The sequence below is a fragment of the Oreochromis niloticus genome, linkage group LG23, assembly GCF_001858045.2.
Source record: "Oreochromis niloticus isolate F11D_XX linkage group LG23, O_niloticus_UMD_NMBU, whole genome shotgun sequence".
Taxonomy (NCBI): domain Eukaryota; kingdom Metazoa; phylum Chordata; class Actinopteri; order Cichliformes; family Cichlidae; genus Oreochromis; species Oreochromis niloticus.
This window is the reverse complement of record NC_031986.2, coordinates 43,464,192-44,612,616: the sequence shown is the minus strand read 5'-3', so window position 1 is coordinate 44,612,616 and position 1,148,425 is coordinate 43,464,192. Positions and strand designations below refer to the sequence as shown.

General features: G+C 41.9%; 44 protein-coding genes, 6 long non-coding RNA genes and 5 other non-coding genes across 106 annotated transcripts; 35 read left to right on the top strand and 20 right to left on the bottom strand.

Moving 5' to 3' along the window:
* Nucleotides 1-7,280: 7,280 nt before the first annotated feature.
* use1 (unconventional SNARE in the ER 1 homolog (S. cerevisiae)) lies at nucleotides 7,281-15,587 on the bottom strand. Its single transcript, XM_005479164.3, has 8 exons — nucleotides 15,431-15,587; nucleotides 11,763-11,812; nucleotides 11,482-11,560; nucleotides 11,240-11,392; nucleotides 11,074-11,089; nucleotides 10,920-10,941; nucleotides 10,667-10,829; nucleotides 7,281-8,770 (listed from the first exon to the last, which is right to left on the bottom strand). The coding sequence occupies exons 1-8, from the start codon at nucleotides 15,527-15,529 to the stop codon at nucleotides 8,588-8,590; spliced, it is 765 nt and encodes a 254-aa protein (XP_005479221.1). The 5' UTR covers nucleotides 15,530-15,587; the 3' UTR covers nucleotides 7,281-8,587.
* A 2,759-nt stretch (nucleotides 15,588-18,346) lies between these two features.
* Nucleotides 18,347-71,478, bottom strand: LOC100703507 (myosin IXB). 10 transcript variants are annotated; one of them, XM_019351704.2, is made up of 45 exons: nucleotides 70,998-71,478; nucleotides 52,679-52,899; nucleotides 52,321-52,540; nucleotides 51,420-51,929; nucleotides 38,705-38,799; nucleotides 36,876-36,938; nucleotides 35,572-35,671; nucleotides 34,133-34,233; nucleotides 33,693-33,822; nucleotides 33,503-33,592; nucleotides 33,224-33,340; nucleotides 32,974-33,108; nucleotides 32,538-32,659; nucleotides 32,289-32,430; nucleotides 32,006-32,201; nucleotides 31,445-31,520; nucleotides 30,900-30,992; nucleotides 29,444-29,557; nucleotides 28,619-28,658; nucleotides 28,396-28,518; nucleotides 28,224-28,304; nucleotides 28,006-28,116; nucleotides 27,755-27,880; nucleotides 27,513-27,662; nucleotides 27,271-27,431; nucleotides 26,052-27,176; nucleotides 25,875-25,941; nucleotides 25,645-25,760; nucleotides 25,409-25,521; nucleotides 25,123-25,307; nucleotides 24,933-25,040; nucleotides 24,661-24,831; nucleotides 24,527-24,568; nucleotides 24,337-24,448; nucleotides 24,176-24,249; nucleotides 22,840-23,032; nucleotides 22,634-22,762; nucleotides 22,436-22,541; nucleotides 22,149-22,280; nucleotides 21,645-21,768; nucleotides 21,423-21,473; nucleotides 20,671-20,786; nucleotides 20,434-20,573; nucleotides 20,274-20,323; nucleotides 19,494-19,995 (listed from the first exon to the last, which is right to left on the bottom strand). In XM_019351704.2, exons 2-44 carry the CDS (start codon nucleotides 52,834-52,836, stop codon nucleotides 20,310-20,312), a joined length of 6,372 nt encoding a protein of 2,123 aa, XP_019207249.1. In that variant the 5' UTR covers nucleotides 52,837-52,899; nucleotides 70,998-71,478; the 3' UTR covers nucleotides 19,494-19,995; nucleotides 20,274-20,309. The 10 variants fall into 10 exon arrangements, 9 of the variants coding, with proteins under 9 accessions (XP_019207245.1, XP_019207246.1, XP_025758626.1 ...); XR_002058307.2 differs by having other exon boundaries at nucleotides 19,856-19,995; nucleotides 20,248-20,323; XM_019351705.2 differs by having other exon boundaries at nucleotides 19,858-19,995; nucleotides 20,302-20,323.
* Nucleotides 71,479-80,534: 9,056 nt separating this feature from the next.
* Nucleotides 80,535-83,107, top strand: s1pr4 (sphingosine-1-phosphate receptor 4). Its single transcript, XM_003439990.5, has 2 exons — nucleotides 80,535-80,693; nucleotides 81,343-83,107. The coding sequence occupies exon 2, from the start codon at nucleotides 81,495-81,497 to the stop codon at nucleotides 82,737-82,739; it is 1,245 nt and encodes a 414-aa protein (XP_003440038.1). The 5' UTR covers nucleotides 80,535-80,693; nucleotides 81,343-81,494; the 3' UTR covers nucleotides 82,740-83,107.
* Nucleotides 83,108-94,574: 11,467 nt separating this feature from the next.
* Nucleotides 94,575-110,540, bottom strand: LOC109197106 (uncharacterized). The gene is made up of 2 exons (XR_002058422.2): nucleotides 108,817-110,540; nucleotides 94,575-97,241 (listed from the first exon to the last, which is right to left on the bottom strand). It is a non-coding gene; the product is annotated as an uncharacterized LOC109197106 (long non-coding RNA).
* Nucleotides 110,541-141,573: 31,033 nt separating this feature from the next.
* ncln (nicalin) lies at nucleotides 141,574-158,255 on the top strand. Of its 4 annotated transcripts, none has more exons than XM_019351590.2 (15): nucleotides 141,574-141,878; nucleotides 142,469-142,659; nucleotides 144,170-144,314; nucleotides 144,419-144,513; nucleotides 147,332-147,412; nucleotides 147,586-147,689; nucleotides 152,293-152,381; nucleotides 152,570-152,709; nucleotides 152,817-152,995; nucleotides 153,618-153,705; nucleotides 153,800-153,838; nucleotides 154,090-154,250; nucleotides 154,371-154,424; nucleotides 154,661-154,739; nucleotides 155,867-158,255. In XM_019351590.2, the coding sequence occupies exons 1-15, from the start codon at nucleotides 141,704-141,706 to the stop codon at nucleotides 155,927-155,929; spliced, it is 1,683 nt and encodes a 560-aa protein (XP_019207135.1). In that variant the 5' UTR covers nucleotides 141,574-141,703; the 3' UTR covers nucleotides 155,930-158,255. The 4 variants fall into 4 exon arrangements, with proteins under 4 accessions (XP_019207135.1, XP_005479220.1, XP_005479219.1 ...); XM_005479163.4 differs by having other exon boundaries at nucleotides 154,087-154,250; XM_005479162.4 differs by having other exon boundaries at nucleotides 152,817-153,043; nucleotides 154,087-154,250.
* Nucleotides 157,106-192,856, bottom strand: cers1 (ceramide synthase 1). Of its 2 annotated transcripts, none has more exons than XM_003439983.4 (7): nucleotides 191,578-192,856; nucleotides 169,360-169,519; nucleotides 164,673-164,853; nucleotides 163,786-163,947; nucleotides 163,458-163,605; nucleotides 163,206-163,345; nucleotides 157,106-160,848 (listed from the first exon to the last, which is right to left on the bottom strand). In XM_003439983.4, exons 1-7 carry the CDS (start codon nucleotides 191,824-191,826, stop codon nucleotides 160,806-160,808), a joined length of 1,083 nt encoding a protein of 360 aa, XP_003440031.2. In that variant the 5' UTR covers nucleotides 191,827-192,856; the 3' UTR covers nucleotides 157,106-160,805. The 2 variants fall into 2 exon arrangements, with proteins under 2 accessions (XP_003440031.2, XP_005479218.2); XM_005479161.4 differs by lacking the exon at nucleotides 191,578-192,856 and adding an exon at nucleotides 171,317-171,339.
* Nucleotides 192,857-192,951: 95 nt separating this feature from the next.
* On the bottom strand, nucleotides 192,952-201,254 carry cope (COPI coat complex subunit epsilon). Its single transcript, XM_003440012.5, has 10 exons — nucleotides 201,094-201,254; nucleotides 200,880-200,942; nucleotides 200,684-200,784; nucleotides 198,955-199,107; nucleotides 198,388-198,441; nucleotides 196,255-196,336; nucleotides 195,881-196,036; nucleotides 194,301-194,369; nucleotides 193,510-193,584; nucleotides 192,952-193,278 (listed from the first exon to the last, which is right to left on the bottom strand). Exons 1-10 carry the CDS (start codon nucleotides 201,193-201,195, stop codon nucleotides 193,225-193,227), a joined length of 909 nt encoding a protein of 302 aa, XP_003440060.1. The 5' UTR covers nucleotides 201,196-201,254; the 3' UTR covers nucleotides 192,952-193,224.
* A 2,985-nt stretch (nucleotides 201,255-204,239) lies between these two features.
* Nucleotides 204,240-223,562, top strand: tnfaip8l1 (tumor necrosis factor, alpha-induced protein 8-like 1). Its single transcript, XM_003440023.5, has 3 exons — nucleotides 204,240-205,063; nucleotides 218,841-219,120; nucleotides 221,221-223,562. Exons 2-3 carry the CDS (start codon nucleotides 218,849-218,851, stop codon nucleotides 221,507-221,509), a joined length of 561 nt encoding a protein of 186 aa, XP_003440071.1. The 5' UTR covers nucleotides 204,240-205,063; nucleotides 218,841-218,848; the 3' UTR covers nucleotides 221,510-223,562.
* A 7,834-nt stretch (nucleotides 223,563-231,396) lies between these two features.
* On the top strand, nucleotides 231,397-237,709 carry LOC102080308 (uncharacterized). Its single transcript, XM_025902872.1, has 2 exons — nucleotides 231,397-233,309; nucleotides 236,702-237,709. Exons 1-2 carry the CDS (start codon nucleotides 232,200-232,202, stop codon nucleotides 237,620-237,622), a joined length of 2,031 nt encoding a protein of 676 aa, XP_025758657.1. The 5' UTR covers nucleotides 231,397-232,199; the 3' UTR covers nucleotides 237,623-237,709.
* A 4,731-nt stretch (nucleotides 237,710-242,440) lies between these two features.
* Nucleotides 242,441-252,083, bottom strand: mydgf (myeloid-derived growth factor). The gene is made up of 6 exons (XM_003440031.5): nucleotides 251,784-252,083; nucleotides 249,582-249,632; nucleotides 249,419-249,480; nucleotides 248,888-248,969; nucleotides 245,300-245,372; nucleotides 242,441-243,761 (listed from the first exon to the last, which is right to left on the bottom strand). The coding sequence occupies exons 1-6, from the start codon at nucleotides 252,066-252,068 to the stop codon at nucleotides 243,682-243,684; spliced, it is 633 nt and encodes a 210-aa protein (XP_003440079.4). The 5' UTR covers nucleotides 252,069-252,083; the 3' UTR covers nucleotides 242,441-243,681.
* A 7,978-nt stretch (nucleotides 252,084-260,061) lies between these two features.
* loxl5a (lysyl oxidase-like 5a) lies at nucleotides 260,062-265,880 on the bottom strand. 2 transcript variants are annotated; one of them, XM_025902870.1, is made up of 7 exons: nucleotides 265,732-265,880; nucleotides 262,413-262,521; nucleotides 261,689-261,826; nucleotides 260,927-261,083; nucleotides 260,698-260,793; nucleotides 260,491-260,606; nucleotides 260,062-260,407 (listed from the first exon to the last, which is right to left on the bottom strand). In XM_025902870.1, exons 2-7 carry the CDS (start codon nucleotides 262,454-262,456, stop codon nucleotides 260,401-260,403), a joined length of 558 nt encoding a protein of 185 aa, XP_025758655.1. In that variant the 5' UTR covers nucleotides 262,457-262,521; nucleotides 265,732-265,880; the 3' UTR covers nucleotides 260,062-260,400. The 2 variants fall into 2 exon arrangements, with proteins under 2 accessions (XP_025758655.1, XP_003440032.1); XM_003439984.5 differs by lacking the exon at nucleotides 265,732-265,880 and adding an exon at nucleotides 263,432-264,497.
* A 5,213-nt stretch (nucleotides 265,881-271,093) lies between these two features.
* mibp (muscle-specific beta 1 integrin binding protein) lies at nucleotides 271,094-274,625 on the bottom strand. 2 transcript variants are annotated; one of them, XM_003440048.3, is made up of 8 exons: nucleotides 274,392-274,625; nucleotides 273,564-273,654; nucleotides 272,947-272,995; nucleotides 272,502-272,676; nucleotides 271,993-272,064; nucleotides 271,796-271,902; nucleotides 271,615-271,700; nucleotides 271,094-271,394 (listed from the first exon to the last, which is right to left on the bottom strand). In XM_003440048.3, exons 1-7 carry the CDS (start codon nucleotides 274,415-274,417, stop codon nucleotides 271,615-271,617), a joined length of 606 nt encoding a protein of 201 aa, XP_003440096.1. In that variant the 5' UTR covers nucleotides 274,418-274,625; the 3' UTR covers nucleotides 271,094-271,394. The 2 variants fall into 2 exon arrangements, with proteins under 2 accessions (XP_003440096.1, XP_019207705.1); XM_019352160.2 differs by lacking the exon at nucleotides 272,947-272,995 and having other exon boundaries at nucleotides 274,392-274,616.
* A 2,888-nt stretch (nucleotides 274,626-277,513) lies between these two features.
* Nucleotides 277,514-289,632, bottom strand: atcaya (ATCAY kinesin light chain interacting caytaxin a). 2 transcript variants are annotated; one of them, XM_025902831.1, is made up of 13 exons: nucleotides 288,886-289,632; nucleotides 287,635-287,734; nucleotides 285,956-286,014; nucleotides 285,604-285,858; nucleotides 285,104-285,277; nucleotides 284,434-284,536; nucleotides 284,198-284,329; nucleotides 283,769-283,855; nucleotides 283,188-283,286; nucleotides 282,929-282,964; nucleotides 282,666-282,734; nucleotides 282,512-282,564; nucleotides 277,514-279,478 (listed from the first exon to the last, which is right to left on the bottom strand). In XM_025902831.1, the coding sequence occupies exons 2-12, from the start codon at nucleotides 287,709-287,711 to the stop codon at nucleotides 282,531-282,533; spliced, it is 1,125 nt and encodes a 374-aa protein (XP_025758616.1). In that variant the 5' UTR covers nucleotides 287,712-287,734; nucleotides 288,886-289,632; the 3' UTR covers nucleotides 277,514-279,478; nucleotides 282,512-282,530. The 2 variants fall into 2 exon arrangements, with proteins under 2 accessions (XP_025758616.1, XP_005479215.1); XM_005479158.2 differs by lacking the exons at nucleotides 287,635-287,734; nucleotides 288,886-289,632 and adding an exon at nucleotides 287,024-287,334.
* Nucleotides 289,633-290,966: 1,334 nt separating this feature from the next.
* On the top strand, nucleotides 290,967-313,054 carry zfr2 (zinc finger RNA binding protein 2; the record flags this gene model as incomplete). The annotated part of the gene is given in 20 exon segments (XM_019351176.2): nucleotides 290,967-291,116; nucleotides 295,325-295,555; nucleotides 295,769-295,889; nucleotides 297,101-297,153; nucleotides 297,156-297,324; nucleotides 297,864-298,201; nucleotides 298,725-298,913; nucleotides 299,161-299,419; nucleotides 300,684-300,874; nucleotides 301,174-301,293; nucleotides 301,876-302,021; nucleotides 302,419-302,545; nucleotides 302,638-302,840; nucleotides 303,000-303,168; nucleotides 305,461-305,635; nucleotides 308,755-308,843; nucleotides 310,263-310,358; nucleotides 310,626-310,737; nucleotides 310,873-310,970; nucleotides 311,862-313,054. Coding segments are annotated over 20 exon segments (3,210 nt in total), but the record flags the coding sequence as incomplete, so codon positions are not given.
* Nucleotides 313,055-313,334: 280 nt separating this feature from the next.
* On the top strand, nucleotides 313,335-326,844 carry matk (megakaryocyte-associated tyrosine kinase). 2 transcript variants are annotated; one of them, XM_005479157.2, is made up of 13 exons: nucleotides 313,335-313,523; nucleotides 313,668-313,767; nucleotides 316,179-316,292; nucleotides 316,395-316,510; nucleotides 317,032-317,251; nucleotides 318,616-318,709; nucleotides 318,863-318,928; nucleotides 319,047-319,146; nucleotides 319,343-319,427; nucleotides 320,328-320,401; nucleotides 320,573-320,768; nucleotides 320,960-321,046; nucleotides 324,945-326,831. In XM_005479157.2, the coding sequence occupies exons 2-13, from the start codon at nucleotides 313,759-313,761 to the stop codon at nucleotides 325,158-325,160; spliced, it is 1,377 nt and encodes a 458-aa protein (XP_005479214.1). In that variant the 5' UTR covers nucleotides 313,335-313,523; nucleotides 313,668-313,758; the 3' UTR covers nucleotides 325,161-326,831. The 2 variants fall into 2 exon arrangements, with proteins under 2 accessions (XP_005479214.1, XP_019207278.1); XM_019351733.2 differs by lacking the exons at nucleotides 313,335-313,523; nucleotides 313,668-313,767 and adding an exon at nucleotides 313,533-313,629 and having other exon boundaries at nucleotides 324,945-326,844.
* Nucleotides 326,845-334,863: 8,019 nt separating this feature from the next.
* On the top strand, nucleotides 334,864-340,817 carry rx1 (retinal homeobox gene 1). 2 transcript variants are annotated; one of them, XM_003439988.5, is made up of 4 exons: nucleotides 334,864-335,561; nucleotides 335,968-336,303; nucleotides 339,557-339,810; nucleotides 340,086-340,817. In XM_003439988.5, exons 2-4 carry the CDS (start codon nucleotides 335,994-335,996, stop codon nucleotides 340,587-340,589), a joined length of 1,068 nt encoding a protein of 355 aa, XP_003440036.1. In that variant the 5' UTR covers nucleotides 334,864-335,561; nucleotides 335,968-335,993; the 3' UTR covers nucleotides 340,590-340,817. The 2 variants fall into 2 exon arrangements, with proteins under 2 accessions (XP_003440036.1, XP_025759199.1); XM_025903414.1 differs by lacking the exon at nucleotides 334,864-335,561 and having other exon boundaries at nucleotides 335,574-336,303.
* Nucleotides 340,818-342,417: 1,600 nt separating this feature from the next.
* Nucleotides 342,418-345,618, bottom strand: LOC109197121 (uncharacterized). 2 transcript variants are annotated; one of them, XR_003216512.1, is made up of 3 exons: nucleotides 345,294-345,617; nucleotides 344,991-345,208; nucleotides 342,418-343,145 (listed from the first exon to the last, which is right to left on the bottom strand). It is a non-coding gene; the product is annotated as an uncharacterized LOC109197121 (long non-coding RNA). The 2 variants fall into 2 exon arrangements; XR_002058438.2 differs by having other exon boundaries at nucleotides 344,991-345,618.
* Nucleotides 345,619-347,617: 1,999 nt separating this feature from the next.
* Nucleotides 347,618-356,225, top strand: LOC100694127 (fizzy-related protein homolog). 2 transcript variants are annotated; one of them, XM_005479155.4, is made up of 14 exons: nucleotides 347,618-347,802; nucleotides 349,324-349,424; nucleotides 351,033-351,152; nucleotides 351,724-351,787; nucleotides 351,886-352,013; nucleotides 352,121-352,203; nucleotides 352,271-352,454; nucleotides 352,548-352,613; nucleotides 352,697-352,799; nucleotides 352,946-353,130; nucleotides 353,229-353,462; nucleotides 355,196-355,300; nucleotides 355,392-355,484; nucleotides 355,571-355,612. In XM_005479155.4, the coding sequence occupies exons 2-14, from the start codon at nucleotides 349,365-349,367 to the stop codon at nucleotides 355,610-355,612; spliced, it is 1,467 nt and encodes a 488-aa protein (XP_005479212.1). In that variant the 5' UTR covers nucleotides 347,618-347,802; nucleotides 349,324-349,364. The 2 variants fall into 2 exon arrangements, with proteins under 2 accessions (XP_005479212.1, XP_005479211.1); XM_005479154.4 differs by having other exon boundaries at nucleotides 347,619-347,802; nucleotides 351,883-352,013; nucleotides 355,571-356,225.
* A 1,007-nt stretch (nucleotides 356,226-357,232) lies between these two features.
* haus5 (HAUS augmin-like complex, subunit 5) lies at nucleotides 357,233-364,889 on the top strand. The gene is made up of 20 exons (XM_003439989.5): nucleotides 357,233-357,393; nucleotides 357,488-357,617; nucleotides 357,700-357,762; nucleotides 357,960-357,992; nucleotides 358,119-358,143; nucleotides 358,269-358,392; nucleotides 358,893-359,052; nucleotides 359,144-359,237; nucleotides 359,559-359,650; nucleotides 359,734-359,788; nucleotides 359,894-360,021; nucleotides 360,122-360,203; nucleotides 360,802-360,956; nucleotides 361,269-361,431; nucleotides 361,600-361,680; nucleotides 361,814-361,959; nucleotides 362,118-362,214; nucleotides 363,332-363,470; nucleotides 363,628-363,760; nucleotides 364,661-364,889. Exons 2-20 carry the CDS (start codon nucleotides 357,520-357,522, stop codon nucleotides 364,761-364,763), a joined length of 1,971 nt encoding a protein of 656 aa, XP_003440037.1. The 5' UTR covers nucleotides 357,233-357,393; nucleotides 357,488-357,519; the 3' UTR covers nucleotides 364,764-364,889.
* A 526-nt stretch (nucleotides 364,890-365,415) lies between these two features.
* sin3b (SIN3 transcription regulator family member B) lies at nucleotides 365,416-382,454 on the top strand. Of its 2 annotated transcripts, none has more exons than XM_005479151.3 (19): nucleotides 365,416-365,814; nucleotides 366,953-367,059; nucleotides 367,686-367,839; nucleotides 368,879-369,241; nucleotides 369,383-369,538; nucleotides 369,868-369,996; nucleotides 370,709-370,798; nucleotides 370,965-371,083; nucleotides 371,355-371,568; nucleotides 373,791-373,907; nucleotides 374,053-374,291; nucleotides 374,725-374,908; nucleotides 375,692-376,547; nucleotides 377,456-377,625; nucleotides 377,719-377,892; nucleotides 379,992-380,084; nucleotides 380,195-380,289; nucleotides 380,812-381,010; nucleotides 381,174-382,454. In XM_005479151.3, exons 1-19 carry the CDS (start codon nucleotides 365,704-365,706, stop codon nucleotides 381,408-381,410), a joined length of 3,807 nt encoding a protein of 1,268 aa, XP_005479208.1. In that variant the 5' UTR covers nucleotides 365,416-365,703; the 3' UTR covers nucleotides 381,411-382,454. The 2 variants fall into 2 exon arrangements, with proteins under 2 accessions (XP_005479208.1, XP_005479209.1); XM_005479152.4 differs by lacking the exon at nucleotides 365,416-365,814 and adding an exon at nucleotides 366,050-366,371.
* A 2,133-nt stretch (nucleotides 382,455-384,587) lies between these two features.
* Nucleotides 384,588-468,634, bottom strand: xpr1a (xenotropic and polytropic retrovirus receptor 1a). The gene is made up of 15 exons (XM_025902866.1): nucleotides 468,164-468,634; nucleotides 462,029-462,080; nucleotides 418,469-418,570; nucleotides 414,376-414,596; nucleotides 414,080-414,229; nucleotides 413,920-414,003; nucleotides 411,428-411,509; nucleotides 411,160-411,347; nucleotides 410,653-410,832; nucleotides 407,330-407,498; nucleotides 406,569-406,769; nucleotides 390,772-390,938; nucleotides 390,557-390,696; nucleotides 390,243-390,467; nucleotides 384,588-389,271 (listed from the first exon to the last, which is right to left on the bottom strand). The coding sequence occupies exons 1-15, from the start codon at nucleotides 468,230-468,232 to the stop codon at nucleotides 389,214-389,216; spliced, it is 2,088 nt and encodes a 695-aa protein (XP_025758651.1). The 5' UTR covers nucleotides 468,233-468,634; the 3' UTR covers nucleotides 384,588-389,213.
* Nucleotides 468,635-471,108: 2,474 nt separating this feature from the next.
* Nucleotides 471,109-502,321, top strand: acbd6 (acyl-CoA binding domain containing 6). Of its 2 annotated transcripts, XM_005479146.4 has the most exons (8): nucleotides 471,112-471,600; nucleotides 471,802-471,866; nucleotides 472,421-472,517; nucleotides 479,017-479,090; nucleotides 482,817-482,922; nucleotides 485,771-485,860; nucleotides 499,469-499,499; nucleotides 501,389-502,321. In XM_005479146.4, the coding sequence occupies exons 1-8, from the start codon at nucleotides 471,322-471,324 to the stop codon at nucleotides 501,541-501,543; spliced, it is 897 nt and encodes a 298-aa protein (XP_005479203.1). In that variant the 5' UTR covers nucleotides 471,112-471,321; the 3' UTR covers nucleotides 501,544-502,321. The 2 variants fall into 2 exon arrangements, with proteins under 2 accessions (XP_025758948.1, XP_005479203.1); XM_025903163.1 differs by lacking the exons at nucleotides 499,469-499,499; nucleotides 501,389-502,321 and adding an exon at nucleotides 493,993-494,944 and having other exon boundaries at nucleotides 471,109-471,600.
* Nucleotides 502,322-509,554: 7,233 nt separating this feature from the next.
* On the bottom strand, nucleotides 509,555-523,548 carry lhx4 (LIM homeobox 4). The gene is made up of 7 exons (XM_003439728.5): nucleotides 523,325-523,548; nucleotides 520,201-521,592; nucleotides 516,300-516,471; nucleotides 514,759-514,961; nucleotides 514,050-514,204; nucleotides 513,286-513,457; nucleotides 509,555-512,477 (listed from the first exon to the last, which is right to left on the bottom strand). The coding sequence occupies exons 2-7, from the start codon at nucleotides 520,532-520,534 to the stop codon at nucleotides 512,095-512,097; spliced, it is 1,419 nt and encodes a 472-aa protein (XP_003439776.2). The 5' UTR covers nucleotides 520,535-521,592; nucleotides 523,325-523,548; the 3' UTR covers nucleotides 509,555-512,094.
* Nucleotides 523,549-528,381: 4,833 nt separating this feature from the next.
* qsox1 (quiescin Q6 sulfhydryl oxidase 1) lies at nucleotides 528,382-552,800 on the bottom strand. The gene is made up of 13 exons (XM_005479145.4): nucleotides 552,355-552,800; nucleotides 551,395-551,495; nucleotides 549,549-549,597; nucleotides 549,118-549,220; nucleotides 547,822-547,912; nucleotides 547,516-547,661; nucleotides 545,048-545,182; nucleotides 544,830-544,959; nucleotides 538,635-538,757; nucleotides 537,060-537,195; nucleotides 535,825-536,001; nucleotides 531,252-531,413; nucleotides 528,382-530,805 (listed from the first exon to the last, which is right to left on the bottom strand). The coding sequence occupies exons 1-13, from the start codon at nucleotides 552,641-552,643 to the stop codon at nucleotides 529,988-529,990; spliced, it is 2,460 nt and encodes an 819-aa protein (XP_005479202.1). The 5' UTR covers nucleotides 552,644-552,800; the 3' UTR covers nucleotides 528,382-529,987.
* A 2,022-nt stretch (nucleotides 552,801-554,822) lies between these two features.
* Nucleotides 554,823-588,414, bottom strand: cep350 (centrosomal protein 350). 3 transcript variants are annotated; one of them, XM_019351713.2, is made up of 39 exons: nucleotides 588,059-588,414; nucleotides 586,371-586,445; nucleotides 585,724-585,812; nucleotides 585,543-585,586; nucleotides 585,299-585,404; nucleotides 584,985-585,150; nucleotides 583,277-583,881; nucleotides 583,053-583,166; nucleotides 582,700-582,828; nucleotides 580,630-580,749; nucleotides 578,092-578,816; nucleotides 577,833-577,951; nucleotides 576,242-577,254; nucleotides 575,944-576,097; nucleotides 575,360-575,529; nucleotides 575,014-575,200; nucleotides 573,131-573,273; nucleotides 572,876-573,039; nucleotides 572,168-572,278; nucleotides 571,871-572,011; nucleotides 571,545-571,684; nucleotides 571,098-571,202; nucleotides 570,760-570,980; nucleotides 570,368-570,585; nucleotides 569,926-570,204; nucleotides 569,666-569,815; nucleotides 569,297-569,457; nucleotides 566,677-566,799; nucleotides 564,759-565,015; nucleotides 564,439-564,614; nucleotides 563,997-564,141; nucleotides 563,314-563,474; nucleotides 563,050-563,174; nucleotides 562,907-562,968; nucleotides 560,869-562,778; nucleotides 559,926-560,450; nucleotides 559,593-559,739; nucleotides 559,179-559,301; nucleotides 554,823-557,718 (listed from the first exon to the last, which is right to left on the bottom strand). In XM_019351713.2, the coding sequence occupies exons 3-39, from the start codon at nucleotides 585,797-585,799 to the stop codon at nucleotides 557,551-557,553; spliced, it is 9,483 nt and encodes a 3,160-aa protein (XP_019207258.1). In that variant the 5' UTR covers nucleotides 585,800-585,812; nucleotides 586,371-586,445; nucleotides 588,059-588,414; the 3' UTR covers nucleotides 554,823-557,550. The 3 variants fall into 3 exon arrangements, with proteins under 3 accessions (XP_019207258.1, XP_019207257.1, XP_013123244.1); XM_019351712.2 differs by lacking the exon at nucleotides 586,371-586,445; XM_013267790.3 differs by lacking the exons at nucleotides 566,677-566,799; nucleotides 586,371-586,445.
* Nucleotides 588,415-589,802: 1,388 nt separating this feature from the next.
* On the top strand, nucleotides 589,803-717,770 carry cacna1ea (calcium channel, voltage-dependent, R type, alpha 1E subunit a). The gene is made up of 50 exons (XM_019351946.2): nucleotides 589,803-589,933; nucleotides 590,155-590,248; nucleotides 612,253-612,803; nucleotides 650,174-650,440; nucleotides 658,570-658,675; nucleotides 658,841-658,980; nucleotides 677,725-677,828; nucleotides 679,161-679,319; nucleotides 680,010-680,200; nucleotides 681,262-681,365; nucleotides 682,003-682,118; nucleotides 682,348-682,401; nucleotides 684,188-684,229; nucleotides 685,397-685,492; nucleotides 685,665-685,874; nucleotides 686,367-686,479; nucleotides 686,689-686,801; nucleotides 687,535-687,666; nucleotides 690,975-691,044; nucleotides 691,236-691,353; nucleotides 692,904-692,971; nucleotides 693,146-693,237; nucleotides 695,743-696,639; nucleotides 697,518-697,762; nucleotides 698,266-698,377; nucleotides 699,850-699,979; nucleotides 700,463-700,522; nucleotides 700,855-700,961; nucleotides 701,163-701,174; nucleotides 701,377-701,473; nucleotides 702,093-702,253; nucleotides 702,502-702,639; nucleotides 703,367-703,568; nucleotides 703,851-704,015; nucleotides 704,771-704,881; nucleotides 704,969-705,049; nucleotides 705,175-705,360; nucleotides 705,465-705,556; nucleotides 706,959-707,127; nucleotides 707,262-707,389; nucleotides 709,849-709,945; nucleotides 711,001-711,106; nucleotides 711,212-711,319; nucleotides 711,462-711,562; nucleotides 712,779-712,885; nucleotides 713,010-713,175; nucleotides 713,364-713,492; nucleotides 713,759-713,906; nucleotides 714,811-714,992; nucleotides 715,135-717,770. The coding sequence occupies exons 3-50, from the start codon at nucleotides 612,286-612,288 to the stop codon at nucleotides 715,696-715,698; spliced, it is 7,614 nt and encodes a 2,537-aa protein (XP_019207491.1). The 5' UTR covers nucleotides 589,803-589,933; nucleotides 590,155-590,248; nucleotides 612,253-612,285; the 3' UTR covers nucleotides 715,699-717,770.
* Nucleotides 717,771-718,014: 244 nt separating this feature from the next.
* Nucleotides 718,015-749,391, top strand: si:dkey-21p1.3 (collagen alpha-1(I) chain). The gene is made up of 63 exons (XM_025902904.1): nucleotides 718,015-720,685; nucleotides 722,681-723,793; nucleotides 725,018-725,071; nucleotides 725,396-725,515; nucleotides 726,121-726,159; nucleotides 726,377-726,430; nucleotides 726,531-726,584; nucleotides 727,066-727,173; nucleotides 727,299-727,352; nucleotides 728,451-728,504; nucleotides 728,588-728,632; nucleotides 728,765-728,818; nucleotides 728,919-728,963; nucleotides 729,063-729,116; nucleotides 729,207-729,251; nucleotides 729,359-729,412; nucleotides 729,702-729,746; nucleotides 729,853-729,906; nucleotides 730,003-730,047; nucleotides 730,191-730,244; nucleotides 730,343-730,450; nucleotides 730,556-730,609; nucleotides 730,701-730,754; nucleotides 731,222-731,266; nucleotides 731,355-731,408; nucleotides 731,601-731,645; nucleotides 731,862-731,915; nucleotides 732,185-732,238; nucleotides 732,322-732,375; nucleotides 732,571-732,624; nucleotides 732,793-732,846; nucleotides 732,942-732,986; nucleotides 733,085-733,129; nucleotides 737,669-737,776; nucleotides 740,892-740,945; nucleotides 741,096-741,149; nucleotides 741,384-741,437; nucleotides 741,578-741,685; nucleotides 741,832-741,885; nucleotides 742,003-742,110; nucleotides 742,235-742,285; nucleotides 743,142-743,195; nucleotides 743,284-743,337; nucleotides 743,455-743,508; nucleotides 744,004-744,111; nucleotides 744,244-744,297; nucleotides 744,725-744,778; nucleotides 744,880-744,933; nucleotides 745,019-745,072; nucleotides 745,200-745,253; nucleotides 745,404-745,457; nucleotides 745,549-745,602; nucleotides 745,717-745,770; nucleotides 745,860-745,913; nucleotides 745,994-746,047; nucleotides 746,186-746,203; nucleotides 746,299-746,361; nucleotides 746,513-746,638; nucleotides 746,766-746,898; nucleotides 746,971-747,077; nucleotides 747,343-747,411; nucleotides 747,495-747,701; nucleotides 748,217-749,391. The coding sequence occupies exons 1-63, from the start codon at nucleotides 720,626-720,628 to the stop codon at nucleotides 748,346-748,348; spliced, it is 5,181 nt and encodes a 1,726-aa protein (XP_025758689.1). The 5' UTR covers nucleotides 718,015-720,625; the 3' UTR covers nucleotides 748,349-749,391.
* Nucleotides 749,392-752,608: 3,217 nt separating this feature from the next.
* soat1 (sterol O-acyltransferase 1) lies at nucleotides 752,609-760,469 on the top strand. Its single transcript, XM_005479143.4, has 16 exons — nucleotides 752,609-752,768; nucleotides 753,239-753,390; nucleotides 754,228-754,286; nucleotides 754,999-755,147; nucleotides 755,264-755,323; nucleotides 755,442-755,549; nucleotides 755,665-755,950; nucleotides 756,101-756,179; nucleotides 756,298-756,382; nucleotides 756,522-756,567; nucleotides 756,667-756,796; nucleotides 756,925-757,022; nucleotides 757,113-757,211; nucleotides 758,140-758,275; nucleotides 758,442-758,587; nucleotides 758,711-760,469. Exons 2-16 carry the CDS (start codon nucleotides 753,240-753,242, stop codon nucleotides 758,774-758,776), a joined length of 1,698 nt encoding a protein of 565 aa, XP_005479200.1. The 5' UTR covers nucleotides 752,609-752,768; nucleotide 753,239; the 3' UTR covers nucleotides 758,777-760,469.
* A 329-nt stretch (nucleotides 760,470-760,798) lies between these two features.
* On the top strand, nucleotides 760,799-787,385 carry abl2 (c-abl oncogene 2, non-receptor tyrosine kinase). Of its 5 annotated transcripts, none has more exons than XM_005479139.4 (11): nucleotides 760,799-761,524; nucleotides 775,045-775,173; nucleotides 777,455-777,750; nucleotides 777,872-778,144; nucleotides 778,396-778,480; nucleotides 778,613-778,790; nucleotides 779,034-779,218; nucleotides 779,312-779,464; nucleotides 779,735-779,824; nucleotides 780,174-780,356; nucleotides 782,405-787,385. In XM_005479139.4, the coding sequence occupies exons 1-11, from the start codon at nucleotides 761,308-761,310 to the stop codon at nucleotides 784,231-784,233; spliced, it is 3,618 nt and encodes a 1,205-aa protein (XP_005479196.1). In that variant the 5' UTR covers nucleotides 760,799-761,307; the 3' UTR covers nucleotides 784,234-787,385. The 5 variants fall into 5 exon arrangements, with proteins under 5 accessions (XP_005479196.1, XP_003440045.1, XP_025759076.1 ...); XM_003439997.5 differs by having other exon boundaries at nucleotides 775,042-775,173; XM_025903291.1 differs by lacking the exon at nucleotides 782,405-787,385 and adding an exon at nucleotides 780,420-781,587 and having other exon boundaries at nucleotides 760,804-761,524; nucleotides 775,042-775,173.
* A 1,783-nt stretch (nucleotides 787,386-789,168) lies between these two features.
* On the top strand, nucleotides 789,169-826,354 carry osbpl9 (oxysterol binding protein-like 9). Of its 6 annotated transcripts, XM_003439777.5 has the most exons (25): nucleotides 789,169-789,285; nucleotides 789,482-789,668; nucleotides 792,048-792,098; nucleotides 799,125-799,203; nucleotides 806,660-806,736; nucleotides 810,271-810,366; nucleotides 810,760-810,807; nucleotides 812,299-812,328; nucleotides 812,423-812,473; nucleotides 812,976-813,014; nucleotides 817,536-817,626; nucleotides 818,308-818,412; nucleotides 820,712-820,871; nucleotides 821,043-821,155; nucleotides 821,339-821,457; nucleotides 821,571-821,656; nucleotides 821,755-821,935; nucleotides 822,085-822,169; nucleotides 822,429-822,539; nucleotides 822,622-822,685; nucleotides 822,788-822,928; nucleotides 823,027-823,105; nucleotides 823,199-823,290; nucleotides 823,379-823,514; nucleotides 824,819-826,354. In XM_003439777.5, the coding sequence occupies exons 2-25, from the start codon at nucleotides 789,558-789,560 to the stop codon at nucleotides 824,891-824,893; spliced, it is 2,220 nt and encodes a 739-aa protein (XP_003439825.1). In that variant the 5' UTR covers nucleotides 789,169-789,285; nucleotides 789,482-789,557; the 3' UTR covers nucleotides 824,894-826,354. The 6 variants fall into 6 exon arrangements, with proteins under 6 accessions (XP_003439825.1, XP_025759077.1, XP_019207148.1 ...); XM_025903292.1 differs by lacking the exon at nucleotides 789,169-789,285 and having other exon boundaries at nucleotides 789,391-789,668; XM_019351603.2 differs by lacking the exons at nucleotides 789,169-789,285; nucleotides 812,976-813,014 and having other exon boundaries at nucleotides 789,391-789,668.
* A 2,621-nt stretch (nucleotides 826,355-828,975) lies between these two features.
* On the top strand, nucleotides 828,976-833,011 carry LOC102077577 (uncharacterized). Its single transcript, XR_001223295.3, has 11 exons — nucleotides 828,976-829,051; nucleotides 829,515-829,589; nucleotides 829,804-829,851; nucleotides 830,430-830,461; nucleotides 830,652-830,698; nucleotides 830,895-830,922; nucleotides 831,108-831,147; nucleotides 831,988-832,039; nucleotides 832,323-832,381; nucleotides 832,554-832,581; nucleotides 832,784-833,011. It is a non-coding gene; the product is annotated as an uncharacterized LOC102077577 (long non-coding RNA).
* Nucleotides 829,655-829,724, top strand: LOC112843999 (small nucleolar RNA SNORD75). The gene has a single exon (XR_003216554.1). It is a non-coding gene; the product is annotated as a small nucleolar RNA SNORD75 (small nucleolar RNA).
* Nucleotides 830,501-830,583, top strand: LOC112843993 (small nucleolar RNA SNORD79). The gene has a single exon (XR_003216548.1). It is a non-coding gene; the product is annotated as a small nucleolar RNA SNORD79 (small nucleolar RNA).
* On the top strand, nucleotides 830,745-830,826 carry LOC112843996 (small nucleolar RNA snR60/Z15/Z230/Z193/J17). Its single transcript, XR_003216551.1, has one exon. It is a non-coding gene; the product is annotated as a small nucleolar RNA snR60/Z15/Z230/Z193/J17 (small nucleolar RNA).
* LOC112843995 (small nucleolar RNA snR60/Z15/Z230/Z193/J17) lies at nucleotides 830,961-831,043 on the top strand. Its single transcript, XR_003216550.1, has one exon. It is a non-coding gene; the product is annotated as a small nucleolar RNA snR60/Z15/Z230/Z193/J17 (small nucleolar RNA).
* Nucleotides 832,633-832,707, top strand: LOC112843994 (small nucleolar RNA SNORD47). Its single transcript, XR_003216549.1, has one exon. It is a non-coding gene; the product is annotated as a small nucleolar RNA SNORD47 (small nucleolar RNA).
* A 415-nt stretch (nucleotides 833,012-833,426) lies between the features above and the next one.
* On the top strand, nucleotides 833,427-838,340 carry tor3a (torsin family 3, member A). The gene is made up of 6 exons (XM_003439998.5): nucleotides 833,427-833,794; nucleotides 833,962-834,084; nucleotides 834,882-835,147; nucleotides 835,888-836,063; nucleotides 836,488-836,612; nucleotides 837,214-838,340. The coding sequence occupies exons 1-6, from the start codon at nucleotides 833,629-833,631 to the stop codon at nucleotides 837,459-837,461; spliced, it is 1,104 nt and encodes a 367-aa protein (XP_003440046.1). The 5' UTR covers nucleotides 833,427-833,628; the 3' UTR covers nucleotides 837,462-838,340.
* Nucleotides 838,341-839,931: 1,591 nt separating this feature from the next.
* Nucleotides 839,932-844,237, top strand: calr (calreticulin). Its single transcript, XM_003439798.4, has 9 exons — nucleotides 839,932-840,214; nucleotides 840,758-840,859; nucleotides 841,109-841,312; nucleotides 841,430-841,524; nucleotides 841,698-841,907; nucleotides 842,049-842,162; nucleotides 842,351-842,494; nucleotides 842,730-842,822; nucleotides 842,952-844,237. The coding sequence occupies exons 1-9, from the start codon at nucleotides 840,121-840,123 to the stop codon at nucleotides 843,177-843,179; spliced, it is 1,284 nt and encodes a 427-aa protein (XP_003439846.1). The 5' UTR covers nucleotides 839,932-840,120; the 3' UTR covers nucleotides 843,180-844,237.
* Nucleotides 844,238-845,179: 942 nt separating this feature from the next.
* Nucleotides 845,180-871,241, top strand: eps15 (epidermal growth factor receptor pathway substrate 15). Of its 3 annotated transcripts, none has more exons than XM_005479135.4 (25): nucleotides 845,180-845,347; nucleotides 848,131-848,172; nucleotides 848,748-848,837; nucleotides 848,919-848,966; nucleotides 849,061-849,156; nucleotides 849,379-849,441; nucleotides 850,672-850,797; nucleotides 851,068-851,127; nucleotides 851,354-851,590; nucleotides 851,826-851,971; nucleotides 852,578-852,734; nucleotides 854,414-854,496; nucleotides 857,743-857,815; nucleotides 858,990-859,151; nucleotides 859,240-859,437; nucleotides 859,778-860,149; nucleotides 860,461-860,541; nucleotides 863,481-863,643; nucleotides 863,738-863,782; nucleotides 863,925-864,319; nucleotides 864,898-864,967; nucleotides 865,139-865,209; nucleotides 865,638-865,773; nucleotides 865,915-866,120; nucleotides 868,968-871,241. In XM_005479135.4, the coding sequence occupies exons 1-25, from the start codon at nucleotides 845,321-845,323 to the stop codon at nucleotides 869,106-869,108; spliced, it is 3,288 nt and encodes a 1,095-aa protein (XP_005479192.1). In that variant the 5' UTR covers nucleotides 845,180-845,320; the 3' UTR covers nucleotides 869,109-871,241. The 3 variants fall into 3 exon arrangements, with proteins under 3 accessions (XP_005479192.1, XP_013122985.1, XP_013122979.1); XM_013267531.3 differs by having other exon boundaries at nucleotides 851,354-851,614; nucleotides 859,240-859,407; XM_013267525.3 differs by having other exon boundaries at nucleotides 851,354-851,614.
* Nucleotides 871,242-872,425: 1,184 nt separating this feature from the next.
* On the top strand, nucleotides 872,426-900,476 carry ttc39a (tetratricopeptide repeat domain 39A). Of its 3 annotated transcripts, none has more exons than XM_013266711.3 (21): nucleotides 872,426-872,651; nucleotides 874,002-874,052; nucleotides 874,209-874,259; nucleotides 874,554-874,607; nucleotides 883,187-883,291; nucleotides 889,698-889,829; nucleotides 890,388-890,428; nucleotides 890,854-890,921; nucleotides 891,012-891,076; nucleotides 891,194-891,293; nucleotides 891,538-891,603; nucleotides 892,276-892,384; nucleotides 892,482-892,549; nucleotides 892,643-892,702; nucleotides 893,305-893,466; nucleotides 894,814-894,905; nucleotides 895,238-895,358; nucleotides 896,353-896,464; nucleotides 896,617-896,731; nucleotides 896,840-896,956; nucleotides 898,570-900,476. In XM_013266711.3, the coding sequence occupies exons 1-21, from the start codon at nucleotides 872,599-872,601 to the stop codon at nucleotides 898,682-898,684; spliced, it is 1,857 nt and encodes a 618-aa protein (XP_013122165.1). In that variant the 5' UTR covers nucleotides 872,426-872,598; the 3' UTR covers nucleotides 898,685-900,476. The 3 variants fall into 3 exon arrangements, with proteins under 3 accessions (XP_013122165.1, XP_005479190.3, XP_013122173.1); XM_005479133.4 differs by having other exon boundaries at nucleotides 872,429-872,538; XM_013266719.3 differs by lacking the exons at nucleotides 872,426-872,651; nucleotides 874,002-874,052; nucleotides 874,209-874,259; nucleotides 874,554-874,607 and adding an exon at nucleotides 877,875-878,197.
* Nucleotides 895,383-930,632, bottom strand: cdkn2c (cyclin-dependent kinase inhibitor 2C (p18, inhibits CDK4)). 4 transcript variants are annotated; one of them, XM_025902974.1, is made up of 5 exons: nucleotides 929,184-930,632; nucleotides 928,106-928,239; nucleotides 925,108-925,288; nucleotides 924,855-925,023; nucleotides 895,383-895,401 (listed from the first exon to the last, which is right to left on the bottom strand). In XM_025902974.1, the coding sequence occupies exons 2-5, from the start codon at nucleotides 928,226-928,228 to the stop codon at nucleotides 895,398-895,400; spliced, it is 477 nt and encodes a 158-aa protein (XP_025758759.1). In that variant the 5' UTR covers nucleotides 928,229-928,239; nucleotides 929,184-930,632; the 3' UTR covers nucleotides 895,383-895,397. The 4 variants fall into 4 exon arrangements, with proteins under 4 accessions (XP_025758759.1, XP_019206997.1, XP_019206998.1 ...); XM_019351452.2 differs by lacking the exon at nucleotides 895,383-895,401 and adding an exon at nucleotides 908,746-908,907; XM_019351453.2 differs by lacking the exon at nucleotides 895,383-895,401 and adding an exon at nucleotides 918,811-919,429 and having other exon boundaries at nucleotides 929,184-930,630.
* rnf11b (ring finger protein 11b) lies at nucleotides 900,957-916,693 on the top strand. The gene is made up of 3 exons (XM_025902975.1): nucleotides 900,957-901,548; nucleotides 910,893-911,062; nucleotides 914,538-916,693. Exons 1-3 carry the CDS (start codon nucleotides 901,426-901,428, stop codon nucleotides 914,707-914,709), a joined length of 465 nt encoding a protein of 154 aa, XP_025758760.1. The 5' UTR covers nucleotides 900,957-901,425; the 3' UTR covers nucleotides 914,710-916,693.
* An 11,315-nt stretch (nucleotides 930,633-941,947) lies between the features above and the next one.
* Nucleotides 941,948-970,051, bottom strand: LOC109194384 (cyclin-dependent kinase 4 inhibitor C). Of its 3 annotated transcripts, XR_003216366.1 has the most exons (5): nucleotides 968,638-969,049; nucleotides 965,580-965,760; nucleotides 965,327-965,495; nucleotides 962,765-962,877; nucleotides 941,948-942,603 (listed from the first exon to the last, which is right to left on the bottom strand). XR_003216366.1 is itself a non-coding variant. In XM_019351456.2 (4 exons), exons 1-4 carry the CDS (start codon nucleotides 969,734-969,736, stop codon nucleotides 962,874-962,876), a joined length of 375 nt encoding a protein of 124 aa, XP_019207001.1. In that variant the 5' UTR covers nucleotides 969,737-970,051; the 3' UTR covers nucleotides 961,518-962,873. The 3 variants fall into 3 exon arrangements, 2 of the variants coding, with proteins under 2 accessions (XP_019207001.1, XP_025758758.1); XM_019351456.2 differs by lacking the exons at nucleotides 941,948-942,603; nucleotides 968,638-969,049 and adding an exon at nucleotides 969,716-970,051 and having other exon boundaries at nucleotides 961,518-962,877; XM_025902973.1 differs by lacking the exon at nucleotides 941,948-942,603 and having other exon boundaries at nucleotides 961,518-962,877; nucleotides 968,638-969,048.
* LOC109196907 (uncharacterized) lies at nucleotides 957,516-962,070 on the top strand. 3 transcript variants are annotated; one of them, XR_002058255.2, is made up of 6 exons: nucleotides 957,518-958,639; nucleotides 959,325-959,390; nucleotides 959,485-959,523; nucleotides 959,749-959,904; nucleotides 960,368-960,457; nucleotides 960,761-962,070. It is a non-coding gene; the product is annotated as an uncharacterized LOC109196907 (long non-coding RNA). The 3 variants fall into 3 exon arrangements; XR_002058254.2 differs by having other exon boundaries at nucleotides 957,516-958,639; nucleotides 959,749-960,457; XR_002058256.2 differs by lacking the exon at nucleotides 957,518-958,639 and adding an exon at nucleotides 958,646-958,804 and having other exon boundaries at nucleotides 959,749-960,457.
* A 560-nt stretch (nucleotides 970,052-970,611) lies between the features above and the next one.
* LOC112843833 (uncharacterized) lies at nucleotides 970,612-973,080 on the top strand. The gene is made up of 3 exons (XR_003216367.1): nucleotides 970,612-970,749; nucleotides 971,421-971,489; nucleotides 971,615-973,080. It is a non-coding gene; the product is annotated as an uncharacterized LOC112843833 (long non-coding RNA).
* A 10,476-nt stretch (nucleotides 973,081-983,556) lies between these two features.
* mutyh (mutY DNA glycosylase) lies at nucleotides 983,557-988,303 on the top strand. 2 transcript variants are annotated; one of them, XM_025902971.1, is made up of 15 exons: nucleotides 983,557-983,788; nucleotides 984,187-984,317; nucleotides 984,508-984,547; nucleotides 984,633-984,706; nucleotides 984,798-984,839; nucleotides 984,928-984,999; nucleotides 985,107-985,220; nucleotides 985,313-985,410; nucleotides 985,495-985,639; nucleotides 985,774-985,861; nucleotides 985,937-986,119; nucleotides 986,401-986,546; nucleotides 986,639-986,788; nucleotides 987,689-987,739; nucleotides 987,825-988,303. In XM_025902971.1, exons 1-15 carry the CDS (start codon nucleotides 983,692-983,694, stop codon nucleotides 987,969-987,971), a joined length of 1,578 nt encoding a protein of 525 aa, XP_025758756.1. In that variant the 5' UTR covers nucleotides 983,557-983,691; the 3' UTR covers nucleotides 987,972-988,303. The 2 variants fall into 2 exon arrangements, with proteins under 2 accessions (XP_025758756.1, XP_025758757.1); XM_025902972.1 differs by having other exon boundaries at nucleotides 984,633-984,717.
* Nucleotides 988,304-988,492: 189 nt separating this feature from the next.
* Nucleotides 988,493-995,654, top strand: elovl8b (ELOVL fatty acid elongase 8b). Its single transcript, XM_005479121.4, has 8 exons — nucleotides 988,493-988,777; nucleotides 988,863-988,927; nucleotides 990,270-990,457; nucleotides 992,827-992,907; nucleotides 993,041-993,097; nucleotides 994,528-994,642; nucleotides 994,957-995,084; nucleotides 995,179-995,654. The coding sequence occupies exons 2-8, from the start codon at nucleotides 988,870-988,872 to the stop codon at nucleotides 995,344-995,346; spliced, it is 795 nt and encodes a 264-aa protein (XP_005479178.1). The 5' UTR covers nucleotides 988,493-988,777; nucleotides 988,863-988,869; the 3' UTR covers nucleotides 995,347-995,654.
* Nucleotides 995,655-995,971: 317 nt separating this feature from the next.
* Nucleotides 995,972-1,070,050, bottom strand: glis1b (GLIS family zinc finger 1b). Its single transcript, XM_025902969.1, is given in 13 exon segments — nucleotides 995,972-997,016; nucleotides 997,109-997,264; nucleotides 998,095-998,225; nucleotides 1,005,711-1,005,885; nucleotides 1,009,493-1,009,634; nucleotides 1,014,749-1,014,859; nucleotides 1,018,825-1,018,986; nucleotides 1,037,516-1,037,751; nucleotides 1,037,754-1,038,440; nucleotides 1,038,443-1,039,044; nucleotides 1,040,304-1,040,496; nucleotides 1,068,869-1,069,190; nucleotides 1,069,294-1,070,050. Coding segments are annotated over 12 exon segments (3,009 nt in total). The 5' UTR covers nucleotides 1,069,146-1,069,190; nucleotides 1,069,294-1,070,050; the 3' UTR covers nucleotides 995,972-996,879.
* Nucleotides 1,070,051-1,078,725: 8,675 nt separating this feature from the next.
* Nucleotides 1,078,726-1,081,897, top strand: dio1 (iodothyronine deiodinase 1). The gene is made up of 4 exons (NM_001279513.2): nucleotides 1,078,726-1,079,125; nucleotides 1,079,200-1,079,343; nucleotides 1,079,636-1,079,835; nucleotides 1,080,220-1,081,897. Exons 1-4 carry the CDS (start codon nucleotides 1,078,789-1,078,791, stop codon nucleotides 1,080,283-1,080,285), a joined length of 747 nt encoding a protein of 248 aa, NP_001266442.2. The 5' UTR covers nucleotides 1,078,726-1,078,788; the 3' UTR covers nucleotides 1,080,286-1,081,897.
* Nucleotides 1,081,898-1,083,762: 1,865 nt separating this feature from the next.
* On the bottom strand, nucleotides 1,083,763-1,103,357 carry ssbp3b (single stranded DNA binding protein 3b). 2 transcript variants are annotated; one of them, XM_003439804.5, is made up of 18 exons: nucleotides 1,103,219-1,103,274; nucleotides 1,102,423-1,102,495; nucleotides 1,102,221-1,102,282; nucleotides 1,102,046-1,102,130; nucleotides 1,091,406-1,091,495; nucleotides 1,090,198-1,090,272; nucleotides 1,089,906-1,089,968; nucleotides 1,089,761-1,089,824; nucleotides 1,089,576-1,089,649; nucleotides 1,089,290-1,089,354; nucleotides 1,089,148-1,089,196; nucleotides 1,088,838-1,088,873; nucleotides 1,088,682-1,088,736; nucleotides 1,088,530-1,088,594; nucleotides 1,086,405-1,086,483; nucleotides 1,086,196-1,086,224; nucleotides 1,085,989-1,086,090; nucleotides 1,083,763-1,085,846 (listed from the first exon to the last, which is right to left on the bottom strand). In XM_003439804.5, the coding sequence occupies exons 1-18, from the start codon at nucleotides 1,103,272-1,103,274 to the stop codon at nucleotides 1,085,817-1,085,819; spliced, it is 1,152 nt and encodes a 383-aa protein (XP_003439852.1). In that variant the 3' UTR covers nucleotides 1,083,763-1,085,816. The 2 variants fall into 2 exon arrangements, with proteins under 2 accessions (XP_003439852.1, XP_003439851.1); XM_003439803.5 differs by lacking the exon at nucleotides 1,090,198-1,090,272 and having other exon boundaries at nucleotides 1,085,817-1,085,846; nucleotides 1,103,219-1,103,357.
* acot11b (acyl-CoA thioesterase 11b) lies at nucleotides 1,103,351-1,114,221 on the top strand. Of its 3 annotated transcripts, XM_025902970.1 has the most exons (17): nucleotides 1,103,351-1,103,485; nucleotides 1,104,125-1,104,277; nucleotides 1,104,968-1,105,166; nucleotides 1,107,394-1,107,463; nucleotides 1,107,908-1,107,968; nucleotides 1,108,063-1,108,164; nucleotides 1,108,268-1,108,403; nucleotides 1,108,483-1,108,636; nucleotides 1,109,351-1,109,470; nucleotides 1,109,625-1,109,763; nucleotides 1,109,910-1,109,965; nucleotides 1,110,989-1,111,055; nucleotides 1,111,169-1,111,252; nucleotides 1,111,504-1,111,637; nucleotides 1,112,747-1,112,977; nucleotides 1,113,146-1,113,272; nucleotides 1,113,412-1,114,221. In XM_025902970.1, exons 3-17 carry the CDS (start codon nucleotides 1,104,977-1,104,979, stop codon nucleotides 1,113,568-1,113,570), a joined length of 1,830 nt encoding a protein of 609 aa, XP_025758755.1. In that variant the 5' UTR covers nucleotides 1,103,351-1,103,485; nucleotides 1,104,125-1,104,277; nucleotides 1,104,968-1,104,976; the 3' UTR covers nucleotides 1,113,571-1,114,221. The 3 variants fall into 3 exon arrangements, with proteins under 3 accessions (XP_025758755.1, XP_013122178.1, XP_005479172.1); XM_013266724.3 differs by lacking the exon at nucleotides 1,103,351-1,103,485 and having other exon boundaries at nucleotides 1,104,028-1,104,277; XM_005479115.4 differs by lacking the exon at nucleotides 1,103,351-1,103,485 and having other exon boundaries at nucleotides 1,104,033-1,104,277; nucleotides 1,112,747-1,112,878.
* LOC102083212 (uncharacterized) lies at nucleotides 1,111,477-1,115,711 on the bottom strand. The gene is made up of 3 exons (XR_001223443.3): nucleotides 1,115,625-1,115,711; nucleotides 1,114,753-1,114,849; nucleotides 1,111,477-1,111,602 (listed from the first exon to the last, which is right to left on the bottom strand). It is a non-coding gene; the product is annotated as an uncharacterized LOC102083212 (long non-coding RNA).
* A 6-nt stretch (nucleotides 1,115,712-1,115,717) lies between these two features.
* fpgt (fucose-1-phosphate guanylyltransferase) lies at nucleotides 1,115,718-1,120,656 on the top strand. Its single transcript, XM_003439808.5, has 4 exons — nucleotides 1,115,718-1,115,855; nucleotides 1,115,944-1,116,111; nucleotides 1,118,196-1,118,288; nucleotides 1,118,658-1,120,656. Exons 1-4 carry the CDS (start codon nucleotides 1,115,783-1,115,785, stop codon nucleotides 1,120,064-1,120,066), a joined length of 1,743 nt encoding a protein of 580 aa, XP_003439856.1. The 5' UTR covers nucleotides 1,115,718-1,115,782; the 3' UTR covers nucleotides 1,120,067-1,120,656.
* Nucleotides 1,120,657-1,121,032: 376 nt separating this feature from the next.
* tnni3k (TNNI3 interacting kinase) lies at nucleotides 1,121,033-1,133,802 on the top strand. The gene is made up of 25 exons (XM_003439809.5): nucleotides 1,121,033-1,121,322; nucleotides 1,121,552-1,121,660; nucleotides 1,121,836-1,121,921; nucleotides 1,123,593-1,123,690; nucleotides 1,123,962-1,124,072; nucleotides 1,124,146-1,124,244; nucleotides 1,124,341-1,124,479; nucleotides 1,124,666-1,124,810; nucleotides 1,124,892-1,124,996; nucleotides 1,125,089-1,125,183; nucleotides 1,125,273-1,125,422; nucleotides 1,125,501-1,125,584; nucleotides 1,125,670-1,125,726; nucleotides 1,126,265-1,126,357; nucleotides 1,126,437-1,126,494; nucleotides 1,126,590-1,126,784; nucleotides 1,127,510-1,127,614; nucleotides 1,127,701-1,127,753; nucleotides 1,128,942-1,128,994; nucleotides 1,129,500-1,129,632; nucleotides 1,129,969-1,130,078; nucleotides 1,131,240-1,131,299; nucleotides 1,131,390-1,131,559; nucleotides 1,132,596-1,132,675; nucleotides 1,133,445-1,133,802. Exons 1-25 carry the CDS (start codon nucleotides 1,121,283-1,121,285, stop codon nucleotides 1,133,522-1,133,524), a joined length of 2,508 nt encoding a protein of 835 aa, XP_003439857.1. The 5' UTR covers nucleotides 1,121,033-1,121,282; the 3' UTR covers nucleotides 1,133,525-1,133,802.
* Nucleotides 1,133,803-1,133,840: 38 nt separating this feature from the next.
* Nucleotides 1,133,841-1,146,759, bottom strand: erich3 (glutamate-rich 3). Of its 4 annotated transcripts, none has more exons than XM_005479112.4 (14): nucleotides 1,146,530-1,146,759; nucleotides 1,145,077-1,145,170; nucleotides 1,144,860-1,144,985; nucleotides 1,144,664-1,144,735; nucleotides 1,144,396-1,144,524; nucleotides 1,142,189-1,142,347; nucleotides 1,141,705-1,141,905; nucleotides 1,141,181-1,141,361; nucleotides 1,140,898-1,141,084; nucleotides 1,139,896-1,140,128; nucleotides 1,139,670-1,139,810; nucleotides 1,139,116-1,139,469; nucleotides 1,137,946-1,138,080; nucleotides 1,133,841-1,137,863 (listed from the first exon to the last, which is right to left on the bottom strand). In XM_005479112.4, the coding sequence occupies exons 1-14, from the start codon at nucleotides 1,146,547-1,146,549 to the stop codon at nucleotides 1,134,673-1,134,675; spliced, it is 5,223 nt and encodes a 1,740-aa protein (XP_005479169.1). In that variant the 5' UTR covers nucleotides 1,146,550-1,146,759; the 3' UTR covers nucleotides 1,133,841-1,134,672. The 4 variants fall into 4 exon arrangements, with proteins under 4 accessions (XP_005479169.1, XP_025759169.1, XP_025759170.1 ...); XM_025903384.1 differs by having other exon boundaries at nucleotides 1,133,841-1,137,857; XM_025903385.1 differs by having other exon boundaries at nucleotides 1,144,875-1,144,985.
* Nucleotides 1,146,760-1,148,425: the final 1,666 nt, after the last annotated feature.

The window sequence follows — 1,148,425 nt, the reverse complement described above, 5'->3', positions numbered from 1 at the left end:
GTAGAGCGTAAAAGTACGCAGGGAGACGTGAGCACGGCACAGGCGGAGGAGACGCAGGTGGAGAGATGAGAGAGAATGACATATCAGTGGTCGAGGTCAGCCTGACATTTACTGGGAAGTGCAATTTCTCACCAGGCTGTGCAGGAAAGCCCCCAAAACACACTTAATAAAGTCTGTTGTGAAAGAGCTTAAAAATACTCCAACTTTGACATCAAAATACTACAAACAGAAACTTGTATTTAAAGTATTTGCTGTGCGAGTGCTTTACATGCATTTACATTTTCAGCAGAGGTGTTTTTGACACAAGCTGTTCTGTTGCTGAAGATGTCGTTATTGCCTCCAGGAAAGCCTTCGGTCAAACTAACACCTCAGCGGGATTTTGGGGTAACTTTCCCATTCACCCAACTCCCACACCCACTCTTTGGGAATGAGGAAGAGATGAGCACCTCTTCCTCATTCCCAAATCACTTTGCGAGTTCCCTGACAGACTGTCCTGTTTTCTTCGTTGTTATTGTTGCTCTTATCCTCTAATTTGGGTTTTCAGTCCTGTTGCCTGGTACTAACCTGGTAAGGCCCAGATGATGTTTTATTGTCCTCGCTAAACACAAAAGCTTAGGGCATACTTTCTCTTTCACATGACTGCACCTGTGACATTTGCTTCTGATAAATCCAGTTTCCGATAATATTTAGAGAGAAGAATAAAAACCAGACTACAAGAGCTGGTTTTTGTCTAACGTTTGAACAAGTCACCTCAGTTTTCTTCTGGGTCGACTGGGACTGTGGTAGCCCGAAGAACACTGTGCTGTCCACTCCACTCACTGGGGTACGAACGGATAGAAAAGCTGAGAATATGACCAAATACAACATTTGAGTTTTGTAAAATAGAACTGTTGAGTTTGAAATGACATTCATGATTCGATCTGCGCTTTCTCGAAGGCTTCACATGAGAAAGAGACAAGTTGTTGAAAACCTTGGAGAAGAATTTTGTGAAAATGTAGCATGTTTGTATTTAATCACGGATCGTCTGGCCGGCCTCGAAATACCACGTCTGATGAATGACGCTCACGCTAACCTTGAAAGAAACCTTGGCTTGAAAACATCCTCACAAATAACAGCACAGCCAAGGATTCAGTCCTTGTATCAACAAAGTGTTTTGCATCCATGCAAAGACGTCAGTTTTAGTGTTTCTATGTCAAACATTTGTTTCCGAACAAATTTGGTCTTTTTCTGCTGGGAACCTGGAGAAAACCTGACGGATGAAAACAAAAACAGAAAGCTGCCTAATCTGCTACCCTGAGCAGCCTCCCTTATGTCAGGAGGAGCACCTGCTGTGGTAGACTGGGAGACCTGGGGTTTTGGAAAAGGGGGCCCAGATAAGGTGTGCCTGGATCAAACGCTTTTATTAAAAAGACATTATTGCTGGGGTGCACACAGCCCAGTCTGGCTTAGGCCTCAGCGTCACCCCACAGCATAAACAGCCGTCTCCTGCTACCTCACCTCATCCCATCTGTAGCACATTTGATAGTTTTTATCCTCAACGTTGTCTCCGTGTCTGAACACAAATCCCCAGTCCGAGGCTCAGTGTACCCAGAAACGAATGAGAGTGGCATCTGAGCCAACTGCAACTTCCTGTCGCATTTACTTCTAGATTTGAAGGAAAAAATCAGCAGTTTGTGAAACAGCGTCTTTTTCCTACGAGAGTTACAGAGGAAAGCTAACGTTTTCGTTTTGTGTAAACTTGGTGCCAACGAATGTTGGAACCAAAAAACAAAACTTGTTCTCACTTGTTTTTGTTATTTTACACTTTATGCTACTTTCCAAGGCTGATACCCCCCCCCAACCCCCGAAATATGACCCCTCACCAGTTCTGTCGGACTGGATGAGAGCATGGATAGGACCAGGAATACTTTATAGAGTAATATTTTACTTTCTACTTCTACTCCACCATATTTACTATTTATTATTTATTACTGTAAAGCTTTAGTTACTCATTATTTTTCAGACAGTATATTCTTAGATCCTTTTACCCTTACATAGCAATACGTAAACAGTTCATGCGAATCATAAAATAATTTCCCCCAGGGATCAATAACCTTTGCGATAATTTGTCAAATGCAGCATTTCATCTTTATGCAGATGATACAATTATTTATTGTTCATCCCCTTCAGTAGCACAATCCCTGCAATTTCTGCAGTCTGCCTTTGATGTCGTTCAGTCCCATTTAACTCAACTTAAGTTGGTGTTAAATCCAGAGAAATCCAAGTTCATGTTATTCTCAAATGGCAAAGAGTTGTTAGCTACGTCTCCTAAGATTAAAACAATTCAAGGAACTGAAATTGAAATGGTCACATATTACAAGTATCTAGGGATCATTATAGATCAGAATTTGTCATTTAAAACTCACATTCAAAAGCTTGTGTCAAAGTTAAAACTAAAACTAGGTTACTTTTTTAGAAATCAATCCTGTTTCCCCCTCCAAGTGAGAAAACACTTGATTCATGCAACTTTTTTACCTTTATTGGATTATGGTGACCTGCTTTTTATGAATGCACCTGCCCACTACCTAAAGAGGTTGGATACTGTGTACCATTGTGCTTTACGTTTTATTACTGGCTATGGAAATCGTGTACATCATTGTTCTTTGTATGCTGCTGCTAAATGTCCATCTTTGCATATTCGCAGACTCTCCCATTGGTTGATCTTTATCTATAAATCTCTCCTTGGGCTGGTTCCATCTTATTTATGTGTTTATATGTGTAGAAACCACAACCAATACAGCCTTCGTTCTCACAATACCATACAATTGATTGTCCCTAAAATCAGAACAGAATTGGGGAAAAAGGCTTTTAAATACGCTGCCCCTGCTTCCTGGAATAATCTGCAGAAGGAACTGAAATTATCAGAATTGGTTACCTTGGGAGAGTTTAAGTCTGTCTTAAAGGAACGAGAGAACAGCTCTTTTACTCAGTGTGATTGTTTTTAATGTACTCTTAATTTGATCTGTTATTGTATATTTTATACATGTTCTATGGGATATTGTATTTGTTTTAAATGTTATATACCTATGTGGTATGTGACTTTTGTTGCCATGATGCCAGGTCTCTCTTGGAAATGAGATTTTAAATCTCAATGAGATTTTTACCTGAATAAATAAAGGATTAGAATAAAGTATTCTGATTCTGATTCTGATTCTGATAAGTCAAAATTTCGAGATAGCTGATCAGGCCTTCGTTATTTATGTGTGGGTTTCTGTTTTTTAACATGTCTGTGTTGATATTGTGTTTAAATTGTGTACATTTGCTACTTTTAGCTTCATTTCTCTGGCCTGGAGGTTGACGTTTTGCTCCACCGGTTGACTTGTTAGCTTACTTTAGCTTACAGACTGGACAAAGCGGGAAACGGCTGCGTTTACACTTTGGCTCAAAAATGAATGAATAAATGAGAGACGTGTTAATAAATAAGCTTTAGAGATGCAGATCAGAGTTAAGCTAGCAGTTTCCCTGTGTGATTTGGGTTTTTTGCTTGGCTAATCTAAAGTAGTTCCCTATTAAAGTGAATTAGTTCATCTCTTTGTTTTGGCAAGTTGATAATAATCTCTCCTCCCGGATAGTTAACAATGAAATCTGCTGTTTTGTGGCCAACAAGCTTGTCTTGCCTGCTTCAAGCCTCAAAGCCACCAGTAACACCAGCAGCCGCACTCCCACTGGGAGATCCCGAATCACTAAAAGGTGAAGGAGCAAAGAAAGAAGAAATGAAGCCTCCCAGCAGCAGCACGACCTGAGCTCCTTACATCAAAGGCTGAGCAGAAACCAGCAGCGCTGCCAGGCAGACAGGCTGGAAGGTTCAGCGCTTTAACCCACATGTTGACGCTGGGAGCAGAGAGGGCGATAGGTGGCTGCAGGGAAGGACGTGTGGCTGCAAAATCATATGTGCATGCACGGAAACAGACCAAAACCAAAAAGGTTATGTCTGTGTCAGGTGATCTTGTGCAACTCTTAGACACTGTAGGTGAAAGTTGTCCTTCTAGATGTTTTATTTTCTTTACTAAACCCACAACACAGCTGTGTGTGCGTGTGCGTGTGCGCGCTCGGAGAGGAACCCTCATTAGGCTGTTAAGACTGAGGAAGAGCCACAGACACAACACAACCACACAGTCAGACGGGTGCTGCCGAGGGAAACAGTAACGGCAAAATGAAAGCACACAAACTTCCACAACACCTGTGTAGGCGAGAGATTATGAGATTGTAATCAGCAGTCTGATAAAGAAAAGTTGTTCTACAAAAACTGTTTACCAAATTCAGGCTTTTGGTTATTGACAGATTTGTTTCGTGTAACTTGTTTTTCTCAGACACAGAACGATGAAAACTACCGTCATCATTTCAACACCAGCCTTTGTCTACACTCACACTGATCTAAGAAATACATAAAAATAAATGAAAGCTAATAGCTGGGAAATTAAACCATAAAAACAAACAATCAATAAAAAACACATTGAAGGGTTTATTGACTGGTGGAGATTCCGCTATAAAATGTATAAATTCTGCAGCTCCGAGGAGCTGGAGTGTGTGTGTCCAACACAGCGAGTCAGTTTATAAGCTTAATAAGTGCAGCTTTCTGCGCTCCCATTAGGTCATTAACGTTACAGCACATTCAAAGCATTGGCAGAAAGAAGGAGAAGAAGGGGGGGGGAGAAAAATCCCTCTTAACCTCTTTTGCTCCCTCAAGGAAGTGCATGGAAAAAAGAAAAGAGAGAATGAAAGAAAAAGCTCCTTCATCTCTGTAGGCAACCCAAATCCTCACTGAGACCGCGGCCAAAAACCAAATTAAAAAGACTGGAGTGTTGGGATGTTTAACAGGCGCAGCCGTAGCGGAGAGGCCGGAGGTTGTCCCCGTGCTCTCTGGCTTTTAGGGGCATCACACCAACTACAAGAAAAAAGAGCGCACACACGTTTTTCGTGTCTCCGTGAGGACTGACGCATTCCCAGCTAATTCCAACCTTAACCTAGGACTGAGTCACAGCTATCAATCAGCCTTTGAAGGGTGTGAAGCTTTTGTTTGAGCTCAAGCAGCTTTCGTTTTAATTTCGGCGGCTCAGAAGTTATTGTTGTCGTCAAGGTTTATAAAGAGCTCGTAAAATGTGTAGTCGCCAAAATGAAAGCCATTAATTCATCGGCCGTGCAACACTACAACCATACTGAAATACAAAGTAAACCTCAGATGCAGATTTTGATAAGAAAACACATATTATCATATAGATCCACCAGCAGAGTCCAAAATCGATTGGACAGTAACACCATCGCTGCCAGAGCTTACCCTGAAAGAAAGATCCAGTGCGCAGCAGTTCTCTGGGTGAGAATGTTTCCAGCTGATAGAAGGCAACAGTAACTCCACACATTACAACCATGCAGAAGAGCATCTCTGAATGCATATGTCAAACCTTGAAGCAGATGTGCTACAGCAGAAGACCACACCTGGTGTCAGTCCTGTCAGCTAAGAACAGGAATCTGAGCTACAGATCAGAAAAACGTTTCCTGATCTGATGAGTCGTGGCTTCTGTAGCAACATTTGGATGGTGGGGCCAGAATCTGATTAGACAGATTGGATCCATCCTGCTTCGTTTTACTGGTGATGATGTAATGATAGGGGGGGTAAGCATCATTTACACGCACAGCCTACCTGACTACTGTTGCTAACCGTGTCTGTCCCTTTATGAATACAGTCACCAGATGTCATTCCAATAGAGTAGTAGAGAACAGGAGATTTGCATCTGTGTGATGCTGTTGAGTAAAATGGTCCAAAATCTCTGAGAAATGTTTCCAGCACTTTGTCGAATCTTTGATTTAAAGCATTTCCAGGGGCACGAAGGCTCCAACACGTTACCAGCAACTAATACAATAAAATAACAAGTAATTAAATGACTGGTGAGTTTATATCAGAAGGTAACTGCAGGATTAGAAGCTGTATTCACACGGTCGTTTGCTTTACTCATTCTGCTAGAAGCTGGAACTTTTCATTTTACAAAGCTGACTGGAAACAGTAATTTGAAATGAAGGCTGAAACTGCGTGACCCATTAATGCCCATGAAGAAAGTAGCTTTTGCTGGTAGCGCGTGGCCATTAAATCACTCAGTGCTTCTGCAGCCGTCGATGCTTATCTGCACTTGTAAATGAACTTTGTAGAGAGTTTGAAAGGGAAGTATATAAATTAGCGTGAAAAGTGAAGCAACTGTGTTTTGTAGGTTTTTTTAAAGGATTGCTGGTTAAGCCCCTGTAATGAGCACCCTATTAGGAAATGGCACTGAATTAAGCTAAATTTACTAAACACGTCTGAGTGCAGGCAGTCCAACACTATTTTCAGCTCATCCCTGTGGGAAAAGACTCCAGGAAGGAACCCATTCAGGTTTCCTGGGTCAGAGGTTGAAAGCGCCCTCAACAGGCGTCACAGGGAGATATATTTTCTGACTCTAGGAACTTCACACGTCTCGGTCCCTGCTGAACTTTGGTTTTCTACGTAGCCTCCGGTCTCGTTCGGCCGTTGGGGTAAAACCATAATGAACATAGGAAACCGCACCAGGGATGAAGTCATGCGCTGCCGTTTCGGTTCAAAAGCGGCACCGCACGCTGGCAGGGCAGATCACACATCACACGGCCAAGAGCATTAGCGAAGGCCTGAGAATGGAGGCACAAACAGCTGTGATTAAACCGAGGGATGACGATCCTCTGCTGAGACACGGCCTCATTTGGTCTCCCGGTGGCCTGCATACCTTGGCTCCCAGCAGGCGAAATGCCCCCCAGGGATCCTAAAATACACAGCAGGCCAGGTCTCGGCAGCAGTCTGGGGCAGAGCTGCAAGCCTGGACAAGCTACTCAGCCTTACAGACCTCAAACAAGAGTCAGGCTGACAATACAAGAGCAACTTTAACCTGTGAGAAACGTTCAGACTTGAAGCTGCTGTCAGGCTAAATTAAGGAGGAACAAAAGCCGACAATGCAGATTCACACACGATCGCCGTGTGCCTTCCCCTCTGCAGCCAGCGGCTTTTATTTAGCTTTACTTCATCCTTAGAACACTCCTAAATGAGTAGCGGCTTTAATTTGGGAATCACTGCTCGCTCGGGCACCGGGGTCACAGAGGTTGTTGCGTGCGTTGATACTCAAAGCTCATGACTGACGCACACTGGCCGTATGATGCCACTGCATTAGTTAGATCCACACTGACACCTTCAGGCATCTATCAGAAAAACACAAACACACTCTGGACTCACAATGACAACAACGGAGGGAAATTAAATTATTTTATTTCTCTCTTGAATCAGACGACATTTTAGTGATACTACGCACAACACGTGAGCCCTCAAACAGGAATGGGACGTGAACCTCGGCTTCAGCAGCCGTCACAGTCTAGAACAAACACGATCACCTGACGCAGGAAACAGACTTAAACAGGGCTGACGACGCCGGCTCTGAACCTTAACGACGTTTAAACATTTAAATGATAAACACCAGTGCGAGTTTACCGAGCTGCGTTCAGTGAACAGCTGGTAATGCTTTACTTTAAAGAACATCACTCACCCTGTGGTTTGTGATTTTGGTCATCCCTACGTTGTTGTGTTTTTTGGACTGGAAGCCACCACATGTGAGAGCAAACTTCACTGGAGGTGAATCACAATAGCCTGCAGCTTCCTGCCTCACATTCACCTCCTGCCACTCAAAGTGGACTCAGCCCGACTTTAAGCCTCAGGAAAGTTTAAACAAGTGAGGTATGAAAGAAAAAAACCAGTAAAGTTGTCAAAAAGGTCAGAATTTAACTGTTTCTAGTAGCAGGCTGTTAATGTGCTTATTTCTACTGTAACGCCACATTTTAACATGCGAGTCTGTGGGTGAACGACTCAATCCTGGAGCGGGCCTCAAGTGGCCACAGGTGGAACTGCAGTTTTTGACTCTTCATTTTTCAGCCCCAGAGGTCGGAACTGGATAGTGTAGAAACGTGACATATCATAAAAATGTACAGCATGTTTATATCTGCTTACAGCCACATTACAGCGTGTTATATGATGTTTATCAAATCAAATATACTAAACTGGGGATTTAAAGTAAAGCATTAGCAAACGATGGCACATTTTACTTTGCGTTCAGTTAATGAAATGTAACAAACTGATTTACAGCTGACGGCGGCCTTTCAGTGCACGAGTATGAAACAGCTGCTCCACCAAAGACGACTGTGTGTTTGTAGTTTCACTTGGTGACAAAGTACATACATGTGTTGACTGGCTCGCAGCCGTCCTGATGACGGTTAAAATAGTTAAGGCTCAGGTCCCGTCGTCCGTGCATTAAGACTTTGCTCCCAGTAGATTCTGCTGTGTCAAAAAAAGAGAATTCTGGCGCTTCGAGCCATGATTTAAACTTTAATGTAGAGGAGAAAGATTTCAGTTTCAAAAGTGTAAAGTGACAGTCCGTGAAACTGATTTGTTTTGATACTGACAGCTACTGATCTGTATCGCTGTAGCTCTACGGAGGCCTATGAAGTTACTGCTCTTGTAAACACGGGAGCATGTTGGGACTAAGAGTTCAGAGGATGATCACGGTCATCATCTGAGTCTGGGGAAGATTCTGATGAAGAGGATCATGCTGATAAAGGTGAAGGAGACTAGGATGAGCATCAACCACAGCAGCCAGTTCACAGACTTCTTAGTGTGCTGCTCCAACCGCTCGGACTCCGTCTTCAGCTTCTCGAAGTTCAGGTCCGCCTGACGCATGGACTGGCTCAGAGTCTGCGAGGCAGAGGGAGACATCGCTGATATAAACATCACAACCACAGACAAACAAGCCCAGTGACGGGAACACTCACTCACAGAGACTGCAGCGTTTATGCACAGTGTGGCTCCAGAGGCCGGTTAGCTGGCTTATACTGCCCCCTTGTGGTCAGAATCAGTTAAACTCCTCCAAGTTTCTCAAATGGAGGTAGAAATACCTCTAGAGGTACCCTGAAGTACTACTGAAGTACGGTTTTGTGTTGCACAACTTTTTTTCTTTCTAACACATAAATAAATAAATAAATCTTAAAATAAATGATTTCAAAGATTTAATAAATGTAAATACTGCCAGCACGAGAGGAGGAAAAAAAGGATCTTGAATAAAAATATCACAATTAGCACTTTGTCACATTTTTATGATGCCCTGAATTCTTTAAGTGTGGGCTTCACTCATGGAGAACTATTTTTTTTTCCATTTAAGCTGGTTCGAGTTTTCCTGACGAGCAGTTAAAACATATGTTTTGTTATGGACCAAGTTTTTCCAAGTTTCCATCATGCACAAAACGATCCATACGAGTGTCCCCTACTCCAATCAGGGAAGCTAACAGGTAATTATGATAAAAATCTATGTAGAACATAAAAAAGGCCCACAAGCTGTTCTTCGAGTTAATATATTTATTCCGAGTGCGCTTTTAGTGCTTATTTCTAACATTACAGCTTAAACGTTACGCCTGTCCTGCAGCCTGATGCAGCAGCTGCAATTCCAGCAGCTTAAAAGAGATTCGGCAGCAGATTAGAGTCAGTTTTTGACTTAACAGCCTACTTATATAAAATGTATATAGGTACAGCAGAGGGTCTATACTGCACTTAAAGGCTGCTGTAAATAAGAAGTCGGTGGAAATGTGGCTCTTCCAGCATCCTCTGCTCCTACAGATATTTCCATCACAAGTTATCTCTGTGATGTAGTAAAAAGAAAGGCCCTTCTGTGACACTGAAACCTCTGATTTTAAGGATGATGTGGCTCTCCAAACCATTAACCTCCCTTCATAGCACACCCCTCTGCTTGGGCTCTGTATACTCTGACTTCACTTTAATTTCTTACTTCGAGCTTGTATTTATATCGGGCAGGATGCATCATCACCCTGAAACAAACAAAGTGCCCAAACTTCAGCTAATCCTTCCCATAGCTTTTACCAACCCAACCATCATAAAAGTTTGTTCCCAGAGTCAGAAGTGAATCAGGGAGAAAGGCTTTGAATGTGCCACCCCCGTGTCCTAAAGAAATCTACAGGAGCTGAAAGTGTCAGAACTGGTCGGCGAGTTTAATATATTTAAATGAGAACTGTTCTCGTTGTGCTTCCATCTTGACACAGCTAAAGTTCCAGCATCATCTCCGTGGCCACTGCACATTCAGCCCACTGTGTGTTTTCTGCTGTTAAGTGTGGGAGCTGACTTCCTGTTTAGCTTCAGCGCCACACTGACTCACTGTTCTGACTACCATATGTTCCCACAGTCTTCCCATTTTGCTCCTGAGTTTAGACACAGCTGATTGGGAGCAAACAACATTTCCCCACACTCTGTGTTGGATTTCCATCTTGGAGGACTCCCACTGTTTCAGCTGAAAGCGCTGTTGCTTGGGGGCGTGCTTTGGCTCAATTAGCCAGGTGCAAAAGCTTGTTGTGGTCTGAAAACTGTCTGTTTGAACTGCAAACTATTTTGTGCGTTTAGATTTGTGCATGCATTTAGTTTAGAGATGCAAATTAAAAGGTGAATTTTTTTCCCGCAACTTCTTGATCTGGAAACAAATCTGCCATTAAACTTTTTTTCTCACAAACCCAGACGGTTCAGCTACGAATCAAAAACAGCTTTACGTCAAATCTGTGATTTATTTATTCGATATATCTGTCCGCTTACCTGGTTGTCTTGTTTGATGATGTTCTGCGCAGCCAAAGTGTTGTTCTTCAGATTTCTGGCCAGGTTCAGCATGTCTTCAGCCAGCTTCTCCTGCAGGTTGTGGTGATGCTGCAGGACGGCGTCCAGCTCTGCGGCAGACTGACGCTCGTCCAGAGGAAAACATCTGCGCAGAGGTGACACAGGTTGAAGCTTTTACACCAAGTCCCAAAAACAAGTCTAACACATGAGATCATTTAGAAAAGCTCGACTTTACCTTCGGTTCCTCAAGTCTCCGTCTGACGTGAGGAGAGAGAAGAAAAATAAAATCACCTTTTTCTTAAAAACAAACAAATACAGTCCTATCGAAATATAATTCGTCATATTTCCATCTAAATGTTATTAAATCCAAGAGGACGAGTATTTCGTACCTTTTCCCGACGACCCCTGTGGCGACAGAAAAAAAAACATTTATGAGTTTAAGACAAAATGTGGGAAACTTTTTATTTAAACTTTTCTACCACACTGCTGTAGTTTAGGAGGCGCACTGCAGTTCACACAACAGGTCACGTCTGCAGTACTGTGAGAGCGTCCTACCGTGCCGAGCAGCTCGTCCCTCATCTCTCCCGTGCACCGCGCCTTCGTCTGCGTGTGGACTTTTTTAGTGACAGACATCCTCTCGTTGGCCATCGTGGCCGTCCGGCCGGGGGCGAGGAACTGATTAGCTAAAGCTTTTTCTGTTGGTGAAGACTGAAGCAGAGCGGGAGGGACAGGAAGTCAGAAAACTCAAAGACACAAGAAAACACAGGTGTGTCGTGCTAAAAGCAGAAAAAACTGACCAGCTTCTCTGCTTCTAGAGTTCCTTTCAGAAAATTGACTTTTCTGGTGTATTCAGCCAGGACCTCTGGTGTTGGTTTGCTGGAAGAACACACAACCGCTTACTGACAAAACTTTGTGTTATTAAGCTGAAACCAGCAGATCAAACCTCTGTGCTCATAACACGTAAGCCTGATGTGACCTGTTACAACCAAACATATTTAAAATAGGTTCTTAATAATATATGTACCTTTTCAGGCAAAAAAAGAAAACATGGAGACATAAAAGTGGAGGGTGGTGTTACCTCAGGCTTTTCCTCAGAGCCACCAGCATCTCTTCCAGGGCGCCCACATACTGGAGGAGACCAAACAGAAACAGTGATGCTGCTCACATGCTCTCATTTATCTCATCAATCAAATCTTTATTTCAAAGTAACAAATATTAATACATTTAAAAAAATAAATATCCATATATCATGGACTACACTGGGCCAAATAACAGAGTCTAACTGACGAGGTTTCTTGTAAAAGTAGGCTGAGTCTCTTACAGAGGGTGGGTCACAAACCCAAACAGGACACAGAAGCTGCTGCAGGTGAACAGTGTAGTCTTCACCGACACACACACAGTGATAATGCGGAAAGGCTAAGATGCAAAACAGCTGTGACCCTGCAGAGACGGTTCCTGAGAAAAGCAAATGACTCGGTGCCAGTAAACAGCATCAAGTGGAGGATCCTTAAATATATCTTTAATAGTTCCTGTTTGCAGCAAAGCATCTTTGAGGTTACACTAACACCAGGCTGGAACACATCTTCAGTTTGCAGCTGTGTTAGAAAATAAGTCACGGCAAGCACTAAATATGTAAATGCACCGTATTTCAAACTCCAACCAACGCCCAGTGGCCGCTGATCTCCACCAACCAGTCAAGCTGCAGTTTATAGCCATGCTGGCACGGATGAGTCAAAGTGTTGATTTGGTGATATAAAACTTAAGTCAGTTTACTTAACTTCACAGCACGTCTGCTGTAACAGCGAGTCGGTTCACTGAGAGAAAGAAGTCAGCCTCCGACAGACCTCTCACCACATCAGGCCACGTGTAAATGTGGTCTAATGATAAATGTAATAAGGAGGAAGCAGTGCAAGAAGAAAGTGTTTGACAGCTGTCAGGGTCGTACTGACTGTTGTTACTTTAGTTACTCGAACCTTTCATCTACTCTAAAAGTAAAAATCAAGCAGCTGATTGGTTTATCCTGCTGGTTCAGATTAAAGGGTCTTCACTGCTCAGCTGTAGGGAGCCACTCGGTACACCGTGACACGAGGTCACCGAGAAGAGGCGTTTGGATTTATTCAGTCCCAAGTGGCCTGGTGACGCCTGTTGTTACTCGTTTGCGTTAAAGCTGCAGGTCACACATTTAAATCAGCTACTGTTCCTTTAAAGCTGCTTATTGTTAATTCTTGGGTTTAAAATGGTAAATGGTAAATGGCCTGTATTTATATAGCGCTTTCTAGTCCCTAAGGACCCCAAAGCGCTTTACATATCCAGACATCCACCCATTCACACACACATTCACACTATTTAAACCTCATAAACTAAATTAAAGCTTTCAGTGGAATTTAAACAGGCAACTGCTCTGAATTTAACCCAAACACATGTGTGCTGTGTCAAAGATAAAAGCTGCACTTTGTTGTAATACCACTTTGCACCACAAGAGGGTGCAGTGTGTCACTGTAACCTTTATTTAAAAACAGGCACGTCTGTATTTTAAACGACAGCCTGGCAAAAGAGGAGATCTCATGAGGAGCGGTTACTAAAAAGAAACCTGTTAGTAGTGCTGCCCCCTAGTGGTCAAAGTTTTAGTAACAAAAGTTAGCAGTAATTTCCCTTCACCGAACAACCACAATCACATCGTCCATGAAAACAGCAGTACAAATCTTTACGTTATAAAAGTCTCATATAGCAACTCTATGCATTTATGTTTCCCAGCAAAACAACACAAGCCGCGTAATTAATTGAAAATAAATCAAAACCGATGTTCAGAACCCCCAACTGATGTGATCTGGTCCATGTCATTTTTTTTGTTTTAAATTTAAATTCTGTTAACATTTCACCCAATGAGAGTTCACGCAGTTACGTGCCTCCATGACATGAAGCATGATGTAAAAAGACCTCAACACAGTTTCAGTGTCCAAAGGTAAGACCACCAATCTGTTTCAACAGCTGGAGCGCGATCACAATATCGCAGCTTTAACCGCTGAGCACATTTACAGGTCAAACCCTGTCAGCAAACTATGGGGGCAAGAACAAGTAAATAAAGGAAACTCCTTTGTTAATGTTAATCGAGGTAAAATGTTCAACTACTTGTTTTGATTTGAGGCCCCGCCCAAGCATATCTGAGTACGAGAGCAGTGTGAGGACTTAATAAGGGAGCTACTCAACAACTTCACTGCTCTGCAAAATATGAACGAGAGCTGTTCCTGATGAAGGTGGCAACAACAAACATGTTTCACCACTAGAGGCACAAACACTACGAAGGAGGAGATGCTAGGAGCCGGTGTCTTGGGTTCGAATCCAGTGTGGGGCCTTTCTGTGTGGAGTTTACACAGCACAAAGACATGCATCTGTGGTTAACTGGTGATTCTAAATCGGGCCAGTCCCCTCACCCATCGGCTCTACGATCTCTACTGCCTACTGGTTAAGACTCAGAGATCAGATTAGTTATACAGGGAGTCGATCCAGACTCCCTGTCTAGGGTGTGCTGGTTCCACAGATCAACAGTGTGGGTGTGAGTGGTTACCTGTCTCTCCATGTAAGCCCTGTGACACACCTCACCTGGCCAGGATGTGCCCTCCTTAAGAATTACAAGTTTAAGTTACTTTAGTTTAACAAAAACTAAATTTCCACAGAAAACTCGACCCAGAGTATTTCACTGCAACTCTGCGGCTTTCAAAGGAGTAAGGAGTAAAGGAGGCCATTTATGTGAAAAAGGAAAGACCATCTCTGAACCGAGGAGGGGGCCTAAGAGTACGTCTTTCACCTTTCACCTACCATTCCCCTGTGACCTCTGAATGGTTCTCGCGCCCACCATCAATGATTATGACAATAGTATATTAAAGATCATGAAACTTGGCTGGTGCTGGTTTTGGATGATATGCAAATGTTTAAAGGGCTGGGGAAAACTGCAGCGAGGTGAGAATGAGGAAGAAGTCACAGGTGAGTGATGAATTGTTTCTCCCACTGAAAACAAAATGCCCAGATGAACAGAAACAACTTTCTGGGACTACCTGGAGTACTTGTGTGCTTACATTTGACTTTTGCTGTGTCACTGCTGCTGCACTACAACACTGCTGCTTAATAAAAGCCACACTTTAAGGTCAGCAGCTCACTGGAAAAGAAGAAAGGATGGGTGGATGGATGTCCTTCACCCAACATGATGCGCACTATTTTTCATAGCATAATAAGTATTATCGCAAATATTTCTCTAAAATATCGCGATGTAATTTAGAGGCTGCATCACACCCCGCTGGTGCACATGACCTGACTGCAGCTCCTGACTTAACTTTCTATAAGGCAGCAGAGGTTGGACGGCTGGAGGAAAACTCGGGTTGTAGCTGATTCGCAGCCGATCGTTTTTTAAAAAAATGCTATAAATAAATAAAGTTACTGTTAAAGATATGAACATACGGAGGATCTTCTGCGAGGAACATAGGTGAAAGGAAAGCTTCAGAAACGAGATTAAACACTAAAATACAGCAAATCTGGAGTAGCAGACTGCGCAGACTCGCCGTGTGTCGCTACGGTGACATCTCGGCTATGATTGAACCTGTGCGCGAGGGGTGAACAGCTTAAATGTGCCTCCCGACACCAAACAGAAAGGTTTAGGTGACGACGTGGCTAACAGCGGCTCACAACAACAACAGTCAGGCTAACGTCATCACGACATGGTCGTTACAGCCGCTCCGAGCCGTGCCGGGTTACCTTTTCAAGCCTCCACTCCGTCTCTCCCCGTTTCTCCGACGCCAAAGACTCACAGCGAGACAATAACCTGATGAAATTGATTTCTAGTCGGGAAGCCATGTTTGGTTTGAAGCCGCACAGCGGCGCAGCAGTTTGACGTCAAGCAGAGCGGCGCAGACGTTATGGGCGGAGCGTCGCCCGCCTCTTTTTTTTTACGTCGTCATTGAAAATTTCAATTTAAAAAGCTAGACTCATTATTATTATTATTATTATTATTATTGTTATTATTATTATTGTTGTTGTTGTTATCAATAAGATCTCGTTAGACCCCAAAGTTTTATCTTAATCTCTTTCTCTCTATTCGAGAGAAATAAAATAAAATAAATATAAAACACACCATTCTGGCACGAAAACCACAACATGTCTGTATGTAGTACTTTTTTTATTTATGTATGTTTTGTATGTGTTTATATACAGTTCTTAAAAAAATACTGCCATAAAAACACTCAAACATAACCATTTTATGTATTTGGGTAAAACTAAAAGTTATATTGTTTTTAAAATTTTATTTATTGGGCAAATAAAAAACTAAATTCACTTTTTTATACCCCAATTTGAGGCGCCATACTGGACTTCTCTGAGAGTCAAGCACAACGTTCAACAAAAAAAAACAACGATTTTTTCTTTTCAGCAATGCCATTAAACAATAATAATAATAATAATAATAATAATAATAATAATAATGATGATAATAATGATGTGGTTTGCTGTTTTTCAGCTTTTTTGTAAAAGATAACATTAATAAAATGAAAAATATCATTTTTGAGTGTCAGGCTTGGACACACTGGTGGCTCAGCCGTTACAGAAACATAGAAAATGAGTTTGATATTTTCAGTACTGTTAATTTAGGGTAATTGTGGAATAAACATTGCACTGGGTGGTGGCCTGATAGTTTATCAAGTATCCATGTATGCCTATATTGACTGATTATGTTTTGTTTTATAAAACATGGGTTATATTTTGCTGTACGGTATCTATGACACTCAAACTGCCTTACATGTAAACAGATGGAATGAAAGATTAGCACTTGATATAAAGTCATGTTGTGCTTATCACTATACTACAGTGCGTAAAGTATAATAGGCCATTCAGTACACTGTCTGCATCACTTTATTTAGTGGCGCAGCAAAGATGAGTCAGGGCACTCAGTGTTTAGACCTTTTCTTATGCCTATCATCTACAGCTTCTAGAATCATAGCTATTTTTGCAGTGTGGAGCACAGATTGGAGACAGTTGTCTGAATCTTCTCACCAAGGTTCTTATCTGTGGCTCAGACACTTCTGCACCACCAGTGGGCTGAAGTTGGAGCTGCTAAAGGCGTTTTCCAGATATGAGGCATCTGTGGATTCCTGTGGATAAAGTTCAAGAAGGTGGTCTGTCTGCAGTCCGGCAGGTCACATGACACAGCCCGTTCAAATCCTCAGAGCAGCAATTTTAGTCTTCATGTCAAAAAAATAGTCCCAGTCTGTTCAGGCCTTGATCGCTTCAGGACTTTGTTTGCACCTGTTAGGTGGGATAAACACTTTGAACTAGATTAACAAATAATTATAAAGACCTCACATAACTACCACTGCAGCGCCCTTCAACCTGAACATGCCCAGCTGTGAGGGTGGTGCAGAGAGGAAAACAATCATCTATCAATACTCACGTATACCAACCTGCATGGAGGTAAGTGAAACTACATCAACTTTAATTTGCTTAACAGTGGATGGTGTGCAAGGCTGATAAATCACCCACGACCAGGAAGGAAAATGCTGACCGCAGTTCAGGGCGTAAAAATGGTAAAAATAAATGTAACCACTTCAAGGGGCGCATTGCGTGACACTGTTAAAACTCATGTTGGTGTAATTTCCTGTGTGCGGCTCTGGTGCAGCTTTATGAAGTCTGAAGAAATAACTCGTATGACATCACTTGAAAAACAGATCTTGCATTGTGGCAGCTGATCCTGAACTGTGGAGCCTTTGTGTGCTAAAGGTGCATCAATTCCACTCCACACAAAACACCCACAAAATCAAAAACAGTGAGGTCTGTGCAGACGGCTGCAGTTTACTGCGACAAAGAAGCGGCTCATTTAAGAAGACCTGACCCGAGTTTTAATGACTGTTTAATGCAGGGACGACTCTGAAAGACTAAAATTATACCCACCTCTGGGAGTTTTAGCCATCTTAAAGCAAAATGTTAAACATACACACTCCGGCCACTTTATTAGGTACACCTGTTCACCTAGTGGTTAATGCAAATATCTAATCAGCCAATCACACAGCAGCAAGTCAGTGTATTTAAATATATAATCAAGATGACCCGCTGAAGTTCAAAATGAGCATCAAAATGAGCAAGAAAGGGGATTTAAGTGGTTGTTGGTGTGAGGATTTCAAAGACTGCTGATCTGCTGGGATTGTCCCACACAACCATCTCTGGGGCTTACAGATAAAGATCCAAATAAGAGCAAATATCCAGCGAGGGGCAGTTTGATGCTAAAGTTCAGAGGCTGGCCTGACAGCTTGGAGCTTATAGGAGTGCAGAAGATCATCTCTGAACATGTTAAACCCTGAAGCAGATGAGCTACACCAGCAGGAGACCACACCAGGTGGTCTGTACCCAGTACTAGCAACATGTACCTAATCTAATGCAATGAAGGGAGTCTATGGTGAATGAATTTTGAATTTAGGTGCAGTATTTCTAGTTTCATGTTACTACATTTTGTCTGTGCTGAAGGTCCAAGTCAACCTATGAACCTAATTTGGAGCAGACTAACTCCTGGAGAGTTTATAAACGTCCTACAGTTTTATTTTAATAACCCTTGTTTATCACCATCGTCTGTTTCCAGGGTAAAAGAAAAACGTTCTAATTGTGCGTGATGGAAACACACAGCAGCGGACGTTACAAGCATCATGTACTGTATTTTCATGTTACTACTAATAAACATTACAGCTCATTCAGTCAAAGTCACCATGCACTCTGTTACACATCAGAACATCTTCCTCATAATCCAGACAAACCAACATCATCATACATCATCATCATCATCGTCAGCAGTCAGAGAGGAACATTAGTATTACATTTCATACAAAGTTGGCCGGAGCTGTGCTTCAGCACTTTTCTAATAATGGGACTGAGTGATTTTAGAGGAGGGGAAGTTCAAGGACACGTGGTGCCACCGCTCTTGGATCACGGCTGGGTTTGTGTGGGTTTTTTGTCGTTTCTGTGGAGAAAGTGGCGTGTGCTGCTCCCGTTCCCTTTGCTGCATGAATGCAATGATTTCCTATCTGGTGTGTGTTGTGCGGCGGGTAAAACATGAAGGTGAACAGAAAAAGCTGTTTGTTTTTGTGTGTGTGCAACAGTCACAATGTGCAGGTTTAGGTCCTTGTTTTCCACAACAAACACATCCCTCCCTCTACGAGCACCGTTCCATCATCGTGACATGAGAATGAGCTTCTTTATCAAGTCAATGTACAACATCAAGGCACTAGCTAATGTTTCAGCGAGCGAGTTTCACTCACTGGGAGAACTAAGAAATGAAAAGTGCGACTGAAACCTGCAATATTTTCTTGAATTAGCACAAATTTAAAAAAAAAAAAATCATTATGAGGCTACGGGAGGAAACTGCCTCTGGTCCAACTGAAGCAATCAACAGTGAGGACAATATATTAAAAAGATTGAAAAGGTGCTTGGCAACATGTGGTCCAGTCCTTTTTACTAACGACACGTTTGCATTGGCTGATCGAGTTCCCTCAGACAGCAGCAGCTGCAGTTTGTGTGAGCTGGGTTCATGCATGTGGAGCCGCAGCAGCTGCGCGTGTCGTCGCGTCTCTCCTTTCCTTTCATACACACATCAAGTTCCAGCCTCTCCGAGCGCTCTGCTGCCGCCTGCGTCGAATCTGAGAGCGTTTGAATTCGTTTCGTTTGTCTGCTTGCGGGTCGCCGCCCTTAATCCTCTTCGCCGTTCCAGTCGTTTGTGCTCCTCCCTGCTCAGACTTCATCATCCACATACGGGATGTCTGGGTCAGAAAACCGTCTGTGGACATTTGGGACTTTCGTGCCGCTGTGCTGGAGCTGAGGAGTGGGCGCAGCCGTGGAGATGGAAGAAGAGGAAGAGGCGGCTGAAGGAGGACAGGAAGAAAAACGCAGCACCAAGTCGCACTCTGAGCCGTCGAGGTAAAGGGACTGGGTGCTGTCTTTACGGCGGCCGGGCTGCTCTCGTCTCTTGACCGAGAAGGCGGGCGCTCGGCTTCCAGGAGGAGCGTGAGAGTGAGGCGGACTCGAGGTTGCCGCCTGGGAGCAGACTCCCTGCGGGAGTTTAACTGTGTTTGGGATGATGGGGTTGCGACGCTGAAGCGGATGCCTGAAGGAGGCGTTGGAGGTTTCAGAAGTTGAAGAAGTGCAGCTGGCCAAAGAAGAGGTGGAGCTAGCAGGGGTGAGGGTTGACACAGAGATGCGTCCGCCGGGGACTTTCGGCCTCTGGGTCAGATCTGAAGGTTTGGGAAGACAAAGCGGTCTGGATCTCCTCAGCTGATGAGCACCTCGTCCTGGAAGAGAAGAGGATAGAGGAAGAATGAGGAATATTTAACCAAGAGGCTCACAGCAGTGTGAAAGGGGAAAAGGCAAATGGAAGATCATGCAACCATGATTTGCAAGAAAAAAATCAAAAAATACACCCAGTGAGTTACAATTACAAGCATCTGATCTGATGTGGACGGCAAATGTTCAGCAAATCAACTTTGGGTGAAATTTGAGCATGCAGCCGTGCCACACATGCATTTACATGCACACAAACACACAAAAACACGGTTGCCGTTCCTCCGACCTCCGACAGAGCAGACGTCACCGCCCACCTTCACCATCACTGGTCCAGACCTGTGCCACAAAAGACAGGAAGGGCCCCGCCCAGCAGGCCCCGTGGTCTGGTCAGAAACCCGCAGGTGACAGAAACAGGTAGGAAGTCCAGACTGTACCTTACTACTGACCTTCAGGCTCTGAGCTGTGAGCAGAGGAGCGCTGCTGCTCGTCCAAGAGGCTCTCAGAGCTCAGCGAGGCTTCGGAGTCCAAATTCTCCTGGTCTGAACCAGGCTGCTCCATCTCTGGCAGGCGATAGGCGAGATCCTCTCTGAAGGTGAGATGAAGAGGAAATCACATGCATTAGGAACTGGACAATGAAGACAGCAGAAATGAGGAACTGAAAAGTGCTAAGAGAGCGATCTTACTTCTCCTGCTTGATGGACTTGATACGTTCCATCAGGTTCTTCTCGGCCTCCGTGTCCGAATCCAGAGGCTCGTTCTCGGGGACCACGCTCAGATCAGTGCTGACCTTCTCATGCATCTGCACAAGACAGAGGATCACACCTTCACCCAAACTGAAAACACCACACTAGACTATAACAAACACTAAAGGAGAAATGGAAAGCACACATGTATATGACTTTAACCCAAACCTGAAACTGAACCAAAAGGTGTTAGTGAGGTCGAGAGAAAGGCAGGGTGATGGTGAGGTTTTCATGCACCTGCATATGAATTCTTACAGCAACAGAGAGTATTAAAAGAGATCAAAGTGAATGCACACTTTTACTCTTTTCACCAAAGTGTTTGTGTTGCAGAGTGATTGCTCTGTAGATAACATGACCTTCAGAGCTCTGTGGCTTTCTTTCCTCTAAAGGTTGAACAAATCAGTCACAAAACAGCTGTTTTAAGGTAGTAACAGTCCTTCAAACCCAGAACCACGGTGTCCTCTCACATCACAAGCAGGGCACAAACCAGTTAACAGCAACATGCAGTCTATTCCCAGTTAGTATGGAAGAATAAACAGTATTAAGGAAAGAAAAAAACCCCCCAAACACACACACGACAGCCAAAGTTTGACCCACATCTTACATGCCATGCACAGGCGCCTCGACATGGCAGACCACTACAAACTACAACTACAAGGTCGACTCTACCAGGAGAAATCGATGATACATACCGCCGCTCCTTTGTAAGGAGCTGATAACCTGAGCGGTAAACGCCAGTAGTGCTAAAGAGAGACAAGGAACATTGGACACGTTACGCACGGAAGCTAAGGATATCAGATTCTGACAGTGGGGTCGACTTTATTATGTGACCTTCATCCAACATCTCAGTGTCGACTTAATTTTGCTAAATGGACAAGGACGCGGACAGAGGCGAGCGGCGCTCTCTTCCTCACCGTGTTCTGCCTCTTGAGCTTCAGCTGGTTAACGGCTAAAGCCTCGGCGTACTCCAGCTGCTCGATTTCCTCCATCTTCTCGTTGTAGCGCCGGATCTGCTCGTTGATGAGCATCTCCACACACCTGCAAACAAAAGAGCCATCAGGACCCACACTTCTTCCAGCCTTCAGGAGGTTTTGGACATTAAAGATTAGACGGCTGAGCCTGGATCTTCCTGTTAAAAGGGAGTTTTTCCTTCCCACTGTCAGCAAGTCCCTCTCACAGGGAGGGGGTGTCATGTGATTGGTGGGCTTCTTTCTACTATTTTAGGGTTTTAAATTACAATATAAAGCCTCTTGAGGCAACCGTTGTTGAGGATTGGTGCTATATAAAATAAACTGAATTAACCGAATAAATGAAAATGTAAATATTTCCTCTTTCAGAGTCCAAGTGAACAAAGGACACCCCCCACCCACCCAATTCAATCCTCATATTGCATTCATGAGATTTCATGGTGGTCTTACGTGGTTGTCTTGGCAACGTCTTTCATGCTGAGCAGTGGGTCTGCGCTGTCCGGGCAGCGGAGGATACACGGTGCAAACACTATGGCCAGTGAGTTTGGAGACATGCGGTTGTGAGCCTCTTCTTTGCACACCCTGCAGGAGAATCACACACTGCTGTAAATGATCACCTCACTGTTTAACTGAATACACGCATAACAAATAAGACAGGAGACAATGAGCCAAGCCATCTCAGTGCAGTAGGAGTGAACAGACTTTATGATCAGAATCAAACAAACGAGGATCCCTACCTGACGAGGTGGAAGACGAGCCTCTCCAAGGTGTTGTAATTTGCAGTCGGGAGCTCATCCAGCACTTTATAGATGGCATGAAGCTGCTCCTGCTTCTCCGGCAGGTCTGACAAGAGGAAAATGCAACATAAATCAATTCTTCAAACACAGACAAAAATGCAAAGACACGAGCACACTAGTGAGAAGTGTCCTCCTCACCGACTGCATGCAGGAAGTCATTGTAATGTGTGAAGGTCATCAGTGGGTCTGGCAGTTCCCTCAGCCATTGCTTTACCAAGCCTGTCACTGTGTGGATGGGATAGTCTTCGAGGCAGGCCGAGTTGGGGTCTAAACACAGAGTCGTCATCAGCTCAGTGATGTAATTTTATGAGTCAGAAAAAGAAGAAACCAAGTTGACGTCTGACCTGTGTCCAGTTTCTGGTGAAGCTCTTTTATTCGGTTGGCAGAGCCCGATTTGCGATAGATGCCCTCCGTGTAGAGGCCGTGCATCTCCACGTGCTCCAGCATCATTTCCAGCACCATCGGTACCGGATTCTTTTCATTGAGCAGGTGACACACACGCACCCCGAAGTGCTGCCCGGTAAACTCGTCATCATTCTGTGGAGTCACCAGACCAGCGGTCAGTCAGACCTCGCCACAATCCATCCACAGAATCACACATTCTTCACTACAAACGAGTCACTCTGCCGTTATATATAAAAACATGTTCCCAAATATGACTGAACACGTGGAAGCGTGCTTCACAGGCAGCTTCTTCCTCCCGAAGGGCCGCTTCCATTAATTTTATTTAACGTTTTAAAACACTGCATGTCTATGATCAAAGATAAATATGCAGCTGATACAGATACTGCAAATTAAGTGTCGACTTTTGAGCTTTTTAAAAAAGGTCAGAAGAAAAGAATTACTTAGTTAGAAAATTACATTTTTTATTCAAAGCTAAGGAAACTTTTTATGCACAGTGTTTATAACTAATCACTAACGCAGCCCTGTATTTTATTTCATGCACAACACAGACTGTATATAAAAGATGGACACCACTTAAAACTGCATTCTCTCCAGTGGCCAGTAGAGGGCAACACTGATGGTAACGAAAAATGACTCGACTTTAGTTCAGTAAACACTTCGGGACGAGTTTATGGTCCCAAACATGAGTTTCAAACTTCTTCATGACGATAGGAAATAGTAAATTTTGGTTACGTTTAAAAACAAAAGCAAAAAGCAAAGTGAGGTTTGATTCTGGGCGTGGCTACTTTGTGATTGACACCTGGCTATGAGATGAAAGGTGCTTGTGCTTTCGTAGTCTTACTGACCTCTCCACGCAGGTTAGACTACACGCCACATTTAAACATACATTTACACACAATGTCTGTAAACTAGTACATCATTTTTATTATGTTTGTGCTTTTTTAAAATTAAATTAACAGGAACAGGAGGTAATTTTAAGTAGATGAGAATCATTTAAAACACTGGATTAACCCGTTTACGGTATCCTACAAACTTTAAGCACTTCATCTTCCTCTCATCAACTTCAAATCACGGATTAACCAGATGTGAATGTTTTCAGACGGTGGGAGGAAGCAGGAGTATGGAGGAGCTACGAGGTGACAGTGGTAACCACTGCACCGACATGCTGCAGGAGCGTGCAGTCAGATCTAACCTTTGGTGGGCAAATGCAAACCAGCAGGCGATACCACACTAGGTACAGCCATCCTTTACTTACAGTCTATGATGAAAACCCACCTTTTTGGCACAGAAGGTGGAGCAGTCGGTGTTTATCTTGGAGATGCACTTCTTGTGGCACACCATTTTACAAGCTGTGAGAAAAGATGAAGAATTAAACTCAGTCGAAGCTGAACTTTTACAGCATGCTGTGTTGAAAACGTTTTGTTGGGCGCACTCACTGCTGCACATGTAGGCCTTCTCCATGCCCCAGATGTAGGAAGTACACTGGTCACATGACTGCATAATGTTGACCTGATAGTTACTGAATATGTGATCCAGGGGACTCTCCACCTAAAAAGACAACCACTCAATTAAAAACAAAATCATTACTGTGATAAAATAAAAGAATTCAAACACAGCACCACTTACACTTTTGTCTTTCTTCCTCCTCTTCTTTCTCGCTTTGGCAGGCTGACGACAGACAGGCAGAAAACACAGGTGTAAACACTGTTTTTCTTGTTCGCAGTAACGAGGCTGAACAACTCGAGTTGTTTTGTTTTTACCTTTGCAGGTTCAGCCTCCTCCTTCTTCATCTCTCCTCTGATGAAACCATCCAGCACCGACTGGAACAGGTTCACCACCAGTTGGACTTCCTCCTTCTTTTTGCTCCCTGCCAGGTGCATCACTTTGTTCTGGTAGCCTGACATTAGACCTTTGTAGCCGATGGTGGGTTTCTGTTAGGAGACGGGAGGGAAAAAGAGGAAGAAGAGACGATGGTGAGGGTGAACGTCGATCGGTGTGATGAAGCTGCTTTGATGGCAGCTCAGAGACTTACTGGAAGAGAATACATGGCTTTGATATTCTCTCTGAACTGCATGGTGGCTGTCACAAAGATGTTTTCTGTCTCTGACAGCGTCTTGCCCCTGGAGCGGAAATCATTCACCTTCAGAGGAATAAAATCCTTTTAGAAACGTGCAAATCTCATTTCCTACATTGAGTCTGTCATCTTGTCGCCTTTCGCTTACCTGGTTGCCCAGAAACTCGTCGAGGTGCCGCAGCTCGTTGGCGTTGGTGATTTCTCGATCCAGCGAGGCGTTCCACTGTTCAGAGACTCGTGTGGCTCGGCTGATTTTAATGCTGGGATTTCTGCCTATAGCTTTACTGCCGCGGTCACCGGATTGAGATCGGGGCGCGTGTCCGGATATCGGGGCTGAAAGAGAGAACGGCCATCCCGCACGGTACGAGTCGTTAAGGCCAGAAACTACAGCAGGTGAGCAAAGAAGCTTCAGTTATTCCTCTGGTACGATTTACCTTCCCATGCCGTCGGCTTCTCGTTGAGAGTCTGAGCGAAGGTCAGCTCTCCGTTGTCTGGAGTCTGGGCATCTTTGCCTTTTTTAAAGATTTTGCTGAAGAAACCGCTGGGCCTACGATCCACAGAAGCAAAACACATAAGAATGACCACACACTTTGAATCTTCACGTCACAGACACATCAAACTGCGCCTGACATTCGTTTGTGTTTACACTCCATCAGCAGCTGTGTGGTACCTGTCAGGTGTGGATGTGACTGAGTGGGCTGAATCCTGGTACCCAGCAGCCTCCTGCTGTCTCTTTCTCATGGAGCCTCCCTTTGAAACATCACCAGAGCTGTCAGTCGGGGAAAGCTGTTCAGCAGAGAATATCGAGTTACTTACACAACATCAGGAGTGCAGATGTTTTCACAAACTGACGAACGTTTCTCTATAACGGTTACTTTACATTGAATCAACTGAAAATACCTCTTTGATGGAAGCGCTGGCATCAGAGCCCGGAGACAAGCTGTCGATCGATGAGGACGTTTCATTCCTGAAACGGAGACAGAAGAGGAAGTCGTCAATGAAAGAAAAGCTGAACTGAACTAACTAAATGTTGTAAAGTAGCTTCAGCCAGCAGACCGAGGGCGACAGAAGACGTACAGCTTTTTGGTCTGTTCTCTGCTTTGAGGTGGAGAAAGGCTGATGTTCTCAGAGAGCTCCCCGTTACTCCTCCTCCCCTTCCACTTTTCTGGCTTCTCCTTTATCGCCCCAGACCGACGCTGCAGATTTACTGCGCCGACATTCTCGCTGAGGCCATTTCTCTCCGGCAAAGAGTCGGTGGGCGCCAGAGGTAATGAAGACGGACGGACGGGACCGGCTGATGGAGGAGAACTTTTTGCCTCCTTCTTCGCTCCCTTGTCTTCCTTCACTTTCCAGGCCACAAAGGTGTACTGGTCCAGCTCCTTGCTGTCTGAGCGCTCCTTTAGCTTCGATGCCTCCTGGTTTTTGCTCTTCGGTGTGGTCGTTGGATCCTTGATGGTGGATGAAGAGGAGGCGACTCGCTCGGACTCTCTGCGGCTGTGTTCCAGCCCTCTTTGCCTCCTCTGCTCCCTCTTCTCCTGGCTCCTGGTTGACAGGCCCCTGATAACAGTCGAAGTTTGTGGTCTCTTTTGTTCAGCATTGGGAGGTGTGGAGGTTGTGCTAGCCTCTTTATCCTCGCCCTCAGCTGGACATGTGGGTGTAAGTGCATTGGAGATGAGCCTATCAGAGGCCAGATCAGCTTTTGACTCTGACTCTTCTAGTGTTTGTCTCTCCAGATCCTCCTCCTCCTCATCCAGCTGGGGTCCAGCCTCAGCTTGGTTACCGCAGGCTTCCGAATGCATTTCCTCACGCTCCAGCTCTTCCTCTTTGCCATGTTCTTCCTCTGAATTTGAACTTCTATTAACATCTTCACCCTGCTCCTCCTCCTCTAACCCCTGTGCATTGAGGTTTTTATCCAGCATCTCCTCAGTGACCAGCTCTATATCCGAGTCCTCTCTCGTTTGAGGTTCCTCTGCAAGTCTTTGCTCCTGCTCCTTTGCTTTCCTGGCTGCCTCTTCCTCCTCTTCTGCCCTTCTCCTCGCTGCTTCTTCTTCTTCCATTCTTCGTCTTTGCTCCTCTTCTTCTGCTTTTCTTCTTGCCTCTTCCTCCTCTTCCCTTCGCCTCCTCTCTTCTTCTGCGGCCCTCCTCCGAGCCTCTTCTTCCTCCTCCTCCTTCTTCCGTTTCTCCTCACGGATTGAATGGCACCTGAAATAGACAGCAGATAATACGACACCAGACTGTCAACGTCACCTCTCACACAGCAGATTACACGGGCAGCCCTGCCGAGAGTGTTTTCTACCTTCTGCGTGCAGAGTGTCCTCTGACCAGGGCCTGGATTTTGGTAGCACCTCTTCTTTGCTTGGCGTTCTCTGATCTCTGCCTGTGGCCTCTCCACACCGCCTGGATCAGAGTGGCCGCTCGCCGTCTTTGCTCCTCTCTGCGGTACCGACGCCATGAACGCTGAAAGAGAGGACGGCGGCAAAAACAATCAGGACCGTTCTTAAAATACCTCCCAGAGTTTGGAATCGGGTCTGTGTTTACCTGGATCGTGACGGCCGCCTGCCTCAATTCTAGAAACTCTTTCCTCTGCAGGTGAGCTCTGACCCAGCGCTGAAGGAAGATGATCTTGCGCATTACATCCTTGTGCAGCACATCCTGCAGCTGCTGTCGCTCGAGCTCCTTCAAGAACACCTGAAAGGATAAAACACACCAGGGTGGCATCACGAATGCGGATGCTAATGGTGTCTGCAGGACCAAGTTTATAAGAGTATAACAGCCTGTACCTTTGTTTTGCCTATCTGGTATGTGGTCGGGTCGAGGCCCATCTTCTTCTCAAGCAGCGCTGAGATGTCCTCTTTGCAGGCAGTGGCGTTCTTTGGCAGCAAAACTCTGAACTGCTCCATGAACTCCTGCAGGAACAGAAAAGGACAGAGTACATGAATACAGCAGTTGGAGCAGTTTCCACTTCTGTTTTTCACGTGTGCCCTGATGCAGACCATAATATTAACATCAAGTGAATGCACGTTTGCAGTACCTGGAATGTGTACTTGGCTCCGTAGCCGGACCTCCTGATGCGAACGGTCTCCAGCATACCCGTGTACCGCAGCTGCTGCAGCACCAAGGCTTCATCCAGATGCATCTCCTTCTGCTCATAAAGTTTCACATAAATACCCACGATCATCATTTACACAGTGGTAATAATGTAAAGATTACAGATTAAAGACCTGTGGAAAAGTGGGAAATCAGACTTACCTTCTCAGCATTGGAGCGGATACACCGAATGAAGAAAGGCTCGGCTCTGTTTAGAGTCTCTAAGAGTTTGGTCAGAGAAGTCTGAGGACAACAAAAACAGCCGTTTGCCGAACCTTCACAGAGGCGATTGTTTGCAAGCAGAATGTGCAGATAAGGTTACAGGTAAGGTTACCTGGAACTGGGCACTGATGCTGGGAGGCTTCTTCTTCTTGTGCAGGTGGAGCAGAGACTTGGTAGTGCGATCCTGCAACGTCAGGCTCACGATGAACTTTAGAGATCGAGAATCCAGCAAACTCTGCAGAGCAATAAATGGAAGATGAATTCCTTTGCTTGCAATCTTCATGACTAAACGTGAATCTCAGGTTTATCTGCCTTTACACTTTATTCGGGTTTACCTTTGGGATGGGTTGCCTTATTTTGATGCCCTTGTTTTTCCTGCAAAAAGTGAAGAAAGAAACTTTGAGTCTGAGGGACAGAAGTGCCGAATGCCTGACGACTTAATGAGGAAGCGGATGATGTACGTGAAGGCTGGGTTAGTATGGATGGGTGACTCCTTCATGCGCAGTCAGTGATGAACATTAGGCTTGGACCTGAATTGGATGAATGACGAGCGTGAGAAGCAAGGCTGATGAGAAGTTGAGTGACGAGGGAAGGACGACAGACAGAGGAAGAGGATGTATGCTGCGGGAGACGGGATGTAACTCTAAACAATCAGCCCAGCAGAGGCTCGTACTCAGACATACTCTCTCTTTCATCACTGCATAAAAACAAAACCCTAAATTTCAAATCCTCGCCGCTGCTTCTGCTGTAAAATGTAACATGCTGCAAGGCTGCTGGGCCATTACTTCACAAGATGCTCTGAAGGACCTTGCATGCCAACAGTCTGGAAATTCATGCAGCAGCAAAACAAAAGTATTCGTGGCATTTCAGCCTTCAAGAAACCTGAGCACCTACACACCAGAGCTAACAATATGAAAATGCAATAATGAAATATTTTTTATTTGATCAAATCACATCAGACTGGAATCATTTCTGTAGAAAACTGGCTTTAAATGTGACCGCGGAAACTAGTCATTGCTGGAAATATCGACTCCAGCTCCAAACACATGTGATCTACTTTAATAATTTAAATAAAATAAAGTTTAATATGAGCATGGTCTGCCTGAGCCGACTGGACTGATCTGAGCAGGAGCTGATGCCAGGTCTGTCTGCAGACTCACTGAAGGACGTGTCGCGGGAAGCGGAGGCGACCCCAGGACTGCAGCAGTTTGCGAGGGTCCTCACCATCCAGCTGCAAGTTCTTAATGGAGCTGATGATCTCTGCATGCATGTTTCTGATCACACCGCACGCACACACACAATCAGCGTAAACGGGGGGAGGGAGGGGAAGCAGGAGAGGAGAGGTGGGGGGAAACAAAAAACGAGAAGGGGCAAAGAAGGAGGGGAAAGAACAAAAGATGTCAAGCGGGGTGTGACAAAACATCTCTGTTAGGACACCTGAGAGGAAAACAAACCACCAAAAAACACACACTCAGGAGAAACGTCAGCTTTCACACTCTGAAGAATAACCCACAAAACTTTTAGTGTTCATGTAGACGGAAACCACAAGACACAGACGATCACACAACCATGAAGCTAAATCCCTTATTAGAGCAAAAAAAAAAAAAAAAAAACACAGAGAAAGAGGTGGGGGATACAGGGTTGGACTCACACACACACACACACACACACACACACACACACACACACACACACACACACACACACACACACACACACACACACACACACACACACACACACACACACACACACACACACACACACACTTATGCCTGGCACTGTGGTGAGTTCACATGCAGAGCTGATGTCCCATCTGTTTCCATGCTGCGACTGTTACTGGCTTTGTGGCTGTTGGATGTCCTCTGGCACTTTTAACAGAGGCCGGTGAGGTTAATGGTATACGGGGCTTTTCCGTGTCTCAGATCTAGTCCATGCATTACTTTTGCAGTACTTACCATGACTGGACATGAGAACAAGAGGTCAGGCAGTGAAGGAACAGGCAGCAATTAATGTGCCACGGTGAAACATAACCTCTGCAGCTCACTGCTGCAGATCTGGAAAGCGTCGGGCGATTGAATATTGGTGAAAACTGAATTAAGTTAGGGTGTTTTTGAAACATAATTTCAGAACTGCAAGCAGGAGGCAGAGGTCTCAGCAGACCAAAAATATCTGTTATGGTTTTGTTCCAGTCTCTGAAAGCTCTCAGCCGTCTTTGTCTGTGTGAGCAGGGCTGCCGGCACGTGCAAGTAATCCAGGTGGCTAATCAGAGCGGACCAGCACAAACACTGTCCTGCGCTCTATAGCAAGAATAATAAATACGAGGAAGAGGAGGGATTATTGCAGCTGGAGGGATTACAGTAAGGGAAGATGAAGCACGACTCTGCTGAGCTCTGTTCTGCTGCTGTGCTGGGCTGACTCCATATTTAAGGGCGCAGATATTTTAGCACGTAACGTATCCGAGTGCTTTGTTGAACTGACAGCTCGAATTATCGTTTTGTTAGTAAACGAGAACAAACTCAGAAAACGGCGCAAAACAAAACACAGTTCCTTCCTGCTTGGCCTCGTGCTCTCTCATGTCTCACGTCTCTCACCTGGCCAAACAAATTCACTTACTTCTTACTGTCAAAGCTAGCAAAGATGTCTTCAAAGGCCTCTAGAGGGCGCTCCTCTGAGTGATCAAAGTAGAAATCGAGCATAGAAGCTCGTCTGTGGAGGGGAAACGGAGAGGAGAGAACCGCACACACTTGGGTCACCAAAAGGTGGAGAGGATATGGGTGACGGAGATAAAGTGAAGGAGGATTTATCTTTGGTGGCACTGGTGAGAGATGCGTTTGTGCCAGTGCAGCTTTCTTACAAAGCAGAAAGGATCAATGTGGAGGTCCAGATCTTTCACCTTCAACAGGAAGCTGGTGTGTGTGTGTGTGTGTGTGTGTGTGTGTGTGTGTGTGTGTGTCATGAAGGGTGAACATTATGTTGTTCCCATTTAAAATAATCAGTCTGCGTTTCGTGACAATGCAAAGTAACACCGTTATTAACGGCCACGTCCGCAGCGAGGCAGAGATTTCCTCCAGAAGAACCTGAAAGTTAAAAACCAGCCCGAGCACAACACCCAGAAGGTGAGTTTCATAGTTTCCTGTTGAATTACGGACGTTACTTACTTGTACATTCTTTCTATTGAGGTATTGGACCGCTGAAGCTCTCCTAAAGGAGTTCTGGTGACTGGACGGATAACACCTGACACCCCAAACAAAAAGAGAGAAAAATCATTATTAACATTGGGAAAGTGTTTCGATTTCAAAGTTTCTGGCAGGAAAACGGTGTTATCAAAGTCACATGACTCTTTTTCCTCTTTTTTGTGTGTTCAGTATATTTCATCCTGCTAATGGAAATAACAAGGCACCAAAACAGACTTGTGGGAACAGTTTTAGAGAAACTTTAACCTCAGCTCTGCAGTCTGCATTACTTCTATGTGCAGAATGACAGAGCAGAGACCCTGCAGGAGTGAAATGAAGTCCTCAGACTGATTACTTTCACTGAAACCAATGCAGTCTTTTATAATTATCAGCTTAACAATTCATTCATCTGCAGAATTCAGATTATTTTGCAGATGATTCAGCTCAGTTAAGATTAATCATGTTAAATAATTACTCATTGATCGGATTTAACGCACACAGCAAAAGTTATCTGGCATTTAGGAAGTCTTCACACTAATAATGCACCTGCAGTTTTTGCTGCCCAGGTGCGACCGGCCTCGTTGAAAGCAGCGAGGCCCCTGATCGTAGCTCTCAGGATGCCCCATCGAAACATGGCCACCGGGTCCATGCCTATAAGCTGCCGCACGTACGCTCTGTCGCTGCTCCGCAGCAGCGCCACAATGTCCGGGCGCATGTGGTCTGTGTTCTTCTCCCGGAAATCCTGGTGAGGTGAGAGGCAGTTGGGAGTGAGACACAAACCCTCACACTCAAACCAAGGTCCAATCGTCCTTTTCTCTCCACTCCCTACCTTTATGTGATATTTTACTTTCCCAGCAAAGTGCTGGATGACGAAGGCGGGCTCCATGACCGGCGTGGGGACAAAGTATTTGTTGCACTGGTGCTGCTGCTTGAATTTGGCTAATAATGTCTCATCTGTGGCATGTGGAAAGCTGGGTCACAGGCACAGAGAAGAAGGAACGATGAGAGAAGCATAGATCAAGGAAAAAGAAAATCAGAATAAATGGACACAACGTCGATTAAAATAAACTTTTCTTACTTGCTCTCCTCATCCAGGAGGTAGAGCAGGCCTGTGGGTTTCTTGCTGATGAGATGGATGCAGCCCACGTTGTCTATGTAGTCGATGTTGTGCCAGGTGATGCCCTCTGCTTGGTACTCCTCCTGGATGTGACAGGACAGAGCATCAAGAGGTTAAACGTGTCAACGCTGCTTGTTTAACCCAAATATCTGGACTTTTAGTCTCAAAAAGAAAACAAACTGCACCATCATGTGACTGCAAAGTTATGTTTGACAAAAAAAATTCAATATTATTACAATAACTTGATTTATAAATTAGCACGAACTCACACGTAACAGTTCTCCTGCGTGGAGATCAGGAAATCCTTCACATGCTCGATATTATAAACAGAGATTCGTTCGTTTGAGGCGCTCGAAGGCAAACCTCCCAACAGCGCAGCATTCACTGCACGTCTCACCTGCTCCAGATTGAAGATGTGATGGTTGAAGTAATACTGCAGCTGCTCATTTGCATAGTTGATGCAGAACTGCTCGAAACTGTTGGTCTCAAAGTCCTCGAAGCCAAAAATGTCCAGGACACCGATGGATAAGCACTGGAAAACAATCAGAACGCCAAGTGAACACCAGCGCGAGCACGAAGGGAACGAAGGGAGGCGACGTAACTGGACTTTTCATGTCTTTGCACTTTCTGATGTGTGTGCTTCTTACTGGAACAGACTCCTCCATGTCTTTCTTATTGAGCAGTGCGTGATTGATGCGCAGGACAATCCAGTCAAATAAGGCGCTGTACAGAGATTTGGCCATAGAGTCTCGTGCTGTAATCGCCTGATAGGAGATAAAAGAGGGGGCGATGCATAGAGCGTTAGAGGCAGCTTTGCGGCGTGTTGGGCAGAAAGAAACCCAGAACACACCAACAGGAAGAACAAATCCAAAGCACAAATAAAGAGGAAGTAGACGCTAATGAGAGACTGATGCTGTGGAGCCTACCTCAGAGTGTCTGTAGGGGAGGATCAGCTTGTCGTTGACCGTCACCGTCTTCCTCTTAGTCAGCGCCTCCACCAGCAGCTCCTCTTTAACCTGAGTGACATCAGCAGTTTAACAGTGGCAGTCGCACACACCTAACTAAAAAACAGAACAAAGACTGAAGCACAAAGTCACAAACACACATTAAAGTTACCTTTAGTAGGTCAGAGAGGGTTGCCAGGACCTCTGGTGGGCCCACGTCCAAGCCTTCATCTCGGCCCGTTGCCTTCTTCGTGTAGGTCACGTTGCCAAGGTACAGGATGGCGGAGAGCACAGAAAAGATCCTGCGACACAATAATAAGAATGACACACGTTAGAAAGAAGACAAACATGAGACACGTGTGGTGCTGTCTTCAGCCCGAGCGTCCCTTTGAGTTGTAAACTGAATAGAGCCATTGTAGTAGCTGCACGCCGTCTCTAATAAACTGGTTGATTGGCTCATTAGCTGCAGAGACTGCCAGGCTCTGAAAAGCATCTTTGTTGTAATCTGGGGCTGGTAATGTGACTCAGAGCTCAGGCTAAAATAACTCGTGTTTACAGGACTGAAGGCAAAAATGCTTCTGTGTGGAACAGCGAGGCTTTCACTTCACTTACTGTTTCTTGGTGGCGGGAAGGAAGCCGACCATTTCCATCGCCTGCTGCAGCCGTTCAAAATCGTGACGCAAATCTTCCTCATCTTCAATCTTAAAATTTTGCTGCGAGGAGAAGAACGAGGCAGTTATCGAGAATGTTTGGAGATGGAAATAAAAAGGTGAAGCGCAAAACGGACAGACGGGTGAAGGACGGAGACGTGTGAAAAGGAGGCGGAGGAGAGGGGAATAACAACAAGTGAGAGAACAAAGAGCGGCTCATTAACATGCAGGACACACGGACGCAGTACGCTGGGAGTGTGTCCTGCAGTTTATTCAGAAGCTTGGCTGCATTCATGAATGTATCAGGTCACTCACAGTGTGAGTGTCGTGCAGGGGTCGGCAACCTTTCTGATGACGAGTGCCGTCTAAAATTTCCTCAGAAGTCACTGTGCCATATCAACCACTGCATTAGCGATAAATTTAACAACGCTCTATATCAACAGCTACACACTATATAGAACAACTTTATAGAACTATATGTGTTAGCAGATGTTGGCATAGTGCAGTATTGTATTTGTGTGTATTTCCGTGGCGCTGATGCTGAGCGGACAGATTCCTGAGGCGTTTGAAGTGTCTAATGTGGAAATTTCAACATCGCTTGAAAAACCTGCCAGCTAGCAACGTCCCTGTCACCGGTAGGCGGAGTGATTTTTAGCCAATTACAAGTTGAATCTGGTAGTTGGGGTCGTTAGCTAAGATACCGTCATTAAGAAGCAGCACAACTAATGTGTCTATGTGAGCTAATCTGCGATGTGTACCGCTGGCCCGGCCATTTATTTTCAATGCACCTTCTCAGATTCATTCACTGCGTGTCGTGCCTTCAGTTAACCCTTCGCGTGCCAGCTGTGGCACGAGTGCCCAGGGTTGCCGACCCCTGCTGTAAAGGCTACGTCCATGACCAGGTTAAAAGGTTAAAAATCAACAGGAAAGTTATTTGGTGGGCCGAAAACAGGAGACTTAAATTATATGGAGAAAATAGTTTAGATAGGAAAGTTTGCTGATTCCTGATTTATCAAAAGAGACGACAGACTTTATCTTAAAATGCTTCATTTTAGGTATAAATGAGCTCATCAGCCGTCCTGATAAGTGTAACTCAAATCTGATTACTTAATACTTAAGAAACTTTCCCATTACTGCTGGGAAAAAACCAAAAGCAAAACTTGAGCATGCTATGAAACAATGATGCAGGCAGCTTCCTAAATAAAACCTGCTTTAAATGTTATTTTAGCTGAAGCCCAGCTGCAGATCGAGCACATGCTGGGGGCCAAAACACCAGACAAATATTTTAAATAAATAAATGTTGTTCATGTCCATATTTATCAGATTTTGTTGTCACAGGGAGTCGCTGGAGGAGGGCGACTGAGCCCCCCGTGGCGCCGGAGCAGCGGGGCGACTCTGTACCTGCTTGAGGTAGAAATAGTCTTCAGGCGGCAGCAATTTAAACTCCTTTCGTTCTTCCTCTGAAGCGCCCAGCAGCAGGTAGTAAAACACGTGATAGTTCCTGGAAAAGGAGAAAAAAAAAAAAAACATGAACTTTACACCAAGTTATTACTGAGGGAAAAAAGTTCCCTTCATTTTTATACCATTGCTGTTCATTAGTAGATGTACAAGTTTATGGCCATAAAGGCTCATTTTAGTGACTGAGTCAACACACTTTATAAGGCTAACAGAAAGAAGGCAACGTCTGAAGCTCAGTGCTGTTTACAGCAGTTTTCCACTTGTGCTATCAGCGAGCAGGTAGCTTTGTTGTATGAGCACACGGAGTAATGAGTTTCCACACTTATCACTAAGAAACAATAACATCACCCAGCAGACTCACCGCCTGACTAGACGACGCACCGTCAACTGTAACTGCAAGCTATGTGATTAACAGCGCACACGGAGCGGGCGGCAGTGGGTGGAGGGTAAGGTGACGTAATCGGCAGCGGTAGGTGAACAGATTTTCCAAAACTAGCTGGGAAAACCTCAACAGGAAGCTACTGCGCACACAGCCGTCTTCCCACCTAAAAACAGCTACTGTAGGTTTTTCTACATGTACAAACACAAAGCATCAGCTGAGCTCCAAAGTTTAGGATTCTGAGTTTAAAGTGTGTTGTTAAGGGCAGAGATATGCACACCTACATGTGGTACAGATATATTACACACAAAGGATAAACTAGCGCCAGTCTCACTTTTTAGATCTTTTAATCTTGTGTTTCTTTTAAAGATCATCTTCCGAGAAAAATGCCACAAACATTTTTTAATTGATCAGCATTCAGCAGGAACTACCGATGTCAATATCAAGTTTATCTGTTGCTCTCATTGATGTGACAGCCGGCCTCTTCCTTTGACTCATCCATCACTGATATATCTCACAGAGAAAAACGAAATGATGAAGCAGGATTACGTCGCTCTGACTGCATTTCTCAGTTACCAAAGACAAATAACTGTTTGTATATTAGTCACACGAGCAGCAACAAACTAGCAGTCTAGTTGGTAGGGAATAGTGCAGTGAGTAACACGAGAGGAAGCGTCAAATCGACTCTCCGGAGTCAGGAAAGGACGACAAGTTAGTTTTTCTTTTCACTGTGCAGCAACGAATCATTCTTAACTGTTGGTCAAAACTTGCTTTTTAGTGTTTATTATCTGCAAATAAACACACAATAACTGCAGAGCCTGGGTATATAAGACGACCTCATGAGGGTCGAGACCCCATCCATCCTCACCTCTCATTCTTCTCCCTAGAGACCAGACGAGACTTCTCCAGGAGGTACTTCTCCACCACTGCCCTGCAAGATGGAGAAAAACTCAGTGAGGGGGGAAGAAGGAGAAATAGCAGAAGAACGAGGATGAATCATCTGATCTAAAAAAGGTCACTCGGCTGTGTCTGTGTCTCTCAGGTCACTTGTGAAAGTATTAGGCTGCTAATAAAGACTGAGGGGAGGAGCAGGGGAAGTGAGGGCAGATGGTCAGAACAATCAAAGAGTGAACAAAGCTCTCAGATATGGTTCAACGTATGTCATCACACATGCAGCACACAGCAACACACCGACCGCAGACAGCTTAGGATTCATGCATTTGACTGTATAGAAGGAGACGGAGGGGAGAGGCTGTGTTTTCACTGCAGTCGTGAGATACGCGGCTTTATTTACCCGCTGCACCAGGCCAAGGCCATAAAGTTTGCTAAATCAGATTTTATAAGTCAAAGTTGGTTTTTCAGTAGCCAAGCAAAAACAGCACTGACGCCAGTCCTCCTGACTCACTAAGAATAGAGCAGTGCCGTGAGAAACCGGCCTGCAGCTTCGACTACAGATAGACAACGTAAAGTTCAAACGCTAATTTACGTGCTCTGTGACGTCGGGGTGTAATCAGCTGTGCCCATCATGACCACAAAAACACCCACAAAATGCTGTTTATCATTATTATTGTAACAAACAAGATAGTCTGACGGGAATCCTGATTATGCTGCCCGCAGATACTGAGGTAAGTCCCTCTTGAACCTGTTAGAGGCTTCTGCAACGCCTGTGAATATGCACAGGCATGCAGGAGTGTCCAAACAATACAACAGATGGTGTATCAATAACAATCTCTACTCATTAGCTGATCTGAGAACAGCTGATGTTTGCTGAACATGAGCTGAAGAAGGTTCAGAAAGGGAGAGAGCATAAAAACATCCAGACTGTCAGTCAGCTCGGAGAGCAGAGGCGAGCAGCAGCTTCCTCTTTGTTGATCCACTCCACTGGAGACGGACAGACAGCCTTTGTTAAGTCTACAGAGCTGAGCTGTGGTGGCCTCCTGAGTCCTTAACCGCCTAGAAGTGGAAGTCGCTACGCTAGAAAGAATAATGGTGGTGAAATATGTTGGGCGGTGTGCTTTGAGTAGATATGATATTTTCTGCACTTCATTATCTTTGGGGAAATCACAGAAAAGCCTCAGCCTGCTAAAATCGACTCCTCGGATTGAATTACAGAACATCTGAGGCTGAGCAATGAGAGCTGGTGCTATTAGGGGATAATCAGGCTGGGGATACCCACTTAGTGTGGAGCTGAGCATCTGTCAGCACAGGCATCAACGTGTTTTATTCACCGTCTATTTTAAGAACTGGAGAATTAATCTTAGAAATATGACCATATCAGTCATTAGTCTGAACACTGTACTAAATGTTCGCTGCAGTTAAAACTCGACGTGTTGCCTTTTTCTAAACACAACACGTTGAGCATCTGTTCCTCTGCCTTGATGAGGAAATGAGGAAGTGACACGGCTGACCAGACTTTGATGCAGCTCCTAACCAGAGTCTGGCTGCTGAGAAAAAGGAAGGACATGCTAGTGGTTGAAAGTTTCAGTCCATATACACACACAGTGTACATAGGAAGAACCATGTGACGCGGTAAAAAAGTAAAGAGGAAGACGCAGCGCTGTAGAGAAGAAAAGCAAAACACAGAAACATAGAAACACTCATTTGATTGCTCCAGTAATTTTCAAAAGGCTCCAACACACACACACTCACGCACACACACACACACACACACAGACACACAAACCTGGTGTTACTTACCCTCTGACCACGCCGCTCTCCAGATAATTAACCTGGATGAATTTGCCAAAGCGGCTGGAGTTGTTGTTGTGGGCTGTCTTAGCGTTCCCAAAGGCCTGAAAGAGAGAAGAGGATTAAAGTCAACTACACAGAGCACATTGATCTAACCAATCAACAATTTAGCCCAACGTTCTGGTCAAATAATAAGTAGTAATGAATTAAACTGCAGTCGGACTTCTGTACAGGAGAAGATATCAGAACACGCACCGCTACCAAAGTCATTTAAACCTCTGCAGCTTTTCTTTAAACTGTGTTAAATTTCAAACCATAAATGGAATCAGGACCTTTACTGAAGTCAACAAAAACAACCCTCAGTAACTACAAAGAGGCTGCACAGTCCTGGGGTTAAACCTTGTTTTGAAGCTGAAACCGTAGAAGCGGGTGGGAGTGAGTGGGGTGAGCATCTGCAACTCATCTGAATTTGCCCTTTTCTTACTCCCATTTAATAGCTCTTTGCACCTCCTCAGGGTCAATGTGTGTGAGAAAGCATAGGTCAGTAATGATAAATGAGGCTGGGGCAGACCCTCTGTACAGCGCTGTCACACCAACGTTTCTCTCCAGGTCTCAGGCCAATTGCAACCCAGCCAGAGGCACAAAGACCCCAGGCTTACCAAGCCTCACTGAGGCGCCTTGTTTGTTGCACAGATACGTTACGAGAATAGCACGTTTTTCCCCCTCTTCATGATGAGATGTTCACATGGTCACACACAAACACAAAACAAGGCCACCACAGGGGAAGTTGACTCACTGCATGTTAAATAGGAAGTACATTCAGTTTTCTAAGGCGGTTGCAGGGTGAATTTGACACACTGGTGTCGGGGATGATTGGAATAAAGACTACAAGTGCCCATGCACACACGCACACACACACACACACACACACGCACACGCACGCACGCACGCACGCACGCACACACACACACGCCTGCCTGAGATTCCTTAGGATGAACCGTTGACCCATTTTCCTTTCTTCTGCACAATTACACCCCTTGTGCTTTAGCTCTGTTCGTTTACGGTCATCTGCTCCTTTTTGTTCTTTAAGCAAGAACGACTTCGATCAATTTTCATGTTTTAGTGCAAAAAAACAGATCTCAAAATGTGATTTTAATACTGCCTTGAAGGAAGTGAGGGAAGAGTTGTTACTTGTTGATGGATGATGAAAGATGCTCATCTGAGGTGTGTGTGTCTGTGTGTGTGTGCGTCTGTGTGTGTGTGCGTCTGTGTGTGTGTGCGTCTGTGTGTGTGTGCGTCTGTGTGTGTGCTTGTGCGTCTGTGCGTGTGCTTGTGTGTGTGTGTGTGTCTGCTTGTGTGTGTGTGTGTGTGTGCGTGTGCGTGCGAGACCAGAACTGTCTGCAGCTCTGAACTTGCGCAGACGGGGCCTCCACTCACCAACTCACCAAGGTTTTTCACCTTTTTTCTGCACACATAATTTAACCAAGCTGTCTGCATGCTTGCTCAGATCAACCATGCAATGTTTTTTTATTCTGTTTGCTTAAATTGTTTTCATTTTACAGAGTGAAATGCCGTTTCTTCTATTCCCTATATCAGTTTGTGTGTTTGGTGTCCAGCACCAAACCCTGGGAAATCTGTGCAGGACCCAGGCTGCTGCACGGAGGGAATTCTAAACATGTCGCAGCATCATTCGTATTCAAACATGCCCTTCAGCCGATCGTCTGATTGGTTTGAAGCGCAGCAGGTATGAGGAAATATAGCAGCCGTTTCGCTGCACGTTGTCTATGGAAAGACGAGTAGGAACTCTTACACAATACGGTTCGCACTCAACAAGTTCGTAAAAGAAGCAGAAAAAGAAAGAGGTGGAAAAAAAGGCACAACTAGGTGAAAGGGACCTCGGCAATCTACAGTGAGCACACGTGCTGCATACAGAGAGCTTTCAGGCCGCTTCTGTTTGTTTCGTCATTTATTTTAAATGAGCCCACAGACAACACCCAAAGTATGAACTCCAAATGTGAAAAGACAGAAAAGCCCATTTACAAAAACACTCAGAGGGTTTGTAATGTGTTTTTTTCCCTTCTCACATTCAAGCTTTAATATTGGTGAAACGATTCACCTGATATGAACCGTTTAAAAACATTATGTGGTTTCTACAGGCTGCGAAATCTGCTGTCAGTGACTGGACATCAAACATCTTAGGGACTTTATCCTATGTTACCTTCAGCTACACTTCTGTATATATTCACAGAGCCAAACCTTTAAAGGGACGGAGGTTAGTCAGCTCCATAGATACTGGAATTTTAAAACCGTCCCTCAAAAATGAAAAACATTTTATACAATTCCCATTAAAGAAGATTTTTCACCTGGAATTTTTTTTTCATTTGTGATGTGAGCTGGGAAGTTTCTGTTAACACTGATGAACTGACTGAGTGGCGAGACTTCGGCGCCATCACAGGTTTTTCAGTGATACTGTGTAGCTAATAAAAACAGTAATGTTACATCTGAAAGTATCGTGGAGATGTGAGAAACCTGAGAGCGACCTACGGGGAAACATAAGCACGGTGCAGATTTCTTACTGATTTCGACCTGCAGAGAGCCGGTTTCACTGGTATCCCACTCCCCGTACATTCCCACTTTATTGGAGCCAGACCTACCAGTCTGAAGACTCACATCCCTATTTAGACAAGCTCGTCCCTCCCTCTCTCCGTCTCTCCCTCACACACACACACACACACACACACACACACACACACACACACACACACACACACACACACACACACACACACACACACACACACACACACACACACACACACACACACACACACACACACACACCCTTACAAAGAACACTAGGGGTGTGTCTTTCACTGTGCAGTTTATGAGCAGTTTGTCTCAACAAGCGAGTGTGACATGATATAATTTAAACACAGCTTAAACATGAGATGTAGTGAAAGCCTGCATAAACATGAAGAAACCAAAAGAAAAGAAAACCCAGCGTGGAGGGAAAGTTTGATTTTGCACAAGATTGGATGTTTCTGTGGACTTGCTGCCCTGAAAGTTGTTGTATTTCCCCATTTTTTGCATAGTTTTAGCATGCATACTGATGGCAAAACTGAAAGTTAAGACAACTTTGTAATCAGTGAAGATGTGTCCCGGAGCATCGCTGCATCCTTTCAGGTTTTGCAGTTCAAAAGAGCTTCAGTTAAAGTTTCCACAGGCGCTGCCAAGGCCCTGACACCGACACCTCGCTACAGCAACTGCCAGTTCCCACATTCACAGTGGACAACGGCAGTCACTCATGCAGAAATGACTCAAACTGCTAGGTGGACATGTTTACTTGTTTGGCAGCAGTAAGTTTAAACTAACAAGTATATCTGTCGTGCTTTTTTAAAGCCTGAGACACACTCATCTATTACCGGTTAAATTGGAAAACCAAGCAGCAGGGATCTATATTATCGTTGGCATAACGCTGAGGCGAGGCCAATTGGTGCTTAGAGACAAAATAATCAGTTTGTTGTTGACATGAATGTGAGAAATGCTTTGGAGAGATCACATGATGCTGGCAGCGATTGAATCCAACCACATCTTTACACAGTTCTTCCTCTATGCTTGGCTTTGCTTCAAGCTGCCAATATATCCCACTGACTACACTTAAACCCTTCGAGCTCATCTGAACCGCTGACAACAAACGGATTCTTTCAAGTATCACAACGCTGTCGACATCAGAAACAAATACTTCCATTTTCTGTAATCTTTCTAGACAGAACAAACACAATGATGACAGTTTGGACAGAGAAAAGTTGTAATAGTAATTTGGGGGGTTTTCTAATTAGATTTATTGATTATTACAACAATTGCACACAGAAATCGCAACTTGTGCTTTTAAAAAGGGGGGCAATTATCACCTGGCAGCTACACAGCACTAAATCAATTACTGTGGAGACTAACTCGCACTGGATGCATGGCGGTAATAAAGCGGTGGTGGTAGTCGTGGTCGAGGGAAAAAAGTAATTGCTTCAGTATGCAAAGGCTGATTGTAACAGATTATCCCTATTATTAGCAAAGCCTGGAAAGCAAATCAGAAACTGACAGGAACCAACTTAAAAGCTAAATGATGGATTTTTGCTCTGGTGTAAAAAGGCATTAAAAGTCATTTTTAACTCTAAACCATCTGTGCCCAACTTAAGTTTCACAATAAACTGCACAATTGTCTATATTTTAGGAACAGGATCTAAAAATACTGGCACGTACGCAGAAGCACAGGCATACTGAATCTGCGAGCAGGAACAGTTACCACGAGAGGAACCAACCGGCGGGGTCACGAGGAGTCATTCTGCACAATCCATGGAGGAGGAAACGGGCACACACAACTTTTTCTCTGATTTTTATTTACTGCAAGAATGTCAGCAATTCTGATCTTTGTGAAGTGTGTTTAGTCTGAACTAGGGTTAAGTGACGAGTGCAGCCGCCAAGTCGGTCGTGGAAACGGCAAACAAGCGGTGACGACGAAGGAGGCGCAGAGTTAAAGGATGCATCAGCAGGAACATCGTTTCAGTCTGCTATGCGGGAGCATTTTGTGCTCTCCAAAGATGACAGCGGATAAACTGAGCGTGCTACCACTGTGCAACACGTGGGGCTCATGCTATCGGCGGCACGTCACCTACGGAGACATCGCCACGGTATGTTTACTGGCAGCGCAAGGAAGAGAGAGCCAGGTAGGAAAGAACAACGTCTACTCCCTGCAGCTTTTAAACAGTCAGACAGGGCTAAAAGCTACAACAAAAGCAGGAGTATGGGAGGTTTCACAGCTAAGGATGCAGCCTAAAGCTGCTGTAAAGTATTCAGGATTTCAGTGTATCAATAAAGTAACAATATCCCCTCCAGCTGACGCTTCAGAAGAGACACAATGAGGAACTTTTACATTGTCCCCCACACCATGTGGAGCTCTTACTAGAGTAACCCCTAACCTTAACCTGCAGAACCACTGAAAGTTTTCTAACTACTTCTAACTGTTTATTACATAATACCGGAGCGGGAGATGAAACATGTCGCTTTGCAGGCTCGGCCACACACGTTAGCGTCTCTCTGAAGCACTGAAAAAAGGTGATGGAACGGAAATGAAGGGCAGAAGCACATCCCCATTATTACAGATGAAACAACAACACAACGAATGCAATCAATGCAGCAGCTGAACTGGGGCGTCAGATTGTGTGTGTCAGTAAAACAGGCTCCTGCTTGCTTTTGTCCACTGAAGCACAGCAGCCAGCCATGCCCTGAAAACCAAGCAGGAGACGCTGGAATGGCCTGTTCACAAACACGTGACAGGCCGGAGCGCTATGTAGAACAGCAGGAGAGTCTCATGCACAATGATGTCAGAAACTATGTCAAGGATACTGGAGGACCTAATTAAGGTTCTCAAACCTCTGAAGAGTATAATGACTCTGATGAGCACAGAAACCTATCAGCCCTTTGCAGAAGGCGATATTGAAATCCATGACAGCTCCACCATCACAGAGCTAAAGTCCTGGAAGGCAGACGCAAAGATCTGCACAGAGCCAGAGGCCTGGATCCAGGATTTAAGTTTTTAGGGTTCACAGATTTCAGAACTATTTCCCCTTTTATTTAATGAGACAATCTTTGTAAAACCCACAGCAGTTCATTCTGATAACCATGGCCGATATGCCACAGTCAGTTCAGTCTGTGTGATGAACTTGCACAAAAGGTATCAAGCCTGCTGTCACAACTGATAATGCATCTGCAGCTTCTGAAGGAAGGCCTTTGGGTCCAGAGCCTCGGCGCTGAGTTCAAGAGGAACCTCTCACTGTAGTCATCAGATTTCTGACATGACTTATTTTTTCAGGCTGAATAATTTTTGATGATCATCTTTGGAAAAAAGTTTTATGAGCGTCAGTGTTGCAGTCTGCAGGAAAAAAATGTTGCTAAAGCCAACGTTTGAAGTGCTGCTCCCACCCCAGAGCCTTTTTGGGTCCATCTAAAACAATAGATGTGAGTCGGCTAAGCTGATTCATCAGACTGAAAGGTAACATTACGCAGGACATGAAACATGAAGTAAAAAGGTTCAAGAGGTATGTTAAAGTTTTCAAGTACCAGTTTTGCTCCTCTTGTGGTTTGATGTTTTACCAGATTGGAGTCATTTTAAGCCACTCCACCCATGTCTAGATGGGGACCACATCAAACCCCAGCCTGTGGTGTGGTCACAACACACGAATAGACCCTGAAGTGGTACAGCTGACATGTAGCCTACTGCTACATGTCAGCTGTGTGCGGACTGCAGGGCGAAGCATGTTCTGCTTTTCAGCAAGATGCTGAACGGTATGATTACATTAGGCCTCTGCATACGTGTGTGTGTTTATAAGACGGTTGACTCATGGGCTGGCACTGTGACTTAATCACAGTAATGCCAGCTTTTCCCAGACTCACACACAATGCCACCCAGCCTGAATAACTACCCATAAGCAAGAGATAAACAATGGATCAGCAGATGCTATGGCCAGCTACTCCTCTGCACTTCCTGAACTACAATACAATACTCTGGCCTGCCCACACCCCTCAAGACTCTGAGCTAACAGTAGACAGAGCTACCGCTGCTACTTCCTATGTCGTAGCGATTTCCTGTTTGGTGGTTCGGGATAACAGGAACTTCCTGTCTGAAAGAGTGAGCGTGGCAGGAGGAGGCTTAGGATCTTAAAAAGGCATATGTGCTTAAGTAAGATGTTAAGCTTCAAACACAGAGCTTATATTACACAACCAACAGGCCATCTAAAAAACTCTAATGTATTCATGTCTCTGCCTTTATTTGAACTGTCGTACAACATTTCTCAACTAATTTCTTTGAATGTGTGTCACATTTTAGAAATGACCACATTTAGAAGAGAAAGTGACAAGCGTGCCCTACTTAGACGGGCTGATTGTGTGATTATCCGCACAATGACCCACATTATTCATCACATAATTGCATTAAAAGACACTGAGGCCACAAAAAAGACAGCTATTTGCCATAGCTGCCAGTTATTGTCCACACTGTACGGTTCAATACAAGCTAAGCCAGCACATATTCCACGATAATAACTGTTTGATTTTTGTTGTGATAATAAAGGTGCTATGAGCGGTGCAGCATTGTGGGTCTGTAGGAATTCACTCACTTTCAGCGCCAGCTTCAATTAACAGAACTGATGTTCTGCTGGTTTCATTATCCATTATTTATTACAGCTAGCACACATCCTGTTGCTGCTTACAGTACTGAACATATTTATTAGACCACACCACCTGTCACAAAAACTCCTTTTTCTGTTTAGGAATGCAAGTAAATAACTAATTTGGTATCTAAAAATAGCAATGTGCTTTACTATTTTTGCTAAAACATTAAGTCTATAAATTCACAGATGGCAAAAATTATATTTTAGCATTAAAAATTAGGATCTTGCAAACACTAGTGGACTGACCATTAGAGAAACAAAATGTATGACATAACTAAGGAATAATGTAATCTCTCATATCAGGAGCTTTTCATCTGTATGAGAAAACAAACTAAGGTTTGCACAGTGTTGCCTGGCTTTCTGTCTCTGCATCCGTTTGTGGGACCATGATTGACTCAATCATGCTTTTATCCTGAGCAAGCTGCTTAACTGCTAATATGCTTGTGTTGTTGAAATGAGACGTATTCAGCAAAGTGTTGCAATGGACTAGAAACAGTTGTATTATCACCTTTTTTAAATAACCGAGAAGACTTTAATTCTCTTTCCACGATGCATGAATCTGCACCGAAATATAATCAAAATATTTTGTCTGTTCTAACGTCTAAAGCTGCATATTTCACCCTCTCAGGACTATAAGATCATTCTTAACCACAGCTTTTAAATCCACAGTTCTCCTATATGAAAGCCAACTTGCTTAAACAGAGCCAGGCCCTACTGACAAAAAAAAAAAGAAAAAAGGAAAAGATGGCTTTAGAGTCTGGCAAAAGAAAACAAAGAAGCCAAAAAAACACGTAAGAGAGGATCAACCAGTCGAACCGGTTCACAAGTGGAAGCACAGCTTTATTGCTTTTCTGCAGGCTGAAGCTTTTATTTGTTCCATTATTTTCAGGACAGGAATGAAAAATGAAAGAACAGAACAGCATATAGAAAAAGGGAGGTGCTAAAGTAGGACAGGAGCTTTGCAGATGGTTTCAGGTTGTGGCCATTCAATCTGCCAGCAACAGCACGCAGCCAGCACCACACATGATGATCTCACCTCGTCAAAATGTGGGCCGGACCTTCAGACCTCCCCTATAGCTCGATGACACACACGTGTTCGGACACACAGTCACACACTTTCCACTGCTGTAACCTGACCAGCCTCCAAAAAAGGAAACAAATAAAATCCTTTTCTAAAAATTCCTCCATTTGGGCAACAACACTAAAAATAGTATAACCCTCTAATGATGTCGACAAACAGAGCCGTGAGTGGTACGAACCTTAAAATGACCAGAACTTCTACACTCATTACTTATGAAGTTTTTGCTTCATCCAACTCAAACACAACCTGACTCAAGTAAAAAAGATGACGAGTAATCACTCATAGTGCAGGCTGAAAAGATAAGTGACCAGTGAGATCACTGAGATCGGATTCTTCTTGTAGAACCTGCACAATAAAGAGGAGGAACTATTACGCTATGACAGTTTAGTTATCAAGAATTCTTGGATGAACAGCCGTCTCTGGGTCATGGGTCTACATTGGGTTAAGGTTAAGACTTTGACTTGGCTGTTTCCTAAAATCCCTTCTTTGTCAAAAATCACCTTACTGATTTACTCCTGTGCTTTGCGACATTATGTTGGTGACTCACCCAAACACTCCTAAGCCTCTGGGTTTGGACTGCTACTCTAACAGTCTGAAAAATGCTCGGATGCAATTTTTAATACTTATTCCTTGAAATACTGCGAGACATCAAGTCCCTGTAGAAGGAGAGCCCGAGTACCCAAACCACGATGCTGCCTCCGCCGTGCTTCACAGCTGGGTGAGATCCTCCAAACACGTCTTTGTACATTTTTGCCACAAGTTTGACTTTTTTTCTCATCTGTCCAAAGAGAACTGCGATGTGGGACATCCAGGTGGCCGTTTGTGCCACGGTGGTTTCCTTTGTGGTCTGCTAACACCAGTGTTTTTTTCCATACTGGTCAGACGAACAAGTATTTCAGCAAGCTGCAGATATTTTTATTCATGAGGTTTTTCTTTTTTAACCCATTTCAGATACAAAAAACTAAAAGAATGTTTAAAGGACACATTCTTACAAATTCACAGCATTTTCTACAGAAAAGTTTCAGGTACATGTCTCGCTGCAACACTTTTTCTAAGACCCTTCCTAAGTTGTTGCGGCATTTCAACCATGCCTTAATCTTATTCACACAAAGTGGCACCAACACACCCCACACATTCAATCTTATGTCCTTAATTGGAACAAATAACTACAAGAAGCTTTTAGAGAAGTTGTTAGCACAGAGATCAACTCAACAATTCAGCCTGGACTGCATGTTCGCCGTGTGCCTGGTACACCTGCAACCTAAAGACACGTGCATTAAGGTAACAGGCGATCTTAAACTGGCCACCTTCCTCTATTAGCCTCATATCCTGCCACGTGCCCTGAATTTGATAAACAGGACAAAAATGGATGCATGGCATTTTGGTCCATATTTAATAAGTAAATACTACAGAAATCCTGGTAAATCCAAAGGGTTCCCATTACATTTGTGTGGTATTGGTATACAGGGAACATTTGATTTCTGAGTAAAGAACATTTGTTTCATGTCAGCCGTCTCAGCTGACACGGTGGCCATTTTCACATGAAGGATCTTTCAGCAGGCTAACGCTAAGGAGAAAACCTTAAAAACACTGAAGTTTCCACGTCTCTAAGTAAAAACCATCTTTAGCTGCTGTAATGATGCCAAGAGGAAATGCACAGCTGGTCAATATCCCGGGTGATTGCGTGACTGGTCCCAGATGCAACCCAACCCGATCACCATTTCCTCCGCTGACCAGGCCAGTAAAGGCCAAACTCGTCTCCCTGTCTGGCCCTGCAACCACAGCTCTGGACTGACAGAGCACACATGCACTGCATTCTGGGAGTAAACGGCAGAGAGGCGCTGTGTTTGCCAAAGGGACCAGAACTCTGCTGATTGAGGGGGAAAAAGAAAAAGGGGGGGAAAAAGCCTCTGCTGCCTCCTCCCCTTGTTCCCTCAACCTGCCAACCAGAACCAAAGACTCTGACAGAGTGACACACGTCAAGGGACCCAGGCTGCGCTCATTCAAATGCATCTGAATAAAGCAGCAGCAGTTCTGTGAGGAAGAGCTTGAATACTGAGTCAGGGGTGGCGTCAGAGACGTGACAGATAATAGATGAACACACTGAGTTACTGCAAGTTATTGCAAACCCTCTATTCTTGCCATTCAGCCAACAGCTTGTGGCCAGTTCTTGTTAAACTTCTTTTTTTATCTAGTTCTGTTTCCAAGTAGTGCGTGCTCTACAAATTTACTTTCAGAGATCGGGGTGGGGGGGAGGTTCGCTTTTCAGCACCATTTTGTACTCTGAATAAACCACATTCCACATACGGCTGTTCTGACTAGAGGTTTATTTTTAGCCCCACTTCTGCAACATTAAAACTGAAAAATATGTAGAGATTTACTTCCAAATCAGGACCGAGAGTAATCACTTCCCCACTCTGACGAAGGCTAGCAAACTAAAAACAAGTAGTGGGATTTCTGCTTTTTGTCTACTTGGCATTTAGGTGAATGTGCAGCGACCGTGGGCTTTCCAGCCTGAAATCTACTTTGCAGCCGCAGACAGAAGCTTTTTATCTGTCATCATCTGCACACAGCATTATGGTGAATTCAGCAGAGTCGATGCTGCAGGCCTAACACTGCACACTGTGGAAAATATTCAAAGCTGACTTAATCTACAAAATACAATGTAAGACAACACTCACGTTGGACAACTGCTTATAAGAGAGTACAAAGAGGCGGAGTGATGTGAATGCTGAAAATGACTTGACAATAATAATGCTGCTCGAGGTCTGACCAGAGGTAAATTCTTCCATATGTGAAAGTGGAGGAGACCCCGTTTCTCATTACGGAGATGAAAAATAAACACAACGAAGTCGACTCTGTTCTTTGCCACGTAGCTCGCAGATTCAACTCGAGCAGAGGCAACAGCTCGCACTTTATGCTGCACTTTGTTAAAACAATGTAAAAGTAGGCAGCTGTTAGCTTTTACCTACATATTTGCATGTTTTATGTTTTTTGTTTTTTAAACTGTGATAGCAGCCTGACGGACAGAAGACTTCATGTAATGAGCAAACTCAAAAGTGGACATTTGAATATGTGCATTCATGTCGTGGGGTTCATCTCATTAGCACCACCCTTTCCTGTCCTAAGACGCGCTGTTCAAAGACCCGGCAACGCCTCTGTGCTGTTTTTATACTATGGAAAATTCTTTTTTTTTATCATTCGTGATTACCCACCAGCGACTTACACCGAGTGTTACGCTTCACTTTGGTTATCGTTTTTGTTCAGTCTCAGCTGTCAGTGGCTATTGAGCGAGTCAGTACAAGTATCCAGTTTCTCACAGCAGAAAGCAGGAAGAAGTACGGTCACCTGACCGAAACTTTGACAAAAGTCCGTTTGGTCAGCTTCAAATTAAATGTGCACATATTTCTGCTGTCAAAGACAGAAGTCAGAAAAAGCAGTGTTTTACCTTCAGCTATGTAAACCAGCACTGCAAATGTAATCAAAATCATCTGTGTGCTCAAAAGCAGATAGGAAACCAATACAAAGCCTTTTATCTTGCCTGGCTTCCCACGGCATTTTCAAAGGCAATGAAGCAACATGATGGTGTTAATAAAGCAACTTCCTTTTTTTTTCCATTTCTTCTTTCTTTACCTGCTTCTTTCTTTATGCCACAGACATTTACACTGTACAAAAACAGGCTCTGTCATGTTAGCCCACGCAGCAGCCTGAAAATAGATTTCCTCAGTTCGGCATGAGATCAGATGTTTTCGCCATTCATAACTACAGAGCTATAAACCTGTGAAAGATCTCCAAATGTAGCTCGCTGCAGTTGTTTCATCTCATGTCTGTGCTTTTGTACGTCTAAGCAAAATCATGAGTCACTTCTGAGGAAGTGCTCTCACCACTCGATGTGACCTAATCAAGAGAGCAACTGACTGAAACCAGTACAGTAAATAAGTATGGCACTCTGAGGAGCGACGCCCATGTGGAAGCACCTTAAACCTGCACTGGTTCTAAGGAAGTGGAAGTGAGATCGCGTAGAAGTCTATGGGAAAACTTATGTGACCTATTACTTCGGTAAACATTTTCCTAATGAGTTTATAGTCTCGATTACTAATTTCAGGTCTTCTTCAATACAGACTGATGTTCATTTTGTAAATTATGGTCCAATATAGATTAAAAAAAGACAAAGAAGGGTATGCCTAATGATGTGGCAACCTGTGTGGAATTCAGCTCTCAGTCCAAACCATCTTTTTTCTGCACCCGTGGGTCTATGTAAACATTTTTTAAGATACTTTTTTTTAGTCCCTGCAGCTGGATCAACTAAGGTTTAAGGCATGGGGGGGGGGGTTACACCAATTCAAATTAGGTGAGCTACGGTTCAATTAAATTGTCCAATGGAGTAGAGACAGACCCATCACATATATTAGCATCTTACCTCCAGAACTGGTCCAGCACCCAGGATGGTCCTCTCCACCCCACTGGCGTAGCCCTTCTGGCTGAGAGCAGTCAGACAGTGGATCAGGAAGTTGGTACTTTGGGTCTTGCCCGAGCCACTCTCCCCAGAGATGACAATGCATTGGTTGACCTTCTTCCTGAGCATGGCATAGTAGGCCACATCTGCGATAGCAAAAATATGAGGCTCCAGTTTGCCCAGCTGGTGGTTCTCGTACATCTTGACATACTTAGGGTTGTAGATGGGCAGGAACTTAAAGGGGTTGATGGCGATGAGGATGCTCCCTGCATAGGTATAGATCTTTTTCTTGTGAAACCGTGTGCGCAAGTTGTTTAATATGCTGTCCTCACTGAGGACGGGGAGGTTGCAGAGGTCTGCAAAATCATCCTGGGGAGGGGGAAGGAAGCCCCTGGCAGCGAGCCGCTGTGCCTCCTGTTCCTTGGACAACATTGGGAGGTGGACATAACGGATTGAACCATCACGATTCCTCTCCTGGATCAAATTATAAAGAAAAAACAGCACGTATTAGCTGTCTACTCCTCAAGCTGACACACTGATTTCTTGAGACTGTTAAAAATATTCTGGGCTGTTTGCATTCCTTAAAACCGGCCAAAATCATCAAGCGCAGGGCCAAACAGCACTCGTCTCACAGATGCTGCTGTTACATGTGCTGGAAAAATGATACTTAAAGATTTTCTCGCCTTTTCTGTTACATTTTCCATAAATAGTCTGCAGACTAGTATCTAGGGTTTAACAACTTGCTGTTTTTTCTCACTAACAGAGGAACAGAGAGTAGAAGTAAGTTGACTGGAACGGTCAAACAGCCTTCAACAGTCCACACTCACTGACCCGGCTGTAAAGTTTTGTGTGCTGTCAACTCTACCTGTAGTAAGAAGTAAAAGCCAAGGCTCTGAGGGTGTTGCTCCTGTGCTTTTCGAGGCCACAGCAGGAACCTCTGTACCGGCAGGTCTCCGGCCTCCAGCACCCACTCTTCCCCACCACATTCCTTCACCTCTGCCAGCACATACAGGCGTCTGGGGTCCAGCCCCAGTGCCGTAGTGGCGTCCGAGATCACCGAGGCAGCCGTTGCATCCTTCTGCACTCTGATAGAAGCCGGGCAGATAAAAAAAACAATTATAAACAAGTTGTGCAATAAGTTTATGTATATAAAACTAAATAAGGCAATGACAAACTAACTAAATCGTTGATGCTGATGTTTATTTTCCAGGTGAGATACTCACTTAAGGTTGCAGCAGGTGGATGGGTAAGCAGCCAACCTCGGATAGATCTGGAGCGTGTATGAGCGGCCATCCTGATCGACAGGGCTAGCTTGCCCGCCTCCACCGCCTCCCCCACCTGCAGTCGTTGCCATGTTGGCAGCGCCATCTCTGACACTCATTCTGAGCCAGGGGGTGTGGCCTCAGCATGCCGCACACACCGCTTCTCTCTCACTACGCAGCACCTGAAAAAGACAGATTAGCTGATGAACAACAAATATTTTCATCTGTTCGACTATCACTGTAATTACTGATCAGATACAGACACTACTTTTGCAGACATTAACAGGTGATGGTGCATGTGTCTAACTCAATCATATCGTCACAACTGCATGCATCGATTTGCCTCAGTCTGAGTATGGCGGGCAAATATCTTCAGTTTGCCTCCTGCACACCTTCACACAGGGAGCCGCTGCTCAAAGTATTTCCAGTATAGTCACAAAGTATATGAAACGGGACATCTCCTCCCACACGTTATATGTTAAAATAAAAACTCTTCTCACATTGTCCAGAGCTTATTTATGAAAATGACTTTTTGAATGCCCTCGAAAATAAATCGTTTTAGCGTTCGACAGGTCTAAACAATGAATCAAGAGTTTTAAAACACAAGTGAAATAGTTTCTTTTCAGTATCAGATTTCATCTGTGGTATTTCACCCACAGAATTTCACTCTAAGTATCCTGCTGATTAACCTAGAAGAGAGCTCTATAAAAGTAAATGTAAGAGTTTGGTAGGTCAATATATGTTGATTTAAATATATTTGGCTGAAAGAAAAAAGCTCTTCCGTGTTTGTGGTCTTTAAAAACAGCTCAGTCATCTAAGTAGGTCAGGCACACCCATTTCAACAAGAGAGAGAAAAAAAGAGATGCGTTTGTCAAGCATCAGATGCATATTATTGTCACATCACTTACGTCACACGGCCTTGCTAGGGAAACCATAAGTTGCAGCTGCAGATGCTGCACAGGAATTCAACCCTTCCGCTTAGTGATAGCAACAAAGACACAAATGCTGAGAGCACTTAGGGCAAGCCACAACTGGGGTAATGACTGCACATGATTCAGTCTTAAAAAACAACTACAGTACAGTAATGAATGCTGCACCACTTGGTTCAGGTCTAATTAAGTTAAGCAACTCTGGACCACAACAACTCATCTCTACCTGCGAATGACTTGATTTTCACTGCTGACATGGTGCCAACACAAAGCAGTCTTTGCACAACTTCCAGCAGATCACCGAGAGAGTTGTTCACTCCTTACTATAGACTTGACTGATTTCATCACCACGGGGAAGCTCCCAGACTCGCCGTCATGCTGTAAGGGACAAACGTCTTAATGACGAATCACATGATTGGCACTACTGCAGTAACATTTACTGCAGTTAAACCGTAACACAGTCATGCACCAGTTCATGTATCGGCTAAACCGTTTACAAGAAGATGCAATAATGCAGTTCAACAGCCAGCATCATCTCATAGTTCCAAAGGTTTATTTAAAAAAAAGAAAAGAAGAAACCACGCTCTCATTTCAGGTTACCAGTGTATTAACCAGTGAAACCTGCCTATTTTTATCACAGTAGAAGATCTGCGTATTTAGGCTGTATGTATGGAAGGTTATTACCTGCATTAACATGTTTTAATCTAAAATCTATTTTAAAAGAACAGATTTGCCCACACAGCACACCCTCAGTAGAACTAGGACTTCTCACAAGTTGCACCAGAAAGTGATGATGATGATTTTAGTGCACTGGCAGTTTAAGTCTTTTAATGGAAACACACATTTCCACATCATGGGCTTTATCGCCTGTAAAGCAAAGAAATACTATTTAAGTGACATAGTGTCAATGTGTGAAACTATATGAAGGGAGGCGTGACTGAAAACAGGAGCTCCACTAAGAAAAACGACATTATCACTCCTGCTGCCGGAGACTGAAAACATCATAAAAAAAGAAAAATAGATGGTGATCTTAATTCTCTCAGAAATAAAGTTTCTTTAAACGTTTGTTTGCAGAGGGCATGAAGAAGGTTTTCAGTTAGAGTTTTTATTGGTTCCCTGATGTCTTTTAAATAAACTTTGTATGGCTTTAAATCTGTTTGTGTGTGTTTAGCTGTATCTTTAAGTGAATTGTATGACATCAGCTGGGACATTATTTTAGCCCCACCCCCAAGTTAAGCACTTCTCCAGTTGATGCACCACACGTGGTGCCACCCAGGTTTTCTATTGGCAGTTCCCCTGTTAAAGTCATTAACTTCCACGCCCCAACAGCATCGTTACAGACTCATGCAGAGCTTAACATTACTGCATTCGAATGATTGTAAAATGTCACTTCTTTGTATTCTGCGTGTTTACTTTAGACTAAAACAACTCTGGAGATGTCCGTCGTTGTAGTGAGTATCCAGGCTGGCACGATGACAGCTTTACATCACTGACAGAAAGCCTGGCTGTTACTGCTGATTCATTAGAAGTCACCTGGAGCAGAACTGAAGTAGTGCTCAGCACTGATTCACTGTAACATCCAGCTGGGTCACAGCCAAAGAATATAATCCAAGTTAATGCTGTCTATCACAAAACGTAATGCAGAACAGTGATCTACAGGTCAGCTGAGTGTGAATCACACGAGAAGCAGCTGGGTAAAGTTTGCTAATGATGGATCACGTAGCGTGGCTGCGCATCAGTAATGCACGCTGCGTTCGCTGCGAGCCCCCTCTTGGGGAAACGTGAACCTAGCTTAAATCGCTGCAGGGTGAACAGCCGGCGCTGCTTTGGTAAACCGATCCTGGCTCGAGTCCTGTAAGCACCAAGACGCATAGTTTATCATTTCTGTCATTCTGTCATTGTTTGTTTTAATGTACCTTTTATATTCTACATTTATATTTATTATTGTATTTTTGCACCAAGGGAGTGGCACTCCAATTTCGTTGTACCCTGTACAATGACAATAAAGGCTATTCTTCTATTCTAAGCAGACGCAAAAAAAGTGAAAGTTTTACTCACAGAAATGCCCAAAATAAGCTCCCCTACAGGAAGGAGGCACTGACAGATGAGGTTTTTCAATTATGAATTCAAATTCTTAATTTCGCTATTATTAAGTTTATTTTCAATTAAACTCTTTGGTGAATGTCAAAAATCATGACTACAGAGTCAGTCTATAAAGAGGCATTTTGCAGATAGTTGACTAGCTCAGATAAGATAATATCGCATTTCATGTTCACAAATATCCAGTTGTGTAACGGGAGCAAAGCCAATGTTCTGGCTTTTCCTTGACTCGTTAATTGCGGGAGTGTCTGCTGAGGAAAGAATAATCACACAACAATTAGCATCTCATGAAGAAATTAATGTTTTGGATTAACTAAGAAAGCAAAGCAAACCACACGAGGCTACCCAGCAACTGATGTGTTCTAACCAATAAATCTGGAGCCTTCATTGGTCGTTTTGCATTGTGTTTCATGCAGTTTTCTTTTGCCTCTGTGATAAATGAGCATTAACTGTTCACTTTAAGTTAAATTGAAAAAAAAAACAAAAACATAGCAGGGATTAACTCTATAACGCGTACAAAAGAAACTACATAATATAAAATGGAGAAATACAAAAATGCAACAACAAAGACATCTTCATAAAGCCAAGTCTGTAATTATCGAGGCCACAGTTGAGAATTAGAGGAAAAGGAGAGCAACTTAAGACTCATGAGCTTGTGCCTCTGCCAGGCTTGCTGACCACAGTCCCAAAAACATGCAAGCCTGTAAAATGCCAAGGCATGCAAAAGTTTAGAGACCACAAAGGACAGCATAATCATTATCCTCCATCATGAGCTCCGTCTGGTTTGAATCTTTCAATAACTCCTGAGCGGCTCTCTCTACACTAGCTTTAACAGAGAAAGCATACGGCTACAGTATCTGTATGCAAGGCATGAAGATTTGCAGCTCAATTTGTGCAGCAGTGCATAGAGGGAAAATCAAATATCTTAAAATAAAAAGGTAGTGACAGAAAAAAAGAGAGAAAAAATCTGCAGACACAGGCAGGAAAAAGTAAATGTCTCTGAGTGGTCTCAGGGGACAATCAAAGGAGAAAAAGGCTTTGAGATAATGAAGCTTCCTCCCTGCAGAGGAGATCCTCGGTGACGATGCCACGCATTCCTCAGATAAGACTCTGGGTCGTCTGCTTTGCGTAGGCTTAGCCTGGCACTTTAGCTGCTTACGAGGGGCTGATGGGAAGACACCACAGCAGAGAGCTACAGATGAATAGAGAGTGGCTTTTTACCTGCTTACTGTGGGCAGCAAAACGCATTAATAACAAGTACTGCTGCTAATTAAAATCAGACACCACTCACCCCCACCTCTGCATTGTCCAGCCAAGAAAAATGGGCTTGCAGTAAATCGACTCAGCTGCATGAGCAAAATGTGACTGAGCTGATTTGTTTGCATGCAAAAGCATGAGAAACCCAAGAGAAGTGACCCGTTTTTTTTAGTGAAAAGAAGCCGACAGACATTAAAGTGGAGGCTTGCATCAAATGTTGATAATAGGGATGCAGCACTCCTGACTCAGAAGGCTTGGCAGGCTAACGTGAGCCCTGTGGTTACTACGTCAGGTGTTAGCAGGAGCTACAGTAGCAGCGGAGGAAGCCAACAGCAAAGCAGACATTTCATGCTGCTACACAAAGAGCTCTTTGGTTGTTTGCAGCAGTTTTGTACTCAACGACTCTTCTCTCTTGCTCAATTGCTCCTTTACATGCTTTTCAGGAAGCTTCGATTCCACTTATGGTAACGTAAGTAGAATCGAAGCCTCGGTTGTCAAGACAATTAAAATGATTTCACCTCAACCATCTCTAGTCACATCCAAAAGCAGAAGCTATCATGTCTGTAAATGACAGCAGTACACGGCCGCCTTATGACTAGACTAATGCAAATAAATCAAAATGACACAATTTTCTAATTTTCAATGCATTTATGTTTGTTTAATTTTAAACAAGGATTAGGAAAGCAGTGGTTAAGTCAAACCTGCTGCTGTCTTAAATAAAGATTTTCCCCGTATAGAGAAACACAGCTCATTTATTTAATCCTGGTATCTGCAGATACTCACAGCCAAGGTATCAGTATCATATTAAAAACTGAAGAAGCCCAATTACTCTTTCATTTCATGGGAAAATAACAAATAGAAATTCATAAGTAATTGTAGCAGGTGCAAAGGTTCGGACATCCAGGGGAACATTTACTTAATAAACCACCTTCTGCAGATATTACAGTATCTCAAGCCAAGAGGCTTTCTAATGTTGATATATTTATTTTCCTCGCCCACTCATTACACGTTCATGCACAGCCTGGACAACTGTTCAAGTCAGTTGTGTGGTTAACATTTCATTGAGCTATGCTGTTTATACTAAACATTTCGGTTCTTCTAATACGTCATGTTTCAGACAATTTTAAAAGAGCGATGATAAACACGATCCAGGAAAGTGTACAGTAAAGAAGAAGTCGATTACCTCCTGTGACAGACTGAACAGAGACCAAATAGCTTAATAAAACAAGCACTTCATCATAACAGAAGCAAGACTTGGCAGTAAAACAAGAATTTTTGCTGGAAAAGTGAAGTAAGCCATCCAGGTCTTACTCACTCTCCTGCCTTGATCCGCTTTAGCCACGTTCAAAGAAAGCACCAAAAGGTCCACCCAGAGACGTGGGAAGACGAGCAGGAACGATGCTGATTAGCAAAGAGAGAAAATAAATATTTTGCCTTTATATGGAAAGTTAGTGTAGTGTTTATAATCCTACTTGGAAATGTGTGAAAGCCTTGGACATTGTGCTCTTTGCGCTACAGACGGTAAACCTGACGCCTAATGGAGCTCCAAGCACCAACACACACCCTCACAGAATAAACACACACATCTCAGCCAATTAGTAACAACACATGAGCTGACAGGAAGTGAATGGTTTAATGACACATATGGTGGGGCAGAAGGCTCATGAACTTCAAATACTATGGGACTCAACAATGACCCACAAGGACGCAGGCTATGATGTCAGCAGTGTGTGTGTGTGCGGACTCCCAACATTCCTCTGCAGCGCCATGAGAAGACGCCTGATGATTCCCATGAGTCATAGCTACAAGCAGCTCCCACCTCAGACATGACGTTCCACTGACATGACCATTAGAGGAGACTGAACTGAAGCTAATCCTAAGGTTTTTTTTTTTCAGAGCTGGGAACAACCAGGTTGTTTACATTACATTATATTTATATTACATCGTCTCCATTATCTTTTTTATTCTGGTTACCACACATAGCACTTTACTATTGCTATTCTTGTTTGGTGAGAAGATATTTGCTTTATATATCTGGGATTTCTGTTTTTTAATGTGGAAATATGTACCATGTCAAAAGATTTAGCATCTTCTTATACGGCTTTAGTGATACCACACTTCAGTGGCGCCGTAACAGATTCACACTCCATTCATCTTGTATGTATGATGACTAATTGCCAGAATATGCGAGACCTACAGCTCAGTGCTGCACTCCGTGTGCAGACTCATGAGCTGCTCACACTACACCTACTGGCTTTATAAAATGTACTGAGTAAATGTTGCAATGAGTGAAGATTACACTGCTCATGGTGAGTGTCAAAAGCAGACACTTTTGGATGTGACTCACCATGAGAGCAAGTGACAGTGTAACAAGGTTTAGGGGAATGAGATTTTGGCAGATTCATACGTCCACATTTCTGCCTCATAGTGGAGCCAAACTCATGAAAGGTCGGAGAGGTTCAGACTCTTGTCAAAAAAACAATCAAAGCACGATAAAATGTTTTCTGCAGTTTTGTAAAAACTTTTTAGATATACCGTCAGGGTTTTTCCCAACATGCATACAGCTTTGCACACGTTTACACCCCCTCCAAAAAACCGTGACTGTGTACTTTAGGTTTGTATAGTTTGCTGGTGGGAACTTGTTTTTTTCTCCTTTCAGGTTAATTGATTTCTTAATTTGAGCTGACCAACTTTATTTGTGACATCTGATACAGATATCCTGAAAATCCCCAAACCTTTACAAAACGTTAAACAAAGCTTTGCATTTTGTTTTGTTTTTTAGATGTGCTTGTAGATAGACCCGGCTTTGTGAAGTGAAGGAAATTGTTGAACAGTCTGAACATCTGTGTTGAACTTAAATGCGATCATTTGTTTTACGATGATATTCTAATGACTATCTTCTCGAGTCTACGTACGGCCATTACGGGGAGCATCTGGGCGGCTGGCCTCAATGCTTCGAGAAAAGTGCCTTTGCTCTCCCGAGGGAAAGCGGAGCCGGGGCCGCTGAGGTATCCATCACCGCTACACTCTCTCTGCATGACCTAATGGGGATGAGAGGATCTGGCTCTTTGCCAAAGCAAGGCAGCATTGTACTCTGTGAGACTGATGAAAAGGAAGTTCAGATTCACCGTGTGTGTGTGTGTGTGTGTGTGTGTGTTTGTAACTTTGTATGTGGCTTCTGGCTAATGCTCACAGACGCACTCAGAAAGACAGACAGAGATTGCTCCTGCTGCTGCAGAGTGGTGGTAAATCAGCCTCAGGGCTGAGGCTCTATAGGAAGTGCAGTTGCACCCAAAATGGCAGTGAATGGCTCCTATTAGAGCCATGTGGTCTATTCAAAGACGCAGCCTTTTGTTTAAAGGGACCAAAAACCTCAATCAGGGAATTAACTCATCCAACAGTCACCAACTGGGCTGAATACCACAACTACAGATATAGAGAGAGAACTGTGGAGAGAGTGGAGGAAAAAGAAGAAAAGGGCACTAAAAGCTCATCTCCTCCCCCTCCGTCTTTAAGTCAGCTCCCAGGCTGGCCAGCCACAAACAATAAAACCAGAGCCGAGGAGCATCTGCTGCTCCGTCTAAAGAAGAGGATAAAGGAGAGAGGAGCCACAGGGATCCAGTCTTTGACTTGATAATATTACCCCATTCATTCAATAGAGCTCACGGTCACAGTCATCTTCCCCGCCACACGTAAGAGCAGAGGAAGACATTATTAGAGATGATAAATTTAAACTCAGCTAAGAGAGATGATAAATATTTAACATGACAGCGAGCGCCCAGTTCTTCAAAACCATAACCAAATGAGAGTTAGCCAGCAGTTCATAGCCGTGATGGACGGCGCTAATCAATTATAACATGGTCATCTGAGTGCACCGCATTGATCTGCTACTCCCAATATCATGTGTCTGAGTCATGTATTGACAAACGGGCAGCTGATCATTTGACATCCCTCGGAGGAAGGTATGACCCCAAATCTCCCACAGAGGTTTAAAAACAACGTTACAGTCTTTGCTGTATTCCTCGTCTAAGGCCTCCTGCTGTGCTGTGGAGGAGAGCTGACATTTGTAAACTATTACTTCATGTACATTTCACAGCTTCGCAATAAGCCAGGAGGCCCAGGCTACGGCCCTACACTCCCCCTCGTCTCACCAACCGTCAGCCTGATCTGCACTGCTGGGTTTGTAACCGCTCCCTTTGCTGTGCCCCTTTGCCTCCATCTCTCCTGTCCTATCATTGTCTGTCAGAGAGTTACCTCCAGCTCCTCCCATTCGACCCCCCGCTGGTCACCCCCTCTGCTCACAACATTTGGTGCTGCTGGTTTAACTCGGTCCAGATGCAAAGTCTCCTCGAGTAGAGGAGAGTGGACGAGCTTGAGGAAACGCTCCTTACTATAAAAAGCCCTTGTTCAGGTGTTTCTGATTTACATGTAATGCCTCTTTACTAGTCTGTAACCCGGGCGGGTCAGACCAGAGGGCAAGCACCAGCGAGTGAAGCAGAAAGGTCAACAAAACAGTTATGAATGTAACACAAAATATTAGGAGTGTTTTATATTTCATCAAACCTCGGGCATTGAGTTGCAACAGAGAAATCGTGATCTTAATGCAAATAAACATGCAAAGAGTATCCCAGCTTTGGACGTCTGCACTGCACAGCCTCCAGTCCCAAGGATGTTTCACCTAGAGATTAATCCAAGGAAAGGATGGAGAAATATATGGTTTCAATCAGCGCGATGAGCCGAAACGTTAGATTCAAAGCAGCAGCATGCACATGAAATACACCAGAGCAATGAGGCTGTTGCATGTCTGACTTAATGCAACCCAGAAGCTTCTGCTTGGTGTGATTGGCTTGCTGTGGGAACCACGCTGGCTGGTGGCGACACGTTATTCCGGAGGGCTTTCCGGACAAGTCATTGGATCCACGTACGACTAATAAACCAGTTTTGGTCGGCAGTGAACTCTTCCAGGATGCTGGCTGTTTTTCCTTTCTAGACTAAAAACGTTTATTACGGTGAACAGAACAACAAATACCAGCATAACATCATTTAATCCTTGAATATATTCTACATTCATCAAAATCGTCAATAACTAATAATGAGGTAAGATCCGGCTAAAATGTTTCCACTCTGTTACATTTTTAGTGATTTATTAAAAAACAAAACATTAGCTTCATTTGATCAAATGCAACTTTGATTTCAGAAGCTATTATTCACCATTTGCTGACATTTAAATGACTAAGTGATTAATAACACTAATCTGATTACTCCGAATCATTCATGAAAATATCTGCTGACCTACATGAATTTAGTCTCTTGTGTCCTATGTCATGGACCGGTTAATATGGTTTGAGTATGTAATGAGATTTACTTGGGAAAGCCCCGAGTTCACCCGAGTTCACAATAAAAGTTGCTATTTGGACTTTTTCCACATTTAAAATAGGAAGTCATTATTAGCACCTTTCTGAGAGGCTTTCTGGTATGAAATATGGTGCTTTGTGTTGCACTGACGTTCATGTGTGTCCACCTTCTGGATGCAACCTGGTTTACAGAAACCCATTTCACCTGTGTTTATTAGATAGGAAACGCTTCGCCCCTTCTTAGCGCAATAAACCGCCATCGCAAGCACAAACCTACAGTCATCTGGAGATGTGGGGCAGCTGCAGACAGAAATCAGGAAGGAGAGAAAAGGAAGCGAAGGGAAGGAGGCAGACAGAGGGGATTATTGTACACGCTCACTCATGTGGGCTACCCAGCACTAAAAACACCTCCCAAACACATGACTCCATTGTAACACCAGAATAGTCGCTGCTCTGCACCAACTATATGTAAAATCCCTTACTCCCACAGCCAGTTCACATGCCACACTCAAGACACATGCCTTTGTTCATCAGAGGAAATTTAAACAGCCAGACAGGTGGGAACAATGCCATGTACTACAAAGCTGATCATAGTAGAAACACAGCAGCAAAGAAACTGAGATGTAGTGTCTGTGGTTCACAAGAGCATGTTTAAACCATTTGGATACACCTTAAAGCCACTAACAGTACTCATCCAGTGTCTCATACACGCTTTGACCTCAGTTTCAACTTCGAGAATCGTGTTGTTCAAACACAACCCGCGTACATTTCCGCAAAGCTTAACGAACACAAACGTAAGAGCAAAACGACATAAATTTATGACCACCGCCACAAGAACCCTGAATTACGCCAAACAGACGAGGCAGCTAAGGCTATTTTCCAAACAGCACATGTTCCTCTCCAGTCCTCGTCTTCCCTCCTTAATGGACCGCATCATGTCTCCTAACACTCCCACCTGAGCCAGACATCCTGAATGATTTCTGTGAGATGAAATGCAACTTACATATGGAGCCATTCATCAGTGACCAGTGTCAGACTGCACGGTAAAAATAGAGCAAAAACAAACACGGCAGACCGGAGTTCAGCCAATAGCGTGCACGTAGCCAAGGTCCACTGTTCCTGCCCTCGGCTTGGCTCGTTCTTTCCATCTCTTGGCTCTTCTATGCCTCCCTTGTCTGTGCTCTTCTGTCTTTGGTTTTTTCTCTTTCCCCTCTCTTGTCACTCTCCACAGCCCTTCAGGCATCCAGTGGTGAGACTAAGCTGCAGTCGGCACAATGGGACACACAGTTCAACCCTTAAACTACAAAGCTGTGCCAACACGTCCACTGTACACACACAAAAATAAAATAAAAGCTAACAAACGTCAGAAAAGCTGTACCAAAAAATAATAATGCAGTTCTCATACGTGGTATTGCATTTTCCAAAGATCAACCTACGTCATGTTTAAATGGACATCTGCTCAAACTGAAAAAAATGGATTTTACTTGTGTAAAATCCCCTGTGCTTCACGTGGCGCTGTAAGGAAAGCTGTAAGCAACCATCTCCATCTGTGCCACTTTTACCAATGTCCTCTGTAACACACTGGCTTCTTTCTACCCTGGCACAGGCAACAGGAGAGATTTGTCACCTACATGCCCAGCCTGGATGAAATAATCCTTTTCTTTTCCCCTCAGGTTATTCCAAAAGGAATGACTAAGGAATGATGCTAACGTCCTCTTCCACCAACATATAAACAAGCCCAACCCAGTTTCTGCTTTTTGCTCTTTGAAACTTGAAGAATCTGAGTGAAGTTGTTTAAAATGAGCTTTTTTTAAATAGTAAACTAAAATAAAAACACAATTTAAACTGACCTTTTGTGGTAGCTGTGATACAAGTAAAGCTAAACTACAGAGGTGCCTTCAGTACTACAGCAATAGACACAAATTTAGCATGTTAACGTAAACGTGCTTTTTGGAAACAGCAATTAAGACAAAGGTGATGCTGCTGGTGAGCATACAGGAGAACCCAACAGGTAGAGAAAGTAAGATCTCACCTTGTAAACACACGATAGATTCACTCAACACAGAATGCGACTGGCTTTTATTAACCGTGCTTAACGACAACATTTGACACTCAGGCGCAGAGCAACAGCAAATAAAGCCTCAGGGTGTGTCCCTGTCGCCCATAATCCAGAGCCAAGGGACAGGATCAGTGACCACGCAGAGGATGGAGGGAGAGGTTACAGCTCACCGCAGCCATCAACCAGGCAGGCTGACAGTAACCTCCTACACAGGAAGGAGTCACAGAAAGACTCCAGCCAGACATGTCAGACTGGAAATCAGAAAGCCGGCTAATATAACAACACAGCCTCACAGCAGTTTGTGAAATAAACACAGCCTCTCATCTATTGATTTGTATGTTCTACTCAGAGCGTGAAAAGATCCACATTTGATGGCATGAATCATTTCGCTGCTCACACCAGACGCCACAGGGTTTTATTTTACTTAATTTGCATCACTTTTATCATCTTATGAACTGAACAAAATGTCATTAAAATCTACTCAGTTTGTTAGGACAACGATCTGGGTTTGGGCTAAAAAGCTGCCGCGTCTCTAAAAGCCTGTTCGCATGGTTGCCATGGTGATGCAAACAGGCTCTGAATGTAAACAATCGTGATGCAGCACGTTGACTTGAACCTAATGCCGTACGAAATCACTGTACTTGAACTGCTGGTGGTTTAAATGCACCTTTTAGACCAATTTGCACTTTTACTACGGAAAATTATTGATTTGTATATTTTGGATAAACCACCAGCTTATTACTGTGCCTACACTCAGAACATAAACTGGCACATTCGTCATAATCATAATAATCCAAATCAGCCTTCTCATCTTGACCTGATGTGTTTGACAGCTGCAGTGATGACTGAGCGAAGAATAAGTCGCAGCAAACAAATGCACTGTAAGTAGGCCATCCATAAACGATCAGCCTGCCTTTTCCTCACTTGTACCCTATCATTACAGCTGGGACTATTTATAAAGCCCATAAATTGAGCTTACCACATTGAAAGAGCAGACTAGGAGAGTTACCAAGGAGTTTTTGGAATTGAAACACCCCACCGCTCGCCTTCATTTTGCCTCTCTTCGGCTGCTTACATAAACCAACTTGCTCACTCGCTCCCTAGTTCAGTCTCAACAAAACCATGACTGCATGCTACAAATGTCAGCTAACAGTTTCTGCAGAAAGCAAAGCTTTTTCCCCTGCCTGATGTTTGCCACAGAAAGGCCGGAGCTTTTCTGTAACAGAAAGCACAAACATATAGGTGCACGCTGGTGTCCCACTTCTTCTTTCTGCATGGATTCGTACTCCCAGTTTGCTTTACCAAGTGAAAAAGTAGCACTAAAGGGACTCATCAAATCAGCTGATTGGTATGTCATCTTTGAGTAATGATGCTATAATACTGCCTGAGCACACAAAGAGTCAGAGTGAGGCCCGTCCTCTTCAGTAGCATTGTAAGCACACACACACACACACACACACACACACACACACACACACACACACACACACACACACACACACACACACACACACACACACACACACACACACACACACACACACCACACACACACACACACACACACACACACACACACACACACACACACACACACACAGGTCTCTACATGTCAGGCTCTTCTGGCCAAGCCCTTTCCACTACACCTCATGCAGTATAAAACATTCAGGTTTTATACTGCATGACTCTCCTGTAGTAGGTATGTAGGCCATTACTGGGTGACAACACACAGTACGAGCATGATCAACAGCTAGAGAATAAAGAGTGATTCTGTGGGCATATTTAACAGAAATCTGTGCATTTTCCTTTTATTTGTGACCTTTTGATGAACAGATATTATACTCAAATAAATCAAATCCCTGCTAACAAAACCAGTAATGAGATTTGATTACGACTTATGAGGAGAGAGTAAGGGATTTTCCTGTGAGGAACATCTGCTGTGGGTGCAACAACTTCCTCTATACATAATCAGTTTGTACAGTACAGTTTATTATCCACAGTAAAAGTCCCCAAAATAAATCTGTGATTCTTCTGGTACAATTCAAGTTTCCCCACTGCTTACAGAACATAAAGATAGCTGCGGTGGCTGATCTATTCGACCTACTGAGGCTGCTCTGCAGTGTCACGGGACTGCAGGTGTCTGCATCATTTCACAGGTAGCCTGTATATGCCAGTACACCAGCTGTATGTACAGACGACGCATGCTGCGACAGTGACTTGTTAGGAAACACTGCGGTACCACAGCCCGCTATAGCTCAACCTGTTCCCCTGTCCTCATTCTGTCAGAAAACTTTAAAAGTAAAAGAAGGATGCAGACGCACTCTGCATACTTTATGTACGAAAAACTGAAAACGCAGTGGATGCAGTGGCCATTTTAACCCAATTTCTCACTCTAATCATGAGTAGTGTGAGAAACCAAATAGCTTCTGAGTAATTCACTTTTAGAAACCCTCCCCCAAAACATGTGACCATGAAAACAGTTGAGATAAGATATACTAGGCAGAGGTGCTGGCCGATCCTCTGCAAGCTACACTGCTGCTTTAGCCGAGTGCCAAGAGAAAATAGCCTCACACTTCTCAAGTCACCAGTTCAAAATAAGATGATTATGAGTAACTAGCTAACCAGAAGTAATCTTATATCACATCAATGTAAAAATATACCAGTATATTTGTATTTGCTTTCTACCCCTTCGTAACCTTGAAAAGCAACTTCCTGGCTGTGGTGTCGCTGCAGAAAACAGCTTGATAAGCGCAGCATTTAGAAACAACAAAAGTTCCTGTAATGTGGTTCACTTTAATGATCCCAATCAGCCACAGCTCTGCATTTATTTTACATACATTTAAAATAAGTAGGCCAATGCCTTTGTACAGCTCTATTGGTTTACAAACTGATATCTGTGGGAAAAACTAACACACCGAGTGACATTTAATCAGTCAAAGCCGAATATGAAAGCTGGCTCTCCTGGAGTCCTCCGTGAGAAATAACAGCTCAGCGATATAGAAGCAAATCTCTTTTAAATTCACAATTTTACGCAATTACATCCAACAGGATGTTTAGACAATTAAAACTGAAGGCTGATCTGGAGATGTGGCTGGCTTTAGGTCCCCTCCCCCATCTTTAAACCACTGTCAGATCTGCAGCGGGGTTTGGAGAGAACAAACCATTAGTGGGGGCCATATGGCTCTTTTCTTTCAAAGGATGGCAGAGGGCCATTCTGTGGACTGGCTGAACGTTTACATGCATTTTAAGGAGGTCTGTATAATTTTGGGGGGTTTGGCCGTTTGCAAAAATTTAAGTTGGTGGGAATTTGGGTAAAGTGGGGGAAGAGTACGAGTATCACTGCATCTCTGCTTTGGATGTGATTCATGTGAGAATAAAGAGCATGGTGTGTTCACATCTGAGTAACAGTGGCATTCATCCCATTTCTGGAAATAGCCAACATTTCTATGAATAGCTATAAAACAGGAAGCATTTTTAATAAATGCAAATTGAATCTTTGAGCTTTCTCTCGGGGATCGGGGGGTTAATTTAATTTTGAACGCGACAGACGGGGACGCCAACGGTACGGGGTATCCTGATGTTTAACTGGCATCACTGTGTGGTCAGCAGGTCCCATATAATCAGATCTGTAGGTGCTGTACACACCCACAAAAGCTTCACACTTGTCTCTGCCCATTACAGCTGGAGAATGTGGTCAACACCTTGTTTCAGCAAAATGTATTACACATGCAGTGATTGTGCATAGAATAAAATTATGAGGTGATGTTTATCAGCTGAGCGGCACAATAAACAACATTAAATTTAATGAAGTCGTGCACATTGTTGTAATCTTACTTTGAAAACTGGTTACAGGCTGTCACTAAAACATTTTTGTGCCCTCGTAAAGGACCTAGCCAGATGAAATTTATAGAGCTAAAAAACTGTATTGTAATCAGTTTTGAGCATCAATATTATAGTTTATATTTTCAGCTAACCAGGTGATGTAGACTAACACACACAAGCACTAGTCCCCTGCATGTTGGATCTGTTTTAATAATTCACTGGAGATAATGTCACAAAGTGTGTTTGTGGTCAACTTTAAAAGCTCACAGGTCCATGTGGGGTCAGCCAATACGAGATAAAGAAAGGACTCCATTTTTCTATTTTTCTAAATCCACATTTTGATACTAAGCTCATCTTCCAGTCATGATTCCTTCTATCCACAAATAATTTCAAATATAATGATCCAAAACCCCGCAGTTCCCACTCAGTCTGTACTTTAGACAGATATTTATCTAAATAACATACATTCAGGATACATAATAAACATAAAGTCCATTCTTAAAGAGTCTTAAAGAGACACAATTTCTTTTTAATCACTAGAGTAATAAATTGCATGCAGAAGCTTTATACTTCTATACTAATGATACTAGGTGACTGAGTAAAAGCTACTCACACATGTCATTGGGATCGTTTTCAAATTTGTCATTTAACACGTACAGCAACATTATTAATATTTCTATACTAAACCTTTTAATTAACAACATGTGAAAAGTGTGACACACATGCTCATGCAATGAAAACACTGTGAAAGCCTCCTGTCAACAAGTTATTCCCCCACCCACTTCTATAATGCCTAGGTCACGAGGTAACAACCTGAAGCTGTGCACCCCTACACCAGCTGACAGGTGACAGCTATAATTTTCCACTTTCTGGTCTGTCCCCTTATTTCAACCCATTCCTGAGCATGTGATTGCCAGCGTGTCAAAAGGAAGTGTGAATGCAAAATTGCAGCAAAGGACTTTCTAGTTAAACCACAATTCAGTAAATGAGAAATGGAAAGAGGGAAACAAGGAGGGAGTAAATACTGCTCTGTGTGATTACTTTTTCCCCCACCACTGAGACGGTAGCAGTCATCACAGAGGTAATGATTGCTACCGACACTTAAGTGAAAGGATTCATTAAGGTTCTGCATGCATTTGGACATGCCTATACTTAAACAATACTGGGAAACCTCTTTATAAATGTTACCCAGATAACACCACCACGCATTTCCTTTAAACTGAGTTAACAGTAGTTCCCCAAAGCAGATGCAAATGAGAGGTGGGAAAGTTATGTAGGGTTATGATTAGTGATATTACTAAGCCAGACAGTCAGTGAACTGTTTAAATCTTGGCTCACTGCAATGCTGTCCTGAGACGAAGGCAATATTTAAGCTTGATATGAAAATAAAAGTACCACAGAATACTTTAATACTACAGCAAAAGTATGAGGTTATCCCTCATTTCTTTATATTTTGCCTCCAAGGAGCTAGACTGTCAATTTTTTTTTTTTTTTTTTTTAAACTGGAGATTTTTCAGATTTTTCCCTCTGAGCTGCCTGCAGCCTTCATACCAGAGCATTTTCAGAGGAATGCTTCTTATTGTTTGTTTGTTGTGTCACTGACCTATGAATCACTAAAGCATAAAAAGGGTACATAACTCAAAATATGAATCAGTGTCATCCCCACACATAACAGAAAACCTGGCAAAGAACCCGTTTTCAGCTGTGTCTTTAGGCACTTGTTAATAGCAGCCTGTTGCAAAAACATGTCATTTGGTCCCATTTCTTCAAGCATGAAGTAGTATTTTTGTACCAACAAGGTGATTCGCAAAACTATTATCACCACCCCAGAGCCCGAACCTGAACATTACTGAAACACTGCGGGACAAAAATGGAATAAAAAGAAATCAACATCCAAGGATGAACTCTGAGTGTCCTTCAACAAGCCTGGAGAACTATTCCTCAAACTACTTTAAAGAAATCATGCCAAACACTGATTTTCAGGTTCATTAGAAAATTGGGCCATCTCTGGTTTAGCCCTATATAATGGACTTAGATTTACGGTTACACTTTTCCATAAATCGCTGCAACTTTTCCTTCGTTTTCCTACCAAAATACAAGAAATGAGGGTCGACTCGAGACTTTTGCACAGCTCTGTGTACGAGTACACCTCACGTTTGATTGTGCAACAATAATGAATTAGAACTACAATCTCTCATGTCTTCATGTGCCACATGCACAACAGTTTGCAACAACGGCTGACACTTCCTGGATAATTCTGGCTGGATTTATGTCACCCAACACAAAACAAGTGGGATCCTTTCATAGTGAGAAGACGACAGCCCGGTGACAGAAAGGTTAGTCACCTAACCGGGCCCGCGGCCACTGCAACAAGTCTACCTCGATTCTCGCTGCGTTCACACATCGGATGCAGCTCCGCTACTGTGTGTCACTGACATGCTTTGACAAACAGACATGCTGCTATCACCCGCGACCACAACCGGTCCAAATAACTGGGAATGCTGCCTGATAGCGTGTCTTAAAATGGGGCTTTGAAGGGGGACGGTGAAAGGGTTAACACACTATGAGCCGCCTCACATTAACTTCCTATAACAGCTCCGTCAAAGCCTGGTAACCTTAAAAATAAAACACATAGCAACAGCAACTAAAGTAAAAACAGTACAACACATTTAGGACTTTACTGTAAAAACTTTTTCATTAAAAAAAATAAAAGGAGCTCGTAAAAAGCTAAGAGCTCAAGCAAACTGTCTTTAACGTACCTTTGCCGTCTGTTTTTCTCATCGTCGCGGTGTAATCCTCAAAAGCATTCCCCGCGATTCAACCAACTGCTGACAAATAATAATAATAATAATAATGATAAAGTAAAATAATAATCTACTCTTCTTCCCCCTCTGCTTTCTCCTTGGGTGAAAATAAGGCTGATTTACAGCACGCAGGCTAAGAACGGTGAAGTCCCAACCAGACAAAGCTCAATCAGTTTGAAGGTTTCAATCCGAGGAGAAAAGAACCTGAAATGAAAGAGAGGGAAACGCGAAGACTACTTAACGCGCTCATTAAACAGCAAAGAATCGTTTGGGGGGGATAAAAATTTCTCCTTCCCCACAGACGGTGTGATTTCAGACCGGCTAACCAGCTAGCCTGTAGCTACTTCCTTTCTCTGTGCCTAAATAACAGCAGCGGCAGGCTGAGCTGAGCTGAAAAAGTTGAGGAAAAAGCCACACACACCAGATTCTATACAATAAAGACACCCTGTTGCTCAGAGGCGTTTGTAGGAGAGCAGCGCCCCCTGCTGGATTAGCTGTGGTACTACAGGTGTCACGCAAAGGCTCTGTGTTTCATCCGTGTTTTCTTTTTTGTTTGTTTGTTTTTTCCGCCTCAGTGGGAGGTGGCACAATTGACTAGTTCACGTAAGCTACATAAAATAGCAGCTAAAATAGCTATTGACATCTCCACTTTGTTTTGAGACGTATTATTTGTATTCTAACACCACTAGTTTTAGTGGAGCGTTCCGTTGTCCTAGCAACTGCGTCTGACTTTTTTTTTTTTTTTTTTTTTTTATACCTAATAAATATACTCGGGATTCTTTGAACGTCGTCTCTGTACAGTCCGTATGTATATGCTGCTGCGTGATCGCTCGTTTGCTATTATTCCAAAACCTTTACACCAGCCTCGCATAGCAGAACCTTTAAGGGACAATTTAGGCTTCAAAAATTGTATTAAATAAATAAATAAATAAATAAATAAATAAATAATAGTAATAGAATTGAATTGAGCCTTTATTTTATAATTTTAATGATAAATCCATCAAACATATATATGTAGATATATGGAGAGAGATAGGATCAATGATATCAATGTAAAAATAAATATAGCATAAATAATACAATTTCTTTATTCTATATTACATTTTACTTTAAATATCAAATTCGACTTTTTCAATAGCCACACATTTTTTGTTTTCTTTACTTTTAAAAAATCATTTTCACATATTTGCCCAAATACACTATTCATATAATAATTCACACTTATGCAAAGGTGCTGTATTAAATTCTTGTGAGTTAAGAAAAACATTTATGACTATTTTATTAAAAGTGATAACAGGATAACATGACTAAGTGGCTATATTAAATTTATTTTTAGATTATCACATTCATGTGACAAATAAATACTCCGGGCCACAGATTTAATAATATTTCATATGCTTTTAACATATATTTATAACGTATGGTATCAGGGTTGCACATCAGTGCTGGTATTAGTGTTTTCTCTTAAAAACATGCGAGCAGTGGATGGTAATGTACTGTGAAAGTCAAGGACAAATGTAGTTATATGAATAAAGGAAGGAAACTTTGACATTTATTTGTCTTCCTTTGGTAATGCGGGTTACAGGGTCACAGTGGTTACAGTGATGCTCGGTGTCATCAGAAAATAATGGCAAAATACAAAATGTGTCAAAGAGGACTGACCTTTGACCTGCACGGTGTGAGCAAACGAATGGACATGTCACCTCTTCTTTGTCATGCCATCTCACTGTTTTTGACTCTTTCTTAAACAGGCTAAATATATTTTAGCAACAGGGTTGCACATGTGTTGTGGGACACAATTTAATAGTGCAGAATTATAGTTGTTATTGTTGTTGTTGATGATGTTTAAAAAGCAGTTTAACAATTATAATAGATGTGTCAACAAAATCAAAAAGAAAAAAGTGGAGATATAATTTTTTTGATTACAATTTTCTGCTTATGTAGGTTATTGTACCTACTATGTGCTCAATCCACTTAAATGATCTTTATTGAACTGTTATGCTATATTTGTTTCAGTTCCTGCTGCTCTCTTGGCCAGATATCTCTTGAAAAACACATTTTTACCTGGATGAATAAACGATATATAAACTTCACGTTGCCAAAAACTGATCCACCTTGAGACAGGACTGTTCATTCTGACTTAAAATGAACTGATATCATTCATATACTTGACATATAGCTGACAGATTATAGGCCAACATATTCAAAGTTCATGTTGTCCTGTTTACAGCAGCTTAAATAGCAGAAATAACCTTTCGGCAGATCATCACTGTACTCTTTATATAATCTGGCCTTCTTTTCCTCCTGTAGCAATTTATGCTGAAGACAACGTTCTCGCACCAAAACGACTGCTTGACTGTGGGATGAATGTTGTTAATTTTTTTCAATGTACATTTTTATGTTTTTGAATTATTTAGAAAATTGTTGAAGCTAGAGTGGAGAGCCCAGAGCGGGAGAATAAGAACAATCCATCTGATTTTCAATCTGCCAACCAAAAAGCAAAACAAAGCAAAACAGACATTTCTACAGCTAATAGCGAAAAAAACAAGAACTTCTCTGTCATTTAATTCTTTATCTGTTACTTAATTACTTTGGTATAGTAATAATTGTCACAGCTGAGCTCTTTATCAGCAGGAAAAAGCTGTAAAACATATTAAAATACATTTAAAAGTTGAAAATAATCCCCTCTTCATTCTTCATTGGCCAAATTGGAATATTTGCTAGGCCCCCAGGCCTAATGTTTGAGACCCCAGTTTCACTGCATTCTGCATAGGACCCGAGCTAAGACGGACAGGCACATGGCTCCGTTCTGAGCACAGAAAGGAATTTGCAGGAATACCAGAGCGGCAAAAACCAGCTGCTGGTAGATAGAGTGACTGTTCAAACTTCAAGCCAATAGCATAAGTCACCATCAAGTGTGGGATCTACCAAGGTGCAGCTATACCAAGTGATAGCAACACCAGGGAGAAGAAACACCAGAAGCTGGAGAAATGCTAAAGACTTAGAGAAGAGCTTGAAAACCCAACTCACAACAGACTGAGATTAAATACACTGTTGTGTACATTCTGTTCTGCTTGCTACTTCCTGGTAGGAGGGACAACAAAACTCATTTATTTTTCGTTTCCTTTATTCGTTGCTGTAGCTTACTTGGCAGGCACTTCATTCTTGTTTATGATATTATTAGCACAGCGATTTTCCAGATTAAGGAAAAACACCAGGATTGTAATAAAAATGCACATGAGAAAAAAAGCACAAAATACATCTTTTCTTTACTTAAATGACAAAATGAAAAATGCACAGACTTCTTTTGAGTAAGGTAAAGCAGATGTATTGTCCCCATTCCACAGGCCCATTTTGAACAGGGAAAGAAACAAACTTGTGATCATCCTTTCTTTTACCATTTTATCGCGGTCTCTAACAAAGATTTTAAACGCAAACCTTCAGTCTTTATGGGGGAATATGCTTAGCATAGCTCTATTGTGCATTTGTTTTCATTGTTTCTTTGTTTTATTTGTCAGAGTGTGGTGGTTTGTGAGGGATTTTCCCACGGTGTGATAGAAAGTGTGCTGAATTTACTACGAAACCACTGTTCCAAATATACAGATGTGAAACTGTGAGTTAAAATTGACCTTTTTAAAAAACAAAACCAAATCTGCCATCCATAGCTTAAATAACTCCAGCATCCTAAAAACAGTCCAGTGCCAACCTGTTTCTGTCAACAACAACAAAAGAATGTCACATTTGTGGCTCATTATCTGACAATTTGAACTTGGTAACTCAAACTTTTCAGTTATTTTCTCAATTTTGAGTTTTTTTCTCAGATGTTTGAGTAAGTAAGTCAAAATTCTGAGATAACTTACTCAAAACTGAGATTATAAACTTAGATTTTAACCTAGGAGTTCTTCCACACAGTCCATTCTTAGCAGGAAATTAACCGTAACACTGCTTTTCCACCACCAGATGTTGCTCTCTCAACACCAAACAGTCAAGTTCACCTTCTGAAACATCTGTTGTGACACCAGCTCGTGCCACCTTCATAATCTATGGTGACAAATAAAGGCCATGAGTCATTGCACTCACCTTTCTGCTCCTTCAGGCTCTTTGTATCTAGCACCATCACGCTGTTTCTTCATCCCACTGTGTCTAATTGGAGTTCTCAAGTTTCTTTACAGCTCATTTGATCTGTTTCACGTTTATCTCGTAGATGTCAAAGGTGACATCAAAGACCCAACAATTAGAAGGAAGGCAGGTCTCAGTCAGTTTGTACAGTCTAACAATGATTCAAGTATGTGATATGAACTAGCTGGTGGAGTCTACAGGCTACAGGCACGTGTTTACCAATATGTAAGCTAATCTAAATTCGCAGTATAGTGTGAAGTTTTCGTGTTCAATTCAATTCAACTTTATTTATATAGCACAATTCACAACCACAGTCGCCTCAAGGAGCTTTATATTGTAAGGTAGACCCTACAATAATACATACAGAAAAAAAACCAACCACCATATGACCCCCCATGAGCAAGCACTTTGGCGACAGTGGGAAGGAAAAACTCTCTTTTAACAGGAAGAAACCTCCGGCAGAACCAGGCTCAGGGAGGGGCGGGGCCATCTGCTGCGACCGGTTGGGGTGAGAGAAGGAAAACAGGATAAAGACATGCTGTGGAAGAGAGACAGAGATTAATAACAGATATGATTCGATGCAGAGAGGTCTATTAACACATAGTGAGTGAGAAAGGTGACTGGAAAGGAAAAACTCAATGCATCATGGGAATCCCCGGCAGCCTACGTCTATTGCAGCATAACTAAGGGAGGATTCAGGGTCACCTGGTCCAGCCCTAACTATATGCTTTAGCAAAAAGGAAAGTTTTAAGCCTAATCTTGAAAGTAGAGATAGTGTCTGTCTCCTGAATCCAAACTGGAAGCTGGTTCCACAGAAGAGGGGCCTGAAAACTGAAGGCTCTGCCTCCCATTCTACTTTTAAATACTCTAGGAACAACAAGTAGGCCTGCAGTGTGAGAGCGAAGTGCTCTAATAGGGTGATATGGTACTACAAGGTCATTAAGATCAGATGGGGCCTGATTATTTAAGACCTTGTATGTGAGGAGCAGGATTTTGAATTCTGGATTTAACAGGAAGCCAATGAAGGGAAGCGGTGTTTGTTGATGGTTTTCAGATCAGCCACTGACTTCAGAACCAGCTGCTTATCATTACGAGGAGTCACTCCTTATAATGACAGTCTTTGACTGGAGTTGATTAGACTGTTGGTTGAGGATGGGACATGAGTGTCCATCCCTGAACTTACAACATGGAGAAACACGGACGTACCTTCTGGATCAGAAAAAACCTGAAACCTGCATTCAATTTGACCACCAGATGGCGATAGCTGTGGTTGCCGAACGACTTCTTGTCACATAGAAATCATTGGAGAGTAGCTCTCTGAGTTCAGTCGCTCATTTTGGGTCATAAAAAAATAAAAGCATCTTTTTGTCAGTTTTCATAAATGGAAGGCTATCCTTGGGGGGAAACAACACAATTTCAATTACAAATTAATATTTAATGAGCATGCAGAGTTACACTACTGTGCAAAAGTCTTGAGCCACCCAATGTCTTTATATTTTGCAAATCTTTTTACAGTGCTCTTCAGCTTTCTGGAGACGTTTTCTTTAGACATTTGCCACTTTTTCACTCAAAGTCCAGTCTTTGTACCTGATTATCTTCACAGAAATGTTTGCCGTGAGTAAGTGTGAATACCTAACTGAAGGGACAAATCAGTGTTTTGAGTGCACATAACAGACAACTTTGCAAAGAACACAATTTAACATGTTTAGACTGTTTATTGCAAAAACACATGATGTGTTTCCATTTCTCTGGCTGAATCTATGGAAAATGCAAAGCAGTCTGACAGGCGCAAAATGGTATTTTTGCGCCTGTCAGAATGTGCTATATAAATAAAGTTGTATTGTAACAAGGTGATTCCCAATGAGCTGCTAGCTGAAAACTCAGCATATGTTGATGCAGCGTGCAGTGTGTCCTTACAGAAACTGAGGAAACAAGTGGAGAACAAAAGAAGAAGTGTCAGCCCTAAAAACGATCAACAGCAGATAAACAGCACGTGAGAGTCGTGTTCTAAGGAAGTATGAAAAAGACTTGACGCAGGACCTGAGACATGCATCTAGCCCTTCAGTTGACCCGTTCACTGACTTTCAAGATCAGTAGAAATGTTCACACTCTGTTTTTGCCTCATACACTGCATTTCCATGTATTTTTGCACCTGTTTCCCATCGTGGGGTGGGGTGGCTGTAGCTCAGGTGGCAGAGCAGGTCACCTGCTGCACGGAAGGTTGGTGGTTCAATCCTAGTCTGCTCCAGTCTACCTGCCAAATATCCATCGGAGTGTGAATGATGTGTGAATGTTAGTTAGGAACCACTTAGGAAAACGTGCTTGTGCGATTGGCTGAATGAACAAGTTGTGTAAAGTCCTTTGAGTGCTCAGATGAGTAGAAAAGCGTTATATAAGAACAGGTCCTTTTATTATTTCCTAGTAAAATATAAAGAAATGACCCACCCATTTTTTACAGCCAAAATGGTGATGAAGGAAAAACTAATATCAGGGTCAAATCAGGACTTAATAAGATGGGTGACATAAACAGCTACGTCCACCCATCAGACTGTCTATCCACTTAACTTGGAACCTGCCCAGTTTGTATCACAGGTGGTTATTTCAGCTGCCGAGTGTCATCCACTCACTATAGTGTCTGGTGGTCACGTCACTGCGAATCTCTTCCTGTGTGGACTGCTCGTTTCACCTGCAGCAGGAGGGCAACTGCAAAAGGATTAGTAGTTGTACAGGAATCAATGGGGGCCCCCACCCTTCCACCCGTGACTCCAATAAACCTGATGTATTGCTGGACTCTGTCTCTAGTTTCAGGTAACAGTGAATATAAATTTGTAGGGAGACTATGAAGGCTTCGTCCATCAGCTGTGACTTGTTGATTAGAAGTTGTTAGCCAATAAGCATGCAGTGTCATCACTGATTTCACAGGCAGATGTGCTCCTTCCTCATCAGGTCCACTTTAGAAATACCGAAAAGTTGATGGTAAAACGTTCAGCTCGAGCTTTCATAACAGGTGTTCTCAAATCAGCGGGTGACATCAGCAGGTTAGAGAAACATGTTCCACAGGGTCTGTGTTGTCGACCGGTCTGTCTTCCTTTGTGCAATGACGCTATAAATGACTTTTCTACTGTCAGTTTCTTCAAGTGCCAAAAGAACTTGGACCTAAATAAAATGGAAACACTGCATTGCATGTCTTGAAACTGCACTCCAAGTCCTTCTTTGGAGAACTTGCATCTTAATAACTGATACTGCTGTTATCACTACTTTGCTTTTAAGAATGCTTCACATGTGATTACGCCATCAGTGAAGAAAGCGCAGGTGTTTTCAATCACTCGTATCACTCAAAGGTTAGTGATGTCAGTGACACTGGCTGTGGTGAAAACAGTCAATAATCTGATGTAAAAACTGGCACAACAGCAATTTTCTGTTTTTTTTATCTTTCATTGGTTAACCACCGCAGGAAAAAAAACAAAAACAAAAAAACTAAGCCAAAGTGCATCACTCCGCATTTGTGTTAATTTCAACAGAAAACTTTAAAAATGTGCCATAGAAAAACAGGCCTTCAGGAAGTTGTCACACGTGGATTTCCTAAGTACTCACCGTCGATTATATTTTCACATGAAGAAAGAGAGGAAGTCTGAAATCCGTAAACAAAGACCTGGCAAGAACAAATTTTGTGCGTACGATATTGTAGCAACATGGCGACTTGTTCTTTAGAATAATTGATTCCCTATTGGTGACCCATCAGCTGCTCTCCTCTGCATTCATGCATTTTCACCTTAGCTTTAGTTTGCATGCTGGTATAGGTTTTCCTCTGCAGGCCTGAGTCTGCTGGTGTTCCCTTTCCCCCACTGCGTACTAGGATAGGCACAGGCCCTTTGTAATCTTCAGCAGTACACACACATTTAAAAGCTGCTTGGCAGTAATTTGGTGGCTGTCACTGGAAATACAGTAATATCACTGGTCATAGTTGAGGACGCACTTTTGTTTAAATCCCTTGAAGTGGAGACCTGCAGAGCTGGCCTGCTTATCACTGAAGAAGAAAAAGCACACACTCATGCAGTTGTGGCCAGATACGCACATTGTGGTTTTGGAGTGCTTTGAAGTCGTATTTTCAGAGTAAGGGCGTTTTCAACAGTCGTGGGTGTTGTTGACACCTCAGGATGTTGTAGCCTGTTGTACATTTTCCGGGTGTTTTTCTTTTTCCTCAGTTTATTCACAATAACAGTCTCGCCACCACCTTTAGATCTATACAGAGTAACACAAGTCCTCTATCAACCATGATGGAGGACGTGTCTTCAACACTAAAAAAGAAGAAGTTGTGTTAGTTTTGCAGGGGGACAGCACAGAAATTATGTAGTTAATTAAAGTACACACAATGTAGGTCAAATGATTCTGTGCATTGTTTCTGCATTTGCATGGGCGACCTTGTCTCGCCGTTTGGTAAAGAAACTGTGCAAACTGGAATAATTCATGCAGACGCAGGCGACTGCGAGAATGCAAAGGGATATCTGCTTATAAGAATAATTGGGCGCTGATATGATTGGTTTCATTTGACTTTTTTTGGCATCTGATAAATGATAATTACAGTGCAGCAGCACAATTACAGCCTGCTTGGCTGGAGCATTAAATATATAATAACAGCTCTTTGAAAACGTCACTCGTGTTCGGCCACGAGCTCTGGTTTTGCTCATATCTGAAATTTGGTTTCTTAATTTTGGGGTCTGCCACTGCTTTCTGCTTCTTGCGGGGCGCCTCTTGTGTTTTTTGTGTTTATGGCTTGAAAATTGTCACAGCTTCAGCGGTAATGTCTGCCTCGTGGCATGTGGTTGGGGGCCCACTGGTGCATGGTAGGGGGTTTATTGAAGACAAGGGTTTCATGCGTGGTGGCTATGTGTGAACAATGTAAGTGCGGCCTGCACACCCAAGCCAACAGCCCCAGCTGCAAGAGAAGATATATAGTGTGAAACCTCACTATCTACAGGGAGGGGCACCTTTTCATCTGAGTTCCTGTTTTTCTCTTGTATTTTCCCTTTTATTTTCTTATATTTGAGAAAAGAAATTGTCATAACTCAGCAAGAGGCCAGGTCTCGTAAATGAGTGAGTCTTTCCCCATATCCTTATTGCATAGCAAAAATTTACAACTAGTTAACAACTGGTGTGGCACGGTTTTGAAACAGTCTTTCCCGTTACAGGCCATAGAACGACTTAAGCAATAGATTTGATTGGTTGTAGCGGTAACAATGCACGGCGTCCTGGGAAAAAATAAATAAGGATGTTAATAAACCAGAAAAAAATGTTGGAGACGGGTAAATGATAACTTGGTTTTTCTTGTTACACAGTGATGGAACATGTGCAGCCTCTCTGTTATGCATGTGTGAATGTGTGTGTGTGTGTGTGAATTTATGTGTGTGTGTGTGTGTTTTGGGTGTGTCGGGCTTACTTCCCCATGTAAGTAAGACTGTACTGCAAAAAACTCTTTAGTCAGCGACAGCAGCTGCACTATCATACACTCAGCATCACCAAGAGCGGCCAGAGGTAAGCACTCACCACTGCACCTTCACCTCACTGCAGCTCTGCAATGAAGTCAAATTCAAAACGAATCAGATTTATATTTAGAACAGGAAAAAAAAGAATTTACACCCATAACTTTTAAACATAAATTCCAATTAAATGCCAATGAATTAATTACATCGTTTGCTATAAAGATTAAAACTTGGTGTAAAATGTAGTCAAATATATATTTTTTCCACTCAGATATTATTGAATACAATTTCAGCACAACGGCAAAGCTGCATTTCTTCAAATATTTTTATATATATAAAAAAGAAAAAAAAAACACTTTTTTTTTTAACTGGTGGGTAATTATTTATTATAATTTCGTTAATTTTAAGTGAGGGAATTTTAAGCAATTATTGTTTTGCATTCTTGATAACAAAAAAAACATGTTTTTCCTTCATGTGGTGATTTAAATGCCCCCACGTCTCACTCATCCTGTGTTAACCGCAGATACGTGGAGACTGTAGCGTTTGGGAGACATTTAAATGAGGCCTTTTAAACTGACTGAAACTTTGCAATGAAGCGGCTCAGAGTGCAGTACTGAGAGTGAGGGAAATTTCTTTCATGGCTTTGATTTTCATACAGAAATCACTATTGTTTCTTTGTGTTCTTCTGCTTTTATTCTCAGGTGTTTGTTGCTCACAGGCAGCGAGCTCCAGTGGTTAGAGTGCGCCCATAGCCTGTTTACTCACAGGAGTTTCGCACTAATTCCCGTGCAGCTCGGTTCAGCCTGTTCTCACCCAAATCCTTCATCCGACCGGCCGGCTCAGTTTTCCCATCATGAGTGCCTTGTCTTCCCTCACGTCCTCTTCCTCCTGCCCTCACATGTACAACTTACCCACCTACCAGAGCAACAGCACCGCACCAAATGCCACCAGTGCTGCAACTGGGATCAACCATGTGATCCTGAGGCATTACAACTACACCGGCCGTCTGCAGAACAGGACCATCGCGAACACCCAGAACCAGATCAGTGTCTCCGTGGCCGTCTTCCTGTTCTTCAGCATTGTCATCATCCTGGAGAATCTCCTGGTGCTGGTGGCCGTCATCTCCCGCATCCGCCGCAGCCGTCGTTGGGTATATGTTTGCATTGCCAACATCACACTCAGCGATCTCCTCACCGGAGCCGCTTACCTGGTGAACATCTGCTTGTCTGGCAGCCAGACCTTTCGCCTGACGCCTGCTCTGTGGCTCTTCAGGGAGGGCATGCTGTTTGTGGCCCTGGCAGCTTCCATATTCAGTTTGCTGCTGATTGCTGTGGAGCGTTACACCACTATGATGAAGCCACTTCCCCAGAAGTCAACCAGAAAGACCTACTATCGAATCTATGGCTTGGTAGCGCTTTGTTGGGGTTTGGCGCTGGTTATTGGCTTTCTCCCCTTGCTGGGCTGGAACTGTGTGTGCAGCCTGGATGGATGCTCCACCCTGCTTCCTCTCTACTCCAAGACTTACATCTTTTTTTCTCTCATTATCTTTTTCGTCATCCTTCTGGCTATCGGTGTGCTCTATGGTGCCATCTACTGCCACGTGCACAAGAGTGCTCAGCTAGCGCCCCAGCGCAGTCGCAAGCGCTCCTTAGCTCTGCTGAAGACTGTTATCACCATTGTTGGGGTCTTTATGCTCTGCTGGGGGCCGCTCTTCATGCTGTTACTGGTAGATTTCTTCTGTGTCTCCCGCCAGTGCGCACTGCTGTTCAGCGCTGAATTTTGCATCTCCCTGGCCGTCCTCAACTCGGGCCTGAACCCCATCATCTACGCCCTGGGCAGCAGCGAGATGAGAAAAGCCATCGCTGAGCTGCTCTGCTGCTGCTGCCTGAGGGTTGGCCTCTGCCACCCAGACACATTCACATCAAAGGAGACCAGCAGCACCTCAGAGAGCAGGAGGGACAGTCTGAGGAACAGTTTTAGTAAGGTCAGGAACCTGAGTGTGGCCTCCCCGCCATCCACCCCAAGCAAAACTCGCAGGGCACCTAGAAAATATAGGCTGAGCACCACCACCAGCTGCCTGTCAGTTTCAAGTGGTTAAACCACAACGTTCCCCTCCCAAGTAAACCAACCTGTGTGCACTGATACACATCTAACCGTTTCCTCTCAGTTTTGGTTTGAATGTTCACTGCTTCATGAAATGCACATGCACTGCTGACTAAACGCTCCAATAATATCCTGAAAATATTCCAGTTTGCAATAATGTTACAAGAAAAAGGCAATTTTATTTTTTTTTGCATAACAATGCATTCTTTTGTAACTGTATATGATCATTTACATTCACTGTAGTTTTCTATTATTGCACGATATCAATAGATTATTGTTTATATGAATATAAAATATGTACATTTATGTTGTTTTTTGTACTACTTCTGTTTAAGAAATATAAATAAAGTTTATTTTGCCTTATCCATGCGTGCCTGCTCTTTTCAGTAGGATAGTACCTCTGCTTACCTCTGGAGGGAGGCACGTCATCAGAGCTTTGACCCCCTCCTGTAAATGATCAGATGATTCAGTATCACTTAAACCTTCATAGACTGAAAGCAGACATTATACAGACCTTAATATCAATTCTAGATTTACTAAATATACCAAATATACAAATTCCAGCAAGTTTAAGTGATGATTTTAGTCTGCCTAAAGAAAGTTTAATCTGTATTTTGCAGGCATGTCGCTGTACATGTAATGCTTCTTTCTGTAGTTTCAAAAGCTTTTCCTAACAGGCTTTTCAAGAGGCCATTTCCAGCCTGCTCACCATTTCCTGTGTTTCTGACAGAATGACTGATTGGAGTTCAGTGCAGAGGAGGTGAGGGCTGGGACTGCAGCCCCAAGGGCATACGCAGCCAGGGCTAATTGATAAATTCATTATGACTGTCTGGCAGCACGAGGAGATAAGGTTCAGCAGATAGTATGTACCCTTAAATTATACAGGCTACTGTACTGTACTGTATTTCTCCTGCTGACGCACACTGATCTGAGATGGAGGAAAGTATTTTTGCAAATCAAAAGTAGTCGTCTGCCGTTCTGCAAAGGCGCAACATGCGAGCAAGTGCTTTATTTGTTTTTACAAAAGAATCAGTGCAATAACTCCAAGCGACAGGGGGTTTCTCACTAGCTGTAAACTCAAAGCGATCTGCGGTTCAAAAGATTTGGAAGTTCCCACTCTTAATGTAAGACACATGGTTAATTCTCTCAGGTTTTTGAAGTATATCCTAAAAGAAAGACCTGTTTACATGATAAGTCCTCCTAAAGTTAATGACCAGGAAAGAAGCATCTCCAGTTATTATTTATCAAGCTTTTAACACTTTAATTCTCTGCTAATCGTTTGAAGGCTGGTGTTGTTTGAGCAGGCACAGACTACATGCAGTCACCACGCTATGACTCAACTGTTGCAAGAAAATGACATTCTTGGTGCAGCTGGGAAGCATGTCCCGTCTGCCTGCAACACTAAAACTAAATTTTCATTTAAAAAACCTCTTTCAAAATTAAATGGGTACAGCGTTAGAAAGTGAATGACTTATTGAAACAGTAGGAACGATGGATTATTACAAATTACTGCATGTGGATTGGTGCACTGATAAGAGCTAGTGTGGTGAGTCACAAACCCGTATTGGCAATAAAAAAAGATTAGGCAAGATGACAAATAGGCTTAATCCCTTTCCTAGAATTTCCAAGCTAGATTTTGCAGACATTAAATGCCTCAAAGTGTCCCCGTAGGCCAGAGCGATAAAGCCTTATACCCCGAGAGTTAGCCTCAGTTCCATTAGGCTCCCCAGGAAGTGTGTTTAAAAGCTCAAACATGATACTGGGATTTTCTGTCTATTGTCTAATAATGACCTGGAGTAGTTACTGCACCAGCACACAGTCTTTTTCAAAGACAACGTGCTGGGGGAGACTTCAGTCTTATAACACATAATATTAGGCCGATCAGGAGTTATTGCCTCGTCGTTCTTTGTTTCACACACCTGGCACGACTTCCTGAAGTTAAAAACATTTGCTTATCAATAATGATTTCAGAGATGTTCCAGTCTCCTGGCAGTCTGTCATGCAGGCATTCCCGTTCATGACGTCTGAAAGCTGCACGGGCTCGTCAGCGTCGACTGGAAATGAAGCGGTGAAGGTGAGGAAGGAAGAATCCTGCTTTCGCCCACGCAGAGCTTGAGGTGATTGTGTTGTGGCAAAATATGCAGGAAGCACGCACGCGCGCACACACACACACACACACACACACACACACACACTCATTATTCAGCGTTAAATCAATGTAAAATGACAAATAATGACATGTAGTCATGCACATAAAAGATGCACGTGCACGCGCTCAAGGTTAGACATGCACAGATACGTCTGCTTTGTTTTTGTGGCTGGGGAACCAAGCAAGTTATAGCTAGTTGTGTGTGTGTGTGTGTGTGTGTGTGTGTCTGTTTGTGTGATTTCCCCCTCTTCATGAAATCCTGCATCTCTGCCGTTAAGTGCAGGGGATAAAACTCCCTCATCCTTGGTCCTGGCATGGCTCCAGGTCTGGGTGCCTGATGAAAAAGCAACAGCAAATTCCAGGCTTTATTAGCTCGAGCCTGAGAGACATTTGTTGTATCATATCTAACGTGTCAGGGGCTGATCACCAATCCATGCTGCTGCTCTCTCATTCTCCCCTTACAACAACAAGGCCTTTTCACTCTTCTAAATGAGGTACGATGGGTTAATGACGGTTGCGTGCAGACGTGGCTTTGCCCTCAATAATTACCTTGCTGGCTTTGCCTCCAGGTGTTCAGCAGACAGCTAATGATGTACTGTCTGAGGAGAGAGGAAGGCAGCGGGTGAGGCAAAAAAGCTACACGGGGGAGCTTGTGATTGGTTGCTATCAGCACTGCGACAACTCGGTGGCACATGTGGTGCAGAAGGACTGGGTGTAAGAAGAGCCCAGAGAAGAAAAGAAAAACAGGAACTCACTCGGGATGTGCTCGTAAAGAAAATACTGCCACATGTCCGTACAGCTTTACTGTTGAAGGGAAATGACACTGTTTTATAAACTGTGTCTTTCATTTTCAGCCTTGACGTCATTTCTGTGACACGTTTCTAGTTTCCTTGCAGAGATGCGTGGCTGACTAATACAGAAATCAATATCAAGGAATACTCCACCCAAAGGCTTCTGAAAGTGAGTTGCAGCTCACATATAGAATTGAAGGGTGGATCTAAGAAGTGTGCAGCATGCTCCACTAGGTCAGCGTTTTTCAATATACGTTGCAGATCAGTCCAGTTTCATATCATCCAAAATATCTTTATCGACTCTTAAACTAGTCCTGCTTTTTTGCCCAAATATGGTGAAATGCACAGCTCATGCATTCTGCCCCAGCACGACAGTCTGGAGTTCACTTCAGTCCTGAAAAACAGCAGCATGCACTAACTATCAGCCAATGACATGGCAGCAAGTCCATGCAATAAATAAATAAATAATAATAAATAAAAATAAATGTGTGTGTAAAAAGACACATGCTTGCTTTTTCCTACAGTCAGCCGATTTCAGTTTGAATGCAGGAGGGGTAAACTGGTGCAGCGATACAGCTTTTATGTGGGCGTTACTTTTATTTTTATTTCACAAAAGAACACGAGCACGATGGTAAAGTGGAAACTGCACCCAGGACAGAAATAACTGCATTATACAGTGAATGCAACTCTTTGCAAGCATCTGCTCTGACAGCATGCTAACGCTAAGCTAGTGATGATAGAGCTGCGTGCATGCTGACCCAGCACAGCAGCCAGAGCCTGAACTTCAACAGGTAACAAAAGCAGGGATCGATGTCTGTAGCAACATTTCAGGGAGATATTTCTGGACCCCTTATTATCAGCTGAGCACGGTTTAAATGTCGCAGCCTACCTGTGTAACTGGTGTCCACCTGTTCAGACGATGAGTTCACCGTCCTCAAGCGCATGCAAGGTGCACCTAATAGAGTGATCAGCGAGTGTGACTGAAACAGATGTGGTCTTTGTATTCATGTAATGAGAACCCAATCTGTACATGAAGTCAGAGTTTAGGTTCACATTCTGCACCCTCTGGTTTCTCTCTGTCGTCCTACAGCTGCATTCGTTTGGAGTTTAAAACAAGATGGTGCTTTCAGAAGATTTAAGGAAGTGATCAGTTGTGGGCCAGGTCAATTTTCTGCCTTCTTTCAACTCAGTAAACAGCTCAGGATGCATTTCACTAAGGGCTAGGCACAAACAAATGATCTGCTCTGAGGCTGAAGAAGAAGGCCTAAACGATATGTTGTTGGGACATAGATATTTCCAGTAGTGTGTCTGAGGCTTTTTTATCACTGTGAACAGACTGACCACAAAGTATTTCAGCCCATAATGGATAAAAAAAACTTGTAGCAGCTGTTTCAAAGAAAAGCATCTTCAGAGATATGATTTCACTGCTGTTCAGAGAAACACGAGGACGTATTGATGCTTCGGTCCAGACAGCAGCATGTAAGCACCGTATTTAAGCGCAGCGAGCGACAGTACACCGCACATTGTTTAAAGACAGGGTGGGGGTCCGCCTCTAATGTAATAAATGTCTGAAATTACAGGAACGCACTGACTCACTGTTGAGAGGGAGACGGATTATCATTCCTGTTGTGCTGATATGTTGTCATGCACACCCACAAATTCTTGTTCTGTTTCCTTCTGGCTGAATATGGAGGGAAATCACATCAGAATACTCGAGATAATCCAGTTGGAGACGGTCGAACTGTCTCATTGTTTTGTTACGGTAACACATTTGCATAATCGGCAACCTGGCAGTCGATTTATGCACCAGAACATGTTCACGTTCAGCTTTTTTAACCCACTTCTGTACTCACATCAGAGCAGTTTGAGCTATAATGCTGACAAATAAACTGTAAGTCATTTTAGAACAGGAGACAGTGGCTGGAGTATCGCACATGCTGCACTGAAATGGCAGAGTGGGATCATTTATGTGCCCATTACACTTTATGGAGGAATACTTTTTAATGGCTCTATCTGGGTTTATCGTGCCTATAGCGTTTCCTTTATCTGTGACGCATTTTCTAAAATATTCTTATCATTTATTATGGTTTCAATCATTTTTATGATTCAAAAGAGTTTCTGTGTTACAGTTCCACTGGATCTTTATGCCACACAGCCTGAAAGCTCCCAGCTCCACATCCACACACAAATCAGTACAAAGGAGATATTCAGCTACAAACAGCATCCCTGAAAGCAGCATGCCTGTCTGCTATGCTTGATGGATTGTCAAAGTGCGTGTACAGCCATGTGAAAAGAAAGTTTTTACAGGATAAACTAAACACACCCTGACTGCTTCAGCCAGCTGCTCCTAATGAAATGGGATGTCCAAAGGAGGAGGGTGGAGGAACTGGCCACCTTACAATCACTGAGTTAACCATAAACTCCTCTGTATAGCAAAGTACATCGCATGTGAGGGCATCGGTACGACAGCTAAAGCTTAGCCCAAATTTGGGTCACACAACAGGACAATGATCATGAGCACAGTAGCAAATCTACACCAGAATAACTGAAAAAAAAGAAGAATTGAGGTGCTGCAATGACCCAATCAAAGTCCTGACAGCAGCCAGATTGAAATGTGAGAGCTGTGCAAAAGCCCACAAACCTCAATGAAGCGAAGCAGCGCTGTAAAGACGGGTGGGCCAAAGTCCCGCCACAATAAGACGAGCAGTGTTGGGGAGTGACGGAATACATGTACGTTACGTATTTAAAATACAAAATATGAGTAACTGTAATCCATTACAGTTACCATTTAAAAAGGTGGTATTCAGAATACAGTTACTTTGTTGAAATAAATGGATTACATGACGGTCTTTTCCTGTTTGATATGTTCGGCTATGCCCTCTCTATTTTTGGTAATTCCGGTGAAAACCCAAACAAAACACACATTTAGAGGCTCTAATGCCTGTGTCTCAATCTCACCGCCATGTCACCTCTATAATGACGTGAAGGCAATAGGCAGAGTGTTACAGGCATGGCCCTAAAGAATGCAGCCTGATGGGCAGTGTAGTCCGTGCTGCAGGGAGAATGGACTGCCATACCCGTGATGTGTCTGTGAGCGAGGGAGGGAGAGAAAGGAAAAGTCCGAGTTGTCACCGAGCAGAAACGGGAGCTGGAAGCATGTAAACATAATAATAACCACTGCAGCCAAAAAGAGTGCCTGATGAGCCCAGATGTAAGTAAGCTCGACTGTACACTGTGTTCGTGTTTTCCTCCGAAACAATAAGTTCTGTTGGAGCAGCCTTTCAACGCCTCTCTCTGTCTCTCGCAAGCAAAGTTGACCCAGACAACAAAGCGAGTTTTCAGCTACGAGCCCGACATGAACCCGACGTATTAGCCAGAGGTCCCTTTACTACGGTTTGGAGCCGCGGACCTGTTTTATATACGCGCGGAATAGTTTTCTATACAAGATCACTGCAAAAAGTGCAGCCTTACCTAATGTCCACCTACTGTTACTCATTTATATTAAGATTTAAACATGTAGTTGGTGTTGGTATGGCGAGTAACCTTCAGTAATAGTAATAAATCACACAGCAATAGTACATTCATGTAGTTGTAAAAAGCTTGATAATATATTAAGTAATCCAAAGTATTCAGAATACCTTACAAAATATATTTTGTAAGGTATTCTGAATACTTTGGATACATTTTGGGGCATGTAATCTGTAATCTGTAGTGGAATACATTTTAAAAGTAACCTTCCCAATACTGAAGACGAGTGACTGATCATGATGGCCTCAGCTTACCGGTGCTACATGTGGTTCTGCAAACTGTTGAATGATGGGATGTTCTCTTCTTCACGGGAATCGAGGACTTCTCTGAATCTTTTTGCAGCTGTTAGCTGCGGTTCAGTGCGAAATGTTGCAATGTAGCTGCAATAAGATCGTTATTAAAAATACATACACTTCAGTAATGTTCAGTATGAGCCAAGAACTGTTAGACGTATAACTGTGTTTACATCAATGTAATACTTACTTCATGTAACAGACGTGGCTGCTGTTTAAATAATAATAACACACAGCACGATCCCGGCATTTATTTTATGCAGTACGTCTCTTTTGTGTGCAAGCGTGCACTATGGAAATATCATTCTGCCAAAGCAGGTGCTCGTGCATGCGAGCACATTCATGTATAGTTCTTAGAGCGGAGCTGACATCACTAATGGCCAGACAGTTGGTATCTGGTCGTCTTCACACACACACACACACAACTGGCGGCAACAGGAAACTTTAGGCCCTCTCCTATAGGAATAAACGCCTCCCTATAGGAATGAGAATCCCATTTATTTAGAATTTTGCTTACAATGTCCCATTCAGCAGCCAGACATCAATAATGGCTGTGCAAATATCCAGTGTCGGGGTTATAATTACACCCAATCAATCAGTGGTGCTTGCCATTTTCCTTTGGGCATGTCAACAAGTAGAACAAAGAAGACGGGCGTATTCTTTGCATGTCCGGATGGAAAACTCAAACATTTGCATACAGCCCTCTTTATCCTCACATGGTGGTTTCTGTTGACTGCACCTGGCTGAGGAATTGTTTTCGGAGGAATCCGGGAACACTTTTGGATCTTATAATGATAATGCGCTCAACTTTCTTTTTTTTTTTAATGAATCATGTCCGTGTAGCTGTGCACAAACATACTGTAGCTCATCCACACACTATAAACTGAGAAAGAAAGCAGATGAAGAGGAACAAGGGAGAACAAAGAGACGCCTAAACAACAAATTGTGTTCAGTTGCTTCCTAATTATAGGGGAATGCGCTGCATGCTGTCTTCATTCTGCATTTTCCGCTGCATCATAACAAAATAATAACTAAGAGAAAAGGCCATTGTGGAGAGATCTAATCTGATGCCAATATGGGCAACATGTGGACGGCGCTCCGAGACCAGCTGTTTCCTCTTTATCAGACTCTGGATAGCTGGACAGCGGACACAAAGGAGACTGGCTCCAGGTTATGAGATATGAATGAATGCAGACACACACACTGATAACACAGTGGCAATTATTAAGCAACTTTTTTTCTTTTTAATTTGATAGTTTCAGACAAAATCGAAGAACGTGTAGGTGCTTTTTCCTTCTTCGTTTAGTGTGGAATAAAATGACCAAAGACAACCGTTCTCTCTTGAGGTGCTGGATGTCGGCCATCTGCGCTGACTTTGTCGTCAACCTTGGGAATATATGTGAGCGTGTTTACTCTCTTTTCTTAATCCTCTCTCTCGGCCTCGCTGTGCTGTGGCTGAGTAGTGTGACCACTTAACTAATTGTGCTGTGCAAGATGTTCCAAGGATGATGATTTGGCTTCGGTTTCCTAAAGTTTCCGAAGAGAGGACGCAGGTTTTCATGAAGAGGGGCTCTGCGGGAGACTCCTTTGGAAACGTGGAAAACAATCTGAGGCTTAGTGAGGCTAACGTGCTCAACATGTCGATGTCAAGTAGGTAACCTTTGCAATCCATCGCTGAATAACTACCATTTTAGCTCTAATGCAGCAGATTGAGGCAAATACTGATTTGATGATGAGGCTTGCAATTCCTCCTCCTCATCAGTGTGTGATCTACATATCATGGTACTCCAAACACCGATGTCCATCCAAAAATGTTTCAAAACCTTGGATATGAGCTACACACTGGCACAGATACCGCTGTGGTTTCACAGATGCACACAACCGCTGGCTTTGAGTTTCTCTGTGTTCACAGCAACCAACTCGTCGCATATAGACGCTCACAAAGGCTCAAACTTAAAGAACTAGGTAAGCATGGATTAGTCTTGTGAAGGGAGGCAACCTTATCCTAATCTTTACCTTCTGACAGGCTGAACCAATCACAAACTGTTGAGTTTTGTGTTGTCCTTCTCATTCGTGACATTAACTTCTGCTGTCCTGCTGTTTGGTTTGGTTTTGGAAAATAATAATAATGGATTGGATTTCATATAGCATTTTTCAAGGCACCCAAAGCGCTTTACAATGCCATTATTCATTCACACTCACATTCACATTCACACACTGGTGGAGGCAAGCTACTGTTGTAGCCACAGCTGCCCTGGGGCAGACTGACAGAGGCGAGGCTGCCATATCGCGCCATCGGCCCCTCTGGCCAACACCAGTAGGCGGTAGGGTAAAGTGTCTTGCCCAAGGACACAACAACCAGGACAGAGAGCCCGGGGATCGAACCGGCGACCTTCCGGTTGCAGATACGCTTCCCAACCCCCTGAGCCACGGTTGCCACGGTCGGGTCACACCACCCCTCCTTTACAATATTAACTCTGCACACGATACTACGCCAAAATACCTTAAACAAAGGTGCATATGTGATTACGCCTGCTGTTGTTGGAGACTTTGAGAGGAGGATCGCTACTGCAGGGTCAGAGGTCAGTTACAGTTACATAAACCACTTGTACACAATGTTTCTGTACATCTGGCTTCCTGACAGTAAAGCTTACTTTTAGTAAGTCTAGAAGAGGAAAATGGTTTAGTGGTCGACAGCTTTGACAAGTGGAGATATGAGCATTACTTTAGTTGTGTTGCATGAAAAGACAAAAGTACGATGGTGAAATTAATAAGCAGCCATGCTATACTGCTAACGCAACTTCAGCTCTTTACAAGCGTCCGCACAAACAGCACGCTAACGCAAAGGCCGTTTTATAGAGTAATGTGAAATGAAATGTAACGAGTAGTGTAGCAAATGATTCTCTGCTCTGAGTAATTAAGAAACATCCTGCGTTAACAACTCTAGCACTGGTTGTAAGGTGGCTGACATCCTGCACAAGTATGTTCATTTTTATTGAACTGCGATAAACATGTTTGTAACCGTGCACGCGCTGTAGTTCCATAATAGACGTGTTCTGAGTGCGAAGGCTAAACTCAATGAAGCACTTTGTCTGTGGCACATGTGAAAACAATGAAGCGTTTTCAGTCGGTCGAACAATAAATCCTACGTGACTTCATAGATTTGGGTCTCGTGTTTCAAAGAATCGTCACTCTCTCATCTCTGAGATTATTCACGAGAGGGTTTAGGCTCCGAGCGGTGACTTGCAGGTTTGATGTTACGTAGCAGCAAGCTGACCGCTGGCGTCGTTTGTTTCCATGAGGCCCGAGGAACGGAAGGAGCTAAAGCTTTGTAGAACAGATGTTCCTGCTCAGCTTTAAACCAAATTACCCAGCCGTGCTCACAGCCATGGGCCAGAACCACACAGACGCTGAGTGAATGGCGAAGGGGGCAAGAAAAGTAGATCAGGCTCAATAAGGCAGCCACATCATGAAATCTGGTCAGCCTTTGAGGCCTGAAGATAAAAGAGATATTGACATTGCTATGGAGACTAAAAGGAGAGCTGGCGGCTTCGGTCTGGGTGCCGGAGACTTCCTGGGTTCATGTGGGAGTGTGTTTTCATGTTTTTCATTTTGAGGCAGCCGCTTTAACTCGCTTTAATTCAAACGGAAAGATGAACCTCGAGTGATGTGAAATGTAAGAAGCCTGGAAGTTTTAACAGAAGATGAGCTAAAATATAAACTATTGTTTTTACAGCATGTTATTTATTAAGTCAACTTTACATTTAAATTGTGTTTCCCGACAAGGCGAAATCAAGAATCTCCTCTGTTTAAAAGCACGGTACCGTTTAAAAATGATTACTGACTACGTTTTTATTCACAACCTATACACAGCATTTAATCACTAAAGGTGAATTAATTTGCAGGCCTCGGTGAGTGCTAGCACATCTCTGCTTCAGGCTTGTGACTCATGGCTCCACCACAGAAATAACATTTCTGACTGAATCAGCAGACACATTCGTGTGACTTCTGGCACTCGCTTCACCGTTACGACGATGGAAAATGTTGCGTGGGACAGATGTGGCTCAAATGTTAGGACACACCTGACATCTGGACCACATAAGGTGAAGCTGTGGCTTATGTGAGACAGCTACACTCACCCTAGCCCTCGAGTCAAGGCCAAATGTGACCCTTAAGCGAGCAGCAGATGTGGTCCGCATTCGGCCCGTTGCTTTCTGGGAGCTGTGAGTGGTGGAGTTGTGTTGTGGGTTAATGCTGGCATGGCAATTTGACGAGGAAGAAGAAAAAGTGGGAGAAAAACCGACTCAGCAGCGTAAAATTAAGGCCGGGTGTCAACAAAAATAATATCTGTGCTGAAGTGGCAAAAAGCTCAAGTTCCTCCAACAACCGCTTGAGGCTGAAGAGAAACTCAAATGTCCCGGCTTACAGCCCGATACAAGACCAGCTATATTTTTTCTGATCTACACTTTTAAGCTTTATTTAAGTTTTAAAGGCATGCATTACTGAGGGAAGGCCTGCTTTGACTGACAGGTCGATGCTGACACAGGAGACATTATCACCGTGTTTGTGGTGTTGGTGCTTTGCTGTGCTGCAGTTGCCCTTACAAGAAGCCCATACTGCATTTTTTATTCTTGAAATGCTAGTGTTATATTTGTACGTTACTCAGGACTAAGTAGCAGATATCTGTGTGATGCTATCATAAGCTAATAACTTAAAAATTCGCCATCTTGCTAGAATTTGGTCACTTTTCTCTCCAGAAAACCCAGCGTGGTTAAAATGCTCAGAAACATCAGCGTGACTATGATATCTTTTATATTCACAGTCATTGAATAATTTTGATCCAAACATTGTGCATCTTTTTTATTTTCTTTGTTTTAAAAACTCTGTAATTATCTTCCATTAACCTCTTCTTTTCATCCGTTAGGGTTAGGTCTCGCCTCGTCTGCGTCCCGATTGCTGCTATTGTCTTCGTCTTTGTTCTTTCCTGCTGCAACATGCTTTTTTTCCCGGGGATAAGCGATGTTATCTTTTGACACTGAATAGAAATAAAGCAATGCCAGAATTCTTTCTCAGGCTCATTTCAACTTTATTGCATTCAATCAGTGCTGGGTTTGTGCTGAAATGAAACACCTGCAACATCAGAATAAATCATGCATTAAATGAACATGCTGACATTTAGAATAATGCACTTTATGCACCATTTCTACTGAACACTTTGTTCAATTGAACACTTACACAAATCATAGCCAACTTGTCAGTGGTACCACCTGGCTGAAACAATGCCCTGAAGTCGGCATCACACCACCGATAGAGAGAAACCCCTCTCTAACCTTTTCACTGGGTAACCTCCTCCAGGTCTGAATGGAACATTTTCTGCAGAAATTTCAAGTAACGGAAACATAATTTTATGGCGGCAGCCAGGATCAGTGGAGGTGCCGGATAAGAGCAAATTCATCACGCTTACTGATGAGCTTCCACTTTCCTCTGGATATGAAATTTTCAAGCACTTTTCCTTTTGTGGCTTCAAGTTGCACACATTCCCATTTGCTCATAATGTGGGGCTGCTGGTTGAAATGCATTACACAGACATAGCAGACATTTCACTGGGATTAGCTCACAATGAGCCCTAGTCTCAGTCTGGCCTTTGACGGCACAGACAGAGAGACGACACAGGTGAAGATCGAGGGGCGTGTCTGCAGGCGTCTCAGGAGGAGAATGCAGGAATAAACATGAAGGTTGAACAGAACAACAAGACTGGGTTCATTAGCATGTAAGAGTATTCACAAACACCTACCGATCGAGAAAAAAAAGGCAAACTGGCTCACGAAACATTTACACGCCGACGAAGGAAAGCACAGTCGTCTAAGTCGGGACGCACTTCCACGGAGACGTCAAGCTTCAGTCTGTCAGGTTCGGGGACTCTGGTTTGGATTTCATCACCGCCTTTGACTCGAGGCGAGCATCACGTGCACCGTCAGTTTAACACAGCAACCAACAACAGCTGAATCTCGGTCTCACTGCACAAGTAAGCTGTTGCTCGAAGCTGCCGCATGTCAGTAGGCTCCACTCCTGTTCCTGCTGAACTGAGCCAGTTTTCAGGTGTAACACTGATACCAGTTCAGTAGGCACAGGAGGGCAAAGCCCAGAAACAACAGTGAGTGCTGCAGCTTATTTTTGCTCACATCATATGCGGCATGCAGCGTTAGAACAGCAACACCAAGGTCGGGGTGAATTAAGCAGTCACGCAGCTCACAGTGAGCAGTGGGAGAATTTGTGATCACTTAAGACACTTTTATTTCAGGAAAGAAGGCGTTTTAGTTCTTAATTTGCACTGGTGTTAATTTGCTAAAAATCCACCCAAGAAAAATTAAGTGACAGCTCAGACTAACATTAAATCAATCAGCTAGTTTAGCGTAGGAAAAGCTTGGAGACTTTCAGTTAAAGATGATGAAGTGTGGGAAGGTTAGTGCTAAACACTGCATTGATGTCCTAAGCTACCTCAGTCGGACGTGAAGTGGCACGCCCAGATATAGTTGACATTTAGCACCACATTCCTAATCCGGATGCAATCTGAGGCATTTGAAAGAACACATTAAACCTGGGTCACATGGCCTCGCTCAGACAATTTCAAATACATTTGGCATGCGCGATGATTCTTGCCAGATGTTAGAGGTAAGAAGACAGTTGTTGCTGCAGGCAAATGAAGAAACAGTACAGCTTGTCTCACTTCTGGACCATATTGCACAAGCACGCTGCCTTTGGTCCACAGAAGCAGGTGAGCCCACATTAGAGCTTCTCCCTTTTCCCACCTAATCTCTTCCCCCTTCTCCTCCCTCCTTCTTTCCTCATATCCGAGATCATCAGGTTCTTTCCATTCAGCGGAACAAATCCCCCAACGTCGAATCCACTATTTCACCTCAGGCACTGAACTTAGCCACTGTGAACAACACATAGCAGGGATCAATGCTCACCAATTAGCTAAGCTCTGTGCCTTTAGCAAGTGGGTGGCAGGCTTTCGAGGGACCAGAGCCTCACGCAGACCTTTACGTGACTGCTCACCGGTAAAGTTGGTGGCTTCAGCGCCTGCGGTGCTTTGGATGTTGAGGTTCGCTTTTGTGTTTCAGAGCGTGCTGCCGGTGTAGGATCAGGGCCGCTTCCCTGTGTGTTTAAATCTAAAATCCGAGAGCTGAAACGTGAGCTGACTCCAAAAGTTAGTTCTATCACGTAAAGCTGCACGGCCCTCACGTGCATTTACATCAACTTCCTGTCGTATCTGAAAGACGAGACATGTGAAGAGTTTGAATTTCAGACAGCTGCACGTTTAACGGCAGCCTCGTGAGCGTTTCGACACTTTCTGTGCTATTTCACAGCTCTCTTTGTGAGAAGTCTGCTGAGAGTTGATCGCCGTATCTAACTTCACCAATATTTGACTCCATAGCAACATCCAGCATCAGAAATCAACTGAATCCAATCAGAGCAGCTAGGACGGCTACACAAAAGCAACCCGCGATGGAAACTCGACGGTGCGGTGGGTCACCTGCTGAGCTGTGAAGGAGTGGAAATCCCTGGCAATGTGATTTTTGTTTCTCTTTGTGCATCAAATCACGGTGCCAGGAACCCTCCCCACCACAGCCGAGATAGAGAGGCTGCATCCGCCCTCCCCTGCCCTTCGTAAGGTTACATCCTCGTGGGCTCCAGATGCTTTTTTCCCACAGCAGCTGTGAAGCACCTGTGACCTAAAAGAAAGATGGAGAAAGGAAAAAAAGAAGATTTGAGATACTCCTGGGGAATACAAACCTGTATATCAGAGCTTGAACTGATCTGATAATCTGTGATTCGCTTCATCTCGCTTTTGTAACCCTGGAGTGACAGATGATACAGCTTATCTGTGACAAAGAAATAAAGATTACATTTGCGTGGTGAGAGGAATGACTCTGCAGACTTTTTCTGCTGCACAGATCAGCAGGAAGCAGCAGATGTGGAGACTAGTCGGAACATGCAGAGCCAGCTACCTGGTCAGTTTGTTTAAAGGAACTGGAGGGCAAAAATAAAACATCGCTTGTTTGAAATGGCAAAGGCAATGCAGGCCGTTTGGTCCTCCTGGAGTCGGTATACACGCTATGAAATGTCTGCTCAGGATAACAGGCACCAGAAGGAAATCTGCTCCTTTTTTAAACAGAAAAACAACAAGTACAGCAAAGTGACTTGGTTCTGTTTTGTGTCCAATTAAACTGGAGGGTTTCAGGTCAAAGAAACACTGATTTGGTTCCCCCCACCGGTGCAGATTACGAGACACAGGAGAAGAAAAAAGGTTTTTTGTCTTGTTTTTTTTTTACATTTTCTTTATTATAACGTCACCGTGTATTATTATCCTTTGTTGTTCTTGTTTATGCTGTTTTTCAGGGAAAATTCCAGGCCCACCCTGGTGGGGAAGGAATAATGACAGGATTGTTGAGCAGCACTGAGGGGGAGGTTAGGGCAGAGTCTCAACAGTTTCTCCTTTATTGCTTTTCGTACGTCGCCGCCGTCTCCTCTCCCTCAGTTTTAGAGCCGAAACCATCGAGACTTTTCTCCATCATGAGATGCTAATCCAGATCAGATGAGCGATATAACCCAATTGTCTCATGCTTATTCCCTTTGTTAGCCGGATGAGAAGCTTGAAGCCACTCCTCGTGTCTGATTGTTAACTTTCAGGCTAAAGAAAGCAGCGAGTTCACGGAAAGGCATTTCTAAGCCTCACTGATTAACGTGTTATGGCTGGTTTGTTAAATCTCACTTTTACGGTAGGGATACGGGCAGGCTACATCTTGGCAACTTCTTGGAGTACCTGGTGGGTGAAAGGGTGAGCCAAAAAAAGAAAAATAGTCCAACACAGGTACATAAAAGACACTTGCTGTGCCTCAAATTGTGTACCATTATGTGTGCACACTGCAAGCACAGCTGCACAAAGGTCACCACAAGAACCTGGGTGGTTTACCCGTAACGATCCAAAGCCTGAGTGTGGAACAGTGCACGCTTCACACCTTCAACAGTTGCCGTCCAATTAATTTTCTCAGGGAGAAAATTCTCGGAAATTTCTCCCTCACAGTGGGCGGACTGTTGAGGGACCGGGCTGGGTTTTTTTAAAAGCAGGTTTTCTTTTACCCAGTGATAACAAATGATGATAGCACCACGCCAACCACTTTCTCCCACCACAGGGACACGACACGATAGGTTAACGCAGCTTATGAAAAGAGATTGTTTAACCAGGAGTTTCACTTTCTGGTTAAATAGATGTTTAAATAAAAGCAGGTGAGCAGAACTCGAATGTGTAATGGAGACAAAAAAAAGCTGAAGAAGTAAGAAACAGAGTAAAACTTACCAATAAAGTGACTGATCAGACCAAAAGAGACACGCGGGGGAAAGAAACGCTAACTAATTAAGTAATTAGTTACTCTCAAATAACTAAATAAACAAGCGATGAATCAAAAAAAATTTAAAAAGTAAATCATTACAATCTCTAATTCTTCCTGCACTTAAAAGTGGAACATGTTTTACTCGATCCTGCTAGGTGACCCACCCAAACCCCGCCCACCACAGGTAAACCAAGAAAAAGGTGTTACCAAAGTTACCAATCAAGGTGCTTTCAACTAATAAACACAAGTATGTTAAATGAAATCACATGTCACTGGTGCATGAGGTTACTGTTTGTTTAGCGTATGGAGACAAACTGTCTGCGGGGTCAGACGCTCAGCAAGCTGTAAATCTTTGCAAAACACCCGCAGTCAGATGCTGCAATCGCCGTTTAGATAAGGGCACAAGCTGCAGTGTTTGATTTGAGATGATAATAACCTGCGGGGGTAAGTACACATTGTGTAATATAAGTCTCAGTATGAGACACAATGAAAGCAGAATGAGAGACAGAGCTTCGGACACTTTCTCTACATTTAAGATCAGGCTAAGTCACGCCGTCACAGGCTCAGGCTGTGGAGGGATTCCCATGATGCACTGTGTTTCTTCACTCTGTGTTCATACGTCACCACTGTATTTAATCAGTAATAATTATTAAACTCTCCCCTTTTGTCCCGTCTCTCCCTCACTCGCTCACTTCTCTTTCCCCTTTACCCCAAACCGGTCACAGCAGATGGCCCCGCCCCTCCCTGAGCCTGGTTCTGTCGGAGGTTTCTTCCTGTTAAAAGGGAGTTTTTCCTTCCCACTGTCGCCAAGTGGCTGCTCATAGAGGGGTGTGTGATTGTTGGGGTTTCTTCCTGATATTGTAGGCTCTTTATGGAAGAATATAAAGCACCTTGAGGCGACTGTTTTTGTGAGTTTGTGCTACATAAATAAATAAATGATGAGCCCACACGTCACTTGGGAATGTCACATTTCATGGGAGCAGTTTTGAACTTTAAAACATGAATGTACTTTTTTTGTACTTTGTACTTGTTTTAGTGGCTCAGCCTAACCAGAGGTTAAAAATAAGTCTCAGAATGACCCCACGGCTAACATAAAGACATTACAGGACCCCAAAGGCCTCTGTACACATTTTTAAAAATGGCCTGCGGAGCCCGAGAACACGCTGTGCAGCTAACGAAGGCGTGTCGAATCCTTCCAGACAGAGAAATATGTCTGCCCTGTCAGGCAGAGTTAACACTCTGCCCCTCCCTGCTAAGGAATCATGAATAAATATGTTTGTCGAGCTTGTGAGACGTTGAACATAAAGTTGTGCTTCACTGAACAGTCAAGTGGAATGAGGGATTGCCTTTGTGCACGTGCATGCGCGCGCGCCGTTCATTTGCATGCATGAGTTGCAGCGCGTCTGTGTGTGTCTGTGTGAGAGAGAAGGAGAAAACAGTGAGTGTGAGTGAATGAAGGGAGTGGTCACGTCCTCTAACAAATGTGAGTCACAGTTTGTTTGCAGGGTGTGAAGCTCGAATTGTGAGAATAGCTGTCGACGTTACTGTCAGCTTTAAATTACTGGTGACAAGGGATGACATATTTTTCTGGCAAGCGGGGCGAATCACAGGGCGGCACGCGGAAGTTAGACGTGATAATGGTGAAAATAAAATGTCACCTCAAAAATAATAATTAAAAGGCGCTCAAGAACAACAGATTTTACGATGGTGGAATCATTTCCAGCAGCTGCTTTCCACCGTCGTTGTTGTGTAAGACTAATGTGATGTCTCCACGTTGTGTGAGCATCCACAAACATAATTCACAGCCTCAAGGAGCTTCTCGTTGTGCGTGAGGCTGGAGGTGTGAACCTGTCACCGCATTTAGAAAGCGCAAGGTGTGCACTCTCAACCGAACAAACTGACCTTATTCACGCAGTTTAGACGATCTGCTTGTTGGGCAAAAGGCTGAAGGAGGCAAAGCTGAGCTCGAGAGCCAGGTGAGCAATGTGAAATCAAGCAGATAGAGCCTCTGTAGCACACACACACACACACACACACACACACACACACACACACACACACATTTTATCTATAACATGCAGACATGAAAAAATCCACAGCATCTGCTAAAAAATCACTTTGTTGTGTTATTCTACTTTGTTCGGTTGGTATTGTTTTTGCACGGGAGATGTTGTGATGTTTGTGGTGACCAAAGGTGTAAGTTTCACATGTGAACGCTAAGCTGACGTCACCCAGCATCTCACACATTGGTGCCGCTGTCATCTGTCAGCCTTCTCTTATAAAACGCAGCCAAAGTGCTGAGAGCGAAACATGGACACAAGAAAGAAAAAAATAACCGTGTGAGAAAGTGCAGCGCCGCATATCGCTGTTTCTTTCAGCATAAGTGGTGACATTATTTATAATTAGACTTACATTTGGCCCTTTATTAGGCACACCACGAGAGCCTAATAACTCAACAAGGTGCTGGAAACGTTCTTCAGGTCCATATCGACATGGTTTGAAAGAGATTTCTTGATTCCATGTTTTGAATCTCTAATTAAACGACTTCTCTATTGAGGTCTGGTGACTGTGGAGGGCGTTAGAGTGCACTGAAGTCAATGTCATGTTCATGAATCCAGTTTAAAATGATCTGAGTCTTGTGAAAAGACATGTTGTCCAGTAGAAGAAGGGATAAAGATGGTCAGCAACAATACTCAGGAAGGCTCTGGCACTTAAACAATGCTCACTTTTCACCATGGGGCTCGAAATGCCTGAAAAAAGTTTTTAAAAGTGCCTGAAAATATCCCCACACCCTCAGGTCCAGTGTGGTCTTCTGCTGCTGTAGCCCATCTGCTTCATGGTAGGACGTGTTTTGCGATCAGTAATACTCTTCTTCGTGTCACTTGTGGTTATTTGAGTTACTGTCGCCTTTCTTTGGCCTTGAACCAATCTGGCCATTCTTCTCTCTCTGACTCCCAAAAGGTCTTTTTACCCAGAGAGCTACGACCGTCCTCCATGAACCCTCGAGACGTTTGTGTGGGGAAATCGCAGCAGATCATCAAACACTCAAACCAGCCTGTCTGACACCAACGACTGTGCCACAGTCCAAGTCACTTTTTTTCTTCATTCTGACGCTCAGTCTACAAATTCCTGAGCTGCTGCCATGTGATTGGTTGATTAGATATTTCTTAACAAGCAGCTGAACAGCTTTGTATTTTGACTCTCTGTCATTTCATTTTGCAAACAGCTTCAAACTGTCAGTTTCCTTATTGTGTAACCACACGGTCACAAGTAGCATCTGCAACAATCAAGCACCTTACTGTGGTTGGACAGATCATCATGCTAAAGACTGCCTACATAATCACCTTTACCGAGTACTCGGTGACTTCATTCTTCCTCTTAGAGCTTTTTTAATTCAGCCACACAACATGAACTGAATGGGGTCGTTTTAGACCAGTCATGCAGTCGGGCACTTCCAGTTTCTCCTGGGACTCTTCAATCTGTACTCTCTACAGATTAACTAACCTTTGCATAATTGTTGAAGACATATTTTAGCAGCCCATCTGCAGACAGGCTTTCCAAGCATTGCTCAGGCTCTAAACGCTGCGGTGTGTTGGGATGGTTCATGTTACAAATAAACAAATAAAACAGATTGCATTAGAAAAGTTTTAGTTTATGGATGATATATATTCATGCTCAAGCTCCACTCATGCTCTTTTTGATACAGCAGAGTATAATAAGTCTGTTGTCTCCACTAAGCTATGATTAAAGTGCGTGCTGGGTGCTGGGTGCCCCCCCCCCAATTTTAAATGAGTGAATCCATCTAAAACTTGTGCAACTTTACAGAACTAACAACCACACCGAGCTCACTCAGTCACTGGTTAGTTAATTTGAGATTTCAACTTCTTTTTTCGTTTCCTCACACAACTTCACGTGTGAGCAACCAAGAGAAACGCCGCCATTGTCTTCAAGGAGCGACTTGACCTAAATATGTGTCACTGTCAGCATATTGAAATGATGCCGCTGCTCCCGCCTTTCAACAACATCGAGACGAAGCTTTTCACCCTCTCCTTTCAAGTGTCGCTGTTTGGAACAAATACTTGTAATCTGACATGTTACACTTCCTTTCAAGTATGCCTCTGCTTTAAAGGTGTCAGTAACTTTCCTCGTCTTACTCAGGAACTGGTCAACAGCGCTCAGCAAAGCAGCTTCAGGCTGTGAAATCTTTCCAAAGGTTTTTTCCAGTTTTAAAAAAAAACTGTGTCATTTTTTGTGTACAAACAAGAGCAACATCCTGTGAACGCCTCTGAGGAAAGATCACCGTCATTCTTGCGTTTCAACACCTATCACGACTTGTCCTTCTGAGTAACAGCTGGCTTTTAGTCTCCACCACCATTATCTCCAACCCATTTTTACATATAGGACACAGCTGACAGGTAACCCCCCTCCGAGCTCCACCAATCTATCGTCTGTAGGTAACTAAAGACCCCACGGGCATTAAAAAGTCATTACCAGTGTTCGTTGGGTCTGGGCTTCATTATTTAGCTCATTAGATCACTCATTCTCAATAAACCAGCCCTCACATGTGACTGATGAAAGGAGCAGACATCAAGCAGGAGCTTTTTCACATGTCCCATTAACAATAATCCACTTTGCATAGCGTTAATGCAATTTGGCAGAGATGTAATTTCATGCAAAATCAATCATTACCAACATTTTCTTGGAAAAGCAACAAAAAAGGACAGAGACTAAACAGATTTGGGAGTTATATGTTAAAAAGTAGCTGGTGCTAAAGCACCAAAGAGGAGCTCACTCACCTCATAAGAACACAGCAGAAATAAAAAAAAGAAAAGATCTGCCCTCTGCTCTGAAAGCAACATGATCGATTATAATGCATGAGCGGAAATGGCACGGCTGCATTAAAGCCTCTCTGGAACTGATAGTAGTAGCTATTTCAGCTATTAGCTAATAGCTGTGGCTGCACTGATAACATTTTGACTGGAAGGGAAAGACTCTCAGCAAGAACCTGAGAGGAGCTGAAGCCTGAGGGAGGCATCGGTGCAAACTGAGACAAAAAATGACGCACAAATGATGGCACGGTGTGGTACGCGAGGAAGAAGAGATGATGCAGGGCGCGCACGTGTGCCCAGGTGACGCAGCACTCGGGGAGATAAACGCAGACGTGGCGACCAGTGTTGCCAACTTAGCGACTTTGTCGCTATATTTAGCGAGTTTTCAGACCCCCTAGCGACTTTTTTTCTATAAAAAGTCGCTAAAAAAAGACGTGAAAGCGCGTATCGCTTTTACTCTCAAAAAGCAGCGGGTGCTGTAACGCAGTCAGTTCTTCTTTTAATCTTTTACTCTTATGCTGTTTTGTGGATCACAAGGTTTAAAACTACTTATAAACACACACAAACACAAAGTAACTCCACCAGAGTGCCTATTTCGGGTCACTTTTGCCGGTCCAAGCCCGGGTAAAGGAGCAGGGTTGGAATTGTGACATTAAAAAAACAATAATTGCTAAAAGAAATTTAATTTGTAGTTCTAAATAAATTCTAAATGCATGTAGGACGTTTTTTACTCACTTTAGGTCTCTTCCACGATGTTATTTCTCTCTCCAACAACATAGGTTACAATTACATTAGCGTGACCAATTATGCAAATTAGGTGATGACGTCATTTAGCGACTTCTAGCGACTTTTAGGACAGCCAATAGCGATTTTCCTTACTGAGGAGTTGGCAACACTGGTGGCGACATTAGATTGCCGGGTTCGTCTGAGGACGGCGGGATTTATCATCGCTGCAATTAATAAAGCTAACTCTAATAAAGCCTCTTACTGCTCCGAGCTAAACCACTCACTATTTTAATTTGTGCCACACCCTAGAAGTCATCTCGCTGTAGTTTTAGACACCTCGAAGAATAAAATCCTGACCTAGCTGCTTGTGCGACTGCGAAGGAGGCTTGGGAGCGAGCCCCGACTGACTACTGAGATGCATCCGTCAGCATGGCGTGTGAGAAGGCCAGGAGGAGTTGGCGTGTTCGGATTGTGACCTCTGTAACCGACAAGCTCCCTCCCACTCCAAGCATGCGATCCCTCCACAAACCAAGGCCTGTTTTTCCACCACACATGGCTTCAATTGGAGGCTACTGCTGCCGCTGCTGCTGCGTCTGCAGCTCTGAAAAAAACAGCAGCAGCAGCAGCAGCAGCAGCAGCCAGGCATAGCACAACAAAACTGATTATGAAATCAGTGACCAGCAAACAAATGGAGCTGGCGGTGTCGCCGAGTCGTTTGGCAAAAGAGGAAATGGCTGAATTGATATTTTGAAAAGTCTTTGTCAGTTTGTGCACAAGCTTTTAAGCACGTGTGTGTGCGCTGATGTGTGTGCGCTGATGTGTGCGCTTGTGTGCAAACAGGCCTGCATTTAAAGTCTCGCTCCAGCGCCAACAAGGCAAGCTGTTTACTACTTGGTTGGTCATAAAATGTAAATATGCATCAGTCGGAGGGCTATCAAAGGCTCCTTCATTTGGTTCCTGGCTAAGATGGCTTTGGATGTGTGCTGTAATTGCCTCGGTTCAGACAGAAATTCTCTGTGGTGGGCGAACGGCCGCGCTGAAAGAGCTGAGGGAAACCATGCTGTCCTGTACGTTCTAAAATTCTGCAGTTGATCTGAGGGGAAGCAGCGGACACACAAAGTGCAGGAAAACCATCAGAGAAGGGAGAAGGACCATGCGGCTGCACACACGGACACACACACACACACGTGTGCACAACAAACTACTGTGGAATGAGACCAGAGTGCATTTGCAGGGGAAAACACACGCACACCACAGGCACGCACGCACACACGTGTGTTCCCACTCCCACACAGACTCTATCAAATGACAACAAAATTAGCAGCTGAGCCCAAATAACAAACATCTGCTCATTGTTCAGGAGACAACGCCCAACATCTGCCTCGAGCAGGAATCTGAGCTGTTTGGCCTATTTCGAGTTACAGCGTCGCCGTCTAAGACCTCAAAGGCAAGTCTGGCTACTAAGTGGCCACCTTTGTAATACCCCTGGGGAGTTACTAGCTAACCAGGCCAGGCCGATGTTCAAGTAAAGAGCAGGAACAACAGTCAGGGCCACAGAAAGCTGCATGCATAACACACACATATAACATAGACGCTTGTTTAAATGTAGCAAAAAATGGTTAAAAAGTCGGTGACTTGGCCTAATATAAGGTTATACAATTTTTAGCCTGCTATTTTTGATGATTCACAGCAATAACTTCATTTTATGGCTCAATCCCAACAATCATCTCTGACGTGTCTCCGCTTACTTACTCGTTTACTTGATGTTTCTAGTGAAATATTTGGAACAATACAGCATAGAAATATGGTCCAAATGTTGCCAGGAGCCGTGGATCATTCAGACTTCTCTGTCCTTATTCTGGCAATGAGCCACAAACCGAGCTAAGAGGCAGAGACGAGAGGATAATGCACCGATTGCGTTTTTAATAATGTAAAAATCTCAGTCCCGATTGTTTTGTGTGTAATTTCAGTTCAAGTGGTTTCTCCTAATTTCCTGCTGCTCAAACGTTAAGGGAGCACTTACACATCTGCTCACACATCTGACTCCGATGAATGGAAATATTTACTGACATGTTTGTCTGTTGAGATGAAAGTCAGGTAATGAGTTTGAAGGCTGGATTTAAAATCACACACAAATTATACGTATAGTATACGTATAGTGGTTAATGGTGGATGCTCATAGTAAACATGGCCAAAGATTTAAATAACAACTCATTCCTACTTCTACATAGTTATAACATCACAAAGAGTCAATAACCTCAATATGGTAATCTCAGCCACACGGCTATGGCAGTGACGACAGAAGCCCCACCCCTTTATTGTTCACAATCTTTTGTTTCTGAGGTGCAACCAATCAGAAGAAAGTTGGCGTAAAAGGAAGGCGGGTCTTAGAAAAAGAGGAGCTGAAACATCCTGTTTGAGTCGACAGACTTTACAAAAAGGGACTCAAGAAGGAGAGGACTGAAAAGTGAAGCCAAGGTGGGAACTGAGCGACAGCGTCCATCGCAAAAAGCGTATAAAAGTCTGCGGACTTAAACTTTCCTGCTGGGTTTATGAGCTCAGTCGCTCATTTTGGGTCAGAATGAATAAAATGTTGAGGTCATTCGGTCAGTTTTAGTCGTGCTTAGACAGGTTTATCCAGGGGTACGTGCACTGCCTTACAACTTCTGACTGACAAGTCATTAGCAAATGAGCGTGCGGTTTCACAGTCAGTCCCGCCCCTCGCTCATCACATCTGGTTTCAAAACAACAAGATGACGATGGTGAAAACGATCTCAAGGCTCCAAAAACCCGCCGAGTGACATCACAGTAACTACGTCCATCTTATAGCTGCTATGTCTGAGAAGGAGGAGGAACTGAGGCCCAGAATAATCAGGATGACTCTAATGGTTTCCAAGAAATGATGAGCTGTGAATAATAACAGGTTCCCCTTTAAGTCCTTTAATTTAACCGTGTGGCACCGTCGCATGTAAAAATAAAACATCTGTATCTTGATTGTGTCTGACCGGGTTTAGGTCACGCAAGCATTAACAGTTAACTCTTTTGCAACAACACAGCTGGCCTGATACATTTCCAACGTTTGGCTTTCATAAAGCAGATCGTGTTTCCGGGCGGAAGGGGTGAGAAATCTGTAATATTTGGTGTGAGATCATTTTCCCAGACATTTCTATTTTTTAAGTGGTTATTTTCCTCCCAGATGTTCATTTATCCGGGTTGTTATATTCTATTTCATGCTGGGCAGGTGGCACTGTGTTGCTTACTTGGTTTGGATAAATAGTCGCTGGTTTTATACTGGAGGGCTGATGAGAGCTGCGAGACTCAATTATACGCCTCAGCTGGGCAGGAAAACAAAACTAATGGCACAAAGTCACAAAAAGATGCTTACAGCTGCAGAGTCGGGTATTAATTCATGGTCTGATTAACGTTGCGAGTGCTCCATTAACTTTAAACTCTATTCTCTTCCTTTTTTTTATTAGCTCGATCAACCATAAAGAACTCTGGTTAAGACAATATCGCACACATATATACTGCAGAATTGAATTTAAATACATTCAAACAGCTTCTCTGAGCACATTAGCCTTGCCCTTGTGTAACATGTCTCTTGCACATGGGAACAACTGACTGATTTAGCAGACCCAGATAAAGCCTTGGAGCAGGTTCAAATATTTGAACTATTTGTCCAAAAATGTTCCGTGCACTTGGCTTTAGGGATAGTTTATCAAATCAAACTCCTTCTCCAAATAGTGCTGAGATTATGGCATTGTACAAAACCCCCCTCAGTCATGAGTTTTCTGAGAAAAAGTGCTGTTACAGCAGCCTGAAGTCATGCAGGTGTGTGTGTGTGTGTCTGCACGCAGGTATGTGTGAAATATCTGCTCTTCTCTTTGCAGGGATCAAAAATAAAACCCAGGTTTATTCAACTTTTATAAAAGCCTTTATTGATTTAGCATCACAAAATCCACAGTGTTGCGCTTTAAAGTAGCCTCGACTAAAAGGAGATGATAGTTTCCATTTAAGCCGAAAACAAGCAGCCAGATTAAACCGCCCACGTGAGATCTCTCCAGCTGAAAAACCAACTACTTGTTTGTCACACAGACAGATGCACCGTCTTCCCTAAAAGCCGTTGTGAAAAGATCAAACCGTGGCAGGATAAACGTCGTAACATCACACCGATGGCTTTGATCAAATGTGTTATCTCGTGTTTGTGAAAAGTCAGCTGCCAAAGGAAGAGGCATGGAAGGAAAAACACACAAAGAGAGCGCAACTAATATCATTTGGAAAAGGAGCACCGAAGTCACAGAAGGAAGACACTCAAAGGGAAAAAAGTGTGTGAGAGACAGAGAGGGGTGTTTGCCACTCACCATGCCCACAGGTCCGCTCTGGCTACATGGCAAGTCTGAGTCACCTCAGAGTTCAGATGAGGGTATGCACTAAGAGTTGACTCTTTGGGAAAGACCCCACTGACCGATTTCCCGGCTGACTAACTAACCATCTGACTGGCTAATGACTGACTAGACAACTGCATCGCTGCCTGACTGACAGCCAGGCGGTGCCAGCGAGGTCCAGTTACTGCTCGGCAGTGAAATCCTCAGACCCCGGCTCTCCCTCCTGAGATCTCGCTCCCAAAGCTGTCCCGTCCTGTCATGTCCTCCTCTGTCCAGGGGCCGGTTCCCCGAGCTCGACGGCCCAGCCAGGAGCAGTGAGAGTGGGGGAAATGAAGATCTCTCCTCGTTCCCACAGTCAGCCAGGAGAGGAGAGGAGATCGCTCTGTTCCCATAGAGGTCAGATGTGGAGTTAACACACCCGGCCAGCTGGTTGGTAACTGCTGCCTGCCTGCTACTGGAGTTGTCTCCCTCCCCCTCTCTCCCTCTGTCTCTCCTCCCTGCAAACCTGATAAATCACTCTGGAGACAGCAAGAGCAGCGAGCCACTCACACACACACAGTCAGGAGTTACAGTAGAGAGAGACTTTCAACCATTGTCCCAGGAGATCCATATGAGAGTCTGGAGGCAGAGCTGCCAGATCTCCTCCTTCCTCCCCTCCCTCCATTCTCCCCTCCCTCCCTGCCTCTCCTCTTACATTCCCCTCTCTAGTTTTTTTCTCTTTACAGCCTCCGCTGAGACGCTCTTATTGTGTGGCAATTGCATTAGCCTTTAGTGAGCGATGTATGGCTTTTAGTGTCTAATGCAATGTTGTGTCTCCCCTTCTTTATCTCTCTGCTTATCTTTCTTCCCTCTCTCTCTCCTTCTCCGTCTCTCACCCAAGTGTCTATCACTTTGACATGTACACGTATGCATAGACACCTCCTCTCCTTCCTTCTTTGCAGTTTTTCCTTCTTCCTCTGTGAGTTATCCCTTAAAGGGACACAGTCTTTCTTTCCCTCCTTTTTCCTCACACAGGTGCTTGGGTACTCTGAGGGAGTCCAGGTGCAGGATTATATTTCTGGAAGCTGAGAGGCATCGATTGTGTTTCTCTGTTTGCCTTGCGATTGTCTCGAATGTTTACCCGCTATTACGGGACTAATGGTCTAATGTGCCTTTGCAGGAGATAAGTCTGTTGAATCAATGAAACAGCAATGGGCAGAAAAGCCATTTAACCACTTACGGTCGCAAACGTTAAGAAGCAAATTTTCACAAATTCTAAAGGAAAGATCAGATGAGTTGTTCGATAATGGGACTATGCTAAGCCATTTTATTTAAAAATGAAGTCAATTACTGTGCTTTGATAGCATGCGTACAGTCTACAGTGTTAAATGTGCCGTAAAGTGAAAATGTGAGTTCTTTAGACCACATTTTTAAAAAAATCAGTTATAGACTTCTGCTTTGAAGCCAGATATGAATGCGCTTGAGCGACAGGGTTTTGAGGCTTTGCAACTGAAATCAACTTGTTACACACACCTACACACCGGCCCAGCAACCACTGGTAGTGAGCAAGCAATGGGTTTGATGTCAGGCCTCTCCTCTTGTATATGGGACTATTTCTTCTGTTGGGAATGGACCAGTTCATGTGTAGGGCCTTGAGCACTCAAAGATCTTTATGTAGCACGTCTTATACATGCATTTAAATAAGCACTTTCTATGTCTAAGTGCACGCTCTGAACGAACTCAACTAAAATGAACCTTTGCTGCACATCCAGGGATCAAACCAGTTTCAGATTAGTGGCCACATCCACAGGAGATGCCAACTTGCCTGCAAACACTTGCTAACTGCTCTCTGAGCGAAGCTGTGCAAAGTGTGACTCAGACAGTCCTTCCCTTAGCTTTTAAAGTAATGCTTGTTTACCACTGCAGGCAATGCCTGCATAGTGTAGTGGTTAGCAAATGTGCTTGGCTAAGCACATTTGGTTTGAGTCCAGCTGCAGACAGAAAGTCCCTTTGGGGCTGTGTTAAAAAACGTACATGTAAACAATTGTAACTTATATTGCACATACTGTTAAATCTATTTCCTAAATTTGTGCTGTTCTGTTTTTTGCCGTTGGGAACCTCCAAAAAAAAGAAAAAGAAAAGGTAGCGCTTTCTATTACAGCTGGATAATAAAGGGTTAATAGTCGGGTAACAATTGGGAAACAAGAGCATAATAATGTGGTAATTTGTTCCATTTCCATTATGCAGCTCTGTCTCGTGCTTATTACAAAGAAACTACCACAGGTAATTGAGTGGTAATAACTTAGATATTACCAGATTATTACATTCTTGTTTCTGCCTTGTTACCCTGCTATTACCACTTTATTACCGAGCTGTATTTCCACATTGTTACCCCCAGTTTTGGGGCCCTTATTATCCAATTACAGTGTAATACTACTCAAGTAATATTGACTGTTACTAACATGATATTACTTGGATATTAACTGGTTATTACTTTCGTTATTGCATAATAATAACTTAGATATTACCACTTTATTACACTCTTGTTTCTGCCTTGTTACCCTGCTATTACCACTTTATTACCAAACTATATTTCCACATTTTTACCCCCAGTTTTGTGGCACTTATTATCCAATTACAGTGTAATATTACTCAATTGCAACGACTGTTCCTAGCATGATATTACTGGGATATTACTTTTGTTATTCCATAGTAATAACTTAGATATTACCACATCTTTACGCTCTTGTTTCCCCCTTGTTACCCGACTATTACCCCTTTATTATCGAGCTGTAATAGAAAGTGCTACCAAAGGAAAGAAAGCTTTCCATTGGTAGAGAGGGAGAGATTTAACAACTAGCCAACTCTAAACCAAAGTTTACTTTATCCACCTAAATCAATGTGTTAAAAGTGATTAATCTCCGATTTTGTAACTTAGAATCATGGAAAAAATGAACTACCTCCACTTACAGTCCAGGCATCTCTGTGTCCACCCCAGTAAATCATTCTGTCAGCTCAGCCGGCGGAGGGTCGGCAGTGTTTCATCAGCAGGCACGATGCAGCAGTTTGGGACGTGGCCTTTCAGTCTGACACCGCAGAGTGACAGGAGGCCCTGCAGATCTTGTAAGTAGAAAGTCACGACTTTTATCCCCAAAACAGTGAGTCCAAAACAACTTTCCTGTCCTTCTTGAAGTGTTTTTACAGCACAGAGTCACCGCCATAAAAAAGTAAGTTTTGATAAAATAGTTCCCCTTTGTTAAAACGTAGAATTTAATGCCACTGAGAAGAAGATATAAGGAACACGTTTTGTATAAAATGCAGCAAGGACATGCTAATGATGCCCCTGCAAGCTGGAAGCAGCTTCCAGTGGCTCCAACTGCTCCCTGTGTAAATCTAAAATGATTAGAGGGCAGCAGCAAAGATTAGACAGTATTTCAGAGGGTATTACGTGTCCAGACATAACATTTATTAATTAAACTCTTGTGTTCCCTTTGAAGTTAGATAATATCTTACAGCAGCAGTTTGGAGGACGAGAACAGCCCCTGCAATGTTCTCCTGTTTCCTACAATAACTCACAATTTCATACTTTATCAGTGCAATCTGTCATTTCACTGCACAAAATTAGACTCCAGAGTTTTGGGTTTTTCAGTCCTCACTTTTCTAAGTGCTGACCTAATAGCAGAGGACGATACCGATGCATCGTGTTTCTCCAAATAGCGTTTTCTGTGACAATCACTCAAAATTACATAAAGACATATTTTCTTATTTACCCCCAACTCAACCTCGCTGTCCAGATACTGTAGATTTTATTTGCACAGGCCTCCACCCAACAATTTGGTTTGTGGTTCGTAAAGCTGCTCGAGTGCACGCCACCAATGTTCTGACTCAAGCTGTCACAGACTGATGTTTTTAGCCTTTATTGGGATAGGACAGGAAAACTAGGAAGACACTCATGGAATTGCCTCAGGACACATTCAAACCTGTGCTTCTGGATCAGCGAGCTATACCAGCACCTGGAGACTGATGTTTTAACAGGAGTCACATTATAAACCAGCGGGTACCCCCTTTTATCATGCTTTATCGTGCTTGGTGCAGGGTAATCCAGTAGGAGTCCCTCACCATCAGAAATAGACACGAGCAAAGGTTTGGCTGGTGTCATTACCGTTGCAGAGCACGTAAGGACAGTCAACAGTAGTAATCAAGGAAATGTTGCAGCTGGTAGAGGATTACTTTTTGTTGTATATTTAACTTTATGAAAGGTTGTATTATTAACCAAACAATGCCATCCATCCATCTTCTGCCACTTATCCAGGTTGTGGGGGAAAGATTTCCTTCTTCCCAGCCACCTGCTTCAGCTCTTCCAGGGAAACACCAAGGTATTCCCAAGCCAGTCGAGAGACCTCATCTCTCCACTGAATCCTGGGTCATCTTTGGGTGTCCTCCCAGCAAATCTTGCCCAAAACACCTCAACTAGAAGGAATCCAGGACATGTCAGATGTCAAAATGATCTAAGGGAGAGCCCAGCCACCCACTGCTTCTATCTCCCATCTCATTCTTTGTGTCACTACATGGGGCCATAGGTGACAACAGGAACGTAGATTAACAGGTAAATCAACAGCTCTCTCTTTACCTTAACAGACCGGTACAACAACTGCTGACATCGCTTTAATCTGTCTGTCAATCTCCCCCTGCACTCTTCCCTCACTCATAAATAAGTACACCCGATACTTGAACTCCTTCACTTTGGGTTTTCTTCTTGAAACAATGAAAATGAGACAATTTCATAACTGAAGTATTGTCTGTATTTTATCTGTGAGCACCAGTGATTCGGTTTGTCATTCTGTGGCCTGCGACAATCGATGCTGTAAATGGCTACTGCTCGCTGGCCATGGGCACCCCGAGACAAGGCTGCTGAACGATGATGGGAGGAACATGCTGAGCTGTTTTGATGTTTTTCTGGCTTTCAGTGCATCAATGTTAACTTTAGATTACACCAGATTCAGGCAGATACATTACTCTGTAGTGATTGGTGGCTTTAAATGAGGTTTTAATTGACCTGCAGCATCAGGAGGCGTCATGAGGTGAGTCCTGCATTGATACAGCACATTTTCATATTAATATTTGACCAACTAGTAAGTAACCACAGGGGACCGCAGTGTTTAGCAGCTAGAACAAAGAGAGATTTTTCTCATGAGTTTGTGCTCTTGTTGTCATCTCTGTGTTTCCCTGTTAAACTACTTCCTGTTTTAATTTGGAGGTCCTTTGTCTCACTGGCTGTGTCCGAATTCAGGGGAAGGATGCTTAAAATGCCATATTTGGAGGCAATGACGTCACAGCGACGCGACGAGGACTGTCCGAATTCAAAGAGCACTCAAAATGTGGCGACAAATGTGTCCTACTTTTCCGCGAATTTGAGGGTTAGTTGTGTCCGAATTCAGGGGAAGGATGCGCCAATGCCATATTTGGAGGCAATGACGTCACGGCGACCCGACGAAGGGTGTCCGAATTCAAAGAGCACTCAAAATGTGGCGACAAATCCGTCCTACTTTGCCCTGAATTCTAAGGATGGTCTGATGTATCCTTCATGTCCTACTATATCCCAGGATTCATTGCGGGTCATAGAGGAGATTTGTTTCTGATAACGATGGTGGTCGCAGCAGGAGAGGAAAACACTTTCAAATGTAAGTATATGAAAATCTGGTTGTACAAAAGTTAAATTGTTATAGCGGTCGTTTTGTTAAGCTTTGGGCATCTGCATAGACATGTTTCTTTTCTTTAAAATAACCGTAAACCAGCTTGTATCGGGGGTCCCTCGATTTTTCATGTATTGCCGCTTACATACAGCTAATTTTGATTTTTTCGAATTGGTGATATGTTGTGGGGAACAAAGACCAAACGGCTTCATTTATTAAAACGAGGAGAAAACGATCACCTCTTCACTGGGGTGAAGAATTGGGCCGCTACGGCGTGGATGTACAAGAATAAATCAATTTACGCATCATATTCATATGAGTACGGTCCTATTAACCCTCATGCTGTACAGCAGCGGTCCCCGACCTTTTTGCGCCACAGACCGGTTTATGTCAGACACGGAGCCTTTAAGGTATCGCGGATAAATACAACCACATAAAATGATCCGACCAAGACAAAAACTGTGGTATTTTGTAAATATAATAATAAACGTGAATGTACTGTGTAATTGTGTAACTTTATTAGCAGCGTCCTCCTGAAAATGCGCCAATATTGACAGTAACATCCTCCTCTCTGCCGCTTAATGCTCTCTGGTCGCTATGGTAACGTGTAAATATTTTTTCCAAAATAAGACACACAACTACAACAAGGGAGAGACTCAGGGAAACCGAGTTAACGATAAAACCCCTGAAAACCATAAATTTCACACCGGAGCCTTAACTCTGTGGCCCGGTACCAAACGACTCACGGACCGCTGCTGTACAGAAGCTGTGATGTCCAGACGGTGTTCCTCTGGTGTTCTGCTGTGAAAACCTTTGGGCTTAGGGATTAACATAGTTGCCATGGTGTCCTTTCTTCTCTTATTTGTTGTGTGTGATCAGGACAATTCTGGAGAGGATGGGCCTGCAGGGGAAAGTCACCCCCTTGCAGGCCAGAAGACATGAGATAACTTTAAAGAATACAAAGTACGTATGTGTGTTATCAAGAAGATAATTCTCAAGAACACAAGTTAATAAATGTGCAATTACTAAGAGTTGTTGTGGTGTTTTTATTTGCCTGCTGTCATTTTTGATTTCCTCTGCCTTTAGGATTGCAAGTATCCAGGCTCAGGAGAGGGGGTCAGTGGGAAGCCCACTGCTGCTACTTGGCCCTGGTTTGCCCTCATGGATGAGGTGATAGGACAGATGCCTTCCATTACGCCTCCTGTCCTAATTTCCTCTCTCCCTGAGGACACTCCAGGGCCAAGCGCAGCAGTGGGTGACCAAAACGACAGCGATGACGAAGCGGCTCAGCCACCTACGACAGGGAGAAAGAGGAAAAGAGACGGGGATGATGAGCTGCTAGACCTCATCAGAGAGGACATGAGGCAGCAAAGACAGGCTGAGGAGAGGAGAGCAGGGAGAGGACGGACAGACTGTTTTCACTTCTTGAAAGATTAGTTCCCAAATGAGTTATGTATTGAGAAATTTATTTATTTGAATAAATTTGTTACATTGTTATATGTGTTGCATTAGTTTAAAGGTTTTATGTTATTAATAAATTGATTAAAACAAACAGTAATTGTCACTGAACTCAATTTGATTTACAGACATTTGTAACACGTATGAACATAACGCTAACTTTGAACAATATTACATGGATATTTATTTGATAGCAGTAAAGTAAATAACAATAACAATTAAACAAGAATATTTCAAATACACAGTATGTAAAGATGGAAAAACAATATTTACAGTTGTTCACACAGGATTAACCTGAGTGACCTGTTCCTGGACCGTTTCTTTAACAACTGTAATAGATTACAGGAAGTCTCTGGCAGTGTTGCTGAATCTGCCGGAGCAAGATCAGACGTGGATGGATGAGCTGCTGCAACTGAGACCTGCGGTTCGTCTTTTCTGGTCGGCGAGTGGAGAATCACACAGGGTGGTCTGCAAAGAGAGCTTTAGGATGCTTCCTCCCACTGTCCACTGCATCGTCCATCCACAGGGTTTGCAGGGCTCACTCATGGCTGCCACACCACTAAGATGTTTTCAGAGATATGCAAGCAGGAGATGGTGGATGCTATATTATTAGTATAATACTTGTAACTCTGTAGCAGACAACAGTTTGATAAAGTGCTATGTAAAAAAACAAACAAACAAAAGATTAGATTCTATACGTTTCAAAGATATTTAGTTTATATATTTTATATGATACAGTACATGTGTGAGAATGACCGATGTTGTGCCAAAAAATGATCGTCTGCCAAAAACTGATTTCCGGTTTTTGCCCTAAACTGATTGCTCGTATTTAACCTGCTATGAATAACTTGTTGGTCTATAATATGTGAAACATGTCAAATGTGTCCCTCATTAGTGACATCACGTCACCTGCCACCAGCAACATTCCAGTAACAGGTAGAAACTGCAATCAGTTTTTGGCAGTGACTTTTATATATCCTTTATTCATCCAGTTAAAAAAAAAATCTTATTGGCATTAGAAATTTATTTTTTAAGAGTGATCTGGTCAAGAGGACAGCAGACAGCGCAACAAATATATCAATTGTACCTACATTATAACCAGAGTTATAAAGATACTTGAACAACAGGTAATTATTGTATATATAAAACCCCTTAGTAAACCATGTTCACCGAAGTCTATTTACCAACATACATAAAGATATTACACATATTACACTCGGAAACATTGGAAATCAGTTTTGGCAGGCGAACACTTTTTTGGCATCCGTGTAATTAGCTAAGTAATTCCTAAATGCGTGTAGATTAAAGGAAATTATTTTACCTGGATATGATTGTCTCTGATGAGCCTAAGGTACAAAACGTGCGGGCGGCGACGATAAGGTTTTTCTAGCTCCTCGAGAAATAAAATTGTCCAAACAACGGAGCGACATTTCTGGGTCCATTTTAAAGTTTTCGCGCTGTGGCGCTAGCTTCCGGAAAACCACGCAAGTAAGGGCGGAGTTGAAGGCTAGGAGGCTGTCCACAGCCCATCTGTTATGTTGGATACTGATTGTTTGTTCAATAAAGTTTCTATGGAGAAAAAAAGGGGGCTGTCCACAGCCGCTCACTTCCTGACTACCCGTCCGTCTAAGGACACTACCTTGTGACGTAGGTAGGTAGTGTCCTTATGAGCATCCTTCCCCTGAATTCGGACACAGCCACTGTCAGGGATTGGTTTCACCCTGTTTCCTGTGTCTCATCACACACACACACACTGATTAGCCCTCAGTATGTGTGTGTTTCTTACATGACATCACTTGATGTGCACATTGTCCACCACGTGTCATACAAGCACTGGTTGCTACAGAAGTGGTTCTTCCATGTAGTTGTTCATGTTTGTCTGCAAATACTTGCTAACTACTAAGTGAGCTACAGGAAAACATGAAGCAAATGGAGAAGGTTTGCATTCAGATGAAAGTTGCAGCATCTGCTGACCTTCCCTTTGTGTTCCCAGCCTGTTCTGTTTACCTTCTGTTGGACTTTTGCATTGTGGACGTTTCTCAGCCAAAATAAAGGCTTTCTCTGGGTTAAACTTAGCCTGCCTATGATTCTCTGCATTTGCTAACGAGGTCAGTATGTCAAGTCTATAACTTAACAAATACATCACTTTGTTTGCTGCCCTCATGTGACCAAAAATACCAAAAAACATCTATAGCACTGGAAACTTTTAGCAGTTTCTGCTAAAATATCTGCATGCCAAGCTGCTTGACTTCATTCACCTCCATGGAAGTGACTGAAACACCTGAAATCAATGATTTGGATGGCTGAGTGACCTCTGGCAATAAAGTGCATGACAGATGTTTGGGAATTTTTGCTCACATGCTATTTTGACCCTCATCACATTGGTTCATTTTTTTGTTTTGTTTTAGGTTGTCATCTAAGTCTAGTCCAGCAAAACGGCCTTTCAGCCTTATGGTATTTTTCGTAAACAGGAAAACTTGATCATGGTTGGATAAATATTTCAATTTAAGCCTCATTATTACTATAACTTTGCCCTTTGACAGCTGGGAGAGCATCCAGCCCCCTGTGACCCTAAGATGGATAAGCAGTAAAGATGATGGATGGATGTTTTTCTGTTTCCATCTTTCTGCTAAAAGTATAGGAAGATTATTGTATTCTTATGCCTGCCTACAAATGTCTTGGCTCAGCTGATTTTCTTACTTTGGAAACAGTCTTCAGTAAAAATCAGAGGGCACGTGGGCAGAGATTCAAAGAGCCGCCAACTATGCTCAATGGACTGGCTGCGGTGACAAACTGTGGACAGCGTTTTCTTCAGATACTCAGAGGGAAGAAAACACTGGCTCAAAGAAAGTAAAAGTAAAACAAAATCTCTGTGTTGAGGTGAAGGCAAAAATGTACAAATATTTATAAGACAAAGTCAAATAAAGCCTGACTGCAGTTTATTATCATCTAGCCTGAAAACTAGAAGCATTAATCGTGATTTCTGAGGAAAAAAACTTCACAGGATGAAAGCAGACGTGGCACAAACGCATGAAGCGATAACGTCTCTGCATAAAACGACATGTTTCAGGGCACAAACGGATGCTCGTTACTCAACCCAAGGTGCCGATGTCGTCTCTGTTTTTCATATTTTTCCACTGGACTTATTTGTTTGTTGAAACTGTCGTGAAGCATTCAGAGTTTCCAGCAGACTAAGCCAGGATAAAACAAAGATGCAGGGTGAACGACCGGGATCAGAATCTCTTTTTCAGAGTCTGAAACCAAACATTTACTAAAATACCAAGCAGAGTGGATTTGCAGCACTTAGCTGCACATGGCCATGTTACAGTATATACACAATGTTTCACATTGTTTGTATGATGAGGTCTCGTTTTCTTTTAGAAAGAAAGTCATTGGACGGTAATGTTTTCCTTTTACGCCATGAACCAACATTTGTGCATATCAGGGCGCTAGAGACACGGTGCCAAGCAGTCGAGTTTTCTTGTTTTACAATGTGACTTAAATCAAGATATGTTCTTTCCAAAGGTAATTTTTCACTGAAAATCTCGGGGCTTTGTTTATTTTGTTGTTGGTGGCAATCTCCCAACTCAATCTTAGGTCACAGCTCTTCTTTGTGGAGATTTAAGGCCTTTAAAGAAACTTTTGCTAATGCAAAGATGACATTATTGGCTGGAAATTGGAGTGGTTTAACCCCCTGAGGATACCGACCTTCACTAACACGCCTCTCAGACTGATCCTCCACGTTCGGCGGTTTGACAGACCCGTGCGAAACGGCAGAGTAGGAACTTATGTGTTAGGATGCCTGGGTCGTTGACCCAGGGTTTTTGAGTTTATTATATTATTTATAATTTCTAGTCTTTGGTTTCTTTGAGTTCTGTCTTATGGTTTATGTCTCTGTCTTCTCTAGTTCCTCTGTCTCCCCTGTCAGCTGTATCCCCTTGTCTAGTTCGCGTTTCTGTGTATCCTTAGTTGCTATATCCCCGTGTCCAGTCAGTGTCTGTGTCTGCCCTGGTCCCATGTCTCTGTTCCCTCTGTTACAGTGCGTGCCTGTGAGTCTGTGTCTGTAAGTTCAATCTGTGTTATGTTTCCTGTTTTATTTTGAAGGTCCCTGTCTTATGTTAATATATCTGGTTTTGCTTCCCCTTGTCCCGTTAGGCCTGATTTGCCCCAGCTGTGTTTCCCTCCTGTTGCCCATTCCCTGATTGCTCCCTCTGTGTATTTAAACCCTGTGTTTCTTTGAGTCAGTGTCGCGATCTACCGTTTACTATGCTGTGTGTTTCTGTCTGCTTGCCTGAGTTTATTTTGCACTTTGGAAGTTTGTTACTTTGAGTTCAGCATTAAAGCTGTTTTTGAGTTCACCTTTTTGCCTCCGTGAGTCTGCACTTTGGGTCCTCCTTACCACCACTCCTGCCTGCACACAGCCTTAACCTAACATTATGGCAGTCCAGGTCAATAGAAGGATCGGCGGATCGCACAGACGTGGACGACCCAGTCAAATGTCACTCAACGATCACTTGACTGGAATCCACGAGGAAAGCGAAGAAGAGGACGCCACAGACAGACATAGGTGGGAAGTCTCATGGATGAGCTGAAGGCCAGTGCTCCTCAAGGTGTAAAAGAAGTGAGCAAGGAAGCAGCCCCCTGAGAGTGGTACTGCACTGCGACGCCACAAGTCCATTCATGAATTTTCTGCCTTCCTGAATATAGTTTTTGCAAAGAGGAAGCATTCAGCAAGCACAACATCACAGTCATTAAGTGTCAGACCACTTAAAGTGGGGCTACTGAGTACTGAGGCTCACAGTGAGTAAAAATCACCAACACTGCTGACTCAATAACTGCAATAACACAGACAGGCAGACATGCTCACACTTACGGTCAGTTTTGAATCACCAAGTAACCTTCATAGCTCCTTTACTGACTCGTGCTTTCCACACAGCTTGTATGCCAGACAGTAAACAAAACATGTAAATACAGAAAAACTAAATAATAATCAAGCTTGCTTGCATTACCATTACCAGGGCAATTATAAAGGACCACCTCCATCCTAACCACCACCTCTTCAACATCCTGCCCTCTGGAAAAAGGCTCAGATCCATCAGGTGCAAAACCAACAGACTAAAGAACAGCTTCTTCCCGTGGGCTGTCAGAACTCTTAATGCAAACTAAGAGTGTGTAAAGACTTCCCCAACACATCCACTCTGACACTGCTGTTGATCATCTACGTATGTGCAATATCTCAGTCTTTCCATGTTCTGTGCAATATTTTTGGCTCATGTGCAATTATTTTGGTCCCAGTCTGTTTCAATGTTTCCTACACATACACCATGTATATAGTTACACTCACATATGTATACATATACACTGCTTTTTATTCTATTCTATTTATTTATTTATTTTTATTTTTTCAGCCTTTTTGTATATTGGTTTCTCTTCTTCTTATTTTAGCACCTTTGTGGTCCAGCTACCCAATTTCGCTGTGCAAGAAACTGCACGATGACAATAAAAAGCTCTAAGCTCTCTAATTGAACGTAGCGCTCCACCTTTTGTGGGTTTCCGTTGGATTCAAGAGTCCACGAAGGAGACGGCCGTAATGCCAGACTAAAGGTATTAGACACAGTAATGTTTTATTAACTAAAATGTGACACAGATACAATTTTAATGCACAGGTGCAATGCACAATCTGTACTTTTTCTAAATGTTCTTAATCATTTAAACATCTTCCAGTACCCTGCTCTGTCTGCACACTACAACCTGGGTTTGTTTATTTGTACTTTAATCTTAATAACTGTACAGTGCTCTGTTTTTGTAACTATTGTCCATGATGTAAATATTTGTTTCTGTAAAAACTGTGTGTGTTTCTGTTCTGTTTGTATATGTGCTTTTTTCTTTGCTGCTGTTACAACCAAATTTCCCCTTGTGGGACAATTAAAGGATTATTCTAATTTCAATTCAATTCAATTCAATTTTATTTATATAGCGCCAAATCAGTCGCCTCAAGGCTCTTTACATTGTAAGGTAGACCCTAGAATAAACCCAACAATCATATGACCCCCTATGAGCAAGCACTTTGGCGACAGTGGGAAGGAAAAACTCCCTTTTAACAGGAAGAAACCTCCGGCAGAACCAGGCTCAGGGAGGGGCGGGGCCATCTGCTGTGTGCTGTGGTTGGGGAGAGAGAAGGAAGACAGGATAAAGACATGCTGTGGAAGAGAGACAGAGATTAAGAATAACAATTATTTTAAGTAAGTAAGCAAATATTTAAGGTATTTGCTTTCAAAGAAATACATAAAGTAGCAGATATCAAGTCATACATCCCTAAAATGAGGAAAATTCATATTAATTATAGGTCACATCCAAGTTTTCTATCATGTTTTGTGACTGAGCAAATGCTGAAAATAAATATGACACATGATTTAGATTTGTTCACTTGTCAGGGTAAATATTGTTGTTTTGTCTTGCTTCTGCTTTTTCCTGCCTTCGTGGTTTGATATTGAACTGCACAGTGTTAGGGCAGAAAGATCAAGAGGTGAGGCTGATGAAAGACCAGAGGAGACAGGCAGCAGCAGGGTGGGCTGAAGACAGTGCCAGCCGGGATGCCATGCAGGGTGCTTTGCCAGGAAAAGAAGCCTACGCAATAAACGTGGGAGGGGAACAAGCTTGCATGCACAGACACATATTTATGCACGCACACACTGGTTATACACAAGCTTTTCACTGAACAGAGGCATGAACCAAAAATTTGCAAGCATAAATGCAAAAACTGAACAGGCACATGCATACAAGGATTTCAGTGGACACCCAGCTACACACCGAACACACACGCGCACGCACACACACACACATACACACACACACACATAACCTATGCAAATAAGCTCCAGAGGCTCCATGGCATGTGGCAGATGCCCAGTTCTCCAGCCCACATCCTGTTTCCAGACCAAACCAGAGCTCGCCTCCTCACCCAGGGCAGCAGCAGCACATGAGAAAAATGACTCTGAAATATCAAACAAAATTTGAAAAAAGTCTATCTTCTCTGCTTCTGTGCCAAATCTCTTTCAGTCGATGTATGTTCCTGTGCATGTTTGTACAAACTTAAAGATGTTTTTCAGAACCTCTAAGAGTGTTGGGGTTGTTTCAAGCATGGCGGAGGCTTGCTTTAATTAGACGGACATCATTTAGTTAAAGGCTGCCATACTGCACGGTGCAGCTCCAGTTCGCAGCAACAGTCATTTCACTGACCGTTAAAGCACCTTCTCTGCAGCTGTACTCTATTGTTAGCCAGCTACAGTGAACGTAACTGGAATAGAGGCCAACACACACACACATGCACGCACGCACAAACAGAAAGGGGCATGCCTGATAACTGTTTTGAGTGAAAATCGACACATGTGTTCCCCAAAGCTCAGGGACTTCTTGCTGAAAGCCTTTAAAGAGAGGGATTGTGTGTGATGCATGCTGCCCGGAGGGCTCGCTGTCAGACCTCTCACTCTGTTCTTTCCCATACTTCTCAGGCAGGAGGTCATCTGTAGCTCAGTTTATAAGAGACTCCGCGGCCATATGTGTGTATGTTTCCAATGCCCTCACTTACTTTCTGTTTACTTTGACCTTTTTCTGTTTTGTTCATTCGTCATTTTACCAACAGACGTTTTCATTTGTCATGGCAGCAAAAACACAGGTGAAACCAAGAACAACAACAATGGCTCAGTTAAATTTAAGCATCTCAGTTTATCCATGACAGTGAGTCATCACAGTGAGCTCCGTGATGATGTAAACATTTAAAATTAAACTTCAAATGAACAGAGAGGTAGTGAAGTGAGGCAGATTAGCCACTGGGACAGATCGCAGAGGCTTTTCTGTACCCTTCAACCAATACGCTCGTTCTATTTGCGATCCAGCTATAGATGTGGGAAATCAGCAGCAGTTGGGAATTTAAGAGGCATCTGAAAGGGCAAAGATAAACTGAGATATAAGGGACAAGGGTAAAGACTAGAAGGAGGTAGGAAATGGGAGGTGAGATAAAGGGGTAGCAGGTAGTTATAGTGTGAAGTAAAGGTGTACAGCAAAGTGCCATGTAGGGAAGAGTGAGCATGCAGGGAAACAGATGAGAAAAAGCTGTATGGCTCTTCCCAGCGGCCCTGCCTGAATGAGGGGCTCAGGGGGAAAAATCCTCAGGGACTAACTGAACTATTTGCTCTCCTGCCGCCACATCTGGATGACACACCACTGCCAGCATCAAAGGAAAGGACGCGGTGGACAGCTAGACAGGTGCTGGAAGAGTATGGCACACATACTGTACACAGATATAGAAATAACCCTGTATATGTACAGTACGCATGCACACCTATGTACAAACGCTACCAGCTTTTTAACTTTGGTGTCAGACACTAAACATTTTTATTCTAATGGGATGTGAAGACCTTCTGCACCTGTTTATCCTTCAGACAAACACCAAAGAGAAGCGTTAGTGAAACACGAAGGTGGGTGCCATTAAATAAATACATAAGAAGGGTAGGGATGGGTACCGGTATCCGGTGCCATTATGGCATGGGTTCTGACATAAACGGTAGTAACCAGACTGAAAAGCAGCGCACATTTCGGTGCTTTATTTCGGTGCTGTTTTTTTTCACGAGCTGTCATACACTTTGGATTCTAGCCAATCATTTTACCTTTCCAAGGATAGTAGGCGGGCCCAGGTACGTACGTTCTTTTAGAGCAGAGCTACAGATTAAAAATGCCCAAGGCGAAGCGGTCAAAAGTCTGGCTGTACTTCACAGCAAAAGATGCAAACTCAGCAGCCTGCAACAAGTGCTTTAAGCTGATACTGTGATACTGTCAAAGGAGGTAACACCTCGAATCTGATGAAACACCTGGCGACACATAGCGTTTTTTAAAAGCCGAGAAATGCACTGTATTTGATAGCTTGCTGCGAGACCTCACATCGAGCACATCTACTGTGGGTGTGGTGCCTGTTATCGGATCCCCCCAAGAACCCGAAGAGTAGAGTCCTGGCCCCTAGCCCTGTCAGCGTAGCAGAAATGATGACGGATGATGATGGCAGCAGCAGCCGTTCTTCTCTGCGTGAGTAGCTTCATGTTGTTCGTGTGTAATTTACGTTGAGTACGCTAACCACGTTATTAAATTAATGCATGTAAGGTGAACTAGCAAACACCATCGTAGTTACATGCGGCTGTCTTCTTGTTTGATGGCAGATGCTCCCTTCACCCTGGCCAAAAAGGCTAAAATGACCAAAGAAAAAGTGGAAAACAGCTAAACATGAGAGGTTTTTGGACAAAGTTTGTGTTCTCCATTCTTTAAGCACCGGTTCGAGCACCCTTTAACCACCGGCACTGTTTCAAAAGTACCGGTTTGGCACCGGTATCGGAAAAAACCTAAACGATACCCATCCCTAAAGAAGGGTGGTTCAGTCAAGCAGCAGCCTCTGTGCCTGGAAAATGAAGCTAATGCAAAAACTGCAGTTCCTAGAATGGCCACTTGAGGCTGGCTATAAAAAGTGAGAGGCCATAAGGGAAAACATGAATTCTCTGACTGGTTGGCAAAGAATATGCTGCACCAAAAGTTGCCACATCGCCTGTAGTTTATTCAGCAAACACTTGCCAACTGCTAACTGCGTGGTAGGAAAACTTGGAAAAGTGTACCCAAACCAGAAATAGAGAAGGTTTCCCTTCAAAGTAAAAGCTTTGTCTTTTATTTTGAAAGGCAAAAAACCCTCAATTTCTAGTTTGTGCCATGCTTTTCAATTTCACTGGACAGTGTTTGTAGACAAGTCTGTCAATTCCATTCAACCTACAATTGTAGCAGGTTTTTGGGAAATAAATGTTTTTCTCTAGCGACTGGTGGTTGACAGAGGGGGGCACTGACTGGTGTGTAGCTCTCTGTGACTGGAGCTTTAGCAATCATTTTCCCAACCACTGCCATCAACCTCCACCACTTTTCCAAGTTTTCTCTATTAAAGTATCAGAACATCAACACAGATCGATGATCTGAGGGATCAATGCTTTTTTTGTTATGCTACATCACAGACGGACTCATTCCTGAAGTCTGGCTACAGATGTGTTTTTTTCAAAGAGCTCAAATGTGTCTTTCAGCCCTAAAAATGTAACATAGCTGTCACCTGTATGACGTTATAAAGGCTTAAAAACTGCTGTCAATTTTATTCATCCCGCTGTACTTTGAGGGCCTGTAAGTCAGAAAATTTTCATAGTAAAATTTTACAGTGCTTCATTAAACGTGACCAAAATAGTCAGCTGGTTTTAAGGGGCTCAGGTGGAAGGAATTCACAGGTCTTGTGTTCCAGTTCTTTGAGTGAACGTCTAGTATTTTATTTGTATGTTGGAGCAATAAAAAGTTTCATGACATCAGAAAAGCAAAGAAATAAAACAAAGCTTTGATAGTAAAACAGACTTGACCTGCCATTGATGGGTCAGAAACTCCCCACCTGGGGCCTCCTCCAACGCCTCAACATCTTTTCGTTTTGTTAAATCAAAAGTTAGGGAGCTTTGGAAAGTAAAGAATGAGTCCGTCCTGGATGCTGATTGTACCAGCTCTTTTTGCCGGTGTGATGACATTAATAGATTTTCTGTAACCTCTGCCTATTTTCTGTTTTTCCCAATCTATCACTTCAACACGTGGATGCTGCACAGGTTGAACTAATCACTGCGCTACGCTACAGGAGGCTCGCCGAAGCACATGTTGGACTGAGCACCCAGTGGGGTACTAGGAGCAGAGCCTTCCCCAGACAGACATTCCCGGGTCCCCCCCTCCCCCGGCCCGGCGCTGCTCCTCTGCCTGCCGCCGGTGATGGATGGGCTGTGAGGGATGATGAATCGGCTCCTGTCAGGTCCTCAACACATCCTCATCTGGGATTCAGCCATAAGGAGAGAGCAGCAACACCACCATCACCCTGCATTGTACTTTAAAATGCAGCTTCGCCTTGAGACAAAACGATCAGTGACACACTGGATCACGAGGCTGAGTGGGAATAATCTGTGTAAATGCTGATGTGAGATTGTTGCTCTTAATGACGGGCAGCTGAACCGAAATATTGGGTTGAAAAAAAATCGACTGTGTGAGACAGTTTTAACCCCAAAGACATTACAAACACATTTAACCCTAACACCTCTCTTTGTGGAAACAATACCTTTGTAGCCCCTCATCCTAACTGCCAGGAAAGTACCTACCTCAAACTTATACTACACATTACATCCTTTACTTTAACCCGTCAACCTGTCTGGTGTCCTAGCCTCTGTAATGCGACATGCAACCAAAATTTGCTAAAACATGATGCGTCAGCAGTATTGGAACTGCATGAGAAACCAGGAAAGTAGCATTGATTTGCATATTCAGAAACCTGTTCATAGATATTATAAGTCTTGGCCCCTTTATTAGGTACACCAGTTCAACTGCTCGGTAAAGCAAAATTCTAATCATCCAGATCACATGTCAGTGAATTTTGGCTTCTAGACATGAAAGCTGAAACTGAGCATCAGGAAAAAAAGGTGTTTTGAGTGACTTTGAATGTGGCATGGTGTTGGTGCCAGATGGGCTGGTCTGAGTATTTCAGAAACTGCTGATCTGCTGGGATTTTTCCACACTAAGGTGGAGAATGATGGGAAAAGAGAAAATATCCTCAGAGGAAAACAGCCAGACGTCTTCAACCCAACAGTAAGTTAAATAACCACTCATTATAGTCGAGGCATGGAGAAGAGCATCTCTGAACACACAACATGTAAACATGGAACCAGATGTGCTGCAGCAGAAGCAGAAGACCACAGTGGGCACCGCTCTTGTCAGCGAGGAACAGGAAGCTGAGGCTCATAAAAATGAAAGAACGGAAAGTTGGCACAAGGTCGCCTCATCTGATGAATCTCCATTTCTGCTGCGGCAGTCAAATGGTGGGGTCAGAATTTGGCATAAACTGGCTGCTGGTGGTGTGATGGTATGGGGATATTTTCTCTGTTGATGAGCATATTCGTTCCTTTATGACCACAGTGCACCCATCCTCTGCTGGCTGCTTCCAGCAGGATAACACAGCTTGTCACAAAGTTAAATAATCTCAGACTGGTTTCTTGAACATAACAATGACTTTACTGTCACCAGATCTCATTCCAGTACAGCACCTTCGGGATGTGGTGTAACAGGATCATGGACCATGGATGTGAAGCCAGCAAATCTGCAGCAACTGTGTGATGCTATCGTATCAATATGGACCAAAATCTTTGAGGCGTGCTTCTTGAATCTGTGTCGTGAAGAATTGAAGCAGTGCTGAAGGCAAAAGGGCCAACCCAGTCTTAGCGAGGTGTGCCTAATAATGTGGCTGGTGGATGTATGTCATGTTTAGTAAAGCCGCAGAGTTAGATAAAACCTTTCTTCATTAATATTATACTGCAGATAATCAGTGTGGTGGCTGGTGAGTGTGTCATATATAAAATGATATGACAGCTAACTCGGCTCACATGAAGGATCAGCTTCGACTTTACTGTTTGAACCTCATCTTTCTCTGCTTTCCTCACTCATTTCATCACATTTTCTTCATTTCCTGTGTGCAGTAAGTAGATGGATGTGAGTTTTGGCCGGGGCCTGGGTGTTATCTGTGCTGAGTGAGAGAAGGGCTTCAAAGCCAGCAGATTTTGAGCTCTTTCAGAGCACAGAGTCTCACTGTTATCCTGAGTGCTGTTTCCCACTGAGGTGGTCAGCTGGCTTTATGAGAGTCAGCAGCACAGATGTTTCGTGTTTGCGTGGGGAGATCAGGTTAGTGCCCCGTGCTGATATCGTGTAAGCAGCTAGATCGATAATCTGCGGGTCAGTGCTGAGATATCCACTGAGAGAGATAGAGTCTGAGGGAGGCAAGTCTTATTTCACACTAAAGTCAGTGAAAGTGACAAAAGCAGAAGGAAACCATTCAGCTGCGTGCGCCGGTCCCCATTACTTCCTGAAGGTTCACTAGAATTTCATGCTTCCTCCCTCACACTCTTGCATCTGTCCAGCCAATATTTATATTCATAACAAACAATGACTCTGAGAGCAAAGGAGAAAATGATACGGAATAACTCAGGGAGTGTGGCTCGGGAAGCAGATACCACGCTGTAACAGCCATGCTGTGATGGGCTGCTGGCAGATATTGGACTTATAAACCTCATAAACCTCCACTGGCAGGCTGAAGAGAAGACAACAAAGCCTCCAGCAGTCCACTCAGCCCCTCGTATCATCCTTAGAGCAGCACGCCCAATTACAAACCAGATGCAGCAAAAGCCCAGAGATCAGGGCTTCCTGATTGGAGCAAATTAACGTCTCACGTTTGAGTCGGGCTTTTGATTGAAGTTCTGCTGAACTGATCTGAGGCCCATCGAGGAGGCCTAACTCCGTGTCACCCTGCCTTGAGTGGTGGAGGCAGGCAGTATTTATAGAGATGGCCAGACTGAAACCATTACTTACATGAGGATGTGCAGACGCAGTGCATGGCAAATAGCTGTAGGCCATATCATAAATATTTTCCCCCCTCTATCATTTTCATGTGCAGACACGAGAGCCACCGTGAGGACTCGTGTATAAAACGCCTTTTTGCATCTTAAACATTTTGTTTAATTGCTGACAAAACCCAGAAGCTAATTACATTTTAACTGGGTTAAAACTGTTCTGCTAGAAAACGGTGGTTACTGGATATAACTCCTGTTCTATGAGTACATGGCCCATTTATGGGCTTCACAGTTGGTTGAGCTGCCCCTGATCATTTAATTGGTCTTCTTATGTAAAACAAATAAAAAAACATTCAGTGAATTTAAGCGAGGTGCAACAAGATATTGATGAAATGTCTTCCCTCTTAGATATTCTACGATCAGCTGTGGGTGGGATTATTGCAGAGTGGGAGCATTTATGAACCACAGCACGTGATCGATCACTTAAAGTTACAGAGCGCATACTGAGTGTGTAAAAGCCACCAATGCATTAACATCAGCACAAAAACTGCATGCTTGGAGCTTCGTGATGTGTCTTTCATGGCCGAGCAGCTCCTGGAGGTGTAATGTGTACGTTGCCCACTACTTTGTTCATATATTGCAGCTGGATGATAAATATAAAGCTACAGCCAGGCAGCTTTATATTTCATCTTGATTGGTATAAAAAGAACTGGTCTGGCTTTGTTTAAAGGCAGCCCACCCACTTATCTAAATCCAAGTTAGCTAAGATGTATCCTAGCTTAGACCCTCGCCATAACAGGTCTGATGATGCCAATCTTACCCACATGTTTCGGACTTTCTCTGCCCTGGCAAATTTTTGGGAGGAGGTTTTCTGCACTCTGAACAAGGCTACTGGCCTGAAACTGGCTCTCAACCCCCTACTTGCTCTCTTTGGTACAGTGGGTGAGGATGATAAGTATATTACCTAGGTGTGACATTTTGATGAGGTGGAAGGCCGCTGCCCCGCCCACCCATGTTCAGTGGCTGATCTCATGTCGTGTCTCAGTCTGGAAAAGATCCACTGCTCCATCCAGAACCAAAAGGGCACATTTGATCAAATCTGGGGTCTTTCTCTGTCGAACTTCTCTAATTTAAGGATGTTCCTGCTGACTAACAGATCTGCTTATTCCACAGAGGCCTGATGTGTGTCTGTGTTAATGTGAACATGAACCTCAGTGATGTTGCAGCTAACTTCTCTCTGGTTTGTAAGGAAAAGGTTTGTTAGTATCAATCGCCCCTCCTGGGTTGTGGTTTTTTTTGTTAATTTTTTTGTTTGTTTGTTTTCTTGACCTATGTTCGAACATGAGAAGTTCTGTTTTGTATTCAATGTAACCAGTTTTTGTGTTTCCCTTTTCTTTTTTTTTCTTTTTGTCATAAACTGTATCCACAATCACTCACTAAAAATATGTTTGAGTAAAAAAAGGCAGCCCATTCACAATAACAGTCTTTTGTTTGTTGTCTTTTTTTTCTGAATGTGAACTTGGATCTAAAGAATATTGAACAGTTGCTATTTTAAATAAATGCAGGGAGGACTGAAGGTTTGACAACTACAATAATTGCTGCAAAAATGAGAAAAAGCATAATGCTAACACACACTAGATACTGATATTGTCCTTGTGTTCATAATCTGAACCAACCTTATATGTGTACACATGTTTGTTTGTTTTTTATTCTCAATGCACTTAACAGAATAGACAACCAAAGAAGCAGACATTAGCAGTATGACACATACAATAACAACAACAAAGCGGCCAAAGATGTTGGAATAAACTATGGAATAAATCAGGGATGGCTACCTGGTTATTCTGTATATAAACAGTATATAAAGGAGAACTTGAGAGTAAATATAGTGTTAATCAATATACTGATTTTAAACTGCATATTACTGCCAAAACAACTTTGTTGCTTTGACGCGTCATTTCAGAGAAGGTGCTCATTGTAGCTCTAAACTCTGTAGTTGGACTGATTTAGTACAGCTACTCTTTGTTTTTAGTCTTTACGGTAAGCTTCATGAACCTTAAATATCAGGTTTGAGGTCTGGCTACTAAATGATATCAAACTTAATCAATAAAGTCTCAGCATGAACAATTCCTGTTCACTCAGTCTCTTAATTGGGAAGAAAATATTGTGTCTGTATCAGATGATAGCACTGTGAAATTCTTCAGTGTCTTGCACAACTGTTTGAGATTGCTTCACTTCCCCTTTGCTTTGATCCTAAACCTTATATACACACATTTCTTTAACTTGTTTGTCCAAGACTGCAGTTCTCTATATGCAGCATCCTGCATGACTCAAATCGCCCCCCTCTGCTACTCCCAAAAAAGAAAATCTAAGGATAGTAATAGAGGTATAATAAGTGTTTTCCATGACACACTGCTTCACGTGACAGTGTGTCTGCTGGAAGCAACAACAGCCCACAGTAATGATAACGTATAACCAGACACTGAGCTCTAAAAACACGAACGCATGCCACTCTGATCCCAGTCCTGATTCCTGCTTCTCTCCCGACATCCAAACAGCCTAAACCTCGCCGGCAATCAGACGGCAATCAGGCCAATCAAGCCGGCAAACAACCAAAACAAACAGCGGGAGGGTGAGCAATGGTCGGACAGTGCTCCCACGGGCCTGATGTGACCTCTGGATGGGGCGGCCTCATGACTAATTGGCGTTTAAGATCAATCACAGCCAGCACACTTCCTACTCCTGTGGGCCGTCTAAATGGCTCTATTCTCTCTGCTGAACCGTCTCCCTGCGCTCTACCTTTCTCTCTCTCCCTCAAGGGTCTCCAACCCCCCTTCAGTCTGTCTGTCTGGGCCAGAGGGAGGCACCGTGGGAGTTTAATTGCCTCGTATTTTCCATGAAACCAAGTTCATTACATTAACAGCTCCGACCCACGCTGCATACTTTCAACCTGCTGCAATTTGTTTTTGTATTTATTAGGCTGGCAGAAAGGCAGCTTCCCGCTCAGCTGGGCGAGACAACGAAATTGCGGATGGGTGAGGGAGAAGGTCAGAGGGAGCTCGGCAGGCACAGGCATCCATTGTGATGCACCAGCCGGGCAGATGAAAACATGATGGAGACGCATGAGCGAGGAGGAGATCAGGGTCGCTCTGTTCGAGATGCAAAAGCACGAAGCAGCGAAGGAACGACGAGGGGAAGGTCGGAGGCAGCGCTGTCTCCAAGTGTAAACATCAGTTTTAGGAGGGGTGGAGGACACTTCCTGAATAAATTGTCAGTGGTATAAACAGGTAAACAAAGCAGAGAAAACTTTTATCCTAAATGTAATTTTCCTAATATGTGAACGACTACAGGATTATTTCTGTCACTTGAATTAATCGCTTCATTTGCACGATGACTATTGACAATAAACAAGCTCATTATATGCAGTATAATGTAATGGGATGGTTAAAACTTACAGTGATAAACCTGCAGAGGTTTTATTTACCTCAGTAACCAGCCACATCATTAGGGAATACCAGATTGGACCCCCATTTGCCTTCAGAGCTGCCTTAATGCTTCATAGCACAGAAGCATTCCTCACAGATTTTGGGCCATATTGACATGATAGCATCACATAGTTGCTGCAGATTTGTTGGCTTCACATCAGGGATGCAAGCCAACAAATCTCCTGTTCCACCACATCCCAAAAGGTGCTTTATTTGATGGAGATCTGCTGACTGTGGAGGCCTTTTATATACAGTGAACTCATGTCATGTGGTCTTCTGCTGCTGTAGCCCGACTCCTTCAAGGTCCGAAGTATTGTGCATTTAGAGATGCTCTTCTGCAAACCTTGGTGGTACCACGTGGTTATTCCACTTACTGTTGTCTTCCTATCAGCTCAAAGCAGTCTGGCAATTCTCCTCTGACCTGTGGCATCAACAGGATCATTTGACCCAGATAACTGCTGCTCATTCTAAACTTTAGAGATGGTTGTGTGGGAAAATCCCACCAAATCAGCTGTTTCTGAAATACTCAAACCAACACATTCAAAGTTAATTAAATCACCTTTCTTCCCTGTTCTGATGCTTTAATGTACCTAATTAAGCGGCCAGCCAGTGTATAATATTAATGGGACAACTCTAAGTGATAAACGTGAAGCAGCTAGGAAAGACTGTACAGCCTTGCAGCTTTACTGATTTGGTTAACTGTCGCTACCAATAGAAGCTAATTTTAAACAATTCAATTTCAATTCAATTTTATTTATATAGCGCCAAATCACAACAAAAGTCGCCTCAAGGCGCTTCATAGGTAAACAGCAGGCAGTTTTCTAAGCAGACAGAAGCTTTAAAAAACCAAATCCACAATTACTTATAAAACACATTTTTAAAGAAGTGCTGCACTTTAAACGAACAGTAAAATAAGAGACGCCACACATACACAAACTCATATCGACAAATACAACAAGTATAATACAGCAGTCAAAATACCTAAGATCTCACTCTTTGTTAAAAGTCAGAGAACAAAAATGAGTTTTAAGACGTACTTTAAAAATGTGCACAGTGCGGACCAGCCTAACATGCAAAGGTACTTCCATACGTTGTGAAATGGCTTACGTCGTGTGTAATGAGGTAACTTCTGGTAAGAAGGCGAGCAGCGGCATTTTGGACCAGCTGAAGGTGTTCAAAGGAAGGCCTGATTTATACAATCATAAAGGGCGTTACCATGGTGAAGTCGAGCTATAATAAAAACACATACAACTCTCTCATGTTTATTAAAAGATAAGACTTCTTTAAGTTTTCTTCATGCATCCTGATTGCTACACGCAGGACCTTTAGTTAAACCAAAGAAAGTAATCTCAGTAGTAACAGCTCGGCTGATGCAACGTATTTCCTGCTGTCGGCTGTGTGAGAGCGATGTTCTGAACTGTTACTGTGCAGAGTTCACGTGCGTTTGAGAGCTACATATTCCAGAAATTGTTTCTATTGATTATTATTTTAAAAATGTATTATTTATTTCTAGCAAATTGTTGAACGAGACTAAAACAGAGCAGCCAGATAGATGCTTTCCCATCCTAATGTAGGACAGAGCGGGTCGTCAGTTTTTACTCTGGCATGAAGCGCTGATCACTGAAACACCTTTTAATAACCAGGACTTCAATAATAATTAATTATTTTGAATTTTAATCAGTGAAATTAAGATAATTTACTTTAATATTGTGGCCTTTATTAAATACCATGACTATTTTTAACTGATGTGTCATTGAATCGCTTCAACTTTTAAAGTTGATTTTATGCTAGATTTGACAAACAGTCATCAAGTCAGTGTAAAGATGGGCCACAAAAAACAAAGTACATCAACATGGAAGCAACTCTGAGTGTCTTTGATGCACGCTCGATCATCCAGGTAAGGAAAGTTTCTGAGATCTCCACTTTAAGGTTTCTCGGTCACACACATCACCTGTGACGGATCAGTGTTGGCAGACAACACGTCGGCTTGGTCCAGCTATCGATCTGTGGTTCAACACAAACTATTCTGCCTTAAAAGAAACAAAACTACGACTGCCTTTACATGGAAAGCTGCAAAAACATTTCCCACTTGACAACCAACCTGAGGATGAGTGAGACACACATCCCCAACTGACGTCTTTATTTTTAGCTTGTTAGTGAAAAACTGATTCAAGTCAAATGAATCCATCCAAACAAAAAGAAATGAATGACTCGTATTGTGGAAGCTTTAAATACAATAACAAAAGAAAAAAATTACATGACCCACGAAAATTACAAAATACATCCTCCCCTCAAAATTTTGTGTGACCACTGCAAAGTGGACAGATTGTTGTGGGACATAATTTCACCCTCTAATGTGGCAGTAACAAACCCCACTGTACATATACATTTCCAGCATTACACACAAGGGTGATTGCCACATGCAGCATATGCAAAGAGACACACCCATGTCTCCATTCATGAATTTCTCTTTGTTCCACCCCCCAAAATGTGAAGTTCACACTGTACAGATAATAGTTCCTACACGCACCTCTTGCTCAAGCCCAGAGTTCCCAGTTTGCCACACACGCATGTTACACCGACACGGTTGCATAGTATTTGGGAGGCACACATGTCTAAAAATAATATTCTAAGAATCTGGATTACAAAAGTGTGAATCAGCCACAAATCCCTCAGAGTAGTAAATCAGAGACAATATGTACCCTTTCGCCTTGTGCAATGATGCTGCAAGATCAGCTAATCTGAAACAGCAATGCCCGTGATTGTCTAAGACTCACAGCACAGAAAAGGAAACAAAGGCTAAAAAAAGGCAGAAACTCTGAGAGAAAAAAGGAGAAAGCAAAGACTCTGATCTGCTGAAAGACTTAAGAGGAAGTTAATTGCAGAAACGGAGACGATGGGAAGAGAAAGAGAGAGGCGGGGAGATTGGTCGAAGCCACCGGCCAGCAAGAGTGAGCGTCTCTGAAAGTGGATATGAAGGCGGATGAGCCACGCCAACCTCCTCTGACTGCATTAACAAAACCTAATGGAACGGCTGGCTCCGAGAGGCCTCGTCATCCATTATCTGACTGTTGCCCTGCGCAACCGAAGAGGCTCAGGGTCTGGGTGGCTGCAACTCAGCTGTCATACACCATTTTCTCCTTTTTCCTCTGTCTTATTTCCACTGGTCCTAATGAAAATGACCAATAATCAGTTGCCTGGTACATAAAGAAATCAGGGTATTATTGCATCCACCAGGCCACAAATCACTATAAATCAGCAGGAGGAGAAAAGAGAAGGATGGCCTGTTTTCTACATGTAGTAGAACCACCAGGTGTAGCAGGTAGAGCCATTATTTAGTCTTTATAGTCAAATATATGATGCGACAGTAAACGCGGCACCTAAGGCACAGCACTGCCAGCGCTGGTGGTTATTAAGTGTTTCATTTTAGATTCAGGTGCTCTGTGAATCCTGGTATTTGTTTAATCTTATTAATTTATATTTGGAAGATTTCATTTTACTGATTTATTTATCTGTTTTCAACCGAGTTTGTGTTTATTTGGTTTAAGTTTTTATTCATTAGGACCCAAATTTAATTTTTTATTCACTGAACTATTTTAAATTTTTATATAATTGTTCTAATTGATAACTTACTTGTTTTGTGATACCATATTTATTTAAAGGAGCTACTTATTTATTATTTAGTTGTTGGCTGTATTTAAAAAGTTTTTACCTTAGTTTTTATTTGCTTAGGAAGTCCCTGCAATTAAAACCTTTTGTCCTGGTCAAGAAGACAAAGCTTTGCAAATTATACAATCAATTATTACATAAATACCAAAAAGATTTTTAAAAAAACAGATAACAAAATACAAAATACAAAATTACAAGACGTCTTTATCAGAGCTCTGAACTGAAGCATGAAGCTTCAGCTTGTTCTGAAGGTTATTCCATGATCATTTGTTACAATTAATAATGAAATATTATTAAATAAATTGGAAATATTTAAAATAAGTGAAAGCGTTCAGAAATTACTGAACAATCAGGCAACAATTTGTGAAGATGGGAGAAGAGAAATGTGAATATTTAGAGATTGTGGGTGGCGTCCCACAGGAGTCAGTGTTGGGGTCAAAGGTATTTATTATGCACGTAGATGATTTATGTTAAGTGTCTTATTTGCCAACAATGTAAATATCTTGGATCTGGTGAGAATTTACAGCAAGCTTTGAATTTGTTTACCTCAGAGATTAATAAAATATTTTATGGTTTGAAAAAAATAAGTCAGCGCTAAATCGAAATAAGACAAAAATCATACTATACCAAAACATAGTGTCAACGTAGGATGTGAATTTATTTATTCTGAAGTGGGACATCTTAACGAACATGTCAATGTAAATATGCCAGAGGAAAATTAACACACCATCAGAGAATGTACAACAATATATGAGAAATATAGAAACCATTCACTCTGTACTTGCTGCTAATTTCACATGAAACACATTCGAGACAAACTGTCTGAAGCACGTAATAAATGAGAAATCATTCACATTCTTTACTGGTGCTACGGTTTTATAACTACTTTATGACTGCTCTTTGTAATGTCGGAGGACATTGTTGTAAAAGTGACAAGAACAGCTGTGAACTGCTGATATTGTTGGATTTGTTGAACACACTAATTTTCTGTTCTTACAGTCAAAAATGGTAAAATTCAAAACAACACTAACAATAGAATAAAATAAAGTAAAAACTAAGCTTGGAAACAAACATAAAACAGCTGAAAAGAAATACAATGATATTATTGTTACCAGGTAAAGGGACACAAATGTGTCCAGTCAGGTTAGTTTGTGAACTGCATGTTGAATGTTGTGTATGCTTATGTGTGCATACGTGAGCTGCTTAGTTCATAATTCGTGTGCTGCTCCTTTTCAACAATGTAAACTGTGACTTTTTTCTTCGTTTACATATTTACAATGCATATTTTCTGCCTATTTTTATTACATTTTTACTTACATGTTCAAAATAAAGCGATCAATCGATCAGTCAGTCAAAGAGGAGCCATCTAATGTGAGGCAAATCACAGCAGCGGTTTGTCAGCGTTTGCAGAGCTAAGAAGGGCGTCTCTTTATGCTTACTGACAGCCAAGAAACCAGCCAAAGTACACAGTGATGACTGGACAACTAATTTGACATGAAAAATAAAGAAGTGTGATGCACAGTTAGACAATGCTTGTAAATGATTTCACTATAATCAAGAATATTTAGGATTAAAGCCTGTACAAGTGTATTCCTAGGTGCTACATTAAAAGAAGACCCTATTTCCATAATAAACTCAGTCTAACCTTCAGCTTTTTCACTAAGTGCTCAATATGCAGACTAACGGGAAGTCTATCAAAGATTTTTAGGATTATACTCTTTCAGTTAAGCCTCCTCTTGGGGTATGAATAGGAGATAAAGAAGGTAAATGTGATTATACATTGAATAAGGTTGGGTTGTAGACAGCGTGACTGCACATATGAGTAAGACTAATATAAGAAGGTGGACTTTAGCTACTCTTAAAGCTCCATGAGGCTCAGAATGGGCTGTGATATCATGGACCCCTGCACTTATTCTCACATTTATCCATCGGATGGGATCTTGTTGTTTTCCAGGCTTCTGCTCATTAACAAGGGGATTACAGCCGGTGGTGTTTTAAGGGTTGAATGTACCCAGACGAGCTGCTCCGAGGGTTTAGTCAGACAGACCACCATTGTGCGGTAATAGTGGTGTCTGTGTGGGGAACTCTGGCCCGAGAGCGCCCCCCCTTACAGTGTATCTTTGGCATTCTGCAGTGCTGACCTTGTCGTTGAAGCACTTCAGTGTGACCATGTGGTGAGAAAATGACAGCATCCTCTGAGAATGGGAAAGGGGGGTGGGCTGTTACGTACACAGGCATGCTACACAGAAGTTGCTTACTTACAGCTCGGTAGATAATCTTTCGTTAATCCACCGTACTTACCCCGACACACACACTGACTGCATCTTTTGTGTGGTTTCACAGAGAAAGTGTTTCTCTGTGGCTCGGGGTCGGGAGCAGGGGCCAGACTGATTCAGGACATTCCCAGGAGCACTGGAAGGAAATGAGGACACTGAACAGTTCATGCAGAGTGTGTTGGACTGTTGTTGTATCGCTCAGGCTTCACTGCAAAGTAGAGGGAAATTATTATTTTTTAAAAATGTTTTTGCCAAGGCGACATCATGAGAAAAACATGACCACACACATTTCTCTGCGCGAGTGCGTCGGGTGACCGCGCGATAACAGGATGTTATGAATTTTGAGCGACTGGATTCATGTGATGCGGCTGCTGCCGTGCCACTCACGCTCCAGCCACACAAGAACATCACTTTCCTCCACGAACAATTCTCCTTTTCTACTTTTGTCTGCCGCAGTTTGTTTTCCTTCAAGCGGGCGGCGGGCCGTGTTAGCGGATCTCCAGATGATCATTTCTCAATAATGCGAAATCATTACAATGAGAGTTTCAACATCCACACTAAATTGGTTTTGTGCTTTGTTTGCTGCCTGCCCTCTCACCAGCCTGGGCATGGATTACTCATACAACAGGAAATAATGACGCCAAGGTCCATTAAGTGGGATGGCAGGACATCATATCAGCATTAATCTCCCACTTAGCAGAGAAGCCCCAGGAGAAAAGGAGGGAGCGATGGAGGGAAGAGGGAGAATATAGCCTTTCCCTATTGGACTGGGGCCTTTAATTTTTATTGTTTTTGTTTTTTAATTATATAAAACTTCATTAGAAATATCTTTTTGTGTTGTCAAATCTGCACCCAAACACGAACGCCAGTGATTATAATACTCATTATCTCAACATGAAGAGACTTTTGAATAAAACTTTAGTCAAAATAGACAATTCGATTTGACTGGATGCCTTCATTTGATATAAATATTATAAAATGCTCGTTATTGCTGTACATAACTGAATCATAGAATCTGTTTGCAAAGAGAAACAATGCACCAACAAATCAGGTGTCATTCTGAGGGAAATCAGGGGGAGAAATTGTTTTCAAGGGTAATTATTAGCAGTCTGTAAGATCCTGTGAACAGAAGGTTATTAATGAATTAAATAAATGTATTATACCTTCCCGTGAAGACACTAAAAAGAGCTTGCTCACATATTTATTTCATTTAGATGTTTGTTTTTGTTTTGTTTTTGTTTTTTGTTTTTTGTTTTTGGGGGGGGGGGTGTCTCAGAGGAAGTCTTTTTTTTTTTTTTTTATAAAACTGGACAAAAACTCCAATATTGTAGGCCTCACTATAATTATAGACATCTGAGCTTGTCTGTAGGCATGAAAACCAAAATAATTTAAATACTCAAATTAGTCATAAAAATCATAAAAAATCTATAAAATTAATTTCCAGTCAAATATGACTTACAGGTCAGTGCAAAAGTCTTGAGCTACCCCACATTTCTTAATACTTTGGTAGAAAAATGGGAAAAAGCTGCAGAAATGTATTGAAACTTGTGCTTGCGTATACTAAAATACAGTAAAATAAGGCTTCTTGAAGGGCATTCAAAGCACTTCTTTGGATGTTGGCTGCCTTTTGTTCTGTTCTCTGTCAAGATGATCCCAGACTTTGGTTTCATTACTCCATAAGTTCTGTTACCACGGACATGGACTTCAGTGGCTCAGGAAGCAGCACTGGTCCTCTAAAAGGTCAGTGATTTGATTCTCCAGTCTGCATATCAAAGTATCCTTGGACAAGATACTAAAGCTACACTTAAGGAAGGGAAATCATTTTAATATATCAAACATAAATAAATTATAACCCTGTGTTGCTTCCATCTGAGTATGTGTGTGAATGTTAGACTAGATGCTTAGATAAAGAAAAAAGCTATTGTATGAATGTGTGTGAATGGGTGAATGACACTTGTAGTAAAAAATGCTTCGAGTGCTCAGTTCGGGTAGAAAAATGCCATTACAGGTCCATTTACCATTTCTGATGGGGCTTCAGTGAAGAGTATCAAATGAATGACCAGATGCATCGTTCAGGTCCTGTATCAGGTCTTGGTTGGATTTCTTTTTTCCAATTCAAAGACATGACTTTCATTTCTTCTGCAAATAGTTTTTAGGCCCACTCCTTCTTTTCTTCTCCATTTGTACAGTTTTCTTAGCTTTTTTTTTAAGGAAACACTGCACACAATGCTGAGGTATGCCAAGTTGTCAGCTAAAAGGTCTTTGGGAATGACTTTGTTGATACAAAAAATACAATTTTATGTAAGTCAAACTACCTTTGGCTTTTTTTTTGTAGATTCAACGAAAGAAATAGAAACAAATGATTTGAAGTGCTTAAAGATACAATTTAAAGTCGGCTCTTTGCTAAGTTTTGTGTTATGTGTAGACACGACACTGATTCTCGAAGTCTTTTTGTATGCTTCAGCATGATTACGCAGGGATTCTCCTGACAGAATTACCTCTGGTTTCCATGGTGCATAGCGCCATCTGGTGTCAGAAAATAATTTACAGTTCTTCCGTTATGGTTGTCCTACACGATCCCTGAAAGACCCATAATTTAACTCAGTTTAAAATAATAAATTATCGAGTGACTGATCTAAATAAAAAACAAGATATCTCGTATTGTTTACTAGGCACTTTAGCAAATCGGTTTAATGAAAAAACAAAAAACAGCGGCGTCAGATTCGTCGGTTTCCCGTCCAGAGGTCGTCCAGCTGCCCGCCTGATCAGAAGTGGCTTCGGTTGCGGTTGGCTGGCTGTCAGTCTCTGGGAGCGGTGACAGCTGAACGGGTCGTTTTATCTTTAGCTTTGTGCCCAATACAGTCGCCACAATGTTTGAGGAAGCCAGCGAGGTGTTCGATAACATGTTTAAATCTTCATTTCCCCTCACCTTCATCGTCTTCATCCCGGCGGTGCTGATCCTGGTGTCTCCGCTCCCGGCCGAGGCGTCGCACGAGTTCACGGTGTACCGCATGCAGCAGTACGACCTACAGGGACAGCCGTACGGTAAGGTGGCTGCTTCTTTCGCCTGCTTGTCACAAAAAAAGCAGACATTCCTGCGTGAAGTTGGTGAGACTGGGCTCAGTGTCCGACACCAGTTAGCCTCGTTGTCATACACAGTAAGCGCCTAATTTCCTGTAGCGGAGTTTCAATGACACCAGGCTGCTAATGTAGCTTAGCATAAGCTAGCTCATTTCCTATGGCCCAAGCAGGAGCCAGGCTCCTTTAAATAATGCAACCAGAGCTTAGAGCTGAAGGCGTATCCTCATTTAGTGCGTTTAATGATTTTTTTAACTTAAATGTGAGAGGCGCAAAACCCTGGCAGGCCATTCCTCCTCAAATTGATAACTAGGTGGATGAGTGAATGACCTGTAGGACTGTATAACATGTACACTGAAGAGTGACTGAGGAGATGAAGGGTGTCTTAAAGGGATTCTGTGGCAGAAATAAGTAAAGCAGCTGTCAGCCTTGACAAATACTTCACCACTCCAAGGTCTGGGCCAAGCAGCTTTTTCCACCCTCAGCATCCCTGTGTTGAAAGATTAGTTTCAGGTCTCACCCAGTGCTGCTCCAAACCTTGTGTCTTGTGTCCTCAGGTACCAGGAATGCCATCCTGAACACGGAGGCCCGTACTGTGGAGGCAGAGGTGCTAAGTCGTCGCTGTGTAATCATGCGGCTGGCGGACTTCTCCTATGATAAGTACCAGAAAGCCCTGCGCCAGTCAGCGGGGGCTGTGGTCATCATCCTGCCAAGGAACATGTCTGCTATGCCGCAAGACATAGTGCAGGTAGCATCCCAGTCTGTAACACCACAATCCACTATCATGTGCTTCTTCATTTTCACTTCAGTGCTGTGTTGGTTTCCACAGTGGGTTTAGTATATAGTGAAGTCAGAGTTTATTTCTATAGCACATTTTAAACAAGTTGACCCAATTGCTCCACAGGTTATGCAAAATATACGCTCTACATAACGGTCACTAAATCAACAATACATTTAAAAATAAAACAAAGTAAAAAAAAAAAAACACACTTTCTATAATAAAAGCTAGGGTGCCCTGCTCAACTAGAACTGAAAAAGAGGTAACATCAGGTCCTTGGTGAGGTTCAGCGCACAGTCCTTTGACTGTTTCCAGGTTGATTGTGCTTTCATATTAAAGGTATTGTGTTAGGTTTGAATCCAGTCAAGGCCACACGATCAGACTTCAAAGGCTGAAGTTTTGGGATTGCATTTGCACCGTAGCACCTTGGCCCATCATTCTTTGTAATTTAGTAAAGCTGTGAAGCTGGTTTTGTTTTAATCAGAGCAGCAGCACATTTATGACAAGCCCGTCTGATTTGTATATTATAGGCTTATTTTGGTAACTCTGGTGTTTGTTTTTACATAATCGTGGGCCATTTTTTAAATACAAATTCACTAAAGCAAAGAGAAACATATAAGCCTACCCTGTCCTAATAAAAGCTCTGCTACCATTGAGTGAATGATCATTGATTTTATTAGTGTAGCTATAATTTATTGCATTACAACAGCAGCTAAGCTACTTTGTGCTCACAGCCTTAGTTTATATTTATAATTTGCAGAAGATATTATCAAGTAAGGCATCAGGTCTTGAGAGAAAAATCTTGATGGTACTGATGGTACTCGTGATGGTTGTATTAAGACATTTCACAACATGTGACTTACATGTATACATCGCAGGAAGGCAAAAATGCAGACACACCCAGTGTTGACATTTTTTTTTTATGCATAGTATATTTTTTTCCCCTCTCTACTGTTAATAGTCTGCACACAGACAAAACTAAAGCATAATTTTACAGCAATAAGTGCCATGCTCAAGGGCACCTCAGTTGTGATAGGAATAGGAAGGCAGTTGTTTTTTTGACAGCATCACCTCTTTGAGCTGTTTTTGAAGGGTTTCTTTGCACCGATTTAAGCCCGAGCATGTGCAACCTTCCTGACACCTGACGGACTGAATGTTGTTTCAGTAAAGCATCCTCTACATGTTATGACTACTTAAACCTCCCACTTCACGTGTGGGAATCTTCTGGAAAAGGAGGGAGTTATAGTAGTAGTAGGCATTTGATGTGTTATGTTAAACTAATTAACATGTCTGGTGAATTGTTATCTGCACAGATTTTTGTTACACTTCCAGAAAAGCTCTGTAAATGTGTAAAGCAGTTTGCTGCTTCCTCCCATCATTTGTTGTTCTCAGAAGATCAGCGCTGGCAGAGATGAAGCGGTTGAGTCAGATTTCCTTCCCTTTTATTAACTCTGCTGTCCTCGACCGTGTCTCTCTGTAGCAGTTCATGGAGTTGGAGCCTGAGATGTTGGCTACTGAGACCATCGTCCCCGTCTACTTCGCCATGGAGGATGATGAGCTGCTGTCTATCTACACACAGACCCTGACCTCCTCGTCCTCACAGGGCTCCTTGTCAGCAGCCGAAGGTAGAGAACCTGCTGATGATCTGCACTGTGCACAAAACTGCAATTTGTATGATTTTAAACGTCACGTTTTAGATTTTTATAATGTTTTTTTGTGCTTTCTCTAGTCCTGCTGCATACGGCCACAGCCAACGGCTTTCAGATGGTGACCAGTGGAGCTCAGAGCAAAGCCGTCAGTGACTGGGCCATCACCAGTTTAGAGGTGAGCCACATTACAAACTGGTTGGATGTTCATTTATCTTTTCTGATTTCATCCTTGTGTTGTTCCTTGCCAGACTTTGGTGGTGGATAATGCTCCTGCTTTACAGCCTCCTTTACAGCCATGTTAACCATACTTACCTCTGTAAAAACTGATCCATGAGATAATTGCCAGAGTGTTTACTGCTCCTTATGACAAATAAAAAAAGGAGAAATTAGATATTAGTTATATGCATTTTAATTTGCCTTATATTTTAGTTTGTTGCTCACAGTTAGTTTATATAAAAAAAAATATATATGGTGAGGTTGGGGTTTAAAAAAGTCACGTTGATGTAGAAGTCTAAAAACCTCATGTAGCAAATATGACACCATTACTAGAGGTGGGAACACCCCATAATACAATATTATTTTTTATATTTTGTCATATGCTGAATATTGCAATAACATATATGTGAGTTATCAGCTTATTTTCAACTGCAAATGATGTGCTTAAAGGTAAACTTTATCAATAACTTTTATCTTATCTGGATAAAACAGATAACTCAAAAATTATTTATGCAAAATGAGATCATCAAGCGTACAAACGCTGTCATTAAATCCTGCCATAACTGAAATCAGTTTGCGATCGAATACGGTCATTCGATTTGTTTCTGATCATTAAAAATCACATAGACAGAAATTCACATGCAGAAAGTTTCCAGATTCATATTTAACTATTAATTTGCACCCAGCGACGTTCCTTTGTGGTGCATGAGGTGAGTCCTCTTGTTCTTGTGTTTTAATTCATTTAATAAAATATTTATATTTAATGTCCCCTGTATTAATACAGTATTGCCACACAAAATATTGCAATACTATGCTGTACCGTGTTTTTTTCCCCACCTCGAATATTTAGATTGCAGGGACCTCCAGTGTAAGATTACAGTTTTCATGTCTGCTACGTGTGTGTTACTGACTTCCAGTAACACTTCCACCACATTGTCAGTAGTCACTGTTGTTGTATCTTAGTCACTATTGTAAACTCTGTAGAGTACGTGTATGTTCATGTGAGGTAGATGTAAAGTATTAGGTTATCCAGTGAGATCCACAGGAAAAACGGTACGGTGGTTACGACTGTGTTTTACATAACGAAGGGTCACAGTTTAAACTTTTGTTTGGCTCGTTTCTCTGAGAGCTTTTGAAGGCGTTTTCCTCCTACAGTGAACACGAGGAAAATCAACTGAGTGAAATGAAACACGGTTTAATTTACTCATTGGGGACGCGGCGCTCGCTTCTCCTCACTGCATAACATATGGTCTCTTAAATGTTGCCAAGGCGAGTCGTGTTAATTAGTATTTTTGTTTTCATAAAAAAGCCTTCAGGCCAAACCATACACTAATACTTAACAAAAACCTATTTTCTCTCTCTGCTTTGAGGTGGAACCTGCTGCTGCCTGAAGCTCTGACTGTTGGTTTAGCGTTTTGTGTGTGCGACTCTGAATATGTGGGTGGGCTTAAACTCCTGAACGAGAAACAGTCGAGCAGGCCAAAAGCTGTGGATTTACTCAGCAGGGATTACTCTGACTTGATTCAGTGTTTCTGGACGGGAAATAATTCAAAGAGTTCTTACAATAAACTGCAGTTTTAAACTGCTTGGTGCTGTTTGACTTTAGGTACTCGTGTGTAAATAGGTGATGATGATGAACAGTAACTGTAACACTGCTAAAAACATGCACACATGATCATATCTTTTGCTCTCAGCACATTAATTTGCCAAAAAAGACTGAACGCCATGAACAAAGTCATAATTGATTTTGACTGTTAGCTTAAATAAATATTCTAATAAAAACAGTTGTACTAAAGGCTGCATGTGTTTTAGTCATTACATTTAATGACATTTTCCTCTGGTTCTGCCAGAAGTTTCTTCCTGTTAAAGTGTTTTTCCTTCACGCTGTTGCCAGGTGTTAGTGCATAAGGGGTCGTGTGATTGTTGGGGTTTCTTTCTAATACGGTGTCGGGGCTTTACCTTACAGTCTTTGAGGTGACTGCTGTTGTGAATTGACACTCTCTAAATTAATAAAATGTATTTTATTATTTTATAAATATATGTATAAATAAAATTGATTTGTTTTGTTTTAAACATGTAAATATAAATAAAAATACAGAACAAAAAACAAAAAGAAAAAACAAATGAATGAACAATGAATTCATGTTATTTAAAATTGACATGCTCAAAATGATTTCATCTGAAGACTTTGTCATCTGTCCGTCTGTGCACAGCATCGCTCCTCCTCCGAGAGTGTCAGTCAGATTCATTTGTCCTTGACTCTTAGTCTGTAAAATCAGCAAACTGATGGGAGCAGGACTTTACATTAGAGTAACCTTTGAACAGACGAGCACGTTGATGTTTTGGTTTAAAATGTTCAAATGGATAGAAACTGTGTGTTTGCCTGAGAGTTTCATGGACTGTCTCAGTAATCGCAAACTCGTATTTAATGAAACAACTGTAGGGGATGCTTATCTCTAAACTTGCTTTACTCTAATTGGAGATGATTTATCTGAATTTCAGGAGCACATGTCACTCCATCCTCCATTCTCTTTTAATAAATGTAGGCGTGGTCCCTGCTGGTGAATGGTGAAGATTAAAGCTGATGCAGTCGACTGTTTTGGTACATTATATTGACTAAAAACAGTCATTTTGAGCTTTGTGTTAAAAAAGCCTGACTGCAGAGGATCAGCAGATTAGCAGAAGAGTGGAATTAACCGAACACAGTGAGATTGTTTTCTGTTCTTTCCCCTTTTATTCTCAGTGTGATATAACGGCTGAATCTGTTTGCTCACCAGGGCCGTCTGGCTGGAGTTGGAGGAGAGGACCTCCCCACCATCGTGGTGGTGGCCCATTACGACTCCTTTGGTGTTGCTCCGGTATGCTTCTTTTCTCCTAACTCAGTCATCACTGACAACTTGGACACAGTCAGGTGGTTTGTCAGTAAATATCTCCAGGATTTGCTAAAGTAGGAGAGGTTATATTTGTGGAGAGCTGGTCAAAAACGAGAAAATAGGGCAGCAAAGTAATCAGCCTGTGCTCTGTTGTGTAGTGGCTGTCATATGGAGCAGACTCAAACGGCAGTGGAGTGTCCATGTTACTGGAACTGGCCCGACTCTTCTCCAAACTCTACACCTACAAGAGGACGCACGCTGCGTGAGTAACAACGACCACGTTAAGATGCTTTCTGATCATTTGTGTCTCAGGTAGCACCGTGGTGCGATGTCTTCAAGCTAGACGTCGCACCGAAGGTCTGTTCTGCCCCTGCGTTCACACACACATGAACTCGAGTGACATCCCATTCTTAATCCAAAGGGTTTAATATGATGTCAGCTATAACAGCTTCCGCTCTTCTGGGAAAGCTTTCCACGGGGTTTAAGAGTTTTGTCAAAAATCCCCAAAACCATACTTCCAGAAGCATTTCTGTGAGGTCAGACGCTGATGTTGGATGAGAACGCCTGGCTCCGCTCTAATTCATCCCAAAGGTGTTCTGTCGGGTTGAGGTCAGGACTCTGTTTCCACAAAGTTGGGAGCATGAAATTGTCCAAAATATGCTGAAGCATTAAGAATTCCTTTCATAGGAACTTCTCACATCTTACATAAAGGGTGAGCCCAACTCCTAAAAACAACGACCCCACACCGTAATCCCCCTCCACCAAACTTGGCACAATGCAGTCACCGTTCTCCTGGCAACCGCAAAATCCAGACTCGTCCATCGAACTGCGCAATTGGTCACTCCAGAGAACAAGTGTCCACTGCTCCAGAGTCCAGTGGTGGTTTGCTTCACACCAACACTTTGCATTGTGCTTGGTGATGAAAATTAAGATGATTGAGCTGCGTCATTTCCGTCTGCCGTTTGTTTACTTTCTGGCAAAATGTCGAGGAAAAGTGCCGAGTTTTATCTGGAGCTTGTACCACTGATATTAATCTTTAATAGGGCTGTCAAAGTTGAGAGGAAACCAAAACAACTGCTGTACAATGCTCTCCGCCATCTTAGTTGAATTGGTCACATGACTGCATCAAATGACTAAAATGCGTCATGGTTTTTGAAAGCCTCCGTTTTCGCTGTCCACACCGCAACGCGAAAACGGCGTTTTCAAAAAACGCCGTCTCAGTGTGGACGGAAGGCCAAAACGGAGAGAAGAAGATGGGTTTTCAAACAAAAACGTATTAGTGTGGACATGGCCGAAGGTCACATGAAGTTTGGAGGTCTTTAGTGATCGAGTCTGCAGAAAGTCGCCGACCTCTGTGCTCTATGATTGCTGTTCCAAATCACTTCTGCTTTGCTATGTTACCTCTAACAGTTGACTGTGGAATATTTAGCAGCTATCACGGTGCAACGCGGCAATTCACTGAGATCCTGAGAGCAACTCCTTCTTTCACATGTTTATAGGAGCAGTCTGCATGACTTTATACACCTGTGGCCATGAAAGTGATGTGAACACCTGAATTCAGTGACTTAGATGGGTCAGTGAATACATCTGCAGCAAAGTGTATATGAGAAAACAGAAGTAGTATTGATTGCTGACCTCAGTAGTTCATGTGAACATAAGCTAGAGTCTGTTTGTTACGTCTGTCTCATTTGTTATGGTTAGGCTGCTTTTTGAGGACTGTATTGAATTATCTTTGCACTCGGCTGAGATAACGACCACATCTGACCGTGTTAAACACTCAGAGTGGTCAGTAATATCCTGATATGGTATGTCTGAAAGTACTTAACAGCAGAGGAAGTGAGAGAAATCGCTTGTTAAAGACCGTGAAAGTGGACTTTACCATAAGTGCATCGTTGGCACTACTGTAGGCCTTATATAAGATGGATGTAGTAAGTGATGGCATCCGTCAATGGTTTTTAATTGGAGCTGAACTGAAGCCTAGAGATTGGCTTCATCATTATTTTTTCCCTGCTGGAGCCAAGTCCGATCAAATATGGGAAGCTGAGTTATTACACAACAACCAAATCAAAACGATGTGACTGCAGGGCTGCGTTTAGCTCCAGCTAAACTTCATCAGATGCTTATTTAAAGTAAAAGAGATGTGCTGAGCATCTCACTGTCTTTACATGCTTCAGCTGATTGGGTAATGCCTCCTCAAAGTAATTTACACAAACACAGTACACTCATTTTATAGATTTGAATGTGCCCAAATTTAAGGACCCTCCTGACATCACTGTAGTTAGTCCAGCCACACATGCTGTCAATGTAATTTTATTCTTATTTAATGATATTATGGAAAAGAGCGGGCCTTTGTGAGGGTGATACAGTGGCTTGCAAAAGTATTCGGCCCCCTTGAACTTTCCCACATTTTGTCACATTACAGCCACAAACATGAATCAATGTTATTGGAATTCCAGGTGAAAGACCAATACAAAGTGGTGTACACGTGAGAAGTGGAACGAAAATCATACATGATTCCAAACATTTTTTACAAATAAATAACTGCAAAGTGGGGTGTGCGTAATTATTCAGCCCCCTGAGTCAATACTTTGTAGAACCACCTTTTGCTGCAGTTACAGCTGCCAGTCTTTTAGGGTATGTCTCTACCAGCTTTGCACATCTACAGACTGAAATCTTTGCCCATTCTTCTTTGCAAAACAGCTCCAGCTCAGTCAGATTAGATGGACAGCGTTTGTGAACAGCAGTTTTCAGATCTTGCCACAGATTCTGGATTGGATTTAGATCTGGACTTTGACTGGGCCATTCTAACACATGGATATGTTTTGTTTTAAACCATTGCATTGTTGCCCTGGCTTTATGTTTAGGGTCGTTGTCCTGCTGGAAGGTGAACCTCCGCCCCAGTCTCAAGTCTTTTGCAGACTCCAAGAGGTTTTCTTCCAAGATTGCCCTGTATTTGGCTCCATCCATCTTCCCATCAACTCTGACCAGCTTCCCTGTCCCTGCTGAAGAGAAGCACCCCCAGAGCATGATGCTGCCACCACCATATGTGACAGTGGGGATGGTGTGTTCAGAGTGATGTGCAGTGTTAGTTTTCCGCCACACATAGCGTTTTGCATTTTGGCCAAAAAGTTCCATTTTGGTCTCATCTGCCCAGAGCACCTTCTTCCACATGTTTGCTGTGTCCCCCACATGGCTTGTGGCAAACTGCAAACGGGACTTCTTATGGTTTTCTGTTAACAATGGCTTTCTTCTTGCCACTCTTCCATAAAGGCCAACTTTGTGCAGTGCATGACTAATAGTTGTCCTATGGACAGATTCCCCCACCTGAGCTGTAGATCTCTGCAGCTCGTCCAGAGTCACCATGGGCCTCTTGGCTGCATTTCTGATCAGCGCTCTCCTTGTTCGGCCTGTGAGTTTAGGTGGACGGCCTTGTCTTGGTAGGTTTACAGTTGTGCCATACTCCTTCCATTTCTGAATGATGGCTTGAACAGTGCTCCGTGGGATGTTCAAGGCTTGGGAAATCTTTTTGTAGCCTAAGCCTGCTTTAAATTTCTCAATAACTTTATCCCTGACCTGTCTGGTGTGTTCTTTGGACTTCATGGTGTTGTTGCTCCCAATATTCTCTTAGACAACCTCTGAGGCCGTCACAGAGCAGCTGTATTTGTACTGACATTAGATTACACACAGGTGCACTCTATTTAGTCATTAGCACTCATCAGGCAATGTCTATGGGCAACTGACTGCACTCAGACCAAAGGGGGCTGAATAATTACGCACACCCCACTTTGCAGTTATTTATTTGTAAAAAATGTTTGGAATCATGTATGATTTTCGTTCCACTTCTCACGTGTACACCACTTTGTATTGGTCTTTCACCTGGAATTCCAATAACATTGATTCATGTTTGTGGCTGTAATGTGACAAAATGTGGGAAAGTTCAAGGGGGCCGAATACTTTTGCAAGCCACTGTATATGGCTGGTAACCTGTGTTGTCTTGTTTTATTGAAAAATCTGTGAATTTCTCTGTTATTTTGACTATTTGTTGAATGACCACAAGCACTCAGGAGATTTAGATTTGATTGAATTTTATTTCTATAGCCCTGAATCACAACAACAGTTGCCTCACGGCGCTTTATAACAATCAAATTACCCACTTTGAACAAGCACTCGGCAACAATGCAAAAGAAACAGGAAGAAACCTTCGGCACAACCAGACTCAGGGAGGGACGTCCGTCTGAGGAGAAAGACAGACTAACAGACACGCAGTGGAGGAGAGCGAGAGATTTATTTAGTTTGTTTGTTGTTATTTGGCTTCTTCCACTTTAGCCTCAGCTTCAAGTTGTGGTCGTTGCATTTTAGATAAAACTCTTTGGACATATGCGTCATTTTAGAAAAACCTTGTTTTTTATTTTCCGTAGACGCCATAATTTCCAGCTGCTAACTCAGCATCATTTAAACACCACGTTCTGTCTGAGTGTTGCTGACCACGTGTTTACAACCACAGTGATGGCTGCTTCCAGCAGGATAAGACGCCATGTCTCAAAGCTTAAAAGTGTGCCTAGAAGACACCGCCCACACCATTACATCACCATTACATCACCACCAATAACACAAAGCAGGGCAGATCCATTCTTTCATGTCGTTTGCACACTTGAGCGAAACATCACATCAGCTCGAAGCTTGAAGCATTTTAGACATTCTCCTCTGGGCCCCGCCCCCCGGCCTGTCTGACACCATGTCACATTTACATCTCTGATTGGACTGATTTGTTGCCATGTGATTGGCTGATTAGATGTTTGCAGTGAGTGTATATACCAATATTGCAATATAGAGTTCTCATGTATCGTGAATCGTGCTGTGTTCAGGTACAACCTGCTGTTCTTTCTGTCCGGTGGAGGAAAGTTTAACTACCAGGGCACCAAACGCTGGCTGGAGGACAATTTAGACCACACAGGTATCGTTCAGCAGTCTCACACAAACCCCTGACGTATTCATGCATCCATAATCCACATTTCAACATCAAGTTAATGTATATAAAAACATATTTTATAATTATTTAATATAGTTTGTAGTATTTTTAGTAGTAATGTGTTTAAAAGCTGGTTAGATCTGTTGTCTCTTCTTCCCCGTCTTCCTCGTCAGACTCCAGTCTGCTGCAGGATAACGTAGCCTTTGTGTTGTGTCTGGATACTTTGGGGAACGGAGACTCTCTGCACCTCCATGTGTCCAAACCTCCCAAAGAGGGAACCCCTCAGTATTCCCTGCTGAAAGAGCTGGAGGCGGTAAGAAGTCACAGACTCGATGATGGCAGAGTCTTGGAGCACCTTAGAAGGATCACCTCGTCTCACCTTTCTTTCAGAGGTTAAATTCTTCTGTGTCGTCCTCCCAGGTGATTACGAGTCAGTATCCAGAGGTCAAGTTCTCCATGGTCCACAAGAAAATCAACCTGGCTGACGACATGCTCGCGTGGGAGCACGAACGTTTTGGGATCCGCCGCCTGCCCGCCTTCACTCTGTCCCACCTGCCCTCGCACCGCCTGGCTCAGCGCTCCAGCATCATGGACGTGCGGTCAGTGTCCCCCTCCTCTCGCCACGGAGCGGGAGAGCCCCCTGCTGGGTGGGTTCATTATTGCAAGTCTCTTGAATCACCAAAAAATAGTGTTTCCATTCCAGCTGCTGGTCATGAGCTGTGGTCAGATTCTTGTTTTCGCTCAGGAAGGTTGTGACTGAAATGGTCTTTATGATGAGATGGTCATTTTCTTTAAATTGCCTTTAACATTGATACACCAGACCATCTACATAACCTGTATTTCTTTTTTTGTTTTTACTCCATTTTCTTTATTTTATGATATTTTCCACCAAGATTCAGGAAAATCGTAGCAAAGTCATCATCTAGATGGTCTTTTTTACTCTACAGACAGGCAGGAGTTTTCCATGCTGTCAATAATGTTTATAATGTTTCATCTAAACGAGGTTGTAAGGAGTCAGGAGAGTCGTTTCCTCTCCTGTAGCCATCGATTTGTCTTTTCTCTGTGAGCGAGCGTCTTCTCAGACTTCCTACGTCTCAGCCTGTCTGTGTGTGAAAACAGACGCTCTGTGATCAGTCTCACTTCTCTCCCTGGTTTCTGCTCTTCGCCTCGGACGACTTCCTGTCCTCTAACTGTCTGCAAACTTGTATTTGTGTCTTACAGGCCTCACGTAGATGTGAAGAAGCTCAGCAGGAACACCAAGCTGGTAGCAGAGGCTCTGGCGAGGGTCGTCTACAACCTTACAGAAAAGGTATTAACAGCATTTTTAAAAAGGTTTAAACAGATGACGATTATAGAAACTGTGATGCTAATGTGACCTGTTTGTTATTCTTTTTACTGCAAAGGGAGCACCTGGAGACCTGCAGATTTTCACTGAGCAGATGGTACGTCACCTGTCTGTCCTGGTAAATCATCTGTAGCTTCAATGATCTGAATTTATAAGACATAATCCGAGTCGCACGCCTGCCTGGAACCTGATTAATTTTATTTTCCTAAAACATACACAGTGCAGCAAATAACTTGAGCATTCATTTTTAGTTCTGAATCTGGATTTATTACATCTTCAGTCTCTCAGCGATCACAGGTGATGAGCTCACACATGTCTTTTGTAATATGGTTGGTCTGCTACCAGCAGGTGCAGGAGGAGCAGCTGTCAGCCGTGGTGGACTGGCTCACGGCGCAGCCCAGAGCTGCTCAGCTGGTGGACAAAGACAGCACGGTGGTGTCCACCCTTGAGTATCACCTGGGACGCTACCTCAAGGATGTCAAAAGACACTACGTCAAAGCTGACAAGAGGTAAAAAAAAGGAAAAAGTCCACATCTGCAGTGATGGGAGGAAGGTTTATTTGATTATATTTTGTAGGTTTTGATCTGTTTCCTCGTCAGCATGTCAGCTTTTCATTCTCTCCTCTTCAGGGATCCAGAGTTTGTGTTTTATGACCAGCTGAAGCAGACGATGAATGCTTACAGGTACGGCTTCAGGGAGCTCGTTTTCTCTGCACGGAGGGGCTTTAAGGCTCCTCGTACCTCTGCAGCTCACAGCTAAATGTTGCCTCTAGGCTGTGATGTCATAATTATTTTTGAAACTTTGTTGCATATGAGATCAAATTCAGAAATTAAAACATGATGTAGTAATGCCAAAGATTATTATCTGCTGTCTTTCCCATGTTAAACTGCTCTGTGTTCTTTTCTTTTTTCTCACTCAGAGTGAAGCCCGCTATCTTTGACCTGCTGCTGGCTGTCTGCATCGCAGCCTACCTGGGGATGGTGTATTTGGCTATCCAGGTAAGTCTGTCCTCTGCTGTCATGTCACTTTATTCATGATGGCATATTTTCGACTCAGGCCTGCGCTCTTCAGATACATTAAGGGAACACTTAACTCTCACATCAGATCCAGGGAACCAAATACTCAAGTCGGGCAATTGACTGAGTACAAAATGATGTAACGAACATCAGCGGAGACGAACTTTAACCGTTAAAGGCTTGATTTGATTCACAGTCACATAAAAAGTTAAAGTTTTAAATCACAGGCTGAATCAGTGATGTTGCTGTTTGCACTCCTGACACAGTCTGGATATGAGACGGCGAATTCGTTCAGATTCGGATCACTGCTGTGATGCCGTTTGGTGGATTTGAACACAGTGTTGCATAATGTCCTAAAACGACTGCGTGGGCCGGTCAGTGTCTTTGTCATCCAGGATCTGCAGAGACGCTCGGGCCGCTGTACCCGCGTGAGGCCCAACAGCTGGTCTTTCATCCTGTTACCCAGCAGGTTACAAATATGCTGCCCCAGTTATACTGGATTATGTTGCAGGTGGAATAAAGTTCACCACAGCACATCCAGAGACTTTCACATCTCTCACGTTTACTCTGTGTGAACAGCTCTCATTGGTGAAGAAAACGGCGTCCTCCTGTGGCCTTGTCTAGCTCTTCTCATGTAACCTGTTCCCTGGTGTCTCCTCCACACTCTTAGGATCACTGTTAATGTTTTGTCAATGCCTCTTTTTGTATAGGACACACCATCTTATTCTTTTGCCTTTTTAAAAGCTAACACTAACAGTATTAACAAAGAGATCAGAAATTCATTAACAGATTTATTGCACTTCTCAACAATGAAGCGCCATCTGGTGGCAGATTGCTGCATAACCTTTAGAATACAACAATTTACTGGCATTTAGCATCAATTAAAATGGAAAACAATTAGTCTGGTACCGACTACAAGAGCAGCTAGATTAGCCCCAAGGCCAACTACAGACATACACTAACCCACACTAACACTAACCACTACCCCACACCTCACCAGGTGTAGTTAGTCAGCCAGTACCTGAAGATGAGTCCACTGTGGGGCTATAGAGGTCTGCAGGGAGTGTTGGGCTCGCGAGACTAACCCTGTTCCTTTTGTCTCTTTGCAGAACTTCGGACTCCTGTACAGTGTTGTCCGTAGAATCACTCAACCCAAGGCCAAGGCCCACTAAGGCGTGCAGCAGCGTTTATTGCCCCGGACCCTACTGTACCCTTTTTCCTCAAATTCAATAAACTCTAGCCAATAAGACACTGAGGCTGGACCGAGCTGCTGTTGTCACGATGGTTTTCAAACCAGCAGAATCACTTCCATTTCCTTCGTCCCTAATGCACAAACAATGATGTCAGATCCTGTCTTGCTGCCAACTTTGACCCGTTTGGTCTCATGGACCAGAATAATCAGGAATCATTTCAGTCTCCACAGACGTCTCTGTCATTCATTCAGTGTGGTCACTCATGTTGTTTTTAACCTCTAATGACGGGGGTTAATCTCACAGGTCATGATGAGATTGGTTGAGATGTCACGTCGCTGCACCGATCGCTCCTCGTCCCTCTTCTCGGCGTACTTCACGAACGTTGTGACGTCATGTGTTGTCTCAGGCAGCTAGAGTGGGAAGCTGACCGCACAGTTTAACCCAGAATTTCCTTTTGTCAGGAGGGCTGATCACCAGGGATCCAAGTCTCTCTAAATATAACGCTCACACGATCAGTCGCTGACGGTTCGCCGTGTCTGAAATCGTCTAGTGTGTAGACTCTGAGTGGAGATGTGAGTGTTGTGTCGAGAGCGACTGGAGCGTTTCCTTTGAGTGAAACCCTCAAACACGAGTACTGTTTACGGACATGACGCCGATCTGTCTAAATGAAATGTGAAGTAGTCTTTAGATCGTATCTCCAAGCCTTTTCTTTTTCCCAGTGCAGAATGATGAGTAAACCTTTCCCAGATGAGAACTGAATAATACAAATCCCCTGTCACATCATTAATGTAGTTGTGTAGTGATAGTTTTCACGTTGGCGTGTCCTTGTTTGCTTTTCGTGCCATTTGTTTGTTTCCTGGTGCTGTGACGTGTCGTCTTTGTCTGATTTGCCTTTTTTAAATCTCCAAACTGATTTAGAGAAATGGTCACGCTGGTGGCACGAGCTACTCGGAGAGCTTGTTTCAAAATGTCACACGGAGCCATGTTTTTTCTCTCTTATCTAATCAATACAATATGCCCCTCCCCTTTTCTAATCAGTAGATGGGACCTTTTGCTGACTTGCAAAAATATGATTTGACCAAATCAGATATTTTTTAAATCCTTGCCCTCGTCTTTGCTTTGGGTGAAAAGTGTTAATTTGCTTTTTTTTAAAAAAAATGTATTTTCTCTGTTACCACATGACCTGTGACCCCTCCCCCTCCCAATCAGCAGACCCATGGAGGGGGAAATGACTGTGTGGTACATATGAGTTATAATTTATTAAATGGCTTTGTTTTTGTTTCGTGCACTGAATCTGCTTCACCTCATCTGCAACACTTGATCTTTGCAATGAAAGTGAAAACGGTTGTGATTAAAAATAAATGATACATGAAAAACACTCAAATCATTCTTTACCCACATGTTTTATTTAATGAGAAAAAAATGAAACGATAACATTGGCTGAATGGTATTAAAATTGTATTACAAAAAAGCAAGTATGAGGTTTGTTTTTATCAAGTAGTCGTGTTTTAGAAAGTGGCCAGATTTAGTTCAGCTGAAAACCTCGGGGGTCATTTGTACATCTTTGTGCATCAACGGTCCAAAACAAAGTTAAAACACATTTGAAATTAAAGCGATTTCGTTAATCACCCTTCAGTCACACTGGTAACAATTGCCAAATGCACCTTTTAATTTTGATCTACTGATGAACAATAAAAATAATACTAATAAATTACAGTGCAATGCGTAAAAATACCTGCAGGGCTTTTTCTGGCCCTGTCACTCAGCGCTCCTCTTCGCTCATCACCGGCTCCCACAGACACTCGCCTCATCAGCTCGGGTGGAAATTTTGGCACAATCAATTCATGACAAAGCTTTGGGTCAAAAAGTTTGAGGCAGTTTCTGAAAGTTTGTTTCTGCCACCGAATTTCTTTTTATTTCATTTTTTTGCAATTGAAATTTTCATTAACTCTACCTGGCATTTTTTTTTTTTTCAGAGGTGGAAAAAAAGTTTCCATATTGACCAGAAACAATCTGAATGTAATTTTTGTTTGTTTATTGGGAGAGGACGAAGCTGAGGTGCCAAGATCAACGTGTAATAATCTGCTTACTGCAGTCTCTTAAATAAGGTGACTTCTCAAACATGCCGTTACACTGATGAGTCTGTGGAAAGTACCCTTTGTGTCATCACTCCCTAAAACATTTTTAGTAACTGCAAACCAGCCAACATACCTGAACAACAACAAAAACACCAGATGCGACCTCATCAGTAAGGTCGCCCTGTCAGTTATGATGCTTTGGCGACTGTATGCATACAGGGACCAAATATATCCTCCTCCTTTCACTTTTCATCACCTGCAACAGGAGGTCCTGGGAGTCCTTCACTGATTTATCATCACTCCCCTAAATATAAGGGAATGGGGGCGATGAGGTGAGAGCGTACAGCGTGCTGTGCTGCTAACATCTCGGTCCGTTTATGCTGGTTTAACGATGTGTTTGTAAACACTAACATCACGCCCTGATGTTTATGGTGTATGCTGATGAGGTCCGTTCACATGACCTCAGCTGTACGCCAGTGTTGACAGGATGGTTTTAGTCAACTCTGAGCCGGCGCTGGGCGATATGGGTGAAATCTGTCATAATGATCATTTTTTATATTCAGAATTTGTACTTGCTGATTAAAAACACAATGAGGTTCTGAAGGACAGTGACCAGGGTGGAAGCAGTTAGCACGTTGGCTAGTGTTATGCATAACCATACTGCCCACCCCAAGAACAGTTACTTGTACAGACATCAGCGCAGCTGTACGACACGGTGGGAGAGACCTTTCTGAGAGCGCCACATCAGGATTTAGGGGGTGAGTCACACCTGATCCAGGTCGTGGATTGTTGAGGGTTTACTGCAGACTTCATTCTGAGCTCATCAGCAAACTATGGATAGTCTCGCCTCACAGCTGAAGCAGAAGGACAGCAACATGTCGGATCAACCGTGTCACCTACAGTACAGATGTGTCATAACTACAGTAAAACGAGTGCAAGCCAGCATTCAGATTAAATGGAAGAGGTCGGAGACTAGATCCAGATGTTTGCCACGTAGATGGACAACCCCCCCCCCCGGTCCCTGAAAATATCCAACCTGGGCTGTCAGACGATCAGCGACTCGCACACAGCAGGAAAAACAACGACACATCTGAAATATAAACAGTGCTCTCTCTCAGGAAAAATAACAGCAGCAAATTAAAATAAATCAACGCAGATAACCTGCACTAACAGATACTAAGGAAAAGGAAATAAGTTAGCTCTATCCCCCCCCCCCAAACACGATGCGAGGAGCGTGGAAGACAAACAAAGCAAAGCGGATCGTCTCATAGGGACAGACGACATCTGCAGCCTGCTCCAGCAGCACAAGCATGCTGTTCATCCAAACAAGCGCTTGAATTTGATCGAGAAGGTGGAAAAACAGAAATATCCCTTATTTTCTACAGCGGCCATTCCCACTAAAGCACGAGCTGGAAACCAGCGAGGGAAAACCGAGGGAACGGTTCCCTTTCACTCGAGTTCAAGTTATTAATATGCTCAAATTACAAATCATAGAAAAATCTTCCCTTAGGCTGGGGGAAACGTTTCTGGGACATTTGTGTGTTCTGTGGCCTCGCTGCTCAAAAAAACACAAAGAAAACAAACAGATGCCCTTTAGGACGAGTTAGTAAAAACTTCATGATTACACAGCTGTAGGATGTTTCGTGATAATTTCATAGCAGTTCCAAAATCATTCCGATGTCATGCATTTCTGAATTCCATAATCTGCGCATACATAACGTTTTGTTTTTCGTCATTCAGTCTTTCCATGATTGTTATTGGCTCCTTTTTTTTAGCCGCCACCACCTGAAATCTTTTGATTCTGAAACCCAGTCAATCAAGTCCAGCTATTTGCCGTCATTAAACCAGCAATCAGCTTGTACACCTTCATGTCAGCAACAGATGCTCTGCGACACATACACACACACACACACACACACACACACACACACACACACACACACACACACACACGGGAACGAATAATTTAAAAAACAAAACAAATAAACTTTCCGTACAGGAATGACAGGTGGATATTCCTAATGCCTGCTGATGGTCAGTACAAGAGAAACAAAAGATTAAAAAACATCCACTTTCTACACACACACACACACCCACACACACCTACACACACAGCCTGGTTTTTTGAAATCAAGCTAATTGAAAGCAGGCAGCCAGAGCCGCCTGGTCCCAGCCACCGACTTGTGCGATGATATGAAAATCAATACATGTGGTGAAGCGGCCATAAGGCCAGGCAGGCTTTCTCACACCACCGCGCCGTGTTTGTTTTTTGCCCTTCTTCCTCATATCATAGGTCAGAGAGGACGGGCGGAGGTGTAAGACAGAGGAAGCGATTCATTAGGAATTACTAAATATCTAAATGTCTACAGAACCATTTACAGGCCGAAACCTTTCCTCGCCTGGCGCTGCGGTGCTGTCCAGGGTGCTATAGGCCCTGCACAACTGTACGCGACAATCACAGTCCAGCTCTCATTCAGACTGCTCGTTTCTACTGAATCTGTCAAATGTAAAGTTAACAAGAGTAAGACAAAAAGTCGGCTGAAATAACATTCACAGTGCTCCAATTAAACCAATCTGGAAACAAAATGACAGCGATGATTTGAAATGTTCTAAAAACAAATACAGAGAGTAAAAAGTCATCGGACCCTAACTCGATGTTTCCCTTTATTTTCCTTTCACGATGCTCTTCCTTTAAAACATGCTCCACGTTGAAGGAGGGCGTCTTTGTCTTGCGTGTACCAGCAGCCTAGTGCCAGGTGGTGGTGACGGAGGGCCTGTTATAAATGCTTCTCCTTTGTGATCCCGTTCTGCACGTGTTTCCTGGAAAGAAAGCCAGATGGGAGAGAAAGGAGTGAGAATCCTGAGGTGATCAGCAGAAGTGAGACATCAGCAGACAGAGGGCATATCAGAAGTGTTCAAGGCCAGGCAGATAAGGACCAAACAGCACGTCCGTGGGCTTTCTTACATGAACTCATCTGCCTGTGGGACAGGAGCGCACGTCTGATAACTCAGCCTACCTGAGTTAGTATTCAAAATGAGGCTAGTTTTAGAGCCGTGGTGGTCAAAGGCCACGGTGATAACCAGCAGCACACAGCAGGGATGCACATGGCAGCCCCTCAGATAACGACATGAATCTATAACCTCACTTTGCTTTTTGTCAGCACTTCTTAGTTTAAAGCTCACGGCTGCAAATACAGGTTACACAAGATTCACAGAGAAACAGCTTGTGATGATCATATCATGTGGTGACTTTGGATGTAGGCTAACTGCTTCCACAGGTTATGAAAGCGCATTTCTTCTGCTTAACCAGCTGTCGGTGGACTGTGGGAGGGAGCTCTGCAGGCAAATATGTATTACAGCATGTAGCAGATCAAGTTTACACAGTGGCACCGATGTGAAAACAGAGGTTTTAAATTCTGTCACGGGCTGTGAAAGGGATTTTAAAATGTAATATTTCAGTTATAAACAAATGTAATTTTAACACCTGGGACTCATTTGAGGTACCAGAACTTTTTCTGTAACTTGACAAATTGGTCATGTAGAAAAACTGAGACTACTGTTGAAATTGAACTTCTTTTTCTTATATGGAGAAACTGTTTAGTTAAATGTCTTTACACTGACAGGAAGGGGAGTGTCACTGCTCCAGCATCCGGTGTCCCACAGTGAATTAATTTAATATCTCTGCATTAAAGCTTCCTCTTTGTCTAACCAGCTGTACAATGTAGCCTACAAAGGCTTAAATATATAGCAGCACATCTTACCTTAATGCTAGCAATGCTATGTTAAACGCTAATTGTAGTGTCAGCTTGCTAACATGCTAAATTAGCTAAACATCAGCATGCTAAGATACATGCTGTTTGCAATGGATCATTAGCATCTAGCTAATAGACGCTATGCAGACCGACAGAACCACCTTTACCAGCATTAACTTGAAGTAATGGGAAGGAACTTTGACGGAGCCACAGCACCACCTTAATTCTTTTTTTTTACTGCTTTTTTTCTGTAGTTTTTCCTGCTGTGCTTGAGATCATTGTCCCGGCCACTCCTGGGAATATTGTGGAACTGTGTTAACTCCTGAATGATCCACATCATAAAACTGCCCAAAACTCTTGTTTTATACAGGTGATCACATTTGCTGATGATCAGTTACTTAAGTGTATTTAATTAGAGCACCTGGTTGGTCCTTAATTATTTCCAGTCGACTGCATGTAGGAGAGGAACACAGCTTTCAGCGTGGCAGTCTTTCTATTGGCCAGTAGGGGGCGATCTCCTGAGCAGTGTCTATTAAGTCTACCAGAAAATGATCCTACATCTTACTTAATTTATGACCTTGTAGTCTCAAGCCTTCCTTAGTATAACGTTATTCTTTGTTCCCACTTAAATTGGAATAGCAGGAAGGGCATGGCTACTAAGAGCCGCTACAATTTAAGCATCCAGTGTCCTCAGTTTGTTTGTCTCACGGCTTAGTGCATCGCTGCCTCCCACTGGTGTGTTTGGCATCTGAGTGAGTGGGTAGCGTTCTGTGTTTGTGTCCCATCAAACAGCATTATAAAGGGAAATCTGTCTAATGTCCAGTTTGCCAAATTCTCCTTTCACACGGTTGGTTGGGAACCCACGAGCACATGGAGTACAGGCTCCAGGAACCCACTGAGTTTCTCTGCTAGCACCAATCCACTCGCCAGCCTGAATGTCCGGGCGTTAGCCTTGTAAATATGATGTCATCTTTCTGAGGCCAAGTTTACCTGATGCTTCGATGTTGTATAGCTTTCTGCTGTCTGCTTCCCACTCAAGCTGTCACTGATGATTCAGCCTCTCGTGGATGAATCGGTCAGCTCAAAGCACAAAGCACAGCATCATAGAGCTGCTCGCATGGCTTTGGGCTCGCCGTTTTGTTTGTTCGTTTAGTATACTCGACATATTCCAGTAAGGCTTGGCTACAGAAATGTGTTTCTTCATTAAATGTGTATTTTGGTAATGTCTGGATGTCTTGTAGCCTCAGGCAGTGCTCAGGGAGGATGGTTGAAACAGGACTGTTTACAGTCTAATGTGTTAAATCTAATAATTTATTATTAATGTGGAAATTCTGCCACTGAACATCAGCACAGCTGCTCTGGTTTCCTCTAAAATGAGATCTACATTACATGACCCAAAGTACACATGCTGAAGGTTGGGCTCACCCCTGTGCAGAGTTGTGATGTCCAGCATCATCAGTGCTGTTTTCTGCCGAAGGTTCTTTCCTGCTGTCCTCGTCCTCGTACTCCCTAACATCGTTCACCTCCTTTACTTTCAGCAGCTTCACTACAAACATCACAATGAACTGCACACAACAGGGGAGGAAAACAGGAAATGCAAAGAAATCAGACGGCGTGTCCAAAAATGAAAGACTTTCAGGGTTTGAATGAAACATTTGACAAAACCAGTGTCCTCACCAAGAACCAGTAGATGTTCATGAGAAGCAGGGCGAAGAGAAGCGCATTGAAGAAGAAGTAAAAGGGGATGTGGGGGACGGACTGGAGGCTGGACACACATGTGGCATACATGACTTTGAGGGGGAACCAGTACAGACGGAACCAGAACCTGAGAGAGACGAAAATGGGAACACAATTTAGTACATCTCCGCTCGTCCTCAGCATCTCCGAGACAGAATAATTATAACGCTGTCAAGACCACAAAACGCTTCACCGTGACAGAGAACAAATGGAGAACGAGCAGCTGAGGAAAATGAGCCGTATGCCGAGCGGATATTAAATCTCTCACCAAGTGATGCTGAAGCTGACGGAGCCCAAGTTGGACAGCACGTCGTTTAGCAGGTAATAGCCTCCTCCTCTGGACTTCAGGTAGACGTTGAGCTTGGTGAACTCCAGCTGGATGTCGTTGATGTCGTGCAGGAATAACACTAGAATCCCGATGTTGTGGTATCTGGAGGACAGAGAGCACAGACTGTGGGACGAGGATCCTGATAGATGCTGAGCTCAGTGACAAGCAGAAAGCACAGCTCACTCTCTGGGCAGACTTGACTTTGACATTTTCTACACATTCACTCTGTTGTCTTTGTTCTTTTGGTCTGTACAATGTGATATTTAGACATACCACATACCATTTTATCCTTTTCATCTCAAAACATTGAAGAGGTCAGAGGTCCAATTACAATTCAGTCGTATATATAAAATCAAATCCAAATCACAACAACAGTTGCCCAAAAGGATTTTGTATGGCCTACAATAACACAGAGAAAGCCCCAGTAATCATCTGAGCCCCTTAGAACAAGAGCTTTGGTGACAGTGGGAAGGAAAAACTTCCTTTTAACAGGAAGAAACCTCCGACAGAGCCAAGCTCAGAGAGGGGCGGGGCCATCTGTAACATGATATATGTCGTTCCCTCGATGCTGTCAGTGATCGTATTTACAGATTTACTTTTTTTCTGATTATCTGCATTTTACTTAATTAAAGGAAAATGAAGTGAACGAACACATCTGCTCTAGTTTCCACTCATCTCTGCCTCCTACCCTCCAGTCAAACTGGTGTTTCGACTAACCAACCAAACCTATACAATCATTCATGAACTGTGATTTTGTGCTTCTGTGTTAAGAAATGAGCTCACGTGTGCAAAAAACTCACAGATTAAACCAGGAAAAACAAAAGTACCGGAATGCGTAGGAGAAGCTGATGAGTGCCAGCGTGATGATGTGGTGCACCACCATGACAGCAGAGTCCTTCCTCCATGCGTCCATATAGATGGTAGCATAAATGGAGTGGCCGTAGAAGCTGCCCTGGATCAGGTAGGCGATGGCGATGTCTGTAGGCACTGACATACCGCTCTTCCAGTCTGCAGGGACAGATAAGGCGATTTAGTAACAAGCTGATGAATGATGTACAGTAAAGCATTTTGTTTTTATTCTGGACTTTACTGTTTCCCTTCCTGTCGCCTACGCCATCTTTAACATGACCATAAATAAAAAAGATACTCTGTCTACAGGGGGCAGCAACACCACACACTGGGCGATACGGGGGTTTCTAGTCTTAATGAGCTTTGGGGTTTTTGGAAACACTTTTTTGTAACACTTTCTACTTTTAAGACTTAAACTGTGGTCAACCAAACATGCATGTCTTTAGAGGAAACCACGTAGGCAGAACGGCCTCAGCTGACCGTGAGATTCAAATCCAGAGCTAACATCCGTGCACAAGTCAACCATGTATGCACTCCTAAAGCCTCTAAAACGCATGACTATCTGCCGGTCATCAACATCTTTGTTCATCGATAAATGCACGATGACCTCGGTTTGGATTGAGACGTGCAGTGAACAGCACATTTTCCAATAAACACAAAGAGTCGTGCAGCCTCTTGAAGAAGTTCACCTCTGAACTTCCTCACATGCATCGTATCTACGTCCTTCTCGTAAGACAGCTTCTTGTTTTTGATTGAACGCTTTGCACAATTTCTCACAAGATAAAAAGCGAAAAGGCGACTGAGTTGCCTTTATCACTGTGGTGGAACAGAGGCGTGCCAACAGTGCCTTTTACATCAGGCCCCCAGCTCATGTGATGGAGGTACTTGTTTGTCTCTGCCAAAATATGGTTTAACGCACTGTCGACCATTTGTGGCCAAAAATAGTGGCACAGTATCTGTCAGATCAGATTATGGTGGCGTCTAGATGTGAGAAACATTTACAGTCAAACACTGTCAGCATCTGCTGATGACTGAGTGAAGAATGACTCAGCCACACTGTTTGTAACACATTTCATAAAACAGACGACTGTGGAGGCTTTTTTTTAAAAAGGAGAAGCTCATACATCCTTTTTAAGGTGAACGATGTGGCTTTAAATGGATCCTTTTAATGAACAAAATGACTTAAATTTACCATAAACACTTACAAAGAAGTACATAAATCAGTGACTTTTTAAACATATTTAAATATTATCTCCATCTCTAAGAAGGAGAGCGTTTGTCTGTTTGCAGACGATGAATGTGTTGCATATTCAGCCGAGTCGTTGTTGGCTCGTGCAGTGCTGTGAAAACGTTTTTGTTCCCCTCCTGATGTCTTACATGTTTCAGCATTTCAGCAAAGATAGCTGTAAATATAAAACGCTACCAAACCGACTCTGTGTGAAAGAGTCACTGCCCTCGAAACTGTAACTGTGACTGTAACTGTAATTGTAACTGTGACTGTGACTGTAACTGTGACTGTAACTGTAATTGTAATTGTAACTGTGACTGTGACTGTAACTGTGACTGTAACTGTAATTGTAACTGTGACTGTGACTGTAACTGTGACTGTAATTGTAACTGTGACTGTGACTGTAACTGTGACTGTAACTGTAATTGTAATTGTAACTGTGACTGTGACTGTAACTGTGACTGTAACTGTAATTGTAACTGTAATTGTAACTGTGACTGTGACTGTAATTGTAACTGTGACTGTAACTGTAACTGTAATTGTAACTGTGACTGTGACTGTAACTGTGACTGTAACTGTAATTGTAACTGTAATTGTAACTGTGACTGTGACTGTAATTGTAACTGTGACTGTAACTGTAACTGTAATTGTAACTGTGACTGTAATTGTAACTGTAATTGTAACTGTGACTGTGACTGTAATTGTAACTGTGACTGTAACTGTAACTGTAATTGTAACTGTGACTGTAACTGTAACTGTGACTGTAACTGTAATTGTAACTGTGACTGTAACTGTAACTGTAATTGTAACTGTGACTGTGACTGTAACTGTAATTGTAACTGTGACTGTGACTGTAATTGTGACTGTAACTGTAACTGTAATTGTAACTGTGACTGTAACTGTGACTGTAACTGTAATTGTGACTGTAACTGTAACTGTAATTGTAACTGTGACTGTAACTGTGACTGTAACTGTAATTGTAACTGTGACTGTAACTGTAACTGTGACTGTAACTGTAATTGTAACTGTGACTGTGACTGTAATTGTAACTGTAACTGTGACTGTGACTGTAACTGTAACAGTTACTGTAACTGTAACTGTAACTGTGACTGTAACTGTAACAGTTACTGTGACTGTAACTGTGACTGTAACTGTAACAGTTACTGTAACTGTAACAGTGACTGTAACTGTGACTGTAACTGTAACAGTTACTGTAACTGTGACTGTAACTGTGACTGTAACTGTAATTGTAACTGTGACTGTGAGTCGCTCACATCGTGTGGAGGAGTGTCGGCCCACTCTGCTTTTGCAGAATTGAATTAATTCAGTTACATTGGAGTATTTCAGCAGGACTTCAGTCCATCTCAGCTGGACTGAAGTTCAGGCTCTGACTCCTGTTCTCTGTTATTCATTCACAGGTGGACCTGCTGCTGTGTTTCAGACCATTGTGTGGTTGAGCTTGAGGGCATGAACTGGACATTTTCATGCCTGCATCAAATACAGTGAGTAAGCAGCTCCAGACCATCACAACACCACCGCCATGTTTGACTCAGTTTCCTTCTATGAAATGCTTTGTTGGCTTTAAACCAGATGTAGCTGGACCCAAACCTGCCAAAAAGTTTAACTTTTGTCTCATCCTCCAGTTTTTTCCCCAAAGTCTTGGGGACCATCAAGAGTTCGTTTTGTCAAATGTGAGACAAGCTTTTCTCTTTCTTATTGTTGAATCATGAACTGAGCTTAACTGAGGCGAGTGAGGGCTGCAGAGGTTGTTCTGGGGTCTGTTGTGGCCTCCTGGATGGGCTGTCATTGCACTCTTGGAGTGATTTTGGTAGGCCGAGCACTCTGGGAAGCTTCGCCACCGTTTGTGGATAACGGCTCTCACCACTGCGGTTCTCTGGAGTCCTAAAGCCTTATTAATGGCTTTGTAACTCTTTTCAGACTGATAGATGTCAATGACTTGTGTTTGTGTTGCTTTTTGAGCTCTTTTAGCTAAATTGACTCTGTCAGCAGGTTTTATTTAAGTGATTTCTTGATTTATCAGGTCTGGCAGTGGCTACTTTCATTCACAGTTAATTCATGACTTAACAAAAGTGGGCAATTACTTTATTCAGGGTCAGGTAAGATTTTTTTTCCCTTAATAAATGAAATCCACATTTAAAATGGTTACCTTTGGCTAATATTTGATGCTCTGCAACATTTTAAGTGTGACAAATATGCAAAAAATCAGAAATCTGCTGTACATGGACAATAACTTCCCGGGGATACCAGAAGGGTCAGCTGTAGTAGTCAGGATGGGAGGTAGCTGCAGCGATCGGGTTTATCCCCAAGAGCTTTACAGAGGGTTTTTAAAGTGCTGTGAGAAACGGGCTAAATGCATGTAGCCTGGCTTATTTCACTGAAACCTATCGGATGTTGGACGGAAACTTTCTCCTCCTGTGTTTGAGTAAGGCTCATCTCCAGTGATATGGGGTTACGTTAGGGCCTTGTGTAATGTTCATTGATTGGACCGTCCATCATTAAACATTGAGAGGAGGGCCGCTAGCTGGATCACAACAGAGGAGCTGCCAAGGGGGAGGCATGGGAACTGGAGCCTTTTTCCCCTCTACTGGGGACCAAAGCTTTTCTCATCTCTTTGCGTCAGCGATACACTCCCCCCCTCCTCAGTCCCGTCACTGCACTTTGATTTCGACTAATTTCCTAAATTCTCACAGTAGCTGTATCTCTCTTTCCCTTCCTCCCTCCATTAGTAACAGTCCAGCCTTATAGTGGAATAAAGCTTCTGCACACATCTCAGGCTGACAGCTATTAAAAGCGAAGCAGCGATTAAACACGAACCTGGCGCCGTCAGCTAGCCTTTGTGAGCTCGGTGCAGGAGCCTTGACAACTCTGTGTCTGATAGAAGAGGCTGAGAGACTATGAAAGGCACCACTGAATTATACGTGAAATCCCCTGTGTGCATCTATCCTCTATTAGCAATGCAATGATAAGCACTACGCAGGGTCTCAGCCGTGGCGCTGCTCTCCATGAAGTACAATTTTGCAGCTGATTTATTGTAAACGGTGGGGCAGAACTCGGAAAACGTGAATAAATTATTAATAGATAGCTTTATTTTAACAAATACTGGTCTGTATAAACAAGTAAATAAATACGCCTTTTGCATTTTATAAAAAAACTACAATAAATCATAAAGAACCATAAAAGGTGACCAGTTAAAAGCTGCAAATATGCATAAACCAGAAGGCTCCACATCCTGCATGCACTGCTATAAATATCTGCCTATTTGAGGACTCAAGGTGGCATTTTACCCCCACAGTGTCTCCACAGGATTAGGCAGCGCTCCTGCTGTTTCATTAGATTAAAATGGCTTCAGCTTCTGAGCTGAGAGGTTCAGTTAGCACATGCTACAGAAGACATGTAATCAGTGTTGTGTATCGTACCGTAGAAGACAGAGGGCGGGTCATGGAAATAGGAGTAGGAGGTGAAGAAGAGCAGGTAGGTGCTGTAGGACCAGGACATGGTGTAGAAGACCAGCTTCCACCCGCTCTCTGGCATCTTGGCAGCATCTTTGGGCAGCAGCCTACACCACTCTCCGAGAGGCTGCAGAGAGAGCAGAGAGAGAGACGGTGAGAAAAAAACACCAGAGGAAGTCGAGCTGAGAATTAAATTAGCTGTTTTTAGACTTTTGGATAGATCCTTGGAAACTGATTCATTTAGACGCTTTTTAAAAAAATCTATTCTACATGCAGTGAGAGTCTGGGAAGGCAAACATGACTGCTCGCTCTGCTCGCAGTCGGCTGATACACGTTGAGGCTGCAGAGCTGATGAAGTCGTTTAGTTGCCCATAATTCATTTTAGAGAATCGATCCTGTTTTGCGCTGCATTGCAAGTGGTGAGAAAAATAATTAATGATTAATTTCAAATATTTTGCACAGAGTTGCAAGTTTACTGCCAGTAAGCTAAAACTAAACAGTTCATGCATGAAGCTTCATGAAGCTTTGAGACTTTTGCAGGTACAGTGCTGTGCAAAAGTCTCGAGCTGTGAATAAGTAGTAGGTACAGCAATTTAGTGAAATGTGCAATACTATATGGAAATGCAGTAAAAAAAAAATGCAGTTTGCTTCAAAGCCAAAATTTGGGATAAGATAAGATAAGATAACCTTTATTAGTCCCAGGTGTGGGAAATTTGGTATGACCACCTTTGTTCTTAACACAGTCTGTTAGGCGTCTTCCTGACCGGATGAGGCCGATCCATGACTGATACTCTTCTGCTGTTTGCTTTTGCTGCACCGGCAGCGTGTTTGGGATGACTGCGATGTTGACACTGAAGCTGCTGCCAGTCAGACGCTTCTAAGTTTGTGCTGCATGGTGGACCATCTGATGGTACTTTTCTACGTCCATAATTTGGATCCCCAGCACCTCTTACTGAAATGTTTTACAGATGTGTGCATCTCTCCTCACCTCCTCCGTATCTCAAATTTGGTTTCATCACTCCATTAGACTTATTTCCACTCATTTTCACTCCAGTTCTGGTGTAATTTGGCAAACCTCAGCCTTTTCTGCCTGTTTCCCTATCTTAAGAATGGCTTCTTGACAGCCACTATCCACTGAGACCATGAGACCATGACTGACTGTGTCAGGTCTTTGCTTTTTCTCCCCATTTCTAAAGGACACGACGTCCACAAACTGCTGTGGATACTTTTTTAGGCCTGTCACTTCTTCATTTATTCTCCAGTTACCACAAAAAGGACACGCTGCACATCATGGAAAAATATGCCAGGTTTTTAGCAAAAAAACAAACAAATAATTAGTTAGTTGTTAAGTTGTCTGTAAATAGTTTGGTTCCTTTTTTATGCTTGAATGGACGGCATGAAACGAACACAGCCAGTGCTAAATTTACTCACATTTGTATGCAGTATAATGAAACATCTCAGTTTAACTGCTGCACTTCCAAACTAGACTGAGAAGTAAAACCAGCATGTTGAGGATTCATTAAACTGTAATTTACAGCCGGGCTATCATACGCTTGTTTAATTGTTCCTAATAATCTGGCAACTGAGTGCAGTGTTTTCTTGGCATCAAGAAGAATGAAACCAAAGTACAAACAACTGAACAAACACTAAAAAAATGTGCAGGGGTCAAAATGCTCTTGGTTAGATAAGAGAGGTCAGCTGCACAGTTTGGAGAACAACAACGTCCTGCAGTCTTTGAAGCCCTCGAGCTTCAGCACGCCTCTGTTGGTTCACACCGTGGTTTACATATCGATGATATAAAGGATTCAGTGATTCGCTAAGACTGTCAGTCTGTCGTTTAGATGGCAGATTGCAAAAACCCTAAACATCCTTTTCGTGCAGTGATGGTTACACACACGGAAATATTTAACTCATAAACACTGACACGTTCGATGCCTTTATCTCCATCTGTCGGCCTCTCCGTGACACCCAGGCGCACGCCCGACGATGTCTGCAGACTACAGCAGCAGCACATGACCGCCAGTCTGCAGAAAAGTCTGCTAATGCTTTGCTTTCAAGCAGAAATAGAGGAAGTTGGTGAAGAGGCTCCTCATCAGACAAACCCGTGTAGGCGGTACCTAATGGCTCCTCCTCCACCCACTCACTTTGAGCCTGTGCTATCTTCTTGGTTGCCCTCCCCCAAACTAACTGCCTCCTCACTTCCACCACTTTTGCCTCTTTGTGAGGCCTTTTGTTGTCGCGGCAGCAGAAACTCAAAAAATGAGCATAATTTATTCATTTTGAATGAAAGGGAAGAATCAGTTGTGACACTTGAACTAATAGAGACGTGGACAAAGGCACAGCACATAGGTGAAGTAGTGCAACAGGTAAATTAATCAGACAGGCAAGTGCTCAGTGTTGCACAGCTGTGCCAAGACAGGAAACCAGAGTCAGCTCACCGCCTCGTATACGAAACGACACGCACACTCGCTGGAAAGCAATGAAACAGTAACAGGAGGCAGCAGAGTGAAAGCCGCCTGTGTCAGTGATACGCTGCATCTCAATCAGTTGTTACCGAGCTGCTGGTCTACAGGCTCGCTGATCCTTTTACACACATGACAAATTAATGGAGCAAGCGTGGCTGCAGATTAGAAAGCGTTCCGGTTTCTGCTTTCCCTGCATGACGCTGCTGTTTCTAACTTTTACTCTTTTTAGGTTTTCAGGTTTTTTGTCTTTCTTTCTCTGCTTTTTCTTTTTTGTGTCTCTGCTGTTTTCTGGTTTTGACGTCTGTCTGCGTCACACGCATGAGTCAACACAGGACGGGGAAGGAAGCTGACGGGGCAACACAGATGTGAGATTAAAAAAAAGCGTCGGCCACGGACTTTGTTGTACGCGACACCGTGACACATGTTTAGAAGAACAGGACGCCAGCACGCGGGGGGCGGAGCACATGATCCCCAGCTGGGGCTTCTGACTGGTCGAGACTGCGGCGACACACGGTGCGTGCTGAGTAAGTCATGACACTGTCCACGTTCTTTCAAGTCTCCAGTACATCTCCATCAGCCCTCCCATCCGTCTCCTCCCCTCACCCCCAGCTCTCTCTCTCACTACCCTCGTCTCCCTCCTGCCTGCGACATTTATTTATAGAAGCCAGCTGTCAGCACACAGCCCCCCCCCCCCCCCCCCCACAGTCTTCTAACGCACACCCCCTCGATTCACTCAAAAAAATAAGCCTTCCCACATTCACAGTGGCTGAATCACTCGAGTCTGCTACAGGCTGCAGCAAAAACACCAGCTCATATCTCACTGCCCTCATTCCTGATCCATCTCCAAGTTAAGTTACAAAATATGGATCCTATCTGCTATACTCACCTCTACTGGCTGTTTCGCCCTGACTTGTCTGTCACTACATATACACACACATCACATCCATGATGTGTTTTGAGTCATCTGCAGTATTTCTGTCGCTGTGTTTGCACTGCAGCGACTCTGCACTGGTTTATACAACCAAAGGTCTGTCACACTCGTGTAGTGACAAATACTACGATGTGTTTCTGCAGACTGTACCAAAACTGTACAGAACAAGCTGTCCTGGACACATCAGAGTATAACACGAGCATAGACTGTATGTGGAAGACAGACGTCTGGGTCTGAAGAGTAGACCTATCGTGCTTCCCTGATTTATGGCCTCAGTTTATGGGTCGAATCTGTCCTTTAAAATTGTATTAAATAAGACATTGTGGTCCTTTTTTAAATTTCAGCAACAATCTTTCCTGTGTGATTGACACGTAGCTAGCCAATGAGTGAAAAGAGTCCATCTGGTGTTACGAGTCTGTGGATTTGAGTCCTTTTCATTCTTTCTGCTATTCTTGTTCAGGCTGAGAAGAGAAAAAACTGATAGTAGCTAAAACTATTTACAGAGGAAGTCTAAAAAAAGAGCTAAATGCTTTTAAACTAAGGGCCTTTTGACTTCTAACAGTTTGTTTACTCTGATCCAAATCATGCACGAGTTTGCACGACTCTTAGCTTTTTTGTCTGGTTTGGTTTCTGTTCACACAAAGAAATCTCCAAATGAACTCAAAGCAACCAAATGTGTTGCTACAAAACAAACGTTCAGTCTGCTTATTGGCCAGATGTGTCTGCGGCGAGAGCAACAAAAGTAAATAAATGAAAGACAAATGTGGTCATCTGACCAAACATCGCCGCTCATCCAAATGAGTCCTCGGGTCATTTTACAGCTAGTTACTGCAGCTTGTGTACTCTGCTGCATCCCAGAATGCATAGCTAGAAGGTATTTCCCTCAAATTTGCAGCGTATTTTTGATAGTTGGGTAAGATTGTGGTCGGGTCACGGTTTCGCCATAAACAAACCGCTCTTGAGTTCATCTGGATCGAGACCGCCTCCTCCACAGGGCGTCAGTGCGATTGAGTTACCACGATCATATCTGCACAGACAAACGGGGAACATGAACCACCGTTTGATGAGAATGGACTTGAATGAGAGTGAGCTTGACCAATATGATTGATCGCCATCGGCCTGTCTCAGACATACAGATATTCGCCTATATATATTTATGTATACAATATAATATCAAAAATTGGCGCTACATACAGCAGAGTACACATCACAGCTAAGCACAGCTAGTGCAGAGCCAATCTCTGCCTCCATAGTAGCTGGTCTCCTACACCTTACATATATATAGACAGAGAGAGAGAGAGAGAGAGAGAGAGCTCCTGTATGACTCAGGCTCTAACTCACAGCATAGCAAATCAATGGTTGTTACTTTTTTATAGCTTTTTGTGTTTTGGCGCTCCTTATAGCCAGAATATTAAGTCCAATAATAAACCAGGTTGACCAATTAGTTCTGAACAAGTATTTTCTTGGTGACTGTGAGTTGTATAATCCCTACACGATTACAGTGACAACCACAAAACATTTGCTTCTTTGTAGACGTGCTTTCCAGGCAGGGATCTATTACTTTGGCCTTCCTGGTTTGTATTAGGTTTCAGTACTTGTTGTAACATGCACACAGCAAGGCAGCCCCCCTGTGCTGGCTATTTTTTTGACAATGCCACTCTCAACAAAGTGATATGACCCAGCAGCATCGAGTGGCTATTAGCAGATTTATGACTGAGTCACTGGTGTTTTTTGGGGGAATACCAACGATTTTCACTTCTGACTCATTCTGGGAATGTTGAGCTCTCTATATTCTGGTCAAGGCCTTCGAGAACCCCAAACCCCACAACATTTGTTTCAAATGCAGATTGTGAGGTTATGTAACAGTCTGCCAATGGCGCCCTTCTTGTCTCGCTGTGTGCCACCCAGCCCACCATCTCTTGGGGTCCTCTCCGCCCACTCTATCCATCTACCCTTCGGTTTTCTGTGCCAGCCTACAGAGCAGGGGTATAGTGGGTCAAGGACACCGAGATAATCCGCTCGTCCTCTGTCGGATAAATGACAGGGCCTTGAGTTACACTCAGCTGGGACCTACGACCACTCAACAGCTCTCCCCCTCTCTTCCTCTCTCGCTCTGACAGACAGACTCTGGCTGAACTCGTTCTCTAGCTGGAGGCTTCATCTCTCTGTCCCCTTCTGTCCTTTCTCTCCCTGCCACAGAGAGAGGCCGGGCTTTAAAACAGAAGGAGAAAAGGAAATGGAAAAGATACGAAACAGAAATTACAGAAGCCAAGTGTATATGGAGGAAGTGTGAGAGGGACTTGATGACAAATGGGTGGTTCCCATAGCAACCATGCAGGGATGCTGGCAAGGCCCTGCAGTGTGGCTTACAATCTCTTTCCATTATGCTTCCACTTCCTTATCTGTTTTCTCCCCACTTTTTCCCAGCTTAAGTGTAGCAGGACCCCCTTATTACCCTCTTCACTCTCCCTCTTCCTGCACTTCCTGGAAGCGAGTGATGAGAGAAGGTGAATGGACTGTGGCCTGTTGCATAAGGAGATAAACTGGGCCAGTGAGTCAGGATGCTGGCTCATGCGTGGCTCTGTTCAATAAGGTTTGCACTCTCTCTCTCTAAACCTCTTTCATTCCTTTGCTTCTGCCTAGCTTCGATTCCTCTCAGCGAGTCTGACGTCACTGCGTCCGTCTCAGTGTCACCAAACTGGATTCTGTAACACATTCCCTCTGTGCTCTTTACATCTTTTTTCCACACCGAGGCCAAATAGGATTTGCAAAGGCTAATCCGAGGGATGGCCAGATTTTTACACTATATATATGCGAGTAAAGACAGCCTGTTTATCTGTGATTAACCATTTACGCAACCCCATCTCGTAGAAGTTTCTCGTGCTGTTAAGTAGGTTAGAATCCACTGGCTTGACCTTAATGAGAAATTACCAAATATCCTTTTCAATACACTTCCAGCCCACCTTCTCACCTGATTCAGGTTATTTGGCTCTCTAAAGACAAAATCATCTCGCTCACTCCATCCATGTCATTGCTTGTTCCTAACAAGGTGAAGAGGGGACAGCTGTCAGTGGGGATAAAGATTATCGCCCAGAGAGACAGAAGGAGCTGGAAAACACTCCATTGTTTAGAAAGCCTGACCTGTGCAGCTGATTTGATTTGATTAGTTGAGAACACTCTGCATGCTTATACTTCCTGTTCCTGTCTGTGATATTTGTTGTGAGTTGATCTTACGCTCATCTTGTTTATGCTATTTTCCATGGATGTAGAAAAGTAAGCAAGTTATACCACTGCTTGGAGTCATTAAACTCGACCTCTACACTTTACATTTGAAATGTCTTGGAGTTTATTTAATGGACGATCTGACTAATTTGATGAGATGTAAAATGTTTTTGCTCTAGTTTTGGTGAATGATATTCTAGTATTCTATTTGTCCATTACTTGGCACGGATTAGCCGATATGCTCGTCTCTACACAGCAGCTCACTAACCAAGCTTGTTAGCATGAGCTAACAGTGCTCCACTCAAACAACACTGCAGGGGCCAAAAGGCTACAACACACTTCAAACTGAGGAGTCTTAAACCACAGTCACTACATTCACCTTTTATACTGTCTATGGTTTAGATCAAAACACCATTTTACAAAGTTAAACGCATCTCACAGAGCTTCATTTTCTTGTTTTTCATGCCATCTAAAAGCGACCACAGCAATATGGACTTTACTCATAACTTAAGTATACACTGTAAAATGTAATATTGTGTTTAATTAAAAATATTAAATAGGCTGAACTCAATTTTTATCAATTTGTTATTAGAACTCAATTTAAATAAGTTACCAGTACTTTTTATGCAAAAACGCTGATAAACTCAATTTATTTGAGTTGTCTTAACTTAGAAAAACTAAGTAAGCTGGAAGTTTTGCTTCTCAGTGCGGAAGGATGAAAGATGTGTTTTGAAAATGCCACGTGACTACCGTCCTCCTCCCTCTCGGATCAGTCCGCATGTTCACGGTGCATTTTTTATGGAATATGTTGAGCAAACCTGGAGAAGCGTCAGCTCAAGATATTATTGTTGTCATTGCTGTCGATCTTTACCTGATACACTGACTTGGTGAGTAAATGTTTACTCTTATTCAAACTGATTTTGTGGCTTCTCTTAGTTTAGCACCAGGTTTAAAATCTTGCTAGCTAGTTAGTGTTAGCCTAGCGTTGCTGCTGCCGCTGGGCTCATGTTACTTAAAAATTAACACCACAGCCTTAAAACCCTTACATAAAACTATGTGGTGAAATTTTCTGTTGATTGTTTGAAATAAATAAGTGAGATAAGAGCCCAGACAAAATTCTTCGGGAGGTGCAGCCTTAGCGGTGGTGTAGGTGTGGGATGTGTGGGGTGGATAACAGAGCTCTCCGAAAACGTGGAAGCACTTTTGCAAATATGTGATATTTTGATAAATTAAGTAGATATTTGAGCATTACACAGCTACATTGTCGCCTGAAAATATCTTAAAAGGTTATTTTGTGACCCAGAAAGGGTAGTCTGGGGGAAAGGAGGATCGCATTTGTCGTCGGAGCCTGCTCGATTTATCAAGACATCACATATTTGCAAAAAAGCTCCGACGTTTTCGGAGACGTCCATATTTTTTTTCATGCTTTGTGGCAGCTTTAGAACATCTGTGGCATCTATTAATGTCAAATCTAGCCTTTATTTAACAACATAAGCAAACTCTATGTTACAATGATTGCACAGCCATTAAGGATCAAATCAGTTTCTGAAAAATGTTCTGTTTTTTCTCCCTCTGCTTGCTTCTTACTGTCTTTGAGGCTCGGGACCAGCACTCCTGCTGTTGGACAGAAAGACATCAACTCAGTGGTAAGTATTTTGGTTTTCCAATATATTAGCAACTGTCAGTGACATTTATATTAATCAGGCTGAACTTTAATCATACTTTAGATCAGCCTGTTTTACTTATTGTTTTATTTGTGCTTTGGTTTGGGGAAGTTGTGTCTTTACTGATCTTTTCCTGTCTTCTGTTATTAGACTTGAGATATGACTGCACTATGCTGTTGCTGGTGACCACAGTTAATTCTACAAGACATGCTGTGTAAGTAAACAAACAACAACAGTTTGGTCTGCATTTCTTGAAAGATCACATCCCCCAAACTTAGTTTAGAGGGTCGACACTGTATATAGTGAAGTCTGCAAGTTTTCTAACAGCAAAATCTGTTTTGTGCCCAAAATCATTTTGCACATCATTAGAATGAAAGTTATTGGCCATGTTTGCATAGCCCTTTTTAAAATGATGCTTTCATGACATTATTGTGTGTTGGGTGGTGGTCAGGGCTATGCAGACTGACAATTTGGGACATTGAATGTCACCTCTCCGGTGGGGAGGGGGCCTGAGATCGTCTAAATTGGAGTCTGTTCTATACCAAATGCAGAAAAAAATGTTTTAAGAAAGCAATTAAGTTCATGTTCCAAAAAATATGATTGTTTGCTTGCAGGACACCAGGAGAGATGAGTCCTCCGTCACAGATGGTGTGGTCAGTGAAGATGGTCGCCTGCAGGTTCAAGCTCATTGCATCTCCAACCCACATCCACTGCCACTGTACTTAAGGGAAGTTAAAGACTTTCTTCTGCACCTACATTTGGATCATCTCGATCCATGACAGTCATTCAGGCAGTAATGCCTGGACTGGAAACAAGCATCCTTAAAATATTACAACATTCCAGCTCATGTGTTGGAATGAAAAACAAATGTGTTGTTTAAATTAGAGACTGCACCTGTGACAGAACAACAAATATTTTATTTTGATTATATAAGTAATGTAAGTACAAAACAAACTTGTGGTAGGCCTAAACTTATTTTCAGAATAATTACATCTGAGACTTTGTTTCATTGTAAGATTATAACAGTGATGGCAATATAATTGTTTGTTGTTCAGCAGAACAGTGTCCAGTATGTTGGCTGTTATACTTTGTTGTGTTTGAAAATAAAAGTTGGGCTCATTTTAACATCATTACAAAAAGTGTTGTTAATTATTTTTAATCACATTCAGGTTACCACAAATTGTTTTTTCATTTAGTTGAACTTAACATGTTTGTCAGTAGGTAAACAATTAGTATTGTACAGTCAGAAATATCAAGTTATTGTTAATACTGCAGACTTGCAATGTATAAGTTGTCCTAACAGTCATCTTAAGTAAGCTTTACTTAGTTTTTTTGAGGCAACGAGTTTCCATAATTTTTTTGAGTTCTGGGAACTAACAAGACTGTACAGTGTACTCAAAATGAGTAAGTTGCCCTAACTTGGTCATCTTACGTAAACTTGATCCAATTTTTTTGAGTTCTGTTAACAAATGAGCTTGTACAGAGTACTCAAAGTAAATAAGTTGTCCTAACTTAGTCATTTTTAGCTAAGCTTTACTCAATTTTTTTGAGGCAACGAGTTTCCATAATTTTTTTGAGTTCTGGGAACTAATTAGATTTTACAGTGTACACAGTGATGCAGCTATTCAATTATATAGCATAAAATCACAACAACAGCCACCTAAAGACACTTAATACTGTAAGGTAAAGATAAGATTAATTAAAATAGTCCAGCCTAGATGTAATGTAGCTAAATGTCTCCACTGAAGGACACCCAGTGTTACAGGAGGCCACCGTAACACTAACCAGAGTAAGTATGTAGTTAGATACAATGTTTCTAAGATTTTTAGGGCAAATATAAAAACGTCAGAAAATGACAAGACGTCCAGGTCTTTATGTCTTTAAGACGCCTGTAGTTTAACTAATTGATTTCTATCTGGGCATCATCTGCATAGCAATGAAAATATATGTAGGGTTTTCTAATCATATTGCCTAAAGGAAGCATGTATAATGTAAAACATACTGGTCCCAGCACAGAACCCTGTGGAACTCCAGGACTAGCTTCCATATGTAAGGAAGACTATCTATCAGACAGATAAGATTCAAACCATTTCAGTGAATTTCATGTCAACAGCATATTCTAATCTCTAATCTAAGATGCATCATGTACCCACTAACTTTACAATGTAACAAGTATTTGTAAGAAGTATTGGACAAGCTCACTGAATCAGTAAAGACTGTGTAGCAAATGTGACCAGTTTATATTATTAGCAGTCCCTATTGTTCTCATTAGAAGCTTCTGGATAGTTCAAGAGTGGATGGCCTTTAATGTGAAGCAGCAACAAAGGAAATACCAGTAATGTGGAAGTCGAGTCATATCAAAGATGTGTTGAAATGTTGTGGGCCAACAAGTAGATAAAGACAAACACCACTAACGTCACTGATTTGTTTCTAGCACTGCACTGTTGGTGCATCTCGCACTTCCTTCCTTCTCTCCTCCTATTCTCTATGGGCAGTGACAGACTCGCCCTCGCTCGTCTTCTAATCTCTCCAGTTTGTATGTTGTAGGTATGCATTCATATCCTGCCTACTCAGAGGTCTGCTGAGGCCGACGGCGAGCCGTGGATGCTGGGAAATGAGTCAACTGTTAATATGTGTGTGACTAAACAGAAAGAGATGGATTTCAGTTCTCTAAGAACCTCAGATGAATCAGCTCACCACGGCATGAATGACTTTATGGAAAAAAACTGGATGATTAATCACAAAGGGAAGGAACATGTGTGCCTTGATGCACACATGAAAAATTCACACTACTCCTGATATGGCAGTCAGATGTTTTAAAAACATACATTTGACGTGGTACTTTAACATTTATGCTGATCTATGTTGACACATAGGAAATCCAGAATGAAAAGCAGGAAACAAGCATTCACAGGCTGGTTTTCACACCTAAACTACAGCCTATGGCCAGAAGCTTTTAACTGCTGTTTGCATACTGTAGAATACATAACTTTCACTTTTTAATTTACAGAGAATCCTAAAGACCCAATTAATAACTCAGAATTCAGCCCCATAAATGAAAGGTCAAATGTGGGCTTTGACGGACACCAGAAATATTTTCCTATTTCAAAAGAAAACAACATGTACTGTAATTCTAAAGTACATCTGTAGGAAGCGAGCGTAACACAGGATCGAACAGCAACTGGTGGGTTTTTCAACTTTCATGTGAATGCTCCTAAACTGCTGCTCGCGATGTTCAGTCCAACACAGCTGACTTACTGATGCTGAACATTTCTACTTGATTTGATTAAAAACACATGATTAGACAGGGCTCTGTCTAGTGAAACAACTAATTTGCATGCCAGGACGTGATTGGACGAGCACTGATAACCCATCAGCATCTCCAGCTGAGCAAATGAACACAAATCGTGAGTGACAGCTGCAGAAGTGCATTAGCGTGGCATGGAAAAGCCATTTCTGAAAGATTTGACTCTGCTAGCTTCAGTACGCCACAATCGTGATTATTGTTTTAAGGTGCACTCAACATGGAAAAATGGAAACAACTTCAACAGTTGACAACACTGTCAACAGAATTTGACTGATTATCAACTTGATTTGGTTATTTAAACAAAGGTTTGCATGCCATACATACCATAAAAGACACTATAAAACATGAGGAACTCTGAATCTGTTTGGCGTGTTCTACCAGAAACCTCGGAGGCAAAAATAAACCTGTGGTTTCACTTCCTGCTGAGTAAATTTATTATTTCATTGACATAAGACATGGGTAAGGCAGGGGCATGTGTTTTATATTCCAGTACATATTGTAATGTGTCAAACTTAACATGACATGGGGAGAGAAAAGGCAGACGCTCCTGTTAGGAGGAGGTGTAGCCTGTTATTAGATCCCAGTGGAGCCAATAAGCCGACACTTGTTCTCAGATTAACTGACAAATGATCATTAACTTATCATTACATATGTGAAGCAGCATTATGTTTCCTAATTAACAGATTATCAGCTATGCTGACTGAGACCTAACGTTCAACTGGAAGAGGATTGAACGGTTTCTTTTTTATATTATACAGTTGTTATGTTTATATAACCAAGTTTTTACTCATCCGTTAGTCCTATTTTTACACCTGCCTCAGAAAAACAAAGCCGGGCATGTGAAGTGTTTACCTCCTGTACAACACTGACCCTCATCTACCTGGTTCCTAATGACAAGTAGACAATTATATAACCACTTCTGCAGTTTTTCACGATTAAGTATCGTTTCTAGTGATGCAGATAGAGCTGGTTCAAGTTTCATATTTGCTGTTTGCAATCAGACCAGAGTATTTAAGCAGGTTACAGCAAAGTTTATAAGCTGATATAGACCAGAGCACTGTGTCCATCCAACCGGTAAAAATGACAAACCACTAAACATCTGTCCAATAGCAGGAACAAAATGTAACACTGCTAACCAGAAATACAGTGTCACAAGTATCAAACCGTCTACTTCATTCATTCTGCCACAGGCAACAGCAACAAAGCCTGTGATGGTCACATGGTTATAATTTGTGTCTAATGACTTAAAATGCCATAGTATTATACTATATGTCTCTGTAATATGATTTATGGTAACAGTACTGAAACCCGCATTGTTACATTGTTCTATAAACTACAACAGTTTCTTTTAGAAGTAACACAGGACAAAGGACCAAAGAAAGCAACATACACACTCAAAGCAGCAGAGCAGATCCATCCACAGCAAAGAGCCGAGATACTCAAACTAACAGCTAGAAGACATATGGCTGTCTTTCATAATGCAGTATGAACATATTGTGACAGCACAAGGACTGTAATAGTAAAATGCATGTGTGTGTGTGTGTGTGTCTTCAATGGGATAATTTACACTGATCAGCCAAAGCTTTATTCAGAGGTTAAGTGAGCAACATTGATTATGTATCAGCAGCACACCAGGCTGGATTAAATATGTCCAATGGTAAGTAAACAGTTGATTCTTGCTGTGAGCACAGACGGGTGTAGCCAGTGTGAAGCCCAATTATAGTCCTCGAGCTGAGCACACGTTGGTGTATGTATGAGTGTGAAACTTTCTACTAATTTGTTAGTAACTGATGGACAAGCTGTTAGAAAATGAGTATAGATTATAAACAGACTTCATATTCTATTTAACCTGACCTGAAACTAATGATTGAGACCATAAAGCAATCAGGAACTGAAGGCTGTTGTCTTAAAGGCTTTTATAGGACGCTTTTAACTCATTAAGAAGAGAATCTAGGTTCAAAGGACTTAGCGGACCTGGAAGTTATGTTGCTTTATATGGTTGTGAGCCCATTGGATACGAGCTTATTGGCGTCATGCAGCCATATAGAGGAAAGAGTTTGATGCGTTGCAAATTGCAACTAGAACGATGGGACTCTTTCCTGCGGTGCCACATACCAGAGGTCTTGAAGAGACTTTGCCTCAGGCGGTTCTAGGTGGACGTGAACGTATCTGTCATGGTCGTTATGTTTTAGCTGCAGGTGGCGTTCGTTAGTGCATCACAGCCATTTACCCACAATGGTCTAAACCATCTTTAAACAAATACAGAGGAAAGCTAACTGCTACAATGGAAACATCATGTGGTGATTTACTATACCTTCTAATTTGATAAACCTTTATAGTTTATTTATGCAGTCTGCATATTATAATCATTGATTGTTGTCACGTTTGAGATGTGTAAAATGATTCGCAGTGAAAGCAAGTGTGGAGCATAAAGATACCCAGGCAAAAGCTCAGCTGCTAACATTTAGCGCAGCTCTGGTGCTAATGCCTCATTTAGCTGCTATAATGTATCCAGGATTTAATGAAAAGAGTTGTTGTTTGCAAGCCACATATTGCAACCATGCAACTGACAAAAACACATGAGTGGGTCAAAACCCCCAAAGGAAGAATCGCACCAGAGCGGTGTGGAAATCTGACTGTAAACTTCTTCCTGTTTATTCAAGATTAATTTATGATGTAAGCACCGTAAACATATTTCGCATGAATAAAGTATCAAACAGCTTCTACACACAGGCCAGGCTTATAAAAAATTAACAGAAGTCATTGAAAAAAGCATTTTAAAAAACACTTGGATGGCGTATTTCAAAGCGGCACCTAGATATTGAAAAATTAAAAAGACACTATTAACTTTTATAGCTACCACAGAGAGACCTCATTACATAAACGATGGAGGTGAAATGAAATAACGACTTTAGTTGAATTGTTAGTTTGGATATAGACAAACTGTGATATGACTACAGTCAGACCTGTGCAGACACCCACTTTAGCTTTTAAATGCTTCGGTAGTTAATAACGTTTTCTGTTGATAGTTTTCCATATTTATTTATTTATTGTAATTTCCCACATTTTATAGTCACAGTAAATGATCGCAGCCAGAAAGAGTGGGTCATCTGTGAATCAGAAGGCCGGTTGGATCGAGTCCCCACCTACTCTGGTCTTCCTTCTCTTACCCCAACCGGTCGCAGCAGATGGCCCCGCCCATCCCTGAGCCTGGTTCTGCCGGAGGTTTCTTCCTGTTAAAAGGAAGTTTTTCCTTCCCACTGTCGCCAAAGTGCTTCTCACAGGGGGTCATATGATTGTTGGTTTTTTCTTCTCTGAATGTATTATTGTAGGGTCTACCTTACAGCACCTTGAGGCGACTGTTGTTGTGATTTGGCGCTGTGTAAATAAAACTGAATGAACTGAATTGCATGTTGAAGTATCCTTGGGCACGATTCTAAACCCCAGCTGTGTGTGTGCATGAATGTTAGCTTTAACAGCACTTGTGTGGTTAGAACTGTTGCCTCACAGCGAGGGGGGTAATGACAAATATACAACAGGTCTGCTTTAAACACGGATGTTTATATTAAACATGAGCACAGTTTGTGCCCGGGATCACTAAGAGCTCAAAGCTCTTTAAATGGTTGGTTTGAAACTTTTTTTTTCTGCTCCTGGCTCTGTATGATGTTAAGGAAAATGGATATTCTTATATGTTCTTCTCAGGTCATCACAGAAGCCCCACCCACCTGCTGCTCAAATATTCTATTTGCACGTGGCAGCCAATCAGAAGGAAATTGGCTTAAAAGGAGCGCATGAACTGATGGGCTCCACTAAAGCATCGCGGGAGATTAATAATCAATCAATCAATCAATCAATCAAGGCTTTATTTGTCACATGCAGGTTGCCCTGCGGTGAAAGGGGACCCCCCCCCGACCTTACAGTATTAATTTGAGCTGTAAATCATGCAAAGTTCAATCCACGAATAAAACCATGGAGCCAAACTTTAGCATAATGGATCCACTTTAAAAAATATTATCACACACTAATGTTTATATTGTTTGTGATGCTACTATTTGTCTTGGAGAGGATGGTGAAGCGTGACATGCCAGTGTCTGCATACTGTCTCTGACTCACTCACCTTGGCTATTCCTGTAAGAACAGCCTCTATAATCACTGCCAGATGTCAGTGAGAACCTATAAAGGTCCAGCTCTAAACTCCAGTTTTGCTGTGTAGCTATAAAATCCAACAGCACACGGTGGGTGGTGAGAGACAGAGAAGAAGATATCCAAGGACGAGTGCAACAGAGGGATGGAAAGGTGAGATGAGGAAGAGATATTGAAAGAGAGGATGACAAAGACTAAAGAAGGAAACTATTTTGGACACATTTAGCACAGACTGTGTCTGTGTTTGTTTCCCACAGAGGGAGAGAAGCTGGGGTAAAGAAACTGATCTAATTGCATCTCAAAAATGCTCCAAAGAATGCCTGGATCTTAGATTCCCCCCTAACTACAGTGAACAAATGAACCACGCAAGTGCTCCAGAGATGGCTCTGAAAAACGATGTATGCAAAGTGACGAGCAGACCGAATGAACTGGGGTTTCTCATGACTGCCGAGTTCTCAAACACTTTTGTAAAGTGTCCTTGTTAGAGGAAGGACATCTGCCAAGTGTGAAACCTCGAGTGACAGCGTGTTGTTGCACAGTGGCAGCCTGTCCACCATGTCAGTCTGGAGGAAAACAAATGGGCGACAAAGAGAGGGGAAGAGAAAAAAGCTGGAAAGGCTGGCCAGCGGCACGGCAACTCTGCTGCGGTCAAGGCCGCACGACACATTCCAGGCAACCGGAGGGAACGCCGTGACACTCACCAAACAGAGCTGATTCATGACCCTGCTCTGTAGCTGCTGGTGCGCGCTGTTAAAAGCTGCACACGACTCCCAGTTTAATCTGCAAATCAAATTAATGATCTGCTGTGCTTTTCTGTCTGGAATCACAGAGACTCAGGGCTCACACTAAATCCTGGGATATGAAAGAGTCGTCTGCAAGATGATTCAATAAATATGAAGAACTTCTGCAGAAATCTGAAGCCTGCTGGGGGTTAACATTAAGGACTCAATTAATGACAACTCATTAATAATCTATTTGACACTTATTTATTTATATAATTCAGGCTATGAAATGTCAAACATGTGATGAATCTGCCTGCAGAAAATGCCACTTTTTGGGAAGTGGTGAACAGAGCGGTTTGAACTGGTTTTAGCTCTGCTTAGGAGAGAAATTAAATTAGCATGGCACTGATGGATAGGTGGCGTGTGGGAGGTCCAAATGTTTTTTAGTATCTTGACAAAAAACAAAACAAAAAAAACACATAAGCAGGTACTCGAAACTCAGCACGTGAAAACATCTGGAAAGCAAAGGAAAGAAATTCGGAGCTATTCGGCATGAAGCTGAGTGCACGCTAGGCTGAAACGGACCAGCGCGGGACCAAGTCTGCAAGTCATGAAGCCCGTTATTAGCACATGAGCTATGAGCAGACATTCAACTATTTGTAAGCACTGTCAGGAACACGTTACGCTGGTATTATTCATACTAAAATGTACATGTACAACTGCGTGTGCATGTATAACATCCATACTGATAATCCATTGCAGTGACAAATGATGATTAATCGCAGCCATGCTCTGTGGAGAACACAGCGGGGATAGCCTGGTGCTTTAATGCACCTGTAAGTGCTGCGTATTTATGATGTCTGACACACTGGAGCACACAGGAGAGAAAGATCGTGTGACAGGTGATGGGGGAAGTGCTGCCTGTCTAAATGCAAAGTGATGATATATTGGAGAGGAGAGGAGAGGAGAGGAGAGGAAAACTTCCCAACAAATAACGATTGCTTGCAATCAGTGTCAAAATTACACGCTTCCTACAAGTTTCACCTGAGTGGGCACTTTTGGCTGAATAGATATCGCTTCCCCTCAACCACAAGTCCAGTTTCAGGTTTCTCACTGTGGCTCTAATGCAAAACAATGAGCAGAGGCTTAGTGGAAAGTGATCTGGGATCTGTGGTTGGGAACCTTGTCAAACCTCAGACTGCTTTCACGTTTAGAGCGGCCGAGGATGAGGAGCCATTCAGCTCGATAAAGGGAGACGACCTCTGCAACAAGGCTGAAGCTGGCAAACTCACTGCTGTCCTCCTCTTTGAGTTACTGCTGTGTGTGTGTGTGTGTGTGTGTGTGTGTGTGTGTGTGTGTGTGTGTGTGTGTGTGAGACAAATGTTCCTGCTCCCGGTTTGACCACTGAGCACTTAGTACTACCACTTTTAAAACACACACACGATGCTAATGCAGCATATAGATGGTGAACAGCAGGTACATGAGCGTGCAGGAAGGCATATGTGCTTTTACAAACATGTGCGTGCATGTGGGTGTGTACGCACATTTGTGTTAGTGATTGGCCGCTGCCTGCTGAGTCAGCAGGCTTGGCCTCAGCCATGACACCCCTCAGCTCACTTCCCCCTCTCCTTCCTTCCTTCCCCTGCCTCCTTCTTCATTAACTTCTTGATTATTGTTTTTATTATTATTCCCTCTAATCACCGCTTCTCTCTTTTGCTCACTCCTCTATCGCCCTTCCTCTCTCTCTTCACTGATTTCACACACCGGTCGTCATCCACGCCAGTCCTTTGCTGCTGCGAGTTGGGAGTGGCCCGTTTAGAAATTGGACTTAATGACAGACAAAATGCATGCAAACATAAACAAATGTTTTTAAAACCTTACGTTCTCATAAACACAAGCACACGCCCTGATAAGTGTAATGCACAATCTAACAACAAGCATCCGTTTAAACCACGTAAACACAGAACCAAAGATGTCTGTGAAAACCAGCGTACAAAATTAAAAGAGGAAGGTGTAGTGTGTAATTATTCTGAGTAATCTGTGACATTTTCCTCAGAAGAAAAGCTTTTCAGCACTTGCAGGCCCCGTGCACCTTTGAAACGGTGTCGTGGTGCTAATGATGATGCGCTACAGCATCTTATGCAACAGCAGACCTCAAGTGCCTTATAAACAAGTTTTATTTAACCTAATAAGGCGCTGCTGTGCCTCGTACACCAAACCGAATGTGAAACTTTCTGAAAAACACTCGACCACACATGTGCTTCGGTGCCACCCCCACTGCGCTTGCCTAACGCTACCTGAGGGCTCGGTGACGTGAAATGATAGTAGCATGTGTGGAGGCTGCTTTGGTATCTTTTTGGTTCACATAAACACCGAACGCACCACCTTAGGATTGCTGCCAGGTTTGCAACCTTGACCTAATTTCCTTGCTTTTGAGGCACAAAGTTCACGCACCATAAAAAGATATGTGCTTGTCCGCGTGCCTGAATACCCGCTGCCTCTAAATGTGTCCGGACTGTGAGGTTGTGAATATAAAGCCTCTTTTTAACTGTGTGTCTCTGTGCTTCTATCAGTCATCCAAGTGGAACAAGGTTCGGCTTTTGTTACTGCGGTGCAAGGCAAGCTGACCAAACACAAATCAAAATCAAGTCTGCTCTGCTTTCATAATTGGGATTTCCACAGTGAAAAAATGCAGAGCCTGGTAACTGTAGACTTTTAAAGTGGGTCAACTTTCATTCTTCAGAAGGGACTGGGAGTGCTGTAAGTAACAAAACAGAAAACTAATTATTTTTAGTTTTTTTCGTCAAAGCATCATCTACAGGTGTTAATGTCAGAGGGGAAAGCAGGGCTGCAATTAACAATTATTTACTTTGCAAAGATAAAACAGCCATTAAAATGTCCTTGAGTACGAGGCGATACCTTTAAATGTCTAAGCAAGAGTTTAAAAATATTATTTGATACAATGTAAAAGCAACAATATCACAAAATCTTCCACTGGAAACAATTCAATTAAGATTGTGTTCGTTAAAGCGAAGCCTTACAGGAGATTCTGGGAATAAAACTAAGAAAACTGAAATGTCCATGTCTGTAACTGACACAATCCTTCAACTAACCCACACAGGACAATTTATTGGGTACATCTTGGTAGTGGTAGGCAGCACCTTTTTTTTTTTTACCTTAAGAACCGTCTTATTTATTCGTGGCACAGCTTCAAGACGTTCCTGGAAACATTCCTCTGAGATTTGGATCCATATTGCCACGATAGCATCACACAGTGACTGCACATTTATTGGCTCCACATCCATGATGTGAATCTGTCGTTCCACCACATTTCAAAGGTGCTTTCTTAGATTAAGATATGGAAACTATGGAGGCCATTTCAAGAAACCAATATGTGAGTTTTCTTACACGTTGTGTTTTCCTGCTGGAAGCCGTCATTGGAAGATGGGCACACTGTGGTCATAAAGAGATGGACAGCAACAATACTGAGGTATTGTGTTGCATGTAAATGCTCCTCAGCTGGTAATAAGGGACACGACGTGTGACAGGAAAATATCCCCCACACAATTACAGCACCACTCGCAGCACCCTGCTGAGCGTTCAGAGATGCTCTGCTGCATACTTTGGTTATAATGAGTGGGTATATCAGTCACTTGCCTTCCTATCAGCTCGAAGCAGTCTGCCCACCCTCTGACCTCTGATCAGATCAGCAGTTTCTCACAACAGCAATGTCATTCTTAAAGTCTCTTAAATCACCATTCATCCTCTTTCTGATGCTCAGCACGTCATCTTTACCATGTTCACATGCCTAAATACACTCAGCTGTTGCCACGTGAATATTTGCAGTACCTAATAAAGTGACCTGTGAGGGTATAACCATTCTTTGAGGTCTATGATGTGTCAGAGAAACCAAACTAAAACACAGGCTACACACTGTTAATATGATAAATGAGATTTCTGCAGATGTTACACCAGAATAAAAGTGCTTCTCCCACTAACATCTGTGCTAGTGTCTGATGCACGGAGGGTCTCATCAGCTCTGAAATTAATGAAGTGTGTTTATGTATAACAGTTTAGCCACTTTACTCCAAATCAGAAACCAGAGCAACAGCACAGAGTGAGTAACTATTACCAGGTTGAAGTTAATGCTCTGGCGTTTACTTCAAATCCAACTTTAGGAGAGGGAGGCTTATTCCCATTCTGCTAAGAAAGACATCACACAAGGAAGTCGGGCTTCTCTGGCAGCCAGCTGAGCTTTTCTGATGAGTAGCAGTAATACTTGTATTGCATTAGCATCACATGGCTGAACAAACACTGAACCCATCCCTGATATAAGAACTCGAAAAGTGCACTGAGCTTTGACTCAGCATCTACAGCCCCCCCCCATTATGTTCCACATATGTGTCATTGAGTCAAACATACATATGCTGACACACATACATAATGTAAAAATGAAAACAGGCCTCCTTCATTCACAGGCAACATCTGCCTCTGTACACAGTGCTTTCAGCCCCTGTGTGTGCAACTCTAGCCGAATCATCCTCATCACAACATCTACCGTGTGTAGACACCCTGCCCCCACCACCAGGCAGATTAACTGGCCAGAGACCACATGCCCAGTCTGTGGTCAGAGAGCCTCTCCCTGGAAACACCAGCTGGATGGAAGTGCTCAGGCCTCAGATGAGTAAAAGAGTAGTCTGAGCCTGTGACCACCGGGAGACACACCGAGGTAAAAGACATGCTGTCAGGCTGCTTTTAGAGACACTCTGTGCACATGCTCACACACATTAAAAAAATCACCATTTTCTACTTTATGACAGCAGATTGGTGTGTGTGTGTGTGTGTGTGTGTGATAAAGAAAGAGAAGAGAGGGGAGGCGCAGGCAGGAAATCCGCATCACTTACTAATAATATGAGATTATACTGTTTCAAATAGGTTAGTTGCCCTTACAACACAACAGTTGTAATCTGTGACCAGATTACCAGAAACATGACGAGTTACATATTAATAACAACAATAATAATGATGATGATGATGATGATGATGATGATGAAGGATAAGTGGAAGAGAATGGATGGATGGATAACAATAATAATAAACTTGCAGAAACAAGGCGTGCAGCTCGTGCATTAATAAAATACTCCAAAATAAAGTGAAAATAAAATAATGTATTTATCTAACAGCTTGCATCCATCGGACCTGTTCACCCAGCACGTGTAGATAAGGCTATCTAACACGCACACATTTCTTCCCCTGGGAGTCCCCGTCTTCCTCTCCTCTGCACACAGCGTGCAAATTCAGAGCGTGTGCTGTGAAGCTGTGCAGCAGCTACCATGTGCATCTGCGAGAGCATATGGACAGTTTCTTACCCTACTTGAACCTGCCACCATCTTGAACGGCACTAAAATGAGAACCCGTGGTACGGGAAGCTGTGCGCACCGCTGCAGCTGTGTTTGTGGTAGCCTGAGAGTCAGGTTAATATTTTCTGACACTGTGGTTAGGCTATCTGAGAGGGATTTCAGGTGTTCTCCCTTCCTCTAACTTGTTCCTTCATATTAAACCTGCAACAGGTTCCAGTACTTCTTAAACTCTCTGGTGGTAAACTCCCACCTGCCTGCACAGAGCATCATGTGCCTCCCGTTATAACTACTGACAGATGGGAGGCCACACTTGTTTCAATTAGAAGAATGAATCCCTAAGACGAGTAAATTAGGGATTGCATGGCACCCACCTTAAACAGACTTTCTGTCAGTCCCCTCCTGACCTTCGTCCACAAATAGGCGCAAAAGAAAAACAGGGCGATTTCGGTCCAGGTAATGTATGCGTTATCCAGGAAAGTCCGTTTGCTGAGCTCCAGACCGCAGCTGCTACAGTCTCTCCATGCGTCCAGCATGACGACGGTGGATCTGGTGATGAACTCTATGTACCCCGGCATGGGCTCCACTTCAACCGTCCCGGCGCTCCCGGCAAGACTACCCATTGTGGTGAGTCGCAAAAACCAGCACGCAAGAAAAATATGGGCAAAGACACGAGCGAGCAGTACGGTCCAGACTCGGCGACTGACTGCTTAAACAGCTTGCTAGCTGTATTTAAAAAAAGAAGCCAGAGCAAGCCTCTCTAACCAGCTTAACCTCTTCAGTAGCCTAATTCTTTGTTTTCCAATTTAAGACCGGGGCCCATTCTTTTGCGTCCAGGACAGTTTTATGAATGATACCAGGGCCCCGCCAGGTATGAGAGCAGACACGGCGGACTGCGCGGCTGGATTTGAGAATCACGCAGAAAAATTACGAAGCCAGTATAGACAATTAATCTGAGCCATCAGCGGCAGTCTGGAGGAGGTTTCTTCTGTTAATCATTCCGCTACGCACTCAGCTCATCTGCGCCCCGGTTAGCCGCCTAGCTAAGTGAAACCGCAACGCACACCGCAGTGAATAGAGCAGCATTGGCAGGGGCTTCCAAGCTAGCTAGCAACTTGAATGAATTAGCATTTATCGCCTTTGAGCGCACAAACATAGAGGGAGGGGGGTGAAAAAAGAGGTCCAAAGCTTCTGTCGCTTCTCCGGTGATGGTGGCAAACCCTGCTGCGCTGTCACACTCACGCGCGCTCTCATCGGGGTCCGTTATTCGCCTTATATAACGTCTCGTGAGTTCAAACAGCAGGTTCCCGTCAAACGGCCGAGTCTCAGATGTTATTCCAGCTTGAAAAAACGGATGAATGAGGATGTTCTCATCCCACCAAGAGCCCCGTCGCCTCCTCTTATTCTCCTCCTCCTCCTCCTCGTCTGGCTGCTCAACGTGTCCTACGGTTTGACGAGCCGCGCTCACTGGTGCGTCCAAGACGGACAGACAAGCCAGCTACGCTTAAAGAAAAACTGGGTAAAATAAATAAATAGAAAAAAAAATAGAAAGGAAAAAAGCAGCAGAGGGGCTGTGACGTAATTACCGTTGTCTTTGTGTTTGAAAAAAAGCGCGTCATGTGCACGACTTGCATCACATAGATAATTCAGAAAGCGCGTTCATGTCTGAATTTCCTCGTCTCTAATACATTCAGGCACACCCCCAAAACCCTTCCGCTCCCCCCACAAATCCACACATCCGTCACACAGCCGGGGTGTCACACGTTTATTATCATTTCAAAGGAATGCTTGCATTACACAGATGTGTTGTAAAAGAAATGCAATTTTCAAGAATGGATAGCAAAAGAAAGAGGCGTTGGTCTGTCCCCACGGGAAATTGTGACATCTAGTGTGGTTTAAATATTATAACCAAAGTTTCAGAGCAAAAAATACCAAAGCACAGTACACGTTTAAATGAAAGGGAGAAGCTGGGTCTGAAGTCCGTCCATTGTTAGAGTGCCTCCTCAGTACGAGCAGATGCTCTATGCTGTAGCTGTGGGAGCGTACTGCAGGGCTAGTCTGTCAAACTCGTTCTCCTGTAAGAGAACAAAGAGCAGAGGAAACAGTTAAGCACCACAGGAGCACTGTAACCCACTTTAAGCATGTTTATGTACATCTGCACTCTTATGTAATTACACCAGTGTGGGACAAGGGCTAAAGACCCACAGTGGCTTCGCTCCAAAGGACACCTGGCACTAAAACTTTCATAACATCCAAGCCACATAAACAGTTATATTCGTCAGAATGATTAACGACAAGGATGTTACCTTAGCTAAATAGTCTTTGAGGAACGGGTGGGCTCTGTGTGCATCTTTCAGCTGGGAGAGGTATCGACTGGTTACCTGGGGACATCATAAACTCATCAGACAAACAGTACCAAAGGGGGGAAAAAAACAAAAGAAACAGGTAACGTTGGCCAAAAACAAAGTTTTAAAGTCCACAAAAAGCAGGTTTACAGACGAAAGGCAACACAGGGTGACCAACAGTGTAACAACTTTTCCAAAGTGTCTGCAACCAAACTGTAACATGTAACACTCGTAAAGAATATCAGAGTCATGCAAATGTAATGCCATAAAACCTCTACATGCTTCACCTGTGTATTCCTTTCTATAATACCAGATAAGACCCTGTGTTTCGTATAGTTTGCAAAGAAATTTCCTCATAACTCCAGGAAACCTTGAGTGAGATGTGCTAATCAGCGGTTACTGCAGGCGGAAACATTCTAATGATGACTTGTAGCTTCATGTCAGCAATGTGCTGCTATCTGTGTGCTCTGAAGTCCTTATAATGTGAGGAAGATAAGTGAGCTTTATCTCATGAACTCTGATCTCCAGATTGCGCAACTCCTCCATGGCAGAAAGGATTTTCCTGGTTCAAAACAAAACGTTCCTAATACGAGAAGTGCATCCTTTTTTTAATCCTTGATGTGAGCATGAAGGGTGAGAGGGCAAAGCTGCTTCAAATCCTCTTTGAAAGACGATGAGTTCATCTATAGGATATCAATAAAAACAATAGTTAAATCACCAAATCACAGACAGCTTTGGGTTCAAAGTCTCACCTCAGGAGCTTTGCCCAAGTGCTGGGTCAGCACTATGAGGTTGATCAGTGTCTCAGGGTGGCTGCTGTCCTGATAGGGATAAGAGAGAGAGAGGAAGACGCTTTATTCTCAGCATGTTTAAAGTTTCTTACTGAAAGACTCAGCTTGACCTGTTGCAGGTAGCAGTGATCCAGTTTAATGTCACACTGATTTAAATGAATTACAGTAAAAACACATGTGGTTTAGAACATTACAGCAACATGAATGGATAACCAATGCTCTCTAAAATCAATAAGTAAACCTGTAAACATGACAAGACCAGACTCACAGCAGGCGTCACCACCCAAGGTTATTACAGGCAAATCGTTAGTATCTGTTAGTTTGGTTAAGATTTCATAACATGTGTTTATTGACAATCTGGATGTCTACCAGACTGAGTAAACCTCTTTGTTTTATTGTAATACATGTGCCAATTTTCCTAAATCTTAATTAAAAAGACTAAAATTAACACAGAAACTAATACAAGCTAAGCTAAGCTAAAGATGTTAACTCAAATGAGAAAATACACCCAGGAAACAGACTGAACTAAAAACAGAAAGTCAAAATAAAATAAAAACTAATTAGAAAGGAACTAGAATAACCCGGCCACTGGCATCAAAGCGATCTGCACTCACAGATGGATTCAAAATGCAGATGACTTTGATTTAAAAAGTGAGCTGTAGTTTTAATTTATAACAACAGACTTTATTAAATAGTTTAACTAATGAAAATGGATCAATAACAACATTTGTTGAATGGGGGAATAGAAGCTACAGTCCAACCAAATCCTGTTAGAGATGAAGTGCAGGAAGTGTGTATGTGCTGCCCCCTGCTGTTACACTCAGATCATTTACTTCTTCAGTTAAGCTAAGATGCTTTTGTTTTTTTAATTATTCTCAGGGTCGTCTGGGTTCAGCAGTTATAATATGGTTACCACTAAAAGGAACCCAGCCTCCCATCCAAACACACGACCATTCACGTTCACTGAGCGTGACAAAACACAAAATGCAACAGCTGCTATCACAAACAAAAGGATCAGCAGCAACTGTCATTTCTTATCCGTGTTGAACCACTCACTGGTGGTCAGGATGCAGTGAACGTGGAGTCACTGTGAAGAAATTCCCAAGTTTTCAAACTAAACTTGTGTTAAGCAGAACTTATGGTAGAATTGGCACATTCGCAGTCCGCTCCAGTCCGAGGACGGCCCGTCTGCCTGCTCTGCTGACAGACGGAGGCAGCGTACCAACTAAGACCATAAATTATCCTTTAGGAGTTCTTCATCCCCAGAGCAGTGCAGAAAACAAATTAATATGGGCTTCAAAAATAAGCTTCTGTGCAGGCTGTCAGACATATTGGTTGGGATCACGACTAGGAGGAAGATGTTCCTGGTTCCTTAACATGGAGTTCATTCATTATGTAAAAAGTGGCACTACTCTCAGCTCTAAGACCATGGATCTAAAAGCTGCCTTAGAAACAAGTTAATAAAGCATTAAGTGAATTGTGCATAAATGCAGAGACAAGACAGAGACACACAAAAAACCCAACTCCTATTGTCCTCCAACCTTATCAAGCGCCTCCTGCAGCACTCCTTCAGCCTCCTCCCACTTGTTCTGAGCCATGTAGCAGGCCGCCTGGCCATTGAGGAGCAACAGTGTAGAAGAGTACTTGTCAGACATCTCTTGGAAAATGTAGTAGGCATCCTGCAGCTTCTCTCCACCCTGGAATAACAAACAGACTGTGAGTCAGTGATGATTCTGAAAAGTCAGTCCCAGCTGCTTTATATGCATCGTATTGTTTTTCTAATGAGGATGGGGGTGCAGAGCTCCTGGAGATATGAGCTGTTTAATAAGCAGAACAGTCCATTTACCACCTGTCACACTTTGGCTATTATGTACTGAGGGTTAGCACAGAGGAACATGAATGTTTCTCCCCTCACCACAGCAATGTTAACCCAGGCTGTTGCGAGCTGGGTTAGGGTAGCGTCTTCGTCCTGCTCCTGCATCTTCTTCAGCTCTTTCCTATGAAAAAAGAAAATGTGATTTGAGGATGACTGCCCCAATTTACTGTCTGTTTTTGTTAATGCAAGCTTTTCTAATTCACAGAATTAGTAATACATACAGCAGGTCTGCTGAGTTTAAACTGTTTGATACAGTACTGTGCAAAAGTCTCGAGCCCCCCCTCATTTCTCTGTATTATGCTATTATTATTGAAACATGCAAACATACAGTAGAAACACAGTCGAAGTAGCTGCTCTCTTATTTCCCCAAGAGGTCACCACAGCGGATGTACGTGCATGCTGATTTGCACAGATTTTACACACGATGCCCTTTCCTGACGCCACCCTCCCATTTTATCCTGGCTTGGGACCGGCACTAGGAGTAGGCTAGCATGTGACCCCTGAGACTGGGCGTGTCTGCTGCCATAATCTTGTAATTTCTGTAAGTAGTCGTCACGAATAGTTCTCCAGGCTTCTTGAAGGATATTAAAACCTCGTCTTTGGATGCTGGCCTCCTTTTTTCCTCTTCTCTGTCAAGATGACCCCACACTACTTCAATAATGTTGAGATCCAGGCTCTGGGAGGATTTCATCACACTGGCTGTGTTTGGGATACGCTGCACACCATGCTGAGATACGCCATGTTTTTGGCTAAACACTCTTTGGAAATCCCCCAGTCGGTGTTTGACAAGTTGTTCATTATGTGTAGACCCAGCAATGTTTCCTCCTTTGAGTTTGGTGGGTTTTTTTATGCTAAACTCCTTTGACAATGGTCAGGTACAAGAGCTGGATTAACCCTTTAAGACCTACCATAGAACCAAGTCCGCCAGAGCTTATCTTTATATTTTTACATGCTGTAGTGCCGTTTAGGGAGTATTTCAAGTCGCTATACATCAATACAACCAATATATCCCAAATTTTAATAATATGTATGCATTAAGTCCATAGTTACTACATAAATTGCAAAAAAGTGCAATAAACTACAAAAAAAATCTTCTTTTTTTTAACACATATTTCTATTTAGCGAAATTTCAGAGGTTTATCCCTCAAAACTGTAAAAGCAAAAAGGTTGCACAAAATACTTTCCAACCACAGGAAATTTATTTTGAGTGTCTTCATGGTTTTATTTTTGAGATACACCAAGCATATCTTTGTAAATACTCTATAGGGAAAAAAAAACTACATTTTTTGTGAAAATGACGTCACTTCCGGTTTCGGGCAGGTAATGGCGGACATGAGATAAATCGTGCTGACGTTTATTCCAACGTAGGAAGTTTTATGGACAGCTGATCAGATCGGCAAAGCCTGTTTCTGGAATATTATGTTTTTGTTGCTCCAAATGCTTTTTATGAAATTTTTGCAAAGCAATATGTGGAAGTAAACCGTAACCTAGGACAAGCTGAATGCATAAGATGGTAAATGGCCTGTATTTGTATAGCGCTTTACTTAGTCCCTAAGGACCCCAAAGCGCTTTACACATTCAGTCATTCACACATTCACACACTGGTGATGGCAGCTACATTGTAGCCACAGCCACCCTGGGGCGCACTGACAGAGGCGAGGCTGTGGGACACTGACGCCACCGGGCCCTCTGACCACCACCAGTAGGCAACGGGTGAAGTGTCTTGCCCAAGGACACAACGACCGAGACTGTCAGAGCCGGGGCTCGAACCGGCAACCTTCCGATTACAAGACGAACGGCCAACTCTTGAGCCACGAAGATGTAAGTACGACTCCTCTGGTTTCATATGCAAAAAAATTATTGCGCTAGCTTATGTGGTTTTTAAAATAGTTAGGCAAAATGGAGCGTGCCCGCTCCGACCGGCCATAAAGTGTTAAAAACGAGCCAATATCCAGAGAAAAAAAACTTTAAAAAAAACCCCAAAACCTTGAGAACTATTGTTTGAGACCGCATCAAAAAGAAAAAAAAAAAAATTACAAGAAAGCTGGTTGAAGATTTTTGCACAGAACTGTAGATGTGCGCTTCCAAAAGCTGATCAACCACTTGTAGTGCAAATTCTCTAATATCATGTTTAATTTTCTCTTCGATGAAAAAAACCAAGTAATGTCATACCTCGCCAGGTCAACACGATCCAAGCTCAGGAGCACCTGAATGGTCATGGCCATACTGATGGAAAAAAAGAACAACAAGGGTGAGGCTTGGTCAGTTTCATGCAGCGCTCTTTAAACTGCAGGGAGTGAAGATCCCACTGCATAGAATACAGATGACACAGGACACATTTCAACACCAGATTTCCCAAAAACAAATTACGAGGGCTCAAAGTTACAGAGTTCACAGATTGTAAACAGCCCAGAAATGATCTGTGATATTTATAAAAATGTCAAACATAATACATGATTGATGACGTCTATATGCAAATGTAGTTCATCTTCATCTTCTTCATATTAGCCGTGTAGGCGCATTTGTCAAAGCAGCACAGTGAGTCCAGAAGCAGTAATCATGCAAAATGAGCTCAGATGACTGAGCATCTCCATCAAATATTGGTTATGAATAAAAATGAAAGTTAAAATTTAAACTGTTCTTGTTTTCGTGGTGATTATTAGTAAAATATGGTGAAAAATGTTTGGAGCGGATCATAAATCAAACCTTGTTAAGCTAAAAATTTCACTCCCTTCTTACCACTCGAGGCTTTCTCCTTGGTGCAGAGTCCTGATGGCAGCATCAGTATTCATCTCGTGGTAATAGATGGAGGCAGCCATGAGTAGGAAGGTGGTGTTGGCAGCATCCACACTCTTTGCCATCTTTTTGTCCAAATCGGCAACGATTACGTCCCTGAACAAAAACAAAGCCTCATTAAAAGCTGTGAAGAAAAAACAACGACCATCTAAAGATTAAGCTGTTTCAAATACACTCTGTCTTCTTTATTCAAATTTGTATATGGACACCTTATTAAATTCTGTCAGGTTTGTTAAGCAGTTAAAAATGAATAAAAACAAAGCAAACGTAACATCACAAAACACAATTTCCACTGAGAACAGGAAACACAGTCTGTGACTATATTAGAGTGAAACAAAAGATCTACAAGACCTACCATCAATATATTATCTATACAATCTGTTAACCACAGAGGAACTGAATTATGTATTGTATCGTTTGTGTATTATTAACGCAACACTTATTTGGGACACACAGGACATTATTCAATCCCTTGAGTTTGGAGTGACGTGCCAACAGATATAAGACCCGTTGGTGTTCATCAGGCCTGTATCAAGAATGAATGAAAACCTGAGACCCTCAAACACTTAAGAAGTCTCTGCTGAACGCAAATCTCTGCATTTTAAAAGTAATCGCACATCAAATTCTTCTTCTTTCAGCTGCTCCTTTGGGGGTTGCGAGGTCAATTAACTGCCCCATCACACCAACCCTCTGCACAGCGTTTCTCAGAGATCTTCCTCCTACCATATTATCAACATCCTTTGTCCAGCATATCCACTCTCCTCCTCCTCTTCTCTGCGCATGCAGACCATTTCTGCTTTGCCTCTTTAACTTTGTCTTTGTCAAAGTTAGAAGCCTGAGCCGTCTGATGTACTCATTTTTACAGAGAGAAATATGCACATCTTCGTTCTGCCTCCAGCTCCATCATTTCAACATCATACATCAGAGCAGGTCACTGCCAACTTATAAACCTTCCCTTTCAAGCTTGCTGCCATTCTTCTGTCACAAATTGCCCCTAACACTCATATCTACCCACTCTGTCCATTGCCTTGGATGATAGTCCCAGGTAATGACCTTTACTACCTCTCCTCCTTGTATTTTCACTCTTACACAGACATGCATTTGTCTCTTTTTTTCTGTTGACATGCATTCCTCTTTTCTCCGGCGCGCGCACACACACACACACACACACACACACACACACACACCTCCACCTCTCTTCCACCCATTTTCTCCTCTCACTACAGTTCAGAACGTTGTCTGCAATCCTCAGAGTCCACAGAGACTCCTGTCTTACCTCATCCGACAGCCTGTCCATCACCAGCACAAACAAAAAGGCGCTCAGAGCCAGACCCTGATGTAATTCCACCTCCACCTTGAAACCACCTCTCACTCCTCCCACACCCCTCACAACAGTCTCGCTGTCATCATACACCACCCTCAAATAAACTCTTGACACCCTCACACAGCATCGCAGTTCCTCTCTTGGCAACCTTGAATCTGCTTTCCACAGAGCCACAAAGAACAGCACATATCGAACTACTAGTGTGAATTTTAGCCTCCTATTGATACAGACTGGAAAACTACTGTGACAACTAGTATTAACTACAGAAAAAGAATACGTTTTATCCATATCGCCAAGTCCTATGTCCCTCCCATGGTGGACTAGTGTAAGTGGATGTAAAAATGGTACCTTTTGCTCTCACTCGACAAATACTCTGCAAACATCTTCACAGCCTGCAGCTCGGGGGGAGAGTTGGCCTTGATGTCATCCAGGACAACAGCATACTTTCTCTGCAATAACACAGAAAGGACGAGGACAGGTCTCACCTACACTCCGTGTGACAGCGGTGGGAGCGCAGTAACAGAGCTCTGATTGAGACACTCACCTGAGCAATGTACGCTCTATACAAAAACATGTCCCTCTCGATCTCCTTTTCTGGTGACGACGGCTTCAAAGGCAAAACACAGGCAGCATTTCAGCACCGAATTAAGTGAGAGAAATTTGAGCTAACACATTTAGCACTGCTGGCTCACACAGAGCCGCGGGGACACAGACAGCTTCGTTTAGACACATTCAGCTGTTAACTGTTTGTCACCTACCTTCACTTTCTGCGCCTCATTGATGCACTGCTGATAGCTGCCGATGTAATATGCATTTTTCACATCGAACAGCTCATCAACATCTCCCTGCTGCGCCGCCATGTTGACTACAGAACTTCCTGGACACGTAGCACATATACGTCACCTTCTTACGTTTTGCCCAGGATTCTGGGAGATGGAGTTCAACTCTGAGGGAGAGCATAGATTGATGGTATATCTCTGTGGTACATGCTGAAAAATTTTTGTATTTAGTCAACTCTTTTGTTAATGCTCTGTTTTTTTTCACATTTCTACTGTAAGGCACTTTGTGATCGTCACTTTCTTACTTTGTTACAAGTAGTACCCATTTATAGCATAGACGAGCCCTTCCAGCTCTGCTCTCTTCTATCGTCTCTGTTGTCTTACTTCTCTCTTTCACCTTTTTTTATCCCTTTGAAGAAGTGAGGCTTCATAGATATTAAAGAGGTAAGTATTACTTCTCAGTTGCAGTGAATTGATAGAAGAAAATAAACTGTAGAAAACTAAACAGAAGAAAGTAGAAGAGAAATAACAATTTAACATAAACCAGTGACACTCTCAGGGGCCTGATCAACCCTGGCAGGGCCTCCTTAGATGAGGGTGTCTAGTGATAATGAATGAAACACCCGATGAATCCAAGGTCCACTACTGACGATGTGTCCCAAATTTTAATATGATAATCAGATCTCTAATCCCTAAACCTAACCAAGGAAGGTTAAAAATGGCAGATTAGCTTGGGTAAAAGACCAAAACACCCTGTGAAGCTGAGGCACACAACGACGTATCCCGCTGGTGAAGTTTCTGGGCTGCCTTTCCTCATAACCGCCATCCCTCAAGACTTTCTCCATTTGAAGCAATGCATTATCAGGGATTGTAACATCTAGTCCTTTTACTGTACCCATTTATATGCGCCTTTACTTATTTTAATGTGATTTATTCTTGTGCATTTAGACCAAAGTGAATATTCTGCTTTAGTTCTCCTTGACTTATCTGCAGCCTCTGACACCAGTAATCATGGAAGGGGGTTGGTATTTCTGGTTCAAATGGTTCTCATCATACTTATCTGTGTGTCCTCATCAGCCCCCCTCACACGCGGGGTTCCTCAGGGCTCAATCCTTGGTGCAGTTTTCTTTCCTTTATATACCCCTGCGCATTCTGCTAAACAGCTTAAAAGGCACTTCCTAGAATTTCTTTGCTGATGACACACAGCTGTATTTTTTCTGTCAAGACAAACAACCTCTCCTTCCTCAGTGAATGCTCGGCTGTGATTAAAAACTTCCTCCATCTCAGTTGTTTCTAAAACTGACGGTTTTATTTGGTTTGGGCCTGAAGACGTCTCTAAGCAGGTCAGTTATTACACCATCCTGCTCTCAGGCAATATCACATCATGTATTAAGGACTTTGGTATTATTTATAAACAGCAAGTTTGAATCTCAGAGCTCAGCCAGTTTTGTTTCTTTCATTTAAGAAACATCTCAAAAATCAAACCTTCACTGAAACCCAACAGTTTTTTGAGTACACACTTGCATTATCTGCTCGCACGCCTCCCTAGACTGTCTTCATGGTCCAGAGCGCAGCAGTGAGGCACCTTACATGAAGTAACAGGTGCTCACACATCACCCCTATTCTTGCTTCCTGCCTCAGTTTCCAGTGATTTTCAGAATTCATTTAAAGATTTTTGGAATAACATATACAGCCCTACATAGCCAGGCTCCTGTCTACATAAGAGACCCGCTGAGACCTTACAACAGCAGTCAGCCTCTCAAGTCTTCTGATCAGGGTCCTTTAACTGTTTCATGCACCTATATTAAATCCAGAGGGAATCACTTTTAAAGTAATAACTCCTAAGCTTTGGAAGAGGACATCAGGCCAGCTGAGTCAGTGGTTTGTTTTAAATGACTGCTGAAGAGTCATTTTTATAGGTTAGCATTAGCCCTTGTTCTTCTAATGTGCATATCTCACTGTGTGTTTCCATGTTTAAATATGAACACTTATCACTAATGTGTGATTTTATCCAAACTGTTAAGCACTTTGTAAATGTGTGTTTTAGAAAGTGCTATACAAATACTCATTCTTCTGCTTATAATTATTACTTATTATAAATGGACATCAGTATTCTTTTAAAACCCTGCTGTACAACAGCATGTAAGCTGAAGGCTGTGTAAAAATGGAGAACACACAGCCCCAACTATATGGATTACAGACTACCTGACAGTCTGTGAGATTGGGCAGTGCTCTGCCTGGTTAGGTGATGTGCAGGGCCCCACAGGGGATCGTGCTTTCTCCATTCCTGTTCACCTCGTACACCTCAGATTGTCAGTACAACTCCGGGTCACGGCACCTACAGAAATACTCTGATGACTCTGCAGGAGTTGGATGTATTGTATTTTAGTGATGAGCAAGCAACAGAACACAAGTGGACGATTTTGCTGAATTGTCTGGGAGGAATCACCTGCTTCTGGAAGTAAATAAGAGCGGAGAGATGACGATTGACTTCATGACCCGTGTCTATCCTGGGACAGGATGGTGATGAGTTGCAGGGAGTACAGGCACCTACGCATCCACACTGGCAATAGGCTGAACTGGAAGACCAACACAGATGCTGTACACAAGAAAGATATGAGCATGGCCTATCGCCTAAGGAAGCTGAGATGCTTGAATGTGTGCAGCAAAATGATGCAGATTTAGTGTCCTTTGTCTGCTAGGACAGCAGCATCAACCTGGACTCTTTTCAGGATCCTTCTATCACAGATAATCCCGACCACTCTCTGCACCACTTACTACTAATGGAAGAAAAACAGCACACAATTTACTTTGTGTGCATTTCTGCAGAGGTCTTCAGCTTACAGAGTAATTTCTCACATTATACCACAAGAGGACGCTCCAGATCAATCTCACCACTACAACTGTTCCATTTTTTCTCATTGTGACAGACTTATCCCATAGAAGCACAAATCTTACAGTAAATGAGATTATACAAAAATGTTCTTGTAGCTCAGTAAGATAACACCTCAATAATCACACCTGGCTGTCAAAAAAAAGGTTTTCCTGAGCATAGCACTGCAAGTGCAAGAGTATCAGGCCTACATCATATATATAAAATAAACTATTGTCTTAACATAACAATCCAAAAAGGATATGACCTTGGGAATTTCTGTATCCTCATTAGACAGACGGGGAAACACTTCCCCTGTCCTGAAAACATCCGCTGATAGTTTCCCCCCTCTCTCACATCAGGATCATTGGCCCGACATCATGCTCTCAGCACAGTTTTGCACATTTGTCTGCAAAAACTGTCACCAGAAGCACCAAAGCAGGCTGCGTTTATGTAAAAAAGACACATTATAGACTATTTATTATTTTGACCCTGATAGAAAAGCTGCTCCCCACAGTTCCTGCTCATTGTTCCCTTAACACCGTTTCCTCTGGGAAATTTTCAGCCTTGGGACTGGGAACTGGACGAGGATAATTACTGGAAGCCCTGCACGGGGGCAGGGACTGTGCTGGCTGTAAATGGCCCTTTTCTTTCGGCCTGATTGGGCTTGGACCACTCCCCCTCGTTGCTCCTCCATTGGTCCGAGCCCACATCAATCTGGTGATTTCCAAGTGCCTCTCAAGTTTGAAACTTTTTTTTACGAGTGGGAGGACTCGAGTTACAACAAACTGTGGTAACTGATCGCGCAGCAGCCGAGGGAAGAAAACACGCGTTCAATAATTTACACATCTGTGCCGAGTCCACGGTTACAGAACAAAAACTGAATTAAACAGCAGCGAGGACGGGACGTTTCACAGCCCACACGCAGCAAAACAAGTGGAAGAAAACCTAAATATGCTGTGAAGTGACTTTATCGCCTCTGCCAGGATGAAGACTTGAGACATTTCGCTCACAGTACTAACTTGCTGTCATCTGGCTGGCTGACCGCTCCTGTGTCCCCGTGAAGCTGAGAGTAAGGTGAGTCCCACCTCAACGGTCGAGCAGTTTTTAAACATCCCAGCGCTCAGCGGCCTGTGGTTAAACCAGCTCCCCCCTCCACTCCTCCTCGGACAAACACGGACTTGATGAGAGCTGTTTTGTTTTCTGCGTTTCTTTACGTGTTTGACAGCCTCCATGTTTGGCTCGAGCTCAGCGGAAGTAACGGCCAATCAGTTCGTGCGTGATTGGGATACTTTAAATAGCGTTTGATAAGAGATTTAGCGGCTAACGGACTGTTTCCGAAGTGAAATAGAGTTGCACGGGTTGTTGGTTTAATAAGATGTGGACACGGTGCGAGAAATGAAAGATAAACAGAGTTTGTGCTTCACCATGTGGATGATCATTAGGATTATGTGTCTGCGTTTATTAGTCATTGATTGGTAATGAGAAAGCACCGCTGAAGCTCTGACTGTGGGGGTGGTGTGTTATACCAGCCGCCCATGTTTCAGACCTTTGTGGGGCTTTAAACCATGTTTGCTGGATTTAATGGGAAGACATTAACATTTATTAGTAACCATATAGTACACACTTTAGTGGGACTGTGCAAAAGTCCTGAGCTGCCACTAATGTTTTGATCATTTTGTTTACAAGGACCTGTGCCATCTTGTAATCTTTTTCAAAGTAGTCTGGAGAACTAGTCTCCTGACGGTCACAGTTCTCCTTTGGATACTGGCTGCGTTTTAAGCCCAGTCCTTGTACCTTTTTGTTGAACCACTCAGCACTGACTTGTGAATCATACAACCACAAAAAAGGAACCAAAATCAAGGGACAAACCAGTATTGTGTCTACACATGACAGACAACTTGGCAGAGAACCAATTTTAAATTGTATCTTTGGGCACTTTTTTGCACAGGTTGTTAAGTAACAACACATCATTTGTTAAACACAGTTTCAAAGGCCTAAAATGGTAGTTTTGATACAGCAGGAGCGATTAGCAGTAAACCTGGCATATCTTGACATGGTCTGCAGTGAGTCCTTAAAGTCTGAGGCATGTGGAGGGCAAAAGCAGAAGTGGCAGACTTAAAAATAAAAACTACCTACAGTAGTTCAACAGTATTAAGAAATAGTGAGGGGGAAATACTGCAAATACCTGACAAAAGACCAGAGAGATGCATCTGGGCCTTCAATCGATCCAGCTACTGTTTGCTGAAGCCTCATCAGAAATTGTCTCAGTGGAAGGTGACTGTCAATAAGTCATTTTTAAAGAACTCCAAGAACTGCAGTGGTAACAGTTCTTCATCGATATGATGAAGTACACAGATGCGTATGGAGGTCAGGAGAGATGTGCAACAGTTATGTATACGGGTTGGCTGGTGTGCCAAATTAAAAAAGCCAAACAGATCTTATGGAGCAAAGACTACAGATTCGAATTCTTTGGTTCAATTATGGGGAAGGTCGGGAAAGCAGTGCAACAGAGAGTACCTGCACACACAGTGGAGGCTGTGATTGAATCATGAATGTAGAAGTTTGTCATTAGATTTTGCTCCTTCTAGAACCTTCTGGAAATGGAGTAAAGGCATACTTGGATACGAAACACACTTCATCGTGGATTGGCCTCCCAAGTGCTCAGACCTCAGCATTATTGAAGCAGTGTGGGATGAGAGGACATTAAAAAAAAAAGGCAGCCAACATCTAAAAGAGAGAGCTTTGAGATATCCTTTATGAAGCCTGGAGAACTATTCCTGACGACAACTTAAATAAATCCTAAGTAAGCTGCGTTGAAGAATAAAGGTGATCATACCAAATATTGACTTTCAAGTTCATTAGAATTGTGCGTTCTGTTTTCTAATTTGCATCTTTGTGAATGCACAATATAAAGAAATGGTGGGTGGCTTAAGTCTTTTGCACAATACTGTACGTATATTGTTCATATTTCTGTAAATTGACCCAAATATCAAACTCTTTGATTCATATCTTGTGTACCTCTCTTGTATTTTGCTCGAAGCCAGCTGAGGCTTATGCTGACCTGATGTTTTAAGCAGCTGGAGGACATGTAGAACTGCTTTTAGTCGTTTGTATGCTGAGGATTAGCCTCAGTCTAATCCTCAGCATATCAAAATCAAAACTGTGGAAAAAACCCTCTAACACACATGTTTCCAAACACTGACATGTTTTGTAACACATTACTATGTTTACATTGTAAAGCTTTTCTCCATGACAAGGCCAGGGGGTGGATGAATAGCTTCACTGTGCAGTGGCAGCACACATTACCACGCTGAGCCTCAGAAGGCATGTTAAATGAAATATGGCCTTGGATTAGGACTTGGAGGTCCGTCGCTCCTTGCACAAGCAAAAAATGATTTGGCATTTTTCGACCTGCTCTCTTTTAGTTGCAAGGCCTTCCTTTGTAGCTTCGTTGTTGGTGGCAACTGCAACAAGTGAGCCGAGGAAGAATGAACAATAGAGAGTAACTGCAGGACCTCATTTCAACACCTGCTGTATTTGAAAAGGGAAAGGTGGAGACTGTGCCTTTAAATCCTCCTAAACTGCATATTTAATTGGCTATATTTATCTCCTCTTACTCTTTAGAAATGATGATGGGCATTTTTCTGGACTATTTTCCAATAACAGGTCATAACCTTTCCATAAATCCCTGAAGCGATTGCCTTCATTTTCTAAATGAAATGCCTGCAGCAGGTTGTGCACTGGTCATACAAAGCAAAACCACCTCGAGTGTTTGGGAAGTGGGATCATTATTTTTGAGGTTTTGCTGTATGCAAGATGAATTGGTTAATCAGTGTAACAATCAATAATGAGAATAATCATTAGTTATAGCTGTAAAGTAATCATAGTGGCTTCCATTGCCACAGACAGCTGCAAGAATAATTCATGGCAGGTTTTAAGAACTATAAATATGTTTTCCTCATTAATCGTGGCTTTTGTGTTCATTGTTTTTTTATACTGTATGATTTTTTTTTTTTTTTTTGAAAGACAATCAATAATATAAAATGCTTTCCCAGCAGGATTAAGCAGACGCTGGTAAGCCTCATCTGTTTGTATTTCAGTGTAACTCTATCTGTGCACATCCCCTCCTTTGCGTGTCTTGTAGAGCAGGACAATGCAGTCACGTTGCTCAACATTCCCCATGCAGTGTTATTAAGGGCAGTGCATGAAATTGCAGCAGTAATCCCAGAGACACTGTTGGTCCTGCTGAGGAGACGCCATGGTAACTCATTAACAAGACAAGAGAGGTGTTTGACCTTTCTTTTACTGGGCTGCGAAGCTCAGCTGAGCACGCAGGTGGCCGCTAAAACCCCGAACTCAGAGTACGTGATTCTGCATGAAAGGCCAGAGCTGTATGACCTGAAAATATCGTGACGTTACTTGAAGTACAGGCAGCGAGGGACGGTATTAGTTATGACAAAATCCTATCCTCTCGTGCCGGTGACCCCTCTGTTGTCACTAATCCTCAGCCCTGCTGTTCTTACAGCCAGGCGCTCCTTTTATTAAACATCAAGTTAGCAAATTATGCTCTCTGGGCTCTGAGGTAAGGCAAATTAGTCATAATGTGTCGTACTCCTATGGTGGCCTTAATTAAAATGTCACAGGCCCGGACATCAGTCACAGCACGAGCAGCTTGATTATGTCCTGCATTATTTGCAGCGGTGTTAACATGATAAATAATACATCATTAAAACTGAAACACGCCAGTTAAAGCAAAGTAACAAGTGGGCTGTTTTTTCCTCTCGATTTGTTGCCAGTCTTTCTCTTTGCACGTTCGTCCAAATTAACTGGGCTCTAAGTTAAAACAACTACCCACTTATGCATTTTAATGCAAGAACAAATGTTGTCAGTGAGTGCTGTGCTGGCCCCCAGGCAGCGCGGCAGCGACTGTATTCCCAGCCTTATTACACATGCGTAACACTGACTGATGTTCCTAAATTATTGCCAGCAGCTCGCAGTTGCTGTCGCTTACTGTATGCGCTGACGGCCCACCCTTTATCCGTATCCCACGTGTCTGCCTGAACCTGTTGCTCCACAGCAGACTGCTCTTAGCCTTTAGTCTATTTTAGTCCATATCGGCAGACTGAATTATTAATTCCCGATCCATTATGTGCCGATGCGTTAATTATTAATTGTCGACCGGGCTCTGGCAGATCTGAGGAAAGTGTTAAAAAGGAAAAAAAATGGGGGGTGGGTTGGAGTACGGTTTCTGAGCGAAAGGCATTGATTGCTTCCTTTCTCAGCAAATCTGCACAAGTCTTCAGAGATGACTGTGTGGGAAGCAGAGGGCTCGCCATTCAAAGCATGCATGTTGCATGTATGTGCCCCCATCCGCGTGTTCTGCGTGCAATTATGGCTCCTCATGTCAGCAGTGCTGAGCTGGATGAGTGCGAGCAGAGAGGGCATCATTACGCAGACATACAGCTGTTAGCACGTACAATGTTCCCAGCTCTGGCTCGCCTATTAGCAGTCAGCACCTCCTCTGTTATGCAACACCTCAAGAGAAGAGCGAGACAAACAGTGCAAAAGTTGATGAAAGATGAAATTGCAGCGTTCACTTGTCCTGAAATCCTGCTGTTGATTCCCCCAACAGTTGAGTGGCTCCATTGGAGCTCATTTGAGTGGTTACTCTCATAACACAAAGCACGGATGTACCTTATATAACAACCTGGATTGTCTATTGTATCTCAGAGTGGAGACAGATTATATCATACAGCTGGGGAGAATGTGTAGAGAAACCTTTTTTTTTGCCTTTCATTCAAGATTTCCCACAAAAAAATCAATTTAATGACATCGTTAATGTTTTGGGTTTTTTCCCCCCCCAAACTTGACACTTTGTTTTTCTTGCAGCTCTGCAGTTTTATGAGGCTTTTAAATGGAAACGCTGGTACACTGGATCCCTTTTTTTTTTTTTTTTTTTTTTTTTTTAATAACTTGTGGAAGTTTAACCAGAGGCAAGAAAGCAAATATAACACGCCACAGTGTGTACACAGCAGGTCGTCATCCAGTCAAGTCCGGCAGCCATGCAATAAATGCTTTGTGATGGTTATCATGCAGATTTTTTGTTGCCACTGTGTTGGAGAAGTCTCGACTCCACTCCTTATGTTGATGCTCGACTGTAATGCGTAATGCAAAATGCACCACAAAATGCAGGGAAGCCATTAACCTTGCACTGCTGCTCTCATATTACAATTAACTGCTGATTACTGGAAATAACCAGTAAGTAATCCTGAATTAAAAAGCGCCTCATAAAGCTGAATGCCGTCAGTTGTGCAATCAAGTGCTTTTTGATTGCACAGCTTTTGCACTACAGTTGGTTTGGATCTGAATGGACTATTTAATCCGTTGGAGAGCAACAAAAAATAATTTTTCCAAAAAGGCAAATAAAAGACTAAAAACTCTTAAGAATAAATTGCTATTTATTAAAAAAACGATAAAAATATCGATCCTGTTTGTAGCACTTTTTGTCTTTTTCTGGTATCTGTTATTTTACTTGGACGACTACAGCAGGAAATGACAGGAGAGGAGCGATTTGGAGTGGTAGAGGATGTGGTAAAGGTCACCTGCCGTGCTCGCCGAGGTTTATGCTTTTGGAAAGGTGAGAACTAAAACCGGGAAAGAGTCTTCCTGTGTTTAATACACCTGGACGTATTATTTTGTGTTTGCAGCAGATAAAAATAGTTAGTGAGAAATGCCAGAGGTAATTATCGACACACGTGATGCAGTGGAGAGCAGGTAATGGGGCTGTTTTTTGTTGTTGTGCAGTGCACAATTCAGTATGATTTATGTCTCTTCAGTAATCGCCTCCATCCTGAAGCGGTGAAGATTTCTCTCTGCTGATGGAGTTGTCTTTTTCAGGGTCACAGTGCCCCAATCCATGTGACTAGTGATCCCTGAAGAGCATGAAAGTCGTGACATTTTCTGCTGCCATCAACCAATCACTTAGAGGATGAAGTGTCATGGAAAGTTCTACAGACTCTGCCAAAGCTTTTTTAGCAACTTTTGGTGGCCAAGCAGTGTAGAAACACATCTTTCACTGGTTTTTCTCTTTATGCTGGCTCTTATCAGTATCCAACAAGCTGTCTAGATTGGCAGGAGGTATTAAAGTGGTGGTATTTTGGTAGCTGTGACCTCCTCTTCCTCGTGAGGCACGACGCCACGGGTTAGAGTGGGCGGTAGCTACAGGTGTATCCAATTTCCCCCTCTTTCTCACCTGTCACACCTCAGCTTTAGTTTGATTGACAGGTGAGTATAGCGGATGCTGAGGCTGCAGCCTGGATCCTGAACAACGCTCCCCTTTGGAAAAGCAATGCCACGCTCGTATCATGTTGGTTTCATCCTAAATGTTTCATCCTAAAGCCAAAAACATGTTTGTGTCAAGTAGCACGTGTGGACCATAAAACAACACGTGCAAATCAAATAATGCTGAACTAATGTTAATAATTATCCCCTTTGTTGGGAAAATGTAAAAAGTTTTGATTAGATTTCCAGTTTTTGGGGCTTTATGGAAATTTCTTTAGAACCTTGAAAAATGATATATTGTGATAGTTTTAGGGTTAGGCCCTCAATAATGCATCAGCCCTCAGGTTAAGCTAAACGGTGATTGTTTCCACTGTGAAGATTTTGTAAATTTTCTTTGTTTTATAAATTTGGAAGTTGCATAATTTGAAATTTTCTGCACTAAACTGTTTGTTGTTGTTGTTTTTTTTCCTTGGGCTCACTGAAATCAGAGCCTGATAGATATTAGATTTTTGGGACAAATTATTTTTTACATTATTTTTCAGCTACAAGTATCACTTTCTGATTAGGTTCAGGATCTTCTTTTTAAAAAACCACTGGAACCACAGATGGTATAAAATATAGACACAGATTCCAGCTCTGAAACGTGAAAGCAACAATTAAGTTTAAATTAATTAATGTTGATGGCCACCAGGGGGCAATATCCGTATTTGCGAAAACCAACAACTACACAACCTCTGTAAACGACTTTTCTTTGACAGCTCACAAATGCTAATGAGCGGTTTCACAGTCAGGAGTGGCGTGGATATGCTTCGGTCCAGCACAGAACCTACGCACAGCTTTGTGTTGCAGCTGTTTACTGCCACCAGGGGGCAGTATCACAAACAAACGTACTTTAGTTTGGCCTGTTCTTCAGGCACTTATACAAAGAGCTGAGGTGAAACTTGAGTGTCCGCTGCAGCTGCTTATTGTTCTTTTAATGCTGTTTTTCCAGCCAGTTAGCATTCGGCCTATGCAACACACGCTTGTGTTTTGTTATGTTGGGTTTTCTTTTTGTTTGGTGTGCTGCACACAAGCGCGCCTTCTTAGGTTGCATCCCCACAGTCCTTCACTTCCGGAAGCCAAATTTGTGCTGCGAGTCTGACCCATCTCTCAGTTGGCACATCTGGTTTCAAAATAGCAATGACATACCCAAATATGGGCGACACCGTGCCGACTGTAGGATGTTAGCATCGGCTCATATCAGAGTCTGGTTCAAAGTCCAATGAACTTCTTTTTTTTGGTTAGTCCTTGTGACTTTTGGCCTCCTTAAAGAAAAAAAAAGACCCCTGATCATTAGTGTTGACACATTTTCATTCTGCCAGATGAGTTATTATTTATATCATCATCAACTCCAACTATAGTGAATAAAAAAAAAAAAAAGTGTATTTTAAATTGTGGCATTTAATTGGTTACTTGGAGCATCGAGGCTGTAGCCACTACATCAAGATCTTGTTGCTGTCTTTACAGCTCGTCTTCTCTATATCAGTGTAAAAGGTCACAGTGGCCACATTACAGAAACACTAACTGAAAGTGACAGCCAGTAGGAGTTGTCATCCCACTTATTCCCCTTTTCCCAGATGACCTGGAGAAGCTTTTAGCTGCCGTGTCTCCACTGCAGACAGCGGTTTCACCTGCCCTGAAACTCAAACAAAGGAAACTAAATCTAGATAATAAAGGTGGCTATCCGGCTTTAATAGTCCTCTGAGGAGTAGGGGTGGGACGGGAAGGTCATTTTTTTTTTTTAAGTCTTCACAGCTTCTTTTCACCATGATCCTTCAGCCAGGCTGCCTCGCAGGCTTGACAGGCCTGTCTGCACCTGCAGGCGGGAGAGAGCGAGCGCGTCCCTGGGTTCATTACCCAGGCTCCCTTATTGTCTTGAGACATCAATCCGACACTCTGTGGGGTCTGGTTTCATTTCCCATGAGTCATCTTTGCTTTGAGTTTTTTGCTCAGTGTCTATATGAGCGAGTGCAGCTCATTCTGAGTGAGGATATGAGTTTGTGACTTGTCTAACTGCTGCAATTATAAGTGCTGAGCTCTCGGCTGCTGCAATCTGTCTTTGTTTTCGTTTCATGTTCAGCTGCTCAGTAAGTCGGCCTATCAGTAACGTGTGTTAGCGAGCAGATGTTTGTTCCTCTGTCTGCGTGCACTGATGACTGTGGCTCGAACACTTTGCCACAATACTCAGCAGGATTTGCCGCTGTCATGTCTTGTTTTGCCTTAAATCCGTTAAAATGTTGCCTCTAAATACTACGGAGACGCCGTGTCGGGGTTGGCGGGCTGTCCCTGGACGCCGCCGCGCTTCACAGGCCATTTAGATTTGGCACTAAGCGCTTTGGTGCTGCAGAGTCACAGAAGAAAAATAGGATTTGAATCAAAAACCTTTTCATCGCTTGTCCCTTGAGAGCATGTTTTTGCAAAACCTTTAGCTTTGGGCGGGGACTAGGAGCCGGAGTGAGGATATCCTTCCGTCCTCGAGATAAGAGTGTCAGGAGTCTGTTTTGTCACTCTTAAGCCTCGAGTGAAATCGGAGGCAGACAATGCTGAGAGCCAGACATTTGAATTGTTTGTGTATACGGGTACGACAGGCGAACCCTCCACCCTTCCCACTTCTTGCCTTCCTCCCTTTCCTCTTTTCGCCAGCTTGTTGGCAGGCCTCGGAGAGTCGACAGCTACGACGCCTCAGATCTGCAGCAAAAGTGTAACTTAATGAGCGCCATGAAATCACCCTTGAGCCTGAAAACAGCGTCTGCCCATTATCCATTTGCACTTTTCGAAACTCTCATACATCCATCAGCGAAGGCAGAGAGAGGAAGGAGGCTGATGCAGACGTGTGTTCTCATAAGTGCATCTTCTGTTGAGGCCGTCCTCTGTGATTAACTCATGTCAACAGGACAAAGTGATGTTTCTTTTCTTCCAGTTGTCACTTGCATAGAAATAAAGATTTCAAGTTCAGATTTTTTGTTTGTTTGGGTCTCTCTGATCATTAGTGTCTTTCTCATCCTTATCCATTTCACATGCGTTGCATCAGAGCAGGATTTTCTGTAACAAGCGTAGCATGGCAAGTTTAGAGTTACAACTGCGGTGAAGCGGTCGATGGGGATCTGCCAGTGATCCTTGATCAGCGCGGCGAGAGGCCGGATTAAATGTCCAGCACCTGGAACAAGATGGTGTGAAAACTAGATTTGGTGTGAGACGGTATATAAATGACCCCTCGTTCTAACGCCTACACCCATTTCCCTCATGTTTCAGGGTTGATGTACAACAAACCTCCACCCCTCTTCTTCTTCTCTCCATCGTCTGTGCCTCTCCTCGTGTGTCTCCTCTCTGGGAAGCATCCTGCTGACACTCTCTCCAAGGAGTCTTATTGATATTCTTCAAGAGGCATTGCAGAGAGAGAGAGGAAGGGAGGAATGAAAGTCACGCACTGTAGCAGGCAGCAGATGCGCTACCTTCCAGTACCAACGACGGCAAACGTCACAAGTCACCCAGCAGGGACGTGTCAGCGCTCTGCGTCTGCTGCACTAATTGCACCTCTCACGCTTTGTGTGCACGTTATCCGGATTATTACGGAGAGGCAATTTGCCGTTCATGTATTTGTTTACAGTTAATCCTCTTTAACGTGGAGACGTATGGCGTGAAGAGTAATCACTTATCATGATGCGAACAGGACATTTGTTTCAGTGCAGCAGCCACGCGTTCGGCGACGTGTGGCTCGTCAGAGGATTTATAGAGGGTGTGACTATTGAAGCCACTTTATTTTCCTGGAGGTAGAAAATGTTTGCCTCATCTTTATGTGCATTGTTTTCCCACTAATCCTCACATTTGGCCGAGTCATTGTCATATTTTTTGCTCTGCGCGATCAGTTTACACAATCAGATGAAAATAAGTTTATCAGCCGATTAGTCAGCCAACAAAAACGGACCTGGATTTGTTTTAGCTGAACACAAACCAGTCGCTGCCTCCTACACGAGCCTTTCAGAATCAGCTCACTTTCAGTATATTTAATGAAGCCATGCAGAATTTTTACCTTCATGCTTTACAAGCACAGCTGTGGGGTCAAAGGTTATGATGCATTTTTAATCAGCTGATTCTCAGGTGATTTGATGGGAACTAAATTTAGCTGTTTTTGTTGGTTTTACATCCCAGAAAAGTCAAGATGTTTGACACTGGACCTTTATCTCTATAAAACTTTAGCAGTCTTCACAATCCAAGATATTATTATATTCCAAAAAGATTTCTTAGCTTCAGTTTTTCATGAGACAAAATGATTTGTCTTATTTTAGATTTGGCCTCAAAGGGCTGAAAGTATTAAAGTTTAAACTAAAAGTAAAAAGGAGCCAAAAGTGGAGTCCCAACGTTTGGTGCTTTGTAGTTTTGGACACTTTTCAGTAGCAAAATGAGGTTTCAGTCTCGATCCCTACAAGCTGAGCTTAATTCATACATCTGCACTGAAACTCTGCCTCAAACTGATCCTACGGCAGTGGCAAACGCTGTTGGCACCGTTTACTCTCGTCGCTGGTAAAACAATAGTTGAAGATGGGATTTCCGCCTCTGAGTCGCTCCATCCTCTCCTGACCATTCAAAAAAACGTCTGCAGGAGAAACCCAGTCAGTCGCTCGGGTGTAGCTATGTGAGGGTTTCAGAAGGGTTTGTGGTTGGCTTATGACATATCTACAGCGTAGATGACAGTATAGGATAAATCTTTGTTGGTCTCTTTATGTGGGTGATTTACGTTAAATTGAAAGTGTGTCATTAACGTGTCAGGCCACCCGCTGCAGCTTCATTTACAGCTCAGCCCTCAAAGTCTTGTTTCCTTTCTAAAACATATTTTGTCATTTGGTGTTTTGACGACGAGGTCGCCGACCGCCGTCTAACACGTCGGTCCAAAATCTTCCGGAGGTGTTCAATTTTGTTGACATCTAGCGACTGCAAAGGCCAAGCATATGACCAACATCATTTTCATACTCATCATCAAGCTGTTCACAGACTCCCCTCGTGCATGACTCATCAGGAGGATAAAGGTGATCACTCAGAACAATTTCATATCCGTTTTCAGTCCCCGCGTAGGTGACGGTTCACGTTATTGGTTTAGTTTGTCACCTGTCTGTATATCGGAATATTTATTTATGTAAAACCGAGGCGCCTGTGTGTTTGTGTTGTGGTCTGTTTACAGTGCTCTGTTTACGGCAGAATAATTTTACATAATTATTAGGAAATAAATTGCAGCCGAACTGCAGCAAAGGAGACTCTTTACGTGCTTTCATGGCACATACTCGGCAGTAAACACTGGAAATAAATCGGTGCCTTTAGATTTGAGTAATATTATACATTTATGAGGCAGAAAATCAAAAGACTAATCGTTTGGCTATATGTTCATAATGATGTAGAAACGCGGCGTCTGCTAATGAATACAGATTTGTATGGATGACGGTGCTGTATAAGATTGTGAAATGTTGTGCAGTCATCTTTTAGGGACCAGGAATATTTGTACCATATTTTCATGAATATTCCCAAAAAGACACATTTTTAAAGTACCTCCAGGAATTTTGAGTATTTAGTGCAAATTTCATGGAAATCCATCAAACAGCAGGTGAGAGATTCACCCTTTCAGTCCAAAGGTGCAAACGCATCACGATGCCACTGTGACCACAGCGTCTGCAAGAGCTCCTAATCTGAGCGTGCAAAGATTGACACGTTTTTAACTGCACGCTGTGACCACTTCCTGCCCAGCCAACAGGCGGAGAAAACAATGACATGTGCATCTCTGCTACACAGCATGCTGTACACTGGGGTTTGGATCAAGTCTGCAGGAGGAAAACTCTTTCTCGGCAGCAGGTTTCCCTTCAAATGCACGTCAGGTGTGCATTTTAACAGTCGGGTAGCTCTTTGTATTTTGGCTCTGTATGTAAATACGGCTTAGATTTGCTGTGGTTTCTTCACAGTAGCCCTAAAGATCTATTATGAGCACAGCATGTGTCATATCTGATATATAAACACCAAAACCAACTGAGTAATGTTACTGTCTCGAGTGGAATGGCTAAAAAAATATCAAACCCTGATCTGGACCTCTGGATCTTTATTATATGAAGGTTTAGACTTAGAAATAAATTCCTGCCATTAGCTCACCTCCCCCTTGTGGGTTACATTAATATGTTACATGATGTGGCGTCCACCCAACCCCTCCATCACGAGTCCCAGTGAAACAGCGAGCAGAGGAGAGAAACTGCAGCAGACTCTCACACTGTGCTGAAATTAAATTAGTGTACATAAAATAGGTCAGTAACTTGAATAAAATGCTTCTTTGGGTGTTTGAGGCACTGAGTGGACACTCTGCACTGCACTCCTGCCATCTCACCATCACTTATACTCACTTTATAAACACAATGAGGGCCAACGGTTTCAAAGAGAGAGGCTCAAATGCACTCAGCATGCAGGCATGATGAGACCGGCTACTAAAGTATAGAGAGAGGAGAAGCTCAGATTGCAACGATTATGTCTGTTTACTGTTTTAGTAAAGCCAAACACAGTATTCAGTTTCATTTAGAGGTTTTTTTTCTATATATTTCTGAGAGTGCGAACCTCTATGTTGAACGTGTCCGAACAAAATGAAACTTCTAACACAGATGCCCCTTCCTTCACCCTCATTCTTTCCCCTGCTCTGGTATTATAAGGCAGGCGTGGAAAATAACTGCGGTGCCTGTTTACGCTCGTGCACTCTGAGGTTATCCTTGGAGATCTGCGAAAGTTGGAGAGGGAGTGCTCAGGAAAATTGATTTATGTTGCTTTATTTCTTTGAAAGGAGACTGTTCAAGCCTAAAGAAGTGACCCGCAGAAGGCTGCTGAAACGATGCCACGCTCTCCCTCCCTCCCCTCAGCGTGGCTCTGAAAGCCGGCAGACCCGATGACCCCCCTCCCCCCCCCCTCCTTATGAGCCTCTATCACGGGCGCAGCCTTTCACTGAGTCACCCCACTTGCCACACAAACACACACTCAGAAACGACATACATAAATAAATCCACACATGTGCAGAGTGGGCTCTGTCTGCCTCCTGCTCACTTTAACACACGCTCACCTTGTTTCGTCAGTGCATTCAGCTGATGAGACGTTCGGATTACTTTGCCCGCTTTGCGTGGTCGGGATGTAACTGACTTTACTCCCACACGCGTAATGACACATTCTTCTCTAACTACCTTGTAGGCACCGAGCCAGAGGGTTGCTGGGACTAATTTGACAGCTGCCACGGCTCATTATCTGATAAAGCGGACAGTTCTCGGCCCCGCAGTTTAAACAGAATTAGCATGGATGCTATATGCAATATCTTCACACATTGTGTGCTGGCAGTGTGGTATTCTTGGCTCATTTTGCTTTTGATATGAGAAGGTCAAAGAGGATATCTAAGAAACAGTTCTTGTTTTATTTCTCAATTTGTGCCAATTTTACGAAACTTTAAAGATGTTTTCACGTTGATGGAGTTTATCGATAAGACTGTGGCTTGATAGGATGTTCTCTCTGTCTCTTCTCGACCCAGACTTGACCATGGACTCCTTCAGCACCAAGAGCCTGGCCCTGCAGGCGCAGAAGAAGCTGATGAGCAAGATGGCCACCAAGAGCGTGGCCAACCTCTTCATTGACGACACCAGCAGCGAAGTGCTGGACGAGCTGTACCGCGTCACCAAGGAGTACACCCGCAACCGCAAAGAGTCCCAGAAGATCATCAAGAACTTGATCAAGATGGTGGTGAAGCTGGGAGTGCTCTACAGAAACAACCAGTTCAACAGTGAGGAGCTGATGCTGGTGGAGAACTTCAGGTGACGATCGTCATATATCACTCTCATGTCTACGCGAGGCAGTTTAGATTGAAGCACAACTTTGCTGCTTCTCCTTCGAAGCCATGTTATAGTTTCCTGGTATGTGAGTATGTTAGGGTCCATGTTGGTTGAGGCTGGTTGATGCACCAACTACGTATGCTACAGATGAGCACCAGTTATATTTCTTTAAAGGAAATGAATGGGGATCATCCTGTGTTGTAGGGGTGCGCAGTATAAACGGTATATGGTAGAAACTATATGAATTTAGCCAACGGTAGAGATTTTGACAATACCGCTCTACCGCGATAGCACATGTTGATGGTGTCATCAAGCTGCGCCTGTTTTGGTCGAAAGCATCGCAGTGGTTGAAAGCAATATCTGCAAATTATGCAGCGACGGTAATAGTGAAGAGACGAAGCAGTTTTGGAATATGGGGAAAGCCAAAAACTGCGTTTCTTCCACTTCTGTACCATTGATTCATTAATGCTGAATTCTCTGGCAGCTGCTCTGTTCCCATGTTGTTGCAGTATATTAATGACTAACCTCTTATTGTGGATGGATTATCTCAGTTGTTCTCCTGACTGAAGTTTGGTCCGTTTACAGCATCCTGCCATGCGATTGCATTTGTCTCTAACCATCGGGAACCCTCACGTTAACTTTTATCGAGTGGAAAAAAGTTAGCGTTCATCCTCCAGCTTCACTGTTCATGCTATGCTAACATAGCTGTGTAGCTAGCGAGCACATCATTATATACCAGCTAGCCCAACTTCAGTAACCCTACAAACGTCACTGCTGTTTAGTTTTCTGTCTTCATTTATGTTGGAAGTGACAGCAGAGCTGTATATTCTTTCCAGAAATCTCTGTCAGAACATGCTATATCATGCTTAGGTGGAAGCTAGCGAGCTAACTTCCTGCTAACTTCTAACTCGGTGAAATGTAATAAATCCTGTTTTCATGGATGCCTGGATGTTAAACTTAATTGTTACACCTGGTAAAGCAGCAATGCTGGTCATTTTATTAAAGATGAAAGAATTTAGACAGTTTTTAACTCTCAGTGATGCTGCAGTGTTCGTTTAACTTTGGGACCTGAAGGAGACGGAGTTTAGGACCCAGATTACTCCGCGAGGCTCCTGACTACGGTAGCCGTAATGCTCCGACAATCCATCAAGCTGTCGTAGCTTACCAAAGTCGTACTAACACATTTTTGACAGATTTTTGAGCGCTGTGTACCACATGAAATCGGTCCAAGGTCAGTAAGCACAACCAGAATTCATACATAAGGCGCACTGTCGAATTTTGAGAAAGTTAAAGGATTTTAAGTGCGTCTTATAGTGCGGAAAATACGGTATGTTAGGGTCCATGTTGGTATATGCACCAACTACGTATGCTACAATGAGCACCAGTTGTATTTCTTTAAAGGAAATGAATGGGGATCATCCTCTGTTGTGGACAGTATTTGAAGGTTATTTTATCAACACTTTGTTTTGCACCATTTTGTATGTCAGAGACAAATCTGCTGAAATAATATCTGTAAAAAATCAGAAGTTTATCAATCCCTCCTGCTGGTTCTTTAACAGCGATGGCTACATTTTACCTTTGATTTCTTTTTCTTTCTTTATTGAAGCGATGCAACTCTTACAGCAGATTCCTCATCGCTGCCGAGGTTCAAATTATGGCAATAAACGATCGGTTACTCGACTGTGTCTGAGCGAAATATAAGTCATGTTCTATTGTTGGTCAGGAGGTTGGAAGCCTTGTGAAGCATTAAAGATGTGATTCTGGGGAGAAGTACAGTTAAAGGACGTTTCTGTGTGCTGATGGAAGCAAATTAAGGGAATGGACATTTCCATCAGTTTATGTGTGTTTCCAGTAAAACTGAGCTCGGAGGGACGCAAAGCTGACACAAGTGCTCAGTGCGGAGAAGGGTTATTATATTACCATGGAGATGTGAGCTTTGCACAGGACAATACTATAACTAATATATGGGGGTTGTGAAAGTTTTCTGCAGAAATTCCTGCGGCAGCACTTTCTATTTTTACTTCTGCTGCTCTGGTCAGAATTAGAAAGTGACAGCATCTCCTCTCTCTTGTCTCCTCGCAGGAAGAAGGTCCACACTCTGGCCATGACGGCGGTCAGTTTCCACCAGATCGAGTTCACCTTTGACCGCCGCGTCATGAGCGCCATTTTGAATGATTGCCGCGACCTGCTGCACCAGGCCATCAGGCGCCACCTGACAGCCAAGAGCCACTCGCGAGTCAACCACGTCTTCAATCACTTCGCCGACTGTGACTTCCTGGCGACTCTGTACGGGCCCTCGGAGGTTTATCGCGGCCACCTGCAGAGGATCTGTAACGGGATCAATAAGATGCTCGACGAAGGCAACCTCTGACCTCTGCCTCGGCGTTAGGCTCGTTTACCTCGACTCACCCCCGCCCCCCATGAAGCATTTCTTCTTTTTTTGAGACGACGATCATGAACAATTTTATTTTTCCTTTGTTTGTTTGTGTTTGCGTTTACTGTAACATCGAAATTTGCTCGGCAACTTTGTCCAAAGTATATTTCTTTTTCCAGCCTTCCTTTTTAATGAATGTAAAACTTCATGCTCTTATCTCTATAGCCTTGACAACTGTGCCTTAAATAGCATATTTTATCTTCGTTCCAAGGGCTCGCTTTCTCTCTGTCGCTTCAAAAAGGCAAGAAACCAGGCACAGGCCTCCAGCTGTATCTGTTAAATGGACAAAAGTGGGTCTGGGAGCACAACGAGGAGAAGAAGAAAGTGAATTTTCAAGGACAAGAAGAAGTTTTACTGTCTGTTTGCTTTTTCCTGAAAGTAGTGTTGCACTCGATCCCAAACAAGCGCTGTACTGTAGTGAAACCATGTGAACGACAGCAGTAATCCTGCTCAGCCAGCATTTTGCGGCTCTCGCCATCATGCACTGAACTCTGCTTTGTAGAGGAGCGTGGCTTTTTGTTTTGGAGCCACTTATAAGCCCACATTTGCTTCCAATAGCCTGGTTTATAGCCACCACAACAAAGGCAAAGTATTTGGGTCATGGGGGGGATATAAACTCGAAGGAATTTGAGCGTGCTGTGTGTTGTTGATTGCCTCTGCGCCGACTCAAATGTCTCGCCGCCTGGACGCTCATCTAGCCTGAAAAATCGTGGTGAGGGCGGTGCACAATGTGGCACCAGGTGCAAAGATTGCTCTGGCATTTTGTCAGAAGGGAATTGAGCGCCAACTCGGTCGAACTGCTCGCCATAATGGATGCCGGTAGTCCGGGGTCAGCTGTGTTTCAGGTTAGGGAGCCTCACGTTTATCCTTAAAAGCACTAAAACTCCAGTTCAAATTCTGACTGATCCCAACTAAAAAGACTCCCCGTGAGCAGGCAGATGAAAGGCCGGGCGAAAAACCGCAGCGCCGTGTCTGTGAAGAGCACCGGGCAGAGCGCGGAGATTAGAGCAGAGACAAACACAGCACCTGATTGTGCTCTCCCACTGCAATTATAGCTCCCCGCTCCGAGGTGGCATAATGGCTGGGAGCCGGCCTCCGTCGAGCAGCCACTCCATTTCACCACACGGCAGCCTCGTGTGATGAGATGGGGATAACATCTCTGTCTGCGCGATACCAGTCCTTCTAATGGAGTGAAAGTGATGTTGTTTCTTCCTTACAAAGGAGTATATGAGTAGTTACTACTACCCCTCTCCAACCTTGCATAATGGGCATCTTTCCTTTTTTTGTCTGTGTGTTTTTGTATCACTGAGCCTGTCTGGGAGATTGTTTTGTGCTGCGGCCTCATTTTGTATTCTGCGTGTGTGTGTGTGTGTGTGTGTGTGTGTACCTGTGAGAGAATTGGAAATTGAGCCGTGTAATAAGCGCTGTGCATTCCCAGATAGGATTGCTGAAACTTTAACTTCTTCTGCAGCAGCTCTGCCAAAGAGAGAGAAAAGAAGGGACTGGTGTTACTTAAAAAGCACTTTTTTTTTCTTTTTTTTTCCCCCGGAACAACACTTCAGAAAACGGTGTGCACTTGATCGTTCTAACCCATTATTGGTGAAAATGAAGGCCGAGGTGGCGGCTGTTGTCATTTTAGTTCTTTGCCGGTTTAATTGTTAGACGACTTCTCATTTGTTAGATTCATTTAAGCCCAACGTCATCATTTTTGGAAGGCTTTGAAGTAAATCCTTTAATTGTCTTTAAATGCCATTTTCTCCAATCCCTCCTCATCTCAGGGCGAGTTTAAATCTCACTCATTCTGAAATCCACCAAAAAGCAGCACGAGCCCCTCGAAACCGTCGCACTTATTTTACTCAAACGTGCTTTTCTTGTTGCATTTTTACTCTTGTGACTGTGGTGAGTGTTTTTATTTTCACTCGTGTACATAGGATTGTGTTTGTGCGTGTCTCTGTATCCGGACACAACAAATTTAATACAAAAGCTTTTTTAAAAATGATACATTTCCTGTCTTTTTATTTCTGTCTTAATCACGCATCTTCTTATCCAAATGGTGGATGGTGGATGTTTCTGACCCGATCAGGAGGGTCATCTGACTGTGGCTGACCTGGATTTAGTCGACCAAATCCCTCCCCCCGCCCCAGCTCCCAGCATTGTTAGGAAACTATGAAAGCAAACACAAACCCATCTGACTGACAAACAATTCAACTTGGGGTCATTTCTTTCCACTTCCTATAAGCCCACGCCACAGTCGAAGGTAGAACAGGAAATGAGTAAGCCAGAGGACTTTGTGCTTCTGTTTTTGGAAGTTTAAACATTCGACTCAGCTGCTGCTTAATTTCAAGTGTACAATGAGTAGCACTCTGTGGACTCAGTTTGAGTTTAATCTGTCATTGACTTTGCTACTTCTCAGACTTTGGAATGATAATTTGGCCAGTAGCACGTCTACTGATCCTCCCTGTAGCACACTTGAAAGGCTACTGCAGTACCAAGTGCCCATTTATCCTCTAATACGGTCATTATCTAAACATGAGTGTGTGTGTGGATTCACCCTCGAGTTCAGAGCACTACGATGTGACTAAAAAGAGATGTGTGACCAACTCAGTCACGTCTTATTTTCCTTCCCGTTCCTAAAAGCCGTAACTTTGATATCGAGTAAAGCAAAAACATCTTTAAAGTTAAAGGGACAGTTCTCAGTAAAATCCTATTTACATATTTTTCTCTCAGCCTCTAGTGCTGTTTACCCAGCCACATTGTTTTGGTGCGAGTCGCCCAGTTCTGGAGATGCCTGCCTCTCTTGAACATAATGAAACTAGATGGAACTCGCCTTGCGGTGCTCAGAGTGCCAGAAATACATTTGAAAAATGCAGCAGCAGTGTCTCTCCAGAAATCATGGCTGATGACTCAAAAAAACATAAAACAAACCATCATATGAGCAGTTTATTGTAGAAACAGTTTCCACTTGGATACACCCGCCAACCGTATCACTGTGCAGACAGCTTGAGATGGAGAGCCTTGGGACTGACAGGATGTAAACACTGATGATGCACCCATCAGCTGAGCTGTAATATCAGCGAGCTGCGTGCTTTGTGCTTGATGGATGTAGTTGAGTGGAAAGACAGTAGTTCCTACATAAACATCTCACAACAAGGTTTGCAGACTGTTAGCTGTCAATTAAGCGGCACCCTCGGGAGCTCGGCAATGAAGGTAAAACTGCAGTACCACTAGCAGCCACTCGAGGCTGGCTCCAAAAGGGAGTCGCCCCCCACCAACTCTGATCCTAAAAGTTACAGCATGAGAGAGCCTGGTACAAAATACAGTTTGGCCTTTATCAGTAGCTTTGGCTCTGCAGCTGGGGGTAAGTCGAAATTTTAGGGGTTTTTTTTGTTGGGTTTTTTTTAAATTTCATAGTATTTTACAGCTCATTTAAATGGATAATTGAGTTGGTCAAAGTTCAGCATCTGCTAGGCCTATCCAATAATTTGAATCATTAAACTGTGTTTGCACTGTTGGACCACTTTTAATGGACCATCTGACCAACATTATTACTCTCTGTGGTACAGACTATCCAAGAAATTTGTGCTTCAATTTTGGTGAGTGAAATTCAGTTTTTATTATCTGAGTCCACTACTTGGCACTAATTATCCAATATGTGCGTCCACTCTTTTTCATATCACTAACATACAACTTCTGCTTCAGAAAATAAACATGGGGTGGCTAAAACACCAAAGCAAAAGCAAGATTTGAACACCCCAAGAATTATGAACCCCTGTGAGCGACCACTTGGTGACAGTGGGAGGAAAATCCCAACAGGAAGAAACATCCAGCAGAACCAGGCTCGGGGAGAGGCGGCCATCTGCTGCAACCACGAGGGGATGAGTGGAAGAAAAGAGCAAAAGGCATAATGTGGTTTAGAGAGACAGTTTAGTAAATACTGAAGATATCCTGTGATAGCCAGAGACTATCACAGCATAACTAAGGGTCACCTGATCCAGCCCAAAACTATATGCTTGAAGGTTTTAAGCTTTGAATTAAAAGTAGAGTGTGTCCGTCTTCTGAATCCAAACTGGCAGCTGGTTCCACAGCAGCGAGGCCTGATGGCTGAAGGCTCTGCCTCTCATTCTGACAACTATACTATACTATACCTGACTAACTATATATAACTGACCACAAGGAAGCAAAGCGCTCTGCTGGGCTGATATGATAAGGTGTAAGATATAAAGGACTGCCGCATTATTCATTTTTAACTGTTCTTCAGATATTTCCATTTCAAATATAAAGTCACCAAATATGAAAATAAAGGTTAAAGGAGCAACAGCATTCACACAGAGGCAGCACATGTGGAGTAAATGTGCAAAAACAAAATCTGTTCTGTAACTTGGTCTAAGCTTCAATGTTAGAAAAAGAAACACATTTTAAGACATTTTGCCAAAATGTTTCTGTAGATTGAGCCCTTTGAGGTTTTTGTTGCTTTAAGCCTGACAAGCAAAGTGCCACGTAGTTCAGCTGTATTAAAGAAAAAGGCAGCCGTCGCTATTTCTGAAAACTGGGAAACTCACACCAAATGATGTCGATGCACGTGTGAGGCTACAGGCCAGGATGAAAATATGTAAATGTGATTTTGGGGTGTGCTGCCCCTTTAAATTATCAATTTCTGTTGCTGCCTGAGAGGTAAAAGTATCTCCGGGGGCGGGGGGGGAGGTGTGAGGGAATTTAAGTTTGCTTATTTTCTCATTTGCAGTGTGGGTGTCTCGCTTAAACACTTTCTGGAAATTAAAATTTCCAAACGACAGTCACGACGTGATTATCAGCGGATGTGAATGAGGCCTCTGATACATTTTGGTGAAGCTGGCTTCCATTGGGGCATAATTATCATTTTTACATAATGAAGTGACTACAAAGGAGCCGGCCTGCATCCTAAGAAGGGAGCTGAAACGATGAGGCATACAGAGGAACCATTACTCTTTCCGCTCGTGTTCGAGCACAGATTACCGAGTTATGATTTGCGCTATAGACTCCGAACCCGAACTAAACGCAGCTGAGCTGAGATGCTGTGGCATCGCACTTCTCTCTGCGATCAAAAATGACAAAAGGGATGATTTCCTTGCTCGGCTGCCTGCACGTACAAACGCGAGGAAGGACGAACCGAGCAGCATTTTCACGGTCCATCCCTGCAAGGATACAGGCAGTTAGTTTTGGCACAAGACTGCGAAAACCTGGCCGCATGTCAATGCGGGCACAAACACCCTAATGTTTGAGTTGTGGGTGGTGCAACAAAACAAACCAAAGGGCATTGTGTTCAAACAACAGGCAACGCTCTGCCCTCGTACAACAACACAGCCGTATTTTTAGATTTTCTTTTATCGTCCATGCCAGAATAAAATGCCTTTCAGGCCTAATGAGTGAGGAAAGGGACTGGGACTGGAGTCAAAGGATTAGTGGCACTGAAGAAAAAACTGCAAAATGACTCAACGGCCTATTTCTATGATGATAGCCTTTATTGTGTCATTTTAAAGAAAACCAGCGGAGGAAACGTGTGTTTGCTGCAGGTTTGTAGTCGCAGCAGCAGATGCCCGAAGACGCGTGAATTGTTGCGTTAATGTAACCGAGCTTACGGACGGCAGATAAGATATTTTGTCGTGTTTTGATTTGGACACTACATTATATGTGGGGCTTTTTCATCTCAAGGCCAACATCCCACTGTAACAACTGCTTTCACGCTTTCTTAATCTTATTACAGTGTGTGCACGCTCGTAAAAGAGAAGCCCCTTTTACGCGAGGCCTTTGCTGACCTTTTGAGCACTTGCAATTTTTTTCTCGCCACCAATCTCATGTAGGTTAGCTGGCAGAGCAGAGCCGAGCGAGTGCTGCTTATTATGTATTACTTTGCTTTTGTAGTCCCTCCACATCGTTACTCATCCAGTATGCTTAAAGGTGCTCTCCCCTCTGGCAAGCACAACTATGACAGTCAGCTTGGAAGTTAGAAGTCTTTCAAAACTCCCCTTTTTTCCCTCCCTCTCCCCGTGTCTGCCGCCTCTTTTCTCTGCCTCTCTTGGTGTCCCCACGTCTATCTCTTCCTTTCTCGCTCTAGTCCTCAGAGAGCACCTGACTGACGTGTTGTTCAAGGATGAAAAGCACAGTGGAGGGGAATCCAAAAGCAAACAACACAAAAATATACATGAGAGGACGGAAAAGACACTGTTAAACACACACGCACGCGCACACACACACACGAGCATGCGCACACAGAACTCTATGAGGAACCCCTTAGGATTATCACCAGCGCGACACTGGACACTTCAGGGAAGACAGCATCTGCTCACTTCCATATTTAATACGGCAAAAAAAGAAGAACATTGTGTTCTCGAGAAACTTTTCATTTTCACTTTGTGTGAATGCAGAGCCAAATACAGTCATGCGAACAGGTTTAATCCTCCCCAGACTTCACGTTTCCGCTGTCCAGGTGGCTATAGAAAGTTCCCAAGTGCCCCGAGGCATTCACACTGTGACTAAAAGCCATTTTGCACAGGAAATTTTGACAGACATGGGGCCTTTGACTTTCAAAGAACTGCTTTTACATCCATCTTTTCCACCAAGTTATGTAAGGTTTTCTTGGTGCTCTCTCCCTCTCTGTGAGTGTGTGTGTATAAAAAAAAATCATCCAGGACACTGGTGTATGTGCAGGGGCAGTAAAGTTTAGCAAACACACATGCAGGAGGCTGAAGTATCCGTGCGCACACGCTCTGCTGCTTCTCGATGGGCAGTCGGACTGCTGCAGGACTCAAAACAAGCGAGGGAGCGCTGCAGGAGGCAGTAGACAAGGTTACAAGGAGACCATATGCTCTGACTGCCTGTATGATGGTGACAAAAAGGCCTCCTGTTTAAAAAAGGACAACGTTCCCTTTTTGTTTTTGTCCTTCAATCACTCAGACACATATTCAGCGTATTAATATAATGGAGAAAATAAAGGCAACCACGCTCAAGAGGCTGTCCAGCGAGCCTTAAATGGACAGCAACTGTGACAGCTACTTATTCTGCATTGACTTTAAAATGAGCGATGATTGTGTGTTTGGCTGCCATGTTATTTATGGACCTCACAAAGTGGGTGGTTGATTGGAGGAAAGCTGAGACCTTGAAGAGGACTGAATTCAAGGTCTTTAACACACACAGAAACCCACTTAGAGAGTTTATTGGAATGAATGTGCAATAGTAAACTTCTCTTTTAGTCTGACTGTGCTGCACTTCATCACTGTCTAGTGCAAACTTCATGTGCAAAAAAAAAGTGAAACCCCAGAAATGTCATGCTCATTTTCATAGGTTTAAATCATCGCACAATAAACCTGTGAAATATTATCTGGGGTCATCTGGGCATGAGTGGTGCTGACGAATTCATTTGGTGAACCAGTCCCAGCACTTACCAGCCACATCACCTCCTCAACTGCTCGTTAATCGGTTAATAACATGGTGCATTTAGACATGTAGACATGGTCAAGAATTTAGTGTTTTAAGCGACTGAACGTGGTTGTTGGTGCCAGGCTGAGTATTTCAGAAACTGCTGATCTGCTGGGATTTTCCCACACAACCATCTGTAGAGTTTACAGAGAGCAATCTGAAAAAGAGAAAATTTCCAGTGAGCGGCAGATCTCTGGGTGAAGATGCCTTCTTGATGTCAGAGGTCAAAAGAGACTGGCCAGACTGCTTCGAGCTGATAGGATGGCTCAAAAAAAACACTTGTTACAACCAAGTTATGCAGAGAAGCAGCTCTGAATGCACAATATATCTAACTTTGAGGCAGAGGGCGTGCAGCAGCAGGAAACTGAGGCTACAGTTCGCACATGACAAAACAAGACGAGTCTCAGTTTCCGCTGCAATCCTTGGATTTGGAAAAATTTGGTGTAAACAACATGAAAGCATGGATCCATCCTGCCTTGTGTCAGTGGTTCAGGCTGCTAGTGGTGGTGTAATGGTGTTGGGGATACTTTCTTGGCACACTTTGGGCCACTTTGTATCAAGTAGAAAACCAGCAGATTATTATTGTTGACCATGTCCAACCCTTCATGATCGCAGCGTACCCATCTTCTGATGGGCGCTTCCAGCAGGATAATGTGATAGCGAATTTCATGGCGCTCGAATGTCCTCCACAGCTACCAGATCTCAGTCCAACAGAGCAGGGATGTCAAAGTCATTTCACTCATCGAGGGACACATAAAGCCCACTCTAATCTCAAGTGGGCTGGACGAGTGAAACTCCACTTTCTGTCAGTGTAAAGATGGTCAACTACACATTTAATCACTGAGATGTCTTAATATAAGATAAAGAAGTGCAATTTCAACAGCACATGTCAGTTTTTCTACATGAGAAATGTGTAAAATTACAGAAGAAAGTTCTTTAATTTGCCCTGTCCTGACTGTCCCGTATTAATAAAACATAAAGTTTTAAATTAACTGCTTTGGTGTAGTATGAATGGCTGTGGGAAAAGCTGTAAAACACATAAAAATGCAGTTAAAGGTCCAAAAATTTATGCTCTCCTTCATATTTTCCAAAGCCACCCAGTGGGCCAGATTGGAGTCTTTTCTGGGACGATTCTGGCCCGCGGGCCTTTTGTTTGACACCCAATAGAGGAATAAAGCACCTCTGGGATGTGGTGAATGCAGAGCCTACAACTCTGCAGCAACCTTTGCTTTGAAGAGTTAAGGCGCCTCCGAAGGCAAAAGAGGGTCTAACGTACCTAATAAACTGGCTGGTGAGTTCATGTGTTTGTCTGTGCTTCTAATCAATCTTTACAACACTTTAAATTACTTTTTGTTTGATACACTGCAAATAAAGCTGACTGATTAACCATTTGTGTCACAGTGAAATCCAGTGCAATAAAAATGCAATCTCCAGCTGTTAAGCGGAGCAGGACTTGGTTGCGTGCAGCAGGATGTCATGAGCAGTAAGAAGCTCTAAAGGGTCAATAACTGCGGCTCTATCGCTCGCACTCTTTATTGTTTTGGGTTTTTTTATCCCGGCTAATGGCCATTAGAGGCTGACAGCCGTCTGTCGACATGCAGGCAGGAATCTTCTTAGCCTGCAGATTACGCCGAGCCTGTGACTCTATTTTCACTCCCATCATGTACCTGTATAGTAAAATATGTCAGCGAATGAAGTCATGTTTCAGCAGGGCACTACCGGAGGAGTATATTGCAATGCTGACTAACAGAATGACAGATGCTTTGAGTGTTTCGCTGTTGAGTGACAGCAAACTTGTCAGGGCTTTTGTGTGGCTCTGCTGCCATCTTTTCATTTTGGTTGCTGCCAGTGAGGGAGGGACGCATCTATGCAGCCACAGCTGAGTGAAAAGGCACCTAGGAGGCATTTTTTTGAGCTTGTCAGACACAAGAAATCTAATCCAGACAGCCAAGAATTGGAATGTAAATGAGAAACCCGAAAATAGCAGCTGTCTCTGCGTAATTGGAACAAATGGAAGTTGGATGTGTGGTAGAAAATAAAAACAAGAAAACAACTGGGATGTAACGTGACACTATTTGCTGACAGTTACAATAAGCTGGGGAGAGCCGAGCCACAGGCAGGCTGTTGTTTGTAGCTAGGCAGCTTATAGTTTCTGTCAAACTGCTGCTGATCTCAGATCTTGAAGGTCGCAATTATGTGCCCCCCCCCCCCCCCCCACCCCCCGCCTCCTACTATTCCTGCTTCATCCCTTTATGCTGTTATCCTCCTCTTTTCCTTTAAACCCCCTCTGGTGTCCTAAGCAGCATTTAATTGTGAAGGGCTGAGCCGAGGAAGGAGTAATCAGATGAGAACGGAGGCAGGGGGAATCACGTGGGCACACATTCGCTAAAGGGGGATTAATAATACTGGCGTCTTGATTGAACTTCGGCTGCTCTCCCTGGCAAATTGGAGGTGGGGCAAGGGGAGAAAAATAGTGACACGGAGAGAGGAGGGAAAGAGACGAGAGTTGTAAAGACCGAGGACGATCGGAGGTTCTCAGATGAGAGCAGCAGGGAGAGGAGACACAGATGAGGAGAGAAGAGGGAAACAGAGAAAGGGAGTTAGAGCAGTGAGAGGGAGTGGGAGGAAGAAAGAGCGAGGAGAGGAGGCAGTGCAGCGCAGTGCGGGGGGGAGAGAGACAGGAAGGGAGAGAGAGAGAGAGAGATGTAGAGACAGGAAGCCTCCACTGCCACTGAGCCAGTGAGATGCAGGCAGGCAGAGAGAGACGACAGAGGGAGAGAGAGGCCCTCGGCATCTCCACGGCTGGCCCAGCGAGGGGGCGAGGGGCTCAAGAGCACTACAGCGGAGCAAAGAGTGGGAGGGGAAGCTGAAACTGAGGGAAAAGAAGAAGGGCGATACAATCAGAAGCAGGCTTCGGCAGGAAAAAGGGGAGTGGGGTGAGTGGGACTAACGCTGAGGAGGGAAAAAGCAGATAAAAGTTTTGGAGACAGAGTAAGAGAGGGGAGAGGGAAGGGGGGGACGAGACTGAACATCAGAGCGGATAAAGCCCGTTAATGGCAAAGGTAGGAGGAGATTCGTGGAAGAAGAGGAGGAAGCTCTCGGTGTCTCAGGAGTCCTCCCGTTCCCCTTTTATTTCGTCTTCATTCTGCCAGGCTGCCGGACATCATCCATCACCATGTTCTCTGACAGCGGGGCTCCGGCGCCTGGGGAGCAGAAAGGCTTCAAGTCCCACACCCCTCACTTCATCCCGTGGCTGCGCAATAGCTTGAAGCCTGGTCACAGCAGTGACCTGGGGCTCAACGGACCGTACAAATCCAACTCAGAGACCCGAAACAACCTGACCCCGCTGGAGAGAGCCAAAGGGATCGGCTTTTTCTCCATCCAGGGGAAGGACCGCGGAAAAAAGGCTGAACTTCGGTGCAATGGGGTGGGGAAGGCGAGGATGCTGCCAGTTGTGCTGAGGGGGCACCACATCCTGCCAGGGAGTCTGGGGAAGCAGAGGGAGGACAGTCCTGCCAGGTGGAACCGGACTAAAGAGCTTGGCACAGACCCCAACGCACAGATCAGCCCAGGGGAGGGGCCGCAGGGACCAGCCAACAGCTCCTCCGCTGCTCAGGACAACCACACCTTTGTTAGGAACCACAGCAGCCACCTGAGCCCCCATCAGTCGCAGAGTGACAGCAGTAGCAACTCAGTCAAGAAATACGGGCCACTGCTTGGACCTCCTGCTGCTCCAGTTGCTGCGCTGCTCTCTGAGGAGCCAAACTTTAACGTGCCTGTTGTTATGTGTATGGAGGGCAAAGAGGGGAAGGTGTGGGACTACGCCAGCCACACCACCCACCGTCAGAGAGACCACCGTTCATCCAGCTGGCTGAACTATGACACTCAGGGACTAATAGAGAGGCAGCATGGATTCAGCTCCAACTTCAGCTACACCAGTAAACACAGCAGGAGCTCCCAGAGCCAAAGAGACCTGACAGCGCTGCGGGAGCCACCTGTGGAGGATCTAAACGGAGTTATCTTCTCCACCGAGGTTCCTCACAGGGGGCTGAGCTGTACGACAACTCTACAAGGCCCCAAGAAACCCAGACCGACCTCAGAGCGCACCGCTTTCCTGGCTCAGAACCAGACGTGGGCCCAGCACAGACCAAAGAGTGAAGGGGAGTCACAGAGGAAAGAGGCCAGCTGCAGGAGGAAGGTGGTGCGAAACCAAATTAAACGGGTGGTGGTCAACCTGGAGCAGGTTCTCAAAGCCCTGAGGGATGTTCATCAGGAAATGAAAGAGGTAACATGACATATTTTTCTCGACTCTGACTAAAAAGATGAGATGAAATCTTTTTCAGTGTGTCAGATTCAACCACGTCACCCTCTCAATCATCACATTTCATTCGAGCGACTGAGAAGTGAGAAATACAAACAAAACAGGACAGAAAAGTTACCGTGTCCTTTCACATTCATTTTCTGAAAATGTTCATGCTCGAGGGCCTGTGCACCGATGAATAACAAGCCGGTCTCCAAATGCACGTCCTCAGCAAGAATTTGCCATGCATTAAAAAGTCAGCAGCACGGCTTGCATGAATGCAGCACCAAAATTTCCCAACTGTTTCTCCAAATTTCCTCTGTCGTCTGTCTGCACGCTTCAGCTCGAGTCGTGTGCACATTTTCATAAAGGTGAATGAGACACTAGTCATGCCCCATTTGCCTGATGCGTTCAGAGGTTGTTGAGATGAAGGATCTCTCCCTCCACTCGCTCTTCTTACGGACAGATGCTGCTCCAGGCACAGCTGGATTGCGTCCGACGCTTTTTATAATCCATTTACGTCTGAGTTTCTCTGCCTCACACAGTAAAAGTGACACATAAATCTCGCCTCTTGCCATTTGATCTGCCTCTGTGGGGTCACAGCTAAACCCGAGGTAGTAACCTCATCATCCTGGCTGTGAGCTTTATTAATAAAACCCCAACGACTGCACACACAAAGAAGGGAAAGAGGACCGGGGGGTGAGTAAGCAGATGCTGAAATAGAAAAGTCCCAAATTTTCACAACAGAGACAACAGATGAAAAGGGAGATAAGGTACCAGAGAAGACTTTGGTCACATATTTATTCCAAAGCCGTGTTTTTCATTCTGCTGCATGAGCAGCAAACCTCAGCTTTGTTTAATATTCATCACGGCTACGAAAAGAAATTAGTGGAGGCCTTTGTCTGAAGCTAAACAAATATTACACTAAAGATCTCTCTCGCACACAGGAGGAGGAAAAGACATCACAAAAGCGGGCTTGCACTTGAATATGATAGCGATCCTCTGCTGAGGCGCTTTGACAGATCAAAAAGCTGAACTATGACTCAGAACTTCAAGAGAAACAACAACAGAATTGAACTTAAAGAGCTAAACGCAACTTAAATAACGGCGCTCCACAACAAACGTCTCTCGGTACTCATCAGGAGGACCTGCAGGGTCAATAAACCCCCCCACTGTTTCTAATAAACACCCTTGGGAGAAGCACATGAAAACCAGGGTCCTCTGCGCTTTTATCTCATCTGATTTCTGACATTAACAAGCAGCACCTGCCCAGAGTCACTGGATGTGCATATACATGCTGTACTTCAAAGCAATATGAAATGCCTCGCTCAAACAGCTCCAGCATTAAAAAAAAGACAGAGAGAGACAAATCAGGTCATCCACTGACATCAGCAAGGATATTGAACACAGCGAACAAAACAATCCAGCACGGACCGAGGATTTATCTGTGCACATTGAGCAGGTGGCGTGATGGGTCAAGCATCTTCCCCAGTGTAATTTCCTCCAATCTCTCCAGCTTCCATCTATGTATGGCTGTGTGTGTGTAACATGGCTGTTTCTTCTAGTCTTGTTGTGTGGGTTGTGTGTGTGGATGCTCTGCACGCACTTGGATACGTGCATGTGTGCCTCGTCTGATTTTTACTAAACTGGCAGGACAAATCTGATTTGTTTTACCAGACTGAGCTGCACTGCTTTAGCTTAGTTCTGTATGTTATGAAACATTTCTTCGAGGTTTGCAGGAATTCATCTTTGTGCAGCTCTCCTAAGCTCCTGCCACACTGTCTCAATTTTGGATGAGGTCTGTCGCAGATTTGACGCTGCGCTTGGGATCATTGGCCCCTCGCGTGATTCAATTTCAGCCGAACTGTAGCTGTCGGACAGATGGCCTCACATTTACTCAAGAATACTTTGGTATACAGAGGAGTTCACAGTGGACTCAATGGCTGCAAGGTGCCCAGGTCTGTAGGCTGCAAAGCCAAAATCATCACCCTGCCACCACCGTGCTGACAGTTGGTATGAGAGGGGTTGGTGCACTATGGTCAAACATCTCCACTTTGGTTTTGTCTGTCCAAAGAAATTTGTTCCAGAGGTTTTGTGGTAACATGCTAGCTGAGGCCTGTAGGCTCTGAGAAGTAGCTCTTGGGTTCTTTGCAGTTTCTCTCAGCATTGCACAGTCTGACCTTACGGTGAGTTTTCTGGGACGTCCACTTCCGGAAAGATTGGAGCATTGTGTTCAACACAACTGCAAAGATGTCTGTTTTTATAGAAGTGCTCAAACTTGCTGATGATAAAATAATGATGTATATATGAGAAGTACTGGCTGCTATTTACCTCTTAATTCCTGAGGAAGCAGAAACGACAGAGTTTCACAGGACTGCATATCCTGGTGGATTAGGGGATCAAGCTGATAACCATTTAAACACAGTTTTCCCAGGTGAAATTCAGCTGCAGATCTTTGTGGAATTATGAATCTTTCCCCTTCTTCCCTCCGCTTCACGCTGCTGTCCAGGCAAAGAATATTTCCTCTTGTCAGCTAACTGAGGAAATGATCAAATTTAAGCCAATAGTTGTTAGGTGTAATTTGTTAAAATATCTATCATACATAATGCCAAATATTAACTGTTTCCAGCTGCACTCTTATGAAAATTTGTGCTGCTATCGAGAGATTTGCTTTAGGAGTTTGACTCTTGGTGGTCAATTATGCAGAATTTATGGAGAAAAAAAAGCAGCAATTTGCAGATGAAAGTGTTATTTTTCTAGTGTGTTATTATCTCTATAATAAATTATGTATTGCAGCACTTTTATAAAATGAGCGACTCACAAGAGACAGGTTAAACAGAGGATGCTGCTACACTGATAGCGTTAAAGTGAAAATGCAGCTCGTGGTGTCTTTGATTAAACCCTCTCTGCCCGGTAACTGAGGCTTTCTGACAAAGCTCAAAAACTCTTTGAGTTTAGTCTAAGATTACTGCGATGACATCACCATGACATCATCTGTTTTCACAGGCTATTACTCACTGCCAGAGGTGAACCGATCTGTATAAGGGAACAATGGAGAGCTCTGTTCTCAATCTATCGCCTCTCTTTTCATTCAGCACACACAGCTGGACCAGCAGCCAAGCAGAGTGGGCAACTCCCAAAAAGCTCAGTGTTTTACTTTACTCTGTATGTGCAACATTTGATCAGTCTGCTAAATATGTGTCTCTCTAAACGGGAACCTCGCCATCAGGTCCCGCATCCCCTGTCTTGGAGCAGTGGCACCAAAACCCAAAGCAAACAAAAACTATAGATGACATTTTTCAATCACAGAAACTGGAAGAGCGAGGAAAACTTAACTTACTGACTCTATCTTTATCTGTCAATCGTGTACTTTCTAGGTGGTGCAACAGATTGACCATCTAACATCATCCATTGATCTGAATGAGGAGGAGGAGGAGGAGGAGCAGGGAACTGGAAGAGAAAGCACCAAACCTCCCAGCGACAGCAGCTACAGTTCAGGCTCGAGCTCCAGTGAAACAACAGTGGGCATCACACATCAGAGGCTGTCAGAGCCTGCAAACCAGCCAGAAACTGTGTCTTCATCTGGCACCCTGAGGAGAGAGCATCATAGCAGGAGCCAGTCTCCACCCAATGTGCAGCTGCGCCCGCTAACCTCTGGATTTTTATCGGAGAGGAGTCGGACTCTTCACCTCACCGGTAGTGTTGGGGCCTCACCCAAACACGGCGGGAAGCTGCCATACTCCAGTAGCCTCACGACCCGCGACCACACTCACTCCCCCCAAAGAAGCCTCCCTGCTCGGCCTCCCACTCCTGGTCTTTCCCCTCTAACGATAAACTTCCATCTCCCCAGTAGCTCTGGTTCTCAGCCTCACTCCCCTGGGGCTACCTCCTCCATCAGGATCAGCCCCATCTCACCTCCCTCTCCCCTGTCTTCGAAGGCTAACCCACCCCCTGCTCTTAGCCCGTCTGTCATCATCCAGACCAAAGTGGGGTCTTATCAGACCACACAAAGCGATCTCCCATCTGCTGGTCCACTCTCTCCGTCGTCCAACCTGCCGCCGTCTGCCAGCTGCCCACCCACCGACTCAGAGACTGAAACCGGGTCCGCCACTAACACAGAGAGGCGAGCATCCTCAGCGGGACCGTCACACGTATGCGCCACAGCACAAGGCCACAGAGGTCGCAAGCCTCCACCTTACCCACATCACAGACTCTCGGAAAACACAAAGAAAGTGAAGGAGCCCCGCAAAGCTCCTCCGTACCCTGAGAAAAGAAGGCTGCTCTCGACCACAGTGTGAGACAATGCAGCAGGAGAGGGGGGCTGATCGAATGGAGCCATATTCACAGCACCAGCCACAAGTCTGCAAGAGTGGAGAGTGATTTAAGGCTTGCCAAGCTGAGCTGAGACCAAGTTTCCAAGGTGACAAGGCGCAGACGCAACTTGGGGTGAGTATGTCAGGAGGAACAGCTTGCTTCTGCTAATGTCCTCTTACTCTCTCCTTCTATACAAACCTCTCGGGTACACACACTGAACATACACAGGGCATCGTAACATCTGTCTGGTTAACTGCTCTGGTAACAAGAGCCTCTATACAGATGTTCACTTTGCACTGCGGATCTCAGACTCCCACCGACTGCACAGTTAAAGGGCAAGGGACTGAAAAGGCCTAATTAGAGAGAAATTGCAATTATTGCAAAATGACAAGGCAAAGCAAGAAGTGATTACCTTAGTGCACTTCAGCCCATGCAGCCAAAGAGGTCCACTCACATGTATCAGCATCGTCTGAGGTGGATAATTGCTGTCTCACTGCAGCTCAGGCTACCTTGGCTTGCAGTGTTAAAGAACACATGCGGGGGAAGTGAGGTCAGAGATCTGTGACAGATCTAGAGACAAGAAAACGTGTCATAAAATGAAAAACTTTGCAAGAAAGTGCCCGAGCCCAGTGTCCCCGCTCCGACTGGGTCACCAGCCTAGCACTGGGGTGCACGTCAGGGGAGACAGGGGGCAGCTGGCCATTCGTTGTACCCTTCACCGGGCCCCTGGTGATACAAAAATCCCATCTCCTTTGCTGCCTCTGGCTTGACCGACCCAGCCACAATCTCCATCTGTTCCCCTCCAAATGTCAGGAGATGCAGAGAGAGAGAAATAGGGGGCAGGTGCGAGAGAGCAAAGAGAGAAAAGCAGACACGGGAATGCCAGCCGGATTAACTACATAAACACAGCACAGCAAATCGATGGCTCATTCATTTAGGTCAGCTTATGTTGTCCTCTCTGAAATGTTGCTTTGGGTTATTTCAGCTGGCTCTTTATTTTTCTGAAAGAATAAAGCTGGGGTTATTTTATATTCTCTCTCATGACCAACAGGCCCAATAAAAAGAGTCTGTTTCTCAATAGAGTGACCTAATGGTTACCTGCATGTGCCACTCAGCACAGAGGTACACATCTTCAACAGACATCTAGTTTCAGTCTTTGTACAAAGGCTCAGCTATTTACCCCAAATAGGTAAACACTGCAGATTTTTAAAGGTTCTTTAGGACAACAGGAGTGCATTTTATATATATATATATATATTAGTGCTGTCAGCGTTACTCTTGTTAAAATGACGTTAACGCCATAACTACATTAACGTGGCAAATCTTCGTTAGCGAGTTAACGCTGGACGGCACTGACGCGTTAACGAACCGCGCTAATGCGTTGACATTAGCGCTGTTCCTCATCCTCACAAACAGCTAGGAATTAATAACCATTGGTGCTCCACAGAGCGCTTCCATCACCAGGATGGTATGTGTGGGATTATGTTCATAATGAATATCACACAGTGATACTCTGTGACTGATTCAAGCATTTTTAGGCAGATTTTGAGATAGTTTTATTAGTAATTAGTCATTTTTGTGCAGATAATCTGAAATATCACCAGATCTATCCCTCAGAGGTGTCTACCATCATGCTACAAGTGCAATGCTTACATGCTTAAAGCTGGAGCACCAACATGATGCTCAGAAAGAATCACATCCTCAGTCTAGTCTGCTAACCCGTTAACTTTAAGGAGTAAAATCTTATGTGCAGCTGAGGTCAGTGGAGATCTTGTTAGTGTTGCAGGTAAACTGAATGGTTTTCCTAATAATGAGCGGTCCACAGCGAAAAAAAATGCCACACTATAGCTGTGCAAAAAAAAGTGCAGTCGGGTGGAAAAACTAAATACATCCTTACTGCTTCCATAGGAATTGAGAAGCTACGTAGCAGCCAGGCGCTGCTAATTAAATGCATTTGATCAACTGATCATAAGCAGAAGTTTTGGCAGTTTGCAGGTCTGAAGCATTCAGGTGTGTGTTAACTCAATGCCAAGGAGGAAATACACCAGCAGTGATCTAAGAAAAGCAATTCTTGCTGCCGATCAATCTGCAAAGGGTCATAAGGCCATTTTCAAACAATCTGGTCCATCATTCTACCGTGAGAAAGATTATTCACAAGTGGGAAACATTCAAGCCAGCAGCCAGTCGTACCAGAAGTGAACATCCCAGCAAATCGACCCCAATGTCATACTGTGCAATGGTCAGAGAAATTGAAACAAACCCAAAGACTACATGTCAATCTCTACAGGCCTCCATTAGCACCTTAAAGTTCATGACAATACATTTAGAAAGCAAACCACAGACCACAAGGTTGGCCTTTGCCACTGGACTGTGGTGGTGATGAAGGCTGAGGCAGAGTACGGTGGAAACAAAATAACTCCTTGGACAATTAAAGGCAAGTCAAGCCTTCCAACTGCAACACAAATCACACTTTCTAATATTCTAATTCTAATTAAATATTTTATATTTTAATCTTAATTAGCGCCATTATGAAAACACTCCAAAACCCATGTACAGAAATTCCCCACACTCATTTAACCCGTGGCCTCTACTGGACCCCCGGGGAAACACCTGCACACACAGACAGGCGAGTAATCTCATCTCCACAAGCAAGTTTTACTAAACAGTAGACCTTATTTGGTGCCAATGTCTTTGAACATACAAGACCAAAAAGGAAATGCTTGACAATAATGCACAGCACCACGTTTGCAGAAAGCCAAACGCAGCACGTCCGCTGTCGAGCACAGTGGTGGAGGCGTGATGATTTGGGTTCGTTTTGCAGCCACAGAAACTGGACACTTTACAATTATTGAGTCGACCACGAACAGCGACGGCTTAGCTGAAATATGTTCATGCAACAGAAAAAGCTCAGCAGTAAATCTACAACAGAATAGCTGCAAAGGTGCTGCAGTGACCGAGTTGTTATCCAGACCTCACCGAGACTGAAATGCTGTGGTGGGACCTTGTTCCTGCAAACCTCAATGAGCTGAGTCAACGCTGCAAAGACCAGCGGGCCAGGATTCCTGCACACCGATGTGGGAGACCGATAAAGTCGTACAGAAAATAATTCATGTTATTGCTGCTAAAGGTGGTTGTAGAATCATACTGATTTGCTTTTGGTCAAACATCTCTTAAGGCAACAAGTGTACAAGCTTTGTTTTAAGGGGTCACAAGAAGATGGCAAACCATCCTCCAGAAGCCAAGAAAGTTGAACCCCTCAACCCACAACTTTCTGTCAATTAGTACTTAAATCACATGAATTTAATTTTGCTCCATGTTTCACTCCTGTCAGTCTGCACACCCTCTTGCAGTGGCTTTGTGAACCATTACAATGTGTCTGCACCACATTTGAATAGTTAGAGGTATTTCAGTCTGGACAGCAGCGGGGTGCCAGGGTGGGGGGTTCTGATCAAAGCTCTTTAATTGACGTCATCATAATCTAGGCCAATTCTTTGCAGGAGAGTGTATTAATTTTTTGTGATGGTTGTACTGTAAAGGGAGAAGTTGAAAGTAAACATCTCTACCGCTGCCAGATGGTAAACAGCAGCGATATGTGTTCAGGGTTTGCATGACAGCATCGAGGCAGCTCCGAGTCCCATAGACGGAGTGAAATGATGATAATCAAAGAGCTACTGTGCAACAGAGACCTATTACTCGATGGAACAACCAACTCGAGAACAAAGTGTCTCATTTCCCCCCCGCAAGGCCACAAAACTAGAAACGAGAGTCTGAAAATGTCCCCGCTTTGCTATAAGATGCTTTAATTACAAATAAGAGCCTCTGTGGGAGTTTCATCGCACAGCTTGTTGTGATCTGAGCTCTGCCACACTTGAGATTTTCAGATGTTTCATAGTCACGGCTGTAAAAGTAGCGCTAAATGTGCTGGTTTCAGTTCTGACACTACGCTTCAAACAAACTTGCGCCAGTATGCCGACAATCTAGATTACAGATTTTTCTCTTTGGCTTAACATAAAATGAATAAATCCCCACCGACTTTCTATCTCTATAAACCCATAAAGATCAGAGCTCTATAGATTCCCATATGTGCCTGTGGATTTAGAAGATCCTCGCTCCAAAGCTTTTCTCCCCAGAAATAAAGAAGAAACAATGGAAGCTCTTTATCTCATGGAAACATTTATCCGAGGACAATATATGTTAATTTACTACGCCAGCAGAATACATTTTAAAACAAAATTTCTTATAATGCTTATTTTAATTGAAAGTTTTGCTCGGGGCCTCAGATGTCCTGTACACTATATTTATGCTGCTTATAAACCAAGTCTAAATTAGGAATGCATTAGTGCTGGTACTAAAATTACTGTTGTTCTGGATGGGACATGATGGGGGTATAAAAATGCTTTCCACCATGTTTACTGTTGCCCAGCTTTGACAGTGCTCCGAATATTTATTGCCTCAATGCTGGCACTCAAATCTTTCCTCTTTTTATGTTTACCCTTTAACAAGCTGTGGGAGCTTCAGTGAGATCATGACTGACATTAACAAGACACAAACATTGAGTTATCTCCAGAAAATGTCTTTATTGAGACGCCCATCACATTTCATAATGAATCAGAACAATCAACAAGTAGAAAAAGAAAACATGTACAAAATAAGTAACATTGGGTTTGTTTGTTTTTTAAATCTGTCACGCCAGGATCTGGAGGTGATTATTTCCAGACGACGCATCGACATCAGCGGACAACGAGGAAAAGGGGAAACGCTCCTGCTAAGCATTTCCTCAGTTCCTTAGGATCACCTCCGGATGGACGAGGGAAACCGATCCCAGGCCAAACATGGCAGAGATATAACAGGTAACACAACCACACAATCAAATCAGCAAAATCCTCAAATCTGAAATCAATCATCCTCTGGAGACTCGCGTGGATCTGAGAGGGCTGGATCAATGACGGGCAGATAAAGGTTCTCGCAACATAAGAGAACAGGGAGAGTCACGAAGGGGGAGGAGGGACGAAATAATGAAGTCCTTGTGAAACCTGCACATTATCCTCGCTGATCCACACATGTGGCACCGAAAGATGAAAGTAAAGGGTTCAAGAAGGACTCAGAGATACCTGCTGGCATCTCTTTTGCCTCGCGTGTTATCATCCAAATGTCTGTGCACGCCCTACATTTTAGTATTCTGTGGTGAACAATGTAACTGAAAAGTTGTTGCAATAAACTCAAATTAGATACATTTTTTTAATGGGAATTTGTTTTAGAACGATTTGCATCTTCTGCTGCAGAATGATTAAGATTTGAAGACATTTACAGAGACAGTGTTTAAGCAGGAATACATGTATCCTCTTAACATGTTTAAAAGCTGCTATCTGCTGCATTATGGCTTCTGGCAAAAACAGGGGAAAAAGCACAAAACAAAGATTTATCACAAGGAGAACTGATTGGTGATTGCTGGGGATCAAATGTGGTGCTTACAATCATCTGGAACGGATAAACGGAGAGAGATGAAGACAGAATGAGGCAGTTCGCTCAACATCAGCTCAGAGCAGAGCCAGACTGGGGAAATTGTTTATGTGCGCGCAGTGATGATATTGGGGAATACTCACTTTTCTCTCGGGATTACATAAGATGGATAAATCCTTCCCTAGTCTAAATATGTTATCTATACTCAACAAAGCCCCCAGACATCCTCTATACAATCACAGACATCCCCAGTGTATCAGAACACAATTCTTTGTAAATCTTGTAGCATAAGAAAAATAACAACTATGCAAGCACTTTATCTCAGGGCAAACTTTTTTTTTGTGGTTTGTTTTTTACTCAACTGATCCCTTTTGTCCCATGTAGCTCCGATCCACTATGGCAACAAAGTATCATGTAATTTTTGTACCAACACAAAGTACAGTATCCGGTTTATCCTTCTTCAATTTTTAGTTGTAACTCAGGAAGAAATCCATCCTTCATTGTTTACTGAGGGAAAAGCAGAGGCTCGAGTCGGAGCTCGTCGGGATGCTCTGATTGGTCAAAGTGCTTCACTTCTGACCAGTTACAGCTCGTCTTTTTGTGTCCGTCCAATCACGGTCAGTTTGGAGAGTTGAGCACTGAACTTTCCATCCTTGTGGGTCACTTGAGGTTAAAAAGGAGAGGAAATACATTAAATGCTGCCACAGATGACGACAGAGCAAAAACAATCATTCAGCTGCAAACAAAGCCCAAGGAGAATAACACGACATCACATCTGTAGATTTGATGAGCTCCACCTACAGGTGAGCAGAGTAAGAGCTGGTGTAAATGAGATATTCCTGCTACCTGCAGGCAGTGAGCCCAACAGCAATGTTGCTGATCCTGTTAAAGATGCTGTTTGTGTTTGAGGTTTTTATCTTTTATGTATTCGACCTGAAAAATTCTATATTTCAGCATTTTTCAGAGATGCACTAAAAAATGCTTATTTGCTTTTTCGAAGAGTGGAAAGAAAAAAATGACATTAACCACATTAATCTTGTGTCCGTGTATTATACGCAGAGCTAGAAACAACAGCGTGGCTAGCTTAGCTTACAATGAATACAAATGATAATTTAACCTTTATTACACTAGGGAAGACATTTATACAGGAATTAAACATATTTTTATTCCAGGCAAGCAGTTCCCGTAAAGCAGGGGTGGGCAATTAATATTCCCAAGGGGCCACAGGTTTTTATCTTTATAAGCTTATTGGTGCGGCCCTACACAACAGTCCCAGTTTAACATGTGGCCCCCTGGGAAAATTAATTGCCCACCTTTACTCTAAAAGCTTAAATATTATCAGTTATTTTGTAATTTGATGGAGTCATGCATTAAAAGAAATTTTTGGATTCGGGGGCTGAATAATTGATGCATGTTGTAGCTGTTAGCTTATAAACAAATGTAAAGGAAAATGTGTAATATGTAGACTTCAAGCAATTTAATTAGGAATTAAGAGCCTAACCATAACCTTCAAACACATGTCCTAACCTAAAAAAAAGGGGAGGGTGTGAAAAAGTGAGCATCTGTTGGTCCTCATATCTGTGACTTAACACCGGTCCTCAATAAGGAGGCTAGACAGGTACACACACACACACACACACACCACTTATAATAAATCACCAGCTGTAACACTCACTGCCTCCATGTGGCACAAACATAAGCAAAAAAAGACTGTCTTTGCCTGTAGGTGGACATGTTAACATGTCTTTATCTGCACGTCTGAGCTTCAGTTGCTCTCCTTTCCTATAGATGCTAAACGTTACTCGTAGGTTTGTAATTAATACACTCTCCAAAGTAATTCACTGTTAAGCAGTCTATCAAAACAAATCCAGACTGCAAGTGTTTTCCAGCGTCTGTAACTGTAGCATTTAATCTGCTGAAAAAGACACAGGAAATTGCTGGTCGGCTTGACTCGTCAAATCCTGCTAATCACAGTCTGGAGCCGAAGCCTCAGTTTGCGCGGAAACGGAATAACAAGAAATAATGCTACAGGGACAAATGACAACCCACTCACAGCTGGAGCATATGCTTTAGAGGGAAATCAGCAGGGTACTTGCAGCATGATGGAGAGGGAGGGAGGCAGATGGAGAGAAAGAGCAAGGGATTGATGTGACAAGCAGAGGGAGTTGATTGAACACTTGGAAACACAATAAATTTCTCACCTGTTGATTCTCCGATGGTGAATTCTTCTGGCTTCAAAGGCACGTCACTCTGTCCTCCTGCTGCCGACTGAGACTGGAAACGCAAACAGCAGCCACGATGAAGACGAGGAGGAGGAGGAGGAGAGCAGGGGAAGAGAGACAAAAAAGAAACAATGAAACAGAGAGGGAAACAGGATGAGAGGCGGCACAGATGACAACAATTTTGTTTGGAACAGACGGGCCGGGACAGTAGGAGGACGTGACGCCAAGGTCAAGGAAATGCTGTGCGGGGGTGGCAGGTGTGTTTGTTTGTGTATGCAAAGTTATTTCGGTCTCATCATTTAGGGAAGTTTTTTTTTCCCCTGTGTGTTCGTCTTTGGCTTGCAGGGCACGGAGCCTGAGCGGGAGGAGGAAACATGCGCTCACACTAATGACAGAAAGTGTCAGGACTGTCCTTGCTGTGGGAAGGAGGCGTGTCGAGGTGCGCTCCACTTCACAGACGACCACATCAGACAGGCAGACCTCCGTAAAGTGGCTGAGCTCAGACCGGGCGCGGACATTAACCTTCCACGAGACATTAAAGTGCACAGACTCGATTCCGAGTGTGACGTCAAGAAGAAATAAAGTTTTCATGCTACTTTGACCTGCTCGACTTGTGTTAGTTTGTCAAGGACACATTATGGGTTTGTTGTATACAAGTGGAGGGAAGATGATATGTCCAAACCCCCTCAGGTCTAGCCAGGACCTTATGGTCGGGTACATTCGGCTACTCGGGTGACAAATCCAAATCTTCAAGCTACAAAAATCCTGCAGCTGCAACTTTATCGACTTTGTGTCTGGGGGCACGCCTTATGTAACGGGCACCATCGTTGCAGTAAAGCAACATATTATGCATTCGCTTTTCATTGATTTCTAAGGAGTAGAGGGACCCAGTGCCGCCCCTTTTTGCAGAAGGCTCGGTGTGCCAACATTTAAAGTTGAAGCAGTTAATCAAACATATTTGATAGGTGATAAATCACTGAACACTGCAAAACATTATCTGGTTCCAGCTTTCCAAATGTGAGAACTGGCAGCTTTGCTGTATTTTGTAATCACTGAAAAATTAACCGTGAAATGCTTTGGACAGCCATTCGATCACACCGAGAAACTTGAAGACATACTCTTCGGCTGCGAGATGGAAGTTTTTTAATATTTTTCAGATATTATGAACTAAATTAATATTAAAATGGTAAGCTGCTTCTTCTTTCTCTATGGCTACGTTCACACTGCAGGCGAAAGCGCATCAAATCCGATTTTTTTGACCCTATGCGACCCGTATCCGATCTTGGTATGACAGTGTGAACGGCACAAATCCGATATTTTCAAATCCGATCTGGGTCACTTTCGTATGTGGTACTGAATCCGATACGTATCCGATGTTTTAGAAAGCGACTGCTGTGTGAACGGTCAAGTCGCATTAAATCCGTCTTTTACGTCACTGACACAAGACAGACGCCAATTATCAGCGCCGGAGAAGCGCCCGATAGGACATCGCGAACGATTTCCTACCATCCGGTGAAACTGTTGGGAAGACAACGTTGGAGAAATGTGAACATTTTATTTTTACTGTATAATCTGCAGATTCTGACAGAAACCTGCAACTATCCTTTGAAGCACCGCTCCTCTAAAACAGCAAAAAGGATCATTATTAGGTTATTTGCATTATTATGTAAATAACAAAATAAAGCAAAAATCTGGAAACATAAAGTTCGAAGTCTTTATATTAAGGGCAATCAGTCAAACAATATTGTTTGCTCTGGGTCTAAACAGAGCGCGTTGTGTGTGACGTCTTCTTTTGCGCATGCGGGCCGCTTTAAGCGTTCACACTGGAGAGCGTTTGATGTCGCATTTTATGTGTAGTGTGAACAAGCAGACAAAAAAATCGGATTTGATCAAAAAATCGGAATTGAGCATTAAGACCTGCAGTGTGAACGTAGCCTTTGAGTCCGATTAGACAAAAGTCTGAAGGCAGCTCATCCTGTTCACGAATCATTAAATGTCAGACTTACAATAATCCTCGTTCGTACGGAGACGTGGCACACACTATGACACTGACATTTACATATCCAGGAATGAGGCGCTAGCGTCATTATCAAACTGTTTACTTAAATACAGCTCTGAGATTTTTTCTCTTTTTGTCACACGAGACGAGATAAAAGTGCAGATGGCGACAGCTGTTACGATCCTACAGCCCCTAGTGCTCGAGAAAAAGCATATAAGAAGCTGCTGCACACAAACGTCTGCCTCAGATTTGGTCCCAGAGGCTGATGAATGTGTTGCTGGTATAAAGGTGGATGTTTTATTATTTGCAGGCTATGCAGAAATGCTCATCAACAGAGTTTCGCCTTGTTTTTCCTGACAACTGTGCTGATGAAGCTTTAATCTCTGCACTGAAGGGGCGCCTGGAACAGCGAGGCAATACAAAGCAGAAAGTTTTTTACAAAGGTTTGTTTGTGTTTGTCCTGTCAAACCAACCGCAGAATGGGGAAAAGCCAAAGGGGCAAAGTCTGTGAGGGGTTATGATGTGTTGCACCGACAGTATCGCAACTACGCTGCACAGGTGGTGGTGCGGTTTGACTACCAACAGGCAAAGTTCAGTGCAAGGAAGAAAGACCTGCACTGAACCGCTGGCTTTAAGCGTGACTCATCTTGAATTTGAAAAAGAAACCAGATGAATCCAAGCTGAATGAGCTTACAGTGCTTTCATGTGATGTCAGGAAAATGAATCCCTGACTGGAGAAAATCACATGTCTGAGAAACCTCTGGCTCTTTAGACAGAAACACAGTGAACATGACAGCAGAAACTCTTGGTGCAAATTCATGATTGGCAGGAGATTTGGTGCAGCGTCTGCATTAATGCGGATGGTGTCTGGGCTCCGGCTCGGAGACGGGATGAGGAGCTTGGTCATTTGGGAGGAGCTCAGAATCGAGCTGACATCGAAAGGAGCCAGCCGAGGTGGTTCGGCCATTTGATTAGGACGCCTCTTAGGTGAAGTGTTTTGGGCATGTCCAACAATAATATGCTGTTAGGCTGTAACCATTAGTTACCATCTATGCAGGCTGGGCTAGATTAGTGAAAGAGGTTATTTATTAGTAATAATTCTGACAGAAAGGCAGTGAAGCACTGTTATGGAATCAGCTAACACAGTGTTGTTCTGCTTTGGGCCATGAGAGGATGGACGCGAGACTCCTTGTGGACATCCTTCAATAGTTTGCATCTTCAAGGACTAGTCCGAAAAACAGTACCCTACAGTGAACCAACCACACCTGCAGGCGAACTCCAGCCAGCTTTTTAAAAAATCATGTGGAATGAATATTGAGCCGCAGTGTCCACAGCAAGTATAATCCTGGTTTTAAAAGCATCACTGAAGGACAGTCCTCCTCTGGAAATGGGATCAGCCTACTGACAGTAATAAATAATAAACTCAGCAGCACAAAGAAACAAAATGCAGCAATCACAAAGTTTTTCAGCTTTGTCCATGTTGAGCACTGGGATAAGTTGACAGCTCAAAAACAAATGAATGCACACAGGCCCAGTAAAAGCTCAAGTAACAGTTTCTTTATACTTACATACGCGTTGGCATACTCGATTTTGGTTCCCTTCAGTTCAGCTTTGAACTGAGTGAAAAACAGGTACGACTTCCCCTGAGGCCTGGCGGAAATGAAAAGGAAATATTTGCTGTCAGTGTTACGTGTTTGCATAAATTCATTTAAATCAGAGGTTATAAGTTTGCTGTGTTGTTTCCCCTTCTCGTCTTTACCGCCACTGTCACGATTAAGCAAAATCAATAAGGTGACTCAGCAGATGCACACAGATGGCACACATTAGCGGTGAGGGTGCTCTTAGCATCGGGGTCACCGAACTGAAGAAGAGTACCTCCGCGGGCTGCTCATTGGCCTGTGAGGGCTGTCCTGGTATTACTGGAGTTACGAGGACCTAAATCTGGTTACACAATCACAACATGGGGGCCCGACTTCCTTATGGGGACATTTTAGGGTGAAGGCAGGCTTTAAGGTTAAGGTGAGGTAAGCAGTAGTTGTGCAGCCTCCATTAAGCCAATGCAAGTCAGTGCAGTGTCCTCTAAAATCTGTGTGTCTCACCTCCACACAGAGCAGGAGAACAGTCTGTTGTCATCAGTCAGGCCCACACTCATCAGCCATTGCTGTTTTACAGAAAAAAGGGACAATATTTTAGCATAAAGACCGCAGTAACCAGTAATGTGAGGCTGGAGACGCACAGTGAGAGAGAGGGAGAGGGGCTCACCTCATTGGTTCCTCCTTGGGAGGCGTACGTGAAAGAGCATTCATACTCCCCCTGCAGAAGGAGAATGAAACCAGGTGTTAGTGCCGTGTTTTGGATTTACCTACAAAATCTTCCTGTAAAACAAGAAACTCTTCATTCCACTGATCTCACTCAGGTTAGTTTCAGTTTAACCTTACATAGAAATAAAGATAGAATATGGTTGCATATATACGCACTCACATCCTTTCCAATAATACCCTGAACACTAACAGGGAGGAACCCAAGAAGCTCTGTTCTGTCTGTGCATCAGAGGTTAGCGAGGGTGGTCTCTGCCAAACAGCTCCCCTTAGAAAAGCCCAGAAACTATTTCTTTATTTTGTACTGAGGTCTCAAAACTTTTCTTAATGCCAGAGCGTGTCGAAGTTGTTTATGGGGGAAGAGTTGAGCCATATTAAAAAAGCCATAAGAAACTACCGCTGGCTTTTTTGGTTTTGGATGTTTCTTTTCCTTGTTGATCATCATTTAAAAGAACACTGTTTAAAGTCTGGTCTACGTGACCTGGTACAGTTGTTTAGAATTAGCCTGGGTACTGCTAAAAAAAACAATTTCTCTCTATTCAAATCTCAGTGTAGCACGACAGACACGCCTGTGGTTATTTTCTGCCATATTAGTACCAGCTTTCACCAGTTTCAGTTTGAATGGCTTATTCAATATATTAAGCTCTCTAATGCAGTGGTTAACATATTCACCTAACGTATAAAAAGGCCCTTGGTTCGATACCAGGGGGAATCACAAACCGTTTGGGGTTGGGTCGGGAATCTGGTAAATCCAATGTGTGCCACTACCTGCTGGGCCAACCTGAAAGTAGTTTTAAATATATTTAATTGGTCCTGAAATGACATAAATGAGGTAAACAGGGCTTCCTGATGTGGAGATAAGATGTGCATGCAGCTTTAGACCAAACTGCTTTGGAAAATGTGAATGAATGCAATAATGTTGGACTTCTAACTGCAACATTTCCTACTGATAAAGACCTTCCTCTGGACCATTCATACTATACTAAAGTAATTAAGTAACAGATTGAAAAAATGAAATGAAAGAAAAATTCCAGTTTTTTCACTTTGTAGTACAGAATAAGTTTACACCTTTATTTCTTAAATCTCGCTGACAGATTCCTCTCATCAGCAGCATTTGTCTATTACGTAGAAAGAAATGAGAGGCAAGGCTGTATTTGCACTTTTTTCCCTTATATTCAGATATCTGTGGGAATAAATGTGCAGTTAATCTTCTGTCCACTGACAGAGAAGGGGAATTCCACTGCTCTGGACTCTGGTCCACTTGAGATTAAAGTGGGCTGTTTGAGGGAGTCTGACATTCCTGGTTTAGGGCATGAAAGTGAGTCAGAGTCACACCTCTCCCAGCAACGATGAGGAAATAACGAATAATAAGTCAAGCTACAGCTGGACGAGTCAGTGTTTTGTTTTGTTTTTTCTATTTAAAATAATAATGTGAGGTAACAGCTTATAAGATGACTCTGACTTTTTTTAACTGTGACTTTGCAAACTCCTCCCACGTCAGAATATTAGAGACACGTAATAGTTTTCTTTGTCAGAGCCACCGCTGAAGCTATCAGGGACACCTGAGCTTTACCTGCTGTGACCAATGACAAGTCAAAGCGTCAGCTTTTCTTTGATTAATCAAAAAAGAAAAACATTAATTCTTTAAATAATTAGTTCAATAGTTAGTTTAACAATCAGACAAAAGTTAAAATTTGTTTTTACAATTTAAAGTGAGCAGTCTTTAAGTTTTAAAGAAAAGAAACTCTCATCCAATCAAAAGTGCCATTGTGACAGCGACGTGTCAGCCTCTCACAGGCTGTGTCGTCATCAGACAGCGACTAACGCTGCCCAGCAGATTGTAGTTTTTCTCTTCTGTTGTTTATAACATCGGTTATGTCCGACTGTAATACGAGAACCAGACCTCAGCTCCACAATAATAATTATTTATGTTATTAATGTGTTAATAACTGACTGATAAATCACATTAGAGTGAGTAACAGGGAGCTGCGCGGTGAATTCGCTTGAATTCAAATTTAATCCTCATAAAATGTAATTTTACGTTTCCAGATTTATCGGTAGCTCCGTGTCTCCCTGCACGAGCGCTCGTTTTAAAGCGGGAGTTTTACAGCGTGAAATAAAGACACCGCTCGGCGGAGGCACTTACAATGCCCTCGGAGAAGGTGTGCACGACTCCTCCCGGTTTCACGTTGAACTCCACCGTCTTCGCCTGCTCCTCGGACGCCTCCGCCGGGACACGCGCTGCAATCAGCGCGAGCGCAAACAGAAACGCCAAATTACCGGCGCAGGTGTTACTTTGACGAGCCATGTCTTCCTCCTCTGACCTGCAGCTGGTGCGAGCAGCGCCTCCGGTGTCCCGTCCACTGTGAGTGTCGTCAGACTCCACGTCACGAACGATGTAAAACAGAAACAAAAGGGCTACGAGTAACATCACCGCGCATGACTGACAGGAAATAATAATGATAATGATAATGATAATAATAATAATAATAATGATAATAACTGTGTTAAATGTTGACTGAATAAAGTTACTTTAATGGAGACGCTGACCGTGTTGGTCACACGGTGTCGCTATAGTTTAACCAATTTTACACAGTACTTTATGTTTAAGGGATACTAAGGGTATTATTATTATTATTATTATTATTATTTCAACACGAGGAAATACTTTAATTTTAGTATTTTATTTTACTTATTGTTATTATCTAAGTGCTGTAACAAAAGAGAGATAAGTAGCAGAGAGATATAAGAGGCATGAAATGTTCTATATTTGTCCTTGTGGCAGCAGAGATAATTCAGTCTGTTTGAAAATGTGCTCTGCTGTCTGTCCCGTAAGTGTTGCAGGGGGTGGTCAGAATTACTGAAGCGTCTCCACCACACCTGCAAAAGAGTCCAGTTTGCAGCCCATCACAGAGCCAGCCTTCATCACTTTATTGGTGCTTGTGTGTGTCTAAAGCTCAGATGAAGCTCCCCAGCAGACCACAGCAAAGTACGCCGTGATCACCACAAACTGAGTGGCAAAAAAATCACCAACACTTTGCAACACACACTGAATGATCTCAGCCTCCTCAGACAATAGAGGCTGCTCATCCCCCATCATGCAGCCCGTGTGCTGGTCTTCCATTTCAGCCTGTTCTTATTTATATGCTAATTTGTAGCATTATGCCACTACAACCTTTTTAATTCTACCCTCAGCTGCATTTATCTGCCAGTTTACAAATGCTTTGTGCAAATCTAATGAAATCCTGGAAGGCAAAATAGTTAAGTCTGCAGTATGTCATCTATAATTTTTAAAAACGGGTCATTAGTTGGTGCGATCATTGGTAAAATGTTTGATGTCTCTGATGCTGGGTTATTTTATATAACACCTTTAGATTACTTATACAGAACAATTAGTGTTTAAGCAACATGTTGCTGTTTCTGCTGCTCCAGGTGGAGTTACTTTGAAGTATTTCATATGCAGAAATATTAATATGTGGAGGCCAAATTAATCAGATGCCTCCAGAACTTTAATTCAATTTTACACCGCGTTCCAAATTATTATGCAAATTGTGTTTAAGTGTCATAAAGAATAAATAAGTTGTTTTTCAATTAAACCCATGGATGGAATTGTGTCTCAGGACTCTTTGTATCACTGAAATCAATCTCGGACACCTGTGATCATTAGTTTGCCAGGTGAGCCCAATTAAAGGAAAAACTACTAAAGAAGGATGTTCCACATTATTAAGCAGACCACCATTTTCAAGCAATATGGGAAAGAAAAAGGATCTCTCTGCTACTGAAAAGCGTGAAATAGTTGAATGCCTTGGACACGTAATGAAAACCTTGGATATTTCACAAAAACTTAAGTGTGATCACCATAATGTTAAGAGATTTGTGGCTGAGTCAGAGCACACATGGGTTCGTGCAGATAAAGGCACAATGATGAAGGTTTCTGCCAGACAAATGCATCAGATTAAGAGAGCAGCTGCTAAAAGGCCATTACAAAGCAGCAAACACATATTTGAAGCTGCTGGTGCCTCTGGAGCCCTGCGAACATCAAGGTGTCTGATCCTCCAGAGACTTGCAGTTGCGCATAAACCTTCTATTCGGCCACTCCTAACCAATGCTCACAAGCAGAAACGGCTGCAGTGGGCCCAGAGCTACATGAAGACTAATTTTCAAACAGTCCTGTTCACTGATGAGTGCCGTGCAACCCTGGATGGTCCAGATGGATGCAGTGGTGGATGGTTGGTGGACGGCCACCATGTCCCAACAAGGCTGCGTCGTCAGCAAGGAGGTGGTGGAGTCTTGTTTTGAGCCGGAATCACGGGGAGAGAGCTGGTCGGCCCCTTTAGGCTCCCTGAAGGTGTGAAAATGACCTCTGCAAAGGATTTGGAGTTTCTGACTGACCACTTTCTTCCATGGTAGAAAGAGAAGAACTGTGCCTTCTGCAGCACAACCATCTTCATGCAAGACAATGCACCATCTCATGCTGCAAGGAATACCTCTGCATCATTGGCTGCTGTTGGCGTAAAAGGAGAGGAACTCATGGTGTGGCCCCGATTCTTCCCTGACCTCAATCCTACTGAGAACCTTTGGAGCATCCTCAAGCAAAAAACTATGAGGGTGGGAGGGAGTTCACATCCAAACAGCAGCTCTGGGAGGCTATTCTGACATCCTGCAAAGACATTCAAGCAGAAACTTTCCAAAAACTCACAAGTTCCATGGATGCAAGAATTGTAAAACTGCTATCAAATAAAAGGTCCAATGTTAATATGTAACTTGACCTGTTGAGATGTTTTTGATTGAAATAGCTTTTGATTTCAGTAAAATTGATCTACTAATGCTGCAAATTCAACAAATGACCATTTTCAATTCTCTACAACCTATAAAATCTTTTGAAACTCTGTGTGAGTAATAATTTGGAACAGATCATTTTAAGTTTTTTATTTTTGAAAAACAACTGTTTTCATTGGGAGTTTTGTTGAGTAACATTTGAATTATACTCTAGTGGGTGATGAATCGAAAACTATGCTGACTGTGATGTGAATCGACTATTTAGGAAAATCAGATAAAAACATCATTTGCATAATAATTTGGAACACGGTGTATTTATATAGCACCAAATTACAAGGCACTTTATACTGGAAGGTAAAGATCCTGCAGAAAAGCCCAACAAACAGAACAAGGCTGACATCTGTTTGATCTGTCTTTATTATTTTTTAACCACCTGGCTGTAGCCCTGAATGTTTGGCAAAGGATGTCACATTCAGGTGTGAAGGGCTGAGGTCAAAGGGCACATTTTGGTTTTCCAAACACATGCAGCAGTTTAAGAGGAGCATTAGCTGCTGTCTCATTATTCTTATTCTTTCTCACCTCGCTGCACAGATACTGAACGTGATAACGTCCTTCATTAAGATGAACGCTGATAAAAAGACACGTTTCCTATAAAGCACGCTGCAGTTACTTCCCCAGTCTGTCCACATTTTCTCCACAATTAGCAGTCTGTTTGTATTTCCTGTCTGGGATTTAATAACACACTCACAGCCTACATATGTACCACAGCGTGTGCCACAGTTATAAGTTTTGTTATAGAGTTTGTATATATAGTATATTTAATATAGTATATAACACACTGTGACAATGCTCACAAGCATATACAAAGCGTGATGAATGAAATCCTTAGATCAGCCCGTCGGACACCAACGACCACACCACATTCAGAGTCACTTTTAAACGATCTTTTTCCTGATTTTGATGTTCAGTTTGAACTTCAGCAGGTCGTCTCGGCCACGCCTCTATGTCTAAATGCACTAAGGTGCTACCACGCGGTTGGCTGATTAGATATTTGTGTTAATGAGGAGTTGAGCAGGTGTACCTTACAACGTGGCCGCTGAGTGTATATACCCTCTAGTGTAGAAGGAAGAATAAGCAAGCACAGCTCTCAGGTGCTGTTACAGTTAGGCCTAGAAACTGTTGCTGTCACACGTTCATGCTTCTGTACAGAACCACAGCAGATGAAATGAGTCGGTTAAAATGCAAATGAAGAGCAGAATCTCCGCTTTAATTCGAGGGGTTGAACAAAGATCCTGCATCAACACTTGACGAACAGCTGTCATTTTATTTTTCCGGGGCTCAAATGTAATTGGACAAATTAACATAATAATAAATGAGCTGTTCATTTTCAAAACCTTGTCATAAATCCAATAAGATTATTTGTTTTGTAATCCGGACATATTAAATCCAGATTACAATAATTAGGCGTGTGTAAACTGAATTTCAGTGGCATTGCTTTTGACGTACTCGAGATTTCTTTAGGCGCAGTTTGAGGCCCGCTCTGCCTCAGCACGCTGTGATTCATGAGGCAACCCTCTGATTAAACTTTGCACTAGTCTCGTGCTCTTACACGAAAGCATAATAGCAAACATGTCGACTCCTGTCTTTTTCACAGTGCAGTAACATTTTGTTTTACATGAGACAGCAGCACAGTCTCACGTCTGCTCACGTCTCCATGGATGTGTTTTGTATGTCTCTGGAGCCAACATGTGTCCTCCCAGTGTAGCGTGAACAGATGTTAGGCATGGCAGGAGACACGCTAACGTCGTCTGACAGCCAAGTGTAAAACAAATAAAACAATATGAACATTAAGAACAGAAATAAATGGAAGGCTTCAGCAGGATGACCCCCCGCCCTCTCTCCCCTGGACCTCCTCATCCAGACCTCCTCCCGGCCCAAAAATAATACAATAACAGGATAAATAAAACAGCATGCATTTGCACAGGCAGTCTGTCGAGTGTTTTGATATTTGCACAGCAGCTTCAGGAGGGAAATCACACACAGGATTCTTCTCTTTCAAACAGGGGAAGCTGTTGAATCTACAGCGGTGTGTAAACGGTCCAGTTTAGAGAGCCCTCGTCCCGTCCAGGTAAACATTGTTTCCACTTTTGGGACATCAGACGCCGCCGGCGGGAGAGCCGAGAAAATTATTCAGTCATTTCCCCCCGCTCGCACAAATAGCTTCGACTCTTTGCTTTAGACAAACAGTTCACTCACAGCAAATACAGAGCAGGGATGGAGGAAGGAACGTTAAGTTGACGTCGAATAATTTCACTCGTGATGGAAGCTCATATTCCAGACTTTACACACACGCTCACACAGTGGGAGGAAAACAACACAGCAGCACGACTGAGCTTTTATATGTGTGTGCGCGACTCTACAGGCGTCAGGGTTAATTTGGTGCTTTTATTAGTTCTGAGCAGCTGCTGTGGAGCTCAGTCGCCTCTGTGGGGAGAAAACTTTCCAATTTTTTCCTCTTAGTTAAAAAAAAACAACCAACACAGGAAAACTTTATCATTTGTTTCTTACTTCTGGGTGATTGATCACTGTTGCTAAAACTTCAGTGTTTTGGTATTTATGTATTCATGGTGCTGTCTGCGATCGTATCGATCTGAAACAGAGTCATATGTGATGGTTTTACGCTGTTATGAACATCTGGACCCTCAGTGGGCCGGGCCTCGTGGTTTCTAACTGACAGGTGCTGAATACAGGAAGAGATCACACTGTGCACGTCGTGATGTGGCCACTGGTGTTTGGTGTTAACAGCAGATGTAGTGACTACACTCATCTGACACTTTATTAGGTACACCTTGCCAGATCTGCCGTTCCTGGGATACTTTGGTCCATACTCACATGACAGCATTGCAGAGCTGATGCAGATTTGTTGGCTGCACAGCTATGATGTGAATCTTCTGTTCAACCACATCCCAAAGGTGCTCTTTTGGGTTGAGATCCAGTGACTGTGGAGGCCATTTGAAGACAGTGAACTTACCGTCATGTTCAAGATACTAGTTTGAGATGATTTGTGACACGGTGGACAGACATGGTCAGCAACAACACTCAGGTAGCCTGTGGTTATTTGATGCTCATTCTGATGCTCAGTTTGAACTTCAGAAGGTTATCTGAATGATATCTACATGACTATATGCACTGGCACGGCCGATTAGACATTTGCAATAAGGTGGACTATACCAGGTATACCTAATGAAGTGGCCAGTGAGTCAGTCCCAAAATAAAAATGATCTCTTTTCAAAAAGTTTAGTTTAACAGATTAACAGGCATCTCTTTGGTGCCCCTCTTATTGTTTCTAGTGATGCGTATTAACATCAGTCATTTTCTGCAGAGCGTGACAGCTGCACAGTGTTAACATGCAGATGAACAGGTGTGCCTAATGAAGTGGCTGGTCAGTGCTGTGAAAATGTTCTCTTGCAGTGCATTAAAGAGAACACTTGACATGGTGGCACACAAAGCTGTGAGCTGTGATTAAGTGGAGTCTGTGACCTGTTAATGCGTCCTTTTAAAATGCGTTTCAGTGATCTGGACACAAGTGGAGCGCGTCATTGTCCACACCTGTTATTATCACAGGCTGCCTGCTGTGGTACCTTACACAAGCTTTTAGTGCTGTCCATTTGTGATCTGATTGCAAATGTGATGTGTTTGAGTGTCTTTGAGTGTTTTCTTACCCACAGTCTGTGGCTGGAAAAACAGCCGATTAAATGAATTAAGAACTATTACCAAACACAAAGTAGAGAAAAATTGCACATAAATGTCTGACTTTGTGTGTAGTTTTGTAAGGGGATGATCAGTGTTGTGCTCACATAGGCGGTTATGCTGCCACTAAGTGACTGTAAAAATCTGATAGTGCATCTTTAATACAAGTGTGATGCTTTAGTGAAGTGACAAGACAAGCGTAACATTATGGGCGTGAAACTCTAAACACACGTGCATATTTTTAGTCTGTGAGTGCTTATTGACACTTTCCAGTCTAAGTCTGTACCCAGGAATATTGACGTCCATCATGTGTCGCTGGGCTCTAGGCTCTTGGCTCAGACACTTGTTGACTGGGCGTCTCAGACAGTCTGTGCACGGCCTCACAGACACTCAGCCCACAGTAAGAATGGCTCCGTCGCTGATGTCAGCAGTTTGCAGTCGGGTTTTCCTGCCCGTCAGTGGATCTGTGGAATTTCTCTCCTCCTTGTCATCTCCAGCCGGAGCGACCTGCAGCTCTGCCCACACCCTGCAGGCTTAGCGCACCGGCCCGCCCTTAGCACACAGCAGCGGGGAGCGCTGGAGGAGGTGGCTCTGCCCTGACCCTCTTTCACACTCAGATGGTTCGCTGGCCAAAGACGGTGTGGGTTCAGCACAGAGTCCATGTTTGGATAAGAGGATGAGTGAAATGGGTTTCGAGCACAGTGTGATGCGGTTATACAGGATGTGGTGCAGGCAGCATGGTTTCCATGTCATCTCTGGTAGTTTTTCCATCTTTTGCATCAGCGTGTGCATTTGATTTCCTCGGTGTCCATAACAAATGGAGGCGACCTCATCGGGACCAACAGACTCTTACTATAATTGTGCGAGGAACTGGAGAAGTTGGCAACAGGCTGTGACTTGATGCTGCCATAGACAAACTCTGCAAATGATTCAGTGAATGTGATCCTAAAACAAACCCCCGTGACCCCGGTCTGCACCTGTTAGCATATGCGTCCCATAAAAATCCTCTTTCATTCAGGCTTACTGCTGCTAAAATCTTCCATTTTACTACAAGAAGTTTTCTGCTGAGGTTCAAATTACTGCAGTGGGCATGTTTGGTTTGGACTGGTTCCCACGACAGTCCTGCTTTGCCTAATGAAGAGTGCCAAAGAAAAAGCCCGTACAATACAGAACATACCTCCTGCTTGTTTTTCTGCCAAGTTTCTGTGAGGCAACCCACTCCTGAGTGGCAAACAGGCCTCGTTAAAAAAAATAAAAACATGGTGCAAAGAGGAAGAATTGTGTTTTGTGCTGGTTATTTGTACATTTCCGTGCACCCTCCAGACAGCGTCCCAATTGGTCCCGACTAAATTCGATGACAAAGTGTAAACAGAGCGAGACACTCGCAGACGCCTCACATGGAGCCACTGCCAGGTGACTAAATGTTTTCCCAATCACTCACCAGCTATAACACAACACAACAAGCACGCAAAAACACACTAGTGTCACAGCGCTCTCATTCTCTCGCTGCTATTTTGATGACGTTAATGAGCAAAGTGGGATCATTTCAGGCATTTCTCTGAGGTGTGTTATTCCTAAAGCATTTAGGAAATGTACCGCTCGACGCTGAACTGGCTCTCGGCTCGTGTTAACTGGTGTTAATGGGCAGCCAGATGAGTTCAGGTTGAGAAATATTTGCTCCCAATTGTAATTAGACTAATTCAATAATTAGATGTCGGGGTTGCCTTTGTTTTCAGAAATCTAAATGAGCTTTATCATAAAGTAAAAGCTTTTCAAATGTCGAGTCTTGTTTCAGTAGAATACATAAAACTATAAACTGCTGCTTGAGCAAAGCATTGGAAGTAATCCACACATGAGAGCATTTGAACCTTTTAAATAAGAGCAGTCACACGATGGATACTTCAGGGTATATTTTGCTGTTCTCTGACAAAATCCTAATAGATGTGATGGAGGAAAGGTGGAGCACCACTGCTTCCCCACGGTAAGCACCAAGTCAGTCTCACAATAACAGCTAACAGCACAGTCTCGCATTGCTTAAAAATCCACTTAAAATGAATGTTCATATAAATAAGTAAAAGGTCAAATTGAGCCATCCTGGCTTTGGATACAATAAATCATATAAATACAGATTCATTTAGAAGCAAACTGATGATGGTATCAGCAGCTGCTCATTAGGACCAGTAAGAAGAGATTAAGTACATGTTTGTCTGTGAGATGTTCAGTCTTCTGTCAGGTCAGCTCCTGTGAAGCAAAGACAAAAATACTTTAAACATTTTTAACTCCAGTGTCACTCGTGAAAATCGAGAATACTTGACCCGACTTACACAACGATCCTGCAGTTTCTCGCCTGGACGTAGCTTCCCGTGTACCTGATGTCACACTGAGCCTCGTTGTTGGAGAAGTCAGACTCCTCGACCAGGTGAGAGGGGTTCACCGTTACCTGAAAATCAAACAAACAACAATCATTTAGAGATGAAATGTGAGTTCTGATTTAGATGATCCGATAGTATAAATCCGTCCTGCAAACCCACCTTGAGTATGTAGTTTCCCGGCGGCACATCAGTGATGTCGATCCACTGGCAGTCGATGTTGGCGTGGTACGTGTCATAGCATCCAGGACTGAGACCCTAAGAAGAGGCCAAACTTACACAACCTGCTTCTGCGATGCTTTAAAGTGGAAATCTTCACGTTTTTACTCATTAAAAACGAGAAAGACGTAACCAGTGAAAATCCTGCACAGATAAAAAAGTGCAGACTGACTTGTGTGTGAGTAGTGCAGGCAAAGCGTCGCCGTACTCCTGCGTCACACGACGTGTCCTCTAGACAGAAACTGGCTTTGTGTCCCTCAGCAACCTTCTGTCCAGTGGAGACATCCAGCAGGTCGTAGTTACTAAATGCTTCCATGCTGTGGTAATGCCTGAAGAGGAGAGAGAAATCTTCTCTGCTAATGTGTTCAGGAAGCCGTCCTTTCTGTCGTATTTACAGTACGTAGCATTCTCTTAAATCTCATGTTTCGCTTAAAAAACAAACAAAAAAACAACAACTTTGAATTACCCCCAAAACAAATCTGCCTGAGCTTCTTTGTTCCAAAAACACTGTCAGCCGTTCAAAAAATGTGAAACCAACAAACAAATGACTTCAGCTAATACTTGTATTTAACCACGATTTCAGTGCAAAATGTCATGTTTTAACCAAATTAATTGAATACAGTTTACCACAACCAAACGTTGGTGTATTAGTACAAAGAGACCAGGCCAAAATGGACCTACGCGTGTACCAATGAAAAGATCTGGTCTGCTCTCAGCTGTTTCTGAACTGTGGGCTCCGTATGATGACAGAGTGGATATTCCTAAAACGCTCACCTCAGTCATCTTTGGCTGAGAAACTACAGTTTCCTAAAATTAACTTCTCCCTCGGACATGTTTGAATGTTTTATCTGTTAGTTATAAATCCTGTGTCCACACGTCACTCTGCAGGAACTGGGGTGTGACTTTGAGGACATATATGGTGTTTCCAACTCACTGGTGACAGCTGTGCCACTCCCACTCATGCCTGGGTCTCACCGGGAGGAAGTCTGCTGTTCCCTGGTTCTTCACCCGCTGTGGGAAGCGCAGCAGAACTCGATAGTCGAGGTCACTCACACTCGGGTGATTTGCAGAGCTGAAGGAAAAGGAAACAGGAAATGAGCCAAGATTACCTGGAGCACCTTCACTGTGTGCCGAGATGACACTCGGACAGTTTTAAGCACTGAGTGCGCAGCCGGAATCGACTTGTACCACTTTTTTAAGTCTTTGTCCTCCACACATACATGCCTCACTGCACATTTTACTCTTTTTCCTGCTCACTGAGTGGCAAACGCAATGATTTACTGCAGAGGTGGTTTCTGGTTTTGCCTCAGCAGTTTTTGCATTCACCTTAGAAATCCTTTGCCTTTCATTTCAGAGTTTATTTTATTTGGCAGAGTGGCTGCTCAGATCAGAGGAGAGAATCTCGGGCAGCAGCCAGGTTTGTGTCCAGTCATTCTGTCACTCAGCTGTAGCATCCAAATGGGATGTAGGCCCACACAGTGAGGCAGGCTCAAAGACGTCCTATCTTTTATTATCTCGATGTAAATGTGTTTGTCCTGCCTGACGTCACACATTTCTGTTGCACAGCAGAAATAACCTGTACTGTAAAATGTCAGTGAAGAACAACTTCAATTATTGTTGACTTCACAGACAGATTCACATAAAGCCCAATAAAGCACCTGGAAAAACAGTTCTCCTCAGCTGCACAGCGAAGCGCATACATCTGTGCTCTCTGAATGTATGAGGCTGCTTGGATGTAGTAAGGGTCAGGAACCAAGTCTGGAAGACCTGTAGAGAAAAAACATCATAAATGATTCATACGTAAAACAACCTAGAGGCAAAAACTGGGCATCAACTTTCCACTAATGTGATTTCAAACTCATTTTACTCATCAAGGGTCACATAAATGTGTTTAACTCCACATTTAATCTCTCAGATATCTGAATATAAGATAACGAAGGGCAATTTTAACAGAATATCTCAGTTTTTCTACATGATAAATGTGTAAAATGAAAGAAAAAGTTCTCTTAGATCACTGACCAGACTGTCCTGTACTTATGAAACATAAAGGTTTGTTGATGGAGTCTGTGTTGTCTGTGTTTGACAGCTCTGTTTTAAACTGTCTAATAAACTGCATCTGTTAGTGTTGGAAAGTGCTGCATGTGTTGATTTGACTGTGCAGACGTAACATCATCAGTCACGGAACCTGTATCTATACAGATCAGCATGATAAGAATCCGCTTCCTGGGAATAATAATAATAATAATAATAATGCATTGGATTTATATAGCGCTTTTCAAGGCACCCAGAGCGCTTTACAATGACATTGTAAATGTAAATGGACAACTTTAGATACTTATACCGTCATAAGTTGCAGAAGTAATTTCTCTATCACTGCTGGCTAATCACTAATGACTCTTAAAGTCTATCAATCAAGCATTTAATTTTAACTTTGCTCAGAGGCTCTGGCGCGGGAGACATTAGTTTTGTCATAACGGGGCATTAACTCCGGTTCTCATTAAAATGCATTAAAATCTGCATCAGATGGGATTTAAATTTGGGGCTCGGCACTCCTTTCGGCGCCAAACCAATTTGATTGATTGGGCGTGATAATGTCTCTAACGCTTCAAGATGCGTGTCTCTTCATAACTACTTTTTAATAGACGTTGGTCTCTTTGCCTCGGTGCTTCTGTCTCACCGTTGTGGAAGAACCTGGTCCCGAAGCCGGTTCCTGGTGGAGGGCGCGCACTGAGCCTGTTCCTGCGGTCTGGTGGGTAAACGTTATAGAAAACCGAGTTCCTGTGATGAATACTGTGCGGGTCTCGTGGGTCACTCGCGTCTGAAGTGCGTGAGGCATCGGGCCCTCTACGTGGAAATTGTAATTCTACAGCGTTGCTGTACAGCGCTGTGGGAGAAACAATTAACTCTGGCGTGACTCTGGTCAGAGTGTGCGCTCTTTGCACACCGCGCGCACTGGGAGCCTCTCCCAGCGTGGTCTCCTGGGTTATACGACGTGCATTCCCAGCGTCCTCTGCCGTGGTCACCCATATTGATGTGGTAGGTGATCGAACAGTTGAATCCGTGCTCTGGGACCTGGTTCTGCCGCCTCGGCTGTGCGTAAAATCCGTCAATCTTGCCTGTGACTCGCTGGCCCGTTGTGCACCTGTATCATCTCCAAGTGTACTACGGCCTCCTCGTGGGACTCCGCTGCCGGAGAACTCTTGGATGGAGGTAAGAGCTGAAGAGCTGCTGTTAGACTCTGACCGGAGGGACCCGGAGTATCCAACAGCCTCTGTGGTGGTTTGGCTGCGGGGTGGGGACTGACTGCGTGTGCCAGGTCGTCCCGAGGCGAGTATATACTGATCCGCATCAGCACCAAGGACCGACGCATCCATTTGACTGCGCTCGTTTTGTTGAAAATGGCCGTTGAGTTCGTTGAATTCCCAAGATCCGGTTCTGGTGGGTCTACTGGACGCAGCCGGGAGGTTTACTTGGTTGTTTGCTCTAAGTAGAAGCTGAGCGCGTCTCCGTGTCTGTGCTGGTAAACGATACTGAGTCCCAGTGCTCAGTAAACTGTACACCTGACCGTTATTCTCCCACTGAATCCGGTGTGTCCACGGTCCAACACGTGTACGCAGATGGTGCTGACCGGTGCCCAAACACACCAGAACACCAAATAAGTAAAATAACACAAACACGAACTTCTCCATGGCTCGTCAGGATGGTAACTCTATCGGAGGAGCTCCAAAAGTGACGCATGAACTAGGCTGACATTTGAGTTTGACACGAGAGGTGAGGGGGTGTTTTGGATATGCTTGACTCCGTCACGAGGTTGCGCACAGCATCACCGGCAAGAGGGCTTGGTTTGAGAGGTTTTTGGCATCTGTGATGTGATTTACAACTGCCCGTATCCACCCATGTACAGTAAGAAGCCGCACTCACAACCGTGGTGGAATTTAATTTCTTCTATTTAAAAAAATGGCATTACATCGGAAACTCTCTTATTGTACCCAAAATACAAATTTTAGTGATTACATGTGATTTCATTAATTATGTTGAAAAGGATGAATACATAACGCAAGTAATAACTTTATGATCAGTCAGTTAGTGAATGAAGGAACTCAAGAGTGCAAATATAGTTGCAATAAAGTGACAAATATGCCCTTTTATGTCAAACAGAGACCGAAATAAGTGGCATCGGTGTAAGGATGAGAGTGAGCGATCCAACCTCACACTGCAGATATCAGGGCAAAGCACAGTGAGGGGGGGGGGTGCAGTCTGCGCGCACAAGAGGGCTAACAACACTGTGAACGACTCAACCCACCCAGGTCACAGACTGGGCAGTCTGAGGAACAGCTTTCCAAAGCCTGCACTGTTTGCGCTATAATATAATATAATATAATATAATATAACATTTCTATTTATCTTATTATGTTGCTATTTAATGTTTTTTTCGTGTTGCTGCTGCTCTGTGAGCTCCCAAGCTTTCGTTGTCTAAATACAATGGCAATATAGCTGTGCACCACACGGTGGCGTTAGATTCTCACAGATAGTCTGTGCTCTGCTTCCGCCACGAGTCATTTTCAAATCTTTTTTTTTTTCATTAAATAAAACCTTTATTTAACTGTCCATCTCGCAACATTATTTAAAAAGAATAATATTTAAATACAAAAAAGGGCCGAATACAGGAACAACAGTAGTAGAAAAGGGATAAAATAACACCAAATAAATAATATTTACAGATGATAGCAACATAAATGCAATAAAACCATGAACACCATGTTTTTGTTTTTTTTTCTAAGTCTGACTCATCACTGCCACGACTCAACCGTCTTAAGTCTCGAGTTCTACGTGTGCTGTCACGGCACGCGCACACCGCATTTGTACAAATCTTACAAAGAGGAAGTGACTCGAAAGTTTTGGTCAGCATTGTTGATGTTCCTGTTGTTCTGCTCAAACTGGTAATCACACACGTTTCAAGTTACACTGAGAACTCACTGATTAATGCGCATTTAGGGACGTTCAGTGCAATCAGCGGGGTCCTGTTCCTCTTGTTTTAAGCTGTGAGGTGTGGCGCACTGCATTTATACCAGTGTAATCTGGTACTTTGTGTATACAGGTGGATGTATGGACACTGGATTTATGTCTAATGTTGAAGCAGAGCAACATGTAAATGGCCTGTACTGTTCTGTGAGAACAGAGAAGATGTAAAGATGTTGAGAACTACAGTAATAATAACTAACAGTGAGTCAGTGAAAGATCATCAGCTATCATTATAAGCTCTGCCATAATATGTTTGTCAATATCCTTCATGCTTTGCATTAGATTTGAAAATGTGAGTCAGGCTGATGAGAAGCATCCAGCTGCCACCTTATGCCCTAATGCCAGCGCAGTCTGGCTGCTCAGACGTGCAGACCGTGTGGTAGCCTGGAGCCCAGAGAACACTGTAAAATCAAATGCATGTTTTCATATGTAATTTGTGGGATGTGACTATAAACACAGTGTACGGGCTTCGTCTGCTCGGACAGCCTGGTGTGATTCTTTCAGCACGTCAGGAGGTCTCACCCTGTGTAGCACACTGTGCCTCTGGTTTTAATTCAGACACATGTGCTTAAAAACAAATCTTTCCCAACTTTGAGTCCCACACTTGGAATGTGACACCATGATGAAGTCTGTCTTTAGTTTGTTTAGAGGTTAAAGAGAGAGGCTCCCACTAGAAGGATGTTTATTTCAGAGTAACCAGCCAAGAGGGGAAGTCACCCACTGACAGCAAAAAGATGTGTTACAGTTAGAAACTTCTGCTCAGTGCAATTCATTAAATCCCAGCACGCTGAGTATTTTCTTTTTAGTTATAATCCACGACTTTCCAGATGGTATGTTAAGCTTTTCACTTCACCACATTTTTTTGACATGTTCTGGTAGTTTAAGGTCAGGGTAAGAAAGAAATCACAGTCCCACCTAAACTGCTGCAACAGTGTAATGCTACATACTTATTAATGCATAAATACAATTAATAATGCGTCTAATAACATTAACAAAAGCCACCCAGTTACATTCTTTCACTTTATCGTAGGTGCCCCGTGCTGCAAATATGTCTGTGCTGTTATTTTAGTCCCTGCAGAGGTTTGAATCTTTACATGAGCGAAAGTCAATTCTTATGTAAGCAAGCTTAACAATGGTTCTCAAGTATTCAAGTAACAGTAATCATCACATAAAATAGCACATGTAACAGATTATTATGTCCATCATGTTTTAAGCAAGAAAAAAAAACAAACTGAAAATACTGACAAAATGTGGCAATGAAGTAAATGCAGAATAAACGAGTAAATTCCCTTTGAAAAACAGCCGTGTTCCTGTACACACCTGTTCACCTGCACGCTAACACAAATATCTAATCAGCTAATCACAGAGCAGCAGGTCTGTGCATTTAGGCACAGTTAAGATCGGACGCTCAAACTAAGCATCAGGATGAGGAAGTATTTCAGAAGCTGCCGGAAAATAGGAAGAAAAGAGTAACTCAACACTTCTTACAACAAAGGTGTGCAGTCGAGCATCTCCAGATGTTAAACCCTGAAGCAGATGAGTTCAGCAGCAGAAGACCACGCTCAGTGTTACTCCTGTCACATAACTTTCCACAGTTTATTCAGGAGCATGCATTATATTTCACAAAACGAGAAACTGAATTATGGGTAAAATGTGAATTACAAAGAATCTTATAACTGTAATTTAATCTCTGTGTAAACAGCTGTCAGTAAGAAGTGCACTGGATGTTACAACACCGAGGGAGACAGTTTATTTTCCATAGGTAATAAACTTTGTTGTCATTTGATTCACAGTGAGAGCAGGTGTGTGATTCCAACACAAAGGTCAGAGTTAGTCAATACATTACTCAACTTTAGGAATATATCTAACAAAGCTTATCATGATTTAAAGGATCATTTTCACCCTACAACAAAGAAAAAAGTCATTTTCAGAGCCTTCAAAGTTTAATTTGAGATACATTTCAGGCCACGTGTTAGCAAACAGACAGTGTTTAGGTATTAAACACACAGCACCTCGTGCACATTTGTAACCATGGGATCCATACATTCAGCACAGTAGTGTTATTATTATTTTTGGGTGGGGGCAGCTATAGATTAGAATCATGTGTGCCCACATGCTGCTGATGGATGCCTTCCAGTCACATGATCCAATCATGCTGTGCAGCAATGAAGTCAGGTGGGTCCAGGAAAATGTCTAGACCGGATTTGTTTGCACTATGAAGCAGCTCGGGATAACGTTGCCACTGGGCCACACTGGCCCTGTTTATCTGTGGCGAATCGTGCACTGGTTCACGTGTGTGTGACTACACCTACAGCCCAGGTACACGCAGCGTCATTTTGTAAATAAAGGCGTGTTTTCTTTGATTTGCGGTTGTCTCGAGTGCATGCTTCCACAGCCGTCACACATACTGCTGTCATATTTAGCCACCGGGAGTCAAGGTCAGTGTGGTTCAGACCACGACCACCTGTCAGAGCGTCACAATTATTTTGTCACTCAATTTCCACACGCCACTCACATGATGGGTTACGTGTACCTGCAGCTGAAGTCATGACGAGCAGTTGGCAGTTGGGGAAAGAATTATTACTGTAAATGGTGACAGGAGAAGGTGGATATATTTGAGTCACTGCAGATTTCTTGTTTTTAAATCTGAGCCAGGCCTGCATGAGGGCAGAATATAAGGGTGTTATTTCTGGATATGCCACACTACAAACCCAGAGGAGCACTTGTGATAAAGTCCAGGCTGCTTTAGTTCAATCCAAATGCTCTTGATCAAAGTATCACTGGGCTGCTTTCCAGTTTGTAAAAGAGGACACTTAAAATACAGTCACCTGTCTGACCTGTCCTATATTTAGCTGCAGTATAAGCTGAAGTTCACACCACATTCTGTGTCTGGAGAAAGTATTTCCTTGGGGGAAACGGGAAATTATTCTGCCCTATTTATAAATATGAAAGCGTAGGTGATGTCAGCACGTGTCCCGGGCCTCATGCGCTGTAAATCTCGTGCTAATAGTCTCGATCTTGTGGCTAGTCCGTGACCCACTCTTCTTGAGCTATTTCAGAGGTGCAGTGTTGTGCAAACATGCAGGAGGGCAGATATACGGGTCTGAAAGGGCATTTCCTGTTTAGAAAATAGATGCAGGCAAAAATGGCTCACCTTGGTTTGTGTACTGTAATTAAGGTTTCCAAAAATGACTGTGAGCTGCTGAGTTTTCCCACTACTGTTGCAGGTCTAGCTGGGAATCAGCTACATGAAATCCAGCATGGCCCATTTACTCAGTGACAAAACAAAGAGCTGGTTATCCGTGTTAGTCGGCTATGATCCCAAAAACTTCAACAACTCCTTCAGAGAGGTTGAGCAGTGCCTGCTACACTGAGTCACCAAAGAATTATAGCCATGCAGCAGATAATTCAGCTACCACTTGCTTCTCCTTCAGCTATTTGAACAACCTCAGCTACACAAAGTGGCCTGTCCCATATTTACAGTTGCGATCGGAAGTTTACATGGACTCATCAGGAGTTCGAGCCTTTAATGACTTCTTTGAACTGTTCTTTTTCCAGAGTGGAATAATGCTACAGCATACAACTTTAATCATGTTAAAAACAGGCACTGGGTGCACAACTTTGATTTTCAGTGTCAAAAGTATGCATACACCCCACTAATATTTGGTTAAATCCCCCTTAGCAAGTTTCACCTCAACCACTTTTGGTAGCCATGAGGAAAAGTTGCCATCAAACAACCAAATTCCTTCATCTCAGGGTGATAGTTTGGGTTTTCTTAGCAAAGTAGTGACACGTGTGAATGACTCGTGCTTCTTCTTGGAGTCTGCAGTTGTTTAAATATGACTCAGAGAGACCTTCTTGTGTTCAATTGTCCTTCTTAGACAGTCATTGACGAATGCTGTGAAACTAATCCTTATGCTGATAAAGAGAAACCACCAGCTGTACACAATCATGATCACTAACAAGAATTTAATGGGCTCTGATCTCGTCAAGTTAAAAAATCTATTTTTAGAACCTTCAGCACAACTTATTAAAAGATTTGCATGTATGTATAAAAACAACACTGTGCCAATGGTCATGCAGGATGGTAGCAGCATGCTCTGGGTGCTCCCAGAGAGTACAACCTCCAAAGTCTTCAATGTCATCTCAAATCAACAGATTATTGATTATAGATTATTGAAACTCAAATCAAAACTGATTTTGGAATGGATAAAGCCGTCTGACATTAACTTCTGGAACGGCCTTCTCAAAGCCTGCCAAGAAGAATGGCCCAATATCCAGAAGAGAACATGCCAGAAGCTTGTCGATCATCATCTAGTCAGGTTGCAATTCAGTAATATTAGTGGGGCAGTAAGTGTATATTTAAACCTGCATGGAAAGCACAATATGAAATCAAAATAGACCAAATTCTTGTTTTTAAGTCATTAAAGCTGGACGATCATTTCACCCTGGGAAAAAAAGTTCAAAGAAACCATTAAAAGGCCATTATGCCATTTATGAAAACTGACCACAACTGTACTCTATAGTGCAGGGGTGTCCAAACCCAGGCCTCGAGGGTCCTGCAGGTTTTAGATGTGTCCTTTATCCACAGCTGATTCAAATGGCTAAATGACCTCCTTAACATGTCTTGAAGTTCTCCAGAGGACTGGTAATGAACTCATCTGATTCAGGTGTGTTGACCCAGGGTGAGATCTAAAACCTGCAGGACACCGGCCCTCGAGGCCTGGAGTTGCCCACCCCTGCTAGTGGGCTGGATGATAGTAGAAACCCTTCGCATGTAATCTGTGTAATTCAGGAAATTAGTTTTATCAAAATTTCAAAATTCAAACTAAATAAAAACATAATTAAAAATGTAGAAAAAAAAAATAGTAACCAGTACAAACTGGGTGCTGAGCAACAAACATCCACCACGACCACAGCTACATCCATGTTTCCTTTTCACATTTATAAAAAAAAAAAAGTCCCCAAATCCTCATAAATTTACATTATATACTTAATCTCTTCTAAATAAGGCGGGTAATCTGTGTCACTGAGCTGCTTCTTTAAACAAAGATTTTCATCCTCCTTACATAAAGCTATACAAAACATGTAAGCCTGCTGATTTTAGAACAGCCCAGCACACGGTCAGTTTTACACTGCAGGCCTGTTTTAATCAACCCTGGCAGGCTTATTAACAGCTCAGTGCAGTCACGGCTGTCAGGATTTAAGATGAAAGGCAACAAGCAGCATTGATAACGCTACCATTCAGTATGTGATCCAACGCCAACGTCATCTGCAGACGTTTGATTTCACGGTGACAGAAACAACAACACGTTTGTTCCCTTCAACAGCAAATAATGCTTTTATTGACAGGTGAATGTGGCTGGCATCAAATGGTCCAATACAAGCTGTTTAATGTAATGGTAACAAAGTAACGAGCGGTTCAACAATCACCTTCACAGAAATAACCAAAACATTGATCATCACAAAAATGATAAAAAGACAACGATAAGTTAACATTCATTCGTTCATTTACAAAAAAAAAAAAAAATTTAAAATGAATATTACAAAAACACCTTAATAAAAAAGTCACTGGGCCTATTTACAGATTCTGTACAGGTGTGAGACGAGTCTTCCTGCTGCAAGAAACAGAAAACAGAACTGTTAGACAAGTCTGCACACCACACTTTTATATTTTCATCAACATTTGTACAGGATGTATGATGCATCTACTTCTTCAAGATCTAAATGTTTTAGCTGTACAAACAACTGAATTGTTCCCCATAGGAGACAAATGTCTAAACTGTGTACGGTTTAGAACATTAATGAAACAGTGGCACACTCCCTCCACCTCCTTACCTATAAACGATTGAGCAGGTTGTTCTGAATGTCTTCATACACCTGGTTGTAGATTTCCTGTTTGGATTTCAAGCCATCGAGGTACACTGCAAAGGAAATGATTTAGTCACATGTTTAATGCTTTTACTCCCAACATACATAGATGGCAAAGATGTCCTTCCATAATCCAGCTGCGACATACCGATATTCAAGCCACTGTCCTCCATCTGTTTCCTGTGTTTCAGGTACATGGGCCACACGTGGCCATCGAACAGGCCAGGAGGGTCAGGGACGGTGTACTGTCTCGTACTGAAAGTGACGAAAATACAGTGAGAACTTCCACTAAGGAAAAAGATGACAAACTCCCAACGGTACGAGTGAAATCTTTCATTTGTTCACCTTCTTCTTCTCTTGCACTCCTCGTAGGGTATTGAGATGTAGTAGCACTTGTCGAAGACATCCAGCAGGGGCCTAGAAGGCAGACAGAAAAGTGACGCAATGATGTACAACATCTTCAGAGTCAAGGGAGTTCAGTTATGCAACTGTTCAGATGGCGCCTTATCTACACCTCTGACAGTCATCACTAGCGCACTGAACACGCAGCAGCAGCGATGTCAGAGTTGCACCTTGACAGCGTCTTTCTGCTGAAGGCCTTATCACTAACTGCAGGACATGCCTGAGCTGGCCACGTGGGCGTCACTGAACACGACTGAGTGGTAAGCACGCCAAACCAACACGTGACACGGCAGAACTCATACTGCCTAATGTGTGTCGCTATCAATTTTTTTTTTTAATGAAACCAGATAAATCAGTTGTTTGAAGATAATTAACTGATTGACTTCAAACAAATGTGCTCACAGTGTCAACAATACTTCATTTATTAAAGGATATGAAAGCTTTAAACCTACGGGTAGTTGTAGAGCAGGAAGCCCTCCACAATCAGGATGTGGATCTGCTCGTCGGTGTTGGCCAAATTGGAGGAAGAAGACAAAGGGACACCGTGAGATCTGGCAAACTTCACCGGGTTCTCAATCCAGCCTTTTATCGTGTTGGTCATGGCCTCCATATCCAACGCCGTGATAACTATAAAGAAAGATTAAGAAGCAAGAAAAGAAATGATGGAAAAAAAAGAAAAAAAAGAAGGTGGTCAGCACAAACCCAAGTAAACAATGTAATTTATTGGATATGTGTTTGTTGTTTGCGAGCTACTGAAGGCTACAATAAACTTGTGATGTGCATGATTATGGTTGTAATGTGTGCAATTATAGATTGTGGGGGTAAACTATGTTAAAATGGGCAGCTATGTGGACATAAGATTAATGAGTCACTGGCAGTCTTCGGGTGAAGTCTTACCATCCCACTGTTTAAAGCCGTCCTCCCCGACTTCTATCTGATCGGGTTTCTGAAATAACAGTGACCAATAAAACACTGCTGCAACCTCACAGCTCTGAACACTTGCAGATCCCACTCACATGCCAGAGTTATTAAGGCCAAACAAGTGAGTACAGAGGGTACACAGCAAGGGGCATGCACAAAACAAAGCAAGCCGTTCACACAAGTATGCAGCTGTGACTAAACTAGGGGGGGGGTGGGGGGGGGGGTGGAAAGCAAAACACATTATCTAATGTAATAGTGCTTATACAGAGAGAAATAAGAAAAGACTAAATAACAAGAGAAGTTGATGTTAACGGCTATCTTAAGAAAATGTAGATAAGGAGTATAAATGGAGAAATTCAAGGATGTAGGGAAGGGAAAACAAGACCGAAGCAGTGAGGCAAGACAACAAGGGAAAGACAACTCTGGAGCTAATCTGGAGAACAAAAAGTGGGGGGATGGGGTGGGGTACCACTCAGGGAAGCCCTCCTATTTTGTTGAAATGCAAATATCATGCAGTGTCCAAAGAGGAGAAAGCAGCATGGAAAAAAAACAAACAAACAGACAAAAACAACAATCCACTAGTTTACACTCACCTTGAAAAAGTCATCTTGATGCACAACACAGCAGTTGGGCAAAGTCTTGATCAAGTTATTTGTCAGAGTGGTTTTACCACCATTAGTCACCCTGTAAACAAAAAGGCACAGGGTGATAAAAATGCCCGCTATCACCAAAGCAAGTGTGTTATGAGCAAAATAAATGACCTTACGTTAGCTTTATGGCTGCGAGTATTTATGTGTTATATTGAGCTTTGTTAATATTCAACATAGTAAACAATTTGTGTACATTATTAAGAGTCCCACAGTTTTACGAAACAAATGAAAACACAAAACTCTGGGTGCAACTCAGAAAACAAGTTTAAATGTGTTACATTTAAATATTAAAATGTTGCACAAGTATTATAATAATAATAATAATAATAATAATAATAAGTTTTCGTGTTATGACAACACTAAACTCAGATCTCCCTCCACTTTTGAGCTGACCTCGCGGTGAATTTTCAAAAGTCCCGCTCGATTTATAACAACAAACCGACCGGACCGGATGTGACTTTGAACATGTTTGTGGCGGGCAGCTGATAAACACGCGGCCAAAAATGATAACAGCTATGAATCTGAGACAAACAATAACTATTACGAGAAAAAAAAAAAAAAGTCAACTAAAGCACCGGTTTGGCAAAAACAAACCTGTACGAGCAATAACGACAATGAACTGCACCACACAGTGCAGTCAGAGCACCGCCGCAGCGCGACCCTGCTCCACTGTCAGTGTGTTTAGTCGACTTACAGCAGCCATTTTTCACGTTAACGGATAAAACCGTTGACTTCGTAGTTAAATAAATACGAAAAGCTAGTCAAACGTACCCGCCAATTCCTATAATGCACTTCATCGTCTCGCTTCTTCCGGACAGGTCTCGTTCAAACAGTCACGAACAAGTTTCACCAGGAATGAAAATCCCAAATTTTTAAAATAAGAATTCTAAACGCTCCAAAAATACTTTCAGAAATCTCCCGTTTTGCTCTCAGCGTGTTTCTCTGTACTACTGCGAGCGGGAGGCGCGCTAATTTATATCCAGCTAGCTCTACAACGTCACAGCGAACGTGGGCGTGGTGTGTTCTCGTGGCCAGGCGTGCTCGTGCTCTTTTTTCCCCCTCGTGCTACGTGCCGTCAGAGCTGTTCTGTGTGTACCTTTTTAGCAGCCAATCAGCAGCGGGCAGAGCGCCCAAACCCCTCGCTGGCCAATCAGAAGCCGGTAACTTTCACCCATTTCCTTATTGTTTCCTCGCTTACTGATGTCCATATGAGAGCCAGATGGTGAGGCGCTCGTACTATTCCATTCAGCATCTAATCCACCTGCAGAGTCAGCGGCCTGTGGAAAACTACCATTGATGGTGTCAAATGGATGCATAAAAATAACACTGATATTTTACAGTATGGTCATGTGCTCGGGTGAAAGTCAAATTAGGAGTAATAATAATAATTGGAACATCTCTGAACCAAGTTAGGGGTGACAAATTAAAAGAAAAACGTGAAACAGTCAGTACAACACACTATTTTCTCTCATTTGATGTGTTGACGATAGTCGTAGAAAGCAAGTACTGTTTCATTTACCTTATTTAAGATAAGAAAACCATAATTATATTAATACTAAGCCATGGCAAAATGCCCACCCTCTGAAAACTGGAGTCTGGAGTCTGCTCCCTATAAGTATTTCAGTTTTTCCTTTATTTTGTCATACTTCAGTGAAATTTTAAGAAAAAAATGCTGGGACTATAGTTTGTCTGCTACTAATGTTCATTAAATTAAAAGCAGTCACAGTAGATCATCTGAGTCTTTGGCATGGGGAAAAATATGCTTCTTGTCTCTGACTAATTTTCAAACTATATATATATATAGTATACATATACATCACTATATATATATATATAGTGGTTTATTTGTTGTTAGAGGTTGTTGATAATATATCATCCCAGTGACTGTGAGCATTCATGTGTGAAGTGTGTCAGGAGTGTGAGGGCAGTGTGAGCTCTATTGTGAGCCAGTGAGCAGGACCTACATTTAAAAAAAAACAAAACTTAATTAGGACGAAGGAGAAGTCACGGGTTCAGCTGTGAACTGGAGCATGCCTGATGTTTACTTTCTGCCACAAATGTTCTTGCTAGGGTCGTGTCATAAATGAGGTAAGAGACAAATGAGTGAATATTTCGAGAGAACACGTGGAGGTTCTAGTAGATGTGAATTACAGCCTTCATAAAATGTTTTTTTATGGCCTTGATCTGTTTCCCAGTACGTGTGTTTGTGTCCACGTGCACGTTGAGGCTCAACAGTTGAAAGTTAACATCATAAAGGTGTGATGGGCGAGTCTTCTAGCTGTGTTGCAATTACAAGTCTTCCTAGATCCAAGAAAACGAGGAAGCTTTCACATGAGTGTCTGCAGTCTTCAGCAGCTACAGGCCATCCCTGCAAGTGGGAGGGTCACACTGTAAATCCAGTGTGAGCTGGTTTGTGTAACTTTAAACTAACAATTATGACAAAGGAAACTAAAGCTCACAAGAGCCATCCATGAACATAGTTATGGTGCACTGTAGACTCCAGATAGTTAGGACAGTTTGTGCTACTGTCAAACTACTGTTTTATTACCTCTGAATTTAAGACCAAATCAATTGTTTCCATATATTTTGACAAACAATAGAGAATAAGGAAATGAATGATTAACATTGGCAATGGTTTCATTAAAGTAAATATTTCAGTAGATAGTAGGTAAGTTGGCTTTTCAGCATACAGCATCTTAAAATAAACATTTTTTTTTAAATTTATCATGGCATAGATTCAACAAAGTGCAGGAAACATTCTCCAGAGAACTTGGTCCATATTTATTGACCCAATGTGCTCCCAAATGTGCTCTACTGGATTGAGATGCGGTGACTGTAAAGGCCACATGATCACAGTGAACCCACTGTAATGTTCAAGAAACCAGTTTGAGCTTCGTGACACGGTGTGGTCATACAGGTCTGGACGTGGGCAGGAACAACAATCAGGTAAGCTGTGTTATTTAAACAATGCTCAAACTTTTGGCTCCTTAGTGCTAAACTAAAGAGCCAAAAGCATGCAGAGAAAGTGTCCCCCACACCACTACACCACCATCTCCACCAGCATGAATCGTTAAAACGAGGCAGGGTGAGAGGAGTAAAGGAAGTTAATGACCATGGTTAAACAGTAATGGCCTACAGCACCAACTATCAGCCACCTATAATGACACCTCAGCACATCTGAATAGATCCTATGATTGCAGGGTGGGACAGTGTCTCACAAACAGTTCACACCTTGGCGGTAACGACCCTTGGTTTATTATATGATTAACAGAGGGTCAAATATTCTCAGAAGCACCTCGAGGGGGAGAATCCCACCACGGGTTAAATGATATCTGGAACTCTCTATTAGTTGTTTTGGAACTGAAAAGGTCTCTTAGATTGAGAGAGAGAGACAGAAAAAAGTCCACCTGCTCAAAACATGACCTGGGTGACTGAGAAACCTGCACAAACAATCTTCTGTTGTCTAATTTTAGTAAGCCGTGGTGACTGTAGCCTCAGTTTCCTGTTCTTTGCTGACAGGACTGGCACACCATGTGCTTTTCTGCTGCTGTAACCCATCTGCTTTGCATGTGCACTGAGTTGGTGACACGTACGTCTCAGGGATTTGTGATAAGGAGCAGGTATACCTAATGATGTGGCCAGTGAGTGTATATTGTACCTGTAAACACTTTTCAGAGCTGTCGTTGCATCACGTCACACACTACTGTTTTGGTGCTGAGAAAGAGTCGCCCTGTTACACGTTGTTCTGTGAAAAAGCCGTCACACACCCACCTCCACGTGACACCCAGGAAGTCAAGCTAATATATGCAAACAGCTCAGCGAACATTAAGTACTTTAATACGCGTGTAACCAATTTAAGCCCAGGCAGTGCTCTAAGCACCAAACAGAGAACATATGATGAGGAACAATTTATTCAGTCATATTTACAGGCAGAAACCATCATGGAAGCTTCAGGAAAGTGAAACAGTTCATATCTGAGCAAACATTTTACAGCAGGAAAATGGTCGGTTTATGGTTTGAAACTTTACAGATTTTGTGCTTTTATAGTCAGAATGAACAGTTTATGCATGAGTGTGACTCAAATAAAAAACATAACCAAAAAGTAAAATGCTACACTGTACATTCCTTCATTTTTCTGGATTTCCTCAAAGCATTTGGTTCGATAGGCACTCAGTTTAACCAACAAACCAACGACAGGCGTCCCCCTCACAGAGTGAAGACGGGACGCCGCTCAGGTCGGGTTTGCCAGTGAAAAACACTCTTAAAGGATCACAAAAAGAAAAGTTCAAGCTTTTTGTCCAACGTTCCCACTCTGGAAAGGCAACAGAACAGGAGGAAAGTAAGTCGGCACTTTATAAACAGACTTTTCATTGGTCAGATTTTCTGTACCAAAAATGCATAAGAATGCCCACAACCCACAAAAACAAAAGTCATGCTAACAACAGCTCAAAATGCATGTTAGGAGAGCACAGCGCCTCCTAAACATAAATCTATCATAGTCTTAAACTATCCAAATTCAATAGTGCAAAACATATGAGCAGTTTACGGACAATCAAGTCATGAAGTCCACACAGAAGTAATCCTACGCTTCAGCCTTCCTGCTACAATAATTTGAAAAAATGGAAGACGCGAGAGAACCAGTGTTAAACCGTCCAGTGGTGCTGACACTGCTGATCATTGAGGACGTTTCTGAAGTGCTGAAATGACCAAAACATTTACTCATTATTCTAAAATGAAATTCAAACGTATTAATTGTGATCCCCCTCCAAGAAAAAGCTTCATTGCTTCATGTGCAGTTTGTAAATGTTTGTCTGCTTTATGTCTTGACTTTCATCACATCTTTACAGAATCTATACAAATTTGTTGTAGATACTTTGCACACGTGTTAGTATTACATTTATGGGAACATGTAATATGGAGTTTAGCCAAAGTATTATCTAAATACAAAGCATTCAGTGTTGTATGAAGGCTGTTTATGTGACTATGGTACACAAAATAAACAATATATTGCTTGAACTTCTCTAAATACATTTTACAATCCACGGGGATTCCTGTAGATTTTCTAATATGGGTCACAAACTGCAGTAAGCGCTCACGTTCCTGCCTTTTGTTTTAAACACTCAGGATGACTGAGGCACATAATGACACCAGGTACAGTACAGGTGGAGGCGTACAAAGGAAACTTCACAGAGCTAAAGGATCCCCGCACCAGCAAACGTTAGTACATGTTGACATGTCAGAACAGCATATGAGAGCGCTTCAAAGGGCCTTATGATACAGCAGCTATGAGGTAAAAAATAAAAATGAAGTAAAGTCATTTGATACATTGGAAAAGCCTTGTTATCTACATCTGACGCACACGACATTCACATGAACCGGCACGAATATAAATGTGAGACCGGTTTGTTCCAGTGGTCTCGTACTGACCCAGATCTCAGTTAAAGGAGCTTCAAGGTTTGCTCATATTTTTAAACTGTCACAATTTTCAGGTATTTGCCTTCATTAACTTCAAGCCTGTAATCTCTGACTCAAACAACGAGAAACAAGGAGGCTCATTATAATCCAGCATGACCTCCCTAACAGCAGATTACAGAATGACTGAATCGAGCAACGGTTTCAAGTTTTAAATAAAATCTGGTAACAGAGCTGTGACTTCATTTAGACATTTTCAAGTGTGGCCCTAAAACCCCTCTGGGATAGAGGAGGGGTGAGTTCCCAGTGGCATGTGGGGTTATTAATTATGGGACGGAGAATTCATTTTGTTTTGATCGGACAATGACGGCACAAATCGTCAGCGGGATGACGACACGAAGCTTGTGTAGACTTGCTGGACGTTCACGCTCCACTTCAGATGAGCCCTGCACAAACAGAAAAGAGCACAAACAACTGTTATGTCTGTACAATAAAAACATTTAAGTGTGATTTTAGACATGTGCAGCTCTCTATGAGGGACGGAAAAAGGCCCACATTGTGTTTATCTAAAGAAAAAAAAGGCAATTATTTTGGAAATAAGGAAATAAAGACGGGACTTTTGCTTCTAAAATCTTTTACTATCAGTCGCTTTTTGTAGTTAAACTGAAAAGATTATACTTAGTGGTCAATTTATTAGGTAGTACGAGTTGGATCTGCTTTTTGCTTTCCGAGCAGCCTCAGTTCAAGGTGCTGGAAGCATTTCTTAGAGATCTGGGTCTATACTGACACGATAACATCAGACAGTTGCAGTAGATTTGTTGGCTGAAAATCCATGATGTGAATCTCCCGTTCCACCACATCCCAAAGGTGCTTTCCTGGATTGAGAGCTGGTGACTGTGGAGACCATTTGAGTACAGTGAACTTGTCATGTTCAAGAAACCAGTTTTGGGTTTTGCTGCATGGCACGTTATCCTGTTGTAAGCACTCATAAGAAGATGGGTCGGTTCATGCTGACAGGCCATCCCCCACACCTCCATCACTACCAGTCTGAACCACTAATATGAGGCAGGATGGATCCATGCTCTCGTGATGTTTTTGCCACATTCTGACCCTACCAGCTCAATGTCACTGCAGAAATCAGGACAAAACGCTCACCCAGCTGACAAAACCAGCTCATTCCCAGAACAAAACACCCAAACACAAGCACTGCACATTGCACAGCATACACAGTGTAGTCTATGCAGGGAGGAATGCTTGGACCTTTACACAGACCTACTCCACATATGCATAGCACAGCACAGGAGAACCACCTCAGTGGGACAAGATTCAGCTGGATATCTGCACAGGACATGTTTGATTATGCTAATGTTTCCATTTTGGAGCAAGAAGACAGAGGAGACATTTTCATTAACTGTAAATGATCATCGTTTAACGGAGATGGTGGCTTACAGCTTCAGGAATCAGCCACCCACAATGCAGTTTTGGAGTCTCTTCCCAAGGCGATTCAACCCGTGCTCACATAATGAAAAGCGCGATGGAGCAAAGTCTCACAAACGATTAAAACATTGGTGGAAATGACCCTTAACGACTTGCTTCATTAACAGTGGGCCAATAATTCCCAGGATTATGTCCAAAGGGAGAATCCCACTAAAAAATTAAATACCAAGGATTTTCCACCAGTTGTTTTTGAACTGAAAAAGCTTCTTGAATACGAGGTCCAGTTTCCTTCTCCTCAAGCGCTCAAACCTAAAAACTGACCCACATGACAGAGAACCTACACAGACAATCTTCTGTGGTCCAATTTTGGCAAGCCTGTGAGAACTGTAGCCTCAGTTTCCTGTTCACAGCTCACAGGAGCAGCGGTGTGGTCTCCTGCTGCCGTGTACCATCTGCTGTTCTGCTGTTCCACATTCAAAGATGCTCTTCTGCATACCTCCAGTGGTTATTTCACTTACTGCTGCCTTCCTATCAGCTCAAAGATGTCTGGTCATGACCTTTGACCTCTGGCATCAACAAGGCATTTTACCCAGAACTTCCCACATTCGACGTCACTTGAATTGGTTTAAACTTCAGGAGTTTGACTCGACTGCGTCAACATGTCAAAGTGTATCAAACTACTGCCACATGATTGGGTGATTAGAAATTTGCATTGAGGAGCAGTTGAAGGAGTGTACCTAATGAAGTGGCCAGTATGAGTGTATGATGGGTCAGACTAAAAATGATCTCTTTTCAAATAGTTTAACAAATTGACAAGAATCTCGCTTCTGCATCTCTTATTCCTTCTAATCAGTGATGTGTAGCTTAGCACACAGTTTCTCTGAGCATATTAGCTGGACAGTCACAGGTCACTTCTCTATACAACCTTCAGCCACCTGGTTTCAACCAGCATGTACTGCCTCATTAGCAGCCTTACCCACAATGTGCCGCCGTCTTAAGCCTGTAAGGATATCATTGATTAAAAAAAACAACAACTATCCACTGAAATTTTAGCCTAAATCAGATTCAGTACAGGAGTTATCTACCTCAAGGACTGACAACAGGACTTAAAATGAACAGTATTAACCTCTTCAGTCTGCCTTATGTTGATGATAAAAACACCAAAATTGTTTAAATCCAGGGAACTTCATCCAGACATACAGCACAAACTGTGTAAGGCTAAAGTTTAGTGAAATATGTAAAAAAAAATACCCCTAAAATCTAAAAACAAAGCTAAGTTTGTTCCCTCGCTGCAGTCATCACATCACTTAAACGACGTGGAAGGCGACGTGCAAAGAAAGAAACACTGAAGGAGAAAAAGCTCAGCTCATGACAGAACCTCAGTATTTAAAGGCAGCAAACTCCGAGAAGAAAAACAAGAAGCACACATCATACAAGTACCAACTCACACCGTGCAAACTGTGAAACTGCTTCCTGCTCAGTTCTACTAATGCTTTTAGCACCAAAGCAATAAGATGATTTTTTTTTCAGTTTGTGAGCCTGACAATGTGCAACAGACAAATCTATCCAACTATCATAGAACAATAATCAAATATTAGGACATATCATAGACCCAGAGTGGATGTACTTCTATAAACATACACTGGAATTTTTTGTCAATGGTCTGTATTGAGGCGTGTGCGGAGGCTTAATCGTGCGATCGGCGATCGTGGCTCAAGAGTTGGGTGTTCGCCTTGTAATCGGAAGGTTGCTGGTTTGAGCCCCAGCTCGGACAGTCTTGGTTGTTGTGTCCTTGGGCAAGATACTTCAGAGGGCCTGGTGGCGCCAGTGTTTGGCAACCTTGCCCCAGGGCAGCTGTGGCTACAACGTAGCTTGCCATCACCAGTGTGTGAATGGGTGGATGACTGGATGTGTAAAGCGCTTTGGGGTCCTTAGGGACTAGTAAAGTGCTATACAAATACAGACCATTTAATGGGTGATGTGGTAAACTCATGTGAGAGCAGAGCACCATCTTGTGACTGAAATAAGAAGTGCAATGTTACCTTCAAATTTCTGTCCTTCTCAGAATCCTTGACCTACAATCATTGATTTTGGCCTGAAAATAAGATGAAATAAAAGTAAGAGCTGTGATAATGAACTGAAACCTGATGAGTTTCTGATATACGAGCTGTTTAAGTGGTTTAAGAGGACCTCTACCTCTCAGACTTTTTCACTGGCTCCTGTGGGGCTGGATGCTGTTCCTGCTGTCTCTGCTCCCGCTCAATCCTACACACACACACACACACACACACACACACACACACACAGTTATGTTATTAGATGGGACTGTTCTGCAGCCAATTATCCAGTTCTAAGTGCTTAAGCCACTCTTAATTCTGCACACAATTAGATATATATATATTAATATGCATGAGGTTGGTGAGTAATGCTATTTAAAATTACACAAAGCTATATCTTACCTTTCCCTCCGGGCTTTAATCCTCTCCTCGTCAAATCTGAAAATGAGAGGCGCTGTTATATCCTCACATCACACAGTAAATCCTCATCTAAGTCCTCTTTTTAAGAACTGAGGTGATAATCTTATTTTACATTTATTCAAACAGCAGTCTTGTTCTCGGTTTGATTTACATGAGTAATAACTTTAAAAAAGAAAAAAAGGATTAACCGCTGCCTGCAGGTAAAGCTCATGTTCTCCATCTAGTGGTCACAGGTACTTACTGCACCACACACTCGGGGACATGGACGTGCTCCATGGGCACCATTTCTGCCAGTTCATCCAGGCTGTGGACGTACTGGATCTTATTCATGAACTTCACACTGCAGAGGACGAGAGAAAAGCAACACAACAGTTACACAGAAACATAAAAAGACAAAGATTAAAAACAATCTGCAGCAAACAGATCCACCCTATCAAACTGATATTTTAAATGAGAAACACATTAAAGTTATTATAGTCACTCTGTGTCTCAGGGATGTTTCCTTTCCTGCACATTACACTTCATACTTACTATAAAATCTTGATTTTATTGTATTATTCTGTAAAATTAACCCATTTACCCATATGGGGACACACTCATTTTTTAGTTTGTAGCAACTATGTAACAAAGTAACAAGTGAGCTTAGTTTATAGACTTAACAGGACTGTCTGATCACAAATAGCTATCAGAAAAATAAAAAGTGCATCCCAAACAAGGACTCAGTTCTCAGGAGGTTAAAAGACATCGTGTGGCCTGTATCGATTAACCTTCAGGTCTTATTGGAAAGCGTTCAGTGTTTGGTATTCAGCTTGTTTGTATCACCTGATAAAAGGCCTCGATATAGCCAGGACGGTGCGTATAAACCACGTGGGATGAGCAATGACTAGAGACTTCAGGTTCTTCCTCAATCTGCCAGAAAACAGAAAGAAAACTCGAGCTGCATCGTTGTTCACACGCTTATGGGAAATACACTTTTGCTGCTTAAAAGTTTATTCTAATTTTAATCCCAGCTGCAAAACAGGCCTCAGAGTCATCGACAACCTTTCACTGACTGACAGCTTGAGAAAACTTTTATTTCTCTCCCTTTCACATCTGTCAATATCAGCATTATGTATGTGGGATGATGGAGATGAGCCAGAGTTCAGCGGCTGAAAATAGCTGGTATGTCCATTTGGACATCTCCAAGAAGTTCTATAGAAAGAAATTCTCAATACGCTAGATATCAATCAATTTATTGAACTTTTTTCTGACCTTCTGTCGATCATTTGGTAGCATTTCTTCAGCCAGCTGATGCCAGGCATCTTGTTCCGAGGAGTTGCTCCATTCATGTAAATAATCAGGTAATCCTCAGCAACGAGCATCTCCAGACTGCTCACCACATACCTGGAGGACACGAGAGTTATGATTTCCTGTTGGGTGCAGTTCAAAATGTGTTGAAATAAAGGGCTTAAAAGTGCGAGTAAGTCGGGTCTGACTGAGAGACGCACAGGAAGAGGTTTTCCATGATGTAGTGGTAATCTGCACAGCTGCTGTCAGGCAGGTAACAAGCAGAAAACACAATGATGGCATTCAGGCCTTCACCATAATAACCTGAGGAGAGAGAGTTTAAGATTACAGTCAACAGAACAGAGGAAACATATTGAATGTTTAAACTGTTTAAATATGTTTCAACTACTTCCTGAAAAACATTAACTCATTTGACACATGACTGGGTATAAAGAGAGCATCTTAGTTTCACCAGTTTGCAAAAAATGCATCAACAATACATAAAATTGTGAAGACTTTGAATATCTCGTCCTCTACAGAACATAATATCATCAAAGATTCGGAGAACCCGGAGAAATCTCTGCATGCAGGCGACAAGGGGAAAGTTCATGTTGAGTGCACGCGATCTTCAGGTGTTCAGGCGTTAGTCAGTCATGGAAATCTCAGCATCCGGAAATCACTGCCTGTGCACACGATCAAGGAACACCGTACATATATATACACACTATATCCAGGTTTTTCTTTCTCTGTCTAAACATTTGATATGTTTTCTATATTCTACTGTGCATAAAATAAGACTTTATGAGTTTTGTGAAGCACTGTATTCTGTTTTTATCAACATTTACACAACGTCCCAACTTTTGGGGTTTGAGAGCTTTTTCTGACACTCACCTCCGTGTGTGATGACCCGAAGGTAAGGTCTGATGACCTGCATGTCGATGCGATGTTCCTGTTCTCCGATGATCACTGTTCTCCAGAGGCGTCCGTTGTTGGCATTCCCATCCTCGCCCACCTCTCCGGATCTGTCAACAGGATTTGCTTTCGCTGATGCCACCGGTGTGTCATCTGGGCACGAACAGAGTTAAGCTGAATCATTTTAGTCGAAAGGAAACTTTAATCATAATATGTGTAAGCTCCTTTTAAGTTAGGTTGTGTTACAGAGCCTTTCTTTTTGCAAAGTCTCTGTAAAACTCGACATATAATAGCATGTTTAGGTTAAAGAGCACAGTGTAACTTCTCAGCTGACATTTTATGGTACATGCATGGATACATGTAGTGAATTTTCAGCTTAAATAGGCTTTTTTTGCCTAAAGTTCAGCCTCAGCTTTTTGAAGCTGAAGGATTAATATCAGGAGTAAAAAACAGCGACCTGTTATGGATCTGGTACTTACCTTCCCACTCCAGGTCATTGCCATTCGTGATGAACTCGAGTGAGTCGGTTTCATCTGGCGTGTCGATGTCGTCGACGTTTATGTCCAGGTCATCCGGCGTGTCCAGGAAGTCATCTGACAACAAAGAACCTTCACTTTGATCCAGAGAGAGGTTCATCTCCGGGGCAATCAACGTACGCCTCTTCCGGTGGGATGAGGACACACCGCCACCGCCTCCTCCTCCCGGTGAGCTCACGTTCAGGGAGGTAGGATGAGCTACAGTGAGACCAGAGGGCAGGAGGAGAGAAACTGTGAATCATGCCACACAGAGAGGGGTTTGTTATCAATAATGGTCATTGTTGGTGTTACTTACAGGTTCTGTCATCTGTGAGACCACAGGAGGGGTCCATGTCTCCGTACTCTGGTAGTGGTCTGGTTGGAAACATACATACACTATGTAAGCATCTAGTGCTGTGTTTGTCGAATCTATTACACGACAGAGAGGAAGTTATGATGCTGCAGAGAGTAACGGTTCAGCCAAACAATACAAACAAACGTCATTTTTCCTCAGCTGAGATAAATGTATCCTAAAGCGTGCCCTACTTCTTGACTATGACCTCATAATAAAACGGATCAATGTGATTAGGACCGCGTTAAAAGGTCCAAGCTAGGCGTGGGTGTTGTCACTAATCTGGCTAAGCGCTGAAAAGAAGAGCACGCAGAAGAGGATAGAGATGGTTATTAACTTGTCTCCGGGGAGAGACGACGATTACAGCGCCGCCGGGCAGGGTGTGAGTCAGAGCGGATGATGGAGGGGTGGAGAAATAGAGGAGAAAAAAGTGTGTCTGCATACAAACAAAGTGGAGGCATTTCTGCTTCTGTTTGCACTCTGCACAGAAGGAGGAGAGGATGAGAGGACATCAACATCTTCCTCTTCTTCCCTCCTTGTCAAGTGTGTCTAAAGCAGAATAAGGAAGCAAATGGGGGCAAACGTGCTTGCACCTGCATGTGTTGTTTTGGGCTGTCGGCAATAAAACCCGAGGAACAACCGAGGAGCTGAGTGCGCAGCTGTGCTCTCAGTGGTTAAAAAAACTGGGAGGAGGAGAGAGCTCTAGCGCAGTGTTGTTCAGCAGAGAGGGTCTTAGCTGCATTCCCGTGAAAGCCAACCGTCTCATCCTCCCATCAGCAGGAGGACAGTTGTGTGACAGTGCAGGCTCCTCCTGAGCCAACAATCAGGCTTCAGCCCACAGAAACAGACGCTGATGAACGCTGTGCCTCTATTCCCCCAGGACCCCTGCAGTGACTACTGATCCGCCGCTTCCTTTGTCACAAATGAAGCTCTTTTTTTATAGAAATGCAAACTGACGAGGGGGGCGAGCTCAAGCTCATCTGTTTATGTCTGCATTATCTCTTAAGATGAGCACGAACCACTGATGCTTACCTTACGGAGACAGCACGGGGCTGCTTTTGTCCAAGCCGATCCTTAATGATCTTTATCTTTTACCTCACACACCTCTGTGTCTGGTCTCATTCCCTGTCCTCTCAGCTGCTATGAGCCAGACCGGAGCAGAGCATCACTCTGATTCTTCTTTAATAACTGACTGACCCTCCGTCTTTAACCAAAACCTGCCACCATATTCCTGAACTGGTGTTGTTGATCAGCGACTGCCGTTGCGTCACATGACGTTGCCCGACACCGCTTCCAAGACAGCGCTGCACCTGCTCCCTGGCTTCCTGCCTCCCCCATCCAACAAAGGAGGAGGGAAGAGGGAGGAGGAGGAGCAGGAGGAGGAGGATGGAGCCCAGTGCTGATTTTCATCACACTTTCCTGCTACTTATTTCCTGCTCATTAAGCTCTGAATTTCAGCCACTGCTCATCAAATTCCCATAATTATAAACAATATCGCAGATCTTATCGTGTTGTGGAAAATTACCAATCAGCTTAGAATTTAAAGGAGAATAAGTGGATTTTATTTCATCTTACAATCAGTTTTCATCATCACATCAACATGACCGCGTACTAGATGCCTATAAAAAGTGGAAGGATCATACCTGGGGAAGTCTTCATCCTGCCACTCGTCTTTTACTTCCATGTTCTCCATTCGTAGAGTCGCCTCTGTGGTGCCCATCCCTCAGAGAGGAGAGCAGGGGCCTGGAGGTGTGGAGAGATTTTTTATGAGCAATAGCACTCGCAGTCACAGACCAAAGGTGCCACACATTGCTGCACTGCAGGAACATGTGTTTTGGCCTGTATGCTGAGGGAAAAGTCAGCTCTGTGGTGAGATTTCTCCCAAATAATTGACTCTCTTTCATTATAATTAGGGGGCTTAAGTCACTGCAGCTCACGTGGTTTTTCATCCCCCCGGCCCACCGGAGCACATGTGAGAGGCATGTGACTGGATCGGACTGAGCTCGCTTTTCTGGGCTCAGAAATCCTTCAAAAGTCAAATATGAAAAATGACTTTGGCCTCGCCTGGAGTTCCACAGGCAGACGTGGAGGACAAAACTGACTCCTCTTTAAGTCTACCACACCTCTGCTTTCTCAGGCTTCCGGGCACTAACACCATTAAATAGAAAAACTTTATTTCGGAAAGCATGAATTAATTTGTGCTTAAGAGCTTAGAGAGAATTCTCAGTCAACTGCAAGAGCGTCTCAGTGGATGCTTAATAAGAAGACCTAAAGTTCTGCTTTCCTCATGCTTTTCCGAGCCTGTTCCACAGAGCGATGGAAGCATTTCCACTCTTGGGTTGCAGGTTGCACTTAGAAACAGAATGGGAAGATGTGTTTAGCCACAAAAAATGTGCTGTAGTACAACCAGCTCCAGTGCGATGATGACATTCAGCAGTGCATACTGAAATAATAGCAACACTGTGATATAATCGCTAGGAGTGGTGTGGTTTTGGCAGCAGCACTTGTGGCTGTGTATGAAATGGAAGGCAGCCAAATAACTAACAAAGGAAATAATTTGTTTCCACACGTTTTTTTTTTATTATGCACGAGGAAAATTCTTGTGTGGAGGCAAGCCAGCAGGAGTAAATCGCAAAATCATGTTTATAAAAAAATAAATAAACACCAAGTAACTGTGAGCGGGTGGTTTCTTCCTTGTATTCAAATGAGAACATCAACGATTTCTGCAAAGCCAATCAGCATCAAAAGGTGCAGTAAAATGGCTCCACAGTCTTTCTAGGTCACCCCAAGTGGAACATCCAACAGAAAAGATTTCTCACATTAACAGACAATCCTGCATGCATGTGCAAGCTGTGTGACCATGCATAAAATAAATGCAAGGATGTTAAACTCACACGAGCGGCGTGAGATCTCCCGATGTGGAGCGTCTTCCTCGTCCTCAGTCACAGATGCAAAGATTTGAGGGGAGACCGCCCCGCTGCTCCACATCAACAGAAAAGCGTGGGTCAGTCTGAAATTCCTCCTCCTCTTTCTCTCTCCGTCTCTCATTCATTCGTTCGGATTCACGCACGCGCACTCTTGCACGGACACAGTCATACAGTGTCCTCGATGTCCGCGGCTCGCCAGCAGCAGGTGTCTGAGGACAGGGGGCACCTCTGTTCTGGACCACCCCCTCCTCTCCTCCGCCTCTGGTCACCTTTGTTGGGGAAAGACTGGCCGTGAAGAGCGAGCCGACAGCCTTGCCTCTCAGCTCTTACTTCCACACCACCGAGACACAAAATTCCTTTAATGGGAACGCATCTGCTCTGGCATCGTGATCTCTCTCTATATATTGACACCCCCCCTTCCCTTCTCCCTTCATGTGGACCCAAATACCTTCGGAGAAGCTTTTTCTTCTCACCACAGTATCAATTGAAAAGCTTCTTTGGGCTTCCACTGTATTTACATTCCTCCATGGAAGTAGCTTATTTATCCCTGCAGCAACTTGGGAAAAATAAGCACCAGCCTCTGTCTCCTTTTAGTCCCATCAGATAATCCTGCTGTTGTTTTCAGTGGTGGTCTGTGTGGCTGCTGTTCCCTGGCAACAGCATCTCTCTCCATCCATAGCCTCTCTCCACCCTCTATGCCTCCTTGCTCGAGCCTCTTTCATACCTGCTACCCCACAACATGAATTATTCAGACCCTTACTTCACTTTCTGCCAGCCAATCATATCACCCCTACAGCTTCCCTGCATACTATGGCTGAAAATACTTGTTCTGCACATTCCTAAAAGGTCTTTTTTATTCGGTCCATAAGGCCTCGTGAGTACTTACCTGCGAGAAAAAGCTTTTAACAAATATTTGTGTCCCTCTTATGCATAATAAGGGTTTTCCTCTCTTTTGTTTTTTTGTACTGATCCTGAGCTGATGCCTTTAAAACCCCAAGGTCAAATGAGTCTTTTTAGCATCATGGACGAGTGCACTTTTATACGAAACAAGCAGAAGAGCTGGATGTGATGGTGTTTGGTATGACTCACCCCAGGCAGTTGGGTTAACATTAGACTCTACCTCAATTATCAGAGGCACGCAACACCCGTCCAATCACCCAGCCATACATACCCAGAGTATTAAGCAAAGCGAGAGCATTCACTCCAGCGTACTTCCGTCTCCGCTAAAATTTATTCATTTACTTATATATCAATTAATATTTCCTAAAAGTACGTATAACAAATAATAATGATACAAATCAGTACAAAGTGTAAAAGAGTTAAAAGCAGAAAAACGATGGAAACAAATTAAAGCAGTGCCTTTACTAAAGCGTAAAACTGGAGTTAATTAGTTATATTGACTTTTTTAAATTACAGTTTAAAAAAAATATATGATCTGTTTGTTGAAATGTAAAATAAGACCAGATAAAAAACAAAACAAAACAAAAACAGCTATATATAGGCCATTTAGTTTGTGTGGGGCAAAGCAGAACAGAAATTTAAAAAAAAAAAAAAATAGTAAGTTGTGGATGTCACTAGATTGTCATTTAGCATGTACAGGGTAAATATATTATATTTCTAGCACTATTGCTAAAGTTTGTTCATGTGTTCTCACGCATCCTCTGCTATGTCACTATTATTTCAGCAGTTTCAGGTTGGGTTTATCACTAGACTCGCATACAATTTTGAGCCATGTCTGAATAATGTTTATGACACAGATATACGGTGTCATTAAGCGCTATAATAATAATAATAAAAATAATAATAATGAGAAGAAGAAGAAGAAGAAGAATTTAATCTCAGCGGTTTTGATATTTTTTAGTGCGCATGCGTGTAGCGATTAAGTTGAGAAGTTATGAAAATCGATATATATTAACAAGGATATCATATATGTATTAAAATTATACAGTGACCGTAGACTTTACATGGCGCCCACGCAGTTTCTCGCTGAAAGCTCCCTGTTTGTAACCGTTGTTACAATGTTTTTCCGATCCAGTTCCGGTATGTGACCGTTAGCAGCAGTCGAGGGGGGGAACTATCTTGAGTTTCGGTGTCACCGCTCCGCTGCTGTTTGTCAGCATACTGTACTGTACCGGAGATGCCAAGATGGCTGCAAGCAACTATTTCGGCTTCACACATGGTGCCGGTCCGCAGTACAGGTAATTCATGTGACGTGGGTTGGTGTCAGCCAGCATGTTGAGCCGCAGGTGTCAGCTGCCGAGGTGTATCGGCGGAGACACGGTCACCCGTGGGGTTTCGCTGCGTGGCAGCGCAGGGATACACGGCTAGCTTGACCCGCTTGGTTCGGTTAGCTAACATTAGCTGGCCGAGATCGCAGGCCAGCGCTTGCAGCTTGACATTAGGTGAACCACAGCGCTATACAGCAGCACCAGTTGGTTCGATGCTTCAACACTTACTGTGCTGTAAGATCATTAAACGGGGTCAGCAGAAAGAAGTGTTTTAGCTGGGTAACTAAACCGAGCTGGCTGCAGCTGTGACGGGTTAGATTTTGGCCGGCGTTTAGGATTAAAGAGGGCCAACTGTCATCTGACATCACTGAAGGTCTTGTATCCCCAAACCGCATTTTCTGACTTATCTGACATGCAGCCATACAGAGCAAAGAGGCCCACGGAAAAGCAGCAGCAGCAGCATTTGCATGGTTTGGCTAAGTTTGCCTGCTTAATGTAGCCTTTCAATTTGACAGGTAATCAATTAGTGATGTAATGGAGCCATCATCCTGCGGTTAGTGAACTGTGAAGGTTTTCATGCTTTGTCTGTTGTGCTGCATTAAGCCAACAAACCTGACAAACAGGAGTGGACTGCTTTCCAGCGCAGTGTTTCCTCTGCAGCCACTTTGTGCTTTACTCTCATACATTTGTATTAAAATTCACCTCTATCATTCTCTGCCGCCAGTACTGATAAAATATGCAATATTTAACCTTATGCTGCACACCATATCTGTGCTGATAAACTGGTTATAGACAGGAGTTACCAGTTCACTCTGCACTCCATCATGTCAAGGCAGTGATCCAAACATCTACAGCATTTCTGTAAAGCACACTCACAAGCCGAGAGGTTTAAACATAATAACAGAGAGTCTCAGAATATTTTGACCTGGATTTAGGGCAGCAGTGTCGTGCCGACTACACTGAGTTGGGTTCCCAATCATTTTGGGGGAAATATGTGGGAGCACATGGTGTGATGGTTCTTTAAAGTTTTCTCTAAATTTCTGGCAGACGTCTGTCACGTTCTGTTGATTCAGGCCATTTGACGTGCAGACATTTTTTTTAAGTTTCACTAAATAAACTAAGCTTGCTGGCAGTTTTCTTTTGGCTGTGTCGAAACCTGTTTGAAGAGCTGTCAGGAATTCCTCTGTCAAGAAACACACAGTGCTTTTGTTTTGTACTTTTAAATAAAATCGTGCTATAGACTTACATGTGTGCTCTTTTGTGACCTTAAGAGCTGGACCCAGTCCTGCTCTTCACAGATTTTGATCTGGCCCACCCGTTACTTTAGCTGCTTCATAATTTAGGTCGTAGCTGTGTATCGTGCCCCTTGCACACATGCGAGACTAAATAGACAGGCGTGCTTCCACAGCTTGTGCAATCTAACAAGCTGACTAACAGCTGAATCTTTGTAGAGCCCACGGCGTGACCCTCCACTTGTGCTTGTGCGTGGTTTTTCTGTGTTAATCACCTTGCGGTCGTGTCCTGGTACTTTATATGCAGTGCCAGCCCCGAAACAAACGAATGAAACGCTGGGACTTTCTTACTTCCCAAGTCCCGGGAAGTTTTTTACACTTCTTTGTACGTTCCCTCACAGTCATTCCGGTAGTTTCTGCAATCTCCCTCCAGGAGTTTGTTGACATCCCTATGTCCCTATGTTGAGTCCCTATGATTATTATTCCTTATACTAAGGTGTTAATTGATATTCTCTCACTGATAAATAAAACAAACTGCAGTGAAAAGTAGCTGGAAATGCACAGGAGAAATCAAAGAATTGGCCATTGTTGGCACAGCATGTAGCTACATTTCCAGGGAAGTGCAAGTCGGCTTTGAGTGTCGCTCTAACTGCAGCGAAAAGAAAGTTTCCACTGACGTGGGAGATAGACTGTTTGCACAGAGAGTGCTGTGTATCTGTTTGCTGTATTTTCAAAGAATATAATTCACATGGCTGGTTTGAAGTTTGAACCCCAAACAAACAAAGATAAGGCGTAACAGACGGAGGCGTGCAGCTGCAGCACTGTAAGTCTTTCTAAAGTTGCATCGTTTGGAGCAGGAAGGGCAGGTTGTACTTTAGTGTACATCCAGTTTCTGTACTGCACAGTTAATCCGCCTCATTAATGTTTTTGTGTTATATGAAACCTTTTCCACAGGCTGCATAAGACTTGCAGACAAATCTGCAGAACAACATTAAAAATTCATTACTTTGCTAGGATTTATTTATAACATAAAATATCAGTGAACTGTATAAATATGTCACTGTTGCTCAGGTCCTCTGTGTGACCATTAGTGACAATGAATGTGACACCTCTGCCTTTAAGGCATCATTTAATTTAAGCCCACTAATTTTCTTGTCCAGACTGACACTGAAAGCTGTCAGCTGAAGTCACTGATGTCATTGCCTATAATTACTGTGTGCCTTCAAAAACATGCAAACATGCTGAGGAGCCATGCATGTATTTTAAAGTGATTGGTAATGATACAGATTCAAGATTCTTTATTTGTCACATTCACAGTTATACGAGTACAACATGCAGTGAAATGTATCCTGACACGCTCCTCGCCTGTGCAAAAGGGGAGAGAAGAACATTATGTACATTTAGTGAGTGTATACAGGAGGACATTATGTGCAGTAAGTGAATTATGTACAGTAAATGGATCAAATAAAATAGACAATCTGGAAATTTAAATTTGAAAATCAGAAAAATGTACATTGTGCAAGTGGGTGTTAAAGTGTCTAGAAGAGTCAGGCTGGGATGTGTTAGAGGAGTGAGTCCTGTCTCAGTCACTTATGGATGCTGTGGGAGGGTGGGGGGTGGGGGGCATGTTCTGGTTTAGGACCCGGATGGCTTGAGGATAGAAGCTCCTCTTCAGTCTCTCTGTCCTTGCCCGGATGGTGCGGAACCTTCTGCCTGTTGCCGGGATGGGACGGGTCCTTCAATATCTGAGCTCCTCTAGTTCAGCATCTCCTGCTGTAGATGCCCTGAAGGGCGGGGGGAGCAGTCCTGCAGCAGCGTTCTGCTGTACGGATCACTCTCTGAAGAGCTTTTTGGTCCTTAACACAGCTGTTCCCATACCAGGATGCGATGCTCTGTGTGAGGATGCTCTCCACAGCACCTGCATAGAAAGTCCTGAGGATCACTGGAGAGACCCTGAACCTCCTCAGTTGTCGGAGGTGGTACAGGTGCCTAGCCTTTTTGGACTGGACCTGATGACATAAGAGCTAAGAATCAATATGATGTCATAATACTAGAATCAGACCAATATTGGATTTTTAGTTACTAATATTTGATTTAAAAAGCCAAAAATTCCATTTTATTGGCCAGTCTTTTTTTTCTTTCCAAATTCAGCAGAACAGCTGCACAGTGCCCTCTGGTGGACCAGCTGTGCAATGTCAGCACTCATAACAAGGTTGAAGGGTGTTTCTCTCGTCTCGTCTTTTCTCATTTTCTAAACCACGATACAGACATTGCAGCTCAGTCTACAGTGATGCATCACAATATCTGTGTAACTGAGACAAAAATGAGCTAAAAAGGCAAAATGAATAAATAAATCATGAATCATGAATTCTCTGCACTGTGATTTCAGTGAGAGCGTGTATCATTATTCTTTGTTTTTCATCAGGTGGCTTTTGAATCTGTTAGCGCTCAGATTAGTTTGTTCACTTTAATCATAAATGAGAAGTATTCTGTAGTTACTTCTTAACTGTGTTTGATTATCATCTTTCATTTCTGCTGTAATAAATTAACGTTTCAGTTTAAATGAGTCTCAGCGTTGTTGGTGCTGCACAGCGTGCTGACTCCAAAAACTGAGTAAAATTATCACCACTGTGGTCGTGTGCATGCTTTTTGCATATTGTTAATCAGTCCTGCTGTTTCTTGGTTGCAGGTAAAATAACTAAGATAAGTGATAGTAGTTTCCTTTTTGCACCTGATGGTGATGTCAGTGACTCACCTCTGTGGTCAGCTAACGAAGATATTTTGGACAGAATACTTGTTGGCTTGTCACATTCCTGTGGTAAATACCTGACAGCGTGGGTGTGACAAAATAGTTTAAAAAACATTTTTTTTGCTGCAATGACAGTAAAATGTTTTGAGTCATTTAAATGTCATCGTCTTCCTTTCTTTCCCTGTCCTGTCCTGCAGTACCCAGCCTCCCCCGGCTTACTCCCATCCCTCCACAGCGAGTTACAGTGTCCAGCAGGCTCCGGCTGTGGCTCACGCTGTGACCGCCTCATACTCTCCAGCTCCGGTCCAGGCCGCCCGGCCTGTGGTCTCGGCCCTTACCCGGCCTACCAAAGCCACCAGGCGCCCCCGGACTACACCTACAGACAGCCCGATCCCCCGCAGCCAACCACTACCCCACAGACGTACCAGGTATACTCAGACACGGTCAGTTTCTTTGCGCTTCTCTTATGATTTCTGCTCTTCTGTTTCATTTTGCATGCCAGAATTTTGCAAAGCAGGTTTTGTTTTGAGGAATTTTAGACTTCAGCTGATTTAATCTGATAGAGATTCTGTGCACGATATTAAATTGTCTGCATTGCTCAAGTTTTAATATGTGTGGGTTGGATGCTCTCTTGTAAACAGCAGCAGGACAACTACAATTACGGGCGTCCTGCTGCAGTGACTACCTATGACAATAAACAGTACTACCAGACGAGCATAGCAACGGCTCAAAGGACGCCTACAGAGAATTACTACCAGACTGGTGAGTCTTTTTAGTTTCATTCCCAGTGTCCAAACAGTGTGTAAAATGAGTTGATTTCTGCTTTTTATGACTAATAATATTAGGTTGGTGCATTTAAACTAGCTGATTTCATTTTAAACCACCTTTACATTCCCTGCAGGGAACCTATGATTATTTTTCTTTGCAATGATTTCTCACTTTTTCAACTCTATTCATCGTCTGGGAGAACATTTCATGACACATACAGCACGCTACATTCTCCACGATTAAAGAGGTTCAGCGTGGAAGTTGAAACTTTACCCTCATTTGGTTTCAGTGAATAAAGAAACAAAGATCTGTGAATAAAAGAAAACACAGTGACTGGTACAGGAAGTTGACCAGAGTGGTCATTTTTTAATCTAGCATACTTGTGTGTCAGCGTGTGATCTAACGTAGCTCTTGATACCCTTGTTACAGTTTTCCTTTTAGATAAGACGTCGATATCAGTCACAGTTTCTCAGTTTGGAAGAATAAAGTCCAGCAGCTGAGCGCGTGTGAACCGTTCTGCTTCTTCTTTGGTTAGATTTTCGGTGCGTAACTCGTCCTGCAGCGGCTGCGGCTCGATCGGGAGCAACGTGCTGTGACTCATCGACTCATCCGTGATGCTTTATTCTAGAAATGTCACGAGCCTTTAGACTTTTGATGACTGCTTGGTAATTCTGTGATGTGATTCAGTACAGCTGCTATTGATCGTATGAACAACATATTCGGATCCCTACAAGCTGTTTTTCCTTCTATAAATGTCCTTCAGAACCAGGTAGCAGCGTTTGATGGATCCACATACATCCCCTGAGCTCCTACTAGTTGCCGATAACTTCAGCAGCTTTACTGACACTCAAAATGTCTTTGTCTTTGTTTTGTTCCTTGTCCCTGGAAATCATTGAAGCAGAAATGTATTGATTGACTCTTTGTGAGCGTGGCACAGAGATGAAACGCCGGATGTGATGCAGCAGATTATCAGTGCAGAACAATGCCCGATAACACATAAGTGCCTAAAACGTCTGCACTGTTCTCTGTGTGCACATCTCTGGCACTCATTTGTTAGTGAAATGAAGATCCTGCCAAAAACTCTCTTGAACACGAACTCTATGACTCATATCCTTCGGCTCGCTCTGTCCTTCCTCTCCACCTGTGCTGCTGCTCCTCTGTTTTCCTTCACCCCTCAATTCTGTCGCATTTTTCTGTATCAGTAGGAGTGAAGAGTGCTTACAGTCCAGCCACCTCCACTGTGTACAACCAGCCGCCTCCCCCCAGAGGCAGGTGACAGCGCTGAAACCCCTCGCCCCCTCCAGCTCTGTGTCTACCAGCTACAACATCTACCCAGTGTCCACGAGTGTCCAGCAGCCTCTAACGCCAGTTTCGTCGTACACGCTCGGCTCCTCGTTCAGCTCCAGCGTCGCAGCCACCTCCTACTCAGGTGAGGTCAAACAGGCGATCGGTTTATAGACTCACTTTAAAGCTGTTAACATGAACATTTCAGCCAACTTGTTGTTATTTCTTTTTATGTATTTTTGTTACAGGTAGAACTGAACAATCGGCTAAAGCTAGAAAACCTGTTTAATTAGCTGCACATTTAACTGTACCTGGACACAGGCTCGTGCTACTTAGTGCTGAGTTACATACAATCTAATATTACTCATCAAAGCTGAAGCTCAGACATGTTGGATGTGGAAAACAAGAAGGAAGGTAGAAACTAATGTAGCTCACAGGTACACACGGTACAAGTTACACAGACATCCAAATGAAAGCAAGCTCAGACTAAATGATTTTAAATATTTGCCTTTCATTGGTGGATAATGTGTTACATCACTGACATCTCTAAAGCTGAAGCTCAGATGTGAAAGCAGATTGGATGAAACTGAATGCAGCTTATTTCCTGAATGACTGCTGACTGTTCATGTTTGACCCATATCCTGCTTGCTTTAGTGTCCCTCTCTCTGCTCTCTCACCCCTCAGGCATTAGCTACTCTGGTTATGATTCAGTCGGCTACACCTCGGCATCCACCCCCACCTATTATCAGCCGCCCCAGCAGACTCTGTCCCAGCCGCAGCCGCAGCCGTCACAGCAACCTCAGCAGCCGCAGCAGCCACAGGCCCCCGTTCAGCCACCACCCAAGCAGCTGACCAGCTCGTCCTGGAGTAACTCGGGCAGCAACATGGTGACCGCTCCGACTGGAAACACCTACAAAAAGCCCACGTTTCACCAGAGCAAGCTGCAGAAGCCCAAAGGGCCTCCCAAGCAGCCGCAGCTTCATTACTGTGACATTTGCAAGATCAGCTGTGCAGGCCCTCAGGTAGGCGAGCATAAATGAGGAAAACATTTTTAATTTTGTGTTTCTGGAGTTTCCCTGATGTGTTTTCATTATTTTAGGAACGGCTCTATTAGATGAGTCATTTACTGCTGTTGTCGTGTTGCACATGAGACTATTTAGCTGCCTTCTTAAAAAGGACCTTGGACTGAAGCTAGTAACAGATGTCCTCCTGCTACTCTGGAAATCTGCAGTGAGCTGGAGCGCCAGTAGGGCCAGTAGAGAATATGTTCCTGTCCCAGTATTCAAGCTTACCGAGGCTGCTGAGCCTTGGACAGGCAGTGGATTATATAGCTGTTATGAAGTTGTGTAGTAGTAACACAGCACCAAATAGGAGCACCTTATTAATTCTAATTTATATAATGCCTAGCATTATAAATCACTAAAATACAAGCAGATTAAAAAAAGACGTTAGAGTATTAGCGTTTGCTACAAAGGTGTATATAAATGAACGCGTAGACTGTTTTAGATGCTTCGTATCGCTGACTGGCTTTCTTCACTGCATTAGACGTACCGGGAGCATCTCGAGGGCCAGAAGCATAAGAAAAAGGAAGCAGCCCTAAAGTCTGGAGGGCAGACAGGGACCAGCAACGGCCCCAGAGGGGTCCAGACGCAGTTACGCTGTGAGTTATGTGACGTCTCCTGTACAGGAGTGGACGCTTATGCTGCTCATATCCGTGGGTCCAAACATCAGAAGGTACGCGTACCTGTGGGGCTTTTCTCCCCATTTTTCTGTCTGTCCATATTTGCTGTTATTAAAGGAATAAAATAAGCAGCTGACATGCTTTCAGTAGTGATCGTGACTGTGGCGTACCCATGTGATGTTCCACTTGACCTGCCAAGTCTTGGAACAAAACCTCCCAGAGGGATTTGGGATGGGATTAAGTATCAGCAGCCTTAAATGGGTCTAACTCCTTGTGTCTGTCTTTGTCGACCTCGGAAAGGTGGTGAAACTTCACACCAAGCTGGGGAAACCTATACCTTCCACTGAGCCAGTGTTAGTGAATTCTACTCCAGTTGTCACAACCACGACAGCCGGGAAGCCTTCAGTCCCCTCCTCCTCCTCCTCCTCCTCGTCCTCCTCCACTTCTGCATCGACTACTGCAACTCCTGCTGCAGCTCCCAAACTGGTGGCTGCAAACAGCACGGCTAAAACAACAACACCAGTCAAGAAGCCCCCACCTTCCAGAATAACTGTCATTTGTAAGTTTGTTCAGCTGTTATATAACGTTGGACCTTTAATATTCAGTGTTCACTAATTCAGATGAACAGTGCACACTTACCTTAGGAATGATAATAATAACAATAATAATAAAAATAATTCAAAGGAAAAACATTTGCTTTAGCAGGTTTGTGTGGTTTATATCTGTATTTATGTTTCGGATGATTTCACAGATGATCTAAGTAGCGCCTCGTCATCGACAGCATATCCGATCCATCTTTATTCACTTTAAAACCCCAGCACAGGACCGACGTGCTGTACAGTCAACACGTTAAGAACAATAGAAGAAAACAAAACAGTAAAAAATAAAACTAGTGCTGCACGGCGTTAGCGCGCTTAGCTCGTTAACGTGTTGACGCCATGCAGCACGGGGCGATCTGCGCTAACTCGCTAACAGAGATTTGCCGTGTTAATGCAGTTATGGCGTTAACGTCGTTTTAACGAGATTAACGCTGACAGCACTAAATAAAACACATAATACATAAAAATTAAAACAGCGCTATATTTAAAAATAAGGTAAACCAGCATAGAAACTAAATCAACTAAAATAAAACTAGAACTAAAAACCAACATCGCACCAGGAGTCAAAGGTCAGGGTGGTTTTCAGGAGATAAGAAGTCTGTCTTCTCTCTGAAGGCAGATCGTTCCACAGTTTTGGAGCTGGAAGCATAAACAAAATAAACTGAAATGCAATTTCACACTAAACACGTTTGCAGTGCAGCTGCAACTGTAGTGTTTAGTTTCTGTAAATCAGTCAAATGAATTGCAGTCTATTAATGACACTATGGGGACTATTTGTTTTAGGCAACTTGACTTACGCAGCACACAGCGCTGAGCACAAGACAAAGGCACGCTATGCAAACAATACGATGACTAAAACCTGTAAAAATGTACGAATAAATGTTTTGTTAGATAAAAACGATAAGATGAGGAAGATTTAACAGCTCTAAAACGGTTTGCAGAGAAATTTCACCTGCAAGGACAGAAAAGGAATATTCTGTGTTCTCTTTGTGGTTGCTTTAAATTAGTTCACATTGAATGCTGTTTAGTGTTTATTAGTCAGTCGTGTCTCTTTCCATAGCCGTTTCATTTAACGCTTACTTCTTAGAAATTCCTGTAGTTGTGAAACTGTTGTTAAACTCGGGGATCAAACTGGAAGCAGAAGAGCTGCGTCTTCCAATAAACGAGCCTCGAGTATTCCTTCAACAACCTCTTTAAAGTGTTAACATTTGCCCTGCTTCACAGCCAATAAGCCAGCCAGCACTCCCACTGCAGCTGCAGCAACAGCAGCGGCGCCGGTGGTGGTGGCAGCCAAGGTCGAGGAGCCTGCGCAGCCGTCAGTCCAGAAGATGGAACCGCAGAGTGAGGATGAGGATGGAGACAGAGCTGGAGGCCAGGGAGACATCCAGCCAGTGGGACACGACTATGTAGAAGAGGTAGGCAGGAAAAGGGTTTTAATGGCAGTCCAGTGACGGACAGCAGCTGTGAGGTTATATTTATCAGCTTTATCCTGCCTGCAGTTTCCAGTCATTATGGGACACAGCAGCATTCTGTCTAACCAAGTAATATATCTCTAATATTCGTGAGGGTGATTGTTGTAGCAGTTATCAGGACTGACATGGAGCCTTTTAGGTGTAATTGTGACAACATTACACGTCATTTTCTATCATTATGAGCTGCATTTATAAAGATTTTATTACTGTTTCAAACTCATGCCAGTTCTCATTATTTTCAGGTTCGTAATGATGATGGAAAAGTGATTCGATTCCACTGTAAACTGTGCGAGTGCAGCTTCAATGACCCCAACGCGAAAGACATGCACCTGAAGGGAAGAAGGCACAGGCTGCAATACAAGGTAGAAATAAAGAAATGGGCTTAAAGAGCATTGCTGAGCCAAAGCTGCATATTCTGGAACCTTTGCAGAGGTTGACAATCCTCACGGAAACCATTTGTCTGTTGTGAAGTAATAGCACGCGCTTAAATGACAGTTTGGTCCAAAGCGGTGATTCCCAAACAGCTCAGCTGAGATATGCCAGGGAATTTTCTTTATGGAATGTTTTTTAGCACCAAATATGATGTGATGGATTTTGACTGAGCAAGACCTTAATCTAATCTTGTCAGCCACAAAGTAGCATACCTGCTTTCTCTTCTATTGTAACGCACCGTCGTTTACAAAGTGGACATGGGGTGGTGCTAAAGAGAGAGCAGTGAGGTATTAAATCGAATGAGGGTCATTTTCAAATGGATTTGTATAAAATCTGGTTCTAAGCGGAGTCGTTCCATCTCAGCTGTCCAGAGCCAAACGGAGGTTAAAGTCCGTTATGGAAAAAAACCACTGTCGGGTAATCGTCCTGATGCTGCGAAGAGACAGAGCAGAGAGAGAACATGTTCGTTTGATCTCATCACATGTGTTCTGTCCCCCTCTGTCCCTCTGCAGAAGAAAGTGAACCCAGAGCTTCCCGTGGAGATCAAACCCAGTAACCGGGCCAGGAAGCTGCAGGAGAGCAAGCTGAAGAAGCAGAAGCAGAAGGCGGTGCTGAAGCGGCAGAGAGATGACGAGCAGCGCTGGCACATGGAGATGAGGTCAGAGGTTGGCCGGGGGGGGGGGGGGCATGCATACAGGTAAAACCAAAGAGGATGTGCCAAATTTGAGTAGTTGACTGGAAGATTTGCATGCATGCGTGGAAAAATGTAACTTTTTACACACTTTTACACTTTTCTCATATTACGTTTCTGATATCACTGACCCCCAGAGAAACGTTACAGTGAAATCAGACTTCACATTTTTCACCAGATTAAAAAGTTCCCTGTTCACATTCTCAGGTTCACTCCAGCTGAATCTTAGGGAATGCTCTAGATTTTGGTGCAGGACTTTTTATAAGTCTGATGTATTATTAATGGCAGACAGAGCGTGCGCCCCCCTCCGCTGGAAAAAATTATTCTTGACGAATGGCATTCAAATCCTTTCCTCCTCCTGCAGGCGATATGAGGAGGACTTGTACTGGAGGAGAGTGGAGGAGGAGCAGATGTACTGGGGGGAGCAGAGACGCAGGATGGCACCTCCACCTCTGATGAGCCGCCCCGGGATGCCAGTGCCCCCTCTACTGGTGAGCATTGAAACAGCATCTTTGTTGTTCATCTGTTACCTGTACAACAACAACAAGATCTGATTCCACTTTCTCCTCCCGTCTCTCTTCAGTCTTGTGTGCGTCGTCCTGACTCACTTGACGACCGCCACATCATGGCCAAGCACTCCACTATTTACCCAGTGGAAGAGGAGCTGCAGGCTGTTCAGAGGATCGTCTCCCACTCGGAGAGAGCCCTGAAACTGGTGTCAGACTCTCTGCTGGAGAAGGAAACACTGACTGATGATGGTGCTGCTGAAAGAGGAGATGAAAAAGGGTAAAAACGTGACTTCTGGCAGATGATTCCCATTTATCCAGCATGTGATTTTTATTTATTTATTTTACATGCTGTACATTTCTAATAGTTCCCAAAGCAGAAGAATAGAAACAATTCAAAGCAACCTTTCAAGCCTGTGTCTGTGTGTCTGCCTGACAGGACTGAGAGCCCGGCCCGGCTGCTGAAAGGCGTGATGAGGGTGGGAATCCTGGCCAAAGGCTTGCTGCTTCGCGGAGACAGAAATGTGGAGCTCATCCTGCTGACTGCAAAGAAACCCACCATCTCGTTACTGAAGAGCATCGCCAAGCAGCTGCCAAAGGAGCTGGCGGTAAGCAAATCTCACAAAAGACATACTGTAGGCAACGGTTTCACCTTTCTGTGATGTGTGGGACTTTGATCCTGAGTTATCCGTTATTTTGACAGTTACTGTGTGTGGGATTAAAAAGCAGAACTGAAATATTTCGATGTGCAGTCGCGTTATCAGGCGCTGTAGATATTTTAAAGAAGAAATTATTGTTTGTCATCCACTGACTTATGACTTCAGTCATAAGGCCTGGACGCCGAGGTTTCACGGTTGTGTAAGAAAAAGACAGAAAACCAGAAGTTTTCACTTGTAATACTGTTTGTTATACAAGAGGAAACGAGGTTTTAGCAACTCGAATACCAACCCAGAAAAATCCCACTGCAGTTCATCAGGTACACCAGAGCAGGTGACTGTATGTCAGTGAGCATGTGTCCCCCAGAGCCAGAAAAAAGCAGTTTGTCATCCACACGTACAGTCGTGATAAGAGGAAAGTACACCCAGTCCACGGTTCTACTTGTCAGGACGTAATAAAAATACTGGTGTCCTCAGAGGGATGAGCAACAAAGCGTGACGTCGTGCATTGCGTGTTTGTCTGTTTAACAAAAACTAAATTAAAATGCAGAAGCAGAGTGTGGAAACATATAGGACACCCTATGATTCAATCATTTTCTGTATGACTGTCAGTCTCTCACGTCATTGTAGAGGCATTTTGGTTCACTCGTCTTTCCAGCATTGCTTCAGTTCATTGAGGTTTGCAGGTTTGCGCATAGCTGTCTTAAGGCTAACGTCTGTGCACCGTCTCTTTTCGGTCATGCTACTCTTTGGGTCACTGTCCTGCTGCACGACCCCAATATTTGGGCAAGCTTTGGCTGTCAGGCAGACAGCGCCAATCCAACACAGCTGACCGAGGTGCGGTCCAATTAAAAGACTGTAATAAAATACAAAAAGACTTCTTAAACAAAAGGAAAAGTAACAGTACAATAAAATGTACAATAAACAATATGAACACCCCGCACTCTCAGTTTGGGGACAACAAGGAGGGACAGGGCAGCTGATCTGAGAAACCTTTGTGGGGATGTATATCTGCCTTCATGGTTGCTTGGGTACTGTGGCTGCAAAACAAGCTCAAATCATCAGCTGCGTTTAACAGCTGGTTTGAGGGGCTTTTGCTAATACACCGAAATGTTTGGTTTTCATCAAACACGGTGCTGTGCGTTGTGGTCAGACGCCTCTGAGATAATTTGTTCCAAGTCATGTGGTTTCCTCAGATGCAGCGTTGCAAATCTAAGTCTTGCTGCTGTGTCGATTTTAGAGATAAGAATCTCCTGGCAACCTGCACTCAGTCTTTTTATAATTATACTGTCACGAACTTTAACATTTCCTGACGTATGAATTTACTCGAGCTCCTGGGAGGACTGTGATGACACATGTATGAATGCTTAATGTTAATCATACTTGGATAATTATTGTGAAAGCAGTGAGGCTGGAGAAAGATTTCCACGCACGGCTTCTGCATTTTGGATAAATGTTTTGTTAAATAGTGACACTGAGTAATATGTGATGTAATTCTGAGATTGTGTTTAAATTATTTTAAGACCCGCTAATGACCAAATTAAGTCCTGATAAGTGAAGCTGTATAAGCTAAAGAAAGGGTGCTTTTACTTTTAACGTGACTGTACGAAATTAAAAACATCTTCGCAGCGAGAATTTAAAAGCTGAATGTTACATTAAACAGTAAAGCTATGAATGAATTCAATTTGTTGCTGTTTCAGAGACACAGCTTTGTGGGGATACTGTGTGGTTTGTGGCTTTGGGTGAGATCCTTTCATGTTCACGGCCTGGCCGAGCTGCCAGAGGCCGAGCAGGAAGACCAATGTGCATTTTTAAATTGTTGCTGCTTTCAGAGTTACGTTCGCACGACAGAGGAAACAAGGTTGCGATGTGTTGTAATTATTCACCATTTCTTCCTCCTGCTGTAGCTGCCACGAGTGTTTGACTGAAGGTGCTTTTCACTGATCTTTAGATTTACTGCCTGGTTATGACACCTGAATCCTACAGAGTGAGATGGGACTTTTCTTCCTTAGCAGCCCCTTTCTTTTAATAAGTATTATGGCTACAAAGTTACTGTCGATGAACAGCTTTTGAGCTTTTAAATAAGGGAACTAAATTGTCTTGAAGGGGACAAAAAAGAAAGAAAGAAGTCGAGTTAAAAGTATTTCAGTACGTCCCTGTATTATTGCCAAACAAGGCTATTCATTGCCCCTACGCCACTTCTCCTCTGTAGTGAGTAATCCCAAGTGTCCTTTTAACCGGCAGACTTTTTCTGAAGATCAGTATGAGGTGCAGGCTCACCCCGAGGAGGCGAACATCGTGATATTTTCAAGCAAGGAGCCCAAAATGCAGGTGACCATATCTCTCACCTCGCCGCTGATGAGGGAGGACCCTGCTGCTGAGAAGGACAAGCAGGCAGGAGGAAAAGCGGCTGAGAAAGGTTAGAGAAGCCAAAGCTTTCAGTACCAGACGACCAAATGTTGGCTATGTGTGTAATACACTTATATATAGAGACCCCGCCCCCCTCCCTTTCCACCCAATAGCAGCCTGAATTTTTAGGCTTAAAAATTACACAAGAATTCATGTGGGACTTTTAACTAAGCCCACAGTCGAGATTTCTCCTTTTTTCTGTCTTTTTTCAGCCCCTGAAATAAGAATTAAATCACGCATTCATTTGTCCCACGCCTTTCATTTCCCCATTTTTTGTTTTTTATTTTTGCAGCTATAATAGTCCCCAACTTCTTTATTTCTTTTCCACAACATGGGAACCAAAAGCCGGGCTCTCCGACCTTTCTGTGCCACTGAGCTGTGTGTTTATCCTGTGAACACACGCTCAGATTAAACCTTCAGGGAGCTGTCCAGATAATGCCCAAGGATGAAAATGGTTCAAATAAACGTTTACAAAAATCCTCATGTATACACACCGATGCAGTTCTGCTTCTCTCGGCGTCTTTGCGATGATACCACTGAGGGGATTTTGAGGTCCAGCGACTTCCCGTTCCCTCGCCTCTCATCCTTGCATCACCGTGTGGCATTATCGATGATACGGTGCTGGAGTGTCCTTTTGCCGCCTCACAATGATCGATGTCGAGGAATTTTGAGCTGACATTAGCGAAGCATTGCATTTATTTCCCCCCACAAAAACAACAAAGTTCTCTAAGATCATTGTGTTGCAAACACTCCTCCACCCACTCCAGTAAATGTCAGCATTGCAATGTGTTTTTTCACATTTGGAAAACATGTTAGAGATGTTTTCTGTGGCCGCTGTCTTTTGTTTTTTTCCAAAAGTTTTGTTTGGGTTTGTTGATCAGTGCATCCGATTCTGTATCAGCAGACCTGGGCAAGCCGAAGGCTCGTCTGAAGCCACACTGGAGTACACATACCACTGAGAAGTTCACCCACTTTTATGAAGCTTCTCAGAGGAGGATCACCCTCCTGTTCACTGACACTAAGCTCCCACTCTGAGAGCTGTGATAAATGTGGGTCTCTCTTTCGAGGTGGTATGCTAGTGTAGACTTCAAAATAAAAGTTGCTTTGTTTATGTTCTGCATTTGCCCTGTAAGAAAGCTAATCTCCTTTGTTGTTGCTACAGTTTTAGTGAACATGGAAGTGTGGAAAGCCCCAATATTACTTCATTACAGTCATCAGTAACCACATCTGGAGTGTTCTGGAGAAGTCCGCCATGTTTCATTTTTAGGTGGCCAGTCTTAAAAATGTGTCCTCAAAATCTCTCCACCTTTTTTTTTCCTTTTTCTTTCTTCATGATCTAAATCCACCACAGACACGGGCTCCGTCACGCCACGACTAATTAAGTTCATCTTCTTGTTTTTGTTGTTGTTGTTTGCTTATTGACGTTGATATTGTCCTAAAATATGAAGTGAAGTGACAGTCCTTAGTTTTGTCCCTATGGCTGCTTGATTAATTAGCTATAAAGACAATTAGGACAGATTAACAGAAACCAAGCAGTGCACAACCAAAGTTGAGACATTTGTTACCGAATGATAAACTTTCCAAATGAAAGTTTGAGTTAAAAAGTTCAAAAAGATATAATCAGACACTTTTTTTTTTTAGTAACTTTTTGTTAGTCATCCAACGTCAAAGGCAAACAGGGGAAATCCAGCAGTCACAGCTCCGAGTCCATCATGGAAAACCTGTAAAAGTCTGGTGATCACTGGTGGGAGTTTGCTGCACTTTGACTGGATTTTGCTCTTTTTCACTTTGGGCCAGTTTCTCTCACTTCCTCAGTTTGGAAGATTATTAATACTTATTAATATTACTGAATAATAAGACAGCTGATCAGGACCTGAAGAAAGACACACATTTGTGTTTAAATATTTTCTTTTTCTTGTAATTGTCGCGAGACAGAATTACACTCACTGGCCACTTCATTAGGTATACCTTTTCAGCTGCTCAATACAAATATCTAATTAGCCAATCAGATTTAGAAACTCAAGAACGGGGAAGACAGGTGACTTAAGTGACTTTTGAACAGGGAATGGTTTTACTGGTTTGGGTATTTCACAAAGTGTTGATCTGCTGGGATTCAGCAGTTCTCTGGGTGAAATGCCTCTGATGTCAAAGGTCAGAGAAATGGCCAGACTGCCTCGAGCTAACAGGAAGCCAACAGTAAATTTAAAAAAACAAAAGAAAAACAAAACACGGTTTGCAGAAGAGCACCTCTGAGTGCACATTACGCCCCCACCCCATTAGGCTGGTGGCGTAATGGGGTGGGGGATATTTTGTGGGCGCGCTTTGAGTCGCTCAGTACCAGCTAAGCATCGTTTCTACTCTGAGGTTTGCTGCTGATCGTGTTCGCCCACAGTGTGCTCGTCCTCTGATTGCTGCTTTCAGCAGAACATGACAGCGAGTGCATGGTACTCAAATAACCTCCATAACCATCAGATTGCAGTAGAAGTAGGGCGCCTTGAGGATGTGGTGCAAAAGGAGTCACCTCGTAAATGTGCACCTGATAAATCTGCAGCAACTGTAGCAGTGTTTCCAGCACATTATTCAATCTATGCTACGAAGAGTTGAGGCTGTTCAGAGAGCAAAAGGGGTCCAGCGCAGTACTGCTGAGGTATACCTAATAAAGTGGCATGAGTGCATGTGCAGGGAGAGGAAAACCAGCTTTGGTGGGCTTCGTAGCATACAGTTTTTTTTAATTCGCCATGCTTTAAAGTCCACCAGAGTTTCACCAAAAACAGCAGTACGCAGACCGTGAAGGCACACAAGTCAGCTTTAAACTGAACGGGAATTAGTCATCATATAAAAAACATCCTTTGGATTTCCTCCTGCTTTACACGTGCCTGTATTCTTATTCGATGCCTCCCTTCTCATTCATCTTTCCCCCTCATTCATTTTCTCATCCATCAACTTCAAACCAGAGAATTTAAGGACTGATGGAAATGTTTCTCCTTGTGAGGTACTCTCACTCTTACATCTCTGATCAGTGACTGTACGTCAAGAGATACAACACCTACACTTAGGTAGTGCAGTCAGAATGTGGGCTTTGCGCTGGTTTGGCTGTAAGTCATGAATTCAGTACGTTATCTCCTACAGATGTGGCTGAGAAGGATCCTCCTGATCTCCTGAATAAGAAGAAATGTCTGGAATACCTGGCTGCTCTGCGCCATGCCAAATGGTTTCAGGTATGTGTGTATGTTCAGTTTTCCTTTAACTGTTCTGATAAGCTATACAGTTAAATGAAAGACAGTTAAAGCAGCTTTTAGTGATTATGGCCGTGGCGAGTGTTTGGACTTATTTTTTGATTCGCTAAGAGATTTCACGTCTCATCCGAGCGGCTCCCGAGCGGTCCCCTCTGAGAGTCGTTGATCCACAGTTAATCATGTGAGTCGTCACATGATGAGCCGGTGCGTGAAACAAAATGTGGGTCATTTCTGGCTGCGGCGGTCAAGGTGTGTGAGACGTTGCCGCACGCAGTTTGTAAGCTGCTGAGGTCACATGAGCGGAGCTGTGAGCCGGGGTTGAATTGCCTGTTTTTGTTTTCAAGCGCTCGCGGCTGCCACGGCCCACCCAGGCTTTTCCCATGACATGTCGTTATCTCTGAGCTATGTTCATAAAAGTGCTGGTGAAACAGATCGTGAGATTTTGTTTCACCAGTGGTTTCTGGTAAGAGGAAGATGCTGCCAGCCCACTGGCTGCTCTCACTGTGGTTTGTGCTGCTGTTTCGTTACTTCTCAGGTGCTTCACATCGCTCTGTGTTGTTCCTCTGCAGTGATAAGTGTTCTAGTTTCTGTTTCATCACAGTTGCTGTCAGGAGTAATTCTGTTTAACCAGATAACCTTACCATGATGAGACATTTTCTTGGTTTGACAGACTGTATCTTTGGGCAAAAGTCCCATCCTTCCTTTATCACAGCAGCTGTAGCTGTTTAAAGAAAAGAAGAACAAATGCAGGATGCAGCGTTTTCGCACGCTCGGTGTCTGCGACAGATAAACAGGTACACTTGGTCCAGTATAAGAAGGGAAGGTGATTCTTTACAAACAGCTGCAGGAGGCTGTTGTTGTGATTCAGAGCTATACCGATATAACTGAACTGTAATGGAAACATTCAGACTGTGCAATGCTCAGAAATTGCAGAAAACCCATAAGCCACACCTCAGACTCCGCAGGCCTCACTCAGCATGTGAGACGTTAACGTTCATGACCGTACAGTTAGAAAAAGTCTAGTACAGCTTGTTTCGAGAACATTTCTTCTCTGCAGAAAGAACACGAGCGGCACGGCTTAGCTTTGCAGCGTTGCAGACCGGCGAACATCGAGATACGTTGCACCAAAATTCGCACGGAGGAGACTGACAAAGTCATACAGAAAGCCACCACTTCTATTTATTGAAGCTAAATATGTTGCTACAATCTACTGAGTCATTGCTTTTAGTTTTTTATTGTTAAATAAGTGATGACTGTGCAATATGTCGTGCTGTTGTTCATCTCAGGTTGCATTTAAATAATTTAGAAGCTGATTTTTTTTATTATATCCTCAGACATCAAACCTTGTACTTCCTCTTGAACATGACTGCATAGGCTTTTTTCTCTGCTTTGTTTCTGAAGGCTCGTGCCAACGGTCTGCAGTCCTGTGTGATCATCATTCGGGTGTTGAGAGATTTATGTCAGCGGGTTCCCACCTGGGGGAAGATCCCCTGCTGGGTAAGTGGCTTCATTTATCCTGTTTTTGCTTGTTGATGAGGTTTTCTCTTTTTCATTTGTCTTGTCGTTTGTCTGCTTGGTCGATCTACGAAGGAACATTATGAAAAGCATGCTGAGCATTCATAACTCGGTCAGACTCAATTGGACTGTGTGGGAGGCGATAGTTTCAAATGGCCTAAGCTGGTGTTTAATGGACAGGCAGATGACGTACGACAGTATACACGTGACATGTGATGTCTTCTTCCATTTGACTGTTTCTTCTTCCAGGCGATGGAGCTGCTGGTGGAGAAGGTTATCAGCAGTGCCACAGGCCCACTCAGCCCAGGGGAGGCTATGCGCAGAGTCCTGGAGTGCATCTCCACCGGCATCCTGCTGCCAGGTCACACACACACACACACACACACACACACACACACGCGCTAAGGAAAGCAGTCGATGAATGCCACGTGCAGAACTTAGTTGCATTCGTTTCCCTTTGAGCCGCTACAAATAGCCATTAACTCTCTTTCTCCAGATGGACCAGGTCTGATGGACCCCTGTGAGAAGGAGCCAACAGATGCTTTGGAAAGCATGGCACTTCAAGCAAGAGAGGACATCACTGCCAGTGCACAGGTACCCACACATGGCTGTACACCTGAGACCATCATAGTCACTGTCGCTAAGCAACATTTACATTCATCATTCATGCAGATTAACACAAATCCCTGTCCTAATGAGGACACACATGTGACCTTTGTCTTAGCATTTAGATGGAAAACACAAAGCAAAAATAAGAACCAGCACAAAGACACTTTAATGCGATCGCCATGGCGATTCTACTTTAGAAACACCAACAGGTAGAAGCTGAGCTGCAGCCCGGGGTCGGCGTTCACTCAGCTTTTACTCTGGGTTCTTGGCTTGCTCAGCGTTAGCGTGCCGTCTGTGCAGATGCTTGCAAAGAGCCAAAGTTGTGTGTGTTAGCAGTATGATGCAGTTGTTTCTGTCCTGGGTGCAGTTTGCCATTGTGCTGTCGTCCCTTTGTGCAGTAAAAATAAAAGTAATGTCCATATTTTTCTCTTCTGATACGTCTGAAATCGGCTGATTGTAGCACAAGCGCAACTGGAACCGGTGAGCAGGATTCACAGGCAGGCTAAAAATTCCAAGGAATTAGAGTACTGGATTCCCATTCCTACTCAGACTTCTCAGGTTCAACCCCACTGCCATAAAGAACATTCAGGAAGTCGTTCATACCATCCTCTGTAAAACTGTAATAACTTCTCGTTCTGTGACAGGTGAACACACCTGTTTCTCTATTATACCTTCATGCTTTCTTATTGTGCATATTATATATTAATGCAATTTGCACGACTCTTACACAGTATCAGTCTCACTTTTTAAACTTAATTTTTACTCTATTTTCTGTTTTATCAATGTTAAATATGTATAAGCATCTCTCATAGTATAAGGCTCTTAGTGGGCACTTTAACTTTGTCTATCTATCGATTGTATCCTCTCTGTTCCCAGCATGCTCTGCGGCTGCTTGCTTTCCGTCAGATCCACAAGGTCCTGGGCATGGAGTCCCTGCCAGCATCCAAGGCCAGCGCACGTAACCGCAAGCGTCGACGGGACGTCAGCGAGACGGGCGAAGGCGAGGGGGAGGGCAAAAAAGACAAGAAGGAAGAGGCGGCGAGTGCTTGACCTCTGCCTCCGGAGCAGAGGCATTTACTAGTTTAGAGACTGGTAGAATGTCACAACATTAAACGTTCTTTCTTATCTCGAAAAACAATCTTAACACGCAGCTATACACGTACAAATATAACTTTGACTCTACATGTTACACATCTACCCTTAAACTGTGGGGGATGAAGCTTCGGAAGGAGGGAAGGGGCTGACGATTGGTTGCAGTTCCTTCTGATTTCAGTGTGCGGAGTGAATAAAGGGAGTAAACTCCTTTTTTTACACACAGTATACGAACCACCACTAATTTGTGTGCAGTTTGTGTTGTTTGCTATGATGTTAAAGCCTCCAGTGCAGTTTAAACATCAGCACCTTAAACTTTATTTGCAGCTTTTCTCCGTGAAGAAAAAGCTGGACGCTGCTGCTCGGGCGAGTTCACTTTTATCATCCCGACTCTTGAATTAACACTGGTGCAGAATATTTGCTGCTGAAACTGGTTTCTCAGATTGTGAAAGGTGGGCAGGAAGCTTTGAAACTGTGAGGGAGGTCAGATAAGAGTGAGCGAGCACAGCACATGAAGTGATCTTTACTTTGCCTAAAGGTAACACACTTACAAAAAAAGTCCCCGCTCTTTCAAAATAAGTCTAAAATGTCGCGCCCACCAAAGGTGACTCTCTCTGGTTAATCTGCCTCTGAAGGGAGAAATCTTCCTTGGTGCAGTTCAGTAGCATGCTGAGGGACTGAAGCACTTGAGAAATGATGTATGCAGCCATAAATGTATAATTTAAATAATATTACCTAGTAATCTTTTTTCTTCCAGAGTATGGTTAGAAGAAGAGAGAAAATAAGACTGAATACTTAATGAAATTGTCCTTTTGACTTTCTTCCTTGTGCCTGCCTCATGTTATGTATCACTGATTAAGAGGAACAATTATGGGTTTTGTCTGGTTTGAATCCTGATGAGCGGACGGTTTACGCACCTCTGGCTCAGAGTTGATGTGCATTTTTAGTTTTATCTTCATTTACCAACAGCATCACCATATTACTACTTGCTTATTTTATTTCTGAGGGATGCTGCGGTCTGTTTTTTGTATTGTTGAAACGGGAAGCGTGAACCTTTCTGTCCTATTATTTGAATGTCTTTGTAGTGTTGCCTAAAGTTGAGGGGAGATATTAAAAATAAAGAGGAAAAAAAACTCTCTTCAGCCATTGTTGGGTTTTTTCTGTCTTGTGATGTAATAAAAAGCGTCGCTGTCTCTCAAACTGCGCTTTGCTAAATATTGAGGAAGTGGTTCACGCGGACATTGAGCACGCGCCACTGCGAGCGCTCACAGGGCTCTGAGATGTGAATAAGGACGAGGAGCGACTGCTGACGGGCTGGAAACGATGAAGAAATTCGGCAGAAAATAAGTTTGACGGAGAGTGCCCGCTGAGGAGACCTGAAGTCTGGCGGTTTCTCTCGGCTGTCCTGCGGAGAGAGCCTCTCAGCATCTCCCCAAAGAGCCGCAGGTACTGAAACATTTATGCCGACGAGGACTCGGACGGACAGCGCTGTCTGGGCGTTCATCTTCTGGCTTTGACTTTGTGCGACAGAGGCGGATTTATCGAACAGCAGGTTTGATTTATACTGCATCTGTTTGCGTTTTATTACAGGACAGACGGCGCGTTTTATCTTTCCTGGTTGTTCGGAGACCTTGTTTGCTCTCGGCCAGGTGTTCAAAGAATTATCCAGCCAGCCCTGCTGATGGCAAAGGTGCGTACTGCAGATGTGTGCAGCTGTATTTCAGATTATAGGCTAACGCTAATGTGATAAAGTATTGATTATTAAAGGAAAGCCTCAAACTAACAGGGACATGCACGAAGTTGCAGTATCTCATGTCTTAATCCAAATTTACACCCGAGTGTCGGCTTTATTTATACAGCACATTTAATTACACGTAAACCATAAACCGTGTAGTCAGGCAAGAAAACCAAACACATAGGATACAAGTTAACACACACACACACACACACACACAGAGAGAGAGATATGAACTATAAGCCTGTGAGGATTTAAATGTTTTTAACCGTAAACACAGATGTAACTGACCTCAGATCAGCACGCAGCTTGCGCCAAATTACCGAAAGCACCCTCAGCTGAGATCTGATTCTGGGAACAGTTAAAAGATCTCAGCCTGCTCAGGTCTGACTGAGCAGCTCAGAGATGTACCGGTGGCCAAACCCTTTGAGTGCGTTATGAACTAATAAAAGGATTTTCCAATAAAGTGACTTCATCACTATTTTAAATTCTATATGTACGTGTAAGGATTCAAGACGAGCTGAAGTTGTCCTGATGATTTTGATACTGCTGCAAATACAGAGTTTTCTCAGGGTGACATGAGATTTTCTAACTATTGATATATATGTATTTTTTTTTTAAATATTAAAACACAGTTCCGTCCAAATTAACGCCAAGGTTCTGGACTTTATTGTGTTTCACAGAAATAGATGATAAATATCAGAGTTGGCACTCACCAGCTCACCACCGACACTGTCACTAAATCTGCCATAACATGGACTCAGTCTGATATCGATCTCTGTTTGAATGAGGTCAAGTTGGCAATCACGCAACGTGTTTCTGGTAATACACCCATTAACTGTGATAAACTATCAGAAATCACATATCTGCTGCTGTCTACGTACACAGAAAACCACATTTAACTTCTACACTTGTTTCTCAGCGTCCTTCCTGTTCTGTAGGGATATAACCTGAATACAACCAGCTGGTGCTCAGTCATTGACTCATTCAAACTGATGGTAACTTGTTGAAAATCTGTCTGCATTTATAATTTAGACAGCAGTTATTCAACAGTCTCCCAGAGAGTGAGTGCAGTCAGTCCAAGTCAGACTGCGACTGTTAGCAGAAAGGTTTCCTCCTGTCAGGCGACCTGTGCGGTTATCTTGCCATCAACTGGATGAATGTGAAAAATTTAAGTACAGTCAGCACAAAGCCACAGATATCTATTTTTTTAAATTAATGAATCTATTTAACTGCAGATGCAAGGTGTTGTCCTGTTTTTGCTTGTATGACTGAGCTATTAGTTTGCTTTGAATAAGGACGTTGGTTTTGTCAATCCCAAATGTGTCCAGGAATCTTTTGGCTGAATCGGTTGACGTCATCTCAGGATGAGATGAGAAGTCTTGTTTGTAGCATTCCCCCAGTATTTCAATTTGTCTAATAAAATATTCATATTTAGTGTCCCTGTATTGATACAATATTGCCACACTATGATGTAGCATTTTTGTCCCCACCCTGAATAAATATGAACTCTGATATTTTGCACTACCAGTATTTCCATCTTGCCTTTGTTCAAACTGCTACTTTCTTACTTAATTCTGAAGATGCCATAAATAAGTTTAAAATCATGACTATTGAAGTACTTTAATGGCAGTATTGTTAATGCAAAAAGGCACATGTGATACTCTGTTACTTCATGCAAGTTCCTGATATTTGCAAAGTTTTTACATCAATTAATGCTGTTCAATACTTTAACTCATGATTTCTCTACCTTACCAGGCAATGTTTCAAAACTGATGCTCATATGTCACAAACTCTTTGAGAACTTGATGAGTAGGCTATCGTTCTCCCCCAAACGGAGGGAGTATGTCATCGTTTCCATTTGACTCTCTGTGTGTTTGTTCGCAGTCTGTCCTCCACAGTTTTCAAGATATCATGTTCAGATTTTGCAGATAATAACATTTAATTCTGATGAAAATTGGGTAAAGGTCATAAAAGGAAATCAGTTGATCATTTCATGGAGGTCCAATATTTGTTGCCTGTAGATATATTTGCTAAAATTCTTGGCCAAAAAATCCAACCTCCAAAAAAGGGAAATTCTCTTTTTGTTGGTGTATTTTTTCACCTTGACCAGAATAAAGTCGACAACCAACCACCAAACCAAGGTGGGCTGGGGGTGTGTCCAAAAGAGATGTGTTCAAATGCTTTGGTTTTATGCTGGTTGTTCGGTGGTCTCACAGATCATCAGTTTACTAAGATAAACGACAAGTAAAAACGTAAAATAACAAGTGTGAGTCCTAAAAAAGCAAGTTTAGCAAAGCAAGCTCAAAGTGTGACTCACACTCATGGGTCAGTGCCCTTCTCATATTTTTCCTTTGCCTCCTTAGATGAGTTGGGCTGCTGGTACTCAGTGTGTAGCCAAGGGGGATCACAAAAAACCCAAACCTGGAGAACTGCTGTACCGCAAAGGAGACATCCTCACTATTGTTGACACAACCACGGTACCGTCACTCACCGTCATGTTTTGCAGATGCTGCACAGCTTTAGAGGATTTTTATTTGGAAGAAACTGAAACTGATAAAGTGCACTTTGCTCTCTTCTAGAAGAAGGGATTTTACAGAGCCAGACACAACACCACAGGAGAGGAAGGAATCATCAACGCCACCAATGTGCGTGAAAGAGAGGCTCTGCGAGTCGACCCCAGCCTCAGCCTCATGCCGTAAGTCCCCTTGTTTTTCTCTCACATGAAGGTATTGAGAGCTCATGTGGGTGTGTTTCCCCCTTGTTTTCACAGCGATCACATGCTGTGTGATGTTTGTCTCTTTATTTAGTTTCCATTGTGGTCGGCCCTTAAAATATTACTCGCGATCACACATCTTAGACATGCAAACAAACACGGTATCTGGAGTATACACCCCAAGTTCCTTTTTCAGAGATGTTAATACCTGAATGCTTGATAAATGTATGTAAGCACTTCCTGCCCGTTGAGCAATTTAAAAATGTCATATTGGGCATTATGGTAAATGGTAAATGGCCTGTATTTATATAGCGCTTTCTAGTCCCTAAGGACCCCAAAGCGCTTTACATATCCAGTCATTCACCCATTCACACACACATTCACACACTGGTGATGGCAAGCTACGTTGTAGCCACAGCCACCCTGGGGCGCACTGACAGAGGCGATTATGTTCACGAGGAACGATTAGTTTATGTGACTCAGCGTGCGCGGTCTTTCCTCAGCTGGTTTCACGGAAAGATCTCCGGTCCAGAAGCTGTGTCTAAGCTACAGCCAGCCGAGGATGGCCTGTTCCTGGTGCGAGAGAGCATCCGCCATCCCGGCGACTACGTCCTGTGCGTGAGCGTCTCCGGAGAGGTCATTCACTACAGGGTGATTTATCAGGACAACAAGCTGACCATCGATAAAACACAGTATTTCTACAACCTCATCGATATGATAGAGGTAGGAGGAAATGAGCTCACTGGACACGTTTCTGTTAGAGATTCTGTTTAACGTGGATACAACTCTATATGTGAAAGAGCTACATGTAGTTTATTAAGTCCACCTTCTGACAGATCCGCCTGCACTCTCTGCACCGTTTATCGATTTACAACATTCAAGATCATTTAATTATCATTATGCAATGCAAGGTTGCACAGCTGGAAGTGCAGATTCAGTCCCCCCTAAAGTGCATGCAGAATTAAAATTGCCTTGGGGGGTTCAGCTGGCAAATTATCCTTACGAAATTATCTGGAAGGAGGACACAAGCTTAACAGTCCACTCATAATTCAATCCATCTGTATCCTCCTTCTCTCCAGGGGAAAGTCACCTGACTGGCTTTCTGTTCAGCTTTTTTTTTTTTAATGAAAAATTGGATGATTTCATCACTCCAGCCTTTACTTTCCAAAATAAAGAGCCTGCACTTGAGGGAAGCAGTAATGTGGCACTGCCAGTGTTCCTAGTTAGCACCAGCTAATTAGCTTTGACCACAAAATAAGGGCGATGGGAATGCTGGCAAGAAAGGAAGAGAGAGAGGAGTGCTATCAAAACCCCCTATGATAAGAAGAAAGTGTGCAGCAAAATTCATTGCAGTATGATTTTCTCAGTCTCCGTTTAATAGACACTGCAGGCCTGCTGTATTCATGGCTGTTTGTCAGCCTGAAGCCTCATCAGTGTATCATCAGTGACAGCAGAGGAAAAATATATTTAGTTCTTGTGTCGAAATGAGGATGAGATAATCAAATTCAGCCCTTTTATGGTTTATCAGCATTCAGCCGGTCTTTGTGTGAGGGTGCAGTCAGAGTTTGGAGACTCCACAGAGATGGCAGCGCTCGTTCAGCAGCTTATCAGAGAGCTACAGATGGCTCCAGGCCTGAGTCAGACCGGCTGACTTACTCCTGCAGGAAAACGGAGGAAGGACGGCCAAATATCTGAGCTGGATTGTTTGTCCAGCGCTCGTAGAGCACTGACAAGAAAAAACAGTACATGCAGTATGTTACATGATCTATGATGTTTGAGTTTAGTGCAAGGATTTAATTCAGTATTGCTGTTTGTGGAGTGCAGTCTATTCATAGGACTACCCTTTATGTTTTTGCACTTAAACCTACAGCTGTGACCACATTTAGGTTTCCTGAATTACTAAGATGTGTTATTTTTTCACAGCTCTCTGGTAAAGTTTAAGTGAGATTTTTCCGTCTTAAACCCAAAAAAAATGTACTTGATCTCAATGAGTCAGTAATTCCCGGGTAAACCAAGCATGATCACATGGAGTACGAAATAAGATAAAAAACTGAAATCGTGTTTACTGAATCTTCCCGTCTTTGCAGTTCTATTCAAAGAACAAAGGCTCGATCGCTACGACTCTTCTGAAACCCAAACAGAAACAGGGAACCAAGTCAGCTGAGTTGGAGCTGTCTAAAAGTAAGTTTATCATCAGCGTGTGCTTCCTAAGAAAAGACGTGAGCTGCTTTGTGGGGATGAGTCATGTATGTGAAGTATTTATAGCAATGATGGAAATGTATGAACGGAAACATGCATGAGAGGTTATGTTGTTTACGTATGTGCTCATTTTAGATGGATGGCTGTTGGACATTGAGAAGCTCACTCTGGGAGAGAATATCGGCGAAGGGGAGTTTGGTGGTGAGTTTTCCGTTTTCATTTCCCTTTAAAAAGCATCAGAAACAGCAAAGACTGCTGTCTGCAGATTGTCAAGATGCAATAGGTTGATTAAACGGCGTGTGTGTGATTCAACCCCCAGCTGTTTATGAAGGGGTGTACATGAGCCAGAGGGTGGCAGTGAAGACCATTAAATGTGATGTCACAGCTCAGGCGTTCCTGCAGGAGACCACGGTCATGACGTGAGTCCCAAGATTTCTTCACTTTGAGCTTTTCTGCAAATTCTGACAATACTGAAAACAACACAAGTAGTTACTGAGTGAAAAAGAATGAATGCATTGTGATCTTGTTTTAAATGTAATGCATCTGTAAGCCTGCACTTATATTTCCCGTTATGCTGCTAAATTCTTATTTTTAACGTGGACTCACTTCTTCCAGGAAGCTGCAGCATAAAAATCTGGTGCGGCTGTTGGGAGTCATCCTTCACAAAGGGCTTCACATTGTCACAGAGCTCATGACAAAGGTACAACCAGCATCTTTACAATTAGTAGTTTATCATTGGCTGTCGTTTTCATTAGGATCAATTAACAGTAAGTTAATGTACATAAAATTAGCAAGTAAGTTTTGCTGTGTTTATAAAGCACATTTAAACAGAAGAAATCTGTCCACAGTGCTGAAAACATGCCCCATATATGAAGTAAGACAACAAACACCGGTCGCAGTTTTAGTCAATAGATTACGAAGCAAGATTAAAAACAGCGATATTTGACACCTGAAGCTGATTCCACAGTTTTCCAGCTGCGTTTGAGAAAGTGAATAAGAGAGATAGTATAGGTGGGGTCTGACCACTGAGAGCTTTAAAAACCAGTAATAGAAAATGTTAAACTGATTTCTAAAATGGACAGGAAACCAGTATCAGTCATACAATCTTGGTTCTAGCACCAGTTAAAAGTCTAGCTCCAGCATTTTGAACTAGAGAGTGAAAATACAGTGAATTACAAAAGTCAAGCGTAGATGAAGCAAAGGCATGAATAAGTTGTAAATAAATATTAGGCAATGATAAAGCTGCAGTCAGCATAACTGTATGAAATAGAGGAAGTAAAACTCTATTTCCCTAGTATATGAGTCAACGGTGGGGAGCTTCAGTTTGTTTTCTCACAGATCGTTTCTTTGATTGTTAAACTGAAACATCATTTTCAGGCCGTGATAGTGTAAATAAACAGCTGGGCTGAGACACTAAACATAAATGTGGTGCAAAAAGCTTTTTCAGCAGCAGGTGAGGAAACATGGAAACGTCATTGTTTGCAACGTTGGGTCTACTTTGACAGCCTCAGCCTTTCTCCCATAATAAATATGTATATTTGAACATTAAACACTTTGTTTGGTTTGACTTTTTTGAGTGTTGCATGTTTGTCTGTTGCAGGGAAACCTCGTTAACTTTCTCAGGACACGTGGGCGTTCAGTTGTCAACTCTGTTCAGCTGCTTCGCTTTTCTCTGTGAGTGTGAACATCAAAAATAGCCTTTCATTAGCAACAGCTAGTGTGTGTGCATAATAATGCATTGGTTTTATCTGTGCACAGATTGATAATCAGTCTGCTGTACGGTGTGTGTGTTTAATAGTGTATTTTTAATCTTTTTTTTTTATATGTGTGCGTGTCTGTTGTTAGTGATGTGTGTGAAGGGATGGAGTACCTGGAGTCAAAGAAGCTGGTTCACAGAGATCTGGCAGCTCGTAATGTCCTAATTTCTGATGACAATGTAGCCAAGGTGAGCGACTTCGGCCTGACCAAAGTGGATTCCAAGGTGTCAGATAAAGCCAAACTGCCGGTGAAATGGACGGCACCTGAAGCGCTGAAGAAAGAGGTCAGTTTAAGAAGGAATGCACTTTGCTCGTCTTTTACCTGTTTTTTTTTTTTTTAATAAATTCTAAAATATTGCTTATCAAATTAAAGAATCAATTAAATTAAAGACAGAAAGGACTAAATTGTTTTAAAAAAGTATGTCCTAATAGAAAGCCGTTTTACATTTTGCACATTTTTGTCCTCATCCGGCAGAAATTCAGCACAAAGTCAGATGTTTGGAGTTACGGCATTCTTCTGTGGGAGATCTTCTCATACGGTCGTCAGCCTTACCCCAAGATGGTAAGTAGCACCAGTGCAGTCTGCTATCAGTGTATATGTGTGTGTTTACAATGGGGCTTTACACACGTTAGTTGTGGTCATTACTCAAAAAACAGAAGTGTTACACATTACTTGTTAATTTTCTTAAAAGCATGACTTTATTTTCACCGTAAGCTGAAAAGCATTCACACATAATTACCAATTAACACTATAAACCTACAGTTCTACACACCAACATAAATCCCTGTCAGAATAAGGACGCACCTGCCACCATCTTTCTTTCAGTTTCTACATTTGTTTAAACACAAAGCAAAGATGAAATCCAGCCCACAAAGACACTTTAAAGTTGATTCTACTTTAGAAACATGAACACGTAGAAACAGCTTAGCTTAGCGTTAGCATGCTGTCTGTGCAGATGCTAGCAAAGAGTCAAAGCTGTGTTAGCAGCATAATGCGACTGGTTTGTTATGGACAGTTTGTGTTTCGTGCTCTTGTCTTTTTGTGCAGTAAAAGTATATTGTCTATGTTGCTGTGGCACAAAAGCTGTAGGTCAGTCCAACAGTTCCTCCTCTGAGCACACAATTTCAAATCAGCTGATTTTTGCGTTACTGTGTTACTAAAAAATTGAATTTAATTTCTCTAACTTTGGAACACGTTACACTCAACACTGTTTATAACAAGGGATTAATTCACTTTCTCACCTTGCAAATAAAGAGTAAAAATGACAGGAAGTCTGTGGTCCATATAGATTACATGTGGTGCTATTTCTTACACATGGTCAGCGACTAACATGAGGTGAGAGAAGCCCGATGTCATCTCCACTTTCACCTGGACGTCATGCAAAACCTGCTCTCTGAACTTGTGTAGTACAGGAAGCTGCAAGGAGCAAACAGACAGATTGTGAAAGGGAGGAACCTCACTGCTTAAACACAGCCTTGTTTATCACTCTAATCCCTGTCAGGTAATATTTGATCCCCGACCTCCAAGGTGATTTGCATCTTGGCAGTTTAGTGAGGAAGACGGGATCAGTAGGATCAGGCAGAATTAAATGGAACACCGAGTACTGTGTCTCTTTTCCGTCGTACTTCAGGTGGTGTCTTTTTAAACGAACATGATTACCTACCAATTACAGCTTGTTTAACAAATACACGGGTTGATTATTTAAGTAAGTTTGTTTTCTCTTCAATTAAACACTACATCTAATTAGTTAACACTTGGCAAAGAGCAGAAACTAACAACAAGAAAAACGCATGCGCGCGTGTGTAATTGTGTCTGTGTACTCCACTATGCAGTAGAGACTCCACTGAGAGGATGAGATGTCTTCATAGCAGGTTGTAAATTGTTATATTGAAGGCTGGTTTACCCTCGGGTTGGTTAGGGTCAGATTGATATCAGTAGTGGTCATGTTCATGGTGAACCTCGCTATAATGTGTCTGACACTGAAGGAACCAGAAGTTTGTGTGTTGTGATAACTGTCTGTATCTGTATTTATAGAGCAGAAATACATGAGCTTTGACACAAAGGCTATGTTTACCTGCGCGCATTAAACAGTTGAAGACTTCACTCTTTGCTAAATTAGTAAATACCATTTAGCATGCAGGGTGAGCAGCTTCCTTCACAGTTGATGTGCAGCACATTGGCACTGCTGGGAGGTGCACGTGTCTGACTTAAATATTACTATTGAGGTTACAGGTTTGGTGTTTTGGCTGTGCTGTGTTATCTGAGCGGCTCTTTTCGAGCTCCTTCAGTTGAATTTGAGGATAAAAGCAAAGAAGAAAGCTGAAGATTGTTCATATATTCCCTCTTTTTAGTCCAATAGTTGTTGAAGTTGTTAACTATTGCCATACTGGCTCGGACATCTTCTGGTTTAACAAGATCTGTGCCAGGATCTACTGATGTTCTTGGTCATTGTTCCCCAACCAAGAACATACTTATGTCTGTAACAAGACACATTTACAGGGTATTGATGTAAAGCTACTATGCCAGCTGACCCAGTGAGAGCTGTTATATCCAGTGCACATGGGAACTTTGGATAAGCAGAAGACCCACATCTACACTGACCATGAAGTACTTGGTTGCCTCGCGCAGTAACATCTGGAGATCCAGAGGCTACACCGACGACTCTGTCAGTCGACTCTGGTAGAAGATGCAACTGAACTACAGGATGGAGACTGTGGCCAGACTCAAAGCATCCACACAACCAAGGGCACCACTGCCCCAGCTTGCAGATGAACTCAGAGACACTTGCAGACGTGAACACAGCTCAACTCACTATCATCACCACCAGATTCAATCAAATTATAAGCTCATATTTACCACTGCCACAGAAACCAGAGCCACGATCCAGGAGGAAACATCCATGAGTACATCAGGAATATGTCCCCAAGAGATCGGCTGCTCCAAGAGTACCTGTGGCTAGAAAAAGGCTGGCCTAATGGACAACACAGACGGTGCAAGGACAGGCCCAAGATACTAGATCCACAACCACACCACAACTGACAGGACCCAAGTTACAGGCTGTGCAAAGGTGCTTTGGAGATATTGAACAGATAATAGTGGAATTTAAGATACAAGCTGGGACAGTGTACAGGAAGGTCTGTGTCACATACGGATTAGCAGTCCCGAAGTCCTGATGGGAGGTGGTTGAGAACAGCAGGGTTAAGGTATTGGGACCTAATGTTCCAGACAAACAAGCAGCTGCTTGTCAGCCAAGCAGACAGTGGTGGTTGAGAATCCCAGTGAACAGAAACATTAGGTAGACAAGCACCATGGGCTGAGGAACATCTGAAGGGGAAAGCCGAGTGGTCAAAACCCGAAAACCTGCTCTACAGCGCTCATGGCTTCAAACTTGGTCAATGACCTGAGGCACACAGCAAAGACAAAACAGTCTTGGAGTGGCTCACTGTCCTTATTCGACCCCTCTCAAACATCTCTGGAAGGACCAGAAAGTGTCTTTCCACAGACAGTCTGCATGCAACCCAGCTGAGCTTGAGAGGATTTACAAAGAAGAATGTCGGAAACTCCTCCAGTCCACGGGTACAAAGCTCGTTGCATCATACCCAAAAAGACTCACGGCTGTTGTTGTTGCCAAAGGTGCTTCGACTAAATACTGAGTAACGGGTCTGATTACTTATGTAAATCTGTTATTTCAGGATTTTTACAATAAATTTAGAAAAAAAATTCTGTTTTCAGTTTGTGATTAATGATAAAAGATGAATTTATTGAAGCAGTAACAAAATTGAAAAACAAAACAGGGAGGGGGTCTGAATACTTTTAGAATCACTTTAAATAAATATTATAAGTAGTTTAATATTATACAGAGTGTAGCAGACGCCTTTGCTCTCCGGGACGTCTTTTCAGTAATAATATATACCTCGAGTCCAAAAACGGGTCTTTCATTTACAGTGTTGACATACGCACACTGCACATCTCACCGCGCCTTTGCAGGGTTTGCCTGACATGCAAAGTAAACAGAAACTCAAGCTTCTTTCAGCTTTTGGCTTCTCCTTGGAGGAAGGGCAAGCATGTGGTTGTTAGTCCTCTCTGACCTGCACTATATCAAGAGAAGGTTAATTGGCTGATGCACTTGAGGTGTGCCACTTACCTCAGCCGGCCCTACTCCCTAAATCCTTCTGCCTCACCTCTGCCCTGACAGCCTGGCCAAAACCTGCACTCCACCCCCACAGTGGTTTTTGTTGTTGCTTCACATCAACAGTGCAGGTGTCTGTCCCTCACTGCTTTCAATACAACACACAATGATTGCAGTTCTGCATAAAGTGCAGCTATCATTGTTTAAGTTTGGATTGTTTTTAATTTGATTTTAGTCACCATGAAAACCTGTTTAACACATTTAATGTATTCATCTTCTGAGATAATCAGTTCCTATGTCAAACATTTTCCCATTGCTCCTCTGCTTTAGTCTCTGCAGGAGGTGAAAGACAAAGTGGAACAAGGCTATCGCATGGAAGCTCCAGAAGACTGTCCTCCAAGTGTTTACTCCCTGATGAGGGTTTGCTGGGAGCAGGAACCTCGGAAAAGACCCGGATTTCACAAGCTGAGGGAGAAACTTGACCGAGAGATGGAAAAACTCAGCCCGGGCTCTGGGTCAAAGTATCAAGATCAGACCGGATCTTGATCCTGAATTATTGCCCTGCAGTCTAGGATACAAATACAAGCTGTTGGACCGTTGAGTTTTCCAGAGGGAAAAGACAGTGAACTCTGATCATGACTGTATGTGACGCAAGATGGTTGGAGCCATGACTACACCAAACTTCACCTTTTGGGTCTCGATGGCCTACCTAACCTGATAAACTACTGGATAAACCGTGACATGCTTGACTTTTGTCACGACAGCTGTTGGATGGATTGCAATAATATTTAGTGCAGATATTTATGTTCCTCTCAGGATGGATTGTAATAATTTTGGTAAACCCTTAAAGCAACACTATGTACATTTTGCAGAGCAGTAACAACAGAGTGGTGTTTACAGGATTCAGCCTGTCTGAGTTTCTCCTTCACCTGTCTGTCTCAGTTTCTCGGGGGTTTTGAAAGAATATGTGTACTCCGAGTCCAGATTAAGCAGCTTTCACTGTCCACAGCGAAAGAGGACAGGAGCTTTCAGGTCACATGTGTAAGAGGACACAAACAGATAACAAAAAATCTGTGCAGGGACGAGACTGTGACTCTGACGTAGCTGTAAGGAGCTCGATCCATTTGGTTGCTTTTCATTATACAGGCACTGATTCATGGTGCAGTTTCCCCAAATTTGTCATTTTTTCTGAAATTAGGGTCAAATTTTCAGTATTTGAAATGCACGAGTATTTACTTCCAGTGGAAAAAGGTGTTTAAGATTTTTTTTAATGGGTGCCTTTACAGATTTTTAAGAAATTATACAAATTATACTTTATTAGGGACCCAATAATATCTTTGGGGGTAGTAGAGGAAAGGACAAATGCTGTTATAGTCAATTATTGTTACGGGCTAAGATAGCTTTCAAAAGCAGCTTTGGCCTGCTCTCTTATTTATAATCCTATAATCTTATAATATAATCTTATCGATCTTATCTTTTAAGATAGCTCCTGAAACACCACTTAATCAGTCAGAGTAATTTTTTTCTTTCATTTTTGTTGATTTTTGTCTTTTAGGCCTTCACGCGTTAATTTCAGGTCTGAAACATCTCCGTCCCTTCTAACTGGGAGTGCATGCCAAACCTGTAAACACAACTCAAGCATATTAAAGAGAACGGCCTGAAATAATGTGCGATTACAGAGTAACAACGGGAAACCTTCACAACATGAGGAACTCATAACATTTCTTTTCAAAGGGTCTCAAGAATTTAAATCAGTAAATGGAAATTAAATTCAGAAAAATCATATTTTTTAAAGGTATGGAACAACTGCATGTGTTTCTTTCACGTTCTATTTATTAAAGTGCACATATGACCTGTTTTTCACCACGTGATTGTCAGCTTTTATTTTTTTATTTTTTATGGGAAAGAGATTTCTTGGTATTACTAAAAGCAAATCTTAGAGCAAAATGAAGCCTCTTTTTGGATTGTTGTTGTGTCACACGACCAAATTAAAGATGTCATTTGATTTAAGTCTTGGTAAGCCTGGTATTGTCCCAAGAGACGAATCGCAAATTGAGGCTTGATCCTCGGTCTCTTGTTATCCTTGTTATCCTCCGCGATTTGTTCAATCTGCTCTGCGATGTTCAATCTGCTCTGTGTAACGGGATGAGCAGCAATTTTCTGCGAAAGGATTTATAAAAGAAGCAAATGTTGAAAAATAAAATATAGTAAAATGTGCTTCCTCTGCTGAGAATGACTTAAACATTATTGAAAGTTTTTTCCACAAGCATCACATGTTTTTCTGCTCGTGTGTGTTTAGGTGTGACCGAGCTTTCATCCAGGTATCCATATGTCGCTGGATGAGCTGATACGTTTTTCTCAGAGAACCTAATGCTTTCTAAGGTGCACGTTCTAGTAACACTTAGCCAACAGCTAATCTGCTGAAACAGAATTGATAGGGCTTTCAGCTGTTGGCTTCAGCTGTTCCAGGATAGGCAAAGTTAGGCGCACAATACGATGCAGTCCCACGTTTTTGTTTCTAACTCTCTGACCTCACATGACTGCGAGCTTGAAGCACTGACTTTCAGCTTTGCACAGTATGTACACTTATGTACAGGCTGCAGTCCTCCAATTAAAACCAAACCATCTCATATTGGGCAAATGAGCTGTAACATATTTCTGTTTGCAGAGCCTTTTTGTCTCTAGTCTAAATTTTGTTTGTGGAAAGTATTATATTTGAATTTTCCAAAAAAAATTAGTATTTAAGCTAGTGTGTTAAATATGGCTGTAACAACCCTCAAATTAAATGTCTTGATGCATGCAGAATCATCCAAATCCCCAAAAAGCTGACGAAGTTTCTCCCACTGAATACGCTACGTCCAGATGAACAGAATCAACTTTTTTCTGAACCCTCTAAATAAAGATTAAAGCTCTGGTGTAATCACTGCTTCCTTTCAAAATGTAATTTGCTTGAATGCACATCAAAAATGAGACACGTGTCACTGTCACGCCACAAACATAACATTTCTGGGGGCGTCAGATTTCTTGTGTATACTCAATGTTTTGTCAGGTGTGCTGCGGAGGACTGTTTCTAACATGCACATAGAGCTGGCTCAAAGTCATGCAAATGATAAATGAATGAATGATGCAACACAAATAGTTACATTGTTATTAGTAATAGTTTAGTGTCTTGCTGTTGTCCCCCAAACTGTGTGAATGTTAGTCCACTGGTCTTATTTAATAATATTAATAATGATTATTGTTATTATTACTTTGCATCAACCAGACACAACATAACATTCACTGCTTCGGTTGCCGGTGTCCCTACGGCTCCTAATACACTAATAACTTGGACGTTTGGTGAATCCACTGGTACTTTTCCATGTGGACTTTAATTCGCTGTGCATGTGTTAGTGAACGATCCCCGGTTTCTGCCCCACCCAACAATCTGTATAGGTGCAGCAGTGTGAAAAGGGATCATGGGGACTGACCTAAGAGGGTTTATCTTGGTGTGATTTAAGTGGATTGTGGTCAGTTCAGATGGTCTAAGGTCAGAATCGAAGCACCAACCAAGCTCCTTGAGCCAATCGAGGTATTAGACATAAGATGCTCTTCGTAGAAAACGCTATCATCCTCGCAGCTACAAATTCCAGGAAAACCACTTTTCTCTGCAATTAACTATAACCCCATCCAACCGTGCTCCATCGGGCTCATTGATATGCTTGTAAAATGAATATATTTTGTTTGTGGTTCTGTGTGTTAGATCAGTAACATTTTAACTGGCATCTCTGTAGAGGTTTGCTCCATATTTTTGGAAATCTTTAACCGCAGCATGGATACGAGCTTCTGTGTTATTCTGTCCGTCAGGAGTGCTGTGATGTGGGGATGGACATCCATAGGTCTGGGTGTGTTTTAGAAACTGGTGATTCTTTTCCTCCAGGTGAAATTATTTCAGTACTTCAAGAAAACCCTGAAGTAGATCAGCAACCACAAACCTTAGATCCATTTAAGTGGATTGGAGCCGTTATTAATTAGAGGTGGGAAACAGCAGACACCACACAAAACATGATACAATATTATTGTGATGTTTAACATTTTCCAATATGCTGAGTGTTGCAATAACATAAACAGATAAGCACGGACACCGCCTTGCTTATCTGTTTATCCAGTATGATAAAGATATCTCACTTCACGTATTTTATGTGGTACAAAATTATATTGTCAAACACAACAACACTGTCACTAAAACTTGCCATGAGTGTTGTGATAAAAAAGAAGTCAGCAATAATTTCAATCTCCCTGAGAGTGATTGCAGACGGACCGAGTCAAACTGTGACTGTTTGCAGAAAGGTTGGCCTCCTGTGTTTATTTGCGTGACTGAATCATTAGCTCACTTTGAATTAAGAGGTATGTTTGTCAAGCTAAGTGTGTCCAGTTTTTTGTTTTTCACTAAGTTTGCTCAGCTAGCAATTGTCTCAGGATGATGGCACGTGAGGCATCTTGTTCATAGTCTGTTCTATGTCTCTTACAGTATTCTTATTATCTTATTACATTATTATATTCTTATTACCTTTATTCTTATTATACTTATCTTATAGTATACTTCTATGTCTTACAGTATCACCAGACAGAATATTGCAACACTATGCCGTATCCTAAGGAGCTTGGAAAGGAAAGCGTCTGGACTTCTTTAGGTTTCTTGAAGACGTTTCAGCAACTGGTGGAGATTTAAGCCCTGTGGCAGTGCCCGCCCCCAAGAGGGACATGGACCCCCTATTGATCCTCTACCTAATCACACAAGCCAAGGTGTGAAAACAGGTGTAGGACACAATCAGCCAAGGTTTCGGGTGAACCCATTGTGACAGGTAGCCCCACCCTGTCATGTGATTTCCTGAGGTTAGTCTTTTGACGATGATTGTCCACATTGTTTTCAGAATTTCAGTTTAACGTTGCTTCTTACTGTTTTGGCCTTAAGAGGTGAAGCCCCCACCTATATAACCCCCCCCCCGGTTCTCCTTTGACCTTACACTTTTACATGGTCTTGGTCTCGCTGTCTCGGTCTTGCTGTCTCAGATCGACATAGTGGTCGGGAGATTTGGAGTCAACAGTATCCATGACACACAACGTAACGTTCGATAATGTGTCATGTGCAAAAGCATCAGCTCTAAGAGCCGTGCTTACAGAGTGCTTTAGTGAATCAGAAGAGTCGACTCCCATTGAGCGAGAGCCAGCTCCTCACTTAATTTGCTTTCGCTGCTCAGCTCTCACACAGTGGCTCAGCTATGCTCCAATCCCTCCATATTGTGGCCAATCACATGCGAGGATATAAGATAATATCAGTATGTGAAAAACGGAGAGGGTGAGAGACGTGACAGAGACGTGATACAACTTCCTTGAATAAAGAAGTTGTATCAGTGCATCAGAGCGTGCGTCTGTCCTCTCAGTAAGTGAGTGAGACAGTAGACAGCTGTGAGGAGGGCTGTGCGAGTGCATCGCAAAAACACATAAATATGCCTGAAACTCGTAAACGAAGCAGCGTCTGGCTGCAGTTTAAAGACTTTTTTGTCTCGGTCTGTCTTGGCCTCGATACCCTCTGGCCTTGGTATTGTCTTGGTCTTGGTTTAGGCGGTCTTGGCTACAAGTCTATCTTGCAGAAGCTGATGTTTGTTGATAACACTGTATAAGACTTTGTGACCGACTTCTCATCTATAAATACAGACTGCCATCAGACGCATTTCTGCTTTCAGTATGCACTCACAGTGTTTCAGCAACAGCTGTTTTCTACCTTGTCATTCAAGTAGCTGATTGTTACAAATATCAAATCGATGGATCAATATTCTGGCCTGAACTTCTGCATTGATTGCAGAAAATTAAGAACTGCCTAAGTTTTCTTTAGTTCATAGCGAACAGTCAAGTACAGCATCTAAGAAGCTCAAGCTTAGCACAGTCTTTATGCATCATGAAGTCAAGTTTGCTTCTGAACACTTAATTGCTCTCGAAAAAGTAAATGAGCTTTTGTCATATTTGTCTTCATAATGGTCTTACTCATTGTTTAATTATTTCTCTGCGCACATCTCCAATGAGGACTATTCTCACGTCATGCTTCAGAGATGGCAAAGTGTATCACTTCCTGTTCTAAAATCCACACAAACGTCATTGACTTTTCAGACAAGATTTTTTTCTTCTTCCTTCCTCATAGACACTGGTTGTGCATCACGAATGCACAGGGGAGCACTTCTCCAGCTTGACAGTAAAGTTTTATTTGTCTTCCGTCCAACAGATGCAAAGTTTTATCTGTTAGGTTTTCCTACACATTGTTTCATTATAACATGCTGTAACACATTGATGGTTTGCTGATGTAAATCATTGTATCACTTAACATGAGAAATCGGGATAAGCCTGCGCTTATCCTGTGACAGGGAGCAGCTGTAATTCAATTATGAAAATAAGGTTAAGAGCAGCGTCTGTCTCTTGGGTAGAGTCTCACAGTAGAGGTGCTTGCGTGACAAGGATGTTGACAGAGTGAGTGATTAAAACAGGTCTTTTGTAGAGGTTAAAATTTGGCTAAAGGTGGATGATGGTGGATATTGTGTGGTCTTATGGAGCGAGCTCTTGGGCCCTTTTTAAAACAGGTGCTTATTAAGCAGGAAGGGTCCAACAAAAGGTGCATTTTTTATGGAGTAAGCTAGTACATTCGGGGGTGTTTTGGAAGAAGCAAAAGCCAGAGGCTGTGTCCTCTGTAACATTACCTACCTGCCTGTTCCTCCAAAGTGTAAGTAGTAGCTTAAACAGTGTGTTTAGGGCTATGATTGTTAGCATTTCCAGCTAACTAGCCATAGAAACTGAGCTTAGCAAAGGAGCTCATCACTAACTGTTTAATCAGAATTTAGAGTAACATTAGCTTAAAGCTTTGTATTTAATTTAATTCCAGAGCTCTGAAAGCACGTCTTCCTTCTGAAAGTGTTTTTATTTTTAAAAAATTTGGAAAGAAATGAGCTGGAAACACCCGAGACTCCGACAGACATTTCAGCAGTTCATTTAACTTAATTTATTCAATTTGCCGGGTACAGGAGTTACAGTAACAGTTGCCATTTCTTCCAGCAAACATTGCAGACGGCTGCCGTCTTAAAATGATTGTGTGAAGCAAGGCTGGCTACATAGCTAGCCTGATAGTTACACAGATACTCTTCAAAAAACATAAAAAGTAAATAAATAAAAAACAAATTAAGTGAACACTAAATTTTTAACTTTTATTTTTGGTGTGATTCTGAATCGGATTTCAGTTTTTGATGTCATGTGAGTGTCACACAACATGTGTCAATAAAGATTTTCAGTATACGCGCATGCATATATACACGTGCGTGCGTGCGTGCGTGTGTGTGTGTGTATGAATGATTGTATCCATGTAAACACTGACTGCAAATAGCAATGGAGCTGACGTAACCATGGAAACACTCAGTAGTTTTGCAGATAGTGGAATTGTAACCAATGAGAGCCAATCACGAAAGGACACTCTGTGTGTGTGTGTGTGTCTGTGTGTGTGTGTGTGTCTGTGTGTGTGTGACATTTTCACAGACACATGACTTTGCCTTCCTTGTGATACTTCCACATTTGTCCCACTTCCACTCCCTTTCTGGTCCCCTTTGTCGTTTTACCTCCTGTACTCCCCCTCCTCTCTCTGCCCCCCCCTCCTCTTTCTGCCCCCCCCAACAAGCTGACACTGTTCATTTACAAGTTAGCTGTTTTTACTTCTAATAGGATCAGGGGGACTTACACTGTCATCTGATAAAACTAAGCAGCTTGATAACTACACTGCCCCTTCTTAACCAATTTATGCTCAGTCGGGATAACAGAGAAACTACGGAAGGTCAAAAATGTATTAACGTCATCTCGGGATAAGTTAGCACCTTAGTCTATCATTGCTTTATAAGCTTGTTGGCGGTGAGATTCAGCCTCGCTTCTGAACTAATAAGAATAGTTCAGAGAAAGCACATTTCCTTTTTGTGCTTCAGCACTTAATTTATGGTCTTAAATCTATATGATTATTTGTGTCGTTTAAAGGCGGCTCTAGTTTTCTATTATTACACCCAAACTGAATCTCTGCCATGGACCCTACACTCTTTGGCCTTGTTTAGATAACATTATTATGGGCTGAAAACATACCTTTTCATTTTGTTAATGCATTGACTAGTACTACAGTAGTACTACAGTAGTACTTCACACTGTACACTGCAGTGGTGAGGTTACCCTGTCAGTGGCGTTAAAAACTTACAGCTGTCGATCAAAATCAGCTTTAAAATTACAGATTTTTTTTTTAATTCGACTCATTCTTCCTCGACAAAAACTACATTACCCACAATGCATCTACACCTCTTTGGTATCCTGTTAGTGGGAGAGTAAAAAATATTGATCAGCTTACTTCTCTCCTACTTCTTGCTGTCTTCACCCCCACGTTAACTTCCCTGATGTGCAGAGGTGCGAAATAATGAAGTGTAAATGTAACTGTACTTAAGTAGAGTTTCCAGCAGTTTCACTGGTTACTTTAGTTTTAAAGCATTTGAGGGGAGTTATTGAGAATTTCACATCCTAAATACGAACTGTAGCTCAGGAGGTAGAGTAGGTCGTCTAATTATAATTAGAAGGTTTGGTTCCCGGCTCCTCCAGTCTGCATCCCCAACTATCCTTGGGCAAAATGCTGAACCCTACGTTTCCCCTGATGCATCTGTGTGATTGTATGAATGGGTGAATGAAAAGATGCTATAAAAGTACCAGTTCACATAAAATGACAGATCAGTGCTTCTCATGCATGACATATGGAAAAGAGTTGGAGATGTTAGGCAGCATCGTTTACAGTACTACAGTCATTTTTCTGTTTAGGTGTGAAGGCAAAGTCACTCGGTTAGGTTTAGACTTTGATACTTTGAGATAAAGTATAAATAAATAAATAAATAAATAAAGAAGTTGTATCAGTGCTTTATCTTCTCCCAGAGCCTTTTTTTGCAACACAAGTGTCTGTACTTCTACTTAAGTGAAGAATGCGCGTAGGTTGCCAACTCTGCTCAAGTGACACAAGATCACATGACGACAGGACTCGCTCGGTGCCGCCGTAGATGGCGGATGAGAAAGCTCCAAATTTAGCAGGGTGATCTGCAGGTGAAGTGTTTGCTGTCTGCACTGACATGTAAATAGATGTTTTACTGTGGGGCATGTGCAGAAAAATCACAGTCCTTTGTAGCACAGAAGTGTAACATAAAAACAAAATGACTGTGACGAGGAATTTGAAATGATCACAGGACAGTTTCTTCTCAAAAACCAAATTTGCATTTTGAGCTCCCGTCTTTTTGCAGCCGAGCTGTGTCAACATGAATCTGAAGAAGTCCGAGTTTTAGATTCAATCGTGTGTTTATCTGTATCTGTCTTTATTTTGAGATATGTCTGAGGTCAGAGGAAATCTCTTTAGCGTCTTTAGAGTCGATGCTAATTTCTGTGACGCTAAGCCAGGGTCAACTTTGAGGTCTGTGGCCTCCAAACTCTGTGCCCTACCTCTCAGCTTTTGTGCTGCGGTCTCTCGAGAAACACACTTCAGTCAAATGAAATAAGCCTGAGGTGATAATGTCCCTTTATGACTTCGCTTACCACACTTTTCTTTTCTGCTTCTATGAAATAGTTTGAATCTACGGTGTTAAATGGACGCAGCATTTTTAATCAGAGGTTGTGTGACGTTCTGTGTCAGCACAGGTATTTTCTGTCACCTATTCCACTGTTTAAGCATATTTTATATATATTTAGTGGGTTTTCCAAAGCCAAAGCAGTTCTTGTCTTGGGTACAGTTATCTTTGAGGTGATCCATCACCTCAAAGAACGGTCATATGTTTCTCAGTATTTTCATGTTTCTGTGTGTTTGAATGCCACACGCAGCACTGTAGCACAGTAAAAGGTTCAAGTTCCACAAAACAGTCTTATTTTGACTGATTTGATTAACTGTGGAGCCATTAAACCACACTATAAAACATTAGCTCTCTTTTTAATCCATTTAAACAACTGACTGGCTTTCATTAATCTCTTTTGGTGGGTGGTTCATGCAAACTTGCTTTATATGCAAATAAAACAAAAACTGAAATGACAGAACAATAAAAGGAGAATTAAAGGTTTAAATATCGCAGGCTGCCAATAACTACTACAGACAAAGTTATATTTTGAATACATAAATAGTTACGTTGTTGCGCTTTGCTTTTTAGTTTGTAGTTAATAAAACTAAAGTAGTAGCACGACTTCAACGCAAATCAGACAGAGAACCGACACAGAACATACATGTGGTATTTTACATTTTTATTTACTATGTGGTAAATTGTTTTCTTTTTGTTGTTTTTATAATGTGTGCATTACAATTTCACCTTTTCCTTTCTTCCGGTATTTTCACATAAAGGGGTCCCAGTGGTGATTAGTGAAAACTTTGAGCGATTCTTTTGTCTTTAAAGCAATAAATTTATGAAAGAAAGTCTCGTCTGGGCTTCATTAGCCTGGCCTTCTCCGTCGGGGGTAAATGAAAATGACATTTAAAACAGTTACTTGAGCAGAAAACAGCCGCCAATCACTCTTAAAGGGGAAGGATTGCAATTAACAGCCCTCTCCTAATCCCCTCGTTTCACCTCCTACGCCGCCTCAGCTTTGTCCACCTCTCTCTCCCAGCTCACTCCTCTCCCACTCTCCTCTCTGAGCTGGAGTGGATAGCGTCTGAACTCGGCTGCTAAACGCTCTTTACCATTGGAGTGCATCTATTTGGGGCTGTTTGTCACACAAAGAGAACATATTTAGAGAAATGCTCGGTAATCAACGGCAGCTGAGCGACTGCAGGCGGTGCACATAGCGAATCTGGGAAGAGTGAAGTTGGAGGGAGAGCTGCTGAGAGGAACAGGTGGAGCACTGGCATCAGTAACTTCAGCACTTCAGCATATTTACTTCCAAGAGGTAAGCATTGCCACGGTCTCATTAGGCTCTAATTATTTACTTCTTATGTAACAAACACAGAATCCTTTGCTGGAAATCCAACAACTTCATGACTTATTTGTCAGGAAAAGTGCACATTAGTCCAAAGATTCACACAAAATGTGACTACGTTTGAAAATGTTAGCCTGAGTTTCCACAATATTAAGTCCAGCAGTAAAACTTTTTATAAGAAAGGCTCCTTGTGTATGAAGCTGACCCATAGTCACAATCTTATTAGTGGTTTGTTGGAACACTCAGAGTCTACGGGGTCCTGACCCCCTGGGCGTCTGAAGAAGATAATCAGGTTTAGATGGATGACGGTCATCCTAGGTGACCTAGTGAGTCTGGGTCTGCGTAGCCTCACCCAAACATCTTCCCTCGACCCCAGGCCCAGGTGATTGCCCAGACGCTCGAATGCATTTATCGCTGGATACCATGAGCATGGTGGACGACAGCTGCCTCTCGCCCAGCAATTTCCACGAACTGGGTAAAGGTGGGGGCGTTGCAGTGGGAGGCCGTGTCCACAGCATCGATGTCATCCTGGGTTTCAGCAAAGAGCAGGACCCCTTGCTAAGTCCCGCCACGGCCCCCGGACCCCACAAAGTGACCATAGACGGCCTGGCTGAGACCGGGAAGCAGCAGGAGCCCTCGTCGCACCCGTCCTACAGCGGGCACCTTTCCTCTCTGAGAAGCAGCAGCGGCACAGAGCAGCAGCAGTACCACGGTGAGTCAGGCTGAGGATGTTGCTCTCCATCCTGGTGAAGCTGATTTTTTTTAAGAGTAGCACCACCTTTTAAGATGATTTTGTTTCATTAAATTTTGTGAGCTCTTTGGGCAGAATGGATCAGCTGCTGCAGAGTTTGTTACTGAGGGTGAATCATCAAAGCCTCAAAGCATAGAGATGGTCAGAGATACTGATTATACAGCAGCATCACTGCTGGACTGAAGTGATCTTTACTTTTTCTAACTTTAAAGATTTGAATGATGTAATCCAGAACATAGGTAGACTGAAGTTAGTGATGCTGCTGGGCAAACATAATACGTTTTTATACTACCAGATAGCTGAACATGACATTATCTGACCACAAACACAGTTCGAGCCTTTTATAGTCAAAACCTCGCTCAGGAACCAGAATAAACTAGTCAAGCTTCGTGATGTGACTGTTTTGTCAACAGTTGTGGTAAAAAGCAGGAAACAGATCAAATAAATGACAATAAAACAGACAATATCAATGACCATTAAAGACATCATTAAACACCATAAAGGACATCACACAAGCACGCAAAATACACTCGCAGGCCTTTATTTTGACCTGAGATTTAGAATCTGGTGTAAAAATCTAATAAACCAAAATCTGATTTTCAACTCTCACACACACAAAATATACAAAATGAGTAACAGAAGCAGCTTCAAATCTGTGACATTCAGTTATAATTACTGCTCGTATTATTTCAACAGCCTATCATCAAAAGTCTGATCACTGTAAATGAGGTTATTCCACCTTTGCATGAAAACCTCTCACACACCGATTCAAAATCAATGCATTAAACACTGTTGCCATGTAAAGCCTGCTGCATTAACTCCACCGTGTGGACTGAGATTGAGAGATAAATCACAGGACAAGATGGTGTAGGGGGTTTATGTCCCCAAGACCAATCCCATCCCCTTGTGGAATTCCCCTAATCTTCTCTTCTGTGCAGATTAGATTGTACCGTAGTCCAATCGCTCTTTATTGTTATCGTTCGCTCCTAGAATCAAATTGAATCATGTTTAATCTGAAGCTATTTTCACACACAGGATCAGGCAGGTGGTTGGTGATTTTGTGGCAGGAACAAGAGAAAAAGTTGTTCCTGTGAACCGGAGACGAACCAGAAACACTGCTTTTAAGTGACTCAGATGCAGTTTGGTTTCAGTGCATTAACATCCATAAACACTAATGACATCACTCCATCCTGTGTGAAGTCAGCCCAGTTCCTCCTGACCGAGCAGCTTCTCTGTGTTCGGTGTCAGTCGGGCCACCCCCCTCTCCTCTCCGTGCTGAGATGTTCTGCTGGCTGATAAACAGTAGGGAGGCTTCAGACCAGTGGCTGTGATGGGCTGACAGGCCAAGAGCTGGTCACTGAACCAGGCCTGACCTCTGCCTTTGTCGGAGCCTGGTCTTTGTCATAGCTGCTTAATGAGAGGTGGATAAATGAACCCCAAAACCCTGCTTTGCTTTTGCCTCGCCTCCCGTTTCTCCAGCAGAAAGACCACAGTCGACCGGCTCCTTTATCTCCATCACCGCATCCCCTTAACAGAAACAAGCTAGCATTCAGTTTCGTACAGTCTGCTAAAGCTCTGAAATATCATTCAATATAGAAGTGTATTCCTGAACATGTTATGACCTCAGTCTGTAGCTTCAGTCCCTTATTTCACTTCCTGCCTTTAAACATGACTGTTTTGGTTTAGAGCTGCACTGATGAGCGATGAGGACTCGTATCAATATCAGCTTTTAGGAAGTCAAACAATTGGGACTATAAATCAATTCTTCACGAACTTACGCAGCCGATAGCTGGAGCTGTTTTACCCAAACGTGAAGACTGCCTCAGCTGTGAGGCACTCTCCGCTGCTAAGCCAGCCGAGACTATCGGAAACCACACGGTCTGAGCTGGTCGTGTGATGACGGCGTTTTTAAATGACCCCAAGATTTGAAATGACCTTTTCCTTCTCTTTAAAAGTCTTGAACTGTCGTTATTAAATCAGAGAAGAAGAAGAAGTCTCATTGAGATCGGGGTCTACCCCTCGCATCTCTCAGCCTGAGAAACTTGAAAAATATCTGCAGTCAGAATACAGTTACCTTTGTTACAGTTACATTTGTTACAGTTACACCTGTTACAGTTACACCTGTTAAAGCAAAGAGCTGAATACTTCCTTAATGGCTGATAGAGACCAAAACCAGAGCTAAATATGGCGACTATCAGCCATCACCTTTACACTTTTAGATAAACTACAGAGCAGCACAGGTGTTTAACTGCTGAATATAACAAAAATGCTTTGAAAGCTCATAAAAAAAACGAGATTTTTGCTTGTCTCACTAAACGTTAGTTGGTGTGAGAGACACTGATGATACTGATGTTTCTATGGTTTACCTTAATACAAAATTAGCCCTTAATTAAAATCAGCTTAACCCACTTTCTGTGATTTGCAACTTATCTAACATCCTGAATGAAATTAAGTCTTTGAGTCAGATCCAAGCTTGCCACTCATTAACTCTTAACTCGAGTAGATTATTTTATTCCCGGATCATCATCTCTGTACTTTGTTTAGCTAAATCAGTTTGCTGGCTGGTCTGGATGACCTTAAAGACCTCCCTGTTTTCCCCGGTAGCCTCTCCCGTGTTTCTGTATACTGTCGATGAACGTGCATGTTGATTCGATTAGAAATAGAGCTGAGGACGAAGAACTGAGAGAGGAATTGTTTGACGGGGAGGGTTATGAGGAGGGACAGTGTCAGTGAAAGCTTTGTAGTGTCTGTAAACACCAGCTTGTCAGAAACCTGTGATCCTAAAGGCTGACAGAACTCGGGACGTTTCCGTGCTTTGACTCTCCTGCACGGGGGAAATAGATTATTTCAGATCTGCTGTGAGCTTAGCCAAAAATGGTAGTGGCTGTTGAGCGTGGTGATAAAAACAGTGGTTTTCAATTTTCTTTTTAAAGACCTTTTAACTTTGAAGAAAAGTAAACACTGGAAAAAGCTTCCTAAATCCGATTAGGAATGTTTTGGAGCTTCATTGAGGTACGGGGAATTGCTTGCTTCACTGACCTACAGTGGCCTATTGTTGCAGGTGTCAAACTAATGTTTGCTCTACTGGAAAGTGGGAAACTGCATTCTCCATTTGTATTTCTCTCTAAACTGTAGTTCTCATTCACTTCGTCCAGTCAAAAAGCATGTGGAGGAAGTAAAAGCTCACAATATTTTTTCCCGGGCTCTTCCACAGACTCCAGCTTATTTGCAAACAAATGTGATCAGGAACTGAGCGAGCTGAGGAAGAGTATAGAGAGCGATGAAGGCAAGTCTCCGGAGCCAAGCAAGGATGAGCAGCCCAAGAAGAAACACAGGCGCAACCGCACCACCTTCACCACCTACCAGCTGCACGAGCTGGAGCGTGCCTTTGAAAAGTCCCATTACCCAGACGTGTACAGCCGCGAGGAGCTCGCCATGAAGGTGAACCTCCCCGAAGTCCGAGTTCAGGTAATGTGAACTGCATTAAAGGCAACACCACTTCAAAGATTGCTAAGAAGCACTTCAAACGTTTCTGTCATGCTTTGGGGTTTTTTTTAGAGATATTCTCATTATTCTGGAATAAAATCTCATATTCACACCACGTGAAAGGCTGTATCCATTCAAAAAACTCCCCCAGTGTTGTCGAGTATATTCAAGTATAATACATTACCCTATCCAGAATGAAAAACTCTGCACTCCATCATATTTACACGCACCTTATTTTTCTGTCATTTTTCTTCCAGGTCTGGTTTCAGAACCGCAGAGCTAAATGGCGCCGGCAGGAAAAAATGGACGCCAGCACCATGAAGCTCCACGATTCACCCATGCTCTCTTTCAACCGTCCGGCACCAGTTCACACCGGCATGGGTCCAATGACCAACTCCCTCCCCTTGGAACCCTGGCTGACCTCTCCCCTGTCCAGTGCTACACCTGTACACAGTATCCCAGGCTTCATGGGTCCAGCTCAAGGCCTCCAGCCCAGCTACCCAAGCCACCATTTCCTCAACTCCACCCCTCATGCTCCTCACGGTCCTCATGGTCCTCATCCACACCCTCACACTCATCCCCATCCGTCCATGGGTCAGGGGATGCAGAGCATGGCTCCTCCTCCTTATCAGTGTCCAGCACCGTACCCTGAAAAGTACCCTTTGGAGGATGTGGACCAGCGCAGCTCCAGTATTGCTGCGCTGAGGATGAAAGCCAAGGAACACATCCAGTCTATGGACAAGACCTGGCAACCCATGTGACTAATGAGCTCGGCGGTCGACCTGAGCAATGCTGGAAGTGACACGTCACGTGCTACGCCACTAAGTGAAAGAAGCGGATTCTGAACTGTGAAAGTTGAGGACGTAAGAATTTTTTGGGGGGGGAGACTTTATTTTCTTTTTTACTTCTTCCCCCTTAAAAAACAACTGAAACCTTCAGCGGGTCAAAAGTTTCCGATATTTTTGCTCGTCCAATCTCTAGGTGTGTATTGTTGCAAACAAATATCTTCTAGGTGAAAAAAAGCAAACAGTTTATGACACCTAGAAGTATTTACGAGTCACAAACAGGATCTGAATGCATATGTTTCATGCCTGATCCTTTGCTGCAGCTCTTTGGGTGCACCAACAGTGAAGACATGCTATACATTAAAAACTGCCAAAATGCAGGAATTCTTATTCATCACTTTTCATTTATCGAAATCATTTGAGTCGAGCAAAATATCATTCTCATTCTTTACTTTTCTAATTTTTTTCCTTACACCACATTTGTGTTTTTTCTAATTAGTCCAGCTGTCGAATTTTGGGCCTGCTAATCAGAGTCACAGGACTTTGTGAATGAACCTTTGGTCTCTGTTTAATGTGAAATCGAGGCATGAAGACACACTACAGTGTCACTGCTCATCTCACTAATCTGTTTAGTTATAAAAGCTGTGTAGCTGGTTTTCGTTTTATGTCCACTTGTAGTATGGTTTATGTTTCTACTTGATGCGCAGTTTAGATATGCGAGTCCATGTTTTAGATATCTTGGTGTGACTGGAAGAAGATGATCAGTGAGAAGAAGCTTCTTTAACAGATCTTCGTCTGTTGGGAAAAGGGTCACCTCAACTGGGACCAGGAATATACCAAAAATATTTCTGCACGGAAACGTTTTTTCTGACTTGTGCTTTAAAGAAGGGAGGAAGCAGTAGAAAGGCAGAGGAAGTAGACAGAAACGCAGGCTAGTCAGCGGAGTAGCCCTCTTTTTGCTTGAGTGACTGTTGGAGGAGAAAACCTGTTGGCAGCTCAGTGTTGGGTGGCTGCGTGTACGTGCAGGGCAGCAGAAAGAGCCCTGTGTGATGCGTCACCCCACATAGTTCGGTCTTTGTTCGACACAATTGATCCAAGTGTATCCTCTTTGTCCCGAACAGAAGGGGGAGAAACGGTCTCAGGCTGCACTAAATAGGCCCTTGTAACCATTTTGTTGTAGTTTTTTTCTTTTTCAAACAAGAGGAAACATGGATTGTTACTGCTTTGGTCATTAGTGACACAATATTAGTCTTATGCCATCTGTTACAGGGTTAAGCCCCAATCATCTTAAAGTTGGAGCACAATATGCTTCATATGGACAGTAGAGGTAAATAAATAAGACTGTGACATTGAAATGTTTTTGCATGTGCAGGTACCATCTCAAACAAATCTTTGGAGGTTGAAATTTATATATTTTTTTGACGTCTTACAAAAAAAGAGGGATAGAAAACTCTGTCATCTTAAAGTGCAATTTCAGAAACCCATTTTTTATATTTCTATATAAAATGTGTTTTTTCTTTTGTTAAAAATAAAAAAGGAGACTCATTTCTGCCCAGATTGTTACAAAGTCACACTCCACTTTTTTTCCCATATTTTTGGATCAGTTTGAAATCACTCTTGTCTGACCTAAAGGAGATAAATGTTACAGCCGCTGTTCATCATCTGTCTTCATGTAGTTTTACACGATGGTGAACGACGCCGGGACCTCACACAGCACAGGAAACCAGAATTATCTTATGTGTTAACAGGACATTTAGGGCGCCCCATAAATGTTTTGGGCCAAGAATAAGCCAAAGGTTAGATAACAGACAACATTGCACTAGTTTTAGTTATTTTTATTATTATCTGTGAAAATGTACAGAAGATAGTTATGTCTGTCTTAGTGATATCGTTGTTTTATTTCTTTTGGATTTTGTCCGGATTGTTGATGTTCATATTCTGGAACAAATGGAGATCTACTGAAAATAAATATAGTTTGATAGAAATTGTATCTCCGCGTTCTCACTGCAGTGCTTTCATGTTGACCTATGCACTCATTCCCACAGTCACTGTGGGGTTTTTTAACCTCCCTAAGACTACTAGAGCAATCCAAGATTACTACAGTATAATCGTTGTCATCTGACATACATGAGCAGAGACATTTTTTTTCTTTGCTGCAAACACTTGTGCGCCTTGTCTCTCTCTCTGTCATGGTTTTCCTTCTTTTTACCCCTCTCAATCCTCTCTGCTTTTCCATGGGTTTGTGGCAGGATGCCAGCCTGTTAGGAAGATGAGACTCCAATCAATCAGGACTTCCCAGGGGGGCCTCTGACCACAGGGCTCGGCTCCCTAATTGCCCCCAGGCAGGCAGGCAGGCTGCAAGGTTCAGCCGCTGCAACACATGTTCACAGAGGGCCGGTGCCGCCGTGCTCGCTGGGCTCCTCAGCATGTGAGACACTGTCCCGGACAGATGGAGGGCTGAGCAGACTTCAAGGACCATATGGATAAGCCAGTAGATGAAACATGGAAGTTTTTGCAGGATCTTTTTAAATTCTTAACATGAAAATAGATGTGTTACAATTGGATCCAAGTTACAGAGCTCAGCAAGATATCCTGATTTTAAAAATAAGTTGCATTAATTTTTTTCTGTGCAATACACACACACAACATTTTAATATGCATATTTATATCATGATTTTTCTTTAAAGGATTACCCAAGGAAAGTAATACAGGACCTCAGACTGAGGAAATGGCTTTTAGCTCGTGAATGTAACAAGTGCACAGGTAAGACTAGAAAAACTTTCACTATTTTCACACTTTTTACCTTACTGTTAGGGTCTCATATGTGAATAATTAAGCAAACAACACAGCCTGAATGAAAAAGGAAAAAAAAAAAAAAAAAAAAAAAAAGTAAAGCTTTAGCCAAAAGGATGAAAGAGGCCGAGAATGTGAAGAAGCCAGATTAAGTTGGAGAAAAGTGTGGGTGTGAGAGACATACAGAAAGAGGGAGAGTGGAGAGGGGGAGACAGAGGGTGGGGTGGGTGCTCATCAGAGTTAATGATGTAGAAAATCCCCCAATTAGAGCGTTTTCCTGTGTTGCAGGATGAGTTCAGAGTGGGGTCCTCTGACAGACCAGGGATTAGTACCCGGGCCGGGCGAGGCCGAGCTGGGCCTGAGCGGACACTAACTAACTGCTGGATTGCTGGCACTGCTCAGCTGGGGCCGGGTCGGGGCTACAGTCACAGCCGGGGGCTGGGGTAGGCATGCGTTGAGCCACAGTGAGTGACACAAAGGAAAGCTTGGGAAAAAGAGCAGCAGCAGATCGGCAGGAAAAAGGTTCTGACAGAGGGTCGTTTTCCTGTGCCAGTGCTCCTAACATTTACTCAACCACCATTTCTGGTCTTATTTTCTAAAAATATTAACTTTTTAAAAATATATCACAGTATTACATACAAGCATGTGCTCACCCAAAACATTATCCAATATAATCTGAACATGTGATTACTACAGAAAAATCTGTCTTGTCCACATATTGCTCGATGTCAGACAATAAATCACCAAATGTGGCGTTGCATTAAGAAGCAGGAACACAACCTTTAATCCTCCCTGATACCTGGAACAATAAATCCTTCTGGATCATTACACAACAAGGAAGCTGATTAAACATAAACAATGACATCTGGCTGTAGCTCAGGTGGTAGAGCAGGTCATCCACTGATCGGAAGGTTGGTGGTTCGATTCCTGGCTTCCCCTAGTCTACATGCCAAATATCCTTGGGCAAGATACTAACCCCAAATTGCTCTCCGAATGTGTGTGAATGTTAGCTCTAAAGCACTTAGAAAGATGTGCTTGTGCGAATGGGTGAATGCACAAGTTGTGTAAAGCGCTTTGAGTGCTCAGATGAGTAGAAAAGCGCTATATAAGAACCAGTCCATTTACCATTTACATCTTTTGTCTTTTTTAAGTGTCATAGTTCCCTAAAACCAAGATATGTAAAATGCACACTCACACAAACCCATCAGGGACAACTGCACTTTACCCAAGGATGCTTCGGCATGCGGACTGGAGGAGTCAAGGATCGCTCCACCAACCTGAGCCACACCCACCCCTAAACTTACTGCACCTGGTATTCCCAAACTGCCTTTCAAGGAGGTGGTAATGGGGGTGTGTCGCACTAAGACCCCAAAGAGGGGGCAGCTGTTAATATCAGCCACCAAAAAGATTTAAGGGATGTTTGAAGAAGTCTTGAGGCACGAGTGGTGCAAAAAAAGGTGGCATTTATTAAAAATAAAATAAATAAATATAAAGCAAATGAAGCCTCTGCTTTATGCTAACAAAGGCTTTACCATATGTATAAACTGCACCTCTACATACTGAAAGAATGTGAAATAAACTCACCCTCCAACTGTCCTCTACCTCTTCTGTGCCCCAGTTAACGTCTCAGGACCTAATCATGCAAACCTCTCTGCATTACCAGCCGATTACCAGGAACACAGGTGACACATCAGGAAGTCAATTAAATGACTGAAGCCAATCTTTTGATCACGTAAGTTACCAAAATACACCAAAAGAAACTCTTTTTGATAATATGTCAGTCATGTCCAGACTCCCTGATCCTAAAAGAAACAGGAATCAGAAACATCATCCCAACGTGATCAGTAGTGTAACAATAAAAACTTCATAAAGTTCTTTCATCTGAACCCTTTTGAGTTTTCTTGTGCAGGACAGCGGTGAAAGTCAAAGAATTCAACTTGTAGACACATTTCCAAACAGAAAGACGAGGAACTCTGAGGCCTCTCTAACGCCCCTCTTCTACACAGCAACTGTGTTCATTAGGAACAACTGAAACCCTAATGACTAATTGATTAATTGTGCAGTCTATTATTTTGCTCCTGCACCCGAGTAGATCTGAAAGCGCCACGGCTGGAGTTAACAGTCTTATTGGAAAGACGCGTTCCTTGCAAAGGATAATAAGGGAAAAAAGCGGAATTAATTGGGTTTGATTAAGAGAGCTTTTCAATGGGACACAGCTTTTTCGCATGACATAATTAGAGGTCAGCTAACGGGGGCAGGGAGGAAAAGGGGTGGGGGATTTAGTTGTTGGCGCCAGTGCTGTGTGGGTGTGTCTGAGGGGGACAAATAGATAGAGAGAGAGAGAGTGTGTGTGTGTGTATGTGTGTGCGTGCGTGCGTGTGTGTGGTGATGCTTCGTTCACACTTGCAGGACTATGTTGTGTGTCTGATGTGGTAAATTTCTTTAGGCCCACTCACCAGAAAACACACAGTGAAGTTCGGGGGGGGGGCCTCTCTGCGCTCAGTGTGTGATTATCATCACTACAATTGGCAGCATTAAAGGCCCAGTGCTCAGGCTTTTGTTACTGCTGCATGGTCATTAGCTGTGCATTTCAGAGGCCACTTTATTGTATGGAGGGAGGCGGTGGCAGAAAAGTACTTTCAGCAGTGCGTTTGGATGAGCATGCAACATTCAAACACACACACACTCACTTTATGACTCTATAATCCTGTTACAATATAATCTAGAGCAGGACAGTGGGACACGCAAGCTGTCAGGTCTAAAAATACACCCAGACTCTCTTAAAACAAGACCAGGCTTCAGATTTGATTAGATGATCAAATATTTCATTGTGAGTCACTCCATCTGCAAATTTTTACTCAGAAGAGCTGCGATCTTACTTTGTTTCAGCAGGGTTTGCAGCAGACAATAAGCCCCAAATAGAAAGTGAAGCTACAATACCACTTTATATTAAGCATCTGATTTACTGAGTGTTCTTCACTAAGACATTACACTACAGGTTTGTGCTGGAAAAATGAAAGCAGAGAGGATATTTCTTCTTAACATAATGTTAGATCATTGTAGTTGAAGCTTTTATTTCTACAGCTGAATTTCTCAGTGCAGGACCAGCAGAGTACTCGTACTTTGTTATTGATTCCCTGATTTCTCTCTGAACCCCGTCTTTCTTCTTTCAGCAGCTCCCTTTAGGGATCACCACAGCACATCATCTGCCTCCATCTCACTCGATCCCTCTGCATGTCCACCTTTGCTGCATCCATGGATCTTCTCTGTGGTCTTCCTCTTTTCCTCCTTATTCAGCATTCTTTGTCCAATATATCCAATATCCCTCCTTTAAACAGTTTGAAAGTAGATCTTCAGAAGCTGAAACCACTGACTTTACTGAAGTTTGTGATCGGTTTTCATTAAAAATGCATAAAATACTTTCATTTGCTTACTGTGATATGTGGATCCAAAAAAATAAATAAAAATAAAAAAAATAAAAATTGTGCACGCAGTTCTTTTAGAGTTATTAAAATTAAATACTGCTATTATTGCTTTGCAATGTATGTTTTTAGTTTTATTTTCCCAGTATACTGTACAAGTTTTATTCTTTTCTTTTTTTCAATAATGTATATAGATTTCTCTTATATTCTTACGTGTACTTTTCATACCCTAGATCTATATTTATTTGTTATTTATATTGTACAGTCAATGGCGAATAAAAGCACCAAAATTATATTCTGATGTGCACTAACTGGTGTATGTGCTGAATGACAATAAAGTGGCTATTTATTCTATTCTATTCTATTCTATTCTATTCTATTCTATTCTATTCTATTCTATTCTTCTAAAGATGTATGCCGTGGACATCTATCTATAGGTCTAGTGCTCCCTCTATACTTGAAACTTGGGTATTACAAGTAGCTGAAACACAATAGTGGTAGGTATTCGCTTTTAATGTTTTTTATTTAAGTTTGAGCTGCATCAGAAGTTCCCAGCATGACTGTTGATGTTAAACTGCTTCCAGTTTATTATTTTGGACCATTTGGTGAGACTAATTTATGACCAGACTTTAACTGTAGCACAGATATTGGGACAAATATAACATCCTAACTGTGTTAGTCTTTATCCACGATCAGTACTTTGAAAACACTTCTTTTTCCCGGTAGCTGACTCCAGTATCCCAGCTTACGGCATCCTGCTATCAGCGATAAATATGGACACTTCCGTGTTATGATGTACGTCACCGGAGTGACACAAAACTCCCACAATGCAAAGTCACGTAGACCTCAGCTAAACAACAACAAGCGGCATCTGAGCCTGAATGGTTTTAAATAGCCGGTCCGGATCGTCTGCTCGCCGGGCTGTCCCCGCTGTTTCTGTCCGGAGGTGGTCTGCCGGAGCTGGCTCGTTTTAGGTATGCTGTCCCGACAAATATGACCGGATTAGCCCTTAGCTAAGTAAGCTAACGGTAGTTATCATTACCTGCTTCTAATTTATCGCAAATGAGCGTCTTTGAAGACATTTAGCTACAAATGAATCTCTAAAACATGTTAGATTCTCGTAACTGGTTAATAATGAGCTGTGCTGTTACCCTGAGGTAATCAGTGCTTTTGAAACTAGCACTGATTTGGTGTAGTTGAGGCTAAATGTTCTGGTTATTTAAAGTTGAGTAATTTTTTTTTTTTTTTTTTAAGCAAAATCAACATGCAAACAAAATGCACCATATATTATACATTCAGAAAATATAAACTTCTTACCAATTAGCAACCTTTGTACAAAGAAAAAAAAGATATAAAGACGGGGTCATAAAAGTTAACAGAGTGTTAACTCACTATAATCGATTGTTTTGCAGTGCACGGTTAGCAGGTGTGCACTAAAACTGCTGCTTTTAAATAGCCTGCTACAACATCAAGATAGCGATTTAACAATGTTAAAAAAAAATAAACTTCTTGCTTTTATAGTTTTGAAACTTAAATCAGAAAAACACTCAGTCTTTACTCTAATTTTCTGACTGCGTCCAACCAAAATGTGACCACAAAACAACGAAAGAAAAAACGGGCACAATATAATTCCCAAGCCATCATGGTCCTCCTGCTCGACCATCGCAGATTTACCTAAAAGTTTTATGCTCCAAATTGTGGTAATATATACAGATTTCTGTGAAGTTTAAAGCTTCATTTATCAGATGCTTTTCTAGATAGTTATATTAGAAAAATGGGATTTCCAGCAAGTTTGTTCACACTTTGAAATCTCAGGCAATGTTTGAACTTGGACAGCTCAAAAACGATTAAAGATAAAAGTCTGACGTATCCTTTGGGCTTTCTTACCATGAAAATTAACCACTAATTAGGGACGGGTACTTTAAAAGTGTCAAAGCGGTCCTGTGAAGTCCCATGTTTGAGCACAAACTAATACATTCACATTGCAAAAGAGTGATCATTTCCAAACAATATAAAGTCATACTTCACAGTAATGCAAAATAAATCACGTTGAACACTTTTAACTTGAAATTCTTCATCAAAATCTCCATATTTTTACTTAACTTTCATGCTGGAATGAGTAAATATGACAAAAACAAAAATGTCAGCACATAGTGTGATACAAATAAAACACCATCCTAGAGTTTTCAGATGGTACTCTATGTGACTGCCTGTTTTTTGTTCAACTTTTGATCTTTTTGATGTATCGGTTCCAAATTATATATCTTGATTTATTTTTATGGTAGGGGCGGACGATTGTAAAATCTAAATATCTTAAAACACAAAAATTTCACAGCGTTCATTTTATATATCCAAAATTTGGTCCATAAAAACTTTTAGGCAAAGATTGTGGTTGAGAAGAAAGTGTTATCAAAATGAGATGATTTTTACATTGTTGCCCTAATCTCGATTAAACTGCTTGTTTATTTATTAACTCCCCTGTTTGTATTGCACAGCTGTGTCCTCCCACACTGCAGTTGAGGGTTCAGGGTCCAGGATGGATCCCGACTATGAACATCGCCTCCTACGCCAAATTAACATCGAGAATGACAACTTTGTGAGTCGTTCGCTTAGTTTCTCCTCCTTTTCCTAGTTTTCATCCTTAATAATATGATAAAGTGTCATTTTTTTTCCATCCCTTCATCTGATTTGAATTTTGCTTTATTAATTTATTCATTGTAGAGAATTATTCTTTTATCTACTTAGAAATTGTAACCACATTGGCTGTAGTATGGGAACTTAATAAAGATTTGCATCAGTGCTGAATGTGTGACATTATTAACCTCCTAGGACCTGCCGTCCACATATATGGACATCACTTCATTTTTGGTTATTTTGACCAAAATACTCAATTTTGCTCTACATGGGCCTGATATCCAATTATGAGGACATTATACTGCTACTGTTCTATCAAAATTTTAAACGAATATCCTCATTTGTGGCTCTCATTTTTCTTAAAAACAAAAATAAGGTAAAAAAAAAAAAAAATCTGGAAATTCTTTGTTTTTACATTCATCGGGCCCCAATATGCCCAAATATCAAAGAGAAATTAAAAATGCATGTTGTGGAAGATGCATTTTTAATTTCTCTTTGATATTAATTAGATTGATTGTCATTTTAACTGCCTTTTTAAAAAAAATTTTTTATTGAATTTTATTTTATTTGTTTTCTTTCACTTATTGTTGCATGTGTGTTGTTGATGCCTATGTTTGAGTAATCTCTGTAACTGTGAGACACCTGCTGCTGCCTATCTTGGCCAGGTCTCCCTTGAAAAAGAGGTTTTTAATCTCAATGGGATCTTCCTGGTTAAATAAAGGTTAATAAATAAATAAATAAATATTGCATGTTGTGGAAGAGGCAGCACGGTGGCACGGTGGTTAGCACTGTTGCTGCACAGCAAGAAGGTCCTGAGTTCAATTCCACCATCAAATCAAATCAAATCACTTTTATTGTCACGTCACATGTGCAGGTACACTGGTACAGTACATGCGAGTGAAATTCTTGTGTGCGAGCTTCACAAGCAACAGAGTTGTGCAAAAATACAATAACGTAAAACAAGCAAAATATAAAAATGGCTGATCTAAAAAGTAATAAATATATGTACAATATATAAAGGTATATACATTACTGAATGTGTATACTAAATATGTTTTTCTACGTGTGTGTGTGTGTGTGTGTGAGTGTGTATATAGTGTGTATATACATGTTTTACAAATGAAATAAAGTAAACACATTGGCTGTAGTATGGGGTCATCAGGCTGGGGTCTTTTCTGTGTGGAGTTTGCATGTTCTCCCCGTGTTTGCGTGGGTTCCCTCCGGGTACTCCGGCTTCCTCCCACCGTCCAAAGACATGCAGCTTGTGGGGATAGGTTAATTGGATAATCGAAATTGTCACTAGGTGTGAATGGTTGTCTCTCCCTGTGTGTTGGCCCTGCGACAGACTGGCGACCTGTCCAGGGTGTACCCCGCCTCTCGCCCTATGACAGCTGGGATAGGCTCCAGCGACCCTGAAAAGGATAAGCGGAAGTGAATGGATGGATGGATGGATGTTGTGGAAGAGTTCGGGTCTTAGGAGGTTAAGTTAGATATTAGATGACGTAATCACTAACCAAACCTCTATGTGTTCATAAACTAACTTACTTAATGATAAATGTTTGTGTTGCAGAAACTGCAGAACAGTCGGACAGCCGCCGGCTCCCCATTGTCCTCGCCCACTAAGCTGGGAGACCGATTCATACCGACCAGAGCGGGAGCAAACTGGAATATCAACTTTCACAGGATCAACGTGAGACTGTGTTTTAAGTGCAGGTTTTTGGAGGAGCTTTGTAGGAGAGCTGTGTGGACACACCCAGTGGTTCATGTTTTAATTTTGACGTTGTGGAAAAACACTGAGCACATCCAGATTGTGTTTTTTTTTGTTTTGTCACTTTCACGAATTTTTGAAAAACTTAAAGAACATCACACAGAGCACTTCTGTGATTTATTTAAACAGTGAAAATAGCCGACAGTCGGAAAACTGTCTCAATTTCCACAGAGTTGGAAAGAATTATGACCTAACTGGGATTCCAGTGTTTTGTGAAAATATGAATTTCTGCTGATGAGTTTGCTCCTCTCTGGGCTTTGACAGCAACTTCATGAATTAGTGGAAATTTAATGGCCGTGGAAGTCGGCTGGTTCGGGTTATGGAGGGAAAACTCAGATTTCCTATTTCCTATTTTCTAAAGTTGTGATGTTTGTTTTCCAAATGTATAAAATGGTCAAAATGAATTGAATGATGATTGCTTGGTTTGCTGTATAAAATAATTTACAGTGTAAATGTTATGAATTGATCAATAACCTTCATGATTTATGCGCAGGAAAATGAGAAGTCACCGACTGTGAACAAAAAAACAAAGGATGCCTCTTCTGATAATATCAAAGGTGAATATGTTTTGAAATTGTCAAAGTTTTGCTGTTTCCTTGTTATTCTTTTATATCTGCACATGAATCAAATATCACTGCTGTCGTCTCTGTAGCAGACGGGCTGGCCTACTCTGCTTTGCTGAAGAATGAGCTGTTGGGAGCAGGAATAGAAAAGATCCAAGATCCCCAGACGGAGGACAGACGTCTGCAATCGTCCCCGCCCGAGAAGAGGAGTCTCTTCTCTGTATGGAAGTCTCAGATTCTCTCGGTCATCTTGCACTGTTAGCGCAGCATGTTTGTGTGCTCTAATCAGACCTCTGTTAGCTCTAATGATGCATGTTTGCTTTTCAGTACTCACTCAACACCAAAAGCTTGTCATCAGAAGACGGCACCAACATCTCTCCCTACTCGTTATCACCCGTCAGCAATAAAAGGTAAGAGCGCTGTTTGAGATCATCCCTACACTTTGGAGTCACGTTATATCTGAACTTCCTGTTGCAGTCAGAAGTTGTTGCGTTCACCAAGGAAGGCAACTCGCAAGATCTCCAAGATTCCCTTTAAAGTCCTGGACGCTCCAGAGCTGCAGGATGACTTTTATCTTAACCTGGTGGACTGGTCGGCTCTCAATATGCTCAGTGTGGGGCTGGGCACGTGTGTTTACCTGTGGAGCGCATGCACCAGCCAGGTACCGATACTGGAGCGTATATTTCTGTTTGTTGTTGCTGTTTATATCGTTGCTGTGCTGTGCCACAGTGACTCACCAGCTAAGTTTCCTCAGGTGACCAGGCTGTGCGATTTGTCAGTAGAGGGCGACTCTGTCACATCAGTCGGATGGTCTGAAAGGGTAAGTACACGTAGCAGACTACTGTCAAAAAAACCTGTTAGTTGTTTTTTGTTATTAAGAAGATGCTTTGCTCTTTGTTTTAGGGTAACCTTGTAGCTGTGGGAACTCACAAAGGCTATGTTCAGATCTGGGATGCTGCTGCTGGCAAAAAGCTTTTTGCCTTGGAGGGCCACACAGCCAGAGTTGGTGAGTTAGCGTGATCGTGGCTTCAGAAATGATCCTAAAGGAATACTTGAAAAATCAGCCTGGATAAAGTTGAGACATCTTGGAGGTCATTAAAGCGGAGCACTGTGTCCAAGCTGAGGCTTAAGTTAAAGTTACTCTGATTACAGGAGCTCTGGCTTGGAACGCAGACCAGTTGTCTTCGGGAAGCCGAGATCGTATGATCCTCCAACGAGACGTGCGGATGCCTCCGCTCCAGTCAGAGAGGCGCCTGCAGGGACACAGACAGGAAGTGTGCGGTTTGAAGTGGAGCACTGACCACCAGCTGCTCGCCTCTGGCGGCAATGACAACAAGGTAGAGGTTTTTTAATTTTTTGTAATATTTAATCAAGCACACCGACTGTATGGATTTGCTTTGCTCACTGATGATGAGTGTGCGGTTTGTGGTCTTAGCTGTTGGTGTGGAACCACTCGTCGCTCAGTCCCGTGCAGACGTACACCGATCACCTGGCTGCAGTTAAAGCCATCGCCTGGTCCCCCCATCAGCACGGCCTGCTTGCCTCGGGCGGCGGCACCGCCGACCGCTGCATTCGATTTTGGAATACCCTGACATCGCAGCCGCTGCAGTGTATGGACACCGGCTCTCAGGTCTGCAACCTGGCCTGGTCCAAACATGCTAATGAGCTGGTAAGAGACCCCACATCCACAGTGGATTTGCTGTCCGTGGATTTATTACCATTTGTAATTGTAAAGACACTGATTAAAATTGTAGGTCAGCAGCGATACGTTAAGAGCTCTTTTTGAAGTTGATTGAATACATGTATACATGTACAGAGCTGTTCTGATTGGCCAGCTCCAGGGGCTTCTGCATGGATCGACCTCAGCTCTATGATCATGAGTGAGAGAGATTAAAACTCAAAACTCTGTTTCGTTGCATGCAGAATTAGCGTAAACCTACGAGTGCAGAATGAATCCCGTTTTGTGTGTTTTATTGAAAATGACAAACTTCAGAATTAAGAATAGCTGTAAAATTACTGATTTGTTGTTGCTGGGCCCAAGACTGGCAAGTAGGTGAGTCTTACTGTCATATAAGGTAACTGTCATGTTTGATTTAATGTGAACTTTAAATACACAAATAAAGAGATTAATCATTTTGTATTAGTGATGAGCAGGATGACAGATTCTGTCAGGCAGGAGTCTCATACCTTATTCTTCATCAGTCATACTCTTTATAAAGGACGTGATTTATATCTTTAGTGATTTTTTTATTTATTTATTTTTCCCCCCCCTACCCCACTCGATCACTGACTCTTCAGATATCTTCTGGGGGGAAGATGGATGGAGCATGCTAATCATCTTTCCAGCCCTCTTAATGACATTTTGAATTTGTGATCCGAGTTTGACACAAAGGTTCTCCGTTATGGAGAATGGGTTCAACAGTTACCCCATAAAACGGTAACATAATGGTTTGGACATGTGCAGAGGGAAGGATAGTGGAAGACTACAGAGAAGGTTCGTGGATGCAGTGAAGGAGGAAATGCAGAGGGTTGGTGCGACAGAGGAGGATGCTGGGGATAGGCTGAGATGGAGGCAGATGATCTGCTGTGGCGACCCCGAGAGAAAGAAGAGGTTTTCAAAGATTAATCTCTCTGTTAGTTCAGCTATATCGCCTTTACATACTGTGATGGCCAAACCCATGACTGCATTATAAAAGTCGGTAACTCTTATGTATTCTTTATTTCTTTATTCAAAATAACACACTTTAGTTTGCAGTAAGTTTATTGTTTGGTTTGGATACATTTGTTTGTAAGCGCACACATTTAGTTTACTTATGTATTTATACCAATTCACTCTGATTCTTGGTTTGATTTTTGTATAATCTTTGTCTGGCCACTCCCAGAGATCGTGGCAGGTAAGAAACAGGTAAAGGAAACAAAAGCAGTGAAATGCATAGAGGGGATGATTGGACCGCACCACCACTTCCTGCTGAAGGGGGAGAATGTGTGTTTTCTGTAATTAAATGTTTGAGTTTAGGGTTTAGTTGTTTTGATTTTCTTCTTTGGTGTTTAGTTTATTAACAAACTAGACTGTGCTGCATCGTCTTTGTGGTTTATGACTGTGTTTTGTTTACTTACTCCTGTTGTGTCATAGTGATCTGATCAGCTGTTATGTGTGTCATTTCCTGTTTAGGTCAGTTATGTTTGTTTGGTTTGTTGAGGTCACAGTTCACCGTTTCTTTGAACTCTTTCATGAGCTCAACATTTACTGTTTGTAAATAGAATTTTTTGGGTTAAATAAATGAAAACCCATTTTCTGATCATTCCTGTGACTCCTGCTTTTTCAGCTCGGTCCATCACACATACACAAACGAGTTCACTGTTAAAAGCAACAAAAAGCAAACAAATGCTTTTCTTTTTCAGGTAAGCACCCACGGATACTCTCAGAATCAAATCTTGGTGTGGAAATATCCAGCTCTCACTCAGGTGGCCAAGCTTACAGGACACTCCTACCGAGTGCTCTACCTGGTCAGTCTGGTTTGTTTGTTTTTTTCTCCATTGATAATATAAATAAGAACATTATTAAGATAAAATTCTAATGACTTGTTGTACTCTTTAGGCCATGTCTCCAGACGGTGAGGCGATTGTGACGGGAGCTGGAGACGAGACGTTACGCTTCTGGAACGTTTTCAATAAAACGCGCTCGACAAAGGTGAGAACGCATTAACAACAACCCCCCCCGCCCATTTTAATACCTGCTGAAAACATTAACCAAGTTTCTTCATTTTTTTGTTTCAGGAATCTGTATCAGTTTTAAATCTCTTTAAGAAGATACGGTGACTTCAAGCACCTTTTTAAAAAGAAATAAAATCCTGCCATCATCGGCGGATAGCTCATCCGCCTGGTGCTAAAGACATACAGTACAATCAGAGGCTTATTGTGAGTGTTCTTTTCACAAAGGGAATGACGGCAACACCTAGCTTTATTTTTTTAAATTGTGTGAAAAATTCTTTTGCACCTGCTGTGAATGTATTATTTTTATTATATGCTTAAAAAATGTAAAAGTGGGTGTTTTTTGTTTTATTTAAACTTTTGTCAGTATACAAAACTAGAAATCACAAGCCTTAAGAATATTGATATCATCTGAAATGTGTTTTGTTTACCTCATCTTTAATTTATTTAACATACTTATTATACAACAGACATTCAGAGACTTATTTTTACACCATTTCTCATAGGATGGAAGTTTGGAGTGATTTAATGACATGTTATACTATGAGTAAATTAAAAAAAAACAAACAAACAAAAAAAACCAAGCACCATGATTATTGTGACCTTTGGACTGTGGTTGAGAGGAGGTGACTGAATACAAAAAAGTCTAATGCTGTGCATTTAGACGTCTGCTGAATTGCTGATTATTTGCAGTAAAACAAATAAAAGAGCCACTTTCTGACTTTGTGTATATTTATTTATTTCACAACTTGTACAGCATGGATGGAAAACCCGCTAATGCATTCAGAATTGTTATAATTTCTTTGCGGCATAAATTGAACAAGCTACTGGAAACATTCCTCAGAGATTCTGGTAAACTTGTTGCAGTGTTTAAGAAAAAACAGTTTTAGATCATTCGAGTTTTGTGATGTGGCACGTTATCCTCCCCAGAAGCAACCATCAGAAGATGAGTACACTGTGGTCATAAGGGAATATGGTCAGCAGCAGAACTCAGGTAGGCTGTCGCATTTAAGTGATGCTCAGCTGATACTTCTGGATCCGGTGTGCCGAGATGATATTCCTCACACCATCACACCATCATCAACCAGCCTGAACCACTCGCGCAGGGCAGGGTGATGCCATGCTTTCATGTTGTTTGCATCAAACTGGCTTTACCGTGTGAATGTGAAAGCAAAAATTAAGCCTGATCAGACCGGACAAAGTTTTACCAAGCTTTTGTTGTTCACGTTTGATGAGCCAGTATGAATTAAAGCCTCAATTTCTTGTTCCTGGCTGATGGGCACATAGTATGGTCTTCTGCTGCTGTAGCTCATCTGCATTCAAAGGTGCTCTTCTGCATCCCTTGGGTGAAACGAGTTGTATTCCCTTGACCTCTAACATCAACACGGCAAATTCAAAGTCACTTAAATCGCCTTTCATCTCCATTCTGATGCTTGGTTTGAACTTCAGCAGGTTGTCATGAGCATGTATATATGCCAAATATCCCTGATTAGATGCCATGTGATTAGCACATTAGATTCTTGGGTTAAACAGTGCAATAAATAACATGACAAACAACATCTTTTAAATCATCTCCACATTTAAAAATAAAAAAATGAATATTGGCTTCTGGATCATTACATGATTTTCATCATGTGAGATATTTGTGTAAAATCAAAGCTAAGGCACAGTCTGTGCTGATGACAGCAAATGGCTGTAGTTGTGATTGCTCTCCAAGCCAGCAGGTGGCGGTACTTCTCCTTTTCCTCTTCCTCTGTGGTCGTTAATCGGAAATGCTGTTGACAGGCGGGAACTTGAAAGTTTGAGTAGGTTTAGGTTAAAAAATATTCCCGTGTGAGCACCGTAACCTGTTTTTATTGAATTAAAGAGGCATCTTTCGTGGGAGCACGGTAAGTTGGAGGGACATCTGTGAATTACGTGCACTCATTAAGCTAACTACGCTGGCTGATGATAATAGTCTCCTGTTGTTGTTTCTCGCTTTAGCTGTAGCTCGTTACCAGCTGTTATTTGTCAGGATGGCAGACAGAAATCTTGTTCAGGACTTGAAACGCTGGGCGACAGAGGAGTTTGGGCTGTCCCCGGACAGACTGCCTAATGACAGCTATTTTAAAACGTAGGTATCTACACTTATGTTACCTGTCATCAATGTTATTACCTAACTTTTTAGCCTTGAACTAATGTTGATTGTTTTCCAGACTCTGTGTTGGGACGGGGAAGTCGATATGGAAATATGTCATCCAGCATGTTTTCCAGCAAAGGTGAGACTTTGTTCTCGCTTGCTTTTTGTTTTTGTTTTTAAACCTTTTGATCACTAAATTATAACTAGAACACGGCTCATTTCCTGTCCTCAAACATTTACTCAGGACTCTGGTTCATTACAAAAGAAAAAACATTTGCATGAATGGCCTGTTTTCTAAAATAAACTGCAATCTCTGACTGATTTCTGTCTTTTTAGGAATGTGAGGATCATGCGTGGCAATCTTCAGTGGTATCCTTTTTGGTCTTGACTTGATCTGCAAAGCTTCCAGCTTCTTTCCAACAGACTTTCTTTGTTTTGTTTTCTTTGCCTTTCTTTGTTATTTATTTGCTCTGTTATCCTTGACATTGTTATTAGGTATAAATCGCTTCAAGACAAAGAGGTAGGCTGCAACTTATTTCTTTTCCCCAGCAGTTGTAATTTAGTTTAATTGTTAGTGATTGCACTTCACAAAGGGGAGTTTCTGTAAAAGCTATGTTTGTGTTTACTGGTGTGCGGTCTTGTCAGGCTGAGGGCCAGAGTGAGGCTGCAAAGCGTAAAGATCTCCAGAAGAAGATAGAGCAGCTGAAAGAAGAGATTAGTCACCTGGACTCTCAGATGAGCGTTACAGAGGAGCAGATGGCCACACAAGGTTAGTCCAACATATGTACTGTGGGCTGGACTTCCAGCCATCCCTCCATAATTTTCCTCCAGTCAGGGTTGTGAGGGGACTGGAGCCTATCCTGCTGAGTGACACGCAGTGCACATTAGACACTAACACAAAGACCGTGCATGTCTTTGGACTTGGCAGGACTCATTTGGGAATAACTGTGTTAACACAGTTTTGTTTTAAAACACCTATGAATTTGATGTGTTGTCACTACTTTGATTAGAGGCAAACATGTCTGATGTTGTGTATATGGTTTCTTTAAAAATGTACTGAGTTGCACCTTGTGATTGTTTTCTTATATAAAGATAAAATAATTAAAGTTAAAATGAGAGAAGTTCTGAAAAAATATCTTTTTCACACATTTCACATGGTGACAAGTTCAGCTCAAATATATTAGTTATACCACAAAGGGCTGAAAAGGTTTTTGTCTACTATTTTGCCATTTGCGTTTAATAGCTGCATTTTCTGCTGTGATTACACAGACAACTCTATCAGTCGAACCTGGGCCCAGGTGGAAGACGGCCAACGCAGAGAGCTGCTGCTTCAGGCTTTCAGGCAGCGCTGCATCTCAAGCCGCAAATATCTTTCTGATGATGTGCAACAGATCAGTGTGCACTGCCAGGCTCTGGAACAGATGGCCAGGTAAGGCAGAACATTTACTAATACATTTTAAGTGAAAAAGAGACGCAATACCTTTTACACATTTTTCTTTTTGTGTGTGTGTTTATTGCAGAAAAGCAGAAATTGAAGTGCTGTTTGATAAATCTTCTTGCAACAGAGACAATGACAACCTCAATGTCAAAGTGGCAACAGAGGCACAAGTTCTGGTAAAACATGCCCGAATCTGTGTTTTACTTAAGTTTAAAATTTAGAATGTTTATCAGACAGAAATAGCAAATACAGCCGCTTTGGAGGCTCTGTGTATAGCCGCTCTGTGTGTTTTCTATCCATCAGACAGACATTCAGACTTGGGGCCAATTTATAGTTACCAGTTAACCCAACATTACTTCACCTAACCTTACCTAATGTATGCTGGGAGAAATTTTAACATTCGCACAAATCTGGAATTAGTTGCTTACCGAGGCAACTGTAGCATATCAGCTGCTGACTTCATGAAATCATTCATTACCTTTGTTTTCTTTCTTTAGCGTGATGTGAGAGAGCTGTGTGACGACAGGGTCCACTTCTATCAGTCTTTACAAGAGTGTGAATCGAAAACACAGCACTCTGCAGCCACACAGTAAGGACCACAGACTGTACTCGATTTAAGTTATTCAGCTTTTAAAATGTATTTATTTTTGTGTTTGTTTGTTTTCCCTGTAGTATGACCCGTGAGCAGAGGACTGCTGTATTCCAGTACTGGCTGAGTGCTGTTGAGGTTGGTGTGTTTGTGTCTGATTTTACAAAATATTTTTGTATTTGTGTTAACATTGTCTTTAATTTTGACTTTGCATTAATATGCTGTTGCTTGTTGTGTCACCAGAACATGTTGGGTGCTTACCCTCCAAACCATGTTCTATCAGCGCTGCTGTATTTGGCTTCAAGAGAGCAGAAGGTATTGGAGGAGAAACTGTCGTCTCTGGACGTGACACGGGATGTAACAGCTCTGCAGTAAGGCAGTGATTGGGATCTTTCATTTCACGTCATGCTTCAAGATTTCCGATTTTCAGTGTAATGCATTTTTAAAATTTATTTGTTTTTTGGCATGCAGGTTCCGCTATGAAAGCGACCACCTTCTGGATATGTCAGCAGAAGAGGAAAATGAGTTACCACCAGTTAAAACCCTCTTAGAGGTGCGGTCACATTGCAGTATACCAACAGAAACGCAGATGAAACCATGTTCACACCCCCTGTTAACAGTTTACATATCAGGACATAATAAAAATAATCTGGTCCCTACCTGGTCTTAAAATGAGGTAAATACAAACGGAGACGAACAAGAGCACATGGCATATTAAACCATATCATTGTTGATTTAACAAAAACGAATCCAAAATGCAGAAACACTGTCAAAGGTTAAACACACCATATGATTCAATAGCTTGTAGAACTAAGCTTGTAGATACCAAGGGTATCATGAATAATCTTTCTCACTGTAGGATAATTGACTTTAAATTGTTTGGGAAGGGACTTATAAACCCTCATGGGTAGCAACAGTGGTGGCACATATTTGAACCGCAAAGTGCCAAAAGTTCTGCTTCTATAGTGGTGCTCACATTTGCTGATGATCAGTTAATGAAATATGCAGAAGCAGTAAGGGTGGACTTATTTTTCACACATTATGTCCTGATACATAAAATCGTGATCAAACCATGATCATCTCTTTCTTTTTCCTGGAATCTGCGATTGGTAACTTTTTATGCATGGACCCGCATGTGATTGTTGCTGCAGGCTGCGTGGGAAGAAGTGGAGCAGAGCTTGGTGGAACTGGCCCAGACTCGCTCCAGAGTCCAGCAGCTCAAAAACCAGCTGCAAACCCGTAAGAAGGACGCTGAGCTCGAGGTGTCCAGTATTAGAGATGAGCTCCAGGATGATTCCTTGGCACTGTAAGTTCATTCCAATTCAATCTCTGCCTTTGCCATGCATTTTGTTATTTTTTTTTTTGCAGTACTGCAACTTGGGAGTTGGGTTTCTGTGAGGGGGGAAAAAAAGGTCCAACAAACAGCCACTGTTATTGTTGTTTTTATCTGAACGATACAATTTTTCTGTTGTCAACTCAGTTTTAAACTTTGTATTTGCATCCTGTTTGAAAACAGCTATGTGAGTTCATTTTAATTAGTGGTAATATCTTTAGAGGCAATAATTTTGTCTTGTCTTCTACTTGTGCTTTTTATTTTCCTTGCGCTCTGAACTCTTAGATCAGCTCTTGAGGTGGAACTACAGTGTGTGATGCAGGCAGCTGCCAGGGATTATATCAGAGACCGCTGCATCCAACTTGACCAACATGCCCAAAGTCGACAGGAGGCGCTAAGAAGCCTTCGCAGCCAGTGGCAGAGCATACTGGACTTCAGACAACTAGTGGTGAGAGTTGACAGACAGTATTTTTGGATGAAATATTTTCTACATGTATTATATACTGTAGATCTTTGGTCTAGATGTCTTATGTTTGCTAGGTGTGAGAAGACTGACTTTTCGTCAGCATTTGTTACATCATAAAAATAATCATGTTCTGCTTTCTTGTCTTTACAGCTTCTCAGACAAGAGCAGATCAGAGGTCTGATTAAGGGGAACTCGACAGCAAAGACGCAGCTGATTCATCTTCACAGAGAGGTCAGGATCAATGACAGTGAAATATGTTTGATGAGAGGCTTCAGTCTGGGGTGAAAAACGAGAGTGACTAAAATTTAATTCTTATGTTTTTTTGTAGCACTCTGAGGATTTTAATCTTTGCGTTTTGTCTCAGTTAGAGGAATTCATCCAGGCAAAACTAATGCCACAATTTGAAGATGTGACCGCTGCAGCCAACAGTCTAAGGAACGCTGTGTCTAAGGAGGCCAGACAGATGGGAGCAGTTTCACTTCTTTCACTGGACCGCAGAACTATCGAAGGGTATGAGCATGTTGCTTGGTATCCCTATATTTGCCTCATTGGTGGTACATCTGTGGCCCCAGCTGCAGTGAATCAAAACAAAAACATATTTAATTGTTGTCCTTGTCCAGGGGTGACATTCACTGACCAGAAATATAATTCCATTTTGTTTTGTTTAGTATGCAACGAATTCCTGCATCATGGTTGTCCATCCATCGCTTGCAGTCCCCGACCTTCAGCAGCTTGTGTCAGAGTCTGGCATTCCCTCTGTACAAGGTGATTTTTGGCATATAGTGTGTAAAGTGTTGCAGTTTTACTGTTTTCTCTTTGATTCTGCTCACTCTCACAGTCATGTTTTGCTACGGTTGCAATCTGTTTATAATGATATGGTGATTAATTAGCGAAAATTGCAAATCTGTGTCCCTCCCTTACCATCTAAATACCACAGAAATTCATTTAATTACTTGCATTAAGAGCCCAGCCAGAACCTCATAGGTTTAAAACAAATTCTTTCACAAATGGGGACGTAGTTACTGCAGGTCAGCAGTTTATTGCAAATCGACAGGCAGTTAGAGTCTTCTCTTACAAATGAACGCTCTGCAGACGAGCTCTTCTCTTCAGCTGACTCCGAATGATTGCATCATTCAGGCAGACTGTCTGTGTTTGTAAATTAGACTGATTATTTGCAGACAACCTTTGCAGTCGCCTTGTGATTGAAGGTGGTCGCCAGAGTTTGAGAGTGTTGCATGCTCAAACTCAGGGCGTCCAGCTGGAGTCGGTTGCTTAACGCTAAAAAAAATTAAATGCAGTCACCGGGCAACCACTTCATTCTTCCTTCCTTCCTTTGCTGAAAGGAGGTTACTATGATGATCTTACTTTAGTGTGACTGAGTCATTTGCTTCAGTAAAAGTAGATGTCAGTCAGTGGAGCATTGTTCTGAACTGGTGACATCATGATTTTTGTGTTGTATTATTTTAAAATATTCAACTTGTAATTTCAGTCACTAAAACAGTTTATTCAGTCATGCTGCCTGGGTAATGGCCTCCAAAGAAATCTTCTAAAGGGACTTTGTGACCGTCTCACTATCCTAACATCACTTGTGTTTTCCTGTGGCTCTTTCTCAAATGATTTTCTACAAAATCAGTGTTTGCAGCCAACTCTTAAATGTGCCCTAAGTGATTGTAACGGACTGTCATTGATCGATGCTGAACCCCTCACAACCAGAGATGACAAAAATTGCATCTTTGAAAGCCAGTTTCACTGAGCAGAAGGAAAATAGAGTTACATATACCAAAGCTGCTGGGAGGTGTCCTTTTTCACTTTTTTATTTTTCCTCATATATTGCATACTAGTAACTTTTTTGACTTTCTCTGACTTTCACACCCAACTTCAGGCTCCGGAGGAGTTGTGTTCCCGATCTCGCTCACAACAGCTTGAGCTGCGTTTTCTCCGTCAGTTACTTCAGCTTCACTCTGCCACTCTGCAGAAGATAAAGAAGGAAGCGGATCAGCTGGAGGCATCTGATCAAAAAGGTAACCAGGAGAACTTATCAAGAGAGAAGCGTTTGCTTTAAACACAAATGAGGGCAGTGTTTGGTGTACACGTACTTAATATGTTAGGAAATTTCCACAAAAAATAAAATGCTCGGTGGATTTTTAGTAACATACTGCTGTCTGTCTGCACTCTTAGCTCTCCTGTCCAGAGTCATGGAGGAGGACCAAAAGCTTCTCAAGTCTTTGGTACCAAGAGTCAGAGGGCTCACTCACCGCTGTGCACAGGGCCTTTCTTATGGGGACCAAGTCAAAACTGCCATCTCTTATTGGTGAGACACAGTTCTTAAATCGATGACCTGTTATTATTATTATTTTAATTGCTGCTTAATCGAGATTTCTCCTTTCTAATCTGGGTGTATTTTTACAAATTGAGATCTGGGAATTACCTAGAGTGACACAGTTACCTGAACAACATCTGCAAGTGAATGGATGAGTTATCACTAAAAAAGCATGTTTTAAACACTCATTAGAACTACTTCCTGGTTTAACCTTTAGACAATACTAAGATTATTCGTGCACACTTTTGTATGTGTTTTTTCTTTCCAAATGTAAGTGATTTAGGCAGTTTTAATGATCTTTCATTGATTGTCTGACGAGGCTTTTGTTGCTGGAGTCCATTATGAAGAGATAAATGTACTTGCCATTTTTAACTGGTTACCATAATGTGATGGATAAATTACACCTGGTCAGTGATTCTGATTATTACTGACTGACTGACATCTCATTATTCCAGAGTGAATATACAGTCTTGGACTAAAACCTTTTTTTACTGGTGATCTTCTAGATTTTAGATTTTTTTGTAGAAAATGTAGAAGCTTAATCCAGGTACAGAAACTGGCTGATAGTGGTTTAATTCATCTAATTATAGTTTTGCAGCTCAATCTATTTAAAAAAAAAGAAAAGAAAAAAGACCAGCTTTCTTAATTCATTGGTAGTAAACTAAGTCTTAAACCTTACTGTTAACTTGCCTATCTACACACAGGTGATTACACCATTTGTAAATGACTTCATGGCTTGAATTTAACCCTGCCAAAACATTCATGCCAGTACATCTATCTGAGGCCAATATCTAACTGAATTTATTGGCTCTAATTATTTTCCATTCATGCCCTTGCTCAGTAGTCCAGCGTCTCATTCTCTGGTTAACTTCCCTGTTTTGTGTGTTGTAGGTGGGAAAGGCCAGCCCAGCATGTTCTTCCTGAGGTCAGTAAAGGAGGACTGACTTTTCAGCAGTGGTTACAAAGGTGGAAACTAGCAGCAAAGTCCCCATAGTTGAATACTATGATGGATTCCTTTCAGCACCTTTCAGTGGTAGAATGAACACTGTGTTGTAGATATTTAATGCACAAATGGTGTTTGTTTGTTTTTTCTCTCATTTGTCATCATTACTCCTAATGTCTTACCATGTGTAAATCAGTCACTAATAAACCCTTTTGAAGCGAAATATTTGTTCCTTTCTTCTTTGCGTCCTCATATCCATTGAAGTTGTTTAAAACTGCCTCTGGCTCCTGCGTTGGAAAACCAAGCTGAATCCATTGTGAATGCCCTCTGAATGAGCCGTAGGTGTCTATCAATAGCCCTGTATCGATCTTTCTCACAGTCGGCATTCGGTCCACCGTCGAGCTCGTATTCGTGGGCACCGTTGTGGAGTGTGCAACCATCCTTTGCATGGAGTAGCGCTGCTCCTTTGTAGCAGTGAAGGGGGAGTGGAGCAATCTGATTCTTGTGAACTCAGCTCCTCCCATCGCTGCGACTGCGCAGTTCAATTTTTCACTTTTTTTAATTTTTTTAATTTTTTTTTTCACTCCTACTCTGGCTTCCGGACGCCAAGACAGAGCGCTGCCGCCGAATTTAAAGAGACAGGCTTTAGTTTTTTTTAAATACGAAAAACGGTAACCATTGTCTCTGGGCTTATTTTCCGATACTTCTCGCCTGGGCTCGTTTAATTCGATGGTGATGTTTCATCAAAGTCACCGAGAGTAGCAGGTTGTCTGTCATCAACCTTCATTCTGCTGGATTTCCCGTCCTTTTTTTTTTTTTTTTTTTTTTGCCTCTGTACCTAGACTGTCCAGCTAGGCAGAGTAGGGTTGCTTGCTGGCAGGCTGGCTTCCCGACCGAGAGCAAGGTTTGTCGGCTAGCCAACAACTGGAGGTAACGCCGAAGCTTCCCTCAAGTTGTGGTAGCGGCTCTCGAGCCTCCTGTCGCCGGGATAATGGCGAAGATTCAGGCGCACAGCACCGCGAAGCAAATAAACCAAATTCAAGACAAGCCTTACGTTATAACACAAAAGCAAGTGCAGCAGCAGCACTTCCAGAAGCTGAAGGTAAGGAGACAACGGACATGACAAGGGAAAAGTGGCTGAGAGTCAGAACCATTTTGTTCGTCGGATCATTGCATTGGATTTGAGGCTTTTTTTTTCTCTTTCTCTCTACTGTCGTCGAGAGTAGTGAAAGGAACGGCTGGCTAACGTTAGTTAGCTCGCTGGCCTATTAAAAGTAATTCATTGCTAAACAGCCTAACGTTGACATTTAATGTTGGATTTAGAAGCTGTGTTTCGTTTAGTGTATGTGCGAGTGACAGTGGAGTGGCACAGTTAGTGGTACTTTCTCATTTGCCATATCAATAAGTGCTTCTGTGAGCAAACGTTAACTCAGACCTCGTTTGTGGGAAGTTCCTCCTTGTTCGTTTTTTCAGCCACCCCGAACAAAGTGGAGGACGTCAGCCAGGCTAGCCAAGAACGGCTATTTCACTTCATTAGCAGCTTCAGTACACGTTTCTTTGTTATAGTAGTGTTTTAATATGTCGTACTGTTTTTGCCAACGCGACACTGTTGGCCGGGGACCAGCTGTGACTAAACATATTGTATAAATTTGTATGCGGGTAGGTGTTGCAAGTGTTGGTGGAGTTATTATCGTCAGTCGACTGGCTAAACGTTAGCTACAACAACCCTCTTTAAGATGTGGACTATTTGTGACAATGGCTTGTGTGAAGACATTTTTTCCCCCTTTAGCGCAACCTAAACTAGCCTAGCTGTGGTAGCGAAAGAAAGCAGTGGAGTAATGAACAAAAGCTGCCTGGTGTCTCTTGTGTATGCCCAGTTATTTATTTATTTTAGCGTTAGTTGTACAGCTTGTACTGCTAACCAGAGGATTTGTTGATGTTGCACTTTGGCTGATAGTGAAGAAATCGGTCAGCATTCACGTAACTTCACGTATGCAGCACTGAGACAAATCTGTACGATGGGGCTACCTGTAATTTCATAGTACAAATCGCAAATAAATGCATTTATTAATAAATGCAAAACGTAGCATTTGAAATCTGTAAACAAGCTTTGTAGCTGTAAAATTATCTACCGTGAGCACCATGACTGGATGCTGGGGAAAATGCTGCTCCATACATCCAGCTGAGGCTGTCTGTGCTTTGCTCTGTACTGATTTTTCCTTCTTCTTCTCCATGTTTAGGTTGAAGATGCCTTGTCATATCTGGACCAAGTCAAAATTCGTTTTGCGAATGACCCTGGGATATATAACAAGTTTCTCGACATCATGAAGGAGTTCAAGTCGCAGAGGTATCATTGGGCATTTATGCAAACAAACCACAAGTAACTACTATACAGGGGCACACAGGGAACACAGGGAACACACTGATTTCTGTTGTGCAGTTTTTAAGGGAGGTGGTCCAGATCCACTTTAAAATACAGTGGGATCTTCATTTCCCCATACGCCACCAAGTGTTATGAAATTCAGCTTAATGGTTTTTGTATAATCTTGTGACCAACTGGCAGCTGTACCTCTGCTAAGGTGAAAACCAGAAGTAATAGGAGTTCTAGTAATGCATTCTTAATGACATACATTCCCATACATATTCTTTAGATGGTGATTGTGCTGCTTGTGTATGGAGTTTCATTACGTTGTGCAGTTTAATCCTTGACTAGTTCTGTTTCACAATCTGGAGTTTATCAGTGCATATGATACTGCACATAGCTTCTTACTATAATTATGCGACAGGTATTATTATCTTGAAATTAAACGAGGACTAAAAGCATTTCCTCTTTGCTTCTTTTTCTTTAAAGCTAACTTGTATAGCGCTTATTAATAACTTGTTTTCTGTTTGTGCTTTGTGGTGTTTGAGAGAAGTACTTAATCAGTGTTTCTCAACCAAACTTCTAAAGTATCCGTATGTCTTCTGAAATAGCATCGACACACCGGGAGTGATAAACCGTGTATCACAACTGTTTCATGGACACCCAGACCTCGTCTTGGGCTTCAATGCCTTCTTGCCACCGGGGTATCGGATAGAGGTCCCTAAGAATGGGATGGCTTTCCTTCAGTCTCCTTTCTCTGCACAGGTAAGATACTCTTTTTAAAGAAAAACATGCTTTCTGCTTTACTGATATCTGAATACAATGTACAGCAGGGTATGCTGACGGCATTATATGTTTAAGACCACAGAACATCTTAGGAGGAAACAGGTGTGCTTCTACTGCCCTGAACTTCAGCTGAATGATCTGCCTGAAAAAGCCCTCACGAAGGTTTCACTACAAAATGTGACAGCAGATTTGTCTGTCTGGTAGTTGAACAAAATTTCAGCTGGAGTTCTGCTTCTTCCTGTGCATGTTTGGCTGAAACAAGCACTTAAATCCCATCACAAAGAGCCAAATATATACAAGTTGTATATAAAAAGAATTTCAGAGATTAGGAATCTATGTTAGACTTTAAAAGAATTTTACGGTCTGATACAAAAATAACTACACTGAGGAATTTGTAATGATTTCACTCGGTGGCATTCAAAACCTATTTGGTCCGTGTCAGATTGAGTTAAACTTTTATATGTTTAAGCTCTTTCAGTTTCTGTGTACAATTTTATTATTTTAAAGTAAAAGCTGGGAACTAACTTCCAGTGATGTTTTGTTCTGAGAGATGGATCGTGCTTAGGTAGTGGATGGCAAGATAATGGGATTTGGGCAATCTTAGGTGTAATGTTAGTGTGACTTGGGATTTGCATCAGAACTACTTTCCTTTAATACTGAATTTAGATTACAAACACATTTATATAAACATCCAGTGACAGTCTGCATGATGCATGCTTTTCTTTTCTAAAACCTATGCAAGTTTAGGTAAGCTTTTTCTGTTAAATAATTTTTTTATATTTAGTGTTTTATGTTTACTGTGTACCTTTTGTCTACAATTACAATTGTTATTGTGTTATATAGAGTTTATACACTGCTAAGGGAGGGATTTAAAACAAACCCACAGAGCCAACGTATGTTTGAATGTTTAATATAAAGCACATTAAAGCTGGTGCTCCTGCACCAGCATATACAAACAGATATTTCTCCCCAAGTAGTAAATAAACGGTCTTTTTCTTAATGCATCTCTCGTGTGCAGGTATCCCCAAGCCCACAGGGGAAGAGTCCCGTCGCTCCTGCTGTTGCTGCGACCTCGGGTAGTGCCTCTTCCTCTCACTCTGAAGTGGGACCTGCCCAGACCAGTGAAGTCAAGGTGGCCACAACAGAGCCCCTGTCTTCGTCAGCAGCAGGACCTCCAGAGCCTCCCAGCAGACTTTCTCTTCCCCTGACCAGCAGAGAGAGCCAAAATCCAGCAGCCACCTCATCTGTGTCCCCGCCTGCCTCAGAGACGAGCCCCGTAGAATTTGATAGCGCCATCAGCTATGTCAACAAGATTAAAAACCGTTTCCTGGACCATCCAGAGATCTATAGAGCCTTCCTAGAAATTCTTCACACATATCAGGTACTGTAGAAGTAAGGCCATTAATACTGCATATTCATAGCATAAAAGGTGTAGGATTTTTATTTGCAGTTTCTGAGTTTTGTTTTTATTTTGTGTGTGTGTGTGTCCTATATCTATCTCTCCACCCCAACAACATTTCAGAAGGAACAGCTGGAGGTGAAGGAGAGTCGAGGCAGTCGAGGCAGCAGTGGGATGACAGAAGATGAGGTGTTTTCTAAAGTTGCCAGTCTCTTCAAGGGACAAGAAGACCTGCTGGCTGAGTTTGGACAATTCTTGCCCGATGCCAAGAGATCACTGGTGAGTTGAGCAGCAGTAGATGGATATTTCTGATGTTCCACTTTGGAAGCAGATGAAAATCTGCACAGTTTGAACAGAAACAATTTGCAGTTGGGCATGAAAGCAACATTTCTCATTTCCAGTTATTTTAACACAGTTTACAACAGTGACATTTTGTATATTTACTGCTCTGAAACGCCATCATGATAATATTCGCATATTCACAGTGAAGTGCCGCTTTTGAACAGCTGAATATATAACTTGTCAAAAACGTTTTTCTGTCAGTCGGTTCCCAAAGTCCCAAGAAGTACAACTGAGCTTTTTTTGTCCATGTGCCTCCTCTTCTGTAGTTCACAGGCAGTTCGCTCACCGGGGGGAAAGAGCAGCTGAAAAGGACAGAAGAAGAGGACATGATAACCAAACAGAACAAAAAGAGACCGAGGCCCATACTTCTCCAGCATATGTCCCCACTGCTCAAGGTAGGTTCTTCGCTCTTCAGCGGGTCAGTGAAAGAGACAAAAGCTGTGCATTATGAGCAAAAACAATAGGTCTGTTATATGCTAATTTTTTATGATTGTTTCTGCAACTTCATCATCTTGTGAAATAAGGTGTAAAATTTTGACGTATTCACGATTAATTAAAGAGAGAGAGAGAGATGGAGCTTTGAAAGAAACCATTCTTGTTACAGACACTACAGAACATCTGTTACCATTGTGGACTTTATATTTTATTTTATACTTTTTATTTATTTTTATTTTATTTTACTTTGGTAAATTTTCATATACAGATAAATAAGTATGTGTTAAGTAACACAGTAACAGTTTAATTGAAAACAACTTACTGAGTATCAGGTTTTTAAATCTGCAACATTATTGAGTCATTTCAATAAGTTAATGTGTTGCATGTAAGCAACATGATGTATGCCATTTACTGGACACTATGGACACTACAGCCTGCAACATACTGGACAAAATGTGTCTCAGAAACCTGTAACATAATTACCGAGTATTTGCATTCCTTTACTTCATTTCATCAGCACCAACTCATTTGCTAGAAAATAATTTTGTGTTGCACAAACAAACTTGTTTCTTTAAAAGTTTCAACAGCTGTTTGGGATTTTCCAAAAGCAGTCACAGACACTTTGATAATTAAAGTTTGTGATGTTCAGATTTTATTCTTTTCTTTATTTAGAAAAAAATGAAGTATTCCTGTACCAAAGATCAGTCCTTTGCTTCGGTTGGCAAACATGGAGTCTTAAGAGAATTTTCCTTCTTTGATAAGGTGAGGGATTATTCTTCTGGCCTGTAATTCTGGATTTTATTTATTTAATTTTTTATACTAAATTTTTAATCCCATAATGTTTCCTCTTTTTTTTTTTTTTTTTTTAAACAGAAACTTTTTTTAAAGTGATTGAGCGAATTTTATTGTCAACCCAACTGTCGTTTAGGTTCGTCGCCTGTTTAAAAGCCAGGAAGTATATGAGAACTTCCTGCGCTGCATCGCCTTGTTTAACCAAGAAGTTGTTTCAGGAGCTGAGCTGCTACAGCTTGTTACTCCTTTCTTGGGGTGAGTGGATGGAAAGAATTTTGAGATGGATAAAAAGAGACAAACTAATGTGGAAATGGTTTGTGATGCTAATATCCAGCGTTAGTGCAGCAAAGGGCAACAAATATTAAGACATTGTTTGTTTTTTTTGTTTTCAGATAGGACATTCAGGTCAACTTTACAAATTTGAAAGTTATCTCTAAATGGTCGTCACATGGCTTTTTATACTAGCCGAGAATACCAGATGTACTTCAATTATCTGTCATTAATAATTTTGTCCATATCCTTGCAGGAAGTTTCCTGAACTGTACACACAGTTCAAGTCATTTCTCGGGGACAAAGAGCTCTCTCATGCTGTGTCAGGGCTGTCGGATCGTTACATGGAGGGAGGAGGGGGCAGGGAGGTGGATTATGCCTCCTGCAAGCGCCTGGGGTCCAGCTATAGAGCACTGCCCAAGACCTACCAGCAGCCTAAATGCAGTGGGCGCACGGCCTTATGCAAGGAGGTATATCTACTTAGATTTTACCAAACAAAAATCACTGCATCATTTCATTGCTTAAAGTCATCTGTGTGCATTTTAGCCCCTTTCATCTGTTCCTTTATATTTGACAGCATCTTAACATGTTGGCTTGATGTCTGAATTTAAATGTTTATTTTCTTTCAACATAGCACAAGTTTGAACTGCATGCATAGAAACTGATGTATAGATACGCACAATATTATGATTCCTGTTATTTTTGCATGCCTCTTTTGTGCCTTTGTCCCTCGCTCAGCTCACCTAAGAATGTCATTGTTTTTGAGGACTCCCTAAACCTAACATAACATGAGGGGGTGGGCGAGGTTGCCACCTGAAGTTTCTGTCTCACACCTTCAGGCTGCCAAATATGAGGATGTCTCAAAGCTCTTCCTTTATGAAAACAGCTGCTGTGTATGTTAGTGAGCTCTTATGCACACAGGGCTGAATCTGGCTAACAAGTTTTTTTTCTTTTTTGTTTTTTTCCCCCACATTTATTTCATCATCAACCCTGGTTGATAAACATCAGAGTCCATAAGTTACAGCTTGCATGCTTTTAGCCGTTTGAGGTAAACGCGCAGGCTTTTACAAAATCACACTTCTTGAGTGTCGACTTTCCCTCTTTAAGTTTGTTTGACTTGAATATTAAATGACAAATTTGATCAACTTAACACTGAATCGTCCAAGCATAACGGCTCCTAACTCAAGTGATGAATCGGTGTTGTCTACACGTAACACTCAACTAATCAATTTAGTTTTCTAATCAGTTGTTTTTTAGAAAAATTTTACTATCACTATGTTTTAAAACCATGCCATTTTGAATCAGTATAATGCCAACAGTAACAGTTTGACAGGCATAAAATAATATTTCTAGGCCAGCAGATTGAGTCCTAAAAAGCTATTAGCAGAAACTTGTCATTTCTCAGCATGGTGTGCAGTGTGTCCTTAAAAAATTTGAGGGAACTGGAAAACCGGACAAGTGGCAGACAAAATAAGTGTCAAACCTAAAAAATTCTCTACAGCTGATGAACAGTATCTGAAAGTCATGTCCTTAAGAAATGGGGAAAATAAAATCCAGCAAAGACCTGATGTGGAATCTTTCAGTTGATCATCTAACCATATCCCTGATCAGTATCTAACAGGAAATAACACTGTATAAATAATTCCCTTTTCAAAACTCTGAATAACCACAGTGATGTACAAGACTCTGACCTCATATGTGACCTCATATGTCACTTTATGTATCACTGATGTAACGTTTTACAGATATAGTGAATATCTTGTGCTCCAGAGAGCCATCATTGCTCTCTTTCCGACTGTTGTGGGCGTGTCTGAATGAAGCTGCGAGTCAGTCTTCTCACATTTTCTCACACTTTATTGCCACCTGTATTTTAGTGAAATGGTGGGAAACCAACGGGGGAAAAGTGTGTTGCTTGTGCATGTGTTTCTGTCTCGAGTGCAAAGTACACAAAAACAGGAACTCACTTTTGAAAACGTTGAACCATAGCAAAAGGTTACACATTCAGTTAGGAGCACATGTATACACAGATGTACTGTTTGCTCAGCAGTATGCACATAGTGTGACCACCTAAGAGAAACTTTGGCCCTAATGCCATATTACGATTGTAATTTCAGAAGTGTCTGTTACTTAGCAGTCATCAGGAGCATGTTGAGGGGAAGAAATCCTAATTAATGGCCTAGTAGCTGTTAGTGGATTATGGTTATGCAGAATAAGATGAGTACAGTAAGGACAGGGAGACAGTATGTACCTTAAAGATGTTTTTCCTTTTCTCATAGAAAAGTTTCAAATAACAAAGGCAGCATATGTACAAGTAATCACTGAGGCTCAGCCTCCAGGCTGCTTTAAATCTTTCCTGCATGTTTTTCTTACTTCTGGCTCTGTTTGATGTCATAAAGAGAGCATAGCCCTAAAATATGCCTTCTTGATAAAGCATGCTGTCAGCATGGCCGCCTCGCGTACCCTCTCTTCAAATATTTTGGGTGTGAGGGGCACCCAATCAGTAGAAAGATGCCTTAAAGGGATCTGTGCTACAGCAGATTGATCAGGCGATGATATTGTAACTTAATTGTACTTTCTAAAGTCTAGAGTAAAAATATCAAGGTGTAAATGAGCATAAAAAGCAATCTTTAAAGTGTTACCACAGAAAAGTGTGTTGGCATGAAAACTTATGTTTTTATCTGTATGTGTACAGGTATTGAATGACACCTGGGTGTCTTTCCCCTCCTGGTCAGAAGATTCAACCTTTGTTAGCTCCAAGAAGACTCCTTATGAGGAGCAGCTGCATCGCTGTGAGGATGAAAGATTTGAGGTATGTGCATCTTAATGAGTGTTTTTAACAAGTAGAAAATATATTTTGTGACCCCGAGGATGTTTTATTCTTAAACATGTATATTGCGTGTAGCTAAGCTTTAGAAGATGCCCTCTAAAAGCCGTCTCTAACACTTATTCTTTAGTTGGATGTTGTTCTGGAGACAAACTTGGCCACCATCAGAGTCCTAGAGAGTGTCCAGAAGAAGCTGTCTCGCCTCTCACCAGAGGACCAGGACCGATTCAGATTAGACGACTGCCTGGGCGGCACCTCTGAGGTCATCCAGCGTCGTGCTGTGTATCGTATCTATGGCGACAAAGCCCCTGAGATCATCGAGGGCCTGAAGAGGAGTCCTGCTACTGCTGTGCCTGTGGTGCTGAAGAGGTCAGGACAATCTCTTTATCTCAGAATTCCCCAGTGACATCTGACATGTGCAGACACTTTAAGCATTATAGCTACAATATTCTTTCATATGCATATGAAATAGCAGGATGTTGAACCAACACAGCTAATGTTTACATCACTGTGGCTATAGTAGGAAAACTGTTGATTATACTTCTGTTTACATGACCAGCTGAGAGATTTAAGCAAGTGACAATATGATGGGAATATTCAGCTGCTGACAGCGTGAGCAAGATCCTTGTATCAACATGGAGGTCTTTGTGCACCCTGCTACACGAATAGTGCTTTCTGAAGAACTGCCTTTTTCCTTCCAGTCTAACATGTGAAAAAACAAACACACTGTGGTGACAAAATAGATTAAAGTACATGAATGTTTTTTTAGGCATCAACTTTAAAGCTTTTCTTTCCTCTCCAGGTTGAAAGCTAAGGAGGAAGAGTGGAGAGAGGCCCAGCAGGGTTTCAATAAGATTTGGAGGGAGCAGTACGAGAAGGCCTACCTGAAGTCCCTCGACCACCAAGGAGTCAACTTCAAACAGAACGATATGAAGGCCCTGCGGTCAAAAAGTCTTCTTAATGAGATTGAAAGCATCTACGACGAGGTAAACACTCCTCTATCCGCGACCTTGAATGGTGATGAAAAGATAACGAGGTGTGAAGCCTGATATAGCAGTCCTGCATAATCGCTTTTGTATAATCATAAGAAGAGTCAGACTCAATGAGAGGGCATAAAAGTGTTCATTATAGTGTAACCTGAATATTATCCTCTCACATTTTCTAAAATTTAAAAAGATTATTCTGGTGCTTACAATTCATCAGTCAGGTGCACCACATGCGTCACCTGACTGAAGTTGCATATTTATAACTTCCGGCGCAGCCTGTTACAGCAGCTCTGCTCATTCTGAGTTTCTTTCTTTCTTTCTTTCTGGGTAATCCCTATGAGCCAAAATCCCTGGGCAAAGCTCTGACCACCAGCCCCGCCTCCTGCTGTTCAAACCTTTTGTTTGTCATGGACAGCCAATTAGAGGACAGCTAACGTATGCGGAGGGTGGACTTAAAGGGGGAGGAGCTAAAACAGTTTTTCCAGACAGGAGATGAGTTGAGTGCCTGAACTGAAACAAATAAGCATTACTATGAATTGTGAGTCCATGCAAAGCTACAGTAGCATTTGTAGTAAGAACATGGAGCTATATAGTTTTCCTTAAATGGCTTTGCTCTCATAATGAAGATGGTGTTTCAGTCAAAAGCTTCAGAGCAACAGAGTAAAGGACATTGAGTGCAGGTCTTGTTGTTTTTTTGTTGAAGGGATTTGTCAGAGTTCAGTGAAACCTCAAAGGTTTCCACTTTTCTGCTTGGCCTGTCTGATTTTCTTCTTTTTACCTCAGCGTCAGGAGCAGAGCACAGAAGAAGGTGGTGTTGGCCAACAAAGCCGTAATGGTTCAGCCTCATCCAGTGAACCTCACATGGTGTTTACTTATGAGGACAAACAAATCCTGGAGGATGCTGCCTCACTCATCATCTACCACGTTAAACGACAGCCAACCATTCACAAAGATGACAAGGACCACATCAAACGCATCATCCAGCACTTTGTCCCCGACCTGTTCTTCTCCCGCCGCGGCGAGCTCAGTGATACTGAAGAATGGACGGATGAGGAGGCTGAGCCGGAAGAGGGAGGCGATAAAGGAGGAGGTGGAACCGCCACCACCGCAGCAGGCGGAGGAGGAAATGGTAATAATGCATCAGGAGCAGCAGCCAGCAGTTGTCAGTCTCAGCCCCAACCTGTCCAATCACAGTCCCAGACCCAGTCCCAACCGCAGCAGCAGCTCAACGGAGAGTCCAGGAGGAGGCGCTGCAGCCCATCCCAACCTGCAGAAAACGAAGCCTCGACCACCTCAAGCAGCATAAGCCAGCCTGCTGGATCCACACCGACCCCGGGGTCTACACCTATGGAGATGAGCTCGGGTGCAGCCGGGGAGAAGGTGGACCTTCGTGACCCCGAAGCAGAGCACCAAAAGGAGCTGGATGGTGTCTACAACCTGTTTTTTGTCAACAACAACTGGTATTTCTTTTTGCGGCTGCACCAGACTCTGTGTTCGCGGCTGCTGCGGGTTTACCGACAAGCAGAACGGCAGCTGCTGGAGCATCGAGCTGAGCAGAGCAGAGAGAGGCTGCTGATGGCAGAGGGACGGAGGGAAAAGGCGTGTGACCTCGCTATGGAGCTCCGCCTCAAACAGCCCAGTAAGTCCAGTCTGTGTTTACAGTTACATCTTAAGTCGTCAGGTGTTTGATTTTTAAGTGGGGTTGGTCAGCTGTGATGTAGACAGGTAAGCTCAGTGTGGGTGGATTTATTCCAGATCACTGAGCAATAATCACACGCTGTAATATACAAGTTACTTCATCAAGACGATTAGATAATTGGTTTCAATAAATGTGCACTGAATCAGAATGTGCTTTTAAATTGGTGTAAGTCACACTTTAGCAAACATTAATCTTATTTAAAGGAAATAATGTTCCAGATATGTTGAAACATTTCTGTTTTTAAAACAGCACGGCTATGAACACTAAAATAAACTGGGGGAAAATGAATATTCTACTAATGCTACGTGTACTGTAAACCTTTATTTAGTTGACTTTGTTCATACTCTGAGTGTTGTAGTAGCATTGTTGTTGTTTTTTTTAGGGAAGAAATCTGTGGTGAAAGACTTTTTTTGATGCTCTGAACAGATTTGCAGGACCTGTATGGACCAGTTAAAGGCACTTTAACTGGTCCATACCTGACCTAAAAGTCTGTTTAGGACTAGGTTAACCGGTTATTAAAAACAAACTAAATTCTTGTTCAGCATATTGCAAGCTGTACATGTAGAGTGTCTTAGGCCACAATATTACATTCCTTGTAATATAAAACACAGAAAAAACTCTTGTTTGAGAAAATTTAAAATATTTGGTCATTTTAACCGATAGTTTCTAATAACTGACCTGTTGCTGCAACCCTTCTTCAGATCAGTACAAACACACATCAGGCCTGCCTTTTGTAAATAGCTGCTTTTGGTTGCCAGGACAGTGGGACAGGGTCTCCACTGCACATCCACACGGATGATTTAATGAGCAGCTGCTCTAACAAAAGTGCTGTCCTTTCCCTTCCACAGGTGAGGTGGAGTTAGAGGAGTATTACCCAGCTTTCCTCGATATGGTGCGCAGTTTGCTTGATGGTAACCTGGACTCTACACAATATGAGGACACGCTGAGGGAGATGTTCACCATCCACGCCTATATCGGCTTCACCATCGACAAAGTCATCCACAACATCATCCGACAGGTATGCAGTTTCACACACAGGTTAATTCTGTAAGTCCCGTGACTCTGTAATGTGAATACTAGCATATTCTAATATTTACCTCTTTGACTAAAGTTGCAGCACCTGGTGAGCGACGAGGTGTGTCTGCAAGTGGTTGACCTTTACCTGGCTGAGAGGAAACGAGGGGCAGCCGGGGGGAACCTGTCCTCACAGTGTGTTAGAGCAGCTTGGGAGACCAGCTACCAGTGGAAAGCTGAGCGAGTGATGGCTGAAGAGAACTGCTTCAAGGTGAGCACAGTGGATTAAACGCTTGGGCCTGACACACAGCTGTTGTTTGAAGTAGTGAAACTATTTCAGATTATCCTTCTCTGCAGTAAAAATATGCTGCTCTGCAGTTTCACAGGACAGTAAAAATTTCAGAGGACTAAATGTACCCATAAAAGGAAAGTGCATCACTTAAGCTGTTTTTGTAAAGGAATGTTTTACGGACAGGGATCGTGATTGTAGGAAAACAAAAGCCAGCTCACTCATCCAGTCCAAGTATTGGAGGGTTTTTTTTCCCAAGGATTCATTCTTTACATTTTTCTCGTGCTGTTCGAGGCCTTTCGTGCAGTCGATTGAAATTTCACCTTCCAACTAATGACTGAGATTTAACTACATTTTTGTGGACCTGAAATTATTTTATGTAACGACAGCCAGCTGTACCACAGCGTGATAAACACATTTACACTTCAATATAATCAGATGCTACCTTTCTCTGGTACTAACGCTTTGATAACAGGTGTTGAATACTTGATTACCGGTTGTAGAAGAATGGACATGCTTTTCTGGGATCCAAACAGTTTGCTTGCTTGTTTGTGTTTTTTTATAGATGTTATTATTCAAATGAGAAAGCAGTACAGTGTTGAGAAATTTTATCTTTCAGGATTTGTTGATGTGCAAACCTCTCACCTTGCTGTACAGCCCTGTGAGCCCAGTAGGGGTCCCGAAGTGCATCACAGCAGAAAACACTAATTCAAGAAACTTTATGCATAATGATATTTATGACTATACATTAAAAAAAAACATGAAGGGCATTGAGAGAGTACCTCATTTGAAGTGTGACTCTAAGCACAAAAGTAGTGTAAGTAGTGGTTTCCTTAGAAATTTTAAGTACAAGTATAACATAACTGCTGAGCACCTTTTTTTAACAATGAGACTTAAGAATTTTAATCTTGTAACTCTTCAGGAGCTGCACAGTGTTGAATATTGGGATATTGACCTTGCTTGAAGCCCTCGTTTACCACCGTGTGACCGCATCAGTGCTTTGCATCTACCGTTTGGTCTCCCTGTCATGTGGAGATCAGCTAGCTTCAGCGCTCGGTTGAGTCATTTGTTTAGGTTTGGGTTGATTGTTTCTCCTCCTTGCATGCTGTCATGGCCTGGTGGTGGTTTTTTTTTTTTTTTTTTTTTTTGTGCCTCATCACGGTTGTTGTTTTCATGTTTAGCTTTCTTACAAATTTTGCTCAGCATGCGCTTTGTTGGAGGTTGCTGAACTCTCCTTCAGATACTAAATCGTCATCAGAGACTGACATGTTGCTCTTGCTCTCAGATATGCTTGGGCTTGTGTTGTGTGCATGCTAGGGATAATAAACGATATACTACTGACCGGACGGTATAACACTTTTGTGAGGAGGGCGGGGGGGGAGAGAGAGAGTGTATTATTGTGGACGGTATGATATGGCAGAACCAAGAACGCCACAACATGAGGCCACTTCTCCCTCTTGGCATCTCTTTGGTTGGGTACAGACTGTTTTTAATTTCTCTCCCAGATATCTGGCATACTGCTGTCCATCTTTGATTCAAGATGAATTCATTGTTTATGTTCATTTGTGCAGGAACTTTACTAAAAAGATTGAAAGATTGCAATGCAGATGTGCTTGTGTGCAATTCTACCAAAACAACACAAACCTGGTGATGATGATGATGTTAGATGTAGGTTGATTGGAAATGAGCCAGAGCTCAGCTCAGAGTGGAAGAAATATAAAAAAATAATCCGATCCAAACAGCAGAATGAGAATCACAGACAGACAAAGACGTTCAATGAAGGTGAACCAACAGCAGCAAAAAAACCCATAAGGGCCTTCTATAGACTAGTTGCTCCAAATATGTTTGGTACTGCCCCTCAGTGACCGTACACAGCTATAACATTCAGACTATGGTCTGCCGAGCGCTGCACAGCCACGTGGGGCCCTTTAGTTTGGGAAATTACAGTAAAGTAATTGTTTGAATAAAGCACAGGCCTTTGTCACATAGTTCTGTGCTATGCTGACTACATGTTTGGGTCATAGTTTTTATTCAGGTGTAGTGAGGTCATTCAAATGTGGGTTTTTTGTTTTTGTCATCAGGTGATGTTTATTCAAAACAAGGGTCAAGTGACAATGACCATCGAGCTGCTGGACACTGAGGAGGCCCAGGCTGATGACCCACTAGATGTTCAGGTAAACACTTATTTATTAACAATTTTTAAACTTGTTTACACGCCAGAAACTTGGAAATGAATAACTTGACTTTGATTAAACGCGTTGGAACTTGCTCTTTCCTCTGTTAGTGCCTGTCGAGCTACATGGAGCAGTTTGTAGGAACAGAGTCCAGTCTGTGCTCTCAAGCAGAGGGCTACTTCTTCAAACCCGTATTTCTGCCCAGGTATGACAGATGAATGAACATGGCGAAGACTTACTGCTTTAGGCTGTGTTTCTACTTATGTGACAGTATAAATATCAGCAGAATAAAGGTGTGACAGTGGAAATGGATCTGTAATATATTATATTTCATTATACTTGGAAAGAGAAACCAAAGTGCTTTTGAATTCCTGCACACCTTCTGCATTACGTGTCTTATTTTTAATAAACGTTGTGCTGTGATGGTGCATTTCTCTTTTATGTGTATTAGACTGGACGGAATTTGTTCAACTGAAAATCAAGTAAAACTTACAAAACTGTGTCCCCAAATTGATTTTGATTGATTTCATGTTTTTATGTTTGGTTCGTTGTGCCTCAGCTGGTAGCATTATGGGAACGCTCTGTCAAAGGTATCTGATGACAGATCTGCTGTCATCTCAGATAACATTTGTAAAGATCAACAGGGTATAACGGATGTCTTTCAGGCACCCTGAGAATATGTCAAGGCAGTTTTTTGTAATCCGCACCGTGTCTTGATTTTTTTCAGGAACCTTCGCCGTTTTCGCCGCTGGCAAGTGCGACAGGTGGAGGCGATGCGCTGCAGGAGAGAGTGGCACCGCCAGCTGGGCGTGGAAAACGCCGGCAGTCTCGACTGTCGATTTAAACTCAACACTCACAAGATGGTGTTTGTCATGAACTCTGAGGACTACATGTACCGCAGAGGGGCCCTCGTCAAGGCCAGGAAGGTAGGCTGGCATCTGAGTTTAATTTTAGACATCCGTCCTCTGCGTGGGTCTCGTCAGAGCTCTGCTGAAGAAAAGAAATCCAACCCTGCTAGTTTTCTGCTTGTTAAATCCGGTTTTGTCTCTCAGTGACAAGTCTCTGACAGTTTGTCTTCTTCCTTCACAGTCGCAGCACAGAGTGGCAGCGAACCAGCACGAACGCTTCGACAAGTGGCACCAGGGCTGGCTGACCAATCACGTTACAGCCTCGGCTGAACGCTCCGTACAGAACTGGCTAATGGGCGAAGATGAGGAGGATCTCATCCCCTGCAAGACTACCTGCCTCTCGACTGAAGTGAAGGGGCAGATGGTCAACAGATACCAGGTTCATTACAGCGGTAGCAAAGCCCCTTCTTCACCGTAGAGGCCTGCACAGAGATGGACAGTAATGCACACGCGCACACACACACACACACACACAGGTAAATGCATGAACGCAAAGGACATACGTACACTAAACACAGACATAAACAGCTGCAGTCGTGTCTCCACGTTCCTCCACGACGTGCTCGCTCATTCACTCTGACTCACGGATGAAGAAACTGGCAGAAATGCAGTGAGTCAGTGAGTGAGAGGAGTGACGATGTGGGGACGAGGGCCAACAGACAGTGAAGTAATCAATGAGAGCCAGCTCGGCCCTGATTGGCGGGACGAGGAACGCACCAGGACGAACGGAGTTCATCATCCTTTAGCATCTTCATCATTCGAGCTTCTGTGGTGGCAGTAACGTTTTTAAGGCTGACGGACAGAGTCAGCTGATCAGGTGAGGACTCATGAGATCATGGAATTTGTTTGAGAAATGTGAATGTCTGTTTTTTTTCTTTCTCTTTTCTTTTTTTAAGTCAAGTGTAGTTTTTAGCCTCTAAAGCCGGAGAGCCTGCCTGTGGGTCGGTTGGTTGGTTTCTGTGTGTTTATATGGGGAGATTATGGTAAACGTGTGTATGTATGTGTATCCTGCTCTCTTCATTTTTGTCTAATTGTAGGCCCACTGCAGGCTCTACAACTATAGTAAATGCGTTATTACTGTATGTGCATATATACACACAACAGGGATCCTGTATTTTTATATATGCATCTACACAGGTTGATCGATACATGTGGTTCTCTACAGTGTTTGCTGTCAGCCAACTCTTGATGTTTGTTGTTTATTTTTTTGTATTTCCCCCTTTTTTGTGTTGTAGCTAAACAAGTTATCACTGGGCAACAAGGAGTCCTTAAAATTAATTGGTTTAATATTAATGAAGATCAAATTGTATCATATTCATCACCAAATGTTTAATTTTGCATTGTTCTTTTTTTGCATACTGACATTGAAAATAAAATCGAAATATCAGTGTTAAAATAGAATGTATAACATTTATCCTGTATCAGTTATCATAAAATAAACAACCTAGTTGTGAACTTCTTAGATGTTGACTAGCAGCTTGTTTGTCGTTGAGTTTAACCAACACAGCCTCGCCGACGCAACTCAGTCACTGTTGAGGAGTGTCTGTGTGTGCAGATGGAGCCTGTAAAGTTCCTGTAAGACATGAGGAGATAATCTGACCGACAAAAACACCTGGAGCTCAAACGACAATAGTAGCAAACCTGCAGCTGCTTCGATAACTAAAGAGTCATTTATTTTTAAAAGGTATGTGCAAAAGTTTGACAGCCCACATTTAGATCTGACTTCCAAGGAGATGGACGCTCTTGAGCAATAGTTCTCCAGGCCTTCAGAGTTTTTCTGTAGACACTGGCTCATTATTTTACACAGTTGGAGTCCAGTGATGTACCTGTGAATAACTGAAGAATTAAAAATGCACCAAAACCAGTGTTGTAACAGACATCTTAGCACGTAGCTAACTTCATGTCACAAAACCGAATCTGTTGTTATTTCTTAGTTGAATCTATGAAACATGCCACAGATGAAACAGTTTGACAGACATGGAATAGTAACAAACTAAGTGATTAGCAAAAAAATCTGTGTCATTTAGAAAATTGAAGAAACTGGACGAGTAAAAAAAAGAGAAGTGGTCTACAAAAAAACTGCATACAGTAGATGACTGATGTCAGAAAAAGGGAAAAAGCTACAGAGCAAAGACCTGAAACAGGACCTGAGAGAACATCTGGCCTTTCAGTTGATCCATCTACTGTTCACCAAAGCTTGGTTAGAAATGGCTTCAGAGAAAATATGGATATAAAAAGGCAATTATTAAGGACGGGAACAGGAAGAAAAGGCGGAGGTATGCCAAATTACATAAGAACTGGAGCAAAAATCAGCAGTTGAGGCCGAATTTGACATTTTTGGTTAAAACCCCTTGTCTTTATGCCCAAATATGGCTATAGGCTGTGTCATGATCTGGGGCAGACTGAAGCCAGTGGTGTTGGGGATCTTGTCAAACTTGAAGGATTGATGAACAAATCAAAGTGCCAGATTGTAATCATGTAAAACCATCTGGAAGGCATCTGATTGTTAATGGCTTCATTTTTCAGCATGACAGTGACCCCAAACACACTGACAGTGCAGTAAAAGCATAGCTCAACAGAACAAAGACGGCCAACATCCAAAGAAGAGCTCTGGATGTCCTTTAAGGAGCCTGGAGAACTATTCCTGAACACTTGCAGAATTACAACAAAGCTGCACAACAGAGTTCAGACTGTGGTCATGCCAAATATTGACTTTAAGCTCATTAGAAATGCACAAACTCTGTTTGCCTTTTACACTGTTTGCACAAGCATCAATAAATTACTGGACCCCATTTTCGGAGCAAAATAGAAAGAAATTAGACTGTTGCACAACTCTGTATTTAAATAAGAATAATCATTGTCCACTTTTCCAACAAAACAAAATATAATGGGTCCAGTAGTCAGATTTTGTTACAAATTAGATCATTATTAAATGATGCTCAGAGGTATCTAGGTAAACTGGTCACATGACACGCTAAACGCTCCAGAAGAGCCATAAATCTGACGCAGTGCCGCGGTGGCTTCCAAGGTTAGGAATAAACATTTTTTCCCTGAGGGGGAGAAAAACTGCTGTGATGCTTCAGCTGGATTATGAGAGCTTTTTTACATGATGATTCAACAAAGTTCACTGTGTTCTCCTTGGATTTTTGTGGGGGCTTTCTCTCTGCCAACAAGCGTGATTTTTCATGCTTCTCAGAATGATTCATTTCTCCTGGTTGGCACGCTGAATGTGACGCCGTCTGTCTGCCCACTGGGAATTAAAAAAAAGAAAGAAAAGAGAGAAAGACCTCAAATCCCCAAAGGCTGCCAGCGCTGTTGGACAGACCTACTTAAGCACAAGAGCGGGTGAAGAATCAACTTCAAAACCGCACAATACAGTGCAGACATGAAACGAACACGAATCATAAAATGCAAAAGAAACCAAAGAACACTGTTAAAGTGCAAAAACTAACCGTAATGCATATGTGTTGAGGTTTATTTTTATATTCACAGAGCTGCATTGGGGCCCTGCTGCAGGGTGGAGACGCAGATCGCAGATAAAGGTTTGCAGAACAGAATATGTAGCAGCAGTTAAAAGAAGAGTCGAGAGGCCAAGTGAGCTTTAAAAATAATCGTGGTTTATAAAACCCAGATATGACAGGATCACCAAAGTGTATACAGAAATACAAATACCATCAGAAAAACCATCATAGAACAGTGTTATACACTCGACATGTACAAACTACTTTGTAAAAGGGACTCGGGGAGGATGGTTCAGCATGTAAGACATTTTCCCTTCATGTCTCTTTAAGTCACATTTAGCCACAATGTAGTTATTCTGTCATCTTTTTAAATTTTTAAGTGTCTTATCAAAGTAGAACATCCATCTACCAAACTACAGGTACTATCACGTTCAGCTAGTTTAGAGAAAAGGGTACAAACAACATCGAGGGAGGGGGGGATGCACAGATATCGAGCACTTTAACATTGTGAAGGTTTCAGCAGGCAGTGAAAACAAAACCTTCACTCGTGAGGGGAAAAAAAGAGGGATGTCAGGGCTTATCATCGTCTAACATCTGTACAAAATCACCCTGTTTTTTGTTTTTGTCAGCGGGTTACACACACTGAACATCTGCAGACAGACACTAATCACTAAAACATCTGTTTTTCTCACATCAAAGCACCTTGAAATGCTTCCAGTGAGCAGATAAAGATCCTTCATATTCAAGAAGTACACGGGCGGATCAGTTTAGCGGTATCTTGTTGTTGTGGTGTGGTTCCTCCCCGGACTGGGGTCTCGTCCTGTGCCCTCCCACAGTACTCTGCAGGGCGACTAACAACAATAGATATGATGTCCACAATATTTTCATGCACATTCACAAATGTATGAACAGCTTCAGCTTGAGGACGCTGGAGTCCGTCCCCCCACCTCGTCCTTCTCCTCGAGCCCCATTTATATCTAAATACGAAGGAATCACCAACAAGGTACGACTGATCACGTTCTCCATCTTTGTGGATTCGTTTTTTTTCTTCTATTTTTATACAAACACGTTTCAACAGATTTACACATGGAGGGGAAAAATAGAGTGCGGGATTGTGAACGATCAAAAATCTCCTCGTCGCCTCCAAAATACTGTTTGCTCTGGAGCAGAAATGGCAACGTATGAAATCAATCATTGTCAGTGGCTACAATGATTACTAATATACACATTATGTCAAATAAATTAACATCTATGTACAATGTAAAACAAAAAGCAGCATGCAGGCAAGACAACGGAGCCTTTTTACAAAACTATCTGCTGTAGTGTTTGTGCTCTCTGACACAAGAGAGAGGCAATGCGTGTGCGTGTGTGTGTGTCATGTTTAATGTGTGTATAAAGTCATGCTGTGTGTTTAAACGGACAGACACTCCATCCACCTTCTAAACTTTAAACAGATACGGCACAGTTTTACTTTCCAGCTTTTTCAAGTTCACATTAAGCTCATTGCACTCGGAGGCTTTTCAGCCACTATGAGGAGGAGAAAAAAGAGAAGAATCAGAAACAGGAGAGATTTCTGTAATAAATCGGTCTTGTAGCTCCCTGGTGGGTGGTGACACAGTGTAGCCACAGGGAGGAACAGCAGAGCGAGAGGGTCAAACACGCACACGTAGACGCCAGCGTTAAAGCGTCGCCATCGTTTCTCTGACAGCCAGGGGGCCTTTAACAGGAGAAGAAGCTTGAAACTTAAACCAGTGGCTGGTAATAGCATTGGCCAGACACGCAGCGCATTCATCTCAGCTGTTACTGACTACATTTTAAAATTAGTGAAGCAACGTTTAAGCTCAAGTGTGTGTTACAGAAGCAAAGACACCTGACTGTTCTCGTGGCTCAAAATTGTCACAGATCGTGGATAATGGTTACTATTGTTACAGCTTTAGATGTGAAGGGCTCGGGTTTAAGACCGGGAAGAGAGCGGGATCACAGAGGGCTTCTAGTATCATCCCAAGCAAGAGCGATTGCATCAGAAAGAGCATCCGGTGTAAAATCTGCACCAAATCAAGCATGCAGATCCATCCGCTGCGGCGGTCTCTCGGGAAATAAAGCCACAGCCGAAAGCTTTATTGTTAAAGAGCTGAGAACGAGCTTATTAAGTGTTTGACCACTGCCAAGTCCCCTGATGGTCTTAGAGGTAGCCCAGTTTTGTTTTGTTATTAATCATTATGGATTGTATTACCCGAACGAAACGACCGTTTACCTGCAGCTGGATGGAAAACCACCAAATCTGGCAACACTGCAGCGCCGCCGTCAGTAATCATGGGAATTCTGTTATTTTGGATGGGAGGCGAAACAACCATTACTCAGGACTACCATGGTCCGGAGAACCAATGCAATAGAAGGAGAACCAAATGAGTTCATATTAAGACAAGATGCAAAAACATGATCCGGCACATCGGTTTTAAAACTGACAGGACTCACTGAGCTCAGTGAAATCTAAAAGTGCTTTACCTGGGCCACGTTCCAGGGAACAGATTTAATGAAAACTTGAGTGAGAAACTGTGGATTTGATGTTTTAGAGACGTGATTAATCTAAACATTGGGTCAGTTACCGGGGCAACAGACTCTCTATAATTAAACTGCTCACTGACAGATTTTCTTTAAACAACTTTTGAGGTTTTCTCATTCGTGCAGTCAGTCTTAAAGCACCAAGTGGAACAGAAGCTGGTCCTTACAAACAGTCCAATCCCATTTATATGTTAGCTTGTTGTTTATTGTTAACGTGGCTGCTTTCATAATAAATCTGTCATCAGTGTAACAGCAGAGTCAGCGACCACGGATTTATTACCGGCTCTGCTCGATAGGATCCTTCTAGCTCTGTGGGCAGTCGGGAATCTGTCAGGTTGTCCATGAGATGCCGTGCACTGATACCTGACAGTGTGCATTACTGTAGTAATCACATTAGCTTTCACATCGGAGATGACAGGAAGATTTCAGCATCTTCAGCGACTTTCAGGTTCTGAAAGCATTTTAAAATAAGTTTGACACATCTGGAGTATCTGGATGTGTCCTGATTCCATTTCATTCTGAAATATGTTCACCTTTGGAAATGAAACTGTTAAATAGACTGTTCAATAAAACTGAACTGAATTGAATAGACGTCTACAAATAATTTATTTTCCACTGTAATTGTGCCAAACTCAGATATAGTTTGGTTGGATTCAGTTTAAGTAAAGAATGACTGAGTGGACACTGCTGACTTTGACCCCCTATTTGTTTTTCATTTACTTTTATGCTAAACGTCGTAGCCCACAGTCAAACCCATTATTGGCTGATGAGCGCTGCACTGATCACGGCTTAGTTTCCTCACACTCAGAGTTGATTTGAAGCAACTCCGATCTGCTTGTTCTGGACCCGAAAACCTAGAATTTGTTGAACCTGCTTTCTGGAACAGGACCGAGCTGATTGGCTGTACCTCTGCTTATGTCACTGTGATCTCCAGCCTGCGAGCAAACTTCAATCTGCTATTAAACGTTTGGTTTTCATATCAGTTGGCAGGCTTGTTAAAGGAAGCTACCCCAGCCACAGCCACATTCATAAAAAAGAAAACTTTGGTAATTAATGTAAAGAAAAGTAACGCATGTACATTTGCTGCAGTTAACAGGGCACGTTCACGCACTAATTAGAGGTCGGGGATAAACGAGGGTCCTAACTCTGAGCTCATTAAAAATGTGGCACAAGTTCAACCATGAAAAACATTCCAAACATTATAAAACACATTAACAATCATCGTGAGGATGCTCCAACTAGTCTGACTAGTATAAACAACAATGTAAAAGGACTTAACAACTACAACAGAGTAATAATGCACATCAAATATTACAAAGGAACTTCACAGACTTAGAAATGTTTGAATCAAAATTTCCCTTTTTGTGTACAAGTACAAGATTTTGTGTAATAAATGCACTTTTCCTGCAAGTGCCTCCAGGGTTGTGATTGCACACTGATGTTATTACAACTAAAAAATATTAAAAATTAAAAAAAACAAGGAGAGAGAGAGATGGTGTATAAAAAGAATCAACAAGCTGAAACCAGTTGATTTGTTCTGATATGCTGTGATATGCGTGTAGAGTCCTTCCTCCGGTTTGTGTTTGTTAGTCTTTTGATTGGCTTTGACTTCTCCCCGCTGATCCTAGTGTAGGTGTGCAAACAGTCGTCGGTAGCCTATTTTATGCAGCGTCTTCTAAACAAATTCAGGAAATAAAAGAAGAATCTACAGAAAAGTAAAAGACAGATATTAAAAAAAGTCAGTTTAAAAAAAAGCAGAGGATAATCCCCGGGCAGTGCGGTCTTATCTCGCCGGTTATGTGCAGAAGGTTTCCCTTGATGTCTGTCCATCTGTCTGACTGTGTGGCTGTTTGTCTGGGTGGCATTGGCTCTCCTCACCTGCAGCGATATTATACTATACTTGTGCTTCAGCGGGTCTATCTCTGTGTGTGTTTCTACATTATAGGTGTGTGTGTGTTGTTTCCATACTTATAAAGACCAACTGTACTTACAAGGACGTAAAGATGAGGTAAGTTTCCCAGAGCTGAGGACAGTGACTGACGGTCCTCACTTAAAGGTTTCTAGACTGAAGGGTAGGCCTACGCATTAACACTACGAGGGAGGAGCTTTGAGGTCAGGTGTTAGCGAACGAGGTCTTTATAAGTACAGTGTCGTAAAGTGTGTGTTTGTGTGTGTGTGTGTGTGCCGATGCTGTGGACTCAGCTGAAGGCCTCATCGTCAGTATCTTCAATTAGCACCTTGGTGTCCTTCTTCGATCTGAAATAAAGACGATTAAAAGAAGAAAATCAGACGATATCTGACAAAACCGAGACTTCATTTCACGTTGCGTTACTTATACATTACTAACTATTTAAAAAACTGCATGGACTGCTTTTTCATGCACTCAGTTGTCAGTATTGTCTTCACACAGGTCCATACACAAAAGCACCGGGCCACCTGCAGGAGCTGCTCGACCACTGAAACCCATGCCATGAAGCTCCTGGTGCACAGTTACTGTGCTGATGTTAATGGAGGTTTGGAGCTCTGCAGTAACTCTGTAACACTTTGTGACTTGAATTCAGACAAAGGCATATACAGCATTTAACAAACAAGAAAACACATGTCACAGTAATATTTTTTAAATCCTACATTTATTACCAATTTGACTTCTCTGAGAAGCTGGAAATTAATCAAGAATGACACTCAGCCACTAAAACTACTTTTGTGTTCAGGAATGAAAGTAAATCAGTGTAATTTTACATATTCATAAAAAAAGTTTTTTGTAAAACAGCAATAATTATATTTTAGCATTAAAAAGTATAATTTTTGCACATACAATTGGATTTTTGGTATCTCTTCATAGCTCAAACACCAGGATGTGGGAAAAGGTGAGTTCATATCCTGGGTTTCCTTGATTACGCCCATAGAAACAGAACATAAGGGACCTCAGCTGTACAGCCTGGTAATGCAACATAACATCTGAATACTTCCTCTACTGAAGGAACAACTATTTTTTTTTATTTCATTTGGGTGTAGTATCTTTTAACACATTTAATTAATGAAAAAATGTTCAGTGTGACAGTTTTATAATCTCCAGGAGCAACGACGAGGAAGAGGAATGTGTGATCCTTACATGTCTCATGTTTAATAGAAGCATAACTTTTTTCAGCTACAGTAATACCAGCTCTGCACTCTTCTTCAAAGTGAAATAAAAGTGCACCATGTCGGGCACACATATGGTTTCTTACTGTGAGGTGGACAGCAGGGGGCGTCGGAGCGACAGGCTGTGGGACCTCTTCCAGGTCTTCTTGCCCGAGCGGTTCCGGACTCCGTCCTCCTGGTCCATCATCTGTTCCAGCAGCGTCTGGTCGTCAGCGTTGAGTGGCGCCACAGAGATATCCCGAACCGCACGAAACTCACCGCAGTTGTTCAGGTGCTCGTTCTCCAGACGGAAGAAGTTCCACACAAAACGCCTGCAGTGAGGAAGGTGAGGAGGACGACACGAGTCACCGTGGGTGCTCTGCGAAGCTCGTCGTAAGGAACAAACTTTGTTCAGACCCACCTGAAGACCTCAAGAGGAGCCAGCACGGTGGCCAAGATGTCGCCCACAGAGTTGATCTTGGTCATTGTGATCAGAGAAATCTGGATCGTCCAAGCAAAACGCAGGATCACGTCTTCCACAATAGCACAGTAGTAGTAGGCCTGGACACAGAGCAGACGGGGTTAGTGGCTGTTTGGGTGTGACGCCATGGGCACGGGGATTAAACCAGTCGCTACCTTATGTGGATAAACGATTTCTTCTCTGAGGAAGATGTTTTCGCCAGCTCCACGATCAAACAGACCCCAGTCCATACGCAGATCCCAGATCAGTGTGTACAGGGAGCTGATGATTGAGGACACAATCAGCAGGTAGAAGAAGGTGTTGGCATCTGCGTGACTTTGCTCTGAAAGAAAACACACAAACACAACTTGTGTCAGAGGTTTGTATTCAAGAACTCCTCCGGTTTTAGCTGCAGTGAAGAGAAATGAAACTTGCAGCATCACCACTCAGAGCAGGGTCGCAACTTTTCTATTAGCACTTTTACCACTAGAGGGAGCCCTTCTGCCACGAGTAGAGCAGCATTGATTGATTAAGCAGAGACCCTTAGAGAGCTATAACACTTCAATGTTCACTTTTCATTATGCCTGCACTAAAATCTACACACTTGCAGCCCACAGCATAAAAAAGAGTGAAAAGGTGTTAAGGCTTGGTAAAGTAACCACGCTGTTTGGGCGAATCACCAAAACTAAATGGACATCTAAAACAAACAGTTTGTTTTTCATTTTCTTTAATCTGAACAGTTACATATGCCAACTAGAAAGCGAAAATTTCAGAAGAAATTTTATGTGTGCCTATGCCGCTGCTAATCTGTGTAGTTTTCCATTCATACGGCTACAGACAGCAAAACTCAGAAGAGCAGCCATTCTCCACCATGAATTATGGTAAAAACAAACACCGCTCGCGCCTCACAGATGACAGCTTACAGTTTTGGGTAAAGATGAGGTCACTTTGTACAGCCCGGATTTGCAGACGCTGTGCACACAGGTTCATAAGCAGAAGTCCCTCTGTACCACGGCAGACCCCGACAATGTTTGCACGAACACACTTTGAACCAGTACGTTATGGACCACTTTTCACACATGGTTGGTGTACCCTCCCAGCCAGCTGTAGCTTTTCAACTCACAGCCCGACACACACCCAAAAAACAGCCGAGAGAGCACAGACTACGCCCGAGAGGTGTGATTGCAGATGCCCCTCAGGTGGGTCCACCTCCCCTGCAGCGGCACTGCAGACCACGCCCCGCCACACATATCAAACACGTAAAATAAATATTTATGCACTTTTGCATTCACTTTTTGTTTTTTGTTATTTTTACACAGTGTTCTGAATGATGAACAATGGTCTACAGCCAATCTTGTGTATTATTATACAAACTTTGGTTGTAAGATTCAGATAACTATTTAATAAAAGCTAAATATTTTATACAGGGAGTGCAAAATTATTAGGCAAATGAGTATTTTGTCCACATCATCCTCTTCATGCATGTTGTCTTACTCCAAGCTGTATAGGCTCGAAAGCCTACTACCAATTAAGCATATTAGGTGATGTGCATCTCTGTAATGAGAAGGGGTGTGGTCTAATGACATCAACACCCTATATCAGGTGTGCATAATTATTAGGCAACCTCCTTTCCTTTGGCAAAATGGGTCAAAAGAAGGACTTGACAGGCTCAGAAAAGTCAAAAATAGTGAGATATCTTGCAGAGGGATGCAGCAGTCTTAAAATTGCAAAGCTTCTGAAGCGTGATCATCGAACAATCAAGCGTTTCATTCAAAATAGTCAACAGGGTCGCAAGAAGCGTGTGGAAAAACCAAGGCGCAAAATAACTGCCCATGAACTGAGAAAAGTCAAGCGTGCAGCTGCCAAGATGCCACTTGCCACCAGTTTGGCCATATTTCAGAGCTGCAACATCACTGGAGTGCCCAAAAGCACAAGGTGTGCAATACTCAGAGACATGGCCAAGGTAAGAAAGGCTGAAAGACGACCACCACTGAACAAGACACACAAGCTGAAACGTCAAGACTGGGCCAAGAAATATCTCAAGACTGATTTTTCTAAGGTTTTATGGACTGATGAAATGAGAGTGAGTCTTGATGGGCCAGATGGATGGGCCCGTGGCTGGACTGGTAAAGGGCAGAGAGCTCCAGTCCGACTCAGACGCCAGCAAGGTGGAGGTGGAGTACTGGTTTGGGCTGGTATCATCAAAGATGAGCTTGTGGGGCCTTTTCGGGTTGAGGATGGAGTCAAGCTCAACTCCCAGTCCTACTGCCAGTTTCTGGAAGACACCTTCTTCAAGCAGTGGTACAGGAAGAAGTCTGCATCCTTCAAGAAAAACATGATTTTCATGCAGGACAATGCTCCATCACACGCGTCCAAGTACTCCACAGCGTGGCTGGCAAGAAAGGGTATAAAAGAAGAAAAACTAATGACATGGCCTCCTTGTTCACCTGATCTGAACCCCATTGAGAACCTGTGGTCCATCATCAAATGTGAGATTTACAAGGAGGGAAAACAGTACACCTCTCTGAACAGTGTCTGGGAGGCTGTGGTTGCTGCTGCACGCAATGTTGATGGTGAACAGATCAAAACACTGACAGAATCCATGGATGGCAGGCTTTTGAGTGTCCTTGCAAAGAAAGGTGGCTATATTGGTCGCTGATTTGTTTTTGTTTTGTTTTTGAATGTCAGAAATGTATATTTGTGAATGTGGAGATGTTATATTGGTTTCACTGGTAAAAATAAATAATTGAAATGGGTATATATTTGTTTTTTGTTAAGTTGCCTAATAATTATGCACAGTAATAGTCACCTGCACACACAGATATCCCCCTAAAATAGCTAAAACTAAACACAAACTAAAAACTACTTCCGAAAACATTCAGCTTTGATATTAATGTGTTTTTTGGGTTCATTGAGAACATGGTTGTTGTTCAATAATAAAATTATTCCTCAAAAATACAACTTGCCTAATAATTCTGCACTCCCTGTATGAGAGTAAGAAAGAAAAGTATATCTTTGTGTCCACCTTTCTCTGTTAATGCCCTACCTGGCCCCCTGGCAAAAGCTTTGCTAGATCCGCCCCTGCACAGTTACCAGCTGTCAGCTAAATAAAAAAAGGAGCTTGGTGTTTATTTCTCTCAGAAACAGTTCATAACTTCCCTTCAACTCATTCATGTCACCTAAAAAAAAGGTAAACCTGTTTCTCCATCACCAGTTCAGCTCTGATGATTCAGTAAGGTCATCTCCTGGTTTTGACCAGCCGCTTCTACAGCTGTGGCTCCAGCAAACATCAGCTGATACTAGAAATTAAAATCAAATGAATTCTAACAACAGCTGATCAAGCTTAAACGTGCTGCTGTTGTTTAGCGCGATAAACAAACAAGAGAGAAAAGCCGATCATTGATCAGTTTCATGACTGAAGTTTGAACAGGCGAGAGAATGACAGGGGAGGCTGTCATAAAGTTCAACATCAGTAACTTAGCGGGCACACAGCTGTATAGAAACTCCATCGTGCTAGCTACCACGCAGTACGAGTTATTATAACTGATTGTAAAAAGTCAGCACAACGAAAATAAACTACACCTAAACTCGGTTTATATCTGACCCAAATAGAGTGCAGGTCATAACTTCTTACCTGAAATTCAGTTCACCTCACGCTCCGACCGGCAGCCGCCTGCTTCTCCTGCCTTCGGTTTCCCTGATCCACGATCTACCACCGGTCGATCGGCGGTCGCCTCGCCGCCTCGTTCCCCGCATGTTCTTTCTGACACACACCGGTGGATAGCTGCCCTCGGTTGTAGCTCCGCGTCAGCGACTACCAAACAACTCAGTTATTTTTTCCACATCGACCAGCATCTGGACAATCCACCGCCTTTCACTGTTTGTACCGTTACTAAAAAAAAAACCCTCATCGGCTCATAAAAACGAAAAATAAGTCCAGCTATGACCCTGAGTCAAAAAGACAGCCAGCTCGGGTTAGCTAGCTACCTGTCTAGCTCTTTGCAGGCACCGAAAACATCAGAGCTAATATGGGATGTCTTGGTAACACGAGCAGATATTTGAAGTTTACATCTGGCCAATCCACCACCTTTCACTGTTTATACCGTTACTAAAATGAATAAATAAATAAATCATCGGTCCATATAAACGAAAAATAAGTCCAGCTAAAACACATACTGTCGGCGAGCGACCGGGTGCTGACACGAGTTTCACCCGCCTCAATATAAGCCAAGCCTGGGTGCTTTTTCACGAAGGGTCGCTAGCGGTGCTAGCTAACTATGCTAGCGGCGCTAGCTAGCTAGCCGGCTATCAGCAACACATAAGAGAACTGCTGCTAAATAAACTACACCTAAACTCTGTTTATATCTGACCCAAATAGAGTGCAGGTCATAACTTCTTACCTGAAATTCAGTTCACCTCACGCTCCTGCCTTCGCTTTCCCTGATCCACGATTGACCTCCGCGTTAGCAAACACCGGTCGATCGGCGGTCGCGGCATGTCCTTTCTGTCATACACCGGTGGATAGCTGCCCACTGTTGTAGCTCCGCGTTATAGCACCACCAAACAACTCAGTTATTTTTTCCACATCCAACTGTAACTCCGATTCTATGCGAGCATTTGCGAGAGACCGGGGAGGTGAAACGACAGAGAGAGTCCCCTCGCTATCCATTTGCAGCCAAGTGCGGCAGCTAGCTAGGTAGCCGGCTAGCTGTCAGGCAGGACCGACGTTGTCAGAGCACTGTCGCTAAATATGGGATGTCTTGATAAAACAAGCAGATATTTGAAGTTTACACACCTACATTCTCGCCTGAAAATATCTTAAAAGTTTATTTTGTGACCTAGAAACACGAATAAAAGACATATAAAACGAAGTGGTGGCCGCCATTGTTCACTCTGTAGAGGCGTGCTATGAATTGTGGGATATGGAGTTTTCAACACAAGGATAAAATCTTTTCGGCTGTACTACTCCCGGTATACCACTAGAGAGAGCCAAGACACCACAAATGAAGTCTGTTTCTATGGTGCCAAAAGCAGAATCTTTCTCAGGAGCCTAGAAATTGGCCTAAATTTGCACTAAAATCTAAATATTTCAAAAACTATAAAAGTTATAAACACCAAAAGTCACACCATACTAGCCCAGCTCCAGCCGCACAAAATGATGTAACATATGTACCCCTATTGTCAAAACTGTTTGGCAGAGGAGCGCGGGAAAATTTTCACTAAAATATTAATATTTAAAAAACTATAATATTCATAAACACCAAAAGTCATAGCACACCATTCCAGATCCAGCCGCACAAAATGAGGTAACATATATGAAGCTTGTCCAAAAACTGCGGGTCGAGATACACCGCAAAATTTCAGGCGGAAAAAGGAAAATAATAATAATAATAATGATAAGAACTAGAAAGCGAAAATTTCAGAAGAAATTTTATGTGTGCCTATGCCGCTGGTAATCAGTGTAGTTTGCCATTCATACGGCTACAGAGAGCAAAACTCAGCAGAGCAGCCATTCTCCACCATGAATTATGATAAAAACAAACACCGCTCGCGCCTCACAGATGACAGCTTACAGTTTTGGGTAAAGATGAGGTGACTTCGTACAGCCCCGATTTGCAGACGCTGTGCACAGAGGTTCATGAGCAGAAGTCCCATTGTATCACGGCAGACCCCGACAATGTTTGCATGAACATGCTTTGAAGCATTACGTTATGGACCACTTTTCACACATGGTTGGTGTACCCACACAGGCAGCCGTAGCTTTTCAACTCATAGCCCAACACACACCCAAAAAACAGCCAAGAGAGCACAGACTTTACACCCGTGGGTCCACCTCCCCTGCAGCGGCACTGCAGACCATGCCCCGACACACACATCAAACACATAAAATAAATATGTATGCACTTTCGCATTCACTTTTTGTTTTTTGTTATTTTTACACAGTGTTCTGAATGATGAACAATGGTCTACAGCCAATCTTGTGTATTATTATACAAACTTTGGTTGTAAGATTCAGATAACTATTTAATAAAAGCTAAATATTTTATATGAGAGTAAGAAAGAAAAGTATATCTTTGTGTCCACCTTTCCCTGTTAATGCCCTACCTGGCCCCCTGGCAAAAGCTTTGCTAGATCCGCCCCTGCACAGTTACCAGCTGTCAGCTACACAAAAAAAGGAGCTTGGTGTTTACAGGGAGTGCAGAATTATTAGGCAAATGAGTATTTTGTCCACATCATCCTCTTCATGCATGTTGTCTTACTCCAAGCTGTATAGGCTCGAAAGCCTACTACCAATTAAGCATATTAGGTGATGTGCATCTCTGTAATGAGAAGGGGTGTGGTCTAATGACATCAACACCCTATATCAGGTGTGCATAATTATTAGGCAACTTCCTTTCCTTTGGCAAAATGGGTCAAAAGAAGGACTTGACAGGCTCAGAAAAGTCAAAAATAGTGAGATATCTTGCAGAGGGATGCAGCAGTCTTAAAATTGCAAAGCTTCTGAAGCGTGATCATCGAACAATCAAGCGTTTCATTCAAAATAGTCAACAGGGTCGCAAGAAGCGTGTGGAAAAACCAAGGCGCAAAATAACTGCCCATGAACTGAGAAAAGTCAAGCGTGCAGCTGCCAAGATGCCACTTGCCACCAGTTTGGCCATATTTCAGAGCTGCAACATCACTGGAGTGCCCAAAAGCACAAGGTGTGCAATACTCAGAGACATGGCCAAGGTAAGAAAGGCTGAAAGACGACCACCACTGAACAAGACACACAAGCTGAAACGTCAAGACTGGGCCAAGAAATATGTCAAGACTGATTTTTCTAAGGTTTTATGGACTGATGAAATGAGAGTGAGTCTTGATGGGCCAGATGGATGGGCCCGTGGCTGGATTGGTAAAGGGCAGAGAGCTCCAGTCCCACTCAGACGCCAGCAAGGTGGAGGTGGAGTACTGGTTTGGGCTGGTATCATCAAAGATGAGCTTGTGGGGCCTTTTCGGGTTGAGGATGGAGTCAAGCTCAACTCACAGTGCTACTGCCAGTTTCTGGAAGACACCTTCTTCAAGCAGTGGTACAGGAAGAAGTCTGCATCCTTCAAGAAAAACATGATTTTCATGCAGGACAATGCTCCATCACACGCGTCCAAGTACTCCACAGCGTGGCTGGCAAGAAAGGGTATAAAAGAAGAAAAACTAATGACATGGCCTCCTTGTTCACCTGATCTGAACCCATTGAGAACCTGTGGTCCATCATCAAATGTGAGATTTACAAGGAGGGAAAACAATACACCTCTCTGAACAGTGTCTGGGAGGCTGTGGTTGCTGCTGCACGCAATGTTGATGGTGAACAGATCAAAACACTGACAGAATCCATGGATGGCAGGCTTTTGAGTGTCCTTGCAAAGAAAGGTGGCTATATTGGTCGCTGATTTGCTTTGGTTTTGTTTTTGAATGTCAGAAATGTATATTTGTGAATGTGGAGATGTTATATTGGTTTCACTGGTAAAAATAAATAATTGAAATGGGTATATATTTGTTTTTTGTTAAGTTGCCTAATAATTATGCACAGTAATAGTCACCTGCACACACAGATATCCCCCTAAAATAGCTAAAACTAAAAACTACTTCCAAAAACTTTCAGCTTTGATATTAATGAGTTTTTTGGGTTCATTTAGAACATGGTTGTTGTTCAATAATAAAATTATTCCTCAAAAATACAACTTGCCTAATAATTCTGCACTCCCTGTATTTGTCTGTCAAAAATAGTTCATAACTTCCCTTCAACTTATTCATGTCACCTAAAGAGTAAACCTGTTTCTCCATCACCAGTTCAGCTCTGATGATTCAGTAAGGACATCTCCCGTTTTTACAGCTGTAGCTCCAGCAAACATCAGCTGATACCAGAAATTAAAAGCAAATGAATTCTAACAACAGCTGATCAAGCTTAAACGTGCTGCTGTTGTTTTGCGCGATAAACAAACAAGAGAGAAACGCCGATCATTGATCAGTTTCATGACTGAAGTTTCAACAGGCGAGAGAATGACAGGGGAGGCTGTCATAAAGTTCAACATGCGCACACAGCTGTATAGAAACTCCGTCGTGCTAGCTAGAACGCAGTACGAGTTATTGTAAGTGACTGAAAAAGTCAGCACAACGAAAATAAACTACACCTAAACTCGGTTTATATCTGACCGAAATAGAGTGCAGTTCATAACTTCTTACCTGAAATTCAGTTCACCTCACGCTCCTGCCTTCGCTTTCCCTGATCCATGATTGACCACCGCGTTAGCAATCGCCTGCCCGGCCTCGTATGTCTCGTTGGCGGCATGTCCTTTCTGTCACACACCGGTGGATAGCTGCCCTCTGTTGTAGCTCCACCACCAAACAACTCAGTTATTTTTTCCACATCGACAAGCATCATCGGCCCATATAAACGAAAAATAAGTCCAGCTAAGACACAGACCCTTGCCGAGCGATCGGGCGATTAAACAAATTTTAGCCACCTCACTATCAGCCAAGCCTGGGTGGTTTTTCACGAAGGGTCGCTAGCCGCGCTAGCTAGCTAAGCTAGCGGCGCTAGCTAGCTAGCCAGCCGGCTATCAGCAACACGTAAGAGAACTGTTGCTAAATAAACTACACCTAAACTCGGTTTATATCTGACCCAAATACAGTGCAGGTCATAACTTCTTACCTGAAATTCAGTTCACCTCACGCTCCTGCCTTCGCTTTCCCTGATCCACGATTGACCTCCGCGTTAGCAAACACCGGTCGCCTGCCTCGTATGTCTCATTCGCGGCATATCCTTTCTGTCATACACCGGTGGATAGCTGCCCACTGTTGTAGCTCCGCGTTATAGCACCACCAAACAACTCAGTTATTTTTTCCACATCCAGCTGTAACTCCGATTCTATGCGAGCATTTGCGAGAGACCGGGGAGGTGAAACGACAGAGAGAGTCCCTCGCTATCCATTTGCAGCCAAGTGCGGCAGCTAGCTAGGTAGCCGGCTAGCTGTCAGACAGGACCGACGTAGTCAGAGCACTGTCGCTAAATATGGGATGTCTTGATAAAACAAGCAGATATTTGAAGTTTACACACCTACATTCTCGCCTGAAAATATCTTAAAAGCTTATTTTGTGACCTAGAAACACGAATAAAAGACATATAAAACGAAGTGGTGGCCGCCATTGTTCACTCTGTAGAGGCGTGCTATGAATTGTGGGATATGGAGTTTTCAACACAAGGATAAATCTTTTCGGCTGTACTACTCCCGGTATACCACTAGAGAGAGCCAAGACACCACAAATGAAGTCTGTTTATTTGGCGCCAAAAGATGAATTGGCCTAAATTTGCACTAAAATATTAATATTTAAAAAACTATAAAAGTTATAAACACCAAAAGTCATAACATAATAGTCCAGCTCCAGCCGCACAAAATGATCTAACATATGTAACCCTAATGTCAAAACTGTTTGGCAGAGGAGCGCGGGAAAATTTTCACTAAAATATTAATATTTAAAAAACTATAAAATTCATAAACACCAAAAGTCATAGCACACCATTCCAGATCCGGCCGCACAAAATGAGGTAACATATATGAAGCTTGTCTCAAAACTGCGAGGCGAGATTCGCTGCAAAATTTCAGGCGGAAACTGGAGAATAATAATAATAATAAATCCGACGAATAGTAATATGTGTGCCTCTTTCCATAGGCACACATAATAATAAATCCGACGAATAGTAATATGTGTGCCTCTTGGCATAGGCACACATAATAATAAGCGCCAGTTAGAGCGCCACCTAGTGGGAACAGGAAAGATCAACTTTTGTCCTCTTCACAGGTTCATTACATGCACCCCAAAGGTCATCTGCATTAACTTCGACCCCGATGATGCCTTACTGTGAAAATTGTGAGTTTTTATTTAAGACCACGCCCTGTTGGCATGGTGATTCGCCATGAACTGGTAAGCTGCCGATGAGGAGCTAGGAAAGCTTCTAAAGTCATGAAATTTGGCCCACGCCTCAAACGCGATGAAGGCTGTCATGTTTTATTGGTTTTTTCCGTGGGTGTGGGAAAATGGCTCTATAGCGCCACCTGCAAAATGTAAATGTGGTTTAAAGAGTGGTTTTAGGGACTCTTGAAAATGTACATAGCATGTCAGTTTGCACTTTTTATGGGGCAGTTGTGTCAAAGGTCAAGGGGAGCCGTGAAAACTGTGTTTAAATGTACTTATGTGGTACATGTAGTTTTGACTTTCGCTGCCATGATGCCAGGTCTCTCTTGGAAATGAGATTTTTAATCTCAATGAGTTTTTTCACCTGGATAAATAAAGGACCAACATTTGCCCAGGTTCCTGCAGAGACGGGCACCCACCGGTCTTTGCAGGATCAAGGGGGAATCTTCAAAGAGTAAAACAGCAAAAGAGCATAGGAGTGGTTATATATGATACACAGGTCTCCAGTCTGTCAGAGACAGACCCATAGAGGTCTTTGGGCTGTGAGAACTCAGGCAAACACACGGCACTTTTAACCTTCACACACTCACACTCCGATGGATACAGCAAAGAGCACTTATGGGATGCAGTATCCTACCCAAGGATACTTCCCCATGTAGGTTGGAGGAGCCAAGGTTGAACCACTGACTTCTTAGTAAAGGAAGCCAAGACCTCCTTGCTGTAAGGTGATGATGCTAAATAAAACAGGACCTGATGTTATGACAGTAGATTTTTTTCTCTAAAAAACAAAAGTTGTAAGTCCTAAAAAACCCCCACTCTCTCTGCCTCCTGAGACATGAATGAAGGATTAATCGTGATAATTCTTATTTGTTAAAGTGCTCTCAGCTGTGGGCTGTACAACAATCTGCAGTTAGTTTACAGCTGTTTGATGTGCTGCATAATGTCACAGTGTTTTTATAGCGGCGCTCAGCAGCGCCCGCGTGTCTCTGTGGGAGCCGTGCGGATGTGATTTTCTTGTTCCTCAGTGGGCGCCGATGTATAAATCAGCACCCGATGGCCTTTCACATCGACTCGCACAGACACAGACGGCAGCCACCAGGCAGAGATCGGGCTCGCTCTCATTTGTCATAGTCACTGTTCTACGTGCCGCCAGCCTACGAGACGCCAGGGATCAGAGCCGGGACAACGGAGAATTACTGCTGCGCTGTTTTGTTAACTGCTGCCTCCATTGTGCTGTTTGCTGCATCAGCTGAGCGACGGGATGGAACCGGTCCCTACGGCCACACCGAGGTCTCCCAGCTGTAGATTAAACTTAGTCCCGGACAATAGACTCTTTTCACTGGAGAATATCCACCGATGTGATTTCCTTTAGCTTTAACGTACTGAGGTATTTAACCGTCCACTCCCTGATGCTGTTTTTCCACAAGGATGGGTCGCTGTTGGACCATTAAGAGGTCAACCATGGTGGGATGGGCATTGATTGAATTGGTCAGGATGGGCTAACGGTGGTTACTGGCTCCTGTCACACACACTCAATCTCTATTTACCTTTCAAACACACACACTGTTGTTGTCATGGCCAGTCGTGCTGATAAAGACAGAGCACATCTTTTGCAGAGGTCAAGTTCCAAAAGAGGGAAACGACTTGCAAACAACAACAATGGCTGCTGCTGAATTATTTTTCAGCTTTTCCTTTTCACTGTTAAGAGTCCAGCACTCGTCCTCACAGCGTGGTTTGTTTTCGATTCTTGCTCATCTGAGCGTTTTAGTTCTTTTTCACCTTGTGTCACATGTTTTTGGTTTAGTTAGCAGTTAAAAACACAGACAGATGCAGGCCAAGGATTCCACACTGAGCAAACTATGAAGGCGTGAAACATGAAGGTAGGCAGAAGGTTAATGTGGAAATAGACAGCTCCCCCCACACTTCCCCTCCCATGGTGCAGTCACAAAGGCCAGATAACCTTAGATATTGAAACACCAACTAATTCTTCATCTTTTGGTTATTCCCTTTTGGAGCTTCCATCTCACCCCATCCGTTGTGAGGATGCACACCAATCCTCCATGAATCTTCTGTGTGACCTTCTCTTTTCCTCCTGCCTGATAAATCCACCGTCCCTCCGACTGTATTGGGGTGATTAGAACTTTTGAACTTTCTCCAGAGCCCTCCTCCTCAGTCCTATCCCACCGTCCTCATGTGTCACTCAGCCTGTTCAACTATTTCTTTTTCTTTGATAAAAGCGTTTCAACATTTAAATCTTAGAATCATGTCTCTCTGTCGTGTCCTCACCTCCCTCTGGTTCTTCCAACACCCAGAGTAACATCTGGTGTCTGACAGGACTGCACAGTGAAACAGAGGAGCTGATCTAAAAGTCCACGGCATCATTATTATACAGGTAATACATTTATTTCATAATAAAGGTGAAAGCAAATAACTTTTCAAACAGTGTATCATGAGCGTTTAAATTGTTGGAGACAGTTAACTACATTGGCTGGTTATCACCTTACATGTGTTTTCAGTAGGGCCGATTTCCCCTTTGGTTTTACTATTAAGAGCCTCTGTCATTTATTCTAGGCCTCACTTATCCAGCATCACCAGTAGGAAGCTTAAAAAGAAGTCTAGAGGCCCAAAAGTACTGGTCCAAAGAGATAACACGATATTTAAAATGAGAGAAAAGACCAACAATGATATTTTTTTCTTTAATACGTCATTAATGATCTGATGTATCTTGTGCCCTGCTGGAGAGAAACTTACAGCCTCACTCTATGAATAAACCATGTAAAACATAATTCGATCAGATACAACAGCACAATGCTTTTCAAGTATTAATGCATAAGTACAAACAACCTAATACTACTGTAGTATTATATGATAACAAATACAGTCCCAGCGGTCAGTTTTAGGTGCTTTTAGTTTGAATATTTTATAGAGATTTTCAGATAATACCTTTGTGTTCAGAGCAGGGTTTAAAATGCCATTTTTAGTGTTGTCTCCGTGCTTTCAGATAAATCAAGGATCTGAGTGCTTATTCAACTCCAGCTCAGACTTCTTCCAACCTAATATGTTACTTACAGCTTTATTTTAATTATTTTACCTGTTAGCTCCATCTCAACATGTGCACAGAAGATGCACTTTATCAGATTTCCACCTTGTATCTGAATCGAGATGTGCTTTACTGATAATAACAAGAGTCTGCTTTTTGGGCTTAGCAGGGGTGAATCGGAGTTCAAACAGATGGCGAGAGAGAGAGAGGGTTTGACCCAAAGCAGAGCTTTTATCTGTTTTCGGTAAACGTGAGTGTGTGTTTGACAAGCGCTGTGTCGGTGTGTGTGCTGCAATTCCTCTCCTGATAATGAACGAGGGGTCAGTACCTGAAATTAAGTTATAAAAGCTGTCAGTTCAGGCCTCATCTCTATTCCAGCAGAGTCCGGCAGGCATGCGTTCAGCCCGGGGCTGGTAATTACACTCTCCTCTCCTCTCCTCTCCTCTCCTCCATTATTTCCGTTTTGATATCTTTTAAATCTTAGTATCTCCTCCCTTTCGTGTCCTCACTTGCCCCTGCTGCACCCTTGCTTTCTCTCCAACCTCTTCCCATCATATTTCACATTTTACTTTCCTCTCAGCTTCTCGCTTCTAAATTTACGGATTCTTCTCTGCAGCCGTCTCAGTCCGTGTCCACCCGTCACCACCACAGTTAACCTCACACACAGACCCACAGGAGTCGTGTTCCTCAGGGTTATTTTAGATGTTTTACAGGATTTGGTGTTACAGATGGAGGGATCTCTTTAAAACCATGCCTGCAATGACTCTACACTGCACTTTGTGGTTTACCTTTAACATCACATTTTCCCGTCTCCAAACAACATTTCCCTGGCTAGCACAGGGCTGCGTTTCTCGTTCTGACCGTGAAACATCGTTTTCTTCTGCCTTTGCCTTCCCTTTGGATAAATCCCAAGAATTTAAATTAGCATTAGGCCTGCAACTCCTCTGCATCTCAAACAGTGATAAGTCTCAAGCTGCTGTACATAAAGCAGATCCCGTATTGATCCCGAGAAAAGCAGCTGCTTTACTGTCAGGCCTCAGTGCAGCTACAGTTTGGGAACTCTGCCCACACCAGGAAATCCTCCAGCATCTCTCAGGTTACAGGCCTCAGAGCCTCTGCTGAGATTACAGTTTCATGACAGTGTCCAATCAGCTGCTCACAGCAGTGAGCTGTTTCCTCTGAGGGGAGGAATCTGCTCAGCTTTGCTGAATCACATTAAAAAATATGATCCAACACACACAGATTACTTATTTAATTTCCAATGCCACATTCCACTTTGGCCCATATAGACCACAGAGGAGACTGTGCCTCTTAATTTTGCAGATTTAGATCAGCAAATGGAAGCACAGGCCAATGAACACCACTCAGCCCTCTATAGAGAATCCTGTGATTTATTTCCTTCATTTTGCTTCCCGGAGTTCTGTGTGGGCAGTTCCAGGAACCGGCGAGGTGATGTGGCAGTGAGGTCACAATGAAAGCGTTAGCGATGAAGGTGACACATCCACTCGCAGGCGCTGGGACCTTTGCCAGATACCGACTGACACTCCAGACAGCTTTTACAGCTGGACCGAGTGGTGTGAACATGATACCAACCTGCTGTCTTTTCTGTCAGGTCTGCTGGGCAATGCAGGCAGACTTGGCACCGTCCTGTCCGCAGTAAGGCTCCAGTGAATATCAGCGCTAACGGCTCCTTCATACCTCGACTCTGTATTTTTAGTGTGTCTGAGGCTCTTTATGCTTCTTTACCATATTTGGATTCAGGTTATTCTGATATTGGCAACCGCATTCAGTCATCAAGGCCTTTAAAATACACAGAAGCATTATTTATGTAGGAAACACTCAAAAGATCTCCTCAACAGGCAGTTTCCTCAACCGTTTATTCTACGTCGTGTCTGTGTGTGTCTGTGGAACCGTCCTCCCACCCTCCTCCTTCACTTAACCAGCGATCAGGCTTGGCCTCCATTATCACGCTGGATGAAAGACAGCTTCATACAGAATAACACATGAAGGGAGGCCATTAGTCTAAGGGTACACAGGCTTCAGACCAGAGGAGGAAGGAGGATATGGTTTAATGGACGCCTTTCCTACTGAGATGGAAGAAAAAAAAGAAAACGAGGTCTGTCTGTCTCTCCTTCTGGTTCATCCAATATCACTGATGGTCAGCTTAGGAAGCAAAAGCATTGATTTAAATTTATATCGAAAGAGAAAAAAGCCAAACCGAGAAATAGCATTTAGTGATTTAAAAGGTTGCAGATGAAGTTTCATAGCTGGCATTTTGCTGGAAAATAAATATATCGGCCAGCAAAACGCCAGCAAGGGTTTAAATAGAAAAGCAGCTTTGAAAGGAGACGTGTGAACAAATATCTGCGATGGAGACGAGAAATGCAAAGCTGCATGCTAAAGAGATGCTTTTACTGCCCGAGCGTCTCTGAACATGAATTCCTTTGTGATATGGCTTCTGAATCAGAATCATTTTAATAATTTCAGGGTAATTATGAAGCTGTTACGGAGCGAGTGACTCGACTATTAATGCTAACGTTCTCTTTTTACATCCTCTGTCTCCTTCCAACCTGCTCGTAATTTCAAATCTCTGCTTTTTCTTTTTAAATCCACGACTTTCACCAATCTGCTGCCTCTTCTCTGTCTGACCTCCTGAACTGAGAGCAGAGTCTTGTTTATATACAGCTGTGTTTGACAGACCTCTCCCACTTTCTTTATAAAGCTCCAGGCACTGACATGGAAACCAAGGCCAGCTTCTAGCATTTGCGCTCAAGGTCACCTCTGCTCTTTGAGTACACACAGCTCCACAGCTGACATGTTCCTGTAATACAGGAAACACACCGAAACTGTTGATTTTTCAGCTTGAGACTGAACGTGTCTGCGTTGGGTTCCTCTTTGATTCAAAGCACTGCAAATGACATAAGCTGTTATATAACGTCTGCCCAGCTGATACCTCAGCATATGTTTATCAGTCCCGCCTCCTACCTTCGTGTGTGGCGTAGAGGGCGGCAAAGGTGACAACAAAGAAGGTGGTAGAATATTTCCCAGCGTTCACCAGGTGTGGGAAGGCCCTCTTTGTGTCACGGTAACGCCTCAAGCACTGGATGAAACGCAGCCAAGCAGGCAGACACTGGATGATGGCACGGAGACCGTAGGAGTAGCTGTGGCATACGAAGTCTCGGGAATCTAGAACAATATAAAACAGAGCACTGTTCACTCCAGTGTGTGTGTGATCAGGGAAAAATGAAGTCCTGGTGCAGAAATTCCTCTGTGGACACATTCTGCCGGCGTGATGATGTCACAGTCGTGCAAAATGCAGTCACAAAAGTCTCCAAGGGTGTGAACTTGGTGGTGTCACGGCTGATGCGAAGATGCTCTCTTCTTTCACTCTACAACACTTTCCTCTCCATGTTACCCTTTGCACTAAGCACTCATCATTATGAGAGTCACATGATGCCCCCTGTGTGACCAAACACTTACTTTCCATTAGCTCTATGTTAATTGGCACATGGAGGCCAAGGTGTCACTCGAGTAGATGGCGATTAAAATGTCATATTTTCTCACAGGAAATCTCAACAGTCTGTCACATTAGACGCAGAACAAATAGTATGATAACCCTGATCTGTCCATTAGCTACACTACGTTTGTCCCTGTGCAACCAAAGGGCTTAAACATACAGAAGCTTTTTCAGTGTTTCTACTGTGCATGCTTTTCCAGTAGACAAAAGGCAGAGCGTAACGCCTCACCTCCAAAGTTGGGTAACAGGCCCTTGCTGTTGCTCCACTGCAGCTCGAAGATGTAGAAGCAGAAGAGATACTCCAGGTCCATGAGAATAAACACCAGAGAGTTGAGCTGATCAGCCAGCCAGAAGTCTGCAAACTCCACCCGGTGAAACGGCGCGGTGAAAACACGAAACTGAAGAATGAAAAGACGGATGGTGAAAAGAGAAAATGTGGAACAAAAACCTGAAAAATGCTTCTTGCATTTCAGAAAACGCCCCAGCTGACCTCACTGCAACAAACTTTACCTGGGATGTCATGCTGAAATTACCCGAGTCCGCAGTTCATCACTGAGACTGAATTAGCCAACAAATTATTCGTGTGCAAATCCTGCAGTACTTTACGAGGGAAGTGCAAAGCCGAGGGAGACACCTAACGCAATGGGAAGCCTCCAGTCTACCTTATCAGCACGCCACAGGACGCTCTAATGAGTCACGCTTTTGTGCACATGAATTTGTGTATTTGCGTGCCGCTAATTATTGGTGAACAACACAAACACATGAAAGAAGCTGGCTGTGCTCTGCAGCCTGCTTCTACGGGCGTGTTATTTGGGATATGACTTTGGCAGGGGTTCAGTTATTGACCACGCTTTGTAAAACGATACAACCCTGCTCGACTTTTTCCATTTAACCCCACCCGCGGCTACATCTGACATTCAGGAGCGACTGCACGCACCCTCCCAAACCCCACATACTCTTTATTCACTACAAATGTCACACAGTATTGATATTTTTTGTTTTTGCAGGTATTAGCTGATTTCTTTTAACCCGTCAGTCAAAGTCAGTATTGATCGAGTGGCCATCTCACTCATATCCACTCCATGTGTTGTTGTCTAAAGGCTAAGCCTGCTGCACTCATGGTAACGTCTTCATTTCTTGAGCAAACACTTGTAATTCAGCTGCTAGCTCTGCAATTTGTCCTGTAATGAAATCTTATACTGGTGTTTGTCATCAGAGGCAACACGCACACCTGACATGGATACATTTGATCTCATTACTAGTAAGAAAACACACTGTTTACTCCAATGAAACAATAATCCAACACTTCATATCTCTTCTAATTCTATGCTAGCCATTATGAGTGTGCAGGACCAATCAAGAGTGAGACTGTGAAGCCAAATCAGAGGAGCAGGGCTGAGGACTGCGGGAAGCTGCGAAAGAAGGGACAGGAATACGAGCAGGGGGTCTTCTGCTGATGCTGGGGGACAGGTGGGGAGAAGGAGGGAGGATGAGGGGCTGAAGGAGATGTGGAAGAAGAGGAGGAGGGAAAGGAGGAGCTCCGGGCATCAACATACTGATAGATCTATGCCTGTAATGATTGCACAGTCACAGCCTCCACCTCCCCAGAGACAAGCTGCATTCTATTATCCCTCACCCCCTGCCCTCTGTCTCACTACACCCCTACACACACACACACACACACCCCACCCTCTCTCCTGAAGGCCCCTATCACAGCTTAGACAAAGGACAGAGTAACACAGGAGGGCTTTGTAAACATGAGATTTGAGATGGATATCTGAATTGTACCTGCATTCACTGTGTGAGATAGAGACGCATGCACACACATGCGCAGATACATTTAAATTGCAGGTGAATAAAATAGAAAAGCAGACGCAGCTCAGAAACTAATTTCTAATTGATTTTCCTTTGTTTTTACTTTAAATCTTTGTTGCGTAAAATAAGACAGGAAAAAAATAAATTACACCCCGTCGCCAAGAGCTTGCTACTGTATGTTCTCTGAATCTAAGCCAACTATGACTGAGTCTCTGCTCACTGGTGTTTATGGGATTTATTGAAAGTATGATTTAACCATTTTTGAGAATATTTTTTCTTTTTCGGACTGAAAACGTCTGCGTAATAAACCTTCTGTTTGCCACGGTTGTTTCTTTCTCTCCAACACTGCAAAGTGACACCGTTCATTCCTCAGCACACACACAGAGCAGGGATCTTACACCATCTCATGGTGTGTGCACTGGGTTCATGTTGTTAAAGCAGTCCTTATCAGCTGCTGTGTCACAGCTGTAAATATCTGTTATTGTACTTGCAGGAACCCTGACTGTTGGGATCATGCATCCAGTTTAAATTACAGTCTTTTTAGCAAAATACCCAGTGAGTCAAGACACAACTCCAAACGTTTTTAGCAAGTATGGTAGGTGGTATCTTACTATAATACACCAAATCTCTGTCTGCCTGTGTATCTGTTTCTTTGTCTGCAAACTCCTCCTACACAATCAGGAGTTAAGCAACCAAACACTGAGAAAAATTGGAAAAAATGGAATTGGCAATGTGTTAGGAATGGAAGGAAGCCACATTATCTGATGGTAATGAAAATGACCAATCTACTGTGGGCTGAACTCAAGACAACCCAAAAATCAAAGTGAAACTGGCGAGGCGGGTTTGTAGAGTTTGGTTAAATTTCAGCCCCCGTGTGCTTTTATGCATGTCTGACAATGTCAGGGCATGATGGTGTCCTGATCACTGAGATCCTGGACAGTCTGAGCTGGGAGCGTTGGATGGATGGAAACACACTGTCCCTGAGGTGATCTATTGGATTTAAGTCGAGAGAGCGTGGGGCCAGTCAATGGTATCAGTTCCTTCATTCTCCAGGAACTGCCTGGATGTTGTGCCCCAGGAGGAACCCAGGAGCCACTGCACCAGCGCAGGGTCTGACAGTGGCTCCAAGGATTTCATCCTGATACCAAACAGCAGTCCATGAGCCTAATGCTAGCAGCAGTGACACTCACCCCAGCTAAAGGCAAAACTACAGCAAAACAGTCAGAAAGGATGAGGAGGAAAAACTGTCAGAGGCCTCCACCTGTGAAAGCGTTCAGGTGTAGGGGGCTGTCTCATTGTTGCCCCTCTTATTAACAACCCCACTTAACTGAATAGATCAATGCCCACAGGTTTAATTGACTTGATGCTAAACTCTGATTTATTCTTTAGCTTTTTTTTTGAGGTGTATATAGTGATGTCATCACGGACCCTGGCAACCACTTAGCAACCTGGAGCTGTTTTTTGCCTTTCTAAGCCTACAACACCTTATGAAAGCAGCCTATCGTTTTAATTTCCTAACAATAGCATCTCATTTATTTCCACAAAATTTGAATTATACCTGCCTAGAAACCACCTAGCAACGGTCTAAAATGACCCTTTCAGGCATATAAATGTCATCTATCACCCCTATTTTGTTTACTTTTCTCATTGTGATTAAGCATATCAGTTTGCAATACTGTAGCATGGGACTATTTACTATACATCAAAGGAGCATTTCCAGTAAACGAGTTAACCGACCAGCAATTTGAGGAGCCAGAAACGTGATTTGTAGTAGCAGGTCTTGAAGGGGTTGATGAGGAAGAGCACCATGAAGCCATAAAGGATGAGAGGGTTGGCCTGCATGGGGATGTAAGTGTACTGCGAGTAGAGACAGGAGAGGATGCTGAGACACCACAACACGCCCAGGAAACCAGCAATCTGCAGCACAGGAAGGAAAAATGGCATTAAAAGAAATCTCCTCTGACACATGATCACCATTAACCCAAAAATCAGAACAACGAGTGAAAACGAAGTTCTGCTTTTCAGTTCTGGGTTACCAACAAAACCCTGTGGGCATCTAAAGGTAGTGTTTCTACTGAATTGAATCTCATTTTACATGATAATCTATTCCTTGAATCATAATTACCCATGTAGCTAAACAACCGTGTTTACTCACGTGAAACAGTTTATAAATCCATGATTGCCAATCAGAGATTTGAGCAATTTTCCAGGATCTTCTATAAGAGGAGACATCTTTTTTCTCACCTCAAACAGGTGCTGGTGTGAGAGGTTGTTTCGTGGATTGATCTCAAAGATGAGGACGTGGTTGACTCCAGCCTGTCTCCATCCATAGGTGTTGATGCCCAACAAGAAGAGGAACTGGATCAACAGGAAACCGCCCCGATAGATCCGCACCATAGGCCAGACGTTCTCAGAGCGGAAGAACACGGCACCTAAACAAACCACAGCGTGTTTACTGCTTTATAAAGATGAACTATGACGCCGGTGACTGAAAACAATAACTTAGACTTACCAGTGAGAACGAAGCAGATGGCAAGAATGATGAAGAAGCCACAGTAGAGACCCACGCGAAAGGTCGTCCAGGCCAAAGCAGGCTGAACCAGGCAGACAGGAATAAACCGGATTAATGTGAGGACTCACACTAACACGTCCAAAGACGCTGTGCATTCATGTGGTGTCATTTAGACAAAACGTCATGCAGCAGTGAGTCACAGACTCTAAACCAATTTCATTCCTTTTACCTGCTTGTAAGCATAAATATATTTATTACACACATGCATACAGGAGACACGGAGAGCTCACATATTACACACTTTAAGCCAGACATGACAGTAATTAATGCAACAGCAAAAGATGCATTGGAGAGCCTTGTTTTTTTCCTGAATGATATCCTGTGTGTTCAACAGAGTCGAGGCACTTATAAAATCAATACTGAAGGCTCTGATGGTTTCCTTTGTCTTTCTCTCACTCTTTTTCACCCCGCTGGCTTTATTTCTCTTTCTTTTAAAAACTTCACTGTTTTGCTTTTAATTGTATTTTTTTTTATAGTTAGATAAATGCAAAAATGATGCATGCTGGGATATTCTTCAGCACACATTTCAACATTTGTTCTCCAAGAGGTGACATCTGCAACAGTACAATTACAGAACAGGGGAGGTTTAAGTATAAGAAGCACATTCACTAGCCACTTTATTAGGCACTCCTTGCTAGTATTAAGTTGGACCCTTTTGACTTAAGTAATGATCTATAATCACTGATTGACCTGCTTTCCTTGAAATTCAGGCTGTTAGTCTATTCTTCACATCCACAAACTCAACACTGACATTATTCCTCTAGTTTGATTATTTTCTTGCCCCATCTTCAGTCTCTGTTCTGTAAATATCAATGATTCATGCTACCCTCTTCCACCTGTCCTAACCTCCAACTTCACCTTCAGCATCTACACTCTGGGGATCCTGTTCTAATCACTATTGTTGCTGGGACTCTGCTATGATGGTTCATTGGAGTCTAATCACCAAAGAGCTTCCCAATCAAATTCCTTAAGTCAATAAATAATGTTCAGTTCTTCCAAACGATTGAACTGCCTTAATTATTTAAGACTAGACTCAACTAGGTGCTGGAAACATTCCTCAGGGATCTTGGTCTATATTGACAGTTGATGCATATTTGTCGTCTATATCCAGTTCTATCACACTCCAAAGGTGCTCTGTTGGACTGAGATCTAGTGACTGTGGAGGCCATGAAGATGAGGACACTGCGGTCATAAAGGGATGGACATGGCCTGCAAGAATACTCAGGCAGGCTGGAGCTACCATGATGGTCACTTGGTGCTACAGAAAGCCAAGATTGTCATGATCCTGGGTCCGTTTGACCCAGCGTTTTGTGTTTTTCTATTTAGTGTGATTTTTGGTTCTGTTCTTCCTCCGTTTAGTGTTTACTCTGTTCGGCCCGTGTGTGTCCTTGTATGTGTAGTTCCTGTTTTATTGTGAAGGTCTGTGTCTTATGTTAGTGTGTTCTGTTTACGTTTTCCCCCGCCTCGTCAGTTGTGATGTCTTCCAGGTGTGTTCCCCACCTGTTTCCCTTCCCCTGATTCCTGGCGTGTGTATTTATAGTGTGTGTTACCTCGTCCTCGTTGCTGGTTCGTCTGTGTTGTTTCCCCTCGGTCTCCCTGCGTCTCTCCATGTATATTTCCCCGGACCTCCCTGCATCTTCGTTTCTGGTTTGCTTTGTTAGTTTTCCCAGTTTAGGTTTACCTGTTAGTGTCACCCGCCATTTCTGTTTATTTGTATCACTGTTAATAAATTCTCACCTGCACTTGAGCTGCCGCTGCCTGGTCCTACTTAATTTCCACACGGCTTGCACCCGCAAACCGTGACAAAGATAGTATCCCCCACACTATTACACCACCAGCACCAGCCTGAACTGTGGATACAAGCATGGATCCATCCTTTCAGCAGCTGTTGTGGTCTTGTGCTGTAACCATCTGCTTCGAGGTTTGGCATGTGTGCTCAGAGATGCTCTTCTGCATACCTTGGTTGTGTTATTGTTGCCTTCAGCCTGTCAGCTCAAAGCAGTCTGGCTATTCTCCTCCGACTTCTAACATCAACAAAGCATTTTAAGCCAGATATTATCTGTAGTATATCAGATCATTCTCTGTAAACTCTACACATGGCTGTGCAGGAAAATCAATCCCAGCAGATCAGCCATTCTGGAAATACTCAGCCTGTACTGTACAAACAACCAACAACTGTGGTCTAAGGAGCTTGGAAAGAAAAGCGTCTGATCTTCTTTAAGTTGCTTGAAGACATTTCAATCCGAGAACCTTCTTCAGTTCTAGGGTCAAATGGTGGAGAGTCCCAGATTGCCATGTTCAGAGTGACTTCATTCACCTTTGTTCCCCATCAGCTGATTACATATGAGCCGCTGAACAGGTGTACCTATTAAAGTGGTCGGCGAGTCTGAATACCCCTGTGTGTTTCCAGTGTAAGCAGCTGTGATTCTGACCTGAGCTGCCCCCAGAGGAGGAACTCTCAGCCTCTTCATGGCCCTTTGACGATCGCCTCCCTCCAGCTCTGTGGTCACCAGGGTCTGGATACAAAAACAATGTTAGTTTTTTCTACACATGTCTGACATACAGTAAAATCCACGTGTGGCAGGCAGGCACCTCCGTCTCAGTAATGAGCTGTGTGATCTTCTTGCAGGTGTAGAAAGGTGCCACCTCCACATGAGCCACACGCCAGTCCGCCCCGCGAGAAGTATCCAGGATCTTGTCATGTTTCTTCAGGATCTTACGGAAACCAGTGAAGTTCAGGTTCTGTGGGAGACAACAAGAAACCAGCAGCTACAGATCCACACCAGACTGGAAAGAGACTGGAAAAGATATGTAGTCTGATCAAGCGACTGCAGGCAACATAAAGTGATCAACCTCTCGTGACCTGAGTATGTAGATGCACTAAAAACCTGGTAGTTCTGAAGCAGGATGAGGCTGAGGTAGAACTCGCTGAAGGCTAGCTTCAGGTCTTTGATGTTGTGGTGTTTGCAGCGCTCCTCCTGCGACAGGTGGAACCTGGTCTTGCGTTTCCGCAGACCGGGCGAAGCATTGCTCTCTCGCTGAGCGTCCAGTGAAGACTGCAGCTCATTCTGCAGCGTCGCAAATCGTCTCTGGGCCTCGGCAAGCTTTTCTGCAGAAGGACAATGACAGGATATCACATACATCTCACATACTGTGCTGTGGACACACAACACTTGTTTACACATGTTTACACTTGCACAGCACAACGTCCAGTTTTATCTACTGTTAAGCATGTTTATTGTTATTATTCAGAGGTTATATCCACTGTGTATTTGCACATATTATAATGAATATTATACATTTTAGAGGATGTTTAGAGTAATACAAAAATAGTAAAAGTACTAATAAGCCCAGCGCAGCTGTTAAAAAACAGGTTGTTGGTTTGCTTGGACTTTTATTTTGAAAATCTTAATATTATTCCTGCATTTGGGTAAAATGAGAGCCTTTACTATGGTCATTTGCTTCTTTACCTCTCCCTTGTTAAAATGCAAAAAACTGCTGCAGCACATGACAATAAAGATGATTATGCATTCTTTCTTTCTGCCAGTTCCAGGAAGCAGAAGCATGGAGACTCTTAGGCTGACCTGTGAATGCTGCTGACCGAGGGACCATTATCTGGGTCAGAGATGGGTTAATACAGCCAGAGAGACAGAATGAGAGAGGAGGGGTAATCACACGCTGCTTGGACAGCAACCTGCATTTCATTAACTTCTCCTGCAGTTCAACTCACTTTTCCAACAAGCAGCTCTCATTTTCCTCCTGCTGTTTGTTTAAATGGTGAATGGGACCGGTTCTTATACGGCGCTTTGTCTATCTGCTTTCTGTCTCATGTTCACAGTACATCAAACGCATCTGAGCAACTCGGGGTTCAGCAACTTGCTCAAGGACACTTGGGATGCAGACCGGACTACCCAGGGAACCACCAGCCTTCTGATTAGCAAATGACCTGCTCTGTATGCTGAACCACAGCCACCCGAAACAGATCAGAATAACAAATCATTTGATCCTGTTCTGATGTGAACCGGTTCTGGGAATTAGTTTTTAAAGCTTCGTCATATGTGTGCGGGAAAACAACTGATTTTAATCCAATGACAGCAGTGTTTGGTGTCCTCCCACGCCAACAAGGTGTAACTTCTTATCAACTGAATGCAGTGGCTTCATCTCTCCTGGCACGCAGGCTAATTCTTCTTAAATGGAAGGATTCAGGTTGTTTGTTCAGTGGGTGAGAGGTGATGAAGTGCTTGGAGATCTGAGATACAGTCTGAGAGGGTCTCAAAGTAAATACTACAAAACCTGGTCACCCTTTATTGGATATGTGGAGAAGTTATCATTTACTGAAGTATGATGTAATACTGCTTTTATTTGTGTTTTCTTTTCAAAGCCACCTACTCTCTGCAGCAAGCCCCCTCTTTTTCCCTTGTTTTGCTGTTTCCTGCTTTGTTCACATGGTAGTATTTCTTGTTTGTGTGCAAACATTATACATTTTCCTGCATCCGGCTGATTTGTGGAACAACCTGTTTCACAACAGCAATGTCTGTAATCGCAACTCAGGTTATATTTTTCTGTATTTTTGTTAAACTGGAAAATTATAAATAAAGTTGTCAAAAAAAAGAATAACTAATCATTTATAAATGAAGCCTGTTTCTTCTCATTTACCTTCCTGTTTTCTTCATTTGATTCAATTTATTTGAATAAAACTCTTTTTCAAACTCTGTTGAAAATAGAAGTAAAGCTAACATCTATTTATCATTGTTTGGACGTAGATGGCAGCTTAGAGGCCTGGTTTCCATTACATCCTCATGCTCGTCATTCCAACAGTAGAATGACACAGTTTCTTTGTTGACATAAACAATGTTTACAGGGTATATTACTACAACCCGGAGTATTTCTTTTTCTACACAAGTCAGAGTGGAACCCACCCAACAAAGATTTTTCCTCTTTATGCTATTCGATGTCACATCGATGCCTCATGGGAAAGCGAAAACCTTGCTTTGACATCCAAACTCACAGTAATCCCTCAACAGGCACAGAAGCATACGAACCAATGCTCGATTTAATGCTCGTGAGAAAGTCAGACTGCCTCGAGGTGAAGAGTGCAGTGTCACATCAGAAGATGTGGCTGGACAGTTCATCTGTGTGGGGCTAATGAAGCTGAAAGAGACAGGTGTTGGTTGGTTTAGGTTTCAGCTGTGTTTCAAACACCTTTTGTTCTTTCTCAGCTTCCAGAAAGTGACAGGGTGAAATCCTATCAGCCTAAAACAGCACGTCTTCATTTCTTTTTGTTGTGTATTTAATCCAGGATGATGAAAGTGTTGTTGGATTCTAGCGCTTTGCAGCAGGATGGCTGTGAGAGGTCAGGGACCCCTTTCAGAGGGAGATGGAGAGAGAAAGAGCTCAGTCGAGGCAAGTGTCTTATGTAAAGTCAGCACACAATTTATCTCCATCTCTGCTTTAAACACACACACACACACACACACACACACACACACACACACACACACACACAGATAAAGCTCTGCTCTGCAATTTCTTGCTTCCTCCTCCTGTGTGTGGAAGATAAACAGGAGATGTTGATGTTTTCATGCACAACATTAACCAACCTCAGAGCTGCAGGCTGCTGAGGACACACTGACTCACTTATTGTAACCCTGATGTGACTCATGTCACACTGAGACGATTAGGAACAACACCGAAATGACTGTTTTCTTCTGTTATCCTTTATTCATAGTCCTTCACTGACAGACAATAACATGCAATTTTTGTTTTTTTAAAAGGCACTACTGAGTTCTATCAACCGGCGCTAACCTGCTAATTATAAAGCAGAGGTAGGCAGATTGATCTAAATATTGATAGTATCAATACCAACGCTGGTATTAGTAAATGGGCACATTAGCGTGATGGGATCGATACTTTCTATCCTCTAAGTTTCGCAGCCCACTCAGTTTTATTAAATAATTCTTCTTTTCTTGTTTAATGAGAAAAAAAGACCTCAGACTTGCACTATGAAAAATGTCTCTTTTATTTATAGGTTACATCACATTTAAACAACAGAACTGAACCCAAAAGGCAGTTTAAGTTTCAAAATTTGTAGTGTTTTCTAATTATTGTAGAAAGTAAAAATCACGATGGTTGGTGGTCATTTAAATGTGTCAGAATTGATCAAATTGATGATGATTTATCTCATCAAACCGTGACACAGCGGTCTCCTCTACATAAGCTGCCTTTATAAAGTAAGAGCGTTGGTAACAGCAATGCTCTGAGAAAAATCAAGAGATTCAAAATTGGTTCAGCTTCATGGTAACGCGGTCCAAAGTGATTTATACCACGTTTGTTTGCTGCTCTCGCCATCAGTCTGCCAGAAACACCCCATCATTATGAGCTGGGACAAACCTTGGCCGGCCGTTGACCCAGCAAGTCTGCAGTTTCATTAACGGCCTCCAGGGGAAGCACGGTCTGCTGTTAGATAACATCACTTCACTCAGAGCTGGAGCTCAGGACCTTCTGGTACCAGAATACCAGAATATATTATGGCTTCCATCTCATGTTACACAGTACACACATTCCCCGCTTCACTCCCTGAAATACACACAGGCAGGCCTGCTCTGAAACGCGACTACCGCTGGCCTTGTCTGAACTCAGCAGCGAGTAAATAAACAGTGTAAATTATGCAAAAATGCTAAGAAGTAAATGAGGATACAGTTGATAGGAGTCTTTATATCATTTACATGCAGTATGTGATTATAGAAGACAGGTTAAAGCATTGATTTGTGATTAGTTCCAGAGCTCGTTCAAAGATGGAAGTATTGTTTTTAAATTACGTTAAGGTGATATTGCTTAACATTGATTTTTCTAAATTTGCCAGCTGAATAGTAACTGTGAAACTTCTTCAGTTATTCTTCTGAAACGGCCTCTTGTAATCGACTTGATTTAATATAATCTCCACCAATTATTGTCTCAAGAGTAACTGAAGTAAATAAATACCTGAATAGAAAGTATTGATTTTCAGAAGCTCCTTCTCACAGGTCTGGAAAAACCTCTCCTCAAACTTAGCGTAGTATCTCTTCACTGTGTCTTCATCTGTGACTGTTAAAAGAAGGACAAAACGATGGTTATTAGCAGTGGTGAGTGTGTTTACTGCAGCATACAGCTAAATTAGCAGGTTATCATTTGTGGGACTCCCACTCCACTCATGTACACAAATCCACAGCCGCCAAAGCAATTAGAGCAAAAATATAAAAAAAGTAACAACTTTGTGAGGTGTTTTGTTTGTTTCAGTGTTACTACAGTGGACTGAAGGGACATGCAATAGCTGCCATCTATGCCTATCAGTGACTGGGTGATTTAGCCAACAGGCTAATCCTCCAAAAACACCACGTATCCTTTAAGGGTTCATCAGCGACGAGGCAAACAGACGTCCATTCAGAGTTACAATTAGATCAACAGCTTCCTCCTGTCTCTCCACTGTCTGATAAAACCCTGCATGTCTTTTTCAGGACCAGCCAATTCAATCAGCATTGATGCTCCGTCTCAAATGATCCTCTGCCTCATTCACAGCAGGCTACCCAACACCTGACAGAGCTTAAAATGTAGCCGAAGGCCAGTTACTGTATACATACACACACACACACACACACACACACACACACACACACGTGCACTCACATCTGCAGTGCATGTTCTAATCACTGCTTTAAATTCATCATCAGGTCTTTACTGAAATTATGTTTAAATCCTGAGACAGCCTTTATTCAGCGGGGGTCACCTCAGCGGGAAGCACTGCATGTTTGATTTGACAGCTGTTTTTATGCCAGATGCCCTTCCTGACATGCATAGCTGGACTGGCCATCGGGCATACCGGGCATTTGCCCGGTGGGCCGCTCGTGATTTTTCGTTTTTATGGGCCGATGGGGTTTTATTTCTTTTATTTTTTTCAACGGTATAAATGAATAGTGGTGTATTGGCCAGTTGGTCATGATCGACTCTGGGCAGGACCAATTACAGCCGAGGAGGTCGAACTTTAAAGTTGAGGTGAAAAGCAACGCGATTTGTCCCGATCAGCTGATCGGCTTTTCTCTCTGCGTCAGAAAGAGCAAACTAGCGGAGGTCGCGCTAAACAACAGAAGCACCTTTAAACTTGATGAGCTGTTGTTAGAATTTATTTAATATTCATTTCTAGTATCAGCTGATGTTTGCTGGAGGGATGAAGGGTTGAAGGGAAGTTATGAACTGTTTCTGAGAGACAAATAACACCAGGATCCTTTTCTAAGTAGCTGACAGCTGGTAACTGTGCAGGGGCGGGTCTAGCAAAGTTATGCCAGGGGGGCAGGTAGGGCATTAACAGGGAAAGGGGGGGACAAAAAATACGTTTCTTTCTTATTCTCATTTAAAATTTCTAGCTTTTAACAAATAATTATCTGAATCATACAACCAAAGTATTCATCTGATGTCAAATGTAAATTCAAATTCAAATTCAAATTTTTATTTGTCACATACACAGTCATACACAGTACAATATGCAGTGAAATGCTTACACAACTGCTCGTGACCTAAGGAAAAAAGAAAGGGCTATGAATAAGACAGGAAATAAATATGAAAATTAAAAAGGGTAAATTTAACTAGGAAGGAATAAAATAAAATATATATATGAATTTGTTGAAAATAAAATAACTGTACAACACAAATTAGAATGAAGGGTAAATTTAGCTGGGAAGGAATAAGATAAAATATATATGAATTAAAGTTTAAAATAAAATAACTGTACAGCAAAATACACAATACACAGTATAGAAATATATAAGAATGTATGAAGAAATATAAATATATATACAATAACAGCAGCATTTTACAAGTATTAAATGGAAATGGAGAAATATAATGTCCAGTGTTGTGCAAACCACATTGTAGGTGTCTTGTGCAGTGCAAATATGCTTAAAGTGATTAAGTGTAAACAAAGTCCAGACTGTCCAGTGTGTGTGTGTAAGAACCATATATGTGGGTCCGTTCTATGTGGTGGTGTGATGATTGAGAGACCGTATCGCCTGCGGGAAGAAGCTCCTCCTCAGTCTCTCTGTGTTGGTCTTCAGGGAGCGGAATCGCTTTCCTGACCTCAACAGAGAGAACAGTCCGTTGTTGGGATGGCTGAGGTCCTTCACGATCTTCCTGGCCTTGGTCCAGCACCGCCTGCTGTAGATTGAGTGCAGGTCAGGGAGCTCGGAGCGGATGGTGCACTCAGCTGATCGCACAACCCTCTGTAGAGCTCGTCTGTCCTGCATGGTGCTGTTCCCGAACCAGGTTAAGATGTTTCCCGTCAGGATGCTCTCTATGGTGCACGTGTAAAAGTTCCTGAGCACCTTGGAGGGCAGTCGGAAGTCTCTCAAGCGTCTGAGGTGGTAGAGACGCTGTCGGGCCTTTTTCACTATGGTGTTGATGTGACAGGACCATGACAGGTCCTGCGTGATGTGAACTCCGAGGTATTTGAAGCTGTCCACTCTCTCCACTGGGCACTCGTTGATGACAGGGGTCTGGTAGTTCCTCTCCTGCTTAGTACTGAAGTCCACTATCAACTCCTTTGTTTTACTGACGTTTAGAAGGAGGTTGTTCCTCTGGCACCAGGTCTCCAGATTCCTAACCTCCTTCAAGTAGGCCGTCTCGTTGTTATCAGAGATAAGAAAGAAATCCATTATTGTACATAGTAATTTTTTTCAGGGTCCCAACATAATTTCTTCAGAAGTCAGTACTGTATATGATGCCAGTATTTTCCCACATTTTCTAGATACTGTACCAGTACTGTGTGTAAAATACCATCAAAATTAAGTTTTGATGGCAAGTTTTGAGTGAGGAAGTTTTATTCTTTCTCACCTTTCTTTCTGTCTCCTTTCACTTTTTAAAGGTTGCCATGTTAGAAAAAAATATTTTGCCCTGCCATGCTGTTTATTGATGTGGTAAATAAATAGTTTATGAAAATATCACTAAATCTGTCATTTATTATTTTTAATATTCAGTAATGATCATGTCTCACCTCTAGTCTTCTCTGTCTTAATTTCAGGTTTCCACCATGTGTTGTAGATAGTTCAGGAGGTTAACTAAGCAGTCTTTGGGTTTCGGCTAAGTACTGTTTAGAATACCAGAATAGGGAGGATGGTGTAGGTTTAAGTTAAGTTCTAGATTGATACATATATACCAACAAGACAGTGTAGATCACTGTCACAACGACGTTTGTTTTCATTCAAAGGCTTTATGGTTTTTACCATAATACCTGGTGGGCCGGTCTCTAGTCAAAATGCCCGGGCCGATTTTTTGTCCCAGTCCAGCCCTGCTGACATGACCCCAAAGGAATTATTATCTCTCCCAGGAGTCAACCAGGACACTATGGAGCTCCTCAGTGTGACAATAATAATAATAATGATAATAAACAAGTTTCCTAAAAGATCGGATACATTCAGAGTCCAGAGAGTCGTTGATCTCAATTCTCTGGACTGTCATGTTCAAAACAGCAAAATGAAAAAGGTCATTTCAAGTGGAACAAAGAGAAATGTAGGTTTGCTGGAAAAAGCAGCTCTTCTGTCAGATCCACTGGTTATACAACACTGTAAACACAAGCTAATATAGAAAGTAAGCCTAGGCTGCTGGTGGCAGGTGGAGAGGCTTTCTATTGGCTACAGTAATAACAAAGAAAGCCGCGGGCAGCAGCCTGTCACACACTCACACACACACACACACACACACACACACACACACACACACACACACACACACACACGTAGCACAGCAGTGTATGAGACTGTGAAGGTGAAACAATCTTCAACAGCAGTTTTAAAGTCCAACAAGAAAAATAAATGGAAAAACTGCACAGCCCCACACACAAAGACAATCGATGAACAAGTTAATTAAAAGGTTATTCGACAGGTGAAAATATGAATAGCTGTAAAATTACAAATCGTCTGAAGCACAAGACAGAAACATTTCCTGCAGTACAGAAAACTGCTGACAAAATAGCGTCCATGTTAGCAAAAACGTAGCATGTAAAAGAAGTTCTAACTAAAAATCTACAAACCAGATCATCATAACAAAGGCAACAAGTGAACAAAGAACTGCATCCGGTTTATTTATGAATGAATATGCAGATTTCATGCACTGTAGTTTGCAGAGGAGGAGAAAGTGACCAGTAGTGCTGTAGTAGCAGATGGTGGTGCAGACTGAGTTACAGTTAGTATAATTGCAAAATAAGACAATATTTATGTTACAGAGGAAGTTAAGTATGAACAGTGGAGACCAAAAGAATAGAAAACATCGACTAAATCTACTAAAGAACAAATGAAATGTGGACACAGAAGAAGAGTGACTTAAAAAGAAGCAGATGGTTTCTCAGGTCCAGTTGCAGCTCTTTCAACTCTCAGCTACCTCAGCACCTGCAGGCTGATGGGGTCACTGACTGGATGGATGGGTGCCTGAACTGCTGACCAATCGGCTGGCTAGTATTAGCATCTTAGCTGAATGACTGAGTACCTGGCTGGCCAGCATGCTATGGCACAATGACTAACGATCCAACTCACTCCTTCACTTAGACCTGCAGGCGAGCAGCGAACTGAGCTGTAATGTAATTCAAAGTAAAAGGTTGGCCTGCTAATGAGCACTTTGCATGGAAGAGCACTAAAGGATAGAGACGCAGTAAAGCAGTTAGTGACCTGTGAATCATTCAGCATTAGGTATAAAATAACCAAATATACAAAAAACCATTCAATCATGAAACATTCAAAACCTTTTCTTTTCTCCAACAAGACTATTTTTTTTTTAAACCACCAGTTTGTACAGAAGACTTGAGAATCTGCAAAACTCCAAACTGGGGTCACTTAATCAGAGACAAAATATTTTGCCGTGTTTTTAAAAAAACAAAAACAAAAACGAATACATTTGATGTTGAGCTTCCTGTGGTGCTCAGTAAAGGGCAGGTAAATGTCAGGAACATTACCTGTGATTCTGATGAATGAAAGAATAACATTTTGTGTTTCTTTAATCAGCTTGTCGAGCACTAAATCACATGTTCAGAGACATTTTGGGTGAATTAAGCCCACAGATACTGTGAAATGTTCTCCACGCTGGATTCTGACTAACAGAGCGAGTGTGGTAGTGGGAGAGGAGCTGTGCTGGATGAAAGTGTAGATGTGAGGGCAGCTCTCAGGTAGGAGATGGGCTATGAAATGACCTTTGCTTACTGCTAACCTAGCACACAGAGACTCTCTTTATGCTGATGCATTTTGTGTGAGGTGTTGTGATGTGTACGAACAAAGGCAACAGCAGAGTTCATCTTTGATTGCGTCCTCACAGCTGTGGCTTCACTAACAGGCTCTCTGCTGCTGCTGCTGCAGGGATCCTGGCACCTAGCTCCTCTCAAACCCACACTCCAGCTTTATTAGCATACATGAGTATTGTTTACACCTCACAGTTACATTTCACGTGCTTCACGTGTCACTGCTGAAGAAATGCAATGAAACCTAATTATAGGAACATTTGAAAGTCATACAACGACTGCAGCGCGTTGCACATCTTTGATTTAATCAGTGGTGTCAGTGTTCATGTTAATGACGGTGTCTCTGTCAGCGACACAGTGTGGGTTCTCTCATTATCTCAAGTCTGGATGGTTCATAGCTGAGATGGCTTCACAAGCTTTCACTACACTACACGAGTAAGAAGCTTCACGAAGGTTTAAAGTAAGTAAAATAAAAAATAAAAAGTATTATCAAACATCTTTAGGTAAGTTGTGCTCCGATAATATGCATGTATTCATCAGTTAAGCATTATTCTGCCTTATTAGACTGCCTGTTTTTATAATTTCCTGTTTTTGCGGCGATGCCATTGGCCCTGTGTGACTCACCTGCAGGACAGGTGCACCCCTCTCCGTCTTTCAGCTGGCGCCACAATGTCCACTGTAATCCTGAATGTCCTGGTTATTTGTTTCTTGCATGAATGTGCTTGTGTTTGTGTCCCACTGAGCACTGTGTGCATTACTTCTGTCCAAACACCTCAGGTCCCAGCAATAAACACCACCGTCCTCTGTTTGTGTAGAACTGAACGGGACCTTTAGAGGATTTGTGAGGACATTCAGTCAGTAATTAAGACGTTTATATACCCGACCAATCACCACAGAAAATTTACAGCAGCCGTGCTTCTCATTTTGCTCACGGCTACATGACGACTATTTTTCTAGGCTGTAATTTATCTAAAGCTGGAGAAAAATCAATATATGGTTTGATTAGATTTACGAACATTTAACAGCTGTAAAACACGAGCGCTGACTCGGTGCTCTCAGCAGCGATGAGGCCCAAATTTATTTTCCTCAACCTTGAGTGAAAATGCACAGAAAACAAACAAAAAACCTCAACAACATACAGTGCTGTGCAAAAGTCTTGAGCCAACCACCATGTTTTTTACTATATTTTGCACCCAAGGAGTCAGACTTTTTTAAAAGGCTTTCTAAAGGCAGTCCAGAGTTCTAGTTTGGACATATTGGCTCCTTTTTCTCTTATTTTCAGCCGAGCACTGATAGTTTTCAGTCCTGTACCTGACCGTTTTCTAAGGAATATTTATTTCTTTAGGATACAAACCTGCGTAGCAACTGACAGACAACTTAGCAAAGAACCAATTTTAAATTGTATCTTTAGAGACTTTTTAAAGTAACAATCTGTCAAAAAACACAATTTGAAAATCAGTGGCAACTGTCAGGAGAAAGGTCCAACAGTGAGTGTTTGTAAAACACAGCGGAGCCTGTGTCACGGTTTGGGGATCTTTTCCAAACTGATGGGATTATGAACATAGAAAACTGCACCATGCACGACCATCACCATGACAATGATCCCGAACACAACGTAAGTGCAGTAAAAGCAAACCTGCACAGGAAACACAAACTTAAACACTCCCAGTCAGGGACTGGTCTCCACAGAGCCCAAACCTCAACATTACTGAAGCGGTGTGGGAACAAAAGGCAGCGAACATCCAAAGAAGAGCTTTGAATGTCCTTTATGAAGCCTGGAGAAAGCTTCCCTAACAGAGTTCAGGCTGTGTTGAAGAATAAAGGTGGTCATATGAAAATTTGGCTTTCAAGCTGTTTTTTGGCCTGTACACTGTATTTCCACGTATGTTTGCACATTTCAATAAATCGCTGCACATACTTCCCATTTTCAAGAAATTAGAGTCGGTTGATTGTACAATGTAAGAAGGGAGTTTTAAAAACACAGTGGCTTTGTTTGTCCTTATTTTGGACTTCTTTAAGTCAACTAATAAACAGTTTCTTTAAAAAAAAAAACACAGCAAAGCCTAAAAAACATGCAGTTTGTATAAACTGTTCCCAAGTTTTCAGAGCCAAAGGTCTTGATTTTAAATATTTTCCCAGTCTCTAGTTTAAAAAAAGAAAAATACAATTACATGTATATATAATCAATTTCTAATCAGAGAAAATGAAGCAACCCAAGCACATTTTGTGTTGCTGTACTGTCTCAGCCAGTGTCAACAGCTTTACCAGGAAGCAGCCAGAGGAACGTCACACTACTGAGATTTTCTGTGTTCGACAGAATGAGACACACTTTGATACAACATGTCATTAGAGCAGGAGATCCAGTCCAGCATGTTGTGTTGATTCACTGGCTTCACGCTTCCAGACAAAGAATTGTGCTGGTAGCTAGAAAAACAACTCTTGACCTGCAGTATTCCCCGGGCGGTGTACAGAAGGCAGCCCCCCCCCGGCCGCTAACCCCTTCTTCTGTAGATTGTATAAATAAATGATGAGACAGCTTCCCCACAACCCTACCACACTCACCCCTGAAACACTTCACACATGCATACACACACATACACGCACACACTCCCCACCCCCAACCTCTTATATTCCCATAGAGGCGTTCTATGACGGGACTCCGTACCACCAGCATATAAATCCTTCATGGAGACCCTCTAACTCGCCGACCATGAGGAAGATTTGGAGACAAGAGCTGGAATATACCCGTACATCTCCCTACCTCAACTCTTTATATATTTGTTGATTTAGACAATTTTTATTTTCCTTTACGCTGTCGCATGCTTCATGTAGACGACTGATCGATGTTCAGGTTGTGTCAGGAGGACATCATCTCTCACTGTCTCCATAACTCCCCCAAAGCAAACACACACGAGCCTCTCCACACGCCAATTCTATGTCCTTCTTTTTAAGGTCCATTTATCCCATTTAACGACACCTCGCTGTGCAATATACACTACATTCTGATAGCATTACTGCCAGGGGAGCTGAAAAGGCCATTACATTATGATTGCCGCTGTATTAGCTTCACTTATCTCTTCCCTGCAAGCGCACAGGTGTAAATCCCAAACAAAGAGAAAGACAAACTGAGCTATAAAAGAGAAGAGGCTCGACTTAACTCAGATCTGATATTAATCTAGAGAGACAAAAAGAGTGGGTTCACATAAACAACGTCAACATCCTCTAGTGCCAGGCTGTAAGGAGGAAGCACAACAGTAAAACCAGCCAGAAACCCCCACCCCTCCACCTCCCTTCCCCCATCGCGCCTTTTTTTCTCACTTATTCCCATTCAGCCCTGCAGCCACAATTAATTCTACCAATCATCTCTCTCATCGAGGCCAGGGGAGCATTAAGAATGCACACTCACCGGGCTAGACTGCCAGCTAGGGAGGACCGGAGGAAGGGTGAGGAACTGCAGCAGCTCAGAGTTTATTGTGTACTATTTATACTGCCAGACTGCAAGCTAAGCAGCTCCCTAAAAAAATAAAATAGACTCATGTACAGTAGTGAAAACGATGCTACAGAGAGAAACACATTCTGCAAAGTGTTCATATCTTTGTCTCGGTGTGCGACAGATAGAGAAACAAAATGAAAGATTGAGAAAAACCATGAGGCACATGTGATGAGTAAATTACCAGCAGCCAAGTGAATACTCGACGAGAGGGAAAGAGTGCAAGCAGGAGGACAGATGGGGTGCGAGATGATCTTTGGACCCAGAGAGAGAAGACAAAACATCCAGGCACACTGGAAAATGATGAGAAAATTATACTGGGGAGACGAGGAGAGACAGGCCAAGAGGGGGAGAAACACGGGTGTGAATGAACTCTAAAGGCAGGATTTTAAAGAAGGTAGGTTTAAAATTTGAATCTATTTTTAAGGTTCTTCTAAGTGTGTATGCAGAGTTTTATATCTTCAGGGTGGAAGCTGGAAGAGAGAGACACACACGATGGATAAACTCTGCATTTAATCAGATTACACAGGCTTGAATCAAATATCAACTATAACCACTTTATGAAGAAAGCAGCAGCAATCATTCGAATTATTAGAGTTGAGTTTTGTACGATTCTAACAAGCTTGAAAGTCAGAGCTCTTCTTTGGATGTTTGCTGCCTTTTGTTCTGTTCCCTGTCAGGATGATCACACACTGCTTCAGTGATGTTGAGGATCTGGCGAGGCCAATCCATGACTGATAGCGTTCCACTGTGTGTGTTTTTCTAGCCATGATAGTTTTTATTGCAACGGTAGTGTGTCCATGATCATTGTCCCTTTATTTCATCCAGGCCTGACGACTGTAATAGTCTTTATTTTGGTATCAGCCGGGCTCTGCTGCTCTGCTTCAGCTAGTTCTGAATGCAGCAGCCCGACTCGTAAACATGACCATATTTCTCCAGTCTTGGCTCGTTTACACTGGTTTCCAGTACGTTGTAGAATTGATTTTAAGATGAATTGATGTTATTGCTTTTTTCTTAAGTCTCTAAATGGATTAGCTCCATCATACCTCTCTGATCTGTTAACTAAAAATACTCCAAACAGATCTCTCAGGTCAGCTGATAAGTTGCTTCGAGTTGTCCCCAGGCTAAAAACCAGACCGGGCCTTTGCGATTGCTGCACCCAAACTTTGGAACCGTCTGCCTCTTCATACTAGGATCTCTCCAACACTCGACATTTTTAAAACCCGTCTGAAAAAACATTTTTACTCTCTAGCTTTTAATTGTGACTGAATTTGTTTTATTCACTGTGTGTGTTTGTTCTACTTTTTGCTTTTGTTACTATGTGCAGCACTTTGGTCAACCTGCTGTTTTTAAATGTGCTCATAATCAATGTTTTAGGTCTCACCCTGTGTCAACAGACCTGAATCAAATGATGAGTTCATTCCCAGGCCTCTGGAGAACTTCAGGACATGTTGAGGAGGTCATTTAGCCTTTAAATCAGCTGTGATGGATCAAGGACACATCTTAAACCTGCAGGACACCGGCCCTCGAGACCTGGAGTTGGACACCCCTGGACTAAAGCATCAGATGTATCTCTCAGGTCCTGTGTCAGGTCTTTGCTTTACTTTTTTCTACTTCTCAAGGGGATGACTTTCAGATACTGTTCATCTGCCGTAGGTAGTTTTTTTTAAGCCTGCTTCTTCTTCTGTCTTCCACTTGTCCAGTTTCCTCAAAATGTTTTAAGGACACACTCCACATGCTGAGATATGCCAAAGGTTTGGCTAATAGCTCTTTGGGAATCACCTTGTTGTTGCAAAAACACAGTTTTATGCCTGTCAAATGGTGTTCACTTACCATTTTTCCTTAGATTCAGCTAAAGAAAAGCAGGATAGTCGTAAAGTGCCTAAATAAACAATTTAAAAATGTGTTCTTTTGTAATTATCTATGTGTAGATACAGCACTGGTTCATCACTGGGTTATTGTTAAGTGTCTTAACAAACAACAAAAGCATCTGACTGGTGGTCGGGGAAACAGACTGGACTGAAAAAGTGAGCCAAAAATATTAGCCAATGTTCACAGGAAAAAACTGAAAGACTTTCATAAAGTCCTGAAGAACTCGTGCTCAAGACCACTTTAAAAAATGACAGCAAAGTCTGGCGCCTTGGGCCAAAGTACAAAGCGTGTAGGGCTAGCACAGTGTGTGTTGGATCTGTCCAAGGTACTGATGCTGGAGACGAAATGAGCTCAAAATGCCTCCTGTTAAAAAACAAACAAACAAGCCTGTCGCAGACAACAAAACAGACAAAGTGGAAGGTTCAAGACAGAGAAACTTTTACTTGTCAATCAAACTGTGTAATTAGGAGAACACAAAAGATGCAGAAAAGTTTTGGCTGTGAAGCAATGACCCCAGTGAGTCCCTAAACAAGACAAAAACGATACAACAGGCTGATGGACGCACGCTAATAGGCAAAGTTTCTGAGAACGACATGAACTGGGTCACATTTGTTTTACAGGCTGAGTTTTGTCCATAATTTGTCCTACATACATAAAAAGAGGACTAACAAGAAACAATGCAACTAAACTCCTAATGCATGAAATAGACCCTTGTTTTTTTCACTACATTTGTCTTAAGGCCTTCTCATATCCACTGTAAACTCAGGTGTACACACTTCAGTTGACTGCAGAGGAAAAAGTATAAATGTGGGGCAGAACAATGAAGAAACATCTCGCTGTAGGTCAGTTAAGGAGGAAACAGGCATGGCTGAAAGCACAGAGGAGGTTAACTGGGAATAAGGAAGCAACATGAGGCATGACGGGACAGAGAGAGAAGAAATAGGAAAAAATACAGTCCACACAGAAAGCAGGGTGACGACCAGGGGGCTGATGGGAAAGTTAATTAATGCCTGTCCTACTTTGTTAGAGGGCAGTAAATAAACTAAAAAAGCAAAGCAAAAGAAAAGTCAGCGTGTGTGCGTCAGTCTGAGCAAACGTCTTTATCGCTTGCCTTTCTTCTCCTCTCTCCCTCCCTCCCAGCCTCCCTTATTTTACTAAGCCGCTGCTGTGAAGTGTTATCGCTGACAGTCAGAGTGACACAAAGTTTGGCTCAGACCTCTCCCTCTCCCCTCCCAGCATCGCGCAGGGCCTTGAAGATCAGGTTAGTTTCTCTGAGAGTTTCCCTGCCTCCCTGCATCTACCTACAGGTAGATAGAGAGGGAAAAGGCAAACTGATAGCAGCACAAATGAAGCTGTCTGATTTATCTCATTGGGCGAAATGCTCGACTGGACTTTCCAGCTTCAGTCGCTCTCAGACAGCCTTTGAGATCCAGAATATAAGAAAAAACTGCCTGTGTGTAAAATCTGCTCTCAGGAGACTGTAGACTAAAATGAAGCATACACCAGATCTCTGTTTTGATCAGTAATATCATTCTGCTGTCGGAGTCATTTCTTAAGCCCGTGCTTGCTTTTTAATGCAATAGTTGTTATTAATATCATATTTCTTTACACATTCTCCCACAGCTTGGAAAATGCAGATTTTATTCCTGGCAGCAGTTCGTAGTTCAATAAAGGAAGCAGGAATTAGTATCAGTGTCTTAGTAAGCAAAGTCACGCAGCGCACAGATCAGTCACACAAAACTGAAGCAAATCTAATCTCACATCAGATCTGATTTCATGGAACCAGTCGCTGCAGAGTCAGTCTCTAAGGTAACGACTGCTCTGAGAGTCTCAGAGAGTTATTATTATAATGTTTATTAAAGATTTCCTCTTAAATGCATGTCGATTTCACTAAAATCACGATTTTGTAGGCACCATTATCACTCTATAGTTTTCTCTCCATTGTTGGAAAGACCACGTTACACACACAGCATCCAAAAAACTAAAGTTTCTGCAGGACTGAACTGAAGTCTTTGCAGCTGTTTACAATAAATGCAAATATTTCAGCTACATTACATCTATTTATCTGAATGAACTTGTTCCCAGTGAAAATGTGCTGAATTTTTATTACTTGTAACACAATTTTCTTTTAATCACAAATGGTCCAAAGCACTGATACTAAACTTCTATCCTTTTAACTGGTACAAAGAAAAGTGAATACAGCACATGAGGCGAGTATAGCCTAAAGCTTGAATACGTAGCCTTGGAGGTTATTCTGAAAATAAAAACCTCTTTTTTTACTGGTCTCAGGTTTTTAGTGGGACTTTCTCCATTATCAACCATTAGGGAGCCAGCATCTAATTAGTGCACTACACATCTGTTGCTCTGTGGATTAAAGGATGTTGTCACACTGATCGCCATCTCACTTGCAACATCTGGTCTCTGCATGCTAATATTTGCCAATAGCATTTAGCATGAATGAAACATGAAACACATGTCTGTTATGTAAATACACCTCCGGTATTTCACAGTTACAGTCGCTTGTTTTTGCTTTATATTATCTCACAGTTTTACAGTTTTGCACTGTTTGCAGTTATGTGGTTCAAAGTGGGGCTGCAAAGGTAAATGGATGAGGTTAGTGGACACTCACATCACTCTGCACAGAAAGGATAAACCGATCGCTTTCAACTCAAAATGATAAAAGCAAAAACCTTTCCCACAGTCTTCAGAAGTGAGTGAAGATTGCACTTCTCAATAGTGTAAATTTTGAACCACTAAAGCAGGATTACACCACACTATAGAACACTTATGCATGAGCCGGCAGTGACTGTGAGCAGAAATATGGCAGCACAGAGCTTCAGGATACAAAATACAAGGGCGCTCTTGGAAAACTGCTCCATGATTCACTGAGCTGGAAAAATGAAGTATATTTTGAGTAACACCTAATTAAAAAATTAGAAGAGATGTGGCAGAGGGACGAGGGGGGAGAGTGTGGGGGACAGCAGGGTGCAGGGCAGTAGGTATCATCAACATAGTCTGAACTAACTGCACAGATCCACAGCTGGAGGGGAATTCCTTTGTGTGTCTGTGTAAATGTGTTCAAGTGTCTCTTTCTCTCTTTCTCTGTACCAAAACACTATTTCTGAGCTGCTATCTGGAAGCAAAGATGTTGAGTAAACACAAATGTGAGAACTGTTACAGTACTCTGTTTATTACAGTACTCTGTTTATTACAGTACTCTGTTTATAGTAACCATTGTCCTTAATGTAAATATGTAAGAAAAATGGTGTATGTTTCTGTTCTGTGTCCTGTGTACTGTTTGTTTGTATATGTGTCTTTCTGGCTGCTGTTACAACCAATTAAAGGATTATTCTATTCTATTCTATTCTATTCTATTCTATTCTATTCTATTCTAACTGACCCAGTAACACTATAAAACCTTTTGTCCTGCTCCAAAGCTTTTTCACTAAACACTTATCTCCTGCATGATGACTAGACTCAGTGCAAAAATCTCACCAGCTGACAGCTTAACACCATTAGTCAGGGCTGGTTTACATGGTCACGGCTCATTAAGATAACAATAAGGTTTACGTTGAGCATCACACAAACGTGACTGATATTAATCATCTGGTCTGTGGAGAAAAGAGAGCGTCGGAAATGCTCGATTGTGCTGCTAATGTCTCATTTTGCCGCTCTGCTGGAGAGGCACGGAGGACTGGAACCTCTAACGTGTTGCTTCAGCGGCTCTCTTTTCATTTCTGTCTCCTTGGCTGTATCTTCATCAGGTCTTCTTCAGCTTGAGGAAAAATAGATGTTTATTTCCTCTCTCATCTCCCTCCTTCGCTGTTTCTCCTGTGCCCGTCTTTCCTCACCACTGAACTTATTCTTCTGATCTACATGCAGCCAAGTGGAAGGACTGAGTGTGGCATCCTAGACTCACTGCATTCATACGGAAAATGAGGAGCACACAGGAGCCAAGGAGGAAGTCGTCAGGGTCCAGTTTGCAGCTGTACTAAAATATGGTAGCAGTAAGATGGGCTGATCGGTTATTCAACTGAGAGAAACAATACTGAGAGTGTAATTTTTTCTGTGCATGTGCGCTGATTTACTTTTCAGCACCTGACAAAGACAAAAGAGCAACAGCACAGCCATCCCCAAAGTAAATACACATAACAGACGCTTTCAAACACGCTACAAAATTAATATGTCTCTTTATCGCACTTTGTCCATCTTTGCACGTGGTAACACTTTTTAATCAATATTACAGGCTGTGTGAAAAACCACACGACAGGGGAACAGAGCAGCTGTCCTGTAGATTTTGCATAACCTTACATCATCTGCACGCGCTCCACTGTAATCTGCTCGGTCCTTTCTTACATTGGAAGCGTGCGCGGTGTCGTAAGACAGAGAACTTCTCCGGTCAAGCTGACTGATGAAATAAGCTAAATATATCACCGCAACAATACGTGAAAAGTGATGCAGCTGAAGATTAGAAACGAGGCGAGATCATGAAGAAAACAAATTAAAATTGTTATGGAAATTGTGCATTGTGCACATGGGAAACAGTTGCCACCTTTGATGGATGGAAAGAGGAAATGAACTGCCATGTTTCAAGCACTTCTTATTCACTGGAGAACCAGAGCAGGCTTAATGAAAAGGGCCGATTTTCTTATTTAATACAGTGAAACGAAACCAGAAAAAGACAAAAGCATTTAGTGGCAAAAACCAAAGAATAATCAGGGACATTTAGTGCTGGCTGGTCTTGCAATTTCAATGGATACTTAAAAAAAATCATATGTTGATTACAGTACATGTAAGGTAAGATGGGAAAGAGAAATCCTTTATTCAAACATTAGAACTGGAGCCGAAATGACCCTCGACAGCAGAGCTGCTTTTGACAACTATAATAACACGGTCACCTGGAAGGAGGAAAATTGCTCTTCCATTTCAGCATCTAGGGGTGTGTGCGTGTGCGTGCATGTGCGTGCATGTGTGTGTGTGTGTGTGCATGCATGTGTGTGAACTAGAAATGCTCCAGCAGACTTGCATGAGTTTTAGCATGTGTGTGTGTGTGTGTGTGTGTGTGTGTGCGTGTGTGTGTCCTGCCCCATTTTTGAGCGCTGGTTGGTTGGGAGTGACATTGTCATTATCGACATCTCTGCCTGCTCCCCTGGATCCTGTAGCCATTAGCAACCGACTCCGGGAGTTGGCCTCTCCTCTGTTGCAGCCAATTGCTTTCACATCACTGTGTAACTGTGTGCATGAATGCGAATGAGCAGGTGTTCCTTCCTCATTTGTGTGTGTGTGTGCATCCATGTGTGTGCACGCATGTTGGATATGGCTCTAAGATAGCTCCATGATTGAATGTGTCTGGCTAGATTATTTGATAAAATGCAGTCTCACTGTTACTCATTTATTCCCAATTTATTTTGTGTCAAGACAAATGTTCCAGACCGCTTTAGCTCCGCAGCGAGAGAACAACAGAAACAACAAAACATGCACATATTCAAACCAGTCGTGCTGAGCAGAAAACTGCACAGCAGAAGAAAGCAGTCAGCATAAGATAATCAATAAGTCCTGATTAGTCCTACTCAGTACCTTTGTATTGCGTGGCAAGCAACAGCCCTTTCTGTGTGCGCCCGGGAATCAATACTGTGATCTCTGATTAGGCCGCGATGCACATCTCACTGAGCAGAGGGAAAAGAGCAGTATACACCAACTGACTGTGAAATTAGACGGAAAAAGCAGCAGTGCATGATAGATGGCATATTGCAGGCCACGTTTCCCAGAACACAAATTAAGCTGAATGTATGTTCCTAAAAGGCAGAAGAGGAGAGCGATTCAGCTGCAGATTTCCGGCTCAAAGCCCAGCTTCTAATAAGGAAAGTCAGCAAATGCACGATTGTTGCTGCTGTTTTTTTTCACGAGTACAATAACATATGTTCAACATGTCTTCATAACCAAGCTGCGTACTTTCATAGCTCTTTGCTTTGGAGCAATTTCTTTCCTCTGCAAGCCACCTTCTAACCTTCAGGTTGACACAGACACTTTGCATAACAGACTCAATACCCCGAGCACTTTTTGGCACAGTGACATGAAAATCCTTTTATACCGAAGGCCGAAGAAAATCTGTCAATTTTTTGTTTCCATCACCTTCATGTAAATTTCATTGTCATTTTGTAATTGTGTAACTATTCAACAAACAGAATTCAGATAAAGGTGAAGCAATATAACTACTTTCTATAGCACTTTATATAACTACTATATAAATTATCCATATAGCTCACTGATCTCAACTGCACTACTGTAAATGCTGTATAGACAATCATACTGTACAATAATAATACAACTATAATACAATAATTATAGTTTTACAACTGTTTGCAACTGTTTATTAATACTCGCAGTTGTATATCTACAATCTGTATAGTTTTCATATGTATAACCTGTTCATAGCCTGTACATACTTATAGTTATAGTATATTCATAACATACCTTCATACCGTGTACATTATAACATACCTATAATAGATCCATATTCTGTGATATATCTATAGTATTGCTAAAGCACTTTCTGGATGGATGCAAACTGCATTTCGTTGCCTTGTACTTGTGACGTGTGCAATGACAATAAAGTTGAATTCTATTCTAATAATTGTTTCATCAGACTCAGGTGTACTGTTGTATTTCTGAGTACACGATGTCTATAAATACTGATTTATTTTTGTATTTTTGATCATATTAACTGTTTTTGTATCAGATTAGACAGTTAAAAATTCCCCAATTTAAAATACATTTGTTCACCGCAGAAATGGATAAATGGAGACAAACATAAAGTGCTTATAAATTATGCTAATAAGTCTTTTTCCCTGTTACCATGGAAGCCACTCATGTGACAAATCACTGGGGTGTGCCTATAGGGAACTAAGAATACCAGTGAGAAGCGTGTGTGTGGGAGAGTGATCATATATTATAGCTACATTACTCGCTGGTGCACGAGTTTAATCAGGCCGGTAATGTAAGCAGAGCGGGCTGATGGAGGAAGGTCCTCTGGGAGTTGCAGCTCTTTGTGTCTCTCAAATCCCTCTGGACCAGGACAACCTCCTCCTCTCACCCCTACATTGCCATCTTTCCACCCCCATTTTCTATTCCTACCCCCCCTCTTCTCCCCCACCTCCCATTTCCTTCAGTTGTTGCTCGTGAGCAGCTTTTAAGAACATATAGTTCAAAACTCCCCCCCTCCCAATTGTTACACATCTCTTAGTGCCACTAACCATGCAAGCATGACCTAAGACTGTCATACAAACCACTCCCCCTTTTTTGGACACACTCCTATATGTCCCCCTCCTCTGGCTGGGCGCCACTCCCTTTGTGCTGTGTGGCCCCCGCGGCAGATGATCGATGTGACAGATCGGGCCCCGGCATAGCTGATGGGTTATTCATTACAGCAGGCTTCAACTGTCCTTTAAGGACCCTTAAATGCCACAGAGCAAAGCTGTGCTCAACACAAACAACCTTTATTGTGATGGATGTGACGGCATGAGCCCGCGAGCACCTACAGGTATCCACCCTGCTGCTGGCTGTGCAACAGGATCACAGACTGCTTACCTGAATATAGAAAGGTAGAGGTGATAATAAAAATATTTAAATGACACAGCGTATTTAAGTCAGTGTTAGTACTATTACTCTAACAATATAATGTTAAAGTGACACTGGACTAAATCACAAACTGAGGGCCCTCTTTCAGTTTGCACTTTCGTTTAAAGAGCAAATCTTTAATATTCTTTTTAAGCTTCTGGTTTAAAGCAAATATATCTCACAATATCATGTCTGATATCATTAAATGTATCATATATTTTTATTTAATGTTTAGATTTGCTGAAAAAAACTGAAATTCAGCAACAGAATAAAATAAATTTGTACGAGTTCAGAGTGCGCCGTAGCAAGCAGCTTGTACTTGGATCTGAGGTTCTTCTCCTTTTTCTTGGGGAGATGGATGGGGGGCAGAGGTTGTTAATACTGTAGTCTGCTTCGAGGAAAACACCTGTTAATATTTTACAAAGACAAGCTTGCTCCACTGAGGTGACCGGGTCACTGCCTGTGCTTCATGTGTGAGTGTGCACACGCTGCTCGCGTCGCAGCTTTGTCTGTAAACAACAGTAAAGTTTCCATGATTCAACAAACTGAGTCTTCACTCTGAGTTCAGGTTTGTAGTCGGGGTGATGACTCGGTTTGTAAAAGTAAGACAACAACTAAATGACGATGTTGTAGAAGAATCCATCCCATAAATGCACTGAGGCTGGTTGATGTGAGCTGTTCCCCAGTCACGACTTTCACACAGGAAGAAGTAAAGAGATCCACAAAACATTAAAGCATTTCTTAGGACCTGGCTGTTCATCGATCAGCAACTGTCTACATGGGAAGGAAAATGAGGAGTGTTAGCCTACTCTCTGCATGATGTGTAATCCTGAAAGAGGTGAACAAAAACCTCAGTGTACGAGCAGAACACCTGCAGAAATCACCACAAATGAAACAACTGATCTGTCTGTAGCTGTGGGGAGGGGGTTTGGGAGAAACTGTGGAGAAACCATTATAGTTTGGGCGCTTCATCAGTGCCTGTGCACCTTGTAGTTGCAGAGTGAATCAGCAAATCAGCCCTAAAATTCAGTCTCATCAGCAGCTACAGGACATGTCTGATGGAAGTGGTTGCTGAGAAATAACCAAATATATAAGTGCACGCTTACTTTTTCCAGCCTGCACGATAAATAATTGTGTTCACTGTGTTCAAAGACATGAAAAACGCAGCTTCTGTGTGTTATTGGTTTAGTTAAACAGTGTTTGTCTGGTGCTTAGATGAAGCACAGACCACATTTCAAGTAATCGAGTCATAAATTCAAACCTTTTTCTGAAAATTGTATTCAAAGCTGCTTCTCTGTAGTCCACAGACATGTAAACACCTGCTGTGAAAACAAAGGTGCATACATGCACCATGATTATTCCCTATAAAAAGTTCACACACTCAGCTGCACTGACACAGCCAGAAAGCTTTAAGGGAAACAGTCATCCATGTATTTGCCTGTATGGTGCTTCAGGCAACAGCAGACTTCAGGCAATAAGCATTTGTAACTGTATCTGTGAGAAGGTTCAGCCTGAATTATATTAGTCTCCTTACCAGACATTTCTTACATACAGTAACGCTTCCTCTAGCTGTCTGTTTAGTCTGCTGTTGCTCCTGCGAGGGAGCTCAAACTGCTTCAGCTCTTCCCTCAGTATAAAAAGTAGCAGTGACAGTGCAAAGGTCCTGTGTGGGCTGGCGGGCTAAAGAGGAGTGATTACAGCTGAGTGGACTTTGGCCTCAGGGCGAGCAGAAGATGGACAAGGGCCAGAAAATAGTGACAAACAAGGCTTCTGCTGAGAGAGGGAAAAAGCAGCTGGAGACTCAAGACAATTTATCATGAACCTAAAAAAATTAACTTCTATTAACGTCTATAAAAGAATGAATTATCAGCTATAAAAAAAGCATTTCTCTCACATGCATTCACCAGGAAAACCATCGCTTTCATGTGTAAATGCAGCAAATCACCACAGCGCGTTGTTTTTGAAGATACACGCTCTCCTCCTGTTTACATCCACCTCTCGTCTAATTTTACTGTGCAGCTCATGAAAGAGGAGAGCTTAGCTCCTCTTCCTCCTTTCTGCGACTCCTGATGAGGTGCTGTGTGTGTGTGTGTGTGTGTGTGTGTGTGTGTGTGTGTGTGTGTGTGTGTGTGTGTGTGTGTGTGTGCCATGTGTTTTGTTTTGTTTGTGCGTACATAACTGAATGGTCCAGCATCGCGTGTCTCGTTTTACTGCCGTGGATACAGCTGGATGTCAAGCTCAGGAATTCTATTACGCTCCACTGTCCTTTTGAAAAATCCTTAACAAGGAAGTCTTTGGGCCTATTTCACGTGCCATTACACACATGACAACATAATGGGGGGGAAGGGCATTCCTTTCACTCATTTACCAGATCTTAAGATTGTAACTAAAACATCAAAACATGATGTCCTAGCACAAATAATATATATATATGTATATTTAAGCTAGAAGGTTGCAGGAAGACATCAGATGTATTCCAGCTTTGTGTGACTGTTCGAGCTCCTGCATCTCTCTCATCTGGGACCCGAGCAAATGATATTCGAGTCATTAGTATTGTAATATCATTCTGATGCCATTTAGAAGGACTCCAGGGCCCAGACTGAGCTTGCTTTACTCCTTGTACACATGTCACAGCAAGGATGAGTTCATGTATATATACATCTTACATTTACAAGCAGCAGAAGCAGCAGTCATTTCACATGTTCAGACCCCTAATGTGAACAAGAGAGACCAACGAATGACAACAACACACAAGGTGAAAGGTCAAATGTTCCTCTTTTGGCTGCTGCGGGGAACACAAACACACACATAGTCCATCCCTCATCCAGCAGAGGGTAGATGAAAGAGCCTGTAGCTGCGGTTGGAGGATGGGAGAGAAGGAGGACGGGGATGGGTGGATGCTGGGAGAGTGAGAGGGGGTGTAGAGAGCGTGGGCGACAGACAGACAGACAACAAAAGACCAGCAAAGTTCAAAAGAGCCTTTTCAACAGAGTGTCTACCAGAGCAAGCGTACATACAGTGTGCATACGCCAAACAAACATGAAGTCACTTTATCTGCTGCTGAAACTGTATTTACACACAGAGCACTGTAGCATCCTCTGTAACACTGTCACAGTGGCCACGCTCACACAGGCTCTTAATTTACTCAACAACACACCAAGAGACAAAACAAACATCCTCAGCATGTCTGAGGAGACGACTTCAAAGTATTCTTTCAACAGATAATTGGCTCGTTCCTTCTGATTCGCTTTAGGGCCCAAAGTTTGGATAAATATAATAATTACCGTGAATTTATAGCTTTATATATCAAATACTTGTTTTTTATATATATATAATTTTTAATAAATGGCCCATCTACTCATTTCCAGCATGTTTGTTTTTCTTTCACATATTTTGAAACCTGTGAATCACTGAAATATAAATATCGAAGAACTTGTGAATGTGAATGTCAACAAACTGGATCCTAAATATGACAAACGTGCATATATTTAACAGATAAAAATGAAGTGAAAACATTTTGTTCTGTTTCTGTTGGACGATCGACTAACGTGCGTGTTTCTGTGACACAGTTTTTTTTGGGGGGGGATGAAAACTGTCACGTTTAAAAAATATTCTACACGTTGCCATGTAATAATGAAACTGCTGCTAATTGTCTTTTGCAATGTGTTTTTTTTTTCATTTATAAAAATGTTTGATATATGAAGCTACAATTTCACAGCAATCATTATAAAATAAAATTAGAGACTGAGCAGAAAAAAGACTTTTTGAGATTAAATAAACCAACTGTTTTGGGCCTTTGAACTATTTTATGGAAATGCTCTCACTAATTATTATATATGAAATATATGATAAGATATCCACTGACATGGCAACAATAACAACCAGATAAAACTAGTAACGGACCTTCGGACACATTTGCTGGAAAACTGCTGAGTCAAATAAATACCTTCCTCACTGTGAGCTCTGCAGGTGGCATCAGCTTTGTGGTCTTAGGTACACAACCAGCTCCCTGTGGACAACAACCATCTCCAATGTACATTTCCCAGTTCATTTAATCTGCACGAGCAACATCTGCTTCTGTGGGTAGACTCGTACGCAGGGACCGTCTCTCTCAGAAAACCTTCGAACTACGCCTGATTCACCATGTGCTGATGTATTTTCTCTTTTCTCTTCAAAGATCAGAGTTTTAAACACAGAATAATATTCAGTTTATCTCTGTTAGAAACACGTTATAGTTCAGTTTGTTTTTGATTCAGAAGGCGGCAGTGCTGCACAAAGAGGAGAATGTCAGGATCCAAGCTTTAGCTCTCCAAGGAAACATTTTAGGACCTGTGACCACTAATAATGAAAAGCCTCAGCCAAACTCAGCTGCAGCGCTCTGTTGGTGTAATAGTGTCAGCCCCTGAGAGTCTGTCTCTTAGAGACAGAGCGAAAACAAGTTCTCAGAAAATGCACAGACGTGCACGATCAGGCAGCTTTAACCAAAGCAATGCAAACAGGATTATGGAGAAAATGAAAGTGCAGCTGATATTAAAGAGCAAAGGATGGCTGAGCATAAAGAAAATACTCAAGAAATTAGAGGGAATTTGTTTCTTGAACAATATATTAAAATAATTTTTGTGTGACTCGAGAGAATCGACAAATATAAGCTTTGAGGTACAAAACAGCCACAAACACAAATTTCTTTTAGCAGCAAGTTCAGTTCTTTCTTTGGACAAAAAAATAAATTACACAAAGAGATGTAAGACACATAACAGCAAAATAACTTTCACATCATCAGCCAAATAAAATTAAATACTGAGGTTTTTGCAATCTGAAGCTTCTAAATGTGATTCAAATTATTAGATATCATATTACTTACTGCAAGCATCTAAAAACAGGTGAGTATCTGCACAATGACAATACAGAAAAATTAATATAGTGCAAGGTTTTTATAAACCAATTAACAAAAAATGAATAAGGAAATAACCCCATTTTTTATTAAATGTGATGCAAATGTAAAAATAGACACAACCGAGTTCTGGAAAAACTACATGAATAAACAATGAAGTGATTTTAGGCAGTGCACTGACCTTTATTTAAATATTTCACACAAATCCCTGTATCTTAAGTACATTTCATGAAATTGTTTATCTCTCTGTTGAACTCAGTTCTACAAAAATCACATGTAATAGACATGAATGGGAGGATCAGAGGCTCGCAGGACTACAACAATGCAGGACGGACTGCTGCAGAGCGTCAGGCTGGGAGCTTTTCAGCTAGCTATGTTTAATCTACAAAAACACTTTGGTTGGACAGAATTTACATAATTGTAGCACTTATCACACCATCACTGAGAAAGTAAGCGGTACCCCACCCAGTGAAAGAACAGTTGTCAAGGCAACTGAGGCAAGGGTTCAACGAGAGCATGTCACCGGCCTTGAGAGACAATCAGGGAGGGAGTGGCTGAGGTAGCTGAGGCGATGTCAAAGCTGGCGAGAGAAGTCATCGAGTTTCTTTCTTTGGGCTCCACACTGCAGTCCAGGTATGTTTGCTCAGGTCGTTTTCCAAGTGAAAATAAAACAATATGGTTGTCAGTCCTTGAGCTGTGAGGTACTCACCTCCCAGTCACAGCAGGCGATAAAGCAGGCTAACACACGCTGTAATGGGGCCATTTAACTACAGTCCAGCTGTGGAGAAGCATCTGTAGGTCTGCTAACGCTCCACTGACCACTGAGCACATTAAGTTTAATGAGTTAATTTACTTTGTGTGTTCACACATAAATAGCTGCAGAGCACTCGCATAAATCTGTCGGCCTCTCTCTGCTCTTTCCTCTTGCCCCTCGACCTTTCTCCCAGTGAAGGACGTGTCTGAAAGCAATAGGTTATTTAAGGTTTGCATGTCTGTATTTTTATAAATATCCACTAATTATTCATGACTTTAATATGAATCAGAATCAGAAAACACTCTCAGAAAGGCAGCGATGTGTGGCAGAGTTCCCAGAGAAACACAAAAACACTCTGACTACCGCATAGGCCTCACACAAATAAACACTGACTACAGAGAACTACACAAACAGACCACAAGTGTGCAGGAGCAGTCCTCTGTTTGTCCAGCAGGAGAAACACGTTAGTAGGTGGTCTGCGAGACTCGGAGGCTGGAGATCAGCCAGCGTGCAGCACTAAAGGAGGAATGCTTCAGCCAGAGGCCTCAGAGCCGATCAGAGTACTGTGCATCGTTTTCTGCTTTAGGTCGTAACATGCAAACAAAATGGCAACGTAGGAGATTTTATACATCGTGGATTTACAACAAACCTTTCTGGACTTTTCTTGCACCCTGTCTTTGCCTGTGTGTGTCTGGATTATTCCAGAGTCAGTCAACTTGCTCATCTACTGATTCGTATATTTCTGCATTACATGCGCTATATTTACTACTGGCTTCTCACCAGTTCTTTGCCAGTTCATTAGTTATATTCAGACTTTTGTCTCATGTGTATTGGAACTCTTTGCTCTGATCCACATCTGTTCCCCCACATATGTTAGAATCGCTTCCCATCTCTGACTGGAAGCACGCTCCAGCCCAGCACCACCCTAATCAGCTTCTTTCCATCCAGCAGCTCCACACTCGCTTTACCCCGGTTGCCCAAATGCCCAGTTCACTACAGCTTCTAGTCAGCTCCTCTCCAAGCTTGCAGCTCTTCCCACAGTAAAGTCATCCCAAACTTCAACAGTCCCAGGAATCGTGTCCTGGAGCACACGAATGTCTTCCTGACAAAAATGATGGATCAGAGAAATCATTATTGTTACAAGAATTTAAGAAAGTTGATCGCTGCTTCATTGTAAATCCTATTCAGTAGGATGGATCGGTGAAATGACAAATGCATGCAGTGAATAAAAGGCTGAGAACAAGCAGGATTAAGAGATGTCATGATACAAATAATGATAGAGATCCATTACACGGGCAGATAAAGAAATCCCCGACAGAATCAACAGACTGACAAATTCCTCTGCAGAACATTTATGCTGTCCGTCACTTTGCCAAGGCCACTAACACACTGAGGGATGGCTGTATCCAGGCAACTGGGCGGCAAGCATCAGCAGTCTGTATCTAACCACCATCAACCAATCACAAGCATCAATTTCCACCTTAGCCAATCATGACTGATGTCTTGCAGCTGCTGTGAAAGAGCCATTATCATGGCCAACCTGCTCAGTATACGCCCAAATGTATAGGTAGCTCTGTGAGTTTACAACACAACCAGCACACTGTATCAATCCAGACGAACTGAGGGGCTGTGGAAAAATATATTAATAGAAATTAATACTGCAGTTATACAGTAAAGCTCTGCGCCAATCATTCTGACCACTAATCTATGCTTTTATGATTTGTTTTTATGAGCCACCAGTACAAACTCCATTGCAAACACACACCGCTTCTCTGCAGTTCAATTATTTCTGCTTCAGTATCCAGTGCAGACTTTTTTTTCTGCATCAAAGTATCTAGAAAACTTTCAAACCTAACCCAGTGTTACAGAGTGTGGTCTCAACGCTGACACGACAGAATATGTTCACATATACAACAAAATGAGATTTCCACTCGGTTTCGTGGAGCTCTGACGATCACAAACCCGCACGGGAGATGACAACAAAACAAAAAACTATTCTCTTAGACTGTATTATTATTGAGGATGGGCGCAGGTCAGATTTGGTGTGTGTCAGCACACACCTGCTGACAGAAGCACCTCTGCGGAGCCCGACAATGTTTTCATGTGGTGAAGGTGAAATATCGTTTATCTCACAGATTCCCGTCCTCGCGTCTCTCACATGCAAATCACCCAACTCAGTCTGACAGACGTAAGTCCGGGCAAAGCAATCTGTTAGCCTAAACGTGGCTGACGGTTTCTGTGATGTCTGGTTCACTCTCTTTGTTTGATCTTGCAGGTACAGAGGAAGCGGAGCCTACAGGGACACCTCGTCTGCCTAGTCTCATTGGCTTCCTCTCTGATCTGCTGTGATGCTGCATAACAATACAAACAGCACCAAAACACAGAGGTAGGCGTACCTTCTGTGTAGCTGTAATCAACAAGCTGCCGTCTTTCTCTACATATGTTTAATTCTGGTATTTGAAAGGACTGCTCGTCGAGGTTTTCAGTTCTACAGCCGCGCTCTGAGAACTTGTACAGTGTTGCTTTACTCTACCCGTCGGTTCTCCTTATTGATGGCAGATAACACACTGCACTTTATTTACACTAAAATCAGCTGTGACACTTTGCCCAGCTGGAGCGCTGCTGTCTTTCCAGGCAAGCCCAGCTTCTTCCACTGGTCCCAGGTGTCCACTGCCAAGCAACCACTCACCTAGCCCTGCCACTACTATCAGGGAGAGAGCATTATAGTCGCCACACACTAGGCGAGCTGCTTTCCCTTCTGGTGTTGCGCCTTGAACCAGACTACCACCACATAACGCTAAAAACTAAGTTTATAAAACAAAGTTTAGTTTACAGTAAAGCGGTGGTGCAAATGGAACTGGAAGCCAAAAGGATTCACCTTAACAGCACCTGCATCTGTCTCCAAGAACAAGTGTGACCTGAGATGAGATGCAACTAAAAAATGTAGCTGAGACAACAGCTCGCAAACGTTCAGCAGCTAAATCATTTGCAAAAGTGACAACTAAAACTGGACACGTATACAGTCCAGGAGCGACCACAGAGAGAGACTCAAATGACCAGCTCGAGGTGACATGCCTCTGTGAAGCTGTTTTTGTCTGGACTCACAATAAACACTTCGACATAATCCAAAGATCTGATCTGATGAAACCAGAAAAACATATTTTTTAGATTTACCTGATCATGATTTCATCCTATTAGATTTGTTAAAAATTACAACCAGAGAAACGTGCAGTCATGTCACGGGGAGCTAGATAAGTTGGGCGGGTGAACTGTGTAAAACGCCAGCTCAGCTATTCTCTTAATCTTGAGCTTAAAGCCATTTGGGTCAGGCAGGAAACATCAACTGAGTTATAAAGAGTCAACGCCGTACACCGCTGTAGGCGTGTGTGTGTGTGTGTGTGTGTGTGTGTCGAGTGTGTTCGTGTGTGAGTGCGGCTGCATGCATGTGCCTCGGGTTTATAGATAGAAGCCACTGGACTCATAAAAACAAGATAAGTGTTGTGTCAATAGTAAAAACTGAAGCCATTAATCTAACAGAACAAGAGCTCAGGCTCCTCTACTGTAACCATGGCAGAAGCAGCGAGGCCGGCTCTGTAGAGGTGGATGAAATTCAGTATCCATTAAACTGCACGATGGCTATGTCATTAACAGAGGGGGCAGAGAGGTAACGTTACAGCCAGCACACAAACAGCAAGGATGTTGCTGTAGATTCAAATTCATCATCACCCATAAGACTAAATGTGACGGGCCATTATATATCCTCAGAGCTGTGCAGTATCGCTGCTTTGCATGCTATTTGTTTTGCAGCATCGGCTCCTCTTCTCAATTTCAGAGGCAGCATCAAAAATAGGCAGCGACAGTAATGGCAGTGGTACACCCGTGTAAAGTCCTGCATAAACACTATTGATTTTAACGTTCTGCTGCACTTGATCTATTGTCAGTTCTGACTGGAACACACATATATACACTGCCTGCTAGAAGGACAAACTCAAACTGACATGATTAGTGGGAAAATTGTATGGATACTCTGTGTTCACAGTATCGGTCTGCAACTTAATTAGTGGACAGCTAAATGAGCGGTCTTTTATTCTGAAAAGAGTCTCGCAGGTCTATCATGTTGCAGGTAAATATAACAACATGCTATTATTCATACTTGTTTAGGGCTGTATGCCTAGTCAGCTTGAGGACAGTGAGCCAAGGTGTGTGTGTGTGTGTTTGTGTGTGTGTGTGAAGATGTCCCTCCAGGCTGCCGTGGCATTCTCACAACACCAGCTGCAGCCTCTCGATAAGACTCACACTAAACGGCTTCACTTTGAGAACTGAAATGTTAGGAGAAAAACATTTAGAAAAGCACACCAACACACACACACACACACACACACACACACACACACACACACACACACACACACACACACAGAGTGAGAGAAACCTTAGACTCTGATTTGGTGTTCATTTATGTCTGTAAGATGGAAGCTCGCAGATTAGCAAGCATGAAACAAGGCATTTTCCCCTCTGAGAACAGGAACATGTTGTGCACCGTTCCTGAAAAATCCTTAGTCAGGCAGAGCTGGCACTGCTGCCGGCTCCGGAGCCGCACAGGCCAGTATTATGTCAAAAGTCACAGTGATACTCCAGGTTAACCCCGGGTCAAAAAGAGGAGAAGGTAAATAAGCGAAGGCAGAGGGAGGATCAGGTGGATCACAGAGGGAATGAAAAGTGAGAGGGAAGCGTGAAGAGGGGAAAAAACAACCACAAAAGGAGAGAAAGTAAAGGTGTTTGGGCTTCAAAGAGTCTTGGAGATTAAAGATGAAACAGAATCAAAATACGGCGCAATAAAGGAGAAACGTGAGTATACAAACAGATCAGAAGAGCTCGTGAATGTCTAAATACGTCTTACCAGAGCAATGCAAAGCCACACAAATGTGAGTGTAGCCTGTTCACTCATGTAGCACACTGTACCTCCAACATCAGTACTGCCAGAACATTAGGCATAGTGGACGAAGTAATTAGTACACAGTTGGCAGTATTACCAGTTTGTTTACTCAGCCTGATTATGATGATGCAGTTCTGGAGGTCAGCTTTCCCACTGGAAAAATCTGTTTCCATTTTCTCATCGCAGTCCTGTAACTCTAACTTATGAATGAGCGATCGTCCTGCTCATTCCACCTTTGCCATCCTGGCAGGGAGGAAGGAGTCCAATACTTAATGTTATTAGATTAGGAGCAATTTCCTGACTCAATCTGATTAGGAGCACACTGACCTTGGGGTGCTTCAGTGTTGTATCATTAACATGATTTACATGCACAAGAAGGACCCTGTTTTTCTTTTCGTTCACCTACATTAAAACAATATAAAACACCTCATCTGTCACCAATGTGTCTGTAAAAAGAGAAGGGGAACTTCATTTTCTCCTGCTTAATGTACTATTTGTGGTTTTCCATTAAAATACTATCAAATGACTGTTTTTTTATGCCTGATCTCGGTTGAAATTAAATCTATAAATAAAATCAATAAATGTGCCGATGTTGGAGATGTAGCCTCGCCGGTGGATCGACTACTTTCGTAAACAACAAGATGGATTTTCCAGAAAGGGGAAATTTATGTAGACCGTCTATTTGATAATGTTGTCTTTGTGATGCTCACAAAATAAAATGAGCAAAACATTACAAAATCAGAGAAGAGTCAGGAAGTTGAGAAAATATCCCCGTCGGAGGTGACTCAATCGCTCGACCTTGGCCACTGAAATTCATTTTTTATCTTGCCAAATTATCTGAGCCAGATACAGACTGAAGCACACGACGGGTTTATATTGTTGATGTTAGAGAGGCAGAAATGTGACGTTTGCATCAGTGCAGACATGCAAGGTCATCACGTTAGAACAACAAAGGAGATAAAATCACACCTTGAGATACACAAACGGCTTAAAAGCAGGGATTAAAGTTCCTGCAGTTTCATACTAAATCCTGTCAAACAAGATCATTTTCATGTGCCTGCACACACTTTTTCACTCCTCCCTGGAGTTTGCATGTTCTCCCCGTGTCTGTGTGGCTTCTCTCCGGGTACTCGGGCTTCCTCCCACAGTCCAAAGACAGTGAGTGGGGTTAGACTAATCAGTGATTCTAAATTAGCCATAGCTGTGAAGGTAAATGGTCGTGTATCTCTCTGTGTTAGTCTTGTGACAGACTGGCGCCCCTGCCGGGCCTCTTGTCCTATGGCAGCTGGGGTAGGCTCCGCCCCCCCAGCAACCCTGAATTGGATACATGGAGGAAGGTGGATGGATGGATGTTCATGCTGCAGATGTCAGTGAAGATGAGCAGGCATAAACTGAGTAACTTTCATATGGTACACAGGGGTGTTTGTGAGCATTCTGTGTAAAATATGCATGGATGGCACAGAAACTGAATGAACTGAAGTGTGAACGTTTTGAGGAGTATTTGTGATGTGCAAGGGGGTACGTGTGCGTTTGAGCAGCAGAGTTTAAAGAGCAGCGTGCAGAGGAGAGACAGAAACTGACTGTCAACCACCAGCAAACACAGAGCCTCTGAACTCTCATTCATCCCCTTCATGTGGCCTCAGTACAAACAGAACACCAAATCAGAGTCTAAGGTTTCTCTCACTCTGTGTGTGTGTGTGTGTGTGTGTGTGTGTGTGTGTGTGTGTGTGTGTGTGTGTGTGTCTTACTGACTGAGCCCTGCAGCAAACAGCATCTGGCTGATATTTTTCAGTGCAGATAAAATGACCCTTGAAAATCTGACTTGCTCCTTGTTAACCTGCGATTGGCTCGAGCTGATGAACCATAAACATCTCTACAGTCTGGATGTAAGTTTAGCCAAGTCAGAAAATTCAGAACCATCATTGAAAATCTGTATTTTAGCATTTTTACTTTGGTGAATTTTTTAAACGAACAACAACAAAAACATTTTGTCTAGGTGAAAATGTCGAGTTGATCCAATGGCACTTTCATATAGGTTTTCCACACAGTGCATATTTAACTTATAGATGACCAGAGATTAAAGATAGTGCCAGCCACCAGCACCACACCTGAGCTTCCTGTTGGTAGAAGCTTCCGGTGGCAAAAAGTACAAGTTCGGGAACACACCAGGTCATTTTTCACCAGGTTAAAAGATGCTCCACATTCCTTGTTTCATGGTGACTCAATAATTGTGGAACATCTTTAACACTCCCATCAATCATATCATTCTATCATCGTGCTGTGGTCTGAATATCTGCACGGTTACAGCATCTGACAGCAGAAGAGTTTTATATGATGAAAATTCCCTAAAAGCAAACTGGGAAAAAGCTCTGAATGTCATTTTGTCAAAAGACTGAAACAGTGCTGCTGCTATAGCTACATTTAGACTGTGCCATTGAAAAACCAGCAGATTTAAAAAATGCATGAATGATATATTTCCTGTATGATATCCTTCCTCAGAAAATACACCTGTGTCATGGTTTTTAAAGGGACCTCCCTCTCAAGCTACTGCATTCACAAGATTTCCTGTAAACTTGACTTCTGACCTTAACCTTAGCAGACACCAACGGTACCAATGTGAAAATCCTACGTTGCCTCGTTCTCAAGTTATCATGTTCACAAAATTGGATTTCCACGTCACCTGACACCTGCCCACCTCGCCGGCGGGGTAACAACAACGGTCTAAGCCTTTCAGGCTGAGGAGCAACAACAGCTAAAAATGAAAATCATCACCAAATGAAGTCATCACATTAAATGCAACAGACACTGGAGGTGTTAAAGCAACAACATGCTATTCAGCATGCCTACAGTACATGAACAGAAAGCATTGTCGTTGACCATTTAAATGTCAAAATGATAGTTTCTGGATATTATATTCCTTTGGAGTAATCTAAGGATTACTAGTAATCTAATAGAGTAATCTATTTTGTCATGTGGTCAAAGCCATGTGACTGCAAAACCCCAGAGTGCTCTGTGCATGGCTTTACAGTTTTTTTTCTACTCTTGGATCTGTGTGATGTCAGTGAGAGCAGATATTCATAATGTGGTCATCTCAGGTTTGAACCTGCTGTTCAAACCTGTTTAAAAAGGGGCAACTAATCAGCATAAAGGGAGAAGTGAGTGAGACAAAAGTCTCATTTTAGGACAAATTGAGGGGCTGCACAAAGGCTCAATAAATCCTGCAGAGCTACTCAAATAGAGTCCACTGCTGGAAATCAGCAACAAAGACACAAAAAGATTGTACGAAGCGTATTCGAAGCAACTATTAAAAAAACGAACACAAACACTACACTCAAATCCCGTTAAAGCCTTACTAGGGTCATCTATCTCATCCTCATCACCTATACCTGTTTTCCTTCCAACCTTATCAGGCTGGAACCTATCCCAGCTGTCTTAGGGTGAGAGGCAGGGCTAACACATTCCCACCTATGGGCCATTTAGAGTATCCAGTTAACCTTTCCCCACTAACTGCATGTCTTTGAACAGTGGGAGGAGAGAACCCACGCAAACACAGAGAGAAGATGCAAACTCCACACAGATCCCCAAATTGAACAGATTGGATTGGAATTGAACTCAGGAGCCTCTTGCTGCCACCGTGCCACCCTATACCTGTTTTGGTACCTCTGTATGTGTTGTGCTGTTAACGAGTATCAGAATGCTTTCAGAAGCAAACATTATAATTCCAGCGAATGCTCGCATCCTTAGTTCTGCCTGTTCTAGGTTTATTGTGTTTGGGTCCTGAATGTCACAGGAACAAAAAAGGCCTGAATTATTGTGGCCTCTTTCTTTGGCGTCATGGTAACTGTGATGGAGAAAGTTCAACACAGCTTAATGTGCAACACTGCAATGAAACCGAAGCTGAAACAGTGGCACTCCCTCCACCCTGGTGTCTTCATGCTTTTAAAAAACATAACTAGAATCATAACAGAGGATTTATCACAATGATATAGTTCTGCTACACAACATGTTGGCTCCAATTTGAAAAAAAAAAACAAGTACTTCTGAGAATAGCAATGCAACAGTTTAACTCATTACACATGTGAGTCTCATAAAAACTCTAACATGAAATCTACAATAATCCTCTTACAAATGGCTTCTGCACATGCCAGGGGAACAATAAGCTGCTCTCTGCTCAATTGAGCTGCATACTAATAGGGTGATTATGAGACCTAATTATCAGATGGCACTTGTCAAGAAGAGAAACCATGCAGTTTGCCTGAGGATGAAATGCAAAACAGACACAAACTGTTGTTTCTACTGAACGGCATTCGGGAGCGTCTTCCTTTTACAGCTAGTTAGAAGTCAAGAGGACACTTTTACAGAAGTCAAATCAAACACCATCATGGTGCAACACTGAGACGTGTAGTCAGAAATGTAACACACAGACAGGCCACGACCCTCACAGTCGGTCAACCTTACGCGCTGGATAATATTGACACGAGGCATGAATACATCAATCACATGTTGAAGAGGATATGAAATATGCATATTCCCTCAGTCCAGTGGTAGCAGGGATGGTTAGGAGGAGCAAGAATGATGAACATCAACAACCCTGACAGGAGAGCCTGAGACAGTGACTGAGCACGTGAGTGCGTGCACACAGTATGGTTGCTTTGCATTGTCTACTCTCTCCATCTCCCTCTAATATCCCCTAAATGTCTGAAGTACTCGTGTGCTAATTCAGTTCTGACTGATGCTTGAAGTTGCTCTGGTGCCCTTGTGTCTGCCAGTGAGTGACAGGGCAGTTTTTGAAGACACACGGGCATCAGGGGAAAGATTCACCACATTTCCAATCTCTCACTGAGTTAATAATTCAACATTTAATATAAAAACAGACGGGCTGTCCGGGAGGGAACAATAGCTGTGAATTATTGATCTCTCTCCTGTTGTCTCCGGATTATAAGAGGATATAGTGTAAATAAGGGGATAAATTATATCTGGAGCAATATTTTTTGCCCTCTGAAATGACCTAAAATGTATTAAACCTAAATTGCGAGTTATTGCTGCCATTTTTGGGATGCAGTTAAAATGTGAAGCAAATCCAAAGTCAGTGAAGAAGCAAATGAAAGAGTTTGAGCTCTCGTGTCTTTTCTGCCTCCAGTTCTTTTATTTTCACACATCTTTCATTGGAGTAATTGTAACGTTTGGGAGACGAGGCTCCCCGAGGCTTTAGCTTCCTTTCCTCCAATTACCACCAATGTCACCTCCCTTTCTTTTTTCACTCTTTTTATCTGTCATACAATCGTGGCTACCACTTCCTTCTGCATGTCGCTCTGCCCATGGGAAGACCGAAAATAAATCTATCAGGACCACAGGAAGTGCATATATGCCACCTTTGTAACCTATACACAAAAATGCAATCATGCACAGGTGTGCTGACGCCCACGGGGCCAGTTTCTATTTACAGTGACGTGAAAAAGAAAGTTTCTATAGGGCTGTATGGATTCCTGGGAAAAAAATAAATATGTGTATGACTTTATTGGCCTCTTATACCTCTTACAATGTTGCTTCAGTACATTGAGGTTCGTGGAAAGATGACTCAGGAGGTCCCGCGGTAGCATTCAGTCGGGTTAAGGTCTGGACTTTAACTCCATGTTGATTCTTTTCTTTTTCACCCATTCTGTTGTCGCTGTCCTGCTGCTTGACCCAGTTTGGGACAAGCTGTAGCTGTTGGACAAATGAACCTAAAATACTTTGGTATGCAGAAGAGTTCATGGTCTACTCATTGACTGAACGGTGCCCAGGTCCTGTGGTTCCCACCGCACTTGACAGGTGATGATCAGCCCAGAGCATTTTAACACCTACCCCGTTAATTCCCATGGAAGCAATAAGAGTCTACTTAATTATTCAAGGACTGATTTTGCACAGAATCCCTTCCTCACATGTACTTCACACTTTTTCATTATGATCTAGTTTTCAAATTGGTGTCTCCGTTTCCAGGTTTAGGGTGACAATCAGCCAAAAGTCATCGCAGTAAGAGCTAAGAAAAGGAGACTGATCGGTATATCATCATCGTGAATTTGTGCTCTAAGCCAATCTGTGCCAGGTTCCAGTTATCTCTCCAGAGAAACGATGCAATATACTCATCTAGTAAAGGACACTGTGTCCTCTGCAAGGCCCACATACTGTACAAACCCACCCACACCTCCCATCAAGCTGGCTGTAGTACCAGTAAAATGCTCACTAAAACCTCTATAATGTGGAGAAAATTACTTAAAAGCCGAATCAAAAAGCAAAATTAAAAGAGTACGGGTGTCAAACAAGAATTGTCCCGGAAAAGATGCTTTTCCTGTTAATAAAGAGCCCTCTCTGCCAATGAGGGCACCAAAATAATTAAGTGAAAGATCATTAATGACAAAAAGAGGCCAGTTTTTTCACCATCTACTACAGAAACGTCTGGGCTTTTGGTTTTGATTTATACTGATTTCACATTTGAAAAAAAGAGATATTTTCTGTGAATTAACAAAAATTATATAATATAAATAATTTATATGATATAAGTCTGGACAATGAAATATCAAATAAATACTCATAGTTTCACTGGTCCAGGGCTGGACGTGGCCCACGATGTCAAATTACTTTAGAAACCACACAAACCCAGTTTAAGCAAATGTTGGAAATGAAAACTTCTCATTCTGAATCTGCAGCCGGCAAAACATTTTTAAATAAACTGAGACAGAAGCATGTTTGCAAAATCTATCTCAGAGGGGGGAAAAAGGAAAAAACCTCACAGATGGGCAAGTATATTCATAAAATTATAAATAAATAAATAAATAAATAAATAAAAGCAGATTAGAGTGGACACTGTGTAATGATTTTATTGGCTGTATTCTAATTAAGGACTAAAACACAGAAATACAGCAGCATATGGCCCTGCTGTCATCACCTATAGCTCACAATCACACCCACATGCTTGTAGCATGCAGCTCCTTATGCGTGTGTGTGTATGCGTGCATCTCTGCATGCAAATATGCACAAGTGTGAAACCCTCTGCAAACAGTTGTATGTGAGTGCAGCAGAGACGGCATGAGAGGATAAAAACATCACGGCGCACAGCAAACACAAGGTCGCACGTCTCTATTCTTCTGTCCGTCATCAGCAGCCAGCTTTGTGTTCTTGTTGCATTTCTATCACTCAGACTGCTGAGCTTTAATCGTTGAATGCAGGACAGATGCTATTTGGGCGTGCAAATATGCAAATTGAAATTGAGAAATTCTGCCAAGCAATGCAATTGATTAAAAAAATGATTCCTTTTAATCCTTTAAAAACATTTGTGTGAATCTGGGCTAGATAAATGATACGGAGTCAGCTATTCCTGATTTGCTACGCTCAGCAAAGCCTGGCTGATCTGCTGGCTGCCAGCCAAAGCTGTCAATTAAACATTTCATCACTGATTTAAAAAATAACTCGCCTATAACAAAGGTTAGATTATAGCGTGGAAGCCCCTGCTAATGCCCAACAGATATAGTGGACCCCTGAGACGTCGAGGGATCTTTTCTAATCAAGAGAGACAGATCTCATTACAATGACGTGCTTCCCATGCTTGAGATTGTTGCGATCACTCTTGCAGCTCGTTGTATATGATGTGCAGTTGTTCACATGGCAAGCAGCCAGATCATATGATGGATGCGTTATGCTTATTTAACCTTTACATGATTGCATTCTCATTGGGGAAAGAAGCTGCATCTCATTCATGTGTTTAGTGTCCATCTCTGGGTTGGTGTTTCTGAAAGGCTCACATCATGTTCGTCCTCGTTTAAGTGTAAACACATATGTATGTATAAGGATAGATATGCATGCTGGATGAAGCCATTATAGGCATTAGTAGAAACCCTCCTAACTGCATTTCAGAGGTGAGAGGGTTTCCAGGATGACCTTGTCTCCTCTGAGTGCTGCTCACCTCTCCTTCACCCCTGTCCCTGATCAATCCCCCCTGTTCCTGCTATTTCTGCCTTTCTTTGCCAGTTTTTCTCCGGCACACTGCTTCTGCACCATTTGAAAAAACCTCCCAGACTCCCCTCAAACACCTAAAATCTAAAAATACTATCTCAGTTGGAGCTGCTGCCTCTGAACTCCTCACCCTTTTCAAACATCACAACACTTGGTCCTCTAAATCAGCCCATACCTTTTCTTCTCCTCTTCGCCTCCACTTTATTCAGGCGAGATCTAATTCACTGATGAATAATGGATGGATGGATAGGAGACTTTCATCCACCATGCTTCTCTTTCTCTCGCTGTCTTTATCTTGTGGGAAGGCTATAGTGCTAATGCAGGGCAACATGCATTGGAGATGAGCCCAGGGACCTCCCACTCAGTCTGTTTGTCTGTCTGCTGCCTGAAGGATCTCTCTCACACACGATTTCTCAATATTATACTCTTCCAGACTGGTCTGCGACAATCCTGATGTATATTGTAATTTTCCTAAATCTTTAATTTTCATTATTGTTTCGTAATAACGACAGCAAACATAAGAGTGGAGCGCTGACGATCCTTTCTTATCCCTTTCTTCCTCCAATTACCCATCAGTTTTTTCATCATTCGTTACCTCACTTCGATTCGTCCCTGACCTTGGTATAGCAATCCCAGCTTTATATTGACCCCGATCCTCCTCCTTCCTCCCCTCTAATACCCTCAGAAACCCCATCAAAGGACCAATCTATGAATTCACTGCTATGTCCACATTTCATTGCTTTGTAAGCTCAGCGATAGTTTAAACACCCATGAAGCCAAACCTTCCATGGGTGCTCAAAACATCTTGATAACAATGCAGCGTCCTGTATGTGGACTAATAGTCATGACAGAGTCTGCATGGCTCATTTCCTATAAATACCATGTGGATGTTGGAGGAGAACAGACATCGACACGTTACAGGCAGTAAAATTTGTCTGCACCGCAGATCTAAAAGATCTCACTAGGTTTGTTCAATTTATTCACAGTTGCACATCTCACTGTTGCCCCATTTACTTTTATTTGACTTCACATATCTGCTCAGGTGGCGCCCAGATTAAGGACTTAAATAAATAAATAAAACCCCAACCCCCACAAAATCCCAGCAATTAGTGTTTGGAAGCGAGCACAAGGAGCAGCTTGTCAAAGAGCCCATCAATAATGCAGGTGGGTGGGAGACCCTGGCTGGGAGACCACTGTCCTGATGAACCCTCCTGCCCGTCTACCTGTCTGTCTGCATGTCCATCTGGGTCTCTTCCTTTCGACTGCTTCTATCACCTCCTGCCGTCCTGCCAGCACCTGTTTTGCCTTTTTCACTAGGCACCGTTTGTCTGTTATGTGTTTTGGGCATGCATCCCTGAGTTGCAGTGTTGTTGTTTTTAAAACTACTGATCAACAACTGTTATGTGCTCAAAAAAATGGTGCTCTTTTAAAGATGTCGTTTTTAAGGTACTTGCCAAACATGCCATGTGAGTAGAGTGCGTCACAGACTCTTTGTGTAATCCCAGACTAACGATGGTTGAGACAGGCAAGAACTTTAGTGCTGGGCCGTATTATTATTATGATATTTTACAGTTAAATCATAAAAAGGATTTGCATGACAAACTGGACCAAAGTGGGTCAGGTTTTGGTCCAGTGTCTTGCAAAAGTAACGCACCACTGCTGAGGTGAATAAAACAAAGGCAAAACATCATTTTTAAAGCACAGAAACATGTTTGGAAGCAAACGTTACAACTACATGCTAAGGCAAGAAAATTGCACAAATTAGAAAGTCATTCGAGGCAGGGGGCGAGAAAAGACTTCAGCGGGGAACAACAACAGTAATAACAGCTGCTGCTCCATCGCATACGCAAGCAGAATAACAATCAGCGCAGGCTAGCAGCTTTCTGACTAACCTCTCATCATGGTCGTCGACAACAGCAGGCAAAATGGCGCGCAAGCAAACAGCTTAGGCAACAAAGGTATGGTGGAGATGTAGCTGTGATTAGTGGCGCTGCTTTTATGAAAGCATGAAACACCAACAGCTACACAAAAGTGATCATTAGAAAGTGTTTGGAGCCATGAGGGCTGCTGACAGATGTGAAGAGCAATGAGTTGGTGAACTGTCCCATCTTTTCATCAGTATATGAAACTAAAAAGAATTGAAGAAAATGATCATCCAACAGAAGCTGACACGCTGGAGAGGTGAGAGGGAAGCTGTGACGCTGTGGTAGAGGTATCAGGGCTGGAAGAATGAGAGCCAAGCTAATGAGTGACTGAAAGATTAAACATGATTCATATATCTGTATCTGTAGTGTAGTTTATGTTCGGTTATATCTTAGTCTTTGTCTTTGAAGCGAAGCTATGAAAGTATGAAATGAGGCCTGAGAGTAGTTTCATACAGCTCTCTGAGGAAATGACAAGCAGCACGATAGCATCTCAGCAAGAGATTCATCATGAAGAACCTCTGACTGTCTTCCTTTCAGCTGTGGATTGAACGAGCCATGGCTGCATTTCCTCATCAGCGATCGAGGACAGACTATGGTTTGAATATCACATATACAACATGAGAAGTTTTAGTGTTCACTCGTGGTATTTCAGCACAAATAAGCACCTTTCAGAGGTTACATGAAGGCTTCTTTACATTTTTTTTTCATAATGAAGGTAAAGTTCATTTCACCACAAAGAAACAGTGCAGACCTTTTCACAAGGCTGCGCACACAACACTCTTTATTTCATTGGATAAAACATGGAACGTCCTAAAGTTTGAATACCACAGCAGAGCAACAAATCTGAAGTGAAACCTTAAGTGCAGAAGGCGGTTAATGGTTTCAGATGCAGTGTAACACAAGAAACAATTAGCTGACTTGTCTTTGGTCTCATTTCTTCATTCAGAAATTGTAGTTCAGGAAAAATCTGCTCCCCTGAGTTATGAAGTCAATAATGTGCAACCCCATTCCTTTTATCAGACCCCACGTGTGCTCGTGATGGTAAAAGGGTGCCCGCCAGATTCTCAGTGTTTATCCAGCCCCCCTGTAGTCGAGCCCTGCACAGATACCATCACACTAATAGACTGCCCATTAAGAGAGAGCAGGAGGAAGGACACAAAGGAGGAGTAAGTGAATGAATGAGTGAGTGAATGAAACACAAGTGAATGACTGTAAGGAGCAGAAAACGTAACACGTTATAAATTACAGGCATCCATGGCATGTGATCATGGCCAGGAACATGATGATGATGATGATGATGCATTAATAAAGAAAAGCTGTGTGTTTAGTATCTGGGCCCATTGTTAAGAACCAGCAGGCTAACTGAATTAGATCATGGCACGACTCACTGTGATGGCTGGAACAGGGAGAACCAGAGAGCCAGCCAGCTGTTCTCCTTTTCCTGTCTCCCCGCACAGGAGCAGACTTGTTTTAATTACAATTATTCCAGGACCAATGAGAGATGAAAGGAACGAGAACAAAAGCCCTAACAAGGGGTGAAGGGTCACAGCATCAGAGACACATTAACGCGCATGTGTTGGTGCATGCCGTTTTGCAACAAGATCCTTTAATTAGTGTACATCCGTCCTGCTGAACTCAATGATAACCGAGTGAAAATGAAAGTGCATTATTCTGTGGCACATTCCTTCGGTGGCGATCTGCAGCAGGAGTGCTGAGTGAGGGAATGTTTTTTAATAAATAAATAAAATTAACCACACGTGACACAGCCTACGAGATCCTGCATCAAACTGTAGCACTCCCCGTATTTGCTGGTGATGTGCTGTCACAGAATCTGATAAGTGATGCAAAGGCTGTGACAGAAGCTTCAAATTGTCTGTTCAGTGTGATGTCTATGTTACACAGCTCTATCAGGTACAGCAGGGCGTCTAGTGAGAAAGCAGAGCGGGTGAGCAAGTAGTCATAACCCAGTAAACTGGTTCCCTCAGGCGAGGATTCATCTGCCGAATACCAAAAAGCTGCTTTTTATAAAGACTGAGGCAGGCGCGAGACAGAGAGAAAAGCAGAGAGAAGCACATCAGGAAATCAAATCCTAATATTTCCCTTTCAGCTTATTGGAACACTTTCTGATGAGGCTCCATCTAAAAATAGTTTATATGCTGTAATTACATTTAACATCATTAATTAACTCGGCCTTTATAGATCAGTTATAAGTCCCAAATTAAAACCAACTTTTCTGCTGTCAGGGAATGGAAAATCCTCCTCCAACATTAAAATGATGAAGGTTTAATGTTGGGCTTGACATTACAATGACTGCAATTCATTGTTAGCTACTCTACACAAGGAATGTCAACAAATGTGCTGCTCAGATATTAAGCAACAGTAAATATTAGTATCAGCTAAAGTCTCGAAACACTGATGAAGACTTTGAGGAATTTCCGGAGGTCAGTAGAGCGAAGAGTGAAGTTTTAAACACTTATTATAAAAATTAACCCCACACAAGTTAATGTTAGGAGTTTAACACTTGGCAACTACCAGGCAGTAATATTAGCCTTCTATTATTATTATGGTAGCAGCTAGGGCTAATGATAACACAGTAATGTTATAACTATAGCAAAGTGTACCGAGGCTATTTAATCAGCGTTTAAAATATGGAGCCAAGTCACCAGAAGCACAACATCTGCTTCAATCTAAAAATACTGTCTCTTATTTTTTGCACCACTAAAGAGAATCTTAAAATATTTCCAATATATACAACATAAAGTTAAATTACAGTACTTTTCTTGCACTACATCAGCACGTGACACTACACTTTAACTTACAATAAGTGGTGTAATTGTATCTGGGCATCAAGTTTCATGCACATTAAGACTTTATTTCATGTTAAAAATGCAACGAATACCTAATTTGGCCTTGCTAAATATATTCTGCTCATTTTCAGTTTTCTGATGATTTATAATGTGATAGCAACCAAACTGTCTCTATCAGCTGGTCTGTGAGCTGCACACATGTGACGCTGCCATCATGGACGTGACAGTAAGAAAGCAGATGGTGGGCTCATTTCTCGCTCCTCGTGTGCACGTGGAAAAAGTCTTCAGGAGCGACCTACAAGACTGAAATCTGGTCCTGGTGTTAAAGCCACCATAGCCTTATAATGTTTTTATATTAAAGCACTAAAAAAAGCTATAAAAGTCCAGTTGGTCTATTTTTTGTGATGGCATTAGGCCCCAGTCTGAATTAAATCACATTTGAAAGTTTTCGGTTCAGCAGATGATGAAAAAGTGCTACAGTAAGCTTTTATTTTATAACACATCCTAATATCATTTCTGTTATGAAAAGTCAACGGCCACAGGAGAGCGTGCTTTTCACGGCTCAATAATGCTATTTGTCTCCGCCGCCATTTTCATTATGGCTCTTATGCGCTTTCCCACCAAACACAACTCTGCCACAGACTTTGACTCTCGCACACATCACACTCCTTTCTTTGCACGTGCTTGCTGCAAAAATGAGCGAGGAGAAGACAAATCACTTTGATCGAGCAGGAAACTCTGTCACAATGATATCACATGGATGGCAGAATATGATTTTGAACGGATCGATCGAGCCCGTCGCTTTTCATAAGACATGCTCACCTATCTTGTGTCAAGTTGACAGAGGCAGAGCGCAGTGACCCATGAGTGCAGCTCAGGCCTGAGACAGGAAGTAATTCATCATCCACATCGAGGCTGCAAGGCGAGCTAGCAAGGAGACGCTCTTAAAGGGAGAGTCCGAGCTCGACTACTAACAAGCAGGGAATATCACTAAAGTCAAGAATATTGACACTAACACAGGAACTACTTTATGTAGTTTTAAAGTAGAATTCTTATTAGTGTTATAAATAATAAAATGTCCAGAAATTAGTCAAAAATAAAGTCAACAAATATGTCAGATTGATTTTTGAGTCTGAAGCTGACAGAGATGGAGCGCTCTAATCACTGCAGTCTCAGCACCTGTTACATCTTTGTCATTCACAGATAGTCAAACTCACATCCACACCAACCCCACTCAGCAGGAACACAGCAAAACACTGAAAAAGAAAAAATCCCTACACAGGCTCGCGTTTGATCCCGAGCGCGCGAGCTGCAGCCAAATGCTGAATCTACTTCAGCCGCATCATAAAACTCGGATGTTCCCCAAATAAAAATCAGAGTTTTCCTTCCATGTTTTTCACCTTGTTGTCCCACCTGAATTGGCTCAGCGATCCACCAGTGGGGCTCGCCCCACAGTTTAATAACCACAGCTCTCACATGTGTTTCATGTCACATCATTAAGTACACCCAAACCCTGCAACTGAAGAAAGTTGTTTACACCACAAACTGGTGTCTAAAATAAAAACAAATGGTTTACATTCTTTCCCACACTACACACACACTCCGAGGCCAAAGAGTAATTATAGCTGGCAGCCTTCCTGCTGTTTGGTGCACTGAGTGCTGCTGGCCTTCTCAGTTCTGGTCTTCCTTGTTAACCATCGATGCTTAGGATTTTTAACGCTCTCTGTTTACATTATATGAATATGAAATAAACAGTAAAAAAAACTTTGACTAAATGCTTAATTTACTCCTCAGCCCTTGCATGTGTTTATTACTTTAAGCAGGTTAGCCAAGACCTTGTTAAGTCACAGACTGAAGTGAGTGGCAACGTGTTAGCTGTGATTTACACCTATTTTTAGCAGGGCTGTTATTCTGGGGATGCCCAAAAAGGGGGTACATAAGTGTGTGTCTGGGAGTGTGTTTTCTTCTGTCTGTGTGTCTGGATTTCTTTATCCACATAGCGAGCTTCCTTACCTTCTATAGATGGAGCTTGGTCCTGGGCAGCATATAGCATATCCTTGAATGCCTGATGAGGAAGGAGAGAAAACAAATATGAGTGTCTGCAAACAACAAAAACAAAAAGCTGCTTTGAGCAAAAGACATTCACAATTTCACAGAGCCCGTGATTTCACGGAGATGGCTGCACATGTGCGAAGTGACTCTGGTTTGCTAATTGCTTGAATTACCTCATTATCTAAAATCCCATCAATTGTAAAGGCGTGTTTACAGTAGATAAATGAGGTGATTAGAGTAAACCGTAAGGTGCCGCAAAATTGTTGGAAACATCTGCATACAGAGGAGAAGGACCTTAAAAAGGACCCTAAGAGCTATTAAGCAAATATTTATTCTCTGGGAAATTACAGTAAAGACCCGACAGCTGTTAACATAATAGACAAAGTCTGCACAGCATAAGCTTCATTTTAAAACGCCCGCTTGTTGCTATGTTGTTGTGTTTGTTACACTGAGCACTGTGAAATCATGTGATTATACATTAAAACATAAAAACACATACAAACCCCGAACCAGAGGGATATGAGTATACCCAACCCTGCCCACTACCTCTCACAAAGTCCAGCCCCGCTCCAGGAAAGGTTTTTTCCAGAGACAGAATTTTTCAGCGAAAGAATGACTCAGTGGACAGAGCACAGGTAGCACCTTTTATCCAACGGTTCAGAAGAAACTCAGGCACTATCACAGAGGTCTGTGCATCCTGTGACCACCATATAGCACTGCTCTCTTCTGAACATGCAAAAACTGCACAAAAACATTCAAATCATACGTAGCCTTTCACATTTACCCTTTCTGAAGCCCTCGCTGCATTCAACAAGACTTACTGACGTTTATTTTCACTAGCACATATACTGATCTCCCTTTAGCCCATCAAAGAGACTCATTACAGAATGAAAGCAGTGCTCTTAGGTGAGCCTAACTAGAAATCTAGTCAGTATATCTGAGCCTCACCCACTAACTTGGGCTTATTTCCAACCAGAGAGGTGACATTCCACGTCCCTGTGGCCAAACTTGTCAACTGGGAATTGGATGCCAGGACCTCTGCCCCTGACTGCCACCTGATCCACATAGCACTAAAAGCTATGGCCCCTTCTGCAGGTAGTGAGCCCACCGGAGGGCAGAAGCTGGGCCCAAGACCCAATTTGGAGCAAATTAGCCCCGACTACAGATACTGGGATCATCAAGCAAATCCCATAGACAACAAAGAGGCAATTCACAGAGAGACAGTGGTAGTATAAAATATAATTGCCCTATGACTATATTATAATGTGACAATTTATGAAATAAATAATTAATGGAATAGCAGATTGACAAAAGCTGAGAGACAAACTGGCAGATACAAAGCAGAGACAGCAGCTGTGGTTAAATGGGGTCGCTCCTTTTCAGTGAGACTGATCTTGAAGATAATGGAAACAGACGACTGCATGCTGGCTCATTTGGACATTTCCTCATAACTTTTTTCACAATAAGGACATCTTTGTAACCAAACTGCTCCAGAATAAGAGGAAAAAAGGAAATTACAATTTTGGACTTTTCTTTAAAAAAAAAAGTTAATTTATTGTGAAGTAAAATCTAAGCTTTGCACCAAATTTCATGCTTCAGGTAAAACACAGGTGCCAATATACTGTGCTGTCATTATCATCTGTCTGGGTTCAACATGGGAGAGACAGCGAGGACTGTGAGGACTCCTGAGTGTGTGTGTGTGTGGGTGGAAACCACTCAGAAATCCAGTGCATTAGCAGAAGCCTGGACTGTTGATACTTGATACTAAGTTCCTCTGTGAATTATATGCAGTGAGACTGCAGCTCTGGAGCCTAATCCTGGAGGTAAACATTTCTTTATGCAGCATTCTCCAAATTTTGTCTGATTAAAATCACAAAGGGACCAACTGTGGACGCACTCACACACAGCTCGCTGATGTCCAGTTAATAACTAACAGTTAGCAGCTGATACGGTCGAGTGATATGTGGGAAGTAGAAATACAGATTCAGATGGGGGGGGGGGGGGGGGGGCATTGCCATGGCGATGGCTGTGACGGGAAAGGGGGGCAGGGTGTCTCTTTGGGGAATGGAGATAAATTTGCAGTAATCATTGGTGAAACCTGTAACAATAACTAAGCCAAAGCTTTCAGGGTCATCAGTTAGAATTACTAAACATTAACATGACGATGTGGCATACTCACAGCCGCCCACCCCCATGACCCTGCACTGGATAAGTGGAAGAGGATCAACAGATTCATGAATGGATGGAAGAGGATGGATGGATGGATGGATGGATGGATGGATGGATGGATGGATGGATGGATGGATGGATGGATGGATGGATGGCCCGCACCAGATTTATGTCACTATTCAAACTAGACCTCTATAGCAGCGTATCCATGTTACTGAATGCTGTGTGTGGACTTTAATCCTTTAAATGCTGAATCATGTTGAGAGGACACTAGCCAAAATATTAGGCCAAATCATTGCTCTACGATGCTTGAGATCGTGCTCGAGGAAGTGCGGAGCGTACATCATTAGTCTGAAGGGATCTATGGATCGCTTCAATCTGCAGCTCAGCGTCTGAGTGGATGCCTGCATGTAAAGCGAAGATGGGAGGAGAGGATAAAGGGAGGGGAGGAGGGGAGCAGAGGGCAGGTCTGGTTGGGGACCAGATGTCCTCCCAGTGGGGGAGGAACGATGAGGTGAGGATGCAAGGAAGGAGGGAGGTATAGAGATGGGGCCTCTCAGCAGTTGCCATGCCATGCTTGTTGTATACATAATGTTCATATTGTTGCGCAGTGCTGATAAATCATACTTTCACTGAACAGGGTACAGTTACATTTCTGTAATGGCTACAACGACACAAAGCTCGCTGCGCTTGTTTAGACCTTTAAATCACTCAGATTAATTACAGAAAGACAAGACTTGACCTTTGAACAGTCACTGAAATCACACATGTCCCTGTTATTCTGCAACACTTTACTTTGATCGTTTGAATTGTAAATGTGAGTCTCTGCATGCACTCTCCTCCTCCTCCACATCTAAGCTTACATGAGTGATTAGGCTGCAGAGCTAAATGCAAAAGTGTCCTTGTTCTCTCGCCCACACACATACACGCACACACCTGAATCACTATCCTTCATTTGTTCTTATAACTGTGCTGCTCAATACAGCTGCCAAACACAATTGTTACTTACTGTCTACATCTTACCTGCGCTAATATATTCAGGTTTGAAAAACTCACTAAATTGTACCTGTTGTTGCTAAGATTTCCAGATTTGTTGCATTACATTTAAAGGGAAAAATCTTATCAGGCTGCAGTTTGGCATAAATCTGTGGTTGGCAGGACATACACACTTCCATATCAAACAGCTGTTTAGCATACAGGTTTATAACTGCAGTCCTACAGGATAAAGCAAACACCTAATTGCCCAATCACTCAATTGGCTTGTCAATGCTTCCACATTTGAATGAGGTGCCTTACTAACTAGAGCCTCTATATGCTGGAACAGCCACTTTGCTGCATCCTTTTCATCTGCATAGAAACCGGTTGACCAATCTGAACGGGCGCCACAGTTTTCCACACAAAAGTGCGATCTAACAAAAAAAAAAAAAAAATAAAGTGTGAAAACTGCGCAGCAGGTTAATGAATTCAACCAGCACACAAAGCCAAGAACATAACTTCAAACCACCGTCAGGTTGGATGAGACTGACTCTAATGCAGCATAAGTGACAGAATGAGCAGAAGTGTCGCGGCTTCTACATGGATTAACCATGAAAATGACCCGTGCTGCAGGAATTATGTCAGTGTGTCATTATTACAATGCAACAGTCGCATCTGTGTGCGACGGCTTCACCAAAATAAGAGCCCACGAAGTGATGCAGCTTGGGTTGCATCACAGCAGCATATCAAAGCTTTTGCATCTCCCAGAATAAAAAATTAATTTCTGCTTCATCTAAGTGACTCACTTCTGTGAAGTCAACCGAGTTCAGTTTAGCTTCATGTTTGGCCCTATCTGCCGACTTGTTTCAGAGGAAAATCCAGTTCTTCTAATGAAGTGTCCATCATCTATAGGTGTGAGTCCTCTCCCACCCCGCCCACTCAGTGTGTGTTCACAGGGCTCGCACAAAGACTGAAGACTCCCACAATGACATAAATACACAAACACATTCTCGGTCAACACACTATATATAATTCAGATTGGAGCAAGACTATAAAGTGCAGACACAGGAGAGCAACTCTCCCACATCATTTAAAAATAGGAACTTACATGTGTGACGAGAACATGTTTGTAAAGACTGATTTTTTTTTTAATGGTTAAAAAATGTAAATACTAACTCCCGGCTACATGAGTCAGCATCAATGATCAATCACAGCTGTGTTTTAAAGGATTTATTATTCGCCTTTCAGTTCTCATGTCTAATTTCTGGATCACATGCAGAGACGATAAGAGTCAATCACTGAATACAATAAAGAAAAAAGGACATATTATAGAACTCAGCTGGCTTTAATAATAGTTCTTCCTTAATATTATCAACTTAAATGTCAAATTCAAGATTATGTCCCAGAAAAGAGCAACCATAAAACCAACACTAATCACAGAGAAAATATATCATCCATCTCAGGTCAGCGAGTGCTGCACTGAATACTGGAGGTGTAAAATGGCTGGTATGGCCATGCATCTGTCCCTGGGCTTCAGTGAGCTTCAGTCTGTACATACAAAGACAACATACTGCACTCGCATGCATGTTAATCACCATTTTTTAATTTTTAAATACATTTTCCCAGGTTTACCAGGTATGCCTATTCATTTTGTCTTCCCTTTTAATTATAGTGTCCAAAGGTGTTTTCATTACACAACAATGACAGCATATCATGTTGTCAAGAGCAAGAGATCCAAATGTCTGCTGTACCAACAGACCAGCTTAACATCATCATTCAGAGCAGGATACCAAAATAAAACCAGCGCACTGAGCTTCTGTTGAGTCTGGGCTGCTGAGGGTGAAGAGAACGGGGTCTTTGTCTATAATTCATAGAGTCAAATGGAAGTGAGCAGTCTGTCCTGTCAATGCATGTCTGCACTAAAGCTCTCACTGTAGAGCCAGCAAGAAGTGGGGTGTGAAATTAAAATACTCCTCAAGTAGTGTACAAGACTCAACAACAAAAAAGCATGTGTGCACACAAAGATGTTGCTCTAAATCAACAGATATCAAAACCAGACAGGTCAGACGAAGCCCTGCAGGTTGATTCACAGACAGCTATTCCTGGTTGACTGAGAAAATGATAATAAACATCGTTTTAGTCTCAAAGTCTTGCAAAAAAAATATGCTTTTTTATTCAAAAGGCTAGCAAAAACAAAGAATGATTAGAAATGTGAAATTTTGCAACAAATTGTACTCAGTTGGTGGAAGAGATATTACCTTTGTCTTTAGTTAGAGTAATGAAAATAAATGTTAATAATTTAAGGAGGTGATTTTTGGGGGAGGGGGGGGGGGTGTCATTGGACAAAGAGCGTCTTTTATTATTATTTTTTAACAATGCACCATCAGTTAACATGATGATAAAAAATGTGACAAAACAAAAAGAAATGTTGAAAATTGAGTTGTTTTGCAAAGAAATGTGAAAAATAAACACAAAGACAATCTTCAATTTTTAGTTTTGTATAAAGCTCTCCATAATATTTTTATTTAAATTTGTTGAAATAAAGAAAAAAATAATAATTTTACTTATTTTTCACAGTATGAAAAAACGTGTTTTTTTGTTGTTGTTGTTTTTTTAATCAAACAGTTATTTATGTTAATTTTCATATGTGTTAAAATCAACAAACAGCAATAACAAACGCTGAATGCTCCCCATGGCTCTTAACAACCGCAGTCAATTTCCCCTCCATAAACAATAGGCATCCCTTATCTTTCCCGTCGTTTATTGCCCTCAGGAGCAGGCTTTACTGAAACTGGGAAAAATAAATCAAACTTAAAACACTTTACATTTTTCCCTTAGTTAATCGCGACTCTTTTCTTCCAGTTTCCTTATGCACTATGAAAGCAGCTCCGTTTTGGTCAACGTCCGTTTCCACCTCAAATTCATTTTAAATAAACATAAATTCTGCTGTACCTCATACTGAAGATACTGTTTCCTCCACTCTGGAGTGATATGGGACGAAAGATGCTCCGCGAATTTCATTTTGCCGGAACAAGTGTCCCCCTCAAAGCTCTGTTAAATCCGAGCGCGGCTGTCCCCTTCCCCGTCGACGCGACTTTTATTATATCAGTCAACTTGCTGGCTCAACATGCGGCGCGTCAGCCCGGCACACTGCGCTCCTGCTCACTCCACTTCTGGCTCGTCCCGGTCTGCGCACTCCCAGCAGATCCCGTCCCACATACTATTTCATGGGAGGGACAACGAGAACAACAACAGTGGCCTCCGTTTAACAGGTGGTCGGGCGACAGGTTACTGGAGCCGGTGAAAGTGGCTCAGTGACTTTGCTCGGTCCCTCCCTGGGCAAGTCTGGGGACACTGCGGTCCGCCATCGCTATGAACCACTGTGACGTGGTTGCGTCAGCAGAGCGCGCAGTGTAACTCGGACACTGTTGGGACCTCGTGAAAACTGTTAGTGGTGCACCCTAGGACCCCCTCACCGTCTTCGCTTCACTTTGTTTCCTTTGGGGTTTTGTACAGTAGTTAGAAAGCCAGCTGTCAGCTGTGCGTGTCTACAAAAAGAAGAAGGAACAAAGTTAAATATATATTTAAACTGATCAACCAACAGTAATAACTCGTTTAAAAAATATACAGTTATTTCTTTAACTAATACGTGTCTGTGAGGCTTATCTCTCTGTCGTGTGAAGAAAAAGTAGACAATATGGCAGAAAGTCACGTAGACAACAAATTATACGCACTGATGCTTAATGTAAGCTGCTTGTAGCTTTCGGTCTAAAAACAGGTTTACAAGAACACGATAACAGGCTACCACTAGCTTCGTAAAACGATATTCATTAATACTGTTAATATACTGGGAAGTTCCCCGTGTTTACCGCATATGAAGTAGAACAGAAACAGAAAGATACGAAGCAGAAATAATTTGGAAGTTGAGCTTTTACTCAAAGAGAAAAAAAACGTTTAATTTAATAAAAACGTCATCGATTTAAGCTCAGGCTACTCGATTATTTCTCAGCTGAATCCATTTTCGTCCGGGTGAACGTGGTGAGCGAGATCATGTACTTGGGATAAAAAGTGCCAGACGCAAAAATAAAACATCTTTGTGTTAATAGCACCATCTGCTGGACACGATGTGCTAATACATTGTTGTCACAAAGAGTGCTGTGGCAGGTGTCGCAAACATTCAGGTTGATTAATATGTGCTGCAGTAGAATCCAAGTAGAATTTAAACATTTATTTAAAAAAAATCTGGTGGACAGAAAAACGTCGTTAAAAAGTTTTAAATTGAGGCCCTTTAAGGATTTTTGTACCCGAACGAATGTGACCGGAGTTTGCTTTAGAACTTTGATTTTATGCTATTTATTTATCCATAACTATTGTTGCAATTCATTACTGCTCTTTTTAAAAATTATTCTTTTTAAACTGTATTTATTATTTTTGAACTGTATTGCTTATTGCACTGGAGAGGCTGTTGAGAAACAGTATTTCGTTTCAGGCTGGGTGACACCATCCCAAATGACGATAAACTTCTTGAGTCTTGAGTCTTAAAATTAGGCTATTACCTTCTTGTCTGTAGTTATCCTAATGTTAGGATAATAAGAGTCCCTATAAAATAGAACCCATCGCATGCAGACTTCACACACAAAAATGTTCTACCAGGAAATGTCTGTGATGAATATACAGTACTGCGCAAAAGTCTCGAGAATGGATAAAGAATGGACGGATTGTTCATTCCCTACATTTTTCTTCCAAGTTTCCAGACCCTCATTTTTAGGCACTGTGTTACTAACAGTCTGTCACAAAAACACAATTTGTTCTATTTTGTGAAAAATGTCGAAGCTAACACAGTTTGACGGATATCTCGACTAGGTACCAACAAGGTGATTCCTAAAAACGTTGCATATCTCAGCATGGTGAGCAGCATGTTTGTTTTGTTTTGTTTTGTTTTGTTTTGTTTTGTTTTGTAAGGAGGAAGAAAAAACGGAGGAAAACGGAGAAAACCCGGACAAATATAGGACAATAAGTGGCAAGAAGGGAAAAAAGTCCAGGAAAGACCTGACACGGGACCTGATAGAAGCATTTGGCCCTGCAGCTGAAGGACCATTAGAAATGATCTCTGTATAATAGCGGCTGCCAAAAAGACACCGAGGAAAGGCTGAGGTGTGCCTTATTATTACTTAAGAACTAGGAAATAGACTCGACTCTTGTCAAATGAAACTGCGAAAACAAAAAAGTACCATCCCATTTTGATCCACCTTGCCTTAGCGCGACAGAGAACAGAACAACAGGCAGCCAACATCCAAAGAAGAGCTTTGAATGTCCTCCAAAGCCGGGAGAACTATTGCTGAAGAGTACTTACAGAAATGACGAGAAAGCTTACTACAGGGATTTCGGGCTATGAGGAATAACTGTGTTCAAAACAAATATTGACTTTCAAAGTCATTAGAATGGAACAGACTTTGATTTTGCCTTATAAGCTTTATTTTGATTTATCTTCGCAGATTTCTTTAATCAGTTGCTGTACCCAATTCCAATTTTCCAGCAAAATATAAAGAAATGGGTTAATGGCTGTCTCGAAATACAGTACTTTACGTAGTTTTTTAAATTATTATTATTTGAGGAGATTTCAATAAACATTTTTCCACCCAAAGTATCAACAAACCCACCGCAAGCTACTTTAGCGCTCGAGTTTTTCCTGGTTGCTGTGTAGGTTGCTATGTCACGTTATCGTAGGTCAAATAATAATATATATTATCTGGCTAACTTAAATACTTTATTTTCATTTAGAAAATATTTAGTTTTTGTTTAATCATTCATAACAAATATACAGAAAAGCGCGTGTTCGCGTGTTTACTTGTACCGGAGTCGGAACCTTTCTTACTAACAGCGATTTTTTACCGGCGCTTTTAAATTGACAGTACCAGACACGGACCTACGGCAGAAACAGATCCGACTGTCACGGATTTGCTACGATAACGGATTAAAATCCAAGTCTTTGCTGAAACACTTTGCAGACATAATATAAATAACAGGCAGCTGCTCTCCGTGCGCTTCTCAGCGTTTCTCACGGAGATCCGCGGCTCCCGTCGTTTGAGACGCTATAAACAATAATAACAATGGCTTCTGGTTCGCCGTCGTCCTCTCCGGACACCGCGACGGGCTCAGGTACGGATCCAGCCCGGCCCGACACAGGAGAGCCCCTCGGTGGAGCAGGCTCGGACTCGGATTCGGACTTGGGTTTGAGTAAATTTGACTGCAGCGCCATGGAGGTGGGGGACCGGCTGGAGGGAGAAGAGCTGGAGCGCGAGTTCGAGTCTGCCGCCGACCGCGTAAAAGACTTGATACAGACGGCCAGCAGGGACCAGCTGCTGTACCTGTACGCTCGCTACAAACAGGTGATTGTACGGTTAAATGTCACTGTGTGTGTGTCGGCCACACTCGAGCCTTCAAGTAGTTGCACCACGCAGCTTTAGACGGGACACCCCCACATGCCATGAATCTCAGCATTTATGTGACTCCTCTGGTATTTAATCGAGTCAGGCTCACAGCTGCAGGTGACATTAAATCAGATATGTAATGTGATTTTGTATCTATAGGTCAAAGTGGGGAAGTGCAATACACCAAAACCTGGTTTCTTTGACTTTGAAGGACAAAGAAAATGGTAAGTAGCCCAGATTTCACTTTGCACATATTTTTAAAGCCTTATAGGTCAAGTAAGTCAATTCAGTTCACTTTTACTTAAATGGCACCAAATCACAACAGCAGACGCCTCATTGTAAGGTAAAGAACCTTCAATAATAAAAAGAAAACTCCAACAATCAGACGACTCCCTACGAGCAAGCACTTGGCAACAGTGGGAAGGAAAAACTCCCTTTTAAACAGGAAGAAACGTCTGGCAGAACCAGGCTCAGGGAGGGGCAGCCATATGCTGTAAGGGAAACCAGTAATGTGTTTCTATTTTAGATTCTAATTCAAGTGTGTCTGTGAGGGCAACAGATAGCACCCATGATGGGATCCATGTTCAGATGCTTGATGAAGAAAAATGTTTCTGCTACTTAAAATAAACCACTATTCACAAACAACCTGTCCTCTTGCAAAGTATTAAAATGGTTCCACGCAAGTCAGTGAATCTAATAGTTCTATTTTCATGTTTTAGTTCACGGGGTGTGAAAATCTTTAACGGTCATTACTTTTGTAATTGTGATATCATAACAGGCAAGCCTGGAAGCAGCTTGGAGACATGGATCAGGAACAAGCAATGCAAGAGTATATTTCCTGTGTCAACATCTTAGACCCTGAAGGCAGCACAAAGGTAATTCCTGAGAATTTATTTTTAATCCTCATTTTGATTCCAAACTGAAGCAGAGGTGGGTTAATGTTCCTAAGGGGCCATACGAGAAACTGGGACTGTTGTGGAGGGTCACCAGTAAGTTTATAAAGAGATCAAATTAACCTTTTTATTGCAGTGGATCTTATGATAACATAGATTATAAAACATTAATTATACATTTATAACAGTTCATTTGCTTTCAGCTCAGCCTTTACTGCAGCAGTTTTCTTTGTGGTAATAATCTGATTTTATGGATGACGATCCTTTTGTAGAGAATGGTAATTGTTGAATGTCAATGTTAGTATTGCCATTCATCATGCTCCTTATGACTTTTATGGTCTTGGTTTTGAATATATGTAGAAAGAGTTTCTGGTGCTCGTCACTTTATACATTTTCTGGTTATGTGGTCGTCTGAAGTGTTTGAAAAGAAGGCAACTAAACCTTTTGCTTCTTGAAGATGTTTCACCTCCCATCCAAGAGGCTTCTGCTGTTCTAAAACAAGAGATTGAGAGTTTCAGGTATCTGACCCCTAGAAGAGGCTGTCCTCTTGGAGGTGGTAGTGATCCTGTGGGTCTTCATATGAGCCCAGGCCTGAAAAAAGGCGTGGGTCATTGTCACCAGGGGTCATTCACAGTGGACATAGATGGGCTCCTGTACTCCTTTCTCAAATAATCTGTGAAAAATCTGAACATTGGCATCATTGAAGAGTGTCCTTTCCCCTTTAAGAGAAGGTGTACAGCTGAGTCTTGACTGATGTGACTTTCTTGTTGTGCCATGCGTCTGTGGAGTCTTGTTTCTCTTACGTAAAGGTCCGAGCACTCCTCACATGGTACACTACGCTGTTGAGCTTGTGTTCGGGGGTGAACTAGTTTTTGTCTGAGGGTGTTGCTGGATCAGAAGTGCACTGTGATGTTTATGCGTAGAGAAAATTCTGAGTTACTTACCACATAAGGAACAACAGTGTCATTCTGTTTCTTCCTGGTTGTTATTTATTTCTGACTAATACTTTATATACCTGATAACAAAATCTGGAAATGTGCATGAACTAAAACAAACCTTTAAAGGTAAGATGTCTGAAATTAGGATAAAAAGGATGACGGATATACAACAGAACCATCCGTGTCATTGGTGTGCCCTTAAGGTGAAGTACCGGGTGTTTACCAGCAGGTGTCACTGTCACATTGTCATTTTGTTGAAACCGTGTTGCAGCTCATTTTCTGCACATTACAAAGAAAAATAAGCACTTTGTGCAGTTTTGCTCAGTGGCTGATATTTTGGAATAGTAATTATTTAAGAAATGTTAATATTAAGGCTGTTGGGATGTGGTAATTTGTATAGTGACTGTTTACATCTCTACACTCTTATTCGTCTGTGTCAGGAGAGTTGCCTTAAACATGTTGTTCTTTGGGACAACATTAGGTTTCAACACCAACCTTGGATGGTTTGCAGTAATGGAGTATGCTCTTCATACTGATAAAACACTCATTTTTATACTTTGTTTTATAGATGATCTGAAACTTGGAATGATAAAGTTTGTTGCAGCAGTGAGTGAGCACCAGTGTCACAGTTTAGTGTTTACACTCTCCGATAATCTATTAAAGTCACTGTTAGATATTGGGTATCTTATGCTGCCTTTGCTGATAATAGCTTTGGCCCGAGGAATTCTGTTTATGGCTCGTCTGTTCTTCCATCCTTCTTTTGTCCGTTTGGGAACCTGATATCACAGGAATGCTTTCTTCATGTTTGGCACAAACCTCCACTTGGACTGAAGTGATTAGTTTAGTGGTCAAGGTTACTGTGACCTCTCAAAACACATTTGACTCGATTCATATTTTCATTCATATACAATTCGTGTAGTAACGAGGACTAAATGTAACACAAATCTTTAATAGGACAAAGCTGATGATATTTTATATTCCAAAACTCAAATGTTCACAATGAAACACAAAACATGTCAAATGTTTAAACCGAGAAAATGAACCATTTTAAGAAAAAGCTTATTTAAAATTTGACGGCACATATTAAAAAAATAAATAAATTGGGACAGATCCATGTTTACCACAGTGCAGAATCCCCTCTTCTGTTAACAACAGTGTGTAAACATCTGCAAACTGAGGAGACCGGCTGCTGGACTGTAGGGAGAGGATGGCGTCCCGTTCTTTCATTCTGTTTGTTTGTTTGGTTTTTTGGCTTTTTTTTTTTTTTTTTTTTTTTTAAACGGTTCAGCAGTGAAGAGTAGACTAGAAAAAAGGGGGAGAGCGAGCAGGGGAAGACACTCAGCAAAGGGTCCCAGGTTTTACTTGAACCCGGGCTGAAGGGCGTCTGCTCAGCTGGTGCACTTTGTCTCACTCTTGTCTGATATAAGATTCTAGCTGCTCAGCGGTCCTGGGTCTTTGTCATATTCTTCATCTCATGAAGCTCCAAATGTTTTCAGTTTGGGAAACATCTTGACTAAAGGCAGGCCTCTTCAGCATCTGGACTCTTCTTAGATCATCATCGTCTTCCAGAAATATGCACGGCCGTCCCTGAAAGAAGCTCATCTGGATGGGAGCATGTGTTGCTATAAAACCTACATACACACCTTTCAGCCTTTCCAGATGTGCAAAGCACCCATCAGTACTGAAATCCTGAAACCATCATGTTCCAGCGGCACAAATGCGCTCGTTACAATCACAGATGCAGGATTTTGGACCTGCTCATCTTGAGTCCAGAGGACACTGTGTTCATGTTTTCCATAAATAATTGCAAGTTTTGATTAATCTCACCACAAAACAGTTTTACACTTTGTTTCAGACAATTTTAAATGACCTTTGGCCCGGAGAAGATGGCTGGATCATGTTCACATGTTCTTCGTATGATAGAGCTCTGACCTGCGTTTGTGGATGACATGGTGAACATTTTATTTCTGTAACTGTTCCTGAGCCCTGCAGTGACTTTAATGACAGTCATGCACCTGAAGATCACAGATTTCTTCGGGCTCATAGAACCTTTTAAGGATGTTGTGTCCTGTAGATGATAAAATATTTAAAGTCTTCACAATTTGAAGCTGAGGATCATCGCGCTGAAATTGTTCTTCGTAGATGCAGTTTTGTACAAATTGATGCACATCTTTACTTGTGTCTCTCCAAGATGCTCTTTTATGCCCAGTGATGCTGCTGACCTGTTGCAAGTTAACCTAACTTTGCAAAATCTTCCTCCAGCTCTTTCTTTTAACTACTACTCACTTTTACTCCTCCAACTCTGAGACATGTCACTGCCATCAGATTCAAAACGAGCTCATATTTTACACAAAATAGTCGAATGTCTCGGTTTAAGCATTTCAGTGTTTTCTGTATTGGATTGTGACTAAAATATATGTTTGAGACTTGCAGATCATTGATTCGCATCACGACTCTCGTGGAACTGGGGTGTCATTTTCATAAATCGTGTCTTTCTTTGAGATGAATGGTTTGCTGTGTTCGTGATACAAAGAGCACATGTGAACATGAGAAAGGGTGCACTCTTTAAACAGAGGGATGGGCACACAGTCACATATGCACAGCTATGCTTGGCTGCAAAGGAACACTGAAACATTCATTTTTAAAGGCAGTCTGTGCAACTTGCTCTTTTTCCCATTAACCCCCTCCCAGTCTTCCATTCACTTTGCTGCCCCCCCACCCACACCCCACCCCCACCCCCACCGTCATTTCTGTCTCCCAAATAGCATCACTGTCAACCACATATCCCATCCTGACACATTTCTCTTCCACCAAGCTGTGGGGCAATACTCGCTGACTCTGCCCTAAGCCACACAATACCAGAGGTGGGCCCAGCAAAAGCACCGCTACCCTGCCTGTAAAGAACCTGATTCTATTAGTGTTAACAAAGCGCCATAGCATGGCAGCAGCTATTCTTTTGGAAGCACAGTTAAATGGTGTAAGTAGGAGTGCATAGACAGAGAAGCAGGGGAGAGAATAATAGCCACAGTTTGACCTCTGTTCCCGTCTCAATTGTTGAGCAGACACTGCCTTTATATTGCATTATACTGCAGAGGAGCAGGGCCAGTGCATCAGCGAATATTCTGAGTTTCTGAAGTGAATTAGGTTGTCCCAAAAGTGCACGCACTGTTTTGCTTCGCTTGTCATGTTCTCCCCACTCTGCCTATTTTCTGAAATCAGATTTGTGTGGGCTCTTTTGTGAGTCAAGGTTGGCCCACAAAGAATAGTCTGGGTAATAAAGTCTTGGCTGAGCTGAATGTAATGTGGGATCACATGAAAACACAGAAGATTAACAATAGTCACAAAATTAAGACATGATGCATTTAAAACTGTTGCGTATTTTGTTGGCCATTTATTACCAGTGAGGTCATATCTGAAGCCCCCGAAGAGTCGTTTCAGAGTTACACCTTCTGAACTCTTTGCCAGCTTTAGATTCTCAAAGACTAGAGGTAGGAGCCTGCTTTATAGAGAATCGATGGGCCCGAAACTTTTGTATTGGGTCCATACCTCTGTCACTGGAGAAGAAAACCAAGGCTGGTAAACTAAGCTAAAGAAGGCTGGGTGCTTGACAAAAGCTCTGACTGCACAACAGGTTTGTACAGTCACCCATCATTCCTCTGAATTTTACGTTTAACAATTTGTATTGTGGGTGTTCAACGACTTGGAAAGATGTTTTTTCGGAGGTTTATTGCCCCCCAAACAACATTTCTGTTGTATTAAAAACACATTTGGGTCAGTTTTGTTGGACTTATTGTGACCTTATGGCAACAAAAGTAACTTATTGGTATTCCTATCAGGGTGTCTGTAGCTCAGGAGGCAGAGGAGCTCATCCATCAGTTGGAAGGTTGATGGTGAGATTCCTGGATGCTCCGGTGTGCATGCCAAAGTATCCTTGGGCAAGATACAGAACCCCAAGTTGCCCCAAGTCTCCGACGCATCCAATGTGATGGTGTGATGATACTGGCCTCAGACATACTTATCAAAAGTCTTACTCAGTGGCTGTTCCTTTCTTTGGGTTTCCACAAAAACGTCAGGAAAGCACGGCAGCTTCAGCGGCAGTTTTAGGAATATGCTCCATCCGAGCCTGAAGCCTGGAGCTCAGGGAGAACATTCCTAACTATTGTTCCATAATTACTTCACCAGTTTCCTGCACTGTTTCACTTTTAGGCTGAATCCATTTCCCCACACAACCCCTTTACCCTCCCAGAATGCTCCCTGGGGCTGTAATCAGGATAAATATGAAGGAAACTGAAAGTTAATAAACATTCATATGAACAGAGACACATTGGGGCCTTAACATTCTAGGTAGACGAATGAGACAGAAGAACCAGTCTGAAGGTGATCACGTCCAGGCAGCTGCAGTTCTCTCAAAGGTAACAAGGAAATGCTCAATATCATCTTCAGTTTATGTTTGTAATATTGGCTCAGGAGAGTTACTGACCTGACTCTGAAGTTAACTTCTGGTGGGGATGTAGCTGGACCTGTGATGGAGATCTCCGTCATCAGGAGCTTCCAGTGGGTCTGAATCTGTCGACGTGTGCTCAGTGAGAGGAGACGTGCAAGTCTGCATTTCACTGTTACTGCTACATGCTGTCACATGAAGGTTTGCAAGATCCCAGCCAGTTCCTTCATCAGCCGTATTAGCAGCTCAGGTCTCCACATGCTTTTCACCTATTCTAGTCTCTATTATCTCCACAGTGCATGTCTCAAAAGCACAGGAGGGGAGTCAAAATTAAAAAGGGAAAAACTGGTTTGTTGGAAAAGGACTGTGTCCTGAGGTGACTGATCCCACCACTGCTACGATTAATGAGGAACTGAGCAACAAACAAACAAAACCAAACATTGAGCTGAGAAACAGCAGCTGAGATACTGGCTGATTTAGACACGTGGGGAGAACAAACTCTGACAAACTATCTAATATCAAAAAAGCACAACAAATAGTTTAATAGTTTAAATGAACAGAAATCACATCAAAAAAGAAAAAGACAAAAACAAACCCTAAATACTTATCTCAGGAAACAAAGAAAATAAACTGTATATTTAAGGTTAATGCCTCCAGTCACCCCCCCCCCATCATGTGGCAACACTTGGTATGTCCCAATCAGCATGTTCCAAATCACCTGTATTTAATTGGCTACCTTTCCTGGCAGCTGTGAGTGTATTTGGTACCAGCAGATCTCTGCAGCTGAACAGACCACCATCACTGGTAAAACAAGCAAAAAAAAAAAAAGTAAATTAAGAGTTGTTGTAAATATGTAAACACACCAATGATAACTAAATGTACAGTCTACAAATACAACTAATGTTCTTCAACAAATACCAAATAAATGAGTGTGATGTAGGTGGTTAAATATGTGTTTGTGTATGCGCACCAAAAGCAAGAGTACTCAAATATGCATGCTTTGGGTTTACTGCATTTATTGTTGTGTGGCTTCAGCCACAGCCAACACGTGTGACCTTCACCGTTGATGTCATCGTTTCTCATTGTTGTGGTGTTGTTACAGGAAAGACGGGGAGCGGAAAGGAGAACAGGCTTCGGAGCAGCAGTCAGTTCCCTATACCAAGAAGAGATGATCAGGTATCTGCATATATCAGAAATCAAACCCACTGACATCTTAACACAGACGGTTTCAGAAGCTTGAACAGACTCATCTTTTTCCTCCAATTGTGAATCACCGCTTATTTAATGCTCAGGTCAAGTCGGTCTAAGTCTGGCATTGTTGATGCAGTATTTGATTATATTCAACAGACCATAACTGCAGTTCAGGCCCAGAGACGTCATCCAGTTATGATTTATGTTAATGAAACACATTCTCCATTTACTCTTGCCTGGCAGACCTACTCAAGCTTAAAAACCTCATCCTCATTTCAATGAAAAAGAGCTCTATTGGAGATGAAAATGAGATGTGTGATTCCTGCAGGTTTTCATCATAAATGGCTGTATGTGATTAGTATGCACAGTCTTGGGAAGAGGCGGGCTCCCCTTTTTAATTATGGATTTATTTTTTCATTTTTTGGGCCGGGGTGGGGGTGATGAAGACGACCCGGGTACAGCAGAGCGAGGAGGGTGAAGCAGGTTTCCCAGAACAGCGCTCCTCTTGGTGATATCCAATAGCAACGATGCCCCCACGGGAACCAGGAAGGCAAAAATCTGCACACTTGTGCACGCATAAACATACACTTTTCACTATACGTCGCTACGGGTTTTCATCCAGATCCTTGCACAACCTGCCAGAACTATCACACTCACCGCTCTGCTGCATTTCAATTTCCTCGTACTCGCACAGAAACGCACGCGGATCCTCTCCATATTAAACAGCTAAGCACCTGTTAACCAGACAGTTAATTGCATTGCTCGCTGCTCATCTCGACTTCGGAGCGTGTGTGTGTTTGTATACGTGTGTGGAGCGTGCATCGACAAAAGCAGGATTGATTAGCGATATCCCTGGACTACTGAGCTGATCACTGTGTGATTGAGGAGCCTTTGAATGCTACACTTGTAATTCTCTCCCCCACCCTGAAAAAGGATTGGGATAAACAATGGAAGCTTTGTTGTCCCAACACTCTGCTGGAAGCTGAAGCTGAGTTATTCGAGTTTCTCATACTTCTGTGGAACTCGGCCTCGTTGAGAGGATCGACCAGGGCCCTACAGGGAATGTGATGACAGATTGTGTAGGTGTATGTGTGTGTTTGTTTGATGAATGGTGTGGCCATGGTGTTGATCAGTGAAGCTCAAGCCAGGTAGATGAGTGTTCTCCACCACTGTGACCAGTTTAGCCTGATGGATGAAGGACATATCTGCCAGTACACCAGACTGGACACACACATGTGAGAGCGTTACGTGCTCACACACAAACACAAAACCATTGGTACCCCAGTGATGACAGAGTAGCCTGTGACCTTCCCAGCATGCTTTGCGGCGCTGTTGATGTCATGTCATTTATAGGACCCACATTAATCATTAGTTTGTTTACTGTGTGTGTGTGTGTGTGTGTGTGGTGTGTGTGTGTGTGTGTGTGTGTGTGTGTGTGTGTGTGTGTGGTGTGTGTGTGTGTGTGTGTGTGTGTGTGTGTGTGTGTGTGTGTGTGTGTGTGTGTGTGTGTGTGTGTGTGTGTGTGTGTGTGTGTGTGTGTGTGTGTGTGTGTGTGTGTTCAGTGTTAATGGAAAGGATCAAAACGAAAAATTTTGTGCTTTCCTTCCTTCGTGAGCCTTTTTATTTACATTTTTAATAACCTCAATCTAACCCTTTAGCGGTCTGCATGCGCACATGCAGGGTTCGCTTGTGCTTTATATATGTCAAGCAAGCCCCGTCGACCATCGACGAAAGACTGATGAGTCGGCCTATTGATTAGTTGCCGGGGGAGACGGATGGCGGCCACACATCAGGGACATTTGGGGTCAGCGTGGCCATCAGACAAGGAAGTAGGTGGGGCCCAGCTTGGTGCCTCATGAATAAACATAGCAGTGGTAATCAGGACTATGCAAATGAATGTGCTCATACATAACCTGTCTGTGATAAAAGTGTAATGAGTTATTCATAATTCACCAAAGGCTGATGAGAAGAGGGAGGTGATGGGAGGCAAGGGGATGAGAAAGGGAGGAAGAAAAGGAAGTGCAGAGGAGCATTAAAGAGCAAACTGCAGATACAACTTCCTTTGTATTTTGCTGTGTCGGATTGGGAACAAGCTCGAAGCATAGATTGTGTTGATGGAAAGTCAGATTTATCTCCCTGGATGTTTGCTGTGCAGGAACTTTAGTGTATACTTGATCTCTGGTATCAAGATTGTGATACTGTGGCTGTTTTCATACATTAACTGCAGTCTGAAATTTTAGGACACCACACAGGAGAGAGCACAAATGTCAGAATCAGTCTGATTGGATGGTAAACTGTTTAGCTGCCCGGTTTCATGGTAAAAAGTGTGAAACCTGTGCGATGGTGACGAGACTCAGACTTATATTCTGCCGCCTTTATTGTTTGCTAGGGGTTGTCCTGTTTCCTGCATCCTGTGTGGTCGGTCCAGGCAGCTGCCTCATTCTTTAAAACGCTGAGCTCGTCATCTCCTCTGTGCCAAATGTGAAAGAGGACAACTTAGAACGTAAAAATCGTTTCTGAAACCCAAGTTGCTTTTGTGCTTGAATTACTTCAACCAAATCTGCTTCACATTTCTAACAGTAGACTGCTTTGGTTGTATAAGATTATACCTCACTGGGTGTAACTCAGACGCAGCTGTAGGTCAGGAGGTACAGCAGGTGTTCAGCTGATTGTGGTCTGACTCGTTCCCTTGGTCCACCTGTCTGTGTTTTTTGGCCAAATGCAAAATCCTCAAGCTTTATTTGTATGAATGTGAGTGCTCTGAGTGATCAATATGATTTTTATTTATTTATTTTACAAAAAGCTCTATATATGTACCGGTCCATTTAATCGTGAAAGCACTGCAGCCACATTCTAAGGTAAACACCACCCTTATTCTTCATGGGGGGAAATGCCCCAAAATGCCGTGTGTGCGTGCGTGCGTGTGCTCGCTCTGGGACTTTTGAGGCCCAGTGCAGCAGAGCAAGCTGGCGTCGGAGACAGGAACTGGGGGATTTGCCTTGGGGATGACTGGCTGTGTGGGAGCGGTAAAGCGGCAGGTATGCAGGGTTTCCTGTCGAACAATAGAGCACTAAATTGAATTAATCTGAATGGCCACCATGGGCAGAGGAAAGGGAAGGCGTAAAGCTCTAAATGAGATTTTGCCCCTTCTCTCCCCCTCACCCAACATCTCTCCTCCACCACTGCACCCTCTTCTCTCCCAGCATGCACTCCTGTCCCCAATGCCAAGAGGTGATTAGAGACACAGAGAGATAATTAGAGGTGGGATGGCTCTCTGTGTGCATGTGTCATATGCCAGTGCTCCCGAGGGATCTGGGACGCGTGGCTGCTGCTTTTCTATGAGAGATGTTATCTGTTATTTCTGTTTGCTTCACTATGCTAGTTGCTACCATATGTGACAACATGTTGCTTGTGTGGTGTACCCGTACTTTCCATATTAAGCATTTTGAAGGACCACATGACGAGCTACACAAACTGCTAATGAAAAGATTCCCATATCATGACCAAAACATTGAATGGATTTTGGGTTGTGGTGCTAAAGAAAGGGGCAACATTTGTTTCCAGAAACCTGTTGAAAGTAGTTTGCTTAAACTGCTTTGTGAATGCACAACAAACCCTAACCTGCTGAAATCCCAGTTTAAGGAGAACCATATTAATAATCATAAATATTACTGTAACTGACCCTTGTTCATTTTCCCCCCATGTTCTCAGGGAAGAGGATAAGAACATCTTTGACTACTGCAGAGACAATAACATCGAATACATCACCAACGCCATCACCTCCCAGAATGTGGACGTCAATATAAGGGATGAAGAGGTATCTGCAAAGCTCAGTCACACTCCACTGGTTGCATGATTGACTTGACAAAGTGTTACTTGAATAGATTGCCATGACAGTACTGTAGTTTTCATACATAATGCAGGAGAACAGACCTATAGTAGCAAATTCAAATCAGAGTCAGGAAGAACTTCATTGTATGGCTAACGTGTCTGTGCTGAATCTGTAACAGCTGCAGGGCTCTGACCCCTTGTGTGGGAGGGGAAGGTAAAAACGATCAGACCCGTATCATGAAAAATACAGGTCACTGGGGGAACAGCTCATGCAGCTCACGCAGCCGTCGTTACATAATGGTTTCAGTGATCTGTGGCCACACGCAGGAATCGCTGCTCTGACTGAAATGCGTAAATTGTATGAGCGGCTATTAGCATCAGGAGGTGTTTTCTGGATTGACCCTGAACTCCATTCATCTGTCCTTGATTGGTTAGCAGCCAGGCCAAATGGCTCACTCCCAGCCTCTTTCATCACAGCCGCTATTCAGATAAACAGGCAGTCGGCTGGTGAGTTCACAGTCAAAGGCCAGATGGCTGAAGGACCTCAGTGACAATGCTTTGTGTCCCCAGCCATTGTTGGCCTCGTAGCTGTAATTCAGCTTGCTGGACAGGAGAGGGCAGTAGTGAAGTTTTCTATTGGCAAGAAGCGATTATTTGCATCTGTGGCTCAGAGACAGAAAGGCTGTCTTCCCAGCATTCACTGTTTGGGACAGTGATCAAATACCCACCTGTGTTACACATTTCTAGTAGTAACCAACAAACAAAAGCTCTGCCTTAGAGCTCAGACTCTAAGGCAGAGAAATTTAAAAATGCATCAGAATGTGTGAGGCGAGCTCATCCTGTCAGAAGATTTTGGGATGTGAACGTTCTCCCTTTCTGATAAAATTCAGTGAAAATCTATCACTAGATAGAAAAATGCCCCCCTCATTTTTATTTATGTAACGCGTTCAGATTATAATTGAACCAAACCAACTGACAACTATTTACACAGTTTGGATGATAAATGGTGATAACCCAAACAGATCACATGTAGTGTTTTTGCTTCAGTTCTGATCCATAATATCTGTACATGTAGATCAGACCACATTCAGAACTGTTTTGATTATATTTTTTTTAAAAAGCTCCATATTTAAAAGCATCATCTGTGAACTTATTACAGTCGTGTTTATATAAATCTGGTTTGTCTTTAAAAATCCAGCAGTATTCATCTAAATTAAAGTTGAGTCACTCTGAGTCAGCGTGTCAGGAATTGGAGAACTTTTTATGTGGCAACAGTGAACTGAGAATGTAATTCATAGTTGGATTTTCAGCACATTAAGTGGTGGTGTTACATTTGGAGATTAGTTGTAGTGTGAGCATGCTTCAGAGCATGTTTGAGCGTACAGCATATTTGTATTCTAGGAAACACTAAAGGCTCCTTCACAATCTCTGCAGCTGAATCTCAATATCTTATGTAGCTCGGTTGTGTTAGCTGCTGGGACGGTGGGGTAAATGTTTTGGATACTGTGGGTTTGTGTGCTCAAAGTGTTTATTGGGACTGAGTGTATAAAAGAGGATGAGATGGAGGACATAAGCAAATATATGCATGTTTTTTTGTCTCTTTTCTTCCTTTGCTAATGTCTTCAACTTTTTGCAGAGGTGCACTTGCAGTCTCCACACTGGTCAGGAAATTAACCCATTTTGATTACAACAAAGAAGTTTTCACTTTGACCTATCAGAGCAGAGTGCCAGCACAAACGTGGGTTACCTTCTTCAATAGCAGTATATTAGCCGTGATCAGAGGTACTGCTTTAAGGTTTCTGGGGAAAAAGAGTAATGAAATTTTTAATTTCACTATTTATTTTTTTATTTTTTTTTTTTGTTGATGGTAACTTTGACTTCAAACATTTTTGGCCACATTTTAATTTAAATATTAAAAATCTGATTATGACAGAACTTAAATATCCACAAATATCCAGTGCTGCCATGATGATCTGCAAAAATACTCTTATGGCGATTTCACATCCAGTTTGGAACAAATATTGTGTGCTGTTAAAGTCCTTCAGTTTCACAACATGGTTCTTGATTAAAAAAAGTGACAAACTGCATCTGAACTTGGAGTTCCACAGTTTGTCTAATGTCCCACTGGAACCTGCACACTTTGGTCTTCAGTGAAAATGTGGGCAACAGTCAGCAGAAGCACACCTGGGAGAGGGAGGCCAACTTATTGGTATTCCAGCCCAGCTTATAAGTATCCATTTTAACATGCAGCCATGGTGATCAATATAATTTAAGCAACAGAATTGGACTTGGAGAGTTAGCTTTACCTAATTGGCCTCGCTGAAAAATGAGGTTGTGTGGTTTTATTAGAGCAGGATCTTGGACCTAAGGAGAGGATGGTGCATGAGTGTGAGGGAGGGAGAGAGAGAAGGGAGGCTACTCATGTTTTGTGCACAGCATCGCATCAATCAACCTTTGCAGCATTCTGCAATTCGCCTTGAAGACTTTGGACTTTGCTTCAACCGCGTACAAGTTTGGCCTCATACAAACACTTGTATGCACAAAGTCCACGTCTCTATACGCAGCTCATTATGGACCGGTCCAAAGGCTCTGATTTTTGAATGGGCGTTCATAACATGTTTTAAAGCTTGATTGGCTAAATTCTTTTTCTTTGAGGTAGAGAAAGAAAAGAGGTGAGGAGGTGTCTTTGTATCAAGCCTGCTTGATTTGGTCTGACCAGACATGACACTGAGAGCATCACGCTACTTTAAACGCATCCTTGCCTTTGGAAGTTCGGTCATCCCTGCATGTGTTTGTGATGTTATAGTACACCCGTTATTTTTTTATTTTTGCAGGGCCGGGCTCTCCTGCACTGGGCCTGTGACAGAGGCCACAAGGAGATGGTGTCTTTATTACTACAGCACAAAGCAGACATCAACATTCAGGTGAGGAACACTTTTCCTTATTTTATATATTCTAAAGAAAGTGTTTTGATAGTAAAAATGTCCTTTAACCTCCTAAGACCCGAACTTCTTCATGGTATACATTTTTAATTTCTCTTTGCTATTTGGGCTGATTGGGGCCTGATGAATGTAAAAACAAAGAATTACCAGGTTTTGTTTTTTGTTTGTTTCTGAGAAAAATGAGAGCCACATATGAGGACACTCGCTTTAAATTTTGATAGAACAGTGGCAGTTTAACGTCCTCGTAGGTGGATATCAGGCCCTTGTAGAGCAAAATTGAGTATTTTGGTCTAAAACCCCAAAATGTGATGTCCACATATGTGGACGGCAGGTCCACATATGTGGACAAGGCTGCTCGTTTGTACATGGACAGGTAAACTAAAAGAAAATGGTGACATCTCCTGCATCACCACTCCCCTCTTTCTTTTTCTCTCCATGCTTTTCAGAAGGTCACCTTTAATTCACTTTGTGCCACAGACAAATCCCTCAGGGTTTTAGCCGACTGAGTTAGCTGGTAGCTAACCTAGTGTTTAGGCTCCCTGAGGTTTAGTAGCATCCAGGAGGCTTTAGCTTTGGTAAGCTGGCTCAGCTGCACATCGGAGAAATTACTCCTGTTCCCCTGCACGGCGGCATGACACAGTGCAGTGCAACAGCCCGCGCTGAGGTTTTAACTGTAAGGACGAATCAATTGGAAGTAATCAGGCAAATTGTTTTACGTTGCACAACCCACATAATCAGGACATTTCACAAATGACTTTCTCTTTTGTGGTCATGCGTGGCTCTTTTGTTTCGAATGCTCGCAGGGAGGTGGTAGATTTGTGTCAAATGGCTCATAAAAGACTTAACAGCAGGATAACTGCAAAACACTTCACTGATGATTTACTGCATATCAGGATAATGACAGCAGGAGAGGATTGATGTATAGATGGAAGCTTGTCCTTTTTGTTTTTTGTAAATGTAACTCATTTACAGTCATGTATCGATCTTTAAAATAATACATCTAAGTGAGAAGACGCTTCAGCAGTCAAAATGGGGAAACCTCAGTCTCTGCCCAGGTCGTGATATTGGATAATGGATCGGCTAAATTTGGGCACACTGAATTTATTTCATGTTTTGTTTACTTATTTCCTTCTTCCTCCTGAATCAAACAGAATGAAGATGGCATTAGTGAATGACTCAAACTGATCACATTCAGTCTTTCAAATCTTTTTTGTGGAAACATGGGTATAGAAACAAACACACATTTCAGAGTCAGGATTTTTGTATCTCTGCACAATCGCAAACTCTCCTGAATTCATGTATTCAGGCCACCGGGAATGTTCCACCTGCTCGTCTCTCAGGTACTGCAGCACGGCCGACAGTCTGTGCAGGAGGCTGAATATTAAGAAACTGGACCTCAGTGTCAGAGCTGCTGGAAGCAAATTTATGAGGTGGCAAAGAGGTGGCTCAGAGAAAAATATAGTCGGCTAAATCATGCCACTCTGTTGCAATGCCAAATTATCTCACTTTGTAAAGCTTACAGAACAATATGCCTCCCATTAGAACATGCTGGAACGTCCTTTTGTTGGTTGGTCGTGGGGTTCACTCAGGAGTGGAGAAAGTAAGGGAATTATTTTTGTTGCACTGAGGTAATATGAAAAATGTAACGGGTAGTTTTAATGGTTCATATTTGTTTTGTTTTGGGGGTTTTTAATACAAAGGAAATGTGAGAGGTTGTTCACGAGGGGAAACGGAGGCATGTTTGGGTTGTTTGTAGCCTATTAGTGCGCCCAGTAATCTCTCTCGACCTCTACCAACTGCCGAGCAACCAGTAAATAAAGATCAAACATGATTTATGCTTAATTTGTTGATTAAAAAAGGGGAGGGGGGCTTGGAGTTAAAAACAAAAGTATTATCATTTGCTTGGCAGAAGAGGGAAAATCGTTTGAAATTAATCAACTGATTGTTTTAGTGAATTGTTCCCAAACCCTGGTAACCTGCATTAAGGGCTCGTTTGATAGTTAATCCAGGATCAAGGCAGGGAAGGGACCACAATAGGTAGCTGTCTGTGTTTGAATACACGGATCTGCCAACTGTAGATCAGGCTCTGGGTATGGTGCAGTAAAACCTGCTGCTCCTCCACTGCAGCGCTGCTCCCTCGACTAATACACCCAGAGCAAGTGGGGCAAGCAAGACAAATGCATTTTAATAGGAGAAATTAAGACTTTAATATAAATACCACCTTAGTATTTATATTAAAGTATTTAGCAAGTTGCAGTTTAGGACTTTCATTACATCCCAACACTGGGAGAAATTGATCCAAACAGGAGAAAATTCATTGTAAATTTGTTTAACGTCCTAAGACCCGAACTCTTTCATGGCATGCATTTTTAATTTCTCTTTGCATTTGGGCTGATTGGGACCTGATGAATGTAAAAACAAAGAATTACATGTGGGGTTTTTTTTTTTTTGGGGGGGGGGTGTTTTTGTTGTTGTTTTTAACCTGATTTTTGTTTCGGAGAAAAATGAGAGCCATATGAGGACATTCGCTTTAAATTTCGATAGAACAGTGGCAGTAGAACCTCCTCGTAAGTGGATATCAGGCCCTTGTAGAGAAAAATTTAGTATTTTGGTGTAGACAACCCAAAATGTGATGTCCACATGTGGACGCCAGGTCCTAGGAGGTTAAATATAATTAGTATTACAAATACCTGAATTATGCTTTGATAAAAACTGGAATCATTTTTTGGCAACTACTTAAAGAACATATTACCAATCTGGAAAGCTAGTGCCGAGTCTTTGTGGATTAGTTGTTCAGAGACGTCCTGCCCGGTGCATTGGTCTCTAAATGTAAGATAAATAAAAAGCAAACGGTAGCCATGAGTTCTGGGATTGCAGTTCTCTCTTTTGGTCAACCAAAGTCTGCTCAAAGGAGATTAGTCAAAGAACTCTGTCTATACGTGAATACCAGCAAGTCTCCATAGTCAAAAATCTTGTCCGTTGCTAAAATATTTTATTTCATTTGCAGATTTGATTATATGCCAACTGATTTGACTTTCTTGCTCCATGGAAAGGAAAAATGGTCCTACGTGATCTTGGTTGTAAAATTGATACTTGCCAGTTGTAGCTGTTAAAATAGTCTTTCTTTTGACGACATTCATAACGCACTTTGCTAAATAAAAGGCAGCTAGCAAAGTTCTTTTACGGCTGCTGCGTATGAATACACGTTTAAACACAAACGCACAAGTTTTGTCAAAATAAATCTTCAGAGGGAAACGCATTCTGAGCACAGGCTGGTTTACCATTTCAGTCAGCCCGCCTTGTTGTCTGTATTTTAAAAAGTTCAACAGAAATCATCACTAACCATTCACTCTGTTTTACCACAACACTGTTCTCTCAATATTACCTCATTGATTCAGTTTGGTTCCTTCAGTTTTCACCTGGAAAAAAATAAATCAAAGCAAGACAAGTTTCAGATATTCAGTTACATTGTTCCCAATCAAGACTTTTGATATTTTTCTTTTTGTTCACCTTGAAGCTTAGGAGTATGTCCCACACGGCCCCACGTGGTCATTCGCTGTCCAGATGCTGTAATCTCAAACCCCCGGCTAAGCCTCATTGCCCACACACAGACAACTTTTGCTTTTCAGGTGGAAATCCCAAACACTTTAATCTTTGGGTTGCTACGGAAACACATTTATAAAAAGGGTATACTCAGTAGTGGAGGAGTTAAGAAGGTACGGCTTAGGTCCAGACTAGCAGGAATGGTCGGGGTAGACTTTCACAATGTCGGCCTTAGACTGGGATTACTAAGAGCGTAGGTGACAGAGGGAGGATTAGTTTAACAAAGAGGACAGACAGGTGACATGCAGGTGAACCCAACAGGCTCTCAATGCGCAACATGAAGTGAGCATTAAGGGTAGGTGATGGGAGGAAAAATGCAGCCAAAGTTTTAAGCACCACGGCCGCGTCTCGCATTCTTTCACTTGCTTTTTGCCTGTCCCTCTGCCTCTCTTTTCCCCTCTCCTCATCACTCTCCCCTCCCACCCAGCCAATGCCACCATCCCCTTCACTCCATCCCTCTCTGCCTCCGCCTCTACTTTATATTAAAACAACATGATCCATGAGGCAGCGAGGGCGACTCACAGCACCGCTAATTCTAATTAAACCAGCGTGGTAGCGTGGCCACGGCAGGGCCCAAGCACTCCCAGTCTATCAGTCTATCAGATAGAAATTCATAACTTAATTGAGGTCAGAGCCTTGAGCCAGCAGAACAAAAGTCTTCAGCCAGGACCAGCGAGATCAATAGTAATAAATATCTGACTGGGTGGCCTACAATTGGTGGTTGGAGTGCACACAAGTCGCATACACACAGCCTGCACGTGGGACCTGCAGATGTCTTGTGTGAGAGAAGTTTGGCCTTTGAGATGTTTTACTTTATTTACCTTTTTTTAAACGTTTTTATTCCAAGAACTGGGCAGAGCACGCCACTTGTGTAAAACTGGAAAGGGCACACTGTGGCTTCAAGTCTGTATAGCTGATTTGTAATGACACGGTCTCTCCAAGGATGCATTGATTTGATATTGTAGTGAGTGGAGTGGGTGGACTTAAACTGAGGTGGATGTTGATTTATTCATTGAGGCCAAACAGTGAATTTGTCTCCATGGGACACCTCGACTTTGCTGAATGTCTGCATAGATCAGGAAAGAACTTTAAATAATCTTTGAAGATTTTCCACATTAGCACTTTGTGCATTTGTTCTAATCTAAAGCTATTAGCATGTAGACATTAGCTTATAGAATATGTTGGCTTCTCATCTTAAACCATTCATTCACCAGCAAAGAGGTGCATGCTACACTACTCATTTCCTGTCAGTTCATAAATGCCCCAACTGGAAAAACCAAATGTTAGTTATGTCATGCATTTTTGTTAAACCAGTGTAATCTAACTAATCCACACACCCAGCTTTAATAAGCCTGCAGTCAGACCTCAACTTGCTTTTAACTACATCTTGTAGTTGTGATTGATTGTGTACTATACACAATCAATCTTGTCTTAACATACAGGTGAAGGGCCCTGATACATAGCCTGTAGCCAAATATTCACTCATGCTTCAGAGATCCTAAGTTATGACAGTAACCTAAAGATTTGTCAAAAATTCAAGACGTTCTAACTCAAATCAAAAATTATAATGCAAGGGAAATGTGTCAGTTATTTATTTATACACACACACACACTGCCAAATGTTGGCACTGCGTTGGAGTAAATCCACAGGTTGAAGGCTTCAAAACTAGTTGCAACTGATGTGTTCATTACCAGATTATTCCAGTTATTTCTTTTCTCCCCTGTACCTCCCAAAACGTACTGCATTTATCACTCATCTTTTAGTGTTCATAATTTTTCCTTCATAAATTCTCTAACATAATTTTCCAAAGCCGTCCACTTGCCTGGATTTGAGTCTCTGCCCGGTCCCTGATCTAAACCGTTTTGAATTTAAAGAGAGAATGCATTTTACAAAACCTGCAAAGTCTTACTTTTGAGGAGGCGGACCCAAGAAAATTGGCCTTAGCGACAAAGATCTACAAAATCCAGGAAACGGTCATTTTGCTTCTTGGTTTAATAATCCAGACTTGCTGTGGATGCACTGCATGTTTAATTAATTTAAAAATATAAAAGGTCAAAATGGAGCATAAATAAAAATTACAGTGCTTACTGAGAAGTGCATGACTGCCTTTTTTCACAATAGAAATATTTTTGGTTTGTGCCAATTCCCTGCTTCACAAATCAAGTGGCACATCTGAAAAACATTTCATTTTAATCAAACCGAACAATCTGTGCACATTTTTCACTAAAGCACATTAAACCTGTATCAATATTAAATCTCCCACTGAATTAGCAAAAACATAAACCTCCTCGTGGATCTGGTGCAGCTCTACAGTAGCTGAGCGTTTTGCAGTGAAGCAGCACAGTCTTCTCATCGGTGTCCTCTGCTGTGGTGTCGGCTGCTCGTGTGATCAAAGTGGCAAATGCGCTCACACACACCATGGCGGGCTGATTGAAATTCTATGGTGGAGGTATTATTACACGTTTGTGTCCCTCCCCTTTCCCAGCACTGCCGCCTATAACTAATGGCTCAGTCAGCCCAGTCATAACAAATATCCAGCAATATTTGTCATAATTGTGTGTGCGCGCATGTGCATGCGTTTCTGTGCATATAATTCGATCCTCCAGAATGTATAGGATAATTAAGAAAATGCACCAAGGTGGGAAAGGTAAGGAGGGAAAAATCAATGGAATGAAAATGGATAACACAATAAGGTGAAGGCAGAAGGTGGGCAGAGTAAACAACGATGTGAGATGGACACTAGTGAGGTCTGATAATGTGATGCAACACTGACCTGACCTCAGGGTTTGCCATACTGCCAATATTTGTCTTTCACATTACTGAGTGTATTGGGCTGTTTTTGGCAAAGTCGCAGTTCAGTCAGCATGATTGCTCGATGGCATTACTATACAGTATTTCCAATGTAGCAGAACTTCCAAGTATTTGCATTGCTGGATAAGACAAAATGGAAATGCTTAGGTTTTTTATTACTATACAAGAGCCAATGGGCCATGAAGGGTAGTAAGGAAAAGGCAAGAAGGTAGATTTAAGACAGAATGAGAGTAAATCTGCTTGTTCGTGGGTTTGGGTTGCAGCACGATGATGGTATGTTTAGAATGGATGCACTGAACTTGACCCTTAATGGGACACCAGCACCCAGGTTTATCAGATCTGCTAAAGACTTCCACTTTTGCCATGGTTCTCGGCTGGAAAAGGGTGGGTTGCCCAACTCCAGGTCAGGGACAAGTTGTTGCCCCAAGGGGGGGAGTTAAAATATCTCGGGATCTTTTTTTCACAAATCTGATGGGGCAGACTGGGGCTGCATCTGCAATATGGGCGTTGTACTGGTCAGCTGTAGTGAAGAAAGCTGAGTGTAAAAGCAGAGCTGTTGACTTTACTGGTCTGTCTACATCCCCACACTCGCCTGTGGCCTCTGTCTTAGAGAGAGGGCGGAGAGTCTGAGTAGGGTGACTAGTTGGCGAGGTGTTCCAGGCACATAACACAGGGAGGAGGACTCAAGGTAAACCCGGGACACACTCTGAGATTAAATCTCTCGGCTGTCCTGGGAACGCCTCTGTGTTTTCCCCCTCCCAAATGAGCTGGGGGAGGTGGCTGGGGAAAGGAAGGTCTGGGCTGCTTAGGCTGCTGCCCCACAACCTGACCCTGGATGAATGGATGCATTACTGCAGGTTTGGTTTTGTTTTTTTTGTTTTTTGCCTATAGACCTGATTATGAAGATATAAAGACGACTTGAAGATGTTACTCAAGTGTTGTCTTTTTGTGCATAAAGTCATTTAAATCCACGATGATGTCCTTTTACCATAATTAACTAAACTCGTACATGTTAGCCATTTTCAAGCCAGCCTGAATCGGAGCACGTCTCTGTAAAGGATACACACAGGGGATCGTTTCCACGTCACACAGCACTTGTCATCTTAGCAGTCACGCAGTAAGCTGCTGTTATAGGATACATATTTAGTACTTGCTGCACATTAGCCGGACTCGATGAAATAAAAGCTGTTGCAGTGCGCTGTTAAAAAGGGCCTATCAGACACCGATACAGTTATGAATCTATAATATGAGCACTCAGAAAAGAGCCAGCTACTTGACAGTAATGGTCCAGCCTAAAGAGCCATTCCAGCAGGTAACGGTCCTCTTTGCCATCATCAGCTGTTGTTTCTTTCTTATTGGCCACTCACTGGGCCTTGCCTACACTCAACTATTTGATTTCCATCGTTCTTAACCGTCCACATAAATTGTCAGGAGCATTAAAGCTGTCCTCGACTGTTGCAGACAGAGGGGGAGAGGAGAGTGAGAGAGTGGTAGCTGGATAGAGACAGCGAGGGGAGGGGATGGGGTGAGGAGAGAGAATAAACAAAGTAAGTGTTTTGCCTTCCATCAGTCTCCTGCAGTACTCAGCTTTATGAGTCCCTCACTCCAAATGCCTCAGCCAGAGCCCCCACTGCTTGCCCATTGATTTTCATATTACACTCTTTTATGTATTTATTTATTTCATATATTTCTTTTTAAACATCATCGATGAGCCGCAGGAGGGCCTCTGGCGATGTTAATTCTCAGCCTCAACCCCATCTTCCTTCTCTGATGGCTTTAATGGAGGCTAAGGTGTCCCATGGGAACAAGCAAGCTTTGCGACATAAGAGGGGCGAGACGTGTGGAGGGGAAGACGTGGATGAAGAGATGGAGATTTAGTGAAAAGACTTTTTGCCTTTCTCTGTAGCAGAGAGGAAGGAAAATGACTGTTAAAGTTCTTTAACGTGGAAACTGCACATAGATCTGCAGACACACTGTAACCCTCTTTAACTCATTTAATATCAACAGTCACTTTTTTATGTCTTTAGGCTTAGCTGCTTGGTGTGATAGCAGATATAGGAGTGACAGAGATGGGGAAAACCCAGGAAGCTGAAGGACACTCGCAGAAGGTGTGAAGGGCAGGGAGTTTGGTGTTGGGGCTAATTTGACCGTGGGCGGCAGTGCTCACACACTGAATGGCAAGGTTACCTCTCTCAGCTCAGAGAGGAGACCCAGATTCAATTAAGGCTGGGCCCGGTCTGCAGATCCTTTTAACTGGGGGCCTTCCCAGTGCACATGTCAGGATAAACGTCCACAGAAGCATCAGCAGCAAACAAAGGCAGCCACACAGCTGTGTGACGTCTTCAGTTTCACTTAATTTATGGATATTTTAATGTAAGATAAAGACACCAAAACATTTAAGGGATCCAGTGATGCTCATATTTATATTGCTTTAAAGCATGTTTTAGTTTTTAGTTTCTGCTGTTCGTCTGTTTTTGTCGCTCATTATTCGTCACAAATCTGTTAAATTTCATTTGGATGGAACATGAACTGGTCATAAATCAAAGTATAAATATCAGCATACATATATTTAGCCTTTAATCTGCGTAACTTTGTACTGCATTTTTTGCTTTTCCATCATGTTTTTGGAGCAGTCTACTTATCAGAGGTTTTGCACGTCAATCCCTTTATTGTGTAAAGAATCAGTGTCTTTGAATAGATTTGGCTTGAAGGGTAGAAGCGATACACAGTGCCCAGGACACTGAGTGCTGATTGCATATGTGTTTTGGTAAATGGCTTTCTGCTGGTTGATATGATTGATATATTGTGCATTTAAGTTGTCCAAGAAGTCCAAGGTTTTGGGACACAGTAGCTGCTCTAGTTTTAGAAGGAACCCACTGAAGGAGGATCAGCTTCTCAGTCTGGGCTCTTCTTTCTGATTGATGGCACCTGCTCATCATAATGCTATCTGCTGGAATCTGCATACCAATGATCCCAGCCGCCTATCGATTCACCCCTCATCTACCCCACACACACCCTGGAGACCAATACACACACACACACCCACGCGCACACATTCATCCACTCCATCTCCCTCCCCAACCACTGTCATTATAAAAGTCAGCAGCTGCTGCTGCATGCATTGATCATAAATCATAATTGCTTCTTCATTTTTCCCTACTTGTTTAATGTTGCTGTCAGGGACAGTAGGGGGAGAAAAGGAGGAGGCGGAGAAACGGAGGAAGAAAAGCCCAAAGAAAGTTTACTGAGACGCAGAAAAATGAGATTAGAACAGAGAGCTGAAGGAGAAATGGTCTCCAATCTCTCCACTGGCATATTGAGTCCTCTGGCCTTTAAAAGAGCAGCAGCCTGACATGTCGGCATTGGCTCAAGAATTTAAGCTGTTGTTTCCACTTCAGAGAGACTAGCCGTTTTCCCTATCGGGCATTTTTAAGCAGCAGTTTGAATCTTAAAAACTGTAACTCTGCTCACATTAAGAGAGCCAAACTCTGATAGAGTGCTAAATGGTGTTTTGTTTTGTCTTCATGAGGATTTATGGAAGTGACTAAAGGCATTGTGTGCTAATAATATGCATCAGTGTTTTAGAGATGCTGTTTTATTTTGTTTTTTTTTAAATATAAGATAAATGGCCCAGGGACTCAGCAGACCTTTGTTCCATTCGTTTCCCTAGCTGAGCTGAGTTTCCACCTCTGATATGTCCTAGATCCTCTCCTCTTAATCCTGGAGTGAAGTTGAGCTTTGGTTGAATGTTTTGGAGTATCCATTGAAGAAAACAAGTCTAAACTGCTTTACAGGAATGAACTCAACATATTTGACTGTCCCCTTCTCCTCTGCAGATAAACGGAGCTACAGACTCTTTTATTTGTTCCCTTTTTGACTTTTGAGGTTTTGACAATCCTGTGCTGATATTTTTAGGAGGGGCTGGTACTTTATGATAGACATGAAAGAATAAAATATATCTACATCCGATTTTTTTCTTTTTCTTCTTTTTTCCCCACTTTTGAGCACTTGTGGACTAGTTACACTATGTTTGATCTTTTTAAAAGTACGACTACATGCTGCATCTCTGTATTTCCTTAATTCACTCCTCCTCTCATCAATCTTGCTTCACATCATTTGTGTGTTAGAAATGATAGATTGGTGTGACTTAAATTCACCAAAATTGCAAGTGTACTGATAGATCAATCCCTATCCATGCGGCTCCTAAACGTATTGCTCCACCCCATTAGGGTGATACACTACACAGTGCTGGATCTCTCCTGCTGCCATTGTGCAAGCAGCTGCTTTATTGAGCACTCTGCTGACATACAGCCCAGCGTTTCTGCATCGCAAGGGGAAACTTTGGATGACATGTAAAAGCAGAGGTTTGGTGCAACATGCCTCCATAATGGGATGGGAACTTGGGTGCACGAGTGAGGTGGGAGGGGGGCATGCTAGCTGCAGGTATTGTGGGGGGGGAAAGAGTGTCTCTTCCTGGCTGCTTCCAAAGCAAATGGAAGACAATCCAATTTCCTGTGATTCCATCAAGCCTCCGTCCTGGATCCGGGGGCATTAGGGAACGCTGAGAGGACAGGCCGCTGACCCCCTCACATGAACATGCAAGAGGCATGTAGGCTGCACACGTGCGCTGGCATGCTCATCTGTGTATTGTTAGGTTTTTGGTTTTTTTTGGCCAGTGTTTTATCAGTCACATATTTTCATTTACGAGCACACACGCGTCCTTTTATGCTGCTGAACAACAAACTGCAGATTAGCGCTGGAGGCAGATTAGAGCTTAAAGCCGTTACACTTTAATTATAACTGTATTTCTGTGCGTCGTGGTCTTTCACTTGGCCCTGGCTGTAAACATCTGCCACCCTCCCACTGTGCTCAGTCTTTGTCTGTGTTGTGAACTAAAGGGAAAATTGGTTGAGTTTAATACACTGCAGCATTATCTTATTTACACAAAATGCTGAGAAGATTAAAACATGACCCTCTTGTTGTTAGATGTATGTACACATATATAAATGCAGCTATTTTGCTACAGGTCTGCCTGCTCTTCTCCAGACTCTCAGACTGACACGTTTTCTGCAGTACATCACAGGTTGTGATTTGACTCGCAGTCAGACAGCATTGTTGTCTTGGGTTAACCGCTGCACGCTTTCCACGCTGGTGGCGATTTGCATCTGTTCTCTGTGATCCACCCAGAGGGAATAGAAAGCTCTAATCCAATCAGCAGGTCCCTGAAGTGCTGCCCCTGAGAGATGGAGAGAAACACAACAATAGGATCACTCTGCACTGGTTTCAGCAGGAGAAGGCAGACAGGAAAGGGAAGGAAGGGAAATGAGGGATTGTAGAGGAGAGGGATTAAGTATGAAGAAGAGACGAGGAACGAACGGGGACGAGGCGAGGATGATGGGTGAAATAAGGAAATGAGATGAAGGAGGTGTGGCTTGGTGTAACAGGAAGTAACAAAACAGGAAAGACTAATGAATAATTTTACAATAGTTTGGATCTTTTTTTGACTGCAGTGACATGTGAGCTACAAGAGCCTCCTTAATTTTAATCTCTTATTTGAAATGATTCAATTTTGTTCAACTACTGCTCCTGTTCTAAGGCCAGAGGCAACAGTTTGATCATTTATTACCACTGAGGTGCAAATGCAGGCTGGAGCAGTGATTTTAAAAAACTGAATCTCCTGTTGATAGTGCCTGTCAGAATTGTCTTTTATATCTACAGACACGCATGGGCGCATTTTCCCCATCGCTGTCCTCAGTCTAACACTTCACACAAGAATTTATATCGCTGCCGCTGACCCTTTGACCACAAGTATCATCTGTTCAAAGAGCATAGACACAATGTCGAGGTCACAAACTCGTGTATCAGATATGATGCACTTGATGTTATAGGGATAAACATGGTTACTTACAGATATTTTTGGTTTTTTATATGCATGTTTCTGGCTCATCTTTTAAAGATTTATTTGGTTGGGGCTGAGTAACAAAGTAGCCATGAAAGGGGTGAAATGTGAAGACTAATGCAATGTATGTAAATATAGCCAAAGTCCAGTGTTAATAGAACTTGACCTATTTAAAATCCATAATATGGATAAAGGTGCTGGGACATCTACACATACCTACAGGAGCTGCTTTGGTGTGGAAACATGTCACGGAGCTCCTAGCAAATAGTTTTTGTGCAGCATTTGAGTTCTTTTTGTTTTAATTGCATGCACTTTGTGTCTGAGCTGCTGTGGTTCCTAAATGCAGTTAGTTGGTTGTGACATTTCGTACCTCCTAGATATTCCACAAACTAACTTGATGGTGGGGGAAAAAAAGTGCTACACTTAAATTTAGTGAGCTCTTTAGAATAAACCAAATGTTTAAAGGCAGGCTGCCCGGTGAGTTGCTTTTTGTGTTTGTGTGGCAAAATGACGGAGAACACCTGAACGCCAACGTTAAAGGATCCGGCCTGCTCATTGTCCATATAGTTTGATTTGTATGAGCTTTGACTTATTAATTAAGACTTCGAACAAGCCATACAATAGTCTAATTATAAAAAATAAAATAAATAAAAAATAATTTCCAAATCAGCATAAACTTGAGTGAGAAATGTTCCCTTTCTTCCACTCAAACTCCATAAATACAGTATCAATGCATCGTTTTTTCATCCGGTTTCGTAATGGTCATATAAACATTACAACTAAGGTTGGAAACCTGCTGTCAGCTGAGACGCCCACTGAAAACATCCAGATGAACGGAATCAATCTTTCGGTAATCGGTTTAGATTCGGGTTGATGCTGGATGGGCAGCTATGACTGAAGGAGGGATGGCTCCGCTTTTAATCTGAGTTTTAGGTTTCAGATTAACCAGAGCTGGAAAAAACCTGCAAGCTGAAAGTTTAGATTTTTCAGGTCACACGTTTCTCAAGTCAATATCTCATCGTCTTATAATTCCCCTTTGGTCCAAGCAAACATAAACACAGCACCCTTTGTCCACAAAAAATATTTAATTTGTATTCTATCAGGTGCGAGTTTCCCTCTTGAAGTTTGGACAAAGTGACAGCTTACAGCTCACACCAAATGTTGGCAGTATTTCTGTGTTAAGTGGATATTGTTTGAATGTGCACTCAGTGAAGTATTTTGTTTTTGCTCTGTCACAGGTCCTTTGAATTAAACACTTGTTTTTGGCTTTTTGCAGGACGATGAAGGACAGACGGCGTTACATTATGGTAAGAAAGCATCGTGAACACTTTCCTTGCTGTAAAGCTTTTTGTGCCTATTTTTCAAATTGGCTCATCTCATTCCACATTTATTCTGCACAGACATCATTATGTTGTCTGCGTGCACACTCTCACTTTATTTACAGCAGCTTGTTTTTTGTGCGCACGCCTTCTTTGACTATATTTTGTTTAAAATTGATCATCTTTAAGTCCTGCTCCTCCCGCTCTATCCTTTCTATTCCTCACTTATTTTCTGCTGTTTTTCCACGAAGTTTGTCATTCCTTCCTTTTTGCTCCTGCATGTGTGTGTTTGTGTGTGTTGGTCTGTGTGTAATAATCACTAGACCTCCCAGAGGAAATCAGCAGTGGTCCTTAGACTCCCCTGACCCCCTCGTGCCCCAACACACATGTCCCTGAGGGGCGTTTCCCATGTCCTCTGAGCCTCTGTGTGTGCATGTGGCTGCACCATCTGTCCATGTGCTTGGTGGCATTGGAGTGGGCATGCTGGATTACCCACTGGAGATCTACACACACACACCCACACTCACCAGAAGAAGCCCTGAGGATGGGGCATAAAAAGATGACTAATAAACATAAGCGATGAACTCCAAGAGACAAATAGCAGAGAATGAAAATTCATTCCCACCTCTCTTTGCACAGGGCCACACTGGCTGGCAAGTGATTAATTGAGGGTTTACTGCTCACCATAAATTGTTCTCCTCCTCTACGGCTCCCCCGAGGGCCAGCCACTTTTTACAGCTCAAGGCCCAGGCGAGAGACGCGCCGCACGCACACACACAAGGCTGGCTCAGTAAAATACTGTTTAGAGTAACAAGAGGAGGGCTGCAAGTGTGGCTGGGGGGGAGAAACAGTCAAGCTTTTCTTACTCGGTTTTAGCTGGAAGATTAGTGATTCTTGTGGCTTTGCACACTTACACACCTCATACATTCATTCATAGCTGCAGCTTGAGCATGCACACAGGCTTGCTCTCACACTCGCATGCATTCCGAAGTAACATCGCATCCCGTGCGTGCACACTCCCACCGGCCACCTCTGAGCTGGAGGTTAAAAGGCCTTGCTGTCAATCACTGCGGCTGCTGACATCAGCGAACATGGCACAGCAGAGTCTGCTCTTTAAAAGCAGCGAGCGATAGACGCCGGGAGGGAGTGTGTCAGAGGGGCAAGAGGTAGATCGGGAATGAAGGAACCCTCTAACTGGGTTAAGAAAGTGCACGCTGCCCCCCCGCCCCTCTCCACTCTACACTGGGAGGGGAAAGACCCTTTTAGTGGGGTACAAATTGCCAATGGGGCAGAAATGAAGTGTTTGAGGGAAGCTCGGGTCCAAGCCAGTGTCAGTGCTGGGCCTGCAGATTAGCTTTTCATTAACTGCAGCACTTTACATACTGTATTAAACCACAGTATGAAGAAGGAATAAGGCAAATTCACTCTAACCCAGTACATCATAACAGTAGTTCAGTATTTCATTAACCAGTTAAAACTAAATGAAACGGAACCGCATTAACTCTGTTTGGTTAAAACTCATTCATTAATAAAATATTGCTAAAGCTGCAGTCTCAGTGATTCGAGTTGATAAAACTGGACAAATGAAACTGTTTACCTCCGTGTTGTCAAAGTGTTTAGTTTATTCATCGTTTCATACGAGGACTCGAGTTTCTGTAACGCCCATCTTGGCAATCCATCCAACAGCTGAGACCTTTCACTAAACACACATGAGAACCTCATGGGGATAAAAACTCAAGGATACTCACCACTGATGGGATGGATAATTGGAGTTCTATGCATTTGTTCTCGGGAGACGAAATATTTAAAATATCCTACATTTCATGTTGTTCTTTCTATTTCCGATGTGACTATGTGACTTTGTTTTGTTTTTGTAGCCTCGGCGTGTGAATTTGTTGAAATTGTGGATCTGCTGCTGAAATCTGGAGCTGACCCAACTATCACAGACCAGGAAGGTTGTCTTCCTGAGGAGGTCACTGAATCCCGTGCGATCTCCCTTCTCCTGCGTGGGTACACTACTTCGAAAGGCTGAATCGGCCTTGCGTCCCACCACCCTGTTACTTCCAATCTCCTAGTCTCATCCCTGCTCCCCTCTTTTGCCCAGCCTTCCCATAATCCCTCATTCATCCCTGCAGAGACTTCTTTCCCCCCCTTTTAGCCCTAACAGTCTGTAGACCTGGACTGCAGAAGGGTTTTGTTTGTTTGTTTTCCATTTTGTCTTTTTTTTTTTTTTTTCCTCTCCCCCACCCAAATTGTTGAGGTGACTTTGATTTCATTGGTTTAGCTCTTTTTGAGCTACGGTTGTAAACATTAGTCATTCAATTTAATACACAAGGGCACTGCATGTATTTTCAGTCTTCTATATACTGTATTGACTGTCTGCACAGTAGGGTTGGGTGATATGACGGTTACTGTAAGACAGATTTATGGACTGATAAGGTATAGCTACAAGACTTTTACTGGAAATGGTGCAATTAAATGAGCTGGACAGCATATTGGCAATATATAAATGACATTGTGTGCATCTGTGTGTTAAAGCATCTGTATTTATCAGGCATCACCAGATCAAGCAAAAACCGACATTCCCATTCACTTATCTATAAACGCTATAAGATATCACAATATGTATCATCATCACAACATGGTGTAACGTCCAGATCCATCAGAGAATCCCATACATATCACCCACTCCTACTGCAACCAGCCAGGCCTTTTAATCAGTTTAGTCTGTTCTGGTGGTTTGTTCATGATTCTGTTTGGTACCAAGGAATGCTTTCCTCATGTTTCATTAAAGTGTTCGGCAAATCTGCGTCCTTGACTTCCTGTTATCTGTTCAAAAAGAAAGCATAAGCACTGTTATAGAGTTCCCCATGTGAGCGATGTAACCCGATTCCACTTGGGCGTCTTTCTCCACGTACATGTTTACATATGGACCAATGAGCCTGTGCAATGGTGAGGCGTCTGCCTGTGCCTCCTTCACAGGTGTCGTTACTCCTAAAATGTTGGGTCGGATTTTAGTGAAACCTGCACATGGTCACCTGATTCAGATTGTTCTCATGGTCATGTTTGTCGTTTTACGGGCGCTCCTAGATTCATATTTTTGGATAAATCAATTTTGGAAATCAAGAATGCTCACAACAAGTCTGTAAATACAGCATTGATGATCTGCTTGAATCCAGGGAGGGCGCATTGCTATGGTCAGTGTTGGGGAGTAACGGAATACATGTACCGGCGTTACGTATTTAAAATACAAAATGAGTAACTGTATTCCATTACAGTTACCGTTTAAGAAGGTGATATTCAGAATATCCATGCATCCGCTTCCGCTTATCCTTTTCAGGGTCGCGGGGGGCGCTGGAGCCTCTCCCAGCTGCAGAGATGGGCAACGCGTTACTGTAATCTGATTACTTTTTCAAGTAACGAGTAATGTAAGGGATTACCATTGCAAAAACGGTAGATTACCGTTACTTTCCCGTAGGAACGCTGCGTTACTGCGTTACTAAAACCGTGATTTTTTGCGAGAATGTCTCATGACAGTGACGTAAGCGAGTGCGACGTTCGTGACAACAGCTGTTCACAGATCAACAATGGATAATATATCGAGTGCGGGAGAGAGTATGAGCATGCAGCGTTTAAAGCGTGGAAGTACTGACCTTACTTTGAGTTTGATTCCATAAAAAGTGACAAAAACATTAGTGTCCGTTGTGCGTGGGAAGAAAACTTATTTTTACAGCGAAAAAAACCCCTAAACTTCCAAGCAAGCAGCGAGTGTACTATGACGTAATGGGAAATTCACAGAGAAACTCGCGGATTCTTCCACTGACCGCCGCGGCACACCTGCAGCAGGGTAAACCTCCGCCTACCCCGGTCCTGCTTTACAGGTGAAAATAGAGCAACAGGACCGCTGAGTCTTTGATTTTATTTATTTTCTGCTGTGTTTCACTTGCATCTATTTGAAAGAGTGAGTGTAAACACAAAAAAATATTTTATTTTATGTGCTGGAATGTGCAGAAAATAGGTTTAAATGTTAAACAAATTTCTTCCAGTCAGAGAATGTTGCATATAATTAAGTTTTTGCTTGATGCATAAAGTTAAAAGATTTAACGTTTTAAAAAGAGACGTTTCCATTTGATTACATTTTGTATGATGGATTATGCAGAAAAAGTAGAATTGGGCTGAAAGATCTATCGCTTTATCACCTATTCAGGTTGTAAATTATGTTTTTAAAAAGTAATCAGTAAAGTAACGGGATTACTTTTGGGGGGAGGTAATCAGTAATTAGTAACTGATTACTTTTTTCAAGTAACTTGACCAACACTGCCCAGCTGTCATCAAGCTGCATGTCTTTGGACGGTGGGAGGAAGCCGGAGTACCCAGAGGGAACCCACGCAAACACGGGGAGAACATGCAAACTCCACACAGAAAGACCCCGGCCTGATGGTGGAATTGAACTCAGGACCTTCTTGCTGTGCGGCAACAGTGCTAACCACCGTGCTGCCTTTTTCACACATTCACACACAGGTGATGGCAGCTACATTGTAGCCACAGCCAACCTGGGACGCACTGACAGAGGCGAGGCTGCCGGACACTGGCGCCACCGGGCCCTCTGACCACCACCAGTAGGCAACGGGTGAAGTGTCTTGCCCAAGGACACAACGACCGAGACTGTCCAAGCTGGGGCTCGAACCGGCAACCTTCCGATTACAAGGCGAACTCCCAACTCTTGAGCCACGATCGCCCTCTCTATTTTTAGTAATTCCACGCTGGAGGAAACCCAAACAAAACACACATTTAGAGGCTCTAATGCCTGTGTCTCAATCTCACCGCCATGTCACCTCTATAATGACGTGAAGGCAATAGGCAGAGTGTTACAGGCATGGCCCTAAAGAATGCAGCCTGATGGGCAGTGTAGTCCGTGCTGCAGGGAGAATGGACTGCCATACCCGTGATGTGTCTGTGAGCGAGGGAGGGAGAAAAAGGAAAAGTCCGAGCTGTCACCGAGCAGAAACGGGAGCTGGAAGCATGTAAACATAATAATAACCACTGCAGCCAAACAGAGTGCCTGACGAGCCCAGTTGTAAGTAAGCTCGACTGTACACTGTGTTCGTGTTTTCCTCCGAAACAATAAGTTCTGTTGGAGCAGCCTTTCAACGCCTCTCTCTGTCTGTCGCAAGCAAAGTTGACCCAGACAACAAAGTAAAGCTAGTTTTCGGCTCCGAGCCCGACATGAACCCGACGTATTAGCCAGAGGTCCCTTTACTACGGTTTGGAGCCGCGGACCTGTTTTATATACGCGCGGAATAGTTTTCTATACAAGATCACTGCAAAAAGTGCAGCCTTACCTAATGTCCACCTACTGTTACTCATTTATATTAAGATTTAAACATGTAGTTGGTATTGGTATGGCGAGTAACCTTCAGTAATAGTAATAAATCACACAGCAATAGTACATTCATGTAGTTGTAAAAAGCTTGATAATATATTAAGTAATCCAAAGTATTCAGAATACCTTACAAAATACATTTTGTAAGGTATTCTGAATACTTTGGATACATTTTGGGGCATGTAATCTGTAATCTGTAGTGGAATACATTTTAAAAGTAACCTTCCCAACACTGGCTGTGATTAAGTGCACGTGCAGCTGCACATACAAAACGCCTGATCGTTAACAGCATTCCACGTTACTGACCTGAATATTGACTTTACGGTAGAAGCAGGCCTCATTACAATAAACTTGATCAATAATCAAAACCAAATCTGGGGGAAAAGTTTTATATATTAATAATTAGTAAGACGACGTTTGCTGGAGCTTAAACTTCAACTTAAACACATGCACAAAGTATTTGTTCTTTTCTAACCTCCAACAACATGTTCGGTTCAGTACCTTAGGTTTTGGTTGCCTGATGGACACGATTGTTTTAATTCAAACATTTAAACCACGTCCCCACATGACCTGCAGAGACATGTAGTCCACAGAGCATAAACACAACATATTGTATATAGAGAGCAGCCTGCGCATGATTATGTCATATAAGGAGGAATCTGGATGTTCTCCAAAAATAACCAACACATGGTCAGAGTCCAAATCAGCTTTACTGGTCCTCAGCTCTATGACACACACACACACACACACACACACACACACACACACACACACAGAGTGCAGCAGATGACAATGCACTAAGTCTGGATCCTGCTTCTTAACTACAGATTCATGAAGACGCCGTGCACGTTTTGGGGACAAAGCTTAATCCTTTACTCTCAAACACACAGCTTTGCTTCCCCCACCCTCCTGCACTTAAAGCCCCACTGTGTTGCACTGGAAATCTGCTCTAACACACAAGGCGTTAGATAACTGTCTCAACATGTCAGTCACTCGCAGATCTGTGACAGCTTTACATGGTCTGGTGAGGATCAGTAGTCATCGCTTAGGGGGGTAGCAGTTCAAATTCGATTTTTCGTCTTGACAGGTGTTGTACAGTGCTGGCAGTAAATTCAGATGCAAGTGAGGTGTGCTGTACACGAGTTGAATTAAGATCCCTCCACATGATTTCGAAATCTGCATCCGTGTCTCGTTCAGCCCTGCTTTCACAAGTCTCAACGGGGAAGAGGCCTCCGAGTTTTTATTTCATCTTCCACTTTTGTAGACTCCGGCCAAAGAATCTTCCTCAATGAAATTTTGTCCATCTCAGCTCATGAATTTTGAGGAGGAACCCTGCATAAGCTAAGACGGAGCCTTTTGAGTATTCAACATGAGTCCGAGACATGATGCTCTACAATCCCACAAAGAGACAACCGCTGACCATCTCGTCGTTATGAATTCTATCCACATCCAGCCATTAGGCTGTTGGTGTATCTCTAAAGCCTGTTTGGGTCTCAGCGTTGTCTCCCCGTTGCTTCCTAAACCCCGTTATACTTGCTTGAGGTAAGAGAGAATGACGGCAGTCGTGCTTCCCTCCCGGCTCGTCTGCGAGACTCTGACACTAAGCCCATTATGCTTCCATTATGGGGCTTCAATTTTCCTCTGAGCTTTTCACTTCTGACACGGCAGCTCCCTCCCTCCTCAAACCGCAGACTCATACCCCCCAAGGCCCAGTGCTGCACGGCCGTTCATTTAGGAACTTCAGTACATTTTTAAAGTGCCAGGACTACTTTCTTATTCAACAGCAGTTATTTAAAATTGCAGTAAGATGCATAATATAACAACATTACATGCAAGCAGGCGTCAACAACAAAACATAAAAGACAAAACTAACTTTGCACAGTTATATTTCAGTAAGCTTTTAGGGCAACTTTAATTTGACAGCAAAGTAATTCACACTTGTGAGATTCAGCGTCTTCCTCAAGAAGCTAACACGTGGAGAGGGCTGCAAAACTAGTGAGTACAATTAGTCACATAGCAAACCATATAATTTGTAAAATGTTATTTATAAAGACACTAAACCCACAAACATGATAGCAGTGTAGCTTTGCATGTACCTGAGGCGAGGCCTAGCATACAGCTAGTGGCCGAGTTGGCACCCACCTGTCACGCCGGCCCAGACCCATCTTTAACTAATTTGGTGATCACGTGGAGAAAATAAAATCCAAATGGATTCTCACAGGGAAAACAAAACCTCGCTATTCCTGACTGTGGGAAACTACTGCCCAGTCTTCAGAGGCAGATTCTGGGGCGATTTTTCAGTTTCAGGGTGAGCCAGCAGGTATTTGGGCCAGGATTTCAGTTATGAATGCGCTTGTGAATATAACATGTTAACAAGCATTATTGTCAGCATTACTAACACCTGCATGCAACCAAAGCCTCCTTAAACCCGACTATAAACAGAAACCCAAACTTCTTGTTCCTTGGCTAATAAGTGCACAGAATTAGTCAGCAAAGAAAAGCTGGGATGTTGAGGAATTATAGCGCCATTCTGCACACTGCCTCTCCTTTACTTTCTCTCTCCTGTAAAAGCCATACCATGTTCTTGCTTTGGCCCACTCTTAATGCAAGCCTCTACCTCTCCACAGCCCTTCCTCCATCTTTTCTTTATGCTGCAGCACACCCCCCACACCCACTCTCAGCAGCAGTGTGGTTAGGAACCCAGCAGTAAGCAAAAATCCCCCTGCTGCTGAAACACTCTCCACTAATACCAGATTGGTTTAGTGGTGGCTTGGACTGTGCTCATGTGAGTTTGTGTAGGTTTGTGTGTGCTCCGCTCTGATGCCTATGTGTAGTTTGTGTTGATGAAGAAGTGTTACCACTAACTACCAAAAAGTTGATGTTTAAGACTTAAGGCAGCAAACAGAGGCTTGGTTCTGTGTTACATTAGAGAGTTTTCTTCAGTACAGCTACACATTATCATCTACCTGATACACATTTGGCTACCTGTAACCTATCGGATTTCTGTAACAGTGACTGTGGAGTGGAAAAGTCGCAGTTTCACATTAAACAGCATTGAGCTCACAACCTTGAGGGTGTCATTGAGAGGCCTCCGTTTGACTCCAGCTCCTCTTTAAGACTCACTCCGTCATCCTGCGGATCATTGTTCACTGCAGGCTGGATGAAGTTGTTTGGGGAGAAAAATGCCCTGTCTCAACGCTGCAAGATTGACTTTCGGTCTGAAAACAAATCCTATCTATTTTGCATGTTAATTTATTCCCTTTTGCTTGAGAAGAAAAAAAAAACAGTTTCCTTGAGGAAGTTTGTAATAAAAGCCTTGCGATCGATGATAATGGCATTTGTGCTTGTGTTTGTCATCTTCGCAAAAGCAACAGTGGTGGAGTTTCCACAGATTTATTTGTATACTAGTGCTGTAAGTGGCGTGTAAATTATCCTAACTGTCTGTGTGGCTCTTTATCTTTGTAAGCCAGTACTATTAGACCCTATCCATTAATGCCCATAACCCAGCCAATCAATGCTTAAATAAAAATCAGCTCAATTTGTAGCATTTTATGCAAACGTGCAAACTCCAACCAGGCTGACTCTTTGCTTTTTGTTTTTATAATGCTACAGGAATAGCTAAAACACAAAGGAATCGATATCACTTACGTTTGGGTTATGTTGGCCTGCTCTCAAACAAATGCTGCACGTTGCTGCATAGAAATTAGTTTCATACGGATGTACACTGTGGTGTAATTTCATTATAATTCTATACATGCTGTGCTTAGCCAACACCATAGTCACAGGGAGTAAATCCATTGTAACTCGTGAGCTTTTATCAATGCAGAAGGAACTGCATGTGTGTATGGTGAGTGCCAGTTACAACTAACGACGCTGGGTTCATGTCTGCTGCGCTGACACGGAGCTGACACATGACTGTTTTATGTTATTTCGTGGTAGCGTCTCAGGGGTGACAGCGCCGATCATTCTGTCTGCTGTTTTGGTTGAAATGTGTGAATTTTAACAATTTTGAAATCAGTGTCTATGAAGCAGCTTCAGCTTTACTTTATGTTGTGCACGTATTAGGATGCTTATATGCTAAACTCAACCTGCTCACCCTCACGTTTCCATTGCAGACTCCTGCTGGGACTCACTGTTATTTTCTGTTTTCACATTAAGTACAGATGAAAATTTGCAGAGGAGGCCTTTTAGGTAATAATTACTGCAGGTAAAATTTAATTTAATAACTAAATAATTTTTTTGTAGTATTACGGTCATGTTGGGGTATTTTTTTAAAGGCCTCTCAGCGAATAGTTTATTTACCAGCTCGACATGTGCAAGCACGCTGCCTGCATGTGGACCATATTCCCGCTTTGCCTGACTACAAAGCACATTTGCCTATATTTCACAATTAGTTAACAGCTCAGGGATTAAGGGTAGATTTGACAGTGCAGTGCTGCAATCTGCTGTTGTGTCTCTTTAGCACTGAGAGGATCAGAGAAATAGCCAGCGAGCATCTGTTTCTGCACTTGTTTTATTTCTCTCTCTCCCGGCTTTCTTTCCTTAATCTCTTCATGCATCTTTCTTGTCACCCCCACCCCCCACCCATCCGGAGAGCGAGAGCGGAAAGCAGTATCAATCACTGTTAACTGACTGACCACTGTCTGTTGGTGGTACTAAATGGATCCCCACAATTGAATAGAGGCCTAAGTGTGTGGTAAATGCTCTCAATGGGTAAATGAATTTGCGGGTTAACTCGCTCTAAGAGCGTTTCAATAAGGCAAAATAATAAAAACACCTACAGCACATATTTTTCTTTTGATATATTAAAAACAAAGTCCAGCTGAAAATCTTAAGTCTCACATTCATCACTGCAGGCCCGGAGTACGAAAAGAAAGCAGCCGAGGGTAACCCAAACACAATTCAGCTTTATTTTCCTCATATAGATTTGACTGTACACAGTTCATACCATTACACAGAAGGCATAAATGAATAAATTCAGTGCTCTCTTTTACATCTTTTTCAAAGACACATGGCAATAATAAATAGCGCTCATGAAACAAGACGATCAACACGTTTTCAAACTGTACAAAATTTACAGCAATTAAGATGCAAAGTTCGGAGGCAACACAGACTGAATGAAACTGTCGTGGTAATATGTTTGTTATTTCATTTTACCGTAAAACTTGGATAAAAGCTCAAACATTACACTGTAATTATGGTGCACTGATCCTGGGGGTAAAAGATTTTTACTCATGGTTGATGGAGACATGAATTATAGACTGCATCCCTTTTTTTGACTGTCACATAATGAACAATTGTAATCTTTTACAGTAGCTCAGTAAAACTAATGTTTTGATCTCCAGTACATAATTCTTCTTTCAAAACTTTGTCCACGTTGCTTCCAACTGTCATTTTTAAGTGATAACAGAAATAATCAAATATGAGCACTTTTACCCTGATCTTCCTAAATTTGTTTGTTTTTTCTGCAATAAATTTATTCTTCGTTGTATTGGAATTTAATTAACTTTAATACATCTAAATGTTACCCCTGTGTTACATTTTATATAGTTTTAGTTTTATCAACCAAATAATTACGCTGTAATTTTAGAGCTGTAATCTAAAGTTTCTCTGAATGGTGTCACTTTGTATTTCTTTATTTGCTTTCTGGTATTAAAAAAAAGGGTTAACACTTGTTTTTTTTCCTCTCTTTTCCTTGTTTTTTTTTTTTTTAACAAAAGAAGTACCCACATGAATAAAACTTGATTTCTCTTTTGAGGAGAAACAGAAGCAGAGATCAAATCTGAATGATGGTTCCTGCATGCTCAACAGGTCAAGAATCAGAAACACCGAATCGTTCCACTGTTTCAGTTGTTGTGGGGCTTTAAAGATGCAGCTGTGGGAAACGCATCGGCCCAGCAGTCATGCCAGCACTGACGCTAAAGCATCAGCCCTGAATGTGGGGGACTATCGGTAATCCCTCTGACATGCAGGCCAAGCGGTGGGAGAACAGGCTGACGACACATCTGGGGTCAGTAAGTAGGTTGATAGCAGGCAAAGCTGCACTGAGTAGATTACCAAGAGGAGCCTGGATCAGACTGAAGAAACTCAAGAGAGTTTTTATCTGTGTTCCTGCTTGTTAGCATTTTTAGTGTCAAATTTATGTTTGCTTTTCAACATCTGCAAAAGAATCTGCATGTGCATACAAATGGATAAGATGCGGGGCGTGTGTAGCGGTTAGAACTGAATATTTCCAAACCCTATACATGTCCTGACTTTGCCTTAAACATATAAGCTTTTTATTCCTGGTGAGTCTGTGTCTGAGATAATTTAATACTGACGGACGTCTGCTTCCAGACCAGCTTTTACACAGATGAGAACAAGTCAAGCACCTATAAATATAGAAGAGAGATCTGCTTTGTAGCAAACAGTGATCGCCCTCATTCAAAGAGGGGAGACATAAACTTCTAAAGAACAGACAGACGGACAGAGGAAAGGACGGGCAGACCAACAGTCATCTATTTCCTAATAATTTGTAAGTTTGAGCACTATGTTAAAAACAAAAAAAGCATCAGCGTGGTTCAAAATTAACACTTGTGCCACTCTTTTTTTGTAAATTTCTCTCCCAATGAAACACTGTTTTTTGCCTTGTGCATACGTCTCTCCTCCTTTTCTCTCCTTCTCTCCCCACATTCCTGTCCATACGTGAGAGAGACGAGGAGAGTAAAGTGCATTGCCAATGTGATGTGGCCGTACGGCAGTCCTACTCAGTATGAATGAGAAGCATGCAGGTGACTCCTGGGTTTCGTAGGGATCTGGATTGTGTAGCCCTAATGTTGTGTGTTTATTTCAAGGGATGAGACGTTTCCCGATCTCCCCTGTGAGCATCACTCCACCGATATATTTGAGATCCGGTCTCACTTTCAGAGAGTGAACGAACAAAATAAAGTGTAACAAAAGATCGTATGATACAGTGTTGACTCTGAGCATTCAGTGTGGAGGCGTTCTTCGCTGCTTCTGCTCAGACTACATATCTCAACCCGATGGCTACCTCACCAACTACGACTGCTGCGGGACTCTCCCTTCTCCTCTTCGCCCAACATCGCACCCGAAACATACCAGCTGTGGACCGTGGAGAGCGATAGAAAGAAATGTAAAAAGCCTTCTGAGTCCACTTTGATGTATCCCCACAGTACTTTTTTTTTTTACCATGTCTGAGACTCAAAACTGGGAATGGTCCATCTCGTCCAGCCATGAGGCGGGGCTAGTGGGGAAGTCAGGGTATCCCGTACTGCTCCCTGTGGAGAGATCTGAGGTCGGGCCTCCTGCCATGGCCCTCAGAGCCTGTCCCACACCACCCGGCCCCCCCTGTGCCACCAGGCTGTCCATGTTGAAGCTCAGGTTGTTGAGGAGAGGAGTGTGGCCGGGCAGAGAGGCGATGGAGGAGGGCGACTGGGGGAGACCGTAAGGGCTTCCCGCTCGGATGTCGTGGTAGGGCTGTCCTGCCGCGTCGACGGAGAAGCCCCCATTCAGCGTGTTGGTCACATCGCCGACGCTCCCATAAAGCCCGTTGGTGTGGCCGAGATCTGACAGGACCTGGTCGTCTGTAGAGGAGAAACCGTCACTTAGCATGAGGAGTGTAAAAACTTTGAAACATCAACAGCGCCGTCACCTGTGCGAGCATTATACAGTTGTTATATTTCAATACAGTTAAGTGCTTTTACGAGTCAGATTTATTGTGGCACATTTCATGGAGGTACAGTAAATGGATGAGCCACTGAAGTCTTTGAAACACTTTTCGGTTCTCTTAGCGAGAAAGTGAGAAAGGATGCTCTTTCTGCTTCATCTCTAACCGAGCAATTACTGCAGCACAAAATATTTGTTTCCATCTCGTCCCTCCCCTGGGTGGCTTCAATAACAACAACGCCCCAGAGCGCTTTCTCTCTAATTGACTAAAAGCCTCACATGCTTTATAGAGTTTCTGTCACCATGTTTTCATTTCTCATAAAAATAGCCTTCTTTGGCTTGAGGACTTTTATGACTACCAAAAACGGGGTGTGCAAACATTAAATAACATGGGATGTCTAAAACGCCGTTTGCATCCCACTAAGGACCCTCTCTCTTTTCCAATAAGCTCCATCATGGTGACAAACAGAGGCAGGAGGATGCGTCAGCAGCCACAGGGGTGTGTGACGCGAATGTGAAATGAGAATGCCATTTTGGATTTGCCCGACTGCGACGCCACGCGTTGATGAATGCTAGAAAACAAATGAAACGCCACAAAGACACTTCCAATTGCCGTGGCGCTCGTGTCATTTAGCAGCTTCTAGGCTCCCTTGATCCCATTAGCACAGCGGCATGATTGACAATTCCCTTCGGGGATCTCACTTTCAAGCAATAAAAGTTGCATACCTCTGAAGCTCAGCTCGCTGTCGCTGAGTCCTGCGTCGTCAGCTGAGCTCTCCTTCTCCACTTTGGTTCCTCCTCGGCTGCGTTTGACACTTTTATAAAACTGAGTCCAGCGATGCCGCCCTGCGTCTTTCTTCAGACGCTTTTCCTTCGCTCGCCGGTTTTGAAACCAAACCTGTTGAACATGGTATTTATCGTTAAGTGCAAATGAAATTATGAAACACTGGAAGACATCTCCAACTAATAATAAATGACAACAGGAACGATACGTTCTCAGTCTGACTTCAGCCTCGGTCTTTGTTTAACATAATGTAGCGTGACTCTTTAAAAATGTGTTTATTTGCAACCTGAGCTTTTAAATTAACAAATAAACTCATCAAATTTTAATTATCTCACAACAGTCGATACCAGAAATTTTAGGTAGGAAAAACAAACGCATGACACTAAAGTGAGTATGTGAAAAAAATTAAAGCTTTGCACGTGGATTCTCAATAACATCTGATCTTTTTAGCTCTGAAACACTCTACAATACTAAATATACTCATTTAAATTTAAAATTCAAGTAAAATGGATGAGAATTATGTTGTTTCCAAATATGTATTTGCTTTTTAACATTTTTATCAGCACTTGAGAGGCCTGGATTCAGTGATTCCAAAGTAACTTGCTTCACTACAAAAACTGCATCTGGTCTGAAGATGTCTCGATCCCCAGTGAGTCAGCTTTCTCAGGGATGTGGGGACCTGCAGGACATAGCCAAAATACTCTACCTGCACCACTCTCATGTCTAACCCCGTCTCCGATGACAGCTGCTCTCTGACATGGCGTGCAGGCTTCGGCGAGTTTTTGTAGGCACTTTTGAGGGTCTCCAGCTGTTTGGCGGTGATGGTGGTCCTTGGTCTCTTGGTCCCTGCCTCTGAATCATCTGAAAACACCACACACACGAGCGTGAGTGACTTCTTCCTAGATTTGTCATGTTGCCTTAACAGGCACTGCCCTCAGGCCTTCACACTGAGCATGTCTGTGTTCAGTGAAGTGAATGGTCATGTATAGAAGTGTATAATTGTCCTTGTGCATCTGTCCCACTCCCACAGCAGAGGACATAAATCTATTCACTGCCGGAGGAATGGAGTGATTGGAACAGCACCATATAAGAGCATTGCTTCACTTTGCATAATCAATCAGAGATGCATGGACATCTCAGGAGAGAGGGAGGGACAGAAGCAGCACACACCCACAAACAAACAACATAGATCCACCAGCAGGAGTCGTATTACTGCTTTGCACGGTGAATACAACTTTATCCATGATTCATAGTGTTGTGATTCTGGTGTAGTTAAGTGAAGTCATCAGCACTAAACCAGGTGGATAAAAACTGGTAAGAGTTATTAAAACATATCTTTTTCCTTATTTTGTAAGGAAACAGAGGCTCACACAACACTCGTTGTAGCCTAACATTGAATACTCCTGCACACCTACCATTTTGTTTGGCGGCCTCGTAATCCACCTTGCACACCAGCCTCCCGTCTTCCATGAGGTAAAACTCGTCCCCGGTGGCCAGCTGTCTGCTGCACATGATGCAGGCGAAGCAGTGCAGGTGATAAACAAAGTCCTGCGCCTTCCGCACAACCTGTGTCGGCGGGATGCCCTGCTGACACGATGCACATTTTGTTCCAAAACGTCTGCAGGAAAAAATGAAGGAGAGAGAGACGCCATTAAAAAATTTGTAAAACGTCTGCAGGGTGGATTGATAGAAAGAGTGCGAGCAGCTGAGATTAAAATTTCACACACTACATGACTATTTCTTCATCTGCAGCCAAGAATGATGGCACAGTGTCTGTATTAATAGGAACTCCAGCTGCTGAGGAGGGAAAAATCATCCCTGGAATGTGTTTCTGTTAACGGTAGATCTGCCAGCAGACTGATAGATGGACAGGATCAGTGCACTGTGTGGGTTTGAGTGTGCATCTGCATGTTTGCATGTTTATGTGTTTGCAGATGAACTACTGACAGCTCTAGATGAGGAAGAGGAAGAGTAAAAAGAGAACAAGAGGAAGAGAAAGAGGAGGAGAAGGAGGAGGAGGGGTGCTCACAGTAAAGGCACCCCGAGGAGAACCAATAAAACACTGACTCAGGAGAGGCTTTAAATCACAGCACAGACACACAAAAATAAAAAGAGCAAGGTGAGGCCTCCAAATCACCTCTGGGAAGCAAACACCAGCAAAGCTATGTGTATGTATTATTTAGTATGTGTGTCTGTGTGTGTGTTTGAACATGCTACAGCCCCCACCAGCACCAGCACTGCCCCCTGGGTCACCTAACACAGTTAGCTCCCAGTGAGACTCCGGAGCTCTTTAGGTCTCTTTCAAGCTTTGAGCATTAAAACCTTTCAAACATGATTTAGTAAAAAGCCCCAATATGCCGATCGTGTTATGGATAAAAGTCAAACTCAATTTTCTCCTGCAATGCCTCAAACATCCAATTGTTGAAAGAATAAATGGCAACTAGACTGTGAAATAAAGGGATTTTTAATCTTGCCTACAGTGTGACGGAGCTGCCACTACACTGGGAATCAGGCAAACTGTGCACATTATGAGGGCAACCAGAGCCACACATGTTCAGTCAGAACAAAGAGGAAAATACAGTGCAGCGTGCGACCATCAGCGTCCAACCCACGCAAAAACACCTGCAAGGTGTGTTTCTGTTGTTCTTCATAAATTAGGGGAAAGTGGTGAATATGTATTATAAAATAATAATTAAATAATTAAAGGTAAAGCCTAATATGCATGTATGGTACAATGTTATGTTGCTAGCATTTTAACCGTGTTAGCAAACGGAAACTAGTTGGTTGCAATACTAGATACACCGGAACTATTACAGGTCACAGTTGGATTTGTTCGGATTTTTGTCAAGGAAAATAGTGATAGCGCTCTCTCTGCAGGCGCCACTCGGGAAAACAATCCACGCGGATGGTAAGAGGAGCAGCATTAAAGCGAAACCAAAGGAAGCAGCGCACTTACTTGAAGAAGTCCTCCTTGCAGTAGACGCTTCCTGCCCGGGAGAAACATTTGTCCGCCAGCGGTGTCTGGCAGTCGGCGCACTTGAGGCACTTGGAGTGCCAGTGTCTGTCCAGCACCTTCAGGATGAACTTGTCCAGGATGTGCTGACTACAGCCTGCACACTGAGGGATCTCTGTGACGGAAACAAGAGCAGTGACACACAGTTAACAGAGAAGCAAAGAGAGGTAAAGAGAAATAAGCGCTTTACGCGAACGAAAGGGGCGTTCGTTTAGTTTTACCATTACAAAAAAAAAGAAAAGGTAAATTACATTCATGGTTATAGAAAATGTTTTCGCACACTAAAGCAAGTCTTCGGGGTTTCCCCTAAATCTGCAAGCCTGTAGTTTAGTTTTAAAACCCGAAGAGCTCAATAAACTCGGGATTCACTCATATTTCCGTGTAGATATAATAACAATGAAATCTGGAGGTATAAGATTATGTGCACGGATGTTTATTTTCTAAAGGCCCGTCATTGTAACAAACACTGTGATGTCATATCATATCGGTTTCATTTGTTTTTAAACGGCTATTTATTTTGCTTCTGTTTATATTTTTATTTTATTTAATTACGACTTATTCTGATGTTGCTATCACAGTTAAACGGGACAAAAAATATATAAATTGCGCGTATTTGTGTGCTTTGTCAAAATGTCCGTCTCTGTCCAAGGTGCTGAACTCAGAGCTGTTCGCTTGTAGGGCGAAAATAATTTTCTGACAAAATATTGATTTTTGTTTCTCTTAATTTCGTTAGCCAGATCTAGTTTGACCCTAATTAATCTCCTAATGATTTTATGGGAAGCGTGGTGGCAACCAGTGTTAGAAGGTGAGGCGGTTTCTGGATGTAAATCAGGGTCAAGGGGAGATTAAATTTAATTTTTGTAAATGTAAAAAAAAAAGAGGGGAAAAAGTGTCTTGGCACAGCACACGTGCCCATTCAGAGGCAGAATGGTTGATATTAGCAATTAAATTTGGCATCGATGATATACTACAGGTAAGCTGCACATTTCAAGACATCTTAGAAAGCGAAATAAAATCAAAACATAGTTTCTTTCAAAACAAAAACCGATTTTCTGTCAAAGTAGCACATTTATAGAGATCAAACAGCATATTTTGGAGTATTTTTTATATTTTAATATTTGTATTTGTAACATTTTTATTATTACAGTAAATCCTACTTCTTCTATTAAATAAAAGATTGTAAAATCCACCTGGAATGCTCCATAAACTAACATCACGTCAGCATTTTTCTTTAAAGACCTATAGACTGTTTTTATTCTCGGCCTCTCTTTGTCACACATCTGCATGATGTTACATGATATCACAAATCAATACTGAGAAAAAAAAACAAGTGACCGGGGCCGAAAACCACCATGAAGCTAAGACACCCACATATCATAATCTTTTTGCTGTGGAGAGAAAACATATCGGCCGTGAAATCATCTTATAATAACCGTGTAAAGCGCCGGGTGCCTCATGCTTAATCCCAACACACAATACTGCCTCTGCACCGTGGAGGCGAGAACACGCACATTTTAGAGGTTTTTTTTTAAATGTGCTTCTCTTAGTACCTTTGCGCAAATTTGGCATTTCTGTGATTTTAATTTACATTTCAAGGAGGAGAAATAACTGTAACTCAGTGAAAATGAGATTTAAAAAAATAATAATTTTATTTTCAGTATTCATTCATTTATTTTGAGAAGAGTAAGAACAGATAACCTCATGGAAATATTCGGTTCTTATAGCAGAAGCTTAAAAAACCCAGAGCGCACACTGTTCCACACAGAGGAACATTCCGGCACAGACACAGCTTGGACTGGCTTTGTGTCTCCTCGGTGGCGAGGTAATTCACATAGAAAGGATAGAAGAAGGCAGTGAAATTATTATGAAAGAATGGCCTGTGTCTCGGACTTTTAAATGGGAAAGCATTTTAAATATCCAGAGATAAGTGGTGGGTGGGTGAAGCCGAGCGGGATGGCTTTGGAGAGAGAAGTGGTGCTGAAAGGAAAGCAGCACGATTCTTGGCAACGACAGGGCGTTCGCCATCCAGCTTCTGTGTGTGTGTGTGTGTGTGTGTGTGTGTGTGTGTGTGTGTGTGTGTGTGTGTGTGTGTGTGTGAGAGAGAGAGAGAGAGAGAGAGAGAGAGAGAGAGAGAGAGAGTAAACCTCGTGTATTCAGGAGGTCTTCTTCATATCTTATTATCTGTTGCCACCACTCTCCACTCTTCACCACGTGCAGTCTCATCGCTTTGGTCATTTCACACAGCGGGTGAAACACACTTTCAGACTCTTTTAGCAGGGATGTTGTTCAGAAGAAGAAACGAAAGGAGGAGGAGGAGGAGGAGGAAGAAGTGCACTCTGGCAGCCTTCGGTTGTCAAGTGATTTGTGTTAATTAAACGTGAAGTAAACACTCTATATCAACGACTAATAGCCTGCAGGTTAAGGTGTAGGTGTAATTGCCCTGAGTCAGCAGAGCACTCTGTGTGTGATATAAAATGCTCAGATATATTCTGCTTTGCTTTTATTCCTGAAATAATCCAGGTTTAAATCCAGGATGCCTGCTTGCTCTGCAGGGGGCTGAGTGGCAGGATCTTTATCCAATCTTTTAATCTGTCTCGATTTATAAAATTAAAGAGCATAAGCCCACCATATAGAGGCTTCCCCCCCAATTGGTGAGCTTTAAATACTTCACTGAACAGGCTGGAAGTCTTAGATGACCCTTGTCACATCATATTTCACCGTTGTTTACGGTTTTTTAGTTGGATAGGAGCAATGTGAAAAACGTGAAAGATTACCCTCAATTTTGTTCTATAGTTTTAGCTATTTGTTAACAAATTTCAAACCTTGAATGTGCGTCTTTAAATGTGCATCATGAGTATTTTGAAAACAGAGAGCAGTCCAGTAATTTCGCTCGGCGTTATCCCGTTCTGTTGTGGATTATTTTTGACGTTACCCTATTAGACCCGGTCCATCTGTACATTGTTACTAACTGGCATATTAAATAATTAGGTCAGAGCAGAAATGTATCCAGTTGCACTTCGATCTTGATTGCGCGAACAGATTGCAAAAAAAAAAAAGGAAAAAAAAGGCTTGGCACAGATTAACAGGAGAACAGATGTAAAGCATTTCTCTCCTTTGATGCTGGAAGGTAGAAAATACATTGAGACATCGATAATTAACTACTAAATATCTGCCCTTATCCTCAATGATAATAATAATAATAATAATAATAATAATAATAATAATAATAATGATAATAATGATAATTTCATTTTATTAGTGCTTAAATTGTAATAAATAAAAGTGTTTGAAGCTATTTAATTCGACCCAGTGATGAGTGTCAGTCAAAGTCAGTGTGTTTGTCTGATGGGTGATGACAACTGCGTCTGATCTCTTGACCATGCAGGCTCTTTTACAAATTAACAGCTGGGAGGCTCAGTGTGAGCCCAGCAACCTGACGGGGGAAGTTAAAGGCCAAACTAGGGAAACATAAATGTTGCCTTTCACGAGAAATCATTTTTCACCCAGGATGAGTGAAAAATATCACAGTTTGCGTTTCTACTCGCAGCATAACCGAGAATACGTCTTCGCTGTGTGAGGCTGCGAAGATTAATTGGACATGCGGGGTGGCTGTGAGGCCGAAGCAGAATCGTCTATGAGGCGCTTTTGCACCGTGAAATAAAGACTAAGCATGGCACATTAGTGGTGTACGTGACAAACTAAGACTCCCCAATCTCGCTCGGGTTGCTGGAACTAAGCCCCTCTCCCTACAGCCAAATCCCCGCAGCACCGGTTGCGCTCGCCAACCAGTTTCCAGACCGATCTTGGACAGAAGAAGAAGAACAGGAGAAAAAAAATGTCTTACGCTGCAGTGGCACTCCGAGAATCTCCGGTAAACTCTTCACAGGACTCTCTGTCGGTAGGACCGCCGCACTTTGCATCATCGTGATCCAAACCGGGAGACAAGCGCACGCACATACACCCGCAAAACGGTGGGCGCACTCCCCCGTCCTGTCTCGTGGAGAAAACAAACAATGATGCTGATGTTGTTGGGCCTTTCTGCGGTTTGGAGGCTGATCTCTGTCGCTGTCCCGTCTAGCCTCTATTCCTGTTATTTCCCTTTTCCCGGGATGGTGTCCGTGCTGTGCCGTGCCGTGTTGAGCTGTTTTGGAGTGGATCAGACAGGCTGCTTGGTCCATTCAGCGCTGCAGGGGCGGCGGGGCCTGACGTCACCGCGGCAGAGGCTGACCGGGAGCCAATAGGAGAGCAGGAAGAGGAGGCCCCCCGAAGGCGGAAAGCATCCTCAGTAGGTGTACAAGGAAGAAGGAGAAAGGAGAGGAGCAGGGGAGTCTTACATGCTATATGACAAAGTCTCTGGAGAGGCGGGGCCTCGCTCCCGTGGAGACCATAAATAGCTCACTGCAGTGGCTTCCGGAGGGTCCCCGGGCAAGCAGGGCTCCTTTAGGAGAGGAGGAGAAGGGACCCGTGTAGCCAGGAAAATTAGAGTTCAGCTACATGACATTTTACTTTAGAAATAATCCATGAAGCAATAAAAAAGAAAGCGTGTCTGCTGTCCACGCAGATTTCCCTATGGATGGTCCAGACTGCAGTGTTGTTTCTTCAGCACCCACGTCTGTGACCAAATGCAATGCAAAAATTAACTTTTATAGAATATCAGCAGGTGGGATGGCGACATCAGTCAATTTAATGGAAGTAAACGCATTTTTCTTCATTTTTATTATTTGGTGATGGGATTGATTGGCCCTATAAAGATGCATGTAGGTACCATGAAAAGCATCCATGTCTTTAAAAAGAAGATGTAATCTGAGCTTTTACTTAAACTAAGGGAGCAAAAAAAAGGGAAAAATAATAAATGAAGCCACACCACAGAAGGAATATTATTGGACACGTCTGAGTCACATTCACAGCACCGTCACCTGTAGCCCTTTTCCCCGGCAGTGGCAGCTCCCGTGCAGCTGCTCTCTCAGTGACAGGTAGGATTAGGAGTCTGGGCGCAGTCCTCCTGACACTGCTCGTTTCAAACCCCATCGTCTGAGACTGCTCTCCCGGATAAGATATTCCCTCCGGAGGGCCGCTAGTTCAGGCTAGATGAACTCAATCTTCGCTTCCAATTTACTTCAAGCGTGGAAAGAAAAGCACACAGTGGCGCTTTGCCGCCGCGGTCCGCCTCCAAACCAGCGCAGGTTGTTTCCATCAACTCCAAGTCCGTCTGAGGGTCCCAGGTGATTGTTTGCAGCTCACACACACACACACACAATGTTCAACTACAACAAAGCCAGTAATTTTTCTTTATTCCAAAAACAAACAATAAATGAATGCATTTCCTTTTAGTTTATTTACCACTTGGCTATTTTAGGTGAGGTTTTAGTTCAAGTGGTGTATCAATTCGACCCAATTATACTCTTTAATATCCAACACATATTTTAGATATTCTATGATGTGACACAATATTTTGCACTAGTAATAGATCAAATCTAGCGGACTATTTTATTTGGCTTTGCAAATATCAGAAAAAAGGAGAACAAGCTCGGGCAAAGTAAATTTAAGTTGTCATATTATGCGTATTTTTCCCCTTTTTTGCCCCCAAACTGCTTCTATCTCTGTTTATTATTTATTTATTTATTTTATTTTTTATAGCCCCCCTATGGTGTTTGGACCCACAATCCCCTTCGCCTGTATGCGTGACGTTTCCAGATATAATTTAGTAAAATGAAAACGGACATCAGGATGATTAAAAGGCAGGCTGTGATATTACAGGAATTTTATCCATCCATCCATCCATCCATCAGTAACGTGCACGTGTGGCTAGGGGATCATATGGTCTCACTTTATTTTCATTATACACTTTTCCCCTCAAGATCATTCAATTTATTCGACTATTCAATTACTCTGATTGTTGGAATCGAGGCCCTTTAGCTGTCCTAGAAAACAATGCAGATAAAATGCTCTTAAACTGTCAGCAAAGGGCAACACAATTAGAATAATTGACGGATGCAAATGCAGCGAGAGAGAAGATACGAGCGTGCACATCTGGTTTAGTGGGACAGTAAATGATGAGGTGCGTTTTTCATCTTTAAATGAGATGGCAAGGCAACGTGGCTATTAGTCGACTGAATGATGTGCAAAACAATCCACATTTGGGGGGTGATCGTTTTGCATTTTACAAATATATTTATGCTGCACACAACGGTTAAAAAATAATAGTAATTGAAGTGTGAAATTACAGAGAAGACATATTTAATTTTATTATCCAAGGGGACTAAAACGGCTTCCGCTCTGTTAAATTTGCCCGGACAGTCAAATGAAGTTTAATTCGTAAACATTTTTAACACAAATCAGTAAAGATGTTTTTGATTTTTCTATTTTTATGATACATATTTCGAAGGAGGTTATTTATCTAAATGAATATAATCTTGAGAGCAGGCAGCTCTCGGACAATAACTCAAACAGAGGGCGACTCCTTTGCCACCGCCGTTGACCCAAGCACCTCTAATTAGATCTAATATTTCAGTGGATGAGTTCATTGTCACCAAAGCGCAAATCTGCGATTCATAGATCCATCTTAGTGAGAGCAGGGAGTCAGAATACAGAAGCACACCTATCTTATGTGATCAGGCTTTCATGGAGCGTGATTCATTTGTGGGATCAAACCCTGCAGCAGGCCTGGCTCATAACGAGCCACAGCAGAAAAAGATTCATTTGAGTGTTTATTAGTTTTGCGCATTTAAATGTATTATTTGAATGTTAGTCACACAAACCAAAGCGGATGTCAGCTGAGCACATTAGCAAATTTACCTCGCAATGATGATAACACGGTTCAGAGCACAAATTCAGATAAAATTCATCGCAGAGACAAATGCGTTATGTTCCAGTGACTTGCCTTCATGCAACACTTATACTTTAGAAGTGCGTAAATGTATTCTCGACTTCCAAGACGAATTACAGCCCAGCGCATCGTGCAGACCTACCTGGCAGTCTGTCTCCTCTCCGCGCTCCCTCCTCCTCCTCGCCTTCTTCTTCTCCTCCTCCATACCGCCGAAGCTCGTTTCAGCGGGGTGAGCCAGAGCTCGCAGGGAAACTGCAGCAGTCAGTCCACACTTTCTCCGGCGTCCACCCACAAAACAACATTAGGTAGCAGTGGCACCGTGTCCCCACGCATTTGGTCCGAAAGCAGGAAAGGAACAGAGAGAGGGAGAGAGGCAGAAAGCGAGGGGGAAACCTTAGGAGAGAGCTCGGAGGAGAAAATTAAATTGCACTTGGGGGGCAAATTCTATTAGGGAATAGTTATTGTCTCCTGACAGCTCCTGTCCATTTGGGTAATTAGTAGAAGAGATTGGTTGAACAAACGAAATCTATTCCCGTCAGAAATGATATTTTCCAATTCCCTGATTGAACCTGACCCTGTCGTGCTAAGACGAGGCGGTAATAGGCTCATTTGACTCGAATAACTACAACAGTTTAAGCCAAGCCTGCCCGCAGAAGGATTGGATTTTGCTTTATTTTCACGACACACTGATGAGGTTTACGGTTTTAACTGAAATACTATTGATATGGGGTTATTTATTTATGACAAGATAAAGACACACAAACAGGAACATTCAGCAGGATCTCTCTTTAACTGAAAGCCATTTTTAGTTAAATCATCCAGTTTCAATTATAAGTCCTGTGATGCACTGGCACCCGCCCAAGGTGCTGGGATAGACTCCCGACCCTCATGAACTTCATTAGATAAGCGTGGAAAGCAAATGGATATAAGGATGAATGAAAGCTGAGACCTGAAACTTAAGCTGCTCTTGCAAACCAGAGTGCAAAAAATAATCTGGATTCAGGTGAAACCTCCAGATGCAAAAATGATGTTAATGTGTGATTAGCAGAAGTCCACAGACCTGCAAAAACACATTACAGCTCCTACAAGATTACAGTTCCTCTGCAGTTCCTCCCAGAGAAGAAAAACAGGTCCTGTTGTTTTCTCTGCATCCTTAGATTGAAAATAGGCATTCTGAATTAGTTCGCATTTTCACCGTTTATGAAGCACACACAGCTAATGCATATCATTTAAAATACCAGACTGGTTTTGACCAAAATTATTGAATTAAACTTTTTTTTTTTTAATTTCAGCAAATAAAACCCAAAACAAAATAAAATGCATAAACTCCAGTGTTGTATTTTGATATTTCTATTTGAGATAACTATCAAAATCTGATTATTTTACTGCAGATGACTGATCATAACAAATTATACTCAATAAAAATGTGTGAAGGCCCGCATCCACAACCTAAAGATTTCCACAGAAAGCCAGTGTTGCATCTTTGATGCTCGGTGAAAGGAGCAGTGTTGGCTGAGTGAGTGAAAGCGGTGTGACTGACAAGTGTTGGCTCCTCTCCAACTTCATTATCCAAGCACTTCCTGTAAGCTATATGCTAACTCTGGAGGGGAAGGGGTGGGGGGAAAACAGGAGCAGAGCCCCGTTTCCCAAAATCATCTATAAGGTAGTGTCATTGTAAAGAAGTACAATGGGACCGAGATGATCCAGACTTAACGATGTTTTTGGGAAACTGAGCCCAGATCAGCAGAAGTGAAGGTCAGGGTTGTGTTGTCATGCAAATGATGCAGTGACGTGAACTCACAAGTTTAAGTCCTGAAAGTTAAATTATGAGATTAAACAAGCATGACGCAGTGAAAGTGATTATATTGGAGGAGTTTAAAAGTAGTTACTTAAAATGATATAAAACCCATGGCTGCAGAACATTTATTAATGTGGAATGAATCACAAATTCATTCGACTAAGACAAACGCATCGACCTGGGTGTATTTCACAGTTTCATCTGGTGTAACTCTGGTGTTGTGCTGGTTATGCTGGTTGTGCTGGTTATGCTGGTTGTACTGGTTATGCTGGTTGTGCTGGTTATGCTGGTTGTGCTGGTTATGCTGGTTGTACTGGTACGGGGTCTTTGGGAGCAATTTCCAAAACAAAAACTCATAATCTGTGCTCATTCATCAGCCTTTAATTTGAGTGAACTGACAGAAGTATGTTATTGCATAAACCTTGTTACAGGCTGCATGAACACTCACTGAGATGTTTGGGGATCTGGGCAGATGAGCGTCCACATGAAAGGGGGAGGGACTGCAGCAGAGAAATGAGATGGGTCTGACCCTGCGTGACTCCTGCGTTTAAAAGGCTGCATGTTTAAAACCCGAAAGGGGATCTGGCTTAGTTAGGATGCAATGTATACCAATACCATATATTAACCTCTTTTTCATAATTTATTCACCCCAACCCAACCCACCCCACTCCACCCCACACCCGCATTCTCCCTCTATCCACAGCAGGAAGCTTTATAGTATTATTAAAGTCAGAAAGAGAGATGACAGAAAAATGCATCAAGCCCCTCCTGCATTTTAATATCAATACCGGCGGGGTAATAAACATCGAGGCAGAGAGCGTACAGGAGACGAGTGACTATAAAACTCTGCATTGTCTAATTTATGGAAGACAGCAACAGGGCAGGAAGGTGAGGTTTTTACCCTTCAGTCAGTGGTTTCATAACGCAACTTTGTCTCAGTTCAAAGCATCAGTTTTAGACAAAACACACAAAAAAGTTTAGAAGAAAGTAATCAGCTCGTATTACTCCAAGAAGATATACGGTGGCAAGGTATGCAGGCAAAGCTACGCCATGACAGTCTCACCTTAAGCTCCATTTGCTGGCTGTTTTTGCAGTTTGTATGGTTGCTTTTACAAGCATTTGTTGTCTTTGACCTTGAAAACACAAACAGATTTGTAACAAGGTCAATCGGCAACAATGCAAACTGAACAAACTGAGGTTTTCAGATGTTGGTGGACTGCAGAAAGCTTCCTGTCACACAAGTCAAAGAAAAACATGTAGATGAGTGAAAACACAACAACTGCAGATTAATCTGTACAGGGATTTATGTTTCCTTCCAGTCTGCGTGCGAAAGAAATGATTATTTCTGAGCCTTCTTTTAATGCGATTTACTCTTTTCAGCGTTAAATATGAAAGGACAGGCAACAACACATGAACAAACACTAACAGTTGGAGTAATTCACTGATGAGGCCAAACTACTATCATGTCTGTCCATCACATATGAATCCACCCGTGTACAGCTTTATATTAAACTGCAGCTACCATATGGATGGTTTTCAATAACCATAACTAACACTCACTAATTAGTTATGTCTTGTTTAATTTCCACAAAGTGATAAAATAAGACGCCGATAAGACAGGCTCATGGTGATAACCCTTATTTTGCGAGATTTGTGCCCAGCTTTAATAAAAACATACTTTTTTTTAATTAAAGCTGCTTGTTGGTTGTTAATCTGTGGCTTAGTTGACTCCATTACAGTAGCAGTGTGGACTGTGTTTACCTTTATGCATAAGCACCTACACAGGTCATGAGGGCAAAGCACTGGCCCAACACACACTCTACACACACTAACTATATTCATACTATCACATAACTGACATTTTGTGGTGTGTGTGAACTCGATTAAACGGTGTAAAGAGTGCAAACAGCTTCGAATGTGTCCTAATTTAGATTTGAAGCCTCTGTCCTCAGTGTGAACTGCTCACCTCAGCCTTGGCGAAGCTGCAGACAGATATTACACTGCTGCCAACTTCCTCATTAACCATCATTAGTCTGAACCAGCATAACACTTGCAGCTCACTGAAGCTCAAGACACCTGATAAAGGGCTTCTGTAGCGTGAGCAGCACAAAGCATGGCTGACGCCAATCCTCTAACAAACACAGGTAAACGTTTAAACAGATTAACTGATCGCATGTGCGGGAGAAAAGTGCTTAAGAAAAACAATGTTTCCAAGATTTTCATGATGTGCAAAAAGTTTAAGGATACAGAATTCCTGCTTCACTCTGATGGTCTTCCATCCCAGCCGATATTTAAAAAAAGTGTCATGATGCACTGGATAAAAGGCATAAATAAATACCTTAAGGAAGATTTCTTGTGATGAACTGCTTTTCTCGATCCAGTCTGGCAATCATAATGTGTCATTGAGGATCTAATTGAAAGTACCTGAGAGTTTGATTAAGTCACACAACCACAGCTGCTCAGCTGTGATGCTCCTCTGCTTTAATGTGGGGCTATTAATCACCCTATTGTGTGTGTGTGTGTGTGTGTGTGTGTGTGTGTGTGTGTGTGTGTGTGTGTGTGTGTGTGTGTGAGTGAGGGAGGGAGAGAGAAATTGACTGCCTCAACTCACCTATGTCATCATCAAAACTGCAAAGGCTGAACACATGGTTTGGATGACGGGATAGAGCGGGCTATAGGATAAGATCAGAGGGTTTATCCACGTATGCGTTGGTGACAGGTTGGAAGGTGGAGGTAAGGGGCAGGAGTCGAGGGAATTCAAGCTGGCGTTCCAGGAAACACAAAGCTCAAGATCAAGCTTTGGTTGTCCTTCAGCTGTGCTGGTTGTGATCTCAACATCAAACCCTCATCCTCCATCCATCCATCCATTTATCCCCCACCCCCCCCCACACACACACACACAGTACTCCTTTCATCCACCCCTCATCCCATCATGTTACCGCCCCTGAGGGTCCGCCGTTGCCCTTCCCCAGCAGAGCCCACCTCTAAGTGTGTGTGTGTGAGGATGGAAGAAGCCTCACAAAAGCCGATTGCATTTTAATAAAGTTTATTATCTGCTGGGAGCTAATCCTCAAGGGTAATCTCTCCTCTCTAGTCCTAAAGGAAAGCTGGATTACTCACTTGCTATAATCCCAATGAAATTGTTAGGATTTAGCTTGCGCTGCACAGCAGATGGCAACAGGCTTTTTCCTTCAACCTTGCATGGTTTAACCCCCATTTCTACATTTCTACATCCTTCTTGCCATGTCCTGATTGTTTTTTGTTTTGACCTAGAACAACAGGAAGTCATTTTCAAACCTGTAACAAAAACATATTTCGACATTAAAGACAACACAGACGGCATTTACGATCACATGTTTAACATGACCGGCACTTCAGAACAAGGAAACAAAAGACGAAAATCCTTATCAAAAATAATTTTATTGATTCCGACCAAAGCAAATGGAAACATCGAAGAAGAGCAGCGCTTCATCATTCATGACCCCAGCCAAGAAAACAAAAACAAAACAATCCTGATTAATCCAAATCCTCGTCCAGTGTCAACATATTCCTCACTTCACTTCAAGAACCAGAGTGGCTATTACGTGGACTCAGTGTGATGTAATATTCACAGACATTATGTCAAGCTCAAGTGTAATTTGGACCAACGCAGCTCATCTGCTTCTCTCTGGTCGAGTCACAGTTTTCAGCAATAATTTAAGATTCAACACGACTGCTCTGAATCACTCAAAGTTCATTTAACCGTTAGTGCGTGTGAATTCACAACATTGTGACTGAAATGAAAAAAAAAAAAAGCAACCAAAACAAATGTGACTAAATTCCCAGCCACACGACACCATTAAGGAGGGAATCTGACAGGAAACAAAAGCAGTAAATTTAAAAATCCACCAAAAGTGAAAGAAAACCAAACACAGCTGAAATTTATTAGACCACCCAGTACAAGTTTATGCCATAACTAACAGTATTGGTAATTTCCAAAATCATCTGTGTTTCTGTTAATCTGACAGTTTGTGCAAGCTCTTAAATCAAAACGATATTGGGCCAGTCTTCCTCCCATCACCCCCCAGTCAGTCGCCATGGCCGCCCGCTCTCTCAGCCCGGCTCTGCCCGAGGTTTCTTCCTGTTTCCTTCCCACTGTCACCCAGGTGCCTGCTCAGAGGGGGGTTCATCTGATTGGTGGGGTTCTCTCTGTATTATTGTAGAGTCTTTACTTTTATAATATAAAGCACCTTGAAGTGACTTGTGATTTGGTGCTATATAAATAAAAATGAACTGAAAATAAAATCGTTGTCATATGAATTTTCAGATTTACCGTTTTACAAAAAAAAATACAATAATAATAATAATAATAAGATAGTAAAGCACATCATTTTTTGATCAAGATGTATTTACTTGCATTCCTGCAGAAAAAAAAAAAATGTTTTGGGGGTTTAATGTTTTACTCGATTCATTTCTGACTCCTCTCTGAAGTCCACTGTGCCCGCTCAAATTTGGGATTAAAAACGTGAATTTAGTTTATTTTGCCTAATAAATAACAGTTGTTAGCTATAAACAAGCTTTTCGATAGATGTCTAACATATTTGTGTTTTCTTGTTTTTAACGACATGTGATCGAATAAATTTAAGCACTGTATCTATATCAGAAATCATTTCAGCTTCAGGGGTTTAGAGTGGTGACAAAAACTGATTTTCCTTTATTTAATGTAAATATACATCTATACGCACATTTTTCCCCACAGTCAGTGTGGCGCCTCAAACTCCCTGCAGGCTGCATGGAAAATAAAATCATGACTGTCCTGATTTTTTTGAAAGAAACTTCTCCTCCTCTCTAGTTGGACAGAAAATAGTGAAATTCACAGTAAAATGTGTCACTGCAGGTAACATATAGTGGACAGTTATGGAGGGCAGCATTTTTTATTTGTGTACAATGTGCTCAAACTTAGGAGATGCTGACCAAATGAATGTTAGTCTTTGTTATGACTCAGGTGAAACTAGCACACATTTTGGCTCAGGGGAGGGAGATTTTAGGCCGCCGTCGTCTGAGGCGGTTTTTGAAGAAAAGGTACATGACTAGAAGACACAGGGAGGACAGGAAATAAAGGAAGACACACAGGCTGATGTCCACTTTCGAGAAGCCAATGCTCAACACGGATATCAAGCGTCCCTTGTGGCTCAGCTCAGCCTCCCGATCAAAGTACTGGCCCGCCACGTCCCGCTTCTGCAGCCGCTTCCTTGGCCGTGCAAAATCCAGATCAAAACCTGCATCCATTGGTTCCAGACCCACCATCCCCAACCCTGCGCCCAGCTCCATGCCGAGCCCAAACACAGGCCCGGGCTCCTGCTCTTCCTTTCTCTGCAGGCTGCGTCGTTTAACTCGGGTGGAGGAAGCCATCTGCAGCGCCTTGGCCTTGTAGTGCTGGTTGACAAACGAGTCGAGATCCACAATGTCCTCCTGTGGGTCTCTCCTCATTCGCACAAAGCTCGGTCTCTTCCGAGCCTGCCGTCGGCCATGACCCAGCTCCATTTCAGGCTTGGCCCAAGGCGTTGGCTCAGATGATCTTCCTACCATGTCACCTGCTAGTCCATCCTCTTCGTCTTCCTCTTCTTCCTCTGCTGCCGTTTCATCCTGTGGGCCTTCTTCCTCTTCCTCCACCTCCCCACCTTTTTCTTCTTCTTCCTCCTCCTGCACAGTGGGTTCTGTTTCCAGAGGATGTTTTCTGAAGTCCAAGGCCTCCCTGGCTCTTCTCTCAGCTATGTGAACTACCTGCTGGCTGGCATGTTTCTCCCTCTGTTTTTCCAAAATCTGGCTTTCACTCTCCAGGTAGTCTGATGAGAAAAGGAAAAAAACAAAACACAAATAAAACCTATGCGGTTCTCCCTTCACCAACTTTCTAAAAATCACAGTCCATGAATCTATGACCAACTCTTCTCAGCTGATATGAAGGAACATTTGATCTCTTAACTTAAGATACATAGTTACTAGTTCACACTTAGAAATTTAGTATGATTTAGATCTCTCTTAAAATTTAGCAGTCAGTCATTAAATGCATTACAAATTCAATTAGTAAACAACACTGCTTTATACATGTGTCACAGGGATCCAGGTGTTGATGAACAGGTATACAAACTGCCCAATGACATTTTTTGGAATAGGTTTTTGAATAAGTAAGTTTTTTTTTTTAAGTTTTTACTTTTTTGGATCACTCTAGTTTCTGACCTCCCAGTTTGGTAAAGTTCTTGAAGTTCTCAGCATAAAACGTTTTCAGTCAAACCTGTGAGGATTCTGTCGGAGGAGAAGTAGGTCAACAGGAACTTGAGAACCTCCGTCTGGTTCCACATGTGCTCCCTGTTGACCTTTACTGCATGGCAGGCTGAACACATGTCGGGTGGAGGCCACTGGATCTTTGGAAATTGAGGATCTTCACTCAAAGCACCTGCAAAAGAACCAGGGTGAGCAGATCGTACAGTGGAGCCTTAAGCACTTTGTTACTGGGAGAATATCAAACATGCAACAACAGACAGGAAATAAGGATCAACTATCACTGCAAGTTACATGCACTGCACTGTCAGAGGCCTCAGAATTAAACCTCACATCTCCCTTCAACATTTATGACCATTTCATTCAGAAAGATGTACTAAACTTTATTATTTATATCCTTTTTTATCCCCACAACAAAGAGAGAAATCTTACAATTAATGTTACAATTTTAACATAAAAATAGCCTTTTTTCTGTATTCACACTGCTGACAGAACTCAAGTATTCAAGAGATTTTTTTTATTTTTTCTAAACGCAGACAGTCTCAATGGCTTCTTTCACAGCCTCAGAGTCACACTAACAAACTCAAAGACTGTCTGTAGCACATGAAGCAACTTCCAGTCAGATGCTTCTCCTATTGTTGGTGCACACTGACAGCAGGATGTAAGTGCTTTGAGGACTGGATGCAATCTGCGCTGAACCCATTTGATCTTGTCACAGTGCTCGTAAAAACTAAGTGCCTATATGCATATGTGTATGTATGCATTTAAGAGTGTATATGTAAATCATCTGTCTGGGTTTGTGTGCATGTAATCTATGGATTGATATTTTTGTGTGCGCGCTCGTATGACAGGGTCTAACAATGATCAATGGGCTTCTGGGATGTCCCAGTGGGAGGGATGGTGAGATAATAGATGTGGCCAAAGTGGACAGCTTCCCCGCACACACACACGCACACGCACACGCACAGTTTTCAGGCAGCAGACCTTGGTGCTCTGAACCACCTGTCTTGTCCCTTTACACCCCTTTGAAAGCAAAGTCCAATCTCCAAATTGAACATGAGACCAAGAGAAGCCTCAGCGGGGAGCTGCTCTTCTAATGAATTAGAAACTTTCTCCTTTAACATGTTTTCTTTTATGTAGCTGCTGCCCACCAACGCCGCTCATCACTCACACATCACTCGGCCTTTGTATGCTTGCAAACACACTGGCAGAAGACTCGTACACCCACACACAGGGCAGCATCTAGTAATGAATTGCCTGTTGTCACCATCAGGCCATTGTGTGTCCGAGTGTGTGTGTTGGTTTGTGTTGGAGAAAAGAAGGGCGGGGGGGTGCAGAGCAGCAGGTCTGTCACTTTACAGGACTGTCAATTTACATCCTCCTCCACCACCACCTCTACTCCCCCTTCTCTCCACCGCTCAAGATTAATCTCAGTCATATGCATGTGTGTTTGTACTCTGCATACAGTACTTTACATAAAGGATACATCACTTTTACTGTGTGCTGAATGGGTGGCTGTGTGTGTGTGTGAGAGAGTGAGAGTGAAGGGGGGCTTTTAAACATTTCAGCAGGTGAGGGCACACGTGCACACACATCCAGTATGCCTTGCATCTCCTTCCTTAGTCTAATCAGCTCGCCACGTTTGCAGCCAGGGTGACTTTAGCCATAGTAGCCATATCCAGATTGCCACAATAGCCCGTCACAGAGATGTCATCACTGCCAGGCATACATATTCATCAGGTATAAATATGTATTGTTCAGCACGTCAAACTAGCTTCTTCAGCAATAATCCCGCAACCACACCAACAGTGTATGCCACCAGCATAGCTTCAGGTCCAGGGGTGTGGGTGGAGGGGGCTAATAGTCAAGATTTCGTGCTTATTTAAATAATTGGAGAGGAAAAACTCATTTAGGGATTGTTTATTGTATATCAGAATTCTGCTGGGGTTGGGTAATGAATATCAATATTTCTTGTTTTAATTGAAATGTGTGAACATCTAGCCAGATTCATTCTGGTTACACGAGCTCTTTATGGAACTACTTTCTGATTTTTGCTCATTTTAGATCACTTCATTTAGCATACTTTGTATTATGAAATTCTCTCATTACCTGGAAAGATTTTATTGGACAAATATTTTTGGGCAAAAAAAAAAAAAAAAAAAAAAAAAATGTTGCTTAAGCAAATGATAAATAAAAATGTAATGTTAAACTTTTTATTTGTTTGCAATAGCTGCACGTTCGAGTTTATGCTATTTAACCAAGCTGTCGTCCTGTGTGTGCGCGTTATGTTTACATTTACTGGGACGTGCACAACAAGCCAATTCTGATTTGACATGCACTTGTGATTTTGTTTAAAGGGTCAGATTTACAGCAAAGCTCAGTAGTATTCATGTATCTTGAATAGACTGTGTGGGCAAACAAGAAAACTGCCAACGTTTCAAATAAAGGCACGTAGCTGTGCTCGCACAATGTCCGGGTAATGACGCTTTAACAAAAACAGATCAGCAGCAATAGTGATGATTTTAATAAATAAGGAACATTTTTATGTATCATTTGTTGTTTGCTTTTTTCTTCATTTTAACTTACTGTTAAAAAAATATTACACAAGTGTGATATTATTTTAGGGGAATCATCCACAGCCAACAAAAACATCCCAAAGCACACGGTCCAGGAGGCAGCTGGACCCGCTGCAGCAGCAACGCTATTCCATCTGTAGAAATGTGAATCAGCCTCAGCTGTTGACAAGCAGCAACAGGACTGAGCTGCCACCAGTCTTAATTCTGCCAGTGCAAGAAGGCCGAGGGCCCTGGGGCCTCTTTGTTGCCAGCTAAATTAATTGTTGGGCTGCTTTACAAATAGCTGCTCTTTCATGCATGGCTACTTCTGAAAGGAGGGGCGGGGAGGCCTGCTAAAGAGCTCCACTTTAGGCAAAGGGGAGGGGAGGGGTTGAGTGGATGGAGGGCGCTTTCCTCACTGCAACAAACGCTGCCAAACTCTCGGCTCCTCCCTCGCTCTCCCCTTCTGATTTGCGACAACTTGACCCATACGGAGGAAAAAGGGAAGAAGAAAAAAAAAAGGAAGTGTGTGTGGCTTGTGTCAGGGTGTTTGCCACCTGCTGTCACACATCACCCTGGGAATTGTACACAAAGCGGGCCGGCTCCTGGGGGACACATCCTGTGAGGATGCTGCACTATTACTTGTCAAGCAGAGGATATGAGTCCCAGGGGATGGGGTGAGTGGAAAGAGTGTAAGCTACAGGAATAGAGGAAAGATGGATGCATGAAGGAGGAGGTTAGATGGTGTTTAACTGTCTGAGGAGCTGCGGGGACGGGCGTACTGCTGGCCTCTGCTGCTGAGGACACAAGCTGCCCCTTAGATAGAAGAGGGGGGCAGTCAAAGAAACACAAACAAAAGGCAGTGATTTAACAAAGTAGGCTGTTAATGACAGCGCCACGCCTAATAAAATCATGAACACAGAAAAGGGAGGAGAGACCTGCCGGAGCTGTTTAGCACTCGTGCCTGATGTGAAAAGCAGAAACTGAAAGATTGCATTTAGAAATCGAGAAGGACGGACAAACCTGGAAATACAGAGAAAGTTATGTTCAACATTAGATATGGATTTTATTTTGTAGGCAGCAGTAAAAGATATTACTTGATTAGGCAGAATATAAAACAATAATCTGGCATGGATTATAAATAAGGAATGGCCATTCAGACAACAGTGGGGGTACACTGGGTGTGAGAGAATGGGAGGTGGCAGAGGGGGGTCAGGAGAAAATGGGCGAGGTGGAAGCAGATGATACTTGGAGGGCTAAGACGTAGTGACAGCTGGTGTCTGATCTGAGGATCCATCCTTCCTCCCCTCAGCCTCTTTTAGTCGTATTACGAAGACTAAGTGACCACGAGGGGAAGCTGGACACACGGACACGCGCGCGCACACAGAAAGGCGATAGCCATGATCCCCATTGATGTGGATGAACGGAGGCAGAGTAACGAAGAAAGAGGGAAGTATGTGATGGGAAAAAGTGGGAGGGAGTAAAGTAAAGTTGAGACTTACTTTGATCTAACGTACATTATCGCACATGGATTAATCAGTGATTAATCAGTGATTAATCCATGTGGTCCAGTAGTGAAAAATGCCAATATAATGTAACAAGTGCAGCATCTTTAATGTGCTTGTTTGTCAGATAAACCACCTGAACGTTTCACTTTATCATCTCCAAATTTAAGCAAATAAACTGGTTTTAGGTTACATGGTTTTTCAGTTTTTCAAACAGTTCTCTTCAGCATCATTCAGTCCATTAAACATTACATCACCAGTTTAAACACCAGTGGCTTGGACTGCATTTCTCATCTTTTTTTAATTGTGGGTTTCCACCACGTACAACTTGGCTGTCTGTAAGTTTGTGTAATATTTGTTAAACCATGCTCACTTTGGGGCGACTCACACTTATATTTAAAGCAGTGTTACTGTATGATAGTTTGTTTTAAATGAGAAATCAGTCCCAGGATAGAAGGTCAGACACATTTGCTGTAACTGAAAGAGGGAAAAGAAGGAGGCGACAGATGACCGAGCCAGCTCCTACCTGCCAGTCTGTTGTTGACCACGTTGTGTCTGGACCACAACCACAATACTGCTGTGGGCAGTGAGTCCACCTCCTCCAGACTCTCTGCCGCCATGTTCTCAAAGTGTGCCGCACACTCCCTGCAGCCAAAGAAGTTGTGGACGTAGCTTCTCATCGCACGCAGCACCTCCTGAGGATCTGAAGGGGAAAAGCAGACGAGGAACAAACTGTTGCTCGTTTTTTCTTTAAATACAGTGCACAATGCTTTAAAACACTACAATAAGTTTAAATACAACTTTACTGTAGCATTTATTAAATCTGTCGTTTCCTCCAAAGTCATTCTCAATCACAGGCACGTCTAAATGCGGTCACAACTACAAAAACGCACCTGAGCATGCACCTCCTGAAGGTTTGCCAGTGGCAGCGAGGATCCAGCACCCGCTGGATTCCCACGATTACGTGGGAGTCACACAGAGCTGGGTTAACCCCCATATTGAGATGAATGGGATAATGCAATCTGGAGATTAAAGGCCGTTAACGCTCTATGTGAATAGTGGCCCGGCTGTTGTCTCAGGACTTCAGCAGCCCACAAACATATTTCCCTTCAGCCGTTTGCTTTTGTTCTCAGCTTAGCAGATCCTTTAGATGTTCACCCATCAGCTGGTGAGAGCATGGACAGGAGCTTTGTGCCTTTTCTGAAAATAACCATAGGCCTGTGGAAGACACCTTTGATACTGTATGGTTGTATGCAGATATGAATAAATTATATTTTCTCTGATAGTCAGAAGTGTGTGTTAGTGTGTATGCATGCGCCCTTTAAGCCGTGGTGGTCTGCGGTGGGCCAGATGGACCCCATTTTTGGCCAGTCCATCTGCAGGTCACATAATGGTCTGTAAACCTGGGGATTAACCTTGGTGTGGACGTATATGAGTGTGCATGTCTCTGTGTGCACTGAAGGGAGATTAACGTCCCTGCCAGGAGCGGAGCCTCTGGTCATCTGCCTCTTATTTTTATTAACCACTCACATTCCACTAATCTGAAATAATCCCTTTTCACACAAACAATTAGGCTCAATTTGAACTGTTAAAAATGAAAATATAAACTAACTCATCTCTGTCAGATCAGCTCACTGTTGGGAAGGAAAAAGACCCTCCAGAGTTCATGTGTTTACAAAGCTCTCTCATCCTCAGTCTTGCACTGCATTTTTGACCTCTCAATGACCTTTTAATTCATTGCAACACAAACTGTGTGTGTACCTGAGCCTTTGCTGTTAGCTTGAACAGTAAGAACATGGAAGAGAGTCCACACCCCACAGGGATAACGTCTGAAGTGGGGCTCTGAACCCTGACAGCCCACCCACCTCACGCCGTCTGGCAGCGTCGAATTTGGAGACTGAGAGAAACAAAAAGAAAAACAGAAGAAAAATCAAATTACAGATAAATGTGAAGTAAGGACAGGAAACAAACAAACAAGCTAAGTAAAAGAAATCACATTTTCTTTCCCGTCGTCTTAAAATAAAGTTCTGTTGAACCGAAGCAGGAGGCCTAATTTATTATAAACCTGCACGCTGATCTCTTATTCCAGTGAACATGAGATCTGCTGCATCTCTGCACGAACCCCTGCAAACACCTCTGGACAGGCTCGACTCTGCAGATGAAAACCTGAACAAATGGATTACTTAACCTCGTGTGGTCACTAGAGCTTCTTGGCAAATGCTATTCAGCTTTTTAGGAAATGTGGGGTTTTCAACAAAAGGGAGACCCATTTTATGATTTTTCAAAGGAAAGAAACTGTCTTAGTGTTCAGAGAAGCTGGAAAGTATCACCAGGCTTTTCCTCTAAATGAGACAAAACTCAAAAAGGTCCTCTAAAAGTAAAGAGTCTCTCCAGTATCTCCAGATCCGTTCAACTTAATGAAAGCTGTTGCGTGGAGTTTCCTGATCAATGAGAAGTCAATCTCAGGTTAATGGCTCAGCCCTCCACTAATGAACAGAAGCTATCCGCATCTCTAACCACGAGCCACAGTTGAATTCAACAACATATTTTCTCTGACATAAAGTCGTTGCACTCGTTGCCATCACTGGCTTGATTGACAGGGTTACTCAGATGTCAATAGTAAAGATTTGGTGCAGAGTCCATTTCCTCTGAGGCGGAGTCTATTCATACCTTCCCATTGATTCATTGATCCATTGATTTGCCTGCTAAAAGCTAATGATGTAAGTAAGTGAGTCTTTCAATTTGTGGGCGGCTGTACACCGGAGGCACGCGGCTTCATTCCAAAGACAGCACGTAGATTTCCAGCTGCATGCGCTGGCACAGAGACGAGCGCAAAGTAGATACGGCAACATCTGGATGCTCATCTTTAGGAATATTTTTCTACCCCTAAACTTGTACAGCAGGGGTTTTTTAAGATGTATTTTTTATGCCCATTTTGGCATTTCTTTGACAAATTATTGTGCTGCCTCTGAACTGATTAAGTGTCCAGACTGACAAGTGACCTTGTGGCTAAGCAGAACGACGAGGCTACTCCCAGCCAGACGCTCGGACATCAGTCTGGGAGTATTTTGTGATGACCTGCCCTCTGTTCTCCCTGCAGCTGCTCATCTGTCTGGTACTCTCTCCTCTCCCTTCCTTTCATTGGCTGCTTTGGCTAACAAAAAACCTGTTCTCCGTTTGCATTTATGTACTTTCTAAATGTAATCTGCAAATTACAAACTATTTTTGAAACCAGTGAATGCTACAGACATAAACAACGTTACTACAAATAATTCGGATGCATCAAATTCATTTTAATAATAATGAATGTAATCGGTTGTCCCTGTCAGAGCTTACCTGTGCATCATTTTCCAGTTTTTCTTTAAATGCTTCGTAGGAAATGCGATCTCCAGTCTGCTTCTGTAGCCAGGAGTTTAAATCCTTCAGCAGGTTCGTCACTATAGGACGGCCTGGGAAGTACTGCATACGGGAGAACAAAAGCACAATACATACAAGGAAAAAAACTCTAATGAGTTCCAGTAAACAGACTAGAAAATGAAGGCATTTTTGGGAATAGTTGCAGGTTTGAATCCGTCGATTCATTACTGGAATAAGAGACTTATCACTCAGGCTGTCACTGCATACGTAGTTTGAGAACCAGAAATCTCATTTCATGCATGTCACTCACTCTAATTACATTTGTGTTGTTAGACTGCAGTATAGATTACATTAATGCAATAATGAATCCAGCTGAAATTTAAATGCTTTGTGGTGTTATCCACTTCCAATAACATGCAAAGTTTCTACAACTAATTTAATTCATATTGTTGAGCTAAACATGCAACTTAAACTAGAGCCAAAATAATCCATCTTAAATGAAACATCTGTTTGTATCCATTACATCCAATTCAGGCTGATTCATTAAAACCCAAGTCCTGAACACGTTTCTTACAGTGCCACTCACCAGCTAAAACACGTTTTCAAATCAACATCTCAGTTTCAACCAGCAGCAGAAATACTGCAAAGGTTCTGAATAATACCTCCAGATTATTCGGATTATTGGAACTGATTGTATGCGTGCCTAAATGATGCAGTTTGATGGAAAACACCATGGGCTTCCCATTTACTTCAAATGTAGTTTTTTGCTGATTACTTTGAAATCTCCAGACACCCCGTACTGCCCCCAGACCCCTCAGAGAACTGCTACATGTCCAGCCTTAAAACAAAGGGGGAGCATGCAGTCGTGGTTTTAACCTCAGTGATTATATTTACTTTTAGAGCAAACCACTTATATCTCTGTTTAACAAAATAAATAAAAGAAGTTTGGCTTTTTTTAAAGATAACATCTTTACACCATCTTTAATTATTACATTTTTACTTTTAAAAAACACCCTGTAGTTCTGGTTTAGAAAGATGCTGTGGAAAGAAAGAATAATATAATGATAAAAACAAGCCATGTGACAACACGGGTCTTAAGGCTTCTCTGAAATGCACACGTCTTCACCCGGGCAGAACTTTTTTTCCCTAATATTTCACAAGCTTTACAAAAGATTGTGGTTTAAGGTTTGTTCCTGCTCAGCACCTTTAAAGAAATTCAGTAAATGTGACAAAAGCCAAGCTTAAGCCTCTTCATTCATTAAGATCCATTTCCTAAGCCACTAACAACCACTTAGGTGTTCCTCACTCGGGCTTTCTCCTGTTGTACATTTACTCCTCACGTCACCTTGGCAACAGCCACAGCTGTAAAGAAACGTGACACTGTAACTAGCAAAGTGGGTAAACGAAGAGGGAGAGGAAATCCAGCTGATGGGTGTCTGAGACCAGTGATGACAGCCTTAAGACACACACAGAAAACACGTCTTCACACAAGCGATACTGACAATAGAAACAGCTGAGGCCTGGGGCTGTCTGACTGTCAGAGAGACAAGACCGCTTTAATAAACTTTGGCTTAATGTGCTTCCTATTCTTACATTAAGCCTCTCTCTGGAATAGGTTATGATAACGTCTCGTTTCTCAGAAACAGACACAGCAATGGGATAAAGCTTTTTCCAAAACGTACCACGTCTACCGTTTTTACGAACGCACTGGGCCTGTGGCAGCAATACGAGGCAAGAACAACAAAGCAGGGGAGGATGTCTGTTCATGTGAACACGCCCGCATACAAACACACATAGCAGCGCGCAGTATAAGGCTCGGCCTGCTATTCCCCACACTCCACCGCGATCTGCGCGTTACTCCCACTTTATCTGACCTGCTGTCAAACATCTGTCACTTATAGCAAAGCACTAATAACTGAGCACAACCTTTCACTATACTTTTTTTGTAATTCATTAATAGACAAGTGTATGACTGAGTATACACGGTGAAACTGAGGGTTTTCTGCTGTTTCAGAGTTACTTGTTAAGTAATTATTTGGAGACAAGATCACTGTTAGTCAAAATCTTTGACTGCCTTATAAATAATTATATAATTACAAATAAAGAAACCAGATGAGAGCACACATAATCCTGTAGCCTGACAGCTTTGAGTGGACCGACTCTGACTCACCAAGCCCCGCCTCCATACACACATACACAAAGTTGGAAAGTTGGGATGTGAAGAGCAGCACAAAGGTTTGTGACGTTTGCTGCTCTGCTGGCACAGTGATAATAGGTTTAGGTGTGGATCCAAGGTCTGAATGCCAACTGGTTGGAAAAGCTCATTAAACAGCCATATGAATTTAACCAGAGGAGAAAACGCAGATGTTTTCCACTAATGGGTTTAGGTCGGCATCACCAAGCAGCCCTATTCATGAGCTCTGTAGGTTTGGTAATCGGGTGAAAGGAAAATATAAAAAGGAAAAAAAAAAACAAAAAACCCCGACTCAGATGCTTTCAGTTTGCTCGCATTGATGTAAATAAAGCTTCATCCTTCCTGTCGGCCTGGCCTGGTTCACAATCAGTCAGTTTTCACCAACAGCTGCTTAAAATAACGCAGGCAACACTGCAGCATTTGACAAGTGTCCTTATTTAAAAAAAAAGTTAATTATTAAACTAAAATGTCATTGTGTGCTTTTTCTTTTTCACTTCATAAATATTATCAGCAACAGTAGTTTGGCATCAGGAGAAATTATACTGGCAATATATTAACAAAATAAAACCAGTCAGCTGACAGGACGATTAAAATGATTCATTTGTGGATGAAATTCTGAATGAGGGCCCCCTGCTGATTATTGATTTTCTTTTGCTACTACTTTTATGATCTCTGCATCTCTCTGCTCCAGAGATCTTCATCTGTATCTGTCCGCTGTATCTGCACAACGTGCACAAACACTTCACCTCCTTCCACCCTGCACCCCCTCCTGCACCCATCCCAGTTGGACCATGACAATCCCATTCACCCTGGCAATATGTCATTCCTGATCCGATTAGTATCAGCAGCACTTGAGAAACCGCAAGCTCCTTGTGGTGAGGGTCCTGAGAGGGAGGCATCTGTTGGCTCTAACAGGGGAGACCAGGCCGGGCCGCGGGTGGAAGCCAGGGGTGAAGGCCCTCGATAATCTACTGCAGACACGTGCCCGAGCAGAAACCAGAAAACAGCAACCTCATCCTCACACACACACACACACACACACACACACACAGACACACACACACACACACACACAAAATACATCAAAGCGAATTGACAAATTCTGAGGGAATGCTCATTAAATCTGTAATATGATTCATAATTATCTGGACAGCTAATTTTAAGAAAAGCCAAGGCAATCTTGGCAGCAGAGGCGCTTTTATACATTATGTCCTGGGCCGTGGCGTGAGAAGGCAGAAGTCTGTGTTGCTTTAAACGAAACCCCTCCTCTTAATTCTTTGTTTTATTCCTCAGCCCCTTTGTCCCCTCTGGGCTGAAGGGCTTCTTTCGAGAAAAGCAGGATAGAGGTGTAATCCTTGAAAACCTCGCTGTAATGCTCTCATGCTTCCCAAGATCCACTTTTTTAATCCTCATATACATGTAGAGGATTCATAAATCCGGCTCCAGCCTGACAAGATAGTAAATCTAGTAATATTATAACTGGGTGCAAAAACGAAAAAAGAAAAGAGTGAGGAAGAAAAGATGTCACGGTTGCCATCTACAACATGTGGCACAGAGATGGAAGTGTGATTCTTTGACAAAGCAGACTAATTAAAAAAATGAATCCATGAAAGAAGATGCTCAGGAGGCACAGGACACACAGTTACTTGTATAATAAGAGTCAATTTTATATATTTAATGGTTTTACTGTCTTAGTTGATCAAAAATTGAACAATCATTAGAATCCCTTAAAACTATAATTTTCAGACTTTTTAGACAAATTAATTAACTGGATACGCAAAAGAGAATGACAAATGAATATGTTGATTAAATTAATACTGAAAGTATTACTTGTAGGCTTGCTCACACACACACACACACACACACACACACACACACACACACACACACACACACACACACACACACACACACACACACACACACACACACACACACACACACACACGAGGCTGTGCATGGAGCTTTCCACTCACTGTGTGGTTCAGTTCACATTAAAGAGTCATGATTAAGGAGCATGACAGCAGAGTGAAATAACACTCACAAAGGTCAGGCCATCGTGAGTCACTTTCACGATGGGTGGCTGTGGCTGATGGTGGCAGAGCAGGTCAGCCACTAATCAGAAGGTCGGTGGTTCGATCCCAGGCTGCCTCCTGGCTGCATGCCAAATATCCTTGGGCAAGATACTAACCCCATGTTTGCCCGGTGGCGCCAGTGTCCGGCAGCCTCGCCTCTGTCAGTGCACCCCAGGGCAGCTGTGGCTACAATATAGCTTGCCATTGCCAGTGTGTGAATGTGTGAGTGAATGGGTGAATGACTGAATGTAGTGTAAAGCGCTTTGGGGTCCTTAGGGACTGAGTAAAGCGCTATACAAATGCAGGCCATTTACCATTTCACTCTAATCTAATCACATGACTCACACGTGGCGCTCAGGTGTTGTGTGTTTTTGTGTTTCGTTTTAAACGTAGCGCTTTAGTAATCAGGTGGCGAGAACAGGTTGAAAATGAGGTCATCTTTATTAACAAATCAAAATTTTAGACGAACCAAAAAAGCGAGTCAAAGATTATCCAGCTGGCTGTGCTGTAAACATGACCTGCAGGCATTTTCTCTGCTCGTGTCCAACCCGGTCTCACGAACCACAACTCCTAACACGGAGTCTGGCTTAAAGCATTCTCACCATGCAGCGAGACCTCTCAGTCAAATGTCAATAAGGGCCGTCGAGTGGCGGTCGGCTGTAACAACGACGCCCTCCTCAGCTACACAAAGCCCCGCTGAGCTGCCGCTCCATTCTGGTAAGGGGTGGGGGCATGCTAAAAATACCACTGGGACCTGCTGCTATTCACTAAACAAACTGGAGCTAATAGGAGGCCACAGTGCTCTGCCACACACACACACACACACACACACACACACACACACACACACACACACACACACACACGGCTCTCTACGATGCCTCCCTAGAGAGCGAGATATAATCAGAGAGATTGGTGGCGGACTAGGGCAGTGAAACAGGCTGGTCTGTAGCCAACAGGAACAGGGATAGCAGGTCAGGCCTCATCATCACAACATGTTTGCCTGGCTGGCACACTTCACACAGAAAGGATTTAACAAACAGAGGTGTAAGAATGCAGCCAAAGGTGGTAAAGAAAAGTGGAGACACTGGTGTTTTTGGGGGGAAAAAAAAAAAAAAAAAAAAAAAAAAAAAAAAAAAAGGAGAAAAGGGTAATAAATGATAGTGAGAGACATAACATTGACATGCACCCAAAAGACTATCACGATCACAAATATTTACAGAAATGCTTGTGTGAAACCACTAGCAGGAATAGGGGGGGGGGTTAATCAGGCCTGTGTTTAAAGCCTGTGGGCAGCAAGCTGGTGGCAGCCACGCTTCAATTCCCCTGAGAGGCACCGTCAAGGGGGTCGACAATGCCCACGAGAGTCTTTGGACTTCTGTTCTAGTCAGTGCCATTCACTCCGGCTTTGACATGTTTTTGTGTGTTTATGAGTGTGCATACAAACAACAGTACACACAACAGGATACAACTGTAACAAAGTAACGGAGACCAAAGTTAATAAGGTACGAGAAGGAAAACAAAAGCCAAACTCAAATCTGCAGCGTGAAACAACATTCTGCTGTCTCAATCGCCACCTAGTGGTGACCTGCTGTAACTGCAGGACTTGAGCTACAACATTGCCTGATGTAGCAAGTTCATGTTCAGCAGATTTGCTAAAATTGATTATTTTTAGTTTATTTTTATCAATATCTGGAAACAAACAGTTTTTGAATGCATTTAAAACGCTTCTTCAGGATTCTGATGTCATCTTTTCTGACCACATCAATTTTCAGTAGTCACTATACGTCAAGATAACAATTTCAGCCAGACACTGAGGAGCAAACTGCTTTACCAAAAAAAAAACAAAAAAAACAACCTGCTGTTTTTTGTACTTGCTGTGTCTGAAAATTCTGCTAACTGTACCTTTGCCAAGACAGAGATGTAAGCCTTGAGAGAAGTCAGTGCCTGCCCTTGGAAAACAGACTGCGTGCCCAGCTCAACACGCAGGGAGTAGTGCAGCGTTGACTCCAGATCTGCCATATACACCCTGAACCTGAGTGCAAAAAGCAAACAATCACATCAAGGCCAAATATGACAAAGCGTCAGTAAAGATGTTTGTGGATGTCGTGTCTCATTCGTACTTGTCGAACGGTCTCCAGGGATCCTCTGTGTTGTTTTTAAGGAGTTCGGTGGAGACTGGTGGAGGCTTCCCTGACCGCACCACCCCCGGTAGCCTCTGGAGGGCATAAGAGTAGAAGGTGCGAGCCTCAATGTCACTATGGGAGAAAGGGATAAGTGAGGCCATCACTTACACAGGTTAATATAGGATGTTTAGATTCTTAGTGGAGTCTTCAGTGTGAAAGTGCATCTGTGCACACTGAGAAATGCAACAATCACACCTGAGTACCATTAAGGTGTCCAAATCTGCAGCGAACCTCAAAAAGCAGTTTTCTGTTTAGTGTTTTTATTTCAGTTTCAATCTTTTGTCTCAGCAGTCCAACGCCATAAAACCCATTTTACGACCTGTATTTTTCACGGCCATATATTTTACACACTTACGGGAATGCATTTTAAATACTAGGCAGACGGTGCCAGGGTAAGTAGGAGAGAGAGGTATGGCTGATCATTTAGGCATGTGATAACCCTGCAACTGGAACCACAACCATTAATGCGCTCACCACCCTCCATCCCTCACATCCTCCCCTCATTTTCCTTCTCTCCTTGTCACGGACGGAGAGAGAGGGAGGGAGAGGGAGAAAGAGCGAGCGAGAACATCGTAAAACTTGAACAGGATGGTAATAAGGAGGATGGATACTCGGGGCCAACGCTCACTCACACCAGCCTGGGACCCAATTACACCTGCGTGTGTGTGGGAGTGTACAGATGTGGAGGGAAAGCCATTCATCCAGCGATCCCCAGGGCCAGCAGGCACGCATCAGGGTGAACTGAGAGGGAATGCATTCACCTGGGAGCAGCACACATTACATGCATGACGGATGTGAGACGCCACCCGCATGCTCGCGCGCAGACACGCAAACACAGGCACACGCACTGTGCTCTCCCAGGATCAATCAGACATTCAGCGATGATGGGAGGCCATCTGTCGCCGTGTGTGGCTGGGGCTTGTTTGGCAGGTGAAGCCAGAAAAGCAATGGCATTGTTTTCATGCAAGAAATTAAAAAACCTCCCTTCTGTACAGTGATGGAGATGAGGGGGGCTGGAAAGGGGAGAGATGGAGGGTGAATAAATAAAACAGCAATAAATCATTTCCTTTTTGCATTTGTCAACTAAAGAGTCCTCTTTGCATGCCAAGTTATTGAAACAGCCAAACAAAGAGGCATAAACAGCAGATGAATTTGCAGGGTGAGGAATGATCAGCGCCGCTTTATGATGGTGAATAATGGAGTGATTTTGATGCTCTGATCCCATTAAGAGGCCAGATGTTTAAAAATATTCTCATGAATAGCGTTCAGATAATGAGAACACTACCAAGCTTTTCGGAAGAGAGCGGCGCAATGACAATGACAGCCAAAGGGGAATAAACTTGGTGTTTGTGCAACTCTGACCCAGTTTGAAAGGAAAGAAAACAGGTAAGAGATCCATGCAGGGCACGGACCTTTAGTTCCACAATATTCACGAGGTGGCAGATGTTTCTACAGCCAGCAGTCCAAAAACAACAACGCACCTCAGGCCCGAGGAGAAACACTGATGTTGGAGTGAGTTGTCCCTTTACAACTATTACTGTGTGCTGCTGTCGGGCTCACTGCCTCAGCTCAGCCATTCACGTTAAATAATCCCTCCAAGAAAGAAGGAAAATGGCCTCCGTCAGAGGTTTTCATTAAAATAATGCAGAGAATCTGATCTTTAAGTTTTGTGCGCCTGTTTTGCGTTTGATTACTTTGGGCAATGAACAACTGTGTTTAAAAACTGTTGTTCTGAGAAACAGACATTTCTGCTCGAGCCTTAGCCTTTCTTACCTTCTTGTTAGAGCTTAGCCAAGGTTACTATCACATTTTAGCTGGCTGCCTCCATTTATATGTTTACATAGTGTGGTCAGTTTTATAGTGGTGCTAAACTGGTGGAGTGCTAGTGGAAACTGCGCCCGTGAGTCTGCACTGGTGCTCACTGCTACCCTCTTTTCTCCCCTGTAGTAACTGTACAGCGAGGCCAAAGCGTCTGAAGGACACGTCGTACAAAGACCTGTAACTGCCCTTTTATGTTTGTGCTGTACAGTCCAAAGTTCTGCCCACCCACAGAGATGTTTGCAGTTTGTCATTGATTAGACCAATTCTCATGAAGTCCAAAAGTTTATACGGAAACAACAAGGTCACCAAATAATGAACAATAACAAATAACAGTCAGAAAAATCAAGGACGCCCCTGAATAACAAGGTTCATTAGACAAACTGAGTAAAAACATTAGATAAGGAGTGTGTGGGTTGTTTCAAATATTTTGTTTTTCCATAAGATCATCAGTATTATTACAGAGTATGCTGACTGCCCTTTCATTTTCCTCATACTAGAAAAATGTGTTTTATAAACTTGATTTTGTCACTTTTTCTTAAAGGAAAAGCAGTTTGATATGCAGTAGATACTGTAAAGACTCTCACACTCTGAGTCTGGTGAAGTTGCCTCCAGGATAATAAAGGTAACAGGATGGAAACTCAGTGACGCCCAGCGTGGTCACCAGGCTTTCCTCAGTGTTCAGGACCCTGCGCACCGCAATGCCCTCAAACTGTAACAGGTCCAGAGTCACCTAATGTACAAAACACACACACACACACACACACACACACACACACACACACACTTTACCTCGCCATGTTTCATAACACTGACCTATTGGATGTTATTACCCCGCCATTTGACAACAAACACTGCAAGCGTTTCACATGGTCACATCTGTGACGTGTTACCTCTCGGCCAACGTACGACGTGGCATCTTCAAAGATGAGTGCCAGGTGTTTGACATCGTTGGTCTCAAAGAAGACGTCGACCTCCATTTGGCTGGCGGGGGGGGGGGGGACAGAAATACCATAAAAATCAACAAAGATAAATAAATAAAAATGATAAAATAAAAAGTGCATCATTATGTGTCTAGAAGGTCTTAAAAGAAAGCATTTAGGGTGCAGGATGGTATGATTGTGTTAAATACTTTTCAAGAATTTATAATAGTTTATTTTTTCAAAAGAAATATAAACCAAGTGAAAAACACAAACAAAAACACCACCTTTCTTTCATTTCTCTGCCTCCACCTAAAATACTAAAACTTTACAACAAAATCTTCTCCACTGGCAAAAAAACCAAAAAAAACAACTGCATTTCTGAATTTCTGCTCTAACATGACGCTTTCACTTTAAACATGAAGAGAAGACTTCCTGGGCATTCCCCTGCTGAACTATGTGTACTTTAGTTCATGTGTCTGTATACTGTATGCGTGTGTGCCACTACGTAGGCACCAGGGTGGCCATGTAGTAATAATGACCTAATGAAGAGTCTTCTGAGTCAAACTGAATTTGTCATAAACTTTAGAAATCAACTATTTTAACCTTTTATTTAAATTTAAAGTGAACAGTTCATTTTTGGGCTTATAAGAACAATTCTTCCACTAATGAACTAAAGTCCACAGAAAGTTGAAGATATGAAGTTCAACAAAAGAAAAATACACTGGGAACATGACAGATACTGGAAAGGCCAATTTTACTGACTACAGACAAACAAAGGTGTATATACAGTAGAGTAATGGGACAAAAACTAATTCAACACGAGTGATATTAATGAAAGCAGGGTAACAGGAACTGCAAAAGAAAAATAGAACTTGTTTTGTTGAAATATATGTTCTGTATGCTTGTAAGTATGGGACATGTTGTGGAAATACATTTTGTGGATGTCATTGTTTTAAAATTAAGGTTATAAGAATCTTTGATAAGTTGCTATATGCACATTAATTCCTTCAGCTGGTCATTTAAGCCCCTTGGTAGGTGGTTGCTAGGCAACACAGAGACATAATATCATATTAGATGAGAACCCTCGGGGGCCTAAGATGCACCTGTGTGCCAAGCTGGGCTGCTGAACCCCTAACTGCATAGGAGTTACTACAGATACATCAGCTGGGTTCAGTCGTGAGGGATGAACAGATGATAAGACTGTAACTGTAAAACTGCTGATAAAAATAAATTTACAGAAACTAGAGTTTCTGCTTGGGTGTTTACCTGGTGGGCTCCAGTGGGGGGCAGGCAGGGGGCCAGGGTTCACCATGGGTTTCCAGGTTGTCTAAGATCTTGTGACGGAGGTCTTGAACATTACGGCTAACGTCTAAAAATAAATCAATCAAAAATGCATACATCTTATTACAGATAACCATAAACTGACATAAATCTGTATTTACCAAAACATCAATATAAACGAGTCTAAAAAAGGTAACTGTACTCTTAGGTTTATGAAGTAAACGATGCATAGTGCATACAGTACATGTTTGAGTTAACCCAAGACAAAATAATTAGAAACAAAAAAAAGGGGGGGGGGGGGGGTGATGGTTAAGCATATTGAAATAACACCATGACTGCACAAGACAATTTATGGTGGAGTTTGCAAGAAAACAAGCTGAAGGCTCGCTGAGTGTCCTCTCTGTGTGTAGCAATACCTCCAAAAGGCAGTCCTTCATAATCAGGCTTGGAGTAGGCATGGAAGAACTGAAAAGTGAAAACAAAGAGGGAGGTCTCAGTTAAGAAAGAAGACGAGAGAGAGAAGTGAGATCTGATCAGACGGGCCTCACAACTCTGAGTGAAGCAAAGTCATGTTCTGTAATATCTGATGGGGGGGCCCAGCCCTCCTCTTGACCTCTTCCTGGTTAAAATGAGAAGCAGATGTTAAAGCTCCAGTGCAAGTTCAAAACAGAAGGAGCTCTTTGTTTTATTGGCTTTTGATGCGTGAGCAAGAGCTGAGGCTTGAACACACTCTGCTGACTAATCAAGTATGAATGCAATGTTTGAATTTCTGCGATGTGGCTGCTGATCATGCAAACGTTGAGCTGTTGCACAGCATGTGGCAGACTGACGAGATACTGTTGCTAATACAAGAATAATTGCCCCGTTTTCAAAATGACTCCTTGATGTTGAGACTACTAAAAGACAAACTACACAAAATATTGTTTGTTTTTATATATACACAATTTTCATACTGCCTTAAAAAAATATGCATAATTACAACAGTATTAAAATCTAGAACACGGACTGTTGCTCATGCAAAGGTTTAACCAACAGCTGCAGAATATGATAAAATCTAGGCATCACTGTTGGAAGAGCTGAGAAGGAAAAGCATGGAACTTCATGGGATCCATCTCCATGTGCCACCCCTGCATGGGGAAATGTGCTGGACTCATTTCTAAACAGGATTCTTTAATGCAAATAGGGCGAGCAGATCCCAACAAGCTAAATGTAGGACAATGAGTATGTTTGTATAACACAATTTGCAGTTTCTCTGATAGTTTTCTAACAGTCATGTGCTACTTTTTTTTTTTTCCCTGTCTGTCTGATAATCATCTGGTTTTTGTACGCTCGTACACTGTGACACGTCATCATTTCCCCAGTGCAAAACTGAAAATTGAATAGAGAGGGGGGGAAAAAAGACAAAAACATTGAGTAATAGTTGTAGGTTGTGTCAGCCTTTATGTTAATAACATGTCTTTTTCCTCTGTGAAAGTTTCCAGCCTCTTCTAGTGAAATGTGGACACCTGTGACTTCAGCACAAGCAGCGAAACAGTGACAGTCTGTGATGGCCGTCTCTCGTGCTTTCTTTGTAGCCACTGAATAAAAGCCAGACTTGGTAAAGTGTCTACTTGACTGTGTTTACTTTTGAAAACTAGAACAAAATCAAGATGTGGGACATCGCCTCAGTATGTGGGACAGGGTGTGGGGGTGGGGGGGATAGAAATGCTGCGTGCTCAATTCTAAAGGGGGGGCTTTGGTCACCCTACATGCAAACTGTTACATAAAAGGCATATCAATGCTGAACCATGTGAAACTGAGGAGTTAACAACAAACTGCCTTTTCAATTTCTTTTCAACTTTCTTATTTTAACAAGTGACCAAAAAAACTTTCTTTATGTTATCCTTTGTGGATCACTGTAGGGATTTTAACTCTACCTTTAACTCATAGTGAGCGTGCTGTGGTGCAGCACCTGCAGACCAACTACAGCTCTAAGTTCAAGGGAACTGTGGGAGTTAGTTTCTCCTGAGAAAACCTGCCAGAGCAAAGGGGGGTAAAAACAAGCGAACCACACAGAAACATCCTGCCACTGAGGGGGTTCGACCATGAGACTTTCCTGCTGTGACAAGACAGTGAGCCACTGTTTTTAGATGCCTAATTCAGCCTCTTTTTCATATAATTCGTCATATAATCAGCAGCTTTAGTGGAAAGGGTGAATTTCCACACAACAGCCATCATAAAGGAAGAAACGGCCATGCAGACAGTTCATATATAGCATACAACCTTTATTGTGGGGTACCCTTCTACTTTGTAGGATTTGCAGAGCGCTGTGTTCTCCTGATCAGCGCAGTCTATAGCTGCCAGATCCACAGCCGGCTTCCACTCTGAACAGACATCAAACAGAGACAGACCCACAGTAAATATTTATTTACAGTCTACTTTGCTGTGTACAGTCCATCAGCACTGGATGGGGCCACGAATTAGTCTCGAGCCATATGAATCAATATAGAGGGCACGAGGCTTTTTAGGATAAAAACCTCTATGCTATAAGCAACCTGTCAGCTGCTACAGGTGAGCAGGATTTTCCTTTGATATTCATTTTAGAAACCATTTCTTTGCTTCACAAACAGGATTGTGGCAGTCCACACACCCGACAGAGGTCCAAGGCTCATCCGGCGCTGCTCTCAGTGTAAAATCATTACATTGCGAGCATTCCTAATCCCGCCACAAATCCTCCTGTGAAATTATTTTGCCTCCAAGGCAGGCCGTTTGATAGCATGCCAAGTCATGGATGCCACTGTGGACTGTGAGTGAAAACACTGGACTGAAATACCCTGTGACTGTGTTGGACCCCTGCCATCATCAGAAACTTTGCCCTTAACCATCATCCTAATTATATTTGCTCGGATGGTTCTGTGAGATTTTCGTTGGCAGCGGCTGCAGGAGCAACTCTGAGTTGGAGAGGATGTGAGAGCAGCGAGCAAAATAAAAACACTTTCATTAGATCACAAGCTTTAATTAACAGATGGAAAGTGCAGCTTGGTGTTCTCATCGTTTCCGCGCAGAGAAGAAGCTCGGGAAATATTTAAAGAGACTAAATTATAGATTTTTTTATTCTTAAAATGTTTAGCAGAAACTCTTTTTTAGACATCGAACAAGGCCAGCTGTGCAAAGCTGGAAGTGGACACATCGAGAGTCAGAATTACTGAAAGCTTTAAAATGTTGCTGCTGCTCAGTACACACCTTTAATGTCGCTGGCCAGTTCTTTGTACGTCGGAGAAAAGGCGATACAGTGTCCGCACCACGAAGCGTAAAACTCCACGACCATAGCAGCTGTGGAGTTGATCAAAACAGACTTCACATTTTCCTGAGTTAACAACACGATCTGGTCCGAAGCCGTGTACAGTCCGGCCTCCGCGACAGACGGAAAAAGGAGACACAAGCACAACCAAACCGCAGATGTTGCCATCTTTCTGGGATGTGTTTGTATTTCTTCACACCGAGACGTGGCACGGCCGAAGCGCCGCGCCATCTTCCCCCTCCGAGCTGCTGCTGCTGCTGCTGAGCTCCGAGTCGTCTCTCTGAGCGCACACACTCACTCCGCTGTCACAAAACTTGTCACAACTTTTGCTGCCTCTGCCTTTTTATGGCCACGGGCTTCGTGGGTCCTCCCCCTGCCGTGCAAACCCAAAGTGCCATACGAACACCGCAACTCCGCACGGTCGCCCATTTGTCGTCGCTTTAAACGCACGCTGAAATAAGATGAAACTATTAATTCATGACGATTTAAAGTCACGTGCAGGACACGACTCTATACAGGAAATGTCATTTAATGGCTGTACAGACTTTAACTGCGAAGTAATGTGCGTCCGAGCACACGTTTAGTTTTACGTGTTTTGTTTGTGGTTTTCTGCAGAAGATAAAATTTTGTGACGAGATAGTTTTGCATTTTGAGGGCGGGTGTCCTTCAACAAAACAGCCACAGAGACACACAATATTCAGTTTGTTTCCAGCTTTTTATGTATAACGTAAACACACTACAGTAATGAAGAAAGACCCTAACAATAAAAACAAAACAGTCTTTGAGCAAGCGTTTGGCAACGGTGGGAAGGAAAAACTCCCTTTTAACAGGAAGAAACCAAGCAGAACCAGGCTCAGGGAGGGGCGGCCTTCATAGACTCACAAAGACTAGAAAGTTAATAAATCAACACTGAATAGGAGCAGAAATAGAAGGAAACCTGTGCAAAACGCACCCCTAACAGAAAACAGACACATGCTTCCATGTAGGGGGAGCGTGGACACATTTTACAGGTCTGTGCAAAACAATTCGATTATTTTGAGCTGAACTGAGTTCAGCTTGCTGATGCGGCCCTCCACAACAGTCCCACCTTCTCATGTGGCCCCTTGGAGAAATGAATGTGAAGACCATTTCACAGAATAAGCTGCATTTGAGTGTTCAGATATGACTTCATTAGAAACTTACTTTGACATAGAAAGAAACACAGCTAAGAATCAAACTGTATGTTAAAAAAAAGAAAAAAAAAGGAGACCCTGTCGTATGCTTGTTTTGACCAGACTCGTATCCTATAAGGTGAAATGACCCTTGAAAAGTTACCCAGGACACACTTTGTGAGTTGTTTTCAGTGAATTTAAGAAAACGGATAAAACATCAATGATATCAGTTTTGTTTTGTTTTGTTGCGACTCTATTTTAGGGGGAAAAAAAGTGTAGTTTTACTGAAACTGTGATAAATCCAATGAAACTGATACTCAGCAGTTAGGAAAAAACAAAATCTCGTGCTAGTGTCACTTGGGTTGATATAAAGTTGATTAGTTTGCAGTTTTTAGACTAAGCTTAAATGTGTTTTTCAGCCCTGAAACTAAAGTTAGGAGTGCTCATTATGCTGGAAAAACAAAGGCCACAATCTTCAACACAGCCCTGCGAATTTTGAAGGCCCGTAACTTTAGGCATGGAGCTTCAGTAAATATGGTAAAGTTATTTAAAAACACAATCTTCATTTTCCCAAACTTGGTTGATTTTATGTTGAATGGGTTTTTTTCTCTTTTAAATGAAAACGAGTCACTGATGCAGTGAGATGGTTCTCCAACTCTTCTGCTAATTTGCAGATAGCTTTGCTACAATAATAGCCTCACGACTGCGCCCTAAAACAATGTGACACGACCATCGTGAAAGCATTCAGACGGAGAAACCAGCAAACAAACCTCCACATCTTTGTTTGGTCGCACAGCTAAACATTACAGAGAGATTTGTTATCCTGCCGTCAGCACTGTAACAGCAACATGTGGGAGCTACGTCTGCAGTTTCAAATTTCATTTAGTAAACAAATATATACTATGTACATATTTGCAAAGTAAACAGTGTTTTTTTTCCTTTTTATACAACAATCGTTAAGGTTACGGTAAGTGTGGGTCAGATTGGACAAACAGTATATTTACACCCATAAAAGAATTGTACTAATTTTCAAGTGCACTTGCAGCACACTCACAGCACATTATTATAAATATTCAGGGAAATCTAATCAGACTTGTCAATATGATACTCAAACATCTTGTGCCTACTTTTTCATTTAGTTACAGAGATCAAACGGCAGGTGCTCCGCCTCCCTGTGAAGACCTCGGACCAGACGATAGGAACGACACCGCTACACCAAACAGCTTCAAGCTACTTGAAGGCTTAGTTAATCTACAGACTACAGCTGAGGTCTTAAACTGTTTGGTCCAGACACACAAAACAATAAGTACAACCAAGTACTGCATAGTTACAGAGGGGAACTTAGCTTCCACCAACATACAATCAATTGAAGAGGACAAAGACGGAGGAGCTGCAATAAAGCCTTGCAGAAAACGTTTCTAAGATACTAATCATGTCACCATTACAGACCAGACTTAAATGTCATATATAGCAAGGAGAGACTGGTATCAAACATTTTTGGTCTTTTCCTACATTATGTACAGTTTGAACATACACCTTAACACGTATTAAAACACCATCAGTAAGGGGAAAAAGAAAAGAAAAAGACTCAGTTTAAGGTCACTTTAGCTCCAAACAGTCAGTGAGAATTAACAAGCTCTCTCATACATGCCACAATGAGTCTCTACAGTTTGTTGGATCAAAGCCACACTGACAGTGGGACTAAAAAAAAAAAAAAAGCCCTTAGATACAGTCCTACGTGCTGAACCACATCAGCTCAATGACTCACACTGTGCAGCCTGTCAGCTTGAGCCACTTGTTCCTGATACAGTACATCAATAACATGACTCAACAGTGTCTATATGCACAGACACATGGGCTGGCCTGATAAGAAGCAGGTTAGACGCAAACATTTCCTCAGGCTGAGGCACAGAAGCAAGAGGAGATTTAAAAAACTGTCTCTACTACACAGAAATATCTATAAGGCAGAAACTGAAGCACTGGTTAACTGGTCAGAAGAAGAGCAGCCTTCGTAGGATCCTTTATAAAACGGTAGTATACAGCAGTTTAAGGGAGACATTCGAAGAAAATAGGTCCAAATGATGCAGAGAGATCAAGAAAGTCAGTTCGAAACAAACAACTCAACTTGAAAAAGGCACTTGAACTGAATATGGAGTAAGACTACTTCTGGCGACATCGTGATGCCTCGTTTGAACTTGTCGATGTCTTGCAGCGGCCGTGGTTTTACATGACAGGGTGTTTATTTTAGGGCAAATGTTATGCAAACAAACCTTTCAGAGAGTAAATAATAAAGAATCAAGAGAACCACGGGTGTTTTCTCAGATAAGACAAAGTAAATGGACCGTAGGATAGCTAAGGTTCAAATCCAGCATTTCAGTACTGTCCCATAATGTAAGTGTAAAAACATCAGCCTACTGCAGTTGTTTCTCTTCCGCTTTCATGCTACATACTAAAGTGTCGGTTGGGTTCACACCTACCACATAGAGAAACCAGTTGATAAGGTTTCTCTATGTGGTCAACACTGTGCTACGATGTGAACATGCTTCCTAAAATTAGCATACAGCACGGAGGAGGAACGCACTGACTGTGTTGACCAACTGGACAGCTGTGGCCACAACAAAAAGTCACACAGTTTAGTCAAACAGATTCAATCGATTATTAAGAGTACGCCTTTAAATATTTAAAACACATTTCTCCATCTTCTTTGCCTGGATTCTCCTCCCTAATGTATTGCCATATTCACATTTTTTATTTGTGCTTTTACAATAATGTTAGACTTTCTTTATACAAAGTTTAAAGGAGCTCTTCTCTGTATGTTTACTTACAAGATCATTTACAATTCTGAATGTTTTTTGTGCCTCTATTAAACATTTTCACGCAATAAATAATTAAGGAGGCAAACATGTTTCATAGACTATTTGAACTCAGCGGTCCAACACAGCAAAGTCTGTCCAGATCTGATCAGAGACAAAGTGTTGCAACTCCAGATTTGTAATACAGCACTGACTATTTAAAGGTCCAACTCTCTGCTTTAAAGGTGTTTGATGGTCTTTAAACCGTAATGGCTGAAATAATTTTTCATAGACAGAACGTGGAGCAAGCCTTTAGTAAACTTGCGGTCAAAGCAAACCATGAGCTTTGTGAGCCAAAGAGTTGAATTTTACCATTACTGGTAGACAAATCACTTGACCCGAGTCCAACTAAGCAGGTGCTGTATTTGCCAAAGACCAGAAAGCGATCTAAAAGTCCCCGTAAACAAGCACAAACATGAACCCTGCAAAGAGGACTGTGAATAAAAAGAGCTACAATTACCCCCCAGATCACTGGGTATGGATGCGAAACCTTCAAATTAAAGCTTAGAGTTGGTACTTTAACCTGTTTAGTTTCAATGTGCTGCATTACAAAGCCAAGGCTATAATGTATCACTGTCAAATCAGACTGCACTTTATATTGCTCATTTGTTATTCTATTACAATTTTTGAATCCACATATATATATATATTTACCTAAAGATTTAACAATTCAAAAGAATTATCTACTACTGTTGTGAGTGGATGTTATTCCAAAGTCCACGACAGAACGATCAACTTAGCAGCATTCATGGACTTTCGCATGCTTGCAAATGGCACAGTACATCGCATCACCACATCTACCCATTCTCCAACTGAGCAGTCTGCAAAACGGTCCAGGTGAGAGCTCAGACTCGTTGTGTTAAGGTTTTAGAAGGCGGGATTGCTCAACAGGCGTTTTGAGCGCGACCGTTGTCGCTATTACAGTCAGCTGATGCAATTCAGCCAATGAATGTCGGAGAACTAAGGACAATTTGTTTAGCTGCGAGGTAATACTGGGACTGAAGGCATCAGAGGGTTGCTGTTGGCACATCAGCTGGTGGAAGCCCGAGCAGCGACAGGTTGGCTGGAGTTCACCGTGGTGGGGAAAGAACGGGATTGAGCTAGAAGTTGTAGTTTAAATCCGAGCAGAAAGCCATCAGGAGAGGGTGTCTCTGTTGGCCCTCTTGTCAGAAATTAGTGTGAGCACATTCACTGTGTCCTTAAGTAAAGAATCGAAGATGCTGTCTGCTAGCTGCATTTTGACAAACAGCTCGTCCTCGTCATAGTTGACCCACTGGGCCTCCTCCTCGTGGAGTTCCTGAACCTGAGAGACAGAAAAACTGGTTTTACTACAGAAGCACAGTGACTGACAGCTATTACAAAGAATTAAGAATATATAGTAATGTGGTAATCTTACTACTATGTAAAGTAGTCTGAGGTGACAAACACTGTGATTGGCACCACAGAAATAACATCAGAGACATTTAATGGAGCAAAGATAAGAAGTTAATGTTCTGTGTTTATGTAAAAATCACCCGTGTGCTGTTACTGTAACACTGACTGGCCTTCTTGACTCATTCTTACATACAAGATATTTATAGATGACAGTAGTTTATCTGTTATCCTGGCTAAACATTAAAACATAGCATGATAAAGAGCTGAAAGACTTTACAATAATTTCTTTGCTTTCTTGGCACAAAGAGGGAATAAATAAATTAAAAACAAATAAAACAACTGTTTGTTTTAAATATCTGCCCAAAACTTTCGTCCGAGCACATCTATCCATCTGGACTTTTCCTCTCAGGAGTCATTTCCATGGAGCTAAAAGGTTCCACTGTTTGTGTTTCCACTTTGGTGAAGGCTCATAAAGATTATTATCAAGTCAGCTTGCTGACACAGCTGTTCCACACAGCACCATGGAAAGCAAACTCTCTTTCACATTCTCTCCTTATAAAAACTTAGCAATCAGTCTTACTACTTCCCCCCATTCTCTTCAAACGCACATGTCTGTGTGACGGCCCGTACACAAACAAACACAAAGCAGCAACAGTGGACTCGCTGCTTATAACCTGCCCTGTGGTAACAAGCTGCAGCTCCCCACAGAGAACTGGACCATGGCTACTGTAAAACAATCAGCGAGTCACAATGTCTTTATTAACACCATTGTTTGGCTGACTCAACCACTAAAGCAAAAATCTCTCTACATTTAAATCTGTGCCACAAAAATTCCTCACCAATCCATTTTAACATGTTAACATCTCTTTTCTGTTTATTCTATCTGGTTTCAGATAGTTTCCTGCTTTTTTATGGTTATGTGTTATGTGTTTCAGGGGCCCTGAAAGTAGAACTTTCTCGCATATTCATTTTGCAGTTATAAATGAGGGAATTAATCCGGTGGGAAAATGGTTTGGGCTTTCCAAAAACCATCTGACAGTTCCTGTTGTGGAAAATGGCCTGTTTGGATCACTTTGGATCACTTCTCCTGCTAAAAACTGCTCCTCTTAAATAAACCATCACAGCACGAGGCTTTTCAGGCAGATTATGTTCAACTTCCTGTAATTTTAATAAATCATTAAAGACTCTAATCTGCAATGCATGTTTTCTTAACTCTAAGTAATCCTATTACCTCTTTAAAGCTGTTGCTGTTATTTAGTGGAAATAAAATAATTTCTCATAGTTCAAAATTTGCAATTTGTGTTTACTTCTAAAAATGATAAAGGCAACAGATGACGGAAATGCTCCGTTTTGGCCACAGAGAAATGCAAATGGAATTCGGGGGCCTACCAGTATGTGATCGACTCTGTCCCGCTTCTTTCTTCCAAACTTGAGCATCTTCTGCCAGTCGTTCTTCTGGTTCTGGTCTTTTGTCAGACCATAAAGCTTCAGTACTTCTTCTGTGATGAATTCCTGAGAAACAGCGTAAGGGGGAAAGAATAACATGTTAGGCACAATGCTGGATTTGAGCGACTGCAAAATCTTTATTAAGATTTTTTGATTTGGTGGTCAAAGGCCACTGTGACATAAAAATAATGCTCATGAAAATGATTATAGAACATAGGTCAACAATGAAACAATTTCACAAAAATGTAATTATTTTATAGTAAAAAATATCAACAGTCAACATCACTACAGCATCTTTATTGTCACTGTTCAACACTGTAACAGTTTCTCTCAGTGTTGCTGCCATCGGTCTTTTACCTGGATCTTCTTGATGTCTCCTGGTGTCCTGACATTGTGAAATGAAGAGGACTTGACTCTACGCGGTTTGACCCACTGAGGCTGATTAGTATTGGGGTCTTCAGCATAGATCTCCTGAAGGATCTCCCACGTTAAGTCATACACAGCCTGAGAAAAGAGCAGAGGTAAAAATATAAAGTACTGTATGAAATGTACCATAAATAAAGCTTCTCAAGTAGAATAACCTCAATTTAGGTGGTTTAGCCCAAAGCCAGCTTTGGAACTTTAAAACTACACACAGTGAAAACTCACACATGACTGACATTTTCATGGGTCCACACTTCTTATTTTTACCTTTCTGTAGCTGCGAATGGACAGTGACTCCTGGTTCTGGGTGCTGTCCTCTTTACCAAGGTATTCTTGTGAAGGTTGTGGACTTGGCAGTTGTCCATGAATCAGCGTTCCCTTGTTCCCGAGGTCAAAGCTGTCCCAGAGCTCCTGTGTGGCAGCATGGACCATCTTCTCCACCTCTACAGCTGAGTGGGGTACCACCATGGCAGGCTGCTCAGGTAGTTTAGGAGGCAAGGGGAGAGGCAGCTCCGGTCTAGGTGGCGTCTTTACCTGGGGTTCTCCACCTGATGACGAACCCATTTCCCCCGTAGCTGGGCCAGCTGATGAGCTAGATCTCCCAAATCCCGCTCCCAGCCGTGCCTCTTCTTCTTTGAGTTTCTGCTGTTTCCTGCGGGAGCTAAGGCCAAAGTCTTCATCAAACCAGTCCTGATCATCACCGAGGTCATCGAGAAGTTCACGGCTCAGTTCCAGCTCTGCTAGACGCTTAGCGAGCTCTTCTTGACCACTGGCTCCCAACACTGGACTCTCCTGTGTTGAAAAAGTAAAAATAAAAAAAATAAAACATCAACATCATGCTGACATTCAATTTGCACACCTCTGATAAATATTAACATCTAATTGCAACATCACACCACGAGACCTACAATAAGTTTCGGTTTTGCATTTTAGTGTCAAAGAGTTATTTTCCTTACAAATGTTTCAGACACAAAGGCTTTCAGCACAGACCACCAAATTCAATGAAGTCTGTCAATATAAAGTTGGACTTTGGCTGAACAAATCCAGAGAACAGGCTCAAATAAACAAGTCACTATCTTGATGTCATCACTGCCAGTCGTTCCTTATTACAGTTTAGCTGACCACTTTGATCTTATTATTATTTTTACCCAGAACTCATTTAAAAAAAAAAAGAAATAATCTGCTATTAAACTGTTAGAAACAGACTCACCGGTCGGTTACACAGTTCTGGAGAGGACAGTTCCTCCTTTTCAACTGGGAGAAAGAAGGGTAGATCATCTTTTTGATCCACTGTAGATTTCCATTCTTTTTCTTCTTCTTCTTCAGCATTTTCACCAAACAGGTCTCCATTCATCTGGTTGGCAGCTTCAATCTTCTGCTCTTTTGCCCTTTTAATTTCAGCACACTGTTTAAGAGCGTCTTTCACAAAGTTGTTGACAAGCCTGTCTGCAACTGTGTCCAGCAAATCCTTGCTCTTTTCTTTCCTCTTATCATCATGTGACTCTATGTCTTCTTTTTCAACAAGGGCTGTAATCTCCTTTTCACTCTCCATCACCTGACCTGTTTTATCCAAGTCAGAGATGATGAGAGTGTGCGATGCATCTTCAAAATTCAACATCATGTCCTTAATGTTCTCATCAGAAAATTGATGCTTAGATTCTTTGTGATGTTGTGAATTGAGCTGGGGTCTCTCCCAATGTGGATCCTGGCTCTTGAGAATACAGCCATCCATTTCCTTCTTATCATTTGACCCAGTCTCTTTGTGAGAGGTCTGTTCATTTTCCCTGTTGAGATTTTCTTGCATTCGGAAATTGCCGTCCTCAGTTTTAGGTTCATTTCTATCTTTACCTGACAAGTCATCAAAGAATGAGTCCTCATCTTCTGTGGTATCAGTGTAGAGCTCAAACTTGTCCGGGAGGTGTGTGATTTTGTCGGGTGGAGCGAATATACCATGGCGCTCTTCACACTCAAAGTATACTACTCCATCGTAAGTGCCATTGTTGCTCCCTTCAGACTTGTCCAGCTCCACACCTGCCCAGAAACCATTGGCGAAACTGGTTGGACCTTTGAATCGCAAAGTGCCGGGCTGAACACCACCAACAAGAACTCGGTCTCCAATGTAAAAATCCGGCATTTCATCTATAACAGGAGAGAGGGGGACCTGCAGAGAATAGATGGTTTGTGAGTGTCTGGAATTAATGCTCTCATTGTCCCGTTTAAAATCTACTGCCTGCTTATTGAGATCCAGCAGTCTTCCAGATTTATGGCTAGGCACACTGATGCCAGAATGGTGACTCAGATCTTCAGCTATTTCTTCCTCTACAATTTCATCCGGGCTGTCAAATGCCAGGCCCCTGCTAGATGTGTCTTTTCTTGAACCCTTGATTTCGTGGGAGAAAACGTGGGAGGTTTGAGACTCAGCCTTGGAACTATGATGTTCTTCCTTGGATGAAGAATCCACTGATGACTCAAAGTCATCGTGATAACCATCTGCTACTGGAGAAGCCTCAGTATCTTTTATGGAAGCCTCCTTCATTGAACCAAAAGCATCTGAGTCTGGGGACTGGGACTGGTCAATAGATGCAGAATTGTAGGTTTGATGCGGTGAGGTTTTGAGGTCCGCTACCGCTGAATGTGGCTGACTAGAGGCAATAACGTCTGGCTGTAAAGGTTCCTCTACATCAGATACTTCACTCTGCTTCATCTGATTTCCCTGTTCAAGGCTAACAGTTGATGAATGTTGTTGTTCTTCATCCACAGAAGAGGAAACACGTTTAGATGTAGGCAACCTCTCCTGAGAGTCAAGTCTGTCTTCATTTTCCAGTTTTAGAAGATGCTGAGTTTGTTCATCCTCGACTCTGGAGCTTATTTCCACCTCCAGCTCTTCCTGAATATCAGATCTATAATCAGACACAATATTCTCGTCTGCATATTCTGACTTGTCTTCTGTGGAGTGCTGCCTAATAAGATCTTCTGTAGACTGATGATTCCTCTGTCCTGAGGTTGGACTTTCTGGGCTGCCGGATATTGCCACACCCGGAGTGACCCTTTGAGGCGCCTCAACAGACACGTCTCCAGGCAATGAAGTGGATCTACTTAGATGTAGCTTAGGAAAGGCATCTGTCATAAGAGTGGGGAGAGCCACATTATTACCGGAAAATATTTGTGAAAACACATTTTGAATAAACACTCCACGTAATCTATTTATTATAATAAAGTATTTATTATGATGACTTTAAAACACTCACGATGATCTAATGATGCATCAATTTGTGTCCTTTCAGACCCTGAGATTTTGATGAGTTCAGACCTGAGAAAGAAGCATTTATTTTTAACTGCACACCATTCATTTGAAAATTATGAAGAAAAATATCATTATTATTCTCTATACCTGTGTGAAGATGGAAGATGCTCTAAAACAGAGTTGGACTCGTTGATCTGGGAGTTGGTATCAAGTGTTGAGTCTGGCTCCTTGTTAAGTTCTGCCTTAGTTTTCTCAATGAAGTTGTTATAGTTCTGTAAAATAAAAATAAAAAAACAACAACACAGGAATGATAGCAGAGATAAGAATGAGAATCTGTTAAACATCCACAGAATAAAAAAAAGGATTCAAATCTAACTGGATGTTTAAATGTAGTTTACGCATCATGTTTACCTCCAGCTGTTTCAACAGACTCGCCTCCTCTGCCTTCAGCCGCTCCTTATGTCGCTTCTTCTGCTCCTTCTTTAGCTGGTAGGCCATTAACTTACGTTTTTTGAGTTCTTCCTTGAGCGCCTTGATACGGCTCTCTATGTCACTCTGGTCTGAAATGGTTTCTACAGAAAAATGTACATGACAAATCACAGCTACAATGTGAAAATGGTGCCAGACCTCTGATTAGCAATGGGTAATCCAACCTTTAGCCCACTCAAACACTAACCCATTTTTTCAGGGATTACTGTACATTTTCTTTATCAGGAATGTGTAAAGTTCATTTTCATAAACACAATGAACAAAAAGAGTATTGAAAACATTTAAAAAGTGACCTGGAAATGAATAAAGCACTTTCAGCTACAACACGAGGCCAGCACAACAGTTTTCACTGGTACGATAAAGTGCAATGCAAAGAGTTCCCGTCTCCTATCACACAGTTAAGCTTGTTAGGGAGCAGGGAAGTGGTTGCATAATGCATTTCTGGCATCATCACATTCTTCCTGCCTACACAGCGCCAGCAATATAGCTGCATTAGGTCAGCTGTCTGCTTTACCCATCCTTTCGTCTCTAAGAACTGTCGGGAGGAATTTTACACTCCAAAAATGTTACAATCTCAGCGTGGGTTTTGCACACGAGTAACTCACCAGATTGTGTGGCCATTGGAGGGTCGGTGGGCTGAGTGCAGGGGCGGATAGGTGTCCGGGAGGTGGAGCGGAGCTGCATCTTTGTTTTACTGCTGCCCTCTGAAGGAGATGCAGCAGGGCTGTGGCTCCCTTCAGGAGCATTAGACTAGATGGGAAGACAGAGGAACACTCCTTCAGGACATGACACATGACATCACAGTCAACAGATGGTATGCTTACATTAATATTTTACAGTCACAGTAAATTAAGTAAGGCTTAGTGAACCCTTTTCCTAATCCTCAAGAAGTATAGCAGAGGAAAAAACGCAGCTGTAAGGTTCTTTCTCCTGTACACAGATGTGTGTTCATTTTGAAACAGGTAAAACCCAAAAAACTACAGTGAGTATCAAAGCAATGAGTTGAAACAATAAAATACAAAAAGTTAAAAATACAAAATCCATTACACGTAGTTGACTTGTAGGTGACTGTGATGCTGAAGTGAAGTCCTGGGTGTAATTTGCAGGGCTGCCCTGGACGGAGGCCAAAGTTATTTCAGAGACTGAGGCAGGGGGAGCCGGTCCCTCTGTGTGTATACTGGACTCGGGTGTCACTGACGAACAGTCGCCCTCGCTAACATCCTCTGAAAAATGAAACAAATCAACATTGTTATGTATTTTACTCTTACTCCCACACCATGCTGTGTGTTTTTTAAATTCCATTACGTTGTTATTTTCAGGTTAAACCATGTTGTACACTTGAAAATAAGAAAATTCGGCAGCTTCACCTTTCTCGCTGTCAGTTCTGGGCTCTGAGCTTCGGCGGTGACTGGGTTGGGAGCTTATATCAGAGATGTCCTTTTCCTGTCCCTCTGACATGTCAAGATGATTGTCCCGAAGTGTTTTCTGGTCCCATGCAGCCAGGGCCTCTTTCTCCATCCTTCGGACCTCTGCCTCCTCTTTGTCCAGTCGCTGCTTCCACTGTAGCAGCTCTTCAGCATGGTGACGCCTTTGCATCAGCTGTTGTTCTCGTTTGGTCAGGAACCTACAGAGGTGGATGCGAAGGAAGAAATGGGAAAGAATAAAGTGATGAAGAGAAAGTGGAAGAACAGTTAAAACAAAACAAAGAGAGGAAGAAGATGAAGTAAGAGAGTTGAAGAGAAGCAGTACAAATACACTGAGCATTAGAAAAGGTTAAATATGACCTGGCAGAAGCACGAAAACCCAGAATCACCTTGACATTCAGTTATTACTGCAAACTCACCTCAAACGTTTTTCCAGCGCACACAGACTTAAAACACACATCCAACACATGCCCAGAATAATCATCCAAATGCAGATATGTACAAGTACCCATTATATACAATAAGTGATGAAATGTCACTTAGGAGAAAAGAGGAGAAGGAAAATAATAGTGAAGATGTCAGATTCATGCATCAGATTCAAACCCAGGGAGCAATAAGCAAAGTCTCACTCACACACACCTCAAACACATCAAGCAGTTTAAATATGATTTTTTCTAGTTCTAAGAACAGACTCTTCAGTCTCTGAGTGTTCCTTTGTGTGCCTGTCTGCAATTACTGCACCTCCTTATATATCAGATTAACAACTCAAAGAATAGTTTTGTTGTCTCGCAAAGTGAGAAGACTGTTTAATTCTTCAGTTCAGTGTATATCAAGGACACTAACACATACAAATATCTGTCAAAATAAAGTGCAGTCAGGTATAGCTGTTTTGTAATATGGTCTCCCACAGCTATGGGTGCCATTACAGTGCAGTATTATTTAGCCTTGATCTAATTTAGAAGCCTTTCTCTTGACCTAATTTATACTGATGACAGCCCAGATACTAAAGACCAAGACTGGGGAGATTCTTTAGTGCCTTCCCAAACTCTATTAGAGCCAATGACCATCTGTACTTATTATCCCATCCTATGCAACAGTTACATAATAAAAGCGCTAGTTAAGATTTACTGGGCTCATTAAAGAGATAAACCACTCCATCTCTGGTCTTTTCTCTGAAAACTCCTTTACTTCAATGTCACTGTGCGGTTTCATTTCTAAACATTTTATTTTGATAACTAGGCTGCAGCTCTCAGCTAGAAGCCACAATGTAAAGAATAATTTCCACTGCAAATTTCGCTACTTCATTCCAAGAGGCAAGAAGGAGGGAGGGAAATAGTTGTAAATTAAACATGACACAAATTAGTGAAATCCCAGTTTTAAGTCTGAGATTCTCATCCGGCAAGGAAGGCTCCTACTAAATAACATAACCTTTGACCATCGCAAATCAAAAGGTTTCTATTTCCCAATTTTCCCTCATGTTTATTGTTTTACACTCGACCAGTGTGCTTTAATACCTTGTCTGGTAACACTGGATTTTTTTGTCTTGCTGATGCCACAAATATCAAGGACTAGAAAAAAAAAACCTGTTTAAGGTTAGCTTATTTCAGTAAAGCAGCTTTCCTTGGGCACTTTAAGCTTTCATTCAAACTCTGCCCCCACACAAAACCCCATCCTGAAAGTTACAAACCTTGAAATATCCCAACAAAGAACCTCAGACATATCAGCACACATCATTCACCATCCCACCCCACCAAGGTCCCAGTGCCAGTGGACGAACACAAGCATGTTCCATGGGGTGGGGGTGGATTTGAGGCAGGGCAGGGCAGGGCTAGGTGCATAGGTAGAGAACACTGTACAGTACCTGACCAACTGGTTGTAGATAAAGAGCTGGAATTTAGGGTGAAGGTTGGGAAGACAGACACTGAGGGAGGCCCAGTGATGGGCCGTGAACACAGAGAAGAAGTAGTGGACAGGAGAACAGTGTCTACAACACACAAGCACGCAACGGACAAAGTCAAAAGAGCCACACAAACGAGGATACATTTACAGCACACACGCAGACACACGTACGTAATGTAAAGAAAACAGAACAAGACGCAGAGGAAAGAGACAAGCAGAGAGAAAGGGAGAGAGTGATATGAGAAAATGTAGTTTTATCGCACCCGAGGTGTCAAGCTGTTACGTTTAAAGCACTTCTTCTCATGTAACAGTCCTTTTATCAACATTTGACTCAGTGTGTGTGTAAAGGTAACCTTGGGGGTTTGTCGGGATCTCATTGCTGGCTACTCTGCTTACTGAGGCAGTTAAATGACAAACTACTCTATAACTATGACTGTCAAACAAATTAGTGTCAGTTGACACCGTTAGGTGAAGTTGTTACTGGGTATTTTGGGGCTGTAAAGGTGTAATTGCTTTTGCCATTGTTAACAAAACAGCAGATTTGGGGAACAACAGGGAAAAGGTCGTCTAAATGATCTGATTATATTATATATATATGTTATATATTACCTACCTGAAGCCTAAAACATAATAAAACAAAACCACAGTAAAACCGCTCAGGTATTTTTTGTTGTAAGCGTGTATTTGAAGAATTGAAGCCCTAAAAATTGCTGAAAAGGGGTGATGGAAGGCTGGTCTGTCACTTATACGCAAATTATAAATCCCAGAACAATTCACACTTGTTTGCACCATCTAGATTTGAGAGGCTCAAAGTCAGCTGACCAAAGCTGGTGACCAACTTTAAAGCTTTAGGTGACCTACAGCTACTGCAAGCCCATGGCCAATATGAGAGTCAGTGGGTGTAATAAAGTTTATGGAATACAAGGCTTACGTATAACTGAATGTTGCAGTGCTAAGGTTAAATGGTACTGTAATTATTTAGGGTGTTTGATTATTGTCTGATGTTCTTTCTTTCAAACATATCAGTAAGAGAGCTTTTTACAAAGTAGCTTATATAAATCGAAACTCAAAGATGTACTGAGGGAGTGTGTGGCTGCTCGTCTAAGCTACAGAGAGCACGCTTATTTTCAAATCCACAACACTTTAAAACAGCAAGAGAAGCACGCCGAGCAGCGAGAGAAAGATGCCACACTGTTTCAATTAGTGCTAGATAAGGTCTCCCACAATAAATGTACATCTCTGTAGGGATGCACCGATCCCGATACTGGTATCGGGGCCGATACTGTAAAATGTGTGCGTACTTGTACTCGTAAAAGTCAACCGATACCATGAACCGATACTAATGTAGCCCGGATGGGAATTTGGGAGTAGATACTCATAATTCCCATGGACTTGAACGCCACATAAGGTGTTCACAGTTCACAGAAGAGAACGGCATGGAGAGATGCACGAGGTTAGCTGAACCAAAGTGAGAGACTCGGCTAGTTTTACTGAGGTTAACTAGCACAAAAGAGTGTGTGACTAGAAAGCTAACCGTGTGAGAGCTTCGCAACAGAGTGTGGGTGAAGGGACTTTTTGTTTCAACGGTCGCACCACCGTGGAAAACTGTGTTTCCAGCCATGACCGCCGAGGCTAAAGGCTAGCCCGGACTGCTTGGTTGCGCCACGGAGGCAGGACTGTCGGAGAGCTGGACAGTGACTGGCTAACGCGCTGTAGCAGAGACAGCATCGGGTCCGCAGGGAGTGGATTTAGTGTGGGACTGGTGAACGGCGATCTACCGGGCAACGGAACTGTAAGTCAGACTTTTGTGCTCTTACTGGGGAGAAGAGGATTTTTCTCCATCGTCCGGCGTGAGCAGCAAACAGGCCTGCAACAAGTGTGAATGTGAGTGTGTGTGGGGCCCATGTGTGAATATTGTATGTTTAGTGGATTTATATAACGTGTTTTGGAGTGTATATTAGTGAGTCACTTACCAAAAGGTGATAACATAAGTTGGGTTGTTTAATATAATTTGAAAGGGAATTATTTCATTTATACAGTGTATTTCATTTGGTTAAGGAATTGGAATATCATTTGAGTTTAAAAAAGGGATGTGTTGTACAGTATTTGTCTCTGCCCTTACGTTCAGTAAACGTTTCGTTTGTGTTAAAGAGTTGTCTGGGGTCGTTTCTTTACTACTGGTTAAGTTTAACTTGTGTGTGGTAGAAGTATCGGTTTTTGTACTCGGTATCGGCAAGTACTCAGATCCAAGTATCGGTATCGGATCGGTTTGAAAAAATTGGTATCGTTGCATCCCTACATCTCTGTCTTGTATCCTGTCAAACTAATATTAAAAAGAAGACATTCATAAACTACGATACCTTTTCTTTTTAATGAAGCTATGCTATCCAAGAATATAGCACTAATGGAGGGATGTCTTTACAGGCACATACTAAAAGCAATTCAGATTTAAATCAAAGTAAAACTAAAGTTATGTTGAAAAATAAATTAATACATGAATTCTTATCATTCAGTGGGGGGGCTTGTCAATAAGGAGACAGCCAAGCCCAGTTAATCCATGAAGATTAAATTAAAGTCCTTACTTTTCATCCATGTGAGAGCGCATCTTCTTGAGCTTCTGCATGATGCTGCTAGTCTCACTTCCAGAGACAGAGAGTGAGGGAGAGGGGCTGCGGTTATCATCAGCATGCCTCATATCTGGGGAAGCTGGCTCAGACCCTGGGGTTTCTGACACCGGGGTCTCCTAGAGGATGATCGACATGCGCAGAAAGATTGAGAATTAATAAGGGAAAAAAGAAAAGAAATGAGCACACCGACATGTCTGGTTAAATGTACGCTTTCTTCCTGTATTTATTCAAGACTACCTGTCACAAACAAACGACGAACTGAACTGAAATCTCCTTAATTCGCTTGTTCTTCTACAGGAGCTGATAAATGACCGAGCTACTTACAGGAGGCGCTTCAATCCCAGCACACTTGAGACGTTCCTTCAGCCTGAGTGTTGAGTTTCTCATCCGTTCAATCTCCTCCTGCTGTTTCAGCAACAGCTGCCTTTCCTTCCTCGCAGCTTTGTTGGCCTCCTGAAGTCGCCTGATCTCAGCCTGAGAAAATGAGCACAGCGAGAGAGAACACTGCTTAGTAAGAAATGGTTAACATCACAGCATTCAGTGAAGCTCCCTCAATGTAACTGTGTTTTTGCCATCCCCAGTACCTGCTCCTGCTGTAGCTTTAAGAGAAGGCCTCTCTGCTTCTTCCTGATTGGTGGCATTTTGTCATCCTCTCCCTTATCTCTCAGCTTCTTTTTCAGGTGCTCTAGCCAGGCCAGCTCTGTTCTGGTCTTCTCCTTGAGTGCTTTCTGGCGAAGACGCAGCAGAGAGCTCTGGTGCTGCAGTCTTACCTCCTCATCTTTCATGTACTGGCGAACCATGTCCATGGTGAACTGGGAAAAGCTGTCCTGTCCACCAGAGAAGGCTATATTTGAGTCCTGTGACTGCAGGGGAACGTGAAAATGAGAAGACAGTGAGATATAAGAAGGGACAAAGAAGGAAGAGAAACCATAAGTTCAGTAAGGAACAGGTAAAGAACAAGTAAAAAGTGATTTCAGTTATATAGCTGCATCAAGTGATTGTGCTGGCCAGTGTTTGGACTCTCACCTTAAAAGAATTGTGCAGCCCTGGTCCTGAAACCAATGTGCTGTGATTGGCTCCATCATCCTCCGACTCCTCGTGGTGGCGGGATTTTTTCTCCATAGTTCCCCGGCGATGTGCCTCAGATGGCAGAAGAGAGCGGAAGGAACGCTCTTCTATCTCGTCTTCTGTCATGGACTCGTCAAACTTGAGCGAGTACTCTGTGGCCACTGATGTACTGTCTCCTGAAGGGGGAGAGACCAAAAAAAAACTCGGGGTCAAGTTTTGTTTTCTGACATAAAAATCAAAGGTGGGCATGATGTTTTTATATTTTCCTCTGACAGTGGTGATATCAGCATCTAGCTGTTGATAAGGGGGAAAGAAAAAACTTAAGTGCATGTCGAGTTTTTAACTTTTACCTTTTTCATCCAGTACAGATGGAATACTGTCACTGCAGATGGAGTCATTTGCTGCTGCTGCTGGAACTTCCTCTTCTATGGAGCTGCTGGCTGCTTCCTGTTTTGGCCTTTTCTCAAGTCCACTATTCCTCCATTTCCCCTCTATGGCCTCTTTTTTCATCTGCTCCTCATGGTTTGATAAGTGATGTGATGGGCTGTGTTGGCTGCTTGAGGCAGATCCACTGAGGGAAGGGAAAAAAGGCATATTGAATGGGTTTGTTTCAATTCGTATTCCACAAATATAATGAAAAAAACAAAAACCTGCAGACATGGCACTGCATAAAGAGACTGACTGGTACCTGAGATTCGGTTTCCTGAATGATAGTGAGTCAGAAGGACTCGCGCTCAGTGAAGAGAGGGGCTCCTCTGACCTGGTCCTTCTGTTTGATGGTTCACTCTGAAAGCTGTAAGAGAACAAGATTATAAATTTAAGCCTTCATGGGTAAAAGGGCTGACAACACTTGGGTTGTTAACCCTAATGCATGTCCAACTAGTTGTTTATTATTATTAGAGAATAGTGAATATTTGAACAGTTCAAAGGTGTGTCCAATAGTGAAAACTCCACCAGTTAAGGCTAGCATGTCAAAAGTCAGCCACAGCTTTGCACAGTCATGTGATAACATGAGGTGAAGGGTAATCTTTAATTCGTCAAGCGGTTCCCTGCAAAAGCATTTTTGCTTTGCATGCCCATCGCTGTTACGAAGGATATAAAAATCAGAAACTGACAGGGATCGTTTGGAGTGTACCTGTCAGAGTCTACGTTATCCTGTCGATGCTCCATCGAGAAAGTGTCATTTTCTTTTCTTTGCTCCACTGTGGAGGAATCAGTGGCAACAGGAGGGACAATCACACTTCCTGACATCTGCGAGCGGACTAGTTCTGTCATCTGATGAAGTAAAACACAATGAGGCGATCAAAATGTATGACCTTGTGACTCTTAGGCTGGATGTTATGCTTTTTCTCTTCTTCCACTTATTTTTTCCTTTACTGTTATTCAACAATCAATCAGCTTTTGCTGTACAATTAGGACAGAGGCTTTTTCCAGGCAGGGAGAAGGGAACTGATTGCTAACCTCTTTGATGTGTCGGGCAGCATCGGCTGTGTACTGCGCTGCCTCAGCCTGTTGAGTCATCATCTTAGTAGTTGATTCCTGGAGGCCTTCCAAAGTCTCTTTTTGAGATGCTGCCAAGGTTTCCTGCAGTTCTATATGAGCCTGGACAAAACCATATACATACATATACATTACACAAACAGAAAAGCAAAGTACTCATACATTGGAAATTAAAAGGTTATAAAGCAAACGTTGAATCTATTATCCACAAATACATAAACATTTTGTTGATTCTTGCGAGCTGATTGTGTGCAGTACCCTGGCCACTCTCTGCCGGTTTTCTTCCAGCTGTAGTTTTGTCTCAAGAGCTTCTCGTTCGGCCTTGATCTTCAGCTCGTAGAGCTCACGTTCATGGCGCTGCTGCTTGGCCTGCAGGGGCAAAGTTCACAGAGTAGGTCAATAAAGTGAAATACAGTAAAACAGCAGGTAATATTCTTGGTTACACCACAGCTGGTGCTGCAACTAATACAATATTTGGAAATAAAAAGAAAACTTGGAGAAAAATATATTTAAATACTGACCTACGTTCAAAACATTAAATCATATTTCATGAGTCAGAAAGATTAGAGAAAATTTGTAATCCTCTGAAACTTGTGATAGGTAAGGATTAATGTCACAGCTAATATATATCTCCGGCTCTCTTCCACAGCATGTCTTTATCCTCTCTTCCTTCTCTCACCCCAACCGGTCGCAGCAGATTGCCCCGCCCCTCCCTGAGCCTGGTTCTGCCGGAGGTTTCTTCCTGTTAAAAGGAAGTTTTTCCTTCCCACTGTCGCCAAAGTGCTTGCTCATAGGGGGTCATATGATTGTTGGGTTTTCTTCTGTATGTATTATTGTAGGGTCTACCTTACAATTTGAAGCGGCTTGAGGCGACTGTTGTTGTGATTTGGCGCAGTATAAATAAAACTGAATTGAACTGAATATATCATCACATTAGTATTTCATAGGAAACATCTCCTGCTTTACCTTGAGCATTTGGGCCAACGATGCACTCTCCTGCTGTGCCATGGACACACCCATTAACCTTTCCACATCCCCCAACTGTCTGAATGACTCCTCAATTGAGTCCAAATAATGGAGTTCTGCTGTCATACGTTGCTGCAGGACACCAGGTGAATACTGTAGTTCACCTGGGAGAAAGGAATGAGACAAAGGGAGTGAGACATACATAAAAATAGATATACAAATAAAAATAAATAAGCAAAAGAACTTTATTTTTACCAGTGGACTTGGTCTCTGCTCTACCACCAGGAGCTAAAGTGCCCGTGTTCTGGTTGGACGCATTTCTCAAAAGCTCATTGGGAGATTCTGCTGTTGGAGGAGACCGGGGGATTGGAGAACTAGTAGAGGAAACCAATCTGGACCTGCAATAACAAAGCGATGAAACATCATCAGTATATAGGGTTTGGTGAGCTGAAATCAGATGTAAATGTCAGAGTTAGCAACATGTTTTAATACATTATTTAATACTGAGAACAGAAGGGGAAGTGGGAAAAGCAGGCATCTGATATTTCACAAATTGTTGCAAAACTGACATTATGAAACTGGCATTACATATACAAGATATGTATAGATAATTAAATAAGGGTTTCTAATATTCACTTGAGCATGCTTTACAAAAATGGTTGCCTGTTCTGAAGAACAGGAGCAGAATGGCAAAATGATAAAGAGCGAAACAGCCTGGGTCCTGCAAAGGTTACAAAATATCTCTTTCCGGCTGTGAGAGGTCAGGGTTGTGAAATATGAATAGTTTTTTCAGAAAGAAGGGGCGCCTAAAAAATAATAATACTTTCTAAATCTGTACAAAAAAAGAAGACAGTGGCACTTTTTTTTCCTTTGATCAAAATCTGCACAAATTACCGTAATATATCATAAATTATAAACAACGTCAATATTAAAACAGCTGTCATATGCATGGATAATGACATGAAACCAACTTGTGAAAAGTCAAAATACTACAGAGGGTGACTTCCCTTAAGAACATTTTTAACTGTTTTTGTCTCACCGAGTTAAAGAAAAAAGAAAAGAAAAGTGCATTATCAATAATAAAAAGTTTATAATTCTCTCATAAGTTTCTTCCTTTATTGTGGAAGACACACAGACCGTGCAGAATCCCAAGAATCTGCCACCTGGGCTTTGGAGTACCATTAGGGGGCTCAAATATCACTGCTTCACAGTGGGATTAGAAGGGAAAAAAGTCTCTTTCCTTCTCTCTGGGAGCAGGCCCAAGCGGTGGTGAAGCTGAATGACCCGATCAACAACCCTGTGGGCCTCCAAAACAAAATAAGCAGTGTTTTCTGTCTTGGGTTGAACTACAGTGCGGTCCTGTTGCTGGGCACTATGCGGCTGCTTAAACCCTCAGGCCCTCAAGAGAACAGCAAACCACAAGACTGCTTAGACTGGCAGCCTCAACTGAGGCCCCTCAAAGTGTAGTTTAGTAATCAGTCATGCTTAAATACATTTACTTTTGGTTAATAAATAACAGTATATGCGCCAAGTGGAATTTTCAGAGTGGTTGGAACAGCAACAACTGAGGTTGCCTAGTTCAGAAAATATCCAAATTATTCCTGAGTGCACATTTTTAAGAGAATTTTAGGTTAGTTTGGAAATACTCTGGGAAGCAAACAGTGTAGCTGGTGTGTGGCTTCCTAGGTTAATGTAAATTTTACTTCATACTTGACCTGCATCCAGGAAAAAAAATAAAATTAAATGTTTTAGTTTATGGAGCTGGGCTGCATCCAGAAATAAAGAAATATATTCATGCTGTGATCCTAAATGAAAAATATATATATAAATACATCTATAACCTACCACATTCAGACAGCAAATATATACGTCAGTGTAAGCCAGAAGAGCCACCATGACACAAAAGCAGTGTGGCATTAAAGCTTACTGAAAACCAGGGAGGAAGGAAATACCAGAGATAACTGAATGTGAGGGCAACTTTAATTTGTATGAACAGTACGCACCATTCACATCCTGCCCTCAAACAGTTCTGTACATACTTCAGTTGGATATCTTGGAAACGATCTTAACAGAAAAATCTGCAGATTAACATATCAGGTGACATATTTGCAGCCTTTATAGCACTGAAATAAGCTTACTGTTGGTGAGAATAGCCTGAAGCTTCCCCTAGTGTGTCATTAGAGTGGACACTCTTGGCCTGGGTATGGGAAGAGTTTTTGTCTGAGCCTCCCTTTCTGGATTCAGACGATAGTGCTTCCGAGGGTGGAGAGCAAGAGCTCCTCTGCTCCTCTACAAGAGTGGTGTCACTCTGATCTGATACTGTTCCTGCAAAGAGACAAAGCTTTGTTCTTTTGCCACTTATGACTCCAAAGACAATTTAACTGAAATTCAGTTAATAAGCTTAAATTTATTAATTAAAAAAAGTTTACAACCTGGTCATGTCGGAAAATAATCATTACAAAAATTAAAAAACAAAAAACTTGCCTCTTTTTCTGGCAGCGTGCCTGGAGAGGGGCGAGGAAACAGGTGTTGAACCAGAGGAAAGGTGCTGTGAGTGATTGGATGACTGAAAGGATGAATGGTGGGAGTGACTGCAATCTGTACTTTTTTCATAAGGTGACCTCCTCATCAGTTCTTCAAAGTGATTATTCACACTAACAAAGAGTGCAGAAAGAAATCGTGAGTATTGGACTTCTATCAAGAGCATATCTCCATTCTGAGTTCTGTTCACTCAAAATTTACAGAAATACATTGGTTGAACACAAATAGCAGTAATATGTTGTCTTCTACTATAATACATGGAAATATGGATAACATGACTTCAATAATAAGGATTCTATTTATCAAGTCAAACCTTTGTGAGGACACACGGATCAGTTTTTAATCAGTTTCAAGGTCTTTGATACGACACATACAAAAATAAAGCAAGGAAACAAAAGTGATCCTGAAAGTTGGTCTTTACTCTAAAAAGCTGAGGAGGACAAATGTTTGTATCTGAGAGGGCTGGAGAAACCATCCGTGTGACATGAATGCCACCCAGTGGTGACTTTGAAGATGTCCTCAGTTACCTGGGGGAATTGGAGCTTCTCTTTATTTGCCCACTGGCTTTGCTGCTATGTGATGATACAAAGTCATCTTCATAGACTGCTGCGTCTCCAGGTCCATTTCCAGAGGCCACAGAATGGGCGGAGGGAGAATTCCTCTCCACATTTCTATCACTCACTAAAGAACAAGTTGGAGACAGAACACACATGACCTTATCTAAACTGACTGCTAGTGTTTTGCATACATTTATATGACCATTATGGTTTTCATATTAAAGGCATCATGGGAAGCTATTTTATGCATACTCACATGTGAACTCACCTTTAACGTGGCTGTGATGGTTTTTAGTGAAGATGTTGATTACGCTCAGAGGGCTTCCTTTGTTCAGCTCTTCCCAAACTGCTTTGTCCCGGTCCTGCTGTGCAAAGGATAAGCTAAGGCCTGAGCATTTCTCTGCTTCCCGCTGGAAATCCATCAGTCGCTGGTAATCCTTTCTTTGACGTGCACAGTAGTCCGCCGCTTCCAGGCGATCTGCTGGTCTAGGTACATAATTATATCTAGAGGGGTGAGGAGGACTTTGCTCATCCTCAGAAAAACTCCCTTCACTCAGAAGAGGACCCTCACTAATAGATCCACCACTCGAATCATGGAGATCTGTCCTGTTCTCCCCCTCGTCCATGATTTGTTTCCTTTCTGATATTTTATTCATTCTTGCTTCCTTCTCCAAGCCATTGACTAGCTTCCCCCTTTCTTGTGTGTAACTGTTAAAGATGGGATCGATTACATCAACAGAAGTCTGTTTACCATTCTTCAGCTTCTGCTCCCTGAAGGAATGCAGACTGCCTGCTCCTGGCAGAGCTGTGCCATTGTATGAACTATAATTTGTGGTAGTCAAAATCTTCTGGATCCTCAGAGCCATGTTATCTTTTTCTGTGTCACGTGCTGCCGTTCCTGCCCATCCATCAACAAGAACAGAGGGCCTAGGCGCTAAAACAGTATCCATATCCATTGATGTTGCATTACCGTAGTTGATGCCTTCCCCAGCAAGCTTCCGTGCCTCACTTTCTATGCGGTTAGAGAGGGATGCAGCTGTGGCCCTGATGGCTTCGATGCGGGACATTTTGGACCGGGACCTGCCGGAAGGGGCTGTGGCTGGTCGCAGGGTTTTCATGCTGTTACTAGCAGCCACTTCTGCCTCTATTCTTAAGAGTTGAGAGAAGAGACGGTCATCATCAGATCCTTGAGCAGTGCCGCTGGGTCCAGTCAAAGGTCTAACAGGTGGGTACAAACGTTCGTGATGAGGCAAAGGGGCAACTCCAAGATCAAGATCAACCCTGTGACAAAAAACTTTTATTAAAATGTAAGAAGACAAAAGAAGACTAAACATATTTAAGCGCAACAATCATGGTAGGTAAGGTAAGCAAACGGCAAAACTTCCACAGACAGTAGTTATGGTTTAGAATTAGTTTCAAAAGCTTCTATAGAAGCATTTCAGAGAGTCCTCCACTTCATGTTTTTAATGCATGTGAATGCAGCCATTCAAAATAATCATCCTGTACTTTGGTGGTAATAGATGGTAAAAAACTGATAGCAGGCTATGAGGCTATTTGTTTCCAGTCACTTATTGCAGATGTTTTTTATCGTGCACTATTTTTGTTTGTTCCTGTAATAAAACACCCGTGGGTTATTGCATGCGATGCTCATAAAACCAAACATCTGACAACAAACTTTTTTTTTGTTTTTTTTCAACAGCCAGATGATTTCCTAGTTATCAAACAAAGATCATTTCAAGAAGACGGAGGACTGCGTGTACTGGCAGGTTGTTGTTGTCTATTTGTGTTCAATGTAGTGAGCTTGTTACTTGTGACAGAGGTAAACACAGTTTTGTACTTGGGTATGAGCATGAAAGTACCTAGTTAATGGAGGTGGTGGATGATCATTCAAAGACCTATCACTGCTTGATGGGCTCTGGGGTGCCTCTAGTCGTTTGTTCTCTTTGTCCGACTCTCCTGAGGGCTGGTACATTGGTCTCTGTAAAAGAATATATCAACAACACTTATTTTCGTTTTATTTTTCCACTACACAAGTGATCACGCCTTTGTTTTTTTTGATCCAAAGCAGTTTCCATGGTTTTATAAATGACATTACCATGTATCTGTGACTATACTTACCAGCTGAGTAGAAGGAACTGCAGGGAGTGTCTGCATGGCCCCTTCGCCCAGCTGGGCCTCCTCCATCAGCAGTTTGTTGTAGGTCTCTTGTAGTCGCTTTTGTACAGGGGCCACAGGAGTCTCAGTGGGGATTGTCACAGTTCTAGCAACCTCTCTTTGCTTCCTGTAGAGCTCCTGCAGTCTCTGGTGTCTCCTCTCCGATTCCTCCCTCATCGCCTTCTTCTCGTCCGCCTGACGCCTTTTTCTCTCTTCTTGTTGCCGGGCAATGTACTGGCGTACTGTATCTGCATCATAGTGCCTTTTCTTGTGCTTTGCGTCAATTATGTTGGTAGTTTCTGGATGATGTGTAGTGGGGCTGGCACTGCGACAAACTCTCGATGAGCCATATGCTGCCGCAGTAGTTCCCCAAGTAGAGACGGGCGTCCTTGTTCGTGACCCTGAGCCCCCTCTCCCTCTCCTACCACTGCTGCTACCCCGGGACCTTTTTCGGGCCCTCTCGTCCTTCTCAGCTGCTTTGCACTCCAGTTGAAGGTCATCCAGTATTCCCTGGATGTCTGCTGACAACAGGTCTGAGCTTAATCCTCCTGGAACCTTGTCCTGAGGGATAGATGTTGGTGTGAGGTGGCTTTGTGACTGTCCCTGAAATCCACTGCACGGCCGCTCTGTGCTGTTTGGGCGTGATCGTCGCTTTGATTCTGAGCGTAGATCTGAGCGGTGGCGGGAATCTGGTGAATATTTCCAGAAAAGCAGATATATCAGTAATTCATTCACAATGTAAACAATGACGCACACTAAAACAATGTGTTGTGTTGTTAAATGACTTCAACCAAGAAAGACTCCTGTTTAATAATAAGTGTAATATCAACTTGACCTTTTATTGTCATGTTTCGGCTGTGTGCAGGCAGGAGAGGGACCCAAACGCAAAGCTCACCGAGACAAAAGTGAACTCAAAACACTGCTTTATTGCAGGCTAGCACAAAAAAATATAACAAAACTAAACTGGGACATGGATCACTAACACACAGGAAAACACAGCCATGAGGGAGACTACGACACTGACAAAGAGAAAACACAGGGCTTAAATACACAGAGGGATAACGAGGGAATTAGACACAGAAGGAGAGCACAGCTGGGAGTAATCGGGCTGGACGAGACAAGGGAAGCAAAACTAGAAACACTGACATGAGACACGGACCTTCAAAGTAAAACAGGAAACACTGACTGAACTCTAGACATGTAACTTAACAGCAACTGGGGAGACAGAACATAAGAACCTGAAACATGGTACAGAAAGGCACAGAGGCAACATGGAACACACAGGGAAGCCATATGACAGAACTTAAGAACTAAACTTTTGATAACCCTAATTGAAACCTAGGGAACAACAAAGACAGTACAACAAGGACTCAAAACATAAACCATAATATACAAACACAAGATCTCTTCAAAATAAAATAGGAAACATAATGAGACGCAGACATGACAACCAGAACTTGACAACGTAAGACACAGACATGAAACACATGAAGAGCAGGGGAGACTTAACAGGGGTTGGAAGACAGGGGGAATCTAATAACAAAGAACTAGAAAAACTCATGAGCTTAATCATATAAACATCCAAATAAACTAAACTCAAAACACTGGGTCATAAGACCCAGGACCGTGACATTTATGCCAATAAAATGAAATATTTTATGATAAATATCAATAAAAACAGGTTCATCTCAGCTTGAAAAATGAGAGATCCTCCAACATGTGTCTGCAGCTGATTAAAAAATTCCTAAGCTGAAGAATCAGACATATGCATATGCACAATAAATGAGGCTTAGGGGAAGGCGTGCTATGGCAACTCTAATCTGGGCCAAATCGAAGATTCCCATGTCGTATCTAATCCAGACTTTTTTTTTGTTAAGACTCCCCTGACATCCCCATGGTACATGCTGCATGCACTTGGGTCAGCCTCTGGAAATCAGGTCATGTCTTGTGCATCCAACCAGAAAAGCCAGTCAATTTCTATTCCTTCCGGTCAGTGGTGGCCAGTACAGACACAGCGAGCAAAGACAGAGTGAGGTGTGGCTGTATGTAAGTGTGCAGCAGAAGCTATGGACTTTATTTAATGATATTCCTTTGGTAGGCTCTGTTTTCTGCATTGCTGTCAGATGTTCCAGACAAATGAAACTACATGTCTTTGAATTTCCTTATAATATTTTCAAACTACTTCATCACAGATAATAGCATCGAGAAATGTCTATGTATTTCAGGAGTTAAAAGGCTTAAAGTGACATAGTTAACACAGGCAGATTTAAGCAAACTGAAAACAGTAGATTTTTTTTTTTAAATGAGGTGCGAGAGGGTTAAAAATCTGGGGTACAACCTAGTTTACACTTCAGTGATTCTACACGTAACTGAGTGGAGTCACACTGACACGCTGTGGGTGAGTCTTTAATGTTTAATAGACTTCTAATGATCTTTTCTGTCTCTATGCTATTCAATTTAACTTCTTTACTGTTAGGTAAGAGCTTAGGTTGCTGTGCTCACCTGTTCGGCTCAATAAGTCAGCTGCATGTAGACTGTCCTCCTCTCTGGGCAGCTTAGGAAGTGGACCTAGTACCATCTTCACCAGCTTCTGGCCCTCTCGCCATGATGCAGGGCTGATCGCTGCAAAGTAACAAAGTTCACACGTGAGACTGTGTGCTGCTGAAGAGCAACTGAGTATTGTCGCCCTTGGCCTCATGAAACATAAGCATCTATAGATCCACCACCAGAATAGACACACAGCTAAGAGAATGAAAGACAAGCAGCAGTCTGACTTTCCTTTAGTGGGATTTAAATGATTATTCAATCAAATACTATTACAATTAAAAAAAAGTTAAAAAGTAGTCAGTTTCTCTAAGTCTATTTTTCAAATCACTTAAGTTGCTGTGTGGAAGAGTTGATGCACCAAAGGAACAATGAGTGCAGAATACTGATTTTGCAAAACGGATATTCTCCTCCTTGCCTTTAGTGAGTACACAGCAGGTACAACACTCTCAGCACAAAAGCAATGTCCCTCTATCTGAAATCTCTAGAGTACTCTCCACTCTGTATTCTCGTGAAGAGCAGTTCTCGGTAATGAAGCTGTACTTCTGCTCACCCAGCAGCTGTTTGTGCAGGGTGAAAGAGCACACTGAACCTGGCCACAGATCTAAGAGGGCTATTTATAGAGTTGTGAAGGAAAGAGAAGAAACCACAAGACCAAAGAGAGCTAGAACACAAGATAAAGATCTTTTACAGCTTTTAGGGTAGCTTGACTCTGTTTTTTTCAACATCATTATTTGTTTTCATTTTTGCCGTGGAAAAAAAGAGGAACTACATGAAACAGGATGCCAGTTAGAGTCAAAAAGCTGAAGTTGGTGTCTTAACCTTTAGTAAGCTAATTCTGCACCAATAGCTGACAAATCAAAGGGCCTATACCTCAAAGCAAGATTAGTGGGTTATCCATATCTTAATGTAGAACACTTTTAATGAAGATAGATTAAGCTCAAATGGTGACCAATCAGATCTCTTAAAACAAGAAATCACACAAAATCCAAACATGTACACAGGAGTCTATTATAAAGAGAGACATAATGAACAGCAGACAGAGACATATGTGACAACTGAGACAAACTTGTCTGTCCCACCCTTTCAGTTTCGTGCTGACGAAAGAAAACTTCCTTCCAAACCAGTTCTTTAAAAATGTAGCTGCTTTTACATTCTTGATTCATTACAGCAGCTGAGAATACCACCGGAAGATTTTACCATGATAACTTTAAAAAAAACAAAGTGGCACATCCTTTGTCACTAGAAAAATAATCATTTAGCACTCTTTGAGTAGTAATGCGACACTTTGGTCAGGCAGACCTTAACATTACTTTCTAATTATTGAAGATGGATAGCAATCAGACACATTAAATATGTACTTTGATGGCAACTTGTTGAGGGGGTGAAGCCCTGCTATGATCAGGTTTCACCAGTGTGTGGGCACAATTCTACTATGCTGGTGTCTGTATGCTACTAGCTGGCCACAAACTGCATGTCACACATGCTGGACATTTCTTGAGAGGTTCGAGTCTTAACACTGCACCAGCAGCCAGCAATACACTGCCACAGACACACACACAGACCTGTTAGAGACAACTACAAAGATCAAAAGAACACACTAAATACTAAAGCACAAACACTTGCAGGATGTTTGGGCAGGCTGCCTGCATGTAAACAACACCGATTAAAAAAACGTAACATTACTCTGATTGTGCCAAAAGTTTACAATGTGAAAGCTTCGAAATCGCTACTCAACTAAAACTCAAGTGTGCGGGGTAAAGCAACAACAACATCTATGAATACATATAAAAGGGAATAAAGGTACATAATAAACGCTGTATATACCTAGAGTGCAGACAGGAAATGAGCAAAGCTAGGGGAGAAGAAAGTACCACAGAGATGGTTCAACATTTGAGGCTCTTGGTTGGCAGCAAGTTCACTGACCCATGCCAAAATCCTACCAGACTGTTCCACTTGCTTAGCTTTCCCACTGTCACTAATTAAAAATAGATCAGAGGGCCCACACATAAAAGAGGATTATTATACCTGGTTTTGGATTTAGGTCAGAGGCAGGGGCAGCTCTGTGGACCTTCCTAATGGTTTTGGGAGGCCTCCTCTCTTTGGACCTGTCTGCTCTCTGTTCCCTCTGCTGTTGGTGCCTATGTCTGGTGCTCTCTGAAGACATAAAACACATACAGAGTATAAGCTATACAGCCAAACAGATGGCAAATTCTAATATTTAAACATATGGGATATTGTAAACCAAAGGCTATGCATAAATCTAGATTTATGCAGAATCCAAAACACTTAAATTAACTACTGTTTTCAATACAAAAATCGGTTGTGTTTCAAAGCTCAGATAAAAACATCATGACATGAAAAGTGTGTTTTGTGTTTACCAGCAAACTGCTCCGACAGGTCTCTGTAAAATTCTCTGCTGAGGTTATGGAAGTCCTCTTCCTTCCAAACCTTCCCATCAGGAGTCCGGATCTTTGTCTCTGTACTGTTGAAACCTGTGAATAAAATGATGGTTTAAATAAAACACAGCATCCTGTTCCCTGCCATACAACTCAAATCTGTCAGAAAGGTTGAATATGACGAACCTATCCTACAGTGGAGATACCTTTGTATATAGGAGCAGGTGGTCCAGCTGCTACTTTGCGTATTTTGGCTGTCGGCTTGTTGCTTTTACCAGCATCATTAGTCTCAACAAATGTGGCTAAAGGCTGTTCCAGATTCCCCATCAGCTTCTCCCTCTCTGCAGCCTCCTCCAGATGTTGTCTCTGCCTTCGAATACGCTCTTTGAGTTTCTCCAGCTTGTCGTCGGGTTGATGTCGTCTTAGGTTTTCCAACCGCTGGGAAGCTGAACCAGGGCTGGTGGATGGCGTGCTGTCCCCTTGTCGAAAAGAGCCTGGGGTGGAAGCAATACATGGGCTTGACTGTTGGCTATCCATGCCAACTTGTGCTTTGGGGCTGCTTTCCTTAGTCCTTATGCTATCCAGGGCTGGCTGGTCATTGAGGTAGCGCACCTCAGTGCTCTCCCGACCTGAGGAGCGTGTGCTGTCTAGGTCCTTGTCAGCCTCCTTGTCTATGGTGTGTTTCTGGTAGACCAGCTGGCTGGGCAGAGAATCCAAGCGGGGAGGAGAGGATGGGTACAAAGACCCTGGCACCAACTTCTGACTGTAGGCCTCTGGCTGAGAGGAAGGATGCGGTGGTGGGGTGGCCTCTCTGGACAGAAATCAGATTACATGGGATCAAGAAGAGGATCAAGATTTACTTTTAATTCATTGCTCACTGAGTTTACAGAAGAACATACTTACTGGCGACTATGGTTTATAGAAGGCTGGAAAAATGGACTCTACCAAAATGTTTAATGAGAAAAACTGAAAACCTGTGACAACACTGAAATAATGATTTGGATATATTAATTTTTAGTAATAAATCTTAACACTGCCCGCAGTGCACAATGAGATCGTATGTGATGCTTTCTACATATCATGGACCATTAAGTACATACCAAAACAAAAACAAGTCTGATCCAACTTCTTCCACTTCCCATACAATATTGATACCTCCCAGTCAGTGTTAATATTTAATGAATTAATGAATTAATCATTACAGATGTTGAAGGACCAGCGTCAGGCTTGATTTAGTCAATGCTTTCCTAACACTGTAAAATAAAATGTAAAGGATAATTACATCCAGAAGAAACTGGTCTGACTTCAGTTCAGTGTTAGAGTAACATCAGACTGCATAATGCTAATTTCTCCTTTTTCTGCTTGCACTGAGAGTACATGTGTACGCCACGCACGCCACACACGCACGCACGCACGCACACTAACTGAGTTGACGACAGGTTATGTTACCATAAGTTACTACAGAAGATTCCCAGTAACTGTTACATTGTACATAAACAGAAAAGGTGAGTAGGAAACATCATTGTGGGAAGTGTTAAGTCACCTGACCCCACTCTGCAGTGACGTAGAAAATTATTGCAAACGTACAAAGAAAAAGCTGCTGGTCCCGCAGTTCACTCTTTGCTGTTAGCATCTTCTATGCTATGCCGTTTCTCACACTAGTAACATATGAGTAACTTATGCGCTGTATAGTATGCGCGCGCACATACACACACGCAGTAGCAGAAAGCATTAACAAGACACCATGTGCATCTCACAATATGTCAAAACTCCTCAACCACTTTGGTCTAGAGAGAAAATTCAAATGGTTCCTGAAAGATGAGTTATTTTATAATTTTATAGCCAAAAGCAGCCAGGCGGCTTTGTAAAGGGTAATCGATGTTTCATGAATGCATTTTAGTTAATTATTAGTACCTGTATGAGGCCAGCGGTTCCCTGAATTCCACGCTGTTGTTTCTTCTGACATTTCTGTCCTGGGTGGTATTCCTCAAGGGGCTACGTGAGCTGCTCTTTTCTGGGCTCTGCTGACTTCGACCTCTGGGCTTTGAAGACCCTCTGATGTCATCAACTTGTCGTCCATCTATCATAGAGAGCAATCTCATTAAAGATCATTACAGAACTCACAAGTGACCTTGTATTCAGACTGTAGTATACCACAATAAAAGGAAAAGCCAATTAGCCATAAAACAATTTACAAAGGACAAGTTTTCTATCTTAGAATAACCCACCTCTGTGGTGGGCCCTAGAAGATTTCTTCTTGTTAGAGTCAATGACAGAGTCCAGGATAACTCCTGTTCCTGGAGCTGCTTCTATACGATTTTCTATGTGCCGCAACTACAAAGAGGAAATACAATTGTCAGACTGTGCGCATACTGCAAATTCGATTAAACTGCTTCTACAAAAAAGACAATGATTTAGGAAGAGCTTACAAAAAACACAGTTTCAACAGAAAACCATTTCAGTTGTACTTACAGCAACTTTGGACTGAGCCAAACTTTTCCATGCAGCTGTCAGCTCTGTTAAAGTGTAACAGTGAACATAAAATGTAAATTCCAAAACCTGTATCACCCATTTAGCTTACAAAAGGTCAAATTAATTTAATATTTCAAAAAAACAAAAACACCAAAATTAAAAAGGAAATTCTTCTACACACCTGTGCCAACATTATGATCAGAAAGGTGCTGAGCAGAACTTTTAAGAGATGCCTCAGTCCTCCTGCTGCTCCTCATCTCTCCCACTCACCTGCAGTTAAACAAATTACTAAATATATTACTGAAAGAACCAAAAAAGTGACAAACTGTAAGTGAGATCCCCACAAAAACCAAACCAAAAACGTTAACTGAAACCAAAACGAGGAACAAAGTACCAAACACAACACTGAAACAAGTCAGTGACAAACAAATAATAATTTAAAAACACGAGGCACTACAGTTCATACCCAACATATTAACAAGTTTAAATGCAAAGTAGTCATGGCTTGGCAAAGGTATGCAATTTGTCACACAGCAACAGCATAACACTGCTACCCTGCCATTTAAAACGGGTTCTACAGCCTCACATTCCTAAAAGGTAAGCACAACTCAAAAATGTGATGTTTACTCAAAACACCTGTAATGCTAGTCACATGTCTGCTTTAATGGTAGGCACTGCATATATCAAGTCTGTTAGCTGTTTTGTCCTGAGTAGGAAAAAGTCTTCCACTACAGCATTAACGATTGCCAATGTATTCAGATAATTACAGCACAGATCTGCGAGAGTCAAGTCTAGTCAGTGAGACACTTAAGGGTGTTTTGTACTAACATTTAACACTTGTTGAGTCATGAGGAATTCTTGAGAAGTCATGCCTTTGCCTCATAACAATCACGTGACACAGCCCTGGGGGCGAGATTGGAAAAAAGAAGGAGAAGAAGAAGAAGAAGAAAACTAAATCCACTCTTTTTCAGTGGCCCTCCCTGTTCTGTTTTCTGAGCCATAAACAAATTACTGATAGTATACACTCGACTCTATAAAGTTATTAAAAGACTGCTTTCTACCACAGACCGCTGTATTTGCTGTTGTGCGAATCCAAAACGCCACACAAAGAGCAGCTAAACTCTGAAACATTAAACTTTTTGTAAAGTTAGCAAATTCACAAGGAAATGTCGTTTTGCTGGGCTGTCACATTCACTACGGAAATATGCTGACGTTGGCTAAGTTTAGAAAAACTGCACACCCCAGCATTTTTGAAACACACTCTTTTTCTTTCACAAGTTTATTTAACCCAAAGAACAGGGGGATTTCAACCAAAGTGAACTTATTCTGCCGATTAAATGTAAATGTAAAACCCAGACAGTCTACAGAGGGCAGGTTTAAAATACTACTGTATAACGGAATGATCCTGTATTCCTGTATAAGTGAACACACTGCTTTTAGACATTTGGGCCTTCTAAAGTTTGAAAACGAAAATATATTGAGACCCCAAACTTCCAACAGAGAAATCAAACTCTTTGGCAACATATCAACGGAGTAAAGGAGGATACTCTGTGAGAATTTAATGACAAAAACACTTTCACCGATAGAGTGGAGGTGTTTTCACCACTAATGCCGTGTAAAATCCAAGATGGCGCATAACTTCTTCTCGTTAACCGATTGACGCAGCTTTCAGCAGCAGCGGCTCGGTGCTGCCGCACACGGGAAGAACCTATATTACAAAAACACTGACACAGGGACATTGACTGCTGCAATGCAGCTTCACGCCACATGTGTCACTAGTGTACAAAAGGTTACTTAACAGCACCTCAGTCGTTCAGCAAGGAGGAAATAATTGGCCATCTTCAACTTTACATGAGCTGTATTGACTTACGCGTAAATCATCAGGACTCGATCTTAGTTGTGTTTATAGTCGCTTTAGAGCCACCTGGAGTTGCATTTATGCCGCCGAATACGGCGCCAATAAGTTTACCTTACCTTCAAATAAAAATATCATCTTGTTGTAAAATGCCGAGTGCCCGAAATACACGAATTCAGACTGAGCGCATCAGGAGATATCCAAACGCTATCTGTAGTCAGTATTAACAGCAGCCCTGTTATTATCGATTCTGTTAAACAATAACTATGCGAAACAGGAAGTAATAGTAAACTCAAAAGCCTTTAAACTCAAAGAATATAGCTAACAGTATCCAGGAATTATTCACTCGAGCAACGGGACAACAAAACTAATCTTATATCTCGTATTGGGTGTTAACTTAGAACCAGGGTATTACGGATTTTTCATAATTATTGTTTTTCACAATAACTAAGTTAAGTCGTCCAATATACTCTGCGTGCGCTCAAAAATCATGTTTGTAACTCATTATACCGTCTGACTTAAAGATGAGGTACCGCGTAATGTCTTCGGTCCAGTGAATAGTCGGAGCCGCCAACTCGAAAGAGTGAATAATAACGCTAGCTGAATAGAAAATCATGAATGTACTTGGCTATTCCAGTTTTAGGAGAGTAATAATATGTACCTTCAGTGAAACGATCCGGTGCGTCTAGATGTCCGCATTTATGTCGATATCCTCATGATAAGAAAATCCAAAGTTCTCCGGGCGACTTCTTCAGTTTCGTTCAGCTGTATGTTTGCTAACGTTAGCATCAGCTAACGATGTGGAAAACCAGTGTCAGTTAGCAGTTTTGCCAACTAATCCAGCAACTTTTTTCTACATTCACCCATCGCCTCAGAGTTAGTCCAGAGAACAACGTCTCCCGTGTTTCGCTGTGAGATTCCTTCAAAGAAATGTCGCCACCCGCCTCCGAGGTCGCCTTTCCCGGGTTACTATGATGATGTTTCTCAACAGTGAAACTGGAGTATCCAGGACGTGTAGGTAACCGAGACACCGAAATCTCGCGAGAATTCAAACACGAGAAACACCGGTAAAAGCCCACCTCCGCTCCCATGGCAGCAGTAATAATTTTAATTATATAAATAATGATTAGAAACATACCTGATATACTTGAAGTATCTGAAACTTAATTTATTGAACCAGTTTGATTATATTAAATCATAAAGTCTAAAAAGCAGCAGTACAAAAAACCCAGAATATTTCACAGAATAACGAACAAAAACTGAAATCTGAAATGCATTTTCTAAAAGTGCTTTAAAAAATGAAATAAAAACATATCTGAGAATTGAAGGGCTTTAAAACCAGAAAAGACTTCTGAACTCAAGTTATTTTTGCCTATGTGGAGCTGGACGACATTGCGTCAAGAAAAGTTCAATGAACTTCACCAACATATAAAAGAAAAGATTTTTTTTTTTTAATTTGTTCCAGAATTATGTGATCAAAATGGACAGCTGGAGAGAATGGAGACAGACTGTGGGAGGCAGATGAAGCAAAATGTGTTTATATAGATCAGACAGATTGCGCACACAATAAAAGGGCCAGCGACTGTTTCAGGTAGCTACACAGATCTACATGAAGTTTTCAAAGGTGTACCCAAAATGGCAAGATGTGTACCTAATAATTTAATCAGAGTGAAAGCATGCTGGCAACACATTTCGAGGGTATATGTGTGTATTTTTCTTTATTTCCTGCTTTTAATATGTACATTACATCAACACGCCAAATAAAGTTTTTATTTATTTTGATTAAATTTAAACTAGCTATTTGTTGAAACGCAGTAAAATATTGTGTGCATTACTGTAGCAGAATGGGCAGAAATCTCTTCAGTGAAGTTGGGTTAACCACTTTTTACTCATTGCCAGACAAAATAAGAGAAAAAGTCTTTGAAAGTCTTTTTAATTTACATCGGATTACACCCTGCCAAACTAACCTCAAGCAACCAGTTTTACTGTGTTGATTCGCCTGTTTGCACAAGTGTGACAATAGATGTATTGAAAAGACCAGGTACTCCCTGAGGCTTCAATCTTGGCATATAGGCTACACCCATGAATATTTCAAAGCTTCCTGAACAGCTAGTCAAGCCACACAGCACGGCAAGAAGAATAACGCTCAACATATGTGCGATTACTGCCCCCTTGCGGCTCGATTGTGTATTGCACACAGACATAAACTGCTCCTTGCATGGCGTCACCCTGAATGCTCCACTCATTCAAGAAGTTACCTCAGCCCACTTATCTTACGTTCAGCTCATTTAATTCACTTTCCCCCCTTTCCCCCCCTCGATTGATTTTTATTGTTGGCCACTCAGACTTGGCGATTGGTCTCTATGACAACAAATGGAGTGCGCAGAGAAAACTGGGCAGAATAGTTTGATGATCTGTTCCCAGTGTTAACAGGTGAGTCATAAATATAAAAAACTGTACAGCAGAGATTGCCATGAAGGTAGAGATTCAGGTTTCCAGGTTATGGCTGCTCGTTAGACAAAACAGAAAGCAACAAGTAAGTAGCCGTGCTTAATAACAGATTACGAGTACATTTTCTTATTGAAGTAAACAAATTGTCAAATGGCTTTAATTAACATATGGGATATTTAGTATTTTCAGTAAAGATTTGCAGCTGGCAGCTGCTCCAGTTCCCCGGATACCCTCTTGGCAAATAACCTGACACAGTCTCTCTCTCTTTCTCTCTCTCTCTCTCTCCCTCTCTCTTTCTCCGGGCAGGCAGGATAGTACGTCGGACGTGGTCGTGTCTGCTGCTACATTTTCATTTTCTCTGGAAAGGTGAACGAAATGGAAAGGAGTTGTTTCTTTGTAGGTAAGGAATCCGGCGTTTTTCACGTCAAACAGGTGTTAGGTGAGGAGAAAAAAAAGGCAGTTTCGCGACTGCATTCAGCTTGTAGCCTAAACCTTTTGTTGGCAGATGTTATGTTTGTGAAAACCAAAAAGAAAGGGTGCAGAATTCCTAAATGCGGAGTATCTTATCAGTATTCATTGATGCTGATTAATGGCAGATAAATCGTGGATTGTGAAGGTGTTATGCGATGTGACTTGAAAGTAGAATTCGTTTGCTGAATGGATCTAGACTAATTAAAGTATGTACTACAATTCAACATAAATGAACTTTAAAAATATTTTGTGTGTGTTATATATACTATATGAACGTGATATGCTGTATGTCTTTTTCTTTTCTTTGTTTCTTTTTTGGCAGGAAGCTGTTTTTCAAGTCCACTCCCTTTGTCATGTTTGCATACATATCATTCAACCAACATTATCCAATTAGCAGCGTGCTAAGACCATTACAGAGCGCCAATCACTCTTCACTGTGGCTTTTACCAGTGTAACAGATTGACAGGACAGTGGAGTGAGTCATTGGAGTCACAGGGATGCAACAAGATAAATTCAGAGTGCCAGAGTAGGTGTCAGTATTAGGACCATGTGGAAGCAGGCTTTAGCCAGGTCCTGCTAATATTTAGTGGACCTATACCAGATAATGATAAAAAAATTCTAATGTAGGAAAGAGACTCTCTCTCGCTCAGTCTCAGAGGCTGTGGAAAACAGCCATCATTACCTCAAGGAGGAGGAATTAATTAAAGTAGAGAAAATCGAGAACACATTTGCTGCAGTGAATAGGAAGAAAGTGTGCCTGGCATGTTGTTCCGGAGGTTTTACCTTCTAAAATGTAATTTACTTTCATCAATCACTCCTTTCACTGCCATATGTTTCTTTGACTTGAGACTTTGGGGATGTAAGTTTGTCATTATCTTCTTGAAAGAAGAACCCGTGTTGAGACCTGTTGCAGTACAGTCAGATAAACTAGTCCCACAGGAAAACCCATCAGTCTGTTTTCTAATGTAACTGGAGTTTGACAGTGGAGGAAGAGGCAACTGAATAATCAATGGGTGTATTTTAAATCACAAGCTGCTGGTGCCTAACACTGTGTCGTCTCCTTCACTTCAAAGATGTCTTTGTCGTGAGCCAGTGCCAGTTATTTCTCCCATTGCTGCCCAGTACTTCAGCAGGCAAGGTCATAACCTTTAATTAGAACTGATCAAATTATTTTATTCACACAAGCCATTGCTTAAATCAATTCTCTCAACTGTCTTCCTAAATTGTTTCATCACGACACTTGTCAATTTCCTTTAACTGGACTATGTTAATCCTTTCTTGTCAACAGCTCTGATTGTCCTGATTGAATAACACCCCTCTCCTAGCGGGTGTAAATTGGTTTTCTTGGTGTATAAATTAGTGCCTGTGATCAGCACAAAACTGAACCTAATGAAACCTCTTGAACCCATTTTGCAAGACGAGCTGTATGTGTATTGTACCACCTGCTTCACATTTCCTGTGATTCATCTTAAGTATTTTTTTTGTTAATTATTATTTTAAAGAACAGCGTAACCAGAGAAAGGTTGCTGTTAATCCTGCCCTCGTAGGCGGGTCTCTAACGGTAATGAATTTTTAATCTCTAGACTAGACTTTTACCTCTTTAAATACAGGGAAATGAAAACGAATGGCAAATACATACACAAGTCCCTGATCGAGTGTACTGGGAAAAAAAGAACAAGACTCTTAGTCAGCTATAAAATTGTGAGCAAGGAATGATTGGTTGGAATTAAAGCTAAGATACTGCCTGATAAAACATCAGTTCACCTTGGAGAAAAGAACAGCTCGAAACAGGAAATATAAAACTGTGATTTGAGGCTGTCTCTTCAGACTGTCCCTGGTCTGGAGGCTGGCGACTCAAAATTGGTTCGTTTTTTCAGACACTGCTCGCTTTGTGTTTGTACTTTGAACCACTCGTGCACTTTCTTTGGGTCCTGTTTGTAGTACATACACTAATGTGGTTATTCACTCTGATAAACCGATGTGGCAGAGCACTAACATAAAGCCGATGTACTTTTCATTCACATATGCCAAAATGTGACCAGTTTCCAGTAGTCCCATTATGTCCAGCAGAGAGAAATGAGTGTGTCTGGCAATAAATCCATAAACTGCTATTGATTTAATTTCATCCCAATGTACAGAGTGTTGCAGCTTGACTATGAATCCAAGTGAATCGAGCACATTTTTCCACGTTTAGTTTATATTTTTGTTTAGAATGGCTGCATGTCTTCTTCTTGTGGATACAATTTGCAGAGGCTAAATGTTAGTGCCATATGCTCTTTGTGGACAATTGTGCGCACAGCGATATTGTGCAGCAGACTGTTCCTAATAAAAGGGCGGATTATGGGATGCAAACCTTTAAAATGATTTGCAAAACATTTCGGAGTAAATTCCATCAAAGCTTTTTATCTAGTGTGCAACTGTAAACCAGTGACACTGCAGATTCATTTGTTTATACCAAAAGCAGCGGCTTCTTTCGCTCCTTACGCTGCCTGCTGCAAGCTGTAAAATATGATTTACCTGTAATGGTGAGCCGCTATGTTTATAGCTTTCAGTGATTTTATAAGGCCTGGGGCTCTGGGTTTTCTCACGGTGGTCCCGCACAGACATAGATGACAAAGAAGAGTGTAATCTTTCTTGACCTCTCTGTTCACCCAGCATCAAAACATCATGAAAGATGGATATTTCCTCTTGTGATTGTTTGTTGCTTCATTAATTCATAAATACATTATTAAATAAAGTTTGCAGGTTTTTTAGATTCTAATATTCCAGCCTTTGCTCTGGTCCCCTGAAGCCTCTTCACCTTCAGGTGATTAGAGCATAAGTGTGAAGTGTTCCTATTAGTGATCATTACTGATCTAAAGGGTCACTATTGCATAATGGGCTTTGCTAGAAGGTCATGATAGCAATAGGATCCCTCTGAGAAGCATCTTTTCATCTTCTAATGGCTCTGTGCTGTGGAATATGTGGCTTCAGTAAAAGACATAAAAAATGATCTAAAAGAATATTATTTACTTTTAGAGTCTGTGTGCATATCAAAAGTCTAATCTAAAGAACAATACTGAAACTGATCCACAAATAGAGTTACCCTGGGTGCTGTCAAATGTCCCTGACTCTGGTTTCCCACAATTTGATCTATTCTAACCGAGGTCATTCAGTGTTTATGGCCCAATACTTACAGAATGAAAACATGAAACTTTAATGAACCCTGCAGGAAAACCAGGCCGTTACTATTGCAGAATAACACATCACATTGGTAGAATGAAGCAAAGAAACGTGGAATAAAAATACAATTAAACTCAATGGATGCATGAAATAAATGGCAAGTAGAGCACCGTGCAGACTCGGAGTAGTAAATATTAAATAGAGGCATCTGAATGGAAAGTGTGCAAGCTGCATGCTGAATGACAAACATAACGGCGCAGACAGCACATGAAGGAGGAAACAAAAGGGAATACATATAGGACTTAGTCAACATGAGAGCAAAAAAGATGAGAAAAGACCAGAAGGTAATGGATTTTATTTGCAATAAGTCCACAGAAGGCGCTGCGTGAGAAAAACAAAAAAGAAAAAACCCCATCATTACATACCTTTCATTTTTTTCCCAAATACAGAGGAGCTGAATTAATGATGCAGAGACAACAATAGAGGCAGAGGGACATTTCTGTGGGTGTGAGTTGAGTTGGCAAGGCACAGTGGAAAAAGTTTATCTCGTTTACATATTATCTGGCCTCCTCTGTTATTGTGGCCTCAGCTGGAAACTGTGCATTAGTTTCATAAGTTTTAAAAGGCGGACGATATTCTGCCTGTCACAGTTAACATTTGCATGTTTTGCTGCTTCTAAGGGCTCACTAAACTGTACCACAGTGTGTTACCGAAAGCTGTAAATCTATTATGTAAATGTTGGCACTGCCGAATGCACTCAGTATAATTTAGTGCAATAATATGCAGTTACTGTATTTCAGATAGAGCAGCTGTTGAAAGTCAGGGGCTAGCTGAGATTGAGGAAATTAGACTTCTGACGCAGTACTTTCACACTGTACACTTTTCTCCAGCTCATACAGTATTTATAAGTGTCAGAATTTGTCCGTCTTGGCAAATTTCAGCTGGTTTTCATTCTTCTTCTTGTGTAAATCGAATAAAATGTTTTTTGTTTTATTCTGTCATCTTGTTTCTGATAAATGCACGTGAAATATTATTGCCAACTGAGGCCGCTGCTGGTGGCTTTTATCTCCTTGTGGAGTTTTCCTCAGGTGTTGTCCTTTTATTTAATCTCATTCCCCTCTTGTACTCTTAATGCTTCCCTTAAGCTTTCTCAACACTGACGCTGAATCTCCTGAACCTCAACTACCAACAAGATGGTTATTTTCAGCTGGCTGAAGTGTTGCCACTGATTTTTCCCTCAAACATACTGCCCATTAGTTTCAGATGACATAACGCTTCCTGAAGCATGTTTGGTTTGGCCGCTTACCAGGCTGACACTCCGGCTGGGTGGAAGGATATGGTGAAATATGAGGTGCAATGAGGCAGTTGTGTCGGCTAATGGGGGCAGCAGGTGTGAGAAGGCTTCTCGCCTGCCTCAGCCTCTCCTTCACTCCTCATTATGAACCTGGAAACACCTGGCTTTCCAGCAAAGACCGTAAAAACTGTTTGGCCCCTGTAACAATTTCATTCCGTTTTAGTGAAAACTAGCAATTTTTTTTCTTTTCTTTTCTTTTCTTTTTTAAAAATCTGACGCTAAGTGACTGAGAAGTCGTCAAAGGCTGTGAACAACACATTAGCTGTTCATTGAAAAATTCTGATTATGGGAGTGAAAGTACAGCCAGTCGACGACCACCTTTTAAAAGCTAATTTGAAGAATTATATGAGCACACAGTCAACTTTCCTGGCTGTAAGGTTTTGATAATTGTGAGGGGGAGCCACAGTGCAGTGGAGCCTTGATGTTTAAGCATGAATTGCAGTGTAGGTGTTTTCTAAAGCTTTGTGGTCAGTGCCTGTCTTTGGGTTGGTGGCATTTTTGTGTAATAATGGTCCTGATAATGGTTATATTAGAGAGCTGGCTTACATAAATGTTTCTTAGAAGTCCAGCCTGTTTTTTGTTTCCCCCTAATGATATAAAAGCAGGGACAAAATGGATGGATGGAAACAAATGACTCCCTCTTATTCTTATTCCTGTCATCAATCTTCATTCTGACTTTTTTTTATGACGGGTTTAAATGGCAGGGGTGACATTTTAGGAACCATTTGGCTCTACCTCGAGCACCCCATTAGCTTAGATTAACATAAAACGGGATTCAAGTTGCTAAGCTAACTATCCAAACATCACAAAGTCTCTTCCTATGAATATCTGTAAGCACCAACGGGAAAACATTAATTAATAATCAATTAATTAATCAAAGTGGAATAACTTGTGTACCTTAGAAAGCCCAGGGTAGCCATTTCCCCCTGGTGGGTTGTGAAGGTACTGCAGACAGACCTCAGTAATAACATAAATTCAGTTTAAATTGAATGTATTTATGTATTTATTCATATAAAAAATAAGTTCAAACTAGTAATAGGAGGTTGTTAATTTGTGATTACTGCTATTGTTTTGAAGTTTGTGTTGAAGTGGCAGGTGGGTCACACACTTCCCTTATATGACTGGGTATATTAACAATTTACAGCCAACAGCCTGTGTTGTTGATGTTTTTTTTTTTAACAAACATTTAGATTTTTTTGTTCTCTTTTTCATCTTTTTTGATTAGAGTAAACATTTCAGATCGTGTGGGCCCCATGGGATTTTTAGTTTTTTACGTGGGATCTACTCCGAGTCTTCAGAATCCTGAATTTGTGAATGGCTGCTGTGCAGATACCTGGAAGTTTACTTGTGTTTCTTTTTTAAAAAAAATGCCCATTAACTGCCTAATAAGGCACTGATGGGTATTGATTAAAAGTATACACTCATATCAAAATATACCTTTAAAATAGATACAACGTGATATCAGCCTGTTCATGTAACTCTTCACAGTATAAGACTTATTTTTCCAGTTTTTGTACATTTAAATCCAACTCAAACTATTTTAGAGGAGTGCAATGTCACTAAGGGGATTATTTAGGGTATCCTACTCATATCTGTATTTTTTTTATTCATGTTTTAAAATCTTATTGTATCTGTATTGTATCTTAAATAGCAGATGGTCGGCGCCCATAAAAAAGTCACTTTAGAACTGAATAACCTGTAGCTCCAAAACCAGATCTATAGACCAATATGGTGAAAATGGCCTTTCCCTCACTGAGCAGTAGATAGGCACTCACTGTTTGCTGATAAGGCCTGAATTGACTTAACCTCCTAGGACAGGGGTCGGCAACCTGCGGCTCCGGAGCCGCATGCGGCTCTTTAGTCCTTATACTGCGGCTCCGCCTGGTTTGGGAAAATAAATTAGAAGTATTTAGCTGAAGCGTATTTTATTTATGTTAGTTCTTTTTAACTCGTAGTTCTAATTTGGAAGATTATTGTGATATTGAAATGTAAAAATAAAATTATATTCTATTATTTTTTCATCGATCAAAATAAGAGTCACACTCGCGGAAGCCGGTATACCCGCCGAAACGCCGTGCATTTATCGAGACTTTCAACCCCAGGTAGGCCAATTATGGATCTTCGGATCCACATTATGTCAGCAGCTGTTCTCCACCGTGAACTATGTTAAAGACAAACACCGCTCACGCCTCACAGATGACAGCTTACAGTCCTGCGTAAACTGACTTCGTACAGCCCCGATTTGCGGACTCTGTGCGCAGAGGTTCAGGAGCAGAAGTCCCATTGTAAACAAATCACGGCAGACCCGACGATGTTTCCATGAGCATGCTTTTGAGAATCTCTTTATTGAGCACTTTTCACACACGGTTGCTGTACGCATACAGCCGGCTGTAGCTTTTCAGCTCACAGCCCGACATACACCACCAACACAGCACAGATAGCGCAGACGTAAAGGCAGCGAGGCGTGATTGCGGGTGTCGCTCAGGTGCGTCCGCCTCCCCTGCAGCGGCGCTGCAAACCACGCCCCGCCGCACGCATTAACCAGGTAAAATACATATTTAGGCAGAATTTTGCAAATATCTATTTTTCATTTTTCAGCAGCATAGTGCTTTTTTCCAATTATTTTTTAAGAGTCAGGTCAAGGCTCCAAAAGCCCAAAGGCGATATGGGTGGTGGCTGACAACAGTTTTTGTTTGCTACATGGATCATTTTAGTTCAGCTGGGTGTCTTTCCTTTTGTTATATTTCTTTAAGAGTTCAAAATGTGTTGATTACATAAATATAATTTAATTTTCTCTGTAGCACTTCATGGATTTCATAAGCAGCACACCTTAGTTGTTCACACAAAGCATAAAGATAAAAAAACAATATATACAGTGTTATCTTCATTTTAGATGTCAAAAAGTATTTGCGGCTCCCAGTGTTTTCTTTTGCGTGGAAACCGGGTCCAAATGGCTCTTTGGGTGTAAAAGGTTGCAGACCCCTGTCCTAGGACCTGGCGTCCACATATGTGGACATCACATTTTGGGTTATTTAGACCAAAATACTCAATTTTGCTCTACAAGGGCCTGATATCCACTTACGAGGACATTATACTGCTACTGTTCTATTGAAATTTTAAACGAATATCCTCATTAGTGGCTCTCATTTTTCTTAGAAACAAAAAAATAGGTAAAAAAAAAAATCTGGTAATTCTTTGTTTTTACATTCATCAGATCCCAATCAGCCCAAATATCAAAGAGAAATTAAAAATGCATGCTGTGGAAGAGTTTGGGTCTTAGGAGGTTAAAGTAGCTTTGTGCTTTGGAAATGTAAAGTCAATGTTTATTGTCATATATTTCTTACCAACATCAATTTCTGTGTGAAATTATAGCTCTCACCTTTTGGGAGCTGCTATTTTGCACTCTAGTATAAACTATATTTATCTTTAAAAAAAATCTTTTTTGATGTCATCTAAGTGTTTTATTTTATTATGACCGACCACAAAAACAGTGCCTTTCTGAGTGCAAGTCTTTGTTTTGTTGCATTTTCTTATTAATATTGCTGTGAAACTTCGTAGAGTATCATGCTCAGTTCTAATTGTCTCAGTGTGAGCATCTGCATAAATGATCTTGCTGTGTGGGCAATCCTGTTCAGCCAGTTTGAAAACATAATTTGCTAAATGGATTCTGTAACCCGCAGATCAATGACAGTTCTCCTGCCATATCTAAGGCAGACCTCTGCCTACCAGGAACTACACAATGGACAATAGTATTCATAAGCAACTTCATATATTTGTGTATATATATCATGTAATTTTGCTAAGATGGGATGACTTTGCACTAGCTGTTTTCTTTCTGTTTTCTTTCTTTCTGTGTCAAAGGCTCAGTTTATATTTATTAAGCACTTTACCTTTGTTCCCATCAGTTTCACTGTTTCAGAGCTCCAGCTTTGTTATTATACATCATTAACTCCACAAGGAGCAGAAAATTGAAGATGTTAGATGTTACAAGCACTGTGAGTCAGAAACTATAAAAAAACGCCTGACTGTGTGCTTTAAAAAGAAAAGCTGTTAACGTGAGCTAAAGGGATTGATTGATAATTGATAGGTCTTGCCAATCAATAAAGACCTGCAGGAATTTGATTTGATTCCAAAACAGCACTTCCTTTGTGTTGTGTGTGTTTTTACTGAGAGACTGAGAGAGAAGGATGAGCAGCAGCATTGTGGTTTAAAGATGCTCTGGCATGTGACAGTTAGCGTAAGAACTGAACATTGTTACCGATTCTACGTAGTTATAACTGTAACGTGACATTTGACGGGACGTCATCAGCTCTTCTTTTGATTGTGTTGCCAGATCAAAGCACTTTTGATCATCGGGACTCGTTGTGTTTTGCGTTGCAATAAGTTGCACTAGATTTCCTGCTGTTCAACAAATAGTCTCAGTTCAGATCCACCGCTCTGTTGAAGCCCAAGTTTTCCACAGAAGAGTTCAAGTGCCTCTTCAGTTTGCTTGGCAACATTAATAAACTCCCTGCCACAGATGACTTGGGCACCCCTGGTCTAGCTGAAGCCACAACACACAGAGAGCAATGACTGTTTAACCAAAATGTGGGTCACACCTGCTTTTTTCCTTTTGTCCACATTTGACCTCGGCAGACAGTGTTGGCTTGTGGTCTGCCGCCACACCAAAATACAGTGCTGTGCAAAAGTCTTGACTCACCTGGAAAGTATCTGCTGGCAGTGTTTTTTTTGTTTGTTTGTTTGTTTTTAGCATGACAGTGATCCCAAACACACTGTCAATGCAGTAATAGCAAACCTGGATAGGAAAACACACAATGGAACACTATGAGACATGGATTGGCCTCTCTAGAGCACATGGATCTCAACATTACTGAAGCAGTATGGGATCATTTTTAAAAGGTAGCCAATGTTCAAAGAAGAGCTTTGAATGTCCTTCAGGAAGTCTGGGGAACTGTTCCTGAAGACAAGAAGGCTGCTTTCATAGAGTTCATGCAATGCTGAAGAAGAAAGGTGGTCATACCAAACACTGACTTTCAAGCTCCTTAGAATCGTTTAAACTCTGTTTTTTATTTTCCTTATTTACTGTATTTCCATGTATGTTTGCACATTAATATAAATCGCTGCTCCTAGTCACAACTTTCCAAGCAAAATGTAAAGAAAAGAGAGGAGACTTAAGACTTTTGCACAGTATAATATAAGGTGTGTCATGCCATTTGATTTACATTTGGTACACGCAGCACCTGCCATTACTCATGTCAGGCATAGCTCATTATATTTAGATGCACACAGCACAACTATAGATTAAGCCCACATTGTTTTACCAGAGTTTCTCATTTCTCTAGTGGGTGTTTTGCAGTGCTGGTTACTTTTGGTTCGCACTACACATGAAACACACTACCCCCCCCCCCCCCCCCCCCCACACACACACACACACACAATTTCTGTTATTTAATGGTTTTACTCTAAAAAACATCACTAAACAATTGTTTAGCATATAGAAGTTGCCTCTCTGTTAGAAAGTTCCCCCCAAAATAAAGAAAAAAACTATTTTAGATAAAAATTCCATCATTATAATATATAATGTTTGGTCCCAAAGACTCCACACCTGGATTCTTTTGTAAAAGAAAGACGTAAACCAAGTTTTTCTTTTAATGATTCATTCACTTTGGTTGATTAATTTAATATTTTCCAATTTTGGGACAGCAAGTAGAGTTTTAAACATCAGTACTTTATTTCCTTTTAAAGCTAAAAGTGGAATAATGACGTACAAGCTACAGCAGACAGTATCTGACAAATTTCCTCCGGAGGGAAACATCTGGCTCTTACTTTTTAAAAATTTCCCTCCATGTTCATCACATACTTGCTAACTTCTGGCTGTGGCTGTGTGCTATTTGGTGCTCAGCAGCAAGTGTACACTGGGTTTACTCAGAGCTCTTTGCTCAAAACACAAATAGGGGGGCAGTAAAGTGGGATGTAAAATAAAATAAAATGAGCTAAAAGATGGTGAGAGAGAGTATATTGTGAGACTTTGTAACAGTGCAGCTAAACAGCATTTGTACAAACACAAACACCAGATGACCCACTTCCATTATCTCTTGCTGAGTGGAGACAGTCATCCTTGCCTCAGGAAAAGATGAAAGTTGAATACTTAAATTGTTGTATGTTTGACACATTTGATTTGTTTTGTAATAAAATCTCTGACTTTCTGCCTCATGAATTTAATATGTAAACAGATTGCAAAATCTTATTTATCATGTCATAAAATCAGCTTTTTGTTGTGCTCCTTCTCAGCTTCAAACCTCTATTTCAGAGACTTTATTCTCCACAGGTGAAAAAGTACTTCATGAAACTATATTTTCATTCAGTTTGTGACAAGTTTTCATATGTGGAGGCGTTTGTGGGGACCTCTTAAGGAGGTGTAGATTCCAGTCGTCATCAAATCAAGCCGGCCTAGCAATGTTCAGGTGTTGACCTCAGACTAATGAATGAGTAAGAATACTGAAGCAGGCTGAACACAGTATAGTTCCTCTTCCCTCTTATCAGCTAACTATGCTCGTTTTACTGAGCAGCAGCTTCACCACACACAGTTATTTAGAAGCTTTCCTCTCAGAGGGGCTGTAAAACCAGCGATCGAGCATTTGCCAAACTGAAATGGTGAGGGCTCCAGCGTGATGCAGAAACATAGAGGCTGCGTGATGTACAAGTGAGATGTGCAGCATGTGCATGTCTTGCTTGGCGCGTACTAAAAACCAGACTAATTATCCTAATATTTATCATAACCACAATAATCCTACCAGATACAGGAGAGGATGGGTTGATAAAAATTCTCTCCCTCTCAGTCTTTCCTCTTCTTAATTGCACAATTAAACACAGCCCTGGCAGCATTATATTACCATTTGTTTTGAAGTCTGTATTATTACAGCTTAGCTAATTGGTTCTGACACTTGGAGGATTGCTGATATTTTAAGTCGGCTAAGGACACTGAGAGCTATTGGGACACTGGCAAATTGCCTCAGGAGGTTAGCTTAACAAATGCATAGTGTTACGGGTCCGAAATTGAGGATGAGAGTAAAACAATGATGGTCCAGAAAAGGCCGTTCAAACAATTGATTTTAATGAATACACGCAGCGTGGAGAGGTGCAAACTGCAAAGCAGTTGTACATCTCTACCCAAAATACACTCTAGATTGCTTTTATAACATCAGGGTATTGTAACGCCCCTTCTTGCGTTTACAAGCACATAATTTGCATGTAGAGAACATTCATGTATTTTAAGAATTAAATGCAACATAGAGGTTCCTCCTTGTGGCATACTCTTCCGAATATAGTGATGACCTAAGGCCTTTGAGGTCACCATGGACTGGACATCCTTCCGTCACCTGTAACTAAGCAAACTCAAATACCACAAGAAGCTGAATACATTCAGGCCTTTGCTCAGCTACTATTTTACTGTAACCATATACTCAGCATATGAGTTATGATACATATATATTTAACTCAATCATTTTAAAGTAGTTATACTGCACCTGTAATAAACATGTTAATATTTGATTATGATAACCCCTATAATATAAATTATAACATAATGCCAGCAACTTCAATAAACACTTTGATGAAATGATAATTAATGCAATGATAAGATGATGGTTATGTAAAATAATCCCTGTAATTCCACAATTCCCTCTCTTGACGTCTTCCAAAGACGTCACTACACCATTCCCAGGTCCACTACCTTCGCTCTGACCCTCTCTAGCCGCCCCCTGACTCAGCAAATCCGACAACAACCTCATGTCCTCTAGGTGGTCCAGCAATAAAACACCAGCTCCCACTTGAAAACACTTCATGCTTAAGTGGTCTCTGCTCCTTTTCTGGGTCCCTCTCTAGTGGAAATCTTCTCCTGTAAGGGATAGAAAACAAACAACCTTTCTCTGCTACACCTTACTAACTTACTGTGTTCATCTCAGGTTCCTGTCATTATTCAAAGTTGGTTCACAATATCATATCAGGCAAAATCACAAACCCTACTGCCACGTCTACTTTGTTAAGCTCTTCAGTTAGACTCTGTACCGGTTTGCCAATCTGTGTGTACATGTCTCTACACTTTTAATGTCTAAGTGCACATCTGGATGTATGTGCACTTGTATGTCTATCTGCATCTATGAGTCAGTGGTTTTTCAGAAAAAAAAGCGTTAATGTGAGAATGTTTCCTGACTATTAACTCCTGATATTGGCGGGACTTTCAGGGTTGGCCAACCTCTTAAGTTTGGCCTTTTACACTTTTACTAAAGAAATTTTAACAGAGCCCAAAGGGATTTTATTTTGCTCCTGTGCTTGACAGGTTAAGCGAAGTTGTTTTTTTTTTTTTGTTTTGTTTTGAAATTTTTCCCTTCTGTGTGTGTGTGTGTGTACATAAGTAAGAATATAATAATCAACCTAAGATCCCTGGTTTGCAAATGATTTTCTGCCCCCGCTGCAGGGCAACATCCTACATCGTTTTGTGGTGAGTCTATGTTGGCTAGTTTAATACAGATATGTAACAGTTGCTTCATTACATTGCCCACTCAGAGTTGCGCAGTTTCAAAGTATGTGGAGAGTGTTTTCACAGTTTAAACATAGGTTACTCACATTTCTAGCCTGATTATTTCCCAATAAAAGTGAAATCAAACATTGCATTTGATTTCACTTATGTATTATCCTGTTCTGGGCTCTATCCATTATATTAACTTTATTCAATCTCAATACTCTTTATGTGTGTGAGCAACGCTTTTAGCTTTATTGAACACCACCCCAATAAAATACACACCATCCCCATGTCAGCCTGACTCTCCGCTAAAAAGCACACTTCAAAGTTTTCTATCTGGTTTTACGCCTCTTTTGGCCTCAAGCATATACATAACATGCAAAGGTTACTGTTAATGCCCGTTAGACAAGTTTCCATTATCTACAACATTTTGTTTCACCCGGCTCACCCTTACACATTTCCTGTTCACTTATTGCATATTTATCTTTAACACCATTTACCTCAGTAGTTGCTAAGCAGAAACAAAGCAACCTGTGGTCCACCTTTACCCTGTAACATAAACCCCTGTCATGTTTGTGTCTGTAAGCATGTTTTGCATTCATTCATTACACTCCCCGCCATTCCTGCAAGTTAGGAGCTGTAAAGTTGAAAGCTGCATCAAGTCCAGGCCTTTGGCCTGGCCTATATTTAAATCATGTGTGTTTGTAAGCGTGCGTGCAATTCACCTGCTATGTTCTCATCTTCCCTCAACATGTATCACCTGGACACTCTCACCAGTGAAGCTTAAAACCCTCTTGGATAGAACATCAACTCTAAACAAGCACAGATATGCAATGTGTATAAAATGAACTAAACCTGTGAATAGAATGAATGTGATGAGAAACCTATGCAATGCAATATGAACCCTGTAAACAATATTACTGGTAAACAATGCTGTAAAACATGTTCTTAATGCAATCATAATAATGCAGATTATATAATAGGAATAAAGAATTTCCCTCAACCCAGGCAGGGTTCGCAACCCTCGCCATTATCTTTACCAACCATCCTCTGACACAAGGAATGATACCACAACTAGCGATGACCAATATTCCCAAAAGTACAGTCAAAGAAAACATCACTGACACTTGCCAAGTTTACTTAGCCACACCTTTCCATTGTCCAAACACAGATGTCATCCAGGACGCCAGCATATTTTCGATACCTGAGTGCTCATGCATGGTTTTAGATAATTCGATTTCGCTCTCCCGTCAGTGAACTCGGACCTAATTGTTCTGCGAACCCCATCATGGCGTCCCTAGTTTGGTCAGAGAGTCTCAGCAGGTTGTAATGAACATAATACGGCCAACATTTTCCTTAGGCGTTACCCAAAGAAATATACTCTCCGATCCTGCAACTACCTGACTTACCAGCTTGCACTCATTAGGAACTCCCCTGGGCACTCCTATGGAGTCTATCCAGGTCGGCGAGTTCAAACGAGGATCATATGCATGGGTAGTCTGGGTCCCTCTTTTGGCCAAAATGTATCTCTTACGTATGGCAGCTAAAGTTCACGTGTTATGTTGTGGAATAGCCTTTACCTGGTTTCCAATAAGCATGATCGGAGCTCCCAATCGCACCATCGCACATGTCCCTACGCTTCCCATAGGAACACGAATATCTTCCCCACAGTATTAGTAGAGCCCACTTCTTGCCCATGTTCCAATTACCGTGGTAGGGTCGCTTACATTGTTGGTGGTTCGTCCTGTGAGTGTGACAGCACACCTAGTTGGGTCGATCTCTCCCACCTTGTACTTTTCATTATCTGTAGAAAACTTGAAACATGTAATTATCTTATTTTAGCATAAATGGTCCCACTGCTGTCTGCTTTGAAATGGCAGGGAAAAGTCTGGACAACACAGTACAGTTGCCAGTAGTCACTTCACTTCTAGTTAACTGTAACATCCAATCATAGCCCCACTCATCCTCTAATGCAATGGTGCAGGCTCTGTAAACAACCGTGACCTAGCTGAAGCACAGGCAACACAGTCAGATACATGTTGTTCTCTAGCATCTTGAGCCACCCAATCAAGCCAGAGGTTACTGTCCTTGAAACCCGTGGCGCGCTTTATCAACTCTTTAAGCTTCAGTCTAAAGTAATCTGTTGTCAGAAGTACTCTCCCTTTTGGTTCCTGTTCCTTTTGAGCTACTGTTCCCGAAGTTACCATCTGATCAGTCAGAATGGTGATTAAGCTTTCTGCAAGCGGCTTAGACTTTGCATCAACTAAATTTACCCTAAGCATATCATGGGGTGATTGCAGACCCGTACCTCATACGCTCTCCAGCTACTACTAGCTCCTGTACACTTAATGACGTCACACAAATCAAATGTGAATGAGCTGGTAGACCCTTTACCATAATTCAACTCTATGCCCTTATTCCTGCTGAGACACTCATCACCTTTACCTGACCCCTCGCGCTTTTGTCTTTTTTACCGATCCTGTTTTAGCAACTACAGTCTCAGGAAGTGCTGGGCTGGACTGGCCTCCGTGTTCAGACAAGTGGTTCGGAGTGCCCTGCAAAATATAGACAATAAACAACACAGCCATAGTTAATATCATTGCATACAATAAACATGTAGTTGTAAGGAGCATTCTAATCAGTTTTCTCATTACGTGTCTCTGATTCGTGTGTTTGCATCATGTTATATAAACTTTGTATACTTTGTAGTGCATTATGCTAAACAAACCAACCCTTTCAATTCCCCAACCCTATCTGTCTCCTCAACGGGTTGTATGTTTTCAATGTTTCCTTATTATTTTGTCATAAAATAAATCAAACAAATAACTTAAGCTGTGTGACGGCACCTTGCGTTTACGCCAGGCTGTGAGCTGCCCTGAATCTACTTGCTACACCCCCCTTTCAAATTAAACCTTAAATCCTGTAACTCCCCCCTTTTTGTGACACATCTCATGTGTTACAAACTCAAAATCCTTCACTCAGGTTAGGGCATTAAAAAAGGTTAGTCATATCATATTAAGTCTACATGCTCCGGACCTTCAAACCTGTTTTTAAGGAATGAAATCAAATTAATCATCATGTCAAATCTCTTCTTGGCTCCATCCACAGCCTGCATCCTTGAAACGTCCTATAAACAAAAGCCTGTGTGTTAACCAGAACATCACCTTTTATACTCACTTTCTCCACTGATGATCCAACCTGTGTTATAACCCAAAATAAACTTACACAGAACAGTTATTAATCATGTGTCCCCTCCGTTCATGGTAACTTAAGTTACATCAATGTTTCCCTTTTAGCATTTAGCATCCTATAATGTAATAACATAATCCAACCCCAATAAATAATTTTCTCAACGCACACATCAATATCCCAAAATCAGCATCCCCAGATTTAAGTCTCCCACTTGTCCTGTTTGTCAACCTTTTATTTATTTCCCCTCTTGGTCCCATCACTCACATTCACTCCCATGCATTCACACATGATATTTTTGCTGATCTGCAGCCTTCTGCGCACGTGATCAGATGCTCCACATCAGCAAAATGAGCTCAATCATTTGTTTTATTTCGTTTTTCCTTTTTAGGAAAATAGTTCTCTATACTTTTGACTGGATTGACTCGCTGCAATCCTTACTTGGTAATTTGTCCGCGCCGTCAGTTCACTCTCTTCCAGGCCTGCTTAGAGCAAAAATGAGAAAAAAGAGAGCTGATTGTTAGCTCATCAAAGTACAAAACAAAATCACCTGACAGGTTTTTTCTAAGTGCACTGTTATAAAAACTATGGGCCCTTTTAGACCTGTCCATATTTATCAAAACTCCCTCTATTAAAATGAAAAACAACAGCCCCAAAAAATCTTAAACCATCTTAAATTTCACCCATTCAACACACCGAAAACCTCGCCAAAAGCTACACCGTTTCGTACACAACAATAACCCCGGTTAAGCACTTTACCATACTCAGATTCAGCCTAACACCTTACAACAATGTGTCAACACTAATTTATACACCTCCTAATCAAATTTGCACCTCTGAACAATCTACCCCTCCTTTAAGGCCTCAATCACACACACACAGCAAGCTCCTCTGTCCACATTCACACAAGCTCTCAAACTTTTCCATACTCAGCCATATCTCAACAATTTAACTTGGCAAAAGAAATACATGTTTAAACTTTATCACATTATTTAATTATTTTCATTTTCTTTCTATACTAATCACTTACTTTGATCAATCAGTGCAAGAGCACTCCTGAGTCACTCTTATAGACACTTTTCTTTTGTTTTGTTTTTTTTCCATCTCTTTTAAATCTTTCCATCAATTGTATTAACCATTCACACCATTCTCTCACTCATACAAGCAGCAAGCAGATCTTCATTGCATATGCTTATGTTCTTAGCCAGGTTTTTAATCAATATCTGTTCATTAAGCTTCAGGAGCTTGTCTTTATAAGGTTAATGCATTTTCTGTTTGTGTGTGTATGGGTATATGTTATTTTGCATCTATGACTTCACAGTCTCCCAGACTTCTTCCCAACTCTCCAGTTAAGCAGTCAGTTTTCTTTTTCCCCGAGTTACTAACCCACATTTTGATTTCCCACCTTAAATTACCGCCCTCCTGGTCTTCAGCCAGGAGCTGGGGCTTGCTTTTCAGGTTCCTGGACACATCATGCTGTGAACAATTCAACCAGAAACTTGCCTTAACTTATCCATAGATGTTAACCTCTAACTTTCTTCCGACTGCTGGATCTGGAGAGCCGGTCCAAGTCTGCTTTACTCCTGAAAATAACAAAACTAAAACATTTTCATTATTATCACGGACGCCTAAACGACCCATTTCTCTTTTTCTAGTCAAAAATACCAATTATGCCATGTATGTAAGCGTGTTCTTCCCTGCATTTTATGTTAATTGGGTGTAAACTGCTTCTTCATTAAATTAATTCATTGAGTTCTTCGTTGCCTTGCGATGTATTCATGTTAATGTACACTACGTGTAAGCTGTTTCTTCATTGCATCCTATATATTCATATTTAATTTATGCATTTCACCACTGAGCTTTAGATTCAAACTATCTCACTTCTGATTCATTTCAAAAATATCTCACATGTAACAATTTGTATGTGTGTTTTCTATTCATTAAGGTAATGACAATTATTTCTTTCATTATTCTTACCTTTTCTAATGTTTACCTCTTTGTTATGCTGTAGTGGACATCCCTAAACAATTCATGAGTTCAGGCTTCAATTTTCAATCCAATTATATCCTATATTCTCGCAGTCAAACTCGTCCAGCTTCATCTCTCACTGGTCCTCTCTGCACAATGTCCTATTCGGGCTTCAAAGCTCCAGCAAACACAGTCTCAACTCAGCTGCTGTCTTCTTCTCTGTTTCTTTACAGTCTTTCTTTCAGATTAAGTCCCAGCATGGCAAAATATCACTCAATGTCCAGTGCTCTTCCACAATTCTTTATCCCACTGTTCAACTGCCCAGCCTGTATTTTCACAGTACATGTTGCAGTATTCTTACATGCTGCTGCTGGTCGTCAGTCGTCATCAGTGTTAATGGATCAGTGGCACTGTCGTTTGCCTGCTGTATTCAAGTCCACGATGTTCTATCGGTCTTCATCAGGCGATTGACTGTCCTTTACGTGTCTTCTCGGGGTGAAGGACAAAGTAAGAGCTCAAGCTGCACAATTTCGAGCCAAAGACTGGCTTATTTTCTCCCAATTCTTTTAATCTACTTTTCTGCTGCTGAACTCAAGGTTGCAAAGTTGAAAGACGCCCACCTGTATTGACACACTAAACCATATAATTAGTAATATATGCATTTTTCTTAAAGGCTTCATTTGCTTCATGTGCCTAGAGTTAACTCATCTATCTCTCTGTGTTCTTTCTGTACACACTCAGTTCCCATATATGGGCATGCACAGTTCCTGTTCACTATTTCCTGTCGCTGCAGCCCCGGTACATAGAGCAATATTTCCTGTTCCTCAAACTAATCTAACTCCTTTGTTTTTTTTGTTTTCTTGAATTAAAAACACTTTCAAACTTTAGCACATCCTACTTTTCATCACAGAAGAAATATATTTCACACTCCTTTATTCCATACACACCTTTTAAATGCTCTAACCTCTTTCAGACGCCATAAATCGTCTCACACGCACTGCCTTTCTCTCTCTCAGACTTCCCCTTTTCCCTTACTCAGCCTTTGTGTTTTGAAACTAAAAAGAGGAAGGAACAGCGCCCAATTTAAAGTGCGCATGTTGTCACTCAACAACACACACACAGAAAATGTAACTGTATATATTATCTCAAACTGAAACAAAACCCATCTAAAAATCCTAAAACATCTTACTTCGACACCCCAAAACACACATCGCTTACAGACATCTTTATTAATTAAATTATCTCAAATTCACTTTCAGTTCTCAGAACCCAGGTAACGGTCTTAAGTATCAACAGTTTATGTATCCTATCTCAAAACCCCACAAAAAGTCATACAGTCATGGCAAGAAATAAAACTTTACTTACATATTGTAATAAACAAAACCAGCGTCTTAAGTACGTGCACCAGCAATGTGTAACAGTCTCTATTAACTTCCTCATATTCTATTGACCTCTCAGCTGCCTTATTTGCATTCTCACACACACACACAATCTAAAAATAATACCAGCCTGACTCTCAGACTCAGACAAGTCTCTTAATCTATTTACACAGACGTCCTATGATTACAACTGCACAGATTTTAGGCTTCTCATTTCAAAACCTACACAATTTAGACAATTTTTAAATTAACGGTCTGACCGATAAACTCCCTGAGTTTTTTGTCATCAATTTAACCAGTCTCGGCCCCGGGCCGTGGCCAAATATCTAAGACCCTACACAATTTAAAAGCATCAATCAACTCAACCCGAAAAGCCCTGTTATGTGGACACCCCACATCCCAGGCTTCCCCGAAGTTTTAAGTTAAAAGGTAGACGCCCGAAACCCGGTTTCTACTGACCAAAAAAGTGCAAACCACCGCCCCGGACGGCAAACTGACCCAGTCAGTGGCCTATTTTGGAGTTTCCCAAGTTCTCCACGAAAGGCCAAGTCGGACTATCCCTATCCAAGGAAGATCCCGAGCGTCCTCAGGAAATTTGGAGCGTCACCTCCGAGAAATGCACTTGTTAGACTCCCAGAGTCCCGCTCTATACAATTTAATTATTTTGAAGACACCCCAAAAATCACAAACCCACCATATCGGTGTCCAAGCCCGGCTTTATATTCAATTGAGACTTTAATGTCACAAACTTCACCAATTACCTATTATTCTAAATTCTCTTTATCCTAAATCCTCTTTATTCTTATTCCTTTGGGACTTTAACCCGGTACCTTTAGTGAGACTCTAACTCACTTTTACTCTTTTTCTTATCATTACTTCAACTTCAACTTCTCATGAGATTTTCACCAAAACCAAAACAGACCTTTACCAGTAATTTTCAGTGAGTAGACTTTCAATTTTGTCAGAACCAATTCAGCACTGTTTGGAAATAATTCAACAGGTAGTGCCTTACCTTTGAATAAGCCGGCTTATGTCCACTCACTTCGACCACTGACTCGTGTCTGCCTGTTTGAGCACCTTGGACCCTCTCAGTCTCAACCTCCAACTTTTCTCCCTCAACCGGCCAATGCACCAAATGTTACGGGTCCGAAATTGAGGATGAGAGTAAAACAATGATGGTCCAGAAAAGGCCGTTCAAACAATTGATTTTAATGAATACACGCAGCGTGGAGAGGTGCAAACTGCAAAGCAGTTGTACATCTCTACCCAAAATACACTCTAGATTGCTTTTATAACATCAGGGTATTGTAACGCCCCTTCTTGCGTTTACAAGCACATAATTTGCATGTAGAGAACATTCATGTATTTTAAGAATTAACTGCAACATAGAGGTTCCTCCTTGTGGCATACTCTTCCGAATATAGTGATGACCTAAGGCCTTTGAGGTCACCATGGACTGGACATCCTTCCGTCACCTGTAACTAAGCAAACTCAAATACCACAAGAAGCTGAATACATTCAGGCCTTTGCTCAGCTACTATTTTACTGTAACCATATACTCAGCATATGAGTTATGATACATATATATTTAACTCAATCATTTTAAAGTAGTTATACTGCACCTGTAATAAACATGTTAATATTTGATTATGATAACCCCTATAATATAAATTATAACATAATGCCAGCAACTTCAATAAACACTTTGATGAAATGATAATTAATGCAATGATAAGATGATGGTTATGTAAAATAATCCCTGTAATTCCACAATAGTTATACAGTAGCCGGATGTCTTCAGGCTTTTTTACTTGTATTGCCACCCACCCAAACAGCGAGTGTCTGTGTTTCCAGTGGATAGAAGGTAGATGCACAAAGTCTGTTTCAAGAGCATAAACAAAGCCTCCCTTTGTGTCTTTGTTTTACAAAAAATGTTCATATTGTGTGATAGAGTTAGCTTTAGAAATACAGTTTTATTCAGAACACATACTGTTTATGATCTAGCTGTGAATGAATATTGGAAATAGAAGACGTTAACAGTATGAGAATACTGAGTAGCCATACTACTGATACTGGAAAGAGCTCCCAAACCTCAGCTTACAGGTTTCCTTTCTACATTCAAGTCATGTCCTCATATATCCCAAGAAGCCTCATAAGGATAGATATTCAAAAATGAAACTTTTTAATCACGTTTGTATTTGCTTTCATCTGTAATTAGTGTTTCCACTGCTATTTCAGCTGAATATCAGATCCAGACAAAGTATCTGTTTGATGGTGTCTTTGATATCAGTGATGACTGTATTCATTTTCTACGTCTCTAACTTCTCCTTTCACTGCATTCCTTCTCCTCTCTGTTGCAGCACTATGCTGAGATCCAGAGGCGCTTCCCCACCATGCTGGAAATGGGCTCCTGTTCGGTTAGCTCTCAGTCTCTGACAGGGAACCACAATGCTAGAAGCCCAGGAGGGCCTGACTGTCCAGTGGGTGGTTTGGCTGTGGGGGCAATGTGTGGTAGCAGCACCCCCCGGCACCACATCATCCGCCCATCCCCATCAGACTGCGAGAGCTGGCAGAAGCATCGCACAGGACTGGCTGGAGGGTCAAAGCTGTATTCTGAATCCCACTCCCTCCTGGAGCCCGAAAGCCTCTCAGCCAGCTATGACACCCTCTACCTCTCACACGTGTCTGGCCACGCTCCTCCTTTACACCCAAACCGTCTCGGTCTCACCCTTGATGTGGTTTCCACTTTTGATGTTGGAGTCGGGATGCTTGGGGTGGATGGAGATATGGCAGTCAGTCCTAATGTGATCAAGAGACGGCGGGGCGGACTGATTGAGCAGAGAGACATTGTTAAAGCCCACCAAGCTCATAAGATTCAGAGCACACCTCAGGCGCGACGCAAGGAGTGGGAGTAAGTACAAGGCTGATGATAAATACACAATCTTAGATCCCTTTATCTTACCTGCTAAATTACCATGAAGTTGAACTTAAAATCCAAATTTTAAGGGTTTTTTCCCCCAATACTGTTCTTCAGAAATCCAATGCTCTAAAATCCAGCACTCGTATCTGCCTGCAGTTCCTATAAAGAAAAAGACCACAACACTTTTTTAAAAACACCATTAAAAAATAGCTACACACAAGTTTTGAAATTTTATAGTACCATTACTATGTTGTGGTGTTCCAGCTGGTTTACTTACCTTTGTTGTGACAAAATCCAATCCCCAGAAGATTAGTGGCTAGGTTTCAAAAGTCAGAGAAGCTATAAAGCAGAAACAGATTTAGTGTACTGTAAATTGCAGTTTCTCGTCTTTGTTTTGTAGACTTGCCTCTGTGGCACACCAGGTGTCTATTTATCATTCTGTAAACAGAAATGTCAGTCCTCCGGGGACCAAATTTTATTCTGACAGAGGGGGCAAGTCTGCAGCAATACTAGTAAAACCAATTCAGTGTTCAGCTTTGTCGGGGCCGCTATTTATTTTTGTTTGTTATTAGAAACAGGTCGGGAGTGTGAAACCACGTCTCCTATTTAAATGTATAAAACAAATATACAGTACATGTTACAGAGCCTGAGGATTAAAGCTCACATCAGTCTCAGCAAAAGAATATTCACAACTAGTGAATCTGTCATGTGAGGGAAGACTCACTGAAGAACATTTGTTTTCATTCATAACATCAAACACACACTTGCAAATCAGTCAAGAAATATTTTAGAAAAAAAATACTCTTGCACTTATACGAGAGTTTCATGTTTTTATACGGACAACAGTCACTTAGCTTAATATTAGGACTGGGAAGCTCAGACAGGACCACTCGAGCTACAATCCGAGGAGACTTGTTTATACCCCACAGACGGACAGCATTTGGGCAGAACGTCCTTTCTGTCAAGGGTGGCCATCTGTGGAACAGTCTTCCTCAACCCATTAGAGAATGCTCTACATTCAATTTGTTTAAGGCACAGGTTAAAAACTGGTTATGGACAAATCAAGTGTGTGATCATGTATAAGTTGTATAGTTCTAATGTTTTATTTGGGAACAAAATGGTGTGTATGTGTAAGTTTGGTGATGGAGTTTTTATTATGAATGAATGATGAATTTTTATGAATTATTATGTCTATTTTTTTATGTTTAAGAAAACAGATGGAAATTAGCCCTTGGCTATAATCTGGTATGTTTACATTCATGTAATTTTTTTTTACATTTATGTTCATTAACATGCACTGCCCTAAATAAATAAATTAAATTAAATTAAATTAAATTAAATTAAATTAAATTAAATTAAATTAAATTAAATTAAATTAAATCTGCATAAAGCAACAAAATTGGTGCCACATTTACAGCTCGATCGTGCTCCATTGTGGTCACAGACATGGACAGCTGGAGACCTGATGGTCGAGTTCCTGTTATACTTCTCTGAGGTCTGGGGCGGATCCATAGTCGCTGCACTGTAATGTAAATTCTCCTGTGGTTAAAGAAAAACATCCGCACAGATCGTCACTGTCTGATGGTGATACTGACATCACTTGGGCCACTCAGCAGTTAACATTTTGCTAAGCTAGCTAGCTTAGCAACTAGCTAAGCTAACTAGCTAATGGCAATGACTTTGTACGGAGCATACACAACCCAGGCCCTGCCCACGTATGCATGACTATTTTGTTAAAAGTCACACTTTGGCCTTTTGTCCAGCATCAATGCTCTTTTTGAGGGTGAATAGTTTCCTTGTTTACATGAGTTCGGGGCCTTTTTTTCTTTTTACCCTCTTTGTGCTCCGTGGTCTTTTGTTGGCTTTTGATTAACCAACTGTTTCACACATTTAGGGTTGCTTTGGCATGTTTTTGACATAATTTTCACATAATTGTTTTTTTTTACATTTTGTTGGTGACAGAAATATTTTTGTATATAAAAAAATACCCATGTGTGTAAATGTATCACAAGAATAGATTCAGTCTCATCTAGCAAATCATTTTATGTCACTTTTGCACATCTTGTGATTGTTTCCTGTTTTAGTTAAAGCGAGTCTTTCATATGTGAAGGTCTAGTAAATACTTTTCATTCAAACCACATTTTTAACACTGAAAACGTGTTAAAAACACCATCTAATGCTTACTCAGTGAACAATCCAATAGACTACAGTGGCTTGCAAAAGTATTCGGCCCCCTTGCACTTTCCCACATTTTGTCACATTACAGCCACAAACACGAATCAATGTTATTGGAATTCCAGGTGAAAGACCAATACAAAGTGGTGTACACGTGAGAAGTGGAACGAAAATCATACATGATTCCAAACATTTTTTACAAATAAATAACTGCAAAGTGGGGTGTGCGTAATTATTCAGCCCCCTTTGGTCTGAGTGCAGTCAGTTGCCCATAGACATTGCCTGATGAGTGCTAATGACTAAATAGAGTGCACCTGTGTGTAATCTAATGTCAGTACAAATACAGCTGCTCTGTGACGGCCTCAGAGGTTGTCTAAGAGAATAATGGGAGCAACAACACCATGAAGTCCAAAGAACACACCAGACAAGTCAGGGATAAAGTTATTGAGAAATTTAAAGCAGGCTTAGGCTACAAAAAGATTTCCCAAGCCTTGAACATCCCACGGAGCACTGTTCAAGCCATCATTCAGAAATGGAAGGAGTATGGCACAACTGTAAACCTACCAAGACAAGGCCGTCCACCTAAACTCACAGGCCGAACAAGGAGAGCGCTGATCAGAAATGCAGCCAAGAGGCCCATGGTGACTCTGGACGAGCTGCAGAGATCTACAGCTCAGGTGGGGGAATCTGTCCATAGGACAACTATTAGTCATGCACTGCACAAAGTTGGCCTTTATGGAAGAGTGGCAAGAAGAAAGCCATTGTTAACAGAAAACCATAAGAAGTCCCGTTTGCAGTTTGCCACAAGCCATGTGGGGGACACAGCAAACATGTGGAAGAAGGTGCTTTGGTCAGATGAGACCAAAATGGAACTTTTTGGCCAAAATGCAAAACGCTATGTGTGGCGGAAAACTAACACTGTACATCACTCTGAACACACCATCCCCACTGTCAAATATGGTGGTGGCAGCATCATGCTCTGGGGGTGCTTCTCTTCAGCAGGGACAGGGAAGCTGGTCAGAGTTGATGGGAAGATGGATGGAGCCAAATACAGGGCAATCTTGGAAGAAAACCTCTTGGAGTCTCCAAAAGACTTGAGACTGGGGCGGAGGTTCACCTTCCAGCAGGACAACCACCCTAAACATAAAGCCAGAGCAACAATGGAATGGTTTAAAACAAAACATATCCATGTGTTAGAATGGCCCAGTCAAAGTCCAGATCTAAATCCAATCCAGAATCTGTGGCAAGATCTGAAAACTGCTGTTCACAAACGCTGTCCATCTAATCTGACTGAGCTGGAGCTGTTTTGCAAAGAAGAATGGGCAAAGATTTCAGTCTGTAGATGTGCAAAGCTGGTAGAGACATACCCTAAAAGACTGGCAGCTGTAACTGCAGCAAAAGGTGGTTCTACAAAGTATTGACTCAGGGGGCTGAATAATTACGCACACCCCACTTTGCAGTTATTTATTTGTAAAAAATGTTTGGAATCATGTATGATTTTCGTTCCACTTCTCACGTGTACACCACTTTGTGTTGGTCTTTCACCTGGAATTCCAATAACATTGATTCATGTTTGTGGCTGTAATGTGACAAAATGTGGGAAAGTTCAAGGGGGCCGAATACTTTTGCAAGCCACTGTATGTTGACTGCGTCATGTCTGCGAATATGTGTGTATTTATTCACATGTTCGTACCACGTGCGTGTGTGTGTATATATTTAATGGTTTCCTGCCCTGCAGCGCTGTGGAATTTGTAGCTGATTATAGCAGTGATGCCCCCCTCGGTTTCTCTGCTGAAGCTGAGGCTTCACCTCTATGAGGGGAGGCACCCTCTGTGCCTCCCCTCATATCCTCTTCACCACGGGTACAGGATGCCACGTCTTAACCTGAGCTACTGTATATCTATAGTTAAAGAGATGAAGGACTGTGGAGAATGACAGCACAAAGTGGGAGGACAGATGGAACAGAGATGACGTACATTGAATGCAGGAAAAGTGTGAGTGGGAAAGAGACTAATGTGAATTGGTTAGAGGAGCAGTTTTCATTGAGAACTTTTCCTGCTTTAATTTGCATTTGATATGTAAATCCATGTGACAGTAGTGTGGAAGTGGGTGATAACCGTTCAAACCAGGCCTGTGGAGATGCTCGGCCATGGACTAGATTACTATTCACTGCCCTGCCTAGTATAATTATTACAACACTACATGACAGATCTATAGTTGTGCTGCTGAGGGGACAATGACTAGAGTGAGTCAGGAATCATTACAACCATAAACATCCACCTCTCAGAGCCACTTAGCAGCAAACCTGACACGGAGGATGGAAAATGAGATGATGCACCTGAGCCAACCTGCACACCTGCTTTTGTTTTTCAAAGCAGTTTAGTCTGATTTCAGACCAAGCTGCAGCCGCATCTCATGAAAAAAAGCTAAATTCATCATTAGTGCCATGCTGTATGAATTTAACCAAATTTGAAAACTCTAAAATATCTTTAAGTCGTTATAGTTAATGAGGCAAGTATTTTTTGTTGTACTTTCTACTTTTATTTCAAATTAGTTTATGTGGAATCTTATTTCCCCACTGACAAAAACATGTTTTTGCTTTAATAACCTTTAATATCTAGAAATGTTGTTTAAATTTGTGAGGTAAAAATCTGAGACATCAAAGATGAATTTTTTTTAATGGCCTAAAAAGCTTCCATAAAACATAAAGTGTAGGATGGACAAGCTGAAACATTTCTGTGGTGTCAACTTGAATCCATACGTTCAGTTAATGCTAACATTTCAAAAAGGGAAAAACCAATGCCATTAAGTCTACTGTGGACGTTTGTAGTCCACAGTAGACTTTATTGACTCTATTGTGATTCATTTGACGGGCATGTTTATGCTCCACAGGGGGAAAGAAACTCTATAGTGTAGACCAGCAGGTTGTTTGGCTCTAAACAAAAATAGTCACTGGACGGTTTCCTCTGAACACTTTGTTCTGTGAAAAATAATGAGCTACTGATTTTGTCTTTTGGCATTTTTATGTAATTCCTGTGGGAAACCTATGAAATATTAGCTTGTCACACAGCTTAGTTGAAAGACAGGTTGAAACAACAAACACTTGATACCATGCTTTGTACAGGAAGCAATTAAGCATCCAAGACTAGTAACACATCTTTTAATCAGGAGTGGACTGTGTTTGTGTGTTTGTGTGTGTCTTTGCAGGTGCATGTGTGTGTTGCATTTCAAACGTAGCGGTTAGGATATTAACATCCGTTCGGAAGCGCTTAATGAAATAGCAGTGTTTGGAGTCGGCATTAACTTGATGCTGATGACAGTGATCAGCCAGAATCAGTCTACCATTAGGAGCAGAGGCTGGTCACACACAGAGGAAAGCACCAAATGTGTTTCTGGCCCTGCTTGATCTTCATGTTGATTTGTGTCTGAGTGTGTGTGAATGAAATGAGTAATGGGTGAAATTGTAAGATCAGTGACTCTATACAAAATATGCACGTGTTTCCATATTTGAACATGAGGGTGCAGTATTCAACTAATGGTAGCAGGTTAGTGTAACCAGTTTCTGCTTCACCCCGCTGCAACAGGTCGGCCCAAACAGACTCCTCGACTCTGTGTTGTGTTTTTAAGAAGACAAGGAGTCTCTGATTGATTGTCGCCACTTTATTTCCTGAATGGAAACAACGGTGTTGTATCAGTGCAAAGGGCTCACCACACACCACTCCGCACAGCACACTACGGCAGAACATCCCATTAGCATTCCGCTTTAGCATACAGTTTTACACAGTATTAAACAAATGAAGAGAATGTGTCCACTAAGCAGTTAGGTGCCCATCAGTTGATCAAACAAGTTTTATGTGTCTGTACTACTTGGACTACATTGTGTACGGAACAATACAACTCACCTGTCGTATGGCTACGCCAGACTGGCAGCGATTACTGCAGCAAGCCTCACCTAACTGGCCACACCGAGGCGGGGGGGGTGTCGCTGTTTCCCCATTACACTGACATTTGTGGCAAGTGGAATAATACCACATAAACACTGTAACATTAGCAATTCACAAACAGTATAAAAGGTGGACGGAGCTACTGTAGCTGAGTCCTAGCTTTTACTTTCACAGCGAACATTTCAGGTTCGTGTTACACTCTTTTAACTTTTCTACTGCTCGACTACTAGTTTTTTGTTTTTGTTTTGTTCCTACAGGCCTACCAAAAAGCTCTGTGAACAGCTCCATTTTTATTCCATGAGAATTGACTTCCAGTCCTCAAGTGGCCATTAGAGGAGCAACACTTTTGGAGCTGCCATGTTGGCTTTGTTTTTCTCCTCCAGTGATTGTCGCTTAAGTCAGGTGGATATTATGATGTTTACTCCTGTGGCAGGGCATTAACTGGTTGTTTTAATTTTTGTCTATTTTTCACACATTTTACAAAAGCACGAGTGCACCATTACAGTATTCAGTGTCATTGCACAGTTTAAAAGTTGGCCATGTTTTGACGATGGCATTTAGATGCCCTCTGCCGAGGTCCCAGGATATACTCATGGCTTTTTTTAAAGGGCTTGTGATTATATTCCTTTCAAAATTAGGCAATTCTTTCTAGAAGAAGAGAGGTTTATAGGCCTAAAAACTGGGAGGATTACGGCATAAAGTTGGAAAGCACTTGTTTAAGTATTCAGCCCTTCTATTCTTAAATATATAATTTCCATGGATGTAAAATTGCACATTTGCTAAGGAATTACAACTGTTAGATAAATGTATTTGAATAAAAGTACAAAATTATACCATGAAATCCAGCAAGTGTGGAAAAAATGTTCTTTGTTGTTTTCCAGCACTGATCAAGACAAAAGCTTATTAGCAGAAAGCAGCGGCATTAGGTGCTGCAGACAAAATCCTAATTTCCAGAGCAATCTTATTGAAGTGAAGAGAGAAACAGTAAAAGAAGAGCTGCTGGCTGAGTGGGAATGGTGGTTAATTTAAATGCTGCAAGCCACAGATTCAAGTCAGTTAGAGCTGTTAAACTAATGGCAGCATATGTTGAATCCATGACTCATTAAGCTGAACTTGGAAATGGAGGCTGAACAGGCTTCTGAAAGAATGGCATGAAGATCTACCGTAAGCACAAACTCAGTATACAAGTGACAACACTGAAATTAGGCTTTACGCCTTTAGCATATTCTTGGAAGTCTGGGTAGTTATCTTTGAAATGTTTATTGTGTGTGGATTCCAGGTGTAACCCTAATGGTGACTTTAAAAATTGCTTTGATTTCCAGTTTTCTGGTTCCAGTATCACACCTGGATCTGGGTTTGATATGTTTCTTCTGCTCTGAACTCTTTTGTCTAAGGGTCCTTAGACCCTCCTAAGTTCTGCCAACCCATATTTATGGTAAATGGATGCAGGATTAATGAGAATTAAGTGGCTGAGTGCAGTGAGGATACAAGAGGAGTGTTCAGTACACCAGTAAATACCGAAGCTTCATCACGGTGATGGAGATTTCAAAAATGGGTTAATTGCATGTTTATTTTCTCCCCTTCACAGATGCAAAACTGAGCACATAGAGTCAATATAAGTGATCAAGTTCTTGTGTCAATGTTTTCCTAAAAACCACTGGTTAAAGAAGGAGGCGTGTTGAGAAACTGCACTGTTTTATTTACTGACTTGGCACAGAGTTCATGTTGTGAATTGGAACAAGCCACAGGGCATTCATTAAAACATTTTCAAAATGGAACCTTTCCAAAAAAATCATTAGCAATAAAACTCAAAAAACATTGAGTCCTACCAGAGAAAGCAGAAGGCACAGCGTACTCCTCTGGTTGATCAGCTCTGTTTCACATGAGATTTTCACTTTTGCTTTTCAGAGAATGTATTGCAACAGTTACGGAGTTGAATCAGTCATACACTATACCGCCCAAACTATGTACTGATCTGCCTTCACACACATATGAACCTGAGTGGCATCCCATTCTTAATACATTAGGTTTAATTTTATATCGGCCCACCGTTTGTAGCTGAGTATCGGAGTGTATTTAGGGGAATGTTTCACTGTCCTTCCCCAAGTGAATTTGTGAGGTCAGACACTGATGTTGGATGAAAAGGCCCGGCTCGCAGTCTCCACTCGAATTCATCCCGGTGGTGTTCTGTGGGGTTCAGGTCAGGACTCTGTGCAGGCCAGTCGAGTTTTTCGACACCACACTTGTCCAGTCAGTCATGTTGGAACAGAAAGGGGCCATCCTGAAACTGATCCCACGACTTTGGGAGTATGAAATCATCCAAAGTATCTTGGTCTGCTGAAGCATTAAGAGTTCCTTTTACTGGACCTAAGAGGCCAAGTGCAGTTCTTAAGAAACAGCCCCACACCATAATCCCCCCCCTCCACCAAACTTTACACTTGGCACAAAGCAGTCAGACAAGTAATGCTCTCCTGGCAACTGTCAAACCCAGACTCGTCCTTCAGATTTCCAGACGGAGAAGCGTGACTCGTCACTCCAGAGAACACATCGTGGCTCTAGAGTCCAGTGGCAGCGTTGCTTACACCACTGCAATGCACTGAAGCTTTGCATTGCTCTTGGTGATGTAAGGCTTGGATGTAGCTGCACAGCTGCGGAAACCCATTTCATTAAGCTCTCTATGCCCTGTTCTTGAGCTAATCTGAAGGCCACATGAAGTTTGGATGTCTATACGCCCCACCGAGCCTGCTCTGTGATTTTACGTGGCCTACCACTTTGTGCCTGAGTCATTCCCAGTCGCTTCCACTTTATTATCATAATACCACTAACCATTGACTGGAATATTTAGTAGTGAGGAAACACTTGCAGACTTATCACAAATGTTTTCATGACACAAGTTACTGTCTCTGTAATGTGATTCCTTGTTTTTCTGCTGACCACACGCATTAAAAAATCAGCACCCTGAAGACATATCGAGGGACGTCAAGTCAAGAGTTCATGCAATACTTCACAGCACTTCACATCCAGCAGTGGTCATAGCAGACGAGGACACAAGTGCATCATTGGCGCTTTGCATTTGTGTGTGAGCGCATGTGGTTTTCTGCACAGGCCTGTGTTTCTTGTACCTGTTGTTAGTATTCCTGGCAGAAATGTTTACAAGATTGGATAAATTGTGTGATATTTATTTCCTATGATTACACTCTGATTAGAGCACACCATCCATTAAGCGAGCATGTAATTCCATCCCCCACAGATGAAGGTGAAAAATTGCCTGTTTACAGAAGTGTCAATGTCTGGTTCTTCACACACTGGGCACAACTTAATTATTTATACAGCCGCTTTAAGAAGAAAGAGCTTATTAGGTCTTGTGGTTGAGTTTTTTAATTGTAGAGTGTAAGACCATATTTCATCAATTTTAGCCATGCTACTTGGAATAGCTCTTGGGGTAACAGTGTTGATTTGTCAGAAGTGAAATATCTCAGCCTGTTGACATGGATATGCATATAATTTTCTACCATTCATCACTGCAAAGTCTGCCTGACTCCTTAGTCTGTTTGCCTGTTGCATTAACAGAAGGTTCACATTTCTGGGCTGGAGTTAAATGCCTCGGTAAATCTTTGATGGATTGCCATGAAATTTGGCTCAGACATTTATGTGATCCTCAGGATGAACTGTAATTGCTTTGGTGGGTCTTTCATTTTCATCCAGTCATCATCAGGTAAAAATTTGTAATACAATATAATAATTTGGTCTATAACCCAGATCAACAAAACAAATGAAATCAACATCAGCTCTAGTTTAATTTCCTTTTAATCTTAATGCACCACTGTGCAAAGAGCAAGTATAGCATGACTTTTACCAGCCATGTTAGAGTCAAGAATGAAACTGTAAAAGTTATTAATAAATGATAAAAGTTATACTTCAGTGAGTAATTATATTTAACAATTAAATCTGAATTTATGATATTTACTGATAATTAATTATGTCGTAATTTGATGAAATAATAGAGAGGCTGCACAGCAGTTTTTGTGAAAATGGTTGGATGTTTTTCCTTTGTTTAGCTCGGTAAGCCTGTACAGCAAGACTCAAAGCTCTGCTTACCAGTTTTATCAGCGGTGAGAGAATTCAATGCTACCAAGGCAAGAGCAGTCAGTACACTGCTCCTGTCAAGACACAGGTCCATGCCAATAAATCCATTGGATGAGGCAGGAAGCTGAGGCCAAAAGAAGCAGTATTGGAGGCAGAAGTACACTGGAAGGTCTTCCAAGGTTGCTTGGTCCTTGAAAACTATGGCACAGAGAGGTGGACCAAGTGCAATACTGAAGGCAGGAGAGAGCTGGTGTGATGCAGAGTGTCCAGGAGGCAGCAGCAGAAGACTGTCGAGTGAAAGCGATGGATCCCAGGGCCTTTGGATGCAATAGACCCAATCACTTGATTGACCAATATCCTGGAAGGAGCTCTGGAGCATCAACCAAGGCAAGCTGATCAGACTACCGACCATGGCTGATCTCTTGCCAACCCAAAGCAATTTAAAGATCTGGGGGAAGGAGGAGAGCTCATCATGCCTGCATTGCGGAAAGTCAGTATTTGATATGACCGCCTTAATTGTTCAACACAGCGTGAACTTTCTTAGGCAAGCTTTCTTGTTATTCCTTTAAGTAGTCTTCAGGAATAATTCTCCAGATTTCTTGAAGGCCCTTTAAAACTCTTCTTTCTACAGGCTGCCTTTTGTTCTGTTCTCTGTCAAGATGATCCCACGTCGCTTTAGTAATGTTAACGTGTGGGATCTGGGGAGGCCAGTCAAAGACAGTGTTCCATGGTGTGTTATAGTGTGTTCTATCAAGATGTCCAATGCACTTTAGACACTTGCCAGATGTTGCTGCATGGTGCATCAAATTCTAAAGCTACTTTTCTGCATTCATAACTCAATCAATTTAGATTCTCAACACCACTATTTGAAATGCCAGACCATGACAGAGCCTGTACTGACTTCTTACAGATGGTTGTAGACACTCTATGAATCAAAAATTTCAAATTTTGTTCACTGAATAAAACCTGATTCGACTGATTTTCAGTCCAATTTTTGTGTGATTTAACATACCTCAATTTTAACCTGGATCATAATGTTTTTAAGACAAAAAGTAGCTGTGTTTCTTAAAATAAACACAAAAAATCAGCTAGCAAAATCGAAACAAGTAATAACAGAAGTAAACAGTGAGTGAAACCAGTCCCAGACCAGTGTCCTCCCTGCAAGGTATTTATTAACCATTTATAAAGCTTTACATAAATCAGCTGCAACTTTATATTTTTAATAACCTATTAGTTGGCCAGTTAGTCAGTATTGTTGTCATTTAATTTTAAGAATTTAAAAAAACAATCAGAGTTTAGATTTTACCAAGAGAAAAGACACAAGGAAAAGGCTATATTGTGACAAAGTGGCACAGAAGGGAGAACCAATACACAAGAGAGGGAGAGATCATAAAACGCAGGTGATACAAATCAGGGCACAGCAGGTAATCGGAGAGGAGGGAAACACACAAGGGAGGAATCGTAGCCTCTAAAAAGACGAGATTAATGGATCAAAATGAAAGCAAAGCAAAGTGTAGAAAAGGGAAAAAGGTGCAGAAAAAGGTTTGACAGTAATCAGACTCTTCATGACAGTAAATTAATCCATGAATTCAAAGTTGAATCATTAGATTTTCTCCTAATGTTTGCACACAAAGCAATACCACAGGAAGAGCACTCTGCACTGTGGGGCCCTCAGAGGCTCTCACACATCAGTGCATTTGCAGCCTGGGAGGAAATAAGTTGTTCTGCAGCTCATTTACACATTCTTTGCCCACATTTGTCTCTCATAAGCTCAGGAGATGTGTGAATACAACTCAAAACTGGACACAAATCCCCAAAATCTAAAAGTCATGAAACGCTGCTTGCTTTGGTGATTTTACCGCCACATTGAACACTTTCTGTTTAGCTTCCTGTTTTTGTCCTTAGAGTGAATGAAACTCTTCTTTGGCTCCATTTTAGGTCAGCGGTTGAGTTCTGTAAAGGTCATCACAGCTTCTTCCATCAGTGTTTTACGAGTAAAGGTTCGACACTATATTAGGCCTGAACCTTTCTAATTGCATCAGCTCACAGCTGAGAGAGAATCTGTCTCTCCCTGTGTTGGACTCCTTTTCCTTCATAATTGTCTCCCTGTCAGTGTCAGGCAGACACCCAGTGCAGTTTAAATGTCAGAGCTGTTTGTCATAAGTGAATTATTAATGATGACATGCTGAAAAGCTATTTTCTTTGCCACAAAACCATGCGCCTGTCAAACCACATTCAGAATGGAGGAGGAAGTGTTATTAAAATAGAACGTGATTCCCGGGAAATCCATACGAATGGTTTCTCTTTCACACGGTACAGCAGTGTTTTCATTCAGGCTGGCTTGTTTGCTTTTACTACAAGAAATATTTGTCTGTGCTGCGTTTAGGATGGAGAGCTTCTCATTTAGTGAAAAAATGATGAACTGTTTCATTAATTCTCTCTCTCTCGGTTCGCTCTGTTTGGTTTACAAAATACTGAAAGCTGACATTGATGATGACCATCAGAGAGATGGAAAGAGGACTTGAGTTTGAGCGATGTGTGACCTGTCAGTGGATGATGGTTTAGGAGTTTGACGAAATGTTGCTGTGGGGTGCAAAATAAGGAAAGAGTGATAGGAAACCTTGTGAGTGAATCAAGGACAGAAAGGTACGAAAGTGGTTTGAACTTTTCTGATTAAATTTGATGCACCATTGTCTTGAAAGCTGTTCCCTGCTCAAAATGAGTGTCAGAGGGACGAGTACAGCTGAATGGTCTGCATATACACAATAAGACTGTTACCTTACATAACAGAAATCTATTTCTCTGATTACTGTGGTAATCATTTTCTTTTCTTCAGTAAATGAAAGGCAATCTTACAACATTCCTTTGCTTTTATAAGCCTGGACAAATGTTTTACCAACCGCCCACCCATTCCCATTTTCAGTCTCTAATATCACTATAAAACATTTCAAAATAATCTACAAAAGCAAAACTACACTTACACAATTGGTGTTTTCATGTCATAAATGCTCATAGTTACAGTTTAAACATGGTGATGTTTACCAGGTATGATGGTGCTGATAAGACCCGCGATCAAAAGTAAAACTTCTTTTAGACTCGCAGAAAATGTCACATTTAGTTGTGTATTTCACCAAACTTTGTCACTTCACCATTTATGCAATTTAGCACATTTTATCAGATGATACCTCATTTAAATCTTGAAAAATCCATCAATCTGCCTTATCTATCTGTCTTAAGCATTACTAAGCCAGCCAGTGTGTCCTAGGTCTGCCCTGAGGGCTCCTGCCGGTGGGACATGCCCAAAACACCTCACCTAGGAGGCCCCCAGGAGGCGTCCTGTATAGATGACTGAACCAGTTCAAATAGGTCCTTTTGATGTGAAGGAGTAGCAGCTCTACTGCAAGCTCCTCCTGGATGACTGAGCTCCTCAAACTATTCCTAAGGCTGAGCCCAATTTTTGTCACTAAAATCAGTGAATAATTGTGATTTCAGTATTGAACAAAATAATTTCAATTGTCATTTTGGCCTCTTGATCTACTGGGATTTTCCCTCACAACCATCTGTAGGGGTCTAACAGGTCATAAGAGAATGGCCAGACTGCTTTGAGCTCATAGGAAGGCAACAATAACTCAAATAACCACGCATTACAGTCAACGTATGCAGACAAGCATTTCTTAATACGCAACACGTCAATCCTTGTAGCAAATGAGCTGCAGCAGCAAAAGACCACACCAGATGCCACTTCTGTCAACTGAGAGCAGGAAACTGATGCTGCAGTTCACATGTGCTCACCAGGACTGGAACATAGATGTCTGGAAAAATAATGCTTACAACAATAACCTACAAAGTAAAACAAGAAAATACCAAAAGACAAAAACACAGACAAGTTTAGTTTAGCTTAGCTTCACTTTATTAAAGACAGACACGGGTCCATGTAAAATAGACTCACACAGAATACATTACACTAGATATAATAACAGAGACAGAGGAACAGCCACCTTTAAAACAGGAGTAATGGAGGGAAACAGAATTAAAAGCACAAGAACAAATAATTAGCTCAAAACAAAAACCGAAGCCCAATAAAAACCAGAACTCAGATACTCAAATAAGTCAAGAGCTAAAGCCCAATATTACCACAATGGCAATTAAATCAAAACAGGAATGGAAAACATCTTCAACACACAAAAACAAACAAAAACAATCACAAACCAGCTCAACGCTGAAAGAAAAAGAGATTCTTCACCTTCAGTAAAGTTGATCTATAAATAGGGATTTCCTTAAGTTAAGTCGTCAGCAGGGTAAGTTTCATGGGGACATCTGTTTAAACTTGCTTATGCAAAATACTGGGCGAAGTGAAAGGATGGGCATCACAAATATCAATACAACTGTGTGATAGTACTGATCTGACCTGCTGATGAAGCAAATTCCATGAATATGGACAATGTTGGTACTTGCACCAAATTTGTGGACAAGCCTCAAATACAGTCTCGATCCAAAGTTTAAGACCACTTGAAAAATTGCAAAAAATCATATTTTGCATGTTTGGATCTTAACAAGGTTCCAAGTAGAGCTTCAACATTAAACAAGAAGAACAAATGGGAGTGAGACAAAACATTTTTTTGAGCATGCAAATGATTAAAAACAACGCTTAAACAGAGACAGGCTGTTTTACAGCTGATCAAAAGTTTACGACCACACCTCCAAAAAACCCATAAACTCCCCAAAACAGAAATCAAAGTTCCAAACATGAACTCAGTAATGAGCAGCTCCACCGTTATTGTTGATCACTTCAACAATTCGTTGCGGCATATTTGATGCTTCCATTCCCAAAGGTTCTCAGTTGGATTTAGATCAGGAGAACACGCAGGATGGTCCAAAAGAGTGATGTTAGTCTCCTGGAAGAAGTCTCCTGTCCTGTGGGCATTGTGTGCTGTAGCGTTGTCCTGCTGAAAAAAACAGTGGTTACCTCATACTCGACGGCCCTCAGTCATGAGGGATGCTCTCTGCAACATCTGGACATAACCAGCAGCCGTTTGATGCCCTTGCACCTCCTGAAGCTCTGTTGTTCCACTGAAGGAAAAAGCACCCCAGACCATTATAGCGCCCCCTCCACTGTGGAGCATAGAAAACATCTCAGGTGGGATCTGCTTGTCATGCCAGTAACGTTGGAAACCATCAGGACCATCAAGGTTACAGTTTTTCTCATCAGAAAATAAAACTTTCTTCCACCTTCCAGTGTCCCATGTTTGGTGCTCAAAGTCCAAACGGTCATTTCTGTGGCGTTCAAGGAGACGAGGCCTTTGAAGACGTGTTTTTGTTTTTTAAGCCCTTCGGCCTCAGACGCCGTCTGAGGGTTATGGGGCTGCAGCCGGCACCAGTAACGGCGTTAATTTGGGTCGAGGATCGTCCAGTGTCTTGACGGACAGCATATTGGATCCACCAGCTCAGTGTTGGTGAAATTTTTGGGGATCTTCCACTTGACTTTTTTGTTCCACAACCCTCAGGATCATTTAAGAAATTCCAAATGGTGCCCACCTCAGCAAAGATGGCGTGCTGCGAGAGACTCTGCTTATGCAGCCGACCACGTTCAAAAAGGAAAGGTTTTTTGCCTTTGCCATCAGAACGTCAGAACACCTGATAGAAAATGACAATAAATCCACATTTTTGCACAGATTTTTGCACATTCCCTTTCAAGGCATGTGGTCCTAAACTTTTGATCAGCTGTAAACAGCTTGTTTCAGTTTAAGTGGTGTTTTCAATAAACTGCATGCTCAAACAAATGCTTTGTCTCATTCCCATTTCTTCTTGCTTAATGTTGAAGCTCTGGGGCGATCGTGGCTCAAGAGTTGGCAGTTTGCCTTGTAATCGGAAGGTTGCCGGTTTGAGCCCCGGCTCGGACAGTCTCGGTCGTTGTGTCCTTGGGCAAGACATTTCACCCGTTGCCTACTGGTGGCGGTCAGAGGGCCCGGTGCCGCCAGTGTCCGGCAGCCTCGCCTCTGTCAGTGCGCCCCAGGGCAGCTGTGGCTACAATGTAGCTGCCATCACCAGTGTGTGGATGACTGAATGTAGCGTAAAGCACTTTGGGGTCCTTAGGGACTGAGTAAAGCGCTATACAAATACAGGCCATTTACTTGGAACTTTGTTTAAATCCAACAATGCAAAATATGATTTTTTTTTTGGTTTTGTTTTTTTTTTTGCCATTTTTCAAGTGGTCTTAAACTTTTGATCGGGACATTATTTAGCAAATATTTCAGTTTAGGTAAAAGTCAAAGAAGGGCATAAACAAAACAAACAAAACAATATTCCTGTTTTGTGATTAAATGCCAAGATGAAGGTGTTCGGCTTGCCACAGAAATCTGCCTGCACTGCGTGCTCCCATTTTTTTTTCAGTGCTGCAGTTGCTGCTATGGATGTTCGATGCCCTGCTTTGCTGCAGCTAAACGTCCTAAGGGAACTTTGTTTGAAATATGGCCGCCGGTACTCCTGTCCAATGCCACATGACATCAGCATGCTCGCCCATGCGCTGTTGATTCAGATTCAGCGCGGTGAACAACTTCATGATGGAGTCCAAGTAAAGACGGCTTGCCAGCACCTTCAAAATTCAACATTTATTATCTGTTTAATAATTAATGATCTCCAGCATGCAGATAACTAACTTACCAGAAGCAATATCTTAAATTGATGTTTAAGGCTTTTTGCTGCTGGAGTTTTACTGTCAGTTCACAATTTTACTGGTTACGTGAGTGCACTCTATCTGTCATGACTGCTTTTCCGGAAAATAAAACAGAAAGCTGCCAGAGGAGCATGAAGCTAAATCCCAAGTTACTCAGAAGTGTCTGAGCATTGATTGAAGGAATGCATGATGTATTGATCCAGAATAAACTGCTATCAGCTTCTGTCAAAATAAAGTGCCTCCCATGAATTGTTAATATCTTTACATGAAACGACGCGAGATTATCATTTTAAGTGGATTTACTGGCTCTTTGTCTTGCTTAAAAACCTATTTCCAGAATGAATTTATTTTTCATAGCAGCTGGTGGGCTTGTATTACTGCTCTGTGATATTGAAACCCTTTAGTGCAGGAAGCAATGCAACCTGTCAACCAGTTCCATCAACCTATCAACGGGTATGAACTTGCACAGAGACAAATAAAACACGCTTATGTAATTAAGTTTGGTTGGAATGAGCGTCCCTGTTGACTTTGGGGTTGTAAAAAAATCATATTAAATAATTTATTCCAGACACAACTGTATGAACTCCACGTTTAGAAAACAGCAAAATATAGATTTTAATTCATCTTTTCCAAAGGTTTTATTGTTTTAATAAGGTAGAATGATCCTTCATGTTTCTCTATTTTATCTATGTCTACAATTAGATCCATAACTTTTTGGACAAAGGCAATTAAAAAAAAAAAAGTCTCTTTACAGTGGATTTTGAGTCAGTCAATTAAGTGTAGATGTTTAGCTTTAATTTAAGGGGTTTAACACATTTTCAGAGGTTACCATAAAATTAAATAAGGATTTTTTAATACTTGGATGGCAATGCAGCCAATGACTGCATGACGTCTAGAAGCCACAGACATCACCAAAGACTAAGTTTCCTCCCTTGAGATATTTTCAGTTGCTGTTGGGTCTCTTTTGTCCTCAGTAACTGAAAAGCTGCTCTTCTGGGTTAAAATCAGGCGACTGACATGACAGTTGAAGAAAATCCCACTCATTTGCCTTGAGAAACTCTTGCAGTGTCCTTTGGTTCATTATCTATTTGCAGAATGAAACGCTGTCTAATCAGTTTTGCAGCATTTGGCTGGATCAGCAGTAAATGCCAGTGGCTGCCGTACATTTCCATGCCATAACATTACCTCCATCAAGGTCTCCATAGTTTCTTCTTCTCATCATTCTGGTACAAATTCATCTTTGTTTCATCTGTTTTTAGACGTTTTCTGGCAAACTGGCACCTTGTCGTAAACCCTGTTTCCATTCATGAAGGCATCTCCTGAGGTTAGCGTTTGACAGTGGAACACCGACCTCCTCGAACATTTTCTTGACTTGATTAGATACTTTGAACGTTTTTTTCTTAATTAACCCTTTAAAGCCCAGCGTATCGTATTTGATGTGTTTTTGTGAGTTTTTGAGACTTCTACATCATCAGCGTGACTTTGCTTTACCCTCAAACAATGATGTAAATTGCATGACACGTTTTTAATGACTAAAATGCAAAAATATGGCTTATGTAGCAAATGTGATACAAATTAAAACCCTTATATATGCAGATTAAAATTTGATATATATTGTGTAAAGGTTCAACAAATACTCCATTATAGAATAGAATAGAATAGAATAGAATAGAATAGAATAGAATAGAATGCCTTTATTGTCACTATACAGTTGTACAATGAGATACAGAGCATCTCCTACTCAGTGTAAACATGCTGGGGGGGGGGGGGGGGGGGGGGGGGGGTACAGTTCTGCAGTGCTATATACATATGGACAGTATTAACATATGGAAGAAGATGTGTATATATATATAAAATGTACAAAATTAAAGATTTCTGGCAGTTATTTTATGGTTCAGGTTTTAAAGGTTAAGGAAAGAATTCTGCGATCATCCACGTTAGTTGTCTTATGTGCTCTTTCAGAGCTTTTGACCGGTGCATTCATTCTTGTAAACTTTTTGCTATGCCTCTGATGGATTTATTTTGGGTTTTTTCAGCCTAATGTTGGCCTTCCTCACTTGCACTGAGATGTCTGGAATCAGGTCCAACTCTTTTATCTGCTTCATTTGTCATGAAGTAACAAGGGAGCAGGCCTCGTCCAGCCATTAAATTGCCTGTCAGTCAGTTGTCCAATTACTTTTGAGTCTTTGCAAATGGAGGACTAAAAATGTGTCGTCGTCATTGGAACGCCAGTGTGTTTGACACTGTAGCTGTCACACGTGTCTTTGAACATTAAAGTGATAACACCCTGAGGGGGGATGAATGTGAGCCCTGTCACAGACCTCGAATTCACTCCCTGCTCATTCATTCAAAGCTTTAGATTTAAATATCAAAGATGATTGTGATGTGCTCTGAGAGTTCAATGCTGTTAGCTTATTGGAGCAAATAACGCCTTTGTAGTGCTGTGGGATTTCTTTCAGCCGCTGGTGCTTTCAAACCAAATAGGCTTAGTAGGAGCCTTGGCTGTAAATTGCCTTTTTGGCCCATGTTTTGAGATTACAATTCAGTGTCGGGCTGGCTAGTATGTGGTCAGCATCAATATTCTGCCATTAGCTTTTGTTTGAGGCAAGTATATCAGGCCAAACCTGTGTGTGTGTATATGAGAGATATTCATCACATCCAGTTCCTCACAAAACTAGAGAGTGCTCAGTTGTTGCAGCAGCATGACTTATGTTGCTCCAGGAGGGACTAGTTCTAACAAATGGGGTGAAGGATGCTGGGTAAGCAAACTGAATCATCATCAATATCCACCTGAGGTGCAAACTGTGATTTCAGCGTCATGACTGTGACCCCTACTGGAGCTCTAGAGAACTGGAGAACCGCTCGCTGTACAGTCAGACTCATGCATGCATTCATGAGACAAATGGATCGTGTGCTGCCTGTGAAGTGAACATTTGTCATTAAAGGGGTTTCTGAATCATTCTGTAGGCATTCACAAGAGAGGAGCGATAATTAAAATAGATTTTTCACATGGAGATAAAATGCAAACAAGAAGCTGAGAGATCACACATTTGGAGCTCTTGTTAGGTTTAATATGACACCTTGAAACCCCTCCGCATAGTTAAACACTGATGAAGACGAGCAGTGATGGAGTCTACAAACACACAGAACTGATGAATCATCGTTCCATATTTTTCATCTCAAGCCAAAGTTTCAATTTATCCTGTGTGTTAAATTAGCGTCGTGCATCCCACCAGAGGGCCTTCATGATCCACGGTCTTTGTGATTCACTGCAGCCTCAGTCAAGCTTGTCTGCACAGTATGTTTTCCAGACCAGAGCAGCTGCCACTTAAGAAGGGATTAGGTAATGATGTGGGGATGTACTTTCATGTGGAGTAAAAAAATCAAGACTACGAGTTCTGCAGCTGCTCCCCCAGTTTGTCTAATCAGAGTGATTTAAACACAGTTATCACATGGCCTAATTTTCACTGCAGCTTTTCCTTTCCTTTCCTTTCCTTTCCTTTCCTTTCCTTTCCTTTCCTTTCCTTTCCTTTCCTTTCCCTCCATCACTCATGCACATTGCATACCAACCTATACTTGGGCCTCAGTGGTGCACCACCTTCCACCAGCCTACAGGCCATCTGCTGATAACCAGCCAGCTCTTGTGCACCTCTGTGGTAAATTTACAGCCGCCTGTTGACAGTATTGATCTGTGGAGCTGCCGCTTTGATAATAAACACTCTTTTCATTTACTCTAATTTTACGTTTGGTGGATATATGGATATATGTTTAATGGTTTAATTTAAAGAGTAAATGGTCGCAGCGCTGAACAGTCACTGCAAATTTTTTATTTATTGATTTTTTTTTATTAGTTCAAGATCTGCTTCTTTTTCACTAAATTCCATCAGGATTTTTTTATTTAGGGTTTTTACTTATTTACACCAAGAAATATCTCTAAAGCCTTGTTGTGTAAAACAAACAGACTAATGTGTTCTGAATAAATGACATTTTATAGTTCTTGTTCTGTTTTGTTCTGCAATTCCCATAAAGAAACATGGCTTCTGTATCCATTTGGATAATTTTGCTTTCAGAGAAAAGGCTCGTATTGCTAACGGTGCATGATTAAAGGAAATCGCATTTACATTTTTATAACCAACAAGCAGTTTTAGATAGTTTAGTTAATTACATGTAAATTAATAATGACTTAATACAATAAAATGTTAATTAAACAATTAGTTTATTTTAGATTAAATAAACTCTTTAGACATTGCCGATCATAACGTGTTTTTTCTTTATTTCTTTTTTTAATGTCCCTTGGGAGGGCAGGACAAGACTTTGTCCAATTTTCATTGCATATTATTGGATTAAAAAAGCCCTCTTGCCAACTATTGCCTGCAACTCCATTCAAATAACAAAATGAAGGGGATGCAGGGGAAAAGTTCTGGTTTCACAAGGAATTATATAAGGTCATTTTTTGGTTTATTGGATATTGTACAAGGCACTGGGGATGATTTAAATAGAAATCTTGAACTCTAAAAGCCTCGTCAGCAAAGTAAACCTCCTTAAATTTGGTTAAAGATAATGACCAGGTTATCCACACAGCCATGCAAGCACATTTATTCCTAAATGTCACCCTGTCCTGCTGACTTTCTCTGTCCATTTTTACTGTGTGGTGCAAATCAGCCCCCCTGCCCCATTTTTTAAATTATCCAAACAGATTGAAATTCAATTTAATGCCCTTTGTATCATTTTTGATACATGAGTTTCTGAGACCTCGATCTCATCAGCATGATCAATACTTGCCATAATTTCAAAATGTTATGGACTAAACTGTTTTTTTGTCTAAAATTAACATTGGTCGTTTTTGGAAACTTTTTGTTAACAACAGTGTATCAAATGGGATACAAAAACAAATAAGAAATATATAATAAAAATATATCATACACAACATGATATAGAAAAAAAACCTGTGGATTTTGTTATAAGGGTCATTATCTGTTCTATTAAATAATGTAGTACCCGTGTTTGCCACTAGATGGCGGTTGCTACCCAGCTATCTTGTTTTCCAACAGGGCTTTTGACTTTATCCAAAGGAAAAGTTATGCAACATGCAACAGATTTTAGCATTCATGGAGCAGCTTGGTAATATTAGGACACATATGCATAGGGATTTTAATATTGTCTTTTATTAGATATATTAGACATGAGCCTAAAATTTCACCTGCGTTTCATTTGAGGGCTTCACTTATTGATTGAAACAGTTTGATGAACCTACAGTGACATTGAGTTTTCCTTGGACAATTTGTTCTCCAGTTTGCAGCATAATGATGCCCTCCAAAAAATAAATTATTCATCTAGATTCTACAGTTTTCCACATTTTCCTTGTCATCAGAGCAAACATTGTACGACATTGCGTCATATTAATGCTAAAACTATACATAGTTGTATTCAAATTTACTATAAAATGTGTTGACATGCAAGGATTAATCCCAGATGGGCTTCAAAAATGTATATTGTATGATGTGAATAATACATTTATCATTCAGGCAGTGCTGGTGTCAAACACTGCATTGCGGGGCTTTTATTTGAACTTTCTTTGGTTGTGACATGTGACAGCAGACATCTACTGGAAACGGCAGGGTTCAACTAATGTCTAAAAACACCTAAAACATGCTTCCCAACTGTTGCTTCAAGCACTCGAAACTCGCAGTACATGTTGAAACCAGGTTAACAGCACGCCTAGGCAGAGTCGTTCTCCGAGACACATCGAACATAACTCGGCTCCCCGTGGGGAATGATGATTTATATGGGCTGTTCCATAAAATCTAGGGTTGCAACAACAGATTTGCTGGGCTGAGAATAGGGGGCATGTCAGTTCAGTTGCTAGGAAACAAGTGGAGGAATACAACAGTGGAAGGCAGAAATCTTGGCTGGAGAAAGAGGGGGAGAGAGGTTAAGACAGCTGCAGAGATAGAGGTTGGTAAGAGAGAAAGAAAGAAGAATGTGCCACAGGGTAAATGTGTTTCATCAGATTTCCTCTGGGCGCTGAACGAGGCCCGGAAAGAAACAGCACTGCTGCTATTTCCGTTGTGTGTTATTACAGATGGATGACTACTGATCTTCCAAACCCACTTGTAATTATTCCTGTTTCCATGATTAAAAACAAACTCTTTTCCCAATGTAAAGCCCAGACGTTCAAATGATGGTTCCTCTACTGCTCGTGATTAACACACAGCCAGCTTCACACACAAGTCCTCTCATGTTTCAGCCATTACCATCTCAATGAAGCTAAATATAGTCCAGTCCCCTGGTCCCTTCATCTCAACACATCAATAGGTTGGGCTTTGTCGTCTGTTGGTTCGTCTGTGTTTGACCTGAGCTTTTCTTTGTCGCGTTGAAATCTGGGCTCTGGGCGATAACACGCTGACCCAGCACAGCTGCTATTCCCGGGAAACTTCACTGGTTCACGTGTGGTTCTTGGAGATTGGAGTGTTTGATATTTAAGCTGTTGAACGTGAACACTTTTGACACTTTTAGCATTAAAGTCTTGTACTCAGAAATATTATATCATTAACCCCACACAGCTGCTGTGCTGCATGTGAAACTGTGAAAACTCTCAGAAATTATACTTGGCAGTACAGTTATATTTATATTAATTAGCTTGTTAGACTGTGTGAATGAAATGTTTTGTGTTTTCTGCGGTTAATTCCAAAACTCTGTGTTATCATTTTGTTATGGTCTCGTATACGTGATGGTCCATCGTGTGCAGGACTGCATGTTGCAACGATGACACAGACAAACTCACAAGATGTAGAAACAGTTTAAGCAGCTGGTGATAACACACTAACCCTCAACTTTCTCCGTGTTTTCGCATGTTTAATATCATTTATTGGTGCATTTTGTTGCCACAGGCAAACACACTACTGTGTACATAATGTAAAGTAGTTTGTAGGTTTTCTACTGTATCAACATTGATCCTCTTGGAAGCCAACAGGCTGCAAGGAGAGATTCATCGTGTAACTCAGCTCACCTGAGACTTCAGGCTATAAAAGCTGGTCCATGCTAGTCTCTTCCACAGCACAGATGAAACACATCCACTCACTGCTTGCATTACTGATACTGCAAATGTCCTCACTTCACTATTTTTTGCGTTAGTTTAATCAGAATATGTTGCATCTAATTTACTTAAATCTTGCATGCACCCCCAGTTTGTTAGAGTTTTAGGTGAGATCGTGTGATTAGAAGAAGGGAATGCAAAGGTTTGTAATTGTTGGTTCTGTTTGTTTTCTTACTCTAAAGTGCAGAAACAAGTTTACACCAATACAAGAGGAGGCTGTGGTGGGGAAAAGGGGAAAATTTTAATCAGCCAGTATTCTTTGGAGACATACGCTGAGAAGGAGAGAGCAGTAGCTCCAAATAAATGAAGACAATATCTGACTGTGTTAGAGCGTCAAACAAAGAGTAGACAGGGATTCATGGCTCTGTGCTCATTAATCCTCAACTTGAAATTAAATGTGATGTTGTGCTGCCTCACTCAGGTAATGTTGAATACATATTGTATTTTTACAAGGAGGCTGCTGAGGATTTTGCAGTTTGCTGGTCTGGAGCATTCAGGTGTATGTTGATGCAATCTTCACAGGAGGTCCCAGCAAATTCTCCCCAAGGTCAGACTGTTCAATACTCAAAGAAATAAAATAAAAAAAGAGCTCCATCTCACACTCAGCCTTCAATTAACATGATAAATGTTAAAATTCATGACAGTACGATTAGAAAAAGACTTAAGGAGATGAAAACCTCTTCTCTCTGTAAAGAACATGACAGCGTGGTTTAGCTTTTTAAATTTGTTCTTGAAAAACAGAACAAGACTTTTGGAACAAAAAGATGTTTGGCCATAATGTGCAGCAACCAAACGCCTCATACCACCTGTCAAGCATGGTGGTGGTGGGGTGATGACAGGACTCACAGGACTGGGACACTTCACATGCACTGAGTTGACCATAAACTCCTCTGTATACAAACGTATTCTAGGATTTGCAGACATTTGTGCAACAGTTAAAGCTTGGGCAAAGTTGGGGAACAGGTGAACGGTCACAAGCACGCATAAGTCTAGATCTAAACTCCCTCTAAGCCGGTGGCCGTGAAATGCATAAACTAATAACCAAAATTCCTCCACAACAATCTAAGAGATAAAGTCGTATCGTAAAAAGAAGAAGAATCATAGGATGTACTTAGTTTTCGCAGGAATGCCTTAAGCCCAGTGACATGACTGCAGGCTTGCACAGCCCAAAAAGGCTCAGCAGAAGGTATTTCTGTGTATAGTTTGAATCATTAATTACAGCAAAAGCTGGATCCATTTAAAAGTTCACATAATGTTAGGCAGTTTGCAAATTTCATTTTCAAGCAAATTGCAAGCACACAGAGATATTTCTTCGATCTTTTGTAGTGTGTGTGTGTGTGTGTGTGTGTGTGTGTGTGTGTGTGTGTGTGTGTGTGTGTGTGTGTGTGTTGATGGCACGCCCCCGTGACATTTCCATGCTCTGTAATAAACAGCAGGACTACTATAAAGATTTAAAGCACTGAGGCGAGCTGATGATGTGTGAGGTAATATGGTGCTGATGCCTTAATGTGTGACTGCAGGAAGAACAGCTGTGCTATTGTGGTAACTAAATGTTTCTCAAATTAGGCCCAGCCGATATGAATAAGGCCACTTTTGTTTGCATCCCAGGATGTAGGACGATGCAGCATGTGACATCATCATACAGGGGTTCGCCTAGAGCGGCAAAACTTTATCTCCTCAAAGACCCAAGGCTGTTATGTTCAATCAAAGCTGTTGAAAATACTTGGCTGTATGCTGCGGACTGAGGTTTATAAAGTGAAGTGTCTACTTCCAGCAGTGTGATAATGGAGTGGAGTAATGGAGTAAAATAGAAAAACAATTATGAAACTCTGGTGACATGTTATGATGGTATTGCCTGGGTGTGTTTTGATCTGCTCTCTAATACCTGCACAATAAAGCCCCTCCCATGGCTGTCATCAGCTGCGCTCTCCACACTGATGAAACTGTGCTGACAACTCTGACTCACACTCGGATTCCTTAAATTACGTTTCTGTCTCTCTCTGTCATGCACACGCACGCGCACGCACACGCACGCACACGCACGCACGCACACACACACACACACACACACACACACACACACACACACACACACACACACACACACACACACACACCCACACACACAGAGTAAATAATGTGTGTAATCTGCTGCATTAGCTTCCAGCACTTACACCGCTCCAATTAAAATACTTCTCATTTAGCCAGTGATTAATTCTTCGTTTCTTTTTTTCCTCAGAGTTCACATACTGGGCTGTGTTTTGCAATAAAGTGTAACTAAAGATGAAAAAATAGACACCTAAATAAAAATCTAGTGCATACAAGTCATTTATAGGAGTCTAATTTACGAAGGATACACCACTGCTTATTCCTAGTAAACAAATGGGACCAGGCCTTTCACATTAGACTCCTAAACTTTGGAGGTTTGCCTGTTAAAATCAGCCTCTTATTGACTGTCTCTTAAATGTATTTTAAAACATTCTTCTGTTGCGAGGCTTTTATGAATTGATTAGCCCATCTTAGCCTGTTTATTTCCTTTCTGATTTGTTGTTGTTTATTTTTTTGTTTTAAAATGTCTTTATGGATTTTTTTATTCTTTCTATGGAGCATCTCAAAGCTTTAAGTAAACCTCTATTTAAACATTTTCTTTCTATGATGGAACTCTACTATCCTGCATTCAGCAGCAACCTTTTATTTACACCACGTTGGTACAGAGTCGGATCCCCTTTTGCTTTCAGAACTGTCTTAATTCTTCAACAAGGTGCTGGAGACATTCCTCAGAGATTTTGGTCCATATTGACAATTCAGATTTGTGAGCTGCACATCCGTGATGCAAATCTCTTGTTCCACAACGTCCCACGGGGGTGTTCTAATGGATTGAGATCGGGTAACTATTCAAGAAACCAGTTTTAGTTGATCTGAGCTTTGTGATGTGGTGTGTCATCAAAGATCGATATGCTGTGGTCATAAATGCTCAGCGTCAACACACAGATAGGCCGTGGCTTTTAAATTATGCTCAGTTGGTACTAAGAGGCTCAAAGTATTCTAAGAAAGTGTTGCTCACAGCATTAGAGTAGAATAGAGATACAATTATGAGATACAGTTCATTGTTTTAATGGCATTTGGATGGAAGCTTTTCTGTAGTGAGCAGGGATGGGCCCTTATTGATCTGCAGCACCTTCCAGACGGCAGCAGATTGAAAAGATGGTGCATGAGAAGAGTCCTTGATGATGTTCTGTAGATGTACTCGAGTGAACGTAGCTGACCGTTGGTGGTCCAGCCATGCTGTCATGTTGTTCTGGGCTAAATTCTGACCCTACCATCTGGATGTTGCAACAGAAATCGAGACTCATCAGACCAGCGGCCATTTTTCTGTTCTCAGTTGAACAGAGTCTTTTGCTGCTGTGGCCCATCTGCTTTAAGGCTTAATGTGTTGTGCGTGCAGAGATTCTCTTCTGCATGTCTTGGTTGTAATGAGTGATTATTTAAGTTACTGTTGCCTTCCTCAGAGCGGTCTGATGGTTTGTCTAGCACAGACCCACTGCTGGAACGAGACAATTCTACTACAACAGCAAAAGCAAGACGCAAGTCACCAAAGTACTTTGTGTTACTCGTGCACGAGGGAGACCCGACTGGAGCCGAGTGTCGTTCCGCCCACTTGACCTTCGTCAGACTCTCAGCCAGGTTCCCTGTAGCACTCCTTTTATTGTGGCTACATGAATATGCATAGGTTCATTAACAAATGACATCTTACATAGGTATACATGTAAACAAAGAGTACCTTGTCTGTGTGTGTGTGTGTGTGTGTGTGTGTGTGGTCAAGATGTGACCCTGTGAACGACTCCCCTAAATCTGCTGGACATCTAAACAAGAGGCACTTATACTAAAACAGACATAGATGTGTTTACTATACCATAAAACAATAAAAAGAAGGCATGACCTCTCTCATGACCCCAGGATGTGTGTGTATGCCAGAGTGCTCTGGGATGCACACAGAGTCTTTGCAGACTGTTAAGGATCACACATCCTATCAATATGCAATCAATTATGCACCTCTAAGAATATATGGTTATATATTTCTAAGCACAAATGACAATCCACAATATAAACCTAACAGGTCCGTCCATTCTCCTCCAACATCAACAAGACACCCAGAGAACTGGATCTTTACTTGTTTTCAGATCTGTAAACCCTGGAGATGGTTTTGAAAATTTCACCCAACCAACAACAACTCGTTCCACATTCAGAGTCACTTTTCTTTTTTACCTTTCTTCCTCAGTGAGATCTTCTTCTCATTCAGTTTGATCTTTAGCGCTTCGTCTGAAACATGTCTATATGTCTAAATGCACTGAGTTGCTGCCATGTGATTGGCTGATTGGACATTTGTGTTAATGACCCGTTGAACAGATGTGTCTAATAAAGTGGCTGCTATATACTATTTAGTGTTAAAGTTTTAGCTTTGAGTTGAGAATCGGGAACATTTTATGCCCCAAAGTCTTTTTTGTGCCACACTGGGGACCTTTTTTCTTGTTACACGTTATGCTATATTAATTTATGTCTCATTTCTGTCTCGTAATTCTGTTTTGAAGAGCGCGTGTGAGCTTTATGTCCTTGCTGACTTAGCACACCATGGCACTGAAGCTGTCCCAGCCTTCCTAGATATTTTTGCAGAGCACAGACAGTACTGCCTCATAAATGTGTTATCTTCTTACTGCTCTGCTCCAAGTCACATTTGGACTGAGTTTTAAAAAAATCAATCTATCAAAACCACAATCTTTGTCATTATTTGTTGAGGAAAAGTCGTAGGGTAGAAAGTTCATCCTTTGGGCATTTTTCCTTTTTTTAGATTCAGTTTATTTCTGTGTTTGTATGGATGGATACTGTCTGGCTTAAATGGAGCACTGTATCATGAAATTAGTTCACGTTCATGACAGAAAGTGGGTTAAGCAACCTGAATTCAACACATGGGAGCTTTGTGGAAATATGTTGCTGAGCAATGACGGACTAAAAGTGTCAAATGAACGTGTGTGCATGAATACATGTTTGTTCATGCGTGTGCTCGGTGAGTAGGGTAAGTTACAAACCTGTTAGGAGAAGAGAAACAATAATGTCCAGGTTTCAGATAGATGCCTGCCAGGTATCTCCGTTCACACTTCTATTTTTGAACCTAAATCTTTGTTCACAACTCATTCTGTGGCACCAAGTCCCATTACGGGAGCAGAGACTGTCAACCTGCTGTCATGGCCGTGTTCCTGATGTAGATTTTCTGCAAGCTACACTCCTTTAGACTTTCCAACATTACCAACATGTCTACAATGCCAAAGTAGATGCCTGTTGTCTAGAATATTTCCCTTCAGTAATACTGTTATCATGGTAAAGCGTAGGGGGGCAGGTTTGAATCTGCTTTTGTTAATACAGGAAGCAGGAAATTTGGCTTTTACAGATTATTAGTTAAGGTCTCCCATAAACTTCTAAATGAGCTTCTGGCGTCCCTGTAAGAAAGATCATTAACTGATTTATGTAATTATTTGAGAAGCCAAAATCGACTTTAAGACTGTGTAGTGGTTTACACATTTGCCTAATGAGTGAAACAGCCCCGGTTTGATCCCGGGAGGAGACACAAATCCCTTTGGGGTTGTGTCAGGAAGGGCATCCGGCGTAAAAAATCTGCCAACTCAAACATGCGGCGCTGCCTGCTGTGGCGACCGCTTGTGAGTAAGGGAGCGGCCAAAGTAGCTTTTATGAGACTCATTTGTAGCTGCAAAAGAAATGCAATGAAAATCATTAAAACATTTGAAAATCTTTGGACACATTAATACTGAGTTTGTTTTGAGCTGGCACATCTGATCAGAGCATTGCCACACACACTTTATATCTGCATTTGAAATAATATTTAGAAATAATAACATTTTATTATCAATGTTTTAATTTTTATTCCCAAACCTTTTACTGATAGATGTAATTACCATGTCCTCCAATATGATGTTTATTTCTCTTTTAACTTCTCCAATACAAAATAATAATGATCAGAAAATCCCTCCTAGGACTGTTCACACAGTCTGGAAAAACATGGATAATCCAGCAGTTAATTTATATAAATTGACAACTGTGTGCTCGAAGAACCATTAAAACAGCCTTTATTACATAAAATGTACGTTCATGACTGCAAATGGAAAGTGGACTGGTTCTTATATAGTGCTTTCTACTTTACTTGAGCACTCAAAGCGCTTTGTACCACATTCACCCATCACACCCATTCAAGCACTTTTTTCCCTATGCCTAAGTGCTTTCTGCTTAACATTCACACACATTAATTAACATTCACACTCCAGGGGATGTATGGGAGACTACTTGGGGTTCAGTATCTTGCCTAAGGATACTTTGGCAAGGGGACTGGAGCATCCGGACATCGAACCACCAAAAGTCCGATTATATACCTTCTGATTTACAGCAGCCCCAACTGCCAACTTGATAGCTGATTAGAAATTCAGTTAAAATGATACTAACATTTCCTTCTGAACAGAAAAGATAAACACCAGCTAGATGGATTTTTAGAAATCCAGTCAGAATGCTTTCCAGCAGCTCAAAATCAATGAAATCAATCAAGACCCTCGTTCGTTTTTTGTCCAGAGAAGATTTACTGTTCCTAGGTCAGCACCATGTACCATTGACCAAAAAAAAAGGAAATGAACCCCACCAAGTCCTCACTGTAGTTCTTTTAGTTTTGCGTCATGCCCTCATCAGAGCTGAAGGGACTGTTTCATCTGACTTGAGTCAACAAAGTAAGTTTACAGCTAAAAGTTTATTGTTTGTTTGTTTTTTCATTAGAGAGAAACTGAACTGAAAGCAACATGTTAAACAAAGAAACTAACCTTTTGCTTGCTGTCTTTTCCAGGAAGGAGCCGTCACCCTTCCCTCTAATCATCCCTGCCGCTAACACCTAATTACCATAATTCACCCCTCACCTCTCAGCTAAGAAAGCTGTGACTGCTGCTGCTGCTGCACACTCCGGCAGAAACAATGTAATGGTATCACTCGCTTAGCGGTGCACAGAGGAAGTGGCAGAAGTAGCATTTGTATCAGACAATTAGTTGTTAGAAATAAATAAATTAAGAAAACAGCTACGCTCCATTTTTTTCTTTTCTTCCCCAAATAGTTTTGGCTCATCACTCCAATGGACTGTTATGGGGAAATTCGAGGCGTCTTTTCAGCTTAAATGTCAGATATTTTTGCCTCTTGTGCGTTCTATTTTTATCGCCTATAATGTGTTGGAGCACTAATGAGTTGGAAGCCACACACCATTGATCACTGCCTTCGTCATAGCACCATTACAAAAGCCCCATCAGTGCCGGTGTCGTGGTTAACTCTCCCCTGTGGTTCCTCTTTTCTTTGTCTTCTGTTTCCATCATCATCCGTTTACTCTCTCTCTCTGTGTCAGTTAGAAAAATGATGTGATGATAGCCGGTGGATTTCATTTTTGCGTTAACTCCCTCAAATGTACCGTTAGATAACACCTTTTAAGGCTGAAGTTATACATATGAGTTCATATATTTTTGGGCAGGGGCTGTTTAGAGTCTCATTACCAGCCCATCAAAGACGAGGCTGTTTTTATTTGAACATTTGTCCCTATAGTTACAAATCTCCAAACTACTAATATGTCAATCCTCATCTTGGTACTTTGACATTCTTGCCTGTCTGTGGCTATTTTAAAGCTCTAAAAAGCAGTCAACAAATATCCATTTTTCATTAATTTCCTAAATCCAGTGCATACTGTAGTCTAAGACAGTGGTTAGGGGCTATTTTCAGCTGTAAATTAATTAACATTTGGTGTGATAATGAGTAGCCTATTTAAAGCACGCTGATGTGTGTGAGACTGATACATGCAGGATTTGCAAAGTAGAAGTGTCCAGCTTTTTTATGATGATGGAAATGTCATCCAGTGCAGTTGCTCATTATTTATTTATCTGTTTGTTTTTTTTAACAAGAGGAGGGGAAAAAATTAGCATGTAGAGGGAAATGCAACAGGGCGCCTGTAGCTGAAAGGTGAAAACAATCGCACAAACACATTTCTTCAACAAAACAGTTGAAACAGACTGTGTGTGTACATGTGTATGTATATATGTATGTATATATATGTATGTACATGAGCGCAGTCCTGGGAACAGCTAAGATACTGCGCAGGACCCTCAAGCTCCCAGGCCTATATGTATGTATAGATATATATATATATATATATCTATATATATATACATATATGTATATATATATATATATATATATATCTACACCAGCTACTGGTAGACAGAACAGTCAGCCGAGACTGCAAGACCAGACTGACCAACCTGTGCACTGCCTGGATTGATTACAAGAAGGCCTATGACTCAATGCCCCACACATGGATCCTGGAATGCCTAGAACTGTACAAGATCAACAGGACCCTAAGAGCCTTCATCAGGAACTCAATGGGGATGTGGCGTACAACACTAGAGGCCAACTCCAAGCCCATAGCACAAGTCACCATCAAGTGCGCGATCTACCAAGGAGATGCTCTGTCCCCACTGCTGTTCTGCATAGGCCTGAACCCCCTCAGTGAGATCATTAACAAGAGTGGCTACGGATACCGACTACGGAACGGAGCAGTTGTCAGCCACCTCCTGTACATGGATGACATCAAGCTGTATGCCAAGAGTGAACGAGACATCGATTCACTGATCCACACTACCAGGATATACAGCAATGATATCGGGATGTCATTCGGGCTGGAGAAGTGTAGTCGGATGATAACAAAGAGAGGGAAGGTAGTCAGAACTGAGGGGATTGAACTACCAGAAGGCAACATTGCAGACATAGAGGACAGTTACAAGTACCTGGGGATCCCGCAAGCGAATGGGAACCATGAAGAGGCCGCTAGGAAAGCTGCAACCACCAAGTACCTGCAGAGGGTCAGGCAAGTCCTGAGGAGTCAGCTGAACGGTAAGAACAAGATCCGGGCCATCAACACCTACGCCCTGCCCGGGATCAGGTACCCTGCTGGGGTAATAGGCTGGCCAAGGGAGGAGATAGAAGCCACTGACATCAAGACAAGAAAGCTCCTTACCATGCATGGAGGGTTTCACCCCAAGTCCAGCACCCTGAGGCTGTACGCTAAGCGGAAGGAAGGGGGCCGGGGACTGGTGAGTGTCAGCACCACAGTCCAGGATGAGACAAGAAACATCCACGAATACATCACGAAGATGGCCCCAACTGACAGCGTGCTCAGTGAATACCTCAGGCAGCAGAAACCCAAGAAAGAGGAGGGAGACGAAGAACCATCATGGAAGGACAGGCCCCTGCACGGTATGTACCACCGGCAGATAGAGGAGGTGGCTGATATCCAGAAATCCTACCAGTGGCTGGACAAAGCTGGACTGAAAGACAGCACAGAGGCACTAATCATGGCAGCACAAGAACAAGCTCTGAGTACAAGATCCATAGAGGCTGGGGTCTATCACACCAGGCAAGACCCCAGGTGCAGGCTGTGTAAAGATGCCCCAGAGACAATCCAGCACATAACAGCAGGGTGCAAGATGCTAGCAGGCAAGGCATACATGGAACGCCATAACCAAGTGGTCGGCATAGTGTACAGGAACATCTGTGCCGAGTATAACCTGGAAGTCCCGAGGTCAAAATGGGAGATGCCCCCAAGGGTGATGGAGAATGACCGAGCTAAGATCCTGTGGGACTTCCAGATGCAGACGGACAAAATGGTGGTGGCTAACCAACCGGACATAGTGGTGGTAGACAAACAGAAGAAGACGGCCGTAGTGATAGATGTAGCGGTTCCAAATGACAGCAATATCAGGAAGAAGGAACACGAGAAGCTGGAGAAATACCAAGGGCTCAGAGAAGAGCTCGAGAGGATGTGGAGGGTGAAGGTAACGGTGGTCCCCGTGGTAATCGGAGCACTAGGTGCGGTGACTCCCAAGCTAGGCGAGTGGCTCCAGCAGATCCCAGGAACAACATCGGAGATCTCTGTCCAGAAGAGCGCAGTCCTGGGAACAGCTAAGATACTGCACAGGACCCTCAAGCTCCCAGGCCTCTGATAGAGGACCCGAGCTTGAAGGGGCGTGCTGGGTGGTTTTTTTGTGTGTGTGTGTATATGTGTAATATATATATATATATATATATATATATATATATATATATATATATATATATATATATATATATATATATATATATATATATGTATATATATATATATATATATATGTATATATATATATATATATATGTATATACACATATATATATATATATAAATATATATATATATATGTCCGAATGACATTGGAATGTCATTCGGACTGGAGAAGTGTAGTCGGATGGTAACAAAGAGAGGGAAGGTAGTCAGAACTGAGGGGATTGAACTACCAGAAGGCAACATTGCAGACATAGAGGACAGTTACAAGTACCTGGGGATCCCGCAAGCGAATGGGAACCATGAAGATGCCGCTAGGAAAGCTGCAACCACCAAGTACCTGCAGCGGGTCAGGCAAGTCCTGAGGAGTCAGCTGAACGGTAAGAACAAGATCCGGGCCATCAACACCTACGCCCTGCCCGTGATCAGGTACCCTGCTGGGGTAATAGGCTGGCCAAGGGAGGAGATAGAAGCCACTGACATAAAGACAAGAAAGCTCCTTACCATGCATGGAGGGTTTCACCCCAAGTCCAGCACCCTGAGGTTGTACGCTAAGCGGAAGGAAGGGGGCCGGGGACTGGTGAGTGTCAGCACCACAGTCAAGGATGAGACAAGAAACATCCACGAATACATCACGAAGACGGCCCCAACTGACAGCGTGCTCAGTGAATACCTCAGGCAGCAGAAACCCAAGAAAGAGGAGGAAGGCGAGGAACCATCATGGAAGGACAGGCCCCTGCACGGTATGTACCACCGGCAGATAGAGGAGGTGGCTGATATCCAGAAATCCTACCAGTGGCTGGACAAAGCTGGACTGAAAGACAGCACAGAGGCACTAATCATGGCAGCACAAGAACAAGCTCTGAGTACAAGATCCATAGAGGCTGGGGTCTATCACACCAGGCAAGACCCCAGGTGCAGGCTGTGTAAAGATGCCCCTGAGACAATCCAGCACATAACAGCAGGGTGCAAGATGCTAGCAGGCAAGGCATACATGGAACGCCATAACCAAGTGGCTGGCATAGTGTACAGGAACATCTGTGCCGAGTATAACCTGGAAGTCCCGAGGTCAAAATGGGAGATGCCCCCAAGGGTGGTGGAGAATGACCGAGCTAAGATCCTGTGGGACTTCCAGATACAGACGGACAAAATGGTGGTGGCTAACCAACCGGACATAGTGGTGGTAGACAAACAGGAGAAGACGGCTGTAGTGATCGATGTAGCGGTTCCGAATGACAGCAATATCAGGAAGAAGGAACACGAGAAGCTGGAGAAATACCAAGGGCTCAGAGAAGAGCTCGAGAGGATGTGGAGGGTGAAGGTAACGGTGGTCCCCGTGGTAATCGGAGCACTAGGTGCGGTGACTCCCAAGCTAGGCGAGTGGCTCCAGCAGATCCCGGGAACAACATCGGAGATCTCTGTCCAGAAGAGCGCAGTCCTGGGAACAGCTAAGATACTGCACAGGACCCTCAAGCTCCCAGGCCTCTGGTAGAGGACCCGAGCTTGAAGGATAAACCGCCCGTAGGGGCGTGCTGGGTGGTTTTTTTATCTGTACATATATATATATGTATGTATGGAGAGAGAGAGAGAGAGAGAGAGAGAGAGAGATAGTAACAATGGGCCCAAAAGAGACAAAACTAGTTTGTTGAATCGATTAATTGCTGGTTTTGTGCAAGATTTGTTGACCGAAAAATAAACACAAAATCATCCCAGGATTAACTTTATAAGCTGACTCTCATTATTCCTTGTTCCACATTAAAGTTTCGTGCCACTATATAAAGATTTTATCCCTTCATTCTGAAAACGTGTCATCATCCTTGTGGGAGTAGATGCGGTGATTTCCAGCGAGCACACAGCAGCGTGACTCGCCCTCACTACGTGACTCGCAATAGTGGGTTTTGAACCCTGTAATTAGCCAAAGAAGCTCGCTGCTGTACTCCTGAGTGTATTTAACAACAGGTGTTTACTCCTCGCCTGATCTGATGCGTGAGCAGCATCCGGGTTGCTCTCCCTGAGGTGTGAACCGAGGAGGGTGAACAACAAAAGTCAAAACAAATATGACAGCGTGGCCTCTGTTCAGATAGAAGCTGACCAGCCGACCTATAAAGAGCCGGAGTGATCCTACAGTGAACATTAGTGTTTTAAAAAGGCTGTTGCGCACATTTTCACTGAAACCATTAATCCGTGTGTGTTATGACTTATGGCTGTATCAAATATTTGCCTTTGGAATAAGTCGTTTACAGGCGTTTACCTAATGCTTGATGTATGGTTATACATAATCTCTTGGAGATTGAGGCAATGCCGCCGAATAACTGTTTCCATTACATGCTGACATTATTTATTCCACCCGTGACTCGTGTTTTCCCTGTCTTTCTTTCCTATCAGCACCCGATTTGTTAACTATATTCACACCTCGCAAACTGCATAGGTTGGACAGAGGTTATTAGTGTTGATCCTGTCGCATTAGGAGACACAGTTCACTCCTCCTGCTCTCACACTGCGGGGGAAAGACGAGACGCTTCCTTTACCTACTATCCTGCTGCAGACGAGGCGGATTTTTCTTTCCCCTCTCAGAGACAGTCAGCTTGTTTTGTTGGCATGGAAAATGTCAAAGTTCTTTTCCCTTCGTGCTCTTAACGCACGCTCTAGGTTGCTCTGCTGGTAGGTGGTCAGCAGAGAAGAGGAGACAGGAGATGTGCTCTGAATTAGTCAGTGGACTGTTGCTAGTTTATTTAAAAATCCATGGATCAACCTGCTCTTCTGCTTTTCGCGCAGGGGACTGAGGATGGCTGAAGACGTGACCTGTTGCAGCTTTTCTTTCAGATTTTAGTGTTTGGATGTAAAACGGAGAAAAATGAATCCGTTTTCTCGGTGTCATTTGACGCGACGGATTGTTAAATGAAGACGAGTTGAATTACTTTTTGGGACTTGTGTGTTTTTACGCAAAGCGGCTTATTTAGGGAAATCGACTTGGGGTTTTGTCTGGGCTGCTTACTGGAGCGATTCTTTGATTTTTCTTTTCTAACTTTAAGAGCACCGATCGCGGTGTTGTTACAAAAAACCCTGACGATGGTCTAAAACTGATCAGGATCTCGCCACCCCGCCGCTGTCACGCCGAGCGCGGTACCGCGCCCTGCTTTCTAGGAGAGTATAACCTCATTTTCTCCCCTTTCTCATCCCACCTCCCGTGTGGTTTGCTTTTAACAGAATGGCCCGTTTCGGAGACGACGTCCCGGGCTTGTTGAGTTCAGGGGATGGAGGGTCAGAGCGCATCCGGAACCGCGATGGCGCTGCCGTGTCTACAGGTGGTATATCTCCAGCCTTCAAGCAGACCAAAGCGCAGCGTGCCCGCACCATGGCCTTGTACAACCCTATTCCGGTCAGGGAGAACTGCTTCACCGTCAACAGGTCGCTCTTCATCTTCGGCGAGGACAACGTGGTCAGGAAGTACGCCAAGAAAATCACTGAGTGGCCATATCCTTTTCAGCTTCACGGTGAAAGCACACTCATCCAGTATCTGCACAGACTCGTGTAAATAAAGTACAGCGGTGAGTAAACTGTTATCCAATTGGTTAAAACAAATCAAGTTTATTTGTGGCCCTACAGTCTCAATACTTTCTCCTTATATTTCCACAAGTTGTGCCCAATTTCACAGAGGGCAAAAGTCCTTCAGTATGTTGCCCTCAGTTTCTCGGTGCAATAGAGACTCAACCGTAAATTTCAGCACCATGGACAGCACACATGGGACAATATGTAAGAAATTATTTTTCACCACAAAAACAGCCACACCTGGTTCTTAGAGTGCAGTAAGGAAAAAAGAGGAAAAGAGCAGGATACAAAACAACAAGTTAAAACCAGACTCTTTTTCAGACTCGCAGGCTTAATTTTGCTATTATACCAAAAATACAAAATGACTGAAGTTCTCTATAGGATTGACAAAGATTATGGCAAAAGCAGCTTCTAGAGGGTGTATAGTGGGTGTCAATGGAAAGTGGATTAGAGGAACATGAAAGTTCATGTCTGTAAATCTTCTCTGTCAACAATAAGCCATGACGGCCTGCTTTTTCCATCATATCCACTGCCTCAACTCAAACTCAAGCAGACGGTTCAGTTAAACGATTAGGTAACCCACAGAAAATCAATTCAGAGGTGCTTCCATTACTCATTTTGTGTTTTTGGTCACTTTTTACAGCAAAATGATACCCAGGACCTGATTGTTACGCCTCTCTGTTTCTGAAAGAAACACTGTTATCAGCTTGTTGCTGCTGGCGACAGCACACACAGACACACACAAAACAACTGTCCATTGGTGACATGTTTGTGCTTCTGCTGCTGCAGCACAGCTCACCAGGTGTCCTGGCCAGGTGTGGCCTCTTTACTGACTATTGTTCTGCTCCATTCAACAGCTTCCTGACTGACTGACTGGCCTACTGCTGATTTAAAAAACCCAGCAAATAGAATGAATCCGCTTCTATTGTGGAGTATTGTGTCTATTGTTGTTTTCTCTGGGTTTGCTTCTTTATTGAGTTGATTAGAAGGAGATTTCAATCAACACTCGGGGAGGAAAAGGATTATAGCGTGTGCGTTTATTATATTACAGCTTCCGAACCTGCAGGGGCTGGGTTATTACCAATATTGATACTATAACTGCACCAATGAGACACATTTTATGTTCTGCAGCAAGGAATGAATTGTCTTTAAATAAAAATAAAGCGTGCGCTGTAGTGACCAAAAAGAAAAAAGCAATGATCCAGAATAACCTCCAGGTTAATGTGTCGCGGTGGAGGGAGTGTCTAGTTACATATAATGAGCTCTACTGTATCTGATTAACAGACATTAACAGGAATTATATGTAATGATGTCTGATCGTTGTGTCATGTGCATTACAACCAGTCATTAGTCACTGACTCATACTATATTACACTGTTTTCTAATATTGTTTTGAAGAGAGTGATGCTGAGCTGACTGATGCTGTGTTCTGGTCAATATCGTATGTGCCTGTTCTGATCACTGTTCTGAGTATGAAGGTTCAGGCACAGCAAATACACAAGAAAGCACAGATAATGCAGAAAGTGCAGTGAAATGTTTGAGCAAAGTGTTTTCAAAGGAAAGGTTTTACATTTTGGGAGATATTGGCGCTTATTTCCTTTCTTCCAAAGACTTGAGATTAGACTGGTCTTATATTAAAGAGTAGCCTAATAGGCCGTTGGTTCTCAAACTGTGGGGTAACAAATAACAGAATTTGCTGAGATTTTCTTGCTGACTAAACTAAAATTTGGATTAGACACTTTCATACTTATAATAATTAATGATGAAAACATTGTTTCTGGGCAGAGGCTTGCCAAAAAATGGTTGTCAACCAGTGGAGTAGCCTATTAGACAGAAAAGGAGTTGGAGAACTGCCTCGCCCTGTACAAGGACAAGTACCAGCACCTCAAAAGGTCAACCATTAATGTGTTATATGTCTCTTTTCTAATCCACTCAAGTCATGGTTTTACATTATCATGTACTTAACTACTTGTTAGCCAAGAACACTGACTTCCTGGGAGCGAGTCATCACTGTGAGATTGGCAGGAAACCTGCAGATGTTGTGGTTTTGATCTTTTCCAGAAACCGTTTTTGTTGTTATTCCAAAAGTTGCAAACTTTAAATAGACCAAGCAAAGCACCTCACAAATGTCCTTGGTGCAATGGTTTACAACTTGTACTGGTCCTCTCAGAGGTTGAAGTAAACAAATGCACTCACATATATGCACACAGTCTCTGCAGGACATCTGGTAAAGGTCAGCCTTATGGTTGGAGCACAACTTGCAGCTGTCACCTCACCGTAAGAGCTTCTTTTTTTCTTCTGAGTGCTCAATTAACAGCAGATGATCAATTGAGGAATTATCCAGAAGCTTCCGTGGCTGGGTGTGTAAGGATGGAGCGAGAATGGTGTGTGGGCTTATTAGAGAACATCAGATTGTCTTTTAATGGTTATCTGCATCCATGATTTCTTATATGGAGTACAGTCTCTTTTTGGAAGGTGTGGTTCAATGTGCTTGTGCAGTCGATAGAAGCCGATGGAGGTCTGGTCTGATAAGACAGTTATAATGAAGTTGCCCAGGTCCAGAATTTAGCGTGGCAGGCCTGGTGAGGACTTGCAGCTGCTCCTCCTGTCTGATCCCCACTGGGATCCCCCACAGTGGGAAGTTTCCCATTGAGAAGGTATACTTCTAAATAATTGATTGTTGGTTTTAATGGTTTGTTTCATCAGTGATGCACACAGAAATAATCATGTGAGAGCTAGTTAGCACACTTTGAGCTTCTAAGTATAAAACGGTGCAAATATCCTTCCTTATTAGAGATATTCTGTAGTTTTTGCTATGAAATCTAACTAAGATTTAAAATACAATCGCTAATTTAACCAAGGGGGCATTCGGCTACAAATGCTTCTAGAGTCAGCTTATGATTAACTGATCTAACTGAACTGCATCCTAATAACCTTTACTTACACTTACATGCTGTGCGGTTAGTCTATTTTTTTGTCCAATTCAAAAGTCAGATTTTTTTACATTCAGACTTTTTTAGTGAATGAGAGCAGATTTCTAAAGTGAAAGTCTCTAGCTGTTCACATAACCAGTATACAAAGCAAATATGACATATGTCTCACCCTGCTACAATGTGCTTTATCATAATTTATAGTAAATCTGCGTGTTTATAACTTAAGAGAGTGGTATAGTGTATATAAGGAAGGGCTGTAGCTGCGAGTTCACAGTTTGAGGGCTAAGCTGCTGCATATAAACATAACTGACTGAATTATGTCTGCATTTATTCTCAAGATTGACTGGCGAGCTCTGCAAGCCACTGAAGTATAGAGGCGATGTGAAATTAAATGGAGATTTGACTATGATGCCATTACATCCATCCTTATGACAATAATTCAAGTGTTTTGCGCATTTTAATAAATATATAATTTAAGTTCTCCATAAAGATTATTTCTCAGGCTTAAACAGAGCTCTCCAAATGGAGATCACACCAGTAACTTTCTTATGTGTTTGCGTATTTAATGCTGGCCTCTGTCACAAACACACGGACCTATACACATATGCCACAAATAATTTACAGATTTCCAATAACGCCGGCTCAGATGCCTGTGATTCGTTTTGATTTTCACCTCCATGCAATGACAATCACAGGGGCTTGGATCCAATCTGGGCATGAACGTATTCTCAGTTGCACAGGGCACCACACTCTGTCTCCATTTCTATTTTTACACGCATGTTTGAGTAATCAAGGCACTGTGCCAGTGTCACTGTGACTTGGGATTGCTCACAAGATATCTTGCTGCAAAAGCTGGTAGACAAATCATGATCGACGTCACACATCAGCTGACACCCAGAGAAGCACCAAGGAGGGGGAAATGGGTTTGGTTAAGGACTTTTGTTAAATTTGTCCCTACAAGTGAACCAGAGATTCAGCTTTTCACTATTCCTTGGAGAATGCAAATCAATCCCTCATGGATCCAAGGTTTCCCAGCAGAACACTGCTAGCTTGGTCTTCTTCCTATATTGCATCCTGGTGCCAGCACTTCCTCACACATGAGGTAAAATTATACGTCATTTATCAGACAAGGCTTCCATTCATAGGAGGTGGTTTCCATGGTGGACGGGGTCAATATGGGCAGTCTGATGTGATGCAGCCCCATATATGCAACATTCGAACCAGTATTAAGGTTTTCAGAATTATTCACAATTAGAAACAAGACAAGAGAGAAACCATGGACTGTGCAAAATAACACTAATAAGAGTTTACTATCATCCGTCCGTCCGTCCGTCCGTCCCCCCCCCCGCCCCCTCCCTCCCTTGAGAGTTGTGGTGAAATTACCTTCTATAGTAAATGTTTCACATGTAGGTATGAAATGTTAAAATACCTATAAAACTAAAACATTTACATTTTCAAAGAGCAGCCTTCACTCACACATCAATGACCCTGTTGATGTAAACTCATGGTCATCCAATACCAATTTTTTTTTAAGCACAAAATAAGGAAATCTACGTTATGTTTAAAATGTTACCTGGTTTGACATAATATTCAATTCATTCACTGTTGTCCACATATCTGAAGTTGGGTGGTAGCAGGCTAAGCAGGGTACTCCAGGCACTGTCCTCCTTAGAAACACTTTCCAGTACCTCCTGTGGGATCCGAAAGCATTCATACACCAGTTGAGATATATCATCTCTCCATTGGGTTCAAGGTTTAATTCAATTAAATGTTATTTATATAGCACCAAATCACAACAGCGGTTGCCTCAAATCGCTTTACATTGTAAGGTAAAGACACTACGATAATATAGAGAAAACAGAGAAAACCCCAACAATCATGTGACTCCCAATGACCAAGTTCTTTGGCGACAGTGGGAAGGAAAAGCTCCCTTTTAACAGGAGGAAACCTCAGGTAGAACCAGGGAGGGGCGGCCATCTTGCCATGACCGGTGGGGGTGAGGGGAGGAAATTGGGACAAGGATACGCTGTGAGAACCAGAGATTAATAATATCTAATTAGTAATATCTAACAAGGCCACTTCCTCCATTTGTCCTTTTCGTTGGAGGTGCTTTCCATATTTCAATATGAAAAAAGGTGAGTGAAGAAGAAAACTCAGTGCATTATGGGAGGGCCCCAGCAGCTTAGGCCTATTGCAGCATCTAGGTCTGCAGCTGGGTCTCCTTCCAGTTGTACACATCCAGAAAACCTTCAACAGGAGGTCCCCAGGAGACATCCTTTTTAATAGATATTTATAATAAAAAGAAAGTTAATAGTACTTACAATAGGCCATACACTGGCCAACATTGTTTCATCACACACTAGTAAAACACACAGGACAGAAAACAAAGTTCACGCTGACCTAAAATCAAAACAAAAGAAGTTTTGTCAAGACTTTAATTTATTTGTGTGTTTGTAGTGATAACACCTCACAGATAGTTGAGCTGCCCAGTAACCGTTTCATAGCATTGACTCTTGTCTGCAAGAGAAGCCTGTTGCCGTGGATACCTCTCTTCTTTCTCTTTCTATCTTCATTTTCTCCCCCTCTCTTATATCCTCCTCTCTCCCCCTCAGTCTCTCTCTTCATCCTGTCTCACCCCTCCTCCAGTTTGCTGCGAGTGTTTCAGGGAATGTGGGGTGTGGCGGCTGGCTGCTGCTCAGAGCTTTCAGTGAGCCTAAGGTGATGCTAGTTATTGCAGGGAAGTGAATCAAAAGATACACTTAAAATACAAATAAAGCGTAGTGCTGAGATGTTCTTTTGGGCTGTGTTTTCCAGCTCATTTATGGATTTGTTTATCCAAAATCTTCTGGGTCAATCTGTGGTTCAGCCTAGGTTTAAGCTGGCACCCCTGCAGGCTAGTGGGAGTAAGATTGCATTTGCTCTGTTTATTTAACTTCTCATCACTCACATGTCCCAGAGTAACCCTGCTAGCTACAGCTGCCAGCACAACATCGATCCGTCCAGTTTCTTATTTAGCCTCATTCACTCCTCCTCATCAACCTGTTTTGGAAGCTTCTAACTCTTTATATAACCATCATCTTCTCCTCCACCACTCGTCCCCTTTCATTTAAATTGTCACTTTCTCCTGTTGGATTCTTCCCTGTTGTCTCTGCCTCCTCCTTTCTTCAACTCTCCATCTCCTCTCTGCAGATTTAAGCTCCCTTCCTTCCTTTCTTCCTCCCTCTGCTGCACATAACTAGGATAGAGGGGAATGCCCACGCAGAGCTTTAGATAAAAAGCACATTGCCGGCTTAGTTCAACCAAAGAGGGGCTGGAGTTGAACCAACAACCAATATAGGTCTCACAGTACAGGCAGCGAAGCTTGAAGTAAGAGCGACCCTGTTTATAAGATCACAACCCAGGTCTTACCTGATAAGCCTTCTGCTACTCTGGCATGTTTGTTTGTGTGTCTGCATGTCTGTGTATCCCTGTCGGCTCAGGCTGACCTCAGATAGCAAAACTAAAGGGCTTACAGCATGTGTTACCATGTCAGTGTCCCTGCTGCTGGGTTCGATTCCCTGTAATTAACTTAACTGCATCCATTTGTGTTTGCTGGGAAATTCAGGTGTCACTTAATTAAAATACTTAAATAATTAAGAATTTTTGTCAGCAATGAATCGTTCATACTGAAAAGTCTTGTCTGTGTAGTCGGATCCTTATGTAGCAAATTCCTGCCAAAGAACTCGACATACATCAACCTGCTGCTGCACTCCACAAGAGCAATACGCTTTACTTTCTGTGGAGCAATGGTGACGCATTTAGAAAGCTTTAAGATAACAGACAAGTATTCTAAAGGAAAATCAAAGTATCCAGTACTTTACTTGAGCTACCCCTCGTCTCTTTATATTTTGCTTCCAAAGACTTTCCTGTAATTTTTAAAAGTGGTTCAAACAGTTCTCCAAACTTTTTTGTACATTTGTACTTTTTCACTCATATTCAGTCTGTTCCTTATACCTGACCATTTTCAGTGAAATGTTTTTGTTTTGTTTTGTTTGTTGAAAAACTGACCTTCAAATCATTCAAGCATAAAAACTGTACCCAACTCAAGAGATGAATCAGTGTTGTATTTACACAAAATAGACAATTTAACAAAGAAACAATATTTAAATGTATCTTTAGGCACTTTGTTAATAGCAGCTTATAACAAAACACAGCTTGTTCCCATTTCTTTAGTTGAATCTATGAAAAATACCAAAGGTAACACAGGTTGATGGGCAAAAAAATATTTTCTGTACCAACAAAATCATTTTTCATCAAATACTTGGCATATCTCGCCATGGTGTGTCCTTTAAGAAACTGGACATTTGGAGGACAAAGGAAGAAGTGATAGGCCTAAAAAAACATGAACGGGATCTGGAAGTCATGTTCTTAAGAAATAAAAAAAAAGACCTGACACAGGACCTGAGAGATGCATTTGGCCCTTCAGCTGATTCATGGGCCGTTTGCTGAAAATTAATCAGAAATGGTCTCAGTGCAGGGGTGGCATTCAAGAAGCCATTCTGAAGCATTGTGGGATCATCTAAAAAGAGAACAGAACAAAAAGGCAGCAAACATCCAAAGACGAGCTCTGAACGTCCTTCATGGAACCTGGAGAACTATTCCTCGAGACTAATCAAGGAAATCACAAAACGTCTTGTCCAAGAAAGTTCAGGCTGTGTTGAAGAAGAAAGGTGGTCAAACCAAACATTGGCTTTAAAGTTTGTTACAATGGCACAAACTCTGTTTTTAGCTTGCAGACTGTATTTCAGCATGTGTTTAAATCATTGCACCTATTTCCTATTTTCAAAGCAAAATGTAAAGAAATGGGAAAGAGGTTTTGCTGACAGTAAGAAAAGCATAGAATCGATAGTGTTAGTCTTTAAATTAGGATATATCCAGAAAAAGGATATTAAAAGCTATGTATCCACTGCCAAACTCCCGGTCAATAGGTTTTTTAAAATTATCAATCCATCCATGTTTCTGTTTTTGGAGTATCACGAAGGGACTACATTTGCAATTTCATCTCACAACTTTATGCTGCATAATGAAAAGCAAACTGTTGACATTATCTGAGCCAGTTGCTCCTTAACTTTAGCCTTCCACTCCATTTGAGTACATGATCCTCGCCACCATCATCGCCAACTGTATCGTGTTGGCTTTGGAGCAGCACCTTCCCGGAGAGGACAAAACACCCATGTCCAAACGACTGGTGAGCTGCACATGATCCACAAACACAGTCACAACTCATAATCTCCTGTCAAATCAAAATATAAGACTAGACTGCTCAAAAACGCACGCCTGACACTTTCATGCGCAGCAGCTCTTTGTCAGCTCAGCGTGAACTAATAATTTCTCTCTTGCTTTGTACTCACAGGAGAAGACAGAGCCCTACTTCATAGGGATGTTCTGTTTTGAGGCAGGCATAAAAATCATCGCCCTGGGCTTTGTGTTTCATAAAGGTTCTTACCTCAGGAATGGGTGGAACGTCATGGACTTCATTGTGGTCCTTAGTGGGTGAGTCCAGCAGTGTGTGCATGTGAATGTGTGTACATTTACAGATCTGTGAAACAGGATTAGCATCTTGAATTGAAAAGGCTGGTGATTCTATGAGATTTATGGTGTGAAAATACAGTGCACAGTGTTCTTAGCCTCTTCTTAATTGTTTAAGGATTTTTTTTAAGGAGCTCGCAGTTATTTCTAGCACCATTGGCTTCAAATGCTTTGCCTACTTGTTGCTTATTCATTGGTAATGTTTGAAACCTGAAAATCTTTCTTTTATTGTGGAATTTATGTTGCTAAAGCTGATCAGTGAACCATATAAAAGTCACACAGGAAGCCTTTTGTGTACCTTATAATCAAAGTGGGGCGGTGGGAAAGTAAACCTGTCACAACTGGTGCAGGGACTCAAGCGCAGAGCGGGTAGTCAGTTCCAACACAGAGTTTTATTTCCAACACCAAGTGCAGAATATGTACAGTGGGGGAAATCCGGGTAGGAGAAGGGTCCCAGGGAAGATCCAGGGGAAAACGCTCGTGCACTCGTCTCCTCCTCTACTCCAACTCACACACAACCACACAGCGGGGAGGTCACAGGTCCAGGGAGAAAAACTAACACACAGGGAAAAGGCAAGTTACACCAAGTCACTAATCTCACACAAGCTAACGTCACAAGAGCTGAGAGGGTCACTAACGTGTTAAGCACAATCATCCAGCGATGAGGATCTGTGTCCCAGCCTCAAGTAGTGCTCCTGGTGATGACTGGTGATTGATGACAGGTGTGTGGGCCAAGGGCGGGAGCCCGCAGTGAGCTCCGCCCAGGCAGAGAGGGAGAGAGAGAGAGAGAGAGAGAACCAAAACAGAACATGTAGCCTTGTGGGGCTGGCCGGGCAGGCACGGAGACCATGACAAAACCTCTTCTAAACCAACTGTTATTTGCTCTTTTTGTCTAAACTTAATCACATTATACTATGAATAATGCTATTGGTGCCTTGCTTGGGAAAGAACCAGGTGAGGATGAGTGTGCCATATCATATTTCATATTCATAATATAGGGCATGTACCTGTGTATACAGCCAACAGTGACCTTTATCCAAACATAAATTTCAAAAGAAGGAGAATAAAGAACATTTACATCGTGTTTTTTCATTCCATCAGTACGTGCAGAGTAACAGTTGCTATTTGCTTGAATAAGTTGTGCAGTGCTTAGTATTAACATAAAGGTACTCTTCTGTTTTTATGTAACTGATTAAATTAACATTAGAAAAAAAAGTATCCCAAAACTTTATTTTCTAGGAAACGTACAGAAATATATCATAATGCAAAAATGCAAAGCAAGGCTTCAGCACTTGTTAAACATGGGCTCATTTAGTCTGTAAGTCTGGGATTATACTCGACTGTGAGAGCACAGAGGGACAGATGTGGAGAGTCCAGAGCTAAACTGTGGAGAGCCAAACACTCGGTGGCAACTACTGTATATAGTCTCCTGGCGCCAGAGGCGAAAACTCCAGGGGGGGCTCCAATCAGCATTCATCACCATTATGTTATAAATAATCTGACACTAATGCTTTATTTATGCTTTATCAACTCTGCTATCAGAAAGGTGTTTTAGTGCAATCAAATGTTTTGTGGTTTCTTGCAGAGTTTTAACTATATCTGTTGTTGTGAAACCCACCAGAAAAAATATCTAATGAATGTTAACATTGTGGCCTTAAGAGGACCTCCCTCGCTCAAGTTTTGGTCTGTTGTAGCACAGCTGGTCCTTGAGTGTCTGAAATTACGCAAACAAACAACTTGTCTGATCAACAGGTTGTGATAATGCAGTAAGATGCTGCGCTCTGCCAGCACAGGCAGGGAAGCTAAACATGAATGTGAATAAACCTGAATGTTAAATACTTAAAGCAACAGATTTGTAAATGTTTAATGAGGAGAAAGTACACTTGTGTGTGGACCTCAAGGATATAGCCAGTCAGTTTTGCTCTGTGAATGTAAACATGACCAACCATGAATTTCCACACACCCTTAACTTCAGTGTGCTATGACCAGAACACTGTGCTGGAAGCTGACTCAGCTGTTGAAAAGCATCTCGCTGAGTGTACTTACAGTGCATCAATTGCATGAGAGTTAAAGACTCTGGGGATGCTCAGCCTGCTCTGTGGTGGGAGAAGGTGTTGCATTATAGTGCATTTTACAGCAGTTAAATTCTCGGGAGACACGGGCGCCTCATTGTCAGAGCAGAGAGGGAAATGCTTATGGTTCAAAGGAAGAGCTTGATGAGACAGCAGATTAGCCTCGACACCTGTCTCTCGCTCACTCGCCGTCTCACACACACACACACACACACACACACACACACACACACACACACACACACACACACACACACACACACACACACACACACACACACACAAATGAAATATTAATCAAGTCACAGGATAGAAGTACAAAGGGTGGCAGACACGGTTCTTAGAGAATTCTACATGATTCTGGCTGTTCAATTATTGATGAGCTCGGGCTTCTTAATGATACTCCGCTCGCTGTTGGAGAGAGGAAGGATGTGAAGTTTGAGGAGAAAGATGGAGGAGAGGAGGGCACGGGAGAGGGGCGGCGTGGAGAGATGAGTTTTGTTCCCATCTCAAACCTGTTGATCGGCTGACACCACTGTCACACACTCTTGTGAGGACACTCAACCCTGAAGCCATATTCGCTGCGACCAAGATTAGAAGCTTATTTTTCTAATTCCATGTGGGACCAGAGAGGAAGAGACTGTCTTTCCCTGAGCTCTGTGTATACAGGCTGTCCTGATGTGCTTGTATCCTCTGAGTTTTTTTCCTGGTACAGAGCTCAGAGTGTGCTGGGCTCCAGTCATGTAAATGTAAATGAATTCATCTGCGTGTAATTTTCACGTGATGATGTTTCAGATGAATTACATCTTTACCAAACAGATATTTGGGGGAAAAAACAGATAAAGGAAGTTTTATAAATGTGAACAACAGCAGCTGCATTTATTCCACTTTTGCATGCTGTGGGTTGTGACTTAGGGCAGAGACATGCTCGATCTGGCTGAAATAGCCTCTAAGGTTTCACTGTATTAATATTCATCATGATGAAGTGAGCTGCAGATAGTTCCCTCTCTAAATTATGATTTTAGCCCGTGCAAAGATAAATTAATGAAAATGTTCTCACCGTGTCGCTCTCTCCCTTTTTCCTTCCACTCAGAGCCTGTTCAACACTTCCAGACTTCTAGGCTATCACTCTAGGTTTGCAGCTTTATTGGAAAGCAGATAAATGCTATGAGATCTGGTTGGTATTATGAGATGTACCACCAGTTTTGTCTATCAGTCAGTAATTAGGAGGTCTCTACAGACAGGAAGAGTCAGAGTGTGTTGTAAATATTCTGCATATAGATGCTTTCAAATACAAACACTGAACTGTATTCATATTCCATTACAGTCACTTGGCAGCGTCCCTCTATTTTCATTGTGGTCATAAAGCGACACTTTCATTCATGTAGCACTGCAAAGAAAGTTTTTCTGCAATGAGGCCGCGACAGCTGAGCTAAAGTAGGAGCAAGAAAGACTGAAATGGTGACCAGTCAAGCGATTTTTATCCCTTGGCCACAAAAAGGTTGATGGGGTGTTGGCATCACCCCGGCAGGTCAGCGAGCAGTGCGGACACACAAGTTTATGAATATAATAACTCGAGAACGAGGCGACGTAAGATTTTGAAGTTGATACTGTGGGTGTGCTCACTAAAAGTCTGGGACAAGTTCAAATCCTGGTGACCTTTACTTCAAGGTCAAGGTTAGAGGTCAAGTTTTCTGAAACATTTGTGAGGAGGCTGAGGGGTAGCACTGGCCTGACACCCTCTGTCCTCAAAGGATGCCATCCAGAAACTTCAAGAAAGATAAACAGGCAGAATAAATGTTGATAAAAGTACCAATAATCAAATTAACATATGGAGAAACAAAACTAGTGAACATTTAAGCCAAATAAAGCATCACATATTTAAAAAATGTGCATCAAAGAAGACATTAAGCAATATTAGATGCTGCTAAATGTTTCAGGAGTATGTGAATGTTGACCTTAGAGTGCAGTCAGTCAGTTAACAGTGAAGTAAGAGTGTGCTCTGTGCTCTGTATGAGCCCCAAAGATATTAAGTGGGGAAAAGACGATTACATATTTTGCTTTACTCACATGCTAAAGTTGGAAATAAACAGTTTGACCTCCATTTTTGAAAAAATGATCATGTGAGGGGATTATTGGTTTTTATTTACCTTGTGGGACTCTGAGAGATTCTGTTTATGTGTGTTGAAGCCTGCAGTCACCAAAACGCTCATAAATGGCAACTTCAAGTGGACTTGACTTACAAGATTATGAGTTCTACCTGCACAAATAGTGCAATTACAACAAGCCTGCAGTAAATCCACTACGCTTTCAATCACACAGGCGGGAGCCCTCATTTAAAACTTCGCCCGTGGAAACACAACACATGAGTGTTAGCTCAGACTACAAAACCTTTCCTCAGTGAGTACCCCTGACTCACTCAACATTTTGTGTGAACATGTGTAATTATGGAAGCATTTGCTAAAAGTGTCAACGCTGGAGGCCGTGATTACCTCAGCAAGCTTCCTTGGTGTTTCAAGATGGCCTGTATTACACAGAGAGAGCGAGTGGGAGGGAGGTATGAAAAACCAGATGGCACTTACTGTTTCCTCAAAAGCTGTTATCATGTAACGGAGGGCTGTTGTGGTGGAAATTGGAATAGAGGGTTTTCCTCAGGCCCTCTCACATGGTTCACCAGCCGGTTACTCCTGCTGAAAAAGCAAGCTGTGAGGCAGAGACGCGAGGAGGAGAAGCATGGGAGAAAGAAAATAAGTGATGAAAAAGAAAGTGAAGAAGGATGAGATGGACAGAGCTGGAGGAAATGCGAAGAAAGACTATTTGCATAATCGCACATACTAATTGGTATCGTGGTCGACTCGTTGGCTGGTAAGCCCTCCATTAGAGTGGCAAAAGTTGGCAGAGGCAACGCCCACCACGGGTTTGTTTCATCACTGTGTGCCAGACCCTCAGGGGGGTGAGGAGGGGGGGTGGTTAGCGCAGAGGGAGCTGATGAGTGTAAAGATAAGGAACCTGGGAGATGAGCATTTCTCTGTGGCTCTTATATATAAGATAATGTTTTTATAGACAGACATTGCTGCCAAGTTTGTTATGAAGATTTTTTCTTTTCCTCTTTACTTCAGAAAACACATCTTCTTTTTTTTTATTCATTTGGATCCCCATTAACTGTGCCCTAAAGCTCAGCCAGTCTATAGAGATACTGCCAGCTAAGTACCTGAAATGTAATTTTAGAACACCAACAAGTAGAAAGAGGAGAGGAAGGGCTGTTTAGAAAGCCTGTAATAGGAAAATATCTGAAGCACAGAGGAAGGGAAAAGATACTCGGGAAAATAAATGGTGTAATATGGCTCTGATGTAGCAAACACTTTAAAATATTGTGTTTTCAAGACTTTGAGAAATCTGTCTGCCAAAGCAAAATTTCAAAACGGCAGCTAGTTATCTTGTTAATGCGACGCTTGTCTGTAAATGATAAATCATTTAAAATGTTGCACTGCAGATGCTGAAATATATTTCAACTCTAAATTCCTTAATAAAATATTTTTAGGGCAGTCAAAGAAAATGCTTCCTAACTCTCAGTCAAAAGAAGAACACAAGTCGTACTTTGATTATTCAGGTTTAGTTACATAGAAATCCTGTAATGTAATTTTATTCTAGTGAAACAATCACAAGTAACAAAAGTGAATGTAATGTTTATCGCTCACTTACCATTATATAGACTCATTTGCCACTTGTTGGATACACCAACACGATTATCTAATCAGCCAATGATCTGGCAGCAACTCAAGATATTTAGAGATGTAGACAGGATCAAGAAGACCTGCTGAAGTTCAAACTGAGCATCAGAATGGGGGAGAATGGTGGTCTAAGTGACTTTAAATGTGGCATGGTTGTTGGTACCAAAGTACTTCAGCCGGCATTTTCCCACCAATCATCTCCGGGGTGAAAAGAGAATAAGGAAAAAAAGAAAAAGAGAAAATATCCAGTGAGGAGCAGTTATCTGGATGAAATGCCAGAGGTCAGAGAAGAATAGGCAGACTGCTTTGGGCTGAGTGGACAACCCAGTATCACAGCAAAACCTGTAATAGACACACTGGTCCACAGTGTTCACTTCACACTCTGCTTCTCCAAAACATGGGATGGACACGCATGCAGACGTTACAGTTACATTATTTAAATGCAACAGTCTACCTGAGTATCCGTGTCCTTCCCTTTCTGACCGCAGTGCATCCATCTTCTGATGGCTGCTTTTAGCTTTGTGCTCCATGTAACAAAGCTCAAATCATCTCCAACTGGTTTCTTGAATATGAAAATGGGTTGAATATACTTGACTATAAATGGTCTCCATAGTCTCCAGCTCTCAATCCAGTAGAGCACCTTTAGGATGTGGAGAAACAGGAAATTAGCTTTCATGGATCGTAGAAAACTACAGTAACATTTCAATATGGACCAAAATTTCCGAGGAATGTTTGAGGGACTCTGTCTCGATTCTTCTTGGAACAGATTTAACAGTTCTGAAGGAAAAAAGGAGGTTCAACATTTTGCAAGGTGTATCTAATAAATTGTCTGAGGAGTGTAGTCTGTAGAGCCGCTGTCGTCAACATTATGTGGAAAATTAAGTTGTTGGCAAGCCCAATTATCTGTGGTCAAAAATATCTGTCACAATTTGTGTAATTAGGACTCAAATGCAGGACACAAGCAGACTGATTAACAAAGGCGAGACATCTTATTAAGAGTAATTTGAGGAGCTGGGTAAGAGCAGAAGTGCTGTAGGTGACGTCAGACGCCGGAGAAAAACGAATGGTGGCTCAAAATGAAACAAACACATTTTGAAACTTAAGTTACACCAAACAATTGATGGACAACAAAACATATCATTTCCAACACCCTGGAGGAGAATTGGACACTCCGGGCTTTACACTGACTGGTGTACATTGACTAGAGTTCCTCTTCCCCAGCCAAGCACGAGATGCTGTCTTCCAAGAGAGGTCGCCCGGCAGACTCCCCCAGAACAACATCACTGACTCAATCGATTAGCGATTGTCCAGCCTCGACCGCAGGTTGTTTCTGGTCGAAATTCTTCACCGGGAATTCCAGTCCCTAAGAGAATCTTTCAGCAGGAGTTGAAACCGCCGCGCTACAGGACTCAGTCAATTCTGTAACTGAAAATGTGACTCAGCTCAGTAAAGAAAATTAGAAAATAAATGGGCTTGTCAACGATCTCCAGGATCATAGCAGAGAGATAACCGGGTGTTTTCAGGCATCCCAGACTCTGCTGAGGAGGACGCAGAAGTTAACATTAAAACCTTCATCAAGACCCAGGTAGGTCACTATGGAGATGGACATTCCCTAGTGACATCATCACTCTCACCACCTTATGCATTGCTAAGAAGACTGTCTTCATGAACTGGAAAATAAAAATAATCTTAGTATTAATCAATATAGAGACCTTTTGTTCAACCATATTGGTCTTGAGACAGCCTCATCCACCACATCAGATCAATCTCTATGGGCTCCTTTGTTGGCTCCATTACCTAGTGGGGGTGGTGGTTCGTGGTTTTGTGACCGTTGCTATTGCAGTCGGGGGGTATTTACTTGGGGTGTCTGGAGGTTCCTTAGGGGTGGGTTGGACTGTGTTCCTGATCTGGATGGGGCTTTGGTGCTGCTCCTGTGTGGGTTGGGGGCGGGCTGGGGGACTTCTGGGGGCTCTCCACCTCCAGGCTGGGATTCTGGCTTTGCTTAGGCACTCGGGCTGCGGCTGGTGAGTCGTCAAGGTTGTCCCAGTAGGACCAGCGCAGGGACAACCGCGACCCCCACTCAGAGAAGAGCAGAAGAGAGCACTCTATCCCTCTTCTTCTCCTTTATCCCCCCCTCTCTTTCTGCTAGCTTTCTCCCCAAATTCACTTTCTTCCTTTTTCTTTTCTGTCTATTATGGTTGTAATAATCCAAAATAAAAAAATCCTAATAAAGTTCTAATAAAATATGACTATCAAGTGGACAATTATAATAAATGCCATAATGCCCCACTTGTACTAACAATTCTGATTGCTGCACTCTGTTGGACACGACAGGAGGAAAAGAGTAATAAACCTGAAGCATCAAATGTCCAGATGGTGGAGAGAGAATCAAAATCCAAAAAGACAAAGTGAAATCACAAACTGGCGCAAAGAAACAAAACAAAAAATAAACTTCTTATTGGCCATCAACAATACCACAAGAAACCAAACTCACTTCCAGAGTAATTAATCAAACCATGAGTGCAAAACTTCATAAATACTAAAACATAACTAGAAATCAAATGCTAAGAACTAACATTCAAGATCTACCAAGATGATAATTAAATTGAAATAGGAATCAAAAAACCTCAAAATAATAAAAACTTAAAAGAAGAGTAACAATGAACAGAAAGCCTAAACCAAGAGACCAAAACCAGGACAAGAACTTTATAAACCTGTTGAATTATTCTGCAATGTTATCTCGTCGTTTTGTACATTAACTTGGGAGAAAAGAGAAAATGACAGATTTATACCTTTAACTGACAGAAACAGTTCCTTTTGCTGTGAGAGCAGTTATATACTGCAGGCATCAGACTTTATTCTGACTATTTCCTACTCTATTACTACTGCCGACCGGGAGGGAGAGAGAGCTTCAAATTGATTTACATCAGTGAAGCCAACACCCTTAATATCAGCCAGCATGGGATATGCTATTTGTTTCTCTCCACCTCTTCACTGTATTTCTTCACCTCACATCTCTGCCCTCTTTCACTTGCTTTTGTTTCTTGGCTTTAGTTAAATTTTATTCAGTTTTTAATACATTTCTTAAGTTTCACTCTTTAAATGATGTTAATATCCCAGATAAGTTGTGAACATACATCACTGTACCTGACTCACTGAAGGCTGTGAGCACAATCTGTCTGGTGTGTGTATTACTGTTACTCATGCATATGAACCAAATGTGCCACTACTGCATGTCTTTTAGCCAACGCTGTATGTCTGCTTGGCATTCATGCACATGTTAGAAGTGACTATATCAAACTGTCTCTCACACACACACACACACACACACACACACACACACACACACACACACACACACACACACACACATATTCACACAGACGTGTCCTCTCCAGTCTTATTTTCCATCTGTTGTCTGATCGATTGATGAGTTCAGACATAGCAGGGGTGGATATGTCCCCCTGAGCTGTTACCGTGGTGACTGAGAACCCCGCCCCAGGTCAGGCTGTCACTGGCTCCAGTCCCGCTGCTACAGTTAGTCAGAAAAGGACAGATAAGTGCAGATACACCTGTTTCTTTGTATGTTTATGTGCGTGAGTGATGGCAACGCTCTTCTCTCACATTTCATTTTGCATTTGTTTTAAAATAAACAAAGTGGAACATGATTAAGATGAAGAAAGAGAGCAGTTAGTGACATTTGAATCCTCATGCAGACGTGGTGTTTTACCTGTGATCTCATCCCGAGGCAGTGAATGATGATCATGATGCCGAGGAAGGTGACAGCCTAACAGGTTCTCTCTCTGCCCCTGTGTGCCCCCTGTCTTCTCTCTCCCTCCTTCATCCTTCTTGATACTATAAAGATGATGAATGGGCTGCGAAACAAAGACCGTGTCAGGGGTCTTTGTGCAGTCCAGTCTAGTATTTGATCAGAGATGATGAGGTGCTACACTGAGATCAAACTGGTTCCTCTTTTTGAAGGAACTGAAGTCAAATGAAATTCAATTTGCAACTTAAAGTTACACAAACTGAGGGAGGGTCAGGACCATTTCTCAGTTGTGACCTGGCAATTTGTCTTCACAAACTCAATTTTACTCAGACAAGCCTTTTACAAGAATTTAATTTTTGCTTGCAGTAAATCCTTTTCAGTCTTACATTTGTCTCTGAACAAGATCTGGTGAAAGACGTGATTGACAAACTACAAAGGGAGTACAGTCACAACTGACGTCTCCTCAGATGATGTTCAGAATGAAATTGCATTTTTCAGAGATAAACAGAAATGCATGTGCAGCCGGTGTCAGCGCCGAGGACCTTACTTAGCATACAGTGAGAGAGACTGAAACACACATGCTACCAACGTTACAATGCACCGGCTAAATTTGAATTTATATTTCGAGTGCATGAGTCATAAAGCAGAACAGTATAAATGTGTTAATACATCAATAAAGATGTTACATTAAAAAAAGTTCATTGTTATTGGGCACATCTTTGCTGGGTTTCTGTGTCCAATTAGATCTGAGAGATGCTGTATAGCGATTTACATCACACCTTTGGTCCTTTATGAATAATTCCAGCAAATATGGCTGAATTTAATGGCTGAATATAGAAAAAGGTTATTATTAAAAATGGAGTGATTTATCCACTCAACATGGAATTGTTGTCTTAAATCCAAAGTAATTTTGGTGTTTTGTGGTTTGGGCTTATTATAACTCCTTTTACAACATGAAACACACACTGGAGCGTGCCATTTTGTAGGTTTCTAGGTTCTATGCTTCCTCCCCACCTAAGCAGCATATTCACAGGAACACTAGAAGCTCGTTAGCTTTCTGACATATATGCCGTTAGTGATTTGTTATTGCCTCTCATATTTCAAAGTGAAAAATGCGGCTGAAGAGAAGATTTGTAACAGTCCAAATACATACTGTTTAGATTACAGCAATCATTGCTGTGTCTGTGAATCTTTGTTTTGACCACATCTTCTAAGAGGAGTCAGAATCAACAGTTATGTTGCCAAGAGAGACTACTGACATTAACCTGAGCCTGAATACAGACACCACGCTCACCTCTGGAGGTTTTCACTTGTAGAAAATCCTCCTTTGATCTCTGCTGGAGTCTGGCTGAGGGGGGGGGTCAAAGTACCTGACTAACCATTAACCGTGAATTTGCATTAGAAGATTGCTTTCAGTGTACTGTGTAAGTGGCGCTGTGGTTTGTAAAAAGCTATAAACTTCGACCTCAGATGCTGCTCGGTGTTTCTTAAGGGCGCTCTGGTTTGTCACTGTCAAAATGATGTCAGTGTCAATGGAGCTCCTTAAGCCATATTGCTGTCACAGTTGTATCACTGCCAGGAAGCGGTATGTAGCACTGGCTTTGAGACAGAAGGCAACCTTCAGCCCAAACACAGTATTTACTTCTTTATATTTGTATCCATCTCAAAAGGAACACTTGAAAAGTCATTGTAAGTTTGCTATTGGGACTATATTTTTTATACTTTATATAATTGTAATATGATAATACAGTAATTCCGATTATCATATTACAATATTATAATAAATACATTATAAAATTAATAATTTATAAAACATCCTATATTATAATTTACTGAGATGCGCACACATGTGCAGCTCCCTGGATAAAAATGTACTGTTGATGTTAAAGGAGCACCTCCACGAGCACCAGATCTCAATCCAGGAGAACACATTTGGGCTGTGTGAAATGGGACAGTCGCATCACGGATGTTCAGTCGACAAATCTGAGGAACTGTGTGATGTTATTATGTCAGAATAGGCCAAAATCACATTAATGTTTCCAGCACCTTGTTGATGGGATTCAACTGGGTACCAGTGAGGTGGACCTATTAAAGTTGTTAGAAGTGTAGAAATTTTTTTGCTGCATAAGAAGTATTTGTACTATCACACCATCAATACTTTTCATTGATGGTGTGATTTTAATCAATTTTACCAGCATCTACTGATACTCAAAATTGTCCCTTTATGACTTCATTGTGAATTAAATGATAGTCATTTATAACAGGTGTATGTGAGTGTGTGTGATGTAAAAAGTCTTGGTGTACTGACTCATGTCTGCACTAAGCTAAATTAACATCTCTCCTTCATTCACAGTCTCTCAGTTTCTCTGACTTCTAACAGATGGCTACTAAATCATTTACCCATATTTATTATTCATTCTGGCCAAAGAGCAAACATTTAGCTAACTGACATATAAACCAATATGCAGGCTGATAAACCCGGGCCAGTATCTCAGGCTGTTGATTTAAGGAATGGTTCCATCCATCCATCCATCCATCCATCCATCCATCCATCCATCCATCCATCCATCCATCCATCCATCCATCCATCCATCCACTGATCTTGCACAACAAATTGTATTTCTTATGTGCGTGCGTTTGGGGTTCCTGCTGTTTTTCGGTGAGGAGGAGAGAATAAAAAGGACAAATGAGGGGGGAGTTAAAAATGAGTGAGTACACTGTGGGAGGCACAGAGGCTTATATCAACTAAACCAACCAGAGCAGCACTGTAGGAGTTTTTTTTCATGCAATTCCTTCTTGTGCACACACCACCCACCACACTGTGAGCCTCTAGAGCAGCGGTTTTAATTGATTGTCCTGCAGAATCTTACATCTCCCTAAACAGGAACCCTGTGATGTATTTTTAAAAAATCACGCTCAGCTGTTCCTTCCTCCCTTCCACAGGTAGGACTGTGTTGTACTGTAAGTGAAAAACTTTGAGGAACTGTTTCTCTATTGTTAGAGTTTTCACAAAGATTAAGACTCGTGCTCAGGGACACATCAGCTGGGAGGATATTGGCTGGGAAGGCAGTTGGGTCTTACTTTAAGATGCTAGATTTAATTAAGCTATTCTTTCAACATTTAGTGTAATGCACAAAAAATGGTGTTAGTCTTCCTGCTGAGACAAAACTTTCTATCTCCTTGCAAGAATTCTCTTTCATGAATAGTAACATGTGTATACTGTATTGTACTGCGTGAACTTAGTTGAAGCCTCTTCTGACAAAGTCCCAGGTTCATTCCAGGTGATGGGAGAGATGATTTGGAACAAAGTGATTATACAGCTTGAAGCGTTAGAAAATAGCAACTGCATAACCAGCAGTGACGAAATAATTCAATAATTAACTGTGACAATAAAATAAAATCGCAGCATCTGTTGCAATAAATCTGCTCATTTCCAGTAGCCAGTGTACCTTATTAACTCTTTGTTCTTGAGTAATGTTTAATACCCCTACAAAGTGCAAAATGGCAACAAAACACCTTCGGTATCAGAATCTTTGATTAATTCTTATTGTTTAACATCCAGTTTTCTTAGCTTCACCTCATGCTATGTTTCCTGCGTAGTGCTGCTGGAGTCTCTCCTCCTGATGCAATCTACTGGAAACTGTACACATGAAACATTGATGACTGTGTGCCGTACGCGCGATTGGGTTCTTCCATGGAAGTAAGGGCAATCACGACTCTTCTGTATCCCTCAACATTACAGAGGTCCTTCAGTTGACTTTAGGATATTGGCTGTGTCCAGAATCAGTCACTCCTCACTATAAAGTGGACTGTTTAGAGGTTGCTACTTTTTAGTGTTGTCCAAAAAGGGAGAATAGTGGACACGGAGCATCCTACACTGGCATGAAGAGTATAACTCCTGCTTATTACCCGTGATGATAAATCAACATTTCAACCCAAACAGAAAGCCCAGGTTGCACTTGCACTGAGTCAGACGTGCACAAAAAGCCAAACAAGAAGTGCAAAGAGGAAAAGGTCATAAGGAACACGTAAACTACATCAAACACTAATAGGAGTAGGAAGTACCAACACGAAAGACACACAAAGATCTAACCTTCAGAATAAAACATTAAAAAAATAAAACATCCCCACTGTCCAGTTAGATCATGTTTCTGTTATTCTTAGTTAGTAGTTATCAAGTTATTCTTCTTTTTTCCTGCTTTGCTCTGGTCAGCACGTCTCTCTGGTGTCTTGTTTTCAGTTTTACTTCCTCAGCAGTTTTGTGGTTATTATTCAGACCTGTGTGTCATTACCTTCCTGGAGCCAATTCCCTGATTACCTTCATGTGTATAAATAGTCTGGTCTTCTTTAGAGTCTTTGTCAGATTATCTCTATCTTCCTTTGTGGGCACAGCTAGTTTGTGGCACTTGGCTCTGAAGGGTTGTTGTTCTTTCTTTCTGCAGTGAGAACCGCCACTGAAAAATACACTTTGATTATAAAGGATTTTTGCCTAGAAAGAATGAAAAGAAATGAACTGTATTTTCTTAGTCTTTTCTCCCAGAGACCAATCCTCATATGGCACCATCACTCATCCTCCTCGTTTAGGATTTTTACGACATATAAAATTCTCTGCAACTGTCACTGATCTTGGCTGACTTGAGGTAGAAACTGATGATAATCTCAAATTCTGGCAATGCATAGAAAATAATGCAAAATTAACTGTAGTTTACCTGAATTAATCAGTTAATATAAAAATCTGATTTAGACAGCTCGTTTAAATTTGTGTTCTTCAAGCTCAAAACTCGTTTTATCAGAGCACGGTGATATTTATAGTTAACTTTCTAAACAAAAATTCTAAAAATGTGCCAGCTATGAGTAAATGATTTCAAATAAAACCATAGACCCATCGTTCTTCTTTTAAATGGTAGATATTTTCAGTTAGAAGGATAAATACAGATGTAAATAACAGTGCTAATGACAGAGTAACCGGTCTCTGTGGTGCCATATTGTGCATGCTTGCTTGAGGCACTTAAGGCCCCCGCGGACCCACACAGGTGTTTTTAGTTAACATGCTAATTACACCTGTATTTTTTGTGCTTTTTTTTTACTATAACAGTATTAGTCAAAGGAGTTTGCAAAGAAAAGCGTCTGGACTTCTTTAAGTTGCTTGAAGACGTTTCACCTCTCATCCGAGAAGCTTCTTCAGTTCTAAGGTCAAATGGCCGAGAGTCCCAGATTTAAACTCAGTGGGAGTATCCCCCCAAAGAGGGACAAAGGACTCCCTGGTGATCCTCTAATCACATGAGCCAAGGTGTGAAAGTGGGTGTGGGTCCTAATCAGCCAGAGTTTCGGGTGAGCTCATTGTGAAACCTGGCCCCACCTTGTCATGTGAATTCCTGAGGTCAGATGGCCCAGGATGTGAGTGGGCGTTAAGGCGTCTGGGGAGGGAACTCAAAACTGGATTATAGATGGCAGACAGATGGTGTCGTAAACCACCGCCTCTGTTCAAAGATGGTCGCTCATGGTCGCACCTTCTCGGATGAGAGGTGAAACGTCTTCAAGCAACTTAAAGAAGTCCAGACGCTTTTCTTTGCAAATTCCTTTGACTACGATGACCTGGATGACTGAGAACCTTCACAGATATAACAGTGTTACAAATGTAATGTAACAAAACCGCCAAGCACTAATAAAATAATAACAGTGTACCTATCCTAACAGGTGCAACAAAACTCACGTGTCCATCAAGCCCAACTGGCAGACGCCCACACAGTCCTTAAAAGAGCTTTCATCAGTCAGCATAAGTGAAAACACCTGCGTGGATGCGCTGTGGGGTTTTAATGGAAGGAAATCATTAAAATCATATTAATGTTCCTTGATTTTCATGCTCTTGCTGTTGCAAGGGTTCATTTTGGAGAAATGGCAAATGCTGTAAGTGAGGAATGGCTCTCTGAATAGTGTTAGAGGTGTTGCAGTGTCAAATAATGACACGTTACAAAATACAATATGGATTACTGTGTGTGTGTAACAGAGTCCACGGCAGACCTGATGACATGCTCATGCTTTCCAGTATAATCTTTATTAACACTCACGGTTGCCGTACACAATCACACGGCCGCAGCTTTCCAGCTCAGCCGAACACTCCAACAACAACATGACATCAGTCCGCACAGAGGCGTGATTGCGGATGCCGTGCAGGTGCGTCCGCCTTCCCTGCAACAACACCGCAGACCACGCCCTGTCACAGTGTGTTGTACACATTGAAAGTTATTCCATAACACATAATCAGTCATTTAAGAACAATAAAAGAGGATTTTCTTCTGCTGGAATATAATTAGAATTCTTATTTTAACACACAAAACTGACCCTGTGACTCAAAAGCTGCAGACCGGTAATTAATGTCATTACAATATCCAGGTGCGCTCACATCACATTCGTTAACAGCTCAACAGTGACACAGAGCATAAGTCACAACGTTATCAGTATCACGGCACGACAGCTGTCACGCCAGATTTGTCACGCAGCAGGGAGCTGTCACCTCTGCAGGGTATGTCATTGTTACTCACTTATCATGGCTGACAACTCTGACCAGGGCATCGGCTAAGTTCACTACAGTGCGTCTCACATAACGCTCGCAGATATGTTCAGAGTGAACAGACACATTTCTCTGTCTGACAGATACCAGTGACTAAAAGCGACTTTATTAATTTTCAGAAACACCAGTCACCTTTGAGCTTTGAGCTGTCCCCTCGATCAGTTAGGTTGTCTAAAAATTTATTACAAGGGTGCAAAAACCCAAACCCCCTTGTTGCCATAGGACCCCCTACAGTTGTAGGTGTAGCCCTGTGAAAGGCTCCCGAATTAATTTTATTTTGAATCTTCTTTTCAGAAATCTATTGAAAAATTAAAAGAAACTGCTGAATAACCAACACTTATTTGTGTTTGTTTTATTTCATCCTTTAACTCTGGACCACTTCACGGTGTTCATGAATACAATGGTGACTAATACCACTAAAAATGAATATTCCTGCATTACCGAGAAGGAAGTCTACTGGGAGGTGCCAAACTCCTTCTTTGAGCCAAATCGGCCATGTGTTGTGCTTCCCTTGGCTGATTTAAATCTGCCACTTTCTGAGGCCAACCTTCACCTTCCTCATGTCCATCACGTAGGTGGTGCCAATGGCCAGACGGCTGTAATGTGCAATATGTCTGTAACAGTAATGAGTAAAGCAGGCTGTGGGACAGAGGGAATTGTTAGTGAAAGCATGTTTCTGCAACATTTCATTAGGTTTTTTTCTAATAAATCTAATAACATATAGGCTAATTTGGTGCTATGTATTACCCAAAATATTGACTTACAGATGGCATTTTTTTTTATCTTTTAGCAGGGGAAACAAGCTTCTATACATCTGTGTCTTAGCTCTAATGGCCTCAATCCATTTTCATACTATGAGTCATTTATTTTCTGTACTGGTAGGCTTTAGCAGTAACTACCAGTATGCTTAGTGTGGCTATAATACGTTATTTGGAAATGTTGTCTCACAAACTAACAAACAAGCAAAACCTTTTACCCCAAATATGGTTTTTGACTTTTCTAACTGCGGTTGCACCAAGGTCCCAAAACACAATCTAACTTCTGCAAATGGTTGATGCTGCAAAACGAAGCCTGGGACGTCCTCTGAATATCAGCGGACTGAATGAGTCATTTTTAGAGCCTTCATCGCCATAACAGTTAAAGAGCAGCCAGGACTGACGGTCTGAAGAAAGATGGAAAGATGAGGGAAGTCGAGGATGAAATGACGGCGGTGTCAGGAGGGAGCGGAGCGAGTGATTGGATTAAAAGGAGGGAAGGAGACGAGAGAGAAAACAGGAATAATCAGAGCGTTAGTGAACTGTTGAGGCTGGGATGAGGAGGGAGTGGCTTCAGGTGTGAATGTAGTTCTATTTCTATATCTGCGTGGATGACGGGGAGCTATTTTAATCCTCCTCATCCCCCATCTCTTTATCTTTTTTCTTTCTTTTCATAATTAAATCAAATGACACTCCTTGTCTTCTAACAGTACAGACCGAACTAATTCTCACCACTCTATCACAGGAATGTAATTGGGTCTGTGATGCTGCGTTTCTAGCTGTGTGATAACCAAGTATGCAATTACTGTTGAGCAAATTACTGCACATAAAGATGATACCATAAATCATCTGTGATAATCCACCTATCAGTTCGCTTAGCTCGTCTGTCTTTACTTTTTGATCATAAGTACGGTCCTGAAATAAAATGCTGTATCAGTCTTCCCTTAGCAAACCTATCTTCTAATCCCGTTGCACTGCTTTTCTTTTGTTTATACCTCACTTCTTCATCCTTCTCTGCCTCCCACTCTGCAGGCATCAAGGTGAAAGTGGAATAAATGAGTGCTCAGGTCGGTGGACAACGTAAAAACAGAATGAATCAGAGGTGGAGTATAATTGGGAAGGTGGTTGAATGGCAGGTAGAGAAGAAGAGGGGGAGAGAGAGGTTTAGGGATGAAGGGCAAGATATGAGGATACAGAGAAAGGGGAAGCAGGAGGGCAGACTAATGAGAGACCAGGGGTGAGATCACCAGACACGATTTTTTTTCTTTCTTGTCATTTTGAGGACTGAAGGCCACAGAGGTGTTTTTTAGAGAGAAAACAAGACAAACAAAGTGAAAATGAAAGCTGTGAAGGGCTTTGTGTAGAGCATAAAAGGCTGGCGTGTTTGTAACGTGTCCACATGTGTGTTTGTCCGCGAGCTTCGCGTCCCTGCAGCCTGAGGGTGTCCTGCCTTCTCCTGATGGAGCTGCTTTCTTTGTTCTCCCCCTAAATAGCAGTTGTCACGGCCGTCCTCCCACACAGAGGGAAAGAGCCAAAAGTCCCCCAAATAATCATTGTTGTTGTTGCTCCTCTGTGTTGTGTGCCTGCTGGAGACCCTCTCGTCATCACAGTCGCTATCTAAGCGCTGCAGCCGTCCTCCGACACTGTGCACGCTGGCCTCCTGTTTTTATTTTTTGACACGGCTCCGCGCAGCCTACAGAGCATGAAATTGTGGTATTAATGTGCATCTGCGAAACAGTGACAGTCCTGTTCTTTCTCTTTGTCTTCTGTTTGTGTGGGTTTACACATGCACACGCGTTTGCTCGTTAAGGATCCTGGCTGCAGCAGGGGCACATATGAACATCTCAGTGGACTTGAGGACGTTGAGAGCTGTGCGAGTACTTCGACCTCTCAAGCTGGTCTCGGGCATCCCCAGTGAGTTTCACGTATACTAAATCAATATGCTGTCGTTGTCCTTTTCATCTGGATCTATGTATGCGCAGGCTGCTCGTGATAAAGAGGATTAATGGGTAAGCTTAAGCAAGTGGCAAAATAAAAACAACAACCCCATTATTGGCAAATACTGATATTTGGTATCAGCATAAGGACAGCTGTTGTTTTTATTTAAGGTATTGCCTCGTAGCCTTCTGGAAAACTAATCAATAACATTGTAACAGTCAAACAAGAAGCACTCAGAGAGCACAAACCTCCACAAAGCAGCTCGCTTACTTTTAGGGGAATAGTAAAGTGTCGTGTTTTGTATGTAAACATTATGTCGGAGTAGATAATAGATAACAGCTATAACTGGACGTGAATGACTTGAGCTTATTATATAATATTAAACTACAATATATTTCTAACTAGGCAGCTCATCCGTTCTCTTCACAAAACTTTCTTTAACGATATGACACATTTTGGGATCAATTTGAAAGAAAGGCAGATGTAAAATGTCAAAGGTGAGGTCAGAGGTCACATGTGATATTTAGAATCTCCACATAGAAGTGTCATTTCCTGATATAGCCAGTAAAACAAAGGCAGCAGCACTTTAGGCAAGGTTTAAAAAATAAAATACATTTTCTTGAAATTTTGACCTTTTTGACCGTAAAGAAGAGGTCAAAGGTCAAAAGTAACATGATACTTAGAATCACCACATTATCCCTGTCCCTGTATCCATATATGCTGTCACATTAATTCGCTCTATGTTACATTATCATCACTTTGACTTTCAGATCAATCTATTGACCTTGCAGAAGAGGTCAAAGGTCAAATGTGACATAATATTTTAAATCTCTATACAATACTTTCTACATGTTGACAACACACACCACACTTGTAAAATTCATACTTGAACTTCTCTTTATTTTCCACCAATAAATCATTTAGCTGACCTTGTTTAGTAGATGTCAGCTAAAATTTGAATTGTTATTAACATCACCCCCACGCAACACCCGTACAAAGTTTTATCAGAACTCATTCAAGACTGTTCAAACTATAATGTTTACACACACAAAGAACTACATGCACACACACAAACGATACCAAAAGCATAGCCTCCTTCTTTCAAACATCATGTCCTCGTTCATCTCAACAGATTTGCAACACTTTTCACTTTGTAGCAATTTTTCACTAGAAAGAAGTCCAAAAGGATTTTATGAGAAGCTTCAGCTGATGCATTTAAATTGTTGTGTGTGTGTGTGTGTGTGTGTGTGTGTGTGTGTGTGTGTGTGTGTGTGTGTGTGTGTGTGTGTGTGTGTGCTCTCCCTCCAGGTCTGCAGATAGTCTTGAAGTCTATAATGAAGGCCATGGTTCCTCTGCTACAGATTGGTCTGCTACTCTTTTTTGCGATCCTCATGTTCGCCATCATCGGTTTAGAGTTTTACAGCGGCAAACTCCACTACAGCTGCATCCCGAAGCCTGGGATCCTGGGTACAGACGCTCAGCGTTCATCTTTGTTTCACATATGTTAGTTACTGTTAGTGCAGTGACTTATCTCTTTCACTGTTTGCTATTTGGCTATTATCTTTAAGAAGCCATTGCACTTTCTATCCAAGTAACTATAGGTCTGTTACTCAGTTGTACACACATGAACATAGGGATGTATATGCACATTTTTACCTCATTTCTGAAAGTATTAAGATATTTCATTTATATATCTTTGAATGTCAAAGAGACAACATTGTCTCATAGATAAGTTATGTTTGTGTGCAGCAGTCTCATGCATGTTTATGCCCCTCTTTAGGTAGTAGCTCTGCACTCATAATCACAAATGCATACACACATGGGCACAGACACACACCATACTAGGCTGCACCTGGAGATGTGATCAAACCAAACCCTCTTCTGTATAATTAAACCCAACAATGCAGGTTGGCACAATGGCTCATTGTACATTCATAGGTATCATTAACCTCTGAGCAGCTCCTGTCACACACGAGCTGAATGGACAGTCTGATAACACAGACATACTCGAGTATTTTGTGTCAATAGATGGTCAGATTACTAGAAAGTGGACATTGATTGGTTTAAGCGGTTCATGCTAAATCCTGAAGTGGACCAGATCAGGTTTTTCACTTTCACTGTGAGTATGTTTTTCTCACTTTTCATCTGTCTGTTCAGAAAATGAGACTATGGACTCATCTGAGGTCGAGTTTCCGTGTGGCGTGCGTAAGTGTCCCGCCAAATACACCTGCAACGATACCTGGATCGGGCCCAATGATGGCATCACGCAGTTTGACAACATCCTGTTTGCTGTACTCACCGTCTTCCAGTGTATCACCATGGAAGGATGGACCACTGTACTCTACAATGTAAGATAGCTAACACGCACAGCTCTGCCATTCATAGTATTTCGCTGGATTGCTGCAAATTATTAAAGCATAGCAGTAGTTTATTACAATTCAGACTCCATTAACCTCAATGAGCAGAAAGCAGCTTTAGCTGCAGGATGTTATTGACTGCTAAGTGGATGTTTGCGACCTCTGACGTAGTTTAGCTGCGGATGGAGAATATGGGGGAATATGTTAGTAGGTGATGGTTTTCTTTAGTTCTGATCCTGCCATTTTAAGACCTCTGGACCTCCTGTGAGTGTTGTGAGTTGTCTCAAAAGTTTAATCTAGAATTCATGACTCTAACCTCTGTTATGTGTTCTGCTTACCATTATTTTTATTCAGTTAGTAATTGAATAAAAATAATGGCGAGCAGGACTGTTTGTGGAGGTTTTACTGTTTTTCTTCAATATGAAGAACACTAAAAGAAAGGATGCATGACATGCACAGGCTTTAATTGTTCATTTTTGCTTGTATGCTTTTGCTTTTATCTCAGTAAAGCAAAACGCACGCTGCTGTGCCAGGGTGCAATTTGCGGTCAGCTGCCTGCTCTTTCACTTTTTATTGAGATGGATGGAGGCATACGATTTGCCAGACTGATTGCATTATGTCGTCTAAAGTGATGGTGAATGAGCTTTACCGATGAGTGAGGACCGACAGAGGACAGAAAAGGATGACATCAGCGCTACTGTGCTGCTGAAAATGATCTGCGGACAGTGAAGGCGTACTAGGGTTTAAGAGAAATATGCACCTGTGGTGTGTACACAAAAACTAAAGCCACTTGAATAAACAGCAGTTATGTTGTCATGCTTAGGTCCTGGTGCTATAAAATAAAGAAACAACATGTTATCTAATGATGTCCAAGAGAATAACCTCTTCCCCACAGATCTATGGACACAATACCTGTATCGGTTCCTTGCCTGCAGACCTGAACCTTACACCTGTGTCTTTCTGCTGTCTTTCCCTGTGGCAGCATGGGTCATGCTCCAAGCTGTCTTCAACTAGCTAAGATTTTTATATATATATATATATATATATTTCAGACCGACGATGCCTTGGGCCCCAGATGGAACTGGCTTTACTTCATCCCTCTAATCATCATCGGCTCCTTTTTTGTCCTGAACCTGGTGTTGGGAGTCCTCTCTGGGTAGGTCCACTGACATTTTTAATCTGTTGTGGGTTCAGCCTGTTCCAACACTGATGTAAATTTAAGGGGATTTTTCTTTTCTTTTCTTTTTTTTTAATTCACTGGCTTTTTCACTCCTCGTCCTCCATCAAATAATTTTGAGCTAGAAGAAAGGGGTGTCATCAGCAAACAGCCAAATTAAAGATTTAGAATAGAAAATGAAATTAAAATGACATCTTCCTGGTTCAAGTAAGCGTTTAGTCAGTCTACACACTACATTTGTTTAGAGTTACTGTGTAGTTTGCTAACAGACACAGGTTTAGGGCTCTGGTATTCTACATCTGTGTTGGCCTCATCGTTCCCTGAGATGGGCTGCAGCCATACAGTCAGCTTGGTTTGTTTGTTGATGTTAGACTTGCTTTGTTCACTGATAAATAGAATTACTGACAAACTAGCTGCTGCCAAATCAAACCGTTTCACTAGACGGTGTCTATGCAAGTTAATTAGTTTTACAGAAAGGTCAGTTCAGGATCCATTGTCATTATCTCCACAGGGAGAGAGAAGAGATTAAGTTCAAGACAACAATAGCTTTTTCTTCAAGAGGAATACTGTATCCCTGTGGCCTTTAAAAGTACGCCTTTTTTGTTTGTTTCTGCAGAGAATTTGCCAAGGAGAGAGAGAGAGTTGAAAATCGCAGAGCCTTCATGAAGCTGAGACGCCAACAGCAGATTGAGAGAGAGCTCAACGGCTATCGGGCCTGGATCGACAGAGCAGGTGGCTTTAGTCCCAGTCACAGATCAACTTTTCCTCAATGAGAAATAAAAATAATAATTTCTTTCATCTTCTATAATCCTGTCAGTTGTGACATGGGAGGTATTCGATGCAACATATAAGCGTTACATATTGCAACAAAAATGCTGTAAATATATCACAACAGATGGCGGTAGAGCTCCTTTATGTGAACCATCAGCTGCTCAGTTCTGACCATACTTTTTTTTTATAGAGGAAGTTATGCTTGCAGAGGAGAATAAAAATCCAGGACCTTCTGCCCTTGATGGTAAGTCAACAGGGATCTTTGTTTTTCCTGCCATTGCAGTACATGCTATCTTAGTTCATGCTGGCAGATATGCTTTAAAAAATGTATGCTATTATTTTTTGCACTGCGGATGGGCTTTAGATTGGCACACACTGTTTAAGATTCAGATATAGGAATAAGAAGTCTTTATAGTGAAATGTATGTCTTTGTTCATTTTTGGCTTCTATTGTGGCTCAAGCTGATCCAGACTGTTCATTGAAATCCGATAATGACTTTATTCTTGCTTGTAGAAGAACTAATAACTTTAGTAATCCTCTGATTTTTCATCACCAGCATCCAGTCAAAGTTTCAGTTTGTATATGTTTCAGTTTATGAATAAAATAATGACATCTTAACTGTTACTATGCTGAGTTAGCATTTACTCAGAAAACCAAAACCAAGATCTGAAAACCAATGACCTTTGACGTGCATTCTTTTTGAACTCATCTCATTGCAAAAAGTAGTCCGATTGTATGATGCAGGATTTACAATACTGCGTTTGTGTGCGTTTGTAGGTATTTACCTACACAGAGTTGTTTGCGTGCAGTCCTGAAAAAACAAAAGAAAGAAAGAAGACAGCATGCAGCTCACCAAGGACGATGCTGACTGGCTGACAACATCAGGGATTAGAAAACTGCACAAAAAGCACAAACGGTGGCTGCTGTGGTGATTGTTTGTTACACTTATTTCATTTAAGCTTTTCGTATGTTGTAATTTTGCTCGACGCTGCAGCTGGCTGAAGAACCAATGACAGCACAGGCAGCTCACAGTGGTTTGTGACACTCCAGGCTGGTGACAGCAATCAGTCGACAAAGTTGAACTTAGGCAAATACGAACACAAACGCAGTGCCGTAAATCCTTTATCCTTAAGACAGAGTCTACATTCTTGCTGTATGACCTCCTGTTATATATGGACTCAACTGCAAGTTTAAAAACTTAGCGAAAACAATATGGTGGCTACCTTTTGACTGACGAGGCGCTGCTGTAGGAGCGTGCAGCGCTCCGTTTGCCTGTCACATCTGATTTATAAAGATAAAAAGATGGCTGCAGCTAAAACACTCATTTTGAGGTTTCAAAACAGGACTTCAAGAATCAGTGTGTGTCCGTCTTTTATATACATGCAGTCTATGCTCAAATTGATGATCACCTGACTTGAGCACCATCAGCATCTGAAAATGCAAATTTCTCTAGTTAATAGCTGGTTACCAAATACCTGTAAAAATAATAACACTAATAAATTAAGTTAGTGCTCATGGTAAACATAATGCTTTGTTAAGATCAATAGGTAAGTTTGCATGCACAAAGTAAAATGAGGAAAACGAGCTTTCCTGTCAAAGCCTTAAATGATGCTGTGATGTATTATTAGATCCTGAAGAATATCAGGGGATCAGGATGTGCCATAAAACATCTTTTTATACTATTATGTCATTATGAAAATGTACCGAGCTGACTTTAGCCTTAGGCTCACATTAAATAGGTGGGAACCCATCTTTATATCTACTTCTAAATAAGCAGCACAGTGTAGAAGTTCAGGATGTGAGGTGCTCAGGATGTGTTGCTGCTGTCGTGTATTTGTAGAAATTACTCATACCATACCATCTGTCTCAACAATTGCCACACAGAGAGCACTGATAGTGTGAAACTTGTCATTAGATACAGTGCCCAACGGATAGCTTAGTGCTGCTCTGACTCTGACCCTCTCAACACTACTGTGACCTTTACTCGCTGCACTAGCAGGGCTTTTTATTAAATGTTGATTGATTGGCAGCTCTCAGGAGGCTCCCAGAGTGGAGTACAGGTGGTGTCTATGGTGAGAACCGTCCTCTCTTCTGCACTTTGCGTAACCCACTTCTTACCCCATTTTACCACACACAAGCATAATCACAAACACACACATCTGTGGCACTAATAAGCAGAGAAACAAACACTTAGAGAAAGGAAAGAAAATCCTTCAAGGATGTTCTTCTACAAAGACACAGTGGTTACATTTAATTGTGCAACACAAACCTGTAGCAGAAACACACAGTGGCTGCAGCTGCTGTGATGACAATAAATGCAGATGCTCTTATAGCTTTGATTAAAAAGAAAGGTGGTGCACAGCAGTTGCCTTAGCAACCACCAGTCTCAAAAATGCAGCCGTATGGATGTGCTTGTATGCATGTGTGACTGAGTGTGAGTCTGGTCTGCCATTAAAAACACTGCTGTGTGCGAAAAGGCTGCGTATGTGCGTGCACGTTTGATCAGTGGTTTATTAAAAAGTCCCCAAGCAAATATTGACTACAAGTAGATTCAGAAATCACAACACAGAGGAAAGGTGTGGGAAGCGGTAGGATAAGATGAAAGGTAATCATAAACACATCCGTCAGTGAAAAAGGTCAAAACAGGCTCATCACGTCCACTTCCAGCATGTGTGCGCTGCACGGCGTGTGTGTGTGCTTATGCTGTACAGGAGCACTCGGTAACGGCTCAAAAAAGAGGAATGCATGGACTGTTAAGCAGCCTCGGAGCATGGTTTGCCATGATGAAGAAGCATCCGAAGATTTGCATTCAGCTTTTTGGATCATTGCACTAACATTAAATGATCATTTTTGTCTCATTTAGCTGCAGCGTTATTGAGCTGAATTTGCCCTTTTAGCTGAAACTTCACAGACTGTAGCTTGACATGCATATTACTCTCACTTTGATTTCTTCTCATCATTTATTTTCATTCTTTTCATTGCATACTTGCATAATGACTTGGTCCAACTATGGACGTTGTTTTTTTAAACATGAGGGTGGTTATGCACAAGGCAGTTTAGGGGTGTTGTTAAGAATTCCTCTACTCAAAATATTCAGTACAATAGCAAATAGTTAATTCTGTTTTCTGGCCACATTCACCCAAAATCAGCCTTGTGTCGCTGCCCTCACAGTGTCATTTCTTATATTTGACATGTGCAGCTTGTTCTGGGACTTTTTTACATTTCTGCTCTGTCTGCAGTGTTGAAGCGAGCCACCACCATCAAGAGGAGAGGCATGGATGTGGTGCGTCAAGGGCAACCAGGGGAGGAACAATATGGTGACATCTCCTCTGTGGGTGAGTGGGAGTGCGCAAAGGCTCAGACATATGGGCACAGAAAGTCAAACACCAGCAGGTGCACGCTGAGCCCTGCTGCAGTTTTAAATACAGATTTTTCTAAGACTCAGAGTGGGAACATGCTACACTAGATCTATTTGACCACAGTTTGTCTCCCTGTCCCCCCCCAAAGGCATCCCCATGACCAGAACAAGTATCCGGAGCACTAAGCGAGGTCCGACGGCATATTTCCGCCGTAAGGAACGTCTCCTGCGCATCTCCATCCGCCGCGTGGTGAAGACACAGACTTTCTACTGGACTGTGCTCGGCCTTGTGGCTCTCAACACGCTGTGTGTAGCCATTGTTCACCATAACCAACCCTTATGGCTCTCCAACTTTCTCTGTGAGTCACAACTCGTTGTGGTAGCATTTTGCAACATGAGACATGCTCAGGAAGTCAGTCATTTGTCCAGCTTGAAATCTTTCACTGTCCAGTTTTAAAAACAAAGGTTGACTTTGCTCCGAATAATGAAAACATACAAATCTACAAATAAGAAAAAAGAGGAAAATAACAGACTGCAGCTAATAAATATATACAGCGCCTTGAGGCGACTGTTGTTGTGATTTGGCGCTATATAAATAAAATTGAATTGAATTGAATTGAATAAAAATGACAGCTCTTCACTACAAACTTCCACTCACAGCCACCACTTGAGTGACAGTTATAGAAAACATGAAACGACGATTCATTGTTTTAATTGCAAGAAAAAGAAGCCATTAGTGTAAGTTAAATATAACCTAATCATTCAACCTAGGCATTAATTAAAGCTTCTCAGTCATTACATTCGGTGGTGGAGGGCACTGATTGACATAACTTTGTTATTTATGTTTCCAGACTATGCAGAGTTTCTGTTCCTCGCTCTGTTCCTGACTGAGATGCTCCTTAAGATGTACAGCTTGGGCCCACGTCTTTATTTCCACTCCTCCTTCAACTGCTTTGACTGCAGCGTCAGTACTCCGCCTCCCTCTCTTCCTATTTGTGCTTGTGTTTTTAAATTGTGCTGCATCAGGTCCTCTCGTCCTTCATGTCTGTCTCTGCACCGTGTTTGCCTCTCCTTTTCTCCTCTTCACGACCCTAACATCTGTCCACTTGTCCTTTTTTGATCAATATGCTGCTCTTTGTAAACTCGCTGTAACTTGCCTGCATGTCTCATTAGGTAATTGTTGGCAGCATCTTTGAAGTGCTGTGGGGTTTCTTCAGGCCTGGCACTTCCTTTGGCATCAGCGTCCTGCGTGCACTGCGTCTGCTGAGGATCTTCAAGATCACCAAGTTAGTCCTGCAGGTTTCCTCACTCTTCGCCATCTGTTGAGATTTTATATCATTTGCATTTCCCTGTTGACCAAAGCCTAGCAGTATTAGTAACATGCGTAAATTTGTAAATTAAACTACAGAGCAAGCCACCTGGTACCTATATGTTTGATAGTGTGCCACTGATTTGCATTTCTATAATAACACTGAGCTAACAGTAGACAGTTTATAATCCGAGTTTAGTTTCTTTACTCCACTCCATCATCATCCTTGTTAAAATGTGACACCTGTATTACCCACGATGCATCTCTGCATGCTTTCCTAATCAATCTTACCCTATATAAACTCAACCCCTCTCGAGCAAGCTTTGTTTCAGAGTTTGTTTTGCATTTTGAGCCTCTAGCAGGGATGAGGAGCCTCTTAAACTCGCTTCGCTCTGACTGTGTGATGCTTTTTCTTTTTTCATTCAAACTGGTATTTTTCAAACACTGACAAAAGAGACGACACTTGCAGTTATTTATGAAATTTTGTTTTGCAGCTTCCTCTGGAGAAACAGAGAGGCTTTGTTCTCATATGCACATAATTTATTTCACATTATTTTTCATTCTCCAACAACAGCCGTAAACATATTCTTTAGATTTAAATGTTTCCCTTTAAGTTCTCGTTAATGGGGTGATAGACCGCACAAACCTGAATCCAACACCTGCACATTTTTATCTCCTTTACACTGATGTGGTGTTTGATTGCTTTCAAGGTACTGGGCGTCTCTGAGGAACCTGGTCGTCTCTCTGATGAACTCCATGAAGTCCATCATCTCCCTCATATTCCTTCTCTTTCTCTTCATTGTTGTCTTTGCCCTCCTTGGCATGCAGCTCTTTGGTGGAAGGTAATACTCCACATAGATTCATAGATTTGTTTAAAGTAGATCTATAAAACTTGTGATCTGTCATTTATATACTTTATTAAACATATATATATTAAACATGGCAGGAGTGTCTAAAATCGAGCTTATTTTACAGTAATCCCTCTGAGACCAAAGATAAACCTTCAGACTGCTATAAACAGTCTGTTTCGGACTGTTGTTTTTTACCAATCATGGAGCTTTATGACGTCATAGCCATTTCAATCATCTGCTGATGAAACCTTGTTTGTGAGGGGCAGCCAATGAGAAGAAAGATGGCTTAAGGGAGAGGAACTAGAATAGCTTGCTTCAGGCTGTGGATCAGCAGACCGGCTGCGTCATTGAGCAGTGAATCATGCAAAGCAGCTGTGCCAGAGCGCAAGAACAAAGATATGGAGTTGAAAATGAGAATAATAGAATCTCTTTAAGTAAAATTCACATTTTGTAATTCAAGTTTCCCTCTCAGTAAATTCACATTCACAAACATAATGATAAGGATGAAGCAGACTTCATGGTGTCGTAGATTCTTATTTACTGAACTGAGAAGATAATAAATGCAATAGATGCTCCTATTCACGGTTGTTTTTATTATACCAAGACATTGTGTGAGCTCAGTAGAGATTTAAGACTCTACATTTGACAAACACACACACACACACACACACACACACACACACACACACACACACACACTGCTATTGTTCGTTGGTTTCCCCCTGAGTCAAAGGCCCTTTCCCACAAGCTTTTTCCTCAATAAAAGCTGGCTGAGGTAGACAAGCATGTCCTTGTGATAAACCGACCTCTAGAATTCAAAACTGAGAAGACAAAAACATAAAAGTCTGTTAGCCAGACTGTCGTACGTTGGATTGTCATTTGTAGACTGATTTTTATGCCTCTGCACAGGCAGCCGTTATGGCTAGATTCATTCACGTTTTCGAGTTATTCATCTGACTTCACTATAATTGTGATTGCACTGTCTTAGGAGTGCCTGGTGGAAATTTATTTAAATTTGGTGATAGGTTTGTAGCTTGAACCTATCCGCTGGAACGTTGAAGACAATGTAATTACACAGCAAAGCAAGACACGAGTAGGCAAAGTTCTTCATGTTTCCGTGCACAGGAGAGAACCGGACAAACGCCGTTCCTTCGCTTGACCCCAGTTGCTCTCGTCCGCTCCCCCGTAACACTGCTCTTTTATTGAGGTCACATGAATATGCATAGGTTCATTAACACGTCTACATACACACAAAGAGTACCTTGCCTGTGCGTTGTGTAAGTGTGTGTGTGTGTGTGTGTGTGTGTGTGTGGGGTCAGAGTGTGACCCCATAAACGACTTCCCTAAACCTGCTGGTCTGGAAGTCCAGCAGTTCATCTAAACAAAAGGCACTTAGCCTAAAACAGATATAGATACATTTATCCTACCATAAAACAATAAGAGAAGGTATGCCCTCTCACATGCTCCCAAGATGTGGGTGTGAATGCCAGAACACTCTGGAATGCACACAACGTGTCTCTGCAGACTACTAAGGATCAAACCCTACGACTAATTATAAAACTCTAAACATATATGAATAGATATTTCTAAGCATAAATGACAATCAACAATACAAATCTAACATTTGGCACAAACATCCTATCAAAATTAAGGACAGTTTAATTCCTTTTTTTTTTTTTTTGCACCAAATCATAATACCAGCCACTCCAAGGGGCTTTAAATTGTAAAGTAAATGATAATTCTGAGAAAGGAGACAACCCCCTGTGAGCAAGCACTTGGCGACAGCGGGAGGGAAGAACTCCCTTTTAACAGGAAGAAACCTCCAGCAGACCAGGCTGAGGGAGGGGCGAGGTGAGGGAAGGTTTAGTGCAGAGGTTCCCAAAGTGTGGGGCCCGCCCCCTAGGGGGGCGCAGAGCCATTGCAGGGGGGCGCTGTATGAAAGAAAAAAAAAAAAGAGCGCTTGGACACTGTGGACAGGTTTTTGACGGGGCTCCCACACAAACGCAAAGCAGGAGATGAAGCATCGCCAAATATGTTTCCAAACCAACTTCCTTCCAAGCCAAAGACAGGAAAATATGGTGAAGCATATCTTCCTTTTGGCTTCACCTGCACAAGTGCCAAGGTAGGTCTCCCCTGCAAAATTAGTTTCCCTGCGTCGGGAGCAGCGCTGTGCTCTCCAAATCACGGACAAACAGGATCCCACATTCTTGATTTTTAGTTCACACTTCTTGTAATAACTAACTACTCCCGACATTAAATGTCAGGAGTAGTTAGTTATTACAAGAAGTGTTTGTGAACTAAAAATCAAGAGCTAACATGATGTTAGCTCTTTATGCAGTAAAGTTACAGCGGGATACAAATAATATCAGGCTGATCCTGCCGTAATTTGTTCCCCCGGTTCAAATCACGGACAAACAGTATCCCACAGCTGTTTATGTGTTTAAACCCATTTTGCACAGAGAGGCATTTTTTGAAAAATGTATTGACAGCAATGTTGAATATTATTACACAGGAAAAAAACAACTACACGTAAAATAATTACACCGTGACGCCTCTGCCTTTGTAAATGGAGGGACAGTAACTGCGTGTGTGAATGTAAGCGTGTAAAACCTGAAGATAATCAGATTAACAGTAACAGTATTTTGTCTCTATCTGCCATTCTGCAATTCATCTCATGTAAACAATAACGTGGCGCACAGCGTGACGTGAAAAGAGGCACATACCTTTGACGTTGCGTGACGAACTCTGTAATCCTCGTCCACACGTAAACGCAAAAAAGGAGTTTTAAATAATCTCCGTTTTCGGTGAATCGCAACGCCGTTTACGTGTTGACGAAAGGCCCAAACGCATAGAAACAGCTGCGTTTTCAAAACTACCCGTGTAGGTGTGGACGTAGCGTAAAAGAGTTAGTAGTTTATTTTATTACTACCTGTAATTTATTGCCGTTTACTTGTATTTGCTTAATTGTTTACTAAATGTTTGAGGTGTGAAATAAACCGCAATGGAGTTTGTAAACAAAATATGGGTGTGTGTGTTTGGAGGATGTGTTTGTGCGGGGGGGGGGGTTAGGTGGGGGGGGGGGCGCGAACATTTTTCTTGTAAAAAAGGGGGGCCTGGCAAAAAAAGTTTGGGAACCACTGATTTAGTGGAAGAATTTTTCACTGATTGTCACACAGTTTCACACAATGGTCTAATAGAAATGTAACATCCCAAAGGTCCAAATTAAAATTTGGACAGACATGGGGATAAATGTATCAGGATCAGAGTACTTGATTATAAATGTCACTTGTTTTTTACAGGTTCATCTTTGAAGACTACACTCCGACAAACTTTGACACTTTCCCTGCAGCTATCATGACCGTCTTTCAGGTCTGCAAATGAACCTGACAGTTTCTGTGCTGTCTACTTTCAACACAGCTTTTACACATTTTTTTATTACTATTAATCAAAATATATAGGAAAATTACTTTTAAGTATACATTTTGATAAATGTGGACCTAGAGGTGATTCATCAGCAAAGCTCTGCATGGTTGTGTACTGCTGTGGGTGTGTTCTCGCAGATCCTTACCGGAGAGGACTGGAACGAGGTGATGTACAATGGTATTCGCTCCCAAGGTGGAGTAAAGTCTGGCATGTGGTCTTCTGTCTACTTTATAGTTCTGACCCTTTTTGGAAACTGTATCCTTCATGCCAAAAATAACAGACAGCCTACTGTTATTATGTAACGTAGGTTTATTCTAATGTTTCTTAATTGCACCTGAAATTGTAGCCATTTTTTCCATTGTTCACTCTCCTGTTTGATCTCATGTGTAAAGCTTAACATATCGATTTGTGTTAGATTCTTGAATTCTAATTAAGACAGTGGAAGACACTGTATACAAACAGACATGTGAAGCAGACAGATCAATAATATTGACCGTCTGCTCGATGTCCTTCATGAACTCCTTCTAGTTGTCCTTTGTCTATAGGAGGAGGAAGCGTTTTACATTTTTGGAAATTTCTCTTTTACCAAACGGACAAAAACTATCTACAGCTAACTAGAAAGTGGTCAAAGTAAAGAACTATTATATACATTAAGAACCATATACATCATTTGGTCTCAACCAAACCTACACTCACTGGATCTTTCATTAGGTACTCCTTTCGAGTGCTGGGTTGGCCCTTTTGCCTTCAAAACTTATTTGTCTTATTTGTGACATAGATTCAACAAGTTGATAGAAACATTCCTCAGGAGATTTTGCCCCTTACTGACATGATAGCACTACACAGTTGTTGCAGATTTATTGGTAGCACATCCATGATGCAAAACTGTCCCACCATACCCCAAAAGGATCGAGATCTTAGTACTGTGGAGGTCATTTGGACTCATTTTAATGTTCAAGAAACCAGTTTGAGATGATTTGAGCTTTGTGACATGGCGCATTAACCTACTTGAATCAGCCTCCAGTAGATGGGTACACTGTGTAAAGAGGTGGTTAGCAGCAATACTAAGGTATGTGTTAAATGATGCTCAGTTGGTACTAATAAAGAAAATATCCACCATACCATTGCATCACCTTCCTGAGGCACTAACAGAAGGAAGGATCCATCCATGCTTTAATGTTGTTTGTGCTGAGTTTTGTCCCCACCATCCAAATGTCTCAACAGAATTCAAGACTCATCAAACTAGGAAATGTTTTTCCAATTTTCTGTTGTCCAGTTTTGGGAGCCCATGCAAAATTGTAGCCTCAATTTCCTGCTTTTAACTGACAGAAGTGGCATCTGGTGTGGTCTTTGCTGTTGTAACCCATCTGTTTCAGTGTTCAGTGTCGTGTGTTCACAGATGCACTCACCTTGGTTGGAGCAAGTGCTTATTTGAGTAACTGCACAAAGCAATCTGGCCATTGTCCTCTGACCCACTGGTATTACTGTAAGAAGGCATTTTTTCCCAGATAATTGCCGCTCGCTGCATATTTTCAGGTTTTTTAGTTTTTTGGACCGTTCTCTGTAAACCCCTAGAGATGTTTGTGGAGGAAAATCTCAGTAGATCAGCAAATTGTAAAATCATCCAACCAACCCATCTGGCGCCAACAATCGTCCCTCAGTGATGGTCATTGTTGTCAGACATTTTTGCACAGTGCTGTTGCACAGGTGCAACGTGGTTTTTATGATTTCAGTCTGCAGTACTGTGGTGCATCTGTCTCTTAACAAAGAGCTAATCTGTTAGTCCTTAACACAGGTGTAACCAGACACTTTGCTTAATGTCTTCTTGGCCATTGCTGTGGATAACCTTGCCAATGCACAAGAGCTAACAAAGGTAATAAAACATGAATAACAAAAAAGCGTAATTTAATCCAGCTCTCTTTATTAATGCTGAGTAGTTTTAATAATCTCCCCTCTTTCTTTTTTGCTATTTGATTTTATTCCATTATTTAAAATTACAGATGTTACAGCTGTTAATTTCCTCCTCATCTTCTCTTCTTTTGATCAGGATGAAGAGGAAGCAGAGGCAGCGTTCAACCAGAAGCATGCTCTGCAGAAGGCGAAGGAGGTTGGACCATTGTCCTCCTTCATGTCCTCAGAGTAAGTGCTGTATGCAGCCTCTCCTGCCTGACCTTCTCTCCTCCCTCTGTCTCTCTCGTCCTCCCTCTTGTTCCCTTCTTCAGCCAAGAAGTGTGTCTAGTCCTCCATGTGGTGCAATAGATTTGGGATTACTAATAAAACTACAGAATGTAGAACAGTTAGATGTGCCATCAGTACAGACGATGACTAAATCGAGTGTCTCTCAGTGCTGGCTCGTAAAAGTTAAACATCACTTAGAGGTTGTCGAGTGAATCAGTTTTAGGTGCTGTCCCACTCCAGACTTATTGGTACGTGTCCACTGAAAGGTCTGCTATCTATCCTCTGCCTGATCCCTGCTCTGTAATTTGCTCCTAATTGAAGTCTATGTCTCCATGGTTACTGGCTCCACTCTGGGGTGGGAGGTGCTGACATAGTTGTTATGGAAACAGGATTACTTAGGATCCAAATTAAGGGTGGTGTGTCCATTACAGTAATACACGCCTGTGCCTCTGCAAAGCAGATGTTTTCACTGGAAAATGTTATTAATAAAGTGATGTGACCTTATTTTCTCAGTGTCCAGGTCTCCAGCTTTCAGAATAGATGCTTTTGTTTTTTGTCCTTGGGAACTGATTGAACATTGCTTTGACATAGTTGGTGGAAGTGCATGTGCATGAACACAGGTGGGGACCTCCTGCTCTGTATGCACGCTGTGTATTGAGAACCAAGCGGTTTGTTGCATGGGCATGAAGAAGATTCTATGGGAACACAGAATATTAACATAAATTACTTACTTTATTTATTCTGTCTCTGTCTTTCATTCTTGAGACCTTGCCCTTTTTGTTAAAGGTTCTTGATGAAGAAAACAAAGATTAAAACAAAACAGAAGAAAATTGCTGAGTATTAGCTTCACTTGAACCAGACGAGGGTCCAGGTTCTTATCAGAGCCCGTAGAGAAGACTGGGAGGGTCAACTTGACAGAGGACACTTTGAACTTGAAGGGTTTCTGGTCTCATCTCTGATGTCAGCAGTGAAACTGTAGCAGTGTCTGCTCCTGCTAGCCCTGAAGAAACTTTTTGCATGGCAGCATTTCCTGAGTTAAAAGTGCAAGACGCTGCACGTTGGAGGTTGATTATTGTCTCATCTTGGGAAACGCATGCTTCTGGTCAGCATGATCAAAGGAAGAAAAACAGAAATATGCACGCACACTCACCCAGAATGGAACATTTTGGTGTGTGCTCAGTTTTTCTTTCACCGGGAAGTCTTTAATCCCACTCTCAAACACTCCTCAGTATTCCGAGTATTTTCAAGCTAATATTTAGAAGCTCGGCACTCGAATTCCCCCGTTAGCTCTACTAGCATGAATGCTAATTTGTGAGTGCTCTGAAGTGGCAGTCGTGTTCAGAGCTGCATCCCAATGTGCTGGTTTTGTTCAAAGGGTGTCTGAAAATGTACTCTTTGTTTGCTGACGGAGCCCATCTCTGTGTTTTCTACCTGTCCTCATACCGTAGCTCAGAATGTGTAACATTTCAGTCTACTCAAGATGTCTTTTTTATCTATGTTGTGCTTACTGTTAATGTTTATTAATGTTGTTTAATTGTTTCTGATACTGCTACCATCTTGTTTGTCAATGTGCTGCTTGGCTCCAGCGGAGACACACACCAAAGCATCTGGAATCCATTTAATCTCATTGAGAATATTTCTTTAAAGCAATGTGTACAATAGAGTCGAAATAAATGTGGCATTAATATTTCATTTTATTTATGTGTGCAGAATTCAGAAAATAGTTTCTTCCCTCCAGCAATGAATAATAAATTCACAGCAGCTGGTAAATGGCACGAACGCCTTTGTATGAGGCGCCAGTTTGCTGTGTGTCTCCTGGCCTGTTTTGTCTCTGCTTACAAAGCACTAATGTCTTGTTTTCAACCAATCGCTCATTGATAACACGGATCACACAAGAGTCCACGCTCCAGTAAGTAACGCTGTCTGTTCAACTCTCTGAATCTCTCACTCATAGATTCATCCTGTGTGGTGTTCTGTCCGTGCTCTGTCCTGTACCTTCCGACTCTCCAGCATCATTTGAAGCTACATTTTTTTCTAAGACTTATTCCACTGACATCATTTTGCATCTTAGCATTTTTGTTTTTCAAGTCGCACAACAATTCCTGGCTTATTTTTTCACCCAACATCTTCATCGAAAAACAAAAAAGTTGCTTCATGTTGGATGAAGTTTCTCTTTGTAACTGGTAAATCACTCGAACATCAACCCCAAGCACTTGCGGTGTGCTGTGATGTTAATGTGATATACATGTTTTGACTGCAAACGTACATTTCATAAATCAAAAATTAAAAAATGAAGAGTTTCAATCAAATCACTTGTTTTGTAAATATGCAGCAAACGCATGACAGACCTAGATCTATACATTAAGACAGCTAAAATAAAAACAGCTTACAGAAACCTTATTTTAAACCTGCTTAATGCGCTCTGTCTACATATGCTGACATCGTACCTCATTTTCCTTTTTCCAGGGGAAGCCGCAGGAGGCGGCCCTATCTGTACAGGAAACGAGCCATTCACCGCAGCAGGCCTACCTATGCCTGCTCCCTGGAGGAGGCCCGTGGCAGTGTCAGGGAGGGCCGCCCACCCCCACCACTCAACCCCTCTAACTCTTTCATGTCCAGGAGAGAGAGAGGGAAGAGGATGACCATGTCAGTGTGGGAGCAGAGGACCAGCCAGCTGCGGAGACACCGCCAGATGTCCAGCCGAGAGATCCTGTTCAGTAGCCCCACCGAGGAGAAAGACGGTCCTCCTGCCTCGAGCCAGGCTCATGTACGTCCACTTTCGCTGCACCGCAAGGCCATGCAAACACCGTCAGGGAGTATAAAGCATCTGACAGATCCCCTAGCTTCCCCAGCCAAGACCCAGCCTTCAGGCTCTTCCATATCTGTGGATGTACCACTGGATGCAGCACTGTCTGGTGACATACCCGAATCAGTGGAGCCAGAATCAGCAGATCCCACCGATTCTGTGTTCATGAACATACCAGATCCGCCTGAATCAGTGCTCATCCCTCAGAGCAAAAACCTGGATGTTAATCAGAGTCACAAACACGTCAGTGAGCGTCACAGCCCCAGATTGAATGGTGAGCGTCAACACAGAGCAGTAAAGAAGTTCAGACCTCCAGATAATGGGGAGGCACTGACTCCAGACGTGGGAGGTCGTGGTGGAAACAGGGGCAGGAAGGACTTGTATCACTATGACCATCAGACCAAGACCAGAAGTCAGGGGTCTTCTCCTGCAAACGGAGGGCAGGCAGCAAGCTGCTCTGTCGTCGGGGACAAGAAGAGTAACCCTGGGAAAGCAGAAGAGCATGCAGAAGATGCTAAAAACAAGGAGGGAGATGTCTCCAAACATCAGGAGAGCAGGTGAGACCAACAGAAATGTCTTTTTAGTAGCTGAGGTTATTTGGCAGATAAAGTTTAAGGCCGATGGAGTGATAAAATGGAAATGGAGAATACCATCCCAACAGAGAGCCCAGGTTAGATACAGCCCAGGAGATCACATTGTAATCCCAATACTTAATTATATGACTTGGAAAAAATGTAGCAACATGTTATGTGGATACAATGGAGAAAAAACATAACTTCTAATAAGATAACAAATTAATATCTGTAGCTTTTTTTCTTTCATGCACCTTTGACCATTTTAATGAAATTCAAATCTAATTTAATCTAATATTAGTTTTCAAAAAATAAATTAACGTTTCTGCAAGGAATTATTGACGAGGGATGACCAAAGTGTGCGTGGATTTGCAGTTGTTTGAACTAGCATGCCAAAGCTTAAGGTCCTTTCGTCAACCATTCATTGGCACCTGTACATAAAATTATCTCCCTATTCTCCATTCATGTCAGCAAAGCTGACAAACGATCTGGCAAACAAGATGTAAGAGACAATCTAATCTGTCATGGTTTTTGGTCATTTCATGCCACGTCAGAGATGTTGAAAGGACCGAGGTCAACATTTCACACTTGGCTTTAAACTGCTGTTTTAATTGATCTCAGTATGTTTCATTTAAGTCTTTATTTGTATTGTGCTATCATAACTCTCTTTTGTGCGACCAGTGACTGAACTTGTCTTTTAAGAGTACTACTCTAATCTCTTCTTATGTCTTTTATACTCAAAGTTTTATTTCTTCTCCAGCTTTGGAGTCGATAGATTCGCAGCTGTCCTGCTGCGAGCGTGTCACAGCAGGACAGCCGCTGCTCACATCTGTCCAGTAACGTGTTCCTCTCTGCATCTCCAGACTGAGTGATAAGAGTGCAGAAGGGGACAGCGCTCCAGCAGATAACCAGAGCCACACTGGTGACCAGTGTCCCCAGAAGCAAGAAGAACCTCCTCAGCCTTCAGAGCCGCCTGCGCCTGCTGTCCCAGCGGACAACAAAGAAGAAACAGAGATGCAGCAGGAACAGGATAAATCTCAGCTAAGCTCCAGTGTGATCATCGAGGTGCCCAATGTGCAGTCATCTCTCGAGCTCTCCACAATCAAAGGTAATGGACCAAATGTAGATTTGTGATTTTCAGGTAATTTCTTGTTTTCTCTAATGACTTGTGACGAGGCTGCTCGTATTTGCAGCTTTGTCTGAAAGCTCATCAGTGATCGTTTACGTGGGACTGGTTTCCATTCTCACAGGTGGATGATCTGCAGCTATTATAAACTCAAAAAAGCATTTTTGAAATGTTCTAGTAATGCTCTGAGTAAGGATGCAGTTATAGGGACGAACTTGATCTCATATCTATTACACTTAATTTACATTGTAGCCTCCAGAGATAAAGCATTCAAGGAAACAGTGAGTCATGTCATCACCTAAGCCAGGCTCCACAGTTCACAGCTTACCGCTGCTAGACTTCATCACCTCTCGCTGGATTTTTCGGGTTAAAAATCCCCACAGAAAACTGAGCTTTCAGTTTTTAGGTTGGCTTTCTGAGGCTAATGCTATCCTAGTGGGCAGACTGTGATAAAAACAGAATCTCCTTCTCCTGACCTCCTGCAGTCAACAGTAAGGACCCAGAACAGTGTAAGTCAGAGAAGGAGGAATCAGAAGAGACGAAGCCGGCCAACTCTGTGATCCCAGACAGCATGTTCATCTTCAAACCTGACAACCCGTAAGTTGCTGTCTCTTACTTGGACTATTTTATAACATCTGTGTGATAGGGGAATAATAGTGCAGTAGTAGTAAAGCAGCAGTAGTAGGATTGCAGAGAGAGTTTGATTAGAAGGTCAATTGCACTCTCGTGTTTCAGAGTCTCCTCTAGTTGCCAGACAACCTCACAGTAAGTAATGCCTCAATGCCTGGATTATCTGGGCTTGAGCCCATTGGATTTCAAGCAGCCAACTCTCAAAATGCTTTGTAAAATTAACAGTGCATTCAAGTGCACCTTGTAAACCCAAAAGCCAATAATTAAATGGAGAAATAAGTAGTTTAATATGGCTTTAGGTGTCAGTGGTTTTATACATCTGGCATTTTCTCAGTCTTAAATGAAGACCAAGGGGCTTGTGTTTAGAGGTTTCAGTCTTTAAAAGTAAACAAATCATTAAATTAAACAGCTAACAGCTGCAGAATATTCATGTATTCAGGCTGTGAATGTGAAAAACACATGATTGCTGTCAGTGTAACATGTGTAGAATAATTCATGACACTTTGCAAAAACTGCTGGTCCAGTCAAATGTAGCGATACACTTGGATTCAACCCTTCAAAGCCAAGTGTATCGTATTTGATTCATGAGTTTTAGTACATTTTTGAGATTTCTGTATTATGGTTTGTTTGTTTTTTTCGGACAAAAAGCAAAATAAGCAAAACTAAAAATTGCAAAAATGCCAACAATATGATACACATTTAAAATATGCAAATTAACATTTTCTCTAAATTTTTTCATGGTTCAGGCTTTAAAGGGTTAAATCAACTTTCCACTGTTTGTTTCGTTACCTGTGCCACTTAACTTCAATATTTAATAATCCCTGTGCAACTGTTCCTAACACAACGCTCTGCAGTGTGTCACCCTTTAATACCCACATATGGAAATCTCCAAACACTGAAGGAAGCAAACCTGTCGCATTAACTGAGATCAGCAGCAGATTTTCAGAGTTCATAAATTAAAAGGCTCTGTGACATGTTATCCATCGTCATGAAATGACAGTCAGTAACATTTCTTCAGAGACGCCTTTCATAGCAAAGTTTTCTAACTATGAGATGTCGCAGACAGCAAATTGAGGAAGAAGCTGCAGCTCTCACTCTTGTGTTCTGATAAAGATGATCAGGCACTCAACAGAAATGTTTCTAGGATTTGTCATGACTCTCTAAATCCTCTTCATTTATCTTTTATTTAGTTGCTGGTAGTTTTCAGTCTGAAACAGCGCAGCCTGGTGACAGAAGGAGAAGTTGGAACCGAATGGGATATTTGTTTGAAATGAACAAAAAAGAAAACAAAATGTTGATATTTTTTTAATTCTCCATTTTCATATGAATTTGTAATCCTTGCATATAAGTGTATAAACTGTGGCTAAACGTATAGTCCTCTTCTTTGTAAATAGGGTATCAATCTGTGCCTCACGTGGTCTCCACTCTGCTCTCTCCAGTGTGCGTCGAGCGTGTCATTATGTGGTGAACCTCAGGTACTTTGAGATGTCCATCCTTCTGGTCATTGCTGCTAGTAGCATAGCACTGGCTGCTGAGGACCCTGTAGCCACCTCGTCGCACTGGAATAAGGTTTGTGTTCACACTAATGTATGAATCACCTGTCTGAGGCAGGTGTTACACGATTGTCTCAGTGGAGGATCCAGTCTTTCTGCTTTTTTAATCACTCTCATCCTGAGATATGAGTTCAATCACGCTTTATCAGCACTGCGGGTTTCTTAGCTCCCCTCAGGTAAGCAGATTAAATATCATTAAGAACAGAAGGGAAAAAAATCCTTAAACTGTTTTGCAAAAGGCCGCTTGATGGGGGGGCAATTATATCTGATGAGTGTGGCAAATGAGGTCTGAAACACACTGAGCCTGGTTATTCACTGGAGGAGCAGGGCTAATCCTGTGCTGTATTAATGTAATTTGAGGGGACTTTTTCCTGCTAAGCAGCTATCAGGAAGCATATGAAAGAAAAAACATTGTGAAATCGTTTTCGCTCATTGTTTTCTGCGCCCTTTGTGTGTCATCTCTGATAATTCTGAAGCGTCTCTGGCTGTGACTTTACAGGTTCTGCGCTATTTTGACTACGTGTTCACTGGAGTCTTCACATTTGAAATGATAATAAAGGTGAGTTATTATGTGAAAATGTCAAAAGAAATGGTGCTGAATCATGTAAATGTACCAAATGGATTTAAATTCAAAGACATCTTGTGGTTTAGCCGGATGAGTCCAGTAACAGATCACAAAACAAACACAGAAAAACAGTTTCTTATGAAAACATATCTGACTACCAAAGAAGTTGAAGTAACCGGTTTTTATGTTAGAATCAGGACCCTCTGCTGTGTTTTAGCCTTGAAGTAACAAACATGAATTTATTGCAGCAAGTTGAAGGGTTGTAATCTTTCCTCGCTGACTCATTATCACCTCTAACTCACCGCGTGGCTCTGTGCTGTCTTCAGATGATTGATCAGGGTCTGATCCTCCATGATGGCTCCTACTTCAGAGACCTGTGGAACATGCTCGACTTTGTCGTGGTGGTGGGAGCGCTGGTGGCCTTCGCCCTCACGTCAGTCACGTGATTTATTTTTATTACTCTCATGAGCTAATCATATGTCTTAACACAAAAGTGTCTCTAAATCAACTGTAAGTTATCTTTTGCATCACAGTCTGATCCATTTCCTTTATGGGTTTGTAACTGTTGTTATAAATGTCCCTCTCTCCTGCTTTAACTGTCTGTGGATGATGCCTCTGTGGGATTGACCAGCAGCAATGTGATGGGGTAAAAGACTAAGAAAAGTCCTCTCTTATGAAAAATACTAACTTTAAATGTAGTCATTTAAATTTCTGCAGAATGTCAAATTAGTAAAACATGTTATACATGTAGTGACAGTGGGTTAAAGGTGAAAAAAAAACAGTTCTTCGAATAAGAAGAGGCAAAAATGGGACATTAACAGATGTTGACGCTGTGTGTTTCTGTACAGAAATAACAAAGGACGGGATATCAAAACCATCAAATCTCTGAGGGTGTTGCGCGTCCTCAGACCACTGAAGACCATCAAGAGACTTCCTAAACTAAAGGTACCAAATGCTTTTGACTATAGTTGGCTTATTTGTCTGTGTTGGTTTTGATGAGGCAGTTCATTAAAAAAAAAGATTTTAAGAGTTTAAAGTTATACCAAAGAGAAATTAAATTAAATTAAAATTTAAAAGACAGAATTAAAATTTGGTAAAAAATTTGACAATCATATACATGATACAAGCGGCGGAAATGGGCTTCATTCCGAAGAGTGGCTAGACTCTCCCTTAGAGATGGGTGAAAAGTTCGGCCATTTGGGAGGGGCTCAGAGTAGAGCCGCTGCTCCTCCACATCGAAAGGAGCCGGTTGAGGTGGTTCAGGCATCTGACAAGGATGCTTCCTGGGCGCCGCCTTCCGGGCATGTCCCACCGGGAGGAGGCCCGGGGCAGACCCAGGACACGCTGGAGAGATTATATCTCTCGGCTGGCCTGGAAACGCCTTGGTGTTCCCCCGGACAAGCTGGAGAAGGTGGCCGGGGAGAAGGAGGTCTGCCCCCACGACCCGGCCCCGGATAAGCGTAAAAGTAGCAAGGTGCTCTGGCTTCCTGGAAGCTAAAAATAAAGAAGCGGAGACTGGCCATGGTTGATCAGTATCTGAATGTAAGGCTTTCCTCTCTTCCAGGCGGTGTTTGACTGCGTAGTGACGTCTCTAAAGAACGTCTTCAACATCTTAATCGTCTACAAGCTTTTTATGTTCATCTTTGCCGTCATCGCTGTTCAGCTCTTCAAGGGGAAGTTTTTCTACTGCACCGACAGTTCGAAGGACACAGAGAAAGACTGCCAGTAATGCTCTCTTATATCTCTAAATGTTATATATTTAATTATAACTTGAAAATATTTGAGGAGAATGGGGTTAATAAACCTAAATATGTAAGCGTGATGGTATGAACGTCTGTGTGTTGAGTTGGCTGTGGTTGAAGTTGAGGCTGAGGGTGGGAGGTGAAGCAGGGGGCGAAGGGAAACCAAGACCAGTGACGACAATGACAAAAACAACCTCATCATGATGGTTGTTTGGTTGTATTTTCCTTCAGGGGTTACTATATTGACTACGGGAAAGACAAGAAAGAGGTGAAGAGAAGAGAGTGGAAGAGGCATGAGTTTCACTACGACAACGTCATCTGGGCGCTCCTTACTCTCTTCACGGTTTCCACTGGAGAGGGATGGCCTCAGTGAGTTAAGTTAGACAGAAATATTCACGCCAAATTCAGCTTCTACTTGTCAGCTTTCTTTCATTGGAGCCTTGTTTAATTTTATGTGCATTTATAACAATTTACCATCTGGCTTGTCCTCTGGGTCCAGTATGACCTTTCATGAAGAAAATTTACTAGATGTGATTCATTCAAGAACTATGTTGCCATTTTTTAATCTTACAGCGAGGCTACAGATTAAATGGGGCTCGTGGGTTTGCACTGTCCCAGCCCTTCTTAATTGGCAGTTGGCAGGAAATAAACCTTTGGAAATGATTTCCTCAGCCACTTGGGAAATTGTATTTGCTCTCCATCCTGGCGAACAAATTCTTAAAAACAATTTCAGAAGAAAAAGCTGCTATAACACATGATCTAATAATGTTCTCAAAGGGTAACAGTTCAGAAGGAGAAAATTTCCTGCACAGAGTAGAGCTTTCTGGCACAACTTCACCTACTTCCAGGAGGCACGGAGAATAAGGCTGAAGCTCCAGCAGCGCATTTTGGTCTGCAGCCTTCATCAGGGGCATCATCGATGACGAAACGTGTCGCTCTTTACATTACAGGCGTTGCTGGAGCTTCTTCAAAATTCCCTCCACACACCATCTTAGGTTTTGGGGGACCGATATGAAGGCTGTTTGTTTCTTGTTGGTCATGGTTTGATTAGCATCTATATCAGCATTGGTTTAGCATTGCACCGCTGCTTTCCCAGGGTTCTGCAGCACTCTGTGGATGTGACAGAAGAGGACAGAGGTCCGAGCCACGGCAACAGGATGGAGATGTCGATCTTCTATGTCATCTACTTTGTCGTCTTCCCGTTCTTTTTCGTCAACATTTTTGTGGCTCTCATCATCATCACCTTCCAGGAGCAGGGAGATAAGATGATGGAGGAGTGCAGCCTGGAGAAGAATGAGGTGATGACATACAGCAAGAAGGCATGCAGGAATCAGTATCGGTACAATCTAGTGAAATGTAATATGCTCGTTAGGATGCTGCTCGCAGCTCTTCTTGGCAGTCAATAATGTTAGAGATCAGACATGGAAAAGCCCCATCAATCAAAAATACACAATTGTTCTCTTAGAATCAGTGAGTGTTTTGATTTTGTCTAATCAGAATTTCCTCACATTTATGTTACAGGACAGCTGATTCTTGGTGCTTACTGCCGTGTTTTAACTGTCGTTCTCTCTGTATTTCAGAGGGCATGCATAGACTTTGCCATCAGCGCCAAGCCCCTGACCCGATACATGCCGCAGAATCGGCACACGTTCCAGTACCGTTTGTGGCATTTCGTTGTGTCGCCTTCATTCGAGTACACCGTCCTGGCCATGATTGCTCTCAACACTATCGTGCTGATGATGAAGGTGAGGAAAAGGAGGAAACGACAGGAAAGAAATCAGAGAACTTATTAAATTTTACATTTTTTAATGAGAGCAGAACATTAGATTAGTGATAAATGAAAGCAGAAGAGCGATTATCTGCATCACGTCTTTCCTTTCTCTGCAGTGACTACTTAGTCTGTGTTATTTTCCACACATCCGTTTGTTAATAGGAAAGCACACCTTGCATCACTTCTCAGCAACATATTCTGTGATGAAAGTGCGACTGTTAACACTTTGGGTTTAAAATAAGCCGAGGTGCGTCACTCTGCAGTAAAATAAAGGATGTGCTCGTCTCTCGGCGCCGCCTGAATGCGCTGTGATGTTTGCGTTTGGATCTGCTGATGTTTTACCAGTATTTATTTTCTGATCTGGCCTCTTCTGGGACTGTGCTGGTTGTTCAGACAGACAGGCGCTCAGTGACTCAGCCTGTATTAAATATTGATCTATAATGTCCGTGCGCTGCTATTTAGCATGACCTCATTAACTGTGGCCGCCGCCCCTAGAGGAATGACTCCTTTTATAGTGCGACAGACGAGAGGTGCAGAGACAGAGGCACTATTTATGGGTCTGGAGGAATCTTCCATCAACCTGTAGATCTACAGAGTGCAGGGCTAAAGTTCACACACATCAGAGAGGAGGTTGATGCGCAGTGAATAGGCTGGAAAACGATCCACTTCTTTAGCTTCCTCATAATAAAGATCACTTTATATTTACATGTGCCGCTTTTGTGTTTTCAGTATTACTCTGCCCCGCCGGCGTACGAGGCTGTGCTGAAGCACCTGAACACGGCTTTCACTGTTCTCTTCTCTGTTGAGTGCATCCTTAAGATCTTGGCCTTTGGCTTTCTGGTGAGAGGAGACAAAAACACGCAAAGCCTTAGAGTGAATTCAACAAGTGTTTGGAAATGACTCAGAACAGCTTTCCTGTTTCAACAGAACTACTTTCGAGACACGTGGAACATTTTTGACTTCATCACCGTTTTGGGCAGCATCACTGAGATTGTTGTCGACCTGCAGGTAAAAAAAAGCTGTATTAAATGTTCCTCTGTTTCAGAACATTGCGAAATCATGTTTTTGCAGAGTTCGTAAAGGAATATGCTGTCACACTATTCAACTTCTCCCGTCTTGTGTTTCTCTGCCAGTTTGTTGATACGATCAACATGAGTTTCTTGAAGCTGTTCCGAGCAGCCCGTCTGATTAAACTGCTAAGACAAGGCTACACCATCCGTATTCTGTTGTGGACCTTTGTTCAGTCCTTTAAGGCTTTGCCCTACGTCTGCCTGCTCATTGCCATGCTCTTCTTCATCTATGCCATCATTGGCATGCAGGTGAGAAGTCCCCCTGCATCCTAAGTGTATTTTTTATGGTGAAATAAATCCTGCAGAGTAACAGTAAGTTTGTCCTCTTTTGCCTGTTTGTGTGTGTCAATCAGGTGTTTGGGAACATTAAGCTGAATGAGGAGACGCACATTAACCAGCACAACAACTTTAAATCCTTCTCTGGTGCTCTGATGCTGCTATTCAGGTAGGACACTTCAGTACCTGCAACCTGATTAAAATAGATGCACTATTGGAAGCTATGTAATCTAAACATGTGGGTTCACAGGTAACAGCACTCCAGCTTAGCTGCTAAATAAGTTTCTCTATTGTAGTCTGAATTATGTTGCAGGATTACAGTAGCAAAGAGCTTTACTGTCCAAGTGTCCCTGGGGCTACCCTGTGTCAAGTGCACTGAACTACTTACCTCGTTATCAAATTGCTTGGCAGACACTTTGAGAGTTTTAACAGATTAGTGTCGCCGTTAATGAAACAGATGTCTGGAAGAAAGCGTTGAGTGATTGAGTTGTGTTGATGTCTCATGCTGCAGTTCAACATTGTTCTCATGTGTCATAAATCTCAAGCACTGTGTGGCAGGTAAGGTAGGACCCAAATGCAGGAGAAACTCAGAAAGTAAAACTCCGAGGTAGCTTTACTACTGAAGTAGACAAAATAATTCTGAATAAGCAGAAACTAAGAACCATGGACCACACGGCGCAGACAGGAAACCGAGACAATATACACACACGTGAATGAAGGGACAGGCAACAGGTGGGAACACAGCTGATACTAATAACAGACTAAAGGGAAAGCAAAACATAACACACAGGACAATGGACTGTCAAAATAAAACAGGAAGTAGAAAACACCAGGGGTCCAGGACTAAGACATGCCAGCTTCACAGAGCTAAACAGGGACACAGCTGGGGAGACAGCGAGGTAAAAAACTGTAATCCTGTGTAAAAAGTAAATAAGAACATAATGCAATGGTTTGAAACTCTCATCTATATGTTATATACAATAGAACACACAAAAATGTCTCAGGAGAAGCTGGGGACAAGAAACTAGGACACCAAAGGAAACATGAGCAAACAAGAAAACATCAACGAAAAATGGGCCTTTAAAGCTGAAACTGGGTTATTGACTCATACATTCAGAACATGTCAAGGTTTTAGTTTATTTAGTGTAACACTTAGAAACATTAACAGGGCAAAAGAAACAACTGTATAAAGCATTATCAGTAAAAATAGGACAACGTCCTCTTTATAGTAAGGACAAATCTGTGCTTGCCCACTAACTGCACTCAGTTTTTTTGCCGCAGATAGTTGTGGTGATCAGCTGGTTGTCCAGAAGTTTAACGTGCACGTTCATTGGACAGGGTCGCAGTAATTTTCTCTATCCAGTGTTTTCCGTCGTGTGGCTGCAGTATTCAGTATTATCCACTAAACTACTAAATCTTGCATCTAAAAGCTGTTTCTGAAATGGAGCTGCAAGTCTTCCTCTGGTTGCACGCTCCAGATGGCAGGCATAACTGTGAATAAACTGTGACCTGGACAGGGTGAGTCCTGACAACTACTCCTCCCCCTGGTGTCCTATAATGTTTGTATCCAGGAGTGCTACTGGGGAGTCGTGGCAGGAGATCATGTTGTCTTGTCTGGCAGGACAGAAGTGTGAAACGGACCCGTTGCTCCAAGCAGATTCGACAGACCCAGAAGGGGGCTGTGGTTCCGACTTTGCCTATTTCTACTTTGTTTCATTCATCTTTTTTAGCTCCTTCCTGGTAAGAGACAAAAACATCTTGGCCATTGCTAATCCCTTTATTTATTTGCAACAAGAATAATCATAATTTTTCCCACAGCACATTTGGCACATGTATGTAGCTTGTGCTTTCTCCATGTCTTGCCTTCCATTCAGATGCTGAATCTGTTTGTGGCTGTAATCATGGATAATTTTGAGTATCTCACCCGAGACTCGTCCATCCTGGGTCCCCACCACCTAGATGAGTTTGTTCGAATCTGGGGGGAGTACGATCGAGCTGCCTGGTCAGTATCCTTCAGTCTTTACTCCAGTTTACACACAAAAGTTGAACTACTGCTGGTATTATGATTATGATATGATGTGAAAACCTGTGAAATAATACAGCTTCCTCGACCTTGTCATCGATTTTGGTACACCACTACACCACCCAGAACTTTTAAAGGCAAAGACCAACTTGTTTAAATACATGAACTGGTCTCTGACACTTTTAAAAGAGCACGTTCACATATTTTACTTTAAGGGAATAGTGAGATTTCATTTCAACTGCCCACCTCCTCAAAACATCAGCTCTCTGGTAATGCTCATGAATATTCCCTGTGAGGAGTAATGCCTGTTAATTAGACAATAGGAGAAGAAAGTTTCTCTGCAGTCGTGAAAAATGGTGAAAAATTCACCACCAAATTAGCAGGACACTTACAACCTTCACAAGGATGATGCAGAAATGTGAAGCATGAATCGCACAGAATGGCCTTATACACAGGAGAGACCTTAAACGTGCGAACAATAAACATATTTGGATATTAATGGATTCAATATTTTTTGTCTGATATGTCTCATTTCTAAGATTCAAACCAGACTTTTTTTCAAACATGCCTGGATAGGATCCATGATTAGAAGATAGCAGGTTATGATTACACAACCCCAATTCCAAAACCTGAAATGTAAATAATAACAAAATCCAAGGGTTTGTCAGTCTCATACACCTACATTTTATTTACAATAAAACACATAAAATGTCATTATTTAATGAAAATTATGAGCTCACACGTTGAGCAAAAACAGCTGGAAAAGTAAGTGTTTAGCAACTAATTGCTGGGTTAGTTAGTAACCGGTCAAATACATTATTGGGTCTAAAAAGGGATCTTAGAGAGTCTAAGGAGCTTGGAAGGAAAGTGTCTGGACTTCTTAATTTCTTCTTTATCACATGAGCCGAAATTTCGGCTGATTGTGACCTACACCCGTCTTCACACCTTGGCTCGTGTGATTAGGTAGAGGATCATTTAGGGGGTTCATTGTCCCTCTTGGGGGTGACACTCCCACAGGGTTTAAATCTGGGACTCTCCACCATTTGAACCTACAACTGAAGAAGCTTCTCGTAACTTAAACAAGTCCAGACGCTTTTCTTTCCAAGCTCCTTAGACTACGAGGACTTCACAGGCATCTTAGAGAGGCAGAATTATACAGAGGTTCAACCATTTCCAATAAACTGCATCTAGAAATGTGGAAAATTTTCAAAATATCCATCCACCTATCGATCCTGGTATATCTGTTATAATCATCCTGTGATATCTGTTACGTTAGATTCGTAGCGACCACAGTGGGTTTAACAAAGCAAAAAATAACTAACTCTCTTTTTTCAGGACTTGGCGAATGTGAGAGTGACCCCGTGTCTGCTGGAAGTATTATTGCTTTGTTTAAAAATCAGACGATTAAGAATCAGTTGCCATTATTTGTGTGTGATTTATTCACTACGAGTTTATTGTTGCAATTTCTAAAACTGCTGAGTTAGAGGACAGCGCCTCATTCGCCCTTATTGTGCACTAAAGTATGAGTCTGTAATTACACCATGACTAAAGACTTGTATGTTTTTCCCAGTGGTAGGATCCACTATAAGGAGATGTACAAAGTTGTACGCACTATCTCACCTCCCCTGGGCTTTGGAAAGAACTGCCCCCACAGGGTGGCTTGCAAGGTTTGGTTCCCCCATATCAACAAACCTCCCCTCTGCCTCTTTGATGTTGGATCCTTCCTGACTTCCTCTTTTCCTGCCTTTCCTTCCCTTCACCAACTGTGACCCCCCTCCCCGCCGCTTGATCGTTAGGGGCGTGTTAATCGGGTCAAAGAATGACAATAATTCAGTCTTAGGGTACTAAGGCACATGACGTTCCTCAATTTCCACACAGCTGTAAATCAGTAGATACACTTTAATTACACTAAAACTCCTCTGTGATGGCTGCGAGTCTAATTTTGATTCAATAATTGACAAATTTGAGGGAGTCCTGTGTCTTTCTACCTTTTGGATCTGGTTTAAAGATGTTTGTCATTCTTCCCCACTCCCACACAGCACAACCCAACGTAAGTATTTAATATTTACACCAGATCCAGCAAGGCTGTCATTCCTTTTCTCATCCTGTCCAAGGTTTTCTCCTTTCCCAGATTTCTATGCCCCGTTGGCAGCATAGAAAGAAAACAACCTGTTTTATTTCTCCTGCTTCAGTCTCCTCGTGTGTGATTGCCTTGGAATAATCCTTTCTCTTGTATCTCCTCTATTCTTCTTCCTCTTTTTTACCCCTCACCCCCTCCCGTGCTCTTTTTCCTCCACCATCCCTCGGGACTGCACTTCCCCTACAACTCCATCGTCTTTCAATTTCTCCTCCACCTCCAACATTGTCCACTTCATTTCCCTTCCCTTTCCTCTCTTTTCGTCGTTCCCTCATTCTTCATGGCTACCTGGCGCCCCCAGTGGTCGTATCCATTACACTGACATGTATGAGATGTTGACCAACATGTCACCACCTCTAGGCCTGGGCAAGAAATGCCCCTCCAAGGTGGCATATAAGGTAGACTGAACACCAAGACTAACAGGCACCACCTTCATATTTCAGTCAGCAGAGATGAGCTCTGTGAAACATCATTTTGTATGTCCCACACTGAAAAAGGCAAAGCATTTTTTTGTGTGTCGATCATATGATGCAGTATTGCTTGTTAAAGCAGTTTTAAGTTTGTGTATGTGTCCACTGGGGCATGGTTGGCGCTACAGTAATGATTTGCCTGTTTGCTTTGCATCTTGGCAGAGAACTCAGACGGATGAACGACAGATTGTTACTGCTGTTGATTATTTAGCCAGAGAGGAGACGTAAATGAGAAAGTTGTTAAACATCGACATTCTGGATCTGCCGGCGTCTGTTGTCAGATGATCTCATGGCGTTCATACTTTTGTTTCTTCCATCTACCTGTCTGCATGTGCCTCCTGCCGCAGCCTCTTGTTGCCTCGTTGTTTTGTGCGCTTAATGCATGCTGTTTGAGTGAAGCTGCAAGCATGCTCCATTGCATGTGTATGTATTTTTTAACCTCCAAGTGTAGAAGGACAAGAGAGGGCAAGTAAAATAATATTTTTTTAGGCTATCTGTCTTATTTCTCTCTTATTTTGACATTAAATACAAATGTTGTCTTCATTTAAAGAAATAATGATCCACTTGCCTTTTCTCTCCTCCTGTATTGATCACAGTAATCTTATTCTAACTGGATTTAACTAAAACAAAATTAAAGCTAAGCTACAGGGAAACTGGTTTCCATGAAAATGCTCCAGTTAATTATCCCCATTTCAGATATCTAAATGAGGAGCACTGATATAAAAGTAGTTTTTTATAATGAATGTGATGTTTTGGCCTTCGTAACTGTTCATCTCTGCAATGTTTTGATTTTAACATTTGCTAAATTAGTATTTGGAAAATTAGCTTGAGTACACGTACCCCTGCATCAGAATTCATGTAGCGGTAATGGAAGCAGTTGTTCGTCATTACTCAGGTTTCATATTGCACTGTGCCATGTTGTGCCGTTGCTCGCTGGTATTGTGAATTATGACTGACTATGAAACCTTCGCTGATGTCAACAGAGACTAGTCCTGATGAACATGCCTGTGGACGATGACATGACGGTCCACTTCACCTCCACCCTGATGGCGCTCATCCGCACTGCCCTTGAAGTCAAGATAGCCAGAGGTTAGACAGAAACAGACACACAGTACATTTATTCTGATGTTTAAGTGAAAATGTGGCTCAATTTCTATGTCTAATTTTGTGTTTTTGGCATTTTTGTATCTGAAGGAGGGGAAGATAGGAATCAGATGGATTTGGATCTGCAGAAGGAGATTAGTGTGATCTGGCCTCATCTCTCTCAGAAGACGCTGGACCTACTGGTTCCAATTCACAAAGGTAAAATCAACATCATAACTTACCAGTAAAAAAAATATATTGCAATACAGTACCAGCCATCACCGGTGTTATTTCAGTAAAATAGTTTTCAGTTTGATAGAGACGGACAATGTCTCACTGCTTTCTGCCTTCTCCTCTACAGCCAGTGACATGACCATAGGTAAGATCTATGCTGCCATGATGATCATGGACTATTACAAGCAGAGCAAAGCCAAGAAGCTTCGACAGCAGCTGGAGGAACAGGTGCTTTTTTTTAAATTGCTCATCTTGCTGAACCACCGTTCACCCACCGATGTTAATTTGTCGTAGTTACATATTAAATTGAGCTGTCTCTTAGTGTTATTACTTTTTAAATTAAAATGTGCGTCACCTCCAAGCCCAGTATTAAAGTAAAACTTAACTTAATCAGACTTGGGTGAGACAAAATATAATTACATGTGCTGTGGTTTGCAGAGAAAAAGGCCCAAATGCAGGATGTGAGGCAGGCAGAATAAAAGTCCACATTCAGCACATCCACACGCTCGCAGGAAACCAGGAAAGGAAGAGAGCAAACACATGTTACAACAAAGACATTACACACTCACTGGTCACTTTATTATTAGGTGCATCTTTCCAGTAGAGGGTTGCACTTCAGATCCAGATGCTGGAAACTGAGATTTTGGTCCATATTGACTTGATGGCATTGCACAGTTGGTGTGAATCTCTTGTTCCACAGCACAGTAAAGGTGCTCTACTGGACTGAAATCTAGTGATTGTGGAGACCGTTTGAGTACAGGGAATTTATCGTGTTTGAGAAACTAGTTTGAGATAATTTGATCTTTTAAACACAGAAACCAAAATCCAGTAACATCCCCAAACTGAAATGCTTCACAGCAAAGGGCCTAAAATGAAACATAAAGGCCAAGACTCCAGTGCCATCACTGCACTCTGCATACAGCTTCACAAAAATCTGAACCGTAGAACATAACCATGCCAACACGGCCACAAGATCAGCAACCACGACGAACCACACTTATACCTGCAGCTTCCGTATTCTTCACAGCTGTCGAGGACCTTTTACAACTTTCACCTTATCACGATAAATGAAGATTATGACAAAATGACGACCCTACAGAGGTTAAATGCCTGGGACTCTTCATCAGTTTTTATAAGTGATGAAGCCTCTTGGATCAGAGGTGAAAATGTCTTGAAGAAGTTCAGTTGCAACTCAACTCAAGCTCTTGAGACTATCACGACCTATCATGACCCGAATGACCGAGAACCAACACAGACATTCAAAAAATGTTTTAAAAACAGCACTGAGCCACATAAAAACACATAAAACAGCTGTTTAAATATGTTTACATATGTATCATAAGCAGTGTTGTTAGGGGGTCCTTTCATTTTCATTTTCCTTACCCTAGTGTACTTATCCTAGTGACCTGTTCCTGTTTCCATATGTTTCTTTGTCTCCTCATAGAAACACGCTCCTATGTTCCAGCGTATGGATGCTTCCTCTCTTCCACAAGAAATCCTATGCAATGCCAAATCCCTCTCATTCCTAAGGCATAGTGCTGGATCTGCTCTGTAAATATTAAACTTTTAATCTCCTCAAAAAGTTACTAGCTTTCAGTTATTTATGATGGCAGAGACTGAAAATTCTGGTTGTTGAAGCAAACGGGCTGCATGATATTTTTCTGCATCCACTTAGTACCAGAGGAGGTTTTGTGGCACTCAGCCCCATCTCTCCCCAAGAGATGTTCCTGCAACCGCTGTCCCGCCCCAGAGAGGAGAAAGAGGAAGACGATGAAGATGATTACCATTCACCCTACCACCCCTACCGCATTCACCACCACCATCATCATCTACACACACTGGTAACAACTTGCTGTTATGAAATCCAAATCATCTGTTCCATTAAAAGTTGAGAAAATGTTGATTTTCAGCTTTCAGCACTGTCTCGTAGCAGAATGACAGTCCGGTTGATTCGATGTTTGAATGTCGAGTCTGAGCAAAAGCAGTGTATAAGGTTTACTCAGCCTGCTCCTCTGTGGTATTTATGCAGGTCCCAGAGGTAGTAGAGTATAACCAAGTGATGCAGCAGGCCCGGCAGGACCCAGCGCTAATGAAATCACCTCAGCGTACAGCATCTATCAGAGCGTCGTCCATGCCCAGGCTGGCTGCTGATCCTCAGGTAATAAAGAGTAATAACCTTTATTCAAACCTATATTCAGTAACAAATCTTATATTAGTAGGTGCTTTAAAAATCAATAAACTATTAAAATCCACACAGGGCGCATTTAGTATGCTCGAATTTGCTCCTTGACAGCAGTGAATAGAAACAATTTGCCCGCACATTTTAAATGACTATTACAGACACCAGAGAGCATTTGCGTGCTCGTTGGTGTCATTCCTGGTTACTTAAATAATGCGTCTTCTGGTTGTTTTGCATGGATATAGCCTGGGATGTCTGCAGACAGTAAGCTGATGAAGCGCTCCTTCTCTACCATTGGAGACCAGTGTGTGAACGGCCTCTGGCAGGAACAGCACTCTCTGGAGAGGATCAGCCCTGATGCCACATACAGGCCCCGACAGAGGAGCTACAGAGGTCACTAATTACAACCGTGAAGCAGCTGCTGTGGTTTGATTCTGATTCAGAGCAAAGTTTTGGGGGGAAACTGGTCAAAAAAAGACTATTGTGCAAAAGTCTTGAGCCACCTCTCATTCTTTATATTTCGCTTTCATTTTTTTAAGTAATTTTGAGCAAATATTTGTAGTGCATTACAGCACAAAAGCAATTTAATGTATATGTAAATAATTCCTTCTTCAACGACAGCCACATCCTGTTAGAGGCTAAAAGAATTTCTGACATTTCTTCTATTTACATCTTTGTTTCAATAAGTTACTCAGTGAAAAAATACTGATTCCATGCCTAATTTATATAATCTCTATATTTGCCACATACACTGCCAACACCCAGGCAGTTGGAGAGCTTGCTCTGCACTGAGGAGTAGTAGAAGGGAAGCAGCAGCTCCCGGTCTGGGTGATGAAAGTGCAGCTGCTGTTGGGCCTTCTTTACCAGGGCGTTGGTGTTCTGGGTCCAGGTGAGATCAGCAGAGATGTGGGTGCCCAGAAACCTGAAGGTGGAGACAGATCACACCCATTCTCCATTTATGGCGATTAGAGGACCTGTCTGTGTCTCCTGAAGTCCATTATGAGTTCTTTGTTAAGCCTGTACCCTGTCTCATCATCTCCATCAGAGATGAGACCAACCACGGTGGTGTCATCGGCCCACTTGACGATGGCGTTGGTTGGGTGTGTTGCTGTACAGTCATGTGTGTACAGGGTCTACAGCAGGGGGCTGAGAACACAGCCCTGCAGCCATCCGGTGCTGAGTGACAGTGGGGGGGCGTGGGCAGGCATGATAGATGTACATAGGCTGGATGTAGGAGGAGACTGTTGCAAAGTCTTGGTGCCACAGACTCAAAGGCACGTTAATCTCTTACCCTCAGGTCCTAGAATCAACCACAAAGAAACAATTAGTCACGAGAGAGGGCGATCCAAGGAGCGCCGCCACCTGCTGTCCCCTGATGTGTCGCGCTGCAACTCTGAGGAGCGGAGTCGAGACCCTTCGTGTGAAAGGAGAAGGTCCCGCTCACCTAGCGAAGGACGTACACATACCTTACAGAAACAGGTGCTTCAGTCTTTCCTGACCCGGCCACTGCGCAGATCTGTCATATAATAGAATCAGGATCTGTTTTCTACTGCTGGATGAGAACCAACAGTCCTTCTCTGGCAAAGTCTGTTACTCAATATTGTTTTTGATTTATTTGCAGGTGAACACATCAGACAGCCCTGCCCACTCAACCTCAGAGTCTGGTACTCCTCGTAATCGCCGCCAATTGCCCCAGACTCCCTCTCGCCCACGGCCTTACATCTCCTACTCTCCTCTCGTCTGCCGAACCCAAACCTCTTCCACAACAGCAGCAGCCGCAGCCTCCAATGAGGGACAGAGCCAGCCTCAGGACACTCCTGCTGGCCCCACAGAGGCCTCACTGGGGGTTGACAAGGAGAGCAGGCCTTTATCTGCAGTCCAGGGGTCATCCGGAGTTCACGTTTCAGGACCGAGCCACCCCTCTCCTCATCGTTACATATCGGAGCCCTACCTCCCGTTCCACGAGGACCTAAGCAGTGGCGAAGCAAGCGAGAGGCAGGACACGCTTACCTTTGAGACTGCCGTGGCCACCAGCCTAGGTCGGGCCAATGCCATAAGCTCGGCTCCTCAGCTCAGACACTCCTGGCAGGTCCCTAATGGGCATTTCCGAAAGCACTTGGGCCAGACAAGTCCAGCTGGCGCCAGCGAGCTTTTAAGTGACACAGACGAGGATGATCGCTGCTAAAAACAACAAAAAAATGAGAGAGAAAGACCAAGAGGATGCACAGAGGAACTGGGCACCTCAGAACAGCCCACGTGGCACCACAACGCTTTAGCTCCACAGTGGCCCCGAGAACCCGATGTTCTCAGCGCCAGTAGCATTACGAGCAGGACTCAGTCCCACTGCTGTTTATCTGGATGCTGGTGTCTGTCTGCACGTGTCCTCGTGTCCGTTTGTTGTAGCTGGAGGAGACTACATGTGTGGACACGGATGTGATTTCTGTGTGTGCGCTCTTAATAGAGATTTTTTTTGCCAAATCACGAAAACAGCAGAGACTGAAAATACCATTAGTAGCTCACTGCGGGCAAACCCACATGTTGCCAAGCCTTCCCACGCAACTTTGTGTTTTGAGTGTTATTTGAACAAAATATGGTGAGATGTGGAAATCTTCTAGCTGAATCCAAGACACTGATTTAAGTGCATTTTCTGTAAGTGAAGCTTGAGGTAGCATGTAAACATGTAATAAGATGAATGTATTTTAGTTTCATGTTCAGGTCGTTTGGGGAGGTTGCTGTTAGTCCGTGCATTGTTGTGCATTGAAACAAAAAGATTTTTTTGGCAAGATTTTGTCAGTTTATAACGGGCAGCCAGCCATTCCCAACAGTTCCTGTTTACAGCAGATTATCCACAAGATTCATGGGCATTAATCAATCAATACAGAAAATCAAGTACCAGATGTTTAGTGAACTGAACAGCTGTAACAGAGTTATTTTTTTGCCACAATCTCAAAGCAACAGTAGTGTATATGAAGGTGGAGTATAGTCCAGGGTTGTGTGCAAAAAGATGATGAGCAGATCACACAATAAGAGAGGTTTTGTCTCAGGATACCGGACCATTGCATTCTGAAATCCTCTGCAGAAAAACACTCGCTCGGGATCTAAAATGAAATCAGAAGGACTTTAAGTGACTCTTTACTCTACGGGTCAGTCAACATAGTAAGATCATGACTAACATAAGAACTGAACAGATCCTATCGTGTCCATCTGCTCCGTTTGTGGACCACAAAATCCTTGGCATGAGGACAGCCATCCATAGGACAGATAGCCTGGGTGTTGTTACTATATGAAGCCAAATGGATGTTCAGTTTCCACATGTCTGTGCTGAATAACCACTGCTGATGTGTTAGAGATGTGACAAAAGCCATGTTCCTCCTGTACATAGAGCCGGGGATGTGTCCTCTTCGGGGCGGGTTTTCTTCTTTCGTGTAATGACAGAAGTGATGGGAACTTGATGTCTTTTATACATGTGATGCAACATGAATGCTTCAACAAAAGACCAACCAAAGCTACTGTTTGGTTAGTCTCTCTGTTAACTGCCACATCACTCCCACCGCATCACTTTCTGTCAGTAAAAAACAAACAAAAAGCAGGCATTTCAGTGTTTTCATGCTTCAGAGTTCTAGTAATTTACACATGCATGATCACGGTGACAGCGATAATGAGAGACGGGTGAGAGAGCGGTGTCCTATAGCCGCCTGATTATTTTTGTTTTAGTGTGCCCATGATGTTAACTGAGATTCATTTTGCCAACAATGTGATTATGAAACAAAGCAGAGAAATGTTTATTCCCGGCATTCCCTCTGCAACATTCCAAAATTATAGATGATTTGTCGTTCCCTCTAAATGAGATGTATATTTATATCATGTGTTGTTGTGTTGTTATAATATGTTGAGTTTGAAATGTGAAAACGGGATTTATCTGAGGGGTCAAAGTCACCTGCTGACGACCTGAACCTAAAGTCCCGCCATGAAGAAACGGTGTAATTTAGCAACAATACCACCTTTGAAGTGTGCTGACTGCAAGACTTGAGTTATACAGTGTACCAGTTAGATTACCTGTAGTCTATAAGGCCATGCTTAGCATGTACAGTGCAGCCTAGGACTTCACCTTACTGTCTGTCTGTACAGAAGAGCCTAATCTGTGCCTGGGGAAGACTCACCCAAAGAGTTCCCTGTCAAGCCTGGATTTCTTAGATAGAGAAGCTTTCTGGTAAATATGTAGTATAAACTGTACAAAATAAATTCATGTTTAATTTATTGCAATCTTTACATTTTTATTTTATCCATGATGCCTGTCTATGAGCTTAACAAAGGACGTGTTTACATATCTGTTCAAAGGACAATTAAAAAGCGATCACCTGACTTTTCTGCACTGAGTGATATCACTTCCAAGAATTTGGCTGCATGCAACCAAATCAGCCAGTGATCAGCACTGTTGCCTCACAGCAAGAAGGTGCTGGTTCAGATCCAGTAGCCAGCTGGGGCCACTGGGTTTGGATGTACGACCGTTGTTGCATGACTTTCTCGTTATGCTTTTTTTCCCATCACTATTAAATGAAGGTGAAATACCTGCAATTCTTGTAAGAGAGCATGAAAGTGCAGTGAACAATATACACGAGTTGGAAGCTCGACTGACTCGTCTTGTTGGTAATCATCTACACAAGTAACGCATTCATAAAATCCAGATTTTGCCTGAAATTCCCATTTTTCAACACCCACGCCTGAACAGTAGATAAAACAGGAAACCAGAACAAGTCAGTGGTTCATTTGCAAAACATTTAACTATGTTTAGTTTTTACTCAAATTCCAGAGAAACATGTTTTTTGTGTTTATATTTTGTTGTTCACATATATTCCCGAAATAAATACGTGTGAAGGATTAAGCAGGTTGAGGCTTTTAAGTGACGTAGGTGAGATGTCGAGTTTCTTTTGTGAGCAGACTCGGACCCACTACTCAACAGCCATCAGCCAGTCTCCTCTCACACAGTCATCACATTCAGTTTTAATGGGTAAAAAGTGGTGCTGTCCCACCTCATTTTAACGAGATTAACGCTGACAGCACCAGTAAAAATCAGCCTTTATAGCCTCATCAAGGTTGATTTGTATATCCACAGTGGGTTTGTGAGTCATTCGCTGTATATTAGTTGTATAAAACATATTTGCTGCTATAATATCGCATGTTCTGGGAGCTGGATATTCAGACACCTTATCAATAATCCGTCATGTCTTGCCTCTGCTGAGGTGAACATACTGCTGCTCCTGGACCAGCACTCAGCACTTATTACAGGATTTTAGCATCAGAGGATGTGAGATGCTGCCACACATATCAAAGAGCAGTGGCAGCATTCAGCCTTCTGTAAATATTACCAGTGAAATGCAACACAGAAACTTGTTAAACGCATTTTCTTCCAGGTATAAAGTTTTGTGGTGTTTTTAAAGCTAAACTAGACTTCTAACTGGGACTACCTTTGCTGCACAAAATCCTTGTTTGCATTACTGCATCCAATAATTCAGCATCAGTCTGAAAAGTAATTGGCTTAGCTGTAATAAGCTACTGTTTGTTTTCTCTAAGGCAGAAACCCATTAATGGAACAAAACTACTCACAAATTAACATGCAAACTAAGTAGAGACTGTCGTCTCCAATAGATAAACAGATTATGCATGTTCTCGGAAGAGACTTCACAAGGTCACACCTGACTGCAGTGGGCTTGTTTATCTAGGATGGATTCATTTTCCATGATGTGCAGCTTGAAAGGATTTAGCTCAAAGGCGTGGTGTTTAACTTGACCTTGAATGTTTCCATACAGAGTACTAATGCCCTGTGAATCTGACAGCTTTGTGATATACTTGACATCAACACGTGAAGCAGCTCTGAGGAGGACACTGTTTAGTTTCACTATGATGCCACAACCATGGACTTAAAATCTGTGGACTCTTCTGGAAACTGTCCGTGTGCATTGACTGCATGCATGCAACACGTCACATTTCACACAGATCGGGGAGCACGGTCATGGGTCTGTGTAGGTTCTCTCCGGGTGCTCCAGCTTCCTCTCACAGACATGCAGTTAGACGGGTTAGATGACTGGTGATTATAAATTGGCTGTAGGCGTGAATGCAAGTGTGAGGGGTGTCTTTCTGCCTGTGCTGGCACTCAGACTGGTGATCTGCCCCAGGTGTACCCCACCTCTCGTCCTATGGCAGCTTGGATAGGCTCCAGTCCCTCCCCAAATTCATGCTGTACTTGGACTGTTGACTATAAAAGAACACACCCTGGTGTCACGGTCTGGGACCTGAGATCAACACTTTGAACTTGATCCTGCTGGGAGGAGCTTTCCGTCACCACATACTCTTTACTGTAATCCCAAACCGTGGTCACAAATCCCCTTCTCAGGCAGCAGCCCCTCACTTTTTTGATCCTTATGTCACATTCCTCACCTGGGCCACAGTCCTCCCCCTCTGACCCTGGACAAAGAAGACTGAGGTGGGGGGAATGGGGGTGTTGGATCAGTGTGAAGTTCAATGGTGAATTAGGCAGACTGGGGTGGATTGCATGACAGATAAGTCGTCCTTGTTACTTTTTGTGTCCAAAAATAAACTTTATGGCAGAGAAAATGTAAATCTTTAACACTGGTCTTAATCATGCTTGTGAATCTGTGATTCTCCAGGTAGTAGTCTTATTCTTCATCCCAAGTCCAACTCAGTGCAGTGGTGTTGTCTCACCTCAGACAGTCTCTGCCACATGAGAAACAAAGGACTTGCACCTTCTGTGCAGCAGCAAGCTTAGCTGAAAACACCCCCGAGTGTCTGTCATTGTTCACACTGTGAGATCTGAGGCGCTTGCTGAAGATCAAAGACACTGGCGTCAACCAGCAGATGGATATGTTCATGTGTTTTTGTGCTGCCACAATGTTTAAATGAGACATCTCTCTCATGCTGAGCCTTCAGCTGTCTCGTTTGGTCCCTTTATTTTATCATTCCTCCAGCCTCAAACAAATGGACAGCCAGGCCAGTGCTTGGCTCAGGCCTCCGGGGGGGGGGGGGTTCAAGTGCATCCTCTGGTGTTTATCAGGCAGACTGGAGCGCTGGCACACAGTTCAGACTGAGGAGTCCGGATGTTACCGTTACCAGAAGCCATGCAGGGCTCTTTTGTGGTGCTGCTGCTACTGAGCTATGTAAGTCTGGCTGCATTGAAATGCTTTTATCTGTAAAAATACTGCTGACATACTTCTGTTTAATTTTTCCAATGGACTGTCAGCTAGTAGTAGAAGCACAAAGTGTAATTATTTCTGTTTAGGTTAAGAGTAAAGGTACAAGGCTCTGAAATTTAAAGGAAAAAACTGGATCGCTGTAGATTTTTATAGTGCATTAATTTACACTAAGAATCACTTTACTTACATTTACTGTTTTCAGCTGCCTTTGCTCCTTTTCTGTTTCTCTCAGTAACTGTAGCAATTAAATTATTTTTGTTTTATTAACACATTTCAAGTAATTGGCTCTTGTTATATGTGCAAATGAAACAATCATCAATGGTGGAGGACTTTTACTTCAACTGTAGCAACATAGCGAATAAAATATTCTCTCTGCAAAAGAATAATTTCACCCCTTAAAATGTTTTGACCTTCATATTAGTCACAGACAGAAGAGCCGGAGGTTTGCCAGTGTGCTAAAAACTGCCTGAAGGACGGATGCATGTTTTCACAAAGGAATAGATTATTGGTTATTTTTACCTAACATACTTAACGTCCATGCAGATAATATTTTGGTTTTGTTTAGTTTTTCTTTGGTTATGAGAGATTTTCTTCTTTGTCTGCTTTTTCTAGACAGAAAGAGCAACAACAAAATAGCAGCATTATGTGATCTGCAGGACAGTCAGACGATGAAGTGTTATGTTATTATCTATTATTATGTCATAATATGCTAAATACAGTAAAAACTAAGGCACCACTGAATGGTAATGTATATAAATGTAGTAAAACCTCTGAAGTCTGTTTGTGTCTGATATTAATATTGCTGATTCTGGCATCCCCTAGTGGCCGCCACAGCATGATGTCCACCATAATAAAAACAGAATTCACCTTTTTAAACTATAAGTGAGGTTTCTCTTCTGGTATTTATATGCGTTTATCATGCATCGACTTCTGGGAAGCAAAACAAGCCACCCAGATGTGAATTTATGGCAAAGACTTGGTTTAAGGTTAAATCTGGGGTCAGGATTAAGCAAGTAGTAGTTATAGTTGGGCAAACCTCTGGGAAATAAATCTTAGCGACTCTAAATGATGGCTATATTATTGAGAGTGTGTTTGGGCTGTGGGTACCATCCAGCTGATTATTTTAGTCTGGGGGGGGGTCCTTCAGCAGCTGAGCATCACTGTGGAGATGAGAGCATCATGTGCTCATGTCTGACAGACACGAAACGCTGTGACAGTCAACAAACACTTCATTTGATTTCTGACAGTGTCTGTTTTATTTTTCCTGTTATCAGAGTTTAAGGTGTCTAAAAAACACACTAGATCGGTTGTTACTGCTGTTCTGCTCATCCTAATATATATGTTCCTTTTTGTCCCTATGATGTCTGTGTTATGTGGTGTATAGCATTATTTGGTTTCTATGCCATAACTTTCTTAAAGTAATCAAGAGCTACTAACAGTTATACAGACATGATTTAGATGCCAGTCTAAGCCGCAGGCTTTCAAAACTGGAATAAGTTACAGGGTCAGTAATCTCTACACAACAAGGCGGAAGATATCTGCTAGGATTAACTGGTGCACACCCACGCAGTATAATTATCTGATAGTGTGTACGCCCTTTAGTAATCTCTCCTCAGCCCTACAACATCACGCTTTAGGTTCATAAGGCCACACTGTGCTGCCCTGTGTGCTTTTCTGTTAACAAATAAGTGTGAATCTATGACATTTAATAACTTTTTTCCACAGTACTGTCTGTTTGTATTGGACCGGCCTGTCTGGGGGAAGCCGTTTGTCTGAGAGCTGAATTTGACTTGTTTCGGACACTAACTGTGCTTTGGACTTGTGTGTGAATCCACGAGAAGCATTTTACTTTGGGAATGTCATTTAGGCATCACATGGTTTCATTAAATGTTGTGAAAAATGAAAACTGCAACATGGTTGAAAATGGACTAAAATGTGAAATAATTTCACTGTGGTTAGATTTCCCTGCAGGCTGGATCTGTAGCTGAGACAAACCTTCAGCCTGGAGTCAGAGTATCATCCAGTTCAGAAAATTCCCCTCAAAGCTCGACTTTGCAGGCTGGTCCCACTGAGGTGACACCAAGGCTGGATCCAGTGAGCAGCGCTTCCCCTTTGAAGTCACATCCTGATCCTCCCGTACATGATGGAAACGCCAAAGTATTGAACAACCATGCAGATCTAGATACAAATACTACAAGTTCAACCAACAGAGAAGCAGACAAGCCAAATCCTGAACCAAGGCCTCGCTCTTTGACTGGAACTGAGCAGCTTTCCAAGTCACGTCTTAACATAACTGGGACAAAGAGCTCAGAAGCCCAAACTGCCGAGATGACAATTGCCAGCCCTAACACTCAGTCCGAGGACGCCACAGCTGCAGTTGCCTCATCAGGAACTCACACAGAAACAAAAACAGAGACGGTTTCATCTATTGCTGCTTCAGGATTCACCACAGAATCAGCTTCTGTTGCTTCCACTGTGGACCCTTTATCAGAAAAAGTGGAAACGGGCGAAATTAAACAACAGGCTTTGTCATCAGTGGTTACCAGTCCAGTCCCAGTTGTCACTGTTCCCTCCTTTAAAGACTTCAAAACAACAGAGGAAGACATGTCACTGGAAAGAGCAGCTACAGAGGTCTTTGCTCCACCTCAGCTTGACCCCACCCCAAACCTTATGCTTTTAACCCCCACACTACAAAGTGGAGAAGCTCTGAGTCCCAGGGTCACAGAAACTGTGATGAGTAATGTTTCAGCCAGTGAGAAAATAGAAAAGGAGGAAATGGAAGACAAGTTTGAGACTGTTTCACCCACAGGAAAAACAATCCTGTTTCAAGGTGGAGATGGAGTTAATGGGACGGAGACGGATGAAAAGGAAACAGATCCAGAGGTGGAGGAAGGACATGCAGACAGTGACAGGTTTTACAGTCAGCCCTCGCCTGATTTGATCTCCCAGTTTAGCACCGTAGGCTTCAGCATCCAGTCAGAGAATGAACCTCCACAGCAGACTGACAAAGCAGCGAATCAGCCTCCTACAAACACAGTCAGACGTCAAACACCTGGAATCAGAGGTCAAAGGGTAGGAATTTGTTCATGCTTTGCAGTAACTATGTATGAATAAGACTTGATTTCACTACTGTAGCTATTTTTACCTTTGTGGGTCTTGGTACTATAAACAAAAGATTCATTCACGTTGATTTAGAGAACAGAGTTTTAATGAAATTATAAACAAAGCACACAGGAAATTTTAATCACATTTGTCTGATATTCTCGTCTTATTTACTGCCGTGTCCTTGGATGAAATTGAATTTGCACAAAGCTGATTTGATGATTACGATGACAACATACATCTGTGTCAGTTCTAGCACCTAGAAAACCGGGTGAGTGTGCAGAGGAGGGTGGTTAGTCTCTCCAGTGAGAGGCACTGGCTCCCTCCTCTGGCTAAACTGTGGCACTGTAACCCTCAGGCGTATTTGTAAGGTCATCAGCTACACTACACCTTTTTTCCTTTTCCCCCAACAAATATACATTTGGTTTATTGTACATAACACACACAGTTACACTCATGTTCAGTGTGTCATCGCTTAAGTACAGTTTCCAAGTAGCCCCAGTAAAACCCAGTTTCCCCAAAAGAAGAAAAAATGAAACTAAAAGAAAGTAATAACTTGCAACTACTTAGGTTAACTGGCAACACTGTAGAGAGTCTTTGTGAGGGAAATATGGAAAAGGTTTTAATATAATGTCAAAATGCATAATATAATGTAAAGTTTTGGAGAATCTTGAGAAACAGTACGGGGGAAACTGTCTGTGGTATGAGGCATCACAAAAATTCAAATACTGGTGAAAATCATGGAAGCCAGCTGCTTGAGAGGATGGACCGTCTGACTCGTTGGCAGTTTCAAAGCCAGCTTCCGTGATCTGCTGCAGTGCATGTTTCAGAGGTTGTTTGCACAAAGATCCCAATAGCATTGAACAACAACCCTCAGGAGGAACCATCCAGACATCATTCTCTCCATTAAAGGTCTTGCTTATCTCAGAAAGCCAATCGTATAAAAATAACATGGCTTCACATTAAAAGCTCCCATGCAGAAGATAAAATACCTGCATCCACTCCAGACGTGTAGAAACATGTGTGATAAGTCAAAAACTAGTGCGACGCCACATGCCTGGCATCACATTCATAATGAGTGTGTATTTAAAACAAATTTTAGTTTTTCCCGTCACGTTTACGTTGTAGTAATCTTAGTTAAAATCATTTTGGGATTCACATGATCTAATGACTCAGCTCTACTCTTTTTTTCAGGGATTGCACGGTTTACCTGGTCTACCGGGACCACTGGGACATAAGGGAGATAAAGTGAGTGTTAAATTAAACTTAATAAGCATTTCTGAATAAAATTCATCTTGGTGTAATTTTAAGCACTTGTTCATAAATAGATATTGCAATGAGCTCGGTAGCATGGCTTGCAATTGCGTTAATCCTCTTTTTTTGTTTTTTAGAGGCGTGAGTTTGTTTTTTTTCTTTTCACATTCACATGTTTGCACAAATTTTGTTGTTTTTTTCTTGGTGGTAAATTGTCTTCATGAATCTTTAATAAACTTTAAATAAAATGCCAAATTCTTGTTTTTGCTCAACCATAAGACAAAAATGGTTTTGTTTGGGGGGGTTTTGTCTTCTAAGGGATACCAAGGCATGATGGGCAGGACGGGGCAGACTGGATACAGAGGCCCTGTTGGTCCTGCTGGGATGCCGGCTATTGTTGTATTTAAAACTTCTGAAGAAGAGTGGGAGGCTTTCAAGGTAAGCTGCTGCTGTGTTTGTTGAAATTAAAACTATTTTAACAGACATTTTTCAAGACTGAGCATATTTACCTATTATTAAATATTCATATTAAATGTATTGTTTAAATATATTTATTTCTTGAATGTATCATTTTTTTAGAATTTTGTTAACATTAAAAGATACTTTTGCTTGACAAATATATAATGAACTGAAATAACTGAAATCAGATTAACTGAGAGACAGGAAAACACAAACGTGATCCTTCTGGATCCACTGAATCATTTCATGTGTGATCTAGAAGGGACTGACTTTTTTCATTTGTACTGACTATGATATAAAAACAGTTTTAATGTCAGTGGATCTTTAATTTTTCAGTGTCTACTTGTGTTTTATTATATCACGTTTGTCCACATTCACTGCTCGTGGAAAGGTTTAACTGATGCGTTCTTATAACTGTGATAATTTAAATCGTTAATTGTTCCAGAGCTTATAATTACCACTGCTGTGTTATTATTTTTACAGTTTGTTTTTGTCAGTGTACGTGTGAATAAGCTTCTCTTTCTGTGTGTGAACGCTCAGTAATCATGATTAAAAGGAATCCATTCGTCACTGTTTTCTTGCAGAAGAAGCAAATTTACAAAAAGCTGGTATCCTCGTGGCCGGTAGGCATTTGTTTTATAACACGAATTCACCTAAAATGACTTTTTACAATAACTCCTTTGTTATAACAGTCAGATAAAGGCTGAACTTTGGTACTCTGAGAAGATTATTTTTTAGCTTAATCAAAAAATTATTCTTTGCACATATACATTTTCATTTTTATGTTATAATAAAGACACGTTGTGCCTGAGCTGTAACACTGTGTGTTTTTCTTCTCAGAGACTTAAAGGGCCTCCGGGTCCTCCTGGACCTCCTGGAGATGATGGACCAATTGTAAGTAGACAAAGACATTATGGCTAAATTCAACTTTCAACTTTTACATGACAATACAAACAAGGACTGTAAATAGACTTCAGTGGCTACTTTTCTCCAGGGACTACCTGGAATTCCTGGAAAGCAAGGACCTAAAGGAGTTCAAGGAATAATCGTACGTTTCCCTGATTTTTTTTTTTTTTTTTTTTTTTGCATCTGATTATTTGAGTGCAGGATCATGAGGCTCTCATCATCACACCTAAAAATAAGTGTAAGGCAAAGAACATGCTATGTGCACATATTGCAAAATGAGATGATTAATGTTTAGGTCGTAGCAGCTGACTATGTAAATATCAAGTGGTTTTTAGTGCGATTAGGACTGATCAGTAAGGTGAAAACTTTTGTATTATTATGGTGATATTATGGTGGATTAAGACATTAATATGATGCTTAAGTGCAATGCTGGCTTGTTGTGGTTGGTCAGGACAGAGGTTTTAATATTTCCTGGATATATTTTAGTAATAACAGGAATTCTGGGGAGAAGCTAAGTTGTATTGAATGGAGAGGAAAGATATTACTACTATTGTCTGTAATTCTGCTCTGTAATGTCTTATGATTATTCTTCTACCTACTTTACATGTTGCGTTGTACTCCAGGGCAGTCCTGGTCCACAGGGTATCCTGGGTCCCCCAGGCCGACCTGGAAGAGACGGGACCCCAGGACACAATGCTGACCCGGGCCCTCCAGGTTTACCTGGAGAGCAGGTAAATCTCCTGGAAAACATGTTTTTTTTTTTTACTTTTATGCAGTTTCCATGTATGGATTTAAGTTAGTCATACTGGTGCCTGGGGAATTAACTCCTTACTTATACTTACTTATGTCCTTATAGGGTCCCAAAGGCTACAAAGGAGAGCAGGGCAGCAAAGGGGAGCTGGGTGAGTGGGTAAGATTGTCCTAAACTCATAATGTTATCAGGATTATAACTATGGAGGCTTTAGCATGCATGTGCATAGACAGTATACATTCTCTGGTCTCTTTATTAGATACACCTGTTCAACTGCCTGTTAAAGGCAAATATCTAATTAGCCAATCACATTGCAGCAACTCAGTGTATTTAAGAATGTAAACATGGTCAAGATGACCTGCTGAAGTTCAACCTGAGGTTCAGATCAGGAAGAAAGGTTATTGAGTGTATGGCATGGTTGTTGATGCCAGAGAGGCTGGTCTGTGTATTTCAGAAACGCCTGATCTTCTGGGGTTTTCCCAACCATCACTAGTCTGTACACAGAGCTGATAGGAAGGCAACAGTAACTAAGATAACTTATTAGACCTGAGATACGCAGGAGACCGCTCTGGATCCACAAGTCGAATCTTGAAAGAGACGGGCTACAGAAAAAGACCACACCAGCTGCCATTACTGTTGGCTGATCTGATGAGTCTCACCTATCAGATGGTAAAAAGCATGGATCCATCCTGCCTTGTATCAACAGTTCAGGATGGTATAATGTTGTTGGCTCTCCTGGTCCCCTCAGTACCAACTGAGCATCGTTTGAATGCCACATCCTGCCTGAGTATTGTTGTTGACCATGCCCAGCCCTTATTGACTGGCCATCACAAAGTTCAAATCACCTCAAACTGTTTTCTTGGACATCGATGTAATCAAATGGCTTTCACAGTCACAAGATCTATATCCAACTGAGCACCTTTGAGATGTGGTAGAACGAGAGATTCACATCTTGCATGTGGATTCAACACATTTTCATAAACTGTGTGATGCTGAGTATGAATGCAAATCCCTGAGAAATGTTTCACGTACAGTATCGAATCTCTTCCATGAAGAATTAAAGCAGTTCTGAAGGCAAAAGAGGAACCAACCAGGTACTAGAAATGTACCTAATGATTTGGCCAGTGAGTGTATATCTGTTTCCTTTTGCATTCAGCGACAGCCACTTATTTGTGCAGCTAGCTCATACTATTATAACTGTATATGTTAAAGTCTCAAAGATTTATATTAAGAGTCAAACATTTTCTCTGCCTGTAGGGTTATCAGGGCGAGGCTGGATCACAGGGAACCAGAGGACAGAAAGGAGACAAGGTCAGATGAGTCATCTGTAGAAGTACTGTCGTTTTCCAGGAGGGCTGCACGGGATTCTGATCTGTGTCTCTTTGTGCCTACAGGGAAATAAAGGAGTCAGAGGCCACGCTGGGCTTCCTGGCTACATAGTGAGTTCAGATGACCAGCTCCATTCGCCGGCACATTCAAAAAGTTGCTTTTTATTAATTAATATTTATAAAACAGATGGTCATTAAGTATGTACATTTTAAAGCTACATCTGAAAAGTCCAATGTTTACAGGGCACGTCCGGAGCAAGAGGTCCTCCCGGTTTCCCAGGACCATCAGGGCCTTCGGTCAGTGTCACACAAATAAATAGAAAAAATGATCCGTGTTGGTTTTCTACTAATTCTACTGTTTCTACTTTGCATTCATTGTTGCTTTCATTGTTTTCAGGGAGAAACTGGGGCTTTAGGCTTCTGTGGTCCGAGAGGCCCTCCTGCAAGTTATATCCTCCTACGAAACCATCACACTGAAAATTATTTTTAATTAAAGATGAGATATTATTAATGAGCATCTATTAATCTGCCTTCTTTTCAGGGCAAAATGGGTCCCAGAGGAGTAAAAGGTGTCCGAGGAATTAAAGGACCACCAGTAAGTAAAGTAAACAAAAAATTAATCAACATTTAATTCAAAGGTGTTTTTTTTAAAAGACATTTATAGAGCATTTACTTCAACTGTCAGGGTCATCAGGGTGAAATGGGCCCCAGAGGAGCAGCTGGGTCACAGGTGAGAAAACACTTATATATGCTCACTTTCTAGCAGACTTTGAAGAAGGATAACTTTGTGACTTACCTCAATAAATGTCCATAATATACATACGTGCATTGCTTTAGGGAGAGCCCGGTCCGGATGAAACAGTTGGGTTTCCTGGTGTTCGTGGCCCTCAGGTATTAGTAAAGCTTTTGTATAGCATGAAATGATCACGTGTGAAACAACCAACACGTTATTCAGCGTTTGGTAAATGCAAGTTGCATGTTTTTGGTGTGGTCACGTGTAGTTTGTGAACAAAAGAAAACCACGATAGAAGGTGAACATGAGAAAATATTACTTAAAAATGACAGTAGGAAGATGGAAATAAACCTAATGTGACCTAAGTAACATTAGGAGTAAAACAAAAAGTTCACATGTTGAAAAATTAATTGTGAATAAAACACACTTTGATCAATGACCTTACAGGGAAACCCAGGCCCTAATGGACCTCCAGGTCCTAAAGGTAGCACTGTGAGTATACTCAAAGACAGAAAATGTAAAACTGGTTTGTGAACTGTGTGCAGTTACCAGTTCGGGTCACTGCCGTTTGAATTTTCTTTTTTTTACATTTCACCAGGGTGATCCAGGAGATGAAGGGGAAATAGGTCAACCTGGACCACCTGGACTAAACGTAAGATAATAAGGCTAAAGAGTAAGTGTGCTGTGCAGCGTTTGTTTATGTAGTGAGTTTACCTGAGTAATGTCTTTTTCTTCCCCCTTATTTTAGGGAGCCAATGGGAATCCAGGAAAACCTGGATCCTCAGGTGATCCCGTAAGATTACTTAAAAGAATTTAATTTCTGACTCTTGCTAAAATGGTTACAACCTTTATAACACATGACATTAATTGATGTTCCCTTTTGGTCTTCTGAGCTGTTGTTTTCTGTTTACTTATATGTGTTTCTGTCACCACCAGGGTGTCAAATCCAGGAGAGGTGAGAAGGGGGATCCAGGATTCAAGGGAGACCAGGTACTTTAGATTCTTCTTGTCCATCTGTCCAGTCTGTGGTTGATCTGTTTACTGACCAGATCAGTGAATCTGTTAATCAGCTTGTTTTGTTTGTTCAGGGTCCTCGTGGACCTCCAGGTAAACGGGGATCAACGGGGCACGCAGGGCCGATGGGACACGAGGGACTTGGAGGACATGCAGGGCTACCAGGACTTCCTGGACCCACTGTGAGTCTAAAAAATCAACATATATTTAAATAAAACATGCTCACTTATGATGCTAAAGCTTCTGTAATATCAGATCTTATTTCATATCTTCATCCAATGTTGTAGGGCTTTGATGGCATCATGGGAGAGCCAGGGAAGCAGGGAAAAGATGGCTCCAAGGTGAATTTGAGAAAATAGTTGAATCTGTTTATCTTGACTGTTTTTCTTTGCTGAAAAGTGAATTTTGTTGCGCAAATATGATGTGATTTAGGGAAACCGAGGACCAGCTGGTATTCAAGGAAGTCCTGGACCTCGAGGCAATAAGGTAAGGAATCTGAAGGAATAATTCATATCTAATCTATAAAAATAAATTAGCGCTGTCAGCGTTAATCTCGTTAAAATGAGTTAACGCCATAACCGCATTAAGGCGGCAAATCTCCGTTAAAGAGTTACTGCGGATCACCCCGTGCGTGGGGCTGCATGGCGTCAACACATTAGCGCGGGTTTGCTACGTTAATGCAGTTATGGCGTTAACGTCATTTTAACGAGATTAACGCTGACAGCACTGAAATACATTCATATATTTGCACAGAAATTTTATTTGTTACATATCTCAATGTGACCTTAAAGATCAGATGCCAAACTAAGCAAAGTCAACATAAAATTGCAAAGGAGGTGTTTTTCAGTTTTTTCTTACTTTTAATATTTCCAAAAATATGTGAAATGTAGTTTTGTAAAGGGAGCCGTGTTGCAACATTTCCAAACCATTAACAGTCATTCCTATTGTCAAAGGGTCGGGAAGGTCGAGCGGGATTTTCTGGAATCCCTGGTCCTATTGTGAGTATAAGTGACAACATGTTCAGTGTAGATATGTATGTTTGTGCTAAAGCTATAGTATTATTTTTTTATTTATTTGTTATTGTAGGGACAAATGGGGACATCGGGAGAGAGGGGACTTCAAGGAGAACCTGGTATTAAGGTTCCTATATGGTTAAAGTTCTTACTCTGTTCTTGCATGACTGCGCTGTTAATTGTTTTGTTTTTTTACATCTGTGACTGAAGGCATCGACCAATCAGTGCCTTCAAAAAGCTCTTACTATTGCATTAAACAGAGGCATGTCAAAGAGTTCACATTGTGTTTGTACCTGACGTGTGTACCCCATCTGTTTAGGGGAAGATTGGAGTCCCGGGGACGCCGGGTTCAAAAGGCCTGAAGGTGACCATGCTTTACATTTAAACATTAGACAAACACATGTTTATAACTTTAAAACAGAATTGATATATCCTCCACACATGACATCTGCTAAAGCTAGTATCCAGATAATGGCACTATTTATATAGATTTCAAACATATGGTCAATTTTATCTCCTTTTTTTATTCACACTAGAAAAAAACAAATAGAAAAAAGGAGATATTTCTTTCCCTTTTCAGGGATTTAAAGGTCATCTGGGCCACAAGGGGCAGGACGGCAGCCGTGGAGCCTCGGTAAGACTAACCATGGGCTGTTTTTGGAATAGAAGCCTCCCTTATTAATGTGAATTATTTTTCTTTTTATTTATTTATTGTTATGGGTTTGTTATTCATACAGAACAAAATGGGTTAAGTGTTCCAGAATCGGATTTGGTTAAATCTGATCATTTCTTCTTTAGGTTAACAGTTAACATTTAATCTGTCAGAAATGATACCTGAGCAGTAATATTACCAGGGTAACCAGGATAAGGATATTTGATGAACTAATATGACCTTTGCCTCAGGGACCTGTTGGTGCAAATGGAGTAAATGGAGAGGTCGGACTTCCAGGACTTAAAGTGAGCTCGTCCTGTTATATGACAGCAGCATTTGCTTATCCTGGAGTGGGACAAGTTATCATCTCATGGTCTCATTTCCACAGGGAATGCCTGGAAAAACAGGACCTCCTGGACTCCAAGGCCCTGTAGGAAAGAGTGTAAGGCAATTTTTAAATTCTTGCTTCATGAAACATGGTTAGTATTTTTTGGAGACTATAGGAGTGACTGTAATAAATAAATTCATTTTATTTATTCACATGAGGATTTAAAGTTTTATAACAGCATCCTGTGATCCCTCAGCATAGAAAATTATGTGACGTTAGGATTACAGCGTTGTGTCATTCGATTTCCAGGGAGAATCTGGCAGCAGAGGAATGAAGGGGACATCGGGAAAGCCAGGAAAGAGAGTATGTTACTGTGCAGCTTGTATGGAGAGTACTCCTACGCTTGTTGAAAGAAAATAATGAAGCCTTGAAAATTCAACCCAAATGATGATATTTGAATGTAGACAATCTGGAATTTGTGGCACTTTCTTTATAGCCAGACAAAAAATCCAATCCTGATGTTTCCTTTAGGGAGTTGTAGGTAAACAAGGCCCCAGTGGACTAACAGGAAGTAAAGGATTTAAGGTATGAGCCTCACATTTTCATTACTAAGTAACAGGTTTATCAGTCACTCAGTTATTTAGCTCCTCATATGCTATGATAACGTTTGTGCTGTGAAGGGTACAAGAGGAGAGGAGGGACCAAAAGGAATACAAGGCCCCCGAGTAAGCAAATTATTCCTTTATTTTCTACTATCGCCTGTTCATTATTTATAAGTGTTTCTCTAACTTCTTACTAAAGTCAAGTTCTTGTCATTCTTCAGGGAGAGATGGGCATGCCTGGACCACAGGGATACAGAGGACATCCTGTAAGATCATTTTAATTATTTATCCATACAAAACATTCATCCAGTCCTTTGTTTACACATTCTTTTGGTCAACTTATGTTTTTGATTTTATAATGGTAAATGTCTTGATATGTGATAATGCTGTGGCCCAGGAGGTTAGATGGACTCATAGGTCAGTGGTTGAGTTTCTACACGTCAGCATTGGTTTGTGAGTTAATTAGAGAATTAGATGAAGGCAGGTAGGTGGAAAAGCAAGTTTTTCATTGGACTCTGTGCAGTCCTGTCATAAAGTGCCACCACCTTTAGCAGTAGTAACTTGAAGTAATAGTTTTCTGTATAATTTTCAGTTTCTCATGTCGGAATTTTGTCCAACTTCTCTTGAACTTTATTTTAAGGTTGCTTCAATTCATTGAGGTTTGGTAACATTTGTGTCATGGTCTGTGTGCAGGGAGGCAGGAAGGGACCCAAAATGCAGACTCAACGCAGCCTTATTGCTGGACACGAGAGAAAACTAAACTTGAATATATAAAATAAACTTGGCAGACAGAACACACAGACATGTATGAGGGAGACTGCGACACTGACAAAGAGAAACACGGGGCTTAAATACACTGAGGCATAACGAGGGGAATGAGAGACACGAGGGAGACACAGCTGGGAGAAATCAGACTTAACGAGAATGGGGAAGCAAAACTAGACACACTGACATGAGACACAGACTTTCAAAGTAAAACAGGAAACATGACAGGCACAGACTTGACACTGAACTAAACCTACATTAAACACGAGGGCACAAGAACAAAATCTAAGAACTCAACTCTTAACCAGAATATAACTGAAACATAGGATAATAATATTCAAAACAGCACAACTGGAGAATCAGAACAAACCTTAATACCCAAACACAAGAAACTGAAAATGCTGGATCAAAATGACCCAGAACCGTGACAATTTGTTTATGGACAGCTGTCTAATGGTTCCACCATAACACCACGGTTCTTGTTGTGTGATTATTGTCCTGTTACAGGACCCAGTGTTGGCCAAGCTTTCGACAGATGGCCTCACATTTGACTCTGTACACATTTATTTGTGTACAGAGGAGTTAATGATTCAAAGACTGCAAGCTGCTCAGGTCTGTGGCTGCAAAACAAGCCCAAATCATCACCATTCCACCACCATGCCTGACGTTGTTTATGGGCGTTTTGTGGTGCGGTGCATAATGGCCCAACATCATCTGGTCATTGTTCTAAAATGCTTATTGTTTGTCTACATGCAGCTTTGCAAAACAACTCTTCCAAACAAGCGATACTTGTTCACTGTTTTTCTAATTTGACTGTTATGAACTTTAATATTCAACATGCTAACTGAGTCTAATATGTAGCTCTTGGAATGTCTTTGTATTGCATTCAAAAAATTCAAAAAAAAATTGTGGCATTAAGTTAGCACACACCTGAACGCTCCAGACCAACATCTGCTTCTATAGAGATGGTCACACTTGATGATGACCACGTAATCAAGTGCATTTGATAAACAGTAGCTTGCTGCTACTTTTGCTCTTAAACTCTATGGAAGCTCCAAGCGTGGGCTTTGTTTTTCACATGACTGCAGTCCTGTGCAGTCATGTGTGTTTTCTACACACAGCATGTGAACGTCCATCCATCCATCCATCTTCATCCGCTTTATCCGAGGCCAGGTCGCGGGGGCAGCAGCCTAAGCAGAGAAGCCCAGACCTCCCTCTCCCCAGCCACCTCCTCCAGCTTATCCGGGGGAATACCAAGGCGTTCCCAGGCCAGCCGAGAGATATAATCTCTCCAGCGTGTCCTGGGTCTGCCCCGGGGCCTCCTCCCGGTGGGACATGCCCGGAACACCTCACCCAGGAGGCGCCCAGGAGGCATCCTTGTCAGATGCCTGAACCACCTCAACTGGCTCCTTTCAATGTGGAGGAGCAGCGGCTCTACTCTGAGCCCCTCCCGGATGGCCGAACTTCTCACCCTATCTCTAAGGGAGAGGCCAGCCACCCTTCGGAGGAAGCTCATTTCTGCTGCTTGTATCCGCGATCTCGTTCTTTCGGTCACTACCCACAGCTCGTGGCCATAGGTGAGGGTAGGGACGTAGATCGACCGGTAAATTGAGAGCTTCGCTTTTACACTCAGCTCCCTCTTCACCACGACGGACCGGTGCAGCGTCCGCATCACTGCAGCCGCAGCACCAATCCGTCTGTCGATCTCCGGCTCCCTTCTCCCATCACTCGCGAACAAGACCCCGAGATACTTGAACTGGAGGCCTTCACCTGATGAAGCCAACAGAACCACATCATCCTCAAAAAGCAGAGATGAGATTCTGAGGCCACCGAAGTGAAAGCCCTCCGCCACTTGGCTGCGCCTAGAAATCCTGTCCATAAAAATTATGAACAGAACCGGTGACAAAGGGCAGCCCTGGCGGAGCCCATCACCCACCGGGAACGAGTCCGACTTATTGCCGGCAATGCGAACCAAACTCTTGCAACGGTTGTATAGGGATCGAATGGCCCGTAACAATGGGCCAGACACCCCATACTCCCGCAACACCTCCCACAGGACACCCCGAGGGACACGGTCGAATGCCTTCTCCAAGTCCACAAAACACATGTAGACTGGTTGGGCAAACTCCCATGCACCCTCAAGTATCCTTGAGAGGATAAAGAGCTGGTCCAGTGTTCCGCGACCAGGACGAAAACCGCATTGTTCCTCCTGTATCCGAGGTTCGACTAACGGACGAACTCTCCTTTCCAGCACCCTGGCATAGACTTTCCCAGGGAGGCTGAGGAGTGCGATCCCCCTGTAGTTGGAACACACCCTCCGGTCTCCCTTCTTAAAGATGGGGACCACCACCCCGGTCTGCCAGTCCAGGGGTACTGCCCCTGATCTCCACGCAACATTGTAGAGGCGTGTCAACCAGGACAGCCCTACAACATCCAGAGCCTTCAGGAACTCGGGGCAGACCTCATCAACACCAGGGGCTCTGCCACCAAGGAGTTGTTTAACTGCCTCAGTGACCTCGCCCCCGGAAATTGGCGGGTCATTCCCGTCATCCCCAGACTCTGCTTCCTCCTCGGAAGACATGTCAGTGGGATTAAGGAGGTCCTCGAAGTATTCCTTCCACCGCCTGACAATTTTCTCAGTCGACGTCAGTAGCGCTCCACCAGCACTATACACAGTGCAGGTAGAGCACCGCTTTCCCCTCCTGAGACGCCTGACGGTTTGCCAGAATCTCTTCGAGGCAGTCCGAAAGTCTTTTTCCATGGCCTCTCCGAACTCCTCCCACACCCGAGTTTTTGCTTCAGCCACTGCCCGAGCCGCATTCCGCTTGGCCTGTCGATACCTGTCGGCTGCCTCCGGAGTCCCACAGGCTAACCAAGCCCGATAGGACTCCTTCTTCAGCCTGGTGGCTCCCTTCACCTCTGGTGTCCACCATTTGGTTCGGGGATTACCACCACGGCAGGCACCAACCACCTTGCGGCCGCAGCTCAATGCAGCAGCTTCGGCAATGGAGACGCTGAACATGGTCCATTCGGACTCAATGTCCCCAGTCTCCCTCGGAATGTTGTTGAAGCTCTGCCGGAGGTGTGCGTTGAAGATCTCGCGGACTGGGGCCTCTGCTAGACGTTCCCAGCACACCCTCACTACACGTTTAGGTGCACCGGGTCTGTCCAGCGTCCTCCCCCGCCACCTGATCCAACTCACCACCAGGTGGTGATCAGTTGACAGCTCAGCCCCTCTCTTTACCCGAGTGTCCAGAACATATGGTCGCAGGTCTGGTGATACGATTACAAAATCGATCATCGACCTGCGGCCTAGAGCGTCCTGGTGCCACGTGCACTTATGGACACTCTTATGTTCGAACAAGGTGTTCGTTATGGCCAAACTGTGATTTGCACAGAAGTCCAATAACAAAACACCGCTCGGATTCAGATCAGGGAGGCCGTTCCTCCCAATCACGCCCCTCCAGGTCTCGCTGTTGTTACCCACGTGAGCATTGAAGTCTCCCAGCAGGACAACAGAGTCTCCAGATGGGGCACCTTCCAGCACCCCCCGAGGGACTCTAAGAAGGCTGGGTACTCTGAACTGCCACTCGGCGCATAAGCGCAGATGACAGTCAGGACCCTTTCCCCGACCCTAAGGCGCAGGGAACAAACCCTCTCATCCACCGGGAAAAACCCCAACGTACCGGCAGCAAGCCGAGGGGATATTAGAATACCCACCCCAGCCCGCCGCCTCTCACCAGGGGCAACTCCAGACTGAGACAGAGTCCAGCCCCTCTCTAGGAGACTGGTTCCAGAGCCCAAGCCATGCGTAGAGGTGAGCCCGACTATATCTAGCCGGTACCTCTCAACCTCACGCACTAACTCAGGCTCCTTCCCCACCAAAGAGGTGACATTCCATGTCCCTATTGAGCATGTGAACGTCTTTGTGTATTTAACTAACAGACTTCAATTAGATTGTATAAAATCAAGAAACATTTTTAGTCTATGGACCTCTCACTTGATTTTCTCTGTTTTTTAAACATACATTAATCCAACAGGGTATCCATGGCAACATTGGACCATGGGGTGAAGTTGGGCCCCGTGGTCTTCCAGGCGATCAAGGTCCACAAGGCCCAGTTGGTCCTCCTGGAGTTACAGGTTACTCTGTAAGGTTTTTTTGCTTTTGTTTTCAAATATAATTAGAAGTTTTGGCGCCTAATTGTTTTATTTCATACAAAACCTTTGTGATACTGCCAATAAACTGAAGCTCTGTAAGTCTGTCCAACATAACTGTCAAGGTTGGCTGTGTGGCAGCCAAACTACAGAACTCAGGTATTTTACATAATGAGGAGATAGGAACACAGCTGGGGTTAACTAACATAATGACTCTGGAGGAAGTTAACCAAGACAAAGGATCCAGAGAAGAACAGTCACCAAAATAAAGCACGAAGCGAGCCACAACTAAAAAGGACGCAAGACTAAACTGACACAAGTTACAAATCATAAACACAAAGATGAAGAAGAAGCCAGACGGGGAAACATAAGAGAGTCATGAATAATCAGGGATACAAGGAAAATAATAAAAAAATACAAAACTAGAAAAAAAAACCAAAATCCCAGACTCAGAACACTGGGTCCAAAACACAAAAGCACAGGCCAGCATCTAGAAAAAATATTTCAAACAAGTGCAGATTATTTAGGTATTCTTACAAACTGACGAGTATGTTTTTCTTTAGCACCTATGGTCAAAGGAGTTTGCAAAGAAAAGCGTCTGGACTTCTTTAAGTTGCTTGAAGACGTTTCACCTCTCATCCGAGAAGCTTCTTCAGTTCTAAGGTCAAATGGCCGAGAGTCCCAGATTTAAACCCAGTGGGAGTATCCCCCCAAGGAGGGACAAAGGACCCCCTGGTGATCACATGCGCCCAGGTGTGAAAGCGGGTGTGGGACCTAATCAGCCAGGGTTTCGGGTGAGCCCATTGTGAAACCTGGCCCCACCTTGTCATGCGAATTCCTGAGGTCAGATGGCCCAGGATGTGAGTGGGCGTTAAGGCGTCTGGGGAGGGAACTCAAAACTGGATTATAGATGGCAGACAGATGGTGTCGTAAACCACCGCCTCTGTTCAAAGATGGTCGCTCACAGTGGACATAGATGGCCTCTTTCACTCCTCTTTCAAACCATCTGTCCTCTCTGTCCAAAATGTGAACATTGGCATCCTCGAAAGAGTGACCTTTATCCTTAAGATGCAGATGGACTGCTGAGTCTTGTCCCGTGGAGGTGGCTCTTCTATGTTGTGCCATGCGCTTGTGAAGTGGCTATTTGGTCTCTCCAATGTAGAGGTCTGGGCATTCCTCGCTGCACTGTACAGCATACACCACGTTGTTAAGTCTGTGTTTTGGAGTTTTGTCTTTCGGGTGAACCAGTTTGTGTCTGAGTGTGTTGCTGGGTCTGAAGTACACTGGGATGTCGTGCTTGGAGAAAACTCTCCTGAGTTTCTCTGATACACCGGCTACATAGGGGATGACAACGTTGTTGCGTCTGTCTTTCTTATCCTCCCTCGCTGGTGTCTGATCTTCTTTTCTGTGCCTCTTTGCTGACTTTATGAACGCCCAGTTCGGATAACCGCATGTTTTCAGTGCTTCCTTTACATGTGTGTGTTCCTTCTTTTTCCCTTCAGGCTTAGAGGGAACATGTTCTGCCCGGTGGTGTAGGGTCCTAATTACTCCAAGTTTGTGTTCCAGAGGGTGATGGGAGTCAAAGAGGAGGTACTGGTCCGTGTGTGTGGGCTTCCGGTAAACTTCAATGTTGAGGTTGCCATTCTCTTCACATCTCAGTGCACATTGAAGAGAACGGCAACCTCAACATCCAGGTCGACTACGATGACCTGGATGACTGAGAACCTTCACAGACATTTAGCACCTATGCTGCTTACATCAAGCCCGACTGCCTTGGCTACAAAAGGATCATGGGCTCTGATAACAGTGGCAACATTCCAGTCATTCAACCATGACAGTGAATCAGCCTGTCGTTAGTCACACTTTGTTCATCAAGTCAAACTGTCAGCCACGTGAAAGGTCACAGAACTTTCATGCTAATTTCGCTGCAGTTTTGCTTAACTGCAGGATGACAACAGTCCTCTTGTGATAATTGCAGAAACACTCGGGAGCGAACAGACACTTTCTTTCTTTCCAGTTTGCCATGAGTTTATAATTTGTTTCTCTGGGTCAGTCACCAGACCAAGTCAAGCCCGGTGTCGCCAGATCTGTTGGAAGGATGATGATGTCGGGTTTATTTATACTGCATTTGAACTGATTCGAAAACTCAGATAAGCCAACGCATGAACGATTGATTTTGGACTGAACCACCACTCACAACCACCAGCACTTTATACAGCCTCTGTAGAAATGATCCACATATCTCACTTATCTTAACTGCACTACTGTATAGTTCTGTGTAAATAATCATTCTGTACATACAATAATTTTTAATCCTACAACTGTTTATAACTTGCATAGTTCACATTTCTGTATAACTGTAAATCTCATATTTCTGTATAGTTTTTTCATATTTATATCCTGTTCATAGCCTGTACATACTTATAGTTATAGCATATTCATAACATACTTCACACCGTGTACATTATAACATACCATAATAGACCCATTTCTGTAATATACTTACATATCTATATTATTGCTAATATATATTGTAATATATCTATATCACGGCTAAAGCACTTCTGGATGGATGCAAACTGCATTTCGTTGCCCTGTACCTGTGCATGTGCAATGACAATAAAGTTGAATTCTATTCTATTTTCATGGTTTTAACCCTGCTCTTTTAAAAAGACACATTCACCATTATAATTTGACAACTTTTGGTTGTATATTATGGTTGTTCAGGCAAATCCAGGCAATTTGCCACCGTTTTTTGTGAGATATTGTTAATATTATTAATTTTCAAGATATCTCTGACAGAAAAGTGCTTTTTACAATTATGCCTTGGCATTAATGAAGATGCCTGAGCACTTCGACATTTCAATAGTAACGTTGAATTATAATCTATGCTTTATTCTTTGTTGTGCATCAAATTATAGAACAATTATTTATGCAGTATTTGGCATACTGAACATGAAGCAGATACATCCCTTGAAATTAAAATTCGAAATACATTTGGTAAAAAAAACCTGCTATACCAAACTACAAGCTCACTAAGACAGAACTGTCTTCTTTTTTGACCTATGTTTCTTTATATTATATCCCTGTTATTATCTTAACACACAGGGTAAAGATGGAAGTCAAGGGCCATCTGGATCAGGTGGTGCAAAAGGAGATAAGGTGAACCTCTGAGCTTCTCTAAGTATCTTATTGCCTACTTAAATTCAGAAAAAGCTGTATGCAAGTGCACATCAATAATGGTGTGTCATTTGAAGTAAATTAAGACACAGTTCTTCTTCTTCTGTTTGTCTCTACATGTCCTGTGTTCAGGGATCCAGAGGACCTGTGGGGCAGGAGGGAGTTGCTGGTCTCGATGGTGAGGAGGTAGATTGATTAGCTTGGTCATGGATTCAACTGTTTCCATTTAACATAAAATTAATAAAACCTAAAGTAAGAAAACTAGAGATGCGTAGAGTACAGAAAGCACAGACAATACAAGAGAAAGAAAGAAAATCAAAGAAAAATGAAAGACCTAGAAGATCATAACTGTTAGAGTAACTACAGGAATATGAGCCCATGAATCAGGACAAACTGAAAGAGCTTTGTTCTTGTCTTTAGGGTCCAACTGGACAGAAAGGATTTCAAGGGCCAGCCGGCCAAAAGGGCATATCTGTGAGTACAACTTGTATGGAAACTACAATTTCAATCCCAAAATTAAGAATAAAGGTTAATCTTGCTATCAGTTTACTACAGTATTCGTGAAAAATTGTTTTACTTATAAAACTGTGAAAACTGTTTCACTTACATTTCAGGGTGTTAAAGGAAACACTGGACCTCCTGGGCAGAGAGGCCCAAAGGGGTCTGAGGGTGAAAGAGGAAACCAAGGCTCACAGGGACCGAAGGGGCCACAAGGGACACAGGTATGTAGGAAGTAATCCTAAGTATAGTTTACTGGAATACTGTAACACAACTGACTTCCATACAGGGATATTAATTCACAAAGAGCAAATATAAGGAAGACTGTGTATCACCTCTGCCTTGTCTTTACTATATGTGCTTTTCCCAGGGATACAGGGGTGCACCTGGAGATAGAGGACAACAGGGGCACCCGGGACTCAAGGTCAGTCAGTTTAGCTCATACATGTAGAAACGATGGAGAAAACCTGAGAACTGGTGTTGCCTGTAAACAAAGTGTCTAAGTCAAAACCTGATAGTAATAATGATGATTTGTTCACAGGGTGAGGCAGGCACCAGGGGTTTATCAGGCACTCCTGGGCCATTTGGAGCTGGAGGCAAAACTGGGGCAGCAGGAACCAAAGGCCGGAAGGGGCTCCAGGGACTTGCTGTTAGTACCCGAGGGGGATTCAATCATGTTAAGCAATATGTGCTGTGTCTATATGTCTCTATAGGACATGCATGTTTGATTTTTATGCTGCTCAAAAACATCATTATATTTGTTTTTCTTTCAGGGTCCTCCTGGTAATATGGGCCCTCCTGGACCAACTGGACCATCACCAGCTGTACGTTTTACTTTACCTAGCATTAACTTTCCATTATTATACTTACCATGTGCTAAAATGTACACTAAATGTTTGATAGTGGTATCACCTCGATGTGTTTATGTTGAATTTGAGTTAAAAGTGTTAACTAAATCACATACACTCTCTGGTCACATTATTAGATACACTTAAAGTACTGGGATGAGCCCCCTTTTGTTTTTAGAACAGCTATAATTGTTTGTAGCATAGATTCAACAAGGTGCTGGAAACATATATTGATATTAACATGATAGCAGATCTGCTGGCTGGAGATCCATGATGTGACTCTTCTTCATTTGAATACAGTGATCTCATAGACATGCTCAAGAATTCAGTTACTGTCCAATTTTGGTGATTGCATGCAAACTGTAGCTTCAGTTTCCCGTTCTTAGCTTCTAGGAGTGTCACCTGCTGTAAGCTGATGCTACCGTAGCCCATTTGCATTTAGAGATGCTCTTTTGCATACCTTGTTGTAACAAGTGATTATTTAAGTTAGTGCTGTCTTGCACCATGTCATGGGCTAGAGCTATGACCCTGACTGAAGGGAACATGACTCAGATCACCCAGTCTGAGTCACCAGCCGCTCTCAAAGTAATTTAAATCACCTTTGTTCATCATTCTGATGCTCAGTGTGAACTTCAGCAGGTGTCTAGCTGAATAGATGTCTATGTTAATGTCATTTGAACAGGTGGACCTAATAACGTGCCGTGGATAGGCAACAGTGACATATTGTGGAGCATATTTAAAATATATAACTTAATTGAGGCCTGAATGTGAAATAAGGTTTAGTTGTTTCAGTGATATGTAAGTTATTTATACATTATGTGTCTGTTTTTAGGGATTACCTGGCACGAGAGGTGCTGAAGGTAAAAGTGGAGTCCCTGGAGCAAAGGTATACTGTACCTTTCACACATGTTAACTGTCCAGCTAAAAGATTTCACTGGTTTTTAACTGTCTCTGTTTGTTTTTCTATAATTCAGGGCAGTCTTGGTGAAAAGGGTATGCTGGGTCTTCCAGGCATTAAGGGAGACGTGGTGAGATTTCATTATTTGTTTCACTCTGTGGCATAATAAATTCGGTCAACCATATTTAATATCATGTGTGAAAACACAGTGATGCAATGTGTCTGCATAACTGTCTTTGTTTCCCAGGGCATCAGAGGTATAAAAGGCATAAAAGGCGAGCCTGGAACACGAGGGAAAGTGGTAAGAGAGCATTCTTAAACATTTAAATTGCAGTTATACTTAACCTCCTAAGACCCAAACTCTTCCACGACATGCATTTTCAATTTCTCTTGGATATTTGGGCATATTGGGGCCCAATGAATCTAAAAACAAAGAATTCCCAGATTTGTTTTTTTTTTACCTTATTTTTGTTTTTAAGAAAAATGAGAGCCACAAATGAGGATATTCGTTTAAAAATTTGATAGAACAGTAGCAGTATGATGTCCTCATAATTGGATATCAGGCCCATGTAGAGCAAAATTGAGTATTTTGGTCTAAATAACGCAAAATGTGATGTCCACATATGTGGACGGCAGGTCCTAGGAGGTTAATAGTAAGTGCTATAAATGACTAAATGATCTTACCGGATCATCTGACATATTTCAATTCCATAAATTAAATAAAATTTCTATACTATGCTGTTGCTATTATAGTGTGATTCTAGAAATTTCTGAGTATATTTCACTGTAATTTTAGGGTACAATGGGGAAGATGGGGGTCATAGGCTCTCCAGGTCCTAAAGGTCAAACTGGACCTGGTGGCCCTCCTGGTCCTCCAGGAACTAAAGGAATCCAGGGGCCAAAGGTAAGAAGAAAGCGTGGCTCAAACCATGTAACTCTAAAACAGTTTCTTAATTTCCTTAAATAAAGCTGTCATAGTGAAGGTAGTTTTTTACCTGCCTCATGCAACTTTCATGTCACTGTATTCATTTTCAAGGGAAAAGGTGGTGAGACAGGAAGTAAAGGGACAAAAGGAGCTGCTGGGGAAATTGTGAGTTTTGTTTTAAGCCGAGTGTCCCTTCACATCTCAGACTGGAGTTCAAAGATTAATTACTATGACAGACTATTGTGAAATATAGTTTATTTCAACATATATGGATAGTATAAATCCCACATGCACTGGGTGTGTATCATGCTCTTTTACCAATTTGATGCTATTTTTTTTTAACATGATTATCTGGTGTCTTAATTGTTGTTCGACACTGTGACTGTTATGTCAGTGAAAAGCACTATCTAAAAAAACTTTACTTACTTACTTACACTGAGTGTCTGATAAACACAGATTAATTATTCAGTCTTCTGTAAAGCCTAATTAATGATTCACTCAGAATTAAATAATAAACAATTAATGTTAACAGTAAAGGTTAAGCCGTTTGGGCCTTGATTTCATCCAGTGAAGTTTCTTGTCTCTTTTGCAGGGACCTGAAGGCCTGCCTGGGAGGTCAGGACCTTCTGGACCACCTGGAAAACCTGTAAGCACCCCAGCTAACAAATGCAATTCTTAACACGAAACACCAACAATGCTCATTTCGTCTTTCGTCTTTTTTTCTCGTTTTTGTGATCATATTCTCAGGGACTGAGTGGTCTGGATGGGCTGCTGGGAGTTCAGGGTAATGAAGGAGATCCGGTAAGAAAGTCTGCCTTACTAAAATTGATTTTAACACATTTCACACATTTTTCATTAATTTCTTTTCCCCCTGCCAACTTCAAAGGGTGACGTTGGTTACAGAGGAGCTCCTGGAACACCAGGCAGGCCTGGCAAGATGGTAATTTCACTATGGAAATGAATGACATGCAAGTCTGCACAATTACAAACGGAATAAGTCTTTTGCAGCTAAGCTTTTCTTACAGTTTATTGCATTATGTGGTATTAAATACATACATACCTTGCAGGGAAAACCTGGATCTCCTGGGATTAAGGGAAACGCTGGAGAAGGCGGGGTTAGGGTAAGAAATCATTTATACATTTCAGGTGGATATTATAAGCACATGTTTACTATTATAGTGTGGTGGTGCTTATAAAATTGACTTTTTTATTATGTTTGATGTAATGCATTGTTGAAATGTTTCTTACTAAGGTCTTATTAAATATCTCAGGGTAAAAGTGGTCTAAACGGAACACATGGGCCTCCTGGACCAGTTGGGCCAAAGGTAAAATGATTAGAGAGCAGAATGTGATGGCTAAAAAAAACCTTACCCCTGTTAGTGGGAACATTTGCATCATCTGCTGCTATTGGTTCAGGGTTTTCCAGGGCTGAGAGGGGAGAAAGGGGAATCTGGAAGTCTTGGCACGAAGGTCAGTTACATATTTTGTGCATATATTCATTCAATATGCCAGAATCTCATATAAAATATAACTGCATTATATGAGCAATTTGTAACTCCTTTTCATTTCTTTTCTTTTATAAAGGGTCTCCCAGGTGATACAGGGATACTTGGACCAATAGGTCCACCTGGATTAAAGGTGAATTGTAGTTAATTTAAATATAAAATGCCTTAAATGAAAAAGCCGGATTTTGGATTAATCTACCACATGTCTGACTTGTATATCAGGGGAATCCTGGTTTGCAGGGATTTAAAGGTGAAAAAGGTGATAAGGGGAAACAGGTCAGTTACGCTTTGCTCCCATTATTGCATTGTTTTAATTATTTGTATCCAATAAGTAATCAATTAACCATTTACTACAGGGGGACACTGGTCCTCGTGGTCCACCCGGGCAGGAAGGCTTCTCAGGAATCCCTGTAAGCTGCTTTGATGTTCAGTTTTTTGTAATGACTTACTAAAATATCTTGATTAGTGAAGTTTTACTGAACAATATTTTAAAAAATTGTCATGTTGTAACCTAAAAACTTTGTTTGATGCACTCGTCTCTGTTACAGGGCCACCTTGGAATGAAAGTGGGTGACTGACTTTGTATTTCTATAAAAGTCTTAGCATTAGTCAATTTGTATTCAATGTTGTTCATTGCTGAATTGTGTTTGGGCCACTACAGGGGATGAAAGGTGTCCGAGGCAGGAGAGGTCCAAAGGGAACGAAGGGCAAACCTGGACCTCAAGTAAGAGTTTGCAAACACAATATAAACGAAAAGCTTTGGACCTGATTGCTGAACACAAATGCAACGTGTTAGATTGTTTTGAGATGTATGTAAAGCTTGAATTATTTCTCTAAATATCCTGAAAGTTTGTATCATGCTGTGCCTTTCACAGGGAAAACCAGGAGCCCCTGGCAAATGGAAGCCTAAGCAAAGACCTGTTAAAAAATATAGTCTTCAAACTGTACAGCGTTCAAAGCAAAGCCCCGGGCTCCTGAAGCAAAGCGAAGGGCAAGAAAAAGTTGGTACAAGCTTTCTTATTCCGTACAGATTATATACAGTCGCAGAATGTCCTCATTTGCAGTCTAGCTTTATATGTAAAACATGTTAAGCTGACTGAGTGAATGCTGAACACTGTTTTCCTGTAGCCCAGGGGAGTGACAAGGAGATGGTCTCAAGAAGATGAAGCAGAGGAGTTTTTCAGCTGGCCCCTGGGCACCAAAGACGATCCTGGAACCACCTGCCATGAGCTGAGACTCCTACATCCACATCTAAATGATGGTGAGTATCTGATGATCTTATTACGTTTTCCCTTATATATTTCGGTATGTTCCATTCATTTTTTCTTTTCAGGTTACTTTTACATGGACCCGAACCAAGGCTGTCCCTGTGATGCCTTGAAGGTCTTCTGTAACTTCACAGGAGGCGGAGCAACCTGCATAGAACCTCTTCACTCACAGGTTCAGTCATTTTCACCTGTAAGGCTTAACGTTATCAAAGAACTAACTTTTCATCATTATCACACAATATCAGCTACAAAACATGAAACTTGAGAATGTTTGTCGATACTTTGTGTTGTATTTATGTCAGATTATTGAAGGAAAAAGTAACCTGTATGTTGCGAATAAAGCAATTGTTTCTTTTACTTCTCTGATTAATGCTGCTACAAAAATCTTGTGTTTTTACGAATGGCTTCATAAATATACATCATATCCCATTCTTTAGATGAAAATATGGAGGGACCCAGAAATGAAGAACCTGAGGACATTGGAAAGATTTACTCACCACCAAAAAGTAAGTATTAAATAATATGTGGCTAGATTAAGGAAACTATTATTTCTAGATGTTCTTTCTGACATTAATGCTCTTTCTGATAGTTTGATTATCCTGGCGTGGATGCTGTCCAGCTAAAGTTTCTGCGGTTACACAGCCACTCATCTTTCCAGCACATCACTCTCAGCTGTACAGAAAACCAGACAAGTACTGCTGCCGCAGATTTAGCCGGTCAGATTATCCACTTACTGGGAGACTCTGGCAAAGAAATCGATTCACACTTTGTCACAGTGTCCAGAAAACACTCTGAGGTAAGACTAAAAGATTTGTGACCGTTTTCTGGGGGTTTGTCAGCAGCTTTCTTCAACGGTGACTGTAATACAAACAACACATTAGTTTTACATTGTTGTGCATAAAGTGTCTCAGAAAAAGAAGTGGAATCGATTATTTTCAGGAACCATACATCACATTTGTGTCAGAGTCCTTTTATTGTGATGGAAATTTATGAAAGAAAACACCAGTCTCCAAAAGATAAATAAGACTGGTACAAATAAATCAAACACTGTCTGAACTATGAGAACTTTTTAATTTCAGCTTTTGTACAATAGCCTTACAAAGTAAATTGCACACATTTTATAGTTACGGGAATAAAGGAGATTTAATAAAACAATATTAGACTTGAGATTGCTCAGAAATACCATACAGCTGCTAAAAATCATTTCCCTCAACATGCACAAGGGTCTAGTCTCTGGAATTAGTTATGAATCCAGGAAGAACAAACTGAACATATCTTCTTGTGTTTGCTTTTTGTCTGCTTCTTCTCCAGCTGGCGCTGTTTGTGAGGGTTCGAGGAGATATGGAATTACTTCCTGTCAGACATCTGGGTGTAGAGATGAGCAGTGTCTCCAAGCTTGTCTCCGAGATCTCTGTGGTATTGGGACCCATCTGCTTCTTGTGACCGGTGTGTCTGGGTGTGATGAAAGTCTTAAGAGCTCAAGAAAGAAGGCAGCTGGATGTCTTTAGGATTGTGAAGACATTTCACATCTCATCCAGTATGCTTCTTCAGTTCTTAAAGCAACTGGTGGAGACTCCCAGGAAAATAAACCCCAGTGGTGGGTGTCCTGTGTGGTTGTTAACCCAGTACTGATCATATGAGCCAAGGTGTGATAAAAGGCTTTATTATTCCAGCTTTCTATCATCCAGAAAGCTGGAATAATATAAAATATCTGTATTTTAAATGGATAATAAAAAAAAGTGCTCAGTTTTGTATTTTGTTGTATATTTATTCAGTTGTAAAATTGTTAGATTTTTGGCATACGTAACATTTTTGTTATGAAAATGTAGCATCAAATGTTCAGTTGAGTTTGACTTATAACTTTGTATTTACACTAAAAGTCATCGTTTTTTACTTTGTCCTCAGCTCAGGGGAATGCCGTCCCGCACTATCAAAATAAACGATGGCTCTGAATGAAACCGAGCCCTGTGTTTTGTTTGTACTGAGCCTGCGCACATCACACAGTAAGGGGTCATCTTCAAATAGTTACAAAGTAAAACCTAAGTAATTGTGTTGATGTTTGCTAGGCCTAGCGCCACATCCCTACGTTCCCAGTATTGTGGAAGCACTGGTTTGTGGACAGGTTTGCAACTTCTCAACCATCCAAGTGCGGTGATGTCAACAAATTTTAATATTCTTGGGAGAAAAAAGAGTGACTGGAGTATGGCAGCTGGATTTGGCTGGGTTCACAATAGAGAGAGACAACATGTCTTTTATAACAAGCCTGTTGGGAAATTCTTCCATTCTCAGTGTCCTAATTCACTCTTGAGCCTTTGGAGAGACTTAATCATGTGCATCACAGACCACAGGAAAATCCATGGTTATATGCACCATCCTTATGATGTCTGATACAGTGAATGTCTTGTTGTCTCTTTGAAATTAACCGTTTTGCCACAGTAGGCTCATGAGACCAGTTATATGAAGGTTTGACAACATGTCACGCTCTACTTAGAGGCGCTCCATCAAAAATGCGTTTAACTTGCACATGGGCTCCAAAACTGTGTTTTGAATGAATGGGACAGTAATTTACAAAACAAAATCTTGTGAATATTTCCCATGAAATGTTTTTATAACTTGGCATATCTTTGCTTGTTTAGGCTTGTGAAATTAGTGTAAAGATGTGGAGTGTGATAAAAAGAAAAAAGTATAGCATAAAATAGTAAAAAATAACATACCGATAAGCCTTCTGTCTGATTGTAAACATTTCTCCTAAAAAACAGCCAATTCTTCCGAGAAATATGTTTTGATTTGGTGGTGGATTTACTGTGCGGATATTTTGTAACGTATTTCTGGAGAGAAGTACCATTAAAACAAAATACCAACAAACATGACTTGAAAAGGTGGATGAGTGACCAAACATCTCACTTTATGTTAGACTGCACAGCATTTTTATCCACTGTCAGAGTTTGTATAGTTTTTATTTTTATTTTGTTTAAAATTTCTTTTTAATTCAACAAACAGAGGTTTGCTTGTTTCATTGTATTGTTTATTGTTTGAAAACGTTCAGTTTTAGCTTACGTTTTAAGACTTTTAGGATTACTAATAATATTTTTTTGTATTATGGTATTTAGGGCAAATATTAGAGGCCAGATTTAGGAAAATCAGTTGCTATTACAATAAAAACAGAACTTTTTGAAAGCAGGTGATTCACAGTCCTGTAGACATCCAAGTCTCAATTAACACATCCACCAAAAACCTCATTGGGCAATACTTTTTACCAAATTGATAAATACTAAAACTAGAGTTGTTAAAGAGTTGTTTTCTCTATATTCATATTTTATTTTAGTTCACAAAATTGTTTTTTCACTATTGAAACCTATAGGTGATTACAGGTTTGGCCTGTTGGCAAAGGGAAGGGAAGGGAAGGACGAAGGGAATAGATTAGTGTACAGAATTCAATAAAAACAAACTTTAGCTTACAATTTCTCTTCATTTGTTAGTGTATTTATAAGTTAGGAAAAGTGCATTCAAATACAATACAGCATATTTGACTTTCAAATGATCAATGCCAAAGCTTTAACCTGCATTGTCCCACACAAAGACTGTCACACCTCTAGTGTGTTAGGATATGGTCACCTTCAAAGGCTGAAGTATATCAAAAAATGTCATTTTATGGATGGCATCATTGGAGGCTTGTTGTACTTGCTGACTTTGACATGTAAAAAAAAAAAACAATAACATGTCTGTTAAGTTAGTTAAGTTCTTTTCATGTTCATTATACCAACTCAGACCTATACAGCCAGACGGCAAGAACAGCTGTTCAGAAACACCAAAGAAATAAATAACAAATACATATATTTCTTCTTTGCAAGCAACATATTCGTTGTTTAAGACAATACAATCAGTTAGAGCTACAATTAGCATCACTGTTTGATGAACACTTATTTACAGATATGCATGACAGCACATCCCAGTGACCCCGGGAATGACATTGCACTAAAAGTAGTTTAGCAAATGTATTTACAAACAATTCAATTCAATTCAATTCAATTCAATTCAATTCAATTCAATTCAATTTTATTTATATAGCGCCAAATCACAACAACAGTCGCCTCAAGGTGCTTTATATTGTACAGTAGATCCTACAATAATACATACAGAGAAAAACCCAACAATCATATGCCCCCCTATGAGCAAGCACTTTGGTGACAGTGGGAAGGAAAAACTCCCTTTTAGCAGGAAGAAACCTCCGGCAGAACCAGGCTCAGGGAGGGGCGGCCATCTGCTGCAACCGGTTGGGGTGAGAGAAGGAAGACAGGATAAAGACATGCTGTGGAAGAGAGACAGAGATTAATAACAGATATGATTCGATGCAGAGAGGTCTGTTAACACATAGTGAGTGAGAAAGGTGACTGGAAAGGAAAAACTCAATGCATCATGGGAATCCCCGGCAGCCTACGTCTATTGCAGCATAACTAAGGGAGGATTCAGGGTCACCTGGTCCAGCCCTAACTATATGCTTTAGCAAAAAGGAAAGTTTGAAGCCTAATCGTAAAAGTAGAGATAGTGTCTGTCTCCTGAATCCAAACTGGAAGCTGGTTCCACAGAAGAGGGGCCTGAAAACTGAAGGCTCTGCCTCCCATTCTACAAGTAAGCCTGCAGTGCGAGAGCGAAGTGCTCTAATAGGGTGATATGGTACTACAAGGTCATTAAGATAAGATGGGGCCTGATTATTTAAGACCTTGTATGTGAGGAGCAGGATTTTGAAATCAAACAACAAGTACAGGTAATGTCGCAGTTTATTTTGAGATCAGCTACCACACATAATATATTTTTTTAAGGATTTGAGTTTTAGCAAAATAAATCCCAATGGTTAATTTTATAATCCTGCTACCCTGGGCAGTTTATACATATGATACATATAATGAGTTTTGTCTACAGGTGGGTGGATCCAGATATTATCTACTGATTGGTGGTTCAATTCCTGGCTCCCCCAGCATGCCAAGTATCCTTGGGCAAGATACTAAATGTGTGTTAATGTTAGCTTTGAAGCATCGAAAAAGCATAGAAGATACGAATGGGTGAATGTGGCATGTTGTATAAAGCGCTCTGAGTGCTCTAGCAGAATAGAAAAACGCTAAATAGGAATCAGTCAATTTACAACGATACCAGTGCTGGCATTGGTATCGATACTAGTGCATTAGGACCAATACTTTGTTTCTATCCTTTAAGTTTAAGATGTAGCACACTAAATTGTGTTAAATGAATTGGTTTTTTGATATATAAAAATATACCTCAAACATTCCCCATATTAATGAATATTCATCTGACTCGATGTTCTCCCCTACATAAACTGTCTTTATAGGCTAAAAGTATCGGTATCGGTAATACTTGCTGTGTATTTATATACTTTACAGTGTAGCACAACACTAGTTTAAGAATGATTAACGCTTGGAAGAGAAGTTAGGGAAAAGACACACATTATAATCTATTATAATAAGATTTTGATTTTGAATCTAATTAAATTGCGAGACAAATTATTTCAGCTTGCAGCAGGAATACATCGCTCCATTTATGTCTTATATATTTGTTAATCATTAAAAATTATAACTGTTTTGTTTGTTTTTTAATAATATTTCTTACTAAGCAGGTGACGTTTGAGAGTGACCGAGCTGGTCAGCAGTTTGGCGTCGGTGACGTCAAAAGGAGGAGAGACTTTCGACCAATCAGAATCGTGGGTGCTGCTCATCTTCTATAGTGTTTATAGAATGGGGAAGGTGAGCAGCGTCTCGGACTGTGGTGATTAAAGGAGTTTCGCATCTGGGTTCGCTCCCATTAACGTCAGAGAGAGGCTTGAGAAGAGAGGACCTGGCGGTTGAAACGAGTAGGTATTCAGGAAATTGTGCTGCCCGCATTTTTACATTTCTGTCAGTGTCGGTCAACCTGTTCCGCAGTAGCGGACGATAAACGTCAAGTTGGCTAATTTGACTAGCTTTAGTATAGCTTTTATTGTATGCTAACAATATCCGCGAGCGGTATATGATATTAACCCAGGTAGCGATTTAGTTCAGCGAGCTCCATGAATTAGCCGCTGCCTGTCTCATTGAGGCTTGATGCCAGTTGGACAGGAGCTAACTAATGTGTTAGCTGCGTGTCCGTGTCATGTGAGCGTGATCTGTTTGCCCACTGGGTTTGTTTTGTCAGTCAGAATCAGCATTCCCATCGATGTTAGGCGGCACAGCAGTGAAGTGCTAGCTTGTCTTCCTTGTGTGTTCTCAGGGCATGGCTCGTTTGTTCAATAGCTGCCGCCGGTTATTTCCCTTGTTTTAATCATTAACCTATCTGCTTCCGTAGGATGGAGAGCGAAGATGACTCTATTCTCCGGCTCCGCAGCCGAGCCATTCCCACGATGCCCACCTTCCCTGACTTGAAAAGCTCTTTGGATGGGGAGCTCAGTCCGGGGAAAGGACAGCAAAGCAGTGAAGACAACCACATCACCAGCAATGGTGAGAAAATCTCAACTCCCTCATTAGTGGGGCCAGCCGAGAGGGCAGTGACCTCTGATATAGTGAATCTGTTGACTCAACAGCTCAAAAATCATCGTTTCAGTAAATTTCCCCTCTTGGGTCAAACGTATGACTAACTGAAAGTTTCATGTGTGATTAGTTCCTCTTAAGCAATCATCGTGATCTCTGGTTCACTTACTGTAGTGTGGCTAACCCGGGGAAAATGACGCCCAAGTTGGTCATGATGATCCAGTAAAGACAAAATGTAAAGGTGACTGACCTTTACTGAGAAATGACTGTGAAATACTGGTCTGACACCTTACCTCGGGACTATATTAGTCCTTTGTATGCTTCTATGAAAGAGCTAAACACAAAGCATGATAATACAATGCACGTCTTTGTGACAACGTCAACTATATTGTTGACTTATTTTGCTTGATGGGTGGAAAGCTACTGTGCTTAAAGTCATTTGTGTGACTGACCTCAGTTAAAGTAAACAAACTTATTCATCATCAGACAGCTGTAAAGCCTAACGACCTACAGTAACCTTGACCACAATTAATTGTATTTGCTTAGCTTTCCAGCCACAGGACATGTGATTGTACTTGTTGCATGTTGTCATAGGTGTGTCTCCTTTTAGATTTTGCAACTTTGGATTGGAGACTGAAGACTTGTATAGTGTAACTTCTGCTATGTATGATGATGTAATTGACACTATTGCCAATTGCTGTGCCCAAAAAACAGAACTACATTTTAATATAAGAAGATTACACTTACATATGTTTTTTTTGTTTGTTTGTTTGTTTTTTTAAACACGTGTGTCAAATTCAATTTCAGGGAGAATTGAAGTGGAACGTGTCATCAGCAAAAAACTACAACTGAAAAAGAAAGCAGAGGTTAGTAGTTTTTTAAAGAAATAACTCAACATCCATGTCTTTTTTTTTCTTTTCTTTTTTTAATTGCTTACTTAAAAGTGTAACAAAGAAATGTGAGCAATCATGGATTTCTTGCAGCTGATGTATTTATGGTCATTAGCCTGGGCCAACACATCCCCGCAGTCCAAAACTTGCTTGGGTTATTTATTTGATATCTTCTGTTACATTCAAAGAGACTTAATTTAAACCATTTAAATGTGAATCCTTGCTAGAATGATTGACATCAAGTTATCTGATCCCCTCCTGAAAATGCTTGAGCAAGTATTCTGATCAATTCAGACCTCTTAAAGGTTAAATAAGAACATCACACACTTAGACATTGGACAACACTGCAAGCTATGCCTCTAAACACAGCAAGAGGCAAGCTACGCCTCTTGCTGTGTGTTTAAAATGCAGTGATAAATGGCACTGAATGTGTCATAATGATAACACAGAGCTGTTGCTTTTATGCACAAACTCGGGTTTGAATTTAAAATGCAGTCAACCGTGCAGTAAATCGACTCTTGATTAGAGCATATTTATAATCTGTAAAATGAGTCGTTAAAAGTAGCGGTAAGGTGGGAAACTAATTTTGCATATACAGAAAGAAAATAATTATTGGCACAGACTTTCTGTATACTTAAATCTATTTTGTAACTGAATAACAATTTCTGTGTTCTTTTCTGTTGCCCAGCACTTGAAGAGTGACCTGATGCGTCAGTTTGACACGCAGGTCAATGATTTTATGGACAGTCTTATTGAGGAATCGACCAGCCTGGAGCCTGCACCGGTACCTGCTGTATTTTCACCTCCAATGTCAGACAAGGAGCGGAGCAAACTCAAGTACTGCAGCTTCCTATCTTACCAAATGAAAAGCTGCGTCTGGTTACAGCTGATGTTAATGCCCTTCTACTTCCCACTCTCATGTTAAAAAGACTGATCGCTGTGTTTTTCTGCAGGCACTTTCGTCCTCCTCACGGTGAGGGAAAGCTGTTTGTAAACCGCAGGTCCCTCCTAGAGTAAGATGCCACGTTGATGCAGTCTCGATACTTTATAACTCGTGTTTGCTACACTGCTGTTGAAAGGTCGTTTGTTGACTTCACAGTTACTCACTTTGTCTTTTATTTTTCCTCACAGTGAGCTGTTTGAGGTGAACCACATCAGGACCATCTACCACATGTTCATTGCCCTGCTCATTCTTTTTATCCTCAGTACACTTGTGGTAGATTTCATTGATGAAGGCAGGTAATATAAACCTGCTATGAATCGTGACTCTTTTGATTCTGTGTTATTTGACTGTCTATTTCTGTTGCTTTTGTTGAGTGACTACTGACGATTGCTTTATCTCCTTCTGCCTCAGACTGGTGCTGGAGTTTGATCTGCTGGTCTATGCCTTTGGCCAGTTCCCTCTGGTGGTGTGCACGTGGATCTGCATGTTTTTGTCTGTGTTGTTTATTCCCTACACCCTGTTCTACCTGTGGGCACAGAGCCACTCTGGCTCCCACAGCCATCTCAGGTTGTATTCTTTGCTGTTTGGCACTTTATTCCTGCTTTACCAAGCTCTGGGTCTAGGATTCCTGCCCACCTATACGGTGGTGACCAACAGTTTCCCGCCTGCATCCTGCTTCATCATCATCCTGGAACAGGTAGACGAATAGTCTAGTCTGTTCTCTTCTGATCAGAATGGCTTAGTTCATATTTGTGAAGAGTCTTTGCATATATCTTGACATGCATAAGGCTGCCCTTTGAAATGTAGCTTCTTTGATTTTTATCTATTTTATTTTTATCTATTTCAGGTACGTCTAATGATGAAAGCTCACTCATTTGTCAGGGAGAATGTACCAAGAGTCCTCGCATGGTGCAAAGAAAAAAATGGTAGGTTTCCATGTACATTTGTTATCAGACAGTGTGCTCATTTTTTTTCCCCCCCTGATCACTTATATATATTTTTTTTTCATTGTTTGTGTTCATATATTTTCACTGTTATCTGCAGGCCCTGGTCCAGTGGTCCCTCAGGTTTCTCAGTATCTCTACTTCCTGTTTGCACCCACACTCATCTACAGAGACAAGTACCCCAGGTGCTGTGTTTTGTTCTCTCTCGTGGAATATAGAACACTGGGTTTTTTGGGGGGTTGGGGTTGCAGTAACCTATTAAGTAGTGCTGTAAAATATTATTTTTAACATTGTAAAATTTTATTTTTTTCTTGCCTACTACAGGAATCCAGTGATTCGGTGGGGCTATGTGGTCTCAAAATTACTTCAGGTACCGACCTCTGACACATTATAGCAACTTTACTTAAATGCCCAAGCAGCTCATTACTTTTAAATTACATTTACTTTCTTAACCACTCCCCCTCCACAGGTACTTGGCTGTCTGTTTTATGCCTATTACGTGTTTGTGCGGCTATGCATACCTCAGTTTCGCAGCATCAGTCTGCAGCTGTTTGATCTGCGAGCCATGGTTCTCTGTGTCTTTAACTCCATCTTACCAGGTAAGATTAGAAACAAACTTTTGTGAAAACCTCATGTTTTATTTTTATTTGATGTTTTTTTTTTTCTCATATTTGAAGGCGAGAGATGTATTATTGCTGTTTGTTGACCTGTCATGTGTTTTTGGCAGGGGTGCTGGTCCTCTTCCTGGGGTTCTTTGCCTTCCTCCACTGTTGGCTCAATGCTTTTGCTGAGATGCTTCGATTTGCCGACAGAATGTTTTACAAGGTCTTTGTTTTACTCACATTTTAAAATTTGGACCAAATCTCTTCGTTGTGCTCAGTGTTTGACTCGTGTGATTTTGACCACACGTTACAGGATTGGTGGAATTCGACCTCTTTTGCCAATTACTATCGCACTTGGAATGTAGTTGTCCATGACTGGCTGTACTACTACGTGTACCGGGACTTCCTGTGGGTAAGTGGCTCTTCTGTTGATGCAACAGAGACTTTAAAAGCACACAATTGTAAAAATGCACCAGCAGTATTCATAAGTTTGCAGCTTGTTCAAAATAAATAAATTAATGCTAGTGTTTTAAAAGCGCAGTCAGTAATTTACTGAGGGTATTTAGCAGGGATAGAATGGACATTGTACTCATAAATATACATAGATCAGTGTGTAATTATGTCTTCCAATAAATTGATGCATTCTCATAAACTGTCAATTAATTTATTAAAAATACATAATGGTGGATTTGTGGTTTGTGGAAGCTGCCATGTTCCCTCACAGTATTTGAATACAATGGTTGGGAAAGACCTCTCCCTTCTGAACAATCGTGTTTTACATATGTGGCTAGAGAAAGGCCACATACATAAAAGTCTCAGGCATTTGTGTGCCATGGATGTAAATTCATGTACGCACCTTCAGACTCAAGCTATGCAGCATCATATCTGTGGAGTCCCCTTCACCAAAGAAACAAAGGCATGAAGGAAAGAGACTCCACCCACCGGCATATTTGTAAATTGTCAAAAAACAAGGCATAAACATGCTTGTTTATTGGTGAAATTTCTTGTTGTCAGCAGATTAGACATACATTCATCCTGGCTAAACAACAAGCAGCTGTTTATAAGTTGACATTATGCCAGGTAGTCTTGGGCTAAAGTGTCCTAAAATTCTTACATTCTATGAGTTTATTCATTAACAAAGTCCAGTGACTGACTAAAACATGTTTGTCGAACAGCAGTCGTCATAGCTAGGATTATATTAAACTCAGACTGCAGTCTGTAATGCAATGGCATCTAGCAGTGGGAACTTTACACACCGTACTTTAAAAAACTTAACGTGGACCGTGCATTTTGTTTTTTACCATTTGTGTTCATGTGTCTGTTCTCTCTGATCTTTCCAGATGTCTCAGAAGCGCTGCCGACCAGCCGCCATGCTGTTTGTGTTTACAGTGTCTGCAGTGGTTCATGAATACATTCTTGCAATTTGCTTTGGCTTCTTCTATCCTGTGCTCTTCTGCCTCTTCATGTGCTTTGGAAGTAAGAGACCTCGTCGCCTCTAATAAAAATGATATCACTTGAGATTTGTGCTGAATCAGATGATTATGGTATCATGTCTGGGTCATGTAAACCCAGTCAAGTTAAATCTGTATGTCAGTTTTTGATTATCCTTCCACTCTTATCTTCTCTTTTTGTCGTCTCACAGTGATGTTCAACTTCATTTTGCATGACAAAAGGAAAGGCCCCATCTGGAACATCATCATGTGGACGTCCCTGTTCCTGGGTCAGGGAGTCATTATCTGTCTGTACTCTCAGGAGTGGTATGCTCAGCGCTACTGTCCCCTGAAGGAGGTACACGGCGCTGCTTATAAAAATCACATGATGTGTATTCTTTCCAAAGATGCAGTGAACTTCAGTTATTCAGAGTAAGTGTAGACACAAATTCAGCTTTTAATTGTGTTATTTTTGTTCCAGCCTTCCTTCTTTGAACTACTGAAGCCTCGCTCTTGGAGCTGTGAGAGGCCTGATGACAGACTCTGATTGGCTGTGACCTACAGCTGAACTACTGGGACCAGGATTATTGCTGATCAGTATAAATTAGACCAGCCTGTCTGTTACTGTCATAACTTCTGGACTTTTGTTTGTTTTATTTAAGGTTCATAGTTTATTTGAATGTATGGAAAAAGTATCTGCCAAAAACAGCCAGCAAAGTTATAATGATGCCTTATTTGTTTTAAGTTATCAACTCCAAAACAAAATCATCGTTCACACAACAGATTTTATTATTTTTATTCATTCTTTAATTTTCTGACATTTCCATATTCCACTTTGCCTCAATCAACTGTGAAATCTCTCCTCGTGCCATTATGAATGTGGCAATAGTGACATGGCAGCTGAATACAAACATTATTCACATATGCAGTAAAGTCTAATATTTAACAAAGTGTTTACAGTTGCTACTCTACTGAAGGACAGTCGGTGTCAAAGGATCTGTTCAATTATATCTAATTTCAGTGCCAATAAGACTCAGTTTGGAAAAGACTGCCACTGTTTGCTGTTTTGTATAAAATCTTGATGTTTCAGTCGGTTTTCTTTAAAGAGGAAAACAGTGGTGACGTTTCACTCACTAAGAAGTGGAACCTGTGCCGAGTTAAATGCACCTAAGCTCCCACATTTCCCTGTTTTCTGTTGATTTCCATGTATCAAGACACAAGTTGGAAGCAGGACACGCAATAATTGTGTTTATACATAAAATTGTAGTTGTAATCTAAAAATTCTGAACATGCAACGAATGTAAAGTGTAAAAGCAGAGCTTTATGGATCTATTAATATTGTGTGACTGGTGGATGTATTAATGATTAAGTTAAACAGGTTTGAGCATACGTTTGTAACTGAGGATAGCTAAGTGATGTGTTTTGTTCCGTGTTGCAAGTGGTGCACAGTGATTTCAGAAATGTCTACTTCTGTAAAACTTGCAGCTGGCTGCTACAATGTTTTAACACTGAGGTTGGAAGGACACTTGATCAGCACCAAGGGCTACAGCATTGTTATTTAAAGTGCACTATTATGCATTTTGTTCAAGCCATTTCGGATTAGACAGACTTGGTTTCTGCTTTTAATTTTGAATGGGTTTCGGGCACCATTTGCATTATTTTGAATCAGCGGTCGTCAGACATTTAAATGCATGATGACTGTGTTTATTTGTATGAATGAGGCCCGCCATACAAAGTTAAACCAGCAATAGAATGATGTGCTCTTCTAAAAAGTAGGTGACCACAAGGTGGCACTGTTTTAAAGCGTTTGTTTTTTAATCTCTGCACATTTTAGTGAGAGATTTCCAGAATTTTTTCCCAAAATAATCAAATATAATCACAAGAAAACTGTTGTTATTATTAATATGTACAGATAACGCAGACATTTTTAAGGAAGCTTTCACCCAGCTTCATGCCTTTACGATTTTGTGAATGAATTTATTATAGTGAAAGGCCAAATTGCATAAATCCTGTTTATTTGCATAAGAGGTATATTTTTGGGGGACCAGAGCTTTTCCTACTTACTGTGGTGTTTGTGTTCATTGTTATGTCTTCTGGCATTGAATCGACATAGGTATTGTGTCACGTGACATTTTTATGAATCATGTCTATTTTTGGATTGTAGACAAAGATCTGATTCATTCTTTGCGCATCATGTACAAACTGAAGAATTTAAATAAAATGAAAGTATTTTATTTACACCTTTTATTCAAGTGTATATAATAGCCCATGTGGAAAATAAATAATGTCTTTATTGTGTTGATTCACACGTTTAAATTTCAAATACAGGTATCTACGTATAAATAACCTCTTGAAATCTGAAGAATATATGAAAAGGTATGCTGTTATAACGTGCATTGACTTCAGATGTTTGAGCTGTATTTTTTTAATAAAGGAAATATATCCGTTTAATATTGATGAGTACATTGACTATATCATCTTGGTCATATGTTAATTAAACTTGTTAATCGCATTCTTTTAAAAGTGGGGAAGAAATTCTAAACTTTTTAGGTTTTCTACATGTCCCCTGTGGGGGTGTAGGGACCAGGTTGGAGCTGGGGAGGTGGAGGATCACGCTGACAGTGGATCGTGGATCCAGGCGAACCCCCCGCCTTGTGCAACACACATCTTCTATTCTGCGGTAAAGATGGCGGCGTCAGAGGGGGCGCGCAGCGGCCGGATAACGGCAAAACGATTCTAACTAGCTTCAGTTTGACCGAATATAGCCAACCGGGTGTCTTTTATTACTACTCGGATGCCACCCGGAGCAAGGAATTAGGGGCAGTCGCTGTCACACGCCGGGGTTGGGATTTTATTGTTAAAGGCAGGGTGGGTGGGTTTCACTGATAGCCGCTAACGTTAGCTAACGGGCTAGCTAGGCGAGCTAACACGGGCTAGTTTTACTTTAGCCCACTGAAAGAACGGCGAGGAGGGGATTGAGGAAGAGTATTCGGGCCAGGCCGCTCCAGCTTTGGGGGAATGTGAACCAGACGCGCGGAGGGGGGTTTGCTTGCTTCGTCCTCACGCCAAACTACCGGGATGGGACAGCAGGTTGGCCGAGTCGGTGAGGGTACATCGACCGGGCTCCAGCCACCACAGCCCCACGCGCCCCAACCACACCAAGGGAAGGGGAACCGGGGGAGCGGCGTCGGGAGGAGACCCCGGGAACCCGGCAGTAGCACCGGGACACCACCAGGCAGGACAGCTCCAGTCAATGTGCCCGATCCAGGCATCAATATATTCACGCAGCATTCAGGTAAAGAGAAATAAATACTTGTCAACCTACAAGCGGAGGTAAAATCTTATTTGGATTTTTTTTTCTTTTCTGCTGATTCGCTAACCGACTCCATGCTATTTGACAACGACGCGTTAGCGGAAATAGCCATGCCATCCAACATTAGCTTTCCATGCCTCATCCATTTTACTGTGTGTTAATTTCTCTATTGTTTGTGTATGCACAGAGAAGCGAGTTATTTACTGAATAGCGGTAACAAGATTGCCGTGATTTCACGCCAAGTCATGACTTTGTTGGGGCGTATGTATGTGATGCATGTCACCAAATGATCCGAAAAGAGGTCTACTGTTCCTAAAGAGAGGAAGAGTCTTCTGTGCTCGATTCAAGGGGTCATATCCAGAGGTTAACTTGTTTCCTCCAAGACCCCTCTATGTGATACCCTGTTTGGAAACACTGATTCTTGCCTCCGGTGGTTGACTAACAATTCCACTCCATTAACTCACAATAGAAACCACCTCAGGCTCACGTTACAGCACCTAGTGGGTTTCACATGCTCGCTTCTATCCTCTGTCTACTGTTACAACACGCTCAGCAAGATGACTGCTCAGATTGATCTAATGGGAAATGTGTCAATTATTTAAGTGACCTTCTGTGATTATATGTTGACACAGAGGAAACGTCAAGGTTTAAGACTATTCCTTTCTTGTTATACTGTTTTTGTCATGTCTGTCCTCAAGATCAGATAATACATAAGGTAACTCATGATTAAAAAAAAAAAGTAATGTGGGTTTGGGCCCCACAAAAAACAGAAGAGGTGCTACCCGTGTTTCAGCTTCAAAGCAGTGTATTCAAGTTGATATCTGCTTGCAGATCTTCAGTATCTTTCTGTTTTGAGTCATTGAGAGTCGGCGCGCCTTCTTCCTCAAAGCCCTCTCAGCTGGTTGCTTAATGAGACTTCTGGGGTTATAAGTAATGGAGGCTATAGCATATCCATTAGGTTTGCATGATCTCATATTCATTATAATGTATTTTATTCACAAAGAGCTTCTCCTAATCGTTTGCTCACACATCTTGATTGAACACTCGGAGCGTAAACTCTGTCAAAAGTTTGATGTGTACATGCTGCTGGCTTGGTTTCTCATTCGTATGTGCCCTACAATGAATGTTTACGTCACACATGCCGCATATATGTAAAACTGCTGGCATAACTCGCCTAGTTTTTTCCACTGATGTCCCAGACCAAACGCCCTCCCATCACTGCAGTGAGCAAGGACACATGGAAGGTGCAACCTTTTGGGAATGGAAAGCATTTTCAGTTCCTGGCTCTCACATCTCAAAAGTAACAGTTCTCAGCTTGAAGTGCATACACAGACAGGCAGACCCACTAAGTGCAACACCGCTCACTGTCGGCACTGTTCTGTTTTCTCCAGTGTCGGGGCAGGAGTAGCCTTTTTATAGCATCCAGGATGCAGTCACACAGCCACTCTGCAGAGAGACTGCTACTCTTCAAAGCACACAATAATAGAGATTGACAGACCACGTGACTTTCGCGCATTGCATGCCGGGAGGTGAAGGCAGGACATTTAAATTACCGCATCAAATGCAAGCATTTGCAGCACCGCAAAACGTTTTTTCTCACGTTCCAATACCGTCTTGCTTTTTCTTTTCTCTCCAAAAAATAATGTACAAAACGAAGGAGAACAATGCCGGTCCGTACAAAGACAGACTCGAGGAAAAGGCAAAGAAAAGGTACTTGGAAAAAATCAAAGGAGTGAAAGGGTTAGACCCTTACGAGCACACAGACTGGACAAAAGACATCAGCGTGCTGCCCAACTTTAACCACGCTCAGATTTATAATTACATGGTTCTTGGAGTGAGTGCATACACTCATGACGTTTTTAGTAACTTCAGGTCACTGCAACAGGCCCAGGTGCAGTTCACGGACGGATGGGTACAGGACCTAGAAATGCACCGTGTTGAGCACAAGACCATCGTACGCACAACGGTAAGTTTACCTGTCTCACAAATCGTCTTCATAAATACACATTCGTGAACCGTTTATAAATAGGACCTTTTAGCTCACGGTAATTAATTAGTAGTGCAAAGAATATATGGTATGCATTACAGAAATGTAGCAGTGATAATAATATTGTATGCTGTAATCGTACTGGGCAATCACTGAGACAAAAATCTGATGAATCCGATAAAAACCAAACGCATTTCCCGTCGACTTCATGCGGCTGTCGTTCGCCCGGCTTGTGCAGTTAATAATACAACAGGTTCTTGGCATTTTTTGTTTCTTTTTATCGCTGTGTAACTTATTTCAATTGAAAGCCTGCGTGCGCTAGTACCTCTTGCCTTGGGTTCCCACAATCCTTTGCGGTTTTACCCCTCAATGACGTCACATTTTCAATCTCTATAGAACAAAGACTCTTAAGTGAGGAAGCTTGGAACTGTGCTCTGTCTTTCACTGAATATAAAACTGCCTTTTTGCTGGTAGTCTATTCATGCGATAATGATACAGCATTATCTTACATTTTAAAGGAAGCCCTTTTGATTATTAGGAAGTATCTCTTACCGTTTAGGCTAAAACAAAAATGATTGCTAGTTTGTTAATAGCATTAGCAAATCCAATATATTTGCACTTTACAAGCTGAAATGTATGTGTCACTGGTGCGGTTTTAGTATGACCAAAAGCCACAAAGCAACTTGTTATTTTTGCATAATGTTTTGTGAGGTATGAAAGCTCCTTAAGTTCATATTATTTATCATTATTTTGTGGGAAAATAAGTAAATTATAAGTTAGTTATATAGTTTGAGATTGCTTATCTGTTCATTTGGACGTCAAAGTTGAGATGTGCTTGATTGATCCTATGTGGGAAAATTCTGGTTCCATTGCAGCAAAATTAAATGTTAATATATTGTATGAGTCAACCAAGTAGGTGAGGTTTTGCTTTTTTGCAAAATTGCTCTTTGATGTACAGTAATGTGCAAAAAACTTGAGTCAGGCTTAATGTATTTATATTTCGTTTCCAAGCAGCCAGATGTTCTTGTCATTTATGTTTTTTTGAAGTGTTGTTGAGCAATAGTGCTCCAGGCCTTCTGAAGGTTTTTTCCTTCAGAACTTTTCTTTGGAAGTTGGCTGCCTTGTCACTCATATTCAGTACCGTCCTAAGCATTAAGAGAAAGAGGTTTTTGTTTGTAAAGCTACTTAACACTGTCCTATGAGACATTCAGGAATACGAGGTACCTAACTCATAGGTACACATAACAAACAACTTGGCAAAGAACTAATTTTAAATTGTATCTTTTGGCAGTTGTAAAAACTGTTGTGAAAACAACCCCATTTCTGTAGTTAAGTCTATGAAAAATGTCAATGATAAAACAGTTGGACAGAAATAAAATTACATTTTTGCACCAACAAGGTGATTCCTAAAGAACTGTGAGCTGAAAAGTTGGGATATGTCAACATGGTGTGGATGTGGTGTTGGGGGTTTTTTACAGTCAGTACTGCATGGTGTAAAACCTATCTAGAAAGCGTCTGGCTGGTAAGGCCTTCATTATTTAGCATAACAATGTTCTCAAACACACTGCCAGTGCAATAAAAGCACACCTGGTTAGAAAAACCCACTATCAGGAAACACTATCAGTCATGGATTGGCCTCCTCAGAGCGCAGACCACAACATTACTGAAGCATTGTGGGATCATGTTTACAGAGAACTGAACAAAAGTGAGCCAGCATTCAAAGAATAGGTTTGAATATCCTTCAAGAAGCCAGTAAAACTATTCCTGAAAGCTGCTTAAAGTAATTACAGGAAAGCTTGCATAAGAGAGTTCAAGCTGTGTTGAAGAATAAAGTTGGTCATATGAAATACTGACTTTAAAGGTTGTTGGAACTGTATAAACTCTGTTTGTGACATATATCACATTTCCATGTATATTTGCAGGTTTCGGTAAACACCATTTTCATAGCAAAATATAAAAATGGCAGGTGTTGTGAGATTTTTTTGCACAGCACTGTAATGTTTATGTATGGCTTTGCCAGTCACACCAGCAGGACTCATGGGGGGTAGTAACATGGTGTGCTATCTCCTACAGTGTGGCGACCACAAGAGAGTGCATCTGAAAGTTTACTGACTAACCTACACACCCTTATAGTAGTCTGATTAGCCTAACAGCAGACACATTAGCCCAACAGCCAACATCTATACTGGATATACCCCAGAGGAATGTGCGTTTACCCTCGATTCCCACATTTGAAGTTTGTTCTCCATCGCTTTGCTGTTGTACTCCAACAGAACAGCCTCAGCATCAGTTCCAGTCAGTGCACGTCCACTAAGAGTGTCAGCAGTCATTGCACTCCTGAGATATGTATTTAAGTGTCAAACAGCTGAAGGAGCGCTTAGCACTGTTAGTAGATATGGGCAGATGTCATAAATGTAAGCCTCCATAGTTCAAGGTCTACATCACAATGTTAGCAGTACTAACCTTATGCAGACTCTCAGCCACGTCTTAAATGTTTAGGATGTTTTCAGTATTCAAAAATGTCTAAAATGACACGTTTGGTGATTTCCCAGCTGCTTATTTGCTTGCTAACGCACAAAAAAAGGAAAAAAAACAAAAACTCCAACGGTGCCAGAGCGGCAATTAAGCATCACAAAGTTTGACCAGGCAGTGACCCTGTATCCACTGACATTAACCCCAATTATCAGCTTTCAAATGTATTTCCATCACAGCATTCGTGAGAGTATGCAGCCGGAAAAAACAAAACCTCTTAAACACAACTGTTTAAAAATCCTAAAATACAGATTGTTTTTTAACTAATTGAAAAAGGTTTTTTAAATGTATGCATACAGGTTACACATATGCGGGATTATGGCTGTTGACACCACTGAAAGCTACAAGTTGCATTAATCCTGCTTCTACATAACAAACATTATACTTTATAACAGACTAGCATACTTCTTGGGTTTAATGATGCCTTCTTGAGATGTAATTGAAAGGTGCCAGTCTATGAGGAATGCACGTTTGTCTGCTGAACTCATGCTTCTGTGTTGCTGCCTGTCTTTCTCGTGTCAGAGGGTATTATACGTGCACATGCTTTCTAGAGTTTTTATCAGTATGCCACATTTGTCGTTTTAGGGCGACAAATGAGGCTGGGGCTGTTGGTGTAAATTGGCTGTCGATATGCTTGGCTCGTGGACTCTGTTTTCGCTCTGAGACATCTGTAAATTGCAGCTTTGGGCAGGCTTTCTCTTTAGCGAATTTAAAAAAGGTGACTCTGCCCTTGTCCCCTGCTGAAGGTTTCCTCAGTTCAATTCTAATGTGGCATCATTGTCTACAAATAATACCCCAGGAGAAAGACAAGCCGGCTTTAAAAACGCTAAGCTGAACGAGGACAAACAAGGAGCAGACTGCCTCTGTGCTGATTCAAAGAAAGCTGGTCAAACAGTCGCCTCTCAGGGTTATTGGTTCAGTTGCAGTATTGGTGAATCGGTGGCTGCAACATATTGATGGTCTCCCTCTTCAGCACTGTCAGGAGTTCAGAGATGTCATGTCTGCAGTGGGTTCATCTGATACACTGCAGTGGGGGGAGTGTCCTGTGCTCTTGTAGAAGAGTTGAATGTGCCGATAAACTGTGAATAGAATTTCTGATTCAAGGTTGTGCTGCAGTTTGTCACCATTCACAACACCTTTACACAAGATAACCTACATTTAAACGTGTAAAGAAACCCCACAGTCCTTCTGAAAGGTTTATAAATTTAACAAAATAACAGTCTGATCTATTTTTACTCTACACAGATCAGAGAAACTGGGACAGATCAGTAGATTGGATTTTTTTTTCTTTTAAACTGCAGTACTGATGATGCACATGGAGCCAGCTCTATCTACAATACAGTACTGGTAAATCTGCCCAGAGGAGATGTGAGATTTCTGGATCCAGGATTCAAGGACGTAAGCTGATTTGCATCACGGGTGAAATTAGATTAGAGGCAAATCTGCTTTTCTGTGGACTCTATGTGCTAAAACTCCCAACAACCAGGATAAGTCTTGCAGCAGGCAGTGCAGTATCCTGAGATGGCTGTTTCACACACCTCAGTGGCTATGGGGAGGATTTGAATTCCCTTTGTGAGATAATATCTTGGATTTAAGATAATATGTTGATAAAATAAGCTTCTTAGTCCTAATGACTCCCATTAACCACTAGGAGGAGCCATGACCACACCTCCTCTGGGTGAGAAATTTGGGTAAAACTGATGAGTCTGATTGTATTAAGTGCGATACAGCGGGTGCTGCACAGAAGCAAAGTCTTTCTGTGCAGATAATTTTAACACTGATAAATATGACTTATGCCTGAAGATTACATGCACCGTTGTGCACTCTCATGATGGTTGTGTGTTAAATAATTTATGTTGGTCTGTGCTTTCCTCATGCCAAAGCTGCTCTGTACTGCAAACGACTGAAACCTCTCTGTCAAGCAGACTGATAATTTGCTCCTAGCCCAAACTTCTGCTGACTCCTGGATGTAGAGACAGGCCTCGATCCCAAATCGGTCTAAGAAGAGTTAAATGTCCGTTAAATGTTAGTGCTTTACGATGAACAACTGTTACCACGCAGGAAAGAATTCAGTTAACTGAGTGTCAGCTATGATATTTGATAAAATTGAAAAAATAACAAAGTAGAGATTAAAAAAAGAGCTGCCTTTTTCCCAAAGTTTTTGTTTGCTCGCTCTTCAACTCCCAGTTGCAGCCTTAAGCCTTTGCATCTGCTACCAGTTGGTGTTGTAGTTCCCCAAACCGCAATCCTAGTTTTTTATTCCTTGGCCTCAACTCTCTGTGGCTTTTATCATTAAAGGGTGAGGATTAATCAGAACAGTGAGTGATTGGCAGTGCAGATGGTAAAGTCATCTCTTGCATCTGTCAGCTTAAAAACACCAAATGTTTTAAACTTTGTAGGAAGATCTAACCAAATTGTTGAAGTGGCTCCCAGTAAAATCAGTTTTCACTGCACTGGTGTAGCACTGGATATGGGTTACGAGCCAAACCCCTTAAACGCTGATTCGCTTAGTCCTCTGCTGCTAGCATTATCATCTCTTCTTAGAATGAGCTCCCTACTGCTGGCATTATCGTTGCTGCTTATCTTATCTTCTCAGCTGCAGGCTGGAGACTTGGCTAGAAATACACACTTGCACATGCTTACTGTAAGCAGTTGCACACTTGTATTTATGTGCTCGTACACTCTTTCTTCCTTTACATCCCTGCTAGTGAAGGTGTAATGTGGTGAAGCTCTTACTGCGGATTATGTGGTGCGTCCTTCTCTTTGCGCATAGTTGCCCACCAGCTGACCGGCCTATGAGAAATCCTTAATCTGTGTGCCTCATGGCACGGCTGTACTCCAATATCCTGTGTGATACATTTGATTACTCTAAGAGTTCAGAAGTTCAGAGGTTTTTTAAACATTGCTTTCAGAGATTTGATCTGTTAAGGATCGTAGGCTTAATTTTATATAATTATACTGCAATAAATAATATAAAATAGATAATTAGATTATGTTTAAACCAAGTAGAGAAACAATCTAACTAAGCAGTAAGCTGACAGGGCATATACATTATATGTAACCGCTCCAGTGGGTCAGTTTTGCAGCCAGGGGCATTTCCACTATATTGTGACTATGCATATAATGTGATATCCCCCTCGTTTGGCTCCAGTTGTTTCTTTAAAATGACTCAGGGTAAAGCAGCTTAAACCCACACCCTAGCACAGCTTAACCACACCATACACCGATTAGCTGTTCAGACATGAAGATTAGTCACCGGGTCCTTTTGTAAACACGCTGCAAAAACTGAAGACAAACACAGCAACGGTAACGAGGAGAGTGTACCCTTAGGCTTTAGAAAGTTCTGTCCTGGTGGTCACACCTCTTTACCCGTAAGAAGCTGTCAAAATAAACACCTTGGTCTGAAGTTTTGTATCATCCACATATGCAAGAAATTAATATTTTAATCCCTGCAGTCTGAGTTATTATTTTGTGTGTAATAATATGTATTTCCTTTATTGTAATGAGCATCGATTGGTGATGACTGGTCAGTTTGTGTCACTGAATCCATTTTGGAAGCATTATAGCATCATATGGCCCTCTTCTTCCCTGCTGTCACATTACAGTAGCAATTAGTGCTGTTGCCAGCACACCTAGAGGGAAGCACTCATACAACTCATTATTAACCCATAACAAGCTCCGAGAGGGGAGAGACGGGTCGAGGCATCAATTAAGGCTCCATTCCTGGATGATCCAACTGCTCCTTAGGCCCGTCCTGGTGTTCCACTCCCTTATTGGTGTGTTTGATGTAGCCATGGCGCTCTACATGGGCATGTAATGGATGAATAGAGAAGAGGCGCTTCCAGCAGGGGCCTGTAAGTGCATGTGTTAGCATTTACTCAGAGGGGTTTGCAACACCGTTGAGGGTGATGTAACTCTGCCGGTAATAACAAGAATGAGCTGTATGCGTAAGAGCATACATGCATCATGTATGTGATTATTAGGTGTATATGTAAGCAATGGAGCCATAGCTGATGGACTGAGCAACTGTTTCAGCAAGCAGAAGCTCCATGTTTCCATTTTATCAATTTCAAGTGCAGGGAATTCATTCCTGTGCCAACGCGCGCGCGCACACACACACACACACACACACACACACACACACACACACACACACACACACACACACACACACACACACACACACACACACGTGATATGTCATTAATGAGGCTATTGTCCTTTGTCTAGTCCTCATGAACAACAACTGACTCTCTGCCATTTCTGTGGATTTCTGTTGTCTGTTCCACAAAATGTAGATGGATTTCTCATAGTGCTGTTGATGTCTTAAAAACAGATTCATTTACTTACATAATGTTTGCCTTTTATTTTTTTCAGATTGGGGGGGTTTCAAACAGCACTTTTATTTGTAAACCACTTCAAGTCTAAATTGTTATTTTATTCAAAACTATGTTACTTGAAGGTTGTTACTTTATTACATAGTGTAGCCAACACACAGTGTGAGCAGTGTTTCGTGTCCTTGGCTTCATGTTACAAATGTGCCAAGTAGTTGTTATATCATTGAATCATTGACTAATAGTTTCCTCAGTCATTTTCTTGTTTTGTCAGTTAGAAGTCCAAAACCAGAAGCAGACGATCGAAACCTAAATAACAAACCCATGTTTTAAATTGTGAACTCGTTTTTGATAGAGTTACTGTAGGGTGAGACAAAGTACTGTAGACGTGCTTTCTGCTGTGTAGCAAGACCTTTGGGTTAAGAGTGCTAGTAGGGCACATGCCTTCCTCCTGCTGACTGTATATCCACTGGACAGTGATCTAGTCACACTGTACTAGGGAGCTGACATGTTTATTATCAGAGTTTCTCACCTGAATGGTAATGTCTAGAAAAATTCAGCTTAGCATCACATCTGAGACACTTAAGGCGTTCTTAACTTTGCTTAAAACTCGTACAATTAAACAGCATCAGACGTGTTGTGGATTTCCTATTTGATCCAGATGTTTAAAGGTATACATGGTAATGTGCTGTACAGAATGTAAAGCCACATGTCCAGGTCATTTGTGAAAGGCTTTTTCTTGACTTCAAACTCTCCATGAATGTCTTAGAAAGTCTCCTCTAATTCTGCAAAACATCATAAACTCTTGAGAGATTTATGAGGTTGAATTAAGAACTGGATAATCGTCGCTAAATATCAAAGGATAATCGGTGGTGCCAGGTTATAGCATGCATTTCAGCCCCCAGGTCTCTCTTTTCCAGGATTACGGAGTGAATACAGTGCAGGATCTGAACAGGCTTGTCAGGCTCGCATAACGTCTTGTGTAAGCGGGTCTCATCCGCAGTATTGTATAAGGGTTTTGTTCGCACTTCCTGCATTCAGCCAGTCGTTTATCTTCACACCGTCGTCACTATGTGCTTTGCAGAGTTATTCCTGGATGTCATGCTGCCATGTTTTGTTTTGCAGCAGCTGAAAATACCACCTTACCTCACTGGTCACAGGCTTAAGATACAATCAGCATTGTTTTTGATTAGGGTGTGCAGAAGATATTACTGTGTTGTTTACTACTCCCCACAAGGTGCTTGGCTCTTGAAGTGACCTCTTTATAGACACTTGTAGGCGCAAACATTCAAACAGCTGTTGAGACAGCCAGGGGAATGGTGTCATCACTGATATCTGTGCATGTGATGCACAGATATGTGAGTATGTGTGCTCTTGGTACAAGGGTCACCTCTGTCGCAGCTGTCTTGGGGGTGCAGGCTTGGCATACCCCACAGACACAAACACCCGCTCTGCAGCATTCAACACAAAGCCATAGTTTCTTCAGTGAGCACATGTGTTGCACATCACAGCACATACACTCACTGAGGCACCCGGACGGGCACACGACATACCCCGCGCTGGCCAACTGCTCGCTCAGTCAAACGTTTCAGCACACGAGGCCAAGAGCATGATTGAAGTATTTCATCATTTAATGTGATCGGGTTGAGGCCTTGGAATAATTAGTGATGGGGTTTCTTTTTCTTGTAACTGGAATTGAGATTTCTCAGATTGAGACCTTTTGACAAATGGCATTGTGTCCCTTTTTCATTAAGACATTCCTGGGAAGCGCAATCTGATACATAGATATGTAAGAGGAGCAGCTCTGACAGTTGGCTCAGCCTGACTACAGCAGTTGCAGCCATGATCGTTTATGCACATGCATCAGAAGAAAAGTGTGGGTCAAAAGGACCCCCCCCCCCCCCAGAGGAACAAGACCGGCCATCTGCTGTTGGCCACAGCTCTCACACACTCCCCAACACACATACACGCACACATGGACACGTCCTTCCTCACTGCCATATACCCTGCCCTACCCCCAAACCTCTGTATATGCATGCCCCCCAACCACATGTCTTTTTTGCGCTCTCTCCCTCTCTCTCTCTCTCTCTGCCGCTTTTTGCCGTCTTTCAGAGTGGGTTCAGACTCCAAACATCAGTCATGGGTGTCTGTGTTCTCCAGATGGACTTTGGAAATCTTGACTCCCTTAGGCCACATCAAAGCTAGTGGGTAGATTTCAGCAGGAGGCTGGTATTCACTACGGTAATAACAGAAGTCGGGGTGGCTTAAGTCAAAGACTACATCAGTAAATAATTTGACTGGAGATGCCTTTGTGTCTCTCTCTCGCTCTCCGATTGCTGTGTGTACAATCTACATACTCCACAGTGAAGGCGATGACTTGGAGGGCTGCCTTGAGCTCCTCAGTCTCCATTGTCTGAGACACAGTTGGATTTTTTTTTTTAAAAACAGTTTGGAGTCACAGTGAACGAAGGGAAACGGCGTTTTTGTGGATACTGAGTCTTTTTGCCATCCAAGCCAAAGCAGAAGATGTACTGGGAACTGTGGCTGAGTCAAGTCACAGCTAGTGCTGCGTTGCAGTGCATGCTGGTCCGGAACAAAGGTGGGCAAGTGTTGTATATAGATATTGTTAGATACTGGAAAGTGTAGACAATATACAGCTGCATTGTTTGAGACAAGATTTAGGTTGTGTTTACAGCTTTTGCTATGAGAGCAGAGAGCTTTTCCCATGTAGACTGTGTACCAAATTATGAAGGCTAAGAATGGGGAAAAAAGATAATTTCTTGATGAATTTTTGCCAGCTTTGTGTGTCTGTGATTAAAGCATAGTTACCACTCAGTGTTTAAATTTGACTGGACTGCTCTGGGGAAATTAAGTGTTTTAATGTGGTTTAACTAGATAAAGCGTTTTCCTTAATCTCTCAGGCTTAATGATTAAAATATAGTTTTTCATCAGAACCTTGTCTACCAGAAGAATTGTGAACATCTGTGATTGTTCTCCCATTTGTTGTGTTTTTGTTAGTTTTGCAGACTGCTGATATTTGAAATAAAGACCAAATCTGTTGCTCCTAGGAATTTATAATTGTTGCATCAGACGCATCAGACAAAAATTTAGATGGTCTCTAAAAACTTGAGTCCCTTTTATTACTTCCTGTATAATGAGGTTGACTGGGCTCTTCCAGGAATCATGACGCTATGGTGATGATTGGACGGTAGATGGTGCGTTGGTGCGTGTTGTGTCATCTTGAACATAACCTGCATGTCTGTGATCTCAGTGGCAGTGCTGTTGCATGGCAGGATGGTCTGTTTCAGTAAATAGTTCAAAACAGCCTTTAAGTGCCAACACCAAATTGTTCCAGGTTCAAGTCCAAACGATGGTTTAACAGGACAGTCTGGTTTGACAGTCAAAGTGACTTTAGTGATGCTGATCCCAGAGGAGGAAATCTGCTATGAATCAGCTAGTTCCTTTGTTAAACATTTGCCTGTACATGTAGGTGACATCATGCGTTATATCACTTCCATTTATTCTCCTGCCATCATTTTGGGGTTTGTATTGCTTTGTTTATAAACATAAATCAGAACTGAAATCCTATACGTTTGGAAACTACAGCCTCCAGAATAAACTCATCTGACTCTGAATATGACTGAGATTTATTGCTTTCAGTTACAATCTCTATGTTTTAGAAAGCAATGTGAAAACCAAATTGGTTGTTTTTTCTCGCTAATTAAATTGTAAAATAACATTGTACAAGCATATTACATGGATTAGGCGTTGTTCTTATTTAACAAACGCATTTTTTATGTTTAAAGATGCTCCAAAAAGTTAAAAATCAGGGGGTTACTCGATCACTTTTGGCACACGACTTCCATACTCTTTGGCAAAAACATGCATGTAGCAGCTTCTCTGTTTGCTTTCAGTTTCTTGTACTGATGTGACTTTTCTTCATCCTGCTTCCCTTCATTCTACTCCCAATCCTCTCCCACTCTTTAAGCAGCTGTCCAGACATGCAGCAATGTTGGGAGCAGCTGTAGAGCACTGTACGTGTTAGCTACGCATGTATTCGTGTGCGTGTGTCATTCAGCCCCTCTTTATGTGCTTTCCCATCCCATTGGTTTAATAGCTCCTCCTCTTTTTTTCCCCTTCATAAATACAAATGCAAAGACACTCCCATCTCAGATTGTACCTGGCCCACAGCAGGCCTGTTTGTGTAGCTAGAGATAAGTGAGTTAAAGAGAGTTGGCCGAGTGAAGTGATGCTTCTGAGGTGCCTGCAAGCAAGCAGCAGTTTTGAAGATGAGTGGGCTGCTTTGAGTGGCCATAAACTCCGCACAGGTTTCAGACTGGGGACTCGACCTCGAAAGACAGGTAGACGGTCAGCAGGATGGGGTCTTAAGATTATGGAAAAACGTTAGGATTTTTAAATGCTGCTGTGCTGCTCTGCAGCTTTTTGTGTTCAGTTTCTGTCAAACGGGATTGTTAGCTGGCAAAATTCCTAATTGCAATGTTTTGTTTGGTTTTGTTACTGTATTTTTCATTGTAGGTGCCAGCCAGCAGTGGAGTTGTGATCATGTTGTTCTCCTGTGTGAATGAAATCTCTCTGATAGTCATAGTAATGTAATGTCTTTTCTTTTGCTTGTCCTTTCGTACCAGAAGCTCTGACAGAGGCGGTGCGCTGGAGCTCCAAGGAGAACCTTCTGGGCGCGGCCGAGAGCGACCCTAACCTCTTTGTTGCACTTTATGACTTTGTTGCTAGTGGAGACAACACACTCAGCATCACCAAAGGTAAACCCGAGTCTGAATTTGGGAAGGGAAAAAACTGAATAAGCTCTTTAGGTGGTTCATACTTTCTTACTAACTCCCTCGCTGCCACAACCTCTGGTTTCACAAAAACTTTAGTGCATTCTTTCTGTGCATCATCACTAAACATTGTTGCCTGGTTACAACAGAGTGCTTGAGATTTTTGTCCACATCACTGATCATTATACCCACACCTTTCTAAACAGCACTTGTTGCAACAGAGCGCAGGGATCAAGTTAGCACCACCTGGAAAGGTGTCGTCCAGTTATTCCAAAGGAATGTTCTGTGTCAATAGAGCTTATCTCATGACATCATCAATTATCTGATCTTCAGACACCCACACATGACCAGCTCAAGTTTTATATGCTATAGTTTCCACGCTGAATAATACCTGAAACACCAGTGATGCTCATGCTTTGCCATAATTACAGATTTCTTATTTGCTCTGCCTCTTAATGCACACACTCTTTTAGTCCAGACCTCTTTTCTCTCATTCAGCAGCACTTAACCACTCATCCAGTTCTCCCCTGGGCAATAAGCTTAAAATATCCTCATAATATTTTTCAGACATCCAGGCTTCTGTCACCATCCAGTCTAATGTGTTTAATGTGGCAGCGCGTTAATTATCCATCGTTTTAAGACTTCCATGGCAGCTGCCTGGGATGGAAATGATGTTTAGACCCTGACTCATGGAGTAAATCTGCGATTCCTGCCCACATGCATGCACATGTGCGCTCCCAGGCTCCACTTCTCTCTTGCTATCTATCCCACTCTTTGCTCTGTTGCATGGAAAACACCCAGCAGGCCTCTAATGTTGTGTTAATATGAAATCGGCTTGACTGTAATAATAACAGGTGGACGAGCGCAGCACGCGGACGCCGGTCACAGAAGGGGTCTTAAGAGGCCATGTCTGGGGCTAATCATTGTCTCTTCTCTGTGCCAGACCTGACTAGGCTAGGCCAGACCAAAGCCCTGCTTCAGGCACATGTGGCTCCCAGTGTGAGGCAGCAAGACAGTCAGTGTTTCCACTCCTACAAAACTTGGGCACACAAGGCAGACACACAGGAGACCAGTGGATTGGTGGGCTGGATATGGATAACCATCTTTGTTTAATGTAGTTCTCCTGATTGCTAGTACACTGTGTTTAGTTTTATGAGCTAGCCCTGCAGCACTGGTTGGTTGAATATTAATATGACTCTAACAGCACTCACTGTAGCTATTTTAGTTAAGTGTTTATTGCACTGTAGTGCTTAATATGAACAGCCTATTACACAATCCTTGTATCTGCTATTTCTCAAAGTTTAAACTAACTAATGATAGCCCAACACTATGTTCAAATCAACTTTAAGCCTGTGTTTAAAAAATGACAGTAGCATTGCAGGAGGCACCGTGGTCGTCTGGCAGTAATGTTCCTGTTTTGCCAAAGCAAAGAGTCAGAACAGTCTGTGTATTTCTATCCTTCATGCTGTGATAGAAGATAAGCATTGCAAAATCTTGTTTGTGAGTTTTATAAACTTCTGTCCACTTTCATCTGCTTCTGCAGCCGACCTCCTGCTTCCAATTTTATTGCACCAGCAAAGCCCCTTGCTTTATTTTAATGCCCCCTAAAGACCAACACAGTCTGTCATGATGAAAGATGCTGAAAGGTTAATGGATTAGTGAGTAAACTTGGCGTTTTAGTGGAGGGTGAGTGTAAAAGATGGATAGACTCAATATCCTCTTCCTTTTATTTTGTTCTACAATCACACCTAACCTACATCTTCCCTCTTCTTTTCCACACTAAGCTATTTTCTTTTCCTCTAAACCTCTGTCCCACTGGCAAGTCTGATCACCGCTCCTTTCAGTATTTTGTTGTGCCTCCCGGTTAAAGTATCCAGCACATCAGCCTCTCCGCTCCCTCATGTCTCTCGCGCTGACGTCAGAGGCAGACAGATAGAGACAACACACCAAGTCAGTACAGGCCTAGTTTTGCCTAGCCCTCTGTGACAGATATGATGTGCACCCAACCCTTTTTTTGTTCCATCGCTTTTGATGTCATTTCACTGAGGGGCGAGTCATGCCCATGAAACCTCTTCTTTCTGTTTGACCTGTTATCCAAGTATTACAGCAGTGTAGTGACTATTTGAACTAGTTGTCTTTCATGTTGTGTAACAAAACAGACAACAAATCAATTAAAACAGGATTGTCTAGATACCGATAAGCTGACTACTCCTTCATTTTAATCGGCACCTTTTAATATGTTTGCACAACCCACTCATGTGTTCAGGTGAGAAGCTGCGTGTGCTGGGCTACAACCAGAATGGAGAGTGGAGTGAAGTGAGGTCTAAAAACGGTCAGGGATGGGTTCCCTCCAACTACATCACACCGGTCAACAGCCTGGAGAAGCATAGCTGGTACCACGGGCCCGTTTCCCGCAGCGCTGCAGAGTATCTGCTCTCATCACTTATCAATGGCAGTTTTCTGGTGCGAGAAAGCGAGAGCAGCCCCGGACAGCTGTCCATATCTCTGCGCTATGAGGGCAGAGTGTACCACTACCGCATCAACACAGCCACGGATGGGAAGGTAGAAGGATTGGGTTTAAATTATTGAACAGGCTTTGTGGACAGACTCGCTCTCTTCATGATCTTGACTATTTTTTTCTTTTTTTCCCCCCTTATCCACCTTCATGCTTCCTCCCCATCAGGTGTACGTAACATCTGAAAGCCGATTCGCCACTCTGGCCGAGCTGGTCCATCACCACTCCACTGTACCTGATGGTCTGGTCACCACGCTGCACTACCCTGCACCCAAATGTAACAAGCCCACAGTGTACGGTGTGTCACCCATCCATGATAAGTGGGAGATGGAGCGCACAGACATCACCATGAAGCACAAGCTGGGAGGAGGCCAGTATGGGGAGGTGTATGTCGGAGTGTGGAAAAAGTACAACCTCACTGTGGCTGTCAAAACACTAAAGGTTCGAAGAGCAATTAATGCATGTTGACTATTTGTTTATCAGAGATTGCAGCTGTAAAGTGTCACATTTTCATATTTGCAGCTGTGAATTATGGGGCATGACCCAAAAAATGATCACAGATCACCACCTGCAGGTGGACAGTGGTATTACATGTGATTAAGCCTAATGTTGCTGCACCATTTCCCATTTCTGTCCAACCCACTGGTTTTAACAAAAATGGTTTTCTTTTGTTTCTATTTGTGCAATGACAGGAAGACACTATGGAAGTAGAAGAGTTTTTGAAAGAGGCGGCAGTTATGAAAGAGGTTAAACACCCAAACCTTGTTCAGCTGCTGGGTCAGTATTTATGAATACTGCTAAACCCCTTTTTTCCATTTTGAATATAAATTATAATTTTCCGTGCCTTTTTAAAACATACTTGCTCATGTTTCCTTCAGTATTTATTTTAAACCAGTCTGTCCCCCACAGGTGTGTGTACGTTAGAGCCTCCATTCTACATTGTGACTGAGTATATGCCACATGGCAACCTACTGGACTACTTGAGAGAGTGTGAACGCGATGAGGTGAATGCTGTTGCGCTGCTATACATGGCCACGCAGATCTCCTCTGCCATGGAGTATCTGGAGAAAAAGAACTTTATACACAGGTAAGGGGAGTGTGTGTGTGTGTGTGTGTGTGTGTGTGTGTGTGTGTGTGTGTGTGTGTGTGTGTGTGTGTGTGTGTGTGTGTGTGTGTGTGTGTGTGTGTGTGTGTGTGTGTGTGTGTGTGTGTGTGTGTGTGTGTGTGTGTGTGTGTGTGTGTGTGTGTTCATGCTGCTTCTTTTACTTGTCTAATATTTGACTTGTCTTTTTCTAATTGTCCACTTTTTCTTGTTTTCTTTACCTCTCAGGGATCTCGCAGCGAGGAACTGCCTGGTCGGTGAAAATCATGTCGTGAAGGTTGCCGATTTCGGCCTGAGCCGGTTGATGACCGGTGACACCTACACCGCCCACGCTGGGGCCAAGTTCCCCATCAAATGGACCGCACCGGAGAGCCTTGCCTATAACACCTTCTCCATCAAGTCTGATGTCTGGGGTGAGCAGTGCAGCTTTGCCAGCCTTGTTTTGCCGTCTTGAACTAATTTTCAGTGTGCTCATCTTTGATCCTCTGAACTCATTTCTCCGACAGCTTTTGGAGTGCTACTTTGGGAAATTGCCACTTATGGCATGTCTCCCTACCCGGGTATCGATTTGTCTCAGGTCTACGATCTCTTGGAGAAAGGCTATCGCATGGAGCAACCTGAGGGATGCCCGCCCAAAGTTTATGAACTCATGAGGGCATGTGAGTGCATGTTTTTTTTGTTTTTTTTTTTAACTGCCTGTTGTTGCACCACATTTCAGAGACACGCAGGGAGTGCTTGTCTGTACAAGTTTGAATGAAGTGAAACAGTAATTATGTGTAAATTTGCATAGTGCCTTTCAAGAAACCCAAGGACGCTTTACAAAAGAGTATAAATAAACCAAAGTAAACAAAGATTGATGGCTTGTTATTGTCTCATTGCTTTCATGTAATAAAACCTTTCCCGTCTTTGTGTTTGTGTCATGCTGTTAGGCTGGCAGTGGAGCCCGTTGGATCGACCTTCGTTTGCAGAGATCCACCAAGCCTTCGAAACGATGTTTCATGGCTCGAGCATTTCTGAAGGTACAGGAACGTGCAGCTTATGACATGTAGCCTCTAAACCTGCCTTCACTGTGACTCTAAAGTACATGCACTGACTTGGCTGATCATGCAAACTGGGTCTTATTTAGCCTACTGACCTTTAGTAACAAGGCTTTAGGTAATTCAGTTAAATATGTGAGAGTAGAAGAATTAAAGGAGAGAAAGAACAAGTGAACATGTACAAACAGGAGTTTAACAGTCTGTGGAATCTTTTTTTCACTCTCCTATATTCAGGTTTGATTGGTCAGTAAACGAGCAGCGCGTAGTTTGTCGGATTAAAGTAGTAACTGCCCCTTAGTTGAATGCTTTTTTTCTTCTTTGCACATTGCAGAGGTGGCAGAGGAGCTCTGTAAGACAGCATCCTCTGATCACAGCGGACCGCTGCAGTCTTTCAGTCATGATATGCCCCTGTTGCCTTCCAAATCTCGCCCACTCCACAAGCACACAGAAAACAAGGAAAACATCGAGGGTGGACTGGACGGCCGCACCGATCACAGCACGCACGGTCACTCAGGTACAGCCAGCCGTGCCCATGTCACTGCCAACCAGTCGGGTGCTTCACTTTATGATTCTGCAGGTACGCCGGAGGACACTGATTCAGAGAGTCAGCTGCAGCGACGTCAGGCCCGCCGTCTCAAAAGAATGGCTGTCATTTTCCCCGACAGCTGATCGATAACCATTGTCATCTGACATCTGTCATTCATTTGGCCGACCAGCAGCAAAAGCCTGCATGCATTCATTGGTCAGCATAATTATGTCTAACTGCCTGATCGTTTAAGTATGTTTGTTTTTTTTAATCACCCATGAAGCTTGCAGACACTAAATAAGCATAAATAACCCACAAACAAATAAATATTCAACAATGAAATAATAAAAGGAATACAGCATGAATGCGCTCTTTACACGAGGGTTACAAATGACGTTCTCGTCTCTCACGATTGCAGAGAACATCTCCTTTATAGTAGATTTGGTGAACATTTGTCTGTTATCCTCAGACTCTTGTGAGCACTTTTGTCCTGCCTGAGATTTAACAGCCTCAAGTTTCCTGTACAGCTGTATTTTTTTTTAATTGCATTAAAATCAAATGTTTTAAGCATCCTCAAGTAAAAAGACACCAGCACTACGACGTGATCCTCAAACTCTAATACAGTAACCTGTCTTTATGTTCAAATAAACAATTGCATCTTCACTGTGACACAGTCATCATCTGATTAACATAAGCTTTTGTTTATTTTCTCTCTTGGTCTATTTGTGCCATTAATATTATTCCTTCAACGCAATTAATACTTGATGATACATCAATACTTCACTGTTCACTCACTCTAATATTAAATGTACATAACATTGTCTGTTATTTTAAGTTATTACTTATTTATTTGCTTTATGTTGGGTTTTTGTGTGTTTGTCTGGTGTGTAAAATGGTCTGTCAACCCTTCGTCTCCGTGTACCTTTCTTCACCTCCTTATGTGACTGTGTCAGTTTTGTCCTGATGTGGTCGTACTTCACTAAAACAAGGTGTGAATAAATATTTTGGTTCACTGAAATAAAAATCATATCCACGTGGGCGAGGGCGTTGATGCCTCTGTTTACCTATGTTTGTTAACTAATACAGGAACTAAGTGGAGCAACCACAGTTTGGAAGTTAAATGTAAATGAACTGAAAGAAAGCCAAATATGATTCTATAATAAGTCCTTAAGCTTTGGTCCATGAACTTGTGTATTCACCAATAAAGAAAAGAAAAGTGTAAAAGAGTTTTTGTTGCACAATAAACAACAAAACTAAAGTCCTTTAAAACCCCATTATGGTTCATCACTGTTACTCTAAAAGTGCCTATAAGGAAATAATCGGTGCACAAACATTGAATGAACATCCTGAATCTCAGCATTTCCTCTTTCTCTGTTTTATTTTTAAACGTATACAATATTCATAAAGAGAGGGAACTGTGTGGGGGCTATCTGAGGTTTATTGCTTTCCTATCTGCTGCTTCACATCACACAGGTTTTCTAAATGTAATGAAAAAGCGTTTGCAGCTTCCTCTTTCATTCGTTTCACTTCATCTGCTTGTTTGGTGAAACTGCCCAGCGTTCTGTGCCAATTTAAAGGTCAGCAGAAGTGTAACACAAATGCAGCTTCCTCTTTGAGCGTAGCGACAGAGCAGCTTTCTGTGTTAGAGAAGTTGTGCAGTTTCTGTTGTTGTTCAGTCCCTGAAGTGTGTTCATTATCTTTTAAAACAGCAGCTTGTAAATCGGTGAATTACTGTGTGCATTTCCTTGACTGGCACAGGCTCAAAAACAAGTCTGTTCACCTTCTGCGAATGCTTTTTCTCAGCTTGTGAATCCCAAAGGAGGAAATATGGAATGAGGGAACAGCCCATCTTATTACAGCAGCATCAGCTGCCTGACATGAGTGACATTGATGCATAGATGAGCGAGACAAAAAGCAGTTTTTCATTATCGGTCTCTGTTAAGCTATTAAGCAAGCTTTTAACAAAGATACTTGTGCTCCTGAGTTCAGTCGGTCTGATATGATTGTGATTCCTCCTCTTCCTCTTTTCTTTCCAGGTTGGGCGTCGTCTTTGCTCGGAGGGGACAGCCGATCAGGCAGCTCCCCAGCCCTCCCCAGAAAGCAACAGTCAAGAGATAAATCTCCCAGCAGCCTTTTAGAGGATGCACAGGATGTGGGCACATTTACGCGAGACCGCAAGACTGGCTTCTTTAGCTCATTTATCAAAAAGAAATCTTCCTCTTCTTCCTCGTCACCGTCTTCTCAGCACCAACAGAACCTTCCAATGCCACCCAAGAGAAGCAGTTCCTTCCGGGAGATGGAGACACAACCTCACAAAAAGTACGAGCCTACACCCGATTTCAGTGCTCCTCCTCCCCTGCCCCAGTCAGACAGTTTAGGGGGCTTTTCTGCGTCTCCTTCCCACTCACATGGGGAACCCATCCAGGCACAGTCTCGCTGCTGCGGGGCAGCTTTTGGACAGAAACCCTCTGGGGGAGGCTTTGGTTCACAGGTGACAAGTGGTAGCAGTTGGAGTGGGCTGGCTGGCTTTTTTACCCCTAGACTCATTAAAAAGACCCTGGGGCTACGGACAGGAAAGACATGCTCCACAGACGAGGGTGGAAACATAGTTGGTGGGCCTAAACCTTTCCCTAGGTCCAATTCTACCTCCTCAATGTCAGCTGGGCTGCCAGATTTGGAGCGCATGGCTCTGACGTTACCCAGGAACCGCAGTGCTAAACCGCCTCTGGAGAGGACTGCCTCAACAACCTCTCAGCCAGAGAACGGGGCTGCACGGCCATCAGAAACTCTGCTGAGGAGGATGGATGAGGGGACTGCACAGATCAGGGAAAGGCCCAAAGCCAAGCTACTACCCCGGGGCACTGCTGTAGGGGTGAGGGCACCAGGGGTTGGGGGGGAAGGTGGGGATTCGGACAGCCTGTCCCGAGTCAGGGAGGGTAGAGAGGAGAGTGGAGGACTGGACAGGCAGCAGAGTTGGACATCTCCTTCCAAGTCTTCTGGCTTGAGCATGTCATCAGCTGCAGCAGGTGGGCCACCTCACAACCACAAAGTCCCAGTCCTGATCTCTCCCACACTGAAGCACAGCCCAGGTGACGTGCACCTGGTGGGGCTAGACTCTCAGGGGAACCGCTTTAAGCTGCTGTCTGAGCACCAAGCAGACCGAGACAGGCCACGCCTCGTCAAACCCAAGTGTGCGCCGCCTCCTCCCCCTACTCTGCGCAGTCTGCAACACTCCTACAGCGGCGACGGAGAAGAGCAAGTCGGAGGAATGCCTGTGGAAGTAAATGGGGACACATTAAAAGGTCAAAGGTCAGGGCGAATGTCAGGAGGAATGATGACAGGCAGACCATCAGTGCCACCACCACAAGTGCCTCCAGCTTCTTCCGCTTCCTTTTCCTCTTCTTGCTCTGCCACCACAAACACAACCCCCACTAAAATGGCCAATGGGGCCACCACCACTGCCCCCTCGCACACAGCACCGTCTGCTGGTTCCAAAGTGGCACTGCGGCGAACTAGGCAGCAAGTGGAGAGGGCGCCCTTGGAGCGGGTTAACCGCGAGGTCTTGCTGGAGTGCGCGGAATGCCTGAGCAGCGCACTCCACGCCAGCTCCGAAAGCCCCTCCAGCAGCCAGGTTCTGGACGCTGGCCATCAGCTGCTAGACTACTGCTCAGGTTATGTGGACTGCATCCCTCAGATGAGGAACAAATTTGCCTTTCGAGAGGCAGTGGGGAAGCTGGAGCTCAGCCTGCAGGAACTGAGAGCCTCGTCGTCAGGAGGTGGGGGGTTGGGTGGCGTGGGGTCCAACACTGTACTGGATAACCTACACAGCTGTATTAAAGAGATTAGTGACGTAGTGCAGAGGTAGCCACTGTGACATCACAAATCGCCACCTCTAACTACCCAACAGATCGCTTTGATTCCTTTTTATGTTTGTTATCTCTGCAGTACCTCACAGTATCACCACAGAAAATAACTTCTTTTTTTTTTTGTTTACAAATCAGTTTGATAACATGCCAGTGTGGACACTAATTTTCCTCTAACCTGTACATATTGAGAAATAATATACCAAACTAAATTCAAGTCGCACCATAAAACGTTTCACCACAACTTCTTTACGTGGCCTTGATGTAAAGGCGTGTTTGCTGCCTGAATGTCGTGTGTCAGCTGTGTGTAGCCAGCCAGCAGAGTAGGTAAAGCTCACTCTGCTTCCCCTCAAGTTAAACTCCAGAATTGTTTTACAAATATGTAAGCGTACCGTTTTCCTCTGTGTCTGGAGAACTGAGTGATCGTGAGCCATTTTGGAAACTACATTCATGTGAACTCCTTCGAGGTACGAGGGGTGGTGGGGGGGCGTTCTCATAGGCCAGTGGACAAGTGTAAAAAGGTTATAAATAACACCCACACCTGTTTTTCCCTTGTGTGGGGTTAAAGTCTGGTTTCTTTTCTGGGGTTTTTTTAATAGTTACCGTGAAATTTCCACGTCCAGCTAATTTAAATAAAAGTTTCAGTGATTGCCTACAAAAGTAAACGTGCATTTGACAGATATTCCCCGCAGCTCTGAAACATAATGAACGAACACGGGCCGTCACTTCACAGAATTTGTCTTTGCTTCAGTGACTGATGTTCACACCTTAACGTAGTGCCACAAAAATGGGGAATCTCCCCAGCCCCTTGAAGCATTTCATTAATCATGTCCAGTTATTCTCGCACGCTGCTTCGTTGTTTTGTACGATGGAGCTGAAACACGTGGAGTGAGGAAAGAGAGCACAGGGTAGCACATGAGCAGGTGAACTGGGACAGTGTTTTTATAAGTGTCCTTCTGAGTGTGGACAGTGCTGGATTCCCTGTAGCCTTGTCATGGCCTCAGTGCCTCATTCTTCAATGTAAGAACGCTGCGAAATGCAGAGACCTACTTTACACTAATCACACAGTACTGAGCTCTCAACAAACTGCAGTATGTCTTCAGCACATGAGCAATTTGTACATTATTTGGTTCACAGAAAAATGCTTTTTAGAATGTCTATGTATGAACTTGAATTTTAAATTATTGTTGTTTGGGGGTTTTTTTAAAGCACAGACCTATTTTAAAAGAAAAGCTATGTAAATATTTGACTTATTTCATTTCCAGGAATCAAAAGATTTATCTGTGGTCACAGCATAAAAAACAATGTTTCTGACTGAAGAGATGTATTTCAAGACTGAGGCCCATCCACCCAGATCTGATTATCTGCTTTATGAATGTATTCTTCTGTTCTCAGCCTGGTTGAATGTTCAGCTGCGTGTCTCTTTAATCTCTTAAGGTGCCATTTTTTTTTTTTTTTTTCCCATTTAATTTACTGGCCCATACTTTATTTTGATCACACTAAATAAGTCCAGAGATATTTGCTCTGTTTTTGAGCACAAGCAGAATTGTGTACAGCACATACACAACTTGTATTATTTTCCTTTTTGTTTGTTTACTTGCTTTGGTTCTCATATTTATGTACACTGGATACGGCCTCGATCTCATTGGTTCATTCACACATGCTCTGTACATGTAAAATTGTAAACACTGCTGCAAGTCTGTAACACTTTTAATGCCTTTCAATGGCATGTTTTTTGTTTTTTTCTAAATTTTGTGGTGCATTTCATTCTTTATTTTTCTTGTTATTGTGCGTCAGTAAAATTTCCCTTTTTTTCCCAAACAAGATGCTTTTAGACAAGCTGATTTTTGTGCATTTTAAATAATATGAAATGAAAAATGCCACCTTTCTTCACAATTCTTGGTGCCTTTTTGTGAAACAATTTTTACACTGTCACTGCGAGGACTCACAGAATGTTCAAGTCCCTTATTAAAACTCACATGCGTTATGTTTCAGTTTCAATGACATTGTAATCCTGTCACTGCAGTGTCGGTTTCTGTCATTTGGAGGTTAACAGCCAGATGCCAACATGTGCTTTCTGGCTATATTGGATATTTGCCAGTTGGTGTCAGCATATGTAATAAATGCATTAAAATTTAGAAAGAAGAGATGGTAGAAACACCCTTCAACCACATTATGATTGTTGATATTCCATATTTTGTCCACCAGAGGGTGCTCTGCGACTTTCGGCAACACAGCGTAAATGGTAAATGGCCTGTATTTGTATAGCGCTTTACTAGTCCCTAAGGACCCCAAAGCGCTTTACACATCCAGTCATCCACACATTCACACACACACAGATTACCCCAATAAACGTTAGGGAATTTTGTTTTTAGTTCTGTGTGTCTGAAAGAAAAAATATTGGATCAACAGTTGTGTCAGTCGGACTCTATTTGGAAAATCTGTAACTAATCGGGTTTATTTGTGGCTGTTAGTGCGGTCACACAAATATCTGTCTGATCTGATCACACTTCAGTCTAAAACCTTTAGAACTGACAAGCAGTTCTAAAGGTTGGCCTTAGTTTCTCTTTACTTTCTGTGTGAATTCGCCTTTTTAGATGGTGAAAGAAAAAATCCTGAAATCATGCATTTCAATTCCGAACAGTTTTATTTATTTTATTTTTTAAGCATTCAGTCGTTGATTGTCAGCGAACTGATTTCGTACCAACTCACAAGCCTGATCTCAAGACCAATGCTGTTTAATATTTAAACCTGACCACAAACTTTCTGCTCATTCTCAGTCCTTTACATTGACTTTATTTATGTTTTTTGACTGCATTAATCCTGTAGATCTGTTTATTTTGTCTTCTCGTGTCTCCCTGTTGTGGAGTACAGCTCTGAAGAACGTGTGTACGTATCAATATACCAAAGGCCGCGTCTTCAGTTGTATGAGTGCAATGTAATGTAAAATCAACACACAGACACACCGTAATGAAATATGTGAAACTAAACAGGGATGAAAAATGGCAGATGTTAACATTAACTTTTTTATTGTACAAAATATATATTTTGTGTTTTGTTTTGTTTTTTATTTAAAGCTCACATTATATTACTGTGAAGTTTTGCTTATCAGTGTTAAGCCTATTGTAAATAATAAAGATATTGATGAATACTGTTTGGTTTGTGTGTTGATGGTTTATTTGTAGTAAATTTCAAGTGGACCAGACGATATTAGTATCACAGGTTGACACTGTCAGGGCATTAACTGATTGTTTTCCTAGTAAATACTCTGCTGGTTATTATAAATCAAATACAAGTTGAAATATTCAGATGTTTCGTGACCGTATAAAACAGAAAAAAGGATTCAGTGAAGAAGACCAATCTTTTCCAGTTATACCATCCATTTTCTTTACCAAGCCATACAGTATAAAATGCTTAGCATTAAAATTTTAGGATGTTACTTAATGTATTGTCTTGATTCAAGAATGAGCAAATCAGTTGATAATAATAATAATAATAATAATAATAATAATACATTTTATTTGAAAGCGCCTTTCAAAACACTCAAGGTCGCTGTACACAGTAGTGTATAAGTGACTTATCCATTTATAGACACATGGCAGAAATTTAAAAAAAAAATGTGTGAGATCCCAAACATGTTTTAAAATGATAAAATGTGTGAGCTAAGAGGTGGAGTAATTTTGAGCTATTTGCATTTAATGCTACTTTATACTTCCACTCCACATCAATTCAGAAGAGAATATTTTACTTTTTAGTGTGTAGTAAGTAGTTAGTAGTGACTCTAATTTGTTCATGTAAATTGGGACTCTTCTTCACACACTGAGGTTAATTATGGCGTTCCACAGGGTTACATGCTGGAACCACTTCTGTTTACATTAAACATGCTTCTCTTGGGCAGTGTGATTCAAAAGCATAGCATACATTTTCACTGCTATGCAGACGATACCCAGCTTCATCTATCAATGATGCCAAATGATACACATCAATTAGTCTTAAAACCTGGATAACTTCTAATTTCATGCTTCTAAATTCAGATAAAATCGAGGTTATTGTACTCTGCCCTAAAAATCATAGAAACATATTGTCTCACCCAATATTTACTCCGGCTGGCATCACCTTGGCCTCCAGTAATACTGAGAGGAATCTTCGAGTTTCTTTTGACCATGTCTTTTATGTCCCTGAAAAACATTCAATTCATCCAAAATGCTGCAAGAGTGCTGCAGCAGTATTTAGCGGTTTCTCCCATATTGGTTTCTCTTTGTTGGGTACAGAATTTAATTTAAAATCCTCTCCTCACGTGCAAATTCTTTAACAATCAGGCGCAGTCTGAGAGCACGTCACTCTCAGACTGTGGGATTAAGGGAAAATGGAAGGCTTTGGATTCGGGAGACAGACATCTTCTCTACTTTTAAGATTAGGCCTAAAATTTTTGTTTTTGAAAAATGTATAGTATGTACAGTGTTTTATTCTTCACTCACCTTTTTTCACTCGGTGTGTTTATAGACCAGCATATATTTAATCATTAGTTATTGTTCATGTCTGACTCTCTTCCAAAGCATGTCAGATGTTGTATCTTTATCCCCTCACCGTCAGCTGGTTGCAGCAGATGGCTGCCCCTCCCTGAGCCTGGTTCTGCCAGAGATTTCTTCCTATTAAAAGAGAGTTTTTCCTTCCCACTTTTGCCAAGTGCTTGCTAATATGGGGGCCATTTGTTTTTTGGGGTTTTCTCTTTTTTATCTTAGGGTCTATACCTTACAATATAAAGCGCCTCAAGTGTAAAATATGCTGCTCAAAAGATTAAAGGAACACTTAAATTACACATTGGATACAGATCAATAAAATATTCAAGTTGAAAATCTGGCCACCCCTGGATGCGCCCCTGGTCTGACCTCATCTGTCAGCCTGTCCATCACCATGGCAACCAAGAAAGGACTCCGATCCAATCCCTGTTTGACTTTTTCTTTAAAGAGAAATTATAGATGAAACTACGACAGCCTGGCAGACACTTAAAATGAACTCGCATGTAATTCGCATGTTTGTGGATATAAAAAAGGGTAAGATTCAATAATATAATAATAACATCCTTATCAAAATCACTGTAAACTACTTTTACTTGGATGATTATTTATTTATTTATAGTTTTAGTAGTTTTGTTTCAGAGCATGATCTCCTGGTCAAGTGACTACTCTTACTATATTTTCACTGAATGCTGAATATGATGAGTGTCATCATCGTCACCATCATCATCAGAACGATAATCTTCCTCATCCCATGACGCCGACCCACACCATATCCGACTCCTCCCCGCCCGAAGCCTGTTGTAAAGATGGCGTCCATCATGGAGGGGCCGCTCAGCAAGTGGACCAACGTCATGAAAGGCTGGCAGTATCGCTGGTTTGTTCTGGACTACAATGCCGGCCTGCTGTCGTACTACACGGTACGTTCATCTCGGCTGTGAATGTCAGCATGTTTGGCTCCGGAGGTTAGACTGTGGAAGTTGTGGCTGGTCGTCAGCAGAAGTGGGAGAGGGGCCTTGTGTTTGTCAGGAGTTGGGAGTCTCAGCTGGCAAAGCGAGGCGAGTCTCTGTTGGCGACGGATGCCTACATTGGCCAATAGCAGCGGCTTTCGAATGCTAACTGACCAATCGGGTGATAGCATTTTTTCCCCCATGCTTCCGCAATTGCGGCTAGCTAGCACAGCTACACGCTAAAAACCCCACAGTTTTCACGTAGAGATAGTTATGGATATTTTAAAATGTCAGGGGAAATGTGTGTGCATGCGTGAGAGACGACCTTTGTTCTGATAGCTAACCAAGCGTTCACTAGTTTCCTTAAAGCCATAAAGCTACACCGCGAAGGCAGAGTGGCTGCTGGTTAGTTACCCTCGCCGGGTTTGTGATCAGTATTTAATGTGGACTGTAAACCAGGCAAAAGTTATAATCGGTGAAAGAATCTGTAGGAAAGAGCAAGTGCCGTCCATTCCTCTGAGAAAGTTAACAAAAATCAATGTACTCTTGTTTACATGGACAGCAATTGACAGAAGGGATATGAACACAGTAATCTGAGCTCTCAGTTAACCGTGACTGCAGTTAGTGTGCTGAATTATAGTCGTCACTATGATAGGAGGAGGTCTGAGAAGAAATCTGCCAACAGGGTCTCAAATAATCCTGATTGGCAGTCCAACATTGTATTGATGGTATGTGTGTTATGTCTTGTGGGTCTTTTATCAGTTTGTTGATTCTCTGTCCAGTATACCCACTACAGTTGTGATCAGGAGTTTACACACAGCTCATTTCCTTAAGAACTTTAAAATACAAGTACTTTGAATTTATCTAGGATTTTCTAATCCACACTGGGCCAAATGTATACATAGTGGCTCGAATATATACATACAACCCGACTAATATTAGTTTAGATGTTTCTTAGTGAGTTGCACCTCGACCAGACACTTTTGGTAACCATCAATAAGCTTCTGGCATAATTGTGGCTGGATATTTTTTAACTCTTGGCAGAATTTGAATACATTTGAACGCATATTGGGGCTACCACCACCATGCTTGACAGTTGGTACAGTGTTCTTAGGTTTGAAAGCTTAACTTTTAGTCCTACAAAAATAAATCTGTAATAGTGGCAAAAATAAAGACCATTGCATCCAAAGAGCTTTTTTTTTTTTTTCTTCATTTGATCATAAAACGTTTCTCAAGAAGCCATTTGGTTTGTCCATGTGAGCCACTGACAATTTCAGTTGAGCTTGAAGGTGTCGACTTTTGAGCAGTGGCTTCTTTCTTGGTCAGCACTTTTATACTTCATGGCAGGCTTGAATCTTGTGTCACTCATCTGAGGGTGAAGTGCTGACAGAACTGAATAATTTGTATTTATATAGTTGTTTGAAATGATGATCTTGGAATCTGCAGTTGTCTACAAATGGCTCAAGTGATTTTCAGAGCTTTCTTCTTAGGTCTTTATTGAGTTTCTCAGACTTTACCATTGTCCTGACTGTCGGTTCATCCAGTGAGTGTCAAAAAAAAATCTTTTTCATCCTGGCAAAGAGAAACCTCCAGTTTAGTGTATCGTGATCACTTATGATACAGAAGTTAACAGGATTTATTCGACAGACACTGTAGAACCTTCAGCCCAACTTATTCCAAGATCAGAGAGAGTGTATGTATGTATTTGAATTACTATGACATTCATGATGAGTGTATGTATTGGCTTTGATTTTGCGCTTTTATACTCTATCTGAGCACTTTTTGCAACATGCCTCATTCACAAGCACACGTTTTTTTTTCTACTGCAGTGCTTTCTATCTAACATTCACACACATTCATACTCTGATGGCTGTATCGGAGAGCAACTTGGGGTTAGTGTCTTGCCCAAGGGTATTTGGCATGCAGACTGGAGCAGCCACATCAAACCATCCAATTAGTAAATGACCTGCACTCCCTCCTGAGCTACAGCCACCCCTACTTCTGACTGTATTTGTATCCCTGTTATGCACATGTCCAAATTTATTCTGAGTGTTATTCATTTCAACAAAAAGTAAGAAACGTAAAACTTTTTCAAAGTAACATGAATTAACATGAATTATTAAACCATGACATCAGTCACATTTTCTGCCATTTACTTTTATTATTTTAGGGGAAATCGTCTCTATTTTTTATAATAAGACTTTTGGAACTTCTGGACTTTTGAAAGTTGTTGGAATTATTGAAATTTCCGAACATAAACATGTAAAAATGTGCTTGCATTTAAATGCACATCCTGTTCTCATACTCAAAATGTTTTGATCCCTGACTCTTTGTTTTATTGATTCACAGTCAAAAGACAAGATGATGCGAGGATCCAGAAGAGGCTGCGTACGACTCAGGGTAGGAGTCTCAAACCCTTCCTCTTCATGATAGTTTCCCTTAAATGTATCCTGTGCATCCTTGCTTACCTGCTTTACCTTTGTTTCTGGACGTGCGTGTGTGGTTATCTGACAGGATTTGGTTTGACGGTGCAGTCTCTGTTTGTTGACATAGTTTGACGAGTTTCACATTCTCATAAATCTGCTGCTACGTTCCAGTGAAGCATTTCTCCTTTTCTGTGTACTTTCAGTTTTGGCTGCTGTCCACTAGATAGCAGCAGTTGTCATACTTGTGTGTGTTTGTTTCTTCTTCATAACTAGAGCCTTGAAAGAATGAGCTTTCATTTTATAATTGTGAATGTCTAAAGACATGAAGGATAAAAAGCAGAACTATATCTATTGACCAATATTGACACAATTTATTCTTCCTTCTCTGGGAGGTGAATTGTTATGTTAATGCTTTCAGCTAAACTCTCAAAGTGAAAAGAAAGTGTCTAGTTTCTTTTTGCTCATTGTGCTAGTTTGCTGCGTTTGAAAGTAAACCTGTTTGTCTTTGGCTTGTGAATTCACTGTATGTTCTAACATGACTTAACTGGGATTAAAGGTTGAGTTGAAGTAAACTTTCCACACTAGAGACGAGGGAGGAGGTTGTTGATGTGTATTGTGACCAAAACAGAGCTTCTTAGTCTGGCCTTGTTGTCCTTATCTACATACCCATTTTTATACACTTTTAACCTTTAGACTTCCTGGAAGCTGCACATCAACATATCATGTTTCTTGTGTTTTCAGTTGACGTAAAAAAATAGGGGAAAGTTGATTATTTTAAAAATAAGCACTCACTATTTTAGCCAGATAGGACCGAAAGGAGGAAGTATCTTGTGAAACTACCTGTATAGAGGATCCAGTTTCATGTACTTGTATGTATTCGTGCAGTAATGGTGAATGAGACTGTTCAGGGTTTAATCTGATTGCTTTCTACAAACTCTTAATGAGTCACTCTGCTTTGACATGTCTAAAATAACAGTAAAGTCATATTCTCCAATGTCGCATTATACTGGTTGAAGTGAATTTTCCTTCAATTGAATATTCAGTGGTTATGCAGTGAAAGTCAACATTATTCTGTGATAATGAAATCGCAGTCAACGTACATGATGTCGTTTGTTTTTTAAATTTTAATCAGACAGGATGTAGGAGAGTGCATCCCCATCCTGAACTGTGCTAATGCTATCAACACACTTCATGACTGGGTTGCATTATCCTGATTGATTATTTGGTCAATACCCTCTCACTCCACAAAGTCCTCAATCGTGAGACAATCGCTGGTGCTATTTTTATAAAAAGAGAAGCACTACGTCAGTTGGGTTGGTCTTTTCTGGTTGCAGGAGGAGTAGACTACCTGTGAAAAACACCCTGTCCAAACCCAATGGTGACTGCAGTTTAGTACATTTACGTCATTAAATTAATTAAACCCTTGTCAACAAAGTCATTGGTGTGGCTGCGTTTTATTAACCCTTAGGTCCAAAATGTTGAGCAACGCTTTGTAGTTTTAATATCACGACCAACATGTTCTTAAATCTAAAAACTGTCAGACAGCCTCTCTGGCTGGATGTTGTGCCCAGTTTTGTGTTTACTGATATAGACTTTCATACAGTATGTTTATATATTTGGTTTAACAGTAACTGTATGATGGCAGGAGTTTTCCATGTCTACATACATTCACTGGCCACTTCATTAGTTACACCTTGCTGATTGCACCTCTTATCTTTCAACAAGGAGCTCGAAATATTCCTAATAGCGCCAAATCACAACAACTGTTACTTTAAGGTTCTTTATACAGTGGCGTAAAGACTTTGCAATATTTGGGAGAAACAGGGAGAAACCTCTGGCTCAGGGAGGGGCATCCATCTGACCGGTGGGGGTGAGGGGAAGAAGAAAAGAAAAAGGACAAGATGGAAGAAACTGTGGGAGAAAGAAGACACATGTTCATGATATGCTGCAGTGGTATATGAGCATCTGTCGAGTGGAGAAAAATGCTCGATGCATTGCTGGAAATCCTGTTCAAGCCTTAAGAACAACAAGTCAGCATTCATTCTGAGAGTGAAGTGCTCTGTTAGGCTAATATGATACTATAAGGTATTTAAGATATGATAGGGTCTGATCTTTGTATGGGAGGAAATTTAAATTTAACTGGGAACCAATAAAGAAAAGTTAGTATGGGAGAAATATGGTCTCTCGTTCGTGTGCCTGTCAGCACTCTTGCTGCAGGACTTTGGACCAACCGAAGGCTTTTATAGGATATTTTAGAACAACTTGATAAAAATGAATTATAGTAGTCACTGTTGAAGAAATGAATGCATCACTTAGTTTTTCAGCGTCACTCTGAGATTAAATATTTTTAAATTTTAGAGATTTTTTACTGTTGAAAGAAAGCAATCCTACATGTTTGTTTAATATACGCGTTCAAGGATCTGATCAAAAATGACTCCATGATTTTATACACTGTTACTGGAGGCTAATGTGATGCCATCCAGGATAAGTATCTCATTAGGCAACATGTTTTTACGATTTTTACAGCCAAATATAGTCTGAATAACTCTACTACTCTCTGTTAGTGGCTTAGTGATATAATTACAGCTGCATTAAAAGTGTGTGGGACGTAGCCTGTTAGTAAATCGATCGTCTTTGACGTAGTAGCATTAATCCATGATAAGACCTCTCTAGATGGGCTTGCAGGGATTCTAATAAACATGTTGATGTGTAAGAAATTATTGAAGTTGGTTTGAAAAGGTTGGTTTTAATATCAGCAGTTACTACAGTTGCTGTATTTACTGTATATGCCTGTGCTATGGATGTAAATGTTTCTTTCTTTAATGGTTAAAAAAATATATTTGTAAATCCATTAATTAAGTAATTACTAGTTTAAGTTAAAGGAATATTCAGCTCAGCAGAGCTCTGACTGTTTGTTAGCTTGGCCTACATTAATGCCAAGAAACCTGCCATTGTTCTTATTTTCTTTAATTCTTTAGTGATAAATGTTGAGATCCTAGTTTGTGAAGAACTTTTTTATAGACCAAAAAATGATTGGTTTCCAGGCCAAAGCTGCACATTTGAGTTATGCCAGAGAAGTTGTTGCCATCTTTTTTTTTTTTTTTTTTTTAGAGGAACAACAGTGTCCCAGGTCGTGCGCAGTGAGGATGGAAGTGTATTAAGAGATAATCAGCCTCTATGAAAATCAAGTTTTGGTAGCTGTTCTGCATTGAGTTGCTATATGGTATGAAGAACATGGCAAAGAAGGGAGCACTTCTCTAAATTATTTAGACCACTTTCAGAAAAACATCTTGTCTACTGAAATTGTTTTCCTAGTGCTGTGTAGTCCATTATTAGAATATTAAATGTTTAATAATAAATATGTGCAGAAGTGTAATATTACAGAGGGAAAACTGTGAGTGGGCTTATGTACACTTTGAGTGAAGCTACTCAAGTCTAACGGTGAATTAAATGCAGTGTTGAGGGTGTTACTTTTAGCATCTGCATCAGGGGTGGGGGAACTCCAGGCCTCGAGGGCCGGTGTCCTGCAGGTGTGAGATGTGTCAGGGCTCGCAAAAATCGCTAGCCCGACGTCCCGGGGCTAGCGAATTTTCCAGTCGGGCTACCAAAATCTATCTCAGCCCTGCCCGTCGGGCTATCATAGGAAGGAAAAATGTATGTCAATGCTTTTGCATTCTTTCGGAAATGTAGCTGAGTAATTATGTCATTGGCATCGATGAGCCACTGTCAATATGTGACATATTGAAATCGCGTTTGAATTTGCGCTTGTTTTTTGCTTTCACTTTGCGATCGCGCGAACTGTGTGTAGAGAGCGGCAGCACTGATTGGTGAGTGACGATTAATTGCGCACCAATTCCTCTGACATCGTCTTATCACTCATTAGCTACTATTCAAACCTGACAAGTGAAATCTCCCACAGCAAGCTTAAACATGTGAGAGGTTGATTGCGCAGAGAATCGCTGACCGTTATGTGAGTGCGTGTGTAAAAGCAGCAGGATTTATATTTTAGCTCTGCTGAGCCAAATAAGACAAGTCAGGGTGAAGAAGTGACAGCCAAAGAAAAGCCGACCACAAAACGGAAAAGTTATGACAAATCAGACTGAGGGAAAAAGAAAGTGCATCTTTATGGTTTCATGGACAAAAGAATTTCTGTGGCTGGAATATGACGAGCTAAATAACCAGGGGTGCACATAAGTGGTCCGCAGGTGCGCATTCGCTGTCAAAATAAAAAACGCGCACCAGATAAGAAGTTGCAACGCGCACCTCCAGATTTTCTGGAGGAGGACAGATATTTGTTTAGAACTCTTAAAGATGTCGAAGAAGCTCCTTTAAGCAATTACTTTGGTGTTCCTCCACCTCCAGAGAAATGTCAGGAGTCTGAACCGCAAAAGAAGCGCGTATTCTCGGAAAAGTGGTTGTAGGAGGTGAGCTGGCTTCAAACAAATGATGAACGCACAGAGATGTGGTGCAGAATATGCCGTGAAAATCCCACTCTAGCGGACAAAAACAGCGCCTTTTATATGTACGCAAACGCACGTTGCAACTTCTTATCTGGTGCGCGTCTTTTATTTTGACAGCAAATGCGCACCTGCGGACCACTTATGTGCACCCCTGTAAATAACATAATGTTCTGCCGGGTGTGTTGTTGGTTTTCCCTCGATTTCTGAGTCGACAAGCGCCTTTGTTACTGGGACCAGTAATTTTAAGAAAGACCCCCATTAGAACCCATGAGAAATGCATTATTGCTCAGTCTGCAATATCTTTCCCAGAACAAACACCAATTGCAAAGAACATACTAAAAATAAACCTGAAAAATCTGTTTAGAACAGCGTGCTATGTTGCAAAGAGTGAACCACCATTGGCAAAATTTAGCAGTCTTTGCAAACTTCAAAAAAAAAATGTCCTAGATCTTGGTTTCACTTATCTCTCACCCGTGACTTCAGTGGAAATTTCAAATTCAGGACCTGACACAGACTGATTCATGTTTTACACAGTTCTTACAAGTTCATAGAAATTTCTGTTTAATTAGAACCAAGTATTTGAGTTGATGATTGTAATTTTTATACAATGTTTAATTTGTGTTTCAACAATGTTTTGATTAATGTTTTGTTTCCGTTACAATATTAAACTTTAATGTATAATATTGTAACGGAAACAAAACATCAATCAAAAAATTGCTCTCTTTTTTATTTGGGCTACTTAAATTTATTTTGGGCTACCACAAACTGAAGAGTCCCTGCCCGAAGGGCTACCAGGGATTTTGAAATTTTGCGAGCCCTGTGTGTCCTTGATCCAACACAGCTGATTTAAATGGCTAAATGACCTCCTCAACATGTCTCCCTGGTAATGAACTAATCATTTGGTTCAGGTGTGCTGACCCAGGGTGAGATCTAAAACCTGCAGGACACCGGCCGTGAGGCCTGGAGTTCATCACCCCTAAATCTACATGAATGTTCACCCATTTTAATGATCTTATGTTAACTGAGAAATCAAAAATAAAGAGGAGGTATGGAGCAGCGCCTGGTGTGGTCTCTGCTGCTGTAGCCCATCTCTTTCATGGTTTGTTGTTTGACAATCAGAGACACTCTCCTAAATACTTTTTATCCATTTTCTATTTTTCAGACCATTCTCTGTAAAGTCTGTAGATCAGGGGTGATGAACTCCAGGCCTCGAGGGCCGGTGTCCTGCAGGTTTTAGATCTCACCCTGGGTCAACACACCTGAATCAAATGGTTAGTTCATTAGCAGGCATCTGGAGAAGTTCAAGACATGTTGAGGAGGTCATTTAGCCATTTAAATCAGCTGTGTTGGATCAAGGACTCATCTAAAACCTGCAGGACACCGGCCCTCGAGGCCTGGAGTTCGACACCTGTGCTATAGATGGATGTGTGGGAAAGTCCCAGCAGATCAGCAATTTCTGAAGTACTCAGACCAGCCCATCTGGCAACAACAATTGTGACACATTCAAAGTCACTTAAATCCTCTTTAATTTTGATGCTCGGTTTGAACTTCAGCAGGCTGCCTCGATCATATCTGCACGACCAAATGCTTTGAGCTGCTGTTGGCAATTGGCTGATTACAGGTGTACCTAATAAAGTGGCTAGTGCATGCAATGCAGTTTGGCTACACTTAGGCAAGCAGGTATCACCTGCCACATTTGATAAGGGCTGGGTGTCTGTATCTGTTTCATTATGCATTTCCAGACACGTGTATAAAAACATGAATCTCTTGTCAGTGACCTGTTTTTTTTTATCTGTTTAGTTTTTAATATAAGACAAATTATTCTTAATTTACCTGTAATATTACAGGTTTACAACACATCACAAGGTACTGTACATCAGAACAGAGAGACGTGTCACTGAAATTCAGTTTAAAGCAGTGGCACAGACTTTATAAAGGTTGTATTAAAAAAAAAAATGTAAAAAACAGAGTTTTTAAGGGGTCAACAAACAGATTTTACAGCTGTTATATCCACCTCTTACAGTTCCTGATATTTTGTTACTAGAGATTTGCTGTGTAAGTAATCTCTGAGTCACACGCCCTGTTTCTGTTGCTAGGAGCTAATGCCCCAGCTAGCCAGCAGGCCGTTTCTCTGCAGTTCCTTTTTTTTCCTTTTTGGCTGCTGGTCCCTGGTGTACTTTTTCTCTCTCTCCACCCTTCCCTGCCTTTCTCCTCCTTCACTCTCCCAAATCCCACCTCCTCCCCTCCCTTCTTCTCTACCATGTTCCAAAAGACTGCACTCATTTTTGTGTGTCTGCGAGAGAGAGAGAGAGATGGTGATTTATTTTATGTTTTTGAGGAAAAAGATGACGAGGCAACAGGAAATTGAGCTTTTGAAGAGAAGAGGGTGAGCTGCTGAAAATGACTAGGGTTAATAAATGAGAGCCAGTTGGGGACATGTGGAGGGCATGAAGATCGAAGTGGAAAGTGGAGTATGACGTGTCCCTGTCTGACTGCCTGCTTTTCCCATTCTCTCTCTCTCTCTCTTTCTGTCTGCTCAGGGAGCTGTGATCGGCATCGATGACGAGGACGACAGCACATTCACCATCACTGTGGACCAGAAGACTTTCCATTTCCAAGGTGAGGTGTTCCCCCGGTTAATTCTGCTCTCTTTCAGCCCCCCTCTTCTCCTCTATGTAGTCATCACAGCCAGTCCTCCTCTGTGAATGCTTTCCATTCAGCCATGCTGTCCATTTGCTCTCTCACTCCCTCTCTCTCCCCTTCCTGCCTTTTAACGTCTTGGATTGGTTTGCTCTACTGCCAGGAGACACGCACACACTGGCATCTACACAATCTCAAAGCATGCTGCATGCGTCTGAGCCGTTTCTCCCTTCCTCTTCGAGCTCTGAAGTTGGACTGACATATTTCGGTAAACAAGATTTGTTCCACTGCGAGCTAAACAGATTCCTTTGGAACAGAAGAAGCAATTAAGACTTTTTTTCCCTTCAGCCCTCTCCGCTGCGGCTGAAGAGGAAGATTGCTGCTTATGTGTCTCTGCAGTTGAGCCGCTGGGAATAATAAGGGAATACTGCTGAGCTCAGAGCTGAGCTCAGGTCTCTTCTTGCTGCTGCTCCTGCTGTTCGCCTTTCGCTGCACCGCTGCTGCCGTCGCTCGCTTTCTAGCAGCCAGTCGCTCCGTAGGGACAGGATTGGCTCCCACCTACAGCATCGCCCCCCTCCCTCGCGTCCTGTCAGCCCCTTCCTCCTTTTGACAGGGACCCATCCTGTTCAGTACACCGCAGACACCTTTTTTACCCTGTCACTCCGCCAGGTCTTTAACTAACCTCCTCTAACTTTGGTTCATTCCGTCCTTCCATTTGTCCATTTGTCTGTTTCGCCACCACCTAAACCCCAAACACTTCACTACCAGCATCCCCTTTCACCTCCTTCCTTGAGGGTCACTAGCCACAGTCCATGGGCCCCCCGCCCTTCTCACCTCCTCCATGCCCTCTCCTATGTCTGTGTTCCGAAGCTGTATGCTGTGGTTCTACAAACGCAAGGGTAAGGAGAAAACCACGACGTCAGCATGCATGCCAGCCTCGGGCGAAAGGATCGCAAGGAGGCGTCGTCTGTTTGTCTTCTGGGATGTACGGTCGGGGTGGAGCAGCGCGCTCCGTGGTGCATGGTAGAAAGGTTTGCAGTCGAGGTTCAAGGACAGTTCAGACTACGACTGTTTAGTCACTGTCCGTGATGAGGTAACATCAAGGAGACGCTCGTATGCACAGTCCTCAGATGTTTGCACAAACTCGCTGTGTTATTTTAGAAAGGGATGTTACTGGTGTTGCTGGTTCGCTGTGGAGACGTCGTTTTTCCTCCCTCGGGACAGTAACTCGCATGCGGATGTGTTCATCAGTGAATAATGCCTCAAATGTCATTGTCTTTATTTAATCTGGTGCTTTTCTGCAGATGATGTTTGTCAGTTAAGATGCATTTATTTATATTTACGTTGCATTTATTTTTATCTGAGTGTGTGAGGCTTTTACGTCAGTAAAGGGAGAACAGCAGCAGTTTATGCAAATTATATTCTAATGAGGCCAAATCAATCATCAGTCAGAGAGGGAAATTAATTTCTGCATGTTTAGTGACAGAGAGACACCGAAGGTTTCTGCTGTTCAAGTTAAACCCGTCTGTTTGAAAGCAGCGACTCCTCGCGCGAGAGGATGCGACTCCCACGGTCGTCTTTTTGTTTGAGTGAAAACAATGAAAAGTCGACGCAAGACACATCTGCTCTCCGAATACCCAGCGGAGGACTGAACTGTCTCGTGTATCTCCGCTGGCAGGACGAGCAAAAATTAGCACTGAACATGAGATTCTGGATGCATCAGCTGTTAGCTGAGATATCAAGAGGATGTCGGGCAGGACTAGTTTCTGTGTTGCTGTAAAACGATCCTGGAGTAAGAGTGTTGTGCAGTTGGTCTCACAGGACTGGCAGCATCATCTGAATGGGCCGGTGTGTGGGCACAGACTAAAGCTTACACCGTTTCGTGGTCATGGATGTTGCGCTGGTGTAAAGAAACGAGCGATAAACTGTGATTAGAACTTATATTAGACTGATGCTTTTCCTTTTATCCCTGCAGTAAAAACTGCTCATTTCTAAGCACTGAAGCACGCTGCTTTCTGGTACGGCACAGTCCATATTACAGGTTAAATTATAGTTCTGAGCTCACAGTCCACTGTGCTAGCCTTGAGTGCGGCTCTGTGCTCGTTCTATTTAGAGAAACATCCATTATTCATCAGCCTCTCTCCCCCGGCGGTGCATCATAGCTGCCTGAGAGCCCTTTTCCTCATTTCCCCTCTTTGCTCTTTGCTGGCCTTCTGTTATCTGCTAAAGCTATCTGTCGTCTTCTCTCTCCCCGTCGGGCAGCACAAGTCCGGGATGAGAGACCTCTGTGTGCTCTTCGTCTTGTCCTCTCTCTCCTGGGCCCTCCCTCACCTCAGCATCACCTGCACTGTCAGCTCTGTCCTTTTGTTATATGTGTTTTCACAGCTTTATCTTCATTTCAACCTCTCTGTTATTTCAGGAATGAAACCGGCGTTTGTGTCAGGTTGAAAAGTCGCCAACCCAAGTCAACACTTATCTTCTTCTAATCTTCGTTAAGTGAGCAAAGTACTTTCCCACCAATCCACCTTCGATTAAGTAACCATTCAGAGTGGTTTCTGCCCCACGCCGGGGGAGCTACAGGGTCAGAGTATTGACAGCTTGTAGTCTAGCATCAGCCTTCTTGCTCAGTCATGTCACCAGACGTTTCATAGCATGTCTGACGATGGCAGGAGGAGACAGAAGTGGGTTGAATAATTAACACAGGAAAAAAGGAGCATCAGCATAATGAAGAAGGGCTGAGCGTCATAAACAGACGTCACTGATGGTTTAACATGAAATCCTTGGGTTAAAAGTACAAAACTGTTAACTTCATGAATTTATACCAATTTGTCTGGACGTGATATTTGTCTGAGTGTGTTGGTTGTAACTGTACATGCACCATCTGTTGTGTGTTTGCTTGTCTGTGAATGGCATTGTTTACGGTCTAGGTGACTGTAACTGTCCGTAGCTTTGTTTGTATACTCAGCCGGAGCGCTTTTCCGGTCTACAGAGTCGGATTCATCAAGTCACAGAATTGCTTCTTTTACAGTTGTTCATGTGGATAGCATACCATTATCCTGGTCGCTTTAAAGCACAACGTAAGTGTTGTTATTTTGGGTTCAGCACAAAATCCTTGCACATCCAGTTCTTTCCTAATTGTTAGATAAGGAAAAAAGGTTAAAACCATAAGAATCAAGCTTAAAAATAGTGTGGAAACCACGGTGTGAGCGTTGTGAGCGTTCACATGACTTGTTCATGAAAGTTGGCCACATCCCCGGAGAGTCAAATACACAACCATTCAGCAGCTGCTCGGTGCATGTGGGGAGGGATTAATTGAAAAACACAGTTACAGTGATATAATGATGTTGTGCAATCAGCAAGATACTGTAAATACTCTTGCAAAGATTTTCCTTGAATTTTGAAGGATAAAGTGAGGGAAAAATAATGTGTGACAGCAAATGAATCATATTATTTAATTCATCTATTTTCCTTTTTTCTGTTTTCCCAACTTTTCCCTTTGTCTCTCCGGTACACATCGGTCGATCCTAGCAGGTAGTGTAGCGTTCGTGAGAGGAGCTGTGTCCTGTGGAAAATTCTACCAACACATACGCTCCTTTGTAAATATGTTTTAGTATCAGTTCCTTTTGCTGGATGTGAGGTGATCTCCGCTGTGAGTGTGGAACTGTGCACCGCTGCTACATACGTGGAAACTCTTCTTTATTTGGCCGCAGCATTTAGAGATCTTATTTTTAGACGTTGGATTTTGCAGTTATTTCTGTTCTGTGTGGGTAAGTTTGTGGGTTTTCATATAATATTTGCAGCGCGTGTGAGTGGATGACCTGAAGCTCACTGGTGTGAGGTGCGGTCCCTCCTGTATGTGCCTGCTGTGCCTTGCTGCCATTGCCCAGCTTTCAGTACAGGTTTGGTCTGCACACTTTGCTGTGTTGTGACAGCAGCAGCTGAGCTGTCAGACTGTTTCATTTATTCAGGGTGGAAACGGCATCGTAAAACTTTAAGAGTGGGTTTAATGGCAGATTTGTGGACAAAGCATTTAACTTTCAGACTTTTGTCCCTTTTGTTCAGTTAAACTTGACGATACTGCAAAACGACACGACTGGAATCCCCAAATTTCCTCAATTAGTATCTTTATTTTATTTAAGGATATGAATTTAAACACATGCTATAGATGCTGCTAACATTCACTGAAAACATTTGCATATTCAATTTTGTCTTTTTGGTTTTTTCCCAAAATTTCTGGACAATGTTGAGAATGAGGTCGGGTCATTGTCTGAAATGTCCTCCCCTCACATGCGTCTCGCAGCAGGAGGCTGCTCCTGAGCAGAGCGTGCAGGAGAAAGGACACATGATGCTCGCTCGCTCATTGTTAATTCACTGGACGATTACCTGCTCTTTTCTCGCCTGGACACAAATGGGAATAACGCAGATATTGTACTGGGGAGCTTGCAGGTTAAAGATTGTTTATCGAGCATTTGCGTGCTCCCTTTCTGTGTCACGTGTTTAAATTCTACAAAACGTGATTGTTGGTGGAGTATTAACAAAGTAGGTTCCTGTCAGGTGGATGAATAATGTGCTCACACCTCCTTGGCAAAGCAAATCACGGCTCCAGATGTGAATCACTAACTAGGACAAAGATTGGACTTGTGACACAGTTCCTGTATTAGTTTTTCTTGAATGGCCTGGCCATCGTGAGTAGAGCTGAACGACATCAGCTGCAGCAGATCTGTTCCCCCGGAGAGTCGGAAACCGAGAGGGCAGTGAGGTGCTGTCTGAGTGGATTGGCCTGAGCCTCGGCTGCCGTTTAATGTCTTTAAAAGCTTTTCTGTTGTAGCGCTCCTTAGCCTGCCCACGAGCGCAGACCGTCATCTGCTGTTCTGTCTTGTTTCCAGCTCAATGAAAGATGACTCTTACACAGGATGGAGTTTGGGAGCTAATTCAAGGACATATTTAGTTCTTTGTTAACAGCTTTTGGAGATTTATTGGAGACTATATTGATTACTGTCCTCACCTGGAACATTAGACATTAGCTGCTTTTTCAGTCCAGTCTGTGTGCCTGAGCTTTTTCAGCAAATTTCTGTTTTTGGTTTTTGTTTTAAGCCAGTTATGACTGGTGCTTTTTTTTTTTTTTTTTTTTTTTTAATGGTTCAAATGATTCATAGGTCGGTGTTTTGTCTGCATATAATACACAAGTTAGCAAAAGCTAATTTTATTTTGTATCTTTATTTATAAAGATTGGATCTTTAGCCGAGTCTAGAAATAATGCTAAAGATGAGACATTTTGCCAGGCACGAAAAACTGTATTTTTCCACCAACAAGGGGATTCCCAAAGAGGTTTGTGTGGAAACTTGGCATATCTCAGCATGATGTGCAGTGTGTCCTTAAAAATAAATGAAGTGCAGCACTAAAAACCTGTCTGCAGCAGACGAACAGAAAGTCCTGTCCTTTAGAAACAAACTCCAGCAAACACCTGACACAGGACCTGAGAGAAGCATCTGACCCATCTACTGTTTGCTGAAGTCTCTCTGTGGGTGTCAAGAAGACAATCTGAAGATTGCACAGAAACTGGACTCAAAATCGTTGGCAACAGGTCGACTAGAGCCGTGAATCCAAATTTGTGTCTGTAGCGATCTGTAATGGTAGGGGTATTGAGGACTTTTGGATGCAGTAACACATGGAAAGCATCTGTCTGGCTGCAGCTCTGTTTTTCAGCATGACAATGATCCCAAACACTCTCCCAGTGCAGTGAAAGCTTACCTGGATAGAAAAACACTATCAGCCAGAGATCGGTCTCCTCAGAGCCTCAGAAATCCACAAAAGGCAGCCAAAAGCTTGAATGTCCTGGAGAAATATTCCTGTTGTATAAACTCTGTTTTGGTTTGTTTTTTGCCTTCTATACTGTAGTTTCATAAATGTTTACACATGTTTCAATAGATTTCTGAACCTATTTCCCATTTTCTTAGCGAAAAATAAACAGATTGGCTCAAAGACGTTGGCACAGTGCTGTACAGCTTTAGCACACATCCACTTGAGTTCATTCCATGTCTTGGCAGGAAAACACAATATTACGTATGCCAGTGGCAAGAAAAAGCATCCAGGAGCCATTTGCAGTGTGTGCTGCATGTGCCAGAGCCTGTTCTGGGTCATTGGTTAATGTCGCTGGCCGTCTATTGTGTCCTCTGTCTTTGCTCTGAGGGTGCAGCCTCACTCTGCTCTACTTCACACGAAGATGAGAATCAGTACTGTGACTGCGCAGGAAACGAGCTGTAATTCTCATTTTTACAATTCTCATAAAAGTTGGTCACTTTTTTGGTATTGATTCAGCCGTTACGATCATGCAGACAAAGATTTTATGTCTGTGTGGGTTAAATATAGTGAAGCGTATTTAAAAAGCTTCAGTTTTAATGTATGTCTGTCAGACTCCTGCCTGCTTATCCATCTTTGTTATTTGATCCAATGGAGCTGAGAGCTGCCTGTCAATGATGAAGGTGGCGTGGCAGGAGGCCGCCCCGCCCTGAGCCTGGGTCTGCCGGAGGTTTCTTCCTGTTAAAAGGGAGTTTTTCCTTCCCACTGTCACTAAAGCGCTCGCTCATTCGGGGTCATATTGTTTGGGTATTCTTTGTTTTGTCTCTATCGCTGTAGGGTCTTTACCTTATAAAATGAAGCGAGCTTGAGGCAACTGTCGTTGTGATTTGGCGCTGTGTAAATAAAATTGAACTGAATTCACTTTATAGTTCTCAAACACCAATAAAATACTTTTAAAAACTCTGACTGGCTCACTCAAAGGAGAGAAAAACTGTGCACCTTTTGTTGTTGAGTCTCATGTAGTTGCACACTTCCTTCTGAACTGTGATACATTTAGTGGGTGTAGTTCCTCTATGAAACCGCGCACCACGAGGTTAGTAGGTTTGGGCAAACCAGGTCATGATTTCCAGAGAGACAGACTTTTTTACATATTTATTTTATTGGTACTGTGAGCATAAAGTCCCATTTAGTTCCATTATATTCAGTGGAAGGCTCAAACATGCATAAAGATTCATTCAAATTCAAAGAGGCTTTATTGACATTTATGTTAATGCAATTTAGACACAGACCTACAAGCTCTGATGAATACTCTGATTACAAGGAAAAGTTTGACATTTTGGGCGGCATGAATTTGGTTAAGGATTGGTACAGCTCTCATATGTATGGCACGGGGGAGCAGATGAGCAGAATATCTCTTGGTTGCTGTCACCGAATGACATGAGAGAAATGAACCTAACGCCTTTTGTAAACATGTTTTCAATGAAACTTTCTAGGTGAATATTCAGTGTCCTTCACTGTGTCACCAGTACTCATGTCATTTTAGTGCTGTCATTACTTTTTTTCTTTAAATGGGCTGCAGATGGTGTCAGATGGAAAACGTGGCTCACTGGGTGTGTCTCTGTGTTTCTGTCCTCAGCCCGAGATGCAGACGAGCGGGAGAAGTGGATCCACGCCTTAGAGGGAACTATCCTCCGGCACACCCTCCAACTCCGGGTATGAAACCAAGCGCTTCTTTGGATGTGTGTCTTTGTGTCTAATCCTCTGCAGTGAACAGAGGAGTTGTTTGCTGTGTGGATCCTCTGGTGTTTGCATGCCATTTATACAAATTCCCGTCACACAGTTTATATTTCCGGAATCGAACGTGCCGCTCTTTGTGATACCTGAAGATGATCCTGGTTTAGATAAAGAGGTAAACGAAAACCCTGCCATGAAAATAATATCAGAGCTTTCACTGCGAGATTGTTTTTCGCACTTCACGCAGTCTGTATTTGCATAAACTATACCCCGACACTCGTGATGATTTGAATGGCCTTTGCATGTCAGGTTATCAGCACTTTAAGCTTTTCGTGTATTGCTTGTATCTGTTTTTTCCTCAGGAGAGCCGAGCCGAATGATAATTCACGTCTGTATTAAAGGGAAAAGTGCTGACATTTGCGTCATCGTAGGCTGAGGATGTTTGGAAATACGTGGCCAGTTTGGACCGGTTTTAGGAGCAGGCTTTTAAGTTTAATGGAAAGTCTGCTCAGCTGCTGACCTGCTTGCTGCCATTTTTGTCCCACCGGTGTTTATATCTGTTTTTATGAGTGTAGAAATTGCTTCCCCTGCCCTGCAGTTGTTTTCTCTGCTCAACCTCTTTTCCTGCTCTCCTCCCTCAAAACAAACCTTCCGCTATGCTCCCTCCCATCCTCATCCAGATACACTTCTTCCTCCTTATCGCTTCTCTTCTCTTCATCCTCATAACCAAGCTTAGTATTTGTTCTCCCTCCCACCTTTCTTATTCTGCTCGCCCTCTAATCTCTCCCTTTGGTGGCAAATCCGTTTGAAGTGCTACGCGTGTGCCTGCGTGCTCGGTACGGACACACACATACATGCGCACACCTATGCAGCGTTGCTGTCGAAGCATCATATGACCCAGCGCTACCCAATCCAAGACCCGGTTGCTCGATCGGCCAAACATCTGCCTCGGCTGTCTCAGCCAATCCTCGTGGCTGTTGATGCTCGTGCTTCTCAGCGCTTGCTGTTGGTTTGCGTGTTTTCGTCTGCCTGTGCGAGAGGAAGTGTGGCTTTCCTGTCAGGGGAGGGTCCTGGATTAACTCGGCTCAGACCAAACGCTTAGCTGATAACTGCTGCTGAAGCCCCGCTAACAGTCTGAAGGCTGCTAGGGTTTACGTTGGCACACCGCAGTGGAGAGCAAAAGGAGGAAATTGTTTTGTGTTTCTCTGTGGTGCTGAAGGAGGAGGAGGAGGAGGAGGGAGAAAGAAAGAATGTAATTTCAGCAGAGCTGGCGGTTTGTAGCTGTGGGGAAAACAGAGTAACGGAGGCAGAGAAAGAGAAAGCGACCTTGGGCTCTGCTAAATGGACTGAGAGATGTACTGGCTTATTGCAGCATGTCTATTGGAGCACGGCACCCAGTAAGTAAAAACACGCAGACAGGCAAAAACCCCGCTGCACCAGAGCGAGGAGAAGTTAAGCGGCTGCAGCGCGCCACTGGGACAGCAGCATTTTTAAAGTGGGTCACACTGTGTGGAAAGACAAATAGACAGGGCAGGGAGGGGGGGGAGTGTGCGAGGGCAGTGTTGTTTGTAAAGTCTGGTGTGTGTGTGGGTGTGTGTGTGTGTGTGTGTGTGTGGGTGGGTGGTTTGTTTTTTTTCCTTAATTTAACACTGGAGGCTACGCTAAAATCTCCCTGCTGCTGTGTCACAGGGATGGACAGTCTGTGCGCTGCAAACGAGTGGGAGTGGAAGTCTGGGAATATTTCCAGAACAGGGCAGAAGTGAGCACTACAGTGTGGTCATACAGTGGCTGTTTATAAACCAACCACCTGCCTCTGACTTTCTGCTTCAAACGTTATAAAAAGAAAGAAAAAACACTCCCCTGTGTCATGTGTGTTGTCAAAACAGGACATTTGCTCAGTAGTAATAGAGGACCGGGCTGTTTTGCAGGTAGAGTTTTTCTCAGTGTGTATTTAAAGTCTTTATCATGTTCACGTCTGTTCTTTGAGTCTTCATCCAGTGCAGAGTAAACGTTGAGGCTCAGGTGGTTGAGCTCTAATCTGTCTTGTAACAATTTACTGTGAAATTATTTCCTGTAGACATTTTCGCTCTGACTTGTGTTTCGCTGCGTGTCGCTGATTGCTTCCCATGAAAAGTATCATGATGCAATGCCTTACTGGAATAATACTCCCGCTTATATGTTTCCAGTGTAGCGAGTTATCAGGCAAGTTTCTTCAAGATTTGTGCCCGTCTGGGGTGAAAACCCCCAGAGGCGCACAGTAACAGTCTTTTTTCTTTTTTCTTTTCTCTTTTTTTGCTCAGGCCTTCATGCAGACAGCTACATTTTGCCCCTTTAAGCTGAACAAGCACCTTTGATCCTTTTGAGGAAGTTTGCCCTGTTAACTTCATAGCTTCATGGCTGCTGAGTATAGTATGTTTTTCTAAAGCTTAAACTTTAGCTCGTCGGCGATCGGCGACCGGCTTTGTGTTGATGGCTTTTCTTCACTTTCCTATGAGAGCTCATTCGACTGCAAGAAAACACACCTCAAACTCGCGACACAGCTGGACTCTGCAACGCGGCAGCTCCAAAGCAGCAGTGACATCCACCACGGTTTGATAAGAGTTTGACTTTTGACAGGATTTGTTTCGTTTTGACAGAGCGCCGTTCCACGGTGAGGTATTGTGCGTTTTTCCACGTAACTGCTGTAAAGCAGTAAAGTGCATTGACACACACCGTTAGTCATCTCCTGAGTCTGCTGGCTTGACGTAGGGCGGGTATTGTGTGTTCGCTGGGACTCGGTGTCCTTGCTGTTGACAGCCTCGGTGATTAAATGAGGGTGAATTTTTTTTTTTTTCTCCTGTTTTCCTGTCTTTTGGTTTTGTGTCACAGCTTACTGGATTGTTCTGGGTGCTTTGTTGGGTGAGCACAGACAGGCAGACAGATGCCTGGTCACGTCTGTTCTGCCAATAGTCTAGTAATTACCTTTTAATGTGTATTATGTAACTAAATTATCTGTGTTTGTGTGTGCGTGTGAAGTCCGTTAAAGGAAGCTAATTAACAAACAATGAATTTGAGTGCACCTCAGCCCGTTACGTTCTGTCTGGAACCGAATGCTCTCCGGTCGTGAGAGTCCAGATTTCAGTTTTGTTTCAGAGCCTGAAACGAGTTGGCCTCCATCAGGCAAGCAGACAGACCTGCTGGCCTTTCATGTAGACGAGCCTTTAAACAATAGTACTCATATCTCCCTCACTACGGTACTTTGCTGGAAAATTCTCCTGAACTGTTGATGTTTCTCTCCAACGTTTTGTGTAACAGTTTATAAAGCCTACCTGACCAGGAGGTGATGGATATGAGAGGCTTTTTTTCCCTTTGTTTGTTTGTTTTTTGGTAAATGAACGGATAAATATGTGAATACACGGCCCTGGATTTATGGGCTGTGGTTTTGTGCTTTACTTTGAATATGCAAACACCTTTTGCAACACCTGCGTCGAGGACTGCACCGATGCTCAGCTGTGTTTCTTCCCTTGTCTTTAGGAGGCTGAGACGGGATTTGTTCCTAGTGTTCAAGACTTTGACAAGAAGCTAGCTGAAGCTGACGCCTACCTACAGATTCTGATTGATCAGTTAAAGGTAGGACACGAAGGAAATCCAGTGTGGTGCACACTACACCGTGACGTAGATATGGATGTTGTAGATTTCAGTGGTTTTTCATCCTATATTTATAGATTGAATCTGTGTCAGCGAGCATTACCTTGCTCGTCTGAGTCTACTTTTCAGTAAAGCAGAAGTTCTTGTGAGTTAGATTTGTGGTAGAATGGTGACAAACCAGATAACTGTATTTAAAGAAAGTAGACACTGTCTCCAGCGCAGCATCTTAAGGAAACCACATAACATGTCCTTCCTTAGATAAGCTCTCAGTTTTCCACTGTGTCATCTCTACACAGAGGCACTCATCTGACAGTGGAATAGCTCTTATTCCATGTTTCTGTTTTTTAACCTTTCTTTCATCTCTTGTCCACACAGCTGTTTGATGAGAAGATCAAGGACTGCAAAGAGGATGAATCACGCAGAGTGAGTACCAGCAGCGCAGCTCTGCTCTCGCGTCTCGCCTCTCCGGTCCAGCGTCATTACAGTCGCTGCTAACAAAGGAGCAGGGGGCGAAAACTGATAGCTGTCAGTGTATCGCAGATATTTCTGTTCCAAACTGGTTTAAAGCACCAGTGATTTCAGAAGTGATCCTCTTATTTCAAAAGCTAAAGTTCAGTCCCCTTGATATTTATTTATTCAGTCATGAAGAATAAAAATTAATCCTTCAGGGAGTAACCCTTTTAGCGCTTTCCTTAACTGAGTGGTTTCAGCTTTATTTCAGGCCTGCTTAGAGTCCAAAATGACTGGATGTGCATTAGAAGTCTCTGCCTATCCAGCTACCCTTGGAAAACCCCAGAAACTCCTCTAATAGTCATCAAACCACATCTTTGTTTATGAATGCTGAGGTGTCAGAACTCATTAATGGTACAGGAGACGTCATCAGATGTAGTCTTTATGGGGGAAAGATGCATAAAGAAGATCATTAGTCTAAAGACGTTGAAGCTCCAACAGTACTCGGTATGAAGAACAACTTTATTACCTGACCAACATGTGGTTCAGGGTCCTGACAAAGGACCCTTCTGTTCTCCAGTGTTGCTTTAAGTTTCAGCTTCTTTTAGCTTACCAAAACTTACCACCACCTCTACTCACACCATACGTTGCCCTCAGCTTGGACCAGTTTTGGGGTCTGATTGGACCGAGCTGCTGCAGACTGTAAGGCTGATCGAGTCAGCAGTTCAGTTTTTGAGTTTCTGGTTCATTTTCTCAGTCACTTAACGGGCTAACGGACAATTTAAAAAGTACAAAATGTAATCAAGGGACCATTGTTCAAACTACAATTGATAGTTTATTCTTCCTTTTTCTGTAGCTCCTCTCAGGCCCGGTCAGATCTCAGAGCAGATCTTCTGTATTTGCATAGCGCTTTTCTAGTCCCTAAGGACCCCAAAGCGCTTTACACATCCAGTCATCCACCCATTCACACACTGGTGATGGCAGCTACATTGTAGCCACAGCTGCCCTGGGGCGCACTGACAGAGGCGAGGCTGCCGGAAACTGGCGCCACCGGGCCCTCTGACCACCACCAGTAGGCAACGGGTGAAGTGTCTTGCCCAAGGACACAACGACCGAGACTGTCCAAGCCGGGGCTCGAACCGGCAACCTTCCGATTACAAGACGAACGGCCGACTCTTGAGCCACGATCGCCCAATCTTAATGTTTGAAGATTAGAGGTGTAAACGCTTTTGTTGGACGAGTTTAACCTTCAGGGCGTCTCACTAGCCTCTGGTGTTATCTGTCCACTTCCTCTTTGAGTTTAACACCAGCTTTTGGTCACTTTACCTTGTTGCTCGTGCCGACTTCATCAAACCTTTCACAGCTGGAGTTTCAAGCCCCAGCTGAAGCCAGTCAGGCGTCATTGCTCGCTTCAGTATTTCTGCTCTTTAACCTCGTTTTTACTTCTTTCTGTTCTTTCGACAGAAAATTGAACATTTGAAGGAGACTACTTGTGTAAGTCAGAGAATGAGCACATTTTCCTTCCTGTTGGCTTTAGAAGTCACTTCCTACCTAATTAATTGCTCTCTGATTTTTTTTTCCCTTTCAGAGTATGGTAGAGTCCATCAAGCACTGTATTGTACTGCTGCAGATTGCCAAGGTAAGCACAGCACGAGTCCGCTCTCTGCAGTTAGTCATTTCTTCATAACCATTGTTCTTGTGAAACCACGTGAGTGTGCACTGTGTGTTACCTCGCATCCCTGGGCTAGTTCCCTGCTTACAGTTGCTATCTGGGTCGGTGGTTGGTGAGGGTGTCGCCCAGTGTTCGTTTCATCACACTTTCTATTCGGCTTTCTGAAAGGAAGTGGAGCAATCGTTTCTGCTTCATTAGCTGTTTGATAAGGGAAAACAAAAAACACACATGTGGATTATTTCACACGATAGTGGAATCCTGTCATTTTTACTACTGAAAGAAGTGGCAAGTCTGGATTTGACCGTGTGATGAAAGGATCGCTGTATGTGGCAACTTGGGGAAAGTTTTGGAGCTCCACGCGAGAGGCCTCGTTTGCACCGCACCACGGCAGATGCTCGGGATGCTTTTATGAAATGACTCTTGAACCTTCGTCACAATGAGTCTAACACTGTCTTCTTAAAATTTTAAGGACCAAAGTAACGAACAGCAACACGCAAACGGACTTCTAGTAAGTTTGACCCTTTCTGTCCATGACAAAAGTCGAAATCAAACAAACTGCTAACTTTCTTTTCACGCTTAATAGACTCTCTCCTATTAGACAAGCAGATGTACCAGACCTGTTTAATGCATGCAATCTAATTTGGATCTAAGCTTTCCTTCATGTCTCCCGCTGCCTTCTTCTTAATTAAGTCAATATTTTCCTCTAAAATCTAATATTGATTTATTTTGTAACTATTCTTTCCTTCATGAAGACATGAAATGTATATGTGCAAATGGTGCTACACAAAATGCACATTGTTGTAGAGTGTATACTAGTGCATCTCAAAAAGGTCAAGTATTGTGAAAAGTTTGTTTTTATCACTTTATTCAAAAAGGTAAACATTCATGTAAATAAGTGTTATTATTTTATTTTGATGATGATGATGGCCTTTAACTCACGAAAATCTGAAATTCAGTTCCTCAAATTATTGAAGTATTTCATTTTCAGTGTGAGTAAATTACTCTTCATTCTTAGTTCAGTAACCACAGTTGTTGGGAAGAACGCTGACTCGACAGTTGTCCAGATGAAGATCGAGTTTAGGAACGCTGTTTTGAAGCACGTTAATGGAAAGTGTGGTAGGAAAAATTGCACAAGCTGTAGCAATTACCTGATCCATGAGTGGATTGTCAGGAAAAGTGGAGAGCGTGGAGCGTCCACACACAGATGTCTTTAGGTAAGACCGTCGCGTCTCTAATTCCAAGCCATATATCACATGGACCATATACAGCTGCTTTAATCTTAAGTGGGCCAGACCAGGAAAATTCCCCTTTCTGCTGCTGTACATTTAATCCCAGAGATATCGCAATATAAGGAAAAGAAGTGCAGTGGTAACAGTGGGTCGTTTTTCCACACGATGGAGAAATGCTGCTGAAAGAAACTGATTAGCACAACTCTGTGGGCTCGTATTGTAAAGTGTAAGTTTAGCTCATTGCCCAGACTTCCCAGTGAGTTTTATTAATTAACAAAGTCAGTTTATTTTCCTTTTCCCTTTTTTTTTCTTTGCTATGGTCACGTTATAAAAAACAGACATGTTGAAGGTTGATGGTGGAGAGGAAAAAAGCTAGAAATGAAGTCCAAAAGTCCAGGAAGGAAATCCGGCGTCTACGTTCTGTGATGATTTTAGGGTGCCGTGTCGTCTGCTGGTGTTAGCGGTGGTTGATCCACTGTGTTTTATCCACACTGTGGACAAGAGGGCCTCTATCATTGTTCAAGAGGAATGGGAGACACCCCTGACCCAAAAATACAGATGATGTTCAGTGTAGTGTGAAGTCGGGCACACGGAGATCCTTTTTTGTTTGATCTGAGGAGGCGTTCTAATAATTTGACATACTGGAATTTTTGGCTTTTTATATCTTTTAAAAGGTATATAAAGGCCTGAAATATCTCACTTCGCTTTTACAGAATATATGAAAGTTTATCTCTTTGAATTAAATTTTGAAAAATAAACCTTTACATAATACTCGGTGTTCTGAGATGCACTAGTGTAAGTGCACATGGGACACACGTGTGATCGCATGCCTGCGTATGCGAGTGTTGCCCATCACTTCACTTACTAATTAGAGGAATCAAGTCACCATTGATTGGTCATTCTCACACTGCCTGCTTATTGAACCACTGAGCACTAATAGCTGGAAAGCCGTGCCGAAAGCACTCCTAGACTTCTGCAGATATTCGTGTTGAAGGCCACAACAGGATTTATGCACGTTTTGAACCACTAAAGCTTTAAGCAGTAAGACTTCCTGTTAACCGTTTTTCAAAATAAAACAGCTCTAAAAATGACCAGACCTTAAATAGAAATAAACCATGACCCAGTTGTTATGACCTAATACCAGTTTGTGTCTCATGTATACTAATGACTACTAATTATGGCTGATGGCAGGTTCAGTCGTTCACTGCTGTGTGAGCAAGGGTGACTGAGAGAAGCTCTCCAGAGTATCTGACTTTCCTCTCAGCCACAATGAGAGCTGACGCTACATAACCCCGACCCTCATCCAGTCTGTGCTGCGCAGGTTTTATTAGAGCTCAAAGTTGGCTTTTAGCTGTTAGTCTGCTACTGTATGTATGTGCTGTACGTTGACCTGCAAAATAAATAAAATGAATAAACTGAAGGTGGATATCACTACGTTAAGAGCAACAGATGGGTCACATTGCCCTTTTTAAACACATCAATGTTTAAGAGGGGTTTGATCCACCGTGTGCCTGAGCCAACTGTGAATAAAGACATAGGTCATTACCACCAGACGTTTTGGGTTAAACCGCTCTGAGACTTTGCCTCATCCTGTCATGTGACCTTTAGGTTTTCAGATGTGAGTGTGGGTTGAGGTGCCAGAGAGGCAATCTCGGGGTGCATTGTTGATGGCAGACATTTGGTGTCGTAAGCCAACCCTCTGTTCAAAGATGGTCGTTCACAGCGGACATGGACAGCTTTAAATCGTGGAACTCTCCGAGTCCAAATCGCTTTCTTTAGACTACTGTGACGTGGATGACTGACAACCTACAGACACATGTCCATGTTGTTCTTATTTCTCTGGTTTATAAATATAAAGGGATTTTTATCAATCAGTCTGACTGTATCATGAAAATGGCGCATATATTTGGGCAACTGCAGAATCACACTTGCACCCAGAGGAGACAGGACAACAGAAGGTGGACGAGGCAGAAAAGTGAGGCCTAAAGAGCAAAAGAAAACACTGACTCAGGGATAAACAGAAACCTGTAGCTAAATGAAAAGAAGGCTATCAATCTTTGGAAAAAGCAAGGGATTGAGAAGTGTTTGTAGATCGTTTAATACAACACAACCTCCCACTTTAAGCAAGACCTCCACGTAAGCCCGTTAGCTCATAGGACTGCATTGATCTTACAGCTGGCTTAATCTGTTATCATTAAGTACAGTATTATGTAGTATAAATAGCACCGCGAAAGCTCTGCCTATGCATATACCTGCACGTGCCATGTTTGTATGCCATAGGCTTTCCCCTAATCGTACCTCTGCTGAATGTCTGTCACTGTGCCTGCATAGCAGTGATGCATGCACCGTAGGCCTTTGTTTAACATGCTCGAGGCGTCAGCAGCACATTTGACCCTGTCAAACTGCACTGCCTGGGGAATTGTTGCAAAGTGCAAGAATCATTTAAACCAAGCTCACGAGAAGCATGTTCAGTAGTTATCTGTCAAAATAATTTATGTGCTATGGGTGGCTGAGGGGTTGCTCTGCTGTGAGAGCTGCTCGTTGCATTAATATTGCATTCACTTGGGGGGGGTAGAGAGGTTATTGATCATTACAGAGTTTAAAGCCCTTTTAGCTTTTTTTTGATGATCTTGCTCTTTTTCTTCACGTGCTTTTTTTTCCTCATGTCCTGCTTGCACAGCCATAGGCTGGTCAGTATATGTCTTTAATTGGATCTAATTAGAAGCCCTCGAGTTACTTTTATGAAGGCATGTGGACATTGGAACCATTAGAAGAAAGAACAGAACAGACGCAGGAAGTCTGGAGATGGGAGGGGAAAAGTGTGAACGGGAGAGCAGATCCTTGACCTCTGATCGTATCTTTTTTGTTTAGCGTTTAGATAATGGGTTATTGGCAGTTATCTTGACCTATAAACAGAGAAAAACAAGGTCAGATTTATTCCTAGAACTCAGTTCAGTAAATACCTCACGTCACAGCTCAGCCTAATCTCGATGTCACTGTGTTCCTGTTGAGCTCAGATGATCTCAAAATAGAGAAAAGGTGTAAAAGTCAGAAACTGCAGGTCAGGTTTGAGCAATAATGTCACTAAATGTTGTTTCCTGGCGGTAAGCTGTTGGGGAACGAGGGTCGAGATGTTTTTGGTTTATCTCGTGTGGTTGCTGGTGTTCCTGTCAGATGGGTCGTTGGGGGCTGTGACCACATTACATCGTGTCATCAGGCTGCTGTTTATATGCATGCAGCGTTTGCCTCGGATCAAGGCAGGCCTCTGCAAATGATTACCTACTGTAGTGTTTATTAACCCCCCCGGCCCCCCCAGTCCTTTTTAAAGAAGAAACAGGCTGCTCAGAGTTCAAGAGTCAACGTTAGCAGTTGTGTAAAGCTACTCCTAGCGTTTGCATTTCAAAGCGTGTTGTTGGTTTCATATTGATTGCATTAATTAAGCTTGGTAACGCCACTCTTTCCAGGAAATTGAGTGCGAGGAAATTGATCTGCGCCGGCTGGATGATGCATTGTTCTAGTTCGCTCTTCACATAGGTGCACCGAGGTATGATCAGGTCATAGTGTTCCCCTCTGATGTCTGGGTTTGAGAGGATAAAGGAACAGGTGGATTATTGCAGTAGCCAGACTAGGACTGTTTCTAAACTAAAAGCCAAACTGCTTTCGATTGAGTCTTTTCTAAACCAGTAAGCAGGCAGTGGTCTGGGTGTGTGATTGTTGCAGCAAAGGTCTGATGTCAGTGTGAGGCACTCAGTTTTTGTTGTAAAGGGCATTGTTGTGTTTGTTTGGTTTTTTTCCTCCAGAGCACCATCAACCCAGTGGATGGGATCTACCAGCCCCCTCTGGACACTCCAGCAGTGAACACAATGCCAACACAGACAACACTACCCCCAGGTACAAGACATCCGCCTCCTCAACACGTGTCAGACATTTAAAAGTAACAGCTGTCACTTAATGTGTTGAGACATCATCCTGAGAGGTTGTTTGTGTTATACACTTAAAGGTGCCACCAGCTCCTCCTGTGGTTGGGAGTGTAATCGCAGAACCGTTGGAGAAATGTGTCAAATCTGTCAATGTTCTGTCCTTAGATGACATTTGAAATTATGTTTCAGCTGCAACTGGAAACATGTTCTAGTATGACAGCACCATCACCAGCGTTGATAAATATTCTTAATATTCTCTCAGTGTTTGAAGGTACACCTTTAAAAATCATCAGCAGGGTTTAGCAACATTATTCCCGCTCTTCTATTTCTTCTTTTAAATTAAGGATTTGTGTTGAAGCAGATTCCTGTTTTGTGGGTAATATCGTTCATCCAGTCAATAAGAATACTCACGTCTTGACTAAACTCTGACTAAATCTTTGGCTATTTTAGTCAGATGACCATGACTAGACTAAAAAAAAGGCTATAAAAATCATCAGTGCAAAGTAGGCTGTTCTAATTTTGGTCTCTTATAATAGACGGTGTAATCCCCGCTCACAGATGAAGCTTCTGTCTGCAGCGTCCTGCCACGTGGCATGAGATGCTTCGTTTCGAGGCTTCGCTCCTAACTCTGCTTTCTCTTCGTTTGATAAAGACGCGTCTCAGGTGTGCAAATCAGACCAACGACCCTCCACGTTACCTGTTGGTCCCGTCGTCACAGTGATGGGCAGTCTGCAGACCCCAACTCCCAACAGCACAGGTGAATTCAATTCAATGTCATGAACTGGACTAATTTTTGTGAAATGCTGAAATGGCTATATATTATTGAAATTATTGAAAATTGTTGTTGTTGTAGTAGCTGTGTGATCTGTAAACTGCACACAACCTTTTTTAATGGCAAACAGTAATCGGCTACTGAACGGAGGAATGTGGAACAGCTGATTAGTCGGATACTTCCCTGAGGAGATGGTAACCACAGGGAAACCAGATATGATACTGACGAGCTGTTGATTTGAGCTGTTTGATTAAAAGTTCAAAATCTCATACTCAGACTCTTTGTATACAGATACATCTTAGGCCCCTGATGGGTTTTATTTAAATCACTTGTTATGATGCCGTCATGTTGGACTACAGTCACAGTACAGTTGCATGGACATGTAATAGCAGATATAAGAAGGTGATTGGGGTGAAATGTGTTTACATAATTTGATGCCACTGCCCCCAAGTGGCCAAAAAAGATACTTTTTTTCATTTCATTCTTGACCTTCAAACAATTACTTTAAATGACATTTAGCACCGTCTTTGTCTATTTGTAGTAGAGCTGCCACAAACGATTATTTTGATAGTCAACTAGTCATCGATTATTTTTGCGATTAGGCATCCATTGGGCGTAAAACGTAGCTTATTGCACCAGCATGCGTCTGCTCTTATATAACTATCATTAGCTTACAGCTTTAAGTGTTTAAGGTCTGTGCTAACTAAAAATAAAGAGCAGATGATAGTTGATTAAACTTTTAATGAAATTTGCAGATTGTGGAGTTTAGTAAACTCGGCCGTCTGCTCTTTGCTATCTAAAATATAACAGGACACTGGAGTAAACTCGACATTCTCACACTTCTGTTTAATCAGTTTTCTGTTTATTCAGCTGTGTGCAAACTAACTTTAATCTCAGCCAAACCAATTTACTCAGGAACAAATAAAACACTGAAAAAAGCCAAACAATAACATTTTAAGTTATCTAAGTGACTTATGTATCATGTTTAAGCTGAGTAGTGAAAGACCGCGGGGATCTGAAAACGATGTGCCGGGAGTCCGGTGTTTTTCGCCGGCTCTAGTGAGCCTTGAACCCCCGGCTAGCTATCGAGCTGGTGGGTAACAGACGTCTCCGAAAACGTCGGAGCACTTTTACAAATATGTGATGTCTTGATAAACCGAGGAGATATTTGAAGTTTACACAGACACATTCTGGCGTGAAAATATGTTAAAAGTTTATTTTGTGACCCAGAAAGAGTAATAAGAGTAATATTAAAACTAAGTAGCTGCCGCCATTGTACGAAACTGGAATTGGCTGAGCCGCGCAATGAATTCTGGGATAGGTTGGGCCACGAAGGATACACCCGACCCATCCTTCAAATCTGGGGAAAAGGAGGACGGATTTGGAGGAATGTTCAAATTTGGGAAGCCTTCGTTGCGCCACTGTATCGTAATCGGCCTACAAATGCGGCTTCCGAAGGATGCGGCCCCTGAATTTGGACACAGGGAGAGAGCTTCTTCTTCTTCGGGGTTTAACGGCACCTGGCATCCTTGTACATGCAGTGCTGCCATCTTCTGTTTCCGTCCGTTTTTACAGTCTTAAATCCTACTACTTATTCCTGCGTCTTTCAGGATCTTACAAAGCTTCAAACGACGCGTCGACTGTTGAATTTGTCGTCGACGATTTTGATAGGCGACGTAATCGTGACTAGTCCACTAATCATGGCAGCCTTATAATTTGTGGACTTGTGAAAATGTGTTTTACTGCAGTTTTACAGGTTACAAATGTCGTTAACAAAAATGCAATTTTTAGGAGCATTTTGAGGGTCGTTTGTTTTGTTAAATGAGTAAAAGTGTGTCACTGAACGTAAGTTAAAATGAGCAGAAAGCAGAGGTTGCAGCCTGTTTGCCTTTTCTGCTGAGGCTGCAGTATTAAAATGCTGTGCTGTGCAATAAGGAGGCAGGCTGCATGCTTGAGAGTACTGTCAATACGCTCTGCAGAGAAAGTCATCACTATATTAAAGCGGCTTAATGGTGCCGAGCACATCCTGCTGAACAGCAGAGCTGGGAAACAGGAGCTCCAGCTGATCAATATAATGTTGTTTTCATCACCATGACATCATGTATGGCAGGCGTCGGCGAGCTTCTACATCAACAGAGCCATTTTGGCTCCTCCTACCAAACAGACAGGCGGGTGATGGATATAATTGAGGGGTGATAAATGAATACATATACTGTGTGTGTGTATTGGGTGGTGGCATGAGGCACACTGTTTGATTTAATTTTTTTATGTATATGTTTTTTAGGGAGTGGCCCGTCAGGCCCCAGCAGCGGCGTCGCCTCCCCGGCTCACATCCCCCTCCCCTCACACTCAGTGCCAGACTTCTCCTACTCCTCCAGTGAGGATGAATTCTATGACGCTGATGAGTTTTACCAGAGCAACACTTCCCCCAAACACTGCATAGAGTGAGTACAGCAGCACCCCGTTGGTAGCAAGAAAAATTCTGCTTGGATTGAATAAAAATCCAGCAGCATGAGCGTTTGCAGTCAGAGACGTTTGCCTCTTATTTTATATTTGTTCTTCGTCCCCTTTATCTCTCTTGCTTCCTGCTTCCTTGCTCCTCCTCCTGCACCCAGTCCCTCAGGGCCTCCAGCTGCCTCGCCCCTTACTAATGAAGAAACGGCTCTGAAACGACCCAACACTACAGAGTCCCTCAACTCTTCGATGTCCAATGGCACCACAGACACGGGTAAAAAGGGAAATGCTCACGAGACACATGATTACATTACAGCTGATTGTCCCTCACTGATTAAACTCTAAGCATGAGGTCTGATCCGTTTATGTGGGAGGAGGTGGCGTTATTAAAATCACATTTTACTACATGATGGTGAAATATGTGGCTGGATGAAACTTTCGCTCTGCTCATCCTCAGACCAGTTCGACTGTCACGATGACCGTGACGATGACGGTGAAGGGGAGTCTGTGGAAGAGCACAAGAGCGTCATCATGCATTTGCTGTCTCAAGTTCGATTGGGCATGGACCTCACAAAGGTCAGGACCTCTTAGCGTCTTAGCCGCCCTAATTGTTCCGTGGCAGCGTTTCGCTCTCCAGCGCTGTCGCTGTAAGGTTTTCTTTTTTAACAACGCTTCACTGTATTTCCCAGGTGGTCCTGCCTACCTTCATCCTAGAAAGAAGGTCTTTGTTAGAAATGTATGCAGATTTCTTTGCACACCCCGACTTATTTGTAAGGTACGTACCATTTCAGTTGTTTATCTTTTTTTGTTAAACGTGCACACTCTGACATGAGGGTAGGCCGTCATTCAGTACTTGTTTCTTTTACTCGCTAGTATCGCTGAGCAGCCAGAGCCCAGAGAGCGCATGGTGCAGGTGGTGAAGTGGTACCTGTCGGCTTTCCATGCCGGAAGGAAAGGCTCAGTGGCCAAGAAACCGTACAACCCAATCCTAGGAGAGGTCTTCTACTGCCACTGGGATCTTCCCAGCGAGACAGAGGAGCCTTCGCCACCTACGGTGAGACCGTTTGTCACTGCAGTCAAGTAGATTTTTGATCCAGTAATAATGTAAATTATTACTTTTACAAGTTCCTGAATCATCGATCTGCAGTTCTAACCACCAATCGCAATCCTCCTCTCAATGTGCTTCGTTCTCGTACATTTCAGGAGACTGTATCAGAAGGCCCGGTTCCCTGTGCTTCGTCCAACAGCGTGTCTTTTGTGGCAGAGCAGGTCTCTCACCACCCGCCCAGTAAGTCTTGAACCTTCGCAGAAATGCTCATTACATGTAGATCCAGAAGGGTGCGGTGAAGCTTCAGGAAAGTAACCGCTGTGAAATTATCAGTTATTTGTATTTGACGTTAGAAACTAGATGACATGTTAGGTTTGGATGTCAGAATCAGTCTTATTTGTGCAAAAATGTTTTGGTTTTATTTATTTTCTGCTTGATCGCTGATATGTTGCTGTTTTTTTTCACCACTCCTAATTATTTCCTGTGTTTTTCCCCGTAGTTTCTGCGTTCTACGCAGAGTGCTTAAGTAGGAAGATCCAGTTCAACGCTCACATTTGGACTAAATCTAAGTTTCTGGGCATGTCCATAGGTGTCCACAACATCGGTCAAGGTACGCTAAGCTCTGCCTTATATTCTCTGATAAGTGTGATTCAGTGAATCTTTGTGTTAAGTAACTTCTGGTCTCTCTCCAGGCTGCGTGTCATGTTTGGAGCACGATGAGCATTACATTCTCACCTTTCCTAACGGATATGGCAGGTAGGTGTCATTAATGCATCCCTCTGCTCGCCTGTGTCATCGCTCAGTTGGTCCGCGTTGGTCGTTACTCTTTGTTTCACTGAGCTACGCCTGTCTGTCCAGGTCGATCCTCACTGTGCCGTGGGTGGAGCTTGGTGGAGAGTGCAACATCTCCTGCTCCAAGTCGGGCTACAGCGCTAACATCGTGTTCCACACCAAACCCTTCTATGGTGGAAAGAAGCACAGAATCACTGCAGAGATTTTGTAAGAGCCATGTGGTTATATCACACTATTTAAGGATCACTGAGAGTCCGGTCTTTAATACACAAGATAACATCTGTTTTTTGTTTTTTTCCCTGCAGTTCACCGAACGACAAGAAGTCTTTCTGCTCCATTGAGGGAGAGTGGAACGGAGTCATGTATGCTAAATGGGTGACTGGAGTGAGTCCTTTGTTTCTTTACATTACAAAATGTAGGAAATCACCACCTTAAATTAATTAATACATGTGTGAACGTGTTTTTATATGTTTCTAGGAGAACACGGTGTTCATAGACACTAAGAAGATGGGCATCGTTAAGAAGAGAGTGAGGAAGCTGGAAGACCAGCTGGAGTACGAGTCTCGAAGGTGAGGAGAGGCTCAGTGTCTGACCTTAGCCGTCTCACAGGATCCCCTAACTCTAAATGTTTGACTTTCAAACTTTTACTCCGCTTAGACTGTGGAAGGATGTGACCCTGAACCTGAAGATAAAAGACATCGATGCAGCAACAGAAGCCAAGCACCGGTTGGAGGAGAAACAGAGAGCTGAAGCCAGAGAGAGAAAGGAGAAGGAGCAGCAGTGGGAGACCAGGGTGAGGATTTCCTGCAGTGTGGCTCCACACAAACACACGTGAAAGGTTGCTGGTTCAATTCCAGTTTGAGACACAAATCTCTTCTAGGTTGTATCAGAAAGAGCAACTAGCGTAAAAATGTGCCAAATCAAAAGTGACCAGAGAGCAGCTGAAAGTAGCTTTATTTCAAGGAAACGTACAATAATTGTATTTATGACAATAAAAGGAAAAGAAATGTGCAGCAACATTTTATCTGTGAGTGCAGCTTTCAGGCAGGAGCAGCATTTATTAGTGCAAACAACACGAAGGACACTTTCTATCCTTCCTTTCCAATGAGCTGCTGTCATCGATGACACACTACCCACTTAACGTGTGAATCTATCGCCACAAAGGTGCCACCAGCAGCATTATAGTGCAGCAGTAGTGACACAGCAATATATCCAGTGAGGTGGGGGTGGCTGTAGCTCAGGAGGTGGAGCAGGCCATCTACTTATCGGAAGGTTGGTGGTTTGGTTTCATGCCAAACATCCTCGGGTAAGATGCTAACCCCAGATTGCTCTCTGATGCATCCATTGGAGTGCGAGTGTTAAGCATAGAATAAAGTGCTTGTATGACGGGTGCGAATGGGTGAATGTTGTATGTAGAGTAGAAAAGCCAGTTCATTAAACAGCTAATGTAAGCACAGAAGACACCCAGGTAATGTTTTCCCTGGAACTTTTAAGGAAACGTAGCAATTACTCGATCTTAGGTCAAGCTGTTTGACCAGCTGCTTTTCCACCAGGCATCAGGAATTTCCATTCACCGTTTGATCCTCCTGACTTGTGGAGTGCAGCTAGTGAGTCCTCCAATGATGCTCGGTGAAATTTGTTTATTTTGGGGTCAGGCGTCACTGTCTGCTAGTATCCCCTGTTATGTAGCCTGGTTATATCAGGCAGTCTGCTTTTTGTCTGAAGTGGTGAAACGAGGTTGTTACTAGTTGAGTGGAAACAGTTTTCTTGCATCATTTGCAAAATACTCTGCATAAATACTCTGCATAAATACTCTGCATAAATATTGTACTTTCTCGGTACCAAATAGCCATCAGAGGCTAACACGCGTCTCTGTCTCTCTGAGCTTGTGTCGTTGTCGTAGACACTAAGGAAAGTAAACACAGTGTATGTGACATATCGCAGCCATAACTGTGGTGGAAATGAAAATGAAGCCTTCTTACCGGAAACTTTAAATTCCACACATCTCAGAGAGATCAGTGACAACATTGTAGTTTTACTTTCAGAAATACTTCAGATGTCGAGTATAATAATTCCCATTGCTCTGTGTTTCTGTAGCTATTCCACGAGGACGGGGAGTGCTGGGTCTACGACGAGCCGCTATTAAAGAGATTAGCCTCCCAGAGGCACTGAGAAGACCGCCCCACACTCGGATGCATCAAGAATGCACACAACAGAGTCTTCATAAGAACTCTTTTGCAGAAACCACTTGTTATTCAAGCCTTGGAATGACTGATGATTGAATCTCTACACTGCTTTGCATTTGACTGTAAAACAATATGGAAATGAATGAAAAGCATCAAAGATGTAACATGAATATTAGTAAAGCTCCTCTCCTTATTTGGTCAGTCTCTCATCCACCGATACCCACCACCTGCCAACATGAGACTCTGCAGCACAGAGCGGAGAGGTCACGTGCCTCCCGTTCGTCCACACCCTTCAGCAGCTCCACAGGATGAGCCAGAGCAACACTCCTTCCCTACATCTATAGTTTTTTGCAGGGGGGGGTGGGGGGTCTGTGGTCGATGGTGTTCGGCTCAAGTAATAGCTCGACAAATAAAACGGCGCTCTACATCTCAGGGAATCTGGTGACTGAGGAAAGAAAGCTGGTGCCCCCACCCAGAGTCTGACAGCCTTATAACGGTGGAACGGATGAATCTTAAAGGGGCGGGAGAGGAAAATCTCTGCTTGCCTGCAACTAGTTAGAACTGTTTATATATAGATATACATATGATGGATATATAAATATATATTCTTTTTTTTATTTCTAATGCTCTTATTGTTTATTTTTCTTTGCGGCAATAGTGTAAAAAATATTTGAAGATCTGAACCTGAACCTTTACATCCTGAGGAGTCATTCCATTTAGCCTTTTAATGTTTTGTTCCCATTTCAGAGTTACCTTTGCCACCCATTTGGATCTCACTCGCTGTTCTGTGTCTCGAGTATTATCCAGAAACGAAGCCCTGCAGAAAGCCATAGCATCCAAACGCTGATTTCAAGAGTTGTGGCTGATTTCAAATATGCAATACTGATAGAAATAACAAAGTTTGCCTGTGGGAGGACAAATTCTGTCCATTATGCCAAAAAAAAAGGTTTAGAGAAAAGGCTGAAGGGACTTTTGTCTGGACAGAGACCAAAACAGTCTTCTGAGAAGGTTTTGAAGGCATTTATGAACAAATGATTGTTTACATACTTTTGTCTTTCTGGACAGCAGGTCCACGAATAGGACGAAAGGCTCGAACTGAGTCTGTAAAGTTTGGTTTTGTTCTGCACATCACACATCCTCGTTTCCTCTCAGATCAGAGTGGGTCGCCTCGTTATTCGCTCGCACTTTGTCAGAGTGTGAAGAGAACGAAAACGTGAGACCGGAGTCGGCCTTTAAAAACACCAGTGCACTTTCATAGTGCTGCTACAGTCCAGACGTTGTTCTGCTGGTTGAATCTTCTGTTTTTCCAAGTTTCAGAACCACATATTTATCCTGCTGTACACCCCCAGCTTTGTTGAACCATGGTTCTCTTATTTACAGCTGCATCGGTTGGATCTGAATGCAATGGTAGTTGAATGAGATGAAGAAATAAAAATATATATATTTATCTTCGCCTGAAAATGCTGTAGCAAGCTCACAACAGCCCCCCTTCTTTTTTTTATTATTCTTTGTGTGATTTGATTATTGTATCTCCTAAATATTTGGCCATTGTGTTGAGTGAGACCCTTTAATCCATATATTCATGTATCTGGTGAAGGGATCTGCAGAGATGAGCATATAGTTGGTGCTGTATGCAAATCCAGTGAAACACTTGTTGAATTGAATTCTCCCATTAGAATCAGACAAAAAGGCCTTTTGAAAATAATCAACATGAAGGATTCTAAGAAATTTCTTTGTATTTTTTTCCATGTTTTGTCTTTGTAATGTCTGAGTGGAGGCTTTGGCATTCATTTCAGTTCTGCTCAGTATTGCCTGATAGAGAGCAATCAAAACAAATGTATTTTTTATTTCCTTCTCATCATAACCATTGATTGTATCCAATTCTCCTGTTTATTGATGCAAAATATTAAATCTCCATGAGTTTAATCCTGTGAGCTTTTTGTCATTCTTCCCCTCAAATCACGCTGGTGCCGTGTTGGACCGCCTTTTCATTTTTTGTGGGTAGATTCAGCAAGGTGCGGGAAGCATTCCTCGAGGGATTTTGGTCCATGTTGACATGATGGCATCACACAATTGACGTGTGGCACTAACAAGGCATTTTCAGCTAAACACCTGCTGCTCACTGTGTCTTTTCTCTTTTTCAGCCGCACTCTAAACCCCAGAGATGGTTGGTTTACTTGAAGTGACACGAAGTCTGTAGATTATCAGGGGACTGCCTTTGAGCCTAGTGTACGTATCCTGTCACCTCCAGGATCAAATATATAACTATTTATTATACACCCAGCTGTCAAACATTTCTGAGCTCTGTTGATTTTAGCAGTTTGATTAAACAATACTTTTTAAATGTACCCCTTTGGTGCTCTTAGCGTGGTGGAAATGCTTACACCATTCCAGTCTATATTTGCGCACTCAGTTTGTTGACATCTTTTTATTCTCAGAGGAGCTCGGCCCTTCTTCCACCTGACTGCGCTCTTTATCAGCAGGGAATTCAAAAACACTTGTGTAGGTGTCGAGGGACTTTAAAAATAGAACCTGACACGAGGCGCGTCTGCAAGGCGGGACCTGAAGATTAAATAATAATGCAGGACACAGTGTGCCTACAGGCTGCAGCAGGAGATTGTTCAAGAAAGTTACATCAATTTAAGATGCAAACAGACTAATGTGAGGATTTTTCATCGTTTTTGGATCAGTCTGGGTACTTTGACATATTATGTAAAAAAGTTTTTCAATCCATAATATTGAAAATTAATATTGGGATCTAAAATTTCACCTCAGTTAATGCAGGTTTTTTACATATACCTGTCACCTTTGCCTTTCTATCTCAGCCTTTTAATAATAATTTTAAAAAAGGCTTTTTGATTACACTGTGTAACACAGTTTTTGTACCTGTGTACTTGTTTGTGCCTTAAAGGTAGAGAAAGCATGTGATAGAGAGGAACTGTGGTTCTGTATAAAGAGGATGAGACAGTATGACGAAATTAATCCAAGTCCTGTTTCTCTTCATTAAGTATCCTGGTATACGGTGGGCTTGCAAGCCCAGAGAGTGTGTCTGGAAAGGTAAGCTGAGCCTGAACCACTGAAAAAGCACAGCATCTATGATGGTACACAAGAGAACAGGAGGAGACAACAATCAGTGCAGGGTATGATTTACATGTGGTTGTTAAAAAAAAAGACTAAACATACGACATCAACAGCTTGCAGGGTAAGAAGATCAAACAGTAAGACAAATAATACAGAGGTGATTATGTCAAAAACACCAGGGGGTAGGTGACTGCCTTGGGTACAGGTATGCAGAACCAACAGAATGTTAAATGCAAAACATTCAGAGAAGTGAGTCTCTCTCAATATTCATTATCAGATAGGAGTGAGATGGGTTCAAGGCAGGGGGTGATGCTGCTCTGAGCCCCTTCTTGTTTACGGTGGTGGTGGACAACTTGACAGACGAGGTCAGGTAGGAGTCTCCGTGGACTATCATGTTCACAGATGACACTGTGATCTGCAGTGAGAGTAGGCAGCAGGTGGAGGTGAGCCTGGAGAAGTAGAGGCATGGATGAGTTTAAATACCCGGGGTCAACCATCCAAAGCAACAAACGGAGCACAACAGAGGTGAAGAAGAGAGTGCATTCAGGGTGGAGTGGGTGGAGGCGAGTGTCAGGGGTGATTTGTGACAGAAAGGGAAGGTTTACGAGCTACTAGTGAGACCTGTGATGATGGAAACAGCAGCACAGGTGGAGCGGGAGGTGGTGGCGTTAAAGATAATGTTGAGGTTGAACAGTTGAACCTGAGCTGGTTTGGACCTGTGCAGAGGAGGAACCCTGGATACACAAAAGATGCTGAATGTGGAGCTAGCTCCATCCATTCTCTGTGAAGGTGGAAATGCAGACGCAGGTGGTTGGTGTGACAGAAGAGGAGAGATGTCCTAAAGGGAGCAGCTGAATAATTACAAATGAATCAAAGCAGAGTTTTTTCAGGGCACAAGGAAAAAAACACAAATGAAATGTCGCACACGTTGCGTGTTCACAGACAGACTCGTCCAGCAGGGGCGCTGCTCAGCCAGACATATTTTTCCCATCAGGCTGTGCGGGAGCTTCTATAAAAGCGCCTCGCGCCCGCTTCTCTCCCTCATTCCTCGGACGACTTGCAGGTGAGTTTTTGAAAGGCTTTCAGCTTTAGTATTTATCTTCTGGTTTTTTATTTTATTATACGCCCACAGTAATAACTGTTAACCTGTTATGTGGGAAACGTTGTACTCGGTGGCATTTTTAAGTGGAAGCTCTTTAGAGCTAATAAGCGTTAACCTAGCAGGCCTCATCCACGTGCACCAGGTCGCGTGTTGGCCTGCAGATCGTTAGATCCTGTTTTAAAAGCAGCCTCGGTGCAGTTTAGTCCCGCTTACATATGATGACATAATGTTGCTAGGGACATCTGAGTCGATGTGAAGTAAAGGCAACATTCCTGACAAGACGGGACAAAGGCTGTAAGACACTGTGGGCCGGTTAGCTTAGCTGCTCGGCTCCTGCTGCTGGCCATGCAGCGTGTTTAGTGGGTGTATGAAACTTTGTGTGAAGTTATGAGGATTTTAATTAATAGGGTTTAAATGTTTGCAGGTCTACAGACGGATCTTCAGAGATGAAGGATCACGATGCTCATCCTGACTTCTGGAAATCGGCAGAGGCTCGATGGTAAGACGTTCTTCTTTAAACCCTGAATTTTTATTTATTTTTTTTGTTTTGTTTCCCTAAATGGAAGTCGGTGATGATTTAAAGTATAAGAGTAGTGGACAGAAGTGATTTCTGAGCATTTTCTACACTGAGACTTCCATATATAGTTTTTCTTTTTCAGTTTCTTGCTTTTCCCATTCATTGTAATAGTCCTATAACAAGACTGTTTCTACAGGTGCCGTGAAAGCCCAGAGATGTGACTTGGCTGTAGGGGACTGAGGAGGTAAGGATGAGTGTTTGCAGAGGAAACTTGTGCTTCTCTAAGGTGTTCGCTGTGGAGAGACTACACCTTCTCTTAAATCAAACTATAATGATAACATTCCTAAGGCTGAAATTGAAGATCATGGCTTTTTAATTGCTTGGGTGTGGTGGCAAATTGAGACAAATATTAATAACCCCAGTGTGCCTCTGCATGGATAAACTAATATTTGCATATAAAACTAATGGGGATATCACTGTTTTCATTTGACTGGCAAAGTGTGATTTGTACACAATGTACAACAGATGAACAGGAAATCTATTTTAAATGAAAATGTTAAATATTGGGCCAAAACACTGATTTGTAGCCCTGTTCCTGGAGTCCGGATCTGCAGCACGTGTAGTTTTTCTCTCTGCTAACACCTCAGGGAAGCATCAGTCTTTGCCATAAATGTGTGCTCCTGTGATGACCACTTATTTGCTACTCTTGAGAAGATATGATGATACTCCAACCACCAAGTTGCATTATCTGAGGCACTACTTACTCCAAACCTGTGAGCTATAAAGTTTATATCGTTTTAATCACTTTATTTTTACCCACAGATGTCCTCAGGTCCGAGTCCTATCCCAAACAGGTAATGGACATAAATTCTTGATCACGTGTTACTATAAGAAACTGTTAATGATGACTTTTGTTTTTAAAACAATGGGAATCTCTCTGAAAAAGAGTGAAAGAGGACTTTTTTCTGATGCAGTTAAAATTATATTACATACATGCACGTTAAAATTTGGACTCTTCAACGATGTTTCTCTCGTGCTTTGCAGATGGTCCTGATGTTGGATCCAGTTGTGCGTTCTTGGATGAGCTGCAGGTAGGTTTTTTGCTTTGAGGAGCCGGCCTGTAAAAATGAAACTGGTTCGATGCAATGATGAGTGCATAGTTCAGCAGATTAAACTGTGAAGAATCACTGTTGTCTTTCGCTCCTAGCTGATGTGTCGGCCTCTGCAACCTTTGAGGGTCACTGGATTTGAGTTCTTTCTAAACATATGCATTTAATTTTTTTTCAGCAGGGGTCTCACAAAAGGCAAAGTGGAGGTGAGTTGAAATCCTGCTCTACATTTCTTTTAATGAAGCTCGATGCAGTGATGAGTGCATAGTTCAGCAGATTAAACTATGAAGAATAACTGTTGTCTTTCGCTCCTAGCTGAGCATCAACTTTTGTAGTCCCACAATCACTGAAGTGTTTAAAACAAAGTGATAATTCAGTTCTTTCTCTTCAGATGTGGACACCTTGCTGTCTGACTCGTTGCTGCTCTGCTGGTAAGCATTAAATCTTGAACACTGCAGTGGGGATGTCACGGTACCAAAAACCTTGATGGTCTGCACCAATAGAACTGATAGAACTCAATACAGTTGATGGACAAAATGACCATTCACACACTGACATGGTGGCAGATAATTTATCTCAAATAACATTTTTAACAAGGCACAGACTAAAATGCATAGTGTAATAATTACAGTTATTGACCTATTATAAAGTAGGATAAGCATGACTAGAATTACCACAGCAAACCATTTAACCTATAGAATAACAGCAGTCTCAATGGTAATATCAGCAGGATAATGCCTTGAATTAAAACTTGCTCAGCTTTAAGTCTTTGAAGTTTAAGTGCTTTGTTAACTTGTGGTGCTTGGACCATATGAAACTGCATCATTCTTTGATCGCTTACTCCCACCTAAAAAGTGTAAAGTACCATCATTCATAGCAAAATAAGACCTCTGCCTGATGAGTTTAAGCAGAGCTGTTATGGCAGCTGCATAAATGGTCCTTTTCCACAGGTAGTTTTTCCTGTGCTTTTGGACTTATTTAATATGTAAGAATGTATCTAGAAAAATGCCACCTTAGTACATACACTGCCTGCAGTACCAAAGAAAAGCAAGTGATCTCAGATTTTTGGTATCAAATGTTAGCTTTAAGTATCATTTCCGGTGACATCCCTGCACAGCAGCTAAGCATCATTCAGATGTGATGAGTTTGAATCAGGTCGCTGATCCAGTTGAGGATAATTTGTAACAGAATCTGATCTGGATTTTTAATGTTGGGGAAAATAAGTGAGCATGGTTCTGTAAATTTACCTGAAACTTAATTTGTTTTTACAGAATGAGCAGGCTCGCGACTCATCCCCATTCAGAAGATGATTAAACATTCATGGTGAGTATGAAACGTGTCATTTTTAGCTCCTCAGACCCAAAATGGGCCCCGTGCTGTTGAGGCTTATAGAGCTGGGCCTGAAGGAGCCACTTCTGTATTTTCTGGGATCACTTTCTTGCAGTAAAGATCATTTGATCCCTGTAGTCTGGCCTGTGTGATGACAAAGTACAGACTGACTTTAAACCATGGAGTCTGTTTATTAGCTCTAGCTGACCAGGTCAGTGTAGACTCCTTCATCTTTACAGTTGATGTGCATGTTTGACTGATGCTCTCATATCTCCAGGTTGTAATCTCTGTGTGAGGGATGGAGAAGACAGTGTGGACAAAACCAGAGTGATTGAGGTGAGAATTCAGACTTAAAAGTGCCCGATGGTCATAAGGGGTTCAGTGATGTTACCACAGATGTCTGACCTGAACACTCATGTGGACAGTCTGTCACTGAGCAACCCAGTGAATAAAATGTGAATCAGCCAATCACTGACTTGTAATAAGGTTTTTCATTCTTCTTTTTCAGAAGGAGAAAAGGTGAAGTTCTTTACCTGGTGAGTGTTTTTGTTCAGTCCTGAATCATGATTATTTTAAGGTGGCCATAAGACTAGTGATGATCTGATTTTGCCAGATGACTTAAGCTGATTATAACCCTTACCGTTCCACTTTTTTCTGAGGTCATGTGGTCATTAATTGCTAGTTACCTCTTCTGTTAGTAGTCTGTACTTGTATTTTAATGATTTCTTCTCTACACAGGTGTGAAGCCTCGGGCACTGAAGCATAATAAAGCACAAGTCTGTCACTTCATCATAAATCTAAATGGTACAGTCTGGTGCTGCTTCCTCATATGCTGGAAAGTGATGTTTTGTTGACAGATTTTTCACCTGCAGGAATCAGTTTTCAGACACTGCTCATGCCTATTACTTGTGGATTGCGACCTGATCCTGTTGTCAATTTGTAACATAATAAAATATTTGTTATTGACCCATTTGTGTTTTTGTTTTGTGTTTTCCTCCTTCCCCCTTTCTCAATGGGTGATGACGATGGGTATGAGCACCAAATGAACTACTGACTTTATATTGCTAAACAAAATGTGCAAACAGTGGAGTAATACAGTCTAATGACACTATTATGAAAAGTAAATGAGATTGAGAACAAATGTACAACTTCGCCGGAAGTGACGCTTGTAATCGTAAAGGAAGTTTAATTTGGTTACTTGCTGACCTCCCAAGGGCGGGAATATCACCTGCCGTTGCTGACCGTGGGTTGCTAGTGGACACGCCAGCCTCTCGTTAACTTGGTAGTGTGACGTATGGCGTTGCACTACAGGCTTTGCTCCCATTAAAAGGGCTCCAATCAAATTTGACGTGAGCAGTAGGGAATGGGGTAGTAACCGCCCCTCCGCCCGCCCGCAGCGAACCACACAACAAGCGCCCCTCTTTGGCTACAGTTCTATAGCAGGGAGAGGTTGTCGGGGGCGGGGAGGGGTATCCCAGTCAAAGCAGGCCGCCGGTGGACCACCGCGTTTAGATAAATGGGAGAGCAGAAACGGGACTTCGTGTTCAGTGTCGTTTGGACCGCTTCACGTCAGCCTGTTCGCGATGTCTACGCGGTGCTTTCTCCTGCTGCTCTGGGCTGTCTCGGCACAGGCCGACTTCTTCCATTTCGATAGCATTAGCAACGTCTCTACTTACTATTTTAATTATATTTATTGCAATATCTGGGAGGGGGAGTGTCAGCCCAATCAGGATGATGCCACACAGCAAGGTAAGAGATGGTAAAAGAAATTAAAACAGTTTTAATATAACGAAAGCGCTCATTTCGCAAGCTACATCGTGCCTCGTGCGCATTTTGCAATACTTTTATTTTTACGATTCGTTATTACACCGTTATAAACACTGACTTCTCTCGCCCTGTTCTTCTGATGTGAGCAGTTCCTACCAGGGATATCTGGGCAGGGTTTCCTCAGGACTACATGAGCCTGCTGCATCAGTGGTACTGTAGCCTGGGTCAGTGCTGTGAGTCCGGAGACTGCAGGATAACCAATAACATCACAGGTATCACACTGCTGCTCTGTGGCTGCTTGCTTTGCCCCAAGCGTGTGTTGGTCGTTTCCCCTCCTTACTCGAATTTTGCTGCTTATTATTTTTTGTAATTGTCTGTTTGTGAATTCACCCAACACTGGACACACTGTTACTCATCATTTTATAAGGGCTTTAGCCTCAGTGTCGGGTCCCTCTGTACTCTGTGTCATGGTTGTAGCACATTATGCATCTTTACAACTGTCAAGACCATAAACGGGTTAGTTTCTGGGATAAGTCAGACAAACTGAGTCAGACATGTACCTGTAGACACCAGCAAGTTGAACTACATCTATTATTGGTTACTCCTTCACTGAATAGTGAAATACTCGATTGCTTTGTATTAGAGCAAATAAATTGAGAAACCGAGGCTGTTGTGGAGGTTTACACCAATAGGTTGAATTCAGTTCTTCTCTATATTAACTTTATCTCACTATAAGGTCATTGGTGAAGTCCTCCTCAACAGTCCCAGTTTCTCGTGTGCCCCCATGTTAGAGTGTATAATGTCACGTAGTGTTTTCATGGGTTTAGTAGTATTTTTTTAAAATCTGTTGCTGTAGGAACAGTGTTTAAAAAAACAAAAACTGCACATGATGACACCTGATGCATGAAACACTTGATTGACTGATGCAGCCCTTTAATAACTTTACATTTTATTGGCTATATCACATATTTTAAATGTGCATATTTTAAAAGTATACATGTTAACACAGAGCACTTTATTCATATTTGCCGGTGCCTTAAAAAAAAAAAATCTATGGTCTCATGTGCAGGTCTAGCAAGAGACCTTCAGACGAAGCTCCACGGGCAACATCTGGCTGAGTCTGTGGTTCTGAAAGCCATCCAGGGTTTCATCAACAACCCCGAGTCCAACAAGCCCCTGACGCTCTCCTTCCACGGCTGGTCCGGCACAGGCAAGAACTTTGTGGCCCGGATCATTGCTGATAACTTGTACCGGGACGGGGTGAAGAGCGAGTGTGTCCGTTTGTTCATCGCCCCGTTCCACTTCCCGCACGCCAGGCTGGTGGACACGTACAAGGTGAGCCCACTTGGCACAGCGATGGCCGTCCTGTGCCAGGAACATGTACCTGTGTTCTCTGGACGCTGCTTTGCTTACTTAGATATTTATTCTGTATGTTGTAATTCATCATAAGAGTGATAGCAGTCATGGTTTGGACAGATGTTTTAAGTCAACACTGATGCTACAACACAAATACTCAGAGAAATGGATTTTTGGAACCTGGCGTTTCTCCAACCAGGTCAGAGGTGCCAGCTCAGTCTCATTTGAGCACATTTTTTCACAATCACTGCAGCTGATTTCAAAATGGTGTTTACATAGTATTAATACATGGTACATAGTGCAGAATATCCAAATATAAATATGTATACGTAGTTCACGGGATAACCTTTACCCTCATGCCCTCAAAGTCTGCAGAGTGTGCAAATGTGGACTTTAACGTGTCTACGTGTTGTAGTACAGCCTCCCACTGAACCTCTGTGGCATATAACAGGGCTGATTCTTTTATAGAACTTTTACAAACAATGGCACATTTATATATTCGTTTAAAAAGATTAAAACATTCTAGATAAATGTTGGCTGTTGGTTTAAGTTATCTCTGTTTATGTAATATTTTATGCACAGTTTAATATCTTTATATATAAAGCTTGAAAGGAAATAATAATCAGCTTTTGTCAGATCTGAAATGTTATAAAATGTTAATAATGTTTGACTTTTGTTTTGTTGTTTTGTGGTTTGTTTGTTTTTTGCCTGAAATCCAGGGTCAGCTGAGAGAAGCAATTCGAGACATGGTGCTGCGCTGCCCTCAGACTCTGTTCATCTTCGATGAGGCTGAAAAGCTTCATCCGGGCCTCATCGATGCAATCAAGCCCTTCATGGATCACTATGACAACGTAGATGGGGTCAGCTACCGCAGGGCCATCTTCCTCTTCCTCAGGTTAGTTGACTGTTTCAGGCACAGTGTGATGAAGCTGTAAAGCTCTCTGCTCATCAGAATGTGTTGCACCTCCTGTCCAGAAAGCCTGGCAGCTCATCAGTGGTGAAGGATGGAGCTCCTTCTGTCTCCATTAGCCTTCTGTATGGATTTTTCATGTTTTCAATTCCTCAAGTCAGATTTGTCCTGACTAACAGTCTGTTCAGTCAAAAATAGAAAAAGCCGTTTTTCACTCAACAGGTATGGTTCAGAGATGTGAGTGAATTACTGGCCATCTTTAAACTGTGATCATTTATCTAAGAGCAACTTGTATTAAAGAAACTTTATGACAAACTGCTTTGCTGCCAAGCCAGAAATAATCAAGTCTCCCTGAGAAGCTCAGCAGCTGTAGACATATAATGTTGTGTTTTCGCTGTTGTCACTGCAGTAACATTGGTGGCGCGACAATCAACGACGTAGCGCTGGACTTCTGGCACTCTGGTCAGAATCGAGAGGACATCGGTATGGAAGACCTGGAGCATCGGCTGCGAGCTGAAACTATGGAGTCTCAAGGTGAGCAGTAAAGTTTTTGTAAAGGTTGCCTGGTGGGTTTTCTTAAGCTTTGAGCCTTTTTTCCTTCTGCAAGAAACAAAACCTGTTTTTTTGTGGCAGGTAAATTAAGTTACTCAGGTGTTCTGGTTGCTCAGTGGCTTGAAATTATTTGCTGAAAGCCGCTAAAGTAATATAAAAACAGCTTTCACCAGCATAGTGTTACCCATTGGTTGGTGAGGTCCTATTGTCAAGCCTCATGTTTGAATCTGGTACTCATGAGTGAGGAGTGGATCTTCCACACTCACTGGTTAACAACTTCATTACTCGCATGGTTAATCACATGGTAAAGCATACCATGTTTTATCCTTGTTTCTGACTCTAAGCTAGTTTATGGGGTTACAACATTAGCAGGAAAGTGATCACCGAGGTCACAGACCACCTCAGGAATTGCCCCCCTGCTGACCATTAGAAACAGTACACTGGCTTTACTTTTCATACCTGGAAGAAAGCTGCATGAATGCCATCTTTTATATACAGTGTATGATAAAAAAGAACCAAAACACATTGTTAAAACTTTAAATATGTTTCTATTTCCTGTTTTGTTTTGTTTTGAATATCCCAGGTGGCTTTGCTCAGAGTGAGCTGATGTCTGGTCACCTGATTGACTTCTTTGTGCCCTTTCTGCCCCTGGAGTACCGTCACATTAAGCTCTGTGCACGGGACGCCTACGCAGCACGAGGTCTGGAAACAGATGAAGCCACGCTGGATGAGGTGGCCAAGGCAATGCTGTATGTTCCCAAAGAGGAGAGACTGTTCTCAGCCCAAGGATGCAAGTCCATACCTCAGAGGATCAACTTCTTTCTTCCCTAGAGTGAGGAGGAAACAGAGAGACGGACCTGGAGGAGGTGTAAGATTGCTTTACCAGCCCATCTGCATACAGAGCCACAGAGATGTGTCTTCTTTGCTCTGCGCTGCATACTTCCCCCTCCCCCCACAGATGCAACATGTGTCTGTCCAGGTCCCATCACAGAAGGCCAGACATCAGGGCAGATCCAGGATTAGACGGCAGAGCAGCGTGACCCAGCCTGCAGAGACGGGCAGCGTCACAGGAAGTGTGGCTGCTCTTCTTCACCTGCCTGGTTTGAATCCTGTCAAGACGAAGGGGTGAAGAAGATGGTGTCTGTGCAGAGTGTGGCGCAGATCTAATATCTAATCTCCTCGGCCAAAGTCTGACTTGCACTGTTGTTTGTGTTCATATGAGTTTGTAATTCATGTGTTACTAGTGGCATGTCAAACATTGTGCTTATATCAGCACAGATTATTTATTAATATCATTTGTGCCATATTTGAACATTTTACTGGACCAGATTAGTTTCGTGGAGTACTCTAAATGTGCACTTATTTTATTTTGTTAGATTTTTTTATTCCTTTTAAAATGAACGTACAAGGACCAGTGGTGATGGAAATGTTACTTGAAGCTCTTACTGTGAAGGACTATGTCTCTAAAGGATTGGACCTCTGGAAACTCACCCTTTTACATACTTGTGTTTTATAAAAACATTTAATAGGTTTTACTGTACTGTTACTTAATATACAGATGTTACTTAGTGGTGTGGTTTACTCTTTTGTTGGTATAATTCATCTATCAACAACACAGTCTGCTTCAAAGCTGAGGGTCACATCACAATAAGAACACAGAGAGAACCTGTCAGACACGGTTTAAAGAAATAAAAACCTGGTAAACAACAATCATCATCGATTTCAGTGATTTGACTCCACATTAATGTTCGAATTTGAATATGGCAGGCAGGGCAGCGCCTGGGACCCAGTCGAGAAAACTACCTCCTTTATGTTATACTGCGTACTTATATTTACAGGATTACAGTAAAGTGGACTGGAGTACCACTATATGTTTAAGTCATGATTCTATCTCGAGAAAGCCTGTATTTTTATGCTGTATACATTTTCTTTACGTTTTCAGGTGTGCAAATATTTACCCTGTAATTTTACACTACAATGTTTTGATAGATGCTGGGAACCAAATTACTTGTTCTTGCTTCCTATGAACTTGTTGACTTTGCTGAATGCAAGGCCTGAGAGATGAAGTTTGTTTAAAGGCTTGAAACAAATTGTTGAATGAGGAATTCTATAAATCAGTGTGCTTGTTACAAGCTTGCCCATCGAGTAAGTAAAAGTAAAAAGTAAAATTTTATTTATATAGCACCTTTCAAGATAAAATCACAAAGTGCTTTACAGAAGCAGAAACAGACATAAAACCTCAAACAAACAAAATCAACCAAAAGCAAGTTTAAACAGATAGGTTTTTAACTGCTTTTTAAAAGAAATGACTGAGTCCACAGATCTCAAACTCAAAGGGAGCGAGTTCCAGAGTCTGGGAGCCACTGATACAAACACTCTGTCACCTTTTGTTTTTAACCTTGTATGCGGGACAACCAGCAAGCCCTGGTCACAAGACCTCGGGGACCTGCTGGGGCGATAAGGAAGAAGAAGATCACTGATGTAAGTTGGGTAACAGGGGCTCGTTCGTAAGTCTGTGAGGACCTGTGGCTTTTTGCTGCTTGCACATATTACAGTTGTCTTTATGTTAAGGCTGGATCTATTTTGGGCTTGTGTGTGTGTTTGTAGGCTTTAAGTAAATTTGTCCGCCGACCCAACCCCCGACTGCCATGGTTATCCATGGTGCTGGTTACAAGCTGGACTGATGCCATTGATATGTCTTATTAATGCTATATGCTATGCTGTGTTTGTTCTGGTACAATGTGGAGGTAAGGATCGCCCCCAAAAGATCTGCCCAGGGACCTATTACAGAGTTGTTACGCCTGTGATGTATATTTCTTATTGCCTGTGGAATCTCCTGTGTTTAGTTTAGTTTACATAAGGCAAGAAAATCACGCCTGAGGTTATATAGATATGCTGCACGAGATCAAACCTGAAAACATTTGTTAAGCATGTGAAAAAAAAGTAGCATTTGGATTATTTTGTTTCCTACCGATTCGGATTATTTAATTAATTAATTAATTTGCTGTAAATCCATTTCATATCTCTAACCCCCTCCCCCCCCCCATTTCTTCTACTCCGTATCATATATGTAGTTCACGTTGTTTAGCTTTAGTTATACTCGGGTTCTTACTGATATTGCATTTTTCCCCTTGCATGTGATTCACCCACGGCGCATCATCCTTCCTTTGGGCGTGTATCAGGCAAACGCGTGGTCTGCTCCCATTGGCTGCAGAAAGTATTCGTCCGGATTTTCTCACCTCTGATTGGCTGTAAGCGGTAGCGCTTCCTTATTGAGGTTAGCAACCGTCGTCCAATCAGATTCAGACATCTGTTCCGAGGCGAGAGGAGAGAAGCGGCAGCGTCTCGGTGGCTCTCAGTGTAACATCACTGTATGGGGATACCGCACTGACAGACAACGCTGCTTCACCTTATTTAGAGAAAATCGTTGTACACGGGCATTTTTATTTGTAATTGGTTAGGTTTTGACCGGCTGCTTCAACTCGTCGCCATGACAGCACTGTGCCTGCTTTTGATGGCCGTGTCGGCTGCATCTGTACTGGCCGAGTCCACAGTTTATTTCCGCGAGCAATTTGAAGACGGCGGTGAGCTCTTTCACACAACATTACACAGATAGGATTGAAGTGCTTGCTTTTCTTTGTTGCTGCTGTACATCTTCGAGATGCTGTGGTGCTGACTGAGATGAATGATGGCTATTTTTCATGTCCGCATTGTTACGATTATTTCTCATGATTTTACTGCAATTTCTGGAATGCATCGTCAGCTGATTAGTCTAGAAGACCAACCGATCATTCATCCATTCATTGATTTATTCATATTTCGTGCTTTATGTTTCCCAGCCCTCAAAGCTATTATCACACCCCGTCTGCCTCCCCCCTCCCCCCACTGCTGCACATCTCTCCCCTGGTCATTCACTGCTACCCTCCTTCTCCCAGCTGTCCTGTTCTTTCATCTGTGAAGGCAGTCACAAAATCCCGCAGTATGCCCCCCACCCACCCACCCACCCACACACACACACACACACACACACACACACACACACTGTATCGAAGGCTGGATTAACAGAGAGTTTTGCGAGTCTTGTCTTGGTGATTGCTGGGCAGCTGACTCTGAACCTGTTTGTGCAGATGCCTGGATGAGTCGTTGGGCGGAATCCAAGCACAAGTCCGATTATGGGAAGTTTGTCCTGACTGCTGGGAAATTCTACGGTGATGAAGAGAAAGACAAAGGTAAGCAGGAAGGTGCTGATATGTGTTGCACAATTACACTGTACAACCCTGTCAGACACCTGCTGTCAGAGGCGCGTGTTTGCTTCCTCGTGGAGCTCTGCCAGTATCAACACGACCGTCTTCCTCTCTGTTCTTCAACTTGAAAAGAGCAAAAGCATCAAATTAGGCCGTACTGTTTCATTAAGAAAGAACAGGAGTACGCGCTGGTTTAGCTTGATCTTCCCTGCAGTAACACCATTGTTTCTGCAGGTCTGCAGACGAGCCAGGATGCCCGTTTTTATGCACTGTCAGCCCGTTTTGATGACTTCAGCAACAAGGGCCAGCCTTTAGTCATACAGTTCTCTGTGAAACACGAGCAGAGCATCGACTGTGGCGGAGGCTACATTAAACTGTTTCCCTCCAAGCTCAACCAGGAGGACATGCACGGAGACTCTGTCTACAACATCATGTTTGGTAAGTGGACCAAAGGATGGTGTCTTAAATGGTATTACTTTTGTTGGATAAACAGAGCAGTGTCTGTTTGTTATACACAGACATTCACCGTCACTTTGTATTTGTGGGCTCATTCAGGTCCTGATATTTGTGGCCCTGGCACAAAGAAAGTTCACGTGATCTTCAACTACAAAGGCAAGAACCACCTGATCAACAAGGACATTCGGTGCAAGGTGACGCATGTTTTCACGTTTAAGTAGGAAAGCTAGTTCTAATAAAAAGCACCACAATATAAGGACACACGAGATTAAACAATTAAGAATAAACTACATGGTAATATGCTGTTAGTTGCATGTATTGACGGCACGCTTTTTCCAACAATATACCTTTTTTTTCTGCCCTGCAGGATGATGAGTACACCCACTTGTACACACTGATCGTCAACCCTGACAACACTTATGAGGTTAAGATAGACAATAAGAAGGTGGAATCTGGCAATCTGGAGGATGACTGGGACTTCCTCCCTCCCAAAAAAATCAAGGACCCTGAGGCCAAAAAGCCAGAGGACTGGGATGACAGGGAGAAGATTCCCGACCCTGACGATAAGAAACCTGAGGTCAGTATGACCTGCCATTCTTTCAGGGCATCACTTTAATGATAGTACTTGTCTCACGTGTGCAACACTGTTTTAATTTTTAAAATGTTTCGATAGGTTGATCATGTTTCAGATGTTTTGTTGTTTTTGTTTTCATTGCAGGACTGGGACAAACCAGAGAACATCCCAGATCCTGATGCCAAGAAGCCCGATGACTGGGATGATGAGATGGATGGAGAGTGGGAGCCACCGATGGTCACGAACCCTGAATACAAGGTGCATATCCAGAGATTATAACTCTTCATGCAGTCAGTATTTACTCTGTGCTATTTTTCTGAGCTTTGCACATCAGCGAGATTCCTAGAATAGGATTGGAATATTATCCAAAAATATTTACACTGTTTAGACTGTCAGCCGCTTTGTGTTTTAACCCCAGTTTCTCTGTGTGTGTTTGCTGTCCGCAGGGTGAGTGGAAGCCCAGAGAGATCGACAACCCTGCCTACAAGGGCAAGTGGATCCACCCTGAGATTGACAACCCCGAGTACACGGCCGATTCTGAGATCTATAAATACGACAGCGTCGGGGTGATTGGGCTCGACTTGTGGCAGGTAAGCTGGATGTGTATTTACATCTTAATGCATAATGAAATATATTTAAATATTTTAAAACTATTTACATTGATCCAGCAATTCGGTTACTTGCTTTGTATTGTGTGAGCTGCTGGAAAAACTATGCATGTTTTCTCAGGGAGAAATGCTCGAAACTCTTTGAGTTTGTGGATTGTGCTTGTTTTCTTTAAAGATTTGATAACAAAATATGCGTTGCCCTTGTGTCTGGCTGCAGGTCAAGTCTGGGACTATCTTTGACAACTTTCTAATCACAAACGATCCAAACCTGGCAGAGGAAGTTGGCAACGACACATGGGGCAAAACTAAGGTATGCTCATTTTAGCCCTGTACCCTGTAATCCTAATTCTAATTTCATGTCAGTGTCAACAATAATAAGAAGGAATGAGCTTTTCATATAGATTGATATATTTATTTGCATTGTTCACATTTTCTCCAGGATGCTGAGAAGAAGATGAAGGAAAGCCAAGAGGAAGACGAGAGAAAGAAGCGCGAGGAGGAGAACAAGAAGAGGAGAGAAGAGGCAAAGGAGGAGGATGAGGAGGAAGAGGAGAAGGAGGAGGATGAGGAGGACGAAGAGGAGGAGGAAGGGGAAGAGCATGAGGAAGAGGAGGAGGAAGAAGAGGAGGAGGAAGGCACAGACTCTAATCTCAAGGATGAGTTATAAACTCAGGAACTGCTCAGACTGTGTCAGTGGGCCGTTGGAATAAGGCTGAAGACTGAGACCCTGATGACTGACACCCCGGGGTGGGGGCTGGGTGGGAAGGGCTTTTTCCATTTCTTTGTTTACAAAGCAAGGTGATCGGTCAGAAAAGGGCAATTAAATGTTCTGTTTCTTGTTTCCATGTGCTACTACTACTATTATAATGATGATTATTAAATGAGGACTAGTGATAAGCATAATTAATGTCAAAATGAATGTCAAAACCAGAAATTTTAACACAAATGTGTGAATTGTCATTTACATTTTACAAAATCTGGGTTGTTATGAAGTGTAATATTGTGATGAGATGAGAAGTTTTATTTGGTATGGAGGTGGTGGTACCAGGAAAACGTTTGGTTTACCTCACGTGTTTTTTTTGCCTTTAATTTTTTATTTTTGTACATTTTTCTTTCACTCATTCCTGTCAGGCTGGAAAGATTAGATAAGATTCGATGTTGTCATGCAGGTTATTTTGCCTTCTTCTGTTTCCACTATTCAAACGAGGATTGTTGGCACGGCGACCAGAGTGCAGTAGGACTAACACTATATTTGACAACCTGATCAAAAGTGAAAAAAAATTTAAAAAAAATCAGTCTGCAGTGGGATGGTAATATGAGGTGCTTTAAGATGAAGTCCCTTGCATAGTTTTGTACTGTATAGGTAACACTTTTTCCACTTCAGTGCACATACTATAGTCTCGTGTGTCTAAATAAGCTCTACTCAAACTTAGGATGTACATTAAGACCACTCCGGTAGCAGAACATTTGGTCGTTTGGTACGCACACACTTTAGGTTTCCTCACCGTTCGTGTATACGTCTAGTTTCCTGATTTTTGATTCCAAGTTTTCTGCACTGCTGTACCCCAACGCACTGTCCCAACCGTCTGACAGAGGCTCCTTTTGTAAAAGACATTTTGTACTAATGGTAGTAAATGAAGTGGGGCGATTTTTGTGTTGCTGTGTAAAATAAAAACAAAGGCAGGTGATCTGTCCAATAAAACAGCCAGAAGAAAACAATGAAAAGATCTTTGTGAAATTTGTGTCTTTTGTGTGTGTGCGTTATGTTTTATTTATCTGTTCTCCCTTTTCCCCTGGCTGGGTTTTCTCCAGATTCCTCCCAGAGTCCAAAGACTGAATTAATTTGTTATTATGTAGGTGATGGCCTGGTTAGGGCTGACCCCTTAATTTTGACCCATGACAACTGGGACAGGCCACAGCAGAAGAACATGGATGGATGAATTTTAATTTGGTTCCTTCATTTGATTTAGATATCTGTTCAAATTTGGCAATCATTTGAATTTTACTGCTCACCGGGCTCATCAAAGGTTACACTACAGTTTAAACTAGAGGTTTAAGCTAAACTACAGTTTGCAGTACCTGGGTATACTTCAGCTTAATTTACATTTGAATCTTCTCCTTTCGTCTGTATTTTATTATCTACTCACAAAGATTATCACAGTTAAATAAAATTAGACTAAAAACTAAGACTAGGTGAACAAAAACTGTCTGATGAGGCTTTTTAAAATTTTCTTTAAATTGTCATTAAATCACCTGCCTCCTTAAAACAAGAATGCAAAACTAAGCAAAATAATAAAAACTAATATGAAAATGAGAAGCTCAATAGATTGACAAAATAACAGATTTTAACAGTTCATTTTTTGTCAATTTTATTCTACTTTGAAACAAAATTGATCATAAAACGTAAAGTCAGACTTACAAAATTTGATGTGTTTCACTAATGTTCGAACTTAAATAAAAATGTGTTTGGTCGTAGTGGATATTCTACTTATTTATATATTTTTAAATGCCTAATATATTAGACATTTAAAATATATTTTAAAACGACCCATAGAAAAATAAATTGCCGATAGCAAAATGACGCAACTAAAAGTAAAGAAATTCATAGAGTGGGTGTGTCAAGTCTTTATTTGTCATTTATCTCTGCAAGCCTTGGCTTTTGTTATTTGTGTACCTCCTCGCAGGGATGCAGGGACGGTGAAGCTCTGAGGGGAGGTCGGTCCCTGAGGTCTGGCTTCAGGGTTTTCAGCGGCCTCTACCGCTGCCTGTCGTCGGCGCAGCTTGAAAGCGGTGGGAAACAGAAACACTATGGCTTCCAGTCTGTCTCTTACTCAGGTAACACTGTCTTACAACTCAAATATAACGACAGCAAACGCTTTCTGCCCTCTGCCTGTTACGCTCGGAGATGTTTCGGCAGCGTCGGTTAAACCTGGCTGAAAGAATCGCGGGCTTTCTTTGATTCTGGTTCCTCTTTTGGAAGTTTAGCCCTGCTGTGACTGGGAAAAGTTTCTTCCTAATCTCTTTGGGGACTGCGTAAGGGCGTAGCTAGCTAGCTAGCCTGCTAGCTAACAGCTAGTTTGTGACCAGTGTTGGGCTGTTTTAGAGTCGCTTTATCAAAGTTGAGATAAACCGTGTAAGCTAGCGCTGCTCGTCTTCGTTTCCTTTCGGGTGTTTTCTAATCGTATTTAGTGCTGCCCGGTTTGCTGCAGGCTATTTGGGTGTTGGGCTGCCCATGTGTGGCTCTACTGTCACATTTCTGCTACTTCAGCCTCTGCTAACATTGTTTTCCTCTGATAAAGCACTCAAGCCATATACAGTAAAGCTTGTAGCCTATGTGTTGGATTTTCTTGCCGTGTATGTAGCTTTGTTACATGGTTAGACTGAATAGGCAGCCTGGTTATTGCTATTATTAGAAGTAAACATGCTTCGGTGACTGGCTTGGTGTCTTTCCCCCCTGTCACCTTTCAAAAGTGGACAGCGTTAACAGTTAGCCTGTTAGCTGCTGCTGTTAACAAATAGTTAATAGAGAAAACTCCTCATATCGTTAGCTGTTATGTTGCAACTAGCAAGAGGAAGTGAATTGAACAAGCCACTAGCCACCTCTACTGTCGTAAAAGGCTGCACAGTTGCTGCTAGCTAAATTAAGTTCTAAATAATGTAGCGTCAGAATGTGTCTGTGTTGTTTAGGAGGCGACGGGCAGGTTAAATTAGCAGCTTTAGGTCGTGGACTTGTTACCTGAGCTGCCGTTACTTCCAGCAACAGACAGGAGTTGCCTGCCAGCAGCAGCTTTGAGATCCTTGTCTCTCAAATGACTTGAAACCTGTGTTTATCTGTGAGCTGTGGGAGTTCATTGGCCTGTCAGGCACCAGTGCTTGTTGTAAGTGTTCCTGTCAGATGCCCGATAATCTCCAAACTCGCCTCATGTTTGGTGTTGATAGTGACATCAGTGTGCTTTATTACCATGGGTGGTTATAATCTCTAGAACAGTCTAGCCTGTCCCGCCAGCTCCTGCGCCCTGATGTTTCTGGCTATCTGCTGCAGTTTTGTATGGGCTAGCTGGGGGATGAGTGAGGGGTGTTTTTTCAGTGCTCAATTAAAGTCACCAGTACAAAGACCACAGTGTTACAGACGCCAACAGTCCCAGGCACAGTATTGTGTGTCATAGGGGAAAAGAAAAAAGTTGCATTGACTAGAGAAAGATATGTGTGTGTCAACAGTTATTTCACTGTAAACTGGTGGGTGAAAAAGCTGACTGATAACTTTGCTTTTTATGTGTGCGAGTTGTTTTTGGTGTCAGATCTAAGTCTGTTTTACAATAGAGAGTAATCTCACATGTCTCTGAAAGCCTTAACCTCCTTTGACTAGCCACTCCCTGGTTGATTCACACTTGAAACAATTACTGTCCATCCCTTTCCTCCCTTCCTTGCACCTGCCAATTTGAAACCAAACAACCAGCTGTCAGTTTCAGCTACACAAATAAGGAAGCACTGCTTTATTTCCTCTTTAGTCCAACAGTAGACATTTTTCTTAACAGAGGAAAGAGGGGCGTTTAGGGAGGACATGACAGAAGGCCAGACTAACTGTTGCCTTTGGAGTGACGCCTTGTAAATGCCTAAAGCTGACCAGGGGGCCCCAGGAAATGTAGCCTGCATCCTGAAGTTATCACAAAAGTTATCACTCTCTCTGCATGCAACTCAGCATAAACCTTCTGGTGTATTCTGAGTCATCCATCCATTCTCCAGAGTATTTGTGTCGATGTTTACGTGGAAATGCAGAGTAGCTTTTCAATGAAACAGTCAGCTGATTAATCGAAAAAGGATTCAGTTGTTTGGAAAAGCGAAAATGGCAAATATTTTCGCAGCCTCAGTGACATTTAAACAGTTTCTCTTTGTATTAATTGAATATATTTAGGTTGTGGCTTGTTTTTGATCAGATGCTCAGGTACATCAGCATTTTCAGACATGTTTTATTTCAACTCAAAAAGACACAATAGCTGCCTCATTTTAGTAGGATAGATTGTGGTAATTAATTAACAATGCTGCATAAATACGGATTTTTCTAAGCAAAATTACACAATATTTGATGTGCTTACATGGCAGGTAGTAGGAAAGTTTAAGAAATTGCTATTTTTAGGCATTTGTTAGGAGTAAAAGTTGGATTTATTGTAATTATAAGCAGCTGACTTATGAATGATGAAAACTGCTGCACCTGATTGCTACTCATTGTCATAGATGCTATATTGTTTTTGTCTTTATTTGTTATCCTACCTGTAACACAGCCATTATAAACTTTTTGGTTTTGCAGTCACACTGTGGCTTCTTTAATGGTAAAACGTTCTACTAAATGAGTCATTTAAGTCATTTTTCTTAGCTGTTTTTAACATATTTAGCCAGTGGCTATACTTGGAGCTCAAACAAGCAGCTCTTTAACTGTCTCAGTGGATGACAAACTTTCTGTAGCCGTCAAACTCTTGTTGGTTGTTTCAGAGCTAACTTTGAAAAATCATTTGAACGATTAGTGTTAGATTGTTATAAGGAACATTTTTGAATTTAGGTAAAAATGACTGTGTTTTAAAAATCTCTCAACTGTTTTTATTCTTCTCTTTCTCCGTAAACAGCTCTCCAGTGGAAACCCCATCTATGACAAATACTATCGTCAGGTATGCCATCGTATCTTTCCCATAGGTTACAATGTATGTGCATATAACTTGTGTTCTGCATAGTTTGACTCTCATTTTCATGGGCTTAGCTTTAAATGGCTCTGGATGGAGATGGACATAAGCAAATAAAATAAAATCTTCAAGTGAGAGAATGGGGTTTTTGTAATTTCAGCACACAAACTAAACCTGCATTTACACTGCTGTCTTGCAGCGAGCAGTGATCTCACTTCTCTCTATCAGTTTCAGAGCCTGTGTCCAATAAAGGAAGTATCTCTATGAATTAATAATGTTTCCCTTTGCCCAACATGTCAGCAGCACTCCCTTTGAGCCTCATGAAAGACTACTAAGCCAATAGACTGCTGAGAAAATGGCTTTGGTTTATTACCAGTATTGATTTAAATGACTCAGAGGATCCAGGGCTGATTTTCATGGTTTTCAGTTGTTCCCCATCTTTTTTCGAAGCTAAGAGTTTTGTCTTTGTTAGCATTTTAGCTTGTTATACTGATAGTTTCTAAGATGATATAAGCTTTAATGTGTGCGTGTGTGTGCGTGTGTGTGCGTGTGTGTGTGTGTAGGTTGATCCAACTGGCAGCGGGCGAGTGGCAGCAGCTGATGCAGCTCTGTTCCTAAAGAGGTCAGGTCTGGCTGACCTGGTCCTTGGGAAGGTGAGTGGAGACACAGCTCTCTGTTAGCTTTAATGTTCTCATTGATGCTAACTGATGTTTTATCTGTAAATGTCTCCTTAGATCTGGGATTTGGCAGACTCTGAACGAAAGGGAGCACTCAACAAGCAGGTACCAGTACACTGTCAAGTAGCTCCAAAGTGAACTCCTTCAGAAATGTGTGTTCATCATCACCAGGCTTACGCCACTCTACTTCTGCCCTCAGCAATTCTTCATAGCCCTGCGGCTGGTAGCTTGTGCTCAGAATGGCCTGGAGGTGGCGCTCAAGAGTCTTAATGTGGCTGTTCCTCCCCCGAAATTTGTAAGTCTGCTCCTGTGTGCTATAAATCCACACTGTGCCTGCTATTGAAGTCACTGCTGGTCATTTGAAGTCAAATACAGTAGATCTGTGGTATATTCACAGGTGTTTGTTTCACTACAAACAGCTTCAACTGTTAGTTTTTGGTCTTGGCTTTAAAAATATTCTTTAATTTATTTTTAATGCAAACACTTATAATAGAAAAATATTTGTGCTCATCTCCAGCATGACACCAGCAGCCCGCTGTTAGCAGGAGGAGGGGCTGCTGACCTTCCCTGGGTTGTCAAGGTGAGGCACGCTCCAACGTCCTATCTTTTTGTCTAAATATAGTTGTGATTGTTTTCCTGTTGTCCTTGTTTTATCTCATTTTTTGTTACCTTAAGAGAAGCATCATTTTTGTCGTTGTGATCATTTAAAATGTCAAGTAAATAAAGTTAGCATAGCAGTATGTATAGCTCTGCAATACCAGTGCTACTTGTTAATAAACATGAATCAGAAGTACCAAAATGATCTTCTTTTTTTCTCTATGTGCAGCTGAAAGCCAAAATTTCTCTGCTGCTGAGATGCTGGTTAGCGTCTTGAGTCTGTTTATAGTGTTTGGAGATGCTCAGATTTTCATTTGGAGCGACAGAATTCGAAATGAGTATATCAAACGGACGGTTCGGAGACAAAGTAACTTTGTAACACCAAGTTTGATACATGAGTTTGTAAAACCCTTTTCATCAACAGTGTGATGGGGTTTTTAAACCTAACCCCCTAAAATGGTTTTGTTTAAAAACAAAAACTGGCCAATAAATTGCACCAAAATGTTGGATGTAGCAAAAATGACACAAATAAAAAACCTCACATTGATATTTAGTTTAAAACAATCTCAGAAGGTTTTATAGACACTGAAGTTTAAAAAAGAAACATCTGAATTTTGGAGGGAATTATTCCATGGTTCAGGCTTTAAGAGTGGTTAAGAGAAGCAAAGCTGAGACGATACAGACAGGTGGAGAGGAGGGATAGTGGAAATATTGGACAAAGGATGTTAAATATGGAGCTGCCAGGCATAGGAAATGAGGCAGACTACAAAGAGGAGAATGTGCAGAGCGGTTGGTGTGACACAGGAGGATGTTAGGGATAGGCTGAGATGTCGGGCCACTGTGGCGACCCCTAAAGGGAGCAGCTGAGAAAAGAGCTCTTTTTACATACAAGGTTGACAACATGCTTTAATGAAGCCAATATGCAGCTTGCAAAATTAGATTTACAAGCAATGAAAATTGGGAAGAAAAAGCCACTGAAGTTTAAAAGGAAATTAAAGACAGAGAATTACTGGATGTTTTTCATCAAAGCAAAGCTGTGTTTGCAGAACGTTCCACTGTACAGACGTGGTGGCTTTGAATGTTTGTTGACTTGGACAGGTGTATAAGACTGACCTTATCTGACCAACCTAAGCAAGCAAGAGTCTGACTGCGCAACAGTCTATGTCTCCATTAGAGTGATTTTCATTGTACAGCTGTTTTATTTTTCTTCCAGCCTGAGGAGAAGCTGAAGTTCGACTCCATCTTTGACAGTCTTGGCCCAGTAGGAGGGATGCTGTCGGGAGAGAAGGTCAAGCCCGTCCTGCTTAACTCCAAATTGCCGGTGGACATCCTGGGCAGGGTATGATTCTCAAACAGGACTCTTTGATGTTAGTTTCATTTACTGACAAAGTGATTGCTTTAGTAAAAAAATGAATAGAAACCACACCATACAGTAACATAGGAGCTTAATATGGAAGATTTAACGCATCAAAAGAAACTATTTTTAAAAAGTCAACGAGTTGAGTAGAAGTGAGAGTCGGTAGCGAGTCAGCGGTGTGGCACTTGTTATTTTGCATCTTGCAGTTTTGTGATGACTGATGCTCATCAATAATATCTCTTTGTGTTGAAGGTGTGGGAGCTCAGTGACATAGACAGAGACGGCATGTTGGACAGAGATGAGTTTTCTGTGGTAAGACTCGAGTTAATATTACAAATAAGAAAGAAACCATGTAGGTTTTAGTATTTGTCCACAACTGGTTTCACTTTAGGTTGTTCAACTATGTACTGAGTCATAGGATCTTAAATTATTTCTATAGTTCTGAATCGAAAAGATCCAAGACATGAGGAGGAAGTGTGAAGACTGAACTGCAGGATGCTGGGTAATCATTTCTCATTACTTTGTTGCCCTTTCCCAGGCTATGTATCTGGTGTACAGAGCTCTAGAGGGGGAGCCTGTTCCCATGTCCCTACCGCCTCCCCTGGTGCCACCCTCCAAGAGGAAAAAACCTTCGGTGCCTCCCGTGATGCCCCTGTTACCCTCGCCCCCCTCTGTCAAAGACAGTCGCTCCTCCCACGCTGGCTCTAAGACTATGCCCCACCCTCCTAAACCCACCCCAGCTCCTGCCCCTGTCCCAGCACCAGCAGCTGCCCCTGTGAGTACAGGCTCCACCTCTCCTGTGAGTGCAGTGCCTGAGAAGTATTATTTTATTACTACACTGGTACATCAACAGTTACAATGATTTCAAACTGGCTAGTTCAGTGTGTTTTTCAAAAGAAAAAGACTAGAGGAAGTGCGAAGGTTTGTGAATCTCTCGTTGCTGTAAGTTGTTCTGAATGTTCCTGCGGTGGCGAAGAGTGTGGTTAAGTTTGGTTTCTTTCTCTGTACAGTGGGTAGTATCGCCAGCAGAGAAGGCGAAGTTCGACGAGCTGTTCAACAAGACGGATGGCGACATGGATGGCTTGGTGTCCGGCCCTGAAGTCAGAGATATATTCCTCAAGACCGGGCTGCCCTCCGCTACACTCGCACGGATTTGGTAAGTACCGTCACAAATCTCCCTGTTTGACTCCAGCTTCTACTCAAAGAATCAGAGAGCTTTGCAGTTTGTGCAACAGAAGGCATCCCATGCTCTTTGCCCTTCTATTCACACAAATGAAGGAAAAAAGAGGAAGAAGTGCTGCAGAGGATGATTTGCAGAAAGACGTCATAAATGCAAAGTAGATTAAATAGTTATTTTACACTAGAGAGAAATAATAGTGTTGGACAATAAGGTACTTAAGCATTTTAACAATAACATAGATGGCTAGAATAGATACAATCTCCATAAAACATCTGTGAAACATTCATTTTTACACTTTATTATAAATCTGATGATGACAGTAAGTGAAATATAAAAACATATTCATAGTTTCAGCTATAATTGAATGTCGCAACATGCAGCACTGCAGTATGTGTTCATGCACACGACCAGCAGATGATCTTATTATGGATTTTTATCTTCATGTGGCTGATTAGCTTCTGTGTGTATTGGTTTCCCTCACATAATGATTAGCCTGGCCATCAAAAATAGGCACTGCCTGAAGTATAAATCGTTACTGTCTTATGTAACCTGTGTGCTTTTGTTTTTTTTCTTTCCCCTCAGGGAGCTCTGTGACATTGGAGACATAGGGAAACTGACGCGAGAGCAGTTCGCCTTGGCGCTTTATCTAATTAATCTGAAACTGACCAAAGGCTTAGACCCTCCACAAAATCTGTCCCCAGAGATGATTCCTCCGTCTGACAGACAAAACATCAAACAGGTGAGTCGCTCTCAACACTCAAGTTGTGAATAATTATTAGTGATGTTTAAATCCTTTTTACCCCTCAGCAGTAAAAGGTTCATCACCACACGGGCCAGACGGGTAAGCGGCATGAACACCTAGTTAAAGAACACAATAACTTGAGAACGAGACGATGTAGGATTTTCTTATTGATGCTATAAGTGTACTATTAAAAATGAAGGCCAGAGGTCACGTTTCCTGAAAATCTTGTGAATGCAGTAACTCGAGAAGGAAGTCACTTAGGATTTACAAATGTATACCATAGATGCTTTCAGGCATCAGTTATTATGATGATAACAGCCTGATACTAGCCATTTTCCTCATATAGCGGTTTCTAGATAAAACGGCCAATAAATTACATTTTAGTAAGTAAGGTAAAGATGAGAGAAACACCCTTCAACTGTGTTATGACTGTTGATGTTGCATAGCTTGTCCACCAGAGGGCACTCTGTAATTTCCCTTTTGGCAGCACCACAACAACTAGCTGATCTGAGCATAAACGAGCTATCTACAGCTTTCTGTGATGATAAAACAAGTTTATATTTAAAGTGAATGCAATATTACTTTGGCAAGGACTCATATAAAACTATATATATGAAATGTTATGGGGAGTCTGTTTATGGGGTGGGGGGGTGTCAGCCAATATATCAGTATTGGGTTTGTTTGATCTGAATCCAGCAATTGCTTGCAATTCAAGAATTAAAAACGCACAAAAATTGATCTCATGGACGGTGAAAGATCCTTAATAATGAGACTGACTGATAGTGAATTGAAGCAGTTGGAGTAGCTCTTTTTTATAGCTTAAAACAGACTCTGGTTGCGGTTTTCCCCATCCGTTTACAGCAGTTACTTATTATAATTTTCCATTGCATCAGCACTGTTACATATAAATTATGTTTCTTGTCTTAATTGTGGCTTTCAGTGACGTCTTTTTCTCTTGGTGTGTTTGTGTGTGTGTGTGTGTGTGTGTGTGTGTGTGTTGTATATTTTTTGTGTTAAGCTTGCAGCTGTGTGTGTTTCTTATTCCCTCTCTCTGCTTCAGTTTGTTTCTTTGCCTTGTCTTTTTGCATTTTTTGCATTTCATCCATTTCACGTGCACTGACACAATCCTGAGTGAGTGCGATTCATCAGAAAGAGTCCAGTGCATCTCATAACTCTCAACAGGTTGCCTCTTTTGTTATCTGACATAGTTTTATCCTAAATTTTTGAATTTGATATTTAGTTTCCATTTGCCCTTGTGCTTTTGAGGGAAGCTGACGAGAACAAAAGGTTACTGTTTTTAGTTTTTGAGATGCACTCTTATCATTGTATCTGTTTCTGTAGTTATGTATTTTTATCAAGGCTTTGAAGATGTTTTAGATTTTTTAAATTATCAGTAGTATAGTTTGCCTCCATCGTCTTTTAAGCTAGAGAACCAAGTGGTATCAGCTAGGCTGCTTTTAAAACCACTGTTCCTCAAACAAACCCTGCCTGTTGAGCCTCTAACAGTAGATGACTCGATGTGTAACCTCTGCAAAGCTGTTAGTGTAGTTCTGCTATTTGTTTATGTTGTAATGAGTCACTGGTCTCCAGTACTTTCATCTGCATATCAGTAATGTGGGTGTTTCTGCTCTTTACTGGTGATATTGAGTTTCCTCTGTCCTCCATGTGTTCACCAGAACAACGCAGCTAACCTAGCAGCCGACTTCTCTGCCATCAAGGAGCTGGACTCACTGAGTAACGAGATTGTTGAACTACAAAGGTAATCATTTCTCCTCACATTTATTAAAAAAAAAAAGAAAAAGACAAACACCATACATGTTATTAACGGAGTGATGGCGGTGGAGATGATTTCATTGGTGCTTTATATTGTTGGCCTAAAGATGAAGGGTTCGAGCTGTGTGTTTGTGAGCCTCTGCTGGTTCAGGTATGCAGGAGGGAAACACTCTCACTTCTTTGAGCACAGCCAAAGCTCCAGTAAAAATAATAAACACTTGTGTTACTGCAGCAGCAGATGGTTAAAAAGATGAGAGGTGGAAAGGGTCTGAACTGAAGTCAGTAAGAAAGTTACAGACTATGTCTATATGAAACGTGTGTACTTACTCCATTTGATGTATTTTAACTATATAAAATACATATAACAGAATGTAACACCTGCATGTGTAAAGAGATGGCTTTGATTATGCCACTCTATTTGATTCCCATACCACCCTAAAATAATCTCTCTAGATCCGCCCCCGGAGAGGGTGTAAACTGTTTGGGATTAATCTGCATTGCCTGAATGTCATCTAAGTAGTAATCATAATCAAACACAACAAATAATGACACACAAATAATAGTACTTTGAGTGACTGCAGAGTCTTCAACAGAGTGCAGAGGTAACCTCAGCGCTACTAACTCCTAAAGCCACTTTAATTCTGATGTTCCAATGAAGCAGAAAGAACTGGAACTCTGCCAGTAAATAAAACCATAGAGCAGGGTTGGGGGAACTCCAGACCTCAGGGGTCGGTGTCCTGCAGGTGTTAGATGTGTCCTTGATCCAACACAGCTGATTCAAATGGTTAAATGATGTCCTCAACATGTGTTGTAGTTCTCCAGAGGCCTGGTAATGAACTCATCATTTGATTCAGGGCGAGATCTAAACCCTGCAGGACACCAGCCCTCGAGGCCTGGAGTTCCCCACCCCTGCGATAGAGTCTGGTTACTGAAAGAGTTTGCACATCTTTATAAAGTTTGGTTGATGTGAACACATCTCATTATAACAACTTTTATTGGATCTTAAAAGAAGCTTCAAAGAGACCCATGATGCCTAGAAAAGCTACAAAATGATTTCCAAAGACCTTGTAGGGAATCACTTCACAATAAGCAGTGTGGAGAAAAATGTGATGGGAGTGTTGTCAGTCAACCTTCGAGTGGGCGTGGTGAGGCGAGTGTACCGAGAGCAAAACCTTTAGTCATGATGGAGGTTAAAAATAAGAAAACCCAGGGGAACAACATAACATCTGCACCAGTCACCTGTTAAAATCTTTGTTCATGTCTCCACAGTAAGAAATCCACCAAGTTAAAATGGTGTGAATGGAAAGACATAAAAAGAACCTAGAGATCACTGAGATGCTCCACAACACTTAGAGGACAGATTTCTATGTAGACGTGGCAACAGTTGTTGAACTTTTTTGGCAAAATTGGAAAAATGGTCATTTAAAAAACTACCGAAACCTTCGCACTGTGAAGCATGTTGGCGGGAACGTGGCTTGGGACTGCTTTGATACCTCAGGGTCTGCAGGCCTTGCAGCTTTTCAGAAAACAATAGATTTAAAATTATAACAAGACAGGGCCATGTGAGGGCAGCAGTGCGTAACCTGAGGCTTGCCTTTGTGATCAAAGCAAAAAGAATGGTTCAAAAACAAGATGATTCATTTTTCTGAAAGTCACAGTCATAACCTTGACTTAGTAGAGATCCTGAGACACGACCTGATTCCAAACTTTATGTTTTTACCTTCTTTTGCCTTTTTACTTCACATGATCTTAAATGCCAGATGTACCTTTAAGTAAAAGCTGCAGCAGCTGCACATTTGCATGCATGCTTTGCACATGGAGTCTTGGTTTGAGCAGTTGTCATAGTAATGGCTTTCATTTTCATACTTTACAGAGCGTAGCTTCCCTTTTCGTGAAAACTGAGAGGGAGAAGTGAGAAAGTGGCCTTTTCTCCTACCTCTGCCTTCCAATAAACACACATAGAATCTCACACACACTTAGACACACTAGATGACAGCTGTTTGAATTAAGAAGGATGGAAACTGAGTTAGAAATCACCTGCGGACAGATTTTATTTAATAAGAGCTTGGAAAGATGAAGCGTCTTTGCGGCTGCTTCAGAATGGGGCAGCAGCCTTCTGTTCAGGATAAGGAGGTTGGCAGTGATGATGACGATGATGCTGATGGGTGAGTAGAAATTGGGAATGGTACGCAGGAGAAGTTCCCTTTGCATTTGCAGCTCGTAGATTATCGGGGGAGTTGTGTGTTTGTTGTGCGGCGAGCGATAGAATAGTTAAAAATGGTGGTTCATTTGAAAGTTTAGCTGTTATTTTAAGCCTGTGTTAAAAGGATAATGGTGGATAAATCCTTTTATGTGTGTTTTTAATAAGTTAAACTGTTAAACTGAGGCATCATTTCTTTTGTGTCTTCACACAACAAAACTAAAAGGTTGTGTGAATAATAATGAACCAAAAACAAATGTAAGAGAACAAGTGAGCAGAAATACATTACTGAAAAACATGTTTAAGTAAAAACACCAATCAGGATCTTTTCTTTGCCTCTTTATGTGCTTCCTCTTTATTTTCTGTTTCTGGTAATTATTCTCAGTTTTCCTTGGAGCTGAAAATACTAGCATAAAATCCCTTAGAGTAATCATTTATATTCAATAACACAATTTTTTGTGTCTAATGGTTTATGTAACACCTTACCACAGCACTCAACACAAGCACAGGATTCCTTTAAAGGTAGTTGAAGTATCTTTTGTGCACAAGTTATGACACTTCCTTTCTACCCCACCCGTCTCTTCTTTCTCTCTTGCCGCATGCATGAAAAGTGAAGTAGAGAGGATGAGCATACGGACGGCTCAAATGATAGATGTTGGAGGTTGGCGGCTCATCACTCGTCCCTCCTCCTCCTCTCTTTCTCCCTCCATCCCTGAAGCAGCCATCTGCTTCTCGCTCTTTATCTCCCACGCGTTTGACTGAGCGAGTACATGCTCACTTTCTCTGACACTTATCCTCGCAGGCGCCCACAGCGCAGCGCTCACACACACCTGCTGTCGCTGCAGGACTTGATGCTGCTTTCTCTTCTGTAAAGTTGGGAGTTGAGGAGAACATCATGGTGGCTGAGGGAGAGGAGCTGGTGGTGGTTCAGGGGCCGGGTAAAGCATGCTCACTAGAGAGCTGGCTTGGGCTTGGTGGGCTGGGGCTCTCTTTGGTGGCTAAATACGCCTGTCTCCTTTGCTGGAACCCCAGGGAGAAGAGCTCTGTGGAGGAGGAGATCAAGGAGAAGGAAGAGGCCATCCGACAGCGCAGCAACGAAGTGCAGGTAAGGTCTCTTTGTCTGTGAGGTTTTTACCTGTATTCTAAGAAAATGGTTTACAAAAACTCTTGTTGGAGCACAGTTAATATGCATTAAACACATGTGCATTTCTGCCTGTTTTCCCTTTAAAAACAAACAAACAAGCAAAACAAATGCAGGTTGGTAAGCTCACTTTTATGGTGCTGAATGTTCTGGAGGAGAAGATCAATAACACATTTGATTTGCAGGCTGAGACGCTTGTTCAGAAATGCAGTTAATGATACTCGGAGAGGAAGAGGCTGATGTCTTTAAGCAGGCATGTCTGCCTCGTCTGGGCTCTATTTTGGGAGCTGTTTGGCTTAAACGGGCGAGGCTGCAGACTTCTTTTGGAATTTATTCTGATGTCTGAGTGCGAGGGTGGCATCGAGGGAGGTTTGAGCTGATGTAGCTGAATTTTGTAGCTGCACTCGATTGTACTTATGCGCGAGTGCTTCTGGCTATTTATATTGTCTGAGTTTATTCCTGGACGTGGTATACTGCACATACCCAAGCATTCCCCAGAGGTTAAGAATGGGTTTTGTGGCAGTCGTACAACCTTTGAAATCAAACCCTGGAAAGCCAGCCTCAAAACAGGAAGGGATTTTCTAAGAATCAAGGAAATACAAATTTTCTAACATGGGGAATTTTAATAAAGAAAAATACATGCAAAACACAAGCTTTTATTTTCATAATCTATTCTGCCTTAACATGTCGTTGTTAAAGCACTTTGTGTGGTTTCTGATATTAGTATAGAGATTAAAAGCTGCCATTGTCCTTTCAGCTACAGCCGCTGCCTGACTGCTGCTGAAAGGATGTTAACGATCTCACTGACTCACTGAGCTGCAAAACGATCTGCAGCCTGTAAACTAAAATAATTCCACACTGTGACGTCAGCCTTTCCCTTTCTCCTGCCGGCAAGCTGACATATAACAACCCATTGAGCTTTTTCAGAATTTATATCAAAAGTTAGTATTTAGACTAGAAATGTGGTTACTCTGTAACACTCTGTACATTTCCCTGATTAATAAAGTTTCTTATCTTATTTTTATTACTATTATCTTCCCAAAAATCATTAACTTTAAAGGTTGTTGCTCACTCCCTCTCTGTCCACAGAAGAAATACATCGTTATTGAACCTCTCTCCTCTCTCTTTATGTCCGCAGGACCTTCAAGATGAGGTGGCAAAGGAAAACGAAGTATTGCAGCAACTTCAGGCTCAGCGTCAGAAAGTCCAAGATGCTTTAGATGAGCTGGACCAACAGAAGGCCTCCCTGGAGGAGCAGCTCACTCACATTCGACAGCAGACCAACCAGGAGACCCAACTTGTAAGTTTCCTCCTCCTTTTTTTTTTTTTTTTGGTAACCTTTTGAGGAGCTGTGTAATTACCTAGAATTCTGGTTACTTTCCTTTCAGATCTCATCTCTGCAGTCAGAGCACGAGGAGCAGGAACAAAGGATATGTCAGTATGAGGAGGAGCTGGTCCAGGCCCGAGAGGAGCTTTTGGCTCTGCAGGAGGAAAGCCGGAAACTTCAGGAGAAGGTCCAGGCTGCCCAGGAGCAGCTCACTCCTCTTCAGGAGTCTGTGCGTGACTCTTTCACACAAGTTGCACAGGTTAAAAGCTCTTCCCTCGTACAGCATGTCTGCAGAGAAAACATTTTTTCATTTTCTGTCACCTATGCAGCTGATGGAAAAGTTATTTTTCGATTGTAATCAGCAGGCTGCACAACTGTTATATACCCAAACGCATGAATAATAGCTACAGTGATTATACTGAGCACTTCCAGAATTTCTGTGTGGACAGATGGAGCACCACTGCTGTGGCTCCACCAGTGTGTTCCTAATGCTGTACTTTCTGCGTACACTGCTTACAGAATTTATAGTATCTGTGTTTAACTGTTATCTCTGCTCTTTCATCGTGTCATTTTTAAAAAAATATTCTTCTGGCGCGTAGGTCCAACAGAAACTGAACGACCTTCAGGTGGAGGAGCGATCAGTGACTGCTCAGCTCAGCTGGAAGAGAGCCCTCGAGGACAGCTCTCCTGTCATGGTCAATGGATCAGCAGGCCCCGCTGCAGAGCTCCACCATGGGGACCTCTTCCAGAGGGACCTCTTCCAGGAGGACCTTAAAGAACTGAGAGTGGAAGAACATTCAGATTCAGAGGAGAGAGGTGGCGTGAATGAGAAAGAAGAGGAAGACGAGAAGGAAGAAGAGAGTCCAAAAGCTGGGGAAGATGAAAAGCAGAAACGTGATGCCTTGGATGATCTCTACACTGATATGTACAGTCTGTCGAGCCTGGCCAAGCCCCGGGAGAGCAATGTTAGGGTAAAAAATACATGAATAATAATAAGAAGCGCTCTTACAGTAGTTTTAAATGTGGAAAGAAACTGCTCTAAAGCCTAATGCATGTTACAACTGTGGCATGGAAAACATCACAGATAATCTAAAAAAAAAATCAAAGTGAGTCTCAAAGGAAACCTGGTCCGGTGACAACAAAAACATGTAACCTACACATTACAATAAATTGTGATGGTCATAAACCAGATGAGCTACTCCGTCGCTATAACTCAAAACTTTCATCAAAAAAAACATCAGATGCTGTCCTTTTAATTATTGTGCTTCTGTTCTCTAACCAGGAACACAGCAGCCCCGCGCCTGACGTCTCCTCTGAGGCTACAGAGGATGCAAAGGAGTCACCCAAGGAGACTCCACCAAAGGTAAAGTCACAGAGTTATTCAAGTATATTCAATTCAATTCAATTCAATTTTATTTATATAGCGCCAAATCACAACAAAAGTCGCCTCAAGGCGCTTTATATTGTACAGTAGATAGCACAATAATAAATACAGAGAAAAACCCAACAATCATATGACCCCCTATGAGCAAGCACTTTGGCGACAGTGGGAAGGAAAAACTCCCTTTTAACAGGAAGAAACCTCCGGCAGAACCAGGCTCAGGGAGGGGCGGGGCCATCTGCTGCGACCGGTTGGGGTGAAAGAAGGAAAACAGGATGAAAGACATGCTGTGGAAGAGAGACAGAGATTAATAACAGATATGATTCGATGCAGAGAGGTCTGTTAACACATAGTGAGTGAGAAAGGTGACTGGAAAGGAAAAACTCAATGCATCATGGGAAGCCCCGGCAGCCTACGTCTATTGCAGCATAACTAAGGGAGGATTCAGGGTCACCTGGTCCAGCCCTAACTATATGCTTTAGCAAAAAGGAAAGTTTGAAGCCTAATCTTGAAAGTAGAGATAGTGTCTGTCTCCTGAATCCAAACTGGAAGTTGGTTCCACAGAAGAGGGGCCTGAAAACTGAAGGCTCTGCCTCCCATTCTACTTTTAAATACTCTAGGAACAACAAGTAGGCCTGCAGTGCAAGAGCGAAGTGCTCTAATAGGGTGATATGGTACTACAAGGTCATTAAGATAAGATGGGGCCTGATTATTTAAGACCTTGTATGTGAGGAGCAGGATTTTGAATTCAATTCTGGATTTAACAGGAAGCCAATGAAGGGAAGCCAAAACAGGAGAAATCTGCTCTCTCTTTCTAGTCCCTGTCAGGACTCTTGCTGCAGCATTTTGGATTAGCTGAAGGCTTTTCAGCGAGTTTTTAGGACATCCTGATAATAATGAATTACAGTAGTCCAGCCTGGAAGTAATAAATGCATGAACTAGTTTTTCAGCATCACTCTGAGACAGGATATTTCTAATTTTAGAGATGTTGCGCAAATGGAAGAAAGCAGTCTTACATATTTGTTTAATATGTGCATTGAAGGACATGTCCTGGTCAAAAATGACTCCAAGGTTCCTCACAGCATTACTGGAGGCCAAGGTAATGCCATCCAGAGTAAGAATCTGCTTAGATACCATATTTCTAAGATTTTCAGGGCCGAGTACAATAACCTCAGTTTTATCTGAATTAAGAAGCAGAAAGTTAGCGGCCATCCAGGTCTTTATGTCTTTAAGACATTCCTGCAGTTTAACTAATTGGTGTGTGTTACCTGGCTTCATGGATAGATAGAGCTGCGTGTCATCTGCATAGCAGTGAAAATTTATGCTATGTCTTCTAATGATGCTGCCTAAGGGAAGCATGTATAATGTAAACAGAATTGGTCCTAGCACTGAACCCTGTGGAACACCATAATTGACCTTAGTGTCTGAAGAGGACTCTCCATTTACATGCACAAATTGGAGTCTATTAGATAGATATGATACAAACCACTGCAGTGCAGTACCTGTAATACCTACAGCATGTTCTAATCGCTCTAATAGGATATTATGATCAACAGTATCGAACGCAGCACTGAGGTCTAGCAGGACAAGCACAGAGATGAGTCCACTGTCAGAGGCCATAAGAAGATCATTTGTAACCTTCACTAAAGCTGTTTCTGTGCTGTGATGAGCTCTGAAACCTGACTGAAACTCTTCAAATAAGCCATTCCTCTGCAGATGATCTGTTAGCTGTTTGACAACTACTCTTTCAAGGATTTTTGATATGAAAGGAAGGTTGGAGATTGGCCTATAATTAGCTAAGACAGCTGGGTCTAGAGATGCTTTTTAAGTAAAGGTTTAACTACAGCCAGCTTGAAGGCCTGTGGTACATAGCCGATTATTAGAGATAGGTTGATCATATTTAAGATTGAAGCATTAATTAATGGCAGGACTTCTTTGAGCAGTTTTGTAGGAATGGGGTCTAAAAGACACGTTGATGGTTTGGAGGAAGTAATTATTGAAGTTAACTCAGAAAGATCAATTGGAGAAAAAGAGTCTAACTTAACATTGATGGTACTAAAAGTAGCTGTAGATAATATTACATCTGTGGGATGATTATTGGTAATTTTTTCTCTAATGATAAAAATTTTATTTGTGAAGAAGTTCATGAAGTCATTACTAGTTAACGTTAAAGGGATTGTTGGCTCAGTAGAGCTCTGACTGTTTGTCAGCCTGGCTACAGTGCTGAAGAGAAACCTGGGGTTGTTCTTATTTTCTTCAATCAGTGACGAATAGTAAGATGTTCTGGCTTTGCGGAGGGCTTTCTTATAAAGCAGCAAACTATTTCTCCAGGCTAAATGATGATCCTCTAAATTTGTGACACGCCATTTCCTCTCCAGCTTACGAGTTATCTGCTTTAGGCTACGTGTTTGAGAATTATACCACGGAGTCAGGGACTTTGGATTTGAGGCCTTAGTTTTCACAGGAGCTACAGTATCCAGAGTCGTACGTAGTGAGAAGGTAAAATTATTAACAAGATAATCGACCTCTGTTGGAGTAGCGTTCAGGTAGCTGCTCTGCTGCTCATGCTGTATACCCATGAAAATCAATAAACAGCATCTTTGTGACTCCTTGTATTCTTCTGTTCTTCTTTTTGATTTTTATCATTAATATTTCTTTTCGTTGTCGTCAAGTGTGACAGTTGGGATGTTTGTTTTACCCACATTTCTTTGAAATGTTGTCTGTGAAAAGCTGTTTTTACCAGAAACAGATATGAGATGTGGGACACGCAGCGTGCCAGACACGTGCATAGACAGACAGCAAAGAAAAATTTAGGCTGATAGTTGTGTTAGATCATCAGATGGGTGTTAAAACCACTCGCCCTCCATAACCATGATGATGATTCACTGTAATGCTCAGAGCACCGTGCCTCTCTGCCACAGGTTGCATCACCAGAGCCAGAGAGCAAACAGGAGCCTACAGAGCCAACAGAAACAACCACCTCCCCCTCTCCACCTCAGCCTGGCCCTCGCTCCTTGCCACCACAGGGCAGCCCTCCCTCCCTGCCTGAGATGGATTTCTTCCATTCAGACCCCTTTACCGATCGTAAGACCTCATCGTGAAAAATTAAGATGGAAAAAACAGTGTTTTTCATGCTTGATGAACACTAGCAGACTGATGGTGTGTTTTTCCTTTGTAGACGATCCTTTTAAAGAAGATCCTTTTGGAAAAGCAGATGTTGGAGGTACTGCTTGAAGTATTTAATGAGCAATAAATCTCACACAAGTACAGCTTTGTTTTATTTATATGGCCCATCTAACGAGTGTGATCTGATTTGAGTGGGTTATGTATTCATTATGTTTCTGCTGCTGTTTATGTTAAATCAGATCCTTTTGGAGGCGATCCATTCAAAGGCTCAGACCCCTTTGCTGCAGACACTTTCTTCACACAAACTTCCAGCACCCCGTTTTCCTCAGAGGACCCTTTCTCTGCTTCAGCTGACCCCTTTGGTACCACTTCTGGCGTGCCGGAGCCAGACCTCTTTGCAGCCAAGGTGAACGATACAGCAGCCGTACCAGCGGGTCCGGATCCTTTCGCCTCCAAATCCACCAATCCAGCGGCAGGATCCAACGATCCGTTCAGCTCCAAAGGGAACAACACAGCTGATTCAGACCCGTTTGGAGGCAAAATGAGCAGCACAAAGGAGGCAGACCCGTTTGGTTCTCAAGATGGAGACAAGGATCCTTTTAGCAGCTCCCCGCCGAGCTCTGATCTGGCTGTGGTGAGTGGACCCGCTAATTAAACCTGATTTTTGTGACAGTATTGTAAGGAATATAATTACCTGTCCCAAATGTTTTATTACCATTCTAAAGGTTTGCAGTAATTTTGGAAGCACCAAGCGTATAGGCCTGAATTTATTCAGAAACAGTGGCACAAAACGCTTATCATCCACTTTATCATATATACTTTATATAAAATATTCTGTATAATAGTTTAAATGCTTAGAAATGTGTTAAAATCACTGACATGTAAATTGTTAAGAGGAAGCAGAAGCTAATTTATAGCAATGATTCCAAAGTTTGGATCTTAGCCCTGTGGTTATACAATACATTTATATATTTACATTAAAATAACTTCAGAAGTAAATACACAAAGTATGGTAATTAAAACGATGTGTTAGTATTCTTCCCTTATTAGCTCAGAAAGAGTTAAAATAGTGGTGGCCAAAAGAGGAACTGTTATGTTTTTATTTTTGTTTGATGTACATGCTCCAGTTGTAGTAAATCACGTTATAGGTGAGGATGTTTGTCCACTCAGGCTGGATTATAAAAACATCTGATGTGTTTGTTCTGTGTTTAGAAGGACACTGCAGCATCCAATGACCCTTTTGCTCCCGGTGGTACTACAGTGAGTGCTTCCTCAGATGCAGGTACAACTTGTGGCATGGCACCACCCACTGGGGACAGAACTCATAGCAGCAAATAAGAAAATAATGAAAAATAAATAAAGTAAAATGTGCTTTTCTGTTAATAAGATGCTGGATGAAGCATTGAAGTGCTGCTGATTTCATGCACTCGGTCGTTTTTCATTGATGTTTCAGATCCGTTTGCTGCTGTGTTTGGTAATGAGTCATTTGGAGGAGGCTTTGCAGATTTCAGCGCTTTGGCAAAGGTAATTTCCAGATTTTTAATGAATCCTCTATCACATCGTTTCGTGCATCGTATATATAATAAATAATTATCCAGTCTTATGTTAGTTTTGGTTTATATTTGCAACTATAAAAAGCCCCGTGTAAGCATAGAAAGGAATCTATATGCACAAAAATGCCTCTGTCTCTTCATAGTAGTAAATCCTGTAGCCTTCTCCGGGTGTTTGCCGAGCTACTGTGCAGAGAGCTCTTGTGAACTTGGCGTGGAAACACTAATTTCACACTTGCTATTCACACCACAGTACCTGTACCTTCATATATCGAGGTTTTACTGATGTGCAACAGAGCGTGCGAGTGATGACACAGCCTCTGTGCTGTCCTTAAGTAAATCCATGCGCCTTCCTGCTTATGTAATAGATATATTTGATTTGGTTGGACCTTTTCATTCCAGTCAAATGGTGCTGACCAGTTTGGAGTTGACAGCAGGAACCTCTTCCAGGAAGAGAGCCAACCTGCCAGCTCTGATGTGCCCCCAGCCCTGCCGCCAAAAACGGGTACGCCTACCAGACCACCTCCTCCACCTCCAGGTCAGTTAATCCTGTTATCCAGAAAACAAAAAGTGCATGTAACTCTGTGCGGTTGCAGCTATCACACGTCTGGGGATGTGCCAACAGCGTTCATGAAATAAAACCTGCCTTTGCTGAGTCTGCCTGTCTGTGCCCTGTCAGGTAAGAAATCATCTATCAATAGAACGGAGTCCTCCGACTCCTTCCATCGACGAGGAAACTTCATGCCACAGACTTCAGGAGACTTCTCCTCCTCTTCCTCCTCCTCCTCCCTGCCTGCAAAGGATCCTTTAGCCGACCCCTTCGCCCCCTCTTCCCCTCCTCGCCGCAACGCACGGGAAGCTGACGGATTTGCCAGCTTTGACAAAGTGAGCAACTCCCTCTCCCCATCTCCCTCACCTCCACCTGAATGTCAATAGTCACGCCCTCTTCTCTCTCACTCTGTTTTTTTTTTTCCTCCTTGTAAACCAACATGTAGTTACTCAATAAGGATACACCCTCCGAGCAAATCAGGCCAGCTTTTGAAATCACTCCATCCACTGCCAGTGACGAGCCTTAAAGTGAACTAACCAGCTTATTAAAAGCTTCACACGGTAGCACGGGCTCGTAATGTTACATGATTCATACGCTTCTCCCAGTTAAAACAATAAAATCTTGTAAATCTTGTATTTTTGTTTTGGTTTTTTTTTTGCTTTCTTTTGCATTTCTGCTGCTTGTGTATATTTTAGACTATTGTTAATAATACAATGCTGTCTAACCCTGTAAACATTTCTTTTCCCCCGCTCTATTATGGATTCATAATGAGATTTCACCTCATTTAACTCTATGACTGAAAATGCGCTCTTACTTTGTGAGGAAATGCATAGAAATTATAGATACATTATATATTCTACATAAGTCCAGAATGTTTGGCAGTGAATGGAGAGATGACAGGCTGCTTGTATTTGGCTTTTTGTTAGCCATCCCAACTTTGTCACATTGACATTACTTCCTGTGCAAATTTAGAGTCTAATCCAGTAATTACTGATGTAATTATCAGAGTTTTTATGCTTCTTTTAACACTAAATTTGTCTCAGGGAAATTTTCCCTACCCATGGGGCATAGTGGCATCAGTTGACCTTGACTCATGAGCTGCAGAGTACTGCATTCATACTCTTTATACCTCCAAACTCTTTTCAGTAAGTTGCTGTTTTATGACATCACTGATTTGGGATAAACACCTAACCTCGCCTAGAAATACCACATTAAATAAGTGCAGGCTGCTCTGAAAACTTAAACCCAAAGAATGGTGGAGGGGTTTCTTCTTCCTCTCATTCATTAATGTGCTTCCAAAATTAATATATCTAACATAATATAAATAAAAGAAACCAAGAGGAAAGATGATTGTGTGGGTTAATCTTCGGTTGATGTAGTCAAATTAGTTCTATTAGTTCAACCCTTTTTAATGCGGCATGGAAATGAACTGTGAAGTTGCATCACAGCAAAACACTGTTGATCCTCTCCTGTCACCTGAGCACCCTCGCATGTACCTGTCAGTCGCCGACCTGCATGCACTAACTGTGTCTTTGACTCTCGTTGACTTACACCAGTGCCTCCACTGTTTCTCAAATCATCAAAATTTCCTTTCCCCTTTACTCTGCTGCTGTTTATTTATACAGGCTTTCCTCTGTTCATCCATCCATTCATTCATTCATCAGTTTGTGTCCGAGCACTCATGTGGTCAGCAGTGTGTTGTGGAGAAGCAGATTGTCTGTATTCTCTCTGTGTTTCTTTACACCTCTGTGAAGAAGTTTAATAAAGTGTTGAATCAAGGCCACCATCTCCGGCTTCTATGTGCGTCCATGACATCACCATCTGTAAATCCCTGAGTTTAAAGGATTGACAGTTTTACATTTTCAGTTCATTTATCAGAGGTTCGGACCGTGCTTCAGCCAACAGCTGATAACTTCCCAAAGCATGTGTTGCATTTAGGATGATTTCCCAGCCCATAAAAACCCCTCTGCTGCTTGTCAGCTCTGTAACTTCTGCATTATACTATCAGAGACTGTAATTCAGCACTGCTAAATTACCACATAGGCACAACAGTAATAAAGTTAGGTGCATTATTAATCATTACAGATTTGTATCTAGGAAGTTTCATTTGGCCACAGTTTGATCTGTGTGTATTTTTGGAACCTTTTGAAACAAACGGATACAAAGAAACCAGGAAATCACATTTCTGAGAACCTACAGTGTGGTGTGCTGTCAGGTAAATGAACTAAAACATGTAAAACTCTGTAATGATCCTTTAAAGTATCTTAACATGAAAAACAAATAAGAAGACTACAAAGTTTTTTTTCTTAAAGCTGTGGAATAAAAAGCACCATTTCTCTTTCCATGTATCTTATTTATGTTTGATTTCATTCATATTTGAGAGAATTGGCGGGATGTTGTCTGCAAACTGATAAGTGCATGTTCTCTGTCAGATCCATCACATTCTGTACACGTCTTCTCGTGCATGTTCTGCATACGTGACCTGTTATCATCGGCTCTAAAACAGTTGCTAGGAAACTCTCCTTTGCATGGCTGGATGCACGTGGGATGACCTCTGTTGCTTCTGTCTGTCATTCATTAAGAATAATGAACATTTACACAGTCTGCAATGATTAACCAATTTAACCAGTGGACTGTATTTCCTTCCTACTCTTTTTGTGAGCTTTAAGTGCATGTGATTGTGGTCCTACAGCTGTGCCTGTTTGTCTTCAGGCTTTTGTAGCATCGCAGTCCCTGCTTTTGTCCTGATCATGTGGCTGCAGGAACTTTGCAAGGGTATATATGTTGGAGGGAGGACTGTTTTCGTTTGGTCATTTGGATCAAGGGAAATCGATTTCAATCGCCCTTCCTGTTCTTTTTTTCTAATTTGTTTGGGAGGTCTGCAGAAGTCTGGATTTCATTTAGACCTCATTGTAATGCACCTTTCTCAGAATGGGCATTTTGACTTGACAAACACAGAACTACAAATTTAGACTCCAATACATGATACTTTTTTTTTTGCACCCTACAATTGTGCGTCCTGACTCACTTTCTTTGGTTACTGGCACATAAATGGTAATTACAAATCAGTCAAAGTGTCCACTGTGAAGGAAAAAGGTCTGCTGCCGGTGGGTTTTCAAAGTTTCAAAACTGCATCCATTGTGTGCGTATGTTTCTTTGTTTCCTCTGTTTTCATGGAGCAGTATCCAACCGAGGAAGACATGATAGAGTGGGCAAAGCGCGAGAGCGAGCGAGAGGAAAAGGAGCGACTCGCCAGGCTCACCCAGCAGGAGCAAGAAGACCTGGAGCTGGCCATCGCTCTCAGCAAGTCTGAATTCTCCTGAGGAGGCCCCGTTCCCCTCTACTGGTCTGGCTTGGCACGGCACGGCACAGCTTGGCCCGGCACAGCCCAGAAAGCACCAAAGCAAAGTGGGGATTGTACAGGACTGATTCAGCATCACCTGCTGACCCCATGAAGAGACTCCAAATCTCATCTCTAACTCGTTCAACCCCCCATCTTTCCTGACTGTCATCCTGTTGGTCTCCGTGGTTTTGATAGAGGAGCGTAACGTTTTTTCTTTTTCTTTCCCCCTTTTTAGAACCAAGCTATAAGTGAAAACTTGTTCTAGTGTTAACATCGTCATTTTCCCTTCATTTAAAATCCAGGCAGCACGTGCCGCATTAAGTCCCCAGACTGTAATTTATTGTAGCGCGCACTCGAAACCACTAAACAAACTCGATACATTTCATTAAATTTCAGCTCTCTTTGTGATGAGATTTTAATAGACGTGCTAATTTTCTAGAACTCAAGAATTCCCCTAATTTTCTTTTTTGGCTCTCGGTTAAACTTCTGAAACAACCACAGTAAACTGGGGAGATTCTGTTTCCCAGTTTGTTCTGTTTCTCTGAGTCTGTAGGCCCTTTATAACAGAGTGAGCGTGTTTTGTCCCACGGTCGTACAGGGAAGATGATTTTTTTTGTTTGTTTTCATTTAGAGTAGGTCAGAATATTTCAACATCTCTTCGTGTTTAACTGGAAGTTGCGGCTCCTGTAAGATGTGAAATGTGTACAATGTGTAGATTTATACTAAAATGGAACAAATCTGCCACAGCTACCTTTTCCTTTGAAATTTCAGTCCTGCCTTGCTCACTGTAGCACCTGTTTTGTGAGCATTAAAGCATTGATTTTTGTGTGTGTGTGTGTCGGGGGAGGTAATAAGGATTGAAACTACAGCCATCACATTTTATGACTACAGCTTGGTTTGCATTAAAAACTAGGGCACACTACAGTAGGATGCAGAACAGAAAGCACACGATCTGTTTTTCTAACATGCAAACTAAGTTTCTCTCAAGTACTTTAGGATCTTTACATCGGTCTAAAAATTTAAATTAATTGTGGCCCGACATGAAAGAATGTACGGTTTTTTGCTGAGACTAACAAAAAGCAAGGTTGTCATAGATGAATGTAAACGTGGATCCTACCTTAACTGATCATTAACTGTATCGTTAATCCTGATTGATCTCCTTTAGGGAAACTCTCAAGGGCTCCTCAGCAGCTTGAATGCTGAATGGATAACTACAGCATACAACTGTGCAATTGTCACGTTACCGCGTGAACATTTGGTCCCATTTCTACGTGTGCCAGTCGGTGCTTCACTTGTTACCATTTGTACGATTTTTCTTTTCTTTATCCAGGAGTTTTTTCTGCTCTGAGAGACTCCCTGGATTTCAGAGTCTTACACAAACACGGTGAAAGTTGTTAAGTGTTTCTACTTTTTCGTTAGAGCGGTGTATTTTCTGGCCGTGCACCTCGACATCTGCAGGGATTTAACTTGCAAAAGACCTCGGATGTGCTGAGGATGCACGCTCACGTTGCACTGTGTTATCAGGCCTGTTAACAGCCACATGGCGGTTGGCCAAGCGGCACAGGAAAGCTCCTTTACTAAACGTGACGGAAGGTTTTCTGCTGGGGAAAGGCTACGATGAAGTGCGAGAGGCCTCTGCTCTCTCATTACCTTAGCTCATTTCTTATGAAATAATGCACAACGTTTTGGACAGCTCTTCCTGTTCTTACTTTAGTACTTACTAGTTAGTTTCCTCTTCTCATGTCTAACCAGTGTACTGTCTGTGGTTGATGCAGTACTTCCTACTGAGAGCTCTTGCTCTCTCACAATGAAGTTTATTGTAAATACGGGAGAGCACAGCTGCATGTCTGCTCTCCAGCTCTCTTGTTGTACTAGTTTCATTGCTTCATTGTCATGTATTCAAACAGGTTACTGTCATTTTTAATAATTCTGCACATTTCACCAAAACCAGAACCACTTACTGTATGTTTCTAGGCTTATCCATAAAGCTTTTTAAGCTTCAGGCTAATTGTATTTTATTTTGTACTTCCTAACTTGTAAGAAAAATCATTATTGGAAGGCTTTGGCCATGTAATGCATTTAATTGAAACAGAATAAATATTAAAAATGTGTAGTTTTGCAGTTGGTGCATTTTTTGTTTTCCAGAGCATCTTCTTAATATATTGTCATCTACACGTGAACGTGCCCCTCCTGTTTCTCCTCGTACAAAGCACCAGATCCCAGGAGACGCAGCAAACCTCCAGGAGGAGCTGGACTACCTAAAATCTAGAGAGAAGTCAGTCAGGAGGGATAACGAGAGAGTAATTGTCTGTGGCCTCCACCTGCAACACCATTCCCTTTTTGGGAGTTGCCTTGTTGTTGCCTCCTGTGCTCCTGTTGTCACTTTGTGAATCCATGTCACCTCCTTTGTTGTAAATCAGTGTTTCATGCTTTTGGCTGCTCCTTTTAGGGATGACCACAGCAGATCATCGGTCTCCATCTCATCCTATCCCTAGCATCCTCTGTCACACCATCTTCCTGCATGTCATCCTTCTACATCCACGAATCTTCTCTGGGATCGTCCTCTTTCCCTCCTCCCACTTGCCAGTTCCATAATCACCTTCTTTTTCCAGTATATCCACGATCCCTCCTCTACACATATCTAAAATAATCTCAGCCTGATTGATTTAGTCTCCAGACTACTTAACCTGATGTCCCTCTGATGTCCTCATTTCTGAATGCAAGAGTATATATTTCGTTTATAATATTTAACTATAGTGTCACGATATTTAAAGTAATAAGAAGATATCATTCTCTTTTTATTTAGATGTAAATACATTATAAAGACAATTGCAGTATCATAAGCACCTTTAATATTTATAAACAACCTGTGTTTATAGTTTTGTCAACTTTCAAGTATTTCTGTAAACACGCTGGGCAAATAAATAAAATTAGAATAGCCTTTATTGTCATTGTACAGGGTACAACGAAATTGGAGACAACGAAATTGGAATTAGGTAATTGACAAAACATGTTTTATTATAAAAAGTAATTCTATATTGTTATATAAAATCTATTTAACATTTATTTTTGAATAATACAATTATTTTAATAACAAAAAGTAATAAACATTATTTGACAGTTATTGCTTAAATATATTTTTTTGTAAACGTATATATCTTTTAGTATTTTGGGCATTTAAGACAACAATATTTATAAATATTATTTTTCGCCTGTGTTTACTTCCTTGTTTGTAAGGTCGTCCTAACACGGACAGCTTTAGGACCGCGGGGCGAGCGACTGCATTCCTGTACATTTAAATAGAAAGTCATTATTGCGGTGATGAGAGCAGCACACCTTTCCACGTCAGGAAGACGCGCAGCAGCAGCAGCCCAGCAGCCGCTTTCCCTTCCCACTTGCTCCCGTGTGAGGTGAGTGTGAGCCGCTGTGTAAACCTCTCCGGTCCGCTGCTGGTCCTCCTGCGCTGTGGAATGAGTTTTATGAACAGCTGGAAGCGAAGCGTGAAGAAACATGACAGCAAAAGGTGAGTGGAAGAAAAAAGCACCCGGAGATCACAGCGCGTCTTGGTTGGCCGTGTCCGTGCTTGTCTGTTTCAGGCTGCGGGGATTTAATCGCACTTTTTTTCCAAACCTAAGGCATCATGTGACTGCGCTGGCCCGAGGTTATCGTGTCATCGCGCTGAGATTGCTGTTTAGCGCACTGTAGCCTGTGAACACGAGATTTCCAGGACCCTTTAATAAACCACACAAACCACCGGTGTGTGTTTGAGTCTCTGTAGTTAATAAATCAAGAGGCGGAAGAAAACTCCTGAGATGTTTGGTGTCGTGTTCCTCCTCTGTGCTGTTATTATTATAAGTGTGTCAGTCTTTGTTCCCACTCTGCATCCTGTTAGTCAACCTTACGCTCATGATGTGTCAGTCAGGACCACACGAGCGCTCACTGAACTTTTTACTGTTAGTGAAAGTCAGATTTAACAGGCTGATGATTCTGGTTTGTTTGTAAACAGTTCAGTTTTATGTTACTGCCCCATGTTTAGCATATTTTTCCTGAGATAACTCATACTGAATTTTTATTATCAAGTGTCCCATTATAATACTTCCGAGGCCTGATTTTACAGATTAGATCAGAGGTTTCCTGGCTTTTTTTTTTTTTTGTAATTTAAATTTCAAGCTGGCTTTTCCCTTTGACCTGGTCGTTTAAGGTACTTTGCAGCTGTTGGAGGCTCAAAGAGGGAAGTGGATCTGATACTTTTTTTCCAAAAAGGGAGGAAAGTCTAATAATGTAATACTCACGTGTGTTTAGCCAGTAATATGATCCCTCGGGTGTAATTTGTGATGTTCTGAAGGGGCCGAACACTTAGCTTGGATCTCTCTTGTGTTTTGTTACACATTCATGTGTAAATACAGTTCTGACTATAACAGACAATATTAGCAATTTCACTCCAAAAGAAACGACTTTAGTTTTTACAGGACATCTGTTGACTGTATGATGTTTATTTATATGTAGCATTAGCAGCCCACTTCAGGGCTGTATGTAAAGTGTAGGTAAATCAGAAGGCATTGCACATGATTTACATATATTTTATATATATTTGAATATTGATGGTGTCAGTTTTATTTAATAATCTCATTATGAATTTGATGCCAGCAGCATATTTAAAAAACATGCTGGGACACTAATAAGAAGAAAATACTCAGTCATATGCTGCAATATTATCCAGTATTTAAAAATAATCCGAGAGTTTTTTGGAAGAATTCACGTTCTCGCTACAACCCTTCTTTCCTCAGCCTTTCCCAGCTGACATCCTCCTCTTACCTTAATGAGATTCAGTCTGGTGTTTTTTTTCCCAAGCTGACCTTTGACCTTTTCACAGGGATGCAATGAATCCACAAGACGTACCTGACAGCCCGGACTCCCCGAGCCGGTACGGTGACACTGCGCACGTCATTTTTTTCGTACTGTGAGGAACAAAGAAAACATAAAGCCGCTGCTAATCGTGGCTCTGATTACAGCATAACAATAAGTTTAACTCTGGCAGGCACGCTGTTACGCTCAGGCTCATCTGAATTTCTCATCTCAGGTTGTCAGATGTAAACAGTCCAGAGCTGGACTCCATCATCACAGACTTCAAGTAAGTTTCTTTAAGTTCAAAAATGTAATTTGACAAATTTAAATAAACGTTACCAATATTTGCTCCCACATCAGATCTCACACAGGTTTCCCGAAAGTCATCAAGTTCATATCTGTAGATATTCAGCGAGTCATTGTGAAGAACTAAGTGTCCTGGGAGTGTCCTCATATATCGGTGTCCATATTTCTCTGGCTCCCACGATCTGTTCCTCAAACAACAGTTTATCTTTCAGCTGGTTTTCATCCCTCGAGATTACCCTCCTTTCTCTAAAACGATTCTGTTCCCGTGTTTCAGGTTACAGATACCGGACGACAAAGATGGTCTGGAGTCAACAGATCCATCGAATGGGTAAGACTGGCCTGTGAGCTCTCTCAGATCATACACGAAAACCGAGGCTTAGATTACAGAAATGTTTGGTTTCATCGAGACACAAAGATGCACATGTTGAGGTAACAAAGTCGTTAGGAGTTCACGGCAGCTTCTCCTGCTGCTTGTGATATCAATAATTCAGACAGAGGGAACCTGAGAATAACATCATCTCTCAGCACTTTAGTTATGTCTGAGTGTGAAATTATTGCTTATTCAAGCTATGATGAGCTTTCAGAGCCTGGAGAAGAAATGTGTGTCTGTCTGATAAGATCAGAAGCGCGTAATAAAGTGATAGGACGTTTTTAGATGTTTAGAAAATACTGACAGCTGGTTTTAGTTTTATAGATATTTTTAAAAAGGTTTTATGTCAGTGAACGTCTGCTGTTTTTAACTGAAGACATGTTAGGATGTGCTGATAAATCAACATTTGTTTGTATGTAAAAGCTTTAAACATTTGATTTGCTTCTAATTTGTTTTATATCGCATGTTTCTGGGCTCTTGAAGTCTTTGATTTTGGCAAATCGGGTCCTCAAAACCCCCCCGGAGACATTGCACATCGATGTGAACTGAAATTCACATCCCTGTGCGACAGCCTGGACTCGTCAGTCATGTGACAGGTGCATAGATGTGGGGAACAGCATCCCACTGCCTGCTAAATATGTCAAAACCTGTTTGCCTGATCACAGTGAAAAACCAAAACTTTGTAAACGAATGTGTTTTTGCTAGTTGGGCAGCGTGCAGGAGTGTTTTTGAAATTTCAAATCAAATTCAGCACCATGAGGACGGCAATGAAAATCTAATTTTCTTCAATTTAAACCCATGACCCTCCGATCTCCTCACAGCAAACACGAGAGATGAAAGCAACAATTAAGCTTTTACTACTCTCTATAAAGAGAGATGTTTTTTCCCCTCTTGTTTCTGCGCCAGACACTGTGACGGCTTTGTTCTCGCGATTGTGCAAAAAAAGTAATATGTAAGAAGCCCTTAGCGTGGTCACATGAGTGTAAGCTTTATGCTGTCTCTTGATCTTTGTAGAGCTCGGTTGCTTTAAAGTTCACAGTTAAACTTTGTGTGGCTGTTATAGTATCTGAAAACAGGTAATACTGACTCATTAACGGTCAGTATTTTCCTCCAGCGTTGAGGAACAAACTGATGCAAATGTATCAGCTGAATTTTTTATATCAGATTTGTTTTGTAAGTAATTTGATGGCAATAATTCAGTAAATCATCAGTGGATGATCAGTGGATTATTTAAACTGGTAGCCCTCTCTATTAAACTCGGTAATAACACAGTAATAGTGGGGTGTTTAAGTGGAAACATCAACATGGAAATAGCAAGTTAGTACCACTTAATTACATTATCTTCTACCAGTGGTTATACATGACTAAACACACTGAAATGTATGTAGCTGGATAATAACGGGCCAGAAACTGGGGCTAAAAACGTGGGAACAGTTACACCTTTGAGGCAAAACCAGTTAGTAGTAGAAATATGTATGTAGTAATAACCAGGAATCAGGACTAGCGAACACAAAACTGCACATCTCTATCCAGTTGAATGTTATTGACCCATTAACCGAACACTGAACTAGAAGTGTGATCATTACCTAGAAACATGTGGTGGTTCATATGAAGTAACCAGGAATCAGGACTAGAGAATGCAAACCTTCCTGTTTCTATTACATCTCACAGTAATCTCATTAAAAACCTGGGACCAGCAAAAAAAGTATTTAAATATAAAAATGATAATCATGTATGTAAACATAGGTGCTATGGATGTTTTACATTACAGCTCTGGGAAGGAAGCAATTTATTTATAACAATGCAGGCTGAGTGGTGGTTTAACTTCTAAAGATTTATTAATGGGCAAAGATGCTGTGATTGCACCATAAGAGCTTTGAAGGGAAACAAAAACAGCAAATTACCATATGTTAATATGATCATGTGCCACGTATGCTTAGCTGTGTAATAAAACAGTGTCACTGAAAATAAATTTACTTTAATAAAACCTTGAATGTAGAAATACTGTTCCTTGGTTTAGCTAGTCAGATGTGAGATTTTGCTGCTTTTACATCATTTCTAATGTGACAGTAAACATGAATACGTATTTAGCATCTTGATGTTTCAGAGCAAACACACTGTTGCAGATTAAAAAGGTCAAACTGACAGTATACAGCATGGCACACACCCGAGCACACATGCATGAAACAAAGACAAAGAATGTCAGCCTCGGCTTTGCGTGCAGCGTCACAGGTGAAAACTCATCAAGTATATTTGCTCAAGCGTGGTCACGGCGAACCCACCTTGGGCTGAGATTCAGGACGTTTACCCATGATTCCTCTGGGAACAACACCCACGATTATGCATTAAACACTACACAAAGGTCACGGTGGCTGACTAGTGAATGCATTATCTGGGCATGGCTTTACAGCCATGGGATCAAAGAAAAAGGAGGCGGTGCTTAACAAAAGTGGTCCAAAGAGAGTAAGCAGTGGTGAGATATTACCAAATAAATCATGTCATGACACAGACTTGTTTGTAGTTTCAGTAATTAAGACAAAAGAATTGGCCAAAAAAGTAAATCCACACAGCTAACTGTGATTAAACTCCTCGACTATGTGTGAGAAATGTAAAACATAAAGCCTGACAGCTCTGGTTACTGCTGCTGTTTTAGTAGTTTTAACTGCTTATTAAAGATGCAGGTCGAGACACTACAGCCGACATGTGTTTATGGCACTCTCTCGCTCATTCACACTCACTCACATCTAATGGAGGAAGGGCAATGGGCTGTTTACAGTGATATACAGCTGCAAGTCCTGGCCCTGCTCCAGTTCTCCATTCATGATTTCACATTATTTCTGGTGCGTCTACATTTTCGAGCCGCTGCGCTGCATCGACGTCTATTTCTGGACTGTCTGCCCGCTGCAGTGAGCAGCCTCTGCAGCAGCCCTGACCAGCTGCGCCTCAGAAAGCCACACTTTCTCTCCCACCTACAGTGGCGGAAAGTGCTTGTGTTTTTTTATGATCAAAGATGGCCTCGTGACTATGAACACTTCTGCTTTTAGCACATTGCTCCTCCAGCGTTTAGTTTTTAGAAGTATCCTCACTTACACAGAAAAATCCCCTGACTATGAATGGTGGGCATTTCGGCCACACTCCTGATTTTGCATTAACCAATCAGAGCGGAGACTGCAGTGTGGAGCATAAGGGTGATGATCGGAAGAGGTGGGCCAGGCTTTCTCTCCATGTGTGACAGTCATCCCAGTCTTATTAAGGGCTGCTGTTGCTTCTGCGTCCTACCTCTCGTTCCTTCCTTGTTTCCTCTCTCATTCATTCATCCCCACCTCTCTCTCTCACGCTCTCTCTCTCTCTGCCTAACCTTCTGCTGTTTCTGCTGCTACAGAAAGAGACACACAGCATTACACTGCACTGCTGGAAAGGCCCCGGGCTCACAGCCACTTCTGCTATTTTCTTACTTTAGTCGCTTTCTCTGCGTCTCTTCCGCACACACACACACACACACTTTGCCAGATGAAAATGTCAGGGGAGGAAGAGACTCTGTCGAACGGGTAAGATGCGCTCATGTTGGGATGGCGTGTGTTTCTCATTCAGTCGGGAGAGTGTGAGATGCTCTGTGAATGTGACTTTTCCTGCCGTGTTTCCATTCTCATGTGATGTTTGTGTTTTCCACTCGTGTCTCTCAGGCATGTGGACAAACTCGCTCGATTTATTGTCGGAGCTGCTCGTTTCTTTTGTTTCCCGGCTCGATGTAACACGGCCTTTGAACATGTTATACCAGCCTGTCTGATGTGCTGAAAGCTCTCTCACACACAGTTGATAAAACTAATGCTTTGTCACTCCAGGAAAGGGTGTGTGCGTGGTTGTGTGGGTGCATATGTGCACTTATTGGTTTGCATCAGCACATGCAGTGGTGTGTGACTGTGTATGAATAGTGGCTGTGTGTGTGTGTGTGCCTTTGCCTGATAATGATCATCATTGTGTTATTTGCTCTCTTGAGAAATCAACGCAGAATTTGAGACTTGCTGACTTGAACCTAATTAAATTATTTGGACAATGCGTGGTATGCGTGGCCTGAACCTCGCACACTCTCCTCTTTCTGCCTTTTCTTTCCTTCACACAGTCCATTTCCTTTATTTTTGTTCTTCTCAGATTGTGTTTAAGGTGCCAAAATCGTGTTTTCCAGTCAGCCGGTACCAGTTGAGTCGGTTTCCACCTAAAGGAAATGATATATCCACTGATGCTTTGCCCTCCTCAGCTTTGCAGACACAGGTTTCAACCTTTATCTAAAAAAATATGAACAACACGAATCCAGTAGCACAAAAATGTGGTTTATTATTAAAACCAGCACTCTTATGTAACATGCGCATAAACCTGCTGCGTAAAGCGTCTGTTTAATACTGCTGACACACTGCAGTTTCTTAATGATTCCTTATCTATCTGAGTATCCTTGTAGTCTGACTCTAACAGGTAATTTGACTCCACTAATTTAAGTTTAAGTTTAAAACTTTCTTTGTTAGTAAGGCTTATAGTTAGAGCTGGATCAGGTGACTCTGAACCTTCCCTGTAGTTATGCTGCAATAGGCTCAGGCTGCCGGGGGACTTCCCATGATGCACTGAGCATTTCTTCTCCACTTGTATCTTTCCATTTCTGGATGCTATTACATTTTCTATAGTCGGCGTTTTGTCCCGTCTCCCTGTGCTCTCCCTTTTTCTCCTCTCTTTCCCCTCACCCTCCTAACCGGTCGTGGCAGATAGCTGCCCCTCCCTCAACCCAGAATTGCTGGAGTTTTTTCCTGTCATAAAGGAGTTTTTCCATCCTACTGTCACCAAGTGCTTGCTCATACGGGACTGTCTAATTGTTGGGGTTATCTGTCTTGCATTGTGGTATCTTTACCTTACAATATAAAGCAACTTTAGGCCAGGCAAATCTAAAATCTGCCTGAGAGGAAATAATGACTAAATATGCCTCAGGTAAAGATTTAGGGAACGGTTATGGTTAGAATAAATGTTTGGCTAAGCTATAGATTTGGTGTAAGTATTAGCATTTCTTAATTCTTCTGTAAGCTTATCATTTAAACTCTGAACTGGGCCCCAGTTATATTTTACAGGTGGGACTTTGACCGAGACATGACGGGGTACTGTGGCTAAAATTAATGTTGCACTTCTTGTACTTCATTTATGTTGCATCAGTTTTGGTTGAGGTTCATAATTCTTAAAACAGGTTAAGTTTCAGCTTTGACTCTGGATTAGTGAGCTGGAGGTTTATTGTATTTCAGTGTTTTCATCTCTTCCTGCCTACATCTGGGGATTTTTGCAGGTGAGAATATTGACTAATAGTCTGTGGCTTATGGAGGTTGAATACTCTGTAGTCGCTGCACCTTTACTCATACAGAAAACCGGTATGGCACTGTACCAACAGCTCTGGTTGGACTGGTTGGATTCACTCAGTGGCCACTGGTGGAAGACATGTGACTCTGCAGGATTAACAGCATAAATGTGCACACAATGTGCTTCATTGTTTTCTCTTGGATTTTATTATTGATCTTTATATTAAAGTATCATCTGTGGACAATCAATTAGAAAATATGGTAAAATAAGTTAATCATTGTATGCTAATTGCTAATGTTTATATAATGCTGTTTATAGCTTCGGTTGCATTATTTCGTCAGTATGTGTTTGTGTATTGTTGCTGACAACAAAGAGCATTTCTTAAAGTCACCTGAGTTTTACACAGAGACGGACCAGTGAGAGGAGCTGTTTCTGTTAGCAGGGAGCTCAGCTGCCTGCTGGTCATATGGTGAACACAGCAGTCACCCGCATGTCATTAGCAGAGCTGCACCAGTATGTATGCTTCTTTCTATCATGCTGCTGGTGGTGTGTGTATGTATGAAGTGAGTTTATGGCCTCTTTGTGTTCCTAATGGACAGGAATGTGTTAGACACGTTAGCTGTAGCTGCATTTCCTCAGAGCTCAGTTGGACTCTTTTATTCCTCTGCAGCTGTCTAATGCTGACATGGGCTGAAGAGGTAATACTGACAGAGTGTTCCTGCACTTAAATGGAAATAATAGTTGCCCTCAGGGACGTTATGTTGTAAGGTAAAGAGCTAACAGTGTTATAGAGAGAAAGCCAGTGATCCAAGAAAGAAACTCGCCTTTTTCTACATAAAAAAACCTCCAGGAGGGACGCCATCTGTCCAGACTGGATGGGCTGTGGGGGGAAATCAAGACCACAGAAAGACAGCAAACCACAATCAAGACAAAGCACAACATACGGAAGAGAGTAGACAACGATGTCATCTCACACAATAGTGGCTTCTAGTGTCGTAAAAACGGAGGACACCCTCTAAGGTTGTACGTATCAGGACATAATAAAAAAAATCTTGTCCAGACCAGGTTCTGATTTATTTAAATACAAGCTCAAATGGACAGCAATGCATGACCTATTACACTGTGTCATTGTTTATTTAAGAAAAACGGAGTCAAATCTAAGAACACCTTAACTGCTTATAGCATCATTTTCTGTCTAAATGTATCAGTCTTTCCTAAAGTCCCTCCACAGCATTTTAATGAGGGTGAGGTCTGGACTTTGGCCCAGGGCAGCACCTTGATTTTTTTTTCTTTTTTCCAGTTATTCTGTTGCAGATTTGCTGCTCTGCTTGGGATCCCTGTCTGTTGAATGACTCTGTTTTGACCAAGCTTTAGCTCTCAGACAGTTGACTTCACGTTTGACTCTTGAATAATTTTTTATTGAAGAGTTTTTAGTTTTTATTTGGGTCTGCAAAACAAGCCCCAATCATCTCCCCTCCACCCATGTGCTGCGGGTGTGTATGAGCTGTTTGTGCTGAGATGCTGCGTTTGTTTTTTGCCAAAGGTGGTGCTGTGCGTTTTGGCGAAACATCTGCATTTTGGTCGAGTCCGTCCAAAGTGCATCGTTCCACAAATCATATTTCTTTTTTTAGACAGACGATGCTTTCTCCTGGAAACATTTCCAATCAAGCCGTACTTGTTCAGTCTTTTTCTAGAATAGAATAGAACGCCTTTATTGTCACTATACGGTTGTACAATGAGATTCTAATTGTACTGTCATGAACTTTAACATTAAACAAGCTAACTTACGCCTCTGGAATCTGAGGTGTAGCTCTTGGGTGTCTTTGCAGTTTCTCTGACCTTGGGGGTGAATTTGCTGGGGGTCCCCTCCCAGGAAAACTGGGAACTCTTTTGGATGTTTTCCACTTGTGAATGATTTTTCTCACTGCAGAATGATGGAGTTTAAATTGTTCAAAAACATCCATATACCATTTAGAGGTTATAGAAGCATAACTAAGGCTCACCTGATCCATCTTTAACTGTAAGATCAATAACGAACGTTTTAAGGCTAATATTAAAAGTCGGGATGGTGTCTGTTTCCTGAGTCAAACCTGATGGCTGAATGTTTACATCCCGTTGTACGTTTAAAAGCTTATGTATGGAAAAGGATTTTAAATGAAATTAAATATTTCATAGCAAGCCGATGAAGAAATGTAAGAGAAATATAATCCGTGTTCTACTTGTGTCCAGTGTATGTGTGATGTATGTAGGATCGGCATAAAGTGGCCTTAAGGTTCAAAGTATTACATTAAGCTAATTAAGCTAATACTTAATGTAAAAAAAACAGTTGTGTATATTTCATGACAGGGATTGACGTCATTTACATTTACCCAGTAAATAAAATAATAGTAATAAGTAAGTAATAAGTAATAAAATGTAATTACACATCAAACAAGCAACAATCCAAGCAGAGTTAATGAATCAGCTTAATGTTTTGGCACATTAACGTAACACTCTTATTTTAGAGTTTCCATTAGCTTAACAACGTCTCTCTGTTTATTCTGCCCGTCGTTAATGAGTTTTTCACATTCTGGTGCTGTTTTCTCCCCGAGTTTAAGAAGTGAAACATACATTTAAAGTTTCATGGCTACAGCGGGTCAAATCAAAGATGGGCGATTCCAGGTCGCACACGCGCCCGTCACCTGAAGCTCATGTGGGTCATGTGATGAATACAAGGTGACGTGATCTTTTTTTTTAAGCCACGAAGAGCATCTGTTCTTTATCTTTAATAAAAGATTCAGTTTAAAAACTGCTCCCAGAGTTTGTCCTTGTATTAATGCAGATGGCTGTAACTGATGCTGATTATGTCTGTAATGCAAGTAGCAGCAGCAGTAAGAGCAAAGAGCACTCCCTCGAGCCGGTTTGCTCGTCTGGGTCACTCTGTCTGTGTTCATCTTTTGGTTTCTGTCTCGAAGGAGTGCAGAGAATTTAATAACTTATGAATATGTTAAGATTCAGGGGAGATTGTAGGACAAAATGAGGGTTTGTAGATTGTGTTTCTTATAATTGGGGCCTCGTTAAAGACACAAACACTTTTTACAGTTGTCTTATATGACACAGGCTTGTTTTGTGTGCACTTTGATCACAACTACATCCTTGTATTTGTATTTGACGATGACGTATTTTCAGCATGTTTTCACGCAGATTTGCTGTTTGTTTTGCTTCTGCAGCTGCTCACGGTCAGACCTGACGCTGGCTCTCGAGGACTGTATGGTCGCCCTGGATCTGTTCCTCAGAAACGACTTTGAAGAGGCGCAGGCCCGGCTCAAATGCAGGTAGGAGCACAACCTGCGTAACGACCTGCTACAGGTGCTGTTCTCGCCGGGCTTTGTTTTCTCAGTAGCTTTCAAGGTTCAAAATAATTCTTATTTATCTGATATTGGGCCTCTGTCTGAAACAAGTTTAGTTTTAGTTCCTCTCCCTTTAAGACAACTTTCTGCTGATTGGCTCCCCCTCTCAAACAGAGGGTTTGAACAGCAGGTAGGCGGAGCTTCTGTTCAGTCTGACAGCAGTCCAAAGCCTGAGCTTTTGCCTCATTATTTGAAACTTTGACCATGAGTTTTTATGAGCATCCGTCTTTTTTGATGATGATGACCCTCTCCCAAACATTTACGCTTCTTACTCATGAGAACTCTGTCAAAAGATATGAAAGTCATAAATGTGAGTTAAGGCAAAATTCAGAGGATCCCTAATAGCTTTTTAGATTTGCGGTGATTTCACCTCGCCGCTCTTCCATTTTGACCCTGCTGCAGTTCCCTGAATGTTTTTCTTGTTTGTCTCTCTCTGTGGACGTGTCATGACCCTGAGCCTTTAGCTTTGTATCCCTTCTTACAGTTGTCTAAAAATGTTCCAATGATGATCGTTTTTTAATTGAATTACATGCTGTTGGGTTTTTCACGATAAAAGTCTTCCCCAAATGAATTAGATTGAATTAAAATGTCCAATAAAACCTTAAGAATAAGAGGCTGTGCTTTATTTATTTTGAGCATTCAGAGCACTCGCTGCTTTAAATTTTTACCAGTGGCTGAATCAGTACAGTTTCTCTAATTAAGAGGACACTTAGATATTGAAGATGAATTCACTATTCAGCCTTTGAAGATGGCTGCACAATTAGAAGGAGCTTTGTAATGTGTTGTGATGTTTCCATGAAGGTCCAGTTACGTGAGGAAGCAACAAAAAGTGTCGGGTTTGAAAAAGGAGACAAGAAGGCAAATTTATAAGTAAAGCGAAGGTTTCTTTGAACAGTTTAACCAAAAGAGATGGACGGAGCACAATCACCATCAAAAGAGAAACATAACAAAACTCTGAAGTTGATCAGGTAAAAATAATAAGTCAAAAAGGCCAAATCACCCAAAGCACCACCGAGGAGCCACAACACATGAAACCAGAAAGGCTGCCTGAGTCTGGAGCTGTCCTCTCTCTGTGCTCTGACCTAGTTGCTGAGAAGAGTTGGCTGTACAAAAGGGCGGCACCTGAAGCTGGAGAGACAACATGACACAGCAACTGGGACAAATCACAGCAGGCTCTGCCAGGGCCATAGCATGCTTGGAAAATAAAGTCTTTAAGATGATGTTTTTGAGCCCTGAATCAGCGACAGCTGTAACCATCGTACTGCAGTGCAGTTAAAGTCAAGTTACTTGTTGGTTCTTTGTTAAGTACAGGACAAACACAGCATCGCAATGACCCACAGTGGGCAAGTAAAATGAATCCAAAGCTAAATAAAATAAAATAGAGAGCTAAAACTATAATAGATATAAGAAATAAGGTGTCAAAGTCTTAATAGAGAAGATGCATAAAAGCCAATAAACTGTAATTGCTGTTTCTGTCGTGTTTACATGGACGAGTTATATGAACCATGCGCTGCACGTACAAACCCTACCTCCAGGTTTGTACTCCAACACCGAGTCATCGTGTTACTCTGTGTCCGCTGCGTATTATCAGCACCTTTATCGTGCCGCTGCTTTTATTCGTCCTCTGGCTCTGGTCTCTGGGACTGTGGGCCACTCCTCAGCCCCAGTTTCTCCTTTTCAGTGCTGCCTAGCATCAAACAATAGCTTCCTTTTAGGCCTGACTTTGTGTTTGTAGTTTTGAAACAGTAAACCGGTGTGTGGTGTTGTTGCTGAGAGACATGTTTTTTCAGTGTGTGACGACATTTACAGCGAATGAACTCAGACTCTTTGTTTTTTACATTATTATTATTTTACCTGTCTTTCCTGGTGTTTGTTATTTAAACTTGGATTTGGGAAATATTCCAACCGTGTTGACGATGTGGATAAATCGAAAACCTCACGCTTCTGTTGCTGTCCTCATTTCTGCCTCCAGGGTTTCTCCCTGTGCACTCGGCTGTATTCCATTTAAATGCAGCACCGCAATTAAACTGATTTTTTTTTTTAGATTTTGTTTGCTTTGTACACAACCCAATAACACACACAACCTCATTTTCTCCTCAGATAAAGCTTTTATGAGAGGAAATGACAGCCGGGGGGCTTTCAGCATGCTCTACATCATTTTAATGCATCTGGACACATCAGCGGGGATGTTTTCTGGAGTTATCATGTGTTGTAGAGCCTGTAGTGCGACAGCCTGGGAATCTTTGCATCCCACAGCTTTTGTGTTCTTCCACTTGCTCGGTTTACTATTCCCTCTTCCTTTTTTTCGCCTCTTAAGCCCAGGCCTTGAACTCTGAGGCCTCAGAGAGCAGCTCTGTGTCTGACGTTAGCATTAGTTTCAGACTTTTAGATCTCGCACCTTTGCTCACAGCCCAGATTTGCTTTGTTTTCCTCCACCTGTCAGCTGTGGTCTGACACAGTCATGTGGGGCAAGGACACACACACATATGTGGACACAGTTTCTATTTAGTCAGTGTTGCGTCTGCTACATTTACCCCTACGTTCGTGTTTATGGTCACAGGTAGTTGGAGGCCGTCCCAGGATGCACTGGGAGGAAGACCTTGTTTATACAAAGTCCACATTTCTAATTTTAAATCTGTCTGTGGAACAATATTGTGTTTGTAGAGGCTTTAGTCAGTGACTTACACTCACTGTCACCACATCGCCAATCACCCTGAATCTTTTGGATGACTTTGGTCTTGAGCGAGACTCCAGTTTTTATTAACGAGTGTGTTAAAGTCCTCCTCCACCTCTGTTATTTATGACGGGGTCTGTTATTACGGACAAATGGAATTAGTGCGCTGTTAGCAAGCATGGACCAATACTCGGTTTAAGCACTGTTTGTGCAGGTGGACAGCTCAACACAGGAGACGGTAGATTTATGCTTCACTCGTTGACTGACAGCCGTTATAAAATTGGAAACTTGATTTACTTTACGAGAAATACAATGGCCATTAAAGGTGATAGAAAAACCGCAAACTACATGTCAAATGACTGAAAATGTGCGTCATATCAGGAGGCAGTGGAACAGTCAGTGAAAGCAGTGATAAACAAAGGGGTGGGAAAGCAGTGGATCCAGCTAAAAACATAAAACCATAAGCGGACTGACAGCTGGAGGGCGAGATGAAGCAGAAGAGGAAGAGGCTAGACACCAAGCCAAACAAACCAGGGGCAGCTGAGGAGGAGCAGGAACCGAGTGGAGGTTCTCACAGGAAGTACATCGTGTAGCTAGTTAACTTATTGCAGGTCTGTGGAGATATTCAAGCATCACGATTGTCCTGAAAATCTTACTGGATCGCTGATTTCTTTATTCCTTTAATTTTAGATGCTGTGTTGTAGTTTAGCTGGGATTCAGGTCACCCTCACAGGACCTCCTCATGTTTCGTAGTTTATGATTAGAAGTCAAAATCCTTGAGTCAAGCCTCATTTCTTTGTATTCGTTTTCCAGCCAGCCTTTCTTGTCATTTTGGGGTCTTCAGCAATAGTTCTCGGGGTTTAACGAAGGACTTTCAAAGTTTTTCTTTGGATGTGGGCAGCGTTTTCACTCCTTTTTGATGGGCGGAGCAATGTAATCATGCACGGACTGATTTGTGCGTTTACAACACAGAAGAAGTTCAAACATGGACGAACTAATTTCCCCCCAAAATTAGGGCTGTCAGCGTTAACGCATTAATGCGGCGTTAACGCTGTCATCGCGATTAATGTGATTTTTGACACCCTCAACCCATCTGCAGCACAGAATGAACAAACTTTGGACAAACTACCTGAAATGCGTTGACACACACATTTCAGGGATTTTGACTCAGTCTGCGCTCCAGACGGGTTAATTGTTAATCGCGTTAGTCGTGATGACGGCGCGTTAACGCTGACAGCACTAAAAAAATATAAAGTTGCCAATTTGGGATGAAAGAGGTAAACCTGAGGATGTAACCAAAGCGGTGTGCTGCTTGTGCAGACATATAATGCGAGCAAAGCACTCAAACACGGCTAACTTGCATGAGCACGCACGTGTCCACCATCCGGCTGAGTGTGCGGCTATCAGCAGCTTCTGCAGCTCCATCAACAAGCATCTGGGCGCACTCTGAGGAGCGGGCATTTGCTCGCAGACGAAAGAGGGTGCTGTTAAAACAGCACTATTTTTTTTTTCTGTTGACTGCTTCTATTAGCTCCATCATTATTAGCAAACGTACTCATGGGCAAATAAATAAATGAATCGCCCGTGTAAAAACGATCAACGATAGTCGATATATTCGTCCAGTCGCCCAACCATACTCCTCAGAGCCCGGACTTCAACAGTACTGAAGCAGTGCGGGATCATCTTGACAGAGAATAACACAAACAGCCAACGTCCAAAGAAGAGCTGAAGAACTATTCCTGAATATTACATTAAGAAATTACATTAAAGCTAACTAAGAGAGTTCAGCATGTGGTGAAGGATGTAGGTCACACCAAATATTGACTTTCAAACTCATTAGAATTGCTCAAGCTCTGTTTTTGTCCTATATACTGTATTTCCATATATGGAAATGAATAGCTCGGGTGGCGTGTGGTGTGTCCTTGAAAAGAACTGAGAAATATTTTTCTATTTTCCTTGCAAAACATAGAAACGTGAGTGATGGCTCGACACAGTAACAAAGTGTTTTTTCATTTTGAGAGGGCGCGTGCAGATGTTTACACCTGCGTTGTTGTTTCTCTGTAGCCTGTACTGTTGTCTTCTTTGAGTTAAATTATCAGGGTTAATAATCTTAATTATTTTAGGATTCATTAATCAGCTACAAGTTTCTGTGACAAATTTCCACAAATTTCTGCACAGAAATCACTGAAAATGTTTGGATTTCATCAGAACTACCATTGCTGCTTCCACCGTCTTTAACTGAATGCAAGGTGTGTGTCGGTGCACACGTGTTTATGCGAAACTCAAAGCAGCTCCTCCCTTTCATTATGGAACTACGTGGTGAAAATATGTTGGAGACCCGGCTTCACTGCTATCAGAGGCGCTATGACCTTTTCATCACTGAGATCTGACTGATATTTTGCAGCAATATGACTAAATTTAGATCACATTCCACCTTAAAAGGTTTCCCAGCCCGAGTTTCACTTGCTGTCTCACATAAATGAGCCTGACGTCGTGGAAATGTAACCCAGGCAAATCTCCCAGCTTCTCAGTCTGCGCCTCCGCCTTCTCTGACTGCACGTTCTTGTTTCCAGGTTGCTACTGAGCTTGTTTGGTGTTTGTTTACTGAGTTAAAGCTGATTGAATTCATTTAAGCAAACAGTTGAAGGTTTGTAGTTAGTTAATTTACCAAAGTCTCTACTTAATTCTGCAGTTTTCTTTCATGACAGGCAAAAAGTCACATGGATGATGTCACATTTATCTCCGTTTGCCTCATACCTCTTTTTGATTTCCAGTTTGTGTGCACATATATAGATACAGCTGTATTAGGAAACATGAGGTAGAGCATGATTAATATTTGCTGGCCTAGTTTTCATGGGTGAAAAATCTGTTTATTTAAAGTCTGTGAGTGTCAGCTGGTCTGAGGTCAGAGTAACATCGCAGAGGCTGGTCACATGAGTTAATCTGGCGATGAATAGGAGCAAAATGTTGGCCATGCGGACTGACAGCATTCCTGCCTGCACACCTCTGACTTTATGCCACTTAATATATGATCCAACAAACAGACATGGTTGAACATTTGCAGTTCACATAGATAAATACAGGATACATACTGCTGTTTAAACCGTCCGCTATAACTTCAGTAGGACTCCTTAGTAATAGCACAAACCTATGTTGTAGATCTTTAAGTGGTTTAGTTGCTTAATTGTTTAGATCAGGAACAGGAAGCTTTATTAACAAGTTGAACAAGTATTTAGGTATTTATGTGGGGAAAGTGCACATGGTACACACTCCTAGTTCTTCAGTGTCCTTGTCACTGTGAAAACCAACACACTGTGTTCAGTATCTCCCATCTCTTGTTAGCAGTTATTCATCATTTAGTGGCGATACTGTTGTTCTGTCATTTATGCAGCCTGATAGATGACTGCTTATTAATATTTTATGTCCTCAATTATTTAAAAAAAGATTTTGCAGCTGAGCAGAATGAGAAATATTTTTGATTTAATCTTTATTTAAGCAGGATGTCGAGTTTCATTATTCTAAATCTAAAATACAAAAGCAACCAAATGTTAATGTGTTGTTCTGTAAAAGATTGTAAAACAATGTAATATTTAATATTTTTCGTCTTGTGCATCACAACAGAGAAAAATACTGTTTTTCTGTCTGTTTGTTTTACAGAAACAAAGACAGCATGTACCACGCTCTGACCTATGCCACCATTCTAGAAATGCAGGCCATGATGACCTTCGACCCTCAACACATCCTAGTTGCAGGGAACACCATGAAGGAGGCACAGGCTATCTGCCAGCGGTAAGACCTCGTCAGTTAGCTGATAAAATAATAACCGGCTGACCAACAATGACAGGGTCTCTTTTTTTTTGGTAGTTCCTCTTTAGCCAAGTCAGCTGTGGAAGTGTGTTTGGTCTCAACCCCAAATCGTGCAACTTAATGAGCTCTAGTTTCGGTAGTAACATCCTGAGACTGTTCCAACTCAGTAGCCAAAAACAATATTACCGAAGCCTCTGTGAGAATCCATCGCAGAGGCTTTTCTTAGGGCACCACATCTGATTAATCATCTTATAAACACACGCTTATTTCGGCCAATCTGATGTCAGAGCTGCAGTTTCTCTGTGTAAACACTGTGACTGCTCATAGGAAACTTACCGCACACTCAGCCCTTTTTCTTTTAGCAACCTCATCGTGCAGCGTCTCAGCATCCTGTGTTTAGATGAACAAGGCTGAGTCACGTATTTGAAAGGAAACATGATAGGAGGGGAAATGCAGGGCAGTGCAACATAAGGTAGGATTTTGTATGTGTGTGTGTTTGATTAGAATATCGGGTGATGTCGTTTTGTGTTTCTCCATCAGGCACCGCAAGAAGTCTTCCTTTTCAAAAACCTTCACAGAAGGTCGGTACAGTCAAATGAGTCTGTGTTATTCTTACAAAACAAACCAAGGAAACAGATGTTAGTCTGAGAATATGCTCGAGTCAGAGTTTTCCCTAAAAAGAGAAACCTGCTCGTATTTTTTAGTCCATTTTAATACTTGAGGTTTCAATAACTTTAGCATAAAAGTGTTTATGATTATTAGATGATGCTAAATAATTAAAATGTTTAGACTGTAAGTTTTTTAAATGTTTCAGTGTTTGCTCCATGTTAAAGTAGTACCTCTGCATGTACCTCTGCATGCACATATGCATGTACCTCTGCATGCACATATGCATGTACCTCTGCATGCACATATGCATGTACATATGTGTGTTTGGTCATTATGCTGATGTGTCCATGGGAGTGTTTGATTGACGATAACTGTGGTACAATCGATTTCACTTCAGAGGAGCTCCATGCTGAAGTTTGTTACGCCGAGTGTCTCCTCCAGAGGGCAGCGCTCACCTTCCTTCAGGTCAGGAGGCTTACAGCAGCTAGTGCCACTGATGTGTTTGCCACCATCACTCATTTTCTGTTTTGTGTTTTTAAACTCATTCCTGCTCAGGATGAAAACATGATCAGTTTTATCAAAGGGGGAATCAAAGTGAGGAACAGTTATCAGACTTACAAGTGAGTATCTCCAGGATATCCATGTTTCCATCCATGTTTCCATGCATCTTTTATTCTTCCATCAGGACTTCATCGCAGCTTATTCCCTTTAATTTTCTTATATCTTAACCCCCTCAGAGAGCTTCACACGGTCCTGCAGTCCTCTGGATACACTCACGGTGACAACCATGGGCATTTTGAGGGTGGCGTTAAACTGGGAGTAGGAGCTTTTAATCTAGTAAGTAATAGTTTGCACTTGTGCCTCATTGATCACTTAATTTTGTGATGCTTAGTTAACAAAAAAGACACCGGAAGAGCAGAAGATCTGCATAAATTAAGAGCTGCTCTAGCCTAACATGGCGACAGCTGCAAGAAATCCAACATCATTTTCTTGGAACCCATCAGCATCTGTAATAACAATGAAATGTTCTGTAATGATGTTTCTGGCCTTTTCATTTCCACTGCTTGTTTGCTTCCTGCAGATGATTTCCATGTTGCCTACACGAACACTCAAGCTGCTGGAGTTTGTCGGTTTCTCTGGTAATAAGGTAAGTGTTTCTGAGAAGTCAGACTTCTGACATGGCGCTCTCTAACAGCTTTAGTTAGAGATATTTTGAGAGCCGATACACCCTTCCTGTTTGAAATGCTACAGCCTCTTTATCAGAGACTGAGAAGTGTTTCAAGGACTGTAAGTGCGACTGTGGTTTAGCTGGTAGACAAAGATTTCTGGTAAAACTCATCACACTACTACTAAGATGAGTTTATCTTGATATTTTTCATGGAAATGTGAAATGAAACTTGCAACCATCAATGAAATGATGGTTGCTTTGATCATAATGAGCAATGACTATTTCTCTAAATTATGATTGCCAGTTGTAACTACTGATTTCATTCATTAAACCATCAGCACCTCAGTTGGCCTTTGAATATTACCATCATGACTGATTCATCTCCCGGTTAGGAACATGCATATACTGCATTTCTTGTATTTTGTACTTGCGTGTTTTGCACACAGGCAAGTTTGTGAGTCAGAGAAGTGGTAGACAAGCAGACGCTGTTTTATCCTCAGAACACGCTGACTAAACACAGAAGATTTTCCCATAACTACTTTAGTGTATTGTCTGTGTGCTGGTTTTACTGCTAATTGGCCGATAGATCTTCCACAAATGAAGACTTAATGCAAACTCAGAAAATGTGTGCAATTGTGTGTGTTCATATAGGAGTTTGGTCTCCAGCAGCTTCAAGAGGGCTCGGTAGAAAGCACATTCAGGTCCTTCCTGTGCAACATGCTTCTCCTCTGTTATCACACATTCATGAGCTTCATACTAGGTGGGCAACTCACACACACACACACACGTGCGCGCATCTGCAAATTAACACTAAAAGATGCAATCTGAGCTGGGTTCCTTGTGACTGTCTCGCAAAGGCACTGGAGAAGGAGACGTTGAGGATGCAGAAAAACTGCTGGAGCCATATCTTAAAAAATACCCCAAGGTATGTCAGAATGAATGCCTGTGCGTCCTTTTCAAATGCTGCTATGATTGTTTGTGTCATTCTCACAAACATACTGTGTTTGTCTTCATCCAGGGATCCATCTTTTTGTTCTTTGCTGGTCGGATAGAAGAGATCAAAGGCAACCTGGATGCTGTGAGTAATTTATTTACCCTTGGAGAAAATAAATTGTAGTGGGTAGCTGTGGTTAGTGACCGAAAGAACGAGATTGCGGATACAAGCGGCGGAAATGAGCTTCCTCCGAAGAGTGGCTGGCCTCTCTCTTAGAGATGGGGTGAAAGTTCGGCCATTCGGGAGAGGCTCAGAGTAGAGCCGCTGCTGCTCCACATCGAAAGGAGCCAGTTGAGGTGGTTCAGGCATCTGACAAGGATGCCTCCTGGGCACCTCCTGGGTGAGGTGAATTAATTTTTAATAATGACAAAAAAGTCTTGAATCCTGAATAATGAAAATGTAAAGTACCAGAATGAAAAGCTCTTTCAAATACTTACCAAATCACCTCATGTGGAATAAAGGTCAAAGCTAATTTAACATTTTGTTTTAACTTTTTAATCGAGTTCTTTCTGTATTTTGCTCATTTTCCTAAATATTGATTGCCAGTTTTGTGTCCTTAACTAAAATACAGATAAAGTCAAATCATCTCTTCTGTAAACATATCATATCAAACATATCAGTATCATAATTTAGTGGCATATGTTTGACAAACAGCAATTATCAACCTTTACGTGCCTGTCTTCCAGGCTATCATGCGTTTTGAGGAGTGCTGCGAGGCTCAGCAGCAGTGGAAGCAGTTCCATCACATGTGCTACTGGGAGCTGATGTGGTGCTTCACATACAAAAGGCACTGGAAGATGGCCTACTTCTACGCTGACCTGCTCAGCAAGGAGAACTCATGGTCCAAGGTGGGCCACCATAGTGTGGGATGTGAAGCAATAAAAGAAAATGATAATGATAATAATAAAATAAATACAATAAAATAAAATAATAAAAGAAATGTAAAAGTTAGTGAAGTCAAGATAAAAAATAAGTAAACAACAATCGTGGTGCTCTACAGAAATATGTGCAAAAAACAAAAATCATTGTAAATAAAACAAACATGATATGCTTAACAGCAACATTACCAGGATAGAATAGGGATAAGATTGGTTGTTAGTAAAATGAAATGCAGTTAAATACAGCTGAATACTTTCTTTTTCTTTTGGCTGCTGCCTGTAGGGGTCGCTATAGACAATGACCTGCCTCCATCTCTCCCTGTCTCTAGCATCCTCCTCTGTGGTCTTCCTCTTTTCCTCCTGCCTGGCAGCTCCATATTCAACATCCTTGATTATCCACTGTCCCTCCTCTGCACATGTTCCCTCTTTAATTATTCAGTCTGAGCTGTCCCTCTGATGTAAAGATGATTAAATACAGTGAATAATACATTAAATCTTAAGTACAATTTCAAGCTGTGGAAAACATATAAATATTAAGATTTTTCATAAAGGTTTTGCTAAAAAAGGAACATTTAATGTGAGAGGGGAGCTATTCCAGAGATTTGAAGGTGCTCCTCTATACATTCACTTTTATGATAACAAAACATTTACATTTTTTCAGAGGCTATAGCTGTAGTGCTACACTTTTTGATTGATACTCAGATCTGGCAAAGGCACTAGGAGTTCAGTCTTATTACCCAATGAGGTTGGGTTTGTGTCTCTTCTTCTAAATAAACTCTTTACAAATTCCATTTCAAAAGTTCAGGAAAGCAGAGATGATTAAGGACCACAGGAGACCTTGGCTGCTGAGTGACTGCAAAGAGTCAATAAAGCCATCTATCCATTTTCTTAACTACTTATCCAGTTCAGGGTCACATGGGGGGCTGGAGCCTATCTCAGCTGTCACTGGATGAGAGGTGGGATATGCCCTAGACAAGCTGCAGGTCCATCATCAGACCATCCATCCATCCATCCATTTTCTTCGGCTTATCCAGTTCAGGGCCGTGTGGGGGGCTTCAACCTATCCCAGCTGTCATTGGCTGAGAGATGGGATATACCACGGACAGCCTGTAAATGCATCACAGGGGCTGTTCAAATTAAACGGTGTAGTTATTTTAGCAGAAACAGACATGAACTGTTCTCAGGTCACAAGAACCATAATCCTTCCAACATATATAAAAGCACCACAAATGGGGATGTTTAACTTTGCCCTGATTTTTCCTTATCTCATTTTCAAAGGAAGGATTGCATTAGTAACCACGTTTTTCCTTCCCTCAGGCTACCTATGCATATATGAAAGCAGCCTACCTCAGTATGCTGACTAAGGATGACTGCCTAACCTTTGGGGAGACAGCACTTACTCTGTTCAGGTAGAAATTACTCACAGCAATCACAGTGAAACAGAGATGACTCACTGTGAAAGTATCAATAATTTTATAATAGTATATTCCCAAAAGAGCCTGTCCTTGGTAAATAATATGAGCTAATATTTAGAAATACTCTATAAGGTGTATCAGAGGAGTAATATGACAGAAATTAAACTGGTGTTTTTGACATTAAACTCTTTGTGTCACAGATATTCTAATTTTTGATGGTAAAACACACCATTAACGGTGCTCCATGATAAAACATTTGGTTAGACTGTTGGGCTTTTAAAACTTTCTGGAGGATATGTAATTACTAAATGCATCTCATATTTCAGGCAGGTCCCCGGGCTTAAGCAGAAAATAGCAGGAAAGTCTTTACCAACGGAGAAGTTTGCTATCAGGAAAGCCCGCCGCTACCTGGCAGAAAATCCCGTACCTCTTCCTGCTCCTCCGCTGGTGAGTACTGGATGACGCCATCTTTCATGTTGCCCAGCTTTACCTGTAAATTAAATTAAAGCCAAAGACTTTATTTGACATTTGCCTCCTATTTACCCTGTGGTGCATCACTGTAAAATTTGAATGTACTGGTTCAGCCAATCAGAATGGACAGTTCATATGTGTGACTCATAGCTCAGACAGCTGTGGTATTCTATCCACAGACTTTATATAATAGGTGAACTTGTGAACTATAATTTTGAAACCTCAACTTTGCAATTTTGGTTGTTTTCATATTTGCTTGACCTGACTGAGACTGCACATTCATACAAGTAGTGACGTATGAATCAGAAGTTAGTCACTCCCTAAATGAATCTGCTGTGACATCTATTCTTCCATAAATAGGACCATAATTTACTAAATAAACATTACGCCATGTGAAATAAGCACTGAAACTAGTGACTGACCATAGGACCATTAGGAAAGAGGTTATCGAGGGTTATTATTTCATTGACGTCTCTTCGTTTTGAGGTGTAACCCTCGGACTGTCTCACTGCCTCATTTAGTTGCTGCCATTGTGGCTGCCAAGTGAAGGTGGTTCGTGGTTCTTAAAAAGAAAAAACTGATGCCCCACACACACTTTCCATCTGTCACTGAAATCATACCAGTCTTAAAACAGGATCAGAGGGTAGAGTAGTAGCACTGGCAGCTGTTTACTTTCCCCAGGAAACAAAAATCACATATACTTTTTTTCACCTGGTTCTCCATGAATCAACTGCAGTGGCTCTGTGTCCCACCAGTGGGGCACATTGCACAGTTAAGGTAGCATGGATCTGTTTTGAATGGCTGAACCTGTCAATTGCCACAGCAGTTTGCACATCTGTGCCCATAGTGCTAGTGCTAAAGGTGATCATCCCGAGGTTTACTGCAGAGAAAATGCTTTTTTCATTGACCTGTAGTAAAAGAATATTATTGATTGTTGCCCGATTTGTGCATATGTTTGTCTGTCGTCTAGGAGATGATGTACATCTGGAACGGTTATACAGTCATTGGCAAACACAAAGACTTAACTGAAGGCATGCTGAAAACACTGGATGAGGCACAGGCTCAACTTGAAAGTCTACCAAGTATGTAAATCCATTAAGCACATTCACAAAGATATTTCTGATTGAAATAAATGCTATATTACAGAAAATAATCCAAGCATATTAGAGATGGGTGTTAATGTAGATATAATTGAGATGACCCAGTTTGTCTTCTGTTTGGTGCTGACTGTTAGGATCGGAGTTCTCCATAGATGATCAGTGTTTGCTGAGCCTCTTGAAGGGACTGTGTCTCAAACACTTGGGTCACCACGAGGAGGCAGAGCACTACTTTACCCTCGTCCTCTGCAAGTAAGACCCTTTCCAAAAAGTGCTTCAGTTACAGAGTCGTCTGATTCAGTCTTTCAGTTGTAATCTGGTGAAAACAAGTTGACATTTGATTTTTGTTCTTGTCTTCAGTGAAACTCAGATCAAGTATGACCACTACCTGGTACCCAATGCCCTGCTGGAACACGGTCTGCTGTGTCTGCAGCAAGGGCGAAAAGATGACGCTATCAAACTCCTAGAAACAGCAAAGTAAGTCTTTGAACCAGCAAAACATATTTAAGTCATCTATACTCAATAGAATATTTATAAATCAGATACTCTCCCACATTTTTGTTGCAGTGTAATCGAGTGTTAACAGTACATTATGCAGTCATGTGAAAAAGAACGCTTTTCACAGTATACCCTATGATTCATTAGCTGGTAGCAGCAATAACTTGATTTGTCTGTGCAACAGAAACTGAATTGAATGGCAGCGTACCTAAGGGAAGGTTCAGGGTCACCCGATTCAGTCCTAAAAATAAGCTTTATCAAAAAGGAAGGTTTTAAGCGTGGTCTCAAAGTAAAGAAGGTGTCTGTTTCCCAAATCAAACTGGAGCTGATTTCACAGAAGACGCCTGAAAACTGAACGTTTTAGAGAAATGCAAGAAAGCGGTCCTGTTTATTTGTTCAATATGGATGTTGAAGGACGTAGGCTGGTCAAAAACGACTCCAACGTTCCTCGCAGTGTTACGGGAGGACCAGGCAATGCCATCCAGAGTTTAGACACCATATTTCTAAGATTTATGCCCAAGTGCAATAAACTTTGTTTTATCTGAATTTAAAAGCGGGGAATTAGAGGTCACCCAAACATTTATGTTTTTAAGGCATGCCTGCACTTTAACTAACTGGTGCGTGTCATCAATGTGTAATGCCTTCTAATAATAAGACCTAAGGGAAGCATGTATAACGTAAATGGAATTAATACTGGTCCCAGCACAGAAGCCTGTGGAGCCTCCATAATTACCTTTATTGTGTGAAGATGACTCCCCATTGCAAAACAAGCTCAAATCATCACCACTGGCCTCCACCACTGTGCTTGAAAGTTGATATGGGGTGTGCTGATATGCTGTGTGTGGTCTTGTCTGTCCAAAGGATGTCCTTGTAATTTATTCAGACCACAAACCTAAGCCGCGCTGTCACGCTCCATCTCCTGGCAATTCTTCCAAACAAACCTTACTTCTTCAATCTTTAATTGTACTGTGATGAACTTTGTCATTAAACATGCTGAGACTCTCTCAGCATTGCATTGTCTGACTTTGGGGTGCTTTTCCTGGGCTTTTCCATGAGACACTTGAATGCTCCAGACCAGACAACTTCCAAAACGTCTGCTTTATAGAGGTGGTCACACTTGCTGATGATCAATTAATCTGGTATGTTTGATTAGGAACATCTAGTCATCTATATGACTTTGTATAGATGGATTCATAATTTCCCATGAATCCATGAAATAAACAACATCAAATGCGGACATAGCGGTGCGTGCAGATGCAGCGGAGCTCCCAGACATACAGCAGCGTTTTTGTTTTATTGCTGCTGGCCTCTGTGAGCTACCAAACAAATTTCGTTGTATAACTACAATGACAATAAAGTTCTTTATCTTTATCTTAGAGTCCAGCCAAAACATTTCTTTTTACATGACTGTACATATGAAACCTTTCATTAAGAATCTTCACTTTTGATGTTTTTAAATATGTCTTCCATTCATCTTCATGGTTTCACTCAGTTTTCAATGTTTTAGAATTTACTCGACTTTGCTATAAACTTTGGATTTCATGGGTTCAGGTTGACCTTTCTTGATCCTCTTTTTTTTTTTTCTGTTTCAGGCAAAATTACAAAAACTACTCGATGGAATCACGGACACACTTTCGTATACAGGCTGCTTTGCACAAGGCCAAAGGCAGCGGGGAGAACGGTATCCATGTGCCCTCCAGCCCATAACAAACAGAAGACGGCACACTAAGGAGAGACCGCATTTGTCTCCTACAGTCTCATCATGCCAACACACAGACCAGGACAGACCTGATTATTAGGGAATAATTTGTTAGTTTTCATCAAGAGGCTAGGGGAAGAGGCTTTTTCTCATGTGTGCCACCCTTACAGGCAACCGCAGCTCTGACTGGTTTCGGTGGATTTGCCCTCTTCCAGAGATATATCCCCATGAACTTTACTTCCTTCTGATTTAAAATGGAGACTAATTATGAAATGTGCCTATATTTATAAAACATTGCTTCTAGTGGGGTCGTCTGTCTAGCACTGTGGCCACCTGTAAGTGGCGCACTGGAGTACAAAACAAAATCAGATTTATTTGGTGTATATTCTAAGTTGCCTCTGCTAATACCCCTAGGGTAAAACATTCCCGGTGCAGAGTACTGAGTCTGCAAATTGATGGAGGCAGGGTACCAAACAACCTTTATAGAAATGACTGACACTAGCTTCTCCAAGTCATTTGATCTGGCTGCTGCAGAGTTGTCCATTTTTGTGTAAAATATAAAGGAGCGATTATTTAAAAATAAAAATGACACACAGTGATGTTTTGTTAAGTCCCTGAGAACTAGGACATTCCTTGTAATTGGTTACTGATCAGCAGTATAATCAAAAATGATATGTTGTTTAAATTTTTACACTACACTTTGGTTTATTCTGTTTGTCAGAGAGAATGAGCGTTTTATTGTGCATTTGCCTTTTTTCTCCTTTTTCTGAAACATATTACATCAATGGTAGGCACAAATGTATTTTGTGAGATAGCTCTCTTCAAGTCTCCCTCTGAAGAGATGATCAAATCTAAAATCCTGTTTTTATTTATAGTTGCATTTTATGCCTTTTTGCACAGAGCTTTGGAAGTCAGCTAAATATGCAACCTCTCCAGAGCAAAAGAAAAAAAATGCCTCTAAGACTTCCTCTAAGACATTTATATACTGTAAATGGCACCTTTTACACAAGTTGTCCCGTTTTAAGAGGACAGATGAATGTGTCTTTTAGAAAGGCAGACTCCCTTCTTTTCTCCTCCTGGTGTGTGGGACGGCCTCCAGCAGTACTTGAGCTCGAACAAATGGGCCTTTCACGGTGAGCAGCGAAGTGCTGCGTGCTTGTCCGCCTGCTGCATCTTTAGTAGGTGAAGGAGCTCAGAAGCATTGCAACCACCACAGTCTTCCTGCTTCAGGATCATCTTGTGCTGCTCTTGTATATTACATTGCTTGCCCAGAACCATCTATTGAAGCACTTGGACGTTGTAATCACATCCTGTATATAGTAATCTGTTTATGGATAAATAGGGGTCACCTCTAACATGGTTGGTGGTTAGGTTATTGGAAAGGGTGTATACTTGCAATAGTGAGTATAAAAACAGAAATAAACTTGAACTCACATGTTGTCTCAAGTGTTGGAATTAGAGCAGTAGAGCACTGTTGTTTTATTCATGATTAGAGTTAGGTTTAGGATTTAAGATGGCTTGGAGTTCTTTTTTTCTAATGGTGAAGGAAATGCATTTTTATTGTTCTAACAGCAGCTGCTCTCCAGAATATTCCCAAAACCACTCATGTCTTACTTTCAAATAACATTATTTTCATTTTTTGCCCTTTGGGTTTACAACTGCAGTCAAATTCTAACTAATGTAGTGGCATTATCTGCATATTTTACTGGGCATGGCTACCAAAATTACGGAATGACATTCCTGTACATACTGAATGTTTCCGTTGTAATTCAAAATGTTGAAAAGCAACTACAAATCCAATTTTGTGTTGTCTGGTTTTTCCTTTTAGTCATTTAAGCATAACAAAACTGAGTTTACAGAGTGAAGTGGTGTTAGTTACAGAACAAAGTACTTGATTGTACATCTGTTGCCCTCATATAATCTAATCTATTAGATAAAGTCATCTTATTTTGTTGAAGTGTGAGACAATGGCTGTCAGGGATACGAAAACAAGGACTATTATAATACGACATAATTTATCGGAAACACACAAAGAGAATTTTAAATCTCTTTTTTTCAAAATTTTAAATATTGAAATATCCAGCCGCAAGAAAAACTAAAAAGTGGGTGATCAAGTACTACTTTGTGGTCAGCAAGAGGAATAACACAAATACACTTACAAAGCTATCACAAAGGCTCTGTTTATGTTTTTAGCGAAGGGCAATTTGATCACGAATCTGATTGGCTGCTTAGAAGAGCCTACTCAAAGTAGGTGACAGCTCATTGGTTCTTTTCCAGCGGGGCGGTGATTTGTGTTGCTACATCACCAGCTTTCGTTGTTCGGCTGCAAACTGGAAAGTCCCCTTCAGACTGAGAGGTTCGTGTCAGGAAAACTGCTGTTAGCGTTGTAATTTGCAATGAGGGGTATTGAATTTTCCTTCCCTTCGATGCGTCAATAAACATACAATTCTAGCTGGCTGTTTCAGCTCTGAATTTATTTATTTTTAGCTAAGCGATTAGATCTTCCCTTTCGAATGCTAGCTGGTGTTAGCAGGCTAGCTCTTTGTGTGGCTAGCAGCTAGCCGAGCGATGTTTTGCTGTTGTTAAACTGAGCAGCCCTCCTGTCGTCTGGGAAGGAGAATCATCAGCTGTGTATGGAAAAAACGCCCCATCGACGCCTTTTTCTCCTCTCCCATTGTCTGTGAAAGTGACCCTTGAAATTAGTAAAGCGAAGACGACAGAGGGGAGAGTTTGATTGAAGAGGGAGGAGATGGGAAACTGTCTGAAATCTCCCACATCGGATGACATTTCTTTGCTACATGAGTCTCAGTCGGACCGGGCCAGCTACGGAGATGGTGCTGATCCCGATCAGGAGCCACCGCCCCCCTATCAGGTAACTTTCACCAACAGTTTCAGGGAAAATGACCTCGTAGATATGTTTTGTCATGACCAAAATTCATGAAATACCTGAAGCTTGGACAATGTCTGATAATGTGTGACAGGTTTGGGCCAAAAACGTCTGCCTTTATGCAGCTGAAGGCAAGATCAGCTGTTTACAGATCCAACATCACCCTTGGGCGGCAGAGCGACTCAGTGACCCTGCCCCTTCATAGCATTGACACTAATCCGCTTTGTTCTGTCCGATGGTCCTGCCTCTGTCCGTCAATTCCCTGAAGTCATATCTTGATTCAGGCTTCACTGATACAATTGCAGCACGGCTTGCTCATTCAGAAACACTGAACCAAATCATTTAGGCTCATGTAAGTCAGCACATAAATCTGTTATGGCCTGTGGTACACATTAACAGTGAACTTGAAACAGAGCCCAGTTCTCCATGTGTAGGAGAATTATGACTTGGTGACTTTCATAACTTTACTGCTTCTTTTGACTAATCTCCTTCAGGGCAGCAACTTTGTATGATGACCTTATTTCCTGAATTAGATCATCCACAAACAGACCAGGCCATGCTGTAACTGTAAATATGATGCACGGTGTTACTCATCTTTCCTTTGTAATTTCTCTATAATACAGACCAGTCAGTTCAATGTTAAGAGACAGCTGGTATGTGTTATGTAAGCCTTGGCAGACAGTTTGCTGTTACTAGGTTAAGCCGTGCCTTATCTGTAGATTTAAGATAAGGATTTTTCTAAAGCATGGGAAACTGAAGGCGACGTCAGGTCGGTACAGAAGGAGAGCTTGTGTTGTAGGACGCTACATAATGTAATGTTATATTCAGGCAAGCACGTTTTATTTTCATCACACCAGGGGTGAAAACCTAAAGAAGAGACTTCGCCAAGTTGTCCTAACATTTTAAAAAGAAAAATTAACATCAAGGGCTTTCTAGCTGGATCTTGAAAAGTAATGTTTTTGAATTTAATGTGAATATACAAGCATGAACACTGATTATTGGTGCGTTATTTGAAGATCTAATTGAGCTTCATCAGGAAATCTTTAGGCAAATTTAGTTTTTTTATAGATCTTCATATGAATTGGTAGAACTACAATGAATTTTGTACATTTGGTATTAAAAACAAAAGAGGTGATTGTACAAAATAACAAAGGAGTTTTTGCCCTTCAAAAATCCAAAGCACATTTGTCTAACAAGCTAAAGATCCCCGGTTTGTTTCTGGGAGAAGACGCTTTTCCCTTTTGGGGTTGCATGAAGAGCATCTGTTTCCCGCTGTGGCAAGTAGCTTCCTATCAGACCACCAGAATTGGGACATGGAAACTTGGCCCAAACGCATTCAGCCTCTCATTTAGAAGCTTTGTCATTTCTTAGACACTGTGTCCGAGTCGGTCAATATTATATTTGGACAGGCTGAGTATTTTTCCCCTGTTCATGTCCTTGTGTGAGCTCTGTCCAGCGTACACCAGTGTGTAATTAGGTCAGAGCAGTCAGCTGTGTTATCATAGATGATGAATGGTGTAATAAACCACACAATCTTTGCTGGGGGCCCTCTGGAAGAGCTCTCACTAAGCTTTCAGTGTTGTTAAGCAAGCCTGCGTGTAGTGTGTTTATACTGGCAGAGTTTCTCAAGAGGGTTAACTAACTAGTTAAAGCCTCCTTATAAAGAACTCTTTCAGAACTGCCAGCTTCTCCCTGGTGACCACAGTAATCAGCACCTTCACCACACATTTTTTTTGTTTGACATCAACACGCTTTGGGAATTTGTGGTGGAACGGGTATTAAATTCTCCCAAATGCTCCATTTAAAATTTAATTTGGTGCATTTGTGAAAGCTTTCACATGCTGCTGACTGCAAATGTGTACTCTGGATACTGCCTGGAGGTCTGTCCTCCATACAGAGGGTGAGATTTGCAAGTCATGGTGCAAAACTTGATGCTGGCAGTGGCAACAGTGAAATCCAAAACAAGGACAATATGAGCTATAGCTGTGCTTATGCTACAAAATGAATCAGAAAGGGAAGCTTTTGTGTAGTTGTCAAATAAGCATTGACAAGGATTTATTTAATCAATGAAAAGCAATCTGTCACACTGGAACTGTTGTTGACGGCTCTAATGTAATTAAATGTTGAATTGTGTTGCCTTTTATCATTTTTATATGTGGGCCATACTCGAGACATAAAAATCTAATCAGCACACTTTGGTTAGGATGCCCACTGAAGCACTTAAATTGAAAAACAGGAAATGATTGATTGTCTCTAATTTAAGAATTGTTAACACTTCATTTCTGTCTTAAAATGATACTTGTAGCCACTGCAGAGTACTAAAGTAATAAATAGTACACTCCACTAACTGTAGCTTAAGTTATACCCAGCCTGAGTAAATATTTGTTAATTAATGTTTACATAAGGTTTTAGCCAACCTGAAAAATGTAAATAGTGTCTAAGCACATCTGTAATGAATATAACATCTTATAAGTGCACACCACTCTTCAGATGTTTCCCCATCGATTCGGCCGACATTCACACTTCACATAGATGTTATAGATAACCATGAAATGATTAAGATACCGTTATAATCCTTTTTCAAGGAATGTCATTGTTTTTGTTTTTGTGTTTACTTTTTACTCCGATTCCTGTCTCTCAAGTTACCTCTGGGGTATAATTTTGTGTCTAATTTTTGCAACATCCTTGTAAAGAGGAATGAGGGATTCATTTTTATAATTGTTATATTACACATACAGATGGATATAAGCTGATGGACCCCCCCCCCCCCCCCCCCAAAAAAAAACAAAAAAACAAAAAAAACAAAAAACAAATGCCTTTAGTAAGGTGTTGACCCACCACATGTCACAAGAACAAATTCCCTCTACTTTAGCAATTTCACAAGTCCCTAGAGCTCTGTTGGTGGGACGTAACGCATTACCTTTAAATTACTTTCCAAAAACATTGTCACTTGTACTTGACCTTTGTCAGGTGACTCAGTTAGATTTTGTTTGCAAGTTTTGATCCAAAACATGCTCAGTCATTTAGTGTTTGTATATAAAATTATAGTTAGAAATCCAGGGATCCGGTGATCGTTGTTAGCAAGCATTTGGCAATAGCGGGGAGGAAGAACTTCAATTTAACATGAAGAGGCTGATGGCTGAGCCAGGCTCATGGAGGGGCAGACATGTGCCACGATTGGTTGGGAGGTGAGGGGAAGAGTGCTATTGGATGCACTAATCAGTGTTTATTTACAGCTGCAAGAAGGGTGTAGAATATGACACCCACATACAGGCCAAATCTCACCAGTCCCTGCTTCTCCACAGACACTCAGGCCACAGGTGAAAAATAAAAGACTTTTGTCCTGCATTACATCCAACTGTAAATATTTTTGAACAGCGCTAAGTGATGGAAGGCTTACACTGTGGTGTATCAGTATCTCGCCTCTGCTTTTCATAGGTGATGTGGTTTTGTTGTCTTGATCAGGTGGTTGCCTCCAGCTAGCAGGGGAGCTGGTTCACTGCCGAGTGTGGCCGGAATGAGAGTTAACACCTCCAAGTCTAAGTCCATGGTTCTCGGATAGAAAAGGCTGGAGTCTCCACTTTGGGTCAGGGACAAGTCGCTGCCCTAAGTGGAGGAGTTTAAGTATTTTGGGGTTTTGTTCTCGAGTGACAGGAATGGGGGATTGACGGATTGGGGTTGCATATGCAGTGATGTGGATGTGGTATCGGTCCATTGTGATGAAGAGAGCTGGACATAAAAGCAAAGCAGTTGAACTACATCCCTATCCTCACCTATGGTCACAAGCAAGGTAGTGATCGGAAGAATGAGGTTGAGGATACAAGCGGCGAAAATGAGCTTTCTAGGAAGAGTGGCTGCCCTCGAATTAGGGTGAAGACTTCAGTCATTTGTGAAGCTCTTGGAGTGGAGCCAGTTGAGGTGTTTCTGGTATCTGGCTAGGATGCCTCCTGGGTGAGGTGTTCCAGGCATTTCCTTCTGGGAGGAGGCCTCAGGTTGAACCCAGGACATGCTACAGAAATTGTGTCTCTTGGGTGTCTTAAGAATGTCCCGGTGCTCCCCCGGGTGAGCTGTAGGAGGTGGTTGGAGAGAGGGAGGTCTGGATTTCTTTGCCTAGGCTGCTGCCCCTGTGACCTGACTCTGGATGAGTGGCAGAAAATGGATGGATGCATTTGCTTGCCCTCCTCCTTCCCCTGTGAGTTTCTTCTTCTCTGCAAGTCCTGTATACTTCCCTCATTCTTTCAAATGCCACCAGAAATAGTTATGAAGTAGTGACGCACTAGAGTCAAATTGTTTGGAGCAGCAAAAGGATACGTTAACGTATAAATTGTTCCACACCCATTTAAATTCCTTATGTTTGCCATATTTTAGATTGTTTAGGATAAGGAAATACTCCTAGTATAATATTATTTTAAAAGGCCAAATATAAGAATTTGCACTCTCTGCTGTCACTGGCTATAGATGGGCGATGGATGGATTTAGAAAGCTAAGTAGGTGACATCAGTCCTGTGAGCCGGCCACTTAGCCTAGCATACCATTAAAATTCTTGTCAAAACAAAACGAGTCATTGTGTGTTTGCGTCAGTTGTTTTTATAAACTGGGGAACAATGGAAAGGGAGGTCCAGTTCAGTGTGTGGTCTTAATATTGGGCTGTAGCTGTAAGCTTATGCCTGCGTATTTGTGTGCAGACAGGCATATTGCAGACAGTGTGTGTGTGTTGAGTGTGGTGATTTGGACAGCAGCTGGCGAGACAGGAGCTGACTCATCTCGGTGGGACTGGAGCACAGGAGATAAGGCACCCCTGTGTGTTTTAGAGGAGGGGGGGGGGTTGTGCACTCTCGGCTCCCTGATATTGCTGTAACACCAGAGTGTCCTGATAGAAGCAGTGACAAGTGTTTTTATTGATCACATTTAGTCTGGCCTATATCCTACTTTCAGCTTGTTTCATAGCTAAATCTTATTGGCTGAGACAATTTGCAGGCTTTGAAATTTTCACCCTTTGTTGTTGCAGGTATGACAAATTTCAGTATCTTTGTATAAAATGATGTCAATGATAATGATAATGTCAAATAAGAAATGAAAACTGAAAGGTATTTTTCTGAATGATTTTGGGACATGTAGTAGAATATTTTATATTTATTTATTTATTTTTGAAAGTATATTGTAATGTCCCAGACTACATTCACGAACATGCTAAGAAAAGTGTGCAGGTGTTGCAGTCGAGGAAGACGGGGAAAATTGTGTAACTTCTTCATTGTCTCCAGATAATGGTAATGTGCTGGACAGATGAGCTAAACTTTAGGTCCTCGGGCTTAATCAAAGGTAAGGGTTAGATTACTTCATTCTTACATGATGTTGATCTTTAGCCTTGTAAGGAAGGCGGCAATAAACCCACTGGAGGAGCTACTGATTACCTATCGTTTTGTCCTAATATGATAACAGAAACACGGGGGGGGCGTGGAGAGAACAGTGCTGACAAGCGGGTTATTGTACTGCAGGTCAGTGACATAGACGTGGGCTTTGCCTCCAACACAGAGCTTATCACAGAGCCCTGACTCAGCTACAAGTAAATTCTTTTGTTCTCTTCACTACTTCATCCAAAAGTTTAGTTCTCATTTTCCTCTGACTGAAAACTGAGAGCCGAGCTACAAGTGATGATCAGATGGCTCAGGGGGGTTTGATTAGTATATTACAGAGGTATAACTAATGTTCATACAGGACTTTAAATTGTGGTACAAACTGTGTGTTTAAAGATGGGTGTCGCCAACATGACATCACCCATTAGTTTGTGAAGCCTCAAGCTGAGTATTTTTGCCTTGAATGTGTTTGTCTTTGGAAACCAGACGTATCAAGCTGACTGGGGCAGTTTTTGCTGAGAAACTGCTTTTTGTCCCTTTTGACACTAATGGGGACACAATTAATATGAATTAACATCCAGTTGTGTTCATTAATTTTTGATTCTTGTATTCAGCCAGAGTCATTACCCCAGTTAGCCATTAGAAAGATTTAAGGCACGTCTGCTTTTTTTTTTGGTTTTTTTTAATTGGCTAATGCAGCTCTAGGTCTGCAGGTGTATAGCGGCTAGTTAAAATGGTAATGAAGGGTGTTTGTTTTAGTTTACTTAATTTTCTCCCCTTCATATTGGCACTTCTTTTTTGATCTCATATGTTTGGGCTTTTCTTTTTCTTTTTTGGGATGTGTTTAATGTTAGTTATAATACCCTTGGCCAGCATCGTTGGATCAACTTCCTGCTTTGATGAGGTAATTTACCGCTGTCGGCACACTTTGAGTCTTGTCCTGTTATCGCACCACAAAACACATCCTGTGATGCTAAAGCGCATCATTCGGCCCCCGTTATTGTTCTTGCTGCCGGTGTGCATGCTGCCCTGCGTTGTGTGCAGGTCTCGTCCAGAGATTTTGTTACTTTGCAGGGCACAGAAGGAGAGCTAAGATTTCAGAGACTGCAAACGCTTCATGTTTCAGGTGTTGCTTCCCTTAGAGTTTGTACTGACAAATTTGGGATGCAAATAACTCCTGTAAAGACTTTTTTTTTAAATGTAGGCAGCCCCCCCCCCAGCTGATTGCTTTTCAGTGATGGAAACCTTCCACTTATTGTGTGCATCTGCTTCCCCTACTTCCTACCATCACCTCGATTCCCGCTCACCATTAGCAGCCTGAGCCTGGCAGGCTGACAGTCGCTGCTGTAGCTGCTGTGTGCTTGGCTCAGCAACCTACAGCATGCTTGGCAGAGAGAACCAAGGTCCGCCTCCCCCTCATTAGTTCCCCTTTCACCCTTTTGGTACCACTGAGGTCACTTAATAAACAGTTGTCAGCCCAGCTGACATACCATGTATTAAATGGGAGAGGCATATGACAACAATTACACTGCTGACCATTGCACAGTTGAGGGCCCTAAACACACACAGTGCAGCTGCTATCCCCCCAAGAGGCCCCGTCTGCAGCTTTTATTATCGCTGCCTGGCTTTTAGAATTGGCAAAAAAAAAAATGTCTGTTAGAGGAGGAACAGACAGCCTCGACTGCTAAAATTATGCTGACTCATGGGTTAAATGTTGCGGTGCTAAGAGACTGAGAGGCTAGCTAGCATCTGCGTTTGTCCCATTAAAACTCTTCAGCTTTAAAAGATAGCATTTCAAATTAAAAAGTAGACTGCTTTTGTGTTTCTGTGTGTTTAAAAAAAACAATCTCGCCCCTGAAGGTACATTTACAATACCTTTGACACTTCTTTGACTTCTTACAGAGGGCTCCAGGCATCATCTGCTTAATCGAATATGTTGCTGTCACCTTTGGTTGTTATCCACTTTCCAGCTGTGATTTAATTGGGTGGACTACATATGAAAAGAAATAGACAGCACAGTGGGTAATGTCATTGGAAATGTACGTTTTAACAAAGTCAGCGTCTTGCACTAAAGAAAGGATTAGTGTGAAGAACTAAACTGTGCAACCTGTAGAAACCACAGCTTTGTATGATACCAGTCTTGCTTTGTTTAATTCACATTGTGACGGAAAGAAACTGCACTACCCACTATCCTGAATTTAAACAGTGATATTCCTGATTGGTGGAGATCGCTGTTACCATGGAAATGTTTGGCGAGCGCGAAACTTCAGAAACTGGTAGAGCGGTGATTGTGGTCAGGAACAACCACTGTACAGTCCTGATAACTAAGCTATCATTTACATACACACACAACATGAACTACAAAATCTCTTTCTGGTCTGTTTTTATACAACACTGCAATAATTTGTTTTGTTTTATTTTTTTAATCCTGAACAATTTTTGTTATGACCATGATTTGCTTTGTGGCTGGTTGGCTTGGTTTAAAGCTTGAAAGTCTTCATATAAATATTTTCTGAAATATCGTGTTGTCAGGATAAACTCAGAACTGAGTAAGAAGGCTGCACGGTTATGCCGCGTTTCAGATGCCTCAGAATTCAGGAGTGTCGTCACTCTGAACTTGGCGCATTCAGTGCCACCATCTTGGCTCGCTAACTCGGGGTATGTTGGTCTGCTCCGAGCTTCTAATGGTGATTTTATGGTACTGTGGTTGTGTCCGTTTGTGGAGGTATTCAGGTATGCTGAGGGGTTTTCAACCTACACAAACGTGATTGTGTGCAGCATGTAGTTTGATGTGAATGACGCTGGAACAGGAAATGAAGTAACACCACTGTCAGAAAATAACCGTATTATATTACACTGTAAGGATAGTCAGAATACAGTGTACGCTTTGGTGTGACGATATTGTGCCTCTCATGTTTGCTTTGACTCTTTAATACTGAAACCCGCTCACTTTGACTTGCTGTTACTTTGATGACACATTAATCTTTCACTTATGTGGTTTTCCAGGCCAGTGTTTAAAAAAACCAAAGAAAAGAAAAGAAACTCATCCCAGACATAATGAAAGACTTCTCATTTCACACTTCTCTTGACTGAGACTGCTTTCATGTTAGAGTGAAAATTATTGAGCTAGAAATATGAGCTGCTTTAAATTGGCATTAAAAAAAATTGTATTAATGCTCAAAGCCCAAATGGATTTGTTTCCTCCTGGGATCCTTATTTGTTAGGCAAACGTGTAAACCGCTGCATCAGTTAGAAATACTGTTAAATAAATAAAGTTACTTTTAATGACGTGAACTAGAACAACAATGAGATTTCCCATCACAGCATGTTGGTATCGGCTGCAGTGGCTTATGGGTGTGGGGAAACACTACCATCTACTGCCTGAAATCATTAGCTTACAGCATGTCTAGACATCCAGGCCTAATAAACTGCTTTAGATACTGACAATGGATATTGTGAGGATGGGAGTCTTATTTTGGGCCGGCTTCTCGACAGTGACAGTTATATATTAGAGGAGTTTGTTGGATAATGAGATTGTTGCACTCGAGTACTTTGATTTTGTAGAGGACTAAAGTGAACCAACCGTCTGCTCGTTAAGCTGAGGGATTTTATGTGATAAGCCTCATCAGTGTTGCGCTGGCAGAGTTTATTTTTATGTCCCGGCTCCCATAATAGGTTTGTGCCATAATCAGGAGTTTTTCTTCTTTCCTTTTTGAAAGTGAAAAGACCCAAATCTTCCTTTGTTAAAGTAAATCCAACACAAATATAGCCTGCTGAGAGATTCGGTGACGATATCCTCTCAAACAATACTTTTCTTTTTTAAAGGCCAACCGACTTTGAGGTGTATTTTTCAGAAGTTTGCACTTAATGTTTCTCATAAATTCTTCCCCTGCCACAGCTTTCATGTGACAGATTTTGTAAAGTAGACTTGCTCAACAGTTGTTAAGTCTTTTTCTGTCTCTTTTCTTTCTGCAGGAGCAAATCCATGTGCCTGTCTACCATCCAACGCCCAGTCAAACCCGACTGGTCACTCAGCTGACCGAAGAGGAGCAGATCCGAATCGCTCAACGCATCGGGCTTATCCAGCACCTCCCAAAGGGCGTGTATGACCCGGGAAGGGATGGATCCGAGAAGAAGATCAGAGAGTGGGTAGAAGCTCTGAGTGGGCAAATACAAACACTGCTTCACTGCAGAATTCTGTGATTTAAGAGTTACATACATTTCAAACAGGAGTTTATTCACAGAATTGCTGCTTGTTTTTCCACACAGCTTCATGTTGGCACATTCCAGTAAAATTTACAGTATAATAAATTCTTGTGATTAGCATGAAAACATTGCTTTGATACAGAGATGTGTAGTTATAGTACAGCAGAAACCTTGATATTTTTGGGGGGAGTCGCCCACTTTGATTTTAGGTGGGATGGATAAGTAAAACTCTCCTTTCTGTCTGTGCAAAGGAGTTTGTTTTGGGGTTTGTTTGTTTTTTTGGCCATTTTTCCTTCCAAATTACAGGAGCGCTGAGAGAGAGCGAGGGGAAGTCATGCAGCGACTGGTTGTGGGTTGGACTCACATCTGGCCACTGCACTCCAGCTGTGTGGCATGTGGTCGCCTTAGTTAAAGTGGCGCCCAGTGTAAAGAAGTTTTACTACACATTTAAATATCTTAATATGATAACTGCAGTTTCAACAGTATGTCTCAGTTTTTCTACATGATAAAGAAATGCTGCTATAGTAAACTAAAGAAGTCTGTCAGCATGAGCATTTGGGCTTAAATTGTAAGAATACATGTGTAAAATGACAGAACGCGCTCTCATTGCCCAGACTGTCCTGTAATTATTATCAGGGGCAGTTCTAGTTTCAAACGTTTAGAGGGGCTCAGCTGCCAATCATAATGTCAGCAGCACCTTGTAATTAATATTAATGCAATGTGCTGTTTGCAGCTGTAATCGGCCCTTTTGACATTTGCAAACCTCAATTCAGTTGGATAAACATTACAGTGTTCCCTTCAAAAGCAACGCAATTACTGTATTTTTCGGACTATAAGGCGCACTGGGATTTTAAGTGCGCCTAGGTCTGAAAAATACTGTAATTGGATGACCGATTGTAGTGTCTAACAATATACACTAGAATAAGTCCTCTCTCTCCATCCTCCTCACTTGAATAGAAACTAGAAAATGACAAAGATATAATTATAATTATTATAAGAGCAATCGACAACAGTACAGCACACTTAGTTATCTAAAATGAATGAATGAATCAGTGAATGTCAGTAAAACAGAAGCTGCAGCTTTATCATTTTTGGTGAATTTGATCACGTCCACTCTTAACTGTTTCTTTTTGCTCTCCCTCTCTGTCCTCCTCTCAGTCTTTGTGCCGTCACCCAAAAGTTAAATGTTAAAGTGAATAAAAGACATAAACTGATCATTATCAGGTCATAGCAATATTCAAACTGAATGCAGGCTGCTGCGGGACATAGACAGGTCGACATTTTGACTTGCGGTCACCTGGATCTGGAGCTGTACTGTAAACAAACACTGAAGCCCAATTCGATCATAATAGGAATAGAAATTTTTAACAAGCTAAAATAATAAAGCGCATCAGCTCCTTGGCAGGCAACTCGCGATATACCGTCAAATTAGTGGATCAGAATGATTTGGGCTACGTTAGCTAATGTTTTTGACTCTATTTCAAGAACAAAATAAAAATAAACAGCCACTTTAAGTCACAGCAATGTGACAGTTTGAACTTTTGCTGTATTTCAGTTAAAGTTTACTGTAAATCTGCGTCACTGATTTGTGTCATGAAATTATCTCTTCATCTTCTTTCTGCTGCAGCAACAAAGGTTTGATTTTAGGTGATTAATGACAAACAAGACTGCTGAAGCAGCAGCGCCTCTGTGTGAGCCCACTGTGACATCAACAATACTGGACATAAAACCTGTTTTCATTCTGTTCTGTACTGTTGTCAATAACAAGTTAGAGAAATGGGTCTAACTTGCCTGTGATTATTATAAAATACAGAAAATGACTTACCGGTATTCTTAATTGTGGACCCTCTGTAAAAACAGACTTCTACAAAACAGTGGGGAAAATCACTTTTTTCCCATTTTTTATAATTGTAATAATGAAATTGTTTCTGTTACTTAATTACTTTGTAGGAGATTAATCATGGGCGAGGTCTTTATTACCGTATTTTCTGCACTATAAGACGCACTTAAAATCCTTTAATTTTCTCAAAAATCGACAGTGCGCCTTATGTATGAATTCTGATTGTGCTTACTGACCTCGAACCGTTTTTGTGGTACACGGCGCTCAAAAATCTGTCAAATTTTAGTACGACTTCGGTAAGCTACGAAGCCGCACGGCTGCCGTAGTCAGGAGCCTCGCGGAGTAATCTGGGTCCTAAACTCCGTCACTTCAGGTCCCAAAGTTAAACGAACACTGCGGCATCACTGAGAGTTAAAAACTGTCTAAATTCTTTCATCTTTAATAAAATCATCAGTGTTGCTGCTTTACCAGGTGTAACAATTAAGTTTAACATTCAGGCATCCATGAAAACAGAATTGATTGTATTTAACGGAGTTAGAAGTTAGCAGGAAGTTAGCTCGCTAGCTTCCACCTAAGCATGATATAGCATGCTCTGACTGAGAGATTCCTGAAAGAATTCAAACGTACAGCTCTGCTATCACTTCCAACATAAATGAAGGCAGGAAACTAAACAGCAGTGACGTTTGTAGGGTTACTGAAGTTGGACTAGCTGCTATATAATGATGTGCTACGTGATCGCTAGCTACACAGCTATGTTAGCATAACATAAACAGTGAAGCTGGAGGATGAACGCTAACTTTTTTCCACTCGATAAAAGTTAACGTGAGGGTTCCTGATGGTTAGAGACAAATGCAATCGCATGGCAGGATGCTGTAAACGGACCAAACTTCAGTCAGGAGAACAACTGAGATAATCCATCCACAACACGAGGTTAGTCATTAATATATTGCAACAACATGGGAATAGAGCAGCTGCCAGAGAATTCCGCATTAATGAATCAATGATACAGAAGTGGAGGAAGCAAGAAGAATGAGTTGAGTAAAGTTGACTTATCTGATTTTGTTTCACGCCTTATGGTCCGAAAAATGCGGTAATAAGGAAATCGGTTAAACCTACGTATGTACGGTTAAAAGTCCAAAGTTAATGCCCTCCTTTACATTTTGCAAACATATCCAGTGAGCTACATTGGAGTCTTTACTGGGCCAGATCTGGCCCTAAGACCTTGTATTTGAAACTCATGGTTTAAGTGCAGTGATAACTATATTAGTGTTTTGGAGGCGCTCTCACTGCATGTTTATGTAAGGTGGCAGACATTAATTTTTTTAGATCAAACGTTTAGAATTATATAATTATTTTTCATCTGAAAAATGTCATATTATTTATTCTGCATTTTATTTTATTCCAAATTCCATTCCAGGGACGTGCCTTTAAATTGAGAAATAATCCATTATCATAGTTGAAGGTCTGCCTGTGTATTTTTGTTTTTTACTTGTTTTGTTGTTTCCTGTGTAGTTCTGCTGTTCAACCAATGACTAGTGTGTTTTTAATAGGAGAAATTTTGTTCACCACTGCAGGTGTGTCATCTGTATGATGGACTTTGTCTACGGAGACCCGATCCGGTTCCTGCCCTGCATGCACATCTACCACATGGACTGTATCGATGACTGGCTGATGAGATCCTTCACCTGCCCCTCGTGCATGGAGCCTGTGGATGCTGCACTGCTTTCCTCCTACGAGACCAACTGACACAAAACCCTTTTGGACTAAACTGGACATGCACAAACACATGTATACCCTGACACATACACGGACATGAATTATGCATAAAAATGAAAATACACACAAGACTTCCATCTTTGCTGTATCCTGGATTAGTAAGATGGCGATTATAAAAGCAGTGATTATGTTAAAGATGTACAATGAATTCTGTGTGGGTGTGCGTAAGTGTTTGTCTATTTGTGTGTGCACAATTTCCTCAGTTGGCCTGCTGGACAGGATTACATCTGGGAAAGGACTGGAAGAATGAAGGGTTTTTTGTGGTATGGACAAGCAGGAAGAAGCTGCACTGAGGAAAGACGACAGAGAGGGTGGTGGAATGCACAGGGGTGTTGTAACAGGACATCGAAGGCAATGGATGGTGGATTCGTCGTCGTTACGGTTCAAAAACTTTATCAAGGTTTGGTTTTAAATTTGCGATACACGCACCTTCTTCCTCAACTTTAGGCGCCATGATTGGAATAAGCCTGAGAGAGACTGCAGGACTGCTCACACCTGATTACTGTAACGCCACGCTGCAGGACGGAGGAGAGAGGACTTCCGAATCCTTCAGAGATGCTGCCAGATGCCTCTCTCAGTCAAAACTGCTGCAAAAGAACTTTTGCAGAAGCAGATATGTGATTTTAAAAGACTGCCAGAGATGGACATCAGACTTTAGACTGCTAACTTATGATTTATTCTGCACACATACCAGAGGCCTGTTCTCAGACGGGCCTCGGGTCGTCTCTGTACAGACGTTTCCTGAGAAAAGTGAGATCAGTTGCTCGGTGGATTCACTGTCCGGTGACTTTGTGAAATCTGTTTGTTTTGTCAGTCAGCATAAGGGCTCTGTTAACCAGTGTTTACCACCAACACAGACATGACTAAAGGAAGTGCAGTGTGTGCTGATGTAATGGGCTGTGGTTTTGCTGTTAAGGTCTTGACTTCTTATTCAATGAGATGTCACATTATTGGCCAAAGCACAAGTAGACCAGTTAACAAACCATAAATACACACTAGATATTTGCACTTCCTAATCAGACCAGAGACAAGAGGACCACATGCAGTTGTAATTATGTGAATGTAAAGTATCTGATTTGCTTTATGTGCATCCTCATTACCACTGCAGTGATTTGTAATGAAAGCCACTGTCTCTGTGGAGCGGGAGCAGAGTACTTAATTTATTACAGACATTAACCAAACTACTGAATTAATTCCAAGGATTGTGTCCCTGTTCTTTGTGCTGAAGACAAAATTAAAACATAAACAAGGTTGGGCTTTTTTAATGTGCTTGGAAAATCAACTTCCTGTCCTGAAAGAGTGTGATGTGGTCATAATGATGGAGTATACGGTTATGTTTGGTTTCAGTTTAGAAATGTTCGGTTTCTATGCATTTGTATTCTCATTTTCTTGGCATCGAGTTGAGTCCTCTGTACAGGATTTCTTTGCCACATTATAAAATGTCCATTGCCCAAGTCACCAGGTTTACAATAAAAGCACAAAGAAATACAACATTTTCTTTGATAGTGTCCTTTCCCAGCTAACGTTAGCATGTGAGTGAGTCTGTAAATGTAAATCCTGCAGAAAATGGTCAATATTTAAGCTCCCCTTGCATACAGATCTCTGTGATCTGTGAACGCTTTTCAAGGCCCTTTGTGTTTTGCAAAGTTTGGTTGGTGGGCAGGTCGGTGGCAGTCAGTACCTTAGTTTTTGCACAGTACTCTCATGTACTTAACTCTTTATGTTGTAAATTGTCCATCATTAAGGTGGGACTCCATGGCCTTAGGTTACACATAAGTGAGGGGTTGATATCTGTTGCCAAAATGTGAGCACAGGCGGTAATAGGCAGACTGCTTAGACTGGAAATGCTGCTGCTGAGCTGTCACATGTCATGTAATGAACTCTACAGGAGGTGTATCAGAAAATGTCCCAGTACATTGTCACAAACTAATAAATGAACTGTGTGTGTATCGTGGTTCTTTGGTTTCCTCCTGGCTCTTAAGCACGTTTTGATCTGCGCTCCTTGCAGTGGAAAAGCAGATGACACATATCCTCTGGTTTCAGTGTGAACTTGATCACACCCAAGTGCAGCTGACCAATAACTGTGGTTATAAATGTGCCATCGTAACTCATTCATCTTCCGTTTTCCACCAACACTAGTCTGGTTTGGAACCATAGTTCATATTTCCTGATTCAACACTGGCAGCAGCTCCAGTGCCATGAAAAAGTATTTGCCGCCTCCTTGGTCACAGTTTTTTTTTTTGCACGTGTCACACGTAAATTCTTCAGATTACAGATTACAAAATGCATTTATTAGGGCAAAAAAGCTATCCAACCCTCCTGAGCCTTATCCAAAAAAGTAGTTGCACCCTTTTGTTTAATGATGTATTAACTGTAATTAACTGCATTTGTTTTTGGAAGTTGAGTTCAATTTCACTAGCCGCACGCAGGTCATTATCCACAAATGGGTAAAACCTGGAATGGTAACAAAAATGAGCCAAGAATGCAATGACAGACCACAAAACACCCCAGAACAACATAGAACTGTGGGTCTCACTGCCTTCAGTTAAGGGTTATGATTCAACAATAGGAAAAAGACTCGACAAAAATGGCATCCATGGCCGAACTTGAAGGAAAAACAGAACACAAAGGCTCGGCTAACATTTGCCACAGCCGCCATGATGATCCCTGAGACCTTCGGGAAAATGTTCTATGGACTAAGGAGATAAAAGTTGAACTTTTTGGATGTTTTTGTCCCATTACACCTGGTGTAAAACTAACAGCCTTTCATGAAAAGAACATCACGCTACCACTCAGTGTGGTAGCGTGATGGTCTGGCGCTGCTTTACTGCCTGAACCTGGACAACTCACTGTAATTGATGTAACCATGAATTCTGCTCTCTACCAGAAAATCCTGAAGGAGACTCTACAGTTATCAGTTTCTGACCTCAAGCTCAAACGAATGTCTCAAAAATAAAAAGCTTAAATCGATTCAGTTGCTTTGGCGTGACCTTAAACAGGTCGTTCGTGCTAAAAAGCGATTCTGCAAAAAAATAGAGAACCGAAATTCCTCCACAGTGATGTGAAAGTTGTTGGTGGGGGGGAAGTACTTTTTAAACAGGGCCATGTAGTTTTGGATAGCCTTTTTTCCCTAATAAAGCCAATAAAAGGACTAGCTGTTACAATCCCTGATAATGCGTTGCTTCCAATGGAAAGTCTTGAGGGATGACTACTATGAGGAAAAGCAGCCTGGAAGCTTTACACCGGGACACATCATCAGTCGTGTGGCCCAACGTCAAAGGGTGTTTCGGCCTTTTATCACAAAATTTTCTACTAATTTTTATTTCATTTTCCAGTTTCTTTTTATTTCCTTGGTTAGGTTTAGGGATTAGAAATCAGACCTAGAGTATAATATTTAAAGTATTAAATCTTTTTTTTTTTTAAGACGCATCATCAGTTGTGGACCTTGGATTCATTGGGTGTTCTAACATTAAAAGGTTTTTTATCTGAAACTTTGTAACTGTAGACAAAGATATATACATGAAAACTTGATGATTTTTAAGTTTTGTTTTTTTTCTGTTGTTATTTCAATTATATTTGCATGTTCGAAATAAAATTCTATCTATCTATCTATCTATCTATCTATCTATCTATGACAAATATGCAAAAAATGACAAATATGCAAAAAATGACAAATATGCAAAAAATGACAAATGTATCACGTGTACAACTGTGAGTGTGATACTATGTAGCGTTGCTTCAGCGTTTCAGTTATAAAGGGATGTGTTGAAATCCCCGAACACACCCAGCGCTGGAAAGTGAATCATGTCTGCTCAGCACGGCTGCACAAAGTTTTGCTTAGTCACAAACCCGGACTGAGGGCTTCTAATTAAAATAACCAAACTCACAGGAATTTTAGGTGAGTTCTTTGGATTTTTTTAAAACCTACTAAAGATTTAAAGAGTAAGGTTTTCTTATATAATAGGTTATGTGTGTTAATGGTTACTTGCAAAACCTTTTCTCGTTGGTAAGCATAAATATGACTATGTGATGTGCTAAAGGAAAATAACAAAACAGACAATACAGAAGAAGAAAATTGTACGTCTGATTTATTTGCAGTGTGCACAAAAAACGGAAGAACCACTCTTAGGTTACAGTTAGATGCCACACTTTGATGCTTGCTGTTTGATACAACATAACTTTGTACTAACTTTGAAGCATTAGATAAATGTTAGCCCAGACACAAAGGTGCCAGGCTTTTTCTGAGAGCTTTCATAGATGACTGGAACATAACACCACCAAACAAAATGCAGCATCAAAAAGAAGTTAATGTTTATGTGATTGTGTTGGAGGTGTGTAGGTGCACCTAATGGTGAATGTGAAAGTGATCTTTCACAGTATGTAAGGTATTAGTTAGTTAGTTAGTTAGTAAATGCATAAAAATAACAATAGAAAAAACACTTTTATGCACTCAGTTTCACAGTTTTTCAATAACCATATGAAAGAGTCACATTCTTTGATTTAGTAAGCAAGTGTTGCTAAGTATTCTTTACACTAGACTGTGAATATAATAACCAGATTTTTGTAGCGCTAATTACTTATTGTACTTATCGATGTGTTCAATGTCCCGGGAAAAAAGTCCATGAAACAAAAGATCAGAAGAAGTTTCCAAACGGATTCCAGGTTCTCTTCATCCTATCCTTCCTCTTACCTGTGGGAGAAAAAAGTTCATGTCACATATTTAACCTCTGTAATCAGGCATACTAACTAAAATTAGACCTGACAAAATCATAAAATAAGTGGAACTACAATTAGTTTTACAGTCTATAAAAGCTAAACATTTTCACTGTGTCGTCAGCTCCACGAGGCATGATGGCAAATTTGATTTTAACCCTGGGATTATTTTCCAACCGACATTAAAATCTGTTTTTGTTCCAAAGCAAAAGAAAAAACTTCTTTGTCACCTTTAAACTGTTCTTTGCGCTGTAGCTCAGCCCGCTTACATCCACAATGGTGTCCTTTGCCTCGGAATGCTTAATTCTTGCCCAGGCTTGTCTAACACATCTCTTAATTATTGCTTTTGCTCCATAAATGAAAGCTTTGTTACCAGCATTGGCGGAGCGGGGCGGGGGGGGGGCTACTGGGCATGGGAAAATAAACAGATGTCAACCAAAACACCAGGAAAGAATTGTGGACCTCCATGAGTCTGGCTCAATTTTGAATACAATCTGGGTGCCATTTGCAATTAAGAAATACAGACAATTTCTCTCTTTACTCTTAAATTTAACAAACGTGTTTTTTATATTTATCATTCTAAAAAAAATTAACATTTAGTGTGATTTGATGTTTTACAATTAAAAAAGTTTTTATGTTTTTATCTGAAGAGTATGTAAATATCTGGTTTCGACTGTATATTTGATGATGTTGGTGTTTGGCTTGATTGTCAGCACAAAGAGGAACAGAGAGGGAAGAAGAGCCAGGTGAGACACACATGTTAGTCAAATGGTTGTTTGCCAAAACTCATCAGAACATGTGTCTCGTACTTAGTGTATCTTTTTAGGTTTGTTATTTTTCAAATTCTATATTTATTAAGTTATGCAGGCTTGTTTGCACAACAAGGCTAAATAGTTAGATAAACTTTTCTGAATCTAAATAATGTACTTTGGTAGAATTAAAAAATAATATGGTACAAACTAGTAACTCATCATATTGTCTGTTGAAAAGGAATACTTGAATAATATTGATCCTGAAAATGTCATTGACAGGTTTGCAAAATTCAAGCTTTGAAGATAGTCTCATGTTACCACAATAAAGAGGTGTTGTCAGTGTAGTGCAGGTCTATGATGATTTTTAGTGCTACTATCATCTAGTTTTGATTCTGGTTCTGTCTTGGTTAAGTCCTAAGTAGTCCTGATTTTGAACTGTTGTACTCCTGTTTTAATTGAATTGGGGTTTAGTCCTCGTGTCTTGATACAGCCCTGATTTTGTTCTGCCTGGCTGCTTAATTAAAAAACTAGTTTACAGTGTCCTGCATATATGATATATATTTTTTTTCTTATATGAAGTTATTCTTTTTCGAACAAAACTCAAAACACAGCAACACAGCCTAATAAATCTTCTACTTCACAGCATGTTTATCAGTCATTTCTAACCCCCCCCCCCCCAATCAGACATGCATGCTACTCTTTAGGGCACATGTGTCAAACTCAAGGCCTGTGGGCCACATCCGGCCCGGCGTAGATTTATATCCGGCCCGCGAGATCATTTTATATAGATTTATTATTATTGTTATGCATGGCTCGGCGATATGAGGTGCTAATAACACACAAACAACAGATCCCATAATGCAGCGCTGCAACCTCCTTTTCAAATGCTAGGCTACCTGGGAACGTTCCCCCGTCAATCAAGTCAAACTTCTGTTATTGCAAAGCTAGCCGCTCACAATGGCGAAGAGAAAAGTTGATTCTGAAAGCAGAGCCTTTCAGAACCGGTGGGAGACTGAATATGTTTACAGACATTACTGATAAACCCGTGTGTCTTATTTGTGGGGCTAGTGTGGCTGTGATTAAGGAATTTTATTTAAGATGGCACTACGAGACAAAACAGGATACGCTGAAAAACCTAAATGCAGAGCAGAAACTACAGAAGGTAGAAGAACTAAAGAAGAATCTAACATTTCAGCAGATGTTTGTCACCAGAGCAAAATCACAAAGTGAAGCTGTTGTGAAAGCAAGTTTTATTGTAGCAAATCAGGGGTTAAATCAGGGGTTAGGAGCATGTCATGATCACCGTAACGCAAACCGTAAATTTTATCTGAGCTAAAGGTTTAAATCACCGTCAGTTTCAGTCTTTTATGCGGGAAATAGATTCAGAGTTTGCCGACAGTCCTTATCATACAGAGGTCCGTTGGCTGAGTTGAGATAAAAATTCTCAATAGAGTTTTTGAGCTCAGCAAGGAAACCTGTCAGTTCATGGACATGGCATGTATGATGCGGTGAAGGCATTTCAAGTGAAGCTGTCACAAATGCACCAGTGCAACTTGCCTCACTTTCCCTGTTGCCAAGTAATGTTGAACCAAGTCGGCGCACTTTGCTGATAAACTGAGCGCACTGAGTTCGCGGCGCTTTGGTGACTTTGAGCACAAAAAGAGAATTTCGAGCTGCTTCGCAACCCATTTACGTGGAAACTGCACCTGTGCAAATTCAGATGGAGCTGCAGTGTAATGGTACACTCGAGGCAAAGTACGGCACTGAATGGCCCGCACAGTTTATTAGTTCCATTCCTGAAGCAATGCCCCAGCTCTGTCTACATGCGGCTCGAACCTTGTATATGCTTTCATTTATTTTTTCTGGGGTTTTTGGCAGCATGTTCATATTTCTAACTTGCATAATTTTGACAGGATATATTTTTATGAAGAGCAAAATATTAAAAGTTAAAGTTTATTTTTTTTTAAGTTTATTTATTCTGGAATAATATTCCTGTCTGTTTTTATTCATATTTATGTTTAAAAAACATTGTTTTAGTGTGTTCAATAAATGTTTATCTTGTTTGGCCCGTGACCTAAAGTGTGTCTGGAGTTTTGGCCCCCTGTGCAATTGAGTTTGACACCCCTGCTTTAGGGCTAAGCCCCGGGTGTATAAATGAGGCTCCGCCTCTGGTCTCCAGTGTGTGTTTTATTTTCCATGTGCACTCAGACACAATCTAAAGTTACTTAGATCCCCCCCCCCTCAAAAAAAACAACACACAAAAAACCCATGTATATCGGGGACTTTGTGGTTGCAGACACCTGAGGTGAAGTTAAAATAAATCGCCTCGCACTGCTGCAGGTTCAGCTGCCCGGTCCTGTTTGGGGGGGGGGGGGGGGAACTAACGAAGATGCGGCGAATGCGCATGCTCATTAACGATGAACTGCTGATTTGAGCTGATTTCAGGAAGAACAGCCTTACCACAGCGACCTCCGGTTTGAATTGTTGAATTGACATAAAAAGCTCGTAAGCTCAGGCCGCGCCCCCTCAGCTGATACACTTCAAATATAAGTTACATTAATTCAAATTCTGGTAATGAAGAACCTAAACAACCGTATCACCGGTAGGTGATTCCAAGCTCGGTGTAATTATTTGCTTCACAGCAGTTGTGCAGCTCAGACTTTGGGAAGCACCCCTCACGTCTCTCTGAAACCTAAAACCAGTCATTCATCGTCGTTCATGTGCGGCTAGGTTTTAGTTTTTGTGATCATATCTGCGCCTAAATAAAATGATCCCTCCTGTTAGTCTCATCTGCGATCTAACAGATATGTTTGCACTTTCATAACTGTGGCTACATGAGTCTGTGGTGTGTTGTTGTTGTTGTAATTACGCGCATTTCTGGAATAGCAAAATGAGACGAGCCAATGCACCCGTCTGTCGGCCTTACAGTCTGCTGCCGACCATGACTGTGGTGCTATTGATAAGAAACTGGCCTGAAAAATCAACCGGTTCTAAGCTCTCTGTTTATGCCTCAGAAACCGGAAAAGAGAAAAAAAAAGTGCGTTAAGAAATAAGAAGAACACGGTATTAAAAATGGAACAACAAGACGGTCGGTTAATTTCAAACTAAATGAAAACAGGAGCACGCGCCTTTATTATGTTAATGCGCACGAAAGATTTTAAGTTTCATTTTCGGGTTAGTTTTTCGAGCTGAGTATCAAAAAGAGGCACTTTATTAGAGTTCAAAGCCTCGCTGAGGAAACACAAGAAAAAAACCAAACAAACCAGTTCAATCTGAGAACTGGAAAATAATATTTTAATTATATAGAAAAGGTGACAGCAGCATTATGTTTCCTTTACATTCAGAAACGCTGTTTTCTGGCACACAATGGACGGGCCTCAGAAAGCTCAGTGTGTGTCCTCAGAGTGTATTGACAGATTTGAACTATTTGACTATTAACATGTAAAATCAGGCCAAGCTCAAGCTCACGTTGATTGTTTGGTTAACAGTAACTCGGTGCTTTTTGTAGCTATTGTGGTAAGTTGTGTGACTTTGGAAAGTACCCCATATACCTGTTTGTATCAGCTCCTGAGGCTGGTCAGAAAGCTTTTACATCTGTGCCTGTATTAATCTATGAGCATAGCAGTTTATGATTTAAAGCAGCTTGTTCATCCTTAGATTCATTGAGTAGCCTGTAAAGGTGCACACTGGTTTAATAAGTATAAAATAAGTATAAAATTGCTCCTTGCACTACTCTTTGTATCTTATGGCTCTTACTTCCTAACCTCTGCTTAGTAAGCATGTGAGAGCACAACTGTACTTAGGTGACTATAAATGTGTCATATAGAGAAAAAAAAAAGAATACAAATTTGACTTCATATGTTAATGAAATAGTAAAGTGAGATGAGGCAAATGCAACAGATTTAAACACACAGCACATGTTGTGGCCACAGACAGCCTGTAATCTGTTGGTGTAGTTTCACACAGGTTCTAGAAACAAATGAAAGATTATAGTGCTTCAGTATAAACTTATATGTAAGCTAGAAACAGTAGCTCACTCTATCCACGACCACTTATCCCTGTTATTTATTATTAAATTTAACTGAATTTTATTTTAATTTTATCTTTATTTCATTTTATTTTTCAGAGAGACCAAATGTATCTTTTAGTGTTGAAAAGATGTAAAAAAAAAAATTAAGGCCATTATGTGTGTTATTGACATGACATAATTTTTACATCTCACTGTTATGCTCCACAGCCTACCTAGCGATTCTCTTCAGGCTGGAATTTGTCCACTAATTTTAGGTAATTCATAATTAAACAAATAAGTTCCGGATTACAAAAACTAACAAAACAAGAAAAAACAAACTGTCACGCCTGAAGCCTTAAAACTCACAAAGCCATAAAATATTCAGAGCACAAAGCACTGTACTGACATATAAAATAATTATCCTACATCTTTTACATGGCTCTTTATTTCTAAACATCACACACACACACACACACACACACACACACACACACTAGAGTGTACTAAAACTTTTGTTTTGTTCCTTTACTTTGTGTTTTTGACTTAACTGGGCTCAGGAAAAATCCCTCCTAGAGACCTAAATTATTTTGGGACCAGAAACTCTGTAACTTATCGTGTAAGGTGCAGTCTGGTCCACTCACTGATGGTTTTGGATGAACGTGGCTGTGTCCGTGTGGCTATTGCCGCGCGCGAGCTGCTCGGCGGTGAGTCCGTCATTGTTGCGTACGTCGCGATTCCCGGTGCATCCAATGAGCAGCTTGACAACCTCCACGTGACCCTTACTGGCGGCCAGGTGCAGCGGAAGGTTACCTTCATATGGAATTATAGGTCAAGAAAAAACCAGGTGCGAGAAGAAAACAAAACATAAGTAAATGAAATCATTTAATTCCGTACCTTTTTCATCTGCGATGTTAACATCGGCCCCATATGTTAGCAGCGCGCGCACAGAATCCACGAATCCTTCACGAGCGGCATCGTGGGTCACGGTGAGACCGCAGGAGGGATCTGGCACATTTGGATTTGCCCCCGCTTGCAGCAGGGTCTCAATGACCCGGGAGTCCCCCAACTTCACTACCTGCACACACACACAGCATTTAGGAGAAGAAGAAGCTTTAAGGAGCTGCCCAGGGTGTGCCTGGCGATTATCATTTTTATATTTAAATATTAAATTCATCCCATGACACCAAATCCCAATTGAAAGCATTTAGTGCCCAATAAGTGTATTGTTATTAATTCTGCCGGGCCGCGTTCGCCCCGCCTCTCCTTCTGACGTTTCTTGTCGTCACAGGGAAAATTTGCGCCTTCCATTGGAGCAGCATCAGCGGACCTGTTTCTATTGGTGGCAGACAGGTAAGGACTGAGTTATACTGCCAGAGTGAAAGTAATGGGACAGATGGGTGAGAAACATGTCAGCATGTATGAATTTCCAAAAATATTTTGCATAATTATGAACTCGCGAGCACACGATATGTTGGATGAGCGGCCAACGAGGAGGAGCTTTCTCTCTGAGTGGACCGTTCTACTGCAGGCCTGCACGCAATATGATCGTTCATATTAAACCTCGTGTGTCACTCAGACAGTGCATGAGCAAAAAAATAAATAAAAACAAGCACGCTTAAAATCAGATCCAAGCAGGACACGGGCTGATAATCTGGCAAACCGGGCATTTTTCACGCTGGGCCCACGCATTTTGGGGCCGATGTGCCGGCCTGAAGGGCCGATGCGCACAGGCCTTACAAGCACTGAAAGCAGCCCATTGGCTCATTTTCATTACTGACACTGGATTGCCCAATCAAATCTGTTATTACGACCGGCCTCTCCGCTACCTTTGCTGTGACTCCAGTCTGGGAGAATGAATCTTAATCAATCAATCAATCAATCAATCAATTAAAACAGACATTTATGGATTTCAAAATCTTATTTGGCTTTAATAGCAGGTAATTAACCCTTTTTTCTTCTTTTTTCCTGACCTTTTTCAAGTAACCCATATTTAACAACAGCACAAAAAATGGAAATTCTGTTCTTGGTGCAATACCCAATATTTTAAAAAAAATTTTTATAAATTGTATAATATGAAAAAAATATGGAGGCGTCCCTACTGAAGTGAGAACGAGACGAAGGAGGTAGATGGATAGATGGAGGATTATTAAAACCTGTTTCAATCAATTTAAAAAAAAGGAAGAAATATATACATGTGAATACAATATGGATTATTGTAATACTGATACTTAATTGTCACATGTGATATTGATTTTGCATTTGATAACTAAAGCACAAAACCAAGAGAAAGGAAAGTTTATCTACAGAGAAATAAAGAGGACTACAGCAGGCAGCTCAGGATATAGCAGCCCTCCTTTGTCTAGATTGAGCAGTAAGGAAGGTGAAAGTGTAACATGACATGCAGAGTGACACTGTTTTCTTTTTCTTTTTTGCCTTTTCTTGAGATAAATGTAGAAGCAGCAAATGCAAAGTACCAACCTCTCTGTGTAAATGGATGCGTTTGTAGAATTCTGTTGATTTTTGATCTGACAGACATCTGCATTAGCGTGTTGGTGTTTAAATAAATAAATAAATAGCATATAAGAACAGAACAGAACAGAATAGGCTTTTATTCTCATTGTACATGGAATAAAAATAGAAATAGTAGGACACCAAGAATAAATGACAGACAAGAGGAGGACGGCACGCAATAGAGGACAAGATAAGCAAGTAAAAGCTTTTCTACTGTGGGCAACTTATTTATTAATTATAAGCACTTATGCCCCCCCCCCCCCCAATGACTGTGCATAGTTATCTATGGTTTAATATTCAACTGAGTATAAAATAAAAGTGAGAGTTCATACATGAAACTTGGATGGAAGCTGACCACATAATGTGCAGAACTTCTGGTTGTTTTCTGTACAAATGGGCGCGCCCTTTGTCTGTCTGCCTCATGCTTCATCAGTGTGCTTTCTTTTCTGTGCCCTACTTTATGATGAAATGTAGCTGCTACTTAAAGAGTTTTCACTAAAACAAACAAAAACAAAAATCAGACTAAGACTTTTTCTCCCAAACATGGTGTTGGATAGACACAAAGGATCTGTTCAGACTTCTGCCCACAGCCATAAACCACTAATTACTTATTCTTATTTTCCGCTTCTTGTAAAATTAAGAGACTTGAACAATTTATATATTTTGTCCTAAAGCAAAAAACGTACATCTGAATAAATCCAGGTTATTTTTAACAGCTAATACCCTCACCCACCATTTCCTTAACACCACCATTTTGTTGCTCCTTAACTCCACTGACAATTTCAGACTTTAATCTTGCTTCATATTTGCTGATTTCTCTTAATTACAATAATATGAACACGAGTTTATTCTTTACTTCATGTGATACAAAAAAAACCTACAACTCTCTCTGAGTCAAGTACAAAATCTGCATTTGAAAAATAAATTGTGAAACTAAGGAAGTGATAAAAGAACATCTTATTACTCCATAAAACACACTCATACACACATATGTATTTATATTAACATATACATTTATTCAAATCTGATAGTAAATCATGAATTTCAGCACAGCTTTTTAGACTTTTGGTAAACTGTTTATCTTTTTCACTACACTTAAATCTATTTTGGAGAGTCCAAACTTATAACTGCCACACGCAGATTTCTGCACTTCAAAAAATATTTACATCGATCTGAGACGATTGTATTTAGTATAATGATGACATTATCGAAGCTGGTGGATATTTGAAGAGTACATGTGAGGAGGCCTCGGCCTCTAACACAAAGCACTAAAACAAGGAAGTAAATCAAGCTGCTAGCAAGCAAAACAGACTGAAATCATCCAAATATGTTTAAAATCACTTCGGAAAAAAAGCCAGTTCAAAAGGTTTTTATTACTTACCTGTATTGCAGTCCTATTAAACACATTTTTTCCATTTACATCAGCTCCGTTTTGCAGTAGAGTTATGATTTCTAATAGATTTCCAGCTGCACAGGCATTGCAGAGCTGGTCAGAGAGACTCATATTAGGTGTCCCTTTAAAACGCAATACAAAGCAAGCAAACTTATCACCTAAATACTTCAGCAGGCTGTGTTTAAGACTGAAATAATCCAGGATGGTGGACTGGCCAAATACAGAGAAATCTGAAACATGTCCCTCCCACCCTTGCATCATCCTTGGCTTAACCTGTGCAGCTCTTGAGCTGTTACTGAAAAATCATTGTTAATGCAGTAAGCTAGCCTATTGATAATTAGTTAGATGGTAATATATATGCTTTGTTTTGGTTTTTACTGCAAATATTTTAGTGAGCAATCAGTAATTTCTCAAATCTCTTTCTTCAGTCATGTCTTTTCTTAGTTTTGTGTTTCCAATTCTAAAAAAGAAAAAAAGCCAACAAACAAACAGACAAAAGCAAAGCAAATAAAACAATGTAGGGGGTATAAGACAGGTTTAGATTATATGCATCATGTATTTTACATAAGGACTGGGCACCTAATGATATATTTGTAAAATTCAATAGAATCAGTTTAGGGGTCACTCATCAAAAACAAGATGTGCAATAAATCTCCAGCTCTACTGTGTGTCAGAATCAACACTGATTACATGTTTAAAGCTTCTATTTGAGCATGTTATGCTTGTCCAGCAGCAAAATATATGCTGCCTCTCCCACCCTTCCCGAGATACTGATATACTCCATGTAGGTCATAATTAGAATATTCAAAGAAAATAATTTTGCCTATTTTTTCCTGCTCCCCTGCTGATTTTCCTGTGTGCAGATATTTTGTTGATGTCATGTTTGGGCCTGTTTATGGGAAAAGCTCCATGGAGCCTTTTCACAATATCTATATGTCAGGTATACAGTAACCCACCTGCAGCCTGAAAAAACGCAATCAAAGCCAGAATTGTGACAATGATGTCTGAATGACAAAAAGTAAGCACAAAACACAACATAATTAAATAGATAAATATAAAAACTTACGTTAAATGAAATAAAAACCATAGCACGCCTTCCTCCTGCTGTTCAGTGCGTGGCATCGCATTTTCCAAACGACTCGAGCTGAAAATCCCCCCGAAAAACAGCCAAAAAAAGAAAAGAAAAGAAAGAAAAAAATAAAATGTCGCCTCCACGCATGATTTCAAGCATGTGATGCATTTACTGGCAGTTCCCGCTCGTTTTCAAAAGTAATTCGAGTTTGTATTTCCGTTTTTTTAACGGGTTACAGGATGAAAGAGGGAAGGAGACACGGAGATGACTTTCGTTAGAAATATCGCGCAGTCACCGTCAGGCGAGCCTCCTCTCCGTTTAAAAAAAAACCTCTCGGATGAATCCAGAGATCGAGATCGCCTACGCAGACGTAGCCAAGAGGCTGGTCAAATGAGCTCCTCCGTCGCAACCGCCTCCTTCCATCCCCCACCACCTCTCTACACTCCCCTGCACCTCCCCATCCTCGGCACCGGGACTGATGTGCTCATTCACGATAAAGGAAAAAAAAAACTTTGGAAAGTTTTTTAGAAAGACAGAGGTTCTTTCCAAAGAGACGGCCTGATTGGACGGTTCCTCATTGGCTCATAGGCGGGACGGTTAACGGAACTTCATAAGACGGTAATAATGGTGGTGCCTTCATTCATTGTCCATGTTAATGTTTTGGAACGTCAACGCGCTGGCGCAGACGATGCGCGCCTTTTATTATTACATTACAGATACGGAGCAAGAAGTCTTTTTTTGTAACGTCACGGCCGGTGTGCTTTTAGTTTCTTTTTCTTTGCCGCCCTCTCGTGTAACAATCTGTGCATCTCCGGTCACCTCATTTGGTGGGACAGTTATTGCGGACTTTTCACGCAGAGAATTCACGCGCAGTGGATATTTTCTTTTTTTCGGACTAGTCTCTGTAAATCCCAGAGATGCGTGTTTCTGAGGGGAATCCCAGCGGATCAGCTGCTTTTGAAATACTCAGACCAGCCCGTCCGGCACCAACAATCACGACGCGTTCAAAGTGACTTTAATCGCCTTTCTTACTCATTCTGATGCTCAGACGTCAGCAGGTCGGGTTATGTCAGGTCATGTAGACATAACCCGGCTATGTCTACATGGATAAATGCACGGAGTTGCTGCCGTTTGAGATGCCATTAGATTTTCGACTGAAGGAGAGGTTGAGCAGATGTACCTAATGAAGTGGCCGGTGAGTGTGTTTGAACAAATTTCACAGAAAGCATAAACTTATTATACAAGTAAAGCATTGTACTTGTGAAATTAGCATTATGGTCTCTTCAAACTGGCAAACCAGCTGCCTGATGTGTACATTTTGCTGTTAGCAAGCTAAATATTATCCTTTATGTTTACGTCAGTATCAGCAGACAGCAGGAGCCTGTCAGTGTTACTTTTAATAAAAGACTAAAAATGATAAATGCCAGCAGCAAATAAAAGCTTGACTCTTTTACACCGTTGTTTTAAATGGGATAAACATGACGTAAATATCATGTTTGCTGGTCTGATTACTGCCAGACCTGCTGAATAAAGAAATCACTTAAATAATAACAATAATGATGATGATGATAATAATAATAATAATCATAATAATAATGATAATAATACATTTTTTATTTATTAAAAAAACCTTTCAAAAGCACCTTGGGTGCAGGGACACTTAACAATAGAATAAAACACATAATAGAGATGACAAAATGAAGAACAATAAAAACAAAAGCACAAGATAAAATTAACAAACAGTCATTGTGAATATGCAGATTTGGGGCCTTGAAGGTGAGCGGAACAAGTTTGTATATTACAGTATGTGAAATTTCACAGGGAGCCACTGAAGTTCCTGGAGAACAGGAGCGATGTGCTGGTAGGAGGGGCTTCTGGTTATAATATGAGCAGCTGAGTTTCGAACCAGTTGAAGCTTATGGAGGGATTTTTGGGGGAGACCATGCAAGAGAGAATTACAATAGTCCATGCGGGAGGTAACGAGACTATGGACAAGAAGGGACGAAGACTGGGTGGAAAGAGAAGGACGTAATCTGTTAATGTTGTGTAGATGGAAATAGGCAGAACGGGTGAAATTATTGATGTGTGATTTATAGGATAGTGAACCAGGGCTCTAGACTAACATTTTGTCGTGGTTGCACTTTTTTTCTTAGGTGCACCAGCACAAAAGTTACGTAAACACAAATTTTTCATCCACATCGCTTACCACCGCAGTTTTTCGTGTTCACTTTTCTTTTTTTTGAGGGGGGGGGGGTTTGCTGTCCATACAGACAATATTGATTTGTAAATGATTAAATAACAATCAACACAAAGTTCTTTATTTGGAGCACAGTTCTACAAGAAAGATAAGTTACTGAAAAAGTGTTTGTGCTTAAAGTGCTTCACTGAGCTGAAATTTAAACTTAAAACATCTCAAGATATATTAAATAAAAGGAAAATCTAAATTAAAAGGACCTCAAAGTGTCTCAAAGGCTTCAAACTGAACATCTCAATATCTGAGCAGCTTGATATCTTATAGACTATCCTCCACTGCAGTCACATGCCCCTCAGACGGTCAGCTCCTGTAATTTGGCCTTTTTTACTCTTTTATTTTTAATGTGTCTGCGCCGACACCTATAAACTGGGCGCACACGACATCATTACTGTATGTGGGACATTTTTCTTGTGAAGAATTATTTCGGACTTGAACTTAGTGAACGGAACATCTTCTTTGGCAATATCGTAGGCAACGTTAAACTTAATCATCATCTCGGCCTTCTCTGATGACCTGTTCGCTGCTGCCTGTTGCTGAAAGACAGTAGGGAGAGGGGACACTTGGGCAGTGCTTGTATCGTGGCATATAATGTGTTTTCTGGATACACTGTGCTTTTTCAGCGTTTCAATTCGAAACGTATTAGCACCAGTCAGAAATGCAGTATTGCCGGCCATGGTCATTCCACACTCACCACAGCTGGGGCGTTCTTAGACTTTTGGTGCTCTGGGTGAACCCTATGGTGGCCCTGAGAGGCCAAACGGACTGCAACTTAAGAAAACACCAGCAATAAGAAAAACGCTGCAAAAGCACACAAAACACAACAGGAATAGGAAAAAACAAAACAGAAATAGAAAAAATGAAAACAGAAATAGGAAAAAACAGATTTCCAAAAGCACAAGGGAAGTGTTTCTGGGGAGACAATAACCCGACGGACCAGTTGCAGGAACCAAAATATGCTAAGAATTGCGCTGGGAGACACTCAAAAGAAGTGGAGTATCTATCAGTTTTGTGAGGAAAGAAAAGATTAGAGGTAAGTGTGTTAGCCTAAGTATTAGCCTAAAAATCCGTCATCAGTATTATTTAAATCATGATAAAACATGCCTACCATGTTTTGGGTTTTACAACTGGTCCGTCGGGTTATTGTCTCCCCAGAAACATTTCCCTTGTGCTTTTGGAAATCTGTTTTTTTCCTATTTCTGTTGTGTTTTGTGTGCTCTTGCAGCGTTTTTCTTATTGCTGGTGTTTTCTTAAGTTGCAGTCCGTTTGGCCTCTCAGGGCCACTGTAGAACCCTCCGCTAACAAACAGCCATTATAATTCGACAATCAACAATACAGCTCCCCCAATTAATGGCTAATCAATATTGTCCTAAACACAGTCCAAAAGATACAATAAGCCACATCAGTGTCTACTGTCTGTCTACTGTTTGCTATCATAGCCAAATGGCTAACAAAGGTAAACAGAAGTTTTCCCAATCCCTACTAATAAATGTTATCTTGTTTCAGGATACACGTCGTACTTAATACCTACCATTATCCAATCACACATCTGCTTACATGAATCTTTTGCTTGTTTCTCTTCTTGTCTCTTTTTTTATAAACTGAGCCCCTGATGTCTTTTATCTTTTCATCTCCATCTTCCATCAGTAATTTTGCACTAGAGCAGGGGTCCCCAATCCCAGTCCACGAGGGCCGGTGTCCCTGCAGGTTTTAGATCTCACCTTGGGTCAACACACCTGAATCACATGATTAGTTCATTATCAGGCCTCTGGAGAACTTCAGGACATACTGGCCGTTTATCAATGCCCAAGTACGCGAGTACGTACTCGCGTTCTCGGTGAGTACGTACCCGCCGAGAACGCGAGCACGGACTCGCGATATGTACAATTGGAACACCTGCGTACGTGATGATGTCACAGGTCCGGAGTTTTTACTGCCGTCCCCTCCTAATTTAACTGTGAGTAACATGTTATGAAGCTTAACTGTAATCACAGCCAAACCGGTTTACTCAGGAACAAATAAAACACTGAAATAAACCAAACATTAACATTTAGAAGTGATCTAAGTGACTTATATATCATTTTTAACCTCAGTAGTGAAACCTCTATTAATAAAAATAGTGTACATGTACATACGTGTACATGCCTTAATAAAAACAAGCAGGTGAGATGTTAGAACGCTTTTATTTCTATTTTAGTGGACACTCAATACTATAGACAGCTGCTGGGGTTTCTTTAACGTGAGTAGTGAGAAGTCCGCGAGCGCCGGGAGTCCGCTGTTGAGTTTTGGACGAAATGCATTCTGGGATATATAGCTGTCCCAAGTCTACACCGATGCATGCTCGATGAAATGGGCGGATCGAGAACACATCTGGGACTTTTTCGCGTTCTCGGTGTGATGCGTACTTCGAATTGGAACAGTACTTGGTCTCCGACTGATGACGTATCACGAGTACACGAGAACGCAAGTACGCACAAGTACGCATATTGATAAATGGCCAATGTGTGTCTGTTGTTGACCACACGGAGACTTTTTTTTTTCTTTTTTTCAAACGGCTGGTCGCACCAGTTCTAAGATTTTTTTTTTTGTCGCACCATTGAGAAATTTGGTCGCGCTCTAGAGCCCTGTGAACTGTCTAGGATGACATCAAGGCTCTTGACCTGAGGTGAAGGGAAAACTGTGGAGTTATCAATAGTGAGTGAGAAATGATTTGCCTTCAAAAGGTTGGATTATTTCCAATAAGGAGGATTTCATTTTTATCCTCATTGAGCTTAGGAATATTAGGGCTGAACCAGGATGTTAATTCAGATAAGCATTCTCTAAGGGAAGAAGGTGGGAGGGATGAATCAGGCCTGCAGGAGAGATATAACTGGGTGTCATCAGCAAAACAGTGAAAGTGAAGATCAAATTTGCGGAAAATGGTACCAAGAGGTACCGAAATGATTTAAGCTGAATAAACTGGGAGCGGTCAAGGAGATATGATTGAAACCAGGCTAGGGGTGTGTCAGAGATGCCAAGAGAGGAAAATCTGCTTATAAGGATGGAATGAGAGATGGTGTTGAAGGCTGAGCTCAGATCCAAAAGGATGAGAATGCTGAGAAGACCAGAGTCAGCTCCAATTAGAAGATCATTAGTAACTTTAAGTAAAGCAGTTTCTGTACTGTGACGTGAGCGAAAACCAGACTGAAATCTCTTGTAGATATTATTATTAACCAGGTGTGAATGAAGTTGAGCTTCAATAGTTTTTTCAAGTATTCTAGAAATGAAGGGTAGATTAGAAATCTGACGGAGGTTGTTGAAGTTGTTAGGATCTAAGGAAGGTTTTTTCAGTATAGGAGTGACTGAAGCAATCTTGAATAAGGAGGGAACGATACTGGTGGTGAGTGAAAAGTGAATGATAGCGGAGATGAGTATTCAATTCAATTCAATTCAATTCAGTTTTATTTATATAGCGCCAAATCACAACAGAAGTCGCCTCAAGGCGCTTTATATTGTACCAAGGGCGTCGATTTGGCATGGACGGAAGGGACATGTCCCCACCAATATCCAGCGATTATTGAATTGTCCCCACCAATAATTTGATCTCTTCAAGTAAAGAAAAACAAACCCGATAGAAAGAAAAAAAATGATCTGTCAACGTCTCATTCGCCCAGCGGTGCAGAAAGAGTTAAATTACGTTCTCTACTGGAGTCCTACCTCATGTGACAAATATGGCCAATGTGATTGGCTGTGCCTTTCAGGGAGCTCTGTTTAGTTTTAGCAGCGGCAAACCTGCGCTGCGAGGAGGAGAGGAGGATGGCAGCAAAAAGGAAGAACCTGGATATAACAAAGTATTTTTCAAAGAAACCTGTAAGTCACTTAAAGTCAAGCTCACTCATAAAATGTGTCCGTCATAATAACGTTACAGGCTATGCTAGGCCATACATGCCAACCCTCCCGATTTTTCCGGGAGAATCCCGAATTTCAGTGCCCCTCCCGAAAATCTCCCGGAGCCACCATTCTCCCCAATTTCTCCCGATTTTCCACCCGGACAACAAAATTGAAAAACCATATCCTAGGTTGGCCCAGCCAATTCCAGTTTCCAACAATGGCTACTACTACTGCGGCTACTTAGTATTAATATTACTCTTATTACTCTTTCTGGGTCGCGAAATAAACTTTTAACATATTTTCAGGCGAGAATGTAGTTGTGTAAACTTCAAATAACTTAAACATGTTATTGTTTGGCCTTTTTCAGTGTTTTATTTGTTCGTGAGTAAATCGGTTTGGCTGAGATTAAAGTTATTAGATTAGATTAGATTAAATAAAACTTTATTAATCCCTCGGGAGGGTTCCTCCGGGGTTTTCACATAGCTGAATAAATGTCAAACAGAAAACTGATTAAACAGAAGTGTGAGATGGTCGAGAATCTACGCAAGCGTCCGGTTATATTTTATTTTATTTAGACAGCAAGGAGCAGACGGCAGAGGTGACGTAATTATGAAGGCTAGACCCCCCAATTTCACAGTCGCTCATTTCCGGTCTACCCGGCTTTCGGAGGACCCGGCCCACTTAGACCGCGAAGGCCGGGTCCTCAGGTGGACGCAGCCTCTGAATTTGGACACCCCCGGCCGGTGACATTTAACTTATTTTTTTCCGATAAGTAAACACTGTAAAAACCCCTTTGAATGTCTCCCTAATTCTGAGGTCTCAAGGTTGGCAAGTATGTGCTAGGCTTTGGCCCACATCAGTCTAAAACTGTATGTAACCATGAATAATGTGTTGCCATGTCCACCAGGACAGTATAGTATAGACAGTATAGTATAGACTCCTTCACATAGTGGACATTGAGTTGTTGTGTGGGGCACCAGTAGTCCATGTCCGTTGCTGTAACAGTAGTTCATGTTTAGAATAAAAAGTCCCAGCTCACTGAGTTGATCGGGGCAATAGTGCCTATAATGTTGCATAATTTTGCTGAGAGATCTTTTACTTTGTGGTCATCTTAGATGAGTAGTTTTATGGACAAAAATCACCAGGTCATTCAGTGTTCCCTTAGTGCTAATGTATCAGAGATGTTGGTGTACTATAACTGAAGTAATGTTGTTAAGTCCTTAAAGTCATATTCTTTTATTGTCATGACTCTATTTGAAGCTTTTTTTTATTTTTGTATGATACCTGATTTATATGGAATATGGCTGAAGTAAACTAAAGTCTAAAATCAGTCATTTGTTTAATAGTAATTTAACATTATATAATTCACATATAAAACTATGAATTGTAATTTTAAATGGTTTAAAAGCATGTAGAATAGCATATGTAGGCAAGTATATTTCTCATTTTATCAAGAAGCAAAAACAAAAAGGAAAAAAAAAGAAACAGGGCGGGGTTCAGTGGTTGAATCATCCGTCCCCACCAATGCCAAAACCAAATCTACGCCCTTGTATTGTACAGTAGATCGCACAATAATACATACAGAGAAAAACCCAACAATCATATGACCCCCTATGAGCAAGCACTTTGGCGACAGTGGGAAGGAAAAACTCCCTTTTAACAGGAAGAAACCTCCGGCAGAACCAGGCTCAGGGAGGGGCGGGGCCATCTGCTGAGACCGGTTGGGGTGAGAGAAGGAAGACAGGATAAAGACATGCTGTGGAAGAGAGACAGAGATTAATAACAGATATGATTCAATGCAGAGAGGTCTGTTAACACATAGTGAGTGAGAAAGGTGACTGGAAGGGAAAAACTCAATGCATCATGGGAATCCCCGGCAGCCTACGTCTATTGCAGCATAACTAAGGGAGGATTCAGGGTCACCTGGTCCAGCCCTAACTATATGCTTTAGCAAAAAGGAAAGTTTGAAGCCTAATCTTGAAAGTAGAGATAGTGTCTGTCTCCTGAATCCAAACTGGAAGCTGGTTCCACAGAAGAGGGGCCTGAAAACTGAAGGCTCTGCCTCCCATTCTACTTTTAAATACTCTAGGAACAACAAGTAGGCCTGCAGAGCGAGAGTGAAGTGCTCTAATAGGGTGATATGGTACTACAAGGTCATTAAGATAAGATGGGGCCTGATTATTTAAGACCTTGTATGTGAGGAGCAGGATTTTGAATTCAATTCTGGATTTAACAGGAAGCCAATGAAGGGAAGCCAAAACAGGAGAAATCTGCTCTCTCTTTCTAGTCCCTGTCAGGACTCTTGCTGCAGCATTTTGGATCAGCTGAAGGCTTTTCAGAGAGTTTTTAGGACATCCTGATAATAAAGAATTACAGTAGTCCAGCCTGGAAGTAATGAATGCATGAACTAGTTTTTCAGCGTCACTCTGAGACAGGATATTTCTAATTTTAGAGATGTTGCGCAAATGGAAGAAAGCAGTCTTACATATTTGTTTAATATGTGCATTGAAGGACATGTCCTGGTCAAAAATGACTCCAAGGTTCCTCACAGCATTACTGGAGGCCAAGGTAATGCCATCCAGAGTAGGAGTAACAATGAGAGGCAGGATTTCACAAGCCCTGTAGGCATAGGATCAAGATGACATGTGGCGGCCTTTGATTTGCATACACCAGAAGTGACTGGGAATAGATGCATATGAATAGCATATGAATAGCATATGAACTCAGAAATATCAGATATATCAGGAAGATGAAAGGTGAAAAGGGGCTTAAAATGGAGAAAAGGTTCTGGAGAGGGGGTAGGCACAACATTAGAACTGAGTTGCTGGTGAATGTTATTGATTTTTGTAGTGAAGAACAGCATCAAGGAGTTACAGGTTTAAGAAGTATAGAAGTGTGGTGGTAAAGCGTTGGGGGGTTGAGGAAGTTTGTTGGGAACCGAAAACACAATCCTTGTCTTACCCTCATAAGAACTGATAATACCTGAGTAGAAACTTTGTTTGGCCTTGTTGATGGAATCTTTATACTGGAGTACATGATACTTATAGATTCCTGCATCAACAGTTTAACCAGATTTTTTATATCTATGCTCTAGCTGCCGAGCTTTGACCTTCAATGCTCGGAGTTCAGAGGTAAACCAGGGAGCAGAACGAGCGAAGGAAACAGAGTGAGTTTTTACAGGAGCCAGAGAATTAAGGACATTGAGTAAACAATTATTATAATATAACAACAAATCATCAGGGGTAGAATAGAAGCCCGGAATCTGAACATTATCCTGTCTGGTAGTGAGAATGTCCATATCAATGTTCTTGATGTTGCGGAACGAGATGAGTAGGGTTGGCTTGTTAGAAGAGCAGCAAAGAGTGAGCATAAATGAAAGGAGGCAATGTTCAGTTATGGTGATTTCAGCAGCAGAAAGATTCGAGGGAGTAAGACCAGAACAGCAGATCACGTCGAAGGTGTGTCCTTTGGAGTGAGTGGGAAAGTCGATAAACTGTTTGAATTCAAAGCCCTCAAGAAAGGAGGAAAAGTCTCTTGAGAGCAGAAGGTTATTATTATCCATATGAATGTTGAAATTTCCCATCAAGATAACATTTGGGGAGAGAGATGAAAAGTGGGTTAGTAAGTTAGCAAAATCAGTGAGGAAGACAGAGTTAGGTTTGGGGGGCGGTATACAGTAGCTATGATGGTGGGAATAGGTCCAGTCAGCTGACTACACAGGAACTCTAGAGAACCAAATGTATCAACATTCACTGCCAGGACTTTCAAGTGCTGGTGAAAAATGATTGCGAGACCACCCCCACGACCTGAGCACCGAGGTTTAGAAAAGTAAATAAACCCCAGGCTCGAGTCAGGCTTGTCAGTGTCTTTTCTATCCCCTACAAAGGGAAAGCATCCCAGTGTGTCACCGCATTCAGTTTTCTGTAATCCACACAGAACCTCCAGCTGCCATCTTTTTTCCTCACCAGGACGATAGGTGCAGCCCACAGGCTACGGCTTTCCCGAATAACCCCCTCTCAGTCATACCTGCCAGAAGAGTCTTCATCTCCTTATACATGGCAGGGGGCAAACGGCAATGCCTCTCCCTAACTGGGGCTGCATCTCCTTTGGGGATACAATGGTGCACCAGATCAGTCCTCCCCAAATCCTCATCATTCTTGGAAAACACCCCCTCCCATTTAAGCAGTAAAGCCCGCAGTTCAGTCTGCTTTGTTCGGACAAATCTGGTCTCTCTGTCAATTTACCCAACTCCCCGGTCAATCCCTTGTCCTCTGCGGGGACGCCACTGTCCACCACACTGCCCTCTACTACGCCATCTGCCCCAGGGGACAGAGTCTGCGAGCCATAGCCATACACTTCCCCGTCATCCACGCAGAATAACTTCCACAGCTTCTGGTAGCAACTTATAAAAACAGGATAAGGGTGTGGGTTACAAATCCTCAATGGAACTCTTTACCGCCTTTACCACCACAAGGGTTCTGGCCACCCCACATCCAGGGCTTAGGGCAGCTCCTCCATTAGCGGTCAATAATCAGTTCCTTCTGGACCCATGTGAACCCGGCCCCACACTAATATATCATTGGCTGGGGGAACTTTAATTCTACGTCGGCCAGCCGGGCATATATACCCCACCATCCCATCCTCCGCCGCAATAGCCTACACCCATCTGCAAGTTGCAAAAGCAGCCTTCCATGCCTGTTGGGTCATTAATTTTTGTAGGATAGGGACAGCTTTTTCGGGCCACGTAAGTACTTCCCAACAGGCAGTCACAACATTCATCCCCACAGTCAGTGGGTGCATGTTGATTGACACCAATTCTGTTTGATTTAATTAATGTCGGGGGGCTGGTTGACCTTAGATGACCTCTAGAAACTTTTATTAATATCTTTAAAATGACACTGGCACAAACGAACATTTTTGCAGCACAAACCATCACAAATGTAGGGCAACTGTTTGACACCACTTTTATTGGATTTGAAGACTACTGGACTACTGTGTCCAGTAGTCCAGTAGTCTTACAGATCCACTCCCTTTATCAATACCTCTATTGTTGGACACTGCCCGATAAATGCTTCAGTGGCCCTTACTTCCTTATGCAAACCCACAGCCCGTGCCACTCGGACCTCAGCAGCAGGGTGATCTAGTTTAAACATCGCTGGGCAAACCCTAGCTATATGCCCCGCTTGATTGCATTTCCTATCCTGGGCGTCCCAGCTAGCATCTGGTCACCGCGGTCTTCTCCTAAAGTGAGGTGCAGCTGGTGAAGTTACTACAGTCGGCTGAGCGAGTCCTCTAATTTTCCTCACCAGTTCTTGTGTCAACTCCTTCATCTGTACCTTAACATCCTCCAGTATCTCCTGCTTTAACGCCTGCCCTAATCTCCTTCCTGTTCAGACTTGAGGGAATCGTAATTTGTTTACAGACAAACAAGCTACCTAAGGCTGAGGGTGTCCATGCTCAGACTCCAACAGCAACGCCTCTTTCCCTATAGCGGCAAAATCCTCATCCGGGCTACGTCGGGCGCAAACCTTCAAAGCCTGGCTTACAGGACCCTCCTGCAATCCTAGCAACAACTGGTCTCTCAAAGCTACATCAGAGGAGGCATTATCTGGGTAATGTCTCCGCAACCTACAGTATAATTCTCTCAAGCGCAAAATAAATGAGGCTACTGTTTCTCTACTTTCAAGATTAGGCTTAAAACTTTCCTTTTTGCTAAAGCATATAGTTAGGGCTGGACCAGGTGACCCTGAATCCTCCCTTAGTTATGCTGCAATAGACGTAGGCTGCCGGGGATTCCCATGATGCATTGAGTTTTTCCCTTCCAGGCACCTTTCTCACTCACTATGTGCTAATAGACCTCTCTGCATCGAATCATATCTGTTATTAATCTCTGTCTCTCTTCCACAGCATGTCTTTCATCCTGTTTTCCTTCTTTCACCCCAACCGGTCGCAGCAGATGGCCCCGCCCCTCCCTGAGCCTGGTTCTGCCGGAGGTTTCTTCCTGTTAAAAGGGAGTTTTTCCTTCCCACTGTCGCCAAAGTGCTTGCTCATAGGGGGTCATATGATTGTTGGGTTTTTCTCTGTATTTATTATTGTGCTATCTACTGTACAATATAAAGCGCCTTGAGGCGACTTTTGTTGTGATTTGGCGCTATATAAATAAAATTGAATTGAATTGAATTGAATTGTTTCGCCCGAGTTATGAGTGCAACTAAAAACTGTGATCTCAAAACTGGGATAGGGACGCGATCACTATATAAGGCAGCAAAGATCTTTTGTACTTGGTCTCTTTCACTATTTCCGAGGCCTCACCTGCCAATGCTCCCAACACAATGGCAACCTTCCTGACTTCAGGTAAATCTTGTGACCCTAACAATCCCTGTATCTATTCCTTCCAATCTTGATATTGCAAATCCTAACTGGGCCCTTTAAATTTCGGCAGCCACGGGGCACTGGGATACATGGGCATCATCTTTCTGCTCCCCTGTCACCACCTGTCTCGATAATGCCAAAAATGTCACGGGTGTACACTAGAAGGGAAATCCTTCTAAAAGGGGGGAGCAGCAGAGGGTAACGGAAGCAGAAAGATGTAGAACGCACTTAAAATAGTTATGTAAATAAAGTGTATATGTTTTTTACTAACTATAAAAAAAATACCCTGATCAGGGGAAATAAATAAATAAAAGACATAAACTAGCCACAATAAAAGTCCAGTCGTCCTCGATCAGTGAGCTGAAGCCACTAAAGGGTCCCAATCGGCCTCAACCAACAAGTTAAGGCCGAGTCCACCGGAAAGTCCACCAATGGCACCAGGCCGACCGCGTCCTCCGTCGTCTCCTCTGCCAGTCTGCTCCAGTTTCCACTAAGCACAAGAAGAGCAGCGGCAGTCACCCTTCTTAATTTTACCAGAGCGTCTGTATGAATTTTATCAGATCTGGACTTACCCCGCGAGGGCAGAGCTCCAATGTCCGCCCGCCGCTGCTCCCTGTTCCAAACATATGGTTGGCGTCTCTCTATCCCGTGGAAGGCATCCATTGTCAGCTTTGCTTCCCACCGAGAGTCCACCTCTACCTCTCGGGGCTCACTGGACCAACTTCTCCAATCAGCAGCGTCCTTCCTCCTCCCGTACCCTCCAAGCCTGCTTAACTTGCTCCGGCTCAGTTTGGCTCCCACGCTCCCCACAGTCGCTCTTGTGATGGCAGAATCCCTCTGTCAATATCCACACCACCCCGGCCTTCTAGGTGTGTCTAATCAAAAATCAAGTGGAGGATGGCGGAAGGGAGGGGCATCTCCCTGGAACACAAACAATATATACAAAAAAAATAAAACATGCAAGCGCTACAAAAAAAACCCTCACAAAAATAAACAACGACACAGCAACACCTGCAAAGAAAATCAGAAAAGAAACATCTCCTGTCCCACGGATGAGGGAAGTATCCTTGGGCAAGATACTAACCCCAAATTGCTCTTCAATGCGTCCACTGAAGTATGAATGTGTATAAATGGTAGTTAGAAAGCACTAAGAAGCTTAGAAGACAATGCTTGTGTGAATGGGTGTGATTGGGTGAATGTGGCATGTTGCATAGAGCGCTTTGAGTACTCCGGGAGAGTAGAGAGTAGCGCTATATAACCATGTACCATTTACCATTTACTTCCTTCAGTTAAGGGTTATGATTCAACAATAGGAAAAAGATTCGGCAAAAATGGCATCCATGGCCAAACTCCAAGGAAAAAAAGAACACAAAGGCTCGGCTAACATTTGCCAGAAGCCGCCATGATAATTCCCGAGACTTTCAGGAAAATATTCTATGGACTAAGGAGATAAAAGTTTTAATTTTTGGATGTTTGTGTCCTATTAGACCTGGCATAAAACTAACAGCCTTTCATGAAAAGAACATCACGCTACCACTCAGTGTGGTAGTGTGATGGTCTGGTGCCACTTTGCTGCCTGAACAACTCACTGTAATTGTCATCAGTAGCATTACTGGGCCTACATCTGGGCCTCATTATTGCTGTCAGCATTTAAGCCGGGGGATGGCATCTACTCATCGCTGGATTGTTGTGTGACTTGCGTCAGTGAAACAAAGTATAGTGTGCAGCAGCACCTGGCATCAAGAATGACAGAAGAGTCTCTAACAGGGGCAGCCATTTATTTCCTCACCAAACACAACTCATTCACTGGACATCGTTGAGCACCGTGAAAACTATAAAATAAGAAAAAAATGATACCTGTACATAGAGATGGACCGATCCGATATTACATATCGGTATTGGTCTTATACTGACCTAAATTACTGGATTGGATATTGGCGAGAAATAAAAAATGTAATCCGATCCATTAAATATCAAAAAATCACCTCACAAAACTTGCACACGGCGCAACTCGGCTCATAACCGTAGCACGTCGGAGCAGTATGCCTCACGTGATAGAGCGGCTGCGTGTATTTGTAGCCTCACTACCAAACCAGCATTTCATCTCCGAGGAAGTTATCCCAGAGAGAAGTAAAGCAAGTGTGTAAGTTCATCTCTGAATGTTTGTAAAGCGTTCCCATGTTAAGCTTAACAACCGATAAATGGAGCGACTGCCTCTCTCTCTCCCTCTCCTGCTGCTACTTCAATCGGGAAACTGCTTAATGATCAGCTGATCGACTTTTCTGTCGCGAGTCTGTCTCTCTTCTTTGTTTTTGGCCCACTTTGCACCAGAAAGAGGAAACCAGCGGCTGAACAACAGCAGCACGTTTAACCTTGATAAGCTGTTGTTAGAATTTGTTTAATATTACTTTCTACACCAGGATCCTTTTCTACGTAGCTGACGGCTGGTAACTGTGCAGGGGCGGATCTAGCAAAGTTTAGCCAGGGGGGCCGATAGGGTATGAACAGGGAAAAGGGGGCACAAAGACATACTTTTCTTTCTTATTCTCATTTAAAATGTCTCGCTTTTAATAAATAATTATCTGAATCTTACACCCAAAGTTTTAATCTTATGTAAAATGTATAGAAGTCCATTACAGGAAGCGGTGTCTGAAAAGGGCTGGGAAAATCATCAAAGACCCCGATCACCCATCGCATGGACTCTTCACCCTCCTGCCCTCTGGGAGGCGCTACAGGAGCCTCCGGACTAAGACCACCAGGTACCGGAACAGCTTCTTCCCCACAGCTGTCAGACTCCTGAACTCTGCCTCCTGACATCTGACCCACGTTAAACTCATGGACTGAACATTGATTTAATTGATTTATTGATTAGCATTCAAATATCTCAGTGAATACAGAATAAAGATTACCACAAAGCAAGAAAGTACGAGACAAGGCTAATCAAAAGGTATTGGCTGAAGCATTTGCTTATTACGCCAACCCTTTTAACAAAAGATCTTTTTGCATGCAGCTCCTGTACACAGGGCTCGAAGCAACGAATAAAACAAAGCAAAGCAAAAACTAACAAACAAACAAACAAACAAACAAACAAAACAAAACAAAACAAAAAAAACTGTACACACACACACACACACAATGGACAACTGTACCCTCAAACACACAATAATAACATGGACTGAACCACCACTCACAACCACCAGCACTTTATATAGCCTCTGTAGAAATTATCCACATATCTCACTTATCTTAACTGCACTACTGTGTAGTTCTGTGTAAATAATCATTCTGTACATACAATAATTTTTAATCCTACAACTGTTTATAACTTGCATAGTTCACATTTCTGTATAACTGTATATCTGATATTTCTGTATAGTTTTTTATTTCATATTCTGTATAGTTTTTTTCATATTTATATCCTGGGGCCCGTTCTTCGTATCTCGCTTACTACATCCAAGATCAAATGACACATCCAAGATCAAATCATCGCGCCAACTTTGAGCTCGCTAATCCGGTTCTCCGAACACACCTGTTGTTGACGATTAGTATAGCTGGATGAAGTAATCTGAGATCACTGGGTGGCTTAAAAGGGGCTACGCATCGATAGTAGAAACACTGATCGGCAACCCTTTGATTGGTCGGCGAAGATGTCGAAGGAGCGCGCTCAGTATTTCACGGCAGCAGAGCAAGAACTCTTGATTGAGGGATTTCAGGAGTTTCAGAGTTTAATTAAAACGCAAGGGAACGCTGCAAAGGCTGCAAAAGCAAGGAGAGAGGGCTGGCAGAAAGTTGCTGACAAATTAAACTCGTAAGTAATTTATCATATTATATTACATTATATCCTCTTTCACATTAGAGCCACAACAGGACCCACTAGAACATGGGAACAAGTAAAAGTGAAATATAAGAATATTCTACAGAATGGTAATATTTATCACTTATATTGCTTTTAGTCTCTTGAAAAGAGACCCTGAAATAATCTGTTTATTTGTTTATAACAGCAACCAAGAAAAGGGCAGAGCAAATAAAGACAGGTGGTGGTCCTGCACCCCCTCGTCACACCCCAGCTTTTTGTACTGTGACATTTATTGACATTGTGGGGTTTTTTGTGTGTAGTTTTACATAACACTCCATCACTTTTACCTGTTCCCATGCAAGGGGTGACTGAAGCATGCACAGTAAGTTGGGAGAGATATATATATATATAGAGAGAGAGAGAGAGAGAGAGAGGGAGAGAGAGAGAGCGTGTTAAGTAAATAATACCCTGACGGGAAAATCGATATCTCTCTATGAGCACACCGTCGCGCTGAGCTAAAGGATCCTGTCTATCCCGCAATATCCGCTGAATTCTGAAAACTCTCCTTATCAATCTTGCACCTTCCTTGCTCGCGTACAAACGGACAGGACATGGCTGCGACAGACTTCCCAAATCCACCTTCGCTTTTATAGCCGTGGTCTCTCATCTTGATTACACGAAGTGTTTTACTATTACTACTCTAAAATATGAATTACATCTGAAATAATCAAATACATGAAATAGAATGATTAATAGTACATTTCCCTTTTTTTTTAGGAAATGACCTGTATGTATCTGTATGAAATCAATAAAAGAATCAAATACTGCATTATCTTTAGTTACATTGATGATATTTATTTATGGTAAAACAGTGGCGAAATATCGCTGTTGCTTTCGTATAAATGAAGCAGACATACCTGAGTGGCCGCGATCTAATCCTGTTTACATAAAGTAAGCCTGCTCCCAAGCAGGTTTACGCTTACGGATCTGTTGCTATGACAGCAAGTCCCGGATGAGCTTCGGGGAACCGAATGATCCAAGATCACGCGAAATCGTCAACAATCAAATCCAGCTAACTTACTTAGCGAGGTACGAAGAACGGGCCCCTGTTCATAGCTTGTACTCACTACAGCCTGTACATACTTATAGTTATAGCATATTCATAACATACTTCATACCGTGTACATTATAACATACCATAATAGACCCATTTCTGTAATATACTTACATATCTATATTATTGCTAATATATATTGTGATATATCTATATCACGGCTAAAGCACTTCTGGATGGATGCAAACTGCATTTCGTTGCCCTGTACTTGTGCATGTGCAATGACAATAAAGTTGAATTCTATTCTATTCTATTCTACTCTATATAGTAACTATTAAGTCTAATATACCCTAGTAAGCTATAGTACTTTTTCCTTTGGGAAGGTACCATCTGTGAATTCTGCAATTCTGTAGAAGAAAGATGTTGAATCTATTCAATTATTCTTGAAAAATAATTTATTTCTGTGCATTTTTTTCACCCTGCATCAAATTAAAGTTGATTACATCAATTAAGCATCATCAGGTGGAGGGTGGGGGGTGGTTCCCTATTTTTTTTTTTGCTGGGAGTTTGCAACCCTATTAATTAGGTTGCTTAATATTTCTTCTAAGTACTCTTTAAAATACCAGAATAGGGAGGATGGAGCAGGTTTAAGCTTATTAGATTGATCAGTGTTGCTGAACTATGAAATATTTTGGGCGCAGTGTATTTTTTACATACAGGTATAACAGGATAGCTTTAGTGTTGTTGTTTATTTAAACTTGAGTATGAACTTATACAAAATGCAGCAAGATATTTAAAAAAAACAGTTTTATTGATTAAAAAACACACTATATCGGATTCATATCGGTATCGGCAGATATCCAAATTTATGATATCGGTATCGGTATTGGACATAAAAAAGTGGTATCGTGCCATCTCTACCTGTACAATCCCTTCAAACCTTACCAATAAGCAATAACAACAAATGATCAGGTAAATTCAAAAATAATTCTGAGATTTACAGTCACTGATTAAATAAAACAAAAAGGCTGCTTTAAACTGCATCAAGGTGCTTCACAGTTCAGTTGAATAAAATATAACATGAGATCACATCACATCACATACCTCCGCTTGCCAAGGGTGCAAACTCCTGTGAAGACTTAAACATTCAGCCCATTTCTCATGGGGTGCTGCTAGCTTGAGTGACACACATATCTAAGCTAAAAAAAATAGAATAGAATAGAATAGAATAGCCTTTATTGTCATTGTACAGGGTACAACGAAATTAGAGTGCCACTCCCTTGGTGCAAAATGCAATAATAAATATAAATGTAAAATATAAAAGGTACAATAAAACAAACGTAAGTACTTCCAAAAGTAAGTATGATATTTACAGGATAGCAGCATTAATATAATGACAGTATGAATAGCAGCATAATATAATGACAGTGACAGTATGATATAGCTAAGCAGGTTCAATTGTTTTTGTGCTTATTTACAACGGTGATAGCTCTGGGAAAGAAGCTATCCCTGAATCTGTTTGTCCTGGTTTTATGTGACCTGTACCGTCGGCCTGACGGTAATAGTTCAAACAGTTGATTGCTGGGGTGAGAATGGTCCTTGATGATATTGCCAGCTCTGCTGAGGTACCGAGAGTTTGCAATGACCTCCAGGCTGGGCAGAGAGCAGCCAGTGATCTTCTGGGCTGTGTTGATGACCCTCTGCAGTACTTTCCTGTCTGCAGCACATGGATGCATGTAAAGTACATACAGAACAAGAAAGTTTTCAAATATATCCCAATACAAACGCAGAAACAACACTGAAATTTATCAAAGTATTATTGCAACTTACACAGACTTTATGCAGCTTATTCCTGTACACGACAGACTGCTCTATACAGGTTACAGGGCACACCTCTGCGTGCATCTGACATTAATCCTACTGCGCACAGAGCTCCAAACAACTCCCGTAAAGATAATTTATGGTACAGGCCAGCGGTACATGATGACGTGTATGTTCTGTATATAGATTCCCTGGACCCGTCCCTGTGTTCCCTGAGAGGATTCCTTGTAGTGAGTGATTGGAGAGTGTCTAGCAGCGAGCAGTGAGTGATCGAAGAGGAGCGAGTGTTTTTCCCTGGTCCTCCCCACCTTGGATTCCCTGGAGCCCATACCCCTGTCACCTTTGTATATAGCACTATTCCCTACACTGTCTGTACATACACCTGGTGAAACTTGTAATAAAATCCACTGTGTTCATCTCAAGTTGGAGAGTCTTGCGTGCGAGTCCTCAGTGAACCGTGACAGTAACTGATGTAACCATGAATTCTGCTCTGTACCAGAAAATCCTGAAGGAGACTGTCCGGCCATCAGTTTCTGACCTCAAGCTCAAACGAATGTCTGAAAAATAAAAAACTTAAATCGATTCAGTTGCTTTGGCATGACTTTAACTGTTTTGAAGGAAGGTTCAGAGGAGGTTGGAGATTGTTACCATCATGGGCAGTGAGTGCAGTCCTTATATAACGGGTGACAGGTGAGTGCAATTAAGGACAAGCACCACACCCAATCAAAGGTGAGGAAAACAAACAAGGTGCATCTGGTGAAGTGAGTGTGCTGAAAGGTGAGTCTTTACAACAGCCGCCCCCATATTTCTAGTGAGAAATATGTTGGAAGGATTAGAGTCGATCTTTGTCAGGAAGCAGGGGCAGAGAAATCAGACATGCCACAGGTCTGATATAGGTTCTGTCCTGCACTATGACCTCTACAGTTCTGATGCGGTCATCTGGGCTCTTTAGGGGTGTTACTTTTCTATGGGCCAGACAGTTCAGGAGGTCGACCCGGAGGTCGGCAACACAGGCCAAACAGTTCAGGGGTCCGACCATGGAGCCAGCAATGGCGCCGAAGCAGGTCCGGAGGCCGACCGCATGGGATGCGGCCGCAGGCATATAACTGAAGACCGTCTGGCAGTTTTGCAGGCGCTGGGTGCAACGTATGGTGCTTGACAGAGTCAGGACCAGGTAAGGCAGGACCATGCGGTGCCCTGACCTCTGGCGTCATGGCAGCCACTGGCGGTGAAACTGGTGAAGGAAGCACTGTAGGCGACGTCGTAGAAACTGCTGAGTAGGGGGTGGCTGAACGGATTCAGAGCCATCAGCGGACACGAGGATGTGCTGGAGCGGTTCTCCTGAACCTGAGCTGAAAGATGTGAACAAACACTGGGCATGTGCAGAACTGCTCTGGGGTTGGAAGTCTGTGATCGGACCTTGGAGTGTCCATCCTAAGTGGGTTTTGACCGATGGGAGCCGTCGTCAAGTACTGCATATGTTTCAAGGGTTCTTTTGCCATTACGCAGGAGCACTTTCACAACCTTTAATAGTACACTAGGACAGTCACTCGGTCTATCAAAGTACAACATCCTCACTTACTGATGTGGTGTTCAGGTGAGCAGCAGTATGCACATGTTGCCTTAGTCGTTATGATGGGTGGATGTGCTGCCTGTACAGGATCATTGGATGTATTTGCCCCATGTAATATTGTTGTGAGTGGAGAGGTGTACTTACAGGCAGGTCGTGGCTGGTTGAAGGATGAGACAGGACTGTCCTTTCTCGGTTGACACCTGCACTCCATTTTCAACCAGGATAGGAACAAAGGTAAGTTATAGGTCATTTCTCCTTGTTCCCTGTAAACATGCCGTTTAAAGCGACTAAAATGCTCTGCAGGCAGCTTTTCAAGCAGGCAATCAACATGGGAGCCACAATGTAGTTCTGTCCATCCTTGATCACCCATGGTGCTAAGCAAACCAACTAGAGCTTGTACACGAAGAGCGAAGTTATCCAGAGTCCAACCATCACCTGCTCTGATAGGAGGTAGTTCCAGTATATTCCTTAGCTCTTTCAATGCTAGTTGTCTTGGTTGCATATAACGTTCATCAAGGGCTTTGATGGCTTGAGTGTATGGGTCAGGAGCATAGGAAAAGGCAAGAGCTAATCGTTTAGCTTGGTCTACTTTCAGAAGATCGAGAAGGACATGATATTTGAAGTGCTCTGTCTCGTGAGGGTCAAGAAGGTTGGTAAGGGCCATTCGCAACATCCTATATTGCATTTCATCTTCTCTGGTAAGGTCTGGGAAAGAAGGACCCTCAAGCTTGTATACACGTGTTCTAGTACTAACAGGGTGACTAGAACTAGTAGGAATGAGTCCCGAAGATTTCTATACATGCAAACCATCAGATGTAGATGGTTGCTGCTTTAAAGGAGGGTGCTGCCTTTGTTCAGGAATGCAAACCAGAGGTTGAGTGGGGTCTTCATCTAAAGGAACAGCAGGTTGAACACAGGAAATCTGGTGGGGATCCTGCAGTGATAAGGCCAGGAAATCAAAGGGAGTCTCATCTTGTGTAGTAAAGACTGGTCTAGGCAAACCACTTGCAGGAACTGCAGCATCTAATATTGATGAATTCGGTGAAGGAGGTGCTGGCAGCAGGAACTGTACCAGAATGATGGCTAACCTGTGGGGGCTGCGAGAATGGGAAGGAGATGAATGAATCATAAATTGCCTAATCTCCCTCATTGTCATCAGGAGTTCCCTCATAACCTCATCTTGGTTAGTGGGTAAAGGCACAGGACATGTCTCTGAATGGCTTTTTCCTCCTTGGTCAGGATCCTGCAGCCCATGTGTGTCTGTGTCAATGTGCTGGCATTCAGTTTGACTCTCTGTATCACATCTAGCACTTCTACTTCTAGCTCCAGGGTACTGAATGTCATACAGGTAAGCAGGAGGTCGCTTATTACGACTGGAATGATCAAATCTTCAGTGGATGGCTGCTGTGAATCCATGACAATAACACTACTCCAGCTCGAAGGACCATGGTCATGACTGGAACTCAAAATAATACATGAACTCAGGTAGGGCTGCTCAATTAATCGAATTTTAATCTCGATTACGATCTGGGTTTTCAATGATCATTAAAAATGACTGAGCCGATTATTAGCACCTCCCTCGTGCTTTACTCTCGCGCTGCTCCGTGTGGCAAATCGAGCGCACCTCTCTGCGTTTCGAACACGCGTCACAACAATTAAGAGGACCCGAGGGAAGCTCGGAAAGCTAAGCAGAAGTTATTTGGAGAGGAGAGGATAATGGCTGCTGAAGAAAGAATGCCGTTGGTTGAAAAGAGAGGTAAAACGACTTCAGTGGTGTGGGAACCAATGTTCCCTCTAAGCTGCGCACGTGCGCAATTGCGCACTGCTGGCACGGTCTCTGCGCACAGAAAATCTGCGTTGCGCACAACAAAAATCTTTAACAATTCTGTTTTGCAGTGTTAGTCAGTAAGTGACTGGCTGCTCCTGTAGAATGATGCCACCTTATCCTATAGTCCAACCAATAATGCGATTCACATTCGTATATACGCAGCCAATCAACGTCGTTATCAGGCTATGACAGCGTCCTTATGTGCCGACACCAGTGTTTTAGCAAGCAAAGCGGCGTGGCTGATGTGCAGTGAAGCTACATTAATGACAACGTGTACGACCATTGGAGATGTGAGCAGGACAGACGGAACAATTGACGGAAAAAGTGTGGACTTTATACCAGTTTTTAAATTGTGTTGATCGGCCACGTAAAACCAGAGTTATGATAAAAATATCTGCAATGTTTGGTTTTCTTCCTGAATACTATCGTTGTTTATATTTACTGCGGGAAGAAACGGTAAAAACGGCGTTTTATACGGAAACCGCTCGAAAGCACTCTCCGCCTGTGAGCAAAACCAAAACCAAAAAAACCCCCACCCTTTCCTATTGGTCGAAAAAAGTACCATGTCGATCAATCAAAAAATGATATGGCAACGTGGCATCTAGTTGTTAAGAAACGGGGGGAAGTTTTAGAAGTGACGGCGGTGTTCTGAGATGTGAGAGATTTGAGACGTTTAGCGCAAATCTTGTGTAGTTAGTGTGTAGTTAGTGTGTAGTGTAGTCAATAGTTTTGTTGTGTGTGTCAGAACAATGAGGCGACTGCTGAATGTTACAGGTGTTACAGCAGTGATACATCTCCTGTTGTCACGCCTGCAGGTATCAGGCTGTTGTTCTCCTTTATCTCATAGTGGACAGAAATTATTTTTTGAAGTGGCACAAATAATTTGTGTGGCATCAGATTTGATGCAGAACAGCTGATTGTTCTGTAAATAGTTTGAAATGTTTATTTAAAAAAACGCCTTGGCTGCATTAAAAAAAATAAATAGCTGCAAAAAACTTTGTTGTTTGCCAAACTGAGTTACTTTTTTGAAGTAGTAACTATATAATTAATTGCCCAACATTGGTCATTATATACTGTATTTTGCAGACAGAGAGTTATAGGACTCTCCCAGACCACAGACTCATCCAAGGGGCCGCTCAGTGAGTGTGTGTTCGCTCAGACACATGAAATATTTGAGGGAACATTGGTGGAAACATTATGGGTTCGCGGAGTCAGATGTGGATCAAATATTGTGCAGTATTTTGAAGTTCACTAAACATAGATGTTTACATTTTTCATTCATTTTTTATATTGCAAACATTTGCACTGTAATCAGTATTTGCAAACTATTTTATATTATTTTTTGACAATCTTTAAAGCCATTATTCAATACATTGTTATTGTTAAATAAATATCGTCGGAACAATATCGGAACAATACCTTCCAGAAGATCATGGAGTATATCTGGAGGAAACCCCGTGATTGTGTGGAAGTAATTCAGGGACTCACGCAAAACACAGCCACCTTTAAATTTAAATTGTCAGCAGAAACACAAAAGATGGTGCCTCTGACATTCTGGCCAACTCTTTCAATGAAGACACCGTCTTGTTCCAGAGTACGAACATCACGCAGCAATGGAGCAAGTACAGCTGCATATCCATACTTACGGAGGTCTGTCACTTTTACCAGTATTGCTAACTGTATAACATGTAATGCTGATCGGTATTTTGGTGGTACATTAGCGAGGACCCAATATACAGCGCAAAGTTTGTGAATTTTGCGTGATGTGCCAAGTGGATTGGCAATTTCAAGCTCATCAATATATAGCTGGAGTGGTAGGATGAGATCCCCTGTTGACAGTAAGTCATTTTCAAGGAAATGAGAGCCATCAGAGCATGATGCATATTCACCAGATGCAGTATTTGGTTCAGTAATCTTCTTAAGAACGTTCTGCTTCTTAATTCAGATCAAACTGAGGTTATTGTACTCGGCCCTGAAAATCTTAGAAATATGGTATCTAAGCAGATTCTTACTCTGGATGGCATTACCTTGGCCTCCAGTAATGCTGTGAGGAACCTTGGAGTCATTTTTGACCAGGACATGTCCTTCAACGCACATATTAAACAAATATGTAAGACTGCTTTCTTCCATTTGCGCAACATCTCTAAAATTAGAAATATCCTGTCTCAGAGTGATGCTGAAAATCTAGTTCATGCATTTATTACTTCCAGGCTGGACTACTGTAATTCACTATTATCAGGATGTCCTAAAAACTCACTGAAAAGTCTTCAGCTAATCCAAAATGCTGCAGCAAGAGTCCTGACAGGGACTAGAAAGAGAGAGCATATTTCTCCTGTTTTGGCTTCCCTTCATTGGCTTCCTGTTAAATCCAGAATTGATTTCAAAATCCTGCTCCTCACATACAAAGTCTTAAATAATCAGGCCCCATCTTATCTTAATGACCTTGTAGTACCATATCACCCTATTAGAGCACTTCGCTCTCACTCTGCAGGCCTACTTGTTGTTCCTAGAGTATTTAAAAGTAGAATGGGAGGCAGAGCCTTCAGTTTTCAGGCCCCTCTTCTGTGGAACCAGCTTCCAGTTTGGATTCGGGAGACAGACACTATCTCTACTTTCAAGATTAGGCTTCAAACTTTCCTTTTTGCTAAAGCATATAGTTAGGGCTGGACCAGGTGACCCTGAATCCTCCCTTAGTTATGCTGCAATAGACGTAGGCTGCCGGGGATTCCCATGATGCATTGAGTTTTTCCTTTCCAGGCACCTTTCTCACTCACTATGTGTTAATAGACCTCTCTGCATCGAATCATATCTGTTATTAACTCTGTCTCTGTCTCTCTTCCACAGCATGTCTTTATCCTGTTTTCCTTCTCTCACCCCAACCGGTCGCAGCAGATGGCCCCGCCCCTCCCTGAGCCTGGTTCTGCCGGAGGTTTCTTCCTGTTAAAAGGGAGTTTTTCCTTCCCACTGTCGCCAAAGTGCTTGCTCATAGGGGGTCATATGATTGTTGGGTTTTTCTCTGTATTTATTATTGTGCTATCTACTGTACAATATAAAGCGCCTTGAGGCGACTTTTGTTGTGATTTGGCGCTATATAAATAAAATTGAATTGAATTGAATTGAACTGTGTTTTTAAACAACTCTTGAATCACTGAAAGGATAGGAACATACATGCTGGTATGTCCAGGTTGATCCAGCTGATACTCCACTGGCATTATACAAGGGTAGTTGCACTCAATAAAGGTTTTTCTGCGCTTGGTTGAACTCAACTCAGCACCTTTAGAGGTTGATGTAGACAGAACATTGCAGTCCATGACAGTGGCAACAACTTCACTCAGTGTAGGTTCTGCAATACTGTGACCGTTTCTCTGCAATATGTCACTAACTGCCTCTTTGATCAACGGCTCAGATAAGGAGAAGATCTGATTCAAGTGTTCTACTATTTCTTGAGTAGCCGTGTTTGAGACATGGAGGATACCCTGCATCTTTAGGAATAAGGATTAAGTTGATTTCTTAGACTGTCAGTGTCACACTGATCATCATTCCCCACTTCCGTGCTCTGGTCTGGGCATTCTTCATGCAAGTCACTAGCTACTTCAGAAATACTGGCTTGGAGATTATGGGGATCCTCACTGACAATATCACTTTGAAAGTCTGTTGCAAGACTTGCTTGGTGTGCTCTACTTTTATGGGAATTGAATAAAGAGTGCACATTTGTGCTATACCTAAAATCCTTATATGGGCATGTCACTGTTTCATGATTTTTCAAATGCTTTCTGAGATGACTGAAAAGGCCTGTTTCAGAAAAGGGTTGCTGAAATGTGCGTAAAGGGCATTTAAATAACACAGGCCTCTGACTCTGCTCTGCATAACTGCTAAGTTGTGCTGTATGATATCTTGACAAATGAGTACTCAGTACATTAAGTGTCTGAAATGTACAAATGCAATCAGTGTAGAGGCATGGAAGAGGGCTGATTCGGGAATAGTGGCTGTGCTGCAGCCTGTAGTGTCTAAATAACTGTATTCTGGAGGTGAAGGAAGCTGCGCACAACTTACACTGCCAGATCATGTTGGAAACAAAACAGAACTCCTTATACTTACAACTTAATATAACAGTTAAGTTATATTAATAAGTGATAAATAATAACAATAAGTGAATTACTATTAGCTCACAAAGACATGGTCATGGACTACAGCTAACACTGCTTTAAAATGGCAACCTGTTTTCCTCAAAACAATTTATTTTATATAAGAATCTATAGGTGGAAAATAGCATAAGTTGGTTTAGTAGTTAGTTTAACATATTTTTAAGACAACTCGAGAGAGAGCGAGAGAGGTGATTGGTAGAAGAATTCACAAACAAAATGAATTACCTGGTATCTTTATCACATCCCCAGTTCTCTTCCTTGACTCTGTCTTAATTCTTGAAGCTGGAACAGGGAGATCCAAAGGCATAAACTGATGAACAATTAAAAAGCATCCAAACGGTGACAAATTATAAATACTTCCATTTATAATTTTTCCCTGTTAATGATCTTTTCATTTAATCCCCAAAGTGTGAATGCATCTCTAGTCAAGATACTAAAGCCATCGAGCAAATATTACAATACTGAAGAAAAGCAGCAGCACTTGAACTTTAACGGCATGGTTAAATAAACAACAACACCATTTCTACAAACTAAAGACTTACTGATGAGAGGTTCCCCCAAACATATGTTATTTGAAATTATTTAATGTGCATACACAGTTAATGTCAAAAATGTCAGGCTCCTCATCACTGCTTCTCTCTCCGAACGATTCTGGTTGTTTTGATTGACAGGTTTGTTTTTTAGGACCTTAGTGATCCAAGAGTGCCAATTGGTTGGCAGAAGTTGATTGACAAGTGATTCCACTAATTAGGCAAAGTGAGAGGAGACCATGCATGCACCGTGCTCTTTCATTGGCCCTCTAACTCTGGCTTGTGAACAACGTGGCGCGTCAGAGCAGGTGTATTAGAAGGATGAGTTTCCCGATCATTCTACGGCGTAAAGTGACTGATATATATATAAAAAACACCTATCGAGACCGTCGCTCAAACGCCTAATACACCTGCACCACTTATTCGCACGTATAGTTTAAAATATAGTGTTTCTAACAAGAAAACGGCTTGAAAGCACTCTCACTGCAGACAGGTATCTCCGCTGTGTAACTGCAGGGACAACGGGCTTGTTTGGACCCAACTATTCTGAGTCATGAGAGGGGGTTCCAAAATTTAGAGAGATTAAAACACTTTGTTTCATACTAGGTGACCGGGCGCCACCTCTAGAACAAGTAGTATCTAACTTTTTAAACAGCCTGCGACCCTCATTACAACAACTTAATGCTAGCTCTGCAAGCGCAAAGTTTCCTTCGGGGAGAGCAGCAAAGCACATAACAAACACGGACCCGACATTTCTGCTACTCTTTTCGACACGCACCCAAAATACAACTAAATATTCGTATTTTAACAATAAACTAATATCAACATTGAAAACTTACTGTAAGTCCAGTGATGCTAGTTGCTGCCGTTAGGTCCAACTTTCTCCAGTCGTCTGTGTTGCCTCTTTGGTGCTGTTTCCCGCCCATATACCTTTACTTCTTCTGTGTTTCGTATTTTTTTCCAAATAGCGGTAAACGATCAGTGTATAATGCTCATTAGTGCCGCCTTCCGCTTCGGAGGGTGAATCAGAGATTAACTCGGAATAAAAATTGATTCCTGCAGCTGCTCAACACTTACGGAAAAAATTAAAAAAATATATATAGGATACATTGATAAGACAATGAATATTAAAATAAATACATTTTGTCTTCCACTAATGCATTTAAGACAATTTGATTTTACTTATTTGGTGAAACACTTTGAGATTTTATTGTATTTTAGCATGTGCTACATAAATTAAGTTTATTATTAAATCCTCCCTACTTGAAACAACAAACATAACAGGACTTTACCATTCTTATATGTCCTAACTTAACTGTGTTACGTTGTGCTTAAGTTATGATTTTAAGTGATGCTTACTTAATATAGAAATAGTTCAACTCAATCAAAAATTATTAGTTTCATTTACTCAAAAAGGAAGAACATGTTACACGAACTTGACATATTTAAGTTAACAGAACTTTTTAAAGACTTTGAGTATACACTACTTAATCTATTTAATTACTTTGAACATTCGGGTTTACAGTGTAAAGATTTAAAGAGTAAGGTTTTCTTATATAATAGATTATGTGTATTAATGGTTACTTGCAAAACCTTTTCTCGTTGGTAAGCATAAATATGACTATGTGATGTGCTAAAGGAAAATAACAAAACAGACAATACAGAAGAAGAAAATTGCACGTCTGATTTATTTGCAGTGTCCACAAAAAACAGAAGAACCATTCTTAGGTTACAGTTAGATGCCACACTTTGATGCTTGCTGTTTGGTACAACATAACTTTGTACTAACTTTGAAGCATTAGATAAATGTTAGCCCAGACACAAAGGTGCCAGGCTTTTTCTGAGAGCTTTCATACACTCAAAAAAATGAATGAGGTGGATTGTTCAGTGTATATTAATTATTTATTTTCATTTTACTTAAAATATATGTTTTTGTTAAGTTAACATGTGTTTTTCTAATCAAGTCTACGTAATTGTGTCTATTATTCACTGTACATAATACTAATGTGTTACTTGATGGCATGACATTTAAGTTAAGTCAATTAGGATCGATATACTTTGTATATCCACTAGGTGGCAGTAATGCAAAAACAGTTGTAATGAAACCGCGAAGAACAACAAGGTTTCACGGCTTGGGCCTGCTCATGAGCAAGACTTCAAATTTAACTTAAAAACGTTGTTTTGGCGCCAAGCTGCTGTTTCTTTGAGAGGTAAGACCAGTTTTTTCTTTGACTATGTTGTGTAGTATCTACATGTCGAGCATGGTTATATTTTGCGTTTGTCTTATAAGACATGTTATATCGTTTGCGTGCGCTTGTTCTACATTAGTTTTACTGGGTCCTGGACATGCTTAACATGCTTATTTTGTGGACTGTGTAAGAAACATTTTTATTGTTTTTGGTTTTATTAAGGGATTAGCTACAGGGGTTCATGGGGTTATTTTTTCATTTGCTTTCTTGGGATTCCTTTACTGTAATCCGAGAGTCATAAATATCGAATAGGATAGCAAGGATAGCATAAAGTGACATTTAAAATCCAAAAAGTCGAGGGCGAAAGCCACTGTGACACCATTGTTATGCTCTATCAGTAATCTGTATTATGTAAAAATGGTCTGTAAATACAGCATGTTTCCTAGCGGAGTTATACATATCAGCATAGTTATAAATTACAGTTTGTTAAATCACACACTTACTTTTTTAAATAAAATTATTCACGACATGTGAGTGGACAGACAATGGAAGTCGACAGACCTGGTGATAATTGCTTCTATAGAAAGTTAGCACATGGCAGTGTCAATCTCTTGCTTTTCTTCTGAGTAGTATTTTATTTAGTTGTAATTCAATCAATAATTTGCTTCTTGAAATTAAGTAATGAATTTCTTGTTTTACTTTACAGATCCTGCCTTTACCTGCTCCCTCCTATACTGATGTGGTGTATGTGGTACTGCTGAGCTTGTATGTGGTATGTGAACTGTTATACTTTTAAAAACAAAACTGTTTTATAAGTTAATTTTTCTTTAGTGACCCATTCAATGCCTCTGTTATTTCTTCTCCAGATCTGAACCATTGTAAAGGTTGCAGTTCAAGGGCCTGAGGTATGAAATGCTTTTCAGATCAGCTGTGATCAATATTTTTTGGAACTTGATAAATAACAATAAAAGCTGTAATGGCTCCATTAGCATTTTGTGTAAATGTTTGTGTTAAAATTATAGCTTTAATGAGGTCTTTCTACATTAGTTTTAGTTATAAAGTATGTATATGTGTACATATAGTATGTATATTTACAGTACAGTATGTTGTGTTTGTTGACATGTTTTCAGGTGGAAGCAGAATTTGTGAGGATTACTACTGCTCCACTTGTTCCAAGGCTTTTTGCACAACTTGACCAATACACTGACCGGCTCATAAAAGTCTTCAAGAAAAAAGGAGGCGCTGCAGTGAAGTAAATTAGACAAATTTTGGCCCCACCCACACAGGTGCATTATTCTGTTGGTAGCAAAATATTATGGCTAATAAGATCACTTTCAAATTTAAACAGCTAGTGTATGGTAGCTGCACAGTGTACTTACATTTATATTAAGCAAGACAAAGTTTGGTACTCAAAACTTTGGAAAATTAAAATTACCTAAACATAAGTAAAATCTGATCCCTCAATTTCGGGTTAAACCATAAGTGAATGTTTTTATGTTAAAGATCAGTTTTTGAATGCAAAAACGATGATGTATTAGTTTGTCTATACCTCCATTATGGACATATATAATGTGGTGGAAACCCTGCCCAACAGGTTAACTATTCATGTCCATGTGATGATTAGTTGGTCTTGTGTACATGTCTATCTGTGCAGTGAATATGTCATTCATTTTGCGTATAATGTGAGTTTGTGTCATCCTAAAGTATATCTGTTTTCTCTTCCTGTATCTCTGCCACTCTCTACGGAAGGAAACTATTGAAAAGGGGAGGGAGTGTGTCCTCAGGGCACTACCTTTTTACCTGAATGAAGACCCAAGTATCCTCTTCAAAGAATAATTGGTTGGTAATTTTAGTTTAGTTTTTTATCTGTATTAAACCAAATTTTGAATAACTAATGTTTTTGCATGTTGTAATGTTGTTGTTGTAATTTGCATGGAACCTGTTTAAATATTTTGGGGAATCTTCTTGTATACCCAAACTATTTATATTTATTGTTGAATCTGTAGTCTAAAATAGTGGCGCACTGGGCTGCATGTTCCTAATATTGTGTTTACTTCATTAAAGGGTAGCTTTGGCTCTTTTTTTTTCTTTTCTTTTTTTTAATTTAACTGGACGCCATTTTTCTTTGTTTTTGTGTCTAAGCTACAGCTACAGCTGTTCAGAGGGAGCTGGAACAAATTACCCTTGCTGTCTTCACCATCGAAAAAGCTGATGTCAGCACTCCTCCAGCCGATGTGGGTATAACCATCTAGGGTGTTCTGCATGACCTGGAAAACATGGCCTTTGAAGTACTTCAGAAGCTCTTCCTTCATCTGTATGTCAGCAGACTCTTGACCAAGGTACAGATGCTCAAGAATAAACTGAATGAATAAGCCAACCCTTAATTTGGATGATGAATGTTCTGTCAGATGGACGGAAGTTTTTCAGAGGCTGAATGGGAATAAAACGGTAATTTGTTGAAAATGACAGATAAAGGGAAAATTACATTTAAGAGAAATTTTGAAAACTTTGTAAACTACTACAATTTGAGAGATTTTACTCTTGTGGGGGGAGGGGGGCTAGTAAGAGACAATCAAAAGTATTGAGATTTAAAGGATTTAATTGAGAGATGATACTGCACCAGAAATGTTGAAGGGTGGTGTGTATATTAGCGTTCAAGGTATATTGTTATGAGGTGGAAATATGTTCATATTCTGTTTGTGTTACATTGTGTGCATTGTAAAGGTAATTGCAATACATACTAAGAATAAGGGTAAGTTAGGAATGCAGGATGAATGTATATTTTGCGGGCTTTTAAAGACGAACAATTGTTTCCATGTTAAAATGTTTACAACCCAAGTTTTTTGCCCAAACACTGGTAAAATAAACGTTGAGTGTGGCAAGTGTTAAATGGTTACTGTTGTGCTGTTGCAAAAAAACTGAACGCTGACAAGCTGTTTTATTGTTAGACCATAATGCTGGCATGTTTTATTAAAGTTTTATTTGGGATGGTGATATAATTTTCTTTGATTGCTAATATCAGTGGACTATTTATTATTATTATTATTATTACAACATTATTTTTTTTAATTGTGGCTGTTGAGGTGGACACTTCACTTTGCATTGTTAAAGGAAAGCACTTCATTGGCGTTGTGTTACTGGACTGACCCTAAGCAATCATTGCAAATAGCAACTTTGCTATCCATTTTAGACACTAAAAGAAAAAACACTCCACAGACCTTACTAGCATCACATGTGCATAACTCAAGTGTCATCTTATCAACATGTTATGTGGTCTTCAATGTTTTTTTCTTCTATTTCTGGCAGATACAGACATTTAATTTAAAGTGTTGATGTTCCATCTGTCTACATACTGTTAGTTACTAACCCTAATGACCTGTTGTGTTTTATTTTGGACTGGGTTTACACAAATGCTCACTGAATGTGTTGGCAATAAAAGAAATTTAAAAAAATAAGTTGGATGTACTTAATTCATTTGTGTGGAACCTGTTGACAAAATAGATTTATGTAAAACTAATTAGTAAAGCACAAGGTGGCTGAAAATATAATATTTGAATTAATCTAACTTAAATTTAACATTTTACTGCCACAAATAAGAAATGTGTTGAAGTAACTAATCTAAACTATCTAACCTGTAAATATATCATTTATGTTCATACAACATAATTTGATTTAGGTAGTCTTAAATATCTCTTGTTAATCTTAAGTAGTTTTTTAAAATTAGATGAACTAAAGATTTTTGCTTTAAACTAACACAATGCAATTTCGTGGAACCTGTTGACAAAATAATTTTAATTAAAGTCAACGTTTCATTTTTTTGAGTGTAGATGACTGGAACATAACACCACCAAACAAAATGCAGCATCAAAAAGAAGTTAATGTTTATGTGATTGTGTTGGAGGTGTGTAGGTGCACCTAATGGTGAATGTGAAAGTGATCTTTCACAGTATGTAAGGTATTAGTTAGTTAGTTAGTTAGTAAATGCATAAAAATAACAATAGAAAAACACTTTTATGCACTCACTTTCACAGTTTTTCAATAACCATATGAAAGAGTCACATTCTTTGATTTAGTAAGCAAGTGTTGCTAAGTATTCTTTCCACTAGACTGTGAATATAATAACCAGATTTTTGTAGTGCTAATTACTTTTTTTACTTATCGATGTGTTCAATGTCCCGGGAAAAAAGTCCATGAAACAAAAGATCAGAAGAAGTTTCCAAACGGATTCCAGGTTCTCTTAATCCTATCCTTCCTCTTACCTGTGGGAGAAAAAAGTTCATGTCACATATTTAACCTCTGTAATCAGGCATACTAACTAAAATTAGACCTGACAAAATCATAAAATAAGTGGAACTACAATTAGTTTTACAGTCTATAAAAGCTAAACATTTTCACTGTGTCGTCAGCTCCACGAGGCATGATGGCAAATTTGATTTTAACCCTGGGATTAATTTCCAACCGACATTAAAATCTGTTTTTGTTCCAAAGCAAAAGAAAAAAACTGGTTTGTCACCTTTAAACTGTTCTTTGCGCTGTAGCTCAGCGCACATCCTCCACAACGCTGTCATTTGCCTCGGATTGATCGATTTTTGCCTAGGCTCGTCTAAGGCGGGCATTTTTCGCTTCTCGTGTGCGGTCTCTTAATTATTGCTTTTGCTCCATAAAGGAAAGCTTTGTCAGCAGTGTGCGTTTTATTTCCATCTGCACCTAGACACAATCTAAAGTTACTTAGAGCAACGCCCCCCAAAACAAACAAAAACCCATGTATATCGAGGACTTTGTGGTGGCGGAGACCTGAGGTGAAGTTAAAATCTGCAGGTTCAGCTGTCCGGTCCTGTTTGAGAAAAAAAAAAACAACTAAAGAAGATGCGGCGTATGCGCATTCTCATTAACGATGAACTGACGTCTGACTGGAATCTGATTTGAGATTATTTCAGAAAGAAGCTTTAACACAGCGACCTCCGGTTTCCTCGAATAATGAATTGACATCAAAACAAAGCTCGCGAGTTCAGGCCGTGACGCCCCCTCAGCTGACACACTTCAAATACAGGTTGCAATAATTCTAATTCTGGTAATGAAGAAGTTAAACAACAGTATCACCACTAGGTTATTACAAGCTCGGTGTAATTATTTGCTATTAAAAATGGAACAACAAGACGGTCGGTTAATTTCAAACTAAATGAAAACAGGAGCACGCGCCTTTATTATGTTAATGCGCACGAAAGATTTTAAGTTTCACTTTCGGTTAAATGTTTCGAGCTGAGTATCAAAAAGAGGCACTTTATTAGAGTTCAAAGCCTCGCTGAGGAAACACAAGAAAAAAACCAAACAAACCAGTTCAATCTGAGAACTGGAAAATAATATTTTAATTATATAGAAAAGGTGACAGCAGCATTATGTTTCCTTTACATTCAGAAACGTTGTTTTCTGGCACACAATGGACGGGCCTCAGAAAGCTCAGTGTGTGTCCTCAGAGTGTATTGACAGATTTGAACTATTTGACTATTAACATGTAAAATCAGGCCAAGCTCAAGCTCACGTTGATTGTTTGGTTAACAGTAACTCGGTGCTTTCTGTAGCTATTGTGGTAAGTTGTGTAACTTTGGAAAGTACCCCATATACCTGTTTGTATCAGCTCCTGAGGCTGGTCAGAAAGCTTTTACATCTGTGCCTGTATTAATCTATGAGCATAGCAGTTTATGATTTAAAGCAGCTTGTTCATCCTTAGATTCATTGAGTAGCCTGTAAAGGTGCACACTGGTTTAATAAGTATAAAATAAGTATAAAATTGCTCCTTGCACTACTCTTTGTATCTTATGGCTCTTACTTCCTAACCTCTGCTTAGTAAGCATGTGAGAGCACAACTGTACTTAGGTGACTATAAATGTGTCATATAGAGAAAAAAACAAAGAATACAAATTTGACTTCATATGTTAATGAAATAGTAAAGTGAGATGAGGCAAATGCAACAGATTTAAACACACAGCACATGTTGTGGCCACAGACAGCCTGTAATCTGTTGGTGTAGTTTCACACAGGTTCTAGAAACAAATGAAAGATTATAGTGCTTCAGCATAAACTTATATGTAAGCTAGAAACAGTAGCTCACTCTATCCACGACCACTTATCCCTGTTATTTATTATTAAATTTAACTGAATTTTATTTTAATTTTATCTTTATTTCATTTTATTTTTCAGAGAGACCAAATGTATCTTTTAGTGTTGAAAAGATGTAAAAAAAAAATTAAGGCCATTATGTGTGTTATTGACATGACATAATTTTTACATCTCACTGTTATGCTCCACAGCCTACCTACCGATTCTCTTCAGGCTGGAATTTGTCCACTAATTTTAGGTAATTCATAATTAAACAAATAACTAACAAAACAAGAAAAAACAAACTGTCACGCCTGAAGCCTTAAAACTCACAAAGCTATAAAATATTCAGAGCACAAAGCACTGTACTGACATATAAAATAATTATCCTACATCTTTTACATGGCTCTTTATTTCTAAACATCACACACACACACACACACACACACACACACACACACACACTAGAGTGTACTAAAACTTTTGTTTTGTTCCTTTACTTTGTGTTTTTGACTTAACTGGGCTCAGGAAAAATCCCTCCTAGAGACCTAAATTATTTTGGGACCAGAAACTCTGTAACTTATCGTGTAAGGTGCAGTCTGGTCCACTCACTGATGGTTTTGGATGAACGTGGCTGTGTCCGTGTGGCTATTGCCGCGCGCGAGCTGCTCGGCGGTGAGTCCGTCATTGTTGCGTACGCCGCGATTCTCGGTGTATCCAATGAGTAGCCTGACAACCTCCACGTGACCCTTACTGGCGGCCAGGTGCAGCGGAAGGTTACCTTCATATGGAGTTATAGGTCAAGAAAAAACCAGGTGCGAGAAGAAAACAAAACATAAGTAAATGAAATCATTTAATTCCGTACCTTTTTCATCTGCGATGTTAACATCGGCCCCATATGTTAGCAGCGCGCGCACAGAATCCACGAATCCTTCACGAGCGGCATCGTGGGTCACGGTGAGACCGCAGGAGGGATCTGGCACATTTGGATTTGCCCCCGCTTGCAGCAGGGTCTCAATGACCCGGGAGTCCCCCAACTTCACTACCTGCACACACACACAGCATTTAGGAGAAGAAGAAGCTTTAAGGAGCTGCCCAGGGTGTGCCTGGCGATTATCATTTTTATATTTAAATATTAAATTCATCCCATGACACCAAATCCCAATTGAAAGCATTTAGTGCCCAATAAGTGTATTGTTATTAATTCTGCCGGGCCGCGTTCGCCCCGCCTCTCCTTCTGACGTTTCTTGTCGTCACAGGGAAAATTTGCGCCTTCCATTGGAGCAGCATCAGCGGACCTGTTTCTATTGGTGGCAGACAGGTAAGGACTGAGTTATACTGCCAGAGTGAAAGTAATGGGACAGATGGGTGAGAAACATGTCAGCATGTATGAATTTCCAAAAATATTTTGCATAATTATGAACTCGCGAGCACACGATATGTTGGATGAGCGGCCAACGAGGAGGAGCTTTCTCTCTGAGTGGACCGTTCTACTGCAGGCCTGCACGCAATATGATCGTTCATATTAAACCTCGTGTGTCACTCAGACAGTGCATGAGCAAAAAAATAAATAAAAACAAGCACGCTTAAAATCAGATCCAAGCAGGACACGGGCTGATAATCTGGCAAACCGGGCATTTTTCACGCTGGGCCCACGCATTTTGGGGCCGCTGCAGGCCTTACAAGCACTGACAGCAGCCCATTGGCTCATTTTCACGAGACTGGATTTCCTACTTAAATCTCTCCGCTGCCTCCGCTAAAAACAGGCCTTCTAGTCACGGGAAACTGCTCCTGCTAGCATATGATTATTTGACTTTCTGAACAGGTTTGCTCTTAATGGTAACTCTTGCTCTTAATCAATCAATCAATCAATCAATCAATCAATCAATCAATCAATCAATTAAAACAGATATTTATGGATTTCAAAATCTTGTTTGGTTTTCAAATGTACTTTTTTCAGTGATATCTTTAATAGCAGGAAATTAACTAAGCATAGAATTCTTTTCTTCTTTTTTCAATATTTTTCAAGTAACCTATATTTGACAAAAGCATAAAGAATGGAAATTCTGTTTTTGGTGCGATACCCAATTTTTTTTTTATTTTTTTATTGGTATTATTTATCTGGAGGCGCCCTCGCTAAAGTGAGGAAGAGAGGAAGGAGGTAGATGGATAGATGGAGGATTATTAAAACCTGTTTCAATCAATTTAAAAAAAAAGGAAGAAATGTGTGAATACAATATGGATTATTGTAATACTGATACTTAATTGTCACATGTGATATTGATTTTGCATTTGATAACTAAAGCACAAAACCAAGAGAAAGGAAAGTTTATCTACAGAGAAATAAAGAGGACTACAGCAGGCAGCTCAGGATATAGCAGCCCTCCTTTGTCTAGATTGAGCAGTAAGGAAGGTGAAAGTGTAACATGACATGCAGAGTGACACTGTTTTCTTTTTCTTTTTTGCCTTTTCTTGAGATAAATGTAGAAGCAGCAAATGCAAAGTACCAACCTCTCTGTGTAAATGGATGCGTTTGTAGAATTCTGTTGATTTTTGATCTGACAGACATCTGCATTAGCGTGTTGGTGTTTAAATAAATAAATAAATAGCATATAAGAACAGAACAGAACAGAATAGGCTTTTATTCTCATTGTACATGGAATAAAAATAGAAATAGTAGGACACCAAGAATAAATGACAGACAAGAGGAGGACGGCACGCAATAGAGGACAAGATAAGCAAGTAAAAGCTTTTCTACTGTGGGCAACTTATTTATTAATTATAAGCACTTATGCCCCCCCCCCCCAATGACTGTGCATAGTTATCTATGGTTTAATATTCAACTGAGTATAAAATAAAAGTGAGAGTTCATACATGAAACTTGGATGGAAGCTGACCACATAATGTGCAGAACTTCTGGTTGTTTTCTGTACAAATGGGCGCGCCCTTTGTCTGTCTGCCTCATGCTTCATCAGTGTGCTTTCTTTTCTGTGCCCTACTTTATGATGAAATGTAGCTGCTACTTAAAGAGTTTTCACTAAAACAAACAAAAACAAAAATCAGACTAAGACTTTTTCTCCCAAACATGGTGTTGGATAGACACAAAGGATCTGTTCAGACCTCTGCCCACAGCCATAAACCACTAATTACTTATTCTTTATTTTCCGCTTCTTGTAAAATTAAGAGACTTGAACAATTTATATATTTTGTCCTAAAGCAAAAAACGTACATCTGAATAAATCCAGGTTATTTTTAACAGCTAATACCCTCACCCACCATTTCCTTAACACCACCATTTTGTTGCTCCTTAACTCCACTGACAATTTCAGACTTTAATCTTGCTTCGTATTTGCTGATTTCTCTTAATTACAATAATATGAACACGAGTTTATTCTTTACTTCATGTGATACAAAAAAACCTACAACTCTCTCTGAGTCAAGTACAAAATCTGCATTTGAAAAATAAATTGTGAAACTAAGGAAGTGATAAAAGAACATCTTATTACTCCATAAAACACACTCATACACACATATGTATTTATATTAACATATACATTTATTCAAATCTGATAGTAAATCATGAATTTCAGCACAGCTTTTTAGACTTTTGGTAAACTGTTTATCTTTTTCACTACACTTAAATCTATTTTGGAGAGTCCAAACTTATAACTGCCACACGCAGATTTCTGCACTTCAAAAAATATTTACATCGATCTGAGACGATTGTATTTAGTATAATGATGACATTATCGAAGCTGGTGGATATTTGAAGAGTACATGTGAGGAGGCCTCGGCCTCTAACACAAAGCACTAAAACAAGGAAGTAAATCAAGCTGCTAGCAAGCAAAACAGACTGAAATCATCCAAATATGTTTAAAATCACTTCGGAAAAAAAGCCAGTTCAAAAGGTTTTTATTACTTACCTGTATTGCAGTCCTATTAAACACATTTTTTCCATTTACATCAGCTCCGTTTTGCAGTAGAGTTATGATTTCTAATAGATTTCCAGTTGCACAGGCATTGCAGAGCTGGTCAGAGAGACTCATATCAGGTGTCCCTTTAAAACGCAATACAAAGCAAGCAAACTTATCACCTAAATACTTCAGCAGGCTGTGTTTAAGACTGAAATAATCCAGGATGGTGGACTGGCCAAATACAGAGAAATCTGAAACATGTCCCTCCCACCCTTGCATCATCCTTGGCTTAACCTGTGCAGCTCTTGAGCTGTTACTGAAAAATCATTGTTAATGCAGTAAGCTAGCCTATTGATAATTAGTTAGATGGTAATATATATGCTTTGTTTTGGTTTTTACTGCAAATATTTTAGTGAGCAATCAGTAATTTCTCAAATCTCTTTCTTCAGTCATGTCTTTTCTTAGTTTTGTGTTTCCAATTCTAAAAAAAAAGAAAAGCCAACAAACAAACAGACAAAAGCAAAGCAAATAAAACAATGTAGGGGGTATAAGACAGGTTTAGATTATATGCATCATGTATTTTACATAAGGACTGGGCACCTAATGATATATTTGTAAAATTCAATAGAATCAGTTTAGGGGTCACTCATCAAAAACAAGATGTGCAATAAATCTCCAGCTCTACTGTGTGTCAGAATCAACACTGATTACATGTTTAAAGCTTCTATTTGAGCATGTTATGCTTGTCCAGCAGCAAAATATATGCTGCCTCTCCCACCCTTCCCGAGATACTGATATACTCCATGTAGGTCATAATTAGAATATTCAAAGAAAATAATTTTGCCTATTTTTTCCTGCTCCCCTGCTGATTTTCCTGTGTGCAGATATTTTGTTGATGTCATGTTTGGGCCTGTTTATGGGAAAAGCTCCATGGAACCTTTTCACAATATCTATATGTCAGGTATACAGTAACCCACCTGCAGCCTGAAAAAACGCAATCAAAGCCAGAATTGTGACAATGATGTCTGAATGACAAAAAGTAAGCACAAAACACAACATAATTAAATAGATAAATATAAAAACTTACGTTAAATGAAATAAAAACCATAGCACGCCTTCCTCCTGCTGTTCAGTGCGTGGCATCGCATTTTCCAAACGACTCGAGCTGAAAATCCCCCCGAAAAACAGCCAAAAAAGAAAAGAAAAGAAAGAAAAAAATAAAATGTCGCCTCCACGCATGATTTCAAGCATGTGATGCATTTACTGGCAGTTCCCGCTCGTTTTCAAAAGTAATTCGAGTTTGTATTTCCGTTTTTTTTAACGGGTTACAGGATGAAAGAGGGAAGGAGACACGGAGATGACTTTCGTTAGAAATATCGCGCAGTCACCGTAAGGCGAGCCTCCTCTCCGTTTAAAAAAAAACCTCTCGGATGAATCCAGAGCTCGTGAACATCAACGACAGACGTTCTTTCCAAAGAGACGGCCTGATTGGACGGTTCCTCATTGGCTCATAGGCGGGACGGTTAACGGAACTTCATAAGACGGTAATAATGGTGGTGCCTTCATTCATTGTCCATGTGAATGTTTTGAAACGTCAACGCGCTGGCGCAGACGATGCGCGCCTTTTATTATTACATTACAGATACGGAGCAAGAAGTCTTTTTTTGTAACGTCACGGCCGGTGTGCTTTTAGTTTCTTTTTCTTTGCCGCCCTCTCGTGTAACAAGATGTGCATCTCCGATCACCTCATTTGGTGGGACAGTTATTGCGGACTTTTCACGCAGAGAATTCACGCGCAGTGGATATTTTCTTTTTTTCGGACTAGTCTCTGTAAATCCCAGAGATGCGTGTTTCTGAGGGGAATCCCAGCGGATCAGCTGCTTTTGAAATACTCAGACCAGCCCGTCCGGCACCAACAATCACGACGCGTTCAAAGTGACTTTAATCGCCTTTCTTACTCATTCTGATGCTCAGACGTCAGCAGGTCGGGTTATGTCAGGTCATGTAGACATAACCCGGCTATGTCTACATGGATAAATGCACGGAGTTGCTGCCGTTTGAGATGCCATTAGATTTTTGACTGAAGGAGAGGTTGAGCAGATGTACCTAATGAAGTGGCCGGTGAGTGTGTTTGAACAAATCTCGCAGAAAGCATAAACTTATTATACAAGTAAAGCATTGTACTTGTGAAATTAGCATTATGGTCTCTTCAAACTGGCAAACCAGCTGCCTGATGTGTACATTTTGCTGTTAGCAAGCTAAATATTATAAATTATTATAAATATTATAGTGTCTCCTTCTTTACATTAAAGTCATTCCCAAGTACTTGAAAATGTTCTTTGGGGTCATTCTTATGAGCAGGGGATACAATTGTTAATTTGTTAATTAGTTAATAAACTCGTCTGAAGCAGGTTAAGAACCTTGTTCCCTGCTACATAGTGAAGCAGAGCATTTACAACCTTCCCTCTAGCCACGATGCACATTCCCTTAAGAAAAAAAATGCTAAGGTTTTAGATTTAAAGCTTCAGTTACCTTCAACGTTTTTTTTCTCCATAGAAGGGACATCTCACATGACTTCTTTTACCCTTCAGGTAGAGAAAAGTAAAATATAATTAAAGCTACAGATGCACCTAGTTTATTCTGGGTCACGTTTTGGCATGATAATCCTTTGATACTATAAATGACACAAATTTTTTAGCCTATTTTGCACATTTGTGTATCCAAGGTGTCATTGCAATAAATAAAAGTAATAAAACTTGCAGTTCATTTTTTGTTTTGCTTTCTTCTCACAGGTTTGCACTGGAATCGACAATACTCCAGAGGCAATCACTCTGTTAGAGTTCATGAACTGGGATTTAGTGGTAAGTTCATTATTTGCAGGCTTTACTCTGGGGCATGCACACTGCGATGCTGCTCCCCCAGAAGCTACAGCAAAGTACACTACGCTCGCGTCAGCCTACTGAAAGTTTTGCTTTACATATTAAAGCTTCCTGCTCGTCTCCTTTGTGTATACACCGACTCACGGTGGTCTTCCAGTTCATCCTGTTGTCCAACTTGATGCCCAGGTACTGCTAGTACCCCACATCACATCAACATCACATCAACATCACCATGTCTCTGGCCTATTCACATCTGGGATTTCTCCCATACCTCTCCACAAAATCCAACACATCTGTGCTGTACTCCTGCTCCCGCTCATCTCTGATGTATTTGTGTAGTTCCAAGTCTGAGGCATACAAGGCGAACGGGAATGGAGACATCACCAAATGGCCGAATCACACTTAAGAAATCAAAGAAGCTTAGCAGCTGTTACTGTCTAGATGGAAGTATAACCTCTCTGCAGCATGTAGACGAATGCATCAGCCACTCCCAGATTTGGTTTGTCATGCAAACTGAAGATTGTGGCGAGATGTGCTGTGTCAGTTGTTTTAAGTGTTTTAGGGCTGAAAGGAATGCCCGGCTTCAGTGTAGTTCATTTGTCCAGAAGTTCTGACTATGCAAATCTGACGGGAAACTGTAGCCAGGCACACCCACAGCAACTGGAAGTTACAGTTAAGACAAAGAGTCTTGTTCATAACTGCTCCGGCTATGTTTAGTCCCAGTGACTGCCAAAACAGTTTCCAGCTGTTTGCAAACAAGTAATGTGAGACATTCGAAAACCTACACAGACTTTAGTCAGATTCAAAGACAGTGCCTACACGGTTCACTGAATGCCAGCTATAATGTGTTCAGTGATGATGATTGTGCTCTTCATGCTTTTTAATTGTTTCTTGAAGTGTGAAAAGAAATATCTGATATAGATTTAGATTCAAAGAATGAGCATTTATTTAATATCTGACATTAGAGCCACACACAAAAACAACATGCTAGATGACTTTATTTTGCAGTCAACAAAACTACAAAGGAGATGGTTGTTACATTTTTCTTTTCTGTTCTCTTTGGTTCTGTCACTCTTCTTCTTCTTTTGTGGGTGTTTCCAATTTCCACTTTTAGATATCAACCAGTAGGAAGCTTTTACAATATGGTGTGTTTAAATTGTAAATGGAATAGTTTGTGTAAAGTGTTTTTAAGAAAAATATGTCACTGAAGAGTCTGTGTGGCTTCTTTTTTTGGAATTTAGTCAGTGTTGGTTTCCTGAATGAAGAATATGAATTGTAAATGCCGGCAAAGCCGCTTTACCTTGCGCCTTTATTTTGAAGAGTACCTTAGCACTTCCTCTTTTATTGTGTCACACTTCCTGTTCTGCTCTCAGTGAAACCACACAAACACATTGCTTCAGAGTGAGTGAACAACCTTTATTTTTGGAAATATTCATGTAAAACCATGTACTTTATTTAACTGTCACATGCTATAACTTGGGAAACTTTATACTTCTATCTCTGGAAATTGAACTCCTCATCTCAACGTTGACCATGCACTGTGAACTTTATCACAGTTATAATTCAATTCAATTCAATTTTATTTATATAGCGCCAAATCACAACAAAAGTCGCCTCAAGGCGCTTTATATTGTACAGTAGATAGCACAATAATACATACAGAGAAAAACCCAACAATCATATGACCCCCTATGAGCAAGCACTTTGGCGACAGTGGGAAGGAAAAACTCCCTTTTAACAGGAAGAAACCTCTGGCAGAACCAGACTCAGGGAGGGGCGGGGCCATCTGCTGCGACCGGTTGGGGTGAGAGAAGGAAAACAGGATAAAGACATGGTGTGGAAGAGAGACAGAGATTAATAACAGGTATGATTTGATGCAGAGAGGTCTATAGTGAGTGAGAAAGGTGCCTGGAAAGGAAAAACTCAATGCATCATGGGAATCCCCGGCAGCCTACGTCTATTGCAGCATAACTAAGGGAGGATTCAGGGTCACCTGGTCCAGCCCTAACTATATGCTTTAGCAAAAAGGAAAGTTTGAAGCCTAATCTTGAAAGTAGAGATAGTGTCTGTCTCCTGAATCCAAACTGGAAGCTGATTCCACAGAAGAGGGGCCTGAAAACTGAAGGCTCTGCCTCCCATTCTACTTTTAAATACTCTAGGAACAACAAGTAGGCCTGCAGAGCGAGAGCGAAGTGCTCTAATAGGGTGATATGGTACTACAAGGTCATTAAGATAAGATGGGGCCTGATTATTTAAGACCTTGTATGTGAGGAGCAGGATTTTGAATTCAATTCTGGATTTAACAGGAAGCCAATGAAGGGAAGCCAAAACAGGAGAAATATGCTCTCTCTTTCTAGTCCCTGTCAGGACTCTTGCTGCAGCATTTTGGATTAGCTGAAGACTTTTCAGCGAGTTTTTAGGACATCCTGATAATAATGAATTACAGTAGTCCAGCCTGGAAGTAATGAATGCATGAACTAGTTTTTCAGCGTCACTCTGAGACAGGATATTTCTAACTTTAGAGATGTTGCGCAAATGGAAGAAAGCAGTCTTACATAGTTGTTTAATATGTGCGTTGAAGGACATGTCCTGGTCAAAAATGACTCCAAGGTTCCTCACAGCATTACTGGAGGCCAAGGTAATGCCATCCAGAGTAAGAATCTGCTTAGATACCATATTTCTAAGATTTTCAGGGCCGAGTACAATAACCTCAGTTTGATCTGAATTAAGAAGCAGAAAGTTAGCGGCCATCCAGGTCTGAATACAAATTGTGAAGAACTAATCCGATCACATTTTCTGTAGTGCCTAAAATAACATTTGGATGTTAGGTTGCTTAATAGTCATCCAGGAAATAACATTAACATAGAAACTACTGAGCTACAGGGTATTGCTTCTGCTATGGTTTTCTAGTCTGCTTTTTAATGGAGGAATGATATAAAAGAGTCAACTGCAAGGAAGCCTTCTGCCAAGAATCGAGTTGAACACAGTTTCTGAATAGAAGAAGTTTCTTTTAAGAGGGTTTGTGCCATTCCCTATCCTTCAACGGTTAGTTGTTACTCAGTGATCCAATGAGCTAACCTAAACCCTCCCACGGGAGGCATGCTGTACATACTCATGCACACAAGGGTAAATGTGTGCATGCGTGTATATGTGAACATGCACACATGCATGCGCATGAGTGAACGTTGATGCACATAGTCTATTGTCAGCTCTTGGGCCATGAGAATATTGCCAGTGTTTCGTGAGGGCACGCATTGTCATGAGTGGAGACTGGCTGGCAGTGTGACAGCGGCTAACACACTAAGTAGCTGGCATTGCTATGGGCAGGCCGGTGTTGCTCCATAAACAGACTCTCCTGGTTCTGACTGCTTTGGACAGTGCAATCTGAATATTGTAAACAAAACAGCAACGGCAGATGTTGCCAAATTTAGGGTTTTTTTTGGTCTCCTTTAGTCATTGGAAAAATAATCTTGCTAATATCCTGCAAATTAATATCTTTCTGCATCATCCATATCTCACATCAACTTCAAGTGTTGCTTCACAGGGTGCTTTTTATTGAAAACCCTAACAATCGGATGACCTTCTAAACAAATACTTGGTGACAACGGGAAGGAAAAACTATCTTTTAAAAGGAAGAAACCTGCCGCATAACCAGGCTCAAGCAGGGGTAGTCATCTGCCACGACTGGTTGGGGGTGAGAGGTGGAAGACATTGTGCTGCCTTGAGACTGTGCTTGGAAACACAACAAACCTTCTTGTAATGGCATGTACGGATGTGTCATCCTAGAGGTGTTCGACTACCTGTGCAATGCCGATGGGCGGAAAGTAACGTCTCACTCCAGCCAGAGCGACAAGGACACTAACCAAAAGCAGAACTAGTAAAAAACAAACAAACAAAAAAACCCAACAAACTATCAGGAGGGATAAGTACATTAAAAAAAGCAACCTAAATACACCCTGTGATTCTGATTCAGTAGCTTGTAGAACTACCTTTAGCAGCTTTACCTTGAAATGATGAGTTTGTTTAAATTTATCAGTCTGTCACATTGTTGGGCAATACATTTTGCCCACTCTTCTGTATAACTGTAGTTCTACATGAGCCAACACAAGCAGCACAAACAAAAGTGACAGCAAAGACTTGTGGTCTGTCATGCTGTGTGTTTACTGATATAGCAATATTTAAATAGAATGTAATAAAATGAAAGCCTATGTGAGCAGTAGGGTCCCCACATTCAGGTGTGTTTTTGCATTGTTTTCACTTTTTATACCAAAAGATATTACATAACTGCCTGTATTCTTGATGTCGATATGTAAAATAATTAGAGTGCCCTGTAAAAAATAAATACATAAACTCAAAGGTTGAGGAGTTGGTATTCTGGCTTAACACAGCTAATAAAAACCAGTAAATAGAAATGTGTTCTTTTTATTGGGTAAATGTAGAGTAGGAGGAACTAATGTACCACAACAGACTGCTGGGATTGTATAAAAATGTAAGAGGTTAGAGTCAGGAAGCACAGGAGGAAGAAGCACACCACAGCAGAGTTTATAGAAACTTGTGTTAGAGTGTGGATATACTTTCGTATTTGCTCGCCTGCTTTCACAGCCATATGAACTTGAGTGGCATCCTATTCTTTTTCCATAGGGTTAACTATGATGTTGACCCACCCTTTGCAGCCATAACAGCTTCAGCTCTTCTGGGAAGGCTTTAATAAAGGTTTAGGAGTGTGTTTTTTCACCAGTCTTCCAGAAGCACATTTGTGAGGTCAGACACTGATGTTGAATGAGAGGGTGCGGCTCGCAGTCTTTACTCTAATTGATCCCAAAGGTTTAAGGTCAGGACTCTTTGCAGGCCAGTCAAGGTCTTTTTCCATGTCCTTATGGACCTTGATTTGAGCACTGGTGCATAGTCAGGTTAGAACAGGAGTGAGCCATCCCAAAGTGTCCCCACAAAGAGGTGAGCATAAAAACTGTCCAAAATGTCTCGGTATGCTGAAGCATTAAGACTTCCACATGAAGTTTGGAGGTCTGTAGTGACTGAAAGAAAGTTGGTGACCTCTACACACTCTGCTCCTCAGCATCCACTAAACCCGCTCTGTGATTTTACGTGGCATACCACTTTGTGGTTGAGTTGCTGTCGTTCCCAAATGCTTCCACTTTGTTTTAATAACACCAACAGCTGACTGTGTAATATTTAGTAGCAAGGAAATTTCACGACTATGCTTGTTGTACAGTTGGCATCATATAACAGTGCCACGCTGGAGTTCACCGAGCTCCTGAGAGCGACCCATTCTTTCACAAATGCTTGTAGAAGCAGTCTTTGTGCCTAAGTGCTTGATTTTATACACCTGTGGACATGGAAGTGATTGAAACCCTTGAATTCAATGATATGGATGGGTGACTGAATACTAAAGTGCAATCTTGGTCTTTATATCCAATGATATAGTGAACATCTGCACAAAGTACAACATAAAAAACAAACACTTCCCCCTTTTTAAATCATTTATATCTTCAAATAGATTTTTATTTGGAATTTAAAAAAACTTTAAAATAGTTTAAAAGGTTTAAACTATTTTTAACTCAACACAAGACATAGAGAACCACAGCTACTAAAGTAAAACAGGAAGTAAGACACCACTGAACAAGGAAACAAGATGAACCTGACACGAGGGGACACTGAACGAAAAAAAGGAAAGTCAGAGGAGACTCGAATAATAAATAAACCATTACAAATCTATATAAAATATAAACTAACCAAGACTTGTAAATACAAGTAAATAAAAATAGAGGTCTATTAGCAGTAAACTAAATATTGAATACTAAAAAAGAAACAAGGAAACAAAACTTAAAAGCTGATTTGCAAAAAACAACAACAACCTCAAAACTCTGGGACAGATGACAGGTGCTTGATACTGGTGACAGTGGCGATGTCTTTCACGAGTCATCCTTCACTAATTGCGCTGTGCGTGGAATATGTTGGGGTGTGGTGATATTGTGTTTTTTACTTTGACTCGTTAATACTGAAACCCCTTTACCACCTTACTTTCAATACACATTAATCTTTCACTTATGTGGTTTTGCAGGTCAACGTTCAAAAAACCCTTCCACACATAATGAAAGACATATATATACACACACATACACGCACACATATATATATAAAAAAATTGCCCCGCACGCCCCTTCAAGCTCGGGTCCTCTACCAGAGGCCTGGGAGCTTGAGGGTCCTGCGCAGTATCTTAGCTGTTCCCAGGACTGCGCTCTTCTGGACAGAGATCTCCGATGTTGTTCCTGGGATCTGCTGGAGCCAGTCGCCTACCTTCACCCTCTATGGATCTTGTGCTCAGAGCTTGTTCCTGTGCTGCAAGCTGTCATTTGGGGCCATCTTCGTGATGTATTCGTGGATGTTCGTTGTCTCATCCTGGACTGTGGTGCTGACACTCACCAGTCCCCGGCCTCCTTCCTTCCGCTTAGCGTACAGCCTCAGGGTGCTGGACTTGAAACCCTCCGTGCATGGTCAGGAGCTTTCTTGTCTTGATGTCAGTGGCTTCTATCTCCTCCTTTGGCCAGCTTATTATCCCAGCCGGGTACCTGATCACGGGCAGGGCGTAGGTGTTGATAGCCCGGATCTTGTTCTTACCGTTCTGCTGACTTCTCAGGACTTGCCTGACCCTCTGCAGGTACTTGGTGGTTGCAGCTTTAAATCTTTAGATTGGGTGAATACAGAAATTCAGTTGAATGGAATACAAACATCTAGCTGCAAACATCTCTGACCTGCTGTCAATACTAACTGAAGATATGTGACACTTTGGAAGACTTGGCATACACAGAAGATAACAGATTATTAATGGAAGGAAGCCAAATGTGGATTCAGTAAGGAAGTTAATATCAACCTTCTGTTTATAATAATGTATACTTCATTGATCCCCGTGGGGAAATTCCTCTCTGCATTTAAACCGTTCACTCAATGAAGCAGTGGGCAGCCATCAATCTAGCGTCTGGGAAGCAGTGTGTAGGGACGGTACTTGCTCAGGGGTACCCCAGGGTAGCCATTTAGTGGATTCAAACCCCCAACCTTCTGATCATGGGGCCCCCACTTTACCTACTGTTACCTACAATGAATCCTGTGACATGGTGAGCCAAATCAAATCTGCTGCTGTGCCTGTTTGGTTGACGCTTTGCATCAGATCTTTAATGGTGAGACTGAAGAAGTTCTGACCCTCACGACACTCATCAGTGTACCAGTTTAAGTGCGTTGGATAATCTTGGATTAATTTCTTTATCCAGTCCTGTCTGGGGTCAGTTGTCATGTTGTTGCTGTCACAAAAAAATTGCTTTAGTGTCATCCGCCACTACAACACCAACAAACTCTGCCCATTTTTCTCCTCCTAATAATCCAGTGAAGACAATGTGTTTAAAAATATTTATTAACTTGTGTTTATTTTCTGGTATTATTGATATGGATGGTATTTTTTTTATAGAGACGCACACACCAAACCAGTAATACACCACACACACCTGAATGAACCATCATCAGGTTAATTTAAAATAGATGGTACGTCCTGCTAAAAGCATGTCCTATTGTTCAGCCACTAAAGGCAGCAATTATTTCAACAGTTATTTTGAAGAATTATTTAAATTTTAACCTCCTAAGACCCGAACTCTTTCATGGCATGCATTTTTAATGCCTCTGTAAAAACAAAGAATTATCTTTTTACCTGATGTAATTTCTGAGAAAAATTATATCCACATATGAGGACATTCGTTTTAAATTTCGATAGAACACTAAGTCACAATTGAGTAATGATGTGCAAAACTTTGTATTTGTTGTCTGAACACGGCAGCATTTTTCCTGAGTGCAAAAACAAAATGAGAAACAACAGTTGTGCCCCTTTGAGCAATATGGCTCATTTGAAGTGCTGCTAACAGTTGCAGGAAGACGTGTCTGTAACAAAGTAAAAAAAAAAGTAAAAGATTTCTGAGCATTGCATGAAACACGAAACATTTCACTCCAAAACTGCTACTTCCAGCATACACCACTCCCTCCAGCAATGCAATAACCGATACAAACGTAATAGCCTGTAATTAGTTTATCTGCCGTATCTGCTGTTTCTCTCAGGTAGTTGTTTACATTGTATAATTTGTTGTGGTCAGTATAAGTCACTACAATGTGATTTCGGAAATGTATAAATATAGGGACAACAGGCTCTTCTGCGGCAGTCTCTTGTCATCAATTACCAACGTTTAGGGAGCTCTATAGTATACAATAAGAGTACCCTGCAAGTTAATTCATGACGCGAGGGGGGTACCCGGCATGTTGATAAGTGAAGCAGAAGGACCCTGACCAAGTGTCCATATATGAAGAGTTAGGAGTGATAATGTGTTGTAGGGACAGAACATAGACACCTTTGTAAATTGAAAGCTTTGTTTTTGGCTCAGTTGTTTCTTTATCACAACAGACCGTTGCTACCTCCACATTACTGTGGAATCCGACCTCCAACTCCTGCTACATCCTAACATCACTTGTAAACAAGCATAGATACTAAAACTTGTCCACATGAGGCAGAGAGTGACCTCCAACCCAGAGGGGTTTCTCTGTTCCAGAACCATAGCCTCAGACCTAAAGGAGCTAACTCTAATGCCAGCTGCTTCACACTCAGCTGCAAACTAATCCAGTGCACGTTGAAGGTCATGGCCTTAAGAAGCCAACAGTACCATGTTATTGGCCAATAGATGAGACCCTAAGGTTCACAAACTAGACACCATTTCATCCATAAAAACCACAAACAGAATTGGTGACAAGGGCCAGCTCAGGCATAGCTTAACCTGCCGCGGGAACAAGCTCAGCATTGTGCCAAGAATGCAGACACAGCTCTTGCTTTGGGCATACAAAGCTTTTTTGCATTTTGTTTTTCGGGGTGATATGCAGAACCATTCTTTCTCCAAACATGGTGTGCACAATGACATCAAAAAGTTCCGCTTTGAACATGTGCATAAAGGTCAATTCCACTTCTGGATTATATCTTAAATGTCACTAACTGGTAGCAATAAAGATTGCCATTAGTATGTTTTGCAACAGTAAGACCTTTTGTGTTTGTGTTGTTTGTTTTTGTCTTACCTTCGAATGTTTTTCCAAGGCATAATGCCAAACCAGAGCAGGTAGCCTCCTAAGCCTTATATAACCAAGCTGATTCTGGGATTTTCCATTTGTAATGTATGGCCTAGGGGTGTTTTTGCCATACCATTTAAAAAAAAAAATCAAATGCAGATTTATATATAATCAAACAAAATAATTACATCATAGTTGTATTATTGGTGAAGGTTGTGCAGTTTGAACCTCAAGAGGTACAGAGTACTGGAGCTACATAGACAGGGGCCTAGTGCTGCCATTTATTTTTTAATTTAAAGATTTCTGGATTTCTCTTCCACTCAGATTTTTGTTTAAAAAATAGAAAAAATTTCTCACTACAATCCTTTTTCTGCACAACGCACTTTAACTTGCTGGGGAGAAAAACACTAAAATCAAGCACCAGCTGAAATATGAAGTATGTAAGTCCTAATAATTAGCCAAATCCTACATCTTTGCACAATTGTCTCTAGAGGTTTCAGAGAACTACCTAAAACAGTGTCAGCCTTCATTACCAGCTTGTTGAACTTTGTTAATAACTGGCTCTAAAGCTCATGCTCCATCAGATGATGGCATATTTCACTTGCTGGCACAACTGCTGTAAGAAGACTCTAAGATATATGCTATAAGAAAGCAGCTGCAGTCTTTCACACTTTCATCTAAGTGTGTGTCTTCAGCATAAATGCGCTGTAATCTCAGCATAATTTACAGTGGCTTTTTTTTTTTTATCAATACAGCTATAAAGTGTCACATAGTTATCATGACTCAAGTATTTGTGATTAAAGGGAAAAAAAAGCAAATTTCCAATTTTCAACTACTTGCTAACAAATAATGTACTGACTTCTATTGTTTAGTCAAGAAAATATCAGTTTATTTATATAAATAGCTGTACAGTGGTACAATAGCTATATCAAGCGATATAGTTTATGTCTTCCATATTTCCAACCATATCCATAATCACATACTGTGTGTGCTACCATTGTATATAGTGTATTATCTTACTTTTTTCATTGATTGTACTTATTTGTATTTTTTTTTTTTTGTATTTCCTTCTGATATCTGTACCTGAGCTGAGGTGACGCAAAAATTTCCCCGTCGTGGGATCAATTAAGTCTTATAAAGTCTTAAAGTCTTATAAAACTATTCATACAAATCTTTGCAATATCATACTCTTCCACTAGGGGCATCATAGAGTTATACACAGATTGTTGTGAGAGAACATCATACACATACATAAAAAATCCAAAGAATGTCACTTTTGGGGACAGGGGAGATTTTTGGATTAAAACATGTTTTAGAGCATGCTGAACATTATTAGAGGTAAAACTAATTGCGGACGGTGGTTTTGGTCCCCAAAGGGAGAGGGGTACTGGTGTGTGAGCTGATAGAAGTCCCCAATTTTGACACAAGTAAACTCACATACAGCAAACACAGCGGGTAATTATCAAAAGAGTTGCCGAGAGCCAAGGACCACTCATGAAGTGCTCCAGAAACACCTGGAATAAGCAGGTACAACTGTTTCAAAGAAAACTATAAGTAGTGCTGTCAACCACCATGGCCTGTATGCACACTCACCACATAATTATAGACATATTTAGACAACCCTGTGAAATACTGGGAGAATATAGTCTGGTCAGATGAGACTAAAACTGAACTCTTTGGAGTCTGTAATACACACCATGTTTGGAGGTCAAAAGGCGCTGCATATCTCTCCAAAAACACCTTAACAACAGGTCACATCATGGTGTGTGGCTTTTTCCAGCATACGTTACTGGCACGCTTTATATTATTGAAGGAAGAATGAATGGAAAAATGTACCGAGACATTCTTGATAAAAATCTGCTGCCATCTACAAGGATGATAAAGATGAAATGAGGGCGGACGTTTCAGCAAGACAATAACCCCAAACACACAGCCAAAGAAACTCGCACTTGGTTTCAGAGAAGGAAAATAAAACTGCTAGAATGGCCCAGCAGTCACCTGACCTGAATCCACTTAAAAATCTCAGAGTTCATAGAAGGGACCCAAAGAATCTGTTGAGGATTCCATGTCAATAGCAACTTTAAAAATATGCTTAGAAATTGGTGAAGTGTTTAATACTAATATATATATATATATATAGATATATATATCTATATATCTATATATATGTGTGTGTGTGTGTGTGTGTGTGTGTGTGTTTGAGTCAAAGGGGGCATAACACTGTTCATTTGTTGTTTGTTATTTATTATTTATTATTGCAACATCCTAGGATATGTGCTGTTTTTCAGTCTCCTCATTTTAGCTTTAGTTGTCCTGTAGCATCTACCTGAGGGTAACAGCTCAACCAGGTGATGATCTTCTGTGTCGTGTTATGACCTTCTGGAGTGCTGGACTGCTGGCAGCCCACACTGGTATGCAATATGCCAGTACAGATTCAACACAGTGTGTATAGAAGGACACCTGCAGCTCCTTGGGTAGGGCTGTGGTGATGCCATCTGGAAAGAATCGGATTTGCAGCTGCTTCATTTTTCAACATGAAAATGGTCCCAAACACAGCCAATGGAGCAAAAGACACAGAGTAGGGTTCTCTAAATCATGGATTGGCTGCAGGTTCAGAGACTGTACTTCAATATTATTGAAGCAATGTGGGATCATCCTGACACAGATCAGAAAGGGAGCCAATATCCAGAGAAGAGCTTTGCATTTCGTTCAAGCAACCTGGAAAACTATTCCTGAAGGCTACTTAAATAAATTACAAGGAAGCTGTTTAAGAGAGTCTATAGACTCTGTTTTTGACTTATATGCTGTATTTCCATGTATGTTTGCCTACGTTTCAATAAATCGTTCTACCTATTATCATTTCTTTCTAGCAAAATATAAAGAAATGACTGGTCTTATTTTGACCCGCCCACCGGAGTTGACGTTAGCGTACGTAATGGGTTTCCTCACAGCTGATTGGATGAGCCGGGACCATCACTCCTTAACGTGGCGGGAGCCAGAAATGAATGCATGAAGCAAACGTGTCTGGTCCTGCTGTGCGGACAGAAACAGAATAGGTTGCTTTATATTATTTCTGATTATGAGCAGGTTACGTTCAGCGATGCAGAAAGGCAAGCGAGCCGGAGTGGAGGTGGTAGAAAGCGCATTACCGAAGCGGAAGAAGTCAAAGAAACAAGGTAGCCACCATGCTGCTGTTACTTCATATCTGCGCGTCATAGAGAGATCTACATTTCAGCTTTCATTGCATACTTGAAAGTAAACACATCACTTTAGGTGATGCTAAAAACGAACTGCTAAACTGTTTAAGCAGTGCCAGAATGTTTTGGCAGCTTCAGAATTTACAGCAGTAGAGATGCGTCCTGCGCAGCCAAACCGTGTCCTGCAGGCTCATGTGTTAGGTAAAGTTTGGTACTGCTGCAAGAAATGGCATGAATATCTGATGGGACTTGTTTCAATCTAATAATCATAATTATTATAGTATACAATAGAAACGTTTAATAACAGCACAATAGACAAATAAGATTTCAGTGGGATTTCTTTAGTCTGAGTGAGCATTGTGTTTTTGGTCTTCCAGAGGAAACCACAGATGCTTCCTCACCATCTCCGTACCACACTTTCCCTGATCCTGCTGATGTTGTCCGCTTTCGCTCTCAACTCCTTAACTGGTACAACAAGGAGAAGAGAGAGCTGCCATGGAGGACTCTGGTAAAAAGAAACTATATTATACTACTTCGTTGTCATCATTAATATACATTAATGTAACATATGATATAGAAATAAGTTTGGTTCAAAGTTAACGGTTCTGCCATGTCAGTGTTTTGGTGGTTTCTGTCGTATTTTTAGTCTTTTTCTCAGAGGAAATTTGTAGCTTTTTGCCTTTCGTTACTTTCTACAGGCTATAACAGAGTCAGACATCAACATCAGGACATATGGAGGTGAGAAGAGTTAGGTGGATTCTTGACAAATGTACACATCTTTAACTGCTGCTTAAACGTCTAAGTGCATGTGCTTTTTTTTCAGTATGGGTTTCAGAAATAATGCTGCAGCAGACTCAGGTTGCCACAGTAAAAGACTATTACAACAAGTGGATGAAGGTTTGCATCGTGTAGGTTTTTTGTGCACTGGACTTCTTGTGACATTGATTTCATTGTGTGCAACTTAAAGCTTCTATTTATTATGCTCCAGAGGTGGCCCACAGTCCAGGATCTTGCAGCTGCAACTCTAGAGGTGATGACTTAAAGCAGCAAATGCACATACAATGATTTTAAAATGATGATGTTTTTAATGTGAATGTACTGATTGTGTTGATTGGTAGGAGGTGAATCAGATGTGGGCAGGCCTGGGCTACTACTCCCGTGGAAGAAGGCTGCATGAAGGAGCGCAGAAGGTCTGATTGTGTTCTTCCCTTTATCTAACACTTCTAAATAGTATGTCTGCAGAAACGTCTCATACCTTCTGTGTTTGAGTGTTCATTATATGTTCGATTTCCTTTAGGTGGTGTCAGAGCTAAAGGGACAGATGCCTCGGACGGTTGAGAGCCTGCTCAAACAGCTGCCTGGAGTGGGACGCTACACTGCTGCAGCTATAGGCTCTATTGCACAGGGGCTGGTGGGTCATTAGACATGGATATCTGCAGCAGAGCAAAGTCTTAGGTACTCTCTTATTAATCACGCATAAGTGATGTGATCTCTCTTGTCTAGGTTACCGGAGCTGTGGATGGTAATGTCATTCGGGTGCTGTGTCGCCTGAGGGCGATTGGAGCTGACAGCACAAGTCCAGCAGTAACAGAGGCACTTTGGTGAGATTCACCTCCAAACCAAAATAATTGTGGGAATATATAAACGGAAAGCTTTTGAATGTTTTTATTTCTCTTGTGTTTAAGGAATCTGGCCAATATGCTGGTGGATCCTGAGAGACCTGGAGACTTTAACCAGGCCATGATGGAGCTGGGAGCACGAGTCTGCACCCCTAAAGGGCCACTGTGCAGTCAGTGCCCCGTACAGTCTCACTGTCACTCTTATCACAAGGTTGGGATGATTTCAAATTGCGACTGGTACCACTAAGGTCCGATTATGCGAACACAGAAGAAGACAATGCTAACACAGATTAGAAAAGATTCTCTGCAGTTAATGGCATGGGTGCACATTGTGTGTCTGCACAGGTTCATGTCAAACAAGAGCAAAAGTCTAAGAATCTTTTGGGGAAGCTGGGTACAAAGACTTCAAAGCTGCCTGACATAGAAGACTGCAGTAAGTCTCCTTCCCTTCAGACCTCTCAGATGTCTGTATAGTCCTGAAATTAAAAGTATCTTTCTATATGTGAAGCGAACAGTGTAACATGTCCCCTGTGTCCCTCGGAGCCCTGGAATGATGAGCTGGGTGTTCAGAACTTCCCCAGAAAGCCGTCGAAGAAGCCACCCCGAGTGGAGCGAACTCTTACCTGTGTGGTGAAGAGGCCTGGAGATGACGGGGAAGAAAAGTTCCTGCTCATACAGAGGCCAAGCAAAGGTTAGCACTGATTGCCACATCAGCTTGTGCTGGTCAAGCGTTGGATTCAGAATGCACACAATTCTGTCCTGATAACGAGACTGAATCAGACTACTTGAATCACTGAGAAAACTGTTAGTGTTAGGAGTGATGCATTGGTCTGGAGGCAGGCTCTAATTCTGGTAGATGTCTCAGTCATTGTGCAGCTTGATACAGACACACATAAAAACCGGTAAAAGTAAGTAAATCTGTCTGGGTGGGCTGCATGGATAAATTCTGCAAGTAAACGTGTGTATTTTCAGGTTTGTTGGCAGGCTTGTGGGAGTTTCCAAGTCTTCTGCTTGAGGTCGAAAACTCTGAGAAGAAACAGAAGGGGGCGCTCTGCGAGGAAATCAGCAGAATACTGGGAACGCATTTAACTGAAAACCTCCTGCAGTATGTGGGAGAGGTAAGCTTGATATTTAGACCCTCTCTGTCATCTGCCTTTAATAGGAAATAAGCTGTTTCTGTAACTCTGCTGCGCTGGTTGGCTGTTTGCAGGTGGTCCACATCTTCTCCCACATCCACCAGACTTATGTGGTTTACAGTGTGTGTTTAGAGGACAGGGACACACACACACAGACTGAAAACACACAGTGGCTCACTAGATCTGCTCTACAGGGAGCTGCTGTGTCCACAGGATTGAAAAAGGTTTGTGGTTTGTTTTTTTAATGCACTGAGTCCTGTTGTCAGTAGGACATGCAGCAATAAGAGTGGACTTGATTGTCACTTAGAGAAAGCATGCTGTAACAACCTGCCGTTACCTTTCCAAATATATTGTATATAGTGAAAATGGGGCTGCAGTGGCTCGTGCTGTCAATCAAAGTTTATTTTCATTATGCAAACAGATTCAGATCATCACCTGCTGATCCTTAACATTGGCCACAACCCTTTTCATAAAAGGCAAAAACAAAGTAGTTAAACAGAACCTAAGTCGCAGTGTGTAGCTTCCCTTAATACTGGCAACCCACACAATGAGGTACCGCCTGGTGGTACAAGTACAAAAACTGCGGTTCAGTCACAACTCTCCGTGACTCCATCCATTACAAAAACCCCCAAAACGACGAGCCAAGCAGATAAATCTGCTGAGTAGAACAGATGGTGGGAGAAGAAGATTGTGTTGGTGTATTTTCAATTTGCTGTGTGCTGGTACATGATGACACGAGCCACAGTTCAGGTGGGTTCCTCCTCTCTGCTCTGACAGTCTGACACTCGGGGATTAATTCGCAGAGCACACCCTTGTGATTATCCACAAAAAATGGACTCTCCATTAAAAAAACAAGCAAAAAACTTTTATTTGCTCATCTCTGTGAAAAGCTTCAACATAAAAGTCAGTTTGACACATGCGGTGTTTTGGCTCAAAGGCTGATCGAATAAAACTGAATGTAAAGCCATAAACAAATAGTCCCCCAGTAATGTCACAGAAAATACACATAAATGTGTAAAATGTCGTCAAGATTGTCTTACGTTTCTGTAAGATATTAAAAAAAAAAGCATCTAATTGTGTTTGTGTGGTCTGTGTGAAACGTCAACATATTAAATCTCCTGCAGATTGTGAAGCTTTATGATTCTGTGGACAGTCTGACGGGAAAAAACACAAAGGTAAGCCTCAACATGTAGTTTGTAAAACTGCTCAGATAGTTTATTCTGTAATCCTAACATAACTGTTTGTCTCTGCTCGTCTTAGGATGGAAAAAGGCAAAAGGACTCGGGAATAATGGATAACAAGAAGCCACAGAGCTCTAAAAAGAACAAACTCAGTGCAGCTAACAGCAGCGGCAGGCAGCTCTCCCTCAGTTCCTTCTTCAAGACTGTGAAAGAGGAATGTTGTTAGTGTCCCTGAAAAGTGCCTTTCCACATGCATGTGCCTAAATATCGCCATCACTGCTGTTTCCACTTTAAGGTATTAATATAGCAATCTAGCCCCAGTTTTTCATTAGAATTGTATTGTGTGATTTTTATTTTATTTTATTATTTTTTTAACGACTGATTTCTGTCTCATTGTAAACCAACTGCAGAATTTTAAGTAATTTCATGTGAGCCGACCACGTGTTTTACACTTAGTATGTTTCATAAATGTCATGTTTATTGCCTCAATAAAGTTGTAACACAGGGAAGAAGTGTAAATAAAAGAAACTCCAGTCTTCACTTGAGCTGGTGACATGTGTGAGTTGAATGTCCAACATCTGTAAGGCAAAATCAAGATAATGATTTAAGTATCTTTTTACAATAATTACCATTTTACATTCTGAAGGATTTATTCGTATTGAAATGACCTCGCCTGGCGATGTCTGTTCATAAATAACGAGGGGAAAAAAAAGTCTTTATCAGCCAACCTTTGTAGGGAAACAGCGCCCCTTAGTGGGCCGAATGAAACAGGAAGTGATCGAAATCACGGTTTCTATACATTGAAAAACGAGTGAAAGACACTTTGTGTCAGCGTGCAGTGTTTGGTTTGTTTGCCTGAGCTGCAGCCGATCCTCCCTTGGCAGGGCTGTTTCTGGCACGGCTGGTTGCTCCAGTCTGCCTTCATTTTATCGCAGGGCTCGCTGCAGCTGAACTTGGCTCACATTTACTGAACATTAAGCACAGTCCAAAGGTTTCCCCCACGCTGTCACTGAAGTTTACTGCGTCTATAAGGTGAGCATCAGCGGGCACATTGCTGTCTTGAACTGCAGGACGTTTGAGTGATTTTCTTCTTTTTTTTTTTTTGAATCCTTGAAAGCTCTCAGATGGATTCCGCGTGGCAAAGTGTCCTGTCTGTACACCAGAGGATAGTCGACAATGGAGGTATGATATCGATTATTTTCCCACATGTCTGTTATGCTTTTATTGCTTTTTCTTTTTGCATCTCTGTGTCTCGTGTGGTTGTAGGGGAGACTTTCAGTGTAAAAGGAAACCTTGTCTTAGTCTATTGAATGAGTGGGAAGATGCAGATGTGCTCCAGAGCTTGGCTTCACAATGACTGCTCTGTGGTTTTTGCCACATGACTGGCTGATTGAGCGTGACACTTTTTATCTTGTTATTATCTTGTTACAATTATTATTATCTTTGTAATAGACATAGAGGAGCAGCAGGCATTCAAGCTCACTTCTCAAGAATGTTTATGGAGAAAACTAGTTTCTTGGTCTTAGCTGCTTGTTCATAAATGCTTGAAAACGGCATGAACATTATTTTTACAAAATGTACACTCACTGGCCAATTAGGTACTCCTGTTCAACTTTTTTTGTTAGAGAAATATTTAATCAGCCAATCACATGGCACATGACATAGTTATTTTTGCCAGACAACTGTATTTACACTTTATAGAGAATGGACCAAAAAAAAGGAAAATATCCAGTGAGCAGCAGGCTTGGCTGAAAAATGCCTGGTTGGTGTCAAAGGTCAGAGGAGAATGGCTAGACTGCTTCGAGCTGATAGGAAGGCAACTGTAACTCAAACACAAAAAATAAAAATCCCTTGAAGCAGATGGGCGCCACACCTGTCAGCGAAGAACAGGAAACTGAAGTTACAGTTTGCACGCTGAACAACAGAAGACTGGAAAAATGTTGCCTGTAATGATGAATCTGAAACATGCATGAATACCATGAACGCATGGATCCACCTTTCCTTGTATCAACAGTTCACACTGTTGAAGGTGGTGTAATGGTGTGTGTGGGTATTTTCATGGTCCCTTAGTACCAAGTGATCATTGTTTAAACAGGTCACTGTGCTCAAATGGCCTTCACAGTCCCCAGATGTCATGAGAGCACCTTTGGGATGTGGTGGGTTAGGAGAATGCAAGCGGCTGTGTGATGCTCTCATATCAACATGGACCAGAATCTCTGAAGAATGTTTGCAGCACCTTGTTGAAATCTGTGCTGTGAAGAATTGAGGCAAAAGGTGGTCCAACACGGTACCTAATCAAGTGGCCGGGGAGTGTATAATTAACTAAGTTACAGCAAAGTTCACTTTTTTGCATTTCCTGAGCAGCCTTGAGACAAAAACCACATCTCAGGAATCATTGGTGAGAATTTTGTGAAATCACAGCAGCTCCTACTATCATTAATTTACTTTGGATCTTTCCTTTAACACATTTGTTCATTTTTAAATTATACCTAAAGTTCCCTAACCTGCAGTTCCTGCTATCTAGACAAGAGAACGGACCCCTGGCTGTTGGTCTACTCCCCAGTCCCGGTGACGCTCATCTTCCTGCTTTATCTGTTTATAATCTGGGCCGGCCCTCGTCTGATGAAGCACAGAGAACCCTTTGAGCTCAAAGTGGTCCTCATTGTTTACAACTTCACCATGGTTGGCCTGTCTGTGTATATGTGCCATGAGGTGTGTTTGAGCTGCTTCTTTGTTCTGTTATAACAGGAAACCTAATTAACCAACCAGCTTATGAGCAAAGCAATGATGTGTTTGAACAGTGGCACAATGTCTCTATACTTGCATCTGTGCACCAACTTAATGAATTCAAATATTGGTTGGGTTCAGGTCAGGAAGAGATTATAGCGCTATAGGCATCAGACTACTACATGCTCTTTTTATCAGCAGTAACATCATCAATAAACACCAGTGAACCAGTTTAACTCGCAGTCGTACATGTTTTTGTCACAACATCTCCTCAACCAAAATAGCCCCTCTTAAATACGGTGTACCTCAAGGCTCTATTTTGGGTCCTGTCCTGTTCGCACTGTATTTGTTGCCATTGGGTTCCATCTTCGTGTGGTACAACATTTCATTCCACTGCTTTGCTGATGATCTGCAGATTTATCTGCCTTTAAAAGCAGGGTCAGACCATCCCCAGCTCTTATTACGCTGCCTTGATGACATCAAACAGTGGATGTCCTTAAATTTTCTAAAGCTAAATGAAAATAAAACTGAAGTTGTCATTTTCGGCAACTTTAATCATATCATTAGCACTCTGGGCCCCCTTTCCTCCTACTGTAAAACACATGTAGAAAACCTCGGTGTCGCCCTTGATGGTTCTCTTAAATTGAATAAGCAGGTGAGTGCAGTAGTCCAATCCTCCTTCTTTCAGTTAAGACAGCTAGCCAAGGTAAAGCCATTCCTCCCGGCTAACGTCTTTGAACGTGTCATTCACCTTTTCCTTACTTGCAGATTGGACTACTGCAATTCATTGTATTTTGGCCTCGATCAGGCCTCCATTCATCGTCTTCTGATGGTCCAAAATGCAGCTGCTCGCCTGCTAACTGGTACCAAACAGAGACAGTATATAACCCCAGTTTTAGCTTCTCTACACTGGCTTCCTGTTTCCTACAGGATCCAATTTAAACTTTTATTTTTTGTTTTTAAGTCACTTAACGCCCGAGCCCCTTCTTACATGTCTGAGCTCCTCTCTGTTTATGCTCCAGGATAAACCATGAGGTCTTTAATTTAATTAAACAATTAATGCTGTCCATCCCACGGACTAATCTCAAATCTCGTGGCGATAGAGCCTTCTCTGTGGTGGGTCCCAGACTTTGGAATAGTCTTCCCCTAAATATTAGATCTGCACAAACACTTGATCAATTTAAATCACTACTAAAGACACATTTTTATGCCCTGGCTTCTAACATGCTATGACCCAAGCATTTTGGTCTTATTTAATAGTCTTAGTTATTGTTTTAATCCTTTTACTGTCCTATCATTGTTTTATATTGTTATTATTGTTTTACATCATTTCTTTTTAATGGCATTTTTATATTGTTAAGTACTTTGTGCAGCATTATCTGTCTGGAAATGTGCTATATAAATAAATTTGACCTTGACCTTGATATGACAGAGCATTCTGTGAAAAGGTGGTCCGTCTAAATGCCCATTCACAATCACCTCTAACAGTGGCTCGAGTCAGTCGAGACCCGGCAACACTGCTAGACCTTTGTTTAATAAAATCACTCATTGGTGGAGGCGCCAGACCATGCATAACTTTGTATATAAGACAGGCAGATTTAAATAATTTGAAATTAGTAAAATTTAGAAACTTGTATTTATCTAAAATTTGACAATGGTGATATGAAAAAGGTTTCTTATCTAATATTTTCAATGCTCTTTTGTAGCATACTTCGATTGGCCCAATAGCAGCAAAGCTCGTATAGGACCAACTTGTAATACAGTATTCAATATGAGCCAGTATCACAGAGTGCAGGAATGTAATCGCTGCTGTGTCTGTTAATGATGTGCGGATATGTCTAAAGTTCTGTATATTAACATTTACAGTTTTCACTATTTTTTTAACGTGTTTTTTAAAGGATAATTTCGAGTCTAGTAGCACTCCCAAATACTTAAATTCCTCAACATTAATTAGTTCTTGTTATTCAGGTATTGTCATTTTCATATTGGTCATAAAAAATGAGGACGTGAGCCACACAGCGTCGGCTATCGGACTACTTAAAAAACAGAGGAACATGTTTAAAAAAAATCTATTTGCTCTCCTTGAAGTGCTACTGCAACATCTTCATTAACACCTTTCATTACAGCTGAAAATCTTAGTGTCAATAACCCTCAATTTTCTAATCACTGAAAATCCAATGTGGTGGTGTACAGATGCAAACTTTCCAAATACTTTCACCTGACTGTGTGACCCAAAGCAGACATGTTAAAATACTTCTGGTGATCATACAGTTATTAATAAATTAAATACTGTATTTTAGAAAGTCTTGTTTCATGACATATGTGAAGATGAATAACTGCCTGATTATTTTTAGTTCCTGGTTACATCCTGGCTCCTTAACTACAGCTTGCTGTGTCAGCCTGTAGATTACAGCACCAGTCCGCTGGCAATGAGGGTAAGAAAGCTGTGCATTGAGTATATTATGTGGTTTGTTTTTTGTGTGTGTGTCTGTTCAGAAGTTTGATCCCTCACAGGCTGCTTATCATACCTGACATACAGTTTATACAAAAGTTACACTTTTTCCTCAGATGGCCAGAGTGTGCTGGTGGTTTTTCTTCTCTAAGGTCATAGAGCTCAGTGACACGGTATGTATCTACACAGTCCAACCTAAGCTATTCCTCTGATGCACTCTTTCCTGATCCTGTGTGTCACAGCAGCATCCCCTCTGTACCAACTTCTAAATCTTCCCTTTAAGTGTTGCTTGTATCTCCTGATTGTTTTCCATCCACTCCACCCTGCTCTTCTCCACCTCTTCACCTTTTCTTCATCCTCCCTTCCCACTTGTTCGGGTCAACCTGGTCCGTACTGATGCGGTTTGCACACATCATAGTTCACGCTTGCTTGATATGCTCTATCAGCCTGTCCATTGCCACTGGAAACGGGAAAGGCTCAGAGTGTAACTGAACCTTCATCTTAAACCCATCTGGCACTCTCAGGATCAATGCTGAGACCCTCTTTGGAGGGTCCACCACATTAGGTGCTGTTCAAAAACAATGAGATTGGTTAGTACTTAAAAAATGTTGTAAATGTTTGTTGGCCCTTAGACATTTTCAAAGAATAGAACAGCAAGTGGGGATGCAGTCGAGCAGACAATCGTTGCTGTAAGGCTAAAGCAGACGGTGGGGTTCAAGTCCACACTGTTAACATTTTTTTTAGAGTAGCAAGTGGGAGCATTTTAGAGATATTTACTCGAGTGAGTGCTTTTTTTTTTGCATATGCGATGGACTTGATCTTAACATAAGCTATCGGAATATATCATTCCACGTTGCCACTGATGCTGACTGTAAGTTTTTGTTTCTGTCAGAGAAAGGTGAGGATGTTCCAAAGCTTAAAATTATTAACATTGTGCTCTTCATCACATACGTCTCTGCTACTCTCTGTGCCCTCATGCAGTACAGCTCTTCCTTTGCGACAGTCTTGTCTGCACCTAAAACCCCAAAGGCACAGTCGTACTCTTGGGAATTTCCTTCTCTTTTTTCCAGTAATCATACAATGTCTCACTTTCCAAGTAAACCTCACTGCTCCTCCTACACATTTCCATTCTATCTGGACCAACCGGCTTTGCATTTGTTTTCAATACTCACTGCTGCCCTTACTCTATGATTTAACATTCTCTCATTTGCTCTTATTTTCTTTATTCTTCATCCCTGAAAATTACTCCTTTTGATTTCACCCTTGTCACCTCTCAGTATGTTTCAATATTTATGCTTCCTGTTGCAAGTTCAGTTCCTTTCCTTCTAGCCCTTAGTACAAGCACTTTTCTCCTTCCTTATGCTATAGAGTCTGTGTCTGCTGTAGCTGCGAAGAAGAAAAAACAACAACTTTTGTCTGGTCCTTTATTCAAGGCATAGATCACCATAGCAACTCTCACCTTATGTTTGATTTGTCATATCTTTATTTCCCTCACATATGATGTAGCTACAGATGGGGATCATTCACATGTTAGGCGATTGCATAAACTTGCATTGCATATACACTGCTAGCTGTAGCTCTTTGCGCATTTCTCTGTGTACAGCTCCTAATCATCCTGCGGAAGAAGAACAATCAGCTGACGTTCCTTCATGTTTACCATCACAGTACTATGATCTTCAACTGGTGGTCGGGAGTAAAGTATGTGGCAGGCGGACAGTGTAAGTACTCTGATACTGAAATATTTTGTCCTCAGATTTGTGACCTCAAATCATTCCCCAAAACAACCATAAAGTCCACTAAGAGTAAAATTAGCTCCACTGCTTGTACTAGCTTCTCCCTTTAGGGGTCGCCACAGTGGCTCATCTACCTCCACCTCCCCGATCTCTGGCATCCTTCTCTGTCACACCAGCCCTCTTAGTGGTCTTCCTCTTTCCCGCCTGCCTAACAGCTCCATCTCCATAATCCTTTTTCCAATATATATGATTAAATCAGCTTTTCTGTGTTGAAAACCTTTTTCTGTTGTTTCCTGCAGCGTTCTTCGTCGGCCTGATCAACACCTTTGTCCACGTGATAATGTACTCTTACTATGGCCTGGCTGCACTCGGTCCTCACATGCAGAAATACCTGTGGTGGAAACGGTACCTGACATCTCTGCAGCTGGTGAGCGTCTCCAGCTCTGTAGTGAGATATTTAAAAATGTGCACGCCAGCATGTTTGAATCATTAAACTGATCTGAACTGTGTCGTCTCTCCAGGTGCAATTTCTCCTGATCCTCGTGCACACAGCGTACAACCTGTTCGCAGATTGCAACTACCCTGATGCCATGAACGCTGTGGTGGTTGGTTACTGCATCACCCTCATCATCCTCTTCAGTAACTTTTATTATCAGAGCTACCTCAGGAAGACGAAGAAGCACAAATGAGACGCCGCGATGAGGCAACACACAGCTGAAACACAACGGTTTAAAAAAAATACATATATATATACATTATACATAATGTACATTAACGGTTTATTAAAAAAAAAAAAATCTGCAGTACTTCTCAGTGACCACTGGAGGGCACAACAAGTCCACATTGTGAAAGTTTTTCTCAGGGTGCTCAACACACAACTCGCTCTGGGGACTGACATTGCACAATATTTCAGGCTATAAATGCATTGGTGTGTTGCATTTGTTACGTTGTTGTCTTTATAAAAACAAACAATATAATAAACACAGAACAAATGTGAGCAATCTGAAGCATCTGTCATTTATATTCTTTTTAAAAAAAAGAGACACTGTGTGATCATTCAATTATTTATTTCTTAAACTGAGGAATTACAAACATTCAAATGATTGCTGTAAACAAACTGTACATTTTATACATATAATAATAATTATAATAAAGTAGGATGGTTTCTCTGCATTATTGCAGAATTAATGAGCCCAAACCCTCCCGAGATAAATCCAAAAGCCAAAAAAAACTACTTAACAAGAGAAATCCAAACTTTTTTTTTTCCCCCACTGATAAAACTTCACTGCAAAACGTTATATTCTCCTCTACACGTCAGTCTAGCACAGACGTGTAGATTACCGAGAAAAAACACAAAAAGAGGAGAGGAGAGGTTTGTGGTGTTAAAATGAGATATTGTATGTAGAAGCTCAAGCTGATTGTACTGTCTGTGTGCAAGTTTTAATGTCAATGTCATTTAATAACATTTAATTCAATTCAGTTTTTTTATATGGCGCCAACAACTGTTGCCTCGAGGCGCATTAGAGAGTAAAACCTGTCCCATCAACAACATCATTTTTTTCCAGTCGTGCCCAGCAGTTCGCAGCCTGGTAATTTGGACCTTTAATCCAACAGGATTTTAGTTTTTCAGTCTGAATGCCAATTAGCATTAATTAGAATTAATTTAAAGACTGCAGGAAGTTTCCATAATAGAAATAGAAATATCTGACTGTTTTCATGATGGGGTGCCCCATTATCAGACTATTCAAACACTGGTGTCCTTTTTTTAAACTTTTTGTAGTCTTTTGCTTATTTTAGTGTTATTACTCGTACATTGGCCTTTGAAATTATTCATGTTGTACAAAAGAAGTCAGTATTTTTTTGCTGGAACTGATGAAAGCAGATGCAGCTGGGTAGGCGCAATCATAAGTAGACAGTTTAATATTTTAAGGAGTCATGAGGGAAAAAAAAAGGTTGGGAAACACTACCATTGTTTTTGAAACTGAAGCCATTTCCATTCAGTGTCACAGTTGCATTTACATTATATTTAACCTTATTTTTTTCCACTTTGTTGGTTTCTGTCTTGCACTTAAGTCAGAATAACCCACTTACAATGTGATCTTTGTTCTGTTTTTGGAAAAATGAAACCAGAACTGAAGAAAAAAAAAGATCTAAGTGCGTGAGGATGCATGAGGAAGGACTGCGGAGTAGTGTGGTGAAGCGTGTCTTGCTCCAGTGTTCCTTTATGTCTCTGTGTAGATGGAGGACATGTGGCTCAAGCTACGGTCAAAGCTGCCCACCTGGAAGAAAATGCTATCCTCTGGGCTGGATAAGAACTGGCAACCGCCGCCTCCCTGCAGCTCCTGGGTCAAGCTGAAGCCTTCAGGGAAGAACAGTTTGTTTAATATGCTGATTAAATGGTGATACTTGCAGCTCAGCCTGTACACAGGCTAAGAGGACAATCATCCTCACCTGCAGAGCCGGTGTTGCTTGTCGACATGTGGAAGCCATTGGGCTGATGGGAAGTGTAGGTGTGAGAATCCCCCGGGACGTGGACGCCACCGACTGTCTGCTCCATCCTGTAGGAGTCTCCGAAATGGAAGCAGCTCTGGAAGCTGCCTTGGTATTCTAAGAAATGTTGGAGAATTGTAGAGGGAGGGGAGAGAGAAAAATAGAAGCTGGACTTCATCAATTGCCATTACAGAGGGACTGTTTCCACTGTCACTAAGCGCCCGGTCCATCCAGCTGAAACGTAATATGGATCTTAAGTTATGACAATGCTATATTTGTGTTTGTGCTAACACTGCCAGGCTACATGGTATGTAGCATTTGTCCCCATCGTCTGAGTTTGTGATCCAGATCAACCGCAGGAGTCATGATAATGGGAAAGCAGCCCTTCCTGGTGCGCATTTACGCAACTGGCTGACCACAGCGTGGTTTGAGAGACGTCCATGTGTAGATCTTTACAGTGAAAACAGTGTTTAAGGCATTAGGAAAAAAGCTCGGGAGTGACAGCTGAACCTGCCATGTTAGGACGCTGAGAGACGGCTGAATACACGAGCCAGCATTTTGTTGGCTAATTCAGCTCGAGGAAAAGGCTTCCGGCATGTGGTTTTCCCCACTCTGTCTCTACGACTCTAATCTCTCGCCGTCCTAAAAATGGTCTGACAGAGCTGCGGGGCTGTATCGGCGCGCTAAGAGACAACTTCCTCTCTCTCTTATGTGGCAGCGAGTGGTGCAGCTTTTGGAAGAGGAACACAGTTGGGTTCAGGCGGTAATTATATTCAGGTGATCTGTTCCTATCATAGGAAATCATAGAGTTACTGAATCACCTGCCACAGGAACCATTTTAGGATATTAAATTGAAACATGCAGGAATTGATTCAAATTGAAGCCAAAACAGATTTCCTGAAAGAAGTTAAGCTGCATTCTGCGTTGAGTTTTGGGGTTAGCCTTACCGTCGCTGGCAGGCTGATGTTGGTGATAGTGAGGGTAAAGCTTGTGGTGAGGGTGGACATGCTGTTTCTCCAGTGGAGGAGGCGATGTCCCCGCTGTCTTCATCCCAGGAGACAGGAGGGAACCCGACACCCTGAAGCAGACACAGAGAAACTAGGAATAAAAAGCTCTCAATTTAAAGTCATTCCTTTCTTGACGGCCTCAGTAGTTCTCAATAAAATGCTTCATGCACTGTGACATCCCAATCAAAGCCGGAGCTGCATGCCGGCCTGCTAACCACATGATCCAACAAACCCAGCGGAGCAGTCAGTGATCCCGCGCACACATAGAAGAAGAAACAGTCCAGGCATGTGGAAACTTGGGCTCCCCACACCTAATCTTCCTCCTACCGCATATTATGATCTTAAGTCAACAAACAGCAGAGTGTGCATTGAAGCGAACACACACCAGTGCAGTAACCCTTGGCTTTGTGGCCCGGGAAGAAAAAAAATACTATCCCTGTTTACCTTCATGACATTTAAGTGAAGAAATATTAAGTTAACGTGTTTGAGACTTTGTGGACTCCAGCCTGTGCAGATATTGATATTTTAGGTAAAGATCTGTCTGTGCTATTGGACCCATTTGTCATTCGATACAGCAGCAGCAAATCTCCAAGCTTCACACTGTGCCAGTCCTGGCTAATATTTAAACAGAGTTGGTTTTTCTTCAATCTCTGCATTTAAGAGGCGCACTCTGTGCTGGAAAAGCCACAAATATGACATCAAATCTTGAAATCAAAGCAAAATTATGAAATGTTTTTGCTGCCAGTTGAACTGATTTACTCAGCAAAATCTACAGTATGACATCAGAAAACTGCAATGTGCTTCATCACCACATCTTATTGTCTAACGTGAAGTTTCCTGCTGTCATGATGACTATGACCCATCTATCCATCCATCTTCTGATGGTAGCAGTTTAAGCAGGGACATCCAGAGCCCCCAGCTCTGCCATGGAGCCAACAAGGTGCTCCCAAGTGGGCCACCACTGGTCTCACCCTATCTCTAAGGGAGATCCCATTTCTGCCATTTGTATCAGTAATTTCATTATTTTGCTCAGAGCTCACGATCACAGGTGAGGGGAGGGAGGTAGCTTGACCAGTAAAAATGCACAGCTTTGCATCCACCCTAAGCTCTCTCTTCATCCAATAAAACATATACAGAGTCCGTATTACTACTGATGCCACACCACTCCGTCTGTCAATCTCCTGATCTCAAAGATGATTAGCATTTCAATGCAATTTGAGTGTTCAAGGTGTTTGTCTAGAACAGTAACTTATAACTAAATCACACCTGCAGTCTGACTTCATTACTAACAGTTTGAATTTGTTTCCATTCCCTCAGATTTAGCCCTGATGTTGATGCTGCATACTGAGAAGTAATGAAAGAAACATGATAAAAATGAAGGAAGGAAGTTGCTGGTTTGGTAGTCCTAGTCTTAAAAGTCTAAAAATAACAAACTATAACTTTGCAAAATATATGCTGGGAGTTTACTGCAAGTTTACTCTTAATGACCTTCAGCATCGTATGGACTGGCGTGGACACTCTGCATCCTTTGCATGCTGACTTTCAGATGCCTCCAACACAATGGCGATTTAGTCTCCCCATAAAACACACAACCAAGAGTTTGCTGAGGTTACCGCACTGACCTTTGTTCCACTAAAGTTAGGGTTGGTTGTTTATTGTTAAGGACAAACTGAGGAGCGGGGGCAGACAGAAAAACACGCTTATTCGTTCTTTCGCTGACTCGAAATGGAAAACACATCTACCACCATCCCAAAATTTAAATGGCTGCAACACTTTTTTAATCAATAAAACCGACCAAAATATAAAACAAATGAAAGAAGTAGAGCCAAGGGTGAAATGAACGATACGTGACTTGTTGATTATTGATGTTCAGAGGTGCTGGAAGGCAGACTCTACCTCAAGACTAATGGTTCCCCTGTTTTCAGACAGCTTCAGTTTTATATTCAAAGCAAAGCTGGCAGAAAAGTGAATGATTATTCCTTTACTGTAAAGGCTACATCAGGCCAAGTTTAAACAAACAGGAGGAAAAAAAATGGATTTAATGTATGCCTTCATCACATCATGGTAATAAACGCATCCAGAAGCAGTAAGAACCAGGTCTGGTATTTATTCAGACACTTGCCTGGATGTTAAATGTTCAAGTTTACACAAAACTCAAAATGAGCGATTTAACGACTTAATGTTGTACACTTGACATTAACTTAATGAAACAGAAAGCTGGTCCAAATCCAGACTGATGGGCAACAGACCTGCTTTTAAAAAATGGAGCTGCCCAATCGCCTCCCCAAATATTCAGCAGCTACTTATTACTGCATATCAGGAATGCCAACACATAAACTGCTGCTGTGTTACTATGTGCCGCTGTGCTGCAGGGGCATATGGTTTGCGCTAAGCGCTATATGACTGTGATGACAGAGAGCTGCTGGAGGCAGCTGAGCCCAGAGATGACTGCTCATTGCTGGCCTGGCTGGAGCCTGCTATATGACCTACTGCTCCATGCACGAGGGGCGTCCCACCCAGCACTCAGTAGCTGGCAGAGGCTTCGTGCGGGGCATTTGGCAGAGAGCACCTCCCGATCAAGAGGAGACGGTAAACGATGTCAAGCGAAAGTGCAAAAACTTGGAAGGCTTTCTTGCTGGGGCTGAATTATTTTACATTTTATTTAGTCGTACATCGCTTCAGGCTCCACTGCTTCTACATTTATCACGGTGCTCATCATAAAACTGGATCCAGAAAATACTGTTTGGCTTCGGTTCTGTAGGAAAGGTCGTGTTATTGCTCCTGTCTGTTCACCTGTGTCATAAATGTAAAAACAGTTCCCACGAATTCTGGTTGAAAAACAGACCCTGAAGCGAGTGAACATGAGAGTAACCATGCTTACTTTTACTTAACTTGATTCCTCTTTATTTTACGAGGAGAATAAAGAACTTTTATTGTTTTATTTGTCAGAAAATGGCAAAGCAGATAAAGGTTTTATATAGAAAGAATATTGAGCTTATGAAAGTGATTATTTTTACATCTTAGCTCACTAATTAAACTCTAATAACACAACTGAATATTTTTATTTAACTGCTTTTGTATCTTTTCATGCGTCACTCAGGTAGATTTTTGTAAGGTAAAGGACTATATAGCTACTTTAAGTATTGTAAAAACTTTCTCAAAAACTCACCTTGAAACCTTGAAATACAAGGTTTGCAAAACTATCAAACAAATACAACTTCAAATCGAGGTGGCAGGATTGCTGATTATTAAGGATTTAAGGTGCCTTCTCCTTGTCAGTGTGACTGCCCTTGACTTTGGAGCCCATCAGTACCAACCTGATGATGCTTGTGTGACACCTTGTGTGACTCCAGCCCTGGAGAAGCTAGCTCTGTGAGCCTGGCTAATCCACGTGCTGGCACGGGGCCGCTGCATGGCCATGTGTTCCTGCAGAGAGCACCGTTCCCCCAGGAGCTGCTGTCAGCACAAACTCAGGAAACAGTTATACTGTTCATATTTTTACAAGCTGCCTCTATGTGTAGCTAAAGTGAATCATAAGCTAATCACTGCCAGCTGCCTCAGGCATTGCTCTAGCTTGCTAGCCACTCAACCTGAAGGTATGAGGGGAATCTTTCATGTGCCACATTAATCTCTCCCTGAAATTCATCTTCACTGACCATCCTGCACGTCTCTGCTTTTCTCAGTCACCCCACCTCTGTCCTAATGTAAAGACAGAGGGATTTGACCCCTGACCTTATGATTTCTGAAGCCAGAATAGGAGGGGAGAGTAAGCTGAGGCTTTGATATTTCTTTTACAAAGAACGAATTTGAAGATTTCAAAAATGCTCACATACTGATGAATAATGTAAACTTTGACCTGTGCTGGAAAAGGTTTACTTATAGAGATGGGAAATCGTTGCTCATTTCAGATCAGAGGCTTTTTTAACTTGAGTGGATGGTTTGTGAGTAAGAGGAATGAGATTCGGTAGGTGACTAAACTCTGCCGTTTGAAATGCTACCAGGAGATCAGAAGGACATTCAAACCTGGACTGTTTGAAGCCGCCCTGAAGTCATAAAGTTGCTTGTACTCAGGTATGTGGGCATGAACGTCATCTCCGCTAGCCTGCAGCTATTGTCCAGAAACATTACAACTCATCTTAATAAAGATAAGCTACCCGTGAAGTCTTGGCTCCCTGCATGGAGGCATGATGGGATGGAAAGTAACCTGAAGATTCATGAACAGTGCTGATCTGCTCCTCGTTTATCTTCCTTCACCTGCAGCTAACTGTCCCACTAGGGAGCGGGAATAAGACCCTGTTCTCCACAGGCCCTGCAAACTCCCCAAAACACCCTTCGCCTCCCCTCTCGTCTCCCCCCACTTTTTTGCAGCCGACCATTAAGCCCCTCTGATGGATGACAGGGGCTTCTTTGGCACAGATCGGTGGGAACGCTTCTGTTTTTGGTTAGCAAACTAAAACAGTGTTTGAGAGACAGACAACAGCATCCTGGTTAAAGCTAAGCTAAAGCTAAGCCAGCCCCGAAGGCCCCAGCCTCCGTTAGTCCCAGAAAGATATCTGCCCCAAACTGAGCAGATCCACCTTTAATCACTATAGTCTCCTACTCGGAGGAATTCTTACTGTAAATCATCTGAATCTTTTCTCCCAGTTAACCGTTTGTGTAGTCGGGTTAATTGAAGGCAACACATTATTAACTGAGGACCGCAAAATGAGTGACTGACCACATACTGCCATGAGCGACTACCTCAAAAATGCTTTTGTTTGGGTTTTGAGACTGACACTCATTTTCTGGCTCGTTGGAGAACGATAATGGCTGGAAGAAAGACAGTGTAGAGTTACAAGCCGTGAACGTGCCCCCTTCTAGAGCGGGAACTCTTAATGTAGCTCTGTGCCGACTGTGCTGCCACTCTAATCCAATTAGCCTGTGTCAATCACTGCCGAGGTATCAAACCGCCTCAGACTAATATTTGCAGAGGGGCTCTAATATCAATACGCAGGTAAAGGCTGCAGCTCCCCACCCCCTCTGCAATTATATAACCACACTTGGGTGAAGCAGTGAATGACAACATTTACCACCCGTCTCTCTGTGCTCGGAGGCCGCCGTGGTCGAACAACCGTTTCTGTGAGAGGGGCCCACTTGTGCCACAGTGATTCTAGATGTATTTTAACTGGCATATCCTTATATTAGCTTCAGAAAAATGACACTGGTATTTACAAAGTAAAAGGAGTCTAAATGGCCCATTTGAGCCAGGGTAAACACATTTAGCCATGAGGTCAGAGGCTGCCACACTGGAGCAAGGTTAGTTTGATAATTTTGTCAAAATGTTTAATGTCCTGCTAAACCGTTTGGGGAAAAACAAATGCAGTGCTGATATTGACTTTGGCAACAGCCTGTATACTTAAGGCTTTAAACATGTAAATCAAATGCTCCATCTTCAGGCAAATGCAAGCAGACATTTCATGTGCGGCGTGCTGCAGGTCTGACGCCTCGCCCCCGCCCTCCATCTATACCGTGTGATCAACAGATAGAGCGCTACAGCATGCGCCTTCGTGAAAACTCTTTCAGGTCATCTGGAGTTGCTGAAATGTGCAAATTTGGGAATTGCTGTCGTTTTAATGCAGTGCTGTCATCACATTACTGGGGACACAAAGATGTACATGAAAAGGGAGATAAGTCATTGAACCACTTGGGTTACATATGCAGGTAAAAAAGGGGGACTATCACCAAGCTGCACCAACATGTTCCTCATCAAGTACGGACAGGAGCAGACACGGTCCGACTCTCACTTCCAATATGTCACCCTGCCTGTGTAGCCGAGTATCCCCTCCCAGAGTCCTTTTCACTTTCCATGCCTGTGCTCGCACTGCTAATTGTGCGTGCTGCTGAGAAAAGAGCCACAGAAACCGCGAGGTAATTTTGACAGGCTTCTCCTTCTGCTTTCAAGGCTTGAAACAACACACCAGCTTCCAGATGCTTCCAGGCCATCCCGACGTCTCTTGAGCGCCGCTCGGACGTTTACATCCAGGCGGTTTCACCGCTCTGCTCGGCTGCTCTGTTTGTGCTGGATGTCGAGCGGTCTGCTGTACCTCACACCCCAATCATAACCAATCACGTGTATTTCCTGGATATGTAAACTCGCCCCCACACACGGAGACACACACATGCACATAAGTACAAATGTATGTGCAGCTCTTTAAAGTAAGGAAGCCATCAAAGATCATTCTGTAATATGCGGGTGTTGTATATACACCCACAGAGCGGACCACAGAGTTAAAAGAAAGCATGTTTATGTAACACAATCACTTTTGTAACACAGTTTATGATGCTTGATTCCATCCACTCTTTCTCAATGTTATTAAACTGTACAGGACTGTTTTCCTTCCCTACCTCCCTGGTTTTTAGACACATTGCTTTAGCACAGCACACACTGTGCCTCCTGACGACACCCGGTTCTGTAACTCTGCTCTGCAGGCTCTCTGGGGAAATCATCAGCACTAATAGGAAACATCCTGCAAATCACACACATGCACACACTCAGAGATGCATGAGAGGAGCTGCTCGAGCTGTTGTTGAGCAAGGCAGTCGCACCTCGAAGAGCTGCGGGTTTTGTGCGTCGTCTTTTGAAATGTTTGCGTCGACTTCAAGCGGGAGCTCTGTAAAGATACAGTTAATTAATGAATTCCCAGGATAATGGATTGGTTCAATGGAAGCACATTTGTCTTGACTAAAGATGTAGCAACACTGGTATTCTTACTAAACCGTATTCAGTTTTATTGCTTCTTAAAAGTATCTCCAGATGTGCTTATTTTCACAATTACCTGAAAGATGCATCACTGATTTAAACGTCATTTTGTTGCTTGCATTTGTTGCATAGCTGAACAGCAGCAGTATATCAAGGTCTATAAATGTAATCTCGAGGTTTTGTGTTTTTAAAGAGAACCGGTTGATGGTGAAAGAGCTCACAGAACATAAACACAAGAAGACGACGCTATCACACTGCTTTGATACTCTCACCAAAGCTGGTGATGTGTCACATTGACCGCGTGGTGACCAGCACTGCCCGTCTTCCCATGAGGGACGTCATAGGGGTCGAGAAGTTGATTTTGTTTCCAGTAAGAAAGCCAAGATGGGTTTGTCAGCAGGACCACGAGGCTTAACCTAACATGAGCTAAGAGGGTTCGGCCGGGACTCGGGATGATAAATAGGTGAAAAATAATGGAGGCAGAGGGTGTAAAGTGTAATCACAATATCAGGGGAAGTCTTAAGAGAAGAACAGAGTTTGCACTGTCACTGAACTTTGTCATACACGTTGTTTGTATGCAGTAAAACAAACACACGGTGTCCTTTGACCTTTTCAAAACATGATGTGATATGACTTCAATTATATGACAGAATTGTGACAAAGCCATCCATGACTGTTTGTAGGATTATTCATTCATTAATCAGGTTCGTGTTTATATTTCCCACCCTTTATGACACATCTCTAGTTTTCCAGTGACCCAGACCTTCGGAGTGACATACCTCAACATCTAAATACAAATCAAGGGTTTGTTACTCACCCGTCTCTCGTGCCGTCCATGGCAGCCAGCGGGGACAGGTGGTGAGGGCTGCCGAGGTCTCGATCCAGTCGGTGCTGTCGGGTTGGCAGGTCAGCGGTGGAGCCAGAGTTGGGGGTGGGGGAGAGCAGCTCCACTGGGGTGCTGTGATGGGGGGTACTGGAGCCAGTGTACAGGCCTGAAAGACAAACAAAGCTAATTCGGTAAACGTGCCAAATAAACTCAAGGCCCCCGTGCTTCATCTCTCCTTCGAGCAAATTAAAAGCCATTTCATGGCAACAGGATTTTGTTTTGACAACTTTCATCCAATCAGTGTGCTTCGTAAAATAAAAAGTTCTGTGTTTGCGCTGTTTGTAATTTAGGGTACATTGTTTGTGCTGCCACAGGGACTGGCCTTGTTTGTCCTTTTTCGTATTACACAATAATAAACTAAAATGTTACATGTGTTCCGACAGTGACTTTGAACAGTAGGTCCTTTAAAAAGAGGACTAAAGCTACAAATATATGATATATGTTAAGGAAATCTGCAGAAGAGCATGTGATAATTTGCTGACTGTTCCAATATGTCTTTTACTTTTTGATCATTTCAGTTTTTCCAAATGATATTACAGTTACATGTTGTTGATGCACCGGTCTGTGGGGGCATTATTATCTTCTTTTACTGGTTGCATGTTGCCAACCTTTTCTACTGTTTCAAGCTGCAAACTGTTATTAAATACGGACCCCTTTTCTTCTTTGCAAACTAGGAACTGCAAATAATAACTGTCACAACTGTTTTTACTATTATTAGCTTTAGTGAAAATGCTTCCAAAGCCCAATTTGACAACAAAAAATGAGCTGTTTTGTCCAAAAATGAATCCCAGGGGTGTTCATTTTAAAAAGGATACAAAAACGAGTACTTGGAACTGTTACTTTGTTACTGCTATTAACATGTGGCTAGTTAGACTTTGGAGATCCACACGACTGTGCACAAGTCTTGAGCCTTCCCTCATTTCTGTATATTTTGGTTCCAAGGAGCCAGGCGCTCTTGTAATTTTCTAACGCTTTATTTGGCCCATTTTACAAGCACTTTTTAAAATGACCCCAACTCCATTGCCTTTTGTGCCAGAGACAAAATCCAAACTGTTTCAGAAAGAAGAGAAGATGAACTTTACGGGGATGCTTGGTGTACTATGGTATCACAACGCACTGTCCGAACACACACAGGAAAAAAATCAGCCACGTGCGCTTCACATTAACATACATATATCCATCATACCTGTATAAATCTTGGTCAATAAAGGGTTAAAGAGGTCTTGAGCAATATTTCTCCAGGATTTCTGAAGGTCTGTAAAAGTTGTCCTTTGGACATTGGTGCTTTTTGCCTCATTTTCAGTCAAGTCCTTGAACCCAACCGTTTTCAGAGGAAGATGGCAAACAACTTAAAAAATGAAATTTTATCTTTAGGCCCTTTGCTACAAACAGCCTGTCACAAAAACACACATTTTATTCTAATTTCTTTAGTTAAAAAAAGGCCAAAAAAATAACACAGTCTGACTTACACAAAATAGTATTTTTTGCACCAACGAGGTGATTCTCACACAGCTATAACACTTGGCATTTATTGACATGGTGTTCAGTGTGTTCTCACAGAACTTGAAGAAACTGAAGAAGCGGAGGACGTGCCAGGGCTAAAAAGAAAAGACCACCACCAAAATCTACACCAGATGGACAGTATCTCAAAGTCATGTTTCAACCAGTTTAATCAAAAATCATTCCTCCACAGGGACAAGAACTGCCTGCCCCACTGTGGACAGTCTTGTTAAGCAAGAGTCAACTTGATCTTTCCTTTTTTTCCTCTTTGCATCTTCTGCTAAGTTTAGCAGCTGATTTCTTTCCCAGCATCCAAAAGGCGAGAAGCACATTGACTGTCTGGGCCAGTTAACCGGCGACGAGAGCAGGAGACGGGAGGAGATGAAAGGAAGAGGAAAGATGGGTGCTCCTGGTTTTGCAGTTTTCAGGCCCAGCTGTTCTCAAGTGGAAGCATGCCGAGGCCTGATCTGACAGCGCTCTGAAATGGTTACAAGCTTGATTCATTACCCCGAAATCATCAATCACAGACCTTAAATGTTTTCCCCTTTAGCCCCAACATCTGCTACCACACCGGCAAAACAGTCGACAAATAATGGCTGTGATTGCCTCAATTTCATCACTGGTTCCTTGTGGAGGAAGACAAAAAGGATCTGATGTTGCTCTTTAAGAGTTAGAGTGGGATTATGTACCAAAGATGCTGTCGAGCGGATTTGAAAAGCTTCTTGTTGAGTTCAGGAAGAAATCTCTGTGAGAAGAAACCGAGAGCATAGCAGCAGGAGCACATAAACCTCTGTACTAAACTATGATGAGTCCTTCCTCTGGTTAATCAGGGAACACTCTAATTATGCTCTATAAAACAGAGAGGGGGGGTTCTCGTAAGTCTTGCTGCAGACATGTGAATAGGAACAGACTTATATGCAGTGAACAGGAAAACAAGTTTAGCTCTGACTGGAAGCATGACTCATTTTCTGCTCCACAAGTGTTAATGATGGGATGGCTGCCCACTTTGGCCCACTACTTACATGCATCCTATTGGCTCTAGAACAAAGAGAAAGTCGCGTAAATAGAGATCCTGAAGTCTAACCTTTTCTGACCTCGAATAACACGGCGTCCTTGACTGCTTTGGCTCCTCTGGGGCTTTAAATGATTTAAACCAAGAGAGAAAGCAACTCTCAGAAAGAGAGGGGAGCAGGAGGTAAAGAGCCAAGACTCAGAGGCCTGGTTCCACATTCAAAGAAAAGTTGAGCTTTCATAGTCATCAACGGTGCGCCGAGATCCAGCAACAATAACAGACAACAGTGGGGAGCCTGGCTGTGGTAGAGGCAGAACACAAGGACAGATGTGTCCATAAAGGGAGGAAGCTGCAGGGAATCGCTCTTGTCTTTAGGATGGTTATAATCCATTTATCTCTCTCTTGTTCCCAATTCAGTGTGGCGCTGACTTTTAGTGACGGTCAAATTCATCAGTTAGAAAAGTGGAAGTTTAAAAGACGCTTAAAGGCCACATGTGATGAATAAAATTTTCCAGTTCTAGTGGCTGCTAATGGTTTTTGCAGCCTTTGCATGACAGGAAGACAGGTTAACATGACATGGTTATGAAATCCAAACCAAACAAACAAAAGCACAAGGCTGTAACACTTCCCTTATAAACTCAAAGGACCAAGTATGGTCTAACAGCTAAAATGTTGATATAAAATGTGCACGAGCAATTAAAGTTCAATTATGTGGTGTAGATTGTTTATCTTTTGACCAAAGGCACCACCAAGTATGATTTTCACTGCCTGAGAGTGCAGAATTACCACAATACATCTGCAGGAATGTTGACATGGCTGCTGATTACCACCAATGACTCGGTGATTGCTTTGCCAGGTGTTGGGATTTCTGGCGGTCTGGACCTCACTCGCTGGCGTGTTCTTCTGCTTTGGAACAAATACTCCCTGGGCTTCGATATTTTGAGATGTGGCCAGTCGATTTCACTCATATTTGAAATTGTTTAACCATGAATGATGTTGCTACTACTGGTGACACATTATATTTTGTATTTAAGCCACATGTATTAATCTGTTTTCTTACCCAACTTCAATTTTTGCATGTTTTATGAAAAAAATAACTGGAAATTTGAGATGTTTTATTGGTAAAGAAACCGATTAATTAAGAGATCAATTATTAGAGGAAGAAATCAGGCTATGAGAATGACAGATGACAGGTGTCTACCTGTGAAGATGTCTTGGCCCAATGCAGGAGAATGGCCATCTTTGCCATTGTAGAGGTGCTGCGTAGAGGTGGAGCTCTGGAGGTGCTGCATGGACAGACAGTCGCTCAGGACATCCTGCTCCAGGTGAGGGCAGGGCCGAAGCTGAGAAAAATAAGCAACGATAAGAATAAACTTCAAATGTTTACAAGAAATGATGATGAGTCATTTAAATGGAGAGAACTCCATCTGGTCTGCAAGATTACTCAATCTAAGAACAAGACGACTTCAGTTTGGCCTGTTCGTAGCTTGGACCTCGTGTGTGTGTGTGTGTGAGAGTGTTCGCTTCATCTTTTTGCAATAATGTGATTGTAATGTTGATCTAAAACAGTAAATCAGCAAATGAGAATAGAATTGTCAGTCAAGGGGAACCGGGGGAAAGATCATATGTTCTTTTTTGAGTCATGCGTTGGCCTTAGACATAATTGGTAAGCGATCACTGTACGAACTCAGAGCCAATGTGAGATTGCTCCTGTTTCTTTCACTGCCAACTTTAATGGGGGCAACTGAAGACACATTTCAGCGAGATCACACGCCACAAAGATAAAATTCAAACCAAATGAAACCTGTGTCAGTTGACAAAATGAGACATCTGCCTTATGGATCAGTGGAATAGCTGAACTCTGTTGTATACATTACTGGATTTCTATGTAATAAAACATTATAGCTGCTGAGGTACACACAGGGCTTCTTTACTGTCATCAGGAGATTTAACTTTAAAAATGCCAAGATGTAAAAAGAGAGAATGGGATAGTAATACAGCTGACTGTCTGATGTAGGCAGAAAAAAGACTTCAGACTCCAGTGTATAAAGCAAATATGGCCACCAAGAAATAAGACACGGACTAGAGAACAGTGGAATCCACCTACGATCATAGTGCTTTTCTGATTACACGGGCCACCCAAAACACTTTACACAACAGGAGATACAAAACGCTTTTTCTGCACATACAACATTTTATGTATTACACAAACACACCAATGAATTCATCAGGGTCAACTTGGGGTTTTGGTTGAGCAGGCAACCACATGCTGTATGGCCAGAAAGCAGCGGCCTGGGTTCGAGTCCAACCCGCAGCCCTTTGCTGTGTGTCTTCCCCTCTCTCTCTCTTTTGTGTCCATCTCCACTGTCACTGTCCAATAAAGGCAAAAGCCCCCACCGACACACACACACACACACACACACACAAATGGGGGTTTAGCATCGTTGGTTTGGGGAAGAGCAGAGGTTAGAACCACTGACCTTCTAATTATTCTTATTAAACACGATGACCACACAGGCTAACAGTACAGGCTCCACTCAGACCTGCTTTGGGCCTTGCAGAATAAAAGGGATGCTTTTTTTTTTTTTAATGACTTTTTAATGTATTTTGATGTTGCAGATTTGCAGCTGCAGATTTTGTCAGCTCCACATCGATGATGTGAATCTCCCACTTCACCAAAGATCTGGGGACCGACTGAGCACGGTGAACTCCTTGTCATGTTCAAGAAACCAGTTTGAGATGATCTGAGCTTTGTGACATGGCATGTTATCCTGCAGCCACCAGAAGATGGGCACACTCTGGTCATAAAGTGATGGGAATGATCAGAAACAATACTCGGGCTGTGGTGATTGAATTTTGGTCACTTGGTACTAAAGTGTGACAAGAAAACACCCCCACATCAGTAAAACACCATCAGCCTGAAAGGTTGGTGGGCAGGAAGGAGCAATGCCAAATTCTGAATCTTTTATCTGAATGCAGAAAGGGACACTCATCAGACTAGGTAACGTTTTCCTAATCTCTTGTTGTCCAACTTTGGTGAGCCTGCACAATTTGTAACCTGAAGTTTTTATCTGACAGGAGCGGTACCTCACGTGGTCTTCTGCTGCTGCAGACCATCAGCTTCAAGGTTCGACTTGTCGTTCAGTTAGAGATGCTCTTCTGCATACTGTGTTGTAATGAGTGGTTTTTTGAGTCACTCTTGCCTTCCTATCAGCTCAAAGCAGTCTAGTTATTCTCATTTGACCTCTTGCATCAACAATGCCCAGAGAACTGTGGTTCAGTGGATATTCAATCAATCAATCAATCAATCAATCAATCAATCAATCAATCAAAGCTTTATTCGTCACATGCAGGTTGCCCTGCAGTGAAATGGGACCCCCCCGACCTTACACATACAACACAGACATTACATGGGGATACAGGTCGGAGATTGGTAGCATTAGAGAAAAACATTGAAATGTACATTACAATGGGAAAGTACAAGAGGAAAAAAAGAGACCCCTACTCATGCTGTGCTTCCATGGTAGGACAGCATGAGAACAGGAAACAAAAAAACTCCTCTGCACAAAAAAGCACATGAATGTCCACAGCACAACATTATGAAGGACATGACAAGCCACGGGGTTGGGTGGGGGGTGAGGAGTCATCCGAAGCGAACACAGCAGCCGCCCTGCACAGCGCTATCATTCCAGCGCGGCACATAGACCCGCCGTGTTCCCCCGCAGGAAACAAGCATCGAAGGCGAGAAGTGAAAGAAAAAAAAAAACACGAGACAAGACAAGGACATAAGCAGCTAAGCAGGGAAGATAGGGGAAAGGAGGAGAGGAGGAAAAGTGCGACCGCCTTCGCTGAGAGCCAAACGAGGTCTAAAAAGAGAGGCAATTCTCTCTTTTTAGAGCATTCTCTGTAAATCCTAGAGATGGTTGTGTTTGAAAATCTGCCGAATCAACAGCACTGCTAGTTGATTCAACTACTTAACAGTCAAACTTGTAACAGTAAAACTAATCTCTACAGTTTGTGCAGAGCAACACTTTTTAAATTAAAAATTTGTATTTTATGTTTATACTTTGCCAACATCTATTATAAGCAGGCTTAGTTTAAACCAAAAAGCAGCTGGTGCAACTCTTAAACATTTGAATCCAATATGCGAGTTTCTTTCATCATTGAATTGTGAACTAAATGTAAATCAAGTTTGTGTTTTTGTAATCGTGCTCAGATAATAACTATGCTGACTAATACATATTTTTCAGTGGAGTGTATAATAATAATAATAATGATAATAATGAGTGATAACTTCATGATGCCAAGAGGCATAAAAACCTGGCAGTGTTGCTGTGGGCCCTTTGAACGAGTGAAGTCAAGTGTCGGTGCTCAATTTGCAGGCAAGGACAATGTCATCCAAGATTTTTTTTTATTTTCCAACATCACTGCAACCCTCTCAGTCTGTTTGTCCATCTGTCTGAGTTCTGATATTGTGGTCAGTTTGTGGGTGGAAACATTCTTCATCATCCCATCTACTCCACTCTCTGATTATTCCCACAGAGTTCATTAAGAGCAGTAAGTGAACAGATTATTTTATCTGTGGCTTCTATCTTTTAAGATTCTGGCTTTGCTGAAAAGTCAAATCACAAGTGATTTAACTCCTCCCCCCCAAAAAAAGCTAAACCTAACAGCTTTACAGCTGGCATTTTCCATGTTTTGATTTCACATTTAGATACCGTAAATCAGTAAATGTGTATGCGCATGTCCTTCTGGGGATTCTTAAGACAGCCCTGCGAAGCATTCATTGCAAGTAATTAGGGCTCGGCTTTCTCCACTGCGACACTCTTAAAGTTTTTTTTCCTCCTTTGGGCCAAATCCAAGAGTGGAGTAAGAGCGTTTGTTTGACATTTGTCCATAACATCTGGCCACTGGGGTATTCTGCACTACAGCTTATTAACAATGCTACAAGCACACATGTGTTTCCCTTTACGACACTAAGCAAAGAAACACATCATCCAGCCTGCCACTATCCAGCCCTTTACACAACAATGGGCCCTTTCTCTCTCTTATTTACCCACTTCCAGTTAGGGAAAGAATGGGCTTTTGACCACAAGCATGATGAAATGTGGTCAAACCTGATCTATTGTTGGGGAAATGATTCTCAAAAGATACTCCACTACACGGCTCCCTGCTTCAAAACCCCTCAGTTAGAGCAACTTGATGGATCTGCAGATAATGTGACCTAAGAAAGGACAAATTATGTTAAAGTTGCAGCTCTACCTTAACGACCCGAATAAGGTCATGCAGGAAACTAGCTGCAGAAAAAGATCAGCAATAGGGCTTGAGCTGCAAAATTTCATTTCATTTATTTATTTATTTCACACTTGGTTCAACAGTTTCAACAGTTTTATTCTTTCATACACACAAACCATGCTTTCCCTTGATATAACACCGCAACCAAGAGTGAAAAGGAGGAGGAAGAAGAAAATATTCTTATTAAACCCTGCCCCCCATCTACATTCCAACTAATATTACAAGTGGGCGCCATTAACCAAGGAACACACTAGCATTTATCTACAGATCATAGCGCAGACCAAACAGCAAAATTGCAATCAGCAGTATACCACAGCACATAATAACAAGGAGGAAAAAACAAGTAAATAAAATAAGGAGTTAACTCAAATTTCTTTCGTATTCTTCATATTGATTTATCGTTTTAAACATGTAACACTTTTTAAAACAACGTAAATTTCTACAACTCTTCAGATTATAATGAAGAGAGTTCCACAATCGTACACCCATAACCGTTGGACTCATTAATCTTTGTGTGGGCCTAGCGAGCTGATGCTGAAAATGATGTTTCCTTCGGCTGTCCTCACCTCCCAAGCACATAATAATCTTTGTAACTTGAGAGGCAATATATTATTTTTAGCCTTAAACATAATTAATAATGTCTGTAGTTTCACTAAATCTTCTACTTTCAATAGTTTCGATTTTATAAACAATTTATTTAAGAATAAATGAACCATGACGCAGCAGCTTCTAAGTTTTAATGTCCACTGGCTTTAATTTGCTACTTAAAAATTAAGAAAACAACAAATGTCACCGGTAACCCCACATGGAAAAGATTTATATAAATCTTATAAAGTTTGTATCTGTCTTGTGTGAAACTTGTATGAAAAGCATACAAGAGTGAAAACAGATAAGATCCCTTGAAAAATTATATAAATGAAACTTGTATGTTTTGGATACTTCCTAAAACAATACATGAAAGTGGCCACTTTCATGAGTAAATCATATAAGCCTGATATGATTCACTATATGAAGTAGGACAAATCTTTTGTAAGTTTTTTTCTATTTCTTTTCCATATGGGACATCTGACATACGTTTGGTTCCTATATGATGTTTCTTTTTAAACCACTGCACTACAGTTTTTCTTTTTTTTCCGTTTCTCCCTCCAGCAGAGTGTCTTACCTTCCTACGCACCTGTTGCTCTTTGGCCGAGTGGATCTTGACGTGTTTGCGTAGGGAGCTGGGATCCGTGTAGCGCTTGGTACAACCGGAGATCTGACATGCATACGGTTTCTGGGAGGAGAGAGGAAATATTTCTGTTCAGTTATCAGAGAAAAATGCATAAATTTAGCTTTTCTAATAACAGAGACACAGAATAATATAAGCAGCTAAAAAAGAAAATTGTAAAGGAAAGGAGAAAAATGAACATGCAGTAAATATGAAACTTCTTGTAAGTAAAGGCAAAGATAAAGTCCTACCTTTCGGCTGAGAAAGACACATAATGTGAGGTAAAAGGAAGACCAGACAAAGGATGAAAAGAAAAGACAATCAGTTGACAAAACCTTGAATACCACAACATCTCTTTGGTTATTAGTTTTTCAGGGTTTAAGCATCGTATTTCACTTGCAGTTGCAGTTCCACTCACTCAGCAATGAAACCCATCTCTCCTGCTACTGACAGCACTGATACTGCATGATTAATAATGTATAAAGACTTAAAGACAAACACTATAATATATCAGCGTAAGAAATACACTCACTGGCCACTTCATTAGGTACCGCTCGTTAATGTAAATGTCTAATCAGCTGATCACATGGCAGCAACATATAGACGTGTTCAAGACAACCTGCTGAAGTTCAAACTGAGCATCAGAATGAGGAAGAAAGTTGCTCCGAGTGTAGCATGGTTGTTGGTGCCAAGCAGGCACTTCTAAGTACTTCAGAAACTGCTGATCTACTGACATTTTCCTGCACAATCATCTCCAGGGTTTACATAGAATGGCCTAAAAAACAGAAAACATTCAATAAGCAACAGAAATGCCTTTTTGATGCAAGAAGTAACTAAAGAAGAACACCTATGAATGCAGATCACATAAAACCCTAAAGCAGGTTGGCTGAAGCTGTAGAAGACCACACAAGGTGCCAGTCCCATCAGCAAGAACAAGAACAGGAAACTGAAGCTATAATCTGCACGACTTCACTGCAATATTTTGAAGGTAGGGTCAGGATTGGTGTGAGCAACCTGAAAGCATGAATCCTCCATGCCTTGTATCAACAGTTCAAGCTGGTTGGTGCTGCTGTAAAAGTGTGGGGATGTTTTCTTGGCACATGTTGGACTCCTTAGAACCAACCGACCATTGTGTGAATGACACAGCCTACCTAATTATTGTTATCGTGTATATAACAATATTCATGGACCAAAATCTCTGAATTATGTTTCCAGGACTCGAGTTTTATGCCATGAAAAATTAGGTAGTCCAACCCTGTACTAGAAGAGGTACCTAATAAAGTAGCTAGTGAGAAATTATCTTATTCAAATATAGTCAACCATGTTGAGGAGTATTCTTAATAATTAAGCATTTGTCAGTGGGCATGCACACTTGATACACCGCGATGGAGTACACCACTTTATTTCACATTTTTCTAATTAAAATGAAGGATGGTGATAGAGATTCTTTTTACTTTTTACATTCAGTAACAGAAGTTTTACAGACTTTATTAGCTCTGCACTTTAACGTTTTCTCTAAATAACCTGTTGTCATTCCAAAGTGCTTATAATGCCAATCATCTCTGTTTGTTTTGCCAAGAAACCAACTCGATACAGCGCAGAGCCCTGACTTTAAAAAAAGAGTGTAGTAAAACTTCTGTGTAGGATAAATATAATTAAGCTTTAAAATGATTTTCCTCCTCAGCGTTTCTGGCAGGGCAGCCGACTGGGCAGGCACAGTGAAAGCCATCGCGGGGTGTTAATGTGAAGCCATAAGCATCGGGGTCCCAGATTAGCTGTATCGTTGGGTCTACTGTGGAAAGAGTGTGCAGTGGAAGAAAATCCCTAACTGATAGAACAACACAAGTCTGCATTAACATTTCTACTCTTACTACTTAATAATTTACTGTTACATATAGAAAAGTATTGGTGCATGGCCAGTTCAGTGAAAACAGGGGGAAATATTCTGGTTACAAAAATACTGCTAAAGTTACTTTTTCTGGAAAAAATAATCAAGGGTGACACTACCAGACCCACTGCTACTCTTTTTCTAACCGCTCAGCATTACCGATGTTCTATATCCGAATTCTTTGAGTATTGGCTCAAAAAGTTGAAGGCCACCTGTCTGTCAACCATCTCCCCCTTTAGTCTCTTTTCACCTTCTCTGAGATGAGCGTTGCCTGTTATTTCATATTGTACGACTCCTTTCAGAGAAACTTTTAGTGTTAGGTTTTGTCATGACTCTACGAGCACAAGCTTTGTTCTGAATTTAGTTTTCCTGTTTATTTCTAAACAATTAAATTTGAATAAATGGACTGGTACTGATAGTCAAATCAAGCACTCATAGCTTATAAGTCTTATTCACTCAATCAGACACATTCATACTTTGTGATGAATGCTTTGGAGGCAACTCTTGGTTCTTACTCCAAAATACAGACTGGAGGAACACAAACTGACCCACTGAGCTTTAGCATGCTAGGCTCTACCATGTAAGCCACAGCTGCCCCCTTCATAAAGGGACTTAGGTTCATTATATACAAATTTGAAATACTCCTTCAAATAACTACTCAATAATACGCACACTTACACACCTTGAACTCAGAAATGCAATCAGAAATAAAACTGGTATAGAAAATGGTGCAAAAAAGCATCAACGTGCATGAAAAGCAGTGGTGCATAACTGTGTATACTTGGTAGGGAATGGTGGTAGGGTAGATTGACCTGTAATGGTTGCAAAGTAGAATATTTGCATCTAAAATAGGATATAGTATAAGTAGAACATAGAAATACATTAAAAAATGACACAAAATTCAAGTAAATGAGTACTTAATTACAGTCCTGCTTGTCCATGCGCTCATCCAATGGTGTTGGGCACTGTAAGATTAAAAGTGCTCTAGTCCAGTGGCGTTTTATTGGGAGGCACATATTGAGCTGGTTGTTTCAAATCAGATTTAAGTAATCTTTCAAACGCAGACAGTAGATACAGATGTCAGAAAAAATTAATTGGGATTCGATTTATTGACTTAAAGGGGAAAAAAGTAAAAAATTTCTCCCTTGCAGAGGAAACCCGACGTACTTAAGAATATAATTTGAGCCCAACAACTTATTTACTCCCTAGCTGTGCTGGCATACGGATGGTGATAAAGTGGGTGGTAAATTGGTGGGGCTACTGAGACATGACGAGTGGCAGCAAGGACTGACTCAACCTTTCCTTCTCGTTCCACGGGTCAGAGAAACAGACAAAGCTCTGTCTGAGCTTGGAGTCCCAATCCAAGCCTGTTATGGCAAAAGCTGCAACTTGGCCAAATGACACTGATCGTTTAATGATCTGTGGCATGTCACTGCAAGAGGAAAGTGGGTGAGAATGCCACACGGCTCACTGACTGACAGCAAATTAAATCTAAGACTGTCATGATGTGGAAAGAGGCACTGGGGCTTAGAAAAGTTTGAATGTTGTAAAATCAGAGAAGGGATACCGTTCGCATGATCTGCACACTCACTCACTCACCGAGGGGACATTCAAAAAGTAATGTTTTTACTTATTGTTGCCAGCCGTAGTCTGTGTTTGGTTGTGTATGATCGTGGAGACGCCTACTATAGCAGGAACTAAAACAAAGGTGGTTTGAACTACTTTGTCAAGTGTTTATATGTCTGAACGTGGGCAGAAGTTACCAACGCGACGGCTACAAATGAAATGAATGAAACTATACAGCGGTGTATTATTGAAAGTTCAAAGATCAGTGTGGGTACTAAGTAGAGGGCAACAGAAGTCGCCTCTGCCCACCTTCACACTCCTGCCAAACAGTCTTTTACATTTTTTTAAATCCTTTTTTTAAAGCATCCTGATCCAAGACGCCCCTGACTTTGCAGCTGATGTGATGCAATTGCAGTATGGTATCCAAATAAGTTCCTCAAACTAATCCCGAAATGGATTTCAAAGAAAGTAAATGAAAACAACATATGCAAACATCAGTAGTTCAGATTAAACATTATTCCATTCTGGTGAGACACTGGGAGGGGTGCGGTGAGGGAGCAGAGGCTTCGATTCTGACCGTGTCCAGGTGAGTGCGCTGATGCTTGGCCCGATCGCTGGAGTTGCTGAAAGCTTTCTGGCAGCCAGGGTGCTGGCACAGGTACGGCTTCTCTCCTGTGTGGCTCCTCAGGTGGATCTTCAGATTCTCCAGACGAGAAAAGGCTTTGTTACAGCCCTCGAACTGTGGAGGAGGGAAGACAGAGATTAGAGCACAAAGGCAACCACACTTTGGCAGGTATGCACAGGACCACACAGGAAAAATAAGCAAAAAGCCCACATGCATGCACACAAAAGAATTTAAATCAATCAGTGTAAAGCTGGCAAACGTTAGAACCGTGTGGGTTGTGTATATGTGTGTGCATGTGACTCAGAGATAAGTTGTTCCAATCTTTCCTTCAGTCTCATAATTACTCACACAGATGGAGCTCACTGTAAACTATATATTAACTAACTATGGAAAAGAAATTAAATACTTAAAGAAAACCTTTTACGCTGTTACGGTGGGAGATGCTCATATTGAACACGGCCAAGGTCTCAGACGAGGACAGCAACTTGTGATTCACAAGCTCAGGCTTCAAACCTCCTCAAACCTTTCGGTTACAAGGGTCAGCCAATCAGAAGAAAGTTGGCCGAAATGCAGCTTTGCAAACAATTTGTTTTGCACTAAGACTCAATACCAGAGAAATAAAGATTATGTTGAACTCACTCATGCAAAGCCACTCTAGTAAAAGCAGAGAATAAAGAAAAAACTGTCCCCTTTAATAATGTGGGTGGTATAAGTGTGAGCAGTTTTTTTCCAGGCTGTTACGTTGCAGATCCAAAGACCTTTGTTGAAAAGCACATCCACTTGAAAAACAGCCGCATTCATGGCAGCGCTCCTGTCTCGAGGCTGCCATCTAAATTGCCGGGAAACTGGAGTGTGCCATACAGCAGCAGTTAATGGGCTGTAATGCATAGCATGAGATAAGTGTTCTGCTGTGTATAGTTCATTAGACTGACAAGTGACAGTGACTGTAAACAAGCTCATAGCCGACCCAGCTTGGCCCATTTGATCCCTACCACTCTGCCAATGAACACCACAGATTTGTTAACATGTGAATGATTCATGAAGCTTCTCGCATATCCGCTTCTTCTCTTAAGGAGAAAACACAGCAGGCTGGTGGAAAAGGCAGTCCCCACCAAAGCCCCCCCTACGGTGGATGCTGTGTAAAGAGTCACAAAGTCTATTGGTGCACAGTAGAAAAGGAAGTACAGTCACTGGTAATTTTTTCTATTTATTTCAAAGGTATGGCTTATGCACGTAACTATCACTCGGTATAAAAGCAAAAGCTGTGTCAGGGCTCTCCTTCTGTACAGTCATTTTTCTGTCACCCAGTGAGGGCTTCATTCAAACCATGTCAAGAAAATAAAATTTAAACCCCTCAGAGTGAGCCAGGAAAGCATTCACTCTGGTCAAAATATGACTATAAAATTCTTAAACCATAAATTTTATACAAAGTCTCATACAGGAAACAATTTTTCACCTCGAAACCAGTTTTGGAAGCGGCCTGAATGGATCTCAACCAAAATAAAACTGCAGCTCCGAGGCTGTTTTAGGGGTGCTGTGGCCTTTCCACTGTATCCATTGTACCCTGACCTTTAGCGAAGCCTGCTGACAACAGGTCAGGTTACAGCTAAGGAGAGAGTGACACCATTTTTCTAACGGTCCTCCAGCTACATCTAGGCTCAATACTCATCCCTGGTCTTCTTCATTCACTCGCACAGTGCAGGCAGGACCTTCTATTCACTGAGGCTCCATTTAATATAGGCGAAACCTAAGCCTGACATGGTAGAGCCGTTTTGGGTGACCATGCTGATCTGCAGGTTTATGCATGTGACTGAGCAGCTCAGTAAGACAGTCCTAATCTGCCCAATTATGGCTACTCAATGCATAGCTCCTCATAAAGTTTGTAAGACCTTTGGGTGGATGACTATGGAACAAAAGCTTCCTTTCACCTTAACAAGTTGCATTTTTCCATTTGATTTCCATCATAATTTGCAAACTAAAAATGAGACTGAAACTAAAAAATACTGAAAGTTGGTAAAAAAAAAAAAAGATGGGACTATTAATGCCTTAAAATTTTATTTTCTCACCAAACTGTAGCTGGATATTGGTGGCAATATGATACCCGAGAAACAGTTTCTCATCAGTTTTCAACACTCAGCGATTAAAATGTATTGAAGTTTGAAATGAAGCATTTCCAGCCAAGGTCTGCGTAATCTGTACTCGTCTCATTGTGCTGTAAATGGATAAAACTGAGGCCCTCAAGTTAAGACGACACATGCCAAAGGGCCCATAAATAAATAAATTCAGTCAAGCTGCAAACTCTGAGGTTTAAAAATGCAGCTGATAAGGCCACCTTCAGTTCATAGATTCAACTTTACAGCAGAAGTAAACAAGTTTACATGTTTGTTCAATTCTTTGACAAACGTGAAAAAAGGATACTGGCATTCATTTGGTGAGTTAAAACTAGAACATCCATGACATAGCAGTTCATCCGGCTCTTGTACCATTCACAATTCACAGGTTAACGTCCATAAAACAGCACATATGTGCTTGACTTGAACACAGTTTGTGTGAAGACCCATTTGGTGACCATTGTGTGCAAGTTTATTAAATTCTGACCTTTCTAAAGAAGGAGTACTGACTCTTGTGAATTCAGGATGGATTGACCCCTTGCCACGGAATGAGCTTATCGGCACTTCAGCTAGATCCATAAAGGTGAGGCAACTTTACAGGATGCACCTCACTGACCAAATTTGCTCTAGTTAGCTGATACAGCCACTTTTGGCACGGAAAAATTAAAATGATGTAAAACAATCGTAAAATGATAATACACAACAACAAAAGCCTAAACATCTCTGTCAGCACAGTAGCATGTCATGATGATGATATAGTGCTTAAAATGAGAGCTTCTTTAATAGTATGGAAGTTGTTTGGCTACAATAAAGCTCAGTACCTTGCAAAATATGGAAGAAAACTGTTACTGAAAAAGGTGGAAACAACAAAGTTGTTTCACCACTTGAAGCAAAAACACACCGTCGAGTACAGCCAGGCTGTGACGGCTGGAAAGGAGGAGATGCTAGCAGCTGCTGATGTGCAACCCAAAAGTAAACAAATGACTCAAGAAAGGTCTCGCAGGAGTACTCGCTGGTTGCACTCCATATGACAGGAAGAGCAAATGGTGGAAGGTTATTGATGCAATTACATGGAGCTAAAAGAGGGCTTTAGGCAGCTGAATAAAATGTTCGACCCAAGACACAACATCCCAGGTAGAAAGTATTTTCCAGTTTCTGTTTTTTATTATGTGACAATATTGTACAGGTTTCTGGAGCGTGTTGTTGACTGTTAGTGTTAAGCAGTTATGCTGCACTTTTACTTAATTTCCAGGGAAAAACACCACCTGGGCTACGTTTGTGCTTACCTTTGACTCATCCTGTGTCACTACTATTGTACTATAATGCTGCTGCTGCTGGTACCTTGACAGATTCACACTTCGAATGAGTTAGTCTATCATCAGCAGTTCATTGGAAAAAAGAAGGATAGAAAATGTCCTTCATTTTTTTGCACAAATAAATGCTGCTGCCTGCAAGCCAGTGGAGTATTTTTCAGCATTTTTCTTGTTATTTTCATACATACCATTATTGCAAATTTCCTACAACTTCGAGGCTACATTGCTCACCCCAAACAGCCATAATGCTAAAATCAAGGCTTCAGTACCTTTTATTTCCAGCATATAGATAAACAGCTTGCTTCAAGTTCTTCATAATTTATTCTTGGCTACTGAGCTTTGATTGGGTAAAGATAAGCTTCTAAAGCTGAGATGCTATCAATTATGTAAGCATAAAAAAATGCAGAAAATTTGCAGTATGATCACAGCTAAACGTCTGCTTGCCAGACCGAAATGAAAGATGAGGAAATATATTCACAATTCCTCAACACTACACAAACACATGCTGTCTGGGGTTCAGCATTTAGCTATAAAAATGTCTTAAAGAGTTCACATCATACAATGCTGTAATGCGGGAAAACATTATTCTCAAGTCATACCAGGCAAATGTTTTGGATGAAAACAAGAGAGGCAGCAACGGTGGGAAAAGTTAATAAAATCTCTGTGCGAATGAACATCCACACTGCCGTACCACTCATGACAGACAAGGTCTATGCTTACTGCTGAAACACGGCGCCGGGCGTTTGAGTTCGGAAAACAAAAATGGCTATTATTGACGTGCCAAAAGTTTATTTATGTATAAGGGAATAATCACTCTTTCACTCCTTTTTTTTCTGCAATATAAATTTGAGGCTGAATTATAGTTAGGGGTCCGCTGGGGAAACCGTGTTAATCGTGTAAAGCATATTATTACTGCGGGATCACCACTTGCAGTTTGCATGGAGACGGCCCGAGTATGAGGTTTTCCTGCCTGCTGAGAAACCAACAGGCACTGCCACCTCTAGGCATGAATTGAACCAGAAACCCTGCATGAAAATTTTATGTCAAAGTAAGATGTTAAAGCGTGGCCGATCTACGGGTCCAAATGATTCCTCTTAGTGGGTTCAGCCCCTGTCAGCTTCATTTCATTTGGTGTTTAAATGCAATACATGTATGCTGCTTGTGCTGAATGATGTCCAAGGGGATTAAAAGTGTTCATGTGGACATATATGGTCTTATCGTGGCTATTTTATATGTCATGCTGTGTGTTTTCATTTCCAACTGAAGTAAAAAAAATAACCGAAAAAAGCCTCTACAATAATATTTACATGTTAAGAAGCATATATTGTACACCAGTAGGGTCCTGCATCATACACATAGCAAACACATGAAGTGGTATAAACAGAGCGCTCTGCTGGCTTCTGACACACGATGGATTTTTACCTTTGATGTTATCTATGAAAACACTTTAGGCGGAGCTAATCACATTAATTGCTTTAAACATGTTTAGTTTTCCTCTCTGAAAACCTCTGTCTAAGGTAAACCAGCAGATGACCGCACGAGGGGAGTGGCACTGGCAGCGTGGTGGGATTTGAGCCCCGTTTGACACCATCTCACCATTGATTTGGGGGGTGCTCAGTAGCACAGTAAACATTGGCCATGACAGCGGGGTCCTGACACGGCTGAAGGGGGCGAGAGTGGGTTGAAAGGGTGGACAGGCCGCCGATCACAACAGACAGATTATGGGCCCAGCATGCAGAAGAGTGGCGGTGCGTCGTGCCTGAGGCCTTCATGGGAAATGACTCCTGACTGGCAGGTAAAAGGCCAAACAGTTTCAGCTAAAAGGCAGCAGTGTACCGCTCTCCTCACATGCAGCGGCTCATTAGCAACCTGCCGGAGCTGCGGATGATGGGAACAAACTGGCCGTTATGGACGGGTGCTGCGGGAAATATGGCTGCTGACACGTGTAACAGAAATCTGATTAAAAGCCTTGATGAATGGCGTAAGAGGAGCCATGCAGAACAGAATCAGAAGCAATTCAGAGGTTTTTTCCTCCTGAAAAATAATATCTGACTGTGGCCCTTGCAGCCAAGGTCATCATTGACAGAAGTCATTTCCCCTCCCCACAAAAATAGCTCCAGGATTTTCTGCTCACCTTTATGGAGTTGCTACAAATCCCTCCTACATCACATATCGGTCTGCAGGTAGATCTACATCAGCACTTTCACTAACGAGTTTAATTGCTAACTAGCATGAAATTCCCGATTTCTCATGTTCTGGGGGTCCCCCATTAAAACAGAAAGATCCTCTGAGCCTAACAGTCAAGACTATTTCTTTTTTTTCTTTTCTATAATTAGTTTTAACCCAATACATACATTAAGGCTCCTTAGCAGGCAAGACGAGGGTAAGAAGTGTTGGTTGCAAATGAAAACACGGCCAAATAAAACATGGTATAAAGTGCCAATGCTCAAAAGCAGGTTGTATAACATTATAGGTATGAAAAAGGGAGTTTGGGGGAATGAGTTGGTTTATCACAAGGTGTCTTTCTCTGCCCTGACCAACGAGGAAAACCACCAACACTTCAGGATCTGTTCCGAGGGAAGGCTGTGGAGCAGAGTGCCCCGGCTGCGGATGAGAGAAACATGTGCATTTAATCTGCCGGCTTCCAAATGCCCTGTGGCAACCACAGCAAAGAGCAGAAAAACGTAAATGGATGAAATTATATCCATATGATTCAACGAGACAGCTAAGGAGAGGCAGGTTTCTCATGCGCTTCGTCAAGATACAAAATTAAACACAGCTTGGCTAAAACATTCGCATTACATAGTTTACACATATCATTTCCAGTGTGAACCGAGATCCTTTTAGCAGCCAGCTTCATCTGTTGTGAATAGAGCGTTAAAAAGAATCAAAGATAGCGAGGGGCTTTTTTTGTTTATAAAGATGAGAAATTAATTCACACCCGCCTCCTTTGAAGCATCTTTTCTACTTTGCCTCCTGAGCTCTGTCTAATTTTTTTTTTGATTTATGAATGGTGAGATATGAGTACACACACACAGACACGACTGTGAGGGAGGAGTGTTGTCCAGATGCGAATGAACAAGAAAACAGAGCAAGAGCTCAGCCGATAAATTGGTGGGAGGAAGTAGTCATGTAAATGACTAAAGAAATTGTTCTTAACAGCCATTTTGCACTCATGCCTGAATAGTTTTGGAGCCAGATTAAAAACTACGTGGATGGCACAACAGGAAGCATTCCTATGATGACTAAATGGGGCTCACATAATGAGCCAGCCCAGCTGTTTTGTTTCTCTCGCACGCTGTTTGCTGAAGATTGAGGAGGAAGTGTAGTGATGGATCTGAACCCCGGCTCCCGCGGTGGAGGCCTGGCATGGTGCAAGCCTGGGTGCACAACAACACGGTGAGCTTTCATGGAAGCACTTAACCTGCTGTGATCCAGAGACCTTCATTCAAATGTCGACCAGCTCTGCAGCCCTGCTTCACATTAGGGAGCTAAGATGTGATTTCCTCTCAAACCTGGCAGCCCGGGTTTTACGGGTTCATCAGGTTGAGGCGAAAAAAAAAAGAAAACAAGCGTCACGTTCTTATTGAGATGAAGTGGACTGACAGGGAAAAGGATATTTACTGTGTGCTATCATGGAGCGTTAGCAGAAAAACCAAACGTAATTCCAGCTAAATTGCACTGGCATATTTAATTTTCCTTCTGGGCAAAGGATCAGGGTGTTAAGAAATAATTTTCACATGGACATATTTTATACTCGACTGAATGAGAACGAGCCAAATCTGCAGTTCATTTTAAAGCAGTATTATTGATTGCATACATATCAACAGCTTGTGCCTCGGTGACACGAGAGTAAAAATAGATCGGCAGCCTCTTTGCAAAAAGGAAAAATCAGTGGTTGCATTGAGTTTTTTTTCTTTTGGCCCCTGCGTGCTCAACCTCTGGGCCATGACTTTTGATTGCAAGGTAATTTCACAGGTCGCCTGGTAGGAGGCAACGGGCCCTCAAACAACCTCAGTCCAACTCAGATTGTGGCAAAAGTTTGCCGTCTCCTTTATAAAAGCAGACCGACTGCCAAGACACTGATCAGTTTGAGTCAACCTGTGCGGTGAGCGCAACTTGTCTGCAAAGCATCTTTCTGCAATAGGAGATTGCCAGCTGTATTCTGGTTGTATTCCTAAATAACAGCAAGGCTGTCAAGCACCAATGTCATTTTGCAGATAATCGCCATCCTGCAGTCACTGTTTGAGGAGAAATGTCTGAATATCTGTGTGGTTCTGGTTGGACTCTGAATATAAGCAGTTAATGTGAATTTCTGAGTGTGAAGACGGCAACAGATTTGTGATTTCTGCCGATTTATCACAGCTTTTTGCCGTATTATCACGCACAGATTGCATGTAATTGTCAATTTGACCTCATTCAATTGGAAACTGATTGCAGACTGTTTCATCACTGTCTTGCTGCACCACAGCTGCTTTGAAGAAAACACCTGACTGCGATCGGTTGCTGACCTGGTCGCTGTTTTCAAAGCCAATAAGACCAACAGGTCACTGCACTCAGTCGCAGAACTGTTTTCTGTAGCAATGTAGTGAAAAATACTATTTTCTCAAAACTATTTCTTTTCAAATCTGTTCCACATCTTGCTTAATTTAATTGTTAAAGAATTGATTTGGACAGTGTAAGATCTCCTTGCATCAGTGTTCCCTAACGATGCAATGACCACTGAGTTTGAGAAGCATTCTGGGTGTTTATTTTGGTGATGAGACATGATCCTATTATGCCTCCCTTCAGCTCCTGAAAGAGCCATCCCACTTTGTATCATGACAGCACGGTTACAGTCGCAGCAATCCTAACCATTTATAATGGCTAATTAGAGTGCAACACAAAGCTTGCAGGGCCACAGCCATTAGTAACCATCAAGACATTAATTATAAACCCACTCACGAAATCCGAACCCGCCATGAAAACGACAGACTGGAGGTTACGCAATGAAAATCCTAAACATGATCTGTGTTCCGAGCCGGCGCCTGGACTGATGTTACTGGCAGTCAATGCAGGATCCTGTTTGACAGGCCCATGAGCTACGGCATCCTCTAACACTCGGGCTTCAATCTATTCAGCACCTTTCACTCACACTTGCCTCCATTCGCACTCTCGCTTTCTCTTGCTGTCTCTCTTTTACCCCCTTCAGCCAATAAGCTCCTCTTGCACTGCAATGGAGTATTTTATACCTTAGTGTCTCCATTTTTTACTGTTGGTATTGGGGGATGACAGACGCCAATTCACCAAGAGCCAGTGGTGACAAAAATAATGACATTTAATTGATCCGATTTATGAGTCTTATTAATTATTTGACACATGCTGTAAAACGAGTCCAATGTGACGATTAGTCTGTGCTTTGAGGCAAAGTTTTTACTGGCTCCAACCAGCCATCCATTATTTTCTCCTTCTTCTGTGACTTTTCCTTTTTAAGCATGACTCAGTTTCTTTTATACTTTAACCTGCCTTGTGTTCATCTGCTTCCTCTTTACATGCATACCCCTTAATCTGGTACACTGAAAACCGTCCAAGAAAATGTGCCACCCTGCTTGCTCAAAATGTTGCATGTCTTGGGACTGGATTTCATTTCAGTGTTTTAAGGCTGCTGGTAATGGAGAAATTGGCATCTTTGCACATTGCCACAGGTCTGGAAAGATGCCCCTGCTCTGACCACAGCTCCTGACATTAACCATTCATGCCCTAGAAGGAAAAAAAAAACACCCACTAGTTAACCGCAGCATCTACCCAGTAAACCAAAGTACATTGCCAGTAGCTGTTTTTTAACAGTATAAAAGTGCTTAAGTGTTTATTTTGTTAAAATTTGGATTCTTGCTGCGGTCAGAGAATAGTTCATACTACAAGCGGCCAAGTTTTATTTTCATTTTTATGCAGACACGCACACTCTTCTCTTCTGCATTCCCTTCTTTGTTGTTTCAGCCGATAAGATGAATGTTATTTTTCCATCTTGTCCAGTGATTTAAACGTGTGTGTGACGACCTAACATAACGAACAGGAGGAATCAAGCGTTTCTGTACCACACAGGCCTGTTAGGTTAAAAAAAAGGTGAAGGCCCTTCTCCCTCTCCGGCAAACTATTCCACAATCCAAGAGTTGACACAGCTGTCTAAAGAATCACGCCTACTGTGGCATACACTGGCAACTCTATAACTCTGACGTGACAACAAATAAACATTGCTGAAGGCCAGAGAGTTGCCAATCAAAATACTTCCATGCCAGAAGTACTGTAGTACTCAGACAAAAAACATGCCAGCAAAATTAAACAATAGGTCAACATGGCACCGTGATCGACACCAGCCCAAGGACTCGAGGAGGGTGAAGGGGAAGAGAGTGCATTTATGCAACCCTCTGGAGGGGGACCAGACCACAAAGCCTTCTGGGTAAAAAAGCTGCCGCCTAAGAAATGTGGTGCAACTGCGATGCCACGGTGCCCCTAGATTTGTTCACTCCTCGCCGTGCCAAGTGTGTTCTTTTCTGCTCTCCGTGGGCTTCGAGGTCCAGTTTCCAGTTATGTGGATAAGGCTGGTTGCAATATATCAGGACACGCTACACATTCAATGTGTCAAGTCCAATCATGTCTCGAGCATTCTCCGCAAGCACATCGCCATTCATTCACATTTCAATAAATCACTCGACCACATTTCAGTATAGAGTTCTCAATTCGTATTTTCAATAATGCAGTCGACACTTACACGTCTGTGCCTCCCGTTCAATCAGAAGATGCATTTATTGCACTGTAAAACTGCTCCAGTCGTTCCTGTGAAATTACCCTGCGTTCGGTGATCCATCAATAGTAAAAAAAACAAAAACAACCCAATATTCTGCTGCTCACTGGTATTCTGTGGTAGATGTTTTCATATTTATAGAATATTTCCTTCAAACTTCTCATCACTCATATGTTTATCTTAGGTGTAATATGAGCACTTACTGAACTGGCCCGTTACAACATCTTTCCAATATACAACATTTATTTCCTAACTGCACTTCAGTTCATGCATGACCTAATCTAAATTTCTTGGCCTTATTCTTTTAAAAAAGAAAAGAAATTGAACGGGTGACTCTGATGCTTTGTTTGTTTTGCCTCTCATATGAATCCAACGTAGCCTTGAGTGGCAGCTGCTATGTGACATAGCATGAAAAGGGATATGCTTTAACTTAAAGGCTTCTCAGTACTACTGTCATTCTGCCCAAATAATGAAAGCAATCTGGTTCGAAATAAACCTTTTTACGTTGATGTTAAACTAAATCCAAAGCTGAACAGACTGAACATGAAACAGATGCTTTTAAAAGCGAACAGCAACAAAGATCATTAAGGACATAAAACTCTATGGGAGAGAGGTAAATCCCTGCTTAAATATCAGAGTCTCTGTGGTGCCAGTTCTGCTGGGTCACACAATCATAAAATAGGGTAATAGGAAACTGAAACATATTGTGTATCCTGACCTTTTATGTCCTATTGAGAAATGCGTTGCTCCACTGCTTTCAATCAATGCTTTGCGCCATTTTCCACCATAGTTTAAAGCTCTACCTTGATCTTTTCATTGGAATCTCTCTTCAATCTTTGGAGGGCATTTGGAAATACACTGAGTGTCTTGGCAATGTAAACACATATACAAGGTCTCACTTTTGAAAGCTTGATCGACCTGTATCAAAAGCTCAAGTTCTGTGTGCAGCAGCCTTGCTAATGCTTCAAAAATGCTCTTAACGTCTGCATTCAGTGCATACCAAATCACTTGTCATGCATAATGCCTTGTGATGAATTCTGGGCAAAAATGTCATTTTTTGGGATGACATCAGTGGAGCTGGATTGCCTGTCTGGCTCCGTTTCTTTCAGCCTTCACTTTTTCTCACAAACATTCAAATTAAACCCGGCACACTAACCACAGAACACCACGGTGCATAATTTAAACTTGACACCCTAAACGTAAACATGTCTTTCGCTACATAATTTACCCATACTTCTCCTAGTGTTTATTTTGTACGGTAGCAACTCAGTTTCACATATACGCTGGCTGCAGGTCTTCGCAGGTCTGGTGCCGTGACTGCGTGCCCGGGTGGGCGAATGGATACTGTCGCCTTGGGGTTGTACTGTGGCCCTGACACTAAAGTAGTCCCGGTGTGTATAAATTTCCTTCTTATTTGCTTTTTTGGTTGGGGATGCGAAGATGGCTCGGGGTAGATGTTCCTCTGGGATAAATTCTCTGCAGTGACCTCTGCAGCACAGACGAGTCAGCAAAAACTAATTTTTAAAAAAAAGCAAACACATGGATGCACTAAGAGATTTACTTCTGTTCAACAGACACAGAGCACACATACTACAAACCAGCCAGTTTGGTGGGTATGTTTACAGAGCGGCTGCTGTGGCACAAATGTGTCTGGCACAAAACAAGGCCAGCGTGTGAATATGAGAAGTTGGAGAGGATGGCAGCCTCAGAAGAGAAAGAACCTGTTATGCCTTAGCTTTATAAAATACCACAAACTGTGGCTATAATTATCTGTTTGACTGTTGCAAAGAAACGGTTGTGCACACATAATGCACATGATCCGTGACTGCACACAGCGCGAAAGCACTGCTACTGAGCGCTAACAACCAGGGTCATTTTTAGGAGTCTAGAAGGGAGTCTAAAAAAGATTTCACAGATCTTCACCATCAATCCCTCCTCTGTCTGCTCCACGTATCCCCGAAACAGCCGTCTGAACATTGTGGAGACCTCAGACACACAATCCGGCTTCATATTGCTCATTTATTAGTAAACTGATCTGCCTCAGTAGAGAGGTTAAACCAATTATGGTTTTGGATGGAACACAATTATGACACAATGTCTGTGCAATGTATGACCAGTCGCACCCCCGGCTCCTGATACCAGAGTGCGGTAAAAAGTTTGAGGAAATGGGGAAACTCAAAATACGGCATTCCAGAGAAATGCGATTAAAGTGTGATCGCATGAAGCAAATCCTGCATGCTTTGATGAGGTTATGAGGTTGAAGGCTGTAGGTGACCTGGATACAGATTTCAAGAAACGCTCTATTGCTGATATTGTGATGTATTGTTGGTTATTTCTAAAAGCAAGAATCAATCAAGCATGAAGCGTACAGGGAGTTTTGCTGTGGACGGTTGTTGTTTAGCTATAGACAGATCAGACCTGCCCACACACGCACTGATTTACATCGCTCTGTCCACATGTGTGTGGGTGTGTAACTAAATAACAAACTTTTTCCTCCAAGCTAAAAGTTCACATAACATTCTGTCCTAACACATTTTTCTCCAGTTGCAAAAGCTCTACACAAAGCAGCTCCAATCCTGCAGTTTAGACACGTAAGCTGGTGACACTTTTTGCGATGAATGGGCTCAAGTCAGGCAATTTTCTTCTGTACAAACAATCAATGAGACAAGTTGTGAAGCTGGATACCAACCAAGCTGCATTTTTGATGTGCCACTGGCAATTTTTACATTAGACATTTGATAAAGAGGAAGAAAAATGACTGTTGTGCAATAGCTTAGAAACATAGCGATCCCATTTTGACATGCTAACGCGTGCCATGGAGTGAGAACGAGAAACAACTGAAACAGAGTTAAATGATTTGAAATGTTGAAATGAAATGAAAATGAGAAAATCTTCAACCTGTTTGAATCAGAGTCTGTTTCAGTGCATATTAAATATCCTAAAGCATGAAAATTGGCATTAAAAATAAAAAGATTATTTATGACAATTTTAACCCACGAATCCGCCATTAGGCTTTATTGTTTTTTATTATTATTTCTTAAATTATAAATAATCACATATTCATATCGGCAGTAGACAAGTCACTGCTTATTATTAGAATAACTTTATTGTAGGAATTTGTGCATCCAGTGTTTTCATTTTTCATCACTGTGAAACGTTTCATTTAAAATATAAGTCTACTCTAATGTATATTTTTTCCTATATTTTATCCAGCTCGGGGCTGGCAAACTTTACTGTACATGTACACAACGGCAGCATAAACTTACATTTAATATTTAAAAGCAAGTCTAGCAATTATATTAATATTTAATCGACTACAAATTATTATTATTTTAAATAAAGCACTAACCGTAAGGAGAGGAAATAGAGGCATATTTTGCCATTGTGTAGATTCAGTGTGTGTTGAATACATCAAAGCAGTCTCATGTTCAGATCGGAACAATAAGGGAAAGGTGGGGTGATGCTGGGAGGGAGACTCTTGAGTACTGGACTACATTACTGAGAAAGATTGACTGGAAAACTTTTTCGGCCTGACAAGCATTTGGCCGGAGCTCCTCAACAAGGAAAACAAGCAACATTCATCTATCCAGGGCTTTCATTTATATGCCAAAACATCAGTGGCAGAGCCCCTTCGCCAGCAATTTCATCATATGACTATCACATATGGACAGTGTTGGGTTACTAATAGCATGACGACTGCACTGCCAAGCAGCACTGCTGATATGACAGGAAGACAGAGGATGGCTACAGGATGGAATTATGGGTTTGTAGAAAGAAATTATGTAGCTACCTGATGAACTCATTTGCCTGGGGAATGAATGACAAAGCTAATGCTGAAAATTATTTAATGAGTAGCAGAGGGACCTTCAGATAAAGTGCTAAAAGTTGATCTCTTCCAGGTCCTTATTAGGTCCTGATTAGGTTTTTGCATTCGCGCCAACTTAACAGACGAGGAGCTTTCTTTCCCGAGCATGGAGTTACTCCTGACATGCTAAACCACTGCCTTTCTCATCTGTTGACACTGATTACTTTAAATGAGCCATACACAGACGCATCTTCTCCCACCACGTGGGACTGAATATGCGTGTGCAGCTTGCAGCGTTTGTTGGACTTACAGAAACACAACATGTTGTTTTGGTAATTTGGCTTTCTTGTGTGCCACAGAGCAATCACGCACAGACATCTTTATTTGGGGATTTTATTAAAGTAGCTTTGCAGGATTCACAGTTCAAAATAATCCATATGTATCTTATGGTGGGCTTCGGTGCACCTCATAAACAACAGGTGGACATGGTTTCAGTGCTTAGAGCCATATTGGGGATGGCTGCACTTAATGACATCATACAGGTGCAGGAGTAGAAAAGGACATTTCTGAAGCCTGAGCTTTTAGCTTGTTCATATACTGATCTTATTTGAAAGTTTGGCCATGTTTAATACGAATACCTGCGATTTTAACAGTATGCAGGAAATAAAGAAAAGAATGGAGTCAGAAGCTGGGCTCAGAGATTGTGGCCTCTAAAGTGTCCGAGGCTCATACGGGCACATTAATATCTGCGTCACTCGCCACCCGCACCAGTGCTCACACAGCTCCAGTTTCAGGCAGCATTCGGAGGAAAAGTCGGGTCATGTGCTGAACTCCAGTTTTAATTAGCTAATGGCACTCCCTGTTTTATCTCATGCACCTGAGCTGATTGCTCACAAAAGACTCCATTTACTCCAGGAAACACACGGCATCTTGGCAGCAGGCTGCACTCTACATCTGAGCGTCTGCTGCTGAGGGACTTCGCCACTCTCTTCCAAAAAACAGTCTAGTAAATCTAAATATATATGTTAGCTGGTTTCACACCAGTGAAGAAAGAGGAAATTCCATGATCTATGCCTTTTTTCCAGCAGGCCTCAACATCCAACTTTCCTTCAACAAGTCCTTTGACTGTGTGTCAGTCAGAGCGAGCGTGTGTTGGTGTTTGTCTCCGTATACACACATGTGCATACGTTTAGAAAGAGCGCTATTAAGCAGCTAATGCTGGCTGGCTTTTGTCATTGTGAAATGGAAGAGCGGCTCTTTGGCTCACCTTTGGCAACATGAAAATCTTTAAATGTATCCTTTTATAGAGAAGTTTTCTTTTCATTTGAAATAGTTAAAACATCTCCTTATTTCACAAGATCCTACTCAATAATCATTTTACCTGAAATACATAAAACATATATATTTATATGAAGCTTTAATAATGTTTCCATATGAAAACAAAATTGCACTTGCCATGTGCTGCGCATAATTCACCGCATCAACAGTGTTTGTCTAAAATTACAAAATCCTTCTGAAAGACCATTACTATGACATTTAGCACAAACAGCTTGGAATAAGCAACATTTTATTTATGCTTGAAGTGCAGAACGAATCCTGCATCCCGCCGCAACATAAGCCCCTTTTAAAAACATTTAAAGCGCACCAATGTTTTAAAATTTTATGAGCACATTTTTCTCCAACATTTGATCTAAACTGCTTTGCCAAACCAACCAAATAAAGAGCACAACACTGTACTATTGCCTGAAGTCACTGTGCCATGTAAACACGCCGCCCTTTGCACACAGAGCTTCAGCGGTTTAAGAAAGATGTTTTCTGAAGTTCATAGCTCCCAGTGCAGCCTTCAGACACTGCAAATCCACAAGGTCGGCCTCTGACAAAGAAGAACAATATCAAAGTCTAGGACCATGACAGGGCTGCTCTTGCTGGATATATTTTTAATATTTATGCAGACACAGGAAAAAATGCAATAAACTAAAACAACAAGTGAATTAGGCATGAAACACAACAGGATATTGCAGAGAGATTATGTTGTTTCCTTTTCGCCCGTGTGTCCCTCGGCATTTGCTTGCCCTGTGCAACAACCCAGGGCTGGCTTTAATTGGAGGGAATGGGAACAAAAAATATTTTCTAAAAAGGTAGCGCAACATTTCAAGAGCCTCAAATTCAGTCGTCGACTTATTTCTCAAATGGGCCATTTGGTAAAATATTAGGCAGGTACAGAGTGTGACAGACCCACGCAGGGGACGAGGTGCGACTGTGGTGCTGTGATAATGACTTTTTGCTGCCAAGATGCAGCATGAAGCGAATTCTGTGCAGCTGCATGAAGAAAGTAGAAAGAGTGTATATATGGAGCAGGAGGGAGGGGGGAAGATGTGTTATGTTTGGATGTCAGGCAGTCCTCGCTTCACGAGCGCCTGCTGGAATCTGCCGCTGGAAAGATAATAAAAGGATTAGCCCTGGTGTTTCTAGAGCATTTGGTCCTAAAACAGAATGTCTCATCTGTTTCCTCTGTATGAATTGCTCGAATTCTTGAATGCCTTTGTCTATTGCACGAGCACAAGGAACACAAGAGGCATCAGTGCTAGTGGCAAAAAGCACACGTACCCAGACACCAAAAAAAATAAAGAAAGAAAAAATAAGAAGGTACTTGAGAAGTTTTTCAGACGCACACAGAGACACAAGGTTTCCAATGAGGGCAGAGCATTTACTTAAACGTGTATAGACTACAAAAACACAAACAGAGTTACAAATACACACACACACACACACACACACACACACACACACACAGAGTGTGTTTATTTTCCCAGGGCCTCAGAGTTTATCTGCTGAAGTCCCGGATCAACATACATTAAATCCCAGATGATTAGATGTGTTGATGCAAGCTTTAAACCATTTCTTATTTATGTTGGTTTTTTCTGGGGGAAAAGCAGGAGTGTTACAATTCATTGTACTGCACATGGAATCAATACTTCCTATTGTGAGAGTGAGTCAATGTACTACCATTGCCGTGACTATGTTTTTTCATGCACTGAGCATAAACAGGAGGTTAAGGTGAGTTTCACAGTGCCTCACATCCGCAGACAAAGTCCAGCGTCTCGTCCACACTGAGTCGAATTGTTCTCGTGCTCACATGTGGTAAACATCTCCAGAAACACACCTCGGCGCAACATTTATGCACACCTATACGAAACACATAAATCTGCCGTGTGTCACCCAGACGTGCTGTGCCTGCTGCACAAACACACATTGCTTTAGTGAGCAACAATAACAACAACAACAACAACAACAAAAAAGGGACAAATGAAAGCCTGTAATACAACGCAAAACTGGAGCTGAATTAACAGTTTAGGCACGAACAGCAAATTACTTCCAAATTTTTACTGAGCCAAGGAAGCAGAGACACTAATACCCCAGAGTGACGCAAAGCAGGGAGAACAGCAGGAACAGTTGAGTTTGTGTCTTTTTGCCTTCGGTCAGCAGATGTGTAATAGCAAGCATGAGAATTAGTCAGATTCAGCATGAATGTCTTAATTAGCGCACCAGGATGGCAAAACCAGACTCTCATTTAGGTCATTTCACGCGTTTTTTTTTTTAGGAAAATAAACAAGATCTGGATATCAAAAACAAGACGCTACAGATAAAAAAATACATTTTTTCAATTAGCATTTGGATTTGGATGAATTCCTCAACCTGAAGAGGACCGCTCCTGACAGAGAGATTTGGGTGAAGCCGGGAATTGAGCAAGACAAGCGAACGTTACGGACGATGCCTCTGTGTCTCACTTCTCCAGACTACTACATTTCTCCTCATGTTTGCCTTGGATATGAATCCAATTCACTTAATACTTGTGGGACAGCTAAACTTTTAAAGCTCCCATTTAAAAGGATCAAATGCGGGCATTGTTTGGTTATGTTAACCATATGTGTTGGCTTTTCACGATCTGAATCCCTTCTCAAAAAACGAAGTGCCCGTGAAAATAAACACAGCTTCTTGCTACACAAATTGTGCACTAATTGTGTATTTGGACTGAATCATTTTAAAGCTTGGAGGGCATTTTCCATTCGTGAAGGGACGCTGGGAGGTGACAGCTTGACACTGATTAGTGTGTTGATTTGTGCAACCCGAAGCCTTACCTGCAAATACAACCGCAAATCTATTTATGCTGACGAAGTACTGCTACTCTTACAGCATTTCACATCTTCAGTGGAAGAAAAACTCTTTTGTTTTTTGCATGTTCCACTTGAAATACGGGAATTACAATCATAACTGTTTCTCAACCAAAACAAAATAAGAGTTTCTGTTGAAATTTAATCAGCAGTGAAGCAAGGCCAGTCCTTTTTTTTTTGGATACAACATGTATCTTTCTGAGAAAAAAATCATCTTGAAGTACTGTATTATGTTGTGAAATATGTGCTTGTGTTTAATTTAAACAAAAAAAAATCCCAGATGGTTGCAATTATGAGATAAACTACACTCATATTAAACTAATAAATACAACCGAATACCTTCAGAAAGAATAAGAAAGCTGACTGCGAGGGGATTTTTTACAGTATTCTATGTATATGTTTTGAATCTTTTGGCTTTGGTCTGTGGTGGGAGAAGAACTTAGTGGTTTATGATGACTCACCATACACTTGTTGGGTTTCTCTCCAGAATGGACCCTCATGTGAATGAGCAGCTTGTAGCGTGCATTGAAGGGCTTGTAGCGCCGAATACAGCCAGCCCAGAAACAGGTGAAGTCCTCACCTTTGCGTTGGTCGATGTGGACCTTTTCAATATGTCTCACAAGCTCCTCCTGCTGCTCAAAAGCAGCACTGCAGTCAATCCAGCGACACACCTGTTTATCCACCAGCGCTCCTCCGACTTCTTCCGGCTCGGGGCTGCGTGGGCCACCGCAGGGCCTCCAGAGGTTGGTTTGAGTCCGAGGGAAGAGCCTGGAGTTGTCTGCTGGTTGTGATGGTGTTGCGGACCGTTGGGAGTGGGCCCCACATATTGGTGCAAGTGATAAGGCGGAGGCATGGCCGATCGAGGTGGGTGGTGAGCGTGACGAAGATTCCCACTGCGCCCGCTTAAGTGATGGTGATGATGATAGTGGTGCTGAAAGAGTTTGTCTTCGCTGGGACAGAAGTCATCGAGCGGTTCCTGCTTGAGGACAGCCCCAGATCTTTGGCCCCCATCTGGGAGACCCCCACCCTGAGGCCCCGAATGCAGAGTCCCAGACATCAGGGCCCCACTCATCAGGGCCCCACTCATCAGTAGCCCCAACCCGTCTGAGCCTCCTCCTCCTCCTCCAACTCCTCCCTCAGCTGTTCCTCCAGCCCCACGCCCCTGCAGCATGGAGCCCTGCTCCTCGCACAGCCCCAGGCTCTGCCCTTGGCCTTGCTCCGGCTCCCCTAATGACACTGAAGAAGAGGACGAGGAAGAGGAAAGAGACAGCAGGCAGGTGGCAGGTGAGGACAGCTGACAGCTCTCCTGTAGTGCAGCCTGCTGGGGGCTGCTGTGTGGTGGGGGCCTCTGGGGGGCTTCCCGTGAGCAGGAGTTAGAGGGTGGGAAGCAGTAGAGGAGGAGGAGGAGGAAGAGAAGCCGGCGCTGCTGGTGTGGCTTGGCGAGAGGTTAGTACGGAACCCGTTGACGCAGGCGACCATCGACATCTGGGAGGAGGAGCAGATGATTGCGGTGATATTGATCTCCTCAGAAGCGGTGCCAACAGCTGAGGGGGAACCTGTGGCAGCAGCGGCAGTGGATTGCGAGGCCACGGACAGGCAGCGTCTCTTCAGACTGCTAGCACTGAGCAGCCGCGCTGAATGACGGGAGCCAATTGGAGACAAAGCCAGCGGGGAGGAGCCATCTTCATTATTAAACGGTTGTCCTGCGTCTCCTGGCACAGCGCTACCTACACCGCTCACTGCACATACGCCATTACCGTTGTTGCTAACATGCAGTGATCCAACCATCTCATCCCTGGCCACCTCCAAAACTTGGCCTGCAGTGTGGGCCTGGAATCCAGCCTGAGATGAAGACTCCACGTTGGAGATCTTGTAGCCCATCGAGCTCTCCTGTTTGACTGGGTAAGGGAGAGAGGAGCGCGCGCCGCTGGCACCACAGCCCAGGCTGGGCGAGGCCCCTGGCAGGGTCCTCTCGAAGGCAGAGGAGGATCTGCGGGGAGAAAAATACAAAAGGAATGTGAGCACTATTAGCTCAGTGCCTGTTGACAGACATAGGCAGGTTCATCCTTCCCACCAACATCGCTGTCAGTGTTCTGCCTTGTCATACTGTTGTTTCATACTCTAATTTTTCATTCAGTTTAAAATGAAAATCATGTAATGCTGACAGAGTCCCACTAACCTAAAATATTTCAGCTGAGCCTCCCGTATCAAAAGGGAGTTATGGATCACATAGACCATGACAAGCGAACAGTAACAGAACAGTAGTATAAATTGTTGATAATCCAAAGTGGCTTTTTTTAATGAATAAATGAAACAGGATCTTCTTGTAGTGAGGGGATATGAATGGGCATTTAAGACTAATAATAGAGCGAGGGGGAGGGTTGGATGGCGACTGAGACCGAGAGGCCACTGGCTGGTGTGTCCATCTGACGGGCTTTGATGACACAAAGGGGTTAAACCCAACCCAACAGTGGGGATAAATAGGGAGTCACCTGTTTTGGTGGTATAATTGCAGCCTATGAAGGGTCACCATTTACAATACTGTGTATTATGGTGGGAATCTTTGCCTTGCTGAATGGGGAACCCAGGTCATGTTTCTCCATGCGTTGCTGTGATCTCCTACATAATCATTCCTGTCAGTTGGCTCATTATGGATTTTGTCCAAAGCCCCTGAGTGATGTGAGAAGAGCTCTCTTTTTCCCCGGCCTGTCGTCTTTGTCTCTTCCCCAGAGCACACCCAGGAAAAAACAGCACTAATGCTAACTGGGACAGGAGAAAGCCACTGGCAGGCCTTGTCATCATTGCTGTTAATAAAGACTTGACCCCTCTTCTTTTTTTTTCCTATTCAGTAGCCTCATTTCCTCTTCGGCTATACTGAAAATATTGAGAGACAATACGGGAGAAATGAAAGTCTGTCCAGACACTTTCAGCCGGATGGCTAAGACGAGACAGAAAGAAAGGAGTCGGGGGAGGGAGAAGGAGGACAAATCCACTTCTGCCTTGACCAACAGTAGTCACAATTTGCACACGGAGGAATTGCATTAGTGTAGCATAAATGTTGTAGTTCAGTGTGTTTTATGAGGCCGCTGGGCAATGCTGTCCAGCAACATATGTGTGCAACTGATTCACAATAGCAAACATAATGAGAACCATATTGTATCTGCATATTGTTAGTAACACTACACCAAACAGGAAACATTCAGAAGTGGAAAAATATGATATCAAACGGGAGTAACAGTGACACTTCACCTGGCGTCTTGATGAGGCCCATCCTGCAGAAGGAGGTCAGGTGTAGGTCTGCTGCACTGGAGGCTCTGGGAGTAAAGTCCCCCCGAATGACCCCCCGCTGGAAGCGGCAAGCTCTGCCCACATCGCATCAGGGTGCCCTCGCCATTGCCCAGCTCAGCACTTCCATCCTTCTCTGAGCAGTAGGTCCCATTCACTGGAAACGGACAGAGATAATATGACTAAACACTCTACTTCACAAATTGCACACCTTTTGTCAAAGCAGACTAATACATGCTTTGTGCGCGCTGGTATGGTTTTAGCTAGCAGAACACTGACCCGATGTTACTCTCAAACTAAAAGTTGGCCAAAGCGATCTCACTCAGTGATCTGCTGACCGTCCTGGAAAAATAGCCAGCTGAAAATAATCAGTTTACAATGGGATCCACGCCATCACGGACATGTTGAAACTCTATTACATTATGAATATTCTCTCGAGGAATAGTTGTTGGCTGCCTTAACTATCACTGCGTCTAGTGATACACGGAGAGCTCTTTGGCAATATCCAACTGGTGGCAGTAAGAATAACGTCACATATTAGTACTGGAGTAATTAAGAAATTCTATTCCAAATGTCATTTTGGAAAAAGAGCTAGCTCTGCCAAATGAAGTGAAACTGTTGTATCTTTCAAGACCTTTAATAAAAAAATAAAATAAAATAAAAATCTATTATTTTAATTGTATGTAATCAATTATCATTTATTATCATCTTTTATCATTTATTGGTTTCACTGGCTAATTTTTATTTTGTAACAAGTCTAATGTAAGGAGGCGGTGAGTTAATATAAAAGTTCAAGAGCTGTTGCACTAAACACAAAGATGTTTTATCATCTCATAAAAAATAACAATTAAAAATATAATATACAAATAAATAAAAGGAGCATAACTGCTGGAGGAGTTATGAAGACAAAATTCATTTTTCTGTTTATAGAAAAAAAAAGAAAAATGTGTTACCAAAGTCAAATCTGTCATGACTTGTTTTTATTCAAATGTGTGTAACACGTTTGACTGTCCAATGCGATTACTTGATGAAGACTGCATACTTTATGATTGTGGCCATAAATATAATCAGAAAACTAAGAGAGGGATGAATGTGAGGGAAGGGAGGGCTTGGTGTATGAGGACATGTTTTTGAAGGGTAAGTCGATATCCCCACACTCGCATGCAGGCGACTGCGCGTCCCCTGTTCCAACTTTCTTAACTCAATTTCTTAAATTTAATTTTCTGCTAACAATATTACTGATAATGTTATCACACACTACAAGCTATAATTAATAAAACCAACCAACTATTCTGTATGCGAAAGAAAACATTAAGAAGGTCCAGGAAAAAAACACAGAAAGACAAAAAGCACGTAAAGGAGAAAATCTACTAAATGTAGTGAAACATATGCAAAAATAGGGATTTATGAAAAAGAAAAAACAAAGGCGTAAGAAAGCTATTACGACATTAGTAACAGATGGAAAGAAAGGGTAAACAATAGAAGAGAGAAAGGGAGGGAATATTTTGGAATATGGGAAAAAGGTTATAAGAATGAACAAAAGACAAGAGAAAACAAGGGCACTTTGTGGTCATGTTATCCTCAGTTTAACAAACATATTTTCACAAATCCTTCCTACAGCTGACGAGCCCAAAGTCTCCACTGCGTTTGTCTTTTCGTGGGTCACAGCAGAAACACAAAGAAGTAGAGAAAAGGCAAAGCGAGCAACGCAAACAGTGCAGCGTCGCCAAGGGACTTCAGGAACAACGCTGCTTTCACTCAAAACTGTTAACAGAAGACGAGATGAATTTCAGCTCTCGCCTGTTTTCAAGCAGCACAAATCACTCTGTTTATCAAAATCTGGACTGCTTCATTTTGTTTTATTTTATTTTTTTTATACCATTTGTTGGCTGAGCATCTCACTGGTTAGTGTATACAAATGAGTTTCTGTGAACCAAGTATCTCCCCGCCTTAAGTTAGAAATCAATCAGGCTTTGACTGAATGCACATGCACGCTCACACATATGTCCTAGTTACCGGCCTTTATTAATAATAAAAAAACAAAATCAGATTGACACCAGGTGCTCCAAAAAAAAATCTAAAAAGAATTACGAGACAGTGTTCGTTACTCGCTTCCACAATAATAATGTTTGCAGGAAAAGTTCACTATGAAAAGGAATTACAAACAGAGATAAACAAGATAAATATCTAGAAACGATGATAACTTGTCTTAAAATTGATTTACAATAACAGGTGCTGTTTTGCAGGACAGTCTAAAAAAAAGAAAGAAAGAAAGCGCACCCTGTGTCAGTTCTAAGCTTTTATATATCAGGATATAATAAAAGTATTTAGAGTCGTTTGAACGTCTTTAAATTAGGGACATATAACCTGAGACGAACAACATAATGTGACATATTACACCTTTCATTGTCGAGTCAAAGCAAAATGCAGAAGCATTATGTGAAAAACTAAGTACGCCCCAAGATTTAATACACTGTCCAATAGATGGTCTCGCATTTGACTTTAAAATACTTTCACGGTTGGCTCAATGACTGCAAGGTGCTCAGGTCCTGCGGCTGCAAAACAAGACCAAATCGTCACCCCTCCTCCACCTTGCTTGACAATTTGTATGAGGTATTAGGTTTTCTCTAAATGTGGAGCTGTGCATTATGGCCAAACATCTCCGCTTTGCTCTTTAGAACTTATCTGAGAGAGGAGGCTTTCTCCTGGCAGCCCGCTCAGTCTTTTTCTATTTGTACCGTCATGGTCTTTAACATTTACCATGCTAACTGAGGCCTGCGGACTCTGAGATGCAGCTCTTGGCCTTTTTACATTTCTCTCATCATTGTGCAGTCTGACCTATGTGAATTTGCTCTTGGGAAGATGTGCAACTGTCTTAAGTGTTTTCCAGTTGTGAATAATCTTTTCACTGTAGAATAATAGCCTCATAAATAACCTCCCGGCAGCTCACAATTCAAAAGGGTGTACTTAATATTTCACATACGGTTTCTGCATTTTGATTTTTGTGAAATATAAATTGTCACAGTGCAATACGTGAAGTGTTTTTGTTTTTGCTCATCTGACATTGTATTTACTTGCTTAAAGTTCTTGTGTGGCTCAAGGTGCTTAGACAATTTTTACCTTTTTTTTTTTATTACATTAAAAAAAATGTGCAGGAAAAAAAAATTCAACAGTTAGACAGCTGTGTTTTTAACTCTCAACTACAAACCCAATTCCAGAAACACTGGCCCGTGACCTTCAGGCCCTCAGAGGGAACCGCATTAAAAACAGGCATGATTCTGCCATGGAAATCACTCCATGAGATTAGGAACACTTCCAGAACACACTGTCTTAAACACAGTTCACTGTGCCATCCACAAAGGCAGGTTAAAGCTTTACCATGCAAAGAAGAAGCCATGTGAGTGTATCCAGAAACACTGCTGTCTTCTCTGGTCCAAGCTCTTTAAAATGGACTGAGGAAACGTGGAAAACTGTAATTTGGTCCGATTCTTTTTGGAAAATACGAGATGAGAAACCATCTGGATTGTTATTAGTGCTCAGTTCAAAAGCCTGATGCTATAGGGGTATATACGGAGTTAGCAGCCTGAACATCTGGAAAGGCACCATCAATGCTTAAAGGCATATACAGTTTTCACAGCAACAATGCTAAACCACAAACTGTGGCTATTCCAGCAGCATGGCTTGGTGGTAGAAGAGTGCTCGACTGACCTTGGGACTGCACCAAATGAAAACATCTGGCACATAATGAAACAAAACTATGACAACCCAGGACTGTGGGGCAGCTATGATTCTATATCAGACAACTGGTCTCCTCAGTTCCCAGACTTGGTTAAGAGAAGACGAGATGTTACATAGTGGTCCTGTCCCATCTGTTTCCATCAAATTCAAAAGTTTGTTTCTTTATATATGTAAAATATGCACAGCACTGCCCTTCATTTGGACATTTTCCTTTGTCACCACCTGATGAATGTAAGACATTTATCAGCAAAACTATTCTGTCTCTGTCCATTTTGGACAGTAAAAGTTACACTTACACATAAAGTTTTATTGACTTCAATAAAACTTCAATGACTTCAATGATCTTCTATTGACTTCAATGATCTTACGCAGGACTCTACATGCAATTTTCCAGCGGTTTACGTGGTCATTTATAAACAGGCAGGAATATTTCCTATAAGATGTAAAATATGAACATGCATTATAAAATAAATAAACCCTTTTGTCTATGCTCCGGTGTCCAATATTCACATTCAAGGTGTTGCAACTCAGGGGTTGTCTCCATACAAGAGGCACCTTCTGATTTTCTCCAGGACATTGAAGTAAAAGTGTTTCATAAGTGTTAAAGGTCTTGATCCCTTCACTGCAGAGAGTTGGCGCTCCAGTGATTTAGAGCTTTGTGACATTAACAGAATCAGTCATGCTCTGGTTGGGGAAACAGCAGCCTCCTCAGCCATATGGTGGTTTGGACCGAATCCAAACGTAAAATCAGTTTATATTGAATGTGCTATGGTAATTCACTGCTGAACATTTCATTGTGTGTTAGAGCCTAGTTTGATCAGGAGGTGGGAGCCAGATAGAGCATCAGGGACTGAGGTGAAATGTAAGACATCCAACAGGAATGACAGGTGAAGAGTGTGTGTGTGAATGAAAGAGCGAGCGACTTAGAGAGAAAGAGACTGAGGTGATCATTCTTTTGATTATGCAGAGTTTATGGCTCGCCTATTGAGCGAAGCAGCTATGCATCATACTTTACATTCCCTTGGCTCTGAGTTTGAATTTTTTTCTTGTTATGTTCTGAAAAACACTTGAGAAAGAGAAATGTGTATCTGTGTAATCCATTAATATAGTTGAACGGATCATGGCTGAGCAGCCTATACAGCTTTATCACAAGCTCACAGGCAACACCGCAGTTAAATGGAGGAACAAAGAAATGAGCCAGCAAGGAACAAGGGCAATATCCGAAGCTGAAAACATTAAACCAACATGAAGAATCAAAACCTGCAGTACCTCAAAATGGCTACTGGACGCTGGCTCCAAAACAAAAGCCAACTGATCCCCACACACTCTAAATTTCAAACGACCAGACATAAACAGGTTTACAGCCTGGAACAAAAACATCTTTGCTCTCTACAGCTAACTTCCCCTTTCATATTTTTGGTTTTAAACCCATTAAAATTTTATTGAGGCAGTTGTGCCTTACTACAGGTATGACCAGACTGACTGATGGATGCTGACACAGGCAGCAGCAGCTGTTTGCTGAGCTTGAGTTCAGCAAATTTGTGCTATTGCACTGAAGTCTGACAAATATATGGCTTACAATGAGGTTAAGTACACTAAAAGCCCATAGAAGATGTGCTTACTCTAGCTTAAGTACATTAAGTTCCAGAAATGTATGTGTGTATCCGAGTCATACTGAGCTAGTTAGTGACCACCTAGCAACCACTGGTTGCTGGGAAAAAAATTATATTCTGTGAATGGTTTGCGAATTATTGCTGGAGGCTGCTGAAAGTCACTAGCATGAAATTTGCTGCAAAGAGGTGTAGACGGAAAAGCTTCTTGTATTTGTTTTGGTTGGCTAACAGGTTGATACGGTCACCAGCAAGTTGCACAGCAGACAGCAACTTGTCTGCAAAAACATGCAAACTACTTGCCAAGTGATACTGAAACTGCGAAAAGCACTGTGCAAACTGGATATGGAGATTGCTCGCCTTCAAACTAAACGCATTGTGAAATGTTTTGTTTGCGGTCGTAAAGTTCAAGCCAAGCCAAGCCAAATGTTTCAGTTTCACTACGGCTCAGACAAATATTCACCCTGTGACAGCCAGCTACCACTCAACAACCGGTTGGGGAATACACAGCAACCAGAAGTAGGGCGGGGTTTGCCGACTAGTCCCTAAGTCTGTCTGGCTAAGGCCTTAGTTAGCACTGATTAGCAGCTATCTATGGGTGCACCATGCTAGCCAAGCTCTTAAGTGTCAACCAACTTCATTAACCAACACATTATTTTTTTCATCATAAATGTTAAATGTAAAAACAATTCGCCTTAACGCTCACTCTCATCCTGGGCCATCTGACCTCAGGAAACCCCATGATAGGGTGGGGCTAGGTTTCACAATGAGCTCACCCGAAACCTTGGCTGATTGTGACCTACACCCGTTTTCACACCTTGGCTCGTGTGATTAGGTAGAGTATCATTAGGGGGTCCATTGTCCGTCACGGGGGGGACACTCCCACAGGGCTTAAATCTGGGACTCTCCACCACTTGACCCTAGAACTGAAGAAGCTTCTTGGATGAGAGGTGAAACGTCTTCAAGCCACTTAAAGAAGTCCAGACGCTTTTCTTTCCAAGCTCCTTAGACTCCGATGACCTGGATGACTGAGAACCTTCACAGGCGTAAAAACAAAATCTTCAAGAGGAAACTCCAAACCTTAAGTTGAACTTGAACTAGTACTGTGTCCAATCCAGTTACGCACTACAGAACAAGCAGGGTGGGATGGTCCTCTGTTATACACGGTTGCAAACATTCAGGCCCAATTAGGAGTGATGCTGTAAGGCCGTGAGATCAGGGAAGCAGGGGCAGAGAGAAAGGCAGAAAGAAAGAGGCAGGACAGTGCCAGAACCACCAGGGGCAAGTGTTGTTTTCAGTATGAAGAGCATGTACAGATGTGCTGGCTCATCCCAACAAAGAGCCACTGATGTTAGCGTTGCCAACTAAAGACAGAGCCACAAATAAGGAGTCTATTGTTATCTGTCTCTTAAGACACCACCCCTAAAAAGAAAAAAATGGTGTCTTCTGGGAATGACAGGAAATGGACCCTCTTCGTAACAATGTCTAATAATACTCTTACATTCAAAGTGGTATCTTCTGTTCCATAAATGTCATCACATGGTTTTTATTGCTCAATCTGCCTCCTGTATAATTAAAGCACCACGTTCCTTTCAGTGCACATCACTAAAGGATGGCAGTAAACTCAATGAGATGTATAAGAGAGGAAATAAGACTAAAGGAGCCAGCACGTATGCTCCATTGGACATGAATATATAAACTAATCCCTCAAATAAGATTGCAATTATAACTGGATAAACGGGGTTATTGGAGAACATGTTTTGGGACGTGTTTGATTATTTTTTTGGCCGACTACGTGGAGAGAAATAAGGTTCCAGTCACCCGTACACTCCGCCTGCTCTGATGTCATCCATTTGTCATGCTTCCTCATTTAAAACAAATCCCTTGGGAACACAGCACACAAAGTTATAAAGATCAGATGCATCGTGATCGTGAGTGGAAAGGGCTTTCTAATCCTTTCCCCGCTGATTAATGTAGCCACTGTGGCCATGGAGGCTGAACATGAAGACAATAGACAGGAACAATGAATGAATGCAGACTCGATAATTCTTATAATTAGGGCACGACTCACTCTTTAGTGGAAGGTTGTGGTCACTGTGACTGTGATTACGCTGATTGTTAAACACGCTTCACATAACTGGACGAATTTCACGTAGCGGATCAGGGCCAGTTGGGGTGCGCTGTAACTGTACACCTATTCAGGCTGCCTGCAGGGCTGATGATCAGAGTCATGTTCAAATTCAGCAGTGTTGTGCCTTGGCTAAAAAACTCTCGCCTGACCTCAGTGACTAATAAATGACTAATAAAGCAGAGCAGACATATGTCTTCAATCAAACAGAACTTAACCCCACTGAAACAACATGACTATTATCCCAGGATACTCCGTTATGACTGCATTACCATACAAAGCATTCCAATCTACACAGTACTGAAAAGATCAAACCACATCATTACATAGTTTCAAGTCTGTGTCGCTGTCTCCCTATATGAATCTCTCTCCCTCCGACTCTCTTTAGTCTCCATGTTTCTCCATAGACAATACCACTCGGCCATCTGATCAACAGATGGTCTGGACAGGATTATTAAGTGTAATTGGTGGTAATCTGGGGCGATTTTTTATTTTGGTGACACTTCATTTTCTATAATTCTCGCCTCTCCCTTTTAAGTCACCTAAGCAGTGTGTTAAGTGCCAGAGTGAGACTGCACTTGTGCCAGCGTTTAATGCGTTCAAGTCTTTAGAGACATGCAGGCCTCAATGAAAAGCAGATGTGCAGATGGATAGAGGGTTTAAGGAGAGGAAAGGGGAGCGATCGGAGGTGTACTGTACTTAAAGCAGGGGGAGGCTGTTGAGGGGGTGTCGGAGAAGGAAATGGGATGTGAGGAGTGTGATGCAAACATCTGAACCCAAGGTACAACAAGCTGCCAAAACCGCAAGACAGATGCCTCTGGAAATCCAACGTGACACCTCAACTGGCCCCACTTTGGCACCATAAATCATAACATTCAGCACATAAACAGTTAATAATGATCATTTTATCCCCGTCTGCCCCAGCGCCACCACCTGCCACGGTTCTCCCCCCATCATTCCTGTTTCGACAGGAGACAGGTCAGCGCATATGAGTGAGTGTCGGCAGACTGTGGGTCTTTGTGGTGGGATGCTCTGGTTGTGCGTGTTGTCCGGTGCAGATGTTGTGTATTAGGGTCCAAAGCCTTTCCCGGCTCCTCTGAATCTCATAACTCATGTCTATATTTGTGTCTGCGGCATAGGCCCGGAACTTATTTGTTTGCTTAGTAATGGATGTATGATTGAAAACCTGAGGGCACAAGTAAATGAAAAATAACAACGTCTAGGGAGGAAGCTCCTCTTAAAGCAGGTGCCGAGTAAAGGGAAGAAGAAAAACTCTATTAAATTACTGGTGCAGCACAGAAACGTCAGTGTTTTCGTAGCAGGATTACAAGTACCAGCAGACATGAGAACCTTCGGGAGGATAAAAAAATCAATTGGTTCTGGCTGATTTTAGCCCCTCACAAACCAGGTATCTTTGCTTGTCCCCATTTTCTCATGGTCAGCTTGGTCACACAAAAACCCAAGATTATATGCAAGAAAGCCAAACGGACAGGTTCAACCCCAGAGTGAAGAAAAGAAGCGCTCCCGGGTCTCCAGCTGCAAATTTTAATTGTGTCTGAGAAAAGAACAAAAATGTATTAACAGCATCAGCCGCGTTAAGAAAAGTGTAAATAAAAACTGAGAAACAGCATATCGTGGATACGACTGGTTGTTCCTACTAAGTGCCTGCACAGTTTTAAGGCGCGCTGATAAATGCAGCGGTCGGTGCATGATTAGCTCTGCTGTCTTTTAGAGAAGAGAGAACATGTTGTGGGAAGCAGGGGTCCTCATAATGCCAGGCTCTTCAAATGGAGCACTGCTAACCGCAGTCATGAACACAAACAAATAGTTGGCAGCCAAAAACCCACCATCTTCATCCCCACCAACCAACCCCACCCACCCCATTCCAGTGCCAGCCTTCGCACCAGCCAAGTCCCAAAGACCAACTGCTTTGACTAAAAGAGTCATTCAAATCCCAAACAGGAGAGAATGCTTCAGGATTATGTGACTCCAGATACAAACACACAAACATTTATCTCTTTATTGTTTTTATATGTGTGAGAGTGAGAGGCTGGGATCAGCCCTGATGTCCTCCCTGATTTACATAATTAAAACTTTACACTTGTGCATGTCACCACCTGGTGGTAGCATTTTGTCACTGGTGGCTCCCTTACAGGCCATCATTTTTTTTTTGAGAACAAAGATTTGAGCAGGCGATCCCTGAGGCTGAATAAATAAAACTGGGATTGGATGAAAGTGGGGTGGGTTTAAATTTTAAATAATAGCCACTAAGTTCATATTTTATCGGTTTTAGAGGCACTTAAATTTAGTGAAAAAAATTTAGATGTTACTTTAAATATGTTCATTTAAAAGCTTTTCATAAATGGAAAAGCTTTCAAGTCACAGCTTTTCTCAGTTATTAAACGCATCCTTTTCTATCTGAACTTCAGAAAATGACCCATCCAGGTTTTAAGACGTATAAAAGCAGGATGATCACATTAGCACGAGCAGCATAAACAAAATGGCATCTGAACCAAAAACAGAAAATAACTCGGCAAACACAAATCCAGACAGAAATAGTCCTTATAGTACTCCCATTGTTTGCACAGTGACCTCTGCAAAGGGCAATTTAAAAAAAAAAGCCCAAAGCACCACAGCAATGATTGATTATCACAAAAATAAGCATATCTTTTGTCTTCAAGTCAAACTCTTTTAGAACGTTTGTTAATATAGCAAAAATGTGCATAGTCAACAAACCACAATAAAGCCACAAGTAGCCACAACTTTCTCCTGACAATCACTATGATAACAAGATATTGCCCGCAAATCTACACACTGCCAGGATTAATCACAGAGTTTTACAAGGAGCGCTGAGCCAAACCACATCCTATAATTTGACAGCGAAGCCACATAAATGTAAAGGCCAAACAGCGCACAAAGCATCAGTGAGGACTGTGGACCGACTTGATCGACCAGCAAACTGACAAATCGTGATGCACTCGGCTGGCAGACGTGACAGGGACGCCTGGCTCGGTGACAGACACCTTTACAAGGCTGGTGAACAACGTGGCTCCGGAGGTTGGCCAAGAGCGCTGAAACCTCGGCATGGGATCAGGAGGTGCTTCAAAGCCAGACAAGAGGTGGCTCTGTTTGGGGAGGCAGCAGTAAATACTGGCAGAGTGATGTAGCCAGTCCAGAGGTTTGGGACTGACGAGCACTCGAAGTACCACACCCTCAGAGAAAGCGTTTAATGTGTGTCTGGTATACTTCTCAATAGAATCAGGTTATAATTTTCAACAGCTAAACAAAATAATCTTACAAACGTTTAAAATCAGTGGTTATTTGAAAAGCTTTCGACGCCACACCTCTGTAGGTAGAGACTACTTTTGAGTGCTCGTGTTTTTGTATGCGTGTTTGTTTGAGTCCACTCGTGAGAATAACCAGCGTATATAAATCTGCCATTAAAAATAAACATTTCGATTTAGTGCAGAAGTTGCGTTTCCCTCCTTAAACAATAGGCCTCAGTTTGTCTGTGTGCCCACTGAAGTCGTATCAAAACACAGCAGAAGTCCCTGTGAAACTATACTGAAATCAGATCCATTTCGTCAAACATCAGCATGAACCTCTACTTCTTGTAATAGTGCAATAAATCTGTGGTGTTGAGAATGTCTGGCTTAAGAAGGTAACTTTAGACAAACACACATCATTCGATTTGAAGGCTTTATTTGAATGTTGAAATGTTTTGCACGTATTCCAACAGGAAAACAAAAGACAGATTCATGTCAGACGTTTTCCTTTCTATTTTCTGAGCAAAATAACATTTGAGAGAGCTTTACAGGATCAAACTTCTCTCTATATCATGACACAATAGTATCAAGTTACAAAAAGTTATCAAATTATGGGGACTATAAAAAATTAAGAAAGTTACATTGTAATTACTTGCAGATTTTGTACAATAAGTTTGTATATTTGATTGCGATTATTACTCATTTTTAATACCAACACATTGTGCATATTTAGATATTAGGATCACATTCTGAAACTATGTTAAGAGTAAAATAGTTGGACTACTTTAGAGTGAGTTAGCTGGCATGTACTTGTTTTGTAAAGCAGACAATGATTAAGTAATTAGAAAGATGACTTCCTGACTTCAAAAAGAGGAAAAAAAAGGTTTGATGTGTTGGGAGTAATGAGAAACAAAGTAAAATATAACTAAACTATTAGAGTCCTCTGGTTACTTTCTTGTAACTCCTGTAACTACCAAAACAGTAACAGCTATGGTGACTGAAATTGTCACTGCTGAGAAAAATTAATAAGCTCGTGACTGGTTAAGTGGTTGATGGAGGAGAGATTTGTCCTGTGACATTTAGCACAGATCTATCCTCCCCTATCAACAGTTTGGTGGCAATGTGTTGTAACTTTGTTCCTCTTAGTAGAAACAGAGCATCATTTAAATACCTTTATGGCCCCATTGTACCCATCTGCTGATAGCTGCTTCCAGCAGGGTAATATGCCACTAAGCTCAAATCATCCCAAACTAGTACTCAAATGGCCTGCACAGTCATCAAGTCTCACTCCGATAGAAAACCCTTTGGATGTGGTGGAGCGGGAGATTTACATCACAGATGTGCTGCTGACAAACCTTCACAACTGTGAGACGCTGCCATGTCGATATGGATCTGACCACAAAGAATTAAAGCAGGTCTTAAAGTGAAAAAGGGTCCCACCCAGTACTATGAAGGTGGCCAGTCAGTATATAATTAGCATGCTCAAGAATTTGTAAAGTGCTCTAATAAGTTACTGCGCCTTTGTCAACAGGCAGTGATACCTAACGGTAATCTCGTCTTACTACTTTAAAATTACTTTAAAAAGAAATGTAACCAACTGTTACGCATTTCCAAACATTTGAGTTAAACGTCATGGTAACAGGCTCACAACATCAACGGCAACATGCTGATATATAGCACGGATAATGAACCGTACTCAACATTTTGCTTGGCAAGCTACCGTACAGCAGAGCAAAATGGTAATTGGTCGTTTTTATAAAGCAAATTAATTGTATTGAGTGATAACGGTGCGAGAGGAAATCATAAAGGAAACATTAACATCTGGTCCAAATTTCATGGCTGCCCATTTAACAGTTTTCTAGACATTTTATTGAAAACTACAGTAAACCTCATGGTGGCACTAAAGTAAAAGTCAGAAGATTGACAGGTTAGCGTTAGTGTAAGTAATAAAAAAAATGTCTGCCAAACAATATGCAGGACAATTGATGAGGGAATATGGATAATGTGGGAAACGTGTATCTGTTCATTTCAGTGCAATCAGTTCAACACTTTTAGCTATATTTCACCGCGTGGATTAAATCAATGTAAATTAAAGCTAAGTAAGTAATCATCCCTTTCCAGAGCAGCCAGATAATATGCTGCTTTGTTAGTCTCAGTGATCCCTCCTGTGCCAGTGGCCTCTTCATTATGGGCCGAAAGGCTGTTGGTACAAAACTCACAGTACTCCTTCAGTCCTCTTCAGCCAGCACCCAATATTTACAAGCAAGCCCAGATCTGTGAGAGAATTCGATTGAACACAGATGGCAGGAAATTCCTTGGAAATGACAGTGGCCAAACTCAACCACACAACATGAGAGTATCTCCATGTAGCAGGGGCATCGAGGACCTTCCGATAGATAATATCTCTTCTTCTCGCCCAGCGCCGCTCCGTGCCATTGATTACAGTTTGACAAAAGAAAAGATTTATGTGACGTCTGTAAAACAAGTAATCAATTTTCAGCAATTATTGTATACTTTTAATGGTTTAGAGCCAGCAGTGGGGGAGAAATAAATGAATAGTTAGGAAAAGGTTTGGAGGAAAACTCCCTTGATGGTCGGTGGTCCAACTGAGAGGTTGAATTTAAGTGTTGGTAATTAGATCACATTTGGATGGGGCAACATTTGAAAATGATTATTCTGTTACCTACACACAGTGCACATAACCTTCTGTTATTCTCAGAGGGGATGCTAGTTGTTTAAAGCAAGGGCCAAACCAGATGTTTTGGGAACCAAAAGAGGAATCCGATTTCACTTCCTACTTCTTTCTTACTTTTTGTTGTTGTAGCGCAGGAAGAAAAATGGAATGTTGCTTTGTGAAAAGGATATGTTCAAAGCATGCATAGTAATTGCTTTGGCTTTTGAAGTCTTTGGTTAAAGCTGGGGTCACTGCTCCTCCACAGTGTCCAGAATGAATATTAGCTATAGTCAAGATGACTGGGCTTCAAGTCAGCCTGAAAATGCAGCTCTCTGAGGAAAAGGAGCTTTTTTTAAAAGTGTGTAATTTGCTTTGACAGCAGAAACTAAGAGCCAGGGCTTTATTTGTGATTTGATTACTGCAGCAAGCTGATACGCTGACTAATAAAAAGATCATTTTGGTGCTCCATAATATGAGAGCACCCAGCTGTGGTTAATTAATGAATTAACTTTGGCTTAAAGTGTTTATTTTGCACACACAAATACAAAATGGCTAATATTCTGTAACACTAAGGAAATGTGCTATTGCACAGCAGTCTCCCACCAAAGGGCCATAATAATGACCATAACCTGGCCTGGGGACCTCCTCCTCGTAGACCCAGAGGGCACCACAGAACTGGGGTTTTCATAAATATACAGAATAAATAAGAGCGGGGCCCAGGTTTTCCACCGAGCAAACCTGTGTTGAATTTCAAACCACACATACCTAAGGAAGTCAGCAATACCGTTCTTTTATTGTGTGGGGAGTCCTCATTCACCAATGGCTTTGGCATTGAAGACCACCCCCCTCACAACCACACACACACACACACAGACACACACAGACTCGCAAAACAGAGAGCACACAGAGGCAGGAGCACGCACTCTAAGTAACTTGAGATGGACAGTCTACCAGACATTATATATCACCGAAACATCAAACAAATTTCCACAATGCCGCTGTGAGGAGGATGAGGGGGCTGCAGTTCAATCAAGCCCTCATCTACAAACTCAGGAAGAGCCCACTGTTAGCCACCACTTGAGAAGTGATGGCGTGACTCCTGAGCCCCCGCGGTTACAGGGACTAAGGCACAGTGGGGCCCGTTAAGGCCAAAAATGGCACCAAGTGACACCTATGGAAACACATTTAATCTTGTGTGGTGTGAGGTCAATACGCAGGTATTTACACAGACAGGAGCCCTGCGTATTGGAACAGACAGGGCCACCATCAAAGAGCTTTACGAGCAGATATATTCTCACTGCGTAAGCATTTTAGATGTCCAAGCACTGAAGGCCTACAGTGTTTTTCCTTCTCTTGTTTAATGGCTGTAATAAGATTCCTTTTGTTATGATTACTGCTCTCGCTGCGTCCCTTCACCGTGTGAGTCAGCCGACGGTTAGAAGCAAAGCAAGATGTGACTTTTGTGAAATTATTTGGGAGTTGCGACCGATAACTCCAACTGAATGTGGGTCAGTCCAACAAATTCACAAATAATAATAAATAAATAAATCAGTGTCATTAAAATACTGAGTGAATAAACGGGAATTGACTTTTTCTTGGCATTTATAAGAAGTCGAGATAGAGTGTGTGCTAATGCAAAAGTCTCCTACAGATACACAAAGCTTGTATGGTGAGAATAATAAGAACCACAGAACAATATACTTTTTGTATTCTTTAACTGAGATTATTCCTAACTATATGTTCCAACTTTGTATTGATTTTATATATTAGCTTAGAGATGTGATTTTTCTATGACATGTATTTCATAGTTTTTCCCCCCAACTCTTTCACATCCCTTTAATACCATCAGAGAGACATTTGATCTGCCCCAGATTCATTCAGAAGTACTGACCACAAACATACAGTCAGAATCATGAAGAACTACATAAACTGTATCTTCACCGACAATAAGAACGAGTCCCGCAACAGATGGTATGAATCCCACAGAGCCCTGCTCTCAACATCATGAAGGCAGCCTGGAATTACATGAGGAGCCTGAACTGAGACGGCCTGAATCCAAAGAAAAACAACAGCTTGTAGTGGCTTAGAGAAACATATATATCCAGATTTTAGATTTCGGATATCGTACCACAGGCAGGACCATTTGTAGCACCAACTTGTGTTTTCTTTTTGTTGTGGAGGAACAGCAAAGAAGAACAAGACAGCCTTTTTCCATCTTATCAGGTTACGACTTTAAATTGATTCTGTTAAAAGCACAGAGAAAGGAAACATGGCCTTTTATACATAGTATGCAGGTTTATAGACGATGGGTTACTTTAAACACGATAAATATTGAATGAACAGCATATCCATTCACAGAGTTACACGAAATTATAAAATAAGGAAACGCTTATGTACTCTAGAAATATTTAAAACACCAGCATAGTCTGTTACATATTACAATTATGCACTAAAGACTCTGGATATATGTTTAAGGCTTGCTCTGAAGAATTAACTGGGACGATACAGCTCCCTGACAGATAGAAATCTAAACTAAAAATACCTGATAAAATTATTATGTACAAATATTTATGTATAGAGTCAGTGAACATATAAAAGAGAGTTAAACACTTGACACTATGACCCAAAATAACTTCTAAAAAAGCAGAAAATACCAAGCTGGCCCTGACTGCTGAGTTAATTGTAAATGAACTTGAAACAGATGAACTGAAAAGTAAAAAGTGAAGGATGTCGACTTCCTTGGACAGGTCTTTGGTGAGAAGGAGCTTAATTAGATGATAAAGAAATCATTCTTCATTTGGATCCTGGCTTATGCCGTGTGGTTTGTTTGGCTGGTCTTGGCCGAGAGAGTGAGCGTCTGAATGGAGAGGGAATCTCGAAGGACTCTGGCCCGTACCATGTGTCAAGCCTTTCACATAACCTGGCATTCATTGTGAAGCTCTTTTATGAACCATAAAAAATATTCATTTCGCCCCTGACCTGTTTTCCAATACAGTCTCCAAACCCATAAAATGGTTTGCTTTTAATTTATTTTTATTTGAAGAACTTTGAAATGCAAATGTTTGTTTCCTTACACGTAAAAATTGAGAGAAGCCATCTTGAAACAGAAATTTGATGTGAAATATGAATTCTAGCCATTTTACATCATTCCTAACATAAACATGCGGGTTCTCAGCTCAAGTCTTTCGGTGCTGTTAAATGAGTGTACTTTGGCAGGCTGCAGTGTACATATACCGATGCTTCGCCCGTCTCGCCGGGCTCCTTCAAGGCTCAGAGCTCTTGAGGGTTGCATGAGACTGGCATCTTTACAGTGGCCTAGATTGGCCATATTTTCGTGTCAAATGACAAATCTGGCCCTGTAAAAGTGGATGCTGCGGTAACCTATGCATTTACATTTACAGCCAGGGCTATCAAGGGTATGGCTAACAAGTACTGTTGACTTTAGTTAAAGTGCGGTTTTGGGGGCTATACGTTAGACGTTTTTAATTGCAGCCCTTTTGTCAGCCCTTAAACTAAAGCACATCATTGCACAAGCTTCATTTACAATAAAATCATTCAGTTTATAGATATAGTTAAAATTGTGAAAGATTTATTATCCCCAGTGTATCCTATCATTTTAAAAGTATAAAAATCAACAGACAAACACTGGCAACTTATGTTGGATGCAAGTTCTGCAGCACCATTACACTGCATGGACACATGAGTACCTGGGCAATCAAAACAGCACAGATCAGGGGCAGAACCATGGGAGGGACAAAGGTTTGGCCACCCCACAACACCAGTGCTACTCACATACTCACAGAACTATTTTTCTGATCGCACATGGCCACATTTTCAGTGCAACCACCTATTTAAACACAGCTTTATCAACAATACAAATGACTACAAAACTGTTCCACTTTTTTGCAGCCATTCCTGCAAATTTGACTATTTGGCTTACGGAAAAATTCCCACACAGAAAAACTGAAAAGAATTGATGAGACATCAGTTTTAGTGCCACCCCAGCGTTAGCAATAGCCTCGGCCTGGCCACAGCTGCATAGAAATGAATGAGCAATAAACTTGAATCATTTATCACATACAATTACTGACAAAACCACACATATTTAGTTTTATTTCACAATACATTCTGTAACAATGTCGTTTTAAATACTCATAAAAACAGAGCAGTTTCTCAATGATGGCGAGTTATAGCACAAGTAGTTCTATTTATTTCAATGGGAAGTGCGCTTGGCAGTAAAACTAAGACTTTCTTAGAAACTTGGGAAGTGTGAGGGGTTGGGGAGTTGTTGGTGGTTACTACAATGAAATCTGATTCTTGACAAGAGGCCATGATTTATGATTATCACTTCTACCTGTATCATCTGATAAAAATGCTCTTTTTCTTTCATCTACTGGCAGGAAACACTGATGACGCAACCGCCAACGACCTTAATCACAATTCAAGCCAAACAGTTAAAATCTTGGCTGTTCCGTTTATGGTTGTCAGTGTAAATTGTTAGTTAGCGATTTTTCAAGTCCTGTATCATTTTACGTACAAATCCTGAAAAGCCTGTTGCACAGTAGGTCTCTGTGTTCCTCTGCAGAACAGCAAACACACTGTCAAACTCCATGGAGCCGAGCGGAGCGCACCAGGCTGTGTAATACCGTGGAACAAGCAGCAGGTATTTGTTAGTTAATCAGCGTTTGAATTAAGCTAGAGGCCGAGGTTGTGTTCGGGAGCAGCGGGGATGTTTTGACTAAGCCATCTCTGCGAGGGCCCGGTCATGGAGACTCGGAGCATTTGTAAAAGATTAGCAGCCCAGTCCTGATGTACTGAGCTCAGGTCATGCAAAGTGCAGGGCTCGGACACGAGGCGAGCTCCAACCTATCTCTCACATCTGCCGCCCTCACAGAGCATATCTGCTAGTCGTGATACATGAAACACTGAATAATGTGATTAAAGGTTTTGCAGTGAGGTTTGGAGCTCACCGAGGGGAGATCAGAAGAAGTTATTCCTTGAGAAAGAATTCCCAGTTTTATAGACACTCGGAAAATACAGTATATGCAACAGTTGTCCAATCTGTGTACATTATACCTCCTATGTGTCATGAAAGTGTGCTATCAGATGTGCACACTTCCAGTCAGAGTATCTATGTTGAAGAAAAGTTGAGGGAAAGGAACAACAATGGTGCACATGCTCTCAGCCGATCATTAGCCAAAGACTAAATGAAAACCAACTGTGTAGGAACAATAAAATAATTTGTCAAGGGAGAAGGGTGCAGATAAATTCTGCAAAGCATTTTCCAATTGGCTCAGGCTGCACGACACTGGGCCAAGTGCTCAGCACCTGGCTGTCATGGCTCTGACGCTGCCTAATTCATTTCAACTCTCAAACACAAGCCTATTAGATCAAGTGCCGATACGAGCTGAAAGTGCCTGATTAGGCTTTTTATCGGTATTAGCCAACATGTGCTGTGAGCTGACTTTTTAAGGGCAAAAGTTAGATAAACAGAAAGAAGAGACTGGAAAAATCTTGCTCTTCTCTCCTTTCTTCACTCACTCTATCAGTTCAGTAAATCTCTGACTCAGCTTTGGTGAGGACATTCTGGGGAAAAAGCCAGCTACTCATCCTAAATATTCTTGCCTAAAATCCCTGGTGATATATAAGAAACATGTCCTGCAATGGGAAGCTTTTTTTTGGTTACTGTAGCCATGGGAATTTCCAATTGTCTTGCCTATGTGGATCCAAGCATCAAGGTGAATGAAGCTCTTCTTGATGGGCTTTGGCTTTGTCGTAAAGGTTTAAAGCTAAACACCAGGGAAAAGGCGCAAACGCCAAGCCAGTTGGATGGCTAGGAGCTGGTTCCTATTAACCTTCCTTTTCAAAACACAGCTGGCCCACCAGCACCATCATTATTATCTATTATGCTTTTCGTTTATATAGCTTGTTGCAGACAGTAGACAACTATACCTGTAAATCATGCAAAGTTACTCAAAAATAAAAATACAAGGATGTAATTTAGCATAATAGGTCTCTTTAAATGCATCAACATGTGGATTTCTAAAGGAAAGTTTATAATCACATCCAGTCTTTGGAAATGCACAAAACCATCCACTGTCCTAAAGTATTACATGATCATAACATCTTTTTGGTGATTGATACACTTGCTGAAAAATTAGCACTGGCTCAGCATTTATTTTGCCAAGTATTGACATTTCTTATTTTTAAAAACTAAGTTGTGTGTCCTGTTTTGGAAACCTTCAACATGTGGCCGACCAGTGTTGCAACAGACTTCATCCTCAAGCCAAACAAAAAAAGAAACACATTTTGGACCACAGTGTACTAACCTCTTGACTAGAGTTTTCAAATGGATCTCTGCTCCAGTTAGCTGGCAAAAAGTGCATATTTTATTAACTTTTCAAGTTCAACTTTCATGTTCAGAGTTCAACTTGTCCATCTTGTAGCTTCGCTTGGACTCCGGCATTAGCACACTTACAAACACACATACAAACACGCACAAATCAGCTCGCTCCTGAAACGGCCAACAACGAGCCCCATAAGAGATCATAAGTGTATGACATGATGTTTGTGTTAAGCAGTGTATTATAGGAGCTGACTTCTGGGTCTTGGGGGGAATGTTAAGCATGTTAATGAAGAGTGCATACTGAAGGTATTACTCAGTGCAATGTGGACCCATTTAACACACTTTGTACAAACGGAGAAAAGGAGCCCTACACTTAATCTTGGAAGCAATAAATAAAGGCAGAACTCGATGTCTTCGACAATGCTTGCGGAAAGCTTTTTTTCCTATGCAGAATTTCATTAAATAATATTAAAAAAAGAAATAAAATTGCTCATATTCCTTAAAATGGAATTTAAAACTAACAACGTAAAAGACACAGAAGCCAGAAGATAGCAGATGTCTCTACTGTTTCCAGTGGAAACTTGTGGACAGAGCAGCCAGCACATCTGTGAGATGTGGTTTTTGTGTCTAGAGGGTAAAATCAGGCTGACATGTCTAGAAGACAATGACATCAGTACATCAGTACAGCAGCTATAAGTCAGAGTAGCTTTAAATGTCTTCAACTCCTGGCTTGACAACTAGTCAGGCAAACATAGACACTGACGTGACAGGTAAAAAGAGGAGAGCAAATAAGCAACGCTTGGTTATGCTAAACAAAAAAAAAAGAGAAAAAAGGGGAAAAAACACGAGGAATATAAATCAGCTGTGCTCACTTTTCCAAAGAGATGCACTGATCTGATAAGTGGATCAGACATCGGTCCAGTTATGACTCAGAAAGTCAGATCAGGAATTGGTAACAAAAGGCTGATCTAGTGTACGGAGCCAATCTATTAAACTCGAGCTAACAGAAAAAATATCAGAAGATTGGACGTTTTTTTATTCAGCGGTGAAGAATAGCAAGTATAAAGCTACGCTGTTCTGTCTCTTTGTGCAAGCTGTCATATATCTGTGAAGCGCCCCGTCCTCCCCATGTCATCGTGTAAATAAAGAAGACTTAAACTTGAAAACTTCATCTACCCAGATTTATTTCTCACTTGCTACCACAACGACGTTTTCTTTACTTGTTTGCAGCTAAATGTGATTGAGTTCACAAAAAACCATGAAAACCTCCACAGACAGATTTCTCTGCTTATGTTGAGGAGCTTTTAGTGCAGTTAGGGTTAATATAACAGGTTCATCCGTAACACACTGAACATTATCTTCACTCTCACCTGTGTCTTATCTGCTGTGTGTGACAGGAGGTGCACCGAAGGTGAGAGTGAGAGCAGAGAAACGACAGCAGTAAACATACAGTAAACACTCAAACGCACTAATGTAAATACTTTTTACTGTTTTTCACTTGTAATATTACTTATTAACACTAATCCACTGTATTTATATATCTATTCATTAATTAGCTACCTTTTCTTTTAAAAAGTAACAAAACAGTGTTTAAAATGAAGTTGCCTTGCAGAAAAAATCTGATTATGAATGAGAATTTTTACACTGGTGTCAGATCAATAAAAAGCCAAGGCATCTGCACTGGTATCCGAAATGAAAAGTTGGATCTGTATCCCCGTTCTTCCCTACAAAATGCCGGATCCTCGTTGTACTTCGATAAGTGTTAGGGTGTGAGGCTAAGTGGAGAAATGCATGAACAGTTAGGGTTAAATATTTGCTTTTAACAAACCACTATTAAAATATTACAAGCAAAAAGTGTTACTGCCTTTTTGTTGGCTTTTCAGTATTGCAGGGGAAGTTCTCATACAAAAGATATTCCCACGCATTAAAAAAAAAAGCCCTCTGCAACACCACATCATGGGAAATTGCATCTTCTTATCACACACATTATCTCCTTGCACTGATATTAGCCCACTGAAAAACAGCCTTCTCTTTCAAATATAATTGTCTGTAAAAAGTCTGTAAAAATAACCCTAAGCATTGCAGATCACAGTGCTGGCATGGAGCCGCTAAACTTTATTAACATCCAGAGTCGGTCTGGCGAGTCTCCCAGTTCCCTGCAACTTGGATTTAAAAGCCTTAACCTGAACAAGACAGCAGCATCGCTTTCCCAAAATCCTCCTCTTCCTCCCAGCATGCACAACTGTGCCTGTCCAGACTCACCAATAATAAAGAAGGATTTTTACAAAGCACTAGTCTATCTGCGCCACCCTGCTGACACTAATGATCAGTTGTTGTGCATTTAAGAGATACGTAAGCTATCATAAATGTCTATCCAAAGATTTGTGTTTCAAACTAGATTTTATACAAAAATAAATAAGTAGATCCTGACAACAAGGCAAGTTGGCTGTCTGTAAAGGACGATTCGTAAACTAAGCAAAATCTGCCAAGACGTAACGCACACATTAATATCTGAGTCCAACAACGTCAAGTCGTCACGCTCAGGCTTTATGGTTGATGTCAACACACATCACTTTAAGACAAGACACAGTACACGAGTTTTTCCTCTAAGCAGCCTTCGTTCCATCGTTCTTTTGTGCACTTATTAATCTTGGTAAGCAAGTTAATACAGTGCCCAGGCTGGATCGCTTTGCACATGACTAGAGAATAACTAATTCTTCCAGAATGCTAGGCTTCGATTAACGAGCACTAATAAAATATATAAACTGCACTATTAGACTTTATAATGTCTCTCATAGTCCACTGGGGCAGCGCCAGCCAATGGCGCAGTGAGCTGACTGGGCACTGCCCCGTGGCAGCTTCCTGGCAAAGACAGAGAGAGAGGATAAAACTCGAGCCTTTTGGCTGCCTTCTCCTCCACTCTAATGAAGGCATTAAAACATCATGTTTGCCCATTTGTTTTTGACCACTCGGTTGAAGCCAGTGTTTGATTGGCTAGCTGATTAACGTCCAACATGCCCAGCCTTGTAAAAAAGGGACATTTCAGACACCATTTAAAGAAGTTGAGGCTGACTCGCATTTAAATCCGTCGCTTGCTGCAGATTTAAATGGTGATCTGTTTACCAAGCTCTGATGCAGACTTAGTAAGCTTTTATGTATCATAAATAAACTGCTGACATTAGAAAAAGATGAAATAGGAGCCTCTCTCAGATGCAAACAGTGCCTTTTCATACTCATACCATTTGGGTCTTGAGCACTTGTTAAGGGAGCTCAGTGAGTCCTTACGTCCGCTTCTTTGCCCCGTCATGTCTTACTCTCCTCCTGTCTCTCTCTCTCTAGCTGACAGCTGTGAGTGCCCCGTAAGCTTTCAGCCTCACTCTAGCAGAGGCAGCACGGTGGCGGACGGCCGTCTTTACTGCCACAGTCAAGAGTGGAGCGGATTTTTCTTTGATGAAACACAGCAGCGTTGAGCCAAGAACAGCAAGTGGCACAGCCGAGATGTAAATCAAAAACCCACCCATGTGCTCAGTCATACACGGAGAGCTCTGCGAGAGGAGTCGCTGCTGTCTGAAAATGCATGAGTAATGCAGACTGTATAGACGTGTGGTCAGCTGCGGCATGCTTGTCCAGGCAAACAGAGAAAAGCAGAAGTCTTTTTTTATCTTTTCTATGCTGAGCTCCAAAACAAAGACACCTGGCAGCTTATTCCTCTCACCGCCAAGAGCGCATAAAAGTTTTGGGCAAGGTTTGTGCTAAAAATACACTTTTATGATGACATATCTGAGCCAACTTTGCAGCTTTTTCTTGATTAAGCTGAGGCCCCGGGCAAATTTCTTCTGGTATTCCAGAGATATTTCGACACTTACTCAAACCAGATCATATTTTTGCTGTGTGACTGTTTGGATTCCTTGGCAGAATGCAAGTCAGAATGCTTTTGGTTAGAGTGAGATGCCATAGTCATACCACAATGGTCACATAAGAATGAGAACATCTGACCTTACTGACACTCACAACAGAAAAGGAAAAGCACAGCAAACATCACATTTTAGGTTTTTTGAAGCTCATTTAGTAACTCAAATCAGAATCCGACCACAGTCGAGCTGATGCAACTCTCGTCTCTTCCTTTTGCCATACCTCCTGATTCCATACTCACCATGTGGATCTCAGGCCAAGTTGGGCTGAGGTGATTCAGCCAGCACATGCCACACAAGGGGTGTTTTCTCGTTCTCCCTCTCTAGTGGCTGTGACTCAGGAAGTGCTTTTATTCCATTACCCAGCATTCAGCGTCTCAGGCAGACAGGGGTTTACGGGAATACCGTTGCAGAATCATCACCGAGCCTTTGCTTTATGAATCAATGGAACATGCTGCAAATATTACACCCTGCAACACCCTTCCCAGGCAGCACCCTCACATTTGCCCATAACTCACTGCTGAGCTCATGCAATATGCAAAGACGTGGGCTGAGGCTCTTTAGCTCATGGGAATGCACCGAGTGGTGAGAAAACCCAGGAAAAGAATGTTACTATCACTGTGTTACTTTTTATATATAAACAGGTCTGTGTGTATTTTTCCACGCGATTAAGGAGAACAACCGGACAAAGAGAAGACAGTTCTCGATGACGCATTCCACATCAAGTACAGCTGGCTGAAAAAAAAGCATAACCAAAAAATGTACTGTGTAGTTTTTCACTATCTGGTTAGCCTCAGCAGAGAAATTAAGCGAAGAAGAAGTTCAATAAAAGGTCAAATCTCACAGAGCAGCAGTAGCGGCAAAATGTTTCTGAGGGTTGATCGGTCTTTCAAAATATCTTCGAGAAAAAGCGCCTATAAGCTTTTCATCACTGCCACTACTTTTTGGCAAAGGGGGTTGCAGCGATACTGAGACCCGCAGCCTTCTTTCAAACTTCAGCCGCACTGAATAAACTGATATTTCAGTGCTCGTGTCAGCTTTTTCTCCTTTCAACAGAAAAGTGATCGACAGAGGAACTTTTTTCTTTTCCTTCCTTTTCTTAAAAAAATTACATTTTTTAAGAAAAAAAAAGATGAAAATGATTCACTATTTAAAAAGTAAAATGTGGTTTTGGCGAAAAGTTTAAAAAGCAAACAACAAAAAACCACTCTGTATAGTAAATGATACAAGTATGTAAAGAAAATTGCATACAAAACACTGCAACACCTGAATATTAATCCTGATGATGATTTGTATTCTTTAACTATTGCCTTGATTTTTTTGTGACCCGATTAGGGTAAAACCACATTTTCCTAGCTTGCTTAACAGCCTCTAAAATATAAAAATATATGAACTTTTCATTCAATTCTAGACTTTTAGTCTAGACTAGATTTAATTAATTACCTTACCAACTATGACATTATGACACTTTTTCATTCCTGAAGCTTTGTGTTAGAATACTGGGGAGAAAAAAATGAATGACTTCACTAAACTATATATGAACTCCATCGACCGCTTTTGGTAACAAGTTAACAAACCACAATGTAAAGTCACTGATTTGTGTCGATTTTCTTAACCTTTCAGCATTAAACCAAAACAGTTCAGCAATAACACAACTGAACTCTCCCCCAAGAAACAGTGAAATCCAAGCAAAATAAATCATATTGTCTGGGCATACATCAAAGACGAGCTTAAAGGCATTTTAAGCCTCGAGTCATAGGTAGTTTAAGAAATTTAAAACCCCTTGAAGCAGCTGAAGCAAATATTCTCCCAGAATTATAGATATATAAACATTTTATGTGACACAAATCTAATGATTTAGATGAAAGACTATACTCAAAATCTAGCCAACGGAAAGTATTGGAATACTGATATTTTTATGTAATCACCAGTTTCCTCTTAGGCTTGGCTGAACACTGGGTTTTGATGAATGAGTATGATATTTTGGGACATTTAATTACTCTTATTTGTCTGACTTTTTAAGAAGAGGCGACACTAACAAGCTTTTCTTCTGTTTTTCAGATACATTTGACACCACACGGGATAACAATTCACACAGTTTGCTTGGAACCGCTGCTTTTCTCACAATAAAGACTTTGCACTTACAACTGAAATTATTCACGGGCTACTGGGAAGCTGTCATTAAGTGTATTACACTTCAGAGGCTGAAAGCAGCACTGTAATGGTTGGTTGTTTCTCATAACAGTCAGATTATCGCCCCACAGTCTGATGTCTACAAATCTTGCTGGGGGAAAACACAGGAAACCAAGTCACTCTGAGGGAATTTCACATTGATACCAATGCCACTTCCCCATAAAAATAGTGTCTGAGGATATCAGCGGATGTGTGCAGGCAGTGTATGCTCACACAGTGTCTGTTTACAATATATAAGATAGATGCTATGGAGGCTGGTGAGTTTATGTGCTTACACTGGTACACCGGTGCTCGTCACATGATAATGTGGCACAACAACATACAAGCTCAAATGTTCATTGCTCATCTCTTTAGAGACATGCCTGTGTATTATCTGAGAGCAGCAGTGTGGGACACCAGCACACTCTTCAGACTCAAACATTTTCCTTAAATAAGCTCAGACTCAGCAGCATCGTTCTGGCCAGGAGAAACTTCAGTAAGATATCAAATGATGCTAGAGTAGACAATTCATTCAAAGCTGATATTCAGCTGTTTTCCTTGCAGGCTTAATATTTTCTTTGCTGGTGGGCGCTAATATTTATAGCACAGTTGACCTGCAGTGTTAGAGTGATTAGCCACCGTTAAACTCACAAAGAGGACGGCAAAAATAAGCACACTGTCTAACGTCGTGCACAGGTTTAAGTGTTATTTGACTTGGTGCGAAGAAAAATATAGAAAATGGTCCTTTTCTAAAGTTATGCTGGAAACTATTTTTAAATGGAAAAGCATAGCTCTTTAAATATATATATATATGTATGTTATGTCGAATGCTCTCTCATTCAAGTCAGTGGTTTTACACTTGTAAACACTTATGCAAACAATCGAACACAATGAAGAAAAACTGGCATAAAGCATGTTTTTTGCAGTTTGGGAGCAATTACAAAACCAGCAAAGCAATTCCAAATGCAAACATCTTGTGGTGCGTGACAGCTTTCCTCTAAGGATTAGATGAAACACCACCACCTACATTTGAGTCGCTGTTATCACTGAGTAATACCTCACTTTTTGCAATCACAGGGTCCACGGTAAAGGTTGGGAATCTCCTATCTGAGTTAAGTTCTTCCTCCGCTGTCTCACTCCCATTAGGATAAATATTACAGGCACTGTTTGTTCTGAGGTCCCTTTCAGAATAAATCTAAAGTAATGGTTGAGAATGCAGCCTTAATTCCAGCTCTGTCCCCAAATGGGAGTATGTAATACGACCGGGCTGAAATGAGGCATTATACAAAAGACTGATGAGTACTGAGATCATTTTCATACTCCATGCTCACCAAGACTGACTATAAAACACTGTAAAAATGCCTGTAATGCAGCACATATTTGTGCAGGCTAGAGACAGAAACATTAGAGTTCACATTAAACTTAATTAAACTTTGTATTACTGAATGCTACAATAAAATATAATGTCGCTGAATCAGTACATGCTTAAGGAAACTGTTGCTGGATGAAGTCTTGCTTGCCATAAAAATGGTGACCTTATTAAAATTTCACTCAATTGTTTTATACATTCAGGCCAAAAAAAAGAGAATGCATCTGCCTCAGTGTTAATCTGCATAACGTGAACTACAAACACATAACACATCTTGCATTCCCACAATTTACGGGAAGCGAGTTCAAAAGCGCTGCAAAGACAATGAGACAATTCATTCTGGTTCGGGATGCTGGGGATGGAGGGCTGAGGGCACAACTGTGCTCTAAGAGAACTCATAAATGCCGAGACACATTCAGTAGACATATGGTTTGTGTTTAGAACCAAGAAACAATAATCAAATCCGTTGATCCTCTTCTTGCTGCAAGGGTGATTGCTAATATAAAAGTCTGTTCAGTCTAATCAGAATTTAGGACGGGGCTGTAATTACCTCCACCCACTCAGAACAACACTCTGTCTAAACAGGACAGCAGAGCCTTCCACAGACTAAAAACCCAGTTTCCACTCTGTATACTATTTATATTCCACTTTCATCTATGTAATTTTTGCTTTAAAGATTTTCCCTTCACTAATAAACCCCCAGCCCTGCTTCTTCATTTTTTAACCAACAGGCACCAAAGGACTCATATAAGAATATTTTAGCAATTTAAGCATGTCTACTTAGTTAACTAAAAGCCCTGATATTTTTCTCAAATTGACACAAAATAGATAGTTGCAGCTGTCCAAGAAATAGTTTTCCTATTGTTAGATAAGCCAATGTGACACTGAACTAAACTATTCCTTGTTAACACACATAGGAAGTGCACATTTGCTTGGCAGCTTTCTATATCCCTTCACAGGAGTCTTTGATAGATTGTTTATGAATTGGCCAGCACCCAAATGAGGTCTGAGTTTAATTAAAAGGCCTAACGCACAACTGCAAACAATGCTCTTAACACCAAAGTGCAGCTATATCAAAGGGCGCCCTTTAGAAGCCATATGGAAGCAACATTAATTCAGATGATGGCTTTTTAAATCACTCTCAAATAACCAGAACTGCTAACTGGTCAAACTGTCTGGCTGAATGTGCCATAACGTTTGTTTTAAATAAAGAGTTGAAATAACATTTCAATTTCCTTCAACTGGTGAATCCACTCAGTTAAAGGACTTTGCAACATCCTCCATGCTCAGCAGCAGGAGTGCCGACAGAGCCTACCTTGCACCGGTGGGAGAGAGAAGCACAAGCGCGCAGTTTTGCCTGACAGATGCGCTTTTTCCTCGGACGCGGAGAGTCGCTTCGGGCTGGCGCAGTTCATGTGAGTCGGGGTGTCATGGGGGCTCCGGCAAATCTGCGATCCAAAGCCGTTCCCTGCTCGCCGCGCACAGATGTCTCCCTTGCTGCCGTACACGGAGAGCGTCAAGCCAGGGAAGTCGGTGAAAGCAGGGGTCTGGCAGTGGCTCACCATCCCGAACAGCGCTGAGGAGTTTTGCATTAATGACTCGGTTTTGCCATCCAGTGCGGTCCCCGCTCACATTACCTGTGCGCGTGAAAAGGAAAAGGTCAACAAATCGCTGCAGTCTATATGAACCAGGGGGAAGAATCGTCACACTGGGAAACTTCAGGGATTTGGCAACACCTACCTTGTCCAATTTGCTTACGAGGAGCAGAAAGAGTCTAAACGCGCACACGACCATGCTTATCAAAGCGGAGAAGGAAGCATTTGCACGCCTGATCGATAGCATCCTCTCAGTGACGACCAGACATCACAGCATCCCGTGCACACACATCTCTCTCTCTCTCCCTCTCTCTCCCCCCCCTCCCTCTTTTTGCGTGAGATTGACACCCAAAAGCTGCACCGGTATGCAGGATTCAGGAGCCCCAATAAGGACAGTGTCCGTGTTTCCGTGGGGGGATAAGATCTGGATCGGGACGCTAGTAGTTGTAGTAATTCTGAGTAATGCACGAATCAAGATGAACTCCCATAAAGTTGTGTGCAATATCCTGCATCATCATGCGTGTTTATGATGCGCCCGTTATCATTCAAAGCTCGCTGTTATTAATCATGATGTAATCGAGACTATGTCACAACACTGAATTTCAGCGTTTAATGACCCACAGCTCCTGAGGGAAATGTAAGCATTGACGAGAACAAGCACAGTTTCATATGCACAAAGCTATTTCGAGGCTTTATTGAGCAGATCGGATCGTGGGCTCAGGACTCTCCATCTCAGTAGTCCGTTTGGTTATGGATTTGTGTTTGTGGTTTCCATGCTGCTTTTCCACAGAGGCTTGGCTTAATTTAAAGAAAAATAAAAACGTGAGGGGAACTGTTTATACCAATAAATCCCTTTGCATTCAATTAAATAGGTCACTTTGCTTGAGCCGCCAAAATGATTTCATTACGTTAAAAAAAAGGTTTTCAATAACTAGTAATATTAATGGGATTTAATCTCTATTGTTGGGCTTAAACGAGGAACCATTTCTCAAAAATAATGTGTAAAGCACAAATTATTCTAAAGCTTTCCTGTTATTTATGACAGTCATTTGAGAGGCAAGTGCCACCACTCTGTGGCCATACTTAATAATTTTCTAAACAAGTTTAATATCAGCGGTAACACAAAACCTTCATATAGAAAACCACCAATCAAAACCAGGAACTCGTTAATTTTTTTTCTGACTTTGCCCCTAAAAAGCTTAGAAAAAAAAAAGTTAAAAAAAAAAAAAGCTCATTTGCCCTGTAGGTTCTGCCACCACTGTTGCCTAATTAACCCACAGATTTCATTTCCGTGCTTTGCCTCTGTCCTAAGGTGGTCCTGTTTATGATCAAACTGTTCTTTTCTGCGATGCTGACCGAGCGCCTAACCCTGTGACTGGGTTTTTTCTCTCTCTCTTAACAAGAAATGTATTTTTCTTAGAAAATAGCAATTCAGCAGCGCCATCTTGCGGTGTTTACATGGAAACGAAGATGCTCAGTAAAGACAAATCTAAACAGTTGTGTAAATACACGGAGGTGAAGGAAGGTTTATAAATGCCTTAGGAGATAAATGGCGTGAGTAAGTGCTTACTTTGCTGCTGTAACATGTGAGGAAAATATCGGCTGTAAAAATGCGCGACTTGTGCTGCCTTCACGTGCCTGTTTCTTCATCCGGTTATTCAGATTCACTAAACTAAACTAATTTGGGAAAACAGAAAGACAAACAGGGCAAATCACAGTCCACATCTTCAACACGTGAATAAATAAAACTGATGTGAATGTGTTATCAGGTTTGAGTTTGTTTACAATTTCCTGTATGTTACTTAAAACGACAGTTATCGTTTCCTCTCGTTTCCTCTTATCTATTTGTCTTATCTATTTGGCTAAATTGGAGGATGTAACACGGCCAGACTTCAGGGCCTGGCATAAGACTTGCACTTATCTCTAAGGGAGTTTGAGGGGACAGTTTGAAGATGCTATGTTTAAAAAATAATGTAAAAAGATTTTTTTCACCCATTTTATAGACCAAGCATTCATGTATGTATGTGGCATACTAATCTGTCATTTTAATGTTAATAGTTTTTAACTGCAGCTTAAATCATACTGAGCTTACAAGAACCATTTTATTACAGATCAACATCACACAGCATAACTATTGTTTCAAAAAGTAAAGTGGAGATGCTTGTCCGTGCCTTCATCTCCTCTCACTTGGACTGTTGTGATGCACTGTTTTCTTGTCTGACTAAAGTATTTATTAAACACGTCCAGTCTGTGCAAAATGCTGCTGTAACAAGTCTCACAAGTCTCGAAAATTACCCCACTTTTGACATTTTTGAACTGGCTTCCTGTTATGAACTTTAAAATCCTGGTTTTACTTTTATGGGCTTATAGAGTGTGGCCCCTACATTATGGAACTGTTCTGCCCCTATTCTACGAGCCAGGTTATCTGTCCTCAGATAGGGGCCTTTTTATGATTCCACATCCGCATCCTTCTGAGAACTAAAGGGGATTCTGCCTTAGCTCCAAAACTATGGAACAGCTTACCAATATCTCTTTGCACCCTTTGCCCTTGGCATGGGTCTGGATTTAATCCATTTACCTCTGTAAAGCACTTTGCAACTGTTCTGTGTCCTGAAAAGTGCTACAAAAATAAACTCTACTTACATACACAAACTTGTTGACCAAGCACAAAACATGAATTTCTAGGGCTGACCTCCTGAGGCACCGGCCCATGCTACAAATCGCCTTCAACAGGATTCCCCATAAGGTGTCACAGATAAGAAGGTTGAGAGGGTCATGCAAGATCCTGCAACAAGTGGACAAATATTAAGAGGCTTCCAGTTTTTCTCATATCGATGCGAGACACAGGGCAAGAAAATTTAATTCTCCACTTTTTGGACCTCACGGCAAGCCATTTTATTGTTCTTTAGACCTTTGTGGAGCAACATAGCAGAGGGCATTAAGCCTGTACTTGTTGACCGTATAGCCTATAAGATTAGACTAAGATAAGTAAGCCTTCTTAATGGGTTGAAGTATTTTCTTTTATACTTTTTACTTTCTCCCATGACCATTTGGTCTTTCCAGGGCTGCAGGTAAAAGAAAACATCTAAAGATTTTCTAACATGAATGAATCACCTCACGGGTTCAGCAACACTTTTAGAAACTGCTGTTTCTCCACACAGTTCACTAACAAATTTTGTTATCAAGACTCAGGTCAAAAGCCTACATCTCTCGTGGTAGGAGGGTGCATTAGTGCCTATGGAACTAGTAGCCTGCACATGTGGAAAGGCTAAAAGCTATATATAGGCTTTAGAGCAAAATATGCTCCCATCCAGATGGCTTCTTTTTCCAGAAAGACCATGTATATTTCAGTTACACAATACACATTCATAAACACAACTTTCTTTGAGACCATTTTTATTTTTTCAAATTCAAAAGTACCCCCCTTTCTTTTCCTTAAAATGTTACATTTCCTCAGTTTTAGCATTCTCAGTTTTCTGTGTATTGTGAATAGAATATGGAAACAGTTGCATTCTGTTTAAATCGATTTTACACAGCATCCCAGCTTTTTTAGAATTTGATTTGCAAATGTAGAAGTTTTAACATTGGAAAGTAGCCTTTATATTTTATCCAAAAATGTATATTCCAGGGTACTCATTGACCTGTGTAAAAAAACAGTGTAAAAACGATTTACCAATGTGCCCAACTTCTACTGGTCAGCAGTAGGGAGTATTCTGACCTACTGCTGCACAATGTGGCTCACCAGCTGCACAGAAGAAACAAAAAAAGATCAGATATGGGTGGTGAAGGCAGCCAAGTGTGTCACTGGTGCGTCTCCACCCTCCCTCAGTTATATTCACACCAGCCAGCTCCAAAAGAAAGCCAGCTGCATTATAATGGACCATCAGCTAATGGGATTTTTAAAAATAATAGCTCCAAACATGCAGATTTTGTCACTTGTATTCATTTTTTAACTTGTTTTTAGCTATGTTCTACCCAAAATGCAGATTCGCTAGCTGTTCAGGAAACTGCAGGTTTTTTGTTTTTTTCTGGCTCTTCTGCACTGACTTTCACCCCCAGACAAGGTAGCTTGGAAAACCTGGGGCCTGTACTATAAACAGGGGTGCACATAAGTGGTCCGCAGGTGGGCATTCACTGTCAAAATAAGCGCACCAGATAAGAAGTTGCAACGTGCGTTTGCGTACATATAAAAGGCGCTGTTTTTGTCCGCTAGAGTGGGATTTCCACGGCATATTCTGCACCACATCTCTGTGCGTTCATCATTTGTTTGAAGCCAGCTCACCTCCTGCAACCATTTTTCCGAGAATACGCTCTTCTTTTGCGGTTCGGACTCCTTCTGACATTTCTTTGGAGGTGGAGGAACACCAGAGTAATTGCTTAAAGGAGCTTCTTCGACAGTTCTAAACAAATGTCTGTCCTCCTCCAGAAAATCTTATGTACGCAAACGCACGCGCGTCTTTTATTTTGACAGCGAATGCGCACCTGCGGACCACTTATGTGCACCCCTGACTATAAATGCAACTTAAACATACCAACGCTTTCACTTTGTTAAATGGCTGATCAACACCACGTAAAACCCCAGCGAGACATAATGGGTTTCAAAACTGTAACTATCACATATTTTCTTTGTTAGTCCAGACTTCCTGCTTCAGTCAGGATGTTGGACGAGTCGTTTGACTCTTCTTCTGCATAAAATGAACAGATCAAGTGCAACTTCCCCAACAGGAAGAGGTCATAGAAAGATGTGAATATTTATTTTATCATTCAGTGCTCCTGTTTAAGTGTCTAACCCAGGGGTGGGCTACTCCAGGCCTCGAGTGCCGGTGTCCTGCAGGTTCTAGATGTGTCCTTGATCCAACACAGCTGATTCAAATGGCTAAACTACCTCCTCAACATGTCTTGAAGTTCTCCAGAGGCCTAATAATGAACTAATCATTTGATTCAGGTGTGTTGACCAGTGTTGGCAAGTTACTTTGAAAAAGTAATTAATTATATTTACTAGTTACTTCTTCAAAAAAGTAATTGAGTTAGTAACTGAGTTACAAGATTCTAAAAGTAATTAATTACTTGAAAAGTAACTATTGTGTTACTTTAAAAAAGTTGAACCCTGTGGGCTCCAGGGTATAATTGGCCATTTTCAACTACTTTTGATTTTCCCTCCACATTTCACCTTTAAAAACTGTTTACTTTGCCTTGTTTGGTATCATCAGCACAACCTCACGTGTCTGAATTTGCAGTTATGTTTTCATGTTGACATACTGTATTAACACAATTGATCTAAAATCAGACAAAAAACATAAGATCTGAGTAGAAAAAGTTATATTTTTACTGTAACAACCACAAACATATTTATTGAATCATATTTCATAACTTTAAATGCAAATATAAACTGTCAATTTTAAAATCATATGGACAAGTTTTACAAACAACAAAGTTATTTGCAGCCATTTACCTTTTACCTTTTTTTTTTAAATAACCATTTCAAACTATTTACAGAACAATCAGCTGTTCTTCAATAAGATGCCACACAAATTATTTGTGCCACTCCAAAAAAATCATTTCTGTCCACTATAAAGGAGAACATCACAGCCTGATACCTGCAGGTCTGACAGCAGCAGGTGTATCACTGCTGTTTCTACCTGGAGACAGCAGTCGCCTCATTGTTCTGACACACAACACAAAACTATCCACAACACTACACACTAACTACACAAGACAACACATTAACTACACACTCCAAACACGCTAAACGTCACAAATCTCACATCTCAAAACTGGCTCTCTCTCTTTTTCTGCTCTCTCTCTCTCTCGCCGTCACTCCTAAAACTTCCCCCTCCTTCTAAACAACCAAATGTCATGTTGCCAATTCATTTTTTGATTGGTCGACATGGTGCATTTTTCCACCAACACGAACAGGCTGTTTTTTGGTTTTTTTATTTTTTGGTCATAAGCAGAGAGTGCTCGCTGCGCTGTCCTTAGACAGTAAACGTGACGAAACTATTCAGGAAAAACATGCTTATATATTGTTTATCATGACTCTGGTTTTACGTGGCCTATCAACACAATTTAAAAACTGGTATATATCACCTTGTTGCTTTGTCATCTTGAAGTGGTCATGTGATTGGCTTACCACGACTACTTTATTCTTCCTCAGTCAAACAGCAGCTTGTTTTGCCCCCCTAGCTCCAGGTGTTGTGCCAAAAAGTGATCGTCGGCCAGAAAGTGATTACTGCCTGCTGGAGCGCGCGCAGCTGCTTAAAGCTGTAGCGCCCAGATTACTTACAGCTACTTCCATGTAACTGATATAAGGTGCAGTAAGCTGAAGACAGCTTCAACCGTCTGTTTGTTGAAAAATAGTAACACGACCGCACCGCATTTTCTTGTTAGTAACGGTAACGGCGTTGTAACACTAGAAATAGTAATTAGTCAGATTACTCATTACTGAAAAAGTAACACCGTTACTTGTAACGCTGTTACTTGTAATGCCGTTATTCCCGTCACTGGTGTTGACCCAGGGTGATAACTAAAACCTGCAGGACACCGGCCCTCGAGGCCTGGAGTTGCCCACCTCTGGTCTAACATGAGAACATGAGTCAACATGATATTGAAGATGTGCATTTAGACATGACACTGTTTCACAATAAAAGCATCATGTTACTTTTTATTTTTTGGCCAAATAAAAGTGAAATTCACTTTGCGATAAATACCATGTAAATAAATACAAGAAATTCTAATATTGTGAATAATTACAACAGCTCAACATGTTGGCGTAAATAAAAGAAAAGTCTGTCATCTGAGAGTTCATTCATGGAGAAACTGGTCAAAGAAAGAATGTGCCATGTAACCTTTTTGACAGCTGGCTTTAAAACAAACTACAACCACCACCTGTGAGCGTGTTCATATAGCCAGGTAAAAAGTGCGCTTCCTTCGTCCCGCTGAACACTAGATTTAGGCTTAAGCGTGCCTTTTTGACTTCGAAATCTTCCTTTCTTTTACCCCCAGAGACAAGATGACTTTTGCACATCTTTCTGGTGGCCTCCAATTAGAAAACAAGTAAAACAAGTTCAACAGTCCCGGGACATCTTCCCCATTATTTGGCTTGTCTGAACCTAACAGCTTCTCTTAACATGACAAAGTTACATTGTGGGCTGTCAACCCAGGTTTTCACAATTTAGCTGTGGGCCTGTTTACAGAAAACTCTGGAGTTGAAACTAGGTAACTAATGCAACATAATGCAAACTTTTCTTAGAACAACGTATAATTTTAAATAAATATGACGAGAATAAAAACATAATACAAGACTGTTCCTGCTGCAAATGCCATGAAGGAAAGCTGAAAAAAGTGCAGACTGTGAAAGTTAATATATGCTTATCACTACCGCTACCACACCTTTAAAGGACAAGCAGATCTTAATATAGTTTCAATTGGAATTTGCATGAAATTCACGTGTTTAGGAGGTGTATTTTTTATTGCATATTAGACAGTTTTAGCTATACTTAGTCTTATTCCTTCATCTGTGGCCTTGGCGTTAAATGTCTTGGCAGCAAGAAGAGAACAAATATAAAAATACAGGTCAAACCAACAAGGTTTTTTGTAAGCTACTTACAAATCTTAAGGGTTATAATGTCAACAAGTAATGCTCTCTGTTTTAGGATTATGTTGCTGTACAAAGGTCCACAGAAAAAGGGAATCGTTTTTATTCTGAAGGAAAGGGGGGGGGAAACATTACATAATACTCATGCCCATTAGAGATGGCTAATAGGTTTAGACTTTATCGAAAAACTATGGCTGTTTTTCCAGGAGAATTACTTTTTCATTAGGTTTTATATGTATTTAGTCTCTCTAACATAACTGGCTGAAAGGTTGGATTATGTTGTACTCACAAATATAATCTTATCTTATAATATATAAAATTAATATAGAGGAAGAGATTTGGTGTATGTGTATGTTAACTAAGGCAAGGATGTCTACGTGACAGGTCATCACAAAGTGTTGGTATAACATTAAAATGAATAAATAATTTAATGCTGAAACTAGTAGACCTAACCAAAACTAAACATTTATTAAAAAAACAAACCAAACACACTCTGGAATTAATGAAAACCAAATTCAGTGACCTCATTTTATTATTGAGGTAATAGTGCAGCAGATAGCTTAAACTATTTCTTAAACAAGTGAAAATGCCCATTAGCTGCATGAACTTTTGGCCATTTCAATCTTAGGAAACAACTACTGGACAAATTTCATAAGTTTTATTTTTGAACTATATGCTTTTGACGTAAAGTAAGTCAGATGCATAATCTAAAGACTTCTTCAGATTGTCTGTGCTTCAAGAAAAACAAAATAATTGCAATGAGATATATGTTACATGCTGCTCCAATCACAATATTACTACACCCCACATCCCCTTAGCTAATTATAGAAAAAAATCTTATGAGTAAGTTCAGGTTTTTAAAGTCCACGCATACTTGAACAAATGCCGATGATTTGACATTAACCGTATTGAAAAAGGCAAGTCCAGTTTACTTAATCTGGAAAAATATATTTATTTATATCTATTTTTATTCCCTTTGTTGACAGTCACCACAAAAAGGCCATCACTTGAAAGGCCTTATGGCCTTTACCGAAGAAGTAACCATAAAAGAGGTTACACACTTATCCCACTGTGAACAGTTTCCCCTGTGATGGTAACTTACCTGCAGCACTACAATACACTTACACGCGGGAGCTGCCAAGCTGAACTGCGACTTGGCTAACACGCTTGCTAACAAACCAGTGCTTCCATAAACTTAACGTCAGGCAAAGCTCAGTCAAACTTACATTTGTGTGGCCTGAAAAGAAGACGGCGGCACCTGTTGCCCTTTAACACCCATGTAGCTAAACAGTGGTCGAGCAAACCGCCATAACTACCACTGAGCCATGTGGAAAAACTGGTGCTTTGGAAAATACAGGTATGTGAGGTGAATACTAGACGTCATTAGCGAAAAATTAAAGATTGAGCTAAAAAAAAAAATCATCAGTGTTTCCTGCTAACGGGCAGAGACTTTTCAAAGCATCGTGTCGGAGGAAACTTTTGTATTATGAAATGAAATGTTGATTTTATGTCTCGATGACCTACAATTATAGTTAAAGTTAATCTTACTATAATAAACCAAATATCAGTTTGCCCGTGAACTCCTCTTTCGGTCATGTTGCCAAGCAACCACTTACTAGCAGGACCTAAAACAGGACATCGGCTAATTTTAAGACAGTCGTACTGATTTATATCTTCTACTTATTTGTATAAACGAGATCTACCAGCCTTTTTTGATTTGTCTTTGATTTGATGTTTCTTCATAGTGGGAAATATTGAAGAAAATTAGCTCCCAACTACGCTATGGGATGCTTAGCAAGATGAAAACGCGGATATTAATGTGTAGTTAACAAGAAAGGGTATTAAAGTGCAGAATATAAATGTTACCGTCGCGTATATGGAAGTTGTTTTTTTTCTGTTGGTAAAATGGAAAGAACGAGCTTACACGAAAGACCGTGAAGGCAGCAGAGTGGGAGGTAGCCTGACCAACAATTTTAAACGAGCGATGCAAAGAGTTCCGCTGGAGACGCCTTGAAACACGGGACTTACCACCGTCAACCTGCTAACATGTTTCTGCAAAAAATTGTGCTTTATTTGTCGACAGCATGTATGTTTTGCTACATGTTGGGAAAGTTTCTTATGCTGGTGATATTGCAGTTTTTCTCACCAAGCCTTGCGAAGAAGTTCATACTTCGCATGGGTGAAAAGATCACCATGACCCAGAATCCAAGGTTTAACTATGAGGATTGGGGTCTGACATTTATGTCCTTGGCATTTATTAAAACTGCTTCTTCTCACATGTGGCTGTCTCTCGGAGAAGAAGCGTTTGTGGGAGGAGAAGCTCCAGACTCACCTGTGGTCACTATGGACCGCGAGAAAACCAGCATCTCCAAGTATTTAAAAGGTGCGTTAAAGAAATCCAGACTCATCTGCTTTTATGCAATGCTTCTTTGCGCCAACATTGCCGTTTCTCTGCAGGCAACAGACCGCTGGTGCTGAGTTTTGGAAGTTGCACCTGACCCCCGTTTATGTATAAACTTGATGAGTTTAAGCAACTCGTCAAGGACTTCAGCGATGTTGCCGACTTTCTTGTGATCTACATCGCAGAGGCTCATTCAACAGGTGAGTAAAAGTTGTTTGCAGAACCTGAAATTTGTGGGTGGACACATGTGGCCAAAATATCACCAAGCAAGAAAGTGAAGTTTTTTTTGTTTCTTTAAGATCTGAATTCTGCTGATGAATCTTAGTTCACCAAAAACAAAACCCAGGAGATGCAGATCTGTGATTGGCTATTGGACGTTTGTAATCCAGTTAGCATTGATTATCTCTATGAACACATGAACTACTTATATGCTTTCTGTTTATATTGTTCTCATGCAATCACGTGAAAACGCACTCTCGGTTTCACTTGCAGATGGTTGGGCCTTTAAGAACAACTATGACATCAACCAGCACCAGAGCCTGGAGGACAGGCTGTCTGCGGCACAGGTCCTGGTTCAGAGTGAACCCCTGTGTCCTGTGGTTGTGGATGAAATGACCGATGTCACCACCATAAAGTACGGAGCTCTGCCTGAGAGGCTTTTCATTCTGCAGGCTGGGAAAGTGCTCTACAAGGTAAGATAGCTGCAAAAACTGGCAACTTCTTGAATAGTTTCTTTACGAGCTACTAATTGACGAGTTGTTTTTAGAGAGCAACAAGGGCAAAGTCTTTCACTTCCCACTCACTGCTTCTCTCACGCAATTTGAAGCCAAACCAGCATTGTGGGCGTGAGTGCAATCAGCACTATCTCAGCACATGCTATCACGTGCGGTGCAGGAGTTAAATAAGCATACACAAGGGGACATTTTTGGCATGGAACCAGGCTTATGGCAGCCGCACCAGATATGTAGTTTAGATGACAAAAACCTGTTTGTTGTCCTCTCGTTTGAATTAAATTAGTATTTTTATAAAAAAGTGTAATTAATTATGCTTTTAACATTTGTTACTATGTTCCTCAGGGAGGGAAAGGGCCTTGGGGCTACAACCCAGCGGAGGTGCGATCCTTCTTGGAGAAGATAAAATAAGAAGCTCTGCGCTTATATGAATAAAGGTTTCTTCTTATTAAGGGGTGGGTTTTATCTACATTCTAACCAGTATACATTACTTATATAGTGGGGGGATTTTACAATCAGGCTCTCATGTAGTCTTAAAAAAGATATCAGCCTCTGAGCTTGAACTCTCCTCTCAGTGTTTATTAATGACGGCTACAGATTAAACCTTTAGCCTCTGGAGCCAGATGCATTCAAACACAGGGAGACAGTCCACTCAGCGGTTGTGATAAAACGGCGCGTACAGGAGATGTAATTTGTGTGAGCATGCATGTGTTTTTTGTCCATATTCTCTGGCCTTTTTGGTCGGTGGTGGGTTTATTATGGTGCAAGTTTGTCTGCATTGTAACTGTAATTCCACTACATCAGCATGTAGTTCTATTGTCAGTCTTTCACATTAATCACAAAAGGTGTAGAAATGGTGTGTAACCTTTCTGTAGTCTTAAGAGATGTCAGCCTCTGAGCTTGCAACCCCCTCTCTGTGTTTCTCAGTGAAGGCTACAGATTAAACCTCTGGCCTCTGGAGCCAGATGCATTGAAACGCAGGGAGACAGCCAACCTCAGTCATGTCATGTTCGTTGTATCACAGACTAGACAGCAGATGTAGTTTGCTTCCATATGTGTTTTGCTTATGTTGCCTGGCTTCTTCAGTTAAAATCCCTGAAGATTTAAGGCAGTGAAAGTTTTCCCATTTCCAGTGTCAGTTATCAAGTGCACACTTATGAATTCTCCACAGTTTCTACAGGTGGCTACTATTTACATGACAATGACAGTCAAAACCTCTTCTAGCTGGAAGTCTTTGAACTATGCAGGTTAATCTATTATGGGACACTTATTGATTTGAATATTCTTGGATGTGAAGTCATCTGGTAGCACTCCAACATAAGAGTACTCAATTTGTCAAAGTAAGTCATAAAACCAGACATGCAGCAGCACCGTATGCTAGTTGCTTTGTGTTGTCACTGTGACTCACCCTTGACCCATTAAAAGAGAATATGATTGTTCCAAAGCTCGAGTTCTCCATTATTACATAATGTCTCTGCGTAGAAAAAAAAATGCTTTCAGAGTTTTAATACCAACAAAGAGCAGATTTCTTCCACATGAGAATCTGCCTGTTGTTTGCTGTCTTGTCTGGAAATGATAAACCTTCTGCAGTGTGTGGATTGCGCAAGTTCAGATTCCTTTGAACACACTTTGCAGTCTGCACCTTATACATGTGAGCTGTGACGCACTGCATTCAGCCACTGATGTGAGTTAATATCTAACTGTTATCTGCACATCAGACGATTTTGGCACCCAGTGTCCTTGTTACATAATCTAATCTAATGAGGGTTCTTATCCAAGTGTAGTTGGTGAAAGGGCACAAGAGAGCTTTCAAGTATTTTGATAAAATGTTGTATTGGAGAAAACAATCTGATTTTAATTTCCATCCAAGCATGAATAATTTGTAGTTTAACTGACTTCTTTCATGTTTTTGTTGTATATCAGTGCTTAATTTACTTGCCAGAATACTTTGTCTCGTCTCATAAACACGAGTGCTAATGCGAGGCTTGTGGCAATATTAAAAGCAAAACTTGTTGAACTGAAATAAGGTTTTTGATATTCATTTTTTAAAATCCTGTTTTTACAAGTATATGACACAGATATGTTTTGAACAAAGGCTGCAGCTTTCATAACATTTCTTGTGTGACTGAAGTTGGAGGGCAGGTTTGGCTGCTGCCCAGTCAGGCCACATCCTGTGGAGGCTAGCCAGCAGCAGCTTAGCCCCATTTCCCATTGTTAGACAGGAACCGCAACACTGTAGGATCCTCCCAACGATAAACTTCTGTCACAATTCAGGTCTGAATCATAAAGTTTAACCAAACCATGGATGTGCAGTATGTGTGTCAAAGCAATAGGCATTTGCAAAGCATTGTGTGTATTGAAGCCCACTAGAGGGCAACATAAAGACATGGAGGGGAAACGATCATGCTCAAGTGAATCTTATATTAAGATAACAGATGCATCATTCAAGGAAAGTGAAGGATATTTAATAGAAAAAGGTTTCATCAAGGATTTGTAGACTCCAAGTGCTGCTCTTCTGCCCTTTACTTGTCTTGAAATTCTGAAGTTGAAGGTAGGAGAGGATAACAAGCTGCAAGTAAAAACATTTCGTTAGCTTCATAGCATAAGTGCCTAAGTCATTTTCTGGTCAAAGTGACTTAGGCACTTATGCTATGAAGCTAACGATTTACAAGATGGAAGTGCAACAAAAATGAGTCACAATGTGATTGTAACAGCAGTTTGATGTCAAAAGCAAAATGTGCTTGTCCTCAAAGTTTAGGGGGGAAAAAAGCTGTACTTGGCAACTCCCGGAGCTTTCAGTGGCTCAGACTGCCTCCTCCAGCAGGTGGCAATAAATAGATCCCGATTAAAATAAACACAGACGTCTAAAACGAAACTATAAAGACCCTTTGGAGCCACTCACCATTACGCCGTGAAACGAAGCTTGACGATCTCCCAGCAAAGGGTAAGTTGTGGGTTGAAAACTGTTGAAGGTAAATTCTTATATGGTGGCGTGAAGGTGGCTGTTTGCAGCTTAAATTTACTCTTACTGTACTGGCAGTCATGAATTAATCCAAACGATAAACATTCATGATGCGACGTAAAGCTACTGACATAACTTTAGAAGTCACCCTATAATCTTTAAAGTTACATAGTCCAAATAACTCAGTATCTAAAAATTATTCCTTTGAGGCCTCCACAATCTCAGCTGCTCTTCAAGTGTTTCTTTGGCTGTGATTGTTTTATGCTGAGTAGAGATTTGTTGTCATACAGTGTACACTGAAGGCAATCCCCACTGCGAACCACAGTTACACAGTTCAAAGAAAATGTTAAATATTTCCTGACAAGTTTCAAAACAAAGTAATTTCCTCCTACATTCACCTTTTAACTGTGTTATTTCTGCTACATGGAACAAACTGTAAGAGAACTGAGCTGGTGACTGTCCCAAACCCACTGATGCCAACCGCTGAAACGATTTGTCCCTCATCTTTCAAGCACAGCCGTTGAGCCAGAGCTGCAGTTTCCTTTGAGACAAAGGCTCCCTCTGGATTTCCTCTTGTTGATCTGGTAGCTGTGGACTACAGCACCCTCTAGCTTTAGTGAAAGCACCGATTAGCGAAGCCACCACTGGTCTGGTGAGGTCTGTGCACTCTGACTGCAAGCAAGATGTGATGACAACTCCATTTTAAGGACACAGAACGTTAATCTGTGCTAGTAATCTTGGCATTTTTGATAAACAGAAAGGTACACAAGTGGTAAATATAGCACTTACAGTTAAACACTTTTTTTTATGGATAACTCATTTTCTAATTTAAGCGTTTATTTGTCCACAGCTTCAGCAGTATCCTCAAACCTGAGTTACTCTAATATTAATGTACGGTCAAAACAAAAACAGCCCACACGGTGAGATAAGTTATTGTAAAATTATATTAACAAGCAATCTTTCCTCAATTTGAAATAAAAAAATATCAGCAAATAAAGGCAACATAGGACAGATGTGTATAATGCATAATGTTCACAGGGAAAAAAAATGAAAAAAATTCTCAACACATTTACAAGACTGCGGCTAAGTTTATAATGATGCCTACTAGAATCAGTTTAGAAAGCTTTGACTAACTGAATAACTGGGGCAATATATGTAGTCAAAGTTTGTATCAAAATATAAAAAAATATGCGGATGGGCAAGAGACGGGCAGGACCAAGGGGACAACCAGTGATACAGGAAGGAAGTATTAACCAGTATGCATGAGAGATTAAAATGGGCAACTCATCCATATATCCATCAACCAAATTGGAAGTAACACAGAAGGCTACGACGATGAAGCGCACAGAGTGTTAAGCACAGGCAGGTAAAGAGATATACACCACATCTTAAAGCAGGTGTCCACATAGAGAAGAGCAGCACTAGGTAGTATGTTGTACACAGATTCTCAGCACTCATGCACTCACTTTTTATGCCAAAGTCTGGCTTCCCTTGACAGCACGCGGCAGCAGTCCAGCTGTTTAAACAGCTAAGAGTGGCAGAGTAGCAAACTGTCAACAACAAAGCCCCTTTCAGACATGCAGTCCTTTTCCATTAATCTGACAGCACCCGCGAACACGTCGGCTTCACATCCGAACGGGCGCCCCGGTCACTTTTCTGCAAAAATTGCGACGGAAATCTTGAACTAGGTCCGACCTAGCACTTTCAACTTGGCACAAGTCTGAATGCATTAACCGATGCACAGGATTATGACTGCGCATATCTCTCGTCCATCTTTGATGTAGAGATTGCCCCAAACAGCAATAAAATATGACAAGACATTTTATCTTATCGGAACCTATTTTTCATTTTCAATAAGGTGAAAACGTCGCTCTCTAATGCACTGCATATTCCCGATGCAGAAGAGAGAGTCTCAAAGGGCAGGGGCAGCTGTGGCAGAATGCACACACTCACGCACATGCACGCACACACACACACTCACACACAGACCCTGATCTTGGTAAAAATGTCACATCGAGTTAAACGTTCAGTGTGGCTACACTTCACTAGATGCCACGAATGCGACGATTCTTTTGCACATATGGTGAATATCTCACATACCGTGGCTCTCTTTGCAACTGTCATGGTTATGTCTGAATAAAGCTGCGAGGAACATTGATGTAAAAGTGACCGAAGCCTAACAGAATGCCATCGCTTTGAGGGACTGATGAAGGCGGCAATGTTAAAAATCCCATGTCTGAAAAGGGCTTGAGAGACTGATCAATCTGGATCAATGTGACACTGTAACAACCACCAAAAGGCTGTCACAATAAAAGCCATATTCTTTCACATCTTTTTCCATTTTTAAGTCTCTTTAAATAGAAAGGTGGGCATTGGGCAGAGTAATACATTATTCATAAAGGTGGCCACAGAGTAAAAGGCAAATCCTCAGTCCTGTGTCAACCGATTTCTGTGACACAGTATGCATGGCGATAAGTAAAATGACAAGACAGAGACTTTCCAAGCTCACAATGCGTATGCAAACTCTCCAGTGTTTTAAGTGACAAAAGCAGATATTTCCTGCACATCTTGCACCACAAAGCAATCATTAAAAAGTACAAGAGGTAAACTTCCAACCTTTTTTCTCTTCGGACTAGGATTAAAGAGGCTGAGAGGACTGAGCGGGGTCAGGAGGTTCTGCAAAGAACATAAAACGTGTCATGTATGCATTTCAGTAGCTGGTTTTCTCACACTCGGGGTTGTGATAAATGGTGTAATTGTCCTTCATTTTGAGCAAGGAGCAGTAGTTTGCCAGCCATTTTGATATTTTATTTTTTTTTATTTTTTATTTTTTGTGTCCCCCAATCAGCATTCTGGCGTTAGTGTGGAACCAAAATGGCGCCTGTCCCTGATTTGGTGCTGATGTGTTTGGCCATGTCCTACAGTGACTTCAGATCCTCGGAATGATGGCAAATCGGGAAGGGTGAAGAGGGGGAGGGGGTCACACACTCATCGTCATGGTTGGAGAGTACTATGGAAACACACACGCAAGAAAAGGAAGCTTTAAAACACATCCATGTGTTTACTATAGTTTATAGTTTGCTATATGTCGTAACTTGTGGCTCCGGCTTCATCGTGGTAGAGCTAGAGCTACAAACACTCCGCCGACTTACGTTCTCGCTCTGAAAGGAGTGGAGGAAGTTTCCACTCAGCTCCCCGTCATCCCTTGGGGTCCCAGGAGGATTGCTAATGCCACTTAAATTGTTTGGGGAATTCTAGTAACGAAGAGAGGTTAACAGTTTAGTTTATCTGGGATAAAGCTTGAAAAGATGAGCAACATGGCATGCCTGCATTGGGGTTGTTTGTTTGTTTTTTCTTACCTTGTTCATTCCATCCATATCACCAGAACCTGAAAATTAAATCATGTGTAAAATAATTAAAACAATGTTCATGACCCGAGTAAGGCCGTTTTATACGGCGAGTTCAGATAATAACGAGAAGATGTGCTGTCAAGTCTTTAACAGGTGAGGATGCAATCCAAACACTTCACTGCTGTGTTGGTTTAATGCACTGTGGTGAGTAGTGTTACCTAGTGATCCATTCATGTGGTGTGGTTCCATCCCAGCCATGGCTCCCAGGGGTCCATCAGAGCCTGGGCCCATAGGGAACTAGGGGAAGGAGGGGGGTAGTGAACTCACTTATCACAGCTCCGTAGCGGAGTTGCCATACGATTAGTTAACTACCAAAATTCAAACTACCAAATTTAAAGTAAAGTGAATAAAAGTGCAAGCTGCCTAAAACCCAATTACTAAAGATTATAACAGTGCATTTATTTATTTATGCCATTATAAGACCAGCCTCACGTTCTGCTTAAAATCTTCTGTCTGATTCTTTCATTACCACAAGTGTAGGTGAAACAGTAGCCTCCAATATCACATATCACACAGTATAACAAGTGCTTTGCTTCTCTGCTGTGTATTCTTTGGTAAATAGTGACAGCGTGCTCTAGAAAGACCAGAATTACTAGTGTTTTAGGTTAAGCGTGATGTCATGCAATAGGAAGTGGCATTTCCCACACAAACCCATACACATTCAATCTGAGGCTGTTAAAAGATAATTCTGGTGTCTTCTGTGGTAGTTTTACCCCCTTCATCAGCAGCAAAGTTATTATAGTTAACTTTAACTAAATTAATGAAACATTGTAGCTAACTGAAATTCTTTAGCTTTCTTTGTAACAAATTGGGAAAATGTATTAACACAACGTTCCTAATGACTCTTTGGAGGTTTTGTTTGTTGAGAGTTCTGGTGGTTTCTACATGGCTATGATTTAAGTGCCTTCATATAGTGTTGCATTTTTGTTGTTGTTTTGCCTAATCTGATTTTCCTCAAAATTTCCCATGGAAAATACCCACCTTATCTGACTATAATACACAAACCTCTGGCTGTGTGTGTGTTTGTTTCTTTGTCCTCAAACTCCTCTCAGACCACCACGGGTTGAGCAATCTAACTTGGCGCACAGGTACATCTTAGGCCCCTTGAAGGGTCTTATCTATATCAGATATCATGACGTCTTTGTGTTGCCTGGCAACTACCTAGTAACGTGCTAAAAAGCGCCCATTTTTAGCATTTATGCATCTATAATGCCTTATAAAAGCATCATATCAGTTTGTATTTAACAATAACATCTAATTTATCTAAAAAAAAAAACTATACATGTTTTCACCTAGCAACAGACTAAAATGGTGCATTTTTAACACAGAACTATATCTACCATCACATTTTCTACTTTTCCCAATGAGAGTATAGCAGTTTACCAGCACCACAAACAGGACAACCATTACTGTAGCATGGGTATGTACTAGTGAAAACTAGTACATACCCAAAATTAAAAACTAACCAGAAAATAAATCATTATAATAACAAAGCTCAGGTTTATGTGTCTAAAGGTCTTTCCATCTGCACTTGTGACACAGCCACAAGACAATTTCACAAAGGCAGTTTGATGGTGTACAGTTACACCAGGTTCCGTACCTTTATCACACGGTTGACACAAGAATAATGTAAAGAATTTATTTGTGTAATGAAAAGAGATTTTCAGTACAGTGGTCCCTCGTTTATCGCGGGAGTTACGTTCTAAAAATAACCCGCGATAGGTGAAATCCGCGAAGTAGCCAACTTTATTTTTTACAATTCTTATAGATGTTTTAAGGCTGTAAAACCCCTCACTACACACTTTATACACTTTTCTCAGACAGGCATGAACATTTTAACACTTTTCTCTCTTGTTTAAACACTCTCAAAGTTCAAACCTTCGTAGAAAAATAAGTCCAGTATTATAGAATGAAACCAAAGGCAGCCGCAGGGGACGACATACAGTACAGCACTTCAGAGTCACACTGCTGGCGATCGAAGATTTATGTAAATTTGACAAGCTGAACGCATTCTGTACTGTACAGGAGACACGGCATGAGATTGATTGACAATGGTCTACAGCCAATCAGGACGCAGAACACAATGTGCTGTAAAAAAAAAAAAAAAGCATGCAAAATTTCACGGAAAAAAGAAAAAAATCTGCAAAACAGCGAGGCCGTGAAAGGTGAACCGCGTTACAGCGAGGGACCGCTGTAATGTGTTTTCTCTGTAACGTTATGCTAAATATATTATTACTTCTGATGAAATCAGCAGTTTGGTTAAAGAAATAAAACAGAACTCACATTATTTCGGTTGCCAGGTCCAGTGTTGATCATGGTGTATAAATTGTCACCAGAGTTGTTTGAGTCTGACGGGGGAAAAAGTGTAAATGTACATTCCTGGATAGTGCAAGAAAAGGCTCAGGGTTAGCAGCTTATGTCAAAGAAGAACTAACCTGCAGGGCTGGGCATGATGGGAGTGCCAGGAGGCCCTCCACCTCCAGATGCCCCCTTTGGAGAATGAAACAAAATAAAAAATGCATTAAATGTTATCCTTCTATGCTGTAATTTCTGTAGTGTGTGAGGGTTAAGACATCGGGATGTGTTCTCACCCCGTATGCACCAGGAGAGGGTGATGAGTAAGGCATCTGAAACCAAAGACATAAACATTACAGACCAGAAATGGGAGCGCAAACCCTTTCCGTACCTCAAACTGTCATCATTCATCATTTGATCGTCCTAATACCATTATGGCTGTCTGTCCAACTGTCTGTGGAAACCATGACACATAATACTACAATTACATCCCACCCCACAGTAGAACCTTGTAGACCTCTGCAGCTCAGAGAGGAGATCTGGTTGCAATGAATGAGCATTTCTCTGGGCTTATGTGTGAATTTGTGTGCCTGCATTTCTACTCACAGAGTTGGCATTGTTGGGATTGGGCCATGGCCGACCCGTTCCTGGGCCCCTACATAAGAACGCAAATGGAAATCTTGGTAAAATGTAGTACTTGATTTAAAATGCATTTCAGACAATACTTAGAAATAAACAGGAGGCTCACATGTTCACTCCTGGCATGCCAGGACCCATGGTGTTGTGTGGAGGCCTCATCCCACCACCGAAGTTCTGAGAAAACAAACAAAAATCAGCTTCAAATCTGAAACCACAGGGTAAAAATAAAAATTCTTGCAAACCTGCTACTGACACATCTGTTAACACTGTCAAAATTCTTTTGGTTTGGATTTGGTTGGCAAAACGAATACCTTCCTATCATAAGAACTAATAGGGTAAAAACCACTGATTCATCAAGGCAGTGATGATTGATTCTGTATAAGTAAGCAGCCTACCTGAGGGCCAGGCCCCATAGGCCCCATTCCTCGAGGGCCACTCATTCTCTGCATTGGCCCCAAGTTAGGATGACCTGAAGAGTAAAGGCATTCAAGATATAATATAATAATAATTATAAATGAAAATACTTTCACACTAATGCATGATGTGCAGATGCATGTCATTAAAGTGAAATGACACGCACCTTGTGGCCGTGTGGGGTCCATGTTGGGCAGCATGGGATGAGGACCTGGTCCTCCGCCGGGTGGCTAGTAGAAAAAATTTAAATATGAAAATTGCAGTTTGAAATACACACAATTCTGTGGTGGGTGCGTGTGCAGGATCCCTACCTGGTTGGCCATCCGGATGGGTGGACCTCTTGGGCCTCCAGCAAAGCGAGGTGACATGAAAGACTACAACATAAACATAAATTTAAATAAAGATGTGACAAATGTCTCTTAAAATGTACACATGTTTCTAGGTTTCATGTTGTGTGAATACTGAAAGCAGCATAAAGCTTTAAGCTGAAACAAATGCCAAAGCATGAAGCATCAGCACTGAGAACCAGCCTTGCCACATGACTGCACATAGCAAAACCGGTGAAAAAGAAAGAGAGAGAATGAGAGAGAAAGGCAGCGTTACCTGACTGTGAGGTCCCATCATACTGTTAGGGGGAGGAGGCTGAGGGTGAGGAGAGCCCTGGGGACCAGGAGGACCCTGTGGCATCACATAAAATGAAGAGGCAAAGAGGACGAAACAGGAGGGACAGTGGGGAGGATGAGACGAGAGAGAAAGAGGGAGCGAGAAACCAAAGTGACAAAAGAGGGACAGACAGAGAAGTAGGGTTACTGCAGGGCAGAGGACAGTTGGAGTGCAAGAACCAAAGTGTGGCGCAAAAAAAAATAAAAAATGTACAAAATATAATACTGTTTTTCATGTACCAAACAGTAAGAGTGTGAGACTGAGCAGAGAAGAACAAGCAAATGACAGCGTTGAGTGACAGAAAGAGAAAGATGGAGAGGATGTGCGCTCTTTTGCCTGTCAGTCAAGACATTAAGAAGCGTGCTACATGCAGCATGTTATCACTGCTAATTTTCCTGAATTAACAGCATCAATTAAGCTCTATGCAATTAGCTTTATAACAACACTAAACACCGGCACTGTGTCACTAATGTTGCTGAACTGACAGAGAGAGGGGTCTAATTGAGCCTCCTCAAATTGCTCCTGGTAGGGAAAGTATGAGTGTATGCGTGCACTGATGGATAAACCTCAAAATTTCTATTCTGATAATAACATGATCACATAATCACTCACAGCTTTGTGGCTTCTGCTTTATAATAAATTGCTGGATGTGTTGTGAATAGTTCGGTCTAGTGGAGACAGGTTTACAACTTTATGTCACCTCTAACGAGTCAGTTCCACACAGCTGCCTGTGATAAGTTTATCTTCATGAGATATTGATTTACAGAAGGTGCTGCACCTTTCGATTTCTCCATTAGGAGAAAATGGCCTGGCCACACCTTCCTGTTTACAGCACAAGAGGGGTCCAGACAGACAGCACCGCTGTGATGCTTGCTACTAGCTCGCCGAGTACATGGAGCACAACAAAGGGAAAAGCAGCACAGATACCAGTCTGAGACCTACTGCTTCAGAACACATGCAAAACTCTACAAGCATCAAAATAATCCCTCTGCCCCCCCCCCGCCCAATTCACAGGAAAATAATATTTTAGATTTTTAGATGAAACAATAGTTGACATGATATATCAATTGATATATCAAAAATGTGGGGTAAAGTCGAGGGACATTCCCAACAGTAGCAGACAATACGAGCGTAGTTTATGGACTGACCTGGAAAAAGGCAGGTGGCATTGGTCCCCCTGGCATGCCATCACCAGGGGGCATCCCTCCCATCACGGGGCTGGGAGCTGCTGCTGCACTCTGACAAAGAGGAAAACAGGAGAACGAGTCAAGCTGCTAGGTTATGCTTTCAGTCTTTTTTTCTAACAACACTGTCCCACAACAAATACAAGGAACAGGAAGAAACTCTCGGCAGACGTCACTTTTTAACAAGAAAAGCTCATGTGAGAAATTGGACTGCCACAGTGGCTGAATCTGAGCTTGATCTCAGCTGTAATGGGTTAATGGGCAAAAAACCTCATCAACTCTGTGAATAAAGTTCCATGTATTTCCTTTTTAAATCTAACCAACTGTCACCCACCCCCACACCCCTGACCTCAATAATATATTAATGGGGTCCTTATTGAGGTCTGATCCCTGCTGATTCAGAATCCAGTGGATCAGATAAGCATCAGTGGGATGCAGTGAGTCAGTGGCTCCAAAGTGCTGCTGCACAGCAGGCGCTAGCTGGGCCGATTTCCTGCTCAAACCGCAGCCCTAATTCACTAATGTGCCATTTGCTTCGGTCACACGCTCCTAATTGACTGAGTTTTTCTTCCCTGTAGCTGAAGCAATCTGAGATGGGCTAATGTCTTCAGCTTCCGAAGAACAGACACCAAGTGAGAGAAGGACATTCAGTCATATTTTTTTAATGCGTAGCTCATTCAGTGAAGTGTAGGCAACTAGGCACTGATCACTACAAGAATGGATGCATCAGCATCCACACTCACATATAGCTCTCGATGCCCAGAGCCTTACAGACATCGCTGGTCAATATCCAACACGCTCCCTTTTATCGACTGCACCTTCCCTAATTATATCTGCTCAGGCTGCCACTGCAGGGCCACTGTGAAATACCTCAGCAGGGAGAGAAGTGAGGCCACAGTGAAAAGTCACATCTCATCAGGCTCCTTCACCGCCAGGACGCAGGCAGCATAAATTCCACTTCTCTACTGAGCGGCGTGGAAAATTCAGCATGGTGTAAGACTGAGAAATCGTCAAGCGTTCATAGAATCTGGGGTTCTCTTAGATAGTCTACTGCTACATAAAGGCAAGCAAAAATTAGTGAAGATATCAGTTGCTCTTTAGTCTACTGATATGCTATGGCGTTATTTTTGTGCCACTATTCTGAGCGCACGTAAAAAAACAGTTTGCAGGTACAAGTGTTGTATTTTGAGGAGAAATTTATTTTGAGCAAAGAAAAGCTGAATTTGAGTGAACAAAATTCATTCCTGCGTGCAAAAAATGTATTTCAGTGTTTGCTATTATCCACACACACACACACACACACACACACACAATAGCAGCCCCTCTCGCTCAGTTTTTGCATTTGCGCTCGCTCGCAACGAGTTGCTCGCGCTCGCAACATTTCTGCCCGTGCGCGCTCAACTCTTTCTGCACACCGTTATATTTGTGCCACAAAACCAGCCAATCACAGACTTGGATGCAAAAAAATCTGATTGGCTGTTCTGGTCTCCAATCAGCTCGAAATGACGAAATGCAATATCCCGGAATGCATTTCGTCCAAAACTCAAACAAGACAGTGGCGGAGGAAGACAGAGTGGTGGAGTTTGAAATATTACTCTTTCTGGGTCACAAAATAAACTTTTGAGATATTTTCATGCGAGAATGTTGCTGTGTAAACTTCAAATATTTACTCGATTTATCAAGACATCACATATTTGCATAACTGCTCTAACGTTTTCGGAGATACCTGTTACCCACCAGCTGACCAGGTGGTCACTGGGTTAATATATAAGGCTGAACTGACAAAAAAAAAAAAAAAAAAAAATCACTGACTACACCACCAGGTATTATAGGAAAAACCATAAAGCCAAACGCTGTTGTGACAGTGATGTACACTGTCTTGTTGGTATATATGCATGATTTGTATCACCTTCATGTTTCCAAACCGATATCATGAGCAGCAGATTTTACAGCTGTGGCTCCAGCGAACATCAGCTGATACTAGAAATTAATTTTAAATAAATTATAACAACAGCTTATCAAGCTTGAACGTGCTGCTGTTGTTGTTTAGCGCAACATCCACTGGTTTCCTGTTTCTGGCGCAAAGTGGGCGATAAACAAGAGAGACGATCAGCTGATCATTGATCAGTTTCATGATTGAAGTAGCAACAGGAGAGGGAGGGGAGAGAATGAGGGGAGAAGAGGCAGCTGTGCAACGTAAAGACAGAATAACTCCAGCTTTGTGTCTTTTTTTCATTCTAGCTGAAGTACGGGACTAATCGCGTTCCTTTTCCCCTCAATACGGATGTATTGTAATTGGTCCAGCCCAGAGTTGATCATGACCAATTGGCTAATCCACCACCTTTCATTGTTTATAGCGTTACAAAAACAAACAAACATAAATGAAAAATCATCATCGGCCCACCGGGCAAATGCCCAGTATGCCCAATGGCCAGTCCAGCTATGCGGTCAGCTGGTGGGTAACAGGCATCTCCGAAAACATTAGAGCAGTTATGCAAATATGTGATGTCTTGATAAATCGAGTAAATATTTGAAGTTTACACAGCAACATTCTCGCATGAAAATATCTCAAAAGTTTATTTTGTGACCCAGAAAGAGTAATATTTCAAACTCCGCCACTCTGTCTTCCTCCGCCACTGTCTTGTTTGAGTTTTGGACGAAATGCATTCCGAGATATTGCATTTCGTCATTTCGAGCTGATTGGAGACCAGAACAGCCAATCAGATGTTTTTGCATCCAAGTCTGTGATTGGCTGGTTTTGTGGCACAAATATAACGGTGTGCAGAAAGAGTTGAGCGCGCACGGGCAGAAATGTTGAGAGCGCGAGCAACTTGTTGCGAGCGAGCGCAAATGCAAAAACTGAGCGAGAGGGGCTGCTATTGTGTGTGTGTGTGTGTGTGTGTGTGTGTGTGTGTGTGTGTGTGTGTGTGTGTGGATAATAGCAAACACTGAAATACATTTTTTGCACGCAGGAATGAATTTTGTTCACTCAAATTCAGCTTTTCTTTGCTCAAAATAAATTTCTCCTCAAAATACAACACTTGCACCTGCAAACTGTTTTTACGTGCGCTCAATTTTTTTTTTTTTACGTGCGCTCAGAATAGTGGCACAAAAATAACGCCATAATATGCTTCTTCCCTCGTCTTGAGCAGTTACTCACTACTCGGCCCACTCAATTAGACAGGTTTCCTGTCAGAGTCTGAATAGGAAACTGACGGCCAGTATTAAAAAGTAATACTGTGAGAAATCACTGAATAATATAAATTTACAAATGTACAAATAACTTCTAAGAATTAGAGCTAACCTAAGTGCTAAAGCCTTTGATGGGTACTAGGTAACAATTATTAAAAATATACGAACAATTAATATACATAAGTACAATATTAAATTATACGATGCTGAGAGATGGTAAACATCCATACTGAGGATGTTTAACATAAGCACTAATATACTCTACGTGGTAAAAGCCAGAGAAACCTACTCTAAAAACGAAAACCAATAAAAACTCACTACCCTACATTCAAACAAGTTGGAGCAGTAAGGCTGGTTTTAATTTTCACCCCCCCGTGTCTACAGTAGAGACTTTCACTTCAGTAAATCTTCATGGTCTCTGGTCATTTACACTCACAAAGGCAACACTTTGTATGAGCCTGTGTCCACAGTAAAACCTTAAAAACACATAGCATTTTAACAGTGCTGTGAAGGAAGGTGTGGCATTTTCCTTTATCCAGGATCAAAACAGTAAAATGAATCCATGTTAATTTAATTTGGCAGATCATATTTTTTCACAATGCACAGATCGACTCCTGCACCAGAGCTTTTGGTAAGACTTGTGGGTTGATCTGTGATGCCGTGCTTTAGCTTATGAATCTGCACATACATCAGTTCTTTAGGGTTCTTATCTCTGTTTTGCAATCTAATCTATACAGAGTTGTGCACAATCCTCACAAATGCAACCCTGCTGATGCTGTTTTACATTAATCTATTTTTCATTCTAAACACAGAGGTGAGCAGTTTAGAGTATTAAACAGACGCACTTTGGCTTTAATCAAACACATTTGCATTATATATTACATTACATATATTTCATGTCATCTGCTAAATTCTCTGGGCAGACCTTTCTATAAAAGCAAAATTAAAAAAAAGACTTTCACCTTGTTTAGTGGGAAGAAGATGTTACAAGCAGAAAATATAACTGAATCATCGCATACATGAACACAACCTGTTTTGCAAGATTTAAACTGCCCAGGCAAGTCATCCACATGCAAATTAAACGAGGAGGATGTCAGGATCCTGCCTGACACATTTACTGACGTGGAAGAGTCACCAGTCAAACTTACACAGCCTCATAAACAAACAAACCAAAAAACCCTTCAAATTTAGCAGCATTGGGTTTATCCTGACCATCTGAGTATGAAATTAAAACTGACACTTTACAAAGGATACTTGCAAAACACAGATCAGGTGACTAACTGTAAGAATAACCCGACCTAATAAGTAGCCTGTTAAAGCAAAGGCAGAACCACTTCCACACAGGTGTACTGCCGAATACAATTAAAAAATCAGGATCCAATCATGCACTGTGGCATGTATAAAAATGCTGAGCAGGCCAGTTGCTTCTGATTTTGCATTAAGATAGCAAGAGGAAAGGCTGTGACTCTGAAACAGGGCTCACTATGGAAGCATATGTGACTGGAGCTTCAGTCTCCTGCTCAAGTGCCTGGTGTGTTAGTCGTTAAAGTACGGTAAGGTAAGAGCTATATTCTGGTCAATGAGAAAGACAATGAAGATTATTGTTTGATACCACATATTTGATAGCTGTGATGCCCTTGTATTAGTGCAATATGGAAGGAAACAGAGGGCTGTTTCTTCCTCGGGTGACTGACATGGATGTTATAGTTCAGCATCTGTGAATATGCCATAGTCCGCTTGGATCCAGCGGGTGTAAATCTTACCAACAGCTGGTGAGCTCGAGGCTCAGTGCACCCTACTCAGTCTGCGCTGCCCACAACAGCATAACATTATAATCTCTGCCTGAGAACGTCAATAGCAGTGATCAGGCTGTGTCAGCAAAAACTCTTCATTGACAATTACATACGCAGGGTTATTATAGTAGGCTCGCAGTGCATAATCCCCACATTACAAAGATCAATGCATATTTGACAGCTTAGTGATGTAAAAAAAAAAAAGATAACCACTGATCTACAAAAATGCACACACACAAAAAAAAAATAAGTGAGAAATGCATCACCCAACAGATCAACAAAATGATGCAGGTTTGAACCCTTGACCCCAAAGTGAAAGGATCCAGTGACTCTGTTAGATTGTGAGCTTTAGTTTGCTAGAATAGTTCGACTCCACTTGTCCATTTAAAATTAAGGGTCACTGGAATCAATAAAAGCTTACAATGAAAGGTTTCTGTCCTGATGTGAAGGCGGATTTCTTTCATGTGGGGTCAATAGATGTTTTAATGAATGAAAAATGATCTGAATCATAATATTCGGCCTTCGCAGTCATTAGATATTAAACCACTTTAACGCCTTCTTGTAGATGAATGTGGGCTGCAACACCATCATCATTAAAAGCCAAATGAGGGAAACAGGAGAGAGTAATTCCCTCCAATTGAGTTTCCAGACTCAATTTCCGTGACGCTGTTCTAGCAGCATGTGGTGGCCCAACACCTTACACAGATAGATGTTTTATATTAAGTCTTCCTTTAGTTTGCCACCCATCCCCACACAGTCTTTGTTATCACTCTTACCGTTTTTACTGTTTTATATGCTTGCTGCTTTAAGGTTTATGACAGGAAGTTAACAGCACTGTGATCAGTCAGGGACAACGCCACGGACTTGGAAGCCAGTGAAAGAATAGAAAAGCTTGCTAGTATAGGGGCTTTTGATTAAGGCAAATTGATATCCAAGCTTATAAGACAAAAGCCCCCCAAACAAAAACAGGCTTAAAAAATTCTCTAAAATGAAAAAAGGAAATAAAAAAAAAAAAAACAGGCAAATGTGATGACTTCTCACTAGTTTACCTGATCATTATTTTATATTATCCCCTTATGCTCAATGATCAAGGTTAACTCCTGAGTATCTTTCTGGTTTCTCTGTTGAGCAACCACACGATTAGCAGTTAGCGTTAGAGCAGGTGTACAGCCCAACAATAATCTAATGTAACGATAAATTATTGCAGTGAAGCTGAGCAGATACCCAAAGCCTTTCCGCCTTCTCTAGTGTTATTTTTGGGCCAATTTTCATATACACATAAGAATTCTTTATGGCATGCTGGCTTTTCTATCACATTAGATTTTATTTAAGAAAAAAACTTGAAGTAAAATATGTGACAGATTTATTTATTTATTTTTTTGCAATTGTCACAAAAATTGTCTCACAAAATTTAGCGCAAGTTTTCTCATTTTTCTAAAGTATTGCCGTCCTAGCGAGCTAACCTCGGAGGTGACACTGCAAAAGCGAGGCCATATCCAAATGATGCTTTGATATGTTGATGTGCAATTATGTCCACATGGGAAAGTGAACTTTTTTCTTTTACTGAATTTTGTAACTGTGGTCACAATATTGAAAAGAAAAAAGAAAAAAAAGATTTTTTTTTAAATCATTGATGGGGTAATACTGCTTGGAGGACTTCCACAGGACACAAAAATTTCTACCCTTCACCAAAAGTAGCAGACGTTATTCTTCAGACAAAGCCTCACAAAATTTATCAGATGCATTACCGATTTTCAAAACTGTAACAACTGAGAACAATCACCAGCAAAGGCACAAAACAGGAAGTGAGGGGCCTCAGCAACCATCACATATATTGAATCCAAATCTAATGTATGGACTCGACACTACTAGGTTATCCAAAGGAGAGAAAAAAATATTGTCTGGGCTGACTTTCAGTTTTGTTTGTTTGGTTTTATTTGCACCCTACTGAAGGAACTGTAGGTAAAACAGTTATTCGTAGTTTTAACTTCGTTTTCATTGCAACTTCCTGAAATGCAAACTGATGTCATAAAGATTAATCGTTTTTAATTAATTTACTTAAATCTAAAATGTGTATGTGTGCTCCAGTAAAGTTGCTCATTGGTTCTAAGGTCAAATAGCATAAATACCTCTTAATATTACAAGCTTTAATTTTACATTTGTTAAAGAAAACAACGATATAAGGATTTACCTTTGTTTTATGATTTCTAGCCATTTAGCACATTAGCTAAAACAGCCCCACAGTTAACCTAACAATTAAAATGTAACCATTAATTTATTTTCCTTGATTTTCTTTGTACTACTAGTGTGTGTATGTGTGTGTGTGAGAGAGAGTGAGAGGATTGTATTTTAGAGTTGGGCTTTTTTTTTGTTACATTAAAAAACTGAAAGCAGCTGTTACTGTGTTTATCACAGAAAAAGGCTAAGCTACGTTTATGGCTTGTTAAGTGGTTTATGTTCATACAATCCCTCTGTCTGGCCCCTCCAAAGCGAAACTGGCGTTGTTTTGATCCTCTACCCTTAAGTAGCCCATTCCTGGAATGAGGCCTGCAAAGAAATAATGAAGTAAAACAAAGCTGTATTTAAGGTATTGACCGCAAAGTCATAAAAAGACGTCAACGATCTACATCCCTGTAGAAGAACAGAAACGGTTTGCCAGACTGAAAAGCTACGTGCATGGTGAGTTCCCAGGCATGTTATGTTAGATCTTTATCATGTAGCTCTAAAGCCCACAGCTGTGCTTGTTGGACTGTTCCAAGGAGTCCAATGCTGCTTTTGGTCTAAATAAGCTACGTCTCCCCAACAACTCTCTGGTACCGGAAAAGGGCAGATGTCTCAGTCCTGCCCCGGGCTATGAGGCTCTTGTCTGGGGCCTTTCTTACAACTTCCCAGGGGATTTTTCCTTTAAGACAGACAGACGACCACCCCCCACCCATCATGATTCAGCACGTGTAAATGTGTGTAGTTTAAGGCAAACAAGTAATCCCAGCCAAGCAAATTCTCTTTGAATGCTTGAATCACTGAAGGAGGTTACAAAAGGCCAGAGTGGCGGCGGATGTGCTTGTGCTCCCTTTACAAAAACAAAGACGAGGGAGGGGGGTGGGACAAGGGAAGAGAAACAAGTAAAGAGGAGGGTGAGGATAACCAAGAGCTTGACTGGGGCAATTTTTTAAATATGATAAATCAAAAAAAAAAAGAAAGAAAGAAAAGAAATGAAGCTTTTTAAAGTGGATAAGAGGGAAATGATGTAGGCGTTTGGGCCGCAGCACAGACCACCCAACTGCCGGCTCATGAGCTAGCGTGCTCCTAACAGCCTCACTTCTTCCACTGGAACCGATTCTCAAAAGAAACCAGCCCCTATGTTTAGCTTGTAAATGTTTAACCATCAATCAACATCATAAAACCCACTCTGGATCCTGACTGGATGCTCTCTTTCCCTCGCAGGTCCCCTCCACTTTACATTTCCCTCCAGTCTTCCTCCCCAGCCCCCTGCTCTTTTATTCCCTCAGCTCCTCTGCGGTGGTGGATGCTGGGCATATGCCACACTGCCACTCCCCTTTTTCTTTTTCCAATATGCCCCTCAGCTCCATGACAGCCATCAATCAGCCGCTGACGCCATGGCGACAGGGCCCCTGGGGAGCGTTCGTCAGGCCCAGCATGAATACGCCGGAGCTTTACGAGGGCTGCCGGCTAACAGAACAGCACTCACCTCCCCCACACCTAGACAAAGGCTTGGGTCCAAGGACTAGTACTGTCCCCCCCCCCCCCCCCCCCCCCCACACACACACACACACTTCATTGACCTCCCCAATAAACACAAAGAGAACCAACATCAAACTGAAGGGTAACCACAAGATGTCAGGGAGAACCAACCGTGCAGAAACTCTCAAAGCTCCACGCCACGCCACAGCAGCACACTCCCCAGACTGACATTTCACTGTTCCCTCATTTGCTTAATGTTTTCCATGCAAAGGAAATGGCTTCAGTCAACCCAAAAGATACAACTTAACATCCTATTTTGTGTTTTTACTTCCTTTAAAAATGGTGTTCCCATTTTCCCAGAGATTAATTTTCTCTAATTCATGTATGGAAATACAATTTTGCCAAAACAAACTCTCTGATCTTTGACACATTCACAGAAAAGGACAAGCATATTCTACACAAGTAAGCAACCAGAAGCAATCAATTACCATTAAGTAGGCTAGCTGAATTAAGGCTGACTGTCAAACAAAAACGCTCTCTTTCCTTTGTATGAGTTGCAATAATAAGGAATGTGGTTACTGAAAGGGCAGAGCCACGCTGTAGCCTCTCTCTTGGCTCCCAGGTCACCTGCCAGATCAGGAGGCCTGTTACCCTGACAACCCTATCTGCCAAGAGCAGGACCAACATCTCAGTTTTAACCCCTTCCTGTCTGGTACACCACTAACCCGCCTACAAACTGCACTGTGCATCAATCATCCTAAGAGGACTCCTTAACCTCTAATGTCTTTCCTATGCTGATACAGCACAACCTGAAAAGTCTTTCTATTTTATTTACATCAGCAGCACCATGTTAATCTTTGAAGGCAGAAAGAGACATTAGGAAGGGAACGGCAGAGGCCATAGCCCAGGGGTGGGCAATCTCAGTCCACGAGGGCCGGTGTCCCTGCAGGTTTTAGATGTGTCCTCGAACCAACACAGCTGATTTAAATGGCTAAATTAGCTCCTCAACATGTCCTGAAGTTCTCCAGAGGCCTGGTAACGAACTAATCATGTGATTCAGGTGTGTTGACCCAAGGTGAGATCTAAAACCTGCAGGGACACCGGCCCTCGTGGACTGGGATTGCCCACCCCTGCCATAGACATTCAGTTCACAGTTTCTTTTGATCTATGCAAGGTTCTTTTTAATGTTCTTTTTTTGAATGCTGACTCAAAGCAGGAAATGAAATGACAACAGCACCTCAAAACTGCATAATTATCAAGATGCAAAGCACCCATACCATGCAAATATAGAACTGCTATCGTAAGAGAAGCAATGCGCTACCAAATCATGCACATGTACCGAGTGACAGCTCATAAATTCAGGATGTAAGGCTGCTCCAGCAGTTCTTCAGTTTCAAATCCATTAGGATTATGTCACTGCAGGTAATATGTTTCAACATGTATTGGCGCTACCACACATTCAGGCAGCTGGAGGTCTTTGACAAAAATAGAGCTGTGTGCATGAAATTCTCAGATGCTGTGCAGAACACACCGGAGGTTCTTCGTCTTCACAACTGAGGCAGCAGGGAGCTTGGGCTAAGGGGGAGAGCACTTGACAGGTCTGACTCAGGACATGCTGACATCAGCATCATTTTCCCAGAAGCCCATAAAGCTCATGGTTGGGCGCAGCATTCAACCCACCAACAGATCATGATAGCTGATCATAAATCAGCAGCAGACACAAAGTGTTTAAAATTGCATTAGATGGTTAAATACAGCTACAAGGTGCTACAGGGAATACATTATGACATAATGAAAAAAGTTATATATAAAGACAAAGACTTTACATCACTTCTCAGCCTCAAGCACAAACTTATTGTCTTCTCCTGGTGAACAAAAGGCAATATTTGCAACAGTTTCCTTGTAAGCAGTACTCACATAATCATGGAAAGCTTTTGCTTCGCTGGAGTGGTCACATGTCTCTCTTCTCTCTGGTGCAGCACAATACAAGTCCCAGAAAACACTGTGGACAAGAGAGCTCATGAAGCAAAAAAAAAAACCCAACTCACACACAAATGGACATTTTATTACATTACAAAGAGATGACACTTACCACCACCATGAATGTAGGAATCCAGGGGGTTCACCAAGTGTTATGTTTTTCTCCCATCGGATCTAGGACAGCACAATTTCAATAATTATCTATGGGTGTCAGTTACACTTTAACAATACTGTCCTCGAAGAATAAAATCAAGTGTTTAAAAATATAAAGTACGTGTTAATACGGTTAAACTTTTACCCTAAATGCCACATACCTCTGATAAAAAGGTCTGTGCAGACTTCTGTGCCCCTATGTGTAACAAATACTCATACACGTAAAGAGCCAACCTGCGGGGGAGAAAAAAATAATAACAGATTTAGGTTTAATTTAACAAACTTGACCAAGTAGCAAAGCAAAATCACCAAACATCAGGTTGAATCTTCCTGTACGCGAACAATGAGTGATTAGAGTCGGGTAAGGCCCTCTGAACAATGGCTGCCAAATACCAGATGCCAAAAAATTAAATTGGGACTCGTAAGCAAAGCCAAGGCTGGTGAAGACTCTCAACAATCAGGAGGTTAAAAGAAAGTGTGGAGGCAACGGCATAATTTAACGTCGTGATGCGAAACATTTAAAGAAAACAACAGCAGCCTGTTGTGTATTAGCTAGGTACAGTATCTTGGTGGCAGTGACGGGGCTGAGGGAAATTAAAACGGAGCCTATCCAGAGAGCGCAACAGAGAAAACAATGTACTGTAGCACGGCGATGTTATTGTTTTCCCCTCTCCGCACCGTCGTCCGAATAACCGCAAAAATCTCAAACAACTGCCGATAAAAACACAAGTAAACTACAACCGGAATCGGCTGGAAATGTGTACAAAATCAGCAATAATCTACATGGAGCAGAACACAGCTCAAAGGAGGAATGGCGAGCAGACAAGGCGGTTCATTCAATTCCATTCTCGGTAAGAGGAAATCGCCTCTCGCTAGCCTGTCCAGCAAACAACAGAGAGCAAGAGGGAGCAACTTACGAGGTAAAAAATACACAATAATAAACGCTTCTCGGCTTACTTTTCTCGTGCTTGGCTGTCCGACGGCACCGGGGTCCCTTTGCCTTTGGGAAACATTGTTTTGTTTGGAGGACGCCCGCCTTCTCTTTCTTTTTTTTGCTATTTCATCTGTCAGATCATCGCGGCCGCGACCCTCTCGCACTCCAACCGCACTCCTCCTCAACCCGACGACTCAACCGAACCTGCTCCGGAGGAGGGGGAGAAAGAGGCGGAGCCACGTCTGACTGACGCTCCCATGGGCCAATAGGAACATAAAAATGGCCTTAAGGTCTGCCTTTCCGTGCTTACTGTTTACTGGTTTTAACGTCGGTTTCTGCGATAACAAAAGTGCGCGATTTAGCGCACATATCCACAGTTGAGGTGTCGCTTCGTGACTTTCTTACGCTTACAGTGTAAATAAAGCATTCTGGTAATGAAAGGAAATGTACATTTTACCTTTCGAAAAATGTTTATACGTATTTTTTAATCAGCCCACTAAAGGTTACAGGAACTCTTTAAAGCTTTATATTTATATGAATTCAGTCAAGTTAAAATAATAATGAAATCTTGACACATCCATAAAATAGAATTGAATTAAGATCGATTTTTTGAAATTATTCTTAAGTAGTCGGGATTTTGTTTTATTAGTTTACGCCATTAGTATTTTTCAAGAGTTTCATTAACGTTTTAAATGTAATCTGCAAAACACACACATACAAAGTTAGTTTTAGTCTTTATTTTTTTCAGCTACTTATAAAATGATATGTATTACGTTTTTCTTGAATATCGATTTGAATCTCCCAACTTAAAGACCTGGACTCTAATTCCACCTTAAATACTAAAACCACTACGGGGACGGTCTCTCTCCCTCTTTCTCCCTCCAGTGGCGAAACCTTTCACGAAACCCGTGTTGTATGTGTTTATTCAGTTGCCGTGTTATTGAGGAATGGGTGAAATGAGAAGAGCCACCGCTTCGGGGTCGCTTTGTGCACTTTTTCTGTCGACTTCGTGTTTTGCACAAGACACTCTTTGGCACTAAACGGACTTTCTGTCGACTTCAGCTTCAGCAGGAAGTTTTCAAGTGAGTAAGCAATTTTCAGTCGTTTGTTTACAACGTCATTGGCGTGATAGCTGTCACAGGATAACATATTTAAATGCTGAAATATTAAATTAAGTGAGACACTCATTTCAAATGTTGCGTTATTTCTCTACAAATGTATATAGGTCACTACACCCCGGTCATTGATAACTTAAAAGAGTGACAGGTGACTAAATGGAGCAGTAGCTGTGGGCAAACACTTCTATCCCACCAAATACTTTCCATGAATGCCCCCTTTAGTGGCATGCCCAGAAATAGTTTGCGTGATAGCGACTTTTAAAAAAAGACGAGTCTCAACCTGTAATTTTAAGAAAGGCTACATGTAAATTAGCATAGTTTTAGAGCACTTCCTAAAATGCCCCAGAGTTTTAATTTCATAAATATGCATTTCTGCTCCTGATCCCTGAGTAAGGGGTGAAAAAAAAAAAAAAAAAAAAGTTGAGCAATACAGAGGACAAACCTAGCCTAGCTGCAGATTATTTAAAGCTTAAAGTCTTATGCTGCAGTGCTGGACGAAATCAACCTGCAGTTTTCAGGTTAGGTTCTAGGCTTGTTGACTTCACAAATGTTTATAGAATATCGCATTTGTTCTGACTTGAATCATATCCATCACGTCTGACACCAAATGTTCTGCTGTAACTGTTTCTTTTTCTGTATTTCCTTTCTGTGGAGTTGTGAGATATGACTTCAGAAAATAAAGATTCAGACACCATGCCGGACCCCCTGCTCATCCAGGAGAGTGGGGAAGTGTACAGAAACCCCACTGAAGTGCAGATGAGTCAGATTGTGCTGCCCTGTCATGCCAATCACTGTGGGGAGCTGAGTGTTGGACAGCTGCTGAAGTGGATGGACTCCACAGCCTGTTTATCTGGTAGGAAAGGATCAGAAAAACTCTCACATGTACAGTTTAATCGGAGATTCTCTTCTCTGATGCACCTCATTCCAAATGCAGATTAAAGCTGCAAATAAAGGCTAAATGATTGCATTAAAATTCTTATGCGCTTTCTGTAACTCTGCTTCTGGCAAGTCGCTCATTAACTCAAACATTTGAATGCAACTGCAACCTTGAATACAGACCATGGTAGCACCATTAACCATCCACCATCATTTTAACTGAAGTATTGTAGGTGGAAGTAATGGGCATGAGTTAGAGTCTGATCATTGAATTTTTTAAACATGTTTGATGCTGTTTGTTTTGTAATCGCTGTCACACCCACTATAAATTTCAGTCATGCTACATGAATGCTCATATTACAGTGCTGATTTTCTGCACTTTATGGAGCAGGGATATTTGAAAAAAAATACTCAAAGGTTTCAGTGTACCACGAAAAAGTGAAACTCGGGGACTCATAAATTCTGCTCTTGCTACATACAAGTCTGAGGGCCACTGCTGCAAAAAGCTCTGTCACCCTTAGTGCTGCAGGCCCTTATCACGTGACCTCGGGGATCTGCTGGTGATGTATGGGTGTAAAAGCTCTGCTTGTCCATGCAGAGCTTTAACAGTCAAAACCAGATTGTTAAAGTGGACTCTGAAATTAAGAGGGGGGGGGGAGAACTAGAAATGGTGTGACATGTTAGTACTTAGAAGACTTTGACGCTTTGCAGCAGCTTACTGAACAACCTCCAAACGTTCCAAGGAAGTTTTGTTAAAAAAAATGACAAATGAATTACAACAATCCAGACATGATTAGATAAAAACAATCTCCAATTGTGCCAAATGTTTGGTTTTGCAAAGTGTTTATGCTGGATGCCATATGACGCAAGCCCAAAGGGATCTGTACCTCTTTCCAGGATTGAACTATGGAGCTTTTATTTTTTAGGCAAATGTGTAAACCACTACACTATGGAGCTACTCAATAAGCCACTCTCCCTATAAAACTTAGTATTTTGCACATACTGTATACCTACATGTTAGGGCTGCACGATTAATCGTTAGAAAATCGCGATCTCGATTCATACTTATGTGCGATCTCATTTCCAAATGACAACGATTTAAAAAAAAAAGAAAAAAAAAAAAAAAAAAAAAAGACAACGACGATTGTACCGCATTTTGATCCAGGACGTAATCTGCATGAAAACAAGCGCTCACCCTTCCTGCTCAACAAATGACATGGGCGGAGCCTTAGTGATACAGAAGCTGTGCCGTGATGCTCAAATTGGTAGGGAAAAAACAACGGAGAGCACGTCAGGGATGACGAGAAAGTAACAGGAGAAAATTTGTGCCGGTCAACCACCCAAACATCAATAACGGGAACCTTATACAGCCCTTCCCTATACACGTCGAACTCCCGCAGGCTCAAAGAAATTACGGAGGCTATCACTTATCACCTGACCAAAGATATGGCTCCCATCAACACTGTGCAAAACGAGGGATTTAGGAAAATGATCAACACCCTAGACCAGGGGTGTCAAACTCAAATACACAGTGGGCCAAAATTCAAAACTGGAACAAAGTCGCGGGCTAACATTAATATTTATTGAAAAAAAAATCTTCCAGATATAAGAATGAATCTTTTCTTATGGACTCAAACAAGTTTTGCTGAAAAACTGAATATGGAACAAGCAAAGCTTAATACTAAACGTTATATATATTATATATATATTAGCTGTATAATACCAGTAGGCCAGCTCTAATAGTAATTTGGCATGGCTTCGCGGGCCAAATGTAATTAGGCTGCGGGCCAAATTTGGCCCGCGGGCCAGAGTTTGACACCTATGCCCTAGACAAACGCTACACAGTGCCGTCCCGCAACTATTTTTCTATTGTTGCACTACCTGCTCTATACACGCAGTGTCGAGCAACGGTGGAGACAGAATTTCAAGCAGTACAACATTTTGCGGCAACCACAAAATGTGAGGCATTTATTGTTTTTATTTTTATTTATTGTTTTTATGTTCAGTTTCAACTGTTACGAAGTTGATGTGCAGTTAATAAGTGCAATAAATATTTATATTGGAAAAGAAAATCGTGAGAGAATCGTGATCTCAATTCTAGGCAAAAAAATCGTGATTCTCATTTTATGCAAAATCGTGCAGCCCTACTACATATGCTTTCTGCTGCACTGCTTAATGTTTTTGTGTAATCTCTGATCTTCCAGCTGAGAGACATGCAGGTTGTTCCTGTATCACTGCATCAGTGGATGACATCCATTTTGAACACACCATAGGGTAAGGTATTAATCTTAGTACTGACTGCCAAGGTTTAATTCAAACTGAGTAATGACTGCAGAGACAACACATTGCATGCAGTGCCAGGAGAGGAGAGAAAAAAGGGTCATTTTGGGATAAAATGTCAACTTGAACTCAACTTTTAGTAAAGTTTGAAGGACAAATGCTACTAAACAAGAAAGACAGTTTTATGGTTACAAATCATTAGTTATGATATTCTCCATAAATCTTGATTTAATTTTATTTAATCGTTAAAAATAAGAGGTGACTCATGAAAATATAATAAACATTTCTTTCCAATTCCAGATAGCAAAGTGTCATGGCCAAACATGCCTTGCTGTTGACTGAAAATTATGTCTCATAGCATAGAAGTTTCACAGTATGTGCAGTACAAATACTTCTCCTTGTTGATAGTAAAGAGTGGCATCTGTGTCTCTCCTCCAGGGTAGGAAAGGTTGTTAATATCATCGCAAAGGTCAACAGAGCCTTTACGTCCAGTATGGAGGTTAGCGGGTGGCACTCTGTGCTTTTGGGATATTTAAACTTTTTATTATTTTAGGAAAAGAATATAATGACTTTAGTGATTCTTTTCATCTCAGGTGGGCATTTTAGTGACTTGCGAGGACCTTTACACTGACAGGCAGTGGAAGGTTTGCCACGCCTTTGCCACCTTTGTTGCCAGAAGGACAGAAGCTGGGAAGGTAAAGAGCACGGATCAAAATATGGGCAGAGGGGGATTTTAATAAATCTGATTTAACATCTCTGGCTTTTTTTTTTAATTTGTTTTTTGTTATGTCCTCACAGGTACAGCTGAAGCAGGTGATTCCTCGCACACAAATGGAGCAGATGGAGTACAGCCTGGCAGCAGAGCGGAGGAGGATGAGGCTCATCCACGCTGAGATTATCACAGACCTACTGAGCAGCAGCACAGCTCAGCTGGGTACAGACATAAGTCTTTATAGCACGCGGCACTTAAAAAACAGATTCATTAAACGTCCTTGTTTTTGTGCACTCATCAGGAGAATGCCAGGAGTATCAGGACGCTGTGCCAGCTGAGCGGACACGTGTTGAGAGTGTAGAGCTGGTGCTTCCGCCCCATGCCAACCACCAAGTCAGCACTTTTGGGGGCCAGATTATGGCCTGGATGGAAAATGTGGCTACAATTGCAGCAAGGTATGCACAAAGCTTTTATATTTGTATACATATAATTTTTTTCAAACAGCAAAAACATTTGCTAGAGTTGGATAAGAGCTACACTCATTGGCCACTTTATTAAGTACACCTACTGTAAGAATGGTCCAGAAACAGTAAGATATCACATGAGCTTTAGTTCCCTGGATGAAAATCCACGGTTGATGAAAGCATCCTTTAAACAGCTTACTCTACCTGAGTATTGATGCTGTGTGCTCATCTTCTGATTACTGCTTTCAGTAGGATAACGTGGCACTGAGCATTACAATGAGTTCACTGGACTCAAGTGGGATCCACAGTCACCAGATCTCAATCCTACAGAGCACCTTTGGGATGTGGTGAAAGGGTAGATTTGCTTCATGAATGTGCAGATGCTATCATGTCAATATCGACCAAAATCTACAAAGTTTTAAGGCAGCTCTCAGGGCAAAAGGCGATCCAACCTGGTACAATGAAGGTGTACCTAACAAAGTGGCCAGTGAGTGTGTATTATTGTCATGTGTGTTTGGTGGAAGTAGCAGGTACTGCCACACAGATATGTGGCTGGTGTCGATATTCTCATCTAATTGCTGGAAAAAAGGAGATTGAGTTTCCAAAAGATAAACTGTTCTTCGTTTGACAAAAGTTTATTTGTAATGAGACCAAACAAATCCAATCAAAACAGTTTTTTTTCTTTTTCCTTATATTTCGATGTAGTCGCCTGTGTAACGCTCATCCAACCCTGAGGTCCATAGACATGTTCCATTTTCGTGGCCCATCTCACATCGGCGACCGACTGGTACTGAAAGCTATTGTTAACAATGCCTTCAAGCACAGGTGAAGCGACACATTATTGCAAATGTTTCAGAAAATAAACAATTCATTAAATATTTAACGTTCTAATTTGTGATTATAACACTTGGAGTGCTGTTTGCTGGATGCATATGTTTTCTTTAACCCGCATTCCTGTCCACATTCCTGCGCACACTAGCATGGAGGTGGGAGTTTGTGCTGAGGCCTACCAGGGTGGAGAACCTCTGCGCCACATAAATAGTGCCTTTATGACCTTTGAGGTGCTGGACAGTGACAGGAAACCATGCACGCTGCCACGGATACGACCTGAGCCTGTGGTAAGTTATCCGAGTGACTTATTTCTAAATTTTTAGAGGCCCTTAGAGTCAGATGAAGGGCAAACTGAAAATAAACATTTTTTTTTAACATAGTGTACACAGTATACATATTAAGAATTTCAGTCTTAGATCATCTCGTTTTACAGGATGGAAAAAGACGCTTTCAAGAAGCTATTGCCAGAAAGAAGATTCGCCTTGATAGGTAAGTATCTTCTATCAAGAGGACCTATTTTTGTGTCATCTTATTTTCTGTCATATTTACATTGTTAAAGTTATGGTTCCTCATATTTTGAAAAAGGCCGAAATTTCAAATAATGAGGCCGGTGTACATGCAATTATTCTCGATGAGCCAAAATGTCAGGCTTTGGAGTTCTTTAAAGACTCAAATATTTTCAGTTTTTGTCATCAAAGGAAGGCAGGTTTACTCTTAGCTCTGTTTAATGTCTCTGAGAGTAGATATCTCCAGTATCATCATTCCAGTCCACGGGTCTGCATATTGGATCGAAACCTTCAGTTTTTGAGGGGCAACGAACCAGAGGAATGTTGGCTTAGCAGGAAGTGAGCTAAAATGGCTTTTTTTTTCAACTCAGGGGCTGCACAAAGGCCCAGCACAGAAAAACTAAGAATTATTTTTGTACAATGCAAAGCTACTCTTCTACAGTAGAGTAGTACAGCTCCCTTCTAAAACAATTACGGTTGTTTTCTGTTTATGTGTGAGAGTAATGATTGTTGTTTATTGCAGATCGTTTTGTTGACAGCGTACAGGTTAGGCTATTTAATGCTTTGCAATAAATAAATAACCAATATTTCTAAAAGAGTCACAATAAATCTATTCCCTTAGTAAATTAGTTAAATTACATTTTGAACCTTTTAAATCGTGTTTGTATGCAAACATGTTGTTAATCATGATGCATTATAAAGCAGTGGAACTGAAACAGTCTCATCACTGGATTTACTTTTTGGTCATATGACCGAATCCATTGTTTACAATAGTTTGCAGGCGCTAATGACTTGGCAGACCAATGCATCACGGCTGAGCAGACTTTACTGCAGACTCGAGCAGGCATAATGAGTTCATTGTTCAACTCTAAAACAGTGCAATCTTTATTCCTCTGTTTGATAACATAATGTGTTGGGTCATTGCTTGAGTAAAAGTGCTTGTGTTTTTGGTCTTTCTGTAGTTCCCTGAGCTACAGTACATCATTGCTGTACTTCATGTTTACAGGAAATATATTATCTCCTGCAAGCAAACTGAAGTGCCCTTGTCTGTTCCCTGGGATCCAAGTAACCAGGTGTTTGTTTGTTTTTTTAAAATTTTTTATCTAATTTTATTTTTGTTTTGTTAACCGAGACACTCTGAGCTCGATAATGCTACTATATACAAAGTAACGCTTTATATTTTCAGATGTACCTGAGCTACAACAATGTCTCAGCGCTGAAATTAATGGACAACAGGAACAACTGGGTGTTGGCTTCGGAGAAAAATAAGGTCACAAATATTTGCATATCTATTCAGGGTATAGCTCGTTGGAATTTCCAGCAGTTTGCATGGTCATAGTGAGGTGCTCAAAATATGGGTTATAGTGTTTTATGTAGATTCTTTAATATTGCAGAATAGGTCAAGAAAACTTTGCCCAAAGTTAGCATAAGTCATTCCAGGAGCATGTATAATCACCAGAAATGAATGCTATTTATAGACACTGAACCTGCCTCCTCTTTGTGGATGTCTTTAATTCATAGGTCAGATTGTACACACTGGAGGAAAACCACATGCTGTGTTTCAAGGTGGAGATGAACGTCAGAGTCTCGGCAGAGCAGACGTTCCACCTACTGTCAGACCTGAGGAGGAGAAAGGAGTGGGACCGGCATTATGAGTCAGTACTTAGACACATTTGGTATTTAGCAGCATCATCTGAATCAGTGAACCTTACAGTGGCTGCAACAGCAGAGAGGCTTATATTCCCCAGGAGTATTTATTATTAGAACAACTGCAAATGGAAACAGGAGCAGGGGAGTGGCTAAAAGTGGGGCCTGGGGTGGCACTGCCCCTTCAATAATTGTGTTGTCATATAAATGCAAGGGAGTGAGAGTGGAGTTCAGATCCTTTTACTGAGGAGAAAAGTTACTCTAAATATAACTATAGAGTGTTAGATATCACAATGAGGTACTGAAAGCTTATGCTCAGAACAATAAATGTTCTGAGAAATGACAACCCCCCCCCCATAGCTCACAATGGTATAGTCCACTGACAATTCCCCAAGTAATTTATTTCATAAAAAAGAACTGAAAGCAAAGGATGTGTGAAACCTTTTTCCTTACTTCTACCACTTGAAAAACACATTTTGTGTGATTGTACCACTCAAGGCTGATTCTTGCACTTGGGGCGACCATATGGTTTTTGGAACAGCCACATCTTCTAATGCATGTTTCTGGAGGCAGGAGGTCTGTGCAAAGTGGAAATTATTATAAATCACCAAATTTAACCAATTTCTAGCAGGTTTGGTTTGATATTTATTTCTGACAGAATGTTCTGATTTCACATCTCCCGCTGACAGGTACTGGGTTGCCACCTTTGCCACGCTATTTAAAAAAATCTTGGAAATCCCCCTGACCAGGAGGGTAATGTTAGATACAGTATTATTTCCATATATTTCCAGCACATAGCCAATGTGGCTGTATGGAAGATAATCTTAGTTTATTGGACAGACTGTTTAATGCATTACTGGTCCTCCTACATCCTTTAAACAAATACAGTAAACAGTGTGGCTGACAAACTGTTACATTTACATGTAATCTCTCAATCTTGTTCCATTATGGGGTAAAAACATATGTAACTCTTTACTGCAATACAATGAAAACTAACCCACTTATATTCACTGGATATTCAAAATAAACTCAGTGACATAACCGGATTGTTTAATGTGACATAATGCTCAATAATCTAAAAGCTCTAAACATCCACATCACTGGGTTTCAACTGCAGGGAGTGTGAGGTGATCAACCAGGCAGATGAGGATGACACCATCTATCGCGTAGCTACACCCTCTGTCACTAAAGGGGGGAAGGGGAAGGACTTCATCTTGCTGGCATCTAGACGGAAGCCCTGTGATTCCGGGTGTGTTGATATGACCTTGCTTGCATCACGTGATAATTTCGCACTTCATTTCAACAAAACTCTGTGTGAGTTAAAATGTCTTGATGCTCAATCATCCAGGTGAGGAAATCCCAAAAAGCTGATTGAACAGAACCAAATTTTTGGGAAAAAACTATGTGCTTCTTGAGTTTCTATTCCACTTATTAACCAGTTATGGTATTACACTCCCTGCTTCATGTTTGCATTTTCATAAGTTGTCATGACGCTCTCTGCCTTTGTCCATCTCAGAGACCCGTATCTGATCGCTCTGCGTTCAGTCACTTTGCCCACTCACCCGCCCACGGAAGAGTACACGAGGGGAGAGGTGCTCTGTGCTGGCTTCACAATCTGGGAAGAGTCCAGTTCTGTTACCAAGGTTAGCCAAATGAAAGGGGCACAAACGCAATCTGTAGTTGCTGCGCTGCATTTTTATGCTGTAGCTTTAAACAAGTCACCGCTCCAAAACTAAAGCAAAAAATGGAAAGGGTTAATTATCAGTGATTGCTGTGTTTCAGATCACCTACTACAACCAGGCCACACCAGGTGTCCTCCCCTACATTTCCACAGACATTGCGGGCCTCTCCTCAAGCTTTTACAGCGCCTTTTCGGCCTGCAGCCAATTCCTGCTGGCCAACAAGGATAGCTTGGCTGCTCTGCCACCCTCTGCGCTGTGACACAAGTATTACCACAGTCTACTGAGACAACAAGAAGCATCAGGAGGAAAGAACAGGATCAGCCCTCTTTGTTCATCCCATTTCTTGTAAAGGTGCTCACAAAAGCCAGTAAAGTCCAACGTTAACTTTGAAACGCTGAGATTATAAAAGGCATTGGATTTGTAGAAGCTTCTACTTGTTTGCACCAGTAGTAATGGTGCAGTAACAGTACACTATATTTTCGATGTTGGATTTGAATCCCCTTAGAGCCTAAACCTTCTGTGCAATATTAATTTATAGATTAATGGATCACTTTTTGGTACGTAGTTTTAAATATTTAACGGAATCTCATTGTTTATCTTTAGACAGCCATGTTTTTATTGGCACTGCCAGTTGTTACAAAAAAAAGAAAAATTGAAATGTTCAGTTTTCTTTGTGTATTTTGTATCACCTCGAATAAAGTCTGAACTGTTGATTAAACCTTTGAATGATGAAGCTAATATGTACATTTCATGTGTAATGATGCTGTATATTTTTTCTAGTCCACAATGTATAGTTTTGCACAAATGTAATTGAACTGATTGTATCATATGTGGACGCTTGATGGTCAAGAATCTTAAATCTTGAGCTGTTTTGATTGAACTGAAACAATAAACTTAAAATGTGATTGTGCTTATTTGAACTAATTTATTGTTGCTCACTTCCCGCTGGATTCTTGACCATTCTTTAATGAACAGAAAGAAAGTTGGAGGAAACAATAACTCACAGTATTCCACTGTAAGCTTCTAGTGTTGTAACACCTGCACGGGGCCAGCAAAGTAGAAAAAAAAGGCGTCTGAGTGAACAATCTGATCTGGCAGGAGTCGGTTATGCTGGTTTTCCAGGTATTTTGCTTGAGGCACAATCATTCTGTTATGCTCATGCTAGTTTCCAGGCACTAAATAAAGGGGTGGGAAAAAAACCCAATCTGCATATAAAACTGTGTAGTCTGAACCGTAGAATTTCAGGAAATTCTGTAGCAGACTCAAACAAAATTGTGAATTTCAGTAAAACAAATGATGCAAAGATTCCTGGATTATTATCTTATTACAGCTCAAAGCTAACTGCTCTGCAGGGCACTGAAATTTTTGACATTTGCTGTCCTTGTTTCAGATTGGGGAGCTACCAGCATTGTTGCTGTGTAACAGTAGAAATGCAGCATACCTCTAACCTGTATCCTGAGCCTTTATGTCTCCATCAGCTCCTCACACCTCATTTGGAGCAAGCATCCATCCTCTGGATGAATCTCTTCTCCTACAGACTGGCGTAACAACACATGTTGGATCTCATGTCAGCATTTCTGGATGAAGGATGTGATGTTTCCTGAGTGCACAGTATTCAACCAAAGCATCTCCTCAGATCACTGAGGAGTTGCTGTTACGATTATAAATACAGATATTTCCATAGCATATGTTCCTTTTTATTATAATTATGTTTGTATTAATTAATCTACAATTTTGTAGAGTAATATGTAGCAGTAATTTTTGTTTATCTTTTAAGAGACAAAGATAACCAGTCCTTTAGTTTTCCTTTAGCCTAATGTCAAGACATTTTTTAGCAACCAGTCTGCGTAAATTTACACATGTTATCTTGGAGATATAGGACTCAATTTGTTTAATGTTAAAACAACTCAGCGGGAATGCAGCTTGTATGGTCAGTGTTCAGGGCAGCAGGCTATCACTCAGGCCAGAAATAGGTGCTTAGTATCGATCCTGGTACTGTTGTGATTTTGAGTGAGTAGAAACAACTGAAAACAACTTAATGTACGGTGTGTTCCTGCGTTGTGTCTGACAGTGAAAGGTAAACAGAAAGTAAATAACTCTCCCGCTCCTATAACCAAATATAAACAGTTGGGACGAGAGTTAGCTCAACCCACTACAACATCCAAGCTAACAAGACGTATCTGTTAACGCTAGCATTAGCAGTGCCTATACACATACGCAGCACTCGAGTACCACATATTCACAGCATCTAGTAAACACAGGCGTAATTATGACAACAATGAACTAAAACACACGCTCGTTGAATGGACTTACTTTACTAACTCAAGGGCTCCGACTTCATCCTGCCCATTGGATAGCGCAACGAGCCATGTGACCAAACCCGGAAGTAAGAGACTGTCATTCGTGGTGGTATATATATGAGAAATACTTCATTCTAGTTTCTATATTTCATTTGTATCATAAACGAAAGTATGAGCCACGACTGTACAAGGAGGCTTCAAACTGCTACAAGACAAAAACTCAGGAAATTTAACTCTCTGCGTGGTGAGTTTAAATTTCAATGATCTGACTCATGTGCCTTGAAGTTTAGTCAAAGTAGCTATGAATGTTCTTTTTTCTGATTTACCTGAAGGTCGAGAGGTGCAGCCTGGTGAGTTTTGGGATGTAGTGGTTGTGACTGCTGTGGACGGGAGTCAGACAAAATCGTATGAGCTGCAAATCAGCGAGAAAGTTGACAGAAAGGAGCTTCCTGTTGGAGTTCACTACAAAGTCTTCTCAGATCCTCCTGGACCGAAAATAGGTGAGCTAGTACTACCTTATCGTCGTCGTCGTCGTCGTCGTCATCATCATCATCATCATCATCATCATCATCATCATCATTATTATTATTATTATTATTATTATTATTATTATTATTGTTATTATCAGTAGTAGTAGTAGTATTATCAGTAGTAGTAGTTGTCGTAGTCGTAGTAGTTAACGAAATACATCACCTTTTTTACTGCATGGATAGAGCCTTGTAAATAGGATGTCACATATACACATCAGTGACAGTACAGATTAAACATTTTACAGTTTTACAACTGTTTACGTTCACTGCCGCCATCTTGGATTGTTAACTCGGGATTGCTGGCAGACTTTCCGAGTGGGAAATTCGAGTTGAGGGGGCGTCCCAGAGTCAAATTCTGACTGGGAACTCTACAGTTTGAGATACATTAATGAAACTTGGCACACACATCAAGATGTACAAAAAAAGTCTATGGTCCACCTTGACCCACCCAACAGGAAGACAGCTATTTTGAATTAAAGATTAAATTTTGGTGGTGATTTTACCATTTCCAAGATTTATACTTTTTCAAACTCCTCCTATGGAGTTTAATGGATAAATTTCATGTTTGCTCAGTCTAAACAACAGACATCGGCGAATCAAAATTCCAAAACTTTGGAGTTTTCTTCGAATGCTGTGTCTTTGGTGCCATGGTGAATTTCGATGGCCTACATTGACATTTTAATTTGCTATCATTCACAGATAGATTGTCCAATCTGGCCCAAACATCTCAAGTGTGATAAGGGTCCCTCCTGAACCCAACACTAGTCAAAGCACCACCTTGTGGGAATGGGAGTGGGAATTGTCGTCCAAGGCCATGACCCTGGCACTATGATAATTTTGCTTTGAAGCATGAAATTGCTGTAACTCCAACTTTTTAAGTGACATACCCCAGTGAAATGGTGATTCTCTGTGAAACAGGAAGCAGTTGATGGGTGGCTTGGAAAGCCTAAAAAGTCATGAAAGTGGGAACACACCTCTGATGTGATGAAGGCTTTATGGTTTTATGGCTCTGATCATTGAAAACTTTCATAGCCCCATCTACAAAAATCATTTAAGAATCAGCCCCAACACTACATTTCACCTACATGTCTGAAATTTGGCAACATCATTTGATGTTCCAAGATGTTCAGCAAAGTCTCTTGGAGTCAAACCCGAAACCAACAAGAAATCAGCCATTTTGAGTTTAAGGTGCAAACTTTTCAGCATTATTTTTCATGTTTAGGCCTTGTACTTTAAAGAATGCCTCCTAGCAATTTGATTGAATAAACATAATTTCTCGTTGAGGACAAATTGTGAAGCTTTTCAGAACACAACATGGTATATTTCAAATGTACATTGTCCAATCTAGAGTCTGGAGACACATATGTGCCAATATTGGGTCACACTTATGGGGCCTCCCAGTGGCACCTGGAAATCAGCAGTAGGTGATAATCATCATCCCATGTACCAGAAATTTTAATTGGTGGCTCAGTGCATGATGTTAGCATGACATATACCTAGTGGGTATTCATCATCAGTGGTCCCCAACCTTTTTTGCGCCACGGACCGGTTTATGTCCAACAATATTTTCACGGACCGGCCTTTAAGGTGTCGCTGATAAATGCAACAAAATAAAACCAGTACCGGTACCAAAAACAGAGATTTATTCATAACACACGGGAAACAGAGTTAACGATAAAAACGATAAAAAAAAAAAATAACACTAAAAACCCTGAAAACCATAAATTTCACACCCGAGCCTCAACTCTCGCGGCACGGTGCCAAACGACTCACGGACCGGTCCATGGCCCAGGGGTTGGGGACCGCTGTTCTACATCACGACCTAGTGGGCATAAGTGTTCAGGAGCTAAATGACACAACACCCAATTAGCATCCACATGACCATGTGGCACTGCTCAGTCACGGCAGACCAGAGCTTTAGCTCAGCTTGAACGCAGCTTGGCTCAAAGGCAGGATGCTTGGAAGTGCGCTAGGGTACAAGGGCCCTCTTATTACTGCGTGCAGCTTTAGTTATTATTATTATTGTTGTTATTATTACTCCTTGTCTTTTCAAGGGAATGGAGGCTCCACTCTGTACGCACTGCAGCAACTAAATGACATCTATGGAAAGTCTCTGGGCAAACTGAGAGTAATCCTGATTCATGCAGGTATTTGTTATTTTTCCATCTTAAATGTGAAAAATGATCTCCTCCTCCTTCTTCTTCTTTGGCTTCTTTTAGCTTCTCACTTTAAATTTTCAGTAGGGTTCTACTTGTTTACTCCAGTATGAGTTGCAGTAACTGTCAGCATATTTCACTTCTACACAAAATCTAAAACACAGAATGGCAATGTTCCCAAGCCACCTAATAAAATATCTGTTATGCATTTCCACCCATATTTATGATTATATGGGTCTTCAAATGAAAGTGTTTGGTCTGATTATTCCACTGTAAATTAGAGTAATGCTCACGTATTTTACAAAATGCAACTTACTTTATTTAATTGAGTCTCACCTTTAAATCGCCTCCTTCTTCCAGGGGGGTTCAGTCAGCGTTTGCCCAGTGCCAGCGCTCTGGGAAAGATCTTCATGGCCGTGCCTTTGGGTGACCCCATCTTTCAGATGCTGGAGCTCAAACTAGCCATGTATGTGGATTTCCCATCACAAATGAAGCCTGGTGTTTTAGTGACCTGTGCAGATGACATAGAGCTCTACAGTATAGCAGAGGAGGAGAGTGTTAAGTTTGATAAACCTGGCTTCACAGCTTTGGCCCACCCCTCCCCGCTCTCAGTAGGAACCACCCACGGCGTTTTTGTGTTGGATCCACGTGAAAAATCTTCATACTCAGAAATGGAGACTGCTTCCTGCCTGCACTTCCTGCACAAGCCAAGCGTTGATAAGATGCGAGGAAGTGGAGCTGTGTGTAAGCAGCAGAGTGGATCGTTTACTGATTCTGAATTTGTCTACACAGACAGTACCTATTATGTGGACTTTGATACTGCAAAGTCTCTTCTTAATGTGCTGACAGAGTTAGGGCCATTGAGCTGTGAGATAGATGCATACGGGGACTTTCTTCAAGCACTGGGCCCTAAGGCCACAATAGAATACACCAACAACACTGCTAATGTCACCAAAGAGGAGAGCAGTCTGGTGGAAATCCGCCAGAAGATCTTCCATCTTCTCAAAGGGACTCCCCTGAATGTCATTCTTCTCAACAGCTCCAAGTTTTATCACATTGGAACCACCTCAGAATACCTCTTTCACCTCACTGAGCACACAGCTCTGAGGGATGAGCTGGGTCTCCTGTCGTCCGCCTTCAGTGTGCCCATGAATGAAAACCCTGAGGGCTCCTCTGGCTGCTGCATTATGTACAGTGTCCTCAATCCGAGTTGCTCTGTGGGTGCTGGGTCAGTGGTGGAGTACTCCAGACTGGGAGCAGGAGTGTCTGTGGGTAAAGGCTCCATCATCAGCGGCTGCTGGGTCAGTCCAGGCCTGTCGGTACCTGGTGAAGCCTTCATGCACTCCCTTTGTGTGAGCCACCACGGCCAAACCAGCTTTGTTACTGTCTTCTTTGGGATTAATGACAATCTCAAGTACACTGTGGGCACTCCTGCATATATGGAAGAGCTAAAGCTTTTTGGGTTCACCCTGGAAAAGTGTCTGTCCATTTGGGGGATGGAGAAGGAAGTCCTGAGGTTCTCTGGTGATGCATCCAGCTTTAATTTGTGGAACGCTTGTTTGTTTCCAGTTTGCTCTGACCAGCAAAGCTCTTTCTTAACATCTCTCAACATGCTGCACGCCATCCAGAGTGGTTCAACAAGTCCACTACCCAAAGACGCAAAGCTAATGTCGATGCAGGAGTGTTTGCAATCTAAGAACCTGGAGGAGATGTTGGAGCTCAGGAAGGGACTGTATGATGACATCATAAAGGAGAGATTGAGCAGCTAAAATGACAATGTTTATGCATGTTTAGTTCATATGTAAAGTTTATTATGTCTGTATGAGTTTGGATGATGATTCAATGGTTAATTGTTTTGTTTTTGTTGTTTGTTTTTTTTAACCAATCTGCAATGCATGCTTTTTATAAACATGATGAGGGTTTCATCCAATTTAATTTGGTAACACTTTACTTTTTTTTTTCTTCCCCCTCTGGACAATACCAATATTGCTTGAACCTTTACCCCTTGACAGCCTACCAGGAACGATCCTTGAAGCTCTTTTCTGAACTGAAAAATTTCTGTCAGATTTCAGGCTTGCCTATAGAACAAAATAACTGTTTGCATCAGAAGTTCGTGAAGGTCATCTCTACCCATGCATCTACCCTTGGGAAAAACACAGAATGTCTTCTAATGGGCGTCAAACCACATCTTTATTGATATATACCCAGGTTCATTAAAGGTACAGGGAAGGTTGTCTTTATTAGGAAAAGGGTTAGAAGGACACGATCAGGAGAGTAAAACCAAAGGCAAACTTCAGCCATCTGTAAAACTTGAGAAAATGAGAAAAATGTGAAATAAAGGACAAAAACAAACCTGAAAGGGTGCTGTTGCTTTTCTCTCAGTTCAAAGGTGTCTGATTATTCTCTTCTGACCTCTGGCATCAAAGAGGCATTTTCACCCAGAGAACTGCAGCTGACTGGATAGTTTCTCATTTTCAGACCATTCTCTGTAAATCACAGAGATGGTTCTGTGGGTGAGAAATCTGCATACTTTGGATTTTTTTCTCTCTTTGTTTATTTGAGTTTTTTTCCACAGACTGCAGAGTCCAGCAGCATTGCTTCTGTTTACCTCAGTTTTTCCTCCATCAGTGAAGAGGAGCTACAGAAATATATAAAAATAAAACCCCCCAAAAATCATTTCAAACTTTTAAATCATGTTCAGATTCGTGAGGGGCCGGGAGCTGTGCCACTCAAAGGGACAGTGGGACGCTGTAGGACACCGATCACCTGCTTTGTTTTATACTGTACATATATACACACAGAGGGGAGCGAGATCAGTTGTCATAGTTGTTAGGCATTCCACTCAGTAGTGTTTATTTTTAGCTCATGGCTATGATCCCCTTTGATCTGGACCTGTGCAATTGTGGTCGAGGGAGAGATTGTGTTCCCGTCTTACTCTAGTTCACCAAACTCTACAGCACAGATAAAACGAGAAGGACCCCCTCAATGGGAAATTACAAATCAAGACCATCTCAGACATGTACAGGTAATGACTTTTTGTTTTCCACATGTATACACATGACTGATAATGAGGTTTGCATTTGAAGGAGGGACGCCCAAGAGGATAGGTTAAACTTAACAGACACTGAAGCTGCAAAAGGTTATGTACTCGTGTATACTGGGTAGATTGTTGAATATATGCCCAGATAATTAGAAATGTAAGATAAAATATTACATTGTTATTAATGTTCCACCTTGATGATGGTGTTATAAAGATGAATGGAAGAAGAAAGTTGGCGAGTCATACTCTGTGATCATTGAGAAGTTGGAAGACGACTTCCAGCTGAAAGACAGCGAGCTGGTGGATCTTAAGCTCGCTTTCAGGTGACAAACGCTTTATATTTCTGTGAGCAATCCAATCTGTATGAGTCACTATACGAACTACATTTAAGCTGACGTGCACTGTTCCTCTGTTGGAATTCCACCTAGTTTGAATAATTCTCTGTCAGTGGTTTTATATCGTTGACAAGCAGGTGATGTTGATTTTTCTGTGGCTCAGCTCCGATGAAGCTTTTCAGAAGGTGAATGTGAGCTACCGAACAGAGAAGGGGCTGTCGCTGCTGCATCTCTGCTGCGTGTGTGGAGGTATGCATGACTACTAGAGTCTATTAATAACTCCTCAACAAAATGTGACAGTGGAGGGAAGGATTACTGCAGCCTGACGGACATTATTGTCTGTGGTGTAAGCAGCACAGAGCTAAACAGAATTGAAATGAATGTACAGTGCTGTGAAAAAGTATTTGCCCCCTTCCTGATTTCTTTTTTTATTTGCATACTTGTCACACAAGTTTCAGATTCAATTAATTCAGTTTTATTCATATTGCACCAAAGAGTCGCCTCAAATCCCTTTGTACTGTAAGGTAAAGACCCTGCACTAAGAGAGAGAAAATTCAACAATCAGAAGACCCACTATGAGCTAGCATGTGGCTACAGTGAGATGGGGAATCTCCTATTTAACATGGAGAACCCTCCAACAGAACCAGGCTCAGGGAGGGGTCGATATCATCAAACAAAAATAAATATTAGACAAAGATTACCTGAATACATAAAAAGCACAATTTTTAAATGAAGATTCCATTTATAAAGTGGAAGAAGAAGCCACCAAAATCTACCTTGCTGTACGTGAAAAAGTAACTGCCCTAAATCTATTAACTGTTTTTTACAGAACTGCAGTCAAGTGTTCGTTATAACTGCCACTGAGTCTTTCACAACAATGTGGAGGAATTTTAGTCCACTCTTTTTTCCAGAATTGTTTTAATTGAGTCACTGGAGGGTTTAAGCGTGAACAGCGTGTTTGAGGTTATGCCAAAGCATCTCAATCTGTCCAGCCTTTGACTAGACTGCTTCTAAACCTTTCAGAGGTGGGTTTGCTGGTGTGTTTCAGATCATTAATCTACTGCATAACCCAGGTGCACTTGAGCTTCAGGGCTGGATATTCTCCTTTGGGATTTTATGGTAGAGCAGCATTCATGGTTCCATCAATTACAGCAAGTCGTCCATGTCCTGAAGCAGGAAAGCAACCCCAGACCATAACACTACCACCACCATGCTTGACTGTTGGTATGATGTTCTCTTTATGAAATGCTGTGTTAGTTTTACAGCACATGTAAGGAGACTCAAACCTTCCAAAAAGTCTTGCTTTTTCTAGTCAGTCCACAAAATATTGGGATATGAGATGAGCTTCTGTGTTCATTTGGTCAGCAGTTGTTTTCTCCTTGGAACTTTCCCATGGATGGCATTTTTGCCCATTCTCTTATTGCTGAATATTCTTCATTTGTGGATAATGGCTCTCGCTGTGGTTTGCTGGAGTCCCAAAGCCTTAGAAATGACTTTGTAACCCTTTCTTTAGATCATAGCATACTGTGCTGCTCTTTCAGAGGTTTTTCAAACAGGTTCTATTTAAGTGATTCCCTGATTCAACAGGTCTGGCAGTAATCCAGTCTGGGTGTGGCGAGTGAAATTGTATTTGAATTTGTATTCACTTGAGTTAACTGTGTCTAATATTAAATTAAGTTTAATGATCTGAAACATATATGCAGAGAACTAAGAAATGAAGATGGGGGCAAATACTTTATCATATCACTGTACATAAAGGTTAAATATAAACGATAAATACAGAAATACAACTAAAGGCTAGAACTGTGGTTTCTCTAGTTTTTCATTCCAGTCCACCCTGTTATTTCATTTGCAGTAAATATAATGTTTTGTTGAGTTGAGATATTTCACTGGTGCATAATGTGACGTATTTGTGTCCAGGGAACAAGGCCCATATGCGCACCCTGATACTCAAAGGCCTGCGTCCTTCAAGACTGACCAGGAATGGATTCACTGCTCTCCACCTGGCTGCTTACAAGGTGCAGAGAAGTAAAGGGCAGTAACGTAAATTTCAAGGTTGAACCCGTGTCTGTGTTTTGCTTTTGTTATACTGTATGTTATCTGGTTGATAGCTTTCTAACTTTTTACCACATGGTGGAGTGCAAGTACACACAAAGGTACTATGGACATAGCTTCATGTTTTTATTTCTTAATTGTGACAATACTGCAGATTAAAAATGACTTATGCTTATATTTACCCCTGCAGGATCTGTGACTATGCAGTATTAATGTTTTATTTGCATGCTGCAGGATAATGCTGAGCTGGTGACTGCGCTTCTCCACGGTGGGTCAGATGTGCAGCAGTTGGGATATGGTGCTCTCACAGCCCTTCATGTTGCCACACTGGCTGGGCATCATGAGGTGAGAGAAAATTATCAGCCGTTATGGACCGTGTTGATTTCGTACCTTGAACTGTGTCTATTTCCACCTCCAGGCTGCAGACATACTTCTACAGCATGGAGCCTATGTTAACGTTCAGGATGCTGTCTTTTTTACCCCACTGCACATTGCTTCCTACAATGGCCACGAGCAGGTAAACTCCTCATGTTAAACTTTATGTGGGGACGGCATCTTTGTAGACACCTGTATTTGTACTCTGGGTTTCTTCTGGTCCTCTCCTGTTTTGTAGGTGACGAAGCTGCTGCTGAAGTTTGGGGCAGATGTGAATGCAAGTGGTGAGGTGGGTGATCGCCCGCTGCATCTGGCTGCTGCCAAGGGCTTTCTTGGTATTGTCAAACTGCTGATGAGTGAGGGAAGCAAAACTAACGGTAAGACCCGAGACCTTGAGAGGGCTCTGATCAAAATTTACATGGGTTGATGTTCTGTAAAAGAAACTTGATGGTTGATATATTGATACAAAAGCATTTAAGCTTTTCCCCTTCTTCAGAAGCCACAGAGAAGCTACTTGAATTCTAAATTTGAATTTCCTCTAACATTTGTATTCTCCCCACCAGTAAATGCCCAAGACAATGAAGATCATGTCCCCCTCCACTTCTGTGCTCGTTTTGGTCACCATGAAGTTGTCCGCTTTCTTCTGCAGGGCAGCTTTGATGTACAGCCTCACTCTGTGAACATCTACGGGGATACGCCGTTACACTTGTAAATCATCTGCAGTGTTAGAGGTCTTCTCTGAGTTTTTGGTACATGACATGAATTGCAATGAATGCTATGTTTCATCAGGGCCTGCTACAATGGCAAATTCACAGCCGTGAAGGAGTTAATACAGTACTCTGGTACAGACAGCCTTTCAAAGGAGAATATATTCAGTGAAACAGCACTTCACAGGTATTTTTAGCTTTATTTATAGTGTGCAAAAACACATTTCACAGTTAACGTATTGCTCTGAGGTGATGTTAAATTCATATCTCATGTCACAGTGCATGCACCTACGGGAAAGATCTAGAGATGGTCAAATTCTTGTTGAGCCAGAATGCCATGAGCATCAACTATCAGGGCAGAGATGGACACACAGGTGACACCTCGTTTACCAATTGATTTATTAATTTCTTACAGTGCACTTAGAGTTTCATTATTATCTGTGTGTCCTGTGGTGTTGTTTAGCTCTGCACAGTGCCTGTTTCCATGGCCATATCCGCCTGGTGCAATTCTTGTTGGACAGTGGTGCAGACATGAACCTCGTTGCCTGCGACCCCAGCAGGTCCAGTGGAGAGAAAGACGAACAAACATGCCTCATGTGGGCTTATGAAAAAGGTCTGCTTAGACTATTATGAGCTCGGCAAGCTTGGAAAGCTGAAATAAATGTTACTGCTCACTTACTGTTTTTTCCAGGTCACGATGCCATAGTCACCTTATTAAAACACTACAAACGTCCAGATGACTCTCCTTGCAATGAGTACTCTCAGCCAGGAGGGGGTTAGTCACCACTTGAAATATATTATCTGGATTAAAATCCCCACATAATCTCCTGTTAATGTGTCTGAATATGCATCTCTTCCAGATGGCTCCTACGTCTCTGTTCCGTCTCCTCTAGGAAAGATCAAAAGCATGACTAAAGGTACTGAGGTGGAGTGAAGCACAGCTGATTTCCAACATCGCTGACAGCTCACGAGGCAGTGCACGCCATGTCTGTTGCCAAACGAAGGGGTTTAGCTGCTGATAATAACACTTGGTGTCTTTTGCTGTGAAACTGGGGGTGGTGTAAACTACAGATGCATCTCCAGCATAATAAATTGATATGAATTTGATAAAACACAGCTTGAAACTGTGTAAATATCAAAGTTTGAAAGTGGAAAGCTAAATTTCAGGGAATGATATAAAAATGTAAAGGTGTCAAATGTTTTGCTCAAGCCAAAATTAACTGATTTAAATGTATTTTAATTGCTATACAGTATGTGCCATCTATCCTGTGACCATTATAAGAATGTTATTTGATTTAAACCTTTGCCATGCTTTAAAATACCACACCAAAATAAAAAACCTGTTAAGTGTGTCTATTGCAGGTTCAACAGGAAAATTTGCAGGCATTTAACATAAGCAACATTGTGACTGTACATGCCTTGTAGGGTTAATGATTATTTGAATTTTCTTTTCAGAGAAAGCAGAAGTTCTTGTGCTCAGGGCCAGTCTTCCATCTCACTTCCACCTACAGCTGTCTGAGCTGGAGTTTAATGAAATTATTGGATCGGGTGAGTCCATTTCCTGTTGTTTTCCCCCCTCCATCTAGTGTGCTTACAGATCTGATATTATTATGTGTGTCCCACACAGGCTCCTTCGGAAGAGTCTACAAAGGCAAATGTAGAAATAAAATTGTGGCCATAAAGCGGTATTTACTCACACAGCTGACGATATGCTTTTGCATTCATCTCTTAGAAGGTGCAAAGAACTAATTGGCCCTTGAATCTTTAATGTCTTCTGTAGTTATCGAGCGAACACGTACTGTTCGAAGTCAGATGTAGATATGTTCTGCAGAGAGGTTTCCATCCTCTGTTGCCTCAATCATCCCTGTATCATCCAGTTTGTGGGAGCATGTCTGGACGACCCCAGTCAGTTTGCCATCGTTACCCAGTATGTGTCTGGAGGCTCATTGTTCTCCCTGCTGCATGAGCAGAAGAGGTGAGGAAGTTTTTGTGAGTTATTTTGGGAATTATCATGTCTTAGCAATTTATCTGAAACCTTAACCATAAACTACTACTTAACTCTAACTTGGATAGCATCTACCATAATTTAAGAATCTCAATATGGGGTTTTACTTTTTGTCTCCCAACATTCTGACTGAGTAAATAGATTTGTGCCAAAACAACATAAATATATAAAGTATGCACATACAAACCCAAACAGTTCAGTTAGAGCTCTCCCCTTCTTCATGCACCATTACGGAGTCATCTTTGCCATTACATACAAACTCAGCATTATAGATGTTACATACGTTCTACTATCTACTTCTAGTAATCTACTTCCAAATTAAAAAAAGGAATCCTAAATAACTTAGTAGAACTCTGGTGCAGTGAAGTATGTAATAATCAGGGTATACGTCCTTATAAGCAGGTTATAAAAAGAGGTCAGACTACTTTAGGTAGTTACTCAGTGCCTTTGAGGGGTGTGTACGGCGCAGTTGACTTTTTCGGGTCTCATTATCATCCTTGGAAGTGTCCCCTCACCAATCTCTTCCCCTCAGCCTGAATCATCATTGATCCAGATGAAGTGTTCTGCTAACTGTGTGGCCAGGTGATGTCTTTATAGACTGTCCTATTGATCTGTGTAAAGAGCTGTGTGTGATTGGCAGGGGTCATTGATCTAGTACTAAGTGGTTGCTGCTTTAATGATGTGTCAATGGACAGGCTTATCGACCTGCAGTCCAAGCTCATCATTGCCATTGATGTGGCCAAGGGCATGGAGTACCTGCACAACCTCACACAGCCTATTATCCACAGGGACCTCAACAGGTAGGTGCCACCGTGAAAACGTATATGCTGGAATGGAATTGGAGAATAACTGTTGTCACTGCAAATAATACATGTCTTCCTTCCAGTCACAATATTCTGCTATATGAGGATGGACACGCAGTGGTGGCTGATTTCGGAGGTGAGGCCATAGATACTCTCGTGTTTTTTTTATTCTTTTCTATTTGTCCAACTAAAATGTTACAAATGTTATTAGCAACAAATAAAATAACTGTAGCTGTAAGAACTTTTCCAATCATAAGCTAATTTGAAAGGTCTACCTTCCGGACTTGGTTTTCAGTCGCAAAAAAACATGAGGAGAGCTGGACGGGGTTGTAAAATAGCATTGACCCATCAGCAGGACCGGTAGCTACTCCTTTGTGCAAGAAGAAACAGGAAGAGCACTGCCAGAGCTCTGCAAACATGACCTCCACTAGGCTGCTCTTGCATATTTCTGAAGTGAACAGGCGCCATTGGTGGACCTGCGAGTTGGTTTATTTTCTGGAAAATACCAGTCGAGCTACACGGTGATGGGGTTCAGCACAGATCCCACTAAAGGAAGTTGCTTCATGCTAATAGAGTCGATGTCCAACACTTTGATTAGAAACATGCATATGAGCAACCTGGTTGAGGCTATTTTGTAGAGCTCTGGGAGTGCTCCTCCTGCTTATCTTTACACAAAGCAGATGCTGGTCCTCCTGCTGGGTTAATGGGCTCCTGGCGTTGCTTCCATACTCTTGAAACCGTGTTGGAAGACTCAGCAAACCTTCTTAAAAAAATAGACGGTTTAGATAAAAGTTGTCTTGCGAGACTGCATTAGGGATTTTTTAAAAACTCATCTAAAAATCTAGCAGACGCTTGATGGCTAATTTCTCGCTTTTATTTGCAGCAGTAGTTAAAATTAGTAAGTTTAGCCTTGAAAAAAAATGAAGGGCTAGCACTCATTTAAATCAAAATCAAAATTAAAAAAATAAAGTCCTACAAACAATAAAAGATTTGGTTCCAGGCTGTTCCAGTGCTGACACTTTATGCAGTTCTTCCAATCAGATCAGATAGCCATCCACTGAACCGAGGTTTGATGGCCCAGAGCTCCAGTCAAGCATATACATTTTTAACCAGTTCATCAGAAAGGTTGTTCAGCACACTTAGCCTGACTTGGTCTGTCATGACGAGTAGCTTCAATAGTTATCTAATTCTTGTCAGTGTTTCATTTATGTTAGTGAGTACGTTTGCTAAACTAGGAACACTTGTGCACTTGTGCTGCTGTTACTTTTCATTTTTCAGCCTGTAAATTGTGTGATGTTATAATTGTCGTTGCCTCTCTCTGCAGAATCCAGATTTCTACAGTCTGTTGAAGAGGACAACATGACCAAGCAGCCGGGGGTCAGTGCTGTTTGCTCTTTCACATTTACTTGATGACAGGTGCAAATTCTCATGGAATGAGTTTTCTCCCCTCTTTAGCCAAATAACTCTGACACCATCTGCAGCAGCCGTGAAAGACTGTGTGACTTTCAAAATTTAAAAATAAAAAGTATATGCTGTTGTTTTATTGGACTCAGAGTGAGTGCTTTCTCTGGCACCTGCCATCAATTATCTGCCAGCTAAAAAAGAAAAGTGCCTTCATGCAGAATTTGTATGAATGTGCTGACTCAATACTACACAGTGCTTGGCCTGCAGTTTGGTGTTAAGTGTGTTTCATCTCCAGGGAGCTGCCTGTTATGATGATCTACTTGCCCTTGCTGGGACGCAGCGTTTATGTTTTTAATTGGGCTTCATTTTGTTTGCATACGTGTGTGCTGCCATTAAAGTAGACCAAATTTTAAGAATACATGTCCGTCCTCACCTCTTGAGCTTTCAACTACCTTTATCTCCACATGTGTTTTGGCAGAACCTGCGCTGGATGGCTCCCGAGGTGTTCACCCAGTGTACTCGCTACTCAGTGAAGGCAGACATGTTCAGCTACGCCCTCTGTCTGTGGGAGCTGCTGACAGGAGAAATTCCCTTTGCTCACCTGAAGCCTGGTCATTTTTCATCAAATGAGTTCCAACAGAAATTAAATCAGTGACATCTTGCATTGCAAAATTAGTGCCTGATTCATACATTAGCCAAAAGACTGTCCACATGGTATTTTAGAGTTTTCAGACTTTTCAAGAAAATATTCAGTAAATGCAAAGGCATGAGCTAGCTCATCACCTCAGTGCAGAAATGTCAGATAATTAGCAGTAAACAAAGCATGCATACATTCTACTTGCACTAGAAACAAATACTAAACACCACAAGAAAAGTAAAATAGATCACAAAAGCAGTTCAGATGACACTTTTTACAGCTGAATTTAAAATATTTGTTTTGTCCTTAGCTGCTGCAGCAGCAGACATGGCCTATCATCACATCCGGCCTCCTGTTGGTTACTCCATTCCCAAACCCATCTCTGCACTTCTGATGAGGGGCTGGAACTCCTGCCCAGAGGTAAACGGCCTGATTGTGCTGAAAAGTAATTACTCGAATAACAACTTGTTCTTAAATTACAGCTCGTCAGGATATACTCAACTATTAAGAGCTTTATTGTATTACAATATAAAATACTATGATGTCATCCATATTATATCAGCCATTACTATATAAACATAATAAGGCTCTGAGAGTCGCAGGATGCTGAGTCAGCTGCTCCTTCAGTGCACAAGCAGCAGTAATGAATGAGAGAAGCTGATCCCCAGATGACAGATTATTGCATCGCTGTTCACATTTAGGAGTACTCAGGACATTGATGATCTTCCCTCTGTGCTGTGGTGTTTATAACTAGCTGGGATTCTTCTTCTTTTTCCCCCTCTCTGCTTCATTAATGTTATCACACGTCTGATCATGCGGGCACATTTTCCTCTCAGCGGTACATCGACTTCCTGTTTGCTAACTAGTGGGACCTTTGTGATCCGCTTGTCCCACTACAACGTCATGAAAGCATTTTATTTAACAAGAGCAGGCTGCCACAGGATCTTACGTGCAGGCTTCTCTCCTGGTGCCTCACCTGTGCAGCACTGGTTCTCACGTGGTTTTCAAACTGGGACATGCTGTACTGTATAGATTTCCAGATGAACGGCCGTGACATCTGTGTAATTTAAACTTGTTGAAAGTGCAAACTGTTGCTTTTGAAAGCGGCATAAAATCACCACATACATATGTAAAAAAAAAAATTTAAATTTCCTAAAGGCAATAATAAATTGATTGCTGTAAAACCTTTTGAACACAAAATGTAAGGAAAAGGTTTTTAAAAACGTGTATTCCATTTTTATATATCTTTAAGTGTTTCCTAAATGTTACCCTACATTTTTTTTTGGTCTTGGTTTCAGTCATTGACATGCAGACAGACCGCTCTCTCTGGATGTGATGTATAATTGAACAGCTTTGCAGGGTGGCAGTGTTTGTTCTTTTACAGTGAGGCGAGAGATCTGAGGGCTGCTTTTAAAAGCACAGGTCACCTTTGCCTCGTGTGTGGGTGGACTAAAATAAGCAGAATATACACGCCAGTTTTGGAGAGAATACACTTTTGGGATATGCCTGATGCATTTCTGAGTGTTTATAAAAATGCTAAAATAAATATAGTTTCCTTTCTTTTTTCTTTTGAAATTTTAGGACAGGCCTGAATTCTCTGAAGTGGTTTCCAGCCTGGAGGAATGCCTCTGCAATGTTGAGGTACATAATCTGCCACATATAATTAAATGCCGTCTGTTGTGCATGACATGCATGTTGTAATAATTACATTTTCTCTATTATGTATCACAGCTGATGTCTCCAGCTTCCAGCAACAGTAGCGGCTCCCTCTCTCCCTCCTCCTCGTCTGACTGTCTGCTCGGGCGAGGAGGACCCGGCCGGAGCCACGTGGCTGCCCTGCGCTCTCGTTTTGAACTCGAGTATGCTCTCAACACTCGTGCCTATGCTTTCTGGACCCAGAGGTAAGACAAGTCCTTAAACAGGTGGGAATAATTTACTGCACAGTAACCACACTCGCACTCATTTGGTCCTCTACTGCTGGCCAAAGCCCACTGTGGTTAATATCTTAATTCTTTAACATTTCTTTCTAGCTAAGATGGACGGTTTTTCTTTAGTTTGCCAGCCTTCTAAGTTTCTGATTGCTCCTTTGAGAGCACGTCCCTGCCAAGGCCATAAAGAAAGTGGTCTGGAGCCAAACCAATATTTAGAAAAGGCCAGTTTTGAGATGAAAATATACAACAATGTATATGTGAGTGTCTCAAAGTCTCAAACATGCCTGGGCTTGTTCGACAAGAACATGTGATGTATAAGCAAAACCTGTAAACACTTTCAACTGATAACAAGCAGGCAAATTGAGCAACTCCATTCAGTGGGGACTAGAGTTGCTCGGATACCAAACAGGAAACAAAGGAAAGCAAATGTAATAAAACATTCCTGTCATTCTGACTGTGAAGGAAGGCCGCTGTTAGACACTTGTCTTTGAACTTGTGCACCGTTTGTATGTGTGCACGAGAAGAGTGAGAGCCTGGTAACAGTCAATATGACCCCAATAACAAGAAGTGTGCTTGATATGGTGGAGTACTGAAATTAGACAAAGCCCTCTTTGTGATTATCGTCCTACAAAAAAACCCCGCTGCAACTTTCAGCCACATTTAGTTTCATGTTTCACAGATCATAAATATATTGTACAAAACTTCAGAAATCGGAACAATGAAGTCAAATTCCCCAACCTAAATAACCTTTTCCTATTATTATGTCTCCTTATTATGATCTGGGGTTGCACATTTATACCTGTCATAAATTTTGTATACAGTACTCCTGTAGAGAAAGCGAAAGCAGGCAGCTGTCGAGTCTGACATTACATATTGAGTTTCTTTGCTTGGAGCTGGCTTCATCTCATCTGTCTTTCTCCCTGTAAATGCAGCAGTATATATTCCAAAGTATTGTTTTCCAGTAGATTAATGAACAAATGCTGAGGATGTTCATTTTAATTTTCAGTGAGCGGCGCAGAGCATCTGGAGGGCTTTCACTGGAGGAACTAAGAAGGAGCATGCAGTTCTCTCCCATCGATCGAAATGGTTTGTGTGCATAAGACAGAGTCAGTAACACTGTATGATTACAGAAATTACTCCTTAAGTAGATCTCTTGCATTTCAAAACTTTTGTATTATTGCTTGTCATCATTCTGAACTTGAATGTGGCCCAATTTTTAACCCGTTTTTTAAAGCGGCTGGTTTGGTATACAGTCACTGGCCACTGCATTAGGTACACCTGTTGATGCAATGCAAACCTCTAATCAACCAAGCAAATACATTTAGGCATGTAGACATGTTAAAGTTCAAACTGATCATTAGAATGATGAAGAAAGGTGACTGAAGTGATTTTGACTGTGGCATGGTTTGTTGGTACCAGACTGCCTAATTATTTTCAAAGCTGCCGATTTACTGGGATTTTCCCACACAACCATCTCAAGGGTTTATAGAGAATGACCTGAAAAAAAGAAAAGACCCAGTGAGTGGCAGTTTTAGGGGTAAAATGCTGTGTTGGTGCCAGGGGTCAGAGGAGAATGGCGTGACTGATAGGAAGGCAACAGGAACGCAGATAATCACTTATTGCAGCAAAGAGCCTATAACAATAGAGAGAGTCACATCATTGGTATACAAGTATGAAACTGTTTCCTTGATTCAGCTTGTTGAATCTATGGCCTGAAGAATTAAGACAGTTTTGATGGCAAAAAAGAAGAATTCTAGCAAGGTGTATCTAATGAAGTGGCCCATCAGCCCTCGATCTGTTATTTGTCCTTCTTAACCACCACATAAAAAAAAATCCTTGTTGTTCTCATCCTCAGGGTATGTGTCTGATCCCATGAGCACCATGAGATTCTGTTCTTCCCTCAGCAGCAGCGGCAGCTTTGAGGAAAGTAACTGAACCCTCCCCGAGCTCCAAACTCTGTTATTATCATCTTATTAATACAGATAGTTGTGTATTTTGTGACATTTTTTATGTGATAAATAAATCTTTAGAAACTGCATATGATGATAATTGAGGTTACCCGTTATTGGGTTATAACATACAGTCTATGCATGATCTGTTTGTGAACTGTAACTTAGTTACACTGTTTTTTAAAAACTTTGTAAAACAAAGTTTTCTCTTTATTCTTGTTCTTGACGATAAATCTAAATGTAAAGAAATTTTTTTGTCAAAAAAAAAAATACAGACAACTTTGTATTTTATTTTTGTCTGATTGTTTTTATTTTTAGCTGGAAAATCACAGAAACTTTTGGTTACTGACAGATATCAAATGAAACGATTAAGTCTCACAAATCCAAGCTAGCCATAAAAAAAGACAAAAGGGAAATGCAAATACATGTTAAACATATCAGTGCAAGTAGAGGTAGAGTTAGCAGCATTACAAACAACAACTGTGCTTACATTTGACATTTCCTAGTCACCACCAAAGCTAATTATCATCAGCCTAATGATGAAGATTGAGCTTGGCGTTCTTGTTGTTCTACTGTATATTCTCCTAGCTGCTGCCATCCAGTAATTATGTAAGTGTGCTGACTGACTGATGATGCCATTAACAGTGTTCGATTACAGATCTCTGCTAAAGCTGCACCACTTGTATCCAGTCAATGGAAATGTAAAGAGTACCTGAGGCAAGCTAAAGACGTGGGAGTCCAACATCTATGAATTATTCAACCATGTGTGAGTGTGAGTGCGCGGGTATCTGTTTTCAGGTAATAGCTGATGGCATCTGTACATGATACCTCATATCAACCAAGAGCTCTTTGTTACCAACAAAAGGAAGAGATGATCTATTGTAAACATTTCATGCAGCAGTCAAAACTCATTATGTGGATTCTTGATGGTGAAAGATGATGACGGTTTATGAGGCTGCTGTAATTTAAAAGCAGAAACCACGAGACAGCAGAGGGCTTTTGTAAAAACCGGACGAGCGTGCCACATTTCGTTTGAAGCCACATGGTTGTCTGTGCATCTAGAATCTGAGAGCTTTTCATTTGTATAACTTGACTTTATAGGCGTCTTTGTAAAACTAAAAAAGAAGTAAAGCTTCACTTTACCTCATTGTCACTATGACCGGAGCCGCTCTCAGCACTCGCAGCAGCCAGTAAAGGATATGAACTGTGAGCAAACAACGTGTCATCCACTGAAAAGGCGCTCAGCCGGTCTTTACTGAGCGTGTGTTTGATGTCTTCGATCAGCTGCAGGTCTTTTCTGTCTCTGCTGACGCTCCTGTCTGACGCTTTGCCTTCGATTTCCTCGTTACGCGAGTCCTCCGGACTTCCATCGTCAGACTTCGATGTCGTAAAATCAGTTGTTTCTGTAACTTCTCGACTTTGCTCGTCTTCTGTTCTCCATGTTTCTTTGACATCTTTGGTTCCAAGTGGGCTTGTGGACTGATCACCTTCTTCAGTTTGCGGCTCTTTTACATCGAAGTCGTTATCGCTAGTTTTCTCATCAGGTTGGCTCTTAGAAACACTCGCAGGTTTTTCAGTGGCTGAATGATGACTACCTGAAGTGCTTTCCACTTCAGTTTTGGAAAAAGCGTTTTCCTCATTAATTCCTTTCTCTGCACTTTCTTGACCTTGAAGAGATCCCATGCTTCCTTTGTGCTCTTCTGACCTCATCTCCTGCAAAGCTGCAGACTCCTCCTCACTTTGTTCAGTTTCAGGTTTTAGTATTAAGTCTTTCACCTCGGCCTTCTCCTCCACTTGCAGTTCATCTTCAACGTCCCTGTAGGCTTTCACCTCATCTTCAGACACCCTCTCCATCTTGAGTGGACTGTCTGATCTTGGCAGCTCAGTAGATTTAGTCTCTTCTTTATTTGAGCTGGACACTGGAGCGTCAGATATCTCCTCCCTCATATCCTCCAGAGGTTCAACAAATGTCTCGAAAAACTTTGATGACTGGTGCTTGTTGACCCAGTTACTGACTAGATCTGTGCTGTCTTCTTTTGCCAAGGCCTCTGGACTTTCTCTACCAGTTGCAACAGTCTCTTCTGTATTATCAGCCTCATTGTTTTGAGCGTGAGGTTTGAGCAGCACACTTGCTCCTTCCTCCGAGGCCTTGCTCGCATCTTCTGTGTCTACTCCATTTTCTCCGTCGGCAGCAGAGAGATCACCACCAACTGCATTTTCATCAGTCTGTGGGCATATGTCAGACTTTGTATCTTTGCTTTTTTCATCTAATTTGGAAGCCATAACATCTAAGTCAACAGCAACTGGTGATTGTTCCTGATTCCCGGAAGAAACAGCTGCGACCTCATCCATGTTTTCCTCAGTGCTGCTTTCCTTTTTTATCAAATCTGGCTCTTTGTTTTCATGATCACAATCAGATTTGTTGCCATTTTGATCTTGTTCTGCTTCCTCACTGTCTTTTCTGTCACCTAATTTAGGCTCCTCTTCCATTTCTGTCTCAGGCTGTGAGTTGCTTGGAGTTGATTCATCATTTTTTTCCACGCTGTCACCCTCTTCCTTAGCATCACGTTCTACCGCATCAGCCCCGGGAGCCTGATCAACCTCGTCAGCATCATGTGTTTCAGCACCGTCTTCAGACTCCACTGCGACTTCTTTAATGTCTGCGCTCTCATCGTCAGCAGGCCCGTCTGGTTTGCTTTCTTCATCGCCCTCTTCTTTGTTTTTCAAGTCATTTTTGTCTTTTAATTGAGACTCTCCGTCGTCTTTGTGATTATTGCTCTCGGCTTCAGTAGAGATCTCCCCGTTTTCAGCATTAATTTCCTCTTTTTCACTCGTGTTACTGGTTTTTCCAGCATCTTGCTCAACACTCTCAGCCTCTGGCGTCTCATCAGCTGATTTAGTCCCATCTGCTGCTTCATTTACACCAACATCTGCACTTTTCTCAGCTTCTTCTGTGGTCTCAGATATTTCTTCTCCTTCTACAGGCGTTTCACTTATGTCTTTTTCCTTGTTATCCTCTTCATCATTTTTGCTCTCTTTATCTTCACTTTTCTCAGCTTTGTTTTCATTCTGATTTTCTGATATTTCTGCCTCGTCATCATTTTCTTGAACAGCCGGTTTAGTCTCATTTTCATTGTCATCCTCACTTTTATCACCTTCCATTACTTCAGATTCTTCCAGTTTGTTCTCAACACACTCACTATTCTCATCATTTTCTGTCTTTTCTGGCTCTTCAACTTTCTCGTCATCTGCAACTTTATCTTCCTCGCTCAAAGTTTTCACAGCTTCTTCTTCGTCTTCCTTTGTTTCAATGCCATTATCAGCACTTTCTGCTGTGTTTTCTGTCCCTTCATCTTCCTTACTTTCCTCATTACCGTCTTCATCATTTTTAACCTTTTCATCATCGTCTCTTTTCTCAGTATTTTCATCTTCTTCTCCTTTATCAGAGGTTACATGAGTTTGTTTCTCCTCCTCTTCTTTTCCACCCTCCTCAGTTTTCTCTTCGTCTTCCTTTTCACCTGTTTCCTCAGATGCTCCAATCCTCTCCTCTCGCAGCTCGCACTGTTCGTGACTCTCATCCTCTAATATTCGTTCTTCTTTAATGTCATCTTTACTGCTTTCTTCTATTGCATTTTCCTCATCTGTATCTGCTATTTTTTCAACTGTGGTTTCTCCACTCCCACTTGGCGAGCTGCTTGAGTTCTCTGCAGTGACTTCAGTTTCTGACCCTGCAGCTCTGTCCTCGCTGTCTGCCTGCTCCCCCTTTTCTGCGTCACTTACAGGTGCCTCTTCATAGCTGAGGGCCTCTTGCTCCTTTGAGGACTCTGCTTTTATCTCTATTGTTTCTCTGGCTGTCACGGCCTCTGCATTATCAGCCGCTGCTGTCTCATCAGTCTTTTTATCCGGCTCTGATACTGATGACTCATCCTCCTCGCTGCTTTTTGCCACTTGCCCGGTCTCGTCACGCTGAACGTCAGTCTCCTCAGCGGTTTTCTCCTTTCTTTCCTCTTTCTCTGCAGCCTCAGTATCAGTAGTTTCAGCTGGGGTTTCTTCAAGAGGCTCAGTTGTCTTGTCATCTTGTGTCACATTTTCTTCTTTCGAAGGATGCAAAGCTTCACCTGTTTCCTCTGATTTATCCTCCTCTTCTGCAGCCTTGTCATCTTCCTCAACCTTCTCATCTTCAGTAATGTCCCTGTTCTCCTGAGGCTCCTGCTCATCATCTCCACTCTGTTCTTTGGTTTCGGGTAAATCTTCCTGTGTCTGTGCTTCTTCTGCAATGGTCTGCTGTTGTTCTGTAGGTGTGACAAGCTTGACTGGAGCTGCATCTGCAAAATAGAAAATGGACTTTTAAAATACAAGAACAGTCTTTGTGCAGTTTATGAATTAATTCCAATAAAAATCTGATACCTTTGTTGTCCTGTTGAGGGCCTTTATGTGTGGACTCCTCCTCCTCCTCAGTGCTGGTGTCACTCAGCTCAGGCTCAGAGCTGCACTGGGACTCCTTCAGTATGGCTTCTGCCAGTTTGTCTTGCACAGATTTGGCTTGGGGAAAAAAAAGGAACAGGACACTTGTGATCATCCTTTTCTGGGACATGTTAAAGCTTCAAAAATTAATTTGTCTTTGATAACAACAATAATAAACAGCAGTGCAGATTTATTTATCTCCTTATTTAAGCAAAAATAGTCCCTGTTCATTGTTCAAGTGCATCATAGCAATGGCACTGGACAAAAAGCCCACTCCTGCTTCAAAGAGGGTCAAGGAGCAAATAAGAAGAGGGGAATCAGTCAAGTTTTGCATTGAAGCATTGTGTCCAGAATTTTAAATGATGAAGGCATTTAATGTATTTGAGTGACAGATAAATATCTCTTTAATCCTTCCAGGTGAAAACACAATAACATTGCGAAGTCAATGATTCTCGTCCATTTCTGCTTGTTCTGCTGCAGACCATGTGGAAAAGTAACTTACTGTGCCCTGAAAACATTCATTAGAAACTGCATTCGAGGTAAAAAGAAGGAAGAAAAAAGGGGGAAAAAAGCAAATCCGCTTTTCTTTGTCATGCAAAAGTAGATTTCTTATGATAAATGCAAATGAATGAATATGCAGCAGCTCTTCACAGACGCGTATTTTGAGCTTTTTGATATGCTCTACAGTATGCAAATATTGGTATTTTTTCTTCACGGCTGCTTACTTCTTCTTCGCTGATTGCAGTTTCACCCCTGGTGTTGCTTGCCTTTGTTTACTTAACTATATATTTACACATTATTTTTAGAAACCCAAACAAAGACAAAAGTATATTAAAAAAATGTGGAAAAAAGTAAAAAAATAAAACTGATCTTTGACAATAAATCTGGATCAGATAGAAAATGAATCATTGTAATGGCACACATGTATTTTTCCACTATTAAAGTGTTTATTTTAATCATTACAAGCTGACGATATTGCAGCAGTATGACATTAAGCTGTTCTGCTCTGTTTTATATTACAGCATTGTGTTTAAAACGTGCTTCTGACTAACTCAGACTCTAATTAGGTGGTCTTGAGTGTTGTGTTTTGTATATTCATTGTTTTTTACTCACCTCTCTCCTGTTCCTCTTCCTGTTTGCCCTCCTCTAGCGTCTTCTCGGCTTCTTTGTCATCACTCTGTCTAGTCTCACTTCCTGAGGGGACGCTGGTGTCAGATATTTCTATCTCCGTGCTGTCCCCAGCACTGTCCATGTGCGAGTCTTTGGCCGCAGAACACTCAGCTTCCGTGGCAACATCTTCTTCTGGATCTGGTTCATCTTTTTCCTCTGGCTGAGCGATGGTTTCCTCTTGACTGTCCTCTTTCTGTTGCTCTGCCATCTCGTCCTCGTTGATGTCTCTTGTGGCTTCAGCATCACTCTCCTCGTGCTCGCTACCCGAGGAGCTGGAGCCTGAATGAGATCTCATGTCTGCGAGAAAGTTACACATGAACACCAATAGGTACTCTACAAGTAGGAAAATGCACATTTAAACATTTCACAAGATGGTTCTGTAATTAAAATGCTTTGTGTCTTTTGTTTTTTTTTTAATTTTTTAAAAAAGATTTTAAATATTTAAACATTATACTGGGATTTCTGCTTTACGTGTACAACTATGGTAATTCACCCACCATCCCTGTCATCATTTTCAGTCTCAGAGGCATCCTTGTCTTTAACCTGCTTATCCCTTTCACTGGTTGGAGATGGGGATTTCTCTTCTTTTGCCTCCTCTGCAGCTCCCTCATCGTCTGCTTCAAAGTCTTCTTCATAATCTGAAGTAGAGAATCACAGAGAGAGACTTTGGTATGCGCAGCACACGAATCTTTAGTTTGTGCTGAGATGCACCAGTTTTTGTACCATCTCTGCCTTTTTCCTCATCGAGCGCTCTTTCTTCTTTGACTGGAGTCTCCATGTTCTGCGGTTCACTGGTTTCACCCTCCAAGTGGGAGCCAGCGTCCTCCCCAGTCCTCTCCGTCTCCATCTCACCTTCATCGTTTGGGCTGTTGACTGATTCCTCTCTTCTTGTATCCTCCTTCATCCTCTTTGGTGGAGGAGTGGGCTTTTTGTCCAGTCCCATTGCTATGATGCATCTGAACAATGAGCAAGAAGTCTTTTTAAAAAGTAATTTTGTTCCTGCTTAAATAAGGAGATCAATAAACCACCCAGAGAACGAGTGGGGTACATGCAACACAGTGAACACAGAGGATCAGCCTATAATCTGCCTATATCGTAGTTCATTTATAGTCTAATTTCACTTTAAAATCATCAATTTGTTGAACGAACTGTGTATCACAAAGTTTCTTTCCACAGAGCTTATTTTCTGGATTTATCCAAAATCCCACTGGCTTATTTTCCAGGATAACCAAGGCGGGGCTAACTTCTAAGTTGGCCTCCAACAAGAGGTCATCCATGGGACACTCTAGCCACTGTGGACTGCTTAAATATAGAGCTACAACTAGCAGACCATTAGTTTAATGTGCAAGAACATTTGAAAATGGGGAAAACAGTTTATATGGTCGAAAAATGCCAATTAATTTTGCTGCCAGCCTATTTAAAGCTCAAACACTGGCCTGTTAGACTTCATCTCGTTTATGTACTAAATACACACTTCATGGTTTGGTTTCCAGAAGACTGTAACGTTTGTTGTACTTACTTTTGAACAAAACCAGGCTCTCTGCATTCTCTACACGCAGCTTATATGCTAAACTAAAGCGTCTGACAGAAGCTTATTATTTATTTATGAGTAAAAATGTTAAACTTTTCCTTTCACATTTCTCCTTTTTGTTGTTTTTGTTGTTCGTTTTATATTCAACCTTTTACAGTTAAGGCTCATCTTTAAAGCTACTGTAGAGATCTCACTTGTAACACGGAGAGGCCCCCTCGACGGCGGTGAAGCCAAAGTGCCCGTGTTTGCCGCCGAGTCGTGAGCCTTTCCTGTGTTTGAACTCGCAGCAGGAGCTCAGCCGCTCCACCTGCAGCCCATTCAGGAAGAAGGTCAAGCTGAACGGGAAGCCTCTGTGTCGACGTGAAATAAACTGGAAAGTTTCTGAAGCAGAAATGATGAGACACAAAAAGCCATTCTGAATGGTTTGGGGTATCTGTCAATATATATTTACATATACAAATCCAAAAACACACTGACCCCCTTCATGAAGCTTTCCCTTGTACACACACAGGTTCTCTCCTCCACAGTGCTGCTGAAACACTTTGACGTCGTCCCTCATGTCGGTCAGGTCACTGGAAAGACGCACCGTTTTGCCAAAGTACACCACGTTGACACACACTCTGCTTTGGTGAACAGAGCTCCTCAGCAGTGGGGCGTCCTGGATGGAAAAAGTGACACGTTTTTGGTCTGTTATTTACTGAATAAGAATATTTTACATTTATATTTGAACTTCCTGATTCAAAATTTGATGTTAGCGATACACAGAGGTGGATCAGATTTGTTTCTATATCATAAATATAATCAAGGAGGAATTAATACTATTCATTTGACAATTTTTATATTTTCATGACTTTGTCATGATGTGTCTCAGAAAATGCGTGCCATCCACAGGAAATTCTATTTGTTGTTCCCGATTTATCCAAAGGAAGTGCAGTTTAATGTTTGTTGTGGATACTTTTGTTGCCAGGGAAATAACGAGGACAGATGAAGCCCTGACTCACGTCAGCTCCACTGGAGGCGGTGGTCGGGCACAGTCTGCGGCCTCTGACAGTACTGCTGGCAGTGCCCTTTAACCCTCTCTCTTTCCTCTTCATAGCTGGAGGCACCGGAGTGACAAAGTTGTTGATAACTGGGAGGCAATAGGGCGAGATGCCATGGGAGGCCTCCACTGCAGTCAAACGTCTCCGAGGCTCTTTTTCCATCTGGTAGGAAAGTTAATGAAGTCTTTACACTGGTTCTGCTGATACTGATGCTCTGTGATTATGGCTTCTCTCAATGCAGTCAACTATAGGTATTATTCTATCAATTATGTTTCATGCTAAGGCTTACATCTATATCTCTATATGTCTAATAGGTAGTTTCCAAAAATAGAGTATATAAAAAAAAGAAATTACAACTTTAAATTACTTGAAAATCTAATTTGTCTATAGAGAAAACGCTGTGACACCCTCATATACAGGTGAGTATCTTGAGTCTCACACTCACAGTGCAGTTGAATGGCAGGTGGTTGTCATGAGAGGATTCGAGCAGTCTGTAAGGGGAGCTGTGTCTGAGCGAAGCCGTGGTGCTGTTACTGTGGATTGGTTTCAAGCGCACGGGCCTCTGCATCTTCCCTGGGGCCGTGTTGGGTCGAGATGAGCTCGGCTAAAAATCGTGTTACAGACATTCAGTATGCATTCTGCTAATTATGGGCACGGCACAAGGATGCTCTGCACAGCTCCTGAACCGTCACTATGGTGCACTTTTACAGTGGAATATATGCAAAGATGCCATACTGTGTTTCTTTTAACACAGAACGACCTGCTCATTATGTTGGTGTTTTGCGAAATGAAGCCTATTTGCTATTCAAACTTTTCTTTCCTCTGGCTTGTCATTCGTTGCTGAAAATAAAAAGCAGCATTGGAAGCAGTTTTTTTTTCTAATCTAATCTTAATCTTTTAATTATATTTTATTCTTGTTAGTATAATCACATTTTTTAAATTGTTTTTTTTATTTTATTTTTCAAAATTCTTCTCAATGTCCTCGTGCTTCGATTTAATTGAACCTACTCTATTGCTCATTTGTTTAATTTTGCAGATTACAGAACTGCTGTTTTTGTATTGTTAGCGATCTTTAACGTCTCCCACTACTTTTAAAAACTGCAAACTTCTTAATAAATTCACAAGAAATCATGATGACAATAAACGTATCCAAAATGCACATCTTCTTATCATTTCCCAACAAATCCCCATCAATGTATATCAAGCAAGGCTCGGCGTGCTTTACTGTGAGATTTTTGTTGAGTTAAGGGGGCGGGGCATTTCAACAAGGTAAACATAGCAATCAAAGACAGGATTACTGGCTCTATTTATTCTGGCATCAAGGTTTGTGACTTCTTATGTTTCAAAGATAACACACAGCTAATCCCAGCACTTCACTCAGAACACTCTCGTCTGCGCACAAAGCAAACAGCTGAAGCTGGAACTCTTCACACTAAAATGGCAATGTTGCACCACCTTGATTTTTTTGTTCAGTCATGCTCTTGTAGGTTTGCTGCTGTGCTTGGCCTCAGTGTCCTGTTTCATGGCACAATTTGGTTCAAGCTTCTGTTGTTGGACAGATGGACTCACATTTGTAACTCTAGAATATTTGCACTGGTATAAAGGGATCAATGACTGCAAGGTGCCTAGGTCCTGTGGCTGCAGAACAAGCCCAAACCCACCTCCACAAATGTGCTTGACTGTTAACACGAGGTATTTCTGGTGATATTCTTTGTTTGGTGCTGAGCATTATGGCCAAACATCTTCACTTTGGTGTCATCTGTCCAAAGGATGTTGTTCCAGAACTATCTCGAATATTTTCCACATGTGAATGATCTTTCTCACTGTAGAATGATGGACTTCAAATTATTTAAAAATCAACTTATACTCATTGCTGAAGTCTTTCTTCCTTGGCTTTGTGTTAACACGCACCTGAATGCTTCACACCAGCAAACTGCCAAAACTTCTGCTTTTTTAGAGACGCTCACACTTGCTGATGATGAGTTAATTGCATTTGATAGGCAGCACCTGTCTGCAACTTAGCCTCTTAATTCCCATGGAAGGAGTAACGGTGTACTAAACACACTGATTCTGTTTTATGGCTTCATTTTTGTTAAATATATTAGGACATTGTGCTGCTTTTCATCTGAGGTTGTTTTTCAAGTAATTTTTTACAACCTGGGAAGAACCAGGTGACTTTTATTATGTTTTATGTGCATAAAAACTTAATAGAATAGAAAGGGTGTGCTTTCTTTCTCACATGACTGTATGTATATTAAATTATCTAATGTCTGTTATAAAGTCAGTACTTGCGTATACAAAAGAACACTGATTTATTATATATTTATTACACTAAATTAATGTATTATTTATCAGAGCAGTTCTGTTCCCAGCTACACTACAGGAAATCCTGTTTCATCTGTTTCCACAAATAAATACATAAATAATCTCCAATCATGTCTCCCACTTACACTGACTAGCTTAGAATTGATTCTTCAACACAAGGTTGCTGCTTTGAACTCGTACATAATTCCCTTAAAACCATCAGTGTAATTTTTATCATTGTATCATGTTTAAAGACACTAATCTACTTTGTATGATTAATTAAACAGTCACACTTTAAACAATAAACACTGAAACAGTAGATTTAATAAAAAACATCCTTTTACCTACCGACTCAGAGGACTCAGAGTGCTCCCCCTCGGGCCCAGAGTGCTGTTTCCGGATGCCCCTGGCACCCGCGGGAGGGTGTGGAGACAGGATGTGGACAATGCCTTCCTCATACCTTTTAGAGCGCTCCACCTGCCAAACAACACCATTCATTATTATATAGTATGTAGTGATATATAAGAAGTGTAAGAGTTTTTAGAGGTTTTCCAGTATAATTTAGGAATCCTACAAAATATGGCAGCAAAGCAGTCTTTATATATTAAAGACGTACCTTGATCTTATGCATTCGTTCCCTCCTTGCAAACTCCTCTAGTTTTCTTTTGATCTCGATTTGGTGGAGACGCTGTGTGGGTGGGAAAAAGGACAAATTATCAGGATTTATTGCGTAAGGAAAATACACAGATTACACGACAGTGTTTTTTCCTGTTTCCTTTGACTTTGTCTCATTTACACCATGTTCTCCCCACCTCCATCTCTAGCACCTTGTGGAAAATAGCCTGTGCCAGACATTCTCGAACGTGTCTCTGGTGCGCTCTCTGGATCAGCTTGTGTCTGTACTCCTTGTCCGGGACAATGCGCCCACTCCTGGTGATCTAATAACAACAATAATATCAACACAATTCAATCCGTCGATCGATATTTTTAACTGAATTTCATAATTTTGCTTTAAAAACCTAAACGCACCAGTCCTGCTCTCTGCAGGTGTCTCCTGATTCGAGTGTTGCTAAAGTATCCAGCAAGATGTTTGTCTGTGAGGCTGTTGTAGGTCGAAAGAAGTCTGCAGAGACAAAAACACAAGTATTTAATCCCAGTCAGCACTAAACAGCCACAATTCAGGTGAGGGGGAACGTGTAAGCCGTGTGTTGATTAAAGCTATCGGAAAACCAGAACCCTAATCAAATGCTTTACTGGGGCACAGCACCGTGTTTGTTTGTTGGCAGTTGTTCTCTTGTCCTCATTAACGAGACATCAGCTCGTCCCCAGAGCGGCCTGTGTGAAAGCAGTATTTTTTTTCCAATACAGATTTGATTTCCACCAGCATTTGTGTTTGACACAACAGGATATTACAATTACAGAGTCTGTTACAGGTGTCTGATTACCTACAGGAATTAGAGGGAACGGCACACTTAACCCGGGCTGCCTCCTCTTTGTGCACCGGGCTTGTTTGTTTCTGGTGCCCTGGATCACAGGCACTGCATTTAAAACTGTCATTCTAGACATGAGTTTTTTGTGAGTAGGTGAAGTGGAGGCACATGGCACAGAAATATAAGGTTGCAAAGCAGTTAAGACGTATCCTACTTGTCATGACAGAATTTATTGAGCCCTTATTTGTCTTTACAAATAAGGCATAAGGAGTCAAGCACTTTAAAAAATAGTTTATGTTACAGTATGAAGGTATCCTGTAGACAAAAATCATACTGCATGCATTCTCTTATATACCAATATGGGGAAAAATGCAGCAGCACAGAGAATCTCACCTCTGTGTGTGCACATCTCTTTTCCTTGTTAGACTTTTTTTTTAACACTTATTTATACGCACACTATTTAAACTTTTATTTCCTTAACTTAAAGTCTGTTATCCATCGCTGTGCATTATGTTAAAACCACTGGGAGTGTTTTCCTTTGAAATGTGGTGCATTAAAAGTTGCATTAAAACTTCAAATCTGAATTCATGGCGAAACTTCTGTTTCAGCTTCTTTCTGGGTTTTATAGTGTCACCTCTTGTTCATAATGAAGCCCAGTGTGTAGCAAAGCTGCCTATGAAGTTTTCTTTGAATCATTTATGGGTTTGAGTGGACCCATTAGCACACACAAGTAATAAAACTTGCCTCATTGGTGACTATATTGACAGACACTGTGGGTGACTCAGAATACTCAGAACCACTTTTAAACTGTTTTTATAAGCAGGGCAGGCAGTTTAAGAATTAAATGGGCTTTCTTGCTATTATACAGCTAGATCTTTAATATTATCATGAAATCAATTTCCAGCTTTTCAAGCAGCTGAAAAACATGAAAAGAAATGGGCTAAGGTTAACTAGCGTAAAGCCTCCGAGGGGGGGAATCAAAACTCATACAGCTTTAACCAAGCGGCTCCCTCCTCTTTCAATAAAAAAAAAAAAAATTAAATTGCTCTTACCCTGAGTTGAGGTGACTCATGGCTTTCAGCCTCCCCTCTCTTTAAAATCCCCCCCAGCGTCTGAGATATGAAGGCAGGGACACTCTGCTCGGTGCTCGTTGGAAGACGTTCAGGTTTACGTGATGTCTCAACAGACAGGAGTTGTTATAAAGTGAGGAAGGTAAATTTTGAGCGGAGTCGGACTGAAGCTGCACTTCTCCCACAGCGGAACTGATGACAGTCCCTGGTTGCCATGGCGAATCACGTGACGAGTCTGCCAACAGGGCCGGTTTCCACTTACAGATTCCCACTGACAGAGCCACACGCACACGTCCATCCCAAACTAATGATTTATATACATCTGTCAGTTTTTCATCAAGAGCACCAACTACTTCTGTGGGCTAGCTTTCTTCATTTGTTTATTTATTTATCTTTTTATTGTAACCTTAAGTGATGAGAGAACAAAAAATAAGAAGCAGTTAGTTACAAGTTTCACATTGAAAATCTTGTTTAAGCACATTTGCAAATATATTTTTTGACAAGTGGACAAAAGCCCTTTTGAGACATAAAATATTATATGAATACAAGTGATAGATATTCTAACTGCAGGAAAAGCTTCAATGTGAAGCAAAGCTTAACTTTTTTGTGCAAAGTTATCTTAGTAATGCAGTGAAGTGAAATATACAAACTTATCAAATTGATATAAATATGCTCTTTTATTGCATAGAATTAGATTTAAGAACCATGTTTGTCTATGTACTAAATAAGTAATGTACTTATTTTTAATATATCGACCTACCTTTTATCTGACTGTGTATGTACTTTGTAGTAGTTTCCAACTTGTAAAGAACTTTTTAAAGCTGAAAGTACTGACAGAAGGTTTAAGTCTTATTTCTCTATGTTTTAAAAACTTGTAATACAACTTATATCCTATAATAAAAACACTGTTCTCATGTGAATGCCAGGTTTTAAATGATTTTAATACAGCTTTAGATGAAGAATTTGTATGTACACAGAAGCAGTGTGTGAAAAACCAAGTACACCTGAACCACCTTTAGAAGCAATAATTGTTTTCTGTGTTTGCAAGTATATTTATGCACAGCTGTCTGAAGGTCTCATCACAGCATTAAAGTCATGCTGAGGTCTGAACTTTGACTGGGCCATTGCAACAACTTGATTCTTTTCTGTTTCCGCCAGCCTCTTATAGATTTGTTGTTGTTCTTAAGATCATCGTCCTGATGAATGATCTGCTTTGGTCCAAGTTTTGGCTGTTGGACAGACGGCCTCACATTTGACTCCAAAATACTTTGGCAACAGAGGTGAAAAGCCAAACTTTCACAAATAGCACTGTTATGAACATTAACATTTACTGAGGCCTCCAGAGCCTTGGATGTAGCTAACTCTTGGGCTTCTTGGTGTTCTGTGCTTTTGTTCATCTGAGGTTTTGTTTAACTCATTTTAAGACCTGTTTTTGAAAATGTCCTGATACCAAAAACCTTACTGAGTGAGTGAGGGCATACAATTTTAACTGTAACTTTTTATTATAAGATACAAGTTGTATTGCAAGTTTTCATTAGTAACTAAGTACTTATAATAATTCAACTTTTGGCCCACAATGTTACAAAAGTTTAAGAAACTTTATCATAACATTTGTCTATTTGTAAGACAATCATGTTGTCATGACTTGATGAATAAATGTAATGAATAAACTGTGTTGTTCTCTCTACAATAAAGATCAAATATCAAAATTTGAAGAACCTCTAGCATCTTGGGTAATGTCACTTTAAAGCCCGTGGCTCTCTTATATTTCTGCATAACTGCTTTTGAAATTCACAGTTTAAATATTGGATCTTTATATTTAATAAAAACATGAACAAATCTAATATTTTTGTCTCATTTGTTTAAAGAGTCCCTCTT

Coding starts and splice junctions, on each gene's coding strand:
- LOC102080308 (XM_025902872.1), top strand. CDS start 232,200: ATGTTCTCTGACAGCGGGGCTCCGGCGCCTGGGGAGCAGAAAGGCTTC. Junction 233,310..236,701: donor TTCATCAGGAAATGAAAGAG/GTAACATGACAT, acceptor TGTACTTTCTAG/GTGGTGCAACAGATTGACCA.
- ncln (XM_005479162.4), top strand. CDS start 141,704: ATGTTTGAGGAAGCCAGCGAGGTGTTCGATAACATGTTTAAATCTTCA. Junction 144,514..147,331: donor GGGCCATCACCAGTTTAGAG/GTGAGCCACATT, acceptor TTTGCTCACCAG/GGCCGTCTGGCTGGAGTTGG. Junction 152,382..152,569: donor GGACAATTTAGACCACACAG/GTATCGTTCAGC, acceptor CTTCCTCGTCAG/ACTCCAGTCTGCTGCAGGAT.
- elovl8b (XM_005479121.4), top strand. CDS start 988,870: ATGGATTCCGCGTGGCAAAGTGTCCTGTCTGTACACCAGAGGATAGTC. Junction 992,908..993,040: donor CCAGTCCGCTGGCAATGAGG/GTAAGAAAGCTG, acceptor CTTTTTCCTCAG/ATGGCCAGAGTGTGCTGGTG. Junction 993,098..994,527: donor TCATAGAGCTCAGTGACACG/GTATGTATCTAC, acceptor CTCTGTGTACAG/CTCCTAATCATCCTGCGGAA.
- cacna1ea (XM_019351946.2), top strand. CDS start 612,286: ATGCTGGAAATGGGCTCCTGTTCGGTTAGCTCTCAGTCTCTGACAGGG. Junction 684,230..685,396: donor GAGTACAGGTGGTGTCTATG/GTGAGAACCGTC, acceptor CTCTGTCTGCAG/TGTTGAAGCGAGCCACCACC. Junction 699,980..700,462: donor CCTCGTCGCACTGGAATAAG/GTTTGTGTTCAC, acceptor GTGACTTTACAG/GTTCTGCGCTATTTTGACTA.
- atcaya (XM_025902831.1), bottom strand. CDS start 287,711: ATGGGCACCACAGAGGCGACTCTACGAATGGAGAACATGGAAGTAAAA. Junction 285,859..285,955: donor TCTCACAGATGACAGAACCT/GTAAGTAACACC, acceptor GTCTCACTGTAG/CTCATCCTACCTCCCTGAAC. Junction 283,287..283,768: donor ATATCGAGGCCTTTTATCAG/GTGATACAAACA, acceptor CGTCCTCTGCAG/TGTGAAGTTCATGAATAAGA.
- acot11b (XM_025902970.1), top strand. CDS start 1,104,977: ATGACTTCAGAAAATAAAGATTCAGACACCATGCCGGACCCCCTGCTC. Junction 1,111,253..1,111,503: donor TGGCTTCGGAGAAAAATAAG/GTCACAAATATT, acceptor TTTAATTCATAG/GTCAGATTGTACACACTGGA. Junction 1,111,638..1,112,746: donor GAGTGGGACCGGCATTATGA/GTCAGTACTTAG, acceptor TTTCAACTGCAG/GGAGTGTGAGGTGATCAACC.
- lhx4 (XM_003439728.5), bottom strand. CDS start 520,534: ATGGACCAAGCAGCCTGTCTGATCCACTCCAAAACAGCTCAACACGGC. Junction 514,205..514,758: donor CGAGGCCGCCAAACAAAATG/GTAGGTGTGCAG, acceptor TGGTGTTTTCAG/ATGATTCAGAGGCAGGGACC. Junction 513,458..514,049: donor TAGACATGAGAGTGGTGCAG/GTAGAGTATTTT, acceptor CATGTTCAACAG/GTTTGGTTTCAAAACCGGCG.
- ttc39a (XM_005479133.4), top strand. CDS start 872,450: ATGAGAGCAGCACACCTTTCCACGTCAGGAAGACGCGCAGCAGCAGCA. Junction 891,077..891,193: donor AACAGTTATCAGACTTACAA/GTGAGTATCTCC, acceptor TAACCCCCTCAG/AGAGCTTCACACGGTCCTGC. Junction 893,467..894,813: donor AGGAGAACTCATGGTCCAAG/GTGGGCCACCAT, acceptor TCCTTCCCTCAG/GCTACCTATGCATATATGAA.
- cope (XM_003440012.5), bottom strand. CDS start 201,195: ATGGCGGCGCAGCAGGGAGATGTTGATGAGCTGTTCGATGTGAAAAAT. Junction 199,108..200,683: donor TTGTCGAGTGAGAGCAAAAG/GTACCATTTTTA, acceptor GTTTTTGTTCAG/GGACGTAATCGTTGCCGATT. Junction 193,585..194,300: donor ACTTGGGCAAAGCTCCTGAG/GTGAGACTTTGA, acceptor TGATGTCCCCAG/GTAACCAGTCGATACCTCTC.
- eps15 (XM_013267525.3), top strand. CDS start 845,321: ATGGCTTCCAGTCTGTCTCTTACTCAG. Junction 848,838..848,918: donor CTGACCTGGTCCTTGGGAAG/GTGAGTGGAGAC, acceptor ATGTCTCCTTAG/ATCTGGGATTTGGCAGACTC. Junction 860,542..863,480: donor CCAAGGAGACTCCACCAAAG/GTAAAGTCACAG, acceptor TCTCTGCCACAG/GTTGCATCACCAGAGCCAGA.
- si:dkey-21p1.3 (XM_025902904.1), top strand. CDS start 720,626: ATGTTACCGTTACCAGAAGCCATGCAGGGCTCTTTTGTGGTGCTGCTG. Junction 726,585..727,065: donor AAGGAGTTCAAGGAATAATC/GTACGTTTCCCT, acceptor GTTGTACTCCAG/GGCAGTCCTGGTCCACAGGG. Junction 730,048..730,190: donor CTGGATCCTCAGGTGATCCC/GTAAGATTACTT, acceptor TGTCACCACCAG/GGTGTCAAATCCAGGAGAGG.
- use1 (XM_005479164.3), bottom strand. CDS start 15,529: ATGGCTTCCCGACTAGAAATCAATTTCATCAGGTTATTGTCTCGCTGT. Junction 11,393..11,481: donor CTCTAGAAGCAGAGAAGCTG/GTCAGTTTTTTC, acceptor GCTCTGCTTCAG/TCTTCACCAACAGAAAAAGC. Junction 10,830..10,919: donor GGAGACTTGAGGAACCGAAG/GTAAAGTCGAGC, acceptor ACCTCTGCGCAG/ATGTTTTCCTCTGGACGAGC.
- rnf11b (XM_025902975.1), top strand. CDS start 901,426: ATGGGAAACTGTCTGAAATCTCCCACATCGGATGACATTTCTTTGCTA. Junction 901,549..910,892: donor AGCCACCGCCCCCCTATCAG/GTAACTTTCACC, acceptor TTCTTTCTGCAG/GAGCAAATCCATGTGCCTGT. Junction 911,063..914,537: donor TCCGAGAAGAAGATCAGAGA/GTGGGTAGAAGC, acceptor TCACCACTGCAG/GTGTGTCATCTGTATGATGG.
- fpgt (XM_003439808.5), top strand. CDS start 1,115,783: ATGAGCCACGACTGTACAAGGAGGCTTCAAACTGCTACAAGACAAAAA. Junction 1,115,856..1,115,943: donor GAAATTTAACTCTCTGCGTG/GTGAGTTTAAAT, acceptor ATTTACCTGAAG/GTCGAGAGGTGCAGCCTGGT. Junction 1,116,112..1,118,195: donor TCCTCCTGGACCGAAAATAG/GTGAGCTAGTAC, acceptor TGTCTTTTCAAG/GGAATGGAGGCTCCACTCTG.
- qsox1 (XM_005479145.4), bottom strand. CDS start 552,643: ATGGCGCGGCGCTTCGGCCGTGCCACGTCTCGGTGTGAAGAAATACAA. Junction 549,598..551,394: donor AAGGGTACCCCACAATAAAG/GTTGTATGCTAT, acceptor TTCACTTTTCAG/TTCTTCCATGCCTACTCCAA. Junction 547,913..549,117: donor CCCCCACTGGAGCCCACCAG/GTAAACACCCAA, acceptor CCCCCCCGCCAG/CCAAATGGAGGTCGACGTCT.
- tor3a (XM_003439998.5), top strand. CDS start 833,629: ATGTCTACGCGGTGCTTTCTCCTGCTGCTCTGGGCTGTCTCGGCACAG. Junction 835,148..835,887: donor GGCTGGTGGACACGTACAAG/GTGAGCCCACTT, acceptor CCTGAAATCCAG/GGTCAGCTGAGAGAAGCAAT. Junction 836,064..836,487: donor GCCATCTTCCTCTTCCTCAG/GTTAGTTGACTG, acceptor TTGTCACTGCAG/TAACATTGGTGGCGCGACAA.
- xpr1a (XM_025902866.1), bottom strand. CDS start 468,232: ATGAAATTCGCGGAGCATCTTTCGTCCCATATCACTCCAGAGTGGAGG. Junction 407,499..410,652: donor TCTGGCTCCTCAAATTGCTG/GTCGGTTAACTC, acceptor TTCATTCTTCAG/TTTCGTGTTTTCACCGCGCC. Junction 390,939..406,568: donor CCTCTACGCCACACACGAAG/GTAGGAGGCGGG, acceptor GTTTTCTTTCAG/AGCAAAGTCACGCAGATGCC.
- rx1 (XM_003439988.5), top strand. CDS start 335,994: ATGCATTTATCGCTGGATACCATGAGCATGGTGGACGACAGCTGCCTC. Junction 336,304..339,556: donor AGAGCAGCAGCAGTACCACG/GTGAGTCAGGCT, acceptor GCTCTTCCACAG/ACTCCAGCTTATTTGCAAAC. Junction 339,811..340,085: donor TCCCCGAAGTCCGAGTTCAG/GTAATGTGAACT, acceptor TTTTTCTTCCAG/GTCTGGTTTCAGAACCGCAG.
- erich3 (XM_005479112.4), bottom strand. CDS start 1,146,549: ATGAGTCACCTCAACTCAGG. Junction 1,144,525..1,144,663: donor AACGAATGCATAAGATCAAG/GTACGTCTTTAA, acceptor GTTGTTTGGCAG/GTGGAGCGCTCTAAAAGGTA. Junction 1,141,362..1,141,704: donor CCGCCTCCAGTGGAGCTGAC/GTGAGTCAGGGC, acceptor TTTTCCATCCAG/GACGCCCCACTGCTGAGGAG.
- tnfaip8l1 (XM_003440023.5), top strand. CDS start 218,849: ATGGACTCCTTCAGCACCAAGAGCCTGGCCCTGCAGGCGCAGAAGAAG. Junction 219,121..221,220: donor ATGCTGGTGGAGAACTTCAG/GTGACGATCGTC, acceptor GTCTCCTCGCAG/GAAGAAGGTCCACACTCTGG.
- haus5 (XM_003439989.5), top strand. CDS start 357,520: ATGGCAGACAGAAATCTTGTTCAGGACTTGAAACGCTGGGCGACAGAG. Junction 358,393..358,892: donor GGAGCAGATGGCCACACAAG/GTTAGTCCAACA, acceptor GTGATTACACAG/ACAACTCTATCAGTCGAACC. Junction 361,960..362,117: donor GACCGCAGAACTATCGAAGG/GTATGAGCATGT, acceptor TGTTTTGTTTAG/TATGCAACGAATTCCTGCAT.
- mutyh (XM_025902971.1), top strand. CDS start 983,692: ATGAGCAGGTTACGTTCAGCGATGCAGAAAGGCAAGCGAGCCGGAGTG. Junction 984,840..984,927: donor TTGCAGCTGCAACTCTAGAG/GTGATGACTTAA, acceptor GTTGATTGGTAG/GAGGTGAATCAGATGTGGGC. Junction 986,547..986,638: donor TCCTGCAGTATGTGGGAGAG/GTAAGCTTGATA, acceptor GGCTGTTTGCAG/GTGGTCCACATCTTCTCCCA.
- mibp (XM_003440048.3), bottom strand. CDS start 274,417: ATGAAGTGCATTATAGGAATTGGCGG. Junction 273,655..274,391: donor TGCATTATAGGAATTGGCGG/GTACGTTTGACT, acceptor TTTTGTTTACAG/GGTGACTAATGGTGGTAAAA. Junction 272,996..273,563: donor ATCAAGATGACTTTTTCAAG/GTGAGTGTAAAC, acceptor CTGTTATTTCAG/AAACCCGATCAGATAGAAGT.
- osbpl9 (XM_003439777.5), top strand. CDS start 789,558: ATGGCGTCCATCATGGAGGGGCCGCTCAGCAAGTGGACCAACGTCATG. Junction 789,669..792,047: donor GCCTGCTGTCGTACTACACG/GTACGTTCATCT, acceptor ATTGATTCACAG/TCAAAAGACAAGATGATGCG. Junction 813,015..817,535: donor AACACGCAAACGGACTTCTA/GTAAGTTTGACC, acceptor TTTTTCCTCCAG/AGCACCATCAACCCAGTGGA.
- LOC109194384 (XM_025902973.1), bottom strand. CDS start 968,910: ATGATGCAAGGGTGGGAGGGACATGTTTCAGATTTCTCTGTATTTGGC. Junction 965,761..968,637: donor TTAATAGGACTGCAATACAG/GTAAGTAATAAA, acceptor GTGTGTGTGCAG/GTAGTGAAGTTGGGGGACTC. Junction 965,496..965,579: donor TAACATCGCAGATGAAAAAG/GTACGGAATTAA, acceptor CTCCATATGAAG/GTAACCTTCCGCTGCACCTG.
- cdkn2c (XM_019351452.2), bottom strand. CDS start 928,228: ATGAGTCTCTCTGACCAGCTCTGCAATGCCTGTGCAGCTGGAAATCTA. Junction 925,289..928,105: donor TTAATAGGACTGCAATACAG/GTAAGTAATAAA, acceptor GTGTGTGTGCAG/GTAGTGAAGTTGGGGGACTC. Junction 925,024..925,107: donor TAACATCGCAGATGAAAAAG/GTACGGAATTAA, acceptor TTCCATATGAAG/GTAACCTTCCGCTGCACCTG.
- tnni3k (XM_003439809.5), top strand. CDS start 1,121,283: ATGGGAAATTACAAATCAAGACCATCTCAGACATGTACAG. Junction 1,125,423..1,125,500: donor CATGTGGGCTTATGAAAAAG/GTCTGCTTAGAC, acceptor TGTTTTTTCCAG/GTCACGATGCCATAGTCACC. Junction 1,125,585..1,125,669: donor GTACTCTCAGCCAGGAGGGG/GTTAGTCACCAC, acceptor CATCTCTTCCAG/ATGGCTCCTACGTCTCTGTT.
- LOC100694127 (XM_005479154.4), top strand. CDS start 349,365: ATGGATCCCGACTATGAACATCGCCTCCTACGCCAAATTAACATCGAG. Junction 352,455..352,547: donor GGAGCGCATGCACCAGCCAG/GTACCGATACTG, acceptor AAGTTTCCTCAG/GTGACCAGGCTGTGCGATTT. Junction 355,301..355,391: donor CCTACCGAGTGCTCTACCTG/GTCAGTCTGGTT, acceptor TGTACTCTTTAG/GCCATGTCTCCAGACGGTGA.
- soat1 (XM_005479143.4), top strand. CDS start 753,240: ATGGAGAGCGAAGATGACTCTATTCTCCGGCTCCGCAGCCGAGCCATT. Junction 753,391..754,227: donor CAACCACATCACCAGCAATG/GTGAGAAAATCT, acceptor ATTCAATTTCAG/GGAGAATTGAAGTGGAACGT. Junction 757,023..757,112: donor CCGACAGAATGTTTTACAAG/GTCTTTGTTTTA, acceptor CACACGTTACAG/GATTGGTGGAATTCGACCTC.
- mydgf (XM_003440031.5), bottom strand. CDS start 252,068: ATGTTACTCGTAGCCCTTTTGTTTCTGTTTTACATCGTTCGTGACGTG. Junction 249,481..249,581: donor CCCAAGGAGGAACCAATGAG/GTGAGCCCCTCT, acceptor TCTGTAAAACAG/CAATGGCTGATGAGTGTGGG. Junction 245,373..248,887: donor TCGAGTATGCCAACGCGTAT/GTAAGTATAAAG, acceptor TTGCGTTTCCAG/TCTCAGTCGGCAGCAGGAGG.
- ssbp3b (XM_003439804.5), bottom strand. CDS start 1,103,274: ATGTTTCCCAAAGGCAAAGGGACCCCGGTGCCGTCGGACAGCCAAGCA. Junction 1,089,355..1,089,575: donor CTATGGGGCCTGGCCCTCAG/GTAGGCTGCTTA, acceptor TTGTTTTCTCAG/AACTTCGGTGGTGGGATGAG. Junction 1,086,091..1,086,195: donor ATATGGATGGAATGAACAAG/GTAAGAAAAAAC, acceptor CTTCGTTACTAG/AATTCCCCAAACAATTTAAG.
- s1pr4 (XM_003439990.5), top strand. CDS start 81,495: ATGAGTGCCTTGTCTTCCCTCACGTCCTCTTCCTCCTGCCCTCACATG.
- acbd6 (XM_005479146.4), top strand. CDS start 471,322: ATGGCTTCTGGTTCGCCGTCGTCCTCTCCGGACACCGCGACGGGCTCA. Junction 471,601..471,801: donor TGTACGCTCGCTACAAACAG/GTGATTGTACGG, acceptor TTGTATCTATAG/GTCAAAGTGGGGAAGTGCAA. Junction 479,091..482,816: donor TACCAAGAAGAGATGATCAG/GTATCTGCATAT, acceptor CCATGTTCTCAG/GGAAGAGGATAAGAACATCT.
- abl2 (XM_003439997.5), top strand. CDS start 761,308: ATGGGACAGCAGGTTGGCCGAGTCGGTGAGGGTACATCGACCGGGCTC. Junction 761,525..775,041: donor TATATTCACGCAGCATTCAG/GTAAAGAGAAAT, acceptor CTTTCGTACCAG/AAGCTCTGACAGAGGCGGTG. Junction 779,825..780,173: donor TGGCTCGAGCATTTCTGAAG/GTACAGGAACGT, acceptor TGCACATTGCAG/AGGTGGCAGAGGAGCTCTGT.
- LOC100703507 (XM_019351700.2), bottom strand. CDS start 52,836: ATGAGTGTCAGAGATGGCGCTGCCAACATGGCAACGACTGCAGGTGGG. Junction 25,942..26,051: donor AGAGAACAGACCAAAAAGCT/GTACGTCTTCTG, acceptor TCTCCGTTTCAG/GAATGAAACGTCCTCATCGA. Junction 20,787..21,422: donor CTCCTTACAAAGGAGCGGCG/GTATGTATCATC, acceptor TGTCTTGTGCAG/ATGCATGAGAAGGTCAGCAC.
- matk (XM_005479157.2), top strand. Junction 317,252..318,615: donor ACCTCATCGATATGATAGAG/GTAGGAGGAAAT, acceptor CCGTCTTTGCAG/TTCTATTCAAAGAACAAAGG. Junction 318,929..319,046: donor CGGCGAAGGGGAGTTTGGTG/GTGAGTTTTCCG, acceptor TTCAACCCCCAG/CTGTTTATGAAGGGGTGTAC.
- cers1 (XM_003439983.4), bottom strand. CDS start 191,826: ATGGGTAGTCTTGCCGGGAGCGCCGGGACGGTTGAAGTGGAGCCCATG. Junction 163,948..164,672: donor AGCTTCTCCTACGCATTCCG/GTACTTTTGTTT, acceptor TCTGTCCTCCAG/ATACCACAACATCGGGATTC. Junction 163,606..163,785: donor GTCAGCTTCAGCATCACTTG/GTGAGAGATTTA, acceptor CGTCTCTCTCAG/GTTCTGGTTCCGTCTGTACT.
- loxl5a (XM_003439984.5), bottom strand. CDS start 264,443: ATGGAGAAGTTCGTGTTTGTGTTATTTTACTTATTTGGTGTTCTGGTG. Junction 260,794..260,926: donor CCTGCACTACTCACACACAA/GTCAGTCTGCAC, acceptor GCCTCTTCTTAG/GGTCTCAGTCCTGGATGCTA. Junction 260,607..260,697: donor CGGGAAACTACATACTCAAG/GTGGGTTTGCAG, acceptor TTTGATTTTCAG/GTAACGGTGAACCCCTCTCA.
- cep350 (XM_019351713.2), bottom strand. CDS start 585,799: ATGAGGAGCAGCAGGAGGACTGAGGCATCTCTTAAAAGTTCTGCTCAG. Junction 577,952..578,091: donor CAGTTCCTTCTACTCAGCTG/GTAAGTATAGTC, acceptor ATTCTTTTACAG/AGACCAATGTACCAGCCCTC. Junction 575,201..575,359: donor GCACGCTGCCAGAAAAAGAG/GCAAGTTTTTTG, acceptor GTCTCTTTGCAG/GAACAGTATCAGATCAGAGT.
- sin3b (XM_005479151.3), top strand. CDS start 365,704: ATGGCGAAGATTCAGGCGCACAGCACCGCGAAGCAAATAAACCAAATT. Junction 367,060..367,685: donor AAGGAGTTCAAGTCGCAGAG/GTATCATTGGGC, acceptor CTTCTGAAATAG/CATCGACACACCGGGAGTGA. Junction 367,840..368,878: donor AGTCTCCTTTCTCTGCACAG/GTAAGATACTCT, acceptor TCTCGTGTGCAG/GTATCCCCAAGCCCACAGGG.
- calr (XM_003439798.4), top strand. CDS start 840,121: ATGACAGCACTGTGCCTGCTTTTGATGGCCGTGTCGGCTGCATCTGTA. Junction 840,215..840,757: donor CGAGCAATTTGAAGACGGCG/GTGAGCTCTTTC, acceptor CTGTTTGTGCAG/ATGCCTGGATGAGTCGTTGG. Junction 841,525..841,697: donor ACAAGGACATTCGGTGCAAG/GTGACGCATGTT, acceptor TCTGCCCTGCAG/GATGATGAGTACACCCACTT.